This window comes from Oncorhynchus clarkii, chromosome 21 (assembly GCF_045791955.1).
Source record: "Oncorhynchus clarkii lewisi isolate Uvic-CL-2024 chromosome 21, UVic_Ocla_1.0, whole genome shotgun sequence".
NCBI classification, from domain to species: Eukaryota; Metazoa; Chordata; class Actinopteri; order Salmoniformes; family Salmonidae; genus Oncorhynchus; species Oncorhynchus clarkii.
Window position 1 is genome coordinate 36,828,693 of NC_092167.1, and position 1,089,302 is coordinate 37,917,994.

Consider the following 1,089,302-nt stretch of genomic DNA (forward strand, 5'->3'; position numbering starts at 1 on the left):
CTTGTATGTGTGAAGCTTGATATTATTAATGCACTATACCTGTCCAATAGAGAGTTAAGTCAACACTAACTGTCATATCAGATCTGTTTTGATCAGAATCGACTCCATTTTGTACGAGTCTCTTTTACTGTGGTAAGAACAGGTGAGTTTGAACGTACGGCTTCAGAACTCTTAATTAGCGCTCACACTTTGCTACTCGAGTCTGCCGAATTAAATAAATAACAGCAAAGTCATTTGAGAGATTAATCTGCCACCCCGCCGAGTGCTGCTGCTGCATACACTTTACACATTCACACTTGAAAGATTACTTCTCATTTCGTACAAGTGGATTTGCGTAAGAGTTGTAGACCAACCACTGACAGAGCAGTGTGCAAACCAGTCTTCCTTTTGCAATTTTCCTTTGAAGGATGGAGTGGTTTTTGAAACGTACTCCACACACACAAAAATCAGTTCAAATAGTATACTCAAACCACATCACTGAGGCAGATTCACTCAGAATAGCCTTTTTTTTTATCAATACAAGGTGTTTTGTGTGTCACTAAGCAGGTTTCCATTGACCCAGCTTTAATAGACAAGAGCAAATCACAAACAACATCACTGTAGATATAGAAGAAATTTCCTAAAGATCGACAACATTTCTATCTGTTCGACAGAGGTGGATTTTCTTTACTGCGACAAATGATTATGGGAACGTGTTTTTGAATACATTATGACTGGCAATTGTTTTTCCTTGAGGCCCTCACAGCGGCCTGTGATGTCATCATGTAAGCATAACTAGTCACATTATCCTGCCTTTATGTACATATCTACCTCAAATATCTCGTGCCCCTGCACATTGATCTGGTACTGGTGCTTAGCCCTGCTTTTCTGGTTGGCTGGATGCAGGTTTCAACATCCAATTATTTGCGCAAGTTTGACCATAGCACCATGGCACGGACCGTAACGACTTGACGAGTGATGAGTTGATTAAAATATGGCAAATATTGCATTCTATCCATGCAGGCTTTCGCAGGATACCAGAGACATTAAACCCTTTAGGTCGGAAGGCATACAGACTGTTGACAATTTATTATTGTGGAAATTGTCTAAATGGGTAATGGAAACACTTCAACCACGTAATTTATTTGTTTTTGTCATTACGTCCAGCTGTTTTTATCGACACAAGACAGTTCAATGGAAACGCACCCTAGCAGGCAATTGTTGCATCTATTTCTATGCAAACGTAGGATTGTTGACATATGGTCAATATTCATACAACTTTAATTTTAAAAAAAAAATCAAAATACTGCTCATATTACAGACCAAGCAGTAAAGTTTAATATGACACAAATGTTTGCTTTGTTTCATCACAGATGGGTAAGGCCAATTATTTCTCAATTATGATTTTTTTTTAAATGTAAAATATATGTAAACAATCTTTTCAAACAAAGGACCATCCTATGGTAAAAATGGTTTTGAAAATCCCAAGAATCATGGTCTTTTTTTGTGTCATCCCAGTGCTCAAATGGATGACAATGAGTTCACAGCACAAACCGTTTCCTATATTTAGACTTTGACACAACTCCTACGTACTATGCACATATGATCTTATTGAAATGAGACCATACAGCTCAATATCACTTTCTAATTAACTTGTTGACTCATTGGTCCAAAACGTTAGGCTCCAGTTAGAGGGGGCATTGAGTTTGCACCATTGGGTGGGCCTTCTGACACCACCAGCTGACTTGGCGAGTCACAGGCAAACAGAAGGAAGACATGCATCATTATTGTGGATTTTATTTTTGCCCAAGTCTCTGCTTAGATATAACCACTCATTAACCCTCTGTAGTAGATGTTTGTATGATACTGGGATGCTAGTTTGTTTCTATTGAAGTGTTATGTGTACAATCAATAAAGTATATACTACAAAGTGTCCAACAAAATTCCTGCAAATTGCTTTAGAAAAATGTATTGAGACCAGATGAATAAAACAAAGGTTTGCCAGCCATGTTGAAAACCAGCACTAATCCAAAACATTATGCTTGGTTCTGTGTTCCAAAATGGCTGCCGGCAGTTCCTGCCCATTATGCAACAACTCCAGCGGCACTTTGACTTCTTCATGTAGCCCAATTTCCAAATATGATGCAGACCTATTTGATATTTATTGAGGAATCGGCAAGTGCTATTAGCTTCTGTTCTGAGACCAACAAGCAGCCAAGACTGAGCATTACTCATGCACCCGCTGTATCGTAGAGACTTTGGCCTATTACGTACATCTAATTGTATCCCAAGGATGAGTAATGACTGTGCCATTTTCTTATTCTCAATGAAGCCAAATGTCTTAATCATGCGTCAGCTGTGACAAACTCCAAACCAGTGAAACCCAAAGGGCCCACAGATAAATTTGAAATCAATTTAGGGGTTTGTTTTCATAAAGGAGTATTATGCAAAAGGAATCGAGCAAAATTGTAATTTTCTATTAGGTTATGAATTACTGGTTGTATCGTAATGAAGTTGAAAGAAAAGGTAGGTGGCAAGTCAAGATGTCCTAAATTCAGTTTGAAGTGAAAAGAAAAAAAGAAAACAAGACAAAAAAACAAGTACAGCAAAAAAGGCAACAACAAGCTGCCCCCCCCACATGCACCATCCCTGAGGTGGACAAATCAAAAATAACTAAGGAGGAGGCTTGAATGAACTTTCCCAATCACTATGTAACATCATCAGAGCATCCTTAACTGACTAAGACTACACCCACTGTCCCTGGTTGACCCGGTATTGGCCCTCCCTTCCATCCTTCAAACACTGGGCCCGGTTGCTCATTTGCATCAGTTAGGAGGCAGGACTGCTCTCCCTCCCCTTAATCAATATGGACTTCCACTCGAAGCATTCCGAGGCACCAGGACGACAAATGATTAGCAATAATTTTGTTTAGGTTGCCACCAGGGGAAATCTAACTCTCAGGTTTAATGTCCTGTGTGACACAAACTAAGGGGAAGAAAAGGGATCTCCCGGAGAATCTGCAGATCAGCAGTCCTCTTCATCTTCTTCAGAGGATTGGGAGGGAGGGAGAGAAGGTAGTTCACTGTAATCTTACCCAAATGACATTATGATGGGAGTTTTCCTTCCCGTCCCGCGGAGATTGGCAAGTGGAGGGCATGATGCAGTTCATCAGTCAGCTAACGAGGTTGACACTCTTTACCTTGGTCATGTTCACTAGGATCGAAACGAAGAGGGACCCACCTGAATTTGTCCATTAAGAAATGCTTGTTTTTGTGTGCACTAATTAATGTGACTAAGTTGGTGGTTGAAAGGATCAGGGCCAGGATGCCATCTTTCTATATGTTGATTGTCACATGACTTGACAATTATTCATTCACCTACTGAGTTCTTCAGTAGAGATGAAAATCAGACTCTGGTAATAACAAAGCGTGAGAGAATGTGATATTTCCTGATCATCTCACAATGACGGTTTGGAAAGAAATGAGATCGAATTAAATGTTTTTTAAAAATACATTACAAAACATTAATATCTTAATCTACCACCCAAGGTGAGACGCACTGAATATTCATGCAATGCTACTGAACCATCGACAATGGGCTACTTTGAGAAGCCCCTTCTGAAAATTGTTCATTGCCATTCCAGGATGAAAAGCAATCTAAAGATGAGTTATTATTTCCAATGATGCTGTTTGTGTTGTTTCAGCTTACATTTCCATCTGTATTACTGTATACTGTAGCCTGTATTAGACTATACTGACCACACAGATTCCTGCACTTTTAATGTAAAAATGTATGAGACACAGCAAAAACTCAATAATTATAATAGAAAACCCCCCGGTGGTCTTTGAAATCATTAATAACCGTGATAATTTCCCCACTGGACATGACATGATGTATGGCTGTTTATATCTCAAAGACAGAAGGAAATAAGAAGTTGGAAGCCGTGAATAATGATAATGTGTGGACAACAACATTTATCTACAACTGGGATGAAATGATACGTCACAGTCACAGTCTTATTTTCATCTAAGTAGTGTATTATTGAGTATGCTAATTACTGAAACGGTAAGACTTTTTCAATATTGGTTTTACTGTGTTGTTGACGGTTTGGAACTTGAGGTGGCAATGTGTGATCACAGCTTCAAGCTATTTGATTTTGCTTTATGTGTGTGGGTTTTAATTGGGGGACTAAAACATACCTACTCCCTTGATGTCAACATCCACCAATGTCATTGTAATGAAAGTTAAAACTGCATGCTCCTTTCATGTGAGGAAAAAAGTGTAAAAAAAAAATGGATACAATCATAGATATAAAAGAATGTCCTCACAGCCTGATTTTGCCTCTCCCAACTGACAACTGCCACCTTCGTAGAATGTGGAAATGGAGAATCATTCATAACACTGATAAAAAATAACTACTTCTGGTATTTCAATACAGCACATGACAATAAAAACAGTAACAATAAAAACAAGACCTCAATGAAACACGACAGCACAGCCATTGCTCAAGATGTTACCCAAGCTATAAAAGATACAGTGGAAAATCTTCTAATATACTGTACACAGTAGAGGCGGTAAAAACAGGTATGTCAGCAGCAAAGGACCAACTCCTTCGAGTCCAGGTGAGAGTGATGAAGGGGCAGACGCTAAGAAAAGAGATTGAGGTGGAAACTGTTAATGAATGGGTATTGGAAACCCTAGGTGGAGGCAGTGCCGAAATGCTTACTCGTCTGTGATTAATGACTACTAGCCTGCTGTAATAGGTACCAAAGGGACTTCGTCTGCCTGCCCCTTTTTATAGAACAGCCCCAAAAGAGAAAGAGATGAACTCCCCATTACGGTTCCTCTTCACCGAAAAGTAGGTCTCAACATGGGCGCCGTGGCCGAGAAGCTGATGTGTTGTAACCTTTTATGCAAACCGCAAAACGGTTTGTTGAATCGAATGAAAAATGTATCTTGCAAAATAACTGCATTTTTCATTACTCAACATCCCAAACTCACAATGGCCAAGACAGTTGTTTACTGTTGTATAGTATGGAGGTGTCAGGAAAATGTCATAGTTCAGTGCATCATGTCCCTTGTTTAGAAGAATTGTCAATGGGCTCCAGAGTGGCGCAGCTGTCTAAGGCACTGCATCTCAGTGCTAGAGGCATCACTACAGACCCTGGTTCGATTTCAGACTGTATCACAACCGGCAGTGATTGGGAGTCCTGTAGGGGGGTGCACAATTGGCCCAGCGTTGTCTGGGTTAGTGTTTGGCAGTCATTGAAAATTTGAATTTGTTTTGAACTGACTTGCCTAGTTTAATAAAGGTTACATTTGAGTTTGATTTAGAAGTCCTGGTCTGATCTCTTATGAAGTTGAATTTGGGGAAAAATGATTGATGAATCATAGGTTCCATTGCCCTCAAAATGATGATATGTTCTGGGTTCATAGTTAATTTTTTTGAGTCATGGTCAGTGTGAATTTATGCTTACCCTCAGAAATTCTCCATGGGATTTGTACTTATTTTAGGTACAGTTGAAGTCGGAAGTTTACATACACCTTAGCCAAATACATTTAAACTCAGTTTTCACAATTCCTGACATTTAATCCTAGTAAAAAATCCCTGTTTTAGGTCAGTTAGGATCACCACTTTATTATAAGAATGTGAAATGTCAGAATAATAGTAGAGAGAATTATTAATTTCAGCTTTTATTTCTTTCATCACATTCCCAGTAGGTCAGATTCCTAGTGGGTCAAAGATCGTACTCCAGTGGCTTCTTCCTTGCTGAGTGGCCTTTCAAGTTATGTCTATATAGGACTTGTTTTACGGTGGATATAGATACTTTTGTACCTGTTTCCTCCAGCATCTTCACAAGGTCCTTTGCTGTTGTCCTGGGATTGATTTGCACTTTTCGCACCAAAGTACGTTCATCTCTAGGAGACAGAACATGTCTCCTCCCTGAGGAGGTCCCATGGTGTTTATGCTTGCGTACCATTGTTTGTACAGATGAACGACGTACCTTCAGGTGATTGAAAATTGCTCCAAAGGATGAACACCACTTGTGGAGGTCTACAATTTTTCTTCTGATGTCTTGGCTGATTTCTTTTGATTTTCCCATGATGTCAAGCAAAGAGGCACTGAGTTTGAAGGTAGGCCTTGAAATACATCCACAGGTACACCTCCAATTGACTCAAACGATGTCAATTAGCATATCAGAAGCTTCTAAAGCACCCCCACACCATCACACCTCCTTAAATGAGGAAGACACATTTCAGTAGAATGCATTCAGTCGTATAACTGACTAGGTATCCCCTTTCCATATTTACAAAAAAATGTATGGAGGATTGGAAATGATGCAGACTATTACATTGATAGAAGATACAATCTATCTGCAATATTAAAGCTGATCTACCCCTTAAAATAAAAAATAAAAAAATAGCATTAGCGCTGTTCCCATAGACTTCCAGTCATTGCGCTAACACTAGTTAGCAATTGTACTAATCCTGGTTAGAAACTTCCTTCAAACTGAACTCAGAGACATAAAAATGGTATCTACGAGTTCATCTGGCTCTGGGGAGCTACAGTGCCTTGCGAAAGTATTCGGCCCCCTTTAACTTTGCGACCTTTTGCCACATTTCAGGCTTCAAACATAAAGATATAAAACTGTATTTTTTTGTGAGGAATCAAAAACAAGTGGGACACAATCATGAAGTGGAACGACATTTATTGGATATTTCAAACTTTTTTAACAAATCAAAAACTGAAAAATTGGGCGTGCAAAATTATTCAGCCCCTTTACTTTCAGTGCAGCAAACTCTCTCCAGAAGTTCAGTGAGGATCTCTGAATGATCCAATGTTGACCTAAATGACTAATGATGATAAATACAATCCACCTGTGTGTAATCAAGTCTCCGTATAAATGCACCTGCACTGTGATAGTCTCAGAGGTCCGTTAAAAGCGCAGAGAGCATCATGAAGAACAAGGCACACACCAGGCAGGTCCGAGATACTGTTGTGAAGAAGTTTAAAGCCGGATTTGGATACAAAAAGATTTCCCAAGCTTTAAACATCCCAAGGAGCACTGTGCAAGCGATAATATTGAAATGGAAGGAGTATCAGACCACTGCAAATCTACCAAGACCTGGCCGTCCCTCTAAACTTTCAGCTCATACAAGGAGAAGACTGATCAGAGATGCAGCCAAGAGGCCCATGATCACTCTGGATGAACTGCAGAGATCTACAGCTGAGGTGGGAGACTCTGTCCATAGGACAACAATCAGTCGTATATTGCACAAATCTGGCCTTTATGGAAGAGTGGCAAGAAGAAAGCCATTTCTTAAAGATATCCATAAAAAGTGTTTAAAGTTTGCCACAAGCCACCCGGGAGACACACCAAACATGTGGAAGAAGGTGCTCTGGTCAGATGAAACCAAAATTGAACTTTTTGGCAACAATGCAAAACCTTATGTTTGGCGTAAAAGCAACACAGCTGAACACACCATCCCCACTGTCAAACATGGTGGTGGCAGCATCATGGTTTGGGCCTGCTTTTCTTCAGCAGGGACAGGGAAGATGGTTAAAATTGATGGGAAGATGGATGGAGCCAAATACAGGACCATTCTGGAAGAAAACCTGATGGAGTCTGCAAAAGATCTGAGACTGGGACGGAGATTTTGTCTTCCAACAAGACAATGATCCAAAACATAAAGCAAAATCTACAATGGAATGGTTCAAAAATAAACATATCCAGGTGTTAGAATGGCCAAGTCAAAGTCCAGACCTGAATCCAATCGAGAATCTGTGGAAAGAACTGAAAACTGCTGTTCACAAATGCTCTCCATCCAACCTCACTGAGCTCAAGCTGTTTTGCAAGGAGGAATGGGAAAAAATTTCAGTCTCTCGATGTGCAAAACTGATAGAGACATACCCCAAGCGACTTACAGCTGTAATCGCAGTGAAAGGTGGCGCTACAAAGTATTAACTTAAGGGGGCTGAATAATTTTGCACGCCCAATTTTTCAGTTTTTGATTTGTTAAAAAAGTTTGAAATATCCAATAAATGTCGTTCCACTTCATGATTGTGTCCCACTTGTTGTTGATTCTTCACAAAAAAATACAGTTTTATATCTTTATGTTTGAAGCCTGAAATGTGGCAAAAGGTCGCAAAGTTCAAGGGGGCCGAATACTTTCGCAAGGCACTGTAGATAAAAGGCTTCATTGCCTTTTAAAATAACAGTATTTGAGTTGCACAAATGACAGTCACACACATATAGTACATACATGCCTGTGCTCTTGTCTTGTAGGTTTTCAATGTGTGTGTGTTTGTCTGTGGTAAAACCTTGGCACTGTCTGTGAGGCTAATAACCCCAGAAGGAGCCCTATTTGAATCAATGCCAGCTCTCATAAACATGCTGAGAGACTTTTTAACACACTGATTTGGAAACGTACACTTGTTAGTCTATGACCGCGATGCGTAGTGGCAAATAAATTATTCATATCTCTTTTTGTTCTACACTGTACCTATTCCTTGGAGTAAAGAGCAGAGTGCATCTTGGAATCCTATTACAATCCATTTGACTTTAAAACAACTTTGACTGTGTGTGTGTGTGTGTGTGTGTGTGTGTGTGTGTGTGTGTGTGTGTGTGTGTGTGTGTGTGTGTGTGTGTGTGTGCGCGTGCGTGCGTGCGTGTGTGTGTGTTGCACAGGTTATGGAGTAACACTATCTTGGCTGCTTCCTCCCAAATAAACATTCATCTTTGCACTCCCTGCACGCTTAGCCCAAACACAGAAATTCACATAATGAATCTTACTGTGGTCCGTATGCAGTCAGGCACAGAAATTCAGAAAAGCAACTATTTATTTTTCAAGGTTATTTTGGAGATTCCACCTGGGTAGAGTGGAAATGCGATAAGGAGGACATGTTTTATTTTGATTTCCATAACAGAGATTTACATGCTATTTTGTTGTTGTGCCCTTTTCAAACATTGTGTAGTATTCTTGTGTAGTGTTGGCCATCACACTTTGAGATACTTAATTCAGTTCACAAGAAATATACAGCTCCAATACTGCTTGCTGATTGGTCAAAAGTGTTAGAATAATGTCAATATCAATTGACAGTCACATCTTTATTTTTAGGTTTCTATGTCTGTCTTATCCTACTGTAATGATAATGACCTCAGACTTTCTGGAAATAACCTCTCAGTAATCATGTATCTTGCACAACCTAGCCTCAAATATGCTGCTACCATTCTGTCACAACCCAACGAACAGAGACATTTCACCATTTCAAACGTTTCTGTCCTTTCACTCAAAAATGACGTAACCCGTCTTTCTTCTCTTCGACACAGCGAATCAATCTGTTTGTGGCGCCTTTGTTCAAGTTTTTTCCAGATGGGGTCTGAGTTCTGTACAGAATAAAATAAAAAGATTTGGATCTCAGGTTAATTGAAGAGGTGCAAGAAAGAGAAGAGAAGCAGTGTGATTGTCCCAAGACCTGAACCAATAATAGTGTCTTGGCTTCAGGGATCCCCCTGGATGTGTCTGTAAGCCTCCAACAATAGAGGGAAAAGTGGTAGCCATCATTGACACCAGGCCCACCCAGCACTGACTAGTTCCATTGTGCCGTGGTACCTCTATTAATTAGTTTTGGCATCATGGAACTGGCAAACAGATTGATTCTGTCCACCCAGGGATCACTATTGTATGTGAGGGGAACCTGCAGTTTGAAGTTCTATCAGATCACACAATTTTGGGGAATTTTATTCACGTTTTGAACAGAAAGGTACCATTTTGTAATGGTTTGCATGAATACTGTCCGAATACAGAGATTTAGCCAATTTACTTTTAATGTTTACATCTTGCATGTCAATCAGAAATTGTGATTAGGATTGATCTACCTGTCTTGTGGGTTCGGTAGATTATTTTGATTCCATTTATATAGCGATATGTTTATATCTTGCAGTGCACAATAACTGCCACGTTGAGAAGTGACAAAGAAGCTATTTTGACAGGCATTGTAGGTGGATCCAGATGCTGTAATTGCCATGTCCCCGAGATGATAAAAAACAATGTTCTCGAAACTATAGGCTTACAAAAGTTGAGAGAATTTGAGAGGGATTTATAGAAATCCATACAAGCGCCAACCTCTATTTGGAATCATGGCATCTGGACTTCTTGTTTGTGGGAACATAATGAACACATTTTTCCAATCATTCCCAGATTTTTTTCCAGTCGAGCAACTTCTCACTTGCTATCCAAACTCAGATTTCAAGGTAGCCGTGAAAGGAGTGGTGGCCGTAAGTCAAGCTGCCATCTGCTGTGGCACCTGCGTCATTTCATCCAGACGGGCCCACCACCGGCTCGCCGAAACCATCCCTCACAGCACCGGGAACCTGTCATACATTCTTTATGATGGCCTGACAGGCGGCCACAGATTGGTCACGATTCAGCTTGTTGGGGAAGGGAGACAAATGCAATGCTGTCAATATATCAACGGAGACAGGGCAGATTTGATGACTGGGGGCCCTGCAACGACAGGCCGAACCAGCAGCATCAGCAACCTGTTGGTGTCCACCGTGATCCTGACTGATAAACAATCTGTCTGCCCGGCCTCAGTCTCCCCGGTCCTCTGAAATCTGATTCAGCTGCTGATGGAACACGTCGTGAAAGGATGGTTCTCCAAGTGCTTTTGGAACAAGAGTGCACCCGTACAAAGTGAACAAGTGTCAAACTGAGTAGTTATGGCCTTAAAAAACAGGCCATACATGGTGTTTCTATGAATATACAATTACAGTCTAAATGTAAATGTTTGTAGATAGAAATGTTGCACTGATGTGTGAGAATTCCATCAAAACACTAAAATCTTCACATTACACACTAAGCGTGAACACATATACAAGACTTCCAACGGATTAATCAAGGCATACATCATCAGTTGCCAGGGCATCTTGAGGCCATTATGAAAATGTCTCAGATGAAGTTTAGCATTTGCCCAGTGACCCATATGAGCTAGTGTCGAACTAGCGTAGCATTAGCGTAGCACTAGCATAGAATTAGCATAGCTAGTGTAGCATTTGCGTAGCATTAGCATAGAAGTAGAGTAGCAGCTACACTAGCACTTCCTGTTAGAAGACAGACGGAAAGGCAGCTGTATGCTAAAGTCCTCGTTTAACTCAGCAAGAGAGAAGCAGAGTGCTAATTCCGTGGAATCCAGCCTTCTCGTCAGTGAGGCCAGCTCTCAGACCATAGGAAATAAAACAGCTCATATGATGTCAAAACTTAAACACTGAACAGTAGACAAGGTATGAAGTAGATGCGGTTCCATCAAAAGGCATGAAAGGGAGTAGAATTAACTTTACGAGGATGTAACATGGGGTAGGGGAGATCTCTGTAGAATAGCTTGTTGGTTTTAAACTAGTGTTCATGTTTGTTATGTTCTATCATATAATTCCTATAATCATACACAAACAACCTACTGAATATACAGTACCAGTCAAAAGTTTGGACACACCTACTCATTCAAGTTTTTTTTTAAATTATTACTATTTTCTACATTGTAGAATAATAGTGAAGACATCAACACTATGAAATAACACATATGGGATCATGCAGTAACCAAAAAAGTGTTGAACAAATAAAAAAATATTTTAAATTTCTTAAAAGTAGCCACCCTTTGCATTGATGACAGCTTTGCACACTCTTGCCATTCTCTCAACCAGCTTCATGAGGTAGTTACCTGGAATGCATTTCAATTAACAGGTGTGTCTTGTTAAAAGTTCATTTGTGGAATTTCTTTCCTTCTTAATGCATTTGAGCCAACATGTTGTGTTTTGACAAGGTAAGGGTGGTATACAGAAGATAGCCCTATTTCGTAAAATACCAAGTCCATATCATGGCAAAAACTGCTCAAATAAGCAAAGAGAAATAACAGTCCTACATTACTATAAGACATGAAGGTCAGTCATTGCGGAACATTTCAAGAACTTTGAAAGTTTCTTCAATGTGCAGTCGCAAAAAACATCTAGCGCAATGATGAAACTCGCTCTCATAAGGACCGCCACAGGAAAGGAAGACTCAGCTACCTCTGCTGCAGTGGATAAATTTGTTAGCGTTAACTACCCCTCAGATTGCAGCCCAATAAATGCTTCACAGAGTTCAAGTAACAGACACATCTCAACATCAACTGTTCAGAAGAGACTGTGTGAATCAAGCCTTCATGGTCGAATTGCTGCTGCAAAAAAAACACTACTAAAGGACACCAACAATAAGAAGAGACTTGATGGGGCATGAGACACAAGCAATGGACATTAGAACGGTGGAATTCTGTCCTTTGGTCTGATGAGTCCAAATTTGAGATTTTTGGTTCCAACTGCCGTGTCTTTGTGAGACGCAGAGTAGGTGAACAGATGATCTCATTTGTGGTTCCTCCGTGAAGCATGGAAGAGGAGGTGTGATGGTGTGGGGGTGCTAGGCTGGTGACACTGTGATTTATTTAGAATTCAATGCCCACTTAACCAGCATGGCTACCACAGCATTCTGCAGCTATAAGCCATTCCATCTGGTTTGTGCTTAGTGGCACTATGATTTGTTTTTCAACGGGACAATGACCCACAAAAACACCTCCAGGCTGTGTAAGCGCTATTTGACCAATAAGGAGAGTGTTGGAGGGCTGCATCAGATGACCTGGCCTCCACAATCACCCGACCTCAAACACTTAAGATGGTTTGGGATGAGTTGGATCGCAGCGTGAAGGAAAAGCAGCCAATAAGTGCTTAGCATATGTGGGATCTCTTTCAAGACTGTTGGAAAAGCATTTCTCATGAAGCTGGTTGAGAGAAGGCCAAGAGTGTGCAAAGCTGTCATCAAGGCAAAGGGTGGCTACTTTGAAGAATCAAATATTTTTTTTTGTTATTACATGATTCCATATGTGTTATTTTATAGTTTTGATGTCTTCACTATTATTCTACAATGTAGAAAATCGTTAAAAAAAACAAAACAAAAACTTGAATGAGTAGGTGTGTCCAAACCTTTGACTGGTGCTGTACATATTAACAAGTCATAATAATAACACAGGGATTGGACGGACAAAATATTGTTCAGCAAGGGAAAATATTGACTGTTCCCCGGGCACCGAAGACGTGGAAGTCGATTAAGACAGCCCCCCGCACCTCTCTGATTCAGGTTGGGTTAAATGCGGAATACACATTTCAGTTGAATGCCTTCAGTTGTACAACTGACTAGGTATCCCCCTTTCCTTTCCTTTCATGCTCCCTCTCAGTTTTTCACTTAGTAATGAATATTATTGATGAACATGATACTGAAATGTGTTGTAAAATAACTATCTTGTTCGACACTATACTAATCATGAGTTATGGCAATATTTTAAGTGATAAACATACAATAGTTTCACCACTCTGAAGCATTTATCTGGTAATAGCAGCTCCTTACACTAGGCTAGTCTCTCTGTGTGTTCTACATAAATGTTGTCAGCTCTCATACTAATGAATTATCCATTATTCATGGCGAAGCTCTAATTGAGCACATTTTCCAGTGCACATTGTCTCATCTCTCATCTAGTGTTGGGAAAAAGAGAGGTTATATTTCATTTGAAGATTTAAAAAACAAGTATTTGCAGGGAGGACTCTCTCTCTATTTCTGCCGGTATCTCTTTTCTCTGTCTCTTCTATATCCCCTCTCTCTCTTGCGCTCTCTCTTGCTCTCTCTCTCGCTTTTCCTCTATGTCTATTTTCCTCCCCCTCTCTCTCTTTTCCTCTCTGTCTCGCCTCTCTCTCTCTCTCTAGCTCTCTCTCGCTCTCTTTCTTGCTCTTGCTCTTGCTCTCTCCCTCTTGCTCTCTCTCTCTCTTTTCCTCTCTCTCTAGCTCTCTTTCTCGCTCTTTTTTTTTCTATCTGTCTCTTTTCCTCTCTCACTCTCTAGCTCTCGGTCTCTCTCTCTCGCTCTCTTTCTTGCTCTTGCTCTCTCTCTCTTGCTCTCTCTCTCTTTTCCTCTCTCTAGCTCTCTTTCTTGCTCTCTCTCTCTCTCGCTCTCTCTCTTTTCCTCTGTCTCTTTTCCTCTCTCTCTCACTCTCTTTCTTGCTCGCTTTCTCTCTCGCTTGCTCTCTCTCACTCTCTCGCTCTCTTTCTTTCTATCTCTCACTCTCTCTCTCACACTTTCTCTCTCTGTCTTTTTTCCCTCTCGCTCTCTCTCTAGCTCTTTCTTGCTCTCTCTCACACTCTTGCTATCTCTCTCTCGCTCTCTTTCTTGCTCTCGCTCTCTCTTGCTCTCTCTGTGTCTCTCTCTCTCTCTCTTACACACACACACACACACACACACACACACACACACACACACACACACACACACACACACACACACACACACACACACACACACACACACACACACACACACACACACACTTGGAGAACTGGGAACTGTGAAATGTAAATGCAGACAGCTGCTCCTGCATAGGATTTGCAAGTCAACCCCTCATGTAATGAATAGCCATCTCCAAATGAAGCGTCATGCAAAGCAGGTGTCGTGAGTGCTGTCAATACTGCACCTCAAAAACTTTGGGAAGCCTGGCTCTGGAGAAGTTAGAATTAATGACACAACAGTCTCCCCAAGAAGGGAGAAGGAGAATCTGACAGATCTTTTTTTGACTCTATTAAAAACAGGAGTGCCGTTCTCGCCAGACTTGGAGCCGAGAGGGAATACGACCCATGAGCGTCTCTCCTCCCTTGACAAGTGGATGACACTGTCAGTCGTGAGACGGTGCTCAGTGCTCAAGCAATTGCAGCAAAGCTGTCCACGCCACATGATGGCATAGTGACACAGTGGTATCGTCTTGCCAAAAAGTTACAGTGAACCGGCTGAAACCATTTTCTGGTTTCATACCAGTTGGTTGTTATGGTGACTTTCTTGGCATTATGTAACTTATTGGCATTATTAATAATGAAATATTTCAGTACAATTGTCAGCATTTGGGATTTTATTTCTTACTGTCAAGTTGAAAATTCATTCCATTTACCCTCAATTGTGATTTTTATCTTGCCCTAATCCAACACCCTTGATTCTACCCTCAGCTAATCAAGGACCTTGATTAGCTGAATTAGACGTATATGTGTAGGGCTGTAACAAAAGGCGGCATACCCAGTAGCTCTCCAGAAGATCTGCTCCAAATTCTTTATGCCCTTTATTCTGATATGAAAATACTGAATTACCAAGTAGCATGTTCGATATTTTGCATCATAGGTATTCTACTGTACAAAACAGGAGGCTGCCGAGGGGACAACAGTTCATAAAAATGTCCGGAACGGAGCAAATGGAATGGCATCCAACAGCTGGAAACCATGTGTTTGATGTATTTGATACCATTTCACCACTTCTGCTCCAGTCATTACTGTGAGCCCGTTCTCCACCAATTAAGGTGCCACCAACCTCCTGTGCTGTATACCGTTGGTTACAGCACAGCAATGTACTCACAATAGCATTTGACATTACATTTTGTGTTTGCATGTATGTGTTTATCATGCACAATACTTTTGACTTTACCCACTTTGTAATCCCTAAATCAAACATACATGATGTGTCTGTGTGGCCTCTCTCCATGGTATGACATAGAGTAGTTGTCATGCATTGTTTTCACGTTTATTCATGTGTGATGTGTATAAACGACAGAAATTCCCTATGTGTTTTTAGTGCGTGAATAAGCATATTAGTTCAGCCTAGATAATGTCATTGTTATCGATCTCCTGCGTGTTTATGCTAATTAATAATCCATAAATCTTTACAAACACATTTAGCCTGAGGTGGAATTAATCGTAAGCTTTCCTTGGCGACTTTTCCCCCCCCAATCCAGCTCGGCTAACGCCTTTTAGAATTAACATTGTTCATGACTGATTGGCACTGGCTGGGGAGTAGAGGCAGACTAAGGCAAGTAAGTAAGGCACAGACAAGAAGTTAGAGGGTAAGTTCAATGTAACTGTATTTCAAAATGGCTAACTTTGTTGTTTTTTGTTCATGTAAAAGAGAAGATGCATTCATTATTCAGTCATGCGAGGCAACTAAATATAAACAGATTAAAGTTTGAACGTTTGAGAGCGCAGTTCTCAAAGGGAATTGGCAATGTAACCCAGTTTCCAAACCTCTCCCCTCCAATGGGATCTTTCACTCGCACAATACTGGGGAAAATAAGTAATGACAAGTGAGTTGACCCGTTAGTTGAACAATAACCATTTTGTTATGGTGTTGTGTCCTTGACGATTCAGTTAATTGACCATTTTCCACCTGGTAGGCACAGCAATGATGTAAACATTCCCCCGGGGAAGTTTTTAATTGATCATTCACTGACATGTTATGATATAATTCTTAAGCAGTTGGCAGAATAATTATGACTCATTATCATTCTATATTTCGAGTACAGCAAAAGCAAAACCATACCATACTATTGGATCACGTGGACACCAATCCTCTCAATAGGTTTGCACATTGGCTAAAGGCTCACAGAGATGCATATCGATATTGTTGTGGAGTTCAACAGCTCTTCCAGAAAGCTCTCAGAGTCCAACCTCTGGTTCCTAAACTTTAAGGCTCCAGTAGTAGTGTAATCAATTATGAGTGTATTTCTGGAGATCAAACTTTATTTGTCACATGCGTCGAATGCAACAAGAGTAGATCTTACTGTGAAATGTTTACTTACAAGCCCTTAACCACAAGTGCAGTTCAAGAAAGTTAAGGAAATATTTACCAAATCAACTAAAGTAAAACATTATGAAAGTAGCACAATAAAATACCAATAACGAGCCTAAATACAGCGCGTACCGGTACCGAGTCATTGTGCGGTGGTACAGGTTTGTCGAGGTCATTTGTAAATGTAGTTAGGGGTGAAGTGCCCCAGATGCATGGAATAATCTACAATCCATGCTTCATCTAGATATGTTAGTGTCACTGAATTAATTTAAAATATTGATAGGAGACTGTTACAGAGGAGTGTAAATGTTTTTTTAGGCTAGATCATGTTGTTGTATTGTTGTATGTTTTAGTTATGTAATGTATTGATTGTTGCTGCCTTCTTGGTCAGGTCTCCCTTGAAAAATAGACTCTGGGTCTCAATGGGTTTTTCCTGGTTAAATAAAGGTAAAAAGTGACTTATACGTAGATAATAAAGAGCGAGTAGCAGCAGTGTACAAAACAAATGGAGTGGTGTCAACGTAAATAGCGGTGGAAAAAGTACCCAATTTTCATATTTTCATAAGCAAATGACTCAAGTAAAAGTGAAAGTCATCCAGTAAAATACTAATTGAGTAAAAGTCTAAAAGTATTTGGTTTTAAATGTACTGAAGTATCAAAAGTAAAAGTATCAATCATTTAAAATGTCTTATATTAAGCAAACCAGACAACACGATTTTCTTGTTTTTAAAAATTATGGGTAGTCAGAGGCACAGTTCAAAACTCATGAAAAAATTCACAAACAAAGCATTTGTGTTTAGTGAGTCTGCCAGATCAGAGGCAGTAGGGATGACCAGGGATGTTCTCTTGACAAATGTGTGAATTAGACCATTTTTATGTCCTGCTAAGCATTCAAAATGTAACAAGTACTTTTGGGTGTCAGGGAAAATGTAAGGAGTAAAAAGTACATTATTTTCCTTAGGAAAGTAGATGGAGCAAGATTAAAAGTTGTCAAAAATATAAATGGTAAAATACAGATACCCCAAAAAATGACTTAAATAGTACTTAAAAGTATGTATTATTTTTTTACTTAAAAATGTGTCCACTGTTCCCTAGTAGGCCGTCATTGTAAAATAAGAATTTGTTCTTAACTGACTTGCCATGGTAAATAAAGGTTAAATAAAAAAATACAAAAAAATACAAAAAGAGACGCAGGTACAGAGGACACAGAACAGCGTGCCTCGTAAGGATCCACAGACAGTAAGTGGGAAAGCTGCCGTTACCGTCAATGTTACTTGCCAACGTGCAATCCTTGGACAATAAAGTAGACGAGGTACAAACACAAATATTCTACCAACGGGTCATCAGAAACTGTAACATTCTATGTTTCATGGAATCGTGGCTGAATGATGACATGGATATTCAGCTAGCGGGATACACGCTGCACCGGCTAGATAGAACAGCACACGAGGGGGAGCGGTCTGTGCATATTTGTAAAGAACAGCTGGTGCACGAAATCTTAGGAAGTCTCTAGACTTTGCTCACCTGAAGTAGTGTCTTATGAAAACTGTAGACCACACTATTTGCCAAGTGAGTTTAATCCATACTTTTCGTGGCTGTTTATTTACCACCAGAGACAGATGCTGGCGTAAAGACCGCACTCAGTCAGCTGTATAAGGAAATAAGCAACAGGAAACCGCTCACCCAGAGGCGGCGCTCCTAGTGGCCGGGAACGTTAATGCAGGGAAACTTAAATCAGTCTTACCTCATTTCTATCAACATGTTAAATGCGCAACCAGAGGGGAAAAAAATTCTTGATCACCTGTACTCCACACACAGAGACACATACAAAGCTCTCCCTCGCCTTCCATTTGGAAAATCTAACCACAATTCTATCCTCCTGATTCCTGCTTACAAGCAAAAATGAAAGACTCAGTCTATAAAAAAGTGGTCAGATGAAGCAGGTGCTAAACTACAGGACTGTTTTGCTATTACAGACTGGAACATGTTCCGGGATTCTTCCGATGACATCGAGGAGTACACCACATCAGTCACTGGCTTTATCAATAAGTGCATTGAGGACGTCGTCCCCACAGTGACTGTAAATACATACCCCAACCAGAAGCCATAGATTACAGGCAACAGTCACACTGAGCTAAAGGCTTGAGCTGCCGCTTTCAAGGTGCGGGACTTTAACCCAGAAGCTTATGAGAAATCCTGCTATGCCCTCCGACGAACCATCAAACAGGCAAAGCGCCAATACAGGGCTATTGAATCATACTGCACCGGCTCTGACTCTTGTCTAATGTGGCAGGGCTTGCCAACTATCACAGACTACAAAGGGAATCACAGCCGCGAGCTGCCCAGTGACACGAGCCTACCAGACGAACTAAATCACTTCTCTGCTCCCTTCAAAGCAAGCAACACAGAGGCATGCATGAGAGCATCAGCTGTTCTGGACAACTGTGTGATCACGCTCTCCATAGCCGACGTGAGTAAGACCTTTAAACAGGTCAACATTCACAAGGCTGCGGGGCCAGACGGGTTACCAGAACGTGTGCTCCGGGCATGTGCTGACCATCTGGCATGTGTCTACACTGACATTTTCAACTTATCCCTGATTGAGTCTGTTATACCAACATGTTTGAAGCAGACCACCATAGTCCCTGTGCTCAAGGATGCAAAGGTAACCTGTCTAAATGATTCAACACCATAGTACTCTCAATGCTCATCACTAAGCTAAGGATCCTAGGACTAAACACCTCCCTCTGCAACTGGATCCTGGTCTTCATGATGGGCTGCCCCCAGGTGGTGAGGGTAGGTAGCAACACATCCGCCACACTGATCCTCAACACTGGAGCCCCTCAGGGGTGCGTGCTCAGTCCCTTCCTGTACTCCCTGTTCACCCATGACTGCGTGGCCAGGCACGACGCCAACACCATCATTAAGTATGCAGACGACACAACAGTGGTAGGCCTGATCACAGACAACGACAAGACAGAATAGCACAGTTGGTTAGGAGCACATTAAACGTCAGCCATCCTCTCCGGAACCATTTTATAGTTGATAGTTGATGATACCTTGGTAGATAGAGTGTTGGATCAGTAACCTATGTGTTAGAGTATTGGGCCAGTAACTGAAAGGTACCTACAGTAGTTCAAATCCCTAAGTGGACACAGTGAACAATCTGTTGATGTGCCCCTGAGCAAGGCACTTAACTTGAATTGCTCCATGGGTGCTGGACGATTGTGACCCCACTCTCAGGGGGAGTTCGGATAAGTAAAAAACTAATTTCCAATTCACACGTGTATCAATACATGATTGTGAAATAGAACAAATATAAGCACCCACCTACAGTTGAAGTAGGAAGTTTACATACACCTTAGGCAAATACATTTAAACTCAGTTTTTCACAATTCCTGACATTTAATCCTAGTAAAAATTCCCTGTCTTAGGTCAGTTAGGATCATCACTTTATTTTAAGAATGTGAAATGTCAGAATAATAGCAGAGAGAATGATTTATTTCAGATTTGATTTCTTTCATCACATTCCCAGTGGGTCAGAAGTTGACATACACTCAATTAGTATTTGGTAGCATTATCTTTAAGTTGTTCAACTTGGGTCAAACGTTTCAGGTATCCTTCCATAAGCTTCCTACAGTAAGTTGGGTGAATTTTGGACCATTCCTCCTGACAGAGCTGGTGTAACTGAGTCAGCTTTGTAGGTCTCCTTCCTCACACATGCTTTTTCAGTTCTTTCCACACATTTTCTATAGGATTGAGGTCAGGGCTTTGTGATGGCCACTCCAATACCTTGACTTTGTTGTCCTTAAGCCATTTTGCCACAACTTTGGAAGTATACTTGGGGTCATTGTCCAATTGGAAGACCCATTTGCGACCAAGCTTCAACTTCCTGACTGATGTCTTGAGATGTTGCTTCAATGTATCCACATCGTTTTCCTGCGTCAAGATGGCATCTATTTTGTGAAGTGCACCAGTCCCTCCTGCAGCAAAGCACCCCCACAACATGATGCTGCCACCCCCGTGCTTCATGGTTGGGATGGTGCTCTTCGGCTTGCAAGCGTCCCTCTTTTTCCTCCAAACATAATGATGGTCATTATGGCCAAACAGTTCTATTTTTGTTTCATCAGACCAGAGCACATTTCTCCAAAAAGTATGATCTTTGTCCCCATGTGCAGTTGCAAACCGTAGTCTGGCTTTTTTATGGCGGGTTTTGGAACAGTGGCTTCTTCCTTGCTGAGTGACCTTTCAGGTTATGCCGATTTAGGACTCATTTTACTGTGGATATAGATACTTCTGTAGCTGTTTCCTCCAGCTTCTTCACAAGGTCTTTTGCTGTTGTCCTGGGATTGATTTGTACTTTTTGCACCAAAGTACGTTCATCTCTAGGACACAGAACGCGTCTCCTCCCTGAGCGGTATGACGGCTGCGTGGTCCCATGGTGTTTATTCTTGCGTTCTGTTGTCTGTACAGATGAACACGTTACCTTCAGGTGTTTGGAAAATTTTCCCAAAGGTGGAACCACACTTGTGGAGGTCAACAATTTTTCTTTTGAGGTCTTGGCTGATTTCTTTTGATTTTCCCATGATGTCAAGCAAAGAGGCACTGAGTTTGAAGGTAGGCCTCGAAATACATCCACAGGTACACTTCCAATTGACTCAAATGATGTCAATTAGCCTATCAGAAGCTTCTAAAGCATGACTTTCTGGAATTTTCCAAGCTGTTTAAAGGCACAGTCAACGTACTGTATGCAAACTTCTGACCCACTGGAATTGTGACACAGTGAATTACAAGTGAAATAATCTGTCTGTAAACAACTGTTGGAAAAACTACTTTTGTCATGAACAAAGTAGATGTCCTAAACGACATGCGAAAACTATAGTTTGTTAACAAGATATTTGTGGAGTGGTTGAAAAACAAGTTTTAATGATTCCAACCTAAGTGTATGTAAACTTCCGACTTCAACTGTATTTTATAAGGGAACACGAATGTCCTAACACTGCTTGATTCACAAATGCCTGAGAGGGTATTGATTTCAGGATGTTTCGATCAAACGCCCCTGGGAAAATAATTGATTTCAAATCAATTTGGGGAAAAGAAAACCCAGTGATGATGTACAAATGTTGCACCTTTCCCTGTTTAAACTAATGGCTTTACACATTGATTACATAGCTGATGACCTTGGTGTTCAGCTACCACCCATGAAGGATCAATTACCTCAACCCACAGTTCGAGCTGATAGAAATGCACTGCTTAAAGTGAAGGTGATTGCAAATCTTTGAGGTGCATGATTGACTTTGAAGTGAACAGTGGGCAAAAATCAAGAGTAAGACGAAGAAGAAGATGTCATTACAGCAAATATGTTCTCTTTATTTAGCATTTCATTTTACACACAAAACATTTACATGAAAATATGTATTTTTATATTGGGCAAAACATATTTGAAAGAAATTATATGGATAGAGTTAAGCTATTAGGGCATATATGGGGCTTTAAAAGCCCTGGGTGAACAAAATCATTGCGGCATCCATTTTATAGCTCCCTCTAATTGAGGTTTAGAGTACTGAGCATAAGACAAAGTTCACACATATCAAACACATGACCTGCAGAGAATGTTCCATCAGTCAGCTGTGAAATTGAGATCTGCAGAGGGGGAGAGTGGCTACATGTAGCATAGCCTACAGGATGACCTGGTTCTCTGGTTGATCCAACAGTGGTTATAAACCCCTATAGAGCCTCTCTTGTATGGAGTATGACTTATGTATTGTCCCCATCGGAAAGGCATGTTGCTTCCGCAAGAATAATCATTTGGTCAATACCGCTGTGCTCATTCAAGACCATTTAAGACCTCGCTTCACCTTCCTGTCAGCCCACAGCACACTCTTCGAAAAAAAGGTGCTGTCTAAAACCTAAAAGGGTCCTTCAGCTGTCCCCATAGGAGAGACCTTTGAATAACCTTTTTTGGTTCTAGGTATAACTCATTTCACATAGGGTACTGCCTGGAACCATAAAGGGCTCTAATTGGGACCAAAAACAGTTATCCTATGGGGAGAACCGAAGAATGCTTTGGAAGAAGAACCCTTTTTTCTAAGAGTGGATTTCTCAAGTCAACTGGGGCTTACAGAGGCCAACAACAGGGGCTTACAGAGGCCAACAACTGGGGCTTACAGAGGCCAACAACTGGGGCTTACAGAGGCCAACAACTGGGGCTTACAGAGGCCAACAACAGGGGCTTACAGAGACCAACAACAGGGGCTTACAGAGGCCAACAACTGGGGCTTACAGAGGCCAACAACTGGGGCGTACAGAGGCCAACAACAGGGGCTTACAGAGGCCAACAACAGGGGCTTACAGAGGCCAACAACAGGGGCTTACAGAGGGCAACAACTGGGGCTTACAGAGGCCAGCAACAGGGGCGTACAGAGGCCAACAACAGGGGCTTACAGAGGCCAGCAACAGGGGCTTACAGAGGCCAACAACAGGGGCTTACAGAGGCCAACAACAGGGGCTTACAGAGGCCAACAACAGGGGCTTACAGAGGCCAACAACAGGGGCTTACAGAGGCCAACAACAGGGGCTTACAGAGGCCAACAACAGGGGCTTACAGAGGCCAACAACTGGGGCTTACAGAGGCCAACAACAGGGGCTTACAGAGGCCAACAACAGGGGCTTACAGAGGCCAACAACAGGGGCTTACAGAGGTCATTGTATAAGATCTTCTATGAGAATCTAGCTCACCTAAAGCTGAAAAGGTTGTACTTTATAAATTTATAAGGCCTAAATGCACTGCCGACATACCACAGTGACACAAGGTGGACTTTCAGGGCAATCTCTGGACAAAAAGCTGAAATTACCAAAGCTTTCAAAAAGCTGAACATGGAATGGACATACCACAGCGACACGAGGAGCTGGCCATACACACATCATTACATTGATGAACGACACACAGAGCAACAGACATCTTCCCTTCAATCACCCCTCGTCTATTCACAGCTAAGTCCAAATGGATTTCCATTCTTCCCTTTTAACAGAGGCTGACAATAGAGGTGAGGACAAGCGTGCTGACAAATTTACAAGGGCAAGTGGTAAATAAGTGAAAAGAGTTTAAGATGGAGGGCAGAAGATGCCCCACTCAGTCAAAGACGTATTAGGAGGGTTAGAGTCAAAGCTACGTTGGGCTTTGTTGAGGCAAAAGGGTAAAACGTTTTCAGCCATGTCTGAGGTTTTGGTACATCCCGAACTGATTGAACAGAACAGTATGTTTGTATTTCTTCTACAATATTTTTTTGGGGGGAATGGTACTGTCGGGGAAGTTGCTTATCTTGCCTGCTTGCTTACACCCACATAATATGTAAGTAAGGCTTTTCTAGACTTTTATGTTCAAAACAATGCAGGTTTTAATATAATGTACTTATTGTGGTGATCATGCTGCTTTGTGTTGATACAACAATTGCAGAGTATTACAATCACCCTATTATATAGGCATTTAGCAATTATGCACTTGGAACATTATTGAATTAATTGGCAGCTTTTGGAGCAGTGGCTGTGACAGAAGTTGAGTCTGTGACAAAGCGCTCCCTTTCCATGACAATGCACGTTTGGCAAGGGTCCATCAACCCCCATTACTCATTAGCTGGAGGACCCCAAGTGAGCACTGCATCAGCAGAATCGTCCGGTCCTTCATTGATTACAAAGCACAGCTGGTTATCAGTCTGTGGAGCAACACCGTATTGAATTAACAAGGATTCCCACCGCCAGAGTACAGCTCTGATAGGCTTTCTCTTCATAATTCATCTTTTTAATTACAGACTGACGAAAGACGAGACGAATGACAACGCAATTAGTTATTTCAACATCTACTTACTTGAATGTGTTTTTTATTTCCTACCTGATTCAAAATTCTCTGCGTTGTACTAGGCTACTGGTTCCAACTCTCATCCAACAATACATCCAATATGATAGTTGATATGAAGGAGTAATTGATAACTTGCATAAAGTAAAATGTGGATCACTATATGCCCCAATGCAAAGGCAGCACAGATTAAGCTTTGCCCTGTAAATCAACCACTCTCTATTTTGAGTTCAAATTGGTAAAACAACACTGCAAACCATGTCTGTGCAGAGGAAAAGTAATGCATGTCTGTGCAGAGGAAAAGTAATGCATGTCTGTGCAGAGGAAAAGTAATGCATGTCTGTGCAGAGGGAAAGTAATGCATGTCTGTGCAGAGGGAAAGTAATGCATGTCTGTGCAGAGGGAAAGTAATGCATGTCTGTGCAGAGGGAAAGTAATGCATGTCTGTGCAGAGGGAAAGTAATGCATGTCTGTGCAGAGGGAAAGTAATGCATGTCTGTGCAGAGGAAAAGTAATGCATGTCTGTGCAGAGGGAAAGTAATGCATGTCTGTGCAGAGGGAAAGTAATGCATGTCTGTGCAGAGGGAAAGTAATGCATGTCTGTGCAGAGGGAAAGTAATGCATGTCTGTGCAGAGGGAAAGTAATGCATGTCTGTGCAGTGGGAAAGTAATGCATGTCTGTGCAGAGGGAAAGTAATGCATGTCTGTGCAGAGGGAAAGTAATGCATGTCTGTGCAGTGGGAAAGTAATGCATGTCTGTGCAGAGGAAAAGTAATGCATGTCTGTGGGTGGTTCTATGATGTTGGGCAAAGTAACGGTGAAGTTGTGCGTCTTTACCCACTCCATTTGTCTAGGAAATGGAATATGAACAAAACTCTGACCCTAATTCTGATGATGCAAAATGTATTGAATTACATATTCCTAATCAAACTCATACAAACCTAATAAGGGTTATCGTCAGCACACATAAAATGAAATCCAATTTTATTTGTCACATAGGCCAAATACAGGCGTAGACCTTATTTTGAAATGCTTGCTTATGAGCCCTTAACTAACAATGCAGAGATTTTAAAAAGTAAGTAAGAAACATTTGCTAAATAATATAAAGAAAAAATAGTAATACAATGGAATAATAATAACAAGGCTACATGCAAGGGGTAACGTAATGGGTCAATGTGAAGGGGTACGGGTTAGTCGAGGTAATTGAGGTTAATATGTACATGTAGGTAAGGGTGAAGGGACTACACAGAGATAGCAAACTGAGATAATGCGTAGATACACGCATACCGTAATAGCTATGTTTTCATTAACTTGTCCAGTGATGTTTTGGCGACATTTAGAAATGTTGCATTGTAAATAGATGGGACAATTGTCTGATACGGTTCCTACCATTGAACTGTCTTGTGTCGATTAAAAACAGCTGCGCGTAATTACGTCACACCTCTTCTTTTTTTTAAACAAGTACTGAATTAAAATGAGGTGGTTGAAGTGTTTCCATGAACCATTTAGGCAAATTGCGCATTAATACATTGGCGACAGCCTGAATGCCCTCCCACCTATCTGTTTCACGTCGCAGGTTGCCCACAAAATTCAGCATGGATAGAATGCAATCATTTCATTTGCCATAATCTAACAATTCTCATGTGTTAATGCATCACCACGGTCTGTGCCATGGTGAGACTTACCCCCCTGTAGATCAGAAAATAACTGGAAGGTGAAACTTACATCCGGCCAACCAGAAAATAAAGGTGAAGCGATTCAGGCATTCTTGAAAGTTCGGACAATCGTTGTCCTGTGGAGTGCATGGAGCTTTACAGTTAGGGGATGACGTCGTGTGCCCTGCGTACCTTCAAAACGATTCGTCAGTCATCCTTTATCATTTGTCGCAATAAATAAATCATTTATCATTTGTGGCAATAAAGTTAGACAAAAGATACATTCCACCCCTGATGAACGGATAAACATCGTAAGAACATTTCTCCTGTAGCTACTATTTCCATCACGCATGTTAAATTGTTTTTGTTTTGAAATATTGCTTTTGTCGAATAAACCAGGGTCAGTGGAAAGCAGCCTACTAACTACCAACATGAACTTTTTCATGTGTCTCATGTTGCGCTCAATCTGCCAGACAACAAGGTCAATGTATTGTTGCGCTATGTTTTCAGACCTGTTAAAGTTTTAACGATTTGTTTCCTGGAAACATTGTAATGGATGAACACATACTATTCATGAACGTAAGCTGAAAAGTGCACGTGAGATATTTAACATGGCCCATTTGTCATTTCCCTTAGTGACCCTTATCTATTCTGTCAGCTAAATGTGCTGAAGACAAACCTACCTGACTAGAGAGCTACTTGATTAAATGACTGTCTTTCTGCTAAATGGAGTTACCCATCAATTGCTTTCTGATAATAAACTTGTAGAATTACCTGCGGTTAGCATATACACTGAAGGTCAATGTGCAGGGCAATACATTGTTTTCTAATTTAAAGTACAATTCATATTCTACACCCATATCCCGTGCTGCTGAGAAATGCGTTTGAAACAGCAACAAATAGGTACAGAAAAAGTACACATTGCATATAAGCATAGCTTCTTTTGTATGCTTTGCATGACCTGTGTGTGTGTGTGTGTGTGTGTGTGTGTGTGTGTGTGTGAGAGAGAGTGCATGTGTGTGTGTGTGTGTGTGTGTGTGTACACACTGCTCATAAAAGTACTGAATTGACCTGTGGAGTGATTAAGAGATTACACAGTGATCCGTTAGGCTATAGGGGATTGGCTTCACTCAATACCCTCAGGGTTGCCTCTCGAGATTAGTAAACAGAAAACCAACATAGTCAATGCGGCACTCTGCTGCTAGAGATCCCAGCCAATGTCTTTGTAATCGTCCCCATAATCTTATTTACGTATTGTTTGTTATGCCTGCTATACGGGACAGTAGGATGGTGGTTCATTTGAACTTGTTAGTTGAGGCATGGTAATGCTACAGGTAGCCTTCTGCTCTGAATGGAGTGAGTGCGGGAGTGAGTTGTATATTCATTGTGGGATTGCGCAGTCGAGTGCTAGTCTGAATTGCAGCTAATGCCTATGAGAGAGAAAGACCCAATGGTGTTTTGAGTAGTTTTCTGGAAACACAGCGTCTGATGAATGTACTCTGCATGTAGAGGTCAACCCACTGCTGTCTATTTGATTGTACTTAGTGGTGAACTCTCCACAGTCTCCATACACAAAATGTAGTTGTAGAGGAACTTTTCTTGGATATTACATTTCATGGTTATTGCTAAGGTAACACATTTTTCTTTGTCTGTCTGTGCAATTGTCGGGCCACATGCCTCTTTCTGTAGACAAGGACCCTGGTGTTCAAGGAGCAAGCACATGTATGGAGAAACAAACACACACTCACTGGCCCAGTTACACACTTCCCCACCGGGATCATGATTCATGGGCGGATTGGCCATCTGGCAATTCTGGCAAATGCCAGATGGGCCGAGGAATGATGCTAGTCTTAGCATTAACATATCAGCTGCTGCTGCAGAATAGGTTTAGCGAAAACAGAGTGACACAGATTTAGCCTATTACTGCCAGTTAATATTTTGGCTGTATATATTATGAATTAGCAGTCTAATAAACACATATGCCTAATTACGGAAGGAAGGATTTGGGGGAACAGGCACTAACTTGCAATAGTCCAAAAAAGTCATTATATTGGCTTTTATAACACATAAGCCAATAGCCATCTACTAGACATTAAAGATAGTCGTAATGTATTATAATGAAACACTGAATTAATACATAATAATAGTCTGTGTATTTTAATTGTTTTATCAATGTTTATTGGCTTCTGAATCTCAGTCACTTCCACCAGCAAGTTGGTCTTTGTTGGTCTTAGCTCGTCACTTCTTGGCAGAAAAATAAGCAGAAGGATTTATATTGAAAACAGAGAGAGAGAGAGAATGAGTTCCTTGATGTAGCCAAAACATTAAGGAACTGGCAGTCTCTCTCACTCTCTCGCCTTCTCTTTCAATCAATCAATAAAATGTATTTATAAAGCCCTTTTTAAATCAGCAATGTCACAAAGTGCTCTACAGAAACCTAGCCTTAAACACCAAACAGCAAACAATGCAGATGTAGAAGCACGGTGGCTAGGAAAAACTCCCTAGAAAGGCAGGAACCTATGAAGAAACCTACTGTAGAGAGGAACCAGGCTTTAAGGGGTGGATAGTCCTCTTCTGGCTGTGCCAGGTGGAGATAGCACATGGCCATTAAAGACAGATTGTTCTTCAATATGTTCAAACGTTCATAGATGACCAGCAGGGTCAATCGGAGGTCGAGAAAGCAGGTGTGGTAGAGAGAGAGAGAGAGAGAGAGAGAGAGAGGCTCAAAAACAGAAGGTCCGGGACAAGGTAGCATGTCCGGTGAACAGGTCAGGGTTTCATAGCCGCAGGCAGAAGAATTGAAACTGGAGAAGTAGTATGACCAGATGGACTGGGGACAGCCAGGAGTCATCAGGCCAGGTAGTCCTGAGGCATCGTTCTAGGGCTCAGATCCTCCGGTATGTGATGGAAAGAGGGAGAGAGAAAAAATTAGAGGGAGCATGCTTAAATTCACAGGACACCAGATAAGAAAGGAGAATTACACAAAATATGACAGACTGACCCTAGGCCCCTGCACATAGACTATTACTGCATAGATACTGGAGGCTGAGACGGGGGGGATCGGGGGTCAGGAGACACTGTGGCCCTGTCCGACGATACACCCGGACAAGGCCAACCAGGCAGGATGTAACCCACCCGCTGTGCCAAAGCGCAGACTCCACACCACTAGAGGGATATCAACAGACCACCAACCTAATACCCTGAGACAAGGCTGAGTATAGCCCACAAGGATCTCCTCCAACGCATGAGCCCAAGGGGATGCAAAACTGGACAGGAAAATCACGTAAAATGAATATGTTTGTCAAAAGAGACATCAGGGTCCAGAGGAACAGTTTTATTTGAGACAATCGTTTTTTACATTTTCCAGGTAATTACTTTTTTGCTTTTTCAATAGAGGCTTTATTACTGCCACTTTTAGTGAGTTTGGTAAACATTAGGTGGATAGGGAGACATGTATTATGTTCAACATAGGAGGGCCAAGCACAGGGAGTTTCTCTTTCAGTAGTTTAGTTGGAATAGGTCCAGTATTCAGCTTGAAGGTTTAGAGGCAATGACTATTTCCATGAATGTGTGTCTCCGTTGATCCTCGGTCCTGGCAGTTCTGTGCAGACTCAGGACAAATGAGTTTTGGACAAATACACAGATTCAAAGAGGAGTTCGTCATTGGCTTTCTAATGATCATGATATTTTCATCAACAAAGTTCATGAATTCATCACTGCTGAATTGAAAGCCATCCTCTCTTGGGGAATGCTGCTTTTTAGTGAGCTTTGCGACATTATCAAAAATAAATGGTTCTTATTCTCCTCAATTAGGTTGGAAAAATAGGATGATCGAACAGAAGTGAGGGCTCTCCAATACAGCATGGTACTGTCTTTCCAAGCTAGTTGGAAACGTCCAGTTTGATGGAGCGCCATTTTTGTTCCAATTTTCTGGAAGCTTGCTTCAGGGCTCTGGTATTTTCTGTATACCAAAGAGTACATTTCTTGTGACAAATGTTTTTATTTTTAGGGGTGTGACTGCATTTAGGATATTTTGTAAGGTTACATTTAGATCCTCAGTTAGGTGGTTAACCGATTTTTGTACTCCGATATCCTTTGGTAGATGGTGGGAGTCTGGAAGGGCATCTAGGAATCTTTGGGTTGTCAGAATTTATAGCACAGCTTTTGATGATCCTTGGTTGGGGTCTGAGCAGATTATTTGTTACGATTGCAAAAGCAATACAATGGTGGTCCGATTATGAGGAAAAACAGTTAGATCCACAATATTTATTCCATGGGACAAAACTAGATCCAGGTTATGACTGTGGCAATCAGTAATTCCGGAGAAATGTTGGACAAAACCCACTGAGTCGACGATGGCTCCGAAATAGTTTTGGAGTGGGTCTGGGGACTTTTCCATGTGAATACTAAAGTCACCAAAAATTCGGATAGAAATTCAGGGAACTCAGTGAGGAACACTGTATATGGCCCAGGAGGCCTGTAAACAGTAGATATAAAAAGTAGGCTGCATAGATTTCATTACTAGAAGCTCAAAAGATGAAAACGCAGTCATTTGAATTGTTTGCCGGCTTAAATTTGAGCAACACCTCCGCCTTTGTGGGATGCGTGGAGACATGGTCAGTAGAGTAACCAGAAGGAGAAGCCTAATTTAACACAGTAAATTCATCAGGCTTGAGCCATGTTTCAGTCAAGAATATCACATCAAGATTATAATCAGTGATTAGTTCATTGACTATGACTGCCTTGGAAGTGAGGGATCTTACATTAAGAAGTCTTATTTTGAGATGTGAGAGATCACAATCTCTTTCAATAATGACAGTAATGGAGGATGTCTTTATTCCATCGAGATTGCTGAGGCGAACATCGGCATGTTTAGTTTTGCTCAACCTAGATCAAGGCACATACATGGTCTCAATGGGGATAGCTGAGCTGACTACACTGACTGTGCTAGTAGCAGACTCCACTAAGCTAGCAGGCTGGCTAACAGAATGCTGCCTGGCATGCAACCTATCTCAAATCAATCAAATGTATTTTTATTGGTCACTTACACATATTTATCAGATGTTATTGCGGGTAAAGCAAAATGCTTGTGTTCTTAGCTCCAACCGTTCAGTAGTATCTATCAATTCCCAACAATACACACAAATCTAAAAGTATTTTTTTTAAATGAAGAAATATGTAAATATTAGATTGAACAATGCCGGAGTGGCATTGACTAAAATACAGTATAATAAAATACAGTATATACATATGAGATGAGTAAAGTAGTATGTAAACATTATTAAAGTGACTAGTGTTCCATTATTAAAGTGGCCAGTGATTCCAAGTCTATGTATATAGGGCAGCAGCCTCTTAGGTGCAGGATTGCGTAACCGGTTGGAAGCCGGCTACTGATGGCTATTTATCAATCTGATGGCCTTGAGATAGAAGCTGTCTTTCAGTCTGTCAGTCCCAGCTATGATGCACCTGTACTGACCTCACCTTCTGGATGATAATGGGGTGAACAGGCCATGGCTCGGGTGGTTGATGTCCTTGATGATCTTTTTGGCCTTCCTGTGACATCGGGTGCAGTAGGTGTCCTGGACGGCAGGTAGTTTACCCCCGGTGATGTGTTGGGCAGACCACACCACCCTCTGGAGAGCCTTGCGGTTGTGGACAGTGCCGTTGCTGTACCAGGCAGGGATACAGCCCGACAGGATGTTCTCAATTGAGCATCTGTAAAAGTTTGTGAGGGTTTTATTGGCCAAGCAAAATGTATTCAGCCTCCTGAGGTTGAAGAGATGCTGTTGCTCCTTCTTCATCACACTGTCTGTGTGGGTGGACCATTTCAAATCATCAGTGATGTGTAAGCAGAGGAACTTGAAGCTTTCCACCTTCTCCACTGCGGTCCCGTCGATGTGGATAGGGGCGTGCTTCCTCTGCTGTCCACGATCAGCTACTTACTTTTTGTTGACGTTGAGTGAAAGTTTATTTTCCTGACACCACTCTCCCAGGTGCCTCACCTCCTCCCTGTAGGCTGTCTCATTATTGTTGGTAATCAGGTAATGGTAATGTTGTGTCGTCTGAAAACTTGATGATTGAGTTGGAGGCGTGCGTGGCCACGCAGTCATGGGCAAACAGGGAGTACAGGAGGGGGCTGAGCACGCACCTTTGTGGGGCCCCTGTGTTTAGGATCAGCGAAGTGTATGTGTTGTTTCCTACCTTCATCACCTGGGGGCGGCCCATTAGGTTGTCTAGGACCCAGTTGCACAGGGTGAGGTTTGGACCCATGGCTCCAAGCTTAATGATGATGATGGTACTATGTTGTTGAATGCTGAGCTATAGTTAATGAACAGCATTCTTGGTCAGACCAGCATTGAATAGACCTTAGCACGGGTACTTCCTGTTTGAGTTTCTACCTATAGGAAGGGAGGAGCAAAATGGAGTTGTGATCAGATTTGCCATAGAGAGGGCGGGGGAGGGCCTTTTTGGCATTTTGAAAAAATGAGTAGCAGTGGTCCAAGGTTTTTCCAGAGCGAGTACTACAGTCAATGTGTTGGTAGAACTTAGGTAGCGTTTTTCTCAAATTCGCCTTGTTAAAATCCCCTGCGACAATAAATTTGGCCTCAGGATATGTGGTATCCAGTTTCCATAAAGTCCAGTGTAGTTCTTTGAGTGCCGTCGTTGTATCGGCTTGTTGGGGAATATACACGGCTGTGACTATAACCGAAGATAATCTCATTGTGTAGCTGGAGGAGTTAGAGCCCTGTCTATGTTGATAGATAAGATGAGAGCACCCCTCAAGCTAGGATGCAGTCAGTCACTCCTCAGCAGGCCAGGCTTGGTCCTGTTAGTGAGTCCCAGAAAGAGGGCCAATTATCAACGAATTCTATCGTTTGGGAGGGGCAGAAAACCTTTTTTGACCAGCGATTGAGATGTGAGAATGCTCATCACTCCCCTAATTGGGAGGGGGCCAGAAACTATTACTCGATGCTGTCACATCTTTCTAGATAATTTACATGCTGAAGCTATGTTGCACTTGGTGACCTCTGACTGTTTCATCCTAACATCATTGGTGTTGACGTGGATAACAATATCCCTATTGTTATGGATTTCTTCTATCGAAAGAGAGGCGGACCAAAATGCAGCGTGGTTATTTTGATTCATGGTTCTTTAATAAAGAAACTACACATGAACAAACTAACAAAACAAGAAATGTGACGTGAAAACCTAAACAGCCTTATCTGGCGCAAACCAACACTGAGACAGGAACAATCACCCACGAAACACTCAAAGAATATGGCTGCCTAAATATGGTTCCCAATCAGAGACAACGATAAACACCTGCCTCTGATTGAGAACCACTTCAGGCAACCATAGACTTTTCTAGATAACCCTACTAACCACAATTCTATGACCTAAAAAAACCCCAAGACAAAACACACCACATAAATAACCCATGTCACACCCTGGCCTGACCAAAATAATAAAGAAAACACAAAATACTAAGACCAGGGCGTGACACCTATACTCTCTACGCTTGCCAGTTTTATCCTTAGCCAGCCCCCTTTTCAGATGAGCCTTTACGTCAGTAGCCCTGCCCCCTGGTAAACAGTGTATGATTGCTGGATGATTCTTTTTAACGGGGAGAACCGGTTGAAAGGCACTGTCGGCTGAATGAGCGACACCGGTTGACCATTTCAGCATTTCTTTCCAGAAGCCTTGATCAAATTGTCTGGCTGCGGGGACTGTGCGATGCGATTTATTCTTCTATCTTTACTTACTGGTGGCACAGACGGTGTTTCATGCTTTCCGACACTTAAATTGCCCTTTCCTAACGATTGCATCTGAAGCTTGCAACACGGCTATCCTCAACATAAAGCGATAATTCTCCAGTATATTATGAGTACAGCGACGGCGAATAGATGGCAGAGTGTTAATGTTACTACTACTACTACTACTTTTCGTCTGGTGGAGGTCCTGTAGAACCAAGTCCAGATAAAGAAAGTTGTGAGAAAGGGTGAGAAAGTTGAATGAAAAAAGTAGAGCGAGGAAAAAACGAACACGTTTTTAAACGTGTTAAATACAGATTTGGATTAAACGGTTATTAAAAGTAAAAACAAAAAGGTTTGGCAGGTAGCCTTGACAGGTATTAATTTTAAAATATGTAGTTCGGTTGTTATGAAGTCAATGGTCATCAATAAGGCATTTATTCAGGGTTTTCTTCTTTGCCCAATATATGTTTTTTTAATCACAACTAGGATGGGAAACACTTTATTTTAAGGATCCGTAATAAACCATTTAATAAGGCATTCATAAATTGTGTTCAACATTTATCAATAATTCCTCCCACATAAATAAACAATTTACAATCAATGCTAAATTATTTTGCAGTCGCTAATCTAAAGTGAGTGCTATTTATACTTTATAAATGTTTTATTGTCTGAGTGACCAGCATACTTTCTTACAAAAACATGGGCGTGCCATTGGTAGACAATCCTGCAGTACGTGGTAAAATAATAAGTGCACAACACAGGGTGTTTAGGAAAATATATAGATTACCAGTCAAAAGTTTGGACACACCTACTCATTCAAGGGTTTTTCTATATTTTGACCATTTTCTACATTGTAGAATAATAGTGAAGACATCAAAACTATGAAATAACACATATGGAATCATGTAGTAAACAAAAAAGTGATGACAGCTTTGCACATTCTGGCATTCTCTCAACCAGCTTCATGAGGTAGTCACCTGGAATGCATTTCAACTAACAGGTGTGCCTTATTAAAAATACATTTGTGGAATGTCTTTCCTTCTTAATGCATTTGAGCCAATTAATTGTGCTGTGACAAGGTAGGGGTGGTACACAGAAGATAGCCCTATTTGGTAAAAGACCAAGTCCATATTATGGCAAGAACAGCTCAGATAAGCAAAGAGAAACGACAGTCCATCATTACTTTAAGACATGTAGGTCAGTCAATGTGTAATGGAGTGCGTAACTGGCTGCAGGGAAGTCAGGCGCAGGAGAGCAGAAATGGGTAGCAAACGGAGCCCTTTATTGAGGCCAACAAAACATGGCACTCAGAAAACTAAACACACGCGGGTTACAATAACCCGGTGCAAACCAGCCTGGAGTACACATACATTTACACATAATTCCACACACAGACATGGGGGGAAACAGAGGGTTATATGCAAGACGAGTAGTGAGGGAATACAAACCAGGTGTGTGGGAAAACAAGACAAAACAAAAGGAAAATTAAAGGTGGATCGGAGATGGCTAGAAGACCGGTGAATTCGACCGCTGAACGCCGCCCTCAGGCTCTCATGAGGACCGCCACAGGAAAGGAAGACCCAGAGTTACCTCTGCTGCAGAGGATAAGTTCATAAGAGTTACCAGCCTCAGAAATTGCAGCCCAAATAAATGCTTCACAGAGTTCAAGAAACAGACACATCTCAACATCAACTGTTCAGAGAAGACTGCATGAATCAGGCCTTCATGGCTGAATTGCCTCAAGAAACAACTACTAAAGGACACCAATAAGAATAAGAGACCTGCTTGGGCCAAGAAACACGAGCAATGGACATTAGACTGGTGGAAATCTGTCCATTGGTCTGATGAGTCCAAATTTGAGATTGTTGGTTCCAACCACTGTGTCTTTGTGAAATGCAGAGTAGGTGAACAGATGATCTCCGCATGTGTGGTTCCAACTGTGAATCATGGAGGAGGTGTGATGGTGTGGGGGTGCTTTGCTGGTGACACTGTTGGTGATTTATTAAGAATTCAAGGCACACTTAGCCAGCATGGCTACAACAGCATTCTGCAGCAATACGCCATCCCATCTGGTTTGCACTCAGTGGGACTATCATTAGTTTATCAAAAGGACATTGACCCAAAACACATTTGACCAAGAAGGAGAGTGCTGCATCAGATCACTTGGCCTCCACATTTATCTGACCTCAACCCAGTTGAGATGGTTTGGGATGAGTTGGACCGCAGAGTGAAGGAAAAGCAGCCAGCAAGTGCTCAGTATATGTGGGAACTCCTTCAAGACGGTTGTTAAAGCATTCCAGGTGAAGCTGGTTGAGAGAATGCCAAGAGTGTGCATAGATGTCATCAAGACAATGGGTGGCTAATATATTTTGATTTGTTTAACACTTTTTTGGTTAGTACATAATTCCATATGTGTTATTTCATAGTTTTGATGTCTTCACTATTATTCTACAATGTAGAAAATAGTAAAAATATAGACAAACCCTTGAATGAGTAGGTGAGTCCACATACCAGTCAAAAGTTTGGACTCACCTACTCATTCAAGGGTTTTTCTATAAAAACATGTGTAAACACATTTAAAACTTCGAATGGTTTTGCTGGAGACAGCCAGCAAACCACTTAGCAACCGTTGCTCTTCTCTTACCGTCATAATAATCACATAATAGAATTTACAAGCTAATATTTGTGAATACTGTTTTTAAATGCCTTATAAAGGCCTTATAAAAGATTTATTATTGACTCTTAAAATAAAGTAATCTCTGTATTTAATTTTCAATGAATTAGATTTTTTTTTCTAAAAACGTGTTTTCACTTTGTCATTATTTGGTATTGTGTGTAGATGGGTGAGAAGACAAATATATTTCATCCATTTTGAATTAAGACTGTAACAAAGTGAGAGTAGTTTTTCCGCCTGTGTCTGTAAGTAGTGTGGGGGGTGGGTGCACACACGGTGATGTGGGCTGGTGTGGCTAAAATGCCTGGGCTGAATTTTTGTCCCAGTCCGCCCCCTGTCATGAGTTCACACCAATTTCTGACTCATGAAGAGATAGATGTTCAACTTTGTTCATCCTGTCATTTGACAATCCATCTTCATGCAGTGCATGATAATAGCACACAGCTAGGCCTTAACACTGGCCCTCAGCACTGATGCATGCAGTCTATCTGTTACATAAATCAACTGATCAAGAAGAATCACTCCCCATTAGAGCTCTGCTACCCGACCAGAGCCCAATGCCCCCGACATTATACATCGGGTTACAGCCGGGTAAGGCCTGTTTTATTTTAGAAATAACTAGGATACGGGTAGGGCTCGGGTATCCCTAAATTGATCACAAACATTTTGAAGCTGAGCCAGTTGCTCGTGCTCTGCTGCTCAGTACAGTCAAATCTGACTAAGATCATAACATGGTGTCAGAAACGCTTCAACTATGTCAAATATAAGACGAGAGATTATTTCACAGAAAATAACGATAACAGACAGAGGAGCAGCTAATGTTGCTTGAGTTTTGTCTGAGTTTAGAGTGACGAAAAGTAGCTAACAGCTAATTGCTCTCTCATATCTCCTCATTGAGCAGAGCAGCCCAAGAGGAGCCGTTGCGATGGATACTCATAGACTCAGAGCCGCCATGGGCAGAGCGCATGCAGAGCGAGCAGTGCACAGGGAGTGAGTGACAGACTGAGGAGCAGCTAAGGGATTTACTAACAGAGGAAGTTATTTCTGATTTCGGGTTTCGAGCAGGGCTGGCCCTTAAATTGGAGTAGGGTTGGGTCTGAACGACATGGCCATGGGTAGGGCTCTGGGTTAAAATGCATGCCCGTGTAGGGCTCTACTCCCCATGGGGGCTTTACTGTATCTACCAAAGGCTGAAAAGTCGTCTTAGACCAGATGTTTTAAGCAGACCAAGTGGATTTTTTGTATGGAGGTCTATGAGAGAGTGTCAAATTACGTGAGGCTTATTTAATCTAAAATAAGTTTCGTAATGGTTAGGCTGTTATAAATGTACTGATATAAGTGGATTTACTCTGCATTTCTGGCAACTTTTAGAGAAACAACTTAGATGTGCCTGTTGTTCACACGCTTATCTGCCCTTTCATTGGCTAGAATCTGATCTCGCCTCTTCTCACCTGCGTTCCATCTTTGAGGACCTGTATTTCCATTGTAAAAGCAGTCACTCAACTATCTGGTCAATATACTAGATCATCTTTGACTGGGTGCCACGCTCAAGGCCCCACCAGCAGTATGTGTGCTCCTCTCGGGAATAAAACTGGTATGCCTCAGTGGTTCAATTCCTTCTCAAATAGGCCATGGCAGTAACCTTCACATTCCAGATAGTCTACCAACCAACCAACACCATACCGCAGGTCTACAGATCCAAAGAAAAATCAATGACACAGTTCTGTCCCTCCAGAGAACAGTCTGTACAGTACCTTGACAAGAATAGAACCCTCACGTTGTAGGACAAAAGGTCATGCGTTGGGTATATATTGTACTTCATTGGGAAATGGGGATTACTTTCAGACATTACACTCCAAATGAAAGTATAATTTGACATTGATTGCTCTCGGTTAGATAATAATTTTTCAGCCACTGCTGGAGGAAGACGAAACAAACAATTTCCTTTGCACTAACCTAGGCCAAGTAATGGCCATCAAACTGATCAAAACTGTAATGAGAATTATGAGACAACAATTGCTGCCTAAACATCATCATAATTACGTTTGAATGGGGTCATCTGTCATTCATTTGGACAATATGATAGCATTGCCTTGACTAAGGAGAAAGCAGCAAGGAGACTTGCTGAAGACTATCACTTCCTCTTGGGTTTACGGTGGCTTCACCTGTCCCAGATCATGTGATGAAGTTCCCACAAAGTCACCACCTTGTGAATGTAAGGACACAGAGAAATGGATTGTGGATTCTCTTGTTTAAGTCTCAGAGGTCAAAATAAGTAGATGTATCGAGCTTTCGACGTCAATCAATACTAGGTTGTGATTAATGGTATTGGATGTTGTGACGTGTTATGGTAGGTTGCCCTGACTTTTGACGACAGTGCACATGTTGGAGCATTCATTGCGAACTGTTCAAACACTAGGCCTGGTGAATTAAATTCTCTGTTCTGGTCAGTTATATTTAAAATGTTCAATACACAGTTAAGGGAGTGGGAAAGTATTGTTTCGGGTTGAAATATGCAAGGACAAACATTCTATATGGAAATGTGGTGGCAAGCAGCAACCCAAAGGCCTAACTATATTAGGCTTCATCCTCATTTCCCTGTTTCATCCAAATAATTTAACATCATTTCCGCCTTGGGTTTATTTCCTCATTCCTTACACCCTCGTGAAATATCTCTTTCTCATCTTCAAAATGTGAACAGCATCTATTGGCTGCCTCTGTCACGTTAAACACTTCAAAGTGTGGGAAGGAGACAGAATGGGAAGTTCTGATTCGGAATGCCTGCTCCACATTATATAAGGATATTGTCACTGGTAGCTTTTCACTTTCTCTTCATGTCTGCAATTGTGTGAGTTTGTGCATAGTGGCGCGTGTGTGTGTGTCGAGTGCTGCACAGCATGTTGCTCTAACTCTGAAAAGGCAGGTGCCTCAGGAAGATGGAAATATAATTAGAGAAGGGAAAAACATATACATTTTCCTCCACAATATCAAAAACAATATCTTCCCAGAAAGAAAACAAGCAGCGTAGCCTATTATATATGCAGCTCTTATAATGTTAGGTAACACACACAGGCAGTAATTCTATGCCTGTTGCACTGTTAGCTACATAACTAGTCCAAGTGGTTCATTAAGTCCTCATTTATGCACAACCACAATCCAATGAGGTCAATCACTTGAGGAGACAAACTAATGGCTATCGAGACAAGGTCATCGTCAGCAGGGTTGATTTGGGCTGATAATCATGTCTGTACAGTGAGATAGTATTTTACTTGTGTTGAGGCATATACTGTATAATTAAAAATGTTTCACCTACTGTATTACCAGTGACATGCAGATCTTGGTTCAAATAGTATTTGAAATATGCAATTTTTTTTGTTATTTAATCAGCTGTGCTTGAACAAGCTCGCAGGCTCAAGCAAACACTCAAATATTTCAAATACTATATGAACCCAGGTCTGTTCACATGTCAACCCAGATTACATGTGACGATTGTACCTAAATAGAAAAGTAAGTGGAGTAGCTAAATGGACTTTTGTAAGCTGTGTTATATTTGAGAGGCCAGCTTGTTAAACTTGAACCTCAAATTTCCTCAACCACTGTTGCTAGTCTTAGGTGCAGGAGAGCACGATTACTGTCGGGAACGCTTGTGTTCCGCAACCTGCAAACCAGGATCCATTTGCATCGGTACTGTGAGGTGGTAGAAAGATAAGGAGAGGGGGAATTAACACGTAAGGGGTTGCAGAGGCGCCGTCTGTCACCGGGGGGCTGCTGTGATGTTGATGTGTCTCAGTGACGGAGGCCGTCGATCTCAAAAAGTCAAAATCCTCAGATGAGCCCCGACCGGGTGGGTGTGCTCGGCTCTTTGTAGGTGTCTCCTTTCATTTTGAAAGCGAGGGAGAGATAAATAGGTTATTGCCTTTCGCGACAGAGTCACTAATGTGTTCAAAGACGTCCCAATTTTGAAACATTAAAGAGCATCATCATTTGGGTCCATGATTCCATGATGAGCGTAATTCACAAGCTTTGAATGAATTTGATCTTGAATACTTCCAGAATGTGCCATTAGATAAGTGATAGTTGGGTGTCTGATGAAAAAAGAAACATCAAACAACATGCAGTTCTGTCCCTCATGTCCCTTTGATCGGTCTCTTTGTATCCTATCTAAGGAAAATGCATTTTAAAACTATGGAACTATGGGAAAAGGGTGTAATCGGAATGGTCTATAATTCCATAACCTACTGGAAGGGAAAGGTGAATACCAGGAACACAAGCGTTTCACTACACCCGCAACAACATCTGCTACATATATGTGTATGCGACCAATTAAACTTGATTTGATTTGAACGTGAACACGATGAGATATGTATTAGCTAACTGAAAGAAAAATATCCATTGTCACTCTTATTCTGACAGTCACTTAACTCAGCCCTTGTTGAATACTAAGATAATTGTGAGAGAACTTTCAAACTCTTACTAGCCAGTGACTAAGCCCTTCCACCATGTCGTAAAGATTGTTTGAAGAGAAACACTGCCATTTCCAGAATGTCCCAGGACCCTTGATTTGTAGTTTGATTTACAGTTCCCTAACTCCAAGCCAATCTCAGCGATATTGCTAAATCAATACTTTGGTTGACAAATGTGACCATTGACAAATGAGGTGTCTGAAATCAACGAAAAACATTTGCTGGCCTCCCGTTTAACAATCCATGTGAAAATGGGGATGCAGAGATGTTTTTGGGGTCAGGACACTGTCTATGTTTCAATTGATGGATATGTCCAGGGGAAGCAAGTTGAACAAGAGTTCAACGTCAAGAGATACATGGCTTTTATCCGACTCGTTTTGGGAGTTATGAACTTTGTTACTAATTCATCCACTATTGCTGTAGTTCCTTGTCAGTATGTATGAAGGGAGGCTGGGGAGTAATGGAGCTAGGGCGACGTGACTGTGGGAGGTCGGAAGATGAGAGACTGAAATTAGAAGATCAAACTGGATAGACCAATTCTACATTCTGTGTGTCTGAAATGAGATGCGGTACATTACTCTTTTATGTCGAACCATGGTGAAATTAACATATTCCATCTCCGCTTAATGTGAATAAAAATTATTCTAAGTTCTTTATGAGTCAAAAATATTCTTCTGTGCATTCAAAAGCACTTTCCCAAACAGTGCCCTTAAAAGTCATGTCACAAACAGTATGGTCATGCATTAAAATATATTTTAGTTGTATCCAAAAAGAAACCTTTAATGTAGCTCTTCAATATGACATCATCATACACAACAAGACGACCTCCATCTTAAAGACGTCATCAACCAAACAAACAGCACAATTCTAACCTGCAAAGGCTTTGAGGCTTGCCTACATTCGGAAGATCCAAAAGTGGCAGTGTTGGCAGATTTGAATTTGTTCCTGTTGATTTAAGTCAGCAGGACGTAGCCCCACTGTGTATAATGTCGTCATATCGCAGAGTCTACGTGTCATTCAGGTGTCAGTCTGCTCTGAAAAAGATGTCATGGCTTTATATATAAACAAAGAGGACTTACTTAGAACCCTGTCTTTTCAGATAACATGACTCTGTCGTTTAAGTCTTCAACTGCAGCGTCTTAATTTCGGGGGAAGTCCCATTTGGATGTCAAAGGAAGCTCTTCGGGAGGTCTCAATGCAGGCTAAGCAACTCTGCTGCTTCGCCAGCAAAAGGAATTAGAGACAATAAACGAGTAGACAAATCTGCCATGAAGAACTTGGCTGTGAAGATGACAGCCAATTCCCATAAGAGCATGGCAATACATAAGCACATCTCGGTGTCTGGAGGGGGTTCCAGACGACAATCCAATATCTCCCAGCTAAGCAGTAAACGGAACGGTTGAGATGCAGCAGTGGAAGTGACGCTGAGGCTAAAGTTATGGGAAATGGGCCGGGTAATAAGTTCAAGCCCATATTTCGGTTCATACATCAAACATTTGTTTCTGGGCATAGTGGCGTAGTCCCAGTGATTTTTTTCTGTAAGTGTTTCTTATTAAAGAACCTATATTTGTTACAATGTCCTGCGGTATACAACTAGGCCGATTGGGGGGAAAAGAGGATTAATGTAACGAATCTCTTCGTCGTCTGAGGAGGAGTAGGAAGGATCGGACCAATATGCAGGGGGTAAGTGTCCATGTTAATTTATTAGACTGAACACACAAAACGAAATAACAAAGTGAATGGAAGAAACTAAACAGTTCTGTCAGGTGAATACACAAAACAGAAAACAACTACCCACAAATCATAGTGGGAACACAGGCTACCTAAGTATGGTTCTCAATCAGAGACAACGATTGACAGCTGCCTCTGTTTGGGAACCATACCAGGCTGTTACGGTTTTCTTCTGGTGAAAGAGAGGCGGACCAAAACGCAGAGTGGTTATTTATAAACATCTTTAATAAAGATGATAACTTGAACAATGTATAATCAAAATAAGAAAACAGTCCTAAATGGTGCAAAACACAGAGACAGGAACAATCACCCACAAGAGATCTAAAGAATATGGCTGCCTAAATATGGTTCCCAATCAGAGACAACGATAACCACCTGCCTCTGATTGAGAACCACTCCAGGCAACCATAGACTTACCTAGAATACTTAACTAAACACAGTCCCATAAAATCACCCATGTCACACCCTGGCCTAACCAAAATAATAAAGAGAAGACAGAATACTAAGTCCAGGGCGTGACAGTACCCCCCCCCCCCCCCCCCCCCCCCAAAGGTGCGGACTCCCGGCCACACACCTAAACCCATAGGGGAGGGTCTGGGTGGGCATCTGTCCAAGGTGTCGGCTCTGGCGCGGGACGTGGACCCCACTCCAACATAGTCTGCCTACTTAGCGTCCTTAGAGTGGCGACCCGCGCCACCGACCTTGGCCTAAGAACCCTAACAGAGGGCCCCACTGGGCTGAGGGGCAGCTCCGGACTGAGGGTCAGCTCGGGACTGAGGGGTAGCTCAGGACTGAGAGGAAGCTCAGGACTGAGAGGAAGCTCAGGACTGAGAGGTAGCTCAGGCGGGTTGATGGCTCTGGCAGATCCTGGCTGACTGGCGGTTCTGGCAGATCCTGGCCGACTGGCGGCTCCGGCAGATCCTGGCCGACTGGCAGATCCTGGCCGAATGGCGGATCCTGGCCGAATGGCGGATCCTGGCTGAATGGTGGCTCTGGCGGATCCTGGCTGACTGGCGGATCCTGGCTGACTGGGGGCTCTTGGCAGACTGGCGGCTCTGGCTGCTCCATGCTGACTGGCGGCTCTGGCTGCTCCATGCTGACTGGCGGCTCTGGCTGCTCCATGCTGACTGGCGGCTCTGGCTGCTCCATGCTGACTGGCGGCTATGGCTGCTCCATGCTGACTGGCGGCTCTGGCTGCTCCATGCTGACTGGCGGCTCTGGCTGCTCCATGCTGACTGCCGGCTCTGGCAGCTCCATGCTGACTGGTGGCTCTGGCTGCTCCATGCTGACTGGCGGCTCTGGCGGCTCATGACAGACGGGAGACTCTGGCGGCTCATGACAGACGGGAGACTCTGGCGGCTCATGACAGACGGGAGACTCTGGCGGCTCATGACAGACGGGAGACTCTGGCGGCTCATGACAGACGGGAGACTCTGGCGGCTCATGACAGACGGGAGACTCTGGCGGCTCATGACAGGCGGGAGACTCTGGCGGCTCATGACAGGCGGGAGACTCTGGCGGCTCATGACAGGCGGGAGACTCTGGCGGCTCATGACAGGCGGGAGACTTCGGCAGCGCTGGACAGGCGGGAGACTCCGGCAGCGCTGGACAGGTGGGAGACTCCGGCAGCACTGGAGAGGAGGAAGGCTCTGGCAGCGCTGGACAGGCGAAGCGCACTGTAGGCCTGGTGCGTGTCATGTGGTATATCTCTTATAGAGTGTACCAGAACTGCTAGAGGAAAGGATATTCCATGTAGTGTTGCTATCTCATGTCTTTCATTGCAATGACAAGAAAATAGTAAAATAGTCACTTCATTTAAGGGCTGCCCTCTTAAGACAACTTTATTACAGTAGTTTTCTTTTCTACAGTAATCTTATCGACAAGATTTTGGGAAGCATTTCTTCTTCCGAAATATCCCAAAAAGGGCTCATGCCAGCATGTCAAAACGCTCAGCTCGCTTAGTAATATCAATGACAAAAGTGTGACAAATGCGGTTGTTGCTTGCTACGTCCAAGGGAGCAATCCTGAGCTGCTCCTGTCACACAACCATCTGCCTCTTGTCAGAGCTTATTTTTTTCAGCCCTTGAGTCACGCCATTTAGTTGAGCCAAAATGGTGGAAAGTGAGGCTGCATCTGAGGCGACCGAGCTCAATCATCAAAGCACCTTGACAGGGACAATTGACGGTTCCTTGACAGGTTTCCTTGGCAGTGTATACGCTTGCCTCCCAAACAACTTCATTTCAACACATTCAAGTTGACAGAAAGCACATGTGCTTGTGACCTTTTTCCATTTGCCACTATGATAATAATATTAATATTAAAAGCATATGTGCTTGTGACCTTTTCCCATTTGCCACTATGATAATAATTGTATTATTTCAAATGTATCTAAAATTCCTTCATCATTATAAAATAATAATAATGATTGCATATGAAACAATGTAATAATAATTTCAAATAGTTGTTTTGTCAGGGCCTTTATATTTCAGGAAACGTTTCTCTGAAGAAGTACGTTTTTTTTATTTTTTATAACTGTGACATGTTGTCAGGGTGTCTCGTGATGAAGTGACTTGAACAGCTCACATAAAGCTTCAACCATGCCACGACTCGACAGAATAGGCGTTGTTATGGTGACAGAAAACCCTGTTGTCATAGTCAGAGTGCTCTATAACATCTTGACGTCAAAGGATAAATGGATGTGTAATCACTGGTCACACACTGGTACAGAGAGAAAGCCTAAAAGCCTTGTCCACAATAGACGCCAGCTCAACCATTCTGGCACAACTAACAATTTCATCCCAATTTCAAAGTATTTTGACAGACTCCAGCCATTACACAAATGCGGATATTTCCGACGTCATTTCAAGAAACCCAAGTGCAATCTAATTAGGCTCTACATCTATACCCGAATCAAATAACACTATGCATATTTGCCTTAAAAAATAGCAAAAAAAAAAAGGCAAAATCAATACAACAACCCGGAGAGTGTCTCTGGACGTGTAAAAGCTAGACCATGTTTCAGTGTGTATCACTTGATCTGGGGAGAGTAAAGGAGAGAGTGGAGGAGGGAAGTGTGTGGGTCCTCCCAATGGAGTGCCGCCATTTCATACAGCGGCGCCCGGTGATACCTCCTGGGCTGGAACTAATTGGTCCGAGATTAACTTTCCAGTGGGATATAATGACCCCAAGCGCTCCTCACATCCCTGGATCACTGACATCGAAGGAGCCCCGGTTTCCTCTACGCTTCTGGAAGTGATTACTTGGCTCTAGTCTGTCTCCCCTCCACCACACCACAAGCCCTTATGGGACTAAAATAGCTACAGTACATGTGAAAACAGTACTGGCAGTAGTCCCTGTTTAGGTGAATATGCCACTTCCTAAAGAGTTGTTCAACGAGTAACTTGTATCTCTCATCTGCAGTGGTCATGTCATGGTTAGATAGCCACTTTTTAGAAGCTTACAGTTTTTTACAATCACTTTGGCACTAATTTCGGGACCATGATGTCATTTTTCAAAACTCTAGACACAAAACTCACAACCAATGATCAAAATGCACATTTTTCAAAACTCCAACACTTTTTCCAATTGCTTGGATACAATACACATAAAGCTAAGATCATTTGTTCATTGAACTAAAATCACTTGTTCAAAATGACACAACTTAACATCTAAGTATTACCATTTCAAAATGCAATTCACACATTACATCTGAAATGACTGTCTATTCATTTCATTACAATGATCTAACTATCAATTGATACAACTGATCAAAATGATAAGTAACTGTTGTATTACTCTTAATGCATAGTTTTATGGAAACTGACTAACAATATTCCATGTTTAGATCATGAAAGTTTCAGGATAACGAAATCCATTGAAATCAATTACCGTGGAACATGAACCAATTGGACAACATTATCTATGGCTGTACGATTTCATCATCATTCTTTATCAGACACTGTTTCTATGGTCCCATGTACCACTTGTCCAGACCATGTTTTCAGATTTGACATTACTGTACACTCGGACACTTTATTAGGTACACCTGTCTAGACTGGGTAGGACCCCTTTTGCCTCCACAACAGCCTGAATTATTCATGGTGTTGTACATTAAGAGATGCCATTCTGTACACCACTGTTTTAAACATCTGTTATTTGAGCATTTGTGGCCTTTCTGTTAGCTTGAATGAGTCTGGACATTCTTCTCTGACCTCTCTCATTAACATGGGGTTTTTGCCTACAGAAATGCCGCTCACTGAATGTGTTTTGTTTATCGCACCATTCTCTGTAAACTCTAGAGACTGTAGTGCGTAAGAATCCCAGGAGGGCAGCTGTTTCTGAGATGCTGGAATCACAATGTGTGGCATCAACAATCATACCAAGGTCAAAGTTGCTTAGAAAACTCATCTTGCCTGTTCTAATGTTTGGTCGAACAACTTCTAAAGCTCTCTACTCTATATACTCTATATATTGAGTTGCAGGCAGCCACATGATTCGCTGTTTGAATGTAACCTGAGCTAAATCAGGTCTGTATAGCTGATGGTATGACCTATGTCATTGTGTGGGATAATGTCAGGTTCCACCATGCTCAAATGGTGCAAGCATGGTTTCAGGCCCAGGCCAAATCCACAAGACAGGGTTGATGGAAATATAGAAGTACAGTAATTAATCCGTTGTTCTGCTTTTTACAGTAAGCCAGGCGAGGAACACTGCAGTTGACGTTTTACTGTATTTTTTTTTGTTTGTAGCTAATTATTTTTGCTTTGATTCAAAGAAACCTATGTTGTGATTTTATTTTATTTCATCAATACATTTCAGATTTTGTTCAATGATTCCACGGTGTCTGTAGTATTCTCTCTCCTAGTCCTTTTACAGTGATGTATTTACATGTAGTAGCATAATGAAACATGTATCACATATTTTGAACTACAATATTTAATGATTGAACAAACAACTGCACAGTGAAACTATTGGTATCTTGTGTGTGGGTGATCTAAATCAATGTTCCTATGGTATTTCATGATAAATTAGTTATTTGAACCAAAGATTCTGCAAGTGCAAGGTTTCTTTAAAGATATGAATGCACAATGCAATGTTTTGAACATTGGTCAGCCTGTGTTACAAGTGATGAAGGTTTTGAGTTTTGTGTCTAGAGTTCTGAAAAATGACCACAAGGTTTTGAAATTAGTGCCAAAGTGATTGTAAAAAACTGTAATATAGCAGTAATTATGGACTATTGTGCATTACCATTGAGCATGACACAGCACACACATCCACCTTCTGCTTACTCTGCATTCTACAGTACCATGTTTATAGCATAATTAGTATAATTAGTCCTGATTCAGACTGTGTGTGTGTGTGTGTGTGTGTGTGTGTGTGTGTGTGTGTGTGTGTGTGTGTGTGTGTGTGTGTGTGTGCCTCTTGTGTGTGCAAGTGTGTGCGTGTGTGTGTGTGTTTCTCTGTGTGTGCGTGCGCGTGTGCGCACGTGTGCGCGTGTGTGCATGTGTGTGCGTGTGCGTGTATGAATTTGGTTCCATCAGTTAAAAAAAAAACATTGTTTGGGTGTATTTTTAAAGGGCTTACTCATGAGATGTCTGTCTTGTTTGTCTTTGAAAACAGTCAAGCCCTCGCATTGATTTGTGTTCTGTGTATTTAATTATTGAGGAATGTGCATGGCAGGGGATGGAATCCAACTGATGACCCAAAACCACAGGCTTTGTCCTTCAGGAGATTCACCTGATTCGTTACCAAGTGTTTTAAAAGCAGCACAACTCAAATTCAGCCTCACCAGGCTCTTATGTACCCTGCTTTAATATTCAGTGGGAAAGTCAACCTGAACAAATAAATATATTTATTTCCAAGTGAAACCATGTTCATAATTATCCTTAAGGTCTATATGTTGGAGTGTAGGCCTGAGTAGGATGCCAGAGTAGGGTACCAAGGTGCATAAGGCTTTTCATGTCTTTTTTTTTAACTTGCCAGGCTTATTTTTCCACTCACAGCTGTCCCACCGTGTTAGTTATGAAGATGAGATGATATGAAGCAATGCAGACCAAATTGAAGTGTCTTGAGTTTTGTTCCCCTGCCCCCCCTTTATACTCATAACAGCCTCAATTCGTTGGGGCGTGGACTCTATAAGGTGTCAAAAGCGTTCCACAGGGATGCTGGCCCATGTTGACTCCAATGCTTTCCACAGTTGTGTCAAGTTGGCTGGATGTCCTTTGGGTGGTGGACCAGTCTTAATACACACAGGAAACTGTTGAGCGTGAAGAACCCAGCACATACTATCATACCCTGCTCAAAGGCACTTAAATATTTTGTCTTGCTCATTCACGCCCTCAGAATGGCACACCTGCACAATCCATGTCTCAATTGTCTCAAGGCTTAAAAATCATTCTTTAACCTGTCTCCTCCCCTTCATCTATACTGATTTGAAGTGGATTTAACTAGTGACATCAATAAGGGATCATAGCTTTCACCTGGTCAGTCTATGTCGTGGAAACAGCAAGTGTCCTTAATGTTTTGTATTCGGTATATAAGCCCACACTAATCATTGTGGATGGAGTATAATTGAGAAGCATTGTCTTCTGATACGTTATCCTCCCTTTGTTTTGAGCTCAACAGCCAAGTCATCATTAGTCTATGATGTTGAAATAACCACACCTTGGGGGCAACAAGTTTGACTTTAAAGGTGAACTGAGCTTAATTGATATGCCAACCAAGATGAGTGTATTGATGGATGAAATGTGCTTTGTGGTGTTACACTAAATACCTGTCGAATTCCAGTTAGATCTCTCAACTTACATCATATTAGCCATGTTAATATTTTGTGTGCAACTCTGCTGAATTATCGTCAAGAGTCAATCAATTGTTACGTCAACTGTGCATTTCTTTATCCTCCCATCATATTCTGAGTCACACTTTGAGGGACATCCTGATCATTCCTCCTTCATTGGGAATATGTATTTAGCATCCTCTTGTCTAAGTAGTCTTTCCATGGGAACCTGCTTTGGTTAGCAGCGTACTACAATACTTACACATATGGTGCTTGTTTTTCTGTGTACAAATGCACAGTACCCTCTATACTAGCACTTCTGGCTCCTGTGTGTCTGCTGCCATTTGCCCTCCAACTTCACTGTGTGGCTGGCGAAAATGAACAAAATGACAGGCATCCCAGGAGCTTCAAATGGAGAGTTGTTGTCTTTCCTATTTCTGACATTCTCCTCTCTTCCCCCACTCTCCTTCCCTGTTCCAATTTCTACTTTTCCCAAGAGGAGCGCCATACTTGGCCTTATCAGGGATACCAGCATGCAATATGGGCCTGGATGGGATGCATGCTTTCTGTAAATCTGTCATTTGTCAAGGGAAAAGAGGCACACATTATGGTGTGAATTTTAGTTGTGTACCCCCTGCATCACAATGGTTGGGGTTGACAAGGTGCAGGCCGGGTAACACATTTCACCTGTCAAAAGCAGTCATGTTGACATGAGGAAGAGAGGAAATGTGTCGGTGGGTTAATTCCATGTTGTAGAAAAAGCCATTACTGAGGTAACCAAATGGTCTATGGGTCATGTGTTTTTCTCGGAACACTCAGTGTCTCAACATGCTTCACTGAGTTGTTGCTATTGACAAATTGTCCTTTGTCCGACTACAGAAACATCTCACCTAAAGTCATTGTCCAGGTTTATTGACTGGGATTGATAGAAATGAGCAGGGAGACTGACAGAGGCAAGATAGTGTGAAGGCCAATGGAGGCCGAGTTTCGATCCCAAACAGGTAGGGGGATCACCAATCTCAGGCATACACATCTCTCCTATTCTATGTGCAGAACCTTTAAGACCAGGGTAGGCTACATGAAAAATCTCACCATGTTATGGATTGTGTTCAAAAGTCAGTGAAAGGGTTAAGATCTGCATAATGTGTTCTGTAGTGAGGTAATTACATTTCAGTTCTTGAATAAATGACTTATGACGTTTAATGGTTTGATAGTTTACATCCTTAACAGTCTAGTGGAGCAATATTTATGCTATCTAGCCACCACTATCATCACCTATGAATAATGACACCCTTTGCAGGGCAGTGTCCCAGTCAAAGTTCTGGTGCTTTGGGACCTCCTTGATGAAATGGGGAAGTGTCACCCACTAGTCCTTTACCACAACCTTCAGCAGCAACCTGATTTACCCAGACGGTTTCCCATTCCTGTATCAACTGGGGCCAGCCTTGCTTAGCTTCAGGAAATAGCCAGTATGGGGATGCAGAAGCATATGGTCTAGAATGTACTACAATACAGTACCAATAATGCTCTGTGTAGCATCCTTGTCCTGTGCACAATATCGGGCTTTGCTATTAGTTAAGTTGCTTCTGAAGCTAACAGAATGGGTACTCGTCTTCTTATTAAAGGAAAGAGAATGGATATCTTGTTGATATCCATTGTTTACTAAAGCTTACGTATCACGTGAGTTTTGATAACCAAAAGCAGTGTGCGGGTTTCTCATTGTTCTCACACCTGCAATGAGATGACTCAGAAGTGTGAGTGCTTTTTGAATTTTGAATAGCCGTCTTCTTCTCAATACATTTGGGACTGATCTTCAGACCTGGGTTCACTTGTGCTTGTCTGGCGCAATGGAATCAAAATAATAGTAAAAGTGCAACCCCCCACCCATCTTGCACTCCAGACACTCTCAATCAAACTCCAAAAGTATTTCTAAGAAAACAATCATTATTTGAACACTATTTGACACTTTTTTTTTCAATCCACTAACATAGTCATGAAGGCACGTGGAAATTAGTGAATGTTCTTACCTCACACAAGACATAGTTATTGCATGTTCTGATCATTGGCACATTTGACTTACCATATACATATATTCTCCAGTAAATGGTCCCTCCAACCCTATTTCTTTTCATCCATACAACTGTGTTATTAAGAAATGAATACTGTTCATTTAGATCAAAGTCTCATGTTTTGCTGGAGTTTGCCTCTCATGTACACGTCATGTGATGCACAGAAATCCACACATTGTCAGAAGATACGTGAAAATGGGAAAGAAGTGTATAACTTTCATGTCAAGGAAAGAGAAGGCAGCAAGCATCCTAATGGAAAACGAGTTTCACATTCCTGTTAACCCTGAGAAATTGATTCTGGGATCTGGTCAATGCCTCCCCCCATATTTCAGTCTTATCAGGCACACTGAGCCATTCTGAAGATCTAAGAAGCAGGGCTTCGGGCACAGGCAGACATATTTTACAATTCAGAATATTAAATACAATGATTTAATTGACATGCCTCGAGGAGACGGACAGGCGAGAGTGTGACACTAATGTAAAGCGAGGCAGTCAAGGCAGATGATGTTCTCGCTGGACAACTTAAAGGCAAATCCAAACTTATTACACTAAAAGGAAAACTTGTCCAGCGAGTTCTGAAGCACTGAAAGGAGAGGAACCTGAGGTGTGTCAGATGGACAGTCATACGAAGGGGAGAGAAAAAAGTGCATGCTCACGGACTGTAGAGGAATAATTCACAAGGTCGACAAGGCTAAAGTTGTTAAGCCGACTTTGATAATCCCCAAAAATGTGATAAGAGAAGGAGCGTATGCTAGAGTGGTTCAACATCATTTTAGATTCTTGCGTCAATTGTGGATAAACCCAAACATTAGCACAGAGGTTTGGGGAGACCACTGTTGTGAAGCTCTGACCTGAAGTAATTGCAGCAGAAACCTGAATATTTCCTTACAGGAACTTGGGAAATCAAGTATGTACAGTCAATTATTTTCCCACCATATTAGCTTAGCGTATCGATATGAAGAAAAAAACTATTTCACAGTTGTCATTTGACATGCAACATGGGATTTACATACTGTATGAAAATGGGTTGGTAACATTATCAAAGTCGGGCATATCAAAGGAAAACATGAAACAAATTGAATTAACAGTCGGAACAGGATTAAAATAATAAATTACCTATCTGATGACTTCTCTCTCTCATCTTGTAGCTCATGCTACAAAAGATTATTGAGAAATTCACCACGTCAACCGTCAGGGGTGACTGAAGGTCAATCCAAGGCAGGCCATCTGTAGTTGATGTGATTTTTATTTCTTCCCAGTCCAGATAATGTACATTTATTGCTTTTCAAGGACATATTGTAAGACATCCAGGCACTCTGATGCTTCAAAGAAGTGGTGCCCACAGCACGTAGCTGCCAGCATCTAAGCCAACACTGACATCATCACCCTAGCTTTTGTACCACACAATTTACAAAGCTATTTCGTGGAACCCTGTCATTCTTGATCATACTGAGTAATATTGCTTTTTGCCTGCGGTTTACACTAGAAATTCAAGTAATCTCTATGAATGTGAACACAGTGACTTTCATCAGAGCAGCTGAGGATCTAATGACGATCCATGTCCAGATACAAATCTGACAAAAACTAATGCTGCCAAGTTTATGTTTGTAGCCATTCATGTACATGTTATTCCCTTGACAGAATGCAGACATGCACATTCTATTTAGCAGAAAACTAGCTACCTCAAAGACTGTGTCAAACGTACAGTAAGATCTGTGTCCAAAAGTGTGGTATGAAGACCTGTCACAAAAACATCATCAACACCTGGAGTAAGGACAATATGATGTACAATGGCAAATTCGGGAAAGACACAAGTCATAAAGAACAGGCTTAAGACCTGGGGGTCACCGAAAGACAATAAAACAAACCGAATCTAAGACTGTGAAGCCTGAAGTCGATAGCGTCCTATAGCCAGAGGATCAGAAAGGTCAAATGAATTGAGATGTGTCCAGGGAATGTATCATATCTATTGATACATTCAAAGTGAATCATTCTATTGAATTGTAGAGGATACACAGCCGAGTTAGTTTGGTGGCATTATTTATTTGCTGTATTTGACATTTCATTGAATACCTTCTTGTATTTTCCACCAGTACAATAGGATGACCGTTCCTGGGTATACACTCAGTTCTGTTTAAATGTTTAATCTTTGACTATGAGCCAAGAGAAAATAACTATACAAGTTAGTGAACAAAATGCAGTTATGACTAGAATGTCAGAATGCTTTCCTTTTGTTACTTGCCCCTGCATGGGGTAGACCGAATGTGAATTTAGTATTCTGTAAGATCATGGTGAACGCAAAGCTAACAGATCTTAGCAGTAACGTGCTCTATGTTATCTCATGACTTTCTCCCATCAACATTCACAGTAGCTCATGAGGAGGACAATAGAAAATGTGCACCAGTATTCTCAGGATTTTACAAGCATAGTTTCCAAGTGGACTATACTACACATCAACACATTGTATTTTAGTCCGGTACACCAACAATAGACGTCTTTGATGTAAACAATCATGCACTCTCATTGCAAGGTCTTTGCCTATGTTAGAGGTAGAATAAATAAACTATGGGGGAGTTGCCTACCTATCTAGAAGGAGTGAGGCCAAACCCAGCAGAGACCGAGCTGTAAATATGACCTCCCTTCTCTCCTTCCTCCACAGGCCCATGACTTCAAGAAAATCCTGTGGGGTTTCTGTGTGTGTGTGTGTGTGTGTGTGTGTGTGTGCGTGTGTGCGTGCGTGCGTGCGCTTGTCTGCTAGACGGGGGGTGGGGGAGGGGTGGCTTAGAAAGATATAGAGCCTGCCTACACCTTAGCTCTGAGTTGGCAGCAACCTGGTGTTAAAAATATACTCAGCCTTGCGTAGGTTTTAGAGGGACGATAGATAGAAATAAAACTCTAGTTCCACCATTTCTCACCAAACCCACACTGAAATAAAGAGAACAGAAATATCAGCTTTTTAAACAAACACAACTCGACATACTCTTACACAAATAATTATTCTGATTTGCCTGCCATGCCATTGCACACGCTGTTTAAGAAGGCACCTTGGCCTTACCTACAACATTGGGTTTGTCCCAAATGGCACCCTATTTCCTATAGTATACAACTTTTGACATGGTTCCGTAGGGCTCTGGTCAAAAGTAGTGCACCTCATAGAGTGCTATTTGGGCCACATCCATTGAGTACATGTCACCTCCATACGACTGCAAACAGTTAGCTTCTCATGGATCACTAACAAGCCAAGGCGACCTTTAGCCAATGTGTGACCTCCGGGAAAGTAAGCAAAAGGAATCCATCCACCGGATACAGTATCTATAGGTCTGTTGGGTGCTTCAAACACAAAGCTGCCCATGACCGATACTCATTGAGTGGGATAACAACAACATCAACGGATAAAAGATCATCTCAGGAGTACGACCCATGTGGTCTGTGTGAAATGTAGAGACTGATGCAAGCCCTTATGATGGTGTGTGTGTTTGTGTCCGTGTGCAGGTTATCCTGCTGTCTTGGAAACAGGTTTTACCTAGTCTATCTCAGTCTTCAATGGACTTGTACACAGAGAGAGTGTATACCCTTGGATATCAGTTCACTCCCCATTCAATACTTAAACTAGGAATTCGTATAAGCATTGTGTGAAGCACTACTTTGCAATGAAAAATGTAGCCTTGTCCGAGCCAGAATGGCCCATCTCTAGCTTCTATAGCCTGAGGCAGCTTGATGTATCCCCCTGGACAGGACGCTTAGTCTACCGCAGGCCCTTAATGCTGAGTAACAAGCAGAGAAGCATCAAGTCTTTGGTATGACCCAACCAGGGATGAAACCCCAAACCTTCCAACCACAAGGTCGAGTTGATCTCTCCCAATGACAGGCAAGGTCCATCAGCTTCTTCTGTAAAGAAATACAGTGCCTTCAGAAAGTATTCACACCCCTTTGAAGTTTTCCACATTTTGGTGTGTTACAGCCTGAATTTAAAATGGATTACATTTAGGTTGTTTGTCACTGGCCTACACACAATACCCCATAATGTCAAAGTAGAATTATGTTTTTCGAAATGCTTACAAATTAATAAAAAATGTAAGCTGAAATGTCTTGAGTAAATATGTTTTCAACCCATTTTCTCATGGCAAGCCTAAATAAGTTCAGGAAGGGCACCTATTGGTAGATGGGTAAATAAGCAGACAATATCCTTTTGAGCACGGTGAAGTTATTAATTACACTTTGGATGGTGTATCAATACACCCAGTCACTATTAAGATAGAGTTGTCCGTCCTAAATCAGTTGCCAGAGAGGAAAGAAACAGCTCAGGGATTTCACCATGATGCCAATGGTGACTTTAAAACACAGTTTTACTCTACAATACTAACCTAATTCACAGAGGGAAAAGAAGGAAGCCTGTACAGAATAAAATATTCCAAAACAAGCATCCTGTTTGAAACAAGGTACTAATATAATACTGCAAAAAAATGTGGCAAAGCAATTAACCTTTTGTCCAGAATGCAATTGTTTTGTTTGGGGCAAATCCTATACAACACATTACGCAGTACCACTCTCCATATTTTCAAACATAGCGGTGGCTGCGTCATGTGATGGGTATGCTTGTAATCGTTAAGTCCTGGGGGGGTTTTCAGGATAAAAAAAACGAAATGTAGCTAAGCACACGCAAAATCCTAGAGAAAAGCCTGGTTCAGTCTGCTTTCCACCAGACACCGTGTGATGTATTTTAGGTTGTTATCCTGCTGTAAGGTGAATTCAAGGTCAAATCTATGCTGAAGTTGCTTACCAAGAAGACGGTGAATGTTCCTGAGTGGCCAAGTTACAGTTTTGACTTAAATCTACTTGAAAATCTACTGCAAGACCTGAAAATGGTTGTCTAGCAATGATTAGCAACAAATTTGACAGAGCTTGAAGAATTTTGAAAATAATAATGGTCTATTGCAAGACCTGAAAATGGTTGTCTAGCAATGATCAGCAACCCATTTGACAGAGCTTGAAGAATTTTGAAAAGAATAAGAGAAATGTTGTACAATCCAGGTTTGGAAAGCTCTTAGAGACTTACCCAGAAAGAGTCACAGCTCTAATCGCTGCCAAAGGTACTTCTGCAAAGTATTGACTCAGGGGTGTGAATACTTACAGTATGTAAATGAGATATTTCTGTATTTCATTTTAAATACAGTTGCAAAACTTTCTAAAAACATGTTTTTCTTTGTCATTTGTCAATGGAGGAGATACATTTGTTTTTTTTATATACATTTTGCATTCAGGATGTAACACAACAAATGTGGAATAAGTCAAGGGGTATGAATTAAGACTTTCTGAAGGCACTGTATAGCATACAAACATAAAGGAATGGGGAATATGTTATGCTATATATAAATATATCTGTCAGTCATGGAAGGACTTAAACCATCCCTCATTTGCATATAAAAAAAAGCCACAGACAGTGGATTTTCCACTTGCCTCTCTCCAAAGCCTCATTATTGCATGGGACTAAATTACTATATTTGTTGAGACATGTCCAATAATGCATTTGGCATAATATTTCCTAAAGCTATAAATAGCATCATAGAATTCAAATATGGCTTAACTTGGCCGCTTTTATGTGGTCATTAAAGTAGTTAGAAACCACTTTCCCTTTTCATGTTTCTGCATAATAAACTCTGCAGTTTCCAACTGCTGTTATTTTTCCCCTGTGAAGTGAAGCACATGTGCAAGTGCAAAGCCTGGAGAGTTGTATTGAAGAGTATAAGGCACAATTAAAAGAACATTGAACATTTTTCATATTGATGGATTGGCCAGTGCTGCACATATGTAGTAACCAAGTGTATTCAATTAAAGTGGAAGTAGAATGTACAATAAAATACAATCAAATGCAATCATGTATTGTACTTCATAGCGAATAATAGAATAGCTAGGAGAATAGAATAGCTAGGAGTCCTGCCTGCTAGATAGCGGTGTCCTGTGATTGAATCGAAATGCATAGCAACAGCCTTTGGTAGAGAATCCTAATATTTAGACAATATGAAGATATAGTGGCTAGTGACAGTTATACGTTTTTAGTTGACGTAAACTGTAGGGACCCACAAGATCTTCTGAGGGCTGTCAATATTGACAGATGTGTACATTAGCCAATGGGAAAAGTCAGAGAACAACAAGCTTAAACTCAATGAGAGCAGCCCAACAGCCATTTAGTATGAGGGATGACGGTAGCAGACCAGACAGACTTTTGATGGAGGACATATTGATTCCTAAAATGGACAACACACTCAAGTGATTGGGGGGGGGGGGGGCAGAGCGCAAAAGGGAGAGGGTCAAGAGTTGCTCTATGATCTCGAGCTGGTTCTTCATGGATATACTGCATGTACTGTATACATTCACGCACCGTACATCAACGCTGCATTTCTGTCATGCAATTGAATTGTTATTGGGAATAAATCAAGCTAATGTAAAATGAGGCCTCTGCCAGTGTCTGCTACACAAAGTGACAGGTATCTCAGATGAGTGATAACTTTAACCCATTACAGTCTATTAGCCCATACAAACACATTGAATAACATATTCACTACATGGAACAACCGATGTGGTCAAATGAACCAGAACGGTCATATTAACCAGAATGGACACTCCAGGACACCTAAAGCTCCCGATGTCACAGGAAGGTCAAAAAGATCATCAAGGACAACAACCACCCAAACCACTGCCTGTTCACCCCGATATCATCCGGAAGGCGAGGTCAGCACATGTGCATCAAAGCTGGGACCGAGAAACTGAAAACCAGCTTCTATCTCAAGGCCATCAGACTGTTAAATAGCCATCACTAACACATAAGAGGCTGCTGCCTATGTACATAGACACGGGTCACTTTAATAATGTTTACATATTCTATTCTATTCTATTCTACTGTATCTTAGTCTATGCCGCTCTGACATTGCTCGACCATATATTTACATATTCTTAATTCATCATTCCTTTACTTAGATTTGTGTGTATTGGGTATATCTTGTGAAATTGTTAGATGTTACTTGTTAGATATTACTACACTGTCGGAGCTAGAAACACAAGCATTTCGCAACACCAGCAATGACATCTGCTAAAGATGTGTATGTGACCAATAAACTTTGATTTGATGTGAATGGTTTATTAACGAGCATGGTAATATTAACCAGAATGGTAGCCAGGGAGAGGCCAGTGTCCACATGGAGAAACTGTTGGAATATATACAACACACACGCAGCTCACCTCATCATGTATTTTTTTTATTTTCTCTCTCTCTCTCTCTCTCTCTCTCTCTCTCTCTCTCTCTCTCTCGCTCTCGCTTCCTCTTTCTCTCTCTCTCCCTCCCTCTCCCTCTCTCTTTCTTTATCGCACTCTCTCTGTCTCTCCCTCTCTAGCTCTTTCTCTCTCTCCCGAGCACTGATGCTTCTCTCAATTACACTAGCCTTAGCCAAGGCCAATCGCAGGCTGGCATTTTGTCTCACAGTTCAGCGCCCGCTATTCCCAAAGGGATCTATTAAGTTATGGACCTCTGTGAGAAAGAGCAGAAGAGCAAGTCTCCGAGTGGATTAGTTAATCAATAGTATGTGGAAGCATTGAAATAGATGCATTCATACATTGATATAGGCCAGCTAGTGGGGGGGGGGGTGGGGGGGGCACGTGGGTATTGATCTGGATGTCCTGTGGGTGTGCAACGTTTTGTGTCACACACTCACACACACCAACACTCTTGGCAGTGGTGAAGTATTGTACCCGCTTAGCATGCAGGGTAGAGTGAGTCCTTGTGAAATCCAGACCAAAAAAGACCATGATTTGGGGGATTTTCACAAAATATAATCCATAAAATGGTTCTTTGGAGGAAAGATTGTTGATATATGTTTGTATCTAAAAGCAAAATTGAGAAATAATTGATCAACGTTGGCATATTTATGACATTGTGGCCTTAGCCAGGCCTCCTTTAACATTTCATTATGTTTAATCTGTAGGTGCTCCAAAGCAAACATTGGTTTTATACGTAACTCTTGCTCTGTAAAACGAGAAGTCTTGAATGTTTACATTCATTTATGAATATTGAAAAATATCAACATTAACATTTTAAATATACCATTTTTTAGAGTTATGATCAAATTTGTAAGCCTTACAATATTAATGTAAAAATGTATTCAAAACGGTCACTTTCTGCTGATGATTTGCAGGATGTGCAATGATACAAGTAAACGGATGGCTGTGATTGGTTACAATGCCTACTATGCCAATTTCTCTGAATGAAATGGGCCATAACTTTAACACCAGCAGAGATCTCACTCTGGAACTTTTGCATGCACATAGAGTATATTATGTTCAACAATATATAGGAAAACAATGTATATATTCATGTTTAAATTTTCAATATTCATAAATTAATGTAAAACAATTTTTTTTATTGAAATCAAAATACTACTCATATGACACTTAAACGAGGCCTGGGTAAGACCAAAATGTCATAAATATATAACAACTCAATTATGCTTTTAAATACAAATGTGTAATATACACTGAGTCTACAAAACATTAAGGACACCTGTTCTTTCCATGACATGGACTTCACCAGGTGAATCCAGGTGAAGGCTATGATCCATTATTGACATTATCCATCACTTGTTAAATCCTCTTCAAACATTGTAAATTAAGGGGAGGATACAGGTGAGGAAGGATATTTAATCCTTGAGACAGTTGAGAGATGGATTGTGTAGGTGTGCCATTCAGAGGGTGAATGAGCAAGACAAAATACTGTAAGTGCATTTGAACGGGGTAAGAGTTTCCCGTGTGAATTAAGAATGGTCCCCCACCCAAAGGACATCTAGTCAACTTGACACAACTGTGGGAAACATGGGCCAGCATGCCTGTGAAAAGCTTTCGACACCCTGTCTGGGCTCGGTAGCGCATCAGTCCTCCCTGTCATAATAAGCAACAGAGGACATCGTATTATATCCCAGAAAACTTGAAGTGCAGTAAATGGAAGTAACCTAATCTATGTTTTTTTAACTGTTAGCTCCAAGGGTATTGTCTGCAATAATCATATGCACATAGAACATTATTCCACTGTTTGCATTGAAACTGGCAGCACATTCAGTACCATTGAGTCAAATGTAAATGTCTACCTCAGATCAGCCTCTCAGAATATCACTAAAAACAAACACGCAACCCAGAAAATGAGAAAAAGTACCCATTTTAACATATGTAGCCTGAGAAACAAGGTTCATGAAATTGACAACTTATTAACATCAGAAGACATTCATGTTCTGGAAAACTCTGAAACACTCTTAGGTAATTCCTTTGATGATGCAGTAGTAACTATACATGGTTATAGGATATATATGAAAGATATAAATGCAAATGGAGGAGTTGTTGCCATATACAGTCATGGCCAGTTTGTATGATGGCAATTTGCATATACTCCAGAATGTTACGAAGAGTGATCAGATGAATTTAATTTAATTTCAAAGTCCCTCATTGCCATGCAAATGAACTGAATCCCCCAAAAACATTTCCACTGAATTTCAGCCCTGCCACAAAAGGACCAGCTGACATCATGTCAGTGATTCTCTTGTTAACACAGGTGTGAGTGTTGACAAGGACAAGGCTGGAGATCACCCTGTCATGCTGATTGAGTTTGAATAACAGACTGGAAGCTTCAAAAGGAGGGTGGTGCTTGGAATCATTGTTCTTCCTCTGTCAACCATGGTTACCTGCAAGGAAACACGTGGCGTCATCATTGTTTTGCGCATAAAGGGCTTCATAGGCAAGGATATTGCTGCCAGTAAGATTGCACCTAAATCAACCATTTATCTGATCATCAAGAACTTTAAGGAGAGGAGTTCAATTGTTGAAGAAGAAGAAGTCTTCATGGCGCCCAAGAAAGTCCAGCAAGCACCAGGACCGTCTCCTAAAGTTGATTCAGCTGCGGGATCGGGGCACCACCAGTACAGAGCTTGCTCAGGAAATAAGTAATTTCTCTCCAGGAAAAACATCAGGGACAGACTGATATTCTGCAAAAGGTACAGGGATTGGACTACAGAGGACTGGGGTAAAGTCATTTTCTCTGATGAATCCCCTTTCCGATTGTTTGGGGCATCCGGAAAAAAGCTTTCCCGGAGAAGACAAGGTGAGTGCTACCATCAGTCCTGTGTCATGCCAACAGTAAAGCATCCTGAGACCCTTCATGTGTGGGGTTGCTTCTCAGCCAAGGGAGTGGGCTCACTCACAATGCTGCCTAAGAACGCAGCCATGAATAAAGAATGGTACCAACACATCCTCCGAGAGCAACTTCTCCCAAACGTCCAGGAACAGTTTGGTGACGAACAATGCCTTTTCCAGCATGATGGAGCACCTTGTCATAAGGCAAAAGTGATAACTAAGTTGCTCGGGGAACAAAACATAGAGATTTTGTGTCCATGGCCAGGAAACTCCCCAGACCTTAATCCCATTGAGAACATGTGGTCAATCCTCAAGAGGCGGGTGGACAAAGCAAAACCTACCAATTCTGACAAACTCCAAGCATTGATTATGCAAGAATTGGCTGCCATCAGTGACCCAGAAGTTAATTGACAGCATGCCAGGGCGGATTGCAGAGGTCTTGAAAAGGAAGGGTCAATACTGCAAATATTGACTCTTTGCATCAACTTCATGTAATTGTCAATTAAAGCCTTTGACACTTAATTATACTTCAGTATTCCATAGTAACATCTGACAAACATACTGTATCTAAAGACACTGAAGCAGCTAACTTTGTGGAAATTAGTGTCATTCTCAAAACTTTTGGCCACGACTGTATGTCCAGAGTCATTTTCCTGAGAGATGATCTATTGTCAGATGATGTGGAAGTAATATGACAACAGGTTCATCTGCCTCACTTAAAGGTATGTTTTCTGGGTGACCTAAATATTGACTGGTTGTTATCAAGCTGCCCACTCAAAAATAAGCTCCAAGCTGTAACCTACCAGGGTATTTACAAACAGAACAGGAACTAAATGATCCTCATGTACTGATCACATCTTTCTGACGAGCGTATGTCAATCACTACGTCATCAGAGAGTGACGTATGTTTGTTGTTGTTGAACGCCGAAACCTGAACTAAAGACCTCGGTGTGTGTTTTTATATATTTGTATTTTATTTTGAATTCTGCGGCTCTGTTGGGCTAAATTTCTGTGATCGCTGCTATCTGTCCCGGAATCCTGACAGATTCTGTATATGGGGAGTGACGCGAAAGCCCAGCTAGCTGGCTTGGGGGTCTCAAATAGAGGCCGCTATTGAACGTAATGAGCTGTGTTTACTTTGCTTTGTTACAGGAAAATGTGGACGCCGCTGACTTTCAATGTAGCAAATGCTTGCTTGCGGAGGACTACAGGAGAGAAGGAGCTACTCGTAGCAAGCAAGTAGCAAACCTACATAAGCTACTGGGGAACACACGACCACCTACCTTTTCTTTATCTTCCACCACAGTAGCCGGACACCGCTCTGGTCTGGTGGATGTTTCGCCGCCGTGTCAGCTCTCCACAGCTGACTGGCCAGTGCTAGGCAGGGTTCCATCCCCGAAGGGGTCTTACCCTTCCCTGGAGAGCGGAGCTGTTCTCGACCCAACCAACTAACCATGGAGGTACGTCACTCGCTGTGGAAGTCGAAGAAGGCATCCTCTGGCAACGGGGGTCTACATTGAGATGTTTAGCCCTGAACTGACACAGAGCAGAAACAGCTTTGCCACCCTGGATCCAGAGGTTCTGCCGCCTTCGACTTTGGTGGCTTCGCAATCAAGTTTAGATCCGGGTACCTGCATCTTCATCCTCTGTTCTGCCTCCCTCTCCGGTGGCTTCTACCTCAGGTTCAGATCCTCGGAGCTCCCTGAGAGACCGGCCCATTCAACATCACCAGCTGTCATCATAGGCAGCTCTATGGTGTGAAACATCTCGGTCCCCAAGGCAAAAACCCTGTGTCACCCAGGAGCACGAGTACAGGACATAACAAGGCTGCTCCCGACTGTAATAACACAGATACCGGGAGCGGACACTGTCGTAGTCCATGTGGGGTCAAACGACATCAGGAGGGCTAGCTCGGAACATTTGAAAATGGATTTTATGGCTGATTTTAGCATTAAAAGACTCCAAAAAAGGCCAATACTTTCAGGCCCAGTACCATCATTGGTCCACGGGTGTGAAAGATTCAGCGGACTGCTGGCATTACACATCTGGCTAAAAGACTACTGTAGCTCTGCTGGAATCACTTTCATTGATAACTTTGACACCTTCTGGAAACAGAAGATAATCTACAGGAATAACAGCTGCTATAGACCACCAAGTCATAACAGTCAGTATCTGGATAATATGTGTGAAATGCTTGATAATGTATGTGATATAAACAGAGAAGTTATTTAAATATTGACTGGTTATCATCAAGCCGCCCACTCAGTCAACCTACCAGGGTATTTACAAAAACTCAGGAATTAAATCATCAACATGTATTGATCACATCTTTACTAACGCTGCAGATATGTTATTTAAAGCAGTATCCAGATCCATAGTATGTAGTGATAACAATACAGTAGCCATATCTAGGAAAACCAAAATTTCAAAGGCTGGGCCTAATATAGTGTATAAGAGGTCATACAATAAGTTTTGTAGTGATTCATATGTTTATGATGTAAAGAATATTTGCTGGTCTGTGGTGGGTAATGAGGAGCAACCAGACGCTGAACTTGACGGATTTATGAAACTACTTATTCCAGTTACTAATAAGCACAAACCCATTATTAAGGTAATGACTATAAAAGCTGTTAAATCCCCTTCGAATTATATGGAATGGAACAATTGTATGTTTGAGAGGTGTGAGGCAAAAGGTATTGTAATGGTCGTCTGATGAAGAAGTATCGGACCAAAGCGCAGCGTGGTAAGTGTTCATGATTTTTATTAACACTGAATACTAGAACAAAATAACAAAGTGAGAAACGAAACCGAAACAGTCCTGTCAGGTGCAGAGCACTAAACAGAAAACAACTACCCACAAAACACAGGTGGGAAAAGGCTACCTAAGTATGGTTCCCAATCAGAGACAACGATAGACAGCTGTCCCTGATTGAGAACCATACCCGGCCAAATCAAAGAAATACAAAACATAGACAAATGAACATAGAATGCCCACCCAAATCACACCCTGACCAAACCAAAATAGAGACATGAAAAGCTCTCTAAGGTCATGGCGTGACAGGAATGGCAATTAAAACCTCTCTGGGATATGTGGGACGCTAGCAGAGCGCCAAATTCAAATAAATTACTATAAAAAACAAACTTTCATGAAATCACACATGTAAGATACCAAATTAAAGCTACACGTGTTGTGAATCCAGCCAACATGTCAGATTTCAAAAAGGCTTTTCGGCGAAAGCAAACGATGCTATTATCTGAGGATAGCCCCTTCGTAAACAAAGAGAGAAAACATATTTCAACCCTGCAGGCGCGACACAAAACGCAGAGATAAAAATATAAATCATGCCTTACCTTTGATGAGCTTCTTCTGTTGGCACTCCAATATTTCCCATAAACATCACAAATGCTCGTTTTGTTCGATTAATTCCATCGATATATATAAAAAAATTCAATTTATTTGGCACGTTTGATCCAGACAAACACCGGTTCCAACTTGCGCAACGTGACTACAAAATACAGTGCCTTGCGAAAGTATTCGGCCCCCTTGAACTTTGCGACCTTTTGCCACATTTCAGGCTTCAAACATAAAGATATAAAACTGTATTTTTTTGTGAAGAATCTACGACAAGTGGGACACAATCATGAATTGGAATGACATTTATTGGATATTTCAAACTTTTTTAACAAATCAAAAACTGAAAAATTGGGCGTGCAAAATTATTCAGCCCCTTTACTTTCAGGGTAGCAAACTCTCTCCAGAAGTTCAGTGAGGATCTCTGAATGATCCAATGTTGACCTAAATGACTAATGATGATAAATACAATCCACCTGTGTGTAATCAAGTCTCCGTATAAATGCACCTGCACTGTGATAGTCTCAGAGGTCCGTTAAAAGCGCAGAGAGCATCATGAAGAACAAGGAACACACCAGGCAGGTCCGAGATACTGTTGTGAAGAAGTTTAAAGCCGGATTTGGATACAAAAAGATTTCCCAAGCTTTAAACATCCCAAGGAGCACTGTGCAAGCGATAATATTGAAATGGAAGGAGTATCAGACCACTGCAAATCTACCAAGACCTGGCCGTCCCTCTAAACTTTCAGCTCATACAAGGAGAAGACTGATCAGAGATGCAGCCAAGAGGCCCATGATCACTCTGGATGAACTGCAGAGATCTACAGCTGAGGTGGGAGACTCTGTCCATAGGACAACAATCAGTCGTATATTGCACAAATCTGGCCTTTATGGAAGAGTGGCAAGAAGAAAGCCATTTCTTAAAGATATCCATAAAAAGTGTCGTTTAAAGTTTGCCACAAGCCACCTGGGAGACACACCAAACATGTGGAAGAAGGTGCTCTGGTCAGATGAAACCAAAATTGAACTTTTTGGCAACAATGCAAAACCTTATGTTTGGCGTAAAAGCAACACAGCTGAACACACCATCCCCACTGTCAAACATGGTGGTGGCAGCATCATGGTTTGGGCCTGCTTTTCTTCAGCAGGGACAGGGAAGATGGTTAAAATTGATGGGAAGATGGATGGAGCCAAATACAGGACCATTCTGGAAGAAAACCTGATGGAGTCTGCAAAAGACCTGAGACTGGGACGGAGATTTGTCTTCCAACAAGACAATGATCCAAAACATAAAGCAAAATCTACAATGGAATGGTTCAAAAATAAACATATCCAGGTGTTAGAATGGCCAAGTCAAAGTCCAGACCTGAATCCAATCGAGAATCTGTGGAAAGAACTGAAAACTGCTGTTCACAAATGCTCTCCATCCAACCTCACTGAGCTCGAGCTGTTTTGCAAGGAGGAATGGGAAAAAAAAATTCAGTCTCTCGATGTGCAAAACTGATAGAGACATACCCCAAGCAACTTTCAGCTGTAATCGCAGCAAAAGGTGGCGCTACAAAGTATTAACTTAAGGGGGCTGAATAATTTTGCACGCCCAATTTTCCAGTTTTTGATTTGTTAAAAAAGTTTGAAATATCCAATAAATGTCGTTCCACTTCATGATTGTGTCCCACTTGTTGTTGATTCTTCACAAAAAAATACAATTTTATATCTTTATGTTTGAAGCCTGAAATGTGGCAAAAGGTCGCAAAGTTCAAGGGGGCCGAATACTTTCGCAAGGCACTGTATCTCAAAAGTTACCTGTAAACTTTGCCAAAACATTTCAAACTACTTTTGTAATACAACTTTAGGTATTTTTTAATGAAAATAATCAATAATATTGAAGACAGAATGATCTGTGTTCAATACAGGAAGAAAACAAACTGACGCTACCTTTCTGGTCACACGCCTCTAACAAACAGTACACTTGAAGTTACCCTCGTTTTGAACAGGGCTACTTCTTCATTACACAAAGGATAAACCTCAACCAATTTCTAAACACTGGTGACATCCAGTGGAAGCGGTAGGAACTGCAAGAAGGTCCCTTAGAAATCTGGATTCCAAATGCTACATAAGTTCTGGTATACTCACAGACATGATTCAAACAGTTTTAGAAACTTCAGTGTTTTCTATCCCAGTGTTTTCTATCCCAGTGTTTTCTATTCCTAGTGTTTTCTATTTCTATCTACTAATAATATGCATATCTTATATTATAGGGATGAGTAGCAGGCAGTTGAATTTGGGCATGCATTTCATCCGAACGTGAAAATACTGCCCCCTGTCACCAAGAAGTTAAGTCTGGCAGCCCAATTGATTGGCAAACGTACTGCAAATTAAGAAATCATGTGACTAAAGTAAAGAAAAATAAACTACACTATGAAAGAAAGATAAATTATAGAAAGAATGATAGTAAAAAGCTTTGGGGCACCTTAAATTAAATTTTGGGGAAAAATGCAAACTCGGCTGCTTCATTCATTGAATCAGATGGCTCGTTCATCACAAAGCCCACTGATATTGCAAACTACTTAAATTACTTTTTCATTGGCAAGATAAGCAAACTTAGGGATGACATGCAAGCAACAAACGCTGACACTACACATCTAAGTATATCGGACCAAATTATGAAAGACAAGAATTGTTATTTTGAATTCCGTAAAGTCAGTGTGGAAGAGGTGAATCAATTATTGTTGTCTATCAACAATGACAAGCAGCCGGGGTCTGACAATCTGGATGGAAAATTACTGAGGATAATAGCAGACGATATTGCCACATCTTCAATTTAAGCCTACTAGAGAGCTTGTGCCCTCAGGCCTGGAGGGTAGCTAAAGTCATTATGCTACATAAGAATAGTAAAGCCCCCTTTACTGGCTCAAATAGCCGACCAATCAGCCTGTTACTAACCCTTAGTAAACTTCTGGAAAATATTGTGTTTGACCAGATACAATGCTATTTCACAGTAAACAAATTAACAACAGAATTTCAGCATGCTTATAGGGAAGGACATTCAACAAGCACAGCACCTACACAAATGACTGATGATTTGCTGAGAGAAATTGATGATAAAATGATTGTGGGGGCTGTCTTGTTAGACTTCAGTGCAGCTTTTAACTTTCTCGATCATAGTCTGCTGCTGGAAAAATGTATGTGTTATGGCTTTACACACCCTTCTATAATTTGGATAAAGACTTACTTGTCTAACAGAACCCAGAGGGTGTTCTTTATTGGAAGCCTCTCAAATATAATCCAGTTAGAATCAGGAATTCCCCAGGGTAGCTGTTTAGGCCCCTTGCTTTTTTCAATTTTTACTAACGACATGCCATTGAGTAAAGCGAGAGTGTCTATGTATGCGGACGACTCAACGCTATACACGTCAGCTACTACAGTGACTGAAATGACTGCAACACTCAACAAAGAGCTGCAGTTAGTTTCAGAGTGGATGGCAAGGAATAAATTAGCCCTAAATATTTCTAAAACTAAAAGCATTGTATTTGGAACGAAACACTCACAAAATCCTAAACCTCAACTAAACCTTGTAATAAATAATGCAGAAATTGAGCTAGTTGAGATGACTAAACTGCTTAGAGTAACCCTATATTGTAAACTGTCATGGTAAAAAATTATTGATGCAGTTGTAGCTAAGATGGGGAGAAGTCTGTCTATAATAAAGGGATGTTCTGCCTTTTTGACAACACTATCAACAAGGCAGGCCTTGCAGACCCTAGTTCTGTCGTACCTTGACTACTGTTCAGTCGTATGGTCAGGTGCCACAAAAAAGGACATCAGAACAGGGCAGCACGGCTGGCCCTTGGATGTACACAGAAAGGTAATATTAGCAATATGCATGTCAATCTCTCCTGGCTGAAAGGGGAGGAGAGATTGACTTCCCCACTACTTTTATTTATTTGAGGTATTGACATGTTGAATGCTGTCTGTCTAAACTACTGGCACACAGCTCGGACACCCATGCATACCCCAGATATGGGCACACAGTATGTTGTGAAATCTGTCAAGGTATTGTAATGTTTTTACAATTTTATGAGCTGCTTTAATTTTGTTGGACCCCAGGAAGAGTAGCTGCTGCCATGGGGATCCATAATAAATACAAATGGGGTGGCAGGTACCCTAGTGGTTAGAGCATTGGGCCTGTCGCCGAATGCTAGATTGAATCTCAGAGCTGATAAGGTACAAATCTGTGGTTCTGCCCCTGAACAAGACAGTTAACCCACTGTTCCTAGGGCCTCATTGTAAATAAGAATTTGTTCTTAACTGACTTGCCTAGTTAAACAAAGGTAAAATAAGAAAAACGAATGTTGCAGAAATCTGCTCTAAAGCAGTATCCTCACCCATCGGATGTAGTGATCATAACACAATAGCCATATATAGAAAAAACTGGATCTAAAGTTGTGTATAAACAATCATATTAATGGTTTTGCAACGATTGCTATGTCGAAGATGTAAAACATTTTGTTTGTCTGAATATCCGGACGCTGCACTTGAAGCATTTATGAAACTGCTTCTTCGCGTTACTGATAGGCATGTACCCATCAAGAAACTGACTGTTAGAACTGCCAAATCCCCATGGATAGATGATGAATTGAAAAACTGTATGGCTGAGAGGGATGAGGTAAAGGGAATAGCAAATAAGTCTGACAACACAGCAGACTTGTCATGGCTGTTGAAGGAAGAACTGGACCAAGGTACAGCGTGGTGAGCGTACATACTTTAAATAGTAGATGTCGCCAACAAAACAATACCAAAACAAACCGTGAAGCTTAAGGTTATGTGCCATCAAACAAAGTTAACTTCCCACAAACACAGGTGGGAAAAAGGGTACCTAAGTATGGTTCCCAATCAGAGGCAACGATGGATAGCTGTCCCTGATTGAGAACCATACCCGGCCAAAACATAAAAATAGAAAATCATAGAAACATAAAACTCACGCCCTGACAAAACCAAAATAGAGACATAAAAAGGATCTCTAAGGTCAGGGCGTGACAAAGACTGGCATACACACAGTAAATTGAGAAATCACGTAAACTAATCAAACAAACAGTAAACTAAACAAAAAGAAGAAGAAACTATACTATGGTACAAAGATAAATTATACAAAGAATGATAGTAAAAAGCTCTGGAGTACTTTAAATGAAATTCTTGACAAAAAAGTTAACTTGGCTCCACCCTTCATTGACACAGATGGCTTCTTCATACCAAAACCCTTTGATATTGCCAACCATTTTAATAACTTTTTTGTTGACAAGACTAGCAAACAATGGACCAAATTATGAAAATTAAGGGACAGTAGTTTTGAGTTCCACAAACTGGATGTTGAAGAGGTGAGAAAATGATTGCTATCAATAAATAAGGACAAACCACCTGGTACCGACAAACTGGATGATAAATTGCTGAGGTTGATAGCTGAATACGTTGTGACTCCTGTTTGCCGCATCTTCAATTTAAGCCTAGAAGATGCTGTGTGCTTTTTGACATGGAGGGAGGTGAAGGTCATTCCGCTACCCAAGAATAGCAGAGCACCCTTTAATGGTTCAAACACCCTGTCACATCTACTCCCGCTCCTCCTCTCTGGTGTTCGTTGTTGCCAGTTTACTCATTGCTACGCACACCTGTCACCATCGTTACGCTCACCTGCGCCTCATAAGACTCACATGGACTCCACCTTCCTGATTACCTCCCCCATATCTGTCACTCCCTTTGGTTCTTTCCTCAGGCGTTATTGTTTCTGTTTATATGTTTCATGTCTGTTCACTACTTGTGTTTCTTGTTTTGTACTAAGTTAGTTTATTTATTACATTCACTCACTGTACTTGCTTCCCGTTTATTAGCGTACACATTACACACGCAACCAATCACCACGTTACAAAATTGTGTTTGATCAAATACATAGCTATTTTACAGAAAATAACTTAACAGATTTTCAGCATGCTTATAGGGAAGGGCACTCAACATGCTCACCACTGACACAAATAATTGATGATTGGCTGAAAGAAATTGATAGTAAGAAGATTGTGGGAGCTGTTTTGTTAGACTTCAGTGCAGCTTTTGATGTCATTGATCATAACCTATTGCTGAAAAAAATGAGGTGTTATGGATTTGCATCCTCTGCCTTATCATGGATTGAGAGTTACCTATCTAAAAGAACACAGAGGGTTTTTGTTAATGGACGCCTCTCTCATGCAAACTCAGTTGAGTGTTGTGTACCACAGGGCAGCCGGCTAGGCCCATTATTGTTTTCTGTTTTTACAAATTACCTTCCACTGACCTTGAATAAAGCTTGAGTATTTATGTACGCTCACAACTCAACAGTATACACGTCGGCTACAACAGTAAAATAACTGAGACACTTAACATAGAACTCCAGTCAGTTTTAGATTGGGTAACTAGCAGTAGGTGCTAAATATCTCAAACTAAAAGCATAATCTTTGTGACAAATCACTCACTCAACACTAAACCCCGTTTAGATCTGACATTGCTCGTCCAAATATTGATATATTCTTAATTCCATTCCTTTACTTTAGATTTGTGTGTATTGTGTCATTGAGAAATTGTTAGATTTGTTGTTAGTTTTACTGCACTGTTGGAGCTAGAAACACAAGCATTTCGCTACACCCACAATAACATCTGCTAAACACGTGTATGTGACCAATAAAATTTGATTTGATTGATTTTGATTTGATTTGATTTGATTGAATAATGTGGCTATTGAGCAAGTTGAGGATATGAAACTGCTGGGTGTAACCCTAGATAGCAAGCTGCCATGGTCAAAACATATAGACTCAATTGTTTCTAAAATGGGAAGAGGTCTGTCCATGATATGGTGTTGATCTGCCTTTTTGACATTGCAGTCAACCAGACAGGTCTTACAGGCCCCAGTTTTGTTGTACCTGGACTACTGCCCAGCTGTGTAGTCATGTGCGGCAAAGAAGAACATAGGTAACTTGCCGTTAGTCCAGAACAAAGCAGCACGTATCGCGCTTAGATGAAATTTTCAGTAACATGCATGTCAGTCTCTTCTGGCTCAAAGTTGAGGAGAGATTGACTGCACCACTATTGGTCTTTGTGAGAGGTATTGATGTGTGGAAGGTACCAAACTGTCTGTTCAAGCAGTTGGCACACAGTTCGGACACTCATCGGTACCCACACACGACATACAAGCAGAGGTCTCTTCACAGACTCCAGGTCCAGAACAGAGGTGGGGAAATGCACAGTATTAAATAGAGCCATGACGACATGGAACTCCCTGCCACCCCAGGTAACTGTTGAAAAAAAACAGATAATAGAACACCTTACTGCACAAAGGGGACTGTGAAGAGACACAGACATTTTATATATTGAGTATTGTCATTTGCATTGTACTATGTATTAGACCTATATATTGTGTATGTACTGATATGTAGGCTATGTATGATGTTTTAAATGTATATATTTCAGTCCTTGACTAATAATGTTCTGTACCATGTATTATGTCATATTTTGTGTGGTCCCCTTGAAGAGTAGCTGATGCTTTTGCAGCGGCTAATGGGGATCCTAATAAATAACCAAATTATAGAGTCCATGCCCCCAATGAATTGAGGCTGTTCTGAGGTCAAAAGGGGAGGGGGTGCAACTAAATATTAGGAAGGTGTACTTAATGTTTTGTACACTCATTGTATGTCAGCAATCCTTCCGCCAAAGGACTAATCTATGGATTACATTTCATGAAAATCCCCAAAATCATGGTTTCATGAGGAATCACTCAGTAAGCTCCTGTATTAGACAAAGCTCAGCTGAAGTTACTTAGTGTCTCTAAGGATTTTCAAATGTAATCTGAACCCTTGATGATTAATTGTTGTTTCAAATGGATAAATGGCTTTGATACACTGTCTTTTAAAACATCTGCTCCAAAGGTCTGAAGTGGTGGTGTGTGTGTGTGTGTGTGTGTGCTGCATCCTTGCACAACTGAGCTCACATACCTTGTTAATATTTAAGCTGGACTGTAGTGTTTCTGTTAATGGCATCAGACCGAGGCTCTGCATCTGCCCTCGTGCTCCTAGACCTTAGTGCTGCTTTTGATACCATTGATCACCACATTCTTTTGGAGAGATTGGAAACCCAAATTGGTCTACACGGACAAGTTCTGGCCTGGTTTAGATCTTATCTGTCGGAAAGATATCAGTTTGTCTCTGTGAATGGTTTGTCCTCTGACAAATCAACTGTAAATTTCGGTGTTCCTCAAGGTTCCGTTTTAGGACCACTATTGTTTTCACTATATATTTTACCTCTTGGGGATGTCATTCAAAAACATAATGTTAACTTTCACTGCTATGCGGATGACACAGAGCTGTACATTTCAATGAAACATGGTGAAGCCCCAAAATTGCCCTCGCTATAAGCATGTGTTTCAGACATAAGGAAGTAGATGGCTGCAAACTTTCTACTTTTAAACTCAGACAAAACAGAGATGCTTGTTCTAGGTCCCAAGAAACAAAGAGATCTTCTGTTGAATCTGACAATTAATCTTAATGGTTGTACAGTCGTCTCAAATAAAACTGTGAAGGACCTCGGCGTTACTCTGGACCCCGATCTCTCTTTTGAAGAACATATCAAGACCGTTTCAAGGACAGCTTTTTTCCATCTACGTAACATTGCAAAAATCAGAAACGTTCTGTCCAAAAATGATGCAGAAAAACTAGGTTAGACTAATGCAATGCTCTACTCTCCGACTACCCGGATAAAGCACTAAATAAACTTCAGTTAGTGCTAAATACAGCTGCTAGAATCCTGACTAGAACCCAAAAATTGTATCATATTACTCCAGTGCTGGCCTCCCTACACTGGCTTCCTGTCAAGGCAAGGGCTGATTTCAAGGTTTTACTGCTAACCTACAAAGCATTACATGGGCTTGCTCCTACCTATCTCTCTGATTTGGTCCTGCCGTACATACCTACACGTACGCTACGGTCACAAGACGCAGGCCTTCTAATTGTCCCTAGAATTTCTAAGCAAACAGCTGGAGGCAGGGCTTTCTCCTATAGAGCTCAATTTTTATGGAATGGTCTGCCTACCCATGTAAGAGACGCAAACTCGGTCTCAACCTTTAAGTCTTTACTCAAGACTCATCTCTTCAGTGGGTCATATGATTGAGTGTAGTCTGGCCCAGGAGTGGGAAGGTGAACGGAAAGGCTCTGGAGCAACGAACCGCCCTTGCTGTCTCTGCCTGGCCGGTTCCCCTCTTTCCACTGGGATTCTCTGCCTCTAACCCTATTACAGGGGCTGAGTCACTGGCTTACTGGTGCTCTTTCATACCTAGGAGGGGTGTGTCACTTGAGTGGGTTGAGTCACTGATGTGATCTTCCTGTCTGGGTTGGCCCCACCCCTTGGGTTGTACCGTGGCGGAGATCTTTGTGGGCTATACTTGGCCTTGTCTCAGGATGGTAAGTTGGTGGTTGAAGATATCCCTCTAGTGGTGTGGGGGCTGTGCTTTGGCAAAGTGGGTGGGGTTATATTCTTCCTGTTTGGCCCTTTCCGGGGGTGTCCTCAGATGGGGCCACAGTGTCTCCTGACCCCTCCTGTCTCAGCCTCCAGTATTTATGCTGCAGTAGTTTATGTGTCGGCGGGCTAGGGTCAGTTTGTTATATCTGGAGTACTTCTCCTGTCCTATTCAGTGTCCTGTGTGAATTTAAGTGTGCTCTCTCTAATTCTCTCTTTCTTTCTCTCTCTCGGAGGACCTGAGCCCTAGGACCATGCCTCAGGACTACCTGACATGATGACTCCTTGCTGTCCCCAGCCCACCTGGCCGTGCTGCTGCTCCAGTTTCAACTGTTCTGCCTTATTATTATTGGACAATGCTGGTCATTTATGAACATTTGAACATCTTGGCCATGTTCTGTTATAATCTCCACCTGGCACAGCCAGAAGAGGACTGGCCACCCCACATAGCCTGCTTCCTCTCTAGGTTTCTTCCTAGGTTTTGGCCTTTCTAGGGAGTTTTTCCTAGCCACCGTGCTTCTACACCTGCATTGCTTGCTGTTTGGGGTTTTAGGCTGGGTTTCTGTACAGCGCTTTGAAATATCAGCTGATGTACGAAGGGCTATATAAACACATTTGATTTGATTTTGATTTGATTTTTGCCTTAGTGTCACGCCCTGGTTAGGCCATCGGGTATGGTTCTCAATCAGGGACAGCTGTCTGTCGTTGTCTCTGATTGAGAACCATACTTAGGTAGCCTTTTCCCACCTGTGTTTTGTGGGTAATTATTTTTCCATGTGTGTTTGTGTGCACCTCGGTTGCGTCACGGTCTTTGCTGTTTACCTGTTTGTTTTTTGGTTGTTTCACTTTCATTCAAAGATGTGGAACTACATGCACGCTGCGCCTTGGTCGATTTATGACAGGGAGTTTGAGGATAGCAAGCGTGACACTTAGTCTCTTAGTTTTAAATCCACTGTTAATCTAATTGCTGTGGAAGACAGACCTACTATTTTCGGAGAAGATCCCTGAAGGTATGAGCTTGGTTTTACACCCAATACTTACTAAGAAAGCATTGACGATTTCTTGGTTATTTTTGTCTTGGTCCTCCACCCAATACTTACCAAGAAAGCATTGACGATTACTTGGTTCTTCACGACACATTCATTTTCGAAGAATTCTGTGACAAAAGCGTGTTTCTTGCCACAATACCAAGAAAAATCAAACAATTGCTTGCTTTTTGCCACAATACTTTGTCAGAAAGCCAAGTCTTATTGTAAAGTCTAATACAAGCAGTATCAATGATAGTCCCGCTATGTTGTGTTTGTATTTAGCAATTACATTTCATTGCCAAGTGGACAAAATAAAGGCCTTACGAGGCTGGGGTCTGTTGAGAATGGAGTCAGGAGTGAAAGGGATAATACAACTTTAAGAATCAGTAGGTGACACAGGGACGTACTTTATATTAAAGGTAATAAAACCATTTAAGCATGCAGTTGAATAGATTTGTACAAACCAGTTTTAATGGTCCCATGACTGATGTATGTTTGTTGAGATCTATCTAGACATGATATGGGGGAGGGAAAATGCTTTCAAATGTACAGTACATTTATCCACCGCTGTTTCCCAGTGTTGAAAATTACAAGCTCGGTGGGAATCCAAAGGACATTCTATTACACGGGTGAAGGCCATTCATAAAGCACTCACAGTGGAGGGTTTCATTATTAATTTAGGATGTATATATACACAACATATCTGTCAGTAATAACCAAGAGATCAACAATTATATAGTCCCATAAATATCAATGATTAAGTCAAGAGGGGTTCCCTATTTAAGTGATAATGCCAGAGAAGCCAGTGTTTGGAGGATATATTGGCACGGATGTTGTTAGACCCGAGACGAAGTCAAACCATGCCAATATGTCCTCCAAACACTGGCTTCGAGGGCATTATCACTTTTATACAACGGTTACCAACATATACAAATAACGATTTACATATTTTAATAACATTTTTATTTTGATTAATTTATTCATACTATTTCTTCCTTCCACAAGATATAGTCCCGAAACAAATCTAGTGTTGCTACCCAAGCCGGTTGGTCATTTGCTTTATTGGTTCGGTTGCCAGAGAGCCTTTTTGTTCTGTATCTATGGACGCGGCCCAGTCAATCGTTCTAAATGTTTGATTGCCATACTGGCTGGCAATGTTCTTATCCCTTGCTTCCTAGCTGGCCAACTATGGCTAACTTAGTCACGTTAAACAGTGCAGACAGAATAACAACAGTAGCTTCATTTGTTTAAGCTGTTTTCTAGTGACATTTTTTTGGATACATCCATAACATTGAGCTAATGAAGCACGATTTCCCCTGGCATAGAAAATGTGCTCTCTCGTTGTTCAGAGGAGCTAGCCAACAACACAGCTAACACAGTATCTTCAAACTGAAGCTGGAAAGACTGCAAACTAGCTGCACTTCGTTTCGTTGGAGACAGTTGGAGATCGAATTTAAATATTGAAACAACGTTGGAAATGTCGGAGAGACAGACAGTAAAGGTTATACAAATCTCTACTGTTGAAAACGAAATGTTAGTCTAAAAGAAATGTGACATAATGTCTAGATGCTTTTTATAGTGGAGATCAAGTTATATTTTGCCTGGCTGGGCTGATGAGACAGTGGATTGCGCAGTCAGATGGAACAGAGTAAATAGGCATTTTAGCGTCATAGATTTAGCACCGGCTGGAATGCACCTTTAACCAATCAGCATTCAGGATTAGATCACACCCGTTGTACAATGATTCATATTTCATTTTTCATGACACTGACAATAGAAGAACCTCCACATAAAGTCAATACAAAACCAAACCTCTAATGGGTACTACAACCTTCTCCAATGTTTTGAAGATCAAACCCATCCAAACATTGAACAAACATTTATCTAGTTTGTTTATGCATGATAATATATATCTAGCATGTGAGCCCCTCTCACCCAGTGACAAAATGATAAGATGATTCCTATTTCCTGGACCAGGATATCCACTCTGATCAGGGCATGACTATCCAACAACTTTGCAAACCAATCATAACAAAAGTGTGGCATTTGCTCTCCATTCTCTACGTCTGTCATGTCAATTTCCAATGTTTAGGGCCTCTGCAACCAGAAACGCACAGGCATCATCCTCCTGTTGCCTCGCTAGCCAGCAATATTGTTGATAATTTGTCATTTCCTGTAAAGACTTGAGAATGCTAATGACCTCTTACAGTCTCCATAGCCCATCAATGAGGGAATGAGTACTGACCGCCATCAGTCTCACACGCCATCAGTTCTTTGTTGGCTGTGTGCGCCCCCCCCCCCCTCTCGCTCTCTCTTTCTCTCGCTCTCTCTTTCTCTCTTTCTTTATCCCTCTCTCTCTCTACCCCTTCTTTCTTTCTCTCTAGCTCTCTGTCTCTCTCTCATCGACTCCCCCTCTTTCAGACACCCCTGCCAATTGGCATTATTATACACACTCTGCCCTATCATCGACAATATTTGTATGCTAATTGGCTGTTTTCACATGGCGCCCTAATTAGGGGCTGTGCATGTGACATTATACAATAGCTAATAACCCATGCAGTGCTCTCGGTAGGCAGAGAGATGAGCAGAACTCGTATCCACCACGCTACACAGCGTGTAAATGCTCTAACCTTTTCCGACACAAGCTTTCGTAACACAAGGCTTTAGCTGCTCGGCTGTTCTTATGTTTGCAACAGCCGATCAACCCCCCTGCCAAGGGATAGGGTAGAATAGTCTATCGTCATGTTAGTGCTTCATATATCACCCTTTTCCCTCGCTGGTCTAACTATACCCCTGGTTTGACAAGAGAGAAAAGTTCAACTGTGTCTATTTTTTTCGCCAGAACTATTTACGATGAAGGTACATAGTGACAGAGATATATTGTGACACGTTTTAGCGTTCGGTACTACATGTTGTTTGTGCATAAGATCAAGTGTATCATTTTCAGTTTCCATCACCCTAGCTGACTTTCGTTTTGACCCAGAGGATAAAGCTGGAGCTTTGTCACTGTCAAATTCCCTTCATTTTTCTCTCCATACACTGTACTTTCCCCAGGCACTCCGGGCCATTGTGTATTTATTTTTTCATTTGTGATAAAATATCCATGGTCTTCACCAAAGGCCCTATTGGCCTTAAGTTCAGATAAAATTAGACATCTATAATTTAGTTCACACTTCGGGAAAATGCTGAGCCAAGTCAATGTTTGGCAGGGGAGAGAGAGGGACATGACTATGTAATCCCTCTCCTGTCTTGGCTGATCAAAACGCTAGTGGCTTGGAAAAGTATCAAACAACAAAAGCATGCATGAATGTACTGTACATGAATAATAAACAGGCTCATTGTTGGTTTTCACATGTCTCTGTTATGTGGATGTGGAATGAATTAATTGGAAGTACTAAATAAACAATCAAAATGAACTTTTGCATTATATTCTTAGATGTAGATCATTTGCTGCAGTGAAGGCTTTTAGAAAAGTTTTTAGTGCCCAAAGCAGATTCAACTGTATCTGGTTAATACTCCAACATATTTGACACAATCCTTTGATACCATCAATTATAAGAAATATAATAAACCTCCCACTTCAAATGGTTTTTGCTCAGGATTCTGCCAGTCGAAATTGTCTCCTCAATGTTCCAAGTTACTTGGAAGTTATTGAATTTTTCACTCCAATATTACTTGAGTGTTCGCTGAGAACACTTCTGCCGATATGAACAGATATTACACCTGGGAAAACCGCTCCCTTTGAAGAAGAATAAACTAAACGGAAAGAAACGGTAGGACTATTACCTTGGATGTTAACAGATAAAACAAGCAAAAACATGGCTGCTGTGATTTTTGGGGAGATTTATTTAAACAGACTGTAGGTGTTTTGTTCTGCTCAGGCACTGTGATTTTCACTGCAGAAAACAATTAAAACTAGAAAAACGCTAGGAAAACGCTCCATTGCCTATTTCAGCATCAAGTTAGTAAAGATTATTGTTTCCAACATGTTATACTGTAAATTAGATTCTTGGTTGTTCATCTCTGAAATAGACTGATACTATGAGTGGGGGTCCCTTGGGGAGGAGGGGGGTTGGACGGGGATCAATATTAAGGCAATCATGGGGTGTTTTTGAGGTATAGCACATCTGACCTTGGTTGGATAGATGTGGGCCCTGTACCGATAGAAAATATATCTCAGCTTCCCGACTGGAGTGAAGTCATTTTATGTACACGGCAGTTCACGGAGTAATGGATCAAGGGCCAGAGACAGGCGCAAACGAGGATAGATGGCTATCGGTTTTCTGAGTTTGACTCACTACTGTGCTCGGCCAGAGCTCTCACAGTACGTGTCAATCATCGGTATGTCATTGTGTCTTACTCATCATCACCTAAACTCTGTGAGTACCTAATCTGCTGTAATATGTTTACATTGTATTGTAATATTTAATTTGAGTTATCTGACTATATTGAAATTCATCGTTTTTAGTTCTAATATGTCTTAATGTTATGTACATGTACAGTGTATGGTACGTGCAACATATGGAATGGTTACAACTGTATACCTGCAAGCTTTCCTTCAATGGTTTCAGTAATGATCATATTTTCCAAAAATAGTGGCATTACTTCAGTCATAAAAACAAAGTCATAATCATTTTCAATTGAATACAATCATCTAGTACCAACCGCGCAGTAGATACAATTACATGAATCCTGGTAATATCTGCATTGCATCATTTCTACAGCCTTTCCTAATTTCGATGGAGAACCTGTCAACATAACAGGATCTTTTCCACCATCTTCTCAACTGGGTGACAGACGGCTTTTACTCCTGTCATACTCTGACTCAAGTCAAAACAGGAGGCAGCAAATGATGTGAGGGGTGTTGGGAATATTTCTCCATACCAGCAGAGAATAGTTTCTCTCCGAAGCAACGTTTTTAACAAGACATGTCTAAAAATAAAAGTGAAAAAGTCAAGACACCAACATTGGTGCCACACAAAACTGGTGGAGCAAAGAGTAGGGATTATTAGTGTGTTTAACCCTAAAAGAGCCAGCAAAACAAATTGTATTTGTCACATGTGCCAAATACAACAAATCAAATCAAATTTTATTCGTCACATACACATGGTTAGCTAATGTTAATGCAAGTGTAGCGAAATGCTTGTGCTTCTAGTTCCGACAATGCAGTAATAACCAACGAGTAACCTAACCTAACAATTTCACAGCAACTACCTTCTACACACAAGTGTAAAGGGATGAAGAATATATACATAAAGATATATGAATGAGTGATGGTACAGAACGGCATAGGCAAAATGCAGTAGATGGTATCGAGTACAGTATATACATATGAGATGAGTAATGTAGGGTATGTAAACATATAAAAGTGGCATTGTTTAAAGTGGTTAGTGATACATGTATTACATAAAGATGGCGGATGCAGTACAAGGTATAGAGTACAGTATATACATATGAGATGAGTAATGTAGGGTATGTAAACATTATATTAAGTGGCATTGTTTAAAGTGGCTAGTGATACATTTTTTACATCAATTTTTCCGTTATTAAGCAGTAGACCTTATCGTGAAATGATTACTTGCAAGCTTTTATACAACAATGTATTTTTTTTTTTGTAAGTAAGAAAATATTTTATATAACTCGGGAGACAAACAAGTTTGGACACTGCATCTCAGTGCTAGAGGTGTTGCTACAGGCAACCTGGTTCAAATCCAGACTGTAACACAACTAGCCGTGATTGGGAGTCCCATAGGGCAGTGCACAATTGGCCTTGCGTCATCCACGTTGGGCCTGTGTAGGCTGTCATTGTAAATAAGAATTTGTTCTTAACTGGCTTGCCTAGTTAAATATATAGAAAATAAAAAGCAGCAGCGTAAAAAAGGGTGTCAATGCAAATAGTCCGGGTAGCCATTTTGATTAACTGTTTAGCAGTCTAATGGCTTGGGGCAGGAGGTGTTAAGAAGTTTTTTGGACCTAGAGTTGCCGCTCCAGTACCGCTTGCCAAGCGGTAGCAGAGAGATCAGTCTATGACTAGGATGGCTGGATTCCTTGACAATGTTTAGGGCCTTCCTCTGATTCCGTCTGGTATAGAGGTCCTGGATGGCAGGAAGCTTGGCCCCAGTGATGAACTGGGCTGTGCTCACTACCCTCTGTAGCGCCTTGTAGGTCAGATGCCAAGCAGTTGCTATACCAACCGGTGATGCAACCAGTCGGGATGCTCTCGATGGTGCAGCTGTAATACTTTTTGAGGATCTGAGGACCCATGCCAAATCTTTTCAGTCTCCTGAGGGGGAATATGTGTTGTCTTCACGACTTTGTTGGTGTATTTGGACCATGATAGTTTAATTGTGATGTGGACGCCAAGCTCTGAACCCACTACACTACAACCCTGCCAAATGAATGGGGGTATGCTCGGCCCCCCTTTTCCTGTAGTCCAGTCTTTTGTCTTGCTCACATTGAGGGAGAGGTTGTTTTCCTGGCACCACACTACCAGGTCTCTGACCTCCTCCCTGTAGACTGTCTCATCGTTGTTGGTGATCAGGCCTAGCACCGTTGTGTTTTCAGCAAACTTAAGGATGGTGTTGGAGTCGTGCATGGCCACGCAGTTGTGGGTGAACAGGGAGTACAGGAGGGGACTAAGCATCCACCGTGTTGAGAATTAGCGTGTCAGATGTGTTGTTGCCTACCCTTAACACCTGGGGTTGGACCGTCAGGAAGTCCAGGATCCATTTGCAGAGGGAGGTGTTTACTCCCAGGGTCCTTAGCATAGTGATGAGTTTTGAGGGCACTCTGGTATTGAACGCTGAGCTGTAGTCAACGAACAGCATTCTCACGTAGGTGTTCCTTTTGTTCAGGTGTGAAAGGGCAGTGTGGAATGCAATGGACATTGCATCATCTGTGGATCTGTTGCGGCGGTATGCGAATTGGAGTGGCTCTAGGGTTTCTGGGATGATGTTGTTGATGTTAGCCATGCCCAGCCTTTCAAAGCTCTTCATGGACACAGACGTGAGTGCTATAGGGCGGTAGTCATTTAGGAAGGATACCATGGCATTCTTGGGCACAGGGACTATGGTGGTCTGCTTGAAACATGTATGTATTACAGATTCAGCCAGGGAGAGGTTGAAAATGTCATTGAAGAGGCTTGCAAGTTGGTCAGCACATGCTCAGAGTACGCGTGCTGGTAATCCATCTGTGAATGTTGCCTTGTTTACTGTTGACCTGTTTACTCACATAGGCTATGGAGAGCGTAGTTCATGGTTCAATGTTGCTTGCCTCAAAGTAAGCATAGAAAGCATTTAGCTCATCTGGTAGGCTCACGTCACTGGGCAGCTTGTGGCAGGCTTTTCCCTTTGTTTTTTTTGTTTTTTTTAATTTAACCCTTATTTAACTAGGCAAGTCAGTTAAGAACAAATTCTTATTTACAATGACAGCCTACCGGGGAACAGTGGGTTAACTGCCTTGTTCAGGGGCAGAATGACAGATTTTTACCTTGTCAGCTCGAGGATTTGATCCAGCAACCTTTCGGCTACTGGCCAAACGCTCTAACCACTAGGCTACCTGCCGTAATCCATAATGTTTTTCAAGCCCTGCCACATCCGACAATCCTCAGTGTAGTAGTAGGATTCAAACTTAGTCCTGTATTGATGCTTTGCCTGTTTGATGGTTTGTCTGACGGAATAGCGGGATTTCTTTTAAGTGTCCGAATTAGTGTCCCGCTCCTTGAAAGCTGCAGCTCTAGCCTTTAGCTCAGTGTGGATGTTTCCTTTAATACATGGCTTCTGGTTGGGGTATGCATGACGTCGTCGATGCACTTATTGATGAAGCCGGTGACTAATGTGGTATACTCCTCAAAGCTATTGGATGAATCCCAGAACATATTCCATTCTGTGTTAGCAAAACAGTCCTGTAGCTTAGCATCCGTTTCATCAGACCTCTTCTGCATTGAGCTAGTCTCTGGTACTTCCTGCTTGAGTTTTTCCTTGTAAGCAGGAATCAGGAGGATATATGTATGGTCAGATTTGCCAAATGGAGGGCGAGGGAGAGCTTTGTACGCATCTTTATGTGTGGAGTAAACAGGGGTCAAGTTTGACCCCAAGGGGTCAAAAATTCAATAATTTTTGAAACCCAGCCTCGAGTATCACAGAAACATAACATTTTGAATGAATAACAGACAAATGTTTAAAACAAGTGGCTATGGATGCAAATGATCAAAATATATTTGAAAAACATGAAAAACATATTTTGAAACATCAAATTTTACTAGAAATGTATGAACAATTTGAAATGATACGCTTTTTTTGGGGAATTTAAACCATTTACTTCACGATATTTTACAAGTTGGGATCAGAATATGCCCCTTGTTGGTGCTTTTACACGTACGCTAAAACTATGTTGGCGCTTTTAGGGTTAAATTAATAGTGTTCTGTGTAATATGTACAAAATATGACCTCTGTGTATTCCTTGTGTCAAAAGGGAATATTTTGCATATACGTAATCAATCAAATGTCCAGCCTTGTACGTAGTGTGTATATCACCTATTCAACAATGTACTTTCTTTAGTGTCCTTGAGTTTCTATATTTACTCAAGTCTCATATTCAAGTGCACAGAGCTATAGATTCATATTGATGGGTAGCGGTAGACGTCCAGTCTCTTTACATGAGATTTAAGCTGCGGCTTTTCAAGCCAGAGTAACTGATTCCAACACGGTCTTATGTTCAACTATTTTGATTAAGAGACTCTTGATTACAAGATGTTCATATGAAGAAACAAATCAAAGAATGCTATGATACTGGGGATTTTCCATTATAACTCAGGATTGATGATGGAGTGCATTTTTGCGAGCAATAAGTGCATTTTCATGTGGTAAATCCCAATTTTAGTAATAGGTAACACATTATGCAGTGTTAATCCAATGTTGAGTAATCTTTATCAAAACCTTGAGCACAGATGAATCCCAGAACATATTCATTTTCTTGGAATAATGCTCTAGGTCTATAGTGGATTTCACGAAACTCAATCACCAAAGAGAATGCAATCCCCGTGCATAACTGCAGCAATAGAGATATGTACTGTGGTGCCACCTGTAGATTCTGCACTGTGTAGCCGTTTTAATTACAGAATATTTTGACCAATTTTAGCTTACACTCAACAGAAAAACTTGACATTCATTCCGAGGGTTAAAAAAATTGAACCCGCGATCATCGGCGCCGTAGTTCGCGGTTTTAAAAATGGCCATGAAAATAGCAATGGTGCCTGCACTTATGCACCCAGGAGTCATATTCCGTATGAGAACGGCCTGATGTCACTGCAGCACTGTGTCTGAAATGTCAATTATCAAGCCGTTTTCCCTATACACTCCGGCTTGACATATCATCGATATGTCTAATCTGATTGTTCTTTTATTGAATATTACTAATCATACATTGGTTCAATGCTCAAATATGGTGGCTTACGACTTCATATTCTAACATACAGCCAGTCATTAACCTCACTTTAGTTTAATAATATCAAAGACTTTATCCTGCACTTTGTGTGATCCATTTAATTTTAAAGAGTATATCGCCGAGAACAGCAAACATCCGGAGGGTCCAGATGTAGAACTTCAGTCTATCTATAACAGTTAACAATAAGTGAGGGCTTTGCCGAGGAAATGTACTTTTCAGCCAAGTCAACTAGTTGAGGTGTTGGTGGTGTTAAAACTTCATAAGGGGTGCTTGAACTCGGAACAGGTTTGACACTGCTTGGCAGACTTGACAAGAGATGTTGTGACATTACAGCATTCAACCTTTGGAGATGTCAGTATTTTAGGTCATCCTTTGCTTCTTGAGACAGCAGACATAAAAATGTATGGTTCAAGAAACTTGGAAAACTTAGAACACTGACCAAGAAAACTGACATACACAACATATCAATGTGATCCAATATTAACATTATTCGATACAACTCCATTGGTTACTTTAATCTCAACCTCAATTGTTCCAGGAATCCATTCTTGATTGCATCTGTGGCAGAGCTCTTGAATTATTTAGCTTTAAATACTGGGTATTTCTATTGATATGGCCAATCAATTATGTATTATGTTTCACTATTGTCCCTTTGAATTGATCAGTCTTCTGTACTGGAAATCTAACATATAATGCACTTAAAACCATTTCCTTCACATTCTGAGTAGATCCTTATTTCCCTCCAAACAATACCAGGAAGTCAGGGAAATAAGCTTTTGATGATGATGATCAAATTAAATCAAATGTATTTTAAAGCCCTTTCTACATCAGCAGATGTGACAAAGTGCATATACCCGAAACCCAGCCTAAAACCCCAAACAGCAAGCAATGCAGTTGAAGAAGCACAGTAGCTTGGAAAAACTCCCTAGAAAGGCTGGAACCAAGGAAGAAACCTATAGAGCAACCAGGCTCTTAGGTGTGGGCAGTCCTCTTCTGCCTGTGCCGGGTGGAGATTATAAGAGTAAAGGGCCATTAAGACCAGATCGTTCTTCAAAATAGATGACCAGCAGGGTCAAATAATAATCACTGTGGTTGTGGAGGGTGCAACCAGTCAGCACACTCAAGAGTAAATGTCAGTTGGCTTTTTATAGCCGAGCATTCAGAGGTTGTGTCACGCCCTGGTCTTAGTATTCTGTCTTCTCTTTATTATTTTGATTAGGCCAGGGTGTGACATGGGTGAATTATGTATTTGTCTTGTCTAGGGGTTTTGTAGATTGATGGGTTGTGTTTAGTATAGTAGCCTAGGTAAGTCTATGGTTGCCTAGAGTGGTTCTCAAACAGAGGCAGGTGGTTATCGTTGTCTCTGATTAGGGAACCATATTTAGGCAGCCATATTCTTTAGGTCTCTTGTGTGTGATTGTTCCTGTCTCTGTGTTTTGCACCAGTTAGGACTGTTGTCAGTTTTCGTAAAGTGAAAACGTTTATTGTTTTTTTGTAAATTGTTCGTATTTTCATCTTTCATTAAAGATGTTTATGAATAACCACTCTGCATTTTGGTCCTCCTCTCTTTCACCAGAAGAAAACAGTAACAGGTTGAGACAGCAGGTGCGGTAGAGGGAGGGAGGGAGGGGGTCGAAAACAGCATGTTCGGTGAACAGTTCAGGGTTCTATAACCACAGGCAGAACAGTTGAAACTGGAGCAGCATCATGACCAGGTGGACTGGGGACAGCCAGGAGTCATCAGGACAGGTAGTCCTGAGGCATGGTCCTAGGGCTCAGGTCCTCAGAGAGGGGGGGGGGGGGAATTAGAGGGAGCATACTGAAGTTCACACAGGACACAAGATAAGAGGAGAATTTCACCAGATAGGACAAACTGACCTTAGCCCCACGGCACATAGCCTATTGCAGCATAGATAGTGGAGGCTGAGACAGGGTGGGGTCGGGGAACTGTGGCCCCGTCCGACAGGGCCAACAGGACAGGGCCAACTAGGCAGGAGATAATCCCACCCAGTTTGCCAAAGCACAGCCCCCACACGACTAGAGGGATATCAACAGATCACCAACTTACTACCCTGAGACGAGGCTGAGTATAGCCCCCCAAGAAGATCTCCTCCTCCGCACGAGCATGAGGGGGCGCAAAACCGGACAGAAAGTTCATGTCAGTGACTCAACCCACTCAAGTGATGCCCCACTCATAAGGGCACTAGTAAGCCAGTGGAGGCAGAGAATCCCAGTGGAGAGAGGGGAGATGGCCAGGCAAAGACAGCAAGGGCGGTTCGCCAGCCAAGTGCCTTGCCGTTCACCTTTGCAGCCCTGGGCCAGACTACACTAAATCATAGGACCTACGGAAGAGATGAGTCTTCAGTAAAGACTTAAAGGTCGAGACCGAGTCTGCATCTCTTACTTGGATAGGCAGACCATTCCATAGGTCTATAGGAGAAAGCCCTGCCTGTTTGCTTAGAAATTCTAGGGACAATAAGGAGGCCTGCGTCTTGTGACCGTAGTGTACGTGTAGGTACATGTGTGTACGGCAGGACCAAATCGGTGAGATACTGTAGGTAGGAACAAGTCCATGTAATGCTTTGTAGGTTAGCAGTAAAATCTTGAAATCAGCCCTAGCCATAACATGAAGCCAGTCTAGAGAGGCTAGCACTGGAGTAATATGATACTTTTTGGGGGGTTCTAGTCAAGATTCTAGCAGCAAAAAGTTTCCAATTTTTGCAATGTTTCAAAGATGGAAAAAAACTGCCCTTGAAATAGTCTTGATATGCTCATCAAAAGACAGATCAGGGTTCAGAGTATTGCAGAGGCCCATCACAGATTTATTGTCAGATCAACAGCAGATATCTTTGTTTCTTGGGACATAGAACTAGCATCTCTGTTTTGTCCGATTTTAAAAGTAACGAGTTTGCCACCACCCACTTCATTATGTCTGAAACACAGGCTTCCAGGGTAGGCAATTTTGGGGATTCACCATGTTTCATCCAAATGTATAGCTGTGTGTTGTCTGCATAGCAGTGAAAGTTGACATTGTGTTTCTGAATGACATCACCAAGAGGTAGACTATATAGTGAAAACAATACTGGCCCTAAAACGGAACCTTAAGGAACCTTAAGGAACACCGATAATCCTAAATTGGGGTTTGAGCAGATTATTTGATGTGATTGCAAAAGCAATAAAATTGTGGTCCGATAGTCCAGGTATAAGGGCACAAGGCGAGACCCAGATACAGGAGGCAGATGGTTAGAGTCTTCGTAGTTTATTTATAATCCAAAAGGAGTAGTCATTAGAATGGTTGTGAACAGGCAAAAGGTCAAAACCAGATTCTGAGTCTAACAGGTAAAGAGTGACAGACAGACTTGATGTTAGGGTAGGCAGAAGGGTCAGGCAGGCGGATACTGAGTCCAGAAAAATCAGGCAAGGGTCAAAACCGGGAAGGAAAACACACTGGTTGACTTGAAAACAAACAAGTCGAACTGGCACAGACAGACAGGAAGCACAGGGATAAATACACTGGGGAAAATAAGCGACACCTGGATGAGGTGGGGACAATCACAAGAATAGGTGAAACATATAAGTGCGTGACACCAGGATGATGTGGAAAAACATTTAGATCCACAAAATGTATTCCACGGGACAGAAATAGATCCAGGTTATGACTGTGGCAATGCTTAGGTACAGATACATGTTGGACAAAACCCATTGAGTCGATGATGACTCCAAAAGCCTTTTGGAGTGAGTCTGTGAACTTCTCCATGTGAATATTGAAGTCACCAAAAATGTGAATATTATCTGACATGACTACAAGGTCCAATAGGAATTCAGGGAACTCAGTGAGGAATGCTGTATATGGCCCAGGAGGCCAGTAAACAGTAGCTATAAAAGAAAAAAAAGCATTTTTATAAATACAGTATCAGTCAAAAGTTGAGACACACCTACTCATTCCAGGATTTTTATTTATTTTTACTATTTTCTACATTGTAGAATAATAATCAAGACATCACAAAACTATGAAATAATACAGAATAATTTAGTAACCAAAAAAGGGTTAAACAAATCAAAATATATTATATATTTTAGATTCTTCAAAGTAGACACCTTTTGCCTTGATGACAGCTTTGCACACACTTGGTCTTCTCTTAACCAGCTTCATGAGGTAGTCACCTGGAATGCATTTAAATTAGCAGGTGTGCCTTGTTAAAAGGTCATTTGGGGAATTTATTTTCTTCTTAATAAGTTTGAAAAAATCAGTTGTACTGTGACAAGTTAGGGGTGGTATACAGAAGGTAGCCTTATTTGGTAAAAGACCAAGTCCATATTTTTGGCAAGAACAGCTCAAATAAGCAAAGAAAAACAGTCCATCATTACTTTAAGACATGAAGGTCAGTCAATCCAGAAAATGTCAAGAACTTTGAAAGTTTCTTCAAGTGCAGTCACAAAAACCTTCAAGCACTATGATGAAACTGGCTCTCATGAGGACCGCCACAGGAAAGGAAGACCCAAAGTTACCTTTGCTGCAAAGGATACATTCATTAGAGTTACCAGCCTCTTCACAGAGTTCAAGTAAAATACACATCTTAACATCAACAGTTCAGAGGAGACTGTGTGAATCAAGCCTTCACGGTCGAATTGCTGCAAAGAAACCACTACTAAAGGACACCAATAATAAGAGAATTGTTTGGGCCAATAAATACAAGCAATGGCCATTAGACCAGTGGAAATCTGTCCTTTGGTCTGATGAGTCCAATTTTGAAATTTTTGGTTCCAACCACTGTGTCTTTGCGAGATGTCGAGTAGGTGAACGGATGATCTCCGCATGTGAGGTTCCCACCGTGAAGCATGGAGGAGGTGTGCAGGTGACATTGTTAGTGATTTATTTAGAATTCAAGACACACTTAACCAGCATGGCTACCACAGCAATCTGCATTGATCTGGTTTGCACTTAGTTGGACTATCATTTGTTTTTCAACAGGACAATGACCCAACACACCTCCAGGCTGTGTAAAGGCTATTTGACCAAGAAGGAGAGTGACTTAGTGCTGCATCAGATGACTTGGCCTCCACAATCACCCGACCTCAACCCAATTGAGATGGTTTGGGATGAGTTGGACCACAGAGTGAAGAAAAAGCAGTCAACAAGTGCTCAGCATATGTGGGAACTCATTCAAAACAGTTGGAAAAGCATTCTAGATTAATCTGGTTGAGAGAAGGCCAACAATGTGCAAAGCTGTCATCAAGGCAGCTTTGAAGGCTTCTTTGAAGAATCTCAAATGCAACATATACAGTATTTTGATTTGTTTAACACTTTTTTTTGAACACTACATGATTCCGTATGGGTTTTTTCATAGTTTTGATGTCCTCACTATTATTCTACAATGTAGAAAATCATAAAAATTAAGAAAAACCCTTGAATGAGTAGGTGTGTCCAAACTTTTGACTGCTGTATATATAGTTGAAGTCGGACATTTACATACACCTTAGTCAAACTCAGTATTTCACAATTCCTGACATTTAATCCTAGTATAAATTCCCTGTCTTAGGTCAGTTAGGATCACCACTTTATTTTAAGAATGTGAAATGTCAGAATAATAGGAGAGGGGACGATTTATTTCAGCTTTTATTTCTTTCATCACATTCCCAGTGGGTCAGAAGTTCACATACACTCAATTAGTATTTGGGAGCATAGCCTTTAGATTGTTTAACTTGGGTCAAACGGTTTGGGTAGCCTTCCACAAGCTTCCCACAATAAGTTGGGTAAATTTTGGCCCATTCCTCCTGACAGAGCTGGTGTAACTGAGTCAGGTTTGTAGGCCTCCTTGCACATGCTTTTTCAGTTATGCCCACACATTTTCTATAGGTTTGAGGTCAGGACTTTGTTGTCCTTAAGCCATTTTGCAACAACTTTGGAAGTATGCTTGGGGTCAGTGTCCAATTAGAAGACCTATTTGTGACCAAGCTTTAACTTCCTGACGTATGTCTTGAGATGTTGCTTCAATATATCTACATAATTGTCCTCATGATGCCATCTATTTTGTGAAGTGCACCAGTCCCTCCTGCAGCAAAGCACCCCCACAACATGATGCTGCCATCAGACCAGAGGACATTTCTCCAAAAAGTACAATCTTTGTCCTCGTGTGCAGTTGCAAGCCATAGTTTGGCTTTTTTTACGGTGGTTTTGGATCAGTGGCTTCTTCCTTGCTGAGCGGCCTCTCAGGTTATGTTGATATAGGACTCGTTTTTACTGTGGATATAGATACTTTTGTACCTGTTTCCTCCAGCATCTTCACAAGGTCCGTTGGGATTGATTTGCACTTTTCGCACCAAAGTACGTTCATCTCTAGGAGACAGAACGCGTCTCCTTCCTGAGCGGTATGACAGCTGCATGATCCCATGGTGTTTATACTGGCATACTATTGTTTGTACAGATGAACGTGGTACCTTCAGGCAGTTGGAAATTGCTCCCAAGGATGAACCAGACTTGTGGAGGTCTACACATTTTTTTGAGGTCTTGGCTGATTTATTTTGATTTTCCATTGATGTCAAGCTAAGAGCAACTTAGTTTGAAGGTAGGCCTTGAAATACATCCACAGGTACATCTCCAATTGATTCAAATTATGTCAATTAGCCTAACGGAAGCTTCTAAAGCCATGACAGAATTTTCTGGAATTTTCCAAGCTGTTTAAAGGCACAGTCAACATAGTCTATGTAAACTTCTGACCCACTGGAATTGCAATACATTGAATTATAAGTGAAATAATCTGTCTGTAAACAATTGTTGGAACTATTACTTGTGTCATGCACAAAGTAGATGTCCTAACCGACTTGCCAAAACTATAGTTTGTTAACAAGAAATTTGTGGAGTGGTTGAGAAACAAGTTTTAATGACTCCAACCTAAAGTGTATGTAAACTTCCGACTTCAACTGTATATATATAAATGAACATTTGCTGTCAAAAACGTTTGCATCACCTCCACCTTTGCGGGGGATATGGTCACTAGTGTAACCTTGAGGAGAGGCCTCATTTATCTCAGTAAATTAACCAGGCTTAAGCCATGTTTCAGTCAAGCCAATTACAACAAGGTTATGATCAGTGATTAGTTCATTGAGTATGACTGCCTTGGAAGTGAGGGATCTAACATTAAATTGTTATATTTTGAGTTGTGATGTATTGTCACAGTCTCTTTACAGAATGACAGTGATGGAGGAGGTCTTTATTCCAGTGAGATTGCTAAAGCGGACACCGCCATGTTTAGACTTTCCCGACCTAGATCGAGGCACAGACATGGTCTCCATGGGGAAAACAAAGCAGACTACACTGACTCTGCTAGCGGCAGACTTCAGTAAGCTGGTCAGGCTGGCTAACAGCCTGCTGCCTGGCCTGCACCCTTTTCACTTTGGAGACAGAGGAGATTGAGCCCTGTCTAAGTTGATAGATAAGATGAGAGCACCTCTCCAGCTAGGATGGAGTCTGTCACTCCTCAGCAGGCCAGGCTTGGTCCTCTTTGAGGGTGAGTAATAGAAAGAAGGCCAATTATCTATAAATTCAATTTTTTGGTAGGGGAAGAAAACAGTTTTCAACCAGCGAGTGAGTTGCGAGACTGCTGTAGAGCTCATCACTCCCCCTAACTGGGAGGGGGCCAGAGACAATTACTCGATGCTGTCACATCTTTCTAGCTAATTTACACGCTGAAGCTATGTTGCTCTTGGTGACTTTGACTGTTTTATCCTAACATTGTTGCTGCCGACGTGGATAACAATATCCCTATACTCTCTACACTCGCCAGTTTTAGCCTTAGATCAGATTTTAATGTCGGCAGCCCTGCCCCCTGGTAAACAGTGTATGATCGCTGTATGATTATTTTTAAGTCTAATATTGCTGGTAAAGGAGTCGCCAATGACTGGGGTGTTCAATTTGTCAGAGCTAATGGTGGGAGGTCTCGACACCTCAGACTCTGTAACAGGTGGAGGAGAGACCTGAGAAGGCTCGGCCTCTGACTACGACTGGTTGCTTAAAGGGGAGAACCGGTTGAAAGTTTGTCGGCAGGGGCCTCCCGGGTGGCGCAGTGGTTAAGGGCGCTGTACTGCAGCGCCAGCTGTGCCATCAGAGTCCTGGGTTCGCGCCCAGGCTCTGTCGTAACCGGCCGCGACCGGGAGGTCCGTGGGGCGACGCACAATTGGCCTAGCGTCGCCCGGGTTAGGGAGGGCTTGGTCGGTAGGGGTTTCCTTGTCTCATCGCGCACCAGCGACTCCTGTGGCGGGCTGGGCGCAGTGTACGCTAGCCAAGGTGGCCAGGTGCACGGTGTTTCCTCCGGCGCATTGGTGCGGCTGGCTTCCGGGTTGGATGTGCGCTGTGTTAAAGAAGCAGCGGCTTGGTTGGTTGTGTATCGGAGGACGCATGACTTTCAACCTTCGTCTCTCCCGAGCCCTTACGGGAGTTGTAGCGATGAGACAAGATAGTAGCTACTACAACAATTGGATACTACGAAATTGGGGAGAAAAAGGGGTAAAATTCAAAAAAAAAAAATAGAAAGTTTGTCGGCTGAATGAGTGACACTGGTTGAGCATGCAGACAGCATTTCTTTCCAGGGCCCTTGAGAAAAGTGTCCTGCTGCGGGGACTGTGCAAGGGGATTTATACTACTATCTGTACTTATAGGTGGCACAGACGCGGTTTCATTCTTTCCTACACTAAAATTGCACTTGCTCAACGATTGCGTCTGAAACTGGACTTGCAACTCGGCTATCCTCACCATAAGGCAATAGTTCTCCTGCATATTATGAGTACAGCAACTGCAATTACTAGATGGCATGGCGTTAATGTTACTGGTGGAGGTCCTGTAGAACTAAGACGTTGGTAAATTTGTTCAATGATTAAAAAATCTAAGTTTGGTAGGTAGCCAAGTAGCGACAAACATAGCAACACGGAGAAGATGTGGAAGTGGAAACTCACTCAAGTGTTGCCAGTCACAAATGGTGAAGATGAAGATGATTATGGTTATGCCTTTTATTTTATCCTTTGCTCTTTAATTCTTGTCCCTTTGATGGGGCCTTTGACAGTAAACCTTTCCCCATGCCTTTTCTTAGAAAAAACGCAATCATTAGCCATAGAGAAAAGGTGTATCGAAACGCAAAATAGTAGTATTCAAACACATTTATCTCAGTTCATGTGAGGGTGTCAGGGTTGTCACCTGAGAGCCAAGTTTGACAGGCGATTAGTAAGAGGGAAGTAAACTGTGGAGGTCTACCTCTGTGGCATATGTCTCTAATGACACCAGATCAGGACACTATGTCTTCACACCAGACTGAACAGGCCTAATGTACAACACTGGGAGGTACAGATCTCCAGATATGATGACTAGACATAATATCTGTGGTGACTTATCATACCGCTCTGTACAAGGAGTGATTGAACAGTTCTAATATACAAACCTGCCTCTCTTGCCATGGAACAATTAAAATGCAATTCACAGTGCCGCCCAATTAGGAGGACAAATGTTTACTTTTTCCAAAATTTAACAACACCGAGTTGCCTATCCTGGTGCTTGATTGGAACTGCAATGCTCTGCATTTGTCTTCGGAAACACATTAAACCTTTTGGTCTGTGTTCGTGTGTATTAGTCCATATCCATTTTGGAGTTTCATTAGATGCTGACCTTAAATTATTTCAGCAGCTGTAGTCCAAAACTGTGTTTATATGAAATGGAAAGCTAAATTAAATTAACATGATTCTGAATGGTTGCCCGATTAGAAAATAAAATGGTTCCTTGTATGTGTTGGTGTGTCCTTAACCCCTTGACAACATGCGCTGAAAAGGCAGAGCGCAAAATTCAAAAATATTTTTGTGCAATACACCAAATTAAGTTTCAAAAGTGCTATAAAGCGAAAGCACACCATATGATTATGTTAGGTCAGAGCCTAGTCACAAAAAACATACAGCCATTTTCCAGCCAAAGAGAGGAGTCACAAAAAGCAGAAATAGAGATAAAATGTATCACTAACCTTTGATGATCTTCATCAGATGGCATTCATAGGACTTCATGTTACACAATACATGTATGTTTTGTTCGATAAAGTTCATATTTATATCCAAAAATCTCAGTTTACATTGGCGCGTTATGTTCAGTAATGTTGTGCCTCAAAAACATCCAGCGAATTTGCAGAGAGCCACATCAATTTACAGAAATACTCATCATAACCTTTGATAAAAGATGTGGTTAACAAGTGTTATGCACAGAATTAAATATATACTTCTCCTTAATGCAACTGCTGTGTCAGATTTCAAAAAAGCTTTATGGAAAAAGCACACCATGCAATAATCTGAGTACAGCGCTCAGACACAAAAACAAGCCATACAGATACCCGCGATGTTGTGGAGTCAGTAAAAGTCAGAAACAGCATAATAAATATGAACTTACCTTTGATGATCTTCATCAGAATGCATTCCCAGGAATCCCAGTTCCACAATAAATGTTTGTTTTGTTCGATAAAATCCATAATTTATGTCCAAATACTTTTATATAAATACCTTTTGTTAGCGCGTTTAGTTCACAAATCCAAACTCACGAGGCGCAGGCAAGTCCAGGCGAAAGTTCAGACGAAAAGTTCAAAAAGTTATATTACATTTCGTAGAAACATGTCAAACGATGTATAGAATCAATCTTTAGGATGTTTTTTTATCATAAATCTTCAATAATGTTTCAACTGGACAATACCCTTTGTCTTTAGAAATGTAATGAAACACAGGTTGCTCTCACGGCCATGCGTGTGACCAGCTCATGGCACTCTGCCAGACACCTGGTTGAAACAGCTCTCATTCTCTCCCCCTTCAGAGTAGAAGCCTAAAAAAAACTTCTAAAGACTGTTGACATCTAGTGGAAGCCTTAGGAAGTGCAATATGACCCCATAGACACTGTATATTCGATAGGCAATGAGTTGAAAAACTACAAACCTCAAATTTCCCACTTCCTGGTTGGATTTTTCTCAGGTTTTCACATGCCATATGAATTCTGTTATACTCACAGACATCATCCAAACAGTTTTAGAAACTTCCGAGTGTTTTCTATCCAAATCTACTAATAATATGCATATATTAGCTTCCGTGCCTGAGTAGGAGGTAGTTTACTCTGGGCACGCTTTTCATCTGAACGTGAAAATGCTGCCCCCTGTCCCAAACAGGATTTATTAAAGGACGTCAAATTTTCTTACTGTATATGGCAACCCATTTTCTCAAATGCAATGTAGCACACATATATAGTACTATATACACAGTATATATACAGTGTATTCGGAAACTATTCAGATCCCTTGACTTTTCTACATTTTGTTACGTTACAGATTTATGCTAAAATTGATTACATTTAAAAAAAAATCTCAGCAATCTACACACAATGCCCCGTAATGTCAAAGCGAGAAAAGGTTTGTATTCTTTTTTAAATACAGTACATTTGAAATATTTGTTAAACAGAAATACCTTAATTACGTAAGTATTCAGACCCTTTGCTATGAGTCTTGAAATTGAGCTCAGGTGGATTTTGTTTCCAAGGATCATCCTTGAGATGTTTCTATGACTTGATTGGAGTCCACCTGTTGTCAATGTAATTGATTGGACATGATTTGGAAAGGCACTAACTTGTCTATACAAGGTCCCATAGTTTACAATACATGTCATAGCAAAAACCAAGCCTTGAGGCTGAAGGATTTGTCCGGAGAGCTCTGAGACAGGATTGTGTTGAGGCACAGATCTGGGGAAGGGTACCACAACATTTCTGCAGCATTGGAAGACGCCAAGACTCTTCCTAGAGCTTGCTACCCGGCCAAACTAAGCAATCGGGGGAGAAGGGCCTTGTTCAGGTATGTGATCAAGAACCTGATGGTTACTCTGTCAGAGCTCTAGAGTTTGTCTGTGGAGATGGGAGAATCTTCCAGAAGGACAACCATCTCTGCAACAATCATGCCTTTATGGTAGAGTGTCCAGATAGAAGCCATTCCTCAGTAAAAGGCACTTGTTAGCCCGCTTGGAATTTCCCAAAAGCCACCTAAAAACTCTCAGACCATGAGAAACAATATTCTCTGGTCTGATAAAACCAAGATTGAGCTATTTGGCCTGAATGCCAAGTGTCACACCTGGAGGAAACCTGACACCATTCCTACGGTGAAGCATGGTGGTGGCAGAATCCTGCTGTGGGGATGTTTTTCAGCAGCAGGAACTGGGAGACTAGTCAGGATCGAGGTAAATATGAATGGAGCAAAGTATAGAGAGATCCTTGATGAAAACCTGGTCCAGAGCACTCAGGACCTCAGACTGGGGCGATGGTTTACCTTCTAACAGGACAACAACCCAAAGAACACAGTCAAGAAAATGCAGGACTGGCTCCGGGACAAGTCTCTGAATGTCCTTGAGTGTCCCAGCTACAGTAGACTTAAACCTGATTGTACATTGCTGGAGAGACCTGAAAATAGCTGGGCAGCAACACTCCCCATCCATCCCTACAGTGCTTGAGAGGATCTGCAGAGAAGAATGGGAGAAAATCCACAAATACAGGTGTGCCAAGCTTGTAGCGACATACCCAAGAAGACTCAAGGATGTAATCGCTGCCAAATGTGTTTCAACAAAGTACAGGGTGTGACACTTATGCAAATGTATTTTTCAGTTTTTTAATTTTATAAATCAGCAAAAGTGTCTAAAAACCTGTGTTATGTGTAGATTGATGAAAAAACAAACAATACGATCAATTAAAAAAATAACGAACAAAATGTGGAAACAGTCAAGGGGTCTGAATACTTTCCCGAAGGCACTGTATACAGTGCTTTTTTTCAAGGCAAAACTGCTCCAGCTCCTTCAAGTTGGATGGGTTCGCTGGTGTACAGCAATCTTTAAGTCATAACACAGATTCTCAATTGGAATGAAGTCTGGGTTTTGACTTGGCCATCCCCTTAAACCACTCTAAGTGTTGCTTTAGCAGTATGCTTAGAGTCATTGTCCTGCTGGAAGGTGAACCTCTGTCCCAGTCTCAAATCTCTGGAAGACTGAAACAGGTTTCCCTCAAGAATTTCCCTGTATTTGGCGCCATCCATCATTCCTTCAATTTTGACCAGTTTCCCAGTCCCTGCCGATGAAAAACACAGCATGATTCTGCCACCACCATGCTTCACTGTGGGGATGGTGTTCTCAGGGTGATAAGAGGTGTTGGGTTTGCGCCAGACATAGCGTTTTCCTTAATGGCCAAAAAACTCCATTTTAGTCTCATCTGACCAGAGTGCCTTCCTTTATATGTTTGGGGAGTCTCCCACAAGCCTTTTGGCGAACACCAAACGTGTTTGCTTCTTTTTTTTCTTTAAGCAATGGCTTTTTTCTGATCACTCTTACGTAAAGCCCAGCTCTGTGGAGTGTACGGCTTAAAGTGGTCCTATGGACAGATTCTCCAATCCCGTTGTGGAGTTTTGCAGCTCCTTTAGGGTTATCTTTGTCTCTTTGTTGCCTCTCTGTTTAATGCCCTCCTTGCCCTGTCTGAGAGTTTTGGTGGGAGGCCCTCTCTTGGCAGGTTTGTTGTGGTGCCATATACTTTCCATTTTTTAATAATGGATTTAATGGTGCTCCGTGGGATGTTCAAAGTTTTGGATATTTTTTTATAACCCAACCCTGATCTGTACTTCTCCACAACCTTGTCCCTGACCTGTTTGGAGAGCTCCTTGGTCTTCATGGTGCGGTTGCTTGGTTGTGCCCCTTGCTTAGCGGTGTTGCAGACTCTGGGGACTTTCAGAACAGGTGTATATAAACACTGAGATCATGTGACAGATCATGTGACACTTAGATTGCACACAGGTGGACTTTATTTTACTAATTATGGGACTTCTGGAGGTAATTGGTTGTACCAGATCTTATTTAGGGGCTTCATAGCAAAGGGGGTGAATACATATGCATGCACCACTTTTCCGTTTTTTTGTTTATTTTTTCAGGTGTTCTTATTGTTTTGTACACTCAGTGCATATGGCAATTGTATTCCACACTGTATACACCGTATAGTGGATTTCTATCACCAGCATTTTCAAACTTGCTTTAGTCAAAAAGTCTGTGCTACATAGGTTGTTGATGCAGGCAGACTCAAGAGAGGTCAACATGAAAGCCCATCAAAGGCTACCCCCGTTATAAATAGACCTCTGCTGGGTACAGAGGCCTCAACATATTGCTTCACCAAAGCTATGGGCTGCTTCTGAGGCTGCATTCAGTGTCATCGTGGACTGTTAGCATTTTCAAAAGAACAACCCCGAGACACACCTTTGTATACAACTATTTCATTACTAATCGGGACTGTATAACAGCTACTATTTATCTGAAATGAACTTTAAAATATTACATTTCATTTTTGTACTGTATGCTATCAACAAACTGCAGGATGGTGGTATTTTAGCACTATTTAGCCCTCTTACATTTTTCCTAAGCCTCACTTGTGTTGATGGCCCCTGTGTGAGGTATGTTTTAGCACTGATGCACTTGCGGACAGTTATGCTTTTCACTCTAATAGCTCTCCGTCTGGGTCTTGTCTACCCGCTCCGACTAAAGCGGCCCAGTATTTATTTACTGAATGTAAGCCATGTTAATTATTGAAGACTGATTGAGATCGCCTCTTAAAAAGCAATCCTACGGGAGCACACTTACCTTACTGTGCAGTAAGCTATTTAATAGGAGTGGCTTACAGCAGCTAAGCAGACAGGGAGAGTGAGAGGCCATCCATAAATGTAAATGCTTGCAAATTATAGTTTTTTTTTCAAAGGCGAGATGCACATGGGCTCATAACTAGGCCTATTGGCCACTGAGAGGATAAACGGGGGGTGGTCATGGAGATTTAATATGCAGATGCCCTTATTTAAAACTGTTTCAAAGCTCATTAGGGTGAAAGGGAGACATGTCAACCATTTATTTTCAATAATGGCAGTGGGGACGAAGGCTGGACTGGAGTAGTGTTGGGTTGATACATCAGCCCTGACCTCATATGCAAGTAGCATGTGACACAGCGATAATTAGGTATCTGTAGGAGCAGGCGGAATCCTAATGAGGTCGAAGCTTCTTAGGTGCTCATTCTGCATGCACAGATTTTTGACTTCTAAGCATTTATTGTCAGTCATTAGAGATTTTTAGATTAAGCGGGCTGATAATGGATGGAGAGTGACCTTTGCCGAATGTCATTTGGAAAGGGGGGGAGTTAAATAAACCAAAGTTGCCAGTTACTTAGAGAGACACATCACAGAGATGGCAGGGATTCCTTGAGGTTGAAACAGAAGAGACAGAGGGATACATGTATTGTTTTAATTACCAGTGCATGTAGCATGCAAATCCTGCCGTGTATTGTTATCAGTACTATATGTGTTTGTTCACCTGGTAGTCATATGGATACCATGTGGCACCTGGAGATTCCACAAGTTTTAGCCCAAGGTACTATCCAGAGTATGTAAACATATTCTGCTTAGGTTTACAATTTATTCCTTCTCATTAATTTAGCAACTGATAACAACCATTCACTCATTTGTGATAAACTAAAAAGTAGAGTTGAAATTATAAAGCCGGTTTAGACAGCATTTCACATTTCCATGGTGCCCATTCAGTTGTGAGATAATTTGAGGACAATATTCCCCAAACATTACTACAGTATTTCTAGTCCAGCATAATGACTGGAATGGACAGAAGTTAATTTGCATTTGTGGAGCAACTGCCAGTGTGTGATATCAGTACCCAATGCAGCTATCTAATAAGTAAAGATGTGTGCCCTCCTCCAGCATATCTGGCTTCCTTTGTCTCATTTGCTGCAAGCTTAATTAAGACTGTCTGTGATGTCCCGACCGTCACATTCATCTCTCACTATAGCATCCACATGATCAGGGATTAACCTGGAGAACTGTCTGTCGCCAACGATTGCCTCAACATTAGCTGAAACGCATAACAATGGTTGGGGGTTATCTTTGCTGGACCTCATTAGCATACAGCATAATGTTCACATCTTTGTAATTTATATGAACATAGTTCTACTGTAAATGTGTTGGTGGCAGTGTTTCAAAATGTCCTAAATGCTTTCAAAATACAGTGCTGGCCCTATCTTTGCTCAGGACACATTGTCTCCAAACCACCGTACGTTCTGCGCATGTGGGTCGTTCTTGAATCTGGCCATTGCATTTAGCAAAAAATGTATTATGCTAGATTTTTATTTATTTAAATGTATTTGGGTACATTTTCCAATTCTACAATCTGTCAACATCTGTCATCTGACCAAAGCATCGGTTCCAATCCAAGTTCCAATGTCATTCAGCAAACTCCAGGCATTTACATTTGTTGGATGACATGAAAATAGAGCTCTTTTGCCATGCACACCAGTGTTGGGTTTGCGTTGAAATGAGAATGCAGAAAATAACCCCATACCTACTGTAAAATATGGTGGTAGAACTTTGCTGTTATGGGGCTATTTTGCTTTTGCTGGTCCTGGGATCCTTGTGAAAGTCAATGGCATCATTAACTTTACCCAGTACCAAGAAATTGTAGCCACAAACCTGGTTGCCTCTGCCAGGAGGCTGAAACTTGGCCACAAGTGGCTCTTACAGCAAGACAATCATCCCAAACACACGTCAAAATCCCAAAAGAAACATTTTGTAATGGCCTTCTCAGTCTCCTGACTTGAACCCCATTGAAAACTTGCAAACGAAGGATATCAAGGATCTAGGATGACTTTGTATGAAGGAATAGTCTAAGATCCCTCCCAATGTGTTCTCCAACTCATAAAACATTTGAGAAAAAGACTCAATGCTGTTATCCTCACAATGTGAGGTACTGAAAGGTTTTGAAAACAGGGGTTTCAATCATTTTGACACCTACTTTATGGAGAAAATAAATTATTACGTGTTAAACAAATCTCTTCCTCTGAGCAATTGTATTAGTATCAAACAATATATTTTCCCAATATTTATTTTACATACAATTTAGCTCAGTATTTTCATTATTTATTTCATGCAGTCATTTTTGCTTATCTTTGTCAAGGGTGTCAATAATTTCACACCCCACTGTATACCAGTGTTTCAGTTGTTTCACAGTGGACCTGTAATAATAAGGTGTGGCTCATTGCCAATTGATCTTTTTCGCATTGTGTCTGAAAGCTCATAATTCTTACCCTAGGCAAGGCCAGACCGTGGTAAGGTCTTTAATCTGGTGAGCGCTAATGACAGCTTCATAGGGACAAGTACTGTACTACCCTCCCCCTCTTTGCTCCACACCCCCCCATCCATTATGTCCATTTACAGTGGTCCTCACTACATTACCAAACTAAAAAATGCTGCATTTTACACCAAAGTATATTCAATGACCTTCCCATCCAAAAATAAGAAAAAAATGGAATACACACTCAAAGTTACACACACTCTTTCGTAGCACACACTGTAGGTTTGGGTCTAATGAATTCCTAGCCAAACAAAATATGCAAATCCTCTTTGTCCTATAATCCAGGAGAAATCGCAAGAGGAGTCAAGAGTGGCAGAGTCACAGAACATGTACCCCTTGAAACGGTGGAAAAACAAATGTTCCATATGATTCAAGTCTCCAAGAATAATATTGATGACTCATAACCAGCACCTTGTTCCTGTATAAACCAGAATGGATATCACATGCAGAAATGCATTGAAGAACACTGAGTTTCACACACTCAACTTCGACAGACAGTATACAGTACACTCTGAGAAAAAAGGGTTTTAAAAGTGTTCATCAGCTGTCCCCATAAGAGAACCCTTTTGTGTTCCATGTAGAACCAAGGGGTCCTACATAGAATCCAAAAGGGTTCGACCTGGAACCAAAAAGGATTACTCAAAGGTTATGATACCCAGTTTTTTTTCTAAGAGTGTACACTGCATTACTCTGGCTGATATCCAATATATATTTTTGCAGTAAAATGTTGAACTTAGCTGAGCTTTTAAAACAACGCAAATGCTTTTCATTTGTTAATTTAAAAAAAAAAATGTGTGTTTATGTGAATTTTAATCCAATTCAACCTCGCACCCAATTCAACCTTCAACCTCGCATCAATTTATTTCGTTGCACAGTCTCATCTCCTGTGAGAGTGGTAAAGAGTCAATAGAATTAAAGGCTATAGATCACATAGATCGACGCAGCCATGAGATATATACGTTTCAAATGCAGAGTGATGAATTATACAATAACAATTTTTAAAAATATTGTTCCCCCCCACACACTTTCACCCACTTTGTCAAAGCAACGGCTGATGGAATTAAGATCACATTTAAAATTTGGCCATGGATGTGTCTGTGTTTGTGAGCAGAAGAGAAGGTAATATACTGGGTTAAAGGGTACATAAATGTCCAGTCAAAATAAAACATGATATTCATGCTCATAGTACTACTAGAATAAATTAGTTTCAAATCACATGGACAACGCGACACTTCCACAGGTGCCATCATTCCCCGGGGGAATACATGCAAACATGTGATGATCCTTTCGCTAGTCACAACACATCCACAAAAAGTCAAGAGTACTTGTGGAATGCAACACTTGCACGTGGAGAGTGCAACCTTGGGCGGTGAATACAAAGGTTACATCGACCCATGTTGCCATGGAGCCAATGGATGGACATGTTGACAAACTCCCATCGCACCCAATATCTTTCTGTAAGCATGAAAAAAAATCTCCAGGACTTGGTATCAGGGCTCCAAAGTTTGGCAACCTTTAAAGATGTGAAATGTATGAGTGGGTGAGGTATCGATAATGTAATCTGTGTTTTCTGCCCCACTGCCCCGATTTCAAATCAATTAAAGGTGTCCTCTACTTGACTTGACTATCAAGTAGAGGACACTGATTTGGTTAACAGCTGAGGAATGGGGATAGGGAAATTTAACCACTTTCAAATTCATAGACACAGCTATGGATGCAAGGACTGGTCAGCCATAAGATCAAAACTATAGTTTGAGTCTATACAGTGTTTGTTTACAATGACATTGTTAGCTAAAATTGACAGTTGGGGTACGACAACAGTTGAACGACAGTTGAACTGAGCAGATGAGACATTTATAAGTTATATTCTCATAAGATTCTAAGTGTATATCATAGTTAATTTAAAAGTATAAAGCATACATTTATATAATTTATTTAACATCATCCTTCCCTATTTGAATAAGCACATTCTCATACACATTTAAACCCATGCACTAAGATACACACAAGAACTCAATATCTGATGATCATTTATGAGTATTGATATAAGTTAATAACCAAAGGTATTGAACAAAGCAATCCAGTCCAGTGTGAAAATGACAAATATTACTCCATGAATTTCTGTCATATTTCAAACAATGATCAAATCAAGTGTAATTTATATTCCTATGGCATGTTGTTTTAATTCCTTTGGTATAACACCAGTTTAATTATCTGTCATGTCAGATATCTGCTCGAAACAGTATTCTATTCCAAATGATATTGCTTTATAGGTCCAATAAGATCAACGGTAGGAGTATTGGAATTGAATCTACATTTTTAAACAAATGTTAAACTCAATTGATTACACGTGAATAATGGTACAGGTTGCACGCAGGTTAATTGTGTAGGATAGTTGCGCGCAAAGGTCGAACAAGCAGTTTGCCTCCCAGGTTCAAATATCTGCTTTATGCCAATGTTTTAGCAAAACAAGCACAGTGCGCTGCCGTGGGAGACGTTTGATATGCGTAACACATCCATTTCTAATGGATTTATTCTCGACATAGAAATCAAGAGATAGGCCAAACAATTTATTGTCTGCGGATCGTTGACGGAGAGCTTAGGGAGGGGGAGAACAAATCCTACCCGAGTTAGTTGCTCTGCTAGCCGGCCATCAAGTGGCTACATAGAGAAATTCAGGGGTGTGTGCGCGCGCGCGTGTGCGTGTGGAAAGTATCTATCTGGGATGCTGTCTTCCTCGCGCACCCCTCTCTCGCTCGCGCGCTCGGAGCCGCTCGGAGCCGTCGCCAGCAGTGGTAGGCTCCAATTTGACAGCAGCAGCGCTTGCTTTCTAAAGAAAGCTTAGCTCTCACTTTTCAGTCTGTCTCATTACCGCTCTCATTGTTTCTTTCGACATCGAGAAACGGAGCAGGTACCTACTCTCCTCCTCACCCTGTATTATGAATAGCCTTTTTTTTGTTTTTTTTTTGCTGCACAAATGTTGATTTTAGCACTTTTTCTTTTTGGGAACCTCGATTCTAACGGAATTTGTTGTGGCTGTTTTGGTGTCTTCTCTCTTTCAGTTCACTTGGAGTCTATTTGGAATAAGAAAGCATTGCTGTTTTCTGACTGGAGAGAAGGAAGATAAGACTCCTCTGGATTTCCTAAGGAATTTTATCTGAACGCCTTGGTAAGTGTTCCTTCGCGTCGCATAGAAAGAGGTCAGGTTATCACTATTGATAAATCCCAGTTTGCCCGACATGAGTGTACAATTCAATCACTTATCATTTATTCTCCCTTTTGTCATTTAATTACAGTTACCGTGGCTTTTGAATTCATCAGCTGGGGTATATAGTAAGTAGCATTTAGACTTTTTCTCGCATTATTATCTGCAGAGATGTTGCCTACTTTACAGGCTTTTAGAAGTGTCGGGTTCATGAGTTGTGTAAGCAATATTTTAGCAAATTATGTATTGTTGGCGTGTTATTATTGACATGCCATGAGCAGACATTTCAGCTCATCATGGAAGTACGATGTCGGATGCTTTTCAGACTAGCACTTGTTCACTCTGCTTCACTATGCCCGCTCAAATATGAATATATCTGTTCAGCTACCTGCACACTACAGGACTCCCATTTTTAATATGAAATGTTTGCCTTAAATAGCCTGGGTTTATCTCCCAAAGAGATCGGGAGAGGTGGTCCATGTATGCCGGGGATGGCAACTTTGATGGGGGGGCACCAAAACTCACACCCACCACATATGCCGTCAACTGATTTGTGCATTCTATTTGTGCAGTTAAAAGACTTAACTATCTTAACGAAATGCATTATACCATTAGCCAGGTTATATACCATTAGCCCCCCCCCCAAAAAAACTTTCATACAATTCTACCCATTTTCCCATGAGGTCGAGATACAATTTAGTCCTTTTAAAGCAATTTTCCTGCAATTCTACACATTTTGCCATGACTTATGCAATGCTAATATGATATCTGAGTGAGAGTGACTAACAAAATCAATGGGGGCCACATAGAGGTCAGGGCCCCTGGGCACGTGCCCTGCATGCCCGGTCGGTATTCGGGACATGATAGCTGGCTAGACATAACTCCCCAATAAATAAAAACATCCCACTGACATGGCTAATTGAGTGACTGTCAGTGACTAAGAGACAAACTTGAAATTGCACCTTGTGTATTCTACTATTCTAACGCTTAACAGTAAGTTGAGAACCCTAATATATATATATATATATTTAGAAAATGGTCGAGGGCCCCATTTTTGGAAGTTAATCCACCCACTGCCCGCCAGTTGTCCATCCCTGATGCATATCTGTTGTCCACATGGTTGATGAAAACGATGCTGTGATGCTCCCCTTTTTTTATTTTTTATATATGTTAAATATCACAGAACATGTGGGGAAACGTCTCTTGAAAGGTGCTGCTCTTTGTGTTAGGGAGGTACATTGGGAGGGGCTGGGGTGTGTCGGCTACTGTATGTATATGCAAAATCATCACTTGGGGGTGTAAAGTTATTCCAGTGGTGTCATGTCTGGAGAGAGAGAGAGAGAGAGAGAGAGAGAGTGTGTGTGTGTGTGTGTGTGCACTCACTGTTCACCATTTGATAGACTCTTTACATGTCAAATATTATTGTACAATCACTGCTGATTGACATAAATAGCACTGCCCACTGCTGCACTGAGAGGGGGCATGTTTGTTTGCCCTCCATCAATGTCATGTGAATCCGCAGCATTTACTACATTCTGTGTTGCGTTCTTTTCCGCGGAGAGTGTTGAGTGGTTTATCCCGCATAATCATGTCTCTCAAATTTGAACTCCGATCAAATCAGTGCGATGTGCAATGGCAGTGTATCAAATCAAAAGTCGACTAATTGAATGACCTCACAATGAAACAGCTGTTGGTCTCGACCATTGAAACCCTTGGAGGGGGGCGCTAAAACCACCTTTCCGTTAACATTGTGCTTCCTATACACCCAGGAGAGGCAGTTGTGTAAAGCGAAAGAAGGCGAGAGAAAGTCATACATCTCTCCGCTGTACAGCAGAGTGACACAGGGTTAAGTGAGAATGACCATAAAGGTAATGTGATAGCGTTATAGGTCTCTCTATCCCGGGGAGGTGGAGGGAGGATAGTGTAGCTCATCAATATGGACCACTGCAATGAGTCAATCATGATGTGGACACAATTACATGCAGGCAATTACATTGTTAACCATGAACATATTGTATTATTCAAGCTGTGTTATTCAGAGTTACCATATTTGAGGGTTATATTTTGCATAGCAGAGAGATGTCAGCACTAAGGTTATCTTTGTGGATTTAGGCTTGGCTGCGCTAATGTGGCCCTCGTGTAGCAGTTTTTCTGGTGTTGACCATATTTAGTTAGAGCTATCTCATGCTGTAAATGCAAAGAATAGCTTACATGGAAGTGTCTGTCTGTCTGCTTGCAATATTGGGGCCATTGTTATTTTATCATCAAACTATGAATGAAGTGTTAACATGGACGCTACGTAAATATGAATTCATACCGCCACGTCTAATCTCCTTAGCTGGGCTTTAAAATGGTGACGCCGTCATGTCTCGGTAGATGTTTTGAAGTCGTCTCCTATTTGACCTTGTTTGATTGAGGAAAGTCAACTATACCCTTGAGTAGCACAGCAAGATCACACACATGATTGACATCACGGCACTACAAAAAGCACAGCAGTTTCACACACATTTCTTTACGTGTTACATAATTCATCATCATCTAGTGAGGCACTACAGTATTTTTTTTTGTAAGATGAAAAGACAAAGGAGTGACTTTGAAAGCAAGCAGGAAGGCAGTGAAATGTATTTGATCATGCATGCACCTGTCCATTCTAAGCGGTACAGTGGGAACGTGCTAACAAGAAGAGGAGCATCATACTGCCAGTGGCAAGAGCGAAAAATACACGAATCCCTCACAGCAACTGGAAAACAAGTTGACATTGCAGCATGTATTTCCTACTACTAGCTCAGCTATCCCTTCCAGGTTGAATTGCAACTTGGCTGAGGCATTCATGAGACTAGTGCTTTAGGAGATGTGAGGGAACATTCCGTTTTTCTCTGGGAAAGGGGATTTTCAACTTTCACTATTGTCACTCACCCCTTTCTCGGCAAGTCTTTTTCACGCATTAGTCCCAGGTAAGTCTTTTTCCCGCCATCCGTTCCCGGCAGCAGCAGTCCCATTTCATAAATTGCCCACCATTTGACAATTTTCTCCCGTCTTCTCCCTGAGTCCTACTCCCTGAGTCTACTTGCTTGCCGTGCGTCCATCAACAAGATATTAGTTAGCTGGAGAAAGACAGCTCTTGCTCGCGTGCTTGCTGAGTGGCGGACGAGCATTAACTCCACATTGCTGCAAAGCTCTTCCCACCTTTAATTATCCTTCAACACCGATAGCTCAACCGCGCGGCTCTGTTGAACACACTTTCATGACTTTTACCTGTTCTTTTTTTCTCCCCGGAGAGAAAGACGGGGAGAAAGGGTTTCAACATATAATTACGGTTGATGAAATCCTTCCAGGTGACGTAATCGGGCCATGGCTAAGTGTTAGCAGAGGATTGCCATAACAGCAGCACATAAACAAGTATCAAACTACTTTTAACGACTAACTCACTTTAGTATGTAGATGTTTGTTTCCATGCTGAGACAATAGTCTGAATGAACTAATGAGCAGTAATATTGGAAGGATATGGACTGTGCAAGTGTCCATATTCCCAGCCACTGATTGCAGACATTATCGGCAGTAGAATCCTGCCATTTCATTTACATTTTTAGTAGACTTACAGGAGCAATTAGGGTTAAGCGCCTTGCTGAAAGGCACATCCGACACATTTCTCACCTAGTCTGCTCGGAGGCCTTTCAGTTACTGGTCCAACACTCTTGACTGCTAGGCTACATGCCGCCCTCTTTCCCTAGTTCTCTCCACAGTTACGGTAGGCTCATATGTAAGTTACAGCTAGCATATGCGGTACTTACAGCTAGCATACACGGTACTTCTGTGATGTCCACATGTTCTCTTCCGCATACTGTAACTAACGCACCTTGAATACAAGCCCACTTGTTGTGACACATCGGATGGCCAGCTCCCAGGGGGCCGTTTTATAATGAGGACGTACTGACAGATGCACCTGGCGCAGGCGCTTTCAGGAAATGTTGATTCATCCCGAGGAAAAAAAACAAAAAAGTTTCTGCCCGACCAACATGAAGCAAGAAATCTCTCTCCCTCTGTCACATCGCCTCGCCTCTCACTGTGGCAAAAAAAGGTTTGATTTATCCTGTCTGCTTCTTACACTTTTGGGATGTGGCGCGTTTTCTTATTTGGGGGCTTACGTCTTTGCTTGCCAACATTTCTCATCACCTGAAGAGTGTCTGCTGGATTTGAAAATGTGAAAAAAATATATATATGGGTTGTCCCTCTGAGGCCCCTGAAGCAAATGACTCCCCAGATGGGCTCCTTTTGGCACAGGGTGTCATATCACCAAGACCCTCCCCTTCAAGCCTAAAAGATGACTTCAGTATACAGTAAGTCCCTGTCAGAAGTTGTCACGTCATGCAATACCATTTTATGGATAGTGGTACAACTGCTCCCAGGCTTGGTAGCTGTTTTAGCCGGTGGTGTTAGTGCATTGAGAATCGTGTGTGTGTGTGTGTGTTTTGAATGGTTTGTTGTGGGGGTGGGGCCGTGTTGATTTACAACCGGATCCCTCATGCAGATTTTTCGATACAGACATCAGCTGTCTGGAGATTTATAGTTGATGTATGCACACGCATCTAATAAACTGTTTCAATCACATACTACATACAGTACACCGTGCATGATCAATTTAATTCACACACAGGACAACATACAGGCAGACACACAAACAAAGCACACACACACAAAAATAACAAAACATTTCTCTGGTGTTGATTGGAAAAGTTGCTTGAAAGGAAACGTCACCTGCACTTCTGCCCACCCGCTTATTTATCAGCCATTTGGCGCCGCTCGTAAATCAGACATTTATTAAGTTGTTAAATGACTACTATTGCCATTAAGCCTGATGTATATGACACGGTAGGAGGGAACATGAGGTATTGCTGTTTCTTCTGGCTATTCAATTAAATTAGGTTTTTAAGCCTGTTTTCCCTTTTTTCTCTCTCCTTCACCCCTCTCTCCTCTCTCCTTCACCCCTCTCTCCTCTCTTCTTCACCCTTCTCTCCTCTCTTCTTCACCCCTCTCTTCTTCACCCCTCTCCTCTCTTCTTCACTCCTCTCTCCTCTCTTCTTCACCCCTCTCTCCTCTCTCCTTCACCCCTCTCTCCTCTCTTCTTCACCCTTCTCTCCTCTCTTCTTCACCCCTCTCTTCTTCACCCCTCTCCTCTATTCTGCACTCCTCTCTCCTCTCTCCTTCACCCCTCTCTCCACTCTCCTTCACCCCTCTCTCCACTCTCCTTAACCCCTCTCTCCACTCTCCTTCACCCCTCTGTCCTCTCTTCTTCACCCCTCTCTCGCTCTTCTTCACCCCTCCCTCCGCTCTTCTTTACCCCTCCCTCCGCTCTTCTTCACCCCTCCCTCCGCTCTTCTTTACCCCTCCCTCCGCTCTTCTTTACCCCTCTGTCCTCTCTTCTTCACCCCTCTCCCCTTCACCCCTCTCTCCTCTCTTCTTCACCCCTCTCTCCTCCCTTCTCTTCTCTTCTTCCCTCTCTCCTCTCTCCTCTACCCCTTTCTCCTTCACCCCTCTCTCCTCTCTTCTTCACTCCTCTCTCCTCTCTTCTTCACCCCTCTCTCCTCTCTCCTTCGCCCCTCTCTCCTCTCTTCTTCACCCTTCTCTCCTCTCTTCTTCACCCCTCTCTTCTTCACCCCTCTCTTCTTCACCCCTCTCCTCTATTCTTCACTCCTCTCTCCACTCTCCTTCACCCCTCTCTCCACTCTCCTTCACCCCTCTCTCCGCTCTCCTTCACCCCTCTCTCGCTCTTCTTCACCTCTCTCTCTGCTCTTCTTCACCCCTCCCTCCGCTCTTCTTTACCCCTCCCTCCGCTCTTCTTTACCCCTCTGTCCTCTCTTCTTCACCCCTCTCCCCTTCACCCCTCTCTCCTCTCTTCTTCACCCCTCTCTCCTCCCTTCTCTTCTCTTCTCTTCTTCCCTTTCTCCTCTCTCCTCTACCCCTCTCTCCTTCGCCCCTCTCTCCTCTCTTCTTCACCCCTCTCTCCTTCTCTTCTTCACCCCTCTCTCCTTCTCTCCTTCACCCCTCTCTCCTCTCTTCTTCCCCCCTCTCTCCTCTCTTCTTCACCCCTCTCTCCTCTCTTCTTCACCCCTCTCTCCTCTCTTCTTCACCCCTCTCTCCTCTCTTCTTCACCCCTCTCTCCTCTCTTCTTCACCGCTCTCTCCTCTCTTCTTCACCACTCTCTCCTCTCTTCTTCACCCTTCTCTCTTCTCTCCTTCACCCCTTTCTCCTCTCTCCTTCACCCCTCTCTCCTCTCTTCTTCACCGCTCTCTCCTCCACCCCTCTGTCCTCTCTTCTTCACCCCTCTCTCCTTCTCTCCTCTCTTCTTCACCCCTCTCTCCTCTCTCCTTCACCCCTCTCTCCTCTCTCCTTCACCCCTCTCTCCTCTCTCCTTCACCCCTCTCTCCTCTCTTCTTCACCCCTCTCCTCTCTTCTTCACCCCTCTCCTCTCTTCTCCACCCTCCGCTCTCCTTCACCCCACCCTCTGCTGTCCTTCACCCCTCTGTCCTTCACCCCTCTGTCCTCTCTTCTTCACCCCTCTCTCCTCTCTTCTTCACCCCTCTCCTCTCTCCTTCACCCCACCCACCACTGTCCTTCACCCCTCTGTGCTTCACCCCTCTGTCCTTCACCCCTCTGTCCTCTCTTCTTCACCCCTCTCTTCTTCGCCCCTCTCTCCTCTTTTCTTCGCCCCTCTCTCCTCTCTTCTTCGCCCCTCTCTCCTCTCTTCTTCGCCCCTCTCTCCTCTCCTCGTGGCGTTGCTCTGATAAAATTTAGAAGAGCAGGGATTGATTGCAGGGATGAAGCACAGTGGACCGAGGGGAACACTGCAACGGCTCTATGTTACTGCGGATCAATTCTCGCCTTTGCATACTGTAGAGACTTATACCACCAGACTTAAGCTTTATTCTTTGCTCGGCCTGAAGTGAGGATACACTGTTTACTTCCAAGCACGCAAGCGTGTCAAAGGCGATAATGTGTATGGCTTAACCCAGGGCCTAATGTATTTGTTTGGACTCTGTATATAACCAGTTGCTTATTTAATACAAAGCAATACCATAGGGATTATTAGAATATGTCTGAATAGGAAGTAGGCCGTAGAGGTGAAATTTAGGTGAAATTGCCTGTAGGTCATTTAAAAAAAATTATATCTTGGTTTGGTTTCTTCTCAACTTGAAGAAAATGATGTGGCTGGGTTCACTGCTCAGCACACTTTGAGCAGAGATGAAGTGACTAGTCTTGAATGCTACTGTACTCAGTTGTTTTGCGCATTACATAATTTCACTGGAAGGCAAGTAGTGCCTCCAACCCAGGGTCAGCCAAGCATGCTTTTGAAATTCACCTCAACTGAGAACTGTGGTGGATATGTCCGCCCCCCCCCCCCCCCCCTTTAGCGTACTTTGCTTTCGCCTGCAGGGAACCAGCAGCAGTCTTGTGCTCACGCTGGGAAAAGTGGATTCCTTTCGGCCATACATGACAGAATCTCACCAATAAGACAAAAACTGACTGAAAAAGAAAAGGCAAGTGGATTCCTTTCGGCCATACATGACAGAATCTCACCAATAAGACAAAAACTGACTGAAAAAGAAAAGGCAAGATAATTCCGCCAGAATCTAGGCCTTTGTGTGGTTGGAGAACTGTGCTAATTAGTGATACATGTTAGCATGATAGATCATGGCCATGTGATGCTGTATTAAGCGCTAGCATGGCCAATGATTTTTTTTTCCACGTCCAAAGGGAAAACGCCAACCCCATTGTATGTTTTGACCTTCTTTGTGGTCTGCGTGTACAGTACAACACCAGAGGGGGATTCTGTAAGACTGCTTGTTTTGCTCCTAGCCCCTCTGAAGGTTTTCAGAGGGCAGCGATAGGTTGAGTGTTAGCATTGTGTCATCCAGGAGGAACAGAGCAGGAGGAAGAAAGAAAGGAAAGAATATTGCAGGCATGCCGGTGCCAGGCAACTCTGTACAGGTCGATGTTGCTCCCCCCCGACCCGAACATGAGAAATCAATTAGACACTCACTTGTTATCCGAGGGACTTTCACTGTGAGGGAGAGGATGGAGAGAATCAGAAAGAAAGAAGAATGGAGGAGGGAGGTGAACAAGAATGCCGGCGCAGCCTGTTCGCTGTAAAAAAAGATCTGGACCCATGTGACCTGCTGCTAACACCTAACTGTTTCAGGCCACGTCCCAATACACTGGAATGACTGCTTTGTCTCAACCGATTTCCTTTATGGTCCAAAATACTAACCTGCTGAAAGCCTTTGTTGGGATTTCTACCAGGATTGGAGTTAACCACATTCAGCCAATTCACAAGATTAATTGCAATTCCAATTCAATAATGGAAAAGTTCAATTTATTTACAATGAGGGCTTTCGATTTGTTACATTGTTGTCCTTGTGAGGTAAAATGTATATAAGCCTAAACCAGGTATCAACCAAACTGCCCTCTCTTATCAAGTCCTTTCTGATCAGTAGCCAGGAAGGACAGGGAATGGGGAAAGGATGCTATTGTGAGAGTATTGGAACGTAGCCGTACTACTGAGTCCTTTCTGATCAGTAGCCAGGAAGGATGGGGGATGGAGATAGGATACTATTTTGAGGATATCGTGAAGTAGCCTTACTGTTGTCCTTGCTTACCTCTCCCTACCAGCAGCCTCGGGGCACTCCGAACACTATGCTGTAATTACACGTCAGACCTTTCACCCTCTTACTTCACGGCTGATACTACAGGGACGTTGTCGGCGTGCTAGGGCATACAGTACTAGCATTTCTTACTGAAACCACGAGGGGCACAGTTGGTCTTTGTTATATTATTAACACCTCATGGCATCAGTATTATGTCTGTGAATATGCTGGTTTTGTAAACAGGCCACTGTGGAAGAGGATTCTGCACTGTCCTTATAAAAGGACCATTGTTTGGGAGTTGGTTTGAAAGCAGAGGAGATCATTGAGGGACTATTAATGTTTTTCATAGGTATTTGTGTGTTGTTGTTAGTTTAGGTACTGATTATTTTGCATGTTCTTCATCGGGCAATATTTATTTTGCTGAAACCACTTTGATTTAATTGAATCTTACAGCGACGAACCTTAAAACTGTTGCTAAATTAGATCAATTTAATCGTTTTGCGACATTAGACAATGACTATTCTACTAAGAATATCTCTTTGTTATTGACTATTCCACTTAGAATATATTTGTGTTATTGACGATTCCACTTAGAATATTTCCTTTGTGTTTATATTTTGACGTTTGTATCACTTTACCAAAATGGCAAGAGGTCTTCAATTATGCTCAGCACAAATGGTTAATTTTCCATTTAAAATGCATATATTATGGATTTCCCGGAGATCCAGAGAAAATGACCTTACATAATTGAATGAGATGTTTGAAATAAATGGCCTAATGAACCTTAATGCATCTTAATGCAATATTTGATTGAATAGGGCTTAGCCATGTAAATACAGCGGTTTCGAGCGTACCACTGTCAATGGATTCCACTAGGCCCTAGGGTTCTCTCTTTGATCGCGTCGAAAAGAAGCTGCTTTTTGATCATGCCACACCTCCAACATAAATCTACCCTTACGAACGACAGCTCAGAAAAAGAGGAGAGTATAATCTGTACGGACACATAAGCACAGGAGAGCAACCCAGCTGTCATACCACCTTGTATCCCATTACCGGCTTGCCTCTGGAGCTAAGCAGGGGGAGACTGGTCAATCCTTGGATGGGAGACCAGATACCGCTGGAAGTGGTGTTGGAGGGCTAGTAGGGGCTGTCTTCCCCCTGGTCTAAGGAGACATCAATGCCCCAGGGTAATGAGTAGAGGTGCTATAGCCCTGGTGTATTGGTCAAGGAGACTTCAATGCCCCAGGGTAATGAGTAGAGGTGCTATAGCCCTGGTGTATTGGTCTAAGGAGACATCAATGCCCCAGGGTAATGAGTAGAGGTGCTATAGCCCTGGTGTATTGGTCTAAGGAGACATCAATGCCCCAGGGTAATGAGTAGAGGTGCTATAGCCCTGGTGTATTGGTCTAAGGAGACATCAATGCCCCAGGGTAATGAGTAGAGGTGCTATAGCCCTGGTGTATTGGTCTAAGGAAACATCAATGCCCCAGGGTAATGAGTAGAGGTGCTATAGCCCTGGTGTATTGGTCTAAGGAGACATCAATGCCCCAGGGTAATGAGTAGAGGTGCTATAGCCCTGGTGTCTTGGTCTAAGGAGACATCAATGCCCCAGGGTAATGAGTAGAGGTGCTATAGCCCTGGTGTATTGGTCTAAGGAAACATCAATGCCCCAGGGTAATGAGTAGAGGTGCTATAGCCCTGGTGTCTTGGTCTAAGGAAACATCAATGCCCCAGGGTAATGAGTAGAGGTGCTATAGCCCTGGTGTCTTGGTCTAAGGAGACATCAATGCCCCAGGGTAATGAGTAGAGGTGCTATAGCCCTGGTGTCTTGGTCTAAGGAAACATCAATGCCCCAGGGTAATGAGTAGAGGTGCTATAGCCCTGGTGTCTTGGTCTAAGGAGACATCAATGCCCCAGGGTAATGAGTAGAGGTGCTATAGCCCTGGTGTATTGGTCTAAGGAGACATCAATGCCCCAGGGTAATGAGTAGAGGTGCTATAGCCCTGGTGTATTGGTCTAAGGAGACATCAATGCCCCAGGGTAATGAGTAGAGGTGCTATAGCCCTGGTGTCTTGGTCTAAGGAGACATCAATGCCCCAGGGTAATGAGTAGAGGTGCTATAGCCCTGGTGTATTGGTCTAAGGAGACATCAATGCCCCAGGGTAATGAGTAGAGGTGCTATAGCCCTGGTGTATTGGTCTAAGGAAACATCAATGCCCCAGGGTAATGAGTAGAGGTGCTATAGCCCTGGTGTCTTGGTCTAAGGAGACATCAATGCCCCAGGGTAATGAGTAGAGGTGCTATAGCCCTGGTGTATTGGTCTAAGGAGACATCAATGTCCCAGGGTAATGAGTAGAGGTCTATAGCCCTGGTGTATTGGTCTAAGGAAACATCAATGTCCCAGGGTAATGAGTAGAGGTGCTATAGCCCTGGTGTATTGGTCTAAGGAGACATCAATGCCCCAGGGTAATGAGTAGAGGTGCTATAGCCCTGGTGTCTTGGTCTAAGGAGACATCAATGCCCCAGGGTAATGAGTAGAGGTGCTATAGCCCTGGTGTCTTGGTCTAAGGAGCAATCAATGTCCCAGGGTAATGAGTAGAGGTGCTATAGCCCTGGTGTCTTGGTCAAGGAGACATCAATGTCCCAGGGTAATGAGTAGAGGTGCTATAGCACTGGTGTCTTGGTCAAGGAGCGTTCAATGTCCCAGGGTAATGAGTAGAGGTGCTATAGCGCTGGTGTCTTGGTCAAGGAGGCATCAATGCACCAGGGTAATGAGTAGAGGTGCTATAGCACTGGTGTCTTGGTCAAGGAGACTTCAATGCCCTAGGGTAATGAGTAGAGGTGCTTTTGCCCCGGTGTCTTGGTCAAGGAGACTTCAATGCCCCAGGGTAATGAGTAGAGGTGCTAAAGCCCAGGTGTCTTGGTCAAGGAGGCATCAATGCCCCAGGGTAATGAGTAGAGGTGCTATAGCCCTGGTGTCTTGGTCAAGGAGGCATCAATGCCCCAGGGTAATGAGTAGAGGTGCTATAGCACTGGTGTCTTGGTCAAGGGGGCATCAATGCCCCAGGGTAATGAGTAGAGGTGCTATAGCACTGGTGTCTTGGTCAAGGAGGCATCAATGTCCCAGGGTAATGAGTAGAGGTGCTATAGCCCTGGTGTCTTGGTCAAGGAGGCATCAATGCCCCAGGGTAATGAGTAGAGGTGCTATAGCCCTGGTGTCCAGTTCTAAATCCCCCACCTGGCCTTTCAAACTATCTTGGCCACCTAATTATCCCCAGCTTCCATTGGCCCTATCCTCCTATGCAACTTCCCCAGGTCTTTACAGTAAAAGAGAACTGGTAAAATGATATTCTCTGATTTTAATAGAAAAATCAAATAAAATGTGTTACAACCAATTACACTGTACCTCTTTTGAGCTCTCTCTCCCCCCTCTTCCTTAACGACGTACTACCAGTAGGTGATTGTCATCGGTGAGCAGCACTGAAAAGGGTAAATTCAGTTTGACAGATAGGGCTGGTCTCGCACTGAGTGAAATGGAAAAGGGTTTTGATAGCAGAAAGCCTAAATGTCGATGCAGGGCTACAGAGCTGCCAGGATTAATGACCATGAAATGCAGCACACTTTAGGTGAATATACTATATAGTAACGTAAAAATAAATGGACAGTTTTTTTTTTAAAGACAGTTTTGTAAGAGAAATCAAAGTACTACCAGTATTTCACAAACAGAAAAGCAAAACTTTACTGTAATAGTTAACTATGTATACTGAACTGCTATTTTGTATTATTTAACCTTTATTTAACTAGGAAAGTCAGTTAAGAACACATTTTTATTTACAATGACGGCCTACCCCAGCCAAACCTGGACGATGCTGAGCCATTTGTGCGCCGCCCTATGAGACTTCCAATCACGGCCGGATGTGATACAGCCTGGATCCAAACCAGGGACTGTAGTGACACCTCTTGCACTGAGATTCTGTGCCTTAGACCGCTGCGCCACTTATGACTTAAGTTATGAAATTGGGGAGAAAAGGGTGGGGGGTGGTGGGGATCACTTATAATTTGTGTTGCAAACCTAGGGTTATGAACTGCTCATAAAAAAATATTTTAATAATTTTGTCAACTAAGTTGACTTTCTTTCCGCCCTGCTAGCTCTGACCTTGCTGATAGCTAATTTATTGAGGAAAAATGTACTTGCCATGACTGTGATACAGTGCATTTGGAAAGTATTCAGACCCCTTAACTTTCTCCACATTTTGTTACGTTACAGCCTTATTCTAAAATGGACTAAATAGGTTGATGAGGGGAAAAAACAATCTATGCACAATACCCCATAATGACAAAGCAAAACAGGTTTTTAGTCATTTTTGCAAATGTATTAAAAATAAAAAAACAACATACCTTAGGTATTCAGACCCTTTGAGACTCAAAATTGCTGAGCAGTTGGCTCTGGGTGCCCAGCAGGTCTGTCGGCATCATGAGTGAATAACAATGAGTGGTTTGAGGGATCAGTTCCCCAGGACAGCGCAATAAGTGGCAGGGTTTACACAAGTCTCAACTTTGAGCACTCCGGCCGGACTAAGAGGACAAAAAAATGGCACAGAGGAGAGGTATGACTCGCCAAAGGGGATTGCATCTGCTCACACGCTCCCCGTCTCCAGTCGCACACATTGTGTTTATACACGCAAGCCCGTGATGTGTGCCAGGTCTCATATGTGCCCATGCATGGCCAGGCGTGTGTTTTCATGATGCTGCATCACGCTGTTGCTAACTTCGAAGACACCCCTCCCTCCCCCTGTTTTCCCCATCATATGTTCCAGCGAATGAAGGTAGGGATCTGTCAAAACACATCCTTCCTTTTGTCGGCCCGTCAACTTTTTTTGGATGTCGGCCGCCACGGAGATTCACTCAGCCCTGATATTACTGGTGGTGTTCAAAATGTTTTAAAAAAGAGAGAGGCCGAAGAGGAAACAATGTGTTCTTTTTGGATTCACTCAGAAAATCTTTATTCATCTATCTACGGTAGACGACTGTTTGTCATTTCACTCACTATATTTCACTCACTACCAGGCTTATTTCTATACTGCCGTTCAGTCCTCTCCACTATATGTCACTGTCACTTTACAGCTCTGGACACCAAAAAATAACTGATCCTACATGTAGTATAACCAAGGCACTCTTAATACAGCTAATACTCAGGATATTGCGCCAATTGTGGTGCTGCCATCTTGCAAATCTCCATGCAGGTGGCAGGGCTCAGCAGTGACTGGCGGCTGGCGAACACCTTTCTTTAAGCAGGGCCAGAGAAATGCACGGTTCCGGCTGCTCGCGGGGCTCATTTGTCGGGCTCTTCGATACATAATTGCACCAGGCTCCCGATAAGATCTGTCCCTACAATTCCTTGCTGCTAGGTGTATTTTTAGAAAAAAAAAAAAAAAAACAGTTGGTGAAGCGCTCTGCATGTGTGCTGTCTGAATTCCAAAACGCAACGCATCCAAGGCTCCGCATTTAATCAGCAGCATCTGGACTGTGCCTGCTTTGAGGAAGAATAAAGGGGAAAGCAGGAGAGAGGAAAAAATACCTTTTTGTTCTCTGTTGGTTAAGGTCATCGCAAAGCTGCTAAAAAGCCAAAATGGGCGAAATACAAAGACAGGCAAAAGAGGATATTTTCAAGGTGATATGTAAATATCCAAGATGATAGGAGATGTGGAAACATAGTCACAAAGGTAGACAAAAAAGACATTGGGAACTTTCTCATACGCATCTCTTCCTGGGCAATACATCAGAAAACATTAGCGTGTTGTGTGTCATTCGACATAGGCCCTGAATCAGAGGTGTTGGGTTAAATGCAGAAGACACATTTCGGTTGAATGTATTCAGTTGTGCAACTGACTAGGTATCTCCCTTTCCCTCACGGTGGCAAGGGATATGAACTAACAGGTTATATAGCAAACAACGCAATTAGCACAACACAGGGTGTAATATGGCTATCTTCTTCCTGGCTTCCCCAGTGATTTTACCCGCGCGTTGCTACTGGTTTGGAGATGGTGACAAAGAAAGACAGGCTTTGGGAACTTTCTCAAACCCAGCTCTCCCAGGGTGATACAACAGAGAACCTTAGGGTGATGTGTGTCATTCGACATAGGCGCCAACCTCACCCCCCCTTTTTTCCTGAAGAGCACATAAATACATGATAGATAACATTAGGATCCATCGAGTCGGAGGAAGGGAAAATCTATAGAAGGTGAAAATGTAATTTGCCCAAAGAGCCTTTAGGCAAAGTGCATTTGAAAACACATATTTTATTTTCCCCTGGGCGTCTGGAGGGGTTGGAAAAGATGGACTGCAGGTCTAAGCGGCATGGAAAAACAGCAGTGGTTGAGTGAGGGTGGTATGCTATGGTGCTATGTTTTGGTCAGAGATCCCCTTCTATGCATCTCTCCTTTGATTAGTTAATTCAGTTAGGAGCACGTGTCCATTATCTGATCATATCAAAGGTCAGAGGTGTCCTGTAGACAAATCAATCTCCATCTAAGGAGGCGAACGGAGGGAGAGAGGATCCATCTAATGGGCCAAGAGTGAATGAGAGAGAAAGAGGGGGAGGGTGTAAAAAGACAAGACGATGACATCTGGTGCCTGGAGAGAATTGAGGTGGAGAGTGAGACATTGAGCTGAATTGGGGAATGTGATATGATCAGAGAGAGTGTGTTTATAGTGGTTGTGAGATAATTAAAAAAAAAAAATACAAATAGTGGAAGATTCCAGTATGGTCATTTAGGTTGATGAGGCAATTATGACTGGATGCCAGTGTCATTGATATACTGTATATGGTAGTTATGACATGAATGGGTTTAATGCTACCAATGAAACACTAATTGAATGGTAAAGTAAGAACATTAAGTTACTGTTGTGCTTCACTGATAAGAGACATAAACTGTGTCCCAATCGACAAGGGTGCTGCCTTTTCCAGAAGAATAAGTAATTACTTTTCTGAATGTAAGTATAACGTTTATTTATTCACCACATTATGTTAAAATGTTTTCACTTTCCTATGAATTTTGAATTCAAATGTTGAGTAACTGTTGTTTATCAGACCGTTTCCAAGCTAGCTAGCTAACACGTTGTACGCGATAGCTAGCTAGTTAATCGATAGGCGTTCTCGTCCTGCTTATCGGCTGTTTAGAGATGAACGACTAAACTAACTAAGCCTATTCCTAAATTGTGTTTTCAATTTAGACCACAATTAGTTGAAAGGAGGTAAAAACTTGTAAACTCCTGTCCTGTGTATAAAAAAAAAAAACTGTGGCGGTCATGACAAAATTTTCCCTTACGTATTAACAAGTTTATGAATGTTGGAGGTTAATCTCCTTGAGATGTCCCTCAATTGAGTTACTTATTTTGTACAATAGACTGTGTTTTAAGGACTCATGCACATACAGAAAAAACAATACAAATTTGAACATTTATTCAAAATGTCTCCACATGTTTCTGGTTTTGAGGCTTGGGCATCTGGTGCCTGTTGTTCATATGTCTAATCCCCTGCAAGGAGAGAGAAATGCACAAAAAATATTACAATTCTGTATTCATTTCACTGAATATATATTCCAGGTTGCTAAGCATTTATATAATTATATTGGACATGTTATCCTTTATCACATGGCAGTATTTGTATCCAATGCATTTAGCTTACATTAGGATGAATTAGCCTAGGCCTTATCTAGTTAGATTGCATAATATCACCTTTCAATATTAGTTATCAACGAATTTGAAAAAAAAATGTTATCTTGAAAATCAGGGTCATTTAATATAATATGCATGAGGGTGAAAGTTGAAGGAAGGAATCACAATGTAAGCCTACTCATAGAAAAAACATTAGCAGCTCTAATGCACACATTCGCTTCACAGTAAAACACCACTATTCTGGCTATTAATTATTCTTAAACAGTCACTAAAATATCGCATTTAGCTATCTCAAAATAGTATCCTGTATCATGCATGCAAGGCTGCTTATCTATCCACAGCGATGGAGCTGCAGACCCTATACTGCAGGATAATTATTCAGGTCGGTGTCAACTTAATTAATTAACAGGTACTAGGATCGATTCTGTTACTTGTTTACTTGTTATTTGTGTCAGATATTTCAATTTGGGATAGCTGTTCAATGAATTGCTGGCACTAGTTGCTCATGCTGCTACACAGTGGCTACAGTGGCTACAATGGAAACAAACGTCTCGCTCTCGGGTGGAATGCGAATGCGTTGTCACGTAATGCTGCCTTCAAGCCCGTCCCAAATGGCAGTTACCTACTGGAAAAGTTCTACCTACTAAGCAAGGTGCCTTTTGGATTGGGACAGAGACATAATGTCATTCATGTCCTATAGTTTCTATATTTGACTTGGGTCCCAATGTCATGCATCACTGACCGCTATTAAATATTGTTTCACTCAGAGTGGCCCACATCCCGAGATCAATTGGCCACAGCCAGTTAGTCTCTTCTCACAGACATTCATTGTACGAAGCGTCCAGAGCTTGGGCTAAAATAGAGGGCTATTAGGGGCTAAAATAGAAGTCGTTCCTATTTCTGACGCAGATCACACTGAAAGTCATCTCCTCATTGGTTAATAGAAGCAGGTACCCACGTGCCATCTCCTCATTGGTTATACCCACGTGGGTGATTGAAAGACGAACTCTGTTGCCGGTCGTGGTAATACTATGAAAGTTTAGATGTGATCACCAGATAAGTTCAAAGATGAAAAAGCCTGGAAGGAGGAGAACAGACTAGAAACGATTCGATTGGCCGTTTTATGTGTGGATTAATTGTCGGAGTAGAGGTCCTTGTGCATTTCAGGTAAAATAACAACTCAATGTTTATATCCCAGAACAAATTAGCTAGCAACAACAAGCTAGCTAAATAGGACAAATTAACGTTAGCTAGCAAGTGCAAGCTAGCTAGCTAAATTGCCATATATGTTTAATGCTTTTTGACCTGTCCCCAAATTAATGTAATTGGTTCAGGGTTTGTTTTGATATTTTAACCTGCGTGTCATGATCGCGTTTGGTGTGGGGGGGCAAAATACATTTATGCACGATAGCGCACGATGGCGCACGTGCGCTGCCGGTTTGCGTTCCGTGTTAGAGAATCCCCCTGCTGAGGGCGCAACAGGGTGCAATATCACTGTGTTGTGTGCGCATTTTTTAAATTTGCTTTCTGGAGCCGCACTGTCTGGCTCTCATCATCCTCACCCTTTCACCCCCTCACGTGAGACACACACTCTGCCCATGCACTGATCATGCATCCTGTGATTGGTCAGATGTTCCTAGCTAGCACAGCACTGGCCAATCGGGTCGTTGCGTGCTCGCTCAAGTGTATAATTATTAGCAGCAATAGCTAGGCCTGAATTGTGATTTTATCTCCCAGTGTCAAGAGTGTGGGTGGCATGGGATGCGTGATTACAAATTAAGTTGTCGCTGTTGTTATCATTGTAGGTACTAAGTAATTATTAGATACAGTTGTTCTATCCTATGTCACATTCTATTGTACTCTGCATATATCTATTCAGGCCAGTATACAGTGGGGGCAAAAAAGTATTTAGTCAGCCACCAATTGTGCATGTTCTCCCACTTAAATTTGGTTATGCATGTTGTGCATGTTCTCCCAACATAATTTGCAAATAAATTCATTAAAAATCCTACAATGTGATCATCTGGATTTTTCTTTCTCATTTTGTCTGTCATAGTTGATGTGTACCTATGATGAAAATTACAGGCCTCTCTCATCTTTTTAAGTGGGAGAACTTGCACAATCGGTGGCTGACTAAATACTTTTTTGCCCCACTGTATTTTTCTCCTGTATAGCATATTTATATTTATTTTCTCTCTGTTTCTGTCCATTACAGAACCATCCTCATGTTTATCTTCTTCAGTGTTTTTTTTAAATAAAGTTCCTGTGTGGTAACCCTTGGGCTGCTTTATTCCCTTCTAACCGGGGCGGTGTCAGTGGGAGACAAACCAGTAAACAGTCTGTACTACTAAATCCATTGTTTTTGTACTGTTTTATTCTCCGTGACTGTCTATCTTTTCTTTTGATGATTGTTAGTTCTCAAAGATTATATGGTAAACAAATATATAGGTTTTCTACGTACAGGACTTTATATCTGGTTTTAGTCATTTAAGTTTACACTGAAAGCATTTTTCCCATTCCAAAAATGGATACAAAAAAATGTATAATAATTTCTCCACTGGACTAAGTTGACCCCCAAAAAACTTTTAGGTGGCCCGCACAAGGATTTCAATGGCAGGAAAATCCCTGGCCTCTGAAATGTTATATTAATCACCTACACTTCATTTAGAACTACCCCATTAACAAATAGTAATAATTACAACAATGGTGCATAAACATTCTAGTGGTGGGCAGGCAGAGATCCTGGACCAGTTTTAATGCCGGCAAGATGGTTAATTTGGTCCCCCTGAGCACATAATTAGTTAAATTATACCTCGGCACAGCAAAGCACTTGTAGAATGGAGAGACCAGGGTTCCGTATGGTACTTGTATTAAAAATGGCGATAGTGGTAGTGTTTTCTCCCGTAAGATTAAAACCCTCTGCACCATCATTCACCTTAACCTGCCCTCGAGACACCATCATGGACACTCATGTTTGCTCAACCCCCTAAATTACCATGAGCCACTGTGGAGGTAGAGACTCATTTTCTGGTCAGGTTAGTACTGGGTCGGCCTTGACTTTGCAAAAGTCGAAGTACACCACCTGCCTGCCACGAGAGAGAAAGTGCTTCTTCGTCTCAAGACGGATTACACATTTTTGGACAAGCAAACGCTGCCTCGCTCTTCACCTCGGCTCGCTTCGACACAGTTTCTGAGACAGCTGGCAGATTATCGTTTTCTTTTTTTGTCTCCTTCTCGTGTTTGTGTAATGCCATGAGGAGCATGCTTGTCTGCCTGCCCAAGCAAGTGGACGAACAAGATTCACACCGTGCTAATTGCTAGTCAGTCAGTCAATCCAGTGACACGCATGCGCGGTATCTGGAATGAGGGAATCGGGAGATTCATCTCCTTTGCAACAGCCCGAGTCACAGCAGACTAGGCCCGGGCTTATAAATGGATTACACTAGTGTGTCATTGCAATTACACGCTGCTAGCAGGTACCGCAACGAGATGAATCACATTTTATGACTTTACAGCAGATATTCCCTCCACCCCTCCATCATTGAATGGCTTTCTGTCTGCTACATACAGTAGCATCAAGGTCTGGGTGTGATTTGTTTTTTTGGAACTGCCTAACAAGCAGTGTTATGTATTTATTTGAGGTTCCACTGCAAATCTGAATTTTGCATGTTGAGCTTAGAAGAGCCTCAGATGGAAAATATGTTTGTGTATATCTTTTTTTCACACTTTGTTTATCTTATTTCAGTGCAGAATGTTTTGGTCATGCAACCGGTCTCCATTTCCACATCTTGGAAAATGTTCCCGTTTTCCTTTTTGTTCCTCAAAGACGACATTGTTGGTTCATTTGATAGAAGCTATGGAACTACTGTAAATCAATTTAGTTGCTTTGTTTTTACATATGGCTTAATTCACTAGATTGAGGTTGAAAATATTCAATTATTACTTTAATCAAAGTCTATTATATTATTAGGTCTGGACATTTCCCACCTGCCTCCCAGCACACAGCAGAATTTGACCTTTTTTCCCCCAACCTAATAATATAAGATTTTTATTAAAATAATAATTTATTATTTCCAACCTTGATCTTGTAAATTAAGCCTATTAAGCTTATCTCCATATGCAAAACAAAGCAATTAAGTTGATTTTCAGTAGTTCCATAACTTCTATCAAATGAACTAACTTTGTTCTTGGGGCCTTAGAAGCACAGATCACCCTTATCCATATGCTTCATCGTTCCCTGTCCTTAGCACATCGTTCCCTGTCCTTAGCACATCGTTCCCTGTCCTTAGCACATCGTTCCCTGTCCTTAGCACATCGTTCCATATCCCAGCCTATTTTCTTCAGTGATTTTTTTTCTTCATACATAAACATGCTTCTCTAATTGAGAAGGGTTGGGTTAAATGTGGATCACACATTTCAGTTGAATGCATTCAGTTGTACAACTGACTAGGTATCCCCCTTTCCCTTACTTATCTATTTCATCCTCCCATTTTCCTGCAAGTCAAACCCATCCGCGTGCTATAGCTATTAGCTACTATCAATCAAGTTATTAATATGGACCAAGACGCACTGTAGACCAAAGGAAACAGTACAGTACGTCATAAACCTTACTGATAAAGTATGATTTAAAGACGCTCTCTTGGTAAAATGTCCTCTAATTCGTAGTAAAGCTGAACAGAAAATCAGTAGATATGGCAAGGTATGTGTGTGTGCCCATATGCCAGCAAAAAGGATTACACATGCTTCAAAGTCAGTGTGTTTGGGAGGTGGCGGCCCGCTCACCGCTTATCCTCTAGTCTAGAGAGACCATTAAACAAGGGGCGTAACGGCTACAGACAGGGTTAAATGCCAGTGACCTGGTCCACATTGTCCCCAAACACACACGCACACACATACAGACACTGCTCAGACTGAAATATCAGTTTTTCTTTCCATAGCATGTGATATAACCAGGGTCAAGATATATCAGGACCTAAAGGTCATCCGGATGACCCTATAATTGATTGTTATCGAGTGACTTGCGACCGCTACTGCGGTGTCGGGAAACCTTTCACACCTAATGCCTTTGGTAATATCTTCCATAGTCTTTGAGCTCATCAATTAGTCTGTCCTTATTTAATTTACTTAACCTTCATTTAACTAGGTAAATCATTGAGAACACATTCTCTTTTACAGTAACAACCTGATCAAGATAGGGACAGATATCTATCAACTAGGCCAGTATCGCAATATTTTATTTTCACAAAGCAGACCAAACTGTTTTTGTTCTTTGAAAACCTGCTGTATGTAAAATATTGTGTACAGATTTTCTTTAATTTACAATCTGTAGAAACTAAGAGTAGAAATGAAAAATATCACGACTGCGTGGTCCCATGGTGTTTATACTTGCGTACTATTGTTTGTACAGATGAATGTGGTACATTCAGGCATTTGAAAATTGCTCCCAAGGATGAACCAGACAATTTTTCTTCTGAGGTCTTGGCTGATTTATTTAGATTTTCCCATGATGTCAAGCAAAGAGGCACTGAGTTTGAAGGTGGGCCTTGAAATATATCCACAGGTACACCTCCAATTGACTCAAATGATGTCAATTAGCCTATCAGAAGCTTCTAAAGTCATGACATAATTGTCTGCAATTTCCCAAGCTGTTTAAAGGCACAGTCAATTTAGTGAATGTAAACTTCTGACCCACGGGAATTGTGATACAGTGAAATAATCTGTCTGTAAATACTTTACTGAATACTGAAAGAATTACTTGTGTCATGCACACAGATGTCCTAACCAACTTGCCAAAACTATAATTTGTTGACAAGACATTTGTGGAGTGGTTGAAAAACGAGTTTTAATGACTCCAACCTAAATGTATGTAAACATACGACTTCAACTATAGCATGGTCTTCGGGTAGATGGGAAGGGTTGAGGGTAGGTGAAGCGTGGCTCTAAAAACAAAAACATATCTAATGTTAAATATACTGTTTCCGTAAAATGCATCTAGTATGTATAAGCTGTAAGTAGAAGTCAAATTAGGGGATGGGTGGTAGGGTTAGTGGGAAATAATAAAGAACAAACAAAATGTATATATTTAAAATAATACACTACCCTTAAAGTTTTGGGTCACTTAGAAATGTCCTTGTTTTGAAAGAAAATGACATTTTTTTTGTGCATTAAAATGACATCACCATTATCAGAAATTCAGTGTAGACATTGTTAATGTTGAAAATTACTATTGTAGCTGGAAACGGCAGATTTTTTATGGAATATCTACATATGCGTACAGAGGCCATTATCAGCAACCATCACTCCTGTGTTACAATGGCACATTTAGTTAGCTAATCCAAGTTTATCATTTTAAAAGGCTGATCGTTAGAAAACCCTTTTGTAATTATGTTAGCACAGCTGAAAACTGCTGTTCTGATTAAAGAAGCAATACAAGTGGCCTTCTTTAGACTAGTTGAGTATCTGGAGCATCAGCATTTGTGGGTTTGATTATAGGCTCAAAATGGCCAGAAACAAAGGACTTTCTTCTGAAACTCATCAGTCTATTCTTGTTCTGAGAAATGAATTCTATTCCATGCGAGAAATTGCCAAGAAACTGAAGATCTCATACAACGCTGTGTACTACTCCCTTCACAGAACTGTGCAAACAGGCTCTAACCAGAATAGAAAGAAGAGTGGGAAGTCCCGGTGCACAAATGAGCAAGAGGATAAGTACATTCGAGTGTCTAGTTTGAGAAACAGTCCTCAACTGGCAGCTTCATTAAATAGTACCCGTAAAACACCAGTCTCAACGTCAACAGTGAAGAGGTGACTCCGGGATGCTGGCCTTCTAGGCAGAGTTGCAAAGAAAAGGCAGGACTGGCCAATAAAAAGACAAGATTAATATGGGAAAAATGAACACAGACACTGGACAGAGGAACTCTGCCAGTTCAAGCTTGGTTTTATCAGACCAGAGAATCTTGTTTCTCATGGTCTGAGAGTCTTTAGGTGCCTTTTGGCAAACTCCAATTGGGCTGTCATTTGCCTTTTGCTGAGGAGTGCCTTCTGTCCGGCCACTCTTCCATAAAGGCCTGATTGGTGGAGTGCTGCAGAGATGGTTGTCCTTCTGGAAGGTTCTCCTGTCTCCAAAGAGGAACTCTAGAGCTATGTCTGTGTGACCAATGGGTTCTTGGTCAGTTCCCTGACTAAGGCCCTTCTCCCCCGATTGCTCAGTTTGGTCTGGTAGCCAGCTCTAGGAAGAACGGGTGGTTCCAAACTTCTTCCATTTAAGAATGATGGAGGCCACCTTTTTCTTGGGAACCTTCAATGCTGCAGAAATGTTTTCGCACCCTTCCCCAGATCTGTGCCTCGACACAGTCTTGTCTCGGAGCTCTACAGACAATTCCTTTGACCTCGTGGCTTGGTTTTGCTCTGACATGCACTGTCAACTGTAGGACCCTATATAGCCAGATGTGTGCATTTCCAAATAATGTCCAATCAACTGAATTGACTACAGCTGGACTCCAATCAAGTTGTGGAAACATCTCAAGGATGATCAATGGAAACAGGATGCACCTGAGCTCAATTACGAGTCTCATGGCAAAGGGTCTGAATTCTTATTTAAATAAGGTTTTTCTTTTTTAAAATATATAATACATGTCTTAACATTTCAAAAAACCTGTTTCACTTTGTCATTTTGGTGTAGTGTGTCAATTGATCAGGAAAAAACATTATTTTATCAATTTTAGCGCAAGGCTATAATGTAACAAAATGTGGCAAAGTTCATGGGTCGGAATACTTTCCAAATGCACTGTATATCTATGTATGTGTGCTATAGCTTGGAATATCGATACATGTGACTCTAGATGACAACATAATGATGTTTGTTTCTAATATTAGGTCTGTTGTCTTAAGAAGTGAAATCCGCTTTTGTTTTGTTTCCTTTTCACGCTACTAACGAATATCGTGATACTGGTATCGTCCCGGCCCTACAGTCAACCTTTTTATGTCCAACTCAGGATGATACCCAAACACACGCACACCTCAAGCTGTACAAACTTACTTATATCATAGCATATGCAAAATATTATCTTACTTAGCTACATGTAGCTAATAATCATTGTGAGCCTGCGTTGAAAAGACATCTACATGACTCTCTCCGCAGCTGACTCATTGGACAATGTACGGTGTTGCTTTCATTACTTATGCCCCGGCTTACTATTAATCATGGGGAACGTACTATATGAATTAATGCACTGAGGGATTTGCGCTTCTATGGATATGTGTATATTACATTGTCTATCTCAATGTTTGAATTAGCCTGTCACTGCGACTCATCGTATGGGGACTGAAGTCGTTGAATAATAGGCCGCCCCCATAAACCACATTATTAGAGAGAACTGACTACCGTTTCATTGTGCGTCATGAAATGGAGCAGAACTGTCATTATCCCATTCATGATATGTCTACGTCGCTGATTGATTTTCATGTATATTTTAAACAGATACCAGCTGAAAGTGATGGCCAAATCTCTGCTTATCTCTCTCTTTCTCTTTCTCTTTCTCTTTCTCTTTCTCTTTCTCTCTCTCTTTCTCTGTGTGTCTTTCTGTCTGTCTACTCTGTCTGTCAAACCTTCTCTCTCTCCCACTCACACAGATACACACACCCTTCCATCTCTATCTTATGAGGGCTGACATGAGACAGATTTGAGGAGGAAAAGACAGGCTTCCCATTTAAACTACAGAACCACAGACAGGGTACAGATTCACTTACAGTACACTTTTCCCTCTTTATTTCCATGAAGAAGCAACCTTGTTTGGCAATAAAGAGGGCCATTGCCTGACCATGTGGACTTGAGGTCACCGTGTCCCTCACACTGACAGAGAAACCACTTCACCTCCCTAACAATAGACTAGGACTGCGTCCCAAACGTCACCTTTCCACTACATAGTGTGCTAATTTTGACCAAAGCCCTATGTGAATAGGGTGCCAATTATGCTGTCTAGACCACAGCCGTCCTATCCAAATCCTTCAAAGGCATTATGTCAGACTATCGTATAATGACCATATTACTCTTAAATGTTGCTTCCAGTGTAAAATGTCTAAATACTCTTATCTAATACGATTCTCTTAATTGAAAATTACTTTTGCAAATGAGTCGTTTAGCACACCGCTTATTCTCCCACAAAGGATTATTTTCAAAAAAATGTTGGATTGTTCTAATGAATGGAAGTGAATGTGTTGTATGTATTATGAGCATCTGCTACTAAAAGATCACTCCAGACAGTCTCGGTTCACCATCAAATCTATTGACTTCAATGGAAAGCCAGCCTCCCCACCAAGCAAACAATAACAATACCCCATAACAATGGATTTATTTTTTATTTTTTTGCGTGTTTGTTTTCTTCTTTTTCATCCTCGGAGACATGCAGAGGGTAGGTTTGCACTTAGTTTCTCCCGGCATCTGGCTGCCGTGTGTGTTACCAGCTATTATGATTACGGGAGCCAGAGAGATGAGAAAATAAATTAGCATTCCGCTCCAGGCCATGGCACAATCAAGCTGGAGTGTCTCCGCAGAGAAACACTAGCATCCAAATTTAAACTTGCATGCTGACAGTGTTATGATTCACCTTTCCTACCCCCACCACCATCACACCCGTTCTCACTCCCCTCCCCTCCCCGTTCCCACCCTCACCTCCGTCTCCTCCCCGAACATGCTGTGCAAAGGCACATGACAAACGGCCGTTGACAAACAGGCATTGGCCCAAGCAAAAAGAAACATGCTCCGGCGAGCCAGATTCATTTTTGATGAACTGTCCGCGGAAGTTTATAAACACTTTTTCGTTGGAGAGAGAGAAGGAAAGAGAGATGAGAGGGAGGGGGAAAAAAGAGAAGCCACAAGATGTTTCTCCACATTAGGCATGCTCCGACACCGGCTGGTGGTGTGAACTTATGGGCAGGGTGGCAGCACCTGCTCCCTGGCAGCTGTAAACATGTCGGCAGGCTCTTATTCCTCCTCCTCCACTACTGGCCCCACCTTCCATTTGGCCCCGCTTTGTTATCACCATAAAAGGCCCCCATTGCCTGCAAAAAGATGGTGTGCAAAACCAGGGCCCAGTGTTTTCCATTAGCGGACCCCTTTTACGGGAAGGGCCAAGTATGTTCTCTGGGCGAGGCCTAAACCCTCACTACCACACTGCATCCTCTGCCAAATAGGCTCTCTATAATCAAGGACCCAGCTAAAAGAGGAGGTTGATATTAAATGGATATTATGGCTGAGTAGATCGGTAGTTACTTGTTGTGGTAGTAGTAACAGCAGCAGTAGTTGACGTAGTAGTAGTAGTTGACCTTGTTGTAGTGGTAGACCTTGTAGTAGTAGTAGTAGATGTTGTTGTTGTAGTAGTAGACCTTGTAGTAGTAGTAGATGTTGTTGTTGTTGTAGTAGTAGACCTGTCTGTAGTAGTAGTAGACGTTGTTGTTGTAGTAGTAGACATTGTATTAGTAGTATTAGTAGACCTTGTATTAATAGTAGTAGACCTTGTCTTAATAGTAGTAGTAGTAGTAGTAATAACAGCGACAGTAGTTGTAGTTCTAGTAGTAATAAAAGCATAAGTAGTACTAGTAGTTGTAGTGGACTTTTATTCATAGAAAATCTCCCGATTTGATGCCATTCCATTTTTGTTTGCTTTTTTCACAGAGATGAGGTATGCAAAAGAGAAAATGTGAAAGTCTTAAAGGCCCAATGCAGGCATTTTTGTCTTAATATCATATAATTTCTAGGTAACAATTGAGTACCTTAATATAATAGTTTTCCATAGAAATTGTAAAAAAGCAACAAAAATAGCTTTTTTAGCAAAAAACAATTTCTCAAGCAAGAATTTTGTTTGGAATGTCTGGGAGTGGTCTGAATGAGGGACCTAAATGGAAGGGCCTAATGTGAGGGATATGTTACCTGAAAACTATTTGTTATTGGCAGAGAGGTTTCGAAACGCTCTTTGTTTTTGGTCTATCAACTTATTTTTATTTTTATTCATTTTTTATTTACATTTTTTATTTCACCTTTATTTAACCAGGTAGGCTAGTTGAGAACAAGTTCTCATTTACAACTGCGACCTGGTCAAGATAAAGCATAGCAGTGTGAACAGACAACAACACAGAGTTACACACGGAGTAAACGATAAACAAGTCAATAACACAGTAGGAAAAAAAAGAGATAAAAAATAGTCTATATACTGTACATTGTGTGCAAAAGGCATGAGGAGGTAGGAGAATAATTACAATTTAGCAGATTAACACTGGAGTGATAAATGATCAGATGGTCATGTGCAGGTAGAGATACTGGTGTGCAAATGAGCAGAAAAGTAAATAAATAAAAACAGTATGGGGATGAGGTAGGTAAGTTGGGTGGGCTATTTACTGATGGACTATGTACAGCTGCAGTGATCGGTTAGCTGCTCAGATAGCAGATGTTAAAAGTTGATGAGGGAGATAAAAGTCTCCAACTTCAGCAATTTTTGCAATTCATTCCAGTCACAGGCAGCAGAAAACTGGAAGGCTTTAGGGATGATCAGTGAGATACACCTGAGATACACCTGCTGGAGCGCGTGCTACGGGTGGGTGTTGCCATCGTGACCAGTGAACTGAGATAAGGCGGAGCTTTACCTAGCATGGACTTGTAGATGACCTGGAGCCAGTGGGTCTGTCGACGAATATGTAGAGAGGGCCAGCCGACTAGAGCATACAGGTCGCAGTGGTGGGTGGTATAAGGTGCTTTAGTAACAAAACGGATGGCACTGTGATAAACTGCATCCAGTTTGCTGAGTAGAGTATTGGAAGCTCTTTTGTAGATGACATCGCCGAAGTCGAGGATCGGTAGGATAGTCCGTTTGGCGGCGTGAATGAAAGGGGCTTTGTTGCGAAATAGAAAGCAGACTCTAGATTTGATTTTAGATTGGAGATGTTTGATATGAGTCTGGAAGGAGAGTTTACAGTCTAGCCAGACACCTAGGTACTTATAGATGTCCACATATTCTAGGTCGGAACCATCCAGGGTGGTGATGATAGTCGGGCGTGCGGGTGCAGGCAGCCAACGGTTGAAAAGCATGCATTTGGTTTTACTAGCGTTTAAGAGCAATTGGAGGCTATGGAAGGAGTGTTGTATGGCATTGAAGCTCGTTTGGAGGTTAGATAGCACAGTGTCCAAGGAAGGGCCAGAAGTATACAGAATGGCGTTGTCTGCGTAGAGGTGGATCAGGGAATCGTCCCCAGCAAGAGCAACATCATTGATATATACAGAGAAAAGAGTCAGCCCGAGAATTGAACCCTGTGGCTCCCCCATAGAGACTGTCAGAGGACCGGACAACATGCCCTCCGATTTGACACACTGAACTCTGTCTGCAAAGTAGTTGGTGAACCAGGCAAGGCAGTCATTAGAAAAACCGAGGCTACTGAGTCTGCCGATAAGAATATGGTGATTGACAGAGTCGAAAGCCTTGGCCAGGTCGATGAAGACGGCTGCACAGTACTGTCTTTTATCGATGGTGGTTATGCTATCGTTTAGTACCTTGAGCGTGGCCGAGGTGCACCCTTGACCGGCTCGGAAACCAGATTGCACAGCGGAGAAGGTACGGTGGGATTCAAAATGGTCAGTGATCTGTTTGTTGACTTGGCTTTCAAAGACCTTAGATAGGCAGGGCAGGATGGATATAGGTCTGTAAGAGTTTGGGTCCAGGGTGTCTCCCCCTTTGAAGAGGGGGATGACCGCGGCAGCTTTCCAATCCTTGGGGATCTCAGACGATATGAAAGAGAGATTGAACAGGCTGGTAATAGGGGTTGCGACAATGGCGGCGGATAGTTTCAGAAATAGAGAGTCCAGATTGTCAAGCCCAGCTGAATTGTACGGGTCCAGGTTTTGCAGCTCTTTCAGGACATCTGCTATCTGGATTCGGGTAATGGAGAAGCTGGGTGAGGCTTGGGCGAGTAGCTGCGGGGGGGGCTTGGAGTAACCAGGAGGTAGGCATGGCCAGACGTTAAGAAATGTTTTTGATTATCATGGATTTATCGGTGGTGACCGTGTTACCTAGCCTCAGTGCAGTGGGCAGCTGGGAGGAGGTGCTCTTGTTCTCCATGGACTTCACAGTGTCCCAGAACTTTTTGGAGTTAGAGCTACAGGATGCAAATTTCTGCTTGAAAAAGATGGACTTTGCTTTCCTGACTGACTGCGTGTATTGGTTCCTGACTTCCCTGAACAGTTGCATGTCGCGGGGACTATTCGATGCTATTGCATTCTGCCACAGGATGTTTTTGTGCTGGTCGTGGGCAGTCAGGTCTGGAGTGAAACAAGGGCTATATCTGTTCTTAGTTCTGCATTTTTTGAACGGAGCATGCTTATCTAAGATGGTGAGGAAGTTACTTTTAAAGAATCACCAGGCATCCTCAACTGACGGGATGAGGTCAATATCCTTCCAGGATACCCGGGCTAGGTCGATTAGAAAGGCCTGCTCTAGCTTAGATTGTAGGACTGCCGGGATGTTATACAGCCTGGTGATGTCTCCAGGAAAGCCAAAACTCCACCCATGTATCTTCAGTCAGCAGCTATCAGTAAATAACACCGATCACATTTTTTTTCACACTTTTACTGTGTTAGTTTCATCAGCTGTTGTACGATATGATATAGAACACAAACTGATTTTTGGCTGTGCTGGGCCTTTTACAACAAATATATTTGGTACCGCATGCAGATTTTTCCAACAAACAGAAACATTTTCACACAAAACCAGCCACCATTTTGATTTGCACCAGGCCAAAGGAACATGGATACATGAGCTGCGTCATTTTGGAATGTTTTACATATCACTTGCCACTCTCCCCAAAGACAAAATATTAAAACATCAAGGCAAATCTCTAAGGGGTTCCAGGGACTGAAACACTGACAATAATATATGCGGGAAAAAAATTAATTATAAATACATTGACTTCAGATCAATGTGGGCACTTATTCCCAGTGACAGGACGGAACTATATTATACTCATTAGCTGTAATGCCACAATAAAGAGGGCTGGATAGCATTGCTTATAGTAGTCCTTTTAATGTGTCTGTAAGCAGTTGAAGTCGCCATCTTGCAAGTGGATTTTCTCACTCTTCTCAGCAAAGGTGTTAGAGACCGTTTGTGACAAAATCACAAGGCCGCTGTAACAATTGCACAGAGAATTATGGGGCTTCGTGAGTTTGATGAAGTGCCTTAATTTCTGCAGTTAGACTCAAAATAATCTACTGTTGGAAAATACAGTTTTCTACACTGTTCACTCTATTTAGGCTCTTTCTGTGTAGCACGTTCTTTTACTTTCCCTGACAGGTTCAGTAGTTCAGAGACAATTTCACTACATTATCTCCGGTCATCTCCAGATTAATAGAGTACAAAAAAATACAATGTTTTCATTTCATATAATTGTCATTTTGAGTAGTATAATTATACATTGTACTTGTAACAAATTGCTTGTTGCAAATTTTTGTCCAGAACAGTTTTTCCCAAAGGCAGACAATGCATTACATGTCATTTTTGGGGAAGAACTATTGGGGTTTTATGTATTTTTATTGGTGTATTTGCAGTGGTATGCTATCCTACCACATACAAACGTTTTTTCACACCTTAGTCAAGTGCATGTCTCAGTAACAAACCAGCTCTTTCCGGCTTCGATATTTCTATTTTGTAAAGAGTTGCCGGCTACATTATGTCTGTGCTTTCAAGGTGTAAAGGCTTATTTGAGCACCGGGGAATATAACCAGGCATGATGGAAACACAATACAATAGTGATAGCAATTCCAATTAGCATGAACAATCAAGGTATACACACGCTGCCTTTCTTCCCCACTGTAAAAAAGGAGGGAACATGACACCTATTGTCTTTTGTTAACATCTGTCTAGGTAGCTAGCAAAACAAGTGCTATTGCTAACACAATGGGCGACTGCCCAAAGCTTGAATGCCACTCTCCAGGATGACTCAGGGTACATCGATCTTATTCTCTTTTTCCCAGTCGGTGTGTTTGTATACTTTGACCTCCAGACACTGGCTTCCTGATTGACCATTGTAAGTTAGATAGTGATGTTTGAAGAGAAAGATAGAGAAAAAAAAACTGTGTACCTCCCAAAGATCCATAGAAACATAATACCGATGTTGATATGTTTGTGTGCCTGGGTTGGGGTCAGTGCCTTGCGCAAGGGTGAATCGACAGATTTTTCACCTTGTCGGCGACCTTTCGGTTACTGGCTCAATGCTCTAACCGCTAGGCTACCAATTGTCAATTATTCACTGGGTCATACGTCAACTAATTTTCAAAATTAATTGGCATTTTGACATGGAATTGAATCCTCACACTGGTATTTGCCTCTGTAGAGGGAAAACAAGAACTAATTCGATTATATCCCCCTTCCAATATCTTTCAAGATTATAGGACAGTAAAGAGAACAAAGTGAGTGTACAAACGGGAATGGGTTGGATTCGATCCCACGCCAAAACTGGCATGTGCTCTGAAGGCAGTAACCTCAGCCACCTCATTCATTACTAGGCTACAGTCCCCTGTGAATCGAGTGACCATCTCTGGTCCCTGCAATCATGAAGGATCAGTGGCCACAGTGACCTGTGACCACAGTAGTGTCCATTCACCAATTGACAAATGGGCTCTTCTCCTGTGTTCTACAAAGAGAAATGCATTGAGTGTTCCTGTCTGTTTGGTTACAAAGCTCCCTTTTAAATCAACACTTTTCTGGCAATGGCAGTGTTCTGTGACATACTTTACGTGTGCCGGCACACTGTTCAGCCATTTTGAGTTTCTGTCTTCATTTCATGTCTTTGCAGTCATCAGATCTTATACCACAAACCGACCACATTGCATGTTTATGCCAATATTCTAGTAATACTCTTTGTGTATTGCTCCCAATACATATATTCATATGAACATATGTTCAACTAGCTATTGGCATATGATTTGTTTGAAATGCACAACAAAGCATCTTCGTACAGAATGTCAGCAAAATTGCATGTTGGCTCTTAGTGCTTCAAACAGAGTTTGTGGAGTGTTTGAGCATCGGAAAGATTATCTCTGTGGGACTATCCAAATAGTGTGTGGTCAGTCTTAGTTGACAATGCATCTTAATAGTCTGGTGTTGCTTCCTCTCCTAATCTTCTTTCCTTCATCTGCTCCTACGTGAAAGAACTTGGACAGGTGAAAAACAACTTTGAGTCCACCATTTTGCCTTCATACTCTACCCTGGTCAGCACAGATTGAAAGGAGATAAGGAGAGGAGGCCACTTAAGAACACTGAGAAACACCCTCTTTGTTTGACCAACCTGATCAACAGAAGGAGAGGAAGTCACTTTAGACTATCGAGACACACCCTGTGTTATTTTTATCTGTCCGTTCTTAACAACATCAGAACACCTTATCATTGGCTTATGAAGGCTCCCCTCCCATTGTATTCACTGTTACTGATTTGGCCAAATATTCCAGTTATGCATAGAATAACAAGTGTGAGTTGTGTATGCCAGGAGCTGACAGAAACTGGGTTTGTATAATAGGGTGCTTCAACAGACTTCCCAATGCATCATAATCATGCGCTTGTCTCGTGGTAATGCTAATTGGATCGAACTCCAGATACGGACACCTGGGTCTGCAGCTGACGCTGTCTGTGTGTGTGTTGGAGAGGAGATATGTATGTGTTTGTCTGTGAGTGAATCTGGACTTGGACATCAGTTATATAGATTAAAGGACGTGTGTGTGTGTGTGTGTGTGTGTGTCTCTGTGTGTCTCTGTCTGTCTGTCTGTCTGTCGGTCGGATCAACGACCGGTATAGATTTCCGACTTTGATTTAAATAATTTAGATGCCTCAAACTGTAGCTTGAGAAATACATTCCCTCATGCACAGCATGCATACAGTAGCCTTCACCAAAGGCTCTGAGGACTGTGTGGGTCTGAAGCTAACTTAGCATGCCAAGTCTATGAGTCTGTAGGAAGATAGCTTAGCATGGAAAGTCTTCCCATAGACTCACATAGGCTTGGCATGCTGAGCTATCTTCCTATAGACTCACATAGACTTTCCATGCTAAGCTACGTATCTTTCCACAGACTCACATTGACTTGGCATGCTAAGCAATCTTTCCACAGACTCAGCATACTAAGCTATCTTCCCATAGAGTCACATAGACTTTCCATGCTAAGCTATGTGACTATGGGAAGATTGCTTAGCATGCCAAGTCTATGGGAGTCTGTGGAAAAATAGCTTAGCATGCCAAGTCTATGGGAAGATAGCTCAGCATCCCAGGTCTATTTGAGTCTATATGGAGCTAGCTTAGCACCATGTCTTCTATATGAGGAGTTAGCCTTGTGCTCTAGCCAGTTTAGCCCAATGGTTGACAGATGGGTTCTTTCCGATTGCCACACACAAACACACACACACACACACACACACACACACACACACAAACACACACACACACACACACACTTGCCCCTGCCTCACGTCTGTGTGTGTAGTGGCTGTGACCCTCTATGTCCATGCCAAGGGTGTACATGTAAATGACCACACTGCAAGATAGCAGACGAATCAATGGACAAATAGATGGATTGATTTGATAGGGGCGGCAGGTAGCCTAGTGGTTAGAGTGTTGGACTAGTAACCGAAAGATTGTAAGATCAAATCCCCAAGCTGGCAAGGTAAAAATCTGTCATTCTACCCCTGAACAAGGCAGTTAACCCACTGTTCCTAGGCCGTCATTGTAAATAAGAATTTGTTCTTAACCGACTTGCCTATTAAAATAAAGATTTTAAAAAATTGATGGAAAGGCTACATCCATAGACATACGTGGAGGTGACTCTAGGCCAGCAAAGTGACCTGCCTGCATTTTTACTACTTGGCCCAAAGGAGAGCACAGGGGTCGGGGCCCTGTGGTTCTGTAGCAGAGTGGCATGGCAACAACACGCTCCTAGCACTTCTATCCCTCCCCTGTTAGAGTAAAGTACAGGAGCAGATTGACACGCTCTGGTGCCTCTCCACCCTCCATTTGGCGCCCAACATGATTTGTGTTTTATTGGACCTGTTCCCCCTGTCGATCAGAATCTGGGTCTGTCTAAGAGAGCAACTTTCGGAGACTCAATAAAGGGATGAACGGCTACATTGTCAAGGTGTCTGCCTGCACTGTACCATGAGGGGAGATTGTGTCACCGTGTGTGGTTGTGGAAGTGTCTGCTCTTGTTTTTGTTAGTGTTAATAGGCTACACCATGTGTGTGTGTCTAATGTGTGAGTGAGTGTTTATGTATGTATGTATATACAGTGGGGCAAAAAAGTATTTAGTCAGCCACCAATTGTGCAAGTTCTCCCACTTAAAAAGATGAGAGAGTCCTGTAATTTTCATCATAGGTACACTTCAACTATGACAGACAAAATTAGAAAAAAAATCCATAAAATCACATTGTAGGATTTTTAATGAATTCATTTTCATTATGGTGGAAAATAAGTATTTGGTCTCCTACAAACAAGCAAGATTTCTGGCTCTCACAGACCTGTAACTTCTTCTTTAAGAGGCTCCTCTGTCATCCACTCGTTACCTGTATTAATGGCACCTTTTTGAACTTGTTATCAGTATAAAAGACACCTGTCCACAACCTCAAACAGTCACACTCCACTATGGCCAAGACCAAAGAGCTGTCAAAGGACACCAGAAACAAAATTGTAGACCTGCACCAGGCTGTGAAGACTGAATCTGCAATAGGTAAGCAGCTTGGTTTGAAGAAATCAACTGTGGGAGCAATTATTAGGAAATGGAAGACATACAAGACCACTGATAATCTCCCTCGATCTGGTGCTCCACGCAAGATCTCACCCTGTGGGGTCAAAATTATCACAAGAACGGTGAGCAAAAATCCCAGAACCACACAGGGGGACCTAGGGAATGACCTGCAGAGAGCTGGGACCAAAGTAACATAGCCTACCATCAGTAACACACTACGCCGCCAGGGACTCAAATCCTGCAGTGCCAGACGTGTCCCCCTGCTTAAGCCAGTACATGTCCAGGCCCATCTGAAGTTTGCTAGAGAGCATTTGGATGATCCAGAAGAAGATTGGGAGAATGTCATACGGTCAGATGAAACCAAAATAGAACTTTTTGGTAAAAACTCAACTCTTCGTGTTTGGAGGACAAAGAATGCTGAGTTGCATCCAAAGAACACCATACCTACTGTGAAGCATGGGGGTGGAAACATCATGCTTTGGGACTGTTTTTCTGCAAAGGGACCAGGACGACTGATCCGTGTAAAGGAAAGAATGAATGGGGCCATGTATCGTGAGATTTTCAGTGAAAACCTCCTTCCATCAGCAAGGGCATTGAAGATGAAATGTGGCTGGGTCTTTCAGCATTACAATGATCCCAAACACACCACCCGGGCAACGAAGGAGTGGCTTCGTAAGAAGCATTTCATGGTCCTGTAGTGGCCTAGCCAGTCTCCAGATCTCAACCCCATAGAAAATCTTTGGAGGGAGTTGGAAGTCCGTGTTGCCCAGCAACAACCCCAAAATATCACTGCTCTAGAGGAGATCTGCATGGAGGAATGGGCCAAAATACCAGCAAGTGTGTGAAAACCTTTTGAAGACTTACAGAAAACGTTTGACCTCTGTCATTGCCAACAAAGGGTATATAACAAAGTATTGAGATAAATTTTGTTATTGACCAAATACTTATTTTCCACCATAATTTGCAAATAAATTCATTAAAAATCCTACAATGTGATTTTCTGGAATTTTTTTTCTCATTTCGTCTGTCATAGTTGAAGTGTACCTATGATGAAAAAGAGGACCGAGCACGCCCCCATTCTCATCGACAGGGCTGCAGTGGAGCAGGTTGAGAGCTTCAAGTTCCTTGGTGTCCACATCACCAACAAACTAACATGGTCCAAGCACACCAAAACAGTTGTGAAGAGGGCACGAAAAAACCTATTCCTCCTCATAAGACTGAAAAGATTTGTCATGGGTCCTCAGATCCTCAAAAGATTTTACAGCTACACCATCGAGAGCATCCTGACGGATTGCATCACTGCCTGGTATGGCATCTGCTCGGCATCCGACCGCGAGGCTCTACGGAGGGTTGTGCGAACAGCCTAGTACATCATTGGGGCCAAGCTTCCTGCCATGCAGGACCTCTATACCAGGCAGTGTCAGAGGAAGGCCCTAAAAATTATCAAAGACTCCAGCCATCCTAGTCATAGACTGTTCTCTCTGCTATCGTATGGCAAGCGGTACCGGAGCGCCAAGTCTATGTCCAATAGGCTTCTAAACAACTTCTACCCCCAAGCCATAAGACTCCTGAACATCTAGTCAAATGGCTACCCAGACTATTTGCATTTCCCCCCACCCCTCCCACCCTCTTTACACCACTGCTACTATCTGTTGTCATCTATGCATAGTCACTTTAATAACTCTACCTACATGTACATACTACCTCAACTAACTGGTGCCCCCGCACATGGACTCTGTATCGGTACCCCCCTATATATAGTCTCGCTATTGTTATTTTACTTCTGCTCTCTAATTACTTGTTACTTTTATCTCTTATTCTTATCCATATTGGTTAGGGGCCGTAAGTAAGCATTTCACTGGGTCTACCTACACCTGTTGTATTCGGCACATGTGACTAATACAATTTGATTTGATTCAACAAGACAGACTACTGTACCAGGTCAACAAGAGACTACTGTATCAGGTCAACAAGGCAGACTACTGTACCAGGTCAACACGGCAGACCACTGTACCACGTTCAGGTTAACACAGCCACCAGCAAAACTCAATGACACGCTGCTAACTCTCACTCACATATATGCATACAAGCAAGAGGGCAGGCACACACACATTTACACACACTCACAAACACATGTATGGACAAGGCAACACACACACACACACACACACACACACACACACACACACACACACACACACACACACACACACACACACACACACACACACACACACTGATTTATTTGCACATTACCAAACTTGTCTTACCAGCTCCAGCCTCTCCATGTGAAATGGGATTGCAGTCATGCTCTTATCATGTTCCCTGATCCCCCTTGACAAGACAGTGTTTTCTGGCGTTGCTTGGGGTGAGGTTTGCTGAGGAAGCAGCAACAACCCATCACATTTCAGTCCACCATCTATATCTATAGAACCACATACATACTTACTATTCATATTTCCGCCTGCTGAAAACGAGCACTGCCAGCAGAGTAGGCGAGCACGGTGTCGCCCACCTCATCACAATCTCTCCTTTTACCTCTCCCTCCCTTCTTCGATCCACTGAGCGAGGGATGAGGAGGAGGAGGAGGAGGAGGAGGAGGAAAAGGGGGGAAAGGTCATCCCACGCCATAGCCGCGGAGTTGGGAGGCTAGAGGCGGGATAAATAAACAAATATATAAGTAAAAATAGGTGGAGGTACTTAGCGACCTAATGAGACCGCTGAGGCCATCCTGAATCAATGCCATGCTCGTGAGACAGTAATCACTACAGCTTCCTTAACATTGTCTTAATTGGATGTCAGTCATTTACACCCAGATCTCAGACCTCCTCCTTGAGTGTGTGTGTGTATGTGTGTGTGTGTGCATTCATCGAGTGTGTGTCTCCAACTTGTGTGTGCGTGCATTCCTCCTGTGTATGTGTGTGTGTGTGTTTGTGTGTGTGTGTGTGTGGAAGCGCTCTCTAGTCATTAGCATTGATTTTTCCAGTTGCAAATAGCCATAATTCTGCTCTCATGGTCTTGGTCCCTGCGGGCGGATGGACCAGGCAAGCAGGGGCGCTCTATCCCTGCTCCATCAGCGTAAAAAGATGGCCACCATCGATCAGGGGCACCCGGACGGTCTCCTGAAGGATGCCTCTGTCGATGGGACAATCCCAGGTAAGTTATGAGGCCGCCCGCCGTTCCAGTTAAGGAATAGACCCATCGTCAGTAGCTGCTACTGCTGTGTCATCCGTTATCCGTTAGCTGTTGGCTGTTAATGTTTAAAAGGGTGGCAGCGCTTTGGGTTATTTTGTGTAGTCTGTCAGGAACAAGAGTAGACGGCAAGGATCGTTATTGGGGGAGGGGTGTGTGGGTGTGGAAAATCATGGATGTATGTGTGCACACGGGTGTTTTTAGGTTAGCCCACAAACCTTAGTGTGTTTTGTGTTTGAGTTACTGTATGTACCTGCATGTCTGTAGCCTCATCCTTTTGTGTCTATTCTGAAGGCATGTTCTTGAGAAGCACTGTTCTTAGAATTCCATTTTCTATCAACCGTCTCTTTTCAACTTGGATAGTGATTGTCATTCACGGCCACGGAGAGACGGTTAATAAACGACCATGATGGTATAATCGTAAAAAACTAAGTGTCTAGCCACTTGTGGGGAACGGCCTATCATAAATGCACACATATCCCTTTAGACACGATTGCGCTGTAATAATCAGACTCTGTCGCATCTAGCCAGTCTTAGGCTCTATCCCAGGCTATTTAGGCAGTGGCTGCAAGGAATAACGAAGCTAGCCAGCAGTAAACCCCGGTTGGTGTGTGTGTTTGTGTCTGTGTGTGTGTGCGAAACTGCTGTGTGTGTGTGTGTGAAACTGCTGTGTGTGTGTGTTTGTACATCCATCCATTATTTGACGTCAGTGTTGATTAAATACAGCAAGACAAGACAGGTGGCTATATTGAATCACGTTCATTATGTTATGTTTGGCTGGCTGTGACTCAGACGTGTAAGCATTGAGACACACATACTTGTACGCACACACAGCAGTTTCACAAGCACACACATTTGCACACACACAGGTTCTCTCTCTTAGTCATGCAATATAATGTACTTCCAATGTGATTAGTTGATAATCATAGAATAGACCCAGGCTAGTTAAATCATATCATTATCCCCTTTTTGCGTACGTATATGCATAGCACGATTATCAAAACAACACTAGGCTTTTCATGATACAATGGAAAGAGTTCCCAAATTAATTAGCAAAAGACAACAGACAACAGCTGTGCCTTCCAAAACAGAAACCTGGGTCTCACCGAGACGCAATTAATATTCCAAGACGACCGCTGCTAAACCGGTGCCAATTATTTGTAATGCTTCTGTTTTTGCCGCTGAAGTGGTTTAATCATCTTAATGTTTGGTGGGAAAATCTGCCGAATCGCGACATCTTGTTTTTTCCCATGAATAATAGGGGAGAAATGCTACAAGCCTTAGCATATTAGCGACACAATCCCCCCATCTCTCCCCTTCATCCCCCCTTCCCTGCTTTCCGTTCCCACCATCCCTCCCTCTCTTGCCTGAACCGAACCCAAGACTTCTGTAATTGTGCCAGCCAGCTGTTTTTTTGGCACGTGGAGCCGTCCCTTCTACAGCATACGCCACACCGCCTCCTTCTCCCCCTATCCGTCCCTCCCGCACTATGCCTAGTGCACCCAGTGGGGGAGGATCTGGCATTCTGGGTAATATGAGCATAATAACACCAACAAAACATCTCATTCCTCTTCTATTTCGCTGTAGTGGAAGGTCCTCATTGTGTGGGAAGGAGACAATCCTCTCTTTCTGTTTGTTTCCACTCCAAATTGCAGGTAGACTTGGTGAATATGTTTTGAATCTGAGAAAAAGGGTCCTGAATGGATACGATCCACATGGCTGTGCAAGCTTTTTGGTCCGGCCCAGTAGTAACACACCTAATTAAACTAATCAAGGGCTTGAGGATTAGTTGAATCCGGTGGGTAAGTACAGCGCTGGGACAAAAGCCTGCGCACCCTGTGTGGCATTAGGAACGGAGCACTGAATTGAATGCATAAGATACAGCATCCTCAACAGAAAGTTAACTTCTCCGATTTTGGGTGAGATTTGAGCTGTGTTATAACCACATAATGAGAGAACCAAGGCAACGGCTTTTTAATCAAAGGCTTTTCTCCACTCTATCAGATATATTACAGCCCTCATTACTTCATAAACACACTGGCCCACATTTTACGTCGTTACGCTTTCTATTAGGGTTATTTTGCTCCTAGCGCCAATATCACCCAGCTTTTTATTGCTGCGTCTGTTTTCCGTATCCCATGTAGCCGTGGCATTTGAAACGAGGAGTTTGGATTTGGTTCCATGAATACTTCCTCTCTTCATTTGGCTCAGACATACGTCAACATAATGCATGAGGTTTAAAAATGGATGTAAATAGGGAGGAAAACAGCTGATAGTCAAAGATATTGTATCCTGTGATTCGATAAAAGCAGAAGTTGAAGGGGTCTAAGAGGAGAAACGTCTGTTTTATTCTGTTTTCTCATCTCTCTCGTTCCCGTTTCTCTCTGTTTCTTCCATGATCTCCATCTGTACTCCCTCTCTCTCTCCCGGTTTTCCCTGCAGTTCTGGATCCCACCGCTGCCACCAAATGCAATCCCTTTCTCTCTGTTTCTTCCATGCTCTCAATCTTTATTTCTCGCCTTCTCTCTCTCTCTCGCTCTCTCTCTCTCTCTTGCGCTCACGGGACATTATCCTATGAGTGAAACTGTCACTCACTGATCCCGATGATCCAAACCTCACCAGAGGACAAAATCAGACTCACAATTTAATTAGACCCTTACTGCTCCTCGCCTGTAATTGCACGCAGTTCTTCTTAGGCTACCTAGTGTGTCAGGAATTGTGCACAAACATATCCCCCAGAAAGTGGCCTTTTCTGACAGTCTCTCATTGTCATAGCACCTACTAAATAGTTCACGAGGTGAGTTGAGAAGACGTCTGCCATGGCAAACCTCACGACGGAAGTCAGACAACAGTGTATTTTTAGTGTTGCGCCAATGAGAGACGACAGTAGCGAATCTTATATGAAAACCGCTTCCGTTTTAGGTGGTATCATTGACACAGCGGTGGTCTTTGACAGGCCATAGTATAGATGTGGGGCACTACATGTGGTCAGCCTCGTTGCACTGCTGGCTGACATTGAGCCTGAGCTGAGTGCCCAGCCTTCCAAGCCTTGCCAAATTAACAGCATGCCATGTGCCGTCTGGAGGGGACAGTATGTGCTCTGGGGGAACGGCTCCAAGGACCTCCTCAACCCTGATGCATACGAATGGCTACTCAGCTTCCTCCATCCCCCTCTCTTTATCTCTCTCTTTTCTCCTCACACACCCTCATTCTCTACACACAAAAAAGTTGCTATCCAGAACCTATAGGATAACCCTTTGAAGAACCCTTTTTGGTTCCAGGTAGAACCCTTTTCACAGAGGGTTCTACAGTGCCTTCGGAAAGTACTAAGACCCCTTGACTTTTTCCACATTTTGCAGCCTTATTCGAAAATCGATTAAATAAATAAAAATACTCAGCAATCAACACACAATAACCCATAATGACAAAACTAAAACATATATATGTTTTTTTCCAGAACCTTTGCTATGAGACTCAAAATTGTTCTCAGGTGCATCATGTTTCCATTGATCATCCTTGAGATCTTTCAACAACTTGATTGGAGTCCACCTGTGGTAAATTAATTTGATTGGACATGATTTAGAAAGACACACACCTGTCTATATAAGGTCCCACAGTTGACTGCATGTCAGAGAAAAAAACAAGCCATGAGGTCAAAGGAATTGTCTGTAGAGCTCCGAGACAGGATTGTGTCAAGGCACAGATCTGGGGAAGGGTACCAAAAAATGTCTGCAGCATTAAAGGTCCCCAAGAACACAGTGGCCTCCATCATTGTTAAATTGAAGAAGTTTGTAACCACCAAGACTCTTGGCTGGCCGTCCAGCCAAACTGAGCAATCGGGGGAGAAGGGCCTTGGTCAGGGAGGTGACCAAGAACCCTTTTTTGGTACCCTTCCCCAGATCTGTGCCTCGACACAATCCCGTCTCGGAGCTCTACGGACAATTCCTTTGACCTCATGGCTTGTTTTTTTCTGACAGAGCTTCAGCATTCCTCTGTGGATATGCAAGAACCTTTCAGAAAGACAACCATCTCTTTTTTAAGAAAAAAAAACCCTTTACCCCCTTTTCGTGGTATCCAATTGTTAGTAATTACTATCTTGTCTCATCGCTACAACTCCCGTACGAGCTCGGGAGAGACGAAGGTCGAAAGCCATGCGTCCTCCGAAACACAACCCAACCAAGCCGCACTGCTTCTTAACAGTGCGCATCCAACCCGGAAAACAATGTGTCGGAGGAAACACCGTGCATCTCGCTCCCGCTACAGGGGTCGCTGGTGCGCGATGAGGCAAGGATACCCCTACCGGCTAAGCCCTTCCTAACCCGGACGACGCTAGGCCAATTGTGCCACTGCGCCACCCGGGAGGCCCCGAAAGACAACCATCGCTGCAGTAGTCCACCAATCAGGCCTTTATGGTAGAGTGACCAGATGGAAGCCACTCCTCAGTAAAAGGCACATGGCAGCCCGCTTGGAGTTTGCCAAAAGGCACCTAAAAACTCTAAGACCATGAGAAACAAGGATTGAAATGCCAAGCGTCACGTCTGGAGGAAAGCTGGCACCATCCCTACGGTGAAGTATGGTGGTGGCAGCATCATGTTGTTGGGATCATTTTCAGCGGCAAGGACTGGGAGACTAGTCAGGATCAAGGCAAAGATGAACACCTGTTCCAGAGCGCTCATGACCTCAGACAGGGGGTCTGAACAGGACAACGACCCTAAGCACACAGCCAAGACAATGCAGGAGTGGCTTCGGGGCATGTCTTTAAATGTCTTTGAGTGGCACAGCCAGAGCCCGGACTTGACCCCGATCGAATATCTTTGAGGAGACCTGAAAATAGTTGTATAGCAACGTTCCCCATCCAACCTGACAGAGCTTGAGAGGATCTGCAGAGAAGAATGGGAGAAACTCCGCAAATACAGGTGTGCCAAGCTTGTAGCGTCATACCCAAGAACACTGCTTTAGACGCTTCAACAAAGTACTGAGTAAAGTGTCTCAATACTCATGTTAATATGATATTTATTTTTATTTTTTATAAATTACATCAAATAAAATAACTGTTTTTGCTTTGTGCGTGTATTGTGTGTATATTGATGAGGGGGAAAAACAATTGAATCCATTTTAGAATAAGGCTGCAACCTAACAAAATGTGAAAAATGTCACGGGGTTTGAATACTTTCCCGAAGGCACTGTGCATGGAACCAAAAAGGGTTCTACCTGGAACCAAAAAGGGTTCTACTTGGAACCAAAATGGATGCTCCTATAGGGACAGACAAATAGCCCTTTTGTATGTGAACCTTTCTCTCTAATGTCTCTATAACAGTACCACACTCACTCCCTCTATCTCATTTTTTTCACTCTTTTACTCTATCTATCCCTCCCTTTCTTTTAATCACTCTCTCTACCCCTGTTTTTCTCATCTCCTTCTTGCTCTCTCTGCCTGGCCCCTCCCTTTGCCTCTCTCTGTACAGCCACTAGGATTGCACAGCACCGTACGTCACCCTCCTCCCTCCTTACCTAATATCCATTCACCGGGAGCCCCACGTCTGCAAGCTAGAATTAATCATTGCCAAATTAACACAGACGACTTGCGGGTGGATGGGGAGGGAAGGAAGGAAAGAGGCTTTGTGGACGAGGCAAAGCACACTGAGCTGACAGTCAGGGGGCCTCCTTCACTCCTAATGTTTGTAGGGGGGAAAAGGCACAGAAATAAGTAAATTACTCCCTCTCTGGTAATGTGCCTTTTTAAATGCATCTCTCTTGTGCTTTCTCTCTCTTTGGGGTGGTGTTAGTTCATGTAATGGACCACCCTCCAGGACTGTGTATGGCCCCGAGACAATAGCGGAGTGCTATATGCTGGGGATAAGCTAAATAATATCCATCAGGCTGGCTTTGATGCCCCCTTACAGGACAAAAGGCAGCAGTGGGGGTCTTTGGGAAGTAGAAATAGTGTCTACTCCACTTGACACAGTGTCCAAGTTTTGTTTTGCCAGACAAATCTAATTCATGAGTCTGTAGATACAAAGGGATGGGTCTAATACAACAATGAAGAATTGAGATTGCTCCTGTTCTTTTTACTCTCTTGCCAGACTGTATCTCTTCATTTCTCTCAGTTAAAGTTAAACTAAACTGTATTGTCCATATTTCAATGTAGGGTCACCACTAATTGCATTTCAGACCAATTTGTGTTACTGCAGCACAGCACAGACCTGTTGAAATGAGAACGCTGAAGCTCATACGTTGTCCATGGTCCTGAACATGCCCCATGTAATGTAGGCAGTCGCACCCTCTCTATGCAGGGCCTACGCTCTACATTCGCTATCCATGGTCCTGAACCTACCCCATGTAGTGTAGTCACCATCTAAATTCACTGTCCATGGTGCTGAACATACACTGAGGATACCAAACATTAGGAATGCCTTCCTAATATGGAGAAGAGCCTCAATTGGTCTGGGCATGGACTCTACAAGGTGTCGAAATCGTTCCACAGGGATGCTGGCCCTTGTTGACTCCCATGCTTCCCACAGTTGTTTCAAGTTGGCTGGATGTCCTTTGGGTGGTGGACCATGTAGTTTTTCTTTTTTGCTAAAGTATAATGGGACAAGAAAATGTTGAAGACCTCTTCCATACGGTGTAGTAACCCCTTGTACACAGCTTACACTCTATGTTCACTCTCTATGGTCTCTGCATTTGCTGTCCATAGAACCTACCCCATATAGTATTATCAACCTATCCTTACTCTCTGCCTTTTCCAATTGCACTCGGTATCCTTACACGAGCCTCCCATGCTGTTTTAGATTGTCTCACTTTACACCAGGCTTTGAAATGGAAAACCAAGTGCACTTCTGCACAAGGCTCGAGGTCAGGGGTCACCGCTCATTTCAGAGCAGACCCATATGGGAGCGTACCCCCTGAGTTCACCTGGTTGCACGGCGAGAAGTCTCTCTAGCTCTTGACCTTCCTTTCATTAAGGCCTGACTTCTAAATTTTCCTCTGTCAAGAGTTCAGTCTCTTCCTCTATAGTCAAACATAATTAATTACCTCTGGATCCTTCACATTTACATGGCATTGGTCCATATTTATGTGGAGATGTGGAGGCAGTTTTATTTTTTTATTTTTTGGGGGGGAGAAGGTACTTTTTCAATGTCAACCTCAATCTTCTAGCAACACACTGCCTCTGCTGCCATTGTGAGCAAGGAATATTAAAGTGTGATTCTCTAGAAGAAAGCCGAACTCTTGAAAATGTGCTGAGCGTGCACTCAGCCCCCCCCATTAATCCTCTCATACTGGTGCGCTGGCCTTTCTCCACCAGTTCAAGTTTCACATTAAACAACACTAACTTCTGTTGGCGCAGAAGGTGCATTAAGAGTGATCCGCGGCCCCACAATGTACATACAGTACATTACCAGGCAACTTATGTCAGGGGAGATTCACCTTCATTATGTATATGATTCTTGACAATCCTCCCCAGATAAGGCCGCATGTGTGACAGCGAAACACCGGCGGGAATAGCTGAGGAAATGGAATTGGGGAGGTAGAACATTTGCAATGCTTTTTCTTTACCCACATCAGACATTATGTTTTTATATGTTAAACTGTAAGTAATGACTGAGCTAAAGTATATTCCAGTCAGCGATAATAAATAAGCCTAGAGGGGATTTTCAACGTTTTAAAATGTTTATATACAGGGGGGGACATTCTTTCCCTTCCCATCAATGCTGAGAGAGAGAAAGTAGATGCGGGAGAGAGAGAGAGAGAAAGTAGATGAGAGAGAGAGAGAGAGAGAGAGAGAGAGAGAGAGAGAGAGAGAGAGAGAGAGAGAGAGAGATGAGGCTGGTCTAATGCCTAAAAATCGGTGATCTTATGCAGTGCGTTCTGAATGCAAACCGACTACACAAGTTGCCACTGGCCATGAATTCTGATTAAGCCATGAGAAAGGGAGAGGTAAAAGTGCCTTGGGATTTTCACAGCTCTGTGATTCCACTGCGTTTCAAAACTCTGTGAACTCTCGCCCGTGCTGTAACCTATGTAGGTCTCTGTGTGCGGTAAATACTGTACAGTAAAGTGTTATGTACTGTATATGTCAGTACATGATGAAGATAAAGGTAAATGGGGCTCTGTCTAGATGCGTTACTTGTAGTTGTTGAAAGTGTTTGCATAAAAGAATAGCAATAGGCTTTGAGATGTATAGGAATACATGTGGGAATGGGATGATAAAGAAAGACCGAAATAGGAGATTAAGCCAACAGAAACATGGTTCATTCTCTGAGGAGCAGATTATGTAAGTAGAACTATAGACACAATAGGGAGGCCTATTTAATTACTGTTTCAGTGAGCTTGTTAAAAGGAAACGTATTTAGGTTGAAGTATCAATTTCGAGGTTAGTCTGAGAGGCCCATTTTTGGACACTTGAGATAAAGGAATTATCCTCTAAATGGATTTGCTTTGCGGATCTTTTCACATTCCACATTAGTGACAATTACGAAAAACATCTTGTTACATTTTGTCCTTAAATAAAAATGTTCTCCCTTGTTATCACCTCGCAGATGTCATCTCTCTCTCTCTCTCTCTCTCTCTTTCTCTCTCTCTCTTTGCAGCTCAGAGCGTGAGCTGATTAATTATGTAGGTGTTGAAATTTGGTTGATTAAATAAAGGGTAGGCTGACTTCATTATTCCAACATGTCTTAGACTCCCAGGATAAAAGTAAGAGATCTAATTTAGGGAAGATATGTCCTGAGAACAGATTTTTTCTTTCACCTCCACCCTCCTACCTGTCTCTCCCACATGGCCGCCTAGCGTACATTTTGCCATCGATCACCTGAAAGAATTGTCAGAAAAGTTGAAGCCAGATTTTCATCTCGGTACCAGACAGTCAGTGTCCTTCGACAACAGAAGATGCGGCTACTGACACAGAAAATACAATTATTCTCTGCTGTTATTTTCGGATGGTTTTGTTTTGAATCCTGTGCAGAATAAGGGAAAAGGAAGGGGGTTGACCTTTAACTATATGTGCTTCTCTTTCAAAATCCTCAATGTGTATTCATCATCTTCATCAAATCGGGTGAACAAGACTTTTCATTTCAAACCGAATGTAATATCTGAAAGTCTGTTCACTAGCGTGTTGAAGGATAGCCTGTGGTTGTTATCCCTTCCTTTGTCTTGGGGTCAGGTAGCATTCCTTGACTGTACACTAACATTTATCTACCATGGAGGACATTGTTATCAGCCAATCATTTATCCCCTGACTGTTCCCACACAGCTGTAGTGCATGGAACTAAAACCTTGTACACACTCTGTCTCAGTCCTTAAAGCTTTGACAGGCTCCTTATCTGTGCTTAGCGGTAGTTCAGCTCGACAATACGGCACACCATGTATTTGTACATTGCCCTTGTGACATATGATGCATACAGACTGCATTTAGAGCGAAGAAAATGATGAGACTTGAGAGTGAAATGTACTGTCTGCAGTAGAGTGGTGATACGGCGAAAGGAGGGATCAGAACAAATGGTCCACCTCCTTCTAAGCAGCATTTCCTGGTAGGATAAACATCACATTTTCAGTGAGGTTTGTAGATGGCCTCTCAATCTCGCTTTGCATTGTGGCTCAGCCTCTTCTGAGAGACTGGGGATAGTATTTTCCGCACACGCATATACACATACACACACACAGGGATATATTCTCTTATTCTGAATTGAACCTCAGGTGCATCCCATCTTCCCAGTAGGTGCCTGACCAGAGTGAGTTCCCTGGCACATCTCTCTGAGGACAGTGTCTCACTTTGCCTAAGGGAAATCTGATCCCAAAGCGACATGAACAGAACAAAGTTAACTGAAAGTGTTATAGTTTGATGACTCAAGTAGAAGTGAGTAGAACTTGATAACCACAGCTAGTTTTGATATGGAGTTTGGTGCGTTCAAATGCACAATTCAGATCAGTGCACACTTTACACATTTTGTAGTCTATTTTAGTCAAGTTTATTTGGAGAAAATGGTTGCTGTACACAATCTGTTGTGGACATTGCAATGGCTCAAGAACTGTCCATTCAAAGCTCTCAAGTAAATTAGAGAAAGCTTTACAAAAACAAAAACATTTGCTGTGACAGGTTTCACATCCATCCCTCTCCCCAGCCCACACGGTTAGCGTTGCCAGCTAGTCGCTCTTACACAATCTGTGCCTTCATGATCTCAGAGAGTGAGAGAACAAAAGGGAGGGAGGGAGGGCGAGAGAGAGGGAGAGAGAGAGAGAGAGATGGCACTCCACAGCTTCACTGTGGGGCGTTCATACAGTATTAAAACAGAGATGGCCCCGCAGCCACTCCAACCCGCCGAAGCAATGCCACAGACTCCCTTTGATGTCATGGGGGCCGAGGCGGAAGGGAAAAGAGGGGGAGAATGACGGGGAAAGGAGGGATGGGTAGGCCACAGCTGTTTTAGCCCCTCCACTGTCACAGCTGACAGTGTACTAGCCAACAATAACTTATTCTCTGTAGTTCAACATCACTCCCCATGGGAGTGCCTCCTGCCTGTCAATACAAACACACTCCAAAGTGGGCTAAGTGAAGCAAAAAATGCATTCACTACATGCTAGTGAGAATTTTAACCCAGGGGGAAAAAATGTATTATTAAGATTGATATTTTTATTTTCTTCGCATTGGATACATTGGTGAAAGAATTAGTCTTGGTGTCTGGCGAGCCTTAAGAATCCAGGCGCACACATGTGAAGAGACGACATTTTCCAGAACATCCTTAAGCCACTGCTTCATCCCCAGCACGTCTGGTGGTGGTATGGGAATGTCTGGCTGCGTGCGTCACGCATATCACATCTCTGTTCTCTCGGTGGAAGCGTCTCACATGGGGTCCCTGTTCTGATACATCGCCACAGTAGCCAATTAGGCTGCGGAGGCCGTTAGCTGGAGCTGCTGGCGCTCACGTCTCAGTGTTCTATGATGAAGCGCTCAAAACGGATCTTCACTGTGGGTGGCGTCGTCTACGGTTCATGCTAATACCTCCTTGGCAGTCCCAAGCAAACCCGACCGTGAACTGAGCTTGCGAACAGATTGAGGACGGCATGACTGTCCCTGATTTATTGACCGGACTGACAAGTTCGCTCACTAGGAGGTGATTCCACTGAAAACCAACCTAACTTGGTCACTCCTGACTTTGTAGAACAACCACCTGAGCTATGAAGGCCCATGTTTTGTGCTGTGAAATGGTCATTAATACAGGCAGCACAGCTATGATGAGACTTTTTGGACTGGGCATACATTGGATCCCACATCTGACATCAATGTGGCATATATCTGGGTGACAGAAGGATATGTGGGATTCAAACCAGGGACATTATAAATGCCAGCGCAAATGACTACCACTGTTCTGGGGGAACTGAATAAAGTGCTGAATAAAGTGTCATAGTGGATATGAGATCCACATAACTATATATTATTGGCTGGGTTCAGTCTCTCTGCACCTTAGCCACACCGCTAACCTTATGCCTAACCATAACCTTAACCACACTGCTAACCTTATACCTAACCCTCACCTTAAACGTAGGGGGGAGCTCTATTAAAATAAAAGGCACATTTTTATAGCCAATTTTGACTTGTGGCTGTGGCTGTGGAATCTGACTTTGTGGCTGTGAAATCTGAGTTGTAGGCATATCAATGGATGAGTCATTCAAGATAATTACGGTACTCTGGGACCTCCTTCAACCAAAATGTTTCATTCTTCTCTCATGCATTTCCCTTTAACAGAATAAATGTCTGGTTTCTAGTTCAGACTGTTCCAACCCCTTCTGTGCGTTTCTAAGGAGAACATCTTTAGAAATCTGCCTTTGAAGTTCATTTTTAGAACCCCCATGGATTAGAAGTTCTAAGTGGAATAGGGTGAACCGGGTTCACATGTACAGTAATGTAAATGTGAATTGTGTGCACTTCATCATATGTGATTCATGGAGAGGACTGGATTTTGCTGATGTTACTCTCTGACTCCCGTCTATAAAATAGGGAAGGACACGGTTATTCGAATATCTAAATGGACGTTTGTATTCGTAAAGTTGTGTTAGTTCTGTGTACATTTTTCATTGACATCTTTTTAACCTGTTTTATCAATGAACAAGCTTTGTCTTTGTCATTTGTCATTTAATGAATCAACAACCTTTTGAATGTCGCTTTCACGACATCGTTTTTATTTAGCCCTTTAGTCAGGCCTGACAACGGTATGCTATTTCCCCCTCTTCAAATAGTGATTACAGGCGCTCACCTAACGGAGGACCTGACACAGATCAATGCAGAACACTCACCAGAAAATGTTTTTGTAACAGAATCAGTTAAATATATCATGGGGAACATCTCCGTTTCTGTTAGCCCAAAACTACCGGAGCAAAGCGCCTGTCCTCTGTTGTACTGCCCTCAGCATATGTGTCATTCTGATTCGTCAGGCGAGTAAAGAGCAACAAAACTGTCATGATATTATTTGAATAGTGAATGAAGTTAAAAGGCCCATCACTAGTATAAAATACAGTGTAGGCTTTTGAATGGGGCCAGAGACTATGAAAATTGAAGACAAAGATATCAATGACTCCTACTCAGAGGCCGTGTGTGGTTTTCTGTTTGTATGTCTGTGTGTGTGCCATGACACCAACAACATGTGTGTTGTCAGTAAACTACAGGACATGCTATCAATACCTTGAGTGGATGTGTGCCTCTCTGTTCTTGTGTGACTGTACTGAAGCCATAGGTTTACATTCTTAGGAAAAAAAAGAAGTGCTATTTGGAACATCAGGGTTCTTCGGCTGTCCCCATAGGAGAACCCTTTGAAGAACTGTTTTTGGTTGTAGGTAAAACCCCTTTTTGGTCCATGTGTTCTCCTATGTGGACAGCTGGAAAACCCTTTTGGAACCCTTTTTTCTAAGAGTGTACACTCGACAGGGACACTGCTGAACACACACAGCACATCGGACGAGCAGTTAATTGAAGACATTTGGCCCCGGGGGTAGCAATTCCAGACCCTGCTGCTCAGTAATGACTGTTTAATGCAGTGTTCAGCGGCCTGACATGGGTCTGTTAGCACCTCCTGAAAACTGTTTTTCACGCCGCCACCAAGCGTACAAGGTGTGATGTGCTGTGCCTGTCTCTGTGCCACGTGAAAGACTCATCATTTCCTCAATAAATATTTTATGTTACCCAATCTATGTGTTATGTTACTGTAACATTTGCATTTGTAATAGCTAGCTACCTGCCCCTCTCCCCCAACTCAATCGTCATCTGTAGCATTTTGATTTGAATGATTTTTTGATTTTAGATTTTTTTTTTTACGTTTGCAGTTGTATTAATAAGACTGGTGCATTTATTTCACATAAGATAATGGATATTGTCAGCTATTTGATGTAATACAATGAGGATGCTTGGCTTCAATTTGGCAATGTGGCTCTCGGGTAGTCAGTAGTGAGCCACGGAAGTGGGAGCGCAGGGCATCAAGGCTGTGTTGGTATTCCGACCAAGTTGCACTTTGCCATCCCGAGAGAGAGGCCATACATAATGGATTAATTGTTGCATGCTTTCTCATGTACAGGGTCATGGGTTAGTATTCCATGCAATCGTCCAGCGCTTGATAGGTCACCTAAACACCCGTGCCACTCACAACCACTTGCGAATCTGCGGAACTCACTCAATTAAGTCCACGGGAGAGCTACAACATACAAAATATGATTCTCAAACAGACGGAACGATCGCTGTTTCAGTATTACTTATCACAGACACATTTGACGCCTGCCTGACTTCTGCCTTTTTTCGCACACGCACACACACACACACACACACACACACACACACACACACACACACACACACACACACACACACACACACACACACACACAGCCGTAGTCTGCCGGGAGAAGGACTTTGTGAATGTCAATGCGATTCAGCAGTGACAGCGAGCCATGTCAGCAGTGAAATGGGTCCTGTGTCGAACGGAATGTAATGACTCAGAAGCCTATCAGGAGTCAGAATGCCGGACAGTCGCCACTTTGTCGTGACGCACCTGGGAAAGGTGACAGACGGGCAGGCTGGCAGGCAGACGCGCAAGCCCTTCAAGGGATGTCCTCTTGCCTGGCTGCAAATATATCCCCCTCCCCATTTTTATTGATGGCTGCTCCCCTGTGAGAAGCTCAGGGATATTGGTTCTACACCTGAGTAAGAATTCTGGCCCTAGTTTCGTTCTTATACTTTGTCTTTTTAGCATTTGACATCTATTTGAGGGAGATTGAGACCTCTAGATCAAAAAGACAACGTTCCAACCTCAAAAGGATGCCAGTATATAAGCTAGTACAATCAAGACTGAAGTTGTTATTGAAATATTTGTCCAGATTATTGTTTAGCAACAGAGTTTATGTTATTTGTGTTAGCCAAATGTCATAATACTGGCTGAATATCTAGCTTGCCATATAGGGATTCCTTTCCAGATTTAGTCATACCTAGTTCTGGGTTGCCTGCCATGATTTGATAAAGACACATCGTGTCATTATAAGGATAATATGAGCATCCTATTGTAAATTCAATGAAACCATAGCAACAACAAACATGTCCTTATGACTAAGTGATGTAATGTCCATGGAAATATTTATCAAGCTGGTTAAATAACCATTTATCTTAAATATCCAGGCTGCCAGGTAGATATGCTCCCACACCATTGAAATAGTTTGTTTCGATCCATGTTTTAGATAAGAAAAACGGAAAGGGCATCTACCCATAAGCATGAAATGGCAAACAAATTGTATTGCTGTGGGGGGAAATGAAAAGCTTGAAATAGCTCCCCACGTCACAACTGCAAATTGTAATGCTGTGGGGAGAAATGAAAAGCTAGAAATAGCTCCACACGTCACAACTGCAGATGAGGTAACTCTTAAACCAAATAATCAGATGCGTAATTAGAATTTAGTACGAACGCTTCTTAAATTAATACAGAAATAGTGTCACATCCAAGCATTCTCAGTTCCCTGTGAACAGTATATTTAGACAATCTTCCCCAGAATATTTGAATAGCATATTACGACAGGCCGCTCATTTCAAAGGCATGCTACATTACACTTTGATCACCTCGCTGACAAGAGCATGAGCTGCTTCTAAGTGTTAAAGGTAATAAGGGAATGCGGGGAAGTGTGGGAGAGTGAGAAGCTTGGATCAGTTTCGTCCCTGGAAGTCCCGAAGATGAGACTCCGTCAGATCAAGAGGGATTTTTTTCTTTGACACCGCCCTACCTAGGTAAATCACAGACATCCTCAAAAAAAGTCCCAGGAATTGATTGTCAGAGTGAAAGGCGGCCATTTTGTTTCCTAACGACCTAAAGATAAACATCGGCAGTTCGCATGGGGGATACAACATGGAGGAGGATTAGAGGGTGGTAGTCACGTAGCTAAAGATGAAGAAGACGGAACAGAATGCCTGAGATGCACAGGGCTAATGGAATTAACAAGATGCTTGTTCAAGTTGTTCATACCAAAAGTGCTCCTCTGTGAAGATAAAAGACTGTCATTGTCGCTGCCAAGGACATCTTATCAGAAGTATCTATTTTTTTGGATCCCAAGATTTGTTAATTCTGAAAAGTTTCCGCAGGAGTGCTGAAACAACAAAAGTATACTTTTAAACCATATGTTTTTATATATTCACTACCGGTGAAAAGTTTTAGAATACATACTCATTCAAGGGTTTTTCTTTATTTTTACTATTTTATACATTGTAGAATAATAGTGAAGACATCAAAACTATGAAATAACACGTGGTAATTAAAAAACGATTTAACAAATCAAAATATATTTAATATTTGAGATTCTTCAAATAGCCACCCTTTGCCTTGATGATAGCTTTTCACACTCTTGGCATTCTCTCAACCATCTTCACCTGGAATGCTTTTCCAACAGTCTTGAATGAGTTCCCACATATGCTGAGCAATTGTTGGCTGCTTTTCCTTCACTCTGTGGTCCAACTCATCCTAAACCATCTCAATTTGGTTGAGGTCGAGTGATTGTGGACAACAGGTCATCTGATGCAGCACTCCATCACACTCCTTGGTGAAATTGCCCTTACACAGCCCAGAGGTGTGTTGGGTCATTGTCCTGTTGAAAAACAAATGATCGTCCCACTAAGCCCAAACCAGATAGAATGGTAGATCGCTGCAGAATTCTGTGGTAGCCATGCTGGTTAAGTGTGCCTTGAATTCTAAATAAATACCAGCAAAGCACCCCTACACCATAACACTTCCTCCTTCATGCTTTACGGTGGGAAAAACACATGCAGAGATCATCCGTTTACCAACACCGCGTCTCACAAAGACACGGCGGTTGGAACCAAAAATCTCCAATTTGGACTCTAGACCAAAGGACAAATTTCCACCGGTCTAATGTCTATTGTTCGTGTTTCTTGGCCCAAGCAAGTCTCTTCTTCTTAATGGTGTCCTTTAGTAGTGGTTTCTTTGCAGCAATTTGACCATGAAGGCCTGTCTCCTCTGAACAGTTGATTTTGAGATGTGTCTGTTACTTTAACTCTGTGAAGCATTTATTTGGGCTGCAATTTCTGAGGCTGGTAACTTTAATGAACTTATCCTCTGCAGCAGAGGAAACTCTGGGTCTTCCTTTTTCCTGTGGCGGTCCTCATGAGAACCAGTTGCATCATAGTGCTTGATGGTTTTTGCGACTGCACTTCAAGAAACTTTCTAAGCTCTTGAAATATTCCATATTGACTGACCTTCATGTTTTAAAGTAATGATGGACTGTCATTTCTCTTGGCTTATTTGAGCTGTTCTTGCCATAGTATGGACTTGGTCTTTAACCAAATAAAGCTATCTTCTGTATACCACCACTACCTTGTCACAACACAACTGATTAGCTCAAATGCATTAAGAAGGAAAGAAATTCCACAAATTAACTTTTAACAAGGCACACCTGTTAATTGAAATGTGTTCCAGGTGACCTCATGAAGCTGGTTGAGAGAATGCCAAGAGTGTGCAAAGCTGTCATCAAGGCAAAGGGTGGCTATTTGAAGAATCCTAAATATAAAATATATTTTGATTTGTTTAACACTTTCTTTAACACTTGGTCACTACATGATTCCATATGTGTTATTTCATAGTTTGATGTTTGATTCTACAATGTAGAAAATAGCAAAAATAAAGACAATCCCTTCAATGAATAGGTGTTCTAAAACTTTTGACCGGTAGTGTATATATATATTCTGTCTGCCTCTATGTTGTCATTTGTCACTTTAAGGACTTTAGGTCGGGCTATTGGGGTCTCTGTGATATCTGCTGTCCCTAGTGGATAACTGTATGACGTTAGCATATTAAATAGCCTATTATTCCATCTCATCCCCTACACGCTCGAATGAGATCGGTAAATACATTTCTAATTATTTTCATACAATATTCAATTGCCTTTGTTTATTTTACAGATCTTGATTTGCTGATGTAAAATAACAGGCAAATATCTCTGCCCGGTGTCTATTTGCAAAGGCCTCCCAAATTCAAATTAATTAACATAGTTGACCACAGCTCACTGGTACATTTGAACCATTAATGAACGCATTAAAAAGTCATCACCCAGCGAGTTCGTGCTACTCCTTACATCTGATGACTCGTGCTAAGAGTGGACATACAAAAGCTACAATAAAACCAACCCACCGTTGAAAATTCCCCCTGCCCACGCAAACAGGACACGTCTGTATGACATGAATTCTTTTAAGCATTAAACCAACCAAAGTCAATTACATACGGTTCAGTTATAAGACAAATCAATTATCTCATTTTATTTGTATTGTGACTTTACTTAGGCAACAAAATAGCTTTGTTTGGTGGCACAAAACACTTTAACTGCTCCACTTTTCTCTTTTTCAGCAAGGGCAATTTGGGCTTTCAGCACTGCTGTGGCAGTGCCGCATCAGAATATCAACTCTGGGCCAAAACACTGCCTGCATACATCATAAGCTAAAAATGGGCTAAAAGAGATCTGAAGCAGTTGTTTGACTCAAGATATTATATTCAACATTTGAGCAACACTACCAATGGATATGCCTTCATGCTATCAGATGACACATCTGAGAAGAACAATGACACACTGAATATGTTATATTTTGTTGTCAGTTTTGATATTTCAATAAGACAGTATGATTAAAAGGGATGGATGCTTGACATCTCCAAATTATACATTTCACACTGGTGTTGAGTGTTAAAGACTCATGATCTTGGTAGGATTTTGTACTACTCTACATATTGTAGGCTCATGGTTGTAGTACCAAAAACCATATTTCTGTCGATCTAGAACCCATTGATTTCAACTCCCTAACAAATCCCCCAAAAGCCTTAGATCTCCAGCACACAATGATAAAAAACTATTCCGTTTGAGTTCTAAACCACACTACATCAAATCAAATGTGATTGATCCCATACACGTCATTAGCTGATGATATTGTGGGTGTTGCGAAATGCTTGTGCTTGTTCTTCCGACAGTACAGTAATATCTAACAAATTACACAACATATACCCAATACACACAAATAAGTAGGAATGAATTAAGACTATATACATATGGATGAGCAATGTCAGAGCGGAACGGACTAAGATACCGTAGAATAGTATAGAATACAGTATATACAGTCGTGGCCAAAAGTTTTGAGAATGACAAAAATATAAATTTTCACAAAGTCTGCTTTCTCAGTTTGTATGATGGCAATTTGCATATATTCCAGAATGTTATGAAGAGTGATCAGATGAATTGCAATTAATTGCAAAGTCCCTCTTTGCCATGCAAATTAACTGAATCCCCAAAAAACATTCCACTGCATTTCAGCCCTGCCAGAAAAGGACCAGCTGACATCATGTCAGTGATTCTCGCGTTAACACAGGTGGGAGTGTTGACAAGGACAAGGCTGGAGATCACTCTGTCATGCTGATTGAGTTCGAATAACAGACTGGAAGCTTCAAAAGGAGGGTGGTGCTTGTAATCATTGTTCTTCCTCTGTCAATCATGGTTACTTTGCTTTGCACAAAAAGGGCTTCACAGGCAAGGATATTGCTGCCAGTAATATTGCACCTAAATCAACCATTTATCGGATCATCAAGAACTTCAAGGAGAGCGGTTGAATTGTTGTGAAGAAGGCTTCAGGGCGCCCAAGAAAGTCCAGCAAGCGCCAGGACCGTCTCCTAAAGTTGATTCAGCTGTGGGATCGGGGCACCACCAGTACAGAGCTTGCTCAGGAATGGCAGCAGGCAGGTGTGAGTGCATCTGCACGCACAGTGAGGCAAAGACTTTTGGAGGATGGCCTGGTGTCAAGAAGGGCAGCAAAGAAGCCACTTCTCTCCAGGAAAAACATCAGGGACAGACTAATATTCTGCAAAAGGTACAGGGATTGGACTGCTGAGGACTGGGGTGAAGTCATTTTCTCTGAATCCACTTTCCGATTGTTTGGGTCATCCGGAAGAAAGCTTGTCCTGAGAATACAAGGTGAGAGCTACCATCAGTCCTGTGTCATGCCAACAGTAAAGCATCCTGAGACCATTCATGTGTGGGGTCGCTTCTCAGCCAAGGGAGTGGGCCCACTCACACTTGCCTAAGAGCACAGCCATGAATAAAGAATGGTACCAACACATCCTCTGAGAGCAACTTCTCCCAACCATCCAGGAACAGTTTGGTGACAAACAATGCCTTTTCCAGCATGATGGAGCACCTTGCCACAATGCAAAAGTGATAACTAAGTGGCTCAGGGAACAAAACATCGATATGTTGGGTCCATGGCCAGGAAACTCCCCAGACCTTAATCCCATTGAGAACTTGTGGTCATTCCTCAAGAGGCGGGTGGACAAACAAAAACCCACAAATTCTGACAAACTCCAAGCATTGATTATGAAGAATGGGCTGCCATCAGTCAGGATGTGGCCCAGAAATTAATTGACAGCATGCCAGGGCGGATTGCAGAGGTTTTGAAAAAGAAGGGTCATCACTGCAAATATTGACTCTTTGCATCAACTTCATGTAATTGTCAATAAAAATGCTTGTAATTATACTTCAGTATTCCATAGTAACATCTGACAAAAAATAAAGACACTGAAGCAGCAAACTTTGTGAAAAATAATATTTGTGTCATTCTCCAAACTTTTGACCATGACTGGACAGTTGAAGTCGGAAGTTTACATACACCTTAGCCAAATACATTTAAACTCAGTATTTCACAATTCCTGACATTTAATCCTAGTAAAAATTCCCTGTCTTAGGCCAGTTAGTCACCACTTTATTTTAAGAATGTGAAATGTCAGAATAATAGTAGAGAATTATTTATTTCAGCTTTTATTTCTTTCATCACATTCCCAGTGTATCAGTTTACATACACTCAATTAGTATTTGTTATCATTGCCTTTACATTTTTTACTTGGGTCGAGCATTTTGGGTAGCCTTCCACAAGCTTCCCACAATAAGTTGGGTGAATTTTGGCCCATTCCTCCTGACAGAGCTGGTGTAACTGAATCAGGTTTGTAGGCCTCCTTGCTCGCACACGCTTTTCAGTTCTGCCCACAAATGTTCAATAGGATTGAGGTCAGGGCTTTGTGATGGCCACTCCAATACCTTGACTTTTTTATCCTTAGGCCATTTGCCACAACTTTGGAAGTATGCTTGGGGTCATTGTCCATTTGGAGACCCATTTGCAACCAAGCTTTAACTTCCTGACTGATGTCTTGAGATGTTGCTTCAATATTTCCCTTTAATTGCCCTTCCTCATGAGGCCATCTATTTTGTGAAGTGCACCAGTCCCTCCTGCAGCAAAGCACCCCCACAACATGATGCTGCCACCCCCGTGCTTCACAGTTGGGATGGTGTTCTGTGGCTTGCCAACCTCCCTCTTTTTCCTCCAAACATGAAGATGGTCATTCTGGCCAAACTGTTCTATTTTTGTTTCATCAGACAAGAGGACATTACTCCAAAAAGTATGATCTTTATACCCATGTGCAGTTGCAAACCGTAGTGTGGCTTTTCTATGGCGGTTTTGGAGCAGTGGCTTCTTCCTTGCTTAGCGGTCTTTCAGGTTATGTCGATATAGGACTCGTTTTACTGTGGATATAGATACTTTTGTACCTGTTTCCTCCAGCATCTTCACAAGGTCCTTTGCTGTTGTTCTGGGATTGATTTGCACTTTTCTCACCAAAGTACATTCATCTCTAGGAGACAGAACGTGTCTCCTTCCTGAGCGGTATGACGGCTGCGTGGTCCCATGGTGTTTATACTTGTGTACTATTGTTTGTAAATATGAATGTGGTACCTTCAGGCATTTGGAAATTGCTCTTAGACTTGTGGAGGTCTACAATTTGTTTCTGTGGTTTTGGCTGATTTCTTTTGATTTTACCATGATGTCAAGCAAAGAGGCACTGAGATTGAAGGTAGGCCTTGAAATACATCCACAGGTACACCTCCAATTGACTCAAATTATGTCAATTTGCCTATCAGAAGCTTCTAAAGATTTTCTGGAATTTTCGAAGCTGTTTAAAGGCACTGTCAACTTAGTGTATGTAATATTCTGACCCACTGGAATTGTGATACAGTGAATTATAAGTGAAATAATCTGTCTGTAAACAATTGTTGGAAAAATTACTTGTGTCATGCACAAAACTCTAGTTTGTTAACAAAACATTTGTGGAGTGGTTGAGAAACAAGTTTTAATGAGTCCAACCTAAGTATATGTAAACATCCGACTGCAACTATATGAGATGAGTCATGCCAGATATGTAAACATTGTTAAGTGAATGAGATACCTTAGAATGGTATAGAAAACAGTATATACATATGAGATGAGTAATGCCAGATATATAAACATTATTAAAGTGACTAGTGTAACATTCCTTAAAGTGGCCAGGGATTTCTAGTCTATGCCTATAGGCAGCAGCCTCTAATGTGCTAGTTAGTGGTGGCTGTTTAACAGTCGGATGGCCTTGAGATAGAAACTGTTTTTCAGTCTCTCTGTCCCAGCTTTGAAGCAACTGTACTGTCCTCGCCTTCTGGATGATAGTGGGGTGAACAGGCAGTGGCTTGGGTGGTTGTTGTCCTTGATTATCTTTTTGGCCTTCCATAGACATCGAGTGCTGTAGGTGTCCTGGAGGGCAGGTAGTTTGCCTCCAGTGATACGTTGTGCAGACCGCACTGTCCTCTGGAGAGCCTTGCGGTTGTGGGCGGTGCAGTTTCCGTACCAGGAGGAGAGACAGCCCAACAGGAGGCTTTCATTTGTGCATCTGTAAAAGTTTGTGAAGGCTTTAGGTGACAAGACACATTTCTTTAGCCTCCTGAGGTTGAAGAGGCTCTGTTGCACGTTCTTTATGTGGGTGGTCCATTTCAGTTGTCAGTGATGTGTACACTGCGGTCCCGTCGATGTAGTTAGGGGGGTGCACACACTGTTGTTTCCTGAAGTCCACGATCATCTCCTTTGTTTTCTTGACATTGAGTGAGAGGTTGCAATCATCCTCTCATAAGCCACCAAATCTTCCGTAACCCGCATAGTACAATTTATTTTCTACACCCATTTTCTTGGCTATAATAAGCGACAATCAAGCCTTTATATGCACCAGTCAATCTGTAAAAGACTTAACCTGGTTGGAATGGCAATCAGGGCCAATTAAGGTCTCCAATGTTGGTCTTTGTAAAGTGCAGCCACATACAGTATGTAATTCAACGGCATGCCCCCTTCGGGGAACAGGTCACTTTGTGTCACGCCTTTCTCTCTTATTTTGCTGAATATTTCATAAGCCACCCTACCGAGGGTGGCTTAGCCGTTAAGTGACGCGTGACCTGTCGAGCCTGTGCGACTGTCAAATATGTCCCCCACCATCCCTAATTCTAGTCACCCCTCTCTCCACTCTACCTCAATAGAACAATACGGGAGAGAATCATACTAGTCATATTGCGTTACTAGAGGAGCGTAATGATATTTGTTTACACTACTATATATGTTACTGAGCTTTACATGACCATGAGTGAATAACCGGTGTCGTGACGTTGTATTAGTTAATGTGACGACTGTTGCTCTTCAAATGATTAAAGGTTTTTAATTGCGTGATTAACTGAATCAAGCAATTATTAACTCTTTAACCTGGGGCACCATAGGAAAATTAGTTTTATTGAGTTTCTATTTCCCAAATTAACTCAAAGAATATCAGAATATCGATTTTACAAAAGCCGCTAATTAATCAGTTACCTCTTACGTCTCGTTCTGAACGTTGCATAATCCAGTAATCTGCACGGACCCGGGTCTCACCAATGAGTTCATACCACACCAATCTTAGTTGAGTATTTATTTACTAGAAAGCTAAAATTATGATAAAATTTACACATACACAAAAACACATTCTAGGCTATTGATTAGAACTTAGTATAACCGGCCAACACACTATGGTGCGTTACCCAAAATGGGGATTTTAAAGAGAGAGAAAAAGAGAAAGTACACGAGAGTAATATACAGTACATTTGGGTGAATTTGTCAGCTATGCTTATTCTAACTCTAGCCTTGCCCCAAACTGCCGCTCTTATGGGTCAGAATATAATGAGGTAATTACGTGTGGAAGGTCTCCGTGGATTCCCCGCGTGGACCGTTCAGGCTGCTCAATGACGCACTTCTCTGGTGCAACTCTCTGTTTGTCCTCACGATGTCAGTGTCCTTTTGGCTTAGGAGTCTGTTCCCTCACCCTTGCTCTGGAAGGGCTCTTCTGAGGACAGACAGTTCTGTAGCTCAGAGCTCACAGTGTTAGAATGAAACAGTGTAGATACCACAATTCGACGGGGAGTGGAGGCTAGGTGGACCGACTTGAATTCACCCGCTTAGACACAGCTACTCATCTGTAGCTTTGGTAGAAAAATATTTCTTTGTCTTCAAACTTGTGTTGCTTTTTGGGTTCGTTTACTTTTTTAGACCTTGGCTGCAGCTTGGGTCACTTAGTCTGATATGTTAATTCTTTACTCACAGGTTTTATACCCTCGGGTCAGAAGTGGGCGTAACCGCCTTTAGGGCAATTCTCTGGGCGTAGCAAGTTAACCTCTCTAGGGTATGTGGGATGCTAGCGTCCCATCTGGCCAACATCCAGTGAGATTGCAGAGCACCAAATTCAATTACAGAAATGCTAATTATAAAAATTCAGAAAACAAAACATATTTTACATAGGTTTTAAGATGAACTTCTTGCTAAACCAACCACAGTGTCATATTTATAAAATGCTTTTCGGCGAAAGCATACCTAGCCCAGAACATACCTAGCCCAGAACATAGCCCAGTTGACAAATTTTTACAAACAGTAACCAGCCAAGCAGAAGCATTACAAAACTCAGAAATAGAGATAAAATGAATCCCTTACCTTTGATGATCTTCATATGGTGGCAATCAGAAGACATTCATTTACTCAATAAATGTTCCTTTTGTTCGATAAAGTCTCTTTATATCCAAAAACCTCTGTTTTGTTAGCACGTTTTCTTCAGTAATCCACAGGCTCAAACTCAGTCAAAACAATCAGACAAAAAAAACAAATTGTATCCGTTAAGTTCATAGAAACATGTAAAGCAATGTTTATATTCAATCCTCAGGTTGTTTTTTAGCCTAAATGTTCTATAATATTTCAACCGGACAATAATGTTGTCAATATAAAAGGTAAACAAGAAATGCACATGCGCCTGAAAAAACTCGGCGTCACGTTAGGGTCCACTCGTTCAGACTGGTCTTACTCCCTCATTTATAAGAATACAGGCCTGAAATGATTTCTAAAGATTGTTGACATCTAGTGGAAGGCATAGGAACTGCAAATGGAGTCCTAAGTCAATGGATACCTTAATGGCACTGAATAGAAAACTACTAAACCCAACAAAAAAAAACTACTTCCTGAATGGATTTTTCTCAGATTTTCCCCTTCTAAATCAGTTCTGTTATACTCACAGACACTATTTTAACAGTTTTGGAACCGTTAGTGTGTTTCCTATCCATATCTACAAGTTATATGCATATCATATCTTCTGGGCCCGAGTAGCAGGCCGTTTAATTTGGGCATGCTTTTCATCCAGAATTCCGAATGCTGCCCCCTACTCTAGAGAGGTTAAGAGGCAAGGTCTAGATTTTAATCAAATCCAATTTTAGACAACTAACTTCACATTTCTTCTTTACCAAAACATTATCTTTGATTTGGACATTTTCCTTACAACGTACAATGTATAAACATCAAACATATACTAGGAAAACTCTTAACGTTACAATGTTTTCGTAATAACGTCATCTATTAACCTTTAATAACAAAACAAAAATGACATACATTTTCATATTCCATCTATCGTCTTGACCACCATTGTGGCTGACAGAAACCATTGTACCAAAGTCCCTTTATTTCATGTTTAATGTTCTGAGGCTGGTTCTCCAGTGACAGGACAAAGGAATTTGTCTGTGGCCTAAGATTTACCATGGGCGTGAGGGGTCATAAAACCACCACATCTTCAGACTCCTAGATCTCTCCTCCTCTATTGGGGTTGAGAGATAATCTGTACGGTTGTGGTCTCCTGTAACAGGACAGTCATGACACCGGTGTTGTTTTTGCAGATATAAAGACCTTCTTGTTGTAGCTCAAGCGATTGATCGATTTTTGCTGTGCCTGGACTCCGCCTCTGAGTTGATGTTGTCAACGTCAGGATATTAATGATCGGTGTGATAGAGGATATTCTAACAACGCTGCAGATAAGACACAGCATTTGATTGTTTATTGGTGAAGTGATCATTTAATAACCTTATCGGAACAAATGCTCCACATATTAAAGTATGGGCAAAGCTTTGGGAGAATAAAATGAAATGAGTGCTAGGATGGATCTTGCCGGAGATTAATCACTCAGACATCAATAGAGTGTGACAGTTAGCCGAGGCAGCCGCTTCCTTACCATATTTTCCCAGTGCAGACAGTGAAATGGGTGGACCCCATCAATGTAAACACAGCTCTCCTAATATATTTGTAAATGGAAGTATCAGGGTAATTTCGCCACGGCCGTCCCTGGAATATTAAGGACATTATTCGGCTCAGGGACGATGCCTCATCTCTCTCTCCCTTCCTCCTCACCCAACCCCCTCCCTCCCTCGATAACACGGGAGGATGGTTTCACTCTCTGAGGGAAGAGAGTGCAGCAGAAGCAGCCAACCGTTGTTGGTGCTGTTTCTTTGTTGAGATATTTTTCCTCTCTTCCTCTGTTACGTCCAGTCAGAGCGCCTTTCCCAGTCATCCCTGGAGTATAACACTCGAGAGCCAGTAGCAAATCCCATTATGTCAATACAGCTGGCATGGTCACAGAGCCCAACAAGAGGCGACACACGTGTTTAGCAAGGAGGCACCAAAATAGTAAACACAGGCTAGTGTCTTGTGTGAGACTTCCCACTGGGCACAGACATCAATTCTATGCCACGTTGGTTCAATGTAATTTCATTGAAATACAATGGAAACAACGTTGATTCAACTAGTGTGTGTGCCCAGTGGGTTTTCCTATACCAGAATAGCCCAGTCTACTTTGGAATGAAGTAAATGAGAACTTCAGCAAATATGAAATCTCAGGGCATTAAACTTTCAGAAGATTTAGACTACACTGGCAGTCCCCTATAGGCACATTTTATGTTGGAAGTATAAAGCAACAGTATAAAAAAGAGGGATCCAAGTGGGAATGACATGAACCGACTGGATATATTTGGATTTCGTTTTCTTGTTTTGTTTGTGGATTGTATTGGTTTGAACGTGTGAGAGAGCAGTCTAAAAGACAATTTGCTCTCGATTTCTCTTTTCACACTTAAGCTTGTGTGTCCATCATGTGTACATCCAAGTTTGTCTCTGACCTTACAGGTGAAGTATGCTCTTGATTCCAGTTGAAATACCAAAATGTCCTCCTGTCATATCACCTTTTTTTTCACGTTACAGTGAATTAACTGTTGGCTATATATTGTCAATCTCAATCAACCTTGAAATGTCATCACTAATAGAGGTTACATATATATTTGCTTAATACAGTAGATTTGTGATTGTGACAGTGAGAATATGCCTTAATTAGTGTGATTTCACACAAAGCGATTTGATCTCTTCGAGAAAACATACCATCACAAGATATGCTTGCAGCTTAAAAGGTTTGATCTACAGATGGGGAAGGAAACAGTGCTTTCTTGAGAGGAGGCTCTTAGTTGTCATTGGGAAAAAAGACCCCTGTAGAAATTGCAACACAGTGCAGCTCTTATTTTCCTCCCGATTGATACTAATTGGCAGCGGAGTGTCTTCCTGACAGAGCTCTCGCCCCCAGCACCTCCCGCGCGCGAGTGGGATGAACTGCCAACTCCGGAAATCATCCCAAGTTTAACTGGGAATGATCATCAAGGCCTTTAAAAATATGCTGGGAACAAAGTTTTCTCTCTGTTCCCGGGCCTTCTCACAGACATCTAAGGCATGCTCTCTCTCTCTTTCTCTCCTTCTCCCAGGTCTTGTGAAATGAAATCTTTATATTGGTCATAAACTCGATTACAAGAGAGACATGACACAGTCATAGGATCTACGAAACAAGCCTGCTTCCTTCGTCTTTACAGAACAGTAAAGCTATGTATGTAAACCTATACTGTATATAATTAGGGTGATTTATGCTACTTAATTACAAATAAAATAAAAATAAAGCTTTAGACATGGAGACTAAAACCCACCCCATGGTCTCAGAGCTAACAGCTTACTGCGTTTATGTCTGTTTGATATTTCAAGGGGTTTTTCTGTGTTCAGACTCATTGGCTATATCTCACATGCTGGGATATAGATCTAGAGAAATATTGCCCAAATTAATTTAGCACCCCAGCACTGACAACACACATTTTTCATACAGGTGAAATTGACTCCACTTTAAGATATAATTTTGTTTTTGTCCATGTGGCTTAGGGTACAATTGACTTTTTTCCAGGGCTATGTAATCTGACACTTGACAAAGTGCAGTCAGGTTTAATGGATGAATGACGGTACCTACCTGGTCTGCCAGTATAGCTTTCATTAAAGGCTCGAGACTGGTCTTTCATATGCTGTATCTGCCCTCCGTTCATAAGCCTTCACCAGCTTGTTGAGTTATTTTTAGCAGAGTGATATTGTCTGTATGTTTGTTCCAAGACATTACAAAAGAGAGTTCTGAGGATAAATGTGTTTCTATTCCACCATTTTGGAAAATGGATTGTCAAGATTGACAAATGCCATATGTCCCCGTCCTGTACCTCTGCCTAATATACAGGTAGAGTTATTACAGCCAGGTCAGTTTTGTAACCTTGCTGAAAAAGTATTAAGTTGCGATAAAACATTAGCCTGCCACACATCAGCCACCCCCTCAAATTTTCTTGGGGAAAACATATATTTTTTCTGCCTTTGGTTGCACTTGCCCCCTTGACGTGTCATTAATCGCAAAATGGCCAGGTATCTTTTTGAAGAGGACAGGGTAATACGGGGATGATAAATTGAGTTTATGGTGAACTATTTGGTTCAATCTCTGGCAGTAACTCTCTCTCTCTCATTGGCTAACTTCTCTCATCACAGATGATTTGATTCAAAGCGACTCACTTGAAACAAATCACCTATGACAGGTCGGAATCCCCTCACATTCACTGCCCCCTAAAGAGGTCAATGACAAGAATAATTATTTATTTTGCCTAGGCTGGACAATTTTGGGGGGATTTTTTCTACCCAAAAGACAAAAACAAGTTGTATGTGAAAAGGGCTCTGGTAGTAGGTTCGTCGTTTAACGCCCTGCATGAACCGAACAACAATAGATGCGTAAAATATGGTTTAGAGTGCTGTTAAAATGGAAGAGAACTGTCTGTACAGTAGAAGACCAAACATGAAGGTCACCTCTCTTTCCCACTTGACTGACTCAGATCATCAATCTCCCCCAATGAGGGAGTAGAGGTCTAGCTCACTACACACCATCTCTTGTTGTCTGGAGCTCGCCTCACTCCCAGAAGCTAAACAGTACCCAGCTTTGCCAAGCCCTCCTAAATTTGCCAAATTGGGGTCTGCCTCAAGGTGCGCCTCTCTAAAAATCCATTGGGTCCCGTTCAGTTAATGGTGCCGTGCTTCCCTCAGGCTTGTCTTCAAACTGGAATTACTTGGATCTCCTCCAGCAATTTGGCAACCCTGTCGCTGCCATACCTGTGGAGGTAGTCATATAGTATTGTCTTTTTTGGCAGCATCGCGCTACGTTAGTACTGTTGTGTCGTGCCTCTGAGAGAACCCAGCATATCTCCTTAGGCTGCAGGGCTTTTGCCAAGACCTGGCCAATTTCACTATATTTTATATATAAAATATATATAAAAAATATATATATATACATCAAATATATATACACTACCGTTCAAAAGTTTGTGGTCACTTAGAAATGTCTGTCACGCCCTGGTCGAAGTATTTTGTGTTTATTTTCATTTATTTGGTCAGGCCAGGGTGTGGCATGGGTTTTTGTATGTGGTGTGTTGGGTTTGTAGCTTAGTGGGGTGTTCTAGTGAAGTCTATGGCTGTCTGAAGTGGTTCTCAATCAGAGGCAGGTGTTTATCGTTGTCTCTGATTGGGAACCATATTTAGGCAGCCATAGTCTTTGGGTGTTTCGTTGGTGATTGTCCTTATTGTCCTTGTAACTGTCTTGTGTGTTAGTTTGCACCAGTTTAGGCTGTTTCGGTTTTCACGTGACGTTTATTGTTTTGTATTGATTCGTGTTTACGTTGTTTTTTATTAAACATGAATCTCAATAGCCACGCCGCATTTTGGTCCGACTCTCCTTCTACCGAAGAAAGCCGTTACAATGTCCTTGTTTTTGAAAAAAAAAAGCTTTTTTTTGTCAGCTTCATTAAATATGACCCGCAAAACACCAGTCTCAACGTCAACATTGAATGGGCGACTCCGGGATGCTGGCCTTCTATGCAGAGTTCCTCAGTCCAGTGTCTGTGTTCTTTTACCCATCTTAATCTTTTGTTTTTATTGGCCAGTCTGAGATATGGCTTTTTCTTTGCAACTCTGCCTAGAAGGCCAGTATCCCTGAGTCGCCTTTTCACTGTTGACGTTGAGACTGGTGTTTTGCGGGTACTATCTAATGAAGCTGCCAGTTGAGGACTTGTGTAGTTGAGGACTTGCATCTGTTTCTCAAACTAGACACTCTAATGTACTTGTCCTCTTGCTCAGTTGTGTACCGGGGCCTCCCACTCCTCTTTCTATTCTGGTTAGGGCCAGTTTGCACTGTTCTGTGAAGGGAGTAGTACACAGCGTTGTACGAGATATTCGGTTTCTTGGCAATTTCTCGCATGGAATAGTCTTCATTTCTCAGAACAAGAATTAACTGACGAGTTTCAGAAGAAAATGATTTGTTTCTGGTCATTTTGAGTCTGTAATCAAACCCATAAATGTTGATGCTCCAGATACTCAACTAGTCTAAAGAAGGCCACTTTTATTGCTTCTTAAATCAACACAACAGTTTTCAACAGTGCTAACATAATTGCAAATGTTTTTTCTAATTATCAATTAGCCTTTTAAAATGATAAATTTGGATTAGCTAACACAACGTGCCATTGGAACACAGGAGTGATGGTTGCTGATAATGGGCCTCTGTATACCTATGTAGATATTCCATAAAAAATCTGTTGTTTCCAGCTATAATAGTAATTTACAACATTAAAATTGTCTACACTGTATTCCTGATCAATTTGAGATTATTTTAATGGACAAAAAATATACTTTCTTTCAAAAACAAGGACATTTCTAAGTGACCCCAAACTTCTGAACAGTAGTGTATATGTAATATAATTTTACCTTCAGCTTGAATTGTTGTCTCTACGACAGTTCTCTTAGAGAAGTGTTACTTGAAATGTGTCATGGATTCAAAACAGTTGTATTAGCAAATATGCTATCAGTGCATGGCGGCTAATGTTTGGTGAATGAAAGGCCTGTGGGCTTTTTTGTGGCTTTTTTACCCAGCACTCTCATTCCAGTGGCACAAACCTGAATTCCCTGTCGACGTGTACTACACACTCAGTCTGCGCGGCCAACCAGTTTAGACAAGGCTCAGCAGTCTTGGACCAAACCTGTCAAAGGCTACTAGGTCATCTGCCTGTTAGCGAATAAAGAGTCCCCTTTCCATTCAGAGCCATTACACTGGCGCACTGGTTCAGCACCCTAGGACTGTAACCGGGCATGACTCTATGATGACAAATCAAAGCGGTGGCTCTCTTAACATCAGCTTTCAGGCTTCACTTGTGGAGTCAATGTAGGAACTTTCAAGGCAATTTGCATGTAGTATAGCATAATTATATATCATAGTCCTAGCATATAGTGTATGTTCCAGTTGTAGTTAAATGCGGTTTGGGTTTACGTAGTCTCCAATTTAGTACAGAAGACAATGACAATTGCATCGGCCTCTCTACTGTTTCTTTATTTTTCACAACTGTGCATGCATTGACACTTATACATGCTACTGTTTAGAGGTCGACGATTAATCTGCATGGCCGATTATTTAGGGCCGATTTCAAGTTCAAGTTCATACCAATCGGTAATCGGCATCGGCATTTTTGGACGCCGATTATGGCCGATTACATTGCACTCCAAGAGGAGACTGCATGGCAGGCAGGTCACCTGTTACGCGGGTGCAGCAAGGAGCCAAGTTAAGTTGCTAGCTAGCATTAAACTTATCTTAGAAAAAACTATCAATCTTAACATAATCACTAGTTAACTACACATGGTTGATGATTTTACTAGTCTATCTAGCGTGTCCTGCGTTGCATATAATCTATGCGGTGCCTGTTAATTTATCATCGAATCACAACCTACTTCGCCAAACGGGTGATGATTTAACAAGCGCATTCACGAAAAAAGCACTGTCGTTGCACCAATGTGTACCTAACCATAAACATTGATGCCTTTCTTTAAATCAATGCACAAGTACGTTTTTTTAAACCTGTATATTTAGTTAATATTGCTTGCTAACATGAATTTATTTTAAATAGGGAAATTGTGTCACTTCTCTTGCGTTCTGTGCAACCAGAGTCAGGGTATATGCAGCAGTTTGGACTGCTTGGCTCGTTGCGAACTGTGTGAAGACCATTTCATCCTAACAAAGACCGTAATTAATTTGCCTGAATTTGACATAATTATGACATTACATTGATGGTTGTGCAATGTAACAACAATACTTAGACTTAGGGTTGCCGCCCGTTCGATAAAATACGGAACGTTTCTGTATTTCACTGAAAGAATAATCGTTTTGTTTTGTCTAAATGATAGTTTCCGGATTTGACCATATTAATGACCAAACGCTTGTATTTCTGTGTGTTTATTATTTTATAATTAAGTCAATGATTTGATATTTGATAGAGCAGTCTGACTGAGCGGTGGTAGGCAGAAGCAGGCTCGTAAGCATTCATTCAAACAGCCTTTTCCTGCGTTTGCCAGCAGCTCTTCGCTGTGCTTCAAGCATTGCGCTGTTTATGACTTCAAGCCTATCAACTCCCGAGATTAGGCTGGCAATACTAGTGCCTATAAGAACATCCAATAGTCAAAGGTATATGAAATACAAATGCTATATACAGAAATAGTCCTTTAATTCCTATAATAACTACAGCCTAAAACTTCTTAACTGGGAATATTGAAGACCACCAGCTTTCATATGTTCTCATGTTCTGAGCAAGGAACTTAAACGTGAACTTTTTTACATGGCACAGATTGCACTTTTACTTTCTTCTCCAACACTGTTTTTGCATTATTTAAACCAAATTGAACATGTTTCATTGTTTATTTGAGACGAAATAGATTTTATTTTTGTAGTATATTAAGTTAAAATAAAAGTGTTCGTTCAGTTTTGTAATTGTCATCATTACAAATACAATCATAAAAATCGTCCGATTAATCGGTATCTGCTTATTTTGGTCCTCCAATAATCGGTATCGGTGTTGAAAAATCATAATCGGTCGACCTCTGCTACTGATATTGTAATTTTGTAATTGTCTCTAGTCATGTATTACATTTTTTGTTGAAGGGCCATAAATTGGCCTGGGGCAGAGGCAACAGTTTATTTTTGTTCAATTTGGTTCCCTCTGGATTCCCTTATCTGGAGTATTAATCTACCTGTCTGGACTGTGATATCGAAAGTGATGGATGAATGGATGGTAGCCGGCCAATGCCAATGTCAGCTATTTTTGAGGAGCTATCTGGTTCAGACTCACTCAAGCACTAAACTAAATGCCACAGTCCCTTCAAACATCAAAGGGCCCTTTTTGGATGCATTAATTCCACAGTCGCAGTCCTCCACGTCAATTATGGGCCTGATTAAAATGTTTTGGAGTAGTTGTTTGAACTATTTTGAAGCCAAAGACCACTTCGCACATCTCAAGAATGGCACTTGAAATCTCCTTGAAAAACAATGGACTCTAAATATTAATGAACTGTGTGACAGAAACCATTTCTCAGAATTCCATGTTTTATTTACATGGATGTAAGGTCACTTTGTCGTATCTGTTGTTTTCTCAGGTAGGATTACATAAAAACAAAAGAATTATGATAGATGGATCTTAGAAGGAATTCCTTCGACCTGATTTAGCTGAACTGGTCGACAAACACGGTTGCATCATTCGGCTTCATTGGGCTTCATTTGTTTGGTCGTGCCTCTTTCTCAGTGAAAGTGGAGAATGACAAATGTGCTGAGAAAAGAGCCACCATTATCTGTGGCGACGTAAACACAGCTCTCTCTCCCTTCTCTGTTTGCTGTGATGTGACTGCAACCCAATACACAAGCGATGTTAACCTTGTCTTCAATAAAGTACCTAATTAAATATATTCCCATATTCCACAATATTGTAGTGACGTGTTGTAAGGCGTCTCTGTGCAGAAGCACACACCTGCACGGTTATGAGAATGAATACAAATGACACCATCGAGACCCAGCATTTTTTATTTTTTTTTTTTTTTTTGCAGAGGAGAGATCTAAAGAACGAAGACTTGGCAACTTGACACGAACATTAGAAGAAAAAAACTCTTGTGTGTAAATTGTGTTTTATCGCCATCTTCCCTTCATTCACAGTCAGGCACTAATTTCCTTTGTCTGGCCCTTTCACTTGAAAGAGCCTTTGAAGAGCTGGCTTTTGAGCTTGTTTATGAGAGGTAGTCATGCTGTTTATTTTCTCCTCACCGGAATGCCACTTCCTCCAAGTAATTTTAGAGTGAAATTGAAAATGATTGTTTATGATGTTGATGGTGGTAGTGGTGGGAGTGATGATGATGGTGACTGTCTTTTATTTTTGTCGTTGTCATCATCATCACTTTTGGAATCGTTTTTGTATCCTCTTGGTCTACACAACGCACAATCCTCTGTCAGCTTCCCTGTGAGCAAGGTGCAAGCAAGCCAGTGTGCTCCTTGCCTTCTGTTTAGCTGAGTCCCTCATTTTCTGAATTGTTAAGCATCAAAGCCATCAAAAAGCCAATTGCTACTAAACTGAATCCAATAGCAGGACACGCAATTAGTGTGAGCCAGTCTCGGTCTAGGATTGCAATACACAGCGTTTTCTCCTCCCTAAAAGTTGTCAATTTACCCCTACAGTAAGACAATTGTGGCTCCCTAAGCAGGGCCCATAGAAAGGCCTGAACACTGTATGCTAATGTGCAGATGGTGCACTATGCTTCCATGTAGCATTTTGAACCACTTCCCACAGTCCAATTTCTGCTAAACAAAATGCTGATCCATGGGAAATGCTGTCTGAGGAATAACACAGTTAGATTGCAGAGCTCGACGGCACGTAACGGGCCTCAGTTTTTCTGGAGAGGGGATAGCTGGGTATTAATCTAGCCGAGGCGAGCGAAGACAACGTGCTGCGAGAATGCATGGTTGGAGCCGTGTAATCTGAGAACCACTCTAAACATTTAAATCTGCTTCCTTCATATGATTAATGTTGTGTTTTCTCTTGCCATACTCTCCTCAGGTAGGGACTTCTATCAGACATTTATTTATTCTTTTAGTGTTTTGTGTGTTCTTTAGTCTCGTGCATGGTACACCTTGTATAGGTAGGTGGCTCTCAAACAGAACCTTGATGTCTAAGCTTTATATTCCCTCAGTTTGAGCACCACTCCCACACCAAAACCTGACAACCTGCGCTACTTACTGGTTTGTCTCGTCCTCATGTCTATCCATCAGAAGACAGAAATGTTCCAGAGGCAAAGCAAGCAATCAACGGAGCTGTCATGTGGAGAGGGCGTAAACGTGAAACAGTGGTCGTGACAAGCTGCCGTGCAGGTAATAGGTCAGGCCTATTGATTGATCTGTTCATAAAACCCTACATCTTAGGACAAGCTTCTGCCATGACATTTCCAGTTTATACTCAAAACGTGAATGTGCTTTTAAACATTTACACTGTTGACGTGTTTGATCGCCTCCGGTTGCAGTTGTCTCACGAGAGCGCCGCCCGTATTTGGAGAAGGTCTTTGATGAATTTCCTATTTTAGAATGTGCACAGTGTGGCGAATTTTCCTGTGTTTGGAACAGAGGGTCTTATGTTACACTATATGTTACAAGTATGTGGACACCCCTTCAAATTACTGTATTTGGCTATTTCAGCCACACCCGTTACTGACAGGTGTATACAATTGAGCACACAGCCATGCAATCTCCATAGACCAAGATTTGCTGTAGAATAGCCCGTACTGAAGAGCTCATAGGATGCCACCTTTCCAACAAGTCAGTGCGTAAAATGTATGCCCTGCTAGAGCTGCCCCGGTCAACTGTGTGTGCTGTTATTGTGAAGTGGAAATGTCTAGGAGCAATAACGGCTCAGCCATGAAGTGGTAGGCCTCACAAGCTCACAGAATAGGACTGCCGAGTGCTGAAGCGCATAGCATAAAAATCGTCTGTCCTCAGTTGCGACACTCACTACCGAGATCCAAACTGCCCCTAGAAGCACTGTTCATTGGGAGCTTCATGAAATGGGTTTCCATGGCCGAGCAGCTGTACACAAGCCTAAGATCACCATGCGCATTGCCAAGAGTTGGCTGGAGTGGTGTAAAGCTTGTCGCCATTGGAGTGGAGCAGTGGAAACGCGTTCTCTTGAGTGATTTATCACGCTTCACCATCTGTCAGTCCGATGGACAAATCTGGGTGTGGCGGATGGCAGAAGAATGCTACCTGCCCCAATGCATTGTGCCAACTGTAAAATTTGGTGGATGAGAAATAATGGTCTGGGGTTGTTTTTCATGGCTCGGACTAGGCTCCTTAGTTCCAGTAAAGGGAAATCTTTACACTACAATGACATTCTAGACGATTCTATGCTTCCAACTTTGTGGCAACAGTTTGGGGAAGGCCCTTTCCCTAAAGCATTACAATGCCCCCGTGCACAAAGCGAGATCCATACAGAAATGTTTTGTCGAGATCTGTGTGGAAGAACTTGACTGGGCCATCCCGCTTGTGGGGGCAGCGTGGGTGTGTGCTAGTGTGCGCAGCTTTTGAATAACCGCGTAAGATGTCGATGACAAAGCAATATTTTTTAAATGACGTGCCGTTTAGTGTGTGTGTGTGTGTGTGTGTGTGTGTGTGTGTGTGTGTGTGTGTGTGTGTGTGTGTGTGTGTGTGTGTGTGTGTGTGTGTGTGTGTGTGTGTGTGTGTGTGATGAGTTTGGTTCATAAACTGAAGACTCATGCATGTATATTTCCGTTACATACAGATGGTTAATTTGATAGGTTGTTATTATGTTATTTGTTATTGGGTGCAATTGAATACTCCGACTCACATCACCCTTCGTTCAGCTAAGTGACATTATGAGAGTGACTGTGCAATAAAGTAATGGTTATTGTGTAACCTGACATTTACTGGCCAGCTTATCCTGTGATTTTTGAATGCGCTCCATTCATTCATACACAAGGGAGTAGCAGACCTTTCTCCATAAATATTATACTGCCAACCATTTGAAAAGTGGACTTGGCATAATTCTACCATTTTGTGCATCCCACTTATTATAAGTTGTGGAAAACTTTTGTACTGTAGGTAACTATGTTATGTAGCAGTGGACTCTATATACCAATGTGTTCAGACCATATTAATATATACATTTACAGTTGAGTAATTTAGCAGATGCTCTTATCCCGAGCAATTTACAGTAGTGAGAGCATACATTGTCATACTTTTCGTACTGGTCCCCGCGGAATCAAACCCACAACCCTGGTATTGCAAGTGCCATGCTCTACCAACTGAACCACATGGGACGTATAGTATGTTCAATATTAAATATGTAATCACAATTCATCTTCACGATTACTACTCACAGCCTATATACCTTTAGCATATAATCAAAACACAACACACACCAGTTGATCATAATATTATTGATATTCCCGCAGAACATTTGATTTCATAAATTTATCGACCACACCGAGACGTTATTTATACGATTTCAGGAGAGGCATGGTGTTCCTCATCAATCAGAAAGTGAGCTGATATGACCCCCCCCCCCCCCCCCCCTCTTTCTCGCTCTCCTCCTCTCTCTCTTCCTTACTAGTAAGCAGTGCTCTCTTCTTCATGAATGGGAGAGTGTAGAGAAAGAGGGAGCTCTCCTCCCGTCTCTCTCAGATGGATAGCGAAGGGTGATGGATGTGTCAGTCAGCTCCATCTCATTCCAGTCAGGTGCCTCGCTCTTTGGCTGCTTGCACCTTATTTAGAGCCAGTTGGGCCATAAACCTCATACAACAGTTTTCCCACTTCTTTTTAAGTCTCCAATTTGTCTCTGAGCGAAGCTCGGATGCTCCGTTGTTTTTCCCAGCCTGTCTCGACGTGTCCTTTTTATTTTTTACTTACAGCTAGAATCCGTAAAAAACGGTCACCCCGTCTGTGTTTTGGTAAAAACACTGAGGGAGGGGCCTGGAGAAATGTAAGGAATCTCAAATTCATAGTCAAAGCTATGGATGCAAGGACTGACCATCCAGGAGATCAACATTATAGTTTAAACCATGTGTTGATGCTATACAGTGTTAGTTAACGTTTACATTGTTTATAAACATTGGAGTTAAACAAGTTTATATGTTGGGTTCTGATGGGGTATGACAGTTAAAATAAGCTCATGAGGCATTTATAAGTTACATACATAAACTCACTAAGTCCAAAAATGTATGCGGCAATTAAGGATTCTCGCTTTGAGACATGCAGTACCTGTTTATGTGTAGATTTCAATTAGAAATGCAAGCAGATGAGCATTACTTGAGAGGAACTCGTGGCATTAAGTGGCTTGTTCTGTTGTTCCGTTCCCAACGATGAGCTAGGTTTTGCTGCCCTCGTGTTAGAAATCAGAACAGTCAGTTCAGTACATTTCGCCATCTGCTTCCCGGCTTCATTACGTCAATGAATAACAAGCACCGGAGCTACAATCTCCAATTATGCAAAATAGTCCTCAGGCCCAGACTCTAAGGTTCTCTCTCTCTCTCTCTCTCTCTCTCTCTCTCTCTCTCTCTCTCTCTCTCTCTCTCTCTCTCTCTCTCTCTCTCTCTCTCTCTCTCTCTCTCTCTCTCTCTCTCTCTCTCTCTCTCTCTCTCTCTCTCTCTCTCTCTCTCTCTCTCTCTCTCTCTCTCATGTTGTAAAACAACAGAACATGGATAAAGTCATAGCGTGTTGATCATCTAAACAGAATGTTGGATTAACTTTTAATAGCTACTGTACATTGAAGTACCTCAAGTGACTTCATGCACATTTGTGTGAAAATAACGTGAACAGATTCCTTTCGAAATCAGTGAGTCAATGTATAAAAGTGAACAAGTCCATGTATAAAAGCAATGTGGCCTTGTGTGTAACCCCTGTGTTTATCCAGAGTGGCTATAGTATGTAGCCTTGTGTGTAACCCCTGTGTTTAACCAGAGTGGCTATAGTACGTAGCCTTGTGAATGGCAGCTTTGTAGTACTGACACCATTTGCCTTTCTTCATCTTCGGGGGCTGGTTGTTCGAAGGTTCCCGTTTTTCTTCATTAATCTTGCTCTGGAGGCAGATCTGCAGAGTGATCACTAGCTGGCACAGCCACAAAGTCATGAAATCTGATTTTAAGCCTAACCCTCCCTTAACCCTAACATGGAACCCAAACCGGCTGCGCGTGTCCGCCATCGTGCACCATCGTGCATACATTTATTTTGTCCCCCTACACCAAACGCGATCACGACACGCAGGTTAAAATATCAAAACTCTGAACGATTACATTAATTTGGGGACAGGTCGAAAAGCATTAAACATGTATGGCCATTTAGCTAGCTAGATTGCACATGCTAGCTAATTTGTCCTATTTGGCTGGCTTGCTGTTGCTAGCTAATTTGTCCTGGGATATAAACATTGTGTTGTTATTTTTCCGAATAATTTCTAGTCATCTCTCTTCCTTACAGGCTTTTTCATCTTTGAACTTATATGGTGATTGGCATCTAAACTTTCATAGTATTACCACGACGACCGGCAACAAAGTTCGTATTTCAATCACCCACGTGGGTATAACCAATGAGGAGATGGCATGTGTGTACCTGCTTCTATAAACCAATGAGGAGTTGGGAGAGGCAGGACTTTCGCGATCATTGAATGTTTATAAACAATGTAAACGTTAACAAACGCTGTATAGCATCAACACCTGGTTAAAACTCTAATGTTGATCTCCTGGATGGTCAGTCCTTGCATCCATAGCTTTGTCTATGAATTTGAGAGTGGTTACATTTCTCCAGGCCCATCCCTCAATGTTGTACCAAAACAGGCGGGGTGACTGTTTTTTAAAGGATTCTAGCTGTAAGTAAAAAATAAAAGGACACGTCGAGACAGGCTGGGAAAAACAACGGAGCACCCGAGCTTCGATCTGAGACCAATTGGACACTTAAAAAGAAGTGGGAAAACTGTTGTATGTGGTTAGGGCTAATCTCATTGAATGTGGAATCGTCTAGAATGCTAATCTCATTGAATGTGGAATCGTCTAGAATGCTAATCTCATTGAATGTGGAATCGTCTAGAATGCTAATCTCATTGAATGTGGAATCGTCTAGAATGCTAATCTCATTGAATGTGGAATCGTCTAGAATGCTAATCTCATTGAATGTGGAATCGTCTAGAATGCTAATCTCATTGAATGTGGAATCGTCTAGAATGCTAATCTCATTGAATGTGGAATCGTCTAGAATGCTAATCTCATTGAATGTGGAATCGTCTAGAATGCTAATCTCATTGAATGTGGAATCGTCTAGAATGCTAATCTCATTGAATGTGGAATCGTCTAGAATGCTAATCTCATTGAATGTGGAATCGTCTAGAATGCTAATCTCATTGAATGTGGAATCGTCTAGAATGCTAATCTCATTGAATGTGGAATCGTCTAGAATGCTAATCTCATTGAATGTGGAATCGTCTAGAATGCTAATCTCATTGAAAATTAACTCACCAGTTTATGTAAAGAAAATGTAGGTTCGCCTACAATCCATATTAGGCTACTCATCCTGCTTTGCAGTTAGGCTACTCATCCTGCTTTGCAGTTAGGCTACTCATCCTGCTTTGCAGTTAGTGGACTTTTGCCAAGAAAAACTCACAGCTGCCAGATAAAGCGGACCTTGCCCTCAAAGACAGTCAGTCTCTGTGATATTTCTGCATTAATGTGTGTGCGGAATCAAGTTTTCAGACATGGAAATGATTTGTTATTTACTTAAGGGAGCAACAGAGCTTGACAGGGCAAATCTGCCAAGTAATTTTAAAAAGCTTGACTCACAACATTTCCTAAATAATCCATTGCAATGGTAGAGAATCGTTTGTAAGATGATGGTTTTCTAGTCAAAAACGAAAGTCAAAGTCTCTGATAGGCCCGAAGTCAACTGCAGAAGACAACCAAAGCCTCTCTCTCAAACACAGATCTAAAGCTTAGTTTACCTGATATCATGTTGTCTGCCAACTCAAAAACTGAAAAGTTGAGTTTACACTTTCACTCTCCTAAATGATGCTCTTTTATAGTTGCATACATTCAGATGAATTTAACCATCCGCTTCACTTCAAAGTGATCGTGAATTGTAGAGCTTAGCCATCATTTCCCTTCCGATTTTTCTGGCTTCCTGGGGCTTCTGAAGCAAAACGCAGTCGAAAAGAGTGTAAGATGTGCGTCTCACACTTGGCTATACACTCTCTGTACTTTTTTCAATTACAAGGCATGTACATGTAAACTGTTTTTGAGCCATTTTTAAGATGTAAATAAGCAATATTGTGATAAACAAAGTGTGGACAACCAACTTTCCCTGTCAACATATGGACCAAGCCGTTAGCCTAAAAAGAGGAGCAGAATACTCCCAAGTCCACATATTCTTGTCGCTCTCATGAGAGCTCTCAAAGGATATGTGCAACAATCTATTCTCAACTGCACTCGCAAGCTTCTACCCTTGCAGCGTAACAACTGACTCACCCTGCTAGACGTCCTTCTAACCGGCTCTTCCTGATCTGCATCTCACACGAACATCGTACTTTCTACATGTCCAAGCAGTCTAATTCCCCCCTTTTGTCTATCTGGCTGATGCATATCTAGCTACGGTATACAGAAGATCAACGATTTCAACCGTCCCTGTCAATCCGCCTGCAAGTTTTTTTCTGTTTTTTTTCTCGCAGTCAACGTCTTTGACGTCACTGCCTCTCCTCATTGTTCTCTGCCCTCTCTCTCTCTCTCCGTCTGCTCTAGAGGGGGAGAATTTCTCTATTCAGATCGGAACTCTGCTGCAATCACATCCCGAGTGATGACCCGATCCTACTTAATACGGGCCTCGCTTGAAGTTCCCCGCAGATCTGCAACAAAGGAGCGGGTGCTGTCGATGGTGTCAACTCGGGGCTAATGCGTCAGTTTTCAGCAAGAGCACAAGAGCAAAAGCAGAGAGGCGTGTTTTTTTTCCTTCACATTTTTCCTCCACTTTCCTTCCCCCCGTTGACGCAAACTTCTCGGTTGCAGTCACACCAGCCTCTCTGCTTCCTCTGTTATTGACTCTAATTGGTTGCTGCTGCATCCTGACACAGTTATTGTGTGGTATAAATGAGCGCGTCCTATTGGCCGTAGTGAAAATTAGAGTGGACAACACCGTGTTGATGTCCAGCCATGTTATCCTTGATGAACATCAACAAATGGCAATATCTAATATTGGAAATGAGAAGTACAAAATTGGATACCTGATAATTGATTGTCATAATGAACGGCATCAGGCCTACGATTTTGATTATTAATTAGCATTGGTGATTACTTGAGTACATTGTCTTAATTTGCTGAAGATTGGACACCATGCAATCGTCATCTGCATGCATTTGATCAGTATGTAGTGCCGGTTACTTTAGATCCCATAGAGAAGTTGAAGTGATAGTTTAGACCATACATCAGTGATTACATCGGTTAATTGGTGAAATACCAAGTGCATTTCACAGGGTTGGCTGAGCAAATCCACAAAGTTCCCCTTTGTTGTTACGAGCTTCAAAAAGAGGCAAGACTCCCGGAGACTTATAAACCGGATTTATATCGAACCTGGCCCTACTTTTTATTGCATGCATCACATAAAACACAGCTTTTGTGATATGTGGCAAACAAACATGTTCTTCAAAGCAAGGGACAACAAGAACTGTAGCTAGTAAATTCAAATCAATGGTGCATGTACATGTAACTGCCAAAATAAAGGACACACTTGAGTAAATGAGGGATACAAAGTATATTAAACGCAGGTGCTTCCACACAGGTGTGGTTCCTGAGTTAATTAAGCAATTAACATCCCATCATTCTCAGGGTCATGTATAAAAATGCTCAGTTGCCCACCATGGCTAGAAGAAGATATCTCAGTGACTTTGAAAGAGGGGTCTCAAAGGTGGGTAGAGGGTTAAAGGGTGTGTGTGTGTGTGTGTGTGTGTGTGTGTGTGTGTGTGTGTGTGTGTCTCAGTCACCAGATCTCAACCCAAATTAACACTTATAGGAGATTCTGGAATGATGCCTGAGACAGCGTTTTCCACCATCATCAACAGAACACCAAATTATGGAATTTCTCATGGAAGAAATTTGAGTTCCAGACACTTCTAGAATCTATATCAAGCCACATTGAAGCTGCTCGTGTTGGCCCAATGCTATATTAAGACACTTTATGTTGGTGTTTCCTTTATTTTGGCAGTTACCTGTATTTACAAATGAACTGACTGGCTATAAGCCAGTACCAGAATGGGACTGTATTGTTTGTAGCTTGTTTATGGATAACCCTTTATTGAGGTTTGTACGATAAATTAGTTAAGTCATATATGCATTTTCAAGATGTTTTGTATTTAGTGAGTGATTTGTGGAAAGTTGTTCTTAGATACACACCACTAAACATGGCAGAATGATCTGGAATCAGACTTTCTAGAGAACACACTATGTCCGTGTGCTTTACTGTCAATTCTCCACACGTAAAACAGAAAGGCTACACTCACATTGCCATTAGAACATTATCATAACCATAAATAAACATGTTCTGTTCAAAGGTCTGTTTGGCTGCCCCTCGCGCTACTCTGGAAAAGCTTCAGCAGGAGACGCAACCTTTGAGGTCCTCTTGTGTAGTCGAGCATCTCATCTCAGCGCTCCACCGCTGGGAAAGCGAGTGAACACGCCCTAATTGAAACCCGTTTGAGTTTATGAATAAGGAAACACTCGACGCTAAGCCTAACGATGCCCGTCATTGCGAACGCGGGACGTGTAAAAGTAAGGGAGTGCTGGCTGTTCAGGGTGGACTGTTATATAACACACTGCAGATGTGATTCATAGAACAAGCGGACGGCATGAATGGCGGACGGCACCTTGTGTAAAAAAAAAAAACACAAAAAAAACGAAGGAAAACATTGCAAATGTTTGATACCGGAGGAGAGACACCGCTCTCTGAACATGTTCAACATATTGGACAGGATACTGATGACTTGCGCAAACAGCGCTCAGCTGTGACAAGGGAAGTTGTCAGATCTTGAAAGCTAAACAAAAACAAAGCTGTGCCCTAATCCTACGGTAATCACCTACTGACTCCATCTCCTTGTCACTTTCCCCTTCATCTGCATTGGTCTGGAAAAGCAAAGATTATACTAGAACATTATTTTGGAAGGTTTTACCTACGGGACTAGCTTTCACTATTTTAACATCAGTGTGGTTTAAGGAAGACCAAGAAATTAAGACCTAATACATTTTTTTGAATTTTGTCCATTGCAGCTGAATGCCATAATGACTGGATTCCAAGTGATTATGTAACAAAAATATTATTCCCATGTTGAAACTACATTGTAACTACACCGGTTTAGAGCGACTTGATATTAAGTCTCTGTTGGTTATCTTGGTTGCATAAAGATGCATTGAAGATAGACTGACACTGGCATCGTGGATATCTAATTGCGAGCTATGGGAAGTGGGATGGGGGAGGGAGGAGGGAAGTAAGCTAATGTACACCCTCCACCACCTTCGAGTCGCTAGCAGCTGTTCAGCACAGAGACTTGGCAGGTACTGATCACCAGGGAGTTAGTGGCTCTTCTCTTTTCCTACCCACATTCCTCCGCTGTAGCAATGGCCTAATTTATCTGTCTCCCTCTTTCTCTCTCCCCACACTTCTCCTCCTCTTTAAGCATCTCCGTATATGCCCTTTACCCATCGCATCAGGCCGAAAAAGCGCCGCCGCCTAAGTTTTTGTTTTGTCAATTACCTTACTGCCATTGCCGCCTAACCGACAGCGGTGTCTAAAAAACCTGGCGTCTGGCGATACGATTCGCCACTCCCTGTTCCCCCGCTGTCAGGAGTCCGGACGACTAATGATGTAGAGACAGGCTGGCATAATTAGTTATTCGTTATTTTCTTCCCTCGGCCGGGACACCGCCGCTGCTAAATACATATGGATCCCGAGCAGATATTGTTCTCCTCCTTCTGAAATATGCCTTCAATTAGGCTGTCATATCGCTGCGTCCAACCCATGTTCCATCCAGCGCCATCGCTCCGAGTGAGGAGAGAGGGGGAATCTGTGACGGCCATTTGTTTCATTTTGAAGGATGCCCCCTCGAAACATCTCATTAGTCAAATAGATCTCTTATTTTATCACCGTCCCGTCTCAAATCTTCTGCCGTGTATTCTTTCAGAGGAAATATCTACTCCCACGTCTTAATACAAAGCTCACTTAATTACCATAGATAGTAGTCACATCAATTTCTCAACACAAGTCACATTTTTACAGTGGTATGCTATGTATCCCAATACAGAACTTACAGCAGGCGTTTACAGTGGAGTGATCAAAGTCCAATATTTTCGGTTTCTGCTTCATTATGCATTACGTTGTGGAAGCATAATGGTCGGTTGACTTTCAGCTATTAAATTGTATAAGCTTGTCTTCGCCTGCAGATCGTCACTCCATGAACTTAAGTCTACTTAATCACCCGCTGGTACTCTTTGGATCATGACTACTCATGTTAATGGCTGGCTTCTCCTAGTAGTATCAAATATGGCATTTAGACAGCACTTCTCTCCCTTTCGTGGTCTCAAAGTAACTCCCTCAATTCAAAACACCCCAAAGCTCAATTTGGACTTTTGTAGCCTCATTATGCGATCAAATGTTCACCTTTCTTGTACATCCATACATCCCTTGCTCGTTGCATACTTGAGCTGATTAAAGGCAGCTAGCGCTAGCACCATTCGGGACAACCCGCCATGATAACAAGGCTGTCAGCCTGACAAACTGGCCAAGCATGTGTTATCGCTGGAATCTGGGGAATCGGGGCAGCTCTCGGCAGCCACGTCGGGGGGAGGGGGGTGCTTCAGATCTACCTGGTCATGTGGTGGAGTCACAGAGAGGCACTCTCTTCTACCACACACAATCTGTCCTGTTTCCTGCTAACCGTTCCCTCTCGACGGATGCGGGTCCTCTGCACAGCCAATGGCTGCCAATGCGCTCCACTCAGTGACATATGGGGGGGATCATTCGCTCCCACCCACATAAGTGTTTAATCATTATGCACTAGTGCTTCTCACACCTCATCGACTGAGGCATACATCACAAGTACATTACAGAGTCTGTAACTGCTCTTAAAGCACTGCGGAAACACAGCGAGGCATGTTAATCCATTGTGACTTCCTCATCCGAAATAGGAATAGACATATTACTTTGCTGTAGATGTAGATGCCTGCATATGATGTACATATGAATAATTAAACATATTTAAGCTAATTTTACATGATGCACTTTCCTCGAGCTGGGGAACTTCTTAATCATTCTTACTGACAAATGGCTTGTCCATTTATATAATCATTTATTGAATGAGAATTGTACTTATGTTAAAATGCGTATCATTTGGTGCATGTGATTAGCTACACAGCAAACACAAGCCCAGATAACATAGAATGGGGTCTGGAATTATTGGATTCCTTAATAAAGATGAGCAAAAAAGACTGTATGAATAAATAATACAAATAGTGAGCTATATTGTATGCTTAGAATATTTTGGACAATTCTATTTTATACTAATATTTTGTTTCATTGTATCTGTGGTAGGGCAAAGTGTGCTTAGCCATATTTGGTATATTTGGCTTGCTTTGATGATGCGCTTCGCACTCAATTCACTAGAATACTGTCCTTTATCCAGTTTCTTGACTGTGACCAGTTCCCCGAGGAAAGGCTTAGTTTCTTCTTCTCAACATATGGCTAGAGTTTTCAACCAACCATTATCCATAATATATTTTTCGGTGTCCCAGACTTTTTTCCCTACAGGGGCAATATACTGTAGTTTATCTTAACCAATCTTATTATTTAATTGTAAATAGGGTTTAAAAGTGAAATCATTACTACTCTTTAATAATTTAGCAGAACCTTGAGACCATTCAGTCTTTCAAGCCATTCGTCTCCAGTGCAGGTACGTGGGCCTGTATCTCAGGCACTGTTTGTGGAGCCGGAGCGCGGGGGAATTAACGTGTCCCGCGGGAACCTGGAGAAGAAGTAAGACGGATACAGCTGAGTGAGCCTTGATAGAAAAAGACAGAAAAAGAGGAGAGAACAACGATGCGTGAGAGATGGGGCTTGGGGCCCTTGGAGAAAGACCAGATGAAGGGAAGAGAATACCACAACACAGAGCCTTGTTGAACCAGTCAGCCCTCCAAAGAATGAGAGGCAGCCTCCTATCAAGTGACAAGAGAAAAAAAACCTTGCCACTTCAAACTCGATGTTACAACAGTAAAAATCTGCAATAGCCACATCTCAGTACATCCGCCATTCCTGATTAAATGGAACTGTTATTTTCCTTTAATTTTACAGGAAACCGTCAGTCTGTGTGGAGTGTAGTAGATCGAGAGAGACTTAATTTGGTATCTTTGCAAGTCGTCCAATTTTGTGGTCCACCTTTGAAGCCCCCCCGTACATGTCTTGTATAAAGCGAAAGTGACCAGGGTAACCAAGCCCTGTGTTGTTGGCTGGGAATGAGTCGAAACCATGACTTTAAAATGCCACTCCTGATGGAGGGGAATTGACAGCCGAGGGTCTGAATAACTTCCAGGTCACTGAGGAAGGTCACTGCCAAAGACAGTTGGGATTTACCAAAGGGACTCCTGTTAAATCAGCCGTGGTCCTTTTCTGCTTATATATATTTTGCCCGCTTTTCAAGGCAACGTCTGGTGGTTGATAGGTCTAGTACAGAGAAAACAAGTTTATTTATTTGACAGGTTGCTGTCCAAAGTGACATTGTTTGAATAGAATTCTATTGATTAGTCCCAGTTGATTATTTTAATAAGTTATCACAAACTTCAACACTCTGGGTTATTTCTCAACTCATTAAATTAATTCAAACAGTTGAGGCAGACAAAAAAAAAGGTATTTTATAAATACAATTGTTCTAGCCTTTTTGATTACAAGTGCATACAGTACTTGGAAGGAAGACACAGCAGCATGTGGGTGAGGGATGAATCACTATACATGCGCGTGCACAGGGGTTTGGGTTCTGCCGGGAGTGTGCCCATAAGGTGGATAAAGATAAGAGATGCCCAAGCTGTTCCCTAACGGAACATCTGACGGGCAAAAAGATATATTAAATCCATTGGCTCCATAATTGTATTTTCCATGGGCCCTGTCCATGGGCCCTGTAACATGATTTTCAGCATGTTTTCTACCTCGGCATGCCTGCACTGTTCACCCTCTCAGTATGCTGAGGTATAAGTCCAATGCTATAATACCTTTTTGGTGTTCAGGAGATCAACAGCTAAACGTCTCTGATATTATCTGATGGGATGCTGAGAGGATCATAAAATGGGCAACACTGCTTGGTGTGATGGCCGGTTTCCTTCTCTCCAAACTCATTTACAAGACGTGCATACTGTATGGAGCATGTGCAATATTCATTTCAACCTTCATAATTCAAGTGGTTTTGTAGAGAAGGAATTCTAAGAATAATGACATAGGCAGGCATTTATCCATATCCAGATATTATAGACTGTGGCAGGTGGTGTCTTCTTACAATGCCAACAGACTCCTAGGACGCACCTGACATATAAAAAAAAATTATGTGAATCAACACAATTATTAGGCAGGAGCTGCTGTAATCACTCTAACTCTAAGCAGCCATTTAATTACAGGAGTTGTAATCTCACTTGTATGTCAGTCACACAGAACAAGATTTTGCTAGGGCCTCCGCGATGATTGCGCCCGTAAATCTCACCATTAAAATCGGAAGCCGTTATGCTTCGGCTCTCAAATGGCTTGTTCAACAAAACGTGAATCACATGCACAATTTTGCGTAGTTCATTACTGTAGTTCATTAAAAAGTGTGAGAGAGAGGGCTCTGAGATTAGGAGGCTGTATAAAGAGAGAGAGAGAGAGATCTTTCTCATTATATTGTCCAGATGAATTGACATTTCACCAGTGCTGGTAGTGGAATCGTTGGAATCAGTGATACATACAGTATGTAATGGTGCGTGACCAAATGTAGATTTAGTAGACTAGAGAAGTACAATAGTGAGTGTACAAAAATGACAGTGCTAGGGAGGTTCTTGACTGTGGTTATGGACCCACCTTTCATGGCAAAGCTATGCTGTGTTCTTGCTGAGATGGGAGGATAGTGTAGAAGGAGGAATATGTAGCGGGGGGGTATGTGGCCATGTGTCAAACCCAGGTAATACCCCCATGGCTTATGTGGTTTCAAAGGAAACACAGTTCAGTACCTCTCTCTCTCTCTTCATCTCTCTCACCCCCCCCACCCGTTCCCTGTTTCTATCTCACCCTTCTCCTTTCTCAATATCTCCCTCTCACCATCAGCCTCTCTCTTCTACCCCCCCCCCCCCCCGCCCCCACCCCTCCTCTCAGCCATGATAGTGTGTGACAACACACAGGCTCTCCACAGCAGGTGGCCGCCCAGCAGGAACCTTGCTTTCTCCCGTACACTCTGCTCCCTCCGGCAAGCGTTGACCCTCGCTAACACACACACTCATACATACTAACCGCTGAGTGTGTCCGATAGGTGGACCTACGACCTGAGCCTCGGTGTCCGACATCCTGAGTGGACACCCGGGTAGTTACTGTGACAGGGAGGACAGCACCTTAGGGCTCTGTGTTGTGTTGTGAGTCCACATTACCACATGCAGCGTTGATCTCTGAAAACGGATACAAGCCACAGTAACAACAACCAAGCTCAGCTTTGCAATCTTTCGCATTGTCCCTGTAGAAAACTAATCATGGTTAATAATTGAATTGCATAAAGGGCAAGTTGTCTTCTGAGTCATTCTGAATTGCATTGCATCACTACAGCATTCATTCCCCGCTCTCTTTAGCTTTAGATCTCAGAAACAAAATCACGTCAACGATCATTAACTTATGAATAATAATAATAATGATAATAATAATAATTTTATTTTTTACCAGTTAAGTTGACTGAGAACGAGGGCTGACCCCATTTAGTCAACTGGTCGATTGTTTGGTCGATAGGCTGTTCGTCAATCAAGATTTCTTTAGTTGAGCAGTAGCAATAAAAAACGGTGTTGTACAAGACACCTGTCGGATTCCCGCTTGTCTGAGTGGACAAATCCATTGTGGAGGACATGGGGATGGCACAGTCCATCACTCTAAGACATGCTACTGAAATTGTATATGGTTATATTATGTAAGAACAATAATATATTTTTTAATTATATTATAACAAATGCGCTTTCTCCCGTGTTGGATAGCGGTCGTTGTCCGCGGTTCTGAAACATCAGTGCGCTGTTGAATTGCCGTCTTGTCCTTAACCATGTTGCTATGTGCATAATAGCAATGTTAACCAGCATATTGGTGTTGAGCACAATGCGGCGAGGGCAGCAACGGAGTTAGGAGATGACAAAACAGCCTTTGCCTTAATTGTCTAAGTGACGGAGAGGAAACCCCAACTTAATCAGGTCCATAATCAATAGCGTAACTGTTAAATGTGCCTGGATTTATAAATCATCCATATACACTACCGTTCAAAAGTTTGGACACACCAACTCATTCCAGGGTTTTTCTTTATTTTTACTATTTTCTACATTAGAATAGTAGTGAAGACATCAAAACTATTAAATGGAACATATGGAATCATGTAGTAACCAAAAAAGTGTTAAACAAATCAAAATACATTTTATATTTGAGATTCTTCAAAGTAGCTCTCAGTGCAAGAGGCGCCACTACAGTCCCTGGTTCGAATCCAGGCTGTATCACATCCGGCCGTGATTGGGAGTCCCATAGGGCGGCGCACAATTGGCCCAGCGTCGTCCAGGTTTGGCCGGGGTAGGTCGTCATTGTAAATAAGAATTTGTTCTTAACTGCCTTGTTAAATAAAGGTTAAATAAAAAATACCATAAATAAATGAAAATGCCACTCTTTTCCTTGATGACAGCTTTGCATTCTCTCAACCAGTGTCACATCCTGACCTTAGTTCCTTTTTTATGTCTCTATTTTAGTTTGGTCAGGGCGTGAGTTGGGGTGGGCATTCTATGTTTTGGTTCTGTGTGTTATTTTATTCACCTTTATTTAACCAGCTAGACTAGTTGAGAACAAGTTCTCATTTACAACTGCGACCTGGTCAAGATAAAGCATAGCAGTGTGAACAGACAACACAGAGTTACACATGGAGTAAACAATTAACAAGTCAATAACACAATAGAAAAAAAAGAAAAGTGTGCAAAAGGCATGAGGAGGTAGGCAAATAATTACAATTTTGCAGATTAACACTGGAGTGATAAATGATCAGATGGTCATCTACAGGTAGAGAAACTGGTGTGCAAAAGAGCAGAAAAGTTAATAAATATAAACAGAATGGGGTTGAGTTAGGTAAATTGGGTGGGCTATATTTAGTTATATTTCTAGGTGTTTGGCCTGGTATGGTTCCCAATCAGAGGCAGCTGTCAATCGTCTCTGATTGAGAACCATACTTAGGCAGCCTGTTTTCCTCCACTATGGGTTGTGGGTAGTTGTTTTCTGTTTCAGTGTTTAAAGGAAATATGAACACGTACCACGCTGCGCTTTGGTCTACTCCTTCTTCCTCAGACGAACATTGTTACAACCAGATCCATGAGGTAGTCACCTGAATGCATTTCAATGAACAGGTGTGCCTTGGTAAACGTTAATTTGTGGATCCTTGTTAATGCATTTGAGTCAATTAGTTGTGTTGTGACACGTTAGGGGTGGTATACTATTTGGTAAAAGACCAACTCCATATTATGGCAAGAACAGCTGAAATAAGCGAAGAGAAATGACAGCATCACTACTTTAGGACATGAAGTTCAGTTAATCTGGAAAATGTCAAGAATTTCGAAAGTATATTCAAGTGTATCTTCAAGCGCTATGATGACACTGGCTCCGATGAGGACCGTCACAGGAAAGGACCCAGAGTTACCTCTGCTGCAGAGGATAAGTTCATTAGAGTTACCAGCCTCAGAATTTACAGCCCAAATAAATGCTTCACAGAGTTCAAGTAACAGACATCTCACACAGTCACTCACTGTCGTTTATTAACACAGCGCAGAAAATCTGAGCCCGGCCCGGCACAATCAAATCAATTGTGGTCGGACTCCTTCTCGTCATTTGTGTGTCTTAATTATTTCATAAGAATGTGTGCTTTAAGCGTCAGACAAGCTCAGTGCATGTAGTTGATTTGATTAAAACACATAAGCTGTGTCTATACAGTGCCTTGCGAAAGTATTCGGCCCCCTTGAACTTTGCGACCTTTTGCCACATTTCAGGCTTCAAACATAAAGATATAAAACTGTATTTTTTTGTGAAGAATCAACAACAAGTGGGACACAATCATGAAGTGGAACGACATTTATTGGATATTTCAAACTTTTTTAACAAATCAAAAACTGAAATATTGGGCGTGCAAAATTATTCAGCCCCCTTAAGTTAATACTTTGTAGCGCCACCTTTTGCTGCGATTACAGCTGTAAGTCGCTTGGGGTATGTCTCTATCAGTTTTGCACATCGAGAGACTGAAATTTTTTCCCATTCCTCCTTGCAAAACAGCTCGAGCTCAGTGAGGTTGGATGGAGAGCATTTGTGAACAGCAGTTTTCAGTTCTTTCCACAGATTCTCGATTGGATTCAGGTCTGGACTTTGACTTGGCCATTCTAACACCTGGATATGTTTATTTTTGAACCATTCCATTGTAGATTTTGCTTTATGTTTTGGATCATTGTCTTGTTGGAAGACAAATCTCCGTCCCAGTCTCAGGTCTTTTGCAGACTCCATCAGGTTTTCTTCCAGAATGGTCCTGTATTTGGCTCCATCCATCTTCCCATCAATTTTAACCATCTTCCCTGTCCCTGCTGAAGAAAAGCAGGCCCAAACCATGATGCTGCCACCACCATGTTTGACAGTGGGGATGGTGTGTTCAGCTGTGTTGCTTTTACGCCAAACATAACGTTTTGCATTGTTGCCAAAAAGTTCAATTTTGATTTCATCTGACCAGAGCACCTTCTTTCACATGTTTGGTGTGTCTCCCAGGTGGCTTGTGGCAAACTTTAAACGACACTTTTTATGGATATCTTTAAGAAATGGCTTTCTTCTTGCCACTCTTCCATAAAGGCCAGATTTGTGCAATATACGACTGATTGTTGTCCTATGGACAGAGTCTCCCACCTCAGCTGTAGATCTCTGCAGTTCATCCAGAGTGATCATGGGCCTCTTGGCTGCATCTCTGATCAGTCTTCTCCTTGTATGAGCTGAAAGTTTAGAGGGACGGCCAGGTCTTGGTAGATTTGCAGTGGTCTGATACTCCTTCCATTTCAATATTATTGCTTGCACAGTGCTCCTTGGGATGTTTAAAGCTTGGGAAATCTTTTTGTATCCAAATCCGGCTTTAAACTTCTTCACAACAGCATCTCGGACCTGCCTGGTGTGTTCCTTGTTCTTCATGATGCTCTCTGCGCTTTTAACGGACCTCTGAGACTATCACAGTGCAGGTGCATTTATACGGAGACTTGATTACACACAGGTGGATTGTATTTATCATCATTAGTCATTTAGGTCAACATTGGATCATTCAGAGATCCTCACTGAACTTCTGGAGAGAGTTTGCTGCACTGAAAGTAAAGGGGCTGAATAATTTTGCACGCCCAATTTTTCAGTTTTTGATTTGTTAAAAAAGTTTGAAATATCCAATAAATGTCGTTCCACTTCATGATTGTGTCCCACTTGTTGTTGATTCTTCACAAAAAAATACAGTTTTATATCTTTATGTTTAAAGCCTGAAATGTGGCAAAAGGTCGCAAAGTTCAAGGGGGCCGAATACTTTCGCAAGGCACTGTATTTGGAAAAAATACAAGATTCTACCACAACTTTTTTTTTAGTCGGGGACAGCCTTACTGAGAAAACATTCTCATGTACAGCAATGATCTGGGGAATAGTTACAGTGGAGAGGAGGGGGAATGAATGAGCCAATTGGAAACTAGGGATGATTATGTGGCCAAGATGGTATGAGGGCCTACACAAGGCAATGACCAACCCTGCTTAGCTGCTGGCCCATGAGTGGTTATACAAGATAAGTTCCGTCAGTTTTTTGGGGGAGCCAAAAATAAGCCCTGTACATGTCAGTTGACTGTGTCCAGAATACAAAAAGAAAGTTGTAAATTCTGGCTACATGTATCGACGCTGATAAGTCGGGCGCCAGTCGTTTGTCTCCTGTCAAAGCTGTTGTCGAAGCCTCCTCTTCTCCCTTATCACGCTTGGCAGTTCGTACTGTGTATGAATGCAGTTAAAAGGCAAGCGCCTTCTCCTCTGACAGCCAGACCGATTCCTTAGAGGGGAGCATATTTTTCACGAAGGGTGCCGTCCGTCTGCGGTGAAAAGCTTTATGTCAAAGGGCGGGATATGATATCTTCTCTCCTCTCTAATCAGGCTGATATGGCCGCTGATTGATTACATGAATTATGTCCTTGTTAGATGCGTCAGGATATCAGAATCGACACACAGCCCTAGTCAAAATATCCGATAGGATTAGTGATTTTTCCAATAGAATCGCATAGGATTCTCACCTTTATCAGAATCTTATTGGAATACTTTTTTCCTATTTGAAATTAAAAGTAATCATATTTGATCCTATAGGATTTTCTATCACCTCTATCAGAATCCTATTGGACTACATATTTTCCTATTGGAAATCAAGTAATTTATTTAGATGAAATTCGTTTATTTTTTTACATGATTTGATTTGTTATTTTTTAACAATACAAAACATACACATACAAACGACAACATTCAGACGCACACAAACATCCACAACGTCACCCCTGCCCAGACCCACCCTGCTCACAACTCCATCTCCAGCGGCCGTATCACTCTCCACCACATGGCCTCAAACTGCACCATTTTCTTTCTCTCCACCGCCCATGCAACATTTGATAGTAATTCATTTGGACTTTCCATTGTGTTAGCGATGGAGGATTGGTTGATTTCCAGTACTTAAGTATACGTTTTTTCTAGATGATCAGGTATCTCACTGCACCCTCATATGCCATGTCTTGAAATAAAAGTACATTTATCCTAGAGGTCTAGTAGGATTTTTTTCACGCCATTTTTTTTCTTAATTGAACCCATTAAATGATAGTTTATCCTCATTTAGTTCCAGTAAAATACACCATAATTTACAACATCATTATTGTTGATCGGAAATTAATTAATTTCTGTTTCATTATCCTGCAAGAAAGCCCTCTAGAGCCTCAAACTCACTGGACCTCAAAGCCAGTTCCACTACATTTTTACATCGTTCCACTCTAGTCAGAGACTGATTTTGGCCTGTGACAAAATTACTTAAGGACAGGAAAGTCAAAATATTGGAGTGGCCATCACAAAGCCCTGACCTCAATCCTATAGAACATTTGTGGCAGAACTGAAAAAGCGTGTGCAAGCAGGGAGACCTACAAACCTGACTCAGTTACACCAGCTCTGTCAGGAGGAATGGGCCAAAATTCACCCATCTTATTGTGGGAAGCTAGTGGAAGGCTACCCAAAATGTTTGTCCCAAGTTAAACATTTAACGGCAATGATCCCTCGTAGATTTGGTAGCATTGCTTTTAAATTGTTTAACTTGGGTCAAACGTTTTAGTATAACCATTCACAACCGTGCATACATGCCTAAGAATTTGATTCAGAATGCATCACAAACAGGTGGTATGTAGTTGTTGTGAAATATTTTGTGTAATTCCACGACAAGGACGTATTTTCACCACAAAGCCCTCTCATAAACACTGGGTCAGGAGCACTGTTTGGAAGCTCATGTAATCTCAAGTAGACCAAGTCATTCACAAACATACACCGTTGGGCGTGCTAGACGATGAGGGACGTGTTGGCTGGTGTATTGTTATCTCAGTAGTTGTTGATAACTGTCCCGACTGTATAATTAAAAACACTCAACCACTCATTGTACGTCTAACAGGGGTGGAGGTGTAATAGGTAGCGTTCGTTCACCTCACCCTCAGCTCAACACAACCTGACACCAGCTGTAGATTGTCTGTCTGGCCAGTAATGTGTGGTAATAACAATGAACTGCATTAAAACGGAACTGCAGTCACACTATTGAGTGAGTGAATGAGAGGGAGGGAGAGGGGGGGGGAGACAGAAAGAGAGAGAGGAAAGGGAAAGAGAGCCAGAGAGCCTAAAGCAAAATAACCCAGGCAAGTGGTGCACCTCAGAAGGCATATGGGCTGTGTAGCAGTCAGCCCTGGTCCTTCAGACTATTCACCAAGCTCCTTACTCCTCTCCACAGGTCCTGACAGAGTAAAACGTGTCTTTCCGAGTGGCTGAGAACACCTTGTCTCACATAAAATAACACACTTAATAAAAGCCTCCCCTCACCCTCAACCCTGCTACATTTAACCACTGTTCTCATTTAGCCAGTGAGGAGGAAAGATATGGAATGGATGATGGTCATAGTTGGCCAAAGAAGGATTAGTCTTCATGAGTATTGGCCATAATGGCCGCCCCAAGGCAGGTTTGAAGTTTCGGGAAGAGTATGCGAGCACGGAAAGATGAAGATGAAGCGCCTGAGATGAAAAGCCTCTAAATAGGTCAAAACAAGTATGAATATATTTTCCTTGGCTTTTTATTCTCTGTTTCTTCGTCTAATCTTGACTTAATAAGGGGGAAGTTAGAGAAGGTTGAATTTTTTCTCTCTCCACCCTCCTTATTCAGAGAGCGCTAACTAACAGTGTTGTGAATGGTATGAAGTCAGTCACCAACTCATAAATATCCTCTCAGGGAGCAACATGTTTGCTCGCTTTCATGTTTGTTTGTTTCCCAGTGATATTTTGGTCCATCAATACATATAGTTCTGCACTGTTTCTCCCTCTTGTGTACAATATTCCACTTCGTTATAATGACGCCTCACGTATTCTGTCGCATTTCTCCCACACTCATTTTACGATCTTAGCTCAGGTTGTGGAATGTTCCATGCACATTAGACAGTTATTTTGAACAGTTCAAAATGCCCTTCTGCAAATTCTTGACACATCATACTCAAGTCTCTCGAGGCAGCTCCACATCATATTTAATTCTCTCTAGGTAGAGCAGATTTTTGATTACAGCTATGAAGCACCAAGGGCAAGAATTGTCTCTGTGTTTCATAACACCCTACCGCCACTAGCACCACACCTACAGGGCAACGTTCCAACCAACTTTCTCTGGCATCTCTCAAAGCTGAGAAAGCCTAGTAATAATACTACTAAGGAAAGCTATGAAAGGGTAATAATGAAAATAGGAAGGGGCAGAAAAGTCATAGAAAAAACAAAGGGAAAACAAGCGTGTTTGATAATATTCAAGATGCCATCATTTGATGCACCTGGCATATGCACTGTGACGTGTGAAGGAGGGAGATAATCCAACAACATACTGTATGTCTGTCGCTGTGTCTGGCTGTTATGTCAGAGACATAAAGCTTACACAGCTTTACTAAGCACACCAGGTGACTGCAGCAGTCCACCAGATGTTGACGATTGTTTTAGTCACAATGCATCTTGTTGAACACAGAGATTGATGAAAGTACAGGTCGCTCTGTGGTTAAAATGCCCTGTGTTACCTTGTTCTCTCATCTTTAACCAATAGAAAAGACTGTAATGATGGTATCAAGTGTCATCAAGAAAGTAATTTCTTCAGTTGATGCCTATAAAAGTTTTCCCAATAATACATCCCGATTTTAAAATACTTGAGTGGGCACAGTAAATTAAATAGCACCTAAGGTCATTCAAAGCTGTCAAGTATAGTTCGTAGACCGTAGAGAAGTCAGTACTAATGCAGCACAGAGACCAGGGGACAAAGACAATGACTAAATGCGCTGTGCAGAGTCTGGTTCTCAGTCCTCTAATGGATAATTTTATCACCTGGCACCTCAGCACTCTAAGATCAACTGAGAGGGATCAGGCCTATTGATCCGGGCTTCCACGCCGATTCCAATCAATGAGCTTCCCTGCATTATAAACCACTGACCCCAATTCCAGCACCACACCTCAGTGTGAACTCCCGCATTGCTCGGAATCTGTTGTTCAGAGCGTTGCATAATGAATTTATGTTGATACAATTGATTTGCTTTTCTAATTAGCCCAACGTTGATGGAATTGACTTGTCTTTTTAAACATGCGTTGACATACAATACCAGTCAAAAGTTTTGACACACCTACTCATTCAAGGGTTTTTCTTTATTTCTAGTATTTTCTACTTTGTAGTATAATAGTGAAAACATCAAAACTATGAAATAACACATATGGGATCATGAAGTAACCAAAAAAAGGTTAAACAAATCTAAATATATTTTGTTTAAAGTATCCACCCTTTGCCTTGATGACATCTTTGCACACTTGGCATTCTCTCAACCAGCTTCACTTGGAATGCTTTTCCAACAGTCTTGAAGGAGTTCCCACATATGCTGAGCAATTGTTGGTTGCTTTTCCTTCACTCTGCAGTCCAACTCATCCCAAACCATATCAATTGGGTTGAGGTCGGGTGATTGTGGAGGCCAGGTCATCTGATGCAGCACTCCATCACTCACATTATTGGTCAAACAGCCCTTACACAGCCTGGAGGTGATAGTCCCACTAAGCGCAAACCAGATGGGATGGTGTGTCGCTGCAAAATGCTGTGGTACCCATGCTGGTTAAGTGTGCCTTGAATTCTAGATAAATCACTGACAGTGTCACCAGCAAAGCACCATCACACCACCTCCTCTATGCTTCACGTTGGGAATTACACATACGGAGATCATCCGTTCACCTTCTCTGCATCTCACAATGACACGGCGGTTGGAACCAAAGATTCATCAGACCAAAGGACAGATTTCCACCGGTCTAATTTCCATTTCTCGTGTTTCTTGGCCTTAGCAAGTCTCTTCTTCTTATTTGTGTCTTTTAGTAGTGGTTTCTTTGCAGCAAGTCGACCATGAAGGACTGCGTCTCCTCTGAATAGTTGATGTTGAGGTGTCTGTTACTTGAACTCTGTGAAGCCTTTATTTGAGCTGCAATCTGAGGTAATCTACCTCTAATGAATGTATCCTCTGCAGCAGAGATAACTCTGGGTCTTCCTTTCCTGTGGCGGTCCTCATGAGAGCCAGTTTCATCATAGTGCTTGATGGTTTCTTCGACTGCACTTGAAATTTTCTGGATTGACTGACCTTCATGTCTTACAGTAATGATACTGCCATTTCTCTTTGCTTATTTGAGCTGTTCTTTCCATAATATGGAAAATTGGTCTTTTACAAATTTGTCTTCTGTTCACCAACCCTATCTTGTCAGAACACAACTGATTGGCTCAAACTCATTAAGAAGGAAAGAAATTCCACAAATTAACTTTTAGCAAGGCACACCTGCTAATTGAAATGCATTCCAGGTGACTACATGATGAAGCAGGTTGAGAGAATGCCAAGAATGTGCAAAGCTGTCATCAAGGCCTAGTGCGGCTACATTGAAGAATCTCAAATATAAAATACATTTTGATTTGTTTAACACATGGTTCCATGTGTTATTTCATAGTTTTGATGTCTTCACTATTATTATACAATGTAGACAAAAATAAAGAAAAACCCTGGAATGAGTAGGTGTGTCCAAACTTTTGACTGGTACTGTATACCTCCCCACCACAACACCACACCACCTTATGATGGGGATTATGGTAGATGTGTAACAATGTCTAACAGTGCAGTTGTGTAATGTCAATCACTGTTTCAAGCTGTCAGCAGTCCCCCCAGAGTAAACTGGCAGATGATGCATTGACATGTTGAAAAAAGCAGTTGGATGTCTCAGACATTGCTAAAAGAAATCGCGAGCATCACCATGGTTTCGCTTGCATAATCAAAACAACATACTTAAAATGCAACCATCTCTCCAGCTCCGAGATTGAGATTGGAGGGAGAATTTTTACAACAAGCATAACAACAAACAGGGACGAGAGTCAAAAACTAACTAGATCTCCCTCAAAGTGAAGCACCAAGTTCACCAAGTGGATGTGAATATGTCTGAGTGTCATTGTGATAATGACCCTTTAGCTGATGGAATCAACCTAAGATTTTAAAATCTCAGGTTATTACATTCATGTGGGATAAAACAAAATAATGGCAATAAGAAAATAATAATGATAATGATCTAATGATGATCTAATAATGATAATCATGATCTACAGGGATCGTTTAAATGCACCACAAAAAAAAGTTAAATACTTTGGATGCTTAATAAGTGACATCAAACAACAAATATATAAAGACAACTTTATCTCATTACTCAACAATATGAAAGCAGAGCTAATTAAATCTCCCAATGGATTTTACAGGTAGAATAAACCTCTTCAAAACGGCATGGCTCCCAATGTTTTTCGATTTATTTTTGGTAATTCCAATTACCCCAGCTAAGACATTCTTTAAAAAAAGTTGTTCTTGGTCGTAACAGAATTGATATGGGCAAATAAAACTCATAGGAAGATGTAAAACTTTCCTTTTTATTCTAAGTGTCTATTCTATTCACGTGTCTATTTTCAAAGAATAAAGTTAAGAACATTTACAACTTCATAGTTAAGAACACTATAACAATATGGAAGAAAATGCAACGTATTCTACAAGAACCAATATCACTCCCTAAAAACACAATCGTATGGAACAATCATTGGAGAGATTTTCAGAATTCACTGATAAATTGGTCCACATGGAAAACTAAAGGCATAGAAACCATAAATGACTTGATAATAGGTCATATATTTATTTCCATAACAGAATTAAAAAGCCATTTTGGACTGACCAATGTTGATATTTTCAAATAAATGCAAGTTATAAGTTTCATATCACAAAATTTCAATTTGAAATCTTTTGGACATCAAAGCAAAGGATATTCATATGATAGGTAAGCTCTCCAACTGACAATCTATTAGAAAATATATAAACTATTTGAACCAAGACTTGAAAAGAACTGATATTGGCACAAGGTGGAGGGAATGTTGGAACATAATTAACAAAAGTTAGTTAGCGAAAGTGTACACTTAATCCAGTATATACTAATGTATAGAATGTATTATACAAGAGACACAATTCACAAATTCTACATACATTGGTCGAGTCATCTCTTAAGTGTAAAACTAACAATTAATTGTTAATGCCCAAGGAGGCTTCGAGGGCATAATCACTTTTATACAACAGGTTACTAACTTATTCAAATAATGATTGACATGTTTTCATAAACAATTTTGTTCTTCCGCAAGATATAGTCCCGGCACAAATCTAGGGTTGCTACCCAAGCCGGCTGGTCATTCGATCTATCAGCTTGGTTGCCAGAGACACTACTCAGTCATTCAGTCTTTTTGTTCTTTATCTATGTACACACCCCAAATATCAGAGGGACAGACAGTAAGGTTTATACAAATCTCTGCTGTTGAAAACTACATTGTAGTCTAAAAGAAATGTGAGATAATGTCAAGATGCTATTTATAGTGGAGATAAAGTTTATAAATTGCCTGCTGGGCTGATGAGACAGTGGATTGCGCAGTCAGATGGAGCAGAGTAAATAGGCATTTTAACATCATAGATTTAGCTGGTGATAAACGTCTGGAATGCAGTTTTAACCAATCAGCATTCAGGATTACACCCACCCGTTGTATAATGACTCAATGACTCCATGCCGTCTGGGAATGCTATGAAGTTCAAAAGTTATTGGCAGAGTTATAAAGTTGTTCTAAGAAGTATTGCAATGTATATGTCCTTTTAATCTGTCTGTCTGCATATTTCAAGACATGGCGTATAAAGGTGCAGTGAGATACACAATGGGTTGGACAATACTTTTCTCATGAATCATCTAGAAAAAAACATATACTTTAAAACTGGAAATCAACTAATCTTCCATCGTTAACACGATGGAAAGGTCAAATGCTTTATTATCTAAATGTTGAACGTGCGTGGGTGATGTAGAGAAACAAAATGGTGCAGTTTAAGGCCATATGGTGGTGACTGACACGGGCGCTGGAGATGGGGGTGTGAGCAGGTGGGTCTGGACAGGTGTGGTGTCGTTGATGTTTGTGTGCGTCTGTATGCTGTCGTATGTTTGTGTATGTTATGTATTGTTTGAAGAAAAAAATGATCAAATATAACAACAATAGGGTGAGGCAGGAAGCAATTATTTATGCTGCTTGTTGACACCGGCGTCAGATAGTGTGGAAAGGTGGCTGGGTGTTAGATCCCTGTGGATACTGGGAGGGTGAACTCGTTCTCTTTCTCCCGCGGCATTTCCAATTCTTCATTATGAAAGGCTACCCGAGGTTAACGGCATGGGGAGGCCTTCCCAGCTGTGAGGATTATTGCCAACCAACACACACAGCTCTCCCAGAATAAAACTTCAGTCTGTCACACAAAGGCAAATAATTATCTTAAGGTGAATAACAATATGACGTTATACTGGCAAGGGACTTTTTAATACTAACCGTGATAGAGGTTCCATTTTCTCCCAACACGTTTCATTTATGAGGTACGCATGTGAAGATGCAGGTCAAATTTGGTTTATAGCTCACGGTTTATGAACAAAAATATATGCAAGTAAGAATGATTTTGCAGAATTGCTAAACAGTTGAAATGGTTGGGGGTAGTTCTTTGATTTTACTTTGAGGACCTAGTTGGTGCAAGCTTAGCTCTACTGGATAAATTCGTTTTTTTTTTGTGAATGATAAGCCTCCATTTCTATGCTGCCCGTTCTCTCGATCGATAAATGCTGCCCGAGGAATAGCCCCCTCCCGTTGACAAAGATTCATACAAATCACAGACGCGTATGTTTTCCTACCCAAATAGTCACGGATGTGCTGACTTAATGATGTAATAGTATGTAATTGGAGAATGATCTGACTGCCATTAGTCAGAGGCTAGCGTTATCTAGCCCTAAGCTTAGGACTGGAATTAGAGTGAGGGTTGAGGTGAGACAGAGAGCAATGTTTCTCGTATCACCTACAATGCTGTTCCTGTTTGCGACTCGTGTCAGGGTGTGTAGACGTGATCCACCTGAACTCCTTATGATATGTCTAGCTGCTTGACGATCTGAATGACCAGGTGTGCTGCTAACCCTTTGTGATTGACACTGGGGTACACAGGGACAGGGAAATATGTTGTGTATATGCAGGCCTATATGCTTTGGTCTGTATTTTGAATCAGATTAGAAATTAGTTTTAATGGTTCCCCAGATTATACAATGGAGTCATAGTGTTGGTTTCTGAGAACTAGTCCATTTTCAATGGCAATTCTTCACTTTTTTAGTCCAGGACAAGGCTTAATCTGAATCTGGCCCATAGGTTCATCTTTCCCTCTTAGTTTATACTGCACGTTGGCTATGGGATATTGAATTTAGCTTGCAAACAATGTCTTAAAGATGAGACAAAATACCTACAGTATGTTACCAGACATGCTGGTCTATCTAGTTCATTAACCAATCTAAGCAGGATTTTAACATGTTTGTGTTTCTTCCTTCGAGACTGTAATTGGTTGAATATGCTTGTGAATCGAGTAGTTGTGAGAGGAGGAGGAATTATTCCAGGAACTCAAATCCAAGGGGCAGCAATGGGCACCCCTGTGGTAGACATGAATAAGAAGCATAATGCAACTGGACCTCCCATTGCTGTTCCATTAGATCTTAGTTTATCTGTGTTTAGTTCAAAGACTCTGGTCTCTTTGCGCAGACCTCTCACCTTTCAACTCTTGACTAGGGGATCTTGACTCAATTTGGATGTTTTCTTGCGTTTGATCTAATCATGAAAGCCTATCAGGGGTGCCTCTTCACATGTTCTGTATTATAAATAGCACCTCTCAGACAGAGAGTGATTGCACCAATTATTTAGGGCCCTAGAAGAACTCCATCTTGGGTTAACTCTTTTGCTCGTGAGCCAGATGCACAAACTCTTCATAGTGGAATAATGGGGTAAAGGTAGTGTTTCCTTTACTGTTGTGCCCCCCCCTCAACCCATAGTTGAAATCAACAGTTTGGTGCCACGTGGAAAATAATCCAGGGGGAACACTGTGTTAAGGGAATCTATAAATAAACCACTCAAAGACTGAGTGAACGCATTAAAAAACAAACATTTGTTTGTTAGTTCACAACGCAGTGAACGAAGGTCTGATCCTGCTAACACGTTTTAAAATTACCAGTTCTAGTTCTGGGTTGGTTGCTGTTTCTTGCCAGAGGCTCAGTTTGACATGTCTGCTTTCCCACAAGCCCACATCATGAGTCTTGAGAAAAAAAGGGTCAATTAAAGAAATGAAGAAATTGCAATTTAAATATTAATGAAGCCCTTTATCTTTTTCCCATCAGCCTTTGAGGGATCATGCTATTCCACTATGATTTTGGCAATTACCCCTCATTGCCCTCTCCCCATGTCCAAAGTCACCCCTGTGCACTTGACTGGCACAGTCACCCGTTGGCACAATGCACAACAGAAAGGCTGCCTCAAACTAACATCATTACACACCTATTGAATAGCAGCACCAGTTTGCATTGTCTACGTTTGATTAATCCTAAAAGTGGCGCTGCATGGTCTGTAAAAACATTGAATGAGAATTTTACGTCAGGGCCTGCCAAATAAGCAATTTATATGTCAAATGGGATCTGAATATGCACAAATAAATACCACGTCGATTCTGAAATCGTTTAGAAGCCTTTTATTTTTTAATTTTTTTACTTATTGTCACTCCTGGAAAATGGCTGCCTTTTCAGGCCCATATTTCTGGAGTCCTGAAATTAACATTTACTGTCACTCAGCATGTGATTATGACATCATCAACTAAAGTCCAACACTTCTGCTGCTTTTTGTCCCGCTATCTTTCACACGTAGTCTGTTGGATGGCAGCTCTCAAACACTTCTGTTTTCCAACTGTCAATTATTTCAGCAAATTGAATTACGTCCACTGAGTGTTATTATTATCACTTGTTAAGGTCTCAACATTTGTTTTAATTTAGACCAATTCCATTGAATAATTGATTGACCAACCCAATCGAATTAGCATACAGATATGACGCATAATGAACCACTCAATTATATTAGCTAACACACATTGAGACTGCCCTATGTACAAAGACTTGCCCAAATATGTTTTCTCATAGAATGTTTTCTCATGTGTTCATCAGCTTGACATCACAGCACCGTTGAGTACAATGTAACCCTACAAACCTTCGAGCTTCGAAACACTATGGTGCTTCAATTCCATGACAGCATATTTTAAGTGGAGGAGCCCAGTTCCCAGCTGTTTCATACAGAAGTGTCTCAGCTTTTTCTAATGAAGCCTTGTGTCAAAGTCCCACATGTACGTACTGACTAACGGGTCATTTTAGTCCCCAGTAACTCCCCGGCCTCTGAGCCAGTGGTTCCACTGAGGATTGGAGTGCTCCAACTTACCAGGCTCCCCTGCACATAATTAGCAGCCCATAAATCACTCATGCTCTTACGCAAGCCGTGAGTGAATATCAACGGCACATCAAATGACAGATTGCAGTCTCACAGTGCCCTTTAGACAAAGCCCTCGACAACATGTTCACTGGTTTCCATATTTCCAGAGCATTTTTCAACGCTGGTTGAAAAAGCTGAGCTCCTACTAGATATACATTGCTCTAGTTAGTCCAAAGTGATACAATTTTGAAAAGGTTATCTGTGGAGAGGGAGGTGGATTCATGACAAAGTGGAAATATTATCACAACTCTCTTTTATACACATACAGACAAAAATAAACACACACACACACACTTTCTCTCACTCACTCGCTTTCTCTCGCTCCCCCTGCCTCTCCTGCTGCCCCTTCCACTTTCATAGTCTGACACAGCTGACTGGACCACTGGTCTGTATCACAAGGCCTCTCAGTGTCAGAGAGGATGGAGCTGACAGGACCGTTCCATCAATGAACCACCCTGGGTTCTACACACACTGAGAGAGATACAGACCTGCATACAGTGTACACACACACACATACACACTCCTGCGTCGTCGGTCAGACTGGGGCTGTCACTAAGTGGGTCAGGGCCAAAAAAGCATCACCTTTGTGTGTAATGTCATCCCTGTGAGGGGGATTTTGTATGGAGGGCAGGGAAAGGATGACCTTTTATCTCTCTCTTTGAGCGTCTCGCTCTCTGTGGTCGCAGTACGGTTGTCGGGAACAGCTGCTCCTGCGGTTGCCCCTGCTTCCCTGCCAGGACCGCTGTTCACCTGAACCCGGTCACCAATGCCCGTCCGGCACACAGGAACCAGCACGGTCAACGTGACCACAACAAACTCTGGGGTTTGCAGAGTCCCTATTGAATTAGCTAGTGAACGCACAGACTAGGTTTTCACCTAAGCAATCAGTTAATTGTATTGATTTCACACCTGCAATGCATGCAATGCACAATACATGAGTGTTGTTGTTGTGGGTAGAGTAATTTATTGCTAAATCCTTGATATTAAATTCAAAGGCTATGGTATCAGATTTAGTAGCAAAGCCATTTATTTTTTGCTTCTGTTATTTCCTTAGTTCCAATTTTAGTTTATACAATTATATTACATCTGTCTGTGGAAACACAAAAATAAACACTTCATTGGTTTTGACAATGACACTGACATGAGGGGACGCAAATTAAAATCCCTGACTGTCTCAGTCAATCAGGTACTGGGTCTTCAAAAACTCATCAATGAGTCTCGGGGTGTGTGTATGTATGTGTGTGTGTGTGTGTGTGTGTGTGTGTGTGTGTGTGTGTGTGTGTGTGTGTGTGTGTGTGTGTGCGTCAGACTATATGAGTGTGTTTGTGACCCTACAATCACAGTACACAAGTTGATCCCACATCCTGCAACCATGAACCGCAGTCTTCCAGAAGAATGAAGAAGGTAATTACAAATTAGGCCAGGTTTTGGATCGTGAGGCAGACAGGCATTCTCCAGGGATTCCTCCCACCTCGGTTTGGCCAAAACAGGCTTAGGCCAACTGAACAATGACTGAGCTGCATTGCCCTAATGCAAACACCACCTATACAATACTGAACCAAGCCTCTCTGTCCCATTTTAAACCTACTGTATGAGGATGAATGTTCATTATCTGCTGAATCCTAACTTGAGGTATGTGGCCATAACTCTTTGTGTGAATCATATGTCAATGACAGTTTTGCACAAAGAAATTGAGTTTTGCATGTTTTCATAGTTAGTATTCAGTGCTATGTCAAGAGCACCTTGAAAGGTTCTGAAGAAATCTCAACTAGAGACTGCCTTGTCACAAAAATGACCAAGGCCAGTATCAAGTGTGCAAATGTCATTACTTTGGATTCCTATCGTAAATATCTTACCTGAAATGATTGTTTTTCAGTTCTTGTGAAAGCAAAACACATTTTGGGATTCTCAGTGTGTTGCAAACTCATCAGGATACTAAATTGATTTGCGAAAACATCCTAACCCCTTTTTTTACAACCTGAGAGCTGTTCATGGGATAAAAATCATAGCCGAACTTACATGAGATGATACACATGTCCATCAATACCATGACAGTCTAACGAGCTACCGTGAATAGACAGTTGTGCTCCACCTGTATATCCCCACACATTGCGATTTGAACGGACAAGCGTCAATGACTCCGTCCCAGAGATGGTGATCATGTACCATCAAGTCTCCAGCCCGGCCAGTCTGTCAGTCTGTGTGTCAGTTAGTGGGCTGATGACATGTTCAAGGTGGCATGACTGGCTTGGGATTGTGCCGGTGAACGTCAACCCTGATGAGAATGTGGCCGTCCAACTTTCCAGTTCATGGACTGTGCAAATCGCAAGGTAGGGATAGCGGGATTGAAATTGAATCGAATAGTGCCATGGCCAGACCACCTCGACCGGGAGAAGGGGAGACGGGTGGATAGAGAAAGAGATAAAGGGGGTTAAGGTAGAGAGCAGAGAATAATGGAGAGAGATCGTACAGATAGTCTCTTCTGAGACTGAGTGTATCTAACTGTGTGTATCAAAGTGCTTCTCGTACAGGATGTGTGCTCGACGGAACAAACGCATTACATGTACACAGGAGCTTAGCGTTCTCTCTCTTCCTCCAAGATTACTTTGAAGAGACGCCGCTGAAGTAGGAACTAAGTAAACCACATTACCAACATGATACTTTATACATTCCAATCCCTCGTAGGAATTGATAAACACTCTGTATTCACACACTTCATGCATGTCATTTTAGCCTCGGGCGTGAAACACACTATTTTATTCCGTTATTTATCCCTTTCCCTTCCTTCCTGGTCTAATGATGGGAAGTTTCCAACATTGTGTTCTCAGAGATCTACCCGCTGTAGATTTTCCTCCCCGGTTGCTATGGCAACTGCAGTGAGCGGGATTTGGGATGTTAGACTTTCCACATTCATGAACTAGTTCTCAGCTTCCTTTGGGAACGAGTATCTTTTTTTGTAAATCCTAGCGGTCTTTAAATATCCACATAAGTCTTCAGTGTGCTAGGCAGCCTGGACAGATTCCACTTCTCTTCTGCAAGTTTTCACTCCATCGCAGTAAGAAATCAGGCTTCTTACAGAACTGTCTCATTTGGAGCCCACCATTGTATTATACTTAGGTTAATAGGTTAATGCATGGTGGTTGACAATCTTTTACTCACTGTCTGCTTAACATTCTATTCTCTTTCCACACAATCTGATAAGCTGTTGACTGTCTGCCTTCCTATAAGAAATCAGAACCACTGTGATATCCAGTAACAAAATAATATATCTTAGAAATCAATGTCAGTATGGGATCCATATCGTCACTGTGATTAGGTCCTCATATTACACATCAATATTGTCTGATCAGCTCCTGATATGATGTCAGAGCACTCCTAATACAATTCATCAGCAGGCCTCTTCTTAAAATGCCACATTCATATTTCCACCATTTTGTTGTGACATACTAAACTCAGCAAAAAAATAAACGTCCTCTCACTGTCAACTGCATTTATTTTCAGCAAAATTAACATGTGTAAATATTTTTATGAACAAAACAAGATTCAACAGCTGAGACATAAAATGAACAAGTTCCACAGACATGTGACTAACAGAAATGGAATAATGTGGTTCAGCTTATCTGTACAAAGGGGGGGTCATAATCAAAAGTAACAGTCGGTATCTGGTGTGGCCACCAGCTGCATTAAGTACTGCAGTGCATCTCCTCCTCATGGACTGCACCAGATTTGCCAGTTCTTGCTGTGAGATGTTACCCCACTCTTCCACCAAGGCACCTGCAAGTTCCTGGACATTTCTGGGGGGAATGATCCTAGACCTCACCATCCTATCCAACAGGTCCCAGATGTGCTCAATGGGATTGAGATCCGGGCTCTTCGCTGGCCATGGCAGAACACTGACATTCCTGTCTTGCAGGTAATCACACAGAATGAGCAGTATGGTGGCACTGTCACGCTGGAGGGTCATATCTGGATGAACCTGCAGGAAGGGTACCACATGAGGGAGGAGGATGTCTTCCCTGTAACGCACAGCGTTGAGATTGCCTGCAATGACAACAAGCTCAGTCCGATGATGCTGTGACACACAGCCCCAGACCATGATGGACCCTCCACCTCCAAATCGATCCCACTCCAGAGTACAGGCCCCGGTGTAAAACTTGTTCCTTCGATGATAAACGCAAATTCGACCCTCACCCCTGGTGAGACAAAACCACAACTCGTCAGTGAAGAGCACTTTTTGCCAGTCCTGTCTGGTCCAGCGACGGTGGGTTTGTGCCCATAGGCGACGTTGTTGCCGGTGATGTCTGGTGAGGACCTGCCTTACAACAGGCCTACAAGCCCTCAGTCCAGCCTCTCTCAGCCTATTGCGGACAGTCTGAGCACTGATGGAGAGATTGTACGTTCCTGGTGTAACTCGGGCAGTTGTTGTTGCCATCCTTTACCTGTCCCGCAGGTGTGATGTTTGTATGTACCTATCCCGTGCGGGTGTTGTTACACGTGATCTGCCACTGCGAGAACGATCAGCTGTCCGTCCTGTCTCCATGTAGCGCTATCTTAGGCGTCTCACAGTACAGACATTGCAATTTATTGCCCTGGCCACATCTGCAGTTCTCATGCCTCCTTGCAGCATGCCTAAGGCACGTTCACACAGATGAGCAGGGACCCTGGGCATCTTTTTTTGTGTGTTTTTCAGAGTCAGTTGAAAGGCCTCTTTAGTGTCCTAAGTTTTCATAACTGTGACCTTAATTGACACATTACTGACACATTACCTTTAGCTAGAGAAAATCTAATTTATTTCTCATCCTCTCTCTCCTTCATTCCTTTCTCGAGTGTGCAGAGAGAGGGGCTGTCAACAGTTTATTGAAATATGTTTTGTTGTGAAAACATGTTACTATCGATGTCCCCACTTGGTTTCGCAAATTAAGCACGGGGTAGCTGTAGGAACAGGGTTGGAGAGTTCATGGAACATAGAGTTTTGGCGGAATATCTCCTGTTGCGCAACTGTCGGACCTTATATAGACAGTTTGTGCCTTTCCAAATCATGTCCAATGAATTGAATTTACCACAGGTGGACTCCAATCAAGTTGTAGAAAGATCTCAAGGATGATCAATGGAAATAGGATGCACCTGAGCTCAATTTCCAGTTTCATAGCAAAGGGTCTTTTTTTATTTTTTTTATTTTTATAAATTTGATAAAATGTGTGAAAAAAAGGTTTTCGCTTTGTCATTATGGGATATTGTGTGTAGATTGATGAGGAGAAAAAACGATTTAACCAATTTTAGAATAAGACTGTAACATAACAAAATGTGGAAAAAGTCAACGGGTCTGAATACTTTCCCGAAGGCACCGTATGTATGTCAGTGTTTCACATAGATTATGTTCCTGTGTTTAGGCCCCCAAAATCATCATCCAAGACACAAATATTTCAATTGAAACCAATTGAAGCCAGATGTACTTTTTGCCCTCAGAACAGCCTTGTTGTTTCAAGTTGTCTGGATGTCCTTTGGGTGATGGAAACTGTTGAGCCTGAAAAACCCAGCAGCGTTGCAGATCTTGACTCTCAATCTGGTGCGCTTGGCACCTACTACCATATCCTGTTCAAAGGCACACATGCACAATCCATGTTTCAATTGTCCCAAAGCTTTAAAATCCTTCTTTAACCCGTCACCTCCCCTACACTAATTTAAGTAGATTTAACAAGTGACAACAATAAGGGATCATAGCGTCTGTGCATAACTTTTCATAGATACGACTGTGCATACCTTTTCATAGATATGACTGTGCATACCTTTTTATAGATACGACTGTGCATACCTTTTCATAGAAACGACTGTGCATATATTTTCATAGATATGACTGCATACATTTTTCATAGATTCGACTGTGCATACCTTTTCTACATCCTTGATGTGTATTCAGTGAGACTCCGCAGGATACATTTAACTTCATCTCACAACCGTACCACTTTCTATGTGATGACATACATTATATATACAGACACATCAGTTATATTTAGCGTAGGAATTCACCGGTTTGACTGAAACTTTACTGAATGACATTATATAGCCCACGGTGTAATTACAAGGGTTCAGATTCAATTTGTGCTTCACTTGATTGCAGTGCATGTGCCGCGGATCATGCTTCTTCATATATTGCATTTTTCTCCTCTGGCGTGCATTCTAGTGAGCATCAGTAGGTAGAAAGTAAATTTGTCACTTAGATTAAAAAACAACATGACAGTGTTTCTAACCAACAACAGAATACAGGGACAGTGGGAACACCAGTTTCCCACAATATTAAACAAGTAAGTTCATCTCAGATCAGCTATATTACGTTTGAGTGGCGTGATGAAAATATGATTGTAAAGTGTGTGTGTGTGTGTGTGTGTGTGTGTGTGTGTGTGTGTGTGTGTGTGTGACTACACACATTATTTTAGTGTTGTGTAATATAGCAGCATTCCTTTTTGATTCAATTCCACTGGGTCTCAAACTCCTACACACACTCATTAAATCCAACTTGAGAGGTGTGTGTGCACATGCATGTGTGTGTGTGTGACCACTCCACTGTCAGGTCTTTAGGGAGGGGTCAGAGCTAGAGGTCGTAAATCAAGACAGATAGTCAGATGCCGACGTTCATGTTATTCCCAGAATGACAGCGTTTGGAGGCATGAAACGGGAAGAGTACGGGTTTCCAAAAGGGATTTGCTCTTATTACGGCCCCCAATTAAGCCCTCAGCAGCTGTAGCACTGGAGGAAACCAGCCATTCATCACTCAGACGTGCATGTACCGTAGAGGGAGATAGCCTGATATCATATGAGCTTACAATGTTGAGGATAACAGTCCTAGCAGAGAGAGCATTTGTGATACCCTCAATGTTCTTTGTTTTGCGTTAAGACATAATATTATAACCAAAGAGGTATAATCCACGGGTTCTATTTCTGTGATTATAGCATGTCTGTTCTGGGAGTGTCAGAGCCATTTTTTGCTGCAAGGACCATTATTGTATCGTCTTCTATTGCTGAATAGCAAGGGATTATATAGGCCTTACACTTATCATGTTGTTTATTGTAGTAAGTGTTTTGTATAATTTTCTATGGAGCAAAATGGAAAAAGTAGACTTTGGTAAGGAAGATGAAGGACAGAGGATGTCTTTATTTGCATAGCACCTATCATACATATAGCTGTGTGCTTGGCGTAGAGCGGGAAAATGCCATGAAGCCATAAAAGAACCGACAGCTCTGTATGTCAGATGAGGGGAAAATGTGTGATGAATGAGTCATTCATGTAGTGACTCAATACAAGGCCTAGATAATGATAAAATAGCTGGGTATATTCACAGGCAGGTACAGTAATGCTTGTCAAATTGCGGCGCCCATATTCATTGAATAGATCGACACCTCCCTATTCTGTGCATCATCTCCTCAGGAACATTCATAATCCATTTCAGACCAAAAATGTATTTATTCATGAGTGTATTACACCTGATTCCTCTTGTCGCTTGGAGATGCACTTCCTCAAGTATTATGTATCGAATCGCGCCTCCCTCCCACGCCACCAGCTGCCACCCCTTTCTCCAGTCAACCTCGTTTTCCTGTCGGCGGGCGACTGTGTGAAACAACACAGATATCGGTTCGGATAATCCAACTGTGTTTTTATGCCTCCCTTCACTCTCTCCTCTCTTTTTATCATCGTCGTCCTCAAACGTTTCGTTCCCCCCCATCAGAGTGTGAGCGTCCTTGAGGCAAGACAGAGAGACGTTGGGCTGTTTCCTGTAGCGCTTGTCACACGCCGTCTGGTCCTTCAAGTGGACGGCTGTGATGTGTTTTAGTGTGAGTAGAGAGAGGAATTTGAGCCAGCTCAGGAATGTTAATGCGTTATCCAGGGATGCATGCATGTAACTCTGCACGGCTGTTCGCGCCACACTCAGCTACCTGTGAGGAGGCATCTGTGAGGCACAGACCTTGGCCTACGTCAGGGTTCTCCAACTCTGGTCCTGGAGAGCTGCTTCCCTCCAGCCCTTCAGTATAACAGATAATGCTCCTACCTCAGCTAATCATGGTCCAGATTGAAGAATATGGTTACTTTGAATCAGGTGTGTTAATGTCTGTACCTCCATTAGCTCTAGAAGACTGGAGTTAAAGAACCCTTCGTTACTTGAAGTTATTTTCCCACTTCCCCTCCCTCTACTTTATCTAAATGGAAATGGATTTACAGAGGCGCTCCTCTTAAGGAGCTAAATCAATAGGAAGAATATCCATCCATTGATTTGATTATGTGTCATTAGCCTGTACTCCATCAGCTCGCCCTGCAGACAAGCTAGCTCTTTAAGAATGTGGACGTTGAAGAATGTGCCGTCGTCGAATTATGGATTCTACAATTTAACTTTTAGCCCAGACTACCCACACTGCTGCGCTTCACCTCACCTCAGCCCACCTCGACGATACCATCGCTTCCCTCATCATCACCTCTGTCGATACGATCGACAGGATAACTGGTCGAGAAATAGGGAGCTTCCCTCTCTATCTTTCCCCTCCCTCTCCCTTTTCCAATTGGTTCACCTCATCTAGCCAGACTCCGCTGCTTCCCCTCGTATACCGTCACTCACCGAAGGATATGAAGTTTTAGGTCCATCCCGGGCTCTCCTCTCACTGGGGAAATATAAGTTGGCCGTCTATTGCATTACAGTTTTCTAAAGCTGTGCATTAGGAGGTTATCAGATTCCCTGAGGCAGAAGGTTGAGTTGGGGGTGTATGGTGTGGGAGATGTGAGTGGGGAATAGCAATTTGCCCTGTGGTTTTAAAAGGCAGGAAATGGCCACCTTGAGAGTGCCTCTTAAAAAATGGGTTGGGGAGGGGGAACCGTGTAACAACCCTAGTATAATGGTACAAAGGAGAGAGTCAATCAGGGTGTATTGAATGACACTCGGTGGCTGCCCCCGACCGTTGTATTCTCCAGGGAGCATGTTTTGTTTTCCATTAAGAATGTAGTTAATATTTGTGGGGAGGCACGCGCGGCAGCAGCCCCCACCTCTCTGGTCTGTGAGAGCTGTGTGTGTGTTTGTCTGTGCGGTCATGCGTGATTGTGTGTGTATCTGTGTGAAAAGTTTGACTGAAGTATAGCGCGCTCTAATGGGGTGGTTCATATTATTTACATCTCGCAGAAGCCCTGGCCCAGAGATACTGTACATTTGTTTTAGTCAAGTAGCACTCTAATTGACTAGGCCTCCCATCTCGAAAGAGATAATCACTACAACATGTTAGGCCTAACCATCGGCTGAACCACTGCCACATGAATAGCAATGGGAGAATTGGGTTGGACGAACATGTATCTTTATGAAAGCCAAAGGAAAGCCAACGAGTCTGATTGACTTGCCGATCACTCAGCATTAGCGTGAAATGCTCACTATCCATACTGACTATCCATAATGTGGAATTACTGTCGCTATTGAGTGTTCTATTTATTTGACATCTTTAGGACGTGCTTTAGCAATCCATGGGGAGAGACGTAATGTAATGAATGACATGGACAGAGTATTTATTAGGGGTGTAACAGTTCACCAAACCCATAGTTTGTTACATATTGCGGTTTTGGGGATTATGTTTGCTTATTTTGCCAAAGGTGGGACATTTAAAAGCACCCTATTTGTGGCCCAAGTCCATATTATTATTTATCATCTAATAGTATCACGTAGTAACTATTGACTGCATCAAACTGCGCAAGCTAGTTAGCTAACTATGCTAATTGAGTCTCCATGCACTTTATCTTACAGTTACAAATAACAACAACTCCATTCAAATTATTAAGTAGAAGCCTACCTGTTGGCTCTTGGTCGTTGTAGCATATCCGTCCACTTTAACTTTAATAATACCGTCTTCCTTTGATAATATCCTCATTTGCCTTGCCACACACGGAGGTTTTATGACTGTGATTCCGATTTGATGTGATTGGCCGACAACAACAACAAGCATGAGCAGCAGCATACCATTTTTTTCCTCTCTATCAGAACCAGCTGTTTGAATATAGAGGAAATTATGTTGTTGTTTCTTGGTGTTTTCTGTATTGCTAAGCTGGTAGGAATACTGGGGTGATGTCAGCATAAATATGTCGACATGTTTGGGTTGTTGGCAGCTGCATAGGCTATTGTCGTTGAGCAGTGGTGACATACTGTTAACGTTTTATCAACAACTCTATGTCCATCGCCATTGTGATCTAGTGGGAAGCTAAAATGTTCCCAAACTGGAGATTTAAACGATGATGAATCCTACTCCAATTCTTGTTTATCGGCCCCACCATTTGCCATTGTAAAACTAGTTACCGGCTGCACCCTACAAAAGGAGAGTTTAAAATGCATCAGTTAAGATTTGTGCATAGGCTCTAGTTATTTTAACAGAATAACCTACAATGTTTTTTCAGCTCAGAGTTACTCAAGAGGCAATGGCATACAACGCAGCGTAGGCTATAGGCCTAGTGTTTTGATGTTTGTAAATCATTGTTTTTATGTATTCATTCAGGTTTACAGTGCGGACCGAACAGTGGTCCCCATACTGAACGGTACGAATACTTGTACCGTTACAACTCTAGTATTTAGAGATAAAACATGCTTAATTTTGACCTCAAATTGTACAAATGTCTGTCTGCATAAATAGTATAGCGAAGGCCTATTATTTGTGTGTAAATGTTTACTTGCAACGTATACAAGAACAGGCTGAAAAACCACAAATCCCATCTTCAGATACCAAATCTCTGATCAGTCATTTTTGATAGCATCTCACATCCCACTCTCACTTGGCTACCTACAAATTTGATTGATGGGTCCGCTCCAAGACTTAACTCGACTTTAAACAGAATGGATGAGTCTATGTAAAAGGACTGACAACTGCGAGGAGGGACTGTTCTCATAAGACCATGCATCACTGGCTATGTCCCGTAATGGATGGCTATAATTGAGTATTAAGGGGCGTTTTGAACAGGCATGGAGAAGTGGCAATGGCCACGTCCCTTACGAACAATGTGGCCGCCAAAATGTCCACCTGCCATATGGTCCAGTCACCTCCATGCCACTCATTCCTCTTTGTAATAGATTCGGTAGGAAAACATCCCAAAATGGCCTATGACTCACTCATAGTGTGCAGTGTTAATCATTGTACTCCCCTTCCTTTCCTTGACTTACTAGAAAATTGTAAAAATTAAAAACTAAGTGTTTTCAGCAAATATGGAAAAAAAAATGTTATAGATTTGTAATATCTTCTGGATGGGCCGTAATTTGGTGTGTGTGTGTGTGTTAGCTTAGACTAATTAAAATGTATAAGAGCCCAAGTTAACTTCTTATGGCTGGGGGTAGTATTGAGTAGCTTCGATGAATAAGTTGCCCAGAGTAAACTTCCTGCTACTCAGTCCCAGTTGCTAATATATGCATATTATATTACATTATATTAGTATATTTGGATAGAAAACACTCTGAAGTTTCTAAAACTGTTTGAATGATGGGTATAACAGAACTCATATTTTTTATATATTTTTTTTACCTTTATTTAACTAGGCAAGTCAGTTAAGAACAAATTCTTATTTTCAATGACGGCCTAGGAACAGTGGGTTAACTGCCTTGTTCAGGGGCAGAACGACAGATGTGTACATTGTCAGCTCCGCAACCTTCCGGTTACTAGTCCAACGCTCTAACCACTAGGCTACCCTGCCGCCACACACATATGGCAGGCAAAAACCTGAGAAATAATCCACCAGGAAGTGGGAAATCTGAGGTTGGTCATTTTTCAACTCATTCTCTATTGAAGATACAGTGGGATATTGGTCATGTTGCACTTCCTAAGGCTTCCACTAGATGTCAACAGTCTTCAGAACCTTGTTTGATGCTTCTACTGTAAGGGCTCTTTGAGTCAGTGGTCTGGCAGAGTGCCACAAGCTCGTGACGCTCGTTTACGTGAGAGTTAGCTCGCGTTCCATTGCATTTCTGAAGACAAGGGAATTCTCCGGTTGGAACATTATTGAAGATTTATGTTAAAAACGTCTTAAAGATTGATTCTATACATCGTTTGACATGTTTCTACGGACTGTAACGGAACTTTTTGACGTTTCGTCTGCTCCTAGTGAACGCGCTTCGTGAGTTTGGATTTGTTTACAAAACGCGCTAACAAAAGTAGCTATTTGGACATAAATTATGGACATTATCGAACAAAACAAACATTTATTGTGGAACTGGGATTACTGGGAAGGCATTCTGATGAAGATCATCCAAGGTAAGTGAATATTTATAATGCTATTTCTGACTTCTCTTGACTGCACAATATGGCGGATATCTTTTTGGTCTGTTTGGTCTCTGAGCGCCGTACTCAGATTATTGCATGGTTTGCTTTTTCCGTAAAGCTTTTTCGAAAACTGACACAGCGGTTGCATTAAGGAGAAGTGTATCTAAAGTTCAATGCATAACACTTGTATTTTCATCAACATTTATTATGAGTATATTGAGAAAATTGTTGTGGCTCTCTGCAAAATCACCGGATGTTTTTGGAACTACTGAACATAATGCGTCAATGTATACTGAGATTTTTGTATATAAATATGAACTTTATCGAACAAAACATACGTGTGTTGTGAAACATGAAGTCCTATGAGTGTCATCTGATGGAGATCATCAAAGTGATTCATTTTATCTCTATTTCTGATTTTTGTGACTCCTCTCTTTGGCTGGAAAAATGGCTGTGTTTTTCTGTGACTTGACTCTAACCCAACATAATCGTTTGTGGTGCTTTCACCGTAAACCCTATTTGAAATCGGACACTGGTGGGATTAACAAGAAGTGTATCTTTAAAATGGTGTGAAATACTTCTATGTTTGAGGAATTTGAATTATGGGATTTCTGTTGTTTTGAATTTGGCGCCCTGCATTTTCACTGGCTGTTGTCATAACGATCCCGTTAGAGGGATCTCAGCCCTAAGAAGTTTTAAAGGAGAAAGTTGGTTATCCATTTATGGACTTCTAAATGAATTGATATGTACTCATTGATTTTTGAACTTACAACTTATAAATGCCTCAAGATCTTAGTTCAACCGTCGTACCCCATCAGAATATACAGTCCAACTTAGGTTGGAGTCATTAAAACTTGTTTTTCAACCACTCCACAAATGTATTGTTAACAAACATAGTTTTGGCAAGTCGGTTAGGACATCTACTTTGTGAATGACAAATGTAATTTTCCCAACAATTGTTTACAGACAGGTTATTTAACTTTTAATTCACTGTATCACAATTCCAGTGGGTCAGAAGTTTACTCACACTAAGTTGACTGTGCCTTTAAACAGCTTGGACAATTCCAGAAAATGATGTCATGGCTTTAGAAGCTTCTGATAGGCCGATTGACATCATTTGAGTTAATTGGAGGTGTACCTGTGGATGTATTTCAAGGCCAACCTTCAAACTCAACCAAGACCTCAGAAAAAAAATTGTAGACCTCCACAAGTTTGGTTCATCCTTGAGAGCAATTTCCAAATGCCACAAAGGTACCACCTTCATCTGTACAAACAATAGTACGCAAGTATAAACACCATGGGACCACGCAGCCTTCATACCGCTCAGGAAGGAGACACGTTCTGTCTCCTAGAGATGAACGTGCTTTGGTGTGAAAAGTGCAAATCAATCCCAGAACAACAGCAAAGGACCTTGTGAAGATGCTGAAGGAAACAGGTACAAAAGTATCTATATCCACAATAAAACTAGTTCTATATCGACATAACCTGAAAGGCCCCTCGGCAAGGAAAAAGCCACTGCTCCAAAACCACCATAAAAAAGCCAGACTACAGTTTGCAACTGCACATGGGAACAAAGATGGTACTTTTTGGAGAAATGTCCTCTGGTCTGATGAAACAAAAATAGAAGTGTTTGGCCATAATTACCATCTTTATGTTTGGAGGAAAAAGGGGGAGGCTTGCGAGCCAAAGAACACCATTCCAACCATGAAGCACGGGGGTGGCAGTATCATGTTGTGGTGTTACTTTGCTGCAGGAGGGACTGGTGCACTTCACAAAATAGATGGCAACATGAGGGAGGAAAATTCTTTGGATATATTGAAGGAACATCTCAAGACATCAGTCAGGAAGTTAAAGCTTGGTTGCAAATGGGTCTTTCAAATGGACAATGTCCCCAAGCATACTTCCAAAGTTGTGGACAACAAAGTCAAGGTATTGGAGTGACCATCACAAAACCCTGACCTCAAGCCTATAGAACATTTTTCGGCGGAACTGAAAAAGTGTGTGTGAGCAAGGAGTCCTACAAACCTGGCTCAGTTACACCAACTCTGTCAGGAGGAATGAGCCAATATTCACCCAATTTATTGTTGGAAGCTTGTGGAAGGCTTGATCCAAGTTAAACCATTTAAAGGCAATGCTACCAAATATTTATTGAGTGTATGTAAACTTCTGACCCACTGGGAATGTGATGAAAGAAATAAAAGCTGAAATTAATCGTTCTCTCTACTATTATTCTGACATTTAACAGTCTTAAAATAAAGTTGTGATCCTAACTGACCTAAAACAGGGAATTTTTACTTGGATTAAATGTCAGGAAATGTGAAATACTGAGTTTAAATGTATTTGGCTAAGGTGTATGTAAACTTCCAATTCAACTGTACACTTGTTTTACTCAAATGTTTGTAAACAATGTAACTTTAAAAATGAAAAACATGATTAAAACTATAATTGTTTATATCATGGATGGTCAGTCCTTGCATCCATAATTCTGCCTATTATTTTGAGAGCGGTTACATTTCTCCACCCTGATCACACAAAGCAGGGGCGGCGACAAACTTTATTATTTCTACTGCTGATTGACCCTTTAAATGATCTGTGCAGGCAGAACTCGAGACGGACTGCAAACATATGGAACGGTTCCTTAAACAACATTTGCACAACGTCACTCTCTCTCTTGATCGACTCAATTGCCTCAGTGTGCAGGCAGAATGACATTTAATGTTTTCGTGCTCAAACAGAATTATTCCATCCATGTCAAAGCACACAGAAGGTGATATCAGGCCACACATATTGAAAGGCAGCTACCTGTGTGAAAAATAGCTTGCCAAGGAAGGAGAAGGAAAAGAGGTGTGTTGGCACAACATCAAGCAATTAAAAACATATGGCAGACTGGCAGCGCAAGGAAACGGAAGAGAGCATTCAGTGTTGTCATACGCCACAACGTGAAGTGTTGACGTGGGTGTTGTGTGTATGAGAGAGCGAGACAGAGAGAGACGGGTGCTGTTCCTACTCATATTTGGGTATCGATATTTTAGACTTGTATGAACTCGGGGCACTATCTAATTTATTAAGGACCCCGGGCATTTCTGGAATTGTAGTGTATGTGTGTTAGGGAAGAGTGCAAGTGTCTGTGTGCGTGAGTGTGGGAGTGCTTATGTATCCCGGGAGGTTTACTGTATTAAAATGCAAGAAGCGATATGAACTTGACGTTCTGGGAACTGCTCTACCTCCCTCTCTATCTCTATTTCTCCTTACTCTCTCCCTCCCTCGCTCTCCCTTTCTGTCCCTCGCCATCTCTCCTCTCCCGCATCTACTTTCTCTCTCTCTCTCTCTCTCTCTCTCTCTCTCTCTCTCTCTCTCTCGCATCTACTTTCTCTCTCTCTCTCTCTCTCTCCCGCATCTACTTTCTCTCTCTCTCTCTCTCTGCAATAAGATATTGGCATGCTGCTTAGTAATGACTGGGGGGGTGTAATAAAGCTCATATTGGCTGAAATGAGTCAACGTGGCATTTCCAACCATAGTGACAGGTAAACACAGAGGCTCGCTCAATTCAAATTGGTGCATTTAATTAGTGATCTCTGTTGGGTGTAAATAAGTGTAAATAAGTGTACTATTTTGAGAGATGCTGGCTGTGAGGGCTACACAGTGTATTATTGGCATTCTAACGCTCTCCCTGATGTGTTGTAATTAGACCAAGCCTTCAGATTCTCATCATGTGGGCTGCACACCCGTGGAATAATCCAGTAGTTGGAATCATCATTAGAGAGATGGGAGAAAGTATGAATTAGGCTATGCAAGTACACCTTTCGGTTTAATTACTGTCTGCACACGTGTAGTGAGGTGGGACACTGGCTACACCAGAATTGGGTGACGTAATATGACGCTGTCACTTATTGATGGCTAACTTGCTTTCCGATCTGTTACGTAGTACTGTGGATTTTAGTTACTGTACATTTATTTTGAATCTTTCATTTAATGATTGTAAGTGTATTGTACTTCTAATTTATTTATCACAAATTGACATTTGATGAAGAATAGGGAAATGTAACGAATCTCTTCTCCGTTTGAGGAAGAGTAGTCAAGATCGGACCAATATGCAGCGTGGTAAGTGTCCATGTTAATTTATTAGAACTGAACACACAAAACAAAATAACAAAGTGAATGAAAGAATCGAAACAGTCCTGTCAGGTGAAACAACACACTAAACAGAAAATAACTACCCACAAATCCTAGTGGGAAAACAGGCTGCCTAAGTATGGTTCTCAATCAGAGACAATGATCGACAGCTGCCTCTGATTGGGAATCATACCAGGCCAAAAACAAAAATACCAAACCTAGAACAAAAACATAGACTACCCACCCCAACTCACGCCCTGACCAAACTAAAACAGGGACATAAAAAAGGAACTAAGGTCAGGAAATAAGTGGTTCTGGTCTGAAACGGTACTGTTCATTGTTTGCAGTTCAATAACCATAACCATACTGGCCACAGACGTCAGTTCAACGTCTGGTTTTGATTTACATTTGGTTGAGTTGTCAACTAATGTGAATTTAACTTGAAATCAACAAAAAATGTCACCCTGTCATTGGATTTAGGTTCAAAAAGAATACACGCATTGAGTCAATGTCATCACATTGATTGTTTTTTTTTTAAATGACGTGGCAGTATGACTAATAAATTACAGTATGACTGTCACACTCCATCAAACTCCATACGGTTTAAAGTTTTATCTTGTCACCTCAGTGTCCCCTGTTAGGTGCCTTAGGGTCATATTGTGACAAAGCAGTTACCTTACAAATGGCTGGAGGCAGCCAAAGTTACTGCTCTGCTCACAAACACCCTAAGGTCTTGGTAAGGCTAGACTGTCTGTGTAAATATGTTGTCTATTTATTCCGTTCCAAAATACATTTTCGGACAGTAGAGATGCTCAGAGTGTATATACTTTCTTAACAAACTGACATGCTTGTTGATATGCAAATGCACTAGGTTTAATTCTGGTCAAAGTTTATCACTGTCACCTGAAGGATAATCTACTCCGACAGGAAGGCTGAGCCTGTATGAAGAATGCACAATATTATGTATGTTTTTGACATTAAAAACATTGAACCGTTGACATTCCAAAAGGAAAGATTGTTTCGGAATACGTTTTGCTCTCGGTTTCCCTCCCGAATATTCCTTTGCACCAATAAACTCAGTTGACAAAAAACATACCTCACGCCATTAAACAATTATAAAGCTTAATACAAAATCTACATTTCGCCAGGGACGTGGTCTGAGCAAGTTGTTCGCCTTTACTCTGATAAGACTTTTTCAAAATGTTGACTAACGTCCCCATGGAATGTTGTAGGAGTCATCACCCGGAACACATCGATAAAATGTTACTGCCGAGCCCCTTCAATTATTAATCAACTGTAATCAATGTATTGATGCAGGCAGCCTCCACTGCTCTTGCAGGTGCTATGTGAGATGCAGTGAGACCAGAGCAAATTACGTTTTATCGAAGCTGATAACTTTGTGCTCTTTCATACATTTTAGAAATGCCAGCTTGCTGCGTGTCATTTTACACAATCATTTTGATTCACCGAAGTGTGCTTCACTCAGTCTATTGATTTAAACAGTAGGCCCAACTTGCTCTGAATGGAGCAGAGGTGAGCTTATTTTCACAGGTTTTCATTTCTTAGAATGACTACTCTGTTCTGGCTGTGATTACGTATTGTTAGTGTGCGCTCACCCAATCTGTTTGCGGTGTGTGTCTGTATGCGTGGGGCATTGTGTTTCTGTGTGTGTCCATAGTGCTTGTGTATGTGCAAATGTCTGTGTGTGTCTGTGTACTGTGTTTGTGTGCATTTAGCGTGTGTGTGCGAGCGCGTCCGTGTTTAAGCTTGCGTGTGAGGACGTGTAATCCATTTGTTTAAATCCATTTGACATGTTCATTAAGCCTCTAAGCCACACACCCTTACAATTTTCCCCCTCGAAAGCGTCTTTTTGCGCCGTTCAGAGGCTGTAATTACCGCGCTCCACAAATGAGGGGGATGGCACTGAAAACACAGCAGAGAGAGCTTCTCCATGGCTGCCTGCCAGCCTCTCCCTCCTCGCTCAATTCTCCTTTCTCCTTACACTGGCATCACAGCACCCAGCAACCATGGGCCCCGCCATTCAATCAAAACACAGAACCCGGTTTCCAGGGTGAGAACTATGAAAAAAATAAGAAGTAGTTTGGGATGAGAGAAGGCTTGTTTTTGATTATCAAAATCTGATCAAAATCAAAATCTGAATCTTATTTTGGTAAGTTAACGCTATTCTAGTTAAAAAATGTGCATTTTTAATGTATTTTTTGTTGTTGCTGTTACATCTTACAGTAACTGGTTTTGTTTGAACACACAACAAGACACTGGAGAGACATAATTCACATATCTTGCACCATTGACTTACCAGACATGAATGTACAATACCCTCTATATGCCCCCTCAGAAATCAGAAATGTACAAATCAACCCACCTTGTACCATGTCATTCCCCATCTTTGTGTTTTTAGATAAAATGCAGTCATTTCTGTTTGTTGATGAGGGGAATTAGAGACTGGCTGCCCGTCCGTCCGTTCGCCTGGTGAGGCTGGCACTGCCAAGTTGGCGCTGTGCCCGGCTGCTGGGCTGGTATCCGTGGTCGTCTTCCTGTGCCAGCACCATGATTACCATGATCGGCGAGAGTATTACACTACCACCCAGAGAGAGAGGAACACCTGGACACAGCTTAGGCCCTGCTCACAGCACAATAACAGGCTTTACATCCTACACACTCTATAGACATACAAGCATGTACAAGTTATTATTCATTGTGTAGGCAACTAAAGGGACTTATAGGCAATACTGTAATATAACAGGCTTTTCTTAACCTACGCTATCCAGCCATAACGCATGGATAAATGCATTGTTTAGGGAGCCATTTAGTTCTCTATAGGTAAGACTGTAAAATTAGATTCATGAGATTGTTGCATTGAATTTATGTTCTGTACATTTGTATGTGTTGTAGAGGTGAGCTGGACTGATACCCTTGTGATGAGGTAGCTCTGACTGCATGATGGGAATTTCCTCTTGGCCTAATGGTTAGTGATGGTGGAAAAAAATCTAAACAGTTACATATCCCAATATTATTTTGTACAATATTATGTTGTCGTGACGCGACTATCATTCATCTGATGACTGTTATTTATTGAATCAAACTAACTACATTTTATTGTTACTCCATGAAATTAATCATGTAACGATTAACTCATTAGGGATTCGGGGCACCACGGGAAAAGGTGTTCAACTAGTTACCATCTCTCGACTTAAACTCTAAAGATATATAGGTATCTCTTACATCAATAACAGTCAATTATGAGTTATTATTACCTTCATATCAGTCTCATTCTGAACGTCGCATACTCCTTAATATCTGCAGGAACCCTAGCCCTTATTGATGAATCAGCGATACACAAATTGGCTTAATTATTTATTTTTTTACTAACTAACCCCCAAAGATGCGGACTCCGTCCGGAAAACCTGAACCTATGGGGGAGGGTCTGGGTGGGCATCCATCCGCGGTGGCGGCTCAGGTGCTGGACGCAGACCCCGCTCCACCACTGGCTCACCCCACTTTCGTGGCACCTCTGGTGCGGGGACCCTCGTCGCCGACCCCGGAATGGGGACCCTCGTAGTGGGCCCCAGACTGGGGGCCGTCTCTGGAGGCTCCGGGCTGGAGGCCGTCTCCGGGCTGGAGGACGTCTCTGGAGGCTCCGGGCTGGAGGCCGTCTCTGGAGTGGAGAGACACACAGGAGGCCTGGCTCTGGGAGCAGGCACAGGACTCACCAGGCTGGGGAGACATACAGGAGGCTTCTTCCTTGGCTGAGGCACCGGATAAACTGGGCCGTGGAGGCGCACTGGCGGTCTCGAGCGCCGAGCTGGCACAACCCGTTCTGGCTGGATGCCCACTTCCACCCGGCAAATGCAGGATGCTGACACAGAGCACACCGGCCTGTGAATGCTCAAACGAGACACAGTGCGCATCACCCCATAGCACGGGGCCTGACCAGTCACATGCTCGCCATGGTAAGCACGGAGAGTTGGCTCAGGTCTGAATCCTGACTCAGCCACACTCCCCGTGTGCTCCCCCAAAAACATTTTTTGGGGCTGCCTCTCGGCCTTCCTTGCTAGCCGTGACCCCGTGTAATCCTGGGCCCTCTTTCTCGCTGCCTCCGCCTTCCTCTCTGCCTCCCACGCCAGGCGATCGTTTCCCGCCAGGAAAAGAGAGATACAAACAGAGAGAAATAGATGGGGGAGAAAGTGAAAGAGAGAGATAGACGAGAGAGAGAGTGAAAGATGGAGGGATAGACGAGAGAGAGTGAAAGATGGAGAGATAGACAAGAGAGAGAGAGTGAAAGATAGATAGATGAGAGAGAGAGAAAGATCGAGAGATAGACGAGAGAGCGAGTGAGAGAGAAGAGAGCGAGAGAAAGATCGAGAGATATACGAGAGAGCGAGTGAGAGAGAAGAGAGAGAGAGAGTGAAATATAGAGATAGACGAGGGAGCGTGAAAGAGCAATAGACTAGAGAGAGAGTGAACAAAAAGAGAGATAGACAAGAGACAGAGCGAGAGAAAAGTTGGGGGGAGGGATACAGACGCAGAAAGATGGAGATTGAGGGAGCAAAACTGGGAGCATGGGGAGTCAGTGACAGAGAAAAAAGGGGTAGAACCAGAAGATGCAGAAAGAGAGAAGGAGAGGGAGACAGAGGGAGACAGGGAAAGAGGGATATAAGGAGGGAGAAAACAGCAGACGGAGAAAGATAAAGATGGAGGCAGACAGGAGGAGAGAGAGATGCTCCCCTCTTCCCCCAGCCTGTAATAACTTAATGAATGTTTAAGCAGTAAGGTAATATTATTTAAATACCTAGAGGAGGACCCTGGCTCTCAGGCTCAGAGATGACACGGCACCAGACCAGCCAGATCGTTCAGAATTGACTTCGAAATTGGACGTCTTTCCATGACCTGCCATCAAAACCAGCCAATAGGGGCAACAGTGAGCACTATTACCGTCAAGTAGGCTTGGGTGTTGCTAGGGCGTTCTAGACGGGGGGTGGTGAATGGGCAAAATCCCATGACTCTTAAAAAAAAAAAATGAAATCTGATTTAAAATTTCTAAAACGGTGAGATCTTATTGTACCTCACAGGGGATAGAGAGAAGGGAGTGACACAGACTTACACACACAGCAGGTACACACACACACACACACACACACACACACACACACACACACACACACACACACACACTCTCTCTTACACAAACACACACACACGGAGCAGTGAGTGACGGAAATAATCTGCTGTCATTGGTAAAATGGAGAGGAACAGATGGCGTCACTATGATTGAAACCACCTACAAAGGTTTCCAGAACTTCCCTCCCTCTATCTCTCTTTATCTCCCTTTCCCCTCTTTCCTCTTTATCTCCCTTTCCTCTCCCTCCTGTGTGCCGGAGCTCTTCAATGCCATCCAGTCTAAGGGCTCCTGCCAAAGAGGCACAGCCCCCCTGGAAGGCCCACAGCACTATGGGAAGTCAGGCAGGGAGGGAGGTGGATAGAGAGAGAGGGGAGGAGGCCTCCAATTTGGCTGTCACAAGCACATACATATCTCAGGAAGAATTGTTTGCTCTCGAGTGCTCTCCTAACACACACATCCACATACATACACACAATTCACACACAGGCAGGCCCTCCTAGGTCACTCACCACAAACAGAAGGCGCCTGGAAAGCTTCCATGTCACACAAACATACTGTACATTTATGCCTGGATACGTACATGTAAACCTGAATACATACGTGAAACCTGAAGCAAACCTGAATACATTCTTGCAAACACAGTAAAACATTCAGGAGGTGTCTTACACAGTCTACCTTATGTTATTTTTAGTATGACATTGTTATTGATTACTGCATTGTTGGGTTTACAGCTTGCAAGGGAGGAATTTCACTGTACTTGTGCACATGACATTAAAACACATCCACTCCACCACAACCAATTTCCCCTTCACCTCCTCTCTCTCCATTGCCCTAAGACAAACTCTGGCTGCTGAGTAAGTCATGTAAATGAGATAGTTAACAGATCAAAAGGCGCAGAGCGGAATTTCTATTTGCGGGACAGGTGTTGATTAGTGCCAACCAGAGAGGCAAGGTGCAGCTTCCATTAAACCCTAGCTCTAGGGGCTCGATGTGTGTGAGAGAGAGCGTGTGTGTGCATTAAGTGTGATGTGTGTCTGCATCCTTAAGCTTTGGTAATTTAGCAGATGCTTTTATCCAGAGTGACTTACAGGAGCAATTAGTGTTAAATGCCTTGCTCAAGGGCACATCAACTAGGCTAGGGGTAGCAGGTAGCCTAGTGGTTAGAGCATTGGGCCAGTAACTGAAAGGTTGCTGGATCTAATCTCCAAGCTGACAAGGTAAAAATCTGTTGTTCTGCTCCTGAACTGGGAAACACACTGTTTCCTGGTAGGCTGTCATTGTGAATAAGAATTTGTTCTTAATTAACTGACTTATTTTTTTTGGTACATATTTTTCACCTAGCCATCTTGGGGATTCGAACAAGCAACCTTTCGGTTATTGGCCTAAAGCTCTTAACCGCTAGGCTACCTGCCACCCATATATCCAAATCAAACAGCAATAATGCCAGAAGAGTGAGTTTATGAAGACGAGATCAGGTGTAGGAGAAAGCGGTTACAGAGTATAACAAGTGGAGCTGATGTTGCTTCTATTGAGGGATTACTGTGATGGAGATGAGTACAGCACAAACACAATAGCAGTGATGCTAACTAGTAGAGAGTACGGTGTTAACACAATAGCATCAATGCTAACTAGTAGCTAGTACGGTGTTAACACAATAGCAGCGATGCTAACTAGTAGCTAGTACGGTGTTAATGCAATAGCAGCGATGCTAACTAGTAGCTAGTACGTTGATAACGCAATAGCAGCGATGCTAACTAGTAGCTAGTACAGTGTTAACACAATAGCAGTGATACTAACAAGTAGCTAGTATGGTGCTATTACGCAATTGCAACGATGCTAACTAGTAGCTAGTATTGTGGTATAACACAATAGCATTGAAACTACAGTGGATTATATTTAGATAATAGCCAGATGCTAACTGTAGTAGATTCTTCCATTGTAAAAAATTGCATGTTAGTTGACTAAATCAAATATCAACCAACACTGGATGTTGATCTGACAGGTTTTTTTGGTAGGGTACATCTTATATGCTTTGAAGTCAATATAATGTAGTGTCCTTTGTCTTAGACACACATATTCTGTTGGGTTGTATGTCTGTTTAGTACAAAACAATGTGTTTGTCCATTGTGCACAACTGACAACTTCCTTTGTCCCAGCCCTGATTTTAGGTTCAATATAGGTACACATACAGTGCCTTCAGAAAGTATTCACACCCCTTGGCATTTTCTAAATGTTGTTGTGTTACAGACTGATTGTAAAATGGATTAAATTGAGATTGTGTGTCACTGACCTACACACAATACCCCGTAATGTCAAAGTGGAATTATGTTTTTAGAATTGTACAAATTAATTAAAAATGAAAAGCTGAAATTTCTTGAGTCAATAAGTAAGTATTCAACCCCTTTGTAATGACAAGCCTAAATAAGTTCAGGAATAAAAATGTGCTTAACAAGTCACATAATACGTTGCATGGACTCACTCTGTGTGCAATAATAGTGTTCAACATGATTTTTGAATGACTACCTCATCTCTGTACCCCACACATACAATTATTTGTAAAGTACAACATTCTAGTTACTCCACAATACTAACCTAGATGATGGAGTGAAAAGAAGGAAGCCTGTACTGAATAAAATTATTCCCAAAACATGCATCCTGTTTGCAATAAGGCACTAAAGTAAAACTGCTACTTTATGTCCTGAATACAAAGCGTTATCTTTAAGGCATATCCAACACAACACATCACTGACTACTACTCTTCATATTTTCAAGCACGGTGGTGGCTGCATCATGTTATGGTTATGTTTGTAATCAGCACGGACTAGGGAGGTTTTTGTTTTTATAAAAATAAACGGTATAGAGCTAAGCACAGGCAACACTTTAGAGGAACATCCTGGTTCAGTCTGCTTTCCAAGATGAGATATTTCTGTATTTCGTTTTGAATAAATTTGACCCCCCAAAAACACGTTTTCACTTTGTCTTTATGATGTGCGTAGATGGGTGAGGAAAAAATATATTGAATCATTTGAATTCAGGCTGTAACACAACAAAATGTGGACTAATTCAAGGGGAATGGAAACTTTCTGAAGACACTGTAGATAATCACTTAGACTCCTTGCATCAGAAAGGTGAACGTATTTGCTAATTAAAGCACTAAGCACAATACTTTCTAGTTAGCATTTAGGTAATGCTACACTCTAAGTTCGACACTCTAATGCTACTTAACATTCCATCTGCAATCAGTATTTGGCACACACCTCACCACCCAATAATCTTTCCCTAACTCTCATTTTGGACCAACCTTTAGATAAGGTTGAAGAACAAATAAATAGCACACAGAGTAGCACATCAGTGGCCATTCATCGTGTGTGTGTTTGTCTAAGGGTTGACAGTGTGTGTGTTTCTGTGTGTGTTTAAGGGCCGCTCTGCCCGTCCCTCTGTAAGAATTTCTCAGAGCTGTTCCCCTGCCTCTCGCACACCCAGATGGCAGAGGGGTCGAAGCACTTTAATGAATTTTCAAAGGAGCCGCATTGGCAATATTAAAAGGAGCGGCTAACCTTCAGCTCAGCTGGCACTGTAGTCACACACACACACTCACAAGCCCAGAGAGACAGTCAGAGTACACACAGACTCGTGGACAAACAGACACACGCACACACATTATGTCTGTTTGAAAAGTTCTGCCAACAGGGAAAAACAATTTGCGTGAATAACAACAGCAACAAAAAACGATGCTAAAAAGCCAGTGTTAATTATCCCGATTAGAGTGACAGCCACTGAGTGCTCCGCTCCCGGGTCAAAGGTCATTTTTAATGATGAGTGCATATGGCTGCCACCACGCTGGCTGACGAGGGAGCACGGTGTAGTGTGGTGCTTCTGTTGATCCATCTGTCCCATGGTAATGACTACACCTGGCCTTGGCTGTGCCTCCACACAGGTAGCACAGGAAAGCAATTAAAAAGCAATATACAATTTTGGATCACGTGCTACGTTGTTTGCTAATTTTCCCTAATTATCTGTTGGTTGTGATGATGAAAAGGCCCATTGTGTTAATAGGGTTTGGTAAAGTGCTAATAGTGTTTATTACATATTTATAAGGGTATTTTGACAATCTTGATGAATGACAGGGTCATGAACTTAAATATATAGCCGTGGTGTGTGTAGTCAAATGCCATGTGTCTTTTCTGAATAGTCTCTGTATAGATACTGTAGGTCCCTGAACTTTTGCCATGTTTTGTTCAGAAAGGCCTAAGCTTTTTCACCCTTTCCTCAACACTTGAAGAAGGCACTTTAGGGTCCTTAAGCATCTGGGCAAGGCCTTGATGGTGCCAATCGCCAACCCATCACACAAAAGCCCGCGGGGATGCCTCCTACTCAAACACATCATCTGAAGGGACAGGCCTGCCCCACGCTGCCAGAGGCGTCAGATCTACAGCCTTTCTCTTTTTTTCATTTTCTTTCGTTTTTCTTCCCTTCCTCGAGCAAGAGGCTGACTCTTTATCGTTCTCCGTTTGCTGAACTCCGGGTCAGATTTCACTGAGGAGCCAGAGGCCTCTGATATCTCCCTTCTGATCCCTCATCAAGGTCTGCCAAGCAGCCGCAGCAGCACTATGAAAAAAAGAAAGCTGCATTTTGAAAAGTGGTTCAGCACTTTATTTCCGTGTACAAGGAAATGGCTACAGTATGGCCCTTGGAAAACAAAGCAGACCATGAGAGATTTATTTTCAGCTTTCACTTTTGTGTTTGTTTATGTACCATCTGCTCTGGTTGAGGATGTGGGAATACTTCCAAATACACAGGACATGATGTTAAAATCCCTTGGTGCAGGGAAACAAAATGTCTCAATCAACAGTATTTTAATATTTATTGGATTTGCAGTACTTCAACTCAACGTGAATATACTGTGTTAAATACATTTAGACAATTATTGAGATTGCTTGTGCGTGGGGTTGTGACTATCAGATCAATTGACAATCATGTTCAGTTGTTTGGGTCAACTGTAGCTTGACATTTATTGTAACTCATGTATCCAGATATAGGTTGTTCAATGCTTTTATAGAGATACCATATTGTACCGGTGTATTCGCAACCCCCAAAACAGCTGCTGACAGAATGCCACATCTGCTTCAGTGCCTGCTGTACTGTCATGCCTCAGTCACCGTTAAACTGGACCAAGCTGATCTGACAACAGCTGATTGAGTTTGAGTTATCTGCTCTTGTGCGTAGGGCTGTGGCGGTCATTACATTTTGTCAGCCAGTTATTGTCATGCAAAAGCCTGCCGGTCTGACGGTAATTGGCCTTTAATTAATACAAACACATTTAGCATCTCCAGGCCTTCACGCATACATGCGGCAAACAAGCCGTTGATACGCACGTTTGGAACGTTTACGTTGAAAAAGTCTAATAAATCAATTTAATAGACACCATCACAATACATCCATGATTTATTTTAGTCAGGTTTAAATATATTATGATTTGAAGAGAATGTATTTCAGAAAAACAGAATATGAGTTGGCCTACTGCATGTTTTCTGGCTATGCTCCATGCCAAAGGCTGTAGGCTTGTTTTTTTTAGCTGACAAGATATGCTTATTATTTATATTATATTATTTTTTATAGTTGTCACGGACGTTGTTGAAGGAAGACCAAAGCGTAGCGTGGTGAGCGTACATTTTATTTCATTTTAAAATGTTGCCAACAAAACAACAAACGAAAGAAACAACCGTGAAGCTTACAGGGCAAAGTGCCACAAACAAAGTTAACTTCCCACACCGAAAGGAGGGGGAAAAAAAGGCTACCTAAGTATGATTCCCAATCAGAGACAACGATAGACAGCTGTCCCTGATTGAGAACCATACCCGGCCAAAACAAAGAAATACCAAAACATAGAAAATAGAACATTGAATGCCCACCCAAATGCCCAACCAAACCAAAATAGAGACATAAAAATCTCTCTAAGGTCAGGGCGTGACAATAGTAAGAAGAATATAAATGAGCTTTGCTGAATAAAATAGAACAGATATTTTTCCAATTGCGGAGCAAAGTGGCTATGTTGAACTTACAAGTGATCATTTGAAACAGGTCCCACACACTAGATTTAGAGTTACTTGGCATCTTTCGTTGTGAATGATACAAACCTTAGAATGTCTTAGAAATCAAATTGAAATCAATTTAAATACATGCATTAGGCCCTAATCTATGGATTTCACATGACTGGGCAGGGATGCAGCCTTGGGTGGGCCTGGGAGGGCATGGGCCCACACACTGGGGAGCCAGGCTCAGCCAATCCGAATGAGCTTTTCCTACAAAAGGGCTTTATTACAGACAGAAATACTCCTCCGTTTCATGAGCTCTCCGGGTGGCTGGTCTCAGATGATCCCGCAGGTGAAGAAGCAACATGTGGAGGTCCTGGGCTGGCGTGGTTGTGAGGCCGGTTGGACGTACTGCCAAAATCTCTAAAACGATGTTAGATGCGGCATATGGGAGAGAAATTAACATTAAATTCTCTGGTAACAGCTCTGGTGGATATTCCTGCAGTCAGAGTGCCAATTGCATGCTCCCTCAAAACTTACACAGGTGCTCCCAAAGGTGCACCTGTGTAATGATCATGCTGTTTAATCAGCTTCTTGATATGCCACACCTTTCAGGTGGATGGATTATCTTGGCAAAAGAGAATTGCTGAATAACATCGATGTAAACAACATTTGAGAGAAATAAGCTTTTTGTGCATATTGAACATTTCGGAGATATTTTATTTAACACTTTACATTTTGCGCTATATATTTTTGTTCAGATAGTTTTAATTTAGAATGGCCCATTATCAAATGGGCAGGAACAGCGGCAGGGTAAAAATGACATCCGTTTGTACTCGAATAGCAAATGGAGGCCGCTTTCCCACCAGTTAGTTTTTCAATGATGCCGGGTAGGCTACTTCAGTTTCATAGCGAAGCATTGGCTTAATATGAGCAGCTGAGAAATCATTTTAGTAGCAGCTGGGATCCCACCTCTTTTTACTGGCAACCATCAAAACTCTGCTTTCTATTGCATATGGAAATGTTTGGGCTTATTTTAACACTTATTTCACTCCACTATTCAACCACTGTTTTGTGGAGCATGCTCTCGAGAGCGATAGGTGATATTCCGCCCAAACTCTATATGCCATGGGCTCTTCAACCCATGTTCCTGCTTCAACCCAAATCTTTATTTCGGAAACCAAGTGAAATCTGTTCGGGAGCATTGATAGTAACATGTTTTCACAGCTCCTCTACGTGATGAGATATCCTGTAAAGGTAATGTGTCAGCCAATTAAAAATGCCCTATTACTAGGGCATTCAAATACAAATTCACTTTAATTATATGTTAACTCTGTCAGCTGCCCTGTGCGATCAATGAACCAACAGCATCGCCTAGGCCGATACGTGGATAGAAAGTTTGGAGTGTAGCACAAGGTAACCAGTCCACACTCAAAAGCGAGTACTAGAATTTGTTTAATTTTGGAGTATATGCTAGACCAATTATGTACCAAAGACATCTTAAATCAGTTTTATTTTATGTTTTTCTGCCATGTGTAATATGTGGTAGGCTATGTATTGTATAAAAGCATAATTATTATTTGAATTCAGTCATATATAGGCCCATGCATAGGCATAAGCTCAAAATATGCATTTGGGTGTTTTGAATTCATCACCTTAGAAAGCGCTGTCCATTTCGTTGTGCTAGAATTTAAAGCAACATCCACAGTGACCATGTTTTCCACTCAGTTTCAACTGTTGAACTTCTTTCTTCAAATTGATCAATCACAGTGAGGTGAGTTTTAAAAGCACATACTGTTTTGATGATAAGTGTTTGATGTGATTTTCAATTGTATGTCAGAGTGGTTAAAGCAGGGGTGTCAAACTCATTCCATGGAGGGCCTATTTTCTCCTGTTTTTACTGTATTTAAAAAAAATAATAATAATTAAGACCTTGACAACCAGGTGAAGGGAGTTCCTTACTAATCAGTGACCAAATTCATCAATCAAGTACAAGGGAGGAGCGAAAACTCACAGACACTCAGCCCTCTGTGGAATGAGTTTGACACCTGTGGGTTAGAAGGACAATAGAGCGCTGAGGATCAGGCCATTAGCGACCTGGTGGTTGTTAGCGAATTGGGTACTACCAACGCATGTCCAGAGTGCACAGGAGAGGAGATTACCGGGACGTGGAATTTTACTGCGGTCATGACTCATGACTGCCTGTGTGGCAGTAATACGGTCACCGCAACAGCCCTTCTTATGCGTCATTCATTAAATACTTAAAGTTGAAGTCAAAAAGTTGACAAAATGTTCTTGAAAGACGCCGAAAACTTTGACTAAACTCTTTTGGCTCCCTCATCGGTTCATGTAAACTTCTCGAAGCTCGAGTCTGTCTTGGACCAGCTGTACTGTCGCTTCTAACACTTCCTTTATGTCCCTTATCAGACACACAAATAGAAAGAGTGTTAACTTGGCATCCGTGGAGGAGGGCCAGATATTAGCAGTGGATATGATGAATGGAAGGCTGCAGTACATTAAACCATTTTGGGCTCTCCTCCTCTCTCTAATCTCTGGGCTAGATGTTTTAACAGCAAGCCATTTCAGGTCATTATATAGCTCTGTAAAATAAACAGCTGCTCCCATTCCACTTTGTTGAATAGGTTAAATAGTGACATGGTACAAACAGCAGCTCTTTCGTCATGGCGTAATTGAACAACATGAGACGCCGGTGGTCGGTGTAATAGTGGCTTGGCAAGGCTTTCCGTTCTGTTCATTGCTTTTTGTTTCCAATTAGCAACCACTCATGCAGCAGCAGCCAACGCTTTTTTAGAGGAACAGGCCCAGCAATTGAATTAAAAGCCTGACCCACTGATGAACGGAAATAAATCAATGGGTTTAAGAGGACACACCAACAGAGACTAGGTGGAAACGAGTTGTGTAGTGGAGGAAGAAGTCAGGCGCAGGGAGTTCAGGGTAGCGCTACTTTTAATATACCACACCGGCGAAACGACGCCAACCCAAACAAACGCTCCAAACACAGTTCAGCAAAATACACACACACGGACAACCGTGACCTACAGTCGTGTACAACCGTACACTGAAAATAATCCCGCAAAACCAGTAGGCGGGCCGGCTGGTAAATAAAGCCCAAACAATTATCCTAACTAAATACGGGTGCAACTAATAAACAGAAAAGGGGGAAACGGGATCAGTAGCAGCTAGTAGGCCGGTGACGACGACCGCCGAGCGCCACCGAAACAGGAAGGGGAGCCACCTTCGGTAGGAGTTGTGACAAGTTGGCTATTGTCACTCTCACGTGGCTATAGACCTCAGGGGTATTTAACTTTTTCTGGACCAGAAACCCCCTCCAACGCAACCCATGGACCCGATCGATCATATGTTAGCAAAAAAATATAATGTTCACGTCTAGTCTTATCATCAGGTTTCCCAGGCTGTAGTTCCCACCTGCTTTAAGGAGACCACCATATCCCACTGTCCAAGAAAAACAAGGTGATATGCTCAAATGAAAATAGCCGCTGTTGCGCTCACCTCGGTCATCACGATGTGCTCCGAGATGCTGGTCATCACTCATATCAAGGCCAGCTTTCCAGGCACCCTGAACCCACTCCTATGTGCCTACCGCACTAACAGATCCAAGGAAGATGCCATTTCCATTGCAATTTACACGACCGGAACACCTAAAGTACCAGTCAAAAGTTTGGACACACCTACTCATTCCCGGGTTTTTCATTATTTTTTGTATTTTCTACATTGTATAATGATAGTGAAGACATCAAAACTATGAAATAACACATGGAATCATGTAGTAACCAAACAAGTGTTAAACAAATCTAAATAGAATTTATATTTGAGATTCTTCAAAGTAGCCACCCTTTGCTTTAATGACAGTTTTGCACACTCTAGCTAATCTCTCAACCAGCTTCATCATGTAGTCACCTGGAATGCATATCAATTAACAGATGTGCCTTGTTAAAAGTTAATTTGTGGAATTTCTTTCCTTCTGAATGTGTTTGAGCCAATCAGTTATGTTGTGACAAGGTAGGGTTGGTATACAGACGATTTGGTAAAATACCATATTATGGCAAGAACAGCTCAAATAAGCAAAGAGAAATGACAGTCCATCAATACTTTAAGACATGAAGGTCAGTCAATCCTGTAAATGTCAATAACTTTTTTTTAAAGCGTGGACACATAAAAAAAATATTTCTGTACATTTTCAGTTAAAATGATTGAATTAGTCCTTGTGCATAGAGTTGTATGGTTTGTTAAACTTTGAAATCAATGTTTTTTTGTTTGGCATACAATTACAGTGGAATTAATGCTAATATTCACTGCACTGACCACTACATACATCTCGAAATCTCCTGTTGTCAACGGAAGAAGGGCAACATAGGTTTGTAGTTCTTGGCCTCCCTGCCTTGTCAAAAGTTTCCATATCTTTTTAAGGTTCCACACAGCTTAACTAAGACTCTGAAAGCAGCTTAACTGCTTAAAACAGGGCGAAAAAAGCATCTTCCTCTCTTAGTCTTCCCTTATTCACACTGTGGGTATAAGGAGACTCACAAGAGCCTCTGTTCATCCCCATGCCTTTGTTTTCACCAATCCCCACTGGCCTAATCCACTTACTTTAGGCATGTGCTAGCTTTACTCGATTTGATTGGTGAGGCCATATATTTCTACAGGAAATCTATGGTCTATAATCTCAATGTTGAGCAAGAAACAAAACTCACTATAAAAACACAAAACGCGTTTAATTGAGAGATTTTTTTTCTTTTTTTCTTGAAGTAAATGGTAGAGAAACAGCCTTTTTCTTGTCTGTTGAGTTATCATACGTGACGTGACTGCCCCAAAATGTGTAGGTTGTAGTTGCGTTTGGCTAAGTGGAAATAAGTATCCTGTGCTCTATCATTCTCGAACGCTACAAAGTGAGCCTGCAGGTAGGTAGCCCAGTGTTTAGAGCGTTGGCCCAATAACCAAAAGGTTGCTGGATTGAATCCCTGAGCTGACAAGGTAAAAATCAAGGCGGTTAACCCACTTCCCCGGTAGGCCATCATTGTAAATAAGAATTTGTTCTCAACTGACTTGCCTAGTTAAATAAAGGTTAAAAAAATAAAAGTTGTACAACATTTTATAGGGCACTATTGATCTGCTATGTGCTGCACCAAACTCCCAATACAGCCTGTTATCTTTCCTTCATTGTCTCTGACTGGCTCTTAGGAAGTGTCTCACTTTCTCTCCCATTAAAACCCCAGGTGTTTCTTTTCGGGTCTGTCTTACCGCCGTGGTCCCTGAAGGTGTCCAGACGCGGTTTAGCAAGAACAGCAATAGACAGTGTGAAGATGTGTTTGAAGCAGACAGCATAGTAATGAATACCCAAGCACAAGGAGCTCGAGTCCTATTAATTCTCGCCCTTAGCCTAAAAATAAGCCATTCCCTTGTGGGTAGCCAAACTTGGCATTGTAGTCACATTCTCCCAGCACAGTCAATCCCAGAAGATTCTATTCACAAAAATGCAAATAGATGCAGGGAGAAATACATTATCTATGATAAATCATATTTCATGAAAATTATGCACAGAAAAAAAGTACAGTACATCTCTGTGAGCTCAGTAAGCAATGCTTACCCACAGAACAGCTTCTGAATCTACTTTCCTTGTGAGCTGAATTTTTTTTTTATTGCAACATTTACAAGCAAAGCAAAACTGTGCCCGAGAGCAGCACACTCGTAGAGGGACCAGTTTCTGATGTAAAAATAGTGAGGTAATGGAAATCTATTTTTCGGACTTGTCAGAAAGGGTTCTACAGTGAAGTCAAGAAGCGCGCAACTGTCCTCTTCATAAATCTTAGCCAAAATAAATGTCAGGGAAAGCAGCATTGAAATTGAAGATGTGGCTAAATCCGACTAATTTATCTTGCCGGGCTTCTGCTTCTATTGTAGTGGGGATGACCTTAAGGTCTTCATAAAACAGACAAAGTGTTAGAGATGTCTAAGGCCTGCTAAATTACTTTCAAGACATACGAGTGGAGGAAGGTGGTCTGCGTGTGCGTGTGTGTGCGCGTGTGTGTGCGCGTGTGTGTGTGTGTGCGTGTGCGTGTGCGTGTGCATGTGCGTGTGCGCGTGTGTGTGTGTGTGCGTGTGTGTGCATGATGGTGTTGAGGTGTCAGAGGTGAACATTTGGTCGTAATGGTTGACTGCTGCCCAGGACTTTTTTTATTTTATAATCTCCCTCCTTCCCTTTGAATTGGAGGAAACACTGACAATTATTAATACAAGTTGTGCAAACTTTGGATCCTCGGGGGAGAATTCTTTGACTTTTAATGTCCCTCGTTTAATAAATTACAGCCTCCTTCTTGACAGGGACAATTCTTAACCCCCAGTCTGCACCAACGTCTGGGATACTGTCATTTTTCAGGAGCCAGTGTCAGCCTTAGCCTGCATTGAAGTTTACTTTGTAATTTGCTGATGTTTCTCCTTCCCCCCCTCTCATTCTTCCCCTGCCTTCTGCTTACAGATGTGACCAACTGTTCCACAATAGGTAAGACTCATTTTTGTTATTTTTCCAACTTAATCCTCAACACTGAGAAGTTTTTATATATAGATCTGCTTTATTATTGCAAAAATATTTGGGTTTCTATCTAATTAATTGTTGGCATCATTTCTAATCCTCCTTATTTTTTTTTGATTTTTTTTTTTACACTACCAGCCCTCCCCCGATTGGAGTAAACTAACAGACAAAATGTCTTCTACTGCTACTTACAGCTATTTTCTCTCACATATACAGTACATGTAGTTAACTAATTATACATACGGTATATTCATAATTTCCTCTTTCGGCAAGTGCTGGATTTTCACCCACAGTGGCCAATCCACCATTCATTCTGATCTGAACTCCAACCCTCCGATGTCCACAGATTAACCCATCTTCCAAGTATAATACCATTATGCTATTTCCTTTTGCAACCAGTGAGATATGTTTTAAGGGATCTCATTGGGGTCCACCTGTGTTTCCTGAATGCCTAAGTAAAGGAGGGAGTAGGGGCGCGGCTGCGTAGATCCTGCTGTTTGCTCAGGAAGGTATGCAACGCTTTGCAATCCTTCCCTTCGTATTCCCACGTGTGAGTGCGCCAACTCACACAAGCTAGCTATTTCTGGCAGCCGGGTTGTGAGCTCTGCACCATAAATTTGAAATGTATTCAAATGAGAGTCAAATGGCCCAGATTGTTCAAAGAGGATCTTGCAGTGTTGACTCTAGCAGGGAGCTGCGGTGTCTGTTTCCTAAGACAGAAACTATAGTAAGGGGCCCGGGCCATGGCCCCACCACTGGTGGTGAACATGTTCCCTGCCTCAGCTCCCTTTGTCCTCTCTACCACAAACCTCCATGTCACGACAGGAAGGCGCGATCGCCATGGCGATGACAGCTCTATGAGGACATCTTAGAATTGAGCTCAAAAAATATATATTATGATGCAGTTAATGGCCACTAAATATCTCAAGCTGAATATCTTCAAGGAAGTGGTGTTTCGAAAGGATATTGTAACTTATAAACCACAACACGGTAGACCGTGTCATGTCATTGTCACATCATGAGGAGCGACACACCACAAATATTTCAATTACTTTTAAGGTCAAATTTCATTATTTTCTGTCATTTTGAAATAAATAATATAATTGAATTGTAGAATATGTCAAGTGGGTTCGCAATTATTGACACATATGATAAAGATGGCCGATAATGACTGTATAACATAAAGAATTCATATATATACTGTATATATATATATATACACTGTATATATATATATATATATATATATATATATATATATATATGATTTTAAACTAATAGAAATAATCGGATTATGATGTGATACTGTACTTATGTTCCAGAGTATCACGTTATACAGTACAATAGGAAGTAGAACAGTAGTGTAACCTTTAACTATGGTCCCTGTTGACCAGAAATCGACTACAGTGGAGATAAGACAGCCATCCACTCAGCCGTGACTATCGCTCACTGGGATGACACAATTAGCCTGTTGACTGAACAGTATGGGAACACTCACTCAGCCTGGTTCCTCGGTGCATACAACCCAGCAACATAATCTAAGGCTGCACTGGTATGGTAGGGGTCAGATATATGATTGAATCCCCCATAGCAGGGCCCTAAACCTGGACAGCATGAGCCATCAACACCCCTATTGCTCACAGCAAGGTTGTTTAGAGGGGAAATTCAATCACCTCGTCCACAAGGTAGGAGGGAGGAAGTGGTCAGCGGAGCAAAATTTGGATGGACGGTCACTACCTTCCCATAGCATGCTAACCTATTTTTAGCTTAGCCCCCCTTAAACGTACATGTTAAATGCTCTCTTCAAAATAGCATTCCTGCAATAAGCGTTAGCATCCATATAAGCTTGATTATAAACATTTAAGGAGAGAAGTCACCTCATGGTGTAATTGAAAACAACGCCACTCCGCCTGCCACTGGTAACCAGTCGAAGCATCTGCGAGAAATGTTCTGGTTCGGCCCTCATTGTTTGAGAGGCAGGCAGCAGTGAGCGACTGACTGACTGCTCGGAGGAGAAAACCCCTGGCTAGCCGGGAATAATAAGTACCCGCGGGAGGCCGACAGATGGACATTTACAGAGAGCCTTGCTGGTAGACTGAGAATCTGTCAAACAGCACGCCAGGCATCTGCGGGTGTTGCGTTTCCAGATTCACATCCACGATGGCAGAAAGATAGGAGTCCTCTTTGGTGAACTGAGCAGGAATGAAGCCTAATGGTCTTTATTTATGCCCTGTTTCCCATGATTAATGGTTAGAGACAAATATACATTTAGCTCATTATTACAGATACGTGTTTTGGACACGTGCCATATTGAGAATAATACATAATGCACTAATTGATTGATTAATAATGATAATCATCTGAATAGTTACATGTTGAGAGGAGGACCTAGAGCGTTTGATACAACATGTAATTGTGTTCAAATTGGGACAATGTAATCCATTTATACTAACAAAACAATGTAGTAATGTTGTTTGGACATAGTTACTGAGGATGTGTTACCATGTACCATGTACTTATTAACCTGTACAGACCTCTTTGAACTGATCATTCATTGACTTAACTACCTTCCAGTCTCTTCTCAGAAGTGTAATGTAATATATATTGCCTTCAGAAAATGTTCATACACATTGACTTATTCCACATTTTGTTGTGGTACAGCCTGCATTAAAAATGTATTGAAATAAAAAAATAAATCACCCATCGACACAATACCACAATGACAAATGAACTTTTTTTTTTAGAAGTGTTTGCAAATGTATTTAAATTAAATGCAGAAATATTTCAAATATGCCAATAGTATTCACACCCCTGAGTCAATAGTTTGTAGAAGCACCTTTGGCAGCGTATACAGCTGTGCGTCTTTCTGGGTAAGTCTCTATGAGCTCTGTACATCTGGATTGTACAATATTTGCCCATTATTATTTTTTTAATTCTTCAAGCTCTGTCAAGTTGATTGTTGCTAGACAGCCATTTCCATGTCTTGCCATTGATTAAAGCCGATTTAAGCCAAAACTTTAACTAGGCCACTCAGGAACATTCAATGTTGTCTTGGTAAGCAACTCCAGTGTATATTTGGCCTTGTGTTTTAGGTTATTGTTCTACTGAAAGGTGAATTAATCTCCCACTGTCTGTTGGAAAGTAGACTGGACAGCTTATTGCTGTCTTCTGTTTATTTTTATCTGAAAGAAATGCCCTAGTTCTTGCCGATGACAAGCATACCCAGTGATGTGTTGTTGAATTTGTCCCAAACATTACAAAAAGTACATTTTTTGCCACATTTGTTGCAGTATTACTTAAGAGCCTTTTTAGAAACATTGTGCTTGTTTTGGAATAATTGTATTACGTACATGCTTCCTTCTTTTCACTCTTGTCATTTAGGTTACTATTGTGGAGTTACTACAATGTTGTTGATCCATCCTCAGTTTTCTCAAATCACAACCATTAAACTCTTTAACTGTTTTAAAATCCCAATTCTCTCATGGTGAATTCCCTGAGCAGTTTCCTTCCTCTACGGCAACCGAGTTAGGAAGGACAGCTGCATTTTTGTAGTGACTGGATGTATTAATACGACCATCCAAAGTGTAATTAATAACTTCACCATGCTCAAAGGGATATTCACCATCTGCTTTTTTTTACTCATCTACCAATTGGTGCCCTTCTTTACGAGGCATTCAAAAACACTCCTGGTCTTCTGTGCTTGAAATGCACTACTCGATTGAGGGACCTTATGGATAATTGTATATGTGGGGTACAGGGATGGGTTAGTCATTAACAAATCATGTTAACCCCTATTATTGAACACGGAATGAGTCCATGCAACTTATTATGTAATTTGTTAAGCATATTTTTACTCCTGAACTTATTTAGGCTTGCCATAGCAAAGGGGTTGAGTACTGAATGACTCAAGACATTTCAACTTGTTTATTCATTTAATTTATTCAATTCAAAATGGTCGACAGGGTGTTGTGTGTAGATCAGTGACACAAAATCTAAATGTAATACATTTTAATTTCAGGCTGTAACACATCAATGTGGGAAAAGTAAAGGGGTCTGAATACTTTCTGAAGGCACTGTATTTTCTGGTCTTGTATAAACAATAATTTTCAGTGTAAGGTCTGTCATTTTGAAGCAAAAAATACATCCCTGTATCAATCTCACTCGACTTTCATTTATTACAAATTAGTTGTAATCTTTTCATTGACGTTTACTGTGTTTGTCCATGTGGGAAGTTGGATAGAGATGTCAGGATTTGGGGTATGTCCTTGAGCAGACAGTTCCAAATATATCTCTGCCAATGAGTCACACACACCAGGTGATGCTCCTGAATTTTCATCATCATGGCAGCGTACTGTCCCGTTTCACTCGTCTCTCCTTTATTTCCGCCATCTGCACTTGTGTCTTCCTCCCAACACTCTATACCAAGTCAAAAGCATGCGCCTGTCTTTGCCTAATCCTTGAAGCTCCATCCTTTGAATACACATTGAAAACGTCTGGCATTCAAAAGGCCTTCTCCTTTTTTCATATGCACTTCAATGAGAAGCTAAAGGAAAGAATGGCAATGAGGTGAGAGTACAGAGAATTCCTCTTTGTTCGCTCCACAGTGAGTGAAAATAGCACCTTCAGATCTTTAGACAAGCTGCGCGACGGTTATTATTGTATTATGCCTTGCAGGCCTTTCATTCAGATAGAAACTGTGGCATGCTTGATCAGTGTTTCAGCGAGCGGTGGCAAAGGAAAGTGATTGTCGGCTGCCGGGATAAGCGAACACCATTACATTGTTAAATTCTATAAATAGGTGACATATGCGATTTACAAATGGTGCGTTTCTCTAATGTGTGTCGGGAGCTGTTTGCGCACCGAATATCTCAGTGAAAGGTCATTCTTAACCACTTAATGTTCAAATTTATGTAACATCGTTCTGGAATGAAAATGACTTCAAAATGGTACTGTTTAGAGTTTCTACCGATGGGGTGATCCCTCACAAAACCAGGACAGTTTTTTTGTTTTTTAATCATGAAATGTAATCCACAGAATGTTCCTCTGGAGGAAGGATTGTTAAATTTGACATTTGTATCTAAAAGCATAATTGAGAAATAATCAATCAAAGTTGGCATATTTATGACATTTTGACTTTACCCAGGCCTCCTTTAAGGCTCATCTATGGATGCTACGAAGCAACAATTGGTGTCATAGGAAGCTTTACTGCTTAATCTGTAGTATGAGTAGTATTTTGTTTTCAATAACAATTTTCTTACATTATGTTATGAATATTGGAAAATGTAAACATTCATATTTAGACCACCATTTTTGATTTGGCTAGTTGTTCAATATATTATTGAACATAATATACTCTAAGTATCATGACACAATGCGAGACCCAGATGCAGACACAGGAGGCAGATGGTTGGAGTCTTACAATGTTTATTAATCCAAAAGGGGTAGGCAAGAGAATGGTTGTGGACAGGCAAAACCAGATTAGAGTCCAGGAGGTACAGAGTGGCAGACAGGCTCGTGGTCAAGGCAGGCAGAATGGTCAAGCAGGCGGGTACAGAGTTCAGAAACAGGCAAGGGTCAAAACCGGGAGGACTAGAAAAAGGAGAATAACAAATAAAAGGAGAACAGGAAAAACGCTGGTTGACTTGGAAAAACATACAAGACGAACATAGAGACACAGGGAGACAGGCACAGAGAGACAAGAAACACATTTTCAAGTGTCGCTGAAAATTACCGACACCTGGAGGGGGTGGAGACAATCACAAGGACAGGTGAAACAGATCAGAGCGAGACACTAAGGGCATATCAAAATTCCGGATTGGGATCTCTGCTAATTTTAACTGGCATAAAATTAGTTTTAAATGCCATAATTTGAATGTATTGTTGAACATAATAAACTGTACCGGCATATCAAAGCTCCAGAGTGGGATGTCAGCTGGTTTTAACTGGCATAACATATGATTATGACACACAGAGCTTCTTCACATTTGCCAGTTTATTAGGAGTGGTGGGATTCACACCCCAACTGAAACTAAAATAAAAACTACAATTGGAAAAACGATTTAGTAAACTTAAAGAAAACAATTAAGAAAATATATATATTATCGGTCAGAAAAGACAAAGCCCCATATGGGATTATTTTGAGTACATTAATTGCTAGAAAGGATAAAAGCATTGTGGTGTCAGAAGCTGGCAGCATGTGTGGAACAGAGGTTCAAGGGAAAAAACACAACGAACCTCAAAGTTAATCTGAACAGCACCCACAAATAATTTCAGGATAAAGACAAGGTGAGACAGCTATAATTTTATTTCGGGTTTTCGGTCAGGATTCGACTCCTGGTATCAAATATCATAAAAACTGATATATTTTCTCTTCGGTCAATGGCATAGTGTGTGGAATTGCAGAAAATAATCTTAAAAACGGCACATTTTTCTCTCTGTCAAAAAGAAGGATGGGAACAGTTTGCGGTCGCTGTGAGGTGGAGGTTTGTTACTACGCCAATAAATTACAATATCCATCCGGACTTTTGCCACCTAGGACATTTTTGTGAAGGACCATCAAAAATAGTACATGAGTACCCCTGCTATAGGCCTATAACCCCTGCTATAGGCCTATAACACAAATGTCTCCTAGCCTCTCGTTTATTAGGCTACTTTCTGTCCATAACACTGAAACTAAATCTGAAACTAAATTAAACTAAAACTGAATGTATATAAATGTATATAAAAAATGTCAAACTGAAACTGAATAAAAACTACTAAATCAGGTCTGAAAACTAACTGAAACTAGTCTGAATTTCAAATAAAAATGTAAAAACGAATAGAAATAAAATCTATTAGAAAATCACAATTATAAGAACCTTGTCTTACACACACACACACACACACACACACACACACACACACACACACACACACACACACACACACACACACACACACACACACACACACACACACACACACATACACTTGTCCCCGCAAGTGGGGCTGCTGTTTCTAACAGATGGCTCGTCTTTAACTTTATCGGAAACAACGATGTCACCGGCAGACGCGATAAGTTGTCTCAATGCCTGGGGAGAGTAACATCCATCAGTAGCTAACAGCATATGGTGAATGCACATTAAGGGCTCCTTCTCTGTTGTTCCTTCTATATCTTTCTCTATGAGTGTATCTGGTCCTGCGTCCAGGTCTCAGATCCACACTTCACAAGACAGAGAAGGGGAAGCACCAAGCACCGGATTCCAAGTTTTGGAGCTTTGGTCCCTTTGTCGGGATTTAATTACATTTTTTGCCAATGGGGAACTTTTAGAGAACACACTGAACTGAGCCAAAGTTATTTGCTGGACACAGTTTGTTGCGATGCCACAACCAGAATACAAAACCACATCAAATCAAATTGTTAAATTTTTTATTTTACCTTAATTTAACTAGGCAAGTCAGTTAAGAACAATTACTTATTTTCAATGACAATAACAGTGGGTTAGCTGTAGTCCGCGATCATCACCTTTGTCTTGCTCACGTTGAGGGAGAGGTTGTTGTCCTGGCACCGCACTGCCAAGTCACTGATCTCCCCCTTATAAACCATCTTATCGTTGTCGGTGATCAGGCCTACCACTGTTGTGTCGTCAGCAAACATAATGATGGTGTTGGAGTCATGCTTGGCATGGGTGAACAGGCAGGACAGGAGGAGAGTAAGCATGCATCCGCGTTGAGGATCAGTGCGCCAGATGTGTTGTTGCCTACCCTTATCACCTGGGGGCAGCACATCAGCAAGTCCAGGATCCAGTTGCAGAGGGAGTTACCCAGTCACATGGTCCTTAGCTTAGTGATGGGCTTTGTGGGCACTATGGTGTTGAACGCTGAGCTGTAGTCAATAAACAGCATTCTCACATACCGTTGAAGTCGGACGTTTACATACACCTTAGCCAAATACATTTAAACTCAGTATTTCACAGTTCCTGACATTTAATCCTAGTAAAAATTCCCTGTTTTTAGGTCAGTTATGATCAAATTAAATCAAAATGTATTTATATAGCCCTTCGTACATCAGCTGATATCTCAAAGTGCTGTACAGAAACCCAGCCTAAAACCCCAAACAGCAAGCAATGCAGGTGTTGAAGCACGTTGGCTAGGAAATACTCCCTAGAAAGGCCAAAACCTAGGAAGAAACCTAGAGAGGAACCAGGCTATGAGGGGTGGCCAGTCCTCTTCTGGCTGTGCCGGGTGGAGATTATAACAGAACATGGCCAAAATGTTCAAATGTTCATAAATGACCAGCATAGTCAAATAATAGCTCTGGGACAGGTAGCATGTCCGGTGAACAGGTCAGGATTCCATAGCCGCAGGCAGAACAGTTGAAACTGGAGCAGCAGCACGGCCAGGTGGACTGGGGACAGCAAGGAGTCATAGTGCCAAGTAGTCCTGAGGCATTTTCCTAGGGCTCAGGTCCTCCGAGAGAGAGAAAGAAAGAGAATTAGAGAGAGCATACTTAAATTCACACAGGACACCGGATAAGACAGGAGAAGTACTCCAGATATAACAAACTGACCCTAGCCCCCCGACACATAAACTACTGCAGCATAAATACTGGAGGCTGAGACAGGAGGGGTCAGGAGACACTGTGGCCCCATCCGATGATACCCCCGGACAGGGCCAAACAGGAAGGATATAACCCCACCCACTTTGCCAAAGCACAGCCCCCACACCACTAGAGGAATATCTTCAACCACCAATTTATCATCCTGAGACAAGGCCGAGTATAGATCTCCGCCATGGCACAACCCGGGGGGGGGGGGGGGGGGGGGGACAGGAAGATCACATCAGTGACTCAACCCACTCAAGTGACGCACCCCTCCTAAGGACGGCATGAAAGAGCACCAGTAAGCCAGTGACTCAGCCCCTGTAATAGGGTTAGAGGCAGAGAATCCCAGTGGAAAGAGGGGAACCGGCCAGGCAGAGACAGCAAGGGCGGTTCGTTGCTCCAGAGGCTTTCCGTTCACCTTCACACTCCTGGGCCAGACTACACTCAATCATATGACCTACTGAAGAGATGAGTCTTCAGTAAAGACTTAAAGGTTGAGACCGAGTTTGCGTCTCTCACATGGGTAGGCAAACCATTCCATAAAAATTGAGCTCTATAGGAGAAAGCCTTGCCTCCAGCTGTTTGCTTAGAAATTCTAGGGACAATTAGGAGGCCTGCGTCTTGTGACCGTAGCGTACGTGTAGGTATGTACGGCAGGACCAAATCAGAGAGATAGGTAGGAGCAAGCCCATGTAATGCTTTGTAGGTTAGCAGTAAAATCTTGAAATCAGCCCTTGCCTTGACAGGAAGCCGGTGTAGGGAGGCTAGCACTGGAGTAATATGATCACATTTTTTGGTTCTAGTCAGGATTCAAGCAGCCGTATTTAACACTAACTGAAGTTTATGTAGTGCTTTATCCGGGTAGCCGGAAAGTAGAGCATTGCAGTAGTCTAACCTAGAAGTAACAAAAGCATGGATTAGTTTTTTCTGCATAATTTTTGGACAGAAAGTTTCTGATTTTTGCAATGTTACTTAGATGGAAAAAAGCTGTACTTGAAACAGTCTTGATATGTTCGTCAAAAGAGAGATTAGGGTCCAGAGTAACGCCGAGGTCCTTCACAGTTTTATTTGAGACGACTGTACAACCATTAAGATTAATTGTCAGATTCAACAGAAGATCTCTTTATTTCTTGGGACCTAGAAAGTTTGCAGCCATCCACTTCCTTATGTCTGAAATACAGGCTTCTAGCGAGGGCAATTTTGGGGCTTCACCATGTTTCCCACCCAGACAGGAAGATCACATCAGTGACTCAACCCACTCAAGTGACGCACCCCTCCTAAGGACGGCATGAAAGAGCACCAGTAAGCCAGTGACTCAGCCCCTGTAATAGGGTTAGAGGCAGAGAATCCCAGTGGAAAGAGGGGAACCGGCCAGGCAGAGACAGCAAGGGCGGTTCGTTGCTCCAGAGGCTTTCCGTTCACCTTCACACTCCTGGGCCAGACTACACTCAATCATATGACCTACTGAAGAGATGAGTCTTCAGTAAAGACTTAAAGGTTGAGACCGAGTTTGCGTCTCTCACATGGGTAGGCAAACCATTCCATAAAAATTGAGCTCTATAGGAGAAAGCCTTGCCTCCAGCTGTTTGCTTAGAAATTCTAGGGACAATTAGGAGGCCTGCGTCTTGTGACCGTAGCGTACGTGTAGGTATGTACGGCAGGACCAAATCAGAGAGATAGGTAGGAGCAAGCCCATGTAATGCTTTGTAGGTTAGCAGTAAAATCTTGAAATCAGCCCTTGCCTTGACAGGAAGCCGGTGTAGGGAGGCTAGCACTGGAGTAATATGATCACATTTTTTGGTTCTAGTCAGGATTCAAGCAGCCGTATTTAACACTAACTGAAGTTTATGTAGTGCTTTATCCGGGTAGCCGGAAAGTAGAGCATTGCAGTAGTCTAACCTAGAAGTAACAAAAGCATGGATTAGTTTTTTCTGCATAATTTTTGGACAGAAAGTTTCTGATTTTTGCAATGTTACTTAGATGGAAAAAAGCTGTACTTGAAACAGTCTTGATATGTTCGTCAAAAGAGAGATTAGGGTCCAGAGTAACGCCGAGGTCCTTCACAGTTTTATTTGAGACGACTGTACAACCATTAGGATTAATTGTCAGATTCAACAGAAGATCTCTTTATTTCTTGGGACCTAGAAAGTTTGCAGCCATCCACTTTCTTATGTCTGAAATACAGGCTTCTAGCGAGGGCAATTTTGGGGCTTCACCATGTTTCATTGAAAGGTACAGCTGTGTGTCATCCGCATAGCAGTGAAAGTCAACATTACGTTTTCGAATGACATCCCCAAGAGGTAAAATATATAGTGAAAACAATAGTGGTCCTAAAACGGAACCTTGAGGAACACCGACATTTACAGATGATTTGTCAGAGGACAAACCATTCACAGAGACAAACTGATATCTTTCCGACAGATAATATCTAAACCAGGCCAGAACTTGTCCATGTCGACCAATTTGGGTTTTCCAATCTCTCCAAAAGAATGTGGTGATCGATGGTATCAAAAGCAGCACTAAGGTCTAGGAGCACAAGGACAGATGCAGAGCCTCGGTCTGATGCCATTAAAAGGTCCTTTACCATCTTCACAAGTGCAGTCTCAGCGCTATGATGGGGTCTAAAACCAGACTGAAGCATTTTGTATACATTGTTTGTCTTCAGGAAGGCAGTGAGTTGCTGCGCAACAGCCTTTTCAAAACATTTTGAGAGGAATGGAAGATTCGATTTAGGCTGATAGTTTTTTATATTTTCTGGCTCAAGGTTTGGCTTTTTCAAGAGAGGCTATATTATTGCCACTTTTAGTGAGTTTGGTACACATCCGGTGGATAGAGAGCCGTTTATTATGTTCAACATAGGAGGGCCAAGCACAGGAAGCAGCTCTTTCAGTAGTTTAGTTGGAATAGGGTCCAGTATGCAGCTTGGAGGTTTAGAGGCCATGATTATTTTCATCATTGTGTCAAGAGATATAGTACTAAAACACATGAGTGTCTCTCTTGATCCTAGGTCCTTGCAGAGTTGTGCAGACTCAGGACAACTGAGCATTGAAGGAATACGCAGATTTAAAGAGGAGTCCGTAATTTGTTTTCTAATAATCATGATATTTTCCTCAAAGAAGTTCATGAATGTATTACTGCTGAAGTGAAAGCCATCCTCACTTGGGGAATGCTGCTTTTTAGTTTGCTTTGGGACAGTATCAAAAATACATTTTGGATTGTTCTTATTTTCCTCAATTAAGTTGGAAAAATAGGATGATCGAGCAGCAGTAAGGGCTCTTCGATACTGCACGGTACTGTCTTTCCAAGCATGTTGGAAGACTTCCAGTTTGTTGTGGCGCCATTTCCGTTCCAATTTTCTGGAAGCTTGCTTCAGAGCTCGGATATTTTCTGTATACCAGGGAGCTCATTTCTTATGGGAAATGTTTTTAGTTTTTAGGGGTGCAACTGCATCTAAAGTATTGCGCAAGGTTAAATTGAGTTCTTCAGTTAGGTGGTTAACTTCTAATGGTATAGGGGACGCTTGCGTCCCACTTGTCCAAAAACCAGGGAAAATGCAGCGTGGCAAATTCAAATAAATTTATATAAAAATCTAACTTTCAGTAAATCACACATGTAAGATACTCAATTAAAGCTACACTCGTTGTGAATCCAGCCAACATGTCAGATTTTAAAAAGGTTTTTCGGTGAAAGCATAAGAAGCTATTATCTGATGATAGCACAACAGTAAACAAAGAGGGTAGCATTTTTCATCCCTGCAGGCGCTACACAAAACGCAGAAATAAAATATAAAACATGCCTTGCCTTTGACGAGCTTCTTTTGTTGGCACTCCAATATGTCCCATAAACATCACAATTGGTCCTTTTGTTCGATTAAATCCATCCATATATATCCAAAATGTCAATTTATTTGGCCCGTTTGATCCAGAAAAAAACAGCTTCCAAAATGCGCAACGTCACTACAAAATATTTCAAAAGTTGCCTATAAACTTTGCCAAAATATTTCAAACTACTTTTGTTATACAACTTTAGGTATTTTTAAACGTTAATAAACGTCTGCGTGTTTTCTATCCAAATCTACTAATATTATGCATATGTTATATTCTTGGCAACAGTTGCAGGAAGTTGAAATTGGGCATGCTATTTATCCAAAAGTAAAAATTCTGCCCCCTATACCTTAAGAAGTTAACTGATTTTTGTCCTCTGACGTCCTTGGGTAGGCAGAGGGAGTCTGGAAGGGCATCATGGAATCTTTGTGTTGTCTGTGAATTTATAGCATGACTTTTGATGCTCCTTGGTTGGGGTCTGAGCAGATTATTTGTTGCAATTGCAAACGTAATAAAATGGTGGGTCGATAGTCCAGGATTATGAGGAAAAACATTCAAATCCACAACATTTATTCCATGGGTTCAGAGTATGACTGTGAGAGTGAGTAGGTCCAGAGACATGTTGGACAAAACCCACTGAGTCGATGATGGCTCAGAAAGCCTTTTGGAGTGGGTCTGTGGACTTTTCCATGTGAAGATTAAAGTCACCAAAAATTTGAATATGATCTGCTATGACTACAAGGTCCGATAGGAATTCAGGGAACTCAATGAGCAACGCTGTATATGGCCCAGGAGGCCTGTAAACAGTAGCTATAAAAAGTGATTGAGTAGGCTGCATAGATTTCATGACTAAAAGCTCAAAAGACGAAAACATATTTTTTTTATTTGTAAATTGAAACACCTCCGCCTTTGCGGGATGCACGGGGGATATGGTCACTAGTGTAACCAGGAGGTGAGGCCTCATTTAACACAGTAAATTCATCAGGCTTAAGCCATGTTTCAGTCAGGCCAGTCACATCAAGATTATGATCAGTGATTAGTTCATTGACTATAATTGCCTTTGAAGTAAGGGATCTAACATTAAGTAGCCCTATTTTGAGATGTGAGGTATCACGATCTCTTTCAATAATGAAAGGAATGGAGGAGGTCTTTATCCTAGTGAGATTGCTAAGGCGAACACCGCCATGTTTAGTTCTGCCCAACCCAGGTCGAGGCACAGACACGGTCTCAATGGGGATAGCTGAGCTGACTACACTGACTGTGCTAGTAGCAGACTCCACTAAGCTGGCAGGCTGCCTGGTCTGCACCCTATTTCATTGTGTAGTTAGAGCCCTGTCTATGTTGGTAGATAAGATGAGAGCACCCCTCCAGCTAGGATGGAGTCCGTCACTCCTCAGCAGGCCAGGCTTGGTCCTGTTTGTGGATGAGTCCCAGAAAGAGGGCCAATTATCTACAAATTCTATCTTTTGGGAGGGGCAAAAAACAGTTTTCAACCAGCGATTGAGTTGTGAGACTGCTGTAGAGCTCATCACTCCCCCTAACTGGGAGGGGGTGAGAGACAATTACTCGATGCCGACACATCTTTCTAGCTGATTTACACGCTGAAGCTATGTTGCACTTGGTGACCTCTGACTGTTTCATCCTAACATCGTTGGTGCCGACGTGGATAACAATATCTCTATACTCTCTACACTTGCCAGTTTTAGCTTTAGCCAGCACCATCTTCAGATTAGCCTTAACGTCGGTAGCCCTGCCCCCTGGTAAACAGTGTATGATTGCTGGATGATTCGTTTTAAGTCTAATACTGCGGGTAATGGAGTCGCCAATGACTAGGGTTTTCAATTTGTCAGAGCTAATGGTGGGAAGCTTCGGCGTCTCAGACCCCTTGACGGGAGGAGTAGAGACCAGAAAAGGCTTGGCCTCAGAATCCGACTTGCTGCTTAATGGGGAAAACCGGTTGAAAGTTTCTGTCGGTTGAATGAGTGACACCGGTTGAGCATTCCTACAGCATTTCCCTCCAGAAACCATGAAAATGTTGTCCGGCTGCAGGGACCGTACGAGGGGATTTATACTAACATTACTATCTGTACTTACTGGTTGCACAGACGCTGTTTCATCCTTTCCTACACTGAAATTACCCTTGCCTAACGATTGCGTCTGAAGCTGGGCTTGCAACACAGCTATCTTCGCCGTAAGACGATCGTTCTCCTGTATATTAGGAGTACAGCGACAGCAATTAGAAGGCATCATGTTAATGTTACTACTTAGCTTCGGCTGTGGGAGGTCCTGACGAACCACGTCCAGATAAAGCGTCCGGAGGGAAAAACCAAAAATATAAACGGTAATTAAAAAGTAAAACCGTAAAGTTGTCAGGTAAGTAAAGTAAAGTTGGCAACAAAACGCACAAAACTCACAGCAACATGTAAACAAGTCTGCGAGTTGTGACCGAAAATTGCGTCAGCAATAATGTCACCGTTATTTATTTTAAGAATGTGAAATGTCAGAATAATAGTAGAGGCATATATTTTGTGAAGTGCACCAGTCACTGCTGCAGCAAAGCACCCCCACAACATGATGCTGCCACCCCCGTGCTTCACAGTTGGGATGTTGTTCTTCGGCTTGCAAGCCTTCCCCTTTTTCCTCCAAACATAACGATGGTCATTATGGCCAAACAGTTCTATTTTTGTTTCATCAGTCCAGGGAACATTTCTCCAAAAAGTACGATCTTTGTCCCCATGTGCAGTTGTAAACCCTAGTCTGGCTTTTTTATGGTGGTTTTGGAGCAGTGGCTTCTTCCTTGCTGAGGGGCCTTTCAGGTTATGTCGATATAGGACTTGTTTTACTGTGGATATCGATACTTTTGTACCTGTGTTCCCCAGCATCTTCACAGTGTCTTTTGCTGTTGTTCTGGGATTTATTTGCACTTTTCACACCAAAGTACGTTCTTCTATAGGAAACAGAATGCTTCTCCTTCCAGAGCGGTATGATGGCTGGGTGGTCCCATGGTGTTTATACTTGCATTCTATTGTTTGTAGAGGTGAATGTGGTACCCTCAGGCATTTGGAAATTGCTCCCAAGGATGAACCAGACTTGTGGATGTCTACAATTTTGTTTCTGAGGTCATGGCTGATTTCTTTTGATTTTCCCATGATGTCAAGCAAAGAGACACTGAGTTTGAAGGTAGGCCTTGAAATACATCCACAGGTACACGTCCAATTGACTCAGATTATGTCAATTAGCCTATCAGAAGCTTCTAAAGCCATGACATCATTTTCTAGAATTGTCCAAGCTGTTTAAAGGCATAGTCAACTTAGTGTATGTAAACTTCGGACCCACTGGAATTGTGATACAGTGAATTATAAGTGAATCTCTAAACAAATGTTGGAAAAATGTCTTGTGTCATGCACAGCGTAGATGTCCTAACCGAATTGCCATAACTATACTTTGTTAACAAGAACATTTTGGAGTGGTTGAAAAACTAGTTTAAATGACTCCAACATAAGTGTATGTAAACTTCCATTTGTCCAGGTGGGAAAGGGCAGTGTAGAGTGCGATTGAGATTGCGGCTTTGTGGATCTGTTGGGGCGGTATTGGAATTGGAGTGGGTCTAGGGTTTCCGGGATGATGGTGTTGTTGTGAGCCATGACCAGCCTTTCAAAACACTTCATGGCTACCGATCTGAGTGCTACGGGGAGGTAGTCATTTAGGCAGGTTACCTTCACTTTCTTGGTCACCGGGACTATGGTGGTCTGTATGAAACATGTAGGCATTACAGACTCGGTCAGGAAGAGATTGATTGCTTCCTTCCCACTTATTGCATCACCATTAGGGAAGTATGCTGGTGTTGTTTACCATCATCCATTATGCATTTGATTCCATAGTGTGCAACATTGTTGATTCTTCCAAGTCGCTCCGTATTCCCATACCCAAGGCTTGAATTTGAAGTCGCCCCCACCTCAAACAGCCAACCTCTATCCCTCATGGTCACCTTGCCTCAGGATTCAAGACCAGACACATTGCAAATAGGGCTGTGTTGTGTAACCCCCTAGGGCACCACCCACTCGGCACTGTAGCTGAATTCCCTGACATAGATTACATTAACTCCCAATTTAGACTCATTGTCTTTAAACATGCCCGTAAGGCGCTATTTTAATCACCACGCCGCTTTTAATGTTCCCTTCCTCCAATCCTCGCCACTTCCGTCGATGTGTCGTCCAGTCCACCCTCTGACTTGTCTTTTATGCTAGTGTGTTTAATAATTTAATTTTCAGTCATGCCATGTTAAAGAAGGTGCTCCAATCGAAATTGCCCTTTTTCCGATATGTCACAGCAAGGATTCTCTAGTTCTTTAGTTCCCCAGCCATCTCTGTATTGTTAATCCAGAGTTTTTTAATTAGTCACATTAATTAACTGGTCTTCAAAAGTAGTATTTCTTTGTGCCTTTATATTTCGGCCATTAAACTGAACAATGACAGTCGAAGAACTGACAAAAAAAAATATGTTGTGCAAAAGGTTGTGGCATTCGTTTTATATCATGCTGTTAATAAGTCATGCAGAACAATGAAGTAACAAGACACGATATAGAGACACCAGTCATATTTCATTCAAGATTACTGACCAATCGTCATCTCTGAGTGGAATAGCTGAATGTCTACCAGACAGCCATGTTCAATCCTAATACTGTAAGCATAGCCTCATCTTTGGAATGTCTTTCTGACACATGAATACAAACCAACAGTTTGCTGGCAGGACTTTGGAGGTTGACGACCGTTGGACGAAATCCACCCCTTGCTCCCTGAAGGTCAAATGTCAGAGGTTTTTGTGTTTCCCATCCATCTGCCATTCTGGCTCTGATTCTGGCACATAGGCTGGATGTTCTTTTGGCCAGGCAGAATGCTTCATGTGTGGCCAAGCAGAGACATTCTGGCTCCAATGATACCCCAGTCTGATGCATTTTGCCTGGTAATGTAACTTCCACTCCCAGCTTGGTCAAAGCCCCATGTAAGCCTAATAGACCTTAGTTTTTAAAACCTGTGGTTTTTAGTTTTTTTGTTGAGATGTAGATGTGAAGGCTTTTTGTATTCATGGGTATCATTGCTTTTGAAAAATATATTGTGGATCATAGGCGTAGGCGAAAGGGGTCACCGTTTACTGTAGTGGGGTAATATTTACCATATAAGCGTAATATAGAGACCTCACATGCGACCTGTGATCTTGTGTCCAGTGACCTCTAAACCAGGCGGTGTCAGAAGATTTCAAAGACTCCAGCCACCCAAGCCATGGACTGTTCTCTTTGCTACTGCATGGCAAACGGTACCAGTGCGCCAAGTCTGGAACCAACAGGACCCTGAACCCCCAAACCATAACACTGCTCTCTAGGGTATCGTCCCATCTGGCCAACATCCAGTGAGATTGCAGAGCGCCAAATTCAAATACAGAAATGCTCATTATAAAAATTCAGAAAACAAAAAATATTTTACATAGGTTTAAAGATTAACTTCTTGTTAATCCAACCACGGTGTCAGATTTATACAATTATTTTCGGCGAAAGCATACCTAGCCCAGAACATACCTAGTCCAGAACATAGCCCTGTTGACAAATTATTACAAACAGTAACCAGCCAAGCAGAAGCGTTACAAAACTCAGAAATAGAGATAAAATGAATCCCTTACCTTTGATGATCTTCATATGGTGGCACTCAGAAGACATCCATTTACTCAATAAATGTTCCTTTTGTTCGATAAAGTCTCTTTATATCAAAAATCCTCAGTTTTGTTTGCGCCTTTTCTTCAGTAATCCACAGGCTCAAACGCAGTCAAAACAGGCAGACAAAAAATCCAAATTGTATCCGTAAAGTTCATAGAAACATGTCAAACGATGTTTATATTCAATTCTCAGGTTGTTTTTAGCCTAAATTATCTATAATATTTCCACCGGACAATAACGTTGTCAATATAAAAGGTAAACAAGAAATGCACTCTCTCGGGATTGCGCATGAAAAAGCTCTGTGACACTTCAGGGTCCACTCATTCAGACTGGTCTTACTCCCTCATTTATAAGAATTGAAGCCTGAAACAATTTCTAAAGACTGTTGACATCTGGTGGAAAGCATAGGAACTGCAAATTGAGTCCTAAATCAATGGATACTGTAATGGCATTGAATAGAAAACTGCAAAAATCCACACAAAAAATACTTCCTGAATGGCTTTTTCTCAGGTTTTCGCCTGCCAAATCAGTTATGTTATACTCACAGACACTATTTTAACAGTTTTGGAAACTTTAGAGTGTTTTCTATCAAAATCCACCAGTTATATGCATATCATATCTTCTGGGCCGGAGCAGCAGGCGGTTTAATTTGGGCATGCTTTTCATCCAAAATTCAGAATGCTGCCCCCTACCCTAGAGAGGTTAACAAGGCTGCTAAATAGCTAATCAAATAACAACCCAGACTACCTGCATTGACCTTTTCCTTCACTGACTGTGCACACACACTTGACTCTATCCACACACTCACACATACACTGAACAAAAATGTGAATGCACAATGTAAAGTGTTGGTCCCATGTTTCATGGGCTGAAATAAAAGGTCCCAGACATTTTCCATTCACACAAAAAACATATTTCTCTCAAATTTGTTTACACCCCTGTTAGTTAGCAATTCTCCTCTGCCAAAATAATCCATCCACCTGGCAGGTGTGGCATATCAAGAAGCAGATTAAACAGCAGGATTACTACACAGGCGCTCCTTGTGCTGGGGACAATAAAGGGCCAATCTAAAATGTGCAGTTTTGTCACACAAAACAATGCCACAGATGTTTCAAATTTTGAGTGAGCGTGCAATTTGCATACTGACTGCAGGGGTGTCCAACAGAGCTTTTGCCAAATAATTGAATGTTATTTTCTCTACCATAAGACGCCTCTTGTTTTGGAAAATGTGGCATACATCCAACCGGCCTTACATCTGCAGACCATGTGTATGTGCGAGACATTTTCTGACGTCTTCCATGGCCTGCATACACACCCATTGAGTATGTTTGAAATGCTCTGGATCGACATGTACGACAGTGTGTTCCAGTTCCCTTAAATATCCAGCAACTTCGCACAGCCATTGAAGAGGAGCGGGACAATATTCCACAGGTCACAATCAACAGCCTGATCAACTCTATGCGAAGGAGATGAGTCACACTGCATGAGGCAAATGGTGGTCAGACCAGATACTAACTGGTTTTCTGATCTACGCCACTTCCTTTGTTTTAGGTATGTCATGACTGTCCTGGTGTGATCCAAATGGGCAGATCAGGGTTGCGGTGAATGAACTTCGACCAGACGCCCTCTCACTCACAAAGGGGAGGAGGGAACTGGTGTGGGGGGTTTGACACCTCACACCCTGTCGTAAATTTAAGTTAGAAGAAGACTCTCTCCCTCCCTCTTCAAATGTGCATAGGAATGTGCCTTTGTTTCACAGACAGTCATCCCGCCGAAACTCTTTCTAAAGCGAATAATGGAACAATATTTCAAACATAAGAACGTGGGGAATGGTCAGTGGGGATATATTGGTTTTTATTTTGTGAATACATTAAAAATGGTATGGACGAAATACTGTAACTTGGAAAGTATATCCCCTTCATCTGTCAAGTTTTCATCCTTAACATTGTATATGAAATATGAACAATTATGAAAGTACTTTGGTTAAGATAGGAATGTGATTTGAAGAGGTGTAAGATAATATATCTCCTATAAACTGTGCATTGTAAATAGCCACGCCCCGATTGAGGTCAGAGAGTGTGTCAGACCGATGGAACCGTCCCCTTTTACCAGAGTGCATAAAGGCTTGGGAGAGAAATCAACCTTTAGACCAGGAAATGTGGTACAGATGATTAGCTGTCTTGAGTCAAATATCTAGAAAATCTAAGTGAGACTCTCCTACTATGCTCAACACCAATGGGAACCATCGACACGGCTGGCTAGCTATCTTCCGGAGTGAATAACAGTAGAAGATGGAAAAAGGGAGACACCTTTCGGACAATCAGAGCCATACCAGCTTGCCGCTGAAAGGCCAGCAACCTTCCTAAGGAGTGGTGGTTCCGACAGAGATAAACAGCGATTTCTTATTCCAAACGTGAGAATAGTTTACTGTGAGAATAGTTCTGAAATATATGGACCATGTGTCTTTTTCTCCCTCTCCATGTCATTGTGTAGAAAGCCACATATTGTAAAGGTCTGCTTGGGACCTTTGTCTCATTTATTAAGTGTGTATGTTATCATGTTATTATTTAGTTATCTAGTAAATAAATAATTAATAATTGCAGATGCAGGAGGTTACGACTGTTCAGAATGATGATATGATAATAGGTAATGGTTAATAAAATTACTGTTTATCGATGTAATAGATATTTAACTTATAGAGTTTAATTCGGGAGATGGTAACTCTTTAAACAACCTCCATGGTGCCCCCAATTCCTAATGGGTTAATTGTTACATGATTAATTTTAACAATTAAACATAGTCAATGGATTAAATAAATAACAGTTATAACGACAGGTATCTGTGACCAACAGATGCAGACCGTGCATTCAGAATTTATTCAGACCCCTTGACTTTTTCCACATTTTGTTACGTTACAGCCTTATTCTATGTATTAAATTGTTTTTTTCCCTCATCAATCTACACACAAATACCCCATAATGTCAAAGCAAAAACAGGTTTTAGAAATGTTTGCTAATTTAATATTTTGTTTAAATGAAATATCACATTTACTTCAGTATTCAGACCCTTTACTCAGAACTTTGTTGAAGCACCTTTGGCAGTGATTACATCGTTGCTACACAGCTATTTTCAGGTCTCTCCAGAGACGCTCTGGAGTAGGTTTTCATTAGCGATCTCTCTATACTTTGCTCCGTTCAACTTTCCCTTTATCCTAGTCTCCCAGTTCCTGCCGCTGAAAAACATCCCCACAGCATGATGCTGCCACCACCATGCTTCACCATACGTATGGTGCCAGGTTTCCTCCAGACGTGACGGTTGGCATTCAGGCCAAATAGTTCAATCTTGGTTTCATCAGACCAGATAATCTTGTTTCTCATGGTCTGAGAGTCTTTAGGTGCCTTTTGGCAAACTCCAAGTGGGCTGTCATGTGCCTTTTACTGAGGAGGGGCCACTCGGATTGGTGAAGTGCTCAAAGATGGAGCTCTTACCGAGAGCTTTAGTCACATACTCTGCTGCCTTGAAATGCAACTCCCATGTTGTTCTCTTAGTTGCTTGCTGTTATTCAATTACATTTCTATACGCTCTGAATGTGTTCCATTATCATTGAAATTGATGCTTTTAGTGCTGTGAAAAAATGAACAGTCCAGCACCTGATACTGTAAATCCTCAACTAGGACCGTTTTCAAAGCCGATAAATAGTTATTTTAATCAAATTACCATTAAACATCCAAACTATCTTTTTTTTTCTTTGAACAATGTATTTTTTTTCGCAATGCAGTCCTACTAGTCTCATGGGGTCTGGGTTGGATTTTAAAAAGCTCTACATTTACTCTACAGAGCTACAGTATATGTACACAGAAAGCCACTATGGAAGAGCGACTCTCCAATCACATGTTCTCTACTTACTAACTCCAAACTAGAATCCCTCTTCCTTAATTGGTCTGCTGTGGCCTGTCACACATCAAACCAGGTCTGCTTTGAACAAGATGATCCAGGTTTTAAGTGAAATAGGGGAACAAGACATTTTAGTCCCCCAACTTCTGATTAAGACTAGGGCCCTATTGGAAGATGTTTTTTAGGGCATTTTCTTAAAAGTGTTTAAGTTACACTGAACTTTTTCAGGTTAAGTAGGAAATTCTGTACAATGGTTAGGTTGTTGCTCCAGGCCGATTCAGAATGAACTGTTGGGCACCTAGTGGCGTACCATTTGGGTTGAGCTTAAGCACAACAACAAGTGACCGTGGGGTTGTCAATCCGACCCGTAGCACACAAAAACAATATATTTTCATCACTTTTAATTTAGGTCAATGATCCCCTTTTAACTTTGTTAGTAGTGTGTCCATATACAGTCGGAAGTTTACATACACCTTAGCCAAATACATTTGAACGCAGTTTTTCCACAATTCTTGACATTTAATCCTAGTAAAAATTCCCTGTAGGTCAGTTAGGATCACCACTTTATTTTAAGACTGTGAAATGTCAGAATAATAGTAGAGCAAATGATTTATTTCAGCTTTTATTTCTTTCATCACATTCCAAGTGGGTCAGAAGTTTACACTCAATTAGTATTTGGTAGAATTGCCTTTAAATTGTTTTACTTGGGTCTAATGTTTCGGGTAGCCTTCCACAAGCTTCCCATAATAAGTTGGGTGAATTTTGACCATTCCTCCTGACAGAGCTGGTGTAACTGAGTCAGGTTTGTAGGCCTCCTTGCTCACACACCCTTTTTCAGCTTTTTCTGTTTTTTTTTCTATACGATTGAGGTCAGGGCTTTGTGGTGGCCACTCCAGTACCTTGACTTTGTTGTCCTTAAGCTATTTTGTGGAGGTCTACAATTTCTTTTCTGAGGTCTGATTTCTTTTGATTTTTCCATTATGTCAAGCAAAGCGGTACTGAGTTTGAAGGTAGACCTTGAAATACATTCACAGGTACACCTCTAATTGACTCAAATGAAGAAGCTTCTAACGCCATTACATTTTCTGGAATTTTCCTTGCTGTTTAAAGGTGCAGCCAACCTAATGTATGTAAACTTCTGACCCACTGGAATTGTGATACAATGAGTTATAAGTTAAATAATCTGTCTGTAAACAATTGTTGGAAAAATTACTAACCGACTTGCCAAAACTATAGTTTGTTAACAATAAATTTGTGGAGTGGTTGAAAAATGAGTTTTAGTGACTCCAACCTAAGTGTATGTAAACTTCCGACTTCAACTGTATGTACAGTATGTTAAAAGGACAATCATGTCCCCGCACTCAGAGGCTTCATTCCCATTTGAAACTGAAGTACAATATACAAGGTACAGTTTATTTGACACAGAATTAATGAAAATATATTGATTTTGGTCTTCAGATTTTGGTCTTCAAAGGTAGGTGCATGACACCTCTGAAAAAGCAGGACGGACGTATGCTTATAGTAAATGAGCAATATCAGTTTGTATTACACTATTGTATTACAATATTTATATTACAATATTTCATTATTTTCTCAGTTGGAGAACTACATGCAAATGCAAGGCCATCTGTTAGCATCATTCATTACAAAGAACAATGTACATTGCTCCCATTAAGTAAAGTTGATATCTCTTTATTTACCTACACTCCTCTGCCTTTCCCCACTCTCTTGCTGCTGAATTGTGTCTTGGGCCGTTAATCACTTCACACAGAGGATGGGAGAGAAGGAAAAGCAAGATATGCAGGAATAACAAGCTGACACAGCACCACCACCGACACTGAATAATCTCTCACACGTACCATGTTCCTCCCTCTAGGTTTCTGGCCAAACCGTACCTATTTTTACAGGTTTTCGTTTTTTTCTGTTGTGCACATGTGGAATGGTGTATCTGGTTTCTAGTTGTGGTTTTATGTCATTGTGGTTTGAGTTTGGTGTCATATATCTGATTGTGTTATAGTAGTGACAGATTGGTTTCAACTATGACATACTAAGTTGTGGTCTGCATTATTGAAAACCAGACATTGAAATGATTCTTCATCCAAGAGGGCATTGAAACCCTTCTACTGTAACTACACTCAACTGAAACAGCTGTAGTCAGAGGATGCTTAACCCATAAGAGTCTTAAGCCACAGTCTAAGGACATTACTAAGCTATGTAGAATTTTTTTAAGGTCCTACCTAGGATAATTCTGCTATTTGATTTTGAATTTTAAGACCCCTTGAAGTATCCCAAAAATACATACAACAATTATTTGATGTGAAATCATTTTTGGCCTTACTGCTATTAGCCCATACTAATGCATTGAATAACAGATTCACTACATGGAACAGCAGATAGTCGTCCCAAAAATCAAAGGAAGTTTGTTCTGAGGTGTGTATCCTATATCTGAGAGATATAAGAAAGACCAGGAAGCATAAAAGTCTAAGCCCTGTCTAAGCTGGGTGATGGGAGGTTCTACTAAGCTACAGTATATGGACTTTTTTTAAGGATCATTTTGCTATTTGATTTAGAATTTTAAGACTCTTTGAAGTATCATAAAAATCTATAAAAAAAAAAATTTGATAAAAATTGTAAACCCGCTATAGTATATTGACCAGTGTGTCAATCTAAGTAACACAATACAAAATTCTGTCAGTTTAAGCTAGAGATATGTTTTTTTAATGGGCTGTGTCTCAATCCCCTGCATCCGCCTCCAGTGGTTCCTCCTTTAAAAGTTGCGCGCTTACAATGCAGGACTTAGTGATATCAAGCGTCAGAGCGTCATTGCTCCAGACCACCACAAGGGGTAGTTAGAGCACTCATTATGCATTTGAGTCCCAAGTTTTTTTTTTACCAATCATATCGAGTGGTTCCAATGACGAATTTGACATGAGCCATCCATTCCTGGAGACTTTCTTCAGCAAAGATGGCTGACAAAACAGTACAGGGGAAGAAAATGTAAGTAATTATAACCTCACAATGAGTCATGCAAAAAATGTACAATTGAGAGGAATATGTTAGTTAATGTAGAGACAAACGATTGTGATTTTTTTTTGTCAAAGTTAATTGACCAAAATCGCTATTTAGCAAGTTAGCTGACTAGCTAACATTAACCAGCTAGCTAGCTGGTGTATTGACATGAGTATGACATTGTAATTCGTGTTGTAATTTTTTGGGAAAATCAGCAAACCAGGCTGTCGTCTTGGGAAACAGTGGATGTAAATAATCTAGCTATCTAAAGCATTTACTGCAAATTGAATGTACAATTGTGTAAGCTTGCCTTTCCGTGCAATGCAGCTGAAGTAACATATAGTGCCTTGCGAAAGTATTCGGCCCCCTTGAACTTTGCGACCTTTTGCCACATTTCAGGCTTCAAACATAAAGATATAAAACTGTATTTTTTTGTGAAGAATCAACAACAAGTGGGACACAATCATGAAGTGGAACGACATTTATTGGATATTTCAAACTTTTTTAACAAATCAAAAACTGAAAAATTGGGCATGCAAAATTATTCAGCCCCTTTACTTTCAGTGCAGCAAACTCTCTCCAGAAGTTCAGTGAGGATCTCTGAATGATCCAATGTTGACCTAAAGGACTAATGATGATAATTACAATCCACCTGTGTGTAATCAAGTCTCTGTATAAATGCACCTGTACTGTGATAGTCTCAGAGGTCCGTTAAAAGCGCAGAGAGCATCATGAAGAACAAGGAACACACCAGGCAGGTCCGAGATACTGTTGTGAAGAAGTTTAAAGCCGGATTTGGATACAAAAAGATTTCCCAAGCTTTAAACATCCCAAGGAGCACTGTGCAAGCGATAATATTGAAATGGAAGGAGTATCAGACCACTGCAAATCTACCAAGACCTGGCCGTCCCTCTAAACTTTCAGCTCATACAAGGAGAAGACTGATCAGAGACGCAGCCAAGAGGCCCATGATCACTCTGGATGAACTGCAGAGATCTACAGCTGAGGTTGGAGACTCTGTCCATAGGACAACAATCAGTCGTATATTGCACAAATCTGGCCTTTATGGAAGAGTGGCAAGAAGAAAGCCATTTCTTAAAGATATCCATAAAAAGTGTCGGTTAAAGTTTGCCACAAGCCACACCAAACATGTGGAAGAAGGTGCTCTGGTCAGATGAAACCAAAATTGAACTTTTTGGCAACAATGCAAAACGTTATGTTTGGCGTAAAAGCAACACAGCTCATCACCCTGAACACACCATCCCCACTGTCAAACATGGTGGTGGCAGCATCATGGTTTGGGCCTGCTTTTCTTCAGCAGGGACAGGGAAGATGGTTAAAATTGATGGGAAGATGGATGGAGCCAAATACAGGACCATTCTGGAAGAAAACCTGATGGAGTCTGCAAAAGACCTGAGACTGGGACGGAGATTTGTCTTCCAACAAGACAATGATCCAAAACATAAAGCAAAATCTACAATGGAATGGTTCAATAATAAACATATCCAGGTGTTAGAATGGCCAAGTCAAAGTCCAGACCTGAATCCAATCGAGAATCTGTGGAAAGAACTGAAAACTGCTGTTCACAAATGCTCTCCATTCAACCTCACTGAGCTCAAACTGTTTTGCAAGGAGGAATGGGAAAAAATGTCAGTCTCTCGATGTGCAAAACTGATAGAGACATACCCCAAGCGACTTACAGCTGTAATCGCAGCAAAAGGTGGCGCTACAAAGTATTAACTTAAAACCTCTTACTTCTACCCCCTCCTTTTTCGAACATTCTGTTAAAAATCGCGCAACTTTTCAGCGTCCTGCTACTCATGCCAGGAATATAGTATATGCATATGATTAGTATGTGTGGATAGAAAACACTCTGAAGTTTCTAAAACTGGTTAAATCACGGCTGTGACTATAACAGATTGTGTGTTTCATTGAAAAACGCAAGAAAAACTGCTCTCTGAAAGCTAAAAATAATTTCCATAAGTCACTTCCATGGGTTGTTAAAAGAGGACAAAATTTAATATCGACCTGCATGCAATTCATACAAATTCCACACGATGTCGCCATTGTCGTCATTTTCAATTGAATTTTTTGTTGGAAAATCCATCTATCTGGCTTCCGATTCTTCCAGTCTCCACCAGGATGTTGTTAATGTGGACATGGGCAGCCATTGATTTGCACACGAGGAGCTATTGAATATACATCGCCCTGTAATAATTTTGATAGATTATAAACGTTTACTAATACCTAAAGTTGGATTACAAAAGGATTTCAAAGTGTTTTGTGAAAGTTTATCGTCAACTTTTTTAATTAAAAAAAATTATGCAGCGTTAAAAAACGATGTTTTTTTCTGAATGACACAGCTTCCATAGAAAGCTATTTTGGGTATATATGGACCGATTTAAACGAAAAAAAGACCCAATAGTGATGTTTATGGGGCATATAGGAGTGCCAAGAAAGAAGCTCGTCAAAGGTAATGAATGTTTTATATTTTATTTCTGCGTTTTGTGCTGCGTCAGATAAGCAGAGTCTTTGTTTACGTCGCATTCAGGCATTTTCAGGTGGTGCATGCTATCAGATAATACCTTCTCATGCTTTCGCCGAAAAGCATTTTAAAAATCTGACTTGTTGGCTAGGTTCACAACGAGTGTAGCTTTAATTCAATACCCTGCTTGTGAATTTTGATCAAGGTTTGAGTTTAAACGAGTACATTTAGCATTTAGCGTAGCGCATTTGCATTTCCAGGTGCCTACTTGAGACATATGTGTCTCAAGTAGAATCAAGAATTAAGGGGGCTGAATAATTTTGCACGCCCAATTTTTCAGTTTTTGATTTGTTAAAAAAGTTTGAAATATCCAATAAATGTCGTTCCACTTCATGATTGTGTCCCACTTGTTGTTGATTCTTCACAAAAAATTACAGTTTTATATCTTTATGTTTGAAGCCTGAAATGTGGCAAAAGGTCGCAAAGTTCAAGGGGGGCGAATACTTTCGCAAGGCACTGTAGCTAGCTAACTATTTACTTGCTTATTGTGTAGTGGAGGATAAAAATAACTGTATGGATGTGTAGCTAGCTACAGTATGTAGCCAATCTGTGTATACCAATCTATGAACCTCAGCTATCATAGTTGTTGTATCAACTTCAAGTCTGAATGACATTAATGAAGCCTATGGATTGAGTAGAATATAATAACTTTAACACAAAAACTGCCTAACCAGCTCTGCTAGGGTGAGTAAAATGGTCAGAGTGGTCTCATTTGTGTCTGGAATTAGCTAGCAAGGCCAGAATGCTCAAATTAACCCTACTTCTCGGACCAAAAGTCCAGTGTGCGCTCCGAGAGCGAAACGGTCTGAATTTACCCAGAGGGTTTTTAGTTTTTCATGGAATACAAACACCATAATATTAATGAAATTAATTAAGTACCAGTCAAAAGTTTGCACACACCTACTCATTCCAGGATTTTTCTATAATTTTACTATTTTCTACATTGTGGAGTAATAGTGAAGACATCACAACTATGAAATAACACATATCAAATAAATTAAGAACAATTTCTTATTTACAAGCATAGCCTAAGCATATCCTTCCCATTGGGGGATTGAACCCCGGTCTCCCGTCTGTACGACACAGGGAGTCTTTAGCTAAATAGCCCAGTACTGTACTGTCGACCATTACGTTGTACAGTGCCATATTATCCATTCCGTTTTTCATAGAATAGAAACACCATAATATGAATCAAATGAATTAAGCAAGTACCAGTCAAAAGTTTTTCTATATTGGAGAATAATAGTGAAGACATCACAACTATGAAATAACACATATGGAATCAGTTAAGATCAAATTCTTATTTACAAGGACAGCCCGAACCCTGAACCCTGGTCTCCCGCATGCCCTCCCCGTCTCTGGTAATGCCAATATGGAAGACTATCTAATGCTTATCAAAGATGCCCTCTGGTGGTCAAACTAGCACTAACTTGCAGTTACAGAAAAAATGGCTGACAATTAAATTATGTGCCACAGAATGCTGCAGCAGCCCCCAAGGTGTGCCGCAGTATGACCCAACTTTTAAAGGAGGAACCACTGTATGGTTCCCTTCTGCATCTGCGGTGGAAAGTGGCAGAGCTACAGAGCTGTTTCTCAGACTAGGAGACATCCCAAAAATCGGTCTTCTCACAAAATCGTCTGTAGCATCTAAATGGTTTGGCTAATATCACCACTCCATAGAAAGGGGAGCCTCTCACGGTAACGCTGATGTGACTACTTTTTGCAGTGGCGTCCGAACCATTTGGGCTGCAAACGAATACGACACCACTGTAGAAAGGCGAGACTCTCATTAACATGATGGTGTTCTCCATTTTTCTTTTTTAAATGTAACCCTTACAAATGAATGGAAGTACTGTAAGGCGGTTGTTTTTTTGCCAACAAAAATAAGGGCTTAAATATGTGTAAATATATATATATATATATATATATATATATATATATATATATATATATATATTTCCTGAGCTTTTCAAAACATTATTGCTTATTTGTTTTTTGACTGTATTTTTGTCATTTATGAATGGATTATTCAAGGTGTTTCTATAGGCTAAAGTAGTAAAGGCCAAATTCAATATTTTATCAAATAATTTGTAAATCTTTTTTGGGGATACCATGTTATGACATTCTTAAAATTATTCCATATGTGACCCACCACCTGGATTCGGTCCTATATAGGAATTTTTACAAGTGTAAATGGTACATTGAAATAGTTACTTTCATAGTGGAGTCTTTTCTTTAGACATGCAGCTAGCTAGATAATTTAACAATGACCATAATCCCAAGTCATATGTCTAGGCATGTATCTAGCTAGCTAAACAATGAACCATAATCCTACTCATACTACCATGCACCATGCATGACTCTGTCTGCAGGTAGCTAAAGCTAACCAATTAGGTTCTATGTTAGCTAGCTAGTTAACATTAGGCTATAACTAGCAATGCAAATGGATTTCTGAAATACTAATAACATTACTTCACAGATCATACACGTAATGTTAGCTAGCGAGCCAGCCATCTAATTTTAGCTAGATAGCTAACAGAACACTTTAACTTACTATGAAAATGACTCTCTGACAAAATTAGAAACATATAATATCTGAAAATGTAGACTCTTACATGGATACATGGATGAATTTCGTGGTTGCCTTAGTTTGAAGATGTAATCCGGAGACAGGTGTTTTATAGAACAGCCTTCTGTGTTCTCTTTTCGAGTCTCTCCGCATTTGGCAATTATCGCTCTGCTTCCACTGATTTCAAAACTCGGTCAACTATCTCAGCCAATCATGGCTAGAGGGAAGGTTCCTGTATTTTCCCATGGCTAAACCAACTACACTTGTAATTTACAGATGGCATACAAGTTTGTTATTAAGGCACATGAAAGTTTACATGTTCCAGAAGGCATTTCTGCCAAAAAACACATTAAACAAATAAAAAAAGTTAACGCCTAGCTTCTTGAAACGGGTCACATATGTCAGAATAGACCCCCCCATCCCCAACAGTTTAGACTTTTAAGAATTAAGAAATTGCACAGTTTTGATCTGAGGAACCATCTTTTTTTTGTGTTAACACCTAATTAAAGTGACTACTACATGTGCGTACAGTAGTTTTATACTGTTGCGGCACCCGTTCTAGTAAAAGAGTGATTGTCTCCCGCGAGTCATCAGTGACTGAACCATTTTAATTACGCCATTGAAATAGGTAATTTAGAAGGCAACTGTCCAGGGAGGCCAAAAAAATAGTTGGGTGAATTATGATTATAAGAAACCTAATCCTCTCTTGTAAATTGCAATGGCAATATTATTAAGGGCGCATTGCTTTCATTCAGGGCCTCTAATTCACATATCTATTGGGTAGGCCCTAATGAGAAATAAGAAAGTACTTTACATGGCGCCACACTGTAGCCAAGGAGAGATTATCTCCTTTCTCTTTCAAATGAATGGCCCTTTTGTAATAAAAACCAAAGGGGATTTAAAAACACATCATTATATAGCTGTCTGGAAAGAGAGACTGAATTGAAGTTGAGTAGGCAGTTTGAGTAGGTGCTCAGGGTTAGTGTGAACGAAAAAGTATGATACTCTTGTCGATGTGAGCGTACAAATACGTTTTACTGTCTAATAAGTTTGCTGTAATAACACATATTCTATCACAAGCGATGGAGAGGGATATGGTTGAACAAAAGTTATTGATGTTTTGATAAAACTATTGCAAGCAAGGATATGCATCTGAAATAGAGTATGTACGATCATTGGATGCTTAGTATGCTAGTTCCCTTTCACTGATGATCCTATTCATGTCAATATTTGTTTAAACTCTCATAATCATCATTGATTCCTTACAGTTTATGGAATTATCTTTGAGTACAGTGACATTTGTGAAAGCAGACTGAACCGTAGAGCGTGATCTGTCTGAAAAGTATGAATTATTTGATCAGACTCTCTCACCATTGCAGTATATTGTACATATGTGTGCAAAATGTAAACACACTTCTTGGTTTGATATAATCTGTGCATGTGTTCAACATACAGGGAATCTGTCCATCATGTTGCTTTCTCTCAGCGAGACACAGCCAAAGAGTTTAATACCCAGAATAAATTGGCAATGAAATGAATAAAAAATATTTGTTATTATACACACGCATAATAAGACAGTCAATACCCTATCGATCAAAGTGGATTTTCTATTTACCCATAATGACACTGTTTTAAAGGAGCTGATTGATTGTGTTTACACATGGTAGGACACAATTATGACACACACACACACACTCATGTATGCAGAAACTCTGCCACACACATTCACGTACCATAATCTTATTATCTCATTCTCCACGGTCTCATTTTCCACAAAAAGCCCCAGGGTATGTGAGTGTCTATGAGAGGGACATTCAGGGCTGCGCTCACACAAGCCTATGCAGCACGCGTCACTGCCAGTGAAGGCCTGCTATATCTCAGAGCTCAGAGAGAGAGAGAGAGAGAGAGAGAGGCCGCCACTGGCAAATTGGAGGGGGTGAGGGTATTTGGGTATTGGAGTATAGGCCAGACCCGTTCCTTCCCGAATTGCTGCTGGAGACCTTGGCTCCCTGACACTGATCCACAGCTAATTGCCCTGATTGGAGGAGAATGTTGTGATTCATTTTTTCCCTCTTCTTTATTCAGGATTCTCGGCAAGCAAAACCCTGCACCACCACCACACACACACACACACACACACATTTTTGAGGTTATTGATTGTGACTTTTATGAAATGCAAATGAATGAATACACACTCCGTAAGAATTTAATGTGGCAGCTCACACTTCAGGAGGGAATTAACATTGCTCACGCACTTCCTTAGAAGTCAGATCGCTAAAGTCCTGTTGGGTTTGACATTTTCAAGGGGGTTGACATGCTTTGAAGACCTGCTCAGTTGTTTTTTATGTATTTGTTTTTGAGACTTTGATCATGTGTTTCGCCAACCAAAGATGACTTTGTGTGCATTGACAGAACTCACTGAGCTCACTGACCCATCTTTGTTTTTCATTGAGTTGCTGCTCCGGCATCTAGGGCCCGAGTGCTCTTCGTAACCCCTGGTGACAGACTCGTAGGTGGTAGGCGTCTGTCCCAAATGCCCCTTCTATCTCACGTCCTCCACCGTTTACTCTACAAGATTACAAAATGGAGGCCCCCTTCGGGGAGGAGGGGCTTTGGCTGATAACGGGACCACTCGCAGATGCCCACACTCCGTTAGCATCGGATCGATGACACCATCCAATGTGGCGTCTCGGACAGAAACCAGCTTTTAACCAAGAAGAGCCCATTTCTACCTACTCCCCTCACACCACCACTAACCCAAGCTTTGATGTTCTGGCTGTAGGCGGTCAAAGACAGTGACGGAAGCCAATTTAATGTCCAGATATTTGTTTTTCCTTATCTCTCTCAGCATCTCTCCTCTTGGAAATTACCATCTCATATACACCTTCTGTGAAGCTTCACATTAAACAACTCCACATTTCCCGGAGGTGAAGACACTTAGCACTAAATCAAAGTGTTGTAGGTTTAATGTACCACGAGCTTCTAGAGCACTGGCAATGTCAGGGACCAAAGCCCAAACCAATAAGTCTGAAGTTTAAAGAGTTTATATTACTTGTGTGGTATTAGTCTCTTTGTTGAAAAGGAGTTGATTGTTGATATTGTTGAAAGTTTCAAATCAAATTTTATTGGTCGCGTAAGCAGATTTGCAGGTGTTATAGCAGGTACATTGAAATGCTTATGTTACTAGCTCCAAAAGTGCATCAGAATCCCACTGGGCACAGATATCAGTTCAACGTCTAGTTTTGATTTACAATTGGTTGAGTTGCCAACTAATGTGAATTAAACGTGAAGTCAACAAAAAAATGTCACCCTGTCATTGTATTTAAGTTGAAAGTTGGCTGAAAAAAAGACTAAATTCCCTTACGTTGATGTTGAAATAATCCAATCAATTTTACACGTTGATTCAAATTCATCACATTGGATTTTTGGTTTGAAATTACTTAGTTTTTGCTCAGTGGGATGTTTAGCAAATACAATACAAAAATAATCTAAACAAGAAATCAAGAAATTTCAGAAAAATAAATTGTAAATACGTGGTGTGTATGGACAGTATATAATTAAGCAGCAAGGCCTGAGGAGGTGTGGTATAAGGCCTGTACAGTATACCACTGCTAAAGGGTAACGCAATGCGGAGTGCCTGAATACAGCCGTTAGCCGTGGTATATTGGCCGTTTACCACAAACCCCTGAGGTGCCTCATTGCTATTAAAAACGGGTTATCAATGTAATTAGAACAGTAAAAAAAAAAAAATGTCACATGGTCTGATTATAACACGGGTTTCAGCCAATCAGCATTCAGGGCTCGAACAACCCGGTTTTGCCACCCATGGACATTGATTGGACATTAATGTTACGTCTTTGTAGGTCTTCTCCTGTGACTTCTTTAGAAAGCAGCCATAGCTATATCATGTGAAAGTGAAAGTGAAAGGAGAGATATTAGAGCTGTCAACAAAGGCATCTCGAGGTGTAATACTTTGCCTCAGGGATCTTCTCACAGCTCACATTTGCTTATATATTCCATATCAATTCTATAGTGTTGTACTTGGAATATACAGATGCTGCTAAACTTTGTTCTGTCTTCTTTCCTTTTGTTCCAGCAAAGTCAAACTTTTCTAACACATCGCATTCTACAAGCGCGGTAACACCGTTAAAATTAGACGGTGCGTGTGTGAACGCGCCCAAACGTGCGATGAACACTAATTCACAACCTTTCACTTTGAGATCTCGCCAGTCTCTTGGCTATTCGCATGTTCGTATCCCCCCATTGCCAACGCACAGGTTGAGAACTGAAGGGGATTTCTTCACGTTGAAGTGTAAACCTGTTTACCTCTCTTCTCATCCCCACATGATTCACCATGAGCCACATTGCAGTGCTGAAACAGGCTGCAAAAAGTTAAAACACATCTACCCTGTAGACAATTTCTCCTCAACTTAGATACAATGTTAGAAGGCATGCAGGTGTAATGTTAGAAGGCATGCACAGCAAGTTAATTGACTAGCTGATGTCTCCATGGGTCTATCATGCTGTCCTCTTTTACCGTGTTTTACCTTGTAGTAGACGTGACCAGCATGCATGCACTCGTTAGCAAATAGCTCAAGGTAGTGATGAAGAACCACTAACCACTTTTTTCTCAGTAAATTCAGTTGTATGATTATTGCCCATTTCACAGAAAAATATTTCTTAAGTAACTTGGCCTAGACCTTGAAAAGAAAGTAGTGGCTTAATGAGCACCATAGTCAAACACCATAGTCCACCCTCATCTAGGCATGACATTGTTTTCACCTCAGTCCACTAGTAAAGCATTACAATGTAGTATATCAACGCCAGTTGATCTTGGCACCGTTTCCAAACACTCTCCACTCCCTTTCCTGCCAGTGGTCTACCTGCTACCTCATGGTGTGTGAGGGAGAACCCTTCTACTTCCTCTTTCTCTTTGCCGTAGAAAGTCTTGACCAGGCCTGCGGGTCCGTGGTGTGATGCTGTGACGTGTACAGGCTGGCCGACTGACAGCCATCTGCTGGACTCGCTCAGCCACATCTTTTGTCTCCTCTGTCCTCTTCCCTTTCTCTCTCCCTTCTATCTCACACCACACATCTCTCTGTGACCTTTCATATCACCGGAACAAATGTCAAACAGCACATCTGAGCCGAGCTGGAAATGATTCTACTCTGGCCAGACATCAGTGGGTGTTTTTGTTTTTGTAATTTGATGTTTGGAAGGCATGCATGTGTCAACAGTGGTTTTGGTTGTTGGGGTGTTCACAGAACTCAAATTGTTTACTGTAGGTGTGTTTCGGTGTTTTGCCACAGTGAGAAATTGGCAAGTGAAAAATAAAATATTTCGCTCTCCATGGACATTTTTTCAAATGCTTTCCCCTTACTATTCAATTATTAATTATTATTATGATTAAAAAAATCTCTCAGGGAGGCAGTATTTCCAAAGATGAGTGCTTCACTACAGTGCTCAGGGAAGCAGTATTTCCAAAGATGAGTGCTTCACTACAGTGCTCAGGGAAGCAGTATTTCCAATGATGAGGACTTCACTACATTGCTAAGGGAAGCGGTATTTCCAAAGATGAGGACTTCACTCCAGTGCTCAGGGAAGCAGTATTTCCAAAGATGAGGACTTCACCACAGTGCTCAGGGAAGAAGTATTTCCAAAGATGAGGACTTCACTACAGTGCTCAGGGAAGAAGTATTTCCAAAGATGAGGACTTCACTACAGTGCTCAGGGAAGAAGTATTTCCAAAGATGAGGACTTCACTACAGTGCTCAGGGAAGCAGCATTTCCAAAGATGTGGACGTCACTACAGTGCTCAGGGAAGCAGTATTTCCAAAGATGAGGACTTCACTACAGTGCTCAGGGTAGAAGTATTTCTAAAGATGAGGACTTCACTACAGTGATCAGGGAAGCAGTATTTCCAAAGATGAGGACTTCACTACAGTGCTCAGGGAAGCAGTATTTCCAAAGATGAGGACTTCACTACAGTGCTCAGGGAAGAAGTATTTCCAAAGATGAGGACTTCACTACAGTGCTCAGGGAAGAAGTATTTCCAAAGATGAGGACTTCACTACAGTGCTCAGGGAAGCAGTATTTCCAAAGATGAGGACTTCACTCCAGTGCTCAGGGAAGAAGTATTTCCAAAGATGAGGACTTCACTCCAGTGCTCAGGGTAGAAGTATTTCCAAAGATGAGGACTTCACTCCAGTGCTCAGGGAAGAAGTATTTCCAAAGATGAGGACTTCACTCCAGTGCTCAGGGAAGAAGTATTTCCAAAGATGAGGACTTCACTCCAGTGCTCAGGGAAGAAGAAAAAAGGGTGAGAACATGATTTGCTCCTGGAATAGCATGTACACGTTCAGGTGTACCTGAGTTATATTTGAGGCGAGCAGTAAAGACAGCTTTAACACACCAACCTAGTTTTCGTTGGTGTTCCAAGAACAATCTGTATCGCAATGTTCATATACTTTTACAAAATTTTATTGACATGATTACCACATTTCATTTAATGAGTTTGTTTGCCCACAGAGTTGCTGTTATTTGATTCCCTTGCAGTGCCAGAATGAAAATGTCAGCTTTAGCTTTAAAAAGTCCCTAGGGCACTGTTGCATTTATAATACAATAATATCAGCATGTTAGCAACACTTATTCTTTCTTATTATAAGCATTCAAACTTTTCAGTTCAAAGCTTTTAATTTATTGACTCACATGCCAAAAGTTTGTAAAAGTCATTATCACAGAAACCATGCACCAATGTCTCGATGGACGGTTTTAGTTAGATACAGTCTGTGATACAGTCTGTGATACCGTCTGTGATTATCTATGCAGTGCCTATTTTGTTGGACGAAAAACTGCATGTGGGGATAAAAAATAAAATAAAAATGGGGGGGGGGGGGGGACCTTGTCATTTCTGAGAGGCCATTACTCTTGTGATTTACTGGGGGTGAATTCTAACTGATCACAAATGTGCTGATGGAAAGCTACTATGGATAATATATTGTCTGGAGAGCTATTCTGCATACAATGGGCGTGTGTGTGCATTCGATCATGTCTGTCTGTGTGTATGTGGTGTGTCATAATGAGAGCTTCAATGTAGTCCGTGACTGAAAGGTTTATCCACTTTAGACACAAGGACTTTAGACATAAAATGACCCACTTTCTCTCAATGAAAAGTGACTGTTATTTTGGGTCAGATTAACTTGTGTCTGATTCCGCTAAACCTATGAAGGTTTGTCGATGGGATTGCTTTCTTTCATAATCTCTACGCATTTGTATCCTTGTATTCTCTTTCCAGAAGCACACACACCACAAGCGCTCGTAACGGATCGCCACCCAACAGAGTCATTGTTATCCTCCAATTAGACTTTGATTCGCTGATGTAAAAAATGACAAGTCACTGCGGCTCTGTTAATAAGATCGAGCATCCGTGTTTAACACAATTGAGTGGATGTGTAAAATAACGTCCCGAGCACTATTAATGTTTAATGTATAATTACATGTTCTACATGGACAAACTAGTTTACATAACTAATGCTTTTGGATTTCCCACTTGTCTTACACAAGGGAACCTGCAGATCAAGACGCAGTCTATTAGGCCTAGTCGTGGGCAGTCAGAGATAAAAAAAACAAACCCACCGCCCTCTAAAGAGCGGCGGGTCGGTCGGGTCAAACCACAGATGGTAGATGTAATTACTACTCCAGAGACCAGGCACTGTTTGATGTTTGCTAAAAGGCTTCTGATAGACCAGCGATTCAAACGCCCTCCTTGTCGGAAAAGCCTTGTACAAACGTGGTCAACATAACCCGGCAAATCCCATAAAAGCGTCTCCAGGAATTCTGACTGTCGACCGACTTGATTAGTATTTTGCACCCAAGTTGTTTGTAGCCAATGATAAGGTCCTCATCTCGAACATGAAGCGTGGTTTTTCTGTTGTTTTAGGTTTTGCAGGTTTCTTTTCTCCTTCATCCTTTTAGTTGTTGGTGTGTTTAGGAGTTCTCGCCAGGGTATGACTGGGGGGGGTGCAGTGTCACGGACAAATGAATACCAGACACACAGCAGTCTCGAGAGTGCCTGATCTTTCTTCACCTCTCTCTCTCTCTCTCTTTCTCTTTCTTTCTTTTTCTTTCTCTCTTTCTCTCTCCCTCTCTCTCTCCCTCACTGTCTGTCCCTATACTCTCTCTTTCTTTCTCTCTCTCTCTCTCTCTCTCTCTCTCACTGTCTGTCCCTATACTCTCTCTTTCTTTCTCTCTCTCTCTCTCTCTCTCTCTCTCTCTCTCTCTCTCTCTCTCTCTCTCTCTCTCTCACCCTCACTGTCTGTCCCTATGCTCATTTTATCACTTCTTCTCCACCCTCTATGACACTTTCATTCTCCACCCTCTATGGCACTCTTTCACTCTCCACCCTCTATGGCACTCTTTCATTCTCCACCCTCTATGGCACTCTTTCATTCGCCACCCTCTGTGGCACTCTTTCATTCGCCACCCTCTATGGCACTCTCTCTTTATAGCCCTCCCTCTCACATCAGTTGTCTTTCTGAAATCAGTAATCAGTGTGCATGGTCGCCAAAGACAACTCACCTGTGATGCTGAATATATTTACTGGGAGTCACCCAAGCCTTGATCATCACGCACGCACACACGCACGCATACACACATACAGGGTTGGGGAGTAACGGATTACATGTAATCTGTTACATATAAGAGCTTACAAAAAAACAGTAACTGTAATCCATAATGTTACCAGCAAAAATATTGTAATCAGATTACAGAAACTTTTGAACACTAGAAGATTACTTCGAGGATTACTTTTAAATTCAGAAAGGATGTTTATTCGGAAAAAAATCTTTAACACTTCTCTGTTTTCTCAATGACATTCAAATCAGCATTGAAAATAAGGTGCAAGTTTAAGTTTGTTCCACCTGAGTGAGTCTGACCGCAAGTCAGAGACCACTATGATGACACACCAAATGTGTTTGATGGATTGCGGGAAAAGATCATGAATAGGCTTTTGTAGGCTACAGTCCAAGCTATGTCTTCCAATGGTACGACTGCTGTTGGCATCCAAAGATTATCCAACTTGAATAAACGCTTGGAGGTCAGGATGACAGCAGTGGTGTAGTCTAAGGCGATACGGATATTATTGATATCTACATAGCGCATTCATGTGAATCACACTGCTGCTCTCATTTAGCTATTTGCGCCTTACAGATTGTGGTTGTTGTGGATGTCTGTTCACAAATCTAAATGTGTATTTCAACCCAGTAGTGGTTGAATTCAAGAAGTTTAAGCTGCCTATCAATCATTGTTTTTGAAACCAGTGGACAGCCAGTGAAAAATGCGCTCTTTCAACAGCTGCATACTGCGGATCCCAGCCTATGGAATAAAAGTGGGGCTTTTATTGCTCAATCTAATTCATGATGATAAAAAATAAATCCATAGGCCAAATGGACACATGCTTAAACTCAAACACCTTTGTTAGACCTAAAGGTGCAATCTGTAGTTGCTATATCAATTTTTGGACTTATAAATTATATATATTAATGTAAAGATATCATTTAATTGTATTATCATATGTAGTAGAACGTGATGGGTTAGAAGAAGCCTACATAACCAACCCATGAAGTAAAAATAGTACATCCATATATGTCCAGCTAGGTAAACTATAACATTGATTTATCCTGCAACAGATGTCGTACAATTGGTAACATTAATTTGTGTCTACTTCTAATGCCTCTTAAGGGGAAAGTGATCTACAAGTAACTGAATGTAATCAGATTACGTTACTGAGTTTGGGTCATCAGAAAGTTATATTACTGATTGCAATTCTGGACAGATAACTAGTAACTATGATGGATTCCGTTTAGAAAGTAACCTATCCAACCCTGCACACACACACCATACTCGATGCCCGATGATGGAAGAAAAGAGACTCTTCTCCCTCTCCCATTCCATCCATCCTTTTCCTTCCTTTCAATCCTTCATTCCATTCCCGCCTTCTTAAGCTCACCTCCTCTGAGTCATTTAGATTTCTCCTAGGTGGTTCAAATTTACTGTGAACTTACAGCTGAGGTTTTAAGCTGATGAATAGCTTTCATTGAACATGAATACATTTAGGGACTGAGATTGGTCAGCTCCTTCTCCCTGATGATCATCCTGAGTCGGCCCGAGAATGTGTTCAGCATTGAAATGCACCGAAGGAAACAAAATGCATAGTTGCGATTAAGGGAAAACGAAGGGAATTGAGACACCTAGGCTTGTCTGCTGGCTAGAAAATATGATGTTCAGCTCTGGAAAGGATGTGTTTTCAAAGAAAGAAGGGTTTAATGAACATGCAGATTTAATTGCGCTGCTCATGATGACTCAGTGGGTTGTTTGGGTTTAAAGACTGACGAGGCAATTAAGAGTCATGCAACCCATTTATAATCTAGTCTGGTTCTGTTGTTACAGGTTTCCCCTTTAATCATTCTAACACACGTGCGCGCACACACACACACACACGCTAGTGAAATAAAAATAGCAGACGTAAACAGGGGTCACATGCTCCCTGCTCTATCCCCCTCCCCACACACACACACTGCCGTCAGAGTATCGGGGTTGTTAATCTAGCCTTCCATAAACCACCCTCTTTATTTATCCTCTTCCAAAGTAAAGCCACTGACAACAAATCTCCCAAAGTGAGGCACCATCAGCACCATTGACCTTCCCATCCCTCACCCGGCACATCGGCCGCGTTCGATCAATCTGAATGGCTCACTGGTACTAATCTTCTTGAGGCCGGCGGAAGGTAACAGTATTTCACCGTTCAATCTGGTGCAATTACCCTCAAAATGAACACGTTTTGGAAAAGCTGCAGAAGCACTGACCTTCTTGTTACAAATAAGTCGGGGGCATAAAGAAACGTGTCCCAAGGAAGTGTACCAGATGAGTAAACAGCCATTTGTAATGAAGATGTGCTGTCCCCAGACACATACCCTGTTAACAGTGGGGGAAACTACTTAAGTAAAAATACTTTGAAGTACTACTTAAGTAGTTTTTTGGAGTGCCTTTACTTTACTATTTAGAATTTTGACAACTTTTACTTTTACTTCACTACATTCCTAATGAAAAGAATGTACTTTTTACTCCTTTCATTTTCCCTAACACCCAAAAGTACTCATTACATTTTGAATGCTTAGCAGGACAGGAAATTGGTCCAAGTCACGTACTTATCAAGAGAACATCCCTGGTCATCCCTACTGCCTCTGATCTGGTGGACTCACTAAACAGAGAACATCCCTGGTCATCCCTACTGCCTCTGATCTGGTGGACTCACTAAACAGAGAACATCCCTGGTCATCCCTACTGCCTCTGATCTGGTGGACTCACTAAACATAAATGCTTTGTTCATAAATGATGTCTGCGTGTTGGAGTGTGCCCCTAGCTATCCGTAAATAACAAAAACAAAATGTCTGGTTTGCTTAATATAAACCATTTGAAATTATTTTTACTTTTACTTTTGATACTTAAGTATATTTAAAACCAAATACTTTTAGACTTTTACTTAAGTTGTATTTGACTGGGTGACTTTCGCTTTTACTTGAGTCATTTTCTATTAAGGAATCTTTACTTTTACTCAAGTATGACAATTAGGTACTTTTTCCACCACTGCCTGTTAAGCACAGCTCCGTTTCAATCAGAGTTTGAGAGAAGGAGGAGCGACCCAAGGGAACTGGATGCACCTGAGAATACCATGAACGCCAATGGAAGGACAGACCTATCAATAAAGAGGATGGTGTTGAGTGAAAGGCTGTATCAGAGTAAATGAACACTACTGACAAACAGTAACCATACAACAACTCAATAAAGAGGTACTATGCTATATAGATCACAATTGCGTGTAATGTTTGGTCAAGAGACTGAAATAATGGCAGACCAATATTTTTAAAGAACTTCCTAAGCCTGACTGCTGAACCATACTTTTGAGCCACTAAGAGCCAATATCATCTTAGCAAGAAGTACATGTTTAAAGCATCATGTAGAAAATGCCTTCTGGGAAGATTAGCACAGCAGTTACAACCACATCTCGAGATGGGATCACATCACGCTGAAATTGAATAATGAAACGCAGTGTAATTGCTTTGATATTTAGCTGTGGTAATTAGTGTAGATATCATTTCTACCCCACACCCTACATGCTATACTACAGATAGTGGTGAGTTCGACCTAGGCTATGTCTTTGCCATAAGGCAGAGTGAAGCAGCAGTGGGTGATGGATCTTTGAAGATGGAAGCCAGTGGAGCATGGTCAGACCTCGTCATCACTTTCTTTTTAACTATTTTGGAGGATATTTTGGGGAGGCTTCCCTAAGATATCCTTGGAGTCTTAGGTTCATATCCTCAAAAAAAAAAAAAAAAAAAACGGCAACAATAGAAATCAATTAGCAAAATGAGGGAATGAAAAACATTTTTTGTGTCTTCCTTTTTGGCAAGCTGAGCTAAAAAGGATTTGAATTGTTGACAAAGCTTTTCAAATGTGTAGAAAGCACCCTCTGAGATCTTAAATGGGCTTTTATGCTTATTTCCATCTGACAATTTCCCTTTGGTCAATATGGAGTAAATCAGGCAAACTCCCAAATCAGAGAATGATCTTCACGACTGGGCAGGTTTTTGGGGCTAAGTCTTTAGAGGGGGACGGCTGCCTGCCTGCCATTCAAATACACTGAAGTGGTCTGCTCCAGCAAGGCTAGAGGGAAAGCGACAGCCACTTAGCCGGTCCCCCAGCTACCAGTCGCATTCCTTAGCCCTTATCTAAAGTGACAAGAGGAATCCTCCAGCTCGCTCCTCTCCCCTCCGCCCACAGCTCAGTCCTGCATTATTTCTCTATGAACCAGCAGCACTAACTCATGTCCCCCCCTTAACCCCATTATAAATATGCTAACGGAGATGATGGCATTGCTAGAAATTCAGGTGTGTGAGTCGTGCACTCGTTGGGATGTTCTTTTTTAAATTTATTTTTACTATTTTGATCATATTTGCAATAGATGCCCTTGGACAAGCTCAGATATGAGTGTTGATAAGAATATTACAGTTTTGAAGTGTCTTAAGGGGTCTCTCACACCGTAGCAGGTCCACACATCACCTAAGTGATACCAGTAGAGTAGATGCACTTTAGAAGAGATGCTGTGACAAAATGTCGACAAATTAATACAATCGGATACCGTAATGATTTATTGGGGCGGCAGGTAGCCTAGTGGTTAGAGCGTTGGGTCAGCGTTGGGTCAGTAACCCGAAAGGTTGCTGGAGCAAATCCCAGAGCTGACAAGGTAAAAATCTGTGGTTCTGCCCCTGAGCAAGGCAGTTGACCCACTGTTCCCCGGGCGCCGAAGACGTGGATGTCAATTAAGGCAGCCCCTTGCTCCTCTCTGATTCAGAGGGGTTGGGTTAAATGCGGAAGACATTTCAGTTGAAGGCATTCAGTTGAACAACTGACTAGGTTTCCCCCTTTCCCTACCATAGCTAATGTACTGTTTGTATTGAAGTGCTGTGCCATATCACAGATGCTTCCCATACATCTAATATAATCCCAAAGATGCATACTGTATTTACAGTATATTACTTGGAGAGCACCCTTACTTGCTGATTTATCACACGAAACACAATGGGGCGGTTTCTCGTACACAGAATAAGCCTAGTCCTGGACTAAAATGCCGCCAGCTCATTGGAGAATCTGTCCAGGAAACCGCTCCAAAATGTCCCCCTCTCATACATCCTGTACATCCTGGCGGCGACCCCACTCTCCGAGAGTGTCTCAGGGGGAGTTGGGATATGCAAAAACACATTTCCAATTCCCACGTGTATTAATACACACTTGTACACCCACAAAATTATTATTATTATTACAAAGATTTCTCGGTAAACTGTTAGCAATACGCTGTATCTCGAATAATCATATAAATCATGAAATCAATTACACACGACACAACACATTGCACAAACACAAACATGAGGACAAAAGTAACTTGCATACATTGCTTTGACTTCACACAGTATGTACAGTGGGAATATATCAAGGGTGTTCATGTGCAGACAGTTCGTTTCTCCTTGGTGAGAGAAACCGCTGCCATTATTTTTAGAACTACGTTTGTTTCTCATTGCTAAGCGCAAACCAGCCTCATTTCTCTCCTCTCAATTTAAGCATGTATTAATTGGGGTGAGACCCTCGGGATTAGAGTCAGTTGGGTAGTATTCATTAGTTAAGGCTTAGCCTGCGAATGCAAAATAAGAAATGATTGAAACAAATTTTTGCTCTAAACAACAAAGAGCAGGCTTCTCCCCTGCGAGCGGCCGATTGTTTGTGTGATCGCCTCGCTCTCTACCGAAATAAAAGGAAGAGCTCCTTCTAATGAACACGGGAAGCTATCCTTACTGCAAAATCAATAGTGACTCGCTCCTTTAAAGCTCTAAACTTCGCGCCTTTGATGCTCTCGAATACATTACCGCTGCAAACTGGGGCACCAGCACTACCCAGCAATAAGCACACAACTCCACACCGCAGGCTCCCTCCTTATCATCCCTCGCTTTTTTTTCCTCCCTCCGCCCCACACTCCCTCCATCCACCACCTACTACTACTACTACAGTTAGAGCGTTCTGCCTGGCGTTTCCTAGATGCTTTATTATCCAGATTAGGATTCACGCTCTGGGAATTCATCACGTTACACTTTTAGTCCAGACCCGAATAAAGCTGGAAAGAGTGCACATGGCAGGGGCCATCGAGTAAAAAGCTTGTGAAGGTGCAGAAAGGTCAGCAGAGCTCATAGGGCCCATCCCAAAAGGCAGCCTATTCCCTGTATAGTGCGCAAACAAGCAAATCAATTGTAAAAGCTTTAACAAGAGCCAGGTATTTTGTTTAATTTGAAAACAGTATAACATGTTGTATTTCAGTCATCCCACCCCACCTTACCTTTGACCTCCTGACAGCAAATTCAAAAAGTAGTGCACTATAGAGGGAATAGGATGCAATTTGGATCACAGGCACTCTCTCTCTGTCTCTTTCACAGGCACACAAGGGCATGCACACACACCCTCACAGGCACACACACACGGACACAAACTCACAGACATCCAATTTGAAGTGTATAAGTTATACTTTGGGTTTGATGCATGTGTTAAATAAATACAAAGACAGTATGTTATGCTTTATTACCCCTGTAACCCAATACATTCATTTAATATCTGCTACTGTGGATCTATCCCTTTGTGTGTGTGTGTGTGTGTGTGTGTGTGTGTGTGTGTGTGTGTGTGTGTGTGTGTGTGTGTGTGTGTGTGTGTGTGTGTACAAAAATGTACAATAGTGATGAAAGCATTTTACATTAAAATGTTAAATAGCTTGTCAGGAGGTGCTATTGTGTTTTTTTGCTTCTGTATTACATACTGGGTTCTAGTGTGGTTTTGATTGTCAGGTGCACAGTAGATTTAGTGCACTTCCGTTTGGGTATTAACACTTTGTGTACAAGCTCTCACATATATAATATATTTACATTATTCCTGAACCACAATGGATGGCATTATTGTTTATTTGTATTTTTTTTTTTTAAATGACTAATAGACAAACTACATTTTACTGCTGTAACAGTTTGGAAGGGAGTTTACAGTTAAGGCATACATCTTAAACACGACTCTCCTGAGTGTCTGTAAGTGGTTATGAATATGTCATCCCCACATTGGTGTTATGTCATCGTCACTACCCACGGTACCATTCTGGACTGGCGACGGGTTTGTTAAGTGATGGATTTCTCTACCCTCTGTGCAGATTTGAATGACAAAATGCCAAGATATTAGATTTGAAGCAAAGAGGATGGATTTTGATCTCAATGTACCCATTAACTAATTGGGAGGCATTGTACGCATGTACAAAAAATAAATGATGGGAGCGCTAGCCTCTTGATGTAGCCTCTTGGTGAGAAACAGACCCAAAATGAGACAGACTGACCCTGTGAAGAGACTATTCCCATGTGACTATTCACACAGCTTTTTATTGGCAGCTTTAAGTGTAAGTTGGCCATTTATGACTTAAAAAGGTACTTTACAGTGGTTTTGTCTTGCCAAAGAAAACTAAATGTATAGCTATGAAAAAGAGTCCCTTTAATATCTGACTGTCTGTCATCTAGTTATGACAATTAAATACATTGACGTTGATTCGGATTTTAAGGAGAGTTTTGCCTTTCAATGTGTGGGCTTTGTTTGGGAAGTATCTGATTGAACTCTTTCTGTACACAATTTATGTTATGAATATTTGACGTTCAACTCCAGTTAAGCAGCTTGAAGTTTTACTCCAATTATTATTAATCTTAAATGTCTATAAATTCAGACATTTTAGTCTTGATGTTGGAAATTGTCTTTTTTTTTTTAGAATCATTTGATTTCCAAAACGGTCAGTCTGCCAGTTTTTTTGTTATGGCTGCCCTTGTCATTTTGCTTAATGACAAATCGGCAATCACAATGCATCGGCAATCACAATGCATCGGCAATCACAATGCATCGGCAATCACAATGCATCGGCAATCACAATGCATCGGCAATCACAATGCATCGGCAATCACAGCACAAATCATGTTTGTCATTCTAACAAATGAGGGAAGACTAAACCGTGTAATTGGACAGAGAGAAACAGGGATAAAATACACAGTGGGATCCAAAATGATTCACACCTTTGATAAAGATGAGCAGTAATAGCTGTATAAAAGAAATAATTCAAATACTAAGCTATATTGCATGCTCTATATTATTTTTTACTAATACAATAGCTCAGAGAAAGAGATTCTGTTTAACAAGTAATAAAAACATATCTCGAAAAGGTAAGGGTCAAAATGATTGACACCCCTAAAGATTATTTTTAAATACAGTTTCATATTTGGTCCCATATTCATAGTACCCTTATGACTACATCAAGCTTATGAATACATTTGTAGTTCATTTTGGTTGTGTCCAATAGAAATGAATGAGAAATAATGTATTGTGTCACTTTTATTATAAAAAAGAATAGAATATGTTCGTAAACAAGTCTACATTAATGCTACCATGATTACGGATAATTCTGAATGAATCATGAATATGAAGTAAGTTGGGAAATACACACACATTATTATTATTTAGGAGATGGTCTATACATCCGGAATAGTCAGTGATGAAGAGGTTAATACCCTTAATTAATGCAAATGCTTCCATTTGGAATCAACCATCTTATTGTCATTCACTTCAATCCAAATGGACAATTAATAACTGACATTGGCTGTCCGTACTGGTAGCTTACTACCTCCTGTACAGAAACATCTTATCATCATGATGGTGTAATGTCAGTTCTCAACAGCTGACATCATCTGTCTGTGATGAGAGTGAACATAGGAAGATGGATGGGGGGGGGGGGGGGTTAAAAGAAAGTGTTACTACTTAAAATAACACTGAAAGATATTCCCTCATCCCTAGAATTGTCTCTGGTGCCTCCCAATGGCTCTTGTGATAACACAAACATTGGGATGCCTCAGCATGTTCTTCTCTGCTCTTTGAATGGTAGCTGCTCTTTCCCTTTGGCTCTGGGATTTGGGCTTCCGTCTAAAAAGGCTATTTGATTTTGATATTTTTGTTATGCTAGGGGAGGACGTTCCCCCCTAAGGAAAGGAGGCTTCCTTTGAAACACAACTTTCCCCCGATTAAAGAGGCTGTACGAAGGTTTAGTGGGTATTGTTTACCTCAGAGTTTTGCTTGAGTGTTTCTCATATACTGTACACACATGGTATAATATAGATTTTTTTTTTACCAAACACGGTAACACTTTATTTGGATAGTCCATCTGTAGATGCTCTACAGAATATCAGTAACATATTTACTAACCCTAGCCCATAACCCTTATCCTAACCCTAAACTAACCCCTTAGCTTCTTCTTTACTCTAACCTTAACCCTTATCCTAACCCTTATTCTAATCCTTACCCTAACCATAACCAAGTAAAGTGTGACCAAACACAATCATTTTTAATTTCTGGGCAATATTTCAGTCCATTTAGGGGACCCCTTTTTGTCCCGAAGGCAAAAGTTTTGAATAACCTCTTTAACTCTTTTTCATCTAAAGTTCTTAGATAACCATAGAAAAATGTTAGGTAAATTCAATACTTTGCCCATGTTAAAATATAGAAATCTACATACACTGTTATTATCTGCCAGATTGCAGTTTGAATGCAAGCTAGAGAGCCACGTGTGTTCAGCTCAAGCCCCACATCCATTTGGTAACACGTTTCTAATGCTGTAAATACATCATGGAGCAACCGCCAGTGCATTCTAGTTTTGCCGCGGGCACGTTGTGGTAAATGTTGTACAGTAAATGATGTTGGCCGACATACGGAATGCAGGATTAGCTCCAGTACCTGGACAAATGCTTCTAGTATTCATCCCATTCAGAAAAAACACGGCTGACCTAAGAAAAAAAGTGTAATTTCTTTAAATCATGATGGAAATGGAACAACTGAGGTCAAGATGACAAATGGAGCCACACCAAAATAAGGAACGACGGCGAGCTTCGCTGAAGGAACGCGACGAGGAGACTGCGCCAACGAGCAACTATTTATTCTTTGAGAAGCTAATCAGAGAGTGGGAGAAGTAATTCTGATCGGAGCATTGTCATTCCGGGCTAATCCCTCATCTCGGTATTTCAACAGGTTTTGGCATTTGGCTATCGCGTTAATTAAGCACTGGTGCTCCCCTCCACTCGACTGGACCCGGCATTAGTAATCGCACAAAGTTGATAATGAGAAATCGGCACCGCTTTCAAATATCATCTCACTTTCATATTTTCATTCCCCTTCTGTCTGTCTGCCTGTCCATCACTCCCCAGCCAACGCCCTTCTCTTTTGTGTATATATATATATATATATATATATATATATATATTGTCCATCATGGTGATGCGGGGAGGTAGTACCTTCCACTCCATCACAGGTCCCAGATCAGATCCCATGAAGCGCACCGCTCTTGACCTTACCTGCCTATGGCTCTGTGTAATTGGGCATCGGAGCAGAGGCAGCCTGTCTCACCCTCCCTTCTTCACTCCCTCCCTTCTCCTAATCACAAGAGCAGGAGTGTGTCGCTCAGTATGTTATCCTCCCTCTCTCCCTCCCTCCCTTCTCCTAGTCACAAGATTAGAGAGAGAGAGAGAGAGAGAGAGAGAGAGAGAGAGAGAGAGAGAGAGAGAGCAAGAGAGAGAATGATGACTAGGTAGAAGAAGACAATGGGGCACATTCATTTCTATGAAATGTTTTACATTGCCGATCCCCTTCTCCTGTCCCATAATGCACCTGGTTTTGAACATGACAACACACTGTGTTAGGGTCTTGGAATTGGACTTAGTCGTTCCATTCTCCTATACCATGAATGGAAAACAGTGCCTAAATATCTAGTTAGAGGTTTGAGGCATGGTAAATCACTTGTGTTATGTTGTTAGTTTCCTGTTAATTTGACCTTTTCAAAATCATCTGCTCAGGAATCATTCATCTGGAATGAAGATGCTGAACAGTGCTGAAAACTATTGTTAAAGTGGTTGTGGAATTAACATTCTTTCTGTGCAAAATTCCTATGATCTTGATATCATAAAATAGGCTTAGGTATAACAACCATGAGTGTATAGAATATCACTCACTTAAAAAAGAAAGACACTGATTGTGTGTGAATGATGCATGATGGGTATTGTACACAGTCTATCTTATTCATGTATACATCTTCACAGCTTTTTGTTTTCTTTTATGAAGATTCAATGTTGAATAGAAAGACCATGCGAAGACTTATAAACACACACAGCCTGTGAAATATTCAAGCCTTGTCCTATTTACACAGACTCTGCTGCATCCAGAGCCACAGTTCCATGTTTTTTGTGTGATATACCGGGAGGCGGCGCTGGCTTGTGAGACCCGATTGGCGCATACATTACGAGTCAAATAGAATTTTTGGAAGCAGAGTAAACATACTAAGTTTGCCATCTTTAAAATGCGTCGAGAAACACAGTCAATTGACAAGGGCCAGACAAAAATAGACCAAAAGTGTTACCGCCTCTCTTAGCGCTGTGTGTGTTTTGGCATTCGCCGTCTCTTGCCTGTCTGTTGATGCCGTCTCAAGTCCGACAAGGAGAATGCGGAAATCGTTTGAAGTTTGTTCCCCGGAACCTTCTATCATCCGCCCGAGGATATTTGTCAAGTTGTTCCACCTTTCTGAGTCGCGTCTAATGGGGAAAAGATAACACATTTATGTCTATTTGGTGTTGATGTGTTGACGTATGTATACCAGGGTTGTGTGAAGCAGACTGGTAAAGGTAGCAAATTTGTCTGGCCTTGTTTTTTTGGCACTGGTTGGCGCGAAAGTGGGCCAAGCACTTGATTCGAGTCCAAGCCATGACAATGAACACTTCATCAGTCTTCCCCTCCGACTGGTCTGTCTCTCTTTCTCTCTTTTTTTGTATCTCCCCCTCTCTCTTTCCCTCCCTCACTTTCTCTCGCTCTTCCTCTTGGGCTCTTTTCCTCCCTCCCTCTCACTTTGACTCCCCCTCTCACTTTCTCCCTCACATTCTCATGCTCTCTTCCTCTCTCCCTCTTAATTTGACACTTGGTCTCTCTCCTCCTCTCTCTCACACTCCCTTTCTTACTAACTCAACATTAAGCAGGTTTCTAAGCTCGAGCTCAAGCTTGGTCCCTTTCAGACAATTTTTGTGATCCCAGTGCGGTTCGCTTATTTATTTGTGCAGTGTGAACACTCCAAAGGAACTCAGACCCCTCAAAGAGCACCTGAACCAAACCGAGACCATCTCGAGAGGTGGTCTGAGTTCGGTTTGCTTCAATTCCACAGTCCAGTTCCCTTTTTAAGGACAATGTGAACACAAAATTCCCCCGGTTCGTTTGTGATTATTCCCACACCACACACTGGACTAATGCAACACCGTTTCGCCTGCCATAAACCCTCACGTTGGTGCCACAAAATAAAAAGAAATGTGTGCTGTTTTTGGATATTGATTAGCGATTGTCAAGGACGCACAGAAATCCCAAAATGTGTGGAGTTTTTAGTTCAGATAATTTGTTTGCAATATGTGATCTATAGGCTAAGAGCTTCATAAGCTGTTTATTGATTGTGGGTTTTGAATAGTGTGAGAAGACAATATATTTAGTGACAATCACAACATAGGGTAGACAATCTTTTCTAGCTCTTAAAGGGGCAGTAGCCACTCGGCACAGTGGTCTAAGGCACTGCATCTCAGTGTTTGAGGCGTCACTACAGACACCCTGGTTCAATTCCAGGCTGTTTCACAACCGGCTGTGATTGGGCAGTGTTGTCTGGGTTTGGCCGGTGTAGGCAGTCATTGTAAATAAGAATTTGTTCTTAACTGACATGCCTAATTAAATAAAGGTTAAATTATATACTGTATATTCTTTTTAAATTACAAATATTCTGCAGTCATTCTATTGCTGTTTATTCTGTTAATAGTATCTTGTGATCACAAGATCACAAGATCGGACAGCTAGATATACCTACTTACATTTTGGAAGCTAATAAGATTCTGATTGAATGGCTTGTAAAAACCCAGAGTGCATGTTGGAAAAAATATATTGGTTCCTTTCTTTACAAAAAAATGTTTTACCCCCCTTTTTCATGGTATCCAAATGTTAGTAGTTACTATCTTGTCTCATCGCTACAACTCGGGGCTCGGGAGAGATGAAGGTCGAAAGCCATGCTTCCTCCGAACACAACCCAACCAAGCCGCACTGCTTCTTAACACAGCGCGCATCCAACCTGGAAGCCAGCCGCACCAATGTGTCAGAGGAAACACTGTGCACTTGGCAGCCTGGTTAGCATGCACTGCACCCGGCCCACCACAGGAGTCACTAGTGCACAATGAAACAAGGATATTCCTACCGGCCAAACCCTCCCTAACCCAGACGTATTAGGCATATTATGCATCACCCCATGGACCTCCCGGTCGCAGCCGGCTGTGACAGAGCCTGGGCGCAAACCCAGAGTCTCTGGTGGCACAGCTAGCACTGCAATGCAGTGCCTTAGACCACTGCGCCAACATAGCAATGTGAATACAAAGAGAACCGGGTTCTTTAGCTTCTTTTTTTTACCCTGGAGTTCACTTTAAAGAGGACTGAGATTCTTTTAAAGGGACTATACCCTAAACCTCTTATTTCATTGGTTAATTAAACCCACTCTCTCACATGATTAAGACAAGGCTACTGAGACTCATCAAGCCCCAGGACAGGGAGTGAGTGATAATATGAAAGAGAGAGAGAGATGGAGAAAGAGAGAGAAAGAGGGTAATAAATAGAGAGAGAGAGTGTGAGAGAGAGAGGGTGAGTGAAAAGGAGTGGGAGAGGGGGAGAAAAGAAGGGAGAGAACTTCGGAAAGGGATTCAGCTATGTTGTTACCCATCCTTTTTTGCAAGAGGGTTCTCGTCAGAGTATTTTTAAGTGGTCTCGTCTCCATTGTTCTCCTTGTTTTTGCCTAATTCTGTTAGATAACTCTCTCTCTATCTCCCTCGCTCTCTCCCTCCTCCGCTCCCCCTGCCCACTCAGCAAACGGCTAGTCTTCTGCTCTTTATTTCTAAAAGAGTGGTGTGAACAACACACACACTCATACACACGCACACACACACACACAGCTAAGATCTGTCCTTTCCTTAGGTGTGGGAGAAATGTGCTGCTTGGAACAGGCTAATTTGTTATTGAGAGGGATGAGCGTGGCCGGGAGCCAAGACAATGGGGTAGTGAATAGTGAGGCTGCCAGGTTACACCCTCTTGTAAGATGCATCGAGAGAGAGAAAGGCATCATCTTGTTTTTGCACACAGGTACTCATACAGTAAACACGCGTGCGCACACACATCAGTATAGGAAATACTCATATGGAAAATCTATTTGCACACATACAAACGTACATCACGCATGCATATACACACTCAATTATTTACACAGAAGCACCAGTGTGTCTGTTCACACTGTTATGCTTTATCTTGGCCTAGTTGTAAATGAGAACGTGTTCTAAACTAGCCTACCTGGTTAAATAAAGGTGAAATAAAAAAATAAAAAAACAGTTTGACTGACTGTCACTTATGTGCAACTGTTATGTGTCTAACATGACATATGCACACACTCAAAAATGTCACATGATTAACATCTAAAGATTCACAAACACATTATGAAATCATTCAACCATGGACATAATAACATTTGTCCATTACATTGTAGATACCAGTCACTCTTTACTCTTGTCTTTCAATCTACTCCCAAAGTTTTCAGCTGAAAAGTGCCTCCGTCTCTGTACAGATGAGATGTTTGTCTTTCACTTTCATGCCGAGTGTGAGGTGATGCAACTCATCAGCCCTTCCCTGTAACAGCTAAGAGCAGGAGTGCTCCTCAACAGCACCGTATCATAACCCAGAATCTCCCACTACTGGATCTGAAAACCCATTATCCAACTCCCACATGTCTGAGCCCCTTTGATTTACATGAGGACAAATCCAAACGAGAGCGAGTGAGTCTTGAGCGCTCAGTTACAGATATACAGTCCCTTTTTTCAGAGGAGACTAGAGAGAGGAGGATAGTTATCGCAGGTGAGGTGAGGCAGTCACGTTCCAGTGCCTTCCCAGGCCCCAAAGTGGGTCACAGGAGTGCAAGGTGACATTCTTGGAACAACAGCACAGACTAGTGGAGGTGGTGAGCTACTACATGTAAACAACTGTGTGTGTGTGTGTGTGTGTGTGTGTGTGTGTGTGTGTGTGTGTGTGTGTGTGTGTGTGTGTGTGTGTGTGTGTGTGTGCGTGCGTGCGTGCGTGCGTGCATGCGTGCGTGCGTGCGCGTGCGTGCGTGTACATTTGCATGTGCACATTAATTATCCTGCTCGGAATTTGCATGACCCAAAAACGCCCTACCTATCCAAGTTCCTCATAAATCAAACACAGTCCTATACCCAGCCGGTTCGGTTCCTTTGTCAAGCGAAGGTAATAAATTGATCCCCAGACGGCTAATAAGCAGTGGCATGGGGCAGCGACTTCCCAGGATTTATGCTGCTTCAAGTAGCTTTATATAGATTTTTCAAAACAAATCTATTTACTTTTTTCAGGGTACTCCCAGAGCTCAAGAGATTTGAAAGGGGGTAGACTTTGGGTTTGATGACTCAGAGGGGTAATGCATTAGGACAATAGGGGGATGGAAGAGGAAAGCCTATGAGGAAGGAAAGAATAATAACAGAATTATGACAGTGTTTGATTGAATCACGTGTTTTCAATATCACTCAATCTCAATCTATGGATTGAATCACATTCTTGGGCAGATTTCCAATTCTATCACACTGCAAAATTATTTACTTCCTTGTCTCCTTCCTTCCTTCCTTCCTTGATTCCTTCATGATCACTGATCTAAAAATAGCATATGCGTGTAAACAATATCCCAGACCCCCTATGCAGTCACTTTACCTGTCAGTGGTCGTGAAGGAAAGGAGACAGCGGAGAGGCAGCTTTCTGAACAGCTTTGCATCTCACGTGCCAGAGCGAAGCCTTTTAGAGGAAACTGAAACAGTCTTCTTTATGACATAGGTGATATTATGACAGGAAATTGTCTTTTAAAGAATATGATCCACGATATCATCTTCTGCAAAGTTGACTGGAAAAGAAAGAGGGAGTGAAGAGAGAGAGAGAGAGCAAGAGCGAGAGATGGAAGAGAAAGTGAGAACGGAATGGGATGTTGAGTTTCGGAATGGGATGTTGAGAGCCCCGATGCCAGACAGCCGTGCCCTTCTGTCCTTTATCTAATACCTCTGCTTTGGCCTTAATGTGTTTTCCCTCTCTCCATCCTCCCTTTTCTCTCTCTCTCTCTGTCTCTCTCTCTGTGTGTGTGTGCTGAAAGCAGGTGTGCCAATGTGACATTTGAATGATTGAGATCATGTTGGCTGAGTGGATTATGATCCCCTTTTGGGAGTGTGGTCTTAAGCCCTGATGGAGAACTCGTGCTGATGGAAATTTTATGGACGGAAGGGGGAGGTGGGAAAGTGATGGTATCAAAGCTCCCACCACCCCTTCCTCCTTTTATCTGGTCGGTAACACAACCCTCAGAGGTGGGATGCCCCATTGGCGCTAGTTAATCCCTACGTTCTGGGAATGGGGGGGGGGGGGGGGGGGGGAGCGAGAGAGAGAGAGAGAGAGAGAGAGAGAGATGGAGAAAGGCACAGGGGTAGATCGAGGTAGAGGTGCTCGGCTGGAGCGTGCCGCTACATCGGGAGGGGGCTAAGGGAAGCAAGCTGCCAACAGAGCAGCGAGCTGCCTTTTTAAACGTCAGATGAGATCAAATCAAAGAGCTAGCCTTTTGTACCGTGCTGTTATCTCCTTACCTTGGAGATAAAGCTATATACATCAGCAGGCCTTGAGCAGCACATTGTCCAATTCACACAAGTATGCCTAGGGATGCAGGTTGTCAAATACTTACCGGAGGACATTTTAATTCAAAGGAATTAAGCCTAACATCTGGTGTGTGTGTGTGTGTGTGTGTGTGTGTGTGTGTGTGTGTGTGTGTGTGTGTGTCCGTTTGTGTGTGTGTGTGTGTCCGTGTGCGTGTGTGTGTGTCTGTTGTGACCAGGTGTACAAAATACACTCCCTTCATTTAGAGGAAGTTGTGAAGGCATTGTCCCCACAGTACTACAGCACTATTATCAGTTTGCCTACTGAACAGAAGCCAATGCCATCCGTATTGTCTGTTCAATTCAGATCATTGTGTGTCCAGTCACAATTGTGTGCCGTGCAATCTTTGAATGCTAGAGTTCTCATTTGACGGGTGGGCACATACAGGTGTGATACAACCATATTAATCAGGATCTCTAAGATATTTAAGCTGCACATCACTCTACTTTCCACCCAAGTCCTTGTATTTCCCAGTTCTCTTTTCTCATGAATGACGTTGAGCATCAACAGCGGAACTAACCTCATTGATGTCCATTGATCTGACGTGTGATTCACAGAATCCCACTAGATTTAAATGTTTATGACGTAGTCGTGCGCCACAGAGCCAGCTGTCGGGGGTGAAAACCGGGGGAGAGAAACCAACTCCTTCCTTTCCTCTGCTTGCTTTCATAGACTTGTTTGAGCAGAGCGCTGACAAGCAAGCCTAAGTTTCTGACAGAATGGTGTCAGCTAAAACTGTGATGTTTCCGCTCTCACAAGTGAATATCGTTCGTTGCACCTGCTGCTGGCAACACAGCTCAGCACAGCTCAGACAGGCTGTTTGCAACTCTGTGTTGTAATTAGATGTTTTTGGAAGTGCTAGGGATAGTGGATATGTTATTTGGTAGTGTAAGCATAAATGGAAGCTAAGCGGGTGTTTGGGTGTTTGCAGTAGTACTTGTGATCACCCTGGGATGTTTGTATCTAACTACAGTATGACAATATAATGTTTGTTTTACTTGATTGTCATTGAAGTCAAAGGGATATTTGACTCTATACTCCAATCTCCATTGTCATTATAATCAGAATGTCATCAATGGATAATCTTGAGCATCCTTCTATTCGATTCATATGTATCTGTAATAAACTTGAATTATGACGTTGGTTTCCTTGAGTTGATTGAGATTTAACTCTCTGTCCGGCATGACGGGCAGCCCGGAACGTTAAAACGCCTTTAGCGCTAACATTATTTTGATGCAGTCTCCCTTTGCCTACTTGCTACATCAAAACCAACCATCCTGGTTTCATATTCAGCATCCCATCTCATGTTTGTCCAAGCCTGATAGCGCCATAACGTCTACACCTAGTGGGTGGCGGACAGCGTTTTATAGTAAATTACAGACGTTTATGACCGTGGGGATCGGTTAACCCCACGGTTAAATGGTTAAAAAAAAACGGTCTTCCGTCTTTTTGACCATATTTGTTCGCTTGACCTGCCTTTTCGACATGTACTAGGATATGAGCATTTGATTTACCTTCCTTCTCCCCTCACAGTGGTTTTTATGAGCTGACCCCGGTGCTTCAGCGTTACTTACAGTTATGGGAAGGTCATAAATGTGGGATTTATGTTTCAGGTGTGGTTGGGAATGCTAGTACTTTCTGTCAGAAATAGAGTAGACATAGTCTCTGTGTGGTCTGCCGCATACCTAATGTGCTGTGTGTGTGTCTGTCTGTGTGTGTGTGTGTGTGTGTGTGTGTGTGTGTGTGTGTGTGTGTGTAATGTCGTGGAAATTTCCTCTATTTACCAAATCATGAGAGCAAACCACACACAAGTCAGAGTTAGTTATCACAAAGTCCATCTTTAATTATATGAGCTCTATCACAACCCTGTGACTCTCAGATCAATTCAGTGTCTATCAATGAATTCTCTGAGAGCCCCTCACACATTTCAACTGAGATCCTTTATAGCAAAGACACATAGTGAGACAGCATGGGCATAATTTATCGTTCAGCTTGGTCTCCTAAACTATGTTATTTTCTCAAACTCAGAACCATAAACCAATCCTCCATATCAACAGGCATATATCAAATCCATCCTATCTTGACAAGATCACAGAGACACACTGACTGGCACACAGACATTGTGGAGCCAAGAGATACACGCTTGACCTCTCCCCTCTCTCCGGCCCAAACAACTTAGTCTTGACATAGAACAGATACTGCAACCCCGCCACAGTATTATACAAAAATAACATTCTGATGAGAAGTAACTTACAAACATATGATGAATATAAAACATCTTACCTATGTTACCAACCAATTCTGATTATTCCCCAACAGTGTGTGTGTGTGTGTGTGTGTGTGTGTGTGTGTGTGTGTGTGTGTGTGTGTGTGTGTGTGTTTTCGGTAGAAGGGTGTGTGGCAGGTTTTTGATGACTGACTGCTTTCAAGCTGTTTGTCTCCTAAGATGAAAGTATTGTACTTCTGTCTATGTTCAGAGATATATTCTATACATTTTGCATCAGGGGTATATAGATATATATATATATATACAGTAGGCCTAGTTATGTTCCATAGCCACTGTTATCAGTAGATAAAACATGTTTTACAAATTGAGATAAAGATGTTGCACAGCCAAGTAAAGAGGCTATCCACCTTTCTTCACCTGGGGTGTATTTACGAGGAGCCAAACAGAAGAAAACAGGTCAAAAAGGGGAGGATTTACCTTAACTTGACCAATAAGCAACTCTCATTTTGTTGCAAAATGTTGTTTATTTGTTGTTTTTGTTGTTTTTTTACATTGTGAACTAATGAATACACCTCTGCTTCTCTATATTGATTGTGATGTGTTTGCGAAACTCTACTGTTTTCAGCAGCTCTGAAACACAGAAATTACTTCTCTATTCTTTCACATGACTTGCAACTCTGAGACACAAAGTCTTTGTGACTCTGAGGCTATCCTAATAGGGACACTGTACTGTCATAATATGGACCATGAGTTGGCAATGGTTTCTGTTTAAAGGAGATAGCTATAGAAACCTGGGCCCAGATTGACAATTCACAGATTCACATTCTTAAGAAGACATGTCTTCTAAACTGCCCACTATAGACTTATGAGGAGAGTTAAGGAACGTTGCTGTAACTCAATAAAGTTATTGATATAGATATTTACTAAGTTCCTAAAAAAAACTATGAATTCCTAAGAACATTTTGAGGAATTGCACTTACGAACAATCTTATGAACTTTCTTATTTTGTTCCTTAAACATCTTACGGGTTTTTTCGGAAGTAGTGTTTTGTGAATCCAGCCCCTGTACTTTTCAGCACTGCGCCTATCTGCTACCACATTGCTATCAGCAATGCTATCAGCTAACACAGCTAACACACAGCTAACACAATGCTGTGACACCTTACAACACAAGCCTACCAGCTCATAGTTCTGAACTACACTATTTTGGTGCTGAAATTATGGGTGTTTTAATTGCTATAGACAGGAGATCATTAGCATAACTTCTTGGGTGGCTGGAGCCATGTTTCTCTATGTCATTAAGCTAATTATACAAGCTAATTAATCAGTATGCTCCAATGCTGGGCGTGAGAAGCACACTCTGCCACTCCTTGTTGGCTTGCATAATGAAGGAAGTGATTTTTAGAAATCTTTAGAACCTACTTTGATCTTTTGGAGAGTAAACAGATGATTTTGCATATTAAAGTACTGGTAAAATAGACTGAAGGCTCGGCGTGGGTGGAACACAAAGGACACAATACAAGCCGGGACTGAATTATTCCCCACCATTTGGTGTGTGACCGAGCGTGTGTGTGAGTGTGTGTGTCGTTGGTGAGGAAGAGCTCTCTTTCTGGTCCTCCGGGGCTCGTCTGTGTTCCTTTACTTCCCCATTATCTCCCAGCTGTCGATCGCTACGCGGCTGAAGACAAATCAATTAAGACTACTCACAGACAGAGGGTGAGACGGAGAGAGGAAGAGAGAAAGGATGACACTGAGAATGGAGAGACTGTGTATGTGTGAGAGAGAGATAGAGAGAGTGAGTTGGGGCTGTGCTTGTTTACAAACCAACAATGCAAATAACAGTGACTGTACAGTATATGGAGAAAACTGTCACTATATAAATATTTGTGCAGGTGTTTTGGGCGGACACTGTAATGAAATGAAAACCATCCTTCCTATCATCGTCCTGCTCTAAACTGGCATAGGATCTTTGTATTTTGGTGTTCTCTACAATCAGTGAAGAAATTAACTTCAGTATTACTTGGTCAATAGTATTTGGTTGTGTCTCAAATGTCACCCTGTTCCCTACAAAGTGCACTACTTGACCAGGGCCCATAGGGAATATGGGATGCAGCCTGTGTGTGGCATTGACAGCCTCCCCATGAAGATGTCACAGATGATCATATTACCACATCTATTATCATCACATGGTTGGTTCTGAGTGGGTATTAAAAACATTGACAGTCGTTTAGTGATGTCACCTAAATCCTTCCAAACATCTTCTTTTCCAGGGAAATTCCGAGGAGTTCAGATTCTTTCATTCCTTCTGGTCCGAGGCAGCATTGGTATCAAGTGTTCCTAACAGGTAAGAGCTATGCAGATCAATGATACATTCTCTTCATCCAAATTAGCTTTATACTACGCTGAATAAAAATGTGACCAACCACCTGGATTCGGTCATATGTATCAACACTGCAGTTGAGGTACAATGGGAAAGTAATTCTGCTTTGAAAGTTGATAAACTTGTAATCCCACTTGAGAAAATGGCCCTTGAATGTTTTGGGACACCTACTGGAGAGTTCTTTGTCTACACCCATTCAGCATCGTTCACACCCATCTCTTTAAGGATTCACATGTGACTCGTTTCAGGAAACTAGGCATATGTCGCACATGACTACTTCACAGGAGAGCCATTTGTACGTAAACTTTTTTTAAATCAAAATGCGTTTTTTGGCAGAAATGCCTTCTGGAACATGTGAACTTTCATGTGACTTAATAACAAACTTGGATGCCAACTGTATATACAAATAAATAAAATTATGAGCCTGGTTGTTTTAGCCATGATTGGTTGAGATAATTAATGGGCTGGACATGCCGAGAGAGGTAGGTAGGTAAATCCTTTCTAGCAGGTTTTTTGAAAGATATATCGTAGAACTGCAATTTCTCCAATTTCTGTAGGACAATAGTTTTGAAATCAGTGGAATGCCTGGTGGAATTAGTGTATGATAGCTAAGGAGATGAAGAAAATTCTGGCGTTTGATTTCTAATATGCAGAGGGAGTCGAAAAGAGAACACAGAATGTGGTTGTATTAAACCTGTCTACGGATTACATCTATAAACTACGGGCAACCATGGCATCCATGACAGAGGGAGAAGCATCCATGTATAAGGAAGGGTAAGATGGTTTTGATAGCTACATTTTCAGATATTACACCATTCAATTTTTCAGAAAGTTCTTTTAATTTCAGGTTAAAGCATACTGTTAGCTAGCTAACATTAGCTGGCTGGCTCACTAGCTAACGTTACCTATGTGTATGAGCCATTTGCATTGCTAGTTATAGCCTAATGTTAGCTAGCCAGCTAACATTGAACCTAGTTGGTTTGTTACCTGCAGGGTAGTAATGTTATGAGTTGGGATTATGGTTCAGTGCTTAGCTAGCTACATGTCTAAACAAAAGACTCCACTATGCAACTAACCATTTCAATAGAATGTTCATTATGTTACTGCGACAACTGTCGATAGACGCAGCTAATACATTTGCTCTGGCTATCTACTCCGATTTCAGAGCATTCTTGTCTGAGTGTGCCAGAGTGCAGAATAACTGAGGAATTTACGAACGCTCAACACCCGTTGAATATGTCCAGTGTCAGTAAACGTTGGCAAAAAAGCATAATTAAATTGATGCCAGCAGCACAGTTAGAGTTAACCACGCTCTAGATAACATAAAACAGCCTAACCGGCTCTGCTAGGGCGAGTAAAATGGTCAGAGTAAGCTGTTCTCTCATTTGTGTCTGGAAGTAGCTAGTGTCACAGGCCGGCTAATAGCCTGTGGCAAAAATGAGGGGACTCGAACAACAGGTATAGGCCAATTAAAAAAAAATCTTTATTGTAAACAAAACTATTAACTTTAAACTAAGAAAAAGGAATGAGGTGTGGAAGTATCATAATGTAAGGTGTATGTAAAGTGCATGGATGCGTGAATCTGTGTGTGTGAATGACTGAGTGAAAACTATGCAAAACTACAAAAGAACAAACAAAACAGGTTCATACCTGGAGGAGCAGAGAGAGAAAGAGAGGTGATTAGTGACAGTTTAAATACTCTGATCCCAGGTGACTCCAATCACTAACGACCCTCCTCTGCCCGCAGGAGGAACCGCCCCTGTAATGCAGAGGAGGAGCCGTGACACTAGCAACCTACCCAGCATTAGCCAATTACATTCGGTGCTTGACTGCTTTTGTTAGGTCAGAACACTCGATCAACTCTACTCTTCCGTCAGAGCGTCTAGTGTGCGCTCTGAATGCTCCGAGAGTGGAATGCTCTGTATTTACGAACGGACAATCTGACAACGCTCTGAGATTACGAACTTTGAGTGCACTCTGGCACTCCAGATAGAATTTACGAACCCATAGTATAAACCAGCCTTCTGTCTTGAAATCTTTGGTTGTTTAGTACATGGCCTCACATGTGAATCCTTAAAGAGATGGTTGGGGCTAAAGCTTAAGAGGGTGTGAATGATGCTGAATGGGTGTAGACAAAGAAGAGCTCTCCAGTAGGTGTACCGTTTTCTCAAAAGTTGATCCACGCCCCTACCTTCTGATCCACGCCCCTATCATCTTTCAAAGCATAATTACTCTCCCATTGTTCCTCATCTGTAGTGTGTGATATACAATTTTGTAGCTCTGAGTCTCTACTTTTATCCAATGTAAAAAACACCATTAAAAATGTTTCTTACATAGGACCAAATCGAGCCGGTCAGTCACATATGAGGCCATGTGCTAAACAGAGTGAAGAAGGTAATGTAGTTAACAACCAAAGATTTTAAGAATAAAAGTGGTGAAAGTAGTTGCAAAAAGTAGTAGTATAAATACACTTTATCATATATTCTAATCTGACCTTGGTGCAGGTCATGTTGTTCTTCAAATTAGCGTCTCTGGTAAACACACACTATATCAAATAAAACGCTTATTTTCACATGCACAGGATACAGAAGGTGTATACGGTACAGTGAAATGGTAACTTGCATAGTGGAGCCTTTTGTTTCGACATGTAGCTCGCTCGTTAAACAATGAACCATAATCCTACTCATACTACCATGCACCATGCATGAATCTGCAGATAGCCTAAGTTAACCAACAAGGTTCAATGTTAGCTTGCTAGATAGCTAGTATGCTTGAACTTGCAATGAAAACGACTTTCTCAACTAAATTTGAAACGTATAATATCTGAAAATGTAGCTAGACTCTTATCCGTAAACATAGATGAATGCTTCTGCCTTTCTATCATGGATGCCATGGTTGCCATTAGTTTGAAGATTTCATCTGGAGACAGGTGTTTTATACAACAGCCTTCTGTGTTCTCTTTTTGACTCTCTCTGCATTTGGCAATCATCTCTCTGTTTCCACTGATTTTAAAACGCGGTCAACTTCTTGATCACCGTTTATTCTCCATCACTGTCATCAGAAGGCTCTACAATGTATGGTTCAATGAAAACCTTTTTTACCTAAATCAGGGATTTCCTCATCGTCTGGTACATTTTTAGTCAGTGAGAGTCAACATGGTACGATTGTCCTCCAGAAAATAGTCCATCATAACTTTTTCCCACTGATCTTTGTCGATAGCTCCTGTTAACTTTAGGGCAGCAATGTTGAGAGCAGTAGCAACACTTTATCAGTTCTTCATGATATCTTTCAAAAAAAGCTGTGTTAGAAAGGAGTATCTACACATACTGAGCAGCTCATGTTATAGACAGAAGCATGCTACATGGCAGACCAATCTGAACTTGGCATATCCAGCCCATTAATTATCTCAACCAATCATAGCTAAACCAACTAGGCTTGTAATTTAACAATTTTATTCGTATTTACAGATGGCATACACGTTTGTTATTAAGGCACATGAAAGTTTGCATGTTCCAGAAGGCATTTCTGCAAAAAAACATTTTGCTAAGACCATTTTTTGTTGAAACGTTCAAATGGCTCCACTTTGAAGTAGTGACGTGCGACATACGCCTAGCTTCTTGAAACAGGTCACAAAATATAAACACAACGTGTAAAGTGTTGATCCCTTGTTTCATGGGCTTTGCCAAGTTAATCCATCCAGCTGACAGGTGTGATATATCAAGAAGCTGATTAAACAGCATGCTCATTACACAGGTGCACCTTGTGCTGGTGATTATAACAGGCAACTCAAAAATGTGCAGTTTTGTCCCACAACACAATTCCACAGATGTCTCAACTTTTGTGGGAGTGTGCAATTGGCTTGCTGACTACAGGAATGTCCACCAGAGCTGTTGCCAGAGAATTAAATGTTAATTTATCTACCAACGTCCTTTTAGAGAATTTGGCAATACGTCCAAATGAACTCACAATCGCAGACGGCTTCTTCACCTGCGGGATCGTCTGAGACCAGCCACCTGGATAGCTGATGAAACTGTGGGTTTGCACAACTGAAGCAACTGTCAGAAACCGTCTCAGGGAAGGTTATCTGCGTGCTCTTCGTCCTCACTAAGGTCTTGACCTGCCTGCAGTTCGGCGTCGTGACTGACTTCAGTGGAAAATGCTCACCTTCGATGGCCACTGTACCGGGCAGATGGCAGACAACGGGTATGGCGTCGGTTTGCTGATCTCAAAGTTGCGAACAGAGTGCCCCATGGTGGCGGTGGGGTGATGCCCTGGATCGACGTGTACGACAGCAAGTTCCAGTTCCCACCAATATCCAGCAAATTCACACAGCCATTGAAGAGGAGTGGGACAAAATTCCACAGGTCACAATCAACAGTCCGCATATCTGTATTCCTAGTCATGTGAAATCCATAGATTAGGGCCTAATTAATTAATTTCAATTGACTGATTCCTTATATGAACTGATACTCAGGAAAAATTTATACAATTGTTTCATGTTGCGTTTATATTTTTTCAGTTTTCAGTTTGTAATCATGTTTGTTGAAATGTCAACCCTCAACCAATGCAATATCATTGCAAATCACTAAATTACATGGGGAAATAATGTGACAACAGTGCATAGGTTGTCTTATAGATGAATCGTCACATAATAGAGATGAATCAACCAATTTACTTCAAAATTGTTCCCAATAATAACAGCTGCACTGTACTGTATACCTGTATATCATACAAACCAGTTTAGCTAAACACCACAGATAAAGCATGCTAGCAGCACCCCCCTCAGGGGCAGCAGGCCTATTGCTGTTCCAGCAGACAGTTGCTCCTCCCCATACAGTCAGTCATATTATATGAATACACTGCTGATGGAATGGAAGCCTATCTCTACTATTCACACATGGTGACTGGTGGGGAGAGGAAATGTTGTAGGACAGGCTATATTTATGTAGAGCTTACAGTGGTGTGTGTAGAGAGCTAGTTGATACATGCACACACTCAGACACACACACACAGACACACACACACACAGTATCACAGTGCGTCTCACCCAGAGTTGTGGATTTGAGTCACAGGACTTGAACTTGAGTCTGACCCATGTAAATGAGCAGGGTTGGGGAGTAACGGATTACATGTTACATGTAAGGGATTACAAAAAACAGTAACTGTAATCCGTTATGTTACCAGCAAAAATATTGTAATCAGATTACAGATACTTTTGAAAAACTAGAAGATTACTTCGAGGATTACTTTTAAATTCAGAAAGAATGTTTTCGGAAAAAAATCTTTTACACTTCTCTGTTTTCTCAATGACATTCAAATCAGCATTGGAAATAAGGTGCAAGTTTAAGTTTGTTCCACCTGAGTGAGTCTGACCGCAAGTCAGAGACCACTATGATGACACACTAAATGTGTTCTCGGGAAAAGAGCAGGAATAGGCTTTTGTAGGCTACAGTCCAAGCTATGTCTTCCAATGGTGCGACTGCTGTCTGCATCCAAAGATTATCCAACTTGATTAAACACTTGGAGGTAAGGATGACAGAAATGGTGTAGTCTACGGCGATACGGATATTATTGATATCTACATAGCGCATTGATGTGAATCACACTGCTGCTCTCATTTAGCTATTTGTGCCTTATGGATCGTGGTTGTTGTGGATGGCTGTTCACGAATCTAAATGTGTATTTGAACCCAATAATAGTTGAATTCAAGATGTTTAAGCTGCCTATCAATCATTGCTTTTGAAACCATTGGACAGCCAGTGAAAAATGCGTTCTTGCAACAGCTGCAGAGTGCGGATCCCAGCCTATGGAAAAATAGTGGGGCATTTATCTAATTCATGATGATAAAAAATAAATCCATAGGCCAAATGGACACATGCTTAAACTCACACGCTTTTGATAGACTTAAAGGGGCAATCTGTAGTTGCTACATCCACTTTTGGACTTAGAAATGATATATTTATATACATTGATTCTTGAAGAACATATAAATCCCTCATGAGCTTAGTTCAACTGTCACACTCCAAGAAAACCCAAAATATAAGCTTGTTTTATTCCAATGTTTGTAAACATTGTAAATGTAAACAAACACTGTATAGCCTTATAACATGGTAAAAACCATAATGTTGATATCATGGATGGTCAGTCCTTGCGTCCATAGCTATGTCTATTAATCTGAGAGTGGTTACATTTCTCCATGCCCATCCCTTAGCTTTTTACAAAAACAGAGGCGGGGCACCCATTTTGTTATTGTTTCATCTGTGGATTTTCCGTTTAAACAGCTAGCTGCATATTATCAAGATATCAGTGTCACTAGCAAAAATGTAAACTTCGGGCCTATAGCAAATGGCATACGTTTTTCACATGTAAATAGCACATTTCAGTAATGCTCAAAGCATGCCATTCCATGAGCGCAGCATTTATTTTTCAACTTGAATCAGTGAGCCCAATCAGTCCTCCATGACAACAAAATCATAAACAACATAGTAGGGCTGGCTGATAAGTCCTTAGTTTTGGGGTCATGCTCAGGTAAAATAATTTGACTAATCTATACTTCCATATTTCCTTTTCTTGAAGATCAAGGACTATAGCATTTATTGTAACTAGCACATTAGAGGCTGCTGCCCTATATACATACACTACCGTTCAAAAGTTTGGGGTCACTTAGAAAAGTCCTTGTTTTTGAAAGAAAAGCATATTTTTGTCCTTTAAAACGACATCAAATTGATCAGAAATACAGTGCAAACATTGATAATGTTGTAAATGACTATTGTAGAGGGAAACGGCATATTTTTTGTATGGAATATCTACATAGTCTCATGTAGATTATACCCATTATCCATTATCAGCAACCATCACTCCTGTGTTCCAATTGTACGTTGTGTTAGCTAATCCAGGTTTATCATTTTAAAAGGCTAATTGATCATTAGAAAACATTTTGCAATTATGTATCTAGAGCATCAGCATTTGTGGATTCGATTACAGGCTCAAAATGGCCAGAAACAAAGATCTTTCTTCTGTAACTCGTCAGTCTATTCTTATTCTGAGAAATTAAGGCTATTCCATGCAAAAAAATGCCAAGAAACAGAAGATCTCGTACAACACTGTGTACTACTCCCTTCACAGAACAGCGCAAACTGGCCCTAACCAGAATAGAAAGAGGAGTGGGAGGCCCCGGTGCACAACTAAGCAAGAGGACAAATACATTAGAGTGTCTAGTTTGAGAAACAGACACCTCACAAGCCCTCAACTGGTAGCTTCATTAAATAGTACCCGCAAAACACCAGTCTCAATGTCAACAGTGAAGAGGTGACTCTGGGATGAGAGTTGCAAAGAAAAAGACATAGCACAGACTGGCCAATAAAAAGGAAAGACTAAGATGGGCAAAAGAACACAGACACTGGACAGAAGAACTCTGACTAGAAGGCCAACATCCCGGAGTCGCCTCTTCACTGTTGATGTTGAGACTGGTGTTTTGCGGGTACTATTTAATGATGCTGCCAGTTGAGGACTTGTGAGGCGTCTGTTTCTCAAACAGTGTAGTTTGAAAAACATTTTTCATGTATGAATGAATGGTGATGAAATATCATGAATAATCATTAAGTCTGATTAAGATGAATGTACCAACGTAAGAATGGATGTGGAAATTGCCTTTAATATTGTAAAAACTGTTTATTGGTTGTAATTGCCAATTGGGTAATTGTATGGACCTGGGAGGGGCCAAGCACTTACCTGTTTGAGTTCCTGTTAGACAGATTCAATTTGGTTTCTCAAGGGGAGGCTTGACTCGAGACTCCACCTGTTCAACTTGGGTCTCGACTTGAGACTTGGAGCTTATAAATTGAGACTTGCTTGTAACTCAAATAATAGTTGCTGGAATAATAGTGGCTCGAATAATAGTGAGCCGAGGCAGTTTCTCCCTGTCCTCGTTACACATTGATTACACTATCACTCGTATTTCATATGTCACAACAATTCATCAATATGTATGCTATGATGCTGCTAAAGTTGTCTCGCGCACCTACAATGCTGGTCATAAAAAAAGCTAGCTTGCAAACATTGTTCTTCCCTAAAAACATAGCAAAACAACATAATCTGTTTCAGTAGCTATAGTTAGCTAGCTAAGAATATAGCTAAGTGTCATCGTCTAAAATAACCCTAATTTTAAGACTGTTATTTGAATAATGGTGGTCGGACCCATCTATGTGAAGCTAGCCACAATAAGGATTCGCTACAATGGTGGACTTTGCGGTTAGCCTTCAAAATGAAAGTATGGTATAATTCTACTATTTGTATTCATTTGCTTTACTGTCAATGACATACTTTTATTTTGAAGGCAAACCACAAATTCCACTATTCTGCCTAATCCTTATTCTGGCCAGCTTCACAACACATAACCCAGTCCTGTCGAGCCTCACTAGCCAGATGAAGCTAGCTGGTTGCTTATAATGTTAGCTTTGGGCAACAGGGTTAAGTAGATGGCTAGCTATTTATTTTCATGAACTGAAGTGCGATTTCAATAGTCGAACAACAAGTGGCAACCTTGCTAGTACTTACTCACAAGGATTCCTAAATCATTGCTAAGATTAATGAAAATGACTGCAGTTTCTACTGTTCATTGTTTTCAGACTGGTTGTATTGATGCTAGCTAGGTACTAAGCTAAAGCTAGCTACCCCAGAAGTTGTGGTCGGACAAATTATGCTTTATTGCCAATGCGGTATTGTAAACATATCGTTCCTGTCCTGGGTTGGGTTTGCTTATTTGCAGACTTTTTTGTACAGCTTTGACAGTGCTACTGTATCTTTTTTGACACGCAAAGATGCAAATGGCGTTGAAGCCATGTATGTCGTGAAGCTAATAGCAGTGATGCTATTACTGTGTAACTCCGGTGGGGCAACATCTGAAAAATAGCTCACTTGGTAGTGTATACCGGTGCTCGACCAGTCGGCGAAAGCCAACATAACCCACGACAGAGAACAGTTGATTGTCAAGGGAAATTAATTCCATTATCTTGGCTTTAATGGATGTCGCCTTTGAGTTGTCTCGCTGAAATTTTCGCATTCTTTCAAATGACTGTTCAATCCACACAGCAGACATTGTGTGGTTAGGAATGCTGGGTTAGGTTAGGAATGCTGTGTTGCACTTGTTGGGCAAAATTGTACGTGTGGTCATTACCTCATGTACCTACGTTATATAGGTACGCACGGTAGCTTTGACATCGGTTTTTAACATCGGCGTTAAACTAGACATCGGCCGAAACTGATGTTCGCATTTTTTCTATTATCGTCCGATTCCGATATGTTTACCGATATATCGTGCATCCCTACCATTAACACTTTTGTGATCAGTTCATAATGTAGGACCATAGGCCATGTTTTTGAATAGACTGATACCTTGTATTCACAATATGTACATTAGCGCGTCAGGGACAAACAACTCTATTACTCACCCCCCTCAGTCTAATTAGGCTATTCAGAACACACCATAATCCACATTTTAACAATTCATGCGCATTATGCTTTCATCAAAACCCATATCATCAATACGCATCATCCTATCCATGGCCATTTGTCAAAGATCAACAATATATTGTATTTATTGACAGGTACCCCTTCACCTGCTCCGTCATTATTATGAATGATTTAATATGATATCTTATTAACATGTGCTCTGTTAATAATGTCCATATTTATGGAAGTGCCTAGTGGTTGCATGGATAGGCTATTGTTGTTTGTGCCATTATACATTATACCTCAGTATTTGTATAATTCATTTTATACAGTCTTTTTTAATCATCTCAAATCAAATCCAATTTTATTTGTCACATACACGAGTTGAGTCAGTATGTTGGCAGCAGCCACTTTATCAAGGGTTCCAATCATTTTGGAGATGACTGGATTTGCGTTGCATCTAAGCAGTGTTCAGTTTCATGGTTTCATGGCCTTGAAGTTACACAAGTTCAAAATCAAATCAAATCAAATGTATTTGTCACATACACATGGTTAGCAGATGTTAATGCGAGTGTAGCGAAATGCTTGTGCTTCTAGTTCCGACAATGCAGTAATAACCAACGAGTAATGTAACCTAACATTTCCAAAACTACTACCTTATACACACAAGTGTAAAGGGATAAAGAATATGTACATAAAGATATATGAATGAGTGATAGTACAGAACGGCATAGGCAAGATGCAGTAGATGATATAGAGTACAGTGTATATACCAATAAATATGAGATGAGTAATGTAGGGTATGTAAAAATTATATTAAGTAGCATTGTTTAAAGAGGCTAGTGATATATTTTCCATCAATTTCCATCAATTCCCATTATTAAAGTGGCTGGAGTTGAGTCAGTGTGTTGGCAGCAGCCACTCAATGTTAGTGGTGGCTGTTTAACAGTCTGATGGCCTTGAGATAGAAGCTGTTTTTCAGTCTCTCGGTCCCTGCTTTGATGCACCTGTACTGACCTCGCCTTCTGGATGATAGCGGGGTGAACAGGCAGTGGCTCGGGTGGTTGTTGTCCTTGGGGATCTTTATGGCCTTCCTGTGACATCGGGTGGTGTAGGTGTCCTGGAGGGCAGGTAGTTTGCCACAGGTGATGCGTTATGCAGACCTCACTACCCTCTGGAGAGCCTTAAGGTTGTGGGCGGAGCAGTTGCTATACCAGGCGGTGATACAGCCCGACAGGATGCTCTCAATTGTGCATCTTTAGATGTTTGTGAGTGCTTTTGGTGACAAGCCGAATTTCTTCAGCATCTTCAGCCTTCAGCCAGAGGTTGAATAGGCGCTGCTGCGCCTTATTCACAGTGCTGTCTGTGTGGCTGGACCAATTCAGTTTGTCCGTGATGTGTATGCCAAGGAACTTAAAACTTACTACCCTCTCCACTACTGTCCCATCGATGTGGATAGGGGGGTGCTCCCTCTGCTGTTTCCTGAAGTCCACAATCATCTCCTTTGTTTTGTTTACGTTGAGTGTGAGGTTATTTTCCTGACACCACACTCCGAGGGCCCTCACCTCCTCCCTGGAGGCCGTCTCGTCGTTGTTGGTAATCAAGCCTACCACTGTAGTGTCGTCCGCAAACTTGATGATTGAGTTGGAGGCGTGCATGGCCACACAGTCGTGGGTGAACAGGGAGTACAGGAGAGGGCTCAGAATGCACCCTTGTGGGGCCCCAGTGTTGAGGATCAGCGGGGTGGAGATGTTGTTACCTACCCTCACCACCTGGGGGCGGCCCGTCAGGAAGTCCAGTACCCAGTTGCACAGGGCGGGGTCGAGACCCAGGGTCTCGAGCTTGATGACGAGTTTGGAGGGTACTATGGTGTTGAATGCTGAGCTGTAGTCGATGAACAGCATTCTCACATAGGTATTCCTCTTGTCCAGATGGGTTAGGGCAGTGTGCAGTGTGGTTGAGATTGCGTTGTCTGTGGACCTATTTGGGCGGTAAGCAAATGGGAGTGGGTCTAGGGTGTCAGTTAGGGTGGAGGTGATATGGTCCTTGACTAGTCTCTCAAAGCACTTCATGATGACGGAAGTGAGTGCAACGGAGCGGTAGTCGTTTAGCTCAGTTACCTTAGCTTTCTTGGGAACAGGGACGGTGGCCCTCTTGAAGCATGTGGGAACAGCAGACTGGGATAAGGATTGATTGATTATGTCTGTAAACACACCAGCCAGCTGGTCTGCACATGCTCCGAGGACGCGGCTGGGGATGCCGTCTGGGCCTGCAGCCTTGCGAGGGTTAACACATTTAAATGTTTTACTCACATCGGCTGCAGTGAAGGAGAGTCCACAGGTTTTGGTTGCAGGCTGTGTCAGTGGCACTGTATTGTCCTCAAAGTGGGAAAAAAAGTTATTTAGTCTGTCTGGGAGCAAGCAATTGTGACTCCACTTTGTCTCTATACTGACGCTTAGCTTGTTTGATTGCCTTGTGGAGGGAATAGCTACACTGTTTATATTCTGTCATGTTTCTGGGTCACCTTGCCCTGGTTAAAAGCAGTGGTTCGCGCTTTCAGTTTCACATGAATGCTGCTATCAATCCACGGTTTCTGGTTTGGGAATGTTTTAATCATTGCTATGGGAACGACATCGTCAATGCACTTTCTAATGAACTCTCTCACCGAATCAGCGTATTCGTCAATGTTGTTGTTGGAAGCAATGCGGAACGTATCCCAGTCCACGTGATCGTAGCAGTCTTGAAGCTTGGAATCAGATTGGTCGGACCAGCGTTGAACAGACCTGAGCGCGGGAGCTTCTTGTCGTGGTCAGATTTTCCGAAAGGAGGGCGTGGGAGGGCCTTATATGCATCGCGGAAGTTAGAATAGCAATGATCCAGGGTTTTACCAGCCCTGGTTGCGCAATCGATATGCTGAGACAATTTAGGGAGCCTTGTTTTCAGATTAGCCTTGTTAAAATCCCAGCTACAATGAATGCAGCCTCAGGATATGTGGTTTCCAGTTTGCAAAGAGTCAAATAAAGTTTGTTCAGGGCCATCAATGTGTCTGCTTGAGGGGGAATATATAGGCCTGCCGGGTCCTCTACCTAGCCTGCCGGGTCCTCTACCTAGCCTGCCGTGTCCTCTACCTAGCCTGCCGGGTCCTCTACCTAGCCTGCCGTGTCCTCTACCTAGGCTGGCATGTCCTCTATCTAAAGCACGTGATTGGAGTATAGTTTCAGGATTTCAATAACATATTCAATGGAAAAAAATCTCTTGGATTATTTTATGTGGTTAAACGCAGGCCCAAATCTGACGTGACTTGGGATAAATTAATAATATTTGCATGTGGCATGACTTTTTTAATCAGGTGATGAGTGTATTGTATCATAATATCAGTATTAGATCAGTATTAGATCAGGGTGTGTCTCAGAGAGAGAGGGAAGCAGAAAGAAGCAGAGACTGCCAGTTTGGGCAGGAGGACTGTGCTGGCAGGGCTCCCTATCCCCAGGGGCGAAGAGCGATGGTGCATCATGCCTTGCTGCCGTGTCAGTCACATGACCCCCGGAGTAAGAGTCCCCTCAAGCTGCATAATAAATCATCTCAGTCAGGCTGGTTGGCAAGCTCCCTTGAAATGTTCACACACACACACACACATACACGTGTGTATAGATACACACATGAGCGTACACATATACACGTGCAAATGCGCACACACTCACACCATCTCTCGCACACACGCCTAAACACAAACACACTAATATACTCTCACATGCACACAGGCTGCTGGAATCATAAAGAGGCAATGTCTTTACTCACTGACCTACTGAGTGTCCTAAATGTGGGCTTTATGCAATGAAAATATGGTCAAACATTTAGGTACCTGACACAATGCCTTTAACACAACATCAAGTGTGCCATTTTCTTGCGACAACTGACAAGGTGTGAAAGATTTTAAATATCTACTCAAAATATTAAGCTGGTGACAAAACCAATTGTTAGTATAGCATTTGTTTAGCAGATACATTTTTACGTGACATTCGGCTAGCTGTCAGTTGACATCAACTCAAACTATAGTCCACTATAGCTCCGCTCCATTTGCCATTGGCAGAAGTTGGTTGTCATAAAAGGTGTTGATTTGTGCCACTTCAACTTGAGTGTAGTCTTAAAAGCGAATATTAGATATTCTGGCAGGTAGCTCTACTGTAAAAGGGTTACTGATTGTCTTTAAAAGTACCCAGCCACTCATACATAACAGGCCTCCACAACTTACAGTGCCCGTACACGACACAGTAGTTTTGCCAGTGTCAACTACTTAGCAACAAAGTTCGTTTGAGTCCATGGCCCCTTTGTGTTTTCCTAACCCATGTATTTACTTTACATGTGTATTGTAAATGTCCCCTCTCGTTTTGATCACCTCGCCACCTGAGCAGAGAGAAAGTAGCTTTTAAACCACATCACACTGGAGACACTGAAACACCCACCTGGGGAGTGAAATGTGCTGTAAAGCCTCTAATGCCCTGGCGTGCTTAGTCCGAATATTTAACACACAGAACAAGAAGAATCTATTCTGGACTGCAAGACAACCACTGAGAAATACAAGTGCAGCAAGAGCCATCTCCCTTGAGCGCAAGAGAAAGGTGTTATGGGAAAAAAAGACCAGGCTATATATTTAAGGCGAATAGCAAGCTTCGAAAACTTTCCGGCAGCGGTTGATGAGTTCAATGGAGATTCTGTAGACACAGAGAGCATTTGCACTGGCGTATGGCGTACTCCCCTGCCTGGGGAACGGGTACTGGGAGGCTAACAGGCGCACCAATTACAACTGTACCCACAATCCTCTGAGGGGACATAGTTCTGCCTATTGATCTTAGACATGCCCCTTATGGTCATGTATTCATGTTGACATGAGTAATTTTATTACCGTTACATAATTATTTATTATAAATCTGCAACATTAAAAGGAAGCTCAAGGGTGAGTGGTTATGCAATGTAATCTGACTTGAGTCGTACTTTTTTTTTAAAAGACAACATCCAGCTTCTTGGAGAAAGAAAGTATAAAGCCGTTGGATACAGATTTAAAATGACTTCCTTTTACATTTTAAGGCAGCTACTGTACACGTATTCATAGCAATGTATTTAACTTGGTAAGAAGAGGGGCGGGGGCGTATGCCTTATGATTAACAAGACGTGGTGTGATCACAACAGCATACAGGAACTCAAGTCCTTCTGTTCAAATGACTTAGAATTCCTCACAATCAAATGTCGAAATCATTATCTACCAAGGGAATTCTCTTCGATTATAATCACTGCCGTATATATTCCCCCCCAAGCAGACACATCGATGGCCCTGAACAAACTTTATTTGACTCTTTGCAAACTGGAAACCACATATCCTGAGGCTGCATTCATTGTAGCTGGGGATTTTAACAAGGCTAATCTGAAAACAAGACTCCCTAAATTGTATCAGCATATTGATTGCGCAACCAGGGCTGGTAAAACCCTGGATCATTGCTATTCTAACTTCCGCGATGCATATAAGGCCCTCCCCTGCCCTCCTTTCGGAAAAGCTGACCACGACTCCACTTTGTTGCTCCCTGCCTACAGACAGAAACTAAAAAAAGAAGCTCCCGCGCTCAGGTCTGTTCAACGCTGGTCCGACCAAGGCCTGCCGTGGCCTGCCGTAGAGGACACAGCAGGCTAGGTAGAGGACACGGCAGGCTAGGTAGAGGACACGGCAGGCTAGGTAGAGGACCCGGCAGCCTAGGTAGAGGACCCGGCAGCCTAGGTAGAGGACACGGCAGGCTAGGTAGAAGACACGGCAGCCTAGGTAGAGGACCCGGCAGGCTAGGTACAGGACCCGGCAGCCTATCTAGAGGACCCGGCATCCTAGGTAGAGGACACGGCAGGCTAGGTAGAGGACACGGCAGGCTAGATAGAGGACACGGTAGGCAGGGTTTGGGACACGGCAGCCTAGGTAGAGGACCCAGCAGGCTAGATAGAGGACACGGCAGACTAGATAGAGGACACGGCAGGCTAGGTAGAGGACATGGCAGGCTAGATAAAGGACATGGCAGGCTAGGTAGAGGACCCGGCAGGCTAGTTAGAGGACCCGGCAGGCTAGGTAAACGACACGGCAGGCTAGGTATAGGACACGGCAGCCTAGGTAGAGGACAGTAAAGCAGTTCCAAGCGGAGGTGAGTGAAACAAGTTGGCTAAAACAATCAAAGACAAACATAAAGCTAAGCATTTCAAAATAACTGATATGATAGCCAGACTCTATGTGTTTAGTCTTTCACATGTTACAATCCACCATTTTTTAAGGGACTAGTGATAGCATAGCCTACTTAGGTAATCAAGAGTAATCACATCCGAGTCCCATAGGGCGGCGCACAATTGGCCCAGCGTTGTCCGGATTTGGCCGGAGTAGACAATCATTGTAAATAAGAATTTGTTCTTAACTGACTTGCGTAGTTAAATAAAGGTTACATTTAAAATAAAAAATAAAAATTCAACAATGTTTGTAGCAAACAATTAGCCCATTGGTTGAATGTGTCCTTGCTATCAAATAAGTGATTAACAGGTTTTTATCTCCCGTGTGGGCTGCCATTGTTGTCCATTCTATACCACGCAGTCATGTGAGAGTTAGCTAAGTTCCCACTTCTACAGGTGGAAATGGGAGACCCTGTAAAAAAAACTTGTTTTAAACGCTTATTTGATAGCAACAGACACATTCAACCCGACGAATCATAAGGATTGTTCCTAGAGATATTGAATATGCCTCTGTTGACAGGACACGTTATTTTTGGTGAAACCGAATAGTTTATGTTTGGTTGATCAAGGATGCCAGGCTGCATCCTTACACAACCAACCATCTGTAAACAATGGCTCTCTGCAGGATGAAACAACTTAGGCCTTAATATTAAAGTGATGCTCCAGAACTTTCTGGTGTACTGCGTCATCCATTTCATATGATATGTTGAGCGCTGCAAAATTATTATTATTCAAAAATATATATTAAATACATTTCGGATGATTTGTTACGAATCCAATTGCTACAATGTATTGCACATTTGTTGAGCTTCAGATCCTGGTCTGCACTTTTAAGTAGGTTTAGTGTCATCCCTGGTCAAAGCAGCTTATGTTTGTTTAGAGTTGAGTTGCAACATGTCTGTCCTGGAGGGCTGCAGTGTTTACTGGTTTTCACTGTTTAATCAGTGACTGATCAAATGATACACTGCACAGTTTCTTACATGCTCTATATCGTCTCCCACTTCTCTCTCTCCTCTATCTCTTTTTGTCATTTTCCTCTACTTTTTGTCTCTGTCTCTTAGGTGGGGGCATATAGGGGTATTGGTCATACTGGTGTTGTTGGCGAGGACGAAGCTTGGGCATCGGGCAGAATGTTGCCACCTGCATGAGTGGAACAGAGGAGCCTCAGTTCTGGGTGAGTTCATGGCCCACATTCATGAAATCTCTGGCACAATAAAACCTTCTGCCCTTCTGCAGGGTATCATGAAGAGCAACTTTCTTAGTGCTGAACGCACCATAAACAGTATAAGAAACAGTAAACACCGGCAAATGTTTTCAAATGGATCTCTGAGTAGGAACGTGTTTGAACTCTGATTTTTTAGATATAAGAGTGAGGACAAACCTCTACTAAGCTAGTGTCTCCCTATACTTTAACAATAGCCAGCATTCGCCGCTTTGCTCAAACTTGAATTACCTTCTTGATTTTTCATTGAGGGACAATATTTGTCAGGTCAGAATGATTTCTCAATACGGCTTTATAGACTCATTCTATCAGACTCAACTCTCATTTTGAAAGGTTTCATGTCAGCATATACAGCACTGTAGTGTAATGCCTTACCCATACTAGAATCAGATACACTAAGCCCATCTAAAAGCTTGCTCTTCCGCTGTACCAGAAGCTCACCCAATCCATCATATCAGATAGTACTCTGTCTCTGTCTCATACCCAGATCCTGCTCCCTCATTCATATTTAGATGCAACCGTTTAGTTGCAGCTAAGACTTATCAGTCTTCCATTAATCAGATGAATGACATAGTTTATGTCCCAAATGGCAGTCTATTCCCTATATGGTTTACTACTTTTGAAAGTAGTGCACTATGTGGGGAATAGGGTGCCATTTGCGACTCAGCCATAGGAACTCAGGCTGATCTGATGGCAAAGACGTTTAGTTGTCACAGCGGGAAAGATCAGCAAGGACTTGTAAATGTCAGCATGAGCGGCACACAATCTCTACAATCTTTCCAACTAATATGTCCCTCTGGATTCTTTCATGTTAACAGTCCACCACCCCGATATATGCATTGGCTGCTATCGTCACAGGTTTATAGAAGAGAGGATGTGTTTGCGTGTGTGTCCTATCCAGTAGTTTGAAAGTCCAGTCATATTCTCTTTCATTTTCCTGAAATCTGCCTGACGTCTCTTTGCAGAGCAACAACACCACTCAAAAAACCCAAAGGATAGGAGTCACAATTATCATCATCCTATACACACAGGGAGCTACCACATGGTATACACATACAGACTCTGAGACATACTGGGAAATACAGTATCTCCCTCTCTGTGCCACAGGCCCTTAATGTGAAACCTGTCCTCTGAAAGAAAGTGGAAAAATATATGAAAAGTAGAAAGTAAAAGTTTCCCCTCTGCTGGCCTGCACTGTGACAGGGCTCACAGTCACAGAACACATTCAGGGAGATATAAATATTGAGCACTGAGGGATTTTTGCTCCATGAATTATTAAGTCCAGTGGCTTTATGTAAGCTTCTGAAAGCTATCTCCCCCAGCTTTACTGTTTCACTCTGCACCAAGCAGCGACTGGGGAACACAGAGGTAGAGAGACAGCACATAAACTCAAACACACATAGATATATACATTTGGTGTAGTAGGCAGACAGGCACGCACACAGACAGACAGACAGACAGACAGACAGACAGACAGACAGACAGACACACACAGACAGACACACACACAGACACACAGACGCACAGACACACATTGTGTAGTTGATTTTAAGCCTGACAATATTGTTAACAACTTTTATTTTAGTAGAATCTTGCCATTATGATTAAGAGATGGGTGTTGTAAAGATATCACCTGAAAACAAATTGCAGAGGTTTATTTTTCCCCAAAACCATGTCCTTTCCACTAACACTGTGTGGATTTGGTAGCACTAAATTATTGATGGCATTACATGACATGGATGGCTGAGTTCTCCTCTCAGCAACATTAAACCTGCTCCTAAAAATAGTTGTTTTCTCTGACTTCTCTTTGACAAAAAGATAGGGACAGTAGCTTTCTGAAAAGGTATTCAGGCAATTGTGCATTCAGGCCGGTGTGTGTGTGTGTGTGTGCCTGTTTCTTTGCGCATGTCTGTGTGTTTGTGTCTTTGTGCATATGCATGTGTGTGTTAGTGTGTGTGTGCACAGGTTTGTGCCTGACTCAAGTGTGTACAGTGTCCTCCACTAATATTGCTGTTTATCCTCTTGGTCTTTCATTCAAAATGTTTACAAAAATCAAATCTTGAATTGAAATAAAATGATTGAAAAAATAAATGTGAAATACATTTAAAAAAAGTTTTTCCCCGAAACATGTGTGCCACCATTATTTGCACCCCTAGAAATTCTTATGAGTAAAATCTAACTTAAGTATATTCCCATTCATATTTTATGTATTTAAGTTCACCTGAGTGATTAAGAACACTGAAGTGGTAAGCCATGACTTGTTTCACTGGGGTATGTAAATATGAGGTGACACACCGGCCAAGTTCCCAAAGTCATCCATCACTATGGGAAAGACCCGAGAATTTCAGTAATGATGTGCGACAAAAGTTTGTTGAGCTGCACAAATCAGGAAATGGCTATAAGAAAATAGCTCAACGGTTGAAAATGCCTATTTCCACTATCAGGGCAATAATTAAGAAGTTTAAAGCAACCGGAGATGTCAACAATGGGCCTGGAAGAGGACGTTTCTCTATATTGACCCCACGCACAGTGAGGAGGATGGAGGCATTAGTTGGGTCTTGGGGTCAGAAAGTCTCGAAAACTACGATCAGACATAACCACAAGTTGATTGGGAGGGTTTTCATAAAAATGCCTTTGCTGTCATCAAACAACAAACTCAGGCACCTACAGTTTGCCAAACTTTACTGGAACTTTCAACGGGACCAGGTTCTATGGTCAGATGAGACCAAAACATAGCTTTTTGGAAACAAACACCAGAGGTGGGTTTGGCGTAGACAGAAAGATAGCCATGCAGAAAAGTACCTCATCCCCACTGTGAAGTATGGTGGTGGATCTTTGATGTTGTGGGGCTGTGTTTCTTCCAAAGGCCCTGGACAACTACTTAGGATACATGGTATCATGGACTACATCAAGTACCAGCAGATATTCAATCAAAACCTGACTGCATCTGCTAGGAAGCTTAAACTGGGCCCTGGATGGATCTTCCAGCAGGATAATGAACACACCTCAAAATCAATGGTCTCAGATCCCTTGCCATGTGTTCTCCAACCTCATTACGCATTATAGGAGACTCAGCGCTGTTATGTTGGGAAAGGGAGGTTGCACAAAGAATTGAATGAAGAGGTTCCAATAATTGTGGCACACATATATTTGAGAATATATTTGTTTTATGATAAGAATGTATTTTTTCTTTCAATTATTTTACTTTTAATTAAAGGTTAGATTTTTGTGAATATTTTGATGGAAAGACCAAGAGCAAACACAAAAAAAAAACATTTTTTATAGTCCGTTTTGCTCATATTTACTAAGGCTGCCAATATTAGTGGAGGGCACTGTATGTTTGTTTATGTCTGTGTGTGTGTGTGTGTAGGACACAGTGACATGGACAATATGTTTACTAGAAGCTATTTCCCCAGTGTTGTTAGATGTAGGAGTGCTGATCTAGGATCAGTTTAGCCTTTTAAATCATAATGAATAAAAGAGGGGACCTAAACCAAAACTCTACTTTGACGTGCTTTATGAATAAGAGCCTTCTCCTTTCTATGGAAGCTAAATCTACAATAATGAGCATTCCAAATGTCTTATTATAACCAACTTAATGTGTCATTTTTTTGTATTACTGTGCAGGCTGCTGTGAAATACACATTTAAATGATTAAGTATCATTCAGTTTGAAGATGGCAGCTGTAGGACAGTGCACATTTTGTTCAGCTTGTATTGAAAATCTAATCAAATAAAATGTATTTGTCACATGCGCCGAATACAACAGGTGTAGACCTTAACGGGAAATGCTTACTTACAGTACAATCCCTTAACCAACAATGCAGTTCAAGAATTAGAGTTAAGAAAATATTTACTACATACACTAAAGTTAAAAAAATCTATAAAAAGTAACACAATAGAATAACAGTAACGAGGCTATATACAGGGGGTGCTGGTACCGTCAATGTGCGGGGGTACAGGTTAGTCGAAGTAATTTGTACATGTAGGTAGGTGACTATGCATAGATAATAAACAGGAAGTAGCAGCAGTGTAAAAACAAAGGGGGGGTTGTCAATGTAAATAGTCCAGGCGGCCATTTAATTCATTGTTCAGCTGTCTTATGGCTTGGGGGTAGAAGCTTTTAAGAGAGAACAGTCTATGACTTGGGTGACTGACTATGTTGTTGAACGCTGAGCTGTCGTCAATAGTCAGCATTCTCATATAGGTGTTCCTTTTGTCCGGGTAGGAAAGGGCAATGTGGAGTGCAATAGAGATTGCGTCATTTGTGGATCTGTTGTGGCGGTATGCAAATTGGAGTGGGTCTAGGGTTTCCGGGATGATGGTGTTGATGTGAGCCATGACCAGCCTTTCAAAGCACTTCATGGCTACCGACGTGAGTGCAACGGGTTGGTAGTCATTTAGGCAGGTTACCTTCGCTTTCTTGGGCACAGGGACTATGGTGTCATTAGCAAAGCGAACATAAAAGGCATTTAGCTCGTCTGGTAGGCTTGCGTCACTGGGCAGCTTACGGCTGGGTTACCCTTTGTAGTCCGTAATAGTTTGCCAGCTCTGCCACATCCGACGAGCGTCAGAGCCGGTGTAGTATGATTCAATCTTAGTCCTGTATTTATGCTTTGCCTGTTTGATGGTTTGTCTGAGGGCATTGCAAGATTTCTTATAAGCTTCCCGCTCCTTGAAAGCCACAGGTCTAGCCTTTAGCTCAGTGCGGATGTTGACTGTAAGCGATGACTTCAGGTTGGGATATGTACGTATGGTCACTATGGTGGCGTAGTCATCAATGCACTTATTGATTTAGCCGGTTACTGAGGTGGTATACTCCTCAATGCCATTGGACGAATTCTGTAACATATTCCAGTCTGTGTTAGCAAAACAGTCCTGTACCATAGCATCCGTGTCATCTGACCACATCCGTATTAAGCGAGTTGCTGGTACTTCTTGCTTTAGTTTTTGCTTGTAAGCAGGAATGAGGAGGGTAGAATTGTGGTCAGATTTGACAAATGGAGGATTAGGGAGAACTTTATATGCATCTCTTTGTTGGTAGGATAGTCTTGATCGTAGATCATCCAGTTTATTTATAGAATTGATGGTAGAGGCGGTTTGTCCACCCGCCAACGAATTCTCTCAAGGCACCCCGATCTCCACCCCCTGTATTTCTCTCTTTTCTTCACGCGAATGACGGGGATTTGGGCCTGGTCTGTGAAAATGTCAACTTTTGTCAGTGTACCTTTATCAGGAATTAATACATCTAGAATAGTGTGTAAGCAGGAATATTTGATATGTTAGTAGACATTATTGTGAGGTACGAGTTCTCTCTGGTTATGTCAATTGAAGGTGAAACTCCTGGCCCTGGTCCAGTTTCTAGGGATTGTATTGAGTCAGTTAGCCAAACTTTGGTCATTCACCAATACAGAGTAGGTATTTTGCCACCTAAGCGTTCAATAGAAACAGTGACTATAGGTCTTGGTGGATCATTGACAATATCAAAACCGAAGAAAGGAATTCCGATATGTATGGAAGAGTTATGTTTAGAAGCTTAACTTGATAACTTCTCAGCCAGTTAACTTTGATAAACAGCCACATATGCACTGAGTGAACAATACATTAAGAACAGCCTCAATTCATTGGGACATGGACTCTATAAGGTGTCTAAAGTGTTCCACAGGGATGCTGGCTCATGTTGACTACAACGCTTCTCACAATTGTGTCAAGTTAGCTGGATGTCCTTTGGGTGGTGGACCATTCTTGATACACACAAGATAAAGGTTGAGCGTGAAAAACCCAGCAGTTCTTGTCACAAACCGGTGCGCCTGGCACCTACTACCATACCCTGTCAAAAGGCATATTTTAAGTTGTATTTTTCTTGTTTTTCAATCAACCAACAAAACACATTCCACACTCACAGATGTGACAGGCTTAAAAATCATAATAATAATAAATCAAGAATAATATATATATATAAAAATAATAATAATAATAAATAAGTGTTTTATATATATATATACAGTATTTAAACCAAACCCACAGAATTTCCAAATCAGTTTTTCTCAAAATCAGTTAAGCTACTTTATTAATATGTCTGTTCAAAATGCTTTATTGGTTGAGCAGGTCCCGTTCCTGTATTCAGTATAGCACAGTATTTATGAGCATTAAATATATACAAGAGCAGTTTTGGGTAAAATCGCTTAGTTAAACTGCTGAACGGAAATCATGGGTGAGGGATGAATTCTAGCCGAACTCTATTATTTGATGAGTTTAATTAAATCCCAGAGTTTCTCTCAAGGCTCTTCTAGGGGGTTTCTGTATTTAAGGCAGATTAATTTTTCATTACGCATAACTGGAGTCTGACTTCTAATTAGTGAGTGCATGGCCGCTGAGGGCTGTCTGTCTGCCTTTGGAAATGCAGATGTCTGATCTTCCACTTACCTAGTTCTCTCTACACAACACCTCTCCATTATTTGACCTAGATCGTTTTTGTATATTTATTGATATGTAGGCTACGTGGGCCTTTTTAAATTGATGTAGTTCTGTCCTTGAGCTGTTCTTGTCTATTAATGTTCTGTATTATGTCTTGGTTAATGTTTTGTGTGGTTCCCCAGGAAGGGTAGCTGTTGCTCTTCCTGTTTTTGATGTAAAGAGTGTGGCTAGACTCCGTTAACCATATTAATGCTAAAGCAGTGTTTTTGATTGCTACTGTTTAGATACTGCGGTATGGATTTGAGATGTGCCCTATAGGTGAAAGTGTTATAAAATGGAATCATAACTGTCTTCACAAACATTTTCAGCTAGGTTGTACATGGCCCCTACTATGTAAAACGCACATACATGGCCTCTATGACACACATTTCTTTCTAAACTTTGATTTATTCAGGGTAGCCCTGACTAGGCTCTCATTCCCACTACAATAAATCGAAACAACTGCAATCCTCAAATAATTAATTCCAAACCATTGTCCTAAACTGCCCTAATGGCACCAAGGAATCAAAATGCAAGGAATTGTGCAGGTTATTCCAACAATGGGGGTCACTAAAAAGCGGCTTCACCTAAACTGGCCGAGACCAGAGGGACCTCAAGAGTTAACCAACCCTGCGAGCAGGTTTGATAACTCATTATTTTATACTTTAGCAACAAAGTTAAGTACATTGGAAGCTTTTGTAGTAGAGCTTTTTAAACAAAAACGGAGTAATGAAGTGATCTACGGGACTTCAATGAGGATCAGCCAACCTTTTATTACAGGATGTAGGGATGAGTGTTTAAACTGTCATCTGTGTTAAAGTGAAGGGCTCTATGGTAAACGACATCCAAAGGTTTAAGAGTAGTGGCTCCTGCAATCTGGTAATTGGCGTCACCATAGTCTGCTTCCTGCTATTTAGGGAGAGTCCAGATTTCTAAAAAAGAAGCCCAATTTAAGTCTTGGCTTTTTAATTAGCTCATCCATGTGTTTTTTTGAACAAGAAGACTTTTTTAAAACAAATGCCCAGATATGTATAGGCGGGAACCCAATCGATGGGAGAAGCCTCCAGTGAATAAATATGTAGTTCATCTGAAACATTGTAGCGAGAATTCGAGAACAATATACAGTGCATTCAGAAAGCATTCCCACCCCTTGACTTTTTCCACATTTTGTTGTGTAAAATGTATTAAATAGAGATGTTGTTACTAGCCTACACACAATACACCATAATGTCAAAGTGGTATTATGTTTTTAGTCATTTTTGCAAATTAATAAAAAATGAAAAGCTGAAATGTCTTGAGTCAATAAGTATTTAACCCCTTTGTTATGGCAATTTTAAAACTTTCAGGAGTAAACATTTGCTTAACAAGTCACTCACTCTGTGTGCAATAATAGTGTATTTTTGAATGACTACCTCATCTCGGGACCTCACACATACAATTACCTGTAAGGTCCCTCAATCAAGCAATGAATTTCAAACACAGATTCAACCACAAAGACCACGGAGGTTTTCCAATGCCTCGCAAAGAGGGGAACCTATTGGTAGATGGGTAAAAAAAAAGCAGACATTGAATATGGTAACATTATTAATTACACTTTCGATGGTGTATCAATACACCCAGTCACTACAAAGAAACAAGCGTCCTTAACTCAGTTGCCGGAGAGGAAGGAAACCGCTCAGGGATTTCTCCATGAGGTCAATGGTGACTTTAAAATCAAAATCAAATCAAATTTATTTATATAGCCCTTCGTACATCAGCTGATATCTCAAAGTGCTGTACAGAAACCCAGCCTAAAACCCCAAACAGCAAGCAATGCAGGTGTAGAAGCACGGTGGCTAGGAAAAACAGTTGCAGAGTTTAATGGCTGCAATAGGAGAAAACTGAGGATGGATCAAAAACATTAGAGTTACTCCACAATACCAAATGAAATGATGAAGCAAGCCTGTAAAGAATAAAACTATTCCAAAATGTGCATCATGTTTGAAATAAGCCACTTAAGTAAACTGCAAAAAACCTGGCAAAGAAATGTAATTTGTGTTCTGAATACAAAGTGTTATGTTTGGGGAAAATCTAACACATTACATCACTGAGTACCACTCTTCATATTTTCAAGCATGGTAGTGGCTGCATCATGTTACTGGTACGCTTGTCTTCGGCTAGGACTATGAGTTTTTTAGGATAAAAATAAACAGAATAGAGCTAACTTGCTTACCAAGACGACATTAAATGTTCCTGAGTGGCCTAGTTACAGTTTTGATTTAAATCTGCTTGAAAAGCTATGGCAAGACTTGAAAATGGCTGTCTAGCAATGATCAACAACCAACTTGACAGAGCTTGAATACATTTTTTTATAATAATTTGCATATATTGTACAATCCAGGTGTGAAAAGCTCTTAGAGACCTACCCAGAAAGACTCACTGTTTTAATTGCTGCCAAAGGTGATTCTAACATGTATTGACTCAGTAATGTGAATACTTATGTAAATTAAATATTTATGTATTTATTTTTAAATAAATTTGCAAACTTGTGTTCACTTTGTCATTATGAGGTAATTTGTGTAAAATGTTGAATTCAGTCTGTAACACAACAAAGTGTGGAATAAGTCAAGGGGTATGAAAAGTTTCTGAACGCACTGTATATTTCGTCTTTCCCGCATTAAGTACAGGTTTTGAACCAACTAGGGCTTTCTGTAAGGCAACAAATTCCCATTGCAGATCTAACATAGCCTGGTCAACAGTTGGGGCAATGGCATACATAATGTTATCTGCATACAAATTAATATTACAAGTTTTAACAGATATACCAATATTATTTATATAAATAGTAAAGAGAACATGTCCCAGTACCAATTCCGGCGGTACAGCTTTTGCAATATCCAGGAAACCAGACTTGACACCATCAGAAATCACACATTGAGTCCTGTCTGACAGATAATTCTGTCTGTAGTTCACCTAATGCATGTATTATTGGCATAGCATAGTGTGATTAATAGTGGGAACAAGGATAATTATTACTGTTGGCAAAGATACAACTAATTCCTCAATTATCAACCAGACAATTAGCGAATATGTAGGTCATTATTAAACAGTTACCCCCTTAAAAATCTGATGTTTACTCCAAAAAAGGTCAGCAAGGGGAATAAGAGGAACATGTTCATTCAGTTTCAGAATCATGTGAAATGGGGGATGAACATCAATGAAACAAATGTCCTTGCTGTCTTTGAAAAAATGCTAAAGGGAACACTTTTACCTTGTTGGTTCAAATTGGTAAGGGCTTATGTTTACATCATTCAATTACAATACATCCACATGATGGTGCTGTTCCTTATTGAATAGCAATCTAAGATCAAACTTGTGATGTCACTTCAGTTACACTGTGGATACAGATTGTAACCTTTCATGATTGCTTCATTGAATGAGAACCATAGAGCCACATATAGAGGCTATGAACTGTAGACTGAAAAAATATTCATATATTTTGTATAAACAACCATTAACAAATATCACAATATACAAAAAGTATTGTTTATTGATTATTTGTTTGCCTGCATGACAATGTATATAAATAGTACCAGTCAAAAGTTTGGACACACCTACTCATTCCAGGGTTTTCTTTATTTTGACTATTTTCTTCATTGTAGAAGTGAAGACATATTAATGGAGACATCAAAACTATGAAATAACACATATGGAATCATGTAGTAACCAAAAAAGTGTTTAAAAAAATCTAAATATATTTTATATTTGAGAATCTTCAAAGTAGCCACCCTTTGCCTTGATGACAGCTTTGCACACTCTTGGCATTCTCTCAGCCAGCTTCATGAGGTAGTCACCTGGAATGCATTTCAATTAACAGGTGTTCCTTGTTAAAAGTTCATTTGTGGAATTTCTTTCCTTCTTAATGCATTTGAGCCAATCAGTTGTGTTGTGACAAGGTAGGGATAGTATACAGAAGATAGACCTATTTGATAAAAGACCAAGTCCATATTATGGCAAAAACAGCTCAAATAAGCAAAGCGAAATGACAGTCCTTCAATACTTTAAGACATGGAGCTCAGTCAATCTGGAAAATTTCAAGAACTTTGAAAGTTTCTTCAAGTGCAGTCGCAAAAACCATCAAGCGCTGTGATGAAACTGGCTCTCATGAGGACCACCACAAGAAAGGAAGCCCCAGAGTTACCTCTGCTGCAGAGGATAAGTTCATTAGAGTTAACTCTACCTCAGATTGCAGCCCAAATAAATGCTTCACAGAATTCAAGTAACAGACACATCTCAAAATCAACTGTTCAGAGGACACTGCGTAATTCAGGCCTTAATGGTCAAATTGCTGCAAAGAAACCAAAACCACCAATAAGAAGAAGGGCCAAGAAACACGAATAATGGACATTACACTGGTGGAAATCTGTCCTTTAGTCTGATGAGTCCAAATTTGAGATTTTTGGTTGAAACCGCTGTGTCTTTGTGAGATGCTGAGTAGGTGAACGGATGATCTCTGCATGTGTGGTTCCCACTGTGAAGCATGGAGGAGGAGATGTGATGGTGTGGGGGTGCTTTTCTGGTGACACTGTCTGTGATTTATTTAGAATTCAAGGCACACCTAACCAGCATGGCTACCACAGCATTCTACAGCGATACGTCATCCCATCTGGTTTGCGCTTAGTGGGAATATAATTTGGTTTTCAACATGGGAAAGACCCAACACACCTCCAGGCTGTGTAAGGACTATTTGACCAAGAAGGATAGTGATGGAGTGCTGCATCAGATGAGCTGGCCGCCACAATCACCCAACCTCAACCCAATTGAGATTGTTTGGAGTTGGAAAGCAGAGTGAAGGAAAAGCAGCCAACAAGTGCTTAGCATACACAGGACCTCCTTCAAGATTGTTGTAAAAGCATTCCAGGTGAAGTTGGATGAGAGAATGCCAAGAGTGTGCAAAGCTGTCATCAAGACAAAGAGTGGCTACTTTGAAAAATCTTATATTATAAAATCAAATATTTTGATTTGTTTTACACTTTTTTGGTTACTCCATGATTCCATGTGTTATTTCATAGTTTTGATGTATTTACTATTATTCTACAATGTAGAAAATAGTAAAAAATAAAGAAAAACTCTTGAATGAGTAGGTGTGTCCAAACTTTTGACTGGAACTGTACTGTATATACACTGAGTACACAAAACATTAAGAGCACCTGCTCTTTCCATGACACATATTGACCAGGTGAATCCAGGTGAAGGCTATTATCCTTATTGATGTCACTTGTTAAATCAATTTCAATCAGTGTAGATGAAGGGAAGGAGACAGGTAAAGAAGGATTTTTAAGTCTGGACAATAGAGACATAGACATGGATTGCGAATGTGTGCCATTCAGTGTTAAGAATGTGTTACTTATGTTTACTATACTCAGTGTATATCTTATTTATCATTTGTATACCTAATGCATTTGATTTGCTTAAATTCTCATTGTCAAAGTGAGCTTTCATATTTTGAAGACAATAATGAAAAATAGACAAATAGCATTTTAAAACAGTTACATTTGATTGTTTAGGGAATTATCTGGTTATTTAATCTTGTACAGATGAGGCTTTGTAATGCAGACGTACCACATTTGAGTTATTTCAAGCACACTTAGGGTTATCTAGAAACATACATTTCAGATTTGAAGGAGACAATTGTGGTAAGTTTGATTATATGTTGCAAGAAACAAAAAAATATTTATAAGAATCTGATATTCTATGTAGTTCAATACATTTCCAGTAGATGGCAGTCTAGCAATGTAAAATATTCTCTCTCTCTCCCCCTGAAAGACTACTCTTCCTTTAAGCACTTTTGAAATATAAATGTTCTACCCCTCCTCTTCAAGATGGAGCCAGGTCTTTCACTTTAGATGACGTCTCCCATCGTGTGCGGGAATGAAAAGTGATGGCGAGAACTTTTATTTACAGCGGTAATGGAGTACAAAGCCTGTGTGTGCATGCAAAGGAGCTCATGCAAGATTAATGTTCTCCCGAAGGAAGTCCCCCCCCTCACCGCAACCTCCCTCTTCCTCACATTTGTTTATTTTTTTATTTTTTATTTTTTTCACCTCCTCTTCCACCTCATCCCTCTCTCGCTCCTCTCGTGCTCCTCTCGTCTCAAGTCCGATGGCGTCACCCTCGCCATCTGTCTGTTCACCGGTCCGTGTCGTTGACAGAGTACCGCGGTAGGAGAGCGGGAGTCTGTGGACTAGCACGTCTTGAATCCCGCACTTCCTCTCATCCTTTCACACCACCACCACCACCGGTTTTGTCTGTCAAAAGCCTCGCCACCTACATTCTTCATTCTGTCCATCAAAAACATGTATCATTTCAGCCCACATCACGGTTTGTTCATCTGATGCAATGGAGAGACTGTTCTTCTCATTCTGAAATAACTCCTCGTATTTCTCTGCCCCAAAATAGAAACATAGAGTTGTGTAGAAGGTAGATTATATAAAAGAGGATTTGATGAATTAGCCATTTGTCATTGTTTTAATTTCACTGATGTTAATGTTTTGAGGATGAAGTACCACTTAAAACAAGGTTATAAAAATACTGAATAACTTATAACTTAATGCATTTTATTATGTGGACTGTAGGCATCTATTTGTCTCTCTGCTGCCAAACCCACTAGGTTGGTTGATTTCATGTTCCTGCATTTTTTCTTCATCCATGGAGCCTCCAACTCAACAGTATGAGAATGTATGCCTGAGCTTATCACAGACGCCTTCCACATGAGGACTGCCAGAAGAGGCAGACGGACACACACACACACACACACACACACACACACACACACACACACACACACACACACACACACACACACACAGCGCGCGCGCACATACACACACACGAGCCAATGCAGCTATTTTCAGGGCGTGCATTTCAGAAATGGGACATACCTTGAGGATACATTTTTATTTTGTTTAGGTGTGTGTGGTGCATGCATGCTCGTGCACATATGCATCTGTGTGTTTAACACTTTACCCTCCTGGGAATTGGCCTATATGGATAGGGCTAAATTGAAATGTTTCTTATAGAAGAAATATGAAATGCATATGCATAACAATGGTAGCAATTGAAAGGGAACAGTTGGGATATTATGGGGAAATTATTAGACCAAAGGTGAGGGCACCACAGTGCACCTGACACAAGACTGAATCCAAACATTACACTGTTGATTTTATGTGCATTTTACATTTACTGTACTTTTCATCGCATTTGTTGATGACAAAATCTGAGTATACTCTGGATACATTCAATAACATTATATGAATATTCCTGGAAATATGGGGTTGGTGCAACATTACAAGGGTTTGAAATGACAAGGGTTTGTGTGAGAGTACTAACTACTGTCTCCAAGTGACCACACACCTCTTCAGTGTGCACTTAAGTTAATTCAATGCAGTTTTATGACACAATAATATTCTTCAACTCTAAAGGTCCTTGTTTAGCTCTACTAGCTGTGCCGTTTAGGAACTAGAGGAAGCAAACTTGTAGTTATTTTGTTTAGAACACAACCCTGCATCCCCACCATCACACAATTACTGTTGTTGTTTACGCAATCCAAAAATGGTCCATTATAAATCGTTAATCTTGGGTCAGGTGGACATCATTTGAAAGCCTGTTCTATTATCAACTAGCTAAGTTCTAAAATGCGATAGTACAGCATTAGGCTTTCACAATGCAATTCAGGGAAACGGATGGTCATTTCTGTGCTCATAGAGAAAAGTCATGAGTTCATTCAGGTGCGTGTGTCACAACAAACTTTCTTCCCAATAGACAAACATGGGCTCATTTTATTCAAAACAACCCAGGGTTTGACACCATGTCATCTTGTGACTGTACATCAAACATAGTGATCATAAACGTTGACACTGTATATTACATGAGTTTTATGATATGGAAATGTGAAATGCATATTGGGTTTTTGGCTTGCTTGTATGACGTCAAAGCGGTATTTATTATAATCCTCAACGTCTCATCTTTCAAAAGACATATTTCTATTAATTTACAGCATTTCCCTCAGACAACAAAACATTTGCAAAAGTTGGCAAATTAGCAGGAGGGATGGGGGCAACTTCTTGTTGCGCACAGGGCTCAAGTTCAGAACGTCTGTCAGTCAAATCCCTGTGAAGCGCAGAGCCAGAGCTTTGACGTCATGTATAGCATGTTACAGTACATCGACTGCGTTCCATTTAAGGCATTTATCAGTGCCCAAATCTGTCATTTTCAACCTGTATACAGGTATGAGTTTAAAGGGCTAAGTGTGTGTGTGCATTCTCTTTAATTGAGTGAGTGACTGTGTGCATCTCGCGGGTGAATAGGCAGATTCTATAGAAGACACCCAAGCCATCATTTGACAGGTGTCCGTTCTCTTGACTGTAAAGGCCTATCTTCTCTTCTCCTACATCTCCAGCTTCTCCTACATCCCCAACATCTTAGGTGGTGTCGTACCCTTGTCTTCATTCGTTCTCCTCCACTGATCTAAAGACAAAGTTGCCTTAAAGCAACATGTTCAAAGCCTTATATAGGGTCCCTTAGAAGGACATGAACGGAGGGGAAGCCTCTTTTGACTATTGCATTCATCTGATCTGATTGATTTGGATCATTCATTTATTCATTCACGACTAAACAATGTTGCCATTATTTGTTAATGAATTAATTTAATGAAGCTGTCAGTTGTACATGGATGGCATTTTCCATGTACTTTTTTTGTATTGCCAGACTTGCCTGCAACACATAATTCAACACGTTCAAGTTTCAAGTTCTATTAGTGATATGTACGGGATACACAGGGTATACACCGTCCAACGAAATAACAGTCCAATCCCAAGCTATCCCTGGTGAAAGCTGAGTAGATTAAAGTCATTTCCATTTCTTTTCTCACATTGGAATGTTATTTTTCATAAAAAGGAAAAGTAATAAAAAATATGTTTGCCAAGATGAGGCTTTGCTAAGAACCCCATCTTTCTAGAGAAATATTCTAAACATAAATACATTTTCTTCAGTCTTCCCCCGTATATGCCGAGTGCTTTTAATATGCTGGCCATATTCAAACAGTGATAACCGAAGGGAAGCTACAGTATCTACAAGGGGTTTGGAAACCACATATAAATGCTATTGTGTGTGTGTTATATTATATTTATGCGGCCTATCATTTAAGAGGCCCAGAACTGTGGGTAAATACAGGCTAGTAGGATATATTGTAATAAATATTGTGTGGATGAGGGGGGTGAAGAAAGGGTCATGGGTTTACCCATAGGCTTTTCAACCATGATCAAAGTATTTTTGAATATTGCATGCTGTCAAAAAATGCAATGTTAAAAATGCAAACATAGCCTTGGTTAAACAGCACAAATGACTATCTTTGTAGCCACAGTTGCAACACTTTTCTGTGAGTTTAGGAATACAATTTACATGATAATGGCCCATTTCTAGGATAATATTCCAAATTGATGACCTTAGTATATTTGTATCATAAAAATATAATGTTATGCAAATTATACACCAGGAACTGGATCCCACACTCCTAGGTCAACAAAGTCAAGGTTTCACAAGGGAGACCTACTGTGAACATACTTACTGTACCTCATAGGTTCTCATAATGCTGTTTGGAATCTCATCTTCACAACCGGTAGTCATCATAATGATGGAGTAGAGACAAATGGGTTGGGTGATAGGAGACGGCCCTCAACATTTCGCAAGATAGACCTACAGTATACCGTTTTTGGAGAATGCTTATGTCATACGTCCTCGTAATGCTGTTTGGAATCTCAGGTTCACTAACAGTAGTCCTCATAGTGATGGAGTATGAAGACAAATGGGTTGGTAGATAGGAGATAGCCCTGAGTTTACCCCTTGCGCCGTGCAGCTACCATGTCCACATTTGTAAATCAGGCCCATTGAGGAAGTATAATGCTGATGATTATGACAGCCCAATCGCTGGGGAGTAGGGGAGTTTTGAGTTATGGGTTTGGGGAGGATGCCCAGAAACTAGACAGGATTCGGAATGGAGAAATACTGCCACCGAAAGAACACAAGTCCCCCCAGATGGATACTAATGCGCTCGGCTGGCACCGGTGCCTCTGGACTAAACAATGACCATTAGCTCCACAATATCAATGGAATATTCACAAAATTCTACTTTCCATCATCATGGTATGTTTTCTTGGAAAGATACTTAAAGGTAAGGTAGCATAAACGTAACCACATGTAACATGGATTTGCATTATTATACGGATCAAAATTCCCAATGCAAAGTTACACCTTTTCAAATCATTCTATTTTTCAAGTTATTTCAAGGTATTATCCGAGAGCTGCCCAGTGCCACGAGCCTACCAGACAAGCTAAATAACTTCTATGCTCACTTCGAGGCAAGTAACACTGAAACATGCATGAGAGCATCAGCTGTTCCGGATAACTGTGTGATCACGCTCTCCACAGCCGATGTGAGTAAGACCTTTAAATAGGTCAACATTCACAAGGCCCCAGGGCCAGACGGATTACCAGGACGTGTATTCCGAGCATGCACTGACCACGTGGCTAGTGTTTTCACTGACATTTTCAATCTCTCCCTGTCTGAGTCTGTAATACCAACATGTTAAAAGCAGACCACCATAGTCTCTGTGCCCAAGAACACTAAGGTAACCTGCCTAAATGACTACCGACATGTAACACTCACGTCTGTAGCCATGAAATGCTTTGAAAGGCTGGTCATGGCTCACATCAACACCATTATACCAGAAACACTAAACCCACTCCAATTCCAATACCGTCCCAACAGATCCACAGATGACGCAATCTCTATTGCACTCCACACTGCCCTTTTACACCTGGACAAAAGGAACACCTATGTGAGAATGACTACAGCTCAGCGTTCAACACCATAGTGCCCTCAAAGTTTATCACTAAGCTATGGACCCTGGGACTAAACTCCTCCCTCTTCAACTGGATCCTGGACTTCCTGACGAGCCGCCCCCAGGTGGTAAGGGAAGGTAACACATCCGCCAAGTAGATCCTCAACACAGAAGCCCCTTAGGGGTGGGTACTCAGTCCCCCCCTATACACCCTGTTCACTCATGACTGCATGGCCAGGCACGACTCCAACACCACACCTGATCACAGACAACAATGAGAAAGCCTATAGAGAGGAGGTCAGAGACCTGACCGTGTGATGCAAGGACAACAACCTCTCCCTCAACGCGATCATGACAAGGAGATGATTGTGGACTGCAGAAAAAGGAGGACCGAGCACGCCCCCATTCTCATCGACAGAGCTGTAGTGGAGCAGGTTGAGAGCTTCAAGTTCCTTGGTGTACACATCACAAACGAACTATCATAGTCCAAGCACACCAAGACAGTCGTGAAGAGGGCACGACAAAACCTATTTACCCTCAGGAAACTGAAAAGATTTGACATGGGTCCTCAGATCCTCAAAATGTTTTACAGCTGCACCATCGAGAGGTCCTGACTGGTTGCATCACTGCCTGGTATGGCAACTGCTCGGCCTCCGACTGTGAGGCACTACAGAGGGTAGTGCGTACGGCCTAGTACATCACCCGGGCCAAGCTTCCTGCCATCCTGGACGTCTATACCAGGCGGTGTCAGAGGAAGGCCCTAAAAAATTGTCATAGACTGTTCTCTCTGCTACCGCATGGCAAGCAGTACTGGAGCACCAAGTCTAGGTCCATGAGGCTTCTAAACAGCTTCTACCCCCAAGCCATAAACTCCTGAACAGCTAATCAAATTGCTACCCAGACTATTTGCGTAAGTGCTTATAAGTAAGTACAGTGCCTTGCGAAAGTATTCGGCCCCCTTGAACTTTACGACCTTTTGCCACATTTCAGGCTTCAAACATAAAGATATAACATTTTATTTTTTTGTGAAGAATCAACAACAAGTGGGACACAATCATGAAGTGGAACGACATTTATTGGATATTTCAAACTTTTTTAACAAATCAAAAACTGAAAAATTGGGCGTGCAAAATTATTCAGCCCCCTTAAGTTAATACTTTGTAGCGCCACCTTTTGCTGCGATTACAGCTGTAAGTCGCTTGGGGTATGTCTCAATCAGTTTTGCACATCGAGAGACTGAATTTTTTTCCCATTCCTCCTTGCAAAACAGCTTGAGCTCATTGAGGTTGGATGTGAGGATGAATGCACTGTACGTTAAAGTAAACTAACGTTATGGAAAAACATAACACCAACTAACCAGTTATCAAATAATGTTCTTAGACAGCAAGCCAGCCAGCTAAAGTTCATTATTTTAACCTGCTAGCTAGCCTATCCAGCTAACTAGCCTAGCTATCCAACCACTACAGTCGACATAGGAGCACAGGCAGGAACCACAGAACACAACAATAAACAACAACAACAAAAAATAACCCACAGAACACAACAACAACAACAAATAGCCAGCAAATATAAAGGAAGAAGAGCGGAGACTGAGATAGCGACCAAAGAAGAGCCAAGGAGAGATATTCAGATATATGGTCAAGTAAATATACATTGAATTTACCCGGTTTATCTCCATCACTGCTGACATTTGTGATAGAAATCATTCCAAATCCTGCCTCCACTGGTTATACTAAGCCATCGAAGTCCTCTGGGTTGAAATGAGCACTGCATAAAATAGACGGTTACCTTACTCCAATCCCCTCGCTTCAAACCGACAAACCGGTCCCACTTCAAAGCTAGCTTCTCGTTTTTGGGCCACAAATGAGTCGTAACCCCGTCCTTGTGGTTATTACTGGACTATTACTGCATTACGCCAGTGGAAGTGGAGTTCGAGCGAGATTATGTTGTGTGTGAGTGAGTGAGTGTGTGTGCACTTGTGTGTGTGCGAGGGAGCATGCATGTGCATGTATACTTGTTTGCAAACCTGCTTGGCAGATCATCCATGTTACCTTTAGAGTGCCACTGACCCCAGGTCAGTGTTGGAGTTTCTCAAGTACCTTCAGAGATTAAACCAGAACCTCACCTTGTCTCTGCCTGTCCACTGCAGGTCCCCTCAGAAACCTTTGAGAAGGGTTTAATTTGACTAGATTTAATAGAGAAGGCCTGTGAGTTTCCCTGGACTACCTCAGACTTCTCAAATCCCACCGTACCTTCTCCGCTGTGCAATCTGGTTTCCGAGCCGGTCACGGGTGCACCTCGGCCACGCTCAAGGTACTAAACGATATCATAACCACCATTGATAAAAGACAGTACTGTGCAGCCGTCTTTATCGACCTTGCCAAGGCTTTCGACTCTGTCAATCAACATATTCTTATCGGCAGACTCAGTAGCCTCAGTTTTTCTGATGACTGCCTTGCCTGGTTCACCAACTACTTTGCAGACAGAGTTCAGTGTGTCAAATTGGAGGGCATGCTGTCCTGTCCTCTGGCAGTCTCTATGGGGGTGCCACAGGGTTCAATTCTCGGGCCGACTCTTTTCTCTGTATATATCAATGATGTTGCTCTTGCTGCGGGCGATTCCCTGATCCACCTCTACGCAGACGACACCATTCTGTATACTTCCGGCCCGTCCTTGGACACTGTGCTATCTAACCTCCAAACGAGCTTCAATGCCATACAACACTCCTTCCGTGGCCTCCAACTGCTCTTAAACGCTAGTAAAACCAAATGCATGCTTTTCAACCGTTTGCTGCCTGCACCCGCACGCCCGACTAGCATCACCACCCTGGATGGTTCCGACCTAGAATATGTGGACATCTATAAGTACCTAGGTGTCTGGCTAGACTGTAAACTCTCCTTCCATACTCATATCAAACATCTCCAATCTAAAATCAAATCTAGAGTCGGCTTTCTATTCCGCAACAAAGCCTCCTTCACTCACACCGCCAAACGTACCCTAGTAAAACTGACTATCCTACCGATCCTCGACTTCGGCGATGTCATCTACAAAATAGCTTCCAACACTCTACTCAGCAAACTGGATGCAGTTTATCACAGTGCCATCCGTTGTGTTACTAAAGCACCTTATACCACCCACCACTGCGGCCTGTATGCTCTAGTCGGCTGGCCCTCACTACATATTCGTCGCCAGACCCACTGGCTCCAGGTCATCTACAAGTCCATGCTAGGTAAAGCTCCGCCTTATCTCAGTTCACTGGTCACGATGGCAACGCGCTCCAGCAGGTGTATCTCACTGATCATCCCTAAAGCCAACACCTCATTTGGCCGCCTTTCGTTCCAGTTCTCTGCTGCCTGGGACTGGAACAAATTGCAAAAATCCCTGAAGTTGGAGACTTTTATCTCGCTCACCAATTTCAAACATCTGCTATCTGAGCAGCTAACCGATCGCTGCAGCTGTACATAGTCTATCGGTAAATAGCCCACCCAATTTTACCTACCTCATCCCCATACTGTTTTTATTTATTTACTTTTCTGCTCTTTTGCACACCAATATCTCTCTCTACCTGTACATGACCATCTGATCATTTATCACTCCAGTGTTAATCTGCAAAATTGTAATTATTCGCCTACCTCCTCGTGCCTTTTGCACACAATGTATATAGACTCTCTTTTTTTTCTACTGTGTTATTGACTTGTTAATTGTTTACTCCATGTGTAACTCTGTGTTGTCTGTTCACACTGCTATGCTTTATCTTGGCCAGGTCACAGGTGCAAATGAGAACTTGTTCTCAACTAGCCTACCTGGTTAAATAAATAAAAAACTTTGTACATTCGGGATCTTCTCAAAACCCTTATCAGGGGTCTCATTACACCAGCTTATGAAGGAGGGATGAAGCTGGGGAGATGTCTTAAATATACTCTGATATAACACTGACTGACATAGTTCCAGTTATGCACCTGCCCACTTTAATGCTGTTGTGGTGGCCGATGCACAAATTACCAGTCATTTAGGCTTTGCTCTTTGTCCACTCTGCTCTGTCAGTGTATACTACTCAAATTCAAATGTCAATGATTTTCAAAATTAGGTATGCTAAAATGCCACTTTACTTTGTCACTTACATTGTACATACCTATATAAAATCACAAATATAAATGACATGCTAAATGTTTTGATTTGTCTTCTCTGCAAACTGAAAAGAAAATATATTTACACGATAGACTGCTATAACGCTTAATGGCAAAATCTCAAAATGGAAATATCATCAACAAGAACTTTAACTGGTAGAGCACCGATCCAGTAGTCAGATTATAGTAAGCCTGTGTGTCACATTTGCCTTTAGGGCTGAGGGATAATGTAGTGCCATTGATCGCCAACCATGATAATATAATCAGGCACAAAGCCTGACAAGTGTAGGGCTAGATATTTCAGAGATGCAGACAGCGAAGCGCTGCCACAGGTCATAAACCCTCACATTCCCTTCTTGGTCTTTCCCTCTGTTTGGCCTCGTCCAATATTAATGCAAATAACAATGCCTTTTTGGGTGCCATTTTTATGGTTATGGCTCTATCTCAACAATGTGCTGATGTTACAAAGCTAATGGATTCAAAGGTAACCTATGGCTCGGGTCCTGTCCAGCTGCCTTCGCCCCAGTCACTTGTCTATGCACTGAGTTGATAAGTACCGAGTTTCATTTTCCCCATGGCAGAGCACAGTAAAAAAAACGAGGAGTAATAATTGCTCTGGGCCGAGACGAGGACAGCTAAATATGCTTGATTGCATCCTAAGCCTCAATGCTGTGTAATGAAATATGGCTGTGCCCCGGACAGGAAACTGTGCCGATATCTTTCTTGTCACTTTTTCTGCAATTAATATTTTATTTTTTTCGTCTTTTTCCTTGCTCGGCCAACCCAACCTCTGTGCTATCTTCTGGCAAATGAATCCATCAAAACGTTGTTCATTTTCATTTAACATTATCTTTGTGATAATGTTATAATTATAGGGCCAAATCGGGTCCTAATTATTTATTCCTTGCCACATCAAAATGGCCGTCCCCTAATATCCCCCAGTTCTACATTTCAATATGTGTGTTCGTTAGGATGGACAGGGCTTATCAGGTGAACAAAGTAAAGGGGAATTATGAAACCAACAGTATTGTTTCAGGCAGGATTTGAGGGCCCAGACTGAACCACCCCCTTACTTGCGTAACCACTTTTTTCCATCCTCCATTTAGGGGAGAGTTGGGTAAGTTGAGTCATTTTCTACCTTCAGCATCACTCCATCAAGGGAAATATAGTGTTCTTTCTATCAAATATATCTACATATATTTCAGGATGATATATATCAAATCAAATCAAATTGTATTTGTCAAATGCGCCGAATACAACAGACCTTAGTGAAATGTTTACTTACAAGCCCTTAACCAACAATGTTTTAAGAAAAATAAGTGTTAAGTAAAAAATAGATGAGTAACATATTGAAAATAAAAGTAACAAATAATTAAACAGCAGCAGTAAAATAATAATGGCGAGCCTATATACAGGGGGTATCGGTACAGAGTCAATGTGCAGGGGCACTGGTAATGATCAGAATGTATGTAAACGTTACAGTTTCAAAGCATAGCTTGTCCAAAAACAGTGGTCTCTTGGCACAACTTGGTCTCTTGGGGCAAGTTAAGCCACCAACAAATTTCTGTACTGAATAAAATATTACCACTACCATTTTAAAACCATGTCTATCTTTATTTCCCAAACCCAATTCAATACAATACCAAACCATTTTTGTATTTTAATAATTTGAAGTGTCTTATAACACAGGCTTAACACCGAACAAACACTTTGTACTTTTTTGAAACACTTTTAACATTCTCCAGGCCCTGTTGTTACCTCATATCCCAGCAATAATGCCTTGCAAACACTTCAATTTGCTCAACTTTCCATTAGCTCAATCATGGGCTCAACTTACCCCAAGGCAAACATGTGTACTATATTAGCCCACACAGCTACAAGGATGCACATTCATGCTAGGTTTAGGACCTCATATTGAAGCTAATAGAGATCTCAACTGATGTATAGAACTATTTTACTTTGGTTTAGATACAAGCATCATAAATGTTCTAACACAAACAAAAAATATTTGACTTGGTGAAGATCCGTTTTTTGAAACTAACTTGCTTACCACTTTTTCCATGTGTTTTTTTCCTTCACATACTCCTTGAAATGATAACCTGTTCCTAAATAGTTGGTAAAATTATTCATTTGGTGTATGTTTTCCTAGAAACAAGGGCAGCTCAACTTGCCCCTTCGGCTCAACTTACCCCGCTCTCCCCTACTTGTGAAATGTATTTAAAGTAATTGAAAGCAGTGGTTTATGCAAATGCAGACATCTGAGAAGGTTCAGGCCATGAGAAGTTCAGGTTGATTTCTCAGCTATGACTAACATTCACATCTTAGATAAGATTAATCCAATGATCATAAAATTCCTGGGGAAATTAAAAGAACTGCACTCATACATTTCAAATCAGTGGTCTTGCCATGGCAACTCATGTCCCCCACAGTTTCCACAGTTTTCAAGGAGGTCCATCTCATACAATTAAACCCACCACCATCATGATGTCTTAAGCATGATGACTGAAATTAGGGTGCACCCAATTTGGCAAAACAAAATAATTGTATCATTCATTATGAGTCATTTTGTCGGAACAACCTAAAGCACATTTCTCCTTTGGTTCAATAAGCAGCTAATCATTTACAGGAATATTAGTCCACAGGCTTGTATGGGCACTGCAGCATCTGCTAATGCATTTAGCAGGAAATAGCCTGAAAAAATCTGCTCGGCACAGTAAATAGTATATTTTCTGAATATCTCACAATTGTAATTGAAGGAGAATGTAATTACATGTGATTTCATCATAGGCCCCAAAGCTGATCAATATTTCTGCTAAGTAGTATTACCTGCCAAGCGGGAGTTTGACACCGAAATGATGCCAATGATAAGACATTGTTTTGTTGTTACATAATGGTTAATTCCATAAACAAATCAACATTGAAATATGATGATATGATTTATTAATAATAGTATTTCTGTGACAGGATGTTATGTTTCCTGAGTCATAGATGTTTAGGGCGTTGGGCCGGTAAATGAAGGGTTTCTGGTTTGAATCCCTGAGCTGACTAGGTTAAAATGATGTCGATGTACCCTTGAGCAAGGCGCTTATCCCTAGTTGCTCTGTATAAGAGTGTCTGCTAAATTACAAAAATGTTAATATTTTCTCTCTCTCTTATGTCATTCCAGTTCTCTTTCCTGAGACAACAACCACAGGATGAGGCTTGAGAGGAGGTAAGAGTTTGAGATGGATGTGGTGGTGTGTTGAAATGTGATTGTCAATTTGGAGCCATTCTGTCCATACAGTGAGTCCCAGAGCTGCCTGAGTAGGTTAACAAGCCTGACACTGGTAGCCCACACCATCATTTTGTTAAGGTGTGGACAATAGATTAGCCACAATGGGTATAACAATACAATAAATTAATTATGATTTCAGTTAGCCTTTGGATTGGGATTAATTCCATTTGAAAATCAGTCATTTCAGATCATTTACACCTAAATCAATAGTCTCTCTCTGAATTGAAAAGAAACATATAAAATAGTCCTCACTGAAATAATTTCCAATCAATCTCTTACATTGAAACGGAATCAATCTCAAATCAGATGTCTCAGCTCGGATCATTGTTCTGCCATCTCTCCCTTGGTTAGTGAAGAGAAAAGTCTGTATCTGCCAAGCCAAGCCTTTTAGAGAGACAGAGAGTGAGAGGGAGACTGACTGGCTCTGATGAGGCCAGACTGGCCGTGCCTTGTGCTGTGTGCCAGGCTTCAGAAGCCTGATTGATAGAGCGTGATGAGACTGTCACAGAGGAGAGAGACTAGGAGAGATAGACTGGATAGGGATGTGGCTGGTGAGGAGGATGTATCTGGAATATCAGAAGAATGAAGTAGTGGAATGAAGTGGCTGGCTGGATTGCGTTCCGGACTTCTGAAGAATTAGGTGGGCAGCATTATGAGACTGCACAAGTTTGAGACGAGTTGAATTAACATTTGAATTAACATTTGTTTACATATTGTTTGGATAATTCCACAACTCTGATAATGGTCTACGTTGCTATTCAAAACATTAAACCACTAAGACTTTGTCTAACAGATTTACATCTAAAATAGTTGATTGCCTTAACATCTGCTTTGGACATAATTTACAGTCATTTAGCAGACGCTCTTATCCAGAGTGACTTATATTAGTGAGTGTATACATTCTCATTCTGGTCCTCTGTGGGAATTGGACCCACAATCCTGACGTTGAAAGTGCCTTGCTCTATCAACTGAGCTACATGGGACAGAGGATTGTAAATACATGGTACATTTGCAAGGCAAATAGTGTAGCGCTAAATCTCTGTACTGGGAGTTTCCAAGCTTTGATGCACCTGTACTGACCTAACCTTCTGGATGATAGTGGGGTGAACAGGCAGTGGCTTGGGTGGTTGTTGTAATTTTTGGCCTTCCTGTGACATCGGACGTTGTAGGGCAGGTCCTGGAGGGCAGGTAGTTTTCCCCAGATGATGCATTGGGCAGACCGCACCACCCTCTGGAGAGCCCTGCAGACCACTGCGGTCCAGTCGATGTGGATAGGGCGGTGCCCCCTCTGCTGTTTCCTGAAGTCCACGATCAGATCCTTTGTGTTGTTGACGTTGGGTGACGTTCCTGGCACCACACACCCAGTGTCCTCACCTCCTCCCTGTAAGCTGTATCGTCATTGTTGGTAATCAGGTCTAATACTGTTGTGTCGTCTGCAAACTTGATGATTGATTTGGAGGCGTGCGTGGCCACGCAGTCATGGGTGAACAGGGAGTACAGGAGGGGGCTGAGCATGCGTCGTTGTGGGGCCCCTGTATTGAGGCTCAGCGAAGTGGAGGTGTTGTTTCCTGCCTTCACCACCTGGGGGCGGCCCGTTAGGTAGTCCAGGACCCAGTTGCACAGGGCGGGGTTCAGACCCAGGGCCTCAAGCTTAATGATGAGTTTGGAGGGCACTATGGTGTTGAATGCTGAGCTATAGTCAATGAACAGCATAGGTATTCCTCTTGTCCAGGTGGTATAGGGCAGTGTGTAGTGTGATGGCGATTGCATCGTCTGTGGATATGTTGGGGCAGTAAGCAAATTGTGGGTCTAGGGCAGGGGTGTCAAAGTCAAATGGACGGAGGGCCAAATAAAAAAATCAGCTACAAGACGAGGGCCGGACTGTTCGAATGTTCATTGAAAATTTTTTAAATGACGCATATAGTCTAGTGAACCTAATTGAACCTACTGAAAACCTAACAAATATATTACAATATGATCAGATAAATAAAGCAATATTTTCTTATGGCTCTGTCAGTAATCTTTAATTTTCAACAGACACAAAAGACAAATTTCCTTTATATAAATATCCCCATAACATGAACATTAAATGAAAGAAACCGGTATTCAAGGCACCATCAGTAGACTATATTTTCTATTTTAGCAAAAGTGGGCTAAATTTACTTCAAAGAAAAAACAATAATAGCAATTTTCTATCATCCACTCAACTGAAATATTTTTAAAATATAATTGGATTGAAATACAAAAAAATAAAGTGCAAAAATCTATTAATCAAAAACAACACTTTGTTTAAGGAGAAGTAACATGCAGTGAAAACAAATATTACATTTTAACTTTTAAACTTGAACTGAGTAAAAACTCTAAATATGTGATTGCACAGTAATGTTCACTTGTTTGAGGTTGAGGGTGATACTTGGTGGTGTCCCATCTTTTCCACAAGTTCATCAATGTTCGGGGTAAGGCTCTGAGCTGAAGAAATCCTCAGAATTGAGTGGAGGTGTTCAGCAGTAAGTCGACTTCTGTGTGATGTTTTGTTCAGGTTCATCAAAGAAAACAGTTGTTCACACAGGTATGTGCTGCCAAACATAGACAACGTTTGAGCAGCCTGGATGCGCAGCTGGGGCATTGTGCCGGGGAGGAAACGGGCGAACTCCGCAGCACCCACTGCCGCATATTTTGCCCTCAGTGCATCATTGCATTGGAGGTCAATCAACTCCATTTGGAGGTTTGGTGGTGAGCTTTCCACGTCAACAGCAAATGGGTTACCGAGCAGTTCCAACCTGCTTTTTTGTGCTTCAAAGTCAGCAAATCGGCGTCGAAAGTCAGCGGCAAGCATACCTATTTTATCAGCCAACTGTGTGCTCGGGAACGCACTGGTAGAGAGCTTCTCTTTCATGGTCTGGCAGCTGGGAAAGTGGCTCAAATTTTCTATCCGCATCTGCGTCTCCCACAGAGTCAGTTTGGTTTTAAATGCCTTCACTGTACTGTACATATCAGAGATGACACGATCCCGACCCTGCAGCTGCAAGTTTATTGCATTCAGATGACTCGTAATGTCACACAGAAAAGCCATTTCACACAGAAACATTTCGTCTCGGAGTTGTGTTGTGTCTTTCCCTTTGCTGTCCAAGAACAGACAAATCTCCTCACGAAGCTCGAAACATCTTTGAAGCACCTTTCCCTGGCTTAGCCATCGCACCTCTGTGTGATAAGGCAAATCACCATGCTCCGTTTCTAACTCCGTCAGAAATGCCTTGAACTGGCGGTGATTCAAACCTTTGGCTCTGATAAAGTTAACTGTGCGCGTGATGATGCTCATTACATGCTCCATTTTCAAGGCTTTACCGCACAACGCTTCCTGGTGTATGATACAATGATAAGCTGTCAGCTCACCTGTCGCGTTTTCCTCTTGCATCTTTTCCCGTATCTTCGCCACCAGTCCGCTCCTGTGTCCACACATCGCAGGTGCTCCGTCGGTTGTCAAACCCACGAGTTTTTCCCAAGGCAGCTCCATCTCATTTACACATCTTGACACCTCTTCATACAAATCATGCCCCGTAGTTGTGCCATGCATAGGACGTAAAGCCAAAAACTCCTCTGTCACGCTTAGGTTGGAGTCCACTCCGCGGATGAAAATTGACAACTGGGCAATGTCAGAAATGTCGGTGCTCTCATCCACAGCCAAGGAATATGCAATAAAATCTTTTCCCTTTTTCACAAGCTGCTCTTTTAGATTGATGGACAACTGGTCTACTCTCTCGGCAATGGTGTTTCTGCTCAGACTCACATTTAAAAAGAGTTGCCTTTTTTCTGGGCAAACTTCGTCACAAACTTTAATCATGCAGTTTTTGATGAAATCCCCCTCCGTAAATGGCCGGGCTGATTTAGCGATCTCTTCTGCCAAAATAAAACTGGCCTTGACAGCAGCCTGGCCTTGTGATTTGGCTTTTTTGAACAGAGCCTGTCGAGATTTGAGGCCTTGTTTTAATTCCTCTGCCTTTTGTAGCCTTTGTTCCATGTCCATATTCTTGTTTTTGTCCGCGTGTTTCGTTTCATAATGTCGTCTCAGATTATACTCTTTCAGTACCGCCACACTTTCTCCACACAGAAGACACACAGGTTTTCCAGCTACCTTCGTGAACATATACTCCGACTCCCACCTTGTTTGAAACCCCCGGTTCTCAGTATCCACCTTCCGTTTTGCCATTTTTGATGGGTATCTGAAAGTTAATTTTACTGTGATGCTGACGACTGCTGTGCCAATAAATATTGAAATGAAGCAGCCTACTGCTCGGTGCGTCACCTTTGCATTGTGGGAAATGTAGTATTGGTGCGTGTAAAAGATCTGCGGGCTGCCGGCTTGCTGCGGGCCGGTTCTAATAATAAATCAAGATCATCCCAGGGGCCGTAAAAAACCTTCTTGCGGGCCGGATGTGGCCCGCGGGCCTTGACTCTGACATATGTGGTCTAGGGTGTCAGGTAAGGTAGAGGTGATATGATCTCAAAGTACTTCATGACGACAGAAGTGAGTGTTACGGGGCAATAGTCATTTGGTTCAGTTGGCCTCTCACATATTTGTAGGGAAACCAAGAGAGGGAAAGGGGGTTACCTAGTCAGTTGTACAACTTAATGCATTCAAATGAAACGTGTCTTCCGCATTTAACCCAACCCCTCTGAATCAGAGAGGTGAGGAGGCTTGCCTTAATCGACATCCACGTCCTCGTTGCCGGCGGAACAATGGGTTAATTGCCTTGCTCAGGCATTTTTACCTTGTCAGCTCGGGGAATCGATCCAGCAACCTTACTGGCCCAACGCTCCTACCCACCAGGCTCACTGCTGCTAGCTGAGAGGCAGAGGGCGAGCGAGAAATAGAATGAGAGAGAGTAGCAAAGGAAATTGAGTGTGCACGTGAGTGACTGAGGTAGAGTGAGAAGAAGAGAGCGAACGTGAAAGAGAAAGCGAGAGAGAGCAAGTGAGAAGGGAATGGAGAGAGAGGTTGGAGATCCAGTAGCACTAGCGAGTCGAGGTCTTATCTCCCGCCCACCAAGCCCTGGCGCCGGGTTCCACTCCCTCCTGGCGGGGCTCCCCTTTAGCCTCGCTAAGCAAGGCGCCCAGGTGAAATGAGCAATTCCCATTCAGAAGCGGAGGCACCTCGGAGACTTGCCCCGCGAAATGGCTGCTCACTTTGGCAGATCAATGCACTCTCTTCCATGTGCACTGCCTCAGAGTGATAGCCAGCACACAAAAAAAGGAAGGGGGGAAAGAAACGGGGGAGAGAGTGTGGGAAAGAGCGAGAGAAACGTTATCAGAGAATTTAATGATATTTGCCAAGGTCTCACTGACTGAGCGCTGTTGAAGGGAGATGGGGCGCTTTGCATAAACTCAAAGGCTGTGCGATATTGCTGTGCGCTGTGAAAGTGGCGGCGCCAGCCCCGCCGGATATGAGAATATTCCAACAGGCTGCTCTGAAATTTCTTCCCATGTGAATGATATTAATGATAATCACTTTGAATTATAGGGGTGTAACGAATAAAATCCCAGAATGACTCAACATTGCAAAGACTCGTCTGTCTGACCTTTACACTACATAGAATATGTACTTTATAATACCAAACATTGCTGATAGATAGAATCAAGTGACAATGTACTCATAGTACACAGACTAAGTATTATGCCTGGTGTTGTCCTACCTCTGTTAATGGATGTGCTTCCATCAATGCAGCAGTAATTCATACCAAAATTGCAGCTGTTTCGAACAAACCACAACTCCTTACTTTAGCATGATCAACTGTTTCAGTTTCCTGTAGTGATAGTAATATGTCAGTGGCCATTCTTATGTCATTGGCCAACCTATTTCAATTCCACATTTTTTTTATAGATTTGACAAGAACAGTATTGAAAATCATATACAATGGGGTGATGGGTTTTCCGCAAACACCAAAAACAGATATGCATTGAACATAGCAGTACTCTCAAACCGCCAACAAAGAACAATATGTAACCCTAGAAGAACCTTGAAAAACAATTAGAATTAGCACTTATGGCATGCTTCATAAACTGTACTGTAAAAAGCCTAATAGAATAGCTGATGGTTCTTTGCATCATATTGCTCTTGTTCCCATTAGCCTTACACAGAACCCAAGCCGGCTGCGCGCGTGCGCCATCGTGCATACATTTGTTTTGTCCCCCCACACCAAACGCGATCACAACACAAGGGTTAAAATATCAAAACAAACTCTGAACCAATTACATTCATTTGGTACCATAGGAAGTAGGTACTAAACCCTATGTCCTATAGGTACGAACTCCTACTCCCTATAGGTACTAACCCTACTCCCTAAAGGTACTAACCCTACTCCCTATAGGTACTAACCCTACTCCCTATAGGTACTAACCCCTAATCCCTATAGGTACTAACCCATACTCTCTATAGGAACTAACCCTTACTCTATATAGGTAGTAACCCTTACTCCCTATAGGTACTAACCCTACTCTCTATAGGTACTACCACCTACTCCCTATATGTACTAACCCCTACTCCCTATAGGTACTAACCCTACTCCCTATATGTACTAACCCTACTCCCTATAGGTACTAACCTCTACTCCCTATATGTTCTAACCCCTACTCCCTATAGGTACTAACCCCTACTCCCTATAGGTACTAACCCTTACTCCCTATAGGTACTAACCTCTACTCCCTATATGTACTAACCCCTACTCCCTATAGGTACTAACCCCTACTCCCTATAGGTACTAACCTCTATTCCCAAAATGTACTAACCCCTACTCTCTATAGGTACTAACCCCCAACTCCCTATAGGTACTAACCCCTACTCCCTATAGGTACTAACCTCTACTCCCAAAATGTACTAACCCCTACTCTCTAAAGGTATTAACCTCTACTCCCAAAATGTACTAACCCCTACTCCCTATAGGTACTAACCCTACTCCCTATAGGTACTAACCCTACTCCCTATAGGTACTAACCTCTACTCCCTATATGTACTAAATCCTACTCCCTATAGGTACTAACCCCTACTCCCTATATGTACTAACCCCTACTCTCTATAGGTACTAACCCCTACTCCCTATAGGTACTAACCCCTACTCCCTATATGTACTAACCCATACTCCCTATATGTACTAACCCTACTCCCTATAGGTCCTAACCCCTACTCCCTATAGGTACTAACCCCTACTCCCTATAGGTACTAACCCTACTCCCTACAGGTACTAACCCCTACTCCCTATAGGTACTAACCCTACTCCATATAGGTACTAACCCCTACGCCCTATAGGTACTAACCCCTACTCCCTATATGTACGAACCCTACTCTCTATAGGGACTAACCCCTACGACCTACAGGAACTAACCCCTACTCTCTATAGGTACTAACCCCTACTCCCTATAGGTACTGACCCGTACTCACTATCGGCATGTGTACAAATTGGATTGGAAAATGTTACACCTTTCCAGTCCATTCAGATGTGCAGTAGGTGACGAGATGTGACCCATTGTACATAATGACACAGGTCCTACTCAACTGACATCGCCCCAACTAACATTATACGCACAAATTCTGAGAAACAGCTAATTCTCTGTATCCCTATTTTTTTTTATAGCTTTGCTGCGTCATTTCCACAGGTTCAGAAACCACTCGGCGTCAAGCAGCCCATGTTGAATACAGTAACATCCTAAGCAGACATGCCGGAGATGAATCGCTGTTGATTACAGAGAGATTAGAGAAAGGAGGCCTGCTCCGAGCATAGTGCACAGACGTGTCGGCACAGAAATTCAAGTTTTGTGTGCAATCTTGGCAGAAGCAGGTGCGAGGGGTTGAATCCACCCCACCATCAGCTGTCATAGCCATAATATACTGCATTTATTGGGAATATAATGTGCCGCCACATCTCGGGGAGGAAATGTCAAAACACCTATATTGCAGAGCTATTCAGAGGCAACTTTGTCAGCGTTTCCCGCCAAACAGGGGAAGAAAATATGGTGAGAACAACAAGTAGCTCTCACTATTAATGTCAAAGAGAGAAAGGCGAAGAGATTGAAGGCAGGGGAATAGGATTCTAAGAGGAAGGCAAGGAGAGATTTAAACATCGAAAGGGTGACAGAGATAGACAGTGGATAAACAGCGAGAGGTGGAAAGTGAAGGGGGAGAAAATAGAGATGTATAGAGAAGAAGAGACTGACAGACAAACGAGCAGAGAAGCCGACAGAAACAGAGTGACATTGAGAGAATATGCGAGAGAAGAGATATTTAGTTGAAGAAAGGGCAACGAGAGAGTAAGTAAGAGAGATCTAATCTTCAGGCTTGTTAACCTTTACGTCAACGACTGTAAAGAAGTTATGACTTTCAAATGGGAAATTAGCACAATACTGAACAGCCTGAGACAGCAACTTGCATGTAAATAAAGAGAATGTCTTGAAATATTTGCTAGCGTCAGGATTTTTCGAAGCACGCCTTGAGCACCACTTGACCCTGAGCATCCCCCAAGTGTTTGTGTGTGTGTTTGCATTAGTGTGTGTGTGTGTGTGTGTGTGTGTGTGTGTGTGTGTGTGTGTGTGTGTGTGTGTGTGTGTGTGCGTCTGGATGTGAGCACTGTTTTGCCCAAGACAGAAATAAAGGGGAAAACATTTACAGGATGCACAATATAATAATTTGCAAGGGACACAACAAATGATTGATTCACCACAGTGGTGTGTCCACATTGTTATTCATAGCTCAACATCCTATTGACAGTATAACCTCATAAGGATCCACACTGACATATTTACACTGTACAACACTATAAGCTTAATGTCCGAAGACGGTTCTCCAGTAACCCATCATTCATCTGTAACTCAAACAGGGTAGATAAAGTTACTAATTTAGCCAATGTCACCCAGTAACACATCATTTGACTGTAACAAACAGGGTAGATATAATTATTTGTATCTACGTATATACACAGACTAACAGGGGGCGGTGTTTTGAAGCCACTGCATCTCCATTGTTAAAAAATATATATTTTGGAATGCATAGAAATGCATTTATTAATGTCTAAATTAGTTTTTGCCACGTTTATTCTATTTTAAACACCTTAATGCATACTTTTACATTTTCTTATGTGAACTACACAGCTAATTGTTTTGAAAGTTCTCTTACAGTCCCCACTACAACAAAAAACACTTAAATACATGTCATTTTTTCCCATGAAACATTTAATTGAAATACTGTAGAATTCCATTCATTCCTATGGAGGACTGCTTCTCCTCGGGAGTGCCAGTCTGGCCGACTGGTGGCTTCAACGTCTGTCACTGGCCAATACATAGCATCAGCGATCGAAGGTTAATATACACTGAGTGTACAAACATTAGGAACACCTGCTCTTTCCATGACATAGGCTGACCAGGTTAATCCATGTGAAAGCTATGATCCCTTCAATCAGTGTAGATGAAAGGGTGGAGACAAGATAAAGAAGGATTGTGTATGTGTGCCATTCCGAGGATGAATGGGCAAGACAAAATATGTATGTGCCTTTGAACAGGCGCACCGGTTTGAGTGTGTCAAGAAATGCTGCATTTTTCATGCTCAACAGTTTCCCGTGTGGATCAAGAATGGTCCACCACCAAAAGTACATCCAGCCAATTTGACGCAACTGTGTAAAGCATTGTCAACATCGTCCCTGTGCAACGCTTTCAACCCCTTGTAGAGTCCACGTCCACGTGAGGCTGTTCTGAGGGCATAAGGAGGTGCAGCTCAATATTAGGAAGGTGTTCATATTGTTTTGAACACTCAGTGTACATTGTTGGGTAAATCGTTATTAAGCCAATGCCGCCCAGTAACCCATCATTACACTATACCTAAAACAGGGTAGATCGAGTTAAGACAATTTTGCCCAGACATAAGTGGTTGGTCGGGAAAGGAATTTGACCAGCAGCTGGGTGATGGGGTTGTGATTTGGTCAAACCGCACCCCTTGTCATACTAATTAGGGCAGATCTACTGTTACGGCCAACACATTCCATAGGTACTCATACATGCAGCAACTTCAATGGCTACTCTACGCTGATTTTCCTCCATGTGAAAGCCAATAGTCTTGTTTGCAGTAGAGATTGCTGGTATGTTTGCTATGGCATTCATGCGTGATTTGGGTTCTTTGTATGTTCAAATATTAGAGACATTTGTTGAAAAGTCATGTGTTGTACCTTTATTACATATTGGTGTCACATGAATAAGCTAGTAAAGAGGGATTTGTTGGTTATATCAAGTTGGTGATACATCGTTTTAATATTCATTCTACAAAGTCTCGACAGCAGTAGAATCAATATGTAGATGATGGCAGGATCACATGATAGCAGGTAATCATTAGTCCATAATTTGCCCGAGCAAAGGAGCAATTGATTGGCTTTTCAATTTCACTCTCACTTCTCAGTGTCGACAACCTTCCCCCTAATCATAATTCAAAAACGCCAAGGATCATTAATCGGTGGACACACTCTCCACTCTCCCTTTCACATGCCAAAACAGGTCCCATCAATCAAAACAGATCGCCTGATACCTTCACACTTTGCGTGTACCTCTTTCAATTTCCCTTTCAAGGTGTGGTTCCTTTTTCCCGAGATTGGGTAATTGGACGACACATTTTGAACATGTCCATAAGGGAACTCGATAGGTTTTTGAAGGAATGCAGATGTGAACAGATCTTTGTCCATCATGGAGAATGCTGTAACAGAAAGCATGGCATTTCATGCCTATGATGGCAAAAGCCAATAGTCAACAACATTCTCACTGTAACGCTCAATGAGTGAATGGGTGTGGAGTCAGGCGCAGAGAGCAAAGGATGCGGGAAAAAACACGCTTTAATGTCCAAAATCAAAAGAACAAAATAGTATTACTCAACACAGGCGTAACTATTACTACAAATAGTACCCTTAGGTAAAATACCAGGGCAGCGAGAAAACCCAACAAAACACTAACACCTCTCACAAATACAGAAGAACAAGCCCGCACAAACAGAAGCGGGCTAAACAAACTTAAATAACACCACCCTAACAACCAAACAATGAACAGGTGAAAACAATTAGACAAAACCAAACGAACACGGAACAAAGGATTGGTGGCAGCTAATAGACCGGCGACGACGACCGCCGAGCGCCACCCGACCAAGAAGGGGAGCGACCTTCGGTAATATTCGTGACACTCACTTTGATGTATCCTCTCTCACTCTAGAGTTGCCATTTTTCCAACCAGCAAACACTGCACAGTCTGCAATCTATACATTTCCATTTCATGCTGGACATTTTCATGTTGATTCCAACAAAAGAACAATAACAGCATGCTTGATTATTCTGAACTCCTACCTGCACAATCTAAAATAAACTGTTTGACATAGAAACATGTAATTTACAGATGGCGACTGTGTGTTCTCTCAAATCCTTGATTTGTCGCCCTTGGCTTTTTGCACGGCTTAGCCAAAGGGGCAATGCATCCATGTCACCAAATCTGTGTTGAATTAGAATATCTCACAAAAGTCCTGCTAGATAAATGCCACTCTCTCATGTCATTTCTACCATTCAGTTGGCACATTCACTCCCGTCCCCTGTATGATTATAACAACTGACTGTGGGTCCTAACTGGCTCTGACTCTATCTCTCTCTCTCAACATCTCCCACATTATTAAAATGCTAATCGCGCCTACAATCAAGCAGCCCAAAACCACATAGTCAGAATACACAATAGATGTTTTCATGTTTCCCACTGTCGCAGGACTTGTTTACATCGGCGTCAGTCAAGATGCTCCGCAGGTACATTAACTTGCTTTGTCGCAGACAATAGCTGCCATGATTGCCCCGGAGCTTGTCGCTCGCCAAATCTTAGTTGTACACGGGGAGGCAATTATTAATGAAGGTGATGAATAGAATATTTGAATATCTGAACGAGTTAAAAAGGGATAGAGGACGAGGCGCGCCATAATTTATACGGCACAGAGAAGAAGTGCCGACAAGCTTGAACGACTTCAAATGTTTTCAATGGGAAATGAGATGCAGGAGTATGACTTTCTCACAAGCTCCTCATACCATTACTTGTAGCTCCGCAGTGTGTGCTAATACCGAGCTAGCATTAGCTTCTGGAACACACAACCGTCCCTGAAAGACTAGGCGTAAAGTAAAAGAGTAAGTAAGCTGTGACATGTAACGACGACAAGATCTGCCGTCTCTGATCTGCACTTCTTACTTTGACGTTCTCATTTGTTTCCACACCTGTGTCATTCACAGCTTTATGTCTTTAGCTAATTTCATGGTCTAGGGGTTTGGATGGATGGCTCAGGTGTGACATATACACTCCTGGAAGAAAGGAGGGAGGGAGGGAGGGAGGGAGGGAGGGAGGGAGGGAGGGAGGGAGGGAGGGAGGGAGGGAGGGAGGGAGGGAGGGAGGGAGGGAGGGCGACTGAGAGATGACTAGGGGGAGTGAAGTAAATGCAGGCGGGGAGTTAAGCAAATGGATGACATGCTTACACAAATGGCAGATTTGAAATACTGTTAGCTTTGAGAATGACTTAAACTGCCACCAAATCATCCCCTAAACCTTGAACACAGACTGTGGGTATTGAGGGTATAATGTTACGTAATTGTTTCAGTCAATTTACACCGTAACCCATGTAATGTACAGTCATTGTCATGTAGATGTGTGTGTAATGGATTATTCCTAGTCATATCATATCCGTAGACACATCTCGGTGGGTTTTGGGGACTTCATAATGCCATGTTAGAGACTTGTTTCAGTTAATCTATTTAAATACACCTGAAATGTATGTCCCCCTAGTTCATCCATATCCAACCATCATACAAACCACTAAAATTTGACCCAGCAACCTTTTCCAAGAAACCTTTTAAAACGCAAATCTCTATTACATAGCAAGACCTTTTTCAAATAGTAGTATATCTATTCATGCTGTAAATAGAAGTCCTACCATCAAAATACCATTCAAAACAGCAAATGGGTGCATTTGATCTGTCACGCCAATGGTTGTCTAAATACTGTACATGTAATTACTATTGATGCGCCTAGAAATCCTGTAATAGCCTTGCGTGACCTCACACCCAGTTCAAAGAACTTTCACATGTCAATACAATTGCTGTCCTTGTTCTGAAGCAGAATCAACAATAGCCTTTCAGCTTTTCAGAGTATCTGCCGGGCTAACAGCTTATTTATAAAAACAGGGGAGAAAAGAGCATTTACTCTGGAGGAAAATCAATTCTTGGAGATCCACACGTCGGGGTTACCAATAAAAGGATAAAAGCCAGTATATATTTCACTCACAACAAAGAGGAAAATTAGTTTGGGCTTTAAATATATTTTTTGGACCAATCAAGATTTCATTTTGCTCAAAGATGTCGAGTGACTCTGCTAGTGTGACTAGAGCAGAGATGACAATACTTTAAAAGATGTCCTTGTAGCGACACAGCCACTGTTTTTCATTTCCACATTGTGCGGCCTCTTTCCCATCAAAGCATCACATTGGAATCCATTCTACAGACAACATTTGAAGTAATTGATTGTACACACCATCATAATTTGAGCTGCAATACTGTCGGAGGACAACAAAAGGCTATGTTTACTTTCAAAACTAGCAGCATTAGCATGGCCCGTGAGTTGCCTAATGTCCGTGCTGTGGGCAAGTGTCGATCAAATAGCAGAGTGTTATTTCGCCAGACTTTCTTGTCGGCAGAGTTAATTGAGATGCTCTCAAAAGGAGACAAAAGTGTTTTCGGTGTTTTTCAAGCGGGATATAAACAAACCCATTCCAGATAAGGCTAAATGCCATTAAGACCGCATTAGAGGAATCGTTCAGCGTCTTTGGAGTATTTATTTCTGCCCAAATGTAGTTTCTTACTCGACCTGGAGGAGAAAAGCTGAATAGGAAATAAAGTATCAAGGTTTCTGACAAAACAGGGAACGTATCACCTCCACGTAAAATAAATGGGTGTACTACAGCAAAAATGCATGGCCTACCAACAACTCATTCTAATATTGACAATAACCACGCATTCATCCACAGTTTATATGCAAGTAAAGTCATATAGTATTGAAAAAAATCCACGGCAGCTGTGATGGAAACATGAAGTTTCAGTATTATTTAATAACTGCTGACAGATCATTTGTTTGTCCGACATGGTGCGATCTTTTTGTGTCTGTAAAATTAACTATGCGAGATACGGCCTTAATGAGCAAATATTGATATATAATAAGTCAACTTGGAGTCACGCGATGATATGGTGTGTGGTCCTCCATGAATCAAGAAACATGCATTTTATTAGGCTACAGATAAGTTATGATGAGCTTCACAGGGTGGTGAAAGTGCACGGTGATCTTGATGCTCCTTTCCTATAAATATCAAGGGTTTTATTCTGGTGACATGGTGATCGATGCTTGACTGCCATTTGATAAATGAAAATATTCTCGTTCTTATCCATACTAATCTCATCATGTAGACTAGACAACCTGCACAGCCTGCCCACACTGTATCTGCAAGCTGTTGGCTAGAGCGAATGTGTCTAGACCAGAGTAGGCACATTTGCTATTAAAGACAACATTTTCTTTATGCGGATTTTAGAATATTTATACGAAAATCTGTTGCCAATTGGATGGAAACCTAGCTACCGACAATATTTTTTTGTTCCACACTAGTATTGTGTATACCGGAGTTGGGGTCAATTTGATTTAAATTACAGTCAATTCAGGAAGTACACTTAAATTCCAATTCCACTTCTCTGCAATGCATTTCATTGACGAAAATGTGGAATTGGAATGCGTTTTTCTTTCTGAATTGACTGTAATTTAAATGAATTGACCCTAATCCTGGTATGTATATCACTCATTTCGGTTGACACACTTAAATGGATATTTCAGGATTTTGTCAATAAAGTCCCTTGTCTACTTCCCCAAGAAAATGGTATCGAAGAGTTCTTCTGACTCTGGGGAAGTAGATAAAGGGCTTCATTGACAAAATCCTGAACAATCCCTTTAATTCTGTGATTTCACTACATCCATATGTAGTTAGACACTCTAGACATGGCAGAAGTGAGTCACAGTTCACACTTAGCTCATTTCAATTACTGTAATATCTCCATTGTGCCCCATTGTTATCATCCCCACTGAAATGTACTGTGTGAGATATTGGGATTTAAATTAATATGCTAATTACCATTTGGATTCAGCAGCCCACAATGGTATACTCAAATAAGTCCATGTAATTATCAAGATTAGAATGTCGCAAATGTTTGAAGACACCTGCACATATTACGGAATGAAAGAAATGCCCATAGACGTATAATTGCGATTGATGATGAGCTGTAAGTTATCGTCGCTATAGCTACATATAACTCCTCCATATACACCACTGTAAAGTATTTCCCACTTGTGACGACTCACACACACACACGTCTTACATCACTGTATTAGCTGACAATCCTCATTCAACCGCCAGACACGAGTGTGTTCCAGATAGATCCCCCATATGTCAGAACCACAGTCTCTATTTCCCATAGTCCTCAGTGACTGGCAGGCTTCGGCGTACCATGAAAGCTGGGTTTGTGATGCCCAAAATTACCTCATCGCAAAAACCCAGCAGACTCGGTTGGCATAGTCACGGCAGCCTTTTAAATAGGGTTAGTGTGGGTTTGACTGACAGACTTAGCTAGTCCATTCCCTCAAGGAAAAAACAGTGGAAAGGATTTCAGGTTTCAGGGCAGTGACATACTCAAAAAAATATATAATATTGTATATGTGTACTCAATCTAGTGTGGAGGGGAACTAGTCAGGGAATAGGGTGTCTGTGAGATGCAGCTACTGTAGTTTGTTAGCACAGGGTTTGACAGTTTAAACTCCTACTGTTCATACTGCTCATACTCTAATGCTAATTCCAGAATGATATGCTAAACATACAGTAATCCCTTTAATATTTTGTGGGATACAGCTGCCTATGATGACAGAATTGAGTAACCCAAAACACTTGTAATCACATAATCTGTGTTATCTAACAGGAGTCTCAGAGGCAACTACGAAAAATAAAATAAGAATTTCTTTACAAAATGCTATATATCCATTTTCAGAAATTAACTTTTTTAAAGATATTTAAGATATAAGATGTTGGTGTGTTTTTTCACTATCTAATCATGGCATGGGGTTGTTAAAGGATAGACATGTATTTGTTTTAAATCTATCACTTGATGGTTTCATTTAAGATAGACAAATAATTATGTTTCTTTGCAAAACGCTGAGAAATACAGTGGGGCAAAAAAGTATTTAGTCAGCCACCAATTGTGCAAGTTCTCCCACTTAAAAAGATGAGAAAGGCCTGTAATTGTCATCATAGGTACACTTCAACTATGACAGACAAGATGAGAAAAATATATATATTTATTTAAAATGTATTAGCAAATTATGGTGGAAAATAAGTATTTGGTCAATAACAAAAGTTTATCTCAATACTTTGTTATATACCCTTTGTTGGCAATGACAGAGGTCAAACGTTTTCTGTAAGTCTTCACAAGGTTTTCACACATTGTTGCTGGTATTTTGGCCCATTCCTCCATGCAGATCTCCTCTAGAGCAGTGATGTTTTGGGGCTGTTGCTGGGCAACACGGACTTTCAACTCCCTCCAAAGATTTTCTATGGGGTTGAGATCTGGAGACTGGCCACTCCAGGACCTCGAAATGCTTCTTACGAAACCACTCCTTTGTTGCCCGGGCGGTGTGTTTGGGATCCTTGTCATGCTGAAAGACCCAGCCACGTTTCATCTTCAATGCCCTTGCTGATGGAAGGAGATATTCACTCAAAATCTCACGATACATGGCCCCATTCAATCTTTCCTTTACACGGATCAGTCGTCCTGGTCCCTTTGCAGAAAAACAGCCCTAAAGCATGATGTTTCCACCCCCATGTTTCACAGTAGGTATGGTGTTCTTTGGATGCAATTCAGCATTCTTTGTCCTCCAAACACGACGAGTTGAGTTTTTACCAAAAAGTTATATTTTGGTTTCATCTGACCATATGACATTCTCCCAATCTTCTTCTGGATCATCCAATTGCTCTCTAGCAGACAGGCCTGGACATGTACTGGCTTAAGCAGGGGGACACGTCTGGCACTGCAGGATTTGAGTCCCTGGCGGCGTAGTGTGTTACTGATGGTAGGCTTTGTTACTTTGGTCCCAGCTCTGTGCAGGTCATTCACTAGGTCCCCCCGTGTGGTTCTGGAATTTTTGCTCACTGTTCTTGTGATCATTTTGACCCCACGGGGTGAGATCTTGCTTGGAGCCCCAGATCGAGGGAGATTATCAGTGGTCTTGTATGTCTTCCATTTCCTAATAACTGCTCCCACAGTTGATTTCTTCAAACCAAGCTGCTTACCTATTGCAGATTCAGTCTTCCCAGCCTGGCGCAGGTCTACAATTTTGTTTCTGGTGTCCTTTGACAGCTCTTTGGCCTTGGCCATAGTGGAGTTTGGAGTGTGACTGTTTGAGGTTGTGGACAGGTGTCTTTTATACTGATAACAAGTTCAAACAGGTGCCATTAATACAGGTAACGAGTGGAGGACAGAGGAGCCTCTTAAAGAAGAAGTTACAGGTCTGTGAGAGCCAGAAATCTTGCTTGTTTGTAGGTGACCAAATACTTATTTTCCACCATAATTTGCAAATAAATAAATTAAAAATCCTACAATGTGATTTTCTGAATTGTTTTTCTTCTCATTTTGTCTGTCATAGTTGAAGTGTACCTATGATGAAAATTACAGGCCTCTCTCATCTTTTTAAGTGGGAGAACTTGCACAATTGGTGACTGACTAAATACTTTTTTGCCCCACTGTAAGTAGTACTGCTCGGTTTTACACAGTCAAATGTAACAAATAAGTAACTTTTTTATAAAAAACTGTATAAATTATACATTTGTGACATCAATATAAAAATGCTTTTTTAAAAATTCAATACAGTAATATGAAATCTGAATGTAAAACTTTTAAATTTGACATTTAGCAGATGCTCTTATTCAGAACTACTTAAAGTCAGTGCATTCATCTTCAGATATCAAGGTGAGACAACCACATATCACAGTCAAATGTGCAGGATACAAACAATCCATTCCAACTAAACAATGGATACAGTGCCTTCTGAAAGTATTCATACCACTTGCCTTATTCCACATTTTGTTGTTACAACCTGAATTCAAAATTTATTAAATATAAAACATGTTCTAACCCATTTACACGTAACCCATAATGACAAAGTGAAAACATGTCTTACATTTTTTTTGCAAATTTAATGAAAATGAAATACAGAAAAATATTATTTACATAAGTATTCACACTCCTGAGCCAATATATGTTAGAAACACCTTTGGCAGTGATTACAACTGTGAGTCATCGTGGGTAAGTGTCTAAGAGCTTTGCACACTTAGATTGTACAATATTTGCAATATTAGAAAATTCTTCAAGGTATGTCAATTTGGTTGTTGATCATTGCTAGACAGCCATTTTCAAGTCTTGCCATACATTTATTTTCAAGCCAGTTTAAGTCAAAACTGTAACTAGAACACTCAAGAACATTCAGCGCTGTCTTTGTTAAGCAACTCCAGTGTATATTTGGCCTTGTGTTTTAGGTTATTGTAACTGCTGAAAGGTGAATTTGTCTCTTATTGTCTGTTGGAAAGCAGAATGAACCAGGTTTTCCTCTAGGATTTGGCCTGTGTTTAGGTCTATTCTTTTTTATCCCAAAAGTTATTTAGTCCTTGCTGATGACAAGTATACCCAGAACATGATGCAGCCAACAACCATACTTGAAAATATAAATAGGGGTACTCAGTGATGTATTGTGTTAGATTTGCCCCAAACATAACGCTTTGTATTCAGGACACAAAGTTAATTTCTTTGCCACATTTTTTTACTTTAGTGCCTTGTTGTACACAAGATGTATGTTTTGAAATATTTGTATTTTGTACAGGCATTATTCTTCTCACTCTGTAATTTAGGTTAGTATTGTGGAATAACTACAATGTTGTTGTTCAATGTTCCCTCCAAAAACCTCACCACTGAGCAAATTTCAGGTCTCTTTGTTGCCTCTTTGATTAATGCCCTCCTTTCCTGGTCTGTGAGTTTTGGTGGACTGCCCTCTTTTGGCAGGTGTAACGGCTTTCTTCGGTTGAAAGAGGAGGGGACCAAAATGCAGCGTGGTGGTTACTCATGTTCTTTAATGAAGAAGAACAAACAAACAAATACAAAACAACAAACGTAACGCGAAAACCTATACAGCCTATCTTGTGACAACAAACACAGAGACAGGAACAATCACCCACGAAACACTCAAAGAATATGGCTGACTAAATATGGCTCCCAATCAGAGACAACGACAATCACCTGCCTCTGATTGAGAACCAATTCAGACAGCCATAGACTAAGCTAGATAACCCTACTAAGCCACAAACCCAATACCTAACAAAACCCCAGGACAAAACACACCACATACAAAAACCCATGCCACACCCTGGCCTGACCAAATAAATGAAGATAAACACAAAATACCTCGACCAGGGCGTGACAGAACCCCCCCCCCCCCTAAGGTGCGGACTCCCGGACGCACATCAAAACAATAGGGAGGGTCCGGGTGGGCGTCTGTCCATGGTGGCGGCTCCGGCGCGGGACGTGGACCCCACTCTATCAATGTCTTAGTCCCTCCTCCTCGCGTCCCTGGATAGTCCACCCTCGCCGCCGACCATGGCCTAGTAGTCCTCACCCAGAACCCCACTGGACTGAGGGGCAGCTCGGGACTGAGGGACAGCTCGGGACTGAGGTAGCTCGGGACTGAGGGGTAGCTCGCGACTGAGGGGTAGCTCGGGACTGAGAAGAAGCTAAGCACTGAGAGGAAGCTCAGCACTGAAAGGAAGCTCAGCACTGAGAAGAAGCTCAGGCAGGTAGTTTGATCCAGCAGATCCTGGCTGGCTGGTGGTTCTGGTAGATCCTGGCTGACTGGCGGATCTGGAAGAGTCTGGCTGACTGGCAGATCTGGAAGAGTCTGGCTGACTGGCAGTTCTGGCTGCTCCATGCTGACTGGCAACTCTGGCTGCTCCATGCTGACTGGCTAATCCATGCTGACTGGCTGCTCCATGCTGACTGGCAGCTCTGGCTGCTCCATGCTGACTGGCGACTCTGGCTGCTCCATGCTGACTGGCGGCTCTGGCTGCTCCATGCTGACTGGCGGCTCTGGCTGCTCCATACAGACTGGCAGCTCTGGCGGCTCCTTGCAGACTGGCAGCTTTGGCGGCTTCCTGCAGACTGGCAGCTTCGGCGGAATCCTGCAGACTGGCGGCTCCTTGCAGACTGGCAGCTCCTTGCAGACTGGCAGCTCAATGCAGACTGGCAGCTCAATGCAGACTGGCAGCTCAATGCAGACTGGCAGCTCTGGCTGCTCCATGCTGACTGGTGGCTCTGGCTGCTCCATGCTGACTGGCGGCCCTGGCTGCTCCATGCTGACTGGCGGCCCTGGCTGCTTCATGCTGACTGGCGGCTCTGGCTGCTCCATACAGACTGGCAGCTCTGGCGGCTCCTTGCAGACTGGCAGCTCTGGCGGCTCCTTGCAGACTGGCAGCTTCGGCGGAATCCTGCAGACTGGCGGCTCCTTGCAGACTGGCAGCTCCTTGCAGACTGGCAGCTCCTTGCAGACTGGCAGCTCAATGCAGACTGGCAGCTCAATGCAGACTGGCAGCTCAATGCAGACTGGCAGCTCAATGCAGACTGGCAGCTCAATGCAGACTGGCAGCTCAATGCAGACTGGCAGCTCTATGCAGACTGGCAGTTCTGAACAGGCGGGAGACTCCGGCAGCGCTGTAGAGGCGGAAGGCTCTGGCAGCGCTAAACAGGCGGGAGACTCCGGCAGCGCTGAAGAGGAGGAAGGCTCTGGCAGCGCTGGACAGGCGAGACGCACTGTAGGCCTGATGCGTGTTGCTGGCACTGGTGGTACTGGGCCGAGGACACGCACAGGAAGCCTGGTGCGGGGAGCTGCTACCGGAGGGCTGGGGTGTGTAGGTGGTACTGGATAGACCGGACCGTGCAGGCGCACTGGAGCTCTTGAGCACCGAGCCTGCCCAACCTTACCCGGTTAAATGGTCCCGGTCGCCCTGTCAGTGCAGCGAGGTGGAATAGCCCGCACTGGGCTATGCAGGCGAACCGGAGACACCGTGCGCAAGGCTGGTGCCATGTAAGCCAGCCCAAGGAGACGCACTGGGGACCAGATGCGTAGAGCCGACTTCATGCCACTTGGCTCGACGCTCACTCTAGCCCGGCCGATACGCGGAGCTGGAATGTACCGCACCGGGCTATGCACCCGCACTGGAGACACCGTGCGCACCACAGCATAACACGGTGCCTGCCCGGTCTCTCTAGCCCCCCGGTAAGCACAGGGAGTTTGCCCAGGTCTCCTACCTGGCGTAGCCATACTCCCTGTTAGCCCCCCCCCCCAATACATTTTTGGGGCTGACTCCCGGGCTTCCTTGCGCGCCGCCGTGCTTGCTTCGCCAACTCCATTCTACGATAACCTTCCTCGCACTGCTCCAGCGAATCCCAGGCGGGCTCCGGCACTCTCCCTGGGTCGGCCGCCCACCTGTCTATCTCCTCCCAAGTAGTATAGTCCATACTCCTGCTGTTCATAACGTCCTCCCATGTCCATTCCTCCTTTCGCTGCTGTTGCCCATTACCACGCTGCTTGGTCCTGGTGTGGTGGGTGAGGTGGGTCTTCGGTTGAAAGAGGAGGGGACCAAAATGCAGCGTGGTGGTTACTCATGTTCTTTAATGAAGAAGAACAAACGAACAAATACATAACAACAAACGTAACGCGAAAACCTATACAGCCTATCTTGTGAAAACAAACACAGAGACAGGAACAATCACCCACGAAACACTCAAAGAATATGGCTGACTAAATATGGCTCCCAATCGGAGACAACGATAATCACCTGCCTCTGATTGAGAACCAATTCAGACAGCCATAGACTAAGCTAGATAACCCTACTAAGCCACAAACCCAATACCTAACAAAACCCCAGGACAAAACACACCACATACAAAAACCCATGCCACACCCTGGCCTGACCAAATAAATGAAGATAAACACAAAATACCTCGACCAGGGCGTGACAGCAGGTTTGTTGTGGTGCCATATTCTTTCAATTTTTTTGTAATGTATTTAATGGTGATCCGTGGATGTTCAATGTTATGGATATTTTTATATAACCCAACTCTGATCTGTACTTCACAACTTTGTTTGGAGAGCTCCTTGGTCTTCATGCTGCCGCTTGCTTGGTGGTGCCCCTTGCTTAGTGGTGTTGCAGACTCTGGGGCCTTTCAGAACAGGTGTATATATACTGAGATCATGTGACACTAAGATCGCACACAGGTGGACTTTATTTAAATAATTATTTGACATCTGAAGGTAATTGGTTGCACCAGATCTTATTTAGGGGCTTCATAGCAAAGGGGGTGAATACATATGCACGGACCACTTTTCATTTATTTCTTTTTTTTATTTTTTTATTTCATTTCACGTCACCAATTTGGACTATTTTGTGTATGTCCATTACATGAAATCAGAATAAAAATCTATTTAAATTACAGGTTGTAGTGCAACAAAATAGCAAAAAGACCAAGGGGGATGAATACTTACGTAAATAAGTAATTTCTGTTTTTTAATTTCAATGAATTTGCAAAAAAACTAAAAACATTTCACTTTTTCATTATGGGGTATTGCGTGTAGATTGCTGAGGATTTCAAAAATAATATATATTTTAGAATGAAGCTGTAATGAAACAATGTGGAAAAAGTCAAGGGGTCTGAATACTTTCTGAAGGCACTGTGTGTGTGTGTGTGTGTGTGTGTGTGTGTGTGTGTGTGTGTGTGTGTGTGTGTGTGTGTATGTATGTATGTATGTATGTATGTATGTATGTATGTATGTGTATATATATATATATATATACACTCCGGACTCCGACATTGCTGGTCCTAATATTTAAATATTTTTTAATTCCAGGAGTTTAATACTTATTAACTCAAAACATTTCAGTTTTTAATATGTTATTAATTAGTAAAAAATTCTAAAAGCATAATTCCACTATTACATTATGGGGTAGTGTGTGTTGGCCAGTGACCCAAAATGTAAATTTAATCAATTTTGAATTCAGGCTGTTACACAACACAATGTGGAAAAAGTCAAGGGGTATGAAGGCTTTCTGAAGGCATTTTCCAAAGAAAAACGTTTTAATACACACCTAAAATCTATGAATGCAAAATCATAGAAGCAATCATTTCTGGTGAAAAAAAATGTGGATATAGCATTTTGGAAATAAACTTCAATTTTAGCTCTGTGTAGTAGTCACTTGGCTCGCTAATACACAGAGCACAGTGTGATAGTAATTACTGTTAGTAAACAATGCACTTTGCAGAGATTATTGCATGCACTCCGCGTCCTCAATTTGTTTGTGATTAAGTGGTGAAGCTTGGACAGCTGTTGAAGATGAGTTCATTGGCGTGTTTAATTAATTGCACTTGAGATAATTATTCAATCATTACTTTGATGAATTTCTGCTACCCGGATTATGTGTCAAACGTCTGGATTGATATCAATAGTTTGGGAAGCAGGTCCGAACGCACAGGTCCAATATGTTCAGTGGGTATTTTTTTCCTAGAAATGCTTTGATTACTTTCTGTAGTAACATATTGTCTTCTGTTGTCTTCGACATTCGGAAAATGTACCTTCATGATTCCAAAAAGAATGTTTTGACATGTTTCTGCTAAACACTAACTGTGGAACACTGCTTAATAGTGAATCTGCTCATGTATTTTTCGTGCTTTCAAACATGCATGTTTAGGATTTATTCCCAACCCTATCTCAGTCTCAGTGCTGCTCTGTCACTTTTTATTCCAACGTTGTGATTTGATTCTGTCCTCATTTTGGTTGAAACATGCTTATCCTCTGCCCCATAGAAACACTGGGTTGTGGTGACGACATCCAGCTGAAGGAAAGCCTCGGGTTCTGGACCATTTTTCTGTCATGCCACTTTGCACGGCTACCTCTTGATAATACCCCCCAAAATCGAATTAATTGTGCAGGGGGATGGGAGATGGGGAAGTATCTAAAAGAACCTTGAGCAACACATGAAGCTCTCTCTTTCCCCTGTTGCATGTGAAAACAGTGACAATAGTGAAAACAGTGACATGAAACAAGACCCCAAAATCACAGGCTTTGTTTTGAAGTTGTGTGCCAGTAGGCTCTTCTAAGAAAAATGCATCGAGACAGAATCAACCATGATGAAATTCTTTCCTCAAAGACAGTCTGCTTTTAAATTACCATGACATTAAACCACTATGTTTATCAGTAACTTGACAAAGTGGCTGAGCAGCGCATTACATGTATGTCATGTCTGTCATTGTCGTGTAAACCTATACTTAAAACAATCAAACAGCGTCTTGATTTAGGCCTAGATACAGCGTGTTTAGAAAGTATTCCTAACCCTTGACTTATTCCACTTTTTTTTGTGTTACAACCCGAATTCGAAATGGATTAAATTGATGTTTTTCTCTCACCGATCTACACACAATACCCCATAATGACAAAGTGAAAACATGTTGTTAGAAATGTTTGATAATTTATTGAAAATGAAATACAGAAATATCTCATTTACATAAGCATTCACACCCTAGTCAATACACGTTAGAATCACCTTTGCAGCGACTACAGATGTGAGTCTTTCTGGGTAAGTCTCTAAGAGCTGTGCACACCTGGATTGTACAATGTTTGCACATTATTATGTTTTACATTTTTCAAGCTCTGTCAAGATGTTTGTTGATCATTGCTAGACAGCCATTTTCAAGTCTTGCCATAGATTTTCAAGCCAAATATAAGTCAAAACTGTAACTAGGCCAGTCAGGAACATTCAATGTCTTCTTGGTAAGAAACACCAGTGTAGATGTGGCCTTGTGTTCTATGTTATTGTCCTGCTGAAAGGTGGGTTTGTATCTGTGTCTGTTGGAAAGCAGACTGAACCAGCCAGTGCTTAGCTCTATTCCATTTATTTTTATCCCAAAAAAACATCCTTGTCCTTGCTGATGATAAGTATACCCATAACATGATGCAGCCACCACCATGCTTGAAAATATGAAGAGTGGTACTCAGTGATGTGTTGTGTTGGACTTGACTCAAACATAACACTTTGTATTCAGGACATAGTTAATTTCTTCGCCAAATGTTTTGCAGTTTAACCTTATTGCAAACAGGGTGCATGTTTTGGAATATTTTGGATTCTGTACAGGCTTCCTTCTTTTCACTCTGTCATTTAGGTACATTTTTTTGAGTAATTACAATGTTATTGATCCATCCTCAGCGTTCTCCTATCACAGCCATTAAACACTGTAACTGTTTTAAAGTTACCATTGGCCTCATGGTGAAATCCTCTCCGGTAACTGAGTTAAGAAGGGTGCCTGTATTTCTGTAATGACTGGGTATTTTTATACACCAACCAAAGTGTAAATATTAACTTCACCATGCTCAAAGAGATATTCAATATCTGCTTTTTTAAATGTTTACCCATCTAACAATAGGTTCCCAGGTCTTTGTGGTTCAATCCATGTTTGAAATTACTGCTCTACTGAGGGTACCTTACAGATAATTGTATGTGTGGGGTACAGAGATGAGATAGTAATTCAAAAATCATGTTGAGCACTATTATTCCACACAGAGTGAGTCCATGCAATTTATTATGTGACTTGTTGAGAAAATGTTTACTCGTGAACTTATGTAGGCTTGCCATAACAAAGGGGTTGACAACTTAATGACTCAAGACAGTTGAGCTTTTCATATTTAATTCATTTGTAAACATTCCTCAAAACCTAATTCCACTTTGACATTATGGGATATTGTGTGTCTTCCAGTGGCACAAAATCTCAATTTAACACATTTAAAAATCAAGCTGTAACACATTTTCTTGGGGAAAAGTCAAGGAGTGTGAATAATAATTTCTGAAGGCACTGTTTGTAAATTGTCCATCTCTTTGCCAGCTGGCTGTGCGATATGGTACATTTCTTGCAAAGGTCCGTTTTTCAAAGAAAACATTGAACAATATACAGTATATGATTCATAATGGGGATTCTGTTTAATTGGTCTAATTTGACTTAAATTGAAATGGAATCCAACCCATTCACTTAAAGCAACCTCTGTTCTCAGTTGCCACTGAGGTGAAGTGTGAACTCCTGACTGTATTACTTGTGAGAAGACATCCTCAGGTGATTTCCTGTCCACACTCCTAATTACATCCCTTCTTTGTCCTCACGTTTTTTGCCCTACTATACTGTGTTCTTAACTAGAGACTCACTCGCAACACATTGCCTGTTGATGGTTACACATGGGGCATTAAGGCAGTGGCACATTTAAAGTGTCCCTTGGCACTCTGGTGTCTCTGGGTAACTCACTGGCAGATGGTGTGAACGAGCCGATTGGTGTCAGTGATAGACACTATCGCCGGACAGGAAATGTGCAATAACAACAACAGTGTGGTTTTGATAGGGTGGATGGGAGGCTGGGCTAGAGACATTTAGTGTTGCAGTCAGTAAAAACACTTCTGGTTGAAATTGTATTTATCACATGCGCCGAATACAACAGGTGAAGGTAGACCTTACTGTGAAATGCTTACACGTCCTTAACCAACAATGCAGAGTTTTAAAAAAGTAAGTAAGAAAAATTTGCTAAATAAAAAGGATAAATAGTATCACAATGAAATAACAATAACGAGGCTATATACAATGGGTACCAAGTCAAAGGTGGGGGGGGTGTTATCCGGGGGGCTCTGAGGTACCGGAACACATTGAGAAAAAAAGTGCAAATACAAAATAGGACACAAGTAGCCTACTATCTATGGTGGTGAATCGGACAGCACTCCCAAAGGGGATAATTAATCCAAGGCATTTTAGACGTCATTGCAGTATGCCCACATACTTGAGTATAGCTCGGGGGCTTACACAAGTCCGTATTTCTTATAGCCTAATTTTCAAGACATCAATGTACAGGAACATTTTTAGACGACAATGCAGACGACAATGCACACATACTCAGCTGTGGGAATTTCATAAATTTTACAAGACATCAATGTAGCAGTAGAACAAATATCACAATATCGGAATATATCTTCAAATAAGAGACATCACTGTAAGCTACAGCAGAACACACATATGAAAATATATAGGCCTCCTGCTTATGTGATAATGTGAAGCACATATTCAGATTACAAACTTGTTCTGTGCTGTGAAGGTAAAGGTCAAAAAATGTCCTACCTTAGTTTTCAAAACCTTCCAATGACTCTCCCCATGTCAAGTCCATTTAACTCCTGAGAGTCAACTTCTTGCTCAAAGCCATGAGCGAGCATGTGGCTGTGATGTTTAGCCTCCTTCTAAGGCTGTTCTGAAGACTCTGGCTGTCGTGTCTATTTTGTCCTTCATTTTGAGTGTTAACCTGGGTGTCTTCCTAAGCCTTGTCTACAAAGCTTGCTGCCACCAAATGCGCCTTGGTTCAGGCATGTTCAAAAACCATGTTTCTGAGGGCTCTTTGTTGTTGTTTAGTACATCTGATGCATAGGATGTTAGTTTACTGAACATTCCACCCACTCTTTTGCTAGTTTAATCCCTCCAGTCATTTCTAGTCCCAAACTCCCTACCTTTTTACATGTTGTACAGCCCAACTTTGAATTCTGCATGACAAGCCAGGCGTTATATGTTTGCTTGTTCTTAAACTGCAAATTGCACCTGCTCCGAGCACTTCGTCGGTGGATGCACTACCCCCCCTGCCCCCCAGATCCCTGTCTCCCTCTCCCGCTGAGTCTGACTCGCTAGTAGGACTACTAGATGGTGGAGGTGCCGGGGGTGATGCTGAACTGGCAGGATTAGCGTTGCCATCAGAAACAGTTTGCACCTCACTCCTCTTCTCCGGCATTGAAAGTTCTTTGGCTCGTTCTAGGTTCGATTCACCATCTTTCTCTGGATTTTTGGGTTGAAAAATGTCCAACTCGATTGCCTGTTCTTATCAATGTTTTATTTGGCTTTCCCACAACTCTAATTCAGTAGGGAGACGACTAGACTAGGCTACGTGACGTGATTACGTAGGGACCTCTTCACTAGCTGACCTCCACTACCAAGACCTGTGTAAAGAAAATTTACTGACAACACCGGACGTCCCCATAACCTCTATGTTCAAATAAGAGAGCAGGTCTGAAATCAGTGTGGCAGGATAGGAGGGTTACATAGAAGGACCGCGCTTTTACACGATGGTCTTTCTGTGGGGGGCGGGAGAAATAGCAATGGGACAACTTGATATAATGCAGATCGCTTTTTATTAGAATTTATGCAGTGCTAACAGTGAAATAATTAATAAATCATGCCGTGAGAGGTTCTGGATCTGGGCAAATAGGTGCCGGAACACCGGTTTCTGTTCCGGAAGGATCCGGCTCAAATTAAGCACTGTGTGTAAGTAGGGGTAAACATGACTAGGCAATCAGGATATACAGTATAATAAACTGAGTAGCAGCAGCGTATGTGAAGTGTGTGTGTGTGTGTGTGTGTGTGTGTGTGTGTGTGTGTGTGTGTGTGTGTGTGCGTGTGTGCGTGTGTGTGTTTGGCGTCAACATCCATGTGTGTGTGGTCTCCCGAGTGGCGCAGGGGTCTAAGGCACTGCATTGCAGTGCTAGCTGTACCACTAGAGAGCCTGGTTCAAGTCCAGGCTCTGTCTCAGCTGGCAATTGGCCCAGCATCGTCTGGGTTTGGCCCATCGCTCTCTAGCGATTCCTGTGGTGGGCCAGGTGCATGCACGCTGACATGGTGTCCAGGTGTACAATGTTTCCTCTGACACATTGGTGTCTTTCGGAGGACGCACAGTTCTTGACCTTCACCTCTGCTGAGTCCGTACTGGAGTTGCAGCAATGAGACAAGACTGTACCTACCAATTGGATAGAAAATAAATAATATGTCTGTGAGTGTTCATTGAGATTGTGCAAGAGAATAATTAAATAATTAATTAAGCGAGTCAAATGCAAATAGTCTGGGTAGCAATTTGATTTCCCTGGCTTGGGGTTAGAAGCTGTTAAGGAGCCTTTTGGTCCCAGACTTGGCACTACCGTACCTCTTGCCATGCAGTAGCAGACTTGGGTGGCTGGAGTCTTTGACAATTTGCAGGGCCTTCCTCTGACACCATCTGGTATAGAGGTCCTGGATGGCAGGAAGCTCAGCCCAAGTGATGTACTGTAGCGCCTTGCAAAGTTGCCATACCAAGCGGTGATGCAACAAGTCAGGATGCTGTCAGGGTGCAGCTGTAGAACTTTTTAAGGATCTGAGGTCCCATGACAAATATGTTCTGCCTATTGAGGAGGAACAGGCATTGTTATGCCCTCTTCTGTCTTGGTGTGTTTGGACCATGACAGGTCCTTAGGGATGTGGACACCAAGGAATTTGAAGCACTCGACCTGCTCCACTACAGCTCTGTTGATGTGAATGGGAGCGTGCTCAGTCCTCCTTGCCTTGTAGTCCATGATTAGCTATTTTGTCTTACTCACCTGTTTAAAGGTCTTACTCACGTCGGCTACGGTGTTTAATCACACAGTCATCTGGAACAGCAAGGGCTCTCATGAATGGTTTGTCGGAGGGCGTAGCAGGATTTCTTATAAGCTTCCGGATTAGTGTCCTGCTCCTTTAAAGCGGAAGCTCTAGCCTTTAGCTCAGTGCGGATGTTGCCTGTAATCCATGGCTTCTGGTTGGGATATGTACGTACTTTTACTGTGGAGACGACGTCGTTGATGCACTTATTAATTAAGCTTGTGACTTATGTGGTATACTCCTCAATGCCATCGGATGAGTCCCGGAACATATTCCAGTCTGCGCTAGTGACACAGTCCTGTGGCTTAGCAACCGCTTCAACAGACAATGGTACTTCCTGTTTGAGGTTTTGCTTGTAAGCAGGAATGAGGAGGATAGAGTTAAGGTCAGAGTTGCCAAATGGAGGGTGAGGGAGAGCTTTTTATGTGTCTCTGTGTGTGGAGTAAAGGTGACTAGAGTTTTTTTTTTTCTAGTTGCACATCTGGCAGACATTTGGCAAAACTGATTTCAATTTCCTGCATTAAAGTCCCCAGCCACTAGGAGTGCCGCCTCTGGATGAGCATTTTCTTGTTTGCTTATGGCCTTATACAGTTCATTGAGTGCGGTCTTAGTGCCATGCTTTGGTTTGTGGTGGTGATGTGGACACCAAGGAGTTTGAAGCTCTCGACTCGCTCCACTACAGCCCCGTCGATGTGAATGGGAGCGTGCTCAGTCCTCCTTGCCTTGTAGTCCACAATTAGCTCTTTTGTCTTGATCACATTGAGGGAGAGGTTGTTGATCCCCACCGGTGCGGGGAGATCCTTAGCGTCCGACTCATTAAAGAAAAATCCTCGTCCAGTTCGAGGTGAGTTATCGCTGTTCTAATGTCATAGGAAATTATGGATGAAACATTAAGTACAAAAACCATCAAAAACAGAGCAAAAAAAACACAAAGTAGCACAATTATTTAGGAGCCCGTTAAATGACGGCCATCCCCTCCAGGATGAGTGTTAACTCTATTTTGTCTGGCACTTGTTAATTTTATTTTGAAGGGCTTTCAATTTATTGATTGAATACTTTTATAATATATATTTTATAATATAGCACTTGTATTTTTGGCACTTCCAATCTAATCGAGTATCTGGAAGAAGGTATCTGTATTTTGTTTGCAAAAATCACAGCTTGTAAAAGCAAGTCTGTTTGACATTATCCCCAGATCTGTGTCTGAATCTCATTTTAGTAGCTGCGCGTTCACTCTCTCTCACACACACACACACACACACACACACACACACACACACACACACACACACACACACATACATACACACACACACACACACACACACACACAGAGTCCCCCAACAGTCCACCGACTCATCTCCCACACTCCCAGGCTCCAAAACAGCCACGGCTGTCCCAACATGGCATCATCAGGGTCCAGAGTGTCCGTAGTTGTTGGACCGGCTCCAGACGGAGCACATCCAGCCAACGCCTCGCCAGCGTGTCACTCAGAGCCCCAGACAGGCAGGACAGTGAGTGTGATAGCCCAGGGATGGGAGTCGGGAGTGGGGAAGAGAGGGAGGAGGGAGTGGGAGATTGACAAGGCCCCTGGCACCCATAGGGGATTAAAGTGTCTGAGGAGATGAGCCTAGGGGTTGGCTCAAGGGGCCTAGGGGTCTCAGTCTGTTCAGTTCAGTCTAGGATTAACAGCCTAGGCCAGTAGAACATGTCATTAGCAACTGGCATCACCTTAAGCATTGGGTTTAATGACAGAGTCAGTTGAAGTCTCTACATTTCCTTTCTAAGGACTAAACTAATTCTAACTAATTATTAACCACCTAGTTTATCTTTTATATTACCTTGAGTATGACTTACTATGTGTAAATCACCTCAAAGTGTTTGGCAAGTAACCGACATGTCTGTAGTTCAAATCCCAGAGCCGACAAGGTGAAAAATATGTTGATGTGCCCTTGAGCAAGGTACTTAAACCTAATTGCTCCAGGGTCGCCGTTGATAATTCCTGATGCCTGGCTCTGACCCCATTCTCCGAGGGTGTCTCAGAGGGAGTCGGGATATGCAAAAAACACATTTCCAAATCACACATGCTTAAAGTAGGACAAATAAAAGCACCCACCAAATAATTATTTTAGAATTACATCAAACAATAGCTGCTCTACTTGAAAATGACTTGATTAGTGAACCTGTTGACTTCGAACTGCCTCAACTTCCTCATTGTCCAATGAACTCATTAAGATGCAAAGTAACCCAGTGCTATACTGTGATAGAAAGGGTTCATCATGTTGAAAGTGCATAAGCAGCATATGCAATAGGACTAACAAGCTGGCCTCAGTCAAATATTACACAACACACTTGATCTCTTGAACGTCAGAATATATTGCCTGAATAAATCTAAAGATGTGGCTGACATGCAGCATATCACCCTCCATAAAATACCTGCCGCTGATCAAGGTAGAAGGATCATGACTTTTCCCAGAGTTGGCTTGGTAGCGAGGCCACTTCAGTGTGACAGACATTTCCAATTAAAATGGGTAAATAACTTTTGGATTCATCTATTCCACCTGGCCCAAGATTTATCAGTCCATCTTCCTTTAAATCCGCTCACCCCCAAAATGGTAATATCACAGATTTGGATTCCTCGGTAAAATGTATTCCGCGCTCCAATATCCTGCCTCCATTTGAATCTCTCCTACTTCTCAGTGGTCTGACACAAGGCCACCCAACATGGGTCCTAAAAACACTTATATTACAAACAATACAATAAGACAGACAGCTAAAGCAATGTCCTCAACCTCTGTTTCTGCCCCTTATATTTGTTTTTGTAAACTGTGGTTGGTTTGCCAAATGTAACCTTCAATACTTTTATTTTTTTGCTGTAGTAGCCTTCCATGGCTCACTTTGGGTGGAAACCAAGATTGAGAAGTGCTCAATATTATCATAAACATATTCTCATAAACCACAAGCCTGTATGTCACTGTATCAACTCCCCAACCATTAGTTTTTGTTAGGACAAATTGCTAGCTTCAGCCAAAATTCAAGAAACAAATTATGATAGCAGGGTGGAACTTTTGAACAAACTCCTGTTTTGGGGGTAAATCAATGAAGTGACTCATTAACGTGATGAATGGCCACAAAATCCCCAGGTTCCCTGCATCAAAGGACCCCCTGGCATCCCTCTTGTGGGCCATTCCGGGTGAAAGCAGAGCATTTAAAACGTGCTGCCCCTCGGTGCTGAGGCAAGCAGCTCCGCCAGCAAAATGTTCCTTTTTTCAACTCCAGAGACTCCATGGACCCATTCTACTGTTAACATAAAATCGTTGAATTTAGCTGTGGATTCAGGCACTCTCTAAATTTGAGAAGGTACAAAGAGAGGGGAGGATGGGGTGTGTGTGTGTGTGGGGGGGGGGTCATTGTTTTAAACTAAACTAAATAGGCTCCATTATTATTCAGTAGTGAGTAATTACACTTAAAGTTGACAACACTCGCAGGCTTCAAATCCATCTTGTTGACCGTGAAGGCAACTAATTAAGTGGAATTATAGTTTATAATGGTGGGGATCAATAGGAACGATTTGGACGATGCATCATTGTCAGGCCGGGACTCAAGGAGATACGTTTTGCTGTGCAGTGTGAGATAAAGCAGTCGGTAGTGACGTTTTTGTTGTTGTTGTTGCATTATGTGCCGTCCGAAACTGTACGCAGACACAGTAGTCTCAGATCTGCAGATACAGAGCAGATGACTTCACAGTGCACATATTTGTAGGCGTGTTTGATTGTGTGACTCCTGGTCTATCGTAAACCCTATGGATGCAACCTATGATATAGTGCAGGGTTCCCCAGCTGGCGGCCCGCTAAGTTTTCTGAGCAAAATAAATATTATGCTGGGCATAATAGACTGAAGAAACACCAGGAAATCGTCTCCAAGTGATTGTAATTGAAGAAATCTATTCTTTAATTGAAGAAAGTATTCCCACGCAAAATAGAGACAGGTGATCGTATACAAATATAAGCATGGCTTGAAATGATTATGTTTTAGTCAAGCATTATATATGTTTGGACTTCTTGTAGTCAATTTGCAGTCTACGTTTTGGCCGACCGACCATCCGCTCAAGAAAAAATTGCCCCGCGGCTGAATCTAATGGATGATCCCTGATATAGTGTCTTTTTAAGGACCAATCAAGCATCATCATCATCATCATTCATGATCAACATCACTATTGTCAGCATTCCAAAGGGACAAATCATGTTTACACTGTAAAAGATTGTAGGTTCATTTTCAAAGCTTACTTACAGTTGCACTCCATTGGCCAAACTGAGGCCCTATACTAAGATTTATGTTTGTAAACAAAGTATTGGCATAGACATTTGCCAGGGGCCGCCCAGCTGTTTACGAACTGTGGGCGGAAACAGAGATTGAAGGACTGCACCATTCAAAGACATTGTTACCTATTGACTACTAAATGACACCACAAAAGAAACGTGTGTGTGCGAAATGTGTCAAACATTTCTCAAAGATGAGCAAACAAGCAAACTACCAGATGGCGAATTCAGTAGACTGATTGTACAACAATGGCTCTGGCTTACAACAAAAGAGTGATGGCTGAATTACAGTGTAATGAGTAGAACATCCGAGACTCCCTTTGCAACCTGAAGCAATTATCACATTCAGCTGTTGCTTACACTATATTGACTTCTTTCTTGTTTCAAGATACCTCCTACATCTGATGCACAAGACCTCGGGCTGTATAAATGCTAACTGGCCACAAAAAGCCACTTTTAAAATCTGTAACGCAACAAAAAACTGTGTGTGTGGGGGTGTGTGCATTGTCACACACTCCAAATAAGCAGACATATAACAGGATTCTTTATGTTTACATGAGCTGGAGCTGCGGTCAAATACATACCGTCACCTCTGCAATGTGTGGGTGTGCAGACTGACTCACGATGCCAAGCTGATTGAAGGGTGCTGACAATTTAGTGCCTTGAGCCCAGGCAGCCTTTCCCAGCAGATTAAGATTATACAGAGAGGTGTCAGAAAATACTGGCCACTAGGATTTACTATTTTTTCTAGTTTTCCGTTTTTTTTTATATCAAATATAACATTTCCATTACACTACCAGAATGCAATCCGTGTTGTTGCACTAATACCAAAGCAATCAATGATGTTTTCCCAGTATAACACTGATTAAGTAATCGGCATATAAATTTAATTTTTTGTCACATACCGATACCAGTGTTTGGTATCGGTATGTCCACGTGTTTGGATTGAATTAGGCCCTTTGTATGCCAACACATTTCAAATGAGTTTACTAAAGCTTAAGTGTGATGTGACATTTAATTTACCTCTTCATTTCTACTTCAAATAAAGAAGCATGGTGATACAAACATCGAGTCATATCTGAAAGGCTAAACAACTCTATTTGAACCTGACAAGAATAGGTTAGCATGCATATTATCTAGTCTATATGAAGCTCAACTTAAAGTTGAAGAAGTTCATTTCTTCCTCTCGAAACTCTAGCCACAGGCTTACATCAGCGTATCATCGTCCTGTCCTCGAGAAAAAGTACCTCAGTAGTTATCTAATTAACTGTAATTATGCTAGGCCATTCTCAGAATCAATTAAAATGAGACCACTTTGAGAACACTTATCAGACAAGAGTCCTTCCCTACCTGCCACTCTGAATTGAATGGACTTGATGGGACAGTTTCTATGGAGACCAACAACAAGGGCAAATCAGGCGAAGTTCATTTTAGTGGCGAGGTGCTATTGAGGTAAGGTTAAAAGTCTTTGGTACAGTACAATATGATGACAGCGGAAGGCTGAAAAATAGTTGCAGGTGTGGAGACTAAAGAATGACATAAAAAGGATGGAGAGGATTCCCATCGATCAAATACATCATTTTTTTCTATGTCCAAACTAGCATACCATGTAGAATGCTGCCCTATACATTGGTTCACTCTATGTAGTATGCTAGTGTGGACACAGGAATAGAACCCAGAAGTAAATAAATAGTACAAATAGTATAAATGATCAAGTAAAGCTAACATACCCCATACAGCGTGTGCTCACAGAGACAACGCTGTGTACTTCCCTAACCGGATTTTTGATTCTCCCATTTTCATTACCTTAAGCCCCGTAATCTTGATGTTTTGACGGGGAGGGAGATTGCATTGGAGGGCATCACGTTCAAACAGGGCAGCTTAGTCTGGTACAGTATAGTAACGTGCAGCACACACCACCACTGTGCTTTTCCAGATATGAAGTTATAGGATTCTGCACCTGGTAAAAGAGAGGAGTCGATGGAGTAAACGCCTTATATGAGTAATTATTTTCTAATGAATGGAGGGTAGCAGTTCAGTTAATATCTGCTAGTGAAAGGATGTTTGAGATTCTGTAAAGCTGCTATAGGTGAGCCCACAGGTAAAAAGGTATTACAGATGTGATCTCACTGGACAATACTGCTGTAAAACTAAGCAAGGTGATTCATATGATGAATTGTGTACACTTTTACAGTATTTACATTATAATCAGTACATGTACACTATAAAACAGTATACATTTGAGGTAGAAGTCATCAGTCAAGCATCCAGAGTTTACACTTCATATTAATCACTGTACTTGCCTACCATTCCAAACTGACATAACCCTGTGGAAGCTCATTGCTTACCATTCCAAACTGATGTAACCCTGTGGAAGCTCATTGATTCCCACACTCAAACTATTTGATTTCTCCGAAAGTGAAATAGCATCTCCACTTGAGTTCGTGGCCCAGGAAGTGAGTGCCAACAACAGTGTCCATATAGCTAAATATTGACTGCACCACCCAATTCCAAGGCATCATTCGGCAGTCTCACTCGCTCTGTGAAACATGAAATAAATTATCACAAATCTCAAGTATGTTTTTCCCTCCTTCGTCTTCTCCCAGGGATGGTCTTTTGTTTCATTCAGTTTAGTTTTGCGGAGCTCCGGTCAGATGCATTCCCTTGAAGGACCCGTCTGTTTTTTTTGCAACGGCCTCACTCAACTCCTTATACTTGATGGGAAAAGAACCAAAAGAAAAGGGTGCACCTCCCTATGGTTAGTCAGAGCGCGTCACACTCCAGTGTATTACGGAGCTGAATCGATATCTGAATTTTAACACATCGGTGGCATCTGATGCGTCTGCCTCCAGGGCCTGAATTTTCTCTATCTCTCTCTCTCTAGTGATTAACAATGAGGTAGATAACAAAGTAGTATTTGACAGTCAAACTGATTCGGTTATGTTTGAGTGGCCCTTGGGTTCAGACAGTCTTTTAACACGAGACTCACTCAAACTCGATCAATTCTTGCTATCTTTGTCCATCTTCAAGGCTACCTGCTAGTGTTGGCCTGGGCTCACCGATACCATGAATAGGTTGTTGTCGCTGTTTGGAAGGGAATTGTATTCTTGTTCTTTGTCCTTCAGACACAGCCTTTCAGACACAATATTAAGGGTGTACTTTCCCTGAACTCTGTCTATTCAGTGTTTTCCCATGACTATGACCATGCATTTTTCAGGTTTGGACTTCATGTTGTGTTCCCTCTTTCTGGTTTGATAAGTTTATCAGAGTTTGTTGATTGAATATCTCTTGAGAACTGGCTTCACAAGTGCTACCAACGTACAAAATGGTCTAGCATCTAACACACTATCAACATGCTATCACGAGCTGAGTGAAGCATCTGGCACTGTGTACTGTAGTTCTAGTTACATTTTCCAATTTGGTCTCTGGATCGCTCGGGTGCTTTAGTCTTCATTAAGGGGAGTTCCTTATTGATCAATCACTGTCGCTTGGGCTTCTCTGTAATTGTGGGCTTCCTTAATCATGACGGACGTCTCATCCTCTTCATTGTCACACAGGTCTCAGGAGAGAGAATGTTCCATGACTTTCACACCTTCAACCTCAAGGTAAGCCTCCATGCTTTATAACTCCAGATTGGTTTTGGGATGCTGCTCTATCAGTCTACAGTTGATATAAAGGACTGTGGGTTTGATTCTGCAATAGCTGCCTGTCTATCGAATGTACACAAGGAGGACAGACATTGTGTGTAGACATTGACACATGTCTACACGGTATCACAGTGCAAAGCGCTATGTTTACTGGGATGTGACAACTCATTCTGACAACACAAAAGTGACATGAATGTAAAACAGCACACTGTCGCAATACCAAGATAGCTACAATGCAGTACTGACATACACAACAGACTACATTTAACCTGCCACATAAATGCAATATCTTATTTGTCCACCTGTGCACACACCTGTCTGATTGTGAAAACTGGAAGTGTCTTCCTGTGGTAGGGAGTGGTTATGTGGTTGTATGTTGTTACAGTCATGAAAACCATTACTAAGGAAAAGCTACTGTGTAAATACTGCGATGCAGGTTTGATTGAGTTTATCCTGCTAACATAGTTTGGTAGATGAAGACAGACATGAAGAAGACAGTGGCATTGTGGGTAAATTGTAGATAATATAAGACTTCGTATTGTACGGACTTGTCTTTTCCGAAAGTCTAATATTACACTGACACACTGAACCGTATTCAAATGAGAATGTTAACTGGCTGGCGGATAATATCATAGGTTACTATTTATACTGCAAAATGAGCAAGAAGGCAAATTGTAATTTATATGAAGAAAAATCCCATTGTATTGAAAATGCCATTCCATTTTCAAACTATGATAAAGTAACACTCATTTGATATGGTTGACTGCCAGCCGAATTCATTATTTTTGTTGCAGAGTTCGACACACATTTGATTTCCTTAGTCTTTAAATTGACAATTATATGAGAGGCCTTACTCTTGAGAAATCCAGAATGTCTCATTTTACTCACTGGCTTATGAGTTAACATTGAGACTCGTCCTATTCATTTTGACAACATATTGACAGACATGTCAATGACCTACAGGCACATTCTATGACACATAGACAATGAGTAACCAAATATATCTGCAATATGAACTAAACAATGAAGTTGTCTGTGTCAAAAGTACAGTCTGTTAGTGAACTGATGAAGCTTCAACATTGACCTAAGGGGAGCGATAACAAGGTGTTGTGTGATATTTCCCTAGGTTTTTATTTGACAGCAGACCTGTATGCAGTATAGTATTAACTATGGCATGTTTCAATGAGACAGTCCTCAAGTGTGGATGGATTAACTTGGAAAATGCTCACTAACAGGGATGTAAACACATTTGTGCACAAAATTTGAGAGACATTTCTGGGATTTTCTTTATTACGGCTCATAAAACATGGGACCAACACTTTACATGTTGCATTTATATTTTTGTTCAGTGTATATACTGAGTATACAAAACATTAAGAACCATGGCATAGACTGACCAAGTGAATCCAGGTCTGGTGGTTTGGAGATGACATAGCCTAATACAGACAGAAGCATGTCTTTTCTACGAAATATATTCCCATGTAAATGTATTCTCAAATACGACATTTTCTCTGTTATGCGGTGTACACTGACCTGACATGCATGATTGTTGATGACACTCCGATGTTCAGATGAATAGAATTAAATGTTAGTGGTGGCAGTGGTGTAAAGTACTTAAGTAAAAATACTTGAAAAATACTTGAAAGTACTACTTAAGTCGTTTTTTGGGTATCTATCTGTACTTTACTATTTATATTTTTTACAATGTTTACTTTTACTCCACCACATTCCTAAAGAAAATAATGTACTTTTTACTTCATACATTTTCCCTGACACCCAAAAGTACTTGTTACATTTTGAATGCTTAGCAGGATAGGAAAATGGTCCAATTCAAGCACTTCTCGAGAAAACATCCCTTGTCATCCCTACTGCTTCTGAAATTAAATGATGTCTGAGAATTGGAGTGTGCCCCTGGTTAACTGTAAATAAAAAATACAAATAAGACAATTATTCCTTCTGGTTTGCCTAATATAAGGAATGTGAAATGATTTATACTTTCACTGTGTTTTTTGATAGTATATTTGAGCAATTACATTTACTTTTGATAGTTAAGTATATTTAAAACCAAATACTTTTAGACTTTTACTCAAGTAGTATTTTACTGGGTGACTTTCATTTTTATTTGAGTCATTTTCTATTAAGATTTCTTTACTTTTACTCAAATATGAAAATGGGGTAATTTTTTAAATAGTCTATAATGCGAACCACAGCAGCACTCAACTCAGACAGCGGTGTGAAGCCGACTCCAGCTGCTGGCAAAGTAATTCAAAGCCTATACTTTGTCACTCAGGATGTAACTTTCCAGTGATACTATTTTTGACAGTTAATGTTGTTATTAAAACAAAATGAGACAACCTCATAGTAGAATAGTTGACCTATTTACCTAGTCGGCTTGTGTGTTCTATGTGAGAAAACTCTTCCTCTTGAGGCGCATTCAAGTTGCGAGAGCCATAGGAGGGAAACATGTACTCTGACAAGCAGTCAATGCACAGCTATTAATGCAATCGCAGGAAAACACTTTTGAAAGCAATTTTGGCCTTTGTTAAAAAAGAGGGGAATCACAGTTTTACATTACTACCACGTTTATTTCCCTACTACTTCAGCTTACAACTGGATTTTCAAGCATGGTTTAGGTGTAGCTGTGCAACAGAGCTCTTAAAGTGACAATATCGAAGCCAGAGGCCATCGAAGGTGAACATTTGTCCACTGAAGTCGGTTACGACGCCAAACTGCAGTCAGGTCAAGGTGAGGACGACGAGCATGCAAATGAGCTTCCCTGAGATGGTTTCTGACAGTTTCTGCAGAAATTCTTTGGTTGTGCAAACCCACAGTTTCGTCAGCTGTTCTGGTGGCTGGTCTCAGACGATCCTGCCGGCGTGGTTACACGTGGTCTGTGGTTGTGAGGCCGGTTGGACATACTGCCACATTCTCTAAAACGACATTGGAGGCAGTTTATAGTTGAGAAATGAACATTCAATTCTCTGACAACAGCTCTGGTCGATATTCCTGCAGTCAGCATACCAATTGCACGCTCCCTCAAAACTTGAGGGCATTGTGTTGTGTGACAAAACGACACATTTTAGAGTGGCTTTTTATTTTCCCGCAGCACAAGGTGCACCTGTGTAATGATCATGCTGTTTAATCAGTTTCTTGTCACGTGTTAGTTTGATGGATTATTTTAGCAAAGGATAAATGTTCACTAACAAGGATGTAAACACATTCGTGCACTACATTTGAGAGAAATCAGCTTTTTGTGCTTCTGGAACATTTCTGGCACCTTTAATTTATTTTATTCCATAATTTTATATGTTGCGTTTATATTTCTGTTCAGTGAATATTTAACAATATATCAGATGATTTCCTGCGGTTTTCCATACATTTTCCTGTTATCTGTATGACTATATAATCTCATGTAAGTCTTTCTGTTCCATCTCATTTCACAACACCACAGTCCAGTGCCCTCATAATGGTCCCCTTCGCCAGCCTCCGCAATTTTCCCCTACACTATTTATGCAGCGTGACAGGAAAAGCACAACATAATCAGCCTCTGAATTTGTATTTAATGATAGGGCATAATGATTTGGATACTTATTCATTCATTCAACCCCTTACCCACACACAATCTCACTCTGGTGTGGGCACATGCACACGCCCCAATCCCATAGCCTCGTTTTGATCAATTTCGCTCCCTCAAATCTGTCTGCATCTACATTTTAGCCGACCGCGCTTGCTCCCACCAATCCGTTTCTGACGAATGACCTCTCCGCAGCCAATTTTTTTCACCATGCTCACACACTGTTGTTGACACATTGTAGCAAATAGGCTTATTTTGACTTCACATCAAAGAAACATTATGATGAAATATGGGCATTTTCTCTTTTGATATATATTTATTTCAGTGTCCCTCCTCCTTTTTCTACCCCACGAAAGGTCATTAGCAACGACACTGTACATAGTCTATTGGTAAATAGCCCACCCATTTTCACCTACCTCATCCCCATACTGTTTTTATTTATTTATTTTTTTGCTCTTTTGCACACCAATATCTCTACCTGTACATAACCATCTGATCATTTATCACTCCAGTGTTAATCTGCATAATTGTAATTATTTGCCTACCTTCTCATGCCTTTTGCACACAATGTATATATAGACTTCCCTTTTTTCTACTGTGTTATTGACTTGTTAATTGTTTACTCCATGTGTAACTCTGTGTTGTCTGTTCACACTGCTATGCCTTATCTTGGCCAGGTCGCAGTTGCAAATGAGAACTTGTTCTCAACTAGCCTACCTGGTTAAATAAAGGTGAAATAAAAAAAATAAAAATAAAAAACAACGAAACTAAGATGGAATTACAATTTTGCGTGCGTCGGGCCAAACAGCCCCCTGTGAAAATGATATGTTAAATTGGAGCCCAAGACTAAAGTTTGCACCAAACAGTGTCAGTTTCTGAGGTATATGGCTATTGAGTCCATGGTCATTTGTATGCATTAAGTAATGAGCTTTTAAAAGAGAGGCCTATTTGAAAGATGTTGCATGACACATGACACATGCAACTATCTCTGGTGTCTTGATTTTTTTGCCACTCTGATAACAAAGCGGAATAGGTAATAAACTGAATGACAATGGTTTATAGGGATAAGGTGTATATTCAAATGTACAAATTAACAATAATCACATTTAATCATGAAGCAATTGATAGCATTGATTTAATCGTGAAGCAATTGTATTATAAATTGCCCCTTGATTACTATTAATACTTAATTAATGAATATTTCCCATGCATAATAATTCAGGAAATAGTGATACATTGAGTGTCTTTTTACCAGATAACTTTCTTCCCAAATGTAAGTAATTGTCCCCAACAAGTCCTAATATGCCACGTGCCCCCCATATAAATCACACTCCTATCAGTTAGTGTCCTTTAAATGAGAGCACTTACAATAATAGTTCTCCTCGGTTTATAATAATCCAGAAGCCCCCTGTTTTTGATTTATGTCTTTCAGCAAAATGCTTAATGTCTTTCTTGGTGTCCCGCCATTGGTCTTTCTCATTGCTCTCAGCGTATGTATATGTTATTGATAGAGCTATGAGTGATGACGAAACAAATCCCCATTGTTTCGCTTTCAAGGAAGATGCAGAATGTGATACGTCTGGGAGATGGAAAGGGAAAGAGAGGGGGCCAGTTTCAAGGAGCGCAACAGCTAAGTGTCCTTCCCTCTCTGCTTTGAAAGCTCTTTCCTTTTCTCTCTGGGAGAGGACAAGCATCTGAAGGCTGTGAGCTACTGCTTCCGTCAACACGGAGGCCAACCAGCCCAGGGAAGACTAGTGTCGCTTGCTGGAACTCATGCATTGTAGAATGATTGAAAGGCGATTGTTCATTGATTCCATTGCCACGCGGCTTGGTTCAGATAATTTCCAAGCAGCTGGCAATGTACTGCTCACAAATCCATCTAAAAACAAAGTGTTACTTCGTACACCCCCTACTGTCAATTGACTGGCACATGTTATAAACAAATCAAATATTCTGACACAATAGAACCAACTGCATAATTTATACAGTTCACTCGAGTAATAGTTAATGCGTATTACCCCATGTGAATATGTAAAAGAAACCTCCATTAGTCTTCAGATGTGGATTGATTAATTCAATAGTATAACAGATTATCATACACTTTGTTCTATTCTCAAAATGTCTATAATGTATACCAACCGTTTATGATACATTTCTATGGAAACCACAACCATTCCAGTAGATGGCCATTGAACATTCATCTGAGTGGTTTTACTAGAAGAGAAATCCGCTTCAAAGGCTAACTCTGAGTCTTGATCATTGGTAATTCAGCTCGCAGTACAGGGGGCAGGCTAAGAAAGCTGAACTCCTCCTACCGTCGACGATGAGTGTTTCGTTAAACGATGATGAGTGTTTCATTAAACATTGACAAGCCGTTCAGAGGGAAGCTGCCAGGCTGACACACAAACAGATGCCTAATGAGGGCTGGGATGGACCTATCATTGTCAGCCACGATATGACTGCATGCAAAATATTGCATATTATATTACCAGGAAGAGAAAGTCTTTGTAGAATGTATTCAGCGACTATAATGAAAAGAGGTGCAATATGGTGAGATAAGCTGATTATCAGGTTCTGTTAACTAGAGATGTCACTAGAGATGTTACTGATAGGAACTGAAACCTAGATATCAGTGCATGCTCATCTATCTAGGAAAACAGTATAGTGATAGACATTATCCACCTTTAACGCTGATGATTTCGAAATGTTAAAGTGAAGAATAACTCACACTGAAGAAACACACGACAGTCTGCGCATATAACAGCATACTGCCACATCAGCTGCCACAGAATCATCTAATGAGAAATGCGTTTTAAATTTAAAATGTAATCAGTAGGATCACCCCACGCAATCAGCTCTTCTTCATTTCACCTGAGCGAGACCCAAATAAGCGCCTTCAATGGGAGAATTATTGCCAGCAGCTTATCAAAACGGGATTGCGTTTTGACTTTGATTAATATTGTGGAGGCTGATAATGTCTAAGTTCAAAATGATCTCCTCACCAAACATTCTATAAATACTGAACTTGAGAGTTTGCTTTTTGTGTTTCTTTATGCCTTGGAGTTCTTTCAAAGACATGAACAGTTTTAGATTTTGTGAAATATGTTTAGAATTAGATTAAATAGTAATATATGTGATACTAGTAATACAGTAGATTTACTATCTAATATAGGCCATGCTTATGCCGTACAACATAGCAAATGTAAGCCTGCCTTCATATTCAAAATACCTCAGTGCCTGCCACATGCTTCATTCCTATGCAGTGTTCGAAGCTGGAACATCACCCTGACAAGGGAGCAAGCCAGGGATCGGAAAATGGCTTAAATGTTTGCTGCTCAAAATTCCAAATGACCGATAAGCGGTATCTATGACTCCAGCGAACATTGGGATTACGCCGGATATGTGAGTAGTAGAGGGTTGGAGAACGCCAATGTGTTTTGACTGTTGCTCATCTGAAGCCACAATGTGTGGGGGTACAGTTTTATAGGTAATAAACAGTGAATAGCAGTAGTGTAAAAACAAGGGGGATCAATGTAAGTAGTCCAGGTGGCAATTAGATTAATTGTTGTGCAGTCTTATGGCTTTGGGGTAGAAGCTGTTAAGGAGCCTTTTGGTCCTAAACTTGGCGCTCAGGTATTGCTTGCCGTGCAGAGAGAACAGTCTATGACTTGGGTGACTGGACTCGTTGACAATTGTTTGGGCCTTCCTCTGACACCGCCTAGTTTATAGGTCCTGGATATCAGGAAGCTTGGCCCCAGTGATGTACTGGGCCGTACACACTCTACCCTGTGTAGCGCCATACGGTCACATGCCGAGCAGTATGGATGCTCTCAATAGTGCCGCTGTAGAACCTTTTGAGGATCTGTGGACCCATGCCAAATCTTTTCAGTCAGGCTCCTGAGGGGGAAAAGGTGTTGCCGTGCCCTCTTCACAAATGTCTTGGTTTGTTTTGACCATGATAGTTGGTTGGTAATGTGGAAACCAAGGAACTTGAAACTCTCGATCCGCTCCACTTCAGCCCCGTAGATGTTAATGGGGGCCTGTTCGGCCCTCCTTTTCCTATAGTCCACGATCGTATCCTTTGTCTTGCTCACATCAGCTCCTTTGTCTTGCTCACACACTTGCTGCCATGTTCCCGTTTATTTGAATACCGTAATTAACAAATAAGTTGAATCATCCATGATAATTATATCTGTTGAGGCCTACTTCAGAAACACCAATAATAGGATTGCCATGCCTACCACTGGGTGCCATCACCCCCCCCCCCCCCCCCATCACCAACTGCCAACCCTGACAGAAACTTAAACTGATTTTGCCTCGTTCTCTCAGAAAACTGTTAAGTTCATTATCTTCTGCTGCAGAATCAACTTTTTTAAATAGCTCGCCCAAATATTCTCAACAGTTTCCAGTTTCCATTTGAATTGCCTTTGTCTGCTATAGGACTACTGTTTCCTCATTTAGATATGGCCAAGCATTATTTTACTCGTTGCATTGTGAACTGACAAATGATTTCCAGTGTTATCTTTCTAATACTCGGCTTTGTCTTCTGATTCTCGTTCTGATTTACATTGCCGATACTGCCTGCGTTTATTAGCGAACACAATGAGAAAGAACATAGAGCCAAATGTGAATTCAATCATTATTAGCGTACTGCTTAAATGTTTTTGTCACTTATTTGAACTTGGAACCAATGGAATTTCTGACTTGTTTAATCATTCTGAGCGGTGAATATGAAGGGAAGTATTAAGTGAAAGGTAGAATCTACTAAGATTTTGATCATGTGGAGCATTTGGAAACATGGGATATGTGAGTTTACCATGGATTTGACACCTGTCCTGCCTCTGGAAAGAAAAGTACACTAAATATGTTTTAAAGCTCTCACATGCTCTCACTAAGATGAACAGTAGTACAGCATAGAACTTGCACACATGTGTCTATTGAATGTGTTGTTATTGGCTTCATAAATAACGGACCTCACTTTGAATATGAATGAAGAAAGATCACTGTAATTTGAAATGACACCTTCATGCACTTAACTTTGAGACGAGCAACAGCATCCATTTATTTGCGCTTGTCCTCCGCTGGCAGTCATGACACCCCTATTATGTGTGACAAGCCGTCTTCTGCTAACTGACAGACAGTTTAGGGGAATAATTCCACAGCAGGTCCAGCTGAGGACAGTTTGGAAAGCCAAATGATCCACAAAGACCAGACATAATGAATCCTTGTGCATGGAGGCATGGAGGGGTGAAAAAGAGCTTGACAGTTTTTCAGACACATCTGTCTCGATCCTTGCCCCTAAAAACTGTTTTCCTTTGGCGGAAAAATAGGTCAGCTGTGAACACCTGGCTGAATCTGCTGAGAATCTTCGAAGTGGGCTTTTAATTAGCGGACCATGCTGGGAATTGTGTGGATTTAAGATCTGTTCTGGCCAACGCTGCACAGTTCATGTCGGATTTTCAGTGTGGAGGTGGTGAAGTAGCTGTTTTAGAAACAGTCTTTTCCCACGAAAGGGAAGGGGCAGGCAGGAGTGTTCCAACTTGGCCCACATTCAGATACTGGATTATTGAGATTACACCACAGTGACTGCTTAATTAAACATTTGCCTGTCTAATGACTTTGCTGGAGAGGGAATTATATGTCTAAATGCAGAAGAATGTACATTGACCCCGAACAGAAATCGATGGGGCATATAGTTTTGCCGCCCAATGTATTTTCTGACTTGTTTAGGGCGAATGTTTGCATATTGAATCCGTTTGTCAATGGCTCAACATTAATCGAGCTGCAGGCTCATTCTTCGTCGTCTTAATGCATTGATTGGTGCTGTTCTACCAGTGTGCTTACTTTGTGCTTTTTGTTAGTCCAAATAAGGGGATTTATAAGTAAATGACTGGTGAATGGTGTATTGTTGTTTTAAAATGTACACGTATGTCATGTTTTCTTGTGTCGGCGTGTGTGTGCGTTTACGTGCGGGCACCAAGTGTTTCCTCCCATCAAACTGTTAGTTTCAAAAGGAAATGAAAGATACAAAAAATTGCCAAATGCCAAACAAAAGGTTAGTTTTATTTTGAGGAAAACGGTGCAGTTTAAAAATGGATTAGTACCTTTTTAATTTGGTGCAGCTGCAAACTTTGCTAAAGGTGCGACCACTTTGGAAATATGTCCATAATTTTTTTTTTCTCGGATGACTTGAAACGGACGCCAAATGATGTCAGTTCTATTTCTAGCCTTGGCCTGGAGTAATACTTTTCCCAGATCCACATTGTGCATGTTTGTGTCACTTCTTCATACATTTTACATGAGATTGAGTTAACATAAAATATTGAGTGTTTACAAATTTAAACTGTTATGTGTAAGGAGGACATTAATATTTTATGATCTTTCCAACTTCCTGATTTTTTTTTATAACTGTCATCGTTATTCTTTGGTATGCAATGAGGACATCAAGAAAGTATTGCAATAATCCTCCACATCCATTTTCTAGGAGATTGAAATTAAGTATCTGTGCTGATATTTCTCTGTAGTTCAGTTGGTAGAGAATGGTACCCAGAACCCCCCATACATAAAATGTATGCACTCATGACTCACTTTGGATAAAAGTGTCTGGTAAATGGCATATATTATAAAACCAACAAATACTTCACACCACAACATTCCTTAAAAACTCATTCTGAGTTCTCTATGTTCTTTAACGAGGGATACTTAAAATGTATTCTAATTGAGAATTTGGATGCCAGTGAAGTTGGGGCATGAATTAGGTATTATAAACAGTGTCAATGTGACTCGTCTCACAAGTTTCCCAACTATCGAAGTCTCAAATTAAGTTGACCTCAACCAAAAGCTTCAGGACATGCAGCAAAGTCAAAGCCAGTCATATTACTTCCTTAGCTTTTGTCTTCTCCTCTGTGTGATAAGCCCCTCCCTCTAATGAGAAGATGGGGACTAATAAGGGTCCTATCTGCTCTTGATATTAGATATTAACACCTCATCAAAGTAAAGCCAGCGGTAGTCTCTCCTTTCCCCCTTCGAAAATGTACATTAGCCTAGCAATGTCTACAAAATATATCTTTTGGAACCCAAATTAAAGTTGGAGTTGAATGGCCAAGAGCAGATTGCCTCTCCTCACTCAAGAAAAATGTAATTTGCCTGACTGTGAATACATTAAACTGTACTCAGAAAATATCACCCCAAGAATGTTGCATTAGTGAACTTTAATACTGAATTTACGCATTGATTTTAGACTCAAAACAAGGCAAATATACTGTGCATCAATAATGTACAGAGGAACTGCTTGAATATGAAAATGGGTCAGGACCAGACAGTGACATGGACCATTCATGGATTCTTCAGCGCTGAAGAAATGTTCAGCCATCTGAGATAATGTGGAATCTTGGGACAGATGATTTAAATAGCATGACCCGTCATTGGCCAGGTACTGTCATGTAATCCTTGCCGTCACTCCTTGAAAAAGTAAAGTGTAAGTTCTCATACATACAGTAACATCCTCTACCAATATGAATATGCAGCGCTAACAAGTCCCCAAGCCTCCACCTTTTAATAAGATTATTCAATCAAATGTAATCAAAACCAGTATCTGCAGGAGGGTGAAACTCCATTCTTCCTACACTGTGAAAAAGCCTCATCAAGACTGTTTCAGATTGTAAACTTTGTTGTAATGAAATCATTCTTTCAGTGAAAATGTTGAGTTGTTGCATCGTACCTCTGGAAGATTCATTGGCCCTCGGTTAACCTCACCACGGCTAACCTCACTGAATGTTCAGAGAAATCACATTTTCGCTCTGAGAAATCATGAGGTTCACTTAGGCATCATAACACATAGGTCTTAGTGTTACCTTGAATCAATATGATCATGCTGATCAGGAAATAGCCTTTGTATGAACCTTCGTGAAAACCATGAACAACAGAAGAGGCAGAAATCAATATTTGAAGTGACATATTGAAAGGCCAATGTGCTTTTGCCTGGCATGTGTATGATAAGTGTGTCAAAACATTTATTATTTCATAATATTCAGCATTTTTAGAAAGGACACTTCATTTTCTCCAAATGCGACTGAAAGGAGAGTAAGTGCTATCTGGAGTTAGTGCAAAGTTCTGGAATTATTATCATCCCTTGTGGCATATTGTGTCAGGTTGTATAAAAAAAAAAGAAAATATAGCTTGGAGAGATAAAAAATAAATTACTTCGGTGTGGCAAGGAAAAAAAGATTGTGAGATTCATCAAGTCAAGATGGAAATGTCTACTAAAGAGAAATCTAAGTGCCTTTGAGCAAGCAGTGATTGGCAGTGCAGTGATTTCCCCCCTTCGCGATGTATTGATAACATGTTCTAGCACCTTTGATCAATGTCATTTTTACATAGATTCCTTCACAATATGGCATAATGTCATTATCACATAAAGTATGACAGCAGTCATGTATTTCTTTTAGAGACACATTTTCAAAGGGCCTTGCATTTTCATGTACTACTGTAGTCACTTACTTTCCATTCCAGTGGAGGAACATTTCTGAAATGTTCTGTGCATTATTAATAGTTTGCGTTGCACTTTTAATACCCCACAGAATTCCCAGTAAAAAAAAAAGTGCTTAATTGGCTAAATCTATAATTGTACAAGTGAACGTGTTCGATAGATTAAGGTTAAACTATCAGGGATATGTTCTCCATCCGTCTAAAGCCAATTTTACACATTCTGTGAAAGCAGTAGTTGGAAAACTGGAGTCAATATTGATTGATCTAGGGCCTTGGCAATTACCTCCATGTGCAGAAGACTATGTTAAGGTCCCCATTATCTTTGCTCATTTTATGGGTCACTGGTCTGGCTTTCGCTGAAATAAACGACCGGGTAAACACTTTCCTCACATTGATAAGATTTATTACCGGTGTAAAAGGTTTGCATACGTAGGCGCCACGGGACCACAAATGACCCTTGCTTGGGTTTTGAACTGTAATGAATTTAGGTAAAGGGGGGCATGTTAACAAACATGTCAACGTCCCTGCTGTGACATTTGGAGACAAACAAGGTTAGGATGTCGATCGGCAATCATAATGATAACATTTGTTTTGGAGGACTAACACTGGTACGCTTGATGTAGGCAGTTGATAATGTACACAATGTTTGCTGCTTACCTTTCATATACATTCAAAAAATATAGTAATGTGTGATTCTGAAATATAGAGCTAGACTCGGAAACACAATGCAAGCTAAAGTGTCAGCCCCCAGACATTTCATCAGATACAGCGTATTGGCTGGCCTCCGGTGGCCACCAGGTTGACCAGGGCACGGCTTTGTCATGTTCTTAAGATCCCAAATAAATCCAATTCCAATGGAATAATCACCCTAATGACAAATCAATGGCCTCTCTCAGTGCTCCAGCTCCCACAGCGCCAATCACAAAGATTAATTCATCAACGGGCCCGAGACAAGTCCCTGGGGTACCCACCCATGTAATCAAACAAGAGTCCAACCAGTCCTCCATTATTACCAGGCTTGTGCTGATAATGTTAGCTTGGGGCAGGGGGTTGTGTATGTGTGTGTGTGTGTGTGTGTGTGTGTGTGTGTGTGTGTGTGTGTGTGTGTGTGTGTGTGTGTGTGTGTGTGTGTGTGTGTGTGTGTGTGTGTGTGTGTGTGTGTGTCTGTGTGTCTGTGTGTGTTTGTGTGTGTGTTTATGAAGATGGCGTGGGGGAGATGAAAGTGCTATAGTCTTATCCTCTGCACCATGTATAGTCTCATCCTTGTACCCCTGCATGGATTTCCTGCACCGTGTATAGTCTCATCCTTGTACCCCTGCATGGATTTCCTGCACCGTGTATAGTCTTATCCTTGTACCCCTGCATGGATTTCCTGCACCGTGTATAGTCTCATCCTTGTACCCCTGCATGGATTTCCTGCACCGTGTATAGTCTCATCCTTGTACCCCTGCATGGATTTCCTGCACCGTGTATAGTCTTATCCTTTGACATTACTCTGACAACAAAATCACACAAAAAATATCAATGGAAATCAAATGTATCAACCCATGGAGGTCTGGATTTGGAGTCACACTCAAAATTAAAGTTGAAAACCACACTACAGGCTGATCCAACTTTGATGTAATGTCCTTAAAACAAGTCAAAATGAGGCTCAGTAGTGTGTGTGGCCTCCACATGCCTGTATGACCTCCCTACAACGCCTGGGCATGCTCCTGATGAGGTGGCGGATGGTCTCCTGAGGGATCTCCTCCCAGACCTGGACTAAAGCATTCGCCAACTCCTGGACAGTCTGTGGTGCAACGTGGCGTTGGTGGATGGAGCGAGACATGATGTCCCAGATGTGCTCAATTGGATTCAGGTCTGGGGAACGGGCGGGCCAGTCCATAGCATCAATGCCTTCCTCTTGCAGGAACTGCTGACACACTCCAGCCACATGAGGTCTAGCATTGTCTTGCATTAGGAGGAACCCAGGGCCAAACCGCACCAGCATATGGTCTCACAAGTGGTCTGAGGATCTCATCTCGGTACCTAATGGCAGTCAGGCTACCTCTGGCGAGCACATGGAGGGCTGCGGCCCCCCAAAGAAATGTCACCCCACACCATGACTGACCCACCGCCAAACCGGTCATGCTGGAGGATGTTGCAGGCAGCAGAACGTTCTCCACGGCTTCTCCAGACTGTCACGTCTGTCACATGTGCTCAGTGTGAACCTGCTTTCATCTGTGAAGAGCACAGGGCGCCAGTGGCGAATTTGTCCATCTTGGTGTTCTCTGGCAAATGCCAAACGTCCTGCATGGTGTTGGGCTGTAAGCCCAACCCCCACCTGTGGACGTCGGGCCCTCATACGACCCTCATGGAGTCTGTTTCTGACAGTTTGAGCAGACACATGCACATTTGTGGCCTGCTGGAGGTCATTTTGCAGGGCTCTGGCAGTGCTCCTATTGCTCCTCCTTGCACAAAGGCGGAGGTAGCGGTCCTGCTGCTGGGTTGTTGCCCTCCTACGGCCTCCTCCACGTCTCCTGATGTACTGGCCTGTCTCCTGGTAGCGCCTCCATGCTCTGGACACTACGCTGACAGACACAGCAAACCTTTTTGCCACAGCTCGCATTGATGTTCCATCCTGGATGAGCTGCACTACCTGAGCCACTTGTGTGGCTTGTAGACTCCCTCTTATGCTACCACTAGAGTGAAAGCACCGCCAGCAATCAAAAGTGACCAAAACATCAGCCAGGAAGCATAGGAACTGAGAAGTGGTCTGTGGCCCCCACCTGCAGAACCACTCCTTTATTGGGGGTCTCTTGCTAATTGCCTATAATTTTCACCTGTTGTCTATTCCATTTGCACAACAGCATGTGAAATTTATTGCCAATCAGTGTTGCTTCCTAAGTGGACAGTTTGAATTCACAGAAGTGTGATTGACTTGGAGTTACATTGTGTTGTTTAAGTTTTACCTTTATTTTTTTGAGCAGTATATTTGTCAAACATTTATGAAAATGAAAACATATCTTAGTTAGATACGTATTCAACCCTGAGTCAATACATGTTAGAATCACCTTTGGCAGTGATGACAGTTGTGAGTCTTTCCTGGTAAGTCACTAAGAGCTTTGCACACCTTGATTGTTCAATATTTGCACATTATACTTTAAAAAATGATTCATGCTCTGTTAAGTTGGTTGTTGATCATTGCTAGACAGCCATTTTCAAGTCTTGCCATAGACTTTCAAGTCGATTTAAGTAAAAACTGTAACTAGGCCACTCAGAAACGTTCAATGTCATCTTGCTAAGCAACTCCAGTGTATATTGGAAAGGTGTATATTTGTTTTAGGTTATTGTCCTACTGAAAGGTGAATTTGTCACCCAGTGTCTGTTGGAAAGCAGACTGAACCATATTTTCCCCTAGAATTTGGCCTGTGCTTAGGTCTATTCTGTTTATTTTTATCTTAAAATAGCTCCCTAGTCCTTGCCGATAACAAGCATACCCATAACATGATGCAGCCGCCACCATGCTTGAAAATATGAAGAATGGCACTTATTGATGTGTTTGATTTGACCCAAACAAAACATGGTGGTGGCTGCATCAGGACATACAGTTAGTTTCTTTGCCACATTTTTTTGCAGTTTTACTTTAGTGTATTATTGCCAACAGGATTCATGTTTTGGAATATTTTTTATTGTGTATAGGCTTCCTCCTTTTCACTCTGTCAAATAGGTTAGTTCTATGGAGTAACTACAATGTTGTTGATCCATCCTCAGTTTTCTCTTATCACAGCCATTAAACTCTGTAACTGTTTAAATGTCACCATTGGCATGGTGAAATCCATGAGCGGTTTCCATCCTCTCCGGCAACTGAGTTAGGAAGGACACCTTTGTATCTTTGTAGTGACTGGGTGTATTGGTACACCCTCCAAAGTGTAATTAATCATCTTCACCATGCTCAAAGTGATATTCAATGTCTGTTTTTTTTTTATTTGTACCCATCTACCAATAGGTGCCCTTCTTTGCAATGCATTGAAAACCCTCCCTGGTCTTTATTGTTGAATCTGTGTTTGGAATTCACTGCTCAACTGAGGGACCTTACAGATAATTGTATGTGTGGGGTACAGAGATGTGGTAGTCATTCAAAAATGTATTTAACTTATTTAACTTATTTAAGCTTGCCATAACAAAGGGGTTGAATACTTATTGACTCAAGACATTTCAGCTTTTCATTTTTTTATTCATTTGTAAACATTTCTAAAAACAAAATTCTACTTTTACATTATTATTGTGTTATTCAAGTGACACAATCTCAATTTAATCCATTTTAAATTCAAGCTGTAACACAAAAAAATGTGAAAAAAGTCAAAGGGGTTTGAATATTTTTGAAGGCACTGAGTAACATACACATCCCATTCACACCCTACTTATAATGTTCTGAGGAACATTCACATCCTACGTATAATGTACTGAGGAACATTCACATCCTACTTATAATGTACTGAGGAACATTCACATGCTACTTATAATGTTCTGAGGAACATTCACATCCTACTTATAATGTTCTGAGGAACATTCACATCCTACTTATAATGTACTGAGGAACATTCACATGCTACTTATAATGTACTGAGGAACATTCACATGCTACTTATAATGTTCTGAGGAACATTCACATCCTACTTCTAATGTTCTGAGGAACATTCACATCCTACTTATAATGTTCTGAGGAACATTTACATTCTACTTATAATGTTCTGAGGAACATTCACATCCTACTTATAATGTTCTGAGGAACATTTACATTCTACTTATAATGTTCTGAGGAACATTCACATCCTACTTATAATGTTCTGAGGAACATTCACATGCTACTTATAATGTACTGAGGAACATTCACATGCTACTTATAATGTTCTGAGGAACATTCACATCCTACTTATAATGTTCTGAGGAACATTCACATCCTACTTATAATGTTCTGAGGAACATTTACATTCTACTTATAATGTTCTGAGGAACATTCACATCCTACTTATAATGTTCTGAGGAACATTTACATTCTACTTATAATGTTCTGAGGAACATTCACAATCTACTTATGTGTTGAGGAACATTCACATCCTAATTATAATGTTCTGAGGAACATTCACAAACTTCTTATAATGTACTGAGGAACATTCACATCATACTTATAATCTACTGAGGAACATTCACAATCTACTTAAAATGTTCTGAGGAACATTCACATCCCCCTAAAATAAATACCAGTATGGGGATGAGGTAGGTAGATAGACGGGCTGTTTACAGATGGGCTATGTACAGGTGCAGTGATCTGTAAGCTGCTCTGACAGCTGGTGCTTAAAGCAAGTGAGGGAGATGTGAGTCTCCAGCTTCAGAGATTTTTGCAATTCGTTCCAGTCATGGGCAGCAGAGAACTGGAAGGAAAGACGACCAAAGGCGGAATTGGCTTTGGGGGTGACCAGTGAGATATATCTGCAGGAGCGCGTGCTACGAGTGGGTGCTGCTATGGTGACCAGTAAGCTGAGATAAGGCGGGGCTTTACCTAGCAGAGACATGTAGATAACCTGTAGCCAGTGGATTTGGCGATGAGTATGAAGCGAGGGCCAACCAACGAGAGCGTACAGGTCGCAATGGTGGGTAGTGTATGGGGCTTTGGTGACAAAACAGATGGCACTGTGATAGACTGTATCCAGTTTGTTGATTAGAGTGTTGGAGGCTATTTTATAGATGACATCACCGAAGTTGAGGATCGGTAGGATGGTCAGTTTTACGAGGGTATGTTTGGCAGCATGAGTGAAGGAGGCTTTTTTGCGATATAGGAAGCCGATTCTAGATTTAATTTTGGATTGGAGATGTTTAATGTGAGTCTGGAAGGAGAGTTTACAGTCTAACCAGACACCCAGGTATTTGTAGTTGTCCACGTATTCTAAGTCAGAACCGTCCAGAGTAGTGATGCTGGACGGGCGAGCAGGTGCGGACAGTGATCGATTGAAAAGCATGCATTTAGTTTTACTTGCGTTTAAGAGCAATTGGAGGCCACGGAAGGAGAGTTGTATGGCATTGAAGCTCGTCTGGAGGTTAGTTAACACAGTGTCCAAGGAGGGGCCAGAAGTATACAGAATGGTGTCGTCTGCATAGAGGTGGATCAGAGAATCACCAGCAGCAAGAGCAACATCATTGATGTATACAGAAAAGAGAGTCGGCCCGAGAATTGAACCCTGTGGCACACCATAGAGACTGTCAGAGGACCGGACAACAGTCCCACCAATTTGACACACTGAACTCTATCAGAGAAGTAGTTGGTAAACCAGGCGAGGCAATCATTTGAGAAACCAAGGCTGTCGAGTCTGCCAATAAGAATGTTGTGATTGACAGAGTCGAAAGCCTTGGCCAGGTCGGTGAATACGGCTGCACAGTAATGTCTCTTATCGATGGCGGTTATGATGTCGTTTAGAACCTTCAGTGTGGCTGAGGTGCACCTATGACCAGCTCTGAAACCAGATTGCATAGCGGAGAAGGTATGGTGGGATTTGAAATGGTCAGTAATCTGTTTGTTAACTTGGCTTTCAAAGACCTTAGAAAGACAGGGTAGGATAGATATAGGTCTGTAGCAGTTTGGGTCTAGAGTGTCACCCCCTTTGAAGAGGAGGATGACCGCGGCAGCTTTCCAATCTTTGGGAATCTCAGACGATACGAAAGAGAGGTTGAACAGGCTAGTAATAGGGGTTGCAACAATTTCGGGAGATATTTTTAGAAAGAGAGGGTCCAGATTGTCTAGCCCGGCTGATTTGTAGGGGTCCAGATTTTGCAGCTCTTTCAGAACATCAGCTATCTGGATTTGGGTAAAGGAGAAATGGTGGGGGCTTTGGCGGGTTGCTGTGGAGGGTGCCGGGCAGTTGACCGGGGTAGGGGTAGCCAAGTGGAAAGCATGGCCAGCTGTAGAGAAATGCTTATTGAAATTCTCAATTATAGTGGATTTATTGGTGGTGACAGTGTTTCCTAGCCTCAGAGCAGTGGGCAGATGGGAGGAGGTGCTCTTATTCTCCATGGACTTTACAGTGTCCCAGAACTTTTTTGAGTTAGTACTACAGGATGCAAATTTCTGTTTGAAAAAGCTTGCCTTAGCTTTTCTAACTGCCTGTATATATTTGTTCCTAACTTCCCTGAAAAGTTGCATATCACGGGGGCTATTCGATGCTAATGCAGAACGCCACAGGATGTTTTTGTGCTGGTCAAGAGCAGACAAGTCTGGAGTGAACCAAGGACTATATCTATTGCTAATGTTCTGAGGAACATTCACATCCTACTTATAATGTTCTGAGGAACATTTACATCCTACTTATAATGTTCTGAGGAACATTTACATCCTACTTATAATGTTCTGAGGAACATTCACATTCTACTTATAATGTTCTGAGGAATATTCACACCCCCCTTATAATGTACTGAGGAACATTCACACACCCCTTATAATGTACTGAGGAACATTCACATCCTACTTATAATGTTCTGAGGAACATTCACATCCTACTTATAATGTACTGAGGAACATTCACATCCTACTTGTAATGTATTGAGGAACATTCACATGTACATATGCACAACCTTGCAGAAGTAATGTGCATTCCAATATCCAGCAATAGGCTGTGATAGTATCCAAGCTGTGTGTGAGTACTCAGTTATGGTCATTAAGGCCAGGCACCACAGGATGCAATTACATTTTTTCACCTACTTTTGTTTTGATTTGTTGATATTTTGCTTCCTTCATTTTTTATTTTTTTTGTAAACGTAGCAATCAAATAAAAACCTGATGAAAATGTATATTTTCTATGGTTAATCATACTACCGCCATGAACATTTTAATGCATTTTAACCACTTTAAAATGGACATGCATCAATCATTTCAAAATTCACTACATTAAATTACACATAATTTAAAAGCCCATTTCATAGAGAACGTTACAAACTGGACTCGATTTAGTTACTTTGAAGAGATGGTGATTGGGCTAAATGGGTGTTTGCAGTTGTTAGTCTGTATTCGGTGTACTTGTCTTCAACTGGCATTTCCCGAAAGTGAGAGTCTTCCCACACATTTTCCTCAGCCTCAGAAGCATCTGCATTGACCACATGTTGTGTAGTTATCCTTTAACTATATTCTCCAGACTTGCCCAGAGGGAATTGTTGATACATTTTTTATTATAGATAACATTTTCTTTGGAAAATTGCACTAAAAAAGGATTTTTACTTGCATGTCGCTAGTAATTTACAAATAGAAATATGAAAAAAATATGTTTCCATAATCTGTTCTGGGCAAGTCTGGTCCTGTAGTGTCCTAACAAAATGAAACCAAAAGATTTGGACTGACTTCATCCAATGTCCAGAAAAATGGATTTGCACAAAATGCAAATATGCACATATATGAGATATTGCCTCATTTGTGTATTTTTTATTCTATATGTAAAAAAAATTGAGGTACAAAAATGTTTTATATTGGTGTCTACATTCAACTGCTAAATGTTGATTTGTTTTATGATTAATACAATTTATTAAATATTAATACCCCACTATGCGGGTGTAGTGCTTGGCCTTAATAAATGAACAGATCACACCGAAAGATTGAAAATATGAAATTATCGCATACAATGGACCTCAACTCAACAAATAATGGTGGATCAAAGGTCATTTATTTCTCTTGACATTATTAATTAAATAAAAACAGGTAATTCCTATTTTCTGGGCTGATGAGCACTGAGAATGCAAAAATGAATATTTAATTGAAAATACCTTTTTTGTTTTTGCATTAGCTTACTCCAATGCATGGGTTTCTGGCTCTCATTAAATAGGCACCTTAGTTTCACAAATAACATAGATAGCAGGCTATCTGTTAATGGTGGTCTTCTTCTCTGCCTGCTCCCCTAATGTAGCTCCACTGCCCATAAACAGACATTGAGTGATTAGCACTCCTCTGCCATTGACATCATTTGCATTTTAATAGACCATAATTACAACTCTGGGAAAATAAATGGCAGTTTGAAGAATGTTTGAATTACTCCGCAACTCTTTGGCCTGGCTTCGTCACAAGTTGGCAGTCAGAGCACAAGCTGTAACAAGCTTAAACGACTTCAGTGTTTTACATCTAGGAAGTAACTACAATTCTAAATAACCAGTCAGGCAATAGTGCTATATCAGTATTTAAGGCTTACTGGGTACACTTATTATTAACCTAGTCCTGTGCTAAAAAGCAAGCTCAATGGAGAATCTCCATTTAAAAATTAATATTACATTTCTGATTTATTACTTAACCTGCAGAGATCAAATTAAATCAAATTGTATTAGTCACATGCGCCGAATAGAACAGCCTGACAGTGAAATGCTTGTTTACGAGCCCCTAACCAACAATGTAGTTAAAAATATATATATATATATATATATATATATGAATAAGAAATGAAAGCAACAAGTGATTAAAGAGCAGCAGTAAAATAACAATAGCGAGACAATATACAATGGGGCACCGGTACAGAGTCAATGTGCGGGGGCACTGGTTAGTCGAGGTAATTAAGGTAGTATGTGCAGTTGAAGTAGGAAGTTTACATACACCTTAGCCAAATACATTTAAACTCAGTTTTCACTCTTCCTGACATTTAATCCAGGTAAAAATTAAATGACTTAGCTCAGTTAGGATCACCGCTTTATATAAAGAATGTGAAATGTCAGAATAATAGCAGCTTTTATTTATTTCATCACATTCCCAGTGGGTCAGAAGTTTACATACACTCAATTAGTATTTAGTAGCATTGCCATTAAATTGTTTAACTTGGGTCAAACGTTTCAGGTAGCCTTCCACAAGCTTCCCACAAGAAGTTGGGTGAGTTTTGGCCCATTCCCCCTGACAGACCTTGTGAAACTGAGTCAGGTTTGGAGGCATCCATGCTTGCACACACTTTTTCAGTTCTGCCCACAAATGTTCTATAGGCTTGAGGTCAGTGATTTGTGATGGCCACTCCAATACCTTGACTTTTTTTGTCCGTAAGCCATTTTGCCACAACTTTGGAAGTATGCTTGGGGTAATTGTCCATTTGGAAGACCCATTTGCGACCAAGCTTTAACTTCCTGACTGATGTCTTGAGATGTTGCTTCAATATATCCACATAATTGTCCTCCCTCATGATGCCATCTCTTTTGTGAAGTGCACCAGTACCTCCTGCAGCAAAGCACCCCCACAACATGATGCTGCGACCCCTGTGCTTCACGGTTGGGATGGTGTTCTTCCCCTTTTTCCTCCAAACATAACGATGGTCATTATGGCCAAACAGTTCAATTTTTGTTTCATCAGACCAGAGGACATTTCTCCAGAAAGTACGATCTTTGTCCCCATGTGCTGTTGCAAACTGTAGTCTGGCTTTTTTTATGGCGATTTTGGAGCAGTGGCTTCTTCCTTGCTGAGCGGCTTTTCAGGTTATGTCGATATAGGACTTATTTTAGATACTTTTGTACCTGTTTCCTCCAACATCTTCACAAGGTCCTTTGCTGTTGTTCTGGGATTGATTTGCACTTTTCGCACCAAAGTACATTCATCTCTAGGAGAAAGAACATGTCTCCTTCCTGAGCTGTATGACGGCTGCGTGGTCCCATGGTGTTTATACTTGCATACTATTGTTTGTACAGATGAACGTGGTACCTTCAGGCATTTGGAAATTGCTCCCAAGGATGAACCAGACTTGTGGAGGTCCACCATTTTTGTTCTTAGGTCTTGGCTGATTTCTCTTGATTTTCTCATGATGTTAAGCAAAGAGGCACTAAGTTTGAAGGTTGGCCTTGAAATACATCCACAGGTACACCTCCAAACGACTCAAATTATGTCAATTAGCCTATCAGAAGCTTCTAAAGCCATAGTTTTGCTTGTCTGGTAGGCTCGTGTCACTGGGCAGCTCTCGGCTTTGCTTCCCTTTGTAGTCTGTAATGGTTTGCAAGGCCAGCCACATCCGACGAGCATCGGAGCCGGTGTAGTACGATTCGATAATAGTCCTGTAATGACGCTTTGCCTGTTTGATGGTTCATCGGAGGGCATAGCAGGATTTCTTATAAGCTTCCGGGTTAGAGTCCCGCTCCTTGAAAGCGGCAGCTCTATCCTTTAGCTCAATGTGGATGTTGCCATCAACGTCCTTGATGAACTTCTTGATAAAGCCATTGACTGATGTGGTGTACTCCTCAATACCATTGGAGGAATAATGGAACATATTCCAGTCTGTGCTAGCAAAACAGTCCTGTAGCTTAGCATCTGCTTTATCTGACCACTTTTTTATTGATCAAGTCACTGGTGTTTCCTGCTTTTAATTTTTACTTGTAAGCAGGAATCATCCATGGGGTTTAGTTAACCTGTCAGCAGAAAGCCCATGTGATGCTGTAAGCTGGAGTGACAACAGAATAACACTCACCCAGACCTAATCTTTCATTTGAGGATTATCAGATTAGAGTACCCAGGTTGTTTATAGGCTTGGTGACTATCAAAAAAGTTGATCTGTCAAGTTTATCTTTACACTTGTCACGCCGAGACGGTGCTGGCCTTACAGTGGGCTGTGTAGGGAGATAAGACAGGTGCTGAATGGAGCTTGAAAACGAGAAATTGGTCAACATTTAACTGGGCCGACACTTTATCTAGTTTGAGAATGGACCCCACCAAAAGCCTGACCGGCCTGTCAGATTCTACCACTTCCCTTGACCCTGTGTGTGTGTGTGAAGGAGTAGCCCCTTTTTTATTTAGCTGGGAGATAAATAAATATTGCTCAGTTTAGTCTCAGGCCAATACTACAGATGGACAACTTTGAAAGGAAGTGCTATCTGTGTGTCAGTCAGTCAAATTCCAACTCCAAATCAAATATCCCCATTTGTGTTAATTCTAAGAATTTGATGATATGAGTTTCGGGTCTATCAAAGCAAGCCAACCCTCAAGGAAGTACAGAGGTTGCTAATTCAGGATAACTACTTGTCTACTTTGGCTCTATCATAGCCTCTCAAAAAAATGTTTTACAAAGATTGAGTAACCGCGAGAGGGGAGATGACTATCTTTATAAATCCACTATTATCCGATTTGCAAGTCAAGGTGCAAAAGTTTTGATATCGTCTGTGGCAGGCTGTGAAGTTGGATTCACTATTACTCTGGAGACGGCCAACTGTCTGACTGACAATGATGAGTACATTGTGCCAAAGGCCTAGTAGCAAAAATAGCAGTACGATTCCAATCATTTGAAACATTACTGACTTACAATATTAGTTTCTTATCCAGATCAAGTCTCCATGTGATATTTCTTTTGATTGACTAGACTCATAACCCTTAGATTTGTTTAGAACGTTGAGACTTTAGAGAATTTCTTCTTGCCTTCCCCACAGGAGAGCGGCAAGATACCTACTGAGGCAAGATGAATCAATTTATGGCCAATGCTTTTGTTTGCGCTGAGTCCGCAACTCAATCATAGCATGAAGGTAAATGGAAGGAGCTTGCATTAATGGTGAACATTAATTTTCAGTTTTTCATTTAGAAAATCTACTATCTCAGAAGAGGTGACAACGTAGGGATGAACAAAACTTTTTTGCAGGCTCCGATTATAGTGAGCGGGCTTGGTGGAATAATTTTTGGGATACCTATTAAAACCAATAGGATGTAACGACTTACTCAGGTAAATCTTTGAATAGGAGCCAACATGCAAGAGGCCATGACACAACAGTATAAAAATATAAACTATGGTCAGCATCAACAATGATCTTGTTGTTGGTTTGTTGAACTGACTACAACATACATTAAATACACACTAAATCTTTAGTCACTTCAGCTTGTATATATAGAACGACAGTACCATACTGTGTGTGCTTGCATGGAGCTCACATAGAATTTCCACCTGCGATTCACCAGTTTTCAAATGGAAAATGGTAGTTGTAACTATGAAGCTAAATCGTTTGTATTTCATTTTACTAATTTTACTGTAGCTTTTCAATAGAACATGTGTGACAAAAGTTCTGTCTTTACTTCATGTGGAGATTTCCATGTAATTCATAAAGCACATGTTAGCTTCATGCCACAGTACTTGTGGATCATCCAAATCCCTTGGAATGCAGGGGCATTGCAAAGGCCAAGCAACATACGCTCGTATCCAGCCAAGACCTGGTCTTTTCTTTCAAAATAGGGCCAACGGAGCTTCAGCTCAAAGACATAATAAGGCTTTCCCCTTTTTCCTTCATTACCATTTTATTTATGTCACACAGCACCAGTTTGTCACTCCCGGCCAAAGTGATTCATTCACCTGGCGAGCATATTATTTTGGCGAATACAGTCGCTATAAATTTCTCTCATATTTCACGCCAAAGGTTTATTGAGAATAACGGCCATTTCCCATTGCCAAAATATTCAAAATATTGGATATTCTGTATTGTGTGAATGACTTCCTGGAATTATATTACGACTCTGAGCAGTATTTATGCAAAATGTGCATGACTTGCAAGTCTAATAGACAGACTGCCGGTAGAAGTGTGTCAGATTTAAACGAGTGTCGGGGGGAACCAAGAGAAATGGGACCCTCTTATCTGATTGTATTTACATGCAGATGGAATCCCTCAGGTTGAATTTGCCTGTGTGCCAGAGTGAGACTTGTGGACATTCATGCCTCTCTGGCCCACAAAATGACCATTCACCATGCTCTTCTTTCAAGTAATTACTTTTGGCTTGTACCGTTTAAGTTTGCAATTAATTCAAACAGTGTCTGAAATCCAAGGTAGTCATGTGTATCGTGTTACTCAGATACCAAAGCATGTAATTACTTTTGGATTAATAAAATAGTCACTGCTCGGAGTTCAGTGACCTGAAATGGAGATGACAATCTGAAGTCTGATGTGTTCTGATGATTAGGGTCAAACCCCTAGAGATAGCATAGCATGTGATGATATCAGAGGTCACTGTTGACTACAAGAGCAACAATATGTGAAACATAATGATTGATTGATCTGTATGCTTTCTATATTGATTGATTGCTTGCTTGATTTATTTGATATGCTTTCCGCCGCAGATACAATATATTGGTCTGAATTTCACTAGTAGCTGAATAGAAGAATCACATACAATACACTATTGCAACTGAATAAGGCCAAAGTGCACCTGTAAAGTGTAATGTAAATGTAAAATGAATGAAATTGAAATGGTTCAAGGTCATATAATTGTTCCTGGCCCCAATATTCCAAAAACAGCTTACCCAAGGAGCAGGCGAAGCCCTTAACAAGGCCTTTTGTCAAATAGCATGGCAAATCAGTTACTCTCAATGACAGAATCCAGACCCTCAATGACAGAATCCAAGGACTAAAGCCAACGCTTTGATATTTGTGGTGAACTCTCCTTGACCCGGCACATTCGTTTGATCCTTGTTCTCTCCCACGGTGCTAAATTCACATTTGGTATCATTAGTGAGGGAGAAAAATGTGTTTTGGCAGCGGAATATATTTCCTTGCATTAGGCTTTAGGCATCTCGTTTGAGTCATTTTGACACCATAAAGCTAGCAGGGAGTCTATTCAGGCATTCAATTTAATATTTGCATTGAGTTTTACACTCCCACAGGACTCTTCTCCCAAGCTGTAGGACTCACATTTAGGCAGATGGTTTGAGTCTCAGAGATGTATTATATACAAGGGGTAGGCAAATGGCAGGTCCAGGACAGGCAGAGAGCAGTAATCCTAATAAGAGTCAGGCAGGCGTAGAACGGCAGGCAGGCTCAGGGTCAGGGCAGGCTAAAGCAGGACGGAACCAGGAAGACTAGAACACAAACTAAAGAGAAGGAAAAACATTGAAAAACACACTGGGACAACTTGACAAGACCAGACGAATTGGCAACAGACAGACAGAAAATGCAGGTATAAATACACAGGGGATAATGGGGAAAATCAGAGACAACTAGTGGGGGTAGAGACGAGCACAAGACAGGTGATCAGGGTGTGACAGTAAGAGTACTTTTTTTTTTACCAATACATAACTTCTTATTGTTCCTAATTAATAACTAGTTAATTTATAACTTATGAATTGGATTATTTAGGCATTAGGCATCATTATAGTATATTAAGGAGAGACATTTGTTAAACTCTCCATATAATTATCCAATTAAACAAACGCAAACAGATGCAGGCCTATAACCACTGTAGTAGTATGCAGTTCCGTTGTACTACAGACAGCCACGTGTGGCACGCTCGTTTTGACCCACGGGGGGACAGAGCGGGCGGATCACTAAGAGCGGGGTGGTATAATGACTTGTAACAAACCCCTTCTTCTTAATCAGTGCAAAATGATCTGGTAGACAGTAAAGATCAACAATGTTAATATTAAGCTTCAATACTTGCTTACCTACATTTGAAATGTTTCTTTATGATGAGCAACTTACTCTACAACCTACTGTACAACGTTGCATCGCTGGAGCCCAACCCACCAAATCCTGAAAAACATGAGAACAAAAGACAGCGTCCTGAATTTAATCCCTATCGCTACCAGAGGCATGTGCAGTCTGTGCCACAGATGTCTCCCACATGGAGTGGACACAACTCATTTGTGGTTCTTTTCCCAAATATTTATTTCTCAGGTTGGTAAAAGAAAACAGCTGCCAGCCCAACTGCCTGCTGGTTGTGTTCCTGGGCTGTGTTTGACAATACACCAGCTCTTGGCACCCTGGACCTGAGCTCAGGTGCATTACCCTGTGAGCCATTTGGTACACCAACTCATGTGGCTTCGCAATGGAGGCTGATGAGGCCCGCACCTGGAGATCCCTCCGCTACAACCAATGTGCGGGCTGGATCCCACCGGAGACACCGGTGTGCAGGCTGATATTGTCAAGCTGTTGCTGGGGATTGACAGTGACTCCAGTCCTGTCACTCTCTCTCTCGTATGTTAATTCAATTAGGATGGCTAAGAATTCCTCTGACAATATGTAGCCTGACAAATTGACCAAATATGCTGTTCATGTACTGTATGTATATCACAACAGATAATCAGATATAAAACAGATTGGATGATACAATAAATGACTTCCTCAGACAAACTCTTGATATAGCTTGTCTTTTTAGGACCTGCAAAGTTTTGCATTAAAGCTTGAGGTGACATCTACCAGATCTAGGATCGTCTTTTCCTGGTCATAATATATATAATTTTTTTTCGTGAAACAAAATAGTACTTACATCATTATAAAACAGATGTTGTGGATGCCTTTGAGTCAGTTTTTGTCTGGTGCGGCGGCTGTCATTTCCTTGAATGGGTTGTTACTTTTGGTAGCTGTGAGTTTTCATTCCAGATTCCACTTAAAATAGAAACAGATGATTTAAGATTCGGAGAACATAATGAAGAGTGACAATGTTTGTGGGCGTGGTCAGCGATGTAAAAGCACCAAAATGCTTCCTAATCCTCTCCTTCATTCCCCCTTTCTCCAGTGGCATTCTGCCCACCCCATAGTAAATTAATTACATGGGCTGCGGCCCCAAAATACCACCATGAGCAATCTGTATGTTTCTAACTAAATCAACAGGCTCCACGCGAGCCTGAGGACGCCACTGAACACTCGTGTGTACCATCGTCGAAGCTCTGCTTTATTGCGTTTCTTTTTTTGTTGTTGTATTTTCTTCTCCGCAAAACACTACAATATTGCTAACACTAACTCCGTCCCCTAATGCTAGCGTTGGAGCACGTTGGCCCAACATTGTAAGATCGCAATAGTCTATTAAGAGTTCATGCTTTTTGATCCCCAAAATATAGGTTCACGTTGTGAACATTGCAGATATAGGTGTTTTAAATAGAGATGACATGATTCTACATGACATTTAAGCATGTACAATCTACATCACATATTATCTGAATGCAATGCTGTACCCCCTGATTGCAAGCCTGGTTATACACTAGGTGCCCATCGCTGAGGTCTTTGGATGAGGCAGTTGTAGAGTTCTTGTGTGTGCGTGCGTTTGTGCATGCATGCATGCATGTATGTGCATGGATGTGTGTATGCACCTGTATGATGGAGTTGAAGAGAGGTTATAGGCTCTCTTCAACATTTATTTTGTCAAACAGGATATTCTCAGTAATAGACTGTCTGTTCAGCATTCTTCAGGATCCATCCATAATTGCCCGTCATCGCTCCTGCCTGAACATATTGACAAACATAAATCTCACAATGTCGGATGGGCACATCCACAGATTTCTGTCGCGAGACGTCTCAATGATGAGCTGGATCTGACATAGGGAGCAGCGTTGCAGGTCGGACTGAGCAAACGTCCAAGATGGATCTGTTGACACTTTGTTCTGCATATCTCTATTTAATGATATTATATTTCAATTCCCGGGCAAAGAAAACACCATTACCCAAAGCAGTCATTTGTAACGAGCCATTCTGCAACAGACTGCAGCTTCCTTGGTGGTATGGTATTGTAATTACCCTGCGTATGACACACAGTTTGACAGAGTTTTTGTTTGTTTCCTCATATGCTACAACTGTTGACAATATGTGAATTTGTTTTTCACTTGATGATTTTCATATACAAAACTGATTGTCTGATTGGCATTCACCGTAATCTATGGTTTCACCAATGAAAGTATGATATTTAAAAATATGTCCCTGTGTGACTTTGATTGCACTGGTGCTGTGTCAACAATATTCTGCTCCATTTATTAAAATATAAATTCAAGTTTCTCAGAGCCTCGCTACGAAACCCTTGGGTTCAAATGGTTAAAATCTGACAAATAAGGTTTACTGGTGAGGAGCTGTCATTGTTGTGACTTTAAACAGTCATATTGAACATTGAATCTGGTCATGCATCTCCATTGTGTCAATCTCCACTTCCTGATAGAAACTGAAATTTGACAAATGGGACATCCTCCCATTACAGAAGCAACTGCAAATCTGTTTCAGGACAGCACTTAGCTTAATTTCCAACATCGCCCTGAGCGTCAACCCATCTTTTAATGCAGTTTTAAAAGTATTGAGAGCATTGGATACTTCCAATAGTCTGTGTACAGTTGTTGGCCATCCCAATTCATATGCCACAGAATGAAAAGGTTATCATTTTAATAGAAGAACAGTCGGGTTGAGGAAGGGACAAAGAGGTCAACAGAACTGGAGTAAGTGGCCCCTCGGGGTACCACACAAGGCAATTGAAAAGGCCCCTCATAGAAAAGCCAGAGGAAATTGATTTGTACATTATTAATGTTCAAGTGCATGGTAATGCTAGTGCTTGACCCAGTAGTGGACCTGTCCAAACAGATTAGGGGCCTTTGGAAAATTGGACTGTATGCGACTTTGCGCATTCGGTTGATCAAAGTCTCGCAATATTTCACCTCAATAACATTAGTTCCCTGACCAAAACACCCAAGGGTCATATATATATATATATATATATATTTGATTAAACAATGGCAAGCCTGTTTTACATAGTAGCAGGGGCATACATAAGGACCACACTTCATCAGCTATTAAGAAAACATCCATAAGCATGTTATAAACAGTCAGCGCTGTACAAATCAAATCAAATCCAATTTCATTTGTCACATGCATCGAATACAACGGGTGTAGATTTAACCATGAAATGCTGGCTTACAAGCCCTTCCCAACGATGCAGAGTTAAATAATAATAATAAAAATAGCAACACAAGATTAATAAAATACACAAGAATTAAGTTAGAAACAGGGAGTACCAGTACCAGATTAATGTGCAGATGTATGAGATATTTGAGGTAGAGGTACATGAAGGCAGGGTAAAGTGACTTGGCATCAGGATAGATAATAATAAGGTATTTGAGGTAGAGGTACATGAAGGCAGGGTAAAGTGACTAGGCATCAGGATAGATAATAATAAGATATTTGAGATAGATATGTACATGAAGGCAGGGTAAAGTGACTAGACATCAGGATAGAAAATAATAAGGTATTTGAGGTAGATATGTACATGAAGGCAGGGTAAAGTGACTAGACATCAGGATAGAAAATAATAAGGTATTTGAGGTAGATATGTACATGAAGGCAGAGTAAAGTGACTAGGCATCAGGATAGATAATAATTTGAGTAAAATAAAGAACAAAGTAGCAGCAGCAAATTATGAGGGTAAAAGTGTGTGTGTGTGTGCATCCGTGCGTGTATGTGTGTTTGTGTTGTGTCGCTGGGTGTGTGTGTGCGTATGTAGAGTATGTGAATATTTGTGGGTTTTGTGTGAGAGTGTGTAAATATACATCATGCAGTACATTCGGAAAGTATTGAGACCCCTTGACTAGTTCCACATTTTGTTACGTTACAGTTTTAGTTTTTATCAAAGATTCTCTGTAATTAGTATTACGCGATTAAACTGATTAATCATGTAACTGTAATTAACTAGGAAGTCGGGGCACCAAGGAAAATATTCAGATTACAAAGTTATAATTTCCTAATATAACTTTTCACATATTTTATATCTGATAAATTAGTATTTGAATTAATGAATGATTTACTTTACTTCACGTTAGTCTCATTCCAAACGTCGTAAATTGTTGCTTATCTGCACGAACCCAGTCTTCTCTATGAGTCATCCATACATCAATTGTCTTAAATCATTAATTTATTAACTAACTAAACAATCACAGAAGTGCAGACACAAACAAACAAAGTAAATTTGGTTACAAGAAATGATAGGGGAATGTGCCCTAGTGGGCTAAACTGGCATGGCTGCTTGTTAGACAAAAGGGGAAGTGGGGGTCGACTGAGAAGTCACTACAGAGTTGATAATTATAACAATTGAAATGCTAATCCTTTACACATGAATGCTCACTCATGCGGGAACAATTGCAATCAATATATATATTTACGCTCAGTGTGTCTTCTTGATCGCTGTTGAAAAGTTAGTTTCCGTTGGAGAGTTTCCGTCCTCTCGCTCTCTCTGTCGTGGGTAGTTCAGAGTGACATTCATTCATGTTGTTGTAGAATGGATGTCTCGGAGGGGCCTTTTCATTCTTCGCCTTCAATGATACCAAATTCCTAGCTGCAGAGGAGTAATTAATATCAAAGACTTGTTCTTATTCTGTCGATATCGATAGTCTAAGAGTTTAACCACGTGGTATGGTTAAAAGATTCAGCAATGGTCTGCAACCTTTGTCCTCTCGTGATTGAGAGAAAACATGGTCTGTAACCTTTGTCCTCTCGTAATGGAGAAAAACATGGTCTATAACCTTTGTCCTCTCGTAATGGAGAAAAACATGGTCTGTTGAGAATTTCTCAAAGTTGGGGTTTTATTCAGAAGTTGCAGAAAAGGGCCTGTCCCAGGATGCCTGATGCTAACTGGGCTCATGGGCGGTCCTCTGATTTAGTTAAACTCAAAAGGGAATTGGAGTTTCCTTCATTAAACAGTCCAAAATCACATTACACAATTTTAAAAACAGTATCATCCTCACTCATTCATCTTATACAACAATGATGTGTAAACCTCATATCTGAGGCTATTATATAAACACCATTATGGTAATGTGTCCGCACCGTCTCCCATGAGTTTTACCAAGTTGTATCAAACGGACCAGTTCTTAGCTGGATTCTTCACAAACTTTTATACCTTCTCCGGAACATAAATGTTGATCGGACCTCAAGTTCTGTGAGGTGGAAGAAATTCCTTTGTTCTCTATGAAACTTCACTCTTTCTCTATACTATGTGTCCCATGAGGCAAGATCTTCCTGGAATTTACGACCTCTCTGACCACAGCAGCTTAGTTGAAGGAGGCAGGGGGAGGCAGGGAGAGGGGGATGGGGCTTGCTGTACCCAAAGAGGGCAACGTCATGACAGTTGGATGAGAAATGTTCAGGTCTCTCCAGAGATGTATGATCGGTTCAAGTCCGCGTTCTGGCTGGGCCTCTCAAGGACATGTCCCGAAGCCACTCCTGCATTGTCTTGGCTGTGTGCTTAGGGTCATCGTCTTGTTGGAAGGTGAACCTTTGCCCCAGTCTGAGGTCCTGAGCACTCTAGAGCAAGTTTTCATCTATGATCTCTCTGTACTTTGCTCCGTTCATCTTTCCCTTGATCCTGACAATTCTCCCAGTCCCTGACCTCATGGCTTGGTTTTTGACACGCACTGTCAACTGTGGGACCTTGTATAGACAGGTGTGTGCCTTTCCAAATGATGTCCAATCAATTTAATTTACCACAGGTGGACTCCAAACAAGTTGTATTTTTAATACATTTCAAACATTTCTAAAAACCTGTTTTAATTTTGTCATGATGTGTGTGGATTCATGAGGAACATTTTTTATTTAATCCATATTCGAATAAGGCTGTGAAGCAACAATATGTGGAAAAAGTCAAGGGGTCTGAATACTTTCTGAATGCACTGTATAGTCTCATGAGTGTGCATAGAGTCAGTGCAGATAGTCTTGGTTACCATTAATTAACTATATAGCAGTACTATGGCCATTTAGGAGTGTTATGACTTGGGGGTAGAAGCTCCAGAGATGTACTGGGCTGTCCTCGCCAACTTTTTGAGGATCCATGGCCTGATGATAAATATTTTCAGTCTCCTTAGGGGGAAGAATCGCTCTTCATGACTTTCCGGGTGTGTGTGGACCATGTTAAGTCTTTAGTGATGTGGATGCCAAGGAACTTGAAACTCTCGACCCACTCCACTACCGCCCTGTCGATGTGGATGAGGATGTACTCTCATCCTTTCTGCTGTAGTCCACAATTAGCTCCTTGGTCTTACTTTAGGGAGAGATTGTTGTCATGGCCCCACACTTCTCAGTCTTATTGCCGTCGGTGATCAGGCCTACCCACATTGTGTCGTCAGCAAACATGATGATGGTGTTGGAGTCTTGCGTGGCCACACAGTTGTGTGTGAACAGGGAGTACAGAAGGGACTAAGCACACACCCTTGAGAGGCCCCAGTCTTGAGGGTCAGTATGGCAGAGGTGTTGTTACCTACCCAAACCACCTGGGGCGCGTCCCGTCTGGAAGTCCAGGATCCAGTTACAGAAGGAGGTGATCATTCCCAGAGTCCCCAGCTTGGTGATGAGCTTGGAGGGGACTGTGGTTTTGAACGCTGCACTGTAGTCTATTAACAACATTCTCACACAGTTATTTCCCCTTTTGGGGGAGGGCATTGTGAAGTGCAATTGAGATTGTGTCATCTGTGGATATGTTGGGGCGGTATGCAAATTGAAGTGGGCCCATGGTGTCAGGGATGATGGTGTTGATGTGTGTCATAATTAATGGTAACCCAGACTATCTGCACTGACTCGATGCACACTTGCCTGCCTTTCAAAGCACTTCATAATTGTAGATGTTAGTGCTACAGGGTGATTGTCATTTAGGCAGGTTTTGGAGATGTTAGTTTTTTAAATAACGGGTTAGCATCCATTTGCAGGTTTCTCTTCACAAAGATCAAAAGCCGTTTCACTTATTTGTCTGTTCCGCCTTCAAATAGTGTTTTATTCAGTCTACCTTATTCTGGCTTGCGAACATTACATCAGTCAACTATGACAGAGACAGGCAATGAAAATGATTCACTTGTCATTCTTTGATGAGATTGCAATGTCTAGCAATGAGAAACCAGTTGACTGATGACTTGCCTTGAGGGACTTTGGGGTCTAACTCTTGAAAGCTGATCAACACAGATGTAACGATTCACCGGTCCCAACCCGGTTCAAATTTTTCAGATATGAGTGCATTGATACGTGGCACCCCTAACCAATCTTACGTATGATTTTATTTTGATTGTTCAGGTTTACCATCATCAAAAGTATTTCTTTTGTTTTGCTTGTGTCATGTCTTTGACTATGCCGGATTAAGTGATATGACATGCTATTCTATAAAATAATTTCTCGGGCCTCCCGGGTGGCGCAGTGGTTAAGGGCGCTGTACTGCAGCACCAGCTGTGCCACCAGAGACATCTGTGGGGCAACGCACAATTGGCCTAGCGTTGTCCGGGTTAGGGAGGGTTTGGCCGGTAGGGATATCCTTGTCTCATCACGCACCAGCGACTCCTGTGGCGGGCCGGGCACAGAAGCTATGCTATCGTAAATACAGTATCTTATGCATTCTAAATAACGCCCACTTGAAAAAGGAAAATGCAATAAGTATTTACTCTGAGCTGCGCTTCAGTAGATTGGTCATAGATGGAAGGCCGGGTTATCCAGCATGGATGTCCTGTCCTCTGAAGAATGTCTAGTGGTTAATTGGAGTGTGGTAGAATGGATACTCTGTCTGTCCTCTTCTAGCCCACGTTTACAAATCGGTAACTCAATCGGCAAGGAGGTATCACTTCTTTAGTGAATAAGACTTCAAAGTTCACACCAAGTTGCCATACTTTTAGCTCATGCTTTATTCTGGCTGGTATAGTTGAAATTCATCTTTGGGCGTGTTGATCATCATCTTCACGTTGAAATTCTATGCTAATTTCGTTAGGTTCTTGTCTTAGCCCTTTCAACATGGGGACCGACGTCCTCTCGTCCTTAGAACACAAAGTTGGATTTTCGTCAACGGGCTTATATCCGGGTGAAGAGAAGGGCGTGTTTCATGAGTGAGCAGAGTTTCTCTATGACAAACCGTTCTCTCATTTAAGAAGCTAAAATTACATTGAATCTTTTCACAAATAGTTTCATATTTAAACAGGCCAACGTCATTCCACTTGTAACCATCAGTATATATGTAATTTTTTGATGAAAAGGGTAAAGTTAATCATTTCATAACAAGGATAATAAGGACAGCAATCACTTTTGCAACTCGCACTGCCTAAAGTTGGAGAAGAAGAGCTCAATCCGTCAAAACTTCCAAACGGTCTAAACCATTACATTATGAGAAGGGGTTGAAATACAAAGTTGTGCTCTGTATTCATTGGCAAATATTTTCCAATAAATTACTAACTCTTAAGATTTTTAATGGGTGGGAAAGCAAACATTGTCCCCCCAACTGATAGTGGGGTGGTACACACACACACACACACACGCACACACACACACAGAAGTCGGCTCAGACTGATCCATCGTAGAGTGGCCCATCTCATGAGCTCCATCAGCAGTAGATTATAATTTAAATTGGAAAATGAATGTGTTAATGTAACAAATGTTAGTGAATTGCATCGATTCGTTCCTCTAATCAAACCCAAATCACACCGATATATATCGAATCCATTTGAAAGGGATCGATGCACATCCCTACTGATCAATATATTAGTCAGTGCTAGACATTCAGTGTTGAATTTTAAACTGTTTCAATCTTCATCATACTCCTTGACAACCCCAACCACCTCAAAATGACATACTGAGTGTTTAAGACATCTACTCTTCTGCCCTCTCTGCTTACGCCGTACGCTCATTTCAGCTGCCCCTGACGAAGAAATTGGTTGATGAGCACTGTAGCGCTCTCCCGATCCCAATGCCCACCTAAAGAAGATTAACTGAAATGTTCACTGACATTTCTGGGGCTCTGGGAAACTTGCAGAACAAATATCAGAAAGTCGCTAGACTCACTAGACTCGCCATTCTCATTGCGTATGATACAAAGAGATAAAGTGATTGCTTTGCGCTACCGGACGCACCACAGTATTTGACAAAAGACTGGCAGCTATTTTTCCCATTGATAATGGGGCATGTATGCATTAAACTCTGGCACTGAGAGAAATGGGAAAGGCCCCCTGGGTAGAGGCCGCATATGGGAGGATATGGAGGGAAAAAAGGTGCTTCATATATCAGCTGTCAGATGGCTGTGAAGATACCAGCTGACTTGACAGCTTCAGAATGCCAGTGTAGTTTATTGTCTTTCGCAAGGCGAATGTGAAAGCTGCTACTTTTGGCCCCAGCAGTGACATTAGTGGGAACTTTGTATCTCAATGCTAATCTGCATGCAACCCAGCAGTGGTATGTACCTTTAGGCAGCAGTAAAAGTGACTGGGCAGCAGGATAAATAATAATAATAATAATAGTAATAGCAGCAGTGTGTAGAGTATAGGTGAATATGTGTGTACCGGTGACGGTGATGAGAAAATGGCTAATATGACAGGCCTGTGGTTGTCAGGCAGGTCATGAAAAATATGATGGATACCTTATACAGTTAATAAAGATCGTTTTAGCGGGTGTGTCTAGTAGTAGGAGCAGCGTAGAGAGCATCCAAAGATAGCTAGTGTAGCTGTCAGTTTTTTACTGAAGGACCTTGGAATATTTGTACAACACTCCCCCTCTCTCACTAGCACCATGGGCCCCGTAGCTCATCGGCTGCCAAGCTGCAGTCACACAGGGAGTCCACTGCTTATTTTCTCTGCCCTCTACTTGACCATATGGAGCACGAGAGTCATAGTGACACTGTGTATCAATGGTGTGTGTATGTGTGTGTGTGTGTGTGCGTGTGTGTGTGCGCGTGCGCGCGTGTGTGTGTGTGTGTGCGTGTGCATGTGCATGTAGATTTGGCACAAAGATAATTTTGCTGACATTAGCATTTTTGCTATAGCCAAGAATACTTATTCGTATATCCCCTCGATAAGAATTTCGATCCAGAAATCAGTCCATAATATCTTCAGCCTCAACTGGGGCTGCAGGTAGCCTAGTGGTTACAGCGCTGGGCCAATAACCAAAAGGTTGCTGGATCAAAACCTTGAGCTGACAAGGTAAACATGTGTCATTCTGCTCCTGAAAAAGGCAGTTAACCCACTGTTCTTAACTGACTTACCTAGATACATAATGTATTTCTTTTTAAATATCCTTTACTGAATTTGGCTAAATGTGATGATTCTTTCACAAGGCTTGCCCAAGAATTCCATATTTCCATATTCATAATTTGAACGTCAGACAAGACACCGGAATGCCAGATATTCTCATTCACTGTGTCAACTCTGCGGATCCTAAAATCCATAATGATACATGTAAATGCCTGGGGTCAGAGACAGTGTGTGGAGGGAGATGATGAATGGGCCTTTTTAGCGCTCATTTACTGATCCGGGGTTAGCTTGTTGGGGCCACGCCGCAACACTGTAACAACTACTCATTTAATTGCCTTATTAATTCACCCATCAGAACCGTAACGACACCACCGTTAGCCGATTAATCTCCAAATTTGATTTAGCCTGTTACACCCTGATCTATTTCACCTGTCTTGTGCTTGTCTCTACCCCCACCAGGTGTCTCCTATTTTCCCCATTCTCCCCTGTGCATTTATACCTGCATTTCCTGTCTGTCTGTTGCCAGTTTGTCTTGTCTCGTCAAGTCGTCCTAGCATGTTTTTCCTTCTCTCTAGACTGTGTTCTAGTCTTCCCGGTTCCAAACTGTTTTTGCCTGCTACCTGCTTGACTCTTATTAGGATTACTGATCTCTGCCTGTCCTGGACTTGCCATTTGCCTACCACTTGTATATAAAACATCTCTGAGACTTGAACCATCTGCCTCCTGTGTCTGCATCTGGGTCTCATCCTGTGTCGTTATATAGCCGGCCTCCACTCATCATAAGTTACTGCTTCCATTTTCAATCAATATGGTCCCCTTAGCACCTCCAGACTCCCCCAAAAGATACGCAGCAGCGGGGGTGTCAAGAGAGTCAAGGCAGAGAAAATGTCCTCCCAGGCCAAAGGGCCGAACACCAATCATCATACTGTATGTGTGTAGATGAGCAGGCTCGTACGAAAAGCCAAGGGCGTCGTGTAGCACACCGTTCTCTCAACCACCGCTTTTGAATTTGCCAAAAATCTGTCCATTACTTTAGCCTGCCAGCAATCGTTATCTCACGCATTGGAGAGTTAATTATCGTAGGCACACAGCCTATTTATTTTTGAGTGGCTGCCTATTCCATTCCAGCAGTGTATTTTAAACACCCTCCAACAACGCAACTCTGAAAGTCAATTATCCTTTCCCGCATTATTCAACCTGATAAATGTTGGACTAGTCCCTCTCCGACAAAAGCTGCAAATGCATTACCATCGATTTTTTTAAAGATGGACCGGCTGTGTTCTTTTTCTCGGATACATCGTGTGGCCAGAATGTGTACCATTTCTAAGGGTACTACAGATATTATCAAGTTAGAAATGACATCACACTGTTGTATGAAAGGTGTGGCGCAGGAAACATGAGACTAGAGACAAAGATATCCTATAGACAATAACAGGCATTGAGATTGTTAATATTACGGCAGACTCCTTGTTTGCATTGCCGGATCGGGCCGCCTTCTCCAGTGGACCTTGTCAGAATCCTCCCCGCTCTCGCTGTAGGGCAAAAGCGGGCAGCGCTGCTCACTCGAGGGGAAAGTGAACAGCTGTGTGCCTGACAGCTGGAGCAGTCATGACATCCCGTCACTGAATATCAGGCACGGCCTTGGACGCGGAGAAGGGGTCCTTCCACAAGCTGGATGAGGCACAAGCTTCAGCCTCCCACTGAGAACAGGAACAACAACCTCCTTTTTTGTCGGTTTTATAGCGATAATGCGAGAGGAATAATGAGTTTCTCTTCGGTCTGTTGCCCATATAATGTTCACTAATTTGCCTTCCCAAACAAGTCCAACTGAGCAAATTAGATAACGTTAGGTTCATGAAAAATGAGCACTGATAAGAGCTGTTTGTCTTTGGTGATCCAGTTCAAGCTATTCATTTACAAGCCCTATGTCTTGATTTTATAGCTGGCATAATATCTTATAGCCTGAGTTGAGTGCTTGATATATCATTCACTGGAAGTGTGGGTATCTCCCAGAAAGAGCCATGAATCTCGCTGATATTTTCAATACATCTTACTTCAATGTGATACATGTTTAATAGTCTTCCACGAACACAAATTGACTCATATTACTCCTTCTATATATTTCTTTATCATCTGAGCTACTGTTTTCCCATTTGGCTTGAAAGGAAATTATAGACAAGGTCAAACATTGCAAATATTTGTAATGACAAATTGAAATATGGGTTCTGGTGAGAGACCATTGCATATGCACAATGGGGGAAATAAACAATTTCAATGTGTTATGCTAATGAGCATATCACCTTCAGACCCTATTTTAATTGCACTTTAAATTCCTGAATAAATACCTCTATTCAGATGACTGCCTGCAGTGCACCCCTGCAGAGTACAAAGTATTCATACCCCTTGACTTATTATACATTTTGTTGTGTTACAGCCTGATTTCAGAGTTGGGGAGTGTCATTGCAAAGGGGTGTAAATACTTATGTAAATGAGGTATTTCATTTTTTTGAAATTATTTTTAAAAATCGAAAAACACGTTTTCACTTTGTCATTATGGGATATTGTGTGTACATGGATGAGGAAAAAAATATTGAATCTATTTTGAATTCAGGCTGTAACACAACAAAATGTGGAATGAGTCCAGGGGTATGAATACTTTCTTAAGGCACTGTATGTGAGGACTATAGGTACAGATAATTACAAGGCTTTCATGGACTCTTGATTATTTGAGGTAACCCACTCTGTATTCCCGGGAGTCTGAAATAAACTTCCATAGTTATGACAGGTGTGGACAGTAGCAATACACAACAGTAGAAGAAGGGTAGGACAGCATGAATTCAGTTTAGACTAGGGCTTGAGAGGACAGCCATGAATTCAGTTAAGACTAGGGCTTGAGAGGACAGCCATGAATTCAGTTAAGACTAGGGCTTGAGAGGACAGCCATGCATTCAGTTTAGACTAGGGCTTGAGAGGACAGCCATGAATTCAGTTTAGAGTAGGGCTTGAGATAACAGCCATTCATTCAGTTTAGACTAGGGCTTGAAAGGACAGCCATGCATTCAGTTTAGACTAGGGCTTGAGAGGACAGCCATGAATTCAGTTTAGACTTGGGCTTGAGAGGGTTATATGGCCTGAGAGGAAGGAAGCTGCAGTTTCTCCATCAGACATCTTGATTGGACTTAAAGTGCTGCATGAATGTTAAGCCATTAGCCCCTTTTTTGAAAACTTTTCACATTCCTCCCTGTCTTATTAATTTGATGATAAACATTAAGTGTGAGTGAACAAAACATTCTAATATTGTTGCACCCTTTTGCCCTCAGAACAGCCTCAATTGGTCGTGACATGGACGAGGTGTCGAAAACATTCCACAGGGATGCTGGCCCATGTTGACTCCAATGTCAAGTTGTCTAGATGTCCTTTGGGTGATGGCCATTCATGATACACATGGGAAACTGTTGAGTGTGAAAAACCCAGCAGCATTGCAGTTCTTGACACACTCAAACCGGTGTGCCTGGCACCTACTACCATACACTGTTTAAAGGAACTAAATTATTTTGTCTTGTCCATTCACCCTCTGAACCGCACACATACACAATCCATTTCTCAATTGTTTCCAGACTAAAAATCCTTCTTTATCCTGTCTCTTCCCCTTCATCTACACTGATTGAAGTTGATTTAACTAGTGACATCAATAAGGGATCATAGCTTTCACTTGGATTCACCTGGTCAGACTATGTCATGGAAAGAGCGGTGTTCTTAATGTTTTGTACACTCAGTGTATAGCATGGGGCCATAAACATTATCATCAATATGTCTGTTTCATGGAAGCTCAAAATGATGGTTAAAACCCCCTAGAGTCGATGTCCGCGCCCCCGTGGAAATCTAATTAGCATAATAATATTTTTTTTAAACATACAGATATGTCAGTTTAAGCTAGATATCTGTTGTTTTTGTATTGGATGCGTCTCAATCCCCCACATCTGCCAATGTCACACTTTTGCATCTTCTGTAAAAGGTAACAGAGCTAGAGCGGTGTTTGTCAGACCATGAGACCTCCCGAAAATCGGTCTACTCACAAAATCATCTGTAGTGTCTGAACAGTTTGGCCTACAAAGCTCTATGGAAAGAAGAGACTCTCACAAACACGATGGTGTTCTCCGTTTTGCTCTACAACCCCCACAAGCGTTTTTGGACTCGTCTGAAGTCGGTACAGCCAATCTGCCAACTTCTGTCTGTAGCGTCCCAAAAGTTTGGGCTACACACTAATATTACCCCTCCTTGGAAACACGAGACCCTCAAAAACATTATTTTGCTCTAGCACCCCCCCTCCCCCTCAAGCTTAGACAGGGCTTAGACTGTAATGGGTTAACAGAAATATGAGGTTGTTTTTAGTTCATTAACACCAACGGTTGAAGTTCACATCACGTCTTGCATTTTCTTATGACTGTAGGCTTAGCCTACAGTGCCTTCAGGAAGTATTCACACCCCTTGTCTTTTTCCACATTTTGTTGTGTTACAGCCTGCATTTAAAATGGATTACATTTAGATATTTTGGCACTGGCCAACAAACAATACCCCATAATATCAAATGAAACATATTTTTACTAATGAATAAAAAATGAAACGCTCAAATGTCTCGAGTCAATAAGTATTCATCCCCTTTGTTATGGCAAGCCTAAATAAGTTCAGGAGTAAACAATTGCTTAAAAAGTCACATAAGTTGCATGGACTGTCCGGGAACACTTTTCACATTTCCTCCAAAAATATAATGACAAGACCCGGGAAATTACAATATTTTCTCCCAATGTCGCACCAATACAATTCCACAATATACACAACATACGCAGCAGCAGATTGGTAATTTTCTTTAAACTGGTGTTGATAAACAACTTGGCAGGGTGAGGAGACAAGGAAACAGCCATTGGGCCTAGAAAGAGCCGACAGAGAGAGAAACTCACCTTAGTTATGATCAACTGAATGATGAAAATAGTGGAATAAAGTAGGCTAATGCAATTGAAGGCATGTATCAAATTATTGCTTATACTGAAACTCCCAAAGTCATATCCAACCGTACATAGTTGATCATTTCAGCACCGTTTTGATTGGGACAGCGCCATAGTGCTGCTTTGAGACATGTGGGACTTGTCTAGATACAACAATCAATCAATGTCAGATTGTTGTTTTCACTGAATCTCCCTTTTGGATATTTGGTGACAATTAGGCTAGGGAAATGTTAGCTAAACTGACGAGTTTCAGAAGAATGTACTTTGTTTCTGGTCATTTTGAGCCTGTAGTCGAACCCACAAATGCTGATGCTCCAGTTACTCAACCAGTCTAAAGAATGACAGTTTTATTGCTTCTTTAATCAGAACAGTTTTCAGCTCTGCTAACATAATTGCAAAAGAGTTTTCTAATGATCAATTAGCCCTTTATAAATGATAAACTTGGATTAGCTAACACAACGTGCCATTGGAACACAGGAGCGATGGTTTCTGATAATGGGCCTCTGTATGCCTATGTAGATATTAAATTAAAAATCAGCCTTTTCCAGCTACAATAGTCATTTACAACATTAACAATCTACACTGTATTTCTGATCAATTTGATGTTATTTTAATGGACAAAAAAATGTGCTTCTCTTTCCAAAACAAGGACATTTCTAAGTGAGCCCAAACCGTTGAACAGTAGTGTATTTAAATGAGATGTTTTTGTATTTCATTTTACACACATTTGCACAAAAAAATAAATACATGTTTTCACTTTGTCATTATGTGGTATTGTGTGTAGATGGGTGAAACAAAAATCAATTTAATCGGTTTTGAATTCAAGCTGTAACACAACAAACCGTGAAATAAGTCAAGGGGTATGAATACTTTTTGAAGGCACTGTATATCGCATTAGACATCAGGACATATCCACCAAGAGTTCACATCATCCCATTTCCATGTCAAAGTTGTCCATATGACAAAACCACTTCACAGGGGTTGATTAAAGTTGATTTAAGGCAATGTTGCATGTTTTACATGCTCTATGTCTCCATGATGTCAATGAGACCCTCTCCCTTGTTGGCGAGGGCATTAGAAATTGTACAATCACTGCACATCTTGAGGAACCAGTGAAGTTGAAGTTGGAGTGAGTTGAGACTATGGCTATAAATAGACTATTTTCTTTGCCTGGCTGAAGATTGAGCAGTGTTCTCAACATCGGAGGAGCATATGCTCGGGTAGCAGCTTGCTTCGGTCTCAGATGTTCCTTAACAGTTGATTTCCTAATGTTGCGATTATTGTTTTGCCGTTTTGTTTGTGCTAATTATTTCTCAGCTTGTTCCGCTCTGACACTTCGGCATTAGAAGAGCCCCCATGATTTTTCTAGAACCGTGCGCCGACCCCGAACAAACTATGTAAACGCCTGACATCGACCCACAGCTGTGTAGCACATTGATTCCTGAATGCCATTAGATGTTCACCTCACCTCATGGTCACCTCATATTCTGTTTATACATAATGTTGTTTACTCACTGTGTATATACTAGTGATGCACCGATATTACATTTTTACCGATATCCGATATTTTCCTTGACAAAAAAAAACGATACCGATATATAAAAAAATGTGCGGCCTTTTAAGCATTCTAGTACAGTTAAATCGTTTACACACACACATTGACTCAGTGCTCTAAGGCACTGCATCTCAGTACCTGGTTCGAATCCAGGCTGTATCACATCTGGCCGTGATTGAGAGTCCCATAAGGCGGCGCACAAGTGTTCTTAAAATAAAGGTTACACACACACCACACTGACCAAAAAGTTATTTTTTGGGTATGTCCCCATGAACAGTAAAACCTAATCAAAACCTATTTCTTTCACTTACTTGCTGTGCTGTTTCGTTGTTCATTTGTTCAGTTGTTTCATTCTCAACCAGGATTTCTATGGAACGCCGTTTGGGTCTTTACGTGTCAAAAACGATACACGTCAAATAACACTAAGGACTAGCCACAATAGTGGACTTTGTGGTTAGCCTTCAAAATAAAAGTATGGCATAATTCTACTTTTTGTATTCATTTCCATCAGTGTCAATGACATGCTTTTATTTTGAAGGCAAACCGCAAATTCAACACATAACCCGGTCCAGTCGAGCCTCACTAGTCAGATGAAGCTAGCTGGCTGCTTGTAACGTTAGCTTTGGGCAACAGGATAAAGTAGCTGGCTAGCTATTTATTTTCATGAACTGAAGTTCAATAGGCGAACAACAAGTGGTAACCTATCTAATACTTACTCACAAGGATTCCTAAATCATTGCTAAGAATAATGAAAATGACTGCAGTTTTAACTGGTCATTGTTTTCAGGCTGGTTGTATTGGTGCTAGCTAGGTACCAAGCTAAAGCTTAATACCAATGCGGTATTGTAAATGCATCGTCTGTGGCCAGTGTTTGCTTGATTCCTAATTTCTTTGTTCAGCTTTGACAGTGCTGATGTATCTTTTTTTGCGTTCCATAGTATGTAAGTCGTGAAGCTAATAGCAGTGACACTATTACTGTGTAACTCCGGTGGGGCAATATTGGAAAAATAGCACACTTGGTAGTGTATACCGGTGTTCGACCAGTCGGCGAAAGCCAACATCACCCACGGCAGAGAACGGTTGCTTGTCAAGGGCAATGAATTCCGTTATCTTGACTTAAATAGATTAAATAGGTACCGATGGTACCACGTTCATCTGTACAAACAATAGTATGCAAGTATAAACACCATGGGACCACGCAGCCGTCATACCGCTCAGGAAGGAGACGTTCTGACGTTCTGTCTCCTAGAGATTAACATATTTTGGTGCAGAAAGTGTAAATCGATCCCAGAACAACAGCAAAGGACCTTGTGAAGATGCTGGAGGAAACAGTACAAAAGTATCTATATCCACAGTAAAACGAGTCCAATATCGACATAACCTGAAAGGTAGCTCAGCAAGGAAGAAGCCACTGCTCCAAAACTGCCATAAAAAAAGCCAGACTACGGTTTGCAACAGCACATGGGGACAAAGATGGTTATTTTTGGAGAAATGTCCTCTGGTCTGATGAAAAAATAATAGAACTGTTTGGCCTTAATGACCATCATTATTTTTGGAGGAAAAAGGGGGAGGCTTGTAAGCCGAAGAATACCATCCCAACCGTGAAGCATGGGGGTGGCAGCATCATGGTGTGGGGGTGCTTTGCTGCAGGAGGGACTAGTGCACTTCACAAAATAGATGGCATCGTGAGGGAGGAAAATTATGTGAATATATTGAAGCAACATCTCACGACATCAGTCAGGAAGTTAAAGCTTGGTCGCAAATGGGTCTTCCAAATGGACAATGACCCCAAGTATACTTCCAAAGTTGTGGCAAAATGGCTTACGGACAACAAAGTCAAGGTATTGGAGTGGCAATCACTAAGCCCTGGCCTCAATCCCATAGAAAGTTTGTGGCAGAACTGAAATGGTTTGTGCAAGCAAGGAGGCCTAAAAACCTGACTCAGTTACACCAGCTCTGTCAGGAAGAATGGGACAAAATACATCCAACTTATTGTGGGAAGCTTGTGGAAGGCTACCCAAAACGTTTGACCCAAGTTAAACAATTTAAAGGCAATGCTACCAAATACTAATTGAGTGTATGTACACTTCTGACCCACTGGGAATGTGATGAAAGATATTAAAGCTGAAATAAATAGTTCTCTCTACTATTATTCTGACATTTCTCATTCTTAAAATAAAGTGGTGATCCTAACTGACCTATGACAGGGAATTCTGAGTAGGATTAAATGTCAGGAATTGTGAAAAACTGAGTTTAAATGTATTTGGCTAAGGTGTGTGGCTAAGGTGTATGTAAACTTCAGACTTCAACTGTATATATTTTTTTTTTCTTTTTTTTTTCTCAGTTAATTCTAATATAATACCTACTACTGTACATATCATTTTATTTTCCAAACGATTTACTGTCTATCCACACCACGTGTCTATATTCTAACACATGCTCACTCTAGTGTAGACTTGGATTGTTATTTCTTGATTTGTTGTTTAGATTTGTTTAATTATTTGTTTATTCGTAAGGTATTTGGGAGACATTTGAATGCATTGATGGAGCTAGTAACACAAGCATTTCGCTGCACCTGCCGTAACACTTGCAAATCTGTGTATGCGACCAAAAAAGTTTGATTTGATTTGATTGATTGATTGATTGATTCGAGCATTTCCCCATGTCTGTGTGGCCAAATAAGCTTTTTGCTGAGCAAATTGCCCTGTGAGTTCCAGTCACACTGCTGATATTTGGGTGCATTAGTGGTCTCCTTATCTGGTAAATGAGATTTGAAAGTCATCTTCCATTGTAGCTCCGCTACCTGATTCGTATTCCATAAACAAGAGCAGCACCTCTACTGTGGTTAAAACTCATCCTGTACCATTTTGTCCGCAAAACACAATCCATGCCAATAGTAATCTCAGTAGACAGTAGACTAACATCAATATGGGACCCAGAAAACAACACAATGGGAGTGATGAGTACCTTCGTATTGCCTGTCACACTGAATTTATGTAGCCCACTTTTCTTATATCCACTGCTCGCCATTGTTGTTCAATGTAACATGCAATTGGTGTGTCCTTTCAGAAAATACAATACCGGACCCGTATAACAACATTATATTCCTGTAACATTTGCTTCCTTTTGTATGAGAATTGTGTTGGTCTGCCTGATAGTCTAAAAGCTCATGACAAACACAGTACAATACACTGCATGATTTTGTCAGATCTGACATTGAGATACTCCTGAGGGAATCTGTCATTTGCCCTGATATTGACACATTTGTCTCAAACCACTAGCGTTTTCCCCAGCCACCCATAAATGTTCAAACGTTCATCTTTCTTGGCTAGGCCAGGGTTTCCCAATCTGAGCACAAACTGTACATATGTTACTTTATTTTCAGGAGAATAAAAAGTTCTGGCTGTTCCATAAATCTGGAGTTTCCTATTGAGGTTAAAATTGTTTCGCTTGACTGGGCACATTTGCATGTTCAACTCAATCTGCCCCAGTGAAGAATGAAGGCTGTATCTCCTGTAATGTGCAGCAGTGACAATTTGCAGCAGTACTCACTGAACTTTAGGTCCTCCACTGATCTCAGTATGAACCTATTCCACCACAGCACACACAGACACACACACACGCACACACACATTCACCTTGCATGAATCATAATGATTGATAATACCTCAAAATGCAGGTAGCCTAGCGGTTAGGAGCGTTGAGCCAATAACCGAAAGGTCGCTGTTTCAAATCCCTGAGCAGACTAGGTGAACAATCTTAGACTAGGTGAAAAATCTGCTGATGTGCCCTTGAGCAAGGCACTTAAACCTAATTGCACCAGGGTTGCCATCAATAATGGCTGATTTCTGGCTCTGACCCCACTCTCCGCGGGTGTCTCAGTAGGGGGGATATGCAAAAAAAAAAGGAATTTGGCCTTGCGTATGTGTGAAAAAGGACAAATGTAAGCACCCACCTTATTATTATTATATAAATTATTGAGGGTGCATGTTTCAGCAAATTCCATTCTTCTTTGTTTATTGTCCTGTTTCCTATTGTACATTTTGTATTTGCATCGGGCTGGTAGCCTCTTGCCACTGCTATTTCCATTCTCCCATTTTAACATTCGTGATCAGTACCACAGAGCTTTAAGAAAAACAGCCACCAGAGGCTGACCACTACCCCAAAGGACCATGCCCTCGTTTGTCATTCCTGAGCTAGTCTCGCAATCCACGCTGACAAGGTGAAATTTTCTTGGTATTTCCCGTATTTACATATTAACAAACGTACAACTCCCCCCATAGCTCAACTGCAGCTTTCTAAATTGTCAAATTGGTGTAAAATGTATGTGATGCAAGGTGAGTAAAGGGCACCTGAAGCTGGAGTGTACCTCTGGATGATCCATGATGATCCATGAACACACAGTATAATTACTGCTCCTGGCTGAATGAGCCATGAGCCAACAGAGACCTTCTGACCTTGGAGAGAGAAAGAGAGAGAGAGTAAAAAAAGAGTCCGGTGTCGGGCGCTGAACTGTTTTGCCATCGAGGAGTCGACCCGAAACAGCTCTATAAAAGGCATTATGTGCCAGCTGCTTTCACCCACATTCAATGATCAGCAGGGTTGTAGAATTTACAAAAGGGTTAGAGGTTGTGTCCATACTGGTACTTTTGTCTTCATTTATGACATAGCTAGTGGCTGTTTAAATCAATATAGCTGAATAAGGTAATAAAACAAACAATAAACACTTTCCCCCAAACAATGTAGAAATCAATAATTTTCTATGGCAAAGCAACTCGCACCAACTGTTCAATTAGTCATGTAACGCAACGCAAGCAGACTGTCTGTTTGTATAACTTTAGCTAAGCTTGGACATGTAGTATTGTCCAAACCTATTAGACACACCTGGGGAGAATCTGCTGGCGAGGCCCTGTGCCACAGAAAGATATTGATGAATAAGTACATGCCGCCTTTCACGGTACAGATGTTGCCCTGGATTTCCCTCACTGATCTCTCCACCCTCACCTAGCAGCATCTGTTGTTTTGCTCTTGTTCTCTGATATATGGGAAATACAATGAAAACCAGGGTTCCGGGTAACTTTCTGAAAATGCCCAGGTTCGGAAGGAAATAAGCAGAGAATCTTGTATCGTTCAACAAGGATTTCTGGAAAAACCTGGGCGGAGGCCAGATAGTGGTGACTGTTTAAAGTCTGATGGCCTGGAGATAGAAGCTGTTTTTCAGTCTCTCTGTCCCGACTTTGATGCACCTGTACTGTCTCTACCTTCTAAATGGTAGCGGGGTGAACAGGCCATGGCTCGAGTGGCTGAGGTCCTTGATGATCTAATTGGCCTTCTTGTGACACCGGTGATGCGTTGGGCTGACCGCAACACTGTTTGGAGAGCCCTGTGGTTGTGGATGGTGCAGTTGCCTACCAAGCGGCGATATAGCCCGACAGGATGCTCTCAATGGTGCATCTGTAGAAGTTTGTGAGGGTCTTAGGGGCCAAGCCAAATAATTTTCGGCCTACTGAGGTTAAAGCGACGCTGTGCCTTCTTCCTCCACAGTCCAAGGAATCCCTCACATAATGAAACCTTACGGAGAGCACATTTAGAAGCAGTCAATTGAAACTCTATTCTGCGTGACCCCATCCTTGGACTAGCCGAACGAGAGTCTCCATTACCATTCCAACTGTGACATTGGGGCTGTTTCCGTATCCCCTCCTTCCCCCGAGATCGGAGATTTCAGATTTTACATAAATTGGATGAATGACTCCACCAGATTATAGACTGCCATATTAGCTTCAATCAGTGAAGTGAGTCCAAGTAGGGAAGAGTCAGACAGAGTTATTACCTATGGCACCAACGCTATTCCTAATTGATTTTACAAGCCAGCTTAGGCTCTAATTGCTGATTTGCTTTGGGATATTTGTGATTCAAAGGGCTTAAATATGTTTTGTGGAGCACTGGTTGGAGATTCCTGTACATGGTAGAACAAATAAGACTGGAGTTGAATAAGCACCAGCCAGTTGGTGTATTGAGCATTTAGAATGACTCTTAAACTTAGATGCACTCGGACTTGCATAAAGTACAGACACATGGACCTGTACACACTGATATGCTTACAATACAAAGATTATGAGCCATTCAAGAATTAGCTAATTGTTTATGCACAGTTTGTCCTGAAATAACAATATATTTGAAACACGTCATTAGGCCAAATGTTGCCCAATTGATAACTTGGCATGATGATACTTGAAATTCTGTCAAGGCCCATAATAATCTATCAGATTAATAACATACAGTGCCTTGCGAAAGTATTCGGCCCCTTGAACTTTGCGACCTTTTGCCACATTTCAGGATTCAAACATAAAGATATAAAACTGTATTTTTTTGTGAAGAATCAACAACAAGTGGGACACAATCATGAAGTGGAACGACAGTTATTGGATATTTCAAACTTTTTTAACAAATCAAAAACTGAAAAATTGGGCGTGCAAAATTATTCAGCCCTCTTAAGTTAATACTTTGTAGCGCCACCTTTTGCTGCGATTACAGCTGTAAGTCGCTTGGGGTATGTCTCTATCAGTTTTGCACATCGAGAGACTGACATTTTTTCCCATTCCTCCTTGCAAAACAGCTCGAGCTCAGTGAGGTTGGATGGAGAGCATTTGTGAACAGCCGTTTTCAGTTCTTTCCACAGATTCTCGATTGGATTCAGGTCTGGACTTTGACTTGGCCATTCTAACACCTGGATATGTTTATTTTTGAACCATTCCATTGTAGATTTTGCTTTATGTTTTGGATCATTGTCTTGTTGGAAGACAAATCTCCGTCCCAGTCTCAGGTCTTTTGCAGACTCCATCAGGTTTTCTTCCAGAATGGTCCTGTATTTGGCTCCATCCATCTTCCCATCAATTTTAACCATCTTCCCTGTCCCTGCTGAAGAAAAGCAGGCCCAAACCATGATGCTGCCACCACCATGTTTGACAGTGGGGATGGTGTGTTCAGGGTGATGAGCTGTGTTGCTTTTACGCCAAACAACGTTTTGCATTGTTGCCAAAAAGTTCAATTTTGGTTTCATCTGACCAGAGCACCTTCTTCCACATGTTTGATGTGTCTCCCAGGTGGCTTGTGGCAAACTTTAAACAACATATTTTATGGATATCTTTAAGAAATGGCTTTCTTCTTGCCACTCTTCCATAAAGGCCAGATTTGTGCAATATACGACGGATTGTTGTCCTATGGACAGAGTCTCCCACCTCAGCTGTAGATCTCTGCAGTTCATCCAGAGTGATCATGGGCCTCTTGGCTGCATCTCTGATCAGTCTTCTCCTTGTATGAGCTGAAAGTTTAGAGGGACGGCCAGGTCTTGGTAGATTTGCAGTGGTCTGATACTCCTTCCATTTCAATATTATCGCTTGCACAGTGCTCCTTGGGATGTTTAAAGCTTGGGAAATCTTTTTGTATCCAAATCCGGCTTTTTAAACTTCTTCACAACAGTATCTCGGACCTGCCTGGTGTGTTCCTTGTTCTTCATGATGCTCTCTGCGCTTTTAACGGACCTCTGAGACTATCACAGTGCAGGTGCATTTATACGGAGACTTGATTACACACAGGTGGATTGTATTTATCATCATTAGTCATTTAGGTCAACATTGGATCATTCAGAGATCCTCACTGAACTTCTGGAGAGAGTTTGCTGCACTGAAAGTAAAGGGGCTGAATAATTTTGCACGCCCAATTTTTCAGTTTTTGATTTGTTAAAAAAGTTTGAAATATCCAATAAATGTCGTTCCACTTCATGATTGTGTCCCACTTGTTGTTGATTCTTCACAAAAAAAATACAGTTTTATATCTTTATGTTTGAAGCCTGAAATGTGGCAAAAGGTCGCAAAGTTCAAGGGGGCCGAATACTTTCGCAAGGCACTGTACCAAAGATCTAGCTCTCTCATGAGGAGAAAATGAACAAATTTCCTTTCCAACCAACACCATACTGACCAAACTTTGATATAACTTTGAGAGTACAGTTCTGGTACTATTAATTCCACAGTGAAAGTTGTGTAGCACTCTTAGGAGTATGTGCAGACGGTATGGTCAGACAGCACTATTTATACTGAACAGAAATGTAAACGCAACATGCAACAATTTCAAATAGTTTTCTGAGTTACAGTTCATATAAGGAAATCAGTCAATTGAAATAAACAAATTAGGCCCTAATCTATGGATTTCACATGACTGTGCAGGGGCGCAGCCAAGGGTGTTCCTGGGAGGGCATAGGCCCACCCACTGGGGAGCCAGGCCCAGCCAATCGGAATGAATTTATCACCACAAAAGGGCTTTATTAAAGACAGAAATAGTCCTCAGAAAACATTTCCTGGATGTAGTTTGGAAGTTATGATATGATTGGGTCTCTTGGCATCCTCCTCCAAGCAGCCTGACCACGAAGACGGTCTGAGGTAAAAGATAAGTGTAACTCCAGAGCATACTATATTTTTATTAGATTTTTTATTTTTATTCCCAGCCCCCGTCCCCGCAGGAAGCCGTTTGCCTTTTGGTAGGTCGTCATTGTAAATAAGAATTTGTTCTTAAACGACTTGTCTAGTTAAATAAAGGTTAAATAAAAAACAAAATAAATACTGAAGCGAAACAAATAAACATAATACATAGAGATGTGTTGTCCGGGCCAAATGCATATGTGTATTATTCTATTTACAATACGTCGACTGCAATAAGGTCGAAACGCAGCATGGCCTGAGGTGAAGTGATTCCTTCCTGGTTTGAAAGGAGAGGAGATTTTGCTTGTTAGTTCTGATTTGTTGCCACGTTACACCACTTGCTTATTTCCATGCTGCATTTTTATTAGCTTTTGTTTCTTATGCAGTCATTTTTATGCAGGAGGAAGACTGGAATTCAAAATGGCTAAAACTCTAAATTAAAGGAGGCATAGAGGTAATTTGCCAGCTAATTGAAATGTCCACAATGGACACATTATTTTGGTTTATGCTGCATGTGTAACTTTGAAATTACTTTAATTGAAAAATGTATAACCTCTTGACTGCATGGTGTTTTGAATATAGTTCTGAGTCAATGTTTATATATGCAACCATATTTCACTATTTGTGTAATAAAAACATCACAAGACGGTGTCAAAATAAAGACACCGTCAAAGACATCTCAGCTAGTTTAATACGCATACACTATGATCTAAACAGACCGTACATTGTTTTGTTTTTTATGTGTGAAATGTAGTGGATGGTGTCTTTCCACCACAATCCGAACATCTAATACTCTCATGTGTTTTCATTGTTTTGGCCTTTCGTGGGAATGGCTGATGACAGGAATCAGACAGCATATATGCAGTTTCATAAGCTTAGCCAGGCAGAAAATAGACTGGTGGAGGGAGATGGGTTGGGGCTGATGGGGTGGTGTGGGGAGGTACTGTGGAAATAATGTGTCACTCACAAGGCAGAGAGACTGTTGCCAGACTGCAGTCGAGCCCTGACCCAGAACTGCAGTCATGATAAGCTTTAGCGTTTTCTACCTTCCACCATAATCAATAGCCGCTCTGGACCCACTGATCGTTTGAGGTAAGGTAACCAGAAAAAAAGGTGATGAACCGACCAGGGAATGGAATTTCTCCTGCATTATGAAGCCTTTCGGGAGCCCCCTTCGGGCCCTTTTCTATGTCCAAATGTTGATGTAAGTATTCCGAGTGGTTTCAGGCAGACCACAGATAATATGTGGCCTTGAATAGGCTAAAAAGTCATTATTAAAACATGTGGCTGGGGAAGCCACTCTAAGCTAATGATGCTTTGCTATTACAGTGGGGCAGAGGAAGGTCATTCCATCCATTTACAGACATGTTCTAGGCAGAGACGCATTGCTTGTCTTCCGTTTCCCCTACCGGTAAAAGAGAGTCTGGGGGGGAGCACCTCATAGTATTCTCCTGAAAGGAAGTGAAAGGAAGTTCTCAAGCCAATATGGGGAGCATAAGAATTTGTTCTTAACTGACTTGCCTAGTTAAATAAAGGTTAAATAAATAAAATGTAAAAAACACTAAAGTTGGCAGGTCTTTTAGGAAATGCCTTTAACACACTATCTGGATAAGGGTTTTTCTGTGCTCAGCCAGAAATACTGTAAATGGGGAGATGGGAAACTCCATTCGATATGTATTATTACACTGAGTGTACAAAACATTAGCAACATCTTCCTATAAATTGCTACCCCATTTTGCCCACAGAACAGCCTCAATTCATCAGGGCATAGACTATTGTACGATGTGTTGAAAGCGTTCCATAGGGATGCTGGCCCATGTTGACTCCAATGCAAGTGTCAAGTTGGCTGGATCTCCTTTAGGTGGTGGACCATTCTTTATACACACAAAATATTGAGCATGAAAAACACAGCAGCATTGCAGTTCTTGACACACTCAAACCTACAATACCCCGTACAATGTCACTTAAATATTTTGTCCTGCCCCTTCACCCGCTGAATGGCACACATACACAATCCCATTTCTCAGTTATTTCAAGGCTTAAAATCTTTCTTTAACCTGTCTCCTCCCATTTATTTACACCGATTTACCAAGTGACATCAATAAGGGATCATAGCTTTCACCTGGATTCAGCTGGTCTGTCTATGTCATGGCAAACACTCTCTTTAATTTACAAATCTGACGTGACTATGAGATGTGGCTGTATCATTTAGCTTTGCCTGCTAGCTAGCTATATTTAGTTAGCTAGCTAGCTAGCTAGAAATTGCTGTGAAGTCACTGAAATGATTTGAAATAACGATTGAGGTAGCTATGTAATCTAACTGAACACTTAATTACTAGAAAGTAATACAGTATGTATATATGTATATGTATATGTACAGTTGAAGTCGGAAGTTTACATACACTTTGGTTGAAGTCATTAGAACTTGTTTTTCAATCACTCCACAAATTTCTTTTTAACAAACTATAGTTTTGCAAAGTTGGTTAGGACATCTACTTTGTGCATGATACAAGTAATTTTTCCAAAATTAGTTTACAGACATATTATTTAACTTATAATTCACTGTATCACAATTCCAGTGGGTCAGAAGTTTACATACACTAAGTTGACTGTGCCTTTAAACAGCTTGGAAAATTCCAGAAAATTATGTCATGGCTTTAGAAGCTTCTGATAGGCAAATTGACATAATTTGAGTCAATTGGAGGTGTACCTGTGGATGTATTTCAAGGCCAACCTTCAAACTCAGTGCCTCTTTGCTTGACATCAAATCAAACCAAATTTGATTTGTCACAGACACATGGTTAGCAGATGTTAATGCGAGTGTAGCGAAATGCTTGTGCTTCTCATTCCGACAATGCAGTACAGTATATACATATACATATGAGATGAATAATGTAGGGTATGTAAACATTATATTAGGTAGCATTGTTTAAAGTGGCTAGTGATATATTTTACATAATTTCCCATAAATTCCCATTATTAAAGTGGCTGGAGTCGAGTCAGTGTGTTGGCAGCAGCCACTCAATGTTAGTGGTGGCTGTTTAACGCTGGGGTGGTTGTTGTCCTTGATGATCTTTATGGCCTTCCTGTGACATCGGGTGGTGTAGGTGTCCTGGAGGGCAGGTAGCTTGCCCCCGGTGATGCGTTGTGCAGACCTCACTAACCTCTGGAGAGCCTTACGGTTGTGGGCGGAGCAGTTGCCGTACCAGGCGGTGATACAGCCCGACAGGATGCTCTCGATTGTGCATCTGTAGAAGTTTGTGAGTGCTTTTGGTGACAAGCCAAATTTCTTCAGCCTCCTGAGGCTGTCTGTGTGGGTGGACCAATTCAGTTTGTCTGTGATGTGTACGCCGAGGAACTTAAAACTTACTACCCTCTCCACTACTGTTCCATCGATGTGGATAGGGGGGTGTTCCCTCTGCTGTTTCCTGAAGTCCACAATCATCTCCTTAGTTTTGTTGACGTTGAGTGTGAGGTTATTTTCCTGACACCACACTCCGAGGGCCCTCACCTCCTCCCTGTAGGCCGTCTCGTCGTTGTTGGTAATCAAGCCTACCACTGTTGTGTCGTCCGCAAACTTGATGATTGTGTTGGAGGCGTGCGTGGCCACGCAGTCGTGGGTGAACAGGGAGTACAGGAGAGGGCTCAGAACGCACCCTTGTGGGAACCCAGTGTTGAGGATCAGCGGGGTGGAAATGTTGTTGCCTACCCTCACCACCTGGGGGCGGCCCGTCAGGAAGTCCAGTACCCAGTTGCACAGGGCGGGGTCGAGACCCAGGGTCTCGAGCTTGATGACGAGCTTGGAGGGTACTATGGTGTTAATTGCCGAGCTGTAGTCGATGAACAGCATTCTCACATAGGTATTCCTCTTGTCCAGATGGGTTAGGGCAGTGTGCAGTGTGGTTGAGATTGCATCGTCTGTGGACTTATTTGGGCGGTAAGCAAATTGGAGTGGGTCTAGGGTGTCAGGTAGGGTGGAGGTGATATGGTCCTTGACTAGACTCTCTAGTCTCTCTCTCGTTTAGCTCAGTTACCTTAGCTTTCTTGGGAACAGGAACAATGGTGGCCCTCTTGAAGCATGTGGGAACAACAGACTGGGATAGGGATTGATTGAATATGTCCGTAAACACACCAGCCAGCTGGTCTGCGCATGCTCTGAGGGCGCGGCTGGGGATGCCGTCTGGGCCTGCAGCCTTGCGAGGGTTGACACGTTTAAATGTTTTCCTCACGTCGGCTGCAGTGAAGGAGAGTCCGCATGTTTTAGTTGCGGGCCGTGTCAGTGGCACTGTATTGTCCTCAAAGCGGGCAAAAAAGTTATTTAGTCTGCCTGGGAGCAAGACATCCTGGTCCGTGACGGGGCTGGTTTTCTTTTTGTAATCCGTGATTGACTGTAGACCCTGCCACATACCTCTTGTGTCTGAGCCGTTGAATTGAGATTCTACTTTGTCTCTATACTGACGCTTAGCTTGTTTGATTGCCTTGCGGAGGGAATAGTTACACTGTTTGTATTCGGTCATGTTTCCGGTCACCTTGCCCTGATTAAAAGCAGTGGTTTGGGCTTTCAGTTTCACACGAATGCTGCCATCAGTCCACGGTTTCTGGTTTGGGAATGTTTTAATCGTTGCTATGGGAACGACATCTTCAACGCACGTTCTAATGAACTCGCTCACCTAATCAGCGTATTCGTCAATGTTGTTGTCTGACGCTATACGAAACATATCCCAGTCCAGGTGATGGAAGCAGTCTTGGAGTGTGGAATCAGATTGGTCGGACCAGCGTTGAACAGACCTCAGCGCGGGAGCTTCTTGTTTTAGTTTCTGTCTGTAGGCAGGGATCAACAAAATGGAGTCGTGGTCAGCTTTTCCGAAAGGAGGGCGGGGCAGGGCCTTATATGCGTCGCGGAAGTTAGAATAGCAGTGATCCAAGGTTTTTCCAGCCCTGGTTGCGCAATCGAGATGCTGATAACATTTAGGGAGTCTTGTTTTCAGATTAGCCTTGTTAAAATCCCCAGCTACAATGAATGCAGCCTCCGGATAAATGGATTCCAGTTTGCAAAGAGTCAAATAAACATGGGACATCATGGGAAAATCAAGAGAAATCAGCCAAGACCTCAGAAAAAAAGATTGTAGACCTCCACAAGTCTGAAGCCCACAAGACCTCTAAATGCCTGAAGATACCACGTTCATCTGCAAAAGTACGCAAGGATAAACACCATGGGACCACGCAGCCGTCATACCGCTCAGGAAGGAGACGTGTTCTGTCTCCTAGAGATGAATGTACTTTGGTGTGAAAAGTGCATATCAATCCCAGAACAACAGCAAAGGACCTTGTGAAGATGCTGGAGGAAACAGGAACAAAAGTGTCTGTATCCACAGTAAAATGTGTCCTATATCGACATAACCTGAAAGGCCGCTAAGCAAGGAAGAAGCCACTGCTCCAAACCCGCCATAAAAAAAAACAGATTACGGTTTGCAACAGCACATGGGGACAAAGATCATACTTTTTGGAGAAATGTCCTCTGGTCTGATGAGACAAAAATAGAATTGTTTGGCCATAATGTCCATCGTTATGTTTGGAGGAAAAAAGGGGAAGCTGAAGAATACCATCCCAACTGTGAAGCATGGGGGTGGCAGCATCATGTTGTGGGGGTGCTTTGCTGCAGGAGGGTCTGGTGCACTTCACAAAATAGATGGCTTCATGAGGCAGGAAAATGATGTGGATATATTGAAGCAACATCTCAAGACATCAGTCAGGAAGTTAAAGCTTGGTTGCAAATGGGTCTTCCAAATAGACAATGACCCCAAGCATACTTCCAAAGTTGTAGCAAAATGGCTTACGGACAACAAAGTCAAGGTATTGGAGTTACCATCACAAAGCCCTGACCTCAATCCTGTAGAATATTTGTGGGCAGAACTGAAAAAGTGTGTGCAAGCAAGGAGGCCTTCAAACCTGACTCAGTTACACCAGCTCTGTCAGGAGGAATGGGCCAAAATTCACCCAACTTATTGTGGGAAGCTTGTGGAAGGCTACCTGAAACGTTTGACCTAAGTTAAACAATTTAAAGGCAATTCTACCAAATACTAATTGAGTGTATGTAAACTTCTGACCCACTGGGAATGTACTGAAATAAATAATAGCTTAAATAAATGATTCTCTCTACTATTATTCTGACATTTCACATTCTTAAAATAAAGCAGTGATCCTAACTGAGCTAAGACAGGTTCTTTTTACGAGGACTAAATGTCAGGAATTGTGAAAAATTTAGTTTAAATATATTTGGCTAAGGTGTATGTAAACTAAGGTGTATGTATGTATGTATGTATGTATGTATGTATGTATGTATGTATGTATGTATGTATGTATGTATGTATATTACATGTATGTATGTATGAATTAAACTCATTCATGGGGGATTGAAAATTATGCAGAAAATTGCATTGATAGAATCCACAATCTACTTGCAATATTAAAGCTGATCCACCCCCTAAATAAAGTGTTTTGACAAAAAATGCTGTACATCCATTGTTTTTCTGGAATGGAATGTTTGCTGTGTATTTTACAGACATATCTTACATTACTGTATTAAATAAATTCAAATCAAATGTTATTAGTCACATGTGCCGAATACAACAGGTGTAGGTAGACCTTACAGTGAAATGCTTACTTTCGAGCCCCTAACTAACAGTACAGTTGAAAAAAAACATACAAAATACGAATGAGAATAAGAAATAAAAGTAACAAGTAATTAAAGAGCAGCAGTAAAATAACAATAGCGAGAATATATATAGGGGGGGGTACCGGTACAGAGTCAATGTGTAGGGGCACCGGTTAGTCGTGGTAATTGAGGTAATATGTACATGTAGGTAGGGGTATTAAAGTGACTATGCATAGATGATAACATCAGAGAGTAGCAGCAGTGTAAAATATGGGGGGGCAGTGCAAATCGTCTGGGTAGCCATTTGATTAGATGTTCAGGAGTCTTATGGCTTGGGGGAAGAATCTGTTTAGAAGGTCTTGGACCTAGACTTGTAGCTCCGATACCACCTGCCGTGCGGTAGCAGAAAGAACAGTCTATGACTAGGGTGGCTGGATTCTTTGACAATTTTTAGGGTCTTCCTTTGACACCACCTGGTATAGAGGTCCTGGATGGCAGGAAGCTTTGCCCCAATGGTGTACTGGGCCGTACGCACTACCCTCTGTAGTGCCTTGCGGTCGGAGGCCGAGCAGTTGCCATACCAGGCAGTGATGCAACCAGTCAGGATGCTCTCGATTGTGCAGCTGTAGAACCTTTTGAGGATCTGAGGAACCATGCTAAATCTTTTCAGTCTCCTGAAGGGGAATAGGTTTTGTCATGCCCTCTTCACAAATGTCTTGGTGTGTTGGACCATGTTCGTTTGTTGGTGATGTGGACACCAAGGAACTTGAAGCTCTCAACCTGCTCCACTACAGCCCCGTCGATGAGAAGTTAGTTCTGCAATAAACATGTAATTATTAGTCAGATTTGACCTGCAGTGCTACTTTTTTCTCCGAGAGTGGGGAGTATATAGTGTTTTACAACAGGTGGGGAAGGCTCTATCAACAGTAGCTGTGATTCTACTCTAGACAAATTACTTCAAAACCATTAACTACCCTAGCTCAATGGGATCCGTCCCCAATGCCAGACCCCTCCAGGCAATGTTCATCACTGGAGCTTGAATCCCCATCATGTTGATAAACCCAACCGTTCCTCTTCCAGTCTATGCAAAATACGCATTTTCCCAGGTGTGAAGCCTTAACATCAAGCCAACTGGATCCGCGGTCTGTATGGTCCCATGTGGCTATCAACAAATCCGATCCAAGACCTGTACCAGTGGGTGACAACACTATGGGGGTAAAAGCATCTGCGGATAGTAGGAGGGAACACAACACAATGGTTGTGACAGGTACAGGAACAGCAGCTGAAGACAGCTTGGCTTCTATATCCTGTGCCAGTGCATGGACTGTAGAGCAATTTGGTAAACTGACAAACAATGATACTAAATGGATTCCAAGGGGAGAAACATTCCTCCTATTGTCAGTGGTCTGACATCATTTACTATGACCATAATAAACTATTGAGTCAGATTTGTACAAAATGCTAAGGAGACCGTATTTGAATAAGGGAAAATATATATTTTTAAATTAACGATCCTGTCATATAGAATGACACCTTTGTCACAACATGATTCAGCCGGGCACAGACATCATGTAAAGTATAGGGTTGTAGATACGGAGACTAGAGACTGTGACATCATGTAAAGCATAGGGTTGTAGATACGGAGACTAGAGACTGTGACATCATGTAAAGTATAGGGTTGTAGATACGGAGACTAGAGACTGTGACATCATGTAAAGTATAGGGTTGTATATACTGAGACTAGAGACTGTGACATCATGTAAAGTATAGGGTTGTTGATACTGAGACTAGAGACTGCGACATCATGTAAAGCATAGGGTTGTTGATACTGAGACTAGAGACTGTGACATCATGTAAAGCATAGGGTTGTAGATACGGAGACTAGAGACTGTGACATCATGTAAAGTATAGGGTTGTAGATACGGAGACTAGAGACTGTGACATCATGTAGAGTATAGGGTTGTAGATAATGAGACTAGAGACTGTGACATCATGTAAAGTATAGGGTTGTAGATACTGAGACTAGAGACTGTGACATCATGTAAAGCATAGGGTTGTAGATACTGAGACTAGAGACTGTAACATCATGTAAAGCATAGGGTTGTAGATATGGGGACTAGAGACTGTGACATCATGTAAAGTATAGGGTTGTAGATACAGAGACTAGAGACTGTGACATCATGTAAAGTATAGGGTTGTAGATAATGAGACTAGAGACTGTGACATCATGTAAAGCATAGGGTTGTTGATACTGAGACTAGAGACTGTGACATCATGTAAAGTATAGGGTTGTAGATAATGAGACTAGAGACTGTGACATCATGTAAAGTATAGGGTTGTAGATACTGAGACTAGAGACTGTGACATCATGTAAAGCATAGGGTTGTAGATACTGAGACTAGAGACTGTGACATCATGTAAAGTATAGGGTTGTAGATACTGAGACTAGAGACTGTGACATCATGTAAAGTATAGGGTTGTAGATAATGAGACTAGAGACTGTGACATGTAAAGCATAGGGTTGTAGATACTGAGACTAGAGACTGTTATAGCTCTCAAAGACTAGCTAGTCTATGAAACCCCATTAACAGACATACAGGGAAATACCCCACTGACTTCACCTGTCAATGCACTCAAACTACTAAACAATAGTCTAGAGTAAAGTATCCCCATTTGTTCAAATGCTACAACAGTAACACCAGCACTGTTTTCACATCCATGTCCTGGTTTGCTTTTCAAGACAGGCGGAAAATGTCCACAGACGTTTTACTCTTTCGAAAACAATACAACATGTGGGCGGGACACCGGAGACAACATGGTCTATACTGAAAAACGGTGCTGGTGGCCAGTTGTTGCATTTCACAATGCAACAGACCTGGCAGCCACCGATCTGTTTTGTTTTCGTTCAATAAGGGAAAATACCAGTGGGAGAGATTTAATCTCTCATTCGCAGCCACGCTGCGTTGTGGATATTTTCGACAAAGACATATGGAACGGCGAACTGCACAGCAGCAGGCAGCCCAACCTGGAACTCAGAAACACACACACACACACACACACATACACACACACACACACACATACACACACACACACACACTGGCAAAGCAGGCAAAATCAGCATGAGGCAAACGGCAAACCCCAGAAGAGGAAGTGAACAAGAGATATCTTTTGTCGGAGTGCACTAAAAGGGCAGGAAGCATTTCCCTTGTTTTGAAACATTTGGATGACATCAGTTGAAAATATACCTGTACCCATTTCATCATTTTGCCTTCACTTCTGGCATGAGCGGATTTATCCTCCCTCAAAAACAAATCTGAGTTGCTTGGACATTTTTCATAGTGTATCACTAGTTTTAAAAAAAATGTATTCTCTTTGAATAAGTCTGTTTAGGGGAAAATAGTATTTCACCTCCATTTGCAACAGGGGGGAAACCAACATGCCTTTCAAAGTTTGCTTGACTTGAGCAGATTCCCTGTCTGGCTCTCTGGCAGCTGGACTGATGGCCAGCCCAGTGGAATGGCAGCTGTTGAAGGCTTTTTAAATTGCACCCGGGTTGATTGGTGGTTGTCGGGAGGGCTCGGCCAGAGAATTCTTCTTCTTCTTAGAGAGAGAGAAAGAGAGAGAGAGAGAAGAATAGGGGTAAAGGGGAGGAGGTGGGATGGCGTGATCGCCCACCAAAGGAAACGGACCCTGAGCCCAAGGTCCGTGGTTTTACAGATCCTCAAAATCGGGAATTAGTTTAGGCTTCAACGGTTTCAATCTCTGTCTCTCTCTGTCTCTCTCATTCTGCCTTTGGTGGTGCTGTTGTGCAGCAGATGGGATTTTTAAGGAGGTTGTTACATGTGCAACTTTCATTATATGTAGATATTAAAGACATAAACTAGGATCTGCCGTAAAGCTGCAGCTGGATGGGTATTGTGTTTATTTAACACATTAGTCCAACCTGGTGTTGTGATTCTGTTTAGCGTGTTGCTCCCAATCTGACTTTAATAGATCCTGTATGGTTCTTTTTCAGTTTTACACAGTGTTGGTGTGAGTTCTATAGTCAATATCGTAGAATGTTCAGGATTGCTTGTGGGTTTTAGGTGGTGATGTGTTTTTAAATCCTCTGTCTTACTGTACCCCTTTCAGATTGATACTCTTAAGGAAGTTGCTGTAGGCCAGTGTTGAATCTCAGCGACAGATGGTGTAAATACCATTTGACCATAATTTCAACCATGATCTGTCTGGAATTAAAATAGCATTGAACCGCATTTTTTGGCACTGCTGAATTAAACAGTGTGCCACACATCATCAAATTAAGTCAGTCATCCATGTATTTAGAACTAAAATGTGTTATTTTATTTGAACGGATATTGAACGGATATTGTAGCACATTCTGTCGACTTGTTGGTGTAGTATGATATTTACTAATGGCATTGCATATGGTGAATACTGAAAACCGTTCTATAGCCAAAAGGAAACCTTTGTGACAGTGGATGAGAGTCATTTCACACTGGCACAGGTCTATTTCAGGGGAAGATACCTCTCTCAGTGGCCAGTTTCATTTTCGTGGGGCTCCTGAAATTCAAGATGGTGCGCTGCCGTGCACACTCTCATAACATATCAGCACACAGGAAACAGATGGATTTCAACCCTATTTGTGTCTCAAAGAGGGCACCCTGCGGGGTCCTGATAGTGCCTCGGAGGCCCCATTCATGCAGAATTATTGGTTATAAATCATGGAGGGAGTCAGGACCTGACGGTTACCCCTCTCGCTGCCTGCTGATCACTACAATTAATCAGGAGCGACATTCCTTCTTGTCATGCCGCCACCAGTCCCAGAGATATGGCCAGTTTTAGAGGAATTTATCAAACCTGTTGATTCAGTCTATTCCTTTCATTCCCCACCCCTCCCCTATCGTATCACCTCCCTGTTTCTGCAATCCAATTGGGGCTACTGTATGTACACCGTGCCTCCTCTGGCAAATGCTTACTGACCTTTCACAGACGGCAGCTAGTCATCAATCAAATTAGAGAGCATCTATTATCATCAGTAGGGGAGAGCAGATGGTTGGGTTGTTTTGAAATGGGCCTTTCAAACATTTTCAAGCAAAAAGTAGCATTGTAGCTCGACTGATTTCCAAGAAGCAATTTGTGTGAAAGTATGCATATGTATCAATAATGAAGTGTAGTTTTCAATCACTCACTGAAACATTGCCTATAGAAGGGATCAAATGAAATTGTGTTGGTCACATACACATATTTAGCAGATGTTATTGCAGGTGTAGTGAAATGCTTCAGCTGTGGGACGATTTATTTTTGAGTGGATGGGCCGTAATATAATTATAAATCATTTGTAGACTGCAAAATGACTGCAAGAAGCCCATGAAGATATTTCACTAAAACATAATAATTTCAAACCTTGCTTACATTTGTATACGATCACAAGTCTCGCTATTATGAATGAGTATACTTGGAAACAGATTTCCAAAATTAAAATCACTTGGAGCTGATTTGCTGTCTTTTATGTCCAACAATAAAATAAAATAAAATAGAATAATTTGCTCAGAAAACTGGGGGGGGGGGGGCAAACTATAACCACCCGCGGGGCTAAATTTGGGGGTACCTGGCCTATATGTATAGTTTGTAGGACCAAACTATTCCTTTGCTGACATAATTTGGTGTTTGTCCTGGTGTTTCTTGGGACATCTTGTGAATTTTTCACTGACTAGGGGGACTATTGTGCCTGTGCTGTAACCGGTCCAAAGAAGTACAGCAGAGGGCATTTCCTATGCCTCATTTGCTGGCTGGACAAATGTGTCGCTATTAACCATTTTTTGCCCATGTAAAAAACCAAGCCCCAATTCCTTCAAACATTTCACCAGTTCAGCTGATATGAATATGGCAGTATTGTTACAGTGCCTTCAGAAAGTATTCACACCCCTTGTTACAGCCTGAAGTTCAAATGGATTAAATAGATAATTTTGAGTTCACTGGCCTACACACAATACCCCATAATGTCAACGTGGAATTGTTTTTAGAATTTTTACAAATTAATAAAAAATGAAAAGCTGAAATGTCTTGAGTCAGTAAGTATTCAACCTCTTTGTTGTGGCAAGCCTAAATAAGTTCAGGAGTAAACATTTGCTTAACAGTTCACATAATAAATTGCATCGACTCATTCTGTATTACAACAATAGTGGTTAACGTGATTTTTGAGTAACTACAGTACCCCATCTCTGTACCCCGCACATACAATTATCTGTAAGGTCTCTCGGTTGAGCAGTGAATTTCAAACATAGATTCAACCACAAAGACCAGGGATGGTTTCCAATACCTCACAAAGAAGGGTACCTATTGGTAGATGGGTAAAAAAAAAGTTATTAATTACACTTTGGATGGTGTATCAATACACCCAGTCAATACAAGATACAGGGGCAAATTGTTTGGGGCAAAGAAAATACAACACATTACTGAGTACCGCTTTCCATATTTTCAAACATAGTGGTGGCTGCATCATGTTATGGGTATTCTTGTAATCATTAAGGACTGGGGAGATTTTCTGGATAGAAAAGAAACGGAATGGAGCCAATCACAGGCAAAATCCTAGACGAAAACCTGGTTCAATGTGCTTTCCACCAGACACTGAGAGATGGATTCACATTTCAGCAGGACAATGATCTAACAGCCAAATCTAGACTGGAGTTGCTTACCAAGAAGGCAGTGAATGTTTCTGACTGGCCGAGTTACAGTTTTGACTTAAATCTATTTGATAATCTATGGCAAGATGTGAAAATGGTTGTCTAGCAATGATCCAGAACCAATTTGACTGAGCTTGAAGAGCTTGGAAAAGATGAATGGGCAAATGCTGAACAGTGGTGGAAAGCTCTTAGAGACTTACGACACGGGAGTGACTTCTTGAATGGCCCAGCCAGAACCCAGACTTGAACCAGATCGAACATCTCTGGAGAGACCTGAAAATAGCTGTGCAGTGACGCTCCCCATCCAACCTGACAGAGTTTAAGAAGATCTGCAGATAAGAACGGGAGAAACTCTCCAAATACAGGTGTAGCATCATACCCAAGAAGACTCAAGGCTGTAAACGCTGCCAAAAATGCTTCAACAAAGTACTGAGTAAAGGGTCTGAATACTTATGTAAATTATCCCCACCCAAAAAGCGTTTTTTCTTTGTCATTGTGGGTTATTGTGTGTAGATTGATGAGGGAAAACAATATTTTATCCCTTTTAGAATAAGGCTGTAACGTAACAAAATTTTGAAAAAATCCAGGGGTATGAATACTTTCCAAAAGCACTGTATATCAAATGACCATTTCTCCTTAACGACTGTGCTCTACAGTACGCATATAAACTAAGCTTAAATTCCAAACGTCGCCACTTCGACAGTAGCCATTCACATACAACACTTATAGCCTCCATATACTCTGCAATCATACGCTCTGGCCAAAATAAATTACCCTGACAACAGCAAAAAAACTCTACTTTATCTTTCGACTGGCCAGAAAGGAGGAAACTGAGAATACAGATTTCCTGTTTATCAGAAGAAGAACTAATTTTGTTTCTTCGACTGCAAGTGAATCGCAGATTAATCTAGGAGACCTTGAGTGGCACTATATGCACGCAATCAGTAGCAATGCGCCCAAGCCACAATCTCTGACCTTTTGAGTGCCGTCCACATTTTAATTAAGTAGTCTCTAAAATGAAAGCATCTCAGTGCCCCCCACCCCTCTCTGAAACTACCCCACTCTCCCTTTGTAGAATTAACTTTTTTTGCCCAAGGAAGTAAATGGGAGACAAACCACATCGGAGCAGTGATTGAATATCGCCGTGGGAAGTTCTTAACAAGGCGGAATTAGGAGGCGTAGTGCAGACACATATGCCTGCCAAATGTAATTTGCTCGTAATAAATGCTTTGCCCTTTATACTGTATGAAGCAACGGACACAAGTATTGGATTCTCAGTGTGTTAGTACAACTCACAATGTGTTTGGTTGATTATGATTAAGAAGTTGTGTAAGTTTCCATGTATGCCTTGCATCATGAGACCAAGTTTCATATTCCCTTTTAAACAGTAGTGGTTGATTGATTTGTGATCTAATGTGTATTTTTTTTGCCTTACAGCTCTTGAATCATTGGGACAGTTGCTTGGGTGCTTGAAGGTAGGCTAGTGTGTTTTATCGTGTTTGTGTGGATGTGATAGTGATCTCATATGCAATTTGCAGATACACATCATGATGGTTCATAAGTCACATTGATTCTGTCAGAAACGTCGACCTTTGGTTGACACTAAGTTCATTAGAATGACTCATAGAGACTGACAAAGTTGGCATGTACATTGTCATGTGACAGTGAGTGAGGCTGTGTGTTTGTCAAGTCAAGTCAACTTGTCACATACACATGTTTAGCAGATGTTATTGAGGGTGTAGTGAATTGCTTGTGTTTCTAACTCTAACAGTGCAGTAATATCTAACAAGTAATATATAACAATTTCAAGGCAATACACACACATCTAAAGTAAAGGAATGGAATTAAGAATATATACATATTTGGGCAAGCAATGTCAGAGCGGCATAGACTAAGGTACAGTAGAATAGGATAGAAGAGCCCTGCAGTTGCGGGCGGTGCATTTGCTGTACCAGGCGGTGATACAGCCCAACAGGATGCTCTCAATTGTGCAGCTGTAAAAGTTAGTGAGATTTTTAGGTGCCAAGCCAAATGTCTTCAGCCTCCTGAGGTTGAAGAGGCGCTGTTGCTCCATCTTTACCACACTGTCTGTATGGGTGGACCATTTCAGTTTGTCAGTGATGTGTACACCAAGGAACTTGACGCTTTCCACCTTCTCCACTGCAGTCCCATCGATATGGATAGGGTGGTGCTCCCTCGGCTGTTTTCTGAAGTCCACGATCAGCTTCTTTGTTTTGTTGACATTGGGTGATAGGTTATTTTCACACTCCCAGGGCCCTCACATCCTCCTTGTAGGCTGTTTCATCATTGTTGTTGATCAGGCCTACTGCTGTTGTGTCATCTGCAAACTTGATGATTGAGTTGGATGCGTGAGTGGCTTGCACTCATGTGTGAACATGGAGTACAGGAGGGGGCTGAGCACTCATCCTTGTGGGGCCCCTGTGTTGAGGATCAGTGAAGTGGACTTGGGGGCCCGTCAGAAAGTCCAGGACCCAGTTGCACAGGGTGGGGTTCAGACCCAGGGCCTCAAGATTAATGATGAGCTTGGAGGGTACTATGGTGTTGAATGCTATAGTTAATGATCAGCATTCTTACAAAGGTATTCCTCTTGTCCAGATGGGATACGGCAGTGTGCAGTGTGATGGTGATTGCATCATCTGTGGATATATTGGAGCGGTAAGCAAATTGAAGTGGGTCTAGTGTGTCAGGTAAGGTAGTGGTGATATGATCCTTGACTTGTCTCTCAATGTCAGGCGGTTGGTGTAGCTGGTGCATGAAGTCAGGCGCAGGAGAGCAGAGATAAGTGAACAACGCACTTTAATAAAGGCAAATGTAATAAAGTAACAAACCCAATGTGCGAACAAAAATAACGGTTGCCACTAAACCCAGGTGAAACAGCACCCGGGAATAAACCAGCCGGAAACATACCGACCTAACAATAAACAATCACACACAAAGACATGGGGGAAACAGAGGGCTAAATACACAACACATAATGAGGGAAATGAAACCAGGTGTGTGGGAAAACAAGACATCACAAATGGAAAATGAAAAATGGATCAGCGATGGCTAGAAGACCGGCCACGTCAACCGCCGAACACCGCCCGAACAAGGAGAGGCATCAACTTCGGCAGAGTTCGTGACACTCAAAGCACTTCATGATGACAGAAGTGAGTGCTACGGGGCAATGGTAATTTAGTTCAGTTACCTTTGCTTTCTTAGATACAGGAACAATGATGGACATCTTGAAGCACAGCAGACTGTGATAGGGAGAGAATGAATATGTCTGTAAACAATACAGCCAAGGGGTTTGCGCATGCTCTGAGGATGTGGCTAGGGATGCTGTCTGGGCCGGCAGCCTTGCGAGGGTTAATGTGCTTAAGTGTCTTAGTCCCGTCGGCCATGGAGAAGGAGAGCCCACAGTCCTTGGTAGCGGGCCGTGTCGGTGGCACTGTGTTGTCCTGATGGCGGGCAAAGGTGTTTAGCTTGTCCAGAAGCAAAACGTGACGTGGCTGGTTTAGTCGGTGATTGCCTGTGACCCTTATGTCTGAGCCGTTGAATTCGGAGATCCACTTTGTCTCTGTACTGACGTTTTGTCTGTTTGATTGCCTTACGGAGGGAATAACTACACTGTTTGTATTCGGCCGTATTCCCAGTCATGCCATGGTTAAATGCGATGGTTCGAGCTTTCAGTTTTGTGCGAATGCTGCCATCTGTCCACTTTTTCTGGTTAGGGTAGGTTTTAATAGTCACAGTTGGTACAACATCTCCTATACACTTCTTGATAAACTCAGTCACCGTATTAGTGTATTCGTCAATACTATTCTCGGAGGCTACTCAATATTATTCTCTGAGGAACATATCCCAGTCCGCGTGTTCAAAACAATCTTGAAGTGTGGATGCCGATTGGTCAGGCTAGCGTTGAATAGCACGGGTACTTCTTGTCTGAGTTTCTGCCTATAGGAAGGGCGGTGTAAAATGAAGTCGTGATCAGATTTGTTGAAGGGAGGGCGAGGCAGGGCCTTGTAGGCATCCCGGAAGTTGGAGTAGCAGTGGTTGAGTGTTTTAGCAGCGCTAGTACTACAGTCAATGGGTTAATGGAACTTCGGTAACGTTTTCCTCAAATTTGCTTTTTTTAAATCCCCAGCTACAATAAATGCAGCCTCAGGATATGTGGTTTCCAGTTGGCATAAAGTCCAGTGAGGTTTCTTTGAGGGCCGTCATGGTATCGGCTTGAGGTGGAATACACACGGCTGTGACAATAACCGAAGAGAATTATCTTGGGAGGTAATACGGTCGGCATTTGATTGTGAGGTATTCTAGGTCAGGTAAACAAAAGTACTTGACTTGATTGTTATCACAATCACACCATGAGTAGTTAATCATGAAACATAAACCCCTGCCCTTCTTCTTCCTGGAGAGATATTTAGTCCTGTCTGCGAGATGAACCCAACTGGCTGTACGGACTGAGACTGGATAATATATAATATACTCGGAAGTGTTGGGTGGTGTGCCCGCCTCCTGAGTCAGACTAGTTGTCCACTCCGAGTACCTCTCCTCCACCGGCGGTGTTTGGATCGGCCTCTGGAACCAGTTCAATTACCCTTGGGGGTATGAATAAAGGATCCGATTCGGGAAAGTTGTATTCCTGGTCGTAATGCTGGTAATACTGGTGAGTTACCGCCATATCCAAAAGTTCTTCCCATCTGTATGTAATAACACAAAAAAATATTCTGGGCTAATGATATAAGAAATTACTCATAAAAAAAAAAAATACTGCAAAGTTTCCTAAGCGCTAGAAGCACGGCAGCCCTCTCTGTTGGCGCCATTTTTTTGTGTCTGTGTGTGTGGCAAGGGGGCAGTGTGTGTGTGTCTATCTGTATGTGTGCGTGAGGCGCGCGCGCGGGGGGGGGGGGGGGGGGGGGGGGGGGCTGTGTGTTTGACATACTGACATCACAATCTCTGCTCCAGTGTAGCTAGGTCTCACTGTAAGATGTTGGTCCTGACCAGTGTTACATCAAATCATTTGGAGAGAACAGCTCTGAGTAATAACACATTTTCAACCCCCATCATATCCCAGCTGTTTTTCTACAATGGAGGCATATAGTGCCATTTTACAGTAGCTGAGTAATAACACATTTTCGACCACCATCCTATCCCAGCTGTTTGTCTACAATGGAGGCATATAGTACCATTTTACAGTAGCTGAGTAATAACACATTTTCAACCACCATCATATCCCAGCTGTTTTTCTACAATGGAGGCATATCGTACCATTTTACAGTAGCTGCTTCTTTTTTATTAACTTGAATTGTCTGTGGACTGCATTTGTGCTGGCACAGGCAGAATAGAAGTCTTAGAGAGAGAAAGAATCAGAGAAAACAGAGAGAGAAAGCCCACTGCTGTATTCTCCATACTATTTAATTATAATTGTGCGAGAGATCGGCGTACCGCTTTAGCAGTCGCTGAGTTCTGCCCAGCCAATAAGAACTTGCGCTCAGCTGCATCTGACAGTGATAAATGGCGCCACGGCCGTCTCCCTCGTCCCATCGTCCCTTTTAGCAGCTGAGCGGTGCATTATGGGAATGCACCGAGGCTGGCGCGGCCTTGGAATGGGCCTTCGGGCCGTTCATTAAAAACGCGGATTCACATGGTGACAAGTGTGTGTGCTCGGAGTGTGTGTGTGTGTGTGTGTGTGATTTAGGAGCTTCTCAACATGAATCAATGATCTCCTTCAAACCAAATAGACATCCAAGTCAATTCACATCCATCCACATCCAAATTGTGAGAACCTGTGGCTATAGATATTGGGCCTTTGAATGTGTGCCAGTTTCCGTTTGACTTCGGCTACACCGCAATATCATGTCGTTTGGTTTACCATGACATTTTGTCAGTCAGACAATCCATGTATTATTGGTTTCCTGCTGATGTTGAACGGAAGGTAACCCCCTTAATGTGGTGAATAACCCACTGAACTTCCATTGAACCCCTGTGAAAGATGCAACAGTAAACATTTGAACCTTTGCTGTGGTGTAAATCTCAAGTTAGCAGCCGCAAAATAACTGCTGCCATTTTACTGTTTACTATCAGAGTAAGAATATCAGACCATAGCCTTGTTATTATTGATGTTACTTAATGCTCTTTTCAAAATTAAATCGAAGATATAATGTAACATTTTATTTGGATATTCAGACTGAATTCAACTAGATGGACAAGTGACACAGTTCAGTAATATACAAACATTAAGAACACCTTCCTAATATTGAGTTGCACCCCACCCTTCTTCCCTCAGAATAGCCTCAATTTGTTTGGCATGGGCTCTACAAGGTGTGGAAAGCGTTCCACAGGGATGCTGGCCCATGTTGACTCCAATGCTTCCTACGGTTGTGTCAAGTTGGCAGGATGTCCTTTGAGTGGTGGACCATTCTTGATACATACAGGAAACTGTTGAGCGTGAAAAACCGAGCAGCATTGCTGTTCTTGACACAAACTGGTGAGCCTGGCAGCTACTACTATACCCCATTAAAAGGCACTAAAATATTTTGTCTTGCCCATTCACCCTCTGAATGGAACACATTACCCAATCCATGTCTCAACTGTCTCCAGACTTTAAAAACCCTTCTTTATCCTGTTTCCTCTCCTTCATCTACACTGATTTGAAGTGGATTTAACAAGTGACATCACAACAAGGGATCATAGATTTGACCTGGATTCACCATGTAATGGAAAGAGCAGGTGTTCTTAATGTTTTGTATACTCAGAGTATAGGTTATATTATGTTTTAGAAGTAATTATTACACATACAATGGCAACTCTTTAATTAAGATTCATGTGACTAAAAATGTATTTTAAAAGAGTTTATATGTATCAACTGAAATGTTTCATTGCAAAAATGTTCATATGCAACCTTTTTCCAAAACCATTGTAATGGATCATACCTCTCTGGAGACTGTATAGGGAAAGCAGTGTATGGACTTCCGTTAGCCTACATAGGCTTCCTCTGTGTGATACTATCCTACTGTACTGAGGTGTGGTTGAAACAGGCTGAGGTAGTTGAGGCATAATTAGTAATCTGCCTTGGACACGTCAGCTCCTGTTAGTGCTTCTGTTTTAATTCCTTTTGTCTGTTCTCTCCCGATAGCCTTTCCCCGCGCTTCGTAGAGCTGTGTGTGTGTGTGTGAGGTTCCTCTGCACCTGTTTACCATTTTTTTTATATGCTTTGGCCTCCTGCCTTTTCTCCTTCCCTCCTCTATTTTGGATTAATGAAATGGAGGAAATGTCGAATCGTGTCGGAGACCCATTCATCGCAGTAATTTTTGGACCAGGCGGCGTACTAGTCAGGCGTGTGTGTGTGTGTGTGTGTGCGTGTGAAAGAGATCATTTGTGTAAGTGTGTCAGTTGAGTGAATAGCAGAGTCTGTGCACTTATGGGCATATTTGTGTGATATGAGTGTTTGTGTTTGTGTGTGTGTAGACATGCATCTCATGCAGGGGCAAGGTGATGAAAGGCGCTTTGAAGATGCACGGCTAGAAGGGAAACCCACAATACACCCTCTCTCCTTTCCCCTCTCTCTCTCTATCCTCTCTTTCCCTCCCGCTCTCGGTCCAACCTCTCTCTCCATTTTCTCTCTCTCTCTCTCATTCTCTCTCTCTCTCTCTCCCATGCCTCGCCTCAGCGCCAGTGTTGGCTGAACTCTCGCTTTCCCTAGATGTAGGGTTGGCAGGGCTGGACTGAAGGACGATGCATCGGGCATGTGAATTAGTCTGGAAGGGGTAGGGGAGACATCCCTGGAAATCAGGGATTACTCTACCCGTGGATTAAAGGCTACATTAGATACATGTGACACATCAATCAGAGCGGAGACTGCAATATCACACGCCATATGAGTTATTACATGCATATCCATGCGTCGTTACATGCTTATTAATTTGGTATAACATCTTCATAAGCACTTTGGGGTGTTGTGGTATTATTAGCTCATCTATGTCTGTAGAGATGGGACTCTTAGTAATAATATTGCGTGACTAAGATGATTGAATGGCGACATAACTTTAAAAGATAAACAGTTTAAGCAAAGTTAAACAGCTAGTAACCAAATCGTTTTAATTTCTCTATTTATTTAGTCTTTAACTATCCAGTGAACCCTCTTTGTGATAAAACCCACGGTAACAGCCTTCATAGAGGGTATCTAATTGTTAAGTGCTACCAAATTCACCTTTGCAAGAAAGATCACTTGATATTCCATCCTTTCTTCTGTTGGTTCTCTTCCGTCGCACTCCACTTAGCATTTTAAGTTACCGACACAACTTAGTCCAACTGAGCAGTGGGGTTCAGGTGTGAGTTGCAGTATGGGTTGCTGCCGGCGGCTGTTTTAGCTAACACTCCCTTAGCTGTAACACATGGCTGACAGAGGATAGCTATTGTTCCCTTTTTGGCTTGTCATGCTATTTGGGCCCGATAGATAGAGACAGGGCTATGTGTACACATACGACACTGTGTATGATGTTATTGTGTTGGATTGTTGTATTGCAATGTAGTTCTGCACAAATGTTGAAATGTGAACGTGGTTATATTTGTCTACACCTCTGTCTATCTGTCTGTCTCTCTTGCGCTTTCTGTCTGTCTGTTTATCTATACTTGTAGGGTCTTAATTAGAGCCAGTTTGCTACAGGAGGAAATTAAGCTTGTTGAGAGAATGTGAATGTGAAGCTGGTTGAGAGAATGCCAAGAGTGTGCAAAGCTGTAATCAAGGCAAAGAGTGGCTCCTTTGAAGAATCTCAAATATATTATATATTTTAATTTGTTTAACACTTGTTTGGTTACTACATGATTCCATATGTGTTATTTCATAGTTTTGATGTCTTCACTATTAGTCTAGAATGTAGAAAATAGTCCAAATAAAGAAAAACCCTTGAATGAGTAGGTGTTCTAAAACATTTGACCGGTATTGCAGATAAGTAGTGCACTATGTAGAGAATGAAGTGCCAATTGGGACGCAGACTTCATCTGTTCCCTACTCCCTCAAATCCCAGCAGAATTGGCTGATTGTAATTCACAGGCCATTGTTTGGAGAGGTCGGGCGGCTTGTTTGCTATTGATTTTATCTAAAGGCTCCTATATTTTACTGTGCACATATCAGAGCAATTGTTTTGAAGTATGCAGGGAAATCAATAACCCTAGCTGAGGGGCCCGTCTTTCCCGCGCACCTTTCAATGGCTCCAATTTATGTTTTAATTACCATGATCTACTCAGGAGTTTGAAGCTCGACGTGGGTTCTCAGAGTGCACCTCGCAATCATGACCTACATTCCACACTGTTCACTTGGATGAGTCTTTCTCATCCACGTATCATTCATTGTAGGAGCACATCAAACGTACTTTAGTGGAAAAACAACCGTATAATTGTGGTCTCCATATGAATATATCAGTTAACACCATGGCTCCTAGACAGATTGCATGCCTCCTGTGTCTTTATTAGAGATAGTCAGCTGAACTCATGCCATTAGGAATGATTGGCCAACTTACTCTGCCATAAAAGTGGCTGCTGCTGGTCGAGCTGAAAGCAGTCAAATATATTTATATTGAGTCCTATAATTAAGACAGATCAATACAACTGCAGTAACTCTTACTCCTGATTCCCAGGGTGGTGTGTGTGTGTGTGTGCGTGTGCGTGTGTGTGTGTGCGTGTGCGTGTGTGTGTGTGTGTGTGTGTGTGTGTGTGTGTGTGTGTGTGTGTGTGTGGTGTGTGTAGAGGGGGGTGGTTCGGTGGGTGTGTGTGCATGTGTGTGTCAGTGTCAGTGTAAGAAAGAGAGAGAGAGTGTTTGTGTGTGTGTGTGTCAGAGGAGCCATGAACCCGTCACACAAGCATACACCACACACTCAGCCTGTGAAATTACTACCAAGCCTTATCATAGTCGGATCAGTGGGTCTCTTTTGAAATCTGCTATGTTCCATTAACAGCAATGTGATATACGTTGTCATTGGCGAGAATGTACTTTATGATGTTTTATGGAGTGTTGTGCCTATAAAGTAACGCTAATCAATGCCTTATACCGTATACAGAGTAAGTTAGCATTGTAGCAATAGAAGATAACACAAGGTCACACAATTCACTCTGTTAGGCTGTAATTTATCAAAGTGGTATCTATCAAAGCATCTGACAAGTTAGGGAAGAGTAGTCTTCACACATTGCAGTAAAGCACTTCAGTTTGTGCCCAGAAACATGACCTGTCCCAGAAATATCCCAAGGGATTCCACTTTACCCCCAAGGTATCCTCAAATACCATCTTGTATATAACAGAGCCCTATAGTGTGCTGTTTGTCAAGCCTCTTAAACATCACAGTTGTATCTTAATACAGTGCGGGAAGAATCCTACAGTATCTGTCAAGCGACAGCTGGCACCAGCGACGTGGTTCGGAGGCTGCAGACAAATGAATCATCTACATCTAGACACTGACAGTACTTTAGCGAGCTGTGTTTCATCAGAGTCTGCCTCTTGTTATGTGTATCATCAGGATGGCGTCTCTGTGGTGGCAAACAAACTGGTCAGGATGATTTAATGGAAAAGGACAAACTGTTGTGAGTGGAGTAGATGCATTCTTACCCAAAGCAATTCAAGTGCATTTATCAGACTTTTGATGAATGAATGGTGTCGTTTATGGTAATGGCTACCAACAAGATGCAATGCATCTGATGCGTTCATGATATACAATGAATAAGTGTACCTGTAGTAATCGTAGTGATTATAACCATGCGTTAATATTCCACCAGTGTATGTTGTTTTAACATGAATAAATGTACAGCTTTACTGCCTTATACAGGACAATTGACATGTCATGAATGCTTATAACACGTCTTGGAACACAGTTTAATTAAGGACTTATTCACAGACCGTTACACAAAAACTCATCAATCGATCGCTCTAGCTGGCCTGGTTCATTTTCAACCAAGCGCACCCCCCCTTTTCTCCGTCTCCCTTATTCCCTTTGAAAAAGGCTAGCCAGTGATTAGTGATCGCTATAGCAAGGAGACTGACCCTTCCTCCTTCCCTTCTTGCTTCAGACCTTCTCATATTCTAAAGCCCAGCACCAGGGGCGGAACTTATCAGCTACAGGGGATCAGGCAATCTCCTCCACTTCAGAACGGGAGTCCATTGTGTCCGACTGCTGTCTCTGGATAATCTGTGTGTCTAGCTGACAGACATGCCGTGGACACACACACACTCACGCACAGATCTACTGGGGTCAAGCACGATAACGGGATTACAGGGAGAGATGGAGGTCCGGGTCTGGGGCTTGTTAAAGAAAAGGAGAGAGGGGATGGAGAGATAGAAGCAGAGGGGATGGAGAGATAGAAGCAGAGTGGATGAAAGAGAGAAGGGACTGGTATTAGGTGCGATTGAGCGCTTGTCGGGGGGTTTTGGCTGGAGATTAAGATGAGGGAGGAGATTGAGTGTCGGTCCACACACACAGACACACACACACAGACACCATTCCCTTCCACTACCTTATAAAGTTAATTAAATATGCCATCAAATTAAATGTCCAATCAAACAGAATTGCACATAGGTCAACCTACAATGTCAGACTGTGAAAACAGCAGACAGTAATTTAGTCCAGCCATTATGCTATACTCCCTTGGTTTTTCTTAGCGACAAAACGTTTTATTTCGTTCTGTCATTTTTCTTTTTCAAATAAATGCATATAAAGATAATCCCGACCCATCCCCTCAGTCCCCAGATAAAGTATTTGACCCCAGGTCTGGTTGATAGTGATTTATCAGTCTGTTATTCAGTCTGCTTTATACAGGGCAGACGAGAGAGGGATCTACTTCAAGCCCTTAAATTGAGAGAGAGAGAGAGAGAGAAAGAGAGAGAGAGAGAGAGAGAGAGAGAGAGAGAGAGAGAGAGAGAGAGAGAGAGAGAGAGGTCAAGCAGAACTCTAAGAGGCCGTGATGCACATACAGAGACCCTGGGAGGCAGTGTGGTAGGCAGTGACACAGAGCTAATGCCTTGTCACACAGACTGTCAGCAGATTAGCCAGTGGATTACACCACAGCCATTAGATGTGCATGGAGCGAAAGGGCACAAACACAGGAGAGGAGAAGAGAGGGAATGGGGGAGGAGTGGAGGAGTGGATAGGAGGGTGGCAAGAGAGTGTAGAGAAGGGAGGGCAGGAGAAGAGGGAATGGAGAAAAGATAAATGTGGAAAAAAGAGTGGAGGAAAATAGAGGAGAGTGGAGGGTAGGCAGTAAAGAGAGGAAGAGAAAATGATATGGGAAGAAAGTTGTTTGGAGATGATAAGAATAGATCAACATGAAAAGTGGCGTGGAGAGAAAAGAGAAGAGAAGAGGAAAAATAAAAAGTGATAAGATAGGGGTTGGAGGGGAATGGAGACGAGGTAGAAAATGCAGAGAAGATGAGGGGAAAGTGTATAGTGGCTCAAAAATAGGAGGAGAGGATGGGAGGAAAACAGAGGACAAGAGGGGCGAGGAGGAGAAATGGAAAAAGTGAGTGCATGCACAATTGCACTGAGAGGAAGGGTTGAGAGGAGAGAAGAGGGATGGAAATGAGGGGACCCGGGGACAATTAGAAGAGGAAGAGAGGAAAGAGAGGGATGTGAAGCAGAGGAGAGGAGAAGGAGGCACAAGTACATTTAGAAGTAGAGAGAAACACACATGGTGAACAGAGATATAAAACATTGAGACTAATTGATGTTGAAGAACAGCAGATGAAAAGAAGAGAAGTGCTAAGAAGAGAGGGGAAAAGGTGAAGATATAGAACCAGGAAATGCATTAGAAAAGAAGTTGTTTCAACCAGTTGACATAGAGAACTGCCCATCCTCTACTTCCTCATCCGTCAAGTCAGTCCAGATCAAATCCAAAGTGACCTATCGGTTAATCATGACGTCGATGTGGGTATTATCTGGATTAGAAATACAAAATAAACACATGGAGTGACGCAGAATATTTCATACGAAATGTTGTCACATAATATGCATCTTTTGGTCATACTCTCCAAGATAATATTGACATCTTAGTTGAGCATTTACAAACCCGCCATGTCGAACCTTATGTAACGGCAACATTGTCTGTCAGAGAGATTATTGTCTGTGCGTGCAATGTAAAGTCTGGATCAGAAATGATGTTGTGTTGCGTTACAATTACAGCATTGACTTTCAGCATGCGAAACTTGGCTCTGGTGTTGGTACAGTGAAGCGAAGATTACGTGTAATAGATATGAAATGTTGTGCAATGGGGGGCGTGTATTGACATAAGCCTTGTGTACCCTCCACTCCATGTTAAGCTGAGGCAGACAGCTTTGGGACCGAAGTCGAAACGTTAATTGCGTAATGCCCTCATTCGGCGAAAGTGAGACGCACAGTGAACTAGTGTGGTACCTCGGTAACGTGCAAGAAAGGTTTACAATGTAGAACTTTGCATTGATGGTTGTATTAGTAAGGCTATATATGGGTGAACGTGCGTGCCTATTGTCAGTTGTTATGACGTTCTATGATATTGTTATAAAGGTCTTGTGACATAAGATCATTGCTCAGTAGTTGACCGGAAGTAACCATGCAAAGAGAATAGAAAAAAAGGATTGAAAACGTTTAAAGGACACACCCAAGCTCACATCAAGTGTCACAAACATTTAGAACACCTATCAAGAAAAGTGTTCCCACTTTACCTCCATTCCAGTCAGATGAGATTGATCATCCACATCACCAATTCCCAACACTCGGCTCCAGTGAGGAGGTGTCAGCCATCTCAGCTGGTGTTTTTGCTTGGGATAATCAACATCCCCGCCACAATACCCCACTCCCCCAGTCTGATGAGCTGTAATTGCCCCTGCGTGGGCTTCTTTGGGACCCATAGTTATCGAAGAGAAAGAGGAAATATGCCAGGTTAACTAGGGCTAATGGGAATTTCTGATGTGGATTGTGAGGGGTGATTGGGTTGATAAATGTCTCACGTATCATGGCGTGTATCTGTATATGAGCTGTTGTACAGAATATATGGCATGCAGTGTGAATGCTCAACACAGAGAATCCATGCAAACACATGGAGTGAGTGAGTGAGTGAGTGAGTGTGTGTGTGTGTGTGTGTGTGTGTGTGTGTGTGTGTGTGTGTGTGTGTGTGTGTGTGTGTGTGTGTGTGTGTGTGTGTGTGTGTGTGTGTGTGTGTGTGTGTGTGTGTGTGTGTGTGTGTGTGTGTGTGTATGTGTGTGTGTGTGTGTGTGTGTGTAGTGTGACAGGAAACCTTTCAGGGCACATTTGCTGGTTGAGTGATTTGAATGTGTGCTCCTTCCTTGGAATGAGCTGAGTCTTAGGAAAGCCATGGCGGGTGGAGGGGGGTCTAGATGGGTTAACCCCCCAGTGTTATTTAGACAGTTATTATGATATGCACCACACACACACGCGCCCGCGCGGATGAACGCACACAATCACACAAACATTCATATGCATACACACACACGCTCACACAAGCGCATAAACACACACACAGACGCTCATGTAGCATCGACGCAGTCACATGAAGCACATGCACAAGGTGGAAATTGACAACCTATAAAACAAGTTCTAACACACTAAGTCCCAACTCATCTGGAATGGGAGTCATTTTCCTCTTTTAAAAGTCTCCACATTCAGAGTACTCAGATGAAAGTTGGGTATGCACTGAATTAGCCAGTGAGAAAACTAAATTTCCTTTGCGATTTTACGAGCGTTTAATTTGAAACAATTAAGATATTATAGGCGCCAGGGATACACTAAACCGAGAGGCAGCTGGGAGCAATCCCATAAACCCTTCGGCTCGTGAACGAGTCACCTTGCCTTTCTTTCTCTCGGCTCGCCTCCTTTGCACTCTTCCTCTCCCTCACCACTGGCTTCCCCTCGCCTTCCTCTTCTCTATCTCTAATTTCTTCCCCTCATGTTCCTCCTCTCTCTCTCCTGCTTGCCTCCCAACTCTGTCTCTCTCTTCTTGCCTCCCTTCCCATTCCTCCTCTGTCTCTCTACAGTATCTCTGCTTGCCTCCCCTTGCGTTCTTCCTATTTCTCTCTCCACCTGCCTCCCTTCCCGTTTCTCCTCTCTCTCTCCCCTCTCTCTCCACCCGTTTCTCCTCTCTCCACCTGCCTCCCCTCGCGTTCCTCCTCTCCGACTCCGCTTTCTTGAAGTGCCGCCTGACGTAGGTAGCATTCAGCCTCGTCAAACACAAATAAACTGACTTAGCCTCTCCTGAGCTTCTACAAGCCCTCCTACAGTACCTTCACCAACCATGATCATTTGGCTGCCTATCTGAAGGCCTACTTGTGTCAAGATGGTGAAAGGAGGAAGCGAGGACATTTTCCATTACAACTTTGATGATGTCAGTGGATGAATAATTAGCATGTGTGTTATTTATTACAGTATGGAAGAGAAAGAGATGGAAAGTGAGGGAGAGCAAAAGGAAGATGTAAACTATAGGGGGCAGCAAACAGAGGTTTGTACATTATCACAATGAATTAATAATAATCATAATACATGGGACATATATGGCGTTTTACACATTTTTTTATAGGGGTTGATACATATTTGTTACAGGAAATTGGAACCTCTTTGCTATACTGAGTGTACAAAACACTAACAATAACCAGTCTCTCCATGACAGACTGACCAGGTGAATCCAGGTGAAAACTATGATCCCTTATTGATGTCACTTGTTAAATTCACTTAAATCAGTGTAGATGAATTGGAGAAGACAGGTTAAAGAAGGATTTTTAAAGCTGGGAGGGGGGGGGGGTGTTCTTAATGTTTTGTACACTCTGTGTACACGGATGATCACTTTTTTGTTTCTGAAATACACTTATAGTGTATTTAAGGTTTAAAAAGGCTTCTAAAGTTAGTAATTTCCCCCTTAAAATGTCAGACTTGAAAAATGTATCAACCCCTACTAAAAGTTTCCATTATTATTATTTGAAATAATGTTCACATTTCCTGTTTTCCTGCTGTAGCAAACTGGCTCAAATTAATATCCTACATCTGTACAAAGTTCAACCATATTCCTAGTTAGAAAACAACATTAATATTTGACTACACTTGTAGATAATTTTATAATCTCATCAAAATGAGGACACTGAATGACCATTAACTATTCATTACGTACCAATAGTAATATAAATCCATGTATGTATAGCATCAATGACCTTGCACCATCCCTTACTTCAATGGACACGACACCCTGTTTGTTTGTGCAGAACTCACATCACTCCCCAAACATCAAACTTCATGTTTACTCTCTCAAACACTCTCCCATCAATCCTCCCTCGATCCCTCTCCCCCCACCCCCCTCCATAGAGGGGCATCGGAGGTGTGAAATTGATAAAGGGGCGCTTGTGAAAATGTCATAGGGGAATTGGCCGGTAGGCTCTCCACTTTGTGCTGTTGGTTGCGGGGGGGGGGGAGTGATGGATCGGGCTGGTCAAAAGCGCCTTTTCATGGACACTGAACTGTAAAATGGAGGACCCGGGCAGACACAATAGCCGTGATCAATCGGCCACGCCCGGAGAGTTCTGGTTAATGCCTGTTGCTGCACGGTGAGTGGTGAGCCTGGCTATGTACACACAGAAAAGAGAGAGAGAGCATGGGAGGGTCATATCATGACAGAATCAGCTTTTGGGAGGGGAGGGGAATGGGTAGAGAAAGTAGAGTGGATGATAGGTGAGGAAGAGAGGCAGAGGAAGGTGGAGAGATAGAGAGGGTGGAGTGGAGGATATGTGAGGGAGCGAGGCAGAGAGAGGAGGAGAGATAGAGAGAGTAGAGTGGAGGATAGGTGAGGAAGAGAGGCAGAGAGAGAGAGAGTGGAGGATATCTGAGGAAGAGAGGCAGAGAGAGAGTAGAGTGGAGGATAGGTGAGGAAGAGAGTCAGAGAGAGAGTAGAGGATAGGTGAGGAAGAGAGGCAGAGAGTGTAGACTGGAGGATAGGTGAGGAAGAGAGGCAGAGAGAGAGAAAGAGAGAGAGAGAGGAAGATATGTGAGGAAGAGAGGCAGAGATGCAGAGAGAGAGTAGAGTGGATAGGTGAGGAAGAGAGGCAGAGAGAGAGTAGAGTGGATAGGTGAGGAAGAGAGGCAGAGAGAGAGTGGAGTTGATAGGTGAGGAAGAGAGGCAGAGAGAGAGTGGAGTGGATAGGTGAGGAAGAGGCAGAGAGAGAGTGGAGTGGATAGGTGAGGAAGAGAGGCAGAGAGAGAGTGGAGTGGATAGGTGAGGAAGAGAGGAAGAGAAAGAGTGGAGTGGATAGGTGAGGAAGAGAGGCAGATAGAGAGTGGAGTGGATAGGTGAGGAAGAGAGGCAGAGAGAGAGTGGAGTGGATAGGTGAGGAAGAGAGGCAGAGAGAGAATGGAGTGGATAGGTGAGGAAGAGAGTCAGAGAGAGAGTAGAGTGGATAGGTGAGGAAGAGAGGCAGAGAGAGAGTGGAGTGGATAGGTGAGGAAGAGAGGCAGAGAGAGAGTGGAGTGGATAGGTGAGGAAGAGAGGCAGAGAGAGAGTGGAGTGGATAGGTGAGGAAGAGAGGCAGAGAGAGAGAGTGGAGTGGATAGGTGAGGAAGAGAGGCAGAGAGAGAGTAGAGTGGATAGGTGAGGAAGAGAGGCAGAGAGAGAGTGGAGGATAGATGAGGAAGAGAGGCAGAGAGAGTAGAGTGGATAGGTGAGGAAGAGAGGCAGAGAGAGAGTAGAGTGGAGGATAGGTGAGGATGAGAGGCAGAGAGAGAGTAGAGTGGAGGATAGGTGAGGCAGAGAGAGGGGGTGAGGTAAAGCAAGTAGAGTGGAGGATAGTTGAGGAAGAGGCAGAGAGAGTAGAGGATAGGTGAGGAAGAAAGGCAGAGAGAGCGTAGAGTAGAGGATAGGTGGGGAAGCGAGGCAGAGAGAGAGTAGAGTGGAGGACAAATCCTCACACACACACACACACACCAATCCATACCACCACATCAACCGATGCAGATCCGCACCGTATCCCCACTCCGCTGAATCGTTTCTTGGGACTTGGTTCTCTCTCTCTCTCTCTGTGGTCTCTCCCTCTGCTGTCAAAGAGAAGACAATATTCTTCAGCAGACAGGAACTGTCAGAACAACCACACTGCACGGCCACTGCCACTGCACGCCATGCTTCCACGTTAACCCAATTCAGCTCTAATGTAATCTGATTGCCTTTCAAGCCCATCACAAGACATCCTGAATCCACGTTAAACCCGAACAGAGCTCCGAGCTCTTTCAGCGCCTGTCGCGATCACAAAGTGTGATGGATCTTTTGCAATAAGGCATTGTCTAATAATGATGACTGTGCATACTTCACTGTAAGGACCAGGTTACTGACTATGACCATGCCTCGGGCAAAAATAGGTCACTACAAATGCATTGCCGGTAGAAGATGAGTTGTTACTCACATGTCATGGTAGAATGGGTTAGTAGAAGTGAACACAACCAAGTTCATATACAGTAGAACTAGGGCAGATGAATAAATATATAGCCTCTCTATCTGGTTCAAATTCAGTACAGTTTCATATTGTGTTACAATACAGTTGCGGGCATTGCTATAAAAAGTCATTTTAAAGCAATATTACACATTGTGTAAGATTTAACAATACGGCTGCTTGGATTCAAGTCAGTATATCAACAATATATCAACAGCACTCAACCCAAATTAAACGTAATCATTGCAATCCTTCTTTTTCAAGGTTCAAGGGCGAACTTAGCAACGGCTCCAAACAAAGTCTCATAGCCCTCTTCTTTGTCTTTTTTCGTATCATGAACTCAGCAATCATTAAGTGTTCAAATCTCGACAAACTGTTAATTGACCATTAAGTAAGACAATGCGTTTCACCGTCCGTCATCGCCAAACGCATTCTGAGACAATCTGAGAAGAGAGACACACTGCGTTTCTTGGCTGAAATTCACGCTGGGGTTTTGTTGGGTGTTTGGCGTACACTGTCATGCCTTTGGGGTGTTGTCTGTAATATCACCTTGGTGGTTGGTTGTCACCTTCGGCATTTAGCCAAATTGTTGTGCTTGGCCAGTGGCCATTTACAAGTCAATTCCGTCTGTCGTCTCGACACATCGGATTACATTTATCCGCTTAGGAGATCGTTATCCAAAGAGTGAGAGGCAATAGCCTGATGGCAGGGAATTCATTTTACGATGACTGGTTTACTTGATTGGAAAAGGGGTGGGTTTTAACGGCACATTGCGGTGAGGGTGGATCGTCTCTAAGGAATTGAATTGAAGCTGTTTTTGGTGGGGATACAAGTTCTGTCGCTCTGCCCCTGGGTTATAAATAGTGTTGTCCTGAGATGCACAAACAGAGAGTAACGACGTGACGTAGGATCATCTATAAAGGCACAGCACCTTGGCAAGGATACACACACCTTGGCCTGGCCTGTACCGGTTCTGTATGAGGATGTATAAGGATTACATATTGGATATTCTTGCATGGTCTCGCTATATGACATCTGTTAGAACTCCCTGTGTAGTCCTAATGTGTGTAGGTATTGATTTGCCCATAATACACATGTTAGAAGGGGTCAATCCATTTGAACTCAATAATTTCTTGTAATTAATTGGAAATTATACTCATAAATTGGACCAAAAATACTCATCACGAAATAATGGACAATTAATTCATACTGTACATGATTCATTGATCCACAGTCGGACTAAATGCTCAATCTTGACACAACTAAACGCAGTATGTGCTGGTGGGCCTTTGTGGCAAATCTATGACTTTATCGCTCAGTAGCTCCTTTAACTCTCTATCTAACTTGTGTAACAAGGAAATCGATTTGGTATCCGACTTCTTTTCCTCCGCTGGACATTGTGAACTCACACAACAACAAGTTGGAGCTTTAAGAGGTGGTTTATATCCTTGCTGAGATAAACACTACCCCAGTATAGGAGAAGTCTTGTCCAAGTCAATACATTGATTTGCGGCATAACAGCTGTCATATAGTCTGGCTCATGGCTCAGAGAGAGACCACTGAGGTAGGAGGCTGGTGCCCACGCAAGCCCCAGATTGACTTGTAGTTTTTGATAAAGTGTCTGTCATTCAGGACATTCTATCCCCACTGTCTCTAAGCTCATTATTTAGCAAGCTCCAAAACGACAGTAACACCCTTTCAACCAATGAGTTACAGCCGTTCATTCATGATAATTAACTGTCTATATATTACGTGTAAACCGTTGCAACCTCGTGAAAGGATACCTTATTGTAAAGCGTTGCCAATATAAATACCGTCATTTGGGTTGATAAAGTCAACAAAACTATAATATATTTGCTGTGTAAAAAAACGAACAAACATGGCTACCAGTTCAGATCAGCCTTATGTTCAATATAATTGCAGGTAATGAAAGGCACCAATTTGCATTATGGGACTTGATGATGTTTAAAATAAAGCATACCAAAGGGACCGCCCACAAACGAGGATATTCAAAAGCTCGTCAGTGTTTTTGTGATTAGTCAAGGTCTCCAGAGACCTACTGAACCACGGTGGGGGTGGAAAGTTCGACACTGATCTCGTCTAGATAACCTGGTTCAAAGCGTTCATAGACATTACCCTGAAGAAGGCACAGTGATGCTGAAACGTTGGTGTTCTATCCAATAAGTTACTGGGAGTTCATGTATATAGAGTGTGCAGCTCTCTTTATTTACTTTTGTTGTTGTTAACATACAGCATGTGGTGGTGAAGCCATAATGGGTGGAAGGGTTTCCCACTTTATATATTGTAATGTAACGTTGATGAATCGTGTGGCTCAGTTCGTAGAGCGTGGCACTAGCATTGCCAGCATTGTGGGTTTGATTCCCACAGGGGACAAGTGCAAATTTACGGCATGTGTTTAGTGTTTAGAGCGTTGGGCCAGTAACTGAAAGGTTGCTAGGTTGAATCACCGAGCTGACAAGATAAAAATCTGTCTTCTGCCCCTGAACAAGGCACTGAACCCACTGTTCCTTGGCCATCATTGTGAATAAGAATGTATTCTTAACTGACTTGCCTAGTTAAATACAAATAAATGTGTGCCCTCTCCACTGTAAGTTGCTCTGGATGTCAGCTAAATTATAAAAAAATATATAAAAATATGAGTACATAGGATGTACAGTTGAAGTCAGAAGATTACACCTTATCCAAATACATTTAAACTCAGTTTCATTTAAACACAATTCCTGACGTTTAATCCAAGTAAATATTCCCTGTCTTAGGTCAGTTAGGATCCCCACTTTATTTTAAGAATGTGAAATGTCAGAATAATAGAGTAGAGAATGATTTATTTCAGCTTTTATTTCTTTCATCACATTCCCAGTGGGTCAGAAGTGTACATACACTCAATTAGTATTTGGTAGCATTGCCTTTAAATTGTTTAACTTGGGTCAAACTTTTCGGGTAGCCTTCCACAAGCTTCCCACAATAAGTTGGGTGAATTTTGTCCCATTCTTCCTGACAGAGCTGGTGTAACTGAGTCAGGTTTGTAGGCCTCCTTGCCCGCGCACTCTTTTTCAGTTCTGCCCACACATTTTCTATAGGATTGAGGTCAGGGCTTTGTGATGGCCACTCCAATACCTTGACTTTGTTGTCTTTAAGCCATTTTGCCACAACTTTGGAAGTATGCTTGGGGTCATTGTCCATTTGGAAGACCCATTTGCGACCAATTTTTTACTTCCTGCCTGACTGATGTCTTCAGATGTTGCATCAATATATCAACATCATTTTCTTTCCTCATGAAGCCATCTATTTTGTGAAGTGCACTAGTCCCTCCTGCAGCAAAGCCCCTCCCACAATATGATGCTGCCACCCCCGTGCTTCACGGTTGGGATGGTGTTCTTCGTCTTGCAAGCATCCCCTTTTTTCCTCCAAACATAACGATGGTCCTTATGGCCAAACAGTTCTATTTTTATTTCATCAGACCAGAGGACATTTCTCCAAAAAGTACAAGCTTTGTCCCCATGTGCAGTTACAAACCGTAGTCTGGCTTTTTTATGGCGGTTTTGGAGCAGTGGCTTCTTCCTTGCTGACCGGCCTTTCAGGTTATGTCGATATAGGACTCGTTTTACTGTGGATAAAGATGCTTTTGTAACTGTTTCCTCCTGCATCTTCACAAGGTCCTTTGCTGCTATTTGCTTACTATTGTTTGTACAGATGAATGTTGTACCTTCAGGCATTTGGAAATTGCTCCCAAGGGTGACCCAGACTTGTGGAGGTCTACAATTGTTTTTCTGAGGTCTTGGCTGATTTCTTTTGATTTTCATATGATGTCAAGCAAAGAGGCACTGAGTTTGAAGGTAGGCCTACAAATACAATTACAGGTACACCTCCAATTGACTCAAATGATGTCAATTAGCTTATCAGAAGCTTCTAAAGCCATGACATCATTTTCTGGAATTTTCCAAGCTGTTTAAAGGCACAGTCAACTTAGTGTATGTAAACTTCTGACCCACTGGAATTGTGATACAGTGAAATAATCTGTCTGTAAACAATAAAATGACTTGTGTCATGCACAAAGTTGATGTCCTAACCAACTTGCCAAAACTATAGTTTGTTTACAAGAAATATGTGGAGTGGTTGAAAGTGTATGTAAACTTCCGACTTCAACTGTGTATAGGGTCAGAATAATCCGTATGGGCACACTATTGAGTTAAAGTCCTTTTAACATTGTTCAGCCTATGATATTCTCCATCTGCTCCAGATGTGGTGTCACCCTAGGGACTTCAACGCTCACTACATCGCCGGACGTGATAGGGAACAAACTTGACTTCTCTCGTTCGAAAGGAGAGAAATACTGTGTCACAGCCAAGCATCTGGATTGCCTTGGTTTCGAATCCATCTTATTAAAGACAGTTGGTTTATGGACTCTCGCCGTCTAGTCCTACATGACAAAGTTCACCCATTATAGGTAATGAGTTATCTTGATAAATCCCAGCCTTGCCCTCATTTATCAACAATCGCCTGCCTGTATTACACCCCTCGACGATGCCAAGAGCAGAAAAAGCACAATGTTAGACCCAGAACGGGATTGTAAATCCACTAACTAGTCTCATCCAATTATATTCAAAGAGAGAAGGGGCTTGAAAACGGTAGCTGTAGACGTACTGCGTCCGTATCTTGTACTGCTGTTATAGCTTGCATTGTACATTGCATTGTAAGGTCTTAATTTGAGACAGTTTGCTACAGCAGGACATGCGGCAACAGGACATTTAAATTATTATGTGGATTATTATTCATGGACATTTTTGTAGCGGTTGATACATTCCTCGTAAGGAAAAATCAACTCTGAAATTTCAAAGTGGAAATTACAAACTTCTGAAGCCTTTTAAAACCTCAAATGCACTGCATTGCAGGAAAGTTATCCTGCAAAAGGGTGATCAAATGAAGATCCTACATCTGTAATGCATCTGATAATGTCTACTTGAGTTAGTCTATAGGTTAGTCACTATAGTATGTTTAAACTAAAGTCATGCAGTGTTTGTAGTACTTTGCAAGCAACACCAACACATTTTCAAAGAAATGTTCATGTTTTCATGCTGTGGTATCTCAAATAATGAATACAATGTATACTGTACTCTGTAGACCTAAAACCTCAAAAACACGTCAAGGACGAATCATTTAATCATGGCTTTTGCTCTTGTGTTTTTCTCATCAATCATTGGAATGACATTCAAACAATTGCACAACGTTGCTGTTGTAGTCACAACTGAACTTCACTGTTTGACCAAACCTGTAATTTTCGCATTGCCAGAACAGGCTAATTACTGAATCAAAAGTTATTTGAAATGACATATTTCTCAAGTGCTCCCTCATTGTACTTTGCTATTAAACCGCTACTTTTATTTCCCTTGTAAAATATATTTTCAGCAACACGCTCCTAGCTCCAATTTTGCCTTGAAAGTGTAACTCAATGTTATTTGTGTGGATCAGTCAATATTACTCAATGAGAGAGAGAGAGAGAGAGAGAGAGAGACGTAGAGAGAGAGAGAGAGACAGGGAGAGACAGGGAGAACCAGGGAGAGAGGGGAGAGAGAGAGAGAGAGAGAGAGAGAGAGATGTAGAGAGAGAGAGAGAGAGAGACAGGGAGAGACAGGGAGAAACAGGGAGAGAGGGGAGAGAGAGAGAGAGAGAGAGAGAGAGAGAGACAGGGAGAAACAGGGAGAGACAGGGAGATAGGGAGAGCTGGCTGGGAAACTGTTTGTGCCTGCAGGCTAAGTTGTTCATCGGAAGCTTTGGGTCCCTGCCACAAAAGCAAGTTTTCTCCAAACACCCTCATTCATCTGTCGCTCTGGGACATTGTTTTTGAGCCTCTAAATCACTTTACTTTGTTATGGCTCTGTCTACTCTAGAATACAATGCACAAAGATATGATATTGATAATTTTGTTTCAGTCGATAATATTGGCTTTAAAAAGGTATATGAATAAATAACAGTATTAGGAATAGCAGTAAATCTGTGACTAGTTCTTAAAACAATCATATAGGGATTACTTTATTGATGCTTCAAGGGCAAAAACATTGTCAGAAGTAATATTTTGTAAATATTCCTCTTGGAAATGTTTCAAATGCATTTGGCTTGAGTAAGTAAATGGTGGAGTTCCCCAGATAAAACTATCTGAAACCCCAAAATAGCTATAAAAAAAATCTCTCTCTCTCTCTCTCTCGCGCTCGCTCGCTCGCTCTCTCTCTCTCTCTCTCTCTCTCTCTCTCTCTCTCGCTCTCTCTCACTCTCTCAGACACACACATACTTTATTCTTCACTTTCACCATCTGAAAATTCATTCATTCACCATAATTTTTACCACGTATGACAAATATTTCCCTGAAAAACGTGTGATGATGTCCAAACTCCAACATTCCTTTGGTGGACTGAAGGGGAGAAAGTTGAGCTCTGGGAGTTAGTTGATCCTGGTGAGTGACGTCACCTTCTATCCCCTCTCGGTTTCTGTGCCTGAGTCGGGCAGTCTGTGTGAGTGTCGGCAAGAGAGAACGCGTCCCTGCCGCACCGCACACAGAACAGACACAGTCTCGACACAGAATAATGAAGACCTAACGCACACAACGACGGGAAATATACCACATGTTTTCATTGCTGGACATTCTGGTCCCTCCGCTCGCTGTGGTGGTTTGCATCTTGCACTGAGGAACATTCATTCGAGAAAAGAAAACTCTAGGAAGAGGCGAAATTAGAGTGGGCAGACTGGAAAAGAAACGTATCTGTAGACGGATTATTTCTCGTATGCTGCTGTCATTCTGGATGTAACTCGCGACTATTCTAATAGCCTACAATTGGAGAGACCGAGTTCAAAGACTACATGCAAATATGATGTTAAGGTAAGCTTCTATGGAAATGACCATTCAAATTTGTGAATTTGTGGATGTTTGACTTTTCACGCACAGTGTGGCCGGACTGAAGTCGTGTCCAAAAGTCTTTAAAATAGTGCGTGTTGAGATACGATTGATTTGTTGTATTTCTTTATTGCCAAATATAATGGAGCACCAAACTCTGTCTGTGCTTAGGCTACAGTGCATTTTTTTAGTTGTATTTATGGACTCGTTTATGTTGTTTGTGTTTTGTATAGAGAATACAATTATACTGTAGTTTATTTAGATCGAATTGACTCTGAATAGAACTGCCTATTTTGTGAGGGACGCACGAATCTCATTTAATTACATTTAGCATACGTGCACATTTACAACAAGATACAAGTAGTTATTTGAATTATGTTTACGACTATTATAGTATACTAGGCGATTTGGGGGATCTGGGTATTCGTTCACTGTATGATAGGCTAATGTAAATTCTACAGCAGTAGGCTGCGGCCTATGATAGGCTACAATAATAAAATAAATATAGTACATTAATAACCTTTATGATAGATTATTGCGTTCATAAAACATTCATAGTCATTGTATTTGCTCCTCAGAAGAAATAACATCGATGTAATGATGATGGTGCTGTTTTAGTAGGGATACTATTAGGTTTCGATAGTGATATTACAGTTTAATTGGAAAATGACGTTTTTCAAAGTTGTGTGGAGTCTGCTGTCACGATTTAAAGCCGCATTCCTCGCGTTCGCACAAGAGACACGCGCCATATCTATGTTGTTGCCTATATTTGGAACACATTTTTGTTTCCCCGAGGTCCTAACTGAATAGTCGGCAGGGCGAACTATATCCCTTGGTTTACAGGCATTCAAAAGGGCACACAAATAAATGCGAAAACGCCTGTCACAAAATCAGGTGAAAGCGAAAAGAATTTCCGTTACAGTTTTTCCAGTACAATTGCGCACAACACCTGTGCTCACTGAGCGAGTTTAGCCACTAGGGGCCTTCCTAGCCTACTCTACAACTCTACAGTGAGGGGGGGGGGGGGGGGGGGGTTCAGGAGACCAGTGATGCCACAAAAAGACAGGCTATTCTCTCCCCTTTGCCTCATAGTGTTGAAGAATACATAAAACACAGAAACATGAACATTTTTGACTGCACTGGGCCTTTAACAGCATAAAAGGTTACCACAGAAACATTTGATAATAATAAGGTTATAATGCTGGGTGCTGGCCTGCTACTTATTTCAAATGTAGACCTATTTTTCTATGTGAAAGATATCACATTTTGGGTTAATTGCTTGTTTTATATGCTTTATATAATTGTATTATATTTTCTTGGTTTGAGAATTTTCTAGGACTGATTGATGTGTGCATGCATGAAACACAGTAAATATGCATGGCTCGGCGTTTGGGTATCCTACAGTACATTCAGCTGCCTTATAGCTCACTATTTGGTTGTATTGCGTTTGTAGCTTTGGGTGAACTGAAAAGTCAATAAGAGAGGTTGGAGTAGTGAGGTGTAAAATGGATTTTAAGTGCTTTGTAATTTGTGTGTGTGCGTGTGTGTGTGTGTGTGTGTGTGTGTGTGTGTGTGAGTGTCTGTGGTTGAGCAGTCTTTATCAGTTTGTAGGCAGTAAGCACTCTGAGAGCTCTCCTGTCCTTTATGTTTTACAGTTTCTAGCTCCAACAATTAGCACTCGCCCAATTTTGACACAGCGCTATTAGCGCCTGTCGCAACTCGATCGATTTCCAATTCCGCTGTTACGACAGTCGCCCTCAAAAGAGGAGATGAAATGAATATGCGTTGACGTGGAAGAGCCGAGTCGATTTAAGTGGTTCAACCCAAAGAGAGCTGACGTGAGAGATGAGCTACGTTGTTTTGAAAGCAGTGTTGAAGCGACCATCTTTACTGAACTTGTCCTTGGCTGCGTGTCCCTGTGAAATCCGTTGAAACAATTCATGGTGTTGTTTGAAGAGCCTTTTCATCATAACTCTCAGAACCCAAGTTTCTGTGATTGAGTGCGGCAGGGCAAGAGTGTGGTGTGCGTCGATGAGAGCGAGGCAGTTGCTAGTTCATTTGCAGTGTATTTCATGCTGGGACTGAACATTATGATACAGAACACAAGAAGAGCCTGCTGCCAAAGGATTAATAGATTCCCTTGCAGGTGAACCAAGCAGAGCTAATAAAATCAGCGCCCAGTCACTCAGCCAGACTGAACCAAGTACCCTCTTAAAGAAGTGGTTTCTCCTTGTACAATGCTCTTGTTCCACCACATCCAAATGTCTATGACACACCATTCTATCGCAGTTTGGGAAGCAAAAAAGAAAAGGAAGTCTGTTTGCAAAGTGTTTTGTGTGTTTGTTTGTGTGCGTGTGCGCCTTTGTTGCCTGTGACCACTGCTTGTGGAGTGCCAAACCAAAGCTGAGGCCTTCCATTCCGAGCCGTGGAATGAAAAATCAACACTTACATAATGTAAACGGATACCTAAACGCAGGGCTGCAATTATGGGGCGCCAACCTGGTTGGAGAGAGAAGGCCACGGAGCGCCAGTAGGTCTGCTAACAATCACCACCTCGGTTTGCATTGCCCTGTAATCTACTGGTGTAATCTAATTTATTTGTGCCAGTAGGCCTAAACTACACCCCCCCAGTTTTGACTGAAGCGGTCTTGGTGAAAAACATGGCGGGGCTGCGGTTGTACAGGTGCGTGTATTTAATGGCGTGCCTATGTATGTGTGTATGTGCTTGTGCGCCTTCATGCGCGACAGTGTGTATCAGGGGGACCTATTCTATGAACCCAGTTTACCAAGGAGAACCTGATGCAATGTGACAATGAGAAATGAGTTTGATTTAGCAGAACACTGATCAATCCCACAGCATAATAAAGTAATCGCCTTCCTCCACCCTTCCTTCCTGGTTCACTTGGCTGCAGCCCGTCGTTTCATTCAGCCCCTCCATCTACTGATTTACCCATGCTTACATTCCCTCGCCTAACCCCCTTTCTACCCAACTACTGTTCAAGGGTGGTTGCGTGATATAAAACAGGTTGCATCCCTAATGGCACCTTGTTCCCTATGTAGTGCACTACTTTTGACCAGGGCCCATAGGGTGCCCATAGGCCTCTGGTCAAAAGTAGTGCACTACATAGGGTATAGGGTGCCATTAGGAAAGCATTCAAAGAAGTCTGCCACGGGGCATTGGCTTTACACAGAGGGAAACACTAGCGTGGTATTGATATTCAGCTTATACCGCTGGGGTCAGAGTAATAAGAAGCCTATTTTCACGCCCCGCTGGCATCACCTCTGCTGTCCATCACCCTGTCAAGACGGAGAACGATCCATAAATATTGTCTGGCGAGGAGTCTTTGCTTAGCACTAACACCAAACACACACACAGCGCACACACTCACGCCAGTGCACGAGTGCACACTCACACACAGACATGCACGCACACACACACATTTTCTCTCTCTCTCTCTCTCTCTCTCTCTCTCTCTCTCTCTTTCTCTCTCTAATACACGTCTTTACACTTTTGAGTAGTATTATCCTCTTCTCTGTCTCTCCCTCTGGTTTCATGGTGGAGAATGCAGTCTTAAGGCTATAGGGGCAATCAGCCCATCACCCACGTATCACAGATGGGGAGGGGATGCCACGACTGCCTGTCTCTATCTGTTTTTCAGTGGTGGATTGGGTTTCAACAGATACGACGGATGCCACATGTCAGTTGTCAGGAGATAGGCGGGCGGCTGCTGGTATAGATCTGCATTGGGGTCAGTAGGGATGGGATTCTGCCCTTGACCTCCATTTTGGCTCGACAAAATGCCAGTCGCTACCAATCGTTAGCACTTAGCAAGAACCAACTGGAAACCACTGGAAATAAATGGAAATGGAAAGTGGAAAGGAACCACCTCAAACAGTTTAGCTGTTCTGGATGCTAATATGATCATTACCTTTGACACTTGACTAAGTAGCTGGGAAGACTTAGGCTTAATATAACAAGATTTACATTTTGACCCAAAATGGCTGTATTTTTGCCCTTGCTATCGTCTCCTTTTCCCTTATCTGTAATTTTGGGACAGAACAGAATCTGCAAAGGGTTTCATTTAAATAACGGACTGAACGAGGGAAATAAAAGGCAGGAGAAATGGAAGTCACGGCGCCCGCTCTGCGCATTCACGTCACAGTGCTTTATCAAATTATTCCACAATAGCAGCCACACAAGTGATGGAATTTCAATTAAAGTATGACAGTTTTAAAATGTGTTTCTGGCGCGTTAGGGAGAAAAAAAGGGATTTGGCACAGAAGTCTATATTCCCTATATTCCCTCTCTTTCGCTCACTTGTTCTCTTTCTTCCTCTCTCTCTCTCTCTCTCTCTATTTCTGTCTCTCTCGCTATCTCTCGCTCCATCTCTCACTTTCTTTCTTCCTCCCCCTCTCTCTATCTGTCTCTCTGTATCTCTCTGTCTCTCTCTCTCTCTTTGTCTGTCTATCTCTCTCTCTCTCTCTCTCTCTCTCTCTCTCTCTCTCTGTCTCTCTCTCTCTCTCTCTCTCTGTCTCTCTATTTCTCACTTGATTCCTCTCTCTCTGTCTGTTTCCATCTCTCTAGCTCTCTCTTTCTAGCTCTCTCTCTCTAACTCTCTCTCTTTCTCTCTATTTCTCACTTGATTCCTCTCTCGCTGTCTGTTTCCATCTCTCTGTCTCTCTATTTGTCTCTCACTTTCTCTATATTTCTCACTTTATTTCTCTCTCTCTCTCTCTCTCTCTCTCTCTCTCTCTCTCTGTCTCTCTCTCTGTCTCTCTCTATTTCTCACTTTATTCCTCTCTCTCTGTCTCTCTCTCTGTCTCTCTCTCTCTCTCTCTCTCTCTGTCTCTCTCTCTGTCTTTTTATCTGTCTCTCACTTTATTCCTCTCTCTCTGTCTCTCTATTTCTCACTTTATTCCTCTCTCTCTGTCTCTCTCTCTCTCTCTCTCTCTCTCTCTCTCTCTCTCTCTCTCTGTCTCTCTCTCTGTCTTTTTATCTGTCTCTCACTTTATTCCTCTCTCTCTTTCTCTCTCTCTCTCTCTCTCTCTCTGTTTTTCTATCTGTCTCTCACTTTCTCTATATTTCTCACTTTATTTTCTCTCTCTCTCTCTCTCTCTCTCTCTCTCCCTCTCTCTCTCTCTCTCTGTCTCTCTCTCTCTCTGTCTCTCTCTATTTCTCACTTTATTCCTCTCTCTCTGTCTCTCTGTCTCTCTCTCTCTCTCTCTCTCTCTCTCTCTCTCTCTCTGTCTCTCTCTCTGACTCTCTCTTTCTCTGTCTTTCTATCTGTCTCTCACTTTATTCCTCTCTCTGTCTCTCTCTCTCTCTTCTGGCTCTCTCTCTCTCTCTCTACCCTCTCTCGTCTCCCCACTCTCTATCTCTCACAGAAGGGAACGACTAGGTTGAAACACTTTAGTTCTGAGGCACTCTACTGTAGTTATAATGATAAAGGGGGCTTTGGGAGAACGTTCAAGATGGAGTATCTTGGTTGGTAGGCTTTTTCCAAGCACAATTACACTACCTGCTGTGAGAGATGGTGGGGTGGCAACAGATAAGTGCTAGGGACAGAGACTTGGCTCAGAGTAACCAAGTCTGACTAGTGGCTAGCTCATAAACTGGGGAAGTTCAACCTCTTGTATATTTAACCTCAGGGTCAAATATACAGTCTGGAAAGGGATTGTTATGCACTCGTTAACAAATACACATAGGCATGGACACACACATACACACACTAAAATCCTGTAGAGAGGTACATAACAGATGCTCATGGACATCAGTGGAGGAAGTTTTGTCAGAAGGGAGATGGCTTCTCTTTAGATCTACATTTTCTCTGCTGAGACAGTCAACTCGTTGATTTTCTCCCACGTTTTAGCCCACAGATGGTTCGGCCATTTCTTACATCAGATCAAGAATCCAATGTGGCCACTTCTGTGTTTCGGCTTTGTGTGGGAAACAAACAACAACAAAAACAAAGCATATTTTGCATAGGAAGCAGAGCTGAAGAACAATTATGGTTTAGCCTAGCTCTTCCACTTGTTTCATTAGGATACTGTCTACATGGGGTAAAGTTCTACTTGGAAACTGTCTACAGGGGGTAAAGTTCCAGTAGGAAACTGTCTACAGGAGGTTAGGTTCTCTTAGGAAACTGTCTACAGGAGGTGAAGTTCCATTAGGAAACTGTCTACAGGAGGTAAAGTTCCATTGGGAAACTGTCTACAGGAGGTAAAGTTCTATTAGGAAATGTTCTACAGTAGGGAAAGTTCTATTAGGGAACTGTCTACAGGAGGTAAAGTTCTATAGGAAACTGTCTACAGGAGGTCAAGTTCTATTATGAAACTGTCTACAGGAGGTCAAGTTCTATTAGGAAACTGTCTACAAGGGGTAAGGTTATATTAGGAAATGTTCTACAGGAGGTAAGGTTCTATTAAGAAACTGTCTACAGGTGGTAAAGTTATATTAGGAAATGTTCTACAGGAGGTAAAGTTCTATTAGGAAATGTTCTAGATGAGGTAAAGTTATATTAGGAAATGTTCTACAGGTGGTGAAGTCTATTAGGAAATGTTCTACAGGAGGTCAAGTTCTATTAGGAAACTGTCTACAGGGGGTAAAGTTACAGTATATTAGGAAATGTTCTACAGGAGGTAAAGTTCTATTATGAAATGTTCTACTGGAGGTAGAGTTATATTAGGAAACTGTCTACAGAGGGTAAAGTTCTATTAGGAAATGTTCTACAGGAGGTAAAGTTCTACAGGAGGTGGAGTAGCCTAGTGGTTAGAGCTTTGGACTAGTAATCGGAAGGTAGCAAGTTCAAACCCCCTGAGCTGACAAGGTACAAATCTGTCGTTCTGCCCCTGAACAGGCAGTTAACCCACTGTTCCTTCCATCATTGAAAATAAGAATTTGTTCTTAACTGACTTGCCTAGTTAAATAAAGGTAAAATATTAGGAAGCTGTCTACAGGGTTTGAAGTTCTATTAGGAAATGTTCTACAGGGGGTAAAGTTATATTAGGAAATGTTCTACAGGAGGTAGAGTTCTATTAGGAAACTGTCTACATGAGGTAAAGTTCTATTAAGAAACTATCTACCGGGGGTAAAGTTCTATTAGGAAATGTTCTACGGGGGGGTAATGTTCAATTAGGAAATGTTCTACAGGAGGTAAAGTTCTCTTAGGAAACTGTCTACTGGAGTTAAGGTTCTATTAGGTAATGTTTCTACAGGAGGTCAAGTTCTATTTGGAAACTGTCTACTGGAGGTAAGGTTCTATTAGGAAATGTTCTACAGGAGGTCAAGTTCTATTTGGAAACTGTCTACTTGCAACCTTCCGATTACTAGTCCAACGCTCTAAAGTTCTATTAGGAAAAGTTCTACAGGTGGTAAAGTTCTATTAGAAATTGCACCGACTCAGGCCAACAGGAATTTCACAGCTGAGGAATGCATTTAACAGTGATGGATGTTCATAATTTTAAAATGTTCCCAGATTCCCTGCAATACATGAAGCTGCAAATATTCTAATCTTGGTATCTTGAGGTATCACATTGGTATGTTAGCTATTCTAAAAATCCAAAGATCAAAGCTGATGTGTCGTGTGTACTCTTCACACTGCCTCTCCTCTCTCTCTCTCGCTCTCTCTCTCTCTCTCTCTCTCTCTCTCTCTCTCTCTCTCTCTCTCTCTCTCTCTCTCTCTCTCTCTCTCTCTCTGTCTTTCCACATAGATCCACACCATCACACACATTCTATATAAAAAAAAGATGTATAAAAGGAAGCAAAAAAAGGAAAAACAACATGGCTTAACAGCAAACATGACATGTCAGGGCCCTCGCATGGCTATACGCTAGCTCTCACGTCTTTATTATGATTCCCTTTTTATAGTTTGGTAGGGCTTCGGCAAACTCAATTCCCCTCACTTTGGAGGTCATGAGTCGCAGTTGGAATTATGTTTTTGCGGCCCTCCCTCCCTCTCTCTATCCCTCTCTCTATCCCTCTCTCTATCCCTCTCTCTACCCCTCTCTCTCTTCTCAATTATAGCAGAGCCCCTTTGAAGAAGCCAGGCGGAACTAAAATGACTTTTTATGTCCGGCGTAATGACCGCCATTTGGAAGGGGGGAGGAGAGAGAGAGAGAGAGAGAGAGAGAGAGAGAGAGAGAGAGAGAGAGAGAGAGAGAGAGAGAGAGAGAGAGAGAGAGAGAGAGAGAGAGAGAGAGAGAGAGAGAGAGAGAGAGAGAGAGAGAGAGAGAGAGAGAGAGAGAGAGAGAGAGAGAGACAGAGAGAGTGAAAGAGAGAGAGAGACAGATAGACAGAGAGAGAAAGAATGCTGCAGGGAGTGAAAATGGCCCCGGTCACTCCGCCGTTGATTTCACCAGACAGACATAACCCTTAAAGCTTGTCCTTCCTCCTCCTCCATCTTCCTTTCTCCCTCCATCATCCCCTCTCTCTTTCTGTGTGGCAGGCTCTGATACAGGCCAGTGCATCAAGGCTCCTCTCCCCTCTGTAGTTCACTATTCATTTAGACCAAAGGAAGCTTAGCAGCTTTAAGGCGGATTACGAGATGAATTGTGCCAGGAGACACGCAGTATATTCTCTTTAGGGGGGAGGGATGATGTGTGGATGGGGGGCTGCTGCCAGAGGCCAGGGTGTGTTTGTGTCATCACCTGGCCAAGCAGCTGGATCTCTTTTACAGTTCAGCTCTAATGAGCCTTGACAGTTTGGAGGCTGGAGTAATGGCGTTTTTTGCTGTGTCATTATTAATCTATTATTTTTATAGATTTGAGTTGTTTGGGAGAATTTCATCCCTGGAGTATGGCAAAGGAATTTGTCCTGTGGGAAAATGAAATTGAACTCGGCTCTCGAACGAATAAAAATAGATTTTATATTGAGATACACGATTATGACAGCAATACCGTCTCTTTTTCGTTTCTGGCTTATGTTTGTATTTGGCGAACGCGCCGGTTCTTTCACATGTGGTAGACCTCTCCGGTTTGTCATGTTGACGCGTTTGGATGACGCAAATGTTTCTGACTCCATTCTCAGCGTGAGTCACCTTCCCTATTCTTTTTTGTCTCCTTTCGCCCGGTGATATTTTTGGCATCCGATTCATGATGACAGGTGAAGGCTGTGTTTGTATCTTCAAAGTGAGCCGGGTGCTAGCAGACGCTACATACGTGGCCTTTTCATGTATATTTTAAGAAGTATTTCAAAGGGGTTTCGCTTGTTGCATCACTCAGGGTCGAGACGTTAACGTACTAGAGACAAGGCCTTGTTTATATTTAGTCGGCTTGAATGACCCGCCGGCATATTTATAGATTGGTTGTCTGTATATGTGTCCAACATTGGAGGCCGTTTAAGGGGGTTTTAAAAGCCTATACATTATTTGACTATACCTACATATTTGTTCACATATATCATTTCTATATTTGACAAAAATATGTTGTGGTGTAGCTACCATTAAGGTTACAAAGTAGCAATAACAGCAAACTAGGTTTCGCCCTGTAAGCCTAGCTGGATATGAACTAAGTTTGGATGAGAGGATAGAAAGGAAATGAAAGAGCTCATAAGAAGATATAGATAGATATATGGGCAAGTTTAGCCGCAGGCACGTGATAGGTCAGGTTACTGTTCAAAGTATTTCAGACGGGGACAAATGAAGCTGTCACAAATAGAGACAGAAATGGTATACATACCCTTCCAATGAGGTCATGATATTATTATTGGACGGGGATGATGATCTAGCCACATTATGATAATGCACATCATTTGGCTCCAACGGTAACATTTGATGTCAGCAACGACCAGATGCTCTGATGTTCGTTAGCAGTAGATTTTTCTCCCCTGCCGGAAATAAAGTCATCAGGCCGATGACTCATCAGATTTCTGCCATTCTGAAGGGAAACACAAGGTATACATCACAGAGCATGCACAACGGTGGTCTTGTCGCTATGCAAAGGATTGGGCTACCTCTATAGTGAAAGACACACCATTGATTTAAGGACTGTCAGCTCTCCTTGAACTGACTAACTCAGTAGTTGTAGGTTAATGTGTGGTTCAAGGTCACACATACCAGGAATGCAACTCAATTCTGATTACGTAATCCTCTACCTGCCTCGGCCTAGTAGATGCCTGTGTGGACCAAACCAGCAGCCTAAAGGACCATTCCAAGGAGGATTAAACGGCAAAGTAACTGGACATTGCTTGGGCATAACTGTTGGAATGTGCGTATGTGATATACAGGTAACTGCTCAAATAAAGGAAACCCCAACATAAAGTGTCTTAATATGGTGTTGGGCCACCACGAGCCAGAACAGCTCCAATGCCCCTTGGCATAGATTCTACAAGTGTCTGGAACTTTATTGGAAGGATGCAACACCATTCTTCCATGAGAAAGTCCATCACTTGGTGTTTTGTTGATGGTGGTGGAAAACGCTGTCTCAGGTCCTGTTCCAGAATGTCCAATAAGTGTTCAATTGAGTTGAGATCTGGTGACTGGCACACACACACAATTTAAACACCTTATGCTCCTTTGAGAGCTGAGCTCTCTTCTAGCCATGGTAGCCAAAATAATGACCCTATGCATGTTGGGATGTTAATTGATTAATTAACTCAGGAAGCACACCTGTGTGAAAGCACCTGCTTTCAATATACTTTGTATCCCTCAATTACTCAAGTGTTTATTTTATTCTGGCAGTTACCTGTAGTTATTCCATATTCCAACATGTGAGAATTATTAACACTGAATTAATCATTTAAAGATGCACTATGCAGAAATCGATCCAACATTTCCTGGTTGCTAAAACAAGCGATCATTATAATATGCTTTCCGTTACCAAAAATATTGTATATTCAGCTGTTTGAAGCTGATGTACAAAATCCAAAAGTAAAACATGCAAAAACAAACTTCAGAATGGGAGCATTGAAATATGTAATGATGTGCACTGGGAGTCAGGAAGGAAGTATTTGAATAAAGAAACACGAACAACGCACAGACATGGAACAGAAACAATGACGACTGGGGAAGAAACCAAAGGGAGTGACATATATAAAGGGCAGGTAATCAAGGAGGTGATGGAGTCCAGGTGATTGTCATTATGCACATAACGCTGGTGACAGGTGTGCGCCCTAACGAGCAGCCTGTTGACCTAGAGGCCGGAGAGGGAGCACACGTGACAGTACCCTGTCCCGGACACGCGGCTCCAGCCTAAGGATGCCGACCAAGATGACGAACCTGGGGTTCAGGTGTGGACCAGTCACCTCTGCTAAGGCGCAGGAACCTGTCGATCTGGCTGAGGCGCGGGGGAGTATTACAACCTACAGCGCCGGAGAGGGAGCACACGTGACAGTACCCCCTCACTCCTCGGCTGGTTCGTCAGCCCGATGAGAAAGCTGAGACCTCCCCGGTTACCTCGGTTGAGGCACGGGAACCTGTTCACCCAGCTTAGGCATGAAACCCTAACTAACCCGCTGATGGCTCCCAGGTAGCTCCGGCTCCAACACCCAGACCCGACATCAGCCCCAACACAAAAGCAACAAAAAAAACACTCTCCGATGCTTCCCTTTGTTGAGTCGTCATTCTGTGACGATGTGTGAGAGATGGGAAGCAGGTTCAGAGGTGGAATGACCCCCAGATGTGTGTATTCAGCGTGAGGGATTGGTGGCGCAAGGATGAATACAGTAATCAAGTTCTGATCCTACAGGACCGCGGGTGATGAAAATGGGGATTTAAAGCACCTATAGGCCCAAGGGAGGAAGTGTTTGTGTTTGAGAGAGAGACTTTATCCTCCTCGTCAGACAGAATGAAGAGCTCTTGTCAATCCAGTCCAAAGAGAGAAATTGAGGGATGGAAAGAGAAATAGAGGGATGGAATAAGAGTGTTGAAGACAGGGCCTAACACACCTCCACACTCCCTGAAAGACAGTTAGACATGTCAGAGGGAAAGAGTTCAAACCATTGAAATACAGCAGTTAAATAGAGATGGACAGGTAGACGCCACAGAGAAAATGAGAAAGGAAAGAACCAGAAAAAATAGACATCCATTTCTACAGAGAAAGAGAGGGAGAAGTAGTGAGTGGGAAGAGAAGAAGAGGGACATTATCAATCTTGCGGAGAAGAATGAGGACAAGGATGACAGAAAAAGAGTAAGTGTGGGAGCGAGAAAGAGAGATCTAGAGACTAATCAATGAAAAGGAATTCATGTCTTTGAAAAACAAACTTTTATCCACTCTGTAAGTATGAATGAAGTGCCTCACTTGCCAAAACCAGGCTGACACTCAACTTGTGAAATGGCTGACTTCATGTCATTTTCTGTGTCAATGTCAAGTTAGATTACTAGCCTCAGGTTTGCTGGACTAAAAAAATCGAGCTGGATTAAAAATTATGTTTGAACTATTTCCCAAATAAACCAACATGAGGGTAAAATGGTTGGCACTTCTGATTTATCGTAGCTGGCTGTTGCTCTCTCTTCCGAAAATCGCTTTTAAATATTCCAAATCGATTTCCCTCCTCTCCACAGTTGGTTGTGTATCAGAAAGAACCCAGGAAGAGAAAGAAAGGAACGTCGGGTGATGGGAGTGTCCACTTTCGTAACACTGGCTTATTCTGTCACACTTCATGGAAAGGTTAATTTCAGTAGTCATGAAAACATGACAACAATACAATCCTGTCTTCCACCCAGGTCCCTCCGTTCCCCCCATCCGCCCCTTTGCTGTTTTGGAAATGTTCCCAACTGTCCATTGTGATAAACTCAACAGAGAGCTGTGAAGGAGGATGCCCTGTGCTAGTGGTTAAAGTATTGTTGTCTGCCGTTCTGCTAGCCTGCATAACATTGAGAATAATTCACTGTTGTTCTTTTTCGACTATTGTTTCCAATTGTAGCAGTCACCACCACTCCAAAATACCAAGAAGGGCTAGACGCCTCACCAAACACATGCCAGAAAACTTTGTCACTCTGCCTTCCACTGACTAGGCGTACTGTACCTAAATATAAATCTCACCAATAATGTACTGTATGTATTTCCTGTTCATGTCTTGTTATTCTCCATGGTGCTCAAGAAACCTTTGGGCTAACGAAAGGCCATAGTGTTCTTTCACGACAAGTTAGTGAACAGAAATGTGCACGTTTGTTGAAGAGAACATTACAGAGGCGTTGAGAACTGTGACCATTCTCATTCCTCTCAACAGGCTTCTGTCATCAAGGGCTCTTACCACTCAATCCCTCGCTTCCTTCCCTCTCTCCCTCCCTCTCTCACCACTCCTTCCCACCCTCTCTCGCCCCTCCTTTCTCTCCCTCTCTCGCCCCATACGTTCCTCTCTCCCCCCTCCCCCTCCTTCCCTCTTTCTCCCTCCCTCTCTCACCACTCATTCCCACCCTCTCTCGCCCCTCCTTTCTCTCCCTCTCTCGCCCCATACTTTCCTCTCTCCCCCCTCCCCCTCCTTCCCTCTTTCTCCCTCTTTCCCTCTCTCCTCTTCCCCCCATTTCATCTCTCCCCCTCCCCCCATTCCATCGCTCCCCCTCCTTCCCTCCCTTTCTCGCCCCTCCTCCCCTCCCTCTCTTGCCCCCTCCTTCCCTCCCTCTCTCACCTCTCCTTTCCTCCCTCTCTCACCCCTCCTTTCTCTCCCTCTCTCCCCTCCCTTCCCCTCCTCTCCCCCTCCTTTCCATCCCTCTCTCCCCCCTCTTTCCCTCCCTATCTCGCCCCTCCTTTCCCTCCCTCCCTCCCTCCCTCCCTCCCTCCCTCACCCCTCCTTTCTCTCCCTCTCTCCCCTCCCTTCCCCTCCTCTCCCCCTTTTTTCCCCCCCTTCCCTCCCTCTCTCGCCCCTCCCTCCTCCCACCTTCCCTCCCTCTCTCCCCCTCCTTTCCCTCTCTCTCTCGCCCCATCCTTTCCCTCCCTCTCTCGCCCCATCCTTACCTCTCTCCCTCCTTCCCTCTTGTTGTTTGTATCTGCCATCTGCTATGGCTGCACGACTCCACTGCCTCTGTCATCAGTGGCACCAGTACCCACTCACTATACTCCCCCACTTCTGAGATAGATCCCTGTCCGGTTCGTCTCAATACTTCTTGCCTTTAATTGTGTCTCTCTGCCTGTCCCAGTGGACTTCATTACCCAAGCATCTTTAGGATTCTCACTCTAGTTTGCCTTTTGAGCATGTTGGAGGCGTTTGCAGCTTATTTCTTGTCTCGGCAGTAGACAGAATTGAAAGTCTTGGATGTCTCTGTGAGATAGAGACCAGGACATTCCCAGGATTTAAAGCCAATGTTTATCATGGTGGAAGGGACAAACTGTGGTCTGTAGCATTGATTCTAAACGCAATGGATTCAGTGTAACTTTATTACCCTTAAAGGCTCAGACACACCAATAGCGTTTGCTGGTGTGAGTGTACTTAGCACCTCTGAACAGAACGCCAGCAGTAATTTGCAAACTGAGTGCACACTGATTTTACATGTAGAATTGTGAAAATGTCAGCCATCAGATGTCTACAGCCGGTGGTCCCTACACAGCGCGCTGAATTATCCGTAGACAAATGCTACATCCACATTTGGTGCAATGTGTGCAAACTAGGGGAGAATGACTGCCCCCTCTCATTGAAGATCAAGGCCGATTGCGGTACTGCGGGCATTGTTAGCAGAAAATTTATAGTGAATCGAAAAATGGCAGTGGTGGAAAAAGTCCCCAATGGTCATACTTGAGTAAAAGTAAAGATACCTTTAATATAAAATTACTAAAGTAAAAGTGAAAGTCACCCAGTAAAATTCTACTTGAGTAAAAGTTTAAAATTATTTGGTTTTAAACATGTGTCAAAAGTAAATGTAATTGCTAAAATATACTTAAGTTTCAAATGTATTATATTAAGCAAACCAGACGGCAAACAAAGCATTCAAAATGTTATGAGTACTTTTGGGTGTCATGGAAAATGAATGGAGTAAATAGTACACTATTTTCTTCAGGAATATAGTGAAGTAAAAGTTGTAAAAAATATAAATAGTAAACTACAGATACCACAAAAAAAAAAGTAGTACTTTCAAGTATTTTCACTTACAGTTGAAGTCGGAAGTTTACATACACTTAGGTTGGAGTCATTAAAACTTGTTTTTCAACCACTCCACATATTTCTTGTGAACAAACTATAGTTCTGGCAAGTCGGTTAGGACATCTACTTTGTGCATGACACAAGTAATTTTTCTAACAATTGTTTACAGACAGAATATTTCACTGTATCACAATTCCAGTGGGTCAGAAGTTTACATACACTAAGTTGACCGTGCCTTTAAACAGCTTGGAAAATTCCAGATATTGATGTCATGGCTTTAGAAACTTCTGATAGGCCAATTGACATCATTTGTGTCAATTGGAGGTCTACCTGTGTAAATATTTCAGGAACCTACCTTCATGATCTTTGCCTCTTTGGTTGACATCATGGGAAAATCAAAAGAAATCAGCCTAGACGTCAGAAAAACAATTGGAGACAAGTCTGGACCACGCAGCCGTCATACCGCTCAGGAAAGAGACGTGGTCTGTCTCCTAGAGATGAACGTACTTTGGTGCAAAAATTACAAATCAATCCCAGAACAACAGCAAAGGACATTGTGAAGATGCTGGAGGAAACAGTTACAAAAGTATCTATATCCACAGTAAAACAAGTCCTATATCAACATAACCTGAAAGGCCGCTCAGCAAGGAAGAAGCCACTGCCCCAAAACCGCCATAAAAAAGCCAGACTACGGTTTGCAACTGCACATAGGGACAAATATTGTACTTTTTGTCCTCTGGTCTGATGAAACAAAATTGGAACTGTTTGGCCATAATGACCATCGTTATGTCTGGAGGTAAAGGGGGATGCTTGCAAGCCGAAGAACACCATCCCAACTGTGAAGCACGGGGGTGGCAGCATCATGTTGTGTGGGTGCTTTGCTGCAGGAGGGTCTGGTGCAGCATCATGTTGTGTGGGTGCTTTGCTGCAGGAGGGTCTGGTGCACTTCACAAAATAGATGGCATCATGAGGAAATAAAAGTATGTGGATATATTGAGCAACATCTCAAGACATAAGTCAGGAAGTTATAGCTTGGTTGCAAATGGGTCTTCCAAATGGATAATGACCCCAAGCATACTTCCAAAGTTGTGGCAAAATGGCTTAAGGACAACAAAGTCAGGGTATTGGAGTGGCCATCACAAAGCCCTGACCTCAATCCTGTAGAAAATGTGTGGGCAGAACTGAAAAAGTGTGTGCGAGCAAGGAGGCCTACAATCTGACTCAGTTACACCAGCTCTGTCAGGAGGAATGGGCCAAAATTCACCCAATTTATTGGGGGAAGCTTATGGAAGACTACCCGAAAAGTTTGACCCAAGTTAAAACATTTAAAGGCAATGCTACCAAATACTAATTGAGTGTATGTAAACTTCTGACCGGCTGGGAATATGATGAAAGAAATAAAAGCTGATCTAAATCATTTTCTCTACTATTATTCTGACATTTCACATTCTTAAAATAAAGTGGTGATCCTAACTGAACTAAGACAGGGAATTTTTACTAGGTTTAAATGTCAGGAATTGTGAAAAATTTACTTTAAATGTATTTGGCTAAGGTGTATGTAAACTTCAACTGTAAGTACTTTACTCCACTGAAAAGAAAACAACAAAAATGATAAATGAAACAGTTCTGTATTTAAATTTTTTAAATGTCGTTATTTATTTCACCTTTATTTAACCAGGTAGGCTAGTTGAGAACAAGTTCTCATTTACAACTGCGACCTGGCCAAGATAAAGCATAGCAGTGTGAACAGACAACAACAGAAAATACAGAACATACACTACAGAAAATAATCACCCACAACTCAAAAGTGAAACCAGGCTACCTAAGTATGGTTCTCAATCAGGGACAACGATTGGCAGCTGCCTCTAATTCTGAACCATACCTGACCAAACACAGAAATCCCAAATTATAGAAAAAGGAACATAGACTGCCCACCCCAACTCACGCCCTGACCATAATAAACAAAGACAAAACAAAGGAACTAAGGTCAGAACGTGACACATTTGAAGATAATCATGGTACCAATAATTGCTTCTAATACACCAGATGCATGTCCTTGACCCAATTATTTTTTAAATCACACACAAAAATAAGTTGTAAGGATAGTTGAATTGCTAATGCCAGCCTACAGTAACCTGGTTGGCCTTCCTAGAGTAGCTCAAACTCTTGCATTTTATTTCTCCATGAGACGCCATCTCAACCAACTTAATTTGGCTTTAATGCACTATTGAGTCTTCACATAGCAATGAATGGTGTCACTTAAGCGATGGCTTTGTCCAGTCATATGTACAGTCATTGTTGCGAGCCTTAGAGGTAATGCAATACAACCTTTTTTTGGTCAAACTATTTCCTACATGGGATTGTTTTTAAAATGTATTCTATGAATAGAACCCAAGTCCCTCATTTCTATACTCTTGAGTTAATATTTGACTTCATTAAATGTGGGGGAGTAAATCTCAGCATCTCAGCATAACAACCCAACTGAAGTGAGGTGATTAGCTTTTGAAATGGGTCTACTCATTTAGGATTTTATGGATGCCTGATGCCTCCGTTCAATACAGGCCTATTATTTCTGTTCAATACAGGCCTATTATTTCAAACTACACTCATTAAGCCAAAGCGGAATTAGGCAAGCTGTGTGAGTTCTGAGTCCCAAATGGCACCATATGCCCTATGTGGTGCACTACTTATGACCAGGGCCCATATGGTAGTAGTGCACTGCATAGGGAATAGGGTGCCATTTGGGACACAGCTTATAACAGTCATGCAGAAGTCGGCAGTGAAGCTAAACTTGGCTTCATTAAGCAGTCTGACGTAAAGTACGGCAACTCGATACTGAAGAGAGTTGTGTATTCAGCTGATTTGTCCTGTCGTGACTCACGGGATGTTGATTTTTTGTTTGGTCTGAATCGAGTTTTAGAAATCAAGAAGTGAGATGTCATGTTGGCGCACTGTTGCGTTTGCACAGCCAGGTCGAGTGCTCATTTGAAACATTAGCCTACATTCATGGCTGTGAGTCACGCTGGTGATTGCGGTTGGATTATACTATGATAGAATATTCCAAATAGGAATGTTCTAGCACTACTTCCTATATATATAATAGGAAGTATAATATATATATTATGGGGTCTTCTCCTTTTCATTCATTACATGACTTAGACACTTACTTGATGAGCTCAGCAGCGGTTTAATTTTGACATTTATCTGACACAGTTGAAAACAAATTACAGTCTGTCACAGACAGTTGGCCATTCTGAAAATGCCCATCAAGAAAAAGGGAGAAAAGTCCATAGTTTTGGCATCAACCTCATCTCCGCAGTTCAAGCTGTGTCTCATAAATTGCCGGGCTGTCAAAGCCCCCTCCAGTTAGACTGCTATGCAAAGGGGACTTCTTCTGTCCCATTAAGTGAGGGATGTTAGGAGGCGGCCAGCGAAATGGGAAGGCTATTGTAGACGGCTTCCATAGATTTTTTTTTGTTCCACCTTTTTTTTCATCCTGCTTCTGCTTCAAGTCTTTAGCATTGGGGGAAGGAAGGAGGGAGGAAGTAAGGAGAGTGGATAGAGTCTGACTGGTTATTGACGGGTTTCAGTCAGGGCTCCCCGCTGTCACGACAGCCACTGCTGGTGGCATTGATTTGCATGGTGCTCCAAATGAAATGGATACCCCTGAGTTAGTTTTTTTCTCCTTCCTATTTTGCTTATTGCAATTAGCTGCAGGCGGTAATGACATGCAAGTCAATCCATTTTAATGCTGAGCAAGTCTGGGGAACAACCATGGCACAGACTACACACATTCCCGCACGCGTGCGCACAAACACACACACATACTCACACACCCAACCCCTCTTGTGTAGGCTAACTTATGGTACTTTCTTGCTTATCACCGTCCTGTGATAACTACTACCTATGGCTTCATATGCTGTTTGACTTCCACCCCTGAACATCAGTGCACTCTTTGGAAAAAAAAGGTGCTACCTAGAACCTATAAAGGATTATTCTGCTGTCCAAATAGGAGAACCCTTTGAGGAACCCTTTTCAGTTCTATGTAGAACCCATTCCACAGAGGGTTTTATGTAGAACCCAAAGGGATTCTGCCAGGAACCAAAACGAGGTCTCCTATGAGGACAGCCGAGGAACCATTTTGGAATCCTTCTTTCTCAGAGTGTCGACAGTTTGACTTCTGCCCCTGATGGATGGAATGTACACATAATATTTCACAATTTAATAAAGCATGTACACAAAATCTCTTGTGCCTCCCGATTGGCGCACCGGTCTAAGGCTAGAGGCATCACTACAGACTCGGGTTCAATCCCGGGCTGTATCACAACTGGCCCTGATTGGGAGTCCCATAGGGCAGCGCACAGTTGGCCCAGCTTTGTCTGGGTTAAGGAGGGTTTGGATGGGGGGGCTTTTACTTGGCTCATAGCCCTCTAGCAACTCCTTATAGTGGGCCAGGCGCCTGCAGGCTGACCTCAGTCGTCAGTTGAATGGCGTTTCCTCTGACACATTGGTGTGGCTGGCTTCCAGGTTAAGCAAATGGGTGTTAAGAAGCATGGTAAGGCGGGTTATGTTTCGGTGGACGCATGACTCGATGTTCGCCTCCCGAGCCCATTGGGGAGTTGCAGCGATGAGACACGATCGAAATTAAGGAGAAAAAGGGGGTAAAATATAAAAATGTGATCTCTTGCATCAATACATCCAGCGTCGGTCAGGACAGCGGCTATAAATTGTCAGCCTTCCTTCCCATTCATACACAGGCACACAATATTTCCTGAGCCATTTAATTTTTAGATTATCCTGCGGCGCGATAACAAAAAGCTAGCGAACCACAAGCCACCAGCGATTTTATTATTCAGCTACGATAACAGAGTATCCTGATCTTCAGCCCCATTCGTTCCCAGGGCTTTGAGAGACAGAGCCTTTATGGATTGTGCAGAGGGCTTCGTCGAGGCAGTTTATCGCTGATATACTGGACAAGGATTCCATGCAGGCGCAGCAGTATTCCCCAGTGTTTGAAACAGGCAGACACAAAATGTCTGACTAGCTGCACTTAAAAGCCATGAACTGGTTCCCAGTGATTACTTGTAATTGTCCTACAACTGAAACGGTTTCCCTCCAGGTTCATAGCAACCTTATCAGGCTAGGGAGTGGGTGGAAATAGCCTGAACATGAAACAAAACCCCACACAGAGCCACACACTCATATGTGCACATACTGTGTTAGTTCCGGGGCTTCAAATGAGACAGGCACGAAAATACATGTTCACGCTGTTGCGGGTTGGATCTGTGGACAGTGCGGAAACTGATATGGTTCAGTGCCAGCTAACATCAGGGATAACAGATCCTTGACGCAGTATGAGCAGACACCAGATATATGATATCAGGACTCAGCACTCGTTCCACGAAATAATGGCCAATATCCCAACTTAGAGGATAGCTGCCAGAACGCTGTTGTTGTGTCGTGACTGCAAGAAAAGAGAAAGAAATAGAAAAAACTATAATTTCTTACATACATTTTTTTACTAAGTTCAACTAGTGCTTCTGAAGTTTAGTCAGTGGTGGGAATTATATGTTATTCCAGTTGTCTATTCCTTTGGTGTGTCATTAAGCCTCGATCCTAAAACAATGACAGGTGCGGACTGAGCCAGTCATAACGATTTAACAGATTAAGTTGTTTGTTTCGAGCTGTACTGATCTAGGTCTATACTTTCCTCAAATTAATGGTTTGCGACTGAGGTTTGTCTGGCTTGCATTTTTTTTGCCGAACTATCAGTAAGTTATTTCAACTTCCCCATTTTCCCCTTTGACCTCTTATGACCGACCAGTCAACCAACTTTACACTTTTCCCCTCTCTTGTTAAGCTTTCTACATCTCACTCCCTTGGCGTTAACCAGCCCTTTCCTAGACGCTTGAGTTGCCAAATAACTCACAAGTGCTAGTTCGCCAGTCCAGTCAGTCAGTGAGGCTTCTCTCTCGGCAGAACCCCTCTTTGGTGGACTCCCTTTTATAACTCGAGACTTCCCGCTGACTCGGGTGCTTTCTGAAGTTTTTGGGAAGATGGGCCCTCGATGGGCGCTCTCAGCCTCCTGCCGGAGGTCAGTGTTGTTGACCACATCTGCCAGCGGAGCTCTCAAACTGCCAGGGACAATTTGATTCAGCTCTCCTCAGTAGAACAGCAGGCTTAGGCTGGCAGTGCCAACTTCTCTATTGAGGAACACAAGCCCCATTGACTGCGGCTGACTAGGGCTAGCTGTGCCTGGTCTCAAGAGCACCGGATGTTTTTGACCCAATCCCTTTCGAAAATCAACTGTGATGAAACATGATTGTGGAAATGGGTTTTAGCTTTTAATGTTTTGCTAGATAATGAATTGTATGTACCTTGCAAACCCAATGACTCAACTTTATTTTACCTTTTCGTTTGTCATTTGCCTGGTAAGGAATCGTATGTACACTACCGTTAAAGGTTTGGGGTCACTTAGAAATGTCTGGCCATTTTGAGCCTGTAATCGAACCCACAAATGCTGATGCTCCAGATACTCAGCTAGTCTAAAGAAAGACAGTTTTATTGCTTCTTTGATCAGGACAACAGTTTCAGCTGTGTTAATATAATTGCTAAAGGATTTTCTAATGATCAATTAGCCATTTAAAGTTATAAACTTGGATTAGCTAACACATCGTGCCATTGGAACACAGGAGTGATGTATGCTGATAATGGGCCTCTGTACGCCTATGTAGATATTCCTTTAAAAATCAGCTTTTTCCCATCTACAATAGTCATTTACAACATTAACAATGTCTATGCTGTATTCTGATAAATGTTATGTTATTTTAATGGACAAAAACTGTGCATTTCATAAAAAAACAAGGAATTTCTAAGTGACCCGCAACTTTTGAACGGTAGTGTATCTTGCAAACCCAATGACTTAGTACGTAGTTACTGGGATATAACACACTGAATGTGTGTGTGTGTGTAAGTTCTCAGGTGTGTGTGTGTGTGTGCTTTGGTGTTTGTTCCGCAATAATTCTTCTCCTATAGGCAATAACTCAAATAGAGCTATGGGTAAAAAAAATCTGGCAAATTAAATGCAGAAGGGTAAAGTGGGCAACAAAAGTCAAGCATACGAGTTCAATAATGCTCTGAATATCGATTTGCGAGTTATTCACGATTTGTTTTGGAAGTAGGTAAAGTTGTATGGGAAAATCATTTTGCTCTGCAGCCAAAAAAGAAAGAAATGTTTTGACAGATCATCAATAATTACAGAATACAATAGTACATTTCATGCTGCTGATTTATTTGTCCCCCTTTTTTTAAAATATAAACTATTATGCTTAAAGCAAGACCAAGCACTCCCATGAGTATTGGATTTTGGCCGGTGTGCCAGTCTCCTTTCATATGTGAAAATGAAGATTTATGTTGTAAGGACTCAAACGGATAAGGGATATATTTCACGCTATGCCAGATATCACTCATCACAGACCCAAGAATGGCCTTGCCAGCAGCAGTGTGACATTGACAAAACACAGTGTCTAGAATCTCCCAAAAAAAGTCTGGCTGTATTTACAATGTTCAAGAGAAGAAAACAACATGAGCCTGTTTTTCTTCACATATGTCACTTTCTGTAAGGAAAACAACCGTGTCATATGGCACTTCACCTGTTGACACAACGTTAGCATAGTGTTAGCAGACATTATGCGGCACACCCCCAAACCTCGATGGATCTTCATGGCAGAGCGTTGGTATTGTCCTTGCGGTAACTGATAGCCATGCCGGAGCTTGCCAGCCTCACCACTTATCACTTCTGAAAAAGGTCCACGCCGTTTCGCTTCTGCCACTGTGACACAGGTCCAGGAACAGTGACCTTGGGAGCACACACACACACACACACACACACACACACACACACACACACACACACTCTCTCTCTCTTTCACTCGCTCTCTCTCTTAACTGGCACTGCATCCATATGTTGTTGCGGTTGTTCCATGGGATTAGTTTCCCTGTTAGACCTTGCTTGGTCAGACATACATACAGATAGGCTTGAACTTTGTCCCTCAACAGTGGATTCTTCCAGAGAGGGTGTTTTCTGACTGGTTGGATTGAGATTCCAGTGGATTCAGAGAGGGTGTTCTGTTCTATGATTGGTTGGATTGAGATTCCAGTGGATTCAGAGAGGGTGTTCTGTTCTCTGATTGGTTGGATTGAGATTCCAGTGGATTCATAGAGGGTGTTCTGTTCTCTGATTGGTTGGATTGAGATTCCAGTGGATTCAGAGAGGGTGTTCTGTTCTCTGATTGGTTGGATTGAGAATGATGCATTTACGCAATTATGTTTTCATGCGTTGCATTTAAAAATATATATATATATAGTAGTTGGCCATGTTTTCAGAGTATAACATTTGTTTTCCATTTCAGTCACTTTTATGTTGTTGTTGTTTTTTGCCTGTGTCTGCACTTTACTGGTAAGATGAGATGTATCGAGACCTGGTCATCAGGTCTGCAAGAAACACCACACTGACTGTCTGTTGTTTGAGCAAAGTACTCAATGGCTGTCTCCCAAATGGTATACTTCCCTATCTAGTGTAATACTTTTGACCAGGGCACATAGGACTTGGAACAGGGGGACATTTGGGGCGTAGACTTTGACTCAGCTGAAGAGCATAAGTCCCTCCGTCCAACACACAGATAGTCACACCGAGACAGACACCCAGACAGACACACAAGAGACCTCCCACACCACTACAGACACAAATCTTGAAAGTCACACATTAAACATGTATTCAATCACAACACTGTCAGCATTCAACTGAAACCTCAACTGATCTGTTGCAATCACCTTCCGGGGGTAAATACTGTATATATAATGCACCATCAGTAATGCATTGGTATGTTAACACTACCTCACCCACCCCCACTTCCCCATATTGCGTAACAACTCCCTGAATGTTTGTTTAGCTGCCTGCTTGCCTGTCCTTTATTAAGCATGGGGGGGGGCACATGTTCTGCCTACTGTTAAACCATAGAACTAGCAAGACGTTGAGTGGATGAGGTGGATGTTGGATGGGCGTGTGTGTGTGGTGGGGGGGCGGTTGCTGTGTGTGTGTGTCTGTGTTCAAATAATGAGGCAGACACTGGGTGGATTAGCCTCTCTGGGTATCAGCCAGCTGGGAGCATCTGGAGTCGTCCTTTATACCCAAAACCCCCCACTCATCACCACACACACCCCTCCCCCACACCCCCCTCCCTTCAATTAGGGAGGGATATGTACGGAATACCAGCACGATCTGAGATCTATGTCGGACACGGCAGATCACACGCCCGGCTATTTAAGTCTGCCTCATTTAAATCCTACCACATTTAAGTTCAACCATTACCCCTCCACCCCTGTCTGGTGTCGTTATTTCAGATGGTTCCGGAATGGTCCCGCTCTCACGTCTCCCGAGACTGGAATGTGGACAAGGAGGGGCGCAGGGCTTTTAGGTGTATCAGGGGTTCATCCTTTGCTGGGTTGGTAGTTCCACACAAAAAACTGCCCCAGTGGACATTGAATCTTTTGTGAGTCCCGAAGAGTGGTGTGGATGGGGACTTCTAGCAATAAGACGCTATGGTTTCTTTCCCTCTCTTTTTATGGCAGAATAATCGAAAGGTATGGTGTCATACTTTGACAATGACATGTTATATCCTTCAAGATGGATTAAAGATGTCTCGCTCTAACACTTTTAAATCCGTCTATGTATGTACCCTCAAGGTGAGTGTACACCGTCATGTGTTTACAAGTCCGATGCTTCAGTATGAGAATGGGGTCCATCTCCAGCACTTTTACCTGTATAGAAAGTCCACAGAGCCGGTTGAAAGACTTCTTCTCAGTGATATTGATTAGCTCTTTAGTCCATGAAAAGCCAGGAACAGGACAGACACTGAGCTCCCTTCCTCTGGCATGTCGCTGTGTATTAGTGTGTCTGTGCTCTCTCTCTCTCTCCACTTTTGATACCTCTCTTCCCCCTCCCTCACCTCCACCCCTCTCTCTTCCCCGTCTTTCCCTACCTTTCTCTCTACCTCTCTCTATGCCTATTTCCCTCTCTCTCTGCCCCCCTATCCCTCTCTTTCCCTGTGCTATTCTCATATGTTGTACTATTCCACTTCAGTCCAACAGACGCTTGGCGACAGGATCCCAGCTGTTCCGAGTCAAGGTTTGCTTCTTTTTTACCTGGTAGGGTAGAGGGAGACAGGGAGAGAGGGAGACGGAGAGACAGCGACAGAGAGAGGTGCAAGGGCAGTAGGGGGCACATATTTCCCAGCTGTTAGTACACAGATATCGTCTCAGCTCCGCTGTCAGAGAATACCCACACACAGCTTATTCATTTGAATTCATTTGAATAAATTTTAACAACAAAAAAGCTTCAGAAGTAAATTAACAATTTCAAACAATTGTTACATAAGACCAGTAGGCCTGTGCTAGTAATTGTTGCCCCATTGCTGGTGAGCTTGCAAATTTAGTTAATATTCTTAATCACCAAACAATTTTTGGAGCTGCATATTTATTTGTTATGGCAATCCTCTCTTCCTACAATTTGATGTTTTTGCTGCACCCAATCCTATAGCTGTACAGCAAATCAGCAATCTGTTGGCTATCTCACCCGACCTGTGTTGATGGACAGTTTGCTGGTCCAATCAGAGTGTCATCACAAGGGCGGTACTGCAGCTACTGTCTCTGGCTGCGTGTGGAGTAGGCCTAATCATAGACTCTGTGCCACAAAATGAGTGAAAAAACATTACAAAACCTGGCCCCACAATTTCAAGTCAAACTCTTGTCCCGAGTTTTGAGGCTCCAAGTCCAAGTCAAGTCTCAAGTTATTTGATTTTCTAGCAACTCGAGTCCATGTCATGTGACTCGAGTCCACAACTCTGCTAGACAGACGTCTATCAGTTGCACTTGAGACTTCTTCCAGAAACACCTCCTCAAAGGAGTCTTTGTTGCTGCAATGCTGATGCCATGCCCATCGCAAGCTCTGGTGCCGTTTTCCCCCTTGGTGAGGCTGTAAAGTTTCCCACTGTACACCACTGGAATGTGTGGTGGGATAAGGTGCTAGCAAGCAGTGTGTATTACTTTAGACCCTGGCATTAAGCAGTATTCCCAGGCAGTATAACCAAACCTCTACTGTGCCCATTTGCCATTTTCAAAACAGAAAAGGGGAGGCAGGGATAAGTTCCGAGCTTTGTCACCAATGGAAATCAAACCACTCCAAGAAGCGCAATTGACAAGGGCAAGCACAGAGCGAGTACTCCCATTTTGGATGATTTAATTCACTATTACAGGCGAGCATGCCACTTTTCTGGACCGGCTTCAACATAGCGATGCCCCCTAACACACAATATCAAGTTGGCCCACATGAGATATTTATATTGTGTGAGATTGTGGCTTTTTTAGCCAAGTCTCTGCTTTCTACCCATAATGCCCTCTTCTCCACTAAAAATACTGAGAATGTCTGTATTGTATATTTGCATATTTATGAGAATGGGCGTCGCAGTTATTAAGTTAACTGGTTCTGCACTCTGGATTAGGAAAGCACATAAAAAAGTGAAAGTCAAAGGATATAATATTTCTCCAATGATATCTTCTTCCCCTTGTACTGCGAGGCATTACAGTTCACCAAATCCTACGAGTGAAATGTAAAGCCCCTCTAAAGTTTAAATGTGGAAGGTGATTTTGTCTTCATGGTTTGTTTGTACAGATTTGGGCCATTGAAGAAAACCCTGTCAAGGAAGTCTTATTCAATAGTTTCCTCTGTCTTCTATATTTAGCTGAGTTTCATAGAGCATTCATAGAGCATTCATAAAGCATTCATACAAACAACTGCGTGACTATGTACCTATTGTTGCAAGAGTCATCGAAAGGGTAGTATATTCCAGATGGAACGAATAGGATTAAATCAAACCTATCCCTAATGTACCCAGAAGAGAACAGAAAGAGATGTCTCTAGAACACAGCCAAACAAAAGGCTAGGTAGGTACATACCATCAACCCAGTATCAGCAAACCTGAACTAACCCCATTCCACCAAGGACAGAACAGAACAGCAATGGCACATTTTAGGCTCACAATTTGGAGCCAACGCTGAGTGGTTGTGTGTTTGCTGGGAAGGGAGAGGCAGAATGTGGTAGGTAGGTCGCTAGCTAGCTAGGCAGCTAGATTAGGCATTTTCGCTACACACTAACCTGCCCACTAATAAACATGTACCACTAGTATGGGCTTAATTAGGACGAGGCAGGGAGACCTACACTGAACACTCAGCCCCAGACGAGTAATTTGTGGGCACACTGAGACTGGGCCTCTAAAACCCAGTCATTATCCAGTAGAAAATACAACCTTTCCAGGTCACATCACTTTGTTTGCCGCAGTAAAACAAGTTTATTTCGGTATTGAGGCACCGTGAAAGTGCCCCGAGTCCACTCGTCTGGGTTTTATGGAGCACAGCGCTGAGGAATTCAATAAATTGTGTAATTTGAGTATGCGAGTGGAGTTTGTGTGTGTGTGTGGTAGGATTGTTTGTGTATAGGTGTGTGTGTGTATTTTACTGGGGATCCATTCTCAGTGGGGGAGTTTCCACTCTAACTATCCGTCCGGATTAGGCCCCATATGAAGACTGTATATTGTTTACGATACCCTTTTATACTGTTTATACTGGCGCGTCTCAAGTCTCCCATACGCTGTACATGTGACTCAAATCAAATCAAATGTTATTGGTCACATACACATGTTTAGCAGATGTTAATGCAAGTGTAGCGAAATGCTTGTGCCTCTAGTTCCGACTATGCAGTAAAATCTAACAAGTAATCTAACAAATTCACAAAACCTACCTCATTCACGGAAATACACACAAATGTAAAGGGATGAATAAGAATATGTACATATAAATATATGGATGAGCGATGGCGTGCGGCATAGGCAAGATGCAGTAAATGGTGTAGAATACAGTATATACAAATGAGATGAGTAATGTAGCATATGTAAACATTATTAAAGTGGCATTATTTAAAGTGACTAGTGATACCTTTATTAAGTCTGTTTATTTAAGTGGCCAGAGATGTGACTCTGTATGTTGGCAGCAGCCTCTCTATGTTAGTGATGGCTGCTTAACAGTCTGATGGCCTTGAGATAGAAGCTGTTTTTCAGCCTCTCGGTCCCAGATGTGATGCACCTGTACTGACCTCACCTTCTGGATGATAGCGGGGTGAACAGGCAGTGGCTCGGGTGGTTGTTGTCCTTGATGATCTTTTTGGCCTTCCTGTGACATCGGGTGCTGTAGGTGTCCTGGAGGGCAGGTAGTTTGCCCCCGGTGATGCGTTGTGCAGACCACACTACCCTCTGGAGAGCCTTGCGGTTGAGGGCGGTGCAGTTGCCGTACCAGGCTGTGATACAGCCCGACAGGATGCTCTTGATTGTGCATCTGTTAAAGTTTGTGAGTGTTTTAGGTGACAAGCCAAATGTCTTCAGCCTCCTGAGGTTGAAGAGGAGCTGTTGCGCCTTCTTCACCATGCAGTCTGTGTGGGTGGACAATTTCAGTTTGTCCTTGATGTGTACGCCGAGGAACTTAAAACTTTCCACCTTCTCCACTACTATCCCATCGATGTGGATGGGGGGTGCTCCCTCTGCTGTTTCCTGAAGTCCATGATCATCTCCTTTGTTTTGTTGACGTTGAGTGAGAGGTTATTTTCCTGACACCACACTCCGAGGGCCCTCACCAACTCCCTGTAGGGCGTCTCGTTGTTGTTGGTAACCAGGCCTACCACTGCAAACTTGATGATAGAGTTGGAAGTGTCATGGCCACGCAGTCATAGGTGAACAGGGAGTACAGGAGAGGGCTGATAACGCACCCTTGTGGGGCCACAGTGTTGAGGATCAGCAGGGTGGAGATGTTGTTTCCTACCTTTACCACCTGGGGGGCGGCCTGTCAGAAAGTCCAGGACCCGTTTCACAGGGCGGGGTCGAGACCCAGGGTCTCGAGCTTAATGACGAGTTTGGAGGGTACTATGGTATTAAATGCTGAGCTGTAGCCAATGAACAGCATTCTTACATAGGTATTCCTCTTGTCCAGATGGGATAGGGCAGTGTGCAGTGTGATGGCGATTGCATCGTCAGTGGACCTACTGGGGCGGTAAGCAAATTGGAGTGGGTCTAGGGTATCTGGGAGGGTGGAGGTGATATGGTCCTTGACTGGTCTCTCAAAGTACTTCATGATGACAGAAGTGAGTGCAATGGGGCAATATTTAGTCATTTATTTAGTCATTTAGTTTAGTTTACTTAGCTTTCGTGGGAACAAGAACAATGGTGGCTGTCTTGAAGCATATGGGGACAACAGACTGGGATAGAGTTTGGTTGAATATGTCTGTAGACTCACCAGACAGCTGGTCTGCGCATGCTCTGAGGACACGGCTAGGGATGCGGTCTGGGCCGGCAGCCTTGCGAGGGTTAACACGTTTAAATGTTTTACCCACATTGTCCAAGTAGAAGTAGAGCCCACAGGCTTTGGTAGCGGGCCGTGTCAGTGGCACTGTATTGTCCTCAAAGCGATCAAATAAGTTGTGTAATTTATCTGGGAGCAAGACGTCGGTGTCTGCGACGGGGCTGGTTTTCTTTTTGAAATCCTTGATTGACTGTCACATTGACTGTCACATACGTCTCGTGTTTGAGCCGTTAACCTGTTGCGTCGAGCAATCCCGTATCCGGGAGCGTAATTATAGCCTCAAGCTCATTACCATAACGCAACGTTAACTATTCATTAAAATCGCAAATGAAATGAAATAAATATATTGGCTCACAAGCTTAGCCTTTTGTTAACAACACTGTCATCTCAGATTATCAAAATATGCTTTTCAACCATAGCTACACAAGCATTTGTGTAAGAGTATTGATAGCTAGCATAGCATTAAGCCTAGCATTCAGCAGGCAACATTTTCACAAAAACAAGAAAAGCATTCAAATAAAATAATTTACCTTTGAAGAACTTCGGATGTTTTCAATGAGGAAACTCTCAGTTAGATAGCAAATGTTCAGTTTTTCCAAAAATATTATTTGTGTAGGAGAAATCGCTCCGTTTTGTTCATCACGTTTGGCTAAGAAAAAACCCCGAAAATTCAGTCATTACAATGCCAAACCTTTTTCCAAATTAACTCCATAATATCGACAGAAACACGGCAAACGTTGTTTAGAATCAATCCTCAAGGTGTTTTTCACATATCTATTCGATGATAAATCATTCGTGGCAGTTTGGTTTCTCCTCTGAACCAAATGGAAAAATGCACGCAGCTGGAGATTACGCAGTAATTTCAACGGAAGACACCAAGCGGGCACCTGGTAAATGTAGTCTCTTATGGTCAATCTTCCAATGATATGCCTACAAATACGTCACAATGCTGCAGACACCTTGGGGAAATGACAGAAAGTGTAGGCTCATTCCTGGCGTATTCACAGCCATATAAGGAGACATTGGAACACAGCGCATTCAAAATCTGGGGCACTTCCTGTATGAAATTTCATCTTGGTTTCGCCTGTAGCATTGGTTCTGTGGCACTCACAGACAATATCTTTGCAGTTTTGGAAACGTCAGAGTGTTTTCTTTCCAAAGCGGTCAATTATATGCATAGTCGAGCATCTTTTCGTGACAAAATATCTTGTTTAAAACGGGAACGTTTTTTTATCCAAAAATTAAAAGAGCGCCCCCTATATCGAAGAAGTTAAATTGCGACTCTAGTTTCTCTCTATACTGACACTTTGCTTGTTTGATTGCCTTGCGGAGGGAATAGCTGCACTGTTTGTAGTTGGTTGTGTTTCCGCTCGACTTGCCATGATTAAAAGCGGTGGTTCGCACTTTCAGTTTCGTGCGAATGCTGCCATCAATCCATGGTTTCAAGTGAGGGAAGGTTTTAATGGTCACAGAGGGTAGAACAGCTCCGATGCACTTGCTAATAAACTTGCAAGATGGCAAGTTGTCAAGAAGCAGTGCGGCTATGTTGGGTTGTGTTTCGGAGGACGCATGGCTTCTCCTGAGTCCGTATGGGAGTTGCAGCCATGAGACAAGACTGCCACTATTTCCAATTGGATACCATGAAATTGGGGATAAAAAGGGGCTAAATAAAAACAACATGTTATTGTTTGAGGCTATCCGGAACATATCCCAGTCCACGTGATTGAAGCAATCTTGAAGTGTGGCATACAGACCTGAGCACGGGCGTTTCCTGTTTTAGTTTTTGACTATAGGCTTGGAGCAACAAAATGAAGTCTCGGTCAGATTTGCCGAAGGCAGGGCAGGGGAGGGCTTTGTGTGTGTCGCGGAAGTTCGAGTAGCAATGATCCAGAAAGCTACCAGCTCTTGTCGCGCGTTCGATATGCTGATAGAATTTAAGTATGGTTCTTAGGTTAGCTTTGTTAAAATCTCCAGCTACAATAAATGCAGCCTCAGGATATATGGTTTCCAGTTTACATAGAGTATAAGATCGCAGGTCCAGGGTGGAGGTCCGAACAAAGGATCCGCTTCGGGAAAGTCGTATTCCTGGTCGTAATGATGGTAAGTTGACATCGCTTTTATATCCAATAGTTCTTCCCGGCTGTATGTAAAAACACTTGAGATTTTCTGGGCTAACAAAGAAGAAATAATACATAAAAAAACAAATTACTGTATAGTTTCCTAAGGACCTGAAACGAGGCGACCATCTCTGTCGGCGCCATCTTGCAACCGACTGACTGGGTTTGTGTGACAATACTGTTCGCCCTCTGAGCTAAAGCCTAGGCATTAGAATCCATTACCCTGCAACACCGTCGATGCACCACATAAAACACGGACTATCCATCCACACAGGGAGAAAGAAAAATCATCCACGTATTGACCTTGCAATTTGAGTTCACTCTTGCGGTCTGTTCCAGCTAAAAAAAATTCCAGTTTATAGCCACTCCATTTCACTGGGCACCGTTCGGAATGTGTAGTTGTCTTTTTTCCTAATAGATCGACAGCTCTAATACCACAGTTTAATTAATTCATGTGTCTATAAATAAATAAATATATTATGCCCATTTGACCTAAAGGAATAATCCTTTTTGAGTTTTCCCAGAATCAAGGTAGGTCTTTATTTTAGTTGCCTTATACCCAATGCATTTGCTCTAACATAGTGCACGTGGCCAATATTTTTTTTTGCGTAGATCTGATCTCACATTGCAGATAGAAGTGAAATGCATGCTGGTTGATATAATCTAATCCGACGATGTAGTTCAATACTGACCTGTGTGACTGAATATTTTCTAGACTCTTCTTTTCTCTATTCAAGCAAACACCATGAACAGAATGTTTGCTTTGAGATTCATAGCCATGACTCGCCTGAGCACTAAAAGTAACACTTTCCCTGATTTGGACAGGATCCACTCTGCAAGTACCTCATCCTTCTCCTGAGTGCCTCCTGCAATCTGGAATGCGTGGGAGTAACCTCTAGCAAACGGTCGGGTCTTATCCAGGGAAAAGTGGGCCGCGCTCTCAAAGACACACAGCCACACTCCATCAAACACGTAACCGGGCGAGCGTGGGTGGCGCCGAAATGTACACAACACTGCGGCCTCTTCACCTATTTATCCCACTTAATTTTCTCAGCTCTTCACCTCTAACCTTTCACTATGCTGGTGTTTGTATTGGAAGGATTGCCACCACTGTCTGTGAACTGTCTGTCCGGGCTCCCCCTGGGGAATCTGTCATTGTTTACTGAACAGACATGCTACTACACACACACACACACACACACACACACTCCCTCCCCCCTATTCCCCTCCTTGAGTCTACTTGTGTCTGGTGTATAGTGTGTGTATAGCGGAGTGTGGTGCTCACCAGTCCTAATGTTTTATGGATGGTACTCATTATCAAGACAATGTCACTTAAGGGCTGTCATTCACAGGCTAATGTGTCGGTAAACCCTCTATGAGAGAGAGAGAGAGCGGAGTGAGGAGGTAGAGAGAGAGAGAGAGGATTAAGGAGGTAGAGAGAGAGAGCGGATTGAGGAGGTAGAGAGAGCTAGGGTTGAGGAGGTAGAGAGAGAGAGAGGAGTGAGGAGGTAGAGAGAGAGAGAGAGAGAGAGAGGCTTGAGGAGGTAGAGAGAGAGAGAGAGAGAGAGAGAGAGAGAGAGAGAGAGGATTGAGGAGGTAGAGAGAGAGAGCGGATTAAGGAGGTAGAGAGAGAGAGCGGATTGAGGAGGTAGAGAGAGAGAGCGGATTAAGGAGGTAGAGAGAGAGAGCGGATTGAGGAGGTAGAGAGAGCTAGGGTTGAGGAGGTAGAGAGAGAGAGAGGAGTGAGGAGGTAGAGAGAGAGAGAGGATTGAGGAGGTAGAGAGAGAGAGAGAGAGAGAGAGAGAGAGAGAGAGAGAGAGAGAGGGGGGGATTGAGGAGGTAGAGAGAGAGAGAAAAAGAGAGAGAGTAGAGAGAGAGAGTGTTGAGGAGGTAGAGAGAGAGAGAGAGAGGTTTGAGGAAGTAGAGAAAGAGAGAGGATTGAGGAGTTAGAGAGAGAGAGAGGGTTGAAGAGGTAGAGAGAGAGAGAGAGAGAGAGGATTGAGGAGGTAGAGAGAGAGAGAGAGAAAGGATTGAGGAGGTAGAGATAGAGAGAGAGGCTTGAGGAGGTAGAGAGAGAGAGAGAGAGGATTGAGGCGGTAGAGAGAGAGAGAGAGAGAGAGAGAGAGAGAGAGAGAGAGAGAGAGAGAGAGGATTGAAGAGGTAGAGAGAGAGAGAGAGAGAGATAGGCTTGAGGAGGTAGAGAGAGAGAGAGGCTTGAGGAGGTAGAGAGAGAGAGCGGATTGAGGAGGTAGAGAGAGAGAGCGGATTGAGGAGGTAGAGAGAGATAGGGGTTGAGGAGGTAGAGAGAGAGAGTGGGTTGAGGAGGTAGAGAGAGAGAGCGGATTGAGGAGGTAGAGAGAGAGAGCGGATTGAGGATGTAGAGAGAGAGAGAGAGAGCAGATTGAGGAGGTAGAGAGAGAGAGCGGTTTGAGGAGGTAGAGAGAGAGCGGATTGAGGAGGTAGAGAGAGAGCGGTTTGAGGAGGTAGAGAGAGCGGATTGAGGAGGTAGAGAGAGAGAGCGGATTGAGGAGTTAGAGAGAGAGCGGATTGAGGAGGTAGAGAGAGAAAAAACGGATTGAGGAGGTAGAGAGAGAGAAACTGGATTGAGGAGGAAGAGAGAGAGAAAGTGGCTTGAGGAGGTAGACAGAGAGAGAGAGCGGATTGAGTAGGTAGACAGAGATGGGAGGATTAGACAGAGATGATTGAAGAGTGAAGGGGAGGGAGGGGGATAGAAGAGGGAGAAAGTCTGTCTTGTGAGGGGAGGAAATCTCTCCCACACATACACAATATTCCCATAAATACACCCCCACTTGCTCAAACATACTCTCACACAATCCTGCACAGACACAAGATATAATCCCACTGAACATCATGTTAGTCTCTTTTCAGCAATGACACGAAAACCTAACTCCTCAGCCCTTTTGAACCCCTCAGACCAGACTATATTGACCTCCCAGTGATATGAGCTGCTTGCATTATATTACAGTGTCACCCCATCCAGCAGTGGATGTCTAGAAGATTAATGGCGGCGCTAACCTCGTATTTATCATCCGGGCCGAGGAGTAATGTGACACCTTCCTAATCGGAATATATTTCATTGGGCTGTTATGGTGCTCGGTCCTGGCGCCTGCGAGTGTGTGTATGGGGGAGGGGGAGAGGGTTGTGTGTGTGTGTGTGTGTGTGTGTGTGTGTGTGTGTGTGTGTGTGTGTGTGTGTGTGTGTGTGTGTGTGTGTGTGTGTGTGTGTGTGTGTGTGTGTGTGTGTGTGTGTGTGCGTTCATCTAACAGTGCTATCTCCCCTCCCTTTAATTAAATAAAGACGATGTTCTTCTCACTCTCACTCTGGGGCCAAGCTCAGAAGATCCTCTCCTCTGATCCTCTCGTCTCCTCATGCTTATCTGGGTACCCGTCTCCCTCTATCCCCCTTCTCCCTCCCTTTGTCTCTTTTTGGCACTCAGCAGAAATCAAGATGGATGTCCCCAGTGTAGATGAGCGATAGAGAGTCCAAAAGGGTGAGATTGGGCTTGATCATGCCTCTGGCCGTAGTCAGATTGGCTTTAGTACACCGAGGTTTGGCAGTCACACAGGGTTAGACACCCAGTCTCTGAAGAGTCTGAGGAGGACTGGAGGATCTTTATGGCTTAGGGTTCCCGTGAGTCAGGGCTATGTTCCAATAGTCTCTCCTTTATCCTGAATTGTGCACTTGTTCGCTTCCCTTCATGCATTTTGTTAAAAAGCAAACTGCTATTGCTATTGCAGAGACCAAAAGCTCAAGAGAAATTTCAAGTGTTTAATACCAAGGATGCCGTCAGCTGTGTGCGTACATTTAGAAAGCTCACAACACGTCTTATTCTCTTCCCTCCCTTCGGTCGTCACCTCCCCAGCTCTACATTTTATGACCCCAATGAGTTTCCCTCCTTTCCTCTGTGGAATGTCCATGCTCCTCTCTTTGTTTAGCCAGATGTCAGAATCACACCTCGTCCATCTTCTGGACCTGACCCTGCTCTCTGATCCGAGGCAATTTCCTCTTAACTGATTAGGTCAACCTTTAAAAACTAGCATACACAGAGTTTCATGACTCCATTAATACTCACAGTAATCATTCACTACGCAGGATACAAATAAACTAAAGAATCCATCAATTTGAAAGGAAATGACAGGTACTGTACAGTATATGGAAACTTAACCATGCCTAAACCAATTCAATGCTTTTAAGTGTGTAGGGATTAGGGAATGAGTGCACAGTTCAGGAATGAAGGGTGTTCGCTATAGGACGAAATCTAACAGAAACATGCAGTTGATGTATATTATGGATATATCATTATGTTATGGATTTCACTTGACATTCAAAATGGTATGACAGCTTGCCAGTTGTAATGTATATGATTGTGATTGCAATTTGACGATTGCTTAAAAAGGACATGGGTTGAATTGAATTAACAGTATTTTCACTGCTTTGAAAATGTGCAATCAGAGAGGGGCCTTTGGTTATGATGGCATTTAATGATTACAGATAGAGAACAAGGATTGTTAGGTTATTAACTCAAAATGACATCAGAGAAATGTTCTGTTGCAGCATCAACATAAGCGTGCACGCACACACACTCACTGATTACTTGGCCGGCATACTAATGGTGCATATGATACTGTGGACAAATTGACATGTTTTTCTGGCCATCTGTGCTTCTGTGTCTCTCTCCCCTTCTTTCTCTCTCTCTCCATCTCTTTCTTTCACTCCCCCTCTCTCTCTTCACACTCTCTCTCTCTCTCTCTCTCTCTCTCTCTCTCTCTCTCTCTCTCTCTCTCTCTCTCCCTCCCCCTCCCTCCCTCCCTCCCCCCTCTGACCCGACACACAGTCTGATTCTGATGCTGTTCCACAGCATTGATTATTGAGGTTATACCCACTTTTCCCTAGTAATTCATTAATGTAGTAGGAGAGGCATGACAAAGTGGTTGGCTGTGTGTGTTTGTGTCTGTGCTTGCGTGCGTGTGTGTTTATCTAGGTGGTTGAATGGCCCTTGTTTTGTGCTTGCGTGTGTATGTGTCTCTATATTAATATGTTAGTGTGTATGCATTGGGCTGTGTGTGTGTGTGTGTGTGTGTGTGTGTGTGTGTGTGTGTGTGTGTGTGTGTGTGTGTGTGTGTGTGTGTGTGTGTGTGTGTGTGTGTGTGTGTGTGTAAAATAAGTGGAGGGATTGGTCATGGATAAAGGGGTTGTGCAGTGCAAAGAGAGAGAAATTTGCCAAAATGAATGAATAAAGAATAACAATCCTATCCTGGTAATTGCCTGTTACACACAAAAGTAAATGTCAAAGCCTCTGGCCAATTACAGGCAGTTACTAGGTAAAGCCCACAGTCTTATGGCATGGCCATTACAGAACAATCTCTGTCTTAGTCAAGCATTCAAAGCAATGGATTGGAGGGGCTTATGTTCTAATCAGCAATCACATCAGTAGCAAGCACTTGAGATTGAATGCTGGAAGAGAGTATACACACACACATGCTCACACACACACACTCTCGCAACGAGGTCTGTTCTTCCCCCACTCAGAGATTATGCAGCCTGCTTTCTTGTGTACTCTTTGCCAATCTGCCATTTATGTGCTTGAATACATTTCAACCCTTTGAAGCTTTTTGTCCCCTTGCCAAGCCCATTGTAAGGACAACAAAGTTGAAAAAGTTAGCCGACGAAGTTTGAAGCGAGAGATTAGAATAAGGCCGGCTCCCCCCGAAACAAACAGACTAAATGTTTTGACTGCGCCAGTCAGGTATCCATCGCCGTGTGTCAAGAGAACCACCTTTGAGGTGAGGAGATGAACTTCAAACACCTTGTGTGAAGAAGGGAGAGCTAATAGGAGAAATGAGGCAGAGGTGAATGTTCCAGACACATTGTCGCTGTACGGTTGTCGGTTGAGTCACAGGCGCCATCGGGATGCTTCGTTTCTGATATTTTAAGGTCAGATGTCTGATTAGACTGCTTGCAGGTGAAAAGAATGGTACTTTGACAAAAGAAGGCATTTTCTGATGCTTTTGTGTTCAGTTCGGAACATATTTGACTGACTCAGAAGGTCAAATATACCCAAGAGGGATATCTGATTTGTTGAACTGTTATGGCTGCTGACTTCATTTTTGAACTGCTTTTTCGTCAACACAAACCACATTTCGAAACCTTAAAGGGCAAAGGCTTGTTGAGTTTGTGCTTGGCTATGTAACTATCAAGTCCTCACGGCTCCAAATACACCCTTGCGCTATATTAGGTTCTGTTCCCAGTTTTCACATCTTAACTGTGAAGTTCTCAAAGGAGCACACACTGCACAGAAGACTTGGTTGTTTGCTTTTGTTTGTTTCTCGACCTCCTCCTCACTAAAAACCTAATAGATTCTTCTTTGTCGTGACCAATAGGGTGCAAGGACATCATCCAAGACTTGTGAAGTCAGTGCCACTTTGCCGCTGAGCACCTTGGCATCTTCTTAACACCAGTCCCCGTCTTTGAATGTTTATTCTTCCCCTGGAGGAGGGACAGTTTAGCCGTAGTAGCAGTTACCAGCTGCTAGCGGTCCCAATCCATTTCGATAGCCTCCAGTTAGCTTTCCCAATGCTGCCGCAAGTCATTTAGTGACACCTCAATCACACGCAGGCTAACTGCCAGCGACTGGCCAATGCCCCCAATGTCCTCCTGAGATCTCCCTTTTCTGACAATCCCAGAGTGAGATAAAGAATAGAGAGAGAAAGACGAAAATCAGGTCGAAAATTGTTAATCAGCAAACTGCAGACTGTTTATTCTCCCCCAATGATACTCTGCTACAGGGGAAAGATCAGGGGATCAAGCATTCTCTCACTGTCCCTCTCCTTACCCAGGCATTCTCACAGAGGTCTCTGCATGTGTACAAGTTTTAGGTCTACCCGTATCCACCGTCTTAACTGCCAGTTGGTATCAACTGTTTTTTGTAGTTCCTTTGAAAGAAGAGTGTGAAGATGGATGCCAAAAACATGAGGTAGTCTGATCGTTAGCAATTAACTTCTGCTTTGGGTGTTCTTTATGTTTGAGAATCTTACCGTTTTACTGGTGTGGACTGAGGGAGGATCCTGAAAAATGAATTCCACCCTTAACATTTTGGATGCCAAGAATGTGCAAAGCTGTCATCAAGGCAAAGGGTGGCTATTTTGAAGAATCTAAAATCTAAAGTACATTTTGATTTGTTTAGCACTTTTTTAGTTACTACATGGTTCGATATGTGTTATTTCATAGTTTTGATGTCTTCACTATTAGTCTAGATTGTAGAAAATAGTCAAAATAAAGAAAAACTCTTGAATGAGTAGGTGCGCCCAAAACTTTTGACTGGTACTGAAAATAACAAAATGCATTGCCTGTAGTGCCTCCCTCACTTTTCTGACAGATTTGTTTTGATTGCGGCTCTGCAAATGGCTGTGGCTGACACTTCGAAGTCTGAAAATGTTAGCATCATTAGCTTGCTAGCTTTCTTTTGCCAGGGTTTGAAGGTGTTGTCAGGGATGCTGTGAAATTATGTGCATATGCGGTTTCAACGGCAGAGGGAAAATGTTTGGACTGCGCCTAGCTTCCAACGTACAGTATGACTAACACTCCACGCAGTATGCTGTCTATGCTGTCTATGTCTAACTGTATTGCAGACTGGGGAAAGAAGGGGAAAGAAGCAGCATTTCTATCACACAAGAAGAGCAGAATTTGCATGGCATTAGCAGAAGTGCACCTTTTCTCGGCTCATTTCCACCGACTAAATAGCAGGGGTTGATCGCGGAGGCACGTCAAACACAACAATGCCTCCCCTCACATGAAACAAAAGGAGAAGTTAAAAGGCTATACATCACAACGCTGGGCTGCAATATTGAACCAGAGAATGTATAGCTCATTAACGTCAGTGTTTGCTCGTAGTCTGACAAGAATCAAGCGAGTTCTGCCAACTAAAACAACAGTTTGTGTGCAAAGTTGTGAATTGTGGAGCAACCTTGTTGGAATGTTTGTTTTGTCATAAGTGAACTTCGCATGTGGATGATAATAGATGATTGAACAGACACATCACACAGTAGTTACCTCCATGAACACAACAGTCCATCACAGAAAAGGTCATACGTGAAGCGGTAATTACAGCCCTCGTGGGTCCCTACTACAGCAATGGACTCTCTCAATATTGGAGGCCTACTGCACTGTACATGGTTGACCTTGTTAGTTGCCCTGAAAAATAGCATCTGCTGAACGACGGCAATGTACTGTAAACAAACGCTTCAGGCCCATTGTCACAATGAAACAAGGCAGCCTCTGCAAATCAGTGGCTACACACACACACACACACACACACACACACACACACACACACACCTTTTCCCTGTAGTACGTCAGTGGCAGAATCTCACTGGCAGCGACTCTTATTTAAAGATCCTAATTGAGACTTTCAATATGTAATAATGTAGTAGTTAATCCCCTGCTCCTGGGTCCGATCTCAATTCAGATACCACATGGGCAGGTAGAGTGGGGCTGGGTTCCACCAATGGGAGCCTCAGATGCTCTCTTTGGCACAGGCAGCCATTATAATGATAAGGCGTAGACAGTGAGTTAATGGAAACCTAAACTCTTGGAAAGGAGGCTATGGCAGTTGGGATGATGAACTATCAGACCTGTCTGTGTGTGTGTGTGTCTGTGTGTGTGTGTGTGTGTGTGTGTGTGTGTGTGTGTGTGTGTGTGTGTGTGTGTGTGTGTGTGTGTGTGTGTGTGTGTGTGTGTCTGTGTGTGTGTGTGTGTGTCTGTGTGTGTGTGTGTGTGTCTGAGTGTGTGTGTGTGTCTGAGTGTGTGTGTGTGTGTGTCTGAGTGTGTGTGTGTGTCTGTGTGTGTGTGTGTGTGTGTGTGTGTGTCTTAGTTTTTGAGTGTCTGAGAGAGGGTTTGTACAGTTTATAGGACTGGGTAAAAGAATATGCGCCTGTGAGAAAATTGGCATAATTTCTCTGGTTGTAGGTCTTTTGAGGAAGTTAATCAAATGTTTACATTAGCATATTGAATATACACTGCTACCTCACAATCTATGTTCAAGTGAGAAGAAAATAAGCAAACAGCCAGCGTTCCCTTGGTAAATGGAGAAATGCCTGTGTTGGAAGAGGCACTTATCAAACGTTCCTTTCAAATGTGCTGGTTTTGCAAATATGACTCACAAGATGAAGATTGGTTGTGCTTATCTTGTTTCAAAAGCAAACACTCAACTGGCATGGGTACAGCCACATCTAAAATGATTTAAAGTGTAGATATGTACATTACAGTGGCGGCTGGTGGGAGGAGCTATAGGAGGACGGGTTAATTGTAATAATGTCATGTCAACACAAATTAATTGTTTTTGCCCTGTTAAAAATGGTTCTCTCCTGCCGGTGTTCAATCTTAATGTTTGTAGTGCTAGGCCCGTAAGTTAGGAAGCACATTTTGTTCCCACGGTCTGTGGGAACTGTAGCTTAGCGTAGCTAACGTTTGTCCAAATGAGGTCCAAAATCATACAGAAATATTGTGTTTTCAGTGAAATTACTCTGGAAAACGCATATCAAAGCCTATGTTTCTAAACAAATGGGTCCAGCAAAATATTGAAACAGGTTTCAACCCTATTATCCTGAAGGTAAGCGAGCGAAAAGAGCAACACTGCTTCATTGCTTTGCTGCTTATTCAGCAAAGTCGTCCAATATCTGGGATAACATTTGATGTCCAGTCAGCAGCCATTTTGGCAGCGCTGTATTTTCACATAACAGGCTCTGATAAGCTCGTGTTTTGCTAATGCGTCCTGGCTATTGTGTCAGTGGCAGACTTGTGCTGTTTTTCATAGACCAATAACCATTTGTTTCTAGTCTCTTGGGAGTTGGGCATGAAACAACCTTATTGGTAAAGAATGTGCAAAACACACACAGCATTTAATCAGGCCAAGTGCTGCCGGTACAACATGAAGATGAGATAACCTATCGCGTGTACTTATGGGAGGTAGAAAAATTAACCATGCCACTACCGGTATATTATGGAACACATTTGTGCTAAGCTAATGGAGTGGATATGGGTGGACGGATACACCCTCCGTACCACAGTGCAATAGGTCACGCACATATAATGTACCGTTACATTTAGCTCAGGGTACATCACGGCAAATTAGCATTGAGAGAATGAGAGCTTCTAGGCATTTGAATTACAACATTGCCCTTTGAGCGTAGTGTGTACGTCTTAAGCTGTCTTTTTTTTTTTTTTTTTTTTTTTTTTACATGATCTGTGTTTGCTTAACTAGTGCGTTTCTAAAACAAGTTTGCTTGGTACGAAAGCTGCAAAGATGTCACTGTGGCAAAATACCTTGATATTCAGAGTGAACTGGTTGTATGGGAGATAAGGAGTGATTGTTGTGAAGCTATGAAAACGGCATTGTGCATTAGGGTCTAGTTTATGAAGTATGTAATTGCAGTGGTTTTTCTGTAAGAGCGGGCTCTGTTGGTTTCTGCCAGAATGCCACGCTAGTCACAGAGGAATGCTGTTTTGTCTATTCAGAGAAGCACACCCACTCTCATGGCTTCTGGGTTTTCCATAAAACTGCATGAGTGCAAGGGCAGGGGGTGGGAATGGTCTCTCTACCTCTAGGCCTTCCTCCCTTTCTCTCCTCCCTCTCGCTCTCTGTGTGTCTCTCTCTCTCTCTCCATTCTTTATCCCTCCCTGGCTCCCTCCCTCCCTCCCTCGCTCTCTCTCTCTATCCCTTCCTTTCACTCTCCATCTCCCTCTCCATCCTCTCTCCCTCTATATTCTCTCTTTACCCCACCCCTTTCTTTCCCACTTTCTCTCTTCTTCTCTTTCCTCTCTCCTCTCTCGGAAGTGATATTATTCATCCTCCCACAGACCGTGGCTGGGTGGTGGGGTAGATGTCAAGATGCCAGGAGTGTATGGTGCAGAGGCGCTGTGTGTGAACAGAGGATCACGTTCTCATACTCTGACCATGGCTCATTTGTCCAATCGGGTCTGGCTGAAACAGATAGCTTCTCACGCCACAGATGTTGTGAGACATACAAGCTCAGACAGGATGTCAAAATTGTGCCTGAGAGCATGGTGCATTACCGCCACCAATTACATTCAGGATTATAAGATACACTACATGACCAAAAGTATGAGATGCTCGTCAAGCATTTCATTCAAAAATCATGGGCATTAATATGGAGTTGTTCCTCCCCTTTTGTGCTATAACAGCCTCCACTCTTCTGGGAAGGCTTTTTGCTAGATGTTGGAACATTGCTGGGGGACTTGCTTCCATTCAGCCACGAGCATTAGTGAGGTCAGGCACTGATGTTGCGCGATTAGGCCTGGCTCGCTGTCGGCGTTCCAGTTCATCCCAAAGGTATTTGATAGGGTTAAGGTCAGGGCTCTATGCAGGTTAGTCAAGTTCTTCCACACTGATCTCGAAAAACCATTTTTCTGTATGGACCTCGCTTCTGCAGCTGCTTGGCCATGGAAACCCATTTCATGAAGCTCCCGACGAACAGTTATTGTGCGGACGTTGCTTCCGTATGCAGTTTGGAACTCGGTAGTGAGTGTTGCAACCGAGGACAGGCGATTTTTACGCACTTCAGCACTCTGCGGCCCCATTTTGTGAGTTAGTGTTGCCTACCACTTTGCGGCTGAGCCGTTGTTGCTCCTAGTCGTTTCCACTTCCCAATAACAGCACTTACAGTTGACCGCGCAGCTCTAGCAGGGCAGAAATTTGACAAACTGACTTGTTGGAAAGGTGGCATCCTATGACGGTGCCACGCTGAAAGTCACTGAGCTCTTCAGAACGGGCATTCTACTGCCAATGTTTGTCTTTGGAGATTGCGTGGCTGTGTGCTCAATTTTATAGACCTGTCCGCAACAGGTGGGCTGAAATAGCCGAATCCACTAATTTGATGGGTTGTCCACATACTTTTGGACATGTAGTGTAGGTAATAGCTAGTGTGTGCTAGGTAGTTAGCTAGTGTGTATTAGAGCTAGTGTTGTAGCTAGTGTGTAGGTACTAGCTAGTTAGAGTGTACCGGTTAGCTAGCCTAGCTGGTGTGTATTTAAAAAATAATTTATTTTACTAGGCAAGTCAGTTGATGAATACTAGCTAGCGTGTACTAGCTAGCTGCACAAACAATAACATAACGCCATGGATCAGAGCTAGTGCCTCGACCGGTATGTGCGTAGCACACTGACTCCCTGGAACAATGCTACTGACTTACGTGATACACGAGACCAAGGAACGTCTACACCACTCTGGGAAGCGACCCGTCCAGACTGCTATAGTGTGCCCAGTTCTATCATCCCCTCTCCACGCTTGTTCTGTTCTCCTCCTCCTCCTCCTCCTCCTCCTCCTCCTCCCTCCCTCTCTCTGTCTCTCTCTCTCTTTCTTTCTTTCTTTTCCCACCTCACTCTCTCTGCCTGATCCGTCCTCTCCTCCTCAGCCACCTCTTTATATTTCTCCCTCTCCCTCCATCTCCCCTGTTTTCTGGTTCATAATATGTAACATGATTTGGCCCTCCCCTGTTCATGCGGCATAAATATAATCCTGGCGATTTCAGGTTGGCGGCTGTTAAGTCTACCGTTTTCTCTCTCTCTCTCTCTCTCTCTCTCTCTCTCTCTCTCTCTCTCTCTCTCTCTCTCTCTCTCTCTCTCTCACACAGACACACAAACACACACAATGGGTTCTTGAGATGCTGCACATTTGTACGGTAATGAGTTTCTTTCCCTGTGAAACACGGCGCTCATACAGAAGAGTCCTTCAATCGACGGCGGCGACGCGAGCACAAAACACTATGCACTTCGAAATCGGCCTCACCACAACAGCAAACAAACACACGGCCCCTTGAGTGCATGGGGGAACCCTAAGAAGAGGAAAATAAAGATTTCAATAGATTGCAGAAGGGAAGTCGCAAGCTATTGACAATCGGCTCGCAAGAGCTTATGTATGCCATGCTTTTATCATTGTCAAAAGGCATTAAAGTTTTCTATGGGATTGATTTAACCATGTGTTGGCCAATGTCATCAAGGTCAATTGAAAAACAGACAGTTGTGTGTTGTGATGATCCTATTCACCAGTCCCTGAAGATTAGTTTTGTGTAACCTTGTGTGTGTGCACGTGCGTGTGTGTGTGTGTGTGTGCACGTGCTTGTGTTTCCACGTGCACATGGCCTCTTTGTGTGTGTTCTCGCATGGGTGTGCGTGTGTATGACGTGTGTGTGTGTGTGTGTGTGTGTGTGTGTGTGTGTGTGTGTGTGTGTGTGTGTGTGTGTGTGTGTGTGTTTGACTCTGTATGCCATTGTGCAGCGGAGCAGCCCAACAGGGCACTGGGATAATCACTCACCAGTCTGTTGGTCAGGGTCGTGTAGTGGGGGACCATCCATCTGAACATCTGCTCTAAGACTGAGATAGAGGAGTGGAGGGCTGCAGGGGAGAGAGGGAGAGGAAAGGGTAAAAAGAGGTAGAGGAGATATCATGTGGACAAAAAAAAGAGGGACAGGTTAAAATATAGAGGAAGTGTGAGAGGGAGACCGTGCTAGCTAGTTTGGTGAGATTGCTATTTGGACAAGGACATAGTAGGTCTAGTATTGATGATAATTATTTGGACAAGGACATGGTAGGTCTAGTATTGATGAGATAACTATTTGGACAAGGACATGGTAGGTCTAGTATTGATGATAATTATTTGGACAAGGACATGGTAGGTCTAGTATTGATGAGATAACTATTTGGACAAGGACATGGTAGGTCTAGTATTGATGAGATAACTATTTGGACAAGGACATGGTAGGTCTAGTATTGATGAGAACTATTTGGACAAGGACATGGTAGGTATAGTATTGATGAGATAACTATTTGGACAAGGATATGGTAGGTCTAGTATTGATAAGATACCTATTTGGACAAGGTAGGTCTAGTTTTTTTTTTTACCATGTAAGTTGACTGAGAACACATTCTCATTTACAGCAACGACTTGGGGAATAGTAGGGGGGATGAATGAATCAATTGGAAGCTGGGGATGATTAGGTGGCCATGAAGGCCAGATTGGGAATTTAGCCAGGACCCCAGGGTTAACATGGGATCTTGATTGACTACAGAGAGTCAAGACACCCATTTAACATCCCATCCAAAAGACAGCACCCTACGGAGGGTATTGTCCCCAATCACAGCCCTGGGGCATTGGGATATTTAGGGCCAGCCAGTAGGGTATCTCCTACTGGCCCTCCAACACCACTTCCAGCAGAATCTGGTCTCCCATCCAGAGACTGACCAGAACCAACCCTGCTTAGCTTCAGAAGTAATTGTATGCTCTTGGCAAATTGATGAGATAACTATTTGGACAAGGACATAGTTGGCCTAGTATTGATGAGAACTATTTGGACAAGGACACGGTAGGTCTAGTATTTATGAGATAGCTATTTGGACAAGGATATGGTAGGTCTAATATTGATGAGATAACTTTTTGGATAAGGACATGGTAGGTGGGCTGAATTCACATAGTATCACTATAGTAAACTGAACATATATGTACTTGGCCTCTGTTCCATTGTTAGTTTTTCTTGCAGCTATGAAACACCAGCTTGTTAAAACTGTTGAATTCAGTTAAACTCGTCCTGCTAAGATCTAGTCACAGATAGCAACTTGACAGTAACAAAACAACCCTTAAAAAGATATATGCACCTAATTATCATTGACCTTTGGTGATTAGGTAAACAAGCAAATCTCCCTTGAGGCTTCTCAAAGTTCAAACTACTGAACAAAAGCGAGACTGCAGAGGTGAAATGGCTTTGGCATTTCCTGTACCCACACCTGGGGACAAGATACTGTCACTTCCTTGTTCCAGCCACAGCAGGTGCTTTTAAACCCAATTACTGGCGCAAGAAATGTCATCAGAACCCGTCACTCATAACAACAAAGGGTGGGATGATAGAGAGAATGACATAAACAGACACCGGCAATGTTCTAATAAACAGGGAGACAACAGAGGAACTCGGGTGGGACGAGCATCTCTGAAAACATTACATGTGACCGTCAGAGGCTTGTTTGACTGAGGTCGGGAGGAGGGTGGGGAAAAGTAAATAAGTCCCACAAATAAACTTCTTTAAGCTGCCGGTGTCAGAAGCTTTCATGTGGATGCTGCACTTGAGGGCATAGCTTAGCTTAGCTTGAGGAATGTTATTACACATGCCTACTGATCTGGTGGCGATGCGTGAGAAACGGTCCTGACGCTAGTCTTAAATCAAACCGCCCCTTTGGGAGAGAGAGAGATGTATGGAGGGAAGGAAAGAGAGAAAAGGATGGTGACAGGAGGTATGAGCGAGTGAGAGAGAGAGAAGGGCAGAAGAATGATTGTGAAATAGAGGGGAAGAGAAAATTGAAGCAGGTCATGGAAGAAGATGGAAGGATGGAGGCTTTTTTGAGAGAGAGAAAGAGAGACAGAGAGAGAGAGAGAGAGAGAGAGAGAGATGAGCGGAAAGAGGTAAGGTAAAAGACTGCTGCATGTGTCATGCGTAATAGGTGCAGCCAGCATCCCGAGCTCATGGGCTGCCACTCTGACTTAGCCCGCACCCTTTTTGACAGGGGGGCGGACGGTTGCTAGGGGGACTTATGCCTCTGTTGAGCGTTCAAACGGGATACATTCTATAACTCCAATCATGTGACACATAGCAATAACCCTGAGGGAATCTTGAGTGGGTGTAAATGCCGCTTCATGCAAACTTCTTTGAACTCTATTAATGTAATATTTCTCCACTGTGGAACCATGGTTGAGACGGGTAGACGTGGAGGGTGAGGGATGGGTACCCGATGCCCTATGCCGTCTGTAGAGATGCCATTTGACCTTGCGGTTGAAATCGGTGGGCGAGCGCTCTTTCACGGTACAGCGGTTCTGCCTTAATTAAGCCGGATAGAGTCCTTGAGCTCTTGACTCTTACCTCTTGTGTGGCATCTGGAAGATACTGTTCAAAACAACTGAGATATAGCCTTATGTTGTTGGAGTAAAAAGTTTAAGGAACCTGCCATGTTTTATTTATGATTTTGGACTATGTAGTGACTGTATTGTTTACCCCTGACCAAACAAGGAAAGGGAACAGTTCATGAAAGGCAAAAACTGTATTTGTCTTGCACCAATTCCTTGTGGCAGTTCTGTCTTAGCGTGTGTGGACACAATTAAGGAAGGGGTTGACTTAATAGTCGTGCCTGGTATTTTTGTGGGCATTTTTTGGGGAGAACAACAACAGTTTCCATGCAATCCATTTTATAAGATGGGCAAGGCATTGCATGTTATTCACAAACACAAAGAGCCCTCTTGAAACCCAATGGACTTATTTGAAGCAAAACTGAGGCAAGGCGCACGAAAGATGAGTTTGTTATGAAGGTTGGTTATGGGTATTGTTTATTTTTTTATTTTTTTATCCCAGACCAAACTTATTAAAAACAGTTGCATCCATAAGATTCTGATTTTAGCATTTGGTTCCCATCAATTTGTGTTATATTGTGGATATACTAGCTGGCTATGATAGCACGCTAACAAAGAATGTCCCATCACAGATGGTATTAGGTACTATAACAGCATGCCTTCAGGGTCCTGACCACCCCAGCATGATGGTTACTTACATTGAAATAGATGACAAGGGATTCCTGTTAGCTTATGTTTGACAATCAACACCCATCTCAAGACATTTGAACAACAATGAGCAAAAGTTTATTCAATCAAACACTGTTTGGTAGTTCACACAGCAGCATCAAAAAGCTCGGAATCTAAATTGTTAGTCCTTGTTTGAAACATAGAACTCCCACATGCAATAGTGGAAGACACAAAACAGGCTATCCTTTCTATAGAGAATCTCTCTCTTCATTGTTTCCCTCCTCTATCAACCTCTCAGGGAGTGATAAGAATCAGGGGAGAACAAACGATAACATAACTCACCAACCCTCTCCCTCTCTCTCTCTCTTTCTTTCTTTCTTTCTTTCTCTCCTCCGACACTGCCTGGCAATATCTTCCCCTTTTTCTAATTAACATTGTGCATGTTGTTGGCCTTTTGTTTAATAATGGATGATCCTATCACAACTCGGCACTTTGAATGGAAAACCACTGAATAGTAACAATAATACCGCTGAGAGGCTTGGAAAGAAAGGACAATATTTTTTCTCTTCCTTTTTTTTCCCAGCAATAAATGTTCAAGGGAAGCATCAGCATCTCTGTATGTGTGAAATTGAACTGACACATGTAACACAGCGGCCATATTAGGGAACAAAAGCTTTTGTGTCGAAGGTCAGAGGTAATATCTGAGGTAGCAGTGTGCGTTGGGTAACGCCAGCGATGCTGCTGTAGTTGTTGGTTAGAGCTCAGCCCTGTAGGAAACACACCCACACATGAACGTACCCACATACACACATGCATGCAGGTACTATCATACACACTGCCAACACGCTGCACCATTCTCCCTACAGACATGCTGTTCAGAGGGTGACTAAGTGCACCTTGCCTACCCTGCCTACTCCCTTTGACTGTATTCTGTGACAAGACCTTAATGCTGGAACAAAAGTCCACATATGACATCAGAGTAGCCATTGTCCAATTTTGTCAGCTACTTTGTTCACATTAGGGGTGCTTGTGTTCACATGGATGGCACAGCCTTCCTCTCCCATGGTTGGTGCTTACGAAACATGCAGATGGCTTTGTTTCTCTGTATCAGCATGTGGAGGGCGGTGGAGGGAGCAAGGGAGAGCTGCTGAGTACTGTGTATAGTGAGGACTCCTAATGTTATGTCATTGTGGAAGTTCACACGACATTAATGAACTCAAAGGCTATCAACCCCGACTTTGGAAGGATGGCTACTGCACATGCATGCAAGGCAAAAGTAAGAGAAGACGTCAGTGACCTTGAATAGAAGAGCTTTGTGTAATGCCGTTGCTTACTATGGATTAGACTTTCAGTGATAACCCTGTCCTTACACAGTGTAATGGAATGAAATACACTATAAATACTCTAGTCATGCGGAAAATCTGTTTGTGTGTGCTCGTATGTGTGTGTGTGTGCACGTGAGCCATTGTATGTGTGTGTGTGTGTGTGTGTGTTGGTTGAGATTGCCTCAAATTGATTCAGTTTGCCACGCGTACCTCGGACGCCACCGGCCTCACAGCGCTCTGAGACAGGTAGTCCTGTCTATCTCCCCATGATACAAATCGAATGTGACAGGTGCACTATCTCCCTGTCTCTTCTGCCATTTACAGTCAAAGGAATAAAAGTTCTCCCGCAGGGGGAGAGAAAGGACGGGGAGATGGGTAGCAGGGAAATGAGGTACTTTGTCATCGTCTACCCCACTGATTGAGCTTTGGGTTTTCTAGATGTTTTATTTGTTTATAAATCATCAGATAAATAGCCGGGTGAACAAGCCCCATACGTAAAGGGATTATGTGATTCCTGTAATGCTTTTGTGTGGGTGAACAGTGCCATATCTAGGCCTGTGGTGTGGCTAATGTGCAAATGGTTGATGCTATCCGTCAACTAGCCTTCGGTGCCAACCCGCTAAATGTCAAACTGTAAAAGAGGTCAGAGGTCAAATGATGTGTCCATCTGACGACTCCCAGTTTTAGTTTACCTACGACAAGTTAACCTAGTCAGTTTGGGTACATTCCAGATAACCATTTTAGGCTCAGATCTACATCGATTATCAGGTCTTTACAATGCCTGGAAAAGTGTTTTACATCTCAGAAACCACAACATATTGGTCACCAGGGATCAAGACCGGGCTTTAGCGAATGGATGATGTGGAATCGAGTGGGTTACTTGCTAATGCTATCATGCTTTGTCACATCGATTTTCCCCATCCACATAGTGGCTCTTGATAAAGGACGGGGTGGCAAACATGAGCACAAACACGAGCAGAGCCTAGCCTACACGTTTAGAAAGAAGTGTTCCAAAAGGGTTATTCAGCTGTCCCCCTAGGATAACACTTTTTTGTTCCATGTAGAACTCTTTTGGTAGAACTCCAGGTAGAACTCCCAATAAGAGAACCCTTTAAAGAACCCATTTTGGTTCCAGGTAAAAACCCTTTTGGTGCCAGGTGGAACTCTTTCGGGTTCCATGTAAAACCCTTACCACAAAAGGTTCTACTTGGAACCCAAAAGAGTTTCACCTGGCACCAAAACGGTTTTTACCTGGAACCAAAATGGGTTCTCTTATGGCGACAGCTCTAGAATCCTTTTAGATTCAAGATAGCACCTTTTTTTCTAAGAGTACTCTGTCATAGATTTTATGTGTACTCCAAGCAGCTCTTAATAAAGGAGGTGTTGCTAGCATGTACTAATGCTACTGTAGCTTACTCCATCAAAATGTATAGATGTGTTGCACTCTTTTTTTTTTTGGTCCTAATCTATTTGGAGACACTTGAAGCTATTAAAGCTTTGGCTAAGTGGTGTAAGACGGGGCATAAATATGAGCTGAATGGTTTTAAGGGTACTAAGAGCAATAGTGGCAATTTATCACTCCATAGTCAGTGGATAGCACTTGTCTGGAGAGAAATCCACCAATCTATTACTGGCTTCTCTTAACCGTCTCACCATAAACTCACTAAAGAACGAGAGCAGAGGTTAGGTGCTGTGTCTCGTGTGGCTCAGTTGGTTGAGCATGAGAACAAGTGTGATGAATTCGTTCCTAACACTACTGTAAGTTGCTCTGGATAAGAGTGTGCTAAATTACCCAAATGTCCGTGAGTTGAATGGCTAACTGTATGGTTCTCTGGGGACAGTTTGAGTTAGTCACCCATAGTAGGCTAAACAGGTTAGCATTCTGCTGCTAGCATGTTGAATGTATGTGAATAGTTCAGAAATATTCTTATTACACACAGTATATTTGATTAGAGCATGTGTGTCCTTCCATCCGTGTACGTGCGTGTGTGTGTATGTGCGAGCACTAATGTATGTTCTGAAGTGCCAGAAAATAGCCTGCGAGCATATTACCCTCTCTCCTCTTTAGCTGTCAAAACCTACTGAGTCTGTGTGGGTATGTCACAAATCTGCACTAGATAGATAAAGTACATGAAGCCAAACCGCTTTATTTCATCTCTCTCTCTCTCTCTCTCTCTCTCTCTCTCTCTCTCTCTCTCTCTCTCTCTCTCTCTCTCCCCTCCCCCCACAGGCTGTGAATATCCTGCATCTGAGAAATCAGACCACTGAGGCTGCCAAAGCATGCTGGTGCCAAGCTGTCCCATGATGCACATAGCCAGACCCGTGCTGCTCGTCCTGGGTCTTCTCCTCCTCCTCGCCAACGCCGAAAGTAAGTGTCACTTCTTCTCTCGTCCACTCTTTGTCCTCTGTTTGCGCCCTTGTAGGGAAGAAAGATGTCTGTTATAAGTGGTCTTATGATATCTAAGTGTCAAGTGTTATTACACACACCAACTCACACACACTTCCATGCATTCTCCCTCTATCTCCCTCTCTCTACCCAACACCCTGGTACAAGGCCATATCCATGCCCCTACATTCTAATCCGATATGGAGATAACTATCAATATCTGGGACCCAAAGAACAACCGTAGATATACAGTGCCTTCAGAAAGTATTCACCCCCCCTTGACTTTTTCCACATTTTCTTGTGTTACAGCCTGACTCTAAAATTGATAAAATTTAGATTTTTGGTAATTGGCCTACACACGATATCTCAAAATGTCAAAATGGAATTATGTTTTTCAAAATTTGTACAAATTAATAAAAAATGTAAATCTGAAATGTCTTCAGTCAATTAACTATTCAACTCCTCCTGTGTTATGGCAAGCCTAAATAAGTTCAGGAGTAAAAGTCACATAATAAGTTGCACGGCCACACTCTGTGCAATAATAGTGTTTAACATGATTTTTGAATGACAAACCTCATCTCTGTACCCCATACATACATATCTCTGAAATCCCTCAGCTGAACAGTGAATTTCAAACACAGATTCAACCACAAAGACCAGGGAGGTTTTCCAATGCCTTGCAAATAGGGGCACCTATTGGTAGATGGGTAAAACATAACACCCAGTCATAACAAAGATACAGATATATTTCCTAACTCAGTTGCTGGAGAGGAAGGAAAATGCTCAGGGATTTCCTTCCTCTCCAGCAAGTCCCTTGTTTTATCCTGTTTGCAACAAGGCACTAAAGAAATACTGCAAAAAAAATATGGCAAAGCAATTAACTTTTTGTCCTGAATACAGTGTTATGTTTGGGGAAAATCCAATACAACACATTACTGAGTACCACGCTCCATATTGGCTGCATCATGTTATGGGTATGCTTTTGATCGTTAAGGACTGGAGTGTTTTTCAGGATCAAACAAATGTATGGAATGGAGCTAATCACAGGAAAAAATCCTAGAGAAAAACCTGGTTCAGTCTGCTTTCCACCAGACACTGGGAGATGAATTCACCTTTCTGCAGGACCGTAACCTAAAATTCAAGGCCAAATCTACACTGGAGTTGCTAACCATGAAGAAAGTGAATGTTCTTGAGAGGCCGAATTACAGTTTTGACTTAAATCTACTTGAAAATCTATGGCAAGACCTGAAAATGGTTGTCTAACAATAATCAACAAGCAATTTGACAGAGCTTGAAGAATATTGAAAAGAATAATGGCAAACGTTGCACAATCCAGGTGTGGAAAGTTCTTAGAGACTTACCCAGAAAGACTCACAGCCGCAATCGCTTCCAATGGCGCTTCTACAAGTATTGACTCAGGGGTATGAATACTTATTTAAGTGGGATTTTTCCTGTATTTCTTTTTCAATAAATGTACAAAAATAGCTAAAAACATGTTTTTCACTTTGTTATTATGGGGTATTGTGTATAGATGGGTGAGATTATTATTTATTGAATCTATTTTGAATTCAGGCTGTAACACAACAAAATGTGGAATTAGTCAAGGGGTAGGAATACTTTCTGAAGGCACTGTAAACATGACATTTCCACCACGAAAATACGTTGAATTGGAATTACATGATGTTAGGAGTTGAAATCTGAGCATTGAGGTGTGACAGCAGTGTGACAGTAGTTTCAGACTCCATTGAGGTGTGACAGCAGTGTGACAGTAGTTTCAGACTCCATTGAGGTGTGACAGCAGTGTGACAGTAGTTTCAGACTCCATTGAGTTTCTCTCACTCCATTTTCCCTGGTTAACACTACTTCCCATGAATCACTAAGTTCCAGGAAGCAGGTGCATGTGAATCAAAGTTTTATTACACCCGTCACACCGCGAGAATCTCACTCGTCAGCTCGAATATCTCTGAAAGACGGAGCGTTCACCCAAGGTCAGAGACGAGGGAATAGCAAAAGTTAAATTGATGGGCGAGACTTGAAACTTTGTGGTTGAGAAACGTTCCCTGCAATCTGTTTCATGCTCCATACTCCCTCCCGTGGCATGTCACTGTGGGAGAAAGATGAATGGAAAAGTTTCACTTCAGGTGAGAATTCAAGGATTCTGGTTTTTATTGACTTTGCCATCATAATCATCGCAGCTTTTGATGTGCTTTCTATTGAGCACAACTATCAATCTTTTGGAAATAGAATAGACCAGGCAACAAGGCATGAACTCCAAATGGTGGATGTTGCCATGTACACATAGTTGAGGTGACAAATGTGTCATACAAAATAAAATAAAGGAAAGCCAACTACCAGACATCCAATCTTGAGTCGCCAGTGGACATTCCAGGGGTGAATTTGAGCACAGATGTTACCGATGAGACAACCACAAGTGCACTTGGCCATCCAACCCCGTTAACCCTACCCCCCACCTTCCCCTCTCTCCCTGTTACGGTCTGCGTGCTAACAGCGTGCTAACAGCTGCTCTTATAGCCCTTTGGACAGCTGTGCTGGTTCATCACTTCCAAGCCAAAACAAATTTACCGCGAGGGGAGGCGACAGCTGTCTAGCAATGACTGAGTAACGCAGGAGACAGGGGGTTGGGGATCGGGGGTTGTATGACAGGCCAGTGTTGCCAGCTGAGGTGTGAGTGCACAGAGAGGCAAGTAGAGACAAACCATCTTGAAGTAGTACATATTTTCTAAGGGATCCAGCTATATTCTTCTCTCAGCTTTATCCAGCTTTCATACTCAGCTTAAGTATGTATTTTATTCTTTGTTGTGTTGCTTCCTTCTCCCTCTATCCTTTCCTCCCACGTCCGTTCTTTCTGTCCCTTTTTGTGCCTGTGCGTTAGCCCCAGACAAGCGACTGTGTCCCTGTATTTTCCCTCTCTAGTGTGCCACTGCATCTGCATAAACACTTCAGCTTCAGCTCAGCTCCAGGGTTCTCCCCAATACTGCTCTAGCCGTGAGAGGAAAGGCCAAAATAACAACGGAATAACCCCACCACCCGCCGCCTCACTTTAACCCTCTAAAACCCCCTAGAGAAAGAAGGGAAGCTGCTTGCCTCCGTCAGTGCAGTGCGTTAGCCCAACTGGGGTGTGTTAGCCCTGCATGCTAAGGGATATGGCGGAGGATATGAGACACGTGAGAAGGCGAAAATGGCTGACTCTGCCTGCTCAACAGATGGCACCATCCTTGGAGCCAGTCCTGCGTGTCCATGCCCGGCTGACTGCACTAACCTCTCCCGCAAAGGCTGGGAAAAAAAGAGTAACAAATGTCCCCGGACAGGACACGCACACACGTAGGAAGGGTTTTGGCGCTAACGATGTTAACACGGGCGAATGCAATATGGCAATGCATTGTTTGGTTAATATGTGGATACTAAGCATGGATAGAAAGGGGCCTTTGTTGGCATAGGACTGTGATTATGTTTGTGATTTTTCTGTTGTTTTACCTCCAGAACCTACCTCTCTCTCTCTTTCTCTCTCTCTCCTTTTCTAATTTTCTCCTTTTCTCCTTTTCTCCAAACCCTGCATGGTTCATTTGTGTGGCAAATTGGGTTCAGGACTATTGAAGGAGGGTATACCAGGGCAATAATAATTGTCCCTGGTGAGCCTGCAAGAGAAAGAGAGTGAGAAGCAGTGGTGGTGGCAAGCAATTATTCTGTGCCTGGTTAAACAATGTCTAGTAGGATGAAGATTAGACATGGTTTGTGTCCGAAATGGCACCTTGTTTTGGCCATGGCCCATAAGGCAAGAAGTACATAATGTAGTGAACGGTGTCCTATTTGGGACAGAGCTACTGGTTTGAGGAGACTAAACAGCTCAGCGATTCATTAGCGACATTAAATGCAACGAGCTACCAAACAGTACCGAACAGCACCGAACAAAACACAATAAGTCCTAGAGGTTGATAGAGGTCTCTAATGGTTTTGCCTTCGTGCTTGTTTGTTTGCCCTCTGCCATTTCTCCCATTGTGCTCTTAAACTCGCTGGCGTTGACCATCCATTGATCATTATTGATCATTGATACATGCTGCTTTAAATACCTCTTAAACCCATCCCTCTAAGGGGCCCTGGTCAAAAGTTGTGGACTACACTATATAGGAAATAGGGAGCCAATTGGGAGGCAACTTAAGTCACCCTGGGGCCTAATGCTGGTTGAATTGATTATCTCTACTGATGGCGTGTCGTATCCCAGTGGAGTGAATGCTCCACTTTTAACGCCTCAAATAACTATCGACAGGCTCCCCCGGATCTCTGTAAACACTCTGTTTATGTGCCCAAACTTCTCTATCTCTCTTGCTCTCCTTCACACACACAGGCTTGCTACCCAAATAGCACCATATTCCCTTTATAGTGCACCTATGCAGACACTCTAGAGAGAGAGAGAGAGAGAGAGAGAGAGAGAGAGAGAGAGAGAGAGAGAGAGAGAGAGAGAGAGAGAGAGAGCGAGGATTTCAGGAGACAGACTAGCGTGTCTTCATGCAGCGGTTCTGAGGGCTCAACCCGAATCAGGGGGCAGGCTAGCGGGTTTCCATGCAGAGGTCAAATTGTGCACGGCTCTGCAGCGAACATAATGTGCAATATAATTACTCAGTACACTGTGAGGAACAGGCTTTCCCATAGTGTCATTATTTGATATGAAAGAGGCAGTCATCACAGGCGTTATCAAAGGGCTCAAGCTCGACCACGTCTTTGTGTCATTCAGATGGCTGTCAGTGTGTGAATAGATTCTAGAATATTGGATGGAATAATATGATACATATTTTCGTGGAATGTTTATGTCAATGGTCATTACCTCGATGCACTCTGGGATATGTATTCATCCATAGAGCCACACATTTATAGGACTACTGGCAGGCACGTACACACACATAGGAATGCACACACACACACACAGGAACACACACACACAGAGGCTCATGTGAGCACACTGAGTAGCACCTCCTAGCCAGACTAAGGGCTAATGATAATGCATTCCCCTGATGCCAGGTAGTTGTACATGGTGTGTTTTATGCATGCCTCACCTAATATGAATTATTGTGAAATAGGGTTGTATTTGCATATGGGCTTTCAGGTTGTGCTGAAATTAGCATTTTTACAACAGTTCAAATTAAATCCCACTGCTTAATTTGCCAGCATGGTAATTTGATTTAAATTGCGTCCATTCCACCCCCTACTAAACTCATAGTCATACCCTCATGTTGTCATTGTACTTCTGCATGCAACACACACGCAACACACACACACACACACACACACACACAGACGCACGCACGCACACGCACGCACGCACGCACACACACACACACACACCACACACACACACACACACACACACACACACACATATTACACAATAACATATTTCCCCAGTATTACATTAAATAAGGGAGAATGAAACTACTGACAATGTACTTATTTTCAAAAAACGATCAGCGCCCAAAAATATACCAAATATCCCAACTTTTCAGGAGCCTGTAAAATGGCTGCTTTTGCCTCCAGCGCCATTTGATAAAATAGTAGTGTGGTTTGTCCGGACTCCAGCCAAGTCATTATTTTTGCTACCGCATGGCAAAAGGGACCAGAGCAGAAAGTCTGGGACAGAAGGACTCCTGAACAGCTTCTACCTCAAGCCATAAGACTGCTGAACAGGTTCTACCCCAAGCCATAAGACTGCTGAACAGCTTCTACCCCCAAGCCATAAGACTGCTGAACAGCTTCTACCCCAAGCCATAAGACTGCTGAACATCTTCTACCCCCAAGCCATAAGACTGCTGAACAGCTTCTACCCCAAGCCATAAGACTGCTGAACAGCTTCTACCCCAAGCCATAAGACTGCTGAACAGCTTCTACCCCAAGCCATAAGACTGCTGAACAGCTTCTACCCCAAGCCATAAGACTGCTGAACAGCTTCTACCCCAAGCCATAAGACTGCTGAACAGCTTCTACCCCAATCCATAAGACTGCGGAACAGCTTCTACCCCAAGCCATAAGACTGCTGAACAGCTTCTACCCCAAGCCATAAGACTGCTGAACAGCTTCTACCCCAAGCCATAAGACTGCTGAACAGCTTCTACCCCAAGCCATAAGACTGCTGAACATCTTCTACCCCCAAGCCATAAGACTGCTGAACAGCTTCTACCCCAAGCCATAAGACTGCTGAACAGCTTCTACCCCAAGCCATAAGACTGCTGAACAGCTTCTACCCCAAGCCATAAGACTGCTGAACAGCTTCTACCCCAAGCCATAAGACTGCTGAACAGCTTCTACCCCAAGCCATAAGACTGCTGAACAGCTTCTACCCCAAGCCATAAGACTGCTGAACAGCTTCTACCCCAAGCCATCAGACTGCTGAACAGGTAATCAAATGGCTAACCGGGCGATTTTCATTGACACCCTTTCTTTGCACTGGCTCTATGCACACTCACTGGACTCTACCCTCACACTCACACATACTACACTGATAGTCCAACACACACACACAAACACACACTCACACACTGCATAGGCTCACAAACACAAAACACATTCACACATGCATATTGACACCACTCACACATAGACACACTTTCACACACTTCACATACGCTGCTGCTACTCTGTTTATTATCTATCCTGACTGGCTAGTCACTTTTACCCCTACATACTGTACCTATACATATTACCTCAATTACCTCAGCTACCTTGCACATTGACTTGGTACCGGTACTCCTTGTATATAGCCTCGTTATTGTTATTTAATTGTGTTACTATTACATTTTTATTGATTTTTTGCTAATCTTTTCTTACTTTTTAACTCTACATTGTTGCGACAGGCTCATAAGTAAGAATTCCACTGTAAAGTTGTATTCAACCTGTTGAATTCAGTGCATGTGACAAATACAATTATATTTGATTTGATTTAAACCCAACTCATCAACGGTGTCTAATTACAAACCTGTGGTTTAGTCGCACGCAATCTGATCACAAGACCATGGAAACGTAATTAAACACAATGTTATCGTGGCCATCCGAGATGATTTGTGCTACCAGGGCTTTTGCTATGCTAGATGAATAATCAGTAGTAATCATTTTCTCCGGTAGAAATACGGTACTCTACAAACTGTCTGTGCGTCTCGTTCTTATCGTCACTTTGTAATTACCATGTAATTACTCCATAAGACACTGTGGGCACTCACCATTTATGCTGGGAATGCTTGTTTGTCTAGTAGGGCTGTGAAGATACCAGCATAGCAATATATTTTTCATGGTAGAAAATGTAACACAAAGCACATTAAACCCTTTGGTCCTTTAAAAACCTGCTGGATGTAAAATATTGTGTGCTATAGCTTGGAAAATAAATAAATGTGACTCTGGTTTCCAACATTAGTCTGTTTTCCTAAAGAAGTAAAACCTACTTCATGTTTTGTTTCCTTGCCACGGTACTAACGACTATCGCAGGGCCAGTACTATCGCAGGGCCAGGACTATCACAGGGCCAGTACTATCGCAGGGCCAGTAGTATCGCAGGGCCAGTACTATCGCAGGGCCAGTAGTATCGCAGGGCCAGTACTATCGCAGGGCCAATAGTATCGCAGGGCCAGTAGTATCGCAGGGCCAGTACTATCGCAGGGCCAGTACTATCGCAGGGCCAGTACTATCGCAGGGCCAGTACTATCGCAGGGCCAGTACTATCGCAGTACTGGCCCTATTATCTAGTAGAAAGCCTCTGCTAGTCCGTTATTGGACACTATTAGCCTGGCTATGGATTGCTGTAATTTGGCCATCCACAGTACCACACAAAGTTCGGACCAATTTCCAAAGTTCTTCGGCATATTTGTCCACCGAAGAAAGACTACAAATCTATATTTTCCCCGTTTACAATACCCACCTAATTCAAACCAAAATGGAATGGAATTCCCACAGATTGTTACCTCAGGTTTGGCATATTTGTCCACCAAAGAAGGAATATAAAGCCTGATTTAAGCTGGATGCTCCCATTAAGAGAACACAAACGGCCAGGTTTCACAGAGTCTAGCTTCGCTTTGATGCCGGGATCAGCCGGTGAGCCGAACACAATGCCAGCTGTTTTGCGTATCCCCGGCTTACGCTTGGCACAACGTTTAGCATGCTGGCATATGCTAAAGCGGATCACTCCTTTATATAACAATGCACCCTGTAACAATGCGTGACATCACTAGAGTGACTGTGCAATTAATAGATTGGGCCTTTGGGATGCTTGGATTTGGTCATTGTCTTGAATGGCTGTGATTTACCGTCACAGAATCATTCCTCTTACAGAGTAAAGGGTAGTGTTTTGGTGGGTACGTCAAAATGGATGATCAATGTTAGAACATTAGTACGTAAGATGTTACGGATGAGAAAAGGTTGAACAATCCACGTTTGTCTTTTTGATGCCTGTGAGTGTGAAAATTGCCTCGTTGTCTGGGACAGATCTAAATGAACTAAACTAAGCTGTCGACCCTGAAGAACTTGAGGATGGGAGAGCTATATCAGAACCTCTTAGCCTAGCTTATACCAGAAGGATATGTGCAGCCATGAACTATCAAGAAGTAAGACCATGATTTGTTATGGAATGCACAAGATATTTATGGGACAAATCATGCAGGTGTTCAGTCCTGGCCAGGGCCCTTTGCTGACATTCACTTGCTTTCCCCTCCAGGTCAGTGTGAGTTATGTTGTGAGGTTCACTGAGGCCAGCCCCCTGAGGTACTGTAGGGGTCCAGTGGCAGCAAACTCCCACAGTGGTCATTTGAATGGCTTGTTAGGGGTTGGATGTGGAGGGGTGTTCTGTACTCAACTTTTCCCTTTTGGGATATGAAGTCTAACTCTTGTATTATCTAGTGGTTTTATACTGATCTATATGCTCTACTTATATGGCACAAGCAAAATCATCAACATCTCCCATATCACCATTCAAGACAAGGCATTGGAATGTCGGTTGAAATGTTAGGAATCCCAACCCTTCACTAGGAGCTGCAGCAGAGGAGGAGCTGCAAAAGCCCTTGTCGGTTTGGTTGTAGAGGGATCACATTAAATCCATTAACGGCTTAATAACCTATGCTGGGCTAATTAGTCCGATGCGTGACAACAACCTCACCGCCAATTAACAGACCCCGGATCAGGGGGGGTTTAGCGGATATCCTCCTGAGCCGAACGTGTCTCCGAACGCACTCGTGGAGATCGTTTTTAGCAACCTTATTAACTAAATATAATAATAACTGTGTCAACCGAGTTCTGCATATCAGATGCAGGCACCTTGGCTAAGGTTATGGGTGCAGCTTTCTGTTATGTGTGGAGAAAATCAGAGGAAACGTAGGAAAATAAAGAGAGACTGGGAGAGTTGGGAAGAGCAAGGCAACACCTGATTGTATCAGGGCCCGATGCCTCCCCTTAAAATGTCAAAGGCCCCTCTGCCTATGGCTGGATATATGGCCGTGTCTGAGGGAGGCCCCTTACCGTGGCTGAAGGTCATAAAAGCCCTAACATTCTTGAAGCTGTGTGTGGAGGGGAAGGGAATGTGTGTCTGTGCTTGTGTTTCTGCATACATCTGTGAGTGTGTGCTTGGGTGTGTTCACATGAGTATATGTTTGTATGTACTTCAGTGTGTGTGTCCATTTACGATAGATAGTACCTTCACACTTTTCATTCTCTCTCCATGCCACTGTGTCGAGGGGGTGGTTGACAACTGGCCTGGGGCCTGTTCTTTCGTCTCAGTCTGGGGGGCCACAGGGGTGTGGGGAGGCATATTTCACTGATGCCAGTACAGCGCATTAACATGTCAGCAGGGAGTACCTAGGGGCTGCAGAGGGGTTAATGGTGTAAAGCTTTCTTCTCAGTGAAGTGGTCACAAGGTCACGTCTATAACTTTTGGCTTATTTCACTCCATCCCCGAAATGGAGCCACCACCACCCCTGGTCTCTCCTTATCTAAATGGGTTAGCATAGGTGACAGTGAGTGTCCTCACTCACACATTCTCTCTTCCCATGTCAACTCTTTTTCCACCTTTCTCTTTCTCTCGCTCTCTAAACTTTATTTCTCTCTGTCCCTCTTTATTTTTCTCTTTCTCTCCCATTACCTCACTCACTCACTCACTCACTCACTCACTCACTCACTCACTCACTCACTCACTCACTCACTCACTCACTCACTCACTCTGCCTCAGAAACAGCACAGTTCTATTTGTCTGCTTTGACGTATGAGTGTGTTGCTGTTTAGGCTTTCATGTAGTACATGTCATGGTAGAGGAGGGGGAAAGATTCCAATGAGAGGTGAAAATACTCTCACGCCTCGGCTTTTCCACTTGAAACTGAGCCAAGGCCTTGATTCTAATGGTGCAATGCACTAAGTGCCCATCCGACCGCCGCTGCGGAATATTGACATGCCGACAGGCACGTAACACACACACACACACACAAAACAAAACAAAATGTTTCCGCTAGTGGGTAGCTGACCAGATTCAACTGCTCCCGCTAAAGGCAGGCAAGCATAGACTCACAAGCACACACGGTTTATCTAGCACATACACAGCGAGGGACAACCCTTACTCACACACATGCCCATTCTCTCCCAGAAACACCCACAGAACACACACACAGACCGTTGGCATCACCCCACTGATGAGATGTTTATATGGCATCCATCAGATCCTCACTAGGACCACCCCATTCCCTAAATATTCCAGGCCCGCCCTCTCGGGGGTCACATCCATTTCATTCATCATAATTTGCCTGCTAATTAATTGCCCTCTCCTCACCATAAGTCATATTTAATATGAATATTGACTAATAATAAGTGTTGCTAATTAGTGAAGGACAGGGGTTGGGTGACGTCAATGCGGGAAAATGTATCTGTGCTGTCTGTCGGACTCTCTCTCTCTCTCTTTCTCGGTCTCTTTCACTCTCTCTCTGTTTCACTCTCTCTCTCTGTCTCTGTTTCTCTCTCTCTCGCTGTCTCTGTTTCACACCCTCTCTCTCTCTCTCTCTCTCTGTTTCACTCTCTCTCTCTCTCTCTTTCTCGGTCTCTCACTCTCTCTCTCTCTCTCTCTCTCTCCCTGTTTCTCTCTCTGTTTCTCTCTCTCTCTCTCTGTCTGTTTCACTCTCTCTCTGTCTCTGATTCTCTCTCTCTCTCTCTCTCTTTCTCGGTATCTTTCACTCTCTCTCTCTGTTTCACTCTCTCTCTGTCTCTGTTTCACTCTCTCTCTCTGTCTCTGTTTCACACCCTCTCTCTCTCTCTCTCTGTTTCACACCCTCTCTCTCTGTCTCTGATTCTCTCTCTCTCACTCTCTCTCTCTCTCTGTCTCTGTTTCACACCCTCTCTCTCTCTCTCTCTGTTTCACTCTCTCTCTCTCTCTCTTTCTCGGTCTCTCACTCTCTCTCTCTCTCTCTCTCTCTCTCCCTGTTTCTCTCTCTGTTTCTCTCTCTCTCTGTCTGTTTCACTCTCTCTCTGTCTCTGATTCTCTCTCTCTCTCTCTCTTTCTCGGTATCTTTCACTCTCTCTCTCTGTTTCACTCTCTCTCTGTCTCTGTTTCACTCTCTCTCTCTGTCTCTGTTTCACACCCTCTCTCTCTCTCTCTCTGTTTCACACCCTCTCTCTCTGTCTCTGATTCTCTCTCTCTCTCTCTCTCTCTCTCTCTCTGTCTCTGTTTCACACCCCCTCTCTCTCTCTCTCTGTTTCACACCCTCTCTCTCTGTCTCTGATTCTCTCTCTCTTCTCTCTCTCTCTCTCTCTCTCTCTCTCTCTCTCTCTCTCTCTCTCTCTCTCTCTCTCGTCGGAGTGCATGCTGGGAGTGAGTCGTCAAGCAGGAGTGATTGTGAGAGCGAATGGAATTTATTTTCACTCTATTGGGTTTTGGTATGTATATATATATATATATTGATTAATTTAGTTGTTTTAAGGGTATATTGTTTAACTATCACTAAGCACGTATAGGGGTGGTGGGATCTTTGAGGTTGGTTTTTCGCGAGGGCACAACCAGCGGGTGGGGCTGGTTGCAATGGCCACTCGCGGAAGTGTAGAGTTTGAAAAACTTAGTCGGAGGCATGGAGTAAAGATTCCTGTTGCGGCCAGGTGTTCAGTGGAAGAATGTAGCTTGGCTGTGGGTGCTATCATTGGGTATGATAGCATCAAATCAGCCTCAAGGATGAATAGCGCTATAGTGATATTCTTAGATTCAATTGAAAAGGTGAATAAGATAGTTGAGAGGGGGGGGGGGGCCTCCCGGGTGGCGCAGTGGTTAAGGGCGCTGTACTGCAGCGCCAGCTGTGCCATCAGAGCCCTGGGTTCGCGCCCAGGCTCTGTCGTAACCGGCCGCGACCGGGAGGTCCGTGGGGCGACGCACAATTGGCCTAGCGTCGCCCGGGTTAGGGAGGGCTTGGTCGGTAGGGGTGTCCTTGTCTCATCGCGCACCAGCGACTCCTGTGGCGGGCTGGGCGCAGTGTACGCTAGCCAAGGTGGCCAGGTGCACGGTGTTTCCTCCGGCGCATTGGTGCGGCTGGCTTCCGGGTTGGATGTGCGCTGTGTTAAAGAAGCAGCGGCTTGGTTGGTTGTGTACCTTCGTCTCTCCCGAGCCCGTACGGGAGTCTCTCCCGAGCCCGTACGGGAGTTGTAGCGATGAGACAAGATAGTAGCTACTACAACAATTGGATACTACGAAATTGGGGAAAAAAGGGGTAAAATTAAAAAATAAATAAATAAATAAATAAATAAAAACAGATAGTTGAGAGGGGTGTTGTGTTGCGGGAGACACAGACGCCGGTATTTCCGCTTATGAATCCGGCGAAGAAAGTTATACTTTCTAACGTGCCACCATTTGTTAGAGATGAAGTGTTGGAGCGAGAGTTATCTTGCCATAGTCAAATCGTATCTACAATAAAGAAGGTTCTTTTTGGATGCAAATCTCCGTTGTTGAAACATGTCGTGTCTCATAGGAGACAAGTGCATATGATTTTAAAAAAGGACGGAGATGAACTGAATTTAGCGTTCAGTTTTAAGATTGATGGATTTGATTATGTTTTCTATGCATCTACTGAATCAATGAAATGCTTTGGCTGTGGAAGAGAGGGGCATTTGGTGCGTAGTTGTCCCGAGAATGAGCGCGCTGAGCCTGGTAGTAGCTCTAGTGCTGGTGCAACTAACGCACCACCGCGAAGGGATGAACATGCTAAGGGTGCAGGAGAAGAGAGAAGGTGGGCAGATGTGGTTGGAAAAGTAGGAGAGGAAGGCATTGTGGATACGGGGGCAATTGTGGTAGATCAGAACAAAGAGGGAGGGGAAACAGTAGGTGAGATTGCGACTGCCGTCGCTGAGGTGGTGCTGGAAAATGAAATTGGAGGTCAAGAGGAGATTGAAATAACGGAAAAGGAAGCGGATGTTTTCAAAATACCGAGGAGTAAAAGGAAGAATTTAAGGGGTGGTGAAGGGTCTAATTCTAAGAGAAAGGTAGAGATTGATAAATCAGTTGAAGATGAACAAGTTGTAGAGATGGTGGAGTTTTCTTCTGGGGAGGATAGCGAGAGTGAGTCATCTGACGCGTCACAACAATATAGTGAGATAAATGGGGTGGAAGGGAGGTATGGGATCGAGAAGATACGTCAATTTCTGAAGTTGACAAAAGGGAAGAAATATATGCAGGATTACAATGTAACTGATTTTTCCCTGAACGTGAATTGTTTATTGAATCAGCAAAGTTTCTAATGTCAAAAATTACAGGGGGAAGTTTGAAAAGCCCTGAAATTGCTAGACTCAAGAAAGTGGTCACGAGAGTGATAAGTGATGTAAATTCTAAAGAAAATGAAAGAGTTCAGTTGCAGTTTTAACTCTGTAAAGAGATGTGATGGCTGTATCTTCCTCTGTATTTTTTTTTTTCATCCATGAGCAGTTTTAAGATTTCTTCTTTAAACGTAAATGGGGCAAGAGATGGTAAAAAAAGAGCCATGGTGTATGAGTTAATTAGGGGAAAGGGAAGTGACATAAATGTTCTACAAGAAACGCATAGTAATTTGGAAAATGAAGTTATGTGGCAACAGGAGTGGGGGGGGTGGGGGGGGGGACAGTGGTGTGTAGTCATTAAAAACTCAAAAAGTGGGGGTGTGGTTATCTTGTTCTCAAAAGGGTTTTTGCCTTTGTCATATGAGGTTGAAGAGGTAGTTGAGGGGAGGTTATTAAAAGTTAGAGCAAGGTATGAAAACATCACTATGTGTCTGATAAATGTATATGCCCCAGTGGTGACAGTTGAGAGGGTATGTTTTTTAGAGACATTATCAAATACCATTGAGAAATGTAACAAAGAAGATTATTTATTTATTGCTGGGGATTTTAACTGCACAGTTAGCGATTTAGATAGAAATCACCAAGAACCTCATATAGCCTCAAGGACTTTTTTAAAACGCCTCATTGTAACACATGAACTGTGTGATATTTGGCGGAGTCAACATGGAGGAACAAGGCAGTACACCTGGGCGCATGTGAGGGAGAACATCATCTCTATGGCCAAGCTGGATAGGTTTTATGTTTTTGAGCATCAATCCCAGGTCTGTAAATCAAGTGTGATAACCCCAGGGGGATTTTCTGATCATTGTTTAATAACAGAGGTGGTGTTCATTAACGATGTAAAACCCAAAAGCGCATACTGGCATTTTAATATAACTTTATTGAGTGATGCTCATTTCAGGAACTGTTTCAGTTTTTTCTGGGAGAGGTGGAGGTCTCAAAAGGCCAGTTTTGTATCCCTTCACCAGTGGTGGGATATAGGGAAAATCCAGATTCAACAATTGTGTAATCAATACACGAGGAATGTCACCAAGGATATCACCAGATCAATGAAAGCCCTAGAGTTTGAAATAGTGGAACTCATGACGTTGGTTGAGACCACAGGAGATCGAGGCCATACTCAGGCCCTCAAGAGGAGAAAAGCTGCATTGGCAGAACTGCTGGGTATCAGAGCACAGGGGGCATTGGTGAGAAGTAAGTTTCAGGGAATATCTGAAATGGATGCCTCATCCAAATTTTTCTTTGGTTTAGAGAAAAAGAATGGACAAAGAAAAATTATTCATTGTCTCAAATCAGCTGTTGGACAAGAGCTCAGTAGTCCTAGTGAAATTAGAAAGAGGGCAGTAGAGTTCTATGATGAGCTCTACAAGTGTGAGTACAAAGAGGATAAAACAGTGACACAGCAGTTCTTTGATGGGCTCCCAAAGGTGGCTGCAGAAGCTCAGGTTGAGCTTGAGCAACCATTGTCTTTGCAGGATTTATACACTGCATTAAAAGGCATGGAAAATGGAAGGGCACCAGGCATTGATGGGCTTCCCGTTGACTTTTTTAAGTCTTTTTGGGCTATGTTGGGAGAGGATTGGTTAGAAGTAGTTAATGATAGTTTAACCGGAGGGTTACTACCAATAAGCTGCAGAAGGGCTGTCCTCACCCTACTGCCCAAAAAGGGTGACCAGAGGGAGGTGAAGAACTGGAGGCCCGTGGCTTTATTGTGCACTGATTATAAGATATTGTCAAAGGCTTTGTCCAACGGGCTGAGGGAGGTGATGGGGCAAATCATACATACGGATCAGTCCTACTGTGTTCCTGGCAGGCAGATAGGGGATAACATTTCTCTGATTCGTGATTTTTTGGACGTCTCTAGGGCTATTGGGTTGGATGCTGGTCTAATTTCAATTGATCAGGAAAAGGCATTTGACCGAGTTGAACATCAATATTTATGGCACACGTTTGAGGCGTTTGGGTTCAGCTCTGGTTTTATTGCCATGATAAAGGTGATATATGGTGACATTGAAAGTGTATTGAAAGTTAACGGTGGTTTGAGTGCTCCTTTTAAAGTGTGTAGAGGTATTAGGCAGGGATGTTCTTTGTCAGGAATGTTATATGCCATTGCTATAGAGCCACTACTAAATAGCATTAGAAGTCGCATTGCAGGGGTGCACTTTTCAGAGGATATTCCTCCTATTCGTCTCTCAGCCTATGCTGATGATGTAGTTGTGTTAGTGAAAAATCAAGCGGAGGTGGATAGCTTGAGTCTAATGGTTGATCGTTTTAGGGGAATATCCTCTGCAAAGGTAAATTGGGAAAAGAGTTGTGCTTTACAGATTGGAGAATGGTCTGGAGGGATCATTGCTTTGCCAGGGGGGCTAGAATGGTGTAAGGGAGGTTTTAAGTATCTTGGAGTGTACCTAGGAGATGAGGGGACTATGGAAAAAAATTGGAGTGGGGTGGTTGAAATGGTGGAAGGGAGGATGAGGAGATGGCGTTGGTTACTATCTCGTATGTCATATAGGTGGCGCACTATTATAGTTAACAATGTGATTGCCTCTGCACTGTGGCATCGGTTGTCAGTTTTAGAACCACCATCTGGCCTTCTGGCTAAGATACAGGCAATTATTGTGGATTTCTTTTGGGATAAATATCACTGGGTTCCACAAAGTGTTTTGTATTTGTCAAAAGAGGAGGGGGGACAAGGTCTTGTACATATTGCTAGTAGGGCTGCTGCTTTCCGGTTTCAGTTTATTCAAAAGTTGCTTTATGGACCGGAAAATGTGGTGTGGAGAGGGGTGGCAGGTCTTGTATTACAGCGGGTTGGAGGATTAGGTTTAAAGAAGGCTTTATTTCTGGTTGATACTAGCCAGATTTCTAGGGAGGGAGTACCGTTCAGTACCGGCCTTCTCAGAGTGTGGAGCATAATGAAGGTGTCCAGACGAACTTCAGCGGAGTCAGTGCATTGGCTGTTGGAGGAACCTCTGGTGTATGGGGCAAGACTGGATTGTACAACTGCAGCTGTTCCACATTTCTCCAAGATTCTGGTGAAGGGGAAAATCATAACCTTAAAACAGTTAATGGCCATGGCTGGGCCCGCCTTAATGGATGGAAGACGGGTGGCAGAACATTTGGGGATGAGGTCGGAAAGGATTGTCGGACAAATGCTGGGGAGCTGCAGGAAGGCTCTGTCAGCGGAAGAATGGGGTATGCTTAGTAGCCACAAGAAGAAGGTACAAGATGAAGACGTCTCATTTCCAAGACTAGGGATTACACCAAATATCCCAGAGTCAGAAAGAAAGGCGTTATTGCTGGATTTGAGAGGGTTGGAGGAGGTGGGTTTGGATGAGGTGAATGGGAAGGACTTGTATAGGGGGTGTGTCAAGGTGTTGAATAAAGATACATTGAAAAATAGAAAAGACACTCCATGGAGGGTAAAATTGGGCATTGATGACAAGGTAAAGCCAGCATGGAGAGCACTGTACAAGCCACAGTTACAAAAGGGTACTGGTGATATGCAATGGAGGGCTTTACATGGCATCATTGCAGTTAATGCTTTTGTATCTGTTATTAACTCAGATGTTAGAGATGGATGTCCTTTTTGTAATATAAGAGAAACCCTTTTTCACTGTTCTATGTAGTGTGAGAGGATAAAACCTCTATTGGAAATGCTGGAATCTTTGTTTAAAGCTGTAGGGGAGTTTTTCAATAACACTGTTTTTATTTTGGGGTTTCAATATAGTAAACAACAGAAAAGAAAATGTCAAATGTTACATTTTATTTTGGGACAAGCTAAGATGTCAATTTTTCTGAGTAGGAAACATAAGATAGAAACTGGATATGGGCAGGATGTAAGATGTGTTTTTAAAGGATTAGTGAAAGCAAGATTAAAAGTAGATTTTGAGTTCTTTTCAGCTGTAAAAGATCTCCTATTATTTGAGGAGAAGTGGGCCTACGGAGGAGCGCTTTGTTTTGTAGAGGAGGGGAAATTATTTTTTGCTGATGAAATAAGTTGAATGTATATGTTATGTATTTATTTTTGTTTAGGAATTACATTTGTTGTTTCATTTCTGAAAAGGCAGTGTGTCATTATTTATGTTAACACTTGAGTAAAAAATAAAGATTTTATAAAAACTCAAACTCTCTCTCTCTCTCTCTCTCTCTCTCTCTCTCTCTCTCTCTCTCTCTCTCTCTCTCTCTCTCTCTCTCTCTCTCTCTCTCTCTCTCTCTCTCTCTCTCTCTCTCTGTCACTGTTTCACTCTCTCTCTCTGTCTCTGTTTCACTCTCTCTCTCTGTCTCTGTTTCACTCTCTCTCTCTCTCTCTCTCTCTCTCTCTCTCTCTCTCTCACTCTCTCTCTGTCTCTGTTTCACTCTCTCTCACTCTCCCTCTCTCTCTCTCTATGTTGTGTTGGGATGCCTCTCCAATGCATATGAGGGCAGCTGTCAAACAGATCCAATAATGTTAAGATTTTGTGCCTACATAGATTTCTTTAATTACACATTCCAAATCAGAGAGAGAGGGGGAGAGTAATTTCACAATGCATGATCTGTTGCCTCCCGTTATGACAGAACCCTTTAATCGGCTATTTTTTCCCCGATTATTCAAGCGGAAACATCCGTAAAAAAGAATAGGCTGCAGTTTTGCCATTAAAGCCACGTGTGGAAATTACAGCAGTTTGCCAGAGGGAGCGGAAAGGGAATCGGGAACATATTTAGCCATTAGCGGGGAACGAGGAGCCACTGGAAAGCCTGGTTTAACAGGGCCACAGTACGTGTGAGTGTGGTGATTTCCCCTCTACCCAGAGAGAGAGCTGTGGTTTGGCGGTAATAGATAGCTGTTTAGAGAGATGCCAAGGACTTTTGATTGATGGGCTGTGGTGGACTACCCCCCCGGCTGAACCGCGAATTTGTCAAAAGCAGGCACCTTCACCCCAACAATGATATACAGGTTACTCAGGGAGCCCGATACAGACCTGTCCACTAGGTCTAACATGCACACATTTGTACTTTATTTATTTAACCTTTATTTAACTGGGAATTTCAGTTAAGAACAATTTTTTATTTACAATGACAGCCTAGGAACAGTGGGTTAACAGCTTTGTTCAGGGGCAGAACAACATATTTCTACTTTGGCAGCTCAGGGATTTGATCTAGCAACCTTTCAGTTACTGGCCCAATGCTCGAACCACTAGGCTACCTGACGCCCCAAAATGATTGCATATGTAATCATGCACTTGCAGCTGTGCTCACCCCCACACATACATAAATAACCATGCAAAAATATTTGTACACACATGTACACATGCTGGCACGTGCACACATTCATTCCCACCACAGCAGGCTGCTGAGGGGAGGACAGCTAATAGTAATGGCTGGAATGGAGTGAATGTAATGGTATCATATGTTTGATGTGTTCGATACCATTCCATGAAATTCGTTCCAGTCATTACTATGAGCCTGTCCTCCCCAATTAAGGTGCCTCTGGCCGCCTGTGATTCCCACACATACAGTATGAAATATACAGCACACGCACACACACACACACACACACACACACACACACACACACACACACACACACACACACACACACACACACACACACACACACACACACACACACACAGAGATGTCAGTTAAGACAACACTAATACATCCTATAACGCAACCAAAGGGAAGACTATTGTATGTTTATATAAACATATCAAAATAAGACCCTATCCAACTCTAGGCCAATTCTTTACAATTCCACTTCAACAGTAGAATGACGGGTGACCAGCCACAACAGGGTCATACCACCCATGCGTCCAGTGGCTTTTTCACGAGATAAAAACATAACGAAGCGACTCAATGAGGGCCACAGACACAAGCTTGCGCGGCCAGGGTGATCTGGCAGTCTATGTAATGTATGTTAATGGTGGAAGAATAACCAGAGAGCAGCAGAGGTGGCAGGCAGCCCCCCCGGAGGTTGGTAGAGCAGGAGTAAAGAAGGAAAGAGGGAGAAAAGGGAGAAAGGGTAAGGGAGTATGAGAGGGAGTACCAAAGCGCATAATGGGAATTATCGAGGAAGAGGCAGAACATTATGCAGAGATTGCAGAGATTGCTTGAAACAAATGCTTTTACATTTCCACCCTTTAAAAGAAAGATCTAGTGGTTCCTGTTAAATCAGTTGCCTGAGCAGTACTTTACTGTAAACCCGGGTGCTTGGTAGTATGCTTGATACATGGGGAATGTCCAGGACCGGATTAAAGCAGGGGATTACCAGCGCTGAAGCCGGCACTAAAAAAAAGTTTGATAAAATAATATAATATATATACAATACATATATACTGTGTATATTGTATAGTATGTATTAGATATGTAGTATACGGTGCTGCTTGAAAGTCTGAGAACCCCTTGTGCAATTACAGATTTGTTTTGTTTTTACCATGAAATCTTCATTTAATCAGAACCAGTCTTTTTGATCTGACATAACAGGTTTATATTTACCAAAACCTTATGTTGGTGTAGAGGAAATCATGCTTGTAGTAGAAAAACAGAATTAAAAATGAATTAGTGCAGGTGCAAAAATAAGTGAACCCCAAGTTGCATTGGTTAAATCAAGTAGGTAAATAGTATCAGTTGGGTAAATAATTTGGTACAAAATTAACCAATCAAAGGAGAGATTGTTAGGAAAGAGTTTGGGCGGGACTGGTCAGAAATCTGGTCAGAAATCTGGTCAGTTTGGTGTTACCCATTCAGGTGAATGCGAAGCACACCATGCCGAGAGGAAAGGAGATCTCAGAGGACATCAGGATGAGGGCAGCACATCAGTCTGGGGAAGGCTATACAATCATCCCAAAAATATTTGAGCTCCATCAATCCACTGTGAGGCAAATCATTTACAAATGGAGAGCATTTAACATGACAGCAACTCGTCCTAGAAGTGGACGCCCTTCCAAAATATCCCCAAGAGCCACAAGAACAATAGTAAATCAGGTAAAAGCCAACCCAAACATAACATCTAGAGATTTGCAGACCTCCCTTGCTGCATCTCAGATAACTGTACATGCTTCAACAATAAGAAGAACACTGAATCGAAATGCCATTCATGGGAGGGTTGCTTGGAAGAAGCCTCTGCTGTCAAAAAATAACCAAACTGCCCATCTTAACTTTGCAAGAAACCGCCTGGACAAACCTGAAGGTTTCTGGAAGTTAATTCTCTGGACCAATAATTTACTTTTTTGTCACAATCAACACCGCTACCACCAACATAACCTTATCCCAACAATCAAGCATGGTGGTGGGAATGTCAAGATCTGGAGCTGCTTTTCCTCCTCTGGACCTGGATGACTCCACCTCATTAAGGGAACCATGGATTCTGAGGTATTCCAGGAGATTCTTGAACAGAAAATGGGTCTTCCAACAAGACAACGACCCAAAGCATTCAAGCAAATCTACCAAATAATGGTTCAGGAGAAATAAGATTTGTGTTTTGGATTGGCCAAGTCAAAGTCTTGACCTAAATCCAATTGGGATGCTGTGGATTAGGACCTGAAGTGGGCAGTTCATGTTAGACACCCCTCAAACCTCACTCAATTGGCTGAGTTTGTATAGTGCCTTGCAAAAGTATTCACCCCCCCCCTTGGCGTTTTTCCTATTTTGTTGCATTACGACCTGTAATTGAAATAGATTTTTACTTGAATTTCATGTCATGGACATAAATTAAAGCTTTTTGGCCATCAAGGAAAATGTCTGGCGCAAACACAACACCTCTCATCACCCCGAGAAAACCATCCAAACAGTGAAGCATGGTGGTGGCAGCATCATGCTGTGGGGATGTTTTTCATCAGCAGGGACTGGGAAACTGGGCAGATTTGAAGGAATGATGGATGGCGCTAAATACAGGGAAATTCTTGAGTGAAACCTGTTTCAGACTTCCAGAGATTTGAGACTGGGACGGAGGTTCACCTTCCAGCAGGAAAATGACCCTAAGCATACTGCTAAAGCAACACTCGAGTGGTGTAAGGGTAAACATTTAAATAACTTGGAATGGCCTAGTCAAAGCCCAGACCTCAATCCAATTGAGAATCTGTGGTTTGACTTAAAGATTGCTGTACACCAGTGGAACTTTGCTGTACACCATTCAACTTGAAGGAGCTGGAGCAGTTTTGCCTTGAAGAATGGGCAAAAATCACAGTGGCTAGATGTGCCAAGCTTATAGAGACATACCCCGAGAGACTTGCAGCTGTACTTGTTGCAAAAGGTGGCTCTACAAAGTATTGACTTTTGGGGGTTGAATATTTATGCACGCTCAAGTTTTCTGTTTTTTTGTTTCACAATAAAAAATATTTTGCTTCTTCAAAGTGGTAGGCATGCTGTGCAAATCATCATCAAATCATCATCAGTTATCGCTGCAAATGGAGGTGCCATTTCCTGAAGGAGTGCACATATTTTTGCACACATCAATTCTCTGTTTCTGTTAAATAAACCACTTTTGTTGAATAAACATTGAAAATATATCATGTCTTGGCGGTTGCTGTCATTTACTTGGAATGTCTTTTACGAATTGGGGTTTAGATAAGGATTTTGTATGTTTATTTTAATATTTTATAGCAAAATAAAGACCAGCTCTGTAGAGTTCACATGCTTTCAAGCAGCACTGTATTTTTGCACACATCAATTCTGAGTTTCTGTTAAATAAACCATTTTTGTTAAAAAGTTTTGTTAATTTGTTATTGCAACCGCCAACCACAGGAGGATCCAGTAGCCCACTCTCAGTGAGTGTAGACAGCCTGCTGCTACCTGTTGCCACTCTGCTAATCGTCAGGTGGGGTGAGGAGGTAGGGGGTACCATGTGGGTAACTGGGAGGGGGCTTGCCTTGACTGTGTAACTGATTAGTAACAGGGGGCAACAACAACAAAAAGCCCTGGGGCCTATGATTTCTGGCAATGTAAAATCATGTTTGCTGAGGGGAAGGAAGAATTTGCATGGAAAGTAATAACAAGGAGTATTAGTTTAATCCATTGATTAACTAGAGCATAATTTGGTCATGACAGGTTCTCAACGTTAATAAAGTATACCAACAATAACCATGCCAACCTAATCTCACGGGCCCCAAAGTTTGGAAATGAGTTTTGAAGATAAACAGATTAAGAATATTACGAAACCTCTGAATTGCATGTAAATTGCATATTAATCTTCTGTTTCATCTCAAATATCTGTTGATTTACTATACCTTTTTTTTAATTAATGACACCTGTTGCGACTTGCATGTGTAGCTGACTAACCAAATGCAACAGAGGGATACTGGGGGACACAAACTGAACAACAAATGTAGGATATTGAGGGGCCCATACATCATTGTTAGGCCATTTGAGTAAAATTTTACTGTTCCAAACAAACACCATTTATGGCTTCATTGTATAAATGGGGATAGATAAAGGAAAGGATCTGCTTGGTGCTAAGTAGTGATGCATATTATAATCTTACTGGTTGATGGTATAAGCCATTCACAACACTAAAATCACCAGAGCTGTTATATCCTTCCCTATTATGGAATTAGAGAAAATAGCATCTGCAATTGGCAGGGTATAACAAATTGAAACATAACTATGTTAGATGAACAGTTATCACAACAGAGTTGTCAAGGGACAGAGATCCCCATTGACTTGCTGCACCATGTAATTGTGGGCGGTTCCTCACTGTGTGTGTGTGTCTGTGTTTAAGCTGCATTCGAAAAAAAGCATCACAGTGTGCTTTGTGGCATTTGGTGCTGTTGCACAGCCCTCTAACGGCTTTGTGGAATTACAGGCATGTGATAGTGAACTCCGGAATAGAGAATAATACTCTGATCCAGTCAAAAAGTGAGAGGGAGGGGGAAAAACTAGGCCAAGACAACCTGTCAGTCGTCAAATCCTCTGGGTATTTCTACCAGAAGAAGATATAGTGTTCAGCTTCTGAGAATCATGAAGGCATCTCAAAGACAATAAATAGCAAATAAAAAAAGCTAAATGGAAGCACTGAAGGATATATTCATCTTTAAAGGGGCTGGCCGCCTTGTAGATGCCGGCAGCTTTGTTTTGACGCGCTCATTGTGTGGCGTCTTTGAAATCTACAAGGGAATTTGCTCGGTATTCATATAATTTTTTGGTCATTCACAAAAAGACACGGCCAACAGTACTTGAGATGCGCTTAAGATAAAAGGATGCCTCTGTCTTTGATTCTATGATAAGAAAATCTTGAACCAGGGGCTAGACAATTCATGTCATTGTTTGTATTTGTCTCAAGAATTCAATCCGTCTTGGTTTGTATGGCCATTGCCTTGCATTATAATTGTGCGACAAAGCATCGGTTTATTGAGAATTTTGGAATGTAGCATTAGCTTATGGTAGATATAGACGTACAATAAGCCAAAAGAGCCACATTAATGGTAATTAAGGTCTGCCTCAGTAAGAGGTTCAGGAGAACTTCCCGTTAGACAGAAATGATACACGCGACCCAGACAGACCGCAAGCAGAAATCAGAGGCAGGCGAAGACAGTGCCGCTTAGACACTACACGACATCTTACACCTTGATCACACTGACAGCGTCATTGCATTTTGGTAAACCAGAAGCACATTAATTTCCAATGGAACGCTGCGTTTGCCTTGCAACATTGCGTTGCAGAGGCAGTTGCAGTGCGTTCTGTGTGGTGCGTACATTGGATTTATCGAACATGTGCATCAAACTGTATGCATAGACGGCTTGACAGAAATGGTAGCCGAAGGTGAATGTTGAACTTTTGTTGCACACATATCCAGATGATGCTGCGTACCATTTTGCTCAATGACGCTGTCGGTGTGACCGAGGCGTTAAAAACCCCACCAACAATAACAGTAGAAAACAAGGCTTTAGCAATACTTCCCCTCTTGCTTCATCGTGGTCTTTTAGAAGGTTGCCGTGCCAGGCTACTCTAGAGCTGCTAACGATTTTCAGTCACAGTAGTACGAAGCAACACACCCCAGACTACAATGTTACATCATCTGATCTTTTTTGCATGCTACGATTTACGAAGCGAATCCCATCCAGCGGTCAGTGCACTACGTCTGCACCCGATCCGTGAATATCTATTTGGTGATAATTAAATTGTTCTTTCCCAGCTTGATGTGGATTAATAATCGTCCGCTAATACTGTCCTGACATTTTCACTGCATCGACTCAATATTGTTTAGCGCAACAACTGCGATAATTATGACGCTAGGGAGAGAGGGGGGGAGGAAGAGTGGGAGAGAGGGAAAGAGGGAAATAGGGAGAGAGAGAGAGAGAGAGATGGCTTGGCCTTCCCATTAGTCATAGCTAGGCCCTCCAACTGTTGTCGGAGTGGCAGATTTTTTTACTTGAAACACTGGGCCAGAATCCTTTGGCCCTTGTTGTTTTCCTATGAAGAAAAATATGAACTCGTGTTACTTTTGTTACATCATTAAAATCAACCAAAGAGAAACATTTTCAAGAACCTGAACTAGGGCCTTCTATAAATACAGGGATTGGGAGGAGGCGGAGTGGGCATAGAGCCACGCCACCACCTCAACTTCCTCCACGGCCCATCTGTGAGCGTGTCCCTCCCCTGGTATTCAAGGACCCATCGCCATTCGTTTGTGTATATTCTCCCTCTTTTGTCCCCGTTTGCTACTAGTCTAATTAGGTTATTTACTCCAGCTTACCTTCCAGTGTTTCATTACATAGGCCAGCAGCTGATAGGGACTGCTTCACACAGGACAGGTGAAGATAAAAAGTTAGGGACAAAAGATGATAAATGTCGGAGCGCGGCCAAAATGCAATCTGGCCGCCACGATGCAGAGATGCTCTAATGGCTTCTAGCGAAGAAGGGGGCAGGCACTGTCGAGATGGCAACGTGATGAATGGCACCGGCCTAGCAGGGAGGACTGTAGGCTAGACAAACAGGGAAAGCGGCAAAGGATCCAGACAAAAAAAAAATGAGGATGGGCATGAAAGGGAAGCCAATTTCTTCTGAACTCATCTCCTTGTGACAAATTCAGTCCGGAAGGGCCAGGGAGGGAAATTGTTTTTTGGGGACGAGTTCCAACCCACCCCCCTTCTGCAAAGAAGAAGCTATATGGATTCTGACAATGTCATGGCACAGGTAGAATGATTCATGAAAGACTCCCCATGTGCTGCTAAAAAAAACCAAAATGGCCACCCAGAACCCCACCTCATCATACTGCCAACATACCTGTATCATGGAAATGTTGACATGACAAATTACCTGCATGATATTACCAGTTGTCACACCAAACACTTGTTTCACTGGTATTATGGTAGCCATTTTGAAGTCTCTCTCACATTGAGCTGATTGCCAGGTAAAGCAACCCCTACACTATAATTGAACTAGATTTGTCTTATTTCTATGTACCAGAACACTATCCCAATTAGACCAGTAGTAATTCAACATGGTTGAATAAATCTGCACAAACCATTGGTGCCCATGACTAGTTTCACATTGGGTCAACAACGCCAACCGTGCCCATGTGTGATTTAATGAGGTGCCATAATGGGGGTGAGGCCCACTTCCCAGTGCCACTGGGTGGCAGTTTGTGCCATGATGGCATCTCCACCGACGCCTCCAACACACGCATTCGCCGGACATTTTCCTTTCCTCTTAAAGGAGGTTTGTTTTTTCTCTAATTGCACCTCTCCTCATGGACAAGGCCCTTGTGCATTCAACCAAATTGTAGAAGCATTGTTGGACATTTTTTTCAATTGGCAATGGTGGAGTCCACAGTGGTTGTTAGAGGTTATGGATAATGTTACAATTCCTACGAAATGGTGAAGAATGAAGGGAATTATGCCTGACTTGCTGAAAATGGCACCCCTTGCTGTTATTAAAACAGCTAACTATTCGATCTAGCTACTGTAAGAACACGCTGATTGATGTTGTGGCTTGAGTTCGGTGTGGCAATGAATCCAACCACTTTAAGGTAGAGATAAAACATATGCTTTACAACTCACTTGACGCGCTAAGTGAACTGGCTTTCCCTAGAATATTCATGAAGCTCACAAACAGTAATGCTGACTCAATGTGAGTATTTAACCTTTCTGCCTGTTAGTGTAAAGTGAAGACAGGGCCTGCCAAGCTTTAGAGGGCATCAGGATACCTCATGGCATTTCATTAAATAGCATTGGCTTTTCATTGAGTTGTGTGGGTTGTTGTGTCTCTATCTCTTTATCTGCTTTGTGTTTTCACCACTCCCCGTCTATAATAAAGACAATAGTTGGAGGGTTTACTAAGAAACCTGAAAACCCAACCGTTACTAAAAACAGGGAACCACCTGGGAATGTTAATACAACTTCCAGTTAAAACTCTGATACAAACCCAGTCAAGAATAACTGTACTGTTATGGTAAGCCTCTGAGGTAAACATGAGGTCCTTTCCTTGTGGTCTTCTAGATTTCGTCTCAGTGCAGTTACCCAATGGCCTTAAAACACGCCTTTGGAGGTGCTGGAAATATCGGACACCCTCTTGTTTTCTGCCATTTGGGTACATACAGTATCATCCACTGCTGTGATAGCCATTGTTATCTTGCTCAAGCCATTGTTCCCCCATCATCATATCTGCTGCGTCTTGGCTTGCTTTATTTTGACAGTTCTTTAGTGTGGTTGAGAGCGAAGCAAGCTATTCCAAAGTCATATCTTCAATATTTCCAGTTCAGTTTTAGCTGTGTATCCCCTCTCCCTGTGTGTGTTAAACTGTATATATACTGTATATCTACCATTTTTTTCCTCTTGCATGCACGCTGGGTTGAGCACCAACATACTGTATAAAGTAACATTTTACTGACAATAGCCTGCACTGCATTGTTCATTCTGATTGGACTACAAGAGATACTGAAGATTGTAAATGGATGGGACTTTTTTATATTTTGTTTGGAAGCTCTGCAAACCACGCAAAACAGGCACAGTCGGTCACTAAGGGGATTGGCAAATACACAGGCACACACACACTCACACACACACACAGACTAACACACACGCACAGTGAAAACAGAGGGGATTCCACATACGTAACCATTTGATGATAGCTGGCAAATTGAGTGGTAACATGGTGCTAGCAACAAAACACACACACTCAGACTCCACACACTCTCTAACAACAAAACACACACACTCAGACCTCCGCACACTCTTTAACAACAAAACACACACACTCAGACCTCCACACACTCTCTAACAACAAAACACACACACTCAGACCTCCACACACTCTCTAACAACAAAACACACACACTCAGACCTACACACACTCTCTAACAACAAAACACACACACTCAGACCTCCACACACTCTCTAACAACAAAACACACACACTCAGACCTCCACACACTCTCTAACAACAAAACAAAACACACACACTCAGACCTCCACACACAATCTAACAACAAAACACACACACTCAGACCTACACACACTCTCTAACAACAAAACACACACACTCAGACCTACACACACTCTCTAACAACAAAACACACACACACAGACCCGCACACACACTCTAACAACAGAACACACACACTCAGACCTACACACACTCTCTAACAACAAAACACACACACTCAGACCTGCACACACACTCTAACAACAAAACACACACACTCAGACCTACACACACTATCTAACAACAAAACACACACACTCAGACCCGCACACATACTATAACAACAAAACACACACACTCAGACCCACACACACTCTTTAGCAACAAAACACACACACTCAGACCCACACACACTCTTTCTACCTCTGTCTCACACTCCATCGGTTAGGCCAGCACACAAACACACAATCAAAAAGTAGAATGTTTAAAGTGATCTGAAGTTATTCATTCTCTGTATTATTTTAATGAGATCCCCCAGAGGGTTCTTGTTTTGCAGTTTGCGGTGACATTGCCCCGCTCACATCCCAGTTCCATCACTCTCTACCGCCCACTTTCATTTGTTTGTCATTTGTGGGTCTTTTTAAAGACTAAGTAACAGCTATAGAAACGCACACAAAATCAACTGGGTACATTTTTGGTGCACAATTAGGCTTCAAAGCGGCTCGCCACGTTGTTATGGTGTACAATGAGTGTGGTTTTGTAGTTGACTCATCTGGAAACGTAGATACATTTCAAATGGAGCACAGCCAACAAAAACAATGTATTCGTCATTATAACACACCCTCTGTCTGACATGTGTAAGTATGTAAGTACAAAAGAAATGTGTTGTATGCAATATAACAAGCCATCACATATATAGATAGCTGTGGTATCTCCACTGTAAATTCCATTTATATTGGCATCAGGGAGATTACACTTCCACCGTTAAAATTATATTAATTTGATGTTAACTCCAACACAATCAATGCTCATCTCAAAACCACTGACCTACTCGTTTGGGGTCGAGTGTTTTGATGAAATCAAAGGAAGTTAAGAAGCGGGACAATTTCCTGCATCTTATTAGCATAATGATATAAACGCTGGAGCGTTTTGCCATGAATCAATACAGACAGTCACATTAGTGTATTAATTTGCTTCTTTTTTATTAAACGGTCATCAAAGGTCAGTGTCTCTCCTGATTAAGGATCAAAATAACAGGACCAATTGCCTGGGGATGTATCAGTCTTACTGTCAGGCCTCCTTGAGGCTGTCATTAGCTTTGTGTAAAGCTTGCATATGGAGTACATTTTCGATTTTCCATAGTGGTCACTCTTTTCTGTTGGCATACACGTATGGTGTACAGTGGTGTAAAGTACTTAAGTAAAAAAATACATTAAAGTACTACTTAAGTAGTATTTGGGGTATCTGTACTTTACTATACTCTTTATGTGTTTGACAACGTTTACTTTTACTCCACTACATTCCTAAAGAAAATATGTACTTTTTATTCTATATTAAAAAAAAATTACATTTTGAATGCTTAGCAGGACAGGAAAATGGTCCAATTCACACACTTATAAAGAGAACCTCCCTGGTCATCCCTACTGCCTCTGATCTGCGGACTCGCTAAACACAAATACTGCATGTGTGTCACGTTCTGACCTTTTATTTCTGTTGTTTTTGTCATTATTTAGTATGGTCAGGGCGTGAGTTGGGGTGGGCAGTCTATGTTTGTTTTTCTATGATTTTGGGATTTCTATGTTTTGGCCTAGTATGGTTCTCAATCAGAGGCAGGTGTCATTAGTTGTCTCTGATTGAGAATCATACTTAGGTAGCCTGGGTTTCACTGTTTGTTTGTGGGTGATTGTCTATGTTGATTGCTTGTTTCAGCACAGTTCTCATTAGCTTCACGGTTGTTATTTTGTTTATTGTTTTTGTATAGTGTTTCAGTGTTCAGTGTTTTCTTTATTAAAATTCATGATGAACACATACCATGCCGCATTTTGGTCCTCCGATCCATCTCGCCTCTCCTCTTCAGATGAAGAGGAGGACGACCGTGACAATGTGTAAATGATGTCTGAATGTTGGAGAGTGCCCCTGGCTATCTATAAATAAACCTCTTTTTTTTGTGCTGTCTGGATTGTTTAATATAAGGAATGTGAAATGATTGATACTTACAGTTTTTTTGGATTGCTTAAGCACGATTTTCAAAACAGGGCCCGTGTTTTCAAAACACTACACACAATTAGCACAACCACACACCCAGGTAGCAAAACACTACAGATCCTTTGCAAAATTAAACACTCTTGTAAAAACTATACACTTCTTTTTAAAAACCACACTTTGTTACCATATGAAACACACACGTTTCACATTACTATACTCTGTTGACACGAGTTACACTCTGCTGTGATAAACCTAAAACACTTTTAGCACTTCTACTTCCCTATGATTAGAGTAGGCTACTATCAACAAAGTACAAATTTAATGTAAATTCACCAAACACTACACAAGACCAATGTTGCAGACTGAAGAAACTAATTTATTTCTCAACACGCCCAAAATGTTGACATGGAGATTCATAATACTGTAACCAAACGTCACTTTACATATTGTAAGTTCAAAAAAATAAATAAAAAAATAACTAGACATTGTCTCTTCGCCTAGCTGGATCTGGCCAGAGAATTTCATCAACATCGCAGGCAATGTTGTCATTAGCAAGACACCTTGGAAAGAAACGTCTTGAATGACGAATCCATCCTTGCATTGCTGCTACCTCCATATGGTCACAGCCCTCCTCCATGGCTTGGATGAGGGTTACCTTAGCCTGGAACGGAGATCATATACCTTCCACCGCCATGCCGAGAAAAAAATATTCTATAGGGTTGAGGAATGGAGAGTATGGTGGAAGATATAGAACAGGTGAAATGTGGATGTTGCTGAAACCAGTTCTGAACCAGAGCAGAGCGGTGGAAAGACATATTGTCCCAGACAACAATGTATTGCATATGATCGATTTGATTTGCTGCTGTTATGTTGTGCAATTGGTCCAAGAATGTAAGTATGAGTGCTGTGTTGTAAGGGGCCATATGGGCATGGTGGTGGAGGACCCCATTCTGGGTAATGGCTGCACGTTGCCCTGGGACATTGACTATAGCCCTGTGGCCAATGATGTTTCTTCCCCTCATTCGTGTACTCGTCAGGTTGAACCCAGCCTCATCTACGTAAATGAACTCATGCTGGATCTCCTCTCCATCCATTCGTAAAACTCTGAAAAACAGTGTCAGGCAAAATTGTGTAGTTCAGTGTAGATCTAGTATACATATTACAGTACAGTAAAAGATTGTGAGATCTTTTAGCAAGATCACACTGCTAAAGTGAATACAAACCACTGCATAATCATGCTGCAGTCGTTTCACCCTTTCGGAATTGCGCTCGAAAGGCACTCGATAAATTTGCTTCATTTGAATATGTTTTTTTTTAGGATGCGTGGCAGTGTTGATGTTGAGACCTGATGGATATCGTGGAAAATGGCGTGGTTATTGACAATGTTAGCTTGGAGCTGCTTGAGTGTTATAGCATTGTTGGCCAAAACCATGTTTACTATCTCCTTCTCTTGCTGTTCTGTGAACATAGGAGGCCTTCCCCCTTGTCGTCCCTGACCCTCAATCCTATGTATAAAAAACAGTATACAATAGTACAGTAATTTCACAGGAAAAGGTAACAGAATTGCTGATAGTGCAGAGAATACAGTACTGTAAGCAGTTACTGAAACCGTGCAGATGGTTTTGATATGATGATATTTTTACAATACCTATTTTCCAGTCTAAATGTTCTCATCACACTTGCCCCTGTATATCGGCTTAGATTTGGCTCCCTCAGCGTCAGGCCGTGGTTGGAAACGTGGTCAACCAGTGTTGAGCGGATCTCATTTGTCAGATTCGGTCCTCTATGAGCACCTTCTTGTCTTCCTCTTCCTCTTCCTCCTCGTCCTCCTCCTCCTCGTTCTCCTCGTCGTCGTCGTCCTCCTCCTCCTCCTCGTCTTACTCTTTCTCTGACTCTTTCCATTGTGCTTGAAGACCGATGAACTCACCTGCTGCTTTTTATAGTGCTAGTGTATACACCTGATTGGTGTGTCTACAATTAAGCAAACAAGTGTTTGCACACCTGATGACTGTGTTGAACCAATTGGTTGGACGGTGTGGTAATTTGACAGTCAGTGCTTTGGTATTGCAAGGACGTGACTTCATGATAGATTTTTGTGTGTAATGTATGTTAAGTGTGTTTAGTGTTTTGCAAATCACTGTGTGTAGAGTTTTGCAACAAGTGTGAGGTTGACAATGTGCTTATAGTTGTGCAAATATGGGCTGATGTTTTGATTCTTGAGTGTAAGGTTTTGATAATAGTGTACTACTTTTAATTTTAGTGTGTAAGCAATCAAAAAAAACTGTAAGTATATTTTAGCAGTTATATTTACTTTTGATACTTAAGCATATTTAAAACCAAATACTTTTAGACTTTTACCCAAGTAGTATTTTACTGGGTGGCTTTCACTTTTACTTGAGTCATTTTCTATTAAGGTATCTTTACTTTTACTGAAGTATGACAATTGGGTACTTTTTCCACCACTGATTGTGTATATTCTGCACAGTGCATCATACATGATCATGAATCCTTGCAAGGCATGTCTGTCAGTTTATCTATATTATTTAATCTTCATTCTCCATTAAAATAATTAATAAACAAATAACGAAAGTGCCATGGAGATTGATGAATTTGTACACATCTGAGCATGGCTGGACTGCTCTTGTTGTGATGCTGACCTACTGTGACGGGGGATCCCACTTACGAAATAAGATAGATAAACTGACAGATAAACTGACAGACATGCCATGATAATGTATGATACACTTGGTTGACCAAGGAAAACAGTGGGTTCTATGACAGCCTCCCACAGAATTATAGAATTATGCATTATCACCCCACCCTCAACAACGGAGATCATGCATCATCAACCACCACCCACCCTCCCCCCATCCAGTTCTGTATTCCCCTTTGCAGAATTTCTAATAAAGTCTTCTTCCTTGTGTACTCTCTAGAGAAGTGGTTAGAGATGGCTAGTACACCGCATGGTACAGTATGTGCTAGTCTTCTGCAAGAGCCTGAGAAAACACAGTGTGTATGGAATGTGACATTTGTTACGGCTTGACAACTGGCGTCCATCGGAAATGGCTTGGCACCAGTTGGCCATAACATTTTTGTCTGTTTATGTACACTGTCGAATGCCCTGGAAGGATTCTCGACATAATCCATCTGTGCTTCTATGGAAGCAAATATGAGGCAGACTTTTCCGCTCGGCGGTCGGAGGAAAAGACAATTACATGAAAGTTCATGCTTTTCTAGCAATAGTATGTGTAGTATAACCAGCTTTATTGGAGTCTTGTTTTGTTGTTGACCATCCTTCTGCTATTTGTTTGATTTCAGGCAAAGATATTGTAATATAAATGAGCTTTTGGCTATATGGATTACAATCATAGCGTTGGAGACCTACCAACATATGATTTTTCTCTGCTCTGTGTCATTTTGGAATATATCATTTGTTTACAACCCTGTAAGTGAACATTTCTCATTTGCCAAGATAGTCCATCCACCTCACAGGTGTGGGATATCAAGAAGCTGATTAAATGAAATGATCATTACACAGGTGCCCCTTGTGCTGGGGACAATAAAAGTCCACGCTAAAATGTGCAGTTTTGTCACACAACACAATGGCACAGATGTCTCAAGTTTTGAGGGAGTGTGCAATTGGCATGCAGACTGAAGAATGTCCACCAGAGCTTTTGCCAGAGAATTCAATTTTAATTTCTCTACCATAAGCCGCCTACAACGTCGTTTTAGAGAATTTGGCAGTATGTCAAATAAAATCAAATTTGATTGGTCACATACACATATTTAGCAGATTATATTGCGATTGTAGCGAAATGCTTGTGTTCCTAGCTCCAACAGTGCAGTAGTATCTAACAATTCACAACAATACAGTGGCTTCACCCCCTTGGCATTTTTCCTATTTTGTTGCCTTACAACCTGGAATTAAAATTATTTTTTTTCTGGGGGTTTGTATCATTTGATTTACACAACATGCCTACCACTTTGAAGATGCAAAATATATGTTTTTATCGTGAAACAAGCAAGAAATAAGACAAAAAAAACTGTATTTAGCGACATCCATCATTCTTTCAATTCTGACCAGTTTCCCAGTTCCTGATGATGAAAAACATCCCCACCGCATGACGCTGCAACCACCATGCTTCACTGTGGGGATGGTGTTCTCGGGGGATGAGAGGTGTTGGGTTTGCGCCAGACAAGGCGTTTGTCTTGATGGACAAAAAGCTCAATTGTAGTCTCATCTGACCAGGGTACCTTCTTCCATATGTGTGGGGCGTCTCCCACATGCCTTTTGGCGAGCACTTTAAGCAATGGCTTTTTTTCTGGCCACTCTTCTGTAATGCCCAACTCTGTGGAGTGTACGGCTTAAAGTGGTCCTATGGACAGATACTCCAATCTCCGCTGTGGAGCTTTGCAGCCCCTTCAGGGTTATCTTTGGTCTCTTTGTTGTCTCTCTGATTAATTCCCTCCTTGCTTGGTCCGTGAGTTTTGGTGGGCGTCCCTCTTTGGCAGGTTTATTGTGGTGCCATATTTAAATTTTTTGTGGGATGTTCAAAGTTTCGGATATTTTTTTTATAACCCAACCCTGATCTGTACTTCTCCACAACTTTGTCCCTGACCTGTTTGGAGAGCTCCTTGGTGTTCATGGTGCCGCTTGCTTGGTTTTGCGCCTTGCTTAGTTGTGTTGCAGACTCCGGGGACTTTCAGAACGTGTATTTATAGTGAGATCGTGTGACTTTATTTAACTAACTATGTGACTTCTGAAGGTAATTGGTTGCAAAATATCTTATTTAGGGGCTTCATAGCAAAGGGGGTGAAAACATATGCACGCACCACTTTTCCGTTTTTTTTTTTTTAGAATTTCTTTAAACAAGTAATTTTTTTCATTTCACTTCACCAATTTGGACTATTTTGTGTATGTCCATTACATGAAATCCAAATAAAAATCAATTTAAATTACAGGTTGTAATGCAACAAAATAGGAAAAATGCGAAGGGGGATGAATAGTTTTACAAGGCACTGTACACACAGATCTAAATGTAAAAGTAGGTAATTAAGAAATATATAAATATTAGGACGAGCAATGTCGGAGTGGCATTGACTAAAATACAGTAGAATAGAATACAGTATATACATATGAAATGAGTAAAGCAGTATGTAAACGTTATTAAAGTGACTAGTATTCCATTATTAAAGTGACCAGTGATTCCATGTCTATGTATAGAAGGCAGCAGCCTCTAAGGTGCAGGGTTGATTAACCGGGGATAGCCAGCTAGAGATGGCTATTTAACAGTCTGATGGCCTTGAGATAGAAGCTGTTTTTCAGTCTTTGATGCACCTGTACTGACCTCGCCTTCTGGATGGTAGTGGGGTGAACAGGCCGTGGTTCGGGTGGTTGATGTCCTTGATGTTCCTTTTTGCTTTCCCGTGACATCGAGTGCTGTAGGTGTCCTGGAGGGCAGGCAGTGTGCCCCCGGTGATGCGTTGGGCAGATCGCACCACCCGCTGGAGAGCCCTGTGCTGCGTGCGGTGCAGTTGCCATACCAGGCCGTGATACAGCCCAACAGGATGCATTCAATTGTGCATCTGTAAAAGGTTGTGAGGGTCTTAGGGTCCAAGCTGAATTTCTTCAGCCTCCAGTGGTTCATTATATCTATATTTTATGGCCAACTGGTGATGTAATCAAAAGGTTTCCATATGGTTAGTCATTTAGCAGATGCTCTTATCCAGAGCAATTAGGGTTAAGTGCCTTATTCATGGACACATTGACAGATTTTTCACCTAGTCAGCTCAGGGATTTGAACATGCTACCTTTCGGTTACTAGCTCAACACGCTTAACCTCTAGGCTACCACCACATGCATTTGAAACACTTTTTGATTGGGTATGGTTCAGTTCATCCTTACATTACCATGACACTGGAAGACTAAAGTATATGTTATCGTTTCATCATCTATTTTTAAGTCCTCACTGCCCTCGCGTGATAACCGTGGTCCAGTTTGTGGTTGTGGTCCATTTAATGAATTGTTCCATTGCACAGCGGATAACAGAATGAACTAATACATTTTTGCGTTAGTGGGCTGCCACTGCCTATCCTATCAGATAATTAACTTTCACAAATACACTGTGCCGTCTACCAAGCAGAGCAAGGCTGCAGCACAATTAGAATAACTTCTCTCTCCACACTCTTATTTCCACCCATTGTAAGAAAGACAAACAAATAATGGCAAATGTCATACTTCTTGGCAACCAAACTTTCAGACCCCTTATTTGTCAACCAACCAGCCTGCAATTTCGCTATTCATACACCAATGAATGAATAATAAATGAATTGGTATGAAAACTGAAAGTCTGAGGGAAGCGATGTCTTCTGCGTGATACTCTGCTGCTTCCCCATTCAACAAGCCGAGCCCAGATGTTCCGAATTCCAACAGGAGGGCTAATGTTTCCACCTCAATCGCTTTTCATGACACTTGGCCTCATGCCGACACTGGCACATTTCAATATTCATTCACCTCCTTCTGTTTGGTTTCCACTACAAAGGGAGGTTTCTTTTCATGTGTGCCGTTGGCCACCGCTGTAGCGATCCGGTTCCGCTTTAGGCACCGGGGGGCCATTTGAATAAAACCATCTGTTTTCGTGTGCCATTTTTATTAAGTGACAAACTGGATCCCCCCCACCTTACTAATGTGTCTTGTGGGACACGGTGGCGGAAGGCAGCGGTTGGTGGTGTGTGTGTATCTCTTAACGGGTAGACACGTCTGGCCAGAGGATGGTTTGTTCTGCAGCCTCTCCACATCAAGACACTTTTGGTCGTGTATTTCAAACAACCTCTGAAACTCTGAGGAACAGGCGGTGGAGCACAATAACTGTTATCGATTCAGTACAGTACCTGGGCATTGGGATACATAGTACAACTTGGAGCCTTGTATTTATCCTTCAAAGACTGAAGTATAGGAAACTTGTATTAATTCCCTCCCATCTACAGTATGCGGCTTATTGGATAAAAAGGACTCAGGTTATAAGAAAACATTTTTATTCTACAATGACCATTTTAGCCTTAAGCCACACTGCTGTTTTCCATTAAGATTACTAAGTGGTAAAGTATCATTGAATAGATAGTCACATTTGCTTAATGGACACTTCCAGGGCCAATCTTTTCCACTCTTCCTTCTGGAAGGTGGAGAAGGCGAAGAAAACATGAACTTTTCATGCCATCCACTCTCCTCTTCCCTTCCATTCGGCAGTGCTCAGCCTCCCTCTCTCTCCCACATGCTGGAATATCCTCGCACCTTCTCTCCACCTGCTACTTGGGATAGTGTAAAAATGTGTGAGTGTTTCTGTGTAGTTCTGTGTGTGGAGAAGGGGAGGGGAGGCACGTAGAACAGAGTTCTGTCGTGCAGTGTACTGCCGTATGGGAGACGAGAGACCATTATCTATTCTTTCTAAAGCAGTTCTCTTTTTTGTACAGAGTGCCCCTGTCCCCAGAGCCCCAGAGCTCAGACCTCACAGAGCAGTGCCACAGAGTACATGAGTAATGCAGTCGAACTAACACTGAGGATAGTCCCATATCATTTGAATGGGGTTGAAGGGGAGGAGGGATGAGTGCTGGTCGGTTATCTCTTATTGCTTTGGACTTTCACCTATCATCTCCTAAAATATAATACAGTTATTGTGTTTATAATAATGTTATTAAGTTGTCTCCTTGTATTTGTTAATGAATACATTTCACGTGTTGTGTTTTTGTGCTTAGATCACATATGCAGTAGCACGGCTCGTATTATGAACTTTATTATGTGACAAGCACGGAGATATTGACAGAAGAGCGTCGCAACGCCCCGAACAGTACAGTATTAAACATCCACAGTGAATTCGTGTACTTTTCCTTATCCAGTAATTAACAATAATTCGGGGACATATCCCTTTTCAAGTAATCACTAATTGCAATAAGAATTCCAGTTCCATTTAAGGTGAGATTACCAATGAGAATGCAATGCAAATCAGTAAACATTTCTAATTAAGCCTTGCTTCCTCCCTCTCGCCTGGCCGTTTGTGAGTACACATGGTGTTTCTCCACCAGCAACGAAAAGGCAGTTTTTATCACAAGTGTGCAGATGTAAAGCTGGTTTGTGCGGCTCAAAAATGCTTGACAGGTTAGGAATGCCATGTGAGTTGTGTTATGTTTATTTTGCAGAGGAGTGTGTGTGTGTGTGTGTGCGTGTGTATGTGAGTGTGTGGCGGTGTGTGTTAGCCGTCCCCTCTTTTCTCTTGTAGTAAAGGGATTTATAAAGTAGGATCATCATTTTCATCATAGACATTGGTCCAAAACGCTAATTAGTCCAGAGAGAGGCTAGCACTCATTCAAATGCTCACTCATTTTCATAGCACAACTAAAGTATCCCCTCTAGCCTGTATATTGAAGTTATTCCTGTCCATATAACGTGACCAGAGAAATGTCTCGCCTCTAACTAGGGCCCAGAGTTTTTACCCGTTTGTTCATGTGGTCAGGTTTAACTCCTGTCTCTTAACCATATTTCGATGATCCCATATCCAAGAGTCATTATCTATTGTATGAATACTGATGCTTTCACCAGTTCCTTAACAGAATAGAAAAAGTGATTCCTGCCACGATCAAACACCACCACCCTCTTGCCGCCATTACACCAATTCCACTCCTCTTTCTCCTTGGCCAATCCTTGATGGCAACAGTTTCCATTTTGTTCGACTTGGCGAGGGTACGATCATTCATCAATATTTCCGAACTGATACAGCGTGGCTTTAAGACATCAAATGAGGTTAATGGCGTCTTTAAATGCTCCTTTTCTTCCCCTGTACATCCAAACGGGAGCGGGTATTTGTCAGACTGCCATCCAAAGTGATAGGATTAATTATAGTCCTTCCCTTTCCCTCAGCCCTTCACTCCCACCAAGTGAAAGAATCGGAAATGTGCCCTTTTATGCAAATTAAATTGAAAATGTCACTCAGTATAATTGTTGAAACTGAGCGGTCCTGTACCGGATGTCTACTGTGGGAAAGAGGTATGAACAGGCGCTTCTCGACCTCTCGATTCATTCTCTTAAATGGCCTGGCTGTTAGAACACGACCCGTGGCGAAGGCTCAATAGCTTGAAATGTTTTTGCCATTGCGAGTCGAAGCTCCGCTCTCAGATAATTTTGAGGGGAATGTCTCGGGGCTATGTTTGGCTGGACGCTAAGCCAAAGTCAAACAAACTGGTCATGAATGTAGACTTTTAGCGTGACTTATTCAGGCTTATTCTCAAAACAGAAGCATTTCCTGAGGAGAATTTTGCTTCATCATTCCTTATTTTCCACAAATGATATGATAAGGTATGATATAGTTTTTTCCAAATCAAATCAGTTTAAAACCAGTGTGACCTCTGAATGATTACTGTAGTTTTGCCAAAACAGTGGCCATATTTTGTGACAAGAGCTCTCAATGTGCATTTTCCCTGTTGCATCATAACTTCTCTAGAAAAGGTAGTTAAAAGGCAGTCTCAAATCACAGAGCCCTAATCAAATAATTTGGCAAAACAATGGGGCCTTCTTATCAACTCCTCTCCGAGCTCTCTCACACACTGGGCTTTCTGTTGTGCCAATAAGAATTGAGAAAGCAATGTGTGCTTTTCGTAGCTAGCCACAGTAACAAGCTCTGTACAGCAGCTGTCTCTACAGCAACAGCGGACATATTTTATATTTTAATCTCCCATAATGCTCAGAGATGGATCCCAACTGATCTCAACTTTTGAGCCTACCATGACCTCATTGGCGGATCAGACTATTACTTAAAGTGAGCTAGCTGGGGGGGGGAGTGGCTAGAATGATTGTGGCCACATTTCCCTCATGAGGTCAGGTGGAAACCTTTTTAGATTAGAATAAAACCTTTACTATCCAAGATTTCCCATTCGTCTGCCTCCCATTAGGCATTAAGGTAATCACATAAAAAAAAAACATCACATTTAGCAGTCTGAGCAGTAAAGAGTGCAGGCTACAGAGGAGGCTGGGAAGATCCTGCTATAGCCCAACGGCTCTGTTAAAAAGTACTTAACCCACCCTCCCCCTGTTAGGATCCAGCAATAAAAACCCACTGCCAGTCGTGAAAGTCTCTCTGCCACACATGTCCCCGGACACGGTGCTCTTAAGAGCAGCAATGGCTTTTCAGTCACCAAATTATTAATACTGTGTCTACCCAGGTTAAATTGAGTGGGATGCTTTGAAGCGTGACTTCTTTTTCATTAAACTTAGTGAATACGGACAAGGTTATATAATGACCCGCTGGAGAGTAGAACAGCGTTAGCGCAGGCACAACATCACTAACCTTTTAGCTTGCACCGGGCTTTACATTTTTCATTTGTTTGCAGGCGACAGCTTAACAGCGGATTAGCAGAGCTAGCCTCTGTATTAAATTAGGTAGATTCAAGGCATGCACAGCGAAGAAGCTACTGAGGTGCCGATCCAAAGTGATGACCGGGCATGATGGGTAATTGTAAGTGTTGTTGTTTTTTTGCCGTCATCCTCTCCTAAAATATTCTGACCATAGAGAAGCACAAAATGTTTGTTTGTTTGTTTGTTTGTTTTACTCAAAAGCTATTTATTTTCCCTCTTGTCATAACCATTGGCTATAAGCTCTTTCTCAGACACCCACATGGCATAACTAACAGATTTTTTGACAGGACGATATTTGATATCACACCCTTGTCTTGACTTTGCTAAATGTATATTTGATAAATGGAGACTCCAATGTAGATGCTGTAATTTTACCTTTGTCACTTTTAAGTCAGACAGGGAGACAAAATATATATATATATATATATATATATATATATATATATGGTGGTACAAAGCTCTTTCTTTTGTGTTGGCCAGAACATGGCGAATACACCAGAGAGGCACTGCTTGTAGATCTGTATCTATTTATATAAAACAGAGGACCTGCCTGACTGGAGAAGATGCAGCGCAGTCTCCCTCAGGTTTCTGTGGCGCCCCCTCTGCTTTTAAATCTACATTTAGACAATAGCTAGTAACAGAGGCATCATCGTCTGCATCGCTCCTGAGCTCTCCCCTTTCATTCGCTGAGCAAAACAACAGATCATAGTATGTTTAAAAGGAGTAGGAGTAGTTAGGAGGCACTGGGTCTGACACCGAGTCAGATATTTTCTGCCCCCCCCCCCCTAATCCCCAATGGTGAAGGTTAGTGTAATCTGATCCTAGATCTGTGGTGAGGGACAACATCTGGGGGTTTGATTATGATATCTACTACCCTTGTCTCTGAAAACACAATTTCCTCAGTGTCACACCTCAATCATTCCCCATGGTGAGATGACTTTTCCTCTCCCTCTCACCGCCATCCTGAGTCCCCGTACGTGTCATCATAGTCCATCACAGCCCACGCAGGGAGAGGCGTAGAGCCGTAATAGATGGCCCCCCGAGCAAACAGCCCAACAGCATATCAATTACCCATCAAGCCCTGCTCAGTCAGATGCCACGATGCAACCACTCCCCAGCCCAGCAGACGATAAGATAACGTGCAAACACAGATATAATGGCACTTTTTCTGTTGCTTACAAACTGTGTGCTGTGGACCCAGCAGCACACCTATCGGATCCCATCTGATGTGTGTGTGTGTGTGTGTGTGTGTGTGTGTGTTTGTGTGTGTGTGTGTGTGTGTGTGTGTGTGTGTGTGTGTGTGTGTGTGTGTGTGTGTGTGTGTGTGTGTGTGTGTGTGTGTGTGTGTGTGTGTGTGTTTGCGTGTGTGTGAGTGTGTGTGCGCTGATTTCCCAGTTACATATGTCAATGGAGGCCCAGCTGCCAGCTTGTTGATGTGCCCTTTTCATTACAGGCAACACATCTTATGTCATTTCTTTATTAACCCTTCAGGTTAATTTGTTCAGTTTCAGTACTGCCTGACGATCATACACAGACACACACACACAGATGAGGTGACTCAGCCGCTCCTAGTATTATTGCCGCTGTGTGGCCCCTAATGTCCCACTGAAGTGATTGATAAAAGGCATTCAGTTGTTGAACACAGGGACAGATGGAGTCACAACTCATACTGCATCTCGCCTCTCTGGCTGAGCAGGGATGTCTCCCACTGCAAAGCCTTTTAGATAAAAGGGTTACAAAGGGGTTCTTCGGCTGTCCCCATAGGAGAACCCTATTTGGTTCCAGGTAAAACTCTTTTTGTGTCCCAAAACGGTTATACTCGGTAAGAAAGGGTTAATTTCAATCCTTTTACAGTATCACAACCACTTCTGAGAGCAGATTACCTCAGTGTGTAATCCCTCGCATGTGTTGTGTGTCCATGGAGCCATACTGTATGTGTACAATAAATGAATTATTTGTAAAAGAGAGGATTGCAATTCTTTGAAGAGTTCAACAATGAATCAAGCAACTCATTTCGTGGAATTAGATGCTTAATCAAACAATGGCCCCAGATGACGTGTGTACGAGGTGCTGATTCTGAGCAACATTAAAAAGAAGGGTTAATGTCATATAGTGTGAAATTCAATTCAAAATCAACTGTAAATCTCTCATGGCTGTCGACACATGCCACAGTCGGACAAAGAAAACACTGTTCCTGTCTACTACTCTCACTCTCTCCTCCCCTTTACATTTTTGTACCTCATTGCCTTTACACTTGACTAGTTGTGCTGAATTGCGAGCACCAATTAGGGCTTAGAGAACCCTCACATGGACAATCAGAGCCTTGCCAGGGCCCTTATCAAGTGCATGTCTCATTTGTGCGGGATACAAGCCTGATGCCAAGTGGGTGGTTTTCCAGGGATTATCAATGTGAAGTAGCAAGATGTTCTCCACACACTGTTAAACACGTGAGGTCGTGGCTGTTATGTGGGATAGTTATCCAAAAGTTAGGTGACTCTATAAGAGGAGGTTATAAAATCCTCCCCCAACCCCTTTTCCTGGATAGTCTGTCTGTGATCTAGCACACCTGTTGCTACTACTTGATTCCCATGATTACCTTGATTAGCTCAATCAGGTGTGTTGGAGCAGGGCTGGAACAAAATCCTGCATGCCCAGAAGCTCTTTGGGAAGGAGGTTTGGCCACCCCTGTTCTGGAAGATTCTGAGGTGGAAAGCCGGTTATAGCTCTTCTATTTAGCGAGGTGAGCTCAGTCCAATGTCACTGTTAGCGTTAGCATGTTAGCACGTTAGCATGGCCAAGAGCCATGTCGAACATCAATCATCGCCTGACTTCTGTTTCTCTGTAATGTTTTGGGAAATGGTGGCCTCGCTCATTAGAGACAAAATGGGGGGCCAGGGGCCAGGAGATGTAAGGCATCGATATCATCGATACCAGCAGATATCATGGGACTCATGGACTCATTTTAAAATGTGAATATTTTGAGTTCTGAAAACATCTGACAAACCTTGATTTGGGAGTGAACTATCACTTTAAGACAGTAGCTGGGGGTAAGGCCTATTCCTTTGTTCAAAAGAGAAATAAATAGTTAACAACTTAACAACAAGGACAGGTGGTGGAAACAAATATCACATTTCCTTGTCTCACAGTATCACATGGCACAAAGCGACTTACTTGCCCGTTTTATTAATTAACATAACACTTGCAACTGCCGTAAACTGATTCCTTTGTCTAACTTTTTAAAAGGAGTGGTAGAGTGTGATAATGTGGAGTGTGAGAGCATTGCTGGAAATGGATATAAAGACCATATGTGGTTCCATGTAGCTCCAAACTTATTTCCAGTGTATTAGTGCTGCACACTGCTTAGTGTTAAGTGCTTCATTTTTCATACTTGTAAGGGATCCATGTTATGCATAATTCATGTGTGGATGTCTGATTCCCAATAATAAACTCAAAGTACCTTTAAATAAGATGTTGATTGGCTAGGTTAGTTGTCTTTCTTATGGTAGCATCAGGCTTGGTGGTAGTTGACAACTTTTGTTATTGTGGTTTGCTTTGAATCAGTCCAGCTAGGAGCTTGCCACCTGTGCAGGCCTTTATTAACACATCTTAGACTTGAAGGAGTTGTGTATATTTATTGCGGGAACATGTATCTTGAACCTTATCCTCGTCCTGTTTTTTAATCCCTGCCTCCTGTACATTGTGGTCGTTGACAAATAAAATTATTTTTTGCTGTCGTAGTGTTTCAAATGTCACCCGGCGTTTTTCTGTCAGTCAATGTAAACATTTGCATGGCAAGGTTTGTCCTTGACTGTACACGCCAGGTACAATGAGCACAGCCTGTGGTTTACTCAATGTCAACCTTCACCTTCGAAACGGGTCAACCTGCAACGAGATTGGAGTATTGTAGTCAGCAGGAAGATGATGGAATTAGCATTTCTACCATAGCAGAATGTGATAAACAGCTGCTGTTTGACTTGCACACTCACTGGGTGTGGATGTGAAGTAGCGAGATGTTCATTTTCAGCTGGTATTTACAACATTAATTTTCATTGAAGTATGCTCATGAAATGACTGAATGCATCCCACAGTGTGTTTTCAATCCATAGGCAGAAACACTGTTTAAATGTAAATACATCACTAAACCTTCACCCCTAATCTTTTATTCCTCCACTTTATATATGTAGTCCCTATACTGTATTGCACTCCAAATTGATGACTTAATTTACAACACTAGAATTTATTTACTACAGGGATTATATCTGTATTCCTACTTCTCTTGATTGCATCCTTATACAAGTATCTGATCGTATATTTCCACATTGAGAAGCAATGCAGGCTCCAAACAGAGTCTGGCTTGACCTCCAAAGACAATCCTCTTAGCGATACCATGCAACTGCTGAAATCGGAAACTTTGTGACCTTCTGGTGTGAGCACGTTGATAAGGGAGAGAAATCGCTTGCTCTCTGCAACACTTAGCCCCCGCACTAACTATTTATGTCCTCTCTCTCCCTCCCCCCCTCTCTTCTTTCCAGCACCACCAAAGTTTTTAAGGACCCCCAATGACCAAACAGGCGTGCAAGGAGGCGTGGCGTCCTTCATTTGCCAAGCGACGGGAGACCCACGCCCCAAGATCGTTTGGAACAAGAAGGGGAAGAAAGTCAGCAACCAGAGATTTGAGGTATTAGGTCTATTGTTCTGATGTAAAATGCTCGACAAAAACGGGAATGCTCAACAGTGCTTTTGGTCCTCCCCCAAACCCCTAACACATAATCCCCCCCCCCCCCCCCCTCTCGCCCAAACCTCCTTTGCCACCACGCATTAGCAGGCTCTAATAATCACGCTGGCCCAGGCCGTCTGACATGCTTAAATTATAATGAGCAAGTACACAGAGATCTGGTGACAGATTTGTAATTAAAGAAAGAAAGGATGAAAGAAAGAAAGGGGGGAAGAAATGGTGTGCCCCAGATACCTATATTAATGCTGTGTTTGGCTGCCTTATGCAAAACGAGAGCAATGTAGCTCTGTGGTTCAAAGCTCTTTTGCTTCGTGGCATCTTTATCTAAATGCATGTCCCCCTCCCTGCTTGGCTTGGCTGCAAGCTTTGATTTGTTCTTCTCTTTAATCGCCATGACAAATAACACATCATCTCCGAACACCGATAAGATTTCTATTAATTTCTGTGTCTTTCCCTTTCGGAGTGTATCATAGTGTGGCTTCTTGCCACAATACTACTCAGCAGTAGTGGTTTATCTGGGTTTGGAGAACCTTCTCGCATCTTTGGCATCTCACACGCCGGGCAGAAATCGAATCTTATCAGAGTGCATCGCATTTGCGCCGCTCCACGTGCTGAATGCTAACACGCTAGCTTGCTAACACTCCCTTCGCCGCCGCGAAGATTGCTTGCTTGCGTGCAACCACCCTCATTCCCCCACTCACGTGCCGCCGCCTCCTCATCCCTAACAAAGCCCATTTCCCTTTACAGAAACACTGAGACTTTCTCAATCCCATTTTCTTTCTCTTTGAGTTTGAAATGGGGAAGGGAGCACTTTTACTTACCATCATCACATGCTCTTGCAATGATTGCCCAAATGTACCATTGTCGCTTGGCCACTGAACCGTCAAGGTGTTTTGTTAAACTAACACGTGAAATGATATGCTCTGAACTGTACCAATGAGTATCCAGGCCGGCCTCTGTACATGTGTGTCTGGGTGTGTGCTTATGTGCCTGTATGCGTGTGTGTATGAAGCAGAGGTTCTTACCAGTCCAATGTTGTCTGTAAACCTACCTAAAAATGCTTATAAATGCTTAAAAATGAGTTATGATACAGGGCTTTCTAAAAACAGTGAGTATACAGCATGCAACGATAGCTGTAAAAGCTACAAAACACCTGTTTGTGAACATTTTATGTGTCGTCCGTCCAAAACAATCGGTCATGTCTTTTTGTACTACTATCACGTCATGGTGATAACAATTGTTCGTTACTGTTTATCGAACCACATTTAATTGTTTGTTAATGTTCTGTCCCATTTGATATATTTCAATGTGATACTTTTTTTTTTTTTTTAATAGTGTGTCAACTTTAAGAGTGGGGCGAACCAAAATTAACATAAAATATAAAAACAGACATAAAAGTTAAAGTAATTACATTCCTGACTGGCCAATAGATACTTTCCCATTCTTAAAGTTAGTTGTCCACGTTGGTTATCTTCCCAATAATTAGTACACAAGATAAACTCATATTTCGGATTGAAAGTTGATGTCAGAGAGCTGTGAGCCATCTTTGAATTGATATTATGTTTAATCTTCCAATACATTACTATATAATAATAATAAGCTCTCTGAACACAACTTCTCTGGTAATAACTATACCAGTGGGTAGCCAATCCTATACACAATCATAGACAACAGTCTAAGGGCATAACTAGCCATGCAAAACATTGATCAATATTGACAATGATGTAATTATTATCTACATGCTACAGATATTGGATATCATGGGATATTTTCCTCTTACACTCACAATGCGTGGGTTCTATATCAATTGCCTAAAACTCCATCCTCTCCTCGTCTCCTCCCCTTCACCTGCACATAATTGAAAAGACATGCCTCAGGCTGACTTTCACCTGGTCAGTTGTCTCAGGTCAGAGCAATAAATGAGAGAAGGTGAGTGGATGGTGGATGCACTTTTTAGACAATTCACAAAGAGCACATATACTCCCAAACACTCACTCAAATAAGGTGCTTTTATTAAGAGCTGATATTAGCATATAATATGAGGCTATACTATCCATAGCAGCTTTCATAGTTTTCTGACGGGAAGCACAGTGTGTTTGGCACCGTCAAGTGTTGTAGGCCAAATGTGTTTATTCTCTGCTGCAGGAGTGGTTGGAATTGCTCTGCGCAAGCTTCCGTCACCGATTGTGAACAAAAAAACTCCTTTAACATATCTTGTTTCTCGCACCTGCAGGTGATTGAGTTCGATGACGGCTCTGGCTCGGTGTTGAGAATTCAGCCCTTGCGTACGCCCCGAGACGAAGCCATATACGAGTGCGTCGCCTCCAACACTGTTGGGGAGCTGAGTGCAACTACGAGACTCACTGTTTTACGTGGTAGGTGCTGCTTTCTCTGCAACCGAAATGCTAACTCTTGTTCATTTAACTCTCAGTTTCTTCAACTAACCAACCAGGTAAGCTAGACTTTCTTTGTTTCTATGTCTCTGCTGTCCTCTTTCTTTTCCCTTTCAACACATATAGTTGAATATCAGGTTTTGGTTCCACTCATGTTGAATGTACTGATTTAATTAGTCTTACTCAATTAGTAACTTAGCCAAATAAGTTGGATTTTCTAAATCAATTAACACATTTTCAAACATTTTCCTGACATGATAATTAAGATGCTGGTTGAGTTATGCAAAGTAGTTTCTATTTCTGTCTCTTGGCGTTCTAATGGAAAGTTGAGCGATATTCAAATCACGTTTAATTTGGCTTATCTGCTTCTGCTTTAATATTCACTTAACTGGAGAGAAAGAAATGGCTCTTTGAATCAGGTTTAAAACAATGAAATGTCTCAAATGTAAGTGGCTCATTCCATCATATAGGTCATGAATTATCATGTTTTAGCCCCTCTTATAATTTAACTGTATAACTAAATGAGTTTCCTATATTTGGTTGTAACTCTGCAATACTTGCAGTTGCTTGAGATATATGCACTGTCTTAGGAAGTGTAAATTCACAATAGTTTTCTTTGAATAAAAACATTTGTCGGAATATCAGAATATCAGAAGTGATTTGCTTGCACCACAATCATAATCACTAGCACATACCGTACATATAAAAAGCAAATGCTTATCTTGATTCCACACAGCATCCTATTGAAATGCTAAAGCCCACTGTCCCGGGACTCAAAAAGACAATGTGGTTTTAGACCTATCTCCCTAAAGCAGACTTGTTATGTTCTGAATGGAGAAAATGCCTATAAAATGCCTTGGCGCTCTGAATGAGGTGTGTTCCATTATCCCCCACAATTACACAGCACGGAAAATGAGTTCCTATTGAGTGGGGAGCTCCCCACCTAAAGGAATGAGCTGGCTTGACGACTCTCTGAAGCGCCTTGTCATCTCTTCCTTATCTCCACCGCCGAGGCGAACACAAGGCCCCTGGCACGGTCCCCGAGGGCCCACTGAAAGGGAAAGGTGGCAGATTCCCATGCAGCCTCCCCCCATGTTTACACTATGGCTCGGTGTGTGTGTGTGTGTGTGTTTTATGAATTTGTAACATGCAGGCACATACTGTATACACACACACACACACTTACACAGAGACAGGCGAGGGAAATGAGTGTCATTGTATCTGCTTCACAGACCCTATGCCTCTCAGCTCGGCTAAGGCATTAGCATGTAAAGTGCCTTCAGAAAATATTCACACCCGTTGACTTTTTCCACATTTTGTTGTGTTACAGCCTGAATTGAAAATTGATTAAATTGTGAATTTGTGTTACTGGCCTACACACAATGCCCCATAATGACGAAGTGGAATTATGGATGATGTATGAGTCGCTACAAAAATACAGGCGTCCTTCCTAACTCAGTTGCCGGAGAGGAAGGAAAACACTCAGGGATTTCACCTTGAGGCCAATGGTGGTTTTAAAACAGTTGAATGGCTGTGATAGGAGAAAACTGAGGATGGATCAACAACATTGTAGTTACTCCACAACAGTAACCTAAATAACAGAGTGAAAAGAAGGAAGCCTGTACAGATTAAACATATTCTAAACCATGCATCCTGTTTGCCATAAGGAACTAAAGTCAAACTGCAAAAAATGTGGCAAGGAAATTAAATCCAACTGAGTACCACTCTTCATATTTTCAAGCATGGTGGTGGCTGCATCATGTTATGGGTATGCTTTTAGCAGAACAATAACCTAAAACACACTGGAGTTGCTTACAAAGTGGCCTAGTTACAGTTTTGACTTAAATCGACTTAAGAATCTATGGCTGTCTTGCAAAGATCTATGCAATGATCTATGTATAAACACAGTAATTTATTGGGTAAACCACCAACGTTTCGGCATCACTGTGCCTTCTTCTAGCAATGATCAACAACCAACAGGCTACAACACAACAAAATGTGGAACAAGTAAAGGGGTATGAAAACTTTCTGTAGACACTCTAGTTATGTTACCAGTCCTTAGTTCCCTATCTCTCCTGGTGTCCTATCACCGCTTTGACGATGAGCGAAGCCACATAGCCCGCAGCAGAAAGCCCTTCTGTGTTGCAATAAAGTAATGCTTTCTGGTCAAGCCAGATGAGAGCCATATCTCTCTCACTCACTCAGGCATGCACCAGACGCCCAGATATACACACACACTTTCACATCCACATAAACCCTCAACAGATTTGCCAAATTCTACCTGAATGAGCACATTCAACAACAAAACAAATCTTGTCTTAACACCTGCTTTTCTCTAGAATGTGTTTCTGGCCAGCGAAACCAACCAAAGTCAAACATTGTCGAAGTTGTGTTTCAGAATGCAACTTCTTTTGGAGGCCTCATGTCTTATTCATGTAGTCTACTGAGCTAGAATGCAAGTGCCCGTTGCAAGGTCAAGCTTTTTACGTTAGAGAGTGGGGTTGTAGGGTACAGTTATAGGGCAATGTAAGGGTAGTGTACTTTTACAATGTTACAGAACAATGCATAATGCATAACACAAAAAGGCGTAGACATACTATTCTATCTCTGCTCTGTTCCAAAAATAGTCTAAGTATCTCCGACATGGTTCTGTATCTCCCTTGGAGAATATATCTGTATTTGCGGCCATTTTGTTAAAGAGCCATGTAGAAAATTCCTCTGCCTTGTACTTTATTTGGGGCTTGATACACCAAAAAGTAAAATCTGAGTTCAATCTGTCGGTGTAGCTAGGAGCTTTGGAGATTCTATCTCTAACCTTGTATTCCTCTTGCCGAGATGCGACAGACGGAATAGATACATGAACCAATCACAGATTAAGACCCTACTAATATAGTGATACATATAAAGGGATTGTTCATTTAGTTCATTTGAGCTCCAGTGGCCTGTGCTAGGAGATTGGTTAGCATCTGTTTCTGGTAGCTAGCTCCAGGGGGAGATAATGGATAATTCCATAAAGAGGGAAAAGTAACATTGTTGTAATTGCCACAGCAATGAAGAGTCAGGCCTGCGAGGTGAAGAATCCAGTGGCAGAGATATTAGCATTTGGGTGGGCTGCGGACTTGATAGAAAACGCCATTAGTAATGAACTTCTCTGTCTTAGAGAAAGTCATTTGCGTGAAAGGCAAACCTGCGAGTGTAATGATGTTTGTACCCAGAATCTACTTTTCCAATGAATGAGGGACCTAATTTGCATATTGCATTTTTTCCTGTTTCTTTCTCTTCCCCCACTCCATTTTGATCAACACGGATATCACTTAAGTCATGTCATATGTAATACGGGTGTTTGAATGAAGGTTATATGATTTGAGGTTGAAATTGGAAAATGGTCGAAGAGGAAGGGTGATAAGAGAAGTCAGAGAAGCACAACAAATGGATTCGTAAGTGTTGATGATATCCATGTATAGTGTTAGATTTTAACATTTGATGTTTTTTGTCTGATTTTACAGAAGTTTTTCTTGTACTGTAGGATATTTTTCATATTCCCCCAGGATACACAGAGCATGATAAGACATTGATTCCCAAATGAGAAAATTATTGCATCAGCCAATATGTCAGCCAAGTGTCCATACACTTTAGATAGAATGACAAATGGATAGTTCTCTCTCTAACTGCTAATCTATATCTACAGTATATTACATGTCAACCGGAGCATTTAGCCAAAGATTTTCAATAGTAGGCAGGTAAATTTAAATAATTGCCTTTCAATGTAGGCACCAAACACAAGCACAGACCTCATGTTACTTCAGCAGCACAATCGTATGCTATTTTCATGTGCTATGGCTATGTCAATTTTCTTCACGGCAGATTCATTCATGATTAAGAAAGGTAATCTATCCATTTATTCCCATTATACTGTGAATCGTAATTTCTTTCGCCACTCTCACAAGCGTGTAGATGTGCTCAACCTGACAGAGTGTAAAATAGGAAGTCGCTCTACTCTGACGGATAAAAGGCCAAAACAAATTGCATTATTTCCATGTGTTAGATGTGTCGCAGGGTGCTCTCACTCTGTAAACGTGGCCACGTTGAAGGGGAAGGATAATATTTTCAGAAGGAGCCTATTGTCACGTTCTGACCTTAGTTCTTTTTTTATGTCTTTGTTTTCGGTTGGTCAGGGCGTGAGTTGGGGTGGGTAGTCTATGTTCTTTTTTTCTATGTTATATTTCTATGTGTTTGGCCTAGTATGGTTCTCAATCAGAGGCAGGTGTCGTTCGTTGTCTCTGATTGAGAATCATACTTAGGTAGCCTGTTTTCCCCAGTTTTTTCAATTAAAATATGACGAACAACACTTACCACGCTACATTTTGGTCCTCCTCTCCTTCCACCAACGAGAATCGTTACATCTATAGACAACAACTTAGTTTATATGCTTAACTTTCTACATCTTGCGGTTTTCAAACACTCGAGTAGAGTACAGTTTGAATAGTGTAATATGGAATGAGAAAATGTGTATTAGGGAATGAAGTGCTGCTTCTGTAAAGAGAGGAGAACGTGAATATTATGAAGTTCCACCCATGTAAAACCAATAAGAATGTCTATAAAAAAGTAATTTGTGTATTGCTATGTGTTTGTAGGCCGTACTGGCATAAATTCACCACAGTGATAAACTTAAACCAATGTTCCCAGTCTGAAGTTCAGAGTAGAACCCAGACAAATTATATCGTATTCTTTCTTTTATCATTCCCTCGAGTTGCAGTGCCCAGGTTATGTTTGCTCTTTGAATCCAACAAGGAACAGAATACGTCTAGACCAATAATAGTCTTAAGCACTCCCCTACCCACACAAATACATCACGTTTGTCCTCTTCACCATACTATTTTGCAAGGATTTGTATTTCAAATGCTAAAGGACATTTTTTCTGTGTCGTGTTGTACGGTCTTAATACTAATTCTTCACATGACTTTGTTTCTCAACTCTGTACTTTCTACTCTGTAGCCTACGTCCCAGGTTGTACTTAAAACAAGCACAGCCTGACCGAAAAACAAAACATTAACTGAGCGTTCAAAGTGCTCGTGAAGCAAATTGCTGACTCCGCTGTCTTGGACTGCCATAGCAAGGCACGCAGTGGGGGCAAAGCAGGTGGCTATTGTACAATTGCTGTGCCTGAGATCACTATGTTTGCGAAAGGCAATGCAGAAGGTGAACAAGGTAGCATAGTGGGCCAGGAGAGAGAACACAATACTGTTTGGTTCACCGGTAAGTTCTGTAGATACCCCATGCTACAATACAGAACACTCAGAACACTCAATTGGGCTGCAGAAGTATCAATAAATAGGGGCTTTCAAAATCCTGCTGACTTCAACCCAGGTGAACTGCTTTTGAGGGGAGAAATAAGGAATAAATATAAAGTGCCTGATATAGCGTTTTAAGTGTAGCATAATGTTTGGTACGGTCATAAAGCAGTATAATTTCGAATTTCTTTCTGGTTCCTGAGCAGTTGAGCAACAAGTGGAGCATGGCAGTTGGTTATTTGCATGAGAGCAAAAAGTAGTCATCAGGACTAATTGAACAGACATAGATTATTTACATTTCCCCATTTTAGATTTAGGATTTTCTTCTAAACTGTGGTGGTCCCATGTGATCCCGTGTGGCTCAGTTGGTAGAGCATGGTGTTTGGAATGCCAGGGTTGTGTTTTCATTTCCCAGGGGGACAAGTAAAAAAAATGAAAATGTATTCACTACTGTAAATTGCTCTCGATCATCTGCTAAATTACCCAAATGTAAACGTAAAAATTTCAACTCAGCAGATTAAGGTATTTTATCAATATTGTCCGTCTTCTATAAATATGTCCAGATAGATAGCTCTTGCATTATGCACATTTTTCAATCAACCGCAAGCCTCGGAATGATTGTAAAACTGTGGTGAAGCTGCACATTATAATAGAAATCTGTTGGCCGAAAAGGCGAGTCTTGTATTGGCTCTCCCCTCAAATCTAAATCTCCTCAGTCTCGTTCATCACCAAAAATGGAACAGATAATGACAAGTTATTTATGATTGTAATTATAAAGATTGAGTCGACAGTCATCAAAGAAATTGATCTCTCAGCGGAAGATAATTCTCTCCTAAATTTCCCTGCTTAATTAGTCTAGGGTGGCGAATTGGTATTTGTACAGTACTGAGCGTGATTTAAGACAAAAAAAAAAGTGTGCTGTCGTGGTGTTTAGCTAGAAATGACCTGCGGCTGGCTGCTATCAAGATGGATGTGCTTCTTTATGGTCCAATAACGAATTGAGCAAACATCTGCTGAAGCCACAAAGGGACTGGGATTGCACTGTTAAAATGATAGATAATGTGGTGGTCAGGATGGTGGAGTATTTTCAAAATAAAAGCAAACATGACTCCCTATAAATTAATCATTATCGATTCGGACAGATGGGGCTAGTATTTTCTGCTTGGTGCTCCACTATATCAGTGTCCTCTGTAATGACCTCAGGTTTTCAAATGGGAAGCGCAATTAGTTGCTTAATGATTTGAAAATGCTAATTTCTTGTCACATCTCCTGGCAACAATTATTTTACTTGTTAATAGCCCCAAAAGGTTGGAGAATACAAAAAAAACAATGCCCACTAACTAATCTGCTACATGGACAGGCCAGACAAGCAAATGTCAAGGCCTAAACATTCCAATACCCAATTTTGGTGAGAGATACCTATTGCATACTGTAGGTTTCATCCCACTAATGGCACTACCATACAAATCAAAGGACGTGACAGGAAATTAATAATAGCTCAATAATTTCAATTATCTCCATTAGTTCTGTTGCTCTATATCATGTTACAGACCTGAAAGGTATGCGTGTAAGTAGCGATCTGCACACACCAGTCACAATCATCACAATTGACAAGGGGCTGTTTGGTGGAATGTGTCATCGTTACCGGGAAGCATTCCATGGGCTGTGGGGACTTGAAGGTCGTAAAGTGGGAGTGTATTAGCCTGAGCCAAGGAGTCAAGGGGTGCTAATGTAGGCGCTTCGCTTTGATCTCAGCCATACTCAAGTCATTTTCTAGTACATTAATCGGGCAATTTAGGGTCACTTCTAATGCATCTAATGATGCTCTTGAGAAACCTCTAAAAGCCTGCCTGCAAGGGTACTGCTAATTAAAGCCAAACAACTTTAGACTGGTAAAAAAAACAAGGTAGGGAACAAATAGCCTAACTATTGTAACTATTGTTTTTCAATAGTTGTCAACATACGATCTTGGGTTATTTCGATTGTATTGATTTATTTAAAAGGCACAATGCAGACGTTTTTATCTCAATTTCAAATAATTTCTGAGTTACAATTAAGTACCATAACAAAATAAGTAAACATGTCTTCTGTCACGACTTCCGCCAAAGTCGGGTTCTCTCCTTGTTCGGGCGGCGCTCGGCGTCACCGGTCTTCTAGCCATCATCGATCTACTTTTAATTTTCCATGTGTTTTTCCTCACACCTGGTTTCAATTCCATCAATCATTTGTGTATTTAACCCTCTGTTCCCCCCATGTCTTTGTGTGGGATTGTTTATTGAAAGTGCTTGTGCACGTGTTGTTTGGTGCACAACAGGTTTTTGTACCCAATTATTGTGGTTATTTTTATGCCTTGGGTTTTGCTATTAAACTGCTCCCGCTATTACCAAGTTCTGCTCTCCTGTGTCTGACTTCCCTGCCACCGATTACGCACCCCTTACAGCTTCTTAGCAAAGAGACATTTCTCAAGCAAGAATTTAGCTTCGACTGTCTGGTGATGTCACCAGGCAGGCCAAAACTCCATCCCACCAAAACAGGCTGAAATTTCAACCGGTCTTTTCAACAGCTCTTACACTAAAAGGGCATTATTATAATTTTCTAAATTTCACAGTATTATTCCAACCTCATAGTGTGGAAATATACAGGGAGCTCCAAAAGTATTGGGAGAGTGCAATATGTTTTGTTGTTTTGGTTCTGTACTCCAGCACTTTGGATTTTAAATGATACAATGACTGATGTTAAAATACAAACTGTAAGCTTTAATTTAAGGGTATTTTTATCCATATCCGGTTAACCATCTAGAAATTACAGCACTTTTTACAATAACAGGATAGGTTAGCATTTTTAGGGGGTTGTGATATTTATGCATCTAACTTTCTCACTCATCATTATTCACGATTCATTCAGGATTATCCATAATCATGGTAGCATCCACATTAATGTAATATTTAGAAACTTATTCTATTCTTTTTTTTTACAATAAAAGTGACTCCAAAATGACACAATACATTATTTACCATTAATTTCTATTGGGCACAAAATAATCTGAAACACAACCAAAATAAACAGCAAATACATTCAAAAAATGTGTACAGTCACAAGCTTAATGTAGTCATTGCTTTCTAGGAGCATTTTGTTACGTTACAGCCTTATTCTAAAATGGGTTAAATAAATAATAATCCTCATCAATCTACACACAATACCCCATAATGACGAAGTGAAAAAGGTTGCAAATGTATTAAAATCTATATTTCTTTACATAAGTATTCAGACCCTTTGCTATGAGACTCGAAATTGAGCTCAGGTGCATCCTGTTTCTATTGATCATCCTTGCAATGTTTCTACAACTTGATTGTGGTAAATTCAGTTGATTGGACATGATTTGGAAAGGCACACACCTGTCTATATAAGGTCCCACAGTGCATGTCAGAGCAAAAACCAAGTTATGAGGTCAAAGGAATTGGCCGTAGAGATCCCAGACAGGATTGTGTTGAAGCACAGATCTGGGGAACGGTACCAGGCCTTAGTCAGGGAGGTGACCAAGAGGTCACTCTGACAGAGCTCTAGAGTTCCTTTGTGGAGATGGAAGAACCTTCCAAATGGACAACCATCTCTGCAGCACTCCACCAATTAGGCCTTTATGGTAGCATGGCCAGACAGAAGCCACACCTCAGTAAAAGGCACATGACAGCCTGCTTGCAGTTTGCAAATAGGCACCAAAATACTCTCAGACCATGAGGAACAAGATTATCTGGTCTGATGAAACCAAGACTGAACTCCGTGGCCTGAATGCCAAGTGTCACGTTGGGAGGAAACCTGGCAAAGTCCCAACTGTAAAGCATGGTGGTGGCAGCATCATGCTGTGGGGATGTTTTTCAGCTCAAGGACTGGGAGACTAGTCAGGATCGAGGCAAGGATGAATGGAGCTATGTACAGAGAGATCCTTGATGAAAACTTGCTCCAGAGCACACAGGACTTCAGACTGGGGCAAATGTTCACCTTCCAACTGGACACACAACCCTAAGCACACAGCCAAGACAACGCAAGTGGCTTCGGGACAAGTCTCTGAATGTCCTTGAGTGACCCAGCCAGAGCCCAGACTTGAACCCATTCAAACATCTCTGGAGAGACCTGAAAATAGCTGTGCAGTGATGCTCCCCATCCAACCTGACAGAGCTTGAGAGGACCTGCAGAGAAGAATGTGAGAAACTCCCCAAATACAGGAGTGCCAAGCTTCATACCCAAGAAGACTCGAGGCTGTAATCACTGCCAAAGATGTTTTAACAAAGTAATGAGTAAAGGGTCTGAATACTTTCTTTTTTAAATAAATTATCAAACATTTCTAAAAACTTTGTCATTATGGGGTATTGTGTGTAGATTGGTGAGGGAACAAGGTATTGAATCAATTGTAGACTAAGGCTGTAATGTAACAAAATTTGGAAAAAGTCAAGGGGTCTGAATACTTTCCGAATGCGCTGTATAAGTGAATTTGTCCCAATACTTTTGGTCCCCTAAAAGGGGGGAACTATGTACAAAGAGTGCTGTAATTTCTAAACGGTTCACCCGATATGGATGAAAATACCCTCAAATTAAAGCTTGGCAGTCTGCACTTTAACTTCATAGTCTGGAGGTCACTGTATACAAAACATAGCTATATCATGTTTTTGACTGCACTGGGCCTTTAACCTTTATTTTAGCTGGGTAACTCCCTTTGAACCAATGCATCTTTGTCAACGGAGGCCTGCATGTACACAAATCATAACTATTTACAACATTTACAAATACAATGCAAAAATAAATTATATTTACATATTTACAAACAATATAAGTAAAGCAATCACACTTATGTTAGACAAAAGCATTTGAGTTATTTGCAGTGTCACATAACATTCTTTGCTAATTCATAGCATTTTGGTGGATGTATGGAACACATTGCGAACAAGTCTCTCGAACCAAACGTTTCCCACGAGTTTCAAACTCACTTCGCGAGGTTCAAGTGTCCTATGACTAGACCTTGAGCCTAGAAATAACCATTTATGTAATGCATGCCACAAAACCACCAACGTCCCATGGAGAAACCCCAACTTATGCGGCAGTAACTTTGGGAAAACTTCTGTCTGTTTATTAGAAAAGAATGATGTAACCTGACTCCATTAAGGCCTTTTGGGACCCATGATGTCCGTTCTGCCTAGTGTTAGCCCAAGTATGAGTAATCTCCCTTTTCTGTAGCATACTCTTAGCCCCAATCTTTTCAATAATGTAGAACTTTTTTTTCTCCTCTTGCCATTTATGTAGCGCTGCCCTTCTCAGGTGGACATGAACTTGTATAAAGTCTGTTCTCTCAGACATTTACTGTAGATGTTCTCTGGAAATTGCATCAAGACGATACCGTGCCCAAATGGATGAGAACTGAGCCATGGCCTGTAAAATAGCTCAGTGCTGTTACGTTAAAATGGTTCAGGGAGAAAATTGGTAAGTGTTCTTATATTGGAGAGCATGGTTTGCAAGTTTAAAAAGGGTGCATGTCGTCATTCAAGGAGTAATCTGAATATAATTCTACACTATTTTGGTGTCCAAAATATGTCTTTCTTGCACATTACATACACAAAACCACTCGGTCTTATGTAGCAAAAAATGAAATTGTGCTTTTTACATTGAACAAAATTAGAGACTCAGAGCTAGGGAATTGTCCATCACACAATGCAGTTGAGGAATAATGGGAAAGTAATTCTGCTTTGAAAGTCGATGAACTTGTAACCCCACTTTTGAGAAAATGGCCCTTGAATATTGTTGGTACACCTACTGGAGAGCTCTTTGTCTACGCCCATTCACCATCATTCACACCCTCTTAAGCCTTAGTACCACCCATCTCTTTAAGGATCCACATGTGAAGCCATGTGGTAAACATACGCTATATCAAATAAAATCTAACTTTATTTTTCACATGCACAGGAAATAGAAGGTGTAAACGCTACAGTGATAGTACTTGCATACTTGCATAGTAGCAATATCAAAAACAGAAAGTGTCCACATAAAAATATTTTATAAATATTTGTATCATTATTAGATGACGCTTACCCAGACACACTTGTCTAAATTCATGGGTAATGTGAAGGAAATGCTAAAACCACTCCTCATCAACACCTAGCTAAGTGGATGGGTCCCTATTGTCTAGACATGTACACATGTTCATGAAATACAATCGATGGCCGTAATCACCCCCAGACACACCTGCTAATTTGATGGGTCGTGTAATAGTCCAGCCAATGTGGTAGCTAGCTAGCTAAACAATAAACCGGCATAACCGCAACTCGTACTACTACCAATACAAACATTGTCATAGCTGTCGTATGAATCTGCACGTAGCTAAATGTAAAAAACTAGGTTTAATGTTAACTAGCTAACATTAGCTTTGCAAATGGTTTTCTGATTCAAATAATATTACTACACAGATCATACACATAACATTAGCTGGCGAGCTAGCAAGCTAACTTTTGCTAGCTAACTAACAGTATGCTTTGACTTGCAATAAAAATGACTTTTTGACTAAATTAGAAACGTATATCTGAAAATGTAACTAGATTCTTAGCCGTATACATGGATGAACTCTTCACGGCAGACTGGAACTCTTTAACTCCGTTTGGTTTGTAGCTACATCTTGTTTGGCCAGCTTTGTGTAAATTCACTCCGGTTCACACTGACCATGGTGTGTGTAGAAAGTAGCCCATTACTTTTTCCTACTGATCTGCCGACAGCGCCTGATAAATTCAGGGCATCAATGTTGTTGAGAAAAATAGCAAAACTTTTTTGTAGTTCTCGATTGCTAGCATTATATCTTTCAAAAACGGTGCAGTAGAAAAGACTGTCAAACACATACTGAACAGCTCACGTTATTGACAGAAGCGTGCTACATGGCAGAACAATTCAAACTCATCTCCCAGAATGTCCATCCCATTAATTATCTCAGCCAATCATGGCTAGTGGGAAGGTTCCTCACTTTTTCCATGGCTAAACCAACTAGGCTCGTAATTATTATTTTTTTATTCATAATTATGGATAGAATAAAAATGTGTTATTATGTTCCAGAAGCTCCTATCGAGAGCAGTTAGGGTTAAGTGCCTTGCTCATGGGCACATCGGCAGATTTTTATACCTATTCGGCTCGGGGATTCAAATCACCGACCTTTCAGTTACTGGTCCAATGCTCTTAACTTCTAGGCTACCTGCCGCCAGGTCATTAGGAATGCCCGTTTGACCAAACTGACCTTGCTGTTTCTTAATGCAAGGTACATGAAGGTTAATGAACCAATAGGATATGGGCCTACCTTCTTGCTTGTTTTCCTGCCTGGCTGGGAGGCTCACCTGGTCTCCGACACTCCGCTGGCCTCCCACTCCCCTGGCCTCCTATAGATATGTTGTGGAGCTAAACAGGCTAATATGTGGGTGTTATTTGTTAGTTAATGATTAGTGGATGCGATTGTATTTCTTATCTCAGGACTGTATTCCTTATCTCATGTGTCTTGGATGCTTCCATTCTCACCCTATTGGGAAGTGAGAGAGGGGGAAAGGGACAAAGAGATAGAGAAATACTGTCTTTCTTTGTGTGTGTGTGTGTGTGTGTGTGTGTGTGTGTGTGTGTGTGTGTGTGTGTGTGTGTGTGTGTGTGTGTGTGTGTGTGTGTGTGTGTGTGTGTGTGTGTGTAACCAAAACAATGGGCAACTGGGCATTTTTATACATGACCCTAAGCATGACGGGATGTTATTTGCTTAATTAACTCAGGAACCACACCTGTGTTGAAGCACATGCTTTCTATATACTGTGTCTCTTATTAAAGCGTTAAATAAAGTGTTTCCTTTATTTTGGCATTTACCTGTACATGATGGGAAGCACATAAATACAATTAAAAAACAGCTCTTCAAAGCAAAACAAACAGTTGAATTCGGAAGTTCACATACACCTTAGCCAAGTACATTTAAACTCAGTTTTTCATAATTCCTGACATTAATCCTAGTAAAAATTCCCTGTTTTAGGTCAGTTAGGATCACCACTTTATTTTAAGAATGTGAAATGTCAGAATAATAGAAGAGAGAATTATTTATTTCAGCTTTTATTTCTTTCATCACATTCCCTGTGGGTCAGAAGTTTACATACACTCAATTAGAATTTGGTAGCATTGCCTTTAAATTGTTTAACTTGGGTCAAATGCCTCGGGTAGCCTTCCACAAGCTTCCCACAATAAGTTGGGTGAATTTTGTCCCATTCTTCCTGACAGAGCTGGTGTAAATATATAGATACTTTTGTACCTGTTTCCTCCAGCATCTTCTCAAGGCCATTTGCTGTTGTTCTGGGATTGATTTGTACTTTTTGTACCAAAGTACGTTCATCTCTAGGAGACAGAACGCCTCCTCTTCCTGAGCGGTATGACGGCTGCGTGGTCCCATGGTGTTTATACTTGCGTACTATTGTTTGTACAGATGAACGTGGTACCTTCAGGCATTTGGAAATTGCTCCCAAGGATGAACCAGACTTGTGGAGGTCTTTCTGAGGTCTTGGCTGATTTCTTTAGATTTTCCCATGATGTCAAGCAAAGAGGCGCTGAGTTTGAAGGTAGGCCTTGAAGTACACTGCTCCAAAAAATAAAGGGAACACTAAAATAACACATCCTAGATCTGAATGAATGAAATATTCTTATTAAATACTTTTTTCTTTACATAGTTTAATGTGCTGACAACAAAATCACATCTGTCACATGTGCTCAGTGTGAACCTGCTTTCATCTGTGAAGAGCACAGGGTGCCAGTGGCGAATTTGCCAATCTTGGTGTTCTCTGGCAAATGCCAAACATCCTGCACGGTATTGGGCTGTAAGCACAACCCCCACCTGTGGACGTCGGGCCCTCATGGAGTCTGTTTCTGACCGTTTGAGCAGACACAAGCACATTTGTGGCCTGCTGGAGGTCATTTTGCAGGGCTCTGGTAGTGCTCCTCCTGCTCCTCCTTGCACAAAGGCGGAGGTAGCAGTCCTGCTGCTGGGTTGCTGCCCTCCTACGGCCTCCTCCACGTCTCCTGATGTACTGGCCTGTCTCCTGGTAGCGCCTCCATGCTCTGGACACTACGCTGACAGACACAGCAAACCTTCTTGCCACAGCTCGCATTGATGTGCCATCCTGGATGAGCTGCACTACCTGAGCCACTTGTGTGGGTTGTAGACTCCGTCTCATGCTACCACTAGAGTGAAAGCACCGCCAGCATTCAAAAGTGGCCAAAACATCAGCCAGGAAGCATAGGAACTGAGAAGTGGTCTGTGGTAACCACCCGCAGAACCACTCCTTTATTGGGGGTGTCTTGCTAATTGCCTATCATTTCCACCTGTTGTCTATTCCATTTGCACAACAGCATGTGATATTTATTGTCAATCAGTGTTGGTTCCTAAGTGGACAGTTTGATTTCACAGAAGTGTGATTGACTTGGAGTTACATTGTGTTGTTTAAGTGTTCCCTTTATTTTTTTGAGCAGTGAACATCCACAAGTACACCTCCAATTGACTCAAATTATGTCAATTAGCCTATCAGAAGCTTCTTAAGCCATGACATCATTTTCTGGAATTTTACAAGCTGTTTAAAGGCACAGTCAAATTGTGATACAGTGAATTGTAAGTGAAATAATCTGTCTGTAAACAACTGTTGGAAAAATGACTTATGTCATGCACAAAGTAGATAGTTGCCAAAACTATAGTTGGTTAACAAATATTTGTGGAGTGGTTGAAAAACTTGGTTTAATGACTCCAACCTAAGTGTATGTAAACTTCCAACTTCAACTGTGTATAATACATACCCCAAGTGATTTGGAACAGGTTAGACGCACAATAATAGCCACATTAAAACATGAAGAGAATGAAATGACTAAAAGTCCTCATGGCATTAAGTGTTAAGGGCATCATCACAGAGCATCTTTATGAAATAAACAGCACTACTGCACTGTTTATGTATTCCTAGCCACGGCTTCTTTATTTATGAATGCTTAATGTGCTCAAAGGAGAGAATGTAAGTTGAGGGACTGTTAAAACCAGAGCTCCCGAGCGTACGCCTCCCGGGTGATGAAGAAAAAAAGAAAGAGACTTCATCTCTGCATTGTGCTTGGAAAATAGCTCGAAGCTTTTCTGAAGTAGCTTTTTTTTCCTATGCTCCTCTTCTTGATATTAGTAATCATAACAGAACAAATTGCTGATGGCAGATAAGTTGACGTAGAAGACACCCCCCCCCTAAACAAATGAGGTTCCGTTTTTTAAGGGAAACGGATTTGTCGCTCAGGGTACGAGACAGCAAATGGAATATGCTGAGAGAGAGAGAGAGAGAGAGAGAGAGTGAGGTACAGATGCCTATCGGAAATAAAAAGACAAACTCATGTAAAGATAGGAGGAAGGAGTCAAAGGATAAAAATTATGAAAAGAGAGAGGTGTTTAAAGAAAAAGTGGTAGATGGAGGAAGCGACTACCTCTTTCTCTATCTACTCCTCTCTTTTCAGCTACCTCCCTCCTTTCCTCCCTACCTCCCCTCCCTCCCTCCGTACATGCTCCCTTTAAGTGATCTCCACCACTCAAAGGTAGTACATCTGCCTGAACTGACTTGCTGTCTACAAAGCTAGGCGAGCATTTGAGCGTAGACAGAGCTTTGTTCCTGACTGCCTGCCTGCCTGGCCAGGCCTGTGGAGAGAAGGCCCCAGTGCCTGTGGAGAGAAGGCTCCAGTTCCCATCCTGCTCCATCTCTCCTTTTCATCATTCTCTTTATCCGTCCATTTCAGCCTGACCCCTGGGGCATCCAACACACTCTCACTCCCTACCTCTCTACCTACCCCTCTCTTTCCCCCTCCCTCGCTCTGCTCCCTTTGCTTATGTGGAAATGGAGGGATATCATGGCTAATCCATCATGTTTATAAATGTCGCAGCTCAGAGAGTATGCACAGGCACCAATGTGAGCCTCACAGTGGTATCATATACATTTCTGTTGCACTCAGGTCAGTTGATGTGATTTGCTAGTCTTCTAGACATCGATGGCTGTAACAGATTGGCGACTGGGGCTACATGGACTGCAGGCATGGAGGAACAGTGGGTGGGGTCAGTTTAGAGGGGCTGGCCTAAGAAATACCACCCTTCCCCTATCTGTCAGGCTGCAATGGAAGGGATGTTTGGTTTGTCAGGAGCAGTGTTCAGCTCGGTACAGTGCGATTTCTGTGAGAGGCCATTTGTCCTCGTAATGAACCTGTCATGTAAAAAGAGCATTCATTTATCCTGGTATTGACAAGACTGAGCATTTTGCATACATTTATGGGGGAAAACCGTTTTTTAAAAGAGGCTCCAGTTTACTGTTAGCTAATCGGTTTTAAGGCTCCTCTCTATACATTGACTCCTGTACATTTTCAGTGTCTTCCTGAATGAAGAATGAGTGGGCGTGTTCGTCTGTGAAGGAGGTTTTGAAAAATAGAAAATAGGGCAGCCGATGATTAATTGATTGACTCAGCAATGGAGTCCCCATAATCTTACGCATTAGCTGAGGGTGTTTTAATAGCAAATAAGAAACATTGAATTAGTTATAGAATCTAAAAGGGGATTTACACATGAAACAATCAGTGGAGAGAGCGAGTGAGGAGAGGATGCTATTTTTCACTGAGACAGAATGGACACCTGAGGTTGGAGAGCTTTCTCCTCCCCTGCCTTCTAACCTCGTCTCTCTCTCTTCCTCCCTCCCTCTCTCCATCTCTTCCTCTTGTGCTTTCCTTCCTCTCTCCTTCCTCTTACTCCTAGAGAAATTCCCATGCATATTTGTAATGGGATACCTTGCTTCTTGTCAAAGCTGATACATTACGATCGTTAATGAACAGACCGGACACAATTTCACAACTCAAATTCTATTTGACCCCTCAGGCGATGGAGGTGAAAAACACATTTCAGCAGCTGTTGAAAGTGACTCATTTTCACACTTGGTCCCTGCATTTTCCGCAAATTAACTTAATGTGCTCTGTAAATTAGTTGCATCCCTTTGTTTTGCTGGATACAGTTGAAGCCACTCTGTTTGGGAGGCATGGTAAAAACTTAAGGGTATGAACATTTAAACGTTAAAACGTTTAAACAAAATTGGGATCCTTAATCCCCCCCCTCCATCCCATTCCATTACGGGAGGGAGCTTTTGATTGCCGATAGATAGGCCTAGTGCACGGTACTCACTCTGTCTGCCTGGTGGCTGACATGCTTATTCTGTCCCACCCCCCTCTCTCCTTCCGTCACTATCATGCAAGAATAGATGCGAGTGTTGGTGTCCTCGGAAGTACGGCAACTAATCAGTCTCCTCCGTTCCCAAAATACTGAATCTTAAGTCGATTCCTAGCTCAAGATTAGTTTTCTTTCTACTAAATGTCTTGGTAAGCCACGGTATTTAATAAACTTTAAAGTACTTTTTTAGGAGAGAGAGGTAGCTCGAGATTACACGACTATCAACACCAGCTGTACCTGGCTCACGGTACCAAATACGTAATACTATTTACCCAGTGTCAACTGAACACAGTCGTCTGTATCCCACATGGCAAGGAAATGGCTGAACATATTTCCACCTCGAACAAAAGCATGACCAAACACACTCAGTAGATTATTGACAGAAAGCTGGGTTTTGAGTACCGGTCTGTTTACACAGAGGTAACTGGGTCAGGGGTTTTTCGCTACAAATTTGAACTATTCATTTGCTTTCTAAATTCACAAGGAATTAGGGAGGACTGACAAGTCCTGCGGGTAGATTTTACTATTCTCTGTTTTTTTTTGTTGTTGCTTTAGAGCCACTAGCGTAGTATTTACACAGATCAGATCAGATCAAATGCCTTTTTACATAACAGGTTGTTTCACCAATGCCTATCTTGAGAGGCAACTTACAACAAAGTAAAGTCCTTGGCTGTGTTAGTTTCTGGTTGTGTTAGTTTCTAGCAGTCGGGTCTGCGGTGGACTCTGAGCTTTGTGCTTGTCTGCCAAGTACAAACCTGAATGATATATTTGGGAAATCCATCCCTGCATGCTGTCTCTCTATTAAGTGCTGGTTATGAGGATTTTGTCTGCCATACTTGTACATATTTGTACTTTGACTGTTATCTAATGACTTTTGATGGAAGGAAGCCTATTTGAGGATGTAGCTAGTCAGAACTAGGTGATTATGTGCGAGTGAAGATCTAAACCGAGAATCCGATATTGTATAAAATGGAAGAGGCTTTTAGGTTGATCGAGATGACCTAATAAGATTCATATGATGCGATACACCCAGATTATGCTCATGCTCATATCTTTGAGTGAATGTCATATACTACATATACTATATTTTGTGGTCTTCTATTTTACTGTTTTTGATGTTTGCTGTCTTACATTGTTAACATTCTTGGATTATATTTAACACTCCCTCCAAACCTTGACAACCTTGCTTTCGGTGGCAGTCTTGACTTGTATTGCTCTGCGTGGTTTGCTACACCTTCCCCTCCGTGAGATACTTTTGTCCATTGATGGTGAACGGTCATCACTTTCACTTGCATCTTAAGTATTCCAAGTATTCGACACTGAGACGTTTATAATCTGACAAGCAATCCAACGGAATCCCATAAGGGGGGGGGGGTGTCAAGTTCCAGTATGATAAGTCTTAAATGAGCCCTGTATGTACAGCAGTGTGTCTTGAATGGATATGTTGTGTTTGAGTAGCTCAGTAAAGACAAGTCGACAAATCAGTATCGCAAACTCCTGGTGGTCAATAACCATTTACGGTCAAGAGCTCAAGCCTAATCTCTCTAATACACACACACACATACACACACACACACCACACACACACACACACACACACACACACACACACACACACACACACACACACAGAACAGCTATCATAGTCCACATGGAGAGCACACCGTCAGCACACCTTTTATCGGTTGTGATGTGTTAAAAGCATCATTTAGGTGACAGCTTTCCTGTTCAATACAGTGCCAGAGAGAGAAGGCAGTGAAACCAAAACGTCAGCAGTTAGGACTGTTTTATATTGTGTCAATCTCTTTCATTTCCTAGGCCCTGTATTCCTGATGTGCTTTCCCCACCTGTTCTGCTTGACATATAAATACAAATGTAATTTAAAAAATCTATTCATGTCATTGTAGGATATGAATTCTATTAAAGCAAATTTCTTGTGGCCAAAATAACCCTGGAAGGGTAAGTTTTTATAAGGGAAATCTGATTTCAGAGACGTGCCTTAACCTGAAACCTTGTTTCTGTTTCAAATGGAAGAGGAGTACGTGGGTGACGGGCACAAGCGAAACTCCATGTTAAAAAGCAAAAGGAATAAGCTAATTAAATGACAGTGAAACATTGCGCCCACTGGTCCGAGGGCACAAGATCGAGAGAATGATATCGCAGTGCAATGTTCTTGTAAAAAAATACATATAAGGGACCCTCACCTCTGTAGAGGGTTTATGGAGGAAATGATGGATGGATATGTGGAGAAACACAGCCAGATAATATTCTGTCTATAAAAAATACTCTCTTTGAGGTGGAACTGTCACATTTTGGAATATTTCAATCCAGCTGTACATAGCTGATAAAGCAAATGTGGGTAGATTGAGAGGCCTGTCATCGTTGATTTGCTAGACTGTAAAATATCACCTTTTTACTGCGGTGAGAAGTGCACCTTGTAAGTGGAGCAGGGGAAAACAACAGCGGGGAGGGTGAGAGATGTTGGGGAAAACAGAGAATGAGAGATAGCGAAAAGGAGAGCAAATGGCGTCATAGATTTGGCACAAAGAGAAATTACTGGCTGCCTTTGTTACTGAAGAGCTCTTACATTTGGTCGAGTAATTTTGAGAGAAAACAAAAGCATAATTAACAGTTCCCTCTCGAATGCCAACATAATTAAATACATTAGTTGAACGGCTGCAGAGAGAGGAACATTTTGTTGAAGAGGATTCAGGTTCGCCCTTTAGCGGGTGTACTAACTGGTTGTATTGAACTTTGCGGGGAAAAATTTGAGCGAATGCTGTCGTAGTACAAGAAGCTGTCCTACTCAACTACTCAACATTGCTTATATTTCTTCAAAAGTTTGTGTCTCAACCAAAAGCCCCTTAAAAAAATATAGTCCATGGCAAAACTAAAGAAAACGTGTTCTCCTGTCACAAAAGACGGTTTGTTATCAGCATAATAGAATACCAAATCCTAGGCATGTTACACTGCCACGTAACCCTCTGGGTCACACACAGTATTGAAATAGAAGGGCTGGCACGGATGAACTCAATAACGTTAGTGTTGCACGGTCTGTGCTCTTTGTCAAAAGCCATTTGCCCACACATCCTGCACAGTTGGACATCTGCCAGTGTCCTGGGGTAATGGTCAAGTCCTGAGTGCGTTACGGTGCCAGTCATCCTTAGATCGCCTTTTCTGGCAGGTTTTCTTGGCCTGCAGATTTCGCTCCCTCATCTATGCCCTGAGAGATGATTTGTTAGATGATTTATCCTGGACTCTGGCACCATTTCCATTTTATCCTCTCCCGAGGCCACTGCACTCTGTCTTTCATTCTCTCGTTCCTTCTCGTTCCCGCTCTCTCTATTCTGTGTGCTTTGCATGCCTGCACTTGTAGGTCACTATTATCCAAGTCCATAAAGCAACCAAGACTTAATTAGAACTAATTTCCATTTAATGCCCAATCAGCAATGCATGCCATGGACTCCGCAAGCCAGGCCCAACTAAATGATTGTCATTGGAGGAGTGTTGGAGAAGCAAAAGAGATGGTTGGTTAACATTCCTAACCCGGGAAATTCTTCATCTTCCAGGCTGTTGCTTTATTTATTTGGTGCTTTGATCGCAGCTACATTTCTAATTAGTGTGCCTTAACTGAACATTGCACACTATACTGAGGAGAAAAGGCCGTGGCTGCTGTGTGATTTAGGGGTGGAAGCAAATAGTTTCTATCGTCACACTCAAAAGGAAATGGGAAATGTACTGTGCCTTTTTGTGCTGCCCGAAAAACCTTATCTCAAGACCAAAAATAATAATAATATCAAATTCTAAACTGGACATGCTGTACAATAAAGCTAAAAGGAGTGAGAAATATAAGACGGATGGGTGTCATACTTGAACAGTTCCCCCAACTGACTTTCCAGCATTACAATAATCCGCCATCTTCAGGCAGGAGTGATTCCCAAACAACAATGATTCTCAGCACGCTCTTTCACTACTGACCTGTGACAGCCTCTTTAAGTAGATTGTATCCGCTCAAAAAGGTCCAACAAATATATCTTATTTTAGCCTGTAGGGATTTTCCCAGAAGAATAACCTAAAGCCTGGGGTGAAAAGTCGAGTTCCGCCAAGAGGGGGGGCTGACTGAATCCAATCCTTGTGCGGCAGGCATGGAATTAATGACGGAATGGGACCGGAAAGGTTTATGTCTTTATGGATTCATTTTGGGGGGGGGGGGGGGTCCACCGCACAACAGAAAAGGCTTATTTATTTCCTCCCCTTAAATCCCTCTGTACTTATTAGGTCATTTTGAAATTGAATGAAGTGTGAATTATAGAAACCACTACCGCGACCTCGCTGTATTAGAAGCGTTGACTGCCAGATTTATTAAATATTCCACTCACAACTCAATGTTCTAGGCAGGATCATGTGAGAGTGGTTAATTTGCAAATAATGGCACACTGCAAGTGCACACTTCCTGACTTCCTCTACCCAGGTCAAGTGTGTGGAGTGTCAACATGAAGCTGTCCGTCAAAGAAGTGGTTTCTAATAGCTGTGTAAATCTGATGTTAAAATGTAGCAAATATAGCATGGCAGAAGTAGACATCCAGCCCCTTGGTTCACCTCGATGAGATAACCGTACTAGGCTCACAACGTTCTGTAAACATGGTACCCCCTGCTTCTTCACTCTTCCTTCTCTCACTCCATCCACCGTTACACAAACTGGGCTAAGTTGGTCTGGTAAACAGTAACTAATCACATCCCAAATGTTAGCCTGGTCTGCCGAGACTCAATTAGCCAGATTTAATTAGCGGTCCTCCCAAAGAGAATATTACTTATGTTTGTCAGTTGTAATTACACCACTGTGCAAAGGGAGTGTCGCACCGGGGCGTTTTGGGTGCGTTCTTTGGGGTTAGGGGAGAGGGGTTTGGTGGTGGCAGTCGAGACAAATTAGAGGGCTGGTTAGAATTTTGAAGCCTTTCCAAATGAGTGACTTTTAAATATACGTGTATGGCTTCCCTTATCATCAAGGAGAAAGCAACATGTTGTTAGGGAGACAGTACGGAGACGTATGACTGATCGATAGACATAATTTGCTAATAGCCTGAGATTATGTCCAATGACCTAGGGTCTTAAGCCAAAACATGCTCACTGAGGTACTATTTGAGCCAATGTATTTTTTTTCTATCCTCGCATACTTGGCACCTGATGGCCTGACTGGTTAATGTGTGCAAATTGTCATTGCAAGTGCTTTTATATCAAGCACCAGCTCTCAGCAGTTCTTTAGAAGGTGACTTCAGCATTACTCCCCTCCATCTCATTTAGTGTGTAGATCCATTGTTGAATACAGTACGGTCTTGAGCAAAGTTATGAAACTGCCCTCATCTTAAACTGTCCTTGAGCTTTCAGGGTTTTTTTCTCCTGTGAGGTGAAAATAAACCCTCACAGAGGTCTCTTTATGCTGCATTTTACATCAATGCACAGATAATGGAGATGTCATGCATGCTGAACACCGACACACATATACACACACACACACACACACACACACACACACACACACGCACACGCACACACCAATTCAACGTTTTCCAATTTCCAATTCTATCACAGGAAACAGCCAACAGTTCCCTGAGCGGTAATGAATTAGCCCGTGTTGATAATTTATGCAACCACAAGTCGAAAACCCAAGCCCTGCCTATTAGCAGAACTGCAAACATAGCACATAGTAAAATTGCTAGCCGCTTTGCCCCGTTAGATTAATGAATTAATTCCTTTTTAACACTTTGTCAATAACTCCACCGTTTTTCAAAAAGGCGTACAACAAACATCATGTTGCATAAATTAACTAGCGATTATTCTCGTTTTATTTGGCTCTCTTGGCCTCCTGAAGAAAATACTGCCGCAGCTCGGCCCAATTTGAGTTGTTAATCACACCATAAGTGGAGGAAAGGTGTTTAATTTCCTCATTTATTAGCACAATGCTAATTATTTACGTTTATCCTGTAGTGAGTGTATACATTTTCATACTTTTTCATTCTGGCCCCCCATGGGAATCAAAATCCACAACCCTGGCTTTGCAAGCTCCGTGCTCAAACAACTGAGCCACACGGTTCATTCTATGATGTAACATTGTATACTGGGAGTGGCAGAGGAAGGCCAAAAGGGGCCTTTTTGGTATTTTTAGATCACAGGGGTAGTTTTAAAGTTATGGTCGGGCAGTATCTGAAGATACCTCTGATGTCATGATTTCTTGGCTGCTCCGGAGGAGCACGACTGCACTACCTTAGATCTCTCAAACTCAAGCTGATTTTGTATCAAACAATGGAATTCTGACAAAGACCACACAGTGGATATATTTGAACATGTAGGCATTGTCCTACGGCGTTCTCTTTCAACTAGCTTTGTCTACAGAGTAAAATTAACAAGGGTATTGCTTTGCCCAGCACAAGAGCAATTTTGATTGATCAGAGAACGACACAATTATGATCTCCTGAACACATATTTGCCCCCTCAACCATACATTGTACTTTTCTCCGACAATGATTTTTAGGCTGCACGGATTGTGACATCTCATTATGATATTCAACATGCGTCCTCCGAGGCATGCTCCTGGTTATTGTGTTCAAGCAGGTAGCTTTAGAAATCGACTGATTTTCCATTCGACCTTCGAACGGCCTGTGGAAAGCTCGGGAGAGGGAGATACCTTGCTCAATGAATTCCTCTCCTCCACCTCATCCTCCTCTCCCTCCCCTCAAACGAACACCTCTTTCATTAGGCTGTTTCGTTAATGGTACTTTAACACAGAGGTGCATTCTATGAAAGAGAAATGTACCGTCCTTGTCTCTTTTCCGTGTCTTCTTTTTACTTGGAATCCAAAAACATTTCCTGTTATTTTGTGCCGTGTGGGCAACGGCTGTAACCAGTTGATTTAATGTCACATTTGATGTATTAATCTGCAAAGCTTTTAAAGCATTCTTCTTGACCAGCTTTCTTAACTGAACTGCATACCCCTAAGTCATGAAAGGAGGTGTTCTTCGAAATAGTTTAGAAGTTAAACATATTTGTGAGAAACATGTTTGTGAGGCTCTCGAAATCTAAGTTATTTTAACTTTTTTTTGTCATTCCTTTTAACAATCAAAGTAAATCATTTGACTCACTGGTTTAGTTCAACAATATCATTTCATTGTCCCTATTTTAGACTTGGACTATCAGTATTAAAATTGATGGGCCTGCATGAGTATCCAACATTGACACAAGTTCAAGCCTTATCCGATAGCAAATCCATGCCTTTATTGATGGTTAATTACCATACAATGAGAGAGCATGTTTTGTGGTGACTTATTTTTGTATAGCCTGAAGACGCCTTACTAAATAAAAGTGTAAGTTGTGTATTTCCTCAACACACTCTGTGACTCTTTCCCCTCTCTCTCGCTCTCACTCTCTCTCTCTCTCTCTCTCTCTCTCATTAGTTGCCTTGTGATCAGTTGAGAGGGTTGAGATTTCCATTTGTTTGCGATGTGATGGATTGTAACTCAAGATGTTAATAGAGTGCACATTAGCCAGTAGCGTCGCCCCAACAGGTAGCTCAATACGCCTCAATGGAACTAAAATGAGGTAGGATCACATATTCACGGTTGTGTGAGAGTGAGTCTCTTTATGTAGGATGAGGAAACATGATGCCAGCAAACTTTTAGATGGACCAACCCCCAGGCATACCTAATTTCTTTAATGGCTAATGGTCGAGAATAAGACACTTAGGACACTTAACACCTTGGATTGAGGATGTATGCTAAACTGTGTGTTTGTCTCATGATGTATTGCTAATTACACTTAAAATAGTATTGTCTTATTAAAACCCCTTTCCCCTTCCCTTAATTACTCTGAATCGCAAAGACTTGGCAATTCGTTTTAGCCACCCCAAAGACATTCTCCAAGTTCATTTTTTAGAAGTTGACTGTCAAACCTATATGAATATAAATAGAATGGCATTCTATTTCTGTGATTATGCCCTCATCCCCATTATTCACTCGTTAAAGTTAACACCTTGGTTCAGGTTGGGACATTAACTTGAAGAGGGAAAGTTTTGAAGCTCAAAACTAAGTTCCTAATTTGTAATGAAGTCCAATTCTTAAAAAGGATGAACCCGCCACGGTATCCTCTCGTACCAGATAACCAAAAGTATTGTTGGAAGGGAGCCACGACTGTTGTCAACTGCACAGAGGCAGCGGCTGCTCAAAGCTGTTTCCAGCCTGATGTGTGTCTCATAAAACTTTGATGAAGAGAGTGAGTCAGAGTAGGTGGCTTTTGCGAGAGGGAAGGAAAAATGAGCTAATTAGCCATATCATGTTGGGAAGAGTGAAGCTTTAAGATGTGCCTCAGCCTCACTGGTATGCCAACCGCATTGATTCTGTGTGTCATATTAGCGCTTTAGTGTTAACTTAACCAAGGTAAAGCAATAGCCATTTTGGATGGGATATGTGCCCCAGCGCTCTCTGTAAAAGCCTTCTCTCGCTGTGAAAGTGAGTCAGCTTCCTGCTAAGAGCCTCAAGGGCCAGAAAAGCTGATGTAGGCCTTTGATTGTCTTTGTTTTGTTAAACAGATTTTTTTTTGCTCAGGAGAGGGCGCTGCATTAGTTATCTTGTCTTGCATCTCGAAGAACAGCGAGAGGAGCAGTCCCCCTTTCTGATAGCAGCACTTTGTAGCGCAGGCAGAGGAAGAGACAGGTTTATGTGGCAGAGATCCATCCAATATGCAGTTGTACACACGCTGAGAAGCAGTACAAATACTCAAAACACACCCCAAGTGTCAACTGTTTGAAAAATCTGTTGTGTTTTGTGTCACATTTTTAGAATGCAGAGCCTTGCTGAAATTGTGACTAGTGGTTATGTAAATGTTCAATCTCAATTTTCATGTTATTTGTATTATTTGAAGGTTTATGCAAAGTATAACTTGGATGGAATCAGAAAATAGTATTATGTCACTGAATAACTGTTTAGAACTTGACAATAGTATGAACGCAGTGCACGCTTACACATCTCAATGTCACTTTTCCTTGCTCGCTCGCTATCTCTCGCTCTCTCTCTCTCTCCCACTCACACACACACATTATTGTTGATTCTAATCTCCTATTGATTGTGATTATGTCTGCCCTCTTCCTCTGGCTCTCTCCCCCTCCCACTCCTCTCACTTGCACTCAATGAGCTCACAGCTATGGTTTCCTCTTGGTTTTCACAGAGGACCAACTGCCTGCTGGTTTCCCCACCATTGACATGGGCCCCCAGTTGAAAGTGGTAGAGCGAACTCGCACGGCCACCATGCTCTGTGCCGCCAGCGGCAACCCTGACCCAGATATCTCCTGGTTCAAAGATTTCCTGCCCGTCAACACCACCAACAACAATGGACGCATCAAGCAGCTCAGATCAGGTAGGGTGTCACTGCCGCCCCCGGATATAAACCGGGAGTACTATTTTATATTTGCACCCCACTCCCTTCCGTTTCTGGTCTCTCGTTCTCCTCCTCCTCTTCTTCTTCTTCTTCTTTGGCTTTGATTTAGTAGGTAATGGCATTGTTTCTACTGCTGCTTCCTCCTCCTCAACTGTGTGTGTCCTGGTGTGTCTCGTCTGTTCCTCCCACCCCTGCTTCCGGTTTTGTCATGGCTCTGTCGGTTATCTCCATGTTTGTTGCCGCTTCAGTCTGACTCTCTCATTGCTCACTGCTGTGACTGTTCTTCTGACGAGTTTCTTTTCTTTTGGTTTAGTTGTTTCCCTTTGACTGCCCCGGTGCAGTGTTTGACGGATCCATTCTCTTCTTTTGATTTCCTCAGTTTTTATCACTTGATTTCACTTAAACGATTAATATTCAACGTTGGGCTTCATTCAGAACTTGCAAAGGAGCACCCATGGTTTTTAGCAATTGAATTGCTTTCTAAGACAGCAAGAGAAAATTGACGAACGGAGTGAACAGGCAGACATTTAGACACTTTCCTTTCTAATTCTTTGTCCTTTTGGTTGTGATTTAACAACAAAATGTCCTTTCAAACTAACAGTTGTACTAAATCAGAAAAGAAAAGCTAACCTAACTTTGACGAAGGCAACTTTTCCTTCCGGAATGTTTTCCAGCCATAAGCAGCCACAGTAGTGTGTGAGACTTGTGTCTATCTTTCCCAGTCCCTTGACTCTCTCTGGATATACTCAATGCTTTTCCGCGTAGACTCCAACTTTCGCTTCCCTATGCTTGTGGCTTATTCCCAATATTTCCACATCCTGATCCCCTGAATATTCCAAGTTTCCTTTTGATATTGACATAGCATTAGAAATTATATATGCTTATCGTTACTTAACTCGTAGTTTGGCTAGCAATATTTGCTAATAGCAAGCTGTTTAAGATTTCTCACTACTTCTGGTACACTTAGTCTTCTATGTTTGACCACCTGTCTTCCCAGATTCCACAGCTGTCTTTTGTTAAATTGTCTTGTTAACCCTCCTTTGCCTGTTGTCAACAGAAACTGTGTAAATTAACACTTTTTTTATGTGCGACTTTCATTCTCCTGTGACGTAGAGTTGATAAAGATTTAACTCTGACAAAAAAACGATGTAACTAAACCTAAGGAATATAATCATATTTTTATGCTGTCTTTCTTCTCTCCGTATTTAAATCTACAGAATCCTTTGGTAAGTGCTTAGTTCTGAAGCACACTTCACTCCCCACTAATTTTTCTTCATGTTATAACTATTAATAAAATGCATGGCATGCATTTTACTAACAGTTAGTGTAGACACAAAGATAACCCTAGTGGACACACATATACCCCCCCCCCCCCACAAAGTTTTCCTATAAGCCATACAGGCACGTTTTCAAGAGCACACACATTTCACCCAGCTTAAGCCCAATATATGCCATATCCACCACCTTTGTAATATAACCTACCTATCTAGCCTCACGGTATCGTATCCTCTCACTCAATCACTCAATCACTCACCCACTCACCCACTTACCCACTCACTCAATCATGTAAAGCCTACTAGCATTATAGAGATTTAAGCAGATGTTTAACGATTACTATGAGGTCAAGCTAAAGGGTTCCAAGTCTCTTAAACGAGTCTCTTCCCTCTCATATTCCAACTCCTCCAAGCCTTCCAAAGTAGATGGTCTTCAGAAGCCATGCCACTTCCAAAATGGCTGCTCCCCTGAGGCACACCTCTGCACAAGTTCTCTGACCTTCTCTGACCTATGATACCTTCCTATGATGAATCCTGTCTTTTTTTAACCAATAGAGTAGAGTTCTCTTTCTATCTCTCTCTCTTTCTTCTTTCTCTTTCCTCTAGTACTCATTATTTACGTACTCTGATAAGTCTAATTTGATTCTTCTTCCAAAGCCCCCAGACTCTATCTTCTCGTACTAATGCTTCTTCTTTCTAATCTTATTTGCATTCATATTATCCACCCAGGTGGTACACCAATAAGAGGTAAGAGTGCTGAACTGACGTTCACAGAATGAACAAAGCAACTTCATTCTTGCTGTCGTCCCATCCATCCGCCCGTCCGCCTCCATTTTTGTCCTGTTTCCCGACTCCGAATCCCATTTAGTTCTCATTATCGACTTTCCTTTTTATTTGTCCTGTTCCGTTGACTTCATCCAATCTCCATTTTTTGTCTATGCTTTACTTCCTCCTTTGAATTTTGATTTGAAGAGCCTTTTTCAAAAAAACTCAGTTGTGATATGCTTGCTCTGGCTCAAAGAAGCATATCCAATGACAACTTATTTTTTTCGAACTCAAATTTTTATTTCATTTTTTGTTTAATTTTTGGCCATAGCGACTCATGTGTCCCTCTTTTTGTCCAACTAAAACAACCAAACATTTTTCCCCCTTAGCTGCTCTTGTTCAGCACTTAAATGATGCACAGATGCTGTGGAATCACGCAGGCATGCTGAAGACAACATTGCCTTTCCTCTGCTTTTTTCTCCCAAAGAACTCTTTCTGTCTTTGCAAGTCTATTTTTTTTAATTTCTTCTATTTGCTTTCCTCTCCTGTACCTTCTGTAAAAAAATATATAAAAAGCCCAAACAACTACTTTTTTGATAAAGTTTCTCCCGGTGCTTTTTTCTCTTTCACCTATTTTTCTTACTTTTCTTGGGTTTGAAGGCTATTTTACTTTTTGACGTTTTTTTTATTCTTCAAGGTTTTGGGGAAGGCAAACAGTTGAGTCAGGCGAGGACCTTGCAGGTCCATTTTTGCCATTTGGGAGTTGGAGAGTGATTGATGCATAAGCCATTTTCCCCCTGGTCATATGACACCACACTGCGGATCCCATTGGTGGATTTTTATGGGTGTCTTTTGTAGCTTTCACAAGCTAACGCAGTCAGTGGTTGGTTGCCTTCTTGTCGGCTCAAGGCCACCATTTTGAATTTTGTCTTCTAATACAATTGCATTTTATTTTTCAGCTAAGGGTTGTCAAAAGGTTGTAAGTTGTGCCGACATACATTTCTTGCTCTTTGGAAAACATCTGCATGTCAAACATTTTGTGACAGAGGGTGATATATTTGTAATACGATATTATAATGAGTATTTTTTTAACATATCTCAGCGGCATTTTTCCCCCCCCGTTTTTTGTAAGTGCTGCATTTTTCTAACCAACTTTGACTGGATGAAGTCCTAAATCATTTGATTGATATTGGATCTGTGATTAAATATGCTAAAATTCATACCCAAATTTATTGTTTTAATGTTTTAATTGTCCTCCCTTGTTATGCTACTTTTGTATACTGTAAACCTCTTTTGTTTGATCCATGCTTCCTTGAAGCAGTTTCACTCATCCCCATATTGACAGTCCAGTGAAATGTTGTACATTGCAGGGCTTGCCCCTATCCCTCAAAGTCGAGCTATTCTATGACATATGTTAACACTGGCCTTAAAGTTGAGTGCCTTTTTAGACCCTGCAACATGTATGTAGGTTTGTTTGTATCCACTGAAGTCAATAATAAGGTAAATGTTAAATATTAAATATTTTTCCATGGTTGTTAAATGTCATTTTTTCCCCCTAAGATTTCTGTAGGTCTGATAATGTAGCAATTCGACTGCAACTATCCATGATTACTATAATTCAAGTGTATTTTGTTTAATAATGACAGAATAAACGGAATAAAGATGTCACACATTTAATACATCAGACCAGGGGAATGTTAGGGGAAAATCTGTCAAGTTACAAGAAGAATACCTATTTGCTCAACAAATATGGTTGTGTTGGTCAATGTAAAAGTGAACTATCCTCTGTGCAAATGATCCCTACAGATACCAAAAATCCCTCTACGCTAGTTACAATGGTAGCCGATTTTACTCTGTACCCTCATCGATTAAAAAAAAAGAGCAAGTCTAGGAGTGAGGGGGCCCCAATGACATGTTGGCCCCTGAGCAGTCTAAAAGTGCAAATCTAGGAGTGCGGGGGCCCCAATGACATGTTGGCCCTTGAGCAGACTAAAAGAGCAAGTCTAGGAGTGAGGGGGGCCCAATGACATGTTGGCCCCTGAGCAGTTTTACAACAAGCACGTTTTTTTATGTTTGTCAACTCAATTCAAAATGGCAGACACTTAACCAATGGTGTCCGGCACATATCTTCTATTCCCACGCAGGGGCCCTCCAGATTGAGCAGAGCGAAGAGTCCGACCAGGGGAAGTATGAGTGCGTCGCCACTAACAACGATGGAACCCGCTATTCTGCCCCCGCCAATCTATATGTTAGAGGTAGGAAAGCAATGATCAAACAACAACGGTATTCATCTTTGGAAGAAAAACATTTAAGTGGTATATTATGGTACAGTATATTATAGTACAACTGGTGATGAAACTGGGTAATTTTGGGTGCTGGAGTTACTGATCCAGTCCAGAGGTCCATGTCCAGTGAGGTACTTGTAAGTATGGCTGTTTTGTTCTATTAGACCTACCTGCACTGATTTGAACCTGTGTGTTCTGTTTTGTGTTTTTCTGTTCTGTTTCCTAAGTCTAACTCCAATGACTTCACTGCTTGGTGTGTTTACCTACTAATTGACTTTTACTCCTAAATGTACCTTGAGGGGAAATGGGTGGACAATCCCTCCACCAATCCCCTCTATTCATAGTAGCGGATCCTCTCTGATCTTTCTGTTTCTCTTCTCTTTTGAGCAACATTGGAAGGACACCTTTAACTCATCTCTCTTTGTCAATACAGTATTAAAAGTGCTGAGATTATATTAAATAATAATTGTATGTAGTTATCATTAAATCTTTCATTTTAACGGCGGGTTGAAAAATTGCAACATCTTTAATGTCTATGCTAGTGTTGATAGCATCAGAACAGACACGTATTTGCTCATGTTCTTATAAGTGATAATACATTGATAGGTAACACTATGTATTCTGGCTTTCATATCACCTTCTTGTGCTATTACAAATCTTTATTCCAATTGTCACAAACTGTCTATGTGAAAGTCACATTACATAGTTGAAGGCCAGTGGAATAAATGTTATTGTGTGTTTTTTTAAAATAAATTCTCTACTGATAAAATTAAGGTTTTATGTGATGCCCTGTCCATTGTTAGCTTTTCATATAGATCAGTTGTTAAACGTAATGGATATAATTTTTTTCATATTAAATAGAGTAGTTTTTCATCAATTTTGTATGAATATTTTCACTGGCAGCTGTAGGTATTCTTCTTTTAAAAAAACTAAGATCTATGATTCTGTCCGAGCCTTGTGGTTTGCAGTGTCATCACGGATCATCAATTTAAAACACAATCAATGACAATACCTAGAATACTGAATAATGAACTAATTGATTTTGGAACAAACTTAAAGTGGATATTGACCAAATAAATGCACAGAGATATCTTTCTGGATATCATATTATTACTTTTTGTATTGCTCACCTTTTCAACATGCAGAACATTTGTATGTAAAACCCAACCTACCTATAGCATGTTAATCCTCGATATAAGCCAACCACATGACTGGGACAGGATTATATGATATGCTAAACATAGAAAATGATTTCAGCCCTCAAAATGCTTAACATATTTAATTGGTGCTACAGGACCTCTGCCTCTAAACCAGGGTGTGAGGGCAATGCAGCGGACTCCCTGTCCCCATGTGACAGGAAGTCCTTCACATTTTAAGTAGCAGTTTCAACACCTTGAACATGGCCTTTTTACTCTCTCTGTGTCTCCCTTGTTTCCTTCTCCTTTCCTCATTTCATTGTGTTCTGCATCAAACCCCCTACATCCCTCAGAGCTGCGAGAAGGTTGGTGTGTTTTTACTTTTATACAAAACTGAAACTAAAGAAACTAATTTATTGCAACCGTCCAAAAACACAATTCTCAAGAATACAAATCAAATACATTTTTCTCTCTCATTTTGTTCTCTTCTTGGTTCATTATCATTTATATTACCGATAGCCTTGTATTACTACTGTTGTTTCTGCTGAGTTTCTCAGTTCACCTTTTCCATGAAGAATGCCCTTGGTCTTGGCTACGATGCTTGACTGTCCAAAAAGTGGTGCATGTCGTGGGAGGAAATGTGCATCTTTGGGGCGGTGGGAGGGTGTGGAATAATATTTGCATCTTCGGGGAGTATTTGCATGGTGACCTGTTTATGCTCAAGCTAGAGATCCCCCCCCCGCTCTCAGCCCCACCCCTGCCCCTTGCCCATCGGTGTCCTTAGCTTGTCAGTGTTCCTGCTTGGTTACTCAGGCCAACGGCGTGACAATGGCAGGCGGCACAAAAAAGCTCAGGGGCAACATGAGCCGCAGCACCGGAGCTGGAAGGGTGTCCTAAATCACTGCAGGCTCCTGGAATGAAGCGCTGCCACGCTCTGCGGCCTGCCTAGCTAAGACTGGATGCACATTTTCCCTCTGTTGCTCTTCATCATAGTCTCAGAGAAAGACATGTTTTAAAAGCTATAAGCTAAATTCCCCTTTGTTATAATCAGTGGCGAGGTTTAGCGCTCAGCTGTTAGCCTTGTGAGATGTACGCTGCCTCTGCAAAGGATTTTTCCTACAGAGGCTTTCATGAAAGAATGATGTATTTGGAGCATTAGCTGTAAGACTTGACAAATGTAATGATATTCAAATTAGTATGATAACATTATGTCATGGGGGAGCAGGATCCAATTGGATATTAATTAAATATGAAGCGAGTGAAAACTTGTATTTAATAATGCAAGTAGTAGTTTCTGAGATTCCTTCTCTCTGGAAAGGCACAATCTGCTTAGCAGAATGTGCTGTATTAAATGTGATGGCGGTTGAACACATTAGCTAATTCTACATGTAGATGCAGGCTTTTAGCTTTAGCAAACAATGCTATTAGCAAACAATGTTATTTTAGCTAGCGCTCAGTTTAATATCACATCACGTTAATGTATATTAATGACCACATACTGCGGGAAAACCCAATGGCTCTTGCCATTACATTAGTCAAGGCATTTTTGTGCCCCATATTTGAGAAGATATTGTTAAATTTGAATTAAAAGTGATTGGGACGATGGGAGTGTTTCACCCTTTATTAGTATGACCGAGGTTCACCGCCAAAGCACCTGAGTGATTCATCTTTCCAAGGTGCATGGAAGAGCAAACGGCATCCCCCAAATTCTGCCACCATTACGCATCTGCGTATCAAAGGAGATCGGCATATTGGGACTTATATTCATTCTGAGTAATATAAGCAGTAACACTGACTTCATTCCTTTAATCAAATTACTCACTAGACATGTTTTAAAATCCAAACCCATTCCCCCTCTGTATCTGCCCCAGCCCCTGTCCCTTAAATATGCTTACCCTATATGGTGTGTTTGAATCGTATGTGGTTAACTAACTTGGTTAAACCTCAGAAATCGGTGTGGTTTGTGTTGAGTTGCCTCTGCCTATCTGTCCTGTCCTGTCCTGTCATACTGTTGCACTTCCCCTAATCTGTCCAGTGACACTGTAAATTCGTCCTGCCCTAGCAACTCTAGCTTAATAATAGCCAGTGGTGTTAATTTCCCAGAAACCCAACGCTGCCAGCCTAAACCTTTACCTCCCTCCTGCCAGCCTAACTCTAACCGTCCTCCCCATGTTTGATATCTGTCTTTTTTTGTTACTATTTTTTTTTCCCTCTCAATCCTCCTCTCTCCTTCCCATTCACCAAACATGGTTGCCTCTCTAAGCCAGCTATGTGCTTGTGTGCATGACAGAGAGTCCAAGCCACCATGACAAGCTCCAACCTTTTACCTCATAATGGATGCTGTTTCTTTTCATTTTCTTTTCAATATCAAATTTGGATATGTTTTTTCTTGTTGTTTATACTCGAACATGGTTATTTTGGAATGTGTATCCACTTTTTTGATCTGAGAAGCAGAGTTGCACTCTATTCCATGTACCGTAGTTGGATGTGTTCCCACCACGGGACGTAGTATGTGTGATGTGAGAATGTGACGCGGCACATTTACTTCACATCAACTGGAAGAACGCAGCATTGAAGTTGTTCTCTTGTACACTTCACTCTGCCATGCTGTCGACGCTCCAGTTCCTCTGTGCTGTTCTCTTTATGTCTGTATGGATGGTATCATTTGTGCATGGTGTTTGTGTAATCATTAGTCCGTAGCTAGTCCCATCTTTGAGGCCTGGACCGTGTTAAATATATTACGTTAGATATAAAAGTTACATTTCGGGCAAGTTATATATATATATAACTTATATATATATATAACAAATATTTTGTTATCCGTCTGTATGCTGTAAACTTATGAGTCTCTTTTTTTCTCGGCCGTTGATGGGAAACCTTGGCCTTGTGCGGTTTGTACGAGTTGTTACCATTGCCTTTTGTCTTTTGCAGTGCGCCGGGTACCCCCGCGGTTCTCCATCCCGCCCACGGACAACGAGATCATGCCTGGAGGCAGTGTCAACATCACCTGTGTGGCGGTGGGCTCCCCTATGCCCTACGTCAAATGGATGCTGGGTGCCGAAGACCTGACGCCCGAGGACGACATGCCCATTGGACGAAACGTTTTGGAGCTCACTGACGTCCGCCAGTCGAACAACTATACCTGCGTGGCCATGTCCACTCTGGGGGTCATCGAGGCAGTAGCGCAGATCACAGTGAAAGGTAATGCACGTTTACTTCTTTCTGTCACGTATTGTTGGTCTCAGGAAGAGGGTTCCTAAAGCCTGGGATGTGTTGACGCCAGCCTCCGTGGATTAGATGCTAGATTGAGAATCAGTGAAAGGCTTATCTCACAACCTATAGCTCTATATCCCTGTTGGTTGTGTGTTCGTGTGTGTGTGTGTGGGTGTGTGTGCGTGCGTGCGTGCTTGCAACATAGTGGGTATTGTTTGATCTTCTCAGTAGGCAGGGTACTTATCAGAGTGTAAGCATCTCCTCCAATGCATACCAGGGAGAGAGAGATTCCAGATTGTCGTCATCGTGTACACACACCAACACACAGAAGTACACGCACACACATGCGGCTTTGTTTCTCCCAGACATAACAGAGGGATATTAGTCACAATATAACCAAGGCTGCCAGGAACTTCCCCCAATTTTACAATTGAGATGGCATATAAAGAGAGTCCATCGCCCTCATATCTTTCGACTCGTGTCACTGGTGTAGGTATTAAAGCAATAAATTAACCCACTACATTATTTAAGAGATACACATTGGAATTCTCTGGTTAACAGAAGCTTCCAGGGCTTTTGGCCTTTTACCTGTTTAACAAGAGTTCAAATATGGTTATAATGCACTGATGTGGCATACTAATGCAAGGTAAAAAATGTATGCACTGAGTGTACGAAACATTAAGGACACCTTCCTAATATTGAGTTGCCCTTCTGCTCTCAGAACAGCCTCACTTCGTCTGGGGCTAACAACACCCGTGCCAATATATCCTTCAAACACCGGCTTCTCTGGCATTATCACTTAATTATACCATGGCCTTGTTGAATACTCCTTTCTGATTGGCTTGCATTATTTCCCTATAAAGCACAGTATACATGCACGGTTGAATTCAATGGCTATAGTTCATTTTTACATGTTTTGTTTGAGTTGCTTTTGAAAGCAAAAGTCAAATAGATAACAGTATTGTTATTGTTAACCATGATTTTCACAATAGCAATCTAGGACTGATGGTATAGTTAGCTAAACTAGCAAGTCTGTTTGTTTCATTACCACTGCTATCTAGTGAACTTGGTAGCTACGTCAGTGGATGTTGAACCCATTTCTACCGGCAAATGAACCCATTTCTAGTGGCAAATGTGTTTTATTATAGCCATGGTATAAAACATAATTCCTTATTTTATATTTATTTTTATTTCACCTTTATTTAACCAGGTAGGCTGGTTGAGAACAAGTTCTCATTTACAACTGCGACCTGGCCAAGATAAAGCAAAGCAGTTCGACACATACAAAAACACAGAGTTACACATGGAATAAACAAACATACAGTCAATAATACAGTGTGTGCAAATGAGGTAGGATAAGGGAGGTAAGGAAAAAAATAGGCCTTGGTGGCGAAGTAATTACAAAATAGCAATTAAACACTGGAATGGTAGATGTGCAGAAGATGAATGTGCAAGCAGAGATACTGGGGTGCAAAGAAGCAAGATAAATAAATAAATACAGTATGGGGATGAGGTAGTTGGATGGGCTATTTACAGATGGGCTATGTTCAGGTGCAGTGATCTGTGAGCTACTCTGACAGCTGGTGCTTAAAGCTAATGAGGGAGATGAGCCTACAGCTTCAGTGATTTTTGCAGTTCGTTCCAGTCATTGGCAGCAGAGAACTGGAAGGAAAGGTGGCCAAAAGAGGAATTGGCTTTGGGGGTGACCAGTGAGATATATCTGCTGGAGCGCGTGCTACGAGTGGGTGCTGCTATGGTGACAAGTGAGCTGAGATAAGGTGGGGCTTTACCTAGCAGAGACTTGTAGATGACCTGGAGCCAGTGGGTTTGGCGACGAGTAAAGCGAGGGCCAGCCAATGAGCGCGTACAGGTCACAGTGGTGGGTAGTAAATGGGGCTTTGGTGACAAAACGGATGGCACTGTGATAGACTGCATCAAATCTGCGGAGTAGAGTGTTTGAAGCTATTTTGTAAATGAATTCGCCGAAGTCGAGGATCGGTAGGATGGTCAGTTTTATGAGGGTATGTTTGGCAGCATGAGTGAAGGATGCTTTGTTGCGAAATAGGGAGCCGATTCTAAATTTAATTTTGGATTGGAGATGCTTAATGTGAGTCTGGAAGGAGAGTTTACAGTCTAACCAGACACCTAGGTATTTGTAGTTGTCCACATATTCTAAGTCAGAACCGTCCAGAGTAGTGATGCTGGATGGACTGGCAGGCAGGTGCGGGCAGTGATCGGTTGCATTTAGTTTTACTTGTATTTAAGAGCAGTTGGAGGCCACAGAAGGAAGAATTGTATGGCATTGAAGCTCGTCTGGAGGTTTGTTAACAGAGTGTCCAAAGAGGGGCCAGAGGTATACAGAATGGTGTCGTCTGCATAGAGGTGGATGAGAGAATCACCAGCAGCAACAGCGACATCATTGATGTATACAGAGAAGAGAGTCGGCCCGAGGATTGAACCCTGTGGCACCCCCATAGAGACTGCCAGAGGTCCGGACAACAGGCCCTCTGATTTGACACACTGAACTCTATCAGAGAAGTAGTTGAACTAGGCGAGGCAATCATTTGAGAAACCAAGACTGTTGAGTCTGCCAATAAGAATGTGGTGATTGACAGAGTCGAAAGCCTTGGCCAGGTCGATGAATACAGCTGCACAGTAATGTCTCTTATCGATGGCGGTTATGATATCGTTTAGGACCTTGAGCGTGGCTGAGGTACACCCATGACCAGCTCTGAAACCAGATTGCATAGTGGAGAAGGTACGGTGGGATTCTAAATGGTCGGTAATCTGTTCGTGAACTTGGCTTTCGAAGACCTTAGAAAGGCAGGGTAGGATAGATATAGGTCTGTAACAGGGGGATGACCGCGGCAGATACAAAAGAGAGGTTTAACAGGCTAGTAAAAGGGGTTGCAACAATTTCGGCAGATAATTTTAGAAAGAGAGAGTCCAAATTGTCTAGCCCGGCTGATTTGTAGGGGTCCAGATTTTGCAGCTCTTTCAGAACATCAGCTATGTGGATTTGGGTGAAGGAGTAATGGGGAGGCTTGAGTGAGATGCTGTGGGGGTTTCAGGGCTGTTGACCGGGGTAGGGGTAGCCAGGTGAAAAGCATGGCCAGCCGTAGAAAAATGCTCATTCTCTCTTATCGTGGATTTATCATTGGTGACAGTGTTTCCTAACCTCAGTGTAGTGGGCAGCTGGGAGGAGGTGCTCTTATTATCCATGGACTTTACAGTGTCCCAGAACTTTTTTGAGTTTGTGCTACAGGATGCAAATTTCTGCTTGAAAAAGCTAGACTTAGCTTTCCTAACTGCCTGTGTATATTGGTTCCTAACTTCCCTGAAAAGTTGCATATCACAGGGGCTATTCGATGCTAATGCAGAACGCCACAGGATGTTTTTGTGCTGGTCAAGGGCAGTCAGGTCTGGAGAGAACCACCGGCCATATCTGTTCCTGGTTCACATTTTTTTAATGGGGCATGCTTATTTAAGATGGTGAGGAAGGCACTTCTAAAGAATAACCAGGAATCCTCTACTGACAGGATGAGGTCAATATCCTTCCAGGATACCCGGGCCAGGTCGATTAGAAAGGCCTGCTCGCAGAAGTGTTTTAGGGAGCGTTTGACAGTGATGAGGGGTGGTCGTTTGACCGCAGACCCATTACGGATGCAGGCAGTGAGGCAGTGATCGCTGAGATCACAGAGGTGTATTTGGAGGTGTATTTGGAGGGAAAGTTGGTTAGGATGATATCTGTGACGGTACCCGTGTTTACAGATTTGGGGTAGTACCTGGTGGCATCAAGCTTGGACTGTAGGATGACCGGGGTGTTAAGCATGTCCCAGTTTAGGTCACCTAGCAGCACGAGCTCTGAAGATCGATGGGGGGCAATCAATTCACATATGGTGTCCAGGGCACAGCTGGGGGCAGAGGGTGGTCAATAACAAACGGCAACAGTGAGAGACTTGTTTCTGGAAAGGTGGATTTTTAGAAGTAGAAGCTCGAATTGTTTGGGTACAGACCTGGATGGTAAGACAGAACACTGCAGGCTATCTCTGCAGTAGATTGCAACACTGCTCCCTTTGGCAGTTCTATCTTGTCAGAAAATGTTATAGATAGGGATGTAAATGTCAGGGTTTTTGGTGGTCTTCCAAAGCCAGGATTCAGACATGGCTAGGACATCTGGGTTGGCTAAAGCATTGAATAAAACAAACTTAGGGAGGAGGCTTCTAATGTTAACATGCATGAAACCAAGGCTTTTATGGTTACAGAAGTCAACAAATGAGAGCACCTGGGAATAGGAGTGGAGCTAGGCACTGCAGGGCCTGGATTAACCTCTACATCACCAGAGGAGAAGTAGGATAAGGGTACGGCTAAAGGCTATAAGAACTGGTTGTCTAGTATTTTCGGAACAGAGAGTAAAAGCAGGTTTCTGGGCGCAATAGAATAGATTCAAGGCATAATGTACAGACAAAGGTATGATAGGATGTGAGTACATTGGAGGTAAGCCTAGGCATTGAGTAATGATGAGAGAGATATTGTCTCTAGAGACGTTTAAACCAGGTGATGTCACTGCATATGTGGGAGGTGGAACTAAATGGTTGGTTAAGGCATATTTAGCAGGTCTAGACGCTCTACAGTGAAATAAGACAATAATCACTCACCAGGACAGTAATGGACAAGGCATATTGATATTACGGAGAGGCATGCGTAGCCAAGTGATCATAGGGGTCCAGTGAGTGGTTGGGCTGGCTGGAGACATGGCGATTCAGACTGTTAGCAGGCAGGGGATAGCAAGCTAGCAGAAGGGCCTTAGAGGGAAGTCGCGACGGAGGAAAGTCTGTTTTAGACTCCTCGTGCGGTAACGTCGATAGACCAGTCATGATGGATTAGTAGGGTTCTGAGTAGCAGACGGGTCCAAGTCAAATTGTCAAAATAGGTATAGTGGCCAGCTAGCGGGCCGCGGCTAGCAGGCTAGCAGATGGGCATTCAGGGGACGTTGCGACGGAGGGGCCTATTGGAAAAGAAACCTCGGGCTGTAGTCCAGTCGTGATGGATAAGCAGGGCTTCGGGTAAAAGGGGCCCAGGCCAATTGGCAACTGGCCCGAGAAATTGGCCGATGGGCCTATTAGCTAACAGTCCGATATGCTCTAGACAGCTAGCGGGCCGCGGCTAGCAGGCTAGCAGATGGGCATTTAGGGGACGTCGCGACGTAGGAGCCAGTTGAGTACACCCTCAAGCAGATTATGTCGGTAATCCAGTCGTAAAGGATCGTCAGCGTTCCATGCCCCGTACCGGCAGTAGAAGGGGTCCGGGTATTGTAACCCAGGAGTGGCTGATGGGCCTTTTCAGCTAGCCGGGAGGTGAGCCTAGCATGAGCTAGCTCCGGGTTATTTTTTTTTATTTTTTTTATTTAAGCTTTATTTAACTAGGCAAGTCAGTTAAGAACAAATTCTTATTTTCAATGACGGCCTAGGAACAGCCTGTTCAGGGGCAGAACGACAGATTTGTACCTTGTCAGCTTGGGGGTTTGAACTTGCAACCTTCCGGTTCCTAGTCCAACGCTCTAACCACTAGGCTACCCTGCCGCCCCGTTAATTGGTACTTGCTTTGGGACAGTGACATTAGCCAGGAGTAGTCACTCGGATTGCAGCTAGCTAACTGCGATGATCCAGGTGAAAAGGTTTAGCGCTTGTGGTAGTAATCCGGGGATATGGAGAGAAAATAGGTCCGGTATGCTCTGGTTTGAATCGCATTGTACAAACTGGCGAGAGCTCTCTGAGCTAACGGTTAGCAGATGAACACTATCGGTGGGTAGCTGACTACTAGCTGGGGGATTCTGGTTCGGAGGTAAATAAAAATACTTTAGAATAAAACAGATCCACACGACATTGGGTGAGGCGAGTTGCAGGAGAGTATTTTGAAGTTGAGGTTTAGAAAAATAGTTTTAAAAGATATGTGAAGAAAAAGATAGATAGATAAAGAATTATACATGGGACACGGCAAGATGAAGGACAAAGACGTCTGACTGCTACGCCATCTTGGATTGAAATACATAGAACGTATAGCCCCTCGTTGATTATCCCTTACATATATATATATATATGTTATCTGTTTGTTTTTCCAGCATTGCCCAAGCCTCCCGGCATTCCCGTGGTAACGGAGCGCACGGCCACGAGCATCACGCTGACGTGGGACTCAGGCAACCCTGAGCCTGTCTCCTACTACATCATCCAGCACAAGTCCAAGTTCTCAGAAGACACATACAAGGAGATCGACGGCGTGGCCACCACTCGCTACAGCGTGGGCGGCCTCAGTCCTTACTCGGACTATGAGTTCCGGGTGCTGGCGGTGAACAACATCGGGCGTGGGCCGCCCAGCGAGGACATCGAGGCCAAGACGGCTGAGCAAGCACCCAGCACGGCGCCCAGGCAGGTCAGGGGTCGTATGCTCAGCTCCACCACGGCTATTATCCACTGGGACGAACCAGAGGAGGCCAACGGGCAAATTATGGGCTACCGTGTCTACTACACCATGGACTCTGCGCAGCAAGTCAACACATGGGAGAAGCAGATAGTGCGTGGATCAAACTTCCTCACCATTCAGGGCCTCATCCCCAACAAGACCTATTACATTAAGGTCCTGGCCTACACGTCCGTGGGTGATGGACCTCTCTCTGCAGATCTCCAGATCATAGCCAAGACGGGAGGTAAGATTGTGTGTGGCCTATGTGTGTTTTTGTGGACAAAAGCCTTTAAATTGACAATTATGTTAACTGTATATGAGTTGGGCTATAAATCTTGTAGGAACTGAAGATCCGCAATCTGTGAGTTATGAGTAAACAAACAAATCATCTAACTCTACAAGGGAGAGAATATCAACAGGCTAATTGGGAAAGCACATCACTCACTCAGTCTTTTTATTCAGATAAAAGTATCCTTGTTTCTGACCACAGCAGTAAACACATTTGAAATCTCTTTTTGGCACGCACTTGCTCTTGAGTGCCAAACAATTTTCATTTGGCATTCTGAATGACAAAAATCATAGTTTATTAAACATTATAAACTAGGTGGTTCAAGGCCTGAATGCTGATTGTTTGCCAGCCGTGGTATATCAGACCATATACCACGGGTATGACAAAACATGTATTTTTACTGCTCTAATTACGTTGGTAACCAGTTTATAAAAGCAATAAGGCACCTCGGGAGTTTGTGGTATATTGCCAATATACCACGGCTAAGGGCTATAATAACTGCCCTTAGCTGTGGTATATTGGCCGTATACCACACCCCCTTGGACATTATTGCTTAATTATACAACAAGTGGTTTGGAATTCCTATTGTTAGAGCCTATCCTGCCTGTGATATACTACACAATATACACATGTCCAGTACATTCATAAAATGTGCCATTGTTTAAGTCGTTACCTAGCAATGTACTACTGCTACTACTACTTTTACAGATCCACTGTCTCATTTGCCCAGACATGCAACTTATAAACTTGATCACTGTAAAAAGTATCTAGACATTATCTACGACATTTGCAACATTGTTGTAATATTGAAATTCAGGCAGGCAGCTTTTCTCAGCCACTCAAAATCATGAATCCGCATCATTTTTATTGATATATACAAAGGAAAGTAAATAGAGAGACAGGTAAAACGAAATTAAATGCAGCTAGTTAGCTATCTTTCCAGCTTCAGTATGAAGTGATTGTGTTAGCTGTGTAGTTGGCTAGTTAGCAAGTGGGGAATGAGCCTCCATAGCAAACATTTCATTTTTGTTTGTCATAGCAACCTGCAAAGTTCTGGAACTATCATCCAGCGCTTGGGTAGTTTTGCTTTACATGGCATTCAATACGAATAGAACTAACGATCAGAGAATGCCTAAAATAGCACTTAGTTGAAAAACTGATGGTTTAGGAATTCATCTAGATTTTTTTAATGCTGGTAACCCATTTTATAAAAGCAATAATACACTCGAGTCCATGTGTTATGACATTTTCATGGCTGTGGTGGTCTATCCCACCCTGTTTCGCCCTGTGGCTATGACCACGTCCCAGCCATGATAAAAAATTCATAACACATGGCCTCGCATGTATTATTGCTTAAGTATAAAATCAGACTTGAGAACTTGAATAGTTCTTGAGCATAATTTAGACTGCCAATCATATATATTTAAACTTGTTTTCCTTAAATTATTTTCTAATCCAATATGATGAAATTGTGTCTGTTTAGGGAAATAACAGTAATTGCATAATAATAACAGGTAGTTGCAATCACAGGTAATAGTAATAATGTATTAATAACAAGTTACTGCTAATGTTATTAGTAGTAAAAAATAGCCGCAGCAGCACTCGTGAAATACATTTAGCAGCGGTATGGTGGGCGTTGCAATGAGTATCATTAGTTTAGTGGGCCAAATGTGTATTTGTATTGCTTTCCCAGTCCCTTCTCAACCGACCGACTTCAAAGGGGAAGCCAAATCTGAAACAAGCATACTACTATCGTGGATAGCCCCAGCACAGACCGGACAAGACAATCAAATCATGGGATATGAACTTCTGTACAAGAAGGGGGATGACAAGGAGGAGGTAAATGGTTTTTCATATTCAAAAATCAGCTATACTGGCCCAAATATATCTTACGTCCAATGGTACACGTTTTTTTGAAGTCCTGAACTGATGACATACCATTTTCTCAACAGAAACGCATCAGCTTTGAGCCTACCACCACGTACCTTCTGAAGGACTTGAAGCCCTTCACTACTTATACTTTCCAGCTAGCCGCGCGCAGTAAGCACGGTATCGGGGCCTACACCAATGAGATCTCCGCAGAAACCCCTCAAACACGTAGGTCCTCTTCCATATCTCAGCTCTGGCCAGACAGTTTACCACTGGATGTGGAAACTCCTTGGAGTGAAAATACATTCTTACATTTTCAAACGCATCTACCTTGGCCAATTTAGAATTACATCCGCTAATTCCAATACCTTTTGCCAAAAACAGGTCAATGACATGATAAAAAATAAATGTAATCGAAAGAGATTGATAACTCTTTATAAAAATAAATGTCATTGAAAGCGGTGGATGACCTTGAAAATGGGTTAGTTCTGCAATGATTGGAGCTGAAACAGTGTGTTTTGTTGTCTACCTGACAATGCACCTATTAACTTTGAAATGGCTACATGGACAGAGTTCACTAGGGCTCTCCTGTGAAGTCAACAGACAAGGTCAAACTATATACAGAATCTACTCCTCTTCAACATCTTTGATGTGCAAAACATCCCAACCAAAAATAGAGCTTTGAATTATTCATAAAAAATATATTTCCTATTTATCTGACTGTCTGTTGTTTTTGATTAACAAAAGTGCATGTTATCCCGCTATTGGAAGCCTTGTCTCTTGATTTTGCATGTAAGCCACGTCAGAGTATTTGCGTATTGAGACTGAGATTTCTATGGAAATAAAATTCTGCCCATTTTATCTGGAGGTCAGAGGGGTTTCCCTTTCCTCAGTAGCATAATTGGTAATGCCAACCCCTTAACTATTTTTTTTTACAAACAATTGGATGGACTACAAATTCCATAGAAAGCTCAAAAGCAAGTAGTATCACTGAAGATAGAGAATTACTGTTTTTCCACACAATAAGACCTCAGGTTTATTGAAATGACAAAATTGATCAGGGCACCAAATTGAAAGCTAGGTGCAAACAAGTAGTGTATTGACTATTAGAAAATAGAACATTTCATTTCAAAAACTGATTTGAAATATTATTTTTAATATATTTAAAATACACCGGAGGTCTGTGCAAGAAAAAAAGGCAGAGAACAGGTAGGTATTAAGTTCAAAAAGTCCTAACGCGATGGGAGGTATCAAGAAAAGATGTCTGCATGCCAATGTGTTGAGACTTTCAAAAGTCAGTCATATCACCTTGGGAAGTTCTCTTTTGTACGATCAGGCTTTTACCACAAACCAACAGGCTTCGGAAAGGTTGGTGACCAATACAACTTTTTACACCTTGCTAGAGTTTAAGCATCAACCTTTATGTTTTTGGATTTGTGGTAACTGCTTGGCAAATGTATGATATTTGGTTGGAATTTATTAGGATTTTATGTGATCAAGAGAACTTTTACTGAGCAGTCATTTGATAAGTTTATATGAAATTTAGGCTTAGTCTTGGTTATGAATCCCTAGAGTGATAATAGTTTTTAGGAAAGAATGTCACATTTTTCATTTACAAAGGTAGGTTACATATTGTGAAGGTGTCCTATTATCTCACGACAACCCCATCCATACATCCTCATTGTATGTGTTTTTATTCATTGAGTTGACCTTGTTTGAAAAAGTGTTAGTCTTTTGTCTTGCCTTTTGTCTCATCTTGATTGTGAAACCTCATTGACTTTTGATACCACTTCTGTGCAAACATTGTTTCAGTGCTTGTGCTTCGTCCTCATGTCATATTTATTTTCCCTTTCCCTTTTCTTTATTGTTTGTTCGTTTCCACCACCATCATCCCAACCCCAAAAAACTTCAACCTACCTGTGAAACCCCTCCTCGAAACAAACAAAATCAAACAAAACCCCAACTAAAATGGTTGATCCAATCAAACAAAACCCTGCTCCTCTTCCTATCCACTCCTCCAATCAGAGCCCTCAGCTCCACCTCAGGATATCAAGTGCTCTAGCCCCAGCTCCACCAATATCCTGGTAAGTTGGCGGCCTCCTCCTACGGACTTACAGAATGGGATCATAGTTAAGTATGCCGTCCAATACGCCGCCACTGAAGGGGAGGACACCACCACCCGAAAAATATCCGACATCCCTCCAGAAAGCTCCCAGTACCTCTTGGAACACTTGGAAAAATGGACGGAATACCGTGTGACAGTGACTGCTCACACAGATGTGGGTGAAGGACCTGAAAGCTTACCACAACTCATCCGCACCGAGGAGGATGGTATGTTTTTCTGAAACCGCTGCCCCCGTTGCAAATCCAGTCTGCCCTCTAACCTCTAACCCCCTTCAGATACTGTCTAACAGCATTAACAGTCCCTCTGACTTAGCATCCCTCTCTTCTTCTTCCTCCTGCTTCTATCAAAGTTGGCAACACTCCTAACTCTCATTATGAGCCCACTTTTACTAACTTGGACCACTTCTGTGCAACTTTTTTTTTACTGAACAGACTGCCCTAACTTTTTTGTAAAGCTCATTTAACTTTTTGTCAGTATTTTTCTGCCTTTATCCCCTAATACTCAATTTCAACATATGGTATGGCATTTTCTCCTGCATTGAAGCACTTCAGGCCTTTGACTTCCAGTCCCAAACTGTCTTTTTTTGTATGAGAAAAAAACGTGAGATTTTTTTTATGAATTTGACTAAATGTGAATTTATGGACAGTGGAAAGGGAAGGTTATTTTTTTAATTGGCCAAAAAAACAACACATTTTTAAAAGTATATATTTTATTTAACTTTTTCTTCATGCTTCATAGCCAAAATTCTTGCAGGGTGCTTCAAGCTTTTAAAGCATCCCCTTTGGCTCCTCTTTTCAATTTTAACAAACACATTTTTATTCCATGTTTTTAATCCACTACTCCCATTTTTGAATGTTTCCAGATTAGGTCAATTGTCAGACCTGTTTTTGGGGTTGTTTTTCTTTTCCCTTGCCATTGTTGAAATATTGATATCATACAGTGCTTGTTGCCGTATGCTCCCCTTTTGTAGATTTTTTCACCCCAGCATTTTGCTCTTTGGAGTTGGCCAGAAATTAAAAGGGGAGAAGGGGTTCTCTATAATCTTGACCTCCTTTCTTTTATCCCATGGTGTTCCTCCAGTTCCCAGCGGCCCGCCTCGTAAAGTCGAGGTGGAGACTGTCAACTCTACGTCAATAAAAGTAATCTGGCGCTCGCCGATGCCCACCAAGCAGCACGGGCAGATCCGAGGGTACCAGGTGCACTATGTCAGGATGGTTAATGGGGAGCCCATGGGACAGCCAGCCATCAAGGACATCTTGATTGACGATGCGCAGGTAAGCACCCTCCTCCTCCGCCTTCCGCCCAAAACTCTCAGGTTCTCTCACCTTGAGAAGTTCTCTGACACAAGGACAGAGCATAAGAGTCACACCTGCCAGAGTGAAAATACTAGGATACAGTACTAAGCCGTATAAAGTGTGGTTAAAACCACACGTTTTTATGATATGGTTTAAACCTGATGACACCAATTAGTTTTTCTCAGGATCTTTGAAACTGAGTCACCCATTGAGTAAATATATGATAGATACACATTCATACATTGGTGTGCATTTATAGGAATAGACCTACGCAGTATGGGACTCACCATATGTTACTCTCATTATCTAGTAGAGACAATCACAGGAACTATAGTGCATTCGGAAAGTATTCAGACCACTTGACTTTTTCCACAATTTGTTACGTTACAGCCTTATTTTAAAATTGATTAAATTGTTTTTTCCCCCACATCAACTGAACACATTATCCCTTAATGACAAAGCAAAAACTGTTTATTAGAAATGTTTGCAAATGTCATGTAAAAAAAACAGATATCACCTTTACAATGCCTTGTGAAAGTATTCACCCCTTGGCATTTTTCCTATTTTGTTACCTTACTACCTGGAATTAAAATAGATTTTTGGGGGTTTGTATCATTTGATCTACACAACATACTTACCACTTTGAAGATGCAAAATATTTTTTTTTGTGAAACAAACTAAAAAACAGAAAAAGTTTCACCCCCCAAAGTCAATACTTTGTAGAGCCACCTTTTGCAGCAATTACAGCTGCAAGTCTCTTGGGATATGTCTCTATAAGCTCTATAATGAAACCACTAGGATTTTTCCCATTCTTCAAGGCAAAACTGCTCCAGCTCCTTCAAGTTGGATGGGTTCCTGCTATTGTACAGCAATCTTTAAGTCATACCACAGATTCTCAATTGGATTGAGGTCTGGGCTTTGACTAGGCCATTCCAAGACATGTAAATGTTTCCCCTTAATCCACTCGAGTGTTGCTTTAGCAGTATGTAATTGTCTTGCTGGAAGGTGAACCTCCATCCCAGTCTCAAATCTCTGGAAGACTGAAACAGGTTTCCCTCAAGAATTTCCCTGTATTTAGCGCCATCCATGATTCATTAAATTTTGACCAGTTTCCCAGTCCATGCCGATGAAAAACATCCCCACAGCATGATGCTGTCACCACGCTTCACTGTGGGGATGGTATTCTCGGGGTGATGAGAGGTGTTGGGTTTCTGCCAGACATAGCGTTTTCCTTGATGGCCAAAAAGCTCAATTTTAGTATCATCTGACCAGAATCCCTTCTTCCATATGTTTAGGGAGTCTTCCACATGCCTTTTGGCGAACACCAAACGTGTTTGCTTATTTTTTTCTTTAAGCCATGGCTTTTTTTCTGGCCACTCTTCTGTAAAGCCCAGCTCTGTGGAGTGTGGGATGTTCAAAGTTTCTGATATTTTTTTATAACCCAACCCTGATCTGTACTTCTCCACACCTTTGTCCCTGACCTGTTTGGAGAGCTCCTTGGTGTTCATGGTGCTGCATGCTTGGTGGTGCCCCTTGCTTAGTGGTGTTGCAGACTCTGGGGGCTTTCAGAACAGGTGTATATATACTGAGATCATGTGACAAATCATGTGACACTTAGATTACACACAGGTGGACTTTATTTAATTCATTATGTGACTTCTGAAGGTAATTGGTTGCACCATATCTTATTTAGGGGCTTTATAGCAAAGGGGGTGAATACATATTCACAAATCACTTTTCCGTTTTATTTATATAATTTTTTTTTTAAACAAGTATTTTTTTCATTCACTTCACAAATTTGGACTATTTTGTGAATGTCCATTACATGAAATCCAAATAAAAATTCATTTAAATTACAGGTTGTAATGCAATGAAATAGGAAAAACATCAAGGGGGGTGAAAACTTTTGCAAGGCACTGTACAAAAGTATTCATAGCATTTATTCAGTACTTTGTTGATGCACCTTTGGCAGCAATTACAGCCTTGGGTCTTCTTGGGTATGATGCGACAAACCTGCATTTGGGGAGTTTCTCCCATTCTTCTCGGCATATCCTCTCAAGCTCTGTCAGGTTGTATGGGGAGCGTTGCTGCACAGCTATTTTCAGGTCTCTCCAGAGATGTTCGATCAGTTCAAGTCTGGGTTCTGGATGGGCAGCTCAAGGACATTCAGAGACTTGTCCCGGAGCCACTCCTGCGTTGTCTTGGCTGTGTGCTTAGGGTTGTTGTCCTGTTGTAAGGTGAACCTTCACCCCAGTCCGAGGCCCTGAGTGCTCTGGAGCAGGTTTTCATCAAGGATCTATCTGTACTTTGCTCCATTCATCTTTGCCTCAATCCTGACTAGTCTCCCAGTCCCTGCCGCTAAAAAACATCCCCACAGCATGATGCTGCCACCACTGTACTTCACCGTAGGGATGGTGCCAGGTTTCCTCCAGACGTGACACGTGGCATTCAGAGCTCTGTCAGAGTAACCATCAGGTTCTTGGCCCTTCTCCCCCGATTGCTCAGTTTGGCCAGGCAGCCGTGTCACGCCCTGACCATAGAGAGCCCTCGGTTCTCTATGGTGTTTAGGTCAGAGCGTGACTAGGGGGGGTGTTCTAGTCATTGATTTTCTTTGTGGCTGGGTTGTATGGTTCCCATATTTAGGAAGCCCTTTCTCCCACCTGCTTTGTGTGATATTCTGTTTGTGTTTGTGCTTGTAGCACCACTGATGTCACATTTTCGTTGTTGGTTTATTGTTTTTTGTTTGAAGTTTCACTGTAATAAAGATGTGGAACTCTACACACGCTGCCCCTTGGTCTGTCCATTACAACAACCGTGACAGGCCAGCTCTAGGAAGAGACTTGGCGGTTCCAAACTTCTTCCATTTAAGAATGATGGAGGCCACTGTGTTCTTGGGGACCTTCAATGCTGCAGACAGTTTTTGATACCCTTCCCTAGATCTTTGCCTCGACACAATCCTGTCTCGGGGCTCTACGGACAATTCCTTTGACTGTGGGACCTGATATAGACAGGTGTGTGCCTTTCTAAATCATGTCCAACCAATTCAATTTACCACAGGTGGACTCCAATCAAGTTGTAGAAACATCTCAAGGATGATCAATGGAAACGGGATGCACCTGAGCTCAATTTCGGAGTCTCATAGCAAAGGGTCTAAATTAAACCTAAACCTACTTTTGCTTTGTCATTATGGGGTATTGTGTGTAAAAAAAATTATAATAATAATTTAATCAATTTCAGAATAAATCTGTAACGTAACAAAATGTGGAAAAAGGGAAGGGGTCTGAATAGTTTCCGAATGAACTGTATAGGGCATTAATTGAAATGCGATGAATCACACATCCTTAAATGCAATGGAACTGACATATTCAATAACTTATTGGTGGTCAGTGAATTAAATCTCTTAGGGGTAAAATCATCCGTTAGTATATGTGTCTTGTCTGTGGCTTCTCCTCTACTGCTCCCTGTACTCTACTATCTCACTAGTGACCGCTGACTCTGTACTTTGCCTTTGTTTTGTTTTCTCTCTTCTTTCCTCTCTCTCACATCTTAATCAGTGGGAATATGATGATTCAACTGAACATGTGAGTAGATACAGAGACCTAATACAGAGTTAATCCCGTTCCCCCCTTCGATCCTCTGCATGCTCTGTGTCTCCTCTGTTTCTGACCTTCGCATGGTTTTGGCTGTATTGAACCTCACATTACCTCCTAACTGTTCTGAATCAAGCTAAGACAAAAAGAGAAAAACATACTCTAACTGCTTGTTTTCTACTTGTAAAATGATATGGAATGGCTTACTAACAGAAATCCATAGCCAACATTACAAGGCTATTCATGAATGCTTAGCGGTGTTGATTATAATAAACAAGATTTTCGAAAGGGGGACCTAGTTTCATACACTGTATGTTACCAGTGGTACTGCACTACTTACACCCTTGCCTTTTCAATGCATGGAGTGACCTATGCTGACACGTCCACCAGTCCAGATTGTTTGCATGGAGCGAAGGATCATATGCATTGAGCAAAGGATGGTGGACTATATAGTGGCAGAACAGATTTGTACCAACCATGTTCATTGCCAGTCATTCACTAATTAGTGAGCTGATATCTGTGGGATAATGTCCTCTGAATTAATTACAACATAAATGCATGCACAAAAATATTACCCCCACCCTGCAAAAATGCCCAAATTGCAGCACAATCCCTAGCAAGAGTTCTAAAAAAATCCCTATTATTCTAATCCACAGGAAATGGTCATCACAGAGCTGCAGGCTGAGACTATGTACTCAGTTGCTGTGGCAGCCTACACGACAAAGGGAGACGGAGCTCGCAGCAAGGCCAAGCTGATCACCACCACTGGCGCAGGTAAGGGAACTGTCATCACTGACAAATCTCCCCCTGCCCCTCTGCTAATGTACCCTGTGATCATCCCAAAATGCATTTGTGCTGTAGAGAGCTGTGAAAATTGCACCCAGTGAAAGGAAGCAAAAAAAAAATGCTAATCGACCTTTCCCCCCCATGGCTATTAAAGTGTGAATGCGGCTAATTGCCACCTCAATTATGACAACAATTGTAATTCCGCTCAGCCGCCGCTTTGACATTGGAATGCTCACAGGGGTTAAGGAACTAATGGAAAAATCAGGTGGGGAAATAGGGGAAGAAAAATACTTCCGAATTAATGGCAGCCCGACAGTCTGTTCTGTTCTCATTGGTTTCTTTTGAGAGAGAGGCATGACACAATCCAAATGGCAATTCAGAAATACTTTGCTGTGTGTTTTTGACATATAATTGCGCTGTCGTCTAATCTTGTCTGTAAAGCCTTCCACCTGCCTCCACCGGCGTACAGATACAAATGGCTAGTGTGTGTGTGTGTGTGTGTGTGTGTGTGTGTGTGTGTGTGTGTGTGTGTGTGTGTGTGTGTGTGTGTGTGTGTGTGTGTGTGTGTGTGTGTGTGTGTGTGTGTGTGTGTGTAGGGTGGGGGGGATAGGAGCCTTCACTCAGTAAAGGCTTCACAGGTATGCCATATTGGTTAGGTATCAAAGCAAACAGCAGTAGCATTTATGCAAACAGGGTGTTAGCTATCTACTGCTCCCTTGGTGGGGTAAGCCTACTCATGAAGTCATAACAGCATCAGGCAATGACAACCCTTTACGCTGAGTAGGAAAGGAGATCAGATTTTGCTGTCATGCATTATGGCTTGGGTTGTTTTGGGATGTCATCATCCTCTCATAATTGTCGTAATGTCCGTTGGATATTCCTTTTAAAATGCTATAGCAGTTTGAAGGGTTTCTTTGCATGGTATTTGTATTGAAAATTGTGTTTTGTCACTGCTCTTCTCTTAGTACCTGAAAAACCACGACTCATGGTCAGCCCCACCAATATGGGCACTGCCCTCCTCCAATGGCACCCCCCGGCTTTAACCCACGGCCCCCTGCACGGCTACCGCCTCCGCTTCGGCCGCAAAGATGTCGACCCTCTGACCATCATTGAGTTCCCAGAGCGTGAGAACCACTACACCACCAAAGAGATCCACAAGGGGGCATCATACACCTTCCGCTTGTCCACCCGTAACAAGGTGGGCTTCGGCGAGGAGACGGTCAAAGAAATCAGCACACCTGAAGATATGCCTAGCGGCTTCCCACAAAGCATTGTAGCCGAGGGCGGCACTACTACCACCATTCAGGTGAGCTGGAATCCACTGTTACTGGCGGAGCGCAACGGCGTTATCGTGAAGTATGCCCTGCAGTACAAGGACATCAACAGCCCTCGGAGCCCCTCGGAACTCTTCATCACCGCCCCGGAGTCCACCATCACCCTTGACAGCCTCAAGGCAGACACCACTTACGATATCAAAATGTGTGCCTTCACCAGCAAAGGCTCCGGCCCCTATAGCCCCAGTGTCCAGTTCAGGACACAGCCCTTGGATCAAGGTAGGACCCCACCGCAATTCAACCTCCCGCCCACAAATCCAACTTCACCCCACAGCCACCACAAACAGCAACAACCTCTTCAAGCCATAGTGGCAGAAGAACAAACAGATTCATCCGATCTCAGGATTGTTTTAAAATCATCTGTATGTATACATAGCACTCCCTCCCCATAAGAAAGAAATATATGAACAGGTGGAGTAAGTATATGTGTCCTATGTCTTGTCAGCCAAGCCAACGGTGAGCCATTAGGTTAAAGAGCTGCTGTTAATTAAAAGGTAAGATAAAAGTAAGCTAAGGTAAGATGGGAGTACTGTAGCCCTGCTAAGACCACTCTCGTGCTGGTTTCAGACTGGTTGTAACGGGAAACATGTTCAGGTAAGAGGTTTGTTGCTCCGGAATCCATTAGAGAGGGTTGTTTGTTTCGTGTCTAAATCATCTGCTCCCCCTTTCTTTCAGCAGTGTTTGCAAAAAATTTTCATGTGAAAGCTGCCATGAAGACAGCTGTGCTCCTCACCTGGGAGATCCCAGACAACTATAATGCAGCTCAGCCCTTCACAGTAAGAGCTTTTCGTATTTTAGTAAACAATGTTTGAGGACAGCAATACAGAAAATATTACTTGTTTCTGGTTGGCTTAAAGGGCCTTCTAGAGTGTGCATTATTTCCTGAAAGCAAAAGTTGAATTAAAACCATTATTGGCATTGTTGAATTCGATTTTCATAACAGCAAGTTCGGACTGATTGGTTTGGTTAGCTAAACTAGCAAGTCTGTTTGTTTGGTTAGCAAGGCAACTACTGTAGCTTCACTACATGATCAAAAGTATGTGGATACCTGCTCGTCGAACATCTCATTTAAAAATCATGGCCTGGCTCGCAGTCGGCGTTCCACATCTTCCCAAAGGTGTTCGATGGGGTTGAAAAACAGCCCCAGACCATTATTCCTCCTCCACCAAACTTTACAGATGGCACTATGCATTGGTGCTGTTGGCACTATGCAGTTCTTCTGCTAACTTCTTGTGCTTCCAGAGGCGGTTTGGAACTCGGTAGTGAGTGTTGCAACCGAGGACAGATGATTTTTGAGCTCTATGTGCTTCAGCACTCGGCCCGTTCTGTGAGCTTGTGTGGCCTACCACTTCATGGTTGAGCCATTGTTGCTCCTAAACATTTCCACTTCAAAATAACAGCACTTACAGTTGACCGAGGCAGCTTTAGCAGGGCTGAAACTTGATGAACTGACTTGTTGGAAAGGTGGCATTCTATGACGGTGCCACGTTGAAAGTCACTGGGCTCTTCAGTAAGGTCATTCTACTGCCAAAGATAGCGTAGCTGTGTGCTCAATTTTATATACCTGTCAGCAACGGGTGTGGCTGAAATAACCAAATCCACTCATTTTAAGGGGTGTCCACATACTTTTCTATATATAGTGTCTCTAGTAAACTTGCTAGCTACTTCAGTGGAATTTGAACCGATTTCTACCTGCAAATGAACACATGTCTAGCGACAAATGTTTTCAATTATAGCCATGGTATAAAAGGGACAATCAACTCGGGGCTGTATGTGTTCTCTGGAAAATATTTAAACTCCGTGGAAGATTAGTTCAACTCCGCTAGCAGGTCGTGGAACACACCTTCCACGTCATTCATTATTTTACATAGAATGCATAGCCCTTCGTTGATTATCACTTACATATAAATATGTTAACCAGCTACCGTATTGAGCAGTTCAGTTCAGACATGTCCCTGACTAAACAGACCTCAAGTGTCGAATTAGTGCATATCCTCAACATTCACACACCCTTTCCTTCCATTGCACATCCAGATCCTTTATGATGACGGCCAGAGCGTGGAGGTGGACGGCAAGCTCACTCAGAAGCTGATCACGGGTCTGCAGCCCGAGACACAGTACTCCTTCCTGCTAACCAACCGGGGCAACAGCGCTGGCGGTCTCCAGCACCGCGTCTCCACCATGACCGCCCCTGACATCCTGCGCACCAAGCCCTACCTGATTGGCAAGACCAACTTGGATGGCAAAGTCACTGTAGAGCTACCCTCAGTCCAGACTTCAGAGAAAGTCAGGTGAGTGGCGGGGATTAAAACTAATGCTATCGCTAATTGCAGACTTGTACTTACAGAGCTGGCTATTTAGCCTAATTTGATTGCACTTAATTAATGTGTCTCGGTGGCTGACCTAATCCATTTATTTACCTTCAGCTCATCTTTTGGTTCAATTATATCAGCATGATACCATTAAAGCTTATTTCTCCGTATTGCTCAATGTCACTCACATTGCTGTTACGTTATCTGTATAGTTGCACCTAATAACTGAAAGGGACAAGATTTTTCACAGATTTCTCACCACTTTGTTTGTTTGACAGGGTTTGAAAGGTCAGAACATCAGCACTGAACTTCATTGCTTTCTTTAGAATTGTACTCTGTATTTTACATTCACTGCATTGTATCAAGCCTGTTCCTCTTGTTCTCTCTTCCTCAACACAGAGAGGATGACACCATACATTCCCCCATCCAATTTATCCCACTCCCCAGTATTAAGTCTTGTAATGTCTCTCCCTGACTTTCCAAATAAGCTCTGGGTTGTCAAAAGGCCAACATGCAGATCCAATTGTAGACTGGCATTTCAAACCCATTTTGGATTTTGATCTTGCTGGATGCGCTCGGGCCCACTCTCCCCCGTGCCAGAGCTTAAGCTAATTAGCTTCCCATTAGCCTGCCACACTGCCTTCCTGGCTAAAGCTAGCTAGCACTATGCCCAGCCAGGAGAAGCCCTCAAAAAAGTCTGGCAGAGGCTATTATCTCCCTTGCCGCCCGATGGGGGAATGAAAATCCCTCTAATTCCAGCTCCTCTTCTCTCCCTCGCGAAGGGCTGCTAATTAGCCCACAGAGTCTTCAGCGAGGTGTGACAGTGTGCCCGACTTTTCTGATCATGCTTCAATTAAAAGACAAACATGGAAGAAAACCAACTCTTAATGGAATGATAACGGTCTAGCGTAACTCGCTAATGTCGCAATCATTTGTTGCCTTTGTCTGTTGTCCTCAACGCCTCCTACCCTATTACACCTACAGGATTAGTAGGAAGCTCCTCAACAAAAAGACGTGTTATGGTCCCCATGGAGACTAAACATTGTTGTGTCTGAAGCGGAATGCTTTGATCTTGGTTTGTTTTGTCTAGACTCAGCATGTGACCATGTAAAAATGGTGCATTGTAAACGTATTGTCGAGTGAACTGACAATGACCTTGAAGAGCTTGTGTTGTTTTCTTTCTTTCCCCTCTCATTTTCTAGGGGATACTACATAGTGGTGGTGCCTCTGAAGAAACAGCGCACAGGAAAGTTCCACAAACCCTGGGACAGTCCAGATGAGATGAACCTAGAAGAGGTAGGTACCACAAAATAATCCAAGAAATGAATACAGATTCCAAAAAGTCCTTATTAGTCATTACCATTCGATTCCTGTTGTGGATTCTCTATATTATTTTTTTTTTTTTAACTAGGCAAGTCAGTTAAGAACAAATTCTTATTCACAATGACGACTCAGTACTGAGTGAATTACAATGGAATTAACTTCAACCCAAATCCAGTAGAGACTGCCTAGGTCTCATCTCTCTCTCAAGTCTTACTAAAAAGAAAGGTGGTAGGAAGAACTCGGCTCTTAACTCTGCAGATAGGAGAGGATGGGGGTGGGGAAACCTGGGGACAGGGCTGGTTGATTGATGCAAATAGCTGCAGAGAGCATTATTCATATGGAAATGAGGTAGAACATGGAGTAGTCATCAAGTGCACTGCAACTCAACCCCCTTCCCACCCACTCTCTCCCTCTCAACTGAAATTACCTTGAAGAGCTGCATCAGGCCTCTGTGTCTGTCCTTATTCCAGGGAAAGGTATCACATTGGTTATGCACAAAAGTACTTGACAACATTTATATTTAGCCGGTCTAGGTATTTGAGAAGCTTTCATGCACTGTGTGTGCTCAGGTACATTAGTGGAGAAAGCTTACGTAAGGATTTTGCCGACAAATCGTAAAGTGTGCATGCTCTTTGTGATGCGTCAAACGCATATAGACCGTCTCTCAGCTATGTTAATGGCCCTCCCACACCACACACTCACCTGCCTAACACATGTGAAACATTCCTAGCACTCATAAAATACTATGGATGGCATTCAATGAATTGCAGTAAGTGGGTCTCCAGATAGCGCTTCCAGAAATGTCTTTGGACAGCTCAGCGTTCAACACCACAGTGCCCTCAAAGCTCATCAATAAGCTAAGAACCCTGGGACTAAACACTTCCCTCTGCAACTGGATCCTGTACTTCCTGACGAGCCGCCCCCAGATGGTAAGGGTAGGTAACAACACATTCGCCACGCTGATCCTCAACACAGGGGCCACTCAGGGCTGCGTGCTCAGTCCCCTCCTGTACTCCCTGTTCACTCATGACTGCACAGCCAGGCACGACTCCAACACCATCATTAATTTTGCCGATGACACAACAGTGGTAGGCCTGATCACCGATAATGACGAGACAGCCTATAGGGAGGAGGTCAAAGACCTGGCCATGTGGTACCAGGACAACAACCTCTCCCTCAACGTGATCAAGACAAAGGAGATGATTGTGGACTACAGGAAAAAGAGGACCGAGCATGCCTCCTTCTCATCGAAGGGGCTGCAGTGGAGCAGGTTGAGCGCAAACTAACATGGTCCAAGCACACCAAGACAGTCATGAAGAGGGAACGGCAAAACCTTTTCCCCCTCAGGAGACCGAAAAGATATGGCATGCGTCCTCAGATCCTCAAAAGCAGCTGCACCATCGAGAGCCTCACTGCCTGGTATGCCAACTGCTCGGCCTCCGACCGCAAGGCACTACAGGGTAGTGCGAACAGCCCAGTACATCACTGGGGCCAAGCTTCCCGCCATCCAGGACCTCTATACTAGGCGGTGTCAGAGGAAGGCCCTAAAAATTGTCAAAGACTCCAGCCCCCCCCCTTTACACCCCTGCTACTCGCTGTTACCATCTATGCATAGTCACTTTAATAACTCTACCTACATGTACATATTAACTCAACTAACCGGTGCCCCCGTCACATTGACTCTACTGGTACGCCCCTGTATATAGTCTCGCTATTGTTATTTTACTGCTGCTCTTTAATTACTTGTTACTTTTATTTCTTATTCTTATGCATATTTTTTTAAACTGCATTGTTGGTTAGGGGCTTGTAAGTAAGCATTTCACTATAAGTTCTACACCTGTTGTATTCGGCGCATGTGACTAATACGATTTGATTTGATCCAGGACATACTGCTGTATAATTAAAATGCTCTTTGAAAGCACAATTCAGTAATCCAGTATCTGCAATTGATCGAATCCCAACATTATTGTGAACAGAATGGTTTTAGCACCTTTTGCATTGCTAGACTTTTGGTGTAATTAGATATGAGATGGCTCAAGTATAGATTCATATGCATAAAATCATTTACTTGTCACGTGCGCCGAATACAACAGTGAAATGCTTACTTACGAGCCCCTAAACAACAATGCAGTTTTAAAAAATATGAGTAAGAATAAAAAAAAATAAAAGTAACAAGTAATTAAAGAGCAGCAGTAAAATAACAATAGTGAGACTATACACAGGGGGGTACCGGTACAGAGTCAATGTGCGGGGGCACCGGTTAGTTGAGGAAATATGTACATGTAGGTAGAGTTATAAAAATGACTATGCATAGATAATAACAAAAGAGTACCAGCAGTGTAAAAGGGAGGGGGGGGGCAATGCAATATTCTGGGTAGCCATGCTGTTGTCTCGCTGAGTCTCATCTGCCGATTTTGGCTGATGTGTCACGCCTTGAACGATTACCCAAAAGTCGCCCCCTCCCGTCAGAATTGATTTGTTTGTCAATATCAGGCTCTCACCTTTTCACAACTTTTCCCAAGGGCGGCTGGATTTAGCCGTGTTGACATGGGAGATGATTGAAGACATTATCGGACAGTGCCACCGGCCCTTGTGACAAAGCCAGTGCAGACACTTGACAGGCGCACACACACTCCAGAGGGAGAGAGATATATGGAGGTAGAGTTCTGACCGAGTAGCTGGCTTGGTTTACGTTGATACGTTGTGTTCATTTCGGGAAGTCAAGCAGACATAAAACCCTTACATACATTTCCTTTATCACTTATTTATGTCAGTTTTCATTGGGTATGAATCAGCGTTATCTTGTAGCCTATAGCAATAACACTTGAGCGTAGAACTGCATACCATTACACTTTCCCATAAGAGCAAGACAAGTTCTGCCTTTTTTGTGCGGAAGCAATCACACTCCCATTGTAAAAGTGTGACCTCATTCACATTCTGTCCAGGTTTCCTGGTGTTGCTAGTAGGTAAATAATGACAGGTCGTCCTATTAGTGCAGTGTAACAATGCAATTTGAGACGTTAGGGGAGACGGGGGGCTGAGAGGGGGGCTGAGAGGGTGTTAGACTGGTTCGAATATGCTGAAGCAGCATTTTTCTGTTATGATACAATGCAGTCGCCTTGGGGACTCACCCCTGTATTTTGATTTGGATGTTGCGTAAGGCTCCTGGCCACTTACATAATGGGAGTGGTGGTGTGTGTGTGTGTATGTAATTACCCATGCTAAGCAAGGAACAGAACACCATTGCATTGTTGTTTAAGTGATACCTTGAGGCCAGGGGTAGGCAAAACTGTTCCTGGAGGATTTTGTTCCAACTAGGCACCACACCAGACCAACTGAGCTAATTTATCAGTTAAGTGATTGCCTAAATTCAACACACCTGGTCTTGCAGGTCGGTTAAATCAAAAACATATGACATTTGGTGCTCTTAGCACTTTCAATGAGTAACCCCACCTATATTAACCCCTGTTATTTTGCATGCCACAGGGTATTTGCTAATATACAATTAAAATCAGTGCATTCCAGTGACTATAAGCCATCATGCAATTGTGATGGTTCTGGTATCTGAGGAATATATCAACGTAAAATATCCTTACCTATCCACAAGTACTGCAAATTTAGTCAGTTTACAACATATTTGCCTCTCTTTTCTTCAAAGGTTATGCAATGCTTAAGCACTTTAACCCTCGTCCTCTTATATCGCCAATGGAGCCAAAGATAAAAATGTGTTGTGACTTCAGTGCCAAGGATTTCACCCTGAGCCAGTCAGGAACACAATACACACACATGCATGCACATACACACACGTGTACACGCACAAACACACACACACACACAGAAACGGCAGAGCCACTGGAACATCAAAACGTTGTCTCCTTTCTTTAAAAAATCTGATTTTTGATGACTTAAAATCCTTTTGAAATGTTTGACAGTACATATGATTGTTCTAGAATCTCATTTAGGTAAATCCACACATGTCGAAAATCCTTGCCGTGTAAGACAAATGAAATCCAAATGGTAATATTTCCTCTTCCGTTGCAATCAGTAGTTTGAGCTTTTGTAATCAGGAGGGATGTAACACAGATTTGATCTGTGTGTGTGTGTGTGTGTGTTTGTGTCCACGTTTGTGCGACTGTAAAACAACTCTTTGTTCCTTTTTATCGACTGTCTGCATCATTTCTACTCTTCACTTTTAGCTGCTGAAAGAGATTAACCGAACAAGCCGAGGCCTTCGCTTCCGGAGGCAAGCTGAGCCCAAAGCCTACATCGCTGCCTACTTCAAAGACCTTCCCACCGACTTCACTCTGGGAGACACCAAGATCTATGGTGACTTTGAAAACAAGCAGCTCGCCAACGGCCAAGAGTACATCTTCTTTGTGCTTGCTGTCCTCGATATCTCTGAAAATGTAAGTATATGCCTTTTTTATACTTTTTTTCTTAGAAACCTTTTCTCTCTCTCTCTCGCTCTCTCTCTCTCTCTCTCTCTCTCTCTCTCTCTCTCTCTCTTCCTTTGTTTCTCTTCTCTTAGACACCCCACTCCATAAAGGAATTAGTTCAAACAGGCACTACAGACGGCCCTCTGGCGATTTCCTTTGCCAGGGATCTTTCGCCTTCATGCTTAAAGTTGCATGTTAAACGTCAAAGACCCAAATCCACTGTGTCTTGGCAGGGGGCACCTCCCTTGGATGGATGCGTTACGTCGAGTCCTTTTGAGCTCCGGTCTCTGAAAAAGGGCCAAGGCAAAGAACGGAGTCCGCTACTGCAGAGGGGAAATTCCACAGAGGCTCCTGCCAATCGCAGGAATATCTCTATAACGGGACTCCTCTTTAATTGCGCGCCTACGGGCGAATGCCTTTATCTCCTCCACTGCAGCTTGTGTGTGTGTGTGTGTGTGTGTGTGTGTGTGTGTGTGTGTGTGTGTGTGTGTGTGTGTGTGTGTGTGTGTGTGTGTGTGTGTGTGTGTGTCAAAGGAGAAAGGGGCATGATTAGTTGACTAAACGCGGAAGAATGATGGATTTGATGAGCTGGGAGGTTTTACGGCAGTCTGTCTTGGACTCCGCCAGTCCTGACTCCTACAGGTAAAGGAGGATGATAACGGCAGGCGGGTGGGCTGACAAAATGGGAGGGAATCTCCAATTTGTCCACCACAGCACTGATTGGCTTTTTCTTTGCCCCAAAGCCACAGTCTTTATTTCGTTCCCCTCAGAATGACGTGACGGAACTCAATCAGGGCAGAAATTAGAGATATTAGAGATACAGTATTTCAACATACCCATATCGTTTGGAGAGGTGAATTCGTAAATTAGCATTGACACAATTACTTTGAATAGGCTAATGGTGGCGTAGGCGTCACATACAAGTTGTCCCAATGTCTTTGTGAAAGTCAGACTGACCGAATCTACGTGTTCTAAGATGAAAGTTGGAAACTTTTGAACTTGGAAACTTTCAGTGGCCTCACAGAAGGGCTGAGTTCTATTGATCGGAGTTCTTCTGTGAGGATAGAGATGTGAGAGAGTGCAGGTTGTTTTTCTCGACACTGTAGAGGAGGAGATCATTTTATGTTGAGGAACGATAAGGAACCAAGTCTGAACTGGGATCACAAAATGTGTTTTCAAAGTCACAGTAGGCAGAGGAATAGTGGAATGGAGTCAGCCAAAAGTTTTTCCTATCCTATTCTGCACAACTTGGGTAACTACATTGTGGTGCTAAAATAATTTCCCAAGTTCGTCCCCTCTACTCTACTCTATTCTACTTACATGTAATTACTAGCCTATTAAATGTTTTTTATTTATTTAAATAAATGATCCCACTATGAGTAATACCAATCCCCTTCCTCTCCTTCCCAGACCATGTATGCCACAAGTCCCTACTCTGACCCTCTTGTGTCAGCTGACCTTGACCCCCAGCCAATCATCGACGAGGAGGAGGGACTTATCTGGGTGGTGGGCCCAGTGCTCGCTGTTGTCTTCATCATCTGCATCGTCATCGCCATCCTCCTGTACAAGAGGTAAGGACTGGAGAAAGAGACACACACACACACACATACACAAGAAGGTGAGAGAGATAGAGACATATTAAGTACATTCAAATACACTATCACACACAGTCTACCTTTCAGAAAAGATACACGCTCAATCACACGAACAGGCACACACATATACACAAGCACACACACATTTACATGTACACAAGCACTCTCAATCAAACACATACGGTGGCTTGCGAACGTATTCACCCGCCTTGGCATTTTTCCTATTTTGTTGCCTTACAACCTGGAATTTAAATAGATTTTTAGGGGGTTTGTATCATTTGATTTATACAACATGCCTAGCACAATTTTTTTTATTGTGAAACAAACAAGAAATAAGACAGAAAACTTGAACGTGCGTAACTGTTCAACCCCCCCCCCCCCCCCTCCCCCTTCAACCCCCCGCCACCCTTTGCAGCAATACAGCTACCAGTCTCTTGGGGTATGTCTCTAAGCTTCAAATCAAACCAAATCAAATGTATGTATATAGCCCTTCGTACATCAGCTGATATATCAAAGTGCTGTACAGAAACCCAGCCTAAAACCCCAAACAGCAAGCAATGCAGGTGTTGAAGCACGTTGGCTAGGAAAAACTCCCTCCCTCAATTGGATTGAGGTCTGGGCTTTGACTAGGCCATTCCAAGACATGTAAATGTTTCCCTTTTAACCACTCGAGTGTTGCTTTAGCAGTATGCTTAGGGTCATTGTCCTGCTGGAAGGACCTCCGTCCCAGTCTCAACTCTCTGGAAGACTGAAACAGGTTTCCCTCAAGAATTTCCCTGTATTTAGCGCCATCCATCATTCCTTCAATTTTGACCAGTCCCTGCCGATGGAAAAACATCCCCACAGCATGATGCTCCCACCATGGCGTTCTCGGGTTATGAGAGGTGTTGGGTTTGCGCCAGAAATAGCGTTTTCCTTGATGGCCAAAAAGCTCAATTTTAGTCTCATCTGACCAGACTACCTTCTTCCATATGTTTGGGGAGTCTCCCACATGCCTTTAGGCAAACACCAAATGTGTTTGCTCATTTTTTTCTTCAAGCAATGGCTTTTTTTCTGGCCATTCTTCCGTAAAACCCAGCTCTGTGGAGTGTACGGCTTAAAGTGGGTCTATGGACAGATACTCCAATCTCCGCTGTGGAGCTTTGCAGCTCCTTCAGGGTTATCTTTGGTCTCTTTGTTGCCTCACTGATTAATGCCCTCCTTGCCTGGTCTGTGAGTTTTGGTGGACGGCCTTCTTTTGGCAGGTTTGTTGTGGTGCCATATACTTTCAATTTCTAAATTATGGATTTAATGGTACCTCATGAGATGTTCAAAGTTTCTGATATTTTTTTATAACCCAACCCTGATCTGTACTTCTCCACAACTTTGTCCCTGACCTGTTTGGAGAGCTCCTTGGTGTTCATGGTGCCGCTTGCTTTGTGATGCGCCTTGCTTAGTGGTGTTGCAGACTCTGGGGCCTTTCACAACATGACACTTAGATTGCACACAGGTGGACTTTATTTAATTAATTATGTGACTTAATTGGTAATTGGTGGCACCAGATCTTATTTAGGGGCTTCATAGCAAAGGGGTTGAATACATATTGCATGCACCACTTTTCCGTAAAAAAACAACAACAAATATTTGAATTTTTTTAAACAATTTGTCCATTACATTAACTGGACAAATTACAAATTGAATTACAGGTTGTAATGCAACAAAATAGAAAAAACGCCAAGGGGGATGAATATTTCTGCAAGGCACTGTACACACACACACTCACACACACACACACACACACACAGAAAAAATCTGAGCATCTCTTGTCCTGGAAGGGGAGTGCTCAGAGTATCTGCTACGTGTCAGTGCATGCGAATGCTGCTTTAGAACAGCCCCCCCCCCTCCCACACACACACACACAAGAGAACCGCGCTCCTGGCTTGCTTGGTTGACCCCTTGTTGCCCTGGTGCTTCACAAGGACACATCTCTCTATCCTAGCTTCTCCCTTGTCTATTTTCAACCTTGAGTGAATACTGCTTTGGGCCACGTGGAGCAGTCTCCATAGCATCCACATTGAATGACACTGTAGAGCATATTAACGCATTACTGAGAGAATCAGTCTTGAGAGAAGACTTTGGTGAATCTGTGCTTATAATCAGTCTATCAATAGGTATTTTGTCCACTCAACACCACGCAAGAACATGCAAAGTATTCCTGAATGCATAGGTATTCATTAAACATACCAACATCAATCCAACATTAAAAATACCAATACCAATCCAACATCATTGAGTCTTATGGCTATTTACCTTAAATTGTTAGGTGTGTGTGACTATTTGGTTGTCCCAGGGCTTCCATGTTGGACGGGCAATATCAGAGGCACCCGAGAAGAGTATTGAACTAACTTTCGGGCATCGGATTAACGTAGAGGGGGGGGGGGGGGGGGGGGGGGGGGGGGGGCTTCTCTGGTTTCTGTTTGTGCCCAGGCAGATTTACACAACAATGACCAAGTCAATGTCACCTGCGTGTCGGGACTTTCCGGTCCATAACCAGGAGATATATCACTTGTCAAGATCAATGTGATTAGAATTGGTGCCCTGTGTGAAGAGAAAATGACAACATTACCGTGTGTGTTGAGGCAGGGGAAAGGACAAGATCATAGGAACACAGCATCGCTGATGAACTGTATAAATCAGTCACAGGAAGATGCACACCTACATCCCCACTTGGATACAGATCATAAACATTGTTATGTTAATCTGAGCTGAAAGTCATGGTTCCCTGTGTTCCAGACCCCAAAACAGATCACGAATATAGGTGGCTTTTTTTTTTACAACGGTTAAGGGGAAAGGCCATATAAACTCAAATTATATTATCTAGGTTTTTCTATGGATTTTCTTCAATACTCCATGCCGGCACATTATTTGTATTGTCATGTGTTGTTTCCTTGATGCAGTTATTCTTCAGCATAGAAACAGACACACAGAGACCTTCCATGCTTGAGTGACAATCAACCACCTGAAAGGACACCCCCCCCCCCCCCAAAAAAAAAAATAGATATATCTTTGGATTGCACCTGTGATGAAATTATAGTATTTGAAACAACAAATAACCAATGGGGCGTGGTGTCCGTAGCGAAGCAATGCTAATCTTGCACGCCAATCAACATTGTTATTTTTTGTAGTTAGTATTTAACAGGAAATGGTAAATTACAGTATAAAATATGAACGCGATACTTCAACTTCAGCCTATGGGGCATGATACTGTTGTCAATATTATTCAGTCGTCATAGCGACGGGTCATGTTGCCGTGCCAGCTAACGTCCTGTCATGCTTTCTTTTCCCTGCTTACGAATGGAGCAGCAAACCAGACAGGTAAGAGTGAAAGGATGTGATATGCTGACAATACCACAACAACCCCCACTTCAACCCTTTTAGTATCCCTTTGACGACATTTCCTACATTCTATCTTGTTGGTCAAAGTTCAATCATTGCAGAAAGTGGTTTTCCGCTGCTGTGCAAATCCAACGCTCGTTCAAAAGTCAGCTGTTTGCATTGATTGAATTCAGACCCAAGTGCCAAATGCTTGAATTTGAATTGACACTGTATATTTGATCAGCCAGGACAGTTCATCTTAAAGATTTTAAGTGATCTTTCATTGCTTTTGTTACTCACCCTACATTACATTAAAACATCAATATATTTGATATTATTCCCATTTGACGAGAACCTACCTTGTCATTAGAGTTGACACGTTGTAACGTTTTCATCTTGATATTCACTGAATACTGAGCCATCTCACCAACACATCTGATTGTCCTGTCTGTCTCAATACGACGGGGTCATTTCTTGATGAACACAACCGCTAGAAATCCCTGTTTCTTAGATTCCAACACCATTCGTCCGCAAGAGACAACTTACTTGCTTGTCTAGAACAGACCTGCATGCATTACAATGCCTTGACTGCTCCCCCTCACTTTCTCCTTAATTCTCAAAATGATATATATCTATCAAAAATAGATAGATTTCTTCAACAGTATGACGTCACAGCCAAATGTACTCACTGGCCAGGAAAGCACTTTAACAGCATTTTCCCAGCTTTCCCCGCACAACTACTCCCCAATCATTGCATTGCATTTTACATTTGTTTTTATCAAATGAGCCCTTGCATCGCTAGATGGCTATTACATTGTAGGTTCTGGTTAAGGTAGATTTACCACACTCTCACAATGTTAGACATAGACTCTGTGTTCAGATGTACCCATGCTATCATTTTCAGCCTTTTTTTTGCCTGTCTTCTCCACCAAATGTAGCAAATCGTATGGAGGCTTGAGTCATTCTGTATGGTCCTGTCTGCATGTGTTAAAACGCATGCAACGATGACCTCAGAGGGCAGTATCGACCTCGCACGACCCATTTCGTCTTTTGTTGTTGTTCCTGACCATTACACCATTGATCCCCAAGGCTGTTTACACAAGCCTCATTGCTTCCCATATAATGCAAAGGTCACAGGCCAGTGATTTCACTTAGCCCTGACTAGGAGAGGTTGGAGGTCAGAAGTCAAATGATGATGAACTATTTAAAAGGTCACTCGTAGTAGAGTGATAGTCCCCCTTGTACTCTGTACACTTCTCGTTACACAGATCAAATGTATTGAGTCTTTGGGCAGATCCCCTTGTCAAAGCTCTTTGATATAACAATTGCAAGGGGTAAAAAGTAAATGGATGGATTATAGTTCATTGATGAAATCTCCATCTTCCGTGTAGGTTAATCTTAGGTCTGAATACATATGGCACCTCGATCTCTTCTCATAAGCATGATGTGAAATTATTTCAACTCCGTTCGTATTGTCGGAAGGAATTAAAGATGCTTTAACTTTATGCCTCTAGAATTGTTAATCTGATAAGCATTTATGAACATTATGATATATGTCCCACTAAGAGTAGCATTCATCCCCACGTATACTAAAGATAACACAATCTGTCGGATTAAAGGAGGACTTGAACTATCCTGGAACATCTGATGTAATTCATCATTAAGACATTATATTGTATATGTAAAATGCATACATTTGATTGTGTTAATTTAAGGGAATGTCTTCAACAGGAAAGGAAAATGCACCAAATAAATTATAGAACTTAAAAAATAAAAATAACAGTATTGATGTTTTACATGTTTTTTCCCCACAGGAAAAGGGCAGAATCCGAAGCTAGAAAGGGCAGTCTGCCCAACAGTAAGGATATGCTGTCTCATAACCCCACCGACCCTGTGGAGCTTCGACGCATGAATTTCCAAACGCCTGGTAAGGGCTCACGCCCATCACTTCCATCTCACCCACTGTGAAAGCAAACATCAATCACACCAACCACTGCAGGGCTTCTTAGATCCAATTCACTCAATGACTTTTTAAAGTCAAAATAAAGTCAAAATAAGATGAATGTAGTTACTAATCTTTACCTGACTTGAAGGAACAGAATGAATGTAATTTATCAAATTGTGAATGGGGTTAGTTATCATTGGGGGAGTGTGTGAATGTGATCTCCTAAATGCTAAACCAACACTTCTCACGGAGCTCTTGTGACTAGAACATTCTGTGGGGTCAATGTTCAAAGTGTGGAAAATGGACAGGTGGCAGAGAAAAAACACAGAGTGAAAAATGAAAGAGAGGGAGATGCTGGAGAAGGAGGTGTAAGACTAACACTTTTATGGCAGTTAACATCATCTGCCTGTGCGGCCTTCGCCAAGCTAACACTAGTCTCCTCAGAGTGACAGCTTAGCATGTTGGAAGTCAAAGTTAGAGGTGAGTTGAAGACTACAATACTATGACAGTGTCATAATACCATATTACATCCTGTATTAGGCCAGTGGAGGGAAGAGCGGGCCAGTGACAAGCTGTGAACACAAACGTCCCCTCCCTTTTGACCTTCTGCGGTGAGGTGAACATCCGTCATGCCTGAGCTGCCTGGTCAAGGGACCCTTTTTGTCACCGAGAGGAAAAAGATGGCCGTCACAGTCTATTTGTCCAGAGGAGATGTATTCTCTCCCAGCTACCTTTTTTGAGTGAAGAGACACGCTCAACTTGGTAGTGGGAGCAGTATGACAGGTGTTTGGATACTGCTAAGAATGTTAGAATGTTAAAGCCATATTTTTCAGGTCAGCTCGTATGAAAGAGGAATAAATTCTAAAGACTATGAATATTTATGAAACCCCTACTCTCAATGACCTTATATCCATTACTGGCCATTACAAACTTGGCAAGAGGGGGCCTTTTTTCCCCCTCTCAGTTTCCACTTTGAGAATCCGAGTTCAGAGTGATCTAAACCTCCACACTTTCCCCATTCTGGAACTATTCCGGAAACCTCTACAACCATCTTGATTAGTCTCACACACCCTTCTCATTTTCCAAAGAGCCACTCAATGTGTCTCTCGACTTGCTGGAGAGGTCCAAACATCTCTGTCTCCCTCTTTTATAGCTTCCTCTCCAACGCTGATTGGTGCTACATTATACCTCGTTTCTCTTCCCTCCCTCACTCCCTCCCTTTTTTCATCCCTCTCGCACGTCGCTGCTCCTCAATGCACATTTCCATTCTGAGGACGCTTGATGTGTGCATGACGCCACTCGGCGAACGATTGTTCCATTGTCAACCTGCGGATGAAAATGAGTCTTGAGCGGTAGGGGCCGATAGAAACACCCTCCAGAGAGAGAGAGAGAGTGAGAGCGCGAGTGAGAGCACACGAGAAAATAGGTCCCGTTTTTTCCTTTAGCTAATGGCTACTTGTGTTATCAGTGTAGATGAAAAGACCACTGACAGACACCTGTCTCAGACAGGAGAGTGGGCAAAACGGCGCCTGTTTCCCGGCTATTATGAAACCTCAGCTATCTGGGACACGGTGATAGCCCTTTGTACAGACGCTGCCGTCACGAACGCTGAACACTATTTACATTTAACAATGTCAGTTCTTCCTTGTCAAAGTAAAGTCCACTAAAGTTTTTATAAAAGGTGAAACTTCCTGCCTGCAGGCTTTGTATGATATCTGATGGTCAGAATGGATTTCATTATAGGATTGTGTGATCTCTTGACTCGGTTCTTCAATGTCTTCGAATTGCCACTTCTGCTCTGTTTTGTTGAGTTTTAATTTCTTTCCCCCTGATTTACGTATTGTGGCGTAGGCTAGATTCTAGCATGTCAATGTGTGTGGTACTAACTGGTCAATGGGACATTTTAGATGATACAATGTAGAACTTTAGTTTCTTTCAGACCCCTTCCCCAACTGTTTCTAGCCCTAAAACAAAATAATCATCACATTGCTACGATCGTCTGCAACATTTTATTTATACCGCCGTTTCCTCCGCAGGTTCAGGTGACCCTAGTTACCCCAGTAACTTCCATTTGTCAAGTTAGTTGGTCTTGTTTATGCATTCGTCACATTCTTCTTTTCTCTGTTTTGTTTTGTTACTGGGTTTTTTCCCATCCCGCTGTCTTCCTCCTTTCTACATAGGCTTGTAGTCAATCTCACCCCCCCATCTAATCCACACGTTACTCATTGCCATGTCACCTATCGCAGGAGGCAGAGTTAAAAAATGACACCCCAGTCATCAATCAAAGCAGACAACATTTCGGCCTAACTTTCTGATTAGTTTCGTTGTCGTTTGGTTTGTTTGTGCATTTGTTTGTGTCTTGCGTCATGTTAACTCTCGCCGGTCTCTTCGGCGTAAATAACATTCTTCTCTCACAGTAGGAAGTGTTACAGGAAGTGAAGTGTGCTTCATTTATTGTCATTGGCTTCCTTTCCTGTCATATCTTCCTATGAGCATGCCACTGCTTTGAGTGAAAAACTGGCCTAACAACGATCACTTCCACCTCTTACACACATGCTGCTTTTCTAATGATTCACTAGTTGTAACTGTGGTAGCAACCCCTTACCCTGGCGACTGACCTCTTGTCCGTTTGATTGATAGGCATGGCCAACCACCCACCAATCCCCATTTTGGACCTGGCCGATCATCTGGAGCGATTGAAAGCCAACGACAACCTGAAGTTTTCACAAGAATACGAGGTAAACATGAGGCTTCAGTATCTTTCCTATCTGTTTGTGTCCTACCTGTTTGCATATTTAGGTCAGATTGGAGATGTTATCGGAGAAAGATTACTGTTTTTCGATGAACTAAGATGCCATCTGTCATTCAGAACAAAGGGTTGGTATATTAAAGGCTTTTGACATTTGATTATGCTATATGTCCTGTTTGGGACTGACTTGTGCACCCCTGCTACAGTGTATGTGAAAACATGAACATGATTCCAATAATCTACATGCTTGTTAGCGTATGGAACCCCAACAGTTTAGGCTCATGTGTACAAGAGAGAGGCTGGCTGCCCTCTAAACTCATTGTGTCACTCATTGTCACTCATTGTGTAATGTGTCATGGAGTTTATTTAAGCCTCAAGTCTCGCCATATAATGTTATTTTTCCGGGACCCTTTAATCCGGTCATTACAAAAATGTCACAGCCCTGACACAAAGCCAGTCCTCACATGGCAGCTGGCATACGGGGGAAAAAATGAAGATGGCTTCCCGTGGAGAACCTGTTCACCGGTCTCACCTGGGAAACCCAAATCCCCAATCCTTCCAATCTGCCCCATGCAAAGTGAAAATGAAACATTCATCCAGTGACAGCAGGCTTGATTGAAAGGACCGTCATCCCACGCCGCCGTATCTCTGAACGGTAATCATTTTGGCATTTAATATGGACGCAGCTCGGAAAAGGTCAGTATCTCACCAACGCACCGTAAACTCATTAGCCCGCAGACAAGGTGAGGTGACTCGTCGGCCAGGATTCGCCAAAGTCTCTCATCTTCGACCGGGGAGGGATAAGGGAAGTGGAGGCTGGAGTTGTCTTCGGTTCAGTGCGTTCACAAAAACATAATCCTATTTCCGTGATTTCATCAGACAATGAAACCTAGTGGGTTTGATTGATTGGAGCAGAATGTCAGGGGCCAAAAGTAAAGTTACTGTCGCCAGGTTTTTCCCACCACTCACACACACATCACTCTCGGCAGCCACTTCACAAATGGGGAATTAAATACCTTTAAAGCCCAATAAATCTCTCCCGTTTTTCCACCGCCGCTTGTCATTGCTAGATGGATTCTGTACGAAACACAATGGGAGTAAATCTAAATAGATGGACTTGCGTACGCCTGAATGTCACTGAAGCTGCAGAATTGTGCTCGAGCGCCAGGGTCCTTTCAGGGGCAGTGCGTGTGGTGGAACTGCAGTCGACCTCTATCTCTCCCTCCCCTCTTGTTCTCTCTGTGCCTTTGTCTCTGCCTCTGTCTCTGTCTCTGCCTTTGTCTCTGCCTTTGTCTCTGCCTTTGTCTCAATCTCTGCCTCCAACTCTCTCTCCCTGTCACTTTCACTCCCTCTCTCCCTCTTGGCGGGCTGTACCACCACTGCTCCGAACCATGAGATCACGATGTGGCTGGCTGCCAAGCTCCCCCGACCATTATTGCGGCTTAAGTACATGAATTTTAATTCTCAGACAGGTATTTTCACAAGGAAAAAAAAACATTTTCTGAGAACAAGGAAACCAGGGTTCTTTATTATGAGCAAAGTAGCGACCTACTGTTTCAACATACAGTACCAGTCAAATGTTTGGACACACCTACTCATTCAAGGGTTTTTCTTTATGAAAACATTGTAGAATAATAGTGAAGACATCAAAACTATGAAATAACACATATGGAATCATGTAGTAAAAAACACCAAAAGTGTTAAACAAACCAAAATAAATTGTATATTTGAGATTCTTCAAAGTAGCCACCTTTTGCCTTGATGACAGCTTTGTACACTCTTGGTATTCTCTCACCTGGAATGCTTTTCCAACAGTCTTGAAGGACTTCCCACATATGCTGAGCACTTGTTGGCTGCTTTTCCTTAACTCTGCGGTTGGACTCATCCCAAACCATCACAATTGGATTGAGGTCAGGGAATTGTGGAGGCCAGGTCATCTGATGTAGCACTTTATCACTCTACTTCTTGGTCAAATAGCCCTTACACAGCCTGGAGGTGTGTTGGGCCATTGTCCAGTTGAAAAAGAAATGATACTCCCACTAAGCGCAAACCAGATGGGATGGCGTATTGCTGCAGAATGCTGCTTAAATGTGCCTTGAATTCTAAATAAATTACAGACAGTGTCACCAGCAAGCACCATCACACCTCCTCGTCCATGCTTCACAGTGGGAACCATACATGCGGAGATGATCTGTTCGCCTACTCTGCGTCTCACAAAGAAACGGTGGTTGGAACTAAAAAATATTCAATTTGGACTCCAGACACATGGACAGATTTAAACCGGTCTAATGTCCATTGCTTGTTTTTCTTGGCCCAAGCAAGTCTCTTATTCTTATTGGTGTCCTTCAGTTGTGGTTTCTTTGCAGCAATTTGACCATGAAGGCCTGATTCACATAGTCTCCTCTGAACAGTTGATGTTGAGATGTGTCTGTTACTTGAACCATTTATTTGGGCTGCAATCTGAGTTGCAGTTAACTCTAATGAACTTATCTTCTGCAGCAGAGGAAACTCTGGGTCTTCCTTTCCTGTGGCGGTCCTCATGAGAGTCAGTTTCATCATAGCGCTTGATGTTTTTTTGCGACTGCACTTGAAGAAACTTTCAAAGTTCTTGAAATGTTCCGCATTGACTGACTTTCATGTGTCTTAAAGTAATGATGGACTGTCGTTTCTCTTATGCTTATTTGAGCTGTTCTTGCCATAATATGGACTTGGTGTTTTACCAAATAGGTCTATCTTCTGTATACCAAAACTACCTTGTCATAACACATTTGATTGGTTCAAATGCATTAAGAAGGAAAGATATTCCACAAATGTACTTTCAACAAGGTACACCTGTTAATTGAAATGCATTCCAGGTGACTACTTTGAAGAATCTCAAATATAAAGTATATTTTGAGTTGTTTAACACTTTTTAGGTTACTACTTGATGTGTGATTTCATAGTTTTGATGTCTTCACTATTATTCTACAATGTAGAAAATAGTACAAATAAAGAAAAACCCTTGAATGAGTAGGTGTGTCCAAACTTTTGACTGGTACTGTATTTGGATGAAAATATGTCAGCTTAGCCAAAAGTTTTTCCTGACTGGCTCACACTGCATTCTGGTCCCACAGTGTAAATTATTCAGATAATGAATGTCACACAGCTGGGGTTTGGTCTTACTCACAACGTTCACATGCTCTTAACACTAAGTCAAGGGGGCATGACAAAGCCTGTTCACTCTCCGGAGACTGAAAATATTTGGCATAGGTCCTCAGATCCGCAAAAGGTTCTACAGCTGCACCATCGAGAGCATCACATCCTGGTTGCATCACATCCTGTTATGGCAACTGCTCGGCCTCCGACCGCAAGGCACTACAGAGGGTAGTGCGTACGGCCCAGTACATCACTGGGGCCAAGCTTCCTGCCATCCAGGACCTCTATCCCAGGCGGTGTTAGAGGAAGGCCCTAAAAATTGTCAAACTCCAGCCACCCTAGTCATAGACTATTCTCTCTGCTACTACATGGCAAGCGGTACCAGTGCTCCAAGTCTAAGTCCAAAAATCTTCTTAACCGCTTCTAACCCCAAGCCATAAGCCTCCTGAACAGCTATTCAAATGGCTACCCAGTCTATTAGCATTGCCCCCCCCCCCCCCTCTGCTATTATCTATACATAGCCACTTTAATAACTCTACCTACATGTACAGTACATATTACCTCGACTAACCGGTGCCCCCGCTCATTGACTCTGTACCGGTACCCCCTGTATATAGCCTCGCTGTTGTTATTTTACTGCTGCTGTTTAATTATTTGTCACTTATTTTATTTCTTAAAAGGAATCACTAACCTGACTGGATTGGTGTAAACAACATTTCCACCAGCTTAATTTCACCAATTATGTCATGTCACTGCCAGATCAGTTATTACTATTGAGGAAGGAAGGATGCTTTTAAATAATATTTGAAAAGTTTTCCCTCTCTATGCCTTCTGTCTGCCCTTTGGCTTCTAATACCCTTTATTCCTAGTAGTAAGCATAATCCAGCTCATAACTCCTTTACTGGAAACATTAAAAGTTAGAGACTCAGATCGTTAAAGAACACAGCCCAATATTTCCTCTGACATGTGAAATGGAACACTATCTTTCACAACATGGTGTTTTCTCCCAAATGGCTAGTGGTATTACATTTTATAGCCCATTTATTTACGCTGAGGGATCGTTTTCAATCCAGGCTTTACAGAGCTATAAAAGGATTAGATTGCTGATTCTTTTGGTTGTACTCAACTGTACGGCTCTTCTGTGTACCGTAAACACTAACCCGATAGATGGACCAAGGATGGTCGAGAGAAAACATGGCCTTTTTGGAAAACCTAATCTAGAAATAGTGGACTCTTATCATATCCTAGCCAATAGAGAGAGAGAGAATGACCTTTGACTAAAAGCATATTTGAAAGTCAACACATTCCGCCATGTTTTTTCCTCTTCAATCATGCCGTGAAGACCGTACTCTCTCTCCGGGCTTTTGAGACCAATGTTCAGCCATTGTATGCTTCTCTGCCAACTGTAATTAGAAATTTGTCAACCCAAACATTGCTTGCAGGCAGGCCAGATGCCTATCAAAATTCTATTTTCAAAAGACAGTGAAGAGTAGGAATACATTTTGTTACAAAAGTAAATAACTTGTGGTCAGTCAATGCTATAATATTGTGAAGTATGCTTTTTCCTCACAATTCTGAATAAGCAAAATGTTTGTTGTTGTTGTGAATAACTTTCAACTCTAAATTGATCATCTTTCGTCAATGATGTATAATCCGTCAATATTGTCTGATCCCTGGCCGTGATCCTGCTCTCCGAGGGTGTCTCAGGGGGGAGTGGGAAATGCAAAAAACATTTCAATTTCTAAACTCACTCTCGTACAGGTAACCCACATGTACATGCAGTGAAACAGGACACATATAAGCACCCCCTATTTGACCTTTGATCATTCCAAGCGAGCATCCCAAATGGCACCCTATTCCCTTTTATAGTGCCCTACTATATACCCCTTAGGACCCATAGGGCTCTAATCAATAGTAGTGCACTATATAAGGAATAGGGTGCCATTTGGACACAGCGCCAACCATCCTTCAGTTTAGACTGACAAAAAGGAGGCTCAGTTAAAACCATGACCTTCATCTGATTTCACATTAAATAGCTGTACCCCATTATGAATGTATTAGTATGTTTTAATTGTGCCATTCACTTTAGCAAGTGAAAGCACCCATTTTTTTTAAAGAGTAATTGAGAATGTCATGCGATTGAACTCAACTTCATTAAGGTCGCACATGCTCAGGTTAGGTACAATTTTATCTATAGTTGAATAGTTGAATAATCTTCCTGTACACTTAGCTTTAAGTTAAAGTTATATATTTTCGTTATTACTTTATGAGTAGGATTTGTAATCTAGCATCGTTGCCTTATATACTGTACTGTATTTGTATACCCACTGCTTGTCAGCTAGACCAGGGTTTCCCAGACTCGCTCCTGGAGTCCCCCCTGGGTGCACGTTTTGGTTTTTTCCCTGATGATTCAAATATTTCAAAGCGTGATGATGAGTTGGTTATTTGAATCAGCTGTATAGTGCTAGGGCAAAAACCAAAACCAAAATGGGGGGGGGGGGGGGCTTGGAATACCCTGTGCTAGATGATGAGGCCAAATACACTGACACGGCGGCAGGGAAAGCAAACTGTACAGTGTATTTATGGTACAGTTTATCCCTCCTCTTCTCCATTTCAGAACCAGTGTACAGGATGCATGTGAGCATGCGTCACTGGATATGTAGGTTCGCATAATATGGAATGATGGCGTTAGAATGCTCCAGCCAGCTTTGGGACGGCTACACTTACCAGGGCTTGTCGCTTACACAAAATGTCTGTCATGCTACATGCCAAAATAACCCTGGACGCTTTGGAAAATTGCAGTTAAGGCAGTGGAACACGGGCCTAGAGTTTCAAGCTGATAATCCTGAAGAGTGTAAATACCGTCAAGCTTGAAGGCATAGTTCACCCAAATTACAAAAATGACATATATTCGGGATATTGACTTGCATTGGTTTTGTGCCACAAATGCAAAACAATATATATTTGGAGACAGTGGCCAGGTAAACCAAACCAAAGCATGGATTGCTGTCATACCTTGTCCATCTGCTACTTACAGGGCAAGGAAACCAATATGAAATGTTGTAGTTTGGGTGAACTATCCCTTTAAATGTGTCTTGTGAATCTTCACAGTACTATAAAATGTTTGTTTTTGCTAATCCTCTATTATTATTATTATTATTATTGATCCTAGTTTGAATCTGTAGTACTGCTCTGGGAGATGGAGCTAAATGGTGGTCGTGAGCACAAGTGATAAGTTATAAAGGAAAGTCATGAATAAAATATCTCTCTACTTACAGTCCATCGACCCCGGGCAGCAGTTCACGTGGGAACACTCCAACCTGGAAGTCAACAAACCAAAGAACAGATATGCTAACGTGATAGCATATGACCACTCCAGAGTCCTGCTATCAGCTATTGACGGTAAGCAGCTTGGCTTGAAATGACTGTAGAGTAAGTCCACTTCCATACCACTGTCTTCTGTCCCCTATGTGTATTAGCATACATTGAGTTATGCTATCTATGAAATCATATACACACTGCTCTCGTTTTGCAGGTCAATTTAAGATTTCAATAACATTCATATAAGAGGATTTACTTAATAAATATTGTATGTTATCATCAGTGGGGGTTTTTTCCCTCTCAAAGCTTTTCCTCCACTTCCCCAAGTGTCTTCAGACTATCAGCCATGATGTTTTATTCAACCTGTAAAAGACCTCAACTGAACTCTTTCAGGCATATCTGTATGATATATTTCAATCGGCAGTTTGTTTCAGCTAACAGTGATTTATTTTTAAGAGCTAGTTAATCCATCTCTCTTGTCTCACACACACACACACACACACACACACACACACACACACACACACACACACACACACCTAACCATTTCCATTACATTTTTCCCATAGACAAAAAAAAATATGAGAAAAAAGGAACTTCTGACTTCTGCTCTCCCAGTAAGTGGATGCTAATGGGAAGAAACCAGATAAAGTCTCTTTGCAGTCTCCCAGAAAGCCCATGCAGCTGAGAGTGTTGATGGATCCCATTAACTAGGCATAAACACACATCTGTAAGCCCACATCGAAGCCTTTGTGAGGGAGGAAACCGCTACTCCGCCAGACAGGCTTGTGGGACTTCCCCCCCGGAGCTCAGAACAAAGCCTTTGGCAACCAGGACTTCTTTGTTTACTTTGATTGAGTTATTTTGGCGCGAGGGACTTGTCTGTATAAGTAGATCACCAAGCAAGCGACTGACTGTCGAGATTGGAATGGAGGAAGTTTTCCTCGGCTGCTTTTGTAATCCCCTGATGTGTGGTAAAGTGTATGGTAGACTATTAGCATTGGCTATGCTAGAGGGGAATTGGGTGACACTTAACTTGACCCCTCGGTCCTTACAGGCCCACATAACAATGTCATGATAATGTTATAACGGATGTCATAAACAGTCACAACACATGTTCAGCATCATCTGTTGACTTATCATAGTCATTAATCATGTCCACATCATATTGTTGTTGTTGTATGCCGTAAGACATGAGTACCACTTCAGTACCACTTCAAGTAATTTGTACGCTTTCATTTAGTTAGCCAACCTTTGTGTCTTCCTCCCACTTTGAACTCCAAACCATCCATCAAAATGTCTCCTTTTCATTTTGACATTCCTCACCAGATGAGTACACATTATGTAAGCAGACATCTGTATAGTCAGTTTTCCACTGTACTCTGCTTCAAAGCTGTCCCTGGACTCTATTCTTAACTCTGTTGAGACACAGTTCAAAGTGGACCGACTTGAGTCACTGGCCAGCCCTTTCTCAAAAGGTCAGTGCAGCCAGAAGTGGGAAATCACAACATAATCACGGTTTTCCGTTGCTTGATCAAGGAGCTTTTAATGTCCAGGTATACCGGTTATTCTCCAATTGTTGAAATTGTGAAGGCAGGTTGATGATGTAGCAGCAGAGAGAAGCAAACTCATCAAATGTTATTTGTCACATGCTTCGTAAATAACAGGTGTAGACCAACAGTGAAATGCTTACTTACTGGCCTTTTCTAACAATGCAGAGAGAATGAAATTAGAAATAGTGTATATTTATATTATTTTCTAATAACATGAGGAATAAATACACAATGAGTACACAATAAATGATATACATGTGTACCAGTACCTAGTCGATGTGCACGGGTACAAAGTAAATGTGGTAGATATGTACATATACATACGGATAAAGTGACTAGGCAACGGGATAGATAATAAACAGTAAAAGCAGCGTATATGATGAGTCAAAGGAGATTAGTTCAAAAAGGGTCAACGCATATATTCCAGGTTAACTGTGGTTAACTATTTAACTTACTGTTGACCAGTCTAATTTTTTTTTTTTTTTTATTTTTTTTATTTCACCTTTATTTAACCAGGTAGGCCAGTTGAGAACAAGTTCTCATTTACAACTGCGACCTGGCCAAGATAAAGTAAAGCAGTGCGACACAAACAACGACACAGTCTTAGACATGGAATAACCAAATGTACAGTCAGTAACACAATAGAAAAAAAGTCTATATACAGTGTGTGCGAATGGTGTGAGGAGGTAAGGCAATAAATAGGCCATAGTAGCAAAGTAATTACAATTTAGCAAATTAACACTGGAGTGATAGATGTGCAGATGATGATGTGCAAGTAGAAATACTGGTATGCAAAAGAGCAAAAAAGTAAATAAAAACAATATGGGGATGAGGTAGGTAGATTGGATGTGTAAAGGTTTTCGTCCTCCTCTTTTGAGGAGGAGTAGGAAGGATCGGACCAATGCGCAGCGTGGTAAGTGTCCATAATATAATTTTAATGAAATATAACTGAACACAGAAAACAAAAGAATAAGAGAATAAATGGAATCCGACACAGTCCCGTATGGAGCAAACACTGACACGGAAAATAATCACCCACAACAAAAATGGGGAAAACAGGCTACCTAAGTCTGATTCTCAATCAGAGACAACGATCGACAGCTGCCTCTGATTGAGAACCATACCAGGCCAAACACAGAAATACAACATAGGAAAAAGAACATAGACTACCCAACCCAACTCACGCCCTGACCAAACTAACACAAAGACATAATAAAGGAACTAAGGTCAGAACGTGACAGGATGGGCTATTTACAGATGGGCTGTGTACAGCTGCAGCGATCGGTTAGCTGCTCAGGTATCTGATGTTTGAAGTTAGTGAGGGAGATATAAGTCTCCAACTTCAGCGATTTTTGAAATTCGTTCCCGTCATTGGCAGCAGAGAACTGGAAGGAAAAACGGCCAAAGCAGGTGTTGGCTTTGGGGATGACCAGGGAGATATACCTGCTGGAGCGCGTTCTACAGGTGGGTGTTATCATGACCAGTGAGCTGAGATAAGGCAGAGCTTTACCTAGCAAAGACTTATAGATGACCTGGAGCCAGTGGGTCTGGTGACGAATATGTAGCGAGGGCCAGCCGATGAGAGCATACAGTTCGCAGTGGTGGGTAGTATATGGGGCTTTGGTGACAAACGGATGGCACTGTGATAGACTGCATCCAGTTTGCTGAGTAGAGTGTTGGAGGCTATCATGTAAATGACATTGCCGACGTAGAGGATCTGTAGGATGGTCAGTTTTATGAGGGTATGTTTGGCAGCATGAGTGAAGGATGCTTTGTTGCGAAATAGGAAGCCGATTCCAGATTTAATTTTGGATTGGAGATGCTTAATGTGAGTCTGGAAGGAGAGTTTACAGTCTAACCAGACACCTAGGTATTTGTAGTTGTCCACATATTCTAAGTCAGAACCGTCCAGAGTAGTGATGCTAGTCGGGTGGGCGAATGCGGGCAGCGATCAGTTGAAAAGCATGCATTTAGTTTTACTAGCATTTAAGAGCAGTTAGAGGCCACGGAAGGAGTGTTGTATGGCATTGAAGCTCATTTAGAGGTTTGTTAACACAGTGTCCAAAGAAGGGCCAGATGTATACAGAATGGTGTCGTCTGTGTAGAGGTGGATCAGGGAATCACCCGCAGCAAGAGCGACATCGTTGATATATACACAGAGAAAATAGTCGGCCTAAGAATTTAACCTTGTGGCACCCCCATAGAGACTGCCAGAGGTCCGGAAAACAGGCCCTCCGATTTGACACACTGAACTCTGAGAAGTAGTTGGTGAACCAGGCGAGGCAGTCATTTGAGAAACTAAAGCTGTTGAGTCTGCCGATAAGAATGTGGTGATTGACAGAGTCGAAAGCCTTGGCCAGGTCGATGAAGACGGCTCCACAGTAGTCTTTTATTGATGACGGTTATGATATCGTTTAGTACCTTGAGCGCGGCTAAGGTGCACCGGTGACCAGCTCAGAAACCGGATTGCACAGCGGAGATGGTACAGTGGGATTCGAAATGATCAGTGATCTGTTTATTAACTTGGCTTTCAAAGACTTTAGAAAGGCAGGGCAGGATGGATATAGGTCTGTAACAGTTGGGTCTAGAGTGTCACCCCCTTTGAAGAGGTGGATGACCGCGGCAGCTTTCCAATCTTTAGGTATCTCGGACTATACGAAAGTGAGATTGGACAGACTGGTAATAGGGGTTGCAACAATGGCGGCGGATAATTTTAGAAAGAGAGGGTCCAGATTGCCTACCCCAGCTGATTTGTACGGGTCCAGGTTTTGCAGCTCTTTCAGAACATCTGCTATCTGGGTTTGGGTGAAGGAGAAGCTGGGGAGGCTTGGGCAAGTAGCTGCTGGGGGTGCGGAGCTGTTGGCCGGGGTTGGGGTAGCCAGGAGGAAAGCATGGCCAGCCATACAGAAATACTTATTGAAATTCTCGATTATCGTGTATTTATCGGTGGTGACAGTGTTTCCTAGCCTCAGTGCAGTGGGCAGCTGGGAGGAGGTGCTCTTATTCTCCATGGACTTTCCACTGTCCCAGAACCTTTTGGAGTTAGAGCTACAGGATGCAAATTTCTTTTTGAAAAAGCCAGCCTTTGCTTTCCTAACTTGAGGGTAGAAGCTGTTCATCTTGAGGGTCGAAGCGGTTTATAGCTTGAGTGTAGAAGCTGTTCAGGGTCCTGTTGGTTCCAGACTTGGTGAATCGCTGACCGCTTACTGGTGACTTGGGTGGCTGGAGTCTTTACCCATTTTTAGGGCCTTTCTCTGACTCCGCCTGGTATAGAGGTCCTGGATGGCAGTGAGCTCGGCCCCCAGTGATGTACCGTAGGTTTATATCCTGGCACCACACTGCCAGATCTCTGACCTCCCTGTAGACAGTCTCATCGTCGTCGGTGATCATTCCTACCACCGTCATATCGCCTGCAAACTTAATGATGGTGTGAGAGACATGCGCAGCCACACAGTCGTGGGTAAACAGGGAGTACAGCAGGGGACTATGCACGCACCCCTAAGGGGCCCCTGTGTTGAGGGTCAGCATGGCAGATGTGTTGTTGCCTAGCTTCACCACCATGGGGCAACCCTTCAGGAAGTCCAGGATCCAGTTGCAGAGGGAGGTGTTTAATCCCAGGATCCTTAGCTTAGTGGTGAGCTTGGATGGCGCAATGGTGTTAAACGCTGAGCTGTAGTCAGTGAACAGCATTCTTACGAACGTGTTCCTTTTGTCCAAGTGGGAAAGGGCAGTCTGGAGTGCAATAGAGATCGCGTACTCTGTGGATCTGTTGGAGTGAGTCCAGGATGTCTGTGATGAAGATGAGGTTGATGTGAGCCATGGCCAGCCTTTCAAAGCATTTCATGGCTACAGATGTGAGTGCTACAGGTGATACTCATTTAGACAGGTTACCTTGGCATTTTTTATTTTTTTATTTTTTTATTTAAGCTTTATTTAACTAGACAAGTCAGTTAAGAACAAATTCTTATTTACAATGCCGACCTATCCCGGCCAAACCCGGACGAAGCTGGGCCAATTGTGCGTCGCCCTATGATACAGCCAGATGTGGCCAGATGTGATGCAGCCTGGATTCAAACCAGATACTGCAGTGAAGCACTGAAATGCAGTGTCTTAGACCACGGTACCACTCAGGAGCAATTTTTGGGCACAGGGACTATGGTGGTCTGCTTGAAATATGTAGGTATTACAGACTGGGTCAGGGAGGTTGAAAATGTCAGTGAAAACACTTGCCAGCTGGTCAGTTCATGCTCTGAGTATGCATCCTGGTAATCCGTCTGGCCCTGCGGCGTTGTGAATGTTAACCTTTTTAAAGGTCTAGCTCACATCATTTATGGACTCATGACCTCTTGCCTGGGGTTACAGGCCAACCTAGTACTCTGAAAGATAACTTTTTCCAAAAGTTACTTCAGTGTGGATTAATACCAAAATAAATGGAAAGCCAACACACATGGCACTTTCAGACAGTTTTAAGACAAGCTGCCAATTTTGTATGTGATTCTTCGATCATTTGCCAAGTTTTAATATCTGCGCCATATTATTAGTTGTGTTTCTTTCTTGATAACGATATTGAAAGTGTTGCAAGCAGATGGTTGCGTTCTCCACAAATCATGAGTGACACTTCAGCTGTCTTCCGAGAAACCATTTAGCAAATATGCATCCAGACACTCGTTTTCATTAAATTGTGATAGTGTCTCTTTTTCCCTGCCCATCCCTTCCAGTTTGAAAGCTGGGGGCTTAATTGTCTTTATCCCTTGTCCATCATGGAACTATACAGCCAGGCGACGGCTGTACTAAAGGGTTTAGGAGGGAAAAGGAAGGGAGGAAAAGAAGAGTAAGAAATGTTGGGGTTTGAATGAGCTCACATTCTTTCTTTTTTTCTGGTTGTACTAAATACGTTACCTGGGAGAAAAGGGGAAAGGAGGAGAGCTGGAGCGTGGGTGGGTTGACTGTGGAAACGTGGCGCCCATGCAGATGAGACTTATCTTCATCGTCCATGTGTGCACCGGGCCCTCAACTGCCAGTCCCGAAGCATTGACTAACTGTCTTCTCCTCTTCCCGGATTGGAAAAGACCACGGCGCTTTCATTTAGCAAGCGGTGAAAAAAGAGGAGAGTAGGAGGTTTTGTTGTTTGTTTTTCTCTCTGTGAGGTTGAGGAGAGAGGTGGGGAGAAGGCGTTTTTCAAAGCCAAACTCTATCTCTCAAGTTCACGGTAGATAGCGGAAATGCTCTTTTTGGAATCATCGTTACATTCAAGAGTAAGATAACAATTGACACAGTGATTCAACAAGTAGGCCGCCATTTTGTGTTGATAGATGACACAAAAGGCACACAATGGCAAAGCTTAAACGAAAAACACAGTATAGACTGTTTGCCTGGGTAGTGCCTGAGTAAGAAAACTAACCCTGGAGTTATGTCCTTTTTTGTTTGAAAGAACTCAGTCAGGATTAAGTCTTGTTTATTGTCAAAACAACTGAAGGTATTGAGTCGGACGAGCAGGGGTCTAAACCTCTAAGCACTACCATAGTGGGACTTCACCTTTCACAGTACCTGCTAGTGGATGGACTAACATTATTGATCCCTCTGAAGCTAAAGCCACTGTTTTGTGTCACTCATTGCGTTTTCCCTGGTACAACCAAGGTTAATCACTCTCCACACACAGACCGCACACACACACACACACACACACACACACACACACACACACACACACACACACACACACACACACACACACACCCCATCATCATCATCATCATCATCCATTCTAATCCCTTTCCCTCCTCTTTCCAAGGTATCCCTGGAAGTGATTACATCAACTCCAACTACATTGACGGCTACAGGAAGCAGAATGCGTACATCGCCACGCAGGGCTCGCTGCCTGAGACGTTTGGCGACTTCTGGAGGATGATCTGGGAACAGCGGAGTGCCAACATCGTCATGATGACCAAGCTGGAGGAGAGATCGAGGGTAAGCACAGATCTGGGATCAGCCCTATGGGATCCGTTATTGTTCATTTCATTATCATGCTCTGAGTAGAATGTGTCTTTAGCAGAGGTCTAGGTCTATTGCACAGATCCACGTTATTCAACCCTGACATTAGTCATAGTCGAAGAAACAACATTTAGTAATTATCTGAATGTCCATATATGGGACACGTGTCATATTATTGGATTTGTAAACAAGAAAAAGTCAGGCACTGAAATGTGTAACTATGCCATTGTTATATGTTCTACCTCAAGCATCTACATTTTAATATCAGTGTACATGGTCTGTAAAGCAAGTATACCGGAATGTAATTAGAGATTCCAGATATACTTGTCAGATGCAAAATAGGTACAATTCAATGTGCCTGTTTTCCATTAGCTTACTTCCAAGCTTTATTGAAACGGCAACATTATACCTTAACTCATGACTCCTCATGGCTCCTCCATTTTCTTCTGTGATGCAAATTCTCTGCCTTAACATTTTCTTTCACCTGCCCATTCTTCCTTTCATTCTGTGTTCCTATTTCTTTGTGTATTTTGTGTCATGTCCCTTCAGATTCCCTCATATTTCTATTCTGTTGCCAATGGATGTTACTCACTCCTTTATTTGCCACAACATGAGTTTTCCATTTGTCCTTTTTAGTATTAGTGCTGCTAAACCGTTAGTGTAGTTAGTCGCATGGCCACTAGGCTAGCCAGCAGCACTGCTTTAAAGGGACAATCTGCAGTTGCCACATCCATTTTTTTTTCCAACTTTGAAATTAATAATACATACCCTTTGATTGTTGCCTCATAAGCTTAGTTCAATAGTTCTACCCCGTCAGAACACAAAATATGAGCTGGTTTTGCTCCTTCCTTTGATAACAATGTAATTGTAAACAAACACTGTAGAGCCTAAAAAAACATGGTTAAAACTATAATTTTTTTATGGATGGTCAGTGCTCTGTCTGTGAATTTGAGAGTGGTTACATGTGTGGTTACAGCCCCATCCCTCAGCTATTTACCAAAATAGTTGTGGGGTGACCGCTTAGTTATTGTCTGAACTGCTAAACGACAATACTGTAATGAAGGTTTGAACGGCAGATTGCCCTTTTAAGCTATAGCGGAATATGTCGCTAATGCTAAAATGTCAGTCACTCGGCACAAGAACCAAGCACACAGCACTTTTCACTCTTTCAAGGTGAAAAGACACACTAGTCTCTGACACTGCAAGGTCTCTTATGTATGTTTTGAAATCACAAAGAAACAGACTGCATGGTCTCCACAAGTTGCAGGGTCGCTACTTACACACAATTCCTTCTCTAAAGATCTGTATTAACTTGTTTAAATGGTCTCTCAAGAGACTTTGATCTCTCAAGAGGAGAACAATTCAATGTATTCTACCTGACATGTCACTGTATTACCTGGTAGAACTCAATGAATAGATGTTGTGAGTGGATTGCTTTCACTATTCGCTAGCCTATATTGTAGACCCGAGTGCATGTTTTGATGTCTGGTTCTAGTTATCTGTTATGAATACATACAAAAGCTGCCTTATAGAACTCTGTCAAGATTTAGCAGCTTGTTTGACAGCATTTTGATTATTTAATAAGCTTCATTGTGTAGCTAACATCCTTTGGATGATTGGCTCGAAACATCTGAAGCTCTCTCGGTATATTGCTCGTAACCCAAGGATGGACATTGACTCGAAGCAGATGCTCTCATACACTATATATACAAAAGTATGTGGACAGCCCTTCAAATGAGTGGATTTGTCTATGTCAGCCACACCCATTGCTGACAGGTGTATAAAATGAATCACACAGCCATGCAATCACCATAGACAAGCATTGGCAGTAGAATGGTCTTACTGAAGAGTTCAGTGACTTGCAACGTGGCACTGTCATAGGATGCCACCTTTCCAACAAGTCAGTTCGTCAATTGTTTTGCCCTGCTAGAGCGGCCCTAGTCAACTGTAAGTGCTGTTATTGTGAAGTGGAAACGTCTAGGAGCAACAACGGCTCAGCCGCGAAGTGGTAGGCCACACAAGCTGACAGAATGCAACCGCCAGAATGCAACCATCAGGAGCTTCATGAAATGGGTTTCCATGGCTGAGCAGCCACACACAAGCCTAAGATCACCATGCGCAATGCCAAGCATCGTCTGGAGTGGTGTAAAGCTCGCCGCCATTGGAGTCTGGAGCAGTGGAAACGCGTTCTCTGGAGTGATGAATCGCACTTCACCATCTGGCAGTCCAGCGGAATAATCTGGGTTTGGTAGATGTCAGGAGAACACTACCTGCCCTATGCATAGTGCCAACTGTAAAGTTTGGTGGAGGAGGAATAATTGTCTGGGGTTGTTTTTTATGGTTCAGGCTAGTCCCCTCAGTTCCAGTGAAGGGAAATCTTAACAATACAGCATACAATGACAGGCCTAATCGCCCAACATCAGTCCCCGACCTCACTAATGGTCTTGTGGGTGAATGGAAGCAAGTCCCCGCAGAAATGTTCCAACATCTAGTGGAAAGCCTTCTTAGAAGAGTGGAGGCTGTTATAGCAGCAAAGGGGGGACCAACCCAATATTAATGCCAATGATTTTGGAATGAAATGTTCGACGGGTAGGTGTCCACATACTTTTGGTTATGTAGTGAATGTTTTACTTGGTTGTTCTCATTCCAAATACTTTCCTAAAGTTGTGGAAATGTATATATATATATTTTTTAATAATCTTTAGATTATTGAAATTGTGTATCCTTACTGCACCACGTAAGACTGTTTCGAGACATCTTTTCTGTTGATTATACACTGATAATAAGAAGAATCTATTCTCAGTTGAGTTTCAGCAGCAGTATATTACCTTCCACTGTATGTAAGATGAGGGTAGTATAGTGTATGAGGTAAGGCATCTGCATGAAGACTCTTCGAGTTCACCACGCTTCCCTTTTGCAGCGAAACGACAATACTGTAATGGAGGTTGTGTTTTATTGCCTGTTTGCTGGACAACAAAAATGCTATAACCATAATAAACGTTTGCCTGTAATGTGATTGGAAAACTGCAGTTAAGATTGTAATTATAGAACCTGTCAGGCTAATAAATAGCACAGTCGGGCTTGAGTGGAACGTCTTAGCTGGGCCTGTTCTCCTCCATTGTGAAATCACACAAGTCAGCACGGCAGCGTAGGAAAGACTCAGCAGCCTCGCTCCGCTCTCTTTGCCTCGCCTCGACTTTCCTTCCTGAAGCTGGATGATCATGCGTCAGTTACGTCTATTAGGTATAGTTCTATCTCAAGACAGTCGTTCAGAGAGTTAGAGGACAGAAATGGAGCATTGAGGATCAGATCACATCAGATCAGAACTTTTTCATACTGTTGTTAGGGATGTGGGCACAGACTCTCTAAGTTTAACTTTTTGTACACTGAAAATATAGAAGATATCGTTTATTTGACATACTTCAAACAAAGTAGTTGCATCATGCCTCTATTTGTTGGAACCTGGCTAGAGACAGAGTGGTTCAAAGGTTTGACCAAACCACTTATTTTCTCTCAATTTCAGGTGAAATGTGACCAGTACTGGCCCACTAGAGGGACGGAGACCTACGGCCTCATCCAGGTGACACTGTTGGACACGGTGGAGCTGGCCACATACTGCGTCAGGACATTTGCACTTTATAAAGTACGTTTGATTTCTTATTATTAATTTAACCGTTATCTTTATTTCACCTGGAAGTCAGACACCAAATTCCGGTCTGTACCAAGAACTCAGAGAACTAACACAGTCCAACCATTTCCAAGAGTAAAGTCTATTAAACTGAGTTAAACTGAGAACCATAGCCACGGGCCAGTAGCTGTACTCTCTTCCCCTGACATCATTGATGCAGCGTCTTTGAGATGTTATAAAGATATATTTTTTAAACTAGACCACACCTCCTGTCCACTAAAGGCATTGAAGTATTATTGACATACTTTTCCTCTGTCTATCAGAATGGCTCCAGTGAGAAAAGAGAGGTGAGGCAGTTCCAGTTCACAGCCTGGCCGGACCACGGGGTACCCGAGCACCCCACTCCGTTCCTGGCCTTCCTAAGACGGGTCAAAGCCTGTAACCCCCCAGACGCAGGGCCGATGGTGGTACATTGCAGGTAAGCAAGGCTCCTGATTTTGCTATCATAGGCTATGTTAGCCTGCTGAGCTAAGGACTTCTGGTCTCAGACAAGGTTACTCGTCATTCAAGCGCTGTTCACTGAATCACAGGTGTAGATAAAGACACAGAGGGAGAGAGAAAGAGACCAGGAAGAGAGAGCAAAAAAAGAGGAGGAGGTTAGGAGGAATGACAGGAATAGATGACATGAGCTGCATATCACTGACTGAGAGCCAGAGGGAGTCCTCCTTCTAGCTTTACCCAATGTTTATTTTTTCTTCTTGATTTAAAGGTATTTACTACAACAGAGTAAGAATTACCGATGTCGGTGCCCTTGGCGAAACTTAAACATCCCTTCTCTACACACAGACACACACACACACACACACACACACACACACACACACACACACCTGTCCTCCCCACACTAACATGCCGGCATCAGAGGTCCACGAGCATCCAGCTTATCCCTGGGGTTATTAAAAAACACTAAAGGACTTATTTCACACCCCGAATGAGAAGGAGGACCAAACTCCAGACAAAAAAAGAGAGTCGGGAATGCAGCCGTCTGCATCTCCTCAGACTGGGGATTTATACTGAAGGAGGATCTGCAGTGTGTGTGAATGCGTGTGCGTGTCAGGGTGAGAGAGAGAGAGAGACAGACCAAGAGATAAATAAAGGCAGAGAGAGGAGGACATAGGAAATGGAACTGAAATAGAGCGAGCGCGAAGATACAAATTTATGTCGGGAAATAAAGACAAAAAAAGGGGATTACCAAATAATTTTAATGACCACATGTTGGAGTTAATTAGACCTAGTCGCAGAATCAGTATAAATTGAAAAATCCCAACTTTTTACGGCGAATTAATGTCACTCTGCAGGTGGGTTTTTGAATTCAATCCCAGATCCCCCAATGCTTTGTCAGACTATCATTTTGAAAATATGATTTCACCCCCCTAATTTAAAAAAGACCTCCCACTAGCCACCAATCCACTGCTTTTAAATTTGTGTGAAGTTGTAAACGAGTACACACTTCAAAATAAAATAGATATTATTTGGACACACACCCTTATATTTTAGGATATATAAATATTTTAACCTTTATTTAACTAGGCAAGTCAGTTAAGAACAAATTCTTATTTACAATGACGACCTACACCGGCCAAACCCGGACGACGCTGGGCCAATTGTGCGCCGCCCTATGGGACTCCCAATCACAGACAGTTATGATACAGCCTGGAATCAAACCAGTGTGGCTGTAGTGACGCCTTAAACACTGAGATGCAGTCCCTTAGACCACTGCGCCACTCGGAAGCGTAGAGAATTTGTGAGATGGCTGGTCCATCATGTCCTCTATCTTGCTAGGATGTTGATGGCAGCACAGACCATTTGCAAGTCTAAACAAAAGCCGTTGATTGTTTTGTAGCGTATAATTAACTGCATTGTACAGACCTCTGAGCTTTTAGTAAATTAGCTGGTCAGGCTATTGCTAGCAAAAAACAGGCCTTTTACCATTCTCCCTGTAAGAAGTCAGTATTGCAACAGACTCAGACTGACCAAAGAGAGAGTCATAGTCAGTGTGGTGTGGGTGTGACCCAATCCCATAGAAACATGTATAGTTTTCACACAACACAAACACGTGTACCATGAGTGTCATTTCTTTTGATGGTTTGTTTAAAATATTTTCCTTAGAGACTTTCTCTCAAACATGCATCGACACACAAAACACACGTACAATCATTTGATCTGTAATGACCCCTAGAGTCGAAGGAACAGAATTCATTTGACAAACACACACAACACACAAACAATCGTTTCATCTGTAATGGCCTTTTGGAGTGGGAGGAGCAGAATTAAAGTCTGACCAACGTGGACCGTGTCTCAAGACCTGCAATCGATTTAGTTGCTTTGTCGTCACGCCCGAGAAAGAGACGCCAATTTACCCAGGCTGCAACGGGACTTGCCTTGTGAAAACGTGACATCGTAGACAATGAGATGAGCTTAAGTGGTTGGTGTCCTGTTTTTAACATTGGCTTGTGCTTTGCGTCTTTTATTAATTGAAAATGGCCGCCTTTTGTTGAAGACATCACTGTTAGTGTATGGCAATTAGGAGCATTAGGGGTTTGAGTTGAATTTGTTTTTGATAATGAGTGATAAAGAGACAAAATAATTCCGTTGGATTATCATTGTATTACAATTTATTCAATTTGATGTTGTAGGACTTTCCACTGTATGATATACCCATTGCCATCACAGTGTGTTAAAAGTTCACTTTATGGCCAAGTTCTTTAGTCAAATGATTGACTAATGTGAGGTTGCTCAGTTTACAGTCTGAAGGTTGTTAGAGAGTAACTTGAATTAGGTATTTGTTCGGTAACATCGCAAGTCCTGTTGCCAACCTTAAATAAAGTGTCAGAAAAATTGAAATATCCTTCAACACAGGATCAGAGTAACCTGTCCTTATATTTCAACAGAATGCTTAATGTTGCACGTGCAGAACATTCCCCCCAAGGAGCAGTGAAGAAGGATATTATTAAAAGTACATCCATGTGTTCCCACTGAAGAACTCTCTCTTCCATTCTCTCTCTCTTCCCTTCTCTCACTTTCCTTTTCTTTCCCTTCTCTCTTTCCTTCTTTTCCCTTCTCCCTCTCTCGCTCTGCCCTTCCCTCTCTTCCCTCTCTTCCCTTCACTCTCTTTCTCTCTTTCTCTCGGTCTCTCTCTGTCCCCTTTTCTCTCTCTCTTTTTCTCTCTCTCTCTCGCTCTTCCCTTCCCTCTCTTCCCTTCACTCTCTCTCTCTCTTTCTGTCTCTCTCTCTTCCCCTTTCTCTCACTCTCTCTCTCTCTTCCCTTCTCTCTCTTTCTCTTCCCTTCTAACTCTCTCTCTCTCTCTCTTCCTTTCTCTTTCTCGCTCTCTGTTCCCTTCTCTCTCTCTTCCCTTCTCTCTCTCTTCCCTTTTCTGTCTCTCTCTCTCTTTCTCTCTCTCGCTCTTCCCTTCCCTCTCTTCCCTTCACTCTCTTTCTCTCTTCTCTCTCTCTCTCTCTTCCCTTTTCTCTCTCTTTCTCTCTCGCTCTTCCCTTCCCTCTCTTTCTCTTCCCTTCTAACTCTCTCTCTCTCTCTCTCTCTCTCTCTCTCTCTCTCTCTCTCTCTCTCTCTCTCTCTCTCTCTCGCTTTCTCTCTCTCTCTCTCGCTTTCTCTCTCTCTCTCTCTCTCCCTCCCTTTCTCTTTCTCACTCTCTGTTCCCTTCTGTCTCTCTCTTCCCTTCTCTCTCTCTTCCCTTCTCTCTCTTGGCCTACCTCTTTTCTCTCTCTCCTCTATGTCTGTGTTTCTGTCTCTCTCTTTCTCCCTCTCATAAGGTGAAGTCATTGTTTCGTGTGTGTGTGTGTGTTTGTGTGTGTGTGTGTGTGTGTGGGGGGGGGGGTTCTGTGTCTCAACAGTTTCATGCTGTTCTTGGTAACCCATAGTGTCGAGGACTGTTGTGCTCCTATTGGAACTGAGGCCGTTGAGGCATTATGGGCTCACAGGGAGAGGTCACAACAGATTCGCAGCCCTTTCTGCAGCTCTTTCCGACACAATAAGCACCACATGTTTAATTCTAGGTTTCCCAGGACATAGACATATCTGATATTGGCAGAAAGCTTAAATTCTTGTTCATCTAACTGCACTGTCAAATTTACAGTAGCTAATACAGTGAAATAATACCATGCTATTGTTTGAGGAGAGGGCACCGTTATGAACATGAAAAGTTATTAATAAACAAATTAGGCACATTTGGGCAGTCTTGATACAACATTTTGAACAGAAATTCAATGGTTCATTGGATCAGTCTAAAACTTTGCACATATCTAAATTGCACCTGGGCTGGAATAATATATTATGGCCTTTCCCTTGCATTTCAAAGACGATGGTACAAAAAACAATACAAAGGAACGGTTGTTTTTTTTAAATTTTTATTATCTTTTACCAGATCTATTGTGTTATATTCTCCTACTTTCCTATCAAATTTCCACAGACTACAACGTGTTTCCTTTCAAATGGTACCAAGAATATGTATATCCTTGCTTCACGGCCTGAGCTACAGGCAGTTAGATTTGGGTATGTAATTTTAGGCGAAAATTTTAAAAAGGGGGCAGATCCTTAAAGGAAAGGTTCAACAATTTTTAACATTATATTGTTTTTGTGCATCACTGACTGATGTTCTATCAATTCCCTGGGTCATTTCATGTTTTCAAGTGTATCTAAGTTATTGGCATTCAAGCAGGCAGAAATCTGGCCGGTATGACGTAGCACCGTGATAAAGTTGCTCTCACTACACTGGAAGTGGCAATACGACTTTTAGATCGCAAAACGTCTATCATACATGTCAGATTTCAGTACTGGCCTATGTCATAACTTTGTAGGATGTCTTCTCTCGAATGAGCCATTGATCTTATGTTTGTGATATTCCTACCTGGAGAAATGTGTAATTTAATGGAGGGGTGCATTGCATGGTGCCATTGCCAGAGATATTATAGAAAGGGGATAGGAATCCAATGAATGAAGGAACATATTACGCCCGACCCAGCAAACTGTCGCATTCACTTTGTCATACTGCATCACACGGTTGCTAAGCTAATCGTCACGCAATCCTTTCTTCGAAGTCAGTGTATATAGCAAGAAAGGTGCCTAATTTTCCTCATAAGTATGTAATGTCACAATTCCAAAGACATACGAAACTACAAATAGCTAAATAATTATCTCACATCTTGGAAAATATTTGTAAAATGTATTTCTTGTTGACGAAATTCGTGCTAATGTTGGATTTTGAGCTAGTGCCCAATAGACTCCCATTCACTCATTGAATGAGAGTGCTCCTTGTTCCAGAATCGCCCAGAAAGCACCGCACGGCCAATTGACGTAGCATGAGCAGCGTTTCTCATCTCCTCAAAAGTATATCTGCCGTTGCGAATGTTAGACTCCACTCTGTGAGGCACATCGATCTGCAGGTTGAACATGGTGAGATTGTAGATTCCTTAGTGCAGTTTGTTTAGGTGATTTTACTGCTAACTAGCTACTTACATGCTGATATTGTCTTTGTTAATATTGTGCGTAGCTACGTTTGCTAGCTAGCTAGCCAGCAGCCAGCCTATAGAGAGAGCATTGCGGATTTTGTAGTCGACGTGAGCTGCAACAGATTTCCACAACGATTTTCCATATTGCTACCAACCTTATAAATTGTTCTCACATATTAGTGTTATTTAAAATCTTGGAAGTACAGTTTTGTAAACTTTAGCGTGTTTTCTATCCTAAGCTGTCAATTATATGCATATTCTAGCATCTGGTCCTGAGAAATAGGCAGTTCCCTTTGGAAACGTTATTTTTCCAAAAATAAAAATAGTGCCCCCTAGCTTCAAGAGGTTAACACTGTACATGAAAGGAATGAGTGATTTTGGGTTGATTTTCATTAAGAATGAGAATGAATGTTTTTCATGCATCAGACATATTCTTTGGAGGTTGTTAGATTCATACTGTAACGACCCTGGGTTTATAAGCACGGAAATCGACCCTGTTGCACGAGCATGCTTTTGCGGCACAGTCGCTAGCGCGCCGGACCTCGGGCTCAAAGGTCGAGGGTTCGAGACCTGCTCCCTGCTTTTTCATTACAATACTCTATATATGAATGTCTACCACGTCTAGTCCAACAGGTCGATCTCCAAGGCATTCCTAGTCGATCGCCAAACATTTCTGTAAAAAAACAACAACAATAAAGCCTTGCGTTCATATTTGTATTTATTCGGCTCACTCTGTTGATGGTAGGTGCACTTGATTCAGCTGCCGGTTAGGCGAAGTGTTCCGGCAGGCCCCGAGAGCAAATCAAGTGCACTATAGGCCTGACGCTGGCCAATCGGATGGCTTAGGTTACCGTGTCTGCAGTAACGTAGCATGCGTAAAGGAAAGTTAAAGAAACATTGATACTGTGATATTTAAAAGGTTTAAAAACATGACTAGGGTGACCAAAAATGTCTTACTCAGCACTGTCAACAGTTTTTATTCAACACTTTTATACGCCAGAAAATGCACCTTCTTCCTACGTCTACTGGTGATACAACCAGCACTGCTTCTGTAATGAATGATTAGGAAACTGTATCGATAGGCTTGCACTGTTGTTAATAGCGGCTTGGGTCTTTTTTAATATCGAGGAATATTTCACTTTCACTGTTCATAGGAGGAACAACATGCATATGTGCATGAGGCAGGAATAATGCAGCGCTACTCGAGTTTCACTATCGACTTGAACATGGTGTCCCTTTTCGGTCAGTTTCAGCAGAGGATGGAGAGAGTGGAGGGCTGTTGAGAGGGCATACCCTCAGATTGCTGCTCTCTCCCTCCGCTGAGACTGACCATCAGATGCAGGCACCATCAGCCTAGTAAAATAAAAATGAAAATACAATTATTTTAATGTTTTCTCACTCTGCTGTGCCTCGCAAGTAATCCAAAAACGGATCTATTACCGGTGTGATCATATAGATTTTTTTTTAAATGGTCCGAACAGAGGGCAATTCAAGCAAACACAATATGCGGTGATAATGTATTGGGCATATAACCTTCTAAACAAACCTAATTGCTTAAGTACTGTTTTTAATAGGTTAATGTTGCAGAGGCGTAGGTTCTGTTTTTTTAAGTCAAGTAAAAAAGAAAATCTGAATGTAAGATCTCGGGCTCGTATTTTGACTCAACGTGATCTTGACTCAAAAAATGGTTGGTGACCACTGGTCTAGTCTATCAGCACTGACAGTAGTTCAAAGTTCATATTAGAGTGGTGTCTCAAATGAAGAGGAGGAAGGAGTAAACATTAGTCTGACGGAAAGAAGTCTAGTCTTCTGCAAGGCCGTTGGAAGTCTGTGTCTGTCTGTCTGACCTTGCTGCCTCATCACACAGTGAAATGGAGTATTCTCCTTGAGGCACTTTGAGCGGCGAGACTGCGGTCGCGTCTCAGACATCACGTGATGGGTTAAAAATGTGTCATTGGCTGCATCTGAAATGGCGCTTGAAATGCACTGCTTTTGACCAGGGCCCGTAGGGGATATGATGCCATTTTGAACACAGCCAGTGTCTGCTTTTGAGGTTGTGGAGAACAATGCAAGCTTACTGCAAAAGGGTGAATAGACACACATTTTCCTTTATACATAGAATCCTGTGTTGCTATGACTGTGCCTCTGATGCATCTGCTTTGCCTTTCAGACAGTCTCTTGTTTTTAGTGCTGATACGCTAAAAGTCATGCTAAGTAGAAGGGCAGCATTTTGATACACACTGTAAATGTGAAGATAATTGCGTAGTCTTTCTGTGGTCGCCTTAATACGCCTTTATAAGCTAGAGAGTTTGCATGACCGAACTAGATTTGGTGACAATACAACATGTAATTGCTTTTACTGTTGTCCAGGCTTCATCTACTCTGGGTCCAGTTACAGCTGTTTTTAACAGTGTACAATCCCCCCGTTCCCCACACTCTGAAAAAAACCCTGAAACCACTTTAGCCTGCCACTGATGTATGCGGACGGCCAAAGCAGCTGGCCGCGCCTGTCGGAGCAGCCAGAGACAGGTCGTTAGTGCTGGGGGGAACGTGGAAAATAGGCCCAGAATCAGGGCCAGCCAGCCCCTATAACTGCCAAACGTAAAGAACCTCTCAATCTCTTGCTCTCTACCTCTCTCTCCCCCACTCACTCTCTCTTTCTTTCTCTCTCTACCGATAACGGAAGAGGCGAGCCAAGTGGCTATGTCACCCCCTCCCCCTCCTCTTCTTCCTCCACCTTCCCATCTTTCTGGCTCGACATTGTCACTCTGTCACTTGCTTGCTCACAGGTCATCACTCTCCGGCGTTTGGGGCTGGACTGTAAGAGCAGTGAAGGATTGGAAACAGCTGGGTCTGGGGTAGAAAATGTCTCACGCTTGCCGTGTTTTCTCCCCCCGCCGTGCTGCTCCTTAATCCCTGGATGTGATTCATATCCTCATATTCCTGAGAACATTTCACACGCAATATTACACACACACACACACACACACACACACACACACACACACACACACACACACACACACACACACACAAACCAATCTCTTCTCAAGAAGTTCAGCAACAACCGTGAGCCTCTGCTAACTACAGATGAAGTGGGAAGTTTACATACACTTTGGTTGGAGTCATCAGAACTCGTTTTTCAACCAATCCACAAATTTCTTGTTAACAAACTATAGTTTTTCCAAGTCGGTTTTGACATCTACTTTGTGCATGACACAAGTCATTTTTCCAACAATTGTTTACAGACAGATTATTTCACTTATAATTCACTGTTTCACAATTCCAGTGGGTCAGAATTTTACATACACTAAGTTGACTGTGCCTTTAAACAGCTTGTAAAATTCCAGAAAATGATGTCAGAAGCTTCTGATCATTTGAGACATCATTTGAGTCAATTGGAGGTGTACCTGTAGATGTATTTCAAGGCCTACCTTAAAACTCAGTGCCTCTTTGCCTGACATCATGGGAAAATCCAAATAAATCAGCCATTGTAGACCTCCACAAGTCTGGTTCATCCATGGGAGCAATTTCCAAATGCCTGAAGGTAACACGTTCATCTGTACAAACAATAATACGCAAGTATAAACACCATGGGACCACGCAGCCGTCATACCGCTCAGGAAAGAGACGCGTTCTGTCTCCTAGAGATGAACGTACTTTGGTGTAAAAAGTGCAAATCAATCAGTGAACAACAGCAAAGGACCTTGTGAAGATGCTGTAGGAAGCAGGTACAAAAGTATCTATATCCACAGTAAAACAAGTCCTATATCGACATAACCTGAAAGGCCGCTCAGCAAGGAAGAAGCCACTGCTCCAAACCTGCCATAAAAAAGCCAGACTACGGTTTGCAACTGCACATGGGGACAAAGATCGTACTTTTTGGAGAAATGTCCTCTGGTCTGTTGAAACAAAAATAGAAATGTTTGGCCATAATGACCATCGTTATGTTTGGAGGAAAAGGGGGGAGGCTTGCAAGCTGAAGAACACCATCCCAACCGTGAAGCACGGGGGTGGCAGCATCATTTTGTGGTAGTGCTTTGCTGCAGAAGGGTCTTATGCACTTCACAAAATAGATGGCATCATGAGAAAGGAGATGTACGTGGATATATTGAAGCAACATCTCAAGACTTCAGTCAGGAAGTTAAAAATGGGTCTTCCAAATGGACAATGACCCCAATTATACTTCCAAAGTTGTGGCAAATGGCTTAAGGACAACAAAGTCAAGGTATTGGAGTGGCCTTCATAAAGCCCTGACCTCACTCCTATAGAAAATGTTGTGGGCAGAACTGAAAAAACGTGTGCCTACAAACCTGACTCAGTTACACCAGCTCTGCCATGAGGAATGGGCCACAATTCACCCAACTTATTGTGGGAAGCTTGTGGAAGGCTACCCAAAATGGTTGACCCAAGTTAAACAATTTAAAGGCAATGCTACCAAATAGTAATTGAGTGTATGTAAACTTCTGACCCACTGGGAATGTGATGAAAGAAACAAAAGCTGAAATAAATAACTACTATTATTCTGACATTTCACATTCTTAAAATAAAGTGGTGATCCTAACTGACCTAAGACAGGGAATTTTTTCTTGGATTAAATGTCAGGAATTGTGAATAACTGAGTTTAATTGCATTTGGCTAAGGTGTGTGTAAACTTCTGACTTCAACTGTACCTTAAGAGTCGCAACAAAGCCTGTGTCGAAACACGTCCCCAAATCAATCAGGGAACGTCGGCCATTTTAACCGCAAGCACATAATGTTTTGCTGCAACAAATGACTCCCGTATGTGTCTTAATTCTCTCTCCCATGCCGCCTCCGCTGCACCACGGCACATTAGCCAGACTTAGACCCCGGGAGACTATCTTAACTCAGTCTTGAATCTTTTTGCCCTCCCTTTTTTCCCCTTTATATAAATGAAAAACAAATGCTCTATCAGGAGAAGAAAGGCAGGGGAGCGTGGCTCGCACCTCGTAGCCATGTCGACTTAATGAGTTGAATAACCTATTTACTTTAGAGCAGACAGCCAAGGACTGTCTTGTCAATGCTCGGCTGGGGGACACAAGAGCTTGTCAGGCGGACTGGAGTTCATACTCCTCAACGATGCCATTGTGAAGAAAATCGAATAAATACTGTCAAAAAATAACCTCACTATGAAAGTTACAAAGAAATTGTTTGTGTTCAAAATGTATTTTGCGTGGTAAAAAAAAAGAAAATGAGCATAATATGAAAATTAGACATATCCTCAGCTGTCTGTCCTTGTCGTTAAGTTTATGCTGCTATCTATTTTGAAATAGAAGTGAAACATTAGCGACACATTTTCCCTCTTTTCCTTTGACATTTTTGTTCAGGCTCTAATGTGACAATGTGCCGATGGGATTCTTAATGAAGAGGCCTGCTTTTCAGTGCCTTCTTGAGAGCCATTAGGTGCTTTTAACACATTGCGCTAAGCTAATGGCAGTAATTGAAGTCAGCTGCTCTACTCTCTTACAAAGATACCCGGCAAATGTACCCGCATCTCAAAGTGACACAGGAAAAAAAGTGAAACACATTTGTTTGTGTTTGTGCCATGTTTGCGATGTGTGTGTTTTGCGTGTGCCATGTTTGTGTATATGTGTGTGTGTGTGTGTGTGTGTGTGTGCCATGTTTGTATGTGTGTGTGTGTGAGAGCCATGTTTGTGTATTTGTGCCATGTTTGTGATTTGTGTGTGTGTGTGTGCCATGATTGTGTGTGTGATGTTTGTGTGTGTGTGCCTTGTGTGTTTGTCTGTGTGTGTGTGGACGTGTTTAACTTTTCTTGTGGGGACCAGAAGTCCCCACATGAATAGTAAACAAATAAACATTTGACCAAGGAATAATTTTGCACGCCCAATTTTTCAGTTTTTGATTTGTTAAAAAAGTTTGAAATATCCAATAAATGTCGTTCCACTTCATGATTGTGTCCCACTTGTTGTTGATTCTTCACAAAAAAATACAGTTTTATATCTTTATGTTTGAAGCCTGAAATGTGGCAAAAGGTTGCAAAGTTCAAGGGGGCCGAATACTTTCGCAAGGCACTGTAAGTATTCAACCACCTGAGTCAAAACAAGTAAGAATCACCTTTGGCAGCAATTAGTCTTTCTGGGTAAGTCCCTAAGAGATTTGTTCACCTAGATTGTACAACATTGGCACATTATTCTTTGAAAAAATATCTTCAAGCTCTGTCAAGTTGGTTGTTGATCATTGTCATTTTCAATCTTGCCATATATTTTCAAGCCTATTTAAGTTAAAACTGTAGCTAGGCCACTCAGGAACATTCAATGTCGTTTTGTATAGTTGGCCTTGTGTTTTAGGTTATTGCCCTGCTGAAAGGTGAATTTGTCACCCAGTGTCTGTTGGAAAGCAGACTGAACCAGGGTTTCCTCTAGGATTTTGCCTTTTGCTTAGCTCTATTCCGTTTATTTTTATCTTAAAAAGCTCCCTAGTCCTTGCCAATGACGAGCACATGATGCAGCCACATCCATGCTTGAAAATAATTTGCGTTGTGTTGGATTTGCCCCAAACATAATGCTTTGTATTCAGGACATAAAGTTAATTTCTTTGCCAAATGTTTTGCAGTTTTATTTTCGTGCCTTATTGGAATATTTGTATTATGTACAGGCTTCCTTCGTTTCACTCTGTCATTTAAGTTAGTATTGTGGAGTAACTACAATGTTGTTGATCCATCCTCCGTTTTCTCCTATTACAGCCATTAAACTCTGTCACTGTTTTAAAGTCACCATTGGCCTCATGGTGAAATCCTTGAGCGGTGTCCTTCCTCTTTGGCAACTGAGTTAGGAAGGACGTCTGTATCTTTGTGACTGGCTGTATTGATACAGCATCCAATTTGTAACTTCACCATGATCAACTGGATGTTCAAAGTAGGCTTTTTAATTGTATTTTTTTATCCACCAATAGGTGCCCTTCTTTGCAAGGCATTGGAAAACCTGCCTGGTCTTTGAATCGGTTTTTGAAGTTCACTGCTCGACTTGGGGACCTTACAGAAAATTGTATGCGTCCATGCAACTTATTATGTGACTTGTTAAGTCAATTTTTGGTCCTGAACTTATTTAGGCTTGCCATAAGTATACTTATTGACTCAAGACATTTCAGCTTTTAATTTTTAATTAATTTGTAAACATTTCTAAAAACATTATTCCACTCTGATATTATGGGATATTATGTGTATGCCAGTGACACAACAACATGGAAAAAGTTAAGGTGTGTGTGAATACTCTAGCTAAACCCTAAACTAATGAAAACAATTGAACATGTTTCATTCACTCAAACTTCCTCTGAAAGTTTCAGTAGTGATTGTTTTAAACCAAAAAACATATTTTCAAACTGTCATCTCAGTAAGAAATGTGCGAGCATGATTGCTTCGCAATATAGCTATCTAGATCGGTTGCCTAGCGACACTCCTCTAGAAGTTCGTAAGACGATATTTGAGAAGTTCGTAAGAAAAATGTGAAATCTTAAGATATTGTTGAGGAATTGCACTTATGAACTTCTTTTTTTTTAAATTAAGCTTCTTAAGTTTTTGTTTAAGTGTTTTGTGAATCTGGGCATGTCCAGACAACTGCAGCCAAAGCCACTCTCCAACTCCCACTGGTTCCGCAGCACCACATCAGATTTGATTACACTCAAAGTCAAAATGGTCAGCACTGCAGCAGCCAAGGGGTTGGCAGCGTGGCCAAGGTGTTAGAGTAGCCAGGGAACTTCTCAGCTCCCCACAGCTGACACAGGGCACCTCTCTCAACATTGAACTGTCACTCATTATCAACCAATGGAGAGTAGTCATTCTCATCATGGGCTTACACAGCACAACAAAGCTATATTGGTTAGGGTTAGGGGGTATAATAAACAAGAACGTTACAATAACATCTGGGGGCAGATTTCAGGAACGACCGTCAACATGACTTGTATCAAGTTGCAACTGCAGAGGAAATCGTGACGCTATTGGCCCGTTATCTCAATAGAGTTCTTACCTCAAAGGTTATTCAAGTGTCTCTTCAGTCAAGCTGGACAAGCCACTAAAACAGTTAGGTCAAGTCATCTATTGTCAATGCGTCTCAAATCAAGCCAATAGCAAGTCAACCTTGTCAGTTCTGACCATTTCCCTCCCTCTTCGTGTGTATTTGGGGACACAGTGCTGAGGTGTGCAGCACAGAATTTTGTCCCTTAAGTGTCGCTTTGCTTTGTCTTTAGTGCCGGGGTTGGCCGCACGGGCTGTTTCATCGTGATCGACGCTATGCTGGAGCGCATCAAGCACGAGAAGACAGTGGACATCTACGGCCACGTGACGCTGATGCGCGCCCAGCGGAACTACATGGTGCAGACGGAGGACCAGTACGTGTTCATCCACGACGCGCTCCAGGAAGCCGTCACCTGCGGCACCACTGAAGTGCCCGCCCGAAACCTCTACGCCTACATCCAGAAGCTGACTGGGATTGAGGGCGGAGAGAACGTCACGGGCATGGAGCTGGAGTTCAAGGTGAGTTGGTCTGCGTTGTATTATTGCCATGGATCTTTTATTTAAAAAAAATTATAATTGGAAAAATCCACACAAAAATGCCATTTATTTTCAAGGGGAATTGTTTTAGTACAGTGCATCTAGTTGTAAAAGTAGCTTGTGCAGGAGGCTTACATGAGTAAGCATGCAATTATAAAAAATATATTGCAAAAGGAATAGATAAACTGATAAAGGGTGCAATGCTACAGACAAACAGCCAACTTAAAGATATTGGACAGCCTGGATGCTAACCCAAGACCAATGTGCTCCAGCTCATATCCTGCTTTATAGTTCCAAAGTGGCCATGCCGACAAAAGAGGAACTAGCTGTATAAAGAAAATAAGAAAAAAAACATTCTAGCAAGCGCCAGTGACTTTTTATGTCCAATTTTGTCGGATCGCAAACTTTAATTTCTTGTATTTACTGAAAGTCAGAGGGTGGTTACATATAGTTTCATGTGAAAACCCCAACCCCCTCGTTCCAACTAACCCACCGGTCATAGTCAGCCAGTCTGCGGTGTGTTATATGTGCTGTATGTAATGCTTTTTGGCCTTGCTTGGTACGCACCCCTAAGAGATGATACAGGTTAGATTACCCATGGCCCTGTCCACATCAGGCTTGCTGCGGCATGAATTTGTTTTGTTTAATCACAACATGCAATTCTTTGCTCCGCACTGCAAATCTGAGGAGCAGCAATAATTCCCTTGATTCTCCTTTACATACTTAAAGGGCAATTCCACCACTTTTCAACCTCGTTTTCATTATCTCCAGCACAATACCAGTGTCTGTCTACATATGTGAAAACGGCAGATTTATACATTTTATAGAAAAAAATATCAAGTAAAAAAGATATACCCGATGACATCATCAAAAGTTGAAACATTTAAAAACTCATTGCCTGTTTAGAAAATCACAATTTTCTTTAACTTTTAATGCTACCCTTTGATGTCAAAGAGAAGCATTTTTGGGGCCTTTCTTCTTATATTTTTAACCACAGATCATAGAAACGCAGTGTTTTCACATATGTAGACACTGGTTTGGTGCTGGAGATGATGAATATGAGGTTGAAAAGTGTAGCCTTTTCACGTTCAGAATGTTTGGCAGCCGAGAACCCATAATCCTACTAAGTCCTTCCCTCACTTTTGCCAGCATTATATTACACAAGCCCCCTGTTTTTAATGTCACCCTCAAGCCAGACACTAGGAAAATAAAGGAGAGAGCTGCATTAGCCAACAGTCACCTAAGGGCAGTGCTTCTTATCTTCCTCTCTGCAGCGTTTAGCCAACACTAAAGCCCATACCTCGCGATTCATCAGTGCCAATCTCCCCTGCAACAAGTTCAAGAACCGCCTTGTGAACATAATGCCATACGAGTCCACGCGAGTGTGTCTTCAGCCAATCCGAGGGGTGGAAGGCTCCGACTACATCAATGCCAGTTTCATAGATGGATACAGGTGAGGAGAGCTTCTTTCAACATGTTGACCAATGTGGTTGAATTATTGAGACTCCTAGTAGTCCACTTCTACCTTGTATTTTGTGATACTGAACATTTTTATATTGTTTCAGGCAACAGAAAGCCTATATTGCCACGCAAGGGCCGCTAGCGGAGACGACAGAGGACTTCTGGAGGATGCTCTGGGAGCATAACTCCACCATCGTAGTCATGCTAACGAAGCTCCGAGAAATGGGCAGGGTATGTCATGCTAAACTATGTTGTTTCTGTGCACTCTGTTGGCCATGCTAACCAAATGTTGCTAATACTTTAACATGATAACATAACTGACAATACATATAGAAATTAACTATGCGAACATGCAAAATAAATTGAATTCAGACCAACAATGGGCCATCGTAAACAGCATGTACAGCCATACTCTGTTGGAATTTCATTGTACCGTATGAGGTAATCTCACTCATGGGGTTTGTTTCTGTTGTTTTTCCCCCGCTGCAGGAAAAATGCCACCAGTATTGGCCAGCAGAGAGGTCGGCCAGATACCAGTACTTTGTGGTGGACCCCATGGCTGAGTACAACATGCCCCAGTACATCCTGAGAGAGTTCAAAGTGACTGACGCCAGGGTAAGTACTATACTGTTGTACACCCGTCTTTTACTGTTCAAACGCTCACTGAGATTTGACAGTGCTACGAAGCATTCCTGACTTTGTAGTTTTTGTCAAAATATATCAGATTCGTTGTTTATTGTGTGGAGTTTGGTCAAACGCATAAATCTGTCTACTTTGAAGTTTTTGTCTTTGAATAACTCTGTTTCATGATAAAAACTTGGCAGCACTCACTACCACTTCTTTGAGCCATTTGATTTTAACGGTTCAGATTGAGACTTGGACTGACAGTTGGCCGACTCCTACTGACCGGGGTTTTTAACTGTAGAGTAGTCCTCAAGCCAACATCTGGGACCCACATCTAATAAGTTGTTTATACCGAACTGGAGGTTTTTAAATGAATATATGCAGAAATATATTTGAGGGAATTATGACATGTGTCAAAGGTGTAAAAACAAATACGGAGCATGGCAGCCTTGAGCCGCTGGGACTTAATTCCATCAAAGGCTTACACTGATAAATGGTGCAGGCTTCTCCTTTGTAGTGTGTGTTACACTGGAACCTCAATGGGATTGCTTCCCCTTATCAAAGGGATACAATATCACTTAAGTAATGCACACCCTCAAAGACAGCTTTTCAAGAGCCTGCCAAAGCTCAGGCACATCAAAGGACTTAGCGTCTTTACTATTCATATTTTAATACAGTCAGGTGAAAATTACAGATATCTTAAGTAACAAACACCTGTCTCTGGTGCTTATAACTTTGTGCCTCGCGGCTCCCTGATTCGTTAATGACCGACATTGATATCTTCAATGGAAAAGCACACAAAAGACAGCGTCATTACTGAGGCATATCGAGATTGTCCGTTTTCTTTTATTCCTCGACTATCTTCTTATGTGGCCTGTTTGTCAAGTGCTATGTACAGGTTGTCTTGACTTCATCCTCTTGGCTTGACGTTCCATTCAAGTGAACACACTGTATTCTCTCTCCCTATTTGTCCAGGACGGACAGTCACGGACGGTAAGGCAGTTTCAGTTTACAGACTGGCCCGAGCAAGGAGTGCCAAAATCGGGAGAGGGCTTCATCGATTTCATTGGCCAAGTTCATAAAACAAAAGAACAGTTTGGCCAAGATGGGCCTATATCTGTCCATTGTAGGTAAGGAGCCACATTCAAAACAATATTTTATGGAGTTTTACATCATTTACAAACAGTTTAAGCAAGTACAATAACAGACCACAACATTTAATGGTATTTAAAAGATTTAGCTCAACTTGCAGTGGAAACAGTGGTGCTTAACTTTGATCTTACCAGGATAAACGATCAGATTAATGATCTATCCAGACATTAAATTAGCTCCCAGACACCCCACAGCAGTCCTGTGAGATATCATGGCAAGTGGGGAACATTAATATATAAACAGTCTAGTGAACAAAGACAAATAATGCAGTTTGTTTATAAATAGTCTAGTCTAGATTGTGTCGTTTTGTCTAGACTGTTGTTTTGTCGAGACTGTGTTTTGTCTGGTCATGTGTTGTTTAGTCTGAGCACGTGTTGTTTTGTCTGGTCATGTGGTGTTGTCTGGTCATGTGGTATTTTGTCTGGTGATGTGGTGTTTTGTCAGGTCAGATTGGAGGTTCTCAGACTGTTTATTTTCTGTCTGATGATCTTTTTATTGTTTCTTGCAGTGCTGGTGTGGGTAGGACCGGTGTCTTCATCACCCTCAGCATCGTATTAGAGCGAATGAGGTACGAGGGCGTGGTGGATATCTTCCAGACAGTGAAAATGCTCCGGACACAGAGACCGGCCATGGTGCAGACAGAGGTGAGATACCCTGTTTACCTGTACTTTACACACCTCTCACCTTATACACTAACTACAGTGCCTTGCGAAAGTATTCGGCCCCCTTGAACTTTGCGACCTTTTGCCACATTTCAGGCGTCAAACATAAAGATATAAAACTGTATTTTGTTGTGAAGAATCAACAACAAGTGGGACACAATCATGAAGTGGAACGACATTTATTGGATATTTCAAACTTTTTTAACAAATCAAAAACTGAAAAATTGGGCGTGCAAAATTATTCAGCCCCTTTACTTTCAGTGCAGCAAACTCTCTCCAGAAGTTCAGTGAGGATCTCTGAATTATCCAATGTTGACCTAAATGACTAATGATGATAAATACAATCCACCTGTGTGTAATCAAGTCTCCGTATAAATGCACCTGCACTGTGATAGTCTCAGAGGTCCGTTAAATGCACAGAGAGCATCATGAAGAACAAGGAACACACCAGGCAGGTCCGAGATACTGTTGTGAAGAAGTTTAAAGCCGGATTTGGATACAAAAAGATTTCCCAAGCTTTAAACATCCCAAGGAGCACTGTGCAAGCGATAATATTGAAATGGAAGGAGTATCAGACCACTGCAAATCTACCAAGACCTGGCCGTCCCTCTAAACTTTCAGCTCATACAAGGAGAAGACTGATCAGAGATGCAGCCAAGAGGCCCATGATCACTCTGGATGAACTGCAGAGATCTACAGCTGAGGTGGGAGACTCTGTCCATAGGACAACAATCAGTCGTATATTGCACAAATCTGGCCTTTATGGAAGAGTGGCAAGAAGAAAGCAATTTCTTAAAGATATCCATAAAAAGTGTTGTTTAAAGTTTGCCACAAGCCACCTGGGAGACACACCAAACATGTGGAAGAAGGTGCTCTGGTCAGATGAAACCAAAATTGAACTTTTTGGCAACAATGCAAAACGTTATGTTTGGCGTAAAAGCAACACAGCTGAACACACCATCCCCACTGTCAAACATGGTGGTGGCAGCATCATGGTTTGGGCCTGCTTTTCTTCAGCAGGGACAGGGAAGATGGTTAAAATTGATGGGAAGATGGATGGAGCCAAATACAGGACCATTCTGGAAGAAAACCTGATGGAGTCTGCAAAAGACCTGAGACTGGGACGGAGATTTGTCTTCCAACAAGACAATGATCCAAAACATAAAGCAAAATCTACAATGGAATGGTTCAAAAATAAACATATCCAGGTGTTAGAATGGCCAAGTCAAAGTCCAGACCTGAATCCAATCGAGAATCTGTGGAAAGAACTGAAAACTGCTGTTCACATATGCTCTCCATCCAACCTCACTGAGCTCGAGCTGTTTTGCAAGGAGGAATGGGAAAAAATTTCAGTCTCTCGATGTGCAAAACTGATAGAGACATACCCCAAGCGACTTACAGCTGTAATCGCAGCAAAAGGTGGCGCTACAAAGTATTAACTTAAGGGGGCTGAATAATTTTGCATGCCCAATTTTTCAGTTTTTGATTTGTTAAAGTTTGAAATATCCAATAAATGTTGTTCCACTTCATGATTGTGTCCCACTTGTTGTTGATTCTTCACAAAAAAATACAGTTTTATATCTTTATGTTTGAAGCCTGAAATGTGGCAAAAGGTTGCAAAGTTCAAGGGGGCCGAATACTTTCGCAAGGCACTGTATACCAAACACTAGGAACACCTTCCTAATTTTGAGTTGTACCCCCCCTTGCACTCAGAGCAGCCTCAATTATTTGGGGCATGGACTCTACAAGGTGTTGAAAGTGTTCCAAAGGGATGATGGCACATTTTGACATCATTGCTTCCCATTGTTGTATCAAGTTAGCTGGATGTCCTTTGGGTGGTGGACCATTCTATTTAGACACGGGAAACTGTTAAGCGTGAAAATCCCAGCAGCATTGCAGTTCTTGACCCAAACCCCTGCTCCTGGCACCTACTACCGTTCAAAGGCACTTACATTTTACATTCACCCTCTGAATGGCACACATGCAAAATACATATCTCAAGGCTTAAAAATCCTTCTTTAACCTGTCACCTCCCTTTCATTTACGCTGATTGAAGTGGATTTAACAAGTGACATCAATAAGGGATCATAGCTTTCACCTGGTCAGCCTATGTCATGGAAATAAACAGATGTCATTAATGTTTTGTACACGCAGTGTATACTATTAACTATTAGGCAGGTAACAACCCACAGCTATTTATAAGTAGTACGTCTCAAAAAGATGTACCATGTGCTGGGTTGAGCAAACAACCAACAACACCACACACTTAGCATTTAAACGGAACACACAGGATTATCCTTGAATTGAAATGACTGCAGTTACCCAGCACAGTGAATTATCAACATAATCTGTGCACTTATCAGGTAGCTACTTCTCTGTTACATGGTGAAGTCAGCAGTCATATTGAGTCAGCAGTCATATTTCCTCTGTGTTTTCACAGAAAGACTGTGTATACAAATTGATGCTCATCAGATACAGAATTCCACTTGCCGTCTACAAAATATCATTTGAATGGATGACAGACAACTGTTTCCAAGATCTATAGAAAAGAAACACAATAGCTTACAAGTGGTTCTCTGAAATTGCTTAAAAGCAGCAATCTTCTACTCTGTGGTGAATTAAGTACATTTTTATTCATCTAATTTCTGAGCAGCAGCAAATGAAAATGTGAACGTGGCGGAGAAAGAGAGAATGATTGAGTCCATGGAAACTAAAGATCATACATATGGAGAGAGACAGAAAATAAAGACAGAGAGATAAACAAATGAATAGGACCTGGTTGGAAAATGGTGACAAACATTTTGGACCAATGACAAATTTTCCTCCTCTCCTTTCTCCTCAGGATCAATACCAGTTCTGTTATAGAGCTGGTTTGGAATACCTTGGAAGCTTTGACCACTATGCAACGTAAGAGTCCCTCTCCCGGAGGAAAAGCAGAAGGCCCTTGGACAACCCCAGCGAGCCTCTCTTCTGAGCCATAATTTCCTGCTTGAGAAAGTACTTCTTAACTCCTAACTAAAGACTCAATTTAGGCCTAGATTCAATCAGATCAAGTGTTAACCGGCGATAGCAGACACCCGCATAGCAGATGTTTTGGCAGTGTCGGAGGTGGAACTGCGTTGGAGCAGTCAAATTGGTGAGCAGCTGCTCTTGCGAGCCTTGTCATGAAGCCACACCCACCCCACTCGCATTAGAAGTTCCGAGCGAGAACGTGTAGGCTATATGGAAATAATTACACTCAAATAGAAAAATCATTAAAGGAAATAATGAGGGTTTCTATCATCAAAATGGAGGTGTAGATTTTATCTCACATTCCAGTGTTCCAACTTGTAAACAAGGCTGCATTGGAATTCTGTTAATGCGACAACATGCAGGCCATGGCAATGCCCACTTTAGGTGTAATGCCGGGAGCCACCTGTGGATTTGACAGCTCTAACGCAGTGCCACCTCCAACACCGTCAAAACAACCACTACACGGATGTTGGCTAAAGCGGATCTGATTGAATTGGGCCCTAAGTGTTAGATGTGAGACACAAAAATTTCAAAAAAATCATAAAGATTATTCCTGGAGGACCAAGTGTTTCCCCAAAACCCATGGAACTCATCCTGACACGGGAAACAGAGAGGGAATCCTGACTGTTGAAGCATCTTATGGAATTATTTTTTTTCTGTTGCTTCAAGGATTCGTCTTGGGTTAAAAAAACTGAAAGAAACACAAACAAAATAAAAACACAACGTACTATTACATCGACAAGTAATGCATCATATTACGAACCACAAGAGAGCGAAATGGAGGCACACAGAATGGCTTAAAACTTGATGCACATTGTAAAGAGACATTTCTGTTCCACAATCAAACGACACAGAGACATCTATCCTTTGAAAAAGAAGACACCAGTGCTTGGTCCACTATGAAAAAAATACCCCGTTTCCTGTCGCAACGTTCATCATTTAAAGAATTGGGGGGGAAAGGGGGAATGTTTAAAGATATATGAAACAAATAAAACCTATTGATTTAGTTTTTTAGTACTTTACTATACAGTTGATATGTGCTTTATTTTAAACTGTGTGAAATTTGATTTCCTTTTTTTATTAACAAAACGTATCACTCGACAAAGTGAATCAAACAAAGTATTTGCGTAATCGTTCACTTTTCTCTTCCGAGTTGTATTTTTTTAAGCTGTAGAACTGTTCTAATGTATGCACCGTCATGCAGAGAAAAGTCTTTGCTCTTTTACTTTTTCTTGCCAATTTTGGGGGTTTGTTTGTCTCAATACGTGCAGTCCTGTATTCACACTACCAAATGTTGACTTTGCTACAGTTTTTTTTTAGTTTTGTCTTATTTGTCCAATATCGGATACACAATAACTTACTTACACACTCATGCGATAAACTGGGGGCTTTGTGGAATCAACAGGGATGAGCAAAGTATGAAGTTGCTGCTACCGATTATCTTAGTTCTTCCATGTTAGAATGAAGGTAAAGATGAGCACCTGATGGATAAGATACGTGATATATACATATTTATGGTATATAGAAGATGACAGATATGAATGATATATGAATTATAATATGATCATAACCTATAACATATGTCTACTGAAATAAAGTACATATATAAAACGAATGGATTGTATATGAAAGAGTCCATAATGAGATGTCTATACTTTGGGGGAAATTAAAAGATTTTTCACTGGAATGCACATCAGTAGGACAAAACGTATTCAGTGCATATTTTCTTGTGCAATAAATAGGTGTATTATGAATGGGGTTCATATGGATACTTTGTTAGTCATGACATTGTTGTGGTGAGGCATGTAGGTGGGGAACGTGTCACTCGACATATCACCAGTGCATTTAGATACGCTCAGAAAGTTTGTAGTTCCATAGCAGGGGGTCGCTTAGACTAAGTCAATGTTCCACACACTAGGACAAGGTACAAAGACGTCACTTTCTTCTTGAGGTGTTAAAACGCTCAACAGCGTAACATGTTTTTATTTTGCATTTAGAGTGCCTTATATTTCTGTCTGTTTTTTTATAACGTTCATTTAACACATTATTGTAATATTTGAGTAGTCCATGCATATAGTTCATATAACTGTATATTTAATTTCTATCTTAAGTATTCATTTGTTACATAATATGAAATTATATATGCAAATACGTACATGGCAAGGCTTTCTATTTTCAGTTTATGTGGCCTTCTTGTGGCTCAGTGAAAATAATTGTAAAAAAATAGCAGAGCATTTTTACCCCCCCCATTCGCATTGTCCTTTTGTCCTTTTGTTCTCATTTCAAGTTCTTAAATCTATAAAAAGATCCAGCACTTAATTGGGATAGATGTATATTCAAAGAGAGGCAACCAGTCAATGTGCATTTTAAACAAACTAGGACTATTAAGAATGTTAGGAAAATTAAGGGAGTCAAAGCCAAATGCCTGTTGTCGACAAAGACATGCATCATGGGACAATTAGCGGAGTCCATGAGCTTTTACTGAACTTAACAGTGAAAAGCATTTTCTCTATTTCCAATGAGTCAAACGGACAGAGTGTACAGTATATAGACACTCAGTATGCCTCAGGCTGGAAAGTATTAGACTGATACATGTATTTGCAATTATAAACAGTTGCAGAAATATACAAACTGTTGGAACAGTTAGTTACAAATCTGACAGTACTTAATTGTGTTTTACGTCTGCTAGTGCAGAATATGTACAGTACCAGTCGGAGTTTGGACACACCTACTCAGTCAATGGTTTTTCTTTATTTGTATTATTTTCTACATTGTCGAATAATAGTGAAGACATCAACACTATGAAATAACACATATGGAATCATGTAGTATCCCAAAAATTGTTAAACAAATCAAAATATATTTTAGATTCTTCAAAGTAGCCACCCTTTGCCTTGATGACAGCTTTGCACACGCTTGACATTCTCTCAACCAGCTTCACCTGGAATGTATTTCCAAAAGTCTTGAAGAATTTCCCACATATGCTGAGCACTTGTTGGCTGCTTTTCCTTCACTCTGCGGTCCAACTCATCCCAAACCATCTCAATTGGGTTGAGGTCGGGTGATTGTGGAGGTCAGGTCATCAGATGCAGGACTACATCACTCTCATTCTTGTTTAAATAGCCCTTACACTGCCTGGAGGTGTGTTGGGTCATTGTCCTGTTAAAAAAACAAATTATAGTCCCACTAAGCTCAAACCAGATGAGATGATGTATCGCTACAGAATACTGTGGTAGTCATGCTGGTTAAGTGTGCCTTGAATTCTAAATAAATCACAGACAGTGTCACCAACAAAGCACCCCCCCACCATCACACCTCCTCCTCCATGCTTCACGGTGGGAACCACACATGTGGACATCATCCGTTCACCTACTCTGTGTCTCGCAAAGACACAGCTGTTGGAACTAAAAATATAAAATTTGGACTCATCAGACCAAAGGACAGATTTCCACTGGTCTAATGTTCATTGCGCATGATTCTTGGCACAAGCAAGTCTCTTCTTCTAGTTGGTGTCCTTTAGTGGTGGTTTCTTTGCAGCAATTCGAACATGAAGGCCTGATTCACACAGGCTCCTCTGAATAGTTGATATTGAGATGTGTCTGTTTCTTGAACTTTGTGAAGCATTTATTTGGGCTGCAATTTCTGTGGCTGGTAACTCAAATGAATGTATCCTCTGCAGCAGAGGTAACTCTGGGTCTTCCTTTCTTGTGGCGCTAGAGATAGTTTCATCATAATGCTTGATGGTTTTTGCCACTGCACTTGAAGAAACTTTCAAAGTTCTTGAAATGTTTTCTCTTTGCTTATTTGAGCTATTCATGCCATAATATGGACTTGGTCTTTTAACATTTAGGGCTATCTTCTGTATGCCACCTCTACGTTGTCACAACACAACTGATTGGCTCAAACACATTAAGAAGGAAAGAAATTCCACAAATGAACTTTTAACAAGGCACACCTGTTAATTGAAATGCATTCCAGATAACTACCTCATGAAGCTGGTTGAGAGAATGCCAAAGTGTGCAAAGCTGTCATAAAGGCAAAGAGTGTCTACTTTAAAGAGTTTATTTAACACTTTTGTTGGTTACTAGGTGAGTCCATATTTGTTATTTCATAGATTTGATGTCTTCAATATTTGTTCTAAAAAGTAGAAAATAGTAAAAATATAGAAAAACCCTGGAATGAGTTGGTGTATCCAAAATTTGAATTACGTTTTTTGGGTTGAGGACACAACATATTATTTTAACCCCACATTTATTTGACCCTCGCGCTCTTTGATGGCTTTGTGGATGTGCATTCCAGGTGCTTTCTTTCCCTTTTTATTTCAAGCAGCTAAATTGTTTCGTTTTTTTTTTTTAAATTAGGTGCTTTTTTTCAACTCTTGTCATAACCGTATAAAAGTGCTATTATTATTTAACCTCGATGCCATATTTTATGTACTTAGTTCCGGAGTCTGTGCACATTAACTGATCCACAACTTTCATTTTGTTTTCCCATCTTGATTTTTTTTATTTCAATTATGCATGGTGAAACATTGCAGAATGGCTGCAGCCGGCCTAATAGGAAGAATTGCACTTTCTTTATCTTTGTACTATGCACTGCCCTATTGATTCTGAACCCAATAATATATTACTTGAACCCATCTGTAGGAATCTCCTTCAACGTTCACTTTGTGTGTATGTAAATAACACATAAAAAGGATCGACTTTGAGAAAAAGACAAAAAAAAAGTTTGTGACAAAAAAAGCATCCGTGATTATTCCAGAAGACAACTTTCAGAAATTTGTCCCAACCATCTGTTATTAACTAACGTGGCTTCGCCATTCAAGCTTGGAGTGTCATTACAGAAATAAACGTTGTGTTCTCTTTGCTCTCTCTATCTATCTCTCGTCTGGATGCATAGACTGAAATTAATTCATGAAATTGTAAAAAAAAAAAAAGGCTTGTTAAAAAGAATCATACAATTACCTCTTATTAGTTGTAAGTGTAAACAGTTTTTTTTCTGAATGAAAGGAGTGCTTTTTATTTTCTTAATTAGGTTACATTGGTGGCGAAAGAAGTCTGTATGAAAATCAGTTCTTTGCTGACACAAGTTCCATTTGTTATAAATGAATTCTATTAAAAAAGTCAGTGTTATGCACCATGGTCTTGTTTTTTTCCTTCTATCGCAGATTGACTTTGAAAGACTGATGAAAGACATTTTACCTGTCACTGTCAGTGTCACATATTATATCCAGAGTTTTCCTCTCAAAAGAAAAAGGAGCCTCATCATGCCATCATTTTTATTGTGCAGTTATCTCTGTCAGTGACACATTAGCTGAAACCTGGGTTTCAATTGTACATCTACCCATGACCACCATTGGAAATTGGAAGGAACAAGGGAGACAATTGAAATTGTAATCCAATACACACCATACAAAGCTTGTGATGGCCAGGTTTCATAAGTTGCAATAGCATTTCATTTCAGCTGATGAATTGCCTGTTTTGTTAGAAATAGATATAGGGAAGTAGTTAGGCCATCGCTGGACAGTCCATTTCCACTATGCTATCCCAATCGATAGGGGTAGCGGTAGCTGGAGCAGATGTACTGAGTTGATTAACAAGGAGTGATCTTCCCTATCCCCTCCCCTTTTTGTGTCACAAAGTGTAATGAATTCACACACCAGAACAATAGGCGGACACATGCACCTCTAACGAATCAGTGTGGTGTCAGGAAAACAACCTCTCACTCAACAAAACAAGTCAACAAAACAAAAGAGATGATTGTGGACTTCAGGAAACAGCAGAGGGCGCATCCCCCTATCCACATCGTTGCAACAGCAGTGGAGAAGGTGGAAAGTTTTAAGTTCCTCGGCATACACATCACGGACAAACTGAAATGGTCCACCCACACAGACAGCTTGGTGAAGAAGGCGCAACAGCGCCTCTTCAACCTAAGGAGGCTTAAGAAATTTGTCTTGTCACCAAAAACCCTCACAAACTTTTACAGATGCACAATCGAGAGAGTCCTGTTGGGCTATATCACCGCCTGGAATGGCAACTGCACTGCCCACAACGGCAAGGCTCTCCAGAGGGTGGTGCGATCTGCACAACGCATCACCGGGGGCAAACTACTGCCCTCCAGGACACCTACAGCACCCGATGTCACAGGCAAAAAGGCTCATCAAGGACAACAACCACCCGAGCCACTGCCCGCTACCATCCAGAAGGTGAGGTCAGTACAGGTGCATCAAATCTTGGACCGACAGACTGAACAGCTTCTATCTCATCAGACTGTTAACAGGCATCACTAACACAGAGAGGCTGCTGCCTACATACAGACTTGAAATCACTGGCCACTTCAATAAATGGATCACCAGTCACTAATAATGCCACTTTAATAATGTTTACATATCTTGCATCACTCATCTCATATGTATATACTGTATTTTATACCATCTGTTGCATCTTGCCTATGCCACTGTCATTGCTTAGCCATATATTTATATGTATATATTCTTATTTCATTCCTTTACTAAGATTTGTGTGGAATTGTTAGATTACTTGTTTGATGTTGCTGCACTGTCGAAACTAGAAGCACAAGCATTTCGCTACACTTGCAATAACATTTGCTAACCATGTGTATGTGACCAATAACATTTGATTTGAATGTTTGCGGACCACCATAATACTATAGATGAAGAAGATTGACTGGTTATTGCTGATCGAGTAGCCTCCCCGACCCAGCAGGGCTTTCCCACATGTAGGTGAATCCTTTTCATTTGGTATGCCTTTCTATTTTCCTTTTGTATGTTATTACTTTGTCACCATCTGAACATCAATGACCCTGTACCCTTCACACTGGGCACAGACATCAATTCAACGTCTATTCCACGTTGGTTCAAAGTAATTTAATTGAAATGACGTGGAGACAACGCTAAATCAACAAGTGTGTGCCCGGTGGGTGGTGAGTATGCTGTCTCCTCGAGGGACATACACACAACACCCACTGTGCCTCAGACTTCACTTGTTTTTTAATATAAAGTTGGCTGCTTTGATGTTTCAGAAGCACCGTGTGGTAAATAGGCCTAACGTGTTACAATCTTACAGCAAAAAAGCAAAATGGCATGAGAAGAAACTATTTCCAAATACTGAAGTTCTATTTGAGAATTCACTTCAGCTAACGATCCTCTACAGTGAGGAATTGATTTCTGTGCTTTTTTTATGATCATCAAATTGCATTACGTTGATTGGAGGGAAACTTACCTCAGCCACTATCCATGATTAGCACCCATCTGGGTGATATTGCAACACTGCATTAGTTGTGGTTACTCCCTCCATTTAAGGTACAGTGGTTCCTCCTTTAAAAGTCGCGAGCTTGCACTGCGGGACTTAGAGGTACCCAGAGTCACGGCTTCATTGCTCCAGACCACCACAAGGGGGAGTTAGAGCACTCATTATGCATTGGGTCCCAAGGTTTTTATATGACCAATCATATCGAGTGGTTCCAATGATGAATTTTGACGCCAGCCACCCTTGTGGCGTTCTTCAACAAAGATGGCTGACAAAACTTTACTGTGGAACCAGATGTAAGTTTTTGTAACATCATAACGAGTCAAGCAAAACATTTACAATTGAGTTAATGTAGAGTTAAACATTTGTGCATATTTTTTTGTCATAAAGTTAATTTACAAAAATCGCTATTTAGCAAGTTATCTGACTAGCTAACATTAGCCAACTAGCTAGTGTTAGGAGAATTAATTTGTAATTTGTGTTGTTTAATGTTTTAGGGACACCTGAGAAAACCAGAAAACCAGGCTGTCGTCTCGTGAAACATTGGATGTAAAGAATCTAGCTAGCTAAAGCATTTATGCAAGATCTCAGAGCGAGTGACGTCACCGATTTAAACGCTATTAGTGCGTTTTCTAGCTAGCCATTTCACACCGGTTACACCCGGCTTGAAAAAAAATCTGAATATACACATGTCTCACATGCAAGATATTTGGCGAAATAGACAGACATGCCGATATTTCCCCCATAGGAAACAATGGGAAGACCGCAGAATTCCAATATTATTTTTGTTGTTTTCACTTTGTTGTTTACATTTTAACTATAAAACAAAGTGAGCAGGTCTCATTGCCATCAATAGCGTAGCAGACATTGTGACGTTGAACAATAAGCTGGGAATAGAATGTTCGGAAGGCGAGTTGGTGCCACGGTGCTCAATAGAACTAATAGGAGCTGGCAGGGAAAAAAATGCACTAAAATAAGGCCTGTTTTTTCGCGATAACTTCAAAACGACAGGAAGCAGCTGGGAAATATGGTCATATTATGAAACTGGGCTCCATGGTGGATGCAATGAACTAGCTTATCAGAAAAGAAAGTTGTTAAAAATGTAATGTGTCCAGCCTACTATCTACACAGATTTCAGAGCACTCTCGTCTGAGTGTACCAGAGCGCAGAATTATTACTTTACAAGCGCTCAACACCCGTTGAATATTGCCGGTGTCAGTAAACGTCGGAAAAAAAGCGTAATTAAATTGTTTCAAGCAGCACATTTACAGTCACCAACACTCTGGTTAACACAAAAGCTGCCTTACCAGCTCTGCTAGGGCGAGTAAAATGGTCCAAGTGGTCTCATTTGCGTCTGGAAGTAGCTAGCCAATGTTAGCTTGGGTGCTTGACTGCCTTTGTAAGGCCAGAATGCTCAAATCAACCCTACTCCTTGGACCGAACGTGTGCTCCGAGAGCAAAACGGTCTGAATTTACAAATGGACAATTTTTCTCTGAATGGAAACACAATCATTTTAATCAAATTAATTAAGCATTTCTTAAAATCAATCCCAGATACTATGTTATTCCAAAAAAGGTTTCAAATTCTCTGGTAACGCCAATACGGAATACTATCAAACGCTTCTCAAAAATGCCCTCTGGTGGTCAAACTAGCAATAACTTCCAGTAACAGAAGAAATGGCTGAGAATTAAATGACATGCCACAGAATGCTGCAGCAGCACGCAGGTTATGCCGCAGTGTGACACAACTTTTAAAGGAGGAACCACTGTACACAGCTATCTGTATTGATGTCTCTAACTGAAGTTAAGATGTCATCCTTGAAAGAATAGGTCATAAATCCCTCTCTATTTGTCTTCTACCTATCTACCTATTGAGGAATATCAATTGCTTTGAAGTGTATATACAGTACCAGTCAAAGGTTTGGACAACTACTCATTCAAGGGTTTTTATTTATTTGTAATATTTTCTACATTGTAGAATAATAGTGAAGACGTCAAATCTATGACATAACCCATATGGAATCATGTTGTAAGCAAACAAGTGTTAAACAAATCAAAATATATTTGATTATCTCTACTAGTTTCATAAGGACTGCTTTTCCAACCGTCTTGAAGGAGTTCCCACATATGCTGAGCACTGGTTGGCTGCTTTTCCTTCACTCTGCGGTCCAACTCATCCCAAACCATCTCAATTGGGTTGAGGTCAGGTTATTGCTAAAATCACAGATTGCCCTTTCAAAGGAACAGTCTGTAAGAAGACCTAAGGTTCGAAACATTGTTATAATAAAATTACGTGGGAGCATGAGCAGCAGTGTACAGCATTTTCCTTTCTGTTTTCCACAATCTGTAAGATTCCCTGCTGTTCATCGGTTGGTTGAATGATATTCTGTATTGTTCCAATGACCTGACCTATGCACATTATAAATGATAGTGTCAGGGGCAAAGATTTTATTTTATTTTTTAAAATATATTTTTTACTTTAATTTTTACCCCTTTTTCTCCCCAATTTTGTGGTATCCGATTGTTTTTATTAGCTACTATCTTGTCTCATCACTACAACTCCCGTACGGGCTCGGGAGAGACGAAGGTTGAAAGTCATGCATCCTACGATACACAACCCAACCAAGCCGCACTGCTTCTTAACACAGCGCGCATCCAACCCGGAAGCCAGCCGCACCAATGTGTCGGAGGAAACACAGTGCACCTGGCAACCTGGTTAGCGTGCACTGCGCCCGGCCCGCCACAGGAGTCGCTGGTGCGCGATGAGACAAGGATATCCCTACCGGCCAAGCCCTCCCTAACCCAGATGACGCTAGGCCAAGTGTGCGTCGCCCCACTGACCGGCCGGTTACGACAGAGCCTGGGTTAACGGTCGTCGTCGGTGGAAGAAGAAGAGGACCAAGATGCAGCGTGGTATGTGTCCATATCTTTTAATAAAGAACTTGAACACTGAACAAAAACAATAAACCGAAAACAGTTCTGGCTGGTGCAGACACACAATAGAAAACAGACTACCTAAATATGGTTCTCAATCAGGGACAACGATTGACAGCTGCCTCTGATTGAAAACCATACCAGGCCAAACACAGAAATAGCAAATCATAGAAAAGCTAACATAGACAACCCACCCAACTCACGCCCTGACCATACTAAAACAAAGACATAACAAAAGAACTCATGGCCGGAAGGTAACAATTGCTTGCTATTTCATTGGTGCTCTTCACTTCATTGTAAAGGAATGAAAACAAAACAGAGTTAAATAATTAAATGATCAAATAACAATTACAAATCTGATAACACACCACAAAACATAGCTGCGAGGTCACCATGGAAACAGCCATGTAGGGATCTCTCAGCTACTGGTAAGATTATGACGAGTTGAATCAGAAAATTGTCTTGCTACCAGATAAGAAAATGTCATTCAACACTGTAGATAATGAAAACTGTCAAGGCTGACTTGGGTGCCAAGGTAAATGATTATCTGGGTTCCAATAAGAAATGCATTGTGATTTCGAATATGAGCTTCACTGATGTTACATTGGATGTAATAGTTACCATATTTCAATAGTTACATGATTAGTGACAGTATACGATGTGTCTCACACAAGGCTGCTCAATTTCAAGGACTCTTAAAAGCCGTGTTACACTTTAAAACCACCCAAACAAAAATGATCAGCATACTGTCATTAGCTATCAATGATAGTCTTTGTTGTCAAAATTATGTTTTTCAAAAGTGTGGACACTGCCAACCAATGACCAAAGCAATAGAGAGCATTTGCTGCAGGGATTGCTGCCTACTGGCAACCTGGTATCATAGGTTAGAAGTAACATAGTAAATATAAATCAAAGACACTCAAATTAGTATGATATATTATGATTGGTATGGTTACATAGGAAAGATGGTTACTTAAGGCAAAAACAAAAGCAGGGTGGTTGGTTGGGAGTATAACTCGAACATCTAGCAACCCAAAGGTTGTGAATTTGAAACTCATAATGGGCAACTTTAATATTTTGGCTAATTAGCAACTTTTCAAGGACTTACTACTTTTTAGATAATTGGTAACTGATTAGAATGTTAGCTAACCCTTCCCCCTAACTGTTTAGCTATCCCTTCCCCTAACCCTTTAACCTAACTCAAAACTTAACCCTAACATTAACCTTATACTGTACATATAGTAAATTTTTTAAATTCGTAACATATTGTAAATTTTTCAAATTTGTCACATATAATGCGGTACATATAATACAAAATGGGTGATGGACATCCAGAAATTAATACCCATAATCCAAAACGTAACATATGATACTAAATGAAGGGTCTCAGATTTACATATGGAATAATACGAAAGGCATTTAGACCAGGTTGTTACTGGGGGTTGGTGGAGGACTTGTCTTCAAGACAGGACATCTCTTATCTGACCCTGCATCGAAATTTCGAGCCATTTTTCCATAACCGGTTTCTGCTGGGAATTGCATACATGAGTTTCAGACAGAAACACGGGTCACTCCATGTCAGTGCTCATGAGTACAGTCATGAATAATACTTTTCATTGCGCTATAGCTACTACTGTAAGATTCATGTGTCCCAGACTTTTATAACTACCAACAATTCCCAATACCTTGTCCCCAGGCAATTCCGCTACACACACTACGGGAAGATAGTCCCCTGGGCCTATAGCGTTCTTAGACAGCACATCAGGAAACCTCTGCCAACCTGTGTTGTCTGCTATCCACCAACAGTTCCCTGTCTCTTGAACAATTGCAGAGTGTTCCAGTGGCCCAATTTGGATGATCATTGACAATAAAAAAGGTTTTAATTAAATAACTCTGTTTTGTAATCTAACAACAAAAGTAATGACAGTGTCACTTTTCAGAGCTTGCTAGAGTCTGCTATGTAATTGCTATGGTAAAAATAAAACATCACTCTATACTCTACATATTAGAGCTTAAAATTAAATCATTTTAATGAACATTGACATTCCTTTGTGTAATATGAATAGAATAATGCCCAGACACAAGATAGAGGTGGTTGTTCATCTAGAAGACGTATTATACACGTTTACAGTGGTTGTACAGTAACTGATTTCCATAAAGTGTAGTACCAATGGTTTACCATGAGGTGTCGTATTACTGATACTGTCGTAAACAATACATGTCAATCATGTCAGTGTTGTGCCCAGAACATTACAATTACATTTTTTAAATTTATGAATATCACCTATCAAACTAGTGTTACCGACTAATGTTGTTTCGAAAGTTAAATCAGTAAGGCTGGTCTGAATGGATCACTTCATCACATCCCTTCCCAGCTCACTTATTAGAATAGCAGGCATTTATAGTATATGGTAGTGGTTTTAATGATACCTCATCAGCATAAATAGCAGGTATTAATATGGTAGTATATATAATGTTACCTCATTAGTATAGCAGGTATCCATTGTAGTGTTTACAGTGCCTTGCGAAAGTATTCGGCCCCCTTGAACTTTGCGACCTTTTGCCACATTTCAGGCTTCAAACATAAAGATATAAAACTGTATTTTTTTGTGAAGAATCAACAACAAGTGGGACACAATCATGAAGTGGAACGACATTTATTGGATATTTCAAACTTTTTTAACAAATCAAAAACTGAAAAATTGGGCGTGCAAAATTATTCAGCCCCTTTACTTTCAGTGCAGCAAACTCTTTCCAGAAGTTCAGTGAGGATCTCTGAATGATCCAATGTTGACCTAAATGACTAATGATGATAAATACAATCCACCTGTGTGTAATCAAGTCTCCGTATAAATGCACCTGCACTGTGATAGTCTCAGAGGTCCGTTAAAAGCGCAGAGAGCATCATGAAGAACAAGGAACACACCAGGCAGGTCCGAGATACTGTTGTGAAGAAGTTTAAAGCCGGATTTGGATACAAAAAGATTTCCCAAGCTTTAAACATCCCAAGGAGCACTGTGCAAGCGATAATATTGAAATGGAAGGAGTATCAGACCACTGCAAATCTACCAAGACCTGGCCGTCTCTCTAAACTTTCAGCTCATACAAGGAGAAGACTGATCAGAGATGCAGCCAAGAGGCCCATGATCACTCTGGATGAACTGCAGAGATCTACAGCTGAGGTGGGAGACTCTGTCCATAGGACAACACTCAGTTGTATATTGCACAAATCTGGCCTTTATGGAAGAGTGGCAAGAAGAAAGCCATTTCTTAAAGATATCCATAAAAAGTGTTGTTTAAAGTTTGCCACAAGCCACCTGGGAGACACACCAAACATGTGGAAGAAGGTGCTCTGGTCAGATGAAACCAAAATGGAACTTTCTGGCAACAATGCAAAACGTTATGTTTGGCGTAAAAGCAACACAGCTGAACACACCATCCCCACTGTCAAACATGGTGGTGGCAGCATCATGGTTTGGGCCTGCTTTTCTTCAGCAGGGACAGGGAAGATGGTTAAAATTGATGGGAAGATGGATGGAGCCAAATACAGGACCATTCTGGAAGAAAACCTGATGGAGTCTGCAAAAGACCTGAGACTGGGACGGAGATTTGTCTTCCAACAAGACAATGATCCAAAACATAAAGCAAAATCTACAATGGAATGGTTCAAAAATAAACATATCCAGGTGTTAGAATGGCCAAGTCAAAGTCCAGACCTGAATCCAATCGAGAATCTGTGGAAAGAACTGAAAACTGCTGTTCACAAATGCTCTCCATCCAACCTCACTGAGCTCGAGCTGTTTTGCAAGGAGGAATGGGAAAACATTTCAGTCTCTCAATGTGCAAAACTGATAGAGGCATACCCCAAGCGACTTACAGCTGTAATCGCAGCAAAAGGTGGCGCTACAAAGTATTAACTTAAGGGGGCTGAATAATTTTGCACGCCCAATTTTTCAGTTTTTGATTTGTTAAAAAAGTTTGAAATATCCAATAAATGTCGTTCCACTTCATGATTGTGTCCCACTTGTTGTTGATTCTTCACAAAAAAATACAGTTTTATATCTTTATTTTTGAAACCTGAAATGTGGCAAAAGGTCGCAAAGTTCAAGGGGGCCGAATACTTTCGCAAGGCACTGTATAAAAGGTACCTCATAAGCATAGCAGGTATTGATATGGCTGTGTTCATGTTGCCCCATCAGCAAAGCAGGTATTTATATGGCAGTGATAATGTTACTAATGTTGAGGAACTAGAGCAAGCACACTTGTAGTTGTTTTGTTTGGAACACAACCCTGCACCCCCACCTTTACACAATTACTGTTGTTGTTTACACAATCCAATCAGGGTCAGGTGGGCATCATACGAAAGCTTTTTCTATTGCCAACATGACTAGCTAAGTTCGGCTTTCACAATGCAATTCAGGGAAATAGATCGCAATTCCTGATCATCTGTGTAGGCATGCAGCCGGAAAAGTGATGGTCCCAGACCATTATGCCAGTTGCAGGCTGGCATAATCCGGTAGAGCATTCCCTGATTTTCCCAAAGTCTTGAATGACCACATTAGGAACATACTTTGGAAAGGTATTATGTGTTATCAAATGTGTGAGAACTCTTAACACTATTAGCTACCTGCCTAAATTTGAATTTGAGAAAACTTGCTTGCTTGATTTGAACGTAGGTGCCCTTCTGCTTCTCCATGCTGGCATGTGTATCCGCACAACAGACAGGGCAAGAGGTGAACAGGGACATCAATTGGCTACGACAGACGACGTACTTGTCAGCATCAACACTGAAATAAGTAGATCATTAATTAGTGCGTGTATACAATCATTATTCATCTTTTTATATCTTTGAATTGAGTTGGATGAATCCTCTGATGACTCAGGGTCAGCAGACAGCTCATCCTCCCCATGGTTCCAGGATCGATCTCCACTCTCACTGGGTTCAGGGCTGGAGTCCTCACTTGATTCAGGGTTGGAGGGTCTGACGTCAAAAACCATCTCCTCGATTTGTGTCCCAACACAAACTATCACAGGGCCTGCCTGGACAGCTACAATAGAAAAGATTATGTGACAATCCGAAACCAATTAATAGTTTCATACCACATGATTGTTGTAGAAGCTAAAATTACAGTTCAAGTTGGAAGTTTACAAAAACTTAGGTTGGAGTCCTTAAAATTCGTTTTTCAACCACTCCACAAATTTCTTGTTAACAAACTATAGTTTTGGCAAGTCGGTTAGGAAATCTACTTTGTGCATGACACTTTTTTCAACAAACATTTTTTCCAACAATTGTTTACAGACAGATTATTTCACTTAGAATTCACTGTATCACAATTCCAGTGGTTCAGAAGTTAACATATACTAAGTTGACTGTGCCTTTAAACAGCTTGGAAAATTCCAGAAAATGATGTCATGGCTTTAGAAGCTTCTGACAGGCTAATTGACATAATTTGAGTCAATTGGAGGTGTACCTGTGGATGTATTTCAAGACCTACCTTCAAACTCAGTGCCTCTTTGCTTGACATCATGGGAAAATCAAAAGAAATCAGCCAAGACCTCATAAAAAAGATTATAGACCTCCACAAGTCTGGTTCATCCTTGGGAGCAATTTCCAAACGCCTGAAGGTACCACGTTCATCTGTACAAACAATAGTATGCAAGAATAAACACCATGGGACCACGCAGCCGTCATACTGCTCAGGAAAGAGACGCGTTCTGTCTCCTAGAGATGAATGTACTTTGGTGTGCAAAGTGCAAATCAAAAACAAAAGTATCTATATCCACAGTAAAACGAGTCCTATCTCATAACCTGAGAGGCAGCTCAGCAAGGAAGAAGACACTGCTTCAAAACCACCATAAAAAAAGTCAGACTATGGTTTGTAACTGCACATGGGGACAAAGATCGTACTTTTTGGAGAAATGTCCTCTGGTCTGATGAAACAAAAATAGAACTGTTTGGCCATAAACACCATCGTTATGTTTGGAGGAAAAAGGGGGAGGCTTGCAAACCGAAGAACACCATCTCAATTGTGAAGCACGGGGGTGGCAGCATCATGTTGTGGGGGTGCTTTGCTGCAGGAGGGACTGGTGCACTTCACAAAATAGATGGCATCATGAGGGAAGAAAATGATGTGGATATATTGAAGCAACATCTCAAGACATCGGTCAGGAAGTTAAAGCTTGGTCGCAAATGGGTCTTCCAAATGGACAATGACCCCAAGCATTCTTCCAAAGCTGTGGCAAAATGGCCTAAGGACAACAAAGTCAAGGTATTGGAGTTACCATCACAAAGCCCTGACCTCAATCCTCTAAAAAATGTGTGGGCAAAACTGAAAAAGCATGTGCGAGCAAGGAGGCCAATAAACCTGACTCAGTTACACCAGCTCTGTCAGGAGGAATGGGCCAAAATTCACCCAACTTATTGTGGGAAGCTTGTGGAAGGCTACCCAAAATGTTTGGCCCAAGTTAAACAAGTTAATGGCAATGCTACTAAATACTAATTGAGTGTATGTAAACTTTGACTTCATCCCTTAAAGTTAAGTGTCAGAAGACAGCCTTCAGGACTGAAACTGAGGCCTTCATAGCTGGCACGATTTCCTCGCCAATCAACAGAACTCTCTCAAGGATATACTGTGTTAGCTGAGACTAGTAATGCTTCAGACAGACCGAGGACGCTGATATTCAAGATCCTCCGGTACAACGACAGCCAAGCCATTCTACAAGGAGACAGAGCAGCAGAGCTCATTCACCACGCTGTTAGGGTACTTCGGTTTTTCCCTGACCACAGCACACACATCTTCCAATGCTGCAAAGTCTTCAACGAGGTCCTGAACAAACTCAGTCTGAGGGGCATCCAGTCATTCCTCGTCTATCCAGCAACGCTCCAGGCCACACACAGGGGAGAGCGCCTGTCATTCACCACAGCACAAGACACAGAGGAGTTTGTGGCATCACTTGGAGAGGACAACCATGAGCACCACAGTGAGCTAGTTAGTTCTCTATGTTTGTGCTATGTTAAGGTGTAATCGTTCAGTCGATTGAGCATTTCTTGCCATTCTCTTATCTCCATTGTGTCAGTTAATGCATGATATTGAGGAAATGGAGTGAGTCATTCAGCGGTATTGGTAGGGTTTTAGTGACAGACACTGCTGTGTTCAGTCACAGGTCTAACATTGAGTGAGAGGGCATACTGTTGTCTCCTAGGGAGGGGAGGGAATCTTTGTTTCAACTGTTTTGATACATTTTGCAGGGTTATTGGGGTGGAATGGCAATCTGAAGGGTTTTGTAATTGTAATCATTTAATCCAACAATTGATATGTTTACAATTTTTTTCTAGAATATCTGGCAAAGATTTTCTCCCTTCTGTAACCAGAAGCCTGCTCAATTTATTGGATTATAAGCTTATTATTGGAACTGACATGAATGCCATTATTGATTCTATGATAGATAGATCTGGACTTTCTCATAGCTCATCTCAAGTGAATGCTTCCCTGGCACTTAAACAATTTCTTAAAGATCTTCATCCTAATGACTCCTTTAGATTTCATAATCCGACAACTAAGGACTATACATGCTTTTCTGCTAGATTTAAGACTTTCTTGAGAATTGACTATGCTTGAACATCTACTGATATTACAGGTAAGATGGAATTTATAAAAACATTACCGGCCATTCTATCTGATCATAATCCCATTCTTTGGCAATTTCAAATCTTCCCAATGAAAAAGCGGGCACTGAGATGGAGGTTTAGTAATACTTTACTACACAACTCTGACTTCATCATACAGTTTAGATCCAATTTAAAATATTTTTGGGAAATAAATGACCACTCAGTGGAGGACTCAAATACGGTATGGTTAACTGTAAAATGTTTCATAAGAGAAAACTAGAAATTTTTCCTATAATTGACAGAAATTGGAAAATCATTTTAAAATGCTGGAAGACTCCCTTAAAAAATAACTATTCAACAGAGAGAGAAATTGAGCTTAAAACAAGTAGACTGGAACTTAATGACATGTTGCGACGTAGAGCAAAATGAATTATGCAGAGGGTACGACAAAGATACTATTTTCAAGGGAGTAGACCTAGCCACTTACTGGCACTGCACCTTGAACATACTGAAACAAGATCCTCAATACAGCTTATCAGATCTCCTTCTAAGGGACTGATATCTGATCCTACAGAAATAAATACACATTTTAGAGCATATTATTTAGATGTATGCAGTTCCTCACATAGCTTTGATACTTCTGCTTGACGGCAGTTCCTGGAGAACGGTACGTTGCCCAAATTCTCAACGACGTCAACGACGTCATGCTCTTAAAATTAAGTTGAACAAAAACCAAACACGTAAAGTGTTGTATCCATGTCTCATGAGCTGAAATAAAATATCCAAGACATTTTCCATAGGCACGGAAAGCTCATTTCTCTCAAATTGTGTGCACAACTTTCTTTACATCCCTGTTAGTGGACATTCTTGCGGTCAGCCTACCAATTGCAGGAGGATGGATTATCTTGGCAAAGGAGAAATGCTCACTATCTTGGGTTTCAGTTTAAGATCCCCCTCCGTATCACCCTCTATTTGCTCTTGTGGCTGAATGGCAGCAAATCCCCGCAGCAATGTTCCATCATCTAGTGGAAAGCCTTCCCATAAGAGTGGAGGCTGTTACTACAGCACAGGGGAGACCAACACCATATTAATGCCCATCATTTTGGAATGAGATGTTCGATGAGAAGGTGTCAACATACTTTTGGTCATGTAGTGTATTTAGTATGGTTTTTGCGGTCCTTCAATGGAATGCTAGAAGCTTGATAGCTAACAGGCACACGTTTTAAGAAATGTGCATATGACATGGATGTAGTAACAGATGAAGGCATGGCTCAAACCTTAATTGGAGTTAGTGATTCTGGGATTTAGTTCGGCGATAGAGTGGAGGAGTCGGGTGGGGGTTGTGATATGTTTTTTAAAGAGGGGATGGCGTCCAGAGTATTGGAATGTGTGGGGATAGAAATATGGAGGAATAGAGGTAACATTGTAATAGTTCATTTTTTTATAAGCCTACAAACCTCTCATGTTAGCACAATTAGAAGGGATTGATAGGAAGGTATTATGTGGTGGTGATTTTAATGCCCGTAATGAAATCTGGGGAAGTACGCATGAAGATAACAACGGGAGTATCGTTGAATAATTAATGGATAACAGGGGATTACTATGTATTAATGATGGGAGCGGAACAAGAATCAATGTTGTGAGGGGTACAGAGTCATTCTTGGACTTGACAATGGTTTCTGCGGTGATGGCAGGGAGGTGTGAATTGGAAGTGATAAGAGAAACCACGGTAGGGAGTAATCATTTTCCGGTTCGATATAAGGTCAATATGGATGTGTGTATGCAGAGTAGAGTCAATGACGTGAGGTTGTGATTTGAGAAAGCTAACCGGAAGATGTTCAAGTACATGTGTGAGCGGGTGGGACAAAAGTTACCAATGCAGAGATCTGTGGATGAGTGCCATGAGAAAGTGATGTCTGTAATTATATCAGCTGCAGATGTGACTGGGGAGGAAGGGCGGGCGGTGCCATGGTGGACCGACGAGAGCTCAAAGGTGGTGCGGGAAATGGATATACAGTAGCTTTTTGGGAATGGCTCGACAGAAGTTCATCTCATGGAGTATCAAAGGAAGAGAGCGGTGGCCAGAAGAACGATTAAGGCTGCGAAAAGGGAGGCATGGAGTACATTTTGCTACACAATTGGGCACAAAGTTGGTGTGGTTAGATTTTTGAATTATTTTTATGATGGGGAGGAGTAAAAAATGCTATAATTGCAGTGAAGGTTAAAAGACATGTCACAGCTGTATCAAGTAAACAAAAGGTCAACGTGCTAGGTGGTGCATTTGCAGTGGTTCGTAGATGTGAGTGTAACAGATGTTGGTCGTATTCTAATTGCGTTGTGTTTTGTTCAAATAAATCACCCCCAGCCAGGGGTCCCAGATGAGCATTATTTATTATCTGTAGTTAAATAGGAAACAGCACGTTAGTTGTGCAGGGCTTAATGATGTCGATGGCTGTCGATGGTAAAATCTGTAGCATGAAAACAACTGTGTTAGCAGTGGGCTTATGTGACCATTACATCTGTGCATGCTAGCTAACACATTTATATACAGCAATCATATACCAACATCCCAGATAGCACCTCAATCACTAACAGGTACCATATACCCACATATGTATAAATCAGTCATGTACAGCAAACTTGTACACATTGTAAAATATAAAAATATAAAACAGTATTAAGAATGTGACCTACCCCTTGCATCACATTTTCATACTGGGGAGACCTGACGTTCGCGATCTCCCCCTATCTGCAAGCGGGGCCAATAACAACACGCCTTATTGTCATCGGAATTGAACCAACCAATAAGAATGCTTGAACATTAAATACACCTTTCTTTAGAGGCAAGTGAAAACATAACCAACCCTGTTACATGAGCACCTGTGTGATAAGAGTAGGGAGGAGACTACGGCTAACCCCAATTAGTTGACTGGTCCATTGTTTGGTCATTGGGATTTTGGTCGACAGAGATTGTTTTAGTCGAGCAGTAACAAATATATACAGAACCAGTCAAAAGTTTGGACACACCTACTCATTACAGGGTTTTTCTTTATTTTTTAACATTTTCTTCATTGTAGAATAATAGTGAAGACATCAACACTATGAAATAACACATACGGAATCATGTAGTAACCAAACATTTTTTAAACACATCAAAATATATTTTATATTGGAGATTTTTAAAAGTAGCCACCCTTTACCTTGATGACAGCTTTGCCCACTCTTGGCATTCTCTCAAGCAGCTTCATGAGGTAGTCACCTGGAATGCATTTCAATTAACAGGTGTGCCTTGTTAAAAGTTAATTTGTGTAATTTCTTTGCTTCTTAATTTGTTTGAGCCAATCAGTGGTGTTGTGACTTGGTAGGGGTGGCATATAGAACATAGTCCTATTTGGTAAAAGACAAAGTCCATATTATGGCAAGAACAGCTCAAATAAGACAAGAAGGTCAGTTAATGCAGAACATTTCCAGAACTTTGAAAGTTTCTTCAAGTGCAGTCGCAAAAACCATCAAGCACTATGATGAAACAAGTTACAAGAAAGGAAGACCCAGAGATACTTTTGCTGCAGAGGACAAGTTCATTAGAGTTAACTGCACCTCAGATTGCAGCCAACATAAATGTTTCACAGAGTTCAAGTAACAAACACATTTCACATTTCAACGGTTCAGAGAAAACTGAGTGATTCAGGCCTTCATGGTTGAATTGCTGCAAAACAGCTACTAAAGGACACCAATGATAAGAAGAGACTTGCTTGGGCCAAGAAACACGAGAAATGGACATTAGACCGGTGGAAATCTGTCCTATAGTTTCAACCGCCATGTTTTTGTGAGACACCGAGTAGGTGAACTAATGATTTCCGCATGTGTGGTTCCCACCGTGAAGCGTGGAAGAGGAAGTGTGGTGGTTTGGGGGTGCTTTGCTGGTGAAACTGTCTGTGATTTACTTAGAATTTAAGGCACACTTAATCAGCATGGCTACCACAGCATTCTGCAGAGATACGCAATCCCATCTGGTTTGTGCTTAGTTAGACTATCATTTGTATTTTAACAGGACAATGACCCAAAACACACCTCCAGGCTGTGTAAGGGCTATTTGACCAATAAGGAGAGTGATGGTGCTGCATTAGATGACCTGGCCTCTACAATCACCCCACCACAACCCAATTGAGATGGTTTGGGATGAGTTGGACCGCAGAGTGAAGGAAAAGCAGCCAACAAGTGCTCAGCATATGTGGGAACTCATTCAAGACTGTTGGAAAAGCATTCCTCATGGAGCTATTTGAGAGAATGCCAAGAGTGTGCAGAGCTGTCATCAAGCCAAAGGGTGGCTACCTTAAGAATCATAAATATAAAATATATTTTGGTTTGTGTTGTATAGCACACTGTATTACTTATACAACTAATATAAGGACAGGACATGAGACGGGAGTAGAAATTAATGTGGGCATTGTTTAATGCGTTTCACAGGAAGAACATTCCAAGCGTTTCAACGTAGGGAAGCAAGGGGGGGTTACAGGTACCCTAAAGGGACAAAACTAGAATATCAATACACAACAGTTTGTTGAACACTTTTTTAGTTACTTCATGATTCCATTCATCATTTTGATATTTTCACTATTATTTTACAAAATAGAAAATACTGAAGGGAGATTATATAACCTGGTTTTGGCCTTATTTAATCACTGTTTTCAAGTTTATATAGGATACATTTTATCTGATGCCTATTGAGTTGACAATGGTATTCTTTAAGGCAGTGCTATATTTTTTTCAACATTATGATTAACAATGTGTTTTAGAATGTAGGTAGGGGTATTGGGGCTTCCCTATATGTGACTCGTTTCAGGAAACTAGGCATATGTTACAAGTCACAATTTCACAGGAGAGGCAGAAATGCCTTCTTGAACATTTCAACTTTCATGTGCCTTAATAACAAATAAGTATGCCATCTGAAAATACAAATACGTTTCTTAAATTATGAGCCTAGTTGGTTTAGCCACAGAAAAAGCCAGGAACCTTCTCACTAGCCATGATTAGCTGAGATAATGAATGGGCTGGACATGCCGAGAGATGAGTTTCGGATTGGTCTGACGTGTAGCATCTTCTGTCTATAAAATTAGCTGCTTGTTATGTGTAGATAATCCTTTCTACTGCAGTTTTTTCAAAATATATGATGTTAGCCATGGAGAACTGTGTTAGGTGCTATTATCAGGTGCTATTGACAAAGGTCAGTGCGAAAAAGTTGTGATGGACTACTTTCAGGAGGATGGATCGTACCATGCTGACTCTGACTCTGAAAATGAATCAGACGATGTGAACAAGAGTGACTCTACACAACGGGCCAAGCAAACCTTACAAATAAAACAGAAATTACACAGAATGTCTTAGGGTATGAAAGTGGTTGCAATCTGCCGTGAAGGGTTCATCCATGTTTACGGGTAAGAGTAGCTAAGGTTTCAGATATTATAATTTCCTAATTTTGTCAGAAAGTTGTTTTCATTGCAAGTTAAAGTTTACTGTTAGCTGACGTTAGGTGGCTAGCTTACTAGCTAACATTGAACCTATAGCTAACATTACGTGTATGATCTGTGTGGTCATATTATCACAGAAAGCCATTTGAGAGAGAGAGCTGGCCCAAGCAAGCACTTCAGAGTGAGCGGTCTGTCTACCAGAAGATGGTTGCTGACTGCAAGACCACCTGTCAATACCTGCAGTTGTCTCTGGGGGGCCTTACTGAACTAGCAAGCAAAGACATCAGGATGCATTATAGATTTGATTTTGCTTAACGAGTAAGCAACATTTCCTCCTTTCTACTGTTTAAGGAGATTGATGTACACAAACACACAAAACATATAATATATTGTGGCGTACAGCAGGTCAGCCACCAGGGGGAGACAGAGTATACATCAAGAGGCGATGGCTCCATCTGCTGGACGTGCCAGGTCTCAACGGGCTTTCCGGCAAGGACTAATTGGGGCTGATTGGGAGTTGATGAGTAATCAAGTGCTGATTGCTCACCAACTGTACAAGTCCCATAAAGCTGCCAGAAGGGCAGCACACAGGGGAGAGAGTGGGGGAAGAAAGGACTAGTTGGGGACGGTTGCAGAGCTAACAGGAGTGAGTTCAGTTTTTGATCCCCACAGGATACAGCAAGACCCGGAGCCAAGAAGACGATATCCCGGAGAGTGTCTCATGGGGGAGACCTATTCTTTTCTTTTGAACCATTATTTTAATAAACACCTTTGAAACTGAGCTAATCCTACTCTGTCCGTGTCTGATCTGTGGAAACGTTTTGACCCAACCCCCTGGTCTGCCACAAGTGGTAGAGAATGCGGGCACTCTGACAACGTGGTCAGATCAGGGTTGATGTTTACACAGCATCAGCATGGACGAGTTGATAGCTCAGTTCGTCCCGGCCCAACAATCACAACAGGAACGAACGCTGGAGGAACATCAACTACAAAACGTCCTCCTCGTTGAGGGAATCAGGTAGTTGCAATGAGGAGCGTCTCCTGAATCACATCCCAACCAGTTAAGAATCAAGCTAACGGAAGACGATGATATTGAAACATACCTCTGTACGTTTGAACGGAGCACAGATGATCCCCAGATGAGTGACCTACTGAGCGTCACCAGGGCACGGCTCCTAACCGACGTATCCACCCTCTTCATCCTCAACAAAGTGGTCCTGGATCGCTTCTTACGGGTGCTACTGCACGACATCACGAGGGCAGCGAGTCTATGCGTGCCCCAGACCTTGGAGGGCCTCCTGCTGGGGATAAACGGGATTGTCCCGGACGGGATTGTCCGCTGTTCGCGGCCCTATGGGGGCACGAGCTGAAGAAAAAGATACGAGTCGGCCGAAAAAGGGAGCGACCCATCGCCTGTGCGGCACAGAAGGAACCGGTTGACCAACCTGTATCTACGGGTCCGGAGTCGGAGAGGGCGCCGGAACCCGACCCCCCTGGGAAACCACTGGAGGAGGAGCCCAGCTTCCCCCTCCTCGATTTCGAGGGGCCAGTCGAGACACCTGCTGGGGGCCAACTGAGGGGACAATTCGGGATTGCCCAGTGGGAGGATCCGAACTTGAAAGCCTGCTGCAGCCCAAGTGATAGCGGTGGATGGACAGCTACTCCAGGGGTGAGTGACTGGCGATACCCCAAATCAAGAATGGCGATATTTCCAAATCAAGAATAACCTTTTGTATCAGGTGTCGCGCCAATAGGGGGACTTCGAGAGGTATTGTTGCTGCCCCGACGGTACGTGGGAACCGTTCTTCAGCTGGCCCACACCCACCTGTTGGGGGCACACCTGGGAATGGAGAAGACCCAGGAACAGATTGCTGCCTGGTTCCACTGGCCCGGGATGAGGAGGGCCGTGGAAGACTACTGTCGCAGCTGCCCAGAGTGTCAACTCACTGCCCCGAAAGCACACTTCTGAAACCCACTGGTCCCCCTAACAATCATCCGGGTGCCCTTTGTACGCATCGGCATGGACATAGTGGGACCCCTGATAAAAACTGCACGATTATGCCACCCGGTATCCTGAGGCCATTCCCCTACGGGCGGCGGTATCCAATGGAATCGCCCGGGAGCTGTTCCACCTCTTTAGCCCGGGTGGGCATCCCGAATGAGATCCTGACAGACCAAGGTACTGAGTTTATGTCCCGCCTAATGAAAGAGTTGTGTGCTCTCCTGCAGATCAAGCAGATCCGGAACTCCGTCTTTCACCCGCAGACGGATGGGCTCATTGAGCGCTCCAATAAAACACTCAAAGAAGTGCTGTGAAAGTTCATCCCATCCAGACCAGGGGAAGGGATACAAATGATCGGGTCACCAGGTGGTTCTTGTCCCTTCAATGCTTCTCTTTTTCTGTTATGCACAGGTCATGGGCGAAGCATGGAAACATGGATGCCCTATCGAGAAGGGAGACATACGTTGCACTGATGCCAGTCCCCTCCCCGACAGCAGGTCAGCCTGACAGACGGAGTATACATCACAAATCATACTTTTTGGAGAAATGTCCTCTGGTCTGATGAAACAAAAAAAGAACTGTTTGGCCATAATGACTATGATTATGATTGGAGGAAAAAGTGGGAGGCTGAAACTCCAAGAAAACCATCCCAACCACGAAATATGGGGGTGGCAGGAGGGAAGATGAAATATGGGGGTGCTTTGCTGCAGGAGGGAAGATGGCATCATGAGGGAGGAAAATTACGTGGATATATTGAAGCAACATCTCAAGACATCCGTCAGGAAGTTAACGCCTGGTCGCAAATGGGTCTTCCAAATGGACAATGACCCCAAGCATACTTCCAAAGTTGTGGCAAAATGGCTTCAGGTCAACAAAGTCAAGGTATTGGAGTGGCCATCACAAAGCCCTCAGCTTAATCCTATAGAACATTTGAAAAACTGAGTTTAAATGTATTTGGCTAAGGTGTATGAAAAAGTCTGACTTCAACTGTATGTATACATATACACACTACTGTTCAAAAGTTTGGGGTCACTTAGAAATGTCCTTGTTTGCCATGAAAACATACATTAAATTAGTTACAAAATGAATAGGAAATTTAGTAAAGACTTTGACAAGGTTATAAAAAATGATTTTTAATTGAAATAATAATTGTGTCCTTCAAACTTTGCTTTTGTCAAAGAATCCTCCATTTGCAGAAATTACAGCCTTGCAGACGTTTGGCATTCTAGTTGTCAATTTGTTGAGGTAATCTGAAGAGATTTCACTTCCTGAAACAGTTCTCACAAGTTGGATTGGCTTGATGGGCACTTCTTGCATACCATACGGTCAAGCTGCTCTCACAACAGCTCAATAGGTTTGAGATCCGGTGACTGTGCTGGCTGCTCCATTATAGACAGAATACCAACTGACTGCTTCTTCCCCAAATAGTTCTTGCATAGTTTGGAGCTGTGCTTTGGGTCATTGTCCTGTTGTAGGAGGAAATTGGCTCCAATTAAGTGCCGTCCACAGGGTATGGCATGGCGTTGCAAAATGGAGTGATAGCCTTCCTTCTTCAAGATCCCTTTTACCTTGTACAAATATCCCACTTTACCACCACTAAAGCAACCCCAGACCATCACATTGCCTCCACCTTGCTTGACAGATGGTGTCAAGCCCTCCTCCAGCATCTTTTATTTTTCTCTGCGTCAAACTTAGATTTGTCTGTCCATAACACTTTTTTCCAATCTTCCTCTGTCAAGTGTCTGTGCTCTTTTGCCCATCTTTATATATTCATTTTTATTGGCCAGTCTGAGATATGGCTTTTTCTTTGCATTTCTGCCTGGAAGGCCAACATCCCGGAATAGCCTCTTCACTGTTGACGTTGAGACTGGCGTTTTGCGGATATTATTTAATGAAGCTGTCAGTTGAGGACTTGTGATGCGTCTGTTTCTCAAACTAGACACTCTAATGTACTTATCCTCTTGCTCAGTTGTGCACCGGGGCCTCCTACCCCTCTTTCTCTTCTGGTTAGAGACAGTTTGCGCTATTCTGTAAAGGGAGTAGTACACAGTGTTGAACCAGATCTTCAGTTTCTTGAAAATTCTCTCATGGAATAGAGAGAACAAGAATAGACTGACGAGTTTCAGAACAAAGGTCTTTGTTTCTGGCCATTTTGAGCCTGTAATCGAACCCACAAATGCTGATGCTCTAGATACTCAACTAGTCTAAAGAAGGACAGTTTTATAGCTTCTTAAATCAGAACAACAGTTTTCTAATGATCAATTAGCCTTTTAAAATGATAAACTTTGATTAGATAACACAACGTGCCATTGGAACACAGGAGTGATGGTTGCTGATAATGGGCCTATGTAGATATTCGATTAAAAAATAATCAGTTTCCAGCTACAATAGTCATTTACAACATTAACAATGTCTACACTATATTATGATACATTTTATGTTATTTTAATGGACAAAAGAAATAGCTTTTCTTTCAAAAACAAGGACATTTCTAAGTGACCCCAAATTTTTGGACTGTAGTGTGTATATTTAGTCAGCCACCAATTGTGCAAGTTCTCCCACTTAAAAAGATGAGAGAGGCCTGTAATTTTCATCATAGGTACACTTCAACTATGACAGACAAAAAAAAAATCCAGAAAATCACATTGTAGGATTTTTAATGAATTTATTTGCAAATTATGGTGGAAAATAAGTATTTGGTCAATAACAAAAGTTTATCTCAATACTTTGTTATATACCCTTTGTTGGCAATGACAGGCCTCTCTCATCTTTTTAAGTGTGAGAACTTGCACAATTGGTGGCTGACTAAATACTTTTTTGCCCCACAGTATATATGGGAAGCAGGTAAATGCCTTTCACTGAGCTGTGTAAAGATAGACTGACAGGGGTGAGACAATTCATTGATTTGTATCTTAATGTTATTTTGTTGTTTGCAGGTGGACCCTGATAGTGGGCACATGGGAACAGGCGTTTACTTCCTGAATTTGATGTGCAGATATGTAGAAGATAGTAGTTGTCCTCCAGTGGGTGGAGACGTATAACCTGTTAGAATTATAGTATGCTCATCATGACTCAGGATATGACCCAGATGCTGACACAGGAGGCGGAAGGTTCGGTTCTCAAAATATTCATTATAACCAAGGGGCAGGCAAAAAGGCAGGAGGAGGGCAGGCAGAGGTTTGTAGTCCAAGGCAGAGTAAAAACGTGACAGAACTGCACACAGGCTCAGGGCAGGCAGAAAGGATCGGAACCGGGACAGAACGTGCTGTTAAGAACTGACAAAACAAATGAACTGGCAACAGACAAACAGAAAACGCAGGTATAAATACACAGGGGTTAATGGGGACATATAGGTGACACCTGGTGGGGGGTGGAGACAAGCTCAAGACAGGTTAAACAGATCAGCGTGTGACAGTACCCCCCCCCCCCCCCCTATCCCAGAAAAGAGATAGTGGAACAAAAGTACAGTCAATAACACAATAGAAAAATCTATGTACAGTGATGTGGTGTCCCCATGACTGACAGAAAACTAAGCCAATCACAGTGCAACTAGAGAACAATACCAACCCCTACGCTTTGTATTTTACGCTGGCTGCCCACTACCACAGAAAGCACTGAACTAAGCTGAAACAACTGCATTTTAGAGCTGCCTTACTCAAGAAAGCAAAAAAAGAGACCATGTTTGTATGCGGCTTTATTAACTAAATGGTTGTTTTTTGACTCAAGACATTTCAACGTTTCATTTTTATTTTTATTTGTGAACATTTACACATTTTTTTTCTCCAATATGGAGTAGTGTGTGTAGGCCAGAGACACAAAATATCAATGTAATCCGTTTTAAATTCAGGCTGTAACACAACAAAATGTGGAACAAGTCAAAGGGTGTGAATACTTTCTTGGTCTCCACAATTATACAGAAATTGCCCCAATTGGATTACCAATTTCTTTCAATAAACCTGCCAAGGCAGATGTTCACTTTACAGTAGACAGAAGACACATTTTGATCAAATCACTCTATTGTCACTTTACTTATTTTTCCACTGAAGACTGCGTGTCAGATGCACAGAGCAGATGTTTAATTATTGTTTCTCAAGACTCAGCAAAATTATTAAATCAACCAGCCAGTCACAACACCACACACAAGTCATTTCTCATTTATCTGTTCTTTAACAAAGACAGCTTGCCAGGCTCCAATGGTGCTTCTCACAGTAAAAATTTTGGCTGAAACTTTTTCAAGCAAAGGCTGATATGAGTACTGAAGTAGCTTCTGTGAAAACAAACAAAATTTGTCAAATAAAGCACGTTGTGATGTGGGTCCTAGTCGTACGTTTGTCTCTTTCCATCTCCTCATTTCTCAAACCACCCTGAAGTTAACCTGCTACAGCAAACTCTACACGCCTTACATCTTTGCCCTCTGTCTTCAGATGAAGGCCTCATCTCTTTCCCAATTTGACATGACTCTCAAAACTACCCTCTGTCAGTCTCTCTATCACCCTTTGTCGTTTGGATTTCGCTCTTGGCCCATCTCAGTGACTTCAATACCTGTGTCTGTCAGATTTTAAAACCCTTTGTCATGAAATGGTATCTATCAAATATTCAGTGAGTTATGACGATCGCCTAGGCTTCAATCCTCTTAAAAATGTATTTAATGTCGGATGCAGTTGTTAACATTGATTAATTTCATCAATTTAACAATGTAAATGTATTGTAATGCAACGTGATTCATCTAAAACTTGATTCCTCTGATCTACACTAATTGCCCATTTTCTTCTCTTACTGTGGAAACCAGTTTTGACTGTGTAGAACCGTTAATCTCTCCATATCAGTTTCACACATCAGTGAAGAAGGGACGAAGCAACGTTAAAAGACTACGCCACTTCCAGAAGTCTCAGACTGACTAAACACACAACAATGCACCAGAGTGTTTCTGTCGGGCAAATAAAATGGACAGCCACGGCTCTGCGAACAAGGAACCTGCCAGAATGGAGGAAAGCCGAAGCCTCTGATCCGGTAAGGAGAGAGGCACCATGCCCTGGATGAGGCGGATGATCACATTACATATGGACGTCCACCATCGTACTGACTTGGAGCTCAGCCGAGACGACAAACTCAGATAAGAGCTGTCACTGCACCCAACGCTACACTTGGCGTAAATGCACATCACATTACTGCCCCGTTCTGGGCACAAGGATTCATCGAGCTACAAGTAATTGTGAAAAGAGAGAAGAAAAATGGGTGTATTTACAAGTAAAGAATATGTAGCAACTTTTCATTGGTCAAGAAAGTCTTCAAGCATTAACTTCACTGCCGCGGTTGGATCATATACTGTATCTTGTTTTTCTATCATCTACCAGTGTTTGAATGAACTATTCTGCAATCTGATATGTTTATTATGTCTCTGACTGAACCGTATGGTGTGCACCTATTTGTCCACGCTAATCTATAATGTTACAAGGGCATGGTGAGAAACAGATGGGTTGAGAGAAAGTGACAGAGAAACCAGACATAATGTATATGGACATATAGCTGGAGAGGTAACAGTAGCAGCCAGTAGCACTAGCAGTTCAAAGACCTGAAGGTTAATACCACTACCTCAGCTTCTTGCCAATCTCCTCCCCATCTCAACCTCTGCAGTCCTGCCATCTGTTCATGCTTCCCTGCCACTGGTTACCTCATCCCCTGTCCCCTCTATTAGTCTCAGAGAGTCCTCTACTGCAATGCACTCATCAGCCAGGACATTAACAAAAAAAGCACTTCCACCTCTGGCTGCTATTCCAGCAAATAGGAAAAGTATGTATGACGAAATATACTCAAAACACAACGAAAACATGGTTCTGCAAAATGTGGGTGATTGTGGTTTTCTGTCAACATACCAGGCAGTGGAGGCTGCTGAGGGGAGGATAACTCATAATAATGTCTGGAATGGAATATCATGAAAATCATATTTTTGGTACCATTCCATTGACTCCATTCCAGCCATTATTAAGAGTGGTCCTCCCCTCAGCAGCCTCCACTGATAGCAGGTGAGCTGGGAGTTCCATCCAATTTGAGATTTCCGACCTAGATTAGTCCCTTGTCGTAAGACTCTCACCTCTCTTAAAACTTTCTTGCAAACGATATACAGTTTGAGTAAATGTGAACGTTATGGTAGCTCTAATCAATTACACCGTCAATGCAGTCTGTTGGGTGGCAGACAGAAAAAGGAAATATGATTTACGGGAGGTCCCGACAGCTTTTGTTGCAATGTGCGGCAATAATGCACATAACATTCCATGCTCAGCTGCAATCCTTCTACATGCCGGCGCCTCGCCATGGGTATAAGTAGGCTACAAAGCTTGTTGGACTCAGGGTATATTTTTTGTTGACCTCCTAGGGCAGCGTGTCAATTATTCTTGGCATAGCTGTGTGGAGGACTTAATTCACGTAATCAAAATAAAATGCCAGGGCAGCAGAAAGTGAATGGAGCTAAGCCCCCAATATTCTAAGGAGAAGGCGGGTGGGGAGAGTGGGGGTGTTTCAGCAGCAAACAACTCCATTACCAAAAGGTAAATGGGACGGATCAGCAATTTTGACCCTATTTGAATGGTTCTGGCCCGTGACCACCCCCGCATAGAATTCCTCCATTTCTCGACGAGGGAGCTGATGGCCAAAGTGTTTTTTTTTCTCTCACCCCCCAGTCAATCTTACATAATACATGTTGATAAAACTCTTCCTCGTACGGCTGCTGTGCTAACCAAAAATGGCTGTGACTAACTCACTGTAATGAGAAAATTCGGTTTCCTCAGTTTAATGGGAAAAATAGAGAGGAAGAGTCAGTTTAAACTTTTATGCAATGCTGTAATGCGGGTTTAACCAACTCCTGCACGGGGACGGGGGACGGGGACGGGGGGACATAATTAAAATAAGCTGTCATGTTTTTTTCCGACCGTCTGTTATAGTAATTTCTCAGTCAGGGGTGTGTAGGAGTGGGTGTAATTTCAGCTGATTGTGGAGACAGTTCCGCAATGAGTAGATCTTTTTTATTCACTAACACAGTGAGGGAGCACTTCGTTTTTTTTCTCTCACTATTGAACACCTTTAATTTACTTATTTTCTCTCTCAGGGGTCTTAATTGTTTAAATTGTTGCCAGACAAGCAGTTTTCATGAAAAATGCATTGTAAAGGAATAACAGTGAAGACCATAATAGTCAGAATACATATGCCTTTATACTGTATTTGTACATTCCCAGTTGGCAAAAACTGGTTGAATCAACATTGTTTCCATGTCATTTCAACAAAGATGACGTTGAATCAAAGCAGACAATCAATGTGGACAACTGATTCAATTAGCAAAAAGTAATCAACGTAAGGGAATTTAGTCATTTTTTTCACTCAACTTTGAACCTAATTCCAATGAAATTGAGAAATGTTCTTGAGCCTATTCCCCCTCAGGAAATGAAAAAGATTTGGCATGGGTCCCGAGGTTGGGTCAAAAGGTTCTACAGCTGCACCATCGAGAGTATTGCATCACTGCCTGGTACGGTATTTGCTCAGCCTCTGACCGCAAGGCACTACAGAGGGTAGTGCGTACGGCCCAGTACATCACTGGGTCAAAGCTGCCTGCCATCCAGGACCTCTACACCAGGTGGTGTCAGAGGAAGGCCCTAAAAATTGTCAAAGACCCCAGCCACCCCAGTCATAGACTGTTCTCTCTACTACCGCATGGCAAGCGGTACCGGAGTGCTAAGTCTAGGACAAAAAGGCTTCTCAACAGTATTTATCCCCAAGCCATAAGACTCCTGAACAGGTAATCAAAGGGCTACCCGTACTATTTGCATTGTGTGCCCTCCCAACCCCTCTTTTTACGCTGCTGCTACTCTCTGTTTATCATATATGCATAGTCACTTTAACTATACATTCAAGTACATGCTACCTCAATTGGGCCGACCAACCAGTGCTCCCGCAAATTGGCTAACCGGGCTATCTGCATTGTGTCCCGCCACCCGCCACCCACCACCCGCCAACCCCTCTTTTATGCTACTGCTAATATACTCTCTGTTCATCATATATGCATAGTCACTCTAACCATATCTACATGTACATACTACCTCCATCAACCTGACTAACCGGTGCCTGTATGTAGCCTCGCTACTTTTATAGCCTCGCTACTGTATATGGCCTGTCTTTTTATTGTTGTTTCATTTCTTTACCTGTTGTTCACCTAATACCTTTTTTGCACTATTGGTTAGAGCCTGTAAGTAAGCATTTCACTGTAAGGTCTGTTGTATTCGGCGCACGTGACAAATAAACTTCGATTTGATTTCATGTTGAATTCACGTTAGTTGACAACTCAACCAAATTTACATCAAAACTAGACGTTGAACTGACTTCTGTGCCCAGTGAGTTGTCAATCATAGTTCTAATTAAAAACAACATTTTAAGTGAGAAGTAGACTTTGGTCTGATGCCAAAAAATAAATGAAATTCACTTGCCCATCACAATGCGTACTTCACCCATGCTCTACCAAGGTTTTCCAAGCTAACCCTTTTTACATATGTGCAATCACACAGTAACATAATTACAGCTGGGACTAAAAATGTATGTCAAACAAAAACCAATGATTGCAAAGTTAAACAAACCATACAACTCTCTGCACAAGGACAACTTTAACAATTTCCACAGCAATTCTTTACAAAAAAAAACACATTTACTTGAAGAACAGTGCAGGAGCAATGTTAGGTAACAGAGTGACAGTTTGTGCTGTTTGTGCATCTACACGGTTCTTCAAGTAAATGGGTCTCACCATCATTCTGCTACCATGGAATTGCCAATCTTGCTTTCAATGCAACCAATAGATGTGTTACTGAATATTAAACCACATGTGAGTCAATTGCAGTTGATAGCTTGTATGGGGTTCCGGACTTAATTTATCAGTTTAAGGGCCATGTGTCAATCATACTGTAGAATAATTATTTCCGAGTATAAATAGTGTTGACTGATGTTCTTTTCCACAAAACAGACTTGTTTCATCTGTCTTTTTCAATAGATATTTGAAAAATATATCTTTATTGGCAATTGATGTTGAATCAACTGACAGTTGACTCGGCTCTGAAACGGAATTTCCAAACCTGATATACTGTACAGAAATCAAATGTGATGCAGTATATGTAAAATTATATTTTAAATGACTACACTGACTTCAAATTATGTCGCCACCACAACTGTTGCTAATGTCATTGCAGTTATCGGTCGAAAACCTCTTCGAACGCTACACCAATGATGTTCTTAGAAACTAACAGCTATCTGAGACTAGTCTGAGAATCCCTATCCCTCTACGCAGCTGGTGGCAGATTCCATTTCCCTCACCAAGCGGGGTATCCCATCTGAAGCATTAAAATGCAGGAAATTGCTGTGTCATTTAAAATAAATTTGGTGGCACCTTCCTTTGTGTGGCCTATGGTTTATCCACAGGGTGAAGAATTCTCGGTGACACAAGGAGATGGGTTTCTTATTAAGCGCATGCTAATGACTTTGTGGTCCTAGCCGCTGGGTTCCTGAGTGGGCCACGGAGAGAGCCGTGAACATTAGCATCCGATACGCTGTGGGACAATGGGGGCTACGGAGGGATGGAGAAAAGGCACTGAAGTATATTAAAGGGAAGAAGGACTTATCTGTCGTCCTTGTGGCCCTATTCTAGAAACTGCGTTTTTTGGGAAATGGCAATGGATCTTAGATGGTCAACCAAGGTGGTTGCTAATGACTGTGCACATGTAAGAGAGTTTGTAGCCAAGTCAAGTTCAAAACAGAAACACAACTTCAAAATGTTTTTTTTTGTGTATTGGAAACTTCAGTCAGCTACAACCATATGGTTGCTTCAACTATGTGATTTCACATACGGCCATCAGAGTGCTAACGATGCTGAGTAGTTAGATGTTAAACTCTGAGGCACAAATAGAGGATTATTAAAATATAGATAATTCATAGCCTAAGGACAAAATAGAAATTGTGATGCTTTCTGTAACATCTGTGTGAACGTGAATATAAAGTTATGCTAGCAGTTCTAGGTACAAGGCAATACAAAGGCCAGTTATCTTGACTTGTAGTATTCATGGTCTAATTACCTTCCAGTGGGCCTCCAATGATTTTGCTGGTCACTCTCACTCAGATATCATGTTAAAAACTTGCTACAAACTTTCTTTAAAAATGCACCATTTTCTCTACGCCTCATGGCAAAATTGCAGGAAATTGTAGAATTGTAGGAAATTAAAACTTTCTTTCTCTCCGCTGTCAAGACAGGGGCTGCTAAAATGCTTTCAAATCAAAACAAATCAAATTGTATTGGTCACATACACATGGTTAGCGAGTGTAGCGAAATGCTTTTTACTTCTATATCCATCAGTGCAGCAGTGTCTAACAGGTAATATCTAACAATTCCACAACACAACCTAATACACACAATCTAGTAAAGGAATGGGATAAGATTATATAAGTATAAAATATATGGATGAGCAGTGACAGAGCGGCTAAGATGCAACAGATAGTGTAGGATACAGTATATACATATGAGATAAGTAATGCGAGATATGTAAACATTCTTAAAGTGGCATTATTCAAGTGACTAGTGTTCCATTTATTAAAGTGGCCAATGATATCAAATCTGTAAGTAGGCAGCCTTCTCTCTGTGCTAGTGATGGCTGTTTAACAATCTGATGGCCTTGAGATAGAAACTGTTTTTCAATCTCTCTGTCCCAGTTTTGATGCACCTGTACTGACCTCACCTTCAGGATGGAAGCTGGGTGAACTGGCAGTGGCTTGGGTGGTTATTGTCCTTGATGATCTTTTTTGCCTTCCTGTTACATCAGGTGTTGTAGGGTACACCGAGGAACAACTTTCCACCTTCTCCACTGCTGTCCCGTCGATGTGGATAGGGGGGTGCTCCCTTTGCTGTTTCCTGAAGTCCACAATTATCTCTTTTGTTTTGCTGCGTGAGAGGTTATTTTTCTGACACCACAGTCCGGGGGCCCTCACCTCCTCCCTGTAGGCTGTCTCGTCATTGTTGGTAATCAAACCTACCACTGTTGTGTCGTCTGCAAATGTGATGATGATTAAGTATCGGAGGCATGCATGGCCACGCAGTCATGGGTGAACAGGGACTACAGGAGGGGGCTGAGAACGCACCCTTGTGGGGACCCAGTGTTGAGGATCAGCGGAGTGGAGATGTTGTTTCCTACCTTCACCACCTGGGGGCAGCCCGTTAGGAAGTCCATGTCAAACTTGCACAGGGTGGGATCGAGACCCAGGGACTCAAGCGTAATGATGAGTTTGGAGGGTTCAATGGTGTTGAATGCTGAGCTGTAGTCAATGAACAGCATTCTTACATAGGTATTGCTCTTGTCCAGATGTGATAGGGCAGTGTGCAGTGTGATGGCGATTGCATCGTCTGTGGACCTATTGGGGCAGTAAACAAATTGAAGTGGGTCTAAAGGGACAGGTAGGGTGGAGATTATATGATCCTTGACAAGTCTCTCAAAGCACTTCATGATGATGGAAGTGAGTGCTACGGGGTGATAGTCATTTAGTTCAGTTACCTTGGCTTCCTTCGGAACAGGAACAATGGTGGCCATCTTGAAGCATGTGGGAACAGCAGACTGTGATTGGGATTGATTGAATATGTCCATCAACACACGTGCTCTGAGGACGCTGCTAGGGATGCCGTCTGGGCCGGTAGCCTTGCAAGCATTAACACGTTTAAATTTTTACTCAAGTCGGCCACGTTGAAGGAGAGCCCACAGTCTTTGGTAGCGGGACGTGTCGGTGGCACTGTATTCTCCTCAAAGTGCGCAAAGAAGTTGTTTAATTTATCTGGTAGCAAGACGTCAATGTTTTGCCTGCAAGGAGGGGTCCCCCCCTACAAAATTTAACCTAGGATCCCCAAAATGCTAGGGCAAGCTCTGATTGCATGTGTGGGCATGGATGTTGGTACGCAGACCCGCGAGCCGCTGCAGCCCCTCATGATGAGCCCCTCATGATGGCCCCCACAACTTTAAAAGTTGCCCATCTCTGCATTAAAGAATTCTATTTTAGATTAACCTGCTATGATTTATTTTGCATCTGTTTTGATGCTGCCATGCATATAATACTTTTATTTCACCTATCGTTACTAAACGTGCATTACTTATTTCAGTGTTTGTGAGCATATCAATGTGTTTATCTGCTTGTACTGCAGTTAGATAGGTCAAATAGTTTGCTTCACAGTTCCAAGTCCTTTACATAGTCGTATGTTCTGGAAGAGAATGTTGAATGTCATAGCAGTAGTGCATTTAAATTCCAAGATGGTGTAGCAGTCAGACATCTTTGTCTTTGTCTTGTCTCGTCCCATGTGTATATATCTTTTTTTTTCACGTTCTTTAAAAAAAAAATCCTAAACCTCAACTTCAAAATACTCTCCTGCAACCCGCCTCACCCAATGTGGTGTGGATCTGTATTTCTATTTATCTCCGAACTGGAATAGCTCAACTGAAGCTAGCTAGCTAACTAGCTATCAGTCAGATAAACACTGCTAGCGGTCATCAGCTAACCTTTAGCTCGGAAAGCTCTTGCCAGTTCGTACAACGCATTTCAAACCAGAACATACCGGACCTATTTTTCTCTCCATATCCCCGAATACCTACCACAAACTCTGAACCTTTTCATCTGGATCATCACAGCTAGCTAACCGCAACCCGGGTTGACTACTCCTGGCTAACATTTCCGTCCCGGAACTAGCACCATCTAGCCTGGGGCTAGCCCCATCTACCGGCTCACTCCTGGGCTACAATATCCAGACCCGTTCTACTGCCGGTACGGGGCACGGAACCCCGCCGATCCTCTACGACTGGAATACCGACGACATCTGCCCGAGGATTCCAACAGGCCCCTCAGGCGTGACGCTCGCAGAAGGCCCATTCTGCTAACCAGCTAGGCCTGCTAGCTACCTAGAGCTACTTGGGACCCTACTAATTCAACGACTGGTCTATCGACGTCACCGCACGAAGGTGCAAAAACAGACTTAGCCCCATCGCGACGTCCCCCATAGGCTAACTTGCTAGCCCCGGTCTGCTAACTGCTAGCCCCTGCTAACTGCTTGCTAACCTGGTCTGCTAACTGCTAGCTTGTTTAGCCCCGGCCTACTAACTCAAATCAAATCAAATCAAATGTATTTATATAGCCCTTCGTACATCAGCTGATATCTCAAAGTGCTGTACAGAAACCCAGCCTAAAACCCCAAACAGCAAGCAATGCAGGTGTAGAAGCACGGTGGCTAGGAAAAACTCCCTAGAAAGGCCAAAACCTAGGAAGAAACCTAGAGAGGAACCAGGCTATGTGGGGTGGCCAGTCCTCTTCTGGCTGTGCCGGTTGGAGATTATAACAGAACATGGCCAAGATGTTCAAATGTTCATAAATGACCAGCATGGTCGAATAATAATAAGGCAGAACAGTTGAAACTGGAGCAGCAGCACGGCCAGGTGGACTGGGGACAGCAAGGAGTCATCATGTCAGGTAGTCCTGGGGCATGGTCCTAGGGCTCAGGTCCTCCGAGAGAGAGAAAGAAAGAGAGAAAGAGAGAATTAGAGAGAGCACATGTGGGGTGGCCAGTCCTCTTCTGGCTGTGCCGGGTGGAGATTATAACAGAACATGGCCAAGATGTTCAAATGTTCATAAATGACCAGCATGGTTGAATAATAATAAGGCAGAACAGTTGAAACTGGAGCAGCAGCACGGCCAGGTGGACTGGGGACAGCAAGGAGTCATCATGTCAGGTAGTCCTGTGGCATGGTCCTAGGGCTCAGGTCCTCCGAGAGAGAGAAAGAAAGAAAGAGAGAAAGAGAGAATTAGAGAGAGCACATGTGGGGTGGCCAGTCCTCTTCTGGCTGTGCCGGGTGGAGATTATAACAGAACATGGCCAAGATGTTCAAATGTTCATAAATGACCAGCATGGTCGAATAATAATAAGGCAGAACAGTTGAAACTGGAGCAGCAGCACGGCCAGGTGGACTGGGGACAGCAAGGAGTCATCATGTCAGGTAGTCCTGGGGCATGGTCCTAGGGCTCAGGTCCTCCGAGAGAGAGAAAGAAAGAGAGAAAGAGAGAATTAGAGAGAGCACATGTGGGGTGGCCAGTCCTCTTCTGGCTGTGCCGGGTGGAGATTATAACAGAACATGGCCAAGATGTTCAAATGTTCATAAATGACCAGCATGGTTGAATAATAATAAGGCAGAACAGTTGAAACTGGAGCAGCAGCACGGCCAGGTGGACTGGGGACAGCAAGGAGTCATCATGTCAGGTAGTCCTGTGGCATGGTCCTAGGGCTCAGGTCCTCCGAGAGAGAGAAAGAAAGAAAGAGAGAAAGAGAGAATTAGAGAGAGCACATGTGGGGTGGCCAGTCCTCTTCTGGCTGTGCCGGGTGGAGATTATAACAGAACATGGCCAAGATGTTCAAATGTTCATAAATGACCAGCATGGTCGAATAATAATAAGGCAGAACAGTTGAAACTGGAGCAGCAGCACGGCCAGGTGGACTGGGGACAGCAAGGAGTCATCATGTCAGGTAGTCCTGGGGCATGGTCCTAGGGCTCAGGTCCTCCGAGAGAGAGAAAGAAAGAGAGAAAGAGAGAATTAGAGAAAGCAGACTTTCAGGAGACACTGTGGCCCCATCCGAGGACACCCCCGGACAGGGCCAAACAGGAAGGATATAACCCCACCCACTTTGCCAAAGCACAGCCCCCACACGACTAGAGGGATATCTTCAACCACCAACTTACCATCCTGAGACAAGGCTGAGTATAGCCCACAAAGATCTCCGCCATGGCACAACCCAAGGGGGGGCGCCAACCCAGACAGGATGACCACATCAGTGAATCAACCCACTCAGGTGACGCACCCCTTCCAGGGACGGCATGAGAGAGTCCCAGTAAGCCAGTGACTCAGCCCCTGTAATAGGGTTAGAGGCAGAGAATCCCAGTGGAAAGAGGGGAACCGGCCAGGCAGAGACAGCAAGGGCGGTTCGTTGCTCCAGAGCCTTTCCGTTCACCTTCCCACTCCTGGGCCAGACTACACTCAATCATATGACCCACTGAAGAGATGAGTCTTCAGTAAAGACTTAAAGGTTGAGACCGAGTTTGCGTCTCTGACATGGGTAGGCAGACCGTTCCATAAAAATGGAGCTCCATAGGAGAAAGCCCTGCCTCCAGCTGTTTGCTTAGAAATTCTAGGGACAATTAGGAGGCCTGCGTCTTGTGACCGTAGCATACGTGTAGGTATGTACGGCAGGACCAAATCAGAGAGATAGGTAGGAGCAAGCCCATGTAATGCTTTGTAGGTTAGCAGTAAAACCTTGAAATCAGCCCTTGCTTTGATAGGAAGCCAGTGTAGGGAGGCTAGCACTGGAGTAATATGATCAAATGGTTTGGTTCTAGTCAGGATTCTAGCAGCCGTATTTAGCACTAACTGAAGTTTATTTAGTGCTTTATCCGGGTAGCCGGAAAGTAGAGCATTGCAGTAGTCTAACCTAGAAGTGACAAAAGCATGGATTCATTTTTCTGCATCATTTTTGGACAGAAAGTTTCTGATTTTTGCAATGTTACGTAGATGGAAAAAAGCTGTCCTTGAAATGGTCTTGATATTCTTCAAAAGAGAGATCAGGGTCCAGAGTAACGCCGAGGTCCTTCACAGTTTTATTTGAGACGACTGTACAACCATTAAGATTAATTGTCAGATTCAACAGAAGATCTCTTTGTTTCTTGGGACCTAGAACAAGCATCTCTGTTTTGTCCGAATTTAAAAGTAGAACGTTTGCAGCCATCCACTTCCTTATGTCTGAAACACATGCTTCTAGCAAGGGCAATTTTGGGGCTTTACCATGTTTCATTGAAATGTACAGCTGTGTGTCATCCGCATAGCAGTGAAAGTTAACATTATGTTTTCGAATGACATCCCCAAGAGGTAAAATATATAGTGAAAACAATAGTGGTCCTAAAACGGAACCTTGAGGAACACCGAAATTTACAATTGATTTGTCAGAGGACAAACCATTCACAGAGACAAACTGCTATCTTTCCGACAGATAAGATCTAAACCAGGCCAGAACTTGTCCGTGTAGACCAATTTGGGTTTCCAATCTCTCCAAAATAATGTGGTGATCGATGGTATCAAAAGCAGCACTAAGGTCTAGGAGCACGAGGACAGATGCAGAGCCTCGGTCCGATGCCATTAAAATGTAATTTACCACCTTCACAAGTGCAGTCTCAGTGCTATGATGGGGTCTAAAACCAGACTGAAGCATTTCGTATACACTGTTTGTCTTCAGGAAGGCAGTGAGTTGCTGCGCAACAGCCTTTTCTAAAAATTTTGAGAGGAATGGAAGATTCGATATAGGCCGATAGTTTTTTATATTTTCTGGGTCAAGGTTTGGCTTTTTCAAGAGAGACTTTACTACTGCCACTTTTAGTGAGTTTGGTACACATCCGGTGGATAGAGAGCCGTTTATTATGTTCAACATAGGAGGGCCAAGCACAGGAAGCAGCTCTTTCAGTAGTTTAGTTGGAATAGGGTCCAGTATGCAGCTTGAAGGTTTAGAGGCCATGATTATTTTCATCATTGTGTCAAGAGATGTAGTACTAAAACACTTAAGCTTCTCTCTTGATCCTAGGTACTGGCAGAGTTGTGCAGACTCAGGACAACTGAGCTTTGAAGGAATATGCAGATTTAAAGAGGAGTCCGTAATTTGCTTTCTAATAATCATAATCTTTTCCTCAAAGAAGTTCATGAATTTATCACTGCTAAAGTGAAAGCCATCCTCTCTTGGGGATTGCTGCTTTTTAGTTAGCTTTGCGACAGTATCAAAAATGAATTTCGGATTGTTCTTATTTTCCTCAATTAAGTTAGAAAAATAGGATGATCGAGCAGCAGTAAGGGCTCTTCGGTACTATAATTGCCTTTGAAGTAAGGGATCTAACATTAAGTAGCCCTATTTTGAGATGTGAGGTATCATGATCTCTTTCAATAATGACAGGAATGGAGGTGGTCTTTATCCTAATGAGATTGCTAAGGCGAACACCGCCATGTTTATTTTTGCCCAACCTAGGTCGAGGCACAGACACAGTCTCAATGGTGATAGCTGAGCTGACTACACTGACTGTGCTAGTGACAGACTCCACTATGCTGGCAGGCTGGCTAACTGTTAGCGTGTTAGCATCGGCTTGCTAACTGTCTGAATCACTGTGTCCCCAGTCAGCCCAACCACTCACTGGACACATATGTTCACTTGGCTACGCATGCCTCTCCCTAATATCAATATGCCTCATCCATTACTGTCCCGGTTAGTGATTACTGTCTTATTTCACTGTAGAGCCTCTAGCCCTGCTCAATATGCCTTAACCAACCATGTTGTTCCATCTCCTACATATGCGATGACATCACCTGGTTTAAATGTCTCTCTCATCATTACTCACTGCCTAGGTTTACCTCCAATGTACTCACATCCTACCTTACCTTTGTCTGTACACTATGCCTTGAATCTATGCTATTGTGCCCAGAAATCTGCTCATTTTACTCGCTGTTCCGAACGTGCTAGACGGCCAGTTTGTATAAGATTTAGCAGTACCCTTATCCTACTTCTCCTCTGTTCTTCTGGTGATGTAGAGGTTAATCTAGGTCCTGCAGTGCCTAGCTCCACTCCCACTCCCCAGGTGTTCTCATTTGTTGACTTCTGTAACCCTAAAGGCCTTGGTTTGATGCATGTTAATATTAGAAGCCTCCTCCCTAAGTTTGTTTTACTCACAGCTTTAGCACACTCTGCCAACCCGGATGTCTTAGCCGTGTCTGAATCCTGGCTTAGGAAAACCACCAAAAACCCTGAAGTCTCCATTGCTAACTGTAACATTTTCTGACAAGATAGAACTGCCAAAGGGGGCGGTGTTGCAATCTACTGCAAATATCGCCTGCAGAGTTCTGTCTTACTATCCAGGTCTGTACCCAATGTTGGAATTATTATGAATAAATGAATAAACAATATCCCCATTTTAAATAGAATTGTAACTAAGTAAACTTATACTCTGTGTTATTGTTTCTGATTAACAATATGAGTTCATAAGAAGGGATTGTGTGACACGGACAAGGAGTAATTAAAGTTAATGAACACCATTCCAACTAGGAAGAAACAAATGGTTTGGGGACTGTGTAAACACATAAGGTCGTTAACCTAGCGTTGAACCTACAGAAACTTAGCTCTGGGGTTTTTAGATAAGACAGTGAGTGCATTCCTAGGTTCTCTTAATTAGAACTGTCAGCTCAGTGGTGATCGATAATGTGAGGGGTCAAAAGTTACCTGGGAGTGTGTTAGTAAGTTAGAATGAACTTTTCACCTCACTTTGTCCCGTTCGAGAGGAGGGGATTCTGTTAAAGCAATGAAATTACGTCATGATCTGTATATAAACTGTTGTTCATGGTTAAGTGGCAGCGCGCTCCGAGAATAAATTCTGTTACCTATTATTGAAAGACTGGTCTGCGTCTATTTTATGCAAACAAGAATATTATAAATTCTCATAAAATAGATTAATGGTTTTCAATTGATGAAAGCACATTGGCATAATAAAATTACAGTAACACCAAACAATTCGAGCTTCTACTTCTAAAAATTCACCTTTCCAGAAACAAACATCCTACAAACTAAGCTTAAAGCCCTCAATCTCACACAAATTATCAATGAACCTACCAGGTACAACTCCAAATCCATAAACACGGGCACCCTCATAGATGTCATCCTAACTAACTCACCCTCCAAATACACCTCTGCTGTTTTTAATCAAGATCTCAGCGATCACTGCCTCATTGCCCGCATCCGTAATGGGTCTGCGGCCAAACGAGCACCCCTCATCACTGTCAAACGCTCCCTAAAACACTTCTGCGAGCAGGCCTTTCTAATCGACCTGGCCGGGATATCCTGGAATGACATTGACCTCATCCCGGCAGTAGATGTTGCCTGGCTATTCTTTAAAAGTGCCTTCCTCACAATCTTAAATAAGCATACCCCATTAAAAAAATAGAACTAGGAATAGATATAGTCCTTGGTTCACTCCAGACCTGTCTGCCCAGCAAAAAAACATCCTGTGGCATTCTGCATTAGCATCGAATAGCTCCCGTGATATGCAACTTTTCAGGGAAGTTGGGAACAAATATACACAGGCAGTTAGGAACGCTAATGCCAGCTTTTTCAAACAGAAATGTGCATCCTGTAGTACCAACTCAAAAAAGTTCTGGGACACTGTAAAGGCCATGGAGAATAAGAGCACATCATCCCAGCTGCCCACTGCTCTGAGGCTAGGAAACACTGTCACCACCGATAAATCCACTATAAATGAGAATTTCAATAAGCATTTCTTTACTGCTGGCCATGCTTTCCACCTGGCTACCCCTACCCCGGTCAACTGCCCGGCACCCTCCACAGCAATCCGCCAAAGCCCCCATCGTTTCTCCTTCACCCAAATCCAGATGGCTGATGTTCTGAAAGAGCTGCAAAATCTGGACCCCTACAAATTAGCCAGGCTAGACAATCTGGACCCTCTTTCTAAAATGATCTGCCGAAATTGTTGCAACCCCTATTACTAGCCTGTTAAATCTCTCTTTCGTATCGTCTGAGATTCCCAAGGATTGGAAAGCTGCCGTGGTCATCCCCCTCTTCAAAAGGGGGTAACACTCTAGACACAAACTGCTAAAGACCTATATCTATCCTAGCCTGTCTTTCTAAGGTCTTTGAAAGCCATGTTAACAAACAGATTACCGACCATTTCGAATACCACAGTACCTTCTCCGCTATGCAATCTGGTTTCAGACCTGGTCATGGGTGCACCTCAGCCACGCTCAAGGTTCTAAACAACATCATAACCGCCATCGATAAGAGACATTACTGTGCAGCCGTATTCATTGACCTGGCCAAAGCTTTCGACTCTGTCAATCACCACATTCTTATTGGCAGACTCGAAACCCTTGGTTTCTCAAATGATTGCCTTGCCTGGTTTACCAACTACTTCTCAGACAGAGTTCAGTGTATCAAATCGGAGGGCCTGTTGTCCAGACCTCTGGCAGTCTCTATTGGGGTGCCCCAGGGTTCAACCCTCGGGCCGACTCTCTTCTCTTAATACATCAATGATTTTGTTCTTTCTGCTTGTGATTCTCTGATAGACCTCTTCGCAGACGACACCATTCTGTATACTTTTTGCCCCTCTTTGGACACTGTGTTAACTAACCTCCAGATGAGCTTCAATGCCATACAACTCTCCTTCTGTGGCCTCCAACTGCTCTTAAATGCAAGTAAAACTAAATGCATGCTATTCAACCGATCAATGCCCGCACCTGCTCGCCCGTCCAGCATCACTACTCTGGACGGTTCTGACTTAGAATACATGGAGAACAACAAATACCTAGGTGTCTGGTTAGACTGTAAACTCTCCTTCCAGACTCACATTAAGCATCTCCAATCCAAAATGAAATCTAGAATCGGCTTCCTATATTGCAACAAATCATCCTTCACTTATGCTACCAAAAATACCCTCGTAAAACTGACCATCCTACCGATCCTCGACTTCGGTGATGTCATTTATAAAATATCCTCCAACACTCTACTCAACAAACTGGATGCAGTCTATCACAGTGTCATCCGTTTTGTCACCAAAGCCCCATACACTACCCACCATTGCGACCTGTACGCTCTCGTTGGTTGGCCTTCGCTTCATAGTCGTTGCCAAACCCACTGGCTCCAGGTCATCTACAAGACTCTGCTAAGTAAAGCCCCGCCTTATCTCAGCTCACTGGTCACCATAGCAACACCCACTCGTAGCACGCGCTCCAGCAGGTACAGTGGGGAGAACAAGTATTTGATACACTGCCGATTTTGCAGGTTTTCCTACTTACAAAGAATGTGGAGGTCTGTCATTTTTATCATAGGTACACTTCAACTGTGAGAGACGGAATCTAAAACAAAATTCCAGAAAATCACATTGTATGATTTTTAAGTAATTCATTTGCATTTTATTGCATGACATAAGTATTTGATCACCTACCAACCAGTAAGAATTCCGGCTCTCACAGACCTGTTAGTTTTTCTTTAAGAAGCCTTCCTGTTCTCCACTCATTACCTGTATTAACTGCACCTGTTTGAACTCGTTACCTGTATAAAAGACACCTGCCCACACACTCAATCAAACAGACTCCAACCTCTCCACAATGGTCAAGACCAGAGAGATGTGTAAGGACATCAGCGTTAAATTGTAGACCTGCACAAGGCTGGGATGGGCTACAGGACAATAGGACATCTTGGTGAGAAGGCAACAACTGTTGGCGCAATTACTAGAAAATGGAAGAAGTTCAAGATGACGGTCAATCACCCTCGGTCTGGGGCTGCATGCAAGATCTCACCTCATGGGACATCAATGATCATGAGGAAGGTGAGGAATCAGCCCAGAACTACACGGCAGGACCTGGTCAATGACCTGAAGAGAGCTGGGACCACAGTCTCAAAGAAAACCATTAGTAACACACTACGCCGTCATTGATTAAAATCCTGCAGTGCACGCAATGTCCCCCTGCTCAAGCCAGCGCATGTCCAGGCCCGTCTGAAGTTTGCCAATGACCATCCGGATGATCCAGAGGAGGAATGGGAGAAGGTCATGTGGTCTGATAAGACAAAAATATAGCTTTTTGGTCTAAACTCCACTCGCTGTGTTTGGAGGAAGAAGAAGGATGAGTACAACTCCAAGAACACCATCCCAACCGTGAAGCATGGAGGTGGAAACATCATTATTTGGGGATGCTTTTCTTCAAAGGGGACAGGACGACTGCACCGTATTGAGGGGAGGATGGATGGGGCCATGTATCACGAGATCTTGGCAAACAACCTCTTTCCCTCAATAAGAGCATTGAAGATGGGTCGTGGCTGGGTCTTCCAGCATGACAACGACCCAAAACACACAGCCAGGGCAACTAAGGAGTGGCTCTGTAAGAAGCATCTCAAGGTCCTGGAGTGGCCTAGCCAGTCTCCGGACCTGAAACCAATAGAAAATCTTTGGAGGGAGCTGAAAGTCCGCATTGCCCAGCGACAGCCCCGAAACCTGAAGGATCTGGAGAAGGTCTGTATGGAGGAGTGGGCCAAAATCCCTGCTGCAGTGTTTGCAAGCCTGGTCAAGAACTACAGGAAACGTATGATCTCTGTAATTGCAAACAAAGGTTTCTGTACCAAATATTAAGTTCTGCTTTTCTGATGTATCAAATACTTATGTCATGCAATAAAATGCAAATGAATTACTTAAAAATCATACAATGCGATTTTCTGGATTTTTGTTTTAGATTCTGTCTCTCACAGCTGAAGTGTACCTATGATAAAAATTACAGACCTCTACATGCTTTGTAAGTAGGGAAACCTGCAAAATCGGCAGTGTATCAAATACTTGTTCTCCCCACTGGTCACCCCCAAAGCCAATTCCTTCCAGTTCTCTGCTACCAATGACTGGAACTGTCACGGGCGTCGTAAGAAGTGGACCAAAGTGCAGCGTGGTGAGCATATATGACTTTATTTCTAATGTCGCCAACAAAACAATAAACCATATAAAACGACTGTGAAGCTTAAGTGTGCTATAGTGCCACTAACAGTCAACTACCCATGCTGAATGAGGGCAAAAGGGCTACCTAAGTATGATTCCCAATCAGAGACAACAATAGACAGCTGTCCCTGATTGAGAACCATACCCGTCCAAAACATAGAAATAAAGAAACATGGAAATCAAAACATAGAATGCCCACCCAAATCACACCCTGACCAAACCAGAATAGAGACATTTAAAGGCTCTCTAAGGTCAGGGCGTGACAGGAACGAACTGCAAAAATGTCTGAAGCTGGAGACTAGCTTTAAGTACCAGCTCTCAGAGCAGCACACAGATCACTGCACCTGTACATTGCCCATCTGTAAACAGCCCATCTATCTATCTACCTACCTCTTCCCCATACTGTATTTATTTATCTTGCTCCTTTGCACCCCAGTATCTCTACTTGCACATTCATTTTCTGCACATCTACCATTCCAGTGTTTAATTGCTATGTTGTAATTACTTTGCCACCATGGCTTATTTATTGCCTTAACTCCCTTATCATACCTCATTTGCACTCACTGTATATAGACTTCTTGTTTTATTTTGTTCTACTGTATTATTGACTATGTTTTGTTTATTCCATGTGTAACTCTGTGTTGTTGTATGTGTCGAATTGCTATGCTTTATCTTGGCCAGGTCGCATTTGCAAATGAGAACTTGTTCTCAACTAGCCTACCTGGTTAAATAAAGGTGAAATAAAATAAATGTATCATAGCTATTGATGACATTCATCAACACAATACCACCTGATGAACACTGTTCTTGATTTTTTTTAAATACATTTTTCTCAGACTGTTGGACAATGTCAAGCGCAATCGGTGTAGTTGCAATTATCGGCCTAATCAATAAAAATCATGGCCGAGGGAACGGAATAAAATCCATCGCCTAAGACATTACCATTAAGGTGGGAAAGCGATCGTTTAAGAGCGATTGGCTCCAACTTTTCCACTTGGAATGTGGAGGCTAGCTTGGCGGTAGGGAACACTGGAATGCATTACCACATATATTAGCCATCGGAACAGTTAGGACAGCCTACCAAGCGAACGGCCGTCGCCTTAGGAACATGATTGAGTTGTTTAGTAGAACAGTAGCGTTCCCCGTGGCACTTTTGTGTCCCTCTCCCAATGTGGGAATAATGGGAATATGTGTGGATAGACACCACAAGGAACAGTGCAGTGTCGTCGTCACACTTTTTGTTCTCCCTCTCAATCTCTCTCTCTGTCCTTCTCACTCCCTCCGTCTCAATCCCTCTGTCTCTCTCACTCCCCCTATCTTTCACTCCCCCAGTCTCTCTCTCAGGTTGGGGGCATAAGGGATGGCTGTGTGTTCTCCCCCCTTTTACACCAGTAAAAATACTCTCTGTTTGTGATGCAGAGCATGGGTATTGGGCAGAGCTCAGGAATATGGCGTGTCTCCCACACACCTCGTACCAGAGGGAGGAGGAGGAGGGAGAAAGCGAGATTTTGCATGCAGGCAGGATTAGCTTAATTAAAGTGTCAGCCTGAGAAAATTGTAGACGTGCCTGGGTTAATGTCTGGGTATAACACCATGCCTGGCTCATCTTGGCTATGATGAGATATTTGGCTGCAGCATCCAGCTCTATGTTTCCTGGGGTGGCGGGGGGCATAGGCTACTATCCTGCTCGCACATTATAGGGATGCCAATTGTATAACCCCAACAGTCATTATATTTATTATGCCGGTGTTCCATTCCAAAGACCCTCCTATTCCCTATACAGTGCACTATTTTTGGCCTCCGGTCAAAAGTAGTGAGCTATCTAGAGAATAGGGTGCCATTTGGGAAGCGGACCGGGACAGCAAGGTGGAAGCTGCAGGTTAGGTAATTACTTAATGCCATTATGGCCATTTACTTTAAGAATTCACATTTAATATCCAGTTGTATTATTGGAACAGCAGTTGTATAAAGCTTGATTAATAGAGATTACTGTACGTCCAAACCTCTGAGAGCTTTGGTGAACGTTAATGACTGTTATTACACACAGCCAAACACATTCGCCATAGGTCGTCATAGCTAGTTCTTCCCCTCTCTCTTTGCCTAAAATGAAATGCATCGGTGGGAGAGTGCAGATTGAGCCGTGAATTAACACAGGCTCAATCTGAAATGAAAAAGGTTCAACCCCCACAGCCGCCAAGTTGGGCCCGCTCATTGAGAAAAGTAAAATTTCCTTGCTAGCTAAGTATACATTTGTTCAATGCAGAACTGTTTGCTCCCGAGGCATGGCTCAAAATGACTACCTTAAGCAGGTCTCACTCTGCTCCACTGCCATCTCCAATAAAAAACATGGTAAAAAAACTAAATTTGGAATGGTAAAAGGGTTGTGTTTCTAAGAAAGCTTTCTGAGAAATACAACTACATAATTATAGTGTATAGTTGTATTTAGAGTGCAGTTGTCATATTGATAGTTTTGTCTTGGAAATTGTCTGAAGTCAATTGCTATGGAACTGTTACTTATTTATTGGAATTTATTGAAACTTATTTATTATTTATTGGAACTGTTACTGGCTCATTTGGAGCTACTCTAGGAAGGTGAAGATGTCTCTGAGATTTAGAGATTTTGTTTAACAAACTTGAAACATACCACCATATCCTTCAGTTTTCTTCAACTGCCAGCTTTATCTCCCTCTTCTTAATCCAGACTTTACTGCAAACAATATGGCATGATTGTTTACTTTCCATACATTAATAACTAGTCTAACACAATTACAAGCTTTATGGGAAACACAACCAATGGGTGATTATGAGAATAAACTACCGCAATTCACATTTAAAAAGAGATTTCAATAGACTGAAATTCCATCCCAGCAAGAGCGTATCAAGTGAGTAGTGCCAACTTTGTGGGAAATCTGTGGTAATACAACCAATTATTTGTTATTACTGTCTTGAGAAATCCCAGAGGTCCAACTTAGTCAAAAGTGTTTAGCTTGAACTTGAATAATTGGCTCTCCTGTTGAAGGTGCAGACCTTGACTTCCTGTGATAACGTGAGATAAATCAGTCCCCCTGAGAGAGCGTTGCTTCTAGCTTCACATCTATAACTCCATACACCGCTACTCCATAAATTAGCTCCGTATTTGAATTAGCAATAGCTGAAAAACAAACTTTGGGGGCTCTAAGGTGCGTCTTTGAACTAATGGTCTTCAGCTCAATTAGACGTAAGCCTGTGTTTCACAGGGAAATCAACCACAGCGTCAAAACAATGTGTTTACCTTACCTTGTGTGATGGGTGTGGCTTGTAGTATGATGTTTATCAATTATGTCATATGGAAATGAAGTGTAGGCCTACGATATTACACATAGGAAGTTTCCCTTTGTAAAACATTATTACCTTGATAAACATATTAACAATGTAACCCTAAATCTGAAATACAGTGACCTTGTTTTGCCTCTATTATAAACCTGAAAATCACGTAAATGCTCAAATTCCCCAAACTAAGCTTTTCTGTCCTTGCACTAAACTAGCAGTATCTTAAACGTACGTTTCAATGCCAAGCGGAAGTCAAATGTGTACTGGTCAAGCAATATCTGTGGGAGGGATATTTATCTAAAGGGCTTGTCTTGAGGAATTATTTTGGCAATAAAACATTGCTTATGCACGGACATGTAGTGGGTTCCATGGGAGACGGTTGACACTAATGTGCTAACAGTTGTGGTAAAGTGCTACTATTCAGAGAGGAGACAGGTCTGAACTCTATGATCGTTCCTCTTCCTATAGACCAATTCATCATAAGAATTATGAGCAGGACTTATATGGCTTCAGTAACTTCGAACCGTTTGCTTAAAGAGGAAGATCAGTATGTTAGAACTTCATATTAGATGGTTCTTCACCCTGAAAGTAGCTGAAGTTTGTTGTGATCGAGTTAAAGAAAAGCAAACCCCCCCGGCCTCTATTTTTTATTTAACTAGGCAAGTCAGTTAAGAACAAATTCTTATTTACAATGACGGCCTAGGAACAGTGGGTTAACTGCCTGTTCAGGGACAGAACGACAGATTTGTACCTTGTCAGCTCGGGGGTTTGAACTTGCAACCTTCCGGTTACTAGTCCAAATGCTCTAACCACTGGGCTACCCTGCCGCCCCTATACTAATCTCAGCGTGATGAACCAACTAAAATAAAGTTTCAAAATACGGAACCTCCCCTTTAAGTGCCCCTCAAGCAGTAGTTTGAGCCAGGTTTCTCAAAAGACTAAACCAAACTTGCAAGGTGAGCAAAAGCTCTCCTCACTGCTGCTTGTTTTAATCCAGCTATACTTCCTCATTTAATTTCAATTTTAGACCAGATAATCCCTATTTGGAAGAAATATATGTTGGTGTATATTATCATTATGTATACTCTAATATATAGTTTCATTCAACACAAATATTTAAATGTTCACTGGGGGAGGAGGAGGAGGAGTATAAAGCTTTTTATCTCTTAAATTCAAAGTGGCAAATGCACAAAACACTCACTGCCCGAGGTTAATGAAAACAAGGGTTCATTGCAAGTTGGCTGCAACCTGCCCTCTGCGCACGACATACAGAAGTCAGACATTACAGATACAATAGCATCTGGCCAGAGGTGAAATCACCCGTCATAACAATGCCACAAAGAATGAGTATTCTGGGAGAAAATGGTGATTATACTTAACATTGAAGCAGTCCCTTTTTACCAACTCCATGTGGCAGGCTCTTCAGATTCAATTAAGTGGACAAATGCTAGCACCTAGACAGATTTAATTTGTGTGTCATGGGGAGCTATTGTGTGAAACCGTGTACTGCACAATAGAAAGTCTAATTGTGTGACACTACGTCTCATGACCAGCATTACAATGCATCTATAGAGAGATTCATGAATGCGCCATGAGAAAATGTATTAAATGGCTATACGGCAAGAGAATAGGATGATAGCTGGAATATGAAAAAATGTGTCAACTACCAATACAGTCCAATCGTCTACCATTCTTCAATATTTTATAAAAAATGTTGACAACATTCTTCATCAACGAACGCAGATGAAGGCCCTGTGTAAACGTTGGTTAAGTGATGCATTAAGAGTACAATATGATTGAGTGTAGTCTGGCCCAGGAGTGTGAAGGTGAATGGAAAGGCTCTGGAGCAACGAACCGCCCTTGCTGTCTCTGCCTGGCCGGTTCCTCTCTCTCCACTGGGATTCTCTGCCTCTAACCCTATTACAGGGGCTGAGTCACTGGCTTACTGGTGCTCTTCCATGCCGTCCCTAGGAGGGGTGCGTCACTTGAGTGGGTTGAGTCACTGACGTGATCTTCCTGTCTGGGTTGGCGCCCCCACTTGGGTTGTGCCGTGGCGTAGATCTTTGTGAGCTATACTCGGCCTTGTCTCAGGATGGTAAGTTGGTGGTTGAAGATATTCCTCCAGTGGTGTGGGGGCTGTGCTTTGGCAAAATGGGTGGGGTTATATCCTGCCTGTTTGGCCCTGTCCGGGGGTATCATCGGATGGGGCCACAGTGTCTCCTGACCCCTCCTGTCTCAGCCTCCAGTATTTATGCTGCAGTAGTTTATGTGTCGGGGGGCTAGGGTCAGTCTGTTATATCTGGAGTACTTCTCCTGTCCTATCCAGTGTCCTGTGTGAATTTAAGTATGCTCTCTCTAATTCTCTCTTTCTCTCTTTCTTTCTCTCTCTCGGAGGACCAGAGCCCTAGGACCATGCCTCAGGACTACATGGCATGATGACTCCTTGCTGTCCCCAGTCCACCTGGCCGTGCTGCTGCTCCAGTTTCACCTGTTCTTCCTGCGGCTAAGGAATCCTGACCTGGTCACCGGACGTGCTACCTGTCCCAGACCTGCTGTTTTCAACTCTCTAGAGAGACAGCAGGAGCGGTAGAGATACTCTTAATGATCGGCTATGAAAAGCCAACTGACATTTCCTCCTGAGGTGCTGACTTGCTGCAACCTCAACAGCTACTGTGATTATTATTATTATTAGACCATGCTGGTCATTTATGAACATTTGAACATCTTGGTCATGTTCTGTTATAATCTCCACCCGGCACAGCCAGAAGAGGACTGGCCACCCCCCATTTTCCTAGCCACAGTGCTTCTACACCTGCATTGCTTGCTGTTTGGGGTTTTAGGCTGGGTTTCTGTACAGCATCTTGAGATATCAGCTGATGTAAGAAGGGCTGTATATTTTTATTTTATTTGATACAATAAAGTGTGATTTATTTGTTGTTGATACTTTGTACGATGAAATGACTCAAATGTCATTAGATACTTGAGGTGAAAATCTTGTGTGAAACCCTTTACTTGATGTGCCTCTTGCTACAGTTGGAGACAAACCTTTAAGGTCTACCTGTTGCTATCACGTTCCTCCATTTAGTTAAGGACCCCTCTCCATTCTCAAATGGTCGAGTCAGCAGTTTGTTTCGATGAGGTCCCGCCCTCAATGCCAGTACAATGACATGGCACTTGGTTATATCTGGCTGAGGCTGTACCTGACAATGACAGGACCTCTATGGGTGCTATGCAACATCTCCAGTCACCTGCTGCCCGACTAAAAATGTAACTACAATGCCTTGAGAGAGGCTCATGAAAAACAGCGCTATGTACTGAGAAACACAAAGGCACGTGCATGTGCACAGTTTTTTTTAACTTTAGTTAACCAGGAGAATATCTTGAGGTTGAGAACATCAACCTTGAAGTCAATGGCTATACGGCAAGACAAAGGGATGATAGCTTTAAAATGAGACAATGTGTCAACTGCCAATGTCAAGCAATACAGTCTGATTTTCTACTGTTCTTCAATGGTTTATCCAAAATGGATTTTGACAACATTCTTCATCATTAAACATAGACGAAGGCTCTGTGTCAACTGACATTGGTTACTTTAAATTATGCATTAAAGTGTGTGACTAATTTGTTGTTGTTACATTGTTCAATGAAACAAAACTTTAATGTCATTAGATCTAGTGTAAGGGTAACATCTGGCACGGGGTGGTTTTGAGTGAAAAAAGATATATACAGTACCAGTCAAAACTACCAGGAAATAACACATATGGAATCATTAGTAACCAAAAAAGTGTTAAACAAATCCAAAGTTAATTTGTGGAATTTATTTCCTTCTTAATGCATTTGAGCCAATCAGCTGTGTTGTGACAAGTTAGGGGTGGTATACAGAAGATAGACCTATTTGGTAAAAGACCAAGTCCATATTATCGGAAGAACAGCTCAATATAGCAAATAGAAATGACAGTCCATCGTTACTTTAAGACATGAAGGACAATCAATACGGAGCATTTTTGAGCAGTCACAAAAACCATCAAGCGCTATGACGAAACTAGCACTCATGAGGACCGCCACAGGAAAGGAAGACCCAGAGTTTCCTCTGCTGCAGAGGATAAGTTAATTAGAGTTAACTGCACCTCAGATTGCAGCCCCAAATGTTTTTTCACAGAGTTCAAGTAACAGACACATCTCAACATCAACTGTTCAGAGGAAACTGTGTCAATCAGGCCTTCATGGTCAAATTGCTGCAAAGAAACCACTGAAGGAAACCAATAAGAAGAAGAGACTTGCTTGGGCCAAGAAACAAGAGTAATGGACATTAGACCTGTGGAAATCTCTCCATTGGTCTGATGAGTTCAAATATGAGATTTTCAGTTCCAACTCTGCATCTTTGTGAGACGGTAGGTGAACGGATTATCTCAGAATGTGTGGTTCCCACTGTGAAGCATGGAGGAGGAGGTCTGATGGTGTGGGGATGCTTTGCTGGTGACACTGTCAGTGATTTATTTAGAATTCAAGGCACACTTAACCAGCATGGCTACAACAGAATTTTGCAGCGATATGCAATCCCATCTGGTTTGCGCTTAGTTGGACTATCATTTGTTTTTCAACAGGACAATGAACCAAAACACACCACCAGGCTGTGGAAGGGCTATTTTACCAAGAAGGAGAGTGATGGAGTGCTGCATCAGATGACCTGGTCACCACAATCACCCAACCTCAACATAATTGAGATGGTTTGGGATGAGTTGGACTGCAGAGTGAAGGAAAAGCAGCCAACAAGTGCTCAGCATATGTGGGAACTCTTTCAAGAACGTTTGAAAAGCATTCCTCATGAAGCTGGTTGAGAGAATGCCAAGCGTGTACAAAAATGTCATCAATGCAAATGGTGGCTACTTTGAAGAATCCCAAATATAAAACATATTTTCTGGGGGACGAGGTGAGAGCCCAGGGAAGGTGCTTTGTCGAGGTAGAAAGGAAGTAGCAAGAGATTATGAAAGAAGATTTCTGGATTGTTTGTGCTCTGTTTATGCTCTCAAAATGTTGGAGCCCAGAGAAGACCCGTTTTTGAGGTGAGCAGGATGATTATCAAATCAAACTTTAATCGTCACATACACATGGTTAGCAGATGTTATTGCGAGTGTAGCGAAATGTTTCTGCTTCTAGATCAGACAGTGCAGCACTATCTAACAAGTAATATCTAACAATTCCACATCAAAATCTAATATCTAACAAAATCCACGACAAAACCTAATACACACAATCTACTGAAGGTAGAAAGTCTAAAATATGTGGCTGAGCAGTGACAGAGCGGCTAAGACGCTATAAATAGTATAGGTTAGATAGTGTAGGATACAGTATCCATTATATACATATGAGATGATTAATGTGAGATATGTAAACATTCTTAAAGTGGCATTATTCAAGTGACTAGTGTTCCATCTATTAAAGTGGCCCATGATATCAAGTCTGTTGGTAGGCAGCAGCCTCTCTCTGTTAGTGGTGGCTGTTTAACAATCTGATGGCCTTCAGATAGAAGCTGTTTTTCAATCTCTCTGTCCCAGCTTTGATGCACCTGTACTGACCTTGCCTTCTGGATGGAAGCTGGGTGAACAGGCATTGGCTCAGGTGGATATTCTCCTTAATGATCTTTTTTGCCTTCCTGTGACATCGGGCGTTGTAGGTGTCCTGGAGAGCAAGTAGTTTGCCCCCGGTGATGTGTTGTGCAGACCGCACCACCATCTGGAGAGCCCTGCGGTTGTGGGCAGTGCAGTTTCTGTACCAGGCGCTGATACAGCCCGACAGGATGCTCTCGATTGTGCACCTGTAAAAGTTAGTGAGGGTTTTCAATGACAAGCCAAATTTTTTCAGCTTCCTGAGATTGAAGAGGTGCTGTTACCCCTTCTTCATCACACTGTCTGTGTGCGTGGACCATTTCAGTTTGTCGGTGATATGAACACAGAGGAACTTGAAACTTTCCTCCTTCTCCACTGCTGTTCTGTTGATGTGGAAAGGGGGATGCTCCCTTTGCGGTTTTCTGAAGTCAACGATCGTCTCTTTTGTTTTGTTGACATTGAGTGTGAGTTTATTTTCCTGGCACAACACTCTGAGGGCCCTCACCTTCTCCCTGTAGGCTGTCTCGTCATTGTTGGTAATCAAGCCTACCACTGTAGTGTCGTCTGCAAACTTGATGATTGAGTTGGAGGCGTGCATGCCAACGCAATCATGGGTGAACAGGGAGTACAGGAGGGGGGGTGAGAACACACCATTGTTGGGACCCAGTGTTGAGGATCAGCGGAGTGGAGATGTTGTTTCCTACCTTCACCACCTGGGGGCAGCCCGTCAGGAAGTCCAGGACCTATTTGCACAGGGCAGGGTCGAGACCCGAAAGCTTAATGATGAGTTTGGAGGGTACTATGGTGTTGAATGCTGAGCTGTAGTCAAGGAACAGCATTATTACATAGGTATTCCTCTTGTCGAGATGTGATAGGGCAGTGTGCAGTGTAATGGCGATTGAATCGTCTGTGGACCTACTGGGGTGGTAAGCAACTTTAAGTGGGTCTAAAGTGACAGGGTGGAAGTGATATGATCCTTTATATGGTTATGAGATGCATCAGATGACCTGGTCTCCACAATCCCCCCACCTCAACACAATTGAGATGGTTTGGCTTTTATCCAGCTGCAGAAGGAGTTTGTAATTGCCGACAGCTGTACCCCTAATGAGAGGGCGGGATCAGAAGTCCAATCTGCTGGAGCTGACCATTTCCTGAAATACACAAACAACCCATTTTGAATTCAGGTTGTAACACAACAAAATGTGAAATAAATCAAGGGGTATGAATACTTTCTGGCACTGTATTATGGAGTATGAGATTAAACTAACCCAGTAATTACTTGTATTGGCAATATTATTTAATAAGCTATGCATTTCAAATGTTACACATTATCATACTTGACAATAGGTTATAAAAATGTAATCATGGCTTTATTAATCAGAATAGGATTTTAATCAAATATGTGACTTTATAAAGTGCTTAGATGTTTCTTTGCTGCAAGACTGCGTTTCTGACTTATTTCATGACGTCCAATTGAAATCATAGTTATGTGGAATCTCAAACACTAAAGAGGGTCAAACCTAACTACCTGGTAGGCATGTGCTTCCGCGTAAGGTGCATGTTGCTACCGAACCGAAAAAAGAGTGTGAATAAAGTCAATACAATTTTACTCACTTTTTGAATGAAGTTACTGGGTATAAGCATATCACATCATCATCACACAATTCACTGGCGACACTAAATCTGTTTAGTAGAGGTTCAGAGATAGGAGCATATCTCCCTGTCAAGCATATTCCGAGTGATACCATGATGTGCATGCATGCATGTTAATTCTACAGCGCAGATGGCTTGACTGATCATTTTCCTTTGCAGGGTAGGTTGTCACAGAATATGATAGCCGCAAAATTTAGAATGCAGCTATAATTTTTTTATTCTGAGGGTCTCTATATAAAAGTTGCTGGCCCCAAACCCAGGGCCGGTTTAATGCAGGGGCTTACCGGGGCTGAAGCCCCTGGGCCCAGGCCCGTGGGGGCCCAAGAGGCAGTAACGTTCAGGAAATATATACTGTGTTTATTATATATAGATATATATGTAGAATATATTTAATATTTTTTCACTGCAACCCCTAACCACAGGAAGACTCACAATGAGTATAGATAGTCTGCTAATCATCAGATGGGAGGAGGAGAGAAGGTAGGCCCACGTGGGTAACTGGGTGGCCCTGCCTTGATTGGGTAACTGCATAATAAATACAGGTGACTGGTCAATTGCGTGAGTCAGGGGCTTGGCCCAATCCTGTAGGGGGCTTAGGAGGCAATTATAATTTTTTATCCAACCAACCACAGGAGCCCGGTCTCAATGTTCAAAATACACCAGAGAGAATAATTTAGGCACAGAGGATCTATAGTTTATAAAAAATAACTGTTGATTAAGTTACCACAAGCAAATACAGGTATCTGCAAGTGGACCTAAAGCATGCCAAGAAAATGCACCCCACACCATAACACGTACTTAAAATCCCTTGTTTACTCAAGTGTTTCCTTTATTTTGGCAGTTACTGGTATGCCTACAGTAGGAAAGGCAGCAGTTTGGGCAGCATGCAGGCCAAATATAGGCTACAGATTGTTGGGTTGTAGCCATAGACATGTAATCCATAGATGGGTTTTGTAACCTCTTACCCTGGAAATTTGATTGTTAAAGTCATAGGTATAGCGTACCTTTCCATCCAGGACCTCTATACCAGGTGGTGTCAGAGGAAGGCCCTAAACATTGTCAAAGACTCCAGCCACCCTAGTCATTGACTGTTCTCTCTGGTACCGGAGCGCCAAGTCTAGGTCCAAGAGACATCTAAACAGCTTCTACCCCCAAGCCACAAGACTCCTGAACAGCTAATCAAATGGCTACCCAGACTTTTTGCATTGCCTCCCCCTTCTATGCTACTACTACTACTACTACTACTATTATCTTTTATTATCTCTGCATAGTCACTTTAATATTATTATTTCTGCATAGTCACTTTAATATCTCTACCTACATGTACATAATGCCTCAATTACCTCGATACCGGTGCCCCTGCAGATTGACTCTGTACCAGTACCCCCCCCCCCCCCCCCACTGTATATACATTGGCTTGCAAAAGTATTTCACCCCCTTTGCATTTTTCCTATTTTGTTTCCTTACAACCTGGAATTAAAATAGTTTTTTGGGGGTTTGTATCCAATCTGAAGATACAAAATATTTTGGGGGGGGTGAAAATAAACAAGAAATTAGACACAAAAAAAACTATTCAACCCCCCTCCCCCCAATACTTTGTAGAGCCAGCTTTTGCATTAATTACAGCTGCAAGTATCTTGGGGTATGTCTTTATAAGCTTGGCACATCTAGCCATTGGGATTTTTGCCCATTCTTCAAGGCAAAACTACTCCAGCTAATTCAAGTTGGATGGGTTTCGCTAGTGTACAGCTATCTTTAAGTCATACCACAGATTCAAATCAAATCAAATTTTATTTGTCACATACACATGGTTAGCAGATGTTAATGCGAGTGTGGCGAAATGCTTGTGCTTCTAGTTCCGACAATGCAGTAATAACCAACAAGTAATCTAACTAACAATTCCAAAACTACTACCTTATACACTACTACCTCAATTGGATTGAGGTCTGGGCTTTGACTAGGCCCTTCCAATACATTTATTGTTTCCCCTTAAACTGCTCGAGTGTTGCTTTAGCAGTGTGCTTTGGGTCATTGTCCTGCTGGAAGGTGAACCTCCGTCCCAGTCTCAAATCTCTGGAAGGCTGAAACAGGTGTCCCTCAAGAATTTCCCTGTATTTAGCGCTATCCATCCCTCCTTCAATTCTGACCAGTTTCCCAGTCCCTGCTGATGAAAAACATCCCCATAGCATGATGCTGCCACCACCATGCTTCACTGTAGGGATGGTGATGAGAGGTGTTGGGTTTGCGCCAGAAATAGCATTTTCGTTGATGGCCAAATAGCTCAGTTTTAGTCTCATCTGACCATAGTACCTTCTTCCATATGTTTGGGGAGTCTCCCACATGCCTTTTGGCGAACACCAAACATGTCTGCTTATTTTTTTCTTCAAGCAATGGCTTTTTCTGGCCACTCTTCTGTAAAGCCCAGCTCTGTGGAGTGTACGGCTTAAAGTGGTCCTATGGACGGATACTCCAATCTCCGCTGTGGAGCTTTGGAGCTCCTTCAGGGTTATCTTTGGTCTCTTTGTTGCCTCACTGATTAATTCCCTCCTTGCCTGGTCCATGAGTTTTGGTGGGTGGCCCTCTCTTGTCAGGTTTGTTGTGGTGCTATAGTCTTTCCATTTTTTAATGACGGATTTAATGGTGCTCCATGGGATGTTCAAAGTTTTTTATATTTTGTATAACCCAACCCTGATCTGTACTTCTCCACAACTTTGTCCCTGACCTGTTTTGGAGAGCTTCTTGGTCTTCATGGTGCTGCTTGCTTGGTGGTGCCCCTTGCTTAGTGGTGTTGCAGACTCTGGGGCCTTTCAGAACAGGTGTGGATATATACTGAGATCATGTGACAGATCATGTGACACTTAGATTGCACACAGGTGGACTTTATTTAACTAATTATTTGACTTCTGAATGTAATTGGTTGCACCAGATCTTATTTAGGGGCTTCATAAAAAAGGGGGTGAATACATATGCACGCACCACTTTTCCGTTCAATTTTTTTTTTGTTTCACTTCACAAATTTGGACTATTTCATTTTGTGTATGTCCTTTACATGAAATCCAAATACAAATCCATTTAAATTTCAGGTTGTAATGCCACAAAATAGGAAAAACGCTAAGGGGGATGAATACTTTTGCAAGGCGCGGTAGCCCCGCTTTTTGTTATTTACTGCTGCTCTTTAATTATTTGTTATTCTTATCTCATACTTTTTTGTGTTTTCTTAAAACGGCATTGTTGGTTAAGGGCTTGTACGTAAGCATTTCACTGTCCGATCTACATCTGTTGTATTCGGCGCATCTGACAAATATAATTTGACCTAACCATTGATGTAAAAATATATCCAGTTTCCTTGTGTTTTTTGAGTTGTGGTAGTTTCAATGGTACGTTTCCCCCCTTAATCGACTATTGATTTATTACCACTCGACAAAACAACAAGGTTTTTGGTGCATGTGCAGTTTAGAAGGTGTTCATTTAAATTAAATAAAAGTAATATAATTACTATTGTTGCACATGTACACTGAGTATACCAAACATTAGCAACACCTTCCTAATATTGAGTTGCCACATTTTTCGCCCTCAGAACAGCCTCAAATCTTCAGGGCAAGGTGTCGAAAGTATTCCACAGGGATGCTGTTCAATTTAGCCTCCAATGCTTCCCACATTTGTATCAAGTTGGCTGGGTGTCCTTTGGGTGGTGGACCGTTCTTGATACACACGAGAAACTGTTGCGCGTGAAAAACCCAGCAGCGTTGCAGTTCTTGACACAAACCGGTGTGCCGTTCAAAGGCACTTAAATATTTTGTCTTGCCCATTCAACCTCTGAATGGCACACATACACAATACATGTCTCAAGGCTTAACAATCCTTATTTAACCTGTCTCCTTCCCTTCATCTACACTGATTATTGTTGACATCAATAAGGGATCATAGCTTCCACTGAATTCACCTGATCAGTCTATGCCATGGAAAGAGCAGGTGTTCATAATGTTTTGTACACTCAGTGTATGTGTAGATAGTACATTTTATGTTAATTTTTCAATATCACAAACTATTTCTGCCAATTGGTTATTGATTTGGACACTTTAAAACTGTGTTTTGACATTGGGCTACTTGTCAATATGTCATCAAGAAGCAGCGACAGCATGCCTACTAAGAGAGGACGTTTGGCACTATAAACTCTACCTGTTACTATCCCCATCTACTATTTATACTGAACAAAAATATAAACGCAACACGTCAGGTGTTTGATCTTTTATTTCAGCTCATGAAAAATGAGACAAAATAAAAGATCAAAGAAATGTTCCATGCACACAAAAATATAATTTCTCTGAATTTTTGTGCAGTAATGTGTTAGAGAGCATTTCTTCTTTTCCAAGATAATCCTACCGCCTGAGGTGTGGCATATCAAGAAGCTGATTAAACATGATCATTACACAGGTGCACTTAAAAGCCGACTCTAAAATGTGCAGAATTTTGTCACACAATAAAAGGCCACTCTAAAATGTAATTTTCTGTTACACAACACAATGTCTCAAGTTTTGAGGGAGCGTGCAACTGGCATCCTGACTGCAGGAATGTCCAGCAGAGCTGTTGTCAGAGAATTGTATGTTAATCTACCATAAGCCGCCTCTAACGTTGTTTTAGAGAATATGGCAGTACGTCCAACCGGCCTCACAACCGCAGACCACGTGTATCAATTTCAGCCCAGGACCTCTACATCCGGCTTCTTCACCTGCGGGTTTGTCTGAGACCAGCCACCCGGACAGCTAATGAAACTGAGGAGTATTTCTGTCCGTAATAAAACCCTTTCGTGGGGAAAAACGTATGGCTGGGCCTCATGGCCGTGCCTGGTTCCCCAGTGGGTGGGCCTGGATCCCAAGTGGGTAGGCCTATGCCCTCCCAGGCCCACCCATGGTTGTGCCCCTGCCCAGTCATGTGAAATCCATATTTTGTTCAGTATAGTTAAGGACACCTGTCCATTCTCAAATGGGTCTGCAGTTTTTGTTCAATGATGTCCCGCCCTCATTGCCTCCTCAATCACATGGCACCTGGTTATATCTGGCTGAGGCTGTACCTGACAATGACAGGACCTCTATGGGTGCTATGCCACATCTCCAGTCACTTGCTGTCCGACAAAAAAAAATGTACTGCAATGTCATGAGAGAGACTCATGAATAAAAACAGCCCTATGTACTATGTACTGAGAAACACAAAGGCACGTGCATGTGTACATGTTTTTTACTTTCATTAACCAGGAGAATATCTTGATTTTGACAACTGATGACAACAGACCGATTGGATCACAATTACAGCTGCTTGAAAATACTGAGGATGACATGTTGTAATCTAGAGGGGAAAATGGCAGATGCTATAATATTAAATGTGAATATCCATCCAATTGAAGGACCTGTATATTGATTTTGATAGCCTCGACTTTAAATTAAGTTGATCTAACATTGTTTTTACATAGAACTTTGGAAATAACTTCATAATTGACCGTTAGGCCTACACATCTTAATATTATACATGCCTGTGCTTTCAAATAACAAAAAGAACAACAAATCCTATATAACCTCACTATAATGTGCTTCCTATACCCTGCATTGAAAATTAACACTCCAGGAATGATATATTAAAACTTCCCAGCTGTCTCATAATACGTCAAGCCCACATTGTGAGCGGTAAATACACAAATTAGACTTAATTTATGTTGATAGAAGAGAGTGGGAGCAACTGGTAAATACTAAGTACGAGCATAGCCAATGTTTGGGGAAGAGAGCACATCTCTGAGTTGGCAGAGCCATGCGTGGGATGGATTAGTGTCTTCGTGTTTATTTCGCTTTAATAGGATTTGATTTTATAGATTTTTTTGGCAATCCCCCTCCTCCAAACTCATCATTTGAGAATGGCTGGATAAATAATGTGGATTAAGAGTGTCGTCTTAACAAGATGGCCACCATGTTGCTTCAGGAAGATATTAGACTAGAATGTCTCCAAACTATTGAAAACAGGATGTTCTTTATAAATGGGGTTTTGGGGAAAATAGCTAGTTTTTTCATCTGAAAAGTATTCTTCACAAATGTTGGAGTGGCCTTCATTTTTGGATGACTAACACAAAAGGAATATCAGATGGGGTGGTGGGAAGTAGAGTAATTATAGTAATTATCGCTGACAATAGGAATGCTAAGTGATGTCATGTCAGCTTAATTGAACACTGTAAAGATTACAGTAGCAATCCCACCCAGATATTGGATGTTACAGTAAAGTCCCAATTCAGACCAAAATAACATTTCTATTGTTTAAAGAACTAGTGCCGTGACTAAAACAACAGATGTTGAACTCGCAAACACATGTAGCTACAGTATGTGCATGCAGAACAGCAACTCTAGAAATACAAAAAAGATGACATCTCAATGTATCGAGACGGAGACGTTGCATATTGTTTTTGTTGTCCTACTACTATATTGGGGTCACATGTCCTGTAGCTATTTCTCACTGGAATGCTGGGCCAAAAATGTGTCTGTCTTCCCATATTTATGGGTGGATCTCGGTTAAGGCAGTGGTTGTAGGGATATCCAAGTCAGTCACATTCTATCAAATAATGCACATTTGCATGTGACATTGTCATATGAAAATCTTAGCACAATAGCACAGTCCCCCTTAAAAAAAAAATACACAAACATATGAGAGAGGTACACAATTATGAATTATGGGAAATCTGAATTATGAACTAATCATGTCAGATATTCAATGTCACTTGGAGATGGTATTTCTAATCTAACTCAGACTATTGTAACGATTCGTTTTCAGTGAGCTTTGAAGCTTGTTACATGAGTCATATAACAAGTTATAAAACCTCCCAACCTGGCACAGGAAAATAATGAGGCAACAAATCTAGAAGGCCCTGCAGAGGAGCAGTCCTTTTGATGATACGTTTTCATGCTCATTGAATGAACATCACATTGTAAAGGGAATGTATTTCCTTCTGTGAATGCAACTCGTCATACTGCATAGCATTGGTACCAAATGGGGTGATGATCAATATACGCACATATTGTAAAAACAACTAAACATCCATTCGTCATACGTAACTCAATGTGTACCCAATGAATAATTCACATAAAGTGCACAAAGGCCTTTTGAGTATATGTATTTATTTATTTAACCGTTATTTAACTGGGAATGTCGGTTAAGAACAAATCCTTCTTTACAATGACGGCCTACACAGAAAGTAAAATGATGGGTTGTGACGCGGTACGACAGTTGAACTAAGCTCATGATGCATTTATAAGTTAAATTCTTCAAGAATCAATGGGTATATATCATTCATTTATACGTTCAATAATGGATGTAGCAACTAAGGATTCTAGCTTCAAGTTAACCATGTGAACTTGCTGCGTGTCTCTGTGTTTAAGAATACATTTTTTGCAGGTTGTGTACATACAGTGTCAGCTTAGCTGAAACATTATTTAGCACACAGGGTAACAAACACAAAACGTATTTATTTGACTGCCAAGCGACTTGGCCCATATGTTCACATTATCTTCTTATACAAACATACCCAAAACTCTACTTACGAGAAGATGTTGACAGACCGCTATCATTCCATTGAGCTACACAGTTTAAATATTCCACAAATATTCCACAAAGTGGACGATGAGTCAAGCCTCTAAGGATTCCCACAAACGATGTTAAAATATATCCAGAGACAGTCTCTCACGCTTTGAGGAGTGAGAGACAGGGTTGTTTTAGTGGATTGAGGTTTGACCTTTGTCAGCACACTTGCTTCCACAAATTACACAGAGGTGATAATGTTTTGAATTGAAACATCTCCTTTGCCGTTTGAAGTGGCAGTCCCCAACACCCTCAACTTGGCAGCCATTTTATGGTAGCCATTAAACCCTGAAGTGTTTCGAGGTGTTAACATGATCGAGGCTAAGACAGAAAAGAAAATGTAGCTGTTCACAGGAACCCAGTGACATATCGTGACAATTGCCATTTTACTTTTTAATAAATGGAAAATTCCCAAGAGCCAGTGGCACAGATTCATTTTGGACAGAGTGTAGATACAAGAGCTCTAGGCGTCATCTAAACTGTAAGTTTACGATATATATTTCTTCCCCTAATATCACAAGGCAGCAAGAGAGCTTCCATTGGACTTCAGACTTTCAAACTTTTGTTAGATTTTCCACTTATCTGTAGTAATTCCACTGACAGCCTGCAGATACATTCAGAGCTGTCTGGGTCTGCTGCAATGACAGCTCCCGGAAATCCTCAGTGGCAAAGAAACTCCACTTTTCAGACGATTTCTTACTGTAGCTCTGAAGCTACATACCGATTTTAGATATTTTGTTCTAACACTGGACTATCACTAGGTGATGTTAAATAATGTAGTTGGTGACATATATATATAATTGCTATAGTTACTTGTTAAAGCTATACAATGCAAGGCTTTAACACAGAACTTGACGTGACTTCATAGGAGAAGTGTGTTTGTAAAGTAGAAACTGTGAGAGGGAAGAGACGAGAATGAATGGGTGTTTTTCAGGCCATTTACTACAGTGTCTCCTGGTCCAGAGAAAGAAAATCACCCACTATGTAATATGTCAAACCTGCACTCAGGAGCCATCACAATCCTTGTGATAGAGCTGTTTCACTTCTGACTTTCAAAAACTTTCCCAGACATCATAACTCAACCATTCTTTTCAGACTTGAGGGAGAGACGTCCAATGGGGGTAATGTCATATCCCTTACTGAAAAAAAACAGGCTTCTGGCAAACAGTTGTGGCAAACCATTGGCCGATTTTACACAAATTTGCGGGAAGCTCAAATTTTCACATGCAAATTTGTTTTGTGGCAAACTATTGCGGCAAATTTGCAGCGGCTTGTGAACTTATGGCAAACAATTCTGGGAAACTTGTGGAAAAACATTCTAATGTTTGCTGCAAATTTGCTGCCAACTCAGTATGAATATGCAAATTAGATCAGGTTTTTGGTTACTGTGTGTTAAACAACATTGAAATGTTGTATCTACATAAGCCAAATCTCACACAACTTCAAAAGTACTTGCTTCTCACAGAGAAACCTAAACATACTAAATGTACTAAATATACTAAACAACATGTATTCATTGTCTTAACAGATAAATCCAATACAACTTGTAATCATCTGAATGGTAATGAAGAACAGAGCAAAGACTGGATATTTCCCAAATAAATTGTTTATTTAATCTTTTTATGTAGCTACAACATTTACATGAGAGAAATGTGAACACGATGGGGATGTTAAACTTAGGATGTTTAAAGGGGAAACTACAGAATTTGTATGAGCCAAGTGGCAACTGAGCAAAATGGAAGTTTAAAAGAGGATTAGCAAAACAGAAATAATTAAAACTAAATCAAACCCAGTTCAAAAGTATTGCCTTTTGTCCTAAACTGAAAACAAACAAAATTAGCATATCGGAAACAATTACTGAAAACATGTTCTATTTTGGCATCTTAAATGGTAGACTCCGTGGCTATTGCGTGGGTTTGGCTTTGGTAAAGCAAGGTCAGCTCTTACAAAGTTCCCTTGATGTTGCTATGCTTCTCACTGAAAGTGGCATTCTATATATTTTTCAGCAAAGAAACAATGTTTTTGCCTTGTATAAATGCTACTAAATCAACCTTTAAATGTGTGGCCAACTGTTCCTAGAGAGCCAGCGTATACAAGATTTTTCTCCAGCCAAGCCTCAACACAATTGATTCAAACTGAATCAACTAATTATGATCTTCAATCTAGACTGGGGACTTCATCATTAAGAGACAGTTGTCTACTAGTTGTCTCTTCTTCTTGACTCAGGTGTATAAGGCTTGGGTGGAAGAAAAGCAACAAAATGTAGACATGGCCTAATATGGTTATTTTTTTCTCCAAGTCATTATTGTTAACTTATATCTCAAAGACATGCATGCAAGAAACTTTGAACTGGTACACACTATCTTTCTCTTTGATTGAAAGCCTCAATCTGTATTTTTGCCTTGTAACTGATTGCTTCAAGAAAGATTGAAGGAACAACAACACATTTTTTTTTTTTTCACCTTTATTTAACCAGGTAGGCTAGTTGAGAACAAGTTCTCATTTACAACTGCGACCTGGCCAAGATAAAGCAAAACAGTGTGACACAAACAACAACACAGAGTTACACATAGAATAAACAAACATACAGTCAATAATACAATAGAGAAAGTGTGTGCAAATGAGGTAGGATAAGGGGCGGTGAGGCAATAAATAGGCCATAGTGGCGAAATTATTACAGTATGGCAAATTAAACACTGGGGTGATAGATGTGCAGAAGATGAGTGTGCAAGTAGCGGTACTGGGGTGCAAAGGAGCAAAATAAATAAAACATGATCAAGATGAGCTAGTTACTAGTTGAAAGCAATGAAAGATCTAATTGTTACAAAGAATTAATGTACAGACTACATTTATGAGAATAATAACCTTATCAAGCTTGAAGACGGTACACTAATTTATCACCCAAAAAAGTGTTATGAGTGAATGCACCACAAACTTCTTTCCAGAGTGTTGATGCATCCTCCTCCCAATACAGCCTCTTCCAACACCACGGGTAGGGGAAGGGTATCCATCTGCAAAAGTGAAGTTTGGCTTTGATGTCAGGTCAGCTCATATTGTTTCTACCTTAGCTGTTGTGCTAGCTAACATGCTACTGAACACTGACACTAGCAAATTGACATGGTATTAAAAGACGGCAATGTATTCACCTAAAACATGTGTTTAGGAACAAATCATTAGTTAGCTAGCTAGCTATTGCATTAACTGTGCAAAAATATAATAGCTAATGTTAGCTAGCTAGCTAAGCACTAGCCAGACAAGGGCGCTGACAGATTGAAACTGGTATTGCAGTGCCTTAAAGTTCCACTCAAATATAATATTGTTGTGTAATTATTTTGTATAATTTCTGGTAGTAAGGCAGTGGACTTGAGGTCACCTTAGCCCAACTAGGATATTGCCAGAAGTACTTTAACTACCTAGAACTAGGGGATATATCCTCTCAAAAGCCAAGATGAGCCACTCACTTGAGACACACACACACACACACACACACACACACACACACACACACACACACACACACACACACACACACACACACACACACACACACACACACACACACACACACACTGGTGGCGGCTAGAGGGATGACCCTCTCCCATGCACCAGTAACCCTAATGGCCAGTCCTGTCAGCATCCCTTAGCCTCTTCTCAGACTTCACCTTAACCCACTCCCTCCTCCTTATCAATCCCCCTTTCCCTCCCTTATTCAGAGCTGTCTTGCTTGCAATTTATTTTCCCCTGGTCCCCATGCTGAGAAAAGAGCAGTGTCAAGACACAACCTCAGCAGCTCCCTAATGGCTACATTCAAGTGAAAGAGCTGCAAACAATGTACACTGTTGTGTGCATATCAATAAACAGTAATTGCATTGAGATAATGATACTGCTATCATCCCAACGAGCTAGTTCAGTACAGCTTTAAGCTTGACCGGTATAATTACCGTTGTCGTTAACATCACATTGTAGTTGGTGGGGAATTGAGGGCACTGAAATTGAGTTGATTATAAAAGCACATATAACACTTCAAATAGTGATCTTTGAAGGACTAGACATACTACTGCTGTCTATTAAGGTAGGTGAAGGAAATGTTCTTTCACTAATTGATACAAGCAACCACATTCCAGTAAAACCTAGCATTTCAGTCGAAAAAAATTCAAGGATTTGTTTTGTCCCAACGCTGGAAAAAACACACCAAAAAGCAGTGTAAATGTTTGTCACAGCTTTTTGGCAAGCAAATTCTACAACAAAAGGCAAATTAAATTCATTCAGTTGAGTGTAATTAATGTTCTTTATCTATTAAATGGGTAGATAATGACTAGAACAGGAGATTGTCTGCAAAGTTGTTATTTTTGTTTTGTGTTGAATGGACAATACAAGCTACTATATACTGAACTAAGTGGCTATTAATAATGAGATGACTTCGTCTGGAAAGTAATTATGTCATTGTAAATGGAAAAATGTCTCAGTTGTGTCCTAAAAATGCAGTAAAAAGTTTTTTTAAATGTCACAAAACTAGAGACCAAATCAATCATCAAATCACATTTTATTGGTCACATAAACATGGTTAGGAGATGTTAATGTGAGTGTAGCGAAATGGTTGATATGTAAGATATGTAAGATAGAAACATAATTTAAAGTGACATTATTTAAAGTGCCATTGATTAAAGTGACTAGTGATCCATTTATTAAAGTGGCCAGTGATTGGGTCTCAGTGTAGATCTTTTTGGCCTTCCTGTGACATCGGGTGCTGTAGGTGTCATGGAGGGCCGGTAGTTTGCCCCCGGTGATGCATTGTGCAGACCGCACCAACCTCTAGAGAGCCTTGCGGTTGAGGGCGGTGCAGTTGCAGTACCAGGCTGTGATACAGCCCGACAGGATGCTCTCAATTGTGCATCTGTAAACGTTTCTCAGGGTTTTAGGTGACAAGCCCAATTTCTTCAGCCTCCAGATGTTGAATAGGTGCTGTTGCACCTTCTTCACCACACTGTCTGTGTAGGTGGACCATTTCAGTCTCTCTGTGATGTGTACGCCGAGGAACTTAAAACTTTCCACCTTCTCAACTGCTGTCCCTTCGATGTGGATAGGGGGGTGCTTCCTCTGCTGTTTCCTGAAATCCATGATCAACTTCTTTTATTTGTTGACGTTGACGTTGAGTGAGAGGTTGTTTTCCTGACACCACACCCCCAGTGCCCTCACCTCCTTACTGTAGGCTGTCTTGTTGTTGTTGGTTATCAAGCCCGCTACTGTTGTGTCGTCTGCAAACTTGATGATTGAGTTGGAGGTGTGCATGGCCACGCAGTCATGGGTGAACAGGGAATGCAGGAGGGGACTGAGCACGCACACTAGTGTCACCTCAGTGTTGAGGATCAGCAAAGTGGAGATGTTGTTTCCTATATTCACCACCGTCAGAAAGTCCAGGACTACCGCTACAGGGCGCTACGGGGCGGTAGTCATTCAAGATGGCGCCAACAGAGATGGTCACCTTGCTTCTAGTCCTTAGGAAACAATGCAGTATTTTTTTTATGTATTATTTCTTTATATTGTTACCCCAGGAGGTCTTAAGTCTTATTTCATACAGCCGGGAAGAACTATTGGATATACAGTAAGAGTGACTTCAACTTACCAACATTGTGACCAGAATACGACTTTCCCAAAGCGGATTCTCTGTTTGGACCACCACCCAGGACAATGGACTTAATCCCAGAAGCGGACCCAAAACAACGGTGCTGCAGAAGGGGCAGATGGAGCGGCCTCCTGGTCAGGCTCCGTAGACGTGCACATCGCCCACCACTCCTGATTATACTACTCGCCAATGTCCGGTCTCTTGAACCATAAGGTACAGTTGTAGTTGGAAGTTTACATACACCTTAGCCAAATACATTTAAACTCAGTTTTTCACAATTCCTGACATTTAATCCTTGTAAAAATTCCTCGTCTTAGGTCAGTTAGGATCAGCACTTTATTTTAAGAAAGTGAAATGTCAGAATAATTGCAGAGAGAATGATATATTTCAGGCTTTTATTTCTTTCAGCACATTCCCAGTGGGTCAGAAGTTTACATACACTCAATTGGTATTTGGTAGCATTACCTTTAAATTGTTTAACTTGGATCAAGCATTTCGGGTAGCCTTCCACAAGCTTCCAACCATAAGTTGGGTGAATTTTGTCCCATTCCTCCTGACAGAGCTGGTGTAACTGAGTAAGGTTTGTAGGTCTCCATGCTCGCACACGCTTGTTCAGTTCTGCCCACACATTTTCTACAAGATTGAGGTCAGGGCTTTGTGATGGCCACTCCAATAACATGACTTTATTGTCCTTAAGCCATTTTGCCACAACTTTGGAAGTATGCTTGGGGTTATTTTCCATTTGGAAGACCCATTTGCGACGAGGCTTTAACTTCCTGACTGATGTCTTGAGATGTTGCTTCAATATATCCACAGTGGCAAAGAAGGGGGTCAAGTGATAAATGGCAGATATGTGAGAGCAGAACTAATAAACTGGCTCTGTCCTCTCACTAAAATGGCCACCCCGATCAGAACTACAGCTCACAAAATGACCGACTGCCAAAACTAAAATTCCCAGAAGCGAGGGGAACACTCAGAAGGTGGGGCTTATCCACAGAGAAGGGGTCAAGACAAACCAGGAAGAGAGAGAGGCGGGGCTGGAATGATCTGTGAACCATAGAGAAAAAGACAATATATATCAGCTTGATTTACTATGTATGAGCTGGACTTTTTGGACTTACCTGTTGGCGTTTGGACCTGGACCTACCGAGAACCCGATTCGTGTACCGAACCCTACTATCCTTGACCTTGCCTGCGGCCTGTGTGGACCAGGAATGAGAAACAAACACACAGGTACTGTCCTGTTTGAAAGAACTCTCATTCTGGGATTTTGGTGACGGTTTCCCACTTAATTTATGACAAATTCTCCTAATCTTGAAGAGGTTTGTCACACCACATAATTTTCCAGCCTCATGATGCCATCTATTTTGTGAAGTGCACCAGTCCCTCCTGCTGCAAAGCAACCCCACACCATGAAGCTGCAGCCCCCGTGCTTCATGGTTGGGATATTGTTCTTTGGCTTGCAAGCCTCACCTTTTTTTTCCCAAACATAACGATGGTCATTATGCCCAAACAGTTCTATTGTTGTTTCATCAGACCAGGGGACATTTCTCCAAAAAGTATGATATTTGTCCCCACGTGCTGTTGCAAACCACAGTCTTGCTTTTTTATGGCGGTTTTGGAGCAGTGGCTTCTTGGCCTTTTAGGTTATGTCGATCTAGGACTCATTTTAATGTGGATATAGATACTTTTGTACCAGTTTCCTCCAGCATCTTCACAAGGTCCTTTGCTGTTGTTCTGGGATTTGCACTTTTCGCACCAAAGTGCGTTCATCTCTAGAAGACAGAATACCTCTCATTCCTGAGCGGTATGACAGCTGCGTGGTCCCATGGTGTTTATACTTGCATACTATTGTTTGTACAGATGAACGTGGTACCTTTATGTTGATTTTTGGTCCAGACTGGCCTTGATTTGGCCCAAACATAAGCGTCCGTGATTGGTTCACTCGCTATTATTTTGAATAGATTTACCTTCAAACAAACTTAATTTGGTTGGTCCTGACCAGACCAAATCTGACCCAATTTTAAGTGTGGAGAGCACTGTGCAGTAAAGTGAAGTTCAGTACACAGTAGAGCACACTAAAGTTGAGTACAGTGTACTGTACTATACTCTACTTTACTGTACTCTACGGTACTATACTTTACTGTACTGCATTCTACTGAGCTCTACTATGCTGTACTTTGATTTCCAAACTTGTGATACATACATGTCTATAATTGGTTCAGATTTGGACCAAGTCAGGACCAACCAAATGTAGTCTTGTTTGAAGGCAAAAAAAAGTGCATGGAATAATACCCAAATATGCATAGGAGGATATTGCATATTTCTACCTTTGTGTCCCTATTTAGGATACATCACCATGAAGAGAATGTCATTCATATCCATCATTATACATTTCTGTGAGGTAGAGATCAGGGACCCATTATGAAATTCTGTTACTGCAATTCCGTTACTGGGAGTAAATCCACTTCACTGTCAGTAGTTCGATAGCCAAAATAGATGTTTTCAAAGTCAAGGTGTCATGTCATAGCTGTCACCCCATTCTTTCTGCAGAAATCTCTGAATCTTAATTCAGAGCAGATATTTAAGTGGATTGGGAAAACGTGGTCACAAAAAAACTGAGGGATATTTTACTGAAATTCTGTTACCATACTTTGCATCAGCACAGGTCTTCTTTCAGTGTAAATTGTTAAAAAATAGTCCTTGTGCATAGAGTTTTGAAATCAATGGTTTTTGCTTGCCAAAAATTGAAAGGGAAAAATATGAATCTCACCGCAATTCCTGGAATTGTCCACAATGAATTGAGGAATGACCTACTATACTTGTCCCGAAGACATGTTGATATGGTATTCAAAATGACGTACCACCTCGAACAGCTAATGTGTATGTTATATATTAATGTTCGCACCCCAAATTAGCTTGATCAATTGGAGCTCATTCGTTGATTAGCATTCATTGATTGAGCATCTATCCTTCAATAATTCAATCTTCCATCCAATAAGTGTGGTTGTATTCAATCAGGTCTAAAAATAGAATTGGCCCATTTACATGATGTATTGTATTTTGGACCACTTTCAGCAATCATAGTATTAGAAAAAGTCTCTTAAACTCCACCGGGGAGTTGATTGATGAGGTATCACAAGAAAATACATCTGCCATCCTGTGACTTTTATTGCTTTTATTGTTGCCAAAACATATGGTCGCCATTAGCACGAAAGCCACTGGGTTTCATAAAAAAAAATAAAGCTGGGAGCAGCTGCAGTCTGTGCACGAGGGACTCGGCGAAGGTGGATGTTGAGGGGGCCAAATTCATAGCGGAAACCAGGCATCCTGCCCTATGATGTCATGCTCTTATTGACTCCATGGCTAGCAAGTGGAAGGATGCAGAAGGTCTGTATGTCAACCCTCACTGTTATTTGAAGTGATACATGCTTCGGGGCTCACCATGATCACACAGTTGAGGAATGGAGACCAGTAGAAGGGGTCAAAAGGCTCAGTTCTCAGAAAACAACCAGACACTGAACCTTCTGAATGGGCTCTTGTTACACTCTGGTATGGTGTAGTTTGCAGTAGTTAGTTCTATATCGCTCCCTTTTGAGAGGAGCTGGCTAGTGTGCCTGTAGACTTCCATCAGTTGCGCTAAGCTAACAATTATGCTAACTTCAATTATCTCCAAACTGCACTCAGAGACATAAAAATGGTATCCATAAGTTCATCTGACTCCAGGTAAGTAGAAAAACGACTTAAATCTTGAAATCCCGCAGTATCCCTGTATGTACCTGCAAGGATCTCACTGTTTGATCCACTTTAAGAGCTATTTATTTCCCCGGGCTATGGCATTAAGCAGCATTGAGACTGTGATGTTAGGTCACTGCCTTGACTTTAATTCCATGTTGAGAGGGATTAAGGGAAAGAAATAGCCACCCCCCCAACTAACTCAACACCGACAAAGAAGGAATTCATTGTGTGTCTGTACGTCTGTTTCTGTCTGTGTTTGCAGGCACATGCATGTAGGTGTGTGTGCAAACTCTCGCCACCGAAAACACACAAGGTGTCTGCTTGTATCTGATGAAGTGTTACACAAAAGTGCACACGCTCTTTGGATTCCCCGACATATAAAAACACCTGTAAGGAGGCTGACGAAGAGCAAAAGGACAAATGTTAACTCTGTCCCCGCATACTCTAGCTAGCGTGGGAAGGGAAACACTTCAACATGTGTTTTCCCATACCGTCATAACTACATTGTGTACATTAGTGAAGGCTGGATTGTCTTCTGGGGATTGCAAAAAATCACATAAAATGTTTTCCTTAAAATGGGGTAATCATGCTTTGCCTGAAGAGCGGGGGATGATGGAGGACATGTGTAGTATACGGTGGGAGCCGGGGCACACTGAGGAATACAGCTGCTCCATGTCCCTTTATGCAATATAAACATTGATGGGCACAATGGAGGAGGAGGAAAGGGGATGTTGCTCTTCCTCATCATGTACTAGGTTATCCAATGATTTACTACTTAACAACATGATTCATGTGCTGCTGCCCATGAAGATGATCTCACTAAATGGCAGGTGGTTTGGACAGTCTAGCCTTATATTATCAAAGGGAGGCTGCTGGCACTGTTTGTTTGAACTACTTGCAGTACTTACTAGGTGATCTAAGCAACCTATAAACCTATTCGTTTATTTGAGAATTTGAATTTGTAAATACTGCAAATGGATGTCATGCTGCCTGCTTAGCGAGTACGACTTCCTCCTACTACAGGTCCACAGGAGGGTTATGGCACCTAAATCAGGAAGGACGGGCTCGTGGTAATGGCTGGAGCAAAATAAGTGGAATGGTAAAAATACGTCAAACACATGGTTTGGTGCCATTCCATTTGCGCCGTTCCAGTCATTATTATGAGCCGTCCTCCCCTCAGCCACCTCCACCATACGGCTCTTACCAAGGGTCGAACCCACGACCTCTGCCCTGCTAACACACATAACCACCCTCCTGAAGCAGGCGCACCCTCAAAAAGCTAGCTATTTGTCAGCGCAGGTGGAGACACCAGGCTGAGGTGTGATTTTCAAAGATCCCCATCTGCGGCACAAACAGGTCTAACCGTTGTAAATAGTATAAGAATGTATAGATACACTAGTAAGATACAGTACCTTGAACAAAATGTAAAGTGGAATCATAAGGTATCATGAAGGATAGGAGATGATGAAGGAAAGAAGCTGCAGTGTATAACTGGGTAGTGACTTCTTTGTCTTGGAGATACTTAAAAGCCACCCATCAAGGATAAAACTAACCCTAGGTCGGTTAGATATAGTTCATTGCTAGATTATGAATTAAACCCATTGTGCATGAACTCCCTTTAATGTGGTCACACCTGGTCCAAAATCACAATATGATTCTGAATATCGCATTAATGGTCTGACTGGTTGGAAATCAGACTTTTAATAATATTATTCCAGTCACTGACTGTGCAACTGAAGATAATACAGCATTTATTTTTTGATCCCTGGGATATTAATCATAACCACACAGCAATCTTAGTCTTATGCATTTCATGTGGCCGGGTCAAGAGGAGTTAAATAAACGTGCTGATGTCACTCACTAAATGTGCGGGTTGAGTGACAAGCAATAATAAGCATTCCCTTTTACCTCATGTACCTTAAAATACGCGGCCCGAAGATAATTCCACATGAAACAGACTTCCCACAGTGATTTTCCCTACTTATTCCCGGCATTCCAACATTTCACGTTTTCCTGTTTACATGGGCCCCATGACTTTGGATGTTGGGCCATGAATAAAAAGTGTAGGAAATGTATCCTACCAGCTAATTTTTATAGTTCCTTAGTCTTATTCCCACCTATAAAGTATTTTGAAACCTTTATAAATACAAGGCAGGGACTCAGAGGCTATCAGTGGTATGTGACACTGCAATTCATCTTGCTCTGTGCAATCCAACATTTCTCGACAAACTGAAGTAGTACAAACGTGGATCATTTCTAAGCATAGGGAGTGGAATATGGACTCCGCTTTTATAGGCTCTCGAGGTGGGAGGTACAAATACATTGTGTTAGCGAATTGTAAATCAAATACGACTCAACTCACAAAATGTATAGGACCATGTCTGTCCTGTCTGTCTGTCCTGTCTCTGTCTGTCTGTCTGTCTGTACGTCTGTACGTCTGTCTGTCTGTCTGTACGTCTGTCTGTCTGTACGTCTGTACGTCTGTACGTCTGTCTGTCTGTCTGTACGTCTGTCTGTCCGTCTCTGTCTGTCTGTCTGTCTGTACGTCTGTCTGTACGTCTGTCTGTCTGTCTGTACGTCTGTACGCCTGTCTGTCCGTCCGAACAAACTTGTGCACAAACGGCAGACATTTTGCATCCATCAAAAACGAATGGCACTTGGGACCATATCAAAAGGGCTAATCAGAGTGCAGTTAGGTGGAGATTCATTAGTCCGTCGTCTGACACTATCAGGAGAGCCATTCTCGTGAGAGATTTCTTTTGAACGAACATCCTTGGGTGTCCAGTCGCTCTGTTTGTGCTTGAAAGATGGTAATTGCAATCAAAAGTCTTCAGATTTTCAGATGGTCTTGGTGGTCAAACCGTGGGGAACCATTATCTTTTGCGAGGGGGCTTTTAGTGCTTGACAACTGACATTAATTACAGTACTTACAGTTCCTTTTAATTATGACAAATTACGCAGCGTATTTAATAATGGTCCACAGACGCCAAATGTTGAGATGATAGGTAGATTGATAGTTGAATAGATTGGAGGAACATCCTTTGGTGCTCCGCCCAAAATTAACACAGCAATTATGGAGTTTTTATAGCTCGCAAAGGGAAGGCTTACTTTCACTCTTGTAAGTCCCAATAGGAAGGGAAAAACACTATAAACGCTCAAGACTTTAGGAAGGGGAATCTGGTTGTAAATGTATATTCTCATTGCTGTGGTGGGGCTCCCTATTTTCTAGTGATTGATTTCACTTTTCTCCCTTCTCTCTCATTACTAAACAGAGACAAGGGACTTTGCTAGAACCGCTGATGCAATGTTCAACAGTATATTCATCCTAGGATAACTGAAATAACATAGTCAAACTGTTAACCCTTGACATTATGGTATACTTTATAAAGGTTGTACTAGTTTATAAAACTGAAATAATATAGTCAGACTAACACTTTACGTTAAAGGACGCTTAATAAAGGGTTTAAAGGTTGTCTATCCTTTAAAAATCAATGTCAGTATACCTTAATGTAAAGTGTTATTGTCAATCTAAACCAAGAGATTGTTTGGTCAATGGCAGATATACAGTTGCAAAGACATATGTGTCATGATATTTCAACTCAGGTTGGCTGTCTACAGGAGTTTACCTTTTACTGCACTGGGCTAAATCCGGGCCAGAAATAATGTTTCTTGGAGGTCTTAAACAAATCGACTTTGAAACGAAAGTATACACCTCACACGCATGGTTATGGGCTTAACAAAAAGAAGACACCTGTACCGTGTCAGATATAGAGTTGAAATGTATTCCATTTTGAGTTTGCATCCCAATATTACACTTTTTACACATCACAGAAGACTAATCGTTTGATATAGAAACACCGGATTTTCGACGGGTTTTTGAAATAATGTTTCTTAATTATGGAAATATAAATAATCTTCCACCCATGAAGTCACTAGGTAATTTGACTGCAGGAAAGGGCTACAGTGATGCTCTAGGACTTTTGTATAATCTCAGCCAGTAGTTTTGAAAGTGGTGCTCACAAGCCAACATTTGTTGTGTTCTACATCATCCAATTGTGTATTACGTCATCCATTTCATATGATATGTTACGTCCTGCAATTAAACAAATACGTCATTTGCAATTCCTATGATATTGTTACGGGAATCCAATTCGTACGGTATGTTGTGCTTAAGATTCCGAACTGCGTCTACGTATAAGGAACTCATGCAATTAATTCATGTTAGTTTGGGAAAGGACATTTGTGCCTTGGGATCTTGTAGGATGAACGCTCACAAGCTGTATCATTCTGTAGGAAGGGAAATTTGTAAACCGTTGTCCTAGAGTCTTTTCCTGGTTCACAAATATGTATGTAAATCTTTAACAAAGGCCTCATACAGTATATAACGTTTGTTGGCCATATGGATCTCGATCTTAAAAAACCTTAAGATGTGCATGAAGAATAACTTTTTTTCTAAACAGTATATCAAATGAGCGTCACAGGCATAGAAGCCCACAGGCACGTAAGTCTAAAAGCCTCGCTTCACATGAAGATGTGTCATTACTTATAACTGTTTGAGTGTTGTCTCAATAAACAGAAGCCAAGCATAATATAGAAACCCCAACTAAGTCCCTTCAATTCACCAAATAGGCAATTACGGAAAGTTATGTTGAGAGGAGGTTAGCTAATGCGGTTTGTTTTGACAGTGACCGTTTTCACGTCGACTCGGTGCCAGGTGACACAATCCATCTTGGTGACAGGGCACTGAAAACTTTATACCTTGTGACATCGTCTGTGGCAGCGAGGTATCTGCTTAACCCACCTCCATGTAAGCAGAAACTGAACTCTTAAATGATATGTTTGGACATTTTCCTTAACTCTTCCACTTTCCCGAAGATGGAAAGTTTTAGGTTAACAGGAAAAAGTCAAACAGATTTTCTTGTACAATTTGAAGTCTACAAATCATATAGTAAATACGAATGGTAAATAAACGTTCAATAATGGCTACATAAAAATGCATTGTACGAGTATAGGTAGGCCAATTCTGAAAATACTTTTGTTCCACGTCTTTTTTTTGCAGTGTGCTGTAAAAAGGGCAATATCTGATATAACGTTGCTATTCAGACAAATAATTGCGTCTGGGATTTCTTTCCTCAGATAACCCACTATTAGGCTGCACCAGTACAGACTGCGAAATAGCAGTGGACCGGATTCAAATTCATGCTGCGGCGGTAATGTGTTCTGGAGGCAGTGGCTTAGAACACAAGGCCTCCCTAGTCCACAACAAGAGCACAACTCTGACAGATATTTTCAGTTCCTGGGGGACCTACCTTAAGCATGCCTCATTTGTTTAAGGTTATTGTAAGCCATGTTATCGCTAGATCACACAACCCAAAATCACACAACCCGTGTTAAACAACGTTTTATTTTCCTGGATCCTGATTAATGGAGGTCTAGTCACACACACATATTGATGAATAGACATGAAGGGAAACTAACATGATTGTCTTCATCAATAACAGTAATACACATTACAGAAGCTATTCTTGTTTTCGGTTTTCGGTTAGAGTCCTCAAGTTTCTTCTTAATTAATGACCACCTGGGTGATAGGGGTCACTCTCTTCAAAGGTAATGATCACAGGTCATAGTTCATAGACATAGTGCAGAGAAGGAGCCCTTTCAAAAGTAAATATTTTCTGCTAGCAACGTCAAGTCCAGGATCCTGAGATGAAAAAAAGGACTTCAAAGCAAGCATGGTACAAGAACCACAGTGGATTTTTCCGGACTTTTCCATGAATCATCTTCCCTGAAATAATGGCTGTAAACCTTAAATACCCTCAGACTCTGGAATAACACTTATGTGTCAGACCGAAATCCATACAAACCACCATGGTTTCAACATGGCACACACAGTATGTAGTTAGACACAGTGGAACTGTTAAATATAAGAGTTTTTTGCCTAAGGGAAATTATGAACTAATTGGAGAAATTATGTCATTTGAAAACCATAATTGCCCCTTACTTCTCTGAAAATGTACTTGTATTTGACTCCTTTCCAGTAAAATACATTTTGGTAACCATATAAACATCTGTACGGAGGATAAATTCCAAAATAAGTTTCCAATATGGTCCTTTCAGATAATACCTGCAAGAATTTCAGGAGGCATAACTAACGTAATTCTAGGCCTTAAGTAACACTAAAAATCATATGCACCAGCACTCCCATTCATTTGATGTCAAGTGGTCAGAATATCTGGAACACCTATTGAAAGCTGTGACAAATGATCGTGAAAAGCTAAACTAATTGATTGACACCGTTAGAATAGACTGAAGGCTTCATTCAAATCCACAATCAAATGTTGTCATTGTAAATAAATCCTCAACTAAAACCGTTTCAAACAAAATGCTAAGGCCTGTGTGTCAAGTATTTTTAAAATGTATCTGGCTTCAGTATTAATAATGCAGTTGTTACGGCTGTTGATCTCTCTCTCTAACATCGGTGTGTTTTGCTTTTGTCTCATTCATTTTTAATGAATTGTTTCAGGTGCAGGCATGAGGGTAGCAAATCAAGAGGACATTTAGCACTCGGAGACGGTAACTATTGAGCTGATAAACCAAAGTAATGAAAACAGGGCTCCAATCTCAATGCTTTCTGCAGGATGTTTGTCTTCTTCCTCATATATGGCTCGCCAATGCAGTGGTACATGGCTTCTGACACACACCTTTTAGATTCAAGACAGGAAGAGGTTGTCAGAATGAAATTGAGGCCCCAATTCAATCAAATGCGCAATTTTCTCAACAAAAGGTGATCTTTCATTTCAATATCCAATAAAAATGTCCACGGAAGGAACAGTTTGTGGGGTTGTCAGTTGAAACAAGGTAAACACCTCAGATATGGCATAAACATACTGAGTGGACTTGCAGTGACATTTTTCTCTATAAGCAGTTGATTGAATAGGGGCCTTACATTTTTACAGCTGTCTTTGGTGTTAATGGCATCGTGGCCATCGGGTGTTCCCCAATTTTGTTTGTCTTTTTTTTTTTGACAGTAGGAGAGAAATTATATTACAGATGATTTGCAAGTTGGACACAAAAGACCTTTGGTGAAGTAGTTGCCAAATTTGCGATGATGTCGTATGTTGAGAGTGGTTGGTGGAAAGCTTGATGACTTATCCTCACTGGCATTGCAGCTAGTGAAGGGTAGGGCATACAATACATTCAATCATCCATGTTCTCACATCAAAGCCCATAAATAGGGAAGAACTGACACAACAAAATGTCTCCTATACTATACAGAAAAAATATATATGAGGTCCATTAGGCCCAGACCATTTTGTCCGAACCCTCTACCAGTAATGAGGACACACTTGCATAATGGGAGAACACATAGACCTTCACACTTGGCACGTTGGACAGAGAACACAGGTTTGGCACAGTGGCGGAGAACAAGAAACAATGAATCGGTGACTACTGTAGGTTGCACAGTAGAGTGCCTAGTCTCGACCACATTGTTCTTTTATGTCTATGGAGATAATTGTAAGGTAATCATGACTATGTGTGAGTAGACAATAGTGCTTTACATGCCTGTCATCTGTCTTTTCAAACAGGAGTATGTGAATGCAGGTTTAGTTGTGGAATAAAAAAAAGTAAAAATGTAGGTACATTTCAGACAGAGAACAAAGCTGTAGCATATGTGCTTCCATAACAGGATTTGCCCTTTGTTTAAAAGCGCCATCACATGACATCATGGGCCCTATTTTGAAATGCCATCATCCAATTCTGATGAGGGATATGTGTTTTTGGATTGTTGTCTTGTCTGAGGTCAGTCCCTTTGCTTAGAGTTGCAAAACTCTGTGCGCGTGTGGGTGGTTTCCATGGCATGCTGCAAGGAAACGACTGCACGGACAAACCAAGGAAGTGGTTGCCTCTCTATGTATGATATTATACGCATAAAGTATACACAGTTCACCGTTAAAAACAACACTTTGGAGCCCTCTCTCTGATTATAATTGTTATAATTTTGTCTAATTGTATATCTGGATTTTATATCTATATGTTATTTTTGTGGTACGTTTTGGGTTGTCTACCTACAGTCTGTCAAAGTGACAGCTGTAAACCTACTTCTTGGCCCTGATTTTGAAAGTGCAGTGTAACCCTATCCAAAAGTAGTATTTTGTATTTGTACATTGTCAGCCTAGAAGGCAGATAGACATTAGTGTTATGGTTCAAGTTGTCAGAAATACACTCTAACAGCACTTCTGTTTTACAGAAATTGATTTAGAAAGAAAACAAAAAATACTGTTGACTTACTTCTCCAAGTGTTGACTCACCCCCTCCATCAAGCAAAATATCCAAAGCAGAACTGTACCCTCTTTAGAGCAGCAGTGTGTGGTTACACTATGGCTGGGGAACCCCTCTACTGGACACCCGAGGAACAGCTAATGTTCAGGCCCAGTGGTACAAGCGCATGCAGTAGGTAGAATAGATTTAACGGAAAAGGCTCCAGGAAGAATAGTAGCTCTGTTCCTGTCTTCAAGATGCCACCCAGAACAAATACTGTTACAGAGCATTTCATCTGCCATAACCATCACTACTGAATTATCTGTAAAGTTGAAGCCCATTAAGTAGGCTACAGAGCTGTCGAATAGATACTATCAAACATATATTCACCTTTTAACTTTGTTTCCCAAATGACATCGTCCTACCTTAGAAATCAGTTTCTGTGCCTCGTATTGCCTGTTAGCCCACGTTACATTACACTTCAGATGCTAATGTCGTCACAAATCATTTAAAAAAAAACAACTGACTAAATCCATAAGCACCATTTTGAAAAAGGGAATGCACCGAGCTGAATAGAAATGATATATCCTTCCTCCCATTAACAAACATGAATCAGGAAATTGAGGTGGAATGGTTTCAATTCCGAGAGTTTGCGGAGAGAGACTACCCCTCACTGTGAAAAGACAATCTTCCCAGCGGGTTGCCACCATCCACAATGAACTCTGTATGATGGTAGAAAATGATGTCACTTAATAAAGCATGTTTTATGATGGCACATTTAGACAAAACAAATGGTAATGTAATCATATTTTTGCGAAGAGATTTGTTGATACACTGTATCTGACAGATTTAAATGAATCCCTTTAAGTGTCTAAATGGCCCTCGTTTCAACAAGTTACAAAGGTTCTGGGGAGATTTTAATCATCAGAAGAACGTACTGAAGTCAACTCAGACAGTTGCTATGTGCGTTGTATTAAATGTGCTTAACTTTTTTCATGATGTTCAAATGACTAAGCTTGATTTTTCAGGATATCTTGAAGAGTCTTCTATGAAGCTTGTATAATCATCCGTTTGGTTATATTCAAACCCATGCAAACAATACATGAATAAGTGCAACAGAAGATGGTAAAGTTGTATGCACCGTCGTTTCACTTTCTTGACAACTCCGCTCACATTCTTGGGAAATATCTCAGCTTCCAGGTAGGTCCAAATAAGAATGATCCGCTTTTCACAGTGGCCCCAGACACATTGTAGAACACATTTGACACAACGGTTGTGATGCAACTACTATTCGCGTGATACAGCGAATAGCAAAATGCCTGTGTAATTATCTGCTGAAAAACTCTCTGTGTCACAACTGTTCTGCCAAATGTCAGTTGTGTACAGGGCTGTAGCGGACCGTAGCGAGTATTCCAAGAACATTGCATGACATGGCTTGCCACAGTGTATGAATATTGCTCTCTACTTATTTTCCTCCCTGACAAAGGCATTGAGGGAACAATTGTACATTTTAAAGAAAGCCATTTCTTGCTGTGATGAGGAAGCTAATTCTAAAGCACCCCTTTATTTTGTGCCAGTGGGAGTGGGAGGACATTTGGAAAAGTACGTCTCCATAGGTAGAACGAGGCTTGAGTAGCCGACTGCAAATGTCAATTCCAGCAGGTTCCTGCGGCGAAATTCATGGCCATGCCTGAAACTATTAATTATTAATAACTGGAACAGTGTAACGTATATGTTGTCGAATTGCCTGAGGAGAGACTACTTAAATCAATTATTTGTCAGCAATATTCGATGAGGCGATTGCAAACAGCAACTGCCAAGCTTAAGTGTGACACCCACGGAGAGTAACACGGTGAACATGTGAACTCAGGAGTGGAGAACTGGGATTCACAGGGTTCACGCCATGTTGTTTCTCACTCCACTCACCTCTCACTCAATTCACAGGAAGTCCTCAAATAGCAGCTGATATGATATATTTGCTCGTCCTGTTCTAGTACATTTCCAGAACATTACCAGATGTGCCTTTTTGAGTTAAGGCTTCTTTAGGAGGTTATTCGTTACAACATACATTTTTGCTCGTGTAAAATATAAACATTGTGTCCTTAAAACCTTTTTTAAACGGTGCTATGTCAAACATAATGAAAAAAAGGACCTCTTCTCAGGTTCACCTCGGAGCATCGAAGACGGAAATCACCTTTTCTGTAAATGTAAAGGAGAAGGTGAGTAAGACAGGGGAGTTGTTGCAATGCGCGTGGGGAAAGGGTTGAAGGACAAATCAGAGGCGAAACCAAGGTCTTGTCTTTATAAGAGTACAGTAGGTAAGCAATTCCAACTCAGCCAACATCTTTTAATACTGCTCTTCCATACTAACCACAACCCTAATCTAAATCTTAACCCCTACCCTAACCCTTATTCTAAACCTAACCCTAACTGTAACCTTAGCAACCAGTTGCTTATCAACAGATAGTTTGTTGATCTGGAACATCCAAATAAAGTATGACCCTCAAATAACTATTTTCAAAAATTGTCAGGTGTTGTTTTACAGGGTCAGACATACTGTAGTAATATGACACCACTGGAGCAAATTAGGGTTAAGTGTCTTGCTCAAGGACACAGAGTTTTTACCTGGTCATCTCAGATATTTGAACCAGCAACCTTTCAGTTACTGGCCCACCGCTAGGCTACCTGCCTATACTCCCTGAAAAACATTCAAACTTCTCTAAACTTAAAACCAAGTCTTTGGAGACTGATGAGCAATCGATCAAGAATGACACATATAGTCTCTGCATACCTGAGGCAACTTAATCACTATTTTAAACATGTCTTCATTCCTCATTTGCATCTTAGCCATCTCGATGGAGTCTAGCATCTGCCTTGGGTTGTGCTAATTCATTCTAATTTTACACTCCCTCTTTCAACGGGGACCCAATTTGGTGTCTGCCCCCCTTAGCTTCCTTAACCTGATATTTAACCCTAGTTTTTGCTAAGTAAACAGCCTGAACAATGGATAATCAGAAAGTGGGATGATGGCAAGAGAGAGGCAGATGCTCCTCTGGATTGCAGAAATCACTGCCTCTGCTTTGAATCAATCGGCAATTAGCACCGTTTCACAGCAGCTGCTCTTATGCCCTTATATATGTAGCTTTTTTCCGACACGTAACGTAATTGCAGCATGGAGCCTTGGAGGCCTTTCAGCGAGAAAGGAGAAGGTGATGTCTGCATTTTCTCAGAGTTCAATGAACAATATTTCAAAAAAGTTACAGTGTGAAGTATGTTCAGGTGAAAGCTTTTGTCAAGTGTTCTCAAGCATACAGTATTTGACACTTTTTAACAGTGTGTCTGGTCTCTCTTCAGTTGAAACTCTATGCACTCTATGAACATTTTCCTTATTTTACCAGCTAAGTTGACTTGGTGCTAGGGCTGGGCAATATATTAAGTTAATTAAATTCAGCGTTTATGTCCACTTGTCCTCATGTTGTCTTTGTGGTCTCCTCTCCTTCTCTCATTTTCTCCTTCTGTGCTGTGTACCTTCCCACTCACACACCAAGCCACTGCCTATTCCTCTCTGGGGTCATTCCTCACGAAAGTAGAACAAAAGAAGCCCATGATTTTTTGGGATATTCACAAAATGTTATCCATAGAAAGATCCTTTGAAGGAAGGACTGTTAACACATATTTGACATTTGTATCTTAAAACATAACTGAGAAATAATTAATTAAAGTTGGAATATTTAACATTTTGGCCTTACCCAAGCCTTCTTTAAGACTACATAATGTTTAATCTGTGTTTGCTACAAAAAATAAATTGGTGTTATATGAAGCTTTACCACTTTCTCTGTAATACAAGTACTATTTTGATTTCAATACCAATTTTCTTATATTAATTTATTAATATTTGAAAATAAAAACTAGAATATTGAAAATAAACCATTTTTGATTTCGCTAATGTTTCAATATTTTGTTGATCATAATATCCTCTATGAGCATATCAAAGATCCAGAGTGGGATCTCTGCCACTTTTAGATCCAATTTATGGGTGGATTCAAAATGGTTGCCCTCTTCTGGTGATTTGCAGGATGTGCAATGACGCAAGTTAAAGGAGTGCTGTGATTGGTTACTATTCCAATTTATCTGTATAAAATGGGCCATAACTTTAAAACCAGCAGAGATCTCATTCTGGAACTTTGATATGCCGTAGAGCAGTGATTCCAAAACTTTATATAGTCCCGTAACCCTTCAAACATTCAACCTCCAGCTGCGTACCCCCTCTAGCACCAGTGTCAGTGCACTCGCAAATGTTTTTTGCCATCATTGTAAGCCTGCAACACACATATGATACATTTATTAAACATAAGAATGAGTGTGAGTTTTTGTCACCACCTGACTCGCGGGAAGTGACAACGAGCTGTTATAGTACCAGGGCACAAATAATAATGAATAATTTTGCTCTTTATTTAGCCATCTTACGTATCAAACCTTATTTGTTCATCAAAAATTGTGAATAACTCACCACAGGTTAATGAGAAGGGTGTAGTTGAAAGGATGCACATAACTCTGCAATGTTGGGTTGTATTATAGAGAGTCTCAGTCTTAAATCATTTTCCACACAGTCTGTGTCTGTATTTAGTTTTCATGCTAGTGAGGGCCGAGAATCAACTGTCACATAGGTTCGTGGTTGCAAAGGGCATCAGTGTCTTAACAGCGCGATTTGCCAAGTCAAGAAACACTGAGCGCAGCAATATCCAGAAATCTGGCAGTGGCTTCTGATTTAAATTCAATTTTCACAGAACCGCTTGTTGCAATTTTGATGAGACTCTCTTCTTCAGATATTGGTAGTGGACTGGAGGCAGGGCATGAAAGGGATAACGAATCCAGTTGTTTGTGTCGTCCGTTTTCGGGAAAGTTCCTGCGTAATTGTGCAACCATCTCACTCAGGTGCTTCGCTACATCACATTTGACGTTGTCCGTTAGCTTGAGTTCATTTGCACACAAAAAAATCATACAATGATGGAAAGACCTGTGTTGTCCTTGGTAATGCAGACAGAAAAGAGCTCCAACTTATTCATAGTCTCAATTTTGTCCCGCACATTGAATATAGGTGAGAAAAAACAACACCAGGCCAGTCATGTGAGAATCTCGTCATCATGCAAGCGGTCAGACAAGTGAAAATGTATGGTCAGTAGAAACTTTAAGCTTGTCTCTCAATTAAAAAAACAAACGTGTCAATACTTTGCCCCTTGGTAACCAGCGCACTTCTATATGTTGTAAAAGCGTTAAATGCTCGCTGCCCATATCATTGCATAATGCAGAAAATACACGAGAGTTCAGGGGCCTTGCATTAACAAAGTTAACCATTTTCACTGTAGTGTCCAAAACGTGTTTCAAGCTGTCATTCATTCCCCCGAGAGCAAGAACCTCTTGGTGGATGCTGCAGTATACCCAAGTGGCGTCGGGAGCAACTGCTTGTACGCGCGTTACCACTCCACTATGTCTCCCTGTCATGTCTTTTGCACCATCAGTACAGATACCAACACATCTCGACCACCAAAGTCCATTTGATGTCACAAAGTTGATCAGTACTTTAAAAATATCCTCATGTTGCCCTGGTTTCCAGTGGTTTGCAGAAGAGGATGTCTTCCTTAATTGACCCCCCATAAACGTAACAGACATATACCAGGAGCTGTGCCAAGCCCGCCACGTCTGTTGACTCATCCAGCTGTAACGCATATAATTAACTGGCTTGTATGTGAAGCAGTAATTGTTTCAAAATATCTCCTGCCATGTCACTGATACATTGTGAAACCGTGTTGTTTGATAAAGACATTGTCTGTATCGTTTTTTGGGCCTTTTCCCCCAGCATTGTCCCAGCCATATCCACGACAGCAGAAATGATTAAGTCCTCCACAATAGTATGGGGCTTGCCTGTCCTAGCCACTCGGTAGCTCTCCATATAAGATGCTTCTAGATTCTTATTAGTGGTATCTGTTGCTTTTATACGTGTCTTACTACTCGAAAGCAATCTTTATTCTCGCTAAAAAAACTCCTGTGGCTTATTTTTCAAATTGTCATGTTTCGTTCCTAAATGTCTGTGCAAGAGTGAAGGTTTCCCCCAAGAAAGTAACGGTTAATGTGATTGGATGTTAATTATTTGACTAGACTACCTGTATTTGACATTGTGTTGTTATTTTGCTGAAAACTAGATGCTTTAACTTTTATTTTGGCAGTGAAACGAGGCTACTAAGGCAAGACAACCTCACTCAAATGTATAGCCCCGTTGGAAAATATAAATGTGGTGTTTGAAAATGTGAAGGGGAAAAAAAGTTTTTTAAGTGTGTGTGTATATATATATATATATATATATATACACACACTTAAACTTTATATATATATTCTAAAAAAAATGTGAATCACATGTTTATTTGGTGTACCCCCGACGGCATTGCGTATACCCCCAGTTTGGTAATACCTGCCGTAGAGTATACAATGTTCAACAATATATTACAAAATTAGCCAAATCAAAAAGGGTATATTTTCAAAATTCATTTTTATACTTTTCAATATTAATGAATTAACATAAGGACATTGTTATTGAAATCAAAACACTACTCATATTACAGAGCAAGCGGTAAAGCTTCATATGACACAATTATTGCTTTGTATCACCTACATATTAAACATTATTGAGTCCTTCCTCAAAAGAATCCATCTATGGAATCCATTTTGTGAGAATCCCCAAAATCATTGTTGTAGTTTTGTGAGTAATCTCCCTCTGACAGCAACCAGTTCCAAACCAAACTTCTGGTTTGGTCCAACTGAATCGGTCACATGGAAACCAAGACATATTTAAAGATTTACTGTAATAGAGGAGAACTTGATATTTCTAACGATACCGTCGTTATTTCTCAACTCTCAAAAGTTGGCGCAGAGCAGACACTAATAAAATGGGAGTATCAATGAGGGCTTAGGCCCTTCATTTCAACAAGGCAGCATAATGCATCGTTCATGTTTTCTGTTAGCTTTCATTGGGAAGACAGACAAAGTGTTTTTAGCAAAAGCAGTACATTTTGCATGTGAAATCACAGGATCCGACACATTACTCCATGTGCTTTACCTTTTGTTTTGAGCCAACTTCACTGCCAGCCTGAACAGGGTACCTGGCTCATGCCTGACCCGGTGCAAACCCAGCACAAGCACCCAGCACCAGGGCCAGCTTAATCGAATCCCCTCGATGAGCATTAGTTATGGAAAAATGCTCCGTTTCTGTTGTTGCACGGCATTATGGTACAACGTATCGCTTGTGTGAAAATAATTTCTCATTCTGAGAAATAAGCATCTTATTATCCAGGTAAGCCACTTGATTTCAACACTAAACAAAGTGAAGAGGCAATTGCGTGTTCATAACAGTTCAACTGTTCTTGTTTGCTAGCTCTAGATTTAAATTGGCTTGACCTGAAATATAATGATCAGCTGTCCACTCACTAGCACGTGGGCATGTGCTTGACAGATTGTTTATTATACCTGTGTTAATATTCTGTAATCCATTCACCTGCTAAAAAAGCTTGCTCATCATTAGTGGATGTTGATGAGCATGGTTCTGGTTAAATTTGAAAACAAAAAATAAACATTTTCATAGAAATGTTTAAAAGCCAGATGAGTGATTACTGCAAAAAAAAAAAATATTTTGATCAATTACATGTAATGGTTGTGGAATGCTTAAATATAGCATAGGTATAATTGTACATGCCCTGAATCCATTAGATTCTTGATGACTGTTTGAAGTTCAGTGTATTGACCTTTAATTGTGCAATAAAGCTTATTTTGAGAGAACATTTTAGATTTAAGTAAAAAAAAAAAAAAAAAATTTTTTTAAAAGGTACTTTATTTTTTAAACCACATCGCCCAGCCCTACATATCACCCAGCCCTGCATATCACCCCTAATCCCCAGGCACCAGGGGATCTTTAGTAACCACAAAGAGTCAGGACATTGCTTAACGTGTAGTCTGAAGGACAATTGCTACTTACAGCACAGCATTCGGTGCAGTTTGAAGTTTCAAACAATAGCCATGAATCAAGTGTAAGTTGCTACATTTTCCCTGTTGTCAACAAGATTACTTCCTCCCTACTATGTTCACCGACCAAGGAGCTCCACTTGAAGTAAGACTATACAGACTACCAGCATGGCACTACAAACTACAATTATGGTGTGGTGTGAGTCATTTCTGATACAATGCCATGGGGAAAATGTTTGGTTTCTACAGAAACCTCATTATATGGGTTTCACTGAGCAGTTGAATAAGGGTTGCTAATGTGAAGAGTTTCATGCTGGGTGCAGTGCTTATATTTAGATAAATATACATGTTTTTTTTCTCTCTTTGTCAACAGGGAGTATCATGTATTTTTGGTTTCAAATGACGGATTCTAAGAAATCCAAGCACATTTTGACAGCTATTTCATATGATGAGGCACAACATCACTCTGTGGTCATCTGTCTGTCTCTTTCGGAATACACTTGCTGTAGCCATCCTGCACGCTGGCATCAAGTGTACTTTCTGTGTCTATGCTATACATATTATGTGTTTTTAAATTTGACATGTGTTACATGGTCTAGCTCTACAAAGTGTTACATCACACGGGTGAAAAAAGTGCAGCTTACTGGTCTATAAGCAGATATATACAGTATAACGTCACACACAACCAAAGCTCCCATCTCTAATTCCCCATGCAATTTTGAGGAGTTACAACTGGCCAACCATTTCAATTGAACTGATCTTAACGCTGGCAGTCCAGCCATGGTTTGTCAGCCAAATGTTGACCCTTTCCTCGACCTTCATTATCACTGTAATTCCGTAAACACACAGTCCAGAGCTTAAGTAAAGGTGAAAAGGGTTAAGTTCTGTAAATACAGTATATGTACATATATACACATTACCAGTCAAAAGTTTGGACTCACCTACTCATTCAAGGATTTTTCTGTATTTGTACCATTTCCTACATTGTAGAATAATAGTGAAGACATCAAAACTATGAAATAACACATTAAATCATGTAGTGACTAAAAAAGTGCTAAACAAATCAAATTATATATATTTTTTAGAGATTCTTCAAAGTAGCCATCCTCTGCCTTGATGACAGCTTTGCACACTCTTGGCATGACAATTCTGCTTACTGATGCTTAAAGACGTGCAGCATGAACTTTGCGAATAAAAGCAGACATTGAATATCCTTTTTGAGCATGGTGAAGTTAATAATTAAGCTATGGATGGTGTACACCCAGTCACTACAAAGATACAGCCATCCTTCCTAAATCATTAGCCGGAGAGGAAGGGAACTGATCAGGGATTTCACCATGAGGCCAATGATAATTTTAAAACAGTTAGAGAGTTTAATGGTTGTGATGTGACAAAACTGAAGATGAATCAACAACATTGTAGTTACTCCACAATACTACCCTCAATTACAGAGTGAAAAGGAAGCCTGTATAAAATACAAATATTCCAAAACATGCATTCTGTTTGCAATAAGGCACTTAAGTAATACTGCAAAATATGTGGCAAAGAAATTAACTTTATGTCCTGATTACAAAGTGTTATATTTGGGGAAAATCCAACACAACACATCACTAAGTACATATATTAATATGTTCAAGCATGGTGGTGGCTGCATCATGTTATGGGTATGCTTGTCATTGGCAAGGACTAGGGAGTTTTTCAGGATAAAAATAAATGGAGCTATTGACACAGGCAGAATCCTAGAGGAAAACCTGGTTCAGTTAGTCAAATTCTGAAAAATGCTGCCTGTGATATACTATAACGTCATCTTCTACTGGCGGCGTTAAATACTCCTGCCTGTGTTTATATAGTTGTGACAAATATTACTGCATGTATGGTTGTGCAGATATACCCAGTCATCACCTTTGTCTCAAGACGTCTTGAGACATTCCTGTTTTGAAGACGTCTTTAGACACATTTTGGCTTGTGTCTCAAGGAGTGGAGGTCCTCAGAGGAGGAAGGGGAGGACCATCCTCCTCATGGAATTTCATAAAAAAATTAAATAGTTCAACATTAAAGCTAAAAATGTTTTAGATAAACTATACTAAATATATTCACGTTACCAAATCATTGATTAAAACTCACTTTTACAATGGTCTACAGAAGCCTTAACAGCACTCTGTAGGGTAGCGCCATAGTGTAGCTGCAGGACAGCTAGTTTCCATCCTCCTCTGTGTACATTGACTTCAACACAAAATCTAGGAGGCTCATGGTTCTTATCCCCTTTCATAGACTTACACAATAATTTTGACAGCTTCCGGAGGACATCCTCCAACCCATCAGAGCTATTGCAGCAAGAACTGACATTTTGTCCACCCAATCAAATGATCAGGTAATAAATCTAGTACTGAAAGCATAAGCTACAGCTAGCTAGCACTGCAGTGTATAAAATGTGGTGATTAGTTGACTCAAAGACAGCGAAAGACAATAGTTTAACAGTTTTGACCAAATACATTACTTCAAAAATGAAGGTGAAGCGAGAGAGAGCGAGCTATATTGTTGTTTTTTAATTCACTTTCACATTCTTAGAAATCTTAAAATTTAGCTAGCTAGTTTAGCCTACTCAAAAACCCAGCCCAAGCAGAGATGGATGCTATGTTAGCTAGCTGGCTATGGCTATCCAACATTGGAACTCATCCAAGTCAAGTCTAGGTAAGCTTTTGGTTTTATACATTTTTTTGCCACCGGGGCCTGCCCGTGGTGCTGCTAAACTGCTTGCTTACTGTACGCTGTACTGCATGATCATAGCGGGTTTACTAATCCGTTAGTTCTATTAGCTATGTTGTCTATGACGTTAGATAATATAGTGACAACGATGTAAGCTGTGTGATCAGGGGTGTATTCATTCTGCCGATTCTGTTGAAAAACTGATCGAAATGGCGATAAACATATGTAAATTTGTCCAATAGAAACTCTCGTTTCCAACTCTTGGACAAATAATTACACCCTAGATCAGCTAGATGCAGGCAAGAGAGTGCATGGCAATATTATATGTGTCACTGTCTGTCACCTTGATTACTACAAATTCTCTCGACCTCAGGTTGACACTTTCATTCATGGGCTAGGTTAAGGCAACCTCATGATGGGTATAGGGAAAATTTGAGTATCATATAGTAGCTTAAACCTATCAATGTTACATTCCATTCACCCAGTTCAATGTAAGAGAAAAAAGGCCATTCTTAGAAAAAAGTATATCGTCCTCCCTGGTCTTAAACGGCACCGACCGCCACTGGTCTCAAGACTCTCCATTCCATTTTGTGCCATGTTATGAAGACATGCAAAGCAAATCTATGGGACTTCTCAAGACACTACCGTATTTAAATCCCATGTGAAACCAGACAACACATTTTTATCCATATATTATTTTATTTTCATTCAAGAAATATAATTAATCGAACATATTTTTTCATAAAACATTTTATTAAAAAAATGCAAACAACTGGGTTAGAATTAGATTGTTTATTGATCAACCAAAACAAAGAGAGCGAAAGAGAGACAAACAAAGGGAAAAACAGAAGGCTGCATAGGAGTCTCTCTCTGGTTGGACAGCCTCAAATACCACCTTCTCAGGGTGCAGGTAGCTCGTGAGGGAATTATGCCTTGCAAACATATTCTGTGCCTTCGGAAAGTATTCAGACCCCTTTACATTTTCCAAATTTTGTTAAGTTATAGCCTTATTCTAAAATGTATTAAATTGTTTTTTTCAAATGTATATACAAAATAACTGAAAAATCACATTTACATAAGTATTCAGACCCTTTCCTCAGTACTTTGTTGAAGCACCTTTGGCAGCGATTCTTCTTGGGTATGACGCTACAAGCTTGGCACACCTGTATTTGGGGAGTTCTCCCAGATCCTCTCAAGTGATGTCAGGTTGGATGGAGAGCGTTGCTGCACAGCTATTTTCTGGTCTCGCCAGAGATGTTCGATCGGTTTCAAGTCCGGGCTCTGGCTGAGCCACTCATGGACATTCAGACACTTGTCCCGAAGCCACTCCTGCATTGTCTTGGCTGTGTGCTAAGGGTCATTGTTCTGTTGGAAGGTGAACCTTCTCCCCAGTCTGAGATCCTGAGCACTCTGGAACAGGTTTTCATCAAGGATCTCTCTGTACTTTGCTCTGTTCGTCTTTGCCTCGACCCTGACTTGTCTCCCAGTCCCTGCCGCTGAAAAATATTCCCACAGCATGATGCTGGCACCACCATGCTTCATCGTAGGGATGGTGCCAGGTTTCCTCGAGTCGTGACACTTGTCATTCAGGCTAAAGAGTTCAATCTTGGTTTCATCAGACCAGAGAATCCAAGCTGGCCTTCATGTGCCTTTTACTGAAGAGTGGCTTCCATCTGGCCACTTTGGGGAGATGCAGTGATGGTTGTCCTTCTGGAAGGTTCTCCCATCTCCACAGAGGAACTCTGGAGCTCTACCAGAGTGACCATTGAGTTCTTGGTCACTTCCCTGACCAAGGCCCTTCTCCCCCTGATTGCTCACATTGGTCCGGGCGGCCAGCTCTAGGAAGAGTCTTGGTGGTTCCAAACTTCTTCTATTTAAGAATAATAGAGGCCACTGTGTTCTTGGGGACTTCAATGATGCAGACATTTTTAATACCCTTACCCAGATCTGTGCCTCGACACAATCCTGTCTCGGAGCTCTACGGACAATTCCAACTGTGGGACCTTATATAGACAGGTGTGTACCCTTCCAAATCATGTCCAATCAATTTAATTTATCACAGGTGGACTCCAATAAAGTTGTGGAAACCTCTCAAGGATGATCAATGGAAAGCGGATGCACCTGAGCTCAATTTTGTCTCATAGCAAAGGGTCTAAGTACTTATGTAAATAAGCTATTCATGTATGTAAAATAAGGCAACAATTTCTGAAAACCTGTTTTCACTCTGTTATTATGGGGTATTGTGTATAAATTGCTGAAGATGTTTAATTATTTAATCCATTTTAGAATAAGGCTGTAACGTAACATAATGTGGAAAAGTCAAGAGATCTGAGTACTTTCCGAAGGCACTGTATGTCTTGGTGGCACTCCCACAGCTCCCTGCGTGTTTGAAGGCCAGATTCTGAAGTTCTTGATCTGTTGAGGATCTTGCAATTTTCTTTATGGCCCTCTGTGTTCAATATTTGAAGAGAGTGTATTTGAAATGGCAATACAAACAAACTAACAAACACAATAATAACCAGGAAATGTTTATATATACACTGCTCAAAAAAATAAAGGGAACACTAAAATAACACATCCTAGATCTGAATGAATGAAATATTCTTATTAAATACTTTTTTTCTTTACATAGTTGAATGTGCTGACAACAAAATCACACAAAAATTATCAATGGAAATCAAATGTATCAACCCATGGAGGTCTGGATTTGGAGTCACACTCAAAATTAAGGTGGAAAACCACACTACAGGCTGATCCAACTTTGATGTAATGTCCTTAAAACAAGTCAAAATGAGGCTCAGTAGTGTGCGTGGCCTCCACGTGCCTGTATGACCTCCCTACAACGCCTGGGCATGCTCCTGATGAGGTGGCGGATGGTCTCCTGAGGGATCTCCTCCCAGACCTGGACTAAAGCATCCGCCAACTCCTGGACAGTCTGTGGTGCAACGTGGCGTTGGTGGATGGAGCGAGACATGATGTCCCAGATGTGCTCAATTGGATTCAAGTCTGGGGAACGGGCGGGCCAGTCCATAGCATCAATGCCTTCATCTTGCAGGAACTGCTGACACACTCCAGCCACATGAGGTCTAGCATTGTCTTGCATTAGCAGGAACCCAGGGCCAACCACACCAGCATATGGTCTCACAAGGGGTCTGAGGATCTCATCTCGGTACCTAATGGCAGTCAGGCTACCTCTGGCGTGCACATGGAGGGCTGTGCAGCCCCCCAAAGAAATGCCACCCACACCATGACTGACCCACCGCCAAACCGGTCATGCTGGACGATGTTGCAGGGAGCAGAACGTTCTCCACGGCGTCTCCAGACTGTCACGTCTGTCATGTGCTCAGTGTGAACCTGCTTTCATCTGTGAAGATCACAGGGCGCCAGTGGCGAATTTGCCAATCTTGGTGTTCTCTGGCAAATGCCAAATGTCCTGCACGGTGTTGGGCTGTAAGCACAACCCCCACCTGTGGACGTCGGGCCCTCATACCACCCTCATGGAGTCTGTTTTTGACCGTTTGAGCAGACACATGCACATTTGTGGCCTGCTGGAGGTCATTTTGCAGGGCTCTGGCAGTGCTCCTCCTGCTCCTCCTTTCACAAAGGCAGAGGTAGCGGTCCTGCTGCTGGGTTGTTGCCCTCCTACGGCCTCCTCCACGTCTCCTGATGTACTGGCCTGTCTCCTGGTAGCACCTCCATGCTCTGGACACTACGCTGACAGACACCGCAAACCTTCTTGCCACATCTCGCATTGATGTGCCATCCTGGATGAGCTGCACTACCTGAGCCACTTGTGTGGGTTGTAGACTCCGTCTCATGCTACCACTAGAGTGAAAGCACCGCCAGCATTCAAAAGTGACCAAAACATCAGCCAGGAAGCATAGGAACTGAGAAGTGGTCTGTGGTCCCCACCTGCAGAACCACTCCTTTATTGGGGGTGTCTTGCTAAATGCCTTTAATTTCCACCTGTTGTCTATTCGAACAGCATGCAAAATGTATTGCCAATCAGTGTTGCTTCCTAAGTGGACAGTTTGATTTCACAGAAGTGTGATTGACTCGGAGTTACATTGTGTTGTTTAAGTGTTCCCTTTATTTTTTTGAGCAGTGCATATAAATGTATGAATTCTATCACTCTGAGGCATTAAAAAGGCATTGTCAATTGTATTATGACATCATAACTGTAGTTTATGAACCACTTTTTGACCATTTTTATTGTGACACCCTCAACAAGCAGAGTTTCCGGAGAAACATGGCCTTGATTTTCCCCGAACATCTCCGTTGGCCCAATGCAACCTGGGAATCTAGTTGGCACAGTAAGGGAATAAAAAACAAGTCATTAATGCATGTATAGCCTGTCTATATAGTGTGTGTGTATTCTTACATGATGAGGCAGCACTTGGTTCCTGTCCCTGATGGCAAGGGCAGATGCAGGCACAGCAAGTGCAGCACGATTCTGTCTCAGTGGACCCTGTGTAAACGTTATTTGTCACAACTCTGAAAGCCTGCTTTAGACAGACCTTCTTGAAAAACATGCCAGAACATTTATTTATTCGACCCTGTTCTCTCCCGAATATGCTCATAGCCGGCATCACCAGCTCACCACCACCAGCCCTAGAGGTGTTGCTAGCAGTGTTTGGCTCGATGACAGACCTCGCTGGAAGGTTAAATGTTACAAAGAATTAACAAATGTACGATATTTGGATACAATATACATGTTACAAAATGGTGTTAATGTTACATATGATACAAATGTAGCAAATGATATGCTCACCTTCATTGTCTTCGACAGAAATGTTACCGTAGCGTCTTGGTGTCAGCAATTTGTTGGTAAACATATTATTTTGACAGTTAGAATTTTTGGTGAATTATAAGTTCTCAGAAACGAGAGAACTTGGTGAATGATTTGTTCTGGAACAGGTTTAAAAGTGTGTGTTCTTTCGAGATACTTTGAATGATCGGCTATGAAAAGCCAACTGACATTTACTCCTGAGGTGCTGACCTGTTGCACCCTCTACAACCACTGTGATTGTTACTTGACCCTGCTGGTCATCTATGAACATTTGAACTGTCAAGCCCTGACCATAGAGAGCCCTTGTTTCTCTATAGTGTAGTAGGTCTGGGTGTGACTAGGGGGTATTCCTGTTTAATATTTCTATCTGGTGTTCTAGTTTATATTTTCAATGTTGGTGTTTTGTATGATTCCCAATTAGAGGCAGCTGGTAATTGTTGTCTCTAATTGGGGATCATATCTAAGTAGCTATTTTTCCCACCTGTGTTTATGGGATATTGTTTTGTGTTTGTGCATGTGCACCACGTAGTCATGTTCAGTTGTTCGTTTATTGATATATTTTGTTTTGTTTCTCTTTGAATTAAATATTTGGAACTCAACATCCGCTGCGCCTTGGTCCCGTTCTTACGACAGCCGTGACAGAATATCCCACCAAAAGAGGACCAAGCAGCGTATCCACGAGGTAAAGGAGTGTTAGACATGGGAAGAAGTGATGGGTGGATGCGAGACCCTTCCTTGGCGGCAGACGGAAGGTAATAATGGAGGACAGCGACGACACCAGGGTTCGCGTCCACAGAAAGCCCAAAGACAACCCCAAGATTTTTTGGGGGGTGGCACAAGGGGTGGCACAAGGGGTGGCCAGCTGAGCCATGGGAAGAGCCAGAGTACATGGAGCAGTCGATAGAGAAGTGGTCAGTCGACCCAAGGTGAGTGCCAGAGCCCGCATGGGAGTCGATGGAACAGTGTGAGGAAGGATACCGGAGAATTGAGTTTGCTAGGAATATGCGACAGCGCAAGCGTTCTGAAGAGCGGGTCCTCAGTCCGGTGCCATATGTGACGGCTCCACGCACCAGATCTCCAGTGCGCTTCCACAACCCAGGATGTCCTGTGCCGGTTCCTCGCACTCGCCATGAGAAGCGTGTCGTCAGTCCGCTGCCAAAGAACCTCCAAGATTCTTTTGGGGGGGGGGGGGGACACATGGAGCTGGCGGTCGAGCAGTGGAGAGTGCCAGAGCCTGTGTTGGAGTCGGAGGAGAAATTTGATGAAAGATTCCGGAGAGAGGTGGTAGCAATGAGAATGCTGCAGCACACTCATCCTGAAGTGCGTGTCCCCAGTCCGGTACGTCCTGTGCCAGCTCCCTGCACTCTCCCTGAAGGGCCAGAGATTGTCAGGGAGGTGATGGAGAAGTTGGGAGAGAGTGAGAGAGAAGAGAGCGATGTTGTGCAAGTGTGTTCTGCTCAACATTCGACCAGAGGATCCAGTTAGCAGTCTGGTGAAACCTGTACCAGCTCCACACATCTGGACTCCAGTGCGCCTTCCCAGTACGCTACGTCCTGTGCCAGCTCCCTGCACTCTCCCTGAAGGGCCAGAGATTGTCAGGGAGGTGATGGAGAAGTTGGGAGAGAGTGAGAGAGAAGAGAGCGATGTTGTGCAAGTGTGTTCTGCTCAACATTCGACCAGAGGATCCAGTTAGCAGTCTGGTGAAACCTGTACCAGCTCCACACATCTGGACTCCAGTGCGCCTTCCCAGTACGCTACGTCCTGTGCCAGCTCCCTGCACTCTCCCTGAAGGGCCAGAGATTGTCAGGGAGGTGATGGAGAAGTTGGGAGAGAGTGAGAGAGAAGAGAGCGATGTTGTGCAAGTGTGTTCTGCTCAACATTCGACCAGAGGATCCAGTTAGCAGTCTGGTGAAACCTGAATCGGCTCCACGCATTCACGGTCCGGAACCTCCGGCGACGATCCACGGTCCAAGGCTTCAAGGAAAGGAGTCCAGTCCAGCTCCAGGGCAGGAACCTTCCTCTGCGCCGGTGCCCAGTCCGGGTACGGTGTCCAGTCCAGCTCCAAGGCTGGAGCTTTCTTCCGAGCCGAGGCCCAAACCAGGCACGGCGTCCAACCCAGCTCCAGTGCCAGAGCCCTCCTCTGCGCCGGTTCCCAGTTCAGGCACGGCGTTCAGCCCGGCGCCATCGTCGGATCAGGGGTCAGTGCCCTTGTTTCTCTATGGTGTAGTAGGTCAGGGCGTGACTAGGGGGTATTCTAGTTTAATAGTTCTATGTGGTGTTCTAGTTTATATTTTCTATGTTGGTGTTTTGTATGATTCCCAATTAGAGGCAGCTTGTAATTGTTGTCTCTAATTGTTTTCCCACCTGTGTTTGCACCACGTAGTCACGTTTAGTTGTTAGTTTATTGATAGATTTTGTTTTGTTTATGTTTCTCTTCAAATTAAATATGTGGAACTCAGCATCCGCTGCGCCTTGGTCCCGTTCTTACGACAGCCGTGACATGAACATCTTGGCCATGTTTGTTATAATCTCCACCCGGAAGAAAAAGAAACGTGCACCTATTTAGGCGAGGTGCTGGCTAGCGGAGTAGAAACTTGAAAATAAAGGAGAGCCGCACACTCTAGGAGCTCAGATGCAAAATTGAATGTCCAAAGTTTTGACAGGCAAGCTGTCTTCATCAGGGTATAAAGGTATATGTATATGGGTATATGTTCTGTTATAATCTCCATCCGGCACAGCCAGAAGAGGACTGTCTACCCCTCATAGTCTGGTTCCTCTCTAGGTTTCTTCCTAGGTTCTAGGGAGTTTTTCCAAGCAACCGTGCTTCTACACCTGCATTGCTGACTGTTTTGGGTTTAGGCTAGGTTTCTGTACAGCACGTTGTGACATCAGCTGATGTACGAAGCGCTTTGTAAATATATTTGATTGATTCATTGATTTATCCAATAGCTGGAAGCAAAGGTTTGCCACAGTGATGTTAGCTGGACTGCAAACATTTCTTTATTTTTTTAACCTTTATTTAAGGCAAGTAAGTACAAATTCTTATTTACAATGATGGCTTACCGGGGAACAGTGGGTTAACTGCCTCGTTCAGGGGCAGAACAACAGATGTTTTTACCTTGTCTGATCTAGGATTGAATCCAGCAACCTTTCGGTTACTGGTCCAATGCTCTGACTACCACCTGCCACTCCAAATTCTTGATGAGCAAATGTTCATGAATTTATTAGTAATTAGCCTAGAACATTGAATTGGGTGGTTGTGTAGACATTCATTAGCAGAATTGGTCATATATATATTTATATATCCAGTGGGGAGAACAAGTATTTGATACACTGCCAATTTTGCAGGTTTTCCTACTTACAAAGCATGTAGAGGTCTGTAATTTTTATCATAGGTACACTTCAACTGTGAGAGACGGAATCTAAAACAAAAATCCAGAAAATCACATTGTATTATTTTTAAGTAATTAATTAATTTTCATTTTATTGCATGACATGAGTATTTGATACATCAGAAAAGCAGAACTTAATATTTGGTACAGAAACCTTTGTTTGCAATTACAGAGATCATGTGTTTCCTGTAGTTCTTGACCAGGTTTGCACACACTGCAGCAGGGATTTTGGCCCACTCCTCCATACAGACCTTCTCCAGGTCCTTCAGGTTTCGGGGCTGTCGCTGGGCAATACGGACTTTCAGCTCCCTTCAAAGATTTTCTATTGGGTTCAGGTCTGGAGACTGGCTAGGCCACTCCAGGACCTTGAGATGCTTCTTACGGAGCCACTCCTTAGTTGCCCTGACTGTGTGTTTTGGGTCTTAGTCATGCTGGAAGACCCAGCCACGACCCATCTTCAATGCTCTTACTGAGGGAAGGAGGTTGTTGGCCAATATCTTGTGATACATGGCCTCATCCATCCTCCCCTCAATACGGTGCAGTCGTCCTGTCCCCTTTGCAGAAAAGCATCCCCAAAGAATGATGTTTCCACCTCCATGCTTCACGGTTGGGATGGTGTTCTTGGGGTTGTACTCATCCTTTTTCTTCCCCCAAACACGGCGAGTGGATTTTAGACCAAAAAGCTCTATTTTTGTCTCATCAGACCACATGACCTTCTCCCATTCCTCCTCTGGATCATCCAGATGGTCATTGGCAAACTTCAGACGGGCCTGGAAATGCGCTGGCTTGAGCAGGGGGACCTTGCGTGCGCTGCAGGATTTTAATCCATGACGGCGTAGTGTGTTACTAATGGTTTTCTTTGAGACTGTGGTCCCAGCACTCTTCAGGTCATTGACCAGGTCATGCCCTGTAGGTCTGGGCTGATCCCTCACCTTCCTCATGATCATTGATGCCCCACGAGGTGAGATCTTGCATAGAGCCCCAGACCGAGGGTGATTGACCGTCATCTTGAACTTCTTCCATTTTCTAATAATTGCGCCAACAGTTTTTGCCTTCTCACCAAGCTGCTTGCCTATTGTCCTGTAGCCCATCCCAGCCTTGTGCATCCCAGCCTTTTCCCTGATGTCCTTACATAGCTGCCTGGTCTTGGCCATTGTGGAGACTTTGGAGTCTGTGTGATTGAATGTGTGGACAGGTGTCTTTTATACAGGTAACGAGTTCAAACAGGTGCAGTTAATACAGGTAATGAGTGGATGAACAGTAGGGCTTCTTATAGAAAAACTAACAGGTCTGTGAGAGCCGGAATTCTTACTGGTTGGTAGATGATCAAATACTTATGTCATGCAATAAAATGCTAATTAATTACTTAAAAATCATACAATTTGATTTTCTTGTTGTTTTAGATTCCGTTGTTTGTTTTTGTTGTTTTAAATGACAGACCTCTACCTGTGGGGTGTTCAGTGTGCTGCGTGACTATATTGATGAAAAACAGCTTCCATACGCGATCGAATGGTGGGCTTTTGCACAGATGGGGCTCCATCTATCACGGGACGGCAGGCAGGCCAAAGGGAATACCCTTCCGTCTCCTGAGAATTAATGCCACATTCAAAACAACTGGGAACTCGGAACTGGGAACTTGGAAATTTCCGACTTCTGACTTCAGTGCATTCAAGACAACGGCGAACTCTGAAAGAAACGAGCTCCGACTAGGAAAATTTGTTTTGAACGGTCATCCAACTCGGAATTCGGGCCTGTTTTCTCGAGTTCTGACTTTCCGACCTAAAGATCACTGACATAACGATTTGACCTCACTTTTTTTTTCGAGTTTTCAGTTGTCTTGAAAGCACTGTACAGTAGGCCAGCTCATATCTTTGTGAAACTGGATTTAGTGCTCTGTCTGCATTAAAACCAAATATCGATTCAGATTGGAGGTGACAGCAGAGATAAGGTGCACACTGTCGACCACGCCCCCTGACTTTGAGAAGCTCCGACGAAACATGCATCAAGCACACCCATCTCAGTAGTGGTGGTCAGATAATAGACATTATGTCAGACTAATTTGCAATTGACTGCCCCGCATTAAAAGTATTTGATGGTGAGTTGAGAAGACAATCAGAAATACTGTTAGGATGTTTTTCAGATCACTGCCTTCTACTGCCTGTGTTATATAGTAGCAACGGCTTCCACTGCCTGTGTTATATATGAATGTTGACTGCTACCTTGTGTTCAAATGCTGATTACAACCTCTATATACTGTAGTAGAACCAACTACTACCTTTGTTTATTGTGTGTAATACTAGCTCCGAATTCCAGTGCAGGAGTTCTGTACCAGTAGCGCCTAATTCTGCTTTCTGTTAGCGCTGACTCCTCATATGGTGTTGTCTATGATATAGGCCCAAGCATCTGTTTGGCATGATGCTGTTCTCTATGTTAACTGGATATAGGCAGTGCAGATGAGGCAGATGTAGTATCGCTAACTGGTTATCTGTGATACTGATTACCACATATGTTTCTCAACATGCTATTGGTATTATTGTCTGAGTTTTATAGAATAATGCAGTTACGCCATCTGTTCGCTGTCTGTGATATGTATTGTACATATTTTTTCACTATTAGTACATAAAAACGTTTAGTTTATTTTTTTACATATAGTACATAGTTAATGAGAGACTATTAATTTCAAAATGTTGGTTATGGTAAACAGTTATCATATCAACTCATGTTTAAGCAGTCCCAAGCATTGTGTAAACTCTCATATTTCAACTGCGCTAGCTACTAATACTCACCCAGTCTCTTGTGTCTAGTGAAGTGAATCATGAAGAAAGGAGAGGGAGGGCTATGTTGAATCTGACACTGCCATGTTGGGCCCTCGCCAGCATTACAATTGTCCGAGCAAGGGCCCCGGAGCTGAAATCATCCAGTACTAAATAACATGTAGGTGTCTGGTCCCCCGTTTATTGCTGACACAGAGATAACCGATGATTCTTTTGCTCATCGATAATGCTAGAGCAGCCCCTGCCCGCACTCCCACTGCCTTTGATTTCAAATGCAAGTGGGTGCTTAATAGAAAATGGATCATCCCAAAGAAATGATCATGTGCTCCCACCCCCTCTCCCTTTTCTCTCTTCCCCTCCCTGCCACCCGGCATCATAAAAGTCATCTTTGAAATGTGAAGCCTTATCTGCGGCGCAGAATGAAATGAAGTTCTCACAAGAAACATAGATTAAAAAAAGCCAGCTGACTGTCAACAGGCTGGTGATGTTATCTCAACCGGGAGAGAGAAGTACTAATTAAACAAATCTGTACTTTTTTTTTTCTCTCCTCTAGCTCTCATGTTTTAGTTCTGATGGAGCAGTGGCACTGTTTCCAATTTCTTGTCACGTCTATATTGGCTAGGATTTAGATTGAATAGGTCATTCTTATAAAGGGTTGTCATTTAGAGGATTTTTGCTTTCATGTATTTCAGTTAAATACTCTTCTTAATAATTCTTATCCTGGAATACCAATAAGGATTGATAGGGCTCAATGTTCAAATAATGTTATTACAGACTTAGGTGACATACATCAAGAATATTATTTTAACATTGATCCCTTTAACATTAGATCAGATAACTTGTGTTTATTGGAATGATAGTTTTGCAGAAGTGTTGTGCATTTTATTCAATTAATGGAATGGTTAATCGTGAATGAGTTTTAGATCCAATTATTAAAGCATTCTGAAAGTCCACTGAAACAACACATGTATTCTTACCTTGTTTTGCATCTGACCCTTTTTGTGTTGTACAAATTTTCTTGCACTTGTTTTGAAAATGCTAGCTCTAAAAGTTTAACCTAGTATGTACCTTATGGCCTTTTCTTCTTGGAATTCCTCTTACAATGACAAACACCTACCATCCGCCAAGATCTATTGCCTCAAATGATATGCCTTTTACTGCAGTCTCTTGATGGCACTAGGGGAGAAAAGCAATAGAGAGTTGTGAGAAAGTGAAGCGCCTGTGGTTGTGACCTATTGCCTTGTCAAGCGTTTGCAGAGATCAATTAGTCTTTCTTGTGTATTAGCTGAGAGAAGAAATCAGAAAAACATATATTATTGTAAGTAATAACGGAGGGTGGTTAGTGGTCGGCCTGTCCCTCTCCCAGACACCCTAGATCCACTCCAATTCACATACCGCCCCAACAGATCCACTGCTGACGCACTCTCTATTGCACTCCCCACTGCTCTTTCCCACTTGGACAAAAGGAACACCTACGTGAGAATTCTGTTCATTGACTACAACACAGCATTCAACACCATGTGCCCACCAAGCTCATCACTAATCTAAGGACCCTGGGACTAAACACCTCCTTCTGCAACTAAATCCTGGACTTCCTGATGGTTCGCCATCAGGTGGTGAGGGTACGCAACAACACATCCGCCATGCTGATGCTCAACACAGGGGCCGCTCAGGGGTGTGTGCTTAGTGCCCTCCTGTACTACCTGTTCACCCATGACTGCATGGCCGAGCACAACTGCAACACCATCAATAAGTTTGCATATGACACAGAGGTGGACTGATCACTGATGACGATGAGACAGCCCATAGGGAGGAGGTCCGAGACCTGGCAGTGTGGTGGATTGTCACCAGCATTGTCAAGAGGGCACAACAATGCCTTTTCCTCCTTGGGAGGCTGAAAAGATTTGGTATGGGCCCTCAGATCCTCAAAAAGTTCTACAACTGCACCATTGGAGAGCATCTTGACTGGCTGCATCACCGCTTGATATGTATCTACCTCTAAACTTTGTTTCAACAAGTCAAAATACATTTCTATTCACTCCTCAGATACAGTAAAATGTAATCAAACTATAATATTTCTTACGGAAAGAAGTATGTTCAATAGGAAATTGATTTTAGAAGGTGCATCTTGTCTTCATGGCGCGCCAAAGACTGTATCCCTGTACTAAAACTGATATTTCTTACTCATTTTGGAAGTTACAAGCCTGAAACCTTGAACATAAACTGCTGACACCCTGTGGAAGCCATAGGAATTGCATCCTGGGAGCCCTATTCCTTCCATTGTAAGACCATGGTCTCTCTCTCAAAAAGAAAATTCCGGTTGCTTTTTCTATGGATTTTCTCCCACCATATCTATTGTGTTATAGTCTCCTACATTATTTTAACATTTCATTACTTCAAAGTGTTTTCTTTCCAGTGGTACTAATTATATGCATATCCTAGCTTCAGGGCCTGAGCAATAGGCAGTTTACTTTGGGCACATCAGTCAGGCAGAAATTGAGAAAAAAGGGGCCTAGCCCTAAGAAGATAAAAAGTTAAGCAAATGTGACTTGTTTCAGGAAACAAGGCGTCACTACTTCAAAGGAGCAGCATTTGAACATGAACATTTTTTTTACATCAAAATGTTTTTTTGGGCAGAAATGCCTTCTGGGACATGTGAACTTTCATATGACTAATTAACAAACTTTTATGTCATCTGTAAATATGAATAAAATTGTTAAATTACGAGCCCATTTGGTTTAGCCATGGAAAAAGGGTACCTCAGGAGGCTGAAGAAATTCGGCTTGTCACCAAAAGCACTCACAAACTTCTACAGATGCACAATCGAGAGCATCCTGGCGGGCTGTATCACCGCCTGGTACGGCAACTGCTCCGCCCTCAACCGTAAGGCTCTCCAGAGGGTAGTGAGGTCTGCACAACGCATCACCGGGGGCAAACTACCTGCCCTCCAGGACACCTACACCACCCGATGTCACAGGAAGGCCATAAAGATCATCAAGGACATCAACCACCCGAGCCACTGCCTGTTCACCCCGCTATCATCCAGAAGGCGAGGTCAGTACAGGTGCATCAAAGCTGGGACCGAGAGACTGAAAAACATCTTCTATCTCAAGGCTATCAGACTGTTAAACAGCCACCACTAACATTGAGTGGCTGCTGCCAACACACTGACACTGACTCAACTCCAGCCACTTTAATAATGGGAATTGATGGGAAATGATGTAAATATATCACTAGCCACTTTAAACAATGCTACCTTATATAATGTTACTTACCCTACATTATTCATCTCATAAGCATACGTATATACTGTACTCTATATCATCGACTGTATCCTTATGTAATACATGTATCACTAGCCACTTTAACTATGCCACTTTGTTTACATACTCATCTCATATGTATATACTGTACTCGATACAATCTACTGTATCTGCCTATGCTGCTCTGTACCATCACTCATTCATATATCCTTATGTACATATTCTTTATCCCCTCACACTGTGTACAAGACAGTAGTTTTGGAATTGTTAGTTAGATTACTTGTTGGTTATTACTGCATTGTCGGAACTAGAAGCACAAGCATTTCGCTACACTCGCATTAACATCTGCTAACCATGTGTATGTGACAAATAAAATTTAAATTTGATTTGATTTAAGTGTTGCTCTCCAATTTCTGGAGGATCGAGTTTTGAAATGAGTGGAATTAGAGTACGATAGCTAAAGAGAACACCGGTCTCTGGATTACATCTTCAAACTAAGCTCATCAATGGCATCCATGACAGAGAGGGAGAAGCGTCCATCCATGTATACGGGTAAGAGAGTCTAGCTAGCCACATTTTCAGATATCACACATTTCTAATTTTGCCAGAAAGTTGTTTTCATTTCAAGTTAAATTGTACTGTTAGCTAGCTAGCTAACATTACGGGTACGATCTGTGTAGTAATATTATTCATTTTCAGAGCCATTTGCATTGCTAGTTATAGCGTAATGATGAACCTGGTTGGTTTGCTACCTGCAGACCAATGCAGGGTAGTAACGTTGTGAGTTGGGATTATGGTTCATTGTTTAACTAGCTAGCTACAAGTCTAAACAAAAGACTCCACTGTGCAAGTAACTATTTCAATAGAATGTTTATGATGTCACTGCGACAACTGTCAATAGTCGTAGCTTGTAAATTCACTTTGGCTGTATACTCCTATTTCAGAGCACTCTCGCCTGAGTGTGAAAATTATTAATGCTCAAGACCCGTTGAATATGGCTGGTGTCAGGAAATGTTGTCAAAAAGTGAAATTAAATTGTTGCCAGCAGCACATTTGCAGTCTGTATAACATAAAAACAGCCTAACCAGCTCTGCTAGGGCGACTAAAATGGTCAGAATGAGCAGTTCTCTCATTTGTGTCTGGAAGTAGCGAGCAAGCTAGCCAACGTTAGCCAGTTAGCTTGGGTGCTTGACTGCTGTTGCTAGGTCAGAACACTCGGATCAACCCTACTCCTCTGCCAGAGCATCCAGTGTGCGCTCTGAATTTACGAACGGACAATCTGACAACGCTCTGAGTTTACGAATGTCCAGAGCACACTCTGGCACTCCAGATTAAAATGTATGAACACACCCGTAGTATAAACCATTCTTTAGTCTTGAAATATTTGGTTGTTTAATACATAGCCTCACATGTGAATCCTTAAATAGATAGATGGGGCTAAAGATTAAGAGGGTGTGAACGATGCTAAATGGGTGTAGACAAAGAAGTCCTCTCCAGAATGAACCAAAACAATGTAAAAACATTGGATAAAAGTCGGTCGGTCACAAATGGCTACGTGGACAATGTGCATTCACCCTTTTTTGACTCATCACATACGCTGCTGCTACTGTTTACTATCTGTGACTTTATTCCTAGTTGTTTGTACATATCTACCTCAGCTACCTCGTACATCGACTCGGTACTAGTACCTCATGTAGCCAAGTTATCATTACTCATGTCTTTCTCTCTGCGTTGTTGGGAAGTAAGCATTTCACTATTGGTCCACACCTGTTGTTTACGAAGCATGTGACGAATAATGTTTCATTTGTTTTAATGATAAATATGAGTACCATTGTCCAGCCATGTTTGTGGTCTAGAATGTTATATCCTGTGAAAGGAAACAAACAGTTTTTCATGTATGGATATTTAGATACGTTTGCATTTTTGGCAGTCTACTATAAATTCTTACTTGAGAGCTTACAAAAGAGAGCTGCTATCTTTTGTGGTTGCATGAGCTGGAGTAATACCACCAGTCAGAAGATCAATTCAACTTTGTTAACTTGACACTGCTGTAGACTGCTTTAAACATATCACTTCCAAGACTAAAATACAGTTTTGATCAATCTGCTGAATTCTTTCCGCCATGGAGGCTCGTCCTTCTAATGTTCACTGGGTCCATCATGTGAATAAGTGACAGCCCTGCGGATATCAGAGGAAGCACAGAGAAAGAAACATTACATGTTTGCTTTAAGAAGGGTCTGCAGCATTTATAACCCGCGAGGGCAAGGGCTAGCAGAGCTATTTTCTCTTCTTTACCAACATTCCATCTCCCTTTGGTGACATCTCGTCACATATGTCTACAGGATAAATGTTAATTAAGGTAGACAGTCCAAGAAGGCTCCTTTTAAATGTTTGCTGGCACATGCTTGTGTACTCCAAACACCACAATGCAGCTTTGTACTTTAGGAAGTCGGTATGGATGCTTGCTATTACAAGATGCTAATACAGTACCACCAATCAATTAGTATGAATTAGCCTTGTTATATTAACTTGAATTTTCTTTTTAATAAAACCATTTAATAAAGCCATCATTTAATCAAATTTAATATTGTAATTTTTTTCTTATTGTCTGACAAAATGGAAGTTACAGTAGTAATTGACAAGACAAATCAAATATATTCATGATTAACATCTTTCTTGCTTCTGAAGGTGAAAGCTGCCAACCAAAGTGTCACTGTGTTACATGCAATTGTGTCCCGCTGTCACGACTTCCCCCGAAGTCGGGTCCTCTCCTTGTTCGGGCGGCGCTCGGCGTCGCCGGTCTTCTTGCCATCATCGATTCACTTCTCATTGTGTTTTGTCTTCTTTTTCCTCACACCTGGTTTCAATTCCCTCAATCATTTGTTGTGTATTTAACCCTCTGTTGTCCCACGCCCCATGTCTTTGTGTGGGATTGTTTACTGTAAGTGCTTGTGCATGTGTTGTTTGGTGCGCGATGGGTTTTTGTACCCAATTATTCTTGTTATTTTTATGCCGTGGATTTTGCTATTAAACTGCTCCGGCTATTACCAAGTTCTGCTCTCCTGCGTCTGACTTCCCTGCCATCGATTACGCACCCCTTACAGAATCCCACACCAACTATATGGAATAGGGGTGGAGGAGCGCGTCTGGGAGCATGCGGAGATGCTCCACCATCTCGGCAGCGCCATGGACCGTGTTGTCCAAACTATGGACCGCTGGGAGAGACAGGGAGTTCCACCAGCACAACCAGGGTCTCCATTAGGGTCTCGCCCCCCCTTCAGCCAGTCCCAGTGGGATTTGTCTCGCACGTCCCCAGGAGTATGACGGGACGGCTGCACGCTGCCAGGGTTTCCTGTTACAGCTCGACCTCTACCTGGCAACCATCCACCCGGCTCCTTCAGGTCATGAGAAGGTGTCCGCCCTCGTCTCGTGCCTCTTTGGGAAAGCCATGGAGTGGGCCAACACAGTGTGGGGAGAAGGAGATGTGGCGCTGGACCATTTCGAGGATTTCACCTTGAAATGGTGAACGTCTCTTAGATCTGAGGTAGGGGACAAGGAGCGCCCAGGAGTTCGCCATGGATTTTCGGACCCTGGCCGCCAGAGCGGGACGGAATAATAGGGCCCTAATCGACCACTATCGCTGCAGTTTGCGCGAGGATATCCATCGGGAGTTGGCCTGCAGGGACACCACCCTCATTTTCAACCAGTTGGTGGACCTGTCCATTAGGCTGGATAACCTGCTGGCCACCCGCGGACGTCCAGATCGGGTTCTATCGGTTCCATCCCCCTGCACCGCCGCTCCGGTACCCATGGAGCTGGGAGGTGCTGTGCTTAGAGAGACTGTGGGAGAATCCGGCTCATGCACCATCTGTGGCCGCAGAGGTCACACTGCCGGTAGGTGCCGGATTGGTTCCTCTGGGGAAGGAGGCTCTGCCGGTAGGTCCCGGGATGGTTCCTCTGGGGAAGGAGGCAGCAAGCAGGGCACTCTGGCGTCATCCTAGGAGAGCCGGCACCCTTCTTACCCAGAGCCCTCTGCTGCACACATGTTTTTGTATGTTTTTTTCCCCTGAGTTTTCCCCGCATTCCCAGCATAAGGCGCAAGGAGAAGGAGAGAATTTGTCTCTTCCTCATTGACACTCCTGCGTTTCCCGTGGTGCTAGGCCTACCCTGGTTAGCTTGTCATGACCACACTGTTTCTTGGCAACGGAGAGCTCTCACGGGGTGGTCGCGAGAGTGCTTAGGGGTGTTTAGGGGTTTCCGTTGGTGCTACTACGGTGGAAAGTCCAGACCAAGTCTCCACCGTGCGCATTCCCCCTGAATATGCCGACTTGGCTCTCGCCTTCTCCAAAAAGAAGGCGACTCAATTACCACCCCATCGACAGGGCGATTGTGCAATTAATCTCCTGTTAGATGCTGCACTTCCCAGGAGTCACGTGTATCCCCTCTCACAGGCGGAGATGGACGCTATGGAAACATATGTCTTCGAATCCCTGCGTCAGGGGGACATTCGGTCCTCCACTTCACCCGCTTCCTCAAGTTCATTTTTTGTTAAGAAGGAGGGAGGTCTGCACCCGTGTATTGACTACCGAGGCCTAAATCAGATCACGATCAGTCCTCTTATCGCCACGGCGATTGAGTCAATACACGGGGCACGCTTCTTCACCAAACTAGATCTCAGGAGTGCTTACAACCTGGTGTGTATCAGGGAGGGAGACGAGTGGAAGACGGCGTTCAGTACGACCTCAGGGCATTATGAGTACCTAGTCATACCGTACGGGTTGATGAATGATCCATCAGTCTTCCAAGCCTTTGTAGATGAGATTTTCAGGGACCTGCACGAGCAGGGTGTAGTGGTGTATACTGATGACATTCTGATACTCCGCGACACACGCCAAGCATGTGTCTCTGGTGCGCAGGGTGGTTGGTTGACTGTTGGAACATGACCTGTATGTCAAGGCTGAGAAATGCCTGTTCTTCCAGCAGTCCGTCTCCTTCCTAGGGTACCGCATTTCCACCTTCGGGGTGGAGATGGAGAGTGACCGCATTTCAGCCTTGCGTAATTGGCCGACTCCCAGCACGGTAAAGGAAGTGCAGCGGTTCCTAGGATTTGCCAATTACTACCGGAGGTTTATCCAGGGTTTTGGTCAGGTAGGGGCTCCCATTACCTCACTGCTGAAGGGGGGCCCGGTGCGTTTGCAGTGGTCGGCTGAGGCGGCCCATCCAGATCCATCTTTGGCGTTCATAGTGGAGGTGGACGCATCCGAGGCGCTCCGGTATGCCACCGAAGCTCCGTCCCTGTGCCTTCTTTTCGAAGAAGCTCAGCCCGGCGGAGCGAAACTATGACGTGGGGTACCGGGCGCTGTTGGCTGTCATGATGGCTTGGAGACATTGGCTTGAGGGGGCTAAACACCATTTTCTCATCTGGACTGACCACCGCAATCTGGAGTACATCTGGGCAGCGAGGAGACTGACCCCTTGCCAGGCAAGGTGGGCTATGTTTTTCACCCGTTTTGTTTTTTCCCTTTCCTACAGACCAGGTTCTCAAAACGTAAAAGCAGATGCACTGTCCCGACTGTATGACACAAAGGAGCGGCCCATGGATCCCACTCCCATACTCCCGGCATCCTGCCTGGTGGCGCCGGTAGTGTGGGAGCTGGACGTGGACATTGAGCAGGCGTTACGTGCAGAGCCTGCTCCCCTCCAGTGTCCCGCTGGGCGTCTGTACGTTCCGTCTGCTGTCCGTGACAGGTTGATCTATTGGGCCCACACGTCAACCTCCTCTGGTCATCCTGGGATCGGTCTGAAGGTGCACTGTTTGGTTGGGAAGTACTGGTGGCCTACCTTGGCCAAGGACGTGAGGGTTTATGTTTCCTCGTGCTCAGTGTGCGCCCAGTGTAAGGCTCCTAGGCACCTGCCCAGAGGGATGCTACACTACTTGGTCGCACCTGTCGGTGGATTTTCTTACCGACCTCCCCCTCACATGGAAACACCACGTTCCCGGTCGTTGTTGATCGGTTCTCTAAGTCCTGCCGTCTCCTCCCTCTGCCCGGTCTCCCTACGGCCCTACAGACTGCAGAGGCCATGTTTACGCACATCTTCCGGCACTACGGGGTGCCTGAGGCTATAGTGTCTGATCGAGGTCCCCAGTTCACTTCGAGGGTCTGGACGGCGTTCATGGAACGTCTGGGTTTCTTGATCAGCCTTACCTCAGGGTTTCATTCCGAGAGTAATGGGCAGGTTGAGAGCGTGAACCAGGATGTGGGCAGGTTTCTGCGGTCGTATTGCCATGATCGGCCGTGGAGTGGGCAGCGTTCTTGCCCTGAGCCGAGATGGCTCAGAACTTGCTTCGCCACTCCTCCACTAACCTCTCCCCCTTCCAGTGCATACTGGGGTACCAGCCGGTTCTGGCGCCTTGGCATTATAGTCAAACCGAGGCTCTTGCTGTGGACGACTGGTTCAGGCGCACAGAGTAGACATGGGACACCGCCCATGTTCACCTCCAACGGGCCGTGCTGCGCCAGAAAGCCAGCGCAGTCCGTCACCGCAGTGAGGCCCCGGTGTTCGACCTAGATCCTGCCACTCCGCCTGCCCTGCCGGAAGCTGGGTCCGCGGATTGTGGGGACATTTAAAGTTCTGAGAAGAGTGAACAAGGTTTGTTATAGGTTACAGCTTCCCCCTGATGAGCTTCCCCCAGTTTGAGGTACAGGAGGTTCCTCCGCCCCCTCTGGACATCGAGGGGTCCCCGGCGTACTCCGTTTGCTCTATCCTGGATTTGAGGCGTCGGGCGAGGGGCCTTCAGTACCTCATGGAGTTGGACGGGTACGGTCTAGAGGAGAGGTGCTGGGTTCCGGTGGAGGATGTTTTGGACCCTTCAATGCTGTGGGAGTTCCACCATCTCCAACCGGATCGCCCTGCGCCTCGACCTGCGCCTCGCCCTGCGCCTCAACCTGTCCCAGAGGCCTGCGTCGGCAAGGGGGGGGGGGGGGGGGGGGGGTACTGTCACGACTTCCGCCGAAGTCAGTTCCTCTCCTTGTTCGGGCAGTGTTCGGCGGTTGGCGTCGCCGGTCTTCTAGCCATCATCAATTCACTTCTCATTTTCCATGTGTTTTGTCCTCTTTTTTCTCACACCTGGTTTCAATTCCCTCAATCATTTGTTGTGTATTTAACCCTCTGTTCCCCCCCTGTTTTTGTGTGGGGTTGTTTATTGTATTGTGTTGTTTGGTGCGCGACGGGTTTTTGTACCCAATTATTCTTGTTATTTTTATGCCGTGGGTTTTGCTGTTTTGCTATTAAACTGCTCTGGCTATTACCAAGTTCTGCTCTCCTGCGTCTGACTTCCCTGCCACCGATTACGCACCCCTTACACCCACCTTGTCTGTCCGCATAGATTTAGCTCTTTAAGGTAACACATGGGACCCCGCTGGATGGCACTTACAATGTAGAGCTTGTCTGGTATCATACAAGGGGTGTATTCAGGGATGTGAAACATTCTGAATGTTGCAGATAGAAATAGACCAAATAGAGCTGACATAATAACCTATTTTCTGAACAGGCCCATGTTGAAATGGAGACTAGGATGCCTTCCCCATTCATCTCCCCAGAAGTCTTAGCTTGTCAAACACCTGCGGGGTCATGGTTGACCAGGCTTTGTGGGGAGATATTTCCCACTCATTCACTCAAGATCATTGAGTATACCAAGAGCAAAATGCTGCATATTAACAACAAACTCATGTTTTCAGTTTGTGTAGGGGGCTTTGGTTAAACAAATATTTGTGGTATGTTTGAACACCCTACTCTGGTTAGCTGATGGCTACTACAGTACTTACTGTAAGGGTCAAGGCACTGCTGTATTATACAGTCACCTTAATTCAAATTGTCTGATTACAATGTCAGTTGAACTACATAGTTTAGATGAGGTATTGGAAAGACTTGAAGTTTCAAGAGAGCTCCATGATTAACATGTTATTTTTACTCTGTAAGAATGTAATGTGGGGACATACACCTCCACACTATATTCCATTACACAATTCAACCCTTGTCTCTGTATCCATCCATGCAGCCCAAATCTCACCGAATGGTCCCTTCAATCTCAGATTAAAATCAAAACTTGACCCCGGGACATTGTTGCAGTTAACTTAATGTGTCCTGGCTTTCCCAAGGAATGTCTTGCCTGAGGCTGGCTATAAAATTATAACATGATATTACATTTCCTGGCGGTTAATCATTAAAGACATTACATGTGGGGATCAGAGTTTGCTAGCCAGGATGTAAATCCCCATAGTGGGTTATATATTAGCCTAATGTTTTATTAAAGGGTGTAATTCCCAATAGCCCAACCCGGTCACTTTGTTTGGTAAGCTGACGTATGGGGCTGGGGAATAATGTAACCACTCTCAAATTCATAGAAAGAGCTTTGGCGGCAAGCACTGAAAGTCAACACAGGAAGCTGTTTATTTACAAAGACTCAAATGAGAACGAAAATATAAACAATGAAGCAATAAAACCTTGGGATAAGAGACTTCTTGTGAGACTTAAGGTAACCTTAGTTACCAAAAAAGGACACCTACTAATCAAGTATAATGAGACAAACGCAACACAGATGTTCACTTGCTTTCTAAGAAGAAACCATTTAATAAGGTTTGATTCTCTAATTTCACTCAATGCACAACGTGGTCTCAGGGAAATCCGTATAATTCTGAATGTAAATCTGTGAAACTCAATTTAGTACATTACATTGGGTTACATTATGAATGGAAGAGTGGATGTACAATATCATACAATTTAGAGGACGTACAGTATCATACATCTTACCTGGTCATACAATAGTTTACTAATTGGATGAAGTAAGTTATCATACGCCTTGGAGAACATATTATATAATATTATATGTCTTTCTTTGAGACCAGGTTGCTTGTTGCATTCTAACAACAAAGGATAATTACAGGGAGAATTTACGACCTAATGACAAAGGTTAGGAGAATTTACTTGAAAGGTTAGGGGTACTAAAACAACAAAGGTTAGGTAAATTTACATAGCAGATTAGGTGAATTAGTTAGGCTTCCCCATGTAACCTGTGGCATTTACTTACTGCTAAAATCAGAGAGAAAATCTTGCTTGAATTTCTCTGTTTAAAGTTCATCTGAATAGTTGTCAGGCAAAAAAACAGAATAGGCAAATGATTTCACACACGAAGGATATCTCTAATACAACATTTAGTTGAGTTCAAAATGGCTGACAAATAAATGAAGGAAAAAATTCCCTCAAACCACTTTAACCTTTACTCAACACATTTGGATTAAGAGGACTTGTAGCCTGAGGCGCAAACAACCTAATTTACCCCAACATTTCCTATTCTCTCTTTTTCTCTTTTATACAAATCTGGAACAGTTTTCAAAGGGTGGTGTGTATTACATAATAGTATGAATATATTCCCTTTTTAATCCACCTGCAAGGCAGTGCTGATTGATTTGGCCGGAGAGTTCCTGCACTCTGGTTCACCTACCACTCTGGCCTCCAATTGGAACACTCTTCACTCGGCAACAATTCATATTTTCTAAGTATGGAGTATCAACACAGTAGTCTCTCTGAAAAGGGAACGGAGGGAGGGGGTGTTGCAAAAGCCCCTGAGGGCAGGGAAGATATTGAATATGCTGTTTATAAAAAAATAAATATCTTGAGCAGAGGGCGAGATGGATGAAGTTGATGCCTGATAGTAAACAACTCCTTTAATGATGGCCATTTTGGATAAGAATAGCCCGTTCCTCCCGTAGTTCTACCCTGGAGTGTAACTTAAAGCCTAGTTTTGAGTTTGTGATGATACTCAAGGCAAAATGTCATTAATCAATTCAGTGTTGGACAGAGTAAATCTCTCCATATACCCTATAACCACTATTCTTCAAATCATGGTTATAGCTGTATACTTTTGTACAGTTTCATGACCCATTGACAGCCATGCTGACCCATGGATCACAATCTTCATTATCTTGAAACCAACTCTACCATGGCTTTTAGGTTAGATAATTTCGCAGTCAAAATTTCTGGAGGCGACCATAATTGTCCATAATTGATGTGACCCTTGTGACCAAATAATTCAGGAGGAAAGCTATAAAACCTCAAATACCTTACGAGAATAAATAGCAGGGATTTGCTGTGTTACCAAACCAGTTTTATGTATGAATAAGATTGTCCCTTGCCAAAACCTTGTACGCCTCCTGCATGAACCTGAAGTCTCACTCCAAGACCTGGGTCGAGTTGGATCAGACCTCACGATTAATCTTCAAACAATCTGCGCTAGGCTTTAGGATTCCATTTCAGAGCCAGGGGGGTTTGGTAACTCGCATGCCAGCATTGATGATCTTTCCCCAGTATTACCGAGTTCGACTCACATAACATTGATGATATTTCAAATAAAATCTAAACAAATGTATTTATATAGCCCTTCTTACATCAGATGATATCTCAAAGTGCTGTACAGAAACCCAGCCTAAAACCCCAAACAGCAAGCAATGCAGGCGTAGAAGCACTGTGGCTAGGAAAAACTCCCTAGAAAGGCCAAAACCTAGGAAGAAACCTAGAGAGGAACCAGGCTATGAGGGGTGGCCAGTCCTCTCCTGGCTGTGCCGGCTGGAGATTATAACAGAACATGGCCAAGATGTTCAAATGTTCATAAATGACCAGCATGGTCAAATAATAATAATCACAATAGTTGTCGAGGGTGCAGCAAGTCAGCACCTCAGGAGTAAATGTCAGTTGGCTTTTCATAGCCGATCATTAAGAGTATTTCTACCACTCCTGCTGTCTCCAGAGAGTTGAAAACAGCAGGTCTGGGACAGGTATCACGTCCGGTGAACAAGTCAGGGTTCCATAGCCGCAGGCAGAACAGTTGAAACTGGTGGACTGGGGACAGCAAGGAGTCATCATGCCAGGTAGTCCTGAGGCATGGTCCTATGGCTCTGGTTCTCCGAGAGAGAGAAAGAAAGAGAGAAAGAGAATTAGAGAGAGCATACTTAAATTCACACAGGACACCGGATAAGACAGGAGAAGTACTCCAGATATAACAAACTGACCCTAGCCCCCGACACATAAACTACTGCAGCATAAATACTGGAGGCTGAGACAGGAGGGGTCAGGAGACACTGTGGCCCCATCCGATGATACCCCTGGACAAGGCCAAACAGGCAGGATATAACCCCACCCACTTTGCCAAAGCACAGCTCCCACACCACTGGAGGGATATCTTCAACCAACAACTTACGATCCTGTGACAAGGCAGAGTATAGCCCACAAAGATCTCCGCCACGGCACAACCCAAGGGGGGGCGCCAACTCAGACAGGAAGATCACGTCAGTGACTCAACCCACTCAAGTGACGCACCCCTCCTAGGAACGGCATGGAAGAGCACCGGTAAGCCAGTGACTCAGCCCCTGTAATAGGATTAGAGGCAGCGAATCCCAGTGGAGAGAGGGGAACAGGCCAGGCAGAGACAACAAAGGCGGTTCGTTACTCCAGAGCCTTTCCGTTCGTTGCTCCAGATCCTTTCAGCAAGGGCGGTTCGTTGCTCCAGAGCATTTCCCCAGTATTACAGAGTTAGACTCACATGCAATTGATGATATTTCCCCAGTATTACAGAGTTAGACTCACATGCCATTGATGATATTTCCCAGTATTATCAAGAGTTGGCTTTCTTCCCTCTGGGGAATTTCTTCCAAATTGTGTTAGTTTTTCTACATATCAAATGTCTTTCAAATCCAAACTCTGGCAGTCAAATTTCTCTGGCAGAGTTGGGAATGTGTGAACATGCGTAATTTTGTTTTGTCTGACTCAAACTGTGATGTCATTTGGGACACCTCAGTGCAGCATAACCTAAAGGGGATGAATGCCCTGAAAGATTTGGCACTGCTTTAGAGAGTAGTCATCAGTTTGCTGGTTAACAACAGTTTACCAGGACACTATGGGCCAGGTTTAAATGTGCTGCTCAGTCTATAACTTGGCTGGTTTGCCTCTGAGAAAAGGTCCCTGTGGGTTTTCTGGTTTGATTATTCCCTCACCTCCTTCCCTGACTCCCCAAGTCCATCTGATAGATCCGAGTGGACAGAATAGGTTTAAGCAATAAGGAGGAATCCCTATTTAATCTTCCAGAGTGCTAAATAGAGCTATTACGACATAGTTAACACCTGTTTTATCGACTCAAATGTGTTATGTCTGAATCAATTTAGGCCAATTGAGTTAAAATGAGCCAGTTCTAGTATTGGAATCTACCCTATGATACTTGGACATACAGTACATCCTCATCCATGACACTGCTTCTAAACTGTCTTTAGTCCTGGTTGATATTTGTATTAAAATGAATGTGAATGAAGGATTTACCAAGATAATGGCGCAGACCGCAGAAAATGAAGATATCCTCAGTAAAAGGAAATCCCATTAATACATAGTGGGTAAAGTTAAAGAACTGCTAAGACTGTACGAGGATGTTTGTGTTTAAGGGAATATATAAAATGAACAAGAACGTCATTGCTATTTATTAGCTAAGTCAGAGGCATTTTCAAAACAAATGGAAAATCTGAACGTCATTATTTTTACAGTGGCAATTTGCGGAGGAATCAGGGAAGAACACATGTTTGGGGTTCCAGAGGGTGGTTGGGTGTGTAAATTGCTTTAGAATGTTACAATTAATCTTGATACCGGAAAGTACATAAAACCCCATCTTTGGCAGGAAATCCGTAGTTGTCTGTTCAAACAAATTGCATTCATGTGCCCTCAAAGTGTTTGGGGTTTGGAAATGAAAAATAAATGACTTTTAATGATCAAATGGGTACTGGATCATGGTCATAACAGCTATGGGAAATACACATTGAGATTCGTACATGTGGTCTTCATGATGTGTTCTTACAGTGAAATGTAGTACATGTGAAGACAGATTAAGTTAAGTGGAGTAAGCATGCAACTTCACCTGTATTTCTGTTTCTGTTCAGTGTGATTTGTAGGCTCCAGATAAAAAAATACCAATTGGTTATACATCTTTAATAAACTGGGTGGTTCGAGCCCTGAATGCTGATTGGCTGACAGCCGTGGTATATCAAACCGTGTACCGTGGGCATGACAAAACATGTATTTTTACTGCTCTATTTACTTTGGTAACCCGTTTATAATAGCAATAAGGCACCTCGGATTTGTGATATATGGCCAATATACCACGGCTATGGGCTATGTCCAGGCACTCCGCTTTGCATTGTGCATAGGAACAGCCCTTAGCCGTTGAATATTGTCCATATAACACACCTCCTCGGGTCTTATTGCTTAAGTATACAAGGTCTGTTATTCAACTGCAAACAATAATTATTATCACACGGTTGTGCGTGTTAACATGGCCATATACTTCAGTATATCATTCCTATAAAATCAAATCCATAGGGAGAATCTCCCATAGTTATCGTAGTGACAGCACAACACTCATATTATATCATAACAGGCCTGTAGCCACATTGAGGACAAAAACATGGCAAATGGATTGGATTCTATCCTTCAGGTATGCTCTTGTCAACTCTATTCACTTCTGACACAGAGCTCTAAACATTTCACTTGACAGAAAAGCTAACTTTGGTCTCTCCAATACACATTATTTCCCCATTCATTTTGGGCATGCCATAGCACTGTCTGCCAAAAGTGGGGAAAAGCAATAAAGGGTGGAATGGCTGCAGTGTCCTTTTCCAAATGGGGTGCCCAATGAGGCCTCTCTAACCTTGGGCGAACACCATTTGCACCACTATTATTCCCCAACTTATTTATTTGGAATGGAGTATCCATTTTATTTTACATTTGCTGAGGAAATAGATGATGCAATGCGTCCCGACCACTGGGCTACCATATTGCTAGAAATTACACTTTTTCAATTTACTGCCGCGCTGTAGGCTGCCTCTTTGATGATGATCGGAGGAAACAATTGAAAATACGATGGATCTTCCAGGACAAAGAGCGATTGCCGTCATATACTTGATTCGATGGAGGCTCTCAACTGTATTTCGTTGTTGCGCCTCAGCCCTCTTTTCTCTGAAAACTTGCAAATTTCATTCTTGAAGGCAGAAAGGAAGGTCTTTGCGGGGTTAAGAGGTGAAACATGGACCTAACTCATTAAACCTGGATTATTAAACCAAGCATTTAAAAAAAAATTAAAACAGAAGTTCGACTGTAAAAATTACTAGAAAGCTGACCTGCTCTGCTCATGTTGAATACTAACCTGTATGAAAAATTTAAAAGAGACTAAATCAATTTGGAAATGTATGGAGAGCATATTTGCCTCATTCAATTTTCTTCAATATTAAAAAGGTTAAAGGACAATGACATTAGTCAGGAATGGTCCCTTTTGCTCCGGCAAGACTTCCCCCTGGCAACAAGGTTTCTCCTTGTTATGAGAGGACTGTATGTATGTATTGTGGCCTTAGAATGCAGCTCACCGAGTTCCATCATCTTTCCCTTTACTAATGCAGGCTGATCAAATTTAATTGCAAGCTTCACTGGTTTCAGCAACAGGTGTTTTTTTGCTTAGCACTAAGTCGTGAGAGGAAGTGTTGTTCAGCTCCTAATCGTGATAATGTATTCGTCTACCGGTATATTCTTGTGTGGAACAAAACAAAGGAAGGATTTGACTGTATTAGAGGATCATTATTAGCTCCATACAGACTTGATGTTCCCCCCTCTGGTCCCTAGAACAGCGTACTGAACATTTAAGTTAAATCTGTTAGGGGGGTTTCAGGTCTTTGACTAGGAGCTTTCCATTGTGGAAATTGAGTATACATCCAGTTATCCCTTTCCCATGACAGGGGTAGTTTCACAACTGGTAAAGGATAACATTAACTTACCACTGGAATAAAAACGTAATACCCAATAGGTCCTGTGCTTTGTTTTGTATGTATATGGTGGTCAAATACTGGATTAGCATTCAAGTTCAACAGCTGGTTTGATTTCTCCGCTCCACGAGTTTCATTTAATTTATCAACTTTCTGAGGCCAAGGGTTGTGTATTTTGCATCCCGTAAACCACCAAATGCCTTTTAGCTAATGGTAGAGGCTGGCAAGCTGTTTGAAATAGGAGCGTGATAAGGTTGTGTCAATAAATCATGGATCTGCGTGTTTCCCAAATAAACGTCTGGAGGAAGTTGCTCAGTCCCATGTAGACGTCTGTGGTTTGTTTTTACATTTGAAAAGTACAGGAGTTGTTTATATTCCGTCTGGACAAAATGATCACTATATACCAAAACATCATTACCAAACAAGTGTATGATACAGGGCAATGATATTGAGACCAGATTTGAGTGAGAGGTGGTTTTCATGTTGTTGTTTTTTCTAATGTTCTATTCTATGTCAGTGGAATGGCCAATGTTAGTTTAATGGGATTATTTTTTTCTGGTCCTAAATACATTTGTATCAAGACTTTGACCTGTGATACATAAACTGGGTGGTTCGAGTCAAGAATGCTGATTGGCTGACAGCCGTGGTATATCAGACCATATACCATTTATTTTTACTGTTCTAATTACATTGGTAACCAGTTTATTATAGCAATAGGGTACCTCAGGAGTTTGTGGTATATGGCCAATATACCACAGCTAAGGGCTGTATCCAGGCACTCCACGTTGTGTCGTGCTTAAGAACAGCCCTTAGCCATGGGATATTGGCCATATACCACAAACCCTCGTGCATTATTGCTTAAGTAGACCATTCTGTAAAGTTTCAACAACCAGACATATAAACTCCCCTTTACAAACTATAGCCAGTGTTATTGTACCTAATTGGTCATTTTGAGAAGGAGAGACTTGCACATGGTTGATAAGACAGACATTATTATAGGTGTCTTCCTTGGTGATATTAAACTTGACACTTTGATCTACTGTCACACTTTTGTATAAAATTTCAACTTATAAAACATACCCCTCAAATAGAAGCACAGAAGAGGACCTTTTCAATTCACAGGTCATTAATTAAGGAAATTGGACGCTACAATACCATTATAATTGTGTCATAAAAGAACACTTCTTTTCATTAGCACAACTATTCAACCGTATCTTCCAAAGGCACATCTTAACATTTGTCAAAATATTGACACGGGATTGTTTTTCAGACTCAACTTTTTAATGAAATAAAATCTGCAGGTATTTAATATGATAATCTAAATTATAATAAATGGTACGGGTGTGAATAACTCCATGAAGTCTGTAAACAAAAGTAGTTCTGCTCGGTGGCAAGATCCACTTTCTAGTCTTCTGAGAAATAAAATGTTTTAATAGCCTCTCTCCCTGTTAATGATATTCCGTTCATTTTTAACACACCATTGCACAGATATTGAAACCATTCATTTCTGTAATAGGGAACAGGCCTACAGAGTATTCTATCTGAATGCTGGATGCTTGACAGTCCTTTTTTGTGATAATGATTTCACTCTTTGAGCACCATCATGTATTTGGTAGATAATACAGTATGCTATCTTTTTCTTTCTAGATGTGATTGATGTGTGGATTCATTTGTATGACAACATAACATTGGAAATGTGAACGTGTGAAGCCATATATCAAAGTTGAAGTATGACAAGCAATGGGTTACCCCCATATTTATGGCAGGGTTAGCTATAAAGAATAACACTTTGTCACTTTGAATAGGATATTGGGGAGGATTTTCAATGAACATGTCGCATCTGTAGTCTCACTTACGTCATTATACATGTATGATTGCATATTATAAATGCATGACTGCATCCAGAACCAGCCTCACTGAGACCCAAAATGCCTAGCAGCGTTCTGCCTCAGGGGGACATCGGATACAGAGAACAGATGAATTTCTTGGAACTATTTTTGGTCCAAGATCCAATATTCTGTGCTAGTAGGCATATATCTAAAATGGATCTAACTGGAAGTAATATCAATAATAAACAGTACAACAGGAGTCGACAACTAGATTCAGGGTACTGTCATGCCTACTCCCTCCGGCCCTCGACGTTGCCGGTCTACTAGCCACCGGTCCTGGGAACCCATCCTTACGCACACCTGGCAACACATCCTTACGCACACCTGGCAACCCACCATTACGCACACCTAGAAACCGATATTACGCACACCTTGCAACCCATCATTATGCACACCTGGCAACGCATCATTACGCACACCTGGTAACCCATCATTACGCACACCTGCACCCCATCATGAGGCACACCTGGACTTCATCACTCCCTGATTACTTACCCTTTATCTAGCGGTCTGTTGTATCACCCATTTGGTATTATTGTTTTCTGTTTTCATGTTTAGATGCTACTCCTGTTTTTTTTGTATCACTCCATGTTCGTTCCTATTAAACTCACCGACTGCACCTGCTTCCTGACTCCCTGCATCTCCGTTACAATTGCTATGTTTAGAAAGGTATGGAGGTTTTTACAAAGTCCAGGACAAGCCATTAATTCAGAATGCCTTATCGGACAGCGTGATATACGTACTTACATTTTGGAAGCTAAAAGATTGCATTTAGTTAAAATAATGACAAGTGAACCTGGGGAGCTTTGTGTTCACATTGTCCTAAAAAAGGGAACTGGACAGCGGAATTCAAGCAATCCAAACTTCGACCACCTCTCGAGATGGTCTCAGTTCGGTTCACTTCAGGGGCTGTTTTGAGGGGTTTGAGTTCGTTTGGAGTGTTCACACTGCACCACAAATTCAGCAAACTGCACTGAGCTCACAAAAATTGTCTGAAAGGGACCAAGTGTGAAAACACAGTAAAAAATTACCCATAATATTTGTTTTGGATAGAAATATTACTTTTTCTCTAATGGCTAATTACCAGGATGTTTTAAAAGGAAAGCTTAGTAGGCAGGGAGCTTTAAATATTTGAAGCTGTCCACTTAAGAGGAAGAGATCATCTCGAGAGGTGGTCTGAGTTTGGTTCGCTTGAATTCCGTGATCCAGTTCCCTTTTGTTGCATTAAAATCACCTCAAATAAATTTGGTGATACACAAATCAACTTAAACAACATTTAAATTGCATCAATTATGTCAAAAATGGTTTATACATTTCCCGTTTCTTGTGATGCAGTTCACATTAGCACTGACGGATGTTTTGACTTTTCAAATACGTTAGAGTTTTGAACAATCCCCCCTTTTCCATCATGCTGGCTGAGGACCTAGATAGCCAGTAACTAGCTAACACCAGACATAGATGAATGGGGAAACATATAAGTATATTTGCCATAGATGAATATGGTCAACTTTTAATTATATTTGCTGACACCCTACAGTAACATTTTGGCACCAGTAGAGTAGCTATCTAGCTAAATAAACCACGCCCCTCTGCAAACACGCATTCTCCGATGTTGGTTACAAGGCGGCACTTATTTTAAATTAGGTAATGGAATATCATGTTACAATTTGTGCATTAAAATGAGAGAGTTAGGGTGATGTCACCCTATCCCCTTAATAATCCCGCCTCCTGAATCCAAGTGTTTGACACTGGGGGAGAGGACAAGTAACTTTATGTATAAACTTTATCAATGTAGAAGCAACAGTCATTTTTCATACTTTGGTCATCATACTTTGATCTGGTTTCATCCAAACATGATCCAATTTCATGAAAAACAGAATTTTGTCTGTTCCTGACCTTAAACCCCCAAAGAATATTTAGACCTAACACTTTGCAATTGGGGCCGTTCAAGGATTCCTACAGTCCCTTGGAGTCAGTTAGCTCTGTGATGCGTATTGATCTTGTGTTGAGGCAGTAAAGGTTAATGTGCTAGCTATCGATTTGAATAAAGCCTTTTACTTAACTCCACATACACTCCTTCTGGGCACATTTGACACCTTTGGCCTGATTCAGTGTCAACCACTCCTCCTCAATGTCCAAGAGCTAGCATAAGAGAATGCTAATGCTAGCTGCAGGCTATACATTCCATTGCACTGCACGTACACACAAGGTCTTGTTTGGATAGGTCAGGAAAACATCATAAGGTATTCTCCTAAAGTAAAGTAAGAAAAATAAATCTAAAAATATCAACATACTGGATGTTTGGTCATTTTCATTGTGTACCCTGCCGATTGTTGGCAGCTGTATTCAAAGCCATGGTAGATGAAGGAGAGGCAGAGCGATGTCAACAAACACATCTTATGTGTTTGCTTATTTTGGGATTTGAATTGACTCAATACTGATTCGCAAACCCAAAACAAAGACAGACTTAAGCAGAATAGGGTTTGACGCACAATCAACTACAATGTACTGTCATAGACTACGTCATATCAGGAATTTGTTTACATTTAATCTCCATTGTATTATCTTCGCTCTGCGGCCCAGGAACGTCAATATCAACCAAATACTATTCCTACTGCTTCATCTGTGCTAGCAAATGAGTCTGGGTCTGGAAATACACACTTACCGAAGGAGAGCAAATGTGATGCTTCACTGATAGGCAGTGGTGCTTAAAAACACCCTAATGTTTACCATTGCAGTCTGCCATTGCAGCCAACAGAAGGGAATTCATTTCCCAATGTATTTTTTTATGACTCCTGCCAAAAACAGAGGTTTTATAGCAAGCAGCAGGCTCTGATCTCTGTGCTCGCTCTCATAAGGAGTTCATGGAGGGGGGGGGGGGTTCCCATTTTAATGTATTGTACAGTATGTGCCTGGAAAATAACTCTGCAATGAATAAGGAATATGACTAGCTACAAATGCATGAACCTGGGGTTGCAAAACTCCTGGAACATTTCCAGGTTTTTCACAATTCCCAGTTGGATGATTCTACGATTTAGGATGGAATAAATTAGAAATCCGGAATCCTTCAACAAGGATTTCTGGAAACCCTGGGAATTTTGCAACCCTGTATGTACCTGTACAAGAGGCTTGTGGTGGTAATGACTGTTTGAGGAGCTGATTGGAGAATTTGTACTTATTTGTTTAACTAGGCAAGTCAGTCAAGAACAAATTCTTATTGACAGTGACGGCCTACCCCAGCCAAACCTTAACCCAGACGACGCTGGGCCAATTGTACTCCGCCCTAAGGGACTCCCAATCACAGCCAGTTGTGACACAGTCTGGAATCAAACCAGGGTCTGTACTGATGCCTCAAGCACTAAGATGCGGTGCCTTAATCCGCTGCGCCACTCGGGAGCCCTGGAATCCTTAGAGCAACTTGACCAAACGTAAATATAAGGAACGTTTTCAAACTGTCGCACATTACAAGACTTGCGCCTCTTGATATCTGCCATTGCTGTCCTTTTTCATAATTGCCCCACACGTATTTATTGTGCAGCCCATTGGTTAGAGAGCAGACTATTCTCATTGAGGAAGGTCACATGTTTACATCCCCTGGTGTATAATCGGTGCTCAGATGACTCGTGTGCCCCTCCCAAGCCATGCGTGTTCACTAAGCCCAGAGCGGCGGCTGCATACTGCGGTAATTACTGTGAGAAAAGGAAGGCTGTGTACCCAAATGACACCCTGTTCCCTATTTGGTGCAATTCTTTTCCCCACAAAGTAGTGTGCACTATGTAGGGAATAGGGTGCCATCTGGGATGCAGTTGCAGAGAGCAGAGACTATTGTACAGCTAGCTATATGAGAGCAATTTACTGGGCTCCTATTTTCACTGGGGAAAAGGAGGTGTGGCATGACAGAAAAGGATGTAGAGAGGAAAAGGCAAGGATAGAGGGGGAGAAACAGTAAATGCTGAAGAAGGTGAGAGGTGGTATAGATGGGGAGAGTCACTAAGTAAAAGGATATCATCTGCTTTTGTTGTCAGTACAGTCAAGCATTTCAAAAGGGGGGGAAAGGAAGAGAAATGTGGGGATGAAAAGGAGGAAGGATTTAGAAATGGTAAAAGGAAGATGGAGGCAGTGAGAGTGAACATGAGGTTTAGTACCAAGGCAGGGAAGCAGATCTTGATCCGGCGACTCGTAGATTAACTGAGTAACCCCACTACATGGCTTTATTTTTTTGTCAACCAAAACGAAAATGCTGCCTTATGGTGTGAGCGGTTGAACCCGGCGATGTCCTGGACTGGCCCCCATAGCTACCGAGTGCAAAGACCATCTGAGAATATTCTCCTGTCCTTTGAAGCTTTGGATTCTTTCCAGCTGTTATCCCCAATGTATCTGCCTAGAGAGCCAAGGACACAATTTGAGTCCACTTATCGGTTCATATTTGAGTCTGGTTGAACCGCAAAGGACAAAAGATTATTCTTATCTGAGAGAGGGCCCATTGTGTGCAGTTGAATGGCAGGCACAGCTCAGAGAAGATGGACTGCACTGCTGCATTTCCTTTATCATACTCTAGTCATTGTATCGCATCACTCGTAATAACTTTCCTTCGGACTAGAAATACACACACTCACTAAAGACATCCCTGCATTTACTTCCTGCAGACTTTCTTCAGTAGCTAACTAAGGACAAACAGATCACCAAGGTGAAGGCCTTGTGAAGGCACAGTATTTATTTTTATACAATTCTATGATGTGAGCACATCTTGTGTGACTAGAGTCATGCATCAGAGGGCCTTTTAGTTTACACACACACACACGCACACACACACACACACACACACACACACACACACACACACACACACACACACACACACACACACAGTTCCCCTTTAATGGAAGTTTACGCCACATAGAGCCTTATGCTCAGATGAACGCCAGACCATCTCGCCACTCTCTCTGTGTTAGGAACAATCTGGACACTTCACCGCATCAGTTAGTTTCACACTTTCACGCTTGGTACCTCGTGATGTAAAGAAACACAAAATGATGGCGGCCATATTGTCTATGATTTAAACTGTCAAACATATTGATGTATAAAAATGATGAACAGCCAAATGCCTTGCCAAAAGAACAGGTGAATTGGGTTTTTGAAATGACAATGTAAGATATTTGAAGAGGTATTGATGATGGTGGTTGTAACGGTTTCGCAAACCAGCGCCCATGATTTTCTGTCAGGATGCTAACTGATGAGAAGTAAGCTGTTCTATACTGTCAGCTACAAATGGTTCATACTTTCAGGGTGAAATGCTTTGGCTACCAAACTGCTTTACTGATTGACAAATTATTCCATTGGGGGAAATAGAGCTCTGACTGAATGGTGTGACATGTCATTGCAAAAGTAACTGGTTCAGAATGGCTGCAACTTCTTTATAGTCCTCAACTCTGCAACGGCTATGATTATTTTTAGCCCAAAGTTCAGTAACTCTGTATTGAATGCACACTGCAGCATGGGCGCAATTACCTTCTAGAATGTTAGTCCAATAGAATTGTCTGATCGAACTGTTATGGGTGGCTAAACAATTGATATGCTTGAGAACATAATCCACATTTTAACAATGGCAGATTGATATGTTTTCATTGCCACATTTAAATGGCCAAAAACCAATTACTAGTGATATGAGTTGCATATTTCAGATCAAGAGGCGTTTTATGTTTGTCAAAGGATTACCCCGACCATAGCACCAATTGACCTTGTCTGAAAAAGATATCTCGTCCAAAGGGGAGAGAAGAAAATTGGTTGCTATGCTGGCGACTGAAAAGCTAAAAAGGACAGTGTGGTGGACAAAGGAAGTCATCACAAGCAACTTATTTGGCATATTCGAAAAGGTCATTTTACCTTTCAGCTTTAGATGTGTGTCTGAATGGGAAAAGCAACTGGGGTGGATTTTGGTATGAATGGATGTTAATTAACATGATATTGGGATGTTTTGACAGGATATGATCCAGGTTGATTTTTCACAAGGCTAATTTCCCATGTTGTTGCATGGAACATACTGTATGTAAAATGTGCCCCCTGGGCTTGCAGCCAGTGTGGTCTTTGGGAGTAAAGGGGTAATAGTGATACTCAACCAAATCTTTCTGTTTGAGTTTTTGAGGTGCGTTTTCCAAATTTCCATGGAATCACAGTATTGTGGAAGATCAATGCATAGGAGCGTACCTGTAAGTTATCAATTTACTTAACCTTTCACACACCCTAAATTGGGGTTGCCAACTCGGAGACCAAGCTTCTTCCAAGAGATTAGAAAAGTCTTTAAACATTGTTTAGGACACTATTAAATGGATAGTTCACCCAAATTACAAAAATACATCAGTTTCCTTACCCTGTAACTATCCCTCGAAATCGTGAACCAGCCCTTGAATTTTATCTGGTCACAAAGACAATCTCTGGCATGTAGTTAACTGCCAAAATAAAGGGGGAAAAAGTGTCTTAATAGGGGATTGTGCCACAACGAGCAGCCAGATTAGCTTCAATGCACGTTGGCATAGATTCTACAAGTGTCTAGAACTCTATTGGAAGGATACGACACCATCTTCCACAATAAAAAAATATATATGCATTTAACCTTTATTTAATAACTAGGCAAGTCAGTAAGAACAAATTCTTATTTACCATGACGGCCTAGAAACAGTGGGTTAACTGCCTTGTTCAGGGGCAGAACAACACTTTTTACCTTGTCAGCTCAGGGATTCAATCGAGCAACCTTTCGGTTACTGGTCCAACGCTCTAACCCCTATGCTACCTTCCACCCCCACAATAAATTCCATAACTTGTTGATGGTGGGGGAAAACGCTGTCTCAGGCGCCACTCCAGAATCTCCCATAAGTGTTCAATTGGGTTGAGATCTGGTGACTGAGACGGCCATGTCATATGGCTTAAATTGTTTCATGCTCATCAAACCATTCAGTGACCATTTGTGCCCTGTGGATGGTGACATTGTTATCCTACTGGAGAATGGCCTGCCCAGCATTTTTATACATGTGAATTGCTTAATTAACTCAGGAATCACACCTGTGTGGAAGCACCTGCTTGCAATATACTTTGTTTTCCTCATTTACTCAAGTGTTTACTTTTTTTTGCAGCTGTAGTTTCACAGCTCATTTTTAGGCCAAACCGGGAAGGTTGGCAACCCTAACCTGAATGTGTACCACAGCTAAACCTAAAGTACTGTGATCCAATCTATAAAGAGTATTCGAGGGACTCTCTCCCCACCGAAGCACAAACATGAGAGAGAACTTATGGAGATCAATGAGATTCCATTACCCTCATATCTCATTTCCCATCACTGGGTTGAAAATGGATTTGAGATGGACTGAGTCATTACCATTTGCTGCAGATCTCACGGACAGACTGTAAAGAATAGTGTGTGTGTGTGTGTGTGTGTGTGTGTGTGTGTGTGTGTGTGTGTGTGTGTGTGTGTGTGTGTGTGACACCGATATTATGTGCCCTATCTGCACCCAATTCAAACGAATAGAGCTTTAGTGACAAGAAGGAAAGGTGAACACTAGTCCCAAGAGAGCTTAAAACCCTGTCTACAGAGGCAGGGCTGCCAATTTCAATGTCTGAAAATGTCCATTTCCTCTTTTGAACTATTGTGTCGATAAAATGATTCAAATTTAAACCATAGGAGTCCAGTTCAAATGACGGCATGTCAAACGATTGTTTCATTAAAGCAATCTGAAATGACCACAACCCCTGGCCGACAGCATGCGGTCAAAAACAAGTACAGGACAAACATCTCTTCCACTCTGTCTAGTGTCTTTATCTTACTTATTCAAACATGTGGCATTTCAATAAACCCTCCCTTATATTAACCACCTACAAGCGTCCCACCGAGCAGCCATATTAAACTATCTTTCAGGCTCTGAGTAACAGATGGATAAGAATAGAATCCCCCTACTCACTTGGGGCTATGTTAATAATTGAGTAGGAGCCTTTTAATATTGCAGACCATACTCTATCCTTGGGAAGAGCAGTCTCTATCCTCTCTCGTCCCCTTCTATGTTCCAGTAAGTGGAATCTTCTGAGGCCACACTGTCTGACTATCAGTTAGCAGTGGTGCTGTCAATTGATCTAGTATATTTTAAAAAGTTGAAACTTACGCCACATGTAACGCCAACTCGGTATTGAACCTGGGGAATTTGCATGTCTCGACTGGAGCCCACTGAGCTTAAGCATATAGGCCTTGAAAGCTCACCAGTAATTCCCAAAACCACTGCCTTGTGATCTGAGGTTGCATGGAGTCAGTTCACCCAACAACAAAGGCAGAGGAAATGCATAACTTAAGACTGCATCAAAACCCCCTTGATGGTAACCAACATATCTAAACCCAGTCAGCTGTGTACATTGGGCAGGCAGACAATCTCCGGAGGAAGATGTCAAAACAAACACTCCCGCCTCCAATTCCACCAGGAGCTGATGTCATGGACAACAACCCTTGCTTGTGTCACTATCCTCATCCCCACGCCTAACCCCTTCTCCACATGACAATAAGCTGGCTGGAAGTGGCTCTGACAGTTTTGGCATGGGAGTCGACACCGTCCGGACCCTGCCTCTCTGTGCTTGTAACAGCAGCAGAGCCAGAGACTGAACTGACAGCGTTTGGATGCTTTGACAGTTGGGAGGGAAAAATGCAGGCGTGATTAATTTTAGCTCTCCTTAGCAGAGCAGGCATGTAACGTTGATGTGCTGCGTTAGCAAACTAGCGTGTTTGAGCCTGTCGACCGTGTCAAACAGGAACAGTCTTTGAGCCTGGCCTCTGATCGTGCAGTGTGATGTGATTGATAGCTTGGTAATGTTGCTCTCAGTTCCGAGAACTCCAAAACACCAGCAAGATAAGTACATTATAGATGTTGGCTACTGACATTTTGCAAAATGCTAACGTTGTAATGAAAAGCTACTCAACAACAAAGCAGCATCAGCTCCCATAAAGTGGCAGGCAAGCTTTGGACAACTTGAGCAGTAGAACAAACTGATGATGTGGCCAATGCCATTGTTGGGTCCTGTAAATACTTGAAGTACAGAAAACTGTATAGTGAAGTACAAGATGATGCAGGTAGCCTAGTGGTTAGAGTGTTGGACTAATAACCGAAAGGTTGCAAGATCGAATCCCCGAGCTGACAAGGTAAAAATCTGTCTTTCTGCCACAGAACAAGGCAGTTAACCCACTGTTCCTAAGCTGTCATTGAAAATAAGAATTTGTTCTTAACTGACTTGCCTAGTAAAATAAAAACAAAGTCTTGACAAACGTTTCAAGGACACCTTTCTGGTTATGAAGTGTCAGATTGAGTCTTCAGTCAAATTTGAGTTCTAATCTGTAATTTTTTTCATAGCTCCCCAAATGTTTTTGTGAATCAGATTTTTTCATAGCTAGTCACTGCTCATTTGAAAATGTGTTGGCTTGGCAGAGAGATCTGGCAATTAAGCCGAATCAAGCATCATTAGACATCATTGACTCCCAGTGATTACCATCTAGCATTAGGAAGATTTAACGGCATGAGTTGAGGCTGAAATTATTCTGGGTCGGCCTGGGTGGGATGTGGCCTCATCTTATCTGTCAAAATCTTCATAGCGTGATGATGATGACATGCTAATCACATGCTAATTATACAGTGGGGAGAACAAGTATTTGATACACTGCCGATTTTGCAGGTTTTTCTACTTACAAAACATTTATCATAGGTACACTTCAACTGTGAGAGACGGAATCTAAAACAAAAATCCAGAAAATCACATTGTATGATTTTTAAGTAATTAATTTGCATGACATAAGTATTTGATACATCAGAAAAGCAGAACTTAATATTTGGTACAGAAACCTTTGTTTGCAATTACAGAGATCATGTGTTTCCTGTAGTTCTTGACCAGGTTTGCACACACTGCAGCAGGGATGTTGACCCACTCCTCCATACAGACCTTCTCCAGATCCTTCAGGTTTCGGGGCTGTCGCTGGTCAATATGGACTTTCAGCTCCCTCCAAAGATTTTCTATTGGGTTCAAGTTTGGAGACTGGCTAGGCCACTCCAGGACCTTGAGATGCTTCTTACGGAGCCACTCCTTAGTTTCCATGGCTGTGTGTTTGGGGTCGTTGTCATGCTGGAAGACCCAGCCACGACCCATCTTCAATGCTCTTACTGAGGGAAGGAGGTTGTTGGCCAATATCTTGTGATATATGGCCCCATCCATCCTCCCCTCAATACGGTGCAGTCGTCCTGTCCCCTTTGCAGAAAAGCATCCCCAAAGAATGATGTTTCCACCGCCATGCTTCCTGGTTGGGATGGTGTTCTTGGGGTTGTACTCATCCTTCTTCTTCCTCCAAACACAGCGAGTGGAGTTTAGACCAAAAAGCTCTATTTTTGTCTCATCAGACCACAACCTTCTCCCATTGGTCATTGGCAAACTTCAGACAGGCCTGGACATGCAATGGCTTGACCTTGCGTGCGCTGCAGGATTTTAATCCATGACGGCGTAGTGTGTTACTAATGGTTTTCTTTGAGACTGTGGTCCTAGCTCTCTCAGGTCATTGACCAGGTCCTGCCGTGTAGTTCTGGGCTGATCCCTCTCCTTCCTCATGATCATTGATGCCCCACAAGGTGAGATCTTGCATGGAGCCCCAGACCGAGGGTGATTGACCGTCATCTTGAACTTCTTCCATTTTCGAATAATTGCATCAACAGTTGTTGCCTTCTCACCAAGCTGCTTGCCTATTGTCCTGTAGCCCATCCCAGCCTTGTGCAGGTCTACAATTTTATCCCTGATGTACTTACACAGCGCTCTGGTCTTGGCCATTGTGGAGAGGTTGGAGTCTGTTTGATTGAGTGTGTGGACAGGTGTCTTTTAAACAGGTAACGAGTTCAAACAGGTGCAGTTAATACAGGTAATGAGTGGAGAACAGGAAGGCTTCTTAAAGAAAAACTAACAGGTCTGTGAGAGCCGGAATTCTTACTGGTTGGTAGGTGATCAAATACTTATGTCATGCAATAAAATGCAAATGAATTACTTAAAAATCATAAAATGTGATTTTCTGGATTTTTGTTTTAGATTCTGTCTCTCACAGTTGAAGTGTACCTGTGATAAAAATGACAGACCTCTCTACATGTTTTGTAAGTAGGGAAAACCTGCAAAATCGGTAGTGTCTCAAATACTTGTTCTCCCCACTGTATGTGTATTTCATGCTAATGAGAGGGAAGGACTGACATAGTTGACCAACTTTTTGGTGGAAACTTGTACATTTTTTTCTAGAGCAATTTGGCTAATATGTTGGAGCAGATATGCAAAAGAACTGAATGCTCCATGTTATACTAGCCTCAGCTCAAGGCTTTGCTCACGTTGTTCTCCAAATAACTTTGTTCTCCAAAGAACGTTGTTCTCCACGTTGTTCTCCAACATTGTTCTCGATGTTGTTCACTTTCATACCGAAGGTGAGGTGAAAAACCTGCGGTAAAGGCTAATGTTATAATTCCTCTGCAGCGTTGTCAACTCAATGTTGCAGTTGAGACCCTGCTTTACCTTTTAAGATTAGTGTGAAGTTTGCGCAGGTACAGACATATCCATCAAAAACTATTACAGTTGTAAACACACACACACACACTCACACTCACACTCACACTCTCACACTCACACACTCACACTCACACACCAGTTCAACCTAATCTGACCCCCGCCACAAGATGAGATGGCCCGGGAAAAAATCATCAGATCTGAAGGTTTTAGCAGGAAAGCCCCTGAGGGATTAAGAAATAGTAGTTGTGTTTTCATCATCCGTGAGGTACAGAGTAAATCTCGTTTTCCTTGTCTGCTTTGATTAAATGCCAGCCACAAACCATTTTAATGGGAGGGGTGAATAACCCTTACCTGTCTGGAAAATAATTGTTCCAGTTACTTCAGGGGATACTAAATGCAGGGGCCTCATTGTACAAGCATCAATTCTGAGATGTTTCACTGGTTGTACACATACATGAAGACAGACATGTGCACACACACACACACACACACACACACACACACACACACACGCACACACATGCACACACATGCACGCAGAGGGAGTAGAGAAGAACAGAAAACATAGAGCTGTACTGTCTGTTAGCAATGCATAAGAAGTGGCGTTTGGAAAGGAGGAGAAGAAGAAGACCAGATTAAACAAACCACCGTCAGTGGTACTTTGATGAGCGGAGCTGCCCATATTTATGATAAAAAATCGGGTGCCTTTCTTTCTGCCTAAACCCTTATCTGTACTGCATGCGCCTAAGTCTGATAGGGCCCTAGCCATGGGGAAAGATAACAAAAAATAATTAGTTAACATTCAGCTTTGAGCAGTCAGATTTTTTTTCCCGGAATATAAAAATTGGAGTAGGAAGATAGAAAGAGCTCAAATGCCTACTCACAGAAAATATTTATACATTTTAACTCCATGACATAAAATGAAATGTGTCAGTGTGTGCGTTTGTGTTCGTCTAGAAGGGCACATTTTCCCACCAGGCAAGTGCAGACTTTAGCTTTGAGATAAGTCCATATTGAAAATACACACTTTTCACCTTGCTTACTCTCAGAAGTAAATGTTCAAGGATCTCAAGGAAGGCAGGAGTCCCCACATATAAACTGAGATTAGTGGTACTAGTGTTTCATCTTTCCCCCCCAATTTATGTCGCATACAGCCTTGACATAATATTGAAACCAGGTTAAATTTGTACCTGTACCTTGGTGCTGTATTCTATTGACTTTTCGGTTTATGTTGACAGATAGGGACACAATTCAGGTGCCATTGGGATGTCACTCACGACAGAATACCTAATTCCTGGGGCTCTGGTCAAAAGTAGTGCTCTATGTAGGGAATAGGGTGCCTTTTGCGACTCAGCCCCGCTCACATTGTTCCTATCAAGTCAGTAACCTCCTGAACCAGCCTCCATTGGAAAAACATGTATTTTTTTTAAATCCAATCAAACACTAGTACATTAAAAGTATAGAATATTAATATGATTTTCCTGTGAAATAGCTTAACTGTCTAGCCTGGTTGTTATTATAAGCCTGTGCCAACATTGAAAATGAAATACTCTTTGTGAAGTTGAAGAAATAAACAAGGTTGGCAATGGATGTTCAGTTATGTGCTCAATAAATTACACATTCGTGCACCAAAAATAGTGTTGTCCTTCATTTTTTTTACCATTTTCTATTGACATGTCATAGTTATGCGTCTTTTAGACATTTACCATCCGTTTCTGTCTTTCTCAAGTCTAACATCATGATGTGAGACTTGGGTGGCAGTCAGATCCGGGCACGCCTCGCAATGAGTTCTGACTCCCCCTGGCATGATTTCAGCAAAGCCCAAACGTCACCGCACATTACTCCTCTTTAAGCTTTCCATCTGCGACTCCCCACGGAGCACTCCCTGAGTAAAAAAATAACAAAACTCACAGAATTCCTGTTACTTTACTTTAAAGACCCAGACTGGATTACCTCCCAACTACATTCCTGAGCTCTTATCTCTAGCTACACCTTCTCGCTGTCTGTATTCCCGGGATTCCAGACTAATTCCCTGTGCCCCCGCGTGAGGCAGGGAAACGTGCAGAGATACTGCTGGTTTGATCCTCCGTTGAACGATCTCAGGGTGGTGTCAGATGTTAGCCTGTGTTAACCTTTCCATGTGCCACCTGAGGGATCCTCTCTGCTCAGCTCAGGCTGACGTGCTGCATAGCAATCACAATTACTTCTGACCTCCAGCTCTGTTATATCGATGTTACAACAACATTTTCAACAAATTACAACTGTTCGGAGTGCTGTTTTATGTATAGCACACATCCCTAACCCTCCGAGTTGACATAGAGGATGGTGACATCTTGATGTTAGCCATACATTCGTCGTTCGGCATTTTTACATATACACTAAACAACACCTTCTGACTTGATATCCTGGAGCTCCCTCTACTTATTTATTTGAATTGTTGTTAATTGCTGATGATCGCTGCAGGGAATATGAGGGAATATGAACTTGGTGTGAAGCTTTCATTATCTGATGTTATTCAACTAGAAACGGAAAGTTATAACGTTAGCAGAACTTTAAACATTTAATTCAGCCAGTCTGGGGTGCCAGATGGGTGGAGTTTGCACTTTTGGGAGTATTCCATTGGTTCCATTGGTAAGATGTCTTTGATGACTGGCTGTCCCATTAACCATCCTGACATAGTGCACCTGGTACCCTCGGAGGCTGTTGTCACTACCAGCCCTGTGCCAGGACTAGATTATCTGCTTGAGTTACAGCAGCATGGAAGGTGAACGGAGGACTTCCACCATGATGAACACAATTAGGCAGCAGGGAGAGGCGCTGTCTATCATATCAAGGAAAAAGGGTTGTAAATTGACAATGGATCTTTTCTGTTGACAGATGGAGTTTTGGGCTGACCAAGGGTGAAGGGCAATACAGAGAAAGTGGTAAGAAAAAAGTTGGAGTTGAAGAAACCCTCAATTTAAACCTGTACCCCCTCACCCCAGTAAAATAAAATAACTCTCCAAGACACAGCAGGGTAATGATGTAGCATTAAATAGAGTCAGTGATAAAACAACAACTCTTCATTCACTTGTGGCCCTAGTAAAGGTTCAGAGATGACATTGACTTATAATCTTTCTGTTGTGTATATACATGTCATCTGGGGTTGTAGGCCTTTTTGTGTGATGCTGGAAAAAAATGTTGGGTGATGCTGGAAAAAATGTTGGGTGATGCTAGAAAAAACAGTTAGGCAACTGGATATTAAAATAAGTATCTGGAATATAGTATTCTGATATTTGTTGAGATAATGCAGGAGGATTAATCCTTTTAAATCTCCCCTCACAACCCTGATCATTCTATCAACTTTATGACACCTGCCCCGACTGTGTCCACGACCTTGAGTGACCTGAACCAAACGCAATGCTTTTTAATCTGTGCCTTTGTCAATAATGATGCCTATAAAAATGAGAGAAATGTTAATGGCATCAGTGTACATAGTATCAAACATTGACTGCAGGATTTGTTTTAAGTCATTTCAACTTGTATTTCTATATTTTATTTAGAGGTAGACTGTCTGAACAATGACATCATCAGCCTGAAAGCCGGAATTTAATTGTCTCTGAATTCAAAGACTGACCTGGAATTTGAAATTAATTAAATTGAATTTACAGTGAGAGAGAATTATCCCCAAACCTGAACTCAACAAATCGACATGTCCAACATCCGTTATAGGCCTTTACCTCTATCTCCCTCTCTCTCTGTCCCTCTCTCTCTCTCTCTGTCTCTATGTATCTCTCTGTCTCTCTCTCTCGCTGTATCTCTCTCGTAGGATTTGTCTACCCAGATAACGATCAAAAGCAATACCAAATTTAGCATTATCGCTTTGATGGGAAGAAGTCTTTCATTGGCATTATCGCAATGATCTTACAGCAAGCACCACTCACGATGATATCCTCTCACGAAGATAGATTGAAATGATGTCTCTCAAACGCTCAGTCACATTGGAACCAATTGTCTGATGTTTTGCTTTATCCCCTCCGAGGTTATTCTCAGTAAGAGGAGACGTCAGTCTTTTCTACTGTCAAAGTAAAAAGGAGGAGGAGAAGTTAATAGTATGACTGCAGAGACGATAAACAAGCCACAGAGAAAGAGTAGAGAGTTTATTCTGAACGAATCGTCTCATCTTTCTGCTTAGCACCAAACTAGGACAGACATTATGTTCAAATCCGATGGGTTTGACATCCAATGGGCCAATAGCTTGGCCTCAGTAGAACGAGGCCTTGACCGGTATGCTCCGTGCTTTAATAGGGACAAGCGACAAGCCCCGGGGTTTGCCTCAGAGGCATACAGTCTGTGGCTTAACATGCGAGGAAGGTTCCAGAGAAATTATTTCACCCAGGGCCCAAAGTGTGTGATCCAACTTGCTTTGAAGAAAAAATGAAAATGTATCCCAGGGCTTAGCTCGGTGTTAACCCGAGACTTGTGACTACGAGGGGGGTGACTTTGCTAGATGCTATACATGACAGTACTTATGGCAGCTTCCACCCCAAGCTGACTCGGTGTGTGCTGTTCTGGCTGTTGTGTCCTCACCTTTGTTTACATTTACAAATAGGTTAAATGGATTGCAGTACTGTAACCTCACATTTCAAAGTACCCTTTTGAAGTGGCACTCGTCATTGTCACCTTAAGTGATCATATCTTATTCAAATATTACAAAGGATAGTCACAGAAACTTCAAAGACTCACTCAGAACTTTGAAGTGCCTTAGGAACACCACAATATGTTGTTCTTCCCGATATGGTTGGAAGCCCCTGGCAGCTGGAGCTTGGCAACTACATCTCAATAGTCTAATACAGCTTCCTCTCCGTACCTCATCTTGGCCATCTGCACTGATCTAAAAACACTGAGAAACATCTGACAAATGCCAAGAAATGGGGAGTCTCAAATCAAGACAAACCATCAAACTGTGGCTTTCCATGACAGTTTTCCAGCCATATGTTGAGCATGACTGCCTTCCCGGGTCTATTTTTGGGACAGCGGTTACAGCAACCCTTACAGGTACCTCCTGTTGAACAACATGGAGTGTGACCCTTGAGGACTCAGGCCTGTTTGTCCTCTCCAATTGAGCTCAAGCCTGTCAATTTGAATCTCTATGGCCAGAAGATGTCGGCAGCACTGACAACATGATCCTATCTGACAGGCAGATTGCAGAGCACTTTTCCATTATTTGGGTGCCATATGAGTAACTAATGAGTTACAGAGAAGACGGGAAAAAATGCTTGACATTCTGCCATTCTCGATTACCATTGTGGACTCTTGGATTATACAGACGTCGCCTGCAATTGCGATTGAGGTCGATTATTAGGCATAGCAGATGATATTGTGGGGAAACTACACATGCTGCATGAACAGACATAGGTATGACAAAGTTAACCTCGAAAATCTGATGCATTCGTCACGTGATGTTTGGCGAGTCAGATCATCCTCTCAAAGGATCATATTGGTTAGCCAACAAAATATGAAGCATAAGAACACAGACGGGCACTTGTAGAGTACATTGGGTCGAGTTTCAATGACAGTGACATTGCTAGCCCTAGTGCCCTCATTCTCTGATTTCTAGAAGAAAAAAAACTCTACATATATAATATGACTCATTGGAGACTGCAGACTAATTAGGATGTGATGCATGCCCTGTCTAAATTCTTCCACCGCAGAACTTTGTACTGAGTCTTGTTCTTGAAGTTACACTGCGTTACGTTGGCTGTGCCTATTTCTTTTTATCAATCTTATGACAAAAAAACTATTTTTGTATTAAAATAATATCCATACATTAGCGCACTCCAGGAGACATTTCTGATGCCAAGTCCAGACACAATGCACATCCAATTGTATTAGCCATGATTCCCATAGTCACAGTTACATGTTCCACAGCAGTTGTCCAGCTTCCATAGATTGCATTCCTTGATATTTATTTGAATTTGATTTGTTCTCCCACATTTAGGAAGGAGAGGAGGGATACAAAAACAATATCCACATCAAAATTGATTTCAAGAGATATGACTTCAGCACAGTATGACTGTAAATTGGATTAGGAGACAAGTTACTATAGAAAGAAAGGGACGAGACGGAGTAAGGAGCTTTTGCTACTCATTCTGTGTTGTGTGGAAGAGATGATAATGACTGATCAAGGCTGGCACGTTTTAAGTGCTGACGATGGAAATGAATCTCTTCTGAGTAGTGCCGTTATTTCCAATGTCCAAGCTGTTTGAAATTAATGGTGATGCCTCACCATCTCTTTCTTCCTACATGCTTTTGTCATACGACACTGGTCTAATTGAAATATAAGCGGGACTAAAGGCTCTGAAATGTTTGTGAGCAATGTTTGTTTTATTTTGGCAACTTGGCAGTAAAAATAACAATTTAAATCACACATTTCCCATGTATAGAATATATTATTAACGAGTTAAATTTGAATTGTAATATCTAGAGCAGGGGTGTTCAACTTACCCTACTGTACGAAATCTGGATCCTGATGGTTTTCTGTTTTACCTGATACTTAATTGCATCCACCTGGTGTCCCAGGTCTAAATCTGTCCCTGATTTAGAGGGCAACAATGAAAAACAGGAGTGGCGCTGGCTTCAAGGTCCAGAGTTGAGTTTAAGGGATCTAGAGGGACCGAGACAAGAAAATGAAGGATGGTTAAGGCGTCGTCATATATAGATTGTGTCTAAACTTCCTCAAGGTCAAAAGTGTCATAATTCACATCCAGGGGGCTAAAACAATAACCCAGCAGAGGGTGTTAAGTACGGCAGGGAATACTCAGGTCCAGACTCATTAGATGACTGCCATGATACTTTCTCTCCTCTCTGGAGTGCACTTAAAAACCTTGCCTATGGTAGTATCTAGAGAGGTTCCCATTTTATATCTCTACTATGAAAATGTCCTGCAATACTTCAATGGCTCTCTGGCTAGATATTCCCCCACTCAAACAAAAATGTAATCAAATCAAATCAAATTGTATTAATCACAATACAACAAATGTAGACCTTACATTGAAATGCTTACTTACAAGCCCCAACTGACAGCGCAGTACCAAAAAATATGGCTAAGAATAAGAGACAAAAGCAACAAGTAATTAAATAGGAGCAGTAAGAATAACAATATATACAGGGGGGTGCCAGTACAGAGTCAATGTGCGGGGGCACCGGTTAGTTGAGGTAGTATGTACATGTAGGTAGAGTTAATTAAAATGACTATGCATAGATGACAACAGAGAGTGGCAGTGGTGTGGAGTGGGGAGGGGGAAATGTGAATAGTCTGGGTAGCTATTTGACTAGATGTTCAGGAGTCTTATAGCTTGGGGGTAGAAGCTGTTTAGAAGCCTCTTGGGCCTAGACTTGGCACTCAGGTACTGCTTGCCGTGTGGTAGCAGAGAGAACAGTCTATGACTAGGGTGGTTGGAGTCTTTGACAATTTTCAGGGCCATCCTCTGACACCGCCTGGAATAGAGGTCCTGGATGGCAGGAAGCTTGGCCCCAGTGATGTACTGGGCCGTTCGCACTACCCTCTGTAGTGCCTTGCAGTCGGAAGCCGAGCAGTTGCCATTCCAGGCAGTGATAAAACCAGCCAGGATGCTCTCGATGGTGCAGCTGTAGAGCCTTTTGAGGATCTGCAGCTGTAGAGCCTTTTGCAACCCCGTCGATGATAATGGGGGCATGCTCTGTCCTCTTTTTCCTGTAGTCCACAATCATCTCCTTTGTCTTGATCACGTTGAGGGAGAGGTTGTTGTCCTGGCACCACATGGACAGGTCTCTGACCTCCTCCCTATAGGCTGTCTCGTTGTTGTCGGTGATCAGGCCTACCACTGTTTTGTCATCGGCAAAGTTAATGATGGTGTTGGAGTCGTGCTTGGCTGTGCAGTCATGAGTGAACAGGGAGTACCGGAGGGGGTTGAGCATGCACCCCTGAGGGGCCCCTGTGTTGAGGATCAGTGAAGTGGAGGTGTTGTTTCCTACCTTTACCACCTGGGGGTCGGCCCTTCAGGAAGTCCAGGACCCAGTTGCACTGGGCAGGGTTGAGACCCAGGGCCTCCAGCTTGGAGGGTACTATGGTGTTGAAGGCTGAGCTATAGTCAATGAACCACATTCTTATATATGTATTCCTCTTGTCCAGGTGGGATAGCGCAGTGTGAAGTGCAATGGCGATTGCATCGTCTGTGAATCTATTGGGGGCGGTAAGCAAATTGAAGTGGGTCTAGGATGCCAAGGTAGTGGTAATTTGATCCTTAACTAGCCTCTCAAAGCACTTCATGATGACAGAAGAACAGAGGAGAAATCCTTGACTGAAAGACTGAGAGATAGGATGACGACAATGAGAAGAGTGAAGGCTTTCTTTGGGGTAATTTACTTAGGCTTATAGACGGCTTGGCACAGTTTCCAATGAACGTCTTCCAGACTTCATGTTTGTTTTTTGCTGCATAGAAGTACAACATATAGAGTGTAAACAACATTTAAATGATTTGATAAACCCACAGTTTGGGCACAATTGCTATATACAGTCAGTGATGTAGTGGTCAAAAAAATTGGTGGGTACACTCTGATCGCCGGTCGCTGCGCAAAAGTAAATGCTTCCTGTTCTTAGAATGTATTTTTCCACAAAAGGTGGGTGAACTGTTCAAGTTTCAAGTTTTCTTAGTCATATGTACGGGATACGCATGGTATACATCGTCCAACGAAATGCTTACTTGTTGGTTCCTTCTCGACAATGCAAACAACAATAAGAAATAACAATGGTGGGGACATGCTTTGTACAGACACCTCTGTTTCACCTGTCAGACATGTCGGTATATCTGTCGTGACAAAGGGCCAGCCAGACTCTTTAATCATGTATTGTTTGTCCATTCCCTTAAACAAATCACTAATACCTTTGACCTTACACAGCTAGTTAAAGGGCCAACCAGGGTGACTTGTTGCTCTAAAACACAGATTGATTTGGTGTTCAGTAATAAACCAGAGAGAGTGACTAAATCATTCAATATGGTTACAGGGCTATCTGATCATAATCTGACACTTATAGCCAGAAAGCTGTCTAAGAGCAGGTTTAACCTCTCTACTGTTAGAAAGCCGGATCAACTCAGAATACCTAAGAGTGAATTAAACTATTTTGAAAAAGCAATTAAGGGAATAAACTGGAATGATCTCTTGTCCTATACAGACGTGGAAGCTGATAGTCAGGTTTTTCTATCCACAATCCAGACTACAATAAATGGCTTCCTAAAAAAAATCAAATCCAAACCTGGCCAAAAGAGCACTCTTCCTTGGCTAAATGGAGAAATCTGGAAATTGATGACAGAACGAGATTATGCTCTAAAAATAGCCCTAAAATCTAAATTAGAGCATGACAGACGTAGGTTTACCATGTTGAGAAATAAGGTGATGAAAGAAATTAGACAGGCCAAGGCAAACTTCTTTATTAACATAATTGGTGAAGCAAAGGGAAATTCTAAATTGATATGGGAGAATCTAAAAAAGTTAACAGGGAAAGACCATAGTAACACTGCAAAAAGACTAGAAATCATGGTGAATAACAATCTAACACAGGATGCAGTCGAAATAGCAATAGCCTTCAATTCCTACTTTATTGACTCTGTCAGGGCACTGACACAGAACCCCTCCACTTGTTTCATGGGCCCAGTGCAAGTGAATGACACTCAACCTGTCTTCATCATAAGGGAGGTTTCTGAGTCAAAGGTGAACAAGGTGATTAGCTCACTAAAGAACTCTAAAGCCAAAGATGTGTTTGGGATGGACTCTACCTTTCTTAAAAACTACAAAGAGTCACTCATTGGCCCCATTACTAAGGTCACCAACACATCTATTGGTCTCGGTGTGTTTCCAAGGGTATGGAAGTCGGCCATAATAACGGCCATCTTTAAATCAGGCGACCCTGCTGACGTGAGTAACTACAGGCCCATTAGTATACTACCTGTGGTGTCAAAGGTTGTTGAAAAGTGTGTAGCAGAACAACTGATTGCCCACCTCAACAACAGCCCCTTCACATTACACTCCATGCAGTTTGGCTTCAGAGCGAAACACTCCACAGAAACGACCAACTGCTTTCTTCTGGAAAATGTGAAGTCCAAGATGGACAAAGGGGGTGTTGTGGGGGCTGTGTTTCTGGACCTAAGGAAGGCTTTTGATACTGTTAACCATGAGATTCTCATCACAAAATTGTCCAAGTTCAACTTTTCCCCTGATGCCTTGAGATGGATGAAATCATACCTTGAAGGCAGAACTCAGTGTGTCAGAGTGAGCAATGAGCTGTCGCCCACTCGTAGCTATGATGTGGGCGTGCCCCAAGGGTCAGTACTGGGGCCCCTCCTGTTCAGCCTGTACATTAATGATCTGCCTTCTGTCTGTACTGGGTCTGAAGTTCAAATGTATGCAGATGATACAGTGATATATGTGCATGCAAAGAGCAAACAACAAGCTGCACAAGAACTCACTACTGTAATGGTCCAGGTTACAAAGTGGCTCAGTGACTCGTGTTTGCATCTCAATGTGAAAAAAACTGTTTGCATGTTCTTCACAAAGAGGGCAACAGATGCTACTGAGCCAGATGTCTATGTGTCAGGGGAGAAGCTCCAGGTGGTATCCGATTTTAAGTACCTTGGCATCATACTTGATTCCAACCTCTCTTTTAAAAAGCATGTGAAAAAAGTAATTCAAATAACCAAATTCAACCTAGCTAATTTCCGATTTATACGAAATTGTTTGACTACGGAGGTAGCAAAACTGTACTTCGAAACTACTCCCCCACTTAACATACTGCTTGACTAGTTGGGCCCAAGCTTGCTGTACAACATTAAAACCTATTCAGTCTGTCTACAAACAGGCTCTCAAAGTGCTTGATAGGAAGCCCAATAGCCATCATCATTGTCACATTCTTAGAAAGCATGAGCTCTTGAGTTGGGAAAATCTTGTGCAATACACCGACGCATGTCTTGTATTCAAGATCTTTAATGGTCTGGCTCCCCCTCCACTCAATATTTTTGTTAAACCCAGACATATGGCAGCAGATCCACAAGGTCTGCCATGAGAGGTGACTGTATAGTTCCCCTAAGGAAAAGCACCTTTAGTAAATCTGCATTCTCTGTGAGAACTTCCCATGTCTGGAATACACTGCCATCAGACACACATAACTGCACCACATATCACACTTTCACAAAATGCTTGAAGACATGGCTAAAGGTCAATCAGATTTGTGAACATGGTCCCTAGCTGTGTGTTGCCGCTTTCCATGTTGTCTGTTGTCTGTAGCTTGTGAGGTGTGGAAACACTTTGTTGCTTTTATGAATTTTGTCTTGCTGCTTTTTGTTTTATGTTGCTCTGTCTGTATGCTACGTCTTGCTTGTCCTATGTTGCTCTGTATGCTATGTCTTGCTTGTCCTATGTTGCTATGTCTTGCTTGTTCTATGCTGCTATTGTCTATATTGTAATTGTTTTTAATAACCTGCCCAGGGACTGCGGTTGAAAATTAGCCGGCTGGCTAAAACCGGCACTTTTACTGAAACGTTGATTAATGTGCACTGTCCCTGTAAAAATAAAAATAAACTCAACTCAACTCAACTCAACTCATTGTCAGCTGCATTGGCATTTTTAAATCACCCTTCATTTCAATAAAAATCAATAGGAGTGATTCACTAAATGCAGGAACGATTGTGACAAATTAACTTGGATGGCTTGCTTTTTGAATCAGAGAGAGTGTTAGTATTAGAAAATGTGCCCCAACTTTGTTATACCTACCATACATTCATTTTGGTTTTAATATGCTTGAAATTAAAGCATCTTCTGTTTCTCATTATTAGTGGGTCAACTGTGACCAATGGCTCTCCATTAGTAGCCATTTTACATCCCAGGTCTGACAACCAATCAGAACACTAAAAGAAACATCAGGCTAATGAATGGTGTTGGATATATATTCATTTTGCCACAGTTTGTGTCAATGAAAGACATGTATTACTGTATCTCATTGCACTTAAGTGCCATAATTATTTCCATGAACATACAGAAGAGCGTAGACCAATTACATATGCTTTTAGAGATCCACCCAGACACAAATTATAAACGCTGATGACATAATTCTAGGGTCATCCAGGAATACTCAATTGTATTGATTTCCATTATCATTTTACTTAATCTTTCTTTCAGTATACCCCTGTCTAAATGGTGATCAGTACATGATTATTACTAAGACTAACTTAACTAGTTACATTTGTCAAGGCTCAGAAGACCAAGATGCAGACAGTTTTGAAGTAAAACAAGTTTATTAGAAAAACATTGGGGGGACCCTCCTAAGTGGTGCAGTCGTCTAAGGATCCTGGTTCGAGTCCAGGCTCTGTCGCAGCCGGCCGCGACCAGGAGACCAATGGGGCGGCGCACAATTCATCCAGTGGCGTCTGGGTTAGGGGTGTGTTTGGCCGGCAGGGATCCTCTTGTCCCATCGCGCACTAGCGACTCCTGTGGCGGGCCGGGTACCTTGCACGCTGACACGGTCGCCAGATGTATGGTGTTTTCTCCGACACATTGGTGTGGCTGGCTCCTGGGTTAAGCGGGCATTGTGACAAGAAGCAGAGCGGCTTGGCTGGGTTGTGTTTTGGAGAACGCACGGCTCTCGACCTTCACCTCTCCCAAGTCCGCACTGGAGTTGCAACGATAGGACAATTGTATACCACGAAATTGGGGAGAAAAAGGGGTGAAAAATGTATTCAAAACAGGGGGACAGGCTAACGACAGGTCGAGATCAGGCAGAGTCCGAAAGGTACAGAACGGCAGGCAGGCTCAGGGCAGGCAGAGGTCAGTAATCCAGGGTTGGGTGATGAGGTACAGAACGGCAGGCAGAATGGTCAAAACCGGGAAACCAGGAACTAGACCAAGATCAAGGCAGGAGCACGGGGGAAAAAGGCTGGTGGGCTTAACAAAATGAACTGGCAACAAACAAACAGAGAACAGCTATAAATACACTGGGGACAATGGGGAAGATGGGCGACACCTGGAGGGGGGTGGAGACAAGCACAAAGACAGGTGAAATAGATCAGGGTGTGACAACATTGTTCAATTAAGCATCACTGGATGAATCGCAGGTTGACGTTTGTCATGAGTCTTGTCCTGGAGGCAGAACTGAGTGACTTCCCCTTAGATAGGCCAGCTCAATAGTCCAAATTGGCTATTTTGTAAAAATTCATGAAACAGAAATATGCTTTTCCGTCTAAATTTAGGGTTAGGCATTAGGGTTAGCCGTGTGGTTTAGCTTAGGGTTATGTTTAAAATCTGATTCTATGACTTTGTGGCCGTGCTAGCTTGTGACCGCTCAGCAGAGCTACCTCCAAAAAAAGATTAATGATGAAAATAACTAGTGCAAATAACACTAGTTAACATGACCAACAGTCTGCTTCATTACTGTGTAATCTTTACTTAATTAAGCACCAGATCATCACCTTCTGATTGACTTTGTGCTCCTATATTAAGTGCTAGGCAAGATACTCCAGGGAAGTCTGACTTTAGTGAATACGTCCAGGTGATGTTTTCTCTGGTCATTGATAAATATGGAAGACTGATGAATGAATAGGATTTGTTTAAATACAATACAAATTATTATGTTTGTGAATATCTCAATGCAGAGAAGTCACAAGTCAGAATTAATTGCGCTTCAGGCTCATTTGAAGAAAAGCAAACAACGTCTCGGGGGGGGGGGGGTAAACTAAGAATTGGACATGCGACTCAGTCGAGCGCACTTTGTGTTCTCCTGATAAAACTCACGGCTTCGGGGAGCTTCTAGCGTTGTATCCCGCTATAATTAATCACAGCGAAGTGCTGAGACACTGCAGCACCCAGGCAGGCAGGCCCTGGTGGCCCCAGGCAAAAAGAACTCTCTGATAAACACCCAACAAAATCACTCGGCAGTCTCCTCTCCACCACACCACACCACTCCATCGCAAGGCACTCAGAAAAAGAAATCCCCAGCACCAAGTCCATGTCTCTCACTCTCTCTTTTATAGGTGACAGTGACTCATCATTCAAATCCAATTTGGCCTTAAACCCTTGTAGCCTGTATGGTACCCACATGCTCCCCATGTCTGTTTATCAACATATGAAAACACATATTGCTTTCTTGCCCTGACAGAAACATGCAACGTTTTTTGGGTTGTTGCTAAGTGAGTGTGTGGTTGTGTGCATATGAGTGCGTGTGTGTTTTTCCATTAGCTCTTGTTTGTGGGTAGCAGGGCTATCTGTGGAAAGGATGATACTTTACCCAAGTCCAGAGAAAATACAGGCGAATATATTGAGAAGTCACCTTGTCCTAGAGAGATTTACATGGTTATTAAAACGTCACGCCAGGGTAAGCCTACACCAAACACAGCCCTTTAAGTGTTTCTAAAATCCCCTATGGGAAAAATGAATGGTGGAAAAATTATTGGAAACGTTTCCCGGTTTGACCGCTAGGTTTTATGGGTATTATGACAGCTCCGCTGTGGTGCTCTATTGAGGTTGCCTTCTTTAAATAAGGGTCCTTCACCCAGACAGAGTTTACTAGTTGAGCACACCAACAAATCTCGCAACAACCACCAGTATACATCATTGAATTTGAGTACCAACATCTTTTACTGCATAGAAGAGGACGTCCTCACCTCTGTTTTGGGTCGGTGGGATTTTGGCCACCACATGCTAATGGCTAAGCCAAGCAGCCATTTAGTCATTTATCTGTTTTCCTTTTTTACATGTAGCTGTTAATCAATACATGTTTATCGTTTATGCATCTTTTGTGCTGTTGCCTTTATGACAATTCTGGTATGCTTGCTACCTTATGAGCTTTATTGTTTGTTTGTTTGCCATGTGCTACATGATGTAGCTACTGTTAGCCTGCTACAGCTTTGGCCTTCCGTGCCAATTGCTATTACACCACATTTCTGGCCATTCATTATTAACTGCTGCTATATTTATGCATAGCTTTATTCATTCATATGCTTACAGCATTTGCATATTATAATTTATTATTGCCTGTTTTTATTTGCACTTTCTGTTTCTCCCTTTTAACAAATCATACTTACCTGTTACCAATCCTACACAACCAACCAGCTGGTTACTGAGTCAAGTCACTGTCCAAGACATCAAAACTCTTCAAGATTGTAATGCAACCCATCTGAATAACATGTTCACCTATCCCCTCTGAATAAATAGAGTCTTAAACTGAACTGAATCTCTGCCTCCACCTGCTCTCTAATCTGAGTCCCACAGCAGATGGGTATTGCCATAACCCTCACCTAAACCTTAATTCTATTACACCAAGGAATCACCCGACTTCAACCCAATTGAGATGATTTGGGATGAGTTGGGCCGCAGAGTGAAGGAGAAGCAGCCAACAAGTGCTCAGCATATGTGGGAACTCCTTAAGACTGTTGGAAAAGCGTTCTAGGTGAAGTTGGTTGAGAGAATGCCAAGAGTGTGCAAAGCTGTCATCAAGGCAAAGGGTGGCTACTTTGAAGAATCTAAAATATGTTTTGATTTGTTTAACACTTTTTTGGTTACTACATGATTCCATATCTGTTATTTCATTGTTTTGATGTCTTCACTATTATCCTACAATGTACAATGTAGAAAATAGTAAAAATTAAGAGAAACCATTGACTGAGTAGGTGTACAAACTTTTGACTGGTACTGTATGTGTGAAATTTGTTTTGATTTAGAATTGACTATTATCATGCACCTGTATCAAAACGGGCATTGGAAAAAAGACATGTCATCTATGCACTTAAATAACGAACGGAGGATGCTTTTTACATGGATCATTGTCATGCCAGCCAGTTAGGCTTCACTCCTGTTGTAAATATAAGAAATGTGCTTAATATTAGAAAAGTTTAGAAATAAATATAGTAGGCCTAGCATATATAAGTTGATGGGATCCTCCTTTTAGTAGAGGCCATAACATTTGCACTGATGTCAGAGTGATTAAAGGGACAATAGAGTGCTGCGTACAAGGCAGTTAGCAAGTTTGGTAGGCTACTAAAGACTACCAGCAGCATCAGAGCTTGGAGAAGCCTAATTACCGTGACTAAACAGTCAAGTGGAATTTGTCTACCTTCATAACTCGTGACCATCCGTGTGGCGGTAATATGGTCACCACAACAGCCCTAAAACTGGTGACTGATGGTAAACTCCTCAATGCCATCGGATGAATCCCGTAACATAATCCAATCTGTGCTAGTGAAACAGTACTGTAGCTTAGCATCCACTTCATTGGACCACTTTCTTATTGAGCACGTCACTAGTACTTCTGTTTGAGCTTTTGGTTGTAAGCAAGTCTCATTTGCCAAATGGAGAGCAAGGGAGAGCTTTGTACATGTTTCTGTTTGTTTTGTAAAGTCGGTCGAGAGTTTTATCACCTCTAGTTGCACAGGTGGCATGCTGGTGAAAATGAGGTAAAATGGATTTCGGTTTCACTGCATTTTTATCACTGGCCACTAGGAGCGGCGCCTCTGGATGTGCTTTTTTTTTGTTTGCTTATGACCTTATACAGCTTATTGAATGCGGTATGAGTGCCAGCATTAGTTTGTGGTGGTAAATAGATGGCTACTAAAATAGAATGGTCGGCAGCTTATCATGAGGTATTTTAACTCAGGAAAACCTAGAGACTTCCTTAACATTAGAACCAGCTGTTTAACAAAGAGACAGACACCTCCACCCTTAACCTTACCCGACGCTGCCGTAGACAAACCAGGTAGATGGATATTATCCATGTCCTTAATCAGCACGACTCCAAGAAACATATGATATTACAGTTCTTCGGGTCCTGTAGACAGGATAGTCTCGAACGGAGCTCGTCCAGTTTGTTCTCTGGTGATTGTTTGCTGATAGAACAGAGGGTAGAGGTGGTTTATTTACTCGCCGACAGTCTCATTCGGGGCGCGATCGCTTGCCTCTCTTGCACCGTCTCTTCCTATATCGGTCTGGTCCGGATTCAGCAGTACGGTTAGTGATCACTGTTCTGATGTCCAGAAGCTGTTTTCAGTCATAGGAAATGATGGCGGAAATATTATGTACAAAAACAGGTAAGGTCAGTGTAAAAAAACACACACAAAATGGCAGAAATGGTTCGGAGCCTGTAAGATGGGAGCGCCATCTTCACAATGGAAGCTGTGAAAGTTGGAGAGGGGGGAAAGAGAGAGAGAGCGAGAAAGAGAGAGAGATTATCTGGGCTGTTTTCTACTATATTTTCATAAATGGTCAGGCTGTGCTGCTGTCTATCATTAGGGAGTCCCCCCTGGGCATCGGCAGGCTGCATTCATGACTGGCTGGCTGCGGCCGCCACCACCACCACTGAGCTCAGCTGTGGACAGATTGGTAGAGCAGACAACACAGTTGTGTTCATTAGGCACCAAACGGAAGAAATTGGACTGAAACAGGGAGGGCCTACTTGGACTTATTCAATAATAAACACAAATTTTATCTTTCTGTTGATTTTTTTTTTGAAACGTAATGAATATGACCATGGTCAAAATGGCAGGAATAAAGTTGAAGGGACTTTTTCCTGGACACTGATGAAGACTTGTCCTGGACTAAAAAACACTTTCAATTGGAGATTCCCTACTGAACATGCTTTTTAAATCAAGGAAAAGGCTTGAATTTCTCTCTGGTAAACTGGCCATAAGGGTTTGTGGAAAAAGTAGGATTTCATATCCATATGAGATCTTCTGTTTGACATAGAATCTCTCAGACAATGTAAACATCGCCATTCAGTGAGCAGAGGATATTAGACGGTAACACCTCGCTTGGAAAGCCCACTAAACCTAGTTCTAACCTTAACCCTTATCCTGAACTTCAATTTAACCCTAACCCAAGGCCCAACCCTAACCTTAACCCTTACCCTAACCCTAACGCTTATTCTACACCTAACCCTAATGTTATTCTAAACCTAACCCTTGTTCTAACACTTATTCTAAACATAACCCTAACCTTTATTCTATCCCTAACCCTAACCTTAGCAAGAATTTGCTTATCAACAGATACTGTAGTTTGTTGATAGTATGACCATCTATAAGGGTCTATCCAAATGAAGTGGGACCTACACTATTAGACTTGAATAACTTAAAAACAAGCTAGTTATCTGACATGGGGACAGTTTTTGGCCTTAATTGGTTCTCTAAAAACAGAATAATTTTGAATAAGAGCATTAAAAATCTGTTGGTACTATTCTTACTGCATACTCACTCTTCAACGTTGCTCTCATTATTGGAAAAAGTTATTTGTAGTTGTATTGTTTTCCTGAGCCAGCTTAATTTCATTTTGTATTTTTTTTATTCGATTCATCCCATAGGTCAGGACCATTTGAAAGCTTCCTCGTGAACTCTCAGCGCCACTTTGAGAGGTGGCTATTCAGGACAGGTTATATGGAGGCCAACACATTGTCCTGTGTGGATGCCATTCATGTTTCATCAGGCCAACAGCTCTGAGTTTATCTTGGACAAATTGATCAAATTAACAGCCTCGATAACAAAGAGTGGATGAGTCAGCGGCAGAAAAATAATGTCACCTCTGATTCCTTCCGTGCCATCGCACTGTGTATTTCAAGGCTCCTTTTCACTTGCGTCAAGAGTTCAGAGCGCTTTTTGCAGCTGTTCAGACGGCCACAAATAAATGTACGCCTTTTGATATGCACTGTTTCTGATGACGGCTACTTACTGTCACCCTCAGACTTAGCCTTTCTAACTTTGAATGTTCTTGGTTGGCCAAAAACCATTAGAAAATGTCAGACAGCATTGGTTAAACGTTAGATAGGGGGGCAGCAGCACAGCCTGACCATACGGTGGAATGTACACCAGCCTCACACCCGGAGAGCCTTTAAATCATTAGTAGATGAGATTGAACTACCGGCGGAGGAATTGGTGGGTGAAAAAGAGCTTGAAGGAGGATGAGAAAAAGAGAGAGAAAGGGAGAGATGTCTGTACTGCCATCCTTTATACTGGCATCTCCATTCTAATACCTATATTTATACCACACTGAGATATCTGAAAGGTACTCGTCACACCAAACAAAATGTCGAAATGTGAAGAGTAATATTGAAATGCGGTGAAATGGCTTACAAAATGAACTCCTGCACACTTGAGCTTTACCGTTTGGGGTCCCATCCATTCACATTATTTGCGGTCTGGTTGAATCACCTTGCGCAGCGCAATGTTCCCCTGAAGTGAAAGCACTCAAAGGGCGATAATGCATTGGGAGAGACGGTGCAACATATAAAGACAGTGCCCTTTTTCAAAGATGGCGACATGACAAGCCTGAGAAAGGTCCCAAAGAGGCTCCTCTCCTCTTGGTACAGGTTTGAGTGTTTGTTTGCTGATATGAAAGGAGAACAATGAGATATTTCTCAGAACATAAATCCTCTAGAGATGGGGAGACTATTGCTGTTTCTGCAGTAATTAAACCTGGAAGTTACCTTCAGCCAACACATGAGGCAGGGGCATTTGTACACATGCTGCACTCACACATGCAGGCACAAAATTGTGAAATGTCTAGTTTATTGATGAAGTGCATATGGGAAAAACTGGAGAAGGGGGATGGGCGGCACTACATATCCATCAGGGACTACCACAATTCACACACTTCGCTTTTCGCCTTTGTAAAATGGACTTGTCGCGCATCAGTGATTTTTTCGGCAGCTGGTGTCTGACAGCCCTTTGCCCATATCGGAAATGTCCACTCTGCCAGACTCCAGTCCCTGGCAATGAGGACTGCTGTGGTAAAATCCCCAGCTCGGCAAGGCATGGCCAGCTAATCTCACGGTCACTTTTTGACTTGGCTTGGTGCTGTGCTTGTTGTCACCAGTCCTACTGGCCTGCGAGGGACCGATTTAACGTGCAGTTCAAGGGGAATGCCATGGGGTCAGCTACTGCTGTCAACCATGTAGCATCATAGAGGGGATGAGAAGAGATTATTTGAATCACCCGTGTTAAAACACAACAATTCCTCTTCCAGCTGGTATTTTTCAACTAGCTCCCAGTTCGCTATAGAAACACAAGCCAGAGACAGACCAGCATAGCGTCAAAAAACTTGATAAATTCCACATTTATTAACGGCCTTTGAAGGTCAAGTGCATTCAAACCCCTGGCGATCTAGATGTGGCATTTTGAACAAAATGTCCAAAAATCTAGTTGAGGCGACAGGTGTGGAAGCTCCAGAATCTTTCTGTCAGGGACTTCCATATCCACTCGCGGGAACATTCCGATTATCATGGTGCCACCAGTCAGATGGATGGCTGAACATCAGCTGTAGAAATGAAGAATTATGAGCGTCGGAGGCCAACCCAGAAGCCCCGGCACTCGGGCCATACATTATCCTGATAAATCCTGTCCACCTGTGCCAACGGGCCCATTGTCAAACCACGGCCACCTAATGACAGGAAACTGATAAGCGGCCGCAAAGTGTCAGCCGAGATGTAAAACAAAAAAAGATTCAATCAATAATCTAAATTGGTATCCAAGAAGAGTGAAAGATGACAGAATAGTGTCTTGCCAGGTATTAGGTGCAAATGAAGAGTAATCCATCATTGAATCGTTTGGAATTGAACAGAAGGATGTGTGATGGGCTTATACTCTTCACTGGTGATAGTTATAAGGTAGCTTAAGACATATGCTCTGATAAATGTTGAAATTACTTGGCATTACCTCTGTTATATGAGTGGTGAGATTTAACTTCTTGCTCCTACTTGAGACGCAGATGTCTCAAGTAGACACCTGGAAATGCAAATGCGCTACGCTAAATGCTAAATGTACTCGTTAAAACTCAAACCTTAATCAAAATTCACATGCAGGGTATTGAATTAAAGCTACACTCGTTGTGAACCTAGCCAACAAGTCAGATTTTTAAAATGCTTTTCGGCGAAAGCATGAGAAGCTATTATCTGATAGCATGCAACACCTCAAAATGCCTGAATGCGACGTAAACAAAGACTTTGCTTATCCGGCGCTACACAAAACGCAGAAATAAAATATAAAACATTCATTACCTTTGACGAGCTTCTTTCTTGGCACTCCTATATGCCCCATAAACATCACTATTGGGTCTTTTTTTCGTTTAAATCGGTCCATATATACCCAAAATAGCTTTCTATGGAAGCTGTGTCATTCAGAAAAAAACATTGTTTTTAAACGCTGCGTCATTTTTTTAAATTAAAAAAGTCGACGATAAACTTTCACAAAACACTTCGAAATACTTTTGTAATCCAACTTTAGGTATTAGTAAACGTTTATAATCTATCAAAATGATTACAGGGCGATGTATATTCAATAGCTCCTCGTCTGCAAATCAATGGCTGCCAATGTGCACATTGAAAACATCCTGGTGGAGACCGGAAGAAACGGAATCCAGTTAGTTGGATTTTCCAACAAAAAACTCAATTGAAAATGACGACAATGGCGACATCGTGTGGAATCTGTATGAATTGCATGCAGGTCGATATTAAATTTTGTGCCCTTTTAACAACCCATGAAAGTGACTTATGGAAATTATTTTTAGCTTTCAGAGAGCAGTTTTTCTTGCGTTTTTCAATGAAACACACAATCTGTTATAGTCACAGCCGTGATTTAACCAGTTTTAGAAACTTCAGAGTGTTTTCTATCCACACATACTAATCATATGCATATACTATATTCCTGGCATGAGTAGCAGGACGCTGAAAAGTTGCGCGATTTTTAACAGAATGTTCGAAAAAGGAAGGGGTAGACTTATTAATATGTTTAAGATATTGGAACATTTATGTAATATGTGCATATAAACATAATACTCACCACCCTATTCCATCTATACTCTTTTTTGTCTTCTGTGGTATTTTGTTTATTCGTCAACCTCAACATTGTATCCCTGACACTATATGGTAACCATGGCAGTATTCATCACAGCATAGGGATGCTGTGCTATTAGAAATCTAAAGAGGGAAGTTTAGTCGGTTACATTGGGATGTCAGTCGTACGCCGACTGACCCGGAACAACCTTCACCGGGGCAGTCAAGCTGCATTAAACGTGGTTAATAGATTCTGCCCTTTAATATAGGATGTGAATATATACAGCAGCATTCATATTCATAGCTCATATGCCTGTCTCGCGGCTCTGCGGCTTGGAGGGAGGGGTCTTCTTTGTGCTCATGTATAAACACGGCCACATGTTCCAAGACACAGGAAACAGTGTTTCTCTGTGACATTTCAGGGAAGGGCCAAGTATAAAGCACCTGGATATGATGCATTACCGTATGCGTTATTTTACGAGGAATTAAGCATTTTTTACAACTAATTGGAGCTAATTTGTCATTTGGTATGACAGAGCTAACTCAGTAACATACTGCATTTACCCCATACTCTGTGATGTGTCCCCACTACAACCAAATATGATGCAGAGATGCATTTAGGGGTAGCAAATTTCTGTTAACTTTCCCAAAATTCCCAGATTTTATAGAAGTGCATTTCCTGCTTATTCCCTCTTGATTCCAGGAACCCTAGAATAATATAAGCCACATTTTGATTCATACCTGGTTACTGGTTACAAGTCCTAATTGGATTTTAAACCAATCTCTTACTAGAGGGAATTACAGCATTGCCCCAGAGATCCATAATGTTTCTGTGAATTTTCACATTAAAATAAATGCTTGGTAAAGGTACTTTTCTTAGAAATAATAGCTATTACACAATACTATTATGCCTATGGAATTATGAACATATAAGGTAGTGTAGTGTTACAGCACAGGCAATACACTTTTGAGGGTGAGCCTTGAAGCAACTCACTTCCAAAAGCAACTCACTATTTGTTTCTGTCTATTGTCCTGGCTAATGAACTGTGCAGGCAGAGAAGTTCAGTTCCTAGCCAGCTGTCACCTATACACAATCCAGAGCCTTATTAGCCAAGACAGTACCATTTGGCAATCTAGAATAAGGTGTGTGGGGTGGGTGAGGTACGTGTGGCATAGTGTCTACCAGGTTTGACTCTCTGCAAAGATAGGTGTCAGGGTTGGGATCAGTTCTGAATTGAGTGGCATATTGCTATTTAATTACAATTACATTTTTTTTATTGAGTTTGAATTGGCCACACCCCACAGGAAGCAGCATTTGAATTATAATGTATTCAATGAAATTACATGAAATTCAAATGGCTTATTTATTCTACACCAGTGGCATGTATTCATGGATGCCAAGGGAAGTCATGCTTCTGAAAAAAAATGTATCAAGAAAAAATTACAAAAGAAACATACAAAATAGTGTACCTTTCGTCTCTCTGTGTTTGATAAATTCAGCCTCTTGCGAAATGATTTAAAAAAAAATCTCACCGGAGAAAGCATCCATTTGAGCCCAACAGCACCCCTCTGTCTCAGTATGAGTAGTGTATCTATTTGATGCTGTCTGGTCAGAAAGAGTATGACATTGTTGCTGCCCATAGCATTGAATGCAAGAGAAGCTAGTGAGCTTTTGGCCTCCCTTGATAAAATAAATAATAAAATAATAGCCAATCAGCGTTGAGCTAAACTGAGCAAACTCAGCTGTGAATCAAATCAAATCAAATCACATTGTATTTGTCACATACACATGGTTAGCAGATGTTAATGTGAGTGTAGCGAAATGCTTATGCTTCTAGTTCCGACAATGCAGTAACAATCATTGAGTAATCTAACCTAACAATTTCACAACAACTACCTTATACACACAAATGTAAAGGAATGAAGAATATGTACATAAAAATATATGAATGAGTGATGGTACAGAACGGCATAAGCAAGATGCAGTAGATGGTTTTGAGTACAGTATATACATATGAGATGAGTAATGTATGTAAATATATAAAAGTGGCATTGTTTAAAGTGGCTAATGATACATGTATTACACCAAGATGGCAAGATGCAGTACATGGTATAGAGTACAGTATATACAAATGAGATGCGTAATGCAGGGTATGTAAACATTATATGAAGTGGCATTGTTTAAAGTGGCTAGTGATACATTTCTTTCATCCATTTTTACAATGTTAAAGTGGCTGGAGTTGAGACTGTTTAACAGTCTGATGTCTGTGAGATAGAAGCTGTTTTTCAGTATCTCGGTCCCTGCATTGATGCACCTGTATTGACCTCGCCTTCTGGATGATAGCGGGGTGAACAGGCAGTGGCTTGGGTGGTTGGGTCCTTGGTGATCTTTATGGCCTTCCTGTGACATCGGGTGGTGTAGGTGTCCTGGAGGGCAGGTAGTTTGCCCCCAGTGATGCGTTGTGCAGACCTCACTACCATCTGGAGAACCTTACGGTTGTGGGCGGAGCAATTGCCGTACCAGGCGGTGATACAGCCCGACAAGATGCTCTCCATTGTGCATCTGTAAAAGTTTGTGAGTACTGTTTGTGACAAGCCAAATTTCTTCAGCCTCCTGAGGTTGGATATTCTGAATTCAGAGCTATCTATCTAATATAACTCAAAGGGTTTTCTTTAATGGAAGCTTCTCTAATGTCAAACATGTCAAATGTGTTGTACCGCAGGGCAACTCTCTAGGCCCTCTACTCTTTTCTATTTTTTCCAATGATCTGCCACTGGCATTAAACAAAGCATGTGTGTCCATGTATACTGATGATTCAACCATATACGAATCAGCAACCACAGCTAAGGAAGTCACTGAAACCATTAACAAAGGGTTGCAGTCTGTTTTGGGATGGGTGGCCAGTAATAAACTGGTCCTGACCATATCTAAAACTAAGAGCATTGTATTTAGTACAAATCATTCCTACAGTTCTAGACCTCAGCTGAATCTGGTAATGAATGGTGTGGCTGTTGAACAAGTTGAGGAGACTAAATTACTTGGCGTTACCTTAGATTGTAAACTGTCATGGTCAAAACATATAGATTCAATGGTTGTAAAGAGGAGGAGACGTCTGTCCGTAATAAAGAGATGCTCTGCTTTTTTGACACCACAATTCAAAAAGCAAATTCTGCTAGTTTTGTCTTGATTATTGTCCAGTCTTGTGGTCCAGTGCTGCAAGGAAAGCTGACACACAGCTCTGACACACAGCTCTGACACACACACTTATCCCACCAAACATGTCAGCAGGGTTCTTTTCACAGTCCCCAAATCAAGAACAAATTCAAGAGAGAGTACAGTATTATATAGAGCCCTTATTGCATGGAACTTCCTTCCTTCTCATATTGCTCAAATAAAAAAACATCAAACATGATAAAAGAAAACAGATAAAGCAACACCTCACGGCACAACGCCTCTCCCCTATTTGACCTAGATAGTTTGTGTGTATCCATTGATATGTAGGCTACATGTGCCGTTCTGTCCTTGAGCTGTTCTTGTCTATTGATGTTCTGTATTATGTCATTCTGTATTATGTTTCATGTTTTGTGTGGAACCCAGGAAGAGTAGCTGCTGCTTTTGCAACAGCTAATGGGGATCCTAATAAAATACCAAATACCAAAAAATACCAAAATACACAGGAATCAGTACTGTACCATTGACAGCCACATCATATTTAGCTTACGTTGATTGGACTAAATCGTTTTTGGTATATTTGAGTTGTCACTGTATTAGACTAAGCAGAGGAGATTAAATTATGTTCGTATGTTGAAGGTGAAATAGTGCTGGAATAGTGGAGGCAGTTCCAGTTTTCTTTGCGACTATGGTAACTCTCCGTGGTTCTAAATCAATAGTTGTTTAGTAGTCTGAAAATAGTACCTTGCTTGACCATGCTATAGGTCATGTAACTGTTTACATGCAATATGTTTTGTGGTCTTCGCTGGACAGATGTTGCTCTCAGGTTTTGTAATGAAACAAATGTGTGGTTGAATTCATTCTGCTGCTGTGTCTTCATATTATCCCTGCCTTAGGCCTATATATCAGGGTGTCAAGGCATTTGAGCTAACAGTTTATAGAGCAAACAATGCAATTATTAAAACACATATGTTGTAATATGGCTTTGTTTCTGAATTGCCTTCCCTGGTGATTTTACCCACGCACAGCTACTGTTCCACACATCATTATACAAATGTTTATTTTGACATGTACAGTATGGTTACCAATGCCATGTATCATATGGTTGAAATATTTCATTTTTAAAACTCTCTTATAAGAATTTTCATGGCCCAGTGCAGTCAAATTCTGATTTTCCTGTGTTTTATATATTTCCACACTATGGGGTTGGAATAATATTGTGAAAATCATGATAATTCCCTTTTAGTGTAAGAGCTGTTTGAAAGGACCACCTGAAATTTCTGCCTGTTTTGGTGGAATGGAGTTTTCGCCTGCCTGGTGACAACACCAGGCGCTAAATTAGTTAATAGACCAATAAGAAAGAGAGTTCCAAACCTCTGCCAATAAAATATCATTTTCAATGTTCCCCTCCCCACTCAGACCACTCCCAGACAGTCCTAGCTAAATGATTGTTTGAGAAATGGCTATTTGCTAAGAAGCTATTTCTGTTTCTTTTTGAACATTTTAGTTTAAAACATTCACAGTAAGGTACTTAGTTCTGAATATTGAGATAAAAATGGCTGCATTGGACCCTTAAATAATTACAGTCGTCTGGACATATTCTAAGAACATGTTGTGGTTGTCTATAATTATTCAGAAATCCCTTAATGTTTCTAATATCAGTAAAAAATTGTAATCCAAGAATGCATTAGATCAGACCCCAACCCTGATAGCTGTGTACAGTAGGTCTATCTTAGCCACAAGCCCTTCTATTTTGTTTTCAGATTAAAGGTGTGGTTCTTGCAGTGAGGGATTTTATAACAAATGGTGAAGAGGTGTGTAACTGAGTGTGTGTCTCAGAGTGTATACAGGATTGAACACTCTCAGCCGTAATCGATGCCCCATGAAATGTGAAATTAATATCTGTATCTTTAGGCTAGTGAGGAGAAACAAGTCTAATTGTGTTGTCCATCAAGTCATTTATTTATTTATCAGATTCACACTAATGTTCAAAAGTTTGGGGTCACTTAAAAAAGTTCTTGTTTTTGAAAGAAAAGCACATTTTTTGTCCATTAAAATAACTGATCAGAAATACAGTGTTGTCACGCTCGTCGTACGAAGGAGACCGAGGCACAGCGTGGTAAGCGTACATTCTTATTTATTTAACGAATGAACATTGAACAAAGGAACAAAATTACAAAACGAACCGTGAAGCTAATATGAGTAATATATATGTAATAGTCATGTAAGTCATGTAACAGTCATGTAACTGTCATGTAATATATATGTAATAGTCATATAACAGTCATGTAAGAGTCATGTAATATATATGTAATAGTCATATAACATTCATGTAAGAGTCATGTGGTCATGTCATGTGGTCATATAACAGTCATGTAAGAGTCATGTGGTCATGTCATGTGGTCATATAATAGTCATGAAATAGTCATGTGGTCATTCATGAATGCATAAAATCAACCATGTCAACCTTTAAATGCTTTACTATCCAAATGTTTAAAGTGCCTGTGTGCGACAGAGAGAATTCCTTTCGACTGTTAGCGCTTTCAGGAGGAACGGAAAATTGCGTGTCAATTCATGAACCATGTGCCATCGAAAATCTCTTCCCAACTATTTTTCAATCTGTATGGCTCTCCGCCACTAATTACATTTAGAGGATTGGAGGATTCTAAATGAATATCTAAGGTGCATTTTTCGTTGGGGCAAATCTGGAAAATTACATGCGCAAGAGAAGGTGGTAATATTTTTCCTTTTAGAGACTATAATACATGGCATCCAGGTTAGGATAACTAAAACATTTCTTTATTAAAGACTATCAGACAAAATGTTGGCACTTATTTATTTTGACCCAAAGCCTAGAATGAGTGAGTCACTCAGCTTTATGTACAGTTGAAGTCAGAACTTTACATACACTTAGGTTGGAGTCATTAAAAGTTGTTTTTCGAACCACTCCACACATTTCTTGTTAACAAACTATAGGTTTGGGAAGTTGGTTAGGATATCTACCTTGTGCATGACAGGTAATTTTTCCAACAATTGTTTACTGGTAGATTATTTCACTTATAATTCACTGTATCATAATTCAAGTGGGTCAGAAGTTTACATACACTAAGTTGACTGTGCCTTTAAACAGCTTGGAAAATTGCAGAAAATGATGTCATGGCTTTAGAAGCTTCTGATAGGCTAATTGACATAATTTTAGTCAATTGGAGGTGTACCTGTAGATGTATTTCAAGGCCTACCTTCAAACTCAGTGCCTCTTTGCTTGACATCATGGGAAAATAAAAACAAATCAGCCAAAAATGGTAGACCTGGTCTGGTTCATCCTTGGGAGCAATTTCCAAACACCTGAAGGTACCACGTTCATCTGTACAAACAATAGTACGCAAATATAAACACCATGGGACCATGCAGCCATCATACCGCTCAGGAAGGAGACATGTTCTATCTCCTAGAGATGAACGTACCCTGGTACAAAAAGTGCAAATCAATCCCAGAACAACAGCAAAGGACCTTGAGAAGATGCTGGAGGAAACAGGCACAAAAGTATCTATATCCACAGTAAAACAAGTCCTATATTGACATAACCTGAAAGGCCGCTCAGCAAGGAAGAAGCCACGGCTCCAAAACAGCCATAATATGCAGACTACGGTTTGCAACTGCACATGGGGACAAAGATCGTACTTTTTGGAGAAATTTCCTCTGGTTTGATGAAACAAAAATAGAACTGTTTAGGCGTAATGACCATCATTATGTTTGGAGGAAAAAGGGGGAGGATTGCAAACCGAAGAACACCATTCCAACCGTGAAGCACGGGGGTGGCAGCATCATGTTGTGGGTTTGCTTTGCTGCAGGAGGGACTGGTGCACTTCCCAAAATAGATTGCATCATCAGGAAGGAAAATTATGTGGATATATTGAAGCAACATCTCAAGACATCAGTCAGGAAGTTAAAGCTTGGTCGCAAATGGGTCTTCCAAATAGACAATGACCCCAAGCATACTTCCAAAGTTGTGGCAAAATGACTTAAGGACAACAAAGTCAAGGTATTGGAGTGGCCATCACAAAGCCCTGAGCTCAATCCTATAGAAAATTTGTGGGCAGAACTGAAAAAGCATGTGCGAGCAAGGAGGCCTACAAACCTGACTCGGTTACACCAGCTCTGTTACTAGGAATGGGCCACAATTCACCCAACTTACTATCCAAAACATTTGACCCAAGTTAAACAATTGAAAGGCAATGCTACCAAATAATAATTGTGTGTATGTAATCTTCTGGGAATGTGATGAAAGAAATAAAAGCTGAAATAAATCATTCTCTCTACTATTATTCTGACATTTCACATTCTTAAAATAAAGTGGTGATCCTAACTGACCTAAAACAGGTAATTTTTACTAGGATTAAATGTCAGGAATTGTGAAAAACTGAGTTTATATGTATTTGGCTAATGTATATGTAAACTTCCGACTTCAACTGTAGGAGCCGAGGCTATATGACTGCGCCATCAACGTGATTATTTAGCAGACATCACTTGCTTATATTCAGTCAACACATATATCATGGAATACAATTTTAAATTTCCATGCACAACTATCAGTTTCTATTTGATTTGTATCGCCCATTCATTGTCAGGTCAGAGACACAGTAGGCCTTGGGACCCAAAATCATAATCAGTGCTCTACATCCCCTTTGCGGTGGTCTGGAGCGATGAAGCAGTGCCGCAAAGAAATTACCGGTAAATCCCGCAGCATAATCTCAAAACCTTTTAATTGAGGAACCACTGTATGTACTAGTTGTGTGGTTATGTAATAGTCATGTAATACTTGTGTGTAATGAAATAGTTTACGGAATAGTGCCGTAGTAGTCAAGTTACAGTCATAAAATAGTCATGTGTTGGTCATGTAATAGTCATTTGCTGGTCGTGTGGTTATGGGATAGTCGTGTGATAGTAATGTGGTCTTGTAATAGTTATGTAATTGTTATGTAATACCCATGTAATAGTCATAAGGTTTGGGAATAGTCTCATAATAGGCACATAATAATAATGATAGTCATGTAATAGTCATGTGACAGTCATGTGATCATGTTATAGTAATGTGGTCTTGTAATAGTTATGTAATACCCATGTAATAGTCATACGGTTTGGGAATAGTCTCATAATAGGCACATAATAATAATGATAGTCATGTAATAGTCATGTGATCATGTTATAGTAATGTGGTCATGTAATAGTCATGTAATAGTCATGTGATAGTCATGTGATCATGTTATAGTAATGTGGTCATGTAATAGTTATGTAATAGTCATGTAATATCCATGTAACAGTCATGTACTGGTCATGTGGTTCTGTTCTATTCATGTAAGATTCATGTTATAGTAATGTGGTAGTGTAATATCCATGTAATAGCCACACTGTTATGGAATATTCACAAAATAGTCACGTAATAGTCATGTTATAGTTATTTAATAGTCATGTGATTATCAGGTGACAAAATGTGTTACAAAACATATAATAAGTCTTCTATTCTGTTTAGCAGATGAGTTTATCCAAAGCAGTTTACAGAAGTCTATGCATGGAATGGGTGGCGCCAGCAGGATTTGAATCCGCAAGCTTGACGTTACAAGCGCCATTCTCTATCAACTGAGTCACAGTTGCAAACCAAATTTGCACCTTTTGAAATGAATAAATAACAAAATCTTTAACAATTTCCAAGGCGACTTTATACACTACATGACCAAAAGTACGTGGACACATGCTCGTCGAATATCTCATTCCAAAATCATGGGCAATAATATGGAGTTGGTCTCCCCTTTGTTGCTATAACAGCCTCCACTCTTCTGGGAAGGCTTTCCACAAGATGTTGGAACATTGCTGCGGGAACTTGCATTCAGTCACAAGAGCATTAGTGAGGCTGGGCACAGATGTTGGGCGATTAGGCCTGGCTCGCAGTTGGCGTTCCAATTCATCCCAAAGGTGTTGGATGGGGTTGAGGTCAAAGCTCTTTGCAGGCCAGTAAAGTTCTCCCACACCGATCTCGACAAACCATTTCTGTATGGGCCTCGCTTTGTGCACGGTGGCATTGTCATGCTGAATCAAGAAAGGGCCTTCCTCAAACTGTTGCCACAAAGTTGGAAGCACAGAATGGCCTAGAATGTCATTGTATGCTGTAGTGTAAGATTTCCCTTCACTGGAACTAAGGAACCTAACCATGAAAAACAGCCCCTGACCGTTATTCCTCCTCCACCAAACATTACAATTGGCACTATGCATTGGGGCAGGTAGCATTCTCCTGGCATCCGACAAACCCAGATTTGTCCGTCGGAATGAAAGACGGTGAAGCGTGATTCATCACCCTACAGAACGTGTTTCCACTACTCCAGAATCCAGAGCTTTACACCAATTCAGCCTAAGCTTGGCATTGTGCATGACAATTTTAGGCTGTGTGCTGCTGCTCGGCCATGGAAATCCATTTCATGAAGCTCCTGATGGACAGTTATTGTGCTAACATTGCTTCCAGAGTCAGTTCAGAACTCTGCAGTGAGTGTTACAGTTACAGCAACTTACAGTTGACCAGGGCAGCTCTAGCAGGGCAGAAATGTGACGAACAATTGACAATGCCATGTTGAAAGTCACTGAGCTCTTCAGTAAAGCCATTCTACTGCCAATGTTTGTCTATGGAGATTGCATGGCGGTGTGCACGATTTTATACACCTGTCAGCAGCAGATGTGGCTGAAATAGCCGAATCCACTAATTTGAAGGTGTGTCCATATACTTTTGTATATATAGTGTATATGCACATTTTCTGCAACAATAGTTATCAGACACTCTTTTTTTATGACTCTTTTAATAATGACTCTCTCTCTAAGTCTGTGTCCATGTCTCTGATATCCCACCTCCTCCCTGGTTGGCAGGGACACTCATGACATTTAATGTGTATGTTTTATGTCTTTAGTAGTCAAGCGTTAAGGACATGCTGTCCTACATTAATGCGTTGGTTTCCGGCATGGGCAATGTGAAGGCCTAACACCTGTCTCCTCTCACCCTTCTCTTTCATCAAAGAAGAAAAGAAAGGATTGAGAGAGAGAAGAGGCCACACTAGGTCATGTTTGTGTATGAAAGGGGACCCTTTCTTAAATCATTTTTTAAAAGTCTGCATTCAAATCTACTTGGTCGATACAGTGCCTTGCGAAAGTATTCAGCCCCCTTGAACTTTGCGACCTTTTGCCACATTTCAGGCTTCAAACATAAAGATATAAAACTGTATTTTTTTGTGAAGAATCAACAACAAGTGGGACACAATCATGAAGTGGAACGACATTTATTGGATATTTCAAACGTTTTTTAACAAATCAAAAACTGAAAAATTGGGCGTGCAAAATTATTCAGCCCCCTTAAGTTAATACTTTGTAGCGCCACCTTTTGCTGCGATTACAGCTGTAAGTCGCTTGGGGTATGTCTCTATCAGTTTTGCACATCGAGAGACTGACATTTTTTCCCATTCCTCCTTGCAAAACAGCTCGAGCTCAGTAAGGTTGGATGGAGAGCATTTGTGAACAGCAGTTTTCAGTTCTCGATTGGATTCAGGTCTGGACTTTGACTTGGCCATTCTAACACCTGGATATGGTTATTTTTTAACCATTCCATTGTAGATTTTGCTTTATGTTTTGGATCATTGTCTTGTTGGAAGACAAATCTTCGTCCCAGTCTCAGGTCTTTTGCAGACTGCATCAGGTTTTCTTCCAGAATGGTCCTGTATTTGGCTCCATCCATCTTCCCATCAATTTTAACCATCTTCCCTGTCCCTGCTGAAGAAAAGCAGGCCCAAACCATGATGCTGCCACCACCATGTTTGACAGTGGGGATGGTGTGTTCAGCTGTGTTGCTTTTACGCCAAACATAACATTTTGCATTGTTGCCAAAAAGTTCAATTTTGGTTTCATCTGACCAGAGCACCTTCTTCCACATGTTTGGTGTGTCTCCCAGGTGGCTTGTGGCAAACTTTAAACAACACTTTTTATGGATATCTTTAAGAAATGGCTTTCTTCTTGCCACTCTTCCATAAAGGCCAGATTTGTGCAATATACGACTGATTGTTGTCCTATGGACAGAGTCTCCCACCTCAGCTGTAGATCTCTGCAGTTCATCCAGAGTGATCATGGACCTCTTGGCTGCATCTCTGATCAGTCTTCTCCTTGTATGAGCTGAAAGTTTAGAGGGACGGCCAGGTTTTGGTAGATTTGCAGTGGTCTGATACTCTTTCCATTTCAATATTATCGCTTGCACAGTGCTCCTTGGGATGTTTAAAGCTTGGGAAATCTTTTTGTATCCAAATCCGGCTTTAAACTTCTTCACAACAGTATCTCGGACCTGCCTGGTGTGTTCCTTGTTCTTCGTGATGCTCTCTGCGCTTTTAACAGACCTCTGAGACTATCACAGTGCAGGTGCATTTATACGGAGACTTGATTACACACAGGTGGATTGTATTTATCATCATTAGTCATTTAGGTCAACATTGGATCATTCAGAGATCCTCACTGAACTTCTGGAGAGAGTTTGCTGCACTGAAAGTAAAGGGGCTGAATAATTTTGCACGCCCAATTTTTCAGTTTTTGATTTGTTAAAAAAGTTTGAAATATCCAATAAATGTCGTTCCACTTCATGATTGTGTCCCACTTGTTGTTGATTCTTCACAAAAAATACAGTTTTATATCTTCATGTTTGAAGCCTGAAATGTGGCAAAAGGTCGCAAAGTTCAAGGGGGCCGAATACTTTCGCAAGGCACTGTATGTGGTGGCTCAGTGTAAAATGGTATGGGGACAGGGGAGGCGAGGCGAGACAACATAACTGCCATAACCCAGTCTCAGGAGGATAACAATATGGTTGTCTTATGCTGTCTGTCATAACCTTTGACGGCATAGTGCCTAATCAAACATATTCACAGGTAGGGTTTCAGACGTTTTCGGAAGATGGGCAGGGACTCCGTTGTCCTGACATTAGGGCAATGTTCGTTCCACCATTGGGGTGCTAGGACAGAGAAGAGATTTGACTGGGATGAGTGGGAGCTGACCTCCCGTAGGGGTAGAAGTGCCAAGAGACCAGATGTGGCAGAAGAGAGTGCTCGGAATGTAGGGTTTGAGCATACTGTATCGCCTGAAGGTAAGGAGGGGCAGTTCCCCTTGCTGCTCTGTATAAACAGGAATTGTCTTAAACCAAAACAATGTATCTCTTGCAGCATCTATGCCAATGCATCTTCATAGAATGATTCACATTTTCGAGTCAGTTATTTGGGCTATTCACATTTCTGAGGTACTATGCAAAGCATTCTAGCCAGCTAATATTGCCTTTTTTTCTTAATATTCTACCTTTCATTCTACCCTCGCTCAGTTATTTTTCTCCTTTTTTATTTTCTTCAACTCCAGCCTCTCCATTCTTCCTCCTCCTCTCCTCTCCCCTCACGTTCTCTGCATCATCTCCCATCACATCTTTCTCTTTTACTCTGCTCTCCCTCTTCTTCCACTATCTCCCTTCCACAGAGGAGACATTAGCAGAATGTTCTGGGTGCTAGCAAAGCGCCTGCATCTCAAGACTCACATCCAGTCAGCCAATGTGTTTTGCCCCCACAATGTTCCCAAAGTACACTTGTGACTGCTTGCTTCAGTTGTCAAATACAAATTAGTGGCCAGCGGGAGGCTTTGAGCTTCAGTGCAGTTCTAAAACCTAATTTCCAGGCCTTCATTCTGTTTGTGTGTGTGAAAGGACAAGTGAAAAGAAAGGGAGAAGACCTTTTAGAAGCTTTGGAGCTGAGAACACTGAGAAATGGGGACATTTCTTAAGCAATATCCATGTGACAAAAGTAGAGGAAATTGTGCCTTAAATTGCTTATCTTTCCACTCTCCGTGACTTCAGAGTGCAAGCTCTTGTTTTGGGAAGACGGCAATAGATGTCGACTTTGGTGCTTCCATTTGCAAATGGATCATTATTCCACTCTAAGTAATGGAGCAAAGCCAAAACTTATGGCTTACTTTAGTTTGAGATGCATTTATCATTTAAATGACACTTGACAGTGCAAATCTGCAAACACATGACTTCATAGATTCAGTCCATCCCTGTATAAGCAACGACTTACCAATGCTACCAAGCTGTTCAGACATTAGTGTTCATTAAAATGGTGATTGTAAATTCACTACCAAGTTGACCATAGGGATGACTTGAGGTTGTGCATAATGATATGATTGTGTTTGGATTTTCTTCATTCCATAGTATTCTGCTCTGAGGCATATGCGATGCATTTAATTCAGTGAGTGAGTACATTGTTCAATAGTATCCCATTAAAAACAGAATGTGCTTGACACTGCAACAATTAAAATGCTGCATATTGTTCATAGTATCACATGTAAGAAACATACTCTGCTGTGCTGACCTTAGGACAAGATTCCACACAGTGAGACAATGCATGTACTTCTCCCCACATAACCCCAGGGTGACTTTAGGTCTCACTCTCTCACCCCTAGCCTGTCAAAAAGGGATGACTCTAAAGCCGGAAGCAGGAGTTAAGTGAATTCTGGGAGCTTTTGTTGGTATTCATCTGACTGAACAGCCAATGGAACGCAAAGAAAGGAAAATGGAGTGCCTCTGGCTACCTTAGGGAGATGAAGCTAGCATGTTTTGAATAGTGTACATGTAAGTGCATTCGGGTGATTTTAATACCATAATCCTATAGCCAGGGGCACAAAGGTCTTGGGAAGTTAAAATGACGAATGGGAGGTAATGACAGGCCCGGGGCTGATGTTCACCCCATGAAGCCAAACTACTCCTCCACTCTTCCTCTTCACAATAGACATGCTATGAATACATTCATTAAGTCTTAATAATGCTTAAAGTAATGCTTGTATAGTGCTTGTAGCTATAATGTCACGTGTATCATGTGCTTGCTTTAAAATGAAAAGCTAACGTCGGTAATGACTCTTCCGTTGAAAAACTGAGGTAGAACGTGAAGCGAAGCCACACTGTTTAGATTAGAACAACTTGGAAAACGAATAAACCCGTATTTGCTTTAAACCAGGCCCTGTGCTCTGTGGGAACTGTGTCCTTGAGGAAGGAGCGCAGCAGTCAGAGATGAGTGTACTGATGGTCAACTACACTTCGTTGAGCAGCATTTTTAATTAGGCTGTCGAGTCACTTACAGTCATTTAGATGAAGTAGCGCAGCCATCATTTAGAGCAGGACTGTAGTCTCTACATACTGGACAGGTTTTGCTTAACACAAATGCAGCAGTAATAATGATAATTTTACAACTAAGACGGCTGCAGATTTTCGCCTGATACCAGTGTCCCAGCGGGCAAACCTGATTGTAATGACTTCTTCTCAAACAGCTTTGCCCGCTGAGGTCTATTTTCATTTTTATCCAACATTCTGTCTTGATGTTCTGGTAGACAATTGCAGATACTAATGCATTTAAATGATTGCCAAGCCCTTGGTTTCAAACCAGCTATCTTCCCATTTGAGACAACAACAAATGCAAAGTGTCACTGAAATTATATTCCTTCACCAGCATGTGTTTGTATGGTTCCCGAACAGTAATTTCTCTTATATTCGTCTCTATTGTCTTCAACCTCAAGAGAACTTTGTGGCACAAACAGCAGCTGATCCCTTTTACTTTCTTTTTTGCAAGTCTGTGCCCGGGGCCCCAGCTCCTCTCTCTCTCTCTCTCTCTCTCTCTCTCTCGGTGCCAACCCGTGTGGAGCGTTTGTTGTGGATAATGACCGGCCTCGACTCCAGTATGTTCAAAACTGCTTACACATCTTCTAAATTGGTCATAGAGCAGACCGACATGTGAAAGGCACCTTGATTATAGCGCTCTGCCTCACGCCCTCTCGCTTGTTCATTTCGCAGACCGTTAATTATTATTGTGATTATTTAATTAAATAGGTTAGCTTTTCAAGGCTGGGGCCGTTGGTGTCACTGTCGCCAGCAGCAACGACAGGCAGGGTTGGCAAGTCGACGAATGCCATGGGAACATCTGTAAGGAGCGAGCGGGGAGAGAGTTTCAACTAGCCTGCCTGGCAGTGGCTTCGGCGGACTTTGTATGACGGCGTTACGCTGATGTCAACAAAGGTTCCGCTCCATTTCGTTGATGAAGTTCACCTCGGGGACATGAAGATGTCTCAACACACATTACCGGAATCCATCTGCAGGGCAATTAGCGGGATTGTCAATGTATGTCATCACTTTAATGCCCAACACAGGTTTGGGCCCACCACCAGAGATGGTTGAACAGTGTAGGAACATGTTAATTTCTGTTTGTGGGATCGGGATTGTAAAGCTTAACAGCCGTGCTAGATCTGTAGTCTATGCTGCCACACGTATTGTATGCACTTGCCATTTTTGGGCCCTTGACTGAAAGGTAAGGAGTTTTGCATTAAAAACCGTAATAATCAACAAGGCCATAGGTGCATCCAAAATGGGACCCTATTCCATAACTTGTGCAGATATTTTCAATCACAGTTGGAAGCCATACAAAAACAAGTAAAACAAGCTTATAGTTTGTGTTCTGATGTGGTCAGACAGTTGAGCTTAGCTCATGAGGCATTTAAAAGTGACTTGGCTATATCATTCATTTAAAAGTCTGAAAATATATTTAGCAATTGCAGAATGCCACCTTAAAGGCCCTGTATAGAGTTGCAAGAACCATGTTCATGTTGTACTGAAAAAAATATATATACAGTAGACACAACATGAAACAATTTGAAAGATTTTACTGAGTTACAGTTCTTAAAATGAAATCAGTCAATTGAAATAAATTCATTAGGCCCTGATCTCTGGATTTCACGCGACTGGGCAGGGGTGCAGCCATGTTGGGCCTTGAAGGGCATAGGCCCACCCACTGGGGAGCCAGGCCCAACCAATCACAATTAGTTTTTTCCCCACAAAAGGGCTTTATTACAGACAGAAATACTCCTCAGCATGGAGGTGGCTTGTGTGTAATCTTGTCTGAGACCTAAAGACTTGTCTAATCACCCTAATGCTTTAACTCAGTGGGCTGAGAGTCTTGACGTGTAGGATAACCTTGCAATCCAGTTGTTCATACAAGCGATAGCTTTGACCTTTAGTAATGAACAACTTTACTTGTCAAATGTTGAAAAGAGACACTGTGCCTTTAGTCTTTACTAAACTATGGGCATTTAACATGCCAAATCAGGACTCCGAGACACATCAGAACTTCTAAAACTCTGTCTGATAGCTTTAACTTTAGTCACTGTCAGTAGACGGCTACTCTATGGTTACTTGACCATGCACCTTAGAGGCTGCTGCCCTATGTACATAGTCATGAAACACTGGTCACTTGATGAAAACCTGCTACAGAGCGCTCAGGACCTCAGACTAGGGCAAAGGTTCACCTTTCAACAGGACAACAACCCTAAGAACACAGCCAAGCCCAGCTAGAGCCTGGACTTGAACCCGATCGAACATCTCTGGAGAGACCTGAAAATAGCTGTGCAGTGACGTTCCCCATCCAACCTGACAGAGGTGCTTCATACCCAAGAAGACTCGAGGATGTAATCGCTGCCAAAGGTGCTTCAACAAAGTACTGAGTAAAGGGTCTGAATACTTATGCAAATAATTTTTCTATTTTTGATTCTAAAAACCTGTTTTTGCTTTGTCCTTATGGGGTGTTGTGTGTAGATAGATGAGGGGGGGGGGGGGGAAACAATTGAATCCAATTTAGAATAATGCTGTAACGTAACAAAAATATTGTTACGTTACAGCCATATTCTAAAATGGATTCAATTGGAAAAAGTCAAGGGGTCTGAATACTTTCCAAATACACTGTATATGTGTATTTACATATACCTACATACATACACATACATAATATTTCTATATTTCTTAAATCCATTATTTACATTTTTAGATTTGTCTGTATTGTTGTGTGCTAGATATTACTGCACTGCCGGAGCTAGGAACACGAGTATTTCGCTATACCCGTCATAACATCTGCTAAATACGTGTATGCAACCAATAAAATAAAATTTGATTTAACTTCCAAAACTGTGTGCTCTCTCTCCTTTCTCTTCCTGACTTGTCCAGCAGGTATTGACAGCCATTCAGTGAAGATGGGCCTTTCAGGTGCGTCCACTCCAAGAGAGTTCCATTCCTCTCTATTAATTCGTCATCAGCATGGATCCGTCTCTTTGTTGAGGCGGCACCTCGGGTTTGCGCTCGGACAGCTCTGCCTGAATAAAAATGAAGTGAGTGGCTTCCATCACGCCACTTTTAGCACCATTTGTTTGAGTAAAACATGCCGGCCCATTATTGGAGTGTCACGCCGCTGTGTGTTTGGAACGCAACAAATCACCGGGGGCTATCGCCGGGGAGGTTTGTTGTATTACTCTCGGCAGAGGGGAATGGCGGTAATGCTGACAAACACAGGGAGAACCAGGGCCATTTACTAAACATCCATTAAAAGGGATGCCAATACACCGAGCAGCACAGCAGAGCCTTCTCAATCAACACTCGCATGGTCATTTATCTGCATTCACCCGAACTTGTGTAAAGTAGTTGTCTTGGGTCCAGGCCAATGAGAAAGCAGAAAAGTAACTTTTGGGGATTTGAATGTTGTGTGAATGTTGAAAGGAAGTGGGGTGGATCTATCATGTAGCGTGATGACCTAATTCAAGGGGTCGAGACCCTTAAATGTGACCAAAACCAAAACCTGTGGTGGGTGCAACCATAGACTTTAACCATGAAGTAAAACAAATACATTAGCTTTGGGCAGGCTAAAGTACATTTCTGTCATCATTTGATTTGAATAGCATTAGCCTGTCAAAGCACTAGCTTACATGGAGCATATCACAGGTTTGTAGTTTACCACAGGGATTAAAGGAAAGGAAGTCCCCCCCCACAATTTGTTCTCTCCCTCGTCAATACTGTAGCATCAATAGCATTGATCCACAGAGCAGGTCACAGGTTTGGTTGTTCTTCAAATGCTCCTGGAAGCCTTTTAATGCTGGCTTCAAACTGCTGCTTCTATTCATGACTACAAGAGAGAGAGCCCAGACTTCAAAACCTGATGAGACCCTGCCTAGGGCTCTAGTTGAAGCTCGTTAAAAAGGATGATCAAAACACAAGTAATAGAATAATAACAACATGTATTGGTAATTAGCATTATTTCCCTCTGCGAGCAAGAGCCCCAACGCATAGCAATACATGTCCCCTGTCCCAGGGAAATATTAAAGATATGATATTGCTGCATCTTCCCAAGTAACAGCTCACTTCATTAGAATGAAGAGGAAATGCATGACTTTATTCTCTTTTTCCCCCCTTCTAATTGCTGATACTGCCTGAAGGCACTTTTCTTTGTTGGATTTTTTAATTTACGTAAATTAATGAAATTATTTTTTAGTGAGCTTTTTTTACCCTTAGGCAGTCAGGTGTGGCGATGCTTTGATTTCTTCAGACAATTGGTGTCACAAAACTCAGGAGGCGGGAAGTGAAATACTTGACAACGATGCTCTTGAACACCAAGATGTTATAGTATTACACTGACTAACGGGTTTTCTCGACATATGAAGTGGCCTGCTGTGAGTATTATGTGGGAGTTCTCACTACATTTGCACGCTCACTAATATAACGTGTAACTCTCTCAAGATTAAATACACATGTCATGGCCCATATTAAATGCGTATTATGCGTCATGTGTATTACAATTACGTTCTCCATGCCATTCCCAGTGAAGGGTCTGAAAGGACAATTGAGTGGACAGTTGAATCTCATGAATATGACATAGTGGCATCTTTTGACTGACTTATCTGCCTGGTGGAGTCTTTTACAGAACACTTGACATATTCCCCATAGCTGCTCATCTGCACATTTCATGCATCATTTAAACATCAGTTTGGACGAGTAAGGAGAAAGTCCTCTTTAAACCATATTCCAAGGACATATATAATTTTATACAGCACCAGTCAAGTTTGGACACGCCTACTCATTCGTATTTTGGGGAGTTTTTACTATTTTCTCATTTGTAGAATAATAGTGAAGACATCAAAACTGAAATATCACATATGGAATCATGTATTAAGCAACAAAGTGTTAAAAAAATCTAAATATTTTTTTAGATTTGAGATTCTTCATTGAAGCCACACTAGGCCTTGATGACAGCTTTGCACACTCTTGGCATTCTCTCAACCAGCTTCATGAGGTAGTCACCTGGAATGCATTTAAATTAATAGGTGTGCCTTGTTAAAATTTAATTTGTGGAATTTCTTTCCTTCTTAATGCATTTGAGACAATAAGTTGTGATGTAACAAGGTAGGGGTGGTATACAGAAGATGTCCTATTTGGTAAAAGACCATGTCCATATTATGACAAGAACAGCTCAAATAAGCAAAGAGAAAAGACAGAGATTTTTGGTTCCAACCATTGTGTCTTTGTGAGACGCAGAGAAGGTGAAAGGATGATCTCCACATGTGTGGTTCCCACCGTGAAGCATGAAGGAAGAGTTTTGATGGTGTGGGGATGCTTTGCTGGTGACACTGTCAGTGATTTATTTAGAATTCAAGGCACACTTAACCAGCATGGCAATCACAGCATTGTGCAGTGGTATGCTATCCCATCTTAGTGGGACTATCATTTGTTTTTCAGCAGGACAATGACCCAACACACCTCCAGGCTGTGTAAGGGCTATTTGTCCAAGAAGGAGAGTGATGGAGTGCTGCATCAGATGACCTGGCCTCCACAATCCCCCGACCTCAACCCAATTGAGATGTTTTGGGATGAGTTGAACTGCAGAGTGAAGCAAAAGCAGCCAACAAGTGCTCAGCATATGTGGGAACTCCTTCAAGACTGTTGGAAAAGCATTCCAGGTGGATCCAGTTGAGAGAATGCCAAGAGTGTGCAAAGCTGTCATCAAGGCAAAGGGTGGCTACTTTGAAGAATCTAAAATCCCAAATATATTTTGATATGTTTAATGCTTTTTTGTTTACTATATGATTCCATATGTGTTATTTCATTGTTTTGATGTCTTCACTATTATTCTACAATGTAGAAAATAGTCAAATGAAAGAAAAAACCTTTAATGAGTAGGTGTGTCCAAACGGTTTACTGGTTGTGTAGATGTAACTGCCAAAATAAAGGAAACATTTGAATAAATGAAGGATACAAATTATATTGAAAGCAGGTGCCTGAGTTAAATGGGAATGGAAACACATAGTCTTTAGAACAGAAGCTAACTGTAACTCGCCATATTGGCATTGTTGCATTACTGGCAGGATTTCTCAAAAATGACTGAATCCCAAAACTGTCTGAACGACCATGAACTCTGCGTGCATTAATGAGCGAAATTTGCAGGTGTCAAACCATACTATATGAAAGCATGATACATATTTTGAAAGCTGACACAAGAAGATAAAGAAAAAAACTTAGAGCATATTAAATATTCCTTATTTTGTAAGGATTGAAAATCTGAAATCAGAATACCTTTTACTGTGAATGAGTTGCATCCGTTTTAGTGAACGGTGGTATTTTCTAGAATTCTATGGAATGTTCCATTATCAGACAGTTTCTTATCTGGATTGTAAATTAATTACATATCTGCACCAAAACATATTACAGATTGCATTAACCATAAAGACATATGTTTATTAATATAATGTTAATAAATCAATAACTTTATTGAAATAACTTTACTGAGGGAATAAATTGTCTCATTCAAGCCTGAAAACAAATTGCAAGTTACATAGAAAATTGAAATGTCAAAACATGATAAGAATATAATATAATAACAATAATTGTCTTTTACAACATGTTTTTTTTCCAGCATCTTGAACATCTTGCGCCGAACCTCTGGGTGAAGACTAGGAGTAGCTTTACTAGTGCCTATGTCTGCAATGAGTCACTGGAGTACCACAACATTTTCATCCCCTACGATGCATAAAGCTTGCCCTTGCATTCTGCTGCAACTTAAACAAACCATGTCATATCCTCCTCTTTCCTGTAACAATGCAAACTATTTCTAGAGTAGTCCTGTACTACATTGAAGTTCACATAGGCTCATCTAGACTGTGACTGCCTCATCTAGACTGTGACTGCCTCAGCATCATGTTGTCCAGTCTCTCCAGCCCCTGTCTGTCCTTGACACAGCTTCAATTGACTGTCTGGTGTACAGGTGACATGTCTACAGTGTCATCCTCCTCACAAAAGTCTGGGAGCTGACAGTCCACCTGTGTGTGTGTGTGTGTGTGTGTGTGTGTGTGTGTGTGTGTGTGTGTGTGTGTGTGTGTGTGTGTGTGTGTGTGTGTGTGTGTGTGTGTGTGTGTGTGTGTGTGTGTGTGTGTGTGTGTGTGAGAGAGAAAAAGTCCAGTCAGTGGAAGAGGATGGAACTAGGTGAAACTGGGCCAACATTCTGCAAATTTTCTCATTGATGAAGCATCTGAACTCAATAAAATGTTCTATTCCAAAAGCTAGAATCTGTTACGAACACAGTAAACTGTTTTATAGACTTGGTGCTTTGCCAAAGTAAAAAACAATTGTGTTGTTTAGAAGGAGGGCAAAGTCGAATTGCACACTTCACAGAAAACCTAAAGAAGACACTTGCCAGTTGTTCAGCACATGCTCGGAGTACACGTCCTGGTAATCCATTTGGCCCTGCGGCCTTGTGAATGTTAACCTGTTTAAATTTCTTACTCACAGCGGCTATGGAGAGCGTGATCAAACAGTCGTCCGCAACAGCTGATGTGTTATCATGCATGTTTCAGTGTTACTTGCCTCGAAGCAAGCATAGAAGTAATTTAACTCATCTGGTAGGCTCGTGTCACTGGGCAGCTCTCGGCTGTGCTTCCCTTTGTAGTTTGTAATAGTTTACAAGTCCAAATGGAGGGTGATGGAGAGCTTTTACGCATCTCTGTGTGTGGAGTAAAGAGGGTCTTGAGTTTTTCCCCTCTGGTTGCACATTTAACATGCTGGTAGAAATTAGGTCAAATGGATTTAAGTCTCCCTGCATTAAAGTCCCTGGCCACTAGGAGCGCCGCCTCTGGATAAGCGTTTTCCCGTTTGAGTAAAAGTACATGAGTAAAGATACCTTTGTCACGCCCTGATCTGTTTCACCTGTCCTTGTGCTTGTCTCCACCCCCACCAGGTGTCTCTTATTATCCCCTGTGTATTTATCCCTGTATTTCCTGTTTCTTTGTGCCAGCTCGTTTTGTTTGTCAAGTCATCCAGCGTTTTTGTGTCTCAGCTCCTGCTTTTTCCAGTCTCTCATTTCTCACCCTCCTGGTTTTGACCCTTGCCTGTCCTGACTCTGAGCTCACCTGCCTTACCACTCTGCCTGCCCCTGACCTCGAGCCTGCCTATCGTCTTGTACCTTTTGGACTCTGACCTGGTTAATAGGTTGCCTGTACCCGACCTGCCTTTTGCCTACCCCTTTTGCTATAATAAATATCGGAGCTCAACCATCTGCCTCATGTGTCTGAATTTGGGTCTCGCCTTGTGCCCTTATACCTTAATAGAAAATGACTCAAGTAAATGTGAAATCCTACTTGAGTCTAAAAGTAATTTGTTTTAAATATACTTAAGTATCAAAAGTAAATGTTATTGCTAAAATATACTTAAGTATCAAAAGTAATAAGTAAAATTTCATATTCCTTATGGTAAGCAAACCAGACGGCAACATAATTTTTTAAATTTAGGGATAGCCAGGGGCACGCTCCAACACTCGCACTGTTTAGTGAGTCTGCCAGATCAGAGGAAGTAGGGACGACCAAAGATGTTCTCTTGATAAGTGTGTGAATTAGACAGGGAAGATCAGGGAAGATCAATGGAGTAAAAAGTACATCATTTTCTTTAGGAATGTAGTGAAGTAAAAGTAGTCAAAATATAAATGGTAAAGTACAGATACCCCAAAAAACTACTAACTTTCAAGTATTTTACACCACTGAAAGCACCAATCGGATCTTGCTAGCTTGTGTTTGGCTTTGCCCACCTTCTTCTTTGTTCTGCCCACTATGCTTCATTTCCTCACACTGTAAAAGACACAGATTAACTATCTTGGGTTAGTTATGAATATATTTGGTATATACACTGAGTATACAAAGTATTAAGAACACGTGCTCTTTCAATGACAGACTGACCAGGTGAATCCAGGTGAAAACGATGACCCCTTTATTGATGTCTGCTGTTAAATCCACTTCAATCAGTGTAGATGAAGGGGAGGAGACGGGTTAAAGTAGGACTTTTAAGCCTTGAGGCAATTGAGACATTGATTGTGTTACGTGTGTCATTCAGATGGTGAACGGGGAAGACAAAATATTGAAGTGCCTTTGAACAGGGTAAGGCAGTAGGTGCCTGGCGTACTGGTTTGTGTCAAAAACTACAACGCTGCTGGGTTTTTCACACTTACAGTAACAGTTTCCCGAGTGTATCAAGAATGGTCCGCCACACACTGTTCCCTGGTAGGTCGTCATTGTAAATAAGAATTTGGTCTTAACTGACTTGCCTAGTTAAGTTAAAATAAATAATAAATAAATAAAAGGACATCCAGCCAACTTGACAGAACTGTAGAAAGCATTGGAGTCAACATTGGCCAGTATCTCTGTGGAACGCTTTCGACATCTTGTAGAGTCTATGCCCCAACGAATTGAGGCTGTTCTGAGAGCAAAATGAGGTATCTAGCTAGCTAACTAATAATGATATGATATCATACATTATAATGGAAAAACAGTGCAGCAGCCCTCGCTTGTGTCTGGTTAGCTCTTAGCTAATACCAATAACAAATGCTTTTCAAATTGACAATATCAGCATTTTATTTTGTACAGTTATCAAAGACCACATGAACATAAAAAAGACAAGACAAGAGAAGAGCTAAATCAAGTAGGCAACTAGCTACTGAAGCTACCTTGTCTCGTTTTGGCTGACTGTCTACTCGGCTAATTATCAGAAGATTATTGAACTAATTACCAACATAAAACGAACCATATACAGTTTCTTACCTTAATATTGTTGTCCTGATCTCAATGACAAAGCTGTTGAAGTTGTAAGAAACATTTAATGTCCAGTGGAGGCGAGGCACCTCCTTGTGGCAGCATTCACTTTCAGTCCCCTGCCAAAGCTACCCATACCTCTAATACATGTTGTTGAATGTCAATGTATAAAAATGCCCAGTTACCCATTTTGGCTACCATGGCTAGATGAAGAGATCTCAGTGACTTTGAAAGAGGGGTCTAAGAGGAGCATAGGGGGTTTAAAGTGTGTGTGTGTGTGTGTGTGTGTGTGCCTCAGTCACCAATTGAACACTTATGGGAGAGTCTGCAGCGGCACCTGAGACAGTGTTTTCCACCACCAACAACAAAATTGAATTTCTTGTGGAAGAATAGTGTCTCATCCCTCCGACAGAGTTCCAGACACTTAGAATCTATGACAAGGTGCATTGAAGCTGTTCTGGTGGCTTCCTTTATACATGTTTGATAATCTTTCTGAATCGTCTTAGAATTACCTCTGTTCTTTGTGTGTGTGTGTGTGTGTGTGTGTGTGTGTGTGTGTGTGTGTGTGTGTGTGTGTGTGTGTGTGTGTGTGTGTGTGTGTGTGTGTGTGTGTGCGTTCGTACTGTATAATACACACAATGACTCAACTCACCATTAGACCTACCGTTGTACAACTGTTATGACCTGCTCATTAAAGTTACCCTGCATCAACATTGCCAGGTTTGGTGTGGTAGAACATCAGACCACAATAGCATGCTAGAAACCATGCATGACGTAAAACGGCTGTAATGGCACATGTGAAAACAATGACAAACCTTTTCTCCATAGGGAAAAAAATACATAATTACAGGCTATAGCTTAAAAATGGTATCATTCTGCCACAGCTGTGGGCTAAAACACCCGATGATGAAGCACCAGAGAGCGGGTATATTTTGTGTGTACGTATTGAAGTGTGTTGACCATGAAAGGAGAGAATTGTGTGTTGAGGTACAATATGTCAATGTGACGTACTGCTTTCAAGTAGGTAATGTGTTCTCCTGGAGTTCCGTCATATGAATGCTACAACAGCAAGCATTACTTAAAACCTGAGTCATTTCATATGTCTGCTAGCTATTTACACCAACGTAAAATATAAACGCAACAAGTAACAATTTCAAGTATTTTACTGAGTTACAGCTCATTTAAGGAAATCAGTCCATGTAAATAAATTCATTAGGCCCTAATTTATGGATTTCACATGACTGGGAATACAGATATACATCTGTTGTTCACAGGTACCGTGATTCATCTGTGAAGAGCACACTTCTCCAGTGTGCCAGTGGCCATCGAAGGTGAACATTTGCCCACTGAAGTCGGTTACGACGGCAAACTGCAGTCAGGTCAAGACCCTGGTGAGGACAACAAGCAAGTCTGAAACAGTTTTTGACAGTTTGTGTTGGAATTCTCCAGTTCTGTAAACACACAGTTTCGTCAGAAGTCCGGGTGGATGGTCTCAGACAATCCCACAGGTGAAGAAGCCGGATGTGGAGGTCATGGGGTGGCGTGGTAACATGTGGTCTGTGGCTGATTGGACGTACTGCCAAATTCTCTAATAATGAGTTTGGAGGTGGCTTATGGTAGAGAAATGAACATTCAATTCTCTGGCAACAGCTCTAGTGGACATTCCTGCAGTCAGCATGCCAATTGCATGCTCCTTCAAAACTTGAGATATATGTGGCATTGTTTTGTGTGACAAAACTGCACATTTTAGAGTGGCCTTTTATTGTCCCAAGCACAAGATACACCTGTGTAATGATCATGCTGTTTAATCAGCTTCTTGATATGACACACCTGTCAGGTGGATGGATTATCTTGGCAAAGGAGAAATGTTCACTAACAGGGACATAAACACATTTGTGCTCAGAATTTGAGAGAAATACGCTTTTTGTGTGTATGGAACATTTCTGGGATCTTTTATTTCAGCTCTTGAAACATGGGACCAACGCTTTACATGTTGCATTTATATATTTTTTCAGTATAGTATTATACATACATTAAACTCCTTTAAACTAATTTGCATAACATGTTATATGTGCGAAGGCTTCAGATATCCGTATAGTCTTAACATTATTCACAAACCTTTTTCAGAGTAGTGACACATATGTGTAAGTCAGTTCAACAACAAATCAGGATCTAAATCACTGTGTATTTGTCTGACATCAGTTCATAACAACGTGACATCCACCTCTCCTTCAAAAACAAACTCTTGCAGAGACCTTTGTATAACACTCATAACCTAGAAAACCACCTTTAATGCTTATCATGTTTTGTCTGTCCGAGCATCATTTACAGAAAATATTGTTAGAGCTGTATATAAAAATTGTGTTTTCTGAGGATAGACAGTGACTTACTGTGAATAGGTAGACGAGGGAGAAAAGTCAGGTGGGCTTCAGAAAATCCTACAATTAAATCAGAGAGTCAAATTTGCATGGAATAAGCATGTTATTAACTCTCAGGGCAGCTCAGGAACAATGCTGCTGCCAGGGTGGCATCCAAAGATAGGTACCAAATCCACCCGGTATGGTGGTGGTAATCCTCTATTCACCACCTTAGTTAACCTCATTTTCCAACTCTGAAATTGACTTTTGACAAACACAAATAGGACTCAAGATAGGGGTTTTCCTGTTTTTCTTTTACAATATAGAGGTCAGTAGTTTTCATTTTGATAACTGTTGACTTCCATAACCTCATCTAAATCACTGTTAATACAACTGTCTTCCCCGAGCCAAAGTTAGCCACTGTAGACCTCTGATAACGTCAATTGGCCCTTGATGCAGTGCAAGAGGACCACAGTCTAGAAGCCTATCGTAATTTTATTGTCCTTCATTTAATTGACGCGTACGTAATATCTTATGATGATTCATATCCATAAAACCATAAATCCTTCCACATCTTTCCCTCACTAAGATGCAGAGAGACAAATATGTTTAATATCCCTTGGCGGTCCCGACTTTGAAGCCACAGCCCAAAGGGTAAAATGAAAGACCTCAACAGTTTCATCAGAAGCATGTCAACATTCAAATAAAAAATATTTCCCCTTTTGTAAACAAGGCCTGTTGTTCATTGCGAGCAAAACCATATGGAACTCCCTGTAACGTGGCCACCGCGTTCAAATAACACATTCTGAGGCCAAAAGAAGGAAAATTGAGTGCTCTACACACAGGGTCACAAATTGTCGGTTTCCCTGAAGTCATCGCAAACCTCATTCAACCCGTTCACCCGGGCATCAAAGGCCTGTTGGCGACCAGGCGAAGAATGTGGAATCCTGGGAAAGAGGCTAGCGAGTGTGGTATTGTCTATCGATCCTACAGAAGACGTTTGGCGTTTGTGTTGGGGGGATTCACCCCAGGGACCAACGGTTTGGTTTGAAAGATGCCAAACAATCCGGACGCTCGCACACAATGAGCTCCATCTAGCCAATGTTTGAATCATCTTTGTTCGTGGTGCTTTGACTGCAGACTGACTTCTTGACCGTAGCGTGGGTGTTGGGAAACAGAAAATGAATAAAAGGGAACAATAACAAAACACAGTACATGACCTTATGAGGGAAGGGGATTTCTGGATGTATAAACTGTGTGGCCAGCCTCAACTTTTACCTCATCAAAAGAAGAAAAATATCATGACTCATGTTTTCAGTATTTGCTAAATAATAGTTTGCTATACTGTGCAGAGAAGTGATTTTAAATGTTATATGTTGAAATAAACTGAAACTATCAAAACTATAGTTCACTCCAAATGAGTATTTTCTCACATTCTCTCCCTGAACATGACTAAACATGACTACTATGCCTTTGACCATGTCGTTGAACTGCAGCTCTCCTATGCTAGGTTGGATGTAATAGACCCACATAACACATTGGCAGACAGTATCAAAATTATGCAAATGTATAAGCGCTAAACCAAGGGACATGCATTCGGGCATGTCTCATTTATCCATCAATCGCTTTAATGACTTTATTCCCCGTTGTTAGCACTACATCAACAATAATGAAACTTATTGATCACCAATTCAACTTTAAAAAACATAATTGTCCTCGGCTAAGGCAACAAACTGCAAACCAAAGAAATACAGCGAGAAGAGTCATTAGAGACAACACTAACATTGCTCTGCAGTTCAATGATGTAGGGTATACTTTCCCGTGATGAAAATGATGTTCCTTCTCTGTATAGCACAGTATTATAATAATAATAATAATAATAATAATAATAATAATAAACAAAAACAAAAATAATTTCAGAGTCAAGGCAGGCATCTGGCAAGGAAAGAGTTGAGGCAGAAGACAAAGTCTGTGTGCGTGTGAGAGAGGGAGAGAAAAGAATGAGGAACAAGAAAGACAAGACTGTTTGACACAGATAAATTCAGCTTATTCAGAGCCCCTGGAAGCCTCCAAAGCAAAAATAATAGGGCCATTTGCTTGATGGAAGGTTGCCAGGTTCCTGCTCCGTTGTTAGGCAGATGCAGGGCCTGAGTTGCATTCAGCAGTCTGCTTTTTCCTTTGCCAATCTGGCGTGTTTTCAACGCGACCCACCAGCTTTCACTCCTCTGATATTTGACAATAAGACCAGGTGATTCAAGGAGCTGCTTCTACAAAACAATCAATATATCTATTAATTTCCCTTTGATCCGATTGATTGTCACCATGATTTCTTATTGATTTACGACACTCATAGCCCAAGTCCTTCTCCTATGATTGGTTGTGTTGTACATTTTTCATATCTGTTATGTAGAAAGTTTGCACACGTGTGTTTTTTTATAACCGTTATGATTATTGAATAGTTAGTTATATTACTTAAAGAGAGAAATATATGGAAAATACCAGGTTATTGACTTAATCCAATCTGCCAAGAAACTCCGTTCAATCAGAATATACCTCAACCCATTGATAACAGAAATACAATTGTTTTTTAATTGCAATGTGGCAGCTTGAAGGTCCAAGTCCACTATTCCCTTCCACAGGATAAAAAACACACACACACTGAAGCCTTGTTTTGAAGGGGCAATGATCCAGTCCAATCGATATCCAGGCCAGTGTGTGATTCTGTGCTTTATTTTGTCTCCGACCATTAGCTCCGTCTCTGGCTGACAGCGCTAAGACTGGGGCACATACTTAATAGCCTTAATAGCCTTCTCTGACAACGTAGAATGGATGATGCTTCATGTTGCAGGGCCAAAGTCAACCTAGGGGTCATTTTGTGCCAGTGATCCGATAAACCCACAACCGGCTGAGTAATACAACCCAAAATGTGACACCGGTGTAGAGGAAATGTCCTAAGCTTTACAGGCAATCTTTGAGTAGAAGATTATGCAAACATTTTATTTTCATGACAGTCTTTTGCCCTCTACGCTAAAGTGGGATCTATTTGTGGTGATCTTGTGTTTCAGCAGCACCAAAGGCGTAGTAGGTTGATGATGATGATGATGAAGACTATAGATGTGTTGACCACTTTCAGAATTTAGGATGTGTTGCTGAGGGTCTAAGCATCGGTACAATATTTCGTACGAGTGGTCACATTGCACATCTTGGTAAAACGTTGTACTGCAATGGCGTTTTTTTTTTATCCCCAAGCTGAATGCCAGCCATTGAGAAGAATGGTGGTCACACATCTGTGGTTTTTGGGTCTGGGTGCTTGGGTTAAACTCGAACATACTCTCCAGCTGGCCCCAAAACTGTTTCATCTCCCAGAAATGCTTTCCATAATGGTTGGTTGGTATACCACAGATCTGGGAGTTGGAAATGCAAGTTCAGTTGTGTTGTTTCTGCCAATTAAAACAATGTGCAATTTTCCCTAAAGGAGGAGTACCTACATATTTCACAAAACTAAGAAAAGGCTGTCATTAACAACACAGCCTTGTTGGTTTACAATAGACGGTATTGGGGAAGCTACTCTGAAAATATAGTTTACCAAGCTACTAATTAATTCACACTGAAGGAATTTAAGCTACTCTAAAGCTACCCTTAAGAAACACAGTTTATTTAGCTAAAGTTACTACATCCAAACTACTTATGATATCTAAATCTGAAATGTCATAGACTACAAATTGTAAGAATAGATCATTCTGGAGTTAAATGTAAACTTAATGTGTAATTTAGCCTATTAAACATAAAAACTATGTTTCAAGTAAAAATTAGGCAGGTGGTCTGATGCCAAAAAATAATATAAAAAAAGAAAAAGAAACCTATTTTCTGCCATTTTTTAAATAAAAACAGTAGTGTAGTTCAAGTAGTTAGCAACACCACTACATGTCAAGTGGAGTGGAACAGGTGAACCCAAGAGCAGACTCAGACGAGGAGACTGGGATAAGGTAACCAAGGTATTTATTGAAACACGGGGGAAGATTGAGTGCAGGCAAGGGGAAGCTCAGGCGGGTTGACGGAAACAAGGTGCGGAGCTGGAGCGAGAGGTTTTGGGACAGGGTAAGCAGGTCCGGAGGGGAATCCAGGACAGAGTAGCAGGACTGACGAGAAGTCGGACTGGAGACAGGGACCAGAGTCAGAACGGGTAGAACTGTAGCGGAGAGGAAAACAGCACCAGGCAAGGTAAAACAGGCACAACAGGAACAAACAGCTAGAAACATGGACTGACTGAGCAGAGATTACGATCTGGCAGTGTAGAAGTGGCAGGACTGAGTATTTGTAGAGGTCTTGATAATGGAACATGTTGCAGCTGGTGGGGATCTGCTCTGACTCCAGCACACCTGTCTCCACCCAAACACACACAGAGGGAGAGGGAGAGAACACTGGGGGAGTGGCGGCAGGTCAAGGAGACACAGGATGAGAACTAGAGGGCGTGGCAGGAGCAGATTTGACAGATGTTTCTTGGAGTAACGTCGTCCACAGGCTATTGCACTCACAGCACATGTGACATCAACCATTCAAAGTTGGCCTTTGGTGGGAGTGACCATAGAATTCTATGTGAGTGACCTTATTGAGTAAAGTATCTGTCATTAGGCTATGTCCTTTGCTTGCAAAAACATTCCCCTGGTCGCCACTAGTTAACACAGCCGCAAAGTCATAATTATGTCTAAACCCCACCCATTTCCACAATGTATCTTGGATGTTAAACCTTGACAACACTGTTAACCTTATGCCTAACCTAACATTAAGATCAAAAAGCTAATGTTTGTTTTCATGAATTTTTATGATTTAGACCATTTGGACTTTGTGGCTGTGCTATCTAGTGGAAACAATTCCCCCTGGCCTCATGGAAGAAAAAAACAACAGGTGCTACCTTCCAGCTAGCTAATTAGCAAAGAACATAGCTAGCTACTGTAGTTAATGGATTCACTGAGATGAAGGAAGACTACACCCTGTGGTAGTAAATGGGTGTCGCGCTTCTCTGGAAAACTATCCCAATAAGAGTTACAAACACAATCTCTTTATTGCCAAGATGTTGGACCGATACAACACATGACAATTGGGAGAAAGTGCTGTGGGAGATGATTTATTGGTAGATTAAGCCACTCTGTATTGGCTAACAAAGTTTCATTTGAACGGAAGTGTCTGGGAACGAGATTAGGCGTAATGTGACTAACATGACTTCACATTAGAGCGTGTGCAATCTTTCAGCACAACATGTCACCCTTTAAAAAAACACATGTTTAAATCATATTCGACATTGTGTTATATCACATTTGACATTGGTGATTATGTCACAGTTATGCCACATTTAAGAACCCTTTATCAAGCAAGACATACAGTTATAGATGCTTTGTAACCATTTATGTAGAGCTTATAAAGGCATTATGAAGTCTTTATGAAGCCTTTATAAGCTGAAAGTCATTTAAAGCTTTTATTTTATCGCTCTCTCTCTCTTTCTCACTTGCCCCTCTCACAATGTGTTTTCACAGCCTTTCCTCCTCTGAGTTGAAATAATGGTCTCAGGAAGGGTGGGTGGGGGTGAAAAGGAGATAAATTTGCTGTGACATTCAGTTCACTCCACCAGTCCCCCTGTGTGTGATTTGAGAGCAGTCTATTAGGCAGACGCTTTGCTTAAACATGAGAAGAGTTATTGGACAGGGTAGCTATGACTCCAGCCGGGGAAGAGGGCAGGATTTTCGAAGAGAAACGGCTACATGCTGACCCAACGAGCAAGACAAGCATTCGTTTTCATGGCAAATAAATAGATTAATGAATGAGCTTTCCGCCAAGGGTTGTTTGATCAACTCCGGGGACAAGACTTAAATAACATGAGGTATTTGTTCTTATGGGAAGGCATCACAAACTGATAGTAAATATAAAAGTGTGGAGTGTGAGTAAATAAAGATAAGGGCAATCCTGCAGTTAATGGGTACTCTGGTTCCCGTGAGAGTGAACACTGAACATATTGTTACATTTACATTTGAGTCATTTAGTAGACACTATTATCCTGAGCGACTTACAGTAAGTAATGAGTGCATACATTTTCGTCCTGGTCCCATATGCGAATCGAACCTAAAACCATGGCGTTGCAAGCATCATGCTCTACAAAATGAGCCCTGTAATCAGTACTTTAAAGAAAGTTGATAAAGGGCAATTTGGTCGGTCTCAGTCGTTTCAACCTATGTGTTTGTATCTCTCAATGAGTGGCTCTGAGCAGATCTTTTGTCCATGACTGCACTCTTAGAAACAAAAGGTGCTCTGTAGATGCTCTTAGCTGTACCCATAGGAGAACCCTTCAAAGAACCCTTTTGATTCCAGGTAGAACCCTTTTGGGTTGATGATTTTTTTATGACTACCTCATCTCTGTAGCCCACACATACAATTATCTGTAAGGTCCTATCTGTAAGGTCCCTTAGATGAGCAGTACATTTCAAACACAGATTCAACCACAAAGACCATGGAGGTTTTCCAATGCCTCGCAAAGAAGGGCACATATTGATAGATGGGTAAAAATAAGTAAAGAAGTAGATGTTGAACATCCATTTAAGCATGGTGAAGTTATTAATGACACTTTGGATGGTGTATCAATACACCCAGTCACTACAAAGATACAGGCGTATTTCCAAACTTAGTTGACGGAGAGGAAGGAAACCACTCGGGGATTTTGCCATGAGGCCAATGGTGACTTTAAAACAGTTACAGGGTTAAATGGCTGTGATAGGAGAAGGCTGAGGATGGATCCACAACATTGCAGTTACTCCACAATACTAACCTAAATGACAGAGTGAAAAGAAAGAAGCCTGTACAAAATACAAATATTCCAAAACATGCAGCCTGTTTGCAATAAGGCACCAATGAAAAACTGCAAAAAATGTGGCAAAGACATTAACTTTGTCCTAAATACAACGTGTTATGTATGGTATAAATCCAACACAACATATCATTGAGTAACACTTCATATTATCAAGCATGGTGTTTTCTGCATCATGTTATGGGTATGCTTATCATCGGCAAGAACTAGGGAGTTTTTTTTAAACTGAATTGATCTAAGCACAGGCAAAATTCTAGAGGAAAACCTGGTTGTCTGCTTCCCAGACAAATTCCTCTTTCAGCAGGACAATAACCGAAAACACAAGGCCAAATATACACTGGAGTTGCTTACCAAGACAACATTGAATGTTCCTGAGTGGCCTGGTCACCGTTTTGACTTAAATCGGCTTGCAAATCTATGGCAATAGTCAACAGAAAATGGCTGTCTAGCAATGATCAACAACCAACTTGACTGAGCCTGAAGAATATTGTCCAGTTCAGGTGTGCAAAGCTCTTAGACTTACTCAGAAAGACTCTCAGCTGTAATCACTGCCAAAGATTATTCTAATATGTATTGACTCGGGTGTGAATACTAAAGTAAATGAGATATTTTTAGATTCTATTTTCCAAAAAATTGCAAACATTTATGAAAACATGTTGTCAGTTTGTCATTATGGGGTATTAAGTTCAATAAAAAAAAATTAAAATCATACATTTATAATTCAGGCTGTACCACAAAAAAATGTGGAATAAGTCGAGGGGTATCAATTTATTTTATTTTTATTTCAACTTTATTTAACCAGGTTGGCAAGTCGAGAACAAGTTCTCATTTACAATTGCGACCTGGCCAAGATAAAGCAGGGCAGTTCAACAGATACAACAACCCAGAGTTACACATGGAGTAGAACAAACATACAGTCAATAATACAGTAGAAAAATAAGTCTATATACAATGTGAGCAAGTGAGGTGAGATAAGGGAGGTAAAGGCAAAAAAAAGGCCATAGTGGCGAAGTAAATACAATATAGCAAGTAAAACACTGGAATGGTCGATTTGCAGTGGAAGAATGTACAAAGTAGAGATAGAAATAATGGGGTGCAAAGGAGCAAAATAAATAAATAAATACAGTAGGGGGAGAGGTAGTTGTTTGGGCTAAATTATAGATGGCCTATGTACAGGTGCAGTAATCTGTGAGCTGCTCTGACAGCTGGTGCTTAAAGCTAGTGAGGGAGATAAGTGTTTCCAGTTTCAGAGATTTTTGTAGTTCGTTCCAGTCATTGGCAGCAGAGAACTGGAAGGAGAGGCGGCCAAAGGAAGAATTGGTTTTGGGGGTGACCAGAGAGATATACCTGCTGGAGCGTGTGCTACAGGTGGGTGCTGCTATGGTGGCCAGCGAGCTGAGATAAGGGGGGACTTTACCTAGCAGGGTCTTGTAGATTACCAGGAGCCAGTGGGTTTGGCAACGAGTATGAAGCGAGGGCCAGCCAACGAGAGCGTACAGGTCGCAGAGAGTACAGGTCGCATACAGGTCGTAGGGTGTTGGAGGCCATCGGTAGGATGGTCAGTTTTACAAGGGTATGTTTGGCAGCATGAGTGAAGGATGCTTTGTTGCGAAATAGGAAGCCGATTTTAGATTTAACTTTGTATTGGAGATGTTTGATGTGAGTCTGGAAGGAGAGTTTACAGTCTAACCAGACACCTAGGTATTTGTAGTTGTCCACCTATTCTAAGTCAGAACCATCCAGAGTAGTGATGTTGGACGGGCGCTTTCGAAGACCTTAGAAAGGCAGGGTAGGATAGATATAGGTCTGTAGCAGTTTGGGTCAAGAGTGTCCCCCCCTTTGAAGAGGGGGATGACTGCAGCTGCTTTCCAATCTTTGGGTATCTCAGACGACACAAAAGAGAGGTTGAAAAGGCTAGTAATAGGGGTTGCAACAATTTCGGCAGATCATTTCAGAAAGAAAGGGTCCAGATTGTCTAGCCCGGCTGATTTGTACAGGTTCAGGTTTTGCAGCTCTTTCAGAACATCAGCTGACTGGATTTGGGAGAAGGATAAATGGGGAAGGCTTGGGCGAGTTGCTGTGGGGGGTGCAGTGCTGTTGACCAGTGTAGGGGTAGCCAGGTGGAAAGCATGGCCAGCCGTAGAAAAATGCTTATTGAAATTCTCAATTATAGTGGATTTATCGGTGGTGACAGTGTTTCTTATCCTCAGTGCAGTGGGCAGCTGGGATGAGGTGTTCTTATTCTCAATGGACTTTACAGTGCCCAGAACTTTTTTGAGTTTGTGTTGCAGGAAGCAAATTTCTGCTTGAAAAAGCGAGCCTCTGCTTTTCTAACTACCTGTGTATGTTGGTTTCTAGCTTCCCTGAAAAGTTGCATATCACGGGGGCTGTTCGATGCAAATGCAGAGCGCCATAGGATGTTTTTCTGTTGTTTAAGGGCAGTAAGGTCTGGCGAGAACCAAGGGCTATATCTGTTCCTGGTTCTACATTTCTTGAATGGGGCATGCTTATTTAAAATGGTGAGGAAGGCATTTAAAAAAAAATAACCAGGCATCCTCTACTGATGGGATGAGATCAAAATCATTACAGGATAACCCGGCCAGGTCGATTAGAAAGGCCTGCTCGCTGAAGTGTATCAGGGAGCGTTTGACAGTGATGAGTGGAGGTCGTTTGACCGCTGACCCATTACGGATGCAGGCAATGAGGCAGTGATCGCTGAGATCTTGGTTGAAAACAGCAGAGGTGTATTTAGAGGGCAAGTTGGTTTGGGGTGGTACCTGGTAGGTTCATTGATCATTTGTGAGAGATTGAGGGCATCAAGCTTCGATTGTAGGATGGCTGCACGAGCTCTGAAGATAGATGGGGGGCAATCAGTTCATATATGGTGTCCAGAGCACAGCTGTGGAAGAGGGTGGTCTATAGCAGGCGGCAATGGTGAGAGATTTGTTTTTAGAGAGGTGGATTATTAAGAGTAGAAGTTCAAATTGTTTGGGTAAAGACCTGGATAGTAGTACAGAACTCTGCAGGCTATCTCTGCAGTAGATTGCAACACCACCCCCTTTGGCCGTTCTATCTTGTCTGAAAATGTTGTAGTAATTGAAGGAGATTTCAGAATTTTTGGTGGTCTTCCTAAGCCCAGATTCAGACACGGCTAGAACATCCGGGTTGGCAGAGTGTGCTAAAGCAGTGAATAAAACAAACTTGGGGAGGAGGCTTCTAATGTTAACATGCATGAAACCAAGGCTATTACGGTTACAGAAGTCATCAAAAGAGAGCACCTGGGGAATAGGAGTGGAGCTAGGCACTGCAGAGCCTGGATTAACCTCTACATCACCACCTCGTGCGTTTCCGTCGGTAGATTAGTGGGGTTCCGTGAGGTAGAGGCGATCAAATCCAATTGGCAAATATATGTAGTGATAGTGACCCAAGAAAAAATTGTCAGATAGACCGATAGCAGCCGATAAGACAGCTAACGATTAGCGGAGCACAGATGGCCGTTCAGGTAAAGTCGCGACGGAGGGGCAAGTTGGATAACTCCCTCGGACAGATAACGTCGGTAGTCCTTTCGTGAAGGCCCGGTGGGGCTCCGCATCGGCAGTAAAATGGGTCCGGATAGGTGATTGTAGTCCAGGAGTGGCTGATGGAACTCTTCAGCTGGCTAGCTCTGGAATAATTTATGTTTGCTCCGGGATCGACGTAAGCCAATAGTCACACGAATAGCAGCTAGATAGCTGCGAGATCCAGGTGTAAATGCCCAGAGCTTGTGGTTGAAATCTGGGGATATGGAGAGAAAAATAGGTTAGCTGGCTAGCTTCTGGTTAGCTTCTGGCTAGCTTCTATTGTGGATTTCAGATTTGAGATAAGTAATACTTTCTTTTTTTTTAATTGGTGAGGCGGGTTGCAGGGGAGTGTTTTGAAGTTGAGTTTTTGTAAAATAAAATATATAAAAGATGTGAAGAAAGATGTAAATATATACACGACAAGACGAGGACAAAGGACGTGTCACGCCCTGGCCTTAGTTATCTTTGTTTTCTTTATTATTTTGGTTAGGTCAGGGTGTGACATGAGGGATTTATGTGTTTTGTCTGGTCTAGGGGTTTTGTATGTTTATGGGGTGTTTTCTGGTTCTAGGTGTTTATGGAAGTCTATAGTTGCCTAGATTGGTTCTCATTTAGAGGCAGGTGTTTATCGTTGTCTCTGATTGGGAACCATATTTAGGCAGCCATGTTCTTTGGGTATTTTGTGGGTGATTGTCTTCTGTCTTTGTGTCATTGCATCAGATAGGACTTTCGGTTTTCACTTTTGTTGTTTTGTATTTTGTAGTGTTCTCATGTATGGTCTTGATTAAACATGTTGAACTCTAACCACGCTGCATTTTGGTCCTCCTCTCCTTCCCAGGAAGAAAACCGTTACAGGACGTCTGACTGCTATGCCATCATTGAAGAAGATTTATACGTATACAATACTTTCTGAAGGCAATGTATGTCCTCAAACATATAGGTGTCATCTCCCCTCATTTTGTCTCCAGCAACACTCCTTTACACACTAATGAATAACCATTACGGCCCGTAAAGGGTTACTGTCAACACTCAGACTATTTTTATCCAGCCACCATCAGGGCTTGTTTCTCCCTAACCTTTTACAGGCGCTATTGATTTATTTCCATTTCTCTACAGCTCGTGATCAAAGTTAGTAAATTCCACTTTGTCTCCTCTGTCAAATAATTCACAATAGCTACCCAAAATCTCCACCTCCATCTCTCCCCATCTCTCCCCGTAAATTATAATATTCCAATACCGTCGGTGACAGCCAAGACACGGTTTGCCGATCGGTGCTAAGAAGTCCCATGACCCCTTCTCGCCGTCCCTTTGGCAAAAGCAGCGGAGTGCACTCCAACGTTGATCAATAACCAGATCCCGATTAGCCTTGGGCGCACTCCACAGCTCCCCAGGATCACTCCCCCTCTCCTAATAATGCTTCAAATAACATTTATAAGAAATCATTAACTTTGAATACCAAAGATGACACCCTTAGCATAACAAGTCTCTGATGAACCCACGTTTATATAATTACCACCTTATTTTGGCTCTTTTGTATGCCCCTGAATGTGCATAAATTGAAAAACCTAAAGTAATTATTTTTCCTCTACTGCTCAAGGGGCTAGTTTCCTTGGGACTGGGGGGACTCTCGGAACAGACGCTAGCCTAAATTAAGCTTTTGTTAGCTTTGTCTGCTACTGGATGTTCCAACCAATTTGGGACTTGAGGCCTTCCCTCAGAAGTGTGGTTATGTACCTTGCTACGTTCCAAATTAAGCATCCATGCAATCTACCACTGCCCTTTTTAATGTTTTCTGGTACACCTTGACGCTGGAGCTGAGCAAAGTACTAATTGGTTTGAACATTTTGGCAATGATACACTGATTATGCAGGAAAAAGCCTGCCAAGAGACGTGACATATTGTGTAGAGCAAAAACATTGCAAGCACAGATCAAATGAATAGCGGGAGGCGATTAGACCAGAAGTTCGCTGGTTCAAATACCCGAGCCGACAAGGTGAAAAATCTGTCGATGTGCCCTTGAGCAAAGCACTCAATCCTAATTTGCTCCATGCCACCGTACTACTATGGCTGACCGTGTAAAACAAATACATATTTGGCGCAGGCTTCCACCTATGCACAAATGATCTTACAAAGCATGAACCTCTTTGGGTATGCATGCACTGTGTACTTCGGCATCTTCAGAGAAAATGATGCATACTGTACTTTTCTGATGTGCAGAAACGGCACAGTAAGCAGCCCTTTATGACCTCACCTCAACAAGGCTTGGATCTCTCCTTCCAGCCTAATGCATATACAGTAGCTATGGATGCTCCTATCTGGGTGCAACGTGATGAAATTGTGCCAATAAGTGTTTTTTCACATATACAGTACCACTAAGAAGTTTGAACACACCTACTCATTTAATGATTTTTTTTATTTTTACTATTTTCTACATTGTAGAATAATAGTGAAGACATCAACAAACAAAATAACACATATGGAATCATGTAATAAACCAAAAAGTCTTAAACAAATAAAAATGGATTTTAGATTCTTCAAAGTAGCCACCCTTTGCCTTGATGACAGCTTAGCACACTCTTGGCATTCTCTCAACCAGCTTCAATGCTTTTCCAACAGTCTTGAAGGAGTTCCCACATACGCTGAGCATTTGTTGGCTGCTTTTCCTTCACTCTGCAGTCCAACTCATCCCAAACCATCTCAATTAGGTTGAGGTCTGGTGATTGTGGAGGCCAGGTCATCTGATGCAGCACTCCATCACTCTCCTTCTTGGTCAAATAGCCCTTACACAGCCTGGAGGTGTGTTGGGTCATTGTCCTGTTGAAAAACTAATTATAGTCCCACTAAGCACAAACCAGATGGGATGGTGTATCGCTGCAGAATGCTGTGGTAGCCATGCTGGTTACGTGTGCCTTGAATTCTAAATAAATCACTGAGAGAGTCACCAGCAAAGCATCCCCACACGATCACACCTCCTCCTCCATGCTTCACGATGGGAACCACACATGCGAAGATCATCCGTTCACCTACTCTGCGTCTCACAAAGACACGGCAGTTAGAACCAAAAATCTCACATTTGGACTCATCAGACCAAAGGAGAGATTTCCACTGGTCTAATGTCCATTGCTCATGTTTCTTGACCCAAGCAAGTCTCTACTTCCTATTGGTGTCTTTTAGTAGTGGTTTCTTTGCAGCAATTTGACCATGAAGGCCTGATTCAAGTAGTCTGCTCTAAACAGTTGATGTTGATGTGTATGTTACTTGAATTCTGTCAAGCATTTATTTGGGCTGCAATCTGTCACGCCCTGACCATAGAGAGCCCTCGGGGTTCTCTATGGTGTTTTAGGTCAGTGTGTAATGATTGGACCAAGGCGTAGCTTGTGTAGAGTTCCACATCTTTTAATTAATAGAAACTCACCAAACAAACAAGCACAAACGAAACGTGAAGCTACTGGTGTGCACACAGGCAACTATCTGTAGACAAGATCCCACAAAGCACGATGAGGAAATGGCTGCCTAAATATGATCCCCAATCAGAGACAACAATAAACAGTTGTCTCTGATAGGGAAACACACCAGGCCAACATAAACCATTAATCACCTAGATGACCCACCCTAGTCACTATCATGCCCCAACCAACAGAGAATAAACAGCTCTCTATGGTCAGGGCGTGACAGTACCCCCCTCCAAAGGTGTGGACTCCGACCGCAAAACCTGACTCAATAGGGGAGGGTCCGGGTGGGCATCTACCATCGGGGGGTGGCTCCGGTGCGGGGCGAAGTCCCCACTCCGCTCGCAGATACGACGTCTTCCTCCATGGCGGCTTACCGCCCAAATAGGTCCACAGACGATGCAATCTCAACCACACTGAACACTGCCCTAACCCATCTGGACAAGAGGAATACCTATGTGAGAATGCTGTTCATCGACTACAGCTCAGCATTTAACACCATAGTACCCTCCAAACTCGTCATCAAGCTCGAGACCCTGGGTCTCGACCCCGCCCTGTGCAACTGGGTACTGGACTTCCTGACGGGCCGCCCCCAGGTGGTGAGGGTAGGTAACAACATCACCCCTCTGATCCTCAACACTGGGGCCCCACAAGGATGCGTTCTGAGCCCTCTCCTGTACTCCCTGTTCACCCATGACTGCGTGGCCATGCACGCCTCCAACTCAATCAGTTTGCGGATGACACTACAGTGGTAGGCTTGATTACCAACAACAAACGAGACGGCCTACAGGGAGGAGGTGAGGGCCCTCGGAGTGTGGTGTCAGGAAAATAACCTCACACTCAACTTCAACAAAACAAAGGAGATGATTGTGGACTTCAAGAAACAGCAGAGGGAGCACACCCCTATCCACATCGATGGGACAGTAGTGGAGAGGGTAGTAAGTTTTAAGTTCCTCGGCGTACACATCACGGACAAACTGAATTGGTCCACCCACATAGACAGCATCGTGAGGAAGGCGCAGCAGCGCCTCTTCAACCCCAGGGGGCTGAAGAAATTTGGCTTGTCACCAAAAGCACTCACAAACTTCTACAGATGCACAATCGAGAGCATCCTGTCGGGCTGTATCACCGCCTGGTGCGGCTACTGCTCCGCCCACAACCGTAAGGCTCTCCAGAGGGTAGTGAGGTCTGCACAACACATCACCGGGGGCAAAATACCTGCCCTCCAGGACACCTACACCACCCGATGTCACAGGAAGGCCATAAAGATCATCAAGGACAACAACCACCCGAGCCACTGCCTGTTCACCCCGCTATCATCCAGAAGGCGAGGTCAGTACAGGTGCATCAAAGCAGGGACCGAGATACTGAAAAACAGCTTCTATCTCAAAGCCATCAGACTGTTAAACAGCCACCACTAACATTGAGTGGCTGCTGCCAACACACTGACTCAACTCCAGCCACTTTTATAATGGGAATTGATGGAAATTGATGTAAAATATATCACTAGCCACTTTAAACAATGCTACTTAATATAATGTTTACATACCCTACATTACTCATCTCATATGTATATGTATATACTGTACCCTATATCATCTATGGCATCTTTATGTAATACATGTATTACTAGCCTCTTTAAACTATGCCACTTTGTTTACATACCCTACTTTACTCATCTCATATGTATATACTGTACTCGATACCATCTACTGCATCTTGCCTATGCCGTTCTGTACCATCACTCATTCATATATCTTTATGTACATATTCTTTATCCCTTTACACTTGTGTGTATAAGGTAGTAGTTTTGGAATTGTTAGGTTAGATTACTCGTTGGTTATTACTGCATTGTCGCAACTAGAAGCACAAGCATTTCGCTACACTCACATTAACATCTGCTAACCATGTGTATGTGACAAATAAAATTGGATTTGATTTGATTTAGATGACCCACCCTAGTCACTATCACGCCCCAACCAACAGAGAATAAACAGCTCTCTTTGGTCAGGGCGTGACTAGGGGGGTGTGTTTCTATGTTGGTGTGTGGGTATGGTTCCCAATTGGAGGCAGCTGATAATCGTTGCCTCTAATTGGGGATCATACTTAGTTTGTCCTTTTTCCCACCTGCGATGTGGGATATTGTGTTGTTTCGTATTAGTGCCTGTGCGCTACGTATTGCACGTTCGTTAATTCTTACTTGTTTTGGGAAGTTTTCTATAATAAAAATGAGGAACTCTACTCATGCTGTGCCTTGGTCCACTTATTTATATCATATCTTGACAATCTGAGGCGCAGTTAACTCTAATGAAGTTATCCTCTACAGCAGAGGTAACTATGGGTCTTCCTTTCCTGTGGAGGTCCTCATGAGAGTTAGTTTCATCATAACGCTTGATGGTTTTTGCGACTGCACTTAAATAAACTTTCAAAGTTCTTGACATTTTGCAGATTGACTGACCTTCATGTCTTAAAGTAATGATGGACTGTCATTTCTCTTTGCTTATTTGAGCTGTTCTTGCCATAATCTTCTGTATACCACCCCTACCTTTTCACAATGCATTTGATTGGCTCAAACACATTAAGAAGGAAAGAAATTCCACAAATGAACAAGGCACACATGCTAATTGAAATGTATTCATGAAGCTGGTTGAGAGAATGCCAAGAGTGTGCAAAGCTGTCATCAAGGCAAAGGGTGGCTACTTTGAAGAATCTCAATTCTAAAATATATTTACATTTGTTTAACACTTTTTTTGGTTACTACATGATTTCATATGTACTATTTCATAGTTTTGAGGTCTTCACTGCTATTCTACAATGTAGAAATAGTAAAAAATAAAAAACCCTTGAATGAGTAAATGTATCCAAACTTTTGACTGGTACTGTAAGTCAAACAGGGCCACACGCATGATGACTGAATCACAATGTAAATGTCAATGAACCCCTGTTTTTCTAATCTAACATCATACCATGGTGCTTCTCCGTAGTTCTGATCACTGCAACAATATAGTATAGAATGCTAATATCTTAGATGGCTGTAAGGTAACCAAAACCTCTGTTCTCTCCATTCTCTTCTTCCTCTTCATCCATCGCTATTTAATCAATCGAGTGGAGCAGGGTGATCGCTGAAGCTTAACTTCACCATAGTGAACGATGGAATAACTCTCTTCCAGACATTATCAGGATGCCCCGAGGGAAACCTACGGCAACGTTAATGGGAATAGGTCCAGCACATCTGTCAGTCAACGGGTGGGAGAACACGATTCGATGTCATCAGGCACAGTGTCAAGAGTGTGTGGGGATATCAGGCCCCTGGGATGTCTGCTTCCTGCTTGCTCATCATGATCACCGCATGATTGGCTGACAGAAAGGTGACCGTGACCTGTCGATGGATTGACGGGATGCATATTTTAAACATGGTGACGGCACTCAGTGGGGTTGCTAAGTGAATGAGGTGAAGAATTTCATATGGAAGGATATGACAAAAATTGCAACACTTTTTTTCCTCAAGTGCCTTGGTCTGGATAGTGCACTTAAAACGTGCACTCTGACACCTAGATTGACATTAAGGATACATTATGTGTAAAGGTAGACATCCCTGGCTGCGTGCGCACACACACGCACACTCCCACACACATGGGATGTCAACCAACTGACAGGGAGGTTGCCAGATTGAACATCACACACCTCTTGTCCTTGTGGGAGTGTGAACCTGCTTACTTTCCATTTTACATTTGTCCTCTTTTGAACGGGCCAAGAGGTTTCAGCTGGCTTTGCTGCTCCGGAGGCAAGGTTCGGATGGAGAGCAGGGTGATATGCATTAGGGTCAGACTGGTTTCGCCACACTGTCCCTCTCCATCTCGCTCCTAGTGAACATCCTCCCACTCACCCCCATCTGCATGTCCCTAGAGTGACAAAACAAGTTAGAGAAGCAATAAATCAAACCTGGACTGCCCAATTTGGTTTCCTAATGTAATTAATAAGTGCTAAGCGTATTTACCAGGCCATCATTTGCAGATGCCACTTTGAAGGGACTATTTAAAAAACTTTGCTGATAGGAAAATGCTTAATGTTTTCCTCTTTTTGTGCATGCAAATGCAACACAGTGAGTGGGCACTCATTTATATTTTCAAAATAGCTTGAGGGAGAGAATAATTTCTGACCAGTAAATGTTATTTTAACATTCTAAATCATTTAGATGTATCATCCAAGAAAACTTGACCAAACATGAAAATGCATACCAGAAGGTGACCTATCAGAAGGTGGACTCAATCAATGTAAGCTGCAATATGTCACATTTTAGGCAACCCTGACAAAATTCACATAGAAATGTGAGTTATAGATTTCTCATTGGAAGCAAGTCTAAGAAGCTGTAGATCTTTTCTACGTGAGCTATCTCTATGCTTCCTGTTTTTAAGTTTATTTTTTGCCTATTTTGTACGGTTTTGTACACCACCTTCAAACAGTTGAAAATATAATATTTTTGGTTATGGAAAATATATTTAGATGGTACAATGATTCTCTACACTATACTTGCTTGTTTTGTCACATAAACCGAAATTCTAAACTATTCGAATTTTAGCAACCAGGAAATGGCAAAGCGATTTCTGTATAGTGCATCTTTAAATCTTCATTACTCTGGCCCCAATCCCTGCAGTAGCACCAGACTTCCCTAATCCCCCCTCCACTCTCCCTTACTGCAGCACTGCACTTCAGGATAGTGCAGACAGACATAGATGCATAAGCGAACAAGGGAGGGATGAGACGGAGGGGTGATTGCCGAAGAGCAGAGCTTGTCATGAGTGGATTTATAGCTCGGGAGAGACAGCGACGGGACCCGGGCGAATTGATGGGTGACACATAATCAGCCTTATCGCGGCCTGCAAAAACTGGATTGCATCCAGTGGCTTGTGATCCAGACGGATTTGGCTAATGTCCCCCATCCTCTCGGGGGCTCCGACAGCTCTTCCCGTTATCAGGTGCAGGACCAGTCAGGGCTCCTCCTCGCCCCCTCCACTTCTGTCTGTATCTTTTGACCTTGAGGGCCAGTTGGAGAGGCAGCTGAGGTCTCTGAGAGTGTCCAGGCTTCTCTCTTTCATCTGTGGCTCAGTTGCATGGCGTGGGGATCGTGGTCTCCATTCCCATCGGGGCCAGCTATACCAATGTACAGTATGCACACATGACTAGAAGCTTTGGGGGGAAAAAAGCATCTTCTAAGTGACATAGCTTATTTTATTCTCTCTCTCTCTCTCTCTCTGCTTACCAGGGATAGGAAATAGTGTAGGAATCAGACTATTATACTGCAACTAGCGTATCACTACAATCCCCTGTATGCAATAATAATTTACCCTAGAGATTAGAGGCTTCTATGAAGAGCAAATTCATCTGACATATTTTGCCTGAATATGTGATGTAAAAACCAGGGTACTGACTCTGTGGTGTTGTGGTGTCTGGGCAAAGATGAAATAGCCTTCAGAGACACAACGTGCTGGCTCTGAGGGGAGCCTCTGGGGCATCAATCACAAAAGATGTTGGCTGGCTTCATTGCTAAGTCTCACGATCGAAGGTGGCAGTGGTTGTTTTGTTGGAGACACATTGTGTTGATTAGAAAAACAGTGAGTTGCAAAACATGTAACTACTGAATTCGTCTTTTTTACTTTTCTCGATTATTGTGTAAAGCACAATTGAAAACAGTCTCTCTTTTTTTTTATTACAAACATATTTTCGGGTCTTTCAAATGTTAAAGTATACAAATTACAAGAGAACATTTGCATAATTCAACTATTTATGGGAGTTAGAGCAACAGTACTGGAGTTCCTATACACAGAGGGACCACAGTTGCCAGAATATTCTTCATGAGATTAAATGTAGGACAACTTTCTTAGTTTAAGAAAAGTTTTTGGTTTATCAATAACCACAAATAGGCAAAGTAATCTTGGCAGAAATGTATTGCACCACAATACTCCTTGAATGGAAACCTTATTGAATTTGGTTGTGGGCCTACGAACAAAGAAAGCTATATTTAGGGGGAATACAATGTATGCATAGGAGAAATGATGCTAAAAACATTCTCAACATACATTGTTCAATTAGGCACAATTTACAACTACAGTGTAGCAATTAAAATAACCAATACTGATATGCTCTGTCCACATAAAACGTATTTTACACACATCAACTTTAATGAATTACTTTCCTATTCAGCTGTGAGTACAGGGAATAATCGAAGGTAATGGGATATACATTGATTATAATGGTGCCAATGGGCCAACTAAAGTCTATAGAAGAGTTTACCAGTTCTTTGATGCATTGGATTGCAGACAAACAAGCACGCACGCACGCACGCACGCACACACACACACATAGAGAGAGAGCAGGGAAGTGCTTATTGAGATTTCCAAATCTTCATTTTCACTTTAACAGTGAGAGAAAAGAGGTTTACTGAAGGGGAAAAAAACATGATCATTTCTGGATCACATTGCAGTGTGTTGGCAAGCACAGTATGGATTTTGTAATGAGCTTAATTGCCTCGTTTTAATGGTAACCTGCAGCAAAAGCAGACCAAAGGATTAAACCACATTGTTTATATTCCCTGTTTCTACCTCTTCTGATTCACTTAGTGACGATTAGCCCATATCAACCTGCAAATGCAGCAGGAAGCTGTGTATTTTTATATTTCAGGAAATTCTCAAAGTATAGGTGCCACATGGTTCCCAATGGCTGGAGGTTTATGTGACTTCGTATGGCAAAACTGACATTTCTTCCTGACGATGTCAGTTGTACCAACGTTGTGGTTGGTATGTGGTAACTTCATGACCATGACCGACCTCACCTTTTCACAACCTGGTGCTAACGTTTGAAACCTTGGACAACATGGGTTGTTGTTAGAGATGTATGTTATCCTCAAACCTGTCTCCCAGAAATGACTTTCATCACTCTTGCTTTGCTGCTTTTCCCTCTCTCTCCCTAAATTGACTTCAGCAGACCTAACCTCAGAAGAACTATCTGCCACATTGCTTGATGTCTGCGCTCGTCTTCAGACAACATGTAGGTAGAGTTAATTAAAGTGACTGTGCATAGATGACAACCGAGAGTGGCAGTGGTGTGGAGAAGGGGGCGGGGCAATGCAAATAGTCTGGGTAGCCATTTGACTAGATGTTCAGGGGTATTATGGCTTGTGGGTAGAAGCTGTTTAGAAGCCTCTTGGACCTAGACTTGGCACTCCGGTACCTCTTGCCGTGTGGTAGCAAAGAGAACAGTCTATGACTAGGGTGTCTGGAGTCTTTGAAATTTTTAGGGCCTTCCTCTGACACCGCCTGGTATAGAGGTCCTGGATGGCAGGAAGCTTGGCCCCAGTGATGTACCGGGCCGGTCGCACTACCCTCTGTTGTGCCATGCGGTCAGAGGCTGAGCAGTTGCCATACCAGGCAGTGATGCAACCAGTCAGGATGCTGTAGCTGTAAAACTTTTTGAGGATCTGAGGACCCATGCCAAATCTTTTCAGTCTCCTGAGGGGGAATACGACCACTTTTTTATTTATGTCACTGGTGCTTCCCGCTTTACAATTTTTTCTTGTAAGCAGGAATCAGGAGGATGGAATTATGGTCACATTTTACAAATTGAGGTCGAGGGAGAGCTTTGTAATGCGTCTCTGTGTGTGGAGTATAGGTGGTCCAGAGATTTTTTTCCCGCTGGTTGCACATTTAACATACTGATAGAAATTTGGGAAAATTTCCCTGCATTAAATTCCCCGGCTACTAGCAGCTCCCCCTCTAGGTGAGTGTTTTCTTGTTTGCTTATGGCGGAATACATCTCAGTCAATGCTATCTTAGTGCCAGACTCTATATAAACAGCTACAAAGAACACAGATGAAAACTCTCTTGGTAGGTAGTGTGGTCTACAGCTTATCATGAGAAACTCTACCTCAAGTAGGAAATAGCTCGAGACTTCCTTAGATATCGTGCACCAGCTGTTGTTTATAAATAATACAAAGACCGCCACCCCTTGTCTTACCAGTCTCCGCTGTTCTATCCTGCCGGTACATCGTATAACCAGCCAGCTGTATGTTGATGTTGTCATCGTTCAGCCACAACTCCGTGAATCAGAAGATGTTACAGTTTTTAATGCCCCGTTGGTAGATTAATCTTAAACGTAAGTTGTCGATTTTATTGTCCAAAGATTGCACATTTGCTTGCCGAATTGAGGGAAGTGGGGGTAAAGTCGATCTCCTCAGGGCTAGTTCCCAAGGGACCTGTATATCCTCTGCCTCGGGCTCATCAGAGTCGTGAAGGAAGAAAAAGTATTCTGCTAGTCCATGGTGAGTAATCGCAGTCCTGATGTCTAGAAGTTATTTTCGGTCGAAAGAGACGGTAGCGGCAACACTATGTACAAAATGAGTAAAAAACGAATTTACAAACAAAAGAACAATCGGTTGGTGGCACGTAAAACGTCTGCCTTCTGCTCATTTTATTTCCACCTAAAACAGTCAAATCATTGCAAAATGATCAAATAAAACGGACCCATCACCGCAATACAAAAAGAGGGCTCACAATTTAAACCAATCACCGCACAGTTCAATCAAGCCACATGTCAACCATATTTTTCCCTCGTCGGTTCTTTGCTAAAATTCATTGCATATTCGCATACAAACATTTCTGAATTAATGCAGCAAAATCAAGCAATTCTGTCTGCAAATATCATCATCATCATTACAAAAATCCTGTGAAATCCTGGAGGGACTGAATTGCACCACACTTGTTTATAGAAAAGTTTGTGGTCATACGCACATCCTTAAAAACATAGGTGCTGGGCTAATAAAGAATACTGGTATAGAACTATAAGGCCCTCACACCGTTAAAGCTCCCAATTCAACGCTTTATTGACAATGTTTTGATCCGAAACGGATCTTCGTCAGGTCAAACACACATCCCAAAATCCACACATTTCACCTCACATGACCATTGCGGACATGACGCATGGTGGGTGCAAAAACGTTCTATATCTCTAATAATTAAATAACAATGAGATGGGCACATGTAATGGTTCCAGAACATAATATACAGTGTATTTCCAAAATGACCAAGTGGGTAACCTGGAAGGCAAGACAAATCAAAGTGAAGTAACGTATTCAGGTAATGCCTGAGATGTTACCCAGGCATTGTGAGAACTTTGCAATGTGACTCCAATAAAAAGGACCTGGAACGTGACTCCGTGGATCCTTTGCCCATTGCAGTGAGAGTGTAAGCTTCTGAGAAGATGCAGTGGGGCAAAAAAGTATTTAGTCAGCCACCAATTGTGCAAGTTATGAGAGAGGCCTGTAATTTTCATCATAGGAACACTTCAACTATGACAGACAAAATGAGAAAAGAAAATCCAGAAAATCACATTGTAGGATTTTTATGAATTTATTTGCAAATTATGGTGAAAATAAGTGTTTGGTCACCTACAAACAAGCAAGATTTCTGGCTCTCACAGACCTGTAACTTCTTTAAGAGGCTCCTCTGTCCTCCACTCGTTACCTGTATTAATGCCACCTGTTTGAACTTGTTATCAGTATAAAAGACACCTGTCCACAACCTCAAACAGTCACACTCCAAACTCCACTATGGTCAAGGCCAAAGAGCTGTCAAAGGACACCAAAAACAAAGTTTATCTACGTAACATTTTGTGTTTCGTTTTTTACAGATAGAAAGATGAAAAAAGTATTTATCCAAAATTTGCTCTGACTAAGTTAGGTCCTGGAGGGTCGTAAAAAAATGAAACCAAAACATTAGGCTGACTTAATCCAGTGTCAAGATTTGCCTCATTTGAATATTTCAGAAAAGGCATAATACAAAAAAGGTCAAAGTTGATTGTGATGTAATAACTAAATAAAAATCCCTATTAGGGTGTGGGTCCATTAAGGGACGTTTCTAAAATGTTCAACTTCATATTCATCATCTCCAGCACCAACCTAAAATCAACAAATGTGAACATTGCACATTTCTAGGTTATGTAGAAAAGAGATAGAGGAAGATACATTTTTTCATTGACATTATCAGTGTGCGTCGTGTAGTTTTAACCAATTATGAGTTGGCAATGCCCACTAATTGCCTACTATTTGCCTACTAATTGGTTGATGATGTCATTGGAAACACTTATCTTCCTCAATCTTTTTCACAACAAAACATAGAACCGTGCCATTTTCACATATGTTGATGTTGGGGTGGTGCTGAGGATGATGAATATGAAGTAGAACATGTTTCCCTTTAATAATTATCTTTCAACATCACAGTTTCTGTCTTTAATGCAAATGAAACTCAAAACGAGCTCTTCAGGAGCCAGCTGTTCTGTCACCATTTTCTTTCCACTCTCATCCCGCGTCGACTGCATAGCATCCTGCAAAGTGCTGACTTGCGGCCTTAGTAAACAAGTCATGGGTCATTTACTTATTGCACAATGATGCATACGTGTATAATACAAGCCAGTGAAGCTCCAATTAAATTCTAGGCCACACAAAAAAACTGCTCTCAAGATCATTGTTGTTCCACCTCGCCTATTTATTTGTTAATTCAGTCTGTGGAAGCTAATCATCAAAATCGTCAGATTAATTCCTGGGTCTCAAGAAAAAGAAACAAAAATGTTGCTACTATTAACATGAGTGTGCATCCATTCACATGAGCTGAGTAGACGACTAAATCTTGAGTCAAGTCAAAAGAGGGAAATGATGGGCCTTTATAGATACAATCGACTCTTCATTCTCAAGCCGCATTCTTTTGTTTTCTATTTTCTAGCCTTTCCTTTTCACTGAAGCAAATCTCTCACAATGAGTATGTATAAGCTATGCAAATCTCAGTCGGTCTAGGGGAAAAAAGAAAAAAAAATCAGGTAATGACATTGATTGCAGTTACCATCTTGAACGAAGAGGCAAACAAACCGGAGAGATGCCGACATGACACTATAAGCTCATTATACAGGATATATTACATTTACATATAAATTGAGTTAAATCACAATTCCCTCTGCTGTTGCGTTACGATTACAGCAGCTTATCAGTAAAAGAAGTTGGGCTCTTTTGTTGCAGCGAAGCCTCATTGTTGACAGCATTCAAATTCAACCAAAAAGTAAAACTGCGTTTTCTTCACTGCATTATGTAATTAAGGACATTGGATGGTGGTGCTTTAGAAACAACTTGTGTGAACCCATCAAACGATTTAATCTGAGTACTAGCCTTGATGTTTCTACAATTACATTTAAATATACCTCCACTTCACATATTTAGAAATCAAATGATAAGTGAGGTAAGACAAATAAAATACATTATCAATGCTGTTTGATGCTTGAAACATACTACTTTCCCCATTTCATACGAAACCCATTGAAACCAGTTCCAACCGGTGGCAACCATACCATCCCAAAGCCCATAGAGGCCCTTTATCCTCCGCAAACAGAACATCATGGATCCTCGTGGAAGTTTTTCTAGTCTATTTATTACTTCCTGTCTTCCTCACAGAAGCCCAGCTCTTGTCCTTTTTATCGGAGAATGATTTTGAAGATAACTAAAGCCACGGTTACGTACATAGTCACTCCGGGAGATGAGCAATGGTAAGGGATTCTATTTCACGAACGATTGCAGTTAAGAAGAAAGATGTTCAGGGTTGACACTCGCCGCCATTACGAGAGTTGCGGGCTCCCGGAGACTCCCTTAATGTCTCTGAAAAGCGTGTTTACAAAGGGGGCTACGTGACTGTGGTTGCCATCACCCTTTCTTTCCTCTGTTTCCCTATCCCTCCTCTTTACCAATGTGACTAGGGCTCCTAAGATGCAGCAACCAGGATGACAAATGCTTGCTTAAAGAGCATTTTAAGAGGATTACTGTCTCTCTCCCCGTTAACAGGGAGAATGAGAAAGGAGAGAGGGAGAGCAGGAGAGAGAGCATGAGAGAGGGAGAGAGAGAACCAAACATTAGGTTGGTAGAGTTGATTTACTGTGTGTAGAAGTACACAAGGAAAACATCTACCTATGTGAGCTAGAAAAGAGGGGATGATACGAGCTATTCCTTACTGTCTTGAGGTCATCATGTGGCATATTTTGTGCCTCTGACAACCATTTTTCCCTCCTCCCTCGTGTTGTTCAGATGAGTGTCTCTGTGGAATATTGAGATTTCCAAAGACTTGTTGTTTACCGTTTGTTTTTTGGTGTAGCATTTAATGTTATTACAGTGCTTTATCTCCGTTCTTACCGATGCCGAGTCATTTCACATAAATAATTGAAATCTGTTGTTTCACGGAGACAAGGATTTTCTTTCCTCTTGAGTGAGTGTCATACCACAGTAATTTCGTTAAAAACCATGGCCATGCAGTATTGATTACTGTTCCGACTGACTATGTTGTCAGGTTATCGATCATACCCTCTCACATCATGTGCTTTGCTGCATGCATGCCACATCAGTGTAGCAAATGGACAGAACAGGAGTTTTTTTCCTGAGAGAAAACATAGCATGTGGATAGAGCATGGCCAAAACCCTATTTTCAAATATGTCTCTGTAGCACTACTTAATATCTACCATATGGTGCATGTATTTGAACATCAACCCTACTTTTTATTGTCTCTATTGTATGTTTATCAGTATTATATTACTGTAAAGCTAATAATTATTAATTAAAACAATTTAGGGGGTAGATCAGCTTTCATATTGCATATAGATTGTAGCTTCCATCAATGTAATTGTCTGCATCATTTCCAATCCCCCATATATTTTTGGGGTAAATATATATCTATATCTTTTTAAAATATATTAGCTGAGCCATACCAAAAATAACTCAGCACCAATTTTATACATTATTTTAGATCTATGTTTTCTCTCATCAAAGTACTGAAAGTGTGTCCTTGAATTCACCTTTTTGAAAAACAAACTCTGCCTCTTTCATTCGTGGGAAGCCCTGATCTACATGATAAATAACAGGTCTGTCTCATCATTAACTGAGCCAGTCGTTTTGTTAGTGTGGTCGGCTTGCCCGGCACACCATGAGGTTTGGATACTGCTGGAGACGGTGCGGTGTACAGGTCAAAAGTATCCAGTGCCTCCTAGCTGGGAAGTTCCAGTACCCACAGACTGGGGCTGAAAGAGTGTTCTTTCAACAAAAACAGTCTGGAAGGGTAGGAAAAGTTCAGCAAATGTTGAAAAACAGATATTTTGTTTTTTGACTTAATTTGGTCAATTTTTCTTCTGTAAAGTCATGAAACTAAGAGCTGGCATAGACTTAAAGATTTGATAATGATGAAAGACTCGCCCATGCAGACAGACATGCCCAGAAGATCCCCAACACATGTGGGAAGCCATACCCTTCCCTCTGTGCCTGTCTTCAAAGCGCCATGCTTCACTAGGTACCACACAACCCACCACCCAGGCCGGATGTACAGATCCGCATCCACCCAACCCTTTCATTCTTCCCCATGACACTATCACCACTATTTTCCTGCAGTTTGCCTTTCCATATTCTTGCTCACATCCTTGTCGCAAACATGTATGATTCATCCCTCTTGGTGGTAACAGCCACACCGGCAGTGTTAGGAGGTAGTGGTGTATACTGACATTCAACACAACATCACAGCATGCAGGCAGAGTAGAGCATGACAAACACGGTTGTGGAGCACCAGAAGACATGGATGACGTGCTGTCGCATGATTTATTTGAGGTGAAGACGTCAAATGATGGATGCAATAGCCTCCTATGACATCACGGACAATAAACATGGCCTTGGCTTGTCAAACAGAGCACATCGTTAATGATAAATGGCTAACGTGATATGTTTCGCAGCTGCTTTCAGCATCAGGGACTGTTTAGCGCCTAACTCTCTTTCTGAGATATCACCGAGCCTCACCGCGCCACAACTTATTCTGTAATTAGGTGCCTGTGACTGGGCTGTGAGAGGTAGCTGAGGTTGTTTCCCTTTGCTCTGAAGGAAGGAGAGAAGGAGGGAAGTTTGGTTGTTTTTTGAGGTTTACAGATAGGGGTTTCTATCAAATGTTGGGTTATGGAAGTGGTCTGATTTATTATTATATACTGTACCTCATGTACTGCAGTTACCTACTGTATATACACTGAGTATACCGAACATTCGGAACACCTTCTTAATATTGAGTTGAACCCCCTCTTTATCCCTCATAACAGCCTCAATTCGTCAGGGCTTGGACTCTACAAGGTGTCAAAAGCGTTCCACAGGGATGCTAGCCCATGTTGACTCCAATGCTTTCCACAGTTGTGCCAAGTTGGCTGGATGTCCTTTGGGTAGTAAACCATTCTTGATACACACAAGAAACTGTTGCGCATGAAAAACCCAGCAGCATTGCAGTTCTTGACACAAACTGGTGCACCTGGCACCTACTACCATACCCCGTTCAAAGGCACTTACATCTTTTGTCTTGCCCATTCACCATCTAAATGGCACACATACACAATCCATGTCTAAATTGTCTAAAGGCTTAAAAATCATTCTTTAACCTGTCTCCTCCCCTTCATCTATACAGATAGAATGGCTTTAACAAGTGACATCAATAAGGGATCCTAGTTTTCATCTGGATTCACCTGGTCAGTCTATGTCATGGAAACAGCAGGTGTTCTTAAGGTTTTGTACACCTCTCAGTCTAAACACACATGGTATTTTCTTGTTAGGGATAGGAAAAGGGGGATACCTGGTCAGTTGAACAACTGAATGCATTCAGCTGTGTCTTCTGAATTGAACCCAACCCCTCTGATTCAGAGAGGTGTGGGGGGCTGCCTTAATCGACATACCTTTTTAATTATTGGCTAGCAGTACATAATTAGGACATTGTATTAGGAACTGTTTACAACGATGGAAGCAAACTATTTTTGCCAAAATGTGTGTCCCATTGTTGTCTTCATAAATAGGCTTCCTTAACAAATGACAAACTGATGTTGCTTTCTTGTGTTAATTTGATCACTTTTGTTGCTGAGAATTTTTCTGTACCGCAGGAAACGCAGATGAGCTTTGTGATTTACATAAATTCACTGAAAACCCACACTAACACAGGGTTATATTAACAGTATTCCACTTTTCTGTTCTGTTGTTACAGGATTATTTTGGTACGACAATACAGGTCAAATAAAAATCCTACATCCGTAGTATTCCTGTTGCATGCAGTCTTCTTTCCTGATATACCACCATACATGAATTAAGGAAAAAGCTGGTTTTGCTATAAATGAGGTTAAATGAAAGACAAATAGAACAAAACAATGCCCAAAACAAAAGGGATTTTTCAAAAGTTGCATGCCAAGACATTGTCTGCCAGACACAAAAAATGATCCCAGCAATAACAAATGGAGGTGAGGAAAGGAGAGAACAGCGGAAACGTCCTCCGTGACACGGCCGCTCACTCTGTTGGAACAGGCGCTGAGGTACTACCTCTTCTGATCTATGGACTGTCAGGAGGGATATTTGCTGAAATACTTGTTCCACAGCACAAGTATGAACTGCTGAAATACTTTACTTGTGTTCCACAACACAAATATGAAGGAAAGGAAAGGAGGGAGGTGGGAAAGAATGGAGGAAGGGAAGGAGGGGTGGAGGAAGGGAAGCAGGGGTGAAGGAAGGGAAGCAGGGGTGGAGGAAGGGAAGCAGGGGTGAAGGAAGGGAAGCAGGGGTGAAGGAAGGGAAGCAGGGGTGGAGGAAGGGAAGCAGGGGTGGAGGAAGGGAAGCAGGGGTGGAGGAAGGGAAGCAGGGGTGGAGGAAGGGAAGCAGGGGTGAAGGAAGGGAAGCAGGGGTGGAGGAAGGGAAGCAGGGGTGAAGGAAGGGAAGCAGGGGTGGAGGAAGGGAAGCAGGGGTGAAGGAAGGTAAGGGGGGTGGAGGAAGGGAAGCAGGGGTGAAGGAAGGGAAGGGGGGGAGGAAGGGAAGGAGGGGTGAAGACAGGGAAGGAAGGGTGGAGGAAGGGAAAGAAGGGTGGAGGGTTGGAGGAAGGGAAGGAGGGGTGGAGACAGGGAAGGAGGGGTGGAGAAAGGGAAGGAGGGGTGGACTGCTGAAAGACTTGTCCATGTTCCACAGCACAAATGTGAACTGCTGAAATGCTTTACTTGTGTTCCACAGCACAAATATGAAGGGGAGGAGAGGAAGGAAAGGAGGGAGGTAGGAAATAATGTTGGAAGGGAACGAGGGGTGGAGGAAGGGAAAGGGGGATGGAGGAAGGGAAGAAGGGGTGGAGACAGGGAAGGAGTGGTGGAGGAAGGGAAGGAGGGGTGGAGGAAGGGGAAAGGAGGTGGAGGAAGGGAAGGAGGGGTGAAGACAGGGAAGGAGTGGTGGAGGAAGGGAAGGAAGGGTGGAGGTAGGGAAGGAGTGGTGGAGGAAGGGAAGGAGGGGTGGAGGAAGGGGAAAGGGGGGTGGAGGTAGGGAAGGAAGGGTGGAGGAAGGGAAGGAGGGGTGGAGGAATGGAAGGAGGGGTGGAGACAGTGGAGGGGTGGAGACAGGGAAAGGGGGTGGAGGAAGGGAAGGAAGGGTGGAGACAGGGAAGGAGAGGTGGAGACAGGGAAGGAGGGGCGGAGGAAGGGAAGGAGGGGTGGAGGAAGGAGAAAGGAGGTGGAAGAAGGGAAGGAGGGGTGAAGACAGGGAAGTGGAGGAGGAAGGGAAGGAAGGGTGGAGGTAGGGAAGGAGTGGTGGAGGAAGGGAAGGAGGGGTGGAGGAAGGGGAAAGGAAGGGTGGAGGAAGGGAAGGAGGGGTGGAGGAATGGAAGGAGGGGTGGAGACAGTGGAGGGGTGGAGACAGGGAAAGGGGGTGGAGGAAGGGAAGGAAGGGTGGAGACAAGGAAGGAGAGGTGGAGACAGGGAAGGAGGGGTGGAGGAAGTGAAGGAGGGGTGGAGGAAGTGAAGGAGGGGTGGAGGAAGGGAAGAAGGGTAGAGGAAGGGAACACTATCTCCTTCTGACTCTCTTTAAATTACACTTTGGACAAGCGAAACCAAGGGACCAAAATACCACAAATGGAATAAGTGAAGGGAGATCAAGGGGATGTCAATAATGGAAGCCTGCTTTTGTATACGCCCTTCTGTTGGTTTCCCACATTGGCTTTTTGTATCGGCAGGGCACTGTATGATTCATAGATTCATCCATTGTGGTTTGTAAATCGTTGAAAACCTTGACATTTTGACTCCAATTCAGGCTAGGATGATTCACAGGCAGGTTCCGATCCAACGCTCTGTTTGTATTATGGAAAACACACCTCAGGCAACATTCGTAGCCTCCATCATGTTCTCCCCTCTTGTCACTCCCACACAGCATGTGTGATTGGGGGGGGGGGGGGGGGGGCTTTTAGTCGTCAACTCAGCAGAACAGGTGTCCCATCGACGCATCATCATTCTTTCAGACAAACAACCATGTCCGCCCACGCAAACTGCATGGAACAGGAACACGGCTGCGAGCGTCGGCATTGTGTTGATTTGTGGCTCATGACCTTACAACATTAGCAGACGTGCGAGATCACAGGTCTTCGTCAAAACCCCATAGGACCCTTGTCAAATGTTCAGATGTCAATGGAAGGTTTGCCTGGAATTTTGTTGTTTAATTTGGGCCTATATGAGGTGGCACATGTTTACCTACTGTAGCTACAATGCAGCACGCCTGTCATCACATTCGGCAATCCAAAATCATGGCAATGCTCCTCCATTGTAGTTTACTTACCAGGACGACATAGAGCATTTTAGATGCGGTAAGGAACTAACAAGTTCTGTGAGAATTAATGTCAGTAATAACATTAACATTAAAGTCATCCTCTCATCGCCGACAGCCCCAGGGAGAGCCAGCCATGCGTATTCTATTAACAAAAGGCACGCCCAGTGCGCCCAAGTCTCATCCTTCGTTTCGAACACATCCCCAAATCCCCTGACACAAACTGTTTGCTTTTTCACTCGAGCCTGGAAGAAGGGATGATGAGAGGGAGAGATGATGGCAGGGAAAGATGGAGAGGAAGAGAAAGGAAAGGAAAGAAGAGAAAATTGCACTTTTTCCCTCAATCAGATCATTTAGACAACAGGGCCACTTCTTTCTGGACATCTCGGTAAACTTCCATTCTGCCTTTAGGGGGCTTAGCACTGGATCTTCCATCAGCCAGATCCATAAAACTACCTTGCCCCTGGGCACTAAGCCTGAAAACCGTCTCAGCGGTGGCGGCAGTAGCATCACCTTCCGTGGTCTGCCTGCGTGCCTGAGAGATCAGAAGCACGGGGAGCCGTTTAGTTGAGGAATTACAGGGCATTCACAGAGATCCACCGTGCAGGAGCCGTAACAAGATCCCGCAAGACATAACAGGCCAATGTTATCTGTGACTGTGTTAGGAGTTGAGAGCTCCAGCGTAAAAGGCAGGCAGAGGACAGCTAATTCTGTGGTCAAAAAGGCATCAGCTTGTGCTTAAATAGGCTACACTTTACTGCCCACTTGAAAATCACACTTGTGTTTTCCAGTGATCGATATTTCCCTGAACAGAGCTCTAGTAAGTTGAATCAAACCAGTTTGCGAGACAAGGAAAAACTTCCCCCACAGTTCAGTTCATACTGTTGTCAGACTGTTGACGGGTAAATTGTAGATATGTGGACAATGTTAAGGTTTGTTGTACATTGTCTCTGGTTGGTAGTGAGGATAGAATGGTTTGCCTATTTGGTAGGCAACATCGTATCTGTATTTGGTTGCTGTCATACAGTATATTAAACATCACTTGTTTGTGCATGCGTGCATGTGCGCCTGACTACTGTGAGCTAAAATTCACGTCTATGACCTGTTATCATTAAATGAACGCAACATTTATTGATTAACAGCAGAAGTGACCGTTTAAAATGGTATCTCATGAGTAGGACCTTTTCGCTTCAGTTCAAGAGACAGCTACAGCGGCAACAATTACATTCGCTTTCAATTTCTTCAGACACTAATTTGTTCCATGTAAGGTTATTAAAAAGAAGTGTTTCAACTCAAAAGCAGACGTGGCTCTGGCTGTGTGGTATTTTCAACTACACGGCAGCAAAGAACAAAGGACAACAATGATTATCTTCTCTCACATATAGACTAGATCATTCACATACAATTAGATGACAAGACAACCTTTGGAAGATGAATGTTTTGGCAGGTCTAGAGCACCCTGCAACGACTTTATTACCTAACACTTAAAACAATTAGTTCACTCCAGAGTGCGAATTATACTGTGACAATCAGGGGGTCTCTATATTTTTCCCTTGACCTGCGTGCACAGACATTTTTATGCGCCTAATAGTAAAGACATGTCATTTAACGGTGACATTTTTTTAATGCCTTTTAATATGGCATTAACACAACCAGTCATGATGTGAAACACACAGCAAAACAATAAACTCAAACGAAACGTGAAGCTAACATAGTGCTCACAGGCAACTATACAAAGTCAAGACCCCACAAAGCATAATGGGGAAATGGCTACCTAAATATGATCCCCAATCGGAGACAACGATAAACAGCTGCCTCTGACTGGGAACCATACCAGGCCAACATAGATATATAATTCACCTAGATAACCCACCCTAGTCACTGTCACGCCCAAACCAACATAGAGAATTGACAGCTCTCTATGGTCAGGGCGTGACACTCCAGCTTCTTTTTAAATATGGGAGCCAGTTTGTTTTCAGCACTTCTATGTCCATGACTGATCGAAAGTTGTTTTCTCATGGCTCTCTCTTGTCCCTCTGCAGCAGACATATGGTGAGCAATATGTTTGGAACATTGAATCGAAATAAAATCACAGCATCGATTTGCAATACATACAGTATAGAATCGTTAGTATCGCAATACATATCTTATCAGCACCTAAGAATCGTGATAATATTGTCAGGTCCTTGGCAACTCCCAGCCCTAGAGGATGTTCGTTTAATTTGGAATAGCCTCACTATAGCAATACAAATTGCAGTGTAAACAAATAGGAGAATGGTTCAATTGCCATTATTTAGAGACCCCCGCCCATCAAAATTGGACGTGTTGCATTTAGGGGGACTCCTTTATTTCGCACTCTGGTTCGCTGCCATTATCATCAACATTCCCAATAAACTGAAACAATAGTAGTACTATTACATGTCTAGCATTGAGATTACTAATTTTGTCATTGACACACATCTGGCACTTCATGGGGATGAGGCATTTTTACTATTACCTTAGAACAGCACTGTACAATACATTTCATTGCTAGACAGAGACAGATTTAGAGTAAGACATTTATGTGTCTGTAAGGCTCTGAAGTTAGCTAATGGAATCAAAGCAGCAAAATCCTCAAATAGATGGTTTCAGATCATGCCCCTTTCACATGCCATTACCATTAGTAGGCATTAGCCATGAGGGTTGATCCCCCTTCCATGTGGGGTCCAGACCAGGGCTGTCAAACTAATTTTGCCCCGAGGGCCACATTCGGTCTTCAACGAGGTCCAGAGGGCCGCACTGAAAATGTGTTATATTTCCTCACCTTCAACATTTTGTAAAAAATAGTCCTCTCTCCATCATTTTGTGAATTTACTATGCTCCCTGACTGTCATTTAGTTGATTATTAGCGAGCTGGACACAGTCAAAAGACTCTATGAATGTAGGTCTATTGTAATTTATACAGTTTCCATTTGGTTTCAGTCATTCAGCGTTTTGAGTTCAGTCACCCCCCCCCCCCCCCCCCCCCCCCCCCCCAAAATGTGTTCCTTTTTATATATATATATATATATTAAACCACCCGCAGGCCGAATTGGACCCGTCTGTCTAGACAATGTACTGGCTTTCGTTACACCCTCGAGACACATCAAGTCTGACACACACACAGACACACACAGCTGCAAAGCTACTCAGGGTGAAACATCTGCAGCTGTGACATCATGGCTATGTGTCGAAGTACTCGGAGCGGTAAGAGAGTGTGAGATACACGGTTCACGTCGCCACCGGAAACACTGGCTGGGATTAAAATGCCTGATGCCTACCAGGAGCTGAGGAAAGCAGAGGGTGGGAGAAAGGAAGTCATTTGCATATAAGGATTTGATATTGGAGAAAATCAAAACCGTGATTTAATTGCACTCCAGATATAGCAGAGTCGGTTATGTTAACAGCATTTGTTCAAGGAATAAACAACCCAAAATTAAATTTGAGGAACATACCGTACAAAGCAATAATCGATGCTGAATATTTGTCAGAGTTTCAGAGACGAGAGTTAAATGAAAGTGGATAATAGGAGATTACCTTGTTACCTGATGAAATATAAGACGCATATTTAATGGCTGGCACAGTGGGTGGTGGTACAGGCATGTAGAACTGCTGATAATGGAGGTGTACCGCTCAGCAGGTAAGCAGAACATCGCTGACATTTGGCTCTTTTAATTTGCACAAGGTCTGTAACCTGCTGCGCTCCTAGACCTGTCAGAATTCTAAGATGATACCCTTGGTAGAAAGGCATAGAACAGAGGATCCATATTCAATGCTTTCTAATGAACTATCTAGCAAACTGAAAATATTTGTTTTCAGAGATGGGTGTAATACAGAGCATGACATTAAACATTAAAGACAATAAAGACATTAAACATTATACATTAAACTATAATCGAGCTTACTATGATTTGGCCAAAAATAATGATGGTTTAACAGCTTTGTAATACAGATGTTACACATGTCTTGACTGGATAATGGATTCAACGTAGAGCGAGTGGGAGGGAAAGTATGTGGATCTATAAAAGCTAAGTCTGTTGACTTGAAGATTCAGGAAAATGTTAAGGATAAATTGCAACAGCCATACTTTACTGTCTTGTGTTTGTATTACATTTTTTATTTCAGATTGAATCCAGGGCAGACAACAATGTTCACAATGGAACACTGCAGGGTGCAGATAGTAGGTTGCTGGTCTCAGATCAGTTTTATTACATGACTCATTATGGTGGTGTACACACACACACACACACACACACACACACACACACACACACACACACACACAGTTCATTAACTACAGCTCAGCATTCAACACCATAGTGCCCTCAAAGCTCATCACTAAGCTAAGGACCCTGGGACTAAACACCTCCCTTTGCAACTGGATTCTGGACCTCCTGACGGGCCATCCCCAGGTGGTAAGGGTAGGTAACAACACATCCGTCATGCTGATCCTCAACACGGGGCCCCTCAGGGGTACGTGCTCAGCCCCCTCCTGTACTCCCTGTTCACTCATGACTGCATGGCCAGGCACAACTCCAACATCATCATTAAGTTTGCCGATGACACAAAGGAGGTCAGAGACCTGGTCGTGTGCTGCCAGGATAACAACCTCTCCCTCAACGTCATCAAGACAAAGGAGATGATTGTGGGCTACAGGAAAAGGAGCACCGAGCACGTCCCCATTCTCATTGACAGGGCTGTAGAGGAACAAGTTGAGAGCTTCAAGTTCCTTTGTTGTCCACATCACCAACAATCATGGACCAAACACACCAAGACAGTCGTGAAGAGGGCACGACAAAGCCTATTCCCCCTCAGGAGACTGAAAAGATTTGGCATGGGTCCTCAGATCCTCAAAAAGTTCTACAGCTGCACCATCGAGAGCATCACAGCCTGTTATGGCAATTGCTTGGCCTCCGACCGCAAAGCACTACAGAGGGTAATGCGTACAGCCCAGTATATCACTGCGGCCAAGCTTCCTGCCATCCAGGACCTCTACAACAGTGTCAGAGGAAGGCCCTAAAAATTGTCAAAGACTCCAGCCACCCTACTCATAGACTGTTCTATCTGCTACAGGAAGGCAAGCGGTACCGGAGCGCCAGGTCTAGGTCCAAAAGGCTTCTTAACAGCTTCTACCCCCAAGCCATAAGACTCCTGAACAGCTAATCAAATCGCTACCGAAACTATTTGCATTGCCCCCCTCTTTTACGCTGGTGCTACTCTCTGTTTATTATCTATGCACAGTCACTTTAACGCTACCTATATGTACATATTATCTCAATTACCTCGAATAACCGGTGTCCCCACACACTGACTCTGTACCGGTACCCCCTGTATATAGCCTCGATACTGTTATTTTACTGCTGCTCTTTAAATATTTCTTGCTTTTATTATTATTTTTGTTACTTATTTATTTTTTACTTAACACTTATTTTTCTTACAACTGCATTGTTGTTTAAGGGCTTGTAACACGTGACAAATAACATTTGATTTGATTTTGCCATTGTTCCTTCAACCTCTCTCATTCTCCCCATAAGCTACACATGGAGGTTTACCCATACAAAGGTGTTGAGATCGATCACTAGCAGAGACAATGCAGCTATTTGAACAGTCAATGGCTGTTTTCTCTGTTTTCCACTCCCGCTGTTTTGAGGCCGCAAACTGTGGATGGACATTCAACTTCTATTTATTATTTTTGTCCATCTCCTCTGTTAGAATGTTCGGAATTCCATTCCTTCTATTGTATTATATTCAGTGATTCCGCCTCCTACCACCTCTCCCAAGGTGGGATGACCTCGTAACACACAGGTGCATGTTCTCAAAAAGAGGCACCTCTTCACTTGGGCCGTGCCCCTGCTCTTCCTTCCACACAAAGGCAAATGATTGAGCATCAGAGTTCTCCCACACAGAGAAGAAAATCAGATCCAGCCCCATTTGAATATTGCAACAGGGTTGTGAGTGGAGGCAGAGAAGGACAACACTGCCCCCTTGCTGTGAAAGACATCACTCCAGATGTATTAGATAGACAGAGTTCATTAGTGAGGATGAAAAAGAGCTGATACGATTTTAGCAGACGTGCATGATTCCTAATATAACTGTAGACTATTCATTATGGTGCATATCATTCATGTGGTAAACTGGCTATCACGGAGGTTGATTTTATGGCATTTAATTTAGCCTATGCCATGAACATACACATTGGTTCTTCAGTGAGGGCATAGCAGTCAGTCTCTTCTACAAAAGTGTTCATTGAAAACTTACCCACCACCCACAGTGGACTCCAAACTTGTGTCCCAAGTCCTCTTTACCCTTATAAGTGAATCAGAAAAAGTGGAGCTGAGAGACTAGCAGAGACACCAACTCTCATCCTTACTAGAGCAGACAGAATTCACATCAATACCTGTGTGTGTGTGTGTGTGTGTGTGTGTGTGTGTGCGTGTGTTTGCTCTCATCGTGTGTGTGTGTGTGTGTGTGTGTGTGTGTGTGTGTGTGTGTGTGTGTGTGTGTGTGTGTGTGTGTGTGTGTGTGTGTGTGTATGTGTGTGTGTGTGTGTGTGTGTGCCTGTGTGTGTGTGTGTGTGTTTGTGTGTCAGCTCTCATCCAGTGTGTGTGTGTGCTCTCTTCTCTAAACTGCACTGAGAGTTTGGTTGCAGCTAATCTGTCTCCTGCAGTGTGGGTGGTGGCGGTGGGAAGGGGCAAGGGACTGCTGGGTAGAGCATGGTAGGGAGACGGTGGTGATCGACAGTTGTATTTAGCATGCTGGAGGCTCAGCAACCGAACGGGGCCGAGGGGAGGAGTCAGGGCTGTTTGGAGAGAAGCTATCACTGTTTGAAACCCACATTTTTTTTAATTATTTTTTTTAATTTATTTTACCTTTATTTAACCAGGTAGGCAAGTTGAGAACAAGTTCTCATTTACAATTGCGACCTGGCCAAGATAAAGCAAAGCAGTTCGACAGATACAACAACACATGGAGTAAAACAAACATACAGTCAATAATAAAGTATAAACAAGTCTATATACAATGTGAGCAAATGAGGTGAGATGGGAGGAAAAGGCAAAAAAGGCCTTGGTGGCAAGGTAAATACAATATAGCAAGTAAAACACTGGAATGGTAGTTTTGCAATGGAAGAATGTGCAAAGTAGAAATAAAAATAATGGGGTGCAAAGGAGCAAAATAAATAAATAAATAAAATACAGTTGGGAAAGAGGTAGTTGATAGGGCTAAATTATAGGTGGGCTATGTACAGGTGCAGTAATCTGTGAGCTGCTCTGACAGTTGGTGCTTAAAGCTAGTGAGGGAGATAAGTGTTTCCAGTTTCAGAGATTTTTGTAGTTCGTTCCAGTCATTGGCAGCAGAGAACTGGAAAGAGAGGCGGCCAAAGAAAGAATTGGTTTTGGGGGTGACTAGAGAGATATACCTGCTGGAGCGTGTGCTACAGGTGGGAGATGCTATGGTGACCAGCGAGCTGAGATAAGGGGGAACTTTACCTAGCAGGGTCTTGTAGATGACATGGAGCCAGTGGGTTTGGCGACGAGTATGAAGCGAGGGCCAGCCAACGAGAGCGTACAGGTCGCAATGGTGGGTAGTATATGGGGCTTTGGTGACAAAACGGATTGCACTGTGATAGACTGCATCCAATTTGTTGAGTAGGGTATTGGAGGCTATTTTGTAAATTACATCGCCAAAGTCGAGGATTGGTAGGATGGTCAGTTTTACAAGGGTATGTTTGGCAGCATGAGTGAAGGATGCTTTGTTGCGAAATAGGAAGCCAATTCTAGATTTAACTTTGGATTGGAGATGTTTGATATGGGTCTGGAAGGAGAGTTTACAGTCTAACCAGACACCTAAGTATTTGTAGTTGTCCACGTATTCTAAGTCAGAGCCGTCCAGAGTAGTGATGTTGGACAGGCGGGTAGGTGCAGGTAGCGATCGGTTGAAGAGCATGCATTTAGTTTTACTTGTATTTAAGAGCAATTGGAGGCCACGGAAGGAGAGTTGTATGGCATTGAAGCTTGCCTGGAGGGTTGTTAACACAGTGTCCAAAGAAGGGCCGGAAGTATACAGAATGGTGTCGTCTGCGTAGAGGTGGATCAGAGACTCACCAGCAGCAAGAGCGACCTCATTGATGTATACAGAGAAGAGAGTCGGTCCAAGAATTGAACCCTGTGGCACCCCCATAGAGACTGCCAGAGGTCCGGACAACAGACCCTCCGATTTGACACACTGAACTCTATCAGATAAGTAGTTGGTGAACCAGGCGAGGCAATCATTTGAGAAACCAAGGCTGTTGAGTCTGCCGATGAGGATGTGGTGATTGACAGAGTCGAAAGCCTTGGCCAGATCAATGAATACGGCTGCACAGTAATGTTTCTTATCGATGGCGGTTAAGATATCGTTTAGGACCTTGAGCGTGGCTGAGGTGCACCCATGACCAGCTCTGAAACCAGATTGCATAGCAGAGAAGGTATGGTGAGATTCAAAATGGTCGGTAATCTGTTTGTTGACTTGGCTTTCGAAGACCTTAGAAAGGCATGGTAGGATAGATATAGGTCTGTAGCAGTTTGGGTCAAGAGTGTCCCCCCCTTTGAAGAGGGGGATGACCGCAGCTGCTTTCCAATCTTTGGGAATCTCAGACAACACGAAAGAGAGGTTGAACAGGCTAGTAATAGGGGTGGCAACAATTTCGGCAGATAATTTTAGAAAGAAAGGGTCCAGATTGTCTAGCCCGGCTGATTTGTAGGGGTCCAGATTTTGCAGCTCTTTCAGAACATCAGCTGAATGGATTTGGGAGAAGGAGAAATGGGGAAGGCTTGGGTGAGTTGCTGTTGGGGGTGCAGTGCTGTTGACAGGGGTAGGAGTAGCCAGGTGGAAAGCATGGCCAGCAGTAGAAAAATGCTTATTGAAATTTTCAATTATGGTGGATTTATCAGTGGTGACAGTGTTTCCTATCTTCAGTGCAGTGGGCAGCTGGGAGGAGGTGTTCTTATTCTCCATGGACTTTACAGTGTCCCAGAACTTTTTTGAGTTAGTGTTACAAGAAGCAAATTTCTGCTTGAAAAAGCTAGCCTTGGCTTTTCTAACTGCCTGTGTATAATGGTTTCTAGCTTCCCTGAACAGCTGCATATCACGGGGGCTGTTCGATGCTAATGCAGAACGCCATAGGATGTTTTTGTGTTGGTTAAGGGCAGTCAGGTCTGGGGAGAACCAAGGGCTATATCTGTTCCTGGTTCTAAATTTCTTGAATGGGGCATGTTTATTTAAGATGGTTAGGAAGGCATTTTAAAAAAAATATCCAGGCATCCTCTACTGACGGGATGAGGTCAATATCCTTCCAGGATACCCCGGCCAGGTCGATTAGAAAGGCCTGCTCGCTGAAGTGTTTCAGGGAGCGTTTTACAGTGATGAGAGGAGGTCGTTTGACCGCTGACCCATTACGGATGCAGGCAATGAGGCAGTGATCGCTGAGATCTTGGTTGAAGACAGCAGAGGTGTATTTAGAGGGGAAGTTGGTTAGGATGATATCTATAAGGGTGCCCGTGTTTAAGGCTTTGGGGAGGTACCTGGTAGGTTCATTGATAATTTGTGTGAGATTGAGGGCATCAAGTTTAGATTGTAGGATGGCTGGGGTGTTAAGCATGTTCCTGTTTAGGTCGCCTAGCAGCACGAGCTCTGAAGATAGATGGGGGGCAATCAGTTCACATATGGTGTCCAGAGCACAGCTGGGGGCAGAGGGTGGTCTATAGCAGGCGGCAACAGTGAGAGACTTGTTTTTAGAGAGGTGGATTTTTAAAAGTAGAAGTTCAAATTGTTTGGGTACAGACCTGGATAGTAGGACAGGACTCTGCAGGCTATCTTTGCAGTAGATTGCAACACCGCCCCCTTTGGCAGTTCTATCTTGTCTGAAAATGTTGTAGTTTGGAATTAAAATGTCTGAATTTTTGGTGGTCTTCCTAAGCCAGGATTCAGACACAGCTAGAACATCCGGGTTGGCAGAGTGTCCTAAAGCAGTGAATAGAACAAACTTAGGGAGGAGGCTTCTAATGTTAACATGCATGAAACCAAGGCTATTACGGTTACAGAAGTCGTCAAAAGAGAGCGCCTGGGGAATAGGAGTGGAGCTAGGCACTGCAGGGCCTGGATTCACCTCTACATCGCCAGAGGAACATAGGAGGAGTAGAATAAGGGTGCGGCTAAAAGCAATAAGAATTGGTCGTCTAGAACGTCTGGAACAGAGAGTAAAAGGAGGTTTCTGGGGGCGATAAAATAACATCAAGGTATAATGTACAGACAAAGGTAAGGTAGGATGTGAATACAGTGGAGGTAAACCTAGGTATTGAGTGATGAAGAGAGAGATATTGTCTCTAGAAACATCATTGAGACCAGGAGATGTCATTGCATGTGTGGGTGGTGGAACTAATAGGTTGGATAAGGTATAGTGAGCCGGACTAGAGGCTCTACAGTGAAATAAGCCAATAAACACTAACCAGAACAGCAATGGACAAGACATATTGACATTAAGGAGAGGAATGCTTAGTCGAGTGATCAAAAGGGTCCAGTGAGTGGAGAGGTTGGTTGAGGGTCACGGCGATTTAGACAGCTAGCCAGGCCAACCGGTAGCAAGCTAGCATAGGATGGAGTCTGTTGTTAGCCACCTCTTGCGTTCGGTCAGTAGATTAGTGGGGTTCCGTGTGGTAGAGGGGATTAATCCAAATCACACAACAACAACAAAAATAAGAACAATAGATATAGTTATAGAGGCCCGAGAAGAAAACATAATAATAATAAAAATAAATAAATTGTCCGATTGTCTATTCAGATAGCAGCCGGTAAGACAGCTAACGGTAACACGCTAACGCTAACATACACACATACATACACACAGACATATACAAAAATAGCAGATGCAAAGTTTGGTATCAGAATGACGGTTTGTGCAGGTGGTGCCGTCATTCTGTTACCAAACTTTGCATCTGCGCTGTTCTTCAAGTAAATTTATTTTTGCAAAATTTCCAGTGACATTTCTTAAAAGTAGTCCATAGAGTTGTATAGTGTGTTTAGCTTTGGGTATTTGTTTGACATACATTTTAAAGTGAAACATCTGTCTCAGCATCACACTGTTACCGTGGAATTGCTCGTATACAGCTGCATTTACAAAACACATACTAGACGTGTGTTCTTTGTAAGGAGTTTAAGTAATTGTGTGCTTCAGAGAATACATACTTAATTACACCTGAGGGAATTAATAAAAATAATGGGAAAAATACACGCACACATACAGGCACACACTAACAAGCAAATAACCAGCAAAACACACACACACACACACACACACACACACACACACACACACAACGTCTCATTGCTCAAATCACTGGCGTAGTCAAAACACTCTCCCCTCTAGTCATGTCCCATTAAAAGCAGGACCAAGCACAACATATACAGATCACAGATAGCTCTGCTCACTTCTACTGATTGAGTTCAATTGTGTGCGCTTACAAACAATCGTAATCCCACCTTTCCCACGACTCGACCTCATCAAAATCACGTCAACAAAAGGCATCAGGCTTTTTAATCACAGACAGTGTTGCCGGTGGCGACTTGAACAGTGTCTCTCTCACCATTACTCAAGTGGGGGCCGATAGGCAACCTCAAACGGCCATTCGCCCATAGGGCTCTGGTCAAAAGTAGTGCACTCTATAGGGAATAGTGTGTCGTTTGGGAATTAGCCGCGGACGATTATGTCTCTGTCAGCATGGCCATTAAGGCAGAACAGGGGAGAGGAGAGAGGCGAGCTCGACTTGTCAAAATGCAGAGAAATGAGTGTTCCAGAAGCCCGATAGACCCATCGACGGCTTTTCTGAACAGGTTGAGTAGGGTATTGGAGGCTATTTTGTAAATTACATCGCCAAAGTCGAGGATTGGTAGGATGGTCAGTTTTACAAGGGTATGTTTGGCAGCATGAGTGAAGGATGCTTTGTTGCGAAATAGGAAGCCAATTCTAGATTTAACTTTGGATTGGAGATGTTTGATATGGGTCTGGAAGGAGAGTTTACAGTCTAACCAGACACCTAAGTATTTGTAGTTGTCCACGTATTCTAAGTCAGAGCCGTCCAGAGTAGTGATGTTGGACAGGCGGGTAGGTGCAGGTAGCGATCGGTTGAAGAGCATGCATTTAGTTTTACTTGTATTTAAGAGCAATTGGAGGCCACGGAAGGAGAGTTGTATGGCATTGAAGCTTGCCTGGAGGGTTGTTAACACAGTGTCCAAAGAAGGGCCGGAAGTATACAGAATGGTGTCGTCTGCGTAGAGGTGGATCAGAGACTCACCAGCAGCAAGAGCGACCTCATTGATGTATACAGAGAAGAGAGTCGGTCCAAGAATTGAACCCTGTGGCACCCCCATAGAGACTGCCAGAGGTCCGGACAACAAACCCTCCGATTTGACACACTGAACTCTATCAGATAAGTAGTTGGTGAACCAGGCGAGGCAATCATTTGAGAAACCAAGGCTGTTGAGTCTGCCGATGAGGATGTGGTGATTGACAGAGTCGAAAGCCTTGGCCAGATCAATGAATACGGCTGCACAGTAATGTTTCTTATCGATGGCGGTTAAGATATCGTTTAGGACCTTGAGCGTGGCTGAGGTGCACCCATGACCAGCTCTGAAACCAGATTGCATAGCAGAGAAGGTATGGTGATATTCAAAATGGTCGGTAATCTGTTTGTTGACTTGGCTTTCGAAGACCTTAGAAAGGCATGGTAGGATAGATATAGGTCTGTAGCAGTTTGGGTCAAGAGTGTCCCCCCCTTTGAAGAGGGGGATGACCGCAGCTGCTTTCCAATCTTTGGGAATCTCAGACAACACGAAAGAGAGGTTGAACAGGCTAGTAATAGGGGTGGCAACAATTTTGGCAGATAATTTTAGAAAGAAAGGGTCCAGATTGTCTAGCCCGGCTGATTTGTAGGGGTCCAGATTTTGCAGCTCTTTCAGAACATCAGCTGAATGGATTTGGGAGAAGGAGAAATGGGGAAGGCTTGGGCGAGTTGCTGTTGGGGGTGCAGTGCTGTTGACAGGGGTAGGAGTAGCCAGGTGGAAAGCATGGCCAGCAGTAGAAAAATGCTTATTGAAATTTTCAATTATGGTGGATTTATCAGTGGTGACAGTGTTTCCTATCTTCAGTGCAGTGGGCAGCTGGGAGGAGGTGTTCTTATTCTCCATGGACTTTACAGTGTCCCAGAACTTTTTTGAGTTAGTGTTACAAGAAGCAAATTTCTGCTTGAAAAAGCTAGCCTTGGCTTTTCTAACTGCCTGTGTATAATGGTTTCTAGCTTCCCTGAACAGCTGCATATCACGGGGGCTGTTCGATGCTAATGCAGAACGCCATAGGATGTTTTTGTGTTGGTTAAGGGCAGTCAGGTCTGGGGAGAACCAAGGGCTATATCTGTTCCTGGTTCTAAATTTCTTGAATGGGGCATGTTTATTTAAGATGGTTAGGAAGGCATTTTTAAAAAAATATCCAGGCATCCTCTACTGACGGGATGAGGTCAATATCCTTCCAGGATACCCCGGCCAGGTCGATTAGAAAGGCCTGCTCGCTGAAGTGTTTCAGGGAGCGTTTTACAGTGATGAGAGGAGGTCGTTTGACCGCTGACCCATTACGGATGCAGGCAATGAGGCAGTGATCGCTGAGATCTTGGTTGAAGACAGCAGAGGTGTATTTAGAGGGGAAGTTGGTTAGGATGATATCTATGAGGGTGCCCGTGTTTAAGGCTTTGGGGAGGTACCTGGTAGGTTCATTGATAATTTGTGTGAGATTGAGGGCATCAAGTTTAGATTGTAGGATGGCTGGGGTGTTAAGCATGTTCCTGTTTAGGTCGCCTAGCAGCACGAGCTCTGAAGATAGATGGGGGGCAATCAGTTCACATATGGTGTCCAGAGCACAGCTGGGGGCAGAGGGTGGTCTATAGCAGGCGGCAACAGTGAGAGACTTGTTTTTAGAGAGGTGGATTTTTAAAAGTAGAAGTTCAAATTGTTTGGGTACAGACCTGGATAGTAGGACAGGACTCTGCAGGCTATCTTTGCAGTAGATTGCAACACCGCCCCCTTTGGCAGTTCTATCTTGTCTGAAAATGTTGTAGTTTGGAATTAAAATGTCTGAATTTTTGGTGGTCTTCCTAAGCCAGGATTCAGACACAGCTAGAACATCCGGGTTGGCAGAGTGTGCTAAAGCAGTGAATAGAACAAACTTAGGGAGGAGGCTTCTAATGTTAACATGCATGAAACCAAGGCTATTACGGTTACAGAAGTCGTCAAAAGAGAGCGCCTGGGGAATAGGAGTGGAGCTAGGCACTGCAGGGCCTGGATTCACCTCTACATCGCCAGAGGAACATAGGAGGAGTAGAATAAGGGTGCGGCTAAAAGCAATAAGAATTGGTCGTCTAGAACGTCTGGAACAGAGAGTAAAAGGAGGTTTCTGGGGGCGATAAAATAACATCAAGGTATAATGTACAGACAAAGGTAAGGTAGGATGTGAATACAGTGGAGGTAAACCTAGGTATTGAGTGATGAAGAGAGAGATATTGTCTCTAGAAACATCATTGAGACCAGGAGATGTCATTGCATGTGTGGGTGGTGGAACTAATAGGTTGGATAAGGTATAGTGAGCCGGACTAGAGGCTCTACAGTGAAATAAGCCAATAAACACTAACCAGAACAGCAATGGACAAGACATATTGACATTAAGGAGAGGAATGCTTAGTCGAGTGATCAAAAGGGTCCAGTGAGTGGAGAGGTTGGTTGAGGGTCACGGCGATTTAGACAGCTAGCCAGGCCAACCGGTAGCAAGCTAGCATAGGATGGAGTCTGTTGTTAGCCACCTCTTGCGTTCGGTCAGTAGATTAGTGGGGTTCCGTGTGGTAGAGGGGATTAATCCAAATCACACAACAACAACAAAAATAAGAACAATAGATATAGTTATAGAAGCCCGAGAAGAAAACATAATAATAATAAAAAATAAATAAATTGTCCGATTGTCTATTCAGATAGCAGCCGGTAAGACAGCTAACGGTAACACGCTAACGCTAACATACACACATACATACACACAGACATATACAAAAATAGCAGATGCAAAGTTTGGTATCAGAATGACGGTTTGTGCAGGTGGTGCCGTCATTCTGTTACCAAACTTTGCATCTGCGCTGTTCTTCAAGTAAATTTATTTTTGCAAAATTTCCAGTGACATTTCTTAAAAGTAGTCCATAGAGTTGTATAGTGTGTTTAGCTTTGGGTATTTGTTTGACATACATTTTAAAGTGAAACATCTGTCTCAGCATCACACTGTTACCGTGGAATTGCTCGTATACAGCTGCATTTACAAAACACATACTAGACGTGTGTTCTTTGTAAGGAGTTTAAGTAATTGTGTGCTTCAGAGAATACATACTTAATTACACCTGAGGGAATTAATAAAAATAATGGGAAAAATACACGCACACATACAGGCACACACTAACAAGCAAATAACCAGCAAAACACACACACACACACACACACACACACACACACACACACACAACGTCTCATTGCTCAAATCACTGGCGTAGTCAAAACACTCTCCCCTCTAGTCATGTCCCATTAAAAGCAGGACCAAGCACAACATATACAGATCACAGATAGCTCTGCTCACTTCTACTGATTGAGTTCAATTGTGTGCGCTTACAAACAATCGTAATCCCACCTTTCCCACGACTCGACCTCATCAAAATCACGTCAACAAAAGGCATCAGGCTTTTTAATCACAGACAGTGTTGCCGGTGGCGACTTGAACAGTGTCTCTCTCACCATTACTCAAGTGGGGGCCGATAGGCAACCTCAAACGGCCATTCGCCCATAGGGCTCTGGTCAAAAGTAGTGCACTCTATAGGGAATAGTGTGTCGTTTGGGAATTAGCCGCGGACGATTATGTCTCTGTCAGCATGGCCATTAAGGCAGAACAGGGGAGAGGAGAGAGGCGAGCTCGACTTGTCAAAATGCAGAGAAATGAGTGTTCCAGAAGCCCGATAGACCCATCGACGGCTTTTCTGAACAGGTGTAAATTTGCTTTAATTTGATTGTTTTTTGGGGCGGCCATTAATATGGCTTGTATTTATCCCAACTGTGGTTAGCTCCTTGTCTGCCTTATTACTATTCAACAGCAAATGTTCCTGAGCTGTGTATTAGTACGAGGAAGGGGGGAATGAAAGCTGATATTGTCACACCCTGATCTGTTTCACCTGTCCCTGTGATTGTCTCCACACCCTCCAGGTGTCGCTTATTTTACCCAGTGTATTTATCCCTGTGTTTCCTGTCTCTCTGTGCCAGTTCCTCTTCTAAGTTTAGTCAAGTCAACCAGCGTGTTTTTCCCTGTACTTCTTTTCTATTCTCTTTTGCTAGTCTTCCCGGTTCTGACCACTGCTGGACTCTGGACTACTTTCCTGCCTGCCTGATCATCCTGCCTGCCCTGACCTTGAATCTGCCTGCCCTTCGGTACCTATTGGACTCTGAACTGGTTTTGACCTTTTGCCTGTACACGACCAGTCTCTTGCCTACCCCTTTTTGGATTAATAAACATTGTAATACTCCAACCTTCTGCCTCCTGTGTCTGCATCTGGGTCTCGCCTTGTGCCTTGATAGAAATGATAATCTACATATCTATGTCATTTGATACCAAAGAACCTATAATACTATCTTTTGATGTAGGTTTTGTGAGGTATGATGAACCTGTTTGGTGTCAGTTTAGTGAGGTATGGGGACCCTGTTTGGTGTCAGTTCAGTGAGGTATGGGGACCCTGTTTAATGTCCCTGTTTGGTGTCAGTTCAGTGAGGTATGAGGATGCTGTTTAATGTCCCCGTTTGCTGTCAGTTTAGTGAGGTATGGGGACCCTGTTTGATGTCAGTTTAGTGAGGTATGGGGACCCTGTTTGATGTCAGTTTAGTGAGGTATGGGGACCCTGTTTGGTGTCAGTTTAGTGAGGTATGGGGACCCTGTTTGGTGTCAGTTTAGTGAGGTATGGGGATCCTGTTTGATGTCAGTTCAGTGAGGTATGGGGACCCTGTTTGGTGTCAGTTTAGTGAGGTATGGGGACCCTGTTTGGTGTCAGTTTAGTGAGGTATGGGGACCTTGTTTGATGTCAGTTTAGTGAGGTATGGGGACCCTGTTTGATGTCAGTTCAGTGAGGTATGGGGACCCTGTTTGATGTCAGTTTAGTGAGGTATGAGGGTGCTGTTTGATGTCAGTTTAGTGAGGTATGATGAACCTGTTATGTGTCAGTTTAGTGAGGTATGGGGACCCTGTTTGATGTCAGTTTAGTGAGGTATGGGGACCCTGTTTGGTGTCAGTTTAGTGAGGTATGGGGACCCTGTTTGGTGTCAGTTTAGTGAGGTATGGGGACCCTGTTTGGTGTCAGTTTAGTGAGGTATGGGGATCCTGTTTGATGTCAGTTTAGTGAAGTATGGGGACCCTGTTTGGTGTCAGTTTAGTGAGGTATGGGGACCCTGTTTGGTGTCAGTTTAGTGAGGTATGGGGACCTTGTTTGATGTCAGTTTAGTGAGGTATGGGGACCCTGTTTGATGTCAGTTCAGTGAGGTATGGGGACCCTGTTTGATGTCAGTTTAGTGAGGTATGAGGGTGCTGTTTGATGTCAGTTTAGTGAGGTATGATGAACCTGTTATGTGTCAGTTTAGTGAGGTATGGGGACCCTGTTTGATGTCAGTTTAGTGAGGTATGGGGACCCTGTTTGGTGTCAGTTTAGTGAGGTATGGGGACCCTGTTTGATGTCAGTTTAGTGAGGTATGGGGACCCTGTTTGGTGTCAGTTTAGTGAGGTATGGGGACCCTGTTTGGTGTCAGTTTAGTGAGGAATGGGGACCCTGTTTGGTGTCAGTTTAGTTAGGTATGGGGACCCTGTTTGGTGTCAGTTTAGTGAGGTATGGGGACCCTGTTTGGTGTCAGTTTAGTGAGGTATGGGGTCCCTGTTTGATGTCAGTTTTGTGAGGTATGAGGAACCTGTTTGTCAGTTTAGTGAGGTATGATGAACCTGTTTGTCAGTTTAGTGAGGTATGGGGACCCTGTTTGGTGTCAGTTTAGTGAGGTATGGGGACCTGTTTGGTGTCAGTTTAGTGAGGTATGGGGACCCTGTTTGATGTCAGTTTTGTGAGGTATGAGGATGCTGTTTGATGTCAGTTTAGTGAGATATGATGAACCTGTTTGATGTCAGTTTAGTGAGGTATGGGGACCCTGTTTGGTGTCAGTTTAGTGAGGTATGGGGACCCTGTTTGGTGTCAGTTTAGTGAGGTATGGGGACCCTGTTTGATGTCAGTTTAGTGAGGTATGAGGATGCTGTTTGATGTCAGTATAGTGAGATATGGGGACCCTGTTTGGTGTCAGTTTAGTGAGGTATGGGGACCCTGTTTGGTGTCAGTTTAGTGAGGTATGGGGATCCTGTTTGATGTCAGTTTAGTGAGGTATGGGGACCCTGTTTGGTGTCAGTTTAGTGAGGTATGGGGACCCTGTTTGGTGTCAGTTTAGTGAGGTATGGGGACCTTGTTTGATGTCAGTTTAGTGAGGTATGGGGACCCTGTTTGATGTCAGTTTAGTGAGGTATGGGGACCCTGTTTGGTGTCAGTTTAGTGAGGTATGGGGACCCTGTTTGGTGTCAGTTTAGTGAGGTATGGGGACCCTGTTTGGTGTCAGTTTAGTGAGGTATGGGGATCCTGTTTGATGTCAGTTTAGTGAGGTATGGGGACCCTGTTTGGTGTCAGTTTAGTGAGGTATGGGGACCCTGTTTGGTGTCAGTTTAGTGAGGTATGGGGACCCTGTTTGGTGTCAGTTTAGTGAGGTATGGGGATCCTGTTTGATGTCAGTTTAGTGAGGTATGGGGACCCTGTTTGGTGTCAGTTTAGTGAGGTATGGGGACCCTGTTTGGTGTCAGTTTAGTGAGGTATGGGGACCTTGTTTGATGTCAGTTTAGTGAGGTATGGGGACCCTGTTTGATGTCAGTTCAGTGAGGTATGGGGACCCTGTTTGATGTCAGTTTAGTGAGGTATGAGGGTGCTGTTTGATGTCAGTTTAGTGAGGTATGATGAACCTGTTATGTGTCAGTTTAGTGAGGTATGGGGACCCTGTTTGATGTCAGTTTAGTGAGGTATGGGGAACCTGTTTGGTGTCAGTTTAGTGAGGTATGGGGACCCTGTTTGATGTCAGTTTAGTGAGGTATGGGGACCCTGTTTGGTGTCAGTTTAGTGAGGTATGGGGACCCTGTTTGGTGTCAGTTTAGTGAGGTATGGGGACCCTGTTTGATGTAATTTTAGTGAGGTATGGGGAACCTGTTTGGTGTCAGTTTAGTGAGGTATGGGGACCTTGTTTGGTGTCAGTTTAGTGAGGTATGGGGACCCTGTTTGATGTCAGTTTAGTGAGGTATGAGGATGCTGTTTGATGTCAGTTTAGTGAGATATGATGAACCTGTTTGTCAGTTTAGTGAGGTATGGGGACCCTGTTTGGTGTCAGTTTAGTGAGGAATGGGGACCCTGTTTGGTGTCAGTTTAGTTAGGTATGGGGACCCTGTTTGGTGTCAGTTTAGTGAGGTATGGGGACCCTGTTTGGTGTCAGTTTAGTGAGGTATGGGGTCCCTGTTTGATGTCAGTTTTGTGAGGTATGAGGAACCTGTTTGTCAGTTTAGTGAGGTATGATGAACCTGTTTGTCAGTTTAGTGAGGTATGGGGACCCTGTTTGGTGTCAGTTTAGTGAGGTATGGGGACCCTGTTTGGTGTCAGTTTAGTGAGGTATGGGGACCCTGTTTGATGTCAGTTTTGTGAGGTATGAGGATGCTGTTTGATGTCAGTTTAGTGAGATATGATGAACCTGTTTGATGTCAGTTTAGTGAGGTATGGGGACCCTGTTTGGTGTCAGTTTAGTGAGGTATGGGGACCCTGTTTGGTGTCAGTTTAGTGAGGTATGGGGACCCTGTTTGATGTCAGTTTAGTGAGGTATGAGGATGCTGTTTGATGTCAGTATAGTGAGATATGATGTACCTGTTTGATGTCAGTTTAGTGAGGTATGGGGACCCTGTTTGGTGTCAGTTTAGTGAGGTATGGGGACCTTGTTTGGTGTCAGTTTAGTGAGGTATGGGGACCCTGTTTGGTGTCAGTTTAGTGAGGTATGGGGACCCTGTTTGATGTCAGTTTTGTGAGGTATGAGGATGCTGTTTGATGTCAGTTTAGTGAGATATGATGAACCTGTTTGATGTCAGTTTAGTGAGGTATGGGGACCCTGTTTGGTGTCAGTTTAGTGAGGTATGGGGACCCTGTTTGGTGTCAGTTTAGTGAGGTATGGGGACCCTGTTTGATGTCAGTTTAGTGAGGTATGAGGATGCTGTTTGATGTCAGTTTAGTGAGATATGATGAACCTGTTTGATGTCAGTTTAGTGAGGTATGGGGACCCTGTTTGGTGTCAGTTTAGTGAGGTATGGGGACCTTGTTTGGTGTCAGTTTAGTGAGGTATGGGGACCCTGTTTGGTGTCAGTTTAGTGAGGTATGGGGACCCTGTTTGATGTCAGTTTAGTGAGGTATGAGGATGCTGTTTGATGTCAGTTTAGTAAGATATGATGAACCTGTTTGATGTCAGTTTAGTGAGGTATGGGGACCCTGTTTGGTGTCAGTTTAGTGAGGTATGGCGACCTTGTTTGGTGTCAGTTTAGTGAGGTATGGGGACCCTGTTTGATGTCAGTTGTGTGAGGTATGAGGAACCTGTTTGGGGTTTCTTTAAGCTGTTTGAGGGAGGTGTGGTCTATTGAAAACTCCATTTAGACATCCATAGACTAACCTTGAGGATTGACCTTGAGGCTTGACTAATAATTGAACAACTAAATACAGTACTATTATTAGGTTAAAACAATACGATTTCATACACAACAGCAAAGTAGGCCGTCTCCAAAATCATTGAATATCTCTGTATCACTGTGTTGTCAACAGTCTTTATGTCTCAATGTCTATTTCTGTTACCACAAACCACCATCGTCATTAAATACAGTGGGCCAAAAAAGTATTTAGTCAGACACCAATTGTGCAAGTTCTCCCACTTAAAAAGATGAGAGAGGCCTGTAATGTTCATCATAGGTATACTTCAACTATGACAGACAACATGAGAAAAAAAATCAGAAAATCACATTGTAGGATTTTTTATTAATTTATATGCAAATTATGGTGGAAAATAAGTATTTGGTCACCTACAAACAAGCAAGATTTCTGGCTCTCACAGACCTGTAACTTCTTCTTTAAGAGGCTCCTCTGTCCTCCACTCGTTACCTGTATTAATGGCACCTGTTTGAACTTGTTATCAGTATAAAAGACACCTGTCCACAACCTCAAACAGTCACACTCCAAACTACACTATGGCCAAGACCAAAGAGCTGTCAAAGTACACCAGAAACAAAATTGTAGACCTGCACCAGGCTGGGAAGACTGAATCTGCAATAGGTAAGCAGCTTGGTTTGAAGAAATCAACTGTGGGAGCAATTATTAGGAAATGGAAGACATACAAGACCACTGATAATCTCCCTCGATCTGGGGCTCCACGCAAGATCTCACCCCGTGGGGTCAAAATGATCCCAAGAACGGTGAGCAAAAATCTCAGAACCACACAGGGGGACCTAGTGAATGACCTGCAGAGAGCTGGGACCAAAGTAACAAAGCCTACCATCAGTAACACACTACGCCGCTAGGGACTCAAATCCTGCAGTGTCCCCCTACTTAAGCCAGTACATGTCCAGGCCCGTCTGAAGTTTGCTAGAGTGCATTTGGATGATCCAGAAGAAGATTGGGAGAATGTCAGATGAAACCAAAATAGACATTTTTGGTAAAAACTCAACCCGTTGTGTTTGGAGGACAAAGAATGCTGAGTTGCATCCAAAGAACACCATACCTACTGTGAAGCATGGGGGTGGAAACATCATGCTTTGGGGCTGTTTTTCTGCAAAGGGACCAGGACGACTGATCCGTGTAAAGGAAAGAATGAATGGGGCCATATATCGTGAGATTTTGAGTGAAAACCTTCCATCAGCAAGGGCATTGAAGATGAAACTTGGCTGGGTCTTTCAGCATGACAATGATCCCAAACACACCGCCCGGGCAATGAAGGAGTGGCTTCGTAAGAAGCATTTCAAGGTCCTTGAGTGGCCTAGCCAGTCTCCAGATTTCAACCCCATAGAAAATCTTTGGAGGGAGTTGAAAGTCCGTGTTGCCCAGCAACAGCGCCAAAACATCACTGCTCTAGAGGAGATCTGCATGGAGGAATGGGCCAAAATACCAGCAACAGTGTGTGAAAACCTTGTGAAGACTTACGTTTGACCTCTGTCATTGCCAACAAAGGGTATATAACAAAGTATTGAGATAAACTTTTGTTATTGACCAAATAGTTATTTTCCACCATAATTTGCAAAGAAATTCATTAAAAATCCTACAATGTGATTTTCTGGATTTTTTACAGGCCTCTCTCATCTTTTTAAGTGGGAGAACTTCCACAATTGGTGGCTGACTAAATACTTTTTTGCCCCACTGTATGTCCAATCATATCTGGCACAAGCCCAAAGGAAATTCTCCCCCTACACCCCTTATTTTGGGTGGGCTTTATAAGCCTTCCCCATCCCCTTTGATACTGTAAAATGCAAAAAAAAGTAAGGCTTGTCTTTCCCTCATCCTCTCCCTTTGCATCAGTGTCAACATCAGCAGCAGGTAGCAAGTAGAGCGAGCGTGCTGTGATTTAAGACAGATTCGCTGTTACAACTGTCAGCACCTCCTTCCGATACACAGAAATCATTGCTACCACCTCTAATTTTAATAAGGTCTGACTGCTCCAGGACTACGGCATAATTCTAACCGGTGCTCGGCTTTAAGGAGAGGCTGTCATAATTTTGAGGTGGCCAATTATCACTTCCTGACGTGTCATAAGGGGGCGATGGAGGGATGGGTATGGGGGGGATGCTTCTTGCATGTACAGGTTTCTCAAAATGACGGAGTTCTGTGAGTGAGTTTGTATTTGTATTTATTATGGATCCCCATTAGCCACTGCCAGAGCAGCAGCTACTCTTCCGGAGGTTCAAGCGAAATTAAGGCAGTTTATACCATTTTTAAAACATTACAATACATTCACAGATTTCACAACATACTGTGTGCACTCAGGCCCCTACTCCACCACATGCGTGCGTGCGTGTTTGCGTGTGTGCCAATGTTTGTGTTGCTTCACAGTCCCCACTGTTCCATAAGGTGTTTTTTAATGTTTTTTAAATCTAACTTTACTGCTTGCGTCAGTTACTTGATGTGGAATAGAGTTCCATGTAGTCATGGCTCTCTCTAGTACTGTGTGCCTCCCATAGTCTGTTCTGGACTTGGGAACTGTGAAGAGACCTCTTGTGGCATGTCTTGTGGGGTGTCCGAGCTGTGTGCCAGTAGTTTAGACAGACAGCTCGGTGCAGTCAACATGTCAATACCTCTCATAAATAATAGTAGTGATGAAGTCAATCTCTCCTCCACTTTCAGACAGGAGAGATTGACATGCATATTATTAATATTAGCTCTCTGTGTACATCCAAGGGCCAGCCGTGCTGCCCTGTTCTGAGCCAATTGCAATTTTCCTAAGTCCTTTTTTGTGGCACCTGACCACACGACTGAACAGTAGTCAAGGTGCGACAAAACTAGGGCCTGTAGGACCTGCCTTGTTGATAGTGATGTTATTAACTTCTTATGGCTGCAGGTGCAGTATTGAGTAGCTTGGATGAAAGGTGCCCAGAGTAAACGGCCTGCTCCTCAGTCTCAAATGCTAATATATGCATATTATTATTAGTATTGGATAGAAAACACTCTGAAGTTTCTAAAACTGTGTGAATAATGTCTGTGAGTATAACATAACTCATATGGCTATGCAATATCACTTGATGTTTTTGGAACTAGTGAACGTAACACGCCAATGTAAACTCAGATTTTTTAAATATAAATATGAACTTTATCAAACAAAACATGCATATATTGCATAACATGAAGTCCTGTGAGTGTCATCTGATGAAGATCATCGAAGGTTAGTGATTAATTTTATCTCTATTTGTGCTCTATTTGTGTTTATTCTGTGGCTTGGTGGTGACCTAACATAATCATTTGTGGTACTTTCGCTGTAAAGCATATTTGAAATCGGACACTGTGGGGTGATTAACAACAAGATTACCTTTAAAACGGTATAAGATACATGTATGTTTGAGGAATTTTAATTATGAGAATTCTGTTGTTTTGAATTTGTCGCCCTGCACTTTCACTGGCTGTTGTCATATCGATCCCGTTAACGGGATTGCAGCCATAAGAAGTTTAAGAAGGCAGAGCATCGCTATATTATAGACAGACTTCTCCCCATCTTAGCTACTACTGCATCAATATGTTTTGACTATGACACTTTACAATCTAGGGTTACTCCAAGCAGTTTAGCCATCTCAACCAGCTCAATTTCCACATTATGTATTACAATATTTAATTTAGGTTTAGGGTTTAGTGAGTGTTTTATTCCAAATACAATGCTTTAAGTTTTAGAAATATTTAGGGCTAACTTATTCCTTGCCACCCACTGTGAAACTAACTGCAGCTCTTTGTTGAGTGTTGCCGTCATTTCAGTCGCTGGAGTAAATGACATGTATAGTGTTGAGTCATCCGCATACATAGACACTCTGGCTTTACTCAGTGGCATGTCGTTAGTAAAAATTTAAAAAGGCAAGGTGCCTAAGCAACTACCTTGGGGAATTATATTTGAGAGGCTTCCATTAACTTCTTGATTCTACTTGAGACGCATATGTCTCAACTAGGCACCTGGAAATGCAAATGCGCTATGCTAAATGCTAAATGTACTCGTTAAAACTCAAACCTTGATCAAAATTCACAAGCAGGGTATTGAATTAAAGCTACACTCGTTGTGAGCCTAGCCAACAAGTCAGATTTTTAAAATGCTTTTCGGCGAAAGCATGAGAAGCTATTATCTGATAGCATGCAACACCTCAAAATGCCTGAATGCGACGTAAACAAAGACTTTGCTTATCCGGCGCTGCACAAAACGCAGAAATAAAATATAAAACATTCATTACCTTTGACGAGCTTCTTTCTTGGCACTCCTATATGCCCCATAAACATCACTATTGGGTCTTTTTTTCGTTTAAATCGGTCCATATATACCCAAAATAGCTTTCTATGGAAGCTGTGTCATTCAGAAAAAAACATCGTTTTTAAACGCTGCGTCATTTTTTAAAATTAAAAAAGTCAACGATAAACTTTCACAAAACACTTCGAAATCCTTTTGTAATCCAACTTTAGGTATTAGTAAACGTTTATAATCTATCAAAATGATTACAGGGCGATGTATATTCAATAGCTCCTCGTCTGCAAATCAATGGCTGCCAATGTCCACATTGAAAAGATCCTGGTGGAGACCGGAAGAAACGGAATCCAGATAGTTGGATTTTCCAACAAAAAATTCCATTGAAAATGACGACAATGGCGACATCGTGTGGAATTTGTATGAATTGCATGCAGGTCGATATTAAATTTTGTCCCCTTTTAACAACCCATGAAAGTGACTTATGGAAATTATTTTTAGCTTTCAGAGAGCAGTTTTTCTTGCGTTTTTCAATGAAACACACGATCTGTTATAGTCACAGCCGTGATTTAACCAGTTTTAGAAACTTCAGAGTGTTTTCTATCCACACATACTAATCATATGCATATACTATATTCCTGGCATGAGTAGCAGGACGCTGAAAAGTTGCGCAATTTTTAACAGAATGTTCGAAAAAGGAAGGGGTAGACTTAAGAGGTAGAACACTATCTCTGTTCTGTTAGACAAGTAACTCTTTATCCACATTATAGCAGGGTGTGTAAAGCCATAACACAGAAGTTTTTCCAGCAGCAATTCGTCATCAATCCAAGGGATTTAACAGTTTTTTTATTTTCTTAACGGGTGCGTGCTTATAAGAAACTGGAATAAATAGTTCCATAAGTGTGTCAAGTGCAGTGTTTGGTTGCTCCTCATTACACACCACAGACCAGCAAATATCATCGACATATGAATCACTACAAAACTTATTGTATGACCTCTTCTAGACTATATTAGGCCCAGCCTTTGGAATTTTGGTTTTCCTAGATATGGCTACTATATTGTGATCACTGCATCCTATGGATCTGGATACTTATTTAAAGCACATATCTGCAGCATTAGTAAAGATGTGTTCAATACATGTTGATGATTTCATTCCTGTGCTGTTTGTAAACGCCCTGGTAGGTTGACTGACAACCTGATCCAGGTTACAGGCACTGGATACAGTATTACGTTGCTTCCTGAGTGGGCAGCTTGATGATAACCAGTCAATATTTAAATCATCCAGAAAATATACTTCTCTGTTGATAACCAGTCAATATTTAAATCACCCAGAAAATATACTTCTCTGTTGATACATTAACAAGCATTTCACACATATTATCCAGATACTGACTGTTAGCACTTGGTCTATAGCAGCTTGCCACAAGAATGGGCTTTAGGTGAGGCAGATGAAGCTATATTACTTCAACAGTATTTAACATCATATCGTCTCTAAGCTTACAGGAATGTGGTTCCGAATACAGACCACAACACCACCTCTGTTGGCATTTCTGTATTTTCTGTATATGTTATAACCATGTATTGCTACCACTGTATCATCAAAGGTATTATCTAAGTGAGTTTCAAGCAAATTTGTTAGTCATGGACCTTGTTTCTTAGGCCATGCATGTTAATGTGGGCTATTCTTTGCACTTTTCTGGTTTGCTTGATTGATAAGCTTCCCAGTAAAACATAAAAACAGAAGTAGACTTACTCATGTTATTTACATTGCAGCTGATAGTGCAGGATGAGCTGCATAAAGTGGTCTTCCTACTGTTACTCACCGCCTCTGTGCTAACAGTGTAACTCTGGTTTATAAGCTCATGATTACTGCTTACAATAGCTGTTGAATAAACAGATGTATTCGGTGCAATTAGGGGTGCATACATTAAAATACTTACATTGTGTTTGCCAATTCCCCTAAAATCATGTACATTTGATGCAGCATTATGACAACTCGTTGTCACAATGGTAGTGATTAACTGAGCTGGTCTTGGATCATTTACCAGTCATTGTTTCAATACAGCCTTGAAATGCGTGGACAGAGTCCAGGAGCCAAGATGATTTGGATGGACTCCGTCATTCCTGTAGAGTATCTTCTGTTTCCAGAAGGTGTCAATGAAAGTGACTACAGAAGAGCAACAGTAGTCTTTTAGCCAGATGTGTAATGCCAGCAGTCTGCTGAATCTTTCACACCCGCGGCCCAACAATGGTGCTGGACCTGAAAACATTGGCAGTTCTTTGGAGTCTTTTAATGCTAAAATCAGTTCTTTAAAATATATTTTCAAATGTTCCGAGCTAGCCCTCCTGATGTCATTTGACCCCACATGGACTACGACAGTGTCAGCTCCCGGCATCGGTGGTAGAACAGTCAGAAGCAGCCTTGTTATGTCCTGAACTCGTACTCCTGGGTAGCACAGGGTTGTTGCCTTGGGGAACGATATGTTTCTCACCATAGAGCTGCCTATGATGACAGCTGGTGATGTTGAATGGGCCGGTCTCTCAGGCAGCCTTACAGTCTGGTGAGGCTGGGAGCTCCGAGGATCTGAACCTGAGGTAGAAGCCACAGGAGAGGGATACAGAACCGAGGACGAAGACGCATGTACCTCCGGATCCAATCTTGAGTTGGAAGCCACCAAGGACGATGGCGCCGGAACCACCTGGATCCAGGGCAGCAAAGCTGTTTTTGGTCTGTGTCAGTTCCAGGCTCAACATCTCCATGGAGACCCCCGTTGCCAGAGGACACCTTCTTCGACTTCCATATGGCGAGTGACGTATCTCCATGGCTGGTTGGTTGGGGTTCTTCTCCAGGGCCGGGGTTGGGACCCTGCCTAGTACCGGCCAGTCGGCTGTGGAGAGCCGACACGGCGGCGAAACTTACACGAGACCAGAGTGACATGTGGCCACTGGGGTGGAAGAAAAAAAATGTAGGTGGGCTTGGGTTTCCCAGTAGCTTATTTTTTGCTACTTTCTTTTAGTTTTTTTTTTATTTTACCCCTTTTTCTCCCCAATTTCGTGGTATCCAATTGTTGTAGTAGATGTGCCGAAGATGAATGTGCAAGTAGAGTGTAACGCTACAACTCCCGTACGGGCTCGGGAGAGACGAAGGTTGAAAGTCATGCGTCCTCAGATACACAACCCAACCAAACCGCACTGCTTCTTAACACAGCGCGCATCCAACCCGGAAACCAGCCGCACTGTCGGAGGAAACACCGTGCACCTGGCCACCTTGGTTAGCACACACTGCGCCCAGCCCGCCACAGTCGCTGGTGCGTGATGAGACAAGGACACCCCTACCAACCAAGCCCTCCCTAACCCGGGCGAAGCTAGGCCAACTGTGCGTCGCCCCACGGACCTCCCGGTCGCGGCCGGTTACGACAGAGCCTGGGCGCGAACCCAGGGACTCTGATGGCACAGCTGGCGCTGCAGTACAGCGCCCTTAATCACTGCGCCACCCGGGAGGCCCAGGTTTGCTACTTTCTTGTTAAGAGTGGCTACTTCGCTCCTGTAGCCCTCCGAAAGCAAGCAGTTGCTACATTGAAAGTCAGCGTGGTCCACATTGTCCTGTAACAAAGCAAAGTAAACACAGCTCCTGCAACGCTGGAAACGTTCAATAGCGGCCTCCATTTGAGACCCTCGAGCCAGCTAGGCTAGCTAGGCTTTCGCATCTCTCCCCCTGTACGGAATCTGGCAGGATCCGGGGACAGATAGCAGCGTTCACAAAAATGTAGCCCAACAGAGCGGCAGGATTCAAAATAAAATAAAAGTATATAAAAATACTGTCAGCTTTTAAACCAAGGTCTTTGGTTCAGGTCCTGCGAACTGGCCAAGATCAAGCAAAGCAGTTTGACACATACAACAACACAGAGTTACACATGGAATAAACAAAAATACAGTCAATAGAGTAGAAAAAGTCAATATACAGTGTGTGCAAATGAGCTAGGATAAGGGAGGTAAGGCAATAAATAGGCCATGGTGGCGAAGTAATTACAATATAGCAAATAAACATTGGAATGGTAGATGTGCAGAAGATGAATGTGCAAGTAGAGATATTGGGGTGCAAAAGAGCAAGATTAAAACATAAATACAATATGGGGATGAGGTAGATGGATGGGCTATTTACAGGTGTAATGATCTGTGAGCTTCTCTGACAGCTTGTGCTTAAAGCTTGTGAGGGAGATTTAAGTCTACAGCTTCAGTGATTTTTGCAGTTCATTCCAGTCATTGGCAGGAGAGAACTGGAAGGAAAGGCGGCCAAAGGAAGAATTTTCTTTGGGGGTGACCAGTGAAATATACCTGCTGGAGCGCGTGCTACGGGTGGGCGCTGTTATGGTGACCAGTGAGCTGAGATAAGGCGGGGCTTTACTTAGCAGAGACTTGTAGATGACCTGGAGCCAGTGGGTTTGGCGACGAGTATGAAGCGAGGGCCAGCCAACGAGAGCGTACATGTCGCAGTGGTGGGTAGTATATGGGGCTCTGGTGACAAAACGGATGGCACTGTGATAGACTCCATCCGATTTGTTGAGTATAGTTTTGGAGGCTATTTTGTAAATTACATTGCCGAAGTCGAAGATTGGTAGGATGGTCAGTTTTGCGAGGGTATGTTTGGCAGCATGAGTGAAGGATGCTTTGTTGCGAAATAGGAAGCCGATTCTAGATTTAATTTTGGATTGGAGATGCTTAATGTGAGTCTGGAAGGAGAGTTTACAGTCTAGCCAGACACCTAGGTATTTGTAGTTGTCCACATATTCTAAGTAAGAACCGTCCAGAGTAGTGATGCTGGACGGACGGGCAGGTGCGAGCAGCGATCGGTTGAAGAGCATGCATTTAGTTTTACTTGCATTTAAGAGCAGTTGGAGGCCACGGAAGGAGAGTTGTAATGGCATTGCTCGTCTGGAGGTTAGTTAACAGTGTCCAAAGAAGGGCCAGGGGTATACAGAATAGTGTCGTCTGCATCGAGGTGTATCAGAGAATCACCAGCAGCAAGAGCGACATCATTGATGTATACAGAGAAGAGAGTCGGCCTGAGAATTTAACCCTGTGGCACCCCCATAGAGACTGCTAGAGGTCCGGACAACAGGCCCTCCGATATGACACACTGAACTCTATCAGAGAGTAGTCAGTTGTTCATGTGTACCTTTACGTATTAAAAGAACCATGGACACTTACCACGCCGCATATTGGTCCTCTGATCCTTTTCGCCTCTCCTCTTCGGAAGAAGAGGAGGAAATCCTTTACAGAATCACCCACCAACCAAGGACCAAGCGGCGTGGTAAAAGACAGCGACGACAGCAGCAGCAGCAGCAACAACAGCGGCCAGCATCACAGGACCCCTGGACATGGGAAGAGAAACTGAACGGAGAGGGACCCTGGGCACAGGCTGGGGAATATCGCCGCCCCAAAGCAGAGCTGGAGGCAGCGAAAGCTGAGCGGCGGCGATATGAGGAGGCAGCACGGCAGTGCGACAGGTACGAGAGGCAGCCCCAAAACAATTTTGGGGGGTGGCACACGAGGTGTGGAGCTAAGCCAGGTAGCAGACCTGAGCTCACTCCTCGTGCTTATTATAAGCAGCGCGTTACTGGTCAGGCACTGTGTTATGCGGTTAAGCGCACGGTGTCGCCAGTACGTGTCCATAGCCCGGTGAGCTATAGGGCAGCCCCCCGAGAGTGTCATGCGAGTGCGGGCATTGAGCCAGGGCGTATGGTGCCTGCTCAGCGGGTCTGGTCGCCAGTACGCAGTTTAGGTCCAGGGTATCCTGCGCCGGCTCTGCGTGATGTGTCTCCGGGGCGCTGGGAGGGTGCAGTGCGTCCTCTGCCTGCGTTCCGCTCGTGCCAGGCAAATGTGGGAGTGGAGCCTAAGGGAGAGGTGCGTGTAGTAAGCACTAGATCTCCCGTGCTTACCCACAGCCCGGTTCAACCTGTGCCTGCACTCTGGAGGGTCCGGGCTAGAGTAGTTGTCCAGCCTGGGGAAGTGGTGCCAAGGTTGCGCACCAGAGCTCCAGTGCTCCCCCACAGCCCGGTCCTTCAGGTGCCTCCTCCTAACACCAAGCCTCCTGAAGGTCTCCCCAGCCTGGTGGTTCCTGTGGCAGCCCCACGCACCAGGCTGTCTCTCTGTCTCCTCCCTGCAGGTGGTCCTGTCTGTCCGGCGCTGCTGCTGGGGGGTCTCCCGCCTGTCCGGCGCTGCTGCCGGAGTCTCCCGCCTGTCTGGCGCTGCTGCCGGTGTCTCCCGCCTGTCCGGCGCTGCTGCCGGAGTCTCCCGCCTGTCCGGCGCTGCTGCCGGAGTCTCCCGCCTGTCCGGCGCTGCTGCCGGAGTCTCCCGCCTGTCCGGCGCTGCTGCCGGAGTCTCCCGCCTGTCCGGCGCTGCTGCCGGAGTCTGAGGTGCCAGAGCCCCTCAGCCCAGAGGCGCCAGAGCCCCTCAGCCCAGAGGCGCCAGAGCTTCCGCCCCTCTGTCCCGAGCTGCCGCCCCTCTGTCCCGGGCTGCCGCCCCTCTGTCCCGAGCTGCCGCCCCTCTGTCCCGAGCTGCCCCTCTGTCCATTGAGAAGAGTTGCCATGGTTAGGAAGCCACGGAGGCGGACAATGAGGCGGACTGAGACAATGGTGAGGTGGGGTCCGCGTCCCGCGCCAGAGCCGCCACCGCGGACAGACGCCCACCCAGACCCTCCCCTATAAGTTAAGGTTTTGCGGCCGGAGTCAGGGCGTGAGTTGGGTGGGCAGTCTATGTTTGATTTTCTATGATTTGGGATTTCTATGTTTCGGCCTAGTATGGTTCTCAATCAGAGGCAGGTGTCATTAGTTGTCTCTGATTGAAAATCATACTTAGGTAGCCTGGGTTTCACTGTGTGTTTGTGGGTGATTGTTCCTGTCTCTGTGTTTGCACCAGATAGGACTGTTTTGGGTTTTCACGTTTCTTGTTTTTGTAGTCAGTTGTTCATGTGTACCTTTACGTATTAAAAGAACCATGGACACTTACCACGCCGCATATTGGTCCTCTGATCATTTTCACCTCTCCTCTTTGGAAGAAGAGGAGGAAATCCCTTACAGCCGATAAGAATGTGGTGATTGACAGAGTCGAAAGCCTTGGCCAGGTCGCTGAATAAGGCAGCACAGTAATGTCTCTTATTGATAGCGGTTATGATATCGTTTAGGACCTTCAGCATGGGTGAGGTGCACCCATGACCAGCTCTGAAACCAGATTGCATAGCGGAGAATGTACGGTGGGATTCGAAATGGTCGGTAATCTGTTTGTTGACTTGGCTATCGAAGACCTTAGAAAGGCAGAGTAGAATAGATATAGGTCTTTAGCAGATTGGGTCTAGAGTGTCTCGGCAGCTTTCCAATCTTTGGGAATCTAAGACGATACGAAAGAGAGGTTGAACAGGCTAGTAATAGTGGTTGCAATAATTTTGATGGAAAATTTTAGAAAGAGAGGGTCCAGATTGTCTAGCCTGGCTGATTTGTAGGGGTCCAGATTTTGCAGCTCTTTCAGAAAATCAGCTATCTAGATTTGAGTGAAGGAGAAATGGGGGAGGCTTGGGCGAGTTGCTGTGGGGGGTGCAGGGCTGTTGATCGGGGTAGGGTAGCCTGATGGACAGCATGGCCAGACGTAGAATAATGCTTATTTATAATTCTCAATTATAGTGAATTTATCGGTGGTGACAATGTTTCCTAGCCTCAGTGTAGTGGGCAGCTGGGAGGAGGTGCTCTTATTCTCCACGGACTTTACAGTGTCCCAAAACTTTTTTGAGTTTGTGCTACAGGATGCAAATTTCTGCTTGAAAAAGCTAGCCTTAGCTTTCCTAACTGCCTGTGTAAATCGGTTCCTAACTTCCCTGAAAAGTTGCATATCACGGGGGCTATTCGATGCTAATACAGAATGCCACGGGATGTTTTTGTGCTGATCAAGGGCAGTCAGGTCTGGAGAGAACCAAGGGCTATATCTGTTCCTGGTTCTAAATTTTTTGAAAGTGGCATACTTATTTAAGATGGCGAGGAGGGCACTTTTAACCCCATCCCGCATGCGGGAGCGTAATTATCGCCTGACACTAATTAGCATAACGCAACGGACATAAATATCTCTAGAAAATATTCCTATTCATGAAAATCACAAATTAAATATATTGAGACACAGCTTAGCCTTTTGTTAATCACCCTGTCATCTCAGATTTTCTAAATATGCTTTACAGCCAAAGCTAGCTTCTTACAACTAGTGGGCAGTATTTCAATTTTTGGATAAAAAACGTTCCCGTTTTAAACAAGATATTTTGTCACGAAAACGGCTTATTTGGATAGAAAACACTCTGACGTTTCCAAAACTGCAAAGATATTGTCTGTGAGTGCAACAGAACTGATGTTACAGGCGAAACCCAGATAAAAATCCAATCAGGAAGTGACGCATTTTTTAAAACCGCCTCATGCCAATGACTCCTTATATGGCTGTGAATGAGCTACGAATGAGCTTACGTTTTCTACGTATTCCCCAAGGTGTCTACAGCATTGTGACGTCTTTTTACGCATTTCTGTTGAAGAATAGCCGTAAGGGACCACATTTAGCAAGTGGTCACATGATGTCTCCCGCAGAAAATCTTGCGTAAAATACTGAGGTAGCCATTTTTCCAAAATTGTCTCGACGGATATATTATCGAATAGATATGTTAAAAACACCTTGAGGATTGATTCTAAACAACGTTTGCCATGTTTCTGTCGATATTAGGGAGCTAATTTGGAAAAAAGTTTGGCGTTGTAGTGACAGCATTTTCCGGTCGATTTCTCAGCCAAGCGTGATGAACAAACGGGAGCTATTTCGCCTATAAAAATAATATTTTTGGAAAAAAGGAACATTTGCTATCTAACTGGGAGTCTCCTGAGTGAAATCATCCGAAGTTCTTCAGAGGTAAATGATTTAATTTGATTGCTACCAGGTTGTACCTGGTGGGTTCACTGATCATTTGTGTGAGAGTGAGGGCATCGACCTTAGATTGTAGGGATGTTAAGGGGTGGCCGGGGTGTTAAGCATGTCCCTGTTTAGGTCACCTAGCAGCACGAGATCTGAAGATAGATGGGGGCAATCAATTCACATATGCTGTCCAGGGCACAGTTGGGGGAAGAGGGTGGTCTATAGCAAGCGGCAACAGTGAGAGACTTGTTTCTGGAAAGGTGGCTTTTTAAAAATAGAAGCTTGAATTGTTTGGGTACAGACCTGGATAGCAAGACAGAACTCTGCAGGCTATCTCTGCAGTAGATTACAACGCTGCCCCCTTTGGCAGTTCTATCTTGTCAGAAAATGTTGTAGTTAGGGATGGAAATTTCAGGGGTTTTGGTGGTCATCCAAAGCCATGATTCAGACACGGCTAGGACATCTGGATTGGCAGTGAATATAACAAACTTAGAGAGGAGGCTTCTAATGTTAACATTCATGAAACCAAGGCTGTTACAGTTACAGAAGTCAACAAATGAGAGCACCTGGGGAGTAGGAGTGGAGCTAGGCACTGCAGGGCCTGGATTAACCTCTACATCACCAGAGGAACAGAGTAGGAGTAGGGTAAGGGTAAGGCTAAAGGCTATCAGAACTGGTATTCTAGTACGTTCGGTCGGACCAGAGAGTAAAAGGAGCAGGTTTCTGGGCGCGATAGAATAGATTCAAGGCGTAATGTACAGACAAAGGTATGGTAGGATGTGAGTACATTGGTGGTAAACTTAGGCATTGAGTAATGTTGAGAGAGATATTGTCTCTAGAGACGTTTAAACCAGGTGATGTTACCGCATATGTGGGAGGTGGAACTAAATGGTTGGTTAAGGCATATTGAGCAGGGCTAGGGGCTCTACAGTGATATAAGACAATAACCACTAACCAGGACAGTAATGGACAAGTAATATTGATATTAGTGAGAGGCGTCAATCAACTGTCCTTTAGTTCTACAGTACATCATTGTGAGCGACCACCTTTCCTCTCTTCTTGTGCCAGAGTCATCACATTAACTTAAGTTTGAGTTATTTACAAACAAAAAAAATGATGTTTTAAGTGAGAATTTGGTGTGAAGCTAAAAAAGAAAGGAAATTTGTGAGCACTGCAATGCGTACTTCACCTATGCTCTACTAAGGTTTTCCAGCACACAGCTTTGACCTACTACAGTAGCTGCGTTGGTCTATTGTACTACAAACAATGTTTATTCGGGTTGCTTAGGATTCAAACCTTCTCAAACAGCCTAATTTATACTCTTAGAGGAGGTCCTCCCACAATGATGTGATTTGTACCGCATACAAGGTAATGTATTGCATTCTTCCCACCCCACACTAAGACATTACCCCTTTCCAATACCTTTTCAAGCTTTTGTTTTTTATATGAAAGCAAGCTTTGCTTTTATACTTACAAGACCATCATGCTTGATTGAGTGAGCTGTTTTGTCTTGTAGTAATGTGGTGTCTGCCTCTATTTCCTTAAACCTTAATTTTAACAATACACGTAATTGAAAAATAAATATATTCCATAAGATGGTTCTTGGTCAATAGGTACCCAATGTAACAACAGGAGGTGGGTGCGTTCAACACGGTTACTTATGTAGCACATCTTCAAATCAAATCACATCAAATTGTATTAGTCACGTGCGCCGAATCCAACCTTACAGTGAAATGCTTACTTACAAGCCTGTAACCAACAATGCAGTTTAAAAAAATATGAATAAGAAATAAAAGGAACAAGTAATTAAAGAGCAGCAGTGAAATAACAATAGCAAGACTACATACCGGGGGTACAGGTACAGAGTCAATGTGCCGGGGCACCGGTTAGTCGAGGTATTGATTAATATGTACATGTAGGTAGAGTTATTAAAGTGACTATACATAGATAATAACAGAGAGTAGCAGCGGAGTAAAATAGGGGTGGGAGAGAGGGATGGGCAATGCAAAGGGGGGGGCCCTGTGTTGAGGATCAGCGTGGCAGATGTGTTGTTACCTACCATTACCACCTGTGGGCGGCCCGGCAGGAAGTCCAGGATCCAGTTGCAGAGGGATGTGTTTAGTCCCAGGGTCCTTAGCTTAGTGATGAGCTTTGAGGGCACTATGGTGTTGAACGCTGAGCTGTAGCTGAGCTGAGCTGTACCTGAGCTGTGTTCCTTTTGTCCAGGTGGGAAAGGGAAGTGTGGAGTGCAATAAAGATTGCATCATCTGTGGATTTGTTAGGGTGTATGCAAATTGGAGTGGGTCAAGGGTTTCTGGGATAATGGTGTTGATGTGAGCCATAACCAGCCTTTCAAAGAACTTCATAGCTACAGACGTGAGTGCTACGGGTCGGTAGTCATTTAGGTGATCACACAGTCGTCCGTGTTATTTGCCTCGAAGCGAGCATAGAAGTAGTTTAGCTCGTCTGGTAGGCTCGTGTCACTGGGCAGCTCTAGGCTGTGCTTCACTTTGTAGTCTGTAATTGTTTGCAAGCCCTGCCACATCCGACAAGAGCCGGAGCTGGTGTACAGTGATTGCTCAACTAAAGGTTTTGCGATTCTGCCGCAGAATTTAGAGCTATTTTGTGGTTTAGTACGGTATCTTGCGTCACTACTGATTATGCATTTGGGTCCCAAGGCTCTACTGTGTCTCTAAAAATACAGTTATTTTTTTGTTATTTTTTTGTTACTACAGTACTCGTCAGTATTACTTACTGAAACTGAGAAACTTAGACTACAATTAGGGTGAAATGTTAGGATTATTTTGCACTTACTGTAGTACTGTATTCTACTCCTGACCGGTCATGTTGTACATCCCCCAAGGGGTGTAGCAGTCTAAGACACTGCATCGCTACAGATGCTGTTTAATACCTGTGCCGGCTGCGACCGGGAGACCTATGAGGTGATGGTAGGCTTTTGATTTCTCTCCCTCTAAAAACAGAAATAAATCATTCTAAATAACAAACTGCCTTAACTTACAAATTAGTAACAATGTCTCACCCCATGTTCAAAAATGGCCTTTTTCTCACTCACTTTACGTTATTTGAAAATGAAATAATCTCCAAAATATCATTGTTTTTAAAACAAAGCTTTATTATTATTATTATGAATTCATTTACGATTATATAAAATCCACTTAGATATTCTCACAGATATATTATGAACCCTGTTTTTCACAAGCGTAGCAGGCTGTGAATTCTGCAAGAAACATTTCTAGCAGGACAATATGTATTGGTCATATTGGTCATGGATCCTGAGTGGTGCACAATGGGATTGCTTTGCAGTTCTCCAGCTGTATCTGCTGAAACAGCGGTGGGCCCACAAGGTTCAAGGCATGAGGGCAGGAGGCACGGGACAGGCCGCAGAGCAGCACACAGAAGAAGGAAGAGGAGGAAGGGGGTGGAGGAGGAGGAAGGTGGGGGGGACACCCCACCCCACTGGGTAGCACAGAGTAACACTTTAAGGGGCATTGTATTCATAATGGCGCTGACTTTGGAAACGTTCCTGCTGTTCTTTGTTCCTGTCTGAACGCTCAAACTAAAACAATGTAATTATTAATGGCACGAGAAATGCCCCTTAGATATGAATTCGGAGGGCAGAAATTATTAAATATTAGAGCATTAGACTTCTGACAAAAGGCGTCAGTCAAAATGAACTTAAATCCGAACTGGATGACATGAAAAGCGCACGTTTGTAAATCCCAAACTCTGAAAGTAATTGGAAAGGTAGATACAAGATGCTGTGTTTTTATTTACAGTAGTGATGGACAGCTGGAGGCATTTTGAAAACAGGTTTTCAAACACTTGTTTTTCCACAAGTGTACTGTAACCCTATTAGTAGGACAATAGACTCTTATAGCCCAGCTACTGTAGGTGTGAACACCCCCCCAGACGAAATGGACATTGTTTTCATCAAGCCAGCTTCTTTCTATGGTGCTACCCATTACAGGGTTAGAATTTTCAAGAGATCTCCAGAATGAGCCGGAGCTGAGAGGATCACCAAAAATGAAGGTATTTTAGTTTCAATGCATTTTCTTAAAAAAAAATGTGTATAGCCTATCAATATGTAGGCATACTGTGTAATAAAATCGATAATTAAATAAAGGTTAAATAAAATTATTATCCAAATGTTTAAAGTGCGTGTGGGCGACCTCATGCAACCGCAAAATATCTCATAAAGTATATACTGTACAGTACTGTATTTCTTCATCATCTTTATGCTTTCGTTAATAAAATAATGATAAAAATACTCTTTCAAAATGCAGATGTTAATTTCCTTATGGATCCAAAACAAATTACTATGGAAAGAAATATCACTGAATGACATAAATATTGGAAAAAATTAGGCTAATGAATGTAAACAAGTCGTTGCTTACTTGAAAATACTCTTTCAAACACACACGGTCACATTGTACAGCGCCATTATGGCTATTAGCAGGATAATAGACTTGCCTAGAAGGAGGGTAGGGGGGAGATTATATCATCAAATGTATGTGTGTTGTGTTATATTCTACTACATGCCTTTCACATTTCCATAAACTTCAAAGTGTTTCCTTTAAAATGGTACCAAGAATATGCATATCCTTGCTTCAGGGCCTGAGCTACAGGCAGTTAGATTTGGGTAAGACATTTTAGGCGAAAATTGGGGGAAAAAAGGGGCTAATCCTAAAGAGGACATTTATCAGTTGGAACGTTTAACATGTGGAAGGTGGGAAAAGTATTCATATTATTATTATTATTATGTATCACATCATACTGTGATTGGGAGTCCCATCGGGCGGCCCACAATTGGCCCAGCTTTTCACCCCATCTAAAAACAGAAACACATATTTTGGCCTTTACAAATATTACTTTGGCCTTTATTCAGATTACAAACACTCACTTTCAATTTTTTAAAATGAAATAATCTCATGTAAACTGCGATGCTACAGATGCTGGTTCGATACCTGTGCCAGCCGCCACCGGGAGACCCATGAGATGACTTTTGGTTTCTCCAGAAATAAATAAATAACAAACTGGCAATATTTACAAAATAGTGATAATGTCTACCTGTGCCAGCCGCCACCGGGAGACCCATGAGATGACTTTTGGTTTCTCCAGAAATAAATAAATAACAAACTGGCTTTAGTTACAAAATAGTGAGAATGTCTCACCCCATGTTCGAGAATGGCATTTTTCTCGCTCACTCAAGGTTAAATGAAAACAAAATAATCTCCAAAATATCGTTATACATAATCAAGTTGATGGCACAGTCATATAGCCCGGCACCTACAAAAAGCTGAGCTTTGGATCAAAATAAATAAGTTCCAAAATTCTTTCTGATAGTCTTTAATAAAGAAATGTTTTGGTTATCCTGACCTGGACACCATGTACAGTATTATAATAGCCCATTATGGGCTATTAGCAGGACAATATACCTTTACCAACACCTCTCTGTATTTTGACATTTTTTTGACTTATTTTGACTTTTTGCAAGGCAATAGATCAGCATTAAAAACTTTGTGGCTGGGGCCTCCCGAGTGGTGCAGCGGTCTAAGACGCTGCATCACAGTGCAAGCTGCATTGCTACAGATGTCTCAACGTCAAGAGTGAAGAGGTGACTCCAGGATACTGGCCTTCTAGGCAGAGTTGCTCTGTCCAGTGTCTGTGACATTTTGCCCATCTTAATCTTTCTTTTTTTTGGCTAATTTCAGATTTGGCTTTTTCTTTGCAACTTTGCCTAGAAGGCCAACATCCCGGAGTTGCCTCTTCACTGTTGACGTTGAGACTGGTGTTTTGCGGGTTCTATTTAATGAAGCTGCCAGTTGAGGTCTTGTGAGGCGTCTATTTCTCAAACTAGAGACTCTAATGTACTTGTCCTCTTGCTCAGTTGTGCACCGGGGCCTCCCACTCCTCTTTCTATTCTGGTTAGGGCCAGTTTGCTCTTGTCTGTGAAGGGAGTAGTGCACAGCGTTGTATGAGATCTTCAGTTTCATTGCAATTTCCCACGTGGAATTGCCCTCATTTCTCAGAACAAGAATAGACTAACGAGTTTCAGAAGAAAGTGCTTTGTTTCCGGCCATTTTGAGCCTGTAATTGAACCCACAAATGCTGATGCTCCAGATACTCAACTAGTCTAAAGAAGGCCAGTTTTATTGCTTTTCTAATCAGAACAACAGTTTTCAGCTGTGCTAACATAATTGTTAGTGTTTTCTAATGATCAATTAGCCTTTTAAAATGATAAACTTGGATTAGCTAACACAACGTGCCATTGGAACACAGGAGTGATGGTTGCTGATAATGGGCCTCTGTACGCCTATGTAGATATTCCATAAAAAATCAGCAGTGTTACGGCTGCAACAGTCATTTACAACATTAACAATGTCTACACTGTATTTCTGATCAATTTGATGTTATTTTAATCGACAAAAATGTGCTTTTCTTTCAAAAACAAGGACATTTCTAAGTGACCCCAAACTTTTGAATGGTAGTGTATGTCTAATGGTCACCTTACGGACTCTGTAGCCTCGTTTTAATCCAACGTCTAGAATTTTAGCTAGGTTTGGGCAAAATGTGTCTCATAACCCTAATGCTAACGACCCTGTCAAAAATCCGGTATCGTGCTTCTCGGTAATGGCTGGATGGATCATGACGAGAGTCGTGTGGTTTGTACCTCCAATCAAGTTGATTGGCGAATTCTTATTGACATCATTGTCATTTTGGCTTAGATATGATGGTAGAGAGATTGTAATTTAACATTGAGCTTCAACCAATCCCATACGATCTTTGCATTGGTCCGACTACAATCTAGCTAGCAGGTGCTCACTGTTATCTAGGAGTGCTTTATCTGAAAAATAATGAGTTGAGCCAAAGTACAACAAGCAAAACTTTTACGGATCGTGCCCTCGATAGGGCTGTAATATAGACTAGCTCAAAGTGCACAGATAAGTGTTTGGAATAGCAAGGAAGTTGATAAGTGGAGGAAGAAAAAGGAGGACTGGAGCTGTGTCCAAGTGCAATTGAGCTATGAGTGTATAGCAGAGTATCCCTTTTTCTTACAGCAGTAGTAGGTACAATATATGTATCCACTGAGAGCACAGAAGGGAGAACTTGTGAATTGTGCTGTATTGTGTGTCTAATGCATAGACCTTAATGCAAACCTTTAGTGCTGTTTGACTGAGCGTTTGAGTGAGGTGAATAACAGTTATTCCCAGTTTCTTGCACTACCTGGTTTAATTCCTCCACTGAGGGACGAGAATGGAGAAGAAGCAGTGTGTGTATTGTACACATTCATTCTGTGAAGCAGCAGCCCCCACCAATAGAAAGGCAATGGGTTTTCACCATAACAGCTAGCACATCATGGGATGGAACACAGCATGGGCAGGTGAGAGGAGGCGAGGGTAGAGAATATACCAAGCTCCTATATTTTATTTATTTATTTATTTTATTTCACCTTTATTTAACCAGGTAGGCAAGTTGAGAACAAGTTCTCATTTACAATTGTGACCTGGCCAAGATAAAGCAAAGCAGTTCGACACATACAACGACACAGAGTTACACATGGAGTAAAACAAACATACAGTCAATAATACAGTATAAACAAGTCTATATACGATGTGAGCAAATGAGGTGACCATGGTGGCAAAGTAAATACAATATAGCAAGTAAAACACTGGAATGGTCGATTTGCAGTGGAAGAATGTGCAAAGTAGAAATAAAAATAATGGGGTGCAAAGGAGCAAAATAATAAATAAATAAATCAAATAAATACAGTAGGGAAAGAGGTAGTTGTTTGGGATAAATTATAGGTGGACTATGTACAGGTGCAGTAATCTGTGAGCTGCTCTGGCAGCTGGTGCTTAAAGCTTGTGAGGGAGATAAGTGTTTCCAGTTTCAGAGATTTTTGTAGTTCGTTCCAGTCATTGGCAGCAGAGAACTGGAAGGAGAGGCGGCCAAAGAAAGAATTGGTTTTGGGGGTGACTAGAGAGATATACCTGCTGGAGCATGTGCTACAGGTGGGAGATGCTATGGTGACCAGTGAGCTGAGATAAGGGGGGACTTTACCTAGCAGGGTCTTGTAGATGACATGGAGCCAGTGGGTTTGGCAACGAGTATGAAGCGAGGGCCAGCCAACGAGAGCGTATAGGTCGCAATGGTGGGTAGAATATGGGGCTTTGGTGACAAAACGGATTGCACTGTGATAGACTTCATCCAATTTGTTGAGTAGGGTATTGGAGGCTATTTTGTAAATGACATCGCCGAAGTCGAGGATTGGTAGGATGGTCAGTTTTACAAGGGTATGTTTGGCAGCATGAGTGAAGGATGCTTTGTTGCGAAATAGGAAGCCAATTCTAGATTTAACTTTGGATTGGAGATGTTTGATGTGGGTCTGGATGGAGAGTTTACAGTCTAACGAGACACCTAGGTATTTGTAGTTGTCCACGTATTCTAAGTCAGAGCTGTCCAGAGTAGTGATGTTGGACAGGCGCGCAGGAGCAGGCAGCGATCGGTTGAAGAGCATGCATTTAGTTTTACTCGTATTTAAGAGCAATTGGAGGCCACGGAAGGATAGTTGTATGGCATTGAAGCTTGCCTGGAGGGTTGTTAACACAGTGTCCAAAGAAGAGCCATATACACTGAACAAAAATATAAACTCAACATGTAGTGCCGGTCCCATGTTTCATGAGCTGAAATAAAAGATCCCAGAAATTGTCCATAGGCAAAAAAGCTTATTTCTCTCAAATGTTGTACACAAATTTGTTTACATCCCTGTTAGTGAGAATTTCTCCTTTGCCCAGAAAATCCATCCACCTGACAAGTGTGATATATCAAGAAGCTGATTAAACAGCATGACCATTACACAGGTGCACCTTGTGCTTGCGAAAATAAAAGGTTATTCTAAAATGTGCAGTTCTGTCACACAGATGTCTCAAGTTTTGAGGGAGAGTGCAATTGGCATGCTGATTGCAAGATTGTCCACCAGAGCTGTTGCCAGAGAATCAAATGTTAATTTCTCTACCAACGTCGTTGTAGAGAATTTGGCAATTCGTCCAACCAGCCTCACAACCGCAGACCACATGTAACCATGCCAGCCCAGGACCTCCACATCCGGCTTCTTTACCTGTGGTATCGTTTGAAAATAGTCACCCGGACAGCTGATGAAACTGAGGAGTTCTGTCTGTAATAAAGCCCTTTTGTGAGGAAAAACATATTCTGATTGTCTGGGCCTGGTTCCCCAGTGGGTGGGATGGTCTCCCAAGTGGGTGGGCCTATGCCCTCCCAGGCCTGCACCCCTGCCAAGTCATGTGAAATCCATCAGTTAGGCCCTAATTAATTTATTTTCATTTAACCAGGCATGTCAGTTAAGTACAAATTCTTATTTATAATGACGGCCTACGGAGGAACAGTGGGTTAAATGCCTTGTTCAGGAGCGGGAATGACAGATTTGTACCTTGTCAGCTCAGGGACTTGATCCAGCAACCTTCCAGTAACTGGCCCAACACTCTAACCACTAGGCTACATGCCACCCCAGTCATATGTCAATTAACTGATTTCCTTATATGAACTGTAACTCGGTAAAATCATAATTGTTGCATGTTACATTTATATTTTTCTTCGGTATAAGATATATTGCATGTTGCGCTTATCTTACAACTAGGAGCCACTTCCTGACCATAGTGCATTTGCGTAACTGCCAGTGACTTTGAGGGATAAGTGTTCATTCTCAAGGGGCCTCACGGGTACACTCGGGAAATTAGAAAACTAAAACATGATTAACAGATTAAACAGTAACAAACCCTGGACCAGTTGGTATCCATGGCATATAAAATGAGGGGTCTAGTGTATCAATGTCGACATGAGAAATCACACTCCACTTCCTAGTTTCCTCCCTCATATTATGTTTTTGTTGTAATGTCTCTACCTGTTTTGGTTTTGCTCAGTCCATACAGTAGCTTATAGCCTGAGGCTGCATTGTGTTTGTGTGGTACTTGAACCCTTGCCGGAAATGTTCCTGGTCTCTCTATATGAGGGGAGATGTTACATTGTAACGCTTCAGAGAGATTGTGAAACCCTGCTGTTGTTTTCACGGCAGGAGACTCCATTATGCAGTTGGAACATTGGTCTCATGCTACCGCTGCCCTCACTCAACATGCACATCTAACTCGCTATCACTTACCACAGGTGTTTGGGAGGGTAATGTGAATAGTGCACAGATGTTTAACCAAAATATTTGCAAAATGTGATAAACAATAGAAACAAAAAAGATTGTATATAAGAACATACAGTATAGTCTATGAACATTCGTTGGACTTAATAATAGGACATTCATAACGTGTCCTCAGCATAGATGGTAGCTAATTGCCACATTGACATGCATTCAAATTCAAGATGGTGAATTTGGCCGTTTATGATGATTTTATTTTCTATTGTCGTATAACATTGTCAACTATTAAAGGGAACATCAATAGAACAGGGTCTGCAATCTCAGAGTCTGCAATCTCTTAAATATGACTAGTTATCATAGCCCAGGGTACACACATTTATTGTTCCCTTATGGTTAGTTTTACCTCAACTTTCCCAAACTCTCCAACTGACTCCTATGGGAACTTCTATGGGAAGTTCTCCTCTCCTGTCAGAAAGTCGTCTCCCTCAAGGTAACGCTTCCCCTATCTCTCCGTTTCTCCTTAAATAAAAAATAGTATGGGTAATATTGTTCAGCCGCTAAGCCCTCTGTTTACGCCGCGGTTTAATGCAGCAAGGCCTTAATTGCATTCATTATCTGAGGCTGCAGGTCTGGGCCTAGGCTGGGGGACGAGATGGGGGATTTCACTTATCTCTTGTTTATTCCAAAATATATATAATAATAACTGCCAAGAGATAATGAGTAATGAGAATGTATTTAAGAAATAAATAATGAAAAAGACCAGGATTTCCTCCGCGCTTTTATCAACTTCCATTTTCTTTCACTCAGAAGGAAATTAAGATGCGTCGTTGGCCGTTTTGGCTCAAGTTTGTTTACAGTCGTGAGGGAAAATGACTGGTGTTCAAATGTGGGCGGAAATAATATTGAATCTAGAGATATGCTGAGGTAGTGTTGGATAATGGGGGTGTAATTGAAAAATATGTTCTATTCTGCCTGGTAACAAAAGAGTAAAAAGAAGGAATGTCATTCAATATCAACCGAGGGACATGGTTAGTATGTGATGCATTGTGTACTTAAAGGATGCATTTAATGAACTACATACAGTACAAATATTAACCTCCAGGAGACAAAGGCAATTCATGTAACACTTACTATTATCCTGCTCCTCACCTCTGTGCAACGCTGCCTCTCCTAATGTTAAGATAGAACTGTTACTATGCTAACAGAAAATATTAGACAATAAATTGACACACAGTATATGGACTTCCACACACTCCATTAAGCACAAAACCCTTATTTTCATGTAATTCTGGGCTAAGCACACATTGACTCACTGCACCGTTCTGTAGTGTATTAAACTAAGAAATGACAGTCTATCCTTTATGCATAATGGTTATGACTAATATTGATGTAAGCTGTTTTCCATACTACAACCAATGTCATGGTACATTATTGCACAGTATTACATATACTCAGTTAATTGAAAATGATAAATTAGCTAACTGGCTGCATCTTTGCCTTGATGCCATCTTTGCCTTGATGGCTTAACACACTGCAGGTACAAAACGAGAACACTAATTTCACAGAATGGTAGCCATGTCGTGGCCCAGTCCGTGACATGAGATGACATATGTAAGGGGCAGATGGGATGGATGGTTAATCCAGGTTTGTTTGTCAGTGATGTCGGCAGCGTGTCGAACCAACTGGTCAAGGCAGGTGCCAGATCAGATAACAAACTGATTGATGCAGGCTGCTCCACCAGAACATTATGCTGAGCACGAATAAGGGGTATGGGAAATATTCAGTAAATCTTGGAGGAAATTGGAATTACTGTAGACTATTAAAGCCTGTGTTTGAGAGCGTTATACATGAAAAGAGTACGGCTTTTTTATTCCGTCACTTTTACTGCATTGAAATTGTACATCTTTATCTTTGTTGTGACTGTAACCTCACCTGTAAGATGAATGACTATCAAAAAAGAACAGACCAAAAGAAGTAACAGCATCAATAGGACATGCACGATTCACCGGTCATGCTGTCACCATGTTCGATGACCAGAGACCAGAGCAGTGGCACGTGGCATACAATCAGCAGGAGAAACCTTGGCAATGTGAGAGTAGCATGTCCAGATGGAATGTTTCCCAATTCCTTAGTGGACAATAACACACATAAACACGCACACATCTACATACACACACACAGAGAGGAGTCAGGGAACTGTACTTCTGGCATCTTCCCAGAGACTGCACCCACCAACTGGACTGACTTGATGTCCCTAGCGCGCGCGCACACACACACACACACACACACACACACACACACACACACACACACAGATACAGACACACACAGAGAGAGAGAGGAGTCAGGGAACTGTACTTCTGGCATCTTCCCAGAGACTGCACCCACCAACTGGACTGACTTGATGTCCCTAGCACACACACACCGGAAGATTGCCAGGAATATCCCGTGCTCTCAGCTGCTCTCGAAATAGAACCAGGAAGGGGCGGAAGCGTGTGTCATGTGACTCATCAGTGCTGACCCCTTGCGTAGGGGGCGAGGGACCGGGCCAAATAGTTAGCTCTGCAGTCGTAGCTACCTCCGCCTTCTGCACACTAGCGCTAATGAAAACTACAGTGGAGAAAATAAGAAGAACCCTTCCTGCCTCTACAGTGTCCATTCTAGGTCACACCAGGCTAGCTTTGGCCGGCACTTCTCACATAATATTGAGTCACATTTCACAACATCCTGTATCAACACACTACTCTGCTACTGTGAACAAAGTAAAGGAAGTGTGAGAGTCGAGGAAAGAAATGCAAGGTTCGATCTATACAGCACTATTTCACCCCTCTTTTAAGGCATGTCCGCCTGTCACTGACACACATATCAGTAGGCGGTTACATAGTGGTGTGATTAACACAGGCTTAGACCAGTGTTTCCTTGCTAAATATATTTTAAAACTTCTTGCGAAATGCATATTCATTATCGCGTCATTTATTTGGAATGGATAGCTAACTGCTACTTCGTCGACAGATAAAATGGATTAAAACTGCCTGGACGGTATTGGTAGCATGGGTATGTTGTACCAGGTCATAACGCAAAGAAGAGCGTACTCTAGGGTTGCAAAATCCCGGTGTCTTTCTCCTCCATGTGTAACTCTGTGTTGTCTGTTCACACTGCTATGCCTTATCTTGGCCAGGTCGCAGTTGCAAATGAGAACTTGTTCTCAACTAGCCTACCTGGTTAAATAAAGGTGAAATTAAAAAACATTTTAAAAAAGTCTCAGTTTTTGTTTAAATTCCAGGAATCTTCCAACCAGGATTTCTTGGAAACCTGGGAATTTTGGAAAAGCTACTGTAATTTTGCAAAGGCAGTGTTGATAACTTTATGTTAGTGAGAGTAGTCGTTTGACATCATTATGCCTAACCATTCGTCTGTTTCTCCCATCCTCCAGGCTCTTCGGTTTTAGTCTGGTGGCGAAAAGAAGAAAAAAAACGATAGAAAATGTATTTCAATAATGGTGTCACCACCTTCCAGATTTATACAGCTTTTAATATTGCAGAGGAGAGGGACAAGACGGGAGGAAGGAGGGAGAGGGGAGAAGAAGGGAGGCTGATTTTTATCTGAGAGAGAGAGGATGACAGTTCCATTACCTGAAAGTCAAGGATGCCGTTCCCTGATCCAACAAGTATGGGCTGAGTCCCAAATGGCACCCTATTCCTTACATAGTGCACTACTTTTGACCAGCGCCTTATGGACACTCATCAAAAGTAGTGCACTACATACAGTAGGGGCCTCTTTTTCTTATTTTATCAATATAGCAGGTTTGGTCCATCAGTGTTGAGGGCTCGCTCATCTACCAGCCCTGGGAGAGTCAATTATGTTTTTCACTCATCAAAAGTCTAGGTTGACTGTTGTGATGGTGGGTAATTTTATGACGATGAACCATTTTCACACTTTGATAAATAACAATAAGTTTACCAAGTTCAATGTGTCTCAGTTGATGACATTTGAATGTCCTTGATAATGGTTCCTGCAAGAGTTCGAATACACATAAACAACGATCATTTTAAGAGGTACCGTACGCTAGTGTGAGTTTACTTGAGAACAAAATGTGTGTGTGTGTGTGTGTGTGTGTTACCAAGGAAATGTGAGGTAATACACACACACACACACACACTTTGTTAGTGGATTTTTGGGGGGATTTGAATGAATAAAAGACAAATGTTCATAACATGTGGCTATGGAGGAAATTGATCAAAATATATGTTCAAAACATGAAAAACGTACAAAAACATTTTGAAACATCACATTTTACAATAAATGTGTAATCATTTTGGGGAATTTAAACCATTTACTTGTGTTACAAACGGTTAATTAAAGAAAAGTGTTACTGTTGTGTCTTTTTGTCATAATTTCCAATTTGGGGTTAAAATATGTTGGTGCTTTTAGGGTTAAAAACCATCGCATTTACTTCACATAGAAACAGTGATTAAAAAAGAGTTATGGCACAACTCCTACTCTTCATTTATAAAATGAAATCAAATTTATTTAAATAAAAACAACATTTGACACATCCTCAATCCCAGATAATGAACACATGAGGAGTGAGTGATGTAAGTGGGACAACAGTGGTATAATTATGCCATTTTGCAAGGCATGACAGTGAAAAAATGTATCTATTGTCATCGTTTCCCAATGAACACTGGGAGAAATGTGTGGTTCGAATTGGTGGAGATGGTGAGAGAAGTTGGTATTTGATAAGAATATTCGAAGAAAAAACAATTAACTTTCCACGGCATAAATAGAGTCATACTTCTTCCCCCTATAGCGTTAATCAGAAAGGTGTCATGAAAAGAGGAAGTGAGGTCATTGCGTGGGATTCAGTGAGACTTTGACTGCCCCCTTGAACCCCCTCTGGCCTACCAAGCGGTCACTGCCATGGCCGAATGTCTGGGAACGAACCGTAACTCGTCAACAATCTGTAATTAGTGTTGTGGAGTTTGGCCGCTACTACCCACACTCTGTGATGCCGGGATGGAGGGTAATGGCTCACAAATGGTAATTAAACTTTTAAATATAGATCACTGAAGCGCATGTAAGCAATCATCTTAGGGGGGCATCCGGGTCGCTAATGTAAATTGGCGACCCAAGCATGAATAATCAATTGGCTCAAAATGCCAGGGGAAAATAAATCTAGTGATGTTTCAGTGCAACCCTCGATCTCACATCTTATTTCCCACTAAAACGATAGCCCCTCATTTTGCTGTCAGATCTAAAGTAGGAGATGGAGAACAGTGCATTTCATGGCGACTGACACCTATTAACACAGTAACCCATCCCTCCAGCAAAGGGGATTTACTTCTGAGCGCAACTTTTCATTTGAGCCAAGATAACTTTTGAACTACCAATAACATGTACTGTAAGTGCTATTTTGTTAAGAGATAACTATGTCAAGACCTCATATATGAGTACCATGAAAAAACGGTGCATTCTCAACCCTAAAATACCATTACATAAATACACAACGTTACTGTGACCAGTTATGCTAATCCATTTTATATTAAAGACCTCTCATGACTAACATGAGATGGGGTAAAGCAACCCAACTCCATTTCAGAAAGGCTAAAGAGCAGGAAATAAATGAAAACTCCTCACCCTTAAGTATTGAAGCCAACTGCTGTCATGCCACAGGGAGAGGATAATGATGGGTCTTTAAATAACAAGTCATGTTCATGGACGCAGCTTAATGCGAGTGCTCTGAATCACCATCTTCACAAGCCTTAATGACATTTGCCATCACTGGCGGGCAAAGGAGGGCAAACACCAACTTCATTACCCAGACGCATGATTACATAAAGGCATGAGCCAGGCTGCCATCCGCTCACTGGAAAATAGGCTGAGTCCCACAAATGTTTTCAGGGGCTCCTGCTTTTTTGCTTCAGCCTAGCAGCCATGAAAAAAACCCTGAAGGAAGATAGACTGCTGTAAACTCTATATTCTGTTATAAGAGAGAGAGTTTCCCTGGCGCTTCTATGGATTATAATTTTTTATAGTGGTTGAAAAACACTGACATCCCCTATTATGGTTAGTTTAACCTTGACCTCTGACTGACAGGACAATTATGTTCTATTGGTAAACACTGGGGGGGAGTGGAGAGTGGAAATGATGCAGGGAAGCACTCCCCACTCACGCCCGCCTCGCCTCCCTCAGACTCGGGGCCTCCCTCAGACTCGGGCCTCCCTCAGACTCAGGGCCTCGTTCAGTCCTTCAGGCTGACGGCGAGGGCAAACGGTCGGCATTCGGGCCATCGCCCCGTCCGTGATGGATTAGCCCCAGTCTGTCTGGCTGCTCGGCAGCTAGACGCCGGCACTCCCAGATAAATGCCTGTGCTTAAGGGTTTAAAGCATTCTCTTCCTCTAATAAAGATGTCTATCACCAATGAATAACTAACCCCTTGGATCCGCTAAGTCGGCACTGAGCAAGGGGTGGACGGAGTGATCAGCACCCCACAAATCAATCATATATAAACAGCGCGACAAGATGAACTCTCCCTACGATAACAATTCCAGGGGAATATTGTGGCATAAAAAAAGGGATAATGAAAGCCAGGGAGCGAGCGGTAGTAACAACGAGGCGCTAATAAAAGAGATAAGAAATCAAAAGGGAAGTGGAGTGGCGGGAAAAGGAGCAATATCTCTTTCCATTCTTCTGACGGCGCCGGAGCCTTTCAGAGCTGAAGTAACCCAGATTAGTATAAAGCCTCTTCAAAAATATGACCAAGATTTAAGACACAAGGTAATTCAAATCAATCAGTTCACAACAAAGGAGCTTCACTGAAATGCAGCAACATGGCATGAATAGGAAGCTATAATGGAAGCAAAATATAATGAAATGTAATGAAATGTAACGCCTTTCTAGTATCGGAATGTAGAAATAGCATAGCTATGGTAGAAGACAAAATAACGTAGAATCTGTCAATTGCACTGGCTTGTAATTTTTGAATGGAATTGATAGTCAAATTTATTGCTGCACTGGTTTTGCACAGATCCATAAGTAGTATTGATGGGCATTCTGAGTCTTTTCGGTGAACCGCATCATTTGGCTCCATTCACATAAAAGAGACACATCATTTTAGCTTCCAAACGGTAGGCTACCATTATGTCAGATCGTGCATGCACGTTACAAATACATTTTTACCTGACCAAATTAATACATCACCTGCAAAAATATATATATATATATATATATATAAATATATATATATATATATATATATATATATATATATATATATATTTGCACTGCAAGATGATCGTGACCCAGAATGAGGTGCTCTCCCCACTTATTATTTATTGTTTCTGCAGTGAGGATTCACCATCCTCACTGCAGAGTGATTGTGAGCTCTAAAAAGCAGAAGTAGCCTTATTCAAATTTGATTGCGTTGTTAGGAGCTAGTGACATCAGCATTTTGCTGCACCGCTATAACACCTGCTAACTGTGTACTTGACCAAGAAAATGAACGGCTCTTTCACCGATGCGACTCGGTTCACAAAGTTGACCAAAAAGAGCTGTTCAGAAAGAGCTGTTCATTCTCGAACAACCCATCACTATTAAATAGTAGTTTTCATTCAGACATGGACTTGAAAACAACGAGTCCCTTTTACATAGGGGGTGAAGGGGTCCCTAGCTGTGGCCCCAGGACACCAGGCTCCCTGTCTGGCCCCTGAAGAGCATATGGCTGGATAATCCAGATATTACCTTCAACTCTCCCACCTGAAGCAGAACATGCCCAGACATGCCCATCAAGCACACACTGCAGAGCCAGGGTGGGGAGAGGGATCGAGAGAGTGAGGGGGGGGGGGGGGGGGGGGGGGTGGCAGTGAGTGGCAGAACAGGAGCTGTCTGACTCTTATCCTCGTCATTTTCCGCACCCCATCAACTCCAATACACTCACTGAGATGATGCGTGAAAATTCAGTCATGGTATAAGTGAGGGGGAAGGAGAGAGATGGATTGAAAGGGAGAGAGGGAGGGGTGGGTATACAGGATTTCTGCCATGCTCAGTGTTGAGACTGCTAAAATGGATGACCAGAGACTCTGTGAAAGCAGGTCTTTGGCGAGGGAGTCCTCTGTGTTCAGCGTGAGAAACAGGTGAGTAGTGACAGAGCGAAACTCACTTTTGTTTCTCCTCCGGTCTGATAACAACCTGAAGCACTTGTCAGCCTTGAGCAACTGGTAGGAATGGCATGAAAATCTTTCATTGTCACTATCAATGAGGGATGAAAACGTTCACATAAAATACTGTCTGAAGATGGGGTAGCTTGCTGACAAAGTGTCCAGCATTCATTTCCCAATAAAAGTTTATGGGCATGACTCAACTCTTTCAAATGTTTAGAGCAGTGGTTGTCACTAATATTTCTGAGGGAGCGACTTTTGTGAAACAAGCTAGCTGGGCGAACCCCTAAATCCATCAGAGAAGGAGGATTGGGATGTCACGAAGTGTAATTGATTCATACTTGATATGAAATGGATTCACACATGATATTTAAAATACTATAATAAAATGATATTCCATCAAGCTATACAATTCCCTATTGTAGGCTCTTGGGGGTATCAGAAACATATGTAGAAATAATTAGAAACTTTTGAATCTGGCCCTTTCTCCATTAACTCAAAAGTGACAGTGCATTCAGAAAGTATTCATACCCCTTGACTTATTCCACATTTGGTTGTGTTACAGCCTGAATTAAAAATCTACTAAAGTTTGTTTTTTTGCTGTTTTACTGTAGTGCCTTATTGCAAACAGAATGCATGTTTTGGACTCTTTTATTCTGTACAGGCTTCCTTCTTTTCACTGTGTCATTTAGGTTAGTATTGTGGAGTAACTACAATGTTGTTGAACAATCCTCCTATCACAACCATTAAACTCTGTAACTATTTTGAAGTCACCATTGGCCAGTTTCGGTCCTCTCCGGCAACTGAGTTAGGAAGGCCACCTGTATCTTTGTAGTGACTGGGTGTATTTATACACCATCCAAAGTGTAACTGCACCATGCTCAAAGGGTTATTCGATGTCTTCTTTTTTTTCTCCAATAGGTGCCCTTCTTTGTGAGGCATTGGAAAACCTCCCAGGTCTTTGTTGTTGAATCTGTGTTTGAAATTCACTGCTCGACTGAGGAACCGTATAGATAATGAATTGTATGTGTGGGTTACATTTATGAGGTAGTCATTCAGAAATCATGTTAAACACTATTATTGCACACAGACTGAGTCCATGTAACTTAGTATGTGAATATTAAGCTAATATTTACTCCGGAACTTATTTAGGCTTACCGTAACAAAGGGGTTGAATACATTTCAGCTTTTTATTTTTGATTAATTTCTTTAAAATTCTAAAAACATAATTCCGCTTTGTCATTATGGGGTATTGTCTGTAGTCCAGTGACGCACCATCTGAATTTAACCCATTTTAAATGCAGGCTGTAACAGAGCAAAATGTTGAAAGAACAAAGGTTGTGAATACTTTCTGAAGGCACTGTATAGCACAAATATATTTACACATTTAATTCAATCTGAAGGAAGTACTCTATATGCTTTGGAGTGATTGAAATTCATCAGAAAGGTATTGGAAAGTTCAGGAAAACATCAGAGAAGATGATGATCATCAAGCAATCTTTGTACATGATGTTTTGTGGAGAATCAATTTTGTTCCCCCCAGCAATTATGTGCAGATTCCTCACTCTCCCTTGTAACGAGTCCTGTGTGCGTCGTAGAAACGGAAGACACATACAGTACGTGTTCCTGAGAGTCTCAGCTTTCCAGCATGGGGTCATAGTGTCTACCACCTCTAACCATTCAAAAGCTAGAGACATTTCTCTCAATTCATATTTGATTTTCAAGATGCACTAAAGACACTAGAACCCACTCTTACCTCTGGATTTGTTCCCGCCGCCAAGAGCAGATATCAAAGTTTACTTACACAAGATGGTTCTATGAACTAAGCAGTGCATTCAGCTGACGACAATAACAAATTGTATAACACATACATTCAGAGTATTGTCACGCGCCGCCAATTAAGTTGCAGAGAGACACACAATGACTGTGGCTGGTTTAGAGTCTTGCCAGACCAATCTGTGGCTAACGCGTCAGCTCACTTCGACCTTTGACACCAACCGTGTGTAACAGAGGTTCGAGAGATGAGTTCCCTTGATTACATGCATTAGCTCTCCAAGCTAATGCCTAGGCTTTAGCTTAACTGGCTGACCCAGTGTTGTGGCACACAGTAGACACAGGTTCTGATTCCTTTCAGTCAGACTTGCTATCCCATCAAAGTGGGTGGTGAACGAGAAGAGCCACCACTGATGAGGCCATTCATTCTATGTCTTCTGCATTTTTGTTCCCTACCATCAAACTCCTCATCAGGGCTTCTCCCTCCTTCCTCTCTACTTTATTATTATTATTGTAATGGAGGGGAAAGGCGTCCCTTCTTCCACTGCAAAGTACTTGCTCACTCAGAAAGAGAAGATGTGATCCCAAGAGTGTCAAGGCGCCCAGCATGGGTTAGATTACCTCCGCTAAGACAGTGAAATCAAATGACAGCTGGCAAAACTCTGCACAGGAAGCGCACCAAATAACACTTCCTCAACGTCGAGGCTAATTGATTCCGTGCATCTGAAATGGTAAAGAATCCGTTGTCGGCTGTCTCCGAGTATAAGCATCATTAAATCTACAAAACCACAGCTACGACAATGTGGGAATGCTGAGAAATCTGAAGTTTCAATCTTGGCAAAGTTACAAATGCATCATGATCTCTTTGTGTTTGGGAATGACTCATAAAGGCAACATAGAATGGATGTTAGTTTACCCTTCAGGCACAAATGGGGCTGTGAAAAAGGGTTTGAAAGACAGAAATTTGTGTTGATTTTACCATCAAACAGAGCTGCCTACAGAGTGCTTACAAAGTGCCAGGGGGGTGTGTGGAGGCAAGACATTGTATATAAATGGCCTTACAACATCTCAGGGTACTTTAGTGAAAATGGACTTTTACACTCCTGCTGCTAGCTGGGAAACCACATTTCACGAAATGCATCTATGCAGCAGAACTGTCAAAGTATTTGAGGGGGACCAATCTTCGATCTGGGAGGTTAAATTGTTGATTTGACCTCAATGAAAAGGAAGCATTTACATCCTCCTCATGATTATATACTCTAATATACTGAAGTAGATACAGTAAGTAGGGCCTCCTGCCCTGAGGGATATTGTCAAAGGTTTTCCTTTTCCGCTTCTTCTTCTATCTTAGGCTATGTTGGCTTTGTTGGTTTCCAAGCATGAACGCTAAACCAAATACAGTTAACCTGACGTGTGACTGTACGAAATAATATAACATTTGCCCAAGTTGTTGCTTTGGTGAAGAATTGCATTGTGGTTTGTGCATTGTGAATGCAAGTCATGTGCAGAATCTACTTTTCTTGACCTGAAATACTCTGGTCTTCAAATGTCATTGGATATGTTCTTGAGGCTCGTCATTTTAACAGACCTGGGTGTTTGAGAACTAAAGTAATTGGCCCTCACGGCGTAAATGACTGACACAGACCTGTATGTTGTCAGAACACACCAACAGTGTATCAAAGACGTGGGTTACTTGAGTGCACGTGTTTCTTCCAACTAATTTTGTGTAACAGGATTTGCCATTAGAGTTTCCTTGACAATCCAGTCAGTTTAGTGTTCATCAAATGAATTTTCATTACACTGAAATGATGCTGACAACTAAATTATTTGACTGGTGATATCGCACGTCTAAGTGGAAAATTAGATAGCACATTTTTGGGGAAAGCTACTCATCTATTTCTGAAATGGAGAAAAGGTCAAATATAATGGAGAAGGGAACCAAATATGAGACACTGGGGGATGGTGAATTGTCAAGTCGAGCATCATCTTGTGTGATCAGTCGACCACTAAATGAGATTTGCTAGAACATATATTTATTTCACGGTTCCAATTGCTTTCCCGTGACTAGCTAAACATATTCTAATGTCTCTCTCTACACAGAACTGTTTGAGTTAATTAAGCACTATAGAATTACAGTAGTGGTGTCTTGCTATTGCTATGTAAAGCCACTAGGGGCAGTATAGATTATGCATGCATTTTAGCAGCTTGGGTGATGGAAAAAATACTACAACTAGATTTAAAAAATAGTCTGCGTGAAAATGTATCCATTTTGATGAACAATTGACAGCACCAGCAGAGTAATGATCAAGCACAAATACACCAATATGATACCCATGCCAATGTAAAACATTCCCCCCCAAATAAATCCCAGTACCCATTTTAGACCTGAGCAATCTGACTCCGCTGTTGAAAACTAAATGTTAATCTAAAATAAATGTGAAATAATGTTGCTTTTTTGATATCCACTATAGTTTTTATAGTGGATATCAAGTTTATAAATTGCTTAGCTGGGCTGATGAGACAGTGGTTTGCTCATTCAGATGGAACAGAGTAAATAGGCATTTTAGCGTCATAGATTTAGCCGGTGGTAACTTGTGGAATAGACACCGGCTGGAATGCGATTTTAACCATTCGGCATTCAGGATTAGACCCAACCGTTGTATAAAACCCCCTATGACACTTATGAGTACTAGAAAAGGGTCACATGATCCCCATGTGACACACTATACATTGAACACAAACAAACATGTGGTTTGTTTATCAAAACCCAGGGACAGTATGCGATCTGAGCGGGCGTCACAAAGTCAATTTATCTTTCTGAACGAGTTGGATCAAGAGGCAGGCAGAGGTAGGGTATATTTAAAGAACTGGGTCTCTGGCCGACTCTTTCAACTCGGAATGAGAGTGCTCCATCATCCGGCGCCGCTCGATGACACAGGCTGGGGGACCAGGCGGAAAGAGCAATAGGGTGTCGTGCACTCGACGACGCTTTCCTTCGGAGTGGGCTTCTACGGACTTGTTCTGGGCTCGCATCACGCTCGGTCTTACAGGGACACAGAGGAACAGTTCAAAGGAACTGGCTGGTTGGTTGGTTCCTACTACTTTGGAACCTGTTGAGTTGAGGGAGTAAACAACAGTAAAGTGACTGTTGTTAAGATGTGTGCTAGATACACGATTTCTGTTGAACTGTATCCCATTCAGTGTACCATTTCAAAACGTGTAATGTCGGTGCATGACCACTACAGAATAGCTGTTGCTTTTGTTCCACAAACTGTAATATACTGTACCTATGCTCAAACAATGTGTCATTACACGGTATCTGTTCATGCAACTAGGCCTGCCATATAACTGCATAGGCATTATTGAACACAATATTAATGCATAAAATATTTCTGCCAACTGTTTAAGGAAAAATCAGTAAAAGTTTGATAAATCATAATTGCTAATTATGACTGTCCTAAATGTCTTACTGAACAGTATGGGGAATGTTATTCATACAACTAGTTCTTCCTCTCTTCTAGTGTTTCTGTTTCTCCTTTAACTTTCCCTTTTGTTTTCAAACGAGAAAACAATACTTCCCCCTGTTTTCATCAAATTCATTTTAATTAGAGTTGGTTGGTATCACTGGAAGACGCCAGGCATTTTAATTGAATCTAATTACCTGAAAAGCAGGACTCTATCCACAACTGTCACTTGTTAATTATGAATTGGGTTCAGGAAACTACCGTTAAAAACAAGAGAAAATGGAATACAGCTTCCCAACACAGTATCACCCCCATCACAATTTGAATTTGAGGTTCATTTTACCTTTATTTTTCTAGGCTAGTCAGTTAAGAACAAATTCTTATTTTCAATGATGGCCTAGGAAGTGGGTTAACTGCCTTGTTCAGGGGCAGAACAACAGATTTTTACCTTGTCAGCTCAGGGATTCCTTTCGGTTACAAGTCCAACGCTCTGACCACTAGGCTACCTGCCGCCCAAAAATAATAATTTTTGCTGTTTTATTTTTTTAAATAGGAATTTTAAAAAGTGTGCTTTTATACAAAACATAAATCCATACACACAGTGGGGCAAAAAAGTATTTAGTCAGCCACCAATTGTGCAAGTTCTCCCACTTAAAAAGATGAGAGAGGCCTGTAATTTTAATCATAGGTACACTTCAACTATGACAGACAAAATGAGAAAAATAATCCAGGAAATCACATTGTAGGATTTTTAATGAATTTATTAGCAAATTATGGTGGAAAATAAGTATTTGGTCACCTACAAACAAGCAAGATTTCTGGCTCTCACAGACCTGTAACTTCTTCTTTAAGAGGCTCCTCTGTCCTCCGCTCGTTACCTGTATTAATGGCACCTGTTTGAACTTGTTATCAGTATAAAAGACACCTGTCCACAACCTTAAACAGTCACACTCCAAACTCCACTATGGCCAAGACCAAAGAGCTGTCAAAGGACACCAGAAACAAAATTGTAGACCTGCACCAGGCTGGGAAGACTGAATCTGCAATAGGTAAGCAGCTTGGTTTGAAGAAATCAACTGTGGGAGCAATTATTAGGAAATGGAAGACATACAAGACCACTGATAATCTCCCTCGATCTGGGGCTCCACGCAAGATCTCACCCCGTGGGGTCAAAATGATCACAAGAAAGGTGAGCAAAAATCCCAGAACCACACGGGGGGACCTAGTGAATGACCTGCAGAGAGCTGGGACCAAAGTAACAAAGCCTACCATCAGTAACACACTACGCCGCCAGGGACTCAAATCCTGTAGTGCCAGACGTGTCCCCCTGCTTAAGCCAGTACATGTCCAGGCCCGTCTGAAGTTTGCTAGAGAGCATTTGGATGATCCAGAAGAAGATTGGGAGAATGTCATATGGTCAGATGAAACCAAAATATAACTTTTTTGTAAAAACTAAACTCATCGTATTTGGAGGACAAAGAATGCTGAGTTGCATCCAAAGAACACCATACCTACTGTGAAGCATGGCGGTGGAAACGTCATGCTTTGGGGTTGTTTTTCTGCAAAGGGACCAGGACGACTGATCCGTGTAAAGGAAAGAATGAATGGGGCCATATATCGTGAGATTTTAAGTGAAAACCTCCTTCCATCAGCAAGGGCATTGAATATGAAACATGGCTGGGTCTTTCAGCATGACAATGATCCCAAACACACCGTGGCTTCGTAAGAAGCATTTCAAGGTCCTGGAGTGGCCTAGCCAGTCTCCAGATCTCAACCCCATAGACAATCTTTGGAGGGAGTTGAAAGTCCGTGTTGCCCAGCAACAGCCCCAAAACATCACTGCTCTAGAGGAGATTTGCATGGAGAAATGGGCCAAAATACCAGCAACAGTGTGTGAACTTATTTTTCACCATCATTTGCAAATAAATTCATTAAAAATCCTACAATGTGATTTTCTGGATTTTTTTTTCTCATTGTCTGTCATAGTTGAAGTGTACCTATGATGAAAATTACAGGCCTCTCTCATCTTTTTAAGTGGGAGACCTTGCACAATTGGTGGCTGACTAAATGCTTTTTTGCCCCACTGTATCATTTGTATGTAAAGCACTTTAAGATGTAGAGAAACGTGTATCAGGAATGCACAGGGAGAACCTTCACATTTTGACCCCAAACAGTCACGCTGAAAGTCTAAGGCACATTTTCATTTTACGGCCTGTCAACTTTCTGATATGGAGCAAATGAATGCGGCAGAAAACAAATCTATCAAATCCTACATCAGAACAACCATGCTCTCTATTCTTCTATGACAGGGGAACACATATATAGTGAGAGAAGGAGAAGGAGGAGGGACAGAAGGACAGGAGAGAAGATACTAAACCTTTGAACCAACCTGCTGACTGAAAAGGAGCCCCTGGCGTGAAAGGATTTTTTTACTTCAATCCCGGGTAATTGCCCACTTAATTTTTACCAGGGACGGCAAATTATTACCCCGAGTATCATGTCAAACACACAGTCACTGGGATACTCCACACTGGGGTGGGGTGTGTGTGTGTGTGTGTGTGTGTGTGTGTGTGTGGGGGGGGGGGGGGGGGGTTACAGAAAGACGCCCAAAACATGCAAAAATGTCAGTGAGGATGAAGGTAATTATAGATTCCCATTTTATTAGATATTCCAAACCCTGGCCCTCAAGGACTGCAGTATCAGCCGGTTTTTATACTTGCCATTTTACATCGTGTGACCAATCTATGCCTTTAAATGATCAATGAGAGGTCATTGAGGTCAATCATATTCAATACAGTTGACTTCCTGTTGAAAGCAGCTATTTGGGACTATAATAACAGCAGGCAGTAAACTGGAACGTGCAGTTATCAGGACCAATACAAAGTAGAGTTCACACTGATGCAAAGTGCATTTCTCAAGAATTGACCGTCATCTCTTTTGGAGGTTCAAAAATGTGTTCTTAATTCTTAAGACAGTGAATTTCTCCTCTGGCTATTTTTTACGCCTTGTTTGTTCTTTCGGGCCCCCCGTCGACTAATTATCATCAGTAGGCATAGCGCCTTGAGAGACCTTTAAAAAACTCCAGGTCTTGTCACTCCACGAGATCTTCTAAGATGCGTGATAGGCAAAGTGTGAAAAGTGTGTCTTTGACATGGGTTGGAATAAAAAGGGTCATTCGGAGGCACATCAGTGGAAAAGCGTTGAATGGAGGAACCGGTCTGAACATTCATAAGAGCAAACGTATAGATGGCACATATCAGTTCAGTTCAATGAGTCCCCGGTGGCACCACGGCGGGGCGAAAATGTTAATTTCATGGCGTTTAGACAGAGCTAATGGATACCTGCCTGGAACACGACAGGTTAATCAGTATCTTTTCAGCCCTCGCCTTTTTGAACGTCTCCTGTTGAGTGTGAGTCACCCTGCTGCCATAACGGTCCAGGCAGGCGAGACATACATGGTGACACGAGGCGATATTAGACGTTTTGATTCGAAGCCTATACCTTTGAGGCGCTGAGAGTCTTCATCAGTGATTCCACAAACGTGGCGGAGTCTATTAATGTTTCCTTTAAATGTTCACTAGTAATTACAAGGGTTCTGTTCTTAAGAGGGCTGAAGATGGAATTCAGGTGGATAATGGCAAAAGTTGTGTTATCTGGGTATTTCAAGTTCTCTTATTGAGACGTGTACTCATACTTGTTCATACATGTTCCTACTCATACATGCACAAAGGACTCATACATGCTTATACCAAGTCTGAATACATAATACCGTACCATGAAATGAATAACAGTTTCCTGTGAGGGTATTGGGATATCAGCTTTGAAATCGACAGAACCACAACAGTCAAACGCACAACAGGCAAACACAAAAAAAAACATCTGTGTGATTGGTTTTACAGGACAAGTACGATTTGAGTCGAAGAAAACACATTCAAACCAACTCAAGATGAAGAGCATCTGGACCAGGGGAAGCAAGAAATGTAATAGAATGTAAGAAATGTAAACGTAATAATGTAATCTTCTGGAACCACAGTAGTGAAGAACGCTGAGGTGAATAATTCTCCTTCTAAACGTTTATCAAACACAATGCAGCAGCTGCACCCAGGCTAATGCTTGTGTGTGTGTGTGTGTGTGTGTGTATGTGATCTTCTTCATCATGGTCAGAAGTGCTGTGGCCTCGCAAATCCCATCTCACAGCATCTGCTCCCCATCTTCAAGATGCAGGGCAACACACACACACACACGCACAGTTTTTTTTCTTCCAATGCTTGAATTATGATCCAAAGGCATTTATAACCTGCTCTGGAGAATTTAGCTAAATTAAAACCTTGGACTTCATCAGATTATTAATTTCTCTAGCATTTCATTGCACTTAGGAAGACTTCAGAGAAATTAAAGTGTTGGGTTGGTTTCAAAAGGGTGAGAGAGGAGTGCTGGGGGAGAAATGAAATCAGTCATCGACGTCCATAAATCTCATTGGTGTTCATTGCAGAGTGAAGAGCGACCGGCACATTTGTGCTGACAACGGGAAATAGTTTGACGGAGCGCTGGCGCAGTTATTTTTTCCATTAGGGAAATACCTCACACACAGACACACCAGTGGAGTGTGTATGCGTGCGTGCGTGTGTGTGTGTGTGTGTACGTACGTGTGTGGTCCAAGCATATGTCACTGCGGCAATAGATTGAGAGGAGGTGTGATCATTGGTGGTGAGGTCATTTCCATTCTGTAAAGCACCATTAAAAGTGATTCATTTAATAAGCCATAACTCATGGTGTCCCAGGAACATATTACAGAGGCACCTGAGTGATGAATCACACTTTAAAGGCAAATAAACGCTATCAGAAATATTCTCTTTAATGAGCATGTGTACTAAATCAGGGTGCCCGCCACGTCGCTGACAAGAATGGTGTTTTGATGCTAATGTTGTCCTGTTTATCATTTTGAAATTGCGGTCGGACAAACAAATACAAATCTGCAAAAGCTGTAAAATTGAGGGAAGGTGGAGTGTTGTTTATGTGTGGGTTCCTGGTACGAGTAGATAGATCAACCCAAAAGATGCTCCACTTTGAGAGGTGACGCACTACAGCCAAGTATGACTATGAAACGACATCCGCCTTGCTACAGTGGCTTTCAATTGAATTAACAATCATAACAACAGCACTTTCTATTATGGTACTGTGTCCATCTGTATTTATCTGATATTTACCAGCTTACATTTTGGTACTTAGCTACTTCAATTCAACACAAATTACCTGGTACCAGAGGAAGGACCTAAAAATGGTCAAAGACCCCAGCCAACCCAGTCATAGACTGTTCTCTCTTCTACCGCATGGCAAGCGGTACCGTAGTGCCAAGTCTAGGACAAAAATGCTTCTCAATAATTTTTAACCCTAAGCCATAAGACTCCTGAACAGGTAGCCAAATGGTTACCCGTACTATTTGCATTGTGTGCCCCCCCCCACCCCATTTTTACGCTGCTGCTACTCTCTGTTTACCATATATGCTTAGTCACTTTAACTATACATTCATGTACATACTACCTCAATTGGCCCGACCAACCAGTGCTCCCGCACATTTGCTAACCGGGCTATCTGCATTGTGTTCCATCACCCGCCAACCCCTCTTTTACGCTACTGCTACTCTCTGTTCATCATAAATGCATAGTCACTTTAACCATATCTACATGTACATACTACCTCAATAAGCCTGACTAACCGGTGTCTGTATATAACCTTGCTACTGTTATTTTCAAATGTCCTTTTACTGTTGTTTTATTTCTTTACTTACCTACACACACACACACACACACACACAAACATACCTTTTTTCGCACTATTGTTTAGAGTCTGTAAGTAAGCATTTCACTGTTGTAAACGACACACGTGACAAATACACTTTGATTTGATATGAGGGGTCAGTAACCAGAGGTGGGGCAACGGTAAAGGACGGCGGGTAGGCTCAGGGTCGGGGTAGGCAGAGGTCAGTAATCCAGAGGGGAACGAAGGTACAGGCCGGCAGGCAGCCTTGGGGTCAGGGGTAGGCAGAGTGGTTAGGAAGGCAGGCTCGGAGTCAGGACAGGCAAGGGTCAAAACCTGGAGGGTGAGAAAAGGAGAGACTGGAAAAAGCAGGAGCTGAGACCCAAAACATTTGTTGACTTGATAAACAAGACGAACTGGCAACGGACAATTAAAAAAATAAAATAAAATATTTATTTAACCAGGTAGGCCATTTACAACTGTGACCTGGCCAAGATAGAGCAAAGCAGTGTGACACAAACAACACAGAGTTACACATAAACAAACGTCCAGTCAATAACACAATAGAAAAGGCAGTAAATAGGCCATAGGACAAACAGAGAAACAGGAGACAAAGGGCTGTGAGACATGGGTTTGACTCTGTAAACATGAAAGGTGGGATGTATACGCAGGGTACGGGGCAACAGAAGATGAACAGCAGAGGGGCAGATCCCAGTTGGGTAGACACCTTCTGCCTGAAATAATACCGGGGAGGCGGAGTCCTATGGTGATCCGCTTGTTGTCGATACCTGGAGGTGGTCTTGAGGAGGGCTGACCAGGCTCTCCTCCAGGTACGACGACAGCGGCGGACAAACATCTATGCAGAAGGTATGCCAACCTCCTCTTCCTGCTCAGGGAAGAAAGGGGGCTGATATCCCAGGGAATACGGTGATAGGCTCGTGGCAGAGCAGGAAAGGGCGTTGTGGGCGTATTCTACCCACACCAGTTGCTGGCTCCGGGTGGTGGGGTTGGCGGAGACCAGGCAGAGCAGAGTGGTCTCGAGGTACTGGTTGGCTCGTTCCGACTGGCCGTTAGACTGGGGGTGGAACCCGGAGGACAAGCTGGCCGATGAACCAATGAGGGTGCAGAATGCCTTCCAGAACCGGGACGAGAACTGAGGGCCACGGTTGGAGACCATGTCCACGGGCAGTCCATGGATCCGGAATGTCGTGCTGCACCATGAGCTGGGCCGTCTCCTTGGCAGAGGGTAACTTGGGAAGAAAAATGAAGTGGGCAGCCTTGGAAAAGCGATCCACCACGATCAGGATGGCGGTGTTGCCCATGACAAAGTCCAGGGAGATGTGAGACCAGGGGCGATGAGGGATGGGCAGAGGTTGGAAGAGGCCAGCCAGAGTTTGTAGAGGGGCCTTGTTCCATGTACAGACCGTGCAGGCGGTGACAAAGCCGCCACCGGTTCAGCATGTCGCGGAGAAAGGGCATGACCAGATATTTGTGGTGGCCGCTGACTGTGTTGAAGGCAGTCTTCCACTCGTCCCCCTCTCATATCCGCTCCAGGTGGTAGGTGTTTCGTAGATCCAACTTGGAGAAGATTGTGGCCCCCTGGAGTGGCTCGAATTCCAAGGAAATTAGTGGTAGCAGATAACGGTTCTTCACAGTGATGTCATTGAGTCCCCGTTAGTCAATGCACGGGTGTAGGGTCTTGTCCTTCTTCTCCACGAAGAAGAACCCTATGCCAGTGGGAGAGGAGGAGGGACGGATAAATCCTGCAGCTAGGGAGTACCCAATGTAGTTCTCCATAGCCTTGGTCTCTGGTCCCGACAGCAAGTACAGACGTCCCCGGGGCAGAGTGGTACTAGGGAGAAGGTCAATCCCGCAGTCATAGGGGCAGTGCGGTGGAAGGGAAGTGGCCTGGGCCTTGCTGAACACCTCCCGGAGGTCCTGGTACCCCACAGGAATGGAGAAGATGTCCGGCGCCACCTCCGAGAACCCAGGAAGAAATCCCAGGGCAGGTTGCGCGGACTTCAGACAATGGGCATGGCAGGACAGACTCCTGCCCATGATAGCACCCTTAGACCAGTTGATGGGTGGATTGTGTCACTGGAGCCAGAAGATTCCCAACACCATGGGAATCTGAGGAGACTTGATGAGCAGGAACTGAATGGTCCCGCTGTGATTTTAGGCTGGGTTTCTGTACAGCACTTTGAGATATCAGCTGATGTACGAAGGGCTATATAAATACATTTGATTTGATTTGATTTGATTCCCTGACATGTGTAGGTTGATGGGAGTGGTGTTATGGGTGACCCGAGCTAACATCAATGGGAATGGAGAGGGGCTGAGTGGGGATGTTCAGCTCGGAAGCCAGTGTGGCGCCCATAAAGCTCTCATCGGCCCCAGAGTCAATGAGGACCCGGAGAGATTTGGACTGGTTCCCCCATAGCAGAATGACATGAAAAAGGGTGCAAGTAAGGGAAGCAGAAACGTTCTCCATATGGCCCACCAGAGTACTCGCTCCCTGGTGAGCCTGGTCCTTTACCTTGCACGAGGTTACCAAAAGTCCTGCAATACAGACAGCTCCTTGTGCTGATCCTGTGTTGCCGTTCTGCTGGCGATAGCCCAGCTCTGCCTAGTTGCATGGGCTCGGGAAACAGTGACTCGGCCCTCTTCGGTGACTTTCGAGGAAGGTCGGGAAACCTTCTCGGCCACGGGACAGTCTGCGACTTCCGGAATGGCTTGGAAGCAAGGTGGAATCCCATTGGATTCCCTCTCCATCTGTCGTTCCCTCAATCGTCTTTCGATGAGGATGATCAAAGCGATGAGGTTGTCAAGATCCGTGGGCAACTCCCGAGCTGCAACTCATTCTTAACCTCTTCAGAGATGCCATGCAGGGACATGTCAAACAATGTGTCCGGGTTCCACGCAGTCTCTGCTGCCAACTTGCAGAAATCTACTGTATCACCGGCCACTGTGCAGGCGTCCTGCCAGAGAAGGATTAGCTTCCGGGCAGTTTCTCACCCGGAGAGCGGGGCATCATAAATCTTCCTTACCTCTCGCACAAACCTCAGCAGACTCATGCATATGGTCGGCTGCTGTTCCCATATGGCGGTAGCATGTCCAACGCCCAATCATGGCACTCAGCCAATGTTTGGACCCCCTCTATCAGTCCAAGAAACAACTCCTCGTGCCTACCAATGGAGGCTCCTTGGGAGGAGATGGCGTTGCGCAGCTGGCCCGGGTCTGCTGGGTCAGTCATGGCCAGTTTGTACTATCAGGTATGAAGGTAAGACCCGGATGCAGACCACGTCGAAGAAACAATAGTTTAATAATCCACCAGGGGCAGGCAATAGACAGGTCAAGGCAGACAGGGGTCAGTAACCAGAGGTGGGACAACCGTACTGGACGGCGGGCAGGCTTGGGGTCAGGGGCAGGCAGAGTGGTCAGGCAGGCGGGCTCAGAGTCAGGACAGGCAAGGGTCAAAACCAGGAGGGCGGGAAAAAGAGAGACTGGGAAAGCAGGAGCTGAAACACAAAACACTTGTTGACTTGACAAACAAGACAAACTGGCAACGGATAAACAGAGAACACAGTTATATATACACCAGGGATAATGGGGAAGATGGACAACACCTGGAGGGGGGTGGAGACAATCACAAGGACAGGTGAAACAGAACAGGGTGTGACAGGGAGGTAACAAGGGAAGTAACAAGGAAGTATTTCCACACTTTTTGTCTGTGACCATTGGCTGTCTTTGTCCATCCTTTTGTACAGTAGGACTCACCCAAGACTAAAGCTGGGACGAAAAACAGAAAATGATCGACACCGACCACACTGATCACAGGCATTTTTCTGATATTGTTTATTGCGATAAGTAGCCTAAACTAGAGAAATGTGAAGTTTGAAATGAAATAAGTTTGCCAACATGGGCGATTGTAAATAGGACAATTGATGGCTACAACCATCAAACTAGCAGTAGTAGTTTAAAGGATAATACATGTTAAAAATGCATCAATTCAGGCAATTTATTGAGATATGGATTTTTGTCCACATCACCCAGCTCTACCCAATGCTATGTTCTGTCCATATTTCCTTGTGACCTTTGTAGTGCTAAGTGTAAGTGACTGGTGAAGTGGGCAGTGTAATGAGGTAGTGAGTCAAAGCTTGAATTAAACATTCCACCTACTCATTGGTTATGTGGATCCATGTTCCCTTTTCTCCTAAAACATCCTGTTCTCATGTCAGATCAATGAGTTTAACACTATTCTAGATGTTTTTAAAAAAAATAATAATAATTGTGCAGAGGTAAAATCGTGTGTGAGGGAGTCATTTCCCTCAATTATTTCAATCGAAGTTTTGGTACAAGCCCTTTTCTAAGGCGTTGATTTTTGGAGCAATAAGATTAGTTTACTGTGTGCATGTTAATTCCTATTTTAACTCTATTCTTTCTATGCTGGCAAATGATGAGTATGATAGAGTATTACCTATGGTCAATTACGGTGTTGTTACATTGTGATGACGCAACAGCTCTAATCAGTTTCATTGTACTGGATAAATTAACGGCTAATGTTTTAGGAGTATGGTTTTGGCTTATCAGTGAAGAGTCAATACTGACCCAATCAATATTTATAATTAGAGATGCATGTTAATTTCGTTATGTACACAATAATTCAAAGAGACCTAACTCAGACATCAAATTGAAGAGATTGAAATAAGGTAATTCAGGTGCCATTGCAATGAATTTGAACAGAATGTTTTTCTGTCTTAATAGCACACAAATTACACTTGGTAAGTTCAGGACATACTTTGGACCCATTAATTGCCATGAAAAGGTAAAAATTACATTTTTGTTCAGCTGAAAATTGCATTCTGAAGGATTACAGAATGAATGGGCGCATTAAATTGGAGCTACAAAGGGCCATGTTAAGTTATTATAGTAGCAAAATATCTTGATTGAAAAGTCAAGTTTTTGCCATTGGTGTATGCAAACAGAACGTACCCATTAGTCCGCCTCTCGCGTGGGATGATTGGCTTCTGCTTGACTTGGAAACCGTTGGCATGACATCCTGTAATCAAGTTAATTTACCCTAGGATGACCTATTATTTGAATGACAGCACCAACTGGCTTGTAGCATTAAGTCTTATTCCTATACTCACTGACGTATTGCAAAAATACGCTCACATTAAATGTAGACAAATCCTTTTACAGTGAAGTAGAGTTGTTTTTACCACCCAGGAACTCACTGAATGCTAAAATCGAGATAAAAACAAGTTGTAGATTTTATGTTATTGTAAACAACATTATAGTCCCAGTATGCAGGCAACAAAAATAACAGCCCGATCATTCAGTCCAGGTACTCAGAAGCCATACATGGCTCGGCTCAGGTTGCCGCAGTGTTTTCTTATGACTACTGATTTCTATTGTTCTCTTCATGCACATGTTGCCACACAGACAAGCCAATAACATTGTATGTTTTGTGATTGTTTTGCAGCTCCAATAATATCATTGTCTCTCAGTCCATTCCAGGTCAATCCCAAAGGGGTGCACATGTTTGTTTTAGCCCAGCACAAACCAACTGATTCAGCCAATCAAGGGCTTAATGATTGGTTGATTATTTTAACTAGTGTTAGTGTGTCAGAGCTACATTCAATTGATCATCCCTGAGAGTCCCTCTGGAATGCATCAAGAGACACTGTAAGAACTTGAAGCATTGACATTGACATCTTAGTCATGTAACACAGGGTGTCCCAAAACCTCCCGGGTGCACGTGTTGGTTTTTGCCCTAGCACTACACAGCTGATTTGAAATAACCAACTCATCATCGAGCTTTGATTATTTGAATCAGTGCAGTGCAAGGACAAAAACCAGAATGTGCACCCAGAGGGGACCCCAGGACCAAGTTTGCGAAACCCGGATTTAGCAGACACTCTTATCCAGAGCAATTAGGGTTAAGTGCCTTGTTCAAAGGAACATAGGCAGATTTTTCACCTAGTTGGCTCAGGGATTCAAACCAGCAATATTTCAGTTACTGGCGCAACACTGTTAACCACTAGGCTACCAGACGCTTTCTATCCTCCATTACCTAACCCGGTCTCAGGTCTGCAGTTGTGACAGAGTTTTGACAGGTCCTTCCACCTATTTACAGCCCAACACCTTATCAGCCATGTACATGCCTGGCCCTCCCCCTTCCCCCCACCTCCACCTCCACCTCCACCCCATCCTTCCATCCATTCAATAGCTCCCCCAAACAGTTTCCCAACAGTTGAGTTGACATGAGGCATGTCTCCTCACCCAGTCACATACTCGATAACAAAGGATGACCTTGACCCCATTCGGTCAATAGGTCACGGAATGTGGGGAGTTGGCTCTGGATTTCAAAGGGCACAGGGTGGTGAACAGTAAACAATGACAATGACACTGGTCGTATATACATATACCCCAATGGAGCAATTGTACTGTCCCCAGCCTTTACCTCCATCCTTCTTGTACGCTAGTCATTTCATTATCACCGTTCCCTTCCCTCATTACTCAACGTGGTTCCTGCCACTAGTGAGCCGTGAAGAGAAATTAATTAATTACCATGTATTTACCACGAGATTCGGATCTTTAGCCGAAGGCTTCTAATTTGAAAATCCCAACATTTGGGGTATGGTGTTTACCTTGTGAACCTTCGCCAATTTATTTTAGAATTATTTGGCTCAAACTATAAGAAGAGACTGGGGCTGAAAATAGTCTCCCTGATTGAATATTCCAAATGAGAGACACCTACAGTACATAGCCACCGGTCTTAGCAGCAATCACGGCAGCCATTTTATTTAGATAGGCAAGCGTGACTAGGAGGTACACATCTGCGTCGAACTGTCATTTATGGAAACACGTGCCCGCCGGCTTCGAACACTGTGTGCTGCCATGCTCGGCTCATTCCGTTACGCCAACACCACCATCCCACCCCTCCTCCCTCCTACACTCCTCTCCCTCTATCTCTCACCTCTTGCTTCACCGGGTTTTCACCCAACAAACAAGCAATGTTATACCTCTATTATGTGCGAGGGAGCCAGGTCTCTCCACTACTCGCGACTTGACACTGGCGTAATGACAACATATATGTACACACATCAACTGATCATCAGTTGCAGACTCTATTTAAATGATCTTGAGCGGCAGGCAAAGGATTTGAAGGGGGCTCGGTTGGGAAGATGATTTAGAGGAGGATGCCCATTTATCCTGACAGACTAGGATGGCGTGCACGCCAGTAAGCGAACCACTCTTATGCATAGTAGTAGTAGTAGTAGTATACGTATTGTTGTACTTTACACACTGCAAGATGAAAAAAGCAATTTAGCTTTCTGTATGTAGCAGTTGCTGCGTAATAGTATAGGACTGGACAAGTGTATGAGATCAGTGAGAATTAATACAAAGTCCAATCAGTTATTGTGCAGATTTAAGATAGGTAATTAATGTACAGCAGCCAACAGTTCAGGGACTTCGTGCTATGTCTTAGTAATTACTAGCGTCGCTTGCTTTCTAGAAATATCCCAGGGAAAGGGGATACCTGGTCAGTTGCACAACTGAAAGCATTCACCCGAAATGTGTCTTCCGCATTTAACCCAACCCCTCTGAATCAGAGAGGTGCAGGGGGCTGCCTTAACAGACATCTTTGGCGCCCGGGGAGCAGTTGTTGTTGGCGGTCAACTGCCTTGCTCAAGGGCAAAACGGTTGATTTTTCCACATTGCCGCCTCGGCGATTCAAACCAGCTGTTTGGTTACTGGCCCAACGCTCTTAACCTCGAGGCTCCGCCACCTGACCCACCCTTCAAAAGAAAACAGCTATGTTACTGTTACTTTAAAGCGTCTTACATTTCATCCTTAAAGTTTTAACAAAGTCTAACGGTGACACTGAAAATTAGAATCCCGCTCCCTTGTTTTGGGAAGCCCACAGCTTGAGCATTGGGACTTAAATAGAGAAACAGTCTCACTTGACTCAACATAAGATATGGACTTAGATAGAGAGGGTGGAAAAATGAAAAGTTAATTGGGAACAGTTGGGGCTGGAGTGGGATTGTGACTTTGATCAATGGCTGGGGAAACTCATTATCAGCGTGGGGCAGTGCGTGAGGTGGACTTTAATTGTGTGCCAGTCTGTAACTCAGTGAAGTAATTGACAGCTGCAACAGACAGGTGTGACCCATGACACTGTGACACGATGCAAAAAGACAGAAAGGGAATGGAGAGATAGAATGGAGGGAAAGAGGGAGGGAAGAGGGGGAGGTCCTTTCAACTCCATAACATGCATACTCTGTCAAGCCAATGTCCTAAATCTAAAGAAGGGTGTGTGTGGGGATGTGTGCCTCAGGTGGAGACATCTCATGGCACTGTCGTCCACCGTCATACTGTAGTGTCGACCTAGTTGTCAGTAACTTTTATCGTAATGGCTCCCATTAGTAGGTGCAAACAGAGAGACAGCCTTTTCAAGTTGAGGAGTTGACAAAGCTGTCCCTTGCAGGCTTTGAACGCAGTGGTGTTTAATTGGTGTTGGACCAGTCACTTGCAAGACCTACAGTACTTGTCCATATGTGTTGTAGTAAAATGTCATAAATTCTTGTGAAAGAGAGATGCTCCATCCAGGAACTACCAGCTACCAGTATTACTGAAAATGAACTGAAAAGGTATGACAGTGCTATGTAGAAACTCCCTTTAGCCTCTAATTCAAACTACATTTCTATTTGCTTAAACAATTTGGTCAATGTTACAAGCACTTGTTCAACATTTTAGTCATTTAGCAGATACTCTTATCCAGAGCAACTTACAGGAGCAATTAGGGTTAAGTGCCTTGCTCAATGGCACATCGAGAGATTTATCACCTAGTTGGCTCGGGGATTCGAACCAGTAACCCAACACTCAACGCTCTCAACCGCTAGGCTACTTGCCGACCCAAGCCAAATTTGATGGTGATCCAACAGGACAAGAATAAGAGGGCCTGCATTCTATAGGCTGCCTGTGACTCATCTTTTAGCAGGAACAAACCCAGTCCTATCTGACAACCGCTAAGAGGACCGAAGCTGAACTGTGCTGAATTCAATCAAGCGTACCATAATTCCTTCCAGCCTATGTGTACATCCCAAATGGCAACCTATTCCCTATTTGGCGCATTACTTTTGACCAGGTCCCCCTATATAGGTAATAGAGTGCCATTTGGGACTCAGTCTAGGAGTGGAAGTTGACTTATGGCCCCCATAATCAAGCTCCTCCTCTGTGACATGATTAAGAACTCAGCAAAGTAGGCACACACACTCTGCAAATCCTTTGGAGATGCCCCCTTCTTTAGAGTGAAGTGCACTCATTATATTCCAAAGGGGACTTGGGTGCTTCATTAGCTTTTATGCCCGGCCACCCAGGAGCTCGCCTAGCGAGTTCATGATTCTTGTGGGGGAGGGGGCAACCGAAGAGTCCTCGATTGCAGGGATTTGCAATTGGTACATAGGCCTCTTGCGGACCCCATGAAATGTATTTTGGCTCTGTTGGTGTAGCTGGGCCTTTTAACCAGCTTGTGGAATTGGGAATTTTGTAATGTCTTGAGCCAATGTGATCTGTAATGTTTTAACGGATTTCCTCCTCTTCGTCTGAGTAAGGATCGGACCAAAACGCAGCGTGGTAAGTGTCCATATTGATTTATTCAAAAACACAACTGAACACTGGAACAAAATAATAAACGTGAAATATACAAAACCGAAACAGTACCGTGTGGCCCAAACACTCACACGGAAACAAACACCCACAAACCAAAAATGAAACCCAGGCTACCTAAGTATGACTCTCAATCAGAGACAACTAACGACACCTGCCTCTGATTGAGAACCATACTAGGCCGAACACAAAAACCAACATAGAAAAACAAACATAGACTGCCCACCCCAACTCACGCCCTGACCATACTAAAACAAATAATAAAATATCAGAACTATGGTCAGAGCGTGACAAATGTGGTGAAAGAAAATGATCAGTTTTTCATTATGTAATCTACAAGGTTCTTCTGTTTCAACTGAATCAGCTGAATTTGAAGTGTTAAAAGATGCATAATAAAATATAAATGACATCGTACCACCTGGTAGTTATGATGCTACTCTCCTTTGCATGGATCTTATCATAATACAAGGTGAAACACAGACGTTAAATCAAGTATCTTTAGATTATTAGATGTATAAGATTTGTTGACCATCTTCCTTTGGCATTACAAAGAAGTCTACAATGGCCTCTGAGGCAAACACACTGTGCAAACCAACAACACACAACTTAACTGTAAGGATATGTCGAAGGGTCAGGGTCACGGGGAAATTGAGCGCTAGCTACAGTACCTGCGAGGGCGTCTTTGTGCAGAATCTAATTACAACGTTAACCCCACCCGCCGAGGCGCGACTCCGGCGCGCAGCCAGACGGTCGCTGACACAATACCACATGGTGAGGTACTTTTAGATGACCAGACAGATGCTTTGGTCCACCTCACTAATTAGCAAGACTCTTCAAGGTCCATAACCAGGGGAAGAGAAACTCTGACCATGGCCATCTGCATTCTAAAAACACCACGCATCTGCTATGGCAACAACATTCCAGAGTGTATGTGGTTTCATTCATTCACTAACACAATTCTTGTTTTGTTTACATTAACTTTGTCAGCCATGTTGGTTTTTCCAGGTCCACAACCAGGAAGTATAAACTCTGACCACAGACAAACACCACACATGTTGTAGCAGCAACACTGCCAAATGTATTCACACATTAATACATTCGTTGTTTTGTTTACATTCAAAAAGTCATAATGTCGGCCATATGGGTTTTCTAAGATATCAGGTTCTAAAAACACCACACACATCTGCTGTATCAGTGTCATTGCTGATTGAATGCCGCACATATCGGTGTTTGTTTGTCTGCGTGAGGGAAGTTTCTTTCTGAACATAAAATAATGATAAAAGTAACAAAAAAAATAGGCCACCATAAACAGAAACAAAAAAACATGTAATGTTCTTCCATTGCCTCGAGGCATCGCAGAATATGAATTGCCACTAAGTACTCTCTCAAACATATTAGTCCATAGATTATAGCCATTATAGGTAAAGCTCCTGGCTAAAAGATTAGTCGTCTAATTCATTTTCTCTTTAACTTTGTTCGTCTTTGTACATTATTTGTGATGCATTGCCTCTTTAAAGCTAGAGTTGCGAGCGAAATGCCACTTTAATAGTGTTTTGCATCTCCCATTCTGTTTACTGTCATTGCCATAATGGTTGTTGAAATGCTCAAATGGTTCTTGCCACACATTATCAACTATGTCATCCTGCTAAATACTTGTTTTGCACCCAAATCAGAATGGTATAGGTGACCGAACATTCTAGAAAAAAAATTAAGTTGACATGCTGACATTGACCCCTCAGCTTTGAGGACATCTTCCATCACTTCAAGTTTTTTTTCTGCCAAAGAAAACTACTAAAATAAGCCTATACAGATGCATGACAAGTGTTTCAATATCTGTCGGAGCTCCATTTCCTAGCCTTGTTTTTTTGTCCGTGGATCCGCTGCCGATCCAGTGCGCTTGATCCCAACTTTTCCCACTGTCTGCTAAATATCACAAACATTTACAGGCAGCCTGGCTGTCACAGTGGAATATGTACGTGTGCTTTTCTCTGTGTGTGTGTGTGTGTGTGTGTGCGCGCGCATGTGTCTCTCTGCGTGTTTGCGTGTGTATGCATTTTCGGTGTGTGTTTGCGTCTGTCTGCCAACGTCTGTCAGAGTGAGGAGGGGAGCTTTATCCAGAGCAGGATAAATACAATTGGTTACCTGGCGAGGCTCAAGGCAGCTCGATCGATGACACTCTCCGTCTCTGCTGATGAACTCCCCTCTCTGACAAGGTGTATCATTCAGACCTGTCATCAACCAGGGCACTGTCTCGACATTTCAAAACATCCAGCATACGGGACCAGACAGTGTATTTTCCTATCCTGGTCCTGGGGACTAGGATATGCAGGGTTTTGTTCCAGCCCAAATCAAGTGCTTGATGATTAGTTGAATGACGTGCATTAGTAGTGGAACAAAAGACGGTATATGCACAGGGTTGAATAACACTGGGCTGAGAGGTTTTTGTGAAGTGTGTGGGTTGCCCTAAGTGAGCGCATGTAGCAAATGTGTTGCCATTGATCTTACCCATATCACAAAAGTGAGGAGAAGCATCCAGCTACAGATTATGCATATTTTTTGGCGTTTCAAATGGTATGTGCGCTTGCAACTTGTAGAAGTTTATTTGTCTCGTGTGAGTCAGTAACATTGTTCCAGGACGTCAGTGTGCTACGCATATACCGGTTGGGGCACTCGCCCTGGTCCAGGGCGTTACGTTAACCACTGTTGCTTGTGCAGCTAGCTACTACACGCCAGCTAGGCTAGCTAGCTAGTACCCTCTAACTAGCTAGTACCTACACACTAGCTAGCTTTCCAGTACACACTAGCTAGCACACACTAGCTACCTAGCTTCTAATTCTAAATGTAATTTCACCACCCATGCTGTTGGTGGCGGTAACATCTCGTATGTCTCACAGCATCTGTGGCGTGAAACCTGCTGGAGCCAGACCCTATTGGAAGTGAGTGAAGGAGGGCGTGTCACGTGTAAGGACATGTATGACTATGTTTTTCTGTGTAAACATTGATGATGCTTGATGACTGTCAGTTTAGCAGAAACACTGCGACATGTCCACTTTATTTATTATCCACAGGTGAGTTATTGACGTCGGACAATCAGTTTCTGCATCTTCACAAGAGCTTGTTATAGCCCCCAAATGTGTGGTCCGGTCAAAACATGTTAGCTGCCATTTTCACCTCAAACAGGGATGAAAGGATAGGATCAGATGGACGGATGGAGAGTCAGTCAGTGTGAAGGAGGAGATGAAGCATCGGTCCGGTTATGAGATGGGTGTCTGATGCCTTTTCAGAGGCGCTGTTTTGGCAGCGGCGCCAGTCAATCACGATTACAATGGCGATGGGAGACGAGAGCAGTGGCGCAGAAAGAGCAGGAGCGATAATTACTATGAAAGGGACAAGATAATGGGAACGAGCCTCACTCTACCAATCATTTCACGTATTAACTGCTGACTGACCTTCGACAACCAGCAATCACAGCTCATATTTGTGAAATCGCAAATAAATTATTTTGACATTGGCGTGTGTATGTGAGAGAGAGAGATTTCATTTATGTGTGTGTGTGTGTTTCAGCACAGGTGTGATTGTGAGCGCGTGTGTGTCGTCCGCACACCAGCGTGTAAGCATGTGTATTATCTATATGTGTGAGGAAAATATGCCAAGGATTATTATGTCCCTTTCTCCACGTTACCATGACATTATGGGTCTCTCCTCAACAAGCTCACTGCAGAATTAGAAGTTTCTCAAATGGTCAATTTTCGAAGTGAAGGGTTAAATGTCAGCACACACTCCGGATGGTTAAGGTAAGGGTTTGGGATAGGGCAAAGCATTTATTTTTTTAAATGTCCACCACTGGGATCAAACATGCAACCTTCTGTTCCAGAGTCATGGGATTACACTGATCTACCATCCTCATTCACAACGCCCTAGCAAAACCCAAGCCTACTTGATGGTATTAGCGCTCATTGTTGCTCCTAGTGGCCGGTTTGAAGGAATTTCCTGTCGTCCAATTTCAAAGTCAATCTGGAACAATCTCCCTGCTATCCTTAACCATTTATTGAGTGGATACTGTAGTTACTTTCAATTGCCTGGCAAAATTGCCAACACAATATAGCTTAAAGTGGAACTCCAATCTTCTTTTTAATGGGCAATAAGACAAAGTGAAGGAGTGCAGCATTGAATGATCTTAATCTTGTTTTTAGCCAGACGAACTTCAATAGGAACAGATGGGACAACAACTTAGGAGACAACTTGAGAGAAACAAAGCTTTTTCCTGTGAGATAATATAAGGAATCATGAAATGGAAGCTAGAGAGACTGGATGCTTAAACTTACTGAAAACAGAGCAGAGAAGTGCTAAACTACTTCTGGGCCTGGGATCAGATTGGCCTTTTAGATCACAATGAATAAGATGACATGGAAAGGGGATACCTGATCCTAGATGCTTGATACATATGGCCCCTAAATGTTCACTTGAGTATTTGCTTCAGTGTCCCCTCATTATAAGTAAATACTGTATCTCCTTATAAGTATCAGTATATTTCATACTTTCTGGTTCAGGGGGGAAATAATATCAGCGTCCCTCTCAAGTGTAGCTAGCTGGAGGCATTAATCTCAGCGTTGTTTAATGTAAATGTGTCGTTATTGGGCTTAATGAAAATTAAGTTGTTTATGAAGCGCCTGATTACAAGGGTATATCTCCGTTTAATGTACATGCTTGAGATGAGCAATGGGGTGACTTGGGTCATTTGGACTGGAGTCAAAATCGTACACACTGTGAATGCCCAAACAGTTTAAGCAAAATCATGCATATTGATTTAGATCAGGATGAACATTTTCAAGGTCATTGATACAGTTGAAGTCGGAAGTTTACATACACCTTAGCCAAATACATTTACACTCAGTTTTTCACAATTCCTGACATTTAATCTGAGTAAAAATTCCCTGTCTTAGGTCAGTTAGGATCACCACTTTATTTTAAGAATGTAAATGTCAGAATAATAGTAGAGAATGATTTATTTCAGCTATAATTTCTTTCATCACATTCCAAGCGGGTCATACGTTGACATACACTCAATTGGTATTTGGTAGCATTGCCTTTAAATTGTTTCACTTGGGTCAAACATTTCAGGTAGCCTTCCACAAGCTTTCCACAATAAGTCGGGTGAATTTTGGACCATTCTTCCTGACAGAGCTGGTGTAACTCAGTCAGGTTTGTAGGCCTACTTGCTTGCACACACTTTTTCAGTTCTGCCCACAAATTTTCTATGGGATTGAGGTCAGGCTTTGTGATGCAAACTCCAATATCTTGTTGTCCTTAAGCCATTTTGCCACAACTTTGGAAGTATGCTTGGGGTCATTGTCCAATTGGAAGACCCATTTGCGACCAACCTTTAAGAGGCACTTTATCATTCCAGAGGAGAATACAATAACCTCCATTTTGGAGGAAAACAGTAGAATGACTACTCTGAGGAAAAGAGTGACTAAGAAGAGGCCTCCTCGCTATTGTACTCTACACAAGATGTCACTCAACAGTCATCAGGCGACAAAACGTAGGAAGCCGCTAAAAGCTGTTTACACACAAACAGGCAGTGTATGGGGGATTACAGCAGCCACTAACATACAAGCTCACAGCCATTGTCTGTTTATACAAGTGTCAAAGCGAACATGATTGCATTCTTTGCACTCGTATCAAACGACATCGCTGGGAAAAAGTTGAGCCCACTCGAGGATGATTGAACGGTAGATTATTAGTGCCGATTTTGCGTGTTCCAGAACATAACCGCCTGCTGTTGTGGTGCTGCTGCAAATTATGCTAATTTGTGTTATATAAACCTTCCTAATATGGAGGATGCTGAAGGAGAGCTGTGTGTTGTCGGCTTTTCCTCATAGTGGCTTGCTCATGCTAAAAGCACACACACACACATTTACTATACATTTTCCTTTACACTCATGTACCCCTGTGTTTCTCCTGTAACCGTAAGAGTGTGGCTGCAAGTGGCAGCAGCTGGGAACGGTTTCCTAGGTGATGGCAAAAGCAGCACTTCTGGATGTATGAGTGGTTCAATGTGTTACGCCCCATTTTCTTCTACTCCGAAGTGCAAGCCACCGACTTCTCAGCTCGGCTCTATGTCGACTGTATGATGACATTGTAACACACTGTAGTGACTAAAATGGGAACTGCTTCCTAGAACCAACTGATCTGGTTATAAACAGCCTATGTGGCATCGATACGGGTCAGAAACATTCATTTTAGTGTGGAAATTGACTACATAGTGTAAATAGGATAATAAATCAGTCTCGTCCAAAAGGAGATTTTGGAAGTTAGTGCGTCACAACTGGTATGGATGGGTGGGGTATGGATGACCTACATACCCAAACCAGGTAGGCCAGTTGAGAACAAGTTCTAATTTACAACTGCGACCTGGCCAAGATAAAGCAAAGCAGTGCGACAAAAACAACAGAGTTACACATGGAATAAACAAACTTACAGTCAATAACACAATAGAAAAATCTGTATACAGTGTGTGCAAATGAAGTAGAGGTAAGGCAAAAAATAGGCCAATAGTGGCAAAGTAATTACAATTTAGCAATTTACACTGGAGTGATATACAGTTGAAGTCGGAAGTTTACTTAGGTTGGAGTCATTAAAACTAGTTTTTCAACCGCTCCAGATATTTCTTGTTAATTTTTCCAACAATTATTCCCGGACAGATTATTTCACTTATAATTCACTGTATCACAATTCCAGTGGGTCAGAAGTTTACATACACTAAGTTGACTGTGCCTTTAAACACCTTGGAAAATTCCAGAAAATGACGTCATGGCATTAGAAGCTTCTGATAGGCTAATTGACATCATTTGAGTCAATTGGAGGTGTACCTGGGGATGTATTTCAAGGCCTACCTTAAAACTCAGGGCCTTTTTGCTTGAGCATCATGGGAAAATCCAAAGAAATCAGTCAAGACCTCAGAAAAAATTTTTTAGACCTCCACAAATCTGTTTCATCCTTGGGAGCAATTTCCAAATGCCTGAAAGTACCACGTTCATCTGTACAAACAATAGTACGCAAGTATAAACACCAGGGGACCACGCAGCTGTCATACCGCTCAGGAAGGAGACACATTCTGTCTCCTAGAGATGAACATTCTTTGGTGCGAAAAGTATAAATCAATCCCGGAACAACAGCAAGGGACCTTGTGATGATGCTGGAGGAAATATGTACAAAAGTATCTATATCCATAGTATTACGAGTCCTATATCAACATAACCTGAAAGGCCGCTCAGCAAGGAAGAAGCCACTGCTCCAAAACCGCCATAAAAAAGCCAGACTACGGTTTGCAACTGCACTTGGGGACAAAGATCGTACTTTTTGGAGAATAGTCCTCTGGTCTGATGAAACAAAATTAGAACTGTTTGGCCATAATGACCATCATTATGTTTGGAGGAAAAAGGGGGAGGCTTGCAAGCCGAAGAACACCATCCAAACCAAGAAGCACGGGGGTGGCAACATCATGTTGTGGGGGTGCTTTGCTGCAGGAGGGACTGGTGCACTTCACAAAATAGATGGCATCATGAGGGAGAAGATTATGTGGATATATTGAAGCAGCATCTCAAGACATCAGTCAGGAAGTTAAAGCTTGGTAACAAATGGGTCTTCCAAATGGACAATGACCCCAAGCATACTTCCAAAGTTGTGGCAAAATGGCTTAAGGACAACAAAGTCAAGGTATTGGAGTGGCCATCACAAAGCACTGACCTCAATCCTATAGAAAATTTGTGGGCAGAACTGAAAAAGTGCGTGCGAGCAAGGAACCTGACTCAGTTACACCAGCTCTGTCAGGAGGAATGGGGCAAAATTCACCCAACGTATTGTGGGAAGCTTGTGGAAGGCTACCCAAAATGTTTGACTCAAGTTAAACAATTTAAAGGAAAAGCTACCAAATACTAATTGACTGTATGTAAACTTCTGATCCACTGGGAATGTGATGAAAGAAATACACTGCTCCAAAAAATAAAAGGGAACACTTAAACAACACAATGTAACTCCAAGTCAATCACACTTCTGTGAAATCAAACTGTCCACTTAGGAAACAACACTGATTGACAATAAATTTCACATGCTGTTGTGCAAATGGAATAGACAACAGGTGGAAATTATAGGCAATTAGCAAGACACCCCCAATAAAGGAGTGGTTCTGCAGGTGGAGACCACAGACCACTTCTCAGTTCCTATGCTTCCTGGCTGATGTTTTGGCCACTTTTGAATGCTGGCGGTGCTTTCACTCTAGTGGTAGCATGAGACGGAGTCTACAACCCACACAAGTGGCTCAGGTAGTGCAGCTCATCCAGGATGGCACATCAATCAGGACCATGCCCCAGGACTACCTGACATGATGACTCCTTGCTGTCCCCAGTCCACCTGATCGTGCTGCTGCTCCAGTTTCAACTGTTCTGCCTTATTATTATTCGACCATGCTGGTCATTTATGAACATTTGAACATCTTGGCCATGTTCTGTTATAATCTCCACCCGGCACAGCCAGAAGAGGACTGGCCACCCCACATAGCCTGGTTCCTCTCTAGGTTTCTTCCTAGGTTTTGGCCTTTCTAGGGAGTTTTTCCTAGCCACCGTGCTTCTACACCTGCATTGCTTGCTGTTTGGGGTTTTAGGCTGGGTTTCTGTACAGCATTTTGAGATATCAGCTGATGTACGAAGGGCTATATAAATAAATTTGATTTGATTTGATCAATGCGAGCTGTGACAAGAAGGTTTGCTGTGTCTGTCAGCGTAGTGTCCAGAGCATGGAGGCGCTACCAGGAGACAGGCCAGTACATGAGGAGACGTGGAGGAGGCCGTAGGAGGGCAACAACCCAGCAGCAGGACAGCTACCTCCGCATTTGTGCAAGGAGGAGTAGGAGGAGCACTGCCAGAGCCCTGCAAAATGACCTCCAGCAGGCCACAAATATGCATGTGTCTGCTCAAACGGTCAGAAACAAACTCCATGAGGGTGGTATGAGGGCCCGACGTCCACAGGTAGGGGTTGTGCTTACAGCCCAACACTGTGCAGGACGTTTTTCATTTGCCAGAGAACACCAAGATTGGCAAATTCGCCACTGGCGCTCTGTGCTCTTCACAGATGAAAGCAGGTTCACACTGAGCACATGTGACAGACGTGACAGAGTCTGGAGACGCCGTGGAGAACGTTCTGCTGCCTGCAACATCCTCCAGCATGACCGGTTTGGCGGTGGGTCAGTCATGGTGTGGGGTGGCATTTCTTTGGGGGGCCGCACAGCCCTCCATGTGCTCGCCAGAGGTAGCCTGACTGCCATTAGGTACCGAGATGAGATCCCCAGACCCCTTGTGAGACCATATGCTGGTGCGGTTGGCCCTGGGTTCCTCCTAATGCAAGACAATGCTAGACCTCATGTGTCTGGAGTGTGTCAGCAGTTCCTGCAAGAGGAAAGCATTGATGCTATGGACTGGCCCACACGTTCCCCAGACCTGAATCCAATTGAGCACATCTGGGACATCATGTCTCGCTCAATCCACCAACGCCATGTTGCACCACAGACTGTCCAGGAGTTGGCGGATGCTTTAGTCCAGGTCTGGGAGGAGATCCCTCAGGAGACCATCCGCCACCTCATCAGGAGCATGCCCAGGCGTTGTAGGGAGGTCATACAGGCACGTGGAGGCCACACACACTACTGAGCCTCATTTTGACTTGTTTTAAGGACATTACATCAAAGTTGGATCAGCCTGTAGTGTGGTTTTCCACTTTAATTTTGAATGTGACTCCATGGGTTGATGAATTTGATTTCCATTGATAATTTTTGTGTGATTTTGTTGTCAGCACATTCAACTATGTAAAGAAAAAAGTATTTAATAAGAATATTTAATTCATTCAGATCTAGCATGTTATTTTAGTGCTCTGCTCATAGGTCAAAATACTATCCTTTGTCTGTCCTGGAATTCACCTAACAACCACTGATAATGTAATCAGTGCTTTGTGTACCAACTCTACCTGGTTTTTCTAAAGATGGTGGACAGGAGAGGTGGTTTGTTTTAGTCCCCCGACTAAAAGACAGGTTGATACAGATGTCTGAACTTGCACTCAGCATTACAATTATACAAGGGGGTATACAAGTGGGTGACTTGTCACCAGGACAAGTCACCTTGATCCATGGGTTGAGGTAAACTCTCCACGATTCCTGCCACCTGACTGCACCTGCCCATAACCTGTCATACAATACATAGATGGAAGGGACTTCATAGCCCACTGGAGACTTGAAGACAGAACTTATACTTCCGGCGCCGACAGAGATGGCCGCCTCGCTTCGCGTTCCTAGGAAACTATGCAGTTTTTTGTTTTTTTACGTGTTATTTCTTACATTAGTACCCCAGGTCATCTTAGGTTTCATTACATACAGTCGAGAAGAACTACTGAATATAAGATCAGCATCAACTCACCATCAGTACGACCAAGAATATGTTTTTCGCGACGCGGATCCTGTGTTCTGCCTTACAAACAGGACAACGGAGTGGATCCTATGCAGCGACCCAAAAAAACGACTCCGAAAGAGAGGGAAACGAGGCGGTCTTCTGGTCAGACTCCGGAGACGGGCACAGCGCGCACCACTCCCTAGCATTCTTCTTGCCAATGTCCAGTCTCTTGACAACAAGGTTGATGAAATCCGAGCAAGGGTAGCATTCCAGAGGGACATCAGAGACTGTAACGTTCTTTGCTTCACGGAAACGTGGCTTACTGGAGTGACGCTATCCGAAGCGGTGCAGCCAACAGGTTTCTCCACGCATCGCGCAGACAGGAAAAAACATCTTTCTGGTAAAAAGAGGGGCGGGGGCGTATGCCTTATGACTAACGTGACATGGTGCGATGAAAGAAACATACAGGAACTCAAATCCTTCTGTTCACCTGATTTAGAATTCCTCACAATCAAATGTAGACCGCATTATCTACCAAGAGAATTCTCTTCGATTATAATCACAGCCGTATATATCCCCCCCCAAGCAGACACATCGATGGCTCTGAACAAACTTTATTTAACTCTCTGCAAACTGGAAACAATTTATCCGGAGGCTGCATTCATTGTAGCTGGGGATTTTAACAAGGCTAATCTGAAAACAAGACTCCCCAAATTTTATCAGCATATCGATTGCGCAACCAGGGGAGGAAAGACCTTGGACCATTGTTACTCTAACTTCCGCGACGCATATAAGGCCCTGCCCCGCCCCCCTTTCGGAAAAGCTGACCACGACTCCATTTTGTTGATCCCTGCCTACAGACAGAAACTAAAACAAGAGGCTCCCACGCTGAGGTCTGTCCAACGCTGGTCCGACCAAGCTGACTCCACACTCCAAGACTGCTTCCATCACGTGGACTGGGAGATGTTTCGTATTGCGTCAGATAACAACATTGACGAATACGCTGATTCGGTGTGCGAGTTCATTAGAACGTGCGTTGAAGATGTCGTTCCCATAGCAACGATTAAAACATTCCCTAACCAGAAACCGTGGATTGATGGCAGCATTCGTGTGAAACTGAAAGCGCGAACCACTGCTTTTAATCAGGGCAAGGTGTCTGGTAACATGACCGAATACAAACAGTGCAGCTATTCCCTCCGCAAGGCTATCAAACAAGCTAAGCGCCAGTACAGAGACAAAGTAGAATCTCAATTCAACGGCTCAGACACAAGAGGCATGTGGCAGGGTCTACAGTCAATCACGGACTACAGGAAGAAACCCAGCCCAGTCACGGACCAGGATGTCTTGCTCCCAGGCAGACTAAATAACTTTTTTGCCCGCTTTGAGGACAATACAGTGCCACTGACACGGCCTGCAACGAAAACATGCGGTCTCTCCTTCACTGCAGCCGAGGTGAGTAAGACATTTAAACGTGTTAACCCTCGCAAGGCTGCAGGCCCAGATGGCATCCCCAGCCGCGCCCTCAGAGCATGCGCAGACCAGCTGGCCGGTGTGTTTACGGACATATTCAATCAATCCCTATACCAGTCTGCTGTTCCCACATGCTTCAAGAGGGCCACCATTGTTCCTGTTCCCAAGAAAGCTAAGGTAACTGAGCTAAATGACTACCGCCCCGTAGCACTCACATCCGTCATCATGAAGTGCTTTGAGAGACTAGTCAAGGACCATATCACCTCCACCCTACCTGACACCCTAGACCCACTCCAATTTGCTTACCGCCCAAATAGGTCCACAGACGATGCAATCTCAACCACACTGCACACTGCCCTAACCCATCTGGACAAGAGGAATACCTATGTGAGAATGCTGTTCATCGACTACAGCTCGGCATTCAACACCATAGTACCCTCCAAGCTCGTCATCAAGCTCGAGACCCTGGGTCTCGACCCCGCCCTGTGCAACTGGGTACTGGACTTCCTGACGGGCCGCCCCCAGGTGGTGAGGGTAGGCAACAACATCTCCTCCCCGCTGATCCTCAACACTGGGGCCCCACAAGGTTGCGTTCTGAGCCCTCTCCTGTACTCCCTGTTCACCCACGACTGCGTGGCCACGCACGCCTCCAACTCAATCATCAAGTTTGCGGACGACACAACAGTGGTAGGCTTGATTACCAACAACGATGAGACGGCCTACAGGGAGGAGGTGAGGGCCCTCGGAGTGTGGTGTCAGGAAAACAACCTCACACTCAACGTCAACAAAACTAAGGAGATGATTGTGGACTTCAGGAAACAGCAGAGGGAACACCCCCCTATCCACATCGATGGAACAGTAGTGGAGAGGGTAGCAAGTTTTAAGTTCCTCGGCATACACATCACAGACAAACTGAATTGGTCCACTCACACAGACAGCATCGTGAAGAAGGCGCAGCAGCGCCTCTTCAACCTCAGGAGGCTGAAGAAATTCGGCTTGTCACCAAAAGCACTCACAAACTTCTACAGATGCACAATCGAGAGCATCCTGGCGGGCTGTATCACCGCCTGGTATGGCAACTGCACCGCCCTCAACCGTAAGGCTCTCCAGAGGGTAGTGAGGTCTGCACAACGCATCACCGGGGGCAAACTACCTGCCCTCCAGGACACCTACACCACCCGATGTCACAGGAAGGCCATAAAGATCATCAAGGACATCAACCACCCGAGCCACTGCCTGTTCACCCCGCTATCATCCAGAAGGCGAGGTCAGTACAGGTGCATCAAAGCTGGGACCGAGAGACTGAAAAACAGCTTCTATCTCAAGGCCATCAGACTGTTAAACAGCCACCACTAACACTGAGTGGCTGCTGCCAACACACTGACACTGACTCAACTCCAGCCACTTTAATAATGGGAATTGATGGGAAATGATGTAAATATATCACTAGCCACTTTAAACAATGCTACCTTATATAAATGTTACTTACCCTACATTATTCATCTCATATGCATACGTATATACTGTACTCTATATCATCGACGGTATCCTTATGTAATACATGTATCACTAGCCACTTTATACTATACTATGCCACTTTGTTTACATACTCATCTCATTTGTACATACTGTACCCGATACCATCTACTGTATCTTGCCTATGCTGCTCTGTACCATCACTCATTCATATATCCTTATGTACATATTCTTTATCCCCTTACACTGTGTACAAGACAGTAGTTTTGGAATTGTTAGTTAGATTACTTGTTATTACTGCATTGTCGGAACTAGAAGCACAAGCATTTCGCTACACTCGCATTAACATCTGCTAACCATGTGTATGTGACAAATAAATTTGATTTGATTTGATTTGATTTGAGAACCTCCCCCATAGAGCTATAGGTAAAGTGTAGGCATACTCTCTTTCTAAGCAAATCAATATTATTGCCCATTTACCGCAGAAAATGTCTTGTGTTTGTAACACGAACACACCCATGCATGTTTTTGTTGATAAATGTATCTACACTCAAGCTTGTCATGTTTGTGCAATGTCCACATGGAAACTACACCTGCAGGGAGATTAGTTCTGCTTTACCCTACTCTGCTGAAAAAAATATATATTTTGGTTATTGAGCTACAATAAGTGAAGTGGATTTAAACCAGGTAACGGAATTACGTTAACAGGTCCCTGATCTGTACTACACAGAAATGGAAGATTATGAATATTAATGTTATTCTCCTCTTGTTTTACAAGTTTGGACATCACAGCGCAGCAGAGCACAGTAGGGTACAGTGCAGTACAATTCAGCACAGCAGAGTAGGGTAGAGTAGAGTAGGATAGAGTAGAGTAGAGTTCAGAACAGTTCAGTAGAGTACAGTTAGTCTAGCGGCAAGCTATTAATGGTCGAATTACAGACCAGGGTCGGCCATTGATCATCAGATATCATATTAAAAAATGGAAAATATTGGACTCCACCCCCTATGGCAAAATGTGTAGAATAGCAGGAAATGTGTAGAATTTCACAACAATTTCTTTAGGGCTCTGACTGCCAGTGTAGAATTGGATATGGGTACACAGACCCGAGAACCACTGCGGCCCCTCATGATGAGTTCAGATTTGTTTGAGGTCCCCAACCCCATCCATCCCTGGGGTAGATGGTAAACTAAATAAAACCTGAAGCCACACCAAACAAGCTGAACATGTGGAATAGCACAACACAGTGTAGCATATAAGGGTAACCTGTGGTACAGTGGCAGAAATATAATCCAGGTAATACCCAACAAATCTATCACTTCCATTCTAGAAATAGAAATCCTTCCATTTTAAAATGTGTTCCTCTCTTTCCTTTCCTCTTTAACATGAATGTCGAAAAAGGGCGGGGCAGTCAATGTCCCTTCTGTCGAGAATCAAAAGACACGCAGCTATGAAGGTTAAAGCGTGAATTGTCCGAGTGCTGGCCTGAGCAACGACGACCGAGCTCGGGCGTGAACAATTTTGCAAGTGGTTTAAATTTTTTTTTTAAAAGACTGTGTCTACCAGGGTCAAAGTGCTAATACGTTAACACTGTTTGACCGCTTTGAGAGGGAAAAGGGGGAAGATTATTAACGGTCGAGAGAGAGAAAAATAATGCGTTTCAGCTTCGCAAGGGATTAAACCCTTCAAATGGCAATTAAACGGTGCTTCGCCAGTCCCAGAGAGCAAAAGTTAAAAGCAAGGCAGTTTATTCATGAAAGCCTCTGATAGCCAATACACTGTTTTGTCTTCTCTCTTGCTCCCTACCTTTTTTTCTGTCACTCTAATCCACATATTTTCGCAAAAAGCCTGCTAGTGTCTGAGCTTTGGCCCTGCAAAATGTCAATTAACCTGCCAATGGAAATCAGGGTGGTCCGACCCGAGTGTTCTTCCAACCAAAGGTTGGCCATCGCCTTCAGGAAGCTTCACCGTGACTAAAACTGAACGTAGGCCTGGCATCTTGGCCTTGTGGGAAACGCCGACACGTTGCCACCATGATTGGCATTTTCTTCTCTCTCAAGACATTGTTTCTTGTCGATGTATGTGTCTGTGTCACAGTCATTACATTGGTCTCGTTTCATGCATGCAAGTGGGAGAGGCACGTGTGCATGTGGTGTAAATGGGAATCTACATAGAAGGGAAATGTCAAACAGTATATCACTGCCCCCTAGTGTTGAACCAAGGACTTTGACATGACATGTCCAAGACACCGTATACAGGGAGCTTCCTATTTATTAAGAGACTTCAAAGTGACTTCATATGATGAAATAAATACTGTTCCTTTGTTCCATATCGTAATATTGTAAAGAATCAGCCAACTCAAATTTCAGAGGGCAAGTAACAACAAGATAAATATCTGACCCAAGCCAGATTTAAACATGTTCAGTGTTTCAATGAACACCCATCAACAAATACAGCAAACATGTATCAGAATATGCAGCATCTCATTATACAACATACAACCTGAGGAAGGTTGCTGGAGAGAGCTTTTTCGGTGTGTGTGGTCTCAAACCTCCAGCCTAGCCTTCAGTCTGCTCTCTCTGTGTACTCCATTAAGCCACCCTCTCAAATCTCAACATTTGGTAAATCCCTGGAACAGACTACACCCCTACCACTTTACTTCCCCAGCCCGCCCAGTTTTTTAAATCTTCCAAAGCAATCAGATTACACACGTTCTACTGCCCCAAATTAGAGGCGTCTTTATATAATCTGGTTCCTACTACAGAGGCCTGGGGGCTTTGTGTTGGTGTGTGTGTTGGTGTGTAGAGAGAGACAGATATGGTACAGAAACTAGAGGAGGATGTGATGGAAGGATGAGGACAGGAGGGAGAGGGAGGCAGAGTGAGAGAAGGGGTACATTTATCAAGGGGAAAGAGATTAAGGGAGGTTGACAGAGTAAGGAATCACATGGAGATATGTGGTGAGAGAGGGAGAGGGGGGAAGGAGAAAGAGAGATAGAAGAAAGCGAGAGAGAGGGGGAAATGACAAAGCAGAAGCCTGCCTCTGACAGTGTGCTCAGCCTGGCTGATGGCTCCTAATGAAGTAAGCCAGCTGCGGAGGACGAGCCGCCCTGACAGGAAGCGACACAGAGGAGGGAACACATACTCGCATAACTCTCGGTGTCAGCCAAGACTCAAACACCCAAACTCTGTGTGTGACAAACAACCCATGCAATCAGGAGTAGACTGCTACCCAGATGGCAGAAATGATAGAACGGGCCACCTTAGTTCATTTGGGTTTACCATGTTACGTCTCACCAATAGGGGTTTTGTGGTCACCAGGTGAGTTTACTCACCCTCGGGAGTGCAAGAAATTCATCACAAGAGCCACCTAAATCAATGAATTGTGATGTCTAGTATTTATAACCATCAATTGCGATTTCAACCATTCCATTGACAGAGTTGATATTATTGATGACACCGCATCACTAGTTTCAGGAACTTTGCAAAGGCATCATCTCACCTCTTCTCCTTCTCAAACGAAAAGTAGTCAGCTGGCACCGTCAGTTTGTTTTTAGTCAAATAATGGTTGACTACCTCGCGGCACTGACCTGGAAATAGGAACAGAGAGATTGGAGAGAAGAAGTGAGCCGTGCAATTTCCATCCAGCCTCATTCTCTTCGAGGCGCGAATGGAGACAGTCCCGGGATCAATACCCTATTTCTGCATAGAAATTGTGCAGGGATGGTAGACTAATTAGCTATGATTAGTAAAATGGTCTGTAGTCGAGAGACTGCAATTACTACAACAAATAACGATCTATAAATTTATTAATTACGTTTGAGGCTGATTGCATGCAGGGATTAATGAGATTAGGGGGCCTTATCTTGTAGAGGAAATGTATTTTTGTGAGACTTATATCTTTAATTAACCTGCCGGTTATGGATTCTGTGATAGTTTTGGGTAGATGGGTGTTGAGGAGATGTGCAAGGGCATTGGTTTTTGTTATCCTCTGCTGCCCTCTAAAGGACAAGAGAAGGAGAATAGCCTAATGTAGTTTCTTCTGACCTTATCAAATACATTTTTATTTGTCACATGTGACGAATACAACCAATACAATCTTCTTTCTTTGACGCTACAAGCTTGACACATCTGTATTTGGGGAATTTCTCCCATTTTCTCTGCAGATCCTCTCAAGCTCTGTCAGGTTGGGTGGGGAGCGTCGCTGCACTGCTATTTTCAGGTCTCTCCAGAGATGTTCGGTCGGGTTCAAGTCCAGGCTCTGGCTGTGCCACTCAAGAACATTGAGACTTGTCCCAAAGCCACTCCTGTGTTGTCTTGGCTATGTGCTTAGGGTTGTTGTCCTGTTGGAAGGTGAATATTTGCCTCAGTCTGAGGTCCTGAACACTCTGGAGCAGGTTTTCATCAAGGATCTCTCTGTACTTTGCTCTGTTCATCTTTCCTTTGATCCTGACTAGTCTCCCAGTCCCTACCACTGAGAAACATACCACAGCATGATGCTGCCACCACCATGCTTCACTGTAGGGATGGTATTGGCCAGGTGATGAGGGGTGCCAGCTTTCCTCCAGACGTGACACTTGGCATTCAGGGCAAAGAGTTCAATCTTGGTTTCATTAGACGAGAGAATGTTCTTTCTCATGGTCTGAGAGTCTTTAGGTGCCTCCAAGCGTGCTGCCATGTGCCTTTTACTGAGGAGTGTCTTCCGTCTGGCAACTCTACCATAAAGGCCTGATTGGTGGAGTGCTGCAGAGATGGTGGTCCTTCTGGAAGTTTCACCCATCTCCACAGAGGAACTCTGGAACTCTGTCAGAGTGACTATTGGGTTCTTGGTCACCTCCCTGACCAAAGCCCTTCTACCCCGATTGCTCGGTTTGGCTAGGCGGCCAGCTCTAGGAAGAGTCTTGGTGGTTCCAAACTTCTCCCATTTAAGAATGGGAGGCCACGGTGTTCCTTGGGACCTTCAATGCTGCAAAAATATTTTGGTGCCCTTCCCCAGATCTGTGCCACGACACAATCCTGTCTCGGAGCTCTACGGACAATTCCTTCAACCTCATGACTTGGTTTTTGCTCTGACATGCACCTGTCAACTGTGGTACCTTATATAGACAGGCGTACGCCTTTCCAAATCATGTCCAAATAATTGAATTTACCACAGGTGTACTCAATTCAAGTTGTGGAAACATCTCAAGGATGATCAATGGAAACAGGATCTGCTCAATTTTCAGTCTCATAGCAAAGGGTCTGAATACTTATCTAAATAAGTTATCTATCCGTATGTAAACTTAACTCCATCCATATTTCTACGGAGTTAAGTTGATACGAGTGTCAGTGGAGGGAAGCCAACCTATGTTTGTCCTGTATTCCTTTCTTTGGGTGCTGAAATCTGTAGTTTTGGATAAATGTAACATTTTACGAGACCTCTGCCAGAGGAGCCTATGTCAACAGAGAAGAAACATACCGTAGTTGCATGGAAGATTTTACAGTTTGGGCAGGGGATGCATAGAATGCCATTTTTTCATTTAAAGAAAAACGATGGATTCCAACTGACAACTTTATAAAAATCAGGACAAGCATAGGTAAACAATAAGTGTTAAATAATATATTTTTAAAAATGTATTGAGTGGTAAGTCACTAACTTCCTACTCCTTTGGAAAACAGTTGATTATCGGGTGCAATTTGACAGTCTTTTTTTTTAACTACAGAGAAAGCACCCAAATAAAATCTTGCGTTTACTCAGGACAAACATAGGCTAATTACAAGGTAAGCATGAAAGAATCGACATTTTACAAGTGACTAGATGTAGTGGGTGGTACACGCAGCACGCTAGAACTCGGTATGGAAAATATGGCACAGGGATCTAACCAGAGGTTCAATTGGGATTTGGGAGGTGGGGTTTCCCTAATTCACAGGCTCTTAATTAATTAACTGCTGTAATCTAGAGCTATATTGAGAGTTAGACTAGCTGCAAGCACACAGTGTCGTTATTGTTGGGTTATATATGTTGTGATATGGCATTCATTACTTTCGTTCTGTGAACGTTACTTGAGTTTGAGATAAAGAACAACATGGTTGATTAGAAATCGCCGTCACGGAGTTATCATTCTAAACACAACATAGACAATATTCAGAGTAAACTCTCTTTGGGGACAACGTCAAGTTAGCGCAAGCCTGGGTATCGGGGGAGCTGTTGCACCTGCTTAATAAATGGTGGCTCGCTTGCTCTCCAGACCACGTCCCGCCTTGGTAGCGCACCGGCTGGGGAGTCTGTCCTTGCCCATAAATTAATGGAGCCTTGAGTTAGCGCTTCATCAGTGTGGACCTTCCTTTGTCAAGTGTTTCGTCAGTTAATTAGCTGAGGAACCAGTCCATCTGGTGACCAAAACCCACATCACCTACCGGTTTCCCTCCCTATCGGATCCTTCTGTAGCTGTTTGTGGCCAATGCAGTGACTTTTGGATGGGGGAATTGTTGGGTTTGACACTGGCACCTGTGTTGGAATGTGCAGCATTTCCCAGGGGAGTTATGAGTATGATACTAGAACTAGAACTCTCGAAACTCGGGTATGTAGTCAACTGTCAAGGCCATACTTAAATCCCATTGAAGCTGGTTAATTCATGTCTGCAATTCAGTCATATATATAAAACACCCCCTAATGCCTTCACATGTTTCATGATCCCTCATACACCTGAAAGAGTTGGATGAAATCGGTAATATGACACAGGAGGATGAAACAGTCTCTCGGTACCTGGCTCTTCAATCCCGACTTCATTCCTCCAAGTAGTGCTCAGTTGTGAATCATGAACCTAATGGCAATGGCTTGGTCGGCAGGTTTCATTTGAAAACGTGCAACTGCAGTTGGAGATGGGACTCTATTCGCAGCTCTTCGACGCAAAGTGGTTAACCTGCTCCGTTCGTTTTCTTAACCTGCTGTGTAAATTCTAACCTGCTACTACAAAGTAACTTCGGTATCGGAGTGCGGTTGAGCGAACATGCATGAAGATCGCAGAATTCAGATATGACGTCATTCCTTTAGGACGATCCATTGAGTTTTGAAACTATGGCGCACGACACGGTTAAATCAGCACAATCAACAACAACAAAATATTTTAATTGCTGATGTCTTGAAGCAAACATTGGGATCATGTATACTGTGCTAATGACCATTTAAAAAAAGAGCAACGTAGAGCAATTTACAATGCGGCAAAATTAGGCATTTGTGGTAAATGCATGGAGCTACAGTCTTTATGCACAAGGTTGTCAGTCCCATTAACGCCACAAGATGGTGCAATGTCCTTAGGAGTGCACGTCGGCAACATTTGCTGAACATGTCATCATTTGAGGATCTATAGAGGTCACCAGTCGTGTACTAAAGTCCTCTTTCGTTTCTCATTGGTTCCCGTGATTTACAGCCATTTATGATTTGTGATACAACATAATTCTTATGTACATAAATAATCGCAATGGTGGTGTAAACATTTTTGTGCGGACAAACTCTCTATTATATAAATATATATATATATATATATATATATATATATATATATATATGGTATGCCTCCTCCAGTCCAATGCTTTTAGATTTTTGGAAAGTAGTAAACCAGTGTACACTTTAGGTGAATGGAAATATTACGTGGACACACACTCTGTAGATACACTGCCTATAGAAAGTTTACATCCCTTTGAATTTCTTCACACTTTATTGTGATTTAAAGTGGGATTAAAATTGATTTGTCTTTTTTTGTCAATGTTTTATAAGCATTTATTTTTTCAAAGATTAATGGAAAACAAAACAACTTGATTAGATAAGTACCCTACTGGTCAATACATGTTAGAAACACCTTTGACAGTGATTGCAGCTGTAACTCTTATTGGGTAAGTCTCATAAGAGCTTTGCACACCTGTATTGTGCAATATTTGCCCATTATTCTTCACAAAATTATTTAAGTGCTGTCAAGGAGTTGGGGATCATGGCTATTTTCAAGTCTCGCCATAGATTTTCCAACACATTTAAGTCAAAATTATAACTTGGCCACTCGGGAACATTCACTGTCATCTTGGTAAGCAACTCCAGTGTAGATTTGGCTTTGTGTTGTAGGTTTGTCCTGCTGAAGGGTGAATTACTCTCCCAGTCTCTGGTTTAAAGTAGACTCAAGGAGCTTTTCCTTTAGGATTTTGCCTGTGCTTAGCTTCATCCTGTTTCTTGTCATTATAAAAAATTCCTGTCAAGCATACCCATAATATAATGCAGCCATCACTGTGCTTGAAAATAAGGAGACAGTTACTAAGTTGTGTTGGATTTCTAAGGTTTTGCATTTTGGCCAAAAAGTGTAATACATTTGTGCCTTGTTGCATACTTATGCATGTTTTGGAATATTTGTATTCTGTATATTTGTATTAATCTTTTCACTCTGTGATTTAGGTCATTATTGTGGCGTCACTACAATGTTGTTGATCTATCTTCAGTTGTCCCATCACAGTCATTGAACTCTGTAGCCATTTCAAAATGCAATTTCAAAATCACCAATGGCCTCATTCCTGTCCTGTAGCTCAACTCTGAAGGACAACGGCATCTTTGACATGTCTGGGTGGTTTCATACATCATCCACAGAATAATTATTAACTGGACCATGCTTAATATATGTTCAATGTCTGATTTCTATTGTTACCCAACTACCAATCACTGCCCTTCTTTGAGGCTTTCGAAAAGCTCCCTGGTCCTTGTCATTAAATCAGTGCTTGAAATTCAATACTTGGACTGAGGGACCTTAAAGATGTTGTACTGTATTTGTGGGACATAAGATGGGGTAGTCATAAAGAAATGATATCAACCCCTACTATATCACAGATTTAGCGAATACAATTTGTGATTTGTTAAGCTAGATTTAACTTCTGAGCTAATTTAGGCTTGGGGTGAATACTTATGCATCAACTATATTTGTTTTTAAATTATACATTTAAAAAAAAAATGTGTAGAATTGTAGTTTCACTTTAACAGTATTGTGTAGATCAATGACCCCCCCCAAAAAATACAATAATTATTTTATTTTATTTTAATCTCACTTCAATGCAACAAAATGTGAAAAAAAAGTTCAAGGGGGTGTAGACTTTCTATAGGCCCGGTTTATGTTCCTCTTCCTCCGGGGTTTACCTTGATCTAGATGGTAGCAGAGCTTCACGTTTCCAAGCCTCCATGGCTAAGCCTCTTGTTCTCCATGTATCACTTAAGTTCATTGCAGCATTTTTTTCTCAATATCAAATCATTTCTGGGTTACAATTAAGTACCTTGCTGTGGTTGTTTTCAATTAAAACGGTTTAAAAAAATGTTTTACTAAATAGCTTCTTAGAAAAATGCTACTTCTCAAGCAATCATTTTTGCCAGGACTGTCTGGGAGTGGTCTGAGGGGCCTAATTGGAGTGATGTCACCAAGGGGTCCAAAAACTCCAAACTAGTTGGTCTTTTCAAACAGCTCGTTACACTAAAAGTTCATTATCACAATGTGTTATTCCAACATCATAGTGTAGAAATCTAAAACACGGAAAAATCAAGTTTTTCACTGCACTAACTTCACTTAACTCCTTGTATAATTTTACTGTTGCCTTCCTATTTACTCTTCCAGTACATGTAAACTCAGATATTCATTGTAAAGTGTTTAATTAAACACTGTATCCTAGAATTGTTCAATTAACCTATATACAATTAAATGAACATGCACCTGTGGAACGGTCGTTAAGACACTAACAGCATACAGACGCTAGGCAATTAAGGTCACAGTTATGAAAACTTAGGACACTAAAGAGGCCTTTCTACGGACTCTGTAAAACACCAAAAAAAGATGCCCAGGGTCCCTGACCATCTGCGTGAACGTGCCTTAGGATTGCTGCAAGGAGGCATGAGGGCTGCATGTGGCCAGGGCAATAAATTGCAATGTTCGTACTGTGAGACGCCTAAGACAGCGCTGCAGGGAGACAGGACGGACAGCTGATCATCCTTGCAGTGGCAGACCACGCGTAACAACACCTGCACAGGATCAGTACATCCGAACATCACACGAGCAGGACAGGTACAGGATGGCAACAACAACCCCAGAAACTTGCAGGTGCCTTGGAAGAGTGGGGTAACATCTCACAGCAAGAACTAGCAAATCTGGTGCAGTCCATGAGGAGATGCACTACAGTACTTAATGCAGCTGGTGGCCACACCAGAAACTGACTTACTTTAGATTTTGACCCCCCCTCCTTTGTTCAGGGACACATTATTCAATTTCTGTTAGTCACATGTCTGTGGAACTTGTTCAGTTTATGTCTCAGTTGTTGAATCTTACGTTCATACAAATATTTACACGTTAAATTTGCTGAAAATAAAACGCAGTTGACAGAGGACGTTTCTTTTTTTGTTTATATCTTTGTAGACTTGTTTGATTAGATTTACCCTTATCTTTTGTGTTCAGGCATAGTCATAAAATACATTTGTGAGATTTAGATTCAGGTTTGCAGAGATTATATTTACCCCAAGTAGTCTATCTATAATTATGGATATTATAATTATGTACATTAATGTTATATGAGAATAACTGGTTTAGAAAACTTGGACATGGCTATGGTTAAATATAATTATTTATTAAACAATTATTAATCAAAAATGAAATTGAATGTTAAAAAAACATCTAGAAAAATTACATATTGTACAAATGACGGCTCCTATTTCAACTTGACATAGAAAACTAGAAAGGCACTGTGCAGTGAAGTCTGCCGAGCAATATATTAAAACATTTACAACAAAAATTACTTTCTTACAGCATCACTAGAATGGTCCGCCATGAAAAAAAATGACATAGCATGTAGGCAATGTTGTGATAATCTCTGGGTCAAACTAGAACAATACCTGCAGAAAAGCACTAATTTTCTACTTCATTTACCTCACTCTTAAAATCCTTACATCCAGTAATCAATCCATTCTTGAGGTTTTGGTAAATCAAACAGACCTGGGTCAAATTCATATTTCAAATACTTACAAGTTTGAGGTGGGTTGGATTTAGCTTGGAGTTTAGACTTTTGGAACAAATTCAATTGGTTCCATTGTACAGGAACATCTAACTGAATTTGACACGTGTTTGACCCAGGAGACAAATACACAGAAGCATGGTTTGACAACATGAAAAGTAACGTACCTTTAACACACTGCCCCAGTATGTGACAGGAGAAACATTAAAAGAGCGAACAATGAGGCTTATATCTGGAAAGGAGTGTGAGAGGCGATCTGAACTGGGGATAGAAAGCCATACAAAACACAGCAGCGAATTGTCAGGGGTGTATTTGTTAGTGCAAACCATTTAACAAAAATGTGTGTTTCTTATTGAACAAGTTCGGGTTAGTCACTCCCCGTTTCATCCATTTGATTCCTAGTGAATACACCCCTGGGATGGCAGGGTTAAAAAGGCAGCTTAGAACATACGCCAGATACCAATGACTTGAGATGCTTCTCTCCTAACAAGTAGCTGTTTTTATCTCAATGTAAAATTATCTGTGGGTCACAATTAAGTACTTTACTGTGATTTGTTTTCAATTAAAAAGTTCAAAAAAATTTAAAAAAAAGCTTCTTAGGAAAGAGCAATTTCTCAAGCAAGAATTTTGATAGGACCTTATGGGAGTGCTGAGTGGGGAGGGGGAAACTGAAAACTAGCTGTTATTGGCTGAGGTTTGGAACTCTTTTGAACTGGTCAATCAACTAATTTCTTCCTGGTGATGTCAACAGGCAGGTCAAAACTCAGTCTCACCACAACAGGCTGACATTTCAGGCAGTCTTTTCAAACAGCTTTTACACTAAAATTGTAATATAATTTTCACAACCTCGGTGTGGAAATATATACTGTATAAAACACAGGAAAAGCAAGTTTGACTGCACTGGGCCTTTAAAACACTCATTCAATCTCGGACTGGAACAGATTCACCCAAGATTAGGTTCCTCTGTGGCCACATAGGGGGACCCTTGGGACTTATTTTAAAGTAGTGCTCCTACAAAAACAATGCATAAGTGCACACAAACTGAATCTCCCTTTTTCCATGACTGCATCAACACTGGACAGTAAAAGTAAAAAACCTGCTCAAGGCATATTTACCTCACCTTGTTACATTGTTACATAGGCAGAGGTTGCGCAGTCACTGTAGAACAATGAAATGACTAATTCGAGAAACAAATACAAGCATTTCATAGATTTTCTGGCTAAAGTGTAAATTGGTTAGAGATGAGTTATTGTCATTGTTACATGTAGTTTATTTGATCATCTCTGGAGGGGAAAAGTGGTTTCGTGGGAAACATTCTTCAGTGAGCCAACCTGTGAATGACCTCGGAAGTAAGTTCGAGCAGGTCCCTGCATCGACCAAGAACCATCCTAGGTTTGATCCTCTTTTGTAATTTATTTTTGGCTTTCTACTGTGCAAATCCACAATTACTGCTGCTGCCATCTAGTGGCCACAATCCCAATCACATGAAGACCGGTGTGCAGGCATGACGTAAGACTCCTGAGACTACTGCTGAACTGAAGAGTACTCTTCAGACTTTTACTGCCTCTGGGAGTTACCAATCTCTTTGGCATTCCAGATGTATGTCTGTCTTCTGATATGACATCTCTACAAGCAAATAAGCATCACCGTAAGAGGATTCAAAAATTGTAGAAGGAGATTACATTTTTTCTAACTGTGGCTTTCGTACCAGGCCCCTTCAACAGTAGAATTTCCATCATAGAAACCCATGTTCATCAAGTCCTTTGGGTGTTACAGGATTCCATTTAGCTATAGTTTTACTGGAGTAGTAACCTGCAAAAGACAGGAACATATATTATTCACCCCTGTAATAGACTTCTAATTAAAGTTTTTATAACATTTATTGATGACCCAAAAAATCTATAGTAGAAAACATGCTTTCACTTTGGTCACATTAAAACCACAAATGGTGACATGGGTATGACCACAAACAACTAGGGCTTCAAGTGTCTTCCACTTTCCGTGGCAAATTATCTACAGAGAGCTCCAGTTACCTGATTCAGGCTGGCTCTTGGGGGGCTCTGTAGGTTGGGAATCTGGGATGGGGAGGCCTCCCTCTCCCAGGTCGCTCTCACCAGACGACATGTGTTGTTCCCCGCCTTTAGCGTTCGTCATCATGTGCAGGGCGGGCCTTTGGTGGTATTTTGCGCGGTATGTGTCTGTCATACAATTGTCCACAGAGAAGTAGGTGGTGGGGAGGCCCATAGGTAGAACCATATCCCCTGTCACCGGGGAGTCTAGGTCGTCCGTGTCGTCCCCTGGCATTGAACTGGGAACCTTCTCCTCTCCGCTCTCACTGGCCGACAGATCGTTCCGGTCCTGGTCCGACGAGCCTGACTTGGAGCTAGCGTCCGATGAGAGCTTGTGCTCGACGGGCGTCTCAATCCACCTGCGGAGGATGGTTTGGGAGAGTATCAGCCTGTTTTTGGCCTCGTTCCTGGCGCTTGTGCAAATGGGCTCCTGGAGCTGGGGAGCGCGGAACCCCGACTGGTCTGTCAACCGGTGGACGTTGGTCTTGGGAGGGAGAAGTGGGGTCAGGATGTGGTAGTGGGGCTGGGGGGAGCGGTCTTTGGTTACCAGGGCCTTGGTCTCTTCCTGTTCGGAGAAGGAGCCGGCGAGGTCATCGTAGCTGTTCCACTCTGAGCTGCTGGTCTTGGGCAGGTATGGGGGGATAGGGCTGACCGAGCTGGGGCTGCCATCGATGTTATCCTCCTGCTCATCATCCAGACCTTTCGTCCTCTCCAGAATCCCATGCGTATATCGGAAGGCTCTTCTTCTGCCGCAAGGAGAATAGGACATACATCAATATATTTTCAAACTTGAAGGAAAACAGTCTATCCAGAATAAGATGTAATACTTTATCACAAGCATCAATACTGGCACATCAAAATGGGTCAATTGTTTCCATTACTTTCCAGTTATAGTAAAGAATCAAAGAAAGAAACCTTTCACTCTACTGAAACTAGTACAATGATCATGCTTTACCTTTGGGAACTTGGACTCAATTTTAGGAGATGTGCATCTTGCAGGTCTGGAAACTTTGCTGGGTGTTCACCTGGAATAGATTAATACATTCATTAGATTTGGTCAATTGCGACAAATTTACTAAAGCATTTGACATAAGGTATGAATTTATTGCTATTGTAAGAGTGATTATAGTTGGCATATGTTCCTCTATATCTAGTAAAACATACAAAACAAACAGAAACGCTTAGCCCAAAACACTTAGAAACAACACTGCCCTATTCTGAATCAAGTACCAAAAATGACTTCTCTAAATAGATTGTCAAACCTTACCCTCACTGACACACAAACCACTCAAATATTGCTGTGCCTCTGCTTTGATCCCATGTTCGAACAGGGTCACAGAGTTCTCCTGCCTGTCTCTAGCACAGACATGTTATCTAACTGGGGTCATGTTAAGGGCCTAGCCAGGTGCTGGGGGAATAGGTATCAAAGTAGAGTGGCAGTCTGGTAGAGTGCCCCCGGGCCCCCTGTGTACCACTGTCTGACCCGGCATGAGCGAGGCTGAGGCCCCTCAAAGGGAGCCAGAGCTGAAGTACCAAGCCGATGCCCATTTGCTTGCCTTCAGGTTAACGATGCTAATCCCTGCTAACGCAAAGTGAGACGCAACATGTAACAATTTAAAAGATTTGAATGAGTTACAGTTCATAAGAAAATCAGTAAATTGAAATAAATTCATTAGGCCCTAATCTATGGATTTGACTTGACTGGGAATGCAGATATTGTTCACAGGTACCTTTAAAACAATGTAGAGGCGTGGATCAGAAGTCCAGTCAGTATTTGGTGTGACCACCATTTGCCTCATGCAGCGCTACATCTCCTTCGCATAGAGTTGATCAGGCTGTTGATTGTGGCCTGTAGACTGTTGTCCCACTCCTCTTCAATGGCTGTGCGAAGTTGCTGTATATTGGCGAGATCCAGAGCATCCCAAACAAGCTCAACGGGTGACATGTCAGGTGAGTATGCAGGCCATGGAAGAAATGGGACATTTTCAGTTTCCAGGAATTGTATACAGATCCTTGCAACATAGGGCAGTGCATTATCATGCTGAAACATGAGGTGAAAACTGTTGTTTTCGTTGTCCGTAGCTTATGCCTGCCAATATCACAACCCCACCATGGGACACTCTGTTCACAACATTGACAATAGCAAACCGCTCTCCCACAAGATGCCATTCACACGGTCTGCAATCTGCACGTTACAGTTGAAAGAGGGATTCATCTGTGAATTGCACATATCTCCATATCTCCAACATATCTCCAGCGTGCCAGTGGCCGTCGAAGGTGAACATTTCCCCACTGAAGTCGGTTACGACGCCGGACTGCGGTCAAGACGCCGGTGAGGAAGACGAGCATGCAGATGAGCTTCCCTGTGACGGTTTCTGACAGTTTGGGCAGAAATTCTTCGGTTGTGCAAACTCAATTTCATCAGCTGACAGACTGGCTGGTCTCAGACGATCCCGCTGGTGAGGTCCTGCGCTGGCATGGTTACACGTGGTCTGCAGTTGTGAGGCTGGTTGGACGTACTGCCAAATTCTCTAAAATGACATTGGAGGTGGCTTATGGTAGAGAAATGAACATTAAATTCTCTGGCAGCATCTCTGGTGGACATTCCTGCAGTCAGCACGCCAATTGCACACTCCCTCAACTTGAGACATGTGGCACGGTGTTGTGTGACAAAACTGAACATTATAGTGGCCTTTTATTGTCCCCAGCGCAAGGTGCACCTGTGTAATGATCCTGCTGTTTAATCAGCATCTTGATATGCCACACCTGTCAGGTGGATGGATTATCTTGTCAAAGGAGAAATGCTTGCTAACAGGGATGTAAACACATATGTGTACAACATTTGAGAGAAATAATCTTGTGCATATGGAAAATGTCTGGGATCTTTTATTTCAGTTCTAACATGTGACCAACAATTTACATATATATTTTTGTTCAGTATATAAGCACACTGACAAGGTGGGTGTGTTTGCAGCACTGTGTCGGGCTTTGAACAGCTGACTGGGTTGGAGAGGTGAGCGAGTGGCTTAGGATATCTGTGGCGCGTCAGCACACTCGACTTTCTCCCTTTCCTTTTTTTTGCACTCTCCGCAGGAGCATTACTGTCTAAATCCCTTCTGCTGGCATGCTATGATTACGCTGGGATCGGACTCCAGAGTCCAGGCTCTGTTTTCATTCTTTTTTTCTCTCCCTCCCCTCCCAACGCTGCATGTTTTTAAGCCGCTAAAGTCCGTGTGGCGATTCTCAGTTTGACGCTGTTGATTTGTAATGTGGACAAGCAACCCAAACAATACGAATATGAAAAACAAAGCGAGGATGCAGTTTACAGCCCTCCACTACATTGGGCCTTACTGTAGCAAATCCTCTTCTTTACGGTGTTGTGGGCTGTTGCCAAGAGAAAACTTGAGGGACTGGGGAGAGTAGCTGCTGTATAACAAAGACGCGGCTTCGGTCACTGCTTACAGAGATGCCTCGTCGCACTTTAAAATCACAAAAATGTTTCAGACATCAGCAATCAGACTAGATATTAATCAATGGCTGAATAATCTCTTAAGTGATTAACGGCAGAGTCGGGGTCACTAATAGCATTGTGGTGCACTTTTCCCTTAGTGTTACAAATATAACCATTAGAGACCCACAAAGTAATTTAGGTAGGGTGCATTAATACATTCATGTGGTTTTGGTTAATGTCCTAGAAGTTAGGGGCACCACAAATTCAATTGTACAGTTCAAAAAACTGTTGCATTAAGTTGCTTGTGCTGGCATAAGAAACAATGTGTAAGCTTGGGTCCTTATTGAATCAAAACCGCTAATATATACTAAATGTCCTCACAACGACACTTAAAACACCTTTGCTTACTGGATGAATCCAAATGGAGAACACACTTTGAAAACCAGTTACTCTCTTTGATTGACTATGGCCTCTGGTGTTTGTGTACGTCATTCAGTGTTGTGTTCCAGCGGTGAGGGTTTTGAAGGTACCCTTTCTGTGGACCTAAATCGCTGATCCCATTTCAGCGAATGGGACTACACAGAGCAGCCGAAAAGGACACCTTCTCATGTGCCGAAAGCCAATCAAATCATCCTCTTACTAAATCACAGTAGTGATATCATTTTGTTTCAAAAGCTCTACCATCATAGCTCAGCATCTTTGTGAGCTAAAGGTTATTTTGCAAATATCAAACGTGTCATCACGAACTCCAACCTCTGTTTTTTTTATGATAACACCAGAATGTTGACAGCTCTTTGAACGTCTTAAGTAGCTGTGTTGATGCAGCAAAATTAGGCAATGTCAGACGTTTCAATTTTAAGATTGCAGAGCCAAGATTTGTAGACCTCAGGGTTTTCTGCTGATCTGCAGTCCTTCAAAATCCACAACATCAATCATACTTGCATTCACATTGCAATTCAGTTTCTAGTGCGAATCAATTAAGGGAGGAGAAAAAAGTTAACCATGGTAAAAATGTAGAGCTTTCGATCAATCTATATGTGAACTGATGGTGATCAAAGTGATCAGGGGACAAAAAAAACAAGAGTATTTATTGACATCTAATAAATGGTGATATTTCAGAGAGGTCCATATTTCGTCTAAGGGGGCATATTCAGGCAGCATTAGGGATGTTGTGCTAACATGATAGCAAAACAACAGTTAGCACTGCAGAGCGTGTGACTATGGTCTCCAGACAAGCGTCTGGGGAACCGCGGGAGCCAATCGGAGTAAATCAAGGGAGGGCATGATTTACTGCTTGGATATGGCTGTTTGAAGCGGCTGGACTTTATCTCCCCCCCCCCCCCCCCCAGTGGCCGTGACCTTTCGAAGCCACACACACACACACAGAGAACGCCTTCTCTTAAGGCATTGCATCCATTTTAGTACGCTGTGGTTAGGCTGGCATACCGGCAACAGGGAATATAGCGCTGTCATTTGGGTGGGCAATATCTGGATGACTGTTCCAGAAGAGAGACATCCACGTTCTCAACTTTTATTACTGTTGTTTGTAGACGTAACACTGTATATCCAGACAAAACAAAGGTTTGTGGTTTCTAAAATGGTGTTTACGATTTACATCTTAGATTATTATTTTTTTTATCGTTTTGCCATCTATTCTCTCACCCACACACCCATGTGCTTTTAAAAAGGATTTTAGCCTCTAATGGACCTCTGGAATCTACTCAGACCTATCTGCAGCACAAGCCCAGGCCAGAGTAGCACAGCTGAACTCCTGCCAAATTGACTTCAAAACACTGTAGCTTGTCAATACAATTTGCAAATGGCAGGGAGCAGTATCAACATCCCAGGTACAAATAGAGTGACAACATCGAACACTCAAGTTATCAACAAGTAGTGATGGGGGAACAAAATCAATAGGTAGCTATCGGGATATTATTTTTAATAATATATTGTATCGACAATATTGTTATATTATTTTTTGCACCAATTGGCTTTACCTGTACCAAAACTCCATTCATAGCTTGTTCTCAATCTTATACAACAAGTTGTTTTCAGCACTTATTTCCATGACTGATAAAAATGTGTTTCCTCATGGCTCTCTGCAGCAGCAGAATGTTTGGGACATCGAATCTCAATAAAATCACAGTATCGAATAAAAATACATATCAGCACCAAATTTACCCCCTTTTTCTCCCTTTCTCCCTTTTTCTCCCCTATCTTGTCTCATCGCTACAACTTCGGTAGAGACGATGGTCGAAAGTCATGCGTCCTCCGATACACAACCCAACCAAGCCGCACTGCTTCTTAACACAGCACGCATCCAACCCGGAAGCCAGCCGCACCTATGTGTCGGAGGAAACACCGTGTACTCCTGTGGCGGGCCGGGCGCAGTGGTTAGCGTGCACAGGAGTCGCTGGTGCGCAATGAGACAAGGATATCTCTACCGGCCTAAACCCTCCCTAACCCGGACAACGCTAGGCCAATTTGTGAGTCACCCCACGGACCTCCCGGTCGCGGCCGGTTTCGACAGAGCCTGGGCGCGAACCCAGAGTCTCTGGTGGCACAGCTGTCACAGCGCCCTTAACCACTGCGCCACCCAGGAGACTCCTCCAAATTTGAGATTTTAAGTTCCAACACCCGTGTCTTTGTGAGACGCAAAATCGGAAATATGACATTTTGTTACAGAAAAATATCACGGACGCCAAGTGCAAGGCAATGAATCAACATGGTGCCGGAACAATTAGATCAATTGATTCTATTGTAGTCCTACTGTGTGTGCATAAGCTACAAAAAATATTTACATCTATTTCATTGGTCACCACTGTTTTCAAATGAAAAACTGCTAAAAGTTTTTTGTTTTTTTAAGTAAAAAAAGGGGGGGAAAGCAGGGGAACAGAAATTCCAGCGGTGAAAAATACATCAAGGCTTAAAAGCATTTGTTTCCTTGCCAGGGAGTATTTCCATATGGATTGCTCTGCTCTGCATACAAAGACGCTCAAGGGCTAGCACAGGGCCGACAAAACACTACCCTTTTCCGCTTCAATTAGTCAGCTCACCAAACTTACATAAAACCAACCCACCATCCCTCTGTAAACATTGGTTGAGACCTCGCATTCACCCCATTCGTTGTTATCAAGAAGGGACACAATAAAAGGAGGGGAGGAGAAAATATTTGGTGCCACAGACAATGGCATTTTATTTATGTGCATGTGGGAATTCCACCTTCTGACAGGCCCGGTCGTGGCATTTTCTGCTCAGCTGGGCACAGCTGGGAGGCCCCCGCAAGCTCGCTCATCATCCCTGCTCTGTAAGGACAAACTCCATGGATTTCAATTCTGAGAATTGGTGACGGGTGTTTAAAGGGCTGCCGTAGATTGGAGCATTACAAAACAATGTTTTTTCTCTGGTGGAATAGATGGGTCAGACAGTGGGAACATGTGATGAAAATCAGAGAATATATGTAAGGGGTGTCTGAGCTAGGGATGTAACAAATGGAGAAAAACAATCTTAACGTTTAAACTTAAACAGTTTTCGCTTAAAACGGATAGAAAAATTTATAAAAATAAACATGAATTCACAACAGAGCTGCGCTGCTGCCAGCAATGGTCCTCAAATCCTCTCGAGATTCGATTCAGCTAGGAGTCGACTCCTAAGACTCTATTGGAAAAAATCTCAATGTCTTGTTACATGCCTCGCAAATTCACAGAAGTAGCTACCATACTCTGTGTCCTTTAGGCTGTTGTGTTTTGTGACATTTTCAAATCTGTCGCTAGCACAGACCGTTATCCCCACCCGCTTCACCCCTCTCCACACCACTTTTCATGTTCATACATGCATTGTTCAGGGCAGGACACATCATATTACTCTGTGCACTGCACCGAAAACAAACTTTAATCTGGAAAAGGTCAGATCCAGTAAATGAGGAATCGGTCTCACATGTGCTTCCTTACAGAATCTCCACCATTGGGCTATGACCTTAGCACAACTGATGGGACCATAAATCAAGGAAATTACAGAGAGGCGTTCCTTAATATCGCTAGACCTTATAATGCACATTAAACTTATCGGGGGAAATTAAACTTTAGGACCTAATGACAAAGATTATCATTCTTCCTTCCCTCCATATCAGACATAGTGGCTGACAGAAAATTATATTTCCTATCATCGGAAAGGTTCAGCTGCCTCTTATACACAACAATCCATTTAGTCTAAATGAGGTCTCATCTAGGTCACCAAAATATTGACTTGAAATTAGGACAGCTGCCTCATTTAATAATTTTTGCGTGTTCTTGCTTTGGGCAAAAGTGAGAATTTTGCCAGATGGCTTTTCTGAGAACTAACAAACAAGGACAACATCATTAAAAAGTACCTGGGAAGCAGGTGTACAAAACTAGCAAAACAAATAAGGAGTCGTGTACGTGAAGAGCCGAAAGGCAACTGGCACAAAGCATCATGGGAAGGCCGGACAACTAATGGTGAATTACCAGTGTTTGGAGGGAAAGCGGATCCTAGATCTGTACCTACTGTAGGGGAAACTTTACCATGTAATGCTTACCATAGGAGAAAGAGGAGTGCAAGATGTCAGTCTTGGAGTCGTCACCTCTCCGGCGAGAGAAGGGATCCCTGAAATTCACAAATTGGGCAGGGCTGAGTCAATGCTGACACCACATGACAAAGGCCTTTCTTTCTATGCATGTCCCATTGTATGGCATCTCTCCACATGCAGGTTTTTCCAACCTTTTAAAGAGATTATTTTGTATCTAAACTGCTAGAGTAAACACAGAAATAACACCCCCACCCACCCAGATCCCACTCCACACTACTTTGTTATGTGAATGATTTATTAATGAGTAATCTGATACTAAATCTACAAAACAGCTTTTTTATTTTAGTCCATGCATGGCTCACATCCATTTCTCTCTCAGTTTGGTGCATTGGTGAATTCAGGTGACTGAGAAGAGTCAATACTAATTGTGCCCTAACAGGAATGGAGCACTGAATTGAGGGGTGTCAATACAATAGGCTATAAGTGTGGCACTATCACCTCTTGAAATCAACTAGCAATAAAGTGCAGTGATCTACAGACGCATGTAAAGAGATTATCTACGTACATTAAGGCCTTTTAGAGATTTCACTTACAGATTTTGACATGGATTTCTTGGTCAAGTAAAGTACCTACACTGAGTGTACAAAACATTATAAACACCTGCTCTTTCCATGACACAGACTGACCAGGTGAATTCAGGTGAAAGCTATGATCCCTTATTGATGTCACTTGTTAAATCCACTTCAAATCAGTGTAGATGAAGGGGAGGAGACATGTTAAAGAATCATTTTTAAGCCTTGAGACATGGATTGTGTATTCGTGCCATTCAGAGGGTGAATGGGAAATACAAAATGTTTAAGTGCCATTGAACGGGGTATGGTAGTAGTTGCCAGGCGCACCGGTTTGTGTCAAGAACTGCAACGCTGCTGGGTTTTTCACGCTCAACAGTTTGTGTGTATCAAGAATGGCCCACCACCCAAAGGACATCTAGCCAACTTGACAACTGTGAGATGCATTGGAGTCAACATGGGCCAGCATCCCTGTGGAATGCTTGACACCTTGTAGAGTCCATGCCCTGACTAATTGAGGCTGTTCTGAGGGCAAAAGGTGGTGCAACTCAATATTAGGAAAGTGTCTTAATGTTTTCTTTTTAGTCAGTGTATATAGTCCCATATAGTCGTAGTACTGACTCATCAAAAACAAATCATTCACTCATTGAGTAAGGTATTTATATCATATACATAGTACAATATGTTAATTCATCCCTATCTTGTTATAATGACTACACTATTGACAATAGACGCTGGATTGCATAACGCATTTTGGTCAGACTGGTGTTTGCCCATCGATTGACTGTGCCTCTTGGGAAGAAAGCAGTCGTCAGCTAGTTGGGATCATTATCGCCAAACAAGACACACTGGCGAGCCGACACTGAAGACTCTTGCACAATAACCTCGGTAGATTCTGCTGTGTGCACGTATGTATAAAAAATAACATTTTAAAAAAAGTCTCAGAATGGGTTGTTTGCACCGTCTAATTATTCATAAATGGCAGAGATTTTGAAGTTGAGTGAAATCATAACATGAGTAGTGAAGAGATTATAGCTGAAGCGAGGCAGCGAGTGAATAAAAGGCATCTCAAAAATATCTGAATAGAACAGAATGAAAAATCCAAAAGTAGGCTATACAGTGCATTCAGAAAGTATTCAGACCCCTAGACTTTTTCCACATTGTTACGTTACAGCATTATTCTAAAATTGATCAATTTAAAAATCCTCAATCTACACACAATACCCCATAATGACAAAGCAAAGACAGGTTTTTAGAAATGTTTGCAAATGCAGATTAAAAAAAAAAATTAAAAATAAAAAAAATATTCAAACACTTTGCTGTGAGACTTGAAATTGAGCACAGGTACATCCTGTTTCTATTGATCACCCTTGATGTTTCTACAACTTGATAGGAGTCCACCTATGGTAAATTTGATTGATTGGACATGATTTGGAAAGGCACACACCTGTCTATATAAGGTCCCACATATTGACAGTGCATGTCAGAGCAAAAACCAAGCCATGAAGTCGAAGGAATTGTCCGTAGAGCTCAGAGACAGGATTGTGTCAAGGCTCAGATCTGGGGGAAGGGAACCAAAACATGCCGTATTGAAGGTCCCCAAGAACACTGTGGCATCTTCCTAGACCTGGCCAAACTGAGCAATCGGGGGAGAAGGGCCATGGTCAGGGAGGTGACCAAGAACCCGATGGTCACTCTGACAGAGCTCCAGAGTTCCTCTGTTGAGATGGGAGAACCTTCCAGAAGGACAACCATCTCTGCAGCACTCTACCAATCAGGCCTTTATGGTAGAGTGGGCAGACGGAAGCGACTCGTCAGTAAAAGGCAAATGACAGCCCACTTGGGGTTTGTCACAAGGCACCTAAAGGACTCTCAGACCATGAGAAAGATTCTCTGGTCTGAATAAACAAAGATTGGACTCTTTGGCCTGAATGCCAAACATCACATCTGTAGGAAACCTGGCACCATCCCTACGGTGAAGCATGGTGGTGGCAGCATCATGCTGTGGGGATGTTTTTCAGCGGCACGGTCTGGGAGACTAGTCAGGATCGAGGGAAAGATGAACAGAGAAAAGTACATTAAAAAAACCTGCTCCAGAGCGCTCAGTACCTTCTACTGGGGTGAAGGTTCACCTTCCAACAGGACAACGATCTGAAGCACACAGCCAAGACAACACAGGAGTGGCTTCGAGACAAATAGCCAGGACAACGCAGGAGTGGCTTTGAGACAAGTCTCTGAATGTCTGTGTGGCCCAGCCAGAGCCTGGACTTGAACCCGATCGAACATCTCTGGAGAGACCTGAAAATAGCTGTGCAGCGACGCTCTCAATCCAACCTAACAGAGCTTGAGAGGATCTGCAGAGGAAAATGGGAGAAACTCCCCCAATACAGGTGTGCCAAGCTTGTAGCGTCATACCCAAGAAGACTTAAGACTGTAATCGATGCCAAAAGTGCTTCAACAAAGTAGAGTAAAAGCTCAGAATACTTATGTAAATGTGATATTTCAATTTGCAAACATTTCTAAAAAACAGTTTTTGCTTTGTCATTATGGGGTATTGTGTATGGATTGATGAAAAAAATACTTAATCCATTTTAGAATAAGGCTGTAACAAAATGTGGAAAAAGTCAAGGGGTCTGAATACTTTCCGAATGCACTGTATATTAACTAAATGTCTTAGTGCTTCAAATGATCTTATAAGAGAATCAACAGCAGACAGAAAATAACACTCCTGTTTACCTTGTCAGGTGTACCTCAGGTTTGGGCCTCAGCTCTTTGGACGTAAAATTCTCCACCACGGGCGAGTCCAGGTTGGCCGAGCCATTGCTAAGCCGGTCGCTGCTCTCGTATCCCGACTCGGTGCGCTGGATCTTCCAGTTGTCGCGGTGCACCTTCAGCGTGCTGACCTTTGACCTGTCCTTGCCCTCTGACTCCAGTGAACTGCGGCTGTCGCCCGTCTCGGGCCGCTGCTCATCCTCGTAGATGGTCATCAGGCTCTTGGACTTGTGTTCCTCGTGCCCGCCCGATGTGAAGTCCTGTTCCCTGTCTCTTTCTTGGGAGGGTGGCGCCATCTCCTGGCTGGAGGGTCTCCGGTGGGGACTGTGCTGCCGTTGCTCCTGACTCCCTCCACCACCACCGCTTATCACACTATCCACGTTTAGCACCTCGCGCATGGGCTTCCATGGCCGACTTGGCCTGCTGCTGCTACTGCTGCTGGAGCTGGAGTTGCGGCCCCCCTCCCGGCTCGCAGGTCGCTCCCGCGATTCCTGGCTGCTGTCCGTGTCGTAGCCGTTAGAAAGCTGCTCTAGTCTCCGGCTGTAATGGCTACCACCAGAGCCCTCGCTGCCGCTGGGCAGGGCTGGTAGTACCTGGACCCTGGAATGGGAGTGAGGAGGCCCCTCGTGAGAGGAGCACCTGCCGCCAAAGTGGGGGGCCCTCTCTGTCCTGGTGGGCCCTTTGCCCTGGCTGGCATACAGGCGCGTATCCAGGTACTGCTTGAAACCATTCTCCGGCGGGGAGGCGGAGCGCGAGTATCTCTCTGATATTGGATCTGAAGGAAAGAGAAGCGGAATTTTATGAGAATTTATTCGAGTGTAGTGTTTAGGAAGACATGAACACACATTTTGTAAGGACATTGTCCTAGAAGTCTGTCTGCTACTTACAAGGATGTGGTAAGCTTTTTCTACAGATATTGCCGAAGATAATTTATCCTACATGTTAAAAACTGCTGTCCTCTTCAATTTGTTGGCTACAATGAGGTAGAAAATCCTCTAGCAAAACTTATTTCGAGCTTCATTGCAAGAAGCTGTTATTCCACATGACAAGACAAATTTGTTCCATGTTTCCTTACAAAATAAACACGTTGGGCGACCTCTGTCATTACAAAGTCGCCAAGGCTTGTCCAAAAAGGGGCAAACAAAAGCCACTGAGTCGCATCAATTCACCTGAGGCCAAAGTAGGGTGCGAAGGGAGAGGACCTTAAAATTCTTAGGAAAATAACCTTTTCTGGTTGATGTCGCTAAGAAAGTCTATTTTTCCACGTGGGAAATGCTGATTCCAACATTGCCATTGAGCTGGCATAGTATCCAAAATGCCGCCCTTAATGCCAAATGCCAGTGTAGTGTGACACATTGAAAGTCAGAATTGTTGCACTTGGCAAGGTCATTCCAGGCCAGCGTTTGCTAAGGAAGACCGTAGGGGTGTAGTGGAGTATGGGAACAATGAGGTCGTCGTGGTCTGTTGTACGTCTGTAGACAAGAGGAAGGTGTAAATAATGGACGCCGGGATACCGTGTGCATCTCCGTGGCATAGCAGTATGGTTAGCAACCTCATGCTGTGACATCTGTGGAGATATTAATGATGAAACGTGGCCGTGTGCGTGTGCGTATGTCTGTATACAGTGCCTGTATACATACTCCCTGCTGGCTGTCCATGACTCCTTGAATAGAGGAGTCTGTGGCCTGGAGATGTGTATGACTTTGAGGACATAGTGTTTGTGTGTGTGTGTGTGTGTGTGTGTGTGTACACAAGTGTTTGTTTTTCAAGGACACCGAGTCATGCCGGCCACTTTCGAAAAATATGATTAGACTGGACATCTCCACTGGAACAGTACAGGGATATGTTATTCAGGGGGAGGGGTATGCAGTAAGGTGGGCAGTAAGCTTAACTTGCTAAATATTAATTTCCGTCTAACTTTATTTACTGATAGTCTTCTTTGTTGAAGAGCTCTAACAGAAGACGCACTAAGGGACAATTACTCAACGTTAGGATGACCGGGTCCAATGGCTCGGTTGGATGGAGCATTGTCCTTCCAACATCAGGGTTGTGGGTTTTGATTCCCACACATTCTACATATGTCCTGGTCTGGATATACATTTTAGAACTGGAAGCGGTCTGGTATAAAAGTGTGTCTAAATCCCCATATTAATATGAATTAATAGCATGACAGGGCGTGTGGTCTAGGATTGAAGCCTGCACTGAGGTCTCAGGTGTGCAGAGAGAGTTATGAGAGGTTACAATCCACAGCGCCTTAGGATGGAACCTCCCCTGAGAGACGGAGTTGCTAGGAAATCTGCTGACGGGGAGCGCGAGGGTTAAATCACCTCGACCGTAACTTGCCCTGTTCACATGGCGTGTGTGAGAGACTCGTGTGATATTTGATGTGTGATTTTGTGCACTTGTGTCCGTCTATGTAAGGGTTTCTGTGAACTGGTCCAGCTGTGTGTGTGCGTGCGTGCATGTGTACACATGTGCGACAAAGACGGTCTAACTATGCGTGTAGCGATGCTAACACGACATGCGTGTCGTGCTAAATGTCAACACAGTTACACTGTGCTAGATGAAAAGAGGGAAACGTGTCCTGGGAACACCAGCTGCAATATCCCAAATGGAGCCCTATTTCGTACATGGTGTACTACCAAAGCCCTGTGGTCAAAAGTATTGCATTAGAGAGAATAGGGTGCCATTTGCAATGAAGCCAATGTCTCCCATTGACACCAACTCTCCCTATCTGACCTGAATGCCAACTTTCTTGTTTTGCTATTTTTCCAAGTGTGACGGGACGGAAAATCGTTAAAGATTCCAGGCACCCAAGCCATGGGCTGTTCTCTCTACTTCCGCATGGCAAGCTCTACTGGTGCGCCAAGTCTGACACCAACAGGCTACGGAACAGTTTCTATCCCCAAGCCATTAGATTGCTAAATAGCTAACAAAATAGCTACACGGATTGTCCAAGTTGATCCTTGTATTTTATTTTCCCCACTGTCTCTATGCACACTCATAGGGCCCTACACACACTGACACGCCAACACACACACTCCCTGTTTATCATATATCCTGATGCCTAGTCACCTTACATATCTACCTCCATCACTCCGGTATCCCTGCATATTGTAAATATGGTAGTGGAACTGATTGTGTGTACAGCGTTAAAACTTGAAACTAAAACGATCAAGGACCTTTGAAGAGAGCTAGCCTGGGCACGAGCAGTATTATATATAGATTTATTCCACTTACTTTAGCTCACCTCCAGCCTCACCATTCATCAAAGCCATGATGCTAGCCTCTGTTAGCCTGGTGCATTCAATCATAATGGGACGTGAGCCTGGTGCTAACACAGTGGCTGTGGGGGCTAGTTCAATTTCAGTTCCTATCACCTTGCCCCTATTTCCAACCCGTTTGGTATTCACAGAAATGTAATTGACAGGACAGGTGAGAGAAGTACGACAGAGACCAAGGAGGAAAGGGGTTAAGTTTCCTCTAGACACTGACCTATGATCAATTTGGCATTTTCCTCCAATGGTTCAGGTTAGGCTTTGGGTATGCTGATCCTAGATCTGTTCTTATGAACCATTTTAGAGATTGTTTTCACATCGATCTACCTGTAAGTCCCCCACCAACACACACAGAAAGCCACAACACCTTTGATGGACTACTTATGGTTGGATGAGAGAAGGTAGGCTATATGAGGGTGGTAGTGGGTCTCATGTGGCCATAGATGCCTTATTTACCTTATTTATTTTGCTGGCCTAGATATATAAGCGACATGGGTCCAGGGCCAGGAGTTCTATGATCCTACTCTCACATACTCTACTAACACTGTCGTGTGATCACTCAAGACATTGAAATAGCACCTCCAGACAGCAGCTAGGAATCCAAATAGAACAGGGTATACACTCTACCACAGTATCCAATAGTGAGAGAATAGAGAACGGTACATGGAAGGGCCTGATTCAAAAGGGAGGGAGACATGATCCCCATCCTGACACATTGCTCCCAAACCACCCTGCCTGGTAGGCCATTCCAGTGCACCACTGGTTTGTTGTGCATCTTTATGGTGGTAATGATGGATCGCATGTGTACTGTGTAGAGCATTGTGTCAAGGATCATTTTCTATTTTCATTGGTGTGTGTGTGTGTGTGTGTGTGTGTGTGTGTGTACATGCATAGTGCAATGCCACTATCATTTCATAGCAGTTACTTTTCCTCCCTGTGTGTGTGTGTGTGTGTGTGTGTATTTATTTAACCTTTATTTATACCGTTTTTTTTCATGGAGTTAAAATCTCGTTTTCAAGAGAGACCTTGTCCAACAGCAACAGGGTGAACAAAGATTCAGACAAAACAACTTACATACACTAACACAACATTGAACAAAACTATAGACACACACGATACAACAATTACATAAACACAAATGTCATAACTAAAAAAAACAGCTGTCCTAAAGACAATACCACTCTTCTATGATATTTACGTCGACCAAGGACATGTGTATGTAAACTGTGTGTGTGTGTGTAGCGTCATACCTCGGTAGCGGGCATCCTGTCTCCTTCTCTCTGTCCTGTCCTGGTCTCTCCTGGAGGAGTGCATTCCCCGGACCTCCCCTGCCTTCATGACCACCTCTCTGGAGATGTCCTTCAGACGGCTCTTAGGATCACTGGTGCCCAGCTTCACTGCACAACAGGGGAAAGAAACACATTCTAGACTACATTCTATTTCAGTCATTTTGAGAAACAGAGTGACTTCCAATAGACAACACACCAAAAGGAACAAGCCGTCAAACACGAAGGGGTAAAGTCCTTTCTACTGTACCTCTTATCCCAACACAAACTACAGTCACTTAAGCCACCCCCACCCCATCTTCCACCTCCACTACTCCTCCCTTCCATCCCCTGACTAGCCCCCTGGAGGCATTGAACAGTGCTGAGTTTGAGGAGTAGTTTAGGGCCGATCGATGTGATGATCTGTACGCCGCGCTTTTCTGCTTCACGGGAGGGAAATGCACTGAGATGGAACCCACGGAAGAAATTCTCTCTCCTTCTATCCTCCCTAAGTCTCATCTCTGCAGCCTCTTCTCGTAAAGTAGGAGAAAGTCAAATACAATGGATAGAACTAGAAGCATGTGCTGCGGTCGTTGAAAATGCCAAACAACTCTGTGTAGCACAGAAAATGTGCTTAGAAGAGGCTCTCTGTGAATAAGAACTGAAGGTTTCGGCTTCGCATTGAAATCAATGACGAGACAATTTTGCAAATTGCACAGTCACTCTATTGCCTGGATAAAGTGTCATGAGGACAATTCATCACTTTTCCCACAATATACTTGACTGCTATGATTATTATTTTCAGTCATTCGGGGTGGCCTTGCTGTTCACAAAAGCCCTGAGCGACTGGTAACTTTTCCAGTGCTGGGGGATAGAAAACATTCAAAATGCATCATATTGAGCTGATGGCTTTAAGCAGGGAGTAACAACAAAGGGGGACCTAAACAAGGACAGACATTACGCAATCCTTCGTAATCACAAAGGAATGTGCAATAATAACTAAGGCTTGTGTCCCAAATGGCGCCCTCTTTCCACTATAGTGCACTATATAGGGAATAGGGTGCTTAAAAGAGTCTGCCCTTAGGCTCTTTCCTTGCTTCTCTTGTCATCGCCTTCGCTTGCCTCTTCTCCTTGGAGGTGTACGTGCTCCTGATCCCTCACTCCCATGTGTCCTCATTCCCTTCCATCATAAAGGTCACTTTTCAAACTCTGGCCCCTCTCCGTCCCAGGCCTTACTCCTCCTCTCAAAGGATGTCCCTCTACCCTCTTGGCTGTTGTTGCCTCTATCCATGCCCCCCCCCCCCCCCTCTATAGTAACTCTAATCTACCTGCAATCTTCTCTACCTCTAACCCCGTCACATCTTTCAGTCTCTTCTCTCAATACCGATCATGTACCTCCCAAATGTCTCACTCTGATAATACCCATTTTCCATAGCTATGTGTAGAAATACCCATTCCTCTTCCTGTCTCCCATCATATCCCCACCGCCCCAACTCCTTGTCGTACCTGCTCCACGGCCCCCGCCAGTCTGGCCACTGCCCCTGGTAAAGGTGGAAGGGGTCTGGCTATTCTGTTTGAAGCTGCTGGGGCCCAGCAGGGCATTCAGATTCTCCCTGGTCAGGTCCAGTTTCTTGGGGCCCGGAAGTGGAGAGGAGGGCGCTGGTTGGTCGAAAAGGAGGAGAGGGACAGAATCTCTATTTTTTTTTATTTTTTACATATTGATGGCCTATGTCTCTTCATGGATCCGTTTCTACTGGTGAGACAAACCAGGGTGGGGATCAATTCCAACAAGCAATTCTTAGGTATTATGTAAATAAGCTTCCTATTACCATTTACGTTTCAGTTAATTCCAAAAATCTCTGGAAAAATGTATATTAAAAAAAATCTATAGTTTAGCGCGACCCAATTAACAACATTTTTGAAAATGTAACGGAACATTTTCTATCTTTCTTCTAAAGCCCGCCTCTGAAGGCCAGTGAGCCGCAGTCACCATCACGACCTGGGGGCGAGGCCAGCTCAGAGAGTTAGAGAGCAGATCATTAAGGGGGATAAACCCCACCCCAAACAAATCCAGAGGTTTTTAATCCTCACGCAGAAATGTTCAGCTGTACAAATGTACAACTTCTTGATATTGCCAACAGCGACGGGTATTATGGTCGAGGTCGTAGTAAAAAAAAAAATGTATATATTGTTCAATGCCTTCTGCTCATGAACTCTCGTAGTTCAGTTTCAAATCAAGTATTGAGTGGTACAGAAAGGTTGGAACACCGGTAGCTAATTCACTAATAAACAGTAATCCAACTAGAGTGCAAAATTCTGGGAACTTTCCTCAAATTGACAGTTTTTCCAGAAATCCCGGTTTGGAATATTCCTGGAATCAGGAAACAATAAGCAGGGAATTTGGGAATCCTCCAAACAGGATTTGGGGAATTTTAGTTAAGTTACTGGAATTTTGCAACCATAAATCCAACTGAAGTGATGGGCATCCCAAACTTGTTTTGAAGTCCAGCACGTATTTGTAAAGTCAGTCACTTTTGTCAACTGCACGTATTTGTAAAGTCAGTCACTTTTGTCAACTGCACGTATTTTCTGGTCATACAGTCAAAACTGAAAATCTCAAGCACATTGAGAGACGTCAAAATGCCAAAATTGTGGCCCGAACAGACCCATCGACCCAATCATATTAACAAAACAGAATTCTACACTGCAACATGTACTGTAGTTTTTACAGTCTCTCTCCGACTGAATGTGGTGAGGCTAACACTTCACAGAAAGCAATTCATGTGCATCCGGAACAGGGCTCAAATTTAGACCAAAATAGTGAAAGGGGATGCTAGCCAAAAAAGTTTGAGAACCACTGCTCTGTGGCAGTGGTGGTCATTTGGCTAGTACACACTGTTAAAAGGAAGTTGTAACCACAGTCACACCATTGGCAACACTTGCTGGCATGAATTCCAAATTGCTCTTGCCGGAGATCTCTACTCATAGAAGCACTTATTTTAGGACCCCCACTTTTAGGACCCCCTCTCACTGAGAATTTACTGCACCGACTTAAATATAGCATCCCCATGTTAAGCATGAATTAAAAGGAACTATGAATTATAAACGTGGTGTGTGGTTCCTGGGAATCGTCTCGAGTGAAGCTAAGGGGGTCGTTCAACCATTTTGGAAAGGGGGGCAATTTGAATCTGGTCTCCAAAAGACCTAAACCAAGACCACGAGATAGAGACTGCATCCCCATCGCAAAAACACCAGAAGTCACATCATGGGTTGATGACACCATGAAAAGTGATTGTACAATTGACTTAATATTGTTGGCATCCTGAAAAAAAAATATATATTTGTGCATAATTTTGATACGCAAATTGAAAGCAGTTATTTCCCCTCAATGTGCTGTAAAAGTTCCATGACTCTAGGGGTAGTGTGTAGTTCTTCCTATAAATGAAAAAAAGAATGACACTTTGTCTAATGTATACCTTGGACGTCTCCGTTGATGGGGGACTTGTAGCAGGAGTGGTCAGTGTTCTGGCGCGAGGTGTCGTCTACGGAGATGGCGCTGCCATCTGGGTTGGAGTAGAATAGGAGGAGGGGTTGGAAGTGGCCTTTGGTGCATTTGGTGACCACATCTTTCCACCGGGTCCCAATCTAGGATAGGGGAGATGAGACTGGGAGGTCAATAGGAGACTCACATGAAGAGAGTGTGTGTGTGTGTGTGTGTGTGTGTGTGTGTGTGTGTGTGTGTTCCTGCTTGACAGGCAGAAAGGCGAAATGGCATTTTCCCCATGTGACAAGAAAATAAAATGTTCCCCGTGTCTTACTGGCACCGACCAGTTTTCCTCATCTCATTAGACAGAGAGGTCTTGTCAGAAGCCAAATGTGTCATTTAGTGCCAGTCAATACACATTACTACTTTTGAAGAGACTATTTATTTGATGAGCATCAGTTGCCAAAACCTAACTATGTAAATGTTAGGTACCTTGGAGTACACCATGCAGAAAATGCTGACTTGTAATTGAATTGGTTCATACATTTAAAAGGGCTTGGGCTCTAAGAAATATTATTATCAGAGTACATACTATCTTATGCCTCATTTAAATTGATAGTGCACAAACAAAAACCCCAGAGGACAAATGTTGACAATGCTTGCTTGAATTCAGGGACATTCTTTGAACCACTACCCTCAAAACATATGGTGACCATAGACCAGGCATGTCACAAAAGGGTTCAGGGAGGAAATGTCATTTTAGAATGTCCAAGGAGACATTGTTGTGCACTGCGAAAGCACATTGTCCCTTTGTCTTGGATCTTAAGTGAATATTATGCGTTGAAGCAGTTTCACAATCACATTAGCTGAGCAGAGTTAAGTGCGTGCCTCACTACAAAACGCCACAGAGGCAGACTGGAGGCTAACAGATGCTAGTGTACTCCTTAATTAACCAAAGGAAGGAGAAGGAGAGAGGAGCAGAAGGTGTGAGAGAGAGACAGGAAGGAGAAAGAGCAAGAAAGGAATGTGACAGTAAAATGGGGGGGGGGGTCTAATTAAAAGATGGAGGGAGGGTGCTCAAAGTTGACATTTTTCATGTTGGACACTGATCCCCACCTGGGACAACAACAACAACATAGGCTTAGTGGAACCGCTGAACCACTGCAATAACTGATACAAGCAATTATGACAGTCAACAAACTGCAACCATAAATGTCAAATATAAATATAGTTTTAAAAGCCATCCATAAACTGTAAGGTATTTCTGCTCATTACTTGGTGTGAGGCCGTAAGAGAACGAGTAGCAACACAGCAGGTATATGGCGTGTTATTTGGTTGGCTCGGGTGCTGTGCTTGTAGCACTCTGTCCCAGTCGGGCTGAAGTGCATACACAGCACAAGCTGCTGCTGCTGGATTGACTCCGAGCCAGCCAGCCTCTGCACCGCAGTCCAATCAAATGGACTGGACACAGACACACCCAGTGTTGTACATTATCATTCTCACATATGCATGCACACACAACATATCAATTCTTACCGTAAGTCATTTCAATTTGATATCCTGAAATGTGGAAGTCCACTAAACAGTGTAGCTCAACTGTGGATGACTGATGATGCAATTAACTAGGGAAAGACTGAAGGTGCTTCCACTGGAAAAACCTAATACTAGTGCTGCATGTGTGTGTGTGTCCACCCTTGCAAACATGTGTGGGTGTTGGTGGTGGTGATTATTGCAGACTGTTCAACCCCACTGAAGAGTCATCAACCCGGGGGTGGTGAAGAAAGATCGATGTGGCCCTTATAAGAAGATGGTGGAGATAAGAGATGGCTCAGTGAGCTCCCTGCTCTCATTCTCTTGTAAAACAGTCTCCTTTTCATCAGCTCAGACGAGTACATTTCTGCACTTTGAGTTGTTGTCTAGGGAGGCTTTAGCTCCAGATAATAGCAGATTTTTATCCCATGATATTATACATCAGCTTCCTGGAAAATCCTCTCATATCAGACTGTATTCCTGATTTTATTTCAAATCAACTAGTTGAATCCATTTAAAGAAAGTTACCGACAAAAAATGTTACTTTAGTTACTTGGTGAATTCCTTTTTCTGGTCATAGTGTCAGAGAGGGAGTGTGTGTGAACCACTACAGCAAACGAGACAGAGGCTAGTGCGTGTAGCGTGCGCCTGTCCATGCATTTATACGTGTGTGGTCCAAGCAGCATATGTTAGCACAGCGAAAGAGTGAGATGCTATGAGTGTCGGTTGAGGTGTAGTGTTTTTACTCCCTTGCTAGGAGGACTGCATGTCTTTTCCCCCTCCCTCACCTCTTTGACTGTGGCGTCGTCGAAGAACACCCATTTGGCGGACTTGGTGTGGAAGGCGAAGGCACAATAGTGGCGACTGGAGTAACAGATCATCCCAACCAATTGAAGCTCTCCCTTTTTGGCATGCTCGTCTGTCACCCGGTAGAAGAGCTGCGGACAGACACACTTAAAATTACTTTCTTTGGTCACATTTTACCCAAAACACTCCCACCCTGCCCATTAACTTTAGCTCAATGGACTAACAGTCTTATCACACAGCAGAACCTTCTCAGTCAGATATACAGCATTTTACCAAAAACATTCATGTTTGTCATCCACACGGTAGCATTTGGACAGTAAAATTGCCCTTCAACTTGGACTATTGCTGGCATCGCCTGCATGGTAAATTTACACATCTCTAGCTGCTCAGGCAATCGTCAGTATAATGTCATCCTCCCACCAGTTTGAATAGGCCACTGGATGAGGAGGTTGTGAAATAGCCTCTTGTTTTTCCTGAATGGCTGGTTCTCTTTGGTCATGGGAGACAATGGATTCCTAGGCAGGGGGAGGTTTTCTCCAACACCCAGCACAGTCACATGAACAGTACAAGTATGAATCAAGCCCTTTGTGGTACTTGGTGGGGGGGGGGGGTTCTGCTAGACGAGCTAGACTAATCCAGTTCTGGAATGCGCTCAAAACAAGGAAAGGGGAAAAGAGGAATCTGTGCTTGTAGTATTCAAGGGAGATGGTGTTGTGTAATATGTTGTTCCTGGCCTATGACAGTTTGTTCTAGATTTGTAGCAGGTTTCAGTGAAGCTCATTTCCTTTTATTCTTGAAGAAACAGGGACAGTGTCAGCCAGAGTTGAGTGCTACAAATTAAACCTCCTGTACGCCCATGCCAAGGACACTCTGTACTCCAACATGGACTCACACACACACCTTCCAGACACGCACCATTCTCTTACACATAATATACACACATTCACATGTAACCTTTCTCTGACTCTCTCACAAACAAATCGCACACAAACACTGTACTCTTCCATCGTGGCACTGAGGGGGTGTTGACACGATCTGGCCATGCAGCAGGGGCTTTTTGATCAGCGGCGTGGGCCAACTGGGCATTGCACCACGCACTGCTTACGCAACGCTCCGACTTACGCAGGGATAAAGCCCACTTTATTTCCCCCATATGCTCCATGGCACCGAAATAAACTGACCCCAACACAACCAGGGCAAGGAACACCAGCTGTGGAGGCTCCAACAAACAAACAAACAAACAAAAAAAGACAGAAAGCAAATAGAGTAAAACCAGAATGCAGTGATTTGAACCATATTTTAGGAGCTCGACCAATTCTAAATAGAGTATTATTGTTGTTTTTCCTATTTCCGGGGTTCACATTTTGGCGGGGTAAGGTGGACATTTTGTTTGGGTGCAATCACTGCTTTGGCAATTTTAATCACACTACTTGACTAATCTGTTTTATGACGGGCTGACAGAGAATTAGACATGTTTTAATCTTATGTGGAGGTTCTTGGCCATCACTAACTTTTTTCACAGGTCTTTGGCCCCGATCAAAGATCCAACTTTGTAGTGCCCAATGGGTTTTTTATGACAGTGATTGGAAAAGTACACTTCTCCACTGTCTTTGAACCTTTTTTAGTTTCTCTACGACCCATCACTTTCAGTAAACAAAACACAAGAGCAGACTGAAAGCGCTACATCAGTGTTTCCAAAACTCAGTCCTGGGGACTCCAAGGGGTGCACGTTTTGGTTTTTGCCCCAGCCCTACACAGCTGATTCAAATAATACAAAACTTAATGATGATTTGGTTATTTGAATCAGCTGTGTAGTGCTGGGGAAAAACCTAAACGTGCAACCCTTGGGGCCTCCGTACCAAGTTTGGGAAAGACTACGCTACAATATTGAACTGCTCTTCGTAATAATATAATCAGTTTGTTGTGCTTTTTGTCCCTGCTGGCTTGCCATCCTTACCCCAGAGAGGTTGAGGTGTGGCCCCAGCGAGCGAATGACGTCCTCCGTGAGGTCTGACTGGTCTGAGTCCCACACGAAGCCAATGGTGACGATCTCCGGGGAGTTCATGAGGACTCGGCGTATCTTGATCCTCTGGCCACAGTTACTCTGGTGACAGCGAGAGAGGGAGGAGACAGATAACTAGGGGAGCAGAGCTAACTAACCAGTTTAGCTAACAGGGCCGGGACAATACCGGTATTGCGATACTCGTTTGAATCGTGGCAAGGAAACAAACAGAAAGTGGATTTCACATCTTTAGGAAAACAGCCCTAATGTTGGAAACAAACATCATTATGGTTGTCATCCAGAGTCACATGTCCTTATTTTCCAAGCTATAGCACACAATATTTTACATACAGCAGGTTTTTAAAGGACCAAAAAGTTTGATCGGCTTTGTGTTTTCATTTTTGCCATAGGAAAAAATATTGCGATACTGCTATCGTCCCAGCTCTATTAGCTAACTAACCAGACAACTAAGTAACAAGACCCCCAAATACGACTTCACAGTGGGGGGGGGGGGTTCTGCTGTTGTCTTGCTAGTGACTTTCCGACATCGCCCCCTACTAGTTGTCTAGTGTGATGAGAATGGAGCTGCATCCTGACTTGAGATATGCGTGTGCTAGTTTTTGCACAAAACTGCCATTGACATCAATGTATGATTTTCTTAATGCTTGATAGGACAGACACTTACCGGACAGTTGCGGGAATCCCCGATGGTGCTAGCCGCTTGCAGCAGCTCTCCAAATGACTCGTCCCGCCTCTGATAAACCTGTTGACTGAGAGAACCAGAAAGAGTGTGAAAGAAAGATATGAGAGAGAGAGTTTACAGAGAGTGACAAAGCTACAAAAGTCACTCAGTAACCCTAAGAGGAACATGGAGAAATGTGTGTTTTGTGTGACGTCAGTAAGCATGGCTTACCAGAGGGCAGTGGTGGAGACATAATGCACTAGCTCAGTGAAGGGCAGGGGGTCGGAGGATGCCCCACAGCTACGGCACACAGACTGCAGGGGAGAGGGGAACAGGAACACAACACAGACACATGGCCGTTAGCTAGGCTAACGTCAGCGTGTCATTTCACGAGGTGTAGTAGTTTGGGGGCAGTTATGGGGAAATTACTACTTTAGGATGTTTGTGTGAACTGTGATGGAAGAGAGTGGATTGTTTGTCAGTTGAGAGGAAAAGTGGCAGGGTTGTGTTTTGTGTCCGGTCTTCAGACGTCATCTATTGCCTCCTTTCTCAACACTGGGCCACAGCACTGCTGGCTTTTACACTATAGGGCCTCTACCGAAACATCAAAGCAACCCTCCTGTTGGAGAGCTACTGGGGTATACAGGTGTTTTGTTCCAACCATACTGTAAGTGTAGCACAGCAAACTATCCGCTACAGTGCACTCGACCACAACGCGCTCTGACCCCAGCGGTCCCAACACCACACGACACCCGATTCCACTAACCTGTTGAGCAGCTGATTAACGGAATCAGGTGTGTAAAACCCTGCTGGAAGAAGAGCTTGCATATCTACTTGCTCTCAGAGTTGGCCACCTATGCATCACCATCAAACCCTGCATCAAAGCTGTCTGATACGTTGACGACAGAACTGCTCTGGGATTTAGTGAGATGAACATCATACCGGAAGGGAGGGATCTGAGGAAAACCCCCCTCTCTATTCCAGAGTAGCAACCCCACTCTGGAGACGTGACGAATTTGGTAGCTCCTATCTCAGACAGTGATCCATGTGACTGCTGCTGTACCCCCGGATGGTGTGTGTGTGTGATCCCTGTGCCTGCAACTGGATATGGACCTGTGTGTGTGTGTATGCTACCAAATGCTAGGAGTTTCCTTTAACCTGTTCGTAGAGTGTCATGGCAAACTTCTGGTGTGTGATGCAGGACTTGGAGGTGCAGGCATCTGTCTCCTCAGGCACAATGTGCAGGTGGATCCGTTCCAGAATATTCTCCTGTGGAAATATACCATGACGATAAGAAATGGGTCAAAACAAAACATGTAATAGTTTTCACCGAATCACCATTAGCAAAGTTAGCTTGATCTTATCCAAAGGAATATTCACATTTTCAAATTGAAACTTTGGTAATCGCCCCCCTCTATTGAAATATTAGCAATCATCAGCTAATTATTTTTTCCTCAGCATGTATCGCCCTCAACTCACCCTCAGCTATACAGTTATCTCCTTAATGTACCAGTAAAGAGAAAAATAACGTCTGGTAAACCAATACTTCCCCCCCCTGATACATCTGTATAAACCTGTATTGTTTTGTGACATTTAACAGCTAGGGAGTTATGCGGTGCCTCACTACTGTAGTTAAGGAACCAGTCTGAGTGCAAGCGGCCTCCACTTGAAACTCACACGTTGCTACAGAATCCCACTGGGTTTATGAAAGAGTCAGGCTGCTTTTAGACCTTCACCATTTCGCAGCGATTTAATCTGACACTGGCTAATTCTGCTCAGAAATTAATCCAAGTCGTACCGGCTGAAGCATTACAGGGCCTTGATTTGGTCTTTAATTTACGCATGTGAACCTAAGATTCACATGGTTATTAGATCCTTAGGAAAAAGAGAGAATGGCTATATGCAGGGCCTTGCCAAATCTGAACATGCACACAGCGAAACGTACATTGAGAATTAAACCAGTTGTAACAATGTTAGAATGATTCAGATGACATGCCTGACCAAATTGCAGGTAAAAATAAAGGGAGAAAACCCTGTGATCTCACGTTACATTTCTATTCTAGCTATATCATTAAAACGGGGTTGTTGCCAAACTGAGAATGGGACATTGGTTACAGGACAAACATTTCATTTTTTGTTTTGTCTGGCACCTGACCTTCTGACCACCACCTTGGATTTGATTGGATTGTGGTTCTTTCTAAATCATTGTTTATTCAAAACAAACTCCAGTACGAGACGGAAACCACAGGAGTCTGAGGTACATTTTTACTAACGGCCTGTGTGAGTAGTTCCCTGTGTTGCCGGGGAGCTCGGAGAGTGGGCTCATTGGTTATTTGGTTTGGCTGGCCTCTCTTTTTTCATCATCTCCTGTTCTACAGAGAACGAGAGACTTAATTTTCAAATCCATTTATCCTCCACTGTAGAATGAGCCCTCCTGAGTGAATGACCTCCCCACTCGAGAGCTGCTGCGCTGAACAGAAAATGAGTGTACGTTTGTGCTGAGTAGGTTTACAGCAATTTCACTACGGCGTCAAACCCAATACTTGCAGACAGAGAACACAATGTACAGTGTACCGTCCCCTAATCCCTATGGCTAAAGAGGAACAAATCATTAGCAAAGATGAAGTCAAAAACTAGATGTAATGTACAGTAATATTCCTAAATCCTGGATGTTTCTTAGTTGGTGTTGAAGCGTCTGAACATTCCAGGGTCTGAGCTTGTAATGACATTCTCTCTGTTGGGTCTAGAATGAGTGTTAAAAAGAACAGGGTAAGAAAGCATTACTACTACAGTGGAAGATAGACAAACTAAGCACAAGTGGACTGAATAGTTATGGTTATAATGAATCATTCAGAGGGCTCATAGAGACATCTTTAAACCACTCGGAGTGATGCTGCATACACAGTGAGGAAACCGTAAAGGCCCAAAGATGGTGCTTCTGCTTCCATAACCCGCCACCATTATATATTACGGGTTGTGTCGAGGAGATTGGTGGGAGAGGGGACAGGGCTCTTTCAGACGGTGACCTTGCTGAAATCTTTGTTACAGCACGTCTGCCCTCATATGTCCCCAACACACATTCCAGTCTATCCCTGGGGAGGCCCCAGTCGCCTCCGCTCAGAGGCGCCCCTGGATACCTGGGTTAAGCCGGTAAGCTTGGACGATCACCATGGGAAACTTACGAAGCACTCTGCAGCATCGTCCATGAAGCCGAGCTGAAAGCGGTGCTCGTCCTTAAAGGTCTCTGCCAGAGCATGACGCAGGTTGTCCGACGGCAAAGCGCGCTCCCGACTGTGCTGGAACTGGGAGAAGATGCCCTGCGGAAAAGGAAAGAAGTTGGGAATTAACCAGACCATTCATTTAATTCAAGGTTTCTGAACAAACCTAACTGACTTTCAAGAACCTGAAAATGAAAACATTTTAAATTAATTATTAACAGCAGTTCAAGGGACAACTACGTGTCAGCAACAATAAAGCCCTAAAAAGTAACTTTAATATATTGTGATTGCTTGCAACAACTGTAAGACTTGATGTAGGGTGCATACCTTCAACGCACAGAAGATGCAAGAGTCTCCGAGACAGAAGTGCCCAGGAAGCTGCCTCAGACTGCGTCTGAAGATGTCCAGCTGCCACAGCACCTGAACAATGGATTGAAGAAAATATATTGAGAAAGTATTGTCATGTTCATTAATAAGTTCCTCATTATCGACACCCAACACTCATTATAACCCAGACTTGCCCAGCTAATCCTTCCTGATAACCTTTGATGAAAGACAGGTTTTAAATGGGATTTGTTATAGAAAACAATTTTTCAGTTCCAAATGTGACACTTGAGGGCCAGTTAATATTTATGGGTGGAAATCAAGGTTTATCCAGCTTTACTTCACCTATCCTCAAACATTCTCAACCATGGATTTGGGGCTAGTGATGGCCTTCCTTGGTAGATGGTGCTTAGATTTAAAAGGGGGTCTCTGGTTGAGTCAGGCCATGGAGGACAGAGTAATGAGGGAGGGAGGGGGAATAAAGGAAGGCTACTGTTCCTTGGAAACATAGCCCTCGATGTCAGACATCGTCACCCAGCTCAGCCATGTCTCGCCCCCTGAGTCACAGCCTGGAAGAGTGACCTCACCGCGGGATGATTGCACCCGTCAACCCTGTCGCCAACTGCCATCCCACGAGCCAAAAACAACCTTCCAGTAACTTGCCGGGACATACTGACAAATTTACAGTGACTAAGCTATGGGCTTTGAGGCTGTAAAGTAATGCTGGTGTTGGTAAATATTTTTGTCCGGGGGGACATGCTGTCGAGTCCTTTCTTAGAACTATGCAACGCTAACATGAGTGACGTAGCCTACTGGAAATGAGAACATGTTTTGTATCGCCACGGCTTACCAGGTGTTGCAATAAAGGGATTTGGCATTGTTGCAATTTACAATAAGCTTTTACTAATGTCCCTAATCAGAGATTAACAGTGTCTCTAGATCCATCCCATTGTTCTGGATACATAACCATTCAAAAACAAAGCATTTCTGTTCATGGCCATTACCTCTGCTGCATATGAAGAAAATATGCAGTAATAATTTACTATTTACTAGTAAGTTAGGACTCACCTGCACCGCACTGTTGAGAAAACAGCTGTTCTGCCCCGGCTCGTTCAGCAGGCCTTTTGTGGGGGCTAGAGACAGCATGCTCCCCGGCTGGTAGGATTTGGCGAGATTGCCCCCCGGCTTCCTGAAGAACTTGGCCCATGCCATTTGATAGAGTGTCTGCCTTTGGACGGGAGTGGAGTGACTCGGTGAGGCAGACTGGGGCTCGTTGCTGGTAGCGGTGGGATCCCTCGCCCAGTCAAGAAACGAACCCCGACAATCTGAGGCTACGTTATTCCGCTATCAGCAGCTATTTTCCTGCTACACATGGGTGACTACTGCCACCTCTCCACAGCTCGATAGGAAGGTAATGTTACCTTGTCCACCACTTGGAAAAGTCTGAAATATCACCAAAAATAATGTATTTTTATTTTAAGTCACTGGCTAGGAAGTCTTTTGAATCCAGAGAAAATCCTTTCAAAACAGATTGCTAGTCCGATTGTTCTTATGCATAGCCGTTTGACTCCTGAAGTAGGGGTGTTAGACATTCTCCAACCTGGATCATTCTGCACTGGGGATTCAGTACAGGGATGGGAGGGGCTGTGGGTCCCGGTTGTCTCTGGGGGCTCTCCACATTGGCCTGACGTTATAGAGCAGTCAAATAGAATTGATCGCCCCTTTCCAAGGTTCATCCATAGCGATGATCTATCCAGGCAGCTCTTACCATTGGATGTCAATTGGGTCTGATCTGTAAAAGAAAAAGAGTGAAAGGAGACTTGAGTCACAACAAAAATAATAATTTAACTGAAAACAAATGAATATCCAGGAGAAACATTCTCTCGAGGACGTATTGTGCAATACTGTATGACCTTTATTGAAAAAGGGGTGTTTGGATCCTTCTAGTCAGTAAATTATATTTCTGGCAACCGAGAAATCAGGTCACAAATTCCAAAGTCCACCAAACTAAGATATTATAGGCAACTGTGCATACATATTACATGCTGTAAAGCTTAAACCTTTCATCACCTTGTCACTTTGAATAGTCGTGCCCCAGCTTCCGAGTTGAAGGTTAAACAATAAATGGGAGCTATGCCAAGTTACACGGTAATATCATCTGCCCAGTAAACAATGTAGTGCAAATAAGATACTTGCAGCACGCCTTCCTTCAGGTTCAATGCCTGGTCAATGGCCAGTCTTTCAACATTAAGCCACATAGTGCCTCTCTAGCCATGCCAACGTGCGTGTTCGCCTTGGAGCAGACTTAGCATTAGGCTAACATGGCAGACAAGGCATTATCCTGCCCAGCCTGACCTACTGCTCACCATCTCCTCTCAAAAACATAACCGGGACACGTGTCGTCAACCATCCAGTTGATCCTGGAAGCAGTGCAGCCCACATGCTCAAGGGCCTACCGGCACACTGAACTTCAAATGCAATAACCGACCCGTAAGGCAGCCACGACAGAGACAACAGAGCCGTTTCCCAGAATGCTGCCGGTGTCATCTGCAATGTGTCATCTGCTCGCTTTGGACATGCTGGTTAAGGGTTGTTTAAGTACAATGCATGTACATATACTTACTGTATTTGTGCTAAAGGAGCCGGGCAATTCAGTACCAAGGTTATTAGGGTGACACATCCCAATGGGGAACCAGCAGACCACAGTCAACCAACAAGCTTCCTAAACCATGTGGTGTTTTGTTGTTCTTATCTGTCTGTTTGAAACTTGTAAATGTTAGCTGAGGAACACTAAGGATTCTATACAAATGTGTATTCTATTCACATTAGTGTTACTTATATAGCTAAAAATGTGGTTAGGGGAAGTTCAGACAAGTGGGATAATCACAGGAAATGATCTAGAAGCTATAAAATGACACTGAGCAGCAGTTTCCACTGTCATACAATTCATACTTCTGTTTTAAGTACATGATGATGCAAATCCTGTATTCTACAGCTCACAAGCACCCATGTAGACCAGTGAAGTGCCATTCATTGCTTAACAATCAACAAATAGATCCACAGCATTAGTAATCGACTGCAACAGGTAGATATTGTGTGTTAAGGCATGCAGTCAGAAACGGACTGGCCATAGGGCAGTTCTGGCAAATGACAGATGGGCAAGTCCATCTTTAAGGGGTTTATGTGATGAATTTTCATCAATTGGACTCCCTGACAGGCCACCTCCAGGTGGTGAAGGTAGGCAACAACACATCTGCCACAATGATCCTCAAATGGGGGCCCCCCAGCGGTGCGTGCTTAGTCCCCTCCTGTACACCCTGTTCACCCACGACTGCATGGCCAAGCACAACTCCAACACCATTATTAACTTCTTTGGGCTCATTGGGGCGCTAGCATCCCACCTCGACAACATCCGGTGAAATTGCAGAGCGCCAAATTCAAATGAGAAAAATAGTAATAAACACTCATGAAAATACAAGTGTTATACATTGGTCAAAACCTTTACCGGATCGGTGGGTCCCCTGCGGGACGGTTGAGCTAAAGTAGGCTAATGTGATTAGCATGTTGTAAGTAACAAGAAAATGTCCCAGGACATAGACATATCTGACATTGACAGAAAGCTTAAATTCTTGTTAAACTGCACTGTCCAATTTAGAATAGCTCTGACAGTGAAAGAATAAAATGCTATTTTTTGAGGAGAGTGCACAGTTATGAACTTGAAGATGTATTAATAAACCAATTAGGCAGCCTTGATACAACATTTTGAACAGAAATGCAATGGTTCATTGGATCAGTCTAAAACTTTGCACATACACTGTTGCCATCTAGTGGCCAAAATCTAAATTGTGCCTGGGCTGGAATAATACATTATGACCTCTTGCATTTCAAAGATCTTATAAACATTTGTTTTAAATGCAAAATAATGCATGTTTTTGTCGTTGTATTATATTTTACCAGATCTAAATGTGTTATATTCTACTACATTAATTTCACATTTCCACAAACTTCAAAGTGTTTCCTTTCAAATGGTATCAATAATATGCATATCCTTACTTCAGGTCCTGAGCTACAGACTGTTAGATTTGGGTATGTCATTTTAGGTGAAAATATATATATTTTTAAAGAGGGGTGGATCCTTATTAATCCCCTGTGAATTTTAGTTTGTGACAAAACATGCAATGTATAGTGTGGAAAGAATCATTGTACCATCTAAATTGCTGTGACATATTTTCAGCTGGTGTACAAAACCAAAAGTAAGAGGCAAAACTTAAGAACAGGAAGCATAGAAATACCGCACATAGAACAGATCTACTGCTTACATATTGCAGCTTTAAAATGAGTCTTTGTTAATGATGGCAAGACTTGTTTATAAAGCACAGTGTGGCTTGATCACTTATCCTTGGGTCTAACAGAAAGTGCAGACATGCACAATCCACCAACAAACATCTGATCTCAATGAAAAGCACATTCAACTGAGATGGCAGGCCTTTCAAAGGGCCTATGCGTCACATCTCTATTGGATTCGTTTTGCATATCCTTGTTCAACAACAACTGTAATTTGCATCCCTGACTAGAACTGGAAAGATAAACCGAAAATTACAGACACCGACTTCCTCTTACTGAAGCACTTTTGTGTACGGTCAGTCATTTTCTGTTATTCTGCTTCACAATATTCCTCTAAAATAATTATTTGGTCAGCAGTAATATCCTAAGCATTATGTTGATTCGTAGCCAAGTGAGGGGTCAACCGAGTCATTTCACTGGTCTGGATTTTTTGGAATCGACCAAAGCACATGAAGGAGTTGAGACGTTCTTTGTAAAGAGAGTCTTGCTTAGTGTCTTGCGAATTCCAAGCGCAAACAAACAAACAAAAATGATCTCGTCATAGCAAAAATGATAAGGCTAGCTAGCACCTTTGAGCAATCAACTAGAGTGTCTGTTCTGCATCAGCATTTTTGACAGGGCATGTCTGTTAGACATGAACACCGCAAACGTGACCTGGTCTACAGTGTGGGACATTTAAGTCATCTGGTGATGTAATTGATCTATTAGAGATGTGTTGATGAATGGCCTCAGAGGTTTAACTGATGTATTTTATATGGAAATGTCAAGAGCCTTTCATTAGACGGTCTGTCGTCAAACTAACATTCCTTTAACATATGTCAGATAAATAATAACAAAACGTGACTGTTCAGAAAGCAGCCACTGGCAATTTTACAGAAACACAAAAAAGCAAAGCTCAGTGTGTTTTAATTTGCCATCAAGTTGCCCTAATACCTGTGTAACAACTTCAATAACTGACTTTCCCCACTCTTGTTGCCTCCAATATGAAACTCCCTGAGGCATTTCCATACTGAATCCTTGATGTTAGACAGTGGTGCAGTGTGCCTTTGCTCAATGCAGATCAATACATCATCCCACCTAGCTGGCGCATTACACACCTTTGTGACGGCTAAAGCGTGTCCCTCCCCACAACTCGCCGACTCCGACTCAACGCTGATGGATGGCTTTCCCAATAGGAGAACACATTCAGTGGTGAAACTAGTTCCCTGGGGTGATAGAATGCCCAGTGCTTTCAGGCTAGCTGCTGCTTTTTGTCCTCAAATCAAATTAGGTATTAACAATGGTCTTTAAATGTATATCATATTCTCGCTGAAGACGTTGCTCATCTTGAGATTCTGGCATACGAGACGATAAAGGAAAGAAATGGTGTGGCTCATTGCACTTTAAATGTATGCAGTAGGATAAATCTATGGGTGTCAATCTTAATGAAAAGTAAAGTATATATACTTTAGACATTTCAGCTAAGAGCCGTCTATGGCAGCATAACTTGGATGACTGCCAAAAATGTAAATACGGCAACTTAACGTTGGTAATATTCCATGACTAATTTAAAAACATATTCAAACAAGTTGTTTTCCCCAGCACTTTGACCTGTGTGTTATTAAATTAATTAGACCAATCTGTTCCAAATCCTGACTGTGGTCAACTCAACATGTTCAGAAATCACACTTAAAATAACCTAAGACAGCTGCTATAAAAAAAAACATGTTTTATACTTTTAGAAACTCTTCCACTGTTTGCTATGACTCCCCCCCCCCCCCCCCCCCCCCCAGAAATCTTCTTGTTTCACACATTACATGCAAGTGTGAAATGGAAATATCCTAAATCCCCCCCGAGACACCACCGGAGACTGTTTGCCATGACACCCCGCCTGACCCAAAATAGATGAGAACCAGACAGAGCATGTTTTGGAAATAACAAAAGAAACCATGTCCATCCATTGTCACTATACTTACTCATGCACAAAAATATAACAGGGGACAAGTGAGGTATCTGATGAACTAACAGCCAAGAACACATTCCTTTATATAAATGTCTAAAGACTACACTTTTCCTCTAGAACCTACAGTTGGTAATAAACTGAACAATCGTAAGTTCTTTTCACACAGACTTGGGGAATAAAGGGAACGTTAACTTCCCAAATCAACACTACACAAAACAAATACCTACCAAGGAAACATATTACTGTCGTTTGCTGACACTTTGAAGGTTCAGAAGTTTGCCTTCCTTGCTTATGCTCTCCGAGGTTTTACTCAAATGTTCTGTTTGTTCACAAAATGCCGGCAATTTGGCAAGGAAAAAGCAGACAAAGGCGTTGAAGGTTGACAAGGATTTCATTTGATTAGTTCCCTGACATATGTGGAGAACTGTATACTGAAAAACCTAAGTTAGAATGTATATAGATATATTAAAGCTACAAAATGGGCCTCCTGAGTGGTGACAGTGGTCTAAGGCACTGCATCACAGCGCTAGAGGTGCTACTAGAGATCCTGGTTTGAGTCCAGGCTCTGTCGCAGCCGGCTGCGACCGGGAGACCCATGGGGAGTGCAAAATTATCCCAGTGTCGTCCGGGTTAGAGGGGGTTTGGCCAGCAGGGATGTTCTTGTCCCATCACGCACTAGCAACTCCTGTGGCGGGCCGGGCGCAATGCACGCTGACATGGTCGCCAGTTGAACGGTGTTTCCTCCTACACAGGCTGGCTTCGAGGTTAAGAGGGCATTGTGTTAAAGAGGCAGTGCGGCTTGGCTTGATTGTGTTTCGGAGGACACACGGCTCTCGACCTTCGCATCTCCAGAGCTCGTACGGGGGTTTCAGTGATGGGACAAGACTAACTACCAATTGGATTCCACGCAATTGGGGAGAAAAAAAGGGGGTACAAAAAATAAAATGAAAACCTACAAAATATTCTCAGTTGGTACTATTGGGGCCTATATGTTCTTGCCAGAAACAATCAAACTGTGGTTAACTGCTTTCAAAGCCATGTTCTGCAAACCTAGAGCAAGTTAAGGACTCAGTAGATTGACATACAGTTAGCCATCCATTAAATCAACACAGGAAACATCCTTGACCAACTGGAAATGTCATGTCCCTTCCACCCTCATGTAACGGGGCCTCATTTATCAACCACGTGTACATTTCAAATCAAATAGTAATCAAACTGTCAACATATACACATATTCTCATCGATAAAATCAGAGCCATATTATATTTGAGCGCGACAGCCCTACCAGGCTATCTATTCCCCTTTTATAGTAACAAAACACCCTCATTTTCTGTATGACTTGGAGATGTTGAAACTGGATCGTGACAGTTCGTAAAAGAAAGCCCAATGGAAAATATGATCACATTTCTGCAGAGGTCTGGGCAGAATGTTGCAGTGACTTCTTCAAACTAAAAATGCATGCCGCCTAGCGGGTGCCAAACACTGGCCGCGCATTCTGCAAGATTCATTGTCCTTTCTAACTATTTAAAAGTAAATGCTACAGCCCACATCTATGCAAAATAAATGCAAATTGTTGTTCAAAATGCCTCCGTTTTATCATTAGGCCTACGTTTGAACGTTTTTATTAGCCTACCATTATTATATTTCCTGTGCAACAAATCTCCCATTTCCCCCCAAAACAATCAATAAGCCTATTTGCTTGCAATACAGTTGACCAACCTTCTTGAAGTTGTGTGCACGCATGGTTTGGGATTTGCGTCACTTTCCCGTCAAGTTATATGTTTATAACTATCAACCTTTGCGGGAAAATGAGGCCCCTGGACTTCAACAATTCTCCCATGTGGGGCAGACACCAGACAGTTAAAGCCAGCCTTCTCGGTGTTGGCCAGGGTTGAATTTTGAATTCCAGTCAATTCAGGAACTACACAAATTCCATGTTTTTCATTGAGGGAAATGTGGAATTGGGTGTACTTTCTGAACTGAAATTGACCCAAACCTTGGTATTGATCAATTCCAATGTGCACTCAATACTTCACTGACTACTTAATTTAAAGCTGCCGTTAGGCAAATGCAGTGAAGTGCGAAAGTGAAGAGAAAACCAATGTTTATTGATATCGTCCCCCACACTCGGTCAGAACCTGCCTCACTTTGCTTCCCACACACATTTTTGCTTCAATTGGTTTCAATCGAAAACACTTGTGTATGTCACAATCCCCAGATGTTGCTGCAGAGGCCTTGGCAGTACAACTTCATAAAACATAAAATCCTCAATCCTTTTTGACCATGTAAAAATGCAAGTTGACCATGAGGAAACTGGGCTCAGCTGTGGGGAAATGAAACAACACCCCTCTGATGAAAATCCTGAAATAACAGAAAGAAACAAACTGGAGAATTCCCTGCAGAATGGAGCAAAAGTGGTGCCAGGAAATAATCGCTCACTCAACGTCAACAAAATGAAAGAGCTTCAGGAGACCGCAGAGCACGACCCCCCCCATCCACGGGCCGCAGTGGAGAGGGTGAATAGCTTCAAGTTCCTCGGCGTGCACATCACTGGCGACCTGAAACAGTCCATTCACACAGACAGTGTGGTGAAGAAGGCACAGCAGCACATCTACAACCTCAGGAAGCTGATGAAATTTGGCTTGGCCCCTAAGACCCTCACGGACTTCTACAATCTCACCATTGAGACCATCCTGTTGGGCTGTATCACTGCCTGTTACGGCAATTGCACAGTCCGCAACCGCAGGGTTGTGCGGTCAGCCCAACACGTCACTGGGGGCATACTACCTGCCCTCAATGACATCCACAGTACCCGGTGTCACAGGAAGGCCAAGATCATCATCAAGGACCTCAGTCACCCAAGCCACAGCCTGTTCACCCCGCTACCATCTAGAAGGCGGAGATGTACAGGTGCATCAAAGTTCAGAGACAACAAAAAAATGCTTCCATCTCCAGGCCATCAGACTGTTAAATAGTCACCACTAGCAGGCCTCCGCCCAGTACCCTGCCCTGAACCTTAGACTGCTGCCATATGTATATAGTCATAGAACACGGTTTACAATGCCTTCGGAAAGTATTCAGACCCATTGGCTTTTTGCACATTTTGTTACATTAAAGCCTTTTTCTAAAATAGTTTAAATAGTTTTTTCCCCCTCAATGTACACACAATAGCCCATTAAGACAATTTTTTTTTTTTTTAAGTATTCACACCATTTACTCACTGCTTTGTTGAAGCACCTTTGGCAGCGACTAAAGCCTAGAGCCTTCTTGGGTATGACGCTACAAGCTTGGCACACCTGTATTGGGGGAGTTTCTCCCATTATTCTCTGCAGATCATCTCAAGCTCTGTCAGGTTGGATGAGGAGCTTTGTTGCACAGCTATTTTCAGGTCTCTCCAGAGATGTTCGGTCGGATTCAAATCCAGGCTTTGGCTGGGCCACTCAAGGGCATTCAGAGACTTGTCCCGAAGCCACTCTTGCATTGTCTTGGCTGTGTGCTTAGGGTTGTTGTCCTGTTGGAAGGTGAACCTTCACCTGAGTCAGAGGTCCTGAGCGCTCTGGAGCAGGTTTTCATCAAGGATCTCTCTGTACTTTGCTCCATTCATCTTTACCTCAATCCTGACTAGTCTCCCAGTCCCTGTCGTTGAAAAACATCTCCACAGCATGATGCCGCCACCACCATGCATCACCATAAGGATGGTGCCAGATTTCCTCCAGACGTGATGCTTGGCATTCAGGCCAAAGAGTTCTATCTTGGTTGCATCAGATCAGAGAATCTCGTTTCTCATGGATTGAGAGTTTAGGTGTCTTTTGGCAAACTCCAAGTGGGCTGTCATGTGCCTTTTACTGAGGAGACCCTTCTTCCCCGATTATTCAGTTTAGCGGACAGCCAGCTCTTGGAAGAGTCTTGGTGGTTCCAAACTTCTTCCATTTAAGAATGATGGAGGGCACTGCGTTCTTTGGGACCTTCAATGCTGCATAAATGTTTTGGTACCCGTCCCCAGATCTGTGCCTCAATTACAATCCTGTCTCGGAACTCAATGGAAAATTCCTTGGTTTTTGCTGTGACATGCACTGTCAAATGTGGGACTTTTCATAGACAGGTGTGTGCCTTTACAAATAATGTCCAATCAATTGAATTTACCACAGGTGAACTCCAATCAAGTTGTAGAAACATCTCAAGGATGATCAATGGAAACAGGGTTCACCGGAGTTCAATTTCAAGTCTCATAGCAAAGGGTCTGAATACTTGTATTAAAAATAGAAAACAGAAATACCTTATTTACATTTGGTAAAAACATGTTCTCGCTTCGCCATTAAGGGCTATTGTGTGTAGATTGCTGAGAATTGTTATTTATTTCATAAACTTTAGAATAAGGCTGTAACATAACATTTGTAAAAATTCAAGGGGTCTGAATACTTTCCGAAGGCACATTCTATATTCTAGTCAAGGTTAATCTTATAAAACTACAGCTGTACACACCTTTTCTATTAATATACTGTCCACACACACCATTTATTTATTTAGATATAAATAACTCTGACATTGCTTGTTAGGAAGTTTCTTAATTTCTTCAATTGTTTTGATGGATAGATTAAAAGGTATTGCTGCACTGTTGGAGCTAGAAACACAAGCATTTTGCTGCACCTGCGATAACATCTTCAAATATGTGTACGCAACCCAAATATTTGTATTTAATTTTCCAAGGCAAGCAGAAGTTTCCTGTGTGAACTTCCTGCTGAAACATTCCAGCAAGTGGACACTACTTGAACCCTGTGAAACTGAACAGGTCATTTTGGCAACGTTTCGCACACCTCGCTGAGAGCCACTCAACGAACAGCCCCCATTCGGTCACAGCGAGAGTGGAATAGGGAGAGAACAGAAGTCAAATGTTCCCAAAAACAGATCCTGTATTTATTTTTTTAAAGGCTCCGATTGAAATATAACTTCCTCCCTTAGACTGTTCAGACTACTTCCTAAATGTTTCGCTGCTTCCCACGACTTGCTAATAAATGTTAGAGCCATGGCCAACAACTCCCCCCACCACCCCCACCCTCCATTTATTTTAAAACAGATTAATGAGTTTATTCAGTTCCAGCAGCTAATTGAGATTCTGCAAGCGGGGTGTGTGTATGAGAGGGTTTTAGTGCACTCTGGCAGAGCCCTTTAATGCCTGTAAGATTTGACCAAATCAAGACCAGAAAAATGCGAGTCCAATTCAAGACCATGATTGTAAATTTGATCAAGTCACCACCCTAAATGTCCAGTACTTCTGTGTTCATATTTCAGAACAGCATATGGATTCTTTAGACATTCGAATAGTGAAAAAAATGCATTCTGAAGGAAAATAGAGCCACTCTACAAATTATTACTAACCACAGTGGGGAACAATGGGCCTTCAGAGAAGGGATTTATAAAATAATGATTATAATAATTACAATTACAATCCAACACTGGTCTCTGGGGAGATCAATCTAGCTAGCTAAAAATCAGCCATTGGCTAGGACATCAGAAGCTAGATAAAAGGCATCTGCCATTCTGCCAACTGTATTTGGGCAAAATGTTCAAGTGACAGTGGAATCAACCAATCACACTGACATAATGAGTGGGACTGTTTTACAAAATCATATGGAAACGTCTACTTTCGAAGGCCAACAGGTCACTGCGCAATACCGAGCAGTATTTTTCCCACGGTCTAGCTAGCCTTTGTTGTCGGCTAGTTTGCAGCAGGTGTTATCAAAGAGGATGTTGTTGCTAATTTGTTAGCCTCTCCCTTTTCAAGAATAACTTTCAACAAGAAATTAAGTTTCAAATGATCATCCTCTGGTGAGTGAAAATGTGTTCTCTATTGCAGTGCGCTTGCTGTTGTTAGACATCTCTTTGAAAATAACCCATGTATTGAAACATTGTTGCATTTAAAGTGGAATTTTAGCAACATGAAATCTTATTCAAATCTGTTCATATACAGTGGTTCCTCCTTTAAGAAGTTGCAAGCTTATGCAGTGGGACTTATAGGTCATTTGTGGTTTAGTACGGTACCCTGAGTCACCACTTCATTGCTCCAGACCAGCACAAGGGGGAGTTAGAGCACTGATTATGTTTTTGGGTCCTACTGTGTCTGACTGACAATGAATGGGCGACATAAAACTAAATAGAAACTGATAATTGTACACGACTTCAGTATTATTTACTAAAATTGTTGTTACTGTTGTTACACTAAGGTTATTATTATTTTATTTTGCTCTTACTGTAGTACTGTAGGCCACTCTCGACTGGTCACATTGTGCCGTACCTAAGTGGTGCAACGGTCTAAGACAGCTGTGTTGATACAGATGCTGGTTCAATACCCATGCCGGCCTCGACTGGGAGACCCATAAGATGACTGTAGGTTTTTGTTTTTTCTCCCTCTAAAAACAGAAATAATTCTAAATAACAAACTGGCTTCATTTACAAATTAGTAACAATGTCTCACCCCATGTTCAAGAAAGTCTCACCCCATGTTCATTTTACATTATTTGAAAAACTAAATCTCCAAAATATTTTAGGGGCATTGCACTAATAATGGCTTGGGAAACGTTCCCACGGTTCTGTTCTTAGTACCAGTCTGCACGTTCAAACTAAAACAATGTAACTAATAATAGCATCTTTATGATTTCATTAATAAAATACTTTCAAAATGCCGATGTTATGGATCCATAATGAATTACTATGGGTATAAATATCACTGAATTGCAGAGATATCCTCCAATCCTCTATACGTAATTATTGGAGGAGAGTCGTCATATTTTTCGATATACTGTAGGTGACATGAGTCCCACTAGTGTTGAGTAATGTGCTGTTAAAAGTGGCGTAGGTCTTATTTATTTAAAGAGCATCTTGAAGTTAGAAGCAATAGGATTTGAAGCAAAAGCCTACAACATTTTGGCACCGTTTCGCACAGCTCTGAGACAAGCATGCGGACTGGTCTTGACAAATCAATGAGATTTTTATTTTCACTTAATCTCCGTTTCGGTATTGGTTAGACTAGAATTAGAAAATTAGGGTGCAGAAATGTTATGCTCTTAGTGTAACCTTTATTTAACTAGGCAAGTCAGTTAAGAACACATTCTTATTGACAAGGACAGTCTACTCCTTCCACCCCGTCGGTTAATTAAACCCCGGTCTCCCATGTGACCTGCCCGCACGACACAGGGATTCTTTAGCTAAACAGCCCAGTACTGTACTCCCGAACATCACATTGTACATCGCCATATTTTCCGTTCCATGCTAATGGAAACCAAGAGAGTTTTTCATTTTTCTTGGAATAGAAACACAGTAAGTAATATTAATCAAATGAATTAAGCAAGTACCAGTCAAAATTTTGCACACACTTACTCATTCCAGTTTTTTTTTATTTGTAATATTTTCAACATTGTAGAATAATAAAGACATCACAACTATGAAATAACACATATGGAATCAGTTAAGAACAGCCTACTCCTTCCTCCCAGTCAGGGAATTGAATCCCGGTCTCCCGAGTGCCTGCATTCTCTAGTAAAGGCCATGAAATGTTTCTCAAAGATGGTGGTCAAACTAGCATTAAATGGTACCAGTGGTTCACACTTAAATAACGTGCCATATAATTCTGCAGCAACATGCAAGCTGCACTATGCTGCAACTTTTAAAGGAGGAACCACTGTACACCCCTGTTCATATAAACATCTGTCTTGTCCTGGACCAGAGTCTACACAGACCAGTGTGCTATAGTTATATCAGAGCTACAGTGGACCTTTATACAAACAAGCCATTTGCCACACGGGCCAGCAATCATTCACTTTGAACTGGAGTGTGTGTTTACAGGCAGTTGCAACAGCGCGACTTTAGGTCATTAGAACGCAGTCGCCAAAAGCAACAAAACACACCTGAATGAATTTCTGCAAATATGTAAATACTACGGGAGTCCTCTTACATTTGGGAACATTAGTCTATTGAGCAAACAATCATCAAAAAGGTAGTTTCTCTCTCCCTCAGTTATGCACACCAACAACTAATGCTAGCCAGAGCAAGATTATCTAAAATCTAACAAAGGAATATTAGATAAACCCTCTCAAACTTTTTCAGCTAGTTGGCCGTCAAAATTGCACTGAAACTATAGGGAATTATAACCTCCTCGTCTTTCTGCAGCTAACCTGCCAATGCATGCTTGTCCCAACCAAGCACCAACCAAGCTAAAGTTGTCAAGCTTGCTAACTAGCTACTTCCAGACACAAATGAGAGAGCACCTCACTGACCATTTTACTTGCCAAGGCAGAACTGGTTAGGCTGTTTACATGTTTTCTAGAGCGTGCTTGACTAACTATATATTTTTTGGCCTACATTTACTGACACCGGTCATATTCAGCAGGTGTTGCGCATTCGTAAATTCATCAGTTATTCTGCACTCTGGCACACCAAGACAGTCGTGAAGAGGGCACGACAAAGCCTATTCCCCCTCAGGAAACTAAAAAGATTTGGCTTGGGTCCTGAGATCCTCAAAAGGTTCTACAGCGGCAACATCGAGAGCATTCTGACTGGTTGCATCACTGCCTGGTACGGCAACTGCTTGGCTTCTGACCGCAAGGCCCTACAGAGGGTAATGCGTACGGCCCAGTACATCACCGGGGCTAAGCTGCCTGCTATCCAGGACCTCTACACCAGGCGGTGTCAGAGGAAGGCTCTAAAAATGGTCAAAGACCCCAGCCATAGACTGTTCTCTCTACTACCGCATGGCAAGCGGTACCGGAGTGCCAAGTTTAGGACAAAAAGGCTTCTCAACAGTTTTTACCCCCTAGCCATAAGACACCTGAACAGGTAATCACAATTTGCATTGTGTGCCCCCCCCCAACCCCTCTTTCTATGCTGCTGCTACTCTCTGTTTATCATATATACATAGTCACTTTATCTATACATTCATACCTCCATCAGCCTGACTAACCAATGTCTGTATGTAGCCTCGCTACTTGTATAGCCTGTCTTTTTACTGTTGTTTTATTTCGTTACCTATTGTTCACCTAATACCTTTTTTGCACTATTGGTTAGAGCCTGGTTAGAGCCTGTAAGTAAGCATTTCACTGTAAGGTGTAAGGTGTTGTACGCCGCCCACGTGACAAATAAACTTTCATTTGATTTGAGAGTGCTCTGAAATTGGAGTAGATGGCCAGAGTGAATTTACATACACAAGAGATATTCTAACTGTTTATAGTTAGCTAACGCACTTTTGTACATCACCCTGTAACGTACACTTGACCTTATTTTAGCTGCCCATCTCTGCATGATTTAAGAAAGCAATGAGCTCCGTCTGGTCTTTTTAAAAAATGACAGGTCAGGAAGCGAAACCTACTGTGTGATAGGGAAAGCTGTTTGGGGAAACAGCTTCTTTTTTTTTTACCCGATCGGTCCAATCTATCACCTCTAAAATGTAAATAAACACTACAAGCAGTTTATATAATGTGTCATTACATACCTATTTGAAGGTTAGTGTCGAATTGAATCGTGTTTTTAGGGCGGTGCTAAAGTGATCTTCAGAAGTAAACGGCGGTTGTCGTGGCTTTTGAGAGTCATGATGGCTGCAGTGATGACGCAAAAAATGAATGCATTCAGTTGTACAATTGACTAGATATCCCCCCCTTACCCTGTCCCTTTCTTGTTTAAAATCTGTGAGAGAAGCGCTACACCTGGTGGAGAAGCTGTCCGACACAGAAGGAGTTGCATTATGCGTGCTGTACGAAACATCATGACATGTCACAATTTAAAGGTACAGCGTCAGAGGGGTCAGTTTTTTTCAACTTTTCTCCAATACTAATTGGGCCATTACCATGTCAATCAACGCTTGAATAGAAACGTAGTTCACACCCCAGATTTTGATGCCAACACAGTCGCTACAATCCCATTAGTTTTCACTGCAGCCTCGTTTGAATGCCGCGGTTGTGCAGATTTGTACGGAATGGGGTTAGTCAGCAGTAAGTCGTTCAAGTTCTTGCTAGCTAACCAAACGATACCTGCATCACTAACTGTGTATAGCCACCAAAAACCAATGAGAGGAAAAAGTCAGTCACACACCCACTCCTCCAATGGCAGGACATGCTCCTAGCTAGCAAACGTTAGGCTCCGTGTTTTTAGCTTACTACATAAATAGACATGCTAGCCTATTAGCCATGTTATGACTGACTTGTTAGCATTGCCGTTGCTAGTTTGATTGCATTGACATTCCCAGCCTTAGTTACAGTGCCTTGCGAAAGTATTCGGCCCCCTTGAACTTTGCAACCTTTTGCCACATTTCAGGCTTCAAACATAAAGATATAAAACTGTATTTTTTTGTGAAGAATCAACAACAAGTGGGACACAATCATGAAGTGGAACGACATTTATTGGATATTTCAAACTTTTTTAACAAATCAAAAACGGAAAAATTGGGCGTGCAAAATTATTCAGCCCCCTTAAGTTAATACTTTGTAGCGCCACCTTTTGCTGCGTTTACAGCTGTAAGTCGCTTGGGGTATGTCACTATCAGTTTTACACATCGAGAGACTGACATTTTTTCCCATTCCTCCTTGCAAAACAGCTCGAGCTCAGTGAGGTTGGATGGAGAGCATTTGTGAACAGCAGTTTTCAGTTATTTCCACAGATTCTCGATTGGATTCAGGTCTGGACTTTGACTTGGCCATTCTAACACCTGGATATGTTTATTTTTGAACCATTCCATTGTAGATTTTGCTTTATGTTTTGGATCATTGTCTTGTTGGAAGACAAATCTCCGTCCCAGTCTCAGGTCTTTTGCAGACTCCATCAGGTTTTCTTCCAGAATGGTCCTGTATTTGGCTCCATCCATCTTCCCATCAATTTTAACCATCTTCCCTGTCCCTGCTGAAGAAAAGCAGGCCCAAACCATGATGCTGCCACCACAATGTTTGACAGTGGGGATGGTGTGTTCAGCTGTGTTGCTTTTACGCCAAACATAACGTTTTGCATTGTTGCCAAAAAGTTCAATTTTGGTTTCCTCTGACCAGAGCACCTTCTTCCACATGTTTGGTGTGTCTCCCAGGTGGCTTGTGGCAAACTTTAAACGACACTTTTTTTATGGATATCTTTAAGAAATGTCTTTCTTCTTGCCACTATTCCATGAAGGCCAGATTTGTGCAATATACGACTGATTGTTGTCCTATGGACAGAGTCTCCCACCTCAGCTGTAGATCTCTGCAGTTCATCCAGAGTGATCATGGGCCTCTTGGCTGCATCTCTGATCAGTCTTCTCCTTGTATGAGCTGAAAGTTTAGAGGGACGGCCAGGTCTTGGTAGATTTGCAGTGGTCTGATACTCCTTCCATTTCAATATTATCGCTTGCACAGTGCTCCTTGGGATGTTTAAAGCTTGGGAAATCTTTTTGTATCCAAATCCGGCTTTAAACTTCTTCACAACAGTATCTCGGACCTGCCTGGTGTGTTCCTTGTTCTTCATGATGCTCTCTGCGCTTTTAACGGACCTCTGAGACTATCACAGTGCAGGTGCATTTATACGGAGACTTGATTACACACAGGTGGATTGTATTTATCATCATTAGTCATTTAGGTCAACATTGGATCATTCAGAATTCCTCACTGAACTTCTGGAGAGAGTTTGCTGCACTGAAAGTAAAGGGGCTGAATAATTTTGCACGCCCAATTTTTCAGTTTTTGATTTGTTAAAAGAGTTTGAAATATCCAATAAATGTCGTTCCACTTCATGATTGTGTCCCACTTGTTGTTGATTCTTCACAAAAAAATACAGTTTTATATCTTTATGTTTGAAGCCTGAAATGTGGCAAAAGGTCGCAAAGTTCAAGGGGGCCGAATACTTTCGCAAGGCACTGTACATTCGTCCAGAATATTGAGTCATTGAAACTGAAACGGTGCATCCCGAATCGATTTGGAAACGCTTAATGTTTGTGTTTTTGTATTCTTATGATTGGGACCTACTGGCTTATTATGACCAAGTTTATGGACTGCTTATCCGTTAACATTATGCTGTGTGCGACTGCCGCCTTTCCACCGGCCCTATGCAGTGAAGTGGGGCACACTAATTTTGCCAAACGGCCCACCTATGTTTTATTTATTAATTGCTAGAGATTTTTTACATTTTCACTCTCCTGCATGAGTGTGCTGGTATTACGGTTGCTGTCCTTTCAAAATCAGGAACCTGTCACACACTGAAGGCCTATAGGTTCTCCACTATGCAAACATGTCTACAATAGATATAAAGGCTGTTAATATAATGTTTCAAAAAAGGAGCATATATATTTGGCCTGGTGAAGCAGTTTTATGCGCTGACTGAATGGATGCTGATAATTCTGAGTTCTTTTACTCAGCTGGTCTTGGGAAGAAATTACTAGTCCTCACTGTCTAAGACCGAGTACAAATGTACCGACACAGAGACAAGGCCACACTCAATGTGGTCTCGAGACCAGACTCGTACTACAATACTGCCAGATATAATAAAATCAAACCTCATAAATAGTGCTGATTATGAGAACTGACTGGTGAACTGCACTGCATTGAGATAGCACTTTTTCTTTTCCAAATGGCACTTGATTTGACTATCCCAGTGAAGCACAAAAACATCCCACCCACAAACTTCCATAGACAACCATGAACCTCTGAAACAACTCCTCCCTTAAATATCCCATTCATTTTCTTGAGTAAACACATTGTGTAACATGGGCCATGCTGCTACAGAAACAAGCTGGTTCTTCAGCATTCTATTCTTTTCTCGAAGCTACCTTACTGGTTCTAATGAAGCGATCCCCCAAAAGGTTTGGCATGATAAATTATCCATGGGCTAAAAACAGCATAACATTATCTAGTGGTGTACAATAAAGCGAATGTCACAAAAAGATCAAAATGTTGAGTTGTTATACTGAGGAGTGCATACGGTTTGTGTAAAATAGAGAATAATTTCTGAATGAAGTCTTTTTTCCAATATTAATTGTGATGGAAAGAAGTTTATTCTAAAACATAAATTATCATTCATATCAATTCAACTGAATTTGGAGCTTTGTCAAATGGGAGAATCTAACCCTGTCACAATCAAGGCTCATTGTTGTCCCAAAATAGATGAATAAGTAGGCTACAGTCATAACACGTTCATATTGAGCTTTATTCTAAGTGAACACCACTCGCTCACCTCTAAATAATTCAAAGAAACTCACATAATGTATATAAAAGTAGCCTACAATATCATATAGTCTAGAATAAACCATTGGTTTCTGATGAGATCATTTTCATTCGGTTTGTAATACCTTACACACAACTCAGGTTTTTAATGAGCTCTGTGCCTTTGATTGTGAGGAATATATATTACAAAAAGAGAGCCTGATGTTTGAGGATAGGATGAGGTATTAATTTAGCTAGCAAGGCTTTAGGAAAAAAATAAGGTGTCGAAGACTCGCCTCACATCAGTGAAACTCACTGGGGAGTTGAGTACAAACTGTACTCACTGGTCATACAAAAAGACAGTATTTCAAAAGAACTGAGCTATGTGGTAAAAAATAATAATTGACTGTCTGCTTATCACTCAGATGTTTGCTGAAAGTTCTGTAAAAGTGAATCATGTACAGAAATGTGATATTGGCAGTGTTGTCATCATGACAAATATATTGAACAAAAATATAAAAAAATAAAATAAATAATTTCAAAGATTTTACTAAGTTACAGTTCATATAAAGAAATCAGTGCAGACTTGGGTGGGCCTGTGAGGGCATTGGCCCCACCCACTGGGGAGCCAGGCCCAGCCAATCAGAATGTGTTTTTCCCCACAAAAGTACTTTATTAGAGACAGAAATACTCCTCAGTTTCATCAGCTGTCCGGGTGGCTGGTCTCAGATGGTCCCGCAGGTGAAGAAGCCAAATGTGGAGGTCCTTTGGTCCCCAGCACAAGGTGCACCTGTGCCAGAAGCATACCACCATACATCCATCCATCCCACTGCTGGCTTGCCTCTGAAGGTAAGCAGGGTTGGTCCTTGTTGGTCCCTGGATGGGTGACCAGATGCTGCTGGAAGTGGTATTGAAGGGCCATATCCCAATGCCTCAGGGCAGTGATTGGGGACATTGCCCTGTGTAGGGTCCCGTCTTTCGGATGGGACGTTAAACGGGTGACCTGACTCTGTTGTCACTAAGATCCCATGGCACTTATCGTAAGAGTAGGGGTGTTAACCCCATTGCCCTGGCTAAATTCATAATTTCCATCTAATCATCTCCAGCTTCCAATTGGCTCATTCATCCCCCTTCCTCTCCCCTGTAACTATTCCCCAGGTTGTTGCTGTAAATGAGAACGTGTTCTCAGTCAACTTACCTGGTAAACTAAGGATTAAAAATTATTACAAATCATTTAAAATAATGCTGTTTAATCAGCTGCTTGATATGCCACACCTGTCAGGTGGATGGATTATATTGGCAGAGGATAAATGCTCACTAACAGGGATTTAAAAAAATTGAAATAAATATGCTTGTTGTGCATATGGAACACTTCTGGGATCTTTTATTTCAGCTCATGAAGCATACCAACACTTTAGATGTTGCGTTTATATTTTTGTTCATTATAGAACAGATATGTTCATGAATGGAAATGCCTAAGTAGCTTAGCCCAAGATGTATTAAGGAGCCTACCATTACTCCTTAAAGTCCAAGGACCTTTTATTTATTTTTTTAGAGCTAGCCTGGCTCTGGCAGCCAAAACAGCCAAATAAAACACTCCATCTAAACATGAATCAATTCTCAATTGTGATATACGGTTCTAGAAATACATTTCTCCCTGCTCTGCTGACGGAGTTCTTTGCTCCACTCATAAAGGAGTAATAAAGGCCTAGTGCACTCATTTGGTGGGAATTGTGTTTTTGTATTAATTACATTTTTTCTTAAATTGTGATTTATCAGGGGGTGCTGCAGCACCCTCAGCACCCCTACTTCCCACAGCTATGGCTGTAACATGGAGACATGGCCATGTGGGAAAACTAACCCTAACCCTATAAAGGCGGTGTCTCAATTACGCTTTAGAAAATTATTTCTCGCTGATATGAAGAAAAGGTCCTTATGCTTCCAAAACGGTACTGCGAGCAATGAGTGTTAATGTTCAGACTGAACGTTGCGGTTCTTAACAAAACTAGCCCTCTACAGAACAGACTGAATTATTTGGGGTGTGGATTCTACAAGACAGAAATATTCCACAGTCCATGGACCCATACTGTTTACGCCAAATCCTGAATCTGCCATCAGCATGACGCAGCAGGAACTGGGATTCGTCGGACTAGGCAATGTTTTTCCACTGCTCAATAGCAGTGTTGGAGATCGCTTACCCACGGGAGCCTCTTCTTGTTTTTAGCTGATAGGAGTGGAACCCGGTGTGGTCATTTGCTGCAATAGCCCATCCGTGACAAGGATCGACGAGTTGTGCATTCCAATATGCTGTTCTGCACACCACTGTTGTACTGCAGCAATATTTGTCTGTTTGTGGGCCGCCTGTTAGCTTGCACAATTCTTGCCATTCTCCTTCAAAATTTCTCATCAACGAGCTGTTTTCCCCCACAGGACAGCCACTGACTGGATGTTTTTTGTTTGTCACAACATTCTCCGGAAACCCTAGACACTGTTGTCCATGAAAAGCCCAGGAAGGCAGCTGTTTTTGAGATCCTAGATCCGGTGTGCCTGACACCAACGATCAAACCACGCTCAAAGTCGCTTAGGTCACTCGTTTTGCCCATGCTAACGTTCAATCGAACATAACCGAACGCCTTGATGCCTGTCTGCCTGCTTTATATATCAAGCCATGGCCATGTGACTCACGGTCTGTAGAAGCGATTAAAAAAAATTGAAATGGGGTGGTGTACCTAAAACTGTTCGGTGAGAGTATATTTCCACACCGAGGTTGGAATAATACTGTGACATTTTGAAAATGATAATGCCCTTTTAGTGTAAAAGCTGTTGAAAAGACAGACTCAAATGTCTGCCTGTTTTGGTGGGATGGAGTTTGTGTCTGCCTGGTGAAATTAAATAAGTTAATAGACCAATAAGAAAGAGTTCCAAACCGCTCTGTCAATTTCTGCTAATTTTCCATTTTCCCCTCCCACTCAGAGGGATTATTGAGCAGTGACAGTCCTCCCAAAATTCTTGCTTGAGAAATTGCTCTCTGCTAAAAAAAAAGCAATTTTTGTTCATTTTTGACCATTTTAATTGAAAACAATCATAGTAATTGTTACCCAGAAATAATTGGATATTGGAGATAAATGTCCAATGCAGCAGTTTTTTGGGGGCTGCAGGTAGTCTAGAAGAGCGTTGGGCCAGTAACCAAAAGGTCTCTGGTTCGAGTAGCCGACACGAGTTGGGTGGGGAAAAATAAAATTGTCGATGTGCGCTTGAGCAAGGCACTTAACCCTAATTTGCACCAGTGGCGTGATAATACTATGGCTGACCCTGTAAAAACTACATTTCACTGCATCTTTCAGGTGTATGTGAGAATAAAACCAGGCCACGGCTGCAGTAACCTGCCAAGTTCAATAGGTTGCAATTACACAAGTATTTTGGCCTATTTGTTGGAGATTTTTAACAATATAACATGATTGACCAGGCACAAAAATATGGCATAGCTTATGGGAAATGGGTTTGGGAGGATTTAAATAAGTAAACTTTTATGAATTGCTGTCAGTGTCAACCTGCTATGTGACAGACGAGTCTTTGTTCGTGTGTTGATACAATGTCGCAAGAACAATGAGGAAATATGTCAAGCCAGGCCCTTCCACAATTTTTTGTATATATATATATATATATATATATAAATAAAACATGAAGGCTACTTTTTGTTTCATGCAGTCATATAAGCACTACTAATAGTTTGACGTTTTTGTTTCGTTCATGAATAGGCCAATGACACACACACATATATATATATATATATATATATTTATAATAGGCTAACAAATCGGAAGTTCACCAGCGATTTCATACGTTTCGACTGAGTTTACCTGTAATTCAGGTACATTTACGCCTCATGCGCGTTGATGGTGGAAATTGTAGAGAGAAAATAACAAACAACCCTACCTAAACCAAAAGAACACAACACTCACCGTTTTAAAGAAATACCAATATATCACAAGGTAGGGAATCTGCAGCTCTTCCAAATGTGTTTGAATTCTTGAAATAGAAACAGCTAGGAGTTTCGGGAAGAAATTGACAACGCCTATGATACTGTCCCAACAGTCGTTGCGGTAAAAAAAATAAAAATACAGAGGGCTCGTTATAAATTAAACCACATAACTAAAAGCACGTGTTACAACTTTGCTGTTATCGTTGTTACGGACTCTTTCTTCCTGTATAATTCCAATGTTTGACACCATCCGTCCCATTCACTTGCTGTAGGCTATTCCGTTTTTTAGAGTCGTATGTTTCTTGCAGTTGTTGATGCGCAGATGTAGTGAGCAATGATCCACTTCGGCACCTGAAATACTGGATTAGTGATGTTTTCAGAGCTGCGAGGTCAAACCCCGCCTCTTGAGCGGCACTGTATTTACTGCAGCCCACTGTAGCCTACTGAACCACGTTCGCACTGGCAGCAGCCACGACTCTCTGCGAGCGAAGGGAGGAGTTTCACTGCACTTTCTTGTGAACTTTCCGCCACCAATCACTCAGGTAGGATGCAGTTTGAGAATATTGTGGCGGCAGGTGTGGAAGGAGTCGAATTTAGCATAACGGTTGGCTCTGCATTTTTACATCGTTTGTCCAGGTTAATAGCCTGCGGTGCTTCGGCTACATACAGCCTTCCAACGCAAGCAATGTGGCGACAATTAGGCCTAAAACAAGGATAACAAGGGCGAAATTGTGGTGTAGCCTAGATATTGGTGGGACGAGTCCAAAGAACAGTATTTTTTTTATTTTTACATTTGAAACGCATTTCCTGTAATTCTACACAGTTTGATATGATTTATCTCTTGAGGGGTATATGGAAAGGTATTTTGAAAGCTGTGAGTGGAAGGATATCTTCATCATCATTTAAGACTGAGTTGTATTATCATTTCCTGGTTGCTACAATTCTAATAGTTCACCAAATTTCTGTTTATGTGTCAAAACAAGCAAATAGTGTAGATGATCATTGTACCACCTAAACCGCTGTGAAATATATTTTTCATTACCAAAAATATTGTATTTTCAGCTGTTTGAAGCTGGTGTACAAAACTGGAAAGTAAAAGACACAAAAAACGAACGTAAGAATGGAAGCGTAGAAATAACACATATAGAACAGATCTACATCTTCTTAGACTTGCTTTCAAAAAGAATGACAGATCTATAACTAACATTACTATGTGAATTTGGTCAGGTCGTCCAAAAGTTACAAATTGCAGCTTTAAGAAGACGCAAAATATGAAGACTGAGTTTTATTATAGTTCGGAGTTCCCCTACCTTATGTCCAAATAAAATAAATACATACATACTGTATAATAATAATTGAGTGTGAACATACAGTACCATGGTCAGACTGACACTTGTGTTGTTGAATATTGATCAGGAGTCTGTCTCCCGGCTGTATAAACTCGATGGGGCAGCCAAAATATTATTCCAGCCAACATTTGGGGCCATGGGGCACCAACCTCCAGGGGTCCCCCCAAAAACTAACAATAATGATATTTATGGGGGTAAAACAGATTGTTTTAGGAAAACGGCTAACTTCCTGCATTTCAACAAATATATAATGAGGCTCAGAGAAAAATGTGGTGTTTTATTGCTCATCTCATGCTACTCTTTTTTTTTTTTTATTCTGCAATTCTACGCATTTTGCCATTGTTTATAGCATGTTCATATCATATATGAAATTATTGTGGAAGACAAATCAACCTGTTCTAAAAAAAAATGACTCCCCCCTCCCCCCCAATCATTTTGTCAATTTGACCTGTGCTTGTGGATTATGAAGAACTGAAATCATTACCTCAATTCTGTTGCAAAATGTTTCTTAAATGTAAGCAAATTAAACTGGGCGGGACCTAGCTGAATTTGTCCAATAGAAACTCTCTCTTTCGTTGCAAAATGCTACTGTTTGGACAAATGATTACACCCCAGTTGTAGGGCCTACAAAAATGTGATGTAAGAATCCTGTTATCCAAACAACATCTGCCCAATCCTGTTATATAAAGAAAGCAATACAATTATTTTTTAAATTCAACAACAAAAAAATCAGTAGTGTAGAATGCAAATATTGTGCATTCTATTATTGTATTATATTCTTTAGTATAGGCTACTTTGCTCCACTTTTGTATTTTATAGTTGTAACCTACATGTATGTGTCTACATCTGTAATTTGTTTATGGTGTGTCTACGTCTAAGTCATTACGTCTCATATTTGACTGGCACATTGTTCCCTCTGCTGCTGTATTTGTTGGACCAGGTCTCCCTTAGAATCTCTTTTTTCATCTTAGTGAGCTTCCTGGATAGGTAAGGGTTAAATAAATACAAATAACAGTTCTGGGTCACACCATGCAGATGATGATTTGTCTCTCTTGCTCTCTCTCTCACTCTCATTTCCTTCATGGAAATAGAAAATGTAACTCATTTACCCCTAGTGCCTGGAGAAAGAGTAGTTTAACAAGGTTACATGATACCAGAGGCAAAATGTGACGTAATTTCAAGCTTCAGAGACAACTTTTACAGTTAATGATTTGAGTTGTTGACCAAACACGTTCAGTACCAGTCTAAAGTTTGGACACATCGACTCAGTCCAGGGTTTTTCTTTATTTGTACTATTTTATACATTGTAAAATAATAGTGAAGACATCAAAACTTTTAAATGACACATATGGAATCATGTAGTAACCAAGAAAGTGTTAATCAAATCAAAATAAATTATTCAAAGTAGCCACCCTTTGCACACTTTTGGCATTCTCTCAACCAGCTTCATGAGGTAGTCACCTGGAATGCATTTCAATTAACAGGTGTGCCTTGTTAAAAATTACTTTTGAATTTCTTTCCTTCTTAATGCGTTTGAGCCAATCAGTTGTGTTGTGACATGGTAGGGTTGGTATACAGAAGATAGCCCTATTTGGTAAAAGACCAAGTAAATATTATGGCAAGAACAGCTGAAATAAGCAAAGTGAGTCAATCCGGAAAATGTCAAGAACTTTGAATGTTTCTTCAAGTGCAGTCGCAAAAACCATCAAGCACTATGATGAAACTGGTTCTCATGAGGACCACCACAGGAAAGGAAGACCCAGAGTTAAATCTGCTGCAGAGGATAAGTTCATGTCCTTTGGTCTGACGAGTACAAATTTGCAATCTGCATGTGTGGTTCCCACCGTGAAGCTTGGAGGTGTTGGGGTGCTTTGCTGGTGACACTGTCAGTCATTTATTTAAAATTCAAGGCACACTTAACCAGCAAGGCTACCACAGCATTCTGCAGCGATACGCCATCCCCATCTGATTTGCGCTTAGTGAGATTGTAATTTATGTTTCAACAGGACAATGACCCAAAACACACATCCAGGCTATGTAAGGGATATTTGATGAAGAAGGAGAGTGATGGAGTACTGCATCAGATGATCTCGCCTCCACAATCAGCCATCCTCAACCCAATTGAGATGGTTTGGGATGAGTTAGACCGAAGAGTGAAGGAAAAGCAGCCAACAAGTGCTCAGAATATGTAGGAACTCCTTCAAGACTGTTGGAAAAGCATTCCTCAAGAAGCTGGTTGAGAGAATGCAAAGACTGTGCAAAGCTGTCATCAAGGGTGACGATTTTGAAGAATCTAAAATATATTTTGATTTGTTTAAAACTTTTTTGGTTACTACATGATTCCATATGTGTCATTTAATAGTTTTGATGTCTTCACTACTACAAAGGGAAACCCAGACCCGAGCTGCAAAGTGAGCTGCAAAGTGACGTGAGACTACCAAACGAGCTAAATGCCTTTTATGCTCGCTTCAAGGCAAGCAACACTGACGCATGCACGAGAGCACCAGCTGTTCTGGATGACTGTGTGATAACGCTCTCGGTAGCCGACGTGAACAAAACCTTTAAATAGGTCAACATTCAGAGCCACTGTTCTTAGACAGATTACCAGGACGTGTACTCAAAGTATGCACAGACCAACTGTCAAGTATCTTCACTGACATTTTCAACCTCTCCCTGACTGAGTCTGTAATACCTACATGTTTCAAGCAGACCACCATAGTCCCTGTGCCCAAGGAAGCAAAGGTAACCTGCCTAAATGGTTACCGCCCCGTGGCACTCAAGCCATGAAGTGCTTGAAAGGCTGGTCATGGCTCACATCAACAACATCCTCCCAGACACCCTAGACCCATTCCAATTCGCATACCGCCCCAACAGATCCACAGAATTCTCAATCGCACTCCACACCGCCCTTTCTCACCTGGACAAAAGTAACACCTATGTGAGAATCATCGACTACAACTCAGCGTTCAACACCATACTGCCCACGAAGCTCATCACTAAGCTAAGGACTCTGGGACTAAACACCTCCCTCTGCAACTGGATCCTGGACTTCCTAACGGGCTGCCCCCAGGTGGTAAGAGTAGGCAACAATATGTCTGCCACGCTGATCCTTAACACTGGGGACCCTCAGGGGTGTGTAGTTAGTCCCCTCCTGTATTCCCTGTTCACCCACGACTGCATGGCCAAACACGACTCCAACACCATCATTAAATTTGCTGACGATCACTGACAAGGATGAGACTGCCTATAAGGAGGAGGTCAGAGAACTGGCCGTGAGGTGCCAGGACAACAACCTCTCCCTCAATGTGAGCAAGACAAAGGAGCTGATCGAGGACTACAGGAAATAGCGGGCTGAACTGTAGTGGAGCGGTCGAGAGTTTCAAGTTCCTTGGTGTCCACATCACCAACGAACTATCATGGTCCAAACTAGAGGTCTACCGATTTAATCGGAATGGCTGATTAATTAGGGCCGATTTTAAAGTTTTCATAACAATCGGAAATCGGTATTTTTGGAAACCAATTTGGCCGAATTTTTATATATTTAAAAATGTACTTATAAAAAAACAATCAATCAATCATAGTCACTAGTCAACTACTACACATGGTTGATGATATTACTAGTTTATCTAGCGTGTCCTGCGTTGCATATAATCGATGCGGTGCGTAATCCTGAAAAAGGACTGTCGTTGCTCCAATGTGTACCTAACCATAAACATCAATGCCTTTCTTAAAATCAATACACAGAAGTATATATTTTTAAACCCACATATTTAGCTAAAATAAATCCAGGTTAGCAGGCCATATTAACCAGGTGAAATTGTGTCACTTCTCTTGCGTTCATTGCACGCAGAGTCAGTGTATATGCAACAGTTTGGGCCGCCTAATTTGCCAGAATTTTAACGTAATTATGACATAACATTGAAGGTTGTGCAATGTAACAGGAATATTTAGACTTATGGAGGCCACCCGTTAGATAAAATACGGAACGGTTCCAGGCCATATTAACCAGGTGAAATTGTGTCACTTCTCTTGCGTTCATTGCACGCAGAGTCAGTGTATATGCAACAGTTTGGGCCGCCTAATTTGCCAGAATTTTACGTAATTATGACATAACATTGAAGGTTGTGCAATGTAACAGGAATATTTAGACTTATGGAGGCCACCCGTTAGATAAAATACGGAACGGTTCCGTTTTTCACTGAAATAATAAACGTCTTGTTTTCGAGATGATAGTTTCCGGATTTGACCATATTAATGACCTAAGCCTCGTATTTCTGTGTGTTATTATGTTATAACTAAGTCTATGATTTGATAGAGCAGTCTTACAGAGCGGTGATAGGCAGCAGCAGGCTCGTAAGCATTCATTCAAACAGCACTTTCGTGCGTTTTGCCAACAGCTCTTCGCAATGCTTCAAGCATTGCCCTGTTTATGACTTCAAACCTATCAACTCCCGAGTTTAGGCTGGTGTAACCAATGTGAAATGGCTAGCTAGTTGGCGGGGTGGCTAGCTAGTTACCGGGGTGCGCGCTAATAGCGTTTCAAACTTCACTCGCTCTGAGACTTGGAGTGGTTGTTCCCCTTGCTCTGCATTGGTAACGCTGCTTCGAGGGTGGCTGTTGTCGATGTGTTCCTGGTTCGAGCCCAGGTCGGAGCGAGGAGAGGGATGGAAGCTATACTGTTACACTGGCAATACTAAAGTGCCTATAAGAACATCCAATAGTCAAAGGTTAATGAAATACAAATGGTATAGAGAGAAATAGTCCTATAATAACTACAACCTAAACCTTCTTACCTGGGAATATTGAAGACTCATGTTAAAAGGAACCACCATCTTTCATATGTTCTGAGCAAGGAACTTAAATGTTAGCTTTCTTACATGGCACATATTGCACTTTTACTTCTCCAACACTTTGTTTTTGCATTATTTAAACCAAATAGAACATGTTTCATAATTTATTTGAGGCTAAATTGATTTTGTTGATGTATTATATTAAGTTAAAATAAGTGTTCATTCAGTATTTCTGTAATTGTCATTATTACAAATACATTTTAAAAAATCGGCAGATTAATCGGTATCGGCTTTTTTTGGTCCTCCAATAATCTGTATCTGCGTTGAAAAATCATAATCGGTCGACCTCTAGTCCAAACATACCAAGACACTCGTGAAGAGGGCACGACAACCGTTTCCCCCTCAGGATACTGAAAAGATTTGGCATGGGCCCTCAGATCCTCAAAAGGTTCTACAGCTGCACCATCTAGAGCATCCTGACCGGTTGCATCAATGCTTGGTATGGCAACTGCTCGGTATCTGACCGTGAGGCGCTACAGAGGGTAGTGCGAATGGCCCAGTACAGCACTGGGGCCAAGCTTCCTGCCATCCAGGACCTATATAATAGGCGGTGTCAGAGGAAAGCCCATAAAATTGTCAGACTCCAGTCACCCAAGTTATAGACTGTTTTCTCTGCTTCCGCAAGGCAAGCGGTACCGGAGCGCCAAGTCGCACTGCTGCTACTTGCTGTTTGTTTGTTACCTATGCATAGTCACTTCGCCCCCACCTACATGTCCAGATTACCTCAACTAGCCTTTTACCCCTGCACACTGACTCGGTACTGGTGTGCCCTGTATGTAGCCTCATTATTCTTATTGTGTTACTTTTTATTATTAGTTTTTATTTTAGCCTACTTGGTAAATATTTTCTTCTTCTTGTACTGCACTGTTGGTTAAGGGCTTGTAAGTAAGCATTTCACGGTAAAGTCTACACTGTTGGTTAAGGGCTTGTAAGTAAGCATTTCACGGTAAAGTCTACACTGTTGGTTAAGGGCTTGTAAGTAAGCATTTCACGGTAAAGTCTACACTTGTTGTATTCGGCGCATGTGGCAAATAAAGTTTGATTTGATTTCACTATTATTCTACAATGTAGGATAAAAAATAAATAATAATAATTAGTAACTTTTGACTGGTACTGTATATTACATGCTTTTCACTCAAACACAGTTTTGTTTGGCTGTGGCTTTATTTTTGCCATCTTATGGGGCAGGAAAAAGGAATAACGGGACTCTTTTTATACACAGACTTGCAAAGGTCATCTAGCCTCAAATTTTCAACCATCTGTTTCCCAGATTTGAAAGCGCTTTGAATGGCATTGTATTTTGATTAACAGTAGTCTTTAGAGTGCAATCCTCTTTTATCATCTTGAAGATCCTGAAGTAGTGAGCTAAATTTGGGACAAAGTTTAAAGTGATGAAATGTAATTTCTGCTGCTTTGGACTCCGGTCCTATTGGCTGCCTACCCAGACTCCTTGCTCCGGCCGAACGCTACGCTATGCCATGCCCAAGGACGTTAGTTTCTTCTCTGCAATGAGCCTGGATCCGAGTACCTCCCAGACAATTTTTAGAACGGCAACACATTCTAACAGTTCTGATTGGTCCCACAAACCGATGGGTTGGGCCAGAACCAGAACACACGTGGGTGAAGCGGCGTTTTGAAAATGTATCATTGGCTTTGATACTCGGATTGGTTAGAGATTATCCAATCGCTGATGACTTTGTTTTGTACAACACCCCTCATTTTGATGTCACCACAAACGGCTTCAACAATGGCCACCACAGACTGAAGTATGTAGCAAACATAGAGCAACAGAAGAATTCATTTTGATTCGCCAGGCAACCAGTCCTATCGATCAGCTTTAATGCAGTGTAGATCTCACAATTGATCCAATCGGTTGTACAACCCAATATGAGCTAATCATTTTCAGGCCTTGTGAGCTTGCACTGAATAAACATTGGCTTTTAAACAAAGCTGTCCAATGGCAAAGAGTGGTCGTGGAAATCCGATGCGACGATCAAATGTGTGGTGAAAGGGGGTCAGAGTATGGCCCAGGCTTTCCCCAGGAAGTACTTGAAAGCGCAATAGAGGAGACAATGCCTTTTCCCTCGACAAACGTTTCCCTGGGGGACACATAGTGCTTCCTCTCAGACCAAGGAACACATTTAGTGTGTTAATCATTTTAAGTGATGTGAGCTAAGAGCCTACGCCACTGAGCCCTTATCAACAATCACCAATTCAAAACCATGCAGTGGACGCTGGCTTGTTACAGTAAGGAAGAGGACATTATCCCCTCACCGGGTGGGGAATTCTTTGATGGGAATGAAGAAGTCAGCACTTGAAATAAAGTTGGTGTACTTCAACAACAAACTGAAGTGCAATTACACTAGAAACATGATAACATATCAGTCCCTCCCAAGAGGCTAGGAATGTTTCTGTGCTTACAGGAAATAATTAATAAAAAAGTGTTTTGATATCAGTGGGTTGGTTTGCACATGTACTGAGCTGACTTTATTTTTGACGCTCTCTTCCCAACATTAGACATCCTCACCTTGCTTTGAAGTGATGCCACTGAATATTTATGCATACAGATGGATCAGGCTTCGGCTATTTCCTTTCCAAGTTGAGTAACACATTTCAAAAGTTGGTTTGTGACCTTGGGAATAGTTTGCATATCAGCAGTTGAATCCACAGATTTGTGCCACATCAGCTTCGCTCTGCAACACCGAGTCTGTCTGAATATTACTGCAACTGTACAGTAATATATGTGCATGGACAGGTCATTGTCCGGTTTAGACCTAATGTAAATGCCTCCCAGGAATCAACGGCTCATTGGTCTCTCATTGTCCAGCTCTGGGTCATTGGCATTGCAGACAGCACAACGCCCAAGCTGTAAACCAAACTTGTCCTTCCAGCAGCATTACGCTTAGCACTTCTCTTGTTCAGAGGTAATGGTGACTGTATATTAGAGCAGTGGTTCCCAAACTGCAAACTGTGGGGCACGAGGGGTAGGCAGGGGGGACGCGTATCTCCCCCCGACAGAAATATAAATCTACAAATATTTTCAAGGAACTCATTCCGGTTTTAAACTTGCTCTTGAACGTTGTAATAGTAGAATGTACAAGGTGCAATTTTGAACTTGGGTAGTGCAGCATCATTCAGTACATACCTTTTTAGAGAGCTATTTATAGCTTGTCAGAAATGTCCAGATCAACTAGCCCATGCCAGCTAACATTTTTTTGTTTGTTTTTGTAGCCCATTTTCTGTCACTCATATCACATGAATACACATTAGACGTCCCAAAATGTCTAGAATTGCAAGAAAATGAGCTTTAAAACTGCAAAATGTTCTTTGCACCCCATGACAATGTGTAGAATTGCCAGAAATAAGTTTTAAACCTGCAAAATTCTCTCCACCAACAAGAGGGATGTGGACAGTTTGTTTCATAAACAGTGCTTGTGCCCATCGAAATAGATGTGGCACATGCGCACGCAGGGCGGGGCGCCGGATTTTCCCAATGCTGGAGGGGGGGGGGGGGGGGGCTCGAGTTAAAAGTTTTGGGAACCCCTGTCTTAGAGGACTGTGGCAACAACTAAAAATACATGGCTGTTTGGGTGTTTCTGAATAGCTACAACGATACTCTACATCAACCATATTTCTTAACAATGACTATGGGCATAAAACTGCCATGGAAAATAAATCTGAACTACACTGCTCAAAAAAATAAAGGGAACACTAAAATAACACATCGTTGATCTGAATGAATGAAATATTCTTATTAAATACTTTTTTCTTTACATAGTTGAATGTGCTGACAACAAAATCACAAAAAGTATCAATGGAAATCAAATGTATCAACCAATGGAGGTCTGGATTTGGAGTCACACTCAAAATTAAAGTGGAAAACCACACTACAGGCTGATCCAACTTTGATGTTATGTCCTTAAAACAAGTCAAAATGAGGCTCAGTAGTGTGTGTGTGTGGCCTCCACGTGCCTGTATGACCTCCCTACAACGCCTGGGCATGCTCCTGATGAGGTGGCGGATGGTCTCCTGAGGGATCTCCTCCCAGACCTGGACTAAAGCATCCGCCAACTCCTGGACAGTCTGTGGTGCAACATGGCGTTGGTGGATTGAGCGAGACATGATGTCCCAGATGTGCTCAATTGGATTCAGGTCTGGGGAACGGGCGGGCCAGTCCATAGCATCAATGCCTTCCTCTTGCAGGAACTGCTGACACACTCCAGCCACATGAGGTCTAGCATTGTCTTGCATTAGGAGGAACCCAGGGCCAACCGCACCAGCATATGGTCTCACAAGGGGTCTGAGGATCTCATCTCGGTACCTACTGGCAGTCAGGCTACCTCTGGCGAGCACATGGAGGCCTGTGCGGTCCCCCAAAGAAATGCCACCCCACACCATGACTGACCCACCGCCAAACCGGTCATGCTGGAGGATGTTGCAGGCAGCAGAACGTTCTCCACGGCGTCTCCAGACTCTGTCATGTCTGTCACATGTGCTCAGTGTGAACCTGCTTTCATCTGTGAAGAGCACAGGGCGCCAGTGGTGAATTTGCCAATCTTTGTGTTCTCTGGCAAATGCCAAACGTCCTGCACGGTGTTGGGCTGTAAGCACAACCCCCAACTGTGGACGTCGGGCCCTCATACCACCCTCATGGAGTCTGTTTCTGACCGTTTGAGCAGACACATGCACATTTGTGGCCTGCTGGAGGTCATTATGCAGGGCTCTGGCAGTGCTTCTCCTGCTCCTCCTTGCACAAAGGCGGAGGTAGCGGTCCTGCTGCTGGGTTGTTGCCCTCCTACGGCCTCCTCCAAGTCTTCTGATGTACTGACCTGTCTCCTGGTAGCGCCTCCATGCTCTGGACACTACGCTGACAGAAACAGCAAACCTTCTTGCCACAGCTCGCATTGATGTGCCATCCTGGATGAGCTGCACTACCTGAGCCACTTGTGTGGGTTGTAGACTCCGTCTCATGCTACCACTAGAGTGAAGGCACCGCCAGCATTCAACAGTGACCAAAACATCAGCCAGGAAGCATAGGAACTGAGAAGTGGTCTGTGGTCCCCACCTGCAGAACCACTCCTTTATTGGGGGTGTCTTGCTAATTGCCTATAATTTCCACCTGTTGTCTATTCCATTTGCACAACAGCATGTGAAATTTATTGTCAATCAGTGTTGCTTCCTAAGTGGACAGTTTGATTTCACAGAAGTGTGATTGACTTGGAGTTACATTATGTTGTTTAAGTGTTCCCTTTATTTGTTTGAGCAGTGTAATTTGAACATATTCCCTGCAGAAAGGAGTACATTTAATTGGCATTTAAATACTTTTCAAGTCTGTTATGCTCAGAATCAGTGAGGTTGAGAAGTTGCTCTATCCACACACATGGTTGCAAAATTCCAGTAACTTTCCACAAATTCCCAAGTTTACCAAAAATCCTGGTTGTAGGATTCCTGATTTCCTGATTCCAGTAATCTTCCAACTGAGACTTCTGGAAACCTGGGAATTTTTTTGAAAGTTACTGGTATTTTACAACCCACCCTCTATGCAAAGTATAGATTTCCGAATTAGAGACCAAACAGTTCATGAACACATCTAACAGCATAGCAAACCACTGATCCTCAACACTACCCTACCTTGACTGGGTTGTGAAGGGCATTTTAATTAAAGATTAATTACATAGACTTTGCCAGCTCTGCAAGGAGACACTGACTGCACATAAACGGCCCACTGAGGATTTCTGCCTCTGTTTGCCCTGACTTCTCACCTTGAGAAAAGCCCCCAGTGAACAGCTAGTGATTTGCTGAACACAGTGCCTTGCCCGGAGGCTCAAATGACAAACCCATGTCCTCTGGCGTACCACCAACCCAAGCCGTTTTCCCTCAATTCCCAACACAGCAGATAAAAGCAATAAGCTGCGTTCAATTTGGAGTTGACATCTGACATCTCTCAAATCCAAATGTTATGTTTTCATTCACTTAGTTTGGGCTATTGATGTTTCTCTCACCAGCTAGCAATTTAGGTTGGCATCCCCCATGACTCACTGTGCCTACCAAACATATTGACCAATCCCCTAGGTGGAGAGAAATCAGCTCATGTTTATTTTTGATTTCGTTGGTGACATTGATTGGGTCACCATGCGGCTTAATGCCGTTTCACCCCAAATGCAGCAAGCCATTTGAAGGACAGCAGGGATATTTTCAGCATCACTGTCTGGTTTTTCAATCCATACTTGTTTCTATTATTGGCAATGGGCAGACGCTGTTTGAAAATGGGGACAACCGCTAGCGTTTAAAAACAAGGCCACATTGTCGGGCTTGCTCTTTCACAGAACTGTTCCTACTTATGTGAAGCACACTTTTTCTTGTAAAAAATGTATCATATTTGTCTGGCTAAAATGTATTTTTATAACATAAGGAAGTAAAATGTATTCTCCAAAGTGCGTTTTCACCCACTCTGGGTAGTGGGTGGACTGGATACCCTAGATTATAATTCCTGGATAAATATAGGCCTAGAACAAGTTGTTAGCACCCATGGCCCCCATTGTGGAAATGAACCGTGTCTAATCTCTCTCTTATGTAACTAGGGGTATTCACATTTTATATAGCGGCTCGTTAGTGGTAATTCAATAGTAGCACTATCCGTAGTGTTTTAGACAGAACATCATGTTCAAGTGTTTTTTTTGGACATTAGTGGGTACATGGTGAATAAGAAGGGCGTAACGGGGAGTGTGTTCAGAGTCCTGTCATTAATTAGTTTGTAATCATGACTGATATCGACCAAACAGCCAATGGTTTATGGATGGTTCCTTGGTGAATGGGTAGAGCTTGTTAACCAGGTTGACACACACACACATCTGTGTATATGTATATATAAACGCAACAACTTAAGAGTTTACTGAGTTACAGTTCATATAAGGAAATCAGTCAATCTAAATACATTATATTAGACCCTAATCTATGGATTTCACATGACTGGGAATACAGATATGCATCTGTTGGTCACAAAGTAGGGACGTAGATCAGAAAACCAGTCAGTATCTGGTATGACCACCATTTGCCTCATGCAGCATAACACCAATCCTTCGCATAGAGTTGATCAGGCTGTTGATTGTGGAATGTTGTACCACACCTCTTCAATGGCTTTGCAAAGATGCTGGATATTGGTGGAAACTGGAAAACGCTGTTCTACACGTTGATCCAGAGCATCCCAAACATGCTCAATAGGTGACATGTCTGGTGAGTATGGAAGCCATGGAAAACATTTTACATTTTCAGCTTCCAGAAATGATGTACAGATTCTTGCGACATGGGGCAGTGCATTATAATGCTGAAACATGAGGTGATGGCGGTGGAGGAATGGCACGACAATGGGCCTCAGGATCTCATTACGTTATCTCTGCATTCAAATTGCCATCGATAAAATGCAATTGTGTTTGTTGTCTGTACCTTATGCCTGCTTATACCATAACCCCACCACCACTATGGGGCACTCTGTTCACAACGTTAACATCAGCAAACTGCTCGCCGTTGGACGTACTGCCAAATTCTCTAAAACGATGTCAGAGGCAGCTGATGGTAGAGAAATGAACATTCAATTATCTGGCAACCGCTCTGGTGGACATGCCAATTTTACGCTCCCTCAAAATTTGATACATTTGTGGCATTGTGTTGTTTGAAAAAAAAACACATTATAGAGTGGCCTTTTATTTTCCACAGCACAGGGTGCACCTGTGTAATGATCATGCTTCTTGATATACCACACGTGTCAGGTGGATGGATTATCTTGGTAAAGGAGAAATGCTCACGAACAGGGATGTAAACAAATTTGTGCACAATTTGAGAGGAAGGAAGTACCAGGGATGCACTCAATGCTGAAGTGGTCCGATGAAGCGGATGCTGAGCTACTGAACTGTTTCACTAGCACAGACTGGAAAATGTTCCGGGATTCAACCAATGGCATTGAGGAGTTTACCACATCAGTCACCGGCATCGACAACATCGTCCCCACATTGACCATACGTACACATCCCAACCAGAAGCCATGGATTACAGGCAACATCCTCATTTCCTGTTTAAGAATGACAATGCCCCTGTGCACAAAACGAGGTCTAAACAGAAATGGTTTGTCGATGTGGAAGAATTTGCCTGGCCTGCACAGAGCCCTGACCTCAACCCCATCAAACACCTTTGGGATGAATTGGAACGCCGACTGCGAGTCAGGCCTAATCGCCCAACATCAGTGCCCGACCTCACTAATGCTCTTGTGGCTGAATGGAAGTAAATACCCGCAGCAATGTTCCAGCATCTAGTGGAAAGCCTTCCCAGAAGAGTGGAGGCTGTCATAGCAGCAAAGAGGGACCAATTCCATGTTAATGCCCATGATTTTGGAATGAAATGTTCGACGAGAACATGACTTTTGGTCATGTAGTGTATGTGTGTGTCAGTCTGACATGCTTCACCATGACTTTGCATGTAGCATGAAGTCCGAGAAATGAGTAATGTACAAAGAAGCCTCTGGTGCAGGTGAGGTGTCTTGTTAACAAGCATTACGTAATCAGGGATGACTGCAAAGAGTGTAGATATACAGTATATATTAATTCACTTGAACTTTCCTCTCCAACATCTTCATCTGCCCTTTTTCTTTTCAAAGCCCTGCACCGACTCATATTATACACAGCTGCTGTGAGCTGTTAACTGCTGCAGTTAGGGGGAAAAGGGGGATGACTTAAGCAAAAAAAAAAAATGGGCAATTGACCATGTTACATTAACTTTGGCGCACACGGCCAAGTGGTGACTGTGTTATATTTTGCTGCTGTGTTTGCAGTATCCGTGGCAGTCTGGGCCCCAGCACTCGCAGTGGAAGTGATACTATCGCCTCGGTACTGTCTGTTAAGGAAACAAATAGCCTCCACCATCAGGGATAGGAGACATTTATTATTTTTTCCACTTCAACGTCGTCATAAAACAGAGGGTGATTTTGTATGGACAAAATACAAAGAGTAGAATTTCACCTTTTTTTTTTCCTCCTCAAATGTCTACTCCTGAAACAGGAAAGGGCATTTGATTGTGGAAGGGAAAGTTGTCGTCTCGATTCCAAGCCATAACTTTGTTTCAAGCATGTCACTTTCTTGTAAGTTCATCACTCTTTCCTGCCCATTAACCAATGAGAGGTTAATGCATACTGTACATTGGCCATTCGGCAGGGGAGACATTTACTGTAGATCAACCCCAGAGGGAAAGGTCATGGGCTGGCTCGTTGTGAAACTGCACTGTTTAATTGGTGTCTCGAGGATGCAGGCTCTCATGTAAACAGGAACTAAATCTTGGTTGTTCAGTTGTCTCAATGCTATCTAATTACCATCGTTGCTTGCATGAACCAAAGTTGTTCAGTGTTTAATTATGCAGTTATAACTTTAAAACTCGCACTCAATGAGGAAAGAGTTTTAGGTTTTAGTTAAACTCTCTGAAGTTCTCTGGATAAAAAAAAAACATTCTGTGATTAACCTTGGGCGCAGTACTCAGTAGTGATGTAGTTATTGTCGTAGGCTAATCAGTAATGATGTGGTAAGCTAATGATTAAAGATGTGGTAGGGTAATCAGTAATGGTGTGGTAGGCTAATCAGTAATGGTGTGGTTAGTGTAGTTGGCTAATCAGTAATGACCTGGTAGGCTAATCGGTAATGATGTAGTTGGTGTACTAGGCTAATCAGTAATGGTGTGATTAAAAAAACGCTACTACTTGATTGGAAAACTATATACAGTGAGATATAGCACTGCCATTTATGACATTTGAGTCACATATCCCATGGATTGTGCATGTGCCCTGTTACCCTTTGACCCCACCTCATCAGTAACCCTATACCAACCTCAGGATATTTTCTTCACTTGTATTTTTGTCCATCACACTGGGTTGAGCACCCCCTGTGAAGTAGACCACTTGCTGTGTCCATTTACTAGAACCAGGCCAAAGCCTACAGCATATTTACACCATGTACAGTATTGATAATAATACAGTGGATATACACTGAAACAGATTAGGTCTAATCCTGGACCAAACAGTATTTTAAATGCAGATCCTCTTAAATGGTATTTTAACTAAAAGTTATGTTTTTTCTGTGGGTGTGTCTGGGATTAGACCTACTCCTGGAGGACCAAAAATCCCAATGGTTGGATATCAGTCATTTAGAACACGTGTGGAGGTCAAATATCACTAAGGACTACTTATCCCACGTCCCAAATGCAGCGCTGTATGTTTGAAAGTTGTGTCTGCCTGCAGAGTTAAGACAAGGGTAGAAACCAACATAAAATGTTACTAGTCAAACTCTCCAAATATGTCCCATGGTCCTCTGAGGAACCACATTCTCAGACAGAAACAGGTGCCCATGAGAGCAACAGTACAGTATTCACTTTCAGAACACCTCCCTTTAGCTGTGCTTGTGAGACCTTGCCGTTTTAGCCTGTACAATAGCCCGCTATTAGCCTGGAATCTATTCTGCTATTACTCTGTTTCAGGCTCTTTACATGAGACATTGAAAGGTTAGAGGAAACCCTTTTGGGAGATGAGTCTCACCCTTTTAGAGCCTGTGTGTGTCAGCTGCAAAAAAAGTGGTTTTTGGTGCTGTTTGTGCAGAGTAATTCTCTGGGGACTGAAGTACTTTTCCATGACACTCACTGGCTGTACATGCAGTAGCAACAGCACCAATTGATGGCTTCACAAGACAGTGGGAGTGCTATATAAACATTCAGACGGCAGACTAACATGTTATTAATCTCTGTTAGAAGTAACAACAAGAAGAACACCATTGGCATGTTTGGGTAGTAGTTATGAAGTTCCGAAAACCAATGAAAATGGTGATTGTTGAGTCTGTCTGTCCCGCGTTTCACAATCTCAGGCAATCACACGATTGAAGGGCAAAAGTGGTCTTGTCTTCTCCGCAATGCCCCAGAGAGTGTGGTACATAACCCGGGTAATGGTCTATACTATCGGCCATGTTTTTGTTGGATTTTACAAAATACCGTGACGAAGGCATTCGCCCGAAACGTGTCCGTTTTTAACAATGAAATTATTTAATTGAAATGGTTATTTTTGAAGAACACTCCCATTGCCCTTCAAAGAGTTGCTGATTTATCTTCTCATCTACAATACTCCCCAGAGCACAGTGTGTACAGGAGTGACTGGGCAGGCCTTGTCTTCGACCATATTCCTGGATGTCTTGGTCTGCCAATCAAAGCCCCTCGACTCGCTCGGCCCACCTCCCGTCATGCTATCCCGTGCCAAATAATACACCCCTGGGGGAACCCAACCCATCACCAGCCAAATATTTCCTATCTGAGTTTTGATACCGGGGATAATCAAAGTTCAAAGAGAGGCCAGGCCATTCTTGATAAACAGGCTGGATATAGCGTAACGGTCTTGGCAATGCCGCCATGCTCAGATGCTGAGTGTACACAGAGCGCTCAGGAGACTGATGGAGAGGAATTCAATAAGACAGCCAACGGGGAGGTTCATGTGGGCCAGTGCATTACACAGATTGCCAAAACAGAGGCTAAGAATGCATGTAGCCACTGGACCCCATTGACCGCTGTCTGTCAACCATAATCAGTGGTCCCTGTCATTATGGGGCAATAGGGAGTGGGTTTGCAGCAACTTTCTAGTATTGAAATGCAGAAAGATTAATTGTCCAGCTGATTTACATGAGATGGAGAACTGTCTTTGGCATGTGTTGTTTTATGAGCAAAAATGCCAAAGTTCTCTCTTTGTGTTAGCTGAATTTGTCCTTTCATCTTGAGAAATGGTATAAGGCTGAAAAAAATTCACCTGTTCATCCTGTAACTATATTCCCAGCTCTCTAGTTGATTTATAATATATGAAAATAATGTTTTTAATGAAAATGTCATTATTTTTATAAATATGTTGGCAACCGTTTTATAAAGACCATAAGGCCCTCAAACCATTTAGGCTTCAACCTTGGGCCTAAGAACAGCCCTTAGTCAGGAGTTATCACACGATAACCCCTGGGTTCTTATGCCTTATTGCTTAAATGTACAGAGAGAAAAGATTAAAAACACTCTCCGAAAGCTGATATTTGCCGAGACCCCAATTTTTTTCAGATCACCGGTGACCAACCGGTCTTGCAATCCACAAGGGCAGTACATTTAACTTGATTCACACTGCTCTGGTGATGATGGGCAGCTAAACAAAAAGCTGTCTTTTACACATGTCAAGATTTTGTTTGAATGGATTGTCTTTCTCTGTCTACTTCCCTGCCTGTGTCTGTCTGTATATATTCATTTGACTGCTAGTCTGTCTGGCTGTCTGTATATCTCTCTCACTCCCTCCCTCTCTGTGCTCATCATAACTGCCCAGGGGTGCCCCCCCCCCCCATCACACAACGCCGTTATATCATGTGTGATATACTTTCCTCGTTTTCATGGAGTGCATGAAGTCAAATCTGTAAAATAATGGCTCCAGATGATTCTTATTATTCATAAAGCCATGAAAGAATCTCACTTTTGAATTTGAATGAAGTTGCATGTGGAGTTCTGTAGATAAGCAGGTAAACAAAAGTGCAAACGCAACATGTAAAGTGTTGTTCCCATGTTTCATGAGAAGAAGAAAAAACGTATTTCTATCAAATTTTGTGCACATTTGTTTACATCCTTGTTGGTGAGCATTTCTCATTTGGAAAGCTAATCCATGCACCTGACAGGTGTGGCATATCAAGAAGCTGATTAAACCGCATGCTCATTACACAGGTGCACCTTGTGCTGGGGACAATAAAAGGCCACTCTAAAATGTAAAGTTTTGTCACACAACACAAAGCCTCAGATGTCTCAAGTTTTGAGGGAGCGTGCAATTGGCATGCTAACAGCAGGAATGTCCACCAGAGTTTTTGCCAGATAATTTCTCTACCATAACGTCTGACGACGTGTTACAGAATTTAGCGGCCTGTCAACGGCCTCACAACCGCAGACCACGTGTAACCATGCTAGCCCAGGACCTCCACATCTGGCTTCTTCACCTGCGTGATCGTTTGAGTCCAGCCACCCGGACAGCTGATGAAACTGTGGGTTTGCGCAACCAAAGAATTTCTGCACAAACTTTCAGAAACCGTTTCAGGGAAGCTCATCTGTGTGCTCATCTTCCTCACCAGGGTCTTGACCTGACTGCGGTTCGGCATCGTAACCGACTTCAGTGGGAAAATGCTCACCTTCGATGGCCACTGGCACACTGCAGAAGTGTGCTCTTCGCGGATGAATCTCGGTTTCAACTGTACCGGGCAGATGGCGTCGTGTGGGCGAGTGGTTTGCTGACGTCAACGTTGTTAACAGAGTGCCCCATGGTGGCAGTGGGATCATGCTATGGGCAGGCATAAGCTATGGACAATGAACACAATTGCATTTTATCGATGGCAATTTGAATAAACAGCGATACCGTGACGAGATCCTGAGGTCCATTGTCATGCCATTCATCCACCGCCATCACCTCATGTTTCAGCATGATGATGCACGGCCATGTCGCAAGGATCTGTACACAATTCCTGGAAGCTGAAAAAGACCCAGTCGTCCATGGCTTGCATACACACCAGAAATGTCACGCATGGAGCATGTTTGGGATGCTCTGGATCTACGTGTACCCGCCAATATCTAGCAACTTCGCACAGCCATTGAAGAGGAGTGGGACAGCATTCCACAGGCCACAATCAACAGCCTGATCAACTCTATGCAAAGGAGATTTGTTGTGCTGCATGAGGCAAATGGTGGTCACCAGATACTGTCTGGTTTTCTGATCCACGACCCTACTTGTTTTTTAAGGTATCTGTGACCAACAAGCATATCTGTATGCTTCCCAGTCATGTGAAATCCATAGATCAGGACCTAATTTATTTATTTCATTTGACTGATTTCAGAATATGAACTGTAACTCAGTATAAAAATAATACACTGTCATGCGGCCCATGGATCCTTCACTGTAGATCAGCACTCACTGCTGAACAGTTATTCAAGCATTTCTCTGGGAATATGTGAAAGCAATTTGTCTCAATCACAAGGGATATAGAGTGTACTGTATATGCTGATGTAATTCAGCAGGAAAAAAATTCAATTGTAAACTGAAATTATAACATTGTGCTTTACATCATTTTATTTAGCTCAAAAACAACTAATACAGTAATCAAATGTCATCAGGCAGATTCATTATATCTTATACACATCAATGTGCAGTGTGTAAATATCCTATACTGTATTTAGTAACTCTAGCTAGTGTAAACTAGCTGGTTTACTTACTTCAAGTGCAGTTTGGAGATAGGCAGAACACCTTGGGCATGGGCAGATCAGTTAATCAGAGAAACTTGCATTTTTCGCCACAAAAAAGTAGCTAACTTGCCCTAATCAGGCAATCAAAAATGCCTCCTTCCCTCACTCTGACCCTATTCTGACCCTAAACCCAGCGGAAGGACTTTTGGGTAGCAAACCAAGCAGCATCTCAGAAGATTGAGCAACCGCCAGAAGTTCAAAGGTCATCGGACTCTGGGATAAACATGGGATCCAGGTGCATTTTGGGGAGGATGATGGGGGTGCTGGCCCCCGCCCAGCCGCAGGCCACCCTATTGAATGTGGGCCTCTGCACTGCAGGCTCCCCCTGGAGCTCTGGGTACAGCTCCGGCATGGTGTTGTGTTCCACGTCGGGGGCCTTGAACAACGGGGCCGGTATGGTGGACTTGCCGCCGAAGCCGCCAAACGGGGTAGCCACTCTGGAGATGGATAGAAGATTGACAATGTTAATATTAGCCTTGCACAACTAACAAGGCAGAGGGGAAGTGACACATTGACTGAGTCATCAAAGAGTCTAAGCCTCTGGCTGGAGGACATGTTCTGTTGACATGGTAAGGGATGTATGGTAAGAGATGTATGGTGTATCTGTTGACAATGTTGTGACTCAGATAAAGGAATGTACAGTATAGTATGTCAGTGGACACTTCATCCGCTACCAAAGTGTAAAAGCAAGTTTACATTTCTATACATTTCTGCCTAGTAGACATGGAGAATGTTGTGTAGAAAACCAACTGTTCGAAACACTACTTGTTTCTTGCAAGGGTAAAGCATCATCTTTTTATTTAAGGAGATCTGAGTGTCAAAACTCCTTAATGTATATATTTTTTGGAGGGTCAGGACAGAGTTAGAAACAAGATTTGGGGGACAGACCTAGGAGGAAGAACTGTAAGGAAAGGCACAGCCAGTCAGGGAAAGGGGGGGCACCTAGTCAGTTGCAAAACTGAATGCATTCAATGGAAATGTGTCTTCCTCATTGAACCCAACCCCTCTGTATCAAAGAGGTGCGGGGGCCAGCCATAATGGACATCCACGTCATCCGTGCCCGGGGAGCAGTTGTTGGGGGTTTAACTGCCTTGCTCAGTGGCAGAACAGCCTTTTTTCCCCCCACCGTGCTGGCTCTGGGATTCGAACCAGCGATCTTCTGGCTCTTAAACTTTGGGAACACCTGGCCTAGCGGTTTTCACTTGCAGCATTGGGGAACATTCCACACCCCACGTCTATTTCTATGGGCACAAGCACTGTTCATGACACAAACTGTCCAACCCCTCTTGTTGATGGAGAGAACAGTTTGCAGGTTTAAAGCGTATTTCCTGCAATTCTACACATTTTGTCATGGGGTGCAGAGAACAATGAGCAGTTTTAAAGTACATTTTCTTGCAATTCTATACATTTTACCATGCCATGTGATATTTCAGTGACTCGAACATTGCTACAAAATCTATGGGCCAAAGAACCTAGGTAAAAAAAACGTGGGCTAGTTTATCTGGACATTTCTGAGAAGTTCTAAATACCTCTCTGAGGTATGCAATGACTGACATGATCAGAATAAACTGATGATGCACTACCCAATTCCAAAATTGCACTCTACTATTACAACCTTCTCAAGTAAGTTGAAAGCAGAACTGAGTTCATTAAAAAATGTAATTAAAAGTATTCAGTACCAGTCAAACGTTTGGACACATCTACTCATTCAAAGGTTTTTCTTTATTTTTTACTATTTTCTATATTGTAGAATAATAGTGAAGACATCCAAACTATGAAATAACACATATGGGATCCTGTTTTGTAACCACAAAAGTGTTAAACAAATCAAAATATATTGTAGATTCTTCAAAGTAGCCACCCTTTGCCATGATGACTGCTTTGCACACTTGGCATTCTCTCAACCAGCTTCACGATGAATGCTTTTCCAACCGTCTTGAAGGAGTTCCCATATACGCTAAGTACTTGTTGGCTGCTTTTCCTTCACTCTGCGGTCCATCTCATCCCAAACCATCTCAATTGGGCTGAGGTCGGGTGATTGTGGAGGCCAGGTCATCTGATGCAGTACGCCATCACTCTCCTTGGCCAAATAGCCCTTACACAGCCTGGATGTGTGTTTTGAGACATTTTCCTGTTGAAAAACAAATGATAGTCCCACTAAGCGCACACCAGATGGGATTGCAGATTTCTGTGGTAGTGTGCCTTAAATTCTAAATAAATCACAGACAGCGTCACCAGCAAAGCACCGTCACACCTCCTCCTCCATGCTTCATGATGGGAACCACACATCCGTTCACCTACTCTGCGTCTCACAAAGACATGGCGGTTGGAACCAAAAATCTCAAATTTGGACTCATCAGACCGAAGGACAGATTTCCATCGGTAAAATGTCCATTGTTCGTGTTTCTTGGCCCAAGCAAGTGTCTTCTTATTGGTGTCCTTTAGTAGCGATTTCTTTGCAGCAATTCGACCATGAAGGCCTGATTTCACGCAGTCTCCTCTGAACAGTTGATGTTGAGATGTGTCTGTTACTTGAACTCTGCAGCCAAAATAAATGCTTCAATCTGAGGTGCATTTAACTTTAACTTCTCCTCTGCAGCAGAGGAAACTCTGGGTCTTCCTATCCTGTGGTGGACATCATGAGAGCCAGTTTCATCATAGCTTGATTGCTTTTGTGACTACACAAATTTGACGGATTGACTGACCTTCATGTCTTAAAGTACTGATGGACTGTCGTTTCTTTTTGCTTCTTCGAGCTGTTCTTGCCATAATATAGACTTAGTCCAATTTGGTAAAAGACCATCTTCTGTATACCACCCCTACCTTGTCACAACACATCTGATTGACTCAAACACATTAAGATGGAAAGAAAATCCACAAATTACCTTTTAACAAGGCACACCTGTTAATTGAAATGCATTCCAAGTGACTACCTCCATGAAGCTGGTTGAGAGAATGCCAAGATTGTGCAAAGCTGTCATCAAGACAAAGGGTGGCTGCTTTGAAGGATCTCAAATATAAAATATATTATGATTTAACACTTTTTCTTTGGTTACTAAATGATTCCATATGTGTTATTTCATCATTTTGATGTCTTCACTATTAATCTATAATGTAGAAAATTATTTTATAAAATAAAGAAGAATCCTTGAATGAGTAGGTGTGTCCAAACTTTTGACTGGTACTGTATGTATTTATTATTTTTTTGGGGGGGGGGCACAGTTTGGCAACCACTGTGCTAGGCTACCTGCTGCCCTCAGTCAGCTGAGCGAAGGCTTGAACCTCCGTTGCCATGGGGGTATAATTTGTCTAGAGTCGGGAGCATTACTACTGCACCAGCCTCCGGCATGGCAAGTACTGTACTATTTCAGCCAAGGTATGGTCCAGAACGGGTCCATCATCAGCCATACCTGTTGAAGCTCTTGTACCCTGGTCCTTCAGGCTTGACCTCTGGCTCTGGCAGGTGGTTGACAAGGCTATCGGCCAGGGAGGGGTCGCTGTGGTAGATGGCCTGGTCCCAGGGGGAGTGGTAGGACTTGGGGAGGCATGTGCTGTTGAACTTCTCTGGTTCCATTTGTTTTAGAGGTCCACCATAACCTGGGCAAAAAGAGGGGGAGAGAGAATCTGGTGTAAGGGCCCTGTGACTCCATTCGGTACAGTTTGTCAAAGCGGTAGAAGAAGTTGAGAGCGGGAGAGGAAGAATCAGAGGGAGAGCTAGACGTAGAAATAAGGAAGAGGAGGCAGTGAGAAACTGCATAACAGAGAGATGGTGTAATGATTTACAATGCCATTTGAGGAATCGATCAGGTCATATACAGTACTCACTCCCAAGCTGATTTTTGTCTTGCACAAACCTCAATATAAACTAAGTGCAGCACTGTATGGGTTTTCCCAGTATGGTCAAAAATACGGTTACGTTTCACAGTGAACCAACATGAAGGACATTTTACTGTGTGGTGTAAGGGTGACAGGGAAGGCCTATCCAAATAAGTATCCTTCAAAACTAGTGTTCTTCGCCAGGGGCGCCTTGCAAACACGTGTTACGTAACGTAGGGTGTTGCTGTGTCACGTCCAACCCTCTTACAACTAACAAAATATTCGGAGTTTGTTTTATCAAAGGAGGAAATGAGAAAGACCAAACATTGTCTCCTCAGGGGACTTCTGCTGTTTTTTTTGAGAAACTTCCTTCACAAACGCAAACCACAAGCTCTTACTTGGGGCCACGTAAAAGTGTTCACGAGCATGGCTGCACATTTGGCTGCATTTAGCTGCTCCAATGTGTTGTGGGAAATGTACTGTGACTGCCGCACTGCAGGAAACACTGGGGGTTGGGAAGATGAAAGGGAGATCACTGCATTAGTGACATGGGGTTAAGGCATGGTAGATATAGACAACAAGACTAGAGACAAAGTTTTGACTCTATGTTTGGAAGCATTGTTCCAAATGTGAAGCATTGTTCCAAATGTGAAGCATTGTTCCAAATGTTCTCACGTTCGCGTCATGATCTCGAGCCAGTCCGTCAGACCCACACTACCAGAGGGATAAGATATTTGGGTAGCACTTGACATTACAGCAATGAATAAAGTGGTACCATGGTGATAACATTGTAGTATTACATATCTATTACCACTGTATTACCATAATATTAGCCCTTTTGCCACTCTGTAATGTAAAGGGCTATCGATACGGGTATATCAGTGGAGTGACATTTCAACACAAGAGTCTGATTGCGGTGCAGTGATTTATTCGCTAGCCAGCATTTCCTTACTTCCCAACCCTATTCACACTATTCAACAAGCAATTAGACACCCAAAAGTGAAACATCTGGGTTCATCTCTTGGCTAATTTAAGAGTCATTGTGTGACATCCGATACCCTTTGACCCCAATTCTCGGCTACTGTTATCGCTGTGTCCACGGACTTCTCCGCCGACTCCCTCTCAAGGTGGTGGCGTAGTCGGATGTTCCCAAAATAGCATCACAAACTGTCTCCATGTGCTCATCGGCTTAACTGGTGTCCATATTATGTTGACGGTGCTGGATCAGGAGGTTGAGCGTGATCCGAGCACCATTCTCTTCCTGATGGTTCTCAGAGGATAGCGAGTGGTGGACACAGGAAATACTCTGCGCATTTCCTGTGGAGGAAACTTGACTGTTATCAAACTATCCCCAAGGTCGCCCATAAAAAGTGAGGGAAGGGAAGGGGGAGAATGGATAGATACAGAGAGTGAGGGAGAGATCCACAGAGAAAGATAGAGAGGGGGGAGAAGGAGAAGGAATGCTCCTGCCCTGGAGCCGGAAGATTCCACTCAAGAATAATGTTTTCCCCCACGAAGACGCCTAAGTACAAAAAAATGCAATGGAAGTAATAAAAAGCCAAAACAATGAAGACTATCCCCACGCCGTAGCTAAACATTTCATAGTTTGTTAAATCCAGCTGGACCAACACCTATTTTATCCATACACTTACCTCATGTGAATAAAGGAGTAAACGTAACTAGTACTGAAAGTTCTACCATAGAGCAAGATGTAGCTATGACCATATTACTTAATAAAAGTAAAATCCTGTCTAGGGGGTAAGGGGCTAGGGTTAGTTTCTTGAAAGGACATAAGGCCAGGGATATTCTCACCGGGCTGTGTAATTTTTAATTTGGCCTAAGGTTTTGAGCTCTGTGCCCGAAGCAGGTTCTCCAATAAATGTTTTCAACTGGCCAAGGCTTGATGACTTCAATGTCACCGGCTCACCCGTGCTAGTATAAATCATGCTAATGACTCCACTGACATCCAGTTTAATGAGTCGTAGGGGTCATGGGGTCATGAATTTAGAGCAGAGGTTATGTCGCATTAGCAGCACCCACCTGGTGCAATGTTGTCTGGGTTGGGGGTGTTGCTCGGATCAGGCGTGTTCGGGGTTGTTTTAGACTGTTCCACTCCCAAGCTGTTGCTTTCTGTGGTTTCTTGACTCTGCGTTTGAAGAGTTACACCATTCCAAGGAGAAGGTGAAAGGGAGGTAGGGAAAAGGCAAGGACAGAGACAGTTCAGAGCAAAGGTCAGAGATATAGAGGGGTTAAGAAAGAGAAAGTGAGATGGGGAGAACGATGGAGAGTTCAGTGACTGTCTTATGTAGAGCCAGTAACATTAGGAGCATTGTTTTCCCATGTATGAATATCCTGTGCTGTGGTCCACAGTGGGTAACTTTCATCCTCCCCAGTGATATTTGTACAAATTTATGCCAGGACTTCCTCAGGAAATGTTGACAACTTGAAATAAATTCCCCTTTGCTCCAAAAGGTAAACAAACGGGGACTGCAAGATCAAACTATTTTCATTTAGAGTTTTAATAATTTCATCCGATTCAGTGTCCAATATATTTCAAACAACCTTAAAATGTACAGGTGATTGCCAAAATAAAGGAAACAGCAATATATAGTGTCTTAATGGAGTGTTTGGCCACCACGAGCCAAAACAGCTTCAATGCGCCTTGTCATAGAGTTCCAGACGCTTGCAGAATCTATTGGATTCTTCCATGAGAAATGACTTCATTTGGTGAGGGTGGGGGAAAACACTATCTCTGGCACTGCTCCAGAATCTCCCATACGTTTTCAATTGGGTTGAGATCTAGTGACTAAGACTTACACACACACACATACACGACCCACCCTTTAAACCCTCTATGCTCATCTGAGACCCCTCTTTCAAAGTCACTGAGATATCTTCCTCTAGCCATGGTAGACAAAATAATGGGCGACTGGGAATGTTATTCATGACTCTAAACACGATGGGATGTTAATTGATAAATTTACTCAGAAACCACATCTGTGGGGAAGCACCTGATTTCAATATACTTTGTATCCCTCATTTACTCAAGTGTTTCCTTTATTTCGGCAGTTGCCTGTATGTATGTGTGTGTGTGTGTGTGTGTGTGTGTGTGTGTGTGTGTGTGTGTGTGTGTGTGTGTGTGTGTTTACAGGCTCAAACAACTAGGTATCAAAGGAAGTGTCCTGGATGTGACTTCTAAATGGAAAGAAACAGATTGGACTCGCTGTTTCAATTAGTTTGGTAAAGTATATTGGGAAATGTCCCTGTATTGTCTGAGTAGCATAGTAGCCGCAAGGGCCTAAAGTAGCCGCAAGGGCCTAAAGTAGCCGCAAGGGCCTAAAGTAGCCGCTAGGGCCTAAAGTAGCCGCTAGGGCCTAAAGTAGCCGCTAGGGCATAAAGTAGCCGCTAGGGCCTAAGTGGCCTAAATTGCCGGGACGAGAAGATGAAGACTTGGCACACTGCCCATCCAAACACAAAGCTTGTAAACAGGACTTTTAACTTATGCCTGTTGTAAGAATCTCATAGCTATTATGCAAGTACGAGGCCTTATCCAGAAACAACCCCATATCTGTATCATACCCCAAATGCGTTACCCCCTATGCGTTACCCCCTATCCGTTACCCCCTATCCGTTACTCTAGCGGTTAGGCTGTTTCTGCAATGTGTCTGAGTTTTGAGCAGCAGTAAGGCTGCAGTCTGATAATCATCTCAAGCGCTTATGTGTTTCATCAGGAAATTAGGTATAGTGTTTGTCAAGTGTCTGTTGCCGTTCTCATCCTCGTAACCGTATAGGCAACTAAAGGATTGGTGAGAATGAATCACTAGATGACAGTCTCCTACAGTACAAGATAAGCTCTTCGAACGCTATTGATAATGGTTTGAATGAACCGAATGGAAACTCTGCGATGAGCCTTCTTTAAATCTCTCATCACAATAGCGTAGAGCTCCAAAACAAATGCTAATGGTATCGGTCATCTCCCTCATCGCTCATTTTCCCATAAACGTTCACGTTGAAACAGCAACTTTGTTCCAGTTTTTTGATTGTCGTTGTAGTATCCAGAGTTTTTAATATAGCTAGCGTTCACATTCAAGCGTGTACTGTACATGCAAGGGGTTTGTGTTGCTTACTGTGTGTTGGTTACATTCTGGATGCTCTCGAAGGTGTATTTTTCAGAGCGCCTCTTGCGCTTTTCAAAGAGGAGGGAGCCCCTGTTGGAGGCCAGAGACAGCTCCTCCAGCATCACATCCTTAGGGACACTCATCTTCTTCCCCAGGTCCATCTCTGCATCTGGAAGAGACACAACAGCTATGAGAAAGTAGGGATGGTGTGGGTGGGGATGTGTGTGTGTTGTGTCATTCTGTACCTCAGCTGTGCATGCCCTTGTTATGGTTTTATCTGTGTTTGGCTGAGCTAGTGTCCCACACGTCCTTACTTTTTAATGACCCTATTATGCATACAGTCTGTAGTCTGTCAGAGTAAGTTATGCTCGTTATACTGACAATATTCACATTTGTCTATTTACATTCTACTGATTTACCTTTCACTGTAAAACATATTCCCATTACCCATCTCGCTGACTTAATATATTGTATGCTGTCAATAATACAATACATTTTTAATAATCTTTCTGTGTCAGACAGCCTCTCATGTTGTCCCCCTTGTTTGTGATTAGCAGTGAAATCCCCCCCCCCCCCCCCCCCCCCCCCCTCCCGTGCATGCTGATCATGGAGACGTCATAGTCTAATCAAATGAGCCAAAAGCAAACCACCCTGACAGAATATCCCTCAGCTGTCAGTGGCCCTCAGGCTCTCCCTCTCTCTCTCTCCCCAATGAGCCATGCAGTTGTCCCCTCCCAGAAATAGCTTGTTCAAAGGACAACGACAAAGGGATTAATTACATTGAGTAATAAAACTTCACATTTGCTTATTTATATCCAAGGCCGCAGACCGGTTCAATGGTGCTGCTTGGAAACCAGTAGTGAACTAGATGATACCCCGTTACAGAGTCTGTATAGATTGAGTGAGAGACAGAGAGTTTGTCTTTGTTTACAGGCACACACACACACATGTATTTGTCTGTACCGTATGACCGCAGTTAAATTGTTCATGTGTGTCCATGTGTTTTTTTTACATTAGAAATTAATGAAGGGAGGCAGCGCGGGGAGAGAGAGCGAGTGTGAGAGAGAGGCCACGTGTCGTACCATACCTTCAGGACCCTGTACCTCCCTACAGATGGCTGCAGCTTGCATCTTCCTCTCGTTGGTCGTCATGGTAGAGAACTGTGACATCGCTGCCCCTGGGGAAACAATATCACAAGGGACAGCATGTGACGGCACGCCTTGTGCCGTAGCAACTAGCTTAACAAACCAAAGGAAGCAATGCCGCGCAGCACTGTAAGGCATGCTATCCTCACCAACATTACACTCCCCCTGCCACGAACAAACACCCACCGCAGCAGGTACAATTTATTGGTAGTGCTGAAAGGGCAAAGTTAACACATCCCTTTTAAATAACCCTGAGCCGTTAATATGCTTGGAATTACCCTTTTGGGTTGAGAAAGGACATGGGTACGGGACGGGCAATGTTACAGCAAGCATGTGTGACGGTTGACAAGATGTGGGGAAAGCAACAGTCCACATCATACCATTGTGTTCCTTGGTCTAGCTGTATGATGCACCATCTTGTTTTCATTTGAAATCCACATAAAAAAATCTGTATCCGTATGAATAGCTGCTCCTTCAGTAAGTCATTCGGTAAACATCATTTAGGTCAAGACAACAGCAGAGTAACGTGAAGAGAAATCAAAGTACTTGTCTTGTCTATTCACTTGGCCTGAGGGCCATTCCTATACGGCAATCTGACCATTTTAATTAAAGCATTCTTAGCTCTAGCGTCGCTAGTGTCACCTCCAGCGAGGTCAAAAAACGTCCAAAGAAGTTCTCAATGTTAGTTCATACGCTCTTGTAAATCTATTTATCCACTGTTGAAAAAGTGTCAAGTTTGAGGGAATAGCACCAAAAACACTATGTATGGAGGACTTGGAAATATTGTGAAAAAGATTGCTTGACATCGTTGTGCATAATGACATTCATCACTCTACAGTAAGCCATTCACATATCAGGCTGCATTAAGTCTTAGGAGGGATCATATAGTAGTTACGTGTGTACCTTACATCAAGTGTCCTACATTAACAAGACATGGGGATGTAAGAGAAAAACTGTTCGATTGGACAATAATACAGCTCTGTCAATCATAACACCTGGACTATTGAAAGTCCCAAACAAGCTTGAAACATCAATGTCGCCCTGTGGTATCACCCAGCAAAACATATATGCACAGCACCTAGGAAGTGACCCTATGCCTATGACACCTTACCTGTGTGTAGGTCCCTTTAGGGGCGTCTCAACATGTGCCTGTATCCTTACGGAAGCTAGGAAGACGTGGGGCGAGGAGGTCAGACTGGGTGGGGCGACCTGTGCGGGTCCTTGCACTCCCCTGTGCTGAAGCCTTAACGGGGGTGAGTGGGAAGGACTGGGAGGTGAGGGGGCTTGGTGGCTGGCAGGATGAGTGACTGGCTGTGTGGGCGTCAGTGTGTGTCCTAGTTATTGGGCATGTTTGAGTGGTAAGGCTAAAGCAACCCGACTATGTGAAGGAACGAGGAGTGAAGGTAGGGTAGGTGAAACTACGACAGCCGAAAGTCGAACACTAAGGCTCAGATCGACATGGCAGAATCAAAATAAACATCTCTAACCCCCATATCATACACTCACAAACTGAAATCATATGTGTGAACATTGTACAATCAATTAGTGAGAGGGAGCCTCAAATATGAAATCCATTTACACTGTACATTTCCAATGTAGCCTGCTATATTTGAATTGCGGCAAAGTTGGTTCCGGTTTCAGTCACGTCTTTGGTCATGTTCCCGTGGGTCAAACAAAACACCCTAATGATTGGTTGACAGTAGAGCCTTCCACAATGCAGGTGACGGCTGCAGGATGAAGTTGGTGAAGGGTAACTGCAGAAACTTGCAGTCATCTTCGTGACCTTTTAATCACGTGATTTTCATGTTGTCGACATGTAGGCAGGCGCATGTCGGCCAATTTTTATCTCTATAATGCAACACACTTCGAAAGGCAGTGACCAACAATGGTCACTGACTTCACAAAAGTGATCCGCTCGAACGCGACCAATGGTATGTGGTTCAGGCAGTGGGGGGCTAAATATAGCGGCTACCACTCCCCTTCCCTCCCTCTCGCTCGTGGCTCAGTGTCTGTACAGAAGCTTAGGCTGGGTGCAGGGGTTGCTGCCGAACTAGCTCCTGCCTAGCCACTACTTCCCCCCCCACCCCTTTCTGACACCATACCATCTCCCATAGTTCCCTTGGTCTGACCTGTTGAAAAGTGTGTGAGGCTGGGGTTGTAAATACCCCTCTCCCCCCAGTAGAGCCAAGGACAAAACCCTTATATTACCAATCCTTATCACATATTTGTTGCGTAGACCTCAACGGCCTGTTCAGGGAGCTGAAATGATTGGATACTTATCTGCTATAAACTCTTCCTAAACTGCTGAAAGGAACCGTTTTGGTATTGGACCCTAGGTGGCAGTAGAGGTAATTGAGAGGTGGGGTTTTATATTTCCGGTGCACCAAATGCATCAATGACTATGGGACTACCAATAGTTTAGTTACCAGGACCTAACTGCACCCCAGCCTTGTCATTTGGAACTTGTAGGCTTTTTGAATGGTCTTCAATTAGCTATAACTTCGTGAAAGGCAAAAGTAAATTCATCCACAAGCACAAATTATATTATATAAACCTTAAAGGGGCAATCTGCAGTTGCTGCATACATTTTTGGACCTATATAGTAATTTATATATAAAGTTACCCATTGATTGTTAAAGAATTATAAATGCCTTATGACCTTAGTTCCACCGTCATACCCCATCATAAACCAAAATATAAGCTTGGTTTACTCCAATGTTTATACATAAACACTGTATAGCTTCAAAACATGCTTAAAACTATAACTTTAATGTATTGGATGGTCAGTCCTTGCATCCATGGCTCTGTCTATGAATTTGATAGTGGTTTCATTTCTCCAGGCCATCCCTCATCTTTACACCAAAACAGAAACCGGGGATGTTAAGGAGTTTGTTGAACAACATTCACAGTTCTTCACTACTTCTATCCTATTCTAGTATATCCAACTCAATTGCTGACTGTTGCGTTATGCTACTTTGTGGCATCAAACTTGGAGATTGAAGCATCATCACATGCTGACAGTGGGACAGGACTGCTCTTTTGTTCTAATGCTGCACCACTCTCCATAGCACAGCTGCTGTAGACCCCCTGCCATTATGTAACTGTCTCCTAGGCAACAAGTTCCCCTAACAACCCCTACCCAATGGCTATGGAGCGTGTGACATCGGAGGGACTAAACATCAAGCATAGTGCTGCACACATGGCTAGTAAAATGGCGATTGTTGGGTTAGTTATTACTTTATTTGCTCAGAATGTATGTGCAATAATTTGACGCTAAAATAGCAACTATATGCCGAGGGAATTCACCTGCGTTATTATAATAATAATAAATTACATTTGTAGAACGCTTTTCCTTTGCAGATGTAAATCACAAAGCTCTTTACATTGTGAGCAACCATCAAAGCTTTCTTTTAACAAAAAGGCTAAAGACATTAAAAGATAGCTAGCGGTCAAGTACCATACAAGATACACAAAATAATAAAGGTGACGAGGACAGAACAATAGAACTTGAAACAAACGTATAAGACCAACAACTGACACCACAACGTAGAAAGTATTACGTGAAAGCCAGTTTGAAGAAGTGATTCCTTAGCTCAGACTTAAAGGACGTGGTGGTCTGGGGCAAGCGGAGGTGGGAGGGACTGCAAGGAGTCTTTGATCATTTGACTAGAGTGACCCTGAAGGCTGTTCACTTGAGGTATTGGATACCATAGGCATTGAGGGGTATTGAAGACTAACAGGAGGCTTGAAGTGTATTCTAATTTGGATGGGTAGCCTGTGGAGAGAGGCTAGAATGGGTGGGATGTAGGCAGATCTCTGTGTTCCTTTGAGGACACTGGCAGCGCTGTTCTGCACAAGCTGCAGCCCCTGGATGCTTTTTTAGGGGAGGGCATTGCAGTAATAGAGTCGGGAGGTGACGGGGGAGTTGACCATCTTTTCCAGATCAGGTTTGGAGAGAACAGGATGAAGCTGGGTGATGTTTCTCCAATGAAAGAAAGATTTTTTGCACACAGATTTTGTGGTCAGAGAAAATGAGGCAGGAATCCAGTAACACCCCAAGGTTGCAGACCTAGGAGGACAGTGGGATGGAGTGGCTGCCAAAGTTAAGAGTGGTGATGGCACTGGTTTTGGTGTGATGGGGAGTGCCAATGAGGATTGCTTCTGTTTTTGTTTTGTTGTGTTGCAGGAGGTTGTTTGACATCCAGGCCTTTATGTCATCTAGACAACTTGTGTGGGTGTTAATGGAAGAGAGGGAATCCGGGGTTGGTTTTATGTAGATCTGTGTGTCATCAACATATTGTGTGCGGTTTGAAAGGTATGAGGTGAACCAGTTATGGGCGGTAATGTCGAGACCTATGTGTTCCTTCAGTCGACCCAGGAGGATGCTGTGGTCAAACTGTGTTGAAGGCAGCACAGCTGTGTACATACCGCCACAAGCAAAAACCAAGGCGACACTCGGCGAACTGTACAAGATTATAAGCCAGCAAGAATCCTCTCACCCGGAAGCAGTCAGTGTCCCAGAAGCAAGCCCGTTTTAAAATCAAATTTCTCAAAATATCACCAACATGTATCCTGGCCCACAAGACGATTCAGCATGCTTGACCATGTATACACAAACATCCGTGATGAGAACAAAGCCATCCCCCGCCCCCACTTCAGCCAACAGATCACATCTCTCTGTTCCTACAAGCAGCAACTCAAGACGGAGCCACCAGCACAGAGAATAGTGTGGCGCTGGACAGAGAAAGCAGTTTCACATACAAGCTAAGCCGGTACAAGCTCCGCAAAACCATTAGGGACGTAAAAAGATAATACAGACTCAAACTTGAGTTGATGTTTGACAACTCAGACTCACGTCGCATATGGCTAGGATTACAGACTATCATAGACTACCAAAGCCTACCTCCTAGATGAATTTAACACATTCTATGCTCGCTTCGAGGCAAACAATACAGAGCCATCCAGAAAGACTCGTTGTTCTGGACTACCAGGCACTTTTTCTGTCCGAGGCTGACGTTAGAACTCCAGTGAATACTCACAAAGCCACCAGCCCAGATGGCATCCCTGGCCGCGCCCTCAGATTGTGGGCTGACAAGCTGGCAGGCGTCTTTTCAGACACTTTCAACTTCTCCCTGTCCCAGGTGGTAGTCCTCACCTGTTTTAAGGAGACCACCATCATCCCAGTTCCCAAGAAAAACAAGGTGACATGCCAGGCACACTGGACCCACTCCAATTTGCCTACCGCTTCAACAGATTCACGGAAGATGCCATTTCCATTGCTATTCACATGGCCGCAACACATCTGGGCAAGGGGAACACCTATGTGAGAATGCTTTTCATTGACCACAGTTCAGCATTTAACACTATTGTTCCCTCCAAGCTTAACACCAAGCTCAGAGCCGTGGGTCTTGACTCCATCCTCCGCACCTGGATCTTGACTCTTAACACAGAGGCCCCACAGGGGTATGTCCTTAGTCTTCTGCTGTAGTCCCCGTTCACCCACGGCTGCATGGCTTTGCATGACACCAACTCCATCAAGTTTTTATCACAAAACCATGGTTGTAGGCCTGATAACCAACAAGGACAAGTCAGCCTATAGGGAGGAGGTAAGTGAACTGGCATTGTGGTGTCATGACAGCAACCTCTCCCTCAACGTCAGCAAAACAAAGGAGTTGATTGTTGACTTCAGGAAGCAGACGAGGGAACATGCCCAGATCCACATCAACAGAACTGCAGTAGAGAGTCAACAGTTGTAAGTTCCTCGACATCCACATCGCCAAAGACTTGTGCATTGTGACCTGGTAAGGGAATTTCTCAGTCCCCGTCACAAGGCCCTAAAGCGGGTGGTGAAGATGGCCCAGTACATCACTGGGACTGTGCTCCCACCCATCCAGGACATCTACTCGAAGCGATTCCTGAGGAAGGCACACAGCATCGTCAAGGACCCCACACACCCCAGCCACGAGCTGTTCTCTCCCTTACCGCCAGGAAGACTATATCGGATCATGAGGTCTGATACCAACAGGCTCAGAGACGGTTTCTATATACAGTACAAGCCAAAAGACTGAAAACGTGAACTGGACTGACCTGCTCTGATTCTTCACACCTTAGCACACATGCACTCACTCATACACACACAAGATGGCGTAGCAGTCAGATGTTTTTTCTTTGTCTTGTCTCGACCCATGTAGATATATTTTTCTTTGCATTCTTTTTTATATTTTTCCTAAACCTCAACTTCAAAATACTCTGTTGCAACCCGCCTCACCCAATGTGGTGTGGATCTGTTTTTTTTCCTAAAGTATTTCTATTTACCTCTGAACTGGAATACCTCAACTGAAGTTAGCTAGCTAACTAGCTACCAGCTATCAGTCAGCTAACCTTTAGCTCGGAAAGCTCTCGCCAGTTAATACAACGCGTTTCAAACCAACGCATGCCGGACCTATGTTTCTCTCCATATCCCCAGATTCCTACCGCAAACTCTGAACCCTTTCATCTGGATCATGGCAGCTAGCTAACCGCAACCCGGGTTGACTACTCCTGGCTAACGTTTCTGTCCCGTAGCAAGCACCAACTAGCCTGGGGCTAGCCCATGCTTGAACCATCTCCCGGCTAGGGCTCCTGGGCTACTCCTGAAGCCCACTCCTCGGCTACAATATCCAGACCCCTTCTACTGCCGGTACGGGGCACGGAACCCCGCAGATCCTTCACTGGAATACCGACATTATCTGCCCGAGGATCCAAAAAGGCCCCTCAGGCGCGACTTCCCCTGAAGGCCCACAGGGTTCAATTCTCAGGCCAACTCTCTTCTCTGTATACATCAATGACATCGCTCTCGCTGCTGGTGATTCTTTGATCCACCTCTACGCAGACGACACCATTCTGTACACCTCTGGCCCTTCGTTGGACACTGTGTTAACTAACCTCCAGATGAGCTTCAATGCCATACAACTCTCCTTCCGTGGCCTCCAACTGCTCTTAATTGCAAGTAAAACTAAATGCATGCTCTTCAACCGATCGCAGCCCGCACCTGCCCGCCCGTCCAGCATCACTACTCTGGACGGTTCTGACTTAGAATATGTGGACAACTACAAATACCTAGGTGTCTGGTTAGACTGTAAACTCTCCTTGCAGACTCACATTAAACATCTCCAATCCAAAATTAAATCTACATTTGGCTTCCTATTTCGCAACAAAGCATCCTTCACTCATGCTACCAAGCATAGCCTTGTTAAACTGACCATCCTACCGATCCTCGACTTCGGCAATGTCATTTACAAAATAGCCTCCAACACTCTACTCAGCAAACTGGATGCAGTCTATCACAGTGCCATCCGTTTTGTCACCAAAGCCCCATATACTACCCACCACTGCGACCTGTATGATCTCGTTGGCTGGCCCTCGCTTCATACTTGTTGCCAAACGCACTGGCTCCATGTCATCTACAAGACTCTGCTAGGTAAAGCCCCGCCTTATCTCAGCTCACTGGTCACCATAGCATCACCCACCCGTAGCAAGCGCTCCAGCAGGTATCTCTCACTGGTCACCCCCAAAGCCAATTCTTCCTTTGGCCGCCTCTCCTTCCAGTTCTCTGCTGCCAATGACTGGAACGAACTGCAAAAATCTCAGAAGCTGGAGACTCTTACCTCCCTCACTAGCTTTAAGCACCAGCTGTCAGAGCAGCTCACAGATCACTGCACCTGTACATAGCTCATCTGTAAATAGCCCATCCAATCTACCTCATCCCCATACTGTATTTATTTATTTATTTATTTATTTATTTATTTATCTTGCTCTTTTGCACCCCAGTATCTCTACTTGTACATTCATCTTCTGCACATCCTACCATTCCAGTGTTTAATTGCTATTGCTAATGTAATTACTTTGCCACCTTGGCCTATTTATTGCCTTACCTCTCTTATTTTACCTCATTTGCACATGCTGTATATATATTTTTCAACTGTATTAGTGATTGTATGTTTGTTTATTCCATGTGTAACTCTGTGTTGTTGTATGTGTCGAACTGCTTTGCTTTATCTTGGCCAGGTCGCAGTTGCAAATGAGAACTTGTTCTCAACTAGCCTAGCTGGTTAAATAAAGGTGAAATTAAAACACACACACTCACACAGTACATTCATGCTACACACACATCACAATTGCTGCTACCAGATTCTTATTTCCCTTACCCAATGCATGTGTAAATATTGTGCCAATACTATAAATTGTGCCTTCCTGTAAAATACTATGCTATATTATGCTAAAATGTTTATTCTATTCCACTGAGCCATTAACTTTGTTTGTGTTCTTATCTTTTATTATTTCTTATTGTTGTTTGTATTGTCGAGAAGGAACCAACAAGTAAGCATTTCGTTGGG

At 42.3% G+C, this 1,089,302-nt stretch overlaps 2 protein-coding genes and 1 pseudogene across 10 annotated transcripts; 1 reads left to right on the forward strand and 2 right to left on the reverse strand.

Annotated features, from left to right (window-relative positions):
• Positions 1-105,394: 105,394 nt before the first annotated feature.
• On the forward strand, positions 105,395-685,320 carry LOC139378982 (receptor-type tyrosine-protein phosphatase delta-like). 7 transcript variants are annotated; one of them, XM_071121647.1, is made up of 41 exons: positions 105,395-105,504; positions 105,632-105,668; positions 243,268-243,291; positions 303,399-303,472; positions 320,272-320,384; positions 345,058-345,102; positions 382,705-382,752; positions 450,327-450,364; positions 525,963-526,100; positions 571,412-571,557; positions 573,848-573,989; positions 600,771-600,959; positions 605,164-605,274; positions 609,372-609,641; positions 615,775-616,356; positions 618,095-618,240; positions 618,354-618,498; positions 620,296-620,601; positions 621,476-621,669; positions 625,245-625,271; positions 625,937-626,054; positions 627,032-627,619; positions 628,079-628,176; positions 629,435-629,691; positions 630,915-631,008; positions 635,232-635,441; positions 636,882-637,042; positions 642,235-642,347; positions 644,402-644,443; positions 645,006-645,103; positions 651,528-651,651; positions 658,915-659,090; positions 662,638-662,757; positions 663,066-663,220; positions 676,491-676,776; positions 678,069-678,247; positions 678,360-678,486; positions 678,745-678,870; positions 679,855-680,009; positions 680,540-680,675; positions 683,536-685,320. In XM_071121647.1, the coding sequence occupies exons 9-41, from the start codon at positions 526,013-526,015 to the stop codon at positions 683,602-683,604; spliced, it is 5,778 nt and encodes a 1,925-aa protein (XP_070977748.1). In that variant the 5' UTR covers positions 105,395-105,504; positions 105,632-105,668; positions 243,268-243,291; positions 303,399-303,472; positions 320,272-320,384; positions 345,058-345,102; positions 382,705-382,752; positions 450,327-450,364; positions 525,963-526,012; the 3' UTR covers positions 683,605-685,320. The 7 variants fall into 7 exon arrangements, with proteins under 7 accessions (XP_070977748.1, XP_070977750.1, XP_070977747.1 ...); XM_071121646.1 differs by lacking the exons at positions 105,395-105,504; positions 105,632-105,668; positions 243,268-243,291; ... (3 more) ...; positions 382,705-382,752; positions 450,327-450,364 and adding an exon at positions 473,843-474,214; XM_071121649.1 differs by lacking the exons at positions 105,395-105,504; positions 105,632-105,668; positions 243,268-243,291; ... (4 more) ...; positions 450,327-450,364; positions 644,402-644,443 and adding an exon at positions 473,633-474,214.
• Positions 685,321-997,307: 311,987 nt separating this feature from the next.
• Positions 997,308-1,051,778, reverse strand: LOC139378983 (inactive ubiquitin carboxyl-terminal hydrolase 53-like). Of its 3 annotated transcripts, XM_071121656.1 has the most exons (18): positions 1,051,317-1,051,742; positions 1,029,527-1,029,718; positions 1,028,995-1,029,369; positions 1,027,930-1,028,022; positions 1,027,567-1,027,701; positions 1,025,543-1,025,653; positions 1,024,616-1,024,698; positions 1,024,388-1,024,472; positions 1,023,658-1,023,804; positions 1,021,682-1,021,831; positions 1,019,356-1,019,524; positions 1,017,386-1,017,538; positions 1,015,865-1,016,011; positions 1,011,301-1,012,111; positions 1,008,005-1,008,072; positions 1,000,954-1,001,023; positions 999,963-1,000,741; positions 997,308-999,741 (listed from the first exon to the last, which is right to left on the reverse strand). In XM_071121656.1, the coding sequence occupies exons 3-18, from the start codon at positions 1,029,136-1,029,138 to the stop codon at positions 999,665-999,667; spliced, it is 3,222 nt and encodes a 1,073-aa protein (XP_070977757.1). In that variant the 5' UTR covers positions 1,029,139-1,029,369; positions 1,029,527-1,029,718; positions 1,051,317-1,051,742; the 3' UTR covers positions 997,308-999,664. The 3 variants fall into 3 exon arrangements, with proteins under 3 accessions (XP_070977757.1, XP_070977756.1, XP_070977754.1); XM_071121655.1 differs by having other exon boundaries at positions 1,028,995-1,029,718; positions 1,051,317-1,051,778; XM_071121653.1 differs by having other exon boundaries at positions 997,524-999,741; positions 999,963-1,000,744; positions 1,028,995-1,029,718; positions 1,051,317-1,051,778.
• Positions 1,051,779-1,071,688: 19,910 nt separating this feature from the next.
• LOC139379456 (myozenin-2-like) lies at positions 1,071,689-1,082,265 on the reverse strand (annotated as a pseudogene).
• Positions 1,082,266-1,089,302: the final 7,037 nt, after the last annotated feature.

Bases quoted from the DNA above. Each gene is read 5' to 3' on its own strand.
- LOC139378982 (XM_071121647.1), top strand. From the start codon at position 526,013: ATGCTGGTGCCAAGCTGTCCCATGATGCACATAGCCAGACCCGTGCTG. The intron at 625,272-625,936 runs GTGAGTAGATAC...TCTAATCCACAG, and splicing joins ATGATGATTCAACTGAACAT to GAAATGGTCATCACAGAGCT. The intron at 627,620-628,078 runs GTAGGACCCCAC...TTCTTTCAGCAG, and splicing joins GACACAGCCCTTGGATCAAG to TGTTTGCAAAAAATTTTCAT.
- LOC139378983 (XM_071121653.1), bottom strand. From the start codon at position 1,029,138: ATGGCATGGGCCAAGTTCTTCAGGAAGCCGGGGGGCAATCTCGCCAAA. The intron at 1,023,805-1,024,387 runs GTAAGTGTCTGT...CGCTGTCACCAG, and splicing joins GGGATTCCCGCAACTGTCCG to AGTAACTGTGGCCAGAGGAT. The intron at 1,019,525-1,021,681 runs GTGAGGGAGGGG...CCCCTATCCTAG, and splicing joins ACGACGCCACAGTCAAAGAG to ATTGGGACCCGGTGGAAAGA.